Genomic DNA, 1,153,433 nt, shown 5'->3' with positions numbered 1-1,153,433 from the left:
TGGACAAGAGACGGCTGATGATGATGATGATGATGATGTAAATGTACGTTATTACATCATTATCAAATTTATATGTCGTGAAAGAAAATGTTTTTTTCGAATTTAAGATCCTGTTTTTGGTATTATTTCATTATATTATTATTAACAGTACATATACATTTTTTTTTTCAGGAATCCGAGGGCCATGTGATTCATATAATTGATCATTTTAGATATCTTTATAATGTTTCTTGTTGGAATATTATTTTAGTTATTCAATTATTGATCTGCCTACTCCTAGGAAAGTTCTCTTTAGTGGGGTCTCATTAGATTTTGATTGAGCTAGACGGTGAACACGGGGGCAAAAATCAGCTATTAGCATTGTCTTTCATATTTATTGGTATTTTATCTTAACTTTCAGCCATACCAACTTAGTATTTATTTACATATTTATTTGTAATCCCCTTTCCTTGGATTTCTTAAAGAGGTATTTTTAATAAGTTCACTAGTGGGCAACCTTTCTATTGTCTGGAACTAATTTGGTATTTTAGGTTATGGCTGGGAAGGAAATATTTTTTATTTGGTTCATTTTTGCCCAGCCAACAATTCATACAATGTAGGTGATCTTATGAGCATCAACATGCGTAAGAAAGGCTAGCATACCTATGTGTTTCAATATAAATAATAAACAAATAGAAAAAAATCATAAAAATAAATTATTATTATTGACATGGGGATTGTTACGGACGTCGTCAGAAATTAGCAGCCCTTACTAAGGCCTTTAATACCTAGCTAAAATAGATTCCTCGATATTTGAATGTTTATTATAATAAATGTCATTAGGCCCAAAATGAGTTATTGTAACTCATGGGGAATACGTGTAATATATTTTCATTATAGGTTTCACCGGGACGGCTAAATAACGGTGGCATTCCCGATATATCGGAACGGAAGGCAACCCTAGTGGTTAGTGGTGTATCATCTTTGTTCAAGCAAGAAGGAGGTGGGACGAAGCCAAAAGGTCAGCAACAGGTCGCGCCCTACAAGTTGCTAAGGGAGAATTTCCAATTTAATTTGAATGATAATTTGATAACAAACACAAAAAATCAATCAACTGATAAATACCAATTAATGTTCGTTAAACAGAAATGCAGAACACTTTTTAAAAGCAAACATAGAAGTCTAGGCACTAACAGGGCTTATGATCTGTCATTAAGTGGTTGAAGTGATCACATAATATATTTTGTAATTCTCCCTATGTTTGAAAACAAAATAATTAAACAAAATATAAAAGTAAGCTTTTAAAATGTATTTAATTATATATCTTATTAAATTGAGATAAAATTTACAGTTACTTAAAGTTCCATTGACTGTCTAATTACTGTAAATTGTAGTGGCGAGCGATATATAGTTGCATATCAATATGGTTTATAAGTTTATTAATTAAATAATTATAATGATCTTGGGTAGTTTCACCCCTTGCTCTCACTTTCAAAATTTTTTTATTTGCGGGTCAAATTCTTTTTCTAGAGAACATGCTAAACACTGACGACCGTTTTTATTAAAAAAGACAATTTTTCAAATAATGAGGGTTACTTCCTTTTTCCCAAACAAGGACGATATCAATAAATCGATTCAGGGAAGTTGATTTCATTGAAGTTTCGCGGTTTAATGAATATTAGGTAGCTGCAGCATATAAAGCTACTATCTGGTATCCCGCCGGATATCAGATAGTATCTATCACTTTTTTATCTTTAATCAGGACATTACCTTATGAACAATGGAATTAGGTTGTACACTTTAATTGATAAGAAGACGTGTTTTTGAAGTGCCAGCTATCCGGTTTAGGGACTCGCCGAATATCCGGTATCTGGCCAAACCACTATCCGTTTCATCCCTAGTCCTGATACTATAAAATTGCTACCAATACGTTGATAATGGAGGTGGGTTGCGCACGTATTGAATACTAAATTAGGACAAATAGATGAAAAAAAAAAAGTTTTTATTTGTATTGTTACTTACAGGATAACGTTGTATGTTTCCCTCGGCACAGGACACCAGTGAGAGAACATTAAATGCAAAATTTATAAAAGACCAAACAACATTTTTTTTAAAGGATTAAATCGCTAAGCAAATATTTCTTGGAAACTAGCGGGAATCGAACCCACAACAGCAGATTTACAGTTAGCCGTGTAACCCACTACGCCACGGCGCATATTAATTAATTTTTATTTTTTTTTTAATTTTAGGCACACGAACAAATACAGCCAGTGCCGAAGCTAAATTTATAGAAACGAGTTACACAGAAAAACAGTCTTAAGAAAATTGTATTTCTCTTTCCAGCGCGAATGTTTGTAGGTGCATTGTGATTTGCGATCCCTTTTTTTTCAATACTTCCAAAATCTGAGATGAAGGTTTATCAATCAATAATCAAGCACCTGATTCTAAACTACTAACTAACTACCAACTACTGTAACTAGAATATAATATAAAAATAATGTAAATTAATGCCTCGACAAGGGTTATGGCCAGTGAGTTGTTCATACAGAAGAAAAAAATATTGAATAATAAAAAATGAAAAAATAAAAAAAATGATTGATTATCAGGAATTTTAAATGTTCATGGTGTGACCATTTTCTGTCAGTTTGACATTTTGGTTTGATTTGACAGTTCTGCAACTGCAGCTAACTTCAAGTATTTATATTGTTAGCTGGTTGTGACCTTTAAGTATGCACTAGAATAATTACGCGTCCTTTAAATTCTTCCCTGGAGCATGACGTCACAGTATACCTTACAACATGTTACAGTCTTGCCTATGTATTGTCTTTGTTTGTTTAAATGTATATATAACGTCTACTCTAGTGCCGTGAAAACAAGCGAATGAGTTTTATTACCAAACAATGAATGAAGCGTGAGTAAGTCTGCCAATTCTATTACCTATTTATGAATGAATTATACCAAATTTTACAATGAATTTTACGTAATATAATAAACCAGGGCCCCGATTACGATGAGAAGTTAACAGAGTTACCTTCAACTGTCTGTAAAGCAAAAATATTTTTTTCTGTACAAAAATGAGTATATTTGTACGAAAATATGAAGGATTTCGAAAGCAACATGTAATTAAACTGGTTTATTATTTTTTTAAATACGAATATTCTATTTGTATACGTAAAATTCGGTTTTATCTTACAGACAATCAAAGATAACTCTTAACTTTCTATTGTAATCAGGGCCCGAATAGTGCGATTCTGAACGCTCCGCGCTCTCTGGGGATAGATAACGCGTTGCTAGCACGTAATTTACGCAGTATTAATTACGTGCTAGCGACATTTTCTCTATCTTCTAATAATTGTTCAGAATCGCACTGCTTGACTAACAAATAAGCGTCAGGAAGAAAACAGCAAAACAATAAAATCGATTGAAATTGTTTTCTATTTTCTTCTTTCTTCAAGTTCTCCAGATTGTGTTTAAATTATAGTCGATCTTTTGATCTCAAATTATTTTTTTTATTTTTTTTTTTATTTATTTATTTATATAAAGATACATATTACAAAAAAATAATAACGTATCTATAACTCTATGAGGCCAAGAGCCCTGTGTTGAGTTGGGATACAGCATAATGGAAAGTGGAAGCATTCATATTATTAAATAATACTTAAAATAAAAATTATTACATAAATTTTAATAAACATCTGGACAACATGCTTAATAGTATATCAATATATGCAATGTCTCGCAGTAGTCTCCTGCAATGGTCTCTTTCCTTAGAAAAAATCCAAACTTGTACACATTGGTAGAACTATTAGAGGATTGCGTAAATAATTAAAAATGTAAGTTAGTAACGTGTTTTTTTTACATGATAACCTATCTGACACATATAAAATTTTATTTCTAATTAATTTCATTTTCGATACAGTAAAATCATTAATTTTATCTTCGAAATAAATTGAGGAAAAAATGATATTTTCAAAATTCGTGACCGGTTTTGAAAAAAACACATTTGACATAAATTTGTATCATTTGAGATTCGGCAATAAACTTCAGTACACTCCAGTACAGCAGCATGAGACGACAACTTGATGTTTCACTTATATTCATTGAATACATAATGTAGCACGCAAGCAAACAACTCTTACTTAAGTATTACAATAAAACTATATTTAATTATTCTTCGTCATTCAACGCATGAGTTAGATATTTCTTACCGCCAAGAGACCTGCACTAACGGTCTTGTCCTTCTCTTCCTGCCTTCTCTGCTGCTCTTCTGCGTCACCGGGGTCCTCCTGGCGAGCCTCTGGACACGGCGAACTCAACCTCAGGCGGAGCCCGTCGCGCGCCCCACCTGACCTCATTGGGGCCCAATAACTCTTCACGAGAGACCCCGGAACTATCAAGTCAAATGTCCCATCACCGGATTAGGAATACCGCAGAAGTCCCGTCACTGGTTTAGGTATAACCGTAAAAGTCCCATCACTGCTTAAGAAATAACCGTAAAAGTTCCATTACTGATTGGGTATTAACCGCAAAAGTGCCGTCACTAGTTTAGGAAAAACCGTAAATGTGCCATCACTGGTTGGGCATTAACTGCAAAAAAGCCATTACTAGATAAGGAAAAGCCGTAAAAGTGGCATTTGTAGTTTGGGAAAGCTGTAAAAGTACCATAACTGGTTTAGGTAAAACCGTAAATGTGCCATCACTGGTTGGGCTATTACTGCAAAAGTGCCATTACTAGATAAGGAAAAGCCGTAAAAGTGACATTTCTAGTTTAGGAAAGCTGTACAAGTACCATCACTGGTTTAGGTAAAACCGTCAAAGTACCATCAATAATTAAGTTATAAGATCAAAAGTGCCTTCATTGGTTGGACAGCACTGTAAAATAAACTACGTTTACATTTTATATTTTAATTCAATAATGTGGACTTGAACTTTCTTAAACAAATGGTCATAATAAATGGTCATATGTGGAGAGGAGTATCTTGCGTTGCATTAGACATATAGCGTAAGTGAAATAGAGAATCTTCGACGTCGTTTAGAAGCCTTCGAGATGTGGTCCTACAAAATCATAATGGAATTTACTCGGAGAGACCACATTACATATGATGAAGTATTAGACAGCATTGGTGAAGATTGCCACAATTGCTAAGCACCATATCAAAAATTCGTGTTGATTGGATCGCCCACAAAAAAATACATTCCATACTATTTTGAAAGAATCGGTAAAGAGCACGAACCGTGGAAGATGACTCCGCAGAGAATACCTTCATCAAATCAAAGAAGAAATGAGCTACAAGTCATAATACGGCCTGTTAAAAGAGCCGCTGAGGACCAAAATTAATGGGGAAGGAGATGCGAGTGATTGCTGCAAACCAATCCCGGAAATTGTAACCAGAAGTTTATTGTGTTTTAATTCAGCGAATTCCGATAGTTCTATAATGAAATGATACACTCAAACAGATTTATTAAATTAGTTGAATCAAAATCAACAAACTCACATAAAATTTATTCTTTAATGGATGAAGGCTATACGCGGGCGGTGAAAATTCGGAAGCAATGCTTCAAGGTTTGTTTACAAATTCGACCACAAAATTTCTAGCTAAACAGATGCCTATAAGCTTTATTTTTTACGACAGAAAGTCGAAAAAAAAAAGATAAAATAATCGGGGAAATATTATGTTTTATGCTATAATATGGAAATAGAAGGGAAGAAGTGATTTGCAAGTGATTGTACAATTTTACCATAGTTGCATTTTTAAATGGTTCAAGTATTTTAAAATAAAATATTATTTTATATATTATTATTTATTCACAGGAATTTCGTTTTTTGTTTTCAATAATACAAAACAAATCAAACATTATTAACGATGGTGTTTACATATAAAATATATTACTGTGAAGTTTGATCAAATCATATCTTTATAAATATTTTATGACGTTCAATAGTAAGTAACGATTAACGAATTATTTGCAAAAGCTACTTATGCTAACGATCTGGTGTTAACTCATTTTATATTCATATATACCGAATTTTTTATAACGTTTGTATGCTGGCAAACATACATTTACATATATTTTGTTATTTTTATTTTTCTTTTTCTTCGTATTATTGTTTTTTTTATTTTTTGTATATCTAACTAACTCAGTATATTGTTATAATTTATATTGTAAAAGGCACTTGTGGGGTATAATACATAAATAAATAAAACTAGGTATACGCTTTAATTGCTGTACTAATGTAGTACGCTAGTACTAATGTAGAAATATGGTATCTGATAATTTTTCGATAGTCTTTTTAGTTTATTATTTACTTTCACAGAGTGTGTGGAACAAAATAAGTCAATCTGTAAATAATATATAATATTTATTTATTTACATACATAAGTTTACTGTACATTATTTGAGACAATAAGTCCCAACTCCATGGGACTAAAAGTCCTGTGTTGAGATGAAACTAGCAATTATATGACACAGACGCATGAGTATATCACCACAAATACAGGATAAAAAACACAAAAAAAATATTTTTTAAAAACATATATGGCACATCAATATGAAACAGTAAACTCAAACATTCGGAAAATCATCAAGGAGTTTCCAACTCAAATCCCTCCCACTAAGGAAAATCCAGTCCTTAACTACTTTCTTAAAATATTTTTTTTCCTTGAGAGCTTAATACGTTCTTCCAAAATATTGAACACTCTCGGTGCGATAAATGAGAGATGCCTCTGAGCAAAATTCGTACGGGTTTTGGGTATGACATAATTCATGCTCTGGGAAAACCTCGTACGGACATTTTGCTGAGACCTCTTCTAATTGTTTGACCAGAAGTGTGTAAGTGCTTCTTTTAGGTACAGTTCTCTCATATCCAGCACCTTTATGTATTGGAACAGCTGTTCTGATATATTACTAAACGAACTCTAGTTCATATAATCATCACACTATCTCAAGCTACCAACACATAGTATTATTTTAAAATTATTATATGAAATGGGCCGCCCTCCAAGGATTAGGAATGGCGAATAAAACGATTTTTTTCTCTAAGCATGTCGTTTATCAGCCGATTCCTTCTATTTCCGTCTTTCATAATATCCCGTTTAGATGACTCGATTCTCTCTTTGTCTGCGACTATAAGAACGAAATGAATCTTCCAATAATGATAAGATCATTACGATTATTAAAAATTCTAGATTTTATGGGCCGCGACACTCCATACATGATTTTTTTGGGTTATTTTTTTTTTTTAATATTTATTTAAATTTTTCATTGATAAACCCTTACAGGTTACATACATTTAACAAAATATTTTTAATTTGTAAATGCACATTCTACTGTTAGTAATAATATTTTGAACATCTTATGTAAAGGTTGTCTGAGTCTTTTGTTCAGTTTTGTCTGGTGTTTTATTGTATAATTTCAGTCCATGGTTTATTAGTCTCGATTGTCCTTTTCTCGTTTTAAAAGGATGTTTATGATATTTTTCTGATATTCTCGTATTGTGTTCATGTTTACTACAGTTTTTTTCAGGTTTTAATTCTTCGTCTACGTGGCTAATTTATGAATAAATTTTACGTATTCTAGTTTAACGAGTTCAGTTACATTTAATTGTTTAGTTTGTTAAAAAAGTTCTTTAGTTGCTGTTAGATATGGTAGGTCATATACTAACTTTAATATTTTATTTTTCTGTCTTTGTAGTCTGTTTATGTCATTTTGATTTCCTATTCCCCATAGTAGTTGAATATAACATATTTTAGTTTTTGAATAGGCTTCATTCATCAACAACTTTTCCTTTTTTGGAACAAAGTTTTTAAAATTAAATAAAAGACTCGATAACACACGTTGTGATACGGTATAGATCCTAAGTACATAATGGTAGACATTGATCTAAACGACTACGACACGGTACAAATCCCAAATACATAACGTCACACATAAACGACTACGACACGGTACAAATTCTAAGTACCTAACGTAACACATATTCATACACAAACAACATCAACCCTGATGATGGACGCTGTAACGCGATCCGAAACGTCGGTAAAAAGTACGAACGACACACGGCATAATAACCCAGAAAAACTTATTGTGCATCTAAACGGCCGTGAAAATCTAAGAAGTTTAATTTAAGACTCGATAATGTCGCCACTTTGCTATTTAAATTGTTGATATGAATTGTCCATGTCAATTGTCTGTGAATTTCAGTTAGTCGTTCATTATTTATGTAAGCATCTACTTTATGACATTTTTCTCTAGATTCAAAATGGATATGTTATTATGCCGTGTGTCGTTCAGACTCTTTTCCGATGTTTTGGAACGCATATTATTTGTTAGGACGTATCGCACCCCATAAGTACTCAGTCGCAAGTCAAAATTTTGCCGTTTTGAGATATGAACGCAGTTTAACCACATGTTTTTTCTCTTTCTTAGCAGAACGCTAACGTATATCTGCGATTTTTTTTAACGAGATATACCACAAACTTTACAGCCCTTATTCGGTAACTACTTCGTTTCGTTAATTGATTCGTGTCTTATGAGCGGGAACGAGAGTGAAATACGATTTTGATTGCGTTAGAGTGAGATAGATATGTGCTATTAGAAACGAAAGAACTTACGAAACGAAATTGTGCCTGGATAAAGGTTCAGTATTCTTTGAAATCAATAAAGAAGTTCAGTTTTTTTATTTGTCAACAGACTATCAAAGCCAAATATTTTATTTTCTTATTTTTTTGTATCGTATTATCATCGCTACGATTTTTAAAGTTTTTTTTATTTTAATACTTCGAGGGTGACGTCACTAATTCTCTTCGGAGAGTTGTCCTGATTGGTGAGTTGGCTTCCAGGAAACCGGAAATCTTTCACAACATTCTATGTATGGTAGGTTTAGAAGAACTTGTAATATTATTTAAACTTGTTAATTTTCATCATTTTTTTCATTTTCATCAACCTTTTCTTTTATTTCTTTCTTATTTCATTTACATTTTTTAGATCTTAATTTTAATATGTACTTTTAATTTTCTTGTTATTTTTATTTTTTCTGTAGATATGAATTGAAATTCTCGATTTACTTTACTTTGTTTAATTTATTTTTTATCATGTTTTGATAACATTAATGAGCACGCACTCTTTATATATGTGTTTATTTATTTTTTCTTATATTTAAAATATATTCAAGTAAATTACTATTCTTTAATTTTAATTGTATTATTTTACTCTATTTTGTTACTTTAAAAAAAAAAACATTTCTTTAAACTATTTTTTATGTTTATTATTTTATACGTATACAGTATTATGTCTGTACTCTTCTTATTTGATTATTAATTAAAACTTATGTCTGAGCACCCGATAAAAAACTATAATTGAATAGTTTATCGGGACAAAATATATCTTAATACTTTGTTTTCTTTATAATGTATTAATATTGTAATAATGTATATATTTTATTGAATAAAGACTCTAAGAAAAAAAAAAACATTTTGGAAAAGCTTCGCCGTACAATTAAATACTCTTTTTTTTTACTGCGTGTAAGAAAACGTTTTTATACATTCAATTTTTCGTAGCACTGAACTTCTGCATTGAGTAAAATATCGAGCAGAACACTGCAGTTGTGATGCTACAGTGTTTTTCTCATATTTTGACAGCCAAATAAGGAAATGCCACAAAAAAATAATGGGCATTATAATGTCAATATACATTAAGATACGAACATTAATAAATGTTAAAAAGTTTAATTTTGTCTCCTGAAAATTGCCCGGTTTAAACAACTGACTATAATAAAACGGGAATCAAGTTTTAGACCTCTGATCCGTGAGTCTACGACACTAGTTTCGGGACTACAACTCGGTTATGTACTTAAGATTTGTACCGTGTCGTAGTTGTTGATGCGGCTGTGTTGTTTTTACGTACTGTCTGTATAACAAGCGTAGGAAAGTACGTACGTGAATTATTTTATTATTTGCATACCATGCCTGAGGTCCCGGGTTTCATTTCTGGCAAGGTCGAGTCAACATATTTATTTAATATGTGTTTTTTTACTGCGATATTTCATAGACTCTGGACTGGCGCCTGAAGGATAAGACTGATCGGAGTACTAACGCAGTGCCGATTCGGATCACGAAATGATTTTGTCGATAATATATACAAAGAATAGAGAAGCAAGTCACCACACAGGAACCATATAAACTGGTTGGTATGCGAAACTATGAATTTCAAATCTGTGACTAATATAAGCGGTAATAAAACCATTTGCAGTGTGTATGTAACGTAGTAAAGTAGTAAAAATTACCGCGGGTGATGAAGCTTTAAGGTGCGTATCGTACTCCTATTAAACTTAAATTACGTGGCCTCATTGTGCCAGAAATATTATTAAATTAGGAAGGGTACTGTGTTTACAACGAATGAAACAGTATGAATTCTATGTAAAGGTTAGCAATTGTATTTTGGAATGCGAAATATTTCTGCAGTGGAAAAAAAACGTAAAAACGCAAAAATGTCGGTTAAAACATTTACCAATCTAGATAAAATCCATACAGGGTAAAATCAGAATTACTGAATTATTAATTATATGAAATTATTTATTATATATAAATATAACATTATAAATATAACATTATAAATATGACATTTTCCTGTTGCAGCCTCCGTGGTGTAGTGGTCAAGACGCTTGACTCACGCACGGAAGGTTCCGGGTTCGATTTCCGGTGAGAACACGAAAATTAAAAAAACCCTGTCCTGAAAAATTACGTTTTGAGCGAATGTCGATTTTTGAAAAAAACGGCTACATAACATATTACTTTTTAATATTATTTTTTTAAATTTTAAAATTATAAATATATTTACTACATTTCTCCTTACTTTTATTTCAAACTTATGAAAATTTAAAGTCTTTTGACTTCTTTTAGTATTAGTCTTTATTTAAAAATTTCAAAGCTTTAAATATTGTTTTTTAATTAAATTACTATAAGTTTGCTTTTTTCAAAGAAACTATTCTTAGTATTGTTTTTTTATACCACTTTTCTTACTGTAATTTTTCAAATTTATCTTTCATTCATTGTCTTTGTATTTTTAACATTATTGCGTTTTGACTGTCATATTTTTTAATTCCTTAAGAAATATACATATTTTTCTTTTTGAAAAATGTATTTGCGCATCAGTGCATGTTTTATTGCTTATTTTAATTGTTTTTAAATTACTATCTACTACTTTTTTTTTTAGTTTTTCTTTCCCTTCCCAATAAATTTCCTCTTTTGTTAATTTTGATTACTTTTAATACAACTTTTGTCTGTTAATTTTAATGTTGTTATTTTCCAGTAACTACTTAAGCATTTTTTAATTTAATTTCAAATTACTTTAAGTATAGTTTTTTTCACTTATAATATTATTCTTGTAATTATAAAGTAATAATAATTATAATTAATTAATAAACATACGCTTCTATTTCATTTTGTATACTCTAAAATTATGTAAATTCTACAGTGCGTGTTCCTGAATAAAATAAAAAATATATAAAAAATAAAATTTTTGTTTTCTGCAAGGCCAGATATTCCTGCAGTAAATATGCGCCTCAATAAAACGTCCATAATAGTAAAATTTATTTACCGACTAGTTTACTAAATACACATCATTTAACGACATATCACTTCCCGCGCAGTTAACTCACAAAATACCAAGTCAGTTAACGGGAAGAAGAACGGCGACCTTCTCAATAAGTTACAACATATTCTAATGTGTTTAAAACGCACAGATGTCTCACGTTTGCCCTTTTGACACGTTGAGAGATAAACTTTGGCTCTAGGATGCCAAAAGTTCTCACCATTAGAACAGTAATTTGTAAACAGTAAAAAGGGGTGGGATTGTAATGAAAGCGGACTGCACGAGCACTCTTGGAGAGTGACCAATTTGCCTAAGTGTCTGTTACTTGTGGAGGTACTTTGCGATCGTAGAGACCGGTAGTCGTTGGCTCAAGAAGCGCGGGAAAATGTTCCGCCATGTTGAATTTTCCCGCCTCGTGCTTGGGTTTATGGCGCGCTTAAGTAGCCACATTAAGGGTCAGAAGAAAAGTGAATACTTCCTTCTTTCTTACAGATAATATAAAATAGACTTAGTGTTTTTTTACGATAAAAATGCACGAGGAATTCCGTCAAATTGTGTGAAGATGATATAACTTAAATATACAGAATTCCATTAAAAATGGTTAACATTTTAATACCAATACCCGAATTTGCGTCTACTAACTTTTTATATTATAATCGAAGCAATGCTATTGAGTATATCGGAGCATTTAAGAACAAAGAAAAATAAGTTAGATAAAAGAAGAAGGAAGATAAAGTATATCGCATTTCAAAAATCATGAAAAATCGGATTTGTGCAAAAAAATATTATAAATTTATGACAGTATTTTTCATTAAACGGATTTTCTGTTTTACTACGTTTTTTTAGACTTTTGTTCCCACGAGACTAATATATATTTTTTTATTATTCAGTGCGCGTCGGAATTAGCTTTTAATATCGTGTGTTCTACCAGCATATTTATTTTTTATTTTTTATAAATCATATAACACAAAGTACTTTACAGGTATAATTCATTGCATTACATTTCCAGGAGTTACAACAACTCGATTCGGGACATAAATAATATTAACATTAAAAAATTACACACATATTGAGAACAACAAAGAAACAAAGCAAGTTTAGCACCTTTATAACTAAATATAGCACAATATATACGCCAAAAACCCTTTCTTACACAAGCAGAATAAATATATAAAATAAACGCTTTTAAAAATAAAGAAAGTGGTGAAACTACTAAGGAAAATAAGGTCGTTAACATCACATGCCACGCAGACGATGCAGCCATAGTGATGATGAGAAAATATCCATCTTAGTTAATAAACATCTGGATGCCTAAGAAATGTCGTATGGTACGATGAACACATGATTATTGGAAACATGATTCTAATTTACAAAACGTGTATCACCATATTGATTTTATATTTTTGTGCAACTCTGTGATTAAGGTGTATAAGGTTAAGGGTTTGCATGTTAGTGTAATTAGTGTCGTGACGACGAGATGAATACGTCTAGAAACCGGTAGACATTGAAAAATCGATGAGTGGTTATATACAAATATTTACTTATATTTACGAAAAAAATCGTTTTAATAGTATATTTTTTTACTGGGAGTTAAAAGTTAATACGAACACTAAAAAAATTAAATTAAGTACGTTTATTATTTAATCATTTATTTATTTATTCATTTTTTCCATTAAAAACAATAATTAATATAAAAATAATGTGGGGTTACGTGTACCGAGGACACTTGGCAATGTACTTTTTAAAAATATTGTTACATGTGAGAATATAACAAAGAAGACTTGATAAACAGAGATAATTAACAAAACGTTCAGAAAGTTTTAAACGCTATGTATTTATGTTTATATTTAATTTATGTATATCTATATTATTTTTATTATAAAACTAACAATTAAAGAACAAATTAACATAAACTAAACATTTGTGGAGCAGTTGATTCAATATTGGTTTAGGCGAATGAGACAATCCGTTTTACTTCTACCCAGCTCCACTATCCATTTTTTATGGCCTTTTTAAACATTTTCTCGTTACTAATTGTTTTAATGGTCAGTGGAAGTAGGTTATGGTATATTTGATTGCATAATACTTGAAATCCCTTTGTCCGAAAGTGGTATTAGTTTGTATTTGTTTTGAGGATCTATTTTATTTTATTATTTTATTTTAACACTTTATATACATATACAGTGTATATACATGTAAGGGCGGGCATATTGCCTTAAGGCAATTTCTTCCTACCTACCCAAACCGTTCAGTTTGAGAAAATTGCAAGTCCATGGACATATTGAATGTTACAATTTTAGACGAAAATTAAAAACAAAGATTAAGAAAATAAAAATACATAAAAAACTATGAAGAGTGGAGAGGGGAAGGAAAGGAAAGAAGAAGGATAAAGGAACAACTTAAATATTTAGATAGTGACATTTCAATCTTGACTCTAACATTAGTGGGTAGATTATTCCACAATCGAGCAGCTACTACTGCGAAAGAGGAGGCAAGAAAATTAGAGCGATGAAAGGGTATTAAAAGGGTTCTCTCGTCACTGGAACGAAGAGACAGTCCGTGTTGTGATAGAGGTTGGAAGAGGTCTCTCAGATAAACAGGCGAAGTGGGATTATTTAAAATATTGTGAAGTGATAGAATGTGAATGTTTATTCTATACCTGATACTGAGCCAGTGTAGTTGCGTGCGATATTCGGTTATGTGGTCAAATTTGCGAAGGTAAAAGATATATCGTATACAAACATTCTGCGATCGTTCTAACTTGGTAATAAAGAACTCACACGAGAGGTAGCATTATACATGGTCAATATAGTGCAGGCAATTGGTAAAATAAACCAAAGTAGGGAAGAAAATGCCGAACACTCCTCTAGTGGAACGGAAGGCCTGTTGACTACTGCCAACAGGCCGGCTTCTCCTGAAGAGTTTTAAGTGGTTTCCTCTCAACATGATCAAATGCTGAGAAGTTCCTGATTGGCCCACATTAGTATATCCCTCCTGATCCTAACAGTTTAGATAAATTGAAAGAAATTTAATTGCAGAAAGATCCACTTATAAACCTTGTATTTTATAATCAAGGTAAATAATAAAGCAACTCTCATATAAAAAAATATTTAAAAAGTCGTTCTAACTTAGTACACGACCTATATATATTTGTTTTTTTTTTATTAAATATCTACGGAAAAGGAGTAAAAAATGTGATCTTTTTAGAAAGGGGACGATAGAGAATAGTAAATAACACCTCTTTTCCATTCCAGAAGTGTTGTTGCGAGTTATTCCCTAGCCACGTGGTAGGAGATACAGAACTCTTATGGTTGCCAATAAATAAATGGGCAAGTAGAGATGTCTGGTCAGGGCGGATAGAATGCGGCGCCCAGGAGGCGTCTGCTCCACCGTTTTATAGGAACAAATATCCAGATACAGGCTAAAGAACACCATTATTTAACGTATATTAGATAACGAAAAGCATTGTCTCGACTTTGGCTTTGCCGTGAAATATTTCAATAGCTGCCAACTCCATTTGATAGAAAAATAACAAGCATTCATAATACAAAATTTGCCATGAAATCATAGCAAAATTTTGCATTGAATTCAAAATCTCTGAGTGTGAAATATCAAAGACTAGTATCCACGCATGGCTTATAACCTGGAATTTGTTGGTTTAAGTACACGTTTACTGTGTAAATTTAAATGGCGGAATCAATCTAATGATTTATTGCCAAATATAAAAGACTCAGAATGTGAAGCAAATTTTAAAATAAAAATAACTGCACTTAAAAATAGTGTAGCGAGAGATTTTTTTGAAAAATATATGCAGATCAATAAACATAGTACTTGATGTAATTGGTACACATATTATTTATATTTTTATGTATTTCATTACTTTATATTTGTTTTTTATTATATACTTTACTATATTACTTATGTTTAAGTAACATGTATTCTTGGCACATACATATACTTTATATTTGTATAATAACTAACTAACTAACTAACTAACTAACCATCACGCCATTTCCCCAGAGGGGTAGGCAGAGAGGATAGAACGCCACACCACTCTGTCCTGGCACACTTCCTTTGCTTCCTTCACATTCATACATCTTCTCATGCACGCACGTCGATTATTCCGACTTTTCACATGACCACTTTCAAGAATTTGTTGTACTTGATCATGCCATGTCTTTCTCGGCCTTCCTCGACTTCTACAACCAGACACATTCGCATCATAAATCTTTTTAGCCGTTCTTTCATCATTCATTCGCTCCACATGACCGAACCATCGCAAAAGACCTTTCTTAATTTTGTCGATAATGCTTAACTCAGCCTTGCATTCTGCTCTAATTTCGACATTAGGGCACCTATCATACATTGTTTTTCCGCACATTCGCCTGAGGGATCGCATTTCAACAGCATTCAGTCTACTTTCGTCCCTTTTTTTCCAACTCCATGCTTCGCTTCCATACATTAGGGTTGGTACCAGAACTCCATTATGAACTGCTAATTTAGCCTCTTGCGATAGACACTTATTTGCTACGACAGACTTTAAGGCACCATTAACTCTGTTACCGGCACTAACCCTCCTTTCAATATCCTTGTCCATATTTCCATCTCTAGTAAACATACTACCCAGATATACAAATTCTTCGACCTGTTTCAAACTATCTCCATTTACTACAATCTTCGTATAATAACGATTTTTAAATTCTTACATTTGATTAACTAGGCATTTATAATTAAATAGTTTTGGTTTTTTGACTACTTATGCTTTAAAAGATAAAAAATCTTCATCTTCAGAACCCGGCTGAGCCATGTTAGATGGAGATTATCCTAAACAGAGAACACTCCGTTTTCATTTTCTATTTACTAGTTGTATATAGATTCCCTGTTACTAAATATGTTTACTTTTTTTATGCAATAAATTTATAAAATAAATAAATTAATTAATTGAACATATTTTTATACGGAATATTTATTGCAAAATTATCCACACTTACGTACAGTGTAATGTCTCAAAGCCAGTATTCACCCCAGATTATCTAAAAACGATTGAAAGAGAGCTTTGCTTTATTATTACCATAGATACGAGTACAAGGAAATTTATTATGGCAAAAAAGAAATTTATTGATCTAGACAAATCTATATTAACAATATTCTGAGTTGGTCCAATTTTTTGTAGACAAGAACTGGATTCAGCTCCCTAAGGAGCTGTTAATATTAACATATTACAACAGAGATGAGTAACATTTTAGAGAAGGGAGCATAAAAGTCTAGGTATCTCACCTAGAAATCTCACCCGCATAAATAAAGGTTTTAGATCTTTACTTCACAAACATCGACAGACAAAAGAATTGAAGTAATACAGATGTTCAAATATAAGCAGAATGATGAATGTTACACATGTGTTTTTATTAGAGTTATTGATTTTGTGAAATAATATCATAGTATTAAAGGGTTTTCTTTGTTCACAAGGTGTGTTAGTACTATTAATTTATTCAACATCGGTTTTTTCTCTCGGGATTATTTTTAGAGCTTTTTTTGTAGTATGGTGAATTTGTTTTAAATTTGTCGCGGTTTGATAGGATAATGTGCTGATGCAGTGGTTGGTGTATGGTTCACTGATTGAGTTGTAGGTGATTTTGAACCCATGCATAAACCCTTATCAACAAATCTTCTGGATTTTCCCAAAATATTTTTCTTTTGTTCTCTGCAATATTTATCGATACCACCTTAGTGTTGTGATAAAATATATTATTTAAGTGTACTATTGAAATATTGATAATTAATAAACAGTTAAATAATAATTAGATATAAATTAATATTAGGACATTCATATATTATTATGTTTGTACTATTTTGAGACCTCAATTTTTTTAAATAATAAAATAAAAAAGTGTGTAAAGTAACCTAATTAAACCAGCTAATGACAGGTCATAAGCCCTCTAGATGCCTAAACTTGTATATTCCCTTCTCCAAAATGTTCTTCATCTTTGATGTAATATGTTGACTAGAAAACAAGATTAAAAAAATATAGGTATTAGGTAGACTTAATTCATCACATTGTAAAAATAATAATTTAATTTTACACAAAACATACTGGTTTCCAATAATACAGAAAAATATTTTTTTTAGATTTTCACGTCGATGAACATTCAAAAAACAACAATAAAGTGTAAAATATAGATATTTCAAATTAATAACCAGTTTATTGGACTAGCATCCCCTACACAAAAAATAAGTTAGATATAAAAAACATAAAATAAAATCCAGTATATAAATATGTATATAATTTAGTGAGTTCGCTGAAATGACCATAAAAGCTTTGATTTTTTGTATTAAAATATTTTCCAGATAAAGCAGAGGCAGCAACGCTAGTGTCTTTGTATATGCGAATATATAGGTCGTTTAGTTTCCAGACGACTTAATATGACACTCTGTTTTAGCTACCCTTTCTATGATCGTCAAATTAACCACAGACTCTTACCCTCGACCAGACGAAAACAAAAACACCCACCCAAATATGTCATCTACAGAGTCGATATAATAACAAAAACTATCTATAAAAGCATTTTGATTATCCATAAATAGTTTTAATTCGTATGTGTAATTTCAATAAGATTATTCACGAATAAAAATGTATTCTTGTCAGAAACCCAAAAAAACGAACGTAGATGCTTTAAAAAAAATTACTTTCATTAAGGTTATTTACAATAAGTACAAATCTCTTTTCACATTAACGACCCGACTTGGTAGAAATAAAATCCGCGTGAAGTCGGAACTTATATACATATAAGTTAAAAAGTAAAAGAAACCGACAAATATTATAATTGATTATTAAATTACTGTAAAATAATTCATAAGTAAATAACAAACATTGATAGGCATAGTAAAACTAAATTGTATGTATTAATTTATGAATTAAACCTCAAATAATATTGATAAGAAGATGTACAATAGGTACATATATAAAATAATTATTAATCAAAATTAATTGTAGATACAAAATTTAAAATGTTAAGGTATTGCACTCTTCAGTATAAAAATTTGTAGCCACTTTGAATGAAAATAAGATGTTTTTTTTTATGAGAATAAGATTTTGCGTGTATTTGCGTGATTTTCAGAAAAATCAAAACGAAATTTAATCACACTAATATTAAAAAAATATTTTTTTTACTATACGTACACTTAAAATATAATATTTACATATCATACATATTTACGAAATTTATTTAGGAGTCAACCTCACGTGTTTTTATATTAATATATTAAACATGAATAAAATGCTTTTCACCTCCAAAATAAGCATATTTTTATGCATATTGATGATAATTTTACTTTTTTTTTTTTTTTTTTAAATTTAGTTACGTGTTTAGCTACTCAACAGGTTTGTTGATCACATTTAAAAACAAATGTTTCGTAGTTATGCTTACTTTATTCGTTTGTACTATAAAAAAAATATTCAGTATAATCATAGTAATTACTCTAGAATTAATAATTTTACAATGAAGAAGTGAAAAAGGTATCACATTTTTAAAAAAAATAGATAATAGAAATTAGGGTTTGAACCTAAGACCATGGTTTTGGAACTTGTGATCTGCCACGAATCGTCTAGATTTTATTTTTATCAGTTTACTTATCAAAAGTTCAAATACAGATAATCAGTTTCGAGTTTTTTGTAAAAAAAAAAGGTTAGAAAAAGAACAAAACGGACATAAACTTATATAAAGTTAATTATAATAATAAAAATTAAAATTCGGTGTAATTAAATGGGTGTTTTTTTTAGAAAATAGGGTGAAGTAATTAAATGCTTTGATAAAAACTGATTTTTATTAAATTCTACCTAGGTACCTATTATGATTTTAAATTAAGCATACATATACCTTGATCAATTTTTAAATAAAAACTTACGGCAATAATAGAAAAACGAGATTATTTTTGGGGTAAAAGAAATCGAAAGAAGGAAAACTTGTAAAAATAAAATTTGTACTTTTAGTTTAAACCTTAGTTCTTAAATATAAATAAAATATCTTTGGTTATTTTAAAAACTAATTTTTCTACACCAATGTGCATTATTTCGCTATTTATTTACGTTTCTTAGATTAGAAAAAGACCCATATATGGGCAATAGCAACATATTTATCGTAATTTAGTACACATAAATATATTTTACTCGCCACAATAAGACAAAGGGCCCAATTTCTGTGGCAAAATAATATTTATGAACAATACGTAAATGCCTTTTTCAATTCAGTTAAATAAGTTATAATGAAATCATCGCATTGAAATTAAATTGAAAGATCTACTGCGACTTGGAGAGAAATATTAATTTGGGTACAAATAAAGACGATTTTACGTATTTACTAAACCTTCAGCTGGTTCCAAATCATCGCACTCGTAAATAATTAAAACACGCGAATATCGGCGAATTCCGCACGATTCGATGAAAAGTGAACAGATGCAATTCAAACGATTAAATCAAAAGGTTTACTCAATGAGTCAGAAATGTTTATTATTGGATAAAAAACGAGACGTAAACATCGAAAAATCGGAAGAATCCAAAGTGAGTTATTTTCAGATACACAGAAAATCAATTTGAAATGAGACATTACGCAAATATGAGGAATGAATCGAAAACAAAATTTTCAATGCCATTTTTCATTCAAATACATTTACCGCGCCCGAGAAGCTCGGCATTTGAAACCACAAATGTTAGATTTTCACTGGTGTTAAATTTGTCACCGTTTAAACGTCAAAAAACTGTCATGGCCGCGCACCGCGCGATTTTCGTTTCGTTCTTTTTTCGAAAGCGCTCCACGCCATAGACAAACGATTGAGCTGTCAAAATATTAGGCGGTGGTCACGGTCCCGCGTCCCGGCGAACGTTCGGATTGCTACTGAAAAACATGCGGAGAGGAGTACATGAGCACGCGCCATATCCAGGCGGGAAATGCGCATGCTCGAGATTATTTCCCATTTCCCATACTTCGATATCAAACACTCTATCGCAATTGTCTCATATTTGAAATCGGTGCACATAGCATAGTTCGGGGTATTGAAAATGCGACAAATCATCAATGAATTTATTATTTCAAAATGATCTTTTACTTTTTGCAGAAGTTTACCAACGTAGCTTACTTGACTTTTCAACACATTAAAAAAGTTACCGTGCGTTCGAATGTTTAATAACCTTATGCTAATGTGTTGCCCTAGCGATGTAGCGATCAGCGCGCTTGCCTACCATGCAACAGGTCTCCGGTTCGATTTCCGACGTGGATGACATGAATTATTTATTTAAACATGTGTTTTTACACATGTATATTTTATAGTCCCTGGGCTGGTACCTGAAGCGTAAGACTGATCATCTTACCTTCTTGAAACAAAAATATAAAATGATCAAGATACACTGCTACTGGTGTATATGCAATGCTCTATGCACCATAAGGTGCGGAAAGGGAATGATGATGATGAACCGAGTAAACAAACAAAATTCGTTTGTGTTAGTAGGCACAGTAGAATATTTTTATTTTAAAACGTTGTCAAAGCATAACACATAAGCAAAGTTTATTAAACATTATACGATTTTTTTCATGCAAATAATATTCCAAATTCATGAAGAATGCGACTCGCCTATACCAAGATCATCATCATTCAATGTCCGCTCACTAGTTGGAGCATATGGTATCCATAAAAGCCTCCATGCATCTCTATCGGCTGCCAACACCTTTGCGTCCTCCCAAGTCAGATTCTCGTCCCGAACTTCTGACATAAACTGCCGACGAACAGTCAGCAGTGGACGTCCAGGACGTCGAGAACCTGATGCCTTGTAAATTAGGCAAGCGTGGTTAAGGCATCCGCAGTATATGGCCTAGCCAACCGTATCGCCTCCGCTTGACGACAGTAGTTGTCACCGGAGTTTGCTGCGTCCGTTCTCTTATTACTTGATTCCTCATTAAGTCAAACCACCGCAAGACCAAGAAAACATATATAAATCCTTTACAATGAGCTTGAAAATCTTGTTTCCTAAACATTTCGCTCAATTATAATTTATTTTATTTATTTATTTAATTTTACAATACGCCCAAGGGGCATTTACAAAAAATATACAGTTAAGTACAAACATAGTGCGTAAAAATTTAAAAGATAAACAATGCTTTTTTGTATACATTTAGAAACAATAAGAAGCATACTGCCATGCAAAATAAAAAGTGAAACTTTACATAGTAAAAAAGAAAAAAATAATTTTATATGGATATAATAAAAGTAATTGAATTAAAAAGCAGATTGTAAATAACTTCTAAAGAATTCAAACAAAAAAATATATACATTTTCATACTTATAAGTATAAAAAAAAATAAAAAAAAAATGGTATCAACAAATTATTGTTAAAAACAAATAATGAAAATTAGTTAACATGTGAAATGTGAAAATAATATAATATACGGTACACAAAAATATTTGATAAATTAATATCAGAAAGAGATAAGATAATAATAATACACATCAAAAACAGAGAAAGAATTGTATGAAAAAGAAAGTTTTATTACGACATTAATAATTTGCTTCAAACAGTGCATTTAAGAACGTTTTAAAATTAATAATTGTCGTATTAAAAATGTCTATTTCACAAGTAAATTTGTTACACAAGTTGTACAAGTAAATAAAGTAGTTTTAGTTTTTCTTTTTTTTGTTATTGTTTTATTAGTATAGGACTACTTACGCTCTAAAGGTAAAAAATCTCCATCTTAGAACAGGCTGTGCCATGTTAGATGGAGACTATCATAAACAGAGAACACTCCGTTTTCATTTTACATTAATTGGTTTTATATAGATTCCCTGTTATTAAGTATGTATATTACTTTTTTTTTGCAGTAAATTTATAAATAAATAAATAATTATAATAAACGAATCATAATAATATCACTCACTGCCTATATTTCTCCTTTATCACGACATTTGGACAAATGTGCAAGGATTATTTTTCTGACAAATTATTCAATATGTTGGCACATAAAATTAAGTTAACGAATAACAAACAATATTTTAAAAGAGAAACCAAAATCTGGCTGAAATATTTCAATGACATGTGAAATATGTAAAAAAAAAATGGACTTGTACAGTCCTCCTCAGAACAGATTTTCCTGGTAAGGTCTCTTTAATTACCTTTTATACAGTTAGTAAAAAATAAAAAATAAAAATAATAAATTGATTCCCGTGGTTTATCTTTTAAGGTACAGAAAGAAAAGTCCAGAAACCGCATATCCACATAAAACAGAAGGCGACTAAACTACTCATAAATGAGTATGTTTACGTTTTGGCCCATTAGGTTCTTTGTAGACTTCGCTCAGTACGCAACTCCTGATTTAAATTCAACTATGCCGTGTTGTGTCCTTTTAAAGTGTAGAAATACTGCTAGGATCTTAAAGAAACAGGTTGAAATCACATTTCATGTGTAATTAGCAAATGAATGTGTATGTAGCAAATGGATTACTTAAAAATTGAATTATTTTTCCATCTGTCAGATTGTCGAAGAAACAAAAAGAACATTTCGTTAGTGTTGCCAAGGTACTGATTTTTTTTACCCTACTTTGCTCATCTAATGAGAGAACTAATGAAAATCGAATCTTGGATTTAACAACTCTGTGGTGGACATTTGACCGACATTATCTTCAAAACATCAAATATTATTTGACCTGATATAAAAATATTCGTTTTCTGTAAAACAAAATTTGATTTTATTTTAAGTTTAAAGTTCATTAATTCAATTACTCTTATTAAATGACCCTTTACTTATCTACTCTGTTGTGTCGATCAATATTCCCGCGTGCACAACAAAATTTTGGAGAAATTAACAGATTGCTTTTTTTTACCTTACATTTGTGTTATAATTATATTTTTTCCCATCGTGCAACATTACGCGGCGACATCACGAATGCGCGCGGCGAAAGTGGATCATAGTGGGAGAATTGTTGGACACAGTCCGATGTATTTAAATATGATTCTAATATCCTTTTGGACTATTCTTAATTCTATGGTACAGATATAATTCAACAAAAACATCAGACCGAGGACCCTTTAAATATTTTGAATGGTTAAAAGCATTAACTTTTTTATTACATTTAAATAAATGGTAGTAAACATTTGGATATAATCACTTATCGGCCTTTTTATGTGTACCAGATTCGAGATATACCAGTCTCTTCGTCAGAACACTCATCAAACTATCACGCAAATTATAAAGATTATCGTTACATTTTCATCGAAATAAATATAACACTAAGGCCGTTTTCACACCTGCCACGCAAATCCATACTACCCGATATTTTACCGCGCTTATCCTGCAAACGCATACAAAATCTGTTACCTTTTCACACGCGTTGTAAAATGAATACGACCCGGTCTGTCAGACATAAATCTGTTGGGGTGTGCTTAATCGCAAACGATTATTATCAATATTAATAGTTCGAATAACCGAATTAGATTATTCCCGTAATCGACTTTTTATTTATGGATAATGCGTTGTTTTTTCAAAATACTTATAAAGTATGAAGAATGAAAGAAAAAATATTAATTAAAAATATATAAAATAAATATGCCTACTCTTATAATGCTTTATTGTATACACTAACTAAAAAAATACATAAAAACTTATGTATTGTACTCGTAATATTATTATTATTGTAAAAAAATAATTTTCGGTCATTTCTGTTTAGAAAAAGGTGTTTTTTAATTAGGTATTTTTTCTATTTTTTGTTATTATTATTACCTTTTTTTTTAATAAAAGAAATATTCCTTCACACAGGTTTTATCAAGGGGACCATTGAGAAAGAATGGTGTATTTCTATAAAATAATTTAATAAATATAATAATAATAACGCGTAAATCAGGGAATTTTCATGTACCTAAGTTTTGCTCAACGAAGTTCGGAAAAAGGTTTCTGGAAAGTATTGACCATTCCGAATTTTAAATAAATATTAAAACACGAAAAATCGAATAGCCAATTCAAAAGTGTCGTAATTAAAAAATATTACTTAAATCTTTTTGATACTTCTTTTTAAATAAATATTTCTTATCAACCATGTCGGGAATCGAACCCGAGACCTCTTGCATGGGAGACAAATGCGCTTATCATTACACCACGAGGCCGACTAATAATTATATATAGGTTAATATATTAGCACATTCATGTATTGTGTTTGTACTATTTAAGGACAAAACAAAAATAATAAAAAAACAAAAAAACCAGAATATTTCATAGTGCCTGGACTGGTACCTGAAGCGTAAGACTGATCATCTTACCTTCATGTAACAAAAAATGATCAAGATACGCTGCGATTTGTGTACCACTGCAGTAATCTAAGCACCATTAGGTACGGAAAGGGAATGACGACGACGAATTGTTATTAAAATATATAATAATTATTAACATTTCACTAATTAAAAAAAATCTTTAAGACCAACTCGAATGCAATCACTTTTTAAGAGCTAACTTATCTGCTACACACATGTTTTATCAACTAACATTCAAATGAAATGATTTTTTTTTGTTCTCTTATTTCTAATGGTCTTTCCTTAAACTCTTATTTCTGATGGTCCACCTCGGTGAACCAACGAGTTCTGTGTCTTTGTTTTCTTACTAAATGGCAGACTTACTTCATTTTTATTTCTAGTTTCATATCCGAGTTCACACTGATTAGAAAAAATCTTGTTCCCTATGTTCAAAAGATTTTTTGTTCATTTTGTTTATAAACACAATTGTTTTGTATTTTGCTTTCAATACACAGGAATTTGGTTCTATGGAGTTGAGATTTGGTCTCAAAAATTGATAAATTAATTTAACTAAACTAAAATTATTTTTCTGTGTTAAAAACCTAACATGTTTTTTAAAATTGAATTTCATTTATTGAAATTGATCAGACAGAAACCCAAAATTTAGGCAAAAGAGCAAAGATAGATATTTTTTATTTGGCTAGGTTGGCATTGATTTTTTTTACTATTTCGTTAGCTTAATAGAAAAAAAACTGTATTATTTTTAAGTATTCAATATATTGTTAGCTATAGAGTGATTTAGACAAGTAAAAAAATACGGAACGTATTAAATATTTTTGATGAATTTTCATAATGTTCCTTTTATTGTAAGAAACATGACTAAATAAGTATTTTTATACACAACGTATTATTATTTAAATTTTGTTTATATGTTTTAATTCGTATATATCTTAAATCTGCTAGTTTTTATTCACAAATGAAATGATAAATTGGAACCGTTAAGTCAAACGCACAGAAATGTAAATAAACCACGCTGCTAATTAGCGTATTATTAAATAATATCTGTCGTCTTCATAGAGATCCCATCCCGCCTGACATTAATGTATTTATTTGCTTTACAAACAATGAAAAATAATATACAGAAACATTAAAATAAAAAAATGCACTACTTATTTTTCATCAATTACGTGCAAACACTTTTAATAATATTTTACTTAAACTTAAAATACATATATAAACAAAATGAACAATATAACCCACTTATTTATAATATAAATTAGAAAGGGTATAAATAAATAATATGCACTTATTAGTGCAGTTTTTAGTTTTCATGTAAATTATTTATTATTCGGAAAATATTGCTCTTAAATAAATACCTTTTTTTTTTTAAACTGATATAAAATATTCGATTATAATAACAGGTTTAAAAATATTCATAAGAACATCGCAAAGAGTTTTTACGAATGTGTTAGTGAAAAAGTAATGTACCGCCATTATTCGTTTAAATAAGTTTCGATAATAATATCGATTTATCGTTTATAAAAACGAATATTTCTTTATATTAAAGTAAATTTATATATACATCGGTAAAATTTATATTGAAATACATTATCACCAAACCCTTATCAGAACCTAATGGTGCATAGGCCAGTGCATTGTTAATTTGAATGTATATATGATTTAAATCATTATATAGACATAATAAAGTAATAATTGCATACAATAAACATTAACGTATGCGAGTGTATAAGTCCTTGTTTACACCTTGAACTTTAGTAAGCAGAAAATTAACTATCAACAAAATTACCAAAACAATCAAATTATACAAAAAAAAAAAGATTTTTTTTTAGAACAATTTGACTGTCTAGTTTCGGCTACAAAATGTTTCCCTCTTTAGGGTTATTTAACAAGTAAACCAACATAATACATATATTATATATTCGGTTGTGTAAGCAAATACAGTGGATTACAAAACAGTATTTTTTATTCTCAAATAAAAATTATATATTACGATGATCCACAATATTAGATTTACAAACATCTAAAATAATACAATGACATTATGTTCATCACCATCAAACTCTTATTCGCACCCAATGGTGCATAAGGTACTGGAGGTGCAAGTAATGATGTACCGCGGGAAAATTCCCGAAAGCGTAATTCCCCGGAGCAGGAGTACATTCCTCCACATACCCGAAACCGTTTTAAAGACTGTGGGTCTTCCTATCGGTTTTACTCATTCAAAAAACAATATTTTGGTCAATAAATGAGTAGATCTTTTGAAATTTCTAATTTCGTATATTATTTCAATTCAATTTAACTTTATTACGTTCACTGCCCCTTTCACTGTGAGTTTGAAAGATTATATGGAGGGTCTTAGTCGGATATTGTCATTCATCCTTATGAACATACATGTGTATATTGCAAGCATAAATGGTAGCAAAAACGATATTTACTTGTATCGCAATAAATTCGAGGTGCAAGGCGGTAAAATCTCCGCGGTATTTTACGGTAATTTTCGGTAAGAAATGAATATGACGTACTAATTTTTATTTTTCGAAGATGCAACAAATACAAATAGCTTTGTTTTAGGACACGTTACATGACAGTGAAAACCAGGTTTAGATCCATCGGGTGGTTTTCAAGATTTATTATAAGTATGGGACGTTCATGGTCATTCGGTGTGTACTTTTTTATTTTTTTTGACAAAAAAAGTTATCATATTTTGAAACTTAACAGGATCGGTGGACATAATGCCCTTAGCCCTCCCGTGCCTAAGGGGGGTATCTGGGGTCCCCCAGGTAGCATATTTGTTCAATACCTTTTTTGTTTATCATCATATTGATTTCATTTTATGCATAACTCTACTCCATTATGTTACAAATGTATCGAAGATATTAAAATATTTTTCCGCGGAATAATAATTCACATTTGTCTTTTTTTCCCCCCCGCGCAAACAGCATGCATCACAATTCATTTGCTATTTGCTCCACAGTTTAGTGATCTTTGATACTTCGGTCAATTTGCAAGTCTCATCTGTTTCCGGAATAACCACAAAAATCCAGTTTACGCGATTAAGATTTTGAATGCTAAGGGTGTTTAGAAAAAAGTATTATTATGACTAATAATTTCAAATAAACATACTTTTTATATTTAGCTATCTGGATATTGCGCATTGGATTTTGCATACAAAGGTGTTTTTTGAATAATAAGTGAATTTTTTAAAATTTATAAAACCTTTTTTTACTTCACCAATCTCAAAATGAGTAGAAAAAATTTGACGGATGATGTTATTGAGCAGCTTCTAAACGATACGGATATTGAAGTGTCTTCCAGTGATGACAGTGATTTAGAGTTAGAATCTTCAGATGATGTTTCTGAAACAGATGACTTTGTAATCGAAGATTACGATGAATCTGATTATTTCGACCAGGATAGTGTTAATTTAGAAGAAAACAGCCAAAATGACGGAGAAAACGTCTTCGCTTCTAAATCGGGTTACCAATGGAGCAATATTCTACCTTCTACTTCAACAACACGTTCCCATAACATAATTAGTCCTACGTCCAAATTAACTTTTTTTATTTTAATTTTGCATATTATATAAATTTTTACACGGCGTTGTTCGATTTTTGAGTTTTTATTTCTTGATTATTTGATTTTCAAGTTTTTTAATTTCGTACTTTAGATTTTTTAAGGTCTCGAGTTTTTTTTTATTGTACTTAATTTTTTTTTAATCGATTTAGTGATTTTTCAAAGTTTTTTTGCCATGGAGTTACTGTGGAGTAATAGAAATTACTATTTTGTATTATTTTTAGTCGTCGTATTCTGTAAAATTGTATAATATATCTACCTATGTAACCGATAAAAGGAATTCGTGCCGTGTTATACTTTATTGTATTTTATTTGGGAAACATACCAACAATTTTAAACACATTAAGATTGAGCTGTGTGATTTTTTTTCTATATTATTTTGTAAAATATTATTAGTTTTTAAAATTAATTCAAATAAATTAACAAACACGCTGTATATGGTTTACGAACTCGCTCATCCCTCTCCCGACCGCCCGCCGTACCGCCCCGCTAGCTAGTGGCGTAATTTCAATCAGTGGTATCCAAAACGTGGCAGCGGGAGGAGCGCGCTGCCATATAAAATATTATCGCAGCAGTATTTTATGAAAAAATGTATGAATTTCGCAGAAAACTGGAAATATTATGAACCAGTTTTATAAACTATACCATGACAATTATAAAGACATTTTTAAAATATTTTTTTAAGACGTATTTATAGCATTTTAGCTGGGGTAAGCTAGGGTTTCCTAGGACAGCGGTGCCCGTATTTTAACGGCCGTAGTGAACGGTGATGCAGTGGACAGCCGTCGTAGAAGTGACTAGAGTGTGGTTTTCTAGGAAAACGGTGTTATCAACACCATTTTACACCGTTTCCCTAGGAAACCACTCTCTAGTCGACGTTACGACGGCTGTCTACCGCATCACCGTTCACTACGGTCGTTAAAATACGGGCACCGCTGTCCTAGGAAACCCTAGCTGTATTCGTAGTACCCCCTCAGGCGCTCGCGGAATTTTTTCACCCTCAGGCTCCCAAAGGTTAGTAAAACCGTGTGTGACCTTGAACGACCACCGCTCATGCCGCAATTTAAAAAAAAAAAAGTTTTTTTGCTCTTAATTACGTCCCTATAGATTTAATATAAAAAATATGAAAGCCTAAGAAAATAAAATTTATTAAAAATGTTCATATATTTTTTTTCTTTGGACCAATTCTTTTCAAGATACACGTTTGAACATCAAATAGAGTTGATCGAAATAGCGAAAAAGCGGTATTTGTACTAACTTTTTACTAATTGTTTGATAGTCAACCTATCAAAAGTCATCATCATCATCATCATTCTATGTCCGCTACCTAGTTGGAGCATATGGTGTTCACAAAGATCCTCCAAAAGCAAAAGAAAGAGCAAAAGTCGTACGGGTTTTGGGTATGTCATAATTCATGCTTTGGGAAAACCTCGTACGGACATTTTGCTGAGACCTCTCCTCATTGTTCGACCAAAAGCGTGTAAGTGCTTCTTTTAGGTACAGTTGTCTCATATCCAGCACCTTCATGTATTGGAACAGCTGTTTTGACGGGTATGTTCGAGGGTGCCGGAATATTATTCTCAATAATAATTTAATGATGTAATCGTATGTGTGTATATGAGTACTTACATTTATATTTTTGTTTTTTATTACTTTGTTGAAATTTTTACATATTTTTGAATTTGGATTTTAGGCCAGAGCATTCTTAACAATTTTAAATCGATTGATAAGGTGGTTGATAGCTTTCCTCATAAAGGTTTGAAAAAAAACAATTATTTTTTGACAATCATTGTTCAATAAGTCAACTTATATTCACTACACATTGTCACATATATGCACACCCATACATGAATACACAATATATTTAGTAAATACACACCCTCACACAATATATTTAGTCCCCCTCCCTAACATGTACAATAATACTGATACATTGTAACAAGTAGGTGCTTAGCATAAATATTATTATTGTACAGTAAAAGTTATCCTCATAATGTAATTGTACACATTATATATAAATGTATATATTTGTACCGACATATTGAAACCATTGTATAAATTCCATAATGTGTTAATAATGTGGTTTTATAGTACATAAATTTAGAGTTAACTCTAATGGACCGGTGAAGTTTACATATTATATTACATGCTAAGTTTATCAATTAACTATTTGAATTTTTTAAGTACAATATTGTAAGGGAAAAAAAACATAAATGAAAGTAATTAAATAATTAAAATCGAAGTAAAAAAATTATGTTAAAAGTTTCTAGTTAGTATTTACATAAATGGAAATAATATTAACATTAATAAAAAAACTTACTTAAAGTAATTAAAAAGTAAGAGTTAAAATAAAAAAGAATAAAAAAACATGATCAAGTGCACAAACCATTTTTTTAAAGGTAAAATATATTTACGTACCTACATATTTCAAGGGATTCAAAAAACCGATGAAAAGCAACTTAAAAAAAAAGACAGTAAGTTTAAGTTAATTTAAAAAACATCTTCAGAATGAATGTTAGGAAGATAGAAAATATCAGTCTAGTGCGTCTAGAGGGGACATGGTATGCAAGTAGATTAATTAGTTCTGGGGAATCAAATTTATTATTTACAGTTTTGTAAAGCAGGATCTGATTGAAGATATCTTTTCTGTGTTTCAATGAATCAAGGTTATGAAATTTTAAAGAAGTTAGGTATATAATTTGGAAAATACAAATGAAATTTGTATGTGTATTTATATATATACACATACAAATGAAATTTGTATGTATATTTATATATATACATGATCCCGTAACTTCGAATCGATATTCGAATATTCGAATCGATACTTTAGTAATGAAATAGTTCCGCAGTCCCCATCCCCTTCTCACACACACAAATACAATTCTACTGACTATGCGATGTCGCATGGATACGCGCTGCACATGTGAAATGGGCCTAACAGGCAACAGTCGGCTGTCGCCGAATGTTACATGCTAGGAATTTCGGCCCTTTGGGCCTTGCTTTATCGGGCTCCAGTTGATCGGTCCTTCGGGCCTCAGTTGATTAATTAGATTCTTGGGCACTGTGAAATTACACCCCTTTGCGCCTCACAATTTATTTTTCGCTGTTAGGACCAATCTAAATAATAAAAATAAACTGGGTTGTGGTCCCGTGGCTAGTGTCCCGAACCCACGGATCAGAGGTCCGAGCTTCGCACCCCGCTCTACCACAACTTAGATCCAATTTTTTAATAGTCAGTTATTTTTAACTCGTTGTAAATGGCTCCCAATTTTTTTGATATTTAGGTAAATCATAAGAACACAAATATTTTTATTTTAAAAAATAAAATAATAATGTGTCACTCAGAATAGCGATACTAAATCCACACAATTATAATATATTTAATATCCCGGCGGCCTCTGTGGTGTAGTGGTTAAGACGTATGACTCACGCACGGGTGGTTCCGGGTTCGATTCCTGGTGTAAACACAAAAATTAAATGTGATTTTGCTTAAAAAACCGAACCATCGGTATACTCTACTAACAGAATACTCAGGCTTGAGAAAAATGACATTTTGGATTTTTGTATTCTCACCGGGAATCGAACCCGGAACCTTCCGTTCAGGAGTCAAGCGTCTTAACAACTACACCCCGGAGGCTGCCTATTATGTTTTATATATATTACGCCCATATATATTATAATGAATACTGCGTATCCCTCGGTCGTACAAAATAGATACGTTGATTGGTTAAAATTGGTTAATTCCCAGTTATTTTCAAAGTTGATATTTCTCTTTAAAATTTCAGTTTTTATTTCATTAAATGGAATGTCAGCAGATCACTTAATAATAATAAAAACGTTTTTAGCGTAAATATTTTCTGCTAAAATTCAGTGCCCTATTTCAACGATTAAGAATTATTATTTTATCATCGACCTTAAAATTACGATAAACGAAAGAGACTGCCAACTTTGTAGAACGTTGCCTCTGTCGCACCAGTCCGGTGTAAAAAAATTCATGAATTACTGAGAGAGACGGCGCTTTAGGACACATGTGTATTCCTTTAGTTTTGTATCACTTCAACCCAAGCTTTAAAGGTCGAATTGTAACAGACAAAAATGAATATTACTTATTCAAAGAATAAAGCTCAAATGCCAATCCGCCAATTTAGTCGAACGTTCAAAATAGCACGGCACAATGAAATAACATAAGGTGGATGTATAAAAAAAAATTTTTTTTAATTATTTCATTTGTCAACAGGTATGTCATGAGGCCGACTTATCTCCAGTCGGTTTCTTTTAGCAAAATTTTCACCCGCGAGTAGAAACGAAATAAATAAAACCAAAAAATTAAAAATAAATAAGTATCCACCCAGCCTAATTTTACCGGACCAAGTGGATTGGCACGAAACGTGTGAAACGGGCCCGTACATGACAGACACAATCAATCATTTTTAAAACAATAAAATATAAGATTGCCTTTATCTGTTAAAATATCAACATTAGGTAACTAACTAACCAACTAACTAACCATTACGCCATTTCCCCGGAGGGGTAGGCAGAGAGGATAGAACGCCACACCACTCTGTCCTGGCACACTTCCTTTGCTTCCTTCACATTCATACATCTTCTCATGCACGCACGTCGATTATTCCGACTTTTCACATGACCACTTTCAAGAATTTGTTGTACTTGATCATGTCATGTCTTTCTCGGCCTTCCTCGACTTCTACAACCAGACACATTCGCATCATAAATCTTTTTAGCCGTTCTTTCATCATTCATTCGCTCCACATGACCGAACCATCGCAAAAGACCTTTCTTAATTTTGTCGATAATGCTTAACTCAGCCTTGCATTCTGCTCTAATTTCGACATTAGGGCACCTATCATACATTGTTTTTCCGCACATTCGCCTGAGGGATCGCATTTCAACAGCATTCAGTCTACTTTCGTCCCTTTTTTCCAACTCCATGCTTCGCTTCCATACAACATTAGGTCATTAACAATATTTGAGTTTAGCATATTACAACAGAGATTTTAAAAAATTGAGAAGGGAATGTGAAAGTCTAGGCGCTTACAGACCTTATGATCTGTCATTGGCTGGTTTGGGTTTTACACATTCTGTTAAGATTTCTGAGAAAATTCTCGTTCAGATTTTATTTTTTATCTGGGTAATACGGGCAAAAGTTTTGCTAGATATTCCAACTTAATAATAATCTGCGACCTCGGTATGTAAAACAACAGTCAAAAGATTTTATAATACAACCACGTGCCAAATAACTAAATAAAAATTCTTATGTTTGCGTAATTCGGTAGGGTGTGAAGACAAATGACATATTTAAACTGGCGGAACTGTTCTTTTTACAAAAATACAAGATTCATGCAAATAATTTGTACACGTACATGCATAGGTATATCACTATTACTGTAAAAAAAAATACCAAAAAACAACTGCTATTTATTCATTCATAGGTTTATTGCTATAACATTACGAACTTTTGACTACACAAAAACAAGCAAGTTTATTAATTTTATTTATTAATTTTATATATATTTATATATTTTATTATTTATTTATTTATTCATGCATTTCACTTTGCCTAGCTGTGTGAAACAGTACTTATGATTTTCTTGCTGTTTTACTGTAGAATGTTTTATTATTTAAGCTTTCTACTGAATATGCTGTATAATTTTTGGGTTATTTTTTTAAATATAAATCTTGTATAATTGTTAGTTTAATTTTTTATAAATCTTGGGTATAAGGAAATTCATGTTTAAAAATATATATTTATGTTTATATTAAGCCAAATATGTTAATATTATAAATATTTGTAAAAGGCAGATTTGCCGTTTATGTTTATAAAAATAAAATAAAATAAATAAAAAATAAAGTATGTATAAATGCGTACCTACTTATATTGATATTAATTTAATCGATTTGTTGCTATTATAGTAAAAATGGAAAATTGATATATTATGTAATCAAAAAATGTAACAAACGTAAACAAATTATAAATGAAAAGTGAAAAAACAACACGTTCATGTATCTATATACAAATTTGTATTTATTATTTGTATATACAAATTTGACACAGAGCAAAAACACTAGTGTTAAGCTATGGTTTCCTAGGAAAGCGTTGCCCTTATCTAGCAGCTGTAAATAACGTCATGCGGTGGGTGTAACAAGACGGCAGTCTTGACGGTGTCGTGAGATGAAAACTTAGAAAAAGCGGTGTCGTTATCTGGCGGCCGAGACAGCTTATCCGTCAAAAATTTGCGCTGGAATAAGCGCCCGCGATCTGTCCTATTTTTAAGCAGTCATAATGTAGAAATAATATTTTTTTTTAATGTTTCGATGAAGAAAAACAGTATTAAAATAGATTAACTTTGCCGCAAATAAACATTATTTATTACTCATGTAGGTCATTTGTTTATTATTTACATTATAGTGCGTATCTGATATCTCAAGTGTTGTCCCGATATTTCTCTACAAATTTTGTTTCAACTGGTTTTTTTTTATTTTATTTATTTATTTATGTTTTATTAAGTTAGTTCATAACATCTTAAGAACTTATATAAACTTTTAATAATGTTACATTTTTTTTATAAAAATTTCTCAATTACATATTCTTTCAAATTAATTTTAAATATTTCAATTTTTTCTATTTTCTTTATTTCTTCAGGTAACTCATTGTACAGCTTCAATCCCTTATACAATGAGTTTTGAGATTCTGTTTTTTTCCTCATTGGTAATCTTATCTTTTTTTTACCCCTTGTTTCATATGTATGATATTGTTGGTTAAATTTTTTTTATTGTTTTTATTTTATTCATCCCCTTAATTATTTTATGTATAAAAATTGCCACATTACATTTAATTTGTTACTTCACTGTGAGCAAGCCAATTTCTTTGTGCATTATTTCTACGTTAGAATAGATATATTTTTTAGTATAATCCTCATTGCCTTATTTTGAAGAATTTGTATATTTTGAATTTCTCCTTCATTACATGAAAAAATAATTTATAGTCTTTGCTCTTCGCACAATATAAATCTTCATGATTTTTTTACAATATCAATCAACATTTCGTCAATTCTACTAGTCCACAGTACGTTTGAACTTAATTTGACAGCTTTGACAGGCAACAATGTTCACCGCTACACGAGAACCGTTCGAAGACTGCTTGCACCGCTACGACGGACGTCCTGCAAATGGCGGCAACGATGTTTGACGTTCTACTTACAATCTTTGATGAAAGGACAAAATTAATGTTGTACAATGCTTTCATACTTCCACACTTTGTATACGGATTAATAATATAGTCGCAGTGTAGAAAACAAATGCAAGAATTAGTTAAAAGAACAATAAATAATGCAATTAAAGTAATTTTAATAAATATACTTGAACTACAGATTTTAAAAAGCTTAAGATGAAAAATAATAAAATAAAGATGACTATTCAATTAAAATGTAACTACAATATACATCCAAGAAACACAAGAGCTTCAAATAATTAAACTTACGACCAACCTAGGACTAACAGAAAAATAAACAGTTTTGTGTATACAGCAATAAAGTTCTACAATTCACTTTCTAATGATTTGAAAGATATACAAAACATATACGCACTGAAAAAACACAACACAAACTGTTCTTAAAGCCCGTGTGACGAGTGATATATGATGTTATTTTATCGACTTTTCTTAGTGTCATAATATATTATATCCCCTTATACCAGCACTTTTGCTGATTGGGAATATTTTGTAGAAATAATAAAAATATATAAAAAATACAACATTGTTGGGTACATACAACGTTTCAATGACGTCATCTGCCGCCACAAGACGGCAGCTAGATGACAGCACCGCTTTCCTAGGCAAACACAGCTTTACTAAACACTCCAACTTGACGCTGCCAATACAATTCATAATTAACATGGCTTCCGGTCGAAGAGGGTGGGTATACTTCTCGATTAAAGTGTCCAACCTACATCCATTGTCCGAAAGGACAATAAACCTTAAAAGTAAATACTCACACTATAAATTTGCTACCAAGAAATTGATAATGCAGGTGGGCTGCGCACGGATTAAAGAGTGTATCTGGCCAAATAGGTAAAATAATAAAAAAATATTTGTAGTGTTACGTTACTGGATTATTATTGAAAGTAAAATTATTTTTAATACGTTTAGTATTTAGGAAATTTATTTATTTATTATATATATACGGCCTAAGCCAATTACAACAGTTACATGAAGAAACATAAATGCAAGAAACTGAACAAAAAGAACATAAAACTATTTAGCAAAGACAAACAAGGGCAAGACAATAATAGTATACAATATATTTAAAAAAAACGAAAGACCAAAAACTTTGAGCTAAACCATGCCAATCCAACTTAATCCCACACTGTTTAGTCGCGAAGAGATCTACGAAAAGCCGGAAGATCTATCCCAAAAAATTCCAAGTCGTGTGATGAATTGACTAATCTTCACATTCTGGAAATTGGGGCATAAAAACCAAAGTTGCTCTTAGAAGATTTTATAAATAGCAGATTTTGACTTCTGGTGACACGGTTGGGAACATGAAAAGAAATTGATTGCAACAGAGATGGGACATCACTTAAAGCATTAAGTATTTTGAAAATGCATATAAGGTCCATCTCAGTTCTACGTCTCAATGAAGACAGATTAAGAGATTGCTCTATTTCAAAATAAGAATAATTACCCCTTTGTAATCCGAGCAACCATGCCACTTTTCTTAAAAAACGGTGTTGGGCAGACTCGATATGGTCAATATGAGTCCTGTAGAATGGAGACCAAATAGGAGAAGCGTATTCTAGATGGGGTCGAACTAGTGAGCAATAAAGAGTTTTGATGGTATTAATATTTTTGAACTCCGCTGTCACTCTATTGATAAAACCGAGGGATTTATTTACAATATTATCAATGTGTTTACGATAGGAGAGTTTACTATCTAAAGTAATGTCAACATCCTTTATTGACGAAACCATTGAAGGGGAACTAAGTATTTTTTAGTTTGTAGTTGAATTGTATAGGTTTTTTTCGTCGCGACAAAGATGTAATTTTACATTTGTCAATATTAAGTTGAAGACAATTGATGTCGCACCATTCATTAAAACAATTAATATCATGTTGAAAAAGAAGACAATAATTGGGAGATTCAATCAATTTAAGTACCTTGTTGTCATCAGCAAAAAGCCAGAATTTTGTATTTCGAAAAACATTGATAATATCATTTATGAAAATATTAAATAATAATGGAACAAGGTGGGCTCCTTGAGGTACTCCAGAAGTAACAGTAATTGGAGAAGACAAGGAATTATTAATTTGAATCAACTGTTTTCTTTCACTTAGGTAAGACCTGAAAAGTTATAATGTTTTAAAGTGATCTAAAATGTTTTTCTCGGCACGGGACAGTTGTAAACGAATAAAGAAGTACATAAATACTTGATATTCATACGTTTGTTGCTATTACTTTTACGAAAATAAAAAAAACACAGAAAGTATTTGTATAATATATGCATAAGTAGGTTTATTGCTATCATTTACTATTCTGCAGCTATAATTTTAGTAGCTAAAATTCCACTCGTCTATACGCTTTGTAGCTGCAGGACGATTAGTAATCTAACTTCAATATGGAAATGTTATCAAGTTTCAAAAACCTAAATTTTGTAAATGGGGTCTAGAATTTGATCCGTCCATGCGCGCAGTAGCTGCAAGATGTGTTGTAATCTAACTCCTATCTGTTGTAGTTCAAATATATCATCATTAGAAACGAGAAACTAGAATCCCTACCGTCCATCTGTAGCTGCAAGGAGTGATGGGATATTTATTTATTGATCAGCGCCCTTGAGATGATTTTGACAAAAAGGACGCTATATAAATTATCCTAATATAATAATAAAAGTAATAACAATAATAGTACTTATGTGTGAATTCCACTCCCTAGGGAGTATATAAAAATAGATATTATGTAATATCAAAACAGAAATAATAATATTTGATATTGTTTAAGATGAATTAGATACCATTGCAGGAGACTGCTGCGAGACATTGGATAGATTTATATATAGTACTATTAAGTAAGCGTGTTGTCCAGATGTTTATTGAAATTTATGTTTATGTAATAATTTTAATTTGTATTCCTTAATAATATGCATACTTCCACTTTCTATTTTGTTGTATCCCAACTCAACACAGGGCTTTTTTTTGTTTATTTATTAATTCATATTTTACTCTTACAAACTATAAACAATAATAAAAATAATGTACCTCACTACCCGTGCCGAGGACAATTAACAATTTACTTTTTTGAAATGTTTTTAATTTGAGAATAAACAAAGAAGACTAACTTAATAAACAGAGATAATTAACAAAAGATTCAGACGGTTTTAAAAACTAGGTATATAATATGTACATCTATATTATTTATATTACAAAACGCACAATGAAAATAACAAAAACCTAACAAAAGCCATACACTTGTGAAGCAGTTGATTCAATATTGGTTTGGCCGAATGAGACAATCCATTTTACTTCTACCTAGCTGAACTATCCATTTTTTTATAGCCTTTTTAAAAATTTTCTCGTTACTAATTGTTTTAATAGATAGTGGAAGTAGGTTATAGATTTTAATTGAATAATACTCAAAATCACTTTGTCCGAAAGTGGTATTAGTTTGAATTTGTTTAAGTTGTCTTTGGGTTGAGGGTCTGGTGATTTTATTATTTGTATTTTTATATTTTATTATTTGCATTGTAGGGTATTGTAATCATGGCCTCATAGAGATAGGGATACCTTTTTTTTGTAATATGTATCTTTTTATGAATAAATAAATTAATAATAAAATTTTGATTCCCTAAGAACACATTTCATTTCAAACAAACTGAACTGCGTGTAAAAATTGCTTGGAACTCTTCCAAATTACTAAAAAATGTACAAAACTTTTACATAATCCAAAAAATGGCCAATATCTAATTTCTTATAAAATAAATCATTTTATAAATTAATTTGCGACGTCAATGCCATGTGGATCAACGGATTGAATAAATTAAGGGCGAAAAACTGCGTTGTGGTCGCGTGGTAGTGTTTTGGATTCACGGTTCAAAAGTCCGAGGTTCAAATACCACTCTACCGCAAGTCGAATTAACAAAATAAAAAACCAATTTATATACATAAACATATTTATATATATTTCAACATAGATGGATACCTTATTTATAAAGGGATATTGAAGCTTGGGAATATATTTTAAATAAAATACTGTGTATATATAGACCACACACGAGTACATATAAGTAATATTAAAACACAACTAGTTTCAGGGCCGCGATTATGATGGGAAGATAAAGACGTCATACCTTCACCTTGACGGTATAGTTAAAGATAAATTCCCTTTGGCAATTACAAAGATAAACTATTGACCCCCCACCTTCAAGTTTTGGGTAGGTACATCATTTTATACCGACGGGTCTAGAACCCCTCGATACGTTTATCTACGAATTTAAAGTGTCAAAAATTTTGTTCCATCGAGCAATTTTTCCTTTAATTATGATTTATTAAAATTTTTTAATCGTTTTGAGGTTGGCACTTTTCTTCTTAAAAGCCTATTAAAAATATGAGACAGAAATACGTATGTTTTGAAGTCGAATTAAATTCCGACGTAACGGTCACTTTAATAAAACGAACACCTAGATGTGAAAATAATGTCGCTAGGTTCTCTCATATTAACAAATAAGAGTATCTAGGCGTCAGACACAGATTATATGCGTCAGCAAGTTACCACTCTAAAAAAATAATTTAGTTATTATATTTTTTCCATCTGTTTTACTATCTTTCCGAGTGTATGTATCGAGACGTTAAATGAGCCGGCTTTCTAGTTGATCGGACATACAGACGATCGTTAAGCGTACCGTCTAGGTGATTTCCAAAAGTCATGCAAAATCCATGTTCAATTCATACTCTTCTTCAAAATTCTTCATCCCTGCTTCCAATATTTCCAATAAAAAGAAAAACTCACCATTCTTAAGCCCGTCCTCCCCACTTCGCCTTACCCTCTTCATCCAACCCTATCAGTACCTATTTATTATTCTGTATTCTTTACTTCGTTTAGTTAATACTCGTAGTTACACCCGATGATGCGTAAGCAGAATACCTGTGCCTCGATTATGATCGCTATCTTCATATGTATATATCGAGACGGTATACTTAACTTCTGTACTATCTGTATGTTCTACCTACTTGTTCTACCTACCTCGGTATGTTCTACCTACTTGTCATATCGACATCATATGATCGAAACAAGCCAATGGAGTGACCGCAAACAATCAGTCCGCGTTCCTTATGTCATTTAAAGCGATTAAAAAATCCAATAAATCCCAATTCAAGCAAAAAATGCTCGCTTGAACATGATTTTTTAAAGTCTTTTGACACTTGCCAAGACGATATGCTTAACGATCGTCTGTCTTTATCTACCGAGCGACTACAAAGCCGGCTCCTTTAACGTCTCGATACGTACAATCCGGAAGATAGTAAAACACACGGAAAAAATATAATAACTATTTTTTTTTTATAGTGGCCACTTTCTTACGCCTAGATACTGTTCTTCAATTTTGGAAAAAAATATTATTAATTAAAGTGTTGTCAGAACTAACTTTTTTTCATTTCTATATTTAAAAAAAATCATTACTATACCTTTATTTGTAATGCAAAAGTTCAAGTTTATGTGAATGAAAAGAATGGTTTGTATCTAAAATATGATTTGCGAATTTAGAGAAACTGTTGCTATTCTTGGTAACAAAAGTCTACGATGTAAGCAAGAAAAGCGATTTGCTTATGAATGTTGATAAATCGAAAGTGCTGGTTTTTGAAAGGGATGAAAATATAACTAAATGTGAAATTAGTGTGAACGGAGATATTCTGAATCAGGTAGAGATTTTGTGTATCTGGGAAGTATGTTTACTAGGGATGGAAATAACGAGAAATATATTGAAAGGAGGGTGAGTACCGGGAATAGGGTGAGCGGTGCACTAAAATCTACTTTGGCAAACAAATGTTTATCGCAGGAGGCTAAACTAGCAGATCACAACAAAGTTCTAGTGCCAACTCTAATGTATGGGAGCGAAGAATGGAATTGGAAAAATGATGATGAAAGTGGGTTGAATGCTGTCGAAATGCGATCCCTCAGGCGAATGTGTGGTAAAACGATGTATGATAGGTGCACAAATGTCGGGATCCGTGAAGTGTGTAAGACTGAGACATGCATTATCGACAGAATCAAGAAAGGGGTGTTGCGTTGGTTTGGACATGTAGAGCAAATAGACAGTGAAAGAACGGCTAAAAGGATCTACGATGCGAATGTTGATGGACGCAGAAAACGAGGAAGACCGAAGGACATGGCACTATCAAGTCCATCAAATGCTTGAAGATAGACATGCCAAAAGTAGGAAAAATCGGCGTGCATGCATGAGGTATAAATGTAGAGGAAGCAAGGTCTGTATGCCAAGATAGAGTGATATGGCGTTCTATCCTCTCTCCCTACCCCTACGGGGAAACGGCGTGATGGTTTGTTTGTTCATAAGCCCTGTAGATGCCTGGACTTCTATATTACCTTCTCTTAAATGTTCTTCATCTCTGTTGTAATATGTTAATACAAACAGCTCCACAGGGAGTTGAATCCAGTCTTTGTCTACAAAAATTTGGACAAACTCAAAATATTGTTGATAAACTTTGATACTTGGGTTAGTAACATAAAAGCTTTTTAAGATAAAAATAAAAGAAAGTTAATGTCGCATTTTTCGCATATCCGTCGTTGTTTTACCATCACGACGATATGTACTCTGTAATATTTCCAAATAAAGAAAAATATACATAATATTTTAATAATTCAATTCAAGTTGATTTGTATGAAAATTAATATAATCGGTGAAAATGTTTGTTCTTGTCAGGTGTATGAAGTATGAAGGCACTTAGTAACCAGAATATGGGTCAAGGCAATACATCAGCGGGGCGCCAACGGACCCTAGCGTAAGAACCTTATTACGCAACATTATGCAAGTGACAAATAAAACAAACCCTATTAACTATCGAAGTTAATCCATATAATTGTTACTCTATAATTGATTGATTGCGTCTCTCACTTATACTTCCGCACAGGAATTTGAGCCTTATTTTATTGGTATCAACGCTAAATTAGGTGCATTTTCGTCTATTAAAATTTGGCGAGTTACTAACCCAGTAATTTGATCCCCGTAAGCTAAAACTGTAAACCTCGTTAGCTAAAAAACAAAGATTTAAAAAAAATCTTTATTAAAACTAATGTTTGAGCATCCGATGACACACAATTATATTATTTTTATTTATTTAGAGTACAAACAAATGTTCAGGTTAAGTGATTATGAATAGAAACTTTAAAAAATGTATATATAAAAATAGTAGAGACTGCCATCTTATATCATGTATTCACTGAATCATACTAAAATATAGTGACGATATTTTATTTTATTTATTTATTTTATTAACATTAACGGCAAATCTGTCTTTTACAAAAAATTATAATACTATCATAATTGGCTTAATATATATTTTTTTTAAACATAAATTTTCTTTTACCCAAGATTTATAAAAAAAATAAACCTAAAAATTATACAAGATTTATATTAAAAACATCAACCTAAAAACTATACAGCGTATTCAGTAGAAAGTTTAAACAATTGAAGAAGAAATTAAAGCAGAAAAAAAAAATATTTTAAAGTAATATGACAAGAAAAGAAAAAAGTACTGTTTCATACAGCTGGGCAAGGTGAACAAAAAACTGTGTATATTATGAAATGCATAAATAAATAAATATAATTACCATTTACCATCGTTGAAAGATATGGACAAAACAAGGAGATAGTGGAAAGGAAAAGAAAGAAATTGATGAGGAGTGATGAAGGATGAATGAAGGAAAGTAGGAGTAGAAAATTGCATTTGATTTGAAGACGAGAAATAAAGAGTCTAGTCACCGTTGGGACGGCTGTCCATCGCATCACCGTTCACTACGGCCGTTAAGATACGGGCACCGCTGTCCTAGGAAACCCTAGCTTAAGCAAGTAGATTAATTATTTCAGGGGAATCAAATTTAATGATTATAATTTTGTGAAGCATGATCTGATCGAAGATATCTCTTCTGCGTGTAAATGAATTAAGCTATATAATTTGTAACATGCAAATGAAATTTGTATTCTACTGGTTTCAGGATTTTTTAATACTTAATTATATTAATATTCCATTTATAAACAGAGGACCAGACGGCAATGCAATATTCAAGACGGGGGCGTACGGATTTAAAAGTTTATCAGGACAAATATGTTTTCATACTTAATGTTTTTCATTTTATAATATATATTGTAAAAACATGGGTATTTTATTGAATAAAGACGATAAAAAAATTAAAAAACCGGATATTCAAATAAATGATCGAATCGAAAAATTTTAAGATTTCAATTAAATAGTTCGAAAGATGTGACGCCCCTTGCAATAGTCGGCGACAGCCGACTGTTGCTTGCTAGTCTTATTAATTCGTATAGAAAAAAACGTAAAATTCCTGTGTATTACTGTGTTCATTTTACCTTTTTTTTAATAAATTTATTGCAAAAAATAGTATACATCCTTAATAAAAGGGAATCTATTTAAAATGAATTAATGTAAAATAAGAACGGAGTGTTCTCTGTTTATGATAGTCTCTATCTAACATGGCTCAGCCTGTTCTAAGATGGAGATTTTTTATCTTTAGAGCATAAGTAGTCCTACACTAATAAAACAATAACATAAAAAAGAAAAACTAAAACTACTTAATTATAAATGCCTAGCTAATCAAATGTATGAAATTAAAAATCGTTATTATGCAAATATAAAGTATTTATATGTGCCAAGAATACATGTTACTTAAACATAAATAATATGTGTACCAATTATATAAAGTACTACGTGTTTTGATTTGCATATATTTTTCAAAAAAAGCTCTCCCTTTACTATTTATATGTGCAGTTATTTTTATTTTAAAATTTGTTTAACATTTTGAGTCTTTTATATTTGGCAACAAATCATTAAATATTTTTGGAGCAATCATATTATATTGCTTTTTATCAAAGGCGGTTGATACAAATGGTACAATACAGTTAATTTTGTATAATATTTAAGAAGTCAACAAAAAACTGTTTTAGTACGTTAGTTTTTTTTTTTTTTTTAAGAAATATATGCATTCTTATGATTTACCCAAATATTTAATTTTGAGGGTTATGTTCAACGAGTTGTAAATAACTCACTATTGGAAAATGGAATCGAGTTGGGGTAGAGTAGGATTCGAACCACGGACCTTTGGTCTGTGAGTCCGATATACTAGCCACAGGACCACAACCCGATTTTAGAACTGAAGTAGAGGGTGTAAAACATAGAATTAAGAATAGTCCAGAAGGACCGTAGAAACATATTTGAATACATCGGACCGTGCCCGAAAATTTTCCTACTTTGACCCACTTTCGCCGCGCGCATGCGTGAAGTCGCCGCATAATGTTGCCAGATCGCGAAAAATATAACCGATAAGAGAGATCCCAGATACCTAAGGTAAGTCTAAATTTAAAATGGCGTAATTTACCGGTTTAAAAGTAATTATATTCTAGTTACATAAAACTTTTAAGTATATTTTTTAATAGAAATACATTTAAAAAATGTTGTTTTTATCTTATTTATGTTTTTTTATTACCGCGCGATTAAAAAAAACATTCGTTTTAAAATAGCAAAATCGTATGATTTCCTAATTTCGCGCGTGTTTTACCAGACTACTGCCTTAAAATATATTAATAAATAAGCCACTGATGTAATTGTAGACAAAGAATGAGGAAGTTCAATTGTTTTTTTTATTTGTTAATATATTATAAAACTAAGTCAAATTTTTTTTTTCAATTTTTATATGTTGTACTATCATCGCTATGATTTCTTACAGTTTTGTAATTACTCTGTCCGTGGCGTTACGAGTTGTCGTCGGCGAACTAAACTGACATTTAAAAAGAGAGCCCGTACGTATGAAAATACGCTAAACATGGATATTCGGAAACCAGGAATCTATCACACCACAATTGATTGGCTGTTCTAAATTGGTGTTGACCAGAACCTATGACGTTTTCAAGTAGTTAATTTTTATCGAAAAGTTTTTTTTTACATACATTTTTGAGAAACTTTGCAGTACAATTAAATGCTCTATTTTTTACCGCGTGTAAGAAAACATTGTTATATGCAATTTCCCGTAGCACTGAACTTCCTTATTATAATTATATAACTAAGACTAATATAAAACATTACAAAATACAAAAGGAACACTATGAATTTGTACATTTAACAGTTCAGAGAGATACCTAACACACATACACACTACACCTTCATGTTAAATACGCATGTTAAGAATATCCACATTTAACAGACCTTTTGCTTTCATTTTGTTTGAATTATTATGGTTCTTTTGTTCTGTCTTATTTTCTTTGTATTATACATTAAAAAAAATATTCCCTACGACTAAGTAAGTCATTTGCAGTGGACAGTTATATTTTGTATTTCTATGCGAGTGTTGCTAGTAAGAAATGTTATTTTTCAACTTAGTTTTTAAGTGACGGAGATAAGAACATTAGGTAAGTACTTTAAATTAAGTGACAGACATATAATTAAATTGAGCCCTGCTCTACCCCAACTCGATTCCAGTTTTCTAATAGTAAGATATTTTCAACGAGTTGAAAATGCCCCAAAAATTTAAATATTTGAGAACGCAAATAGCTACTACTTTTAAAAATATGTGGATTTCATTACAATTCATTTTCGAAAAGTTTGCACATTGACTAAAGTTGCGATTGGGATTGCGCAATATTTACTTATAAAAATACGTTTAGCTCGTGAATATAATTTGAACTCTCCTCTTATATTTGATTGTAACAAATTAACATTTAAAATGTGCGTATAAAAACACTGTTTGATCTTACACTTAGTTTCTATACTAAATTCTTATTTTATCTCTAATTCTAATTATTTTGTATATTTTTGACACTTGTGCAATAATATTTACACACATGTCCACCCTCATTCTATTATAACACCCACTCACCCACCCACCCACACTTAAACTCACACAAACACACTAGCATGTATTGTACGAGTATTTCATGTACAGTGGTGCCTCACACAACGAACTTAATTCGTTCCAGGAGCAAGTTCGTTATGCGAAAAGTTCGTTATGTGAAGCGCGTTTTCCCATAACAATACATGTTAAAAAAAATAATTCGTTCTGTAGCATAAAATATGGTAAGATGACTTAAAAAAAAGATAAATTTTTTGTTATTATTTTTATTTAGATACATCTAAAAACATAATGAAAAAAACACACATTTTTTAATTTTAAGAAATAATCGAATCTTGCACATCTTCATCCATTTTCCGCTTTTTGGCCGATGGTGCAGTGAAAAACCTGTCCAAAGTCGTTTGTTTCTCTCTTTTCTTCAACATCTGCCGGAAATAACGGACAAGAGTATCGGAGTACAGGTCGTTGATCCTGTTTGCTTCAGCGGAATCCGGATAGTGGGCATTGGTAAACTCCTGAACTGCTTTCCATTTGACCAGGATGTTCTTGATGTCAGCAGTTGGAATTGGTTGATTGTTTGATTGTTGCTCCTCGTTATCAGATGACGCTTCCCTTTGAGCATTGTCCTGTTGTTGGGCCAGAAGTGTTTGGAGCTCTTCAGTTGTCAGCTCTTCTTTGTGTTCCTCAATAAGCTTCTCTACATCCTCTTCAACGATTGCTGCGACACGTGCGTAAGTTAAGCGTACTGCTCAGTGACTAACGACTGCCTGCGCGGAAGGATGCAATAAATCGGCAGTGATCGTGTGAAGTGGGCGACTTCGTTGTGTGAAGCGAAGTTCGTTGTGTGAAGCGAAGTTCGTTGTATGAATCGTGAAATGAACGAAAAGGAAGTTCGTTGTGTGCAGCGTTCGCTGTGCGAGGCGTTCGTTATGCGAGGCACCACTGTATTTCTGTGGATATCTGTCATTTGTTTTATTCTCTGTATATTTTATTTGTTATATTTTATTTACATGTATTACTGTTGATATCCCCAATAAATAAAATAACATTAAAAAAAAAGTGAGGACAAATTCAATAAATTAAATACTAAAACAGAACCAAGAAGTTTGGTTAATATTTTACTTTTAAATTATTGAATTTTAATAAATGTTATTAAATATTTGTATATAACCACTAACCGACTTTTCTATGTATACCGGATTCGAGACGTACCCGTCTCTTCGTCAGGACACCAATTAAACCGCGATGGGAATACAGCGATGAAAAGTCCAACTATCTCTTGAGTTGCAGATATGTTTTTAAATAACATTGAGAGTAAAATATTAAACTCTAATAATATTTTAATTAACAATGTCTTCTGGTGGAAACGCTATGTTAATGATATTGTTTGTATTTAGACTGGAACTGAACGTCAATTAACTTTATTTCTTAATTTTATAAACACTTTTAATGACAAAATTAAATTCATTTTAAAAGTCCAAAAAAACAATAAATAACATTTTCTAGATTTGACATTAACGAACATAAATAATCAAACAGAATTTAACATTTTCCGAAAACCAACTTACAAGGATATCGTCATTGATGACTCATTCAACCACCCTACTTCCCAAAAACATTCCGCATTCCATTCAATGTTACATCGTTAAATAAATGTTCCTTTTTCTAAACTTAACTTCTAAAATTAATGATATTTAATTTTAAAAATTGCTAATAATAATTGATTTAATAAATACGCTTTTAAATTGAAAAATAAAGAAAAAATCAATTAAACTATTTTTATATCCTGTCAACAGTTATTATAATAATACAAATAATGATAATAAATGGAGAAGAATTTTGAAGTAAATACTATATCTATATATATTTTTTTACCAAATTATATCAAACCTGCTTTTTATACAAATAACAATATTGTTAAATTATTTCTTAATAATAAAGATGATAATAGTTTATTAAATAATTCATGTGTTTACCAATTAGAATGCAATTCTTGTCCTTCAGTTTACGTTGGAAGAACATCAAGAAATTTTCATATTCGTGTTAAAGAACATATGAGGTGTCTTCACAATAATAATTTCTCTGAATTCGCAAATCCTTATCAATTTAAAAGACGACTTCAACAAAAATACAGGAGTTAAAATCTTACATACAAATAATAAAGGGTTAAAAGTAAATAATATGGAAATATTTCACATAAGAGAAGCTTTAAAAAATAATGTTCTTTTGATCAATAACCAAACAAACTTCCAATATAGTCCTTTATACGATGTTCCACTGTAATGGTCACCCTTTTAAACCTATTAAGCTTACCCCCTCCCTCCATCACCTCTATTTTTTTTTAATTAATTCTCAAACAAAAAAAATAATAAATTATAATTTAATCAGTGCATGTTTGTCCTAATCAGTGCATGTGCTTATTAAAATGCATGTCGTGTTGGTTTTATAGTTTTGTGCAACAACTATGGTGAAGGTGTATAGTGGGTTTTGCATGTTGGTTTGCATGTTGGTTTAATTGGTGTCCTGATGAAGAGACGGGTACGTCTCAAAACCGGTAGACAGAAAAATCGGTAAGTGGTTATATATAAATATTTAATAACATTTATTAAAAGTTAATGCTTTAAATATTTATAATTTTATTGAGTTTTATTAAGAAATATCTACAAAACCATAAATATTATAACAGTTTATTTTTAACATTTTTCAGTGCAACTAACTGGCCCTAATTCAACCATTTGGAGTTCGTTCTGTCAATCGCATTGCGTAATAAGGTCCCTAGGCAAAAGTATCCTATTTCTCTGCGAGTGGTTCAGAGTATGAGGCGCGGAGTGAGTCTAAAGCGAGGCTGACTCATTTCAGAAGGAAAATTTTAAGCATAGATATAATGTTTGTCACTACAGTCACAAAAAAACGACTATTTAAAAAGCAATAATTCATAAACTCCATGTCCAGATCTAAATCTCAAGTCTACAAAAACGTAGAAATAACATTTATTTATTTACATACATAAGTTTATTGTACATTATTTGAGGCAATAAGTCCCAACTCCGTGGTACTAAAAGTCCTGTGTTGAGATGGGACGAGCAATTATATGGCACAGACACATGAGTAGGTATATCACCACAAATATAGGATTAGAAACATAAAAAATAATTGTAAAAAATATTTTTAAAAACATATATATGGCTCATCAATATGGTAAACAGTAAACTCAAGCATTTGGAAAATCATCAAAAAACCGATGGTTAGAGAGTTGTGGAAGATTTTCGGTTTACTTACCGTAAACGGACTAATCGGCAGAACTGACCAAGAAGAAGCGAACTTGAGACGTCACACGCGGAGTGATTTTACGAATACAAAACTTTAAAAATCATAGCGCTGATAATACGATAGATATTTTTTTTTTAAATATATATTTTCGAATAAGTTTGATAGTCTATTAACAAATAAAAGAAACAGTTAAACTTCCTCATTCTTAGTCTACAATTACATCAGTGGCTAATTTATGAATACAATTTAAAGATTCTAGTCGAAAAAGTTCCGTTGCATTTAATTGTTCAGTAATTTTTAGTTTTAGTTCTTTGGTTGGTGTTAGATAAAAGAGATCGTACACTAACATTAATATTGTATTTTGTAGTCTGTTTATGTCATTTTGGTTTCCTACTTCCCATAGTTGTTTCATATAATACATAAGTTTAGTACGTAAGTTAACTGATAGTACGTGAGTATAACAGCGAGGATACGAACTTCAGAAGAAAAATTTAATTTGATTCCGCTGAATAAAGTCGAAAGATCGTCATCGACGGCCTTCCAGGACGGCGTGCGCCCGCAGGGTTAAAGAAGAGGCAACTCAGGTTTAGGTTCTCCCGAGGCATGCGCAGCACGTGTCCAAGCCAGGTCCACCGCCGCATCCTCAAGACGCTCGTTATAGGAGGCTGCTGCGTCCGTTCTCGGACTTCAATGTGAGTTAAAAATCGAACCACCTTATACTCAATATTCTTCTCAAGCACTTACTCTCAAAACTCAGAAGATTGGTGTTTTGAGCATTGGTAAGGTGCCAAGATTCGCACCCATATAGGAGTACCGGCATTATACAAGAGTTGAATTATCGTCATTTCGTTTTGACCAAGTATAGACTAGATCATATTAATAGCATCATGTTAAAAGTTGCTCCGGCAATTCCTGGGCGAGTTTCGAGCTCATTGCGCATGCTTCCATCCTCAGTTACGTGAACTCCCAAGTATTTAAAGTATATTTTTTTTTTTATTACAGGTATTTTTCAAATCGATGAAATCAAATTTCAGCTTCTAGACAACGCCTGAAAACATTTTATAATTTTCATACCTCTTCCTATACCAATTAGTTTAATCAATAATGTTTTAAGTGTGTCCAAATGTTTGTAGACAGGCTGGCTTTCACTATAGAGGGAGTTATCCATATTGATTGAACTATTTTTACATTTCACCACGAGGCGAACGTATCTCTACTCGATTTACCTTTTAAGGATTTTTACCTGAGAGTAGCCATCGACTCGGAAACTCTTGTCCGAGGTTCTGGTTCTTTTTCACAAACATAATATTTTATTTATCGAATAGATATCTCGTATTTTCCATCGTGTTCTAATTTATGCAATGTACTCTGTTCTAATAGATACTGTTATTCGGAAGTTCTAAAACTAACTTATACAGTGATCTCACTCGCGTGCAATCTTACATATAAACATTAGCAAGGATCTGAAGCATTCGGAAGCTTTGCACATGTATACAGGATGTTTATTCTCATTAAATGATATGAAGCAATAAGCTAATACCAAACAAATACATCGCTTCTCAAACTGGGGGTCGCGACTTCCAGGACTGTCGATATAAGATTAAAGACCTTATAATCTTTTACAGAATATTTTATTTTCTCTTTCTTTTATTACATAAAAATATTATACCTGTCTTCTTATTATAGGAGCGAAAATTCATAAACATTTCTTGTATACCCACGAACAGGCCAGCCTTTGTGGGATTTTTTGTTTACAATTTAAACTGTTCACATGTATTTCATCAATATGTATTTCATTACGTTATAATTATTCTTTTTTTTTTTTTTATACTTTGTTTTACCTCTTATGTATATTGTAAAAAAAAACCTTTTTTTAAAAAAAAAAAAAAAAAATTAAAATTAAAAAAGAGGGTCGCAATCTGACAAAAAAGAAGGCACGCTTACAAAAATCACAAGGCGGGTGTTTTGTTTTTCGTGACTTTTGATGTGATCTGTAATATCGGGTTGTGGACCCGCGCCCGTCTTATGGCAAAACATGCATTTAAAAAAAGACCAAACTGAGATAACCGCCTTTAAAATTTTAAAGGGAATTTAAATTAGACTTTTTCTATAGTTGCCAATTGACTAGGAAGCTTCACAAAAAATAATCTTAAATACCAAATATAACAGATCTTAGAGAGTAGAATATTTTAAGCCGTATTACGGCAACCTATAGATGCATCGTTTTGCCATCAGACGGGCGTATGGATAGTGTTGCGGACTTACAGATCAGAGGTCCGACGTTCGAACCCCGCTCTGCACCAACTCAATCCCCCTCTTATAAGTTTTTTAAAACTCGTTTAACATGGCCCCAAAATTAAAATATTTGAGTGAATCATAAAAACATATATATTTGTTTCGAAAAACAAAAAAAAAATCACTCAAAAAATTAATCATGGAATCTCACACTCGAACAAATACATATTACATAAATTTACTTTAAAAATCAGTATTCAGTTCACCAAATTGAAACCAGTTGCAGTCCAAAAACGGTCCTGCTAATTGGCCTATACAATTGGAGTATGCAAAGAGGATTTAATGCCGTGCGGCCATCCTATCATACATTTCAGTATTCGTTTGTATTTTTACGTATTGTCATATACGCTCTTTCGATTTTGTCTGCTTTTGACATGACTTCGAATTAAATGTAAAGCTCACGCCAAAATCCGTCTGGCGGTTAAAAAATGACTGAATACGTGTTACGGATGACTAAGCGTTTGGGCATGAGTTAAGTGTAATAACTTTAGAGGGCTCAGTGTGTCTACGTGTAATAATAGGTCAATGGTTTTATTTAAGAAAACCGAACCTGTTTTTAAGGGTACGTAAAAGAATTATTAAGCAATATTTATATCTTAAGAGGAAACGGGGTCTGATTTTCATTCACATAAACGTATCCAAGTATTTTCTCGACAATTATGACAAAAGAGCAGTGTTTTTTTAAGCACCCAAGATATTTACCATTGGCGTGTCCCTGTTGATTGTTTTTTTAATAAATGGTTTACTATGGGAACTAGAACCATAAAAAAAACCCGTTAAAGGGTGCAGTTTTATCGGCTGTCGTCGGGCGCACGATGTACAAACATGATAAATATTTTTGAAAAACGCAAGACTTATTGTTATAAAAAAAAATATTCTGAAACTCTGTTTGAGAAAATTTTAAAATCGGTTTAGTTTTGAGGAGCGGAAAACGGGACAACGAAGCGTCGATTTTGTCTATTTTCGCTAAGCATAAAAGGTCCGACATGCCGTTGGTCTTTTTTGAGGCAGCTGCAAGACAGTGACAGAAAAACAATGTTCAAATACCTATTTATTATAATTCATTGTTTTTTTTTTTTAAAGAAACAGTCGACAATTATATAGTAACATTAAAAAAATATAGTTTAAAGACAGACCAGCAAAGTTCCTAAATAAGAATCATACATATTATCAAATTGAGTTACAATAAATGTATTTGTATGAGAGTAAGTGTAGATGTGTGTTTACGTGTATTAGTGTAGGAGTAAGTGTTCAGGTGCGTGTAAGTGTGAGCATCATTAAATAGTAAGTGGAGTCGTATCGCAGCCAGAAATAAGGAGTCTTAATTCATTTTTAAATAAATTAAGAGGCATGTGAAATATATCAAAAGATGAAAAAAAAAGCATTTTAGTTAGAGCAAGAACTATAGAGGAAAGAGTTTTGTGCATAGTTAGTGCTACAGACTTTCAGATGGAACAAATACTTATTTCTTGTCACGCGAATTGAGATTAATTTTGGAGAGTATGTTAAAAGAGTCTACTTTATTATTTAATCATTTATGTAAATAGCATAATTCAGATACAGTGCGTCTATTTTCAAGGGTAAAAAATCCATTTTGTTTGGCAAATTGGCTGTAAGTGCAAAGCGTTTTATTATTTTTATAATCTAGGTATTTTTAAAATTTTCGTTGAACATTTTCAATCCTTTCTATGTTTGTAATGTATTGTGGGCTCCACACAACGGATGCAAACTCCAAATTTCTGCGTACAAAAGTGTTGTATAAAATTTTTAATGTATTTGGTTTTTTAAAAGGTTTGGAAATTGTCACAGCATATCCTCACAATTTATGCAATCCTAAACACAAAAATAATAATGTATATGTAAGAGTATATACTCAAATCTAGCAATAGCAGAGAATCGCTAGGTTCAACTCGTTCCATATACAATTAATGATATCTCCTTTAAATTTGCACTAAGTACTTGTAATATTTCTAACACAAGACATTTATTTCCTCAATGCGTCATTTGTTGTGATGTAATCATTTGGTTATATAATTTCATTCATAAGCCAGTCAGTACGTATGTAGTGTCTCCTAATTAGTGTTTTTTGATCAGTGAAAAGATCTGCCAACAACCAACAAGCCGTTATATTACCGGTGCCGTGGGCGACTGGGGAAAATGGCGAAGCTTTTAACTAAATATACCTCGTACCTACCGTAAACAATGTCTACTAAGTTAAAATCTCAATACTATGAACACAGACGCGTACATCTGTATTAGTGATTAGAGTGGTACGTTATTATTATTGGGAGATCCGATTATTTATACAATAATATTATATATTAACTGGAACGTAGGTTCTCAAACTTACTGCGCCCACTTTGAGAATGAAAAATTGTAATTTATTTATTTAAATTTGTTGTAACAGAGAGGGAAAACATTTTTGAGAGGGGAATATGACGACAATTCATAAACCCTGTAAATGCCTTAGACTCCCATATTCTCTTCTCAAAAATGTTTTCCCTCTCTGTTGCAACAAATTTAAATATTAACAACTCCCTAGGGAGAAAATCCAGCCAGTCTGCAAGCATTTGGACATACTCAAAACATTGTTATTTGTTTATTATTTATTTGGGATTTTTACAGCTATTTACATAAAAAATAAGTAGAAATATATAAACAATGCTAGAGCCAATAAATGATAATAATAAATCAAATAATACAAAAAATAATACATAATATATAAGAAAAGAGTTTATAAAATTGTATGTGTGCGACGTTTGTATTCATGTATGAGTATATGAATGTGTGCGAATGAATGTGTGAGGGTGTGTATGTGTCGGTGCGTAAATAAAAAAGTAATTTGAAACGTGTATAGGAGAGAACTAGGTAAGAGGTTTGACTAAAAAGAAAATAAAAATAAATAGTTTATAGTACCTACTTTTGAAACCTTTTTAAAAATATTTTTCTTAAATAATGTCATGTTTTGATTGTATTTTAAAAAAGTGTCAAAACCTTATTCTGAATAAAGCATTTTAATTAAAATTTAATTAGTACATATTGAATGAACAATGTGCAACGAGTCCCATATAACACGGTAGGTACCCACGAGATGCAGTGCATACGATGTATTGTCAACAATAAACTAGGTAGGTATGACAATATGCGTTCGTTGGTGCAAAATGAACATACATAACATATTATATGCATCTACATTATGTATCAACTCTCGCTGCCTCTACCTACCATGGAATCACTTCTCTACAATACCGCAGAGTGTGTGCGAACCAACTCTGCTTAACAAAATTATGACAGGAATAATTGACTGTACAGAACTGCTTAGTTTAATAACAATACTTGTACCAGCCAGGATTTGTAGACGGTACCACCTGTTTCATGCACCAATTAGTAAAACATCATGTGTTAAAAATGCTTTTTTTGTAGAATTATTTTAGTGTACAATTCAAAATTTAAAGATATAGATTACACAAACATCACTCTGTCAGATTTAAAATTTGCACTAAAATGCATTATGTAACTTGGTAGACATTATAATAATACATATGTACACCTTCCTTTCCCTTCTTATCCTCACTTTAAGCATCCTTGTCCTAATCCCGCCTAATTTACAATAACTTACTGTTCTTAAAAAAATAAAAAAACTTTAATTGTTGAAAAATATTTACGAGTACATGAAAATAACATTCTTATATGTAATATATTTTCTTTACTAACTTTGTGGAAATCAGTTATTAGTTTTGAGTTTATACACTATATCTGTTTGTTTACTATAAATATGTATGTAGAACTGTTGATTTCCCTAATAAAATAAAATAAAATAAATAGAAATAAAATATACGATCGATTGATAGAGAATGATTGAAATAATAGGTAATATATACGCAAATACCACGTTATTTATATTTTCTTACAAAACTTCTTTATGAGCCGTGTCAAGTTCCCCTTGACCTTGGCGATAACTGTGGCGAATGATTTATCGCCATAGTGATATCCAGGGAAAAGTAAAAGGAGTAAACGAAGACGACGGGCTTAAATTAAACTCAATGTGCTTCCCAGCACTACATACCATAAAAACGCATAAAAATGTGCCTACTGCCGACAAATGACTAGTACTTAAACACATACTTTTTTTATAAAAAAAAACAGTTTATTCTGAAGATGGCTCCTACAATGGTAGGCAAAACGTCGGAACTAATCCAAAACACATGGCATCCCCAAAAAATAAACTTGGAAGTAGAAATAAAAGGAGTAGTTTTCCGTTGCTTTCTTGGGGTATTTTCTGTAGAGGTACTATCCCTTAGCTGGTGGTTCTCGGTTTGTGGCGCCGAAGATTCGCCATACGCCCTAACCCTGTCTGCTATGACCCTGATGGGAAGGTCAGTGATCACATTGCTCGAGACTCAATGGATTACAGGGACCTCTCTAGGACGCCTGGTAGTCGGACTTACTGAACTTCTTGCTGTGTTACAAAACATCAAATAATTTTTTTAAAAAGCAGTGTTCTCTTTCAGGCAAAAAACATATCTGTGACTTTCAAAAAAAAAATACGCATCGTCTTGAATTTTTGTGTGTAATTTATACTGTATAAAAACAATAAATAAAAAAAATTATTAAATATCTACAAAGACCAGGGATCTCCACACAATTGAACCCTTTAGAAAATCCATATCAACATTCACTAAAATCAACAAATGGAAGAATTTAAAATATTGATGTTCAAACATAGGCAAAATGGTGAATGTTACACAGTGCCTAAAGTGGCCACTTAAACCAGCCAATAACAGGTCATAAGTCCTGTAAATGCCAACACTTCCATATTCCCTTCTTGAAGGGATTCTCCACCCCTGTTGTAATTTGTTAATAGTTATGCTATTTGTATACCGTTCGTCCGAAAACGTCGGAGGGCGCTTTTAAGGGTTTTTGGACAGTTTTAGTTCCCATAGTAAACTATTTATCGAAAAAACAAAACAATAGACGCGTCAATGGTAATAAAATCACTGCTCGAGTGTCATAATCCAGACAGGAAATACAGAATACATTTTTATGAAGAAAAGTCACTTCGCGTTTCCTGTTCATTGAAAAATATTTTATTTTAAATTCGTATTCGCGTATTCCCAATCAATCGCTAATCAGATGTCGATTAATCAAACATATCCATCAATTTACCGAAATAAATCATCGAAATTCCGGAATTCTGGGAATAAACAGATTGGAAAAGCTCACATAATACGAGTGCACGCCTTCTCTCTCCGATAATCTCCATTCAGTAAACTATTTTGATTTGACAAGATAATCCAGCGAGACTGTTTGCACATATTTCTCGGAATAGAACCTATACAATACTTCTTCTTCATCTTGTAGTAGATCCGGGGATCTGTTTATCACAAAGAGGTCTCCTGGGATACCGAGCTCCGACTCTCTCGCCACCTCTTGTAAGGTCTTCCAGGTTGGTTGGCCAAGGTTCCACCTTTTAAAATAAATATTTCATATGAAATATGCCAGGATTTAGGCAAACGTGCTGACCATTGGACCACGAGGCGGATATAGGACACGTTTTGTTTTTCGGATACGTTTTGAAACTTAAAAATATAACATGAATAACACCTTTTATTTTAATCTAAGCTTCTTGCAACAGAGAGGGAAAACACTCTTGAGAAGGAAATATAGAAGTCTAAGCATTTCCAGGCCTCTGCCTTGTCATTGGCTGGTTTAAATGGCCACTTAACACACTGTGTAACATTCACCATTCCAAAAATGTTTTTAAATGTGGTTAAATGTTTGCAGACAGGCTAGATTTCCTCTCTAGGAACATATTTAGATCTAAATTTGGTGCAACATATAGAGAAAACACCCTCGAGAAGGAAATATGGAAGTATAGGGATTTACAGGGCCTATGATCTGTCATTGGCTAGTTTAAGTGGCTTAAGTGGCCACTTTACACACTGTGTAACATTAACCATTTTGCCTACGTTTAAACATCCACATTTTCTCAACTTTTCCATCTGCTGACTTTTGTGAGGTAAAAGAGCTGAAACCGTTATCATGTGGGTGTGATTCATCCGGCTGAACCAATGATAAAGGATTCAGCTCTTTTACTTCACAAAAGTCAACAGATGGAAGAGTTGAGGAAATGTGGATGTTTTAACATAGGAAAAATGGTTAATGTTACACAGTGTATAAAGTGGCTACTAAAACCAGCCAATGACAGGTCGTAAGCCTTGTAAATGTCTAGACTTCCATATTTCCTTCTCGAGTGTTTTTCCTCTCTGTTGCAAGCAGTTTAGATCTAAATAAGTCCCTAGGAAGGAAATCCAGCCAGTCTGCAAACGTTTGGTCACACTTAAAACATTTTTGACCTTTTATTTTATTGGTTGGTTGGAAGAAACTGCTATTTTGAAATAAGCCCGTTGATGGACATATATATATATATATATATATATATACAAGAAGTTAAGTAAATAAAATAAAAATTATTTTTTGACGTCTTTCATTGTTCATGTTCTTAATAGTGTTGATTCCTCTTCGTGCTGCTGCGGATATCTTAATTAATTATCTGAACACATCCTGTGGTCTTGTCCCTTTCTCCCTTTCCATAATTACCGAATGCAGTTTCTCGCTACTATAAGTGGCCCTGTAATAGGTTCTGTCGGACATACAGATCTGGTGGCTTCCAAAAAGGCTTTTAAAAAGTTTTGTAATCATTTCGGCGAATTGATCATGTCTAATCAATTTAATCCCAGTCAGTGAAGAATTTACTTCCCTCTTTTGTCAATCCAATTAAGTGCATATTATCTACTTTTGAATTACTTTCTTTCAGCACAAAAATGCTGAGGCTACTAGATTACAGAGAGCTCCTTCGGGCAGCTTTTCTCGTTCGGCAACAAGCAAATTTAACGTGTATGTGGACACCGCCAAGGAGACTCGTGTCCTTAGATTCAGTGTGCGGGTTGTGATAGCCAAGCTGTGGTCCTATCAATGAGGGAAAATTTTGAAAATGATTTGTTCATCATCGACCAATCGAAACCGGCAATAAATTTATGGCGGTTGTGCATTTATAATAATATTTGTCAGTACGTAGGCACTAAGCTTTGTGATCCAACTATAAAGCATAAACAACTATCGTAGATTTCCGTGGGCAAAACTGACGTCAGAAGGTGACGGAAATAACGCCGTGGATTGCAACGTTCGTCCGTAACGTCGACGGAATTGGATTATTCCAAATTTGGGTCTAGTTAAAGGAAAAGAGAAAAGTCACAAGTAACTAACTACGCATTGCGATAATGCTAGACAGCGTTAACCACTTAAATGCCTAATAAATTCAACGGATATTTTAAATAAATTTATTGTAACAGAAAAGGAAAAAACTTTTATGAGAAGGAAATGTGGAAGTCTGGGCTGGCCTGTTGTTGGCTGGTTTAACCTATTGCTCCCTGATGATACAAACATGTTCTGGTGTAAAATAACTCGTATATTTATTTCTTTCTATCTTATATGAGAATTCATTTGATAGGGATCATGTTAGGATCTGTGTTAGGATTTTGCCGGTAGTGTCTTGATAATTTGATGTTCCTCTGTGATTTGGTATAGATACGTATTGTTTTTCTTCTGTTGCTTGAGTGCATGTTGTATAGGGCAAATTATTCTCATGTTTCCTATATGTATTTGGGTTTCATGTCGTTGATTGATTTGTTTGTATTACTACGTTCTTCTTCCTTTCCGAGGCGGGATCTGGAGCGTGCGGGCGCGGTCTCCATTTGGAACTAACACTGTATTCCTTCACAGTCATACTGGGAAATTAGAAAAGGGTGATTGAGCTGACCATGTGTATTTGATTGTTCTTGTTCAGTTTGTACTGACAATACTGCAGTGAGGGGTACAATTGAAGTTTTTAAAGTTTCTTTGTTTTGCTATTTTCGCGGTTTGATTGTAAAGAAATATTAAAATTTCTATTAATTAGTTTAAAAAAAAATGATATTGGTATGCGAAACTGAAGAAAGACTCAAGTCTTTATGAACAGTTTTGGGAAAGGGATGGATGCTTTCATTGTAATGCATTTGATGTAACTAAGCACTGTCAGTACATATTTAGACATTTTTTAGTAGTGTCGGCCATCTTGGAGTAATTAGTTCCAAAAAATTACTCCGGGGAACAGTTTTACGTAAAGCTGTCACCAATTTGGTTATGTAAAATTACTACTCCTTTACAAACCTCAACATTATAATTTTGACAGCAAGTGAGTTCTTTTATATTTTATATTTTTGTGGTTTGATTATAATGCGGGTTTTTCATTATTTTTTGTAAATATATAGCACTGAAAAAAACACGACAGTTACTTGTGGGTATAGATTTGTACCACTGTTTTTTTATATAAAAGTTTTTTTTAAAAAAACAGGATAAATATATAATCGTTTTCAAGCTATAAATAACACAATTTAAAAAGAGAAAGTTAAAAAAACTATTCTAAATATATGTTCATGGATTAAGTGGCCACTTAACACACTGTGTAACATTCATATTTTCTTTTCAAAAATGTTTACCCTCTTTGTTGCAATAAATAGAGATTTTATTAACTCCCTATGGAGTGAAATCCCTCATTCCTACAAACATTTGGACATACTCAAAATATTATTGATCAAATTAAGTAGCATAAAATTTGGAAAATGATTTCAGGCGGTGCTTAGCAGGAGAAATAATTCAGCAAGATGAATATCACCCACATCAATGAAGGTGTCAGCTCTTTTACTTCCCAAAGGTCAACAGATGGAAGAGTTGAGGAAATGTGGATTTTTTAACACAGGCGGAATACTGAATGTTACACAGTGTATAAAGTGGTCATTTCAACCAGTCAATGACAGATCATAAGCCCATGTAAATGCCTAGACTTCCACATCCCCTTCTACAAAATGTTTTTCTCTTAGGAGTGAAATCTAGTCTGTCTATAAACATTTAGACATACTCAAAACATTGTTAAATTCAACGGATGTTAGAATGCTTTTGGTAAAGAAAAATACTGTCAATAGTAATAACTTTTGATGGAATATTTTGCGAAATCAAAAAAGTGGAATAGATTTTGAATTTATTTTAGGTGGTATGTTATATTGGAGGTAAAACATATTTTAGAGATATATATATGCAAATGTTCATGTTACTCTGTGCCATGCGCGAGGTACCGCTATAGGCACCTTAAGGGTTAAATTAGTTCGCAGGGGAGAATAAAATGCAGTTTATCGTGATCATCTGTTGCAGAATAGTCCAGACGAATAATAATCAGTCCGACGTTTCAGGTGCCAGTATAGGGACAATGAAATATTGCAGCTCAAATCAACCTAATTAATAAATATTTCATGCCGAACTTCCCAGGAATTCAACCCATGACCTCAAGCTAGGCAGACGAACGCGCCAACCATTTCGGCAGACAAAAGTTTTGACCTAAAATGCAGAATTAAAATTGGAGCAAGTCAGTCTTGAACTTTCAACTTAAAATTAAAAATCTAAAAATGCAATTCCCCGTTTCTGAGTAACTTTAAAAACTGCGCTAGACTCTAAGCGTTTGTAGTAATACAAAAATAATAGTACTTTTAGGCTAGGAAAATTCCTCAGTCGTTCTCACCTTGTGTTTACTGCCACTCGTGTCGCCATTTTATCTCTAACAGTTTTTATTGTTAGTTTACACACTTTGGCCCTTTTCACACACGCCACGCCAATCCGCCTGGCCCAGTAATTTTACCGGCTACAAACGCATACAAAATGTGTCACCTTTTGTTGAGTGTACCTGGAAATTACCGGGGAGGGTGGATTGGCGTGGCATGTGTGAAAGGGCCTTTCTATCATAATTATCCTTGGGAATTTTCCACCTCAGTATCTTTGAAGGCTGATTTCAGCGAAACAAAATAATTATTACAAAAGCTTAGAGCCTAACGCAGTTTTTAAAGTAAATCAGAAACTAAGGAATTGCCTTTTTAGATTTTTATTTTAAGTTGAAAGTGCAAGTCTGACAATTTTATCACAGAAATAAAGGATTTTTTATATTTTTTTAACTGTCAAAAAGTTAAAGCTGCTTTGTTTAAAAATGGAATCGCCCGTCAGTGCGAGTGCATACAGCAACAGAACGAACGCATTGGCCCAGTGCAACTGATTTGATTACATATTGGCGAGATTCCGTGCACTTTCAAAGCCACGCTAACTGCTAATGAGAACAACAGCTTTTCACAACATTGAGTCATCAGCTCAGGGTATCGCGAGCATTTATTTCGGTCATGTGTGAATATAAATATGTATACTATATACAATATATACTGTAAGAATGTATCTATCCCTCGATTTATGAAGCCCCGAACTGCGTGTGTAAAGCTCAATCCGACGCACCTCGAGCAAACACTCGTAACGAAAATTTCATTCAACTATTTACCTTTTTTTATTATGTTCAGTGCATTAACTTTGTGGTTAAACATTTTAATTAATATTAGTAAATATAAGTATTTAACCACTTACCGACTTTTTATGTCTACCGGTTTCGAGGCGTACCCGTCTCTTTGTCAGGGCACTCACTACACCAACATTCAAATACTCAAATACACTATCACATTTGCATTTGCGTTATCTACTATCACCTTTTATTTAGTATTTGCATGTCTCGGAACCGATAGACATAAAAAGTCGGTATGTCGTTAAATATTAATATTTACTTACATTTAATAATAATTTACCCTTTGCATTTCTGTACAAATCATCGTCATTCCCTTTCCGCATCTAATAGTGCATAGGGCACTGCATTGGTACACCAATCGCAGCACATCTTGATCATTTTTTGCTACATGAGGGTAAGATGATCAGTCTTACGCTTCAGGCACCAGTCTAGGTATTATGAAATATTCTGGTGTGAAAACATCATTTTAATAAATATTTCAAATCAACCATGTCGGGAATCGAACCCGAGACCTTATGCATGGTAGGCAAATGCGCTGACCATTACACCATGAAGCCGAATATTTAAAAAAAATAAAAAAATTAAGGAATAACCCGCTAAGTCTCTATTTTGAGGCTTGTCAGCAGGTGGGATAGAGGAGATATGGAAGGAGGTAATGAAAAATACACCACAACACCCAGACCAATTGAAAAAAAAAATCTTGAATTTTTTTCTTGCAACTGGCGGGAATCGAACCCGCGACGCTAGTTTCACAGTTGACCATCTAACTGCGCCACGGCACCTATCATTATTAACTTATTAGTTCTATTTTTTTTGTTGTGTCCTCTTGTTACATAAAGGTAAAGTGATCAGCCTTACGCTTCAGGCGCCAGTTCAGGAACATGAAACATTGGACTGAAGAACCACGTTTTTAATCAACACATATCGAAATATTTCATACTAACCATATCGAAAATCGAACCCGAGACCTCTTGCATGGTAGACAAACTACCTGAACATTGCACCACGGGGCTGACGACAAAAATACAAATTTGTACAAAAGACTTAAAAAAAAAGTTTTTTTCTCTTTACTATGATATCCTGGTACGGGCAGATTCACCACGAAGAAGACAATATATTATTTCCGATTACTTTATATCTTTAAGTTAATAAACATGTAATTTAAATTAGTTATTATATCTAATCGTCAACTCAAATGTCATTGAAATATTTTACTCCGTAATAAGCAAACAGTTATTTAGGTTTTCTGAAATTTAGAAAGCGTGAGGAACTTCAGTCCTACGGGAAATTGGATACAATAAATGTTTTTTCGCGGGCGGCAAAAATTGGAGCATACAGAATTCAATATGATAGCGTCCCTTGATTTTAAGTAAAGAACGTGGATAAATTACTTTTAATATAAAACTAAAGAAGGCTTCTTTTCGTTCTTAAGATTAACTTGAGCATGGTAAAATGGCTGACATCTCTTTAGTGCTAATAGTATTTTTGCGAAAATTTTAAGTTACTGCTTTCTGACGTACGAGTAAAAATGTCTCTGTGTCACAACTCACAACAGTCATGGCGGCACATTCCAAATTTAAATCGCTGTCAAATGGAGGTCTACCGGTGTTGCTACGGGCAGAAAAGTTACTGATTTTGCGAATGATTATGGCAATGGTCAACATCCGACGCCTACCTAGCTGTCCTCCAACTGTCACAGTTTTCGCAGTATTGTCAAAAACTTCCGAGTCATTGCCGCTTTTCCGAGAAAAACTTATCAAAATGTTTGTATTCGATGTAAGCGATTTTTGCGTGTTAATAATTTCGTTACTCATGAGTATATTTGTGGATGATATGTGTGCAAAACTGCTATAGATATTATATACAATACATACATCAGAATTTTTCAGTACTTTTCAGATGCTAGTAACACTTTTCTGCGTTGTTTTGTTAATAACTTATTTACCAAAATTAAAACCCCAAAAACGTTACCTAGCACATTTGTTTTGGATTTTATAAAGCATTCAAAATAGTATTTATTAAGGGTGTAATTTAATAAAAAATAAGAAAGTCATTTAATTAAAAATAAGAAAGTTTAGATCGTGCGATTATTTTTTTTAAATAAACACGTATTAGATATTTCTGTTAAAAAATATACTTAAAAGATTTACGTAACTAAAATATAATCACTTTTCGACCGGCAGATTACGCCTCTTAAAATTAAGACCAAATTTTGGTACATTGATCCACATATAAAGACTTGGTATTAAAGTAAAATAAATAATAAGTAAAACTTCAATATTCCCTGCTTTACGGTATTCTCTATCCCTGTTGTAATTTGTTAATCTTAATGACTCCCGTGGGGATTAAATCCAGTCTTTTATTTACAAGCATTTGGAAAAACTCAAATATTGTGATGTAAAGATAATAAATGTAAAATTAGAATTGAGACAGCAAAGTCTTAAAAATTGTAAAAAAATGTAAGGTATTTCTATAAATAAATATTTATAGAAATACCTTACAAAATATAATTTTTTTCTAATGCATGTTTACTTAATTGTTTTGATTACACGATTTTTAAAAATGTTTTAAAATAGCTAAATTGTATGATTTCCAAACTTTTTATCAGAGTACAGCCTTAAGATAGTGTTTTTATGTGAAATTCAGATTGGTTTATTAATTTATTTAAATACGCCATTTCTGCATTTACGCAACATATTATTAAAATAGTGTTTTTTTAATACAATAACGCAATAGGAGCTATCAATAGACATATAAAAACACAAACCTACATATTTTATGCTTCGTGATTTTAAACAGAATGATTATTAATAAAATAACTTTTACATTACACAAATTATAACTATTTTAACCCGACATATTAAAGCTGATTTCCGAATTATATATTATTTCGTAATACTTTATTTATTAGTAACTTTGTTTTTGCAGTGACAAATTAAATACATCAGAATATGAGGCATATTCATTGCCAGTGTTTTAATGAACATTCGAGAGATGATTGTCGAATTTTCTATAATTTGAACAATTTTATATTTATGAGTATATATAATTTTAGAATATGTTATCGATAAATACATGTAAATATTTCTTTTTCGATTGAGAAATTAGAATTAAATCTGTTGTTAAATTAATAATATGTACCGTAGTGTTGTTGACTCATGAATCAAATGTCCGAGGTAAGAACCCCAGTCTATGAAATCAACAGAAGCTCATTATGATTATAACATTTTCGCAAAATTAAAATTATGAGTAAATAATAAAATATCTTTTTTTTTCAATGAAAAAACACAAAAGTAAACAAAACAAACAAAAGGATCAATAATATTTTCAATTCGAGATTTGTTTTCCTTAATGTAATTACAGTAAGCATCTTGTCAAAGAAACAAAAAAACTGTTGACGATAAATAATTCGTTGGAGACTAATTTTAATAGAATATGCTCTTGAACAATGTTTTGGTACAAAGCAAATAAATATGACAGGTTTTAAACTTATTTGAAAAGTCGTTAATTTTTCACAACCCTATTCTGAATTTAGGTTAAGAAATGCCTTGTGTTATACTGTGAAGATATAATTTAAACATTAATATTTCATTTTATGGAGCTGCTTAAATCGCGTGAATTCAAAACAAACATCAATAGATATTTTTTACGATCAAAAATAGAGTTATTAGTTGTTTACGTATCAGTTGTTGACTATAAAATACGTGTAATAAAATGTGAACTTACGTTATGACGCTGGACGCAGAACGGGATCCCATCAAGAGAAGTTTCCGTCAACACCCTCTCGGAACTTCCTCTCAGCAACTCAGCTAGCAGCTCAACACTCGGCTCCAACTTTTTCTTATCATCATTGCTGTTTCTGGAGAAACCCTCCAGCTTAGAAGGACTCGAGGTAGTCCTTTGATGAAACACTATTCCACGATTCACATTTTCTGATGGAGACGTCACAGGATTAGGAGCGGAATAAGGAATATTTGCACTCACTTTACGTTTTGGGGATGAGCGTATCACGGTTTTTTGAATTGGAGAACTCGACAGACCGAACGAATTTTTTAGTAGGGTATCGTCCAAAGAATGATTCCCCGCCCCTCTACTTCGCGTTACGACAATACGGGGCTCCGGTATTCCCAAAGAACTTGTATTTGAAGCCAAGGACGTTCGACTAGATCCTACATTTGGACTTGTCGGTCTTCCGGATGGAGTTGCAACTAACTCGTCCAAAAATTTCAATTCTTCGTCGTGTTTTGACAGTTTAAGCTCTGGTTTTCTCATTTCCGCTTCTAACATTTGACCGTAAGGTCCTCTGAGGGGGCGTTTTGAATATCTTCTAGGAACATGGCCACCTTTTTCTTTGGTATGTTGACATCGCGATTCGTTATCAGATACATCTGATGGATTAAATGGTGAAGGTGACGTTCTATCTCTATTTGGAGTAGACAATCCACCCGATTCACTCTCTCCCTCGGATAAGGAATCAGCCCTTGCTAGAAGAGTACAACGTTTGTTATTTAATTTCGGTATGGGGAACTCTTCTTTCTCTTCGGAACTCTGGTATGTAAGGGCCGGTCTAGAGTTCCATCTAGGTTCTGTTAAAGATTTTGGCCAATGTATAGCAGAATTTTCATCAATTTCTGGGCTCATAGGCTCATCTTGCGGGGAGCTCCATATACATGCCGTGTCTTGTCCTGTCCACCGAGCTGAATCTCCCGGCTGTCTGACTTGTGTAGTATCCGATAGAGTTCGGGATCGGTTTCTACCGTTATCTCCAATAAACAACTCAGAATCTCCGGTTTCAAGGTTTACTATTTCACCATTAGGAACATTTTTTACCAAATTCTCACCGAACTGAGCACTTATAACAGATTCTGGTAAAATTAAACCACTGAGTTCGTCCTGAATAGGCCATTTTGTTATGTATATACCTTTCCTTCGTTTGGATTTATCTAGGATACGTTTCTTTTCTTCGGATACTTGGGGAGGCAATTTGCTCGCATTCTGGACAGTGGCCAATAAATTTTCTAGTTGTTCACTCGTAATAGTCTCGTCATCGGGTGTTTCCAAAACATTCTGTTTATTTGGATGGTTCTTATCGTCACCAATTTCGTTCGAATCACTATCTATCATTTTCGTGTCGGGCGATTTTATTTCTTCGTTACCATTTTCACCCACCCATTGTTCCGTAGGAATGTTGCACCACTCTTTAACAATACACTCGTATACCGGGACAGGTATGACACTTGCGGTAGCAGTTTTAAGAACTTTACCTTCGGGCGTCTCGATAAAAATTTGCGCGCGAGTACACTCGGGAGTTACTTCAACAACTGGGGAATTACTCTTATCGTCTACATTTTCCACAACTACAGTTTCAGGAGAAAACACTTCATTACTATTAACAAAATTAGAATCATTCGTTCGTTCAAACGGCGACGGTAGCGCTAAATCGGTCGCATTATTTATTTCCTCCGGCACAGGAAATTGGAAAGGGCACATCCGTTCAGAAGGGCCTTCTGTAGGCGACATAGTGTCACTTTGCGCGCGGGCACTGTCGGCGAGAGAAGTGTCACTCTCTTCGCACACTTCGCGCAATGTTTGATTTTCAGGAATGTACTGCAAGCTCTTTCTACCACCGCAATCTATGTTCACAAAAGATAAATCACCGTCAACACTCGAACTCCGACCGGGTAAGGGGTGAGTTAGAGATCTAGTACCCGAATGTTTGTGTGACAAATCTGGAACGACCGTTGGAATTCTCGACAGCGACATTTCAGCGGCGAAACCTTCGTCGGATCCCACGGCCGAGTCCACGGACGGGGTCGAACCGACGTCGACAGTCGCATCGACCATGGGAATGAATTGTCGGGTAGAAGTCTCTCGCTTCCTGGGTAAAGTTAAGTCCGCGGCACAAACGGAAGACCCGGGACAAGGTGCATCCGGCACAGTAGGAAGTTCGCCGGGTTTGTACGCGCTTCGCGACACTGTTACTAGTTTAGGGTTACTTCTCGTGTATTTCCCGTCGATGGCGTTAAAATCCACCTGCGAGAAGGAAGCACTTCGGAAAGGAATAGTCCGTTGCGCGTAGGAGCCGACGATGGCCCTCGCCTCCACTTTCCGCGGTCTGATGTCCACGGGGTCGAAGCGATCGTCCTCCTTGGAGCTGTCGCACTCGCTGTAAGCGCGCGGCGCCGGGCGGTGCGCGGGCGGGGGCTCCGGGGCCTCGGGGGCGGAGGCGCGCGCGCCCCGGTGCAGGCGCGGCGGCGGCAGCGGCGGGGGCGCGCGCCCCTTGAGCCGCTCCGTGAGCTCCCGCAGCCGCTCCGCCCTGTCGGGGCGCGCCTTGCGCTCCCCGGAGGCGGAGCGGCCGAAGCGGAAGCGCTGCAGGCGGTCCAGGGCGGGGGGCGGCGCCCGGAAGCAGGCGGGCAGCTCGGGCTTGGCGCTGACGGAGTGCGGCCCGCAGCAGGCGGCAGACTGTCCGCAGCACTCGGCCAGCGCGCGCCGCGGCCCGCCGCTATATTTAGCGGCCGCCAGCCTCACCCCGTACCGCACGCCGCCCACTGACACGAAGCCCGCTGCCCTGCGACACCCGCACGTGCACGTGCACGTACATATATTAGCAAACACTCAATTACCTTGTATATCGATGCAGTATTATGACGACCCCTAACTGACAATTGCAATTTTAATTTTCTTATAATTAAAGCTAAAATTATAATTTTAGTAATATTACATGTAAGCATTTGCATTAATTTACTACAGTGAATTCGCAATACTTATGAGTTTAAGATGTTCAAATTTCAACCGTCTGTTAGGGACTAAACAGGGATAAATACATCATAATTACTTTCTAGATATTACAATTATAATAAATAAGTATCGAGAATGAAACAATTAGTTTGTTTTTAAATTTGATTAGAAACTTTGAAAAAATGTATAATGAGGTAACTGACGATTAATATTGTCTTATTTACTAAACAATTGTTGTCAGCATTAAAGGGTTATTATTTAACCCATTGATTGTAGACTGATTATCAGGTAGAACAACATTACGAATCACTAAATGAATGTTAATTAATAGAAAGCACATAGCTGCTTAGCTGCCGATTTGTACAGAAAAATATGTCTATATTATTAAGACAGAAGCTGTATTCAACAAGCAAATTTCTGTGTCATAAAAAAGTATACATGTAAGCAAAATAATCGTTTTTGCACAAAATACTAACAAGACAAGAAAATATTATAAAAAAAGATACTAAACGGAAGATTTTTCAGTGATTTTAAAAACGTAATAATCATCAACGCATAATATACCAAAGAACTTATGTAGACAGTAAAATATTATTGAACATATTGAAGTAAGTATGGCGTCGTCGGCAAATTTGCGGCAGTGCGGTGACAAGCACACGCCGTAAACTTTTTTAAAAATAAACTGTCCCAATATTAAATTTAGACCCGCCACGAATTCCCCGCCCGACGGCTATATGAAATATTCCCGCCGACCATGCATGAATGAAACTAATAAGTTGTATTGCCTCACCTAGAAAACGAGTAGTGATTTGTACAAGGAATGCAAACTCACGGATGATGCTTTGAAACAATAAGTGTCCAATACAGGGACAGTAAGAGATTTTCGGATGTTTGTCGGCATGGTAAAGCCGAATTTTTCATGCCAAATTCAAATATTATATTTGTAAAATCAAGTCGGTAATCGGAACACAATTTTGAACTGCGAGGGTAGGCTGAAAATTAATGCACATATACTCGTAGAAGGCGAACGAAATAACCTTTAGAAGCGCGCCAGGTACTATGTGGAAGTAACATTCCCGCTTTATACCCATGCGCAGGTTTCAAGGCGTTACGTTTATCCAGTGTATTTTGAAAAGCGGAAGTGAGATTTATCGTCGTTTAAGGGCTGTTTACAGTGACGATAATGTTTGATAGGTCTACGGTATACCAATGGGTAGAAAAATTCGTGGTTGCGATCCTGGAAAAGCGATAATTGTTGATGAAACACACAGCGGACATCTGATCACTAGCACAGACGACAAACATCGCAAACTCGTCGACGATTTGATTCCAAATAACTGGCGAATCACTCAAAAGCGTATCGCAAACCATATTACCAAAGTTCAGTTCAGTTCAGTGTCGAAATACGGCGTTTATTGGCAAAAAAAAAGTATATACTTGGATACAAAATAAAACTAAATAAGTGTTTGACATGTAAAAATTGCAAGAAAATACTCTTAGAAGCTTCACTAGATACAAAAATACCTGTTCTGAAGCGACATTTATAATATATATACACCGCAAGACAAAAAAAAATACGAGTTTACCTGCTACCGCGCCCCTTGACTTTACTGAACCCTTTTTCTAAGAAATCCTTTATCGATACCTCTTTCTTTTGTTTAATAAATTAAGGACACTATGTGTCACCTTTCTACAATATTTACATTTTAAAATGTCTCAACAGTCTTGTTTTACCCGCGTTTGAGTGAACATAACACAACAATCATGGAAAGTGCAAAGCAAATGTCGATTGCGATAAAATCCAAAATAATCACATTGTCGCAAGAAAACATATCTAATTGTGAAATATCTCGTCGAGTTGGGTATTCAGAAGGTGCAGTGAGGTTTTTATTTAAAAAAATCCAAGAAACTGGATCCATAGAACGGAAAAAAGGAAGCGGACGGGGGCGCGTGACATCTGCCCGAGATGATCGCTTAATAAAAAAAATTGTTATGCGCGATCGATTTTTAACGGCACCTGAAATACACGCAGAGGTGCAGTCTACCAGCACATCAACATTTTCAGTAAAAACAGTGTCCAGGCGGCTGTTGGAGCATGGTTTCCAAGCACGGAGTCCCGCAAAGAAACCATTACTCACGGACAAAATGAAGAAGGCTAGACTGGATTGGGCGAAAGAGCACCAGAATTGGACCTTGGAGGATTGGCAAAATGTTGTTTTCTCTGATGAATCAAAATTCAACCTTTTTGGTCCAGACGGCAGAAAGATAGTTCGACGAAAACGTGGGGAAAGATATCATCCGTCGTGCGTCACTCGAACCGTTAAACATTCACCCTACGTGATGATTTGGGGGTGCATGACAGCATACGGTTTAGGACCTCTAAATTTTGTACAGGGTACGATGAATGCCATTCAGTACAAAAAAGTGTTAAAAAAACATATTATTCCAACAATCGAGGACATTACGCAGTATACCGCGGACCCAATTTTTCAGGACGATTCTGCGCCGTGCCATAGAGCCCGCACTGTGAGTACAAATATATATATTTTTAAATGCATTTTGTGACCACATGATAAATAATTTATTGTTTTTTTATAGATCAATGAATTCAAGGAGAAAATTGGCTTAAAATCGTTGACGTGGCCCGGGAATAGCCCTGATTTGAACCCGATAGAAAATTTATGGGCGATTATGAAAAAAAAAGTCGGGAAAAAAAAATCAAAAAACATTGAGGAATTAAAAAAAAACTTAATTCAAGTTTGGGAAGAAGAAATAACATCAGAAATTTTAGATTCGCTTTACGCTTCTCTAAATAATAGAATTTTACATGTTATAAAAAATAAAGGTGAATTCACTAAGTACTAAATATTTTTAAATGTTATAAATATGTTTAAATGTAAAATACTTTAATTTAAAATAAAGCGATAAGAACCTACTTCTTAAATATGAATTAAAAAATAACATGTCTTTTATTATTCCATCACAAACACTCGACCATAAATGAACCGTTATGGGTCTCTAAGGTTCGGGTAATCTGATACCTGATATATAATGGCAATTTCTAAGTACAATTCATGAGTAAGATTTTTTATTTTAACCTTGAAATAACGAGTAGTCATCACATATGTCAAACAATATAAAAAAAACTAATTAAATATCAAGAATAATTCATTATATGTCAATTTTAGTTTTTTTTGAGAACTCGTAAATTTATTTGTCTTGCGGTGTACTATATTTACACTATAATTATGTATAATAGTAATAATACTACATTATAATAAAAATGAAGAAATTACAAAAATAGAATACTAAAACATTTATTAAAAAGTTAACCATTTAAAAACAAAAAAAAAACATAAAATAAAAAATATATAACAAACTAATTTATTAAATGAATTTAAAATTAGTAAATAATTTTAAAAATTGGCAGCTAACAGCCTAAATTCCAAAAACTAAAACTAAATAAAGAGAAATACTTACATATTATAAAAATAGAAAGAATAAAAAATATAATTACAATCGAGTATGTCGTATTAGAGGCAGCCTGGCGCCAATAATCTTGCAACATGACAACGCTCGTCCACACACCTCGCGCGCAACTGAAGAAGCTTTGAGAAATCTGAATTTAAAACCGATTCCACACCCTCCTTACTCCCCCGATCTTGCGCCTTGCGATTTATATTTTTTTCCTCTACTCAAGAAAGACCTCAAGGGTAATTATTACACCTCTGACGGTGAGGTGTAGGCAGCTATCAAGTCCTGAATTCGAGAAAAGTAGGAAGAATTTTTCGGTGACGGGATGAAAAACCTTGTTGCACGTTGGGAGAGATGTGTTAGGCTAAACGGTGACTATGCTGAAATATAAATATACGATTTTAAAGGTTAAGAACTGTACTTATTGCTCGATCATGCTATTTGTTTTCGTTCGTGTTCTACAAGCAAGTGTGCATTACTTTTCAGCCTACAGGTTCACTGATGTTTATCGACATGGGTAGTAAGCTCAACGTTTCATGCTAAAATATAAATAAAATTATTTTACGTACATATATATATATATATATATAAATAAACGCGTAACACAGTCATTAAAACATGTCCAGCAAAGTTAATTACACAATTAAATCAAAAATCAAAACATTCCGTTTATTTTTATTTTTTAAATACAAATATTTGCGTCCTTATTTTTTACCCCAATATTTCAATTTTGAGGGCCATTTTCAGCGAGTTGTAAATAACTCACAATTAAAAAAATTAGAACCAAGTTGTGGTAGAACTGGGTGCGAACCTTAGCCCTCTGATCCGTGAGTCCGCGACCTAGCCACGGGACCACAACCCAGTTCAGTTTCAATTTCATGATAATGAATCGAATATTTGGCAATCTGGATGACTGGATTTCAGACCAACGGAGTTCTACCGAATATACCACACACGGGTCCGAAGTTCGAACCCCACTCTACCCCAACTTGATTTCCATTTTCGTATAGCGAGTTATTTACATCTCGTTAAAAATGGTCACCAAAATTGAAATATTTTGTTACGGGAAAATGAATGTATAAAATGTTTTCTTACACGCGGTAAAAAATTATCATCATCATTCCATTTCCGTACCTAATGGTGCATAGGGCACTGCATTGGTACAACAATCACAGCGTATCTTGATCATTTTTTGTTACATGAAGATAAGATGATCAGTCTTACGCATCAGGCACCAGTTTAGGGACTAAGAAATATTATTGTGTGAAAACAACTTTTTCAATAAATATTTCGTTTCGACCAGGTTGGGAATCGAACCCGAGACCTCTCGCATGGTAGGCAAGCGCGCTGACTATTAATTACACCACAAGGCCGAGGCGGTAAAAATTAAAGCATAATTATTATTTTTTGCTTAGTTTGATGGTCAATTAACAAATAAATAAAAAATATATCACTGAACTTCCTTATATCTATCATCAGAACTTAGTATTGAGCTGTAATGACTTTGGTTTAATTTATATTTACATCTGATAATGGATAATTCGGAATATCTGAAACCAGCTGTGTTCTAAAATCAAACTCGTGTGTGGTATTATAAACATATAAATATATATGGGTATATTTATAGAAATTATTTTTTCAAACATAATCTGTATAAACATATTGAAATTTTTTGAAGATATTTCTTGATAAAACTCCATAGTTAATGATTTAGATAAAATTATTTTAAAAACTTATATCAATAAAATTTCGGATATTTCGGTCAAAAACTTTCCCAAAAACTAAACGAAACGATCCTTTTTTATAAATTTAAACCTTGTAACAAATATTATAAAAGTTCAACATGCTGTTCACAATTTACTTGGGCGAAAGCGCTAGTTGGTCAAATTAAATAAAAGTTCAAATAAACCAATAAGTTTTATTGATAATTTTATCTCAATCATTAATCTGAATCTGTGTATGTCTATAATTAAAGATGGCAAAGAATAAATACCAACAGAATTATTGAGAATATTAAAGTTAACTATGCTAACAAATATCGGAAAATCACTTCTAGGTTACCATTTTAATGGGGCAAAAGTTTATAAAGTATACTGGTATTATTATTACTGTATTTTTTCTCTACAATTGTACTCGGAAATTTCATTTACATACGTTAATAATGTTGTGTCTAATATCGACTACTAAAATAAATATTTAAAAATATCCAAGAGGATATTTTGTAATACAGAAAACTAACTATTTTTCTTTAGATTTTCAAGTGAAAATTTATAAAAAAAATATTGTTGAATACACAGCGATCAACAAAATTTTCGATTTGGATAATTTATTGTTTGAAAACCCAACAGTAAATCTGTTCTTCGGCAAAATACCCAAAAACAAAAATAAACTTTTTTCGGTATTTTTTCGTGGGTTTTTTATGATATAGTCTAGAAATTTAGTCAACTTTTTTTCAACAATGTTTGAGTATGTCCAATTGCTTGCAGACTGGCTGGATTTTCTCCCTAGGGAGTTATTCATATTTAAATTGATTGCAACAGAGATGCCTAGACTTCCATATTACCTTCTCAATAATGTTTAATAAATTTAAACTTTTTTTTTTAATATTTCATATGTCTATCAATTTTTTTTTGTAGAATGAAAATATTATAATATACCAACGACACGTTCATAGACTACTGATTTTCTCAAATTGAACAGTTTGGGTAGGTGGGAAGAAATTGCCTTTGTATGTAAACTGTATAAGATTAATAAAAAATAAATAAATGATATTTAATATTTACAAATACTTTCTAATGCTAGAATTTGTTTTCGGATTTCTTATCTTTTCTCTAAATTGAATTTGTATCGAAATAGTTTTACTCGATTAATTATATTGTTGTTTTGCATGACTATTTTGGTTTTCGTTCGAATCCATTAATGGTAAATTAATAAATATTATGTAACTTTTTCGATAATGTTATTTCATATCAATAAAATAAATTCAACTTCTTGGGAGCAGTAAATACATCGTTAAACAATAAATAAGAAGAGAAAAACAGTTTTTTTTATAAAAATAATACATAAATTTATTCAGTTTTAGGATTTTTAAAAATAAGTACGTATGTTTTTTGTAATAAATGATAATTTAACTACGCAAATGATATTTTTATCGGATCAAATAAGAAAAAAGACTATCATTTTACAGTGGTTTAGAATCACAGGGGCCTATCACTGAAAAATAAAATAATAAAATGTTTTAATCGAAACTAAAAGCTGTATGTTTATATCACAAGTCGCTGGTAAAAGTGATAAAAGGATAACCAAAACTGAGCTTTAAAAATGTAGCTAGGCTGCTGAAATGCGGAACCCTGATATTAGAAATTATTAAAAAACTGTCAATACATTTATTTATGGATTGTATATACAAATAATTCTCAATTTTTTTTCCATAGATATATGTTATAATTATTATGCAAGAAAAAACAAGGAAAATATAAATTATTAATTTGAAATAAATAATTTAAAAAAAAAATACATCACAATTTGCAATTCTCATTTAAATTCACATAAACAGTCGGTTCTCGATTTTTGAACAATTCGCTTTTTCGCACATTTAAAACAATATGTTTTTTAGATTTTTTTTATCGATAATACAAAAAAATTATCGCTTCCATGCAGTCTCACCGCGGTCAAATACTGATAGCTACAATAATATAAACAAAAAACAACTTTGTTTTTAACCACTCATTTATATTTTTTCTGTCGGCTGGTTTAAAATCTACACAAGCTTCTTTATTGAGGTATACTTCTTAGCTATTGAGTCTAATCCTATTTTATTTTTAACAGATTAATTACTAAATATTATCGAAACATACGGAGCTGATGAGTCTTTTTGTCATGGTGCTCTTGGAAATTGTAAAGTGAGATGGATACAATCCTTAAAACTAAACAGGAGTGGACTATAGAACAGAACAGAACAGTGTTTATTTGGTTTTTATTTTTCCTTATTATAAATCGCTGTTTTAATTTCTAAGATTTCCAAGTTGCCTAATTTTGAAAATTAATTTTTACATTGAGAATTTTTAATCCAGTGTCTTTATTGAAATTGGGATTATATTATGTTAAATCAGATGGTTTGCGAATTCAGAAAAAATATTATTATTTAGGGAGCCTAAAAAATAGGTAGTTAAAAGTTAGTCGTTTATATTTATTTTATTATTAACCACAAAGTTATTGCTTCAAATATACATTTTATAGTGATAGCTGCGTTTAATTAAACGATACTGTATTAAGAAAATAATGAATCAGGCCAACAAGAAAACTGACAGGGAAGGTGTGCCTACACTAAGATAATTTCTGAAGAACTTTAATATATATGGAACGCAATAAGCAATATTGGAGACTTGCGGCGTGAAATAAAAAAGTCAACAATGAAAGGTTCCTGGAAACATTTATGCCCACAAATGAAGAGTGATTTTATAAACTCTTTGGAAACTCTGGAAACAATCATTGGTGAAATAGGTAGCCCAATGAATGAACTAAACTTGGAAGTCAACAACGAAGATATTAATGAGCTTATTGAATCTCACGCTTATTGAATACCCCTTTTAAATTAATACGTAATTAAGCAACAACTGGTAAATAAAATACACAATGAAAGTGAAGAAGAAGAAACTTATAAAATTGTCAAGACTTTTAATAGTATAATTAATAGTATAATTATACATTTTTACAATAATTTTTTTTTTTTTTTAAAAATCACTTGTTATATTTTTACTAAAACTAAAATCCCACCAAGCCAATTTTTGTAGCTTGTTGGTGAAGATTATATTTATACTAAATTAATAATATTATTTACATTAAAAAAAACAATGAATAACAGATAAAAATTAACAGCCGGAAAGATCAGAATAAACATGTTTATACAAATAATAATATATAAATTTATTTTTTAAATATAAGAAAATATATGAAAAATTAAATTTTTTACACCTAAGCTACTATTTAAATATAAACTCTTGATTTTACAATAAAAAATATATATAAAGCCTTCATTTTTTTACTATCGTGGAAGAATGTGATCCCAATGGAGAACGTGTATCTCAAGTACGTAGGGCGCTTGAGAAAGACACAACATGTTATAAAACCTTAACGAAAAAAGAAAAAAGGTACTAACCAAAAAAAGTACTAACTCTTGACAAATTACAAAAAAAAAACTTTGTGAAACGCGCCCCATTAACTTAACTACGTATATCGATGAATATAATTTTTAAATGCATTATTGATAATATTATTGCCTGTCATCTCGGGCGATAATTTGTGGGCATATAATATTTGCCTGCCATACCTAAACGAGACATTAACCCGACTCCTGGGGGACTGAGTCACCTTTTAAGTTGAGGACCTCAAATGAGGACTTAATATTAAAGGGTATGACGCGATCCCTTGCCCAGGGCTACGGGTGAAGACCTTAACGACTGTGATGGCGGAGAAGTGCATCAGTACAGCGGAATAGGCGGAAGGGGCACAAATCTTATCTCAAGCCACCCGGACATACTTCGGGCTATGGGCTGTTAGGAGACAGCGACGTCGGGCAGGACATTGTGTTGCGGACGGCAGCGGAGGAACACCAGACGGTGGCATCCTGAGCCCTAGTGAGCAAGAGGGGTTACCGGGTAACCGGCCGAAAAAAACGAACCAAACAACAAATCTCTTAGTCCGACGTGCAGACTGAAGACGAGGAGGGCTGGCCGCAAGTAAATAGGACATGCAGCCAGGAGGAAGAATGTATTATTGATAAGGAAGAAAAAAATACATTTTTTATGTTTTTTTTTACATCCCTCGACTTTAGAGCATTCTACATTCGCACACATTTTCAAGAACTAGTTACACGCTATAGTCGAGGGTCTACTGAACTCGCTTCTTAAAAGTGACGAAAAAAAATATTTAAGAAGCAAATATAGCATGTCTAGACATTACTGCATTGAAACACGCTCATAAAACGACGACCGGAACAAAATCTATATACCACCTCCAAAAACTATAGAGGTTTGGATGTTCAAAAATTTAAAAAATTGTAAATGTTAATGTGTGTAAAGAATGGCGAATAATAAATCCCTCAAATGCCTAGATTTCATTTTCGAATAATTTATTCGTTTCTAGCATAGTTTCTGTCTATAAATATGATGTTAATTTTTATTTAAAAAAACAAAGTTTACGTTTAAAACAGATATATATTAACAAAATAAAAATCTAAAATAGAAAAACCAAGTTTAATCAAGACAAAATTTGTTGCAACAGAGAGGGAAAACATTTTGGAGAAGGAAATATAGAAGTCTAGGTATTTACAGGGCTTTTGACTATCATAGGCTGGTTTTAACCAGCCAATGACAACTGGTCTATATTCCCTTCTCAACAATGTTTTCCCTCCCTGTTGCAACAAATTTAGATCTAAATAGGATTTTAATCTCCCTAGAGAGAAAATCCAGCCAATCTACAAACATTTGGACATACTCAAAACATTGTTGATTAATCAAGACAATTAGGCCGGGTTGTTTGATCATTAGCAATAGTTGAAAATCAAAAGTGATAGTCAAATTTGTTTTAAAACTATTCCTTTTTTCACACAAAACAGATTCTGTTTTTAAAATTGTTACAATTACTTTCGATGTTTTACTATTACTAAGGATCAATCAACCCGGCCCTAGAATAAAAAATAACATTAAAGTTTATACTTGACACGCATTCAATACAAAATCAATTAGCTACAACTGCAAACGATAGTTATCATAAGTTAAGAGGTAATAAATGCAAATAAAAACATAATAATTTGATCAAATTAATAGTTAATTTTACAACATCTCTCAATTGTAATTAGCAAGATTCATACCTTGTTTAAATTGGACATTCAAACAATTAAATCGAGAAATTTTCCAGAAAACACTCGACACTGATTTGAAATCTTCGATATATCCTCCATTTCCCGCGCGTATTGGAAAACTAAATCGAAATAGAATCGAACGCTACCTGTTCCAATCGTTGACTCTCTGCGAGACGCGCTGGTAGTCACTGCCATCTCTCGGCGGCCGGAGCAAGCTCTCCCTCTGACAGCTGCCATCTGGCGGTAAGGACGGGGAACGAGACCTCGACGCCATTTTCTTCCGCTCCACCAATCGCGATCAAGTTATCCCGCCTCCCATCGTTCGAGAACGTCGAACATGTCAACGCTTTCCCGCGCTTATGCGATTTGACAGCTCTTGCATATTTTGCTGTTGGATCGCGATAACTTCGATGTTTTCTTGCGTAGAATTAACGAGAGCCGACAGATTGCTATTTTCTTGTTTACCGCTTAATCTTGGCTGGAAATTATAATTTTGTAGTCGTGGGCATGGTTTAAGCGACGCAATTCGTTCATCTTATTGTTTTTCTTGTTTATTTACCTCCGAGATTGTTGTGGCTGGGTTGTTTTGACGCCCGCGTCCTCGCCACTTGAGGCTGTCTAGAACAAAGGAAAACAAATAATTAACTTTGATATTTATATATTAAGTAGGTAAATATTACATTTATCGTTATCTTAGGAAAATACACGACTACGTGACTAGCGAATAGATTTACACTTATCATTTCAAATGTATTGTGCAATAAACAATGCTTGATTAATTGCAACACCGTAGATACCTACTAGGTAAGTAAGAATAAAGAAAAACATTTAAAGATCCATCGGTAATCATAATATTATTATTTTATTTTATATGGTAATATAAAAAAAACCATACAATCTGCAGATATGTATCGATACATTTAGGTACGGATAGAATTACATTTGGCATTCAAGTGTGTTGCACAATAATATTTCTAGTACAAAATAAGTTGTACACTTAAAGTGTTATTCTTTTTATTATTATTTTTATTTTATTATTAGTGTACACGTACACGGCACAAATGCCTTTTATAAACAACACCTATACATTAAACAAGTGTTCTTTACAAAACTATACAATAATACAAAAACAATATAACACAGATTAAAAAAGATATTAATATATTGTACCATATTATTATACTCTACGATACATTATATTGAACATATTTATTTATTTATGACACTTTATATACATATACAATATATATACAAATAAGGGCGGTCATATTGCCTTAAGGCAATTTCCTCCTACCTACCCAAACCGTTCTGTTTGAGAAAATTGTAAATACATGGACATATTGAATCTTACAATTTTATACAAAAACTAAAAGTAAGGATTAACAAAAATAAATATGTATAAAAAAAATACTTGGATAAATAAAGATAACGCAGTAAATTAGGAATGGCAAAAATCATAAATCCTTCATTTGTTGGTATTATTGCAATGTCTTGGAATTGAATGCCCTAGGAATAGAATTAAGAACAGTCCAGAAACCGCAAACGCGCATCAAACAGAAGGCGACTAAACTACTCTTAAGGGAGTAGTTTCACGTTTTGACCCATTAGTTTCTTTGTAGACGTCGCTCGGCACCCGACTCCCGATTTGAATTCAACTATGCCGTGTCGTGTCGTTTTAAAGTGTAGAAATACTGCTGAGATCTTAAAGAAACAGGATGGGATTACATTTCATGTGTAATTAGCAAATGCATGTGTAAGTTACAAATGCATTATTTAAAAATTGAATTATTTTTCCATCTGTCAGATTGTCAAAGAAAACAAAATGGACATTTTGTTAGTGTTGCCAGGGTAGTCAAATTTTTTACGCTAATTTACTTATCATATATTATCAAACATGACATAAAAATATCCGCTTTTTGTAAAATAAAATTTGTTTCATTTTTCAAGTTAAAAGTTCATTAATTAAATTACTCCTATTAAATTACCCTTAACTTATCTACTCTGTTGTGTCAATCAATGTTTCCGCGTGTAAAATAAAATTTTAAAGAACTTTTTAAAAAATATAATTATGTTACTATTTATGATTATATTTTTCGCGATCTGGTAACATTACGCGGCGACTTTACGCATGCGCGCGGTGAGAGTGAGATAAAGCGGGGAGTTTTTTCGACACAGTCCGATGTATTCAAATATGATTCTACGCTCCTTCTGGCCTGTTCTTAATTCTGTGGCCCTGGGTATAATACAAACCGCAAGAGTTCACAACATTTTTTTTTCAACACAAGTAGAAGCCTACTCTACTTTCTACCTTTCCACCCTGCTCTCCGTTAATGCCTCCTACGAAGGCATTAATCCCCGTGCGTGGCGTCGTTTTTATAGGTACGTCCATCTCATTTTTAACAAAAACTGTACAATTATTTTTATATACGGAAATTAAACGGAAAACTACGCCTAATAGATCGCAAATCTGATAAAATATAGGTATCACTCAAAATAATCTGATTTTGACATAGTGATAGAAATGCTAATTTAAGGATATTTTATGTTCATTCATACAAATAATTGATATGTACAATAGGGAAATATCACTTTTTTTAAAAACATTTTTAAAGTACCTAACGGGTCTATAAAATAATGTCGAATCAAGAAAAAATGATATATTTTGTTGCCCTTTAATAATAAAGAATATTTTTATGTTTTTTTTTTGTATTCTATGTTTCTTTTTTTAAATACTATGAAATAAAAAAAGTACCTTATAATCTTTTACGTAATATTATCTTTCTTATATGACACAAAAATATTATACATTTGTATTTATTGCAGGAGCGAAAATTCATAAACATTTCTTGTATACCCGCAAACAGACCATGCCTTTGAGAGATTTTTTGTTTACTATTTTTACTGTTAATATGTATTTCATTGCTATGTAATTATCCTTTATTTTTTATAATACTTATAAGTAAAAAAAAAACAAATGTTTAAAAAAAAAAAAAAAAAGACGGACCGATGTGGCGTTTTATCCTCTCTGCCTACCCCGACGGAGAAACGGCGTGATGGTTTGTTTGTTTGCTTGAAGGTGGTATATATTTTTTAGACAAATCTAATATTTTGATACTATGATTTGTCAAGTATATAACATACGAGAGTATCTCACATCGACAGTACTTTAAGGTAGGCATTGGCAACCATTTTCTCGTCTGGACCAGATTGCCAATTTGCTTCCGAGTTGCGGGCCGGAATATCAAAATAACCACCCAAACATGCAAAACATGCAGATATCAAAGTTATCAGATGCAATGTGTACTATGTAGCTACACATCACCGAGAAGGGAGAGTTAAAGGGTAAATAGAATGAAAAAAAAGGATATAAAAAATAAACATGATTTAAAACTTTATTTTAGCTTTTTGCTTGACTGAAAATTCTGCTTTTTGAAGTTATTACTCTATTGGAAATGCGACGCGTGAAATTATATGAAATCGCAACACAAGGTTAGAGAAAATGCACCTTGCGAACGGAATATTTTGCAGTGGAAGAACCTATTTTATGACATTATTATTGTGTTAAGTACATATTTATTATAACTGTTTATCAACCTCGAGAATGTTGAATCCAGCTCGATATACAATATATGTACGAGTATATACCTTACGCCATCTCAGAAATCATAATCTGTTATAATATTATATATTATATTTTCTCAGAAATCTTCCGAAGCGCTCTGCTGTCGGCTTCTATGCAAAACAAACAAATATACAGAGAACTATGCAAATAAGCCACTGTATTTACAATGACCCGTTTTCGCGGGAATTTAAAATTATAAATTTAAAAATAGTTTTAATGATAAAAATAAGCACAAAAATATATATTATTTTTACTCGGCAGTATTTCCTAGACCCATTTTAATTTAAAACTGTAAAAAAGTGATCATTTCCTATTTCCTATGTTGAAATAGAGCGATCTCTTAATCCGTCTTCATTAGAGAAACGTAGAACGTAGATAGACCTTATATCATATGCATAATAATATGTAGAATCGGGTTGTGGTCCCGTGGCTAGTGTTGCGGACTCACGGATCTGAGGTCCGAGGTTCAAACCCCACTCTACCCCAACTTGATTCCCATTTTCTAATAGTGAGTTATTTACAACTCGTTGAAAATGACTCCAAAAATCGAAATATTTCGGTAAATAATAAGAACGCAAATATTTCCATAAAAAAAAAATATATATTTATTATTTGCATTTTCAAAATACTTAATCATATTTTCTGTTGCAATCAATCTCTTTTTATGTACGCAACCGTGTCACCTGAAGTCGAAATTTGCTATTTAATAAATTTCTTACACGCGGTAAAAATAAGAACAATAATTATTCGGCAAAGTTTCTTGAAAATTTATGAAAACAATATTTTTAAATATTTCAATAAAAACTAACTATTTTTAACGACGTCGCTAGTTCATATAAATTAACTGAGGATAAGAGAGTTGTGTAAGATTTCCGGTGCACTTACCGTCAACGGACCAATCGGCAAAACTAAACGAGAAGAAACGGAAGAGAATTTGAGACGTCACACGCGGATTAATTTCAGAAAAACGAAACTTTAAAAAATCATAGCGCTGATGTAACGATACATAATTTATTTTGTTTAAATATCCTAAGATTAATAGAATAGTATATTAACAAATAAAAAAATAATTAATTAATTAAACGACACGATCGTACGAGTACCGTTTTCAAATATGTAGACTTAAGGAACTTCATTTTAATTTATTTTTTTAAGCCAACCAACAGGATTTAGTTAGCCCTAATAGATTGACATTTATGTTAATCTATATTAATCTAAACATTCTTAAAATCTACTTAAATTAACAAAGTGTATAATTAACAAAAGGTATGTCTATAGCATAATTTAGGTGGAAATGGCAAGTGTGACATCGCGAGTCAGAAGAGACAACACAGCTTGCTTCTTAAATGCCTGCCTTTCCTGTAGAAACACATCGACAGTGCCGTTTAGTGAGATTTCGTTCACTGTTCTGAGGATCCTTGGCAGAGGGGAAAAGAATCCGATGTTAGTTTTATAATTCACCACAGCAAAGACATGATCGGTACGCAAGTTACGGCGAGGTACATTAAGGTTTATCTGAGTAAGAATATCATGGCCCTATACAGTTAGATATTAATTTGTGCAAGAATATCAAACCAGCTTCAATTCTTCTGAATTCTAAACTAAAGATATGAAAGTACTCTAGACGATCATAATACTTGATTATGAAAGTATTTGATCTGATTCAAACTATTAACGATTTTAAATTTTTACGTTGCACCGATTTAATCCGCGTTATATGAATATTATAATTAGGAGACCATATTATAGAATTAAATTCAAGCTAACTACGAACAAATGATATATACAATGTAATTGGAATTTTCTGGCTTTTGAATGGCTTAGATATTCGCAAAATAAATCCACAGATTTTGGACGCTTTCTTTGAAATGTGGTCAATGTGATGGTTGAATTTAAGTTTGTTATCAAAAAGTATCCCAAGATCTCGAATTGTCTAAACGTTTATTAAAATTGTGTTGTCGAGTGAATAATAAACTTTTGTCCATAATAAAAAAAAAAGCTTTGGGGGTTAAAAATCGATTTTTTTTAATGCGCCGGGTGCAATTTTATTAATGTAAAACTGGCTCTAAGACGCGACTGGTTATATATATATATATAGTTGGATACTTTATATAGCGCCATTTTTGTGAAAATCACCTCAAGGGCGCTGTACAATTAATAAATATCCCAGTACGTCTTGCAGCTACAGAGCGCATGGACGGTTGGGATTCTAGTTCCTCGTTTTCAATTAAGATCAATAAAAAAATATAACAGATAGGAGCTAGATTACAGGACGTCTTGCAGCTACAGAGCGCATAGACAGTTAGAAATTTAGCCCCCATTTACACATTTTAAAAATTGACAAATAAATTTAGTGTATTAATGATACTAAAAAAAATAAAAAAAAATATGAATAATAAAAAGGAGTAAGATTACAACACGTCTTGCAGCTACTAAGCGCATAGACGATTGGAATTCTAGACCCCATTTATAAAATTTAGGTATTTTTAAGTTGGTATATGAAAGCTAGATAACCAGTCATCGTGCAGCTACAAAGCGCATGGACGAGTGGAATTCCAGCAAAGTTAGAATGATATCAATAAATTTATAAAAAATAGAGCATAGTAGTAAGTTTGTCAAGTGTTCATGCCAAGAACTAAGCAATAAAAAACTAAATAAATAAAGCACTGTATCAACTCCATGGTTAACAAAGGGAGATAGATGTCCGAAGAGAATCTTTTGTAGACAGTAGGTAGATATCGTCACCATGTGGTCCACTAGGCTGCTGGAGAATTTCTGGAAACGCACGTGCGTAGACTGGGGGATTATGCCTATTGTTCCAACGACTTGGTGTCCATTTTGGTCCGTATTATTTCATTTTATGAGACGCAACATTCCTGTTCAATTCACATTTTTAAATGAATATTTTTTTTGTATAAGTTAGTTATAGAAGTTTGATTTATCATTTTGTATGTTATTAGAAGGCAGATGTTTGAAATTTTATGTATGTGGTGCATAAGGTATTGCATCGGTACCTGACCGCAGCGTGTAATAATACAAATGTTATTCATGTTAATGCCTCCGTAAGCGAAGGGATGGCAGCCTCGTGACCAGCTGAAATTTAAATCGTATCACGATTCTACATTCCAATCTGCGTTATCTCTATATCTGTGGTAGTCATAATGCCGAATTTTTAACAATAAGTAAGCTGAATTATTTTGAGATTGTCCAAATGTTTGCAGACAAAAGACTGGATTTCACCCCTTAGGAATGTTACACAGTGTGTAAAGTGGCCACTTAAACCAGTCAACGACAGGACATAAGCCCTGTAAATGCCGAGACTTCCATTTTACCTTCTCTAAAATGTTCTCCATCTATGCTTTAATTTTTTAATCTTAAACACTCCCTAGGGGGTGAAATCCAGTCTTTTGTCTACAAACATTGAGACAATCTCAAAATATTGTAATAAAACCAACTGGTTCAAGAAAAAGGTTACATTGTTTTCAGGCGTTGCCTAGTATGTGAAATAATTTGATCAAATTAATCTCTTCACAACAATAAAGGTTTCAGCTCTTTAACTTCACTAAAATAAACAGATGGAAGAATCTAAGAAATATGGAATTAAACACGGGCAAAATGATGAATGTTACTCAGTGCGTAAAGTGGCCACTTAAACTAGCTAACGACAGATCATAAGCCCTGTAAGTGCCAATACTTCCATATTCCCTTCTCTAAAATGTTCTCCATCTCTTTTGTTATTTGTTAATAAGTAAGGTTTGGGTGATAAATATATCGATTAATTTATAATCGGTGATGAAATGAAAAAAAAAAACTGTTTCGTCGTGATCGTAGAACAACGACGGATGTGCGAAAAATGCGTCATTGACTTTCTTTTTTATGATTTTTTTAACAACGCTGTAATGGAACCAATGAATGAAAAGTGGTTATATAAAAATATTTGTTTTTAGTTATTTCGCCTAAACACTAGACACATTTAAGAATGGAAGTAATATGGATGTTCAAACATAGGCAGAATTGTAAATGTTACAAAAGTGTATAGTGGCCACTTGAATCAGCCAATGACAGGTCATAGGCCCTGACTTCCATATCGCCTTCTCAAACCAGGTTCTTCATCTCTGTCAAAACATATATTATTAATATGATTTATAATACAATTATATAAGATTTATAATACAAATATAAATACAATTTGATACAATACAAAAAAAAAACACATGTAAAAAAAAAAATGGTCCTGCCTAAAGACAGGAATTTCTTTGCAAGTCGGGAGTCGGGACCTTAAACAAAAAACCTCTTTTTATTTTAAATCAGAAAAAAAAATTGATTCTTGATGACTTCCTACAGAGGCGGACACTTAAATTAAATTTGCATATTTGTTTCATAAAGTAGGTATGGTAAAAAGTACAATAAAACTCCATTTATCCGGATTAGTGAGTGCCAGATTTTCTTACTTTTGAAATAATATAGCGAATTTGAACCACATTAAAAACATTTAACATATACAGCAAAATTAATTGCACAATTGAAATAAAAATAAACTTTTTTTTATTTCTTGATACCGATTTGGATATTTGGCAATCCGGAAGACTAGAGTTCGGATAAACGGAGTGCTACTGTAACAACAAAATAACTAGACGAATTGCGTATTTCACATAGGAGCAATAAAATAAAAATAACCTAACATACAAGTTAAAGAAATTGGAATTTTTTTAAAAATTGAAACATAAAAAAGTAGTTCGTTAACTGTTAGACTTTTTGGATTATTTGCTCAATTTGCTTCACTATATTTAATCTTGTGTGGACAATGCTGTATGGACGCTAATGTGCAAATTATGTTAGCTAAAAATATTTACAAAGCACATTCTTGAGATATTGTCACAAGCACATTGCATTGTGGAATTTCACATGACACACTGTCATCATATTAATACACTTACGCATTATATTTCAGTAAATATTGTTTAGTTTAAAAATAATATTAAAAAACGTTAACTTTGCGAATCTCCGTGTTAAATAATATAACTTTGTATTTAGTTTATTTAAAATCAAATAAATTTAACATGTCGGTTTCGGAACATGACTGTTTGTGGCAGAACAAGGCTTTTAGCGGATGATAAAAAACAGATGATTAAACGTCAAACGAATACGAACACGTAAACTTAATTAAGAAAATTTTCATTTAGACCATCATTATTATTATAACAAGAGCAAAATAACAGAGAGGCTACTCGATCAAAAGTTTATATTTGAATAGTAGCTTATGTCTAAATATTTTAATTTTACATATATTTTCTTGTATTTTAAAATAAATAATTTACTGGGACCCATCACAATATATCTACAAAGGTCGCAGTGACATCAGGAGCTTGTTTGGCACTTATCCGCATTTATACAAATAAGAATAACTATAGTTTCATGACAATTTTAATTTTTAAAAATCCGTCTCGTTGTTTAATAGGCAGCACGTTTGCCTACCACGCAAGAGGTCTCAAGTTCGACTCCAGGCGTGTTTTTTTTCCAAAACAAAAATATGATAGCCGACTCACATTGGCATAGAACACAACATCTTTTTTAAAGGCACTGTAAATTTTAATATCGTGAGTTAAATTAAAATCTAATTGTAAATATACCTACATTTAAAATTTAAAAAACAAAGATGTGCTTTGCATATTTTATAATAAAATCAAAATATTTTAAATGTGTATTCAAACTCGAATATTTAATAGTAACTGAACTGGCACCGAAGCGTAAGACTTATGATCTTACAACAATGTTTTGAGCCCGTCCAAACTCTTGCAGACAAGGACTGGATTCACCCCCAGGGAGCTGTTTATATTAACATATGTCAACAGAGATGAAGAACTTTTTAGAGAAGGGAATGTAGAAGACTAGGCATCCACAGGGCGTACGGCCTGTCATTGGCTGGTTTAAGTGGCCACTTTACACACTTTCTTCTCTTCTCCTTCTGTAAAGAGTTTTTCATATCTGATGTAAATATTAACAGCTCCCTGGGGGTTGAATCCAGTCCTTGTCTGCAAGAGTTTGGACGGGCTCAAAACACTTGATAAATCCACCTGGTTCAAGAAGCATAAAAATTAAATAATATTTTCAGGCGTTGCCTAATATGTAGATGGAATAAATCAATCATATGAATCTCACCCGCAACAATAAAGGTTTCAGCTCTTTAACTTCACTAATGTCAGCAGATGGAAGAATTCAAGGAATATAAATGTTCAAATATAGGCAGAATGGTGAATGTTACACAGTGTGTAAAGAGGCCACTTAAACCAGCCAATGACGGGTTATAAGCTCTGTGGATGCCTAGTCTTCTGTATTCCCTTCTCTTAAGAGTTCTTCACCTCTGTTGTAATATGTTAATCATCTTACCTCAAAGCAGTGCCTTAGCACCATTGCATGCGAAAAGAAAATGTTGATGAATGATAAAATACACAAATGTTCCTATTTGCGGAGCGTTAACTCAATTGGAAGATGGCAAAACATGACGTGTCATTTTTTTATAAATTTTGAAGAACTTTGATGGGCTCTGAAAAATCAGAATTTTAGTTTTAAAGTCTAATTTTAGTATCAGTAGATGCATTGAACATTTGTTAATGCGTGTTTTTTTTTCACGAAAAAACGTTGTTTTTTTTTTTGAAAACTGGAAGGACAATAAGCCGATACTCTTCCGATCGCTATTACCTTTATTAGCTGCAAAAAATGCAGATTTCATGTCTACATCACAATACTTGCCTGAAATCCACAGAAGTTTTTAAGAAAACCTACCGGCTCAGTAAATGTATGGAATACCGTGGAAAAACGTTGCAAAAGGCCGCACAAGCAACGATATTCCACATTTTATTTTTTTTATGTCGATAATTTTTTTAATTAAAGCAGTTTTTTTATTTTATTTTTTACATGTAGACTTGTTTTTTTCCAAGTAATATCAAATTGTAGTAAATCGTGTGTCTAATAAAAAAAATTAAAAAACGTTTTTTATTGTTCCTGAAAAATCTTGTTTTTCTTGTTAACAACGTTATTCCGGCAAAACATTCAATTATATATCTCGGCGGCCTCCGTGGTGTAGTGGTCAAGACGCACGGAAGGTTCCGGGTTCGATTCCCGGTGAGAACACAAAAATTAAAATGTGATTTTTCTCAAGCCTGGGTGTTATGTGATGTGATCCGCCACTGTAATTGGGCCTCCTGGCCTGTTGTGGTGCAAAAAAATAATAAATTATATTAATCTCAAGAGGCCTAAAAAGGCATATTTATTTTTAGGCACCTATCAACAGAATCAATGGGCTTGTTGCATAAAAAAACCGTAACATTTTTGTGAAAATAGGTTGCTCTATTTTTATATAACTTTTTTCGTGAAATTAATCGTACCAATTTTGACGAACACTAGATAATTTTACTTTTAAAATGAAACGATAGGTTGTTTGACTTTTCAAGAAGCATAACCTAATTACGGTGGACGTATATTTGTCAACCAGTTGTTTGAAGATAAACATCAGAAATAAATACAACTTTCGTGTTTTCTTGACAACTATCGGGGCGCGAGAGAAAGTATCAAAGCTCATTTGTTAAACAAAATAATAGCTCCTAGTTATAGTCTATTGTTGTTGCGACAAATGAACCAGTTATAAAGGCACACTAACTCATAAACCACTTGGTATAATGAGCCATGAAGGTGGGGCATTGCAAAGATCACTACTTTTGCAATTGTCGAATAGAATATTGTACTTCGCTTTGAGTCCCTTGATTTGTTATTTATTTATGACCAAAGCCAATTACCTACACTTAAAAATATGTACATGTCCTTCAGGGGTGTGCGCTGAGGTTTTCGATTAAGGAAAATATGTGCCGACTACAAATACAGTCATTCGAATTAAGCGCTTTGAAATAAACAAAAATTCATTTTCTTGCCATAACTTCAGCACAAAAGGTTTATACACGGTTTTTAAAGGCAATATCACGAAACTTCAGAGGAACATTCCTCAAGTTTTAAAAAAAAAATCCTAATATTTTTTTTACAAAAAGTGATTTAAAAAAAAAAAACATTTTTTTTTATCATCTCAAAATACAGTAAATCTTTAATTTCTCGGACTAGCATCCCTTTCGCAAACCCCTACTTCTCCTGAACAAAAAAAGAGATAAAAATGTATTTGACCAACGAAGCGATACGCACCAGGCGCGGAAAAGTGAAGCAGCTGGGTAGGATAGGGGAAGGGGTTTGTGGAGGGACTGCTAGTTCGATAAATTAAAGATTTACTACATTTTGAGATCTTTTTTTTTTTTAAATGATTTTTTGGAAAAAAATTACTTGGATTTTTTTTAAAGCTTAACATGAGGAAGGTTCCTCTGAATTTTCGCGGTCTGGCCCCGAAAAACCATGTATAAGGGTTGTATCAACCGATTTAAGTGCTAAATTTGTTTTAAAACAGTCACAATATACGAAAAATAAACATGTATTGGTTTGTTAGAATTGTTTCCGCATAGCTACTAATGATCTCGATTTGCGCATACGCAGACTTGTGAATTAAATAATGGGCAACTGCGTCACAGGAACCAACAGACTTACGCAATTTCTTAGTACAGAATAATACGGTGCGCAGTGAATTTTACTTCAGTCCGCGCACAACTTTGCAGGCGAAATATTGTGTGTGGGCAGGGCTTGTCGCAATTTTTGTGAAGTTATTTATTGTAGTTACTAAAACGATTCAATAGTAACTTACAGCTGATTTTATTGTATAAAATTTAGGTACTGACTTTTTAGAAGTCATTTTTTTAGGAAAGCATTGGTTCGATCCAATATATGAACGGACCACGTATGATGTACAACATTATATAAAGAAACATTACAAACGAAATAAACATTTCAGCAAATTACAGAACGCGAACTTAGAAAACAAAGATCGCCAAATGGTGATCTTCAAATATATATTTAATTACTGTAAATAAAGACATTCATTTACAAATCACATTTTTTTACTAAATGTTAAGTCTCTCCTACTTGTGTAGATTATTTGGCCATGTTTTGACTACCATAACTTAGCTGTCTTAGCGGGGAATAAATCAGAAACTGTTCCCCTATTTGTTTTATTACGAATTTATTCCTCCAATCGTCTAGCACCCATTTACAAAACTTTGAACCTAGATTTATATCTTAATTTATTCAGTCTAAATTAATTTACAGTTTACACATTCACGAAGTTATTATGGTCCTTTAGGCTATGTCCGTGTTAAGCCATAATAATTAACAGGGAAAAATTTAGTAAATTAAAATAAATAATTACATGTTACACAATGACAATGCAAAAAAATAACATTAAATCCTTTTTTGAAATCTAATAAAATAGCAATCAAACAAAGTTACAATATAAATTTTAAAATGTTACTACTGAGAAAGTGGATGAAATGAAGTATTTGGGTATAATATTACACTCGAAATTAACTATGAATGCAAACTTTGAGCATGTTTAAAAAAATATTATTTCTCGGTTGATTAAACAATAAATTAGATAGAAATACTGCAGAATTCATTAATAAATGTATAATTATTCCACAAACACATTTAATTATGTACCTACCGACTTTTATTTCGTATTTAATATTTAATTTTGTGTATCTTTAAAGCATAATGTCATTCGATTCTTAAAAAACTAAAAATATATCGTTGTTTGTTACATAAGTACGTACATTTTTTTTTCTACTGTAAAAGAGAAATAGTTGAGTTTTTATTATTGACTCATATATTAAAATTTTCAGACCATTTCCTAAAGTCGTTAATAACTCGTGCTGGAAAAAATTAAATCGAGTGGTAGAGAGGGATTTGAACCTGGGACATTTGGTTCGTGAGTCCACGGTTTTTGTACTAACTATTAGATATTGTTTTATAATAGCACATATTAACTTTTATAACATAGAACGCTTGAATTTAAATTTTATACATGTCCTGTAAAAGCCCCCTAGCGTATATAGATAATAAATAAAATTAATAATAAATAATCTAGAAAACAGAAAAGCAAATTAATATCATATTAAATAATTATAAAAAAAGATGTCAGTCAGTCAATATATAAAAATATTACCATAATATAAATTTTTCATCGTTAAAAAAATCATCCAATACACATAATAATAAAAGCATTACATTAAATTAATAGGAAATAACAAATGTAATTATTGTAATATGTAGTTATTAAAATATGATTCATTTAAAAATCATAAATTAAAGTTATCACGTCTTCTTCTTCACGTGTCATGTCGGGTCCCCCCGACGTTGACGATAACTTGGGAGAAAGCTTCCTTATCCTGAGCAGTGCGAAACAGCTCCTCCACAGTTCTAATCCAGGTCCATGCTCGGATGTTTGGAAGCCAGGAAAGCTGTTTTAAAGTAATCACTAAACTAACGAAATAATAGTTTATACGATATTTATTAATAAAAGAAAACATTAAAATATTTATATGAAAGGAAATAAATAAGAAAAGCAATAATTAAGGATGTAATAAATTGTCGAATACGATGAATTGATGAGAGCATCGTCACATGTTGGCTTTGGGTGTATTGGTCAGCGCGTTTGCCTACCATGCAAGAGGTCTCGGGTTCGATTCCCGACATGGTTGACATAAAATATTGATTAAAACCGGTGTTTTTACACTAGAATATTTCATAGTCCCTGGATTGGCACCTGAAGCGTAAGATTGGTAATCTTACCTTCATGTAACAAAATGATCAAAGTACACTGCAATAGGTGTACCAATGCAGTACCCTATGCACCATTAGGCGCGGAAAGGAAATGATGATGATGACTGAGAGCATCATATAGAACATTTTAAATACTTTAGAACGTCCTACCCACTAATGTCAGAGACGCCCGAATATTTGAGTTTTTCCTTTATCCTCCCTTTTTCCTTCCCCCGTAATAGTATAGTGTAGATATTTAGTCAATTTTTGTTTATTTAAAAATATGTTTGTTGATTAATATTCTGTTTTATGGTAAAAATATTATAATATACCAAAAATATGTTCATATACCACTGATTTTCTCAAATTGAACTCAAGTTTGGGTAGGTAGGAAGATATTGCCCACCCTTATGCATATGTATGTAAACTGTACATGTTTATAAAGTGTTCAAATCAATAATCGTCCCTATCGATGTGCTGCAGCCAAGTTTGCACTGTGTAGATAAAGAAAAAACCGGCCATAATATTAAATAAAGTTTTCAATGTTGGTTGGAAGCAAGTTATTATTAAACTTGCCGGTTGAATCCAGATAAATATCGATTGCATTCGGTTTTATTTTTTATTTCGTATCTTTCATTGTTATTTTGAGTGTCAGAGAGCGCCGTGTATTTCGAGGGCAGTGCTCATATTTCAAGATCGGGCCACGTGCTCGCCCAAAACAGTGTGTCGTAACTCGTAACGTTGATTTCAGGGCTGTGTCAAATTGGTATAAACGTTTACCGTGAAAAGTAAAAAATGTTAAAAGACTTGAAATTCAAAGTTGGTGCTGAAGACGAATGCACGAAAACTCATTATGAACCTTGCCACAAATCAAAACCAATATCTGGTAAAAGAGAAAGTGTATTTTAGTATTTGCATGTTGGTGTAATGAGTGTCCTGACGAAGAGACGGGTGCGTCTCGAAACCGATAAACATATGAATGTCGATAAGTGGTTAAGTACCAATATTTACTAACATTAATTTAAATTAATGCTCGATGTTACGTCTTCTCAGTACTTTTTTACGGCGTCGAAACGTGGACACTCACCCAACACTTCAAAAAAGATCGAAGCCTTTGAAATGTGGCGCTACAGGAGGATGTTAAAAATCTCCTGGGTGGATAGAGTATGAAACGACGATGTTGTCCGACGGATGGAAAAAGATAAAGAGGTACTGAAGACCATAGAGAAAAGAAAACTTGAGTACTTTGGGCTTGTGATGAGAAGCGAAAAATATAAAATTTTACAAGTCATTATACAGGGAAGGATTGAAGGAAGACGCAGTGCAGGTAGAAGGTGCATCTCTTGGCTTAAGAACTTGCGCGACTGGTTCCATTGCAGCACTCAGTCCTTGTTCAGGGCAGCTGCCTATAAAGCAGTGGCGAACGGTGATTTTATTTACAGGTAAGCTATAAACAAAATTATTTATTTGTACCTACATAGTAGGTACATAATATAATGCAAACTGCGTAACTTCGTGATATATTATGTTGTGCTATATTATCCATTCATTTAACACACAAATTATATAAAAGTTACTTATATAAAAAATAGCACAAAGAATTCAGTCAGTAATAGGTATTCTCATTACGATTGAAATGTCAACTGGCCGATTTGTTCTAGAAATAAATAATGCTCAAAACGGCCGCGTCAAGCGCACGTGTATTGAGTCATATGTTAAAAGAATCATCTCAAAGAAAAATAGTCCTTAGGAAATAATGTTTGAAATACTGTTTCCCAAATCGAGAATCATCAAAGAATTTATGTAATCTGCAAGTTTGCTCTAGGAGAAAAATCTCGAAGTTGGGCTTAAGATTTGTATGAAGAAATAAGCTGGATTAATCGGCTAGTTCCTTGACTCATTGCTGGCGCTGGGCGCGCTTTATTAATATTTTTATTTATATTTGGAGAAAAATACAAATAGTGGCAATGATTTATTAGAAATAGTAATTATTTGTTAGTTTTTCTGTAAATAAAATTACCGTATAACATTATTATGGATTGTCAAATATAATGGTAAGCTGCGCATAATCGCTTCTCTTCACGGTTCGCCCCTGCTATAAAGTAAGAATCGCAACGATGATTTCCAACCTCCATCGGGGAGAGGAACCATAAGAAGAAAAATTGAAATGTTGGACCACAAAGAAAAAAACATAAATAATAAATGGCCACTGCATGACATAACCAATACTATTTTAAATATCATCAACTTTTCTGCTCACTCAAATTTAAAATACACATTTGGTCATAATATTCATAATTACAATACGCGTTATTCAGGGAATCTTCATGTTCAAGTTTCGCTCAACAAAGTTTGGCAGTATATAATAAACTGCCTGATGAGCTAAGACACGAAAAACTGAATAAAAAATCCAGAAGTGTCGCCATCAAAAAAATTTTCTTAAATCTTTTTGATATTGATAATTATTAATGTAGTTTATATAATTTGGTGTTTTATGTTTCTTATACAATAATGTTTTCTTTTTATTTCGGATGTATTAATTTGTATGATATTATGTATTGTCAAAAAAATGTTTTTTCTTTTGTACGGTCCCAAATGAGTTTCTAATAACTCCTGGGAGTATAATATGTAAATTTTTGTATTATGTATTTATATTTTAATTAGCATTTGGTTCCGTAGCCCTGATGAGGTGATATTCCAAACGCTCTCGTAGCCGTAGAAAACACTTTTATCTCGCGTATTGTGTATGTAAACACGAGAGTTAAAAGTGTTATCTACGGCCACGAGAGCGCGAGCGGTTCAGAATAGCACCACTGATCAACAGTGGGGTATATCAATATAGATTGGCACACCCACGGATACACGAAAGTAGGACCGGGCCGATAAGTCGTTTGCTGGAATTAGATCGACTTGAGCCACCGATCAATCAGCGACACTTTAAATAAACACTTATTGCAACATCCTCTTCACCGTCGATTATACCAGCCCCTCTTCTTGCCTACTACTGCTAACTGCTACGGACTGACTACTCACAACTTACAACCGATAATGCGACCGTTGTTTCAAGATATATATTAGAGTGGGCCGATGATGTATGAGGTTTTTTTTTAGACATCAAAGTGAAAGGGGTCTAAAAAGTTGCATTTTGGATCACATTTAACATAAAAATTATTTAAAAAAATATTCCATACTACTTTTGGCCCTCAACCGAGGTTTGAAGTTTATCACTGTCTGAACATTTTGTTAATTATCTATATTGATAAAATTATTTTTTGTTAGTAAAGAAATAACTTAATCACATTACAAATTCGAACACGTTTTAAAACTACCGAAATGCAAAAAGTTAACACTCCGCGGAACTGATTCCGTTGAGCGCCTGGCTAATATTGACGAAAACAATGGCCCATTAAAACAATGCTACCCATTTATTACGAAACAAAGTGCAACTTACGCCCTTAGATTCTTATTTAATAAGGTTTAATGCACATTATAAAATTTGATTGGACTGATTTTCTTACTTAAATACGAAATGACTGCCGGTTTTGCGCAAAAAATCGACATTTTCGAAAACTTCAAGCTCTGGTTGAGGGCCAAAAGTAGTATCGAATAATTTTTTTGATAGTTTTTGCATTCTGAGTAATCCAAAAGGCAACTTTTTAGACCCCCTTTATTTCAAAATTCGTAAAAAAATAAATTCGGCCCACCCTAATTTATATATATATATATATGTGTGTTTGAATAATTTATACAGCGCCATTTTTGTAAAAATCACCTCAAGGGCGCAGTACAATAAATAAATATCCCAGCACGTCTTGCAGCTACAGAGCGCATGCACGGTTGGGATTCTAGTTCTTCGTCTCCAATGATGATATTTAACAGTTATGATATTTAGGAGCTAGATTACAGCACGTCTTGCAGCTACAGAGCGCATAGATAGTAAAAAATCTAGCCCTTTTCTACACTTTTTTTTTTAATTTGACAATGAAGTTTGGAGTTTAAGTGATACTTAAAAAAAAACGAAATAAAAAACTAATTTATAAAAATAGAAGTTAGATTACAACAAGTCTTGCAGCTACTGAGCGCATGGACGGTTGGAATTCTAGACCCCATTTACTAAATTTAGATATTTGATAGTTGATAACATTTACATAATATGATTTATATTATATGATAATATGAAAAAGGCGTGCAGCTACAAAGCGCGTCGACAGTGGAATTTCAGCAACAAAAGAATGATTTTAAAAAGTTTACAAAAAAAAACACAATAATAATAGATCGAGCAAAGAGAATAATACAATACTTTGCGGCAGCCTGTTAATTTTTTTTTTAATATTCGTGGCCCACGCCCACAATTTTATGGTCAGTATTGTAATATCTACTATAAATAATTATAACTTCTTAAATATAAACTTAGCGTCGGCCTAGCGTGTAAAACTCGTAAATACAAAACAAACTTTTTTCAGAAGAGTTAAAATCTTTTTTTTTCTTCTTCAAAAGCAAATTCAGACATTTTGATTTTTTTTTAAGGAATAACCCGCTTAGAATCTATTTTGAGGCTTGTCAGCAGGTGGGAAAGAGGAAATATGGAAGGTGGTAACGAAAAATACACCACAACACCCAGACCAATTGAGGAAAATCTTACTTGATTTTTTTCTGGCAACTGGCGGGAATCGAACCCGCGACACCAGTTTCACAGTTGGCTGTCTAACCAACCGCGCCAATACGTTTCATTCCTTTTTACCAGCTTAATTATTTATCTATTTATTTCAACGGCTTACGCCTTTGACAAAGTATAAAACAAAACATCTGTACACAAGTACAGAAAATATAGATACATAAAATAAAATCAGCAGAAAATAAAGAAATAATAAAGGAAAATCAAATAAGAAATTATAACATAGGCATGCAGCAAATTAACAATAAATAAAGAGTTTAAATATCAAAAGTATTGAAGTAACAGAGGCGATGTATCATAGTATAAACAGTAAAACAAGTATAACACTTAGTACATTATTATAATTTAGAAAAGAAGTGATTAAAAAGTAATGATTTTAATTTGTATAAGATAAATGAAATAAATCAAAGTTTGCATTTTTGTTCGCTAACATGCGGAGCCGTGGAATAGGCGAGTATTTAGCATAGTTTGAACTATGCAAATCAACAGTAAAAGAAGTATTTTGTCTCGTCCCACGCTGTTTCACATAAAAAGTTACACAATTTAAAAGTTCGGGACTGTCAAGAACATTATTCAATAATTTGGAAAGCAGCACTAAATCTGAAATTTCCCTTCTATCACTAATACATATTAATTTTAACTGCTTCATTAAACATTTATAGTTTAGCTCTTCAATTGGAATGTTTAATTTGAAATTCATGAATCTTAAAAAATTGTGCTGGACCTCTCCACACTGTTAGGGTTATATGGGTAACATAATGAGGACACCAAACTGAGGACCCATATTCTAACTGACTTCTTACTAGGGTCATGTAAAGTATTTTTAATGCATCAACAGACCTAAACGTTCTTGTTGTTCTGATAACAAAGCCTAAAGTGTTTGTGGCCCTAATAACCATGTCATTCATACGGGTAACAAAAGTTAATTCATCATCAAAGATGATACCCAGATCATTATATTCACGACTTCTTAAATTTTTTCATTAAAAACATAATAAAACCTCTATTTATGGATTTGCGAAGTTTTCGTTGATAATTTTTCTATTTTAAACAACAATGTTTTGAGTTTGTCCAAATGTTTGTAGACAAGAACTTAATTCAACCTCATAGGGAGCTTTTAATATTAACATATTACAACAGAAATGGAGAACATTTTAGAGAAGGAATATCGAAGTCTAGGCATCTGCAGGGCTTATGACCTGAAACCAGGCTAGATTTTTAATTTTAAGTTAAAAATTCAAGTCTGACTCGCTCGAACTTAAATTCTGCATTTTAGGTCAAAACTTTTGTAACTTTCATTAATGTTACGAAGCTGATATTTTTGTGCGTAAGTGCACAATAAAAAAATCTTTAAACAACCTTCCGAAATTTTTTAAATAAAATTAAACCCGATCGGGTGGAAATTTTTTAAAAACCTATTCAAAAATCCATAACTCGAAAACTACGCAAAATCGCGGAACATACATAGGGGTGATTCGGATACTCCTCAATATGAGGCACCTACATTATACCTTTGGACGTCACTTCTCCGGCCTCTGTACATCATATAGTAACAAGCAATTGAGTTGCAAAAATAAATAAAATAATGCCACTATGCCTATTACTTGATTTTTAATTAACAGCTTTTATAACATGATAATGTGTATTATTAAAGAAAAATATGTTCTTTTAAGATTATATTTATTCATAATTAAGTTTATAAAAGTAAAAACGATTGGTCACCGTAAATAATATATAATGACTTCAAGAGCTTTATAACGAAATTATATCACATAAGAAGGGCTTCCATTTTACAAACGCTCTAACTCCGTTTGTCTACGGCATGCGGTTCCGAGATCCGATATAATGGTTCAGAATAGCGGATAATTGGCTTCTATCAACATCAACGTCCGTCATCCGAGATTCTCGATCCGTCAACTTATATGACTATTCTGCTAGATCACATATCACTCATCATAAAAAATACCTCTTACCCCACGCACAAACGTTGATTATTAAGAATTAGCCGGTCGTTAGTGAAATTTCAAAAGTGACGTTAAAAGTACCAAAAAATCCTATAGCCGAAGAAATGTCACATATATTTTTTGTTTATTCAGAAAAACAACAGCAATACAAAAAAATATACACAACATTATAAAAAAAAACATAAAATAAAGCCAAATCAGTTTTCCACATAAATACAATTATAAAAATCCAGTTCAGTTAGATATTAATTCATAGAAGTGCATGTGTGCGAGTTTTATTGTATGAGGATGCGTGTGTAAAAAGGTGGAGTGTGGTTTTGGTAGGTATGTGAATATGTGAGTGAGTGTATATGGGTGTGAGGGTGGGTTTATGGACAGGGTGAATGTGTGTTTGATATGAGTGAATAGAAACAACTTAAATTTATAATGTAAAAATATTTTTTTTATAAAGAAACATAATTTTTTTCGTATAATAGTTTTTAAATTTTTGTTTTAAAAGTGAGTTTACTGCAGTTAAATATGTCTATATTATTGAAAAATATTACGCGCCAAGCGAATCAGAGGAGAGTTCTGTGCATAGTTGGTGCGAACTGTAGGTACATGGAAAAGAGATAGATTCGTGTGACGGGTGCGGTAGCCAGGTACATTAAGGGCCAACTCAGAAACCAGAACAGGACTATCAAGACGTCCATTGAGAATATCATGTAAAATCCCCATATCTAATACCCAATAAAATACTCGTAACATGACTGACTGGGCCGAGTGGATATTTGCTGTGGTGTAAAAACGGCCAAACGCGGTTACAATGTTATGAATATAGGCAACTGGATCATGGTATATTTGTATCAATCAACACTACACAATGACCCTGATTTTATTTTATGTGCACTTTACAGCCGACATTGATTTAGATTGGAAGACATTAAAAATACTAATAAAAATACTCTAAAAAATAAGGAAGCTTTCATGAAAATAATGGTAATAAAAATGCTGCATTCCATTTCACTGTTTATTGCAAAACATGAATAGTACTGTAAACAATGTCTGTATCATAAAATAATTTTATGGTCTTACCCTTGTACCAATGCGGTGCAATAGGGCACTGCATTGGCACAAGGGGATTGCCGATCGCAGCGAATTAATATTATTATTATTATTTCATTAAAGGTGGTTCATAGTCCATGACCGATGACACACACGTGCTAAATAATGTCACCTAAAATTATAAGGCAACGACTAATGAAGCAAGTCAGCGTTTTCTATTGAATTCAATTCATTGCATTCTGTAAAACACGAGATCAACGTCCTGCAGTACATTAACATCGTCCCTACCATGGGGATATGAAGAACAAAGGAACGTGGCCTGTAAAGAGACGAAAACATGAACACAATACGAGAATATAAGAAAAATATCATATACAACCTTCTAAAACGAGAAAAGGACAATCGAGACTAATACACAATGGACTGAAATTATACAATAAACTACCAGACACAACTTAACAAAAGACTCGGACAACCTTTACAAAAGATGTTAAAAGTATTATTTTTAACAGTAGAATGTGAATTTAAAACGTAAAAATATTTTCTTAAATGTATGTTACTTGTAAGAGTTTATCAATGAAAAATTTAAACAAAAAAAAAAATTTTTTTTTTTAAATGTTTGCCATCAATATTTTAAACTTTGTTAGAAGAGGGCGGGGTATTTAAATTAATTTCGATTATAAAACGAAATATAAAATTATGTGATATTCGCAGTCCTTTCATCTTTCATATTAAAAATCATAATAATTGATTCCTGAACATAATTTTTATGACAGTCTTTCCGACCTAGTTTTAAAAAAATTAATTATTCATGGCTTGTTATTTTAGACTTGGGTGTATTTTACCATCTACTTGTAAATTTTGATGAGCTTATTTGTCCTGATAAATGGCATTTAAGTTTAAAAATCGATTTCACAATCTCTAATTATCATAAAAAAATTGTCAATCTCATTTAAATTGTCGCTTGAGTTAACTAGGGGTAATTTCTCTGTTTAAGGCACATTTAAAAATGTCGCCATCGCGTTATCGTTATGACAGCTCTGCTCAATTTTTTATAGCGTTGAAAATCGTTTGTAATCGAAATAATTAGGTGAAAACCTAAGATTTTACGTTAAATTAGGTTGGTATCCTATCAACGAAATACGTTATCTCTACACAATTTCGTAACCTAGTCGAATTGAATTTCGAGTTTCGACGGTTAACAACAGAACTGTCAGTAATCAACTTATAACATTCAGTCCTGGTAACATTTGTTCATTTCTTATGCATACTGACATATTTAACTAAAATAATCTAAACTTAAAAAAATAATGATCATTATCATATTTAAATTGGTGTAATATAGGGAGGAAATCCAGCGCACCTACAAACATTTGGACTTATACATAACATACATAATTAATATTAAGAAATAGGAAAAGCTAAATAGAAAATACTGAAACCAAAAAAATAATAACTATTAAAACCGAAGCGAACTACGAAAGAAATATTATAGATACAAACAAACAAACCATAACGCCGTTATGGTTCGTTTGTTCCTTGTTTTCTGCATCCATCAACATTTGCATCGTAGATCCTTTTAGCCGTTCTTTCGTTGTCCATTCGCTCTACATGTCCAAACCAACGTAGCATCCTTTTCTTGATTCTGTCGATAATGCATATCTCAGCCTTACAAAGTTCACGCATCTCAACATTTGTGCACATACATCGTTTTGCCACACATTCGCTTGAGGGATCGCATTTCGACAGCGTTTAACCTACTTTCATCATCATTTTTTTAATTCCATACTTTGCTCCCATGAGTTGGCACAAGAACTCCATTGTAAACTGCTAGTTAAGCTTCCTGCGATAAACATTTGTTTACCAAAGTAGATTTCAGTGCACCGTTCACCCTGTTGCCAGCACTCACCCCCCTTTCAATATCTTTCTCGGTATTTCCATCCCTAGTAAACATACATACCCAGATACACAAATTCTTCTACCTGATTCAGAATATCTTAATCTAAATGCTATAAAAACTAACTGTAATTATTTATTTATTGTGTATGCAGTATTCATCTAGGTACTTGTTTGTGATTAATTTCTAAAACTTCAAATTGTTGATATTCAAAAAAGATTGAATTTAAGTAGGTACTTGTTTATGGTTGAATTCCAAAACATAAAATAAATGTATTTTCAAATATGGCATTCTTTTTGCAAACGTCAAACTCTGGTCGTCTCACCAACAAAGTGGTGTACTTATGTAGGAATAAGATTTTAAAAAAATTATTGAATTTAATATTATTTTATTGTTACCAAAAATCTAATAAAAAGAAATAAATGGGTAGAAATTATAAGGAATTTAAGGAAAGAATCTGATTGAGTTCCACAAAAAACTAATGCTGTTTGTAAACATTAAAAAAAATATTTTTTTTATACGCAAAAAACAACATCTTTCCATTTTTTTTTCCAATGCATCTTCCTCGAATGCAACCCTGGTAGATCGATGAATAAAACATTTATGCTCCTAACTTTTTTTTTACATATTCGGTTGAAGATTTTAATATCTACGAACACGCACGGCGCAAAGATCTATATTTCTCTGTAAACCGCCCGTAAATCGGCTAAGCCGTTTAAGAGGAGTACGGTGACATCACACGTACAGAGGAATTATATATAGGAACAAACATATGATATTTTTTATAGCTTCCCTCTAAATAAAATCACCCTTTGCTACTGTTACACAGTACAGGCTTGAGAAAAATCACATTTATTTTTTGTGTTCTCACCGGGAATCGAACCCAGAACCTACCATGTGTGAATCAAGTGTCTTCACCACTACAGCACGATGGCCTCCAATCTTAGATGCGCCAACTTGAAAACTGCGATGCGTCTGTTAAACTCCTTCCCCTTGAGCAAAAAACAATAAAAATATAGTGTAACTTACTTTGTATTGTGATAGCAACGTAATAATCCAGAAAGTATTTTTTCCAGACACTACAGCCCACACGCTTGTCACTTGGTTCTCGTTAGTCCCAAATTAAATCGAGAGTCGAGGGCGGCGGCGTCGGCGTCGGGCTACTGAAATCGAAAAGGAATTATACTGAAACTAAGTCATCAGATAAACTGGGAACACTGAACTACAAGACGCGGAGGCGTCACATTTCAGCGTCGGCATCACGACGCCGCGGCCGTAAGCTATTGTTTTTATCTCCTTCGGAAGGAAATTTTATTACAGTTTATTTTTAGTCTAACCTTTCAGATTGTTTACGATTTGAAACCTAAAAATAAAACGTTTATCATATCATAAAACTAGATACAATATAATCATTGTTATTGGCAATTACATACGTATTTATAGAATCCTATTGTGTTACCATAATTTAATTCATATCATCATCATCATTCCCTTTCCGCACTGCATTCGCAGTTAATCTTGATATTTTTTGTAAAATAAAATATTAAAATAAATATTTCATGTCAACCATGTCGGGAATCGAGCCCGAGATCTTGGGGCACTGCATTCGGAGTGTATCTTGATATTTTTGTTACATAAAGGTAAGATGATCAGTCTAACGCATCGGGTACCAGTCCAAGAACTATTATTTTATTTTATTTCATTGGAAAGCCAACAGACATTTATAAATTTACAAGAATCAATTATACCATAAATACATATCATAACGTCCAATTAGAGGCTTCCACATAATATTGTTATTGTAAATGTTGTCACATAAAAATTATACATACCATAAAATAACTAATCATACAAAACTTATAATATTACTAGAAATGTAAATGTAAATGTAATACATATTATTCAAAATATATCTACTTTTGAATATTAAATATTCTAGTTTAAAACTATATATTAAAATAAATATTTCATGTCAACCATGTCGGGAATCGAACCCGAGATCTTTTGCATGGTAGGCAAACGCGCTGACCACTACACCACGAGGCCGACTTCATTCATATATTTAATTCAAATTAATAATTATGCCTACGTAACAGCATGTCTAAATGTTTTCAGACCAATACTCAACTCAGACAACTTTCAGACAAATAGATCAACACTCTTATTTGATCTACGGAGACCAATATCTTATCGGAGACGAAGGGAATAATTAGTTGACAGATATTTCGACCGAGATGAAGGGGTTATTGAAGAATGTGAATATCTAGGTATTAACAGAGTTTATGACTTGTCATTGGCTAATTTGAGTCATCACTTTACATACTGTGTAACATTCACCATTTAGCCTATGTGTGAACATCCAAATTTCTTTAATTCTTCCATTTGTTGATTTTAGTGAAGTTAAAGAGCTGAAACTGAACTGAAAGGAGTGCTTTTACTGTAGTTGGACAGATAGTTTTTGTACATATTTTTGTACAATTTAATAGTAATACATTTAAGTTTCTTCACAAACATAACCATAATACACACTTCACATATAATGATGGTTTGGTAGTACCAAAAGTATGTAATAAGTATGGTAATAGAACTCTCAAATATTTAGTACCTCGCATTTTTAATTTATATAAATTTAACTCACATTGTAACAAGAGCAAAATAAGAGAGTGGCTACTCGGTCAAAAGCTTATGTGTAAATATTTTAAGTTTTCATATATTTTCTTGTATTTAAAAAATAAATTTATGTGTTATTATTTTTATATACATATATATTCTGATCTTCCCGGCTTTTAATAATTTATATCTGTTATTCATTGTAAATAATATTATGTAAGTTAGTATAAATATAATCTCCACCAACAAGCTACCGAAAGTGGCTAGGTGGGATTTTAGTTTTTGTAAAAATATAACAATTGAAAATTTTTGTAAATTGTAAAAATGTATAATTATACGATTAAATAATTTTTTTTAAATAAAAAAAAAAAACAATTTAAATACGAAAATATTAATATTTAGAATTAACATGGTTAATAATATTAATGGTATTGTACAGACAAGGTACTTTTCTACTTCCAAAACAAAGTCAATATTTTTATTTTCGTCCTCAGCCATTTTGCTGACAAAAAAAACGGAAAAAACAATAAAACGCGACACAAGTTTCTTGCAAGCCAGTTTTAATACAACAGATTTGAAATACGTTTTAAATGGGTTTCAAACTTGTTGCGTGGTGTGTGATTTCCTATAGGACTTTATGACATAAACTCAAACGAAACTTAAAAGTAACTTAGAGTTGCAGTTTCGTTATTTTTGGGTTTCACCGTGTGTTCTAGGCCAAGTGTTATGTTCAGTGCATAAGCGCTGTGTCGTTCCAAAATAAAGCTAATGCAATACTTATGTGCATATTATTGTAAGTACTTAAATAATATGTGTAAAACAATCCAAGTATGTGATAACCAGTTCCGGATATCGATCATGTTACTCGCTCTACTCGATACTGTACTATGTAATAACTTCTACCATTGAATTAATTTTAAGAAGGGGTAGCATTAAAATAAATATAAGTGCGAGAGAAACAGCATTCGGAATAGGGAAATGCCTCGTTTTTTGTACGTTTTTAAAACAATAAAGGTCTATGAAATACTGTCCAGTAAAAAACAATTTTTTGCTGATTATTAGTAGATACTATAAAAAATATTTTAAAATTTGTAATTTTAAATTCCTGCAAAAAAGGTTCATTGTAAATATGTCATTGTTCAAATAGAGTGGCTTATTTTACTTACTTGTCGCGTGTTTCTAGCAACGCATTTTTATTAACTTTCTATTTTACATTTATGTATTTTTTTTTTTAATTAATTGAAATTTATTAATTAACCCTTACAGATTAGTACATATATTTTACAAAAATAATATATCATCTTTTATTCATACTCTGTGGTTGATAAATATATTTCTTACGCCTTTTGAAAAGTTTGTTTAGTTTTGTCTGGTAATTTATTGTATAATTTCAGTCCCTGATTTATTAGTCTCGATTGTCCTTGTCTTGTTTTGGAATGTTGTAATAATATTATTCTGATATTGTATTTTTTAAATTTAATGCTGTTTATATACTCATATTTTATATAACTTTCATGATGTAAAAGCCTTATGGGCGTGAAAAATTAATAAAATAAAAATAAAAAATAAAATATTAAAAGAACACAACTATGGTTTCGGAAGAGAACTCGTCTTATCAATACAAAACCAAAACTTTTTTATCACCGGTTGATGGAGGAGTGCTCTCCCGAAATAATAGTTGTGTTCTTTTAATATAATAAAAAATTAAACTCTATAAACATTTCTATATTAATTTAAAAAAATACTGCTTACTTAAATGTCTTTTTATATTTTGATCGTTCCTATACGGCGTATTTCTTACTGAGCCGGTATTCCGAACGCAATTATAGCGCGGTACTAAATACGCGTTACAGCGCGCTGTAAATGGGTTCGGAAAAACAACCCAGCATTTAAACCCGAAAGGGGTCAAGGTTCGGTTATGTAAACCCGTCTTCATTCTTATTCTTGATGTCCGAGAATTTGATGAGCTCATACTAAACCAAAGCCCTCTGAAGAATGCACCAATTAAAGACGCTAATTTTAAACCCCGCGGGGTTCCTGCATTGTGCAAAAAATTGCACTATTCATGCAGTTTTAAAAAGTGTGGATAAATTGCGGAACGACATTGAAATCGATTCAATAAATTTTAATAAAATAAGAGGTAACATATTCGAAGGTGGAAGAAAAATACAGATCTGTGAAGGATACACCCAGGAATCCACCAATCAGCAAGGTCCACACAAAAGATTTATTTAAAAAGTATATACTGTAATGATCTACTGCCCCCAAAGTGGCACCTGAAGACTTAATTCTGATCACAATAAGAAACAGGTGATTGAGATACGCTGAATTTGGTGTACCAATACAGTGCCCTATGTAACATCAAAAACAGATAAGAATAGACAGGCGCCGTGGCGCAGTTGGTTAGACGGCCAACTGTGAAATAGACGTGGGTAAAGCTAGGGTTTCCTAGGACAGCGGTGCCCGTATTTTAACGGCCGTAGTGAACGGTGATGCAGTGGACAGCCGTCGTAAAGGTGATTAGAGAGTGGTTTCCTAGGAAAACGGTGTTAAATGGTGTTAATAACAACGTTTTCCCAGAAAACCACACTCTAGTCACCTTTACGACGGCTGTCCACTGCATCACCGTTCACTACGGCCGTTAAAATACGGGCACCGCTGTCCTAGGAAACCCTAGCTTTAGACCCTGTCACCGAGAGGATATGTATCACTTGATTTGCATTACCAAAGTGACCGAATCTTTTCAGTAGTTCAATTGAACGAATGTATCTTTTGCTCATTCGGCTCATTTAGGTCATTGTATCTCCGCATCTTTCGCATGTTCGTATCATTTGTGTTTTCATATATTTCTAAAAATATCTAATAAACTCGAGTGAACAAACTAACCTGTTGCTCACATTTGAGGGCATTAATGAAATATGAATACCTAATGTTTAATCTGAGTAGCATTTTTAACGCGACACGCGAACTAACTGACCGAGATGAGAGAAACATATCTCTAGTTCAATGTTTCCGACCTTGTCACTATGACCGGGATACGGAATACGTTTGTATAAAGAAAAGTCAGACCGCGTTTCCTCTAAAGTGTATTCTTTATAAGAAATACCTAAGTTAATGGTTATTTTTATGCAACGTACATTTATGTAATTTTTTTCATAGCTAGATTAAAAATCGTTAGATTTTCTTACTTTTCATACGACTACAGCCAAGAGAAAGAACCAAAACGCCGTAAACAAAATATATTATGTTACCGTTATTTCCCATTAAAGGAAAGTAGTGTTGCTAACCCTTGGTGTTAAAATTGTCAAACGAGGTACCCACTAACAATACTTTCACCGTGACTTGATTAAATTGATGCAGTTAATAACCTTTAAATAAGCGGTGCTACATGCATGATTGTGGGATTTAACTTTTGGCAACTTATATGAAGGGCGTCGGAGTTAAGAAATATCAAAATAATGATAATAATTATCCAATCTGATGTTATTAAATTTATACAATTTCTGTAATGGACATGGGCTATTGTGATACAAGGAAATACAGTTTTCGATACAAATTCGTGTTGGCAATATGGTCATGAAGATGAATGGCAACATCCGACAAAGGTCCTTCATATAATTTGTCAAACTCACAGAAAGCGACATTGAAAGTAGAGATAAATTCAATTAAAATCGCGATACATGAAATTAAACATTTTAAAAAGTAATGCTTCACAAAAATCGCACTTTTCCCTCTTTCCAATTGTTCCAAGAAGCTAAACTTTTAGACATAAGACAAATATATTGTTTTCAATGTTTGAAATATATATTTAAGAACCAAAATTTATTTACAAGTAATTCAACTAGATCAAGTCAAAGAAGAAATCGTGTATAAGAAATACCACATTGCAAAACGAGGTTCGCACAGAGACATGCATATTTTATAGGCCCATAAATTTTTCATTTTTTTTTACTGATAACATTTTATTGATTCCAAACATTCGAAATTTTCCTTCTTTTAAAAAACACGCACTACCCTGGATTCAAACTAAAGATATGAACTCTTTTTTTCTATCATATATTTTGTTGCCCTTTAATAATAAGCATTATTTTCATGTTTTTTTTTTTTTTTTTAATTACTATAAAAAAACCATGAAATCTTTTACAGAATATTTTATATTGTCTTTCTTATGTTACACAAAAATATTATAACCATCTATTATAGAAGCAAAAATTCATTAACATTTTCTTGTATACCCCACGAACAGGCCATGCCTTTGTGCGATTTTTTTGTTTACTATTTTTACTATTAATATGTATTTCATTGCTATGTAACTATCCTTTATTTTAAAATACTCCGTTTTACCTCTTATGTGTATTGTTAAAAACAAGCAAAAAAATAATTTTAAAACTCGTTTATTGCAAAAAAACCATTGCTTTTTGTTTGAGTGAAACCGATAGGAAGACCCGCGGTCTTCAGATTTTACCGTCTTCTTTCTGGACTGCTTATAAATAAGTACCTACTGAAAAAAATCTAGCGAACTTACTATTTCCATATCCGGTCTTACACTCCTGTTCGATGTTGTAACATTCTACGCTAGGTTAAGTTTAGCATGTCAGATTAAGGTACAAATCCGTCGGGGATAAACTTCACGCGCCGAAAGGAATAATTAAGTGGTTCATGTTAATAACATCCATATAGGAAAAGTGGAATATAATTAAAAATATATTTACTGGTCGTTGGTAATAGCGAGATAAGTCATCTTCGATGTAACAGATAATACGACAGTAGCTGGAATCCGTATAGAATGACAGGTCCGGTATTTTTAGGGTGACCATTGAGTAAACACGTTATAAAAATATTAATGAAAATGATATTTAAGATGAAAAATAATAATATAAATATGAAATTAAATTTTAACTACAACATACATAAAATAAATACAAAAGCATCAAATAATTTAACTTGCAAACAACCTAGGACCAACAGAAAAAGAAACATTTTTTTGTATACAGCAATCAATTTTTACAATTTACTTTCTAATGATCTAAAAAATATACAAAACATGTACGTACTTAAAAAACACCTAAATAAAACAGTTCTTACAGCCCGTTTGACGAGTGATATGTGATGTTATTTTATCGAATTTTTATTTACACTATTGTGTTATTATAATATATAATATCCCCTCATACTAGCACTTTTGCTGATTGGGAATATTTCGTACAAATAAAATATGTAATAAATAAATCAATTATATTTAAAAAATCACCTTAAGTTAGGCAACAATGGTACACAAAGTAAGGTACCAAAACCGAAAGTCTAATAGTTTTAAGGCATTTTGTAATTATTTCCTAAATGGCAACTTTGTACCATAGTAATCAACGTATTTCTTAACCATGATCAGCGTCCCAGATTTGATTTCCGCAAAGGCTGACATGATATTTATTGAAATGGGGTTGTTTTACATTATAATATTATTAAATACATTTTTTTAATTAGTGCATTTTATTGAAATTCATTTCAACACAGAGGGAAAGCATTTACAGGACTTATGACATGTCATTGGCTGATTTAAGTAAGCCCATTTAGTTTTTTTTTTTTTACGGACTGATATAATTACATTATTGAAACATGTTTTTTTTTTACTACACAAACTACTTTTTAAATTTTTAATGGTTGAAGCTGTTACTTTTCAAAAAAGAGGCTAGCTCTTGTGCTTGGAGAATGACTAATACTGTTTTATTTATTTAGTAAATTTAAGTTATACCGGGTGTTCTTTAAACCCTGTCACATCCGAAACCACGATGATCAGAATGAGGAAAAGACATATTGGCACATTAAAATATATTTTTAGAACGAATAAATAAAAAAAATATTTTCAAAAATTTTCTTTCTTCTAAATATTTTTTTTAAATATGCTGATATGTCTTCTTGCCCATACTGACTATCGTGGTTTCGGATGTGACGAGGTTTAAAGAACACCCTGTATAATTTCGGATGTATATTATGAGAAAAAGAATTAAAAGTATACGAAATAAAAAGAAAAACAGAAAGTATTAATACGACAATACTTTTTTTAAAGTAAAATAAATATTTGCGTTCTTATGATTTACCCAAATGTTTAATTTTGAGTGTCATTTTCACCGAGTTGTAAATAACTCACTATTAGAAATTGGAAATCAAGTTGGGGTAGAGTGAGATTCGAACCATGGACCGTTGATCCGTGAGTCCAAAACACTAGCCACAGGACCACAGCCCGATTTAAAACATAAAGTTGTTTTTACACGGGTTCAAAAAATTTCTTTAAATGTATTTAGCGTTATTTTAGTTTGAATAGTTTTTAGTTCATTGGGGAGATTTTCAGATATTGTTTGATTGGTTTATAATAAAAATTCAATCAGATGAATCTCACCCGGTTACGGTTTCACCTCTTTGACTTCACAGAAGCTAACAGATAGAAGAGTTGAAGAAATATGGATGTTAAAAGGTATGAAAAATTGTGAATTTTACACAGAGTGTACACTGGCCATTCAAACCAGGCAATGACAGGTAATGATCTTTGTGTATAAGTAGACTTCCATATTCCCGTCTCCCTCCGTTGCAATAAATTTAATTAAATTAATAACTCCCTAGGGGATGAAATCCAGCCATATCTACAAACATTTAGACAAACTCAAAAGTATTTACATGATGATAATTATACAGAGGTAAGAAGGTAATAAGACGATGGCATTATTCAATTCTTTGAATTGCGGGGTGATTTTCTAAATCAAAGAAAAGTAAAAGAAAACATAAAAAATATAAATACGTTCTTCATTTTGCTTTAATTGATTTAAATTAGTACAAAAGATAACTTACTTTTGAAGAGTAAAATACATTTTTTTCTACTTATATTTTGATTTCGGCGGCCTCCGTGGTGTAGTGGTCAAGACGCTTGACTCACGCACGGAAGGTTCCGGGTTCGATTCCCGGTGAGAACACAAAAAATCGGTTACATACGGAGAAATAATACGCCACTGGCTAATAGAGTCACCTAGACGGACAACATCATTATATGATTATCAACCACAAAGTTAGCTACAGTTTACAGCAATACAACAGGCCGTATGTACACAGGTCGCGAATTTCAAGCGCAACCCGAAACCGTCCGTTTAACGTTTGGTGTTAAACTAAAAACCAAAGCATAATTTAGGAACGTTTTTGTTCTATGCAATAAAGCTAAAGGCCTTCTCTTTAAGCGCGAGCAAATTATTACTCCGTGTTTACATGACTGAATCCAATTACGAGATAGAAAATTAGAGTTGCCTTTATAGATAAACAAAATGAAATCTCTTACCATCTCAAATTATTCGGGGCTAGTTAGTGCATTGACGTTGTTCTAAACGAAATAATGTAATTATATAGGGCGTTCTTTAAACCCTGTCACATCCGAAACCACGATGATCAGTATGGGCAAGAAGACATATTAGCATATTTTAAAAAATATTTGGAACAAAGAAATTTTTTGAAAATAAAATATTTTAAAAAACAAATGGATGCTTACTTCTGCAGGGGAAAAGTAAGAGGAGTGTGGCGCAGTATCAGACTCCCCCCTTCCCCCTCCTCGTTTTACCCCTGCAGACCTACCTTACCTACCTTTTTTGTTCTAAAAAAATATTAAATGTGCCAATATGTCTTCTTGCTCATACTGATCATCGTGTTTCGGATGTGACAGTGTTTAATGAACAATCTGTATATCAGTTATTATTCTAAACAAAATTGTGCAGTAATTTATCATTTGTACATGCATCTTGATACATGCTCAGAAATCACGCTGATACAACATTTACGCGAGCCAACATATATATATTACTTCTAATTGATTTATGAACCGTGTCCCGAAACAAAAATACATACGTAATGTTGACCCGCCATGCTTGAACCGTACTCAAAAAAGCATTAACAATAATTAATTACACCGCTACTATAAAAAGTCAACTTTCGAAATATGTTCCAACTTTCTACGCAGCGCATGGTCGCATCAACTCACCTCTTGACATATTCTAATAGCGATGAGCGATGATTATAGTCGTAATTGATCTCGTTAAGAACACCAAGCAGATCGCGAACAAATCAAAGCTATGTATAAAAAATATATCCATGGACGTATCTGGAATAATCTGAACAACTGTCTATCTACGTCTAGATATAATATATTAAAACCGTATTTAATATTAAGATGATACAGTCATTATTTCCTAGCCATCTCGGGGCGAAATGCCACCAGCAGAATGAAATAATCCTAATACTGCCTCCTATACGCGATTTTATACCCCATTCCTCTACATTTTTTTGTAATTGATTATTTGAGTATCTACAGACTTATATTTAGTAACAACTATATACCTATCGCTATCTTGACTCTCAAATTAGTAGAACGATAAGTTCATGCTTCTACCAGCTGAGACAGATTAAATGCATACGCAAAAATTTGCCAGTTGATGCCGCCCGTCAATTAATAAATGCGTTTGTAGTGTCTAGAGTCGATTATTGTAATGGTATCTACGCAGGTCTAACAATAAATAAAATGACTCGCCTACATTATTTATTTATTTATATACGGCATTTCTGCCATTTACATATATGTGGTATAAAGAGTGCTCAAAAATAAAAATATAAAAATATAAAAAAATCTAATGTATAGGAGCGAAGTATGGAATTGGAAAAATAATGATGTAAGTAGGTTGAATGCTGTCGAAATGCGATCCCTCAGGCGAATGTGTGGTAAAACGATGTATGATAGGTGCACAAATATCGAGATCCGTGAAGTGCGTAAGGCTGAGACATGCATTATTAACAGAATCAAGAAAGGGGTGCTGCGTTGGTTTGGACATGTAGAGCGAATGGACAGTGAAAGAACGGCTAAAAGGATCTACGATGCAAATGTTGATGGCTGCAGAGAACGAGGAAGACCGAGAAAGACATGGCACGATCAAGTCCATCAAATACTTGAAGATGGACATGTCAAAATTAGGAATATTCGGCGTGCGTGCATGAGAAGATGTATGAATGTAGAGGAAGCGAGGTCTGTATGCCAAGATAGAGTGTTATGGCGTTCTATCCTCTCTGCCTACCCCTACGGGGAAACGGCGTGATGGTTTGTTTGTTTGTAAAAAAATCGAGTATGAAATATTAATATACTCGTACTAGACACATAAATTACTTGAAATACAAATATATTTTAAAGAAATTATACAATAACAAAATACACAGTCATATCACTCCACTACTTCGGGAATTACACTGGCTACGTTTTCTACAGAGGGTGGAATACAAACTCTGTTGGCTTATGTATAAGTCACTGCACAACTTTGCCCCAGAATATCTAAGGGAACTCTGCATTCCAGATAAACTAGCTGATAGAGGTCTTACGCTTAGATCAGCTACATCTACGTTGAAAGGAAAAGTTATTATACCTCTGCGCAAACAGCGCACTAAATTCGTCAAACGCGCATTTGCGGTCGCAGGCCCTACGGCATGGAATGCTCTCCCAGCAGAGGTCCGAAACTGTGAGAGTGAAGTGATGTTTCGGAAGAAACTTAAAACCCACTTGTTCTCTAAATCATTTGAATAAATCCTTAGCACGTGGTGACCAAGTACATTGTTTTTCTTAAATTAAAGAAGTTAAAATTAAATACCTATATATCTTTATATAATCCCTTTGTAAAGCGCCCTTAAGGTATTATATTTCGAAAATGGCGCTTTATAAGTTATCCATAATAATAAGCACTATCCCAAAGGCCACAGGCAGAGAAGATAGAACGCCACATCACTCTATATTTGCATTCAGATCTCGCTTTCTCTAAATTCATACATTCTCTCATGCACGCGTGACGATTATTCTGACTCTTGACATGTCCATCTACTAATATTTTTTGGATTTGGTCGTGCCATGTCTTTCTCTATTTCTGCATCCATCAACATTCGCATTGTAAATATTTTTAGCCGTTCTTTCGCTGTCCATTCACTGTACATGTCCAAACCAACGCAGAACTCTTTTCTTGATTTTGTCGATAATTATTATCCCAGCCTTACATAATGTACGGATTTCAACATTTGTGCATATATCGTACATAGTTTTACCACACATTTGCCTAGGAGATCGCATTTCGACCGCATTCAGCCTACTTTCATCCCTGTTTTTCCAAGTCCATATTTCGCTACCATACATCAGGGTCAGGACCAGGACTCCGTTGTGAACTGCTTATTTTGCCGCTTACGACTTAATTGCGAATAAACGAATGTTTTCGAATAATAAAATATTGAAGTTTACAGTAAACCTATTTGAAAATATAGTGTTTATAATCTACTACAAATAATTAAAATCGGTCATACTCTTTTGCACACTTAAAAGTCTCATAATTTAAGAACACGTTCCTCAGAGATCTCACTGTTGCTTTGGGCTAGCAATATGCGTATTACATAGGTAGGGTACTTTTTTTCCAACAAATAATAGGTTAAATTATCCTAATACCGCCCCGTACGCATGCGCTCTTGTGCCCCGTTTCCCTACATTTTTGAATAATGAGTTATATAGATTTTTAGGGGATTATCAGTTATATTTATAGTTTATTTGTTGATAATCGACAAAATTAAACACAAAATTATATTTCATTTAAATTATTCGTTCCATTGAAATATTTCCTATTGTATTTTTTCAACTTATTTTTAAATGTACCTACACTTAAGATAAAATTTAGTTTTATATAAATTACCCTTACACTGTATAATATTCACCAGTCTGAAGATGCCTATTAGAGGGTGAAAGCGCTAATTGCTCAAAATAAATAAGTGGAAGTGTACCAAGTATTTTTTAAATTAATAACTTATATGTAAATATAAGTTATTACATCATTACAAAATTATATTATTAATAAATTGTAGATGGTGTAAAGTACTGTGTTTTATGTTTCTTAAATTATGTTTTCTTACTATTATGGATTGTATTGACTATGTATGATATCATGTATAGTCACACGGATGATTTTCTTTTATGTACGGTCCCAAAAGAGTTTTTTTTTAACTCCTGGGAGTATAACATCAATTTCATGTATTATATGCATAGAATTAAGAATAGTCCAGAAGGAGAGTAGAATCATATTTGAATACATCGGACTGTGTCCAATAATCCCCCCACTTAGACACACTTTCGCCGCGCATACTTGAAGTCACAGGGTAATATTGCCAAATCGCGAAGAATATAACCATAACACAAATGTAAGGTAAAAAAAAAGCAATCTGTTTATTTCTCTAAAATTGTATTGTGCACGCGGAAACATTGATTGACACAGCATAGTAGATAAGTAAAGGGTCATTTAATAAGAGTAATTGAATTAATGAACTTTGAACTTAAAATATAAAACAAATTTTATTTGACGTGAAACGGATATTTTTATATCATGTCAAATAATATTTGATGTTTTGAAGATAATGTCGATCTGCCAATAAGTATGTTTCTTAAAGATAAACACGCATCTAATGGTACCGACATAGCTAATCTTTTTGCAACGCATTTTTCTTCAGTATATGTTAATAATTCTTCCAATGTTAATTCCTTATTTAGCTATACTAATACTGTAGACCTGAATAATTGTGAAGTGTCAGCTGAGGATGTCAGAATCGCTCTAAGTAAACTTGGTAATGGTAAATGTATTGGTCCAGATGGTATTCCTGAAATACTACTATTAAATTGTAAATCTAGTCTTGCCAAGCCTCTGTCTTTACTGTTTAATATGTCTTTAACAACGAGTGTATTTCCTGATATTTGGAAAATTTCTATAATAAGACCGATATTCAAATCTGGTGATAAATCTAACGTAACTAACTATAGACCCATTTCAATGATATCTCCTGTACCTAAACTATTCGAATCAATTATTACAAAAAAAATAACACCTATATTTAAAAATGTGCTGATTGAGGAGCAGCATGGATTTAGGACAGCCAAATCAACGACGACCAATTTGCTTTCTTTTACTGATACTATTTTTACAGCGTTCGAGAATAATCTTCAAGCTGATGTACTGTATACAGACTTCTCCAAGGCCTTTGACAAAGTTGATCACAACATTTTATGTGCTAAACTTCGTGCTGTAGGCATTAGAGATCCCTTTTTATCGTTTTTAAAATCCTACCTCTCACATAGAAAACAAAGTGTAAAAATCAATAACTTCATATCAAATAGCTTCCTAGTAACTTCTGGTGTACCACAGGGTGCCCACTTGGCCCCTCTTCTATTTAATCTGTTTGTTAATGATGCTGCTAATGTTTTTTCTTTTACAAAATTCTGGCTTTTTGCTGACGATAACAAGATACTTAAGCTAATTAAAAATATTGATGACTGTGTCAGACTCCAAGAAGACATAAATGCATTTCATACTTGGTGCAAAACTAATAACATGGAACTTAACATCGATAAATGCAAAATTATTTCATACCATAAATGTAAACATCCTTTTATTTTTGATTATAAACTTAATGGCCAAGTTCTTTCGATTGTCACCTCTATAAGAGATCTTGGAGTGATCCTAGATAATAAACTAACTTTTCTGGAACACTTTGATAATATAGTAAACAGATCCTTAAAAATTTTAGGCTTTATTAATAGAACTACGTCTGATTTCCAAAGTATGCTTACACTTAAAACACTTTATTGCTCTTTAGTTCGCCCTATTCTTGAATATGCATCTGTAATCTGGTCCCCTCATTATGCTGTTCATATCAAGCGCCTTGAATCAGTTCAACATCGTTTTATAGGAAAAATTGCATGGAAGATGGGATTGGAAAGAGGAGACTATTCATATTCTGATATGGAGAGGTTTTTAAGCATATCAAGTCTTGAAAAACGCAGATGCATTGCAGATATAATCTGCATGTATAAAATTATGAACTGTCTCATTGATGCCCCTGAAATTTTGCAAAAGATTCTTTTTAACGTTCCCACCCGTAGACTAAGAAATAATGAAATGCTTTTCCTCGGTCACTACAGGACCAATTATGGTGCACAGTCGCCTTTGCCCAGAATGATCAGGCGGGTGAACGATCATCAAGATCTTGATTATTATGGTGTAAGGATGTCTTTCTTTACAAATCAGCTAAAAAATCTGTATAGTTAGCCTATGCTTTTTACTTAATCTAAAAAATCTATCATCTGTCTTTGCTGCTTATTTCTGTTCCTTATATTTTTTTATTCCTTTGTAAAAATTTCTTTTAATTGTAATGTTTATAATGGACTTTGTCCGTAAATAAATAAATAAATAAATAAACGTCAACCACAGAGTTGTTTAATTCGAGATTCAATTTTCATTCATTCTCTCATTAGATCAGCAAAGTAGGGTAAGAAAATTTACTACCCTGGCAACACTATCGAAATTTCCATTTTGTTTTTCCAACAATCTGACAGGTGGAAAAATAATTGAATTTTTAAGTAATGCATTTGTTCAGACTTCAATTGCCAAATTAATGAATAAATATCCGCACTCCTCAAAAGGTTTAAAGTTAATAAATTTTTTTTTAAAAATAATTTTCGTCAATATCTTGGGTGGGTAAATCCAAATGTTTATAGACACGGACTAGATTCCACCCCCAAGAAAGCTATCAATATTATATAAGACTACAACAGAGGTGGAAAACTCCTTTGAAAAGGGAATTTAGAAGTCTAGAAATTTACAGGGCTTAAGATTTACCATTGGTTGGGTTCAGTGATCACTTTTCTCACTGTGTAACATTCACCATTATGTAAATGTTTGAACATCCATTTTTCTTCCATTTCTGTTGACTTTTGTAAAAGAAATAGTGTACAATGCGTTCAAATGTTTAATACGCCAATGGTTAATGTGTTCGTGCATGTCGGCGAACTAAGTAAACATACAAATTTCATTTGCGTTAGTAGACACGCTGTAATATTTTATTTGAAAACTTTCTGTCAAGCACATTTTAACAAATTATAATTAAGATTTGAATGGACAAATACAATTTAATTTCCTTTCCTCGAATTTATGTATTCTAGCGACAGTACGATATCTTTTATCGATCAACTTTTCGTCAGCATTAAAATGGGTGATTAATTAAAACTTTCAAAACGTTTAAGTTTATCGATTCTAAATCATTATTTATTGCTTGTAGATCGATTACATTTGACATCATTTTAATTAAAATGGCATTAAGTGCTGAAAATGATTAATAATTTTGACATAAATGCGCCCACTATTTACTCTTTGAATTGTTTGTACTAAGCTCATTTAACATGTATTGTGCCAAACTACCCATTATGGTAAAGTTAGGGTGGGTAGATATTTATTTTTTATTTTCTTTTTGCGTTTTTTTTCTTTAGTTGGGAGATAAGTCGGCCTCGTGACGTACTGGTAGGTGCGTTCGATTGCCAGTTGATAAATAAAACAATTTTAAAAATTAATTATTTCACAATAAAAGTCAATCCACCCTATGTTATTTTATCGGGCCGGTCGAGTTTTTGCATTGTGAAAACGGCCATACACCGGGCAACATTTTATTAGAATAAAATTGCTTGATAAATAAAATATTACTGTTAATCAAAGTTAAATGTAAAATAATATCTTTCTCGCGACGAAAAAAACCTATACAATTCAACAACAAACTAAAAAATACTTCCCTTTCAATGGTTTCGTCAATAAAGGATCTTGGCATTACTTTAGATAGTAAACTCTCCTATCGTGAACACATTGATAATATTGTAAAGAATTCTCTCAAACTTCTCGGTTTTATCAATAGAGTGACGGCGGACTTCAAAAATATTAATACCATCAAAACTCTTTATTGCTCACAAGTTCGACCCCATCTAGAATACGCTTCTCCTATTTGGTCTCCATTCTACAGGACTCATATTGACCATATCGAGTCTGTCCAACACCGTTTTCTAAGAAAAGTGGCATGGTTGCTCGGATTACAAAGGGGTAATTATTCCTATTTTGAAATAGAGCAATCTCTTAATCTGTCTTCATTGGAGAGACATAGAACTGAGATGGACCTTATATGCATTTTCAAAATACTTAATGCTTTAAGTGATGTCCCATCTCTCTTGCAATCAATTTCTTTTCATGTTCCCAACCGTGTCACCAGAAGTCAAAATCTGCTATTTATAAAATCTTCTATGGGCAACTTTGGTTTTTATGCACCAATGTCCAGAATGTGTAGATTAGTCAATTCATCACACGACTTGGAATTCTTTGGGATAGATCTTCCGGCTTTTCGTAGATCTCTTCGCGACTAAACAGTGTGGGATGAAGTTGGATTAGAATGGTTTAGCTCGCAGTCTTAGATCTTTCGTTTTTAAGAATGTATTGTATACAATTATTGTTTTGCCCTTGTTTGTCTTTGCTAAATAGTTTTATGTTCTTTTTGTTCAGTTTCTTCCATTAATGTTTCTTCATGTAACTGTTGTAATTGGCTTAGGCCGTATATATAATAAATAAAATAAATTTAATTGTCCACCTCATAGGGGAATGGTCGGCGCGTTTGCCAACCATGCAAGAGATCTCAGGTTCGATATCCGACACGGTTGAGATTAAATATTTCTATTTTAAAAAGGGGATGTTTTAGAGTAGAATATTTCATAGTCCTTGGAATGGATCAATATCATCTTACCTTTATTTAACAAAAATGATTGGTTTACCAATGCAATGCCCTATGCACCATTGGGTGCGTAAAGAGAAAGATTATGTCAATTGAAAATGTTTACAACAGTATTTTATTAGAACAATATTTACGCATTTATGACCAAATTTTTGCAAACAACACCGATTATGATACGTGGAGTTATGGACGGTATCTACCTACTGTCTACAAAAGCTTCTCTTCGGACATCTATCTCCCTTTGTTAACCATGGGTTGAAACAGTGTTTGATTTATTTAGTTTTTTATTGCTTACTTCTTGGTATGAACACTTGACCAATTTACTACTATGCTCTATTTTTTTTATAAATTTATTGATATCATAACTTTGCTGGAATTCCACTCGTCCATGCGCTTTGTAGCTGCACGATGATTGGTTATCTAGCTTTCATATATCAACTTTAAAATACCTAAATTTTGTAAATGGGGTCTATAATTCCAATCGTTTATGCGCTTAGTAGCTGCAAGACGTGTTGTAATCTTACTCCTTTTTACTATTCATATTTAAAAAAAAAAAATTAAATATCATTAATACACTAAATTTATTTGTCAATTTTTAAAATGTGTAAATGGGGGCTAAATTTCTAACTGTCTTTGCGCTCTGTAGCTGCAAGACGTTCTGTAATCTAGCTCCTATCTGTTATAATTTTTGATGATCTTAATTGAAAACGAGGAACTAGAATCCCAACCGTCCATGCGCTCTGTAGCTGCAAGACGTACTGGAATATTTATTAATTGTACAGCGCCCTTGAGGTGATTTTCACAAAAATGGCGCTATATAAATTATCCAACTATATATATATATAGATTATCTTGGAGAATTTTCAAAACAGATATCCTATATCAACATAACAGTATTTCAAAATAACGATTTAGGCATTTGCAGGTTTATGATCTGTCATCAGCTGGTTTAAGTGGTAAATCTACACATTTTGTATCATTCACCATTTTACCAATCATCATCTATATTATTTGTTCAATTCCTACCAGTTGATTTTGATGACGTTAACTCTTGTGTGGCTGTGATGTCACACAAGTCGACATAGGACACAAGACTTGATATATCTCTCTTATTTTATTGAGTGATGAATTCGTATTTTTTTTAATCTTCAAATGGACATTTTCATACCCGACTTGGAAAGTAAAATTTGTATAACTATGCTAAATGTTTATTCAAAAAATATTTATCCTTGCTACGCGAAGAATGAATGTCCGCTAATTCAGCAACACATCTATACATATACCTTATACAAGAGAGAGCACGAAGATATAAGTCATAACAGAAAAGACAGACGCTGTTCTGCGGCGGGTGTCATCTAAAACAGATTTAGCCTTCAGTTGGTTAATGACAATGATAGGGGGCGCACGCGCGTAACGTGAGCGGCGTATTTATGATTTTTAATTTATTTGCTATAACAGGGCTAAATTATATGTTTATTCACATAAGTTATGGAAAACGAATTATTAAACAGTTTGTTTCTATGTTTTTCATATTTTTCAAATGTCTGAACTTCAGAATATTCCGTCTTTTACTAGTGGTAACACGATGTTACATCACCGCGCGCAAAGGGATTATTTACCACAGTCTTTTAAGAGTTAAGAGCTTGAACCATTATTAAAGTAAGTGAGATTCTTTCTATTTTACGCCGGGTGTTTAGCCAGAAATATTTTGAGTATGTTCAAATTATTTACCTACCTACTGATCATTTTACCACTTTGGTTTATTTAAAAAAAAAAAACAAATCGAATTCGGTAGACGTAAAACAGCCGGTCGGATATTGTGGAATATTTTAAAGCGAGAGATTTTTTTATTTTTTTAAATTTTAATTTCCCGCGGTTTTTTACGAGTGGCACGCGCTTGTCTATTTCCGTACATAACCTCAATCCTTACTGAACGCTTCACCTACCGGAAGTGTCACGGACTTCAAATAGTACTAAATATGTGATGCTTCTGTGGAACGTCCATTGGCTGTTTCATTAGGCGTTAAGATAATTAGTGTCCGTTCTTTTTGTACAATTTAAAAATGAGTACTGAAAGTAAAACGAAACGGTTATATACAGGGTGTTCTTGAAACCCTGTCACATCCGAAACCACGATGATCAGTATGAGCAAGAAGACATTTTGGCACATGAAAATAAATTTTTAGAACGAATAAAATTTACAAAAATAAAATGTTTTAAAAAACAAATGGTTGCTTACTTCTGCAGGGGAGAAACAAGGAGGGGGAGGGGGGAGTCTGATATACCGTCAACCGCGTGGCGGCGCCCCCCCTTGCTTTTTCCCTGCAGAAGTACGCAACCATTTGTTTTTTTTAAATATTTTCTTTTAAAAAAAAATGTTTTTTCTAAATATTTTTTTAAATATGCTAATATGTATTCTTGCCCATACTGATAATCATGGTTTCCGATGTGACAGGGTGTAAAGAACACCCTGTATATAAGTTATAAATCATTCCGAACAAAATTTTCAAAAAAGCCCAATATTGTCATGTCCATTTTATTTCCTCGGGTGAACCCAGCTTTAGACTGATCTCTGACAACTGGACATCTACCGCAACACTCAATCGTTGGTTGATTTGGAAGAAATTGTGACGTGGTTCAAAGTAGGATTTTTTTAAATATACTTTATCGAGAAAATTCGTGGTACAATAAAATGCTCTAATTTTTGCCACGTGTAAGAAAACATTTTAAATATCCAATTTCCCCTAGAAATGAACTTCCTCATTGATGTCTGTAAAGTACATTTAATGTTATATTTTATACTATTCGGGGTGTTATTTAAACCCTGTCACATCTGAAACCACGATGATCAATATGGGCAAGAAGACATATTAAAAAAAAAATTTAGAACAAAAAAATGTTTTGAAAATAAAATATTTAAAAAAAACAAATGGTTGCTTACTTCTGCAAGGGAGAAGTGAGGGGAGCGCGGCGCAGTATCAGACTCCCCCCTTCCCCCTCCTCGTTTCGCCCCTTCAGAAGTAAGCAACCATTTGCTTTTTTTGATATTTTATTTTTTCTAATTTTATTCGTTCTAAAAAAATATTTTAATGTGCCAATATGTCTTCTTGCTCATACTGATCATCGTGGTTTTGGATGTGACAGGGTTAAAAGAACATCCTGTATATCAAGTGTGATTGTTAATTGGCAATCCTTTTTTGTGTTGTAATGAGTCGTGAATAAAAAAATTAATGTCAAAATATTTTCCGTTCATTACATACTGATATAGAGAGCTTATAAACCAGTTTATAAACATTAGAAGCTGATCATTTGACAAAAAAAACCTTTCAAAACTTAAGATACTTAACACGCACACTGAGTTATTATTTAATTAAGTTCAAATTTATTTAAAACAGGCTTGCTCAATCTTTAAGGCCAAGTTCTCCAAAAATGTGTTCAGGTGAATTTGATTTTCTGAATCGGGTTGTGGTCCTGTGGCTAGTGTCGTGGACTCAAGGATCAAAAGTCCGAGGTTCGCACCCCGCTCTATCATAATTATTGTTGTGAATAATTTATACAGCGCCATTGTTGTGAAAATTATCTCAACGGCGCTGTGCAATAAATATATTTTTATTTTTTTTCACATAAGCATTCTTTTAAACAATTTTTTTAATTTCCGCCAAACTGCAAAAGCAGTTTTTTTGCAGGGATTTCTCTCTTTAAACATTTTGTTAACACAATATAATAATGTTTCCATAAAAATAAAAAAATCTCAATTATATCAATAAAATAAAAGTTTTAAAAAATTCAATACAACTAAATCAAGTCTTTTTTGATACCGAAATATATAAAACATAATAAACAAACACTTTTTTTGACACTGTTTTAAATTGTTTGGTTTCCCCATTTTTTTATTTTTTTTACACAATAAACTTAGAATTTAAGAAAAGGACTTTTAAAACCAATTTTATTTTATTTTTATTTAAATCACTATTCTTTATTTCGTTCGCGAGTCTCTTTATCTTTACTATGCGAGGGGGTATATACGCCCTGGTCCTCTCTTCATACGCATTTAGAGCTCTCCTTTCTTTGAAATTTGCTTTCACTTTTTGGCGCTGAACACGTCTTGCAGCTGCACATCGCACGTGCGATTGGGATTCTATTTCCTCGTTTCCAATTATAGTTTAATTTTATTAGAGCTAGATTACGTCATGTCTTGCAGCTACAGAGCCCATGGACAGAATGAAACTTAACCTCAGAAGTTAGTGAATATTACACAGTGTGTAAAGGGGCCACTAAAACCAACCAACGACAGGTCATAAGCCGTATAAATGCCTAGACATCTATATTCCCATCTATAAAGGTTCTTCACCACTGTTGTAATATTGTATATTAATACAAAACCATGCTTCTAATGTCGTTTTTTTTACAATCATAAACGTGAAAAACTCCAAATAATAATATTTTTAAAACCATAGATAAATCATCGTAGTTCGCCTCGCGGTTCAATGGTCCAAACGATTGCCTACCATGAAAAAGATTTCCGGTTTTATTCCAGACATGGTTGGCTCAAAGTATATATTTAAAAGGTGTTTTACACTTTAATCTTTCATAGTAAAAAAAATCAATAAAAACATATTTTAATTTTTGTTTATTTGATTTCAAGACAGTTTTAAAAAAATATTACAATTGAGATATTTTATATAAACTACTGTTAAAACTAATTCCTTGCAATAATTATTTAAACTAATACTCTATTATTATAATAGAAAGGAAGTCCAAAAAAATGTTACCGTTAATTGACCGCAAAAAGATGGATGGATAGACTATTCGTGGAATAGTAATCAAGTATCATCAATCATCATCATTCCCTTTCCGCACGTAATGGTGCATAGGGCACTGCTTTGGTACACCAATCGCAGCGTAAATAATCACATTTGTTTGTTAAAGGACGATAAGATGATCAGTCTTACGCTTCGGGTACCAGTCAAGGGACTATGAAATGAACGCAGTTATGCAGAAAGCAGCCAGCCATGGAAAAGTGAAACTGAGATAATAGCGCCTTTGTGAGAAGAGTAAATTATTATCAAATTATCAGTGAATTGACAAATGATTAACAATGAATACATTAGTTTTTTTGGTATTACAAATAAGAATCTTATTATGTATTTGAACAGTGTAAATGAATGTTTAAGTACCGTAAAACGGGGTTAAATTGCACCATCAAGGGTAACATTGCATAAAAAAAAAAAAGTTTTTAGAGACACCTGTTGTCATTGCTACTAACAATAACTCATTGTTTCTCCAAATATTCAATGGATGTCACTTTTCACTCTTACCTAAGGTTATTTTCCATTCAATATGGTACTTTAGTACTGAGCGATTAGCGGTTTGGGTTGGTTGTGCAGTTTTTATGAATAATTTCTATAGGTAATTCTTATCACATCTTCAACAGTGTGTATCATTCTAAGGTGAGTAAAGTGGTTTCGTATGTTGAATTTTGTCATGTATTTGATAATACCAGTATTTCTTACTAAATTTACCAAAAAATATTAATATTAATATTTCCATGTCCATGTGGAATCTATTAAGATACTGAAGGAAAAAAAAAGTGATGCAATGTCACCCCGCCCTAGGGCTTACTTTGCATCATTTTTCAAAAAATTATAGCTTGTATATGAAACTACAAAATATACTTATAACCACAAAAAAGTAAAGGAAATATATTATATAACCATGACATTTATTTTCAAAAACACTACTCATCTCCTCGATGAAAAAAATCATTATAGCTGAAAAGTTATTAAAAAGTGATGCAATTTAACCCCGTTTTACGGTACCGTAAGATTTTTCTAGTCCTGGGGTGTTTTCTGCAAATTGAATAATTCCGTTTTTGTGATCAGCATTATTTTCATAAGGTAAATTTTTATAGTTTTTTGGATGAAAACGGTCTGGCTGTTTTTAGCAGAAATTTATAAATAAATATTTCTCATACACCTTTTGTAAAAGGATGTATTATTACACTATAGAGTGAAAAAAAAGTTTTTATTTCGGATTCTGGTATTTATAGGCTGAAAGAACAACCATTCCTTAAAAAAATATAATTTTTCTAGGAAGTACACAAAATAGAATGATAAGTTTTTATTTTTTATGTTCAAAGCATTAACTTTTTGGTCAAACATTTAAATTAATGTACGTAAATATTAGTATTCAACCACTTACGAACTTCTTATATCTACCGGTTTCGAGACGTACCCATCTCTTCGTCAGGACACTCACTACACCAACATGCAAATACTAAAATACACTATCGCCTTTACCGTCCTCATTATAGTGTTTGCATGTTGGTGTATTGAGTGTACTGACAAAGAGACGGGTACGTCTCGAAACCAGTAGACATACAAAGTCATTAAGTGGTTAAATAATAACATTTATTGGTATATATTTCATATGTTTTAATTTTATGTATCGGCCTACAGAATGCATTTGGCAATAAGCCTGCCAATGAACAATTTACATTATGTACAAAAAGTTATAAAATTATTAAAATATTTTTTTTGATCGGGCAACAAAAATCTAGTTTATATAAACGATTCTTAGACATATTAAAATTTGTTGCAACAGAGAAAAAAAAACCTTATTGAGAAGGAAATGTAGAAGTCTAGGCATTAACAGGGTTTATGACCGGTCATTGGCTGGTTTAAGTGGGCATTTTACACACTGTGTAACATTCACCATTCTGCCTATGTTTGAACATCTAAATTTCCTCAACTTTTCCATCTGTTGACTTTTGTGAAGTAAAAGAGCTGAAACCTTTATCATGTGGGTGAGATTCATCCGGCTGAACCAAATCACCTACTAGGCAACGCCTGAAAACAATGTCTTCCCTCTCTGTTGCAACAAATTTAAAGATAAATAACTCCCTAGGGAGGATATCCAGCCAGTCTACAAGCATTTGGACATACTCAAAACATTGTTAGATTCTTAGATATGCTAATTAGGAGTGGCGTATTTACACTCAATAAAACAAATTTAATATCAATTTCAATGTATCCTATAACACAGCTGTTATCAATATTGGAAACAATAATTATTTTTAAATAATAAATTTTTAATAAAGATTGAACCTATTTGTATATGGAACGTAGAAGTATTTGAATCGGGTTGTGATCCCATGGCTAGTATTGCGAACTCAGGGATCAGAGGTCCGAGGTTCGAATACCACTCTACCCCAAACTTGCGAAATTAATTAAAATTCATATTTGTAAACATTAAATGCCGCATATTTTTAAGCGAGGTTTTCTTATCCGCTTTAATTTAATACATTATAATCATCAGACATAATCTTACAGTTATTTGTCAACAAAAATGCAGCAGTTTTCTGCATTCTGTAAACAAATTTGTGTTTACATTCATGCGAAACAGCTGTTTAAATAGATTTGGCGTAGTGAACGCATTCCTTAAATTTCCAATAAGGTCTATTCACAAGAAACCCGGTTACATCATAAAAATATTTTAGTGCATATTTGAAATATATGTGCACATTCAAATATATAGGCGTACATTCGAAACATCTAGATGCACATTCAAAATACACAGTAGAACTCCGTTTATCCGAACTCCAGCCATCCAAATCACAAAATATCCAGGTAGATAACAGGAAATTAAAAATTAATAAGAAAATTTTCATTTCAATTTAATGTGCAATTAAATTTGCTGAACATTTTCAAGGAAGTTTTGAGTGTGATAGAATTTTCTGTATTATTTTGAAAGCTATTAAATCTGGCACTCATCAATCCGGATAATTGAAGGTTTACTGAAGTTACACATTATATTTATAATAAACGACGGGATTTCGTTTTATTGCACAGAACAAAAGCGTTGCAAATTTTTCGTTTGGTTTTTGGTTTAACAGGCGTGTAACGACGGTTTGGTCACTGCGTTTGCGATTCTCAACCTGAGTACCTACGGCCTATTGTTTTGCTAATAACTATAGCTAACTTCGTGATAGTGATTGATAATCCAAGAATGATGCTTGTTCGTATGGGCGCAGGCGGCTCTACACCTTTAGCGGCATATTACTCTGAGAAGTACGTATTATTATTGTGTTTCTGATCCAATTTAATATTTGTGGTGATATATTTGTATGTCTGTGTCAACTATTTACTCGTCCGAACTCAACACAGGAATTTACGTCCCATGGAGTAGGGACTTGTGTCTCAAAAAATTGTAATAAACTACTTAAAAGTAATGATGTAATAACTTATACTTACATATAAGTTATTAATTTTAAAAATACTTGGTACACAAAAGTAAACAAATAATTAATTATATATTTGCACCGGGTTGTGCTCCCGCGCTAGTTTTGTGGACTCGCGGACCAAAGGTCCCAAATTCAAATTCCACTCTACCACAACTTGATTGCCATTTTTCCAGCACAAGTTATTTACGACTTTTAGGAAATAGTCTGAAAATTTAAATATTGTATCTTTTTTCAATTTTTTTTTTCTAAATACATATGTAGATTAATATATTTAGCACATTGTGCACGTTAAAAATACAGTAGATAGCACATTCCTAATACATGCAGGTGCGCATTTAAAATATTTATTTATTTATTTGACTTTATGTACAATACAATTTACACATTAGCGGGCTCAATGCCAAATGTCAATTTCTTCCAACAAACCAAATTACATATTTATTACATTTTTTATTACTTTTTTTTTTTTTTTTGCACCACAACAGGCCAGGGGGCCTAATTACAGTGGTGAATTACATCACAGAGCACCCAGGCTTGAGAAAAATCACATTTTAATTTTTGTGTTCTCACCGGGAATCGAACCCGGAACCTCCCGTGCGTGAGTCAAGCGTCTTGACCACTACACCACGGAGGCCGCTAATATAATACTAGCAGGATATAGTGACATGCTTAAATATTCGGCACTTCGGGACACATTTTATCAGTCCTCCGAGCCTAGTTTAATCGGAAAGAAAGTATTTATAGAATCCAAATAATTTAACTTTACACAGATGCAATACAACTGCATCTTGAACTTCCAGAAATCTTAAAATCAATACCAAATATTAAAACATTTCAATTTTAATTTTTAAAAAACACACGAGACCTACCGCCTGAACTCCATACAGTAAAAAATTGTGTATCTTTTAAAATATAAAATATATGTGTATGTGCATATTTTTATATGTATAAAAATAAATGTAAAACGAACTCCCTCTCCAAACACGAGTTTTCACTCTATTAGAGAGGTAGAAACGTTATTATTAATTATGTATGTACCAAACATATTGTTATTTTATACATATTTTGTCAATTTTTTTCAATAAAAATAATATACATATTTACATGAATAATGCGATAACATTATTGTCACACAATTGGCTGTTTTAAAATGTAAGAGAAATTTGTGTTTTTAATCGTATTTATTTATTAAGGTTGTTCATTGTTTAATGAAGAATAACATCGATTATTTTTTGTTTTTTTATTTTATTAATATACATACAATCAAAGTAAACAAAAAAAAGCGTATTTTGTGTAACGTATTACCATATGCAAATCATGGCACCTCACTTGGGCTCAAAACAGCAAAATATTGAGGGCAACAACAACAAACCATCACGCCGTTTCCCCGTAAGGGTAGGCAGAGAAGATAGAACGCTACATCACTCGATCTTTGCATAAGGATCTCGCTTCCTCTACATTCATACATCTTCTCATGCACGCGCGCCGATTATTCAGACTTTTGACAGGTCCATCTTCAAGTATTTGTTGCATTAGGTCATGCCACGTCTTTAATTTATTTTTTTATTTATTAAGGAAAAACTACAGTTGTTATATAAGAATACAAAATATAAAAAAATAGTACATACATCCAGTTAAAGTTTTTTTACAAATATAATGAGAGAACATGTTACACAGTAAAGAGAAAAATAATATATTATATAAGACATGAGAAAAAAAAGCTCTTAAGAAGGTTAAGGGATGAGGAAATAGAGTGGAGGAGAGGGATTTTTATAATATAGTTTACTAATTCAAAATTTTTATATTATAATAAACTAAACATAATTAAAGGAACATAAACTAGTTACACACTGACAAATGTTTTATTTTGCAGTGTTTCAAAAAGTTTTTTTTTGAAGTCACAAAATGTTGTATTAAAAATATCTAAATGGGGCCAAAGTAAATTAAATTTGGAGCAGCTACGATAAATAAACGAGTTTTGAATATATTTTTTTTGGGCAATAAATTATTAAAAAAATGAACTTTCTCGGTCTTCCTCTATATCTGCATCCATCAACATTCACGCTGTAAATATTTTTAGCCGTTCTTTCGCTGTCCATTCGCTCTACATGTCCAAACCAGCGCAGAGCTCCTTTCTTGGTTTTGTCGATAATGCCTTTCTCAACCGTACATAATGTACGGATCTCGACATTTGTGCATCGATCGTGCATAGTTTTAACACACATTCGCCTGAGAGATCGCATTTCGATAGCATTCAGCCTACTTTCATCCCTGTTTTTCCAAGTCCATACTTCGATCTTATAGATCAGAGTAGGGATTAGACCTCCGTTGTGAACTACTAATTTTCCCTCTTGCGACGCCTTACTTATAAACCTGATATAAAATTAAGCCAAGGCATAGTGATGAAATAAGGATGGCATAGTAAAAATTCTTATTTATAAACTTTGCATAAAGTTATACCCCATATAGAGCTGGGATAGCGACCATAGAAACATACTCCACGTTTATACCAGCGTCCAACGTGGTCACTGGAATAAGCCTGTTATCTGTGATCTGTGATCTGTTAAATTTTTAGCAGTAAAATGGATTGCATTTATCTAGAATTAAAATTAATTAGAAAACACAGTCTTTTTAGAGATTTTAAAAAGAAATAAAGTTTATGACAGTAAAAATGATCAACAATATTTATAGTTGGTCCAAAAGAACTGGATTCAACTCTCTGGGGAGCTGTTAACATTAACATTTTACAACAGAGATGAAGAACTTTTTTAATAAGGCAATATAGAAGTCTAGGCATCTACAGGACTTATGACCTGTCATTGGCTGGTTTAAGTGACCACTTTGTACTGTGTAACATTCACCGTTCTGCCCATATTTAAACAACTTAAATAATAAAATTTAAAATAATCATACTTCCATTTTATTCATTTAACCAATTGACCTAATCTTATAAATACATATAAAAGATTCCTTACCAGTTGTCTTTGGAGTTGCTCTATTTTTTATGTTAATTAATCAATAATCGGATCAAATTCCTTTATCTAAGAAGCACTCAATAATATGAATATAATATAATAGTATCATAGCTGTCACTTTAAAAAAAGACACAAATAAATATATATTATTATGAACTGCTTCTAAATTGAATATGTAATGTGTCAATAATAACAATAATAATTCAATTATTCGCAATATGAGACACTGTTTTAAATCATTTTTATGTTAATATTTTTCATATTTATTATAAATGTGTCACATTGTGAATAAGTTATGTATTGAAGACAATCAAAGTTGAAGTACATCAAGAGTGCATCTGATCCAAAAACCACATAATCTGATACGCGTAAACTGCACTTGTAAACTTGGAGCAGAAATCAAACTGTACCAAAAATCCAATTATACTAAAGTATACATGAATTTAAGCATCAATTTATTAATTTAATAACTGTAACACTGTTAAAAAGCTGATCACTAAAGACACAAATCTACCGGTGTTATCACAAATAATGACAGAAACACACACAAGACAACGTTCATAAGAATACTGACGGAAAATTTAAGCAAAGCAGTCTTCAACTTGTTGCAGAGCAGAGTCGCTCTTTAAGACTGAAGCAACAAAATCATAGCAAAACGCCAAACAAATACACAACACCTCAAAAAAACAGCCGCGTAGCGTTCTCAAATAAAAGCGAATAAAATGTGAATACCTTATTTTTTTACTAGGTGTTCATTTACTGTACGAGTAAAAGTCGCTCGGACATAACTGACGGGTTGAGCTGCGTTAATAAAATATTTTAGTAAAGTATTCGTTGTATATAAAAAGGGTAAATTTTGCGAATTGAAGTTGATTGGAATTCCACATACTTTTTATGATTGTGCTGCGTTTTTGCTCGCCGGGTGAATGAACCTTTCTTGCACGCAGCCCGAAGTTTGGTCGAATGTGGAGAAAAAAAAATGGCCACAATTCTCCGAAAGATGGTAATGGAGAATTTACTCTCAGATATAGGTGAATGCTTAGGTCTTTTTGTTCCATCTCTCTTTTCTCGGGTCGAAAACAGGGAAGCAATAAAACGTCACGGGGGAGAAATGTTTATTCTCTCGGCGTAATTTATTGGCCGCAGTAATAAAGGTGAAGATTAACTTTTAGTTAGTTCTCGTCTGAAAGCTTTGTTGGGTTATTTGTTTTGTGGTCGAAGCGCACACTGCGTGATCAACAAACGACTCAACTTGTAAACATAACTGAGATAAAGGATATTTTTTTAAAAGGGATAAGGTAGTTGCACGGTGCACTTTGAAAAGAAAAATTGTTATCATCATCATCAAACCTTTTTCCACACCCGATGGTGCATAGGCCACTGCATTGTTAAGTAAATGCCGCGTATCTTAATCGACAGTTACAGGAAGGTGATGTGATCAATCGCATGCCACAGGTACCACCAGTCCGGGGACAATGAAATATTGGGTTAAAGTCTATCGGTTTCACTCATACGAAAAAAAATTGTTTTTTTGTCGATAAACGAGCTACCCTTTAATGTGTTTTTAATTTTATTTAACTCTACTAAGTTCACTGTCCCTTTCACTGTGACTGGCAAACGATACAGGGTGTTCTTTAAACCCTGTCACATCCTAAACCACAATGATCAGTATGAGGAAGAAGACATATTGGCACATATAAATATTTTTTTAGAACGACTAAATCTAAAAAATAAAATATAGAAAAAAAACAAATGGTTGCTTACTTCTGCAGGGGATAAACGAGGAGGGGGGAGGAGGGAGTCTGACTTCTCCCCTGCAGAAGAAAGCAACCATTTGTTTTGTTTAATATTTTATTTTTAAAAAATCTCATCGTTCTAAATATTTTTGTAATATGCCAATATGTCTTCTTGCCTATACTGATGATCGTGGTTTCGGATGTGACAGGGTTTAAAGAACACCCTGTGTATTATTTGAAAGACCTTTTTTCGGATATTTTCAACACAATAGCCTACGTCCATTAAAGTAATTTTATAAATTCAGTAACATCATATTAGATTACTATTTTTTTTTTTTTAAGGTCTGAACTCCGACGTCTTTCATGTAAATTACCATAAGATAAATCCCGTAATCGTGCACGTAGTACCGCTTAATTAAATGTTATTAACTGCATAATTTTAACGACTCAAAGTGAAAGGATTGTTAGTAGGTAGCTACTAAGTTTGACAATTTCAACGCCATGGGTTAGCAACACTCCTTCCCTTTGATGGGAAAAGACCGCATAAAATGGTGTTTAGTTATACGTCATACCCAGAGTCATTGGGACAATTACCAACCACGAATTTAATTTACCAAATGAAATACTGCAGTGTAAAACTACCTTAAGAACAAATATTTCACCTCAACCCTCCTAGGACCTCAAGCATAGTAAGCGAACAGGCCAACCATACGCTACAAGGCGGACTTTCCTCTACTCGATTTCATTTTTCAGAATTTTTACCTGAGTGTAGCCGTGCAGTCGAAAATGCTCGTCCAGGGTTTTGCTTCTATTTCACACGCAGAACTGTATTCTTCATCGGGCTGGACACAGATAAAAATATATTCACTTAATCTTAATGGTAGATTGAAAATGCTGTGATTTCATACAAATTTTCGCATTCATTTTTTATAACGGCAGATTTGTCCACTGGAATTAGAGAGATAAATTTTTATGCCATAAAATAACCCCTTTAATGGATATCATTAATTTGTTTGCTTTCAAACTATTATTATGATTATTAAATAATTTAGAAAATGTTTATGTGGAAACATGATATTATACGATTATTATAAATCACAACAAGATATTATGGTAAGATGTTTAACCCAATAAACCCTAACTTTTTTTAAAAATTCAACCATGTAGACCTGAAACTACACAAGCTCCTTGTCAAGACCTATGCGTGAAGTGTCTCAATGTACGGTTGCGAGACATAGTTTCTATCCTAAAGAGTCAAAAAGAGACTAGAGGCTTTCGAGATGTGATCCCATAGAAAAATTCTAGGAATTTTCTCGAGAGACCGCATCACGAATGACGAGGTTCTTAGTAGAATCAAAGGAGGGAGGCACCTCCTGGAGACCATCCCTGGAAAATGTGCTAGATGGATTGGACACTGTGCATCACGAGGGTCTCCTACATGAGATTATTTTATTTATTAAAAAAAATATATATATATATATTATGAACAATAATAAAAATTACGCTTCCTCATCGAGGTTACCCGTGCTAAAGACACTTAACAATATACCTACTCGTACTTTATTTTATTACATGTGAAAATATACAAATAAGACTAAATACACAGAGAGAAATTTCGAAATCTTAAGACAGTTTTAAACACTATGTAATAATATTTATATTTGATTTTGGTGTGCCTATATTTATATTAAAATAAAAGAACAACAACATAACATAAACTATATGTTTGTGGAGCAGGTGATTCAATATTGGTTTGGGCAAATGAGACAATCCATTTTGCTTTTACGTATATAGCCTATTTGAACATTTTCTCGTTACTCATTGTTTTAATAGACTATGGAAGTAGGTTATTGATTTCAATTGCATAATACTCAAAATCTTTTTGTCCAAAAGTGGTATTAGTTTGTATTTGTTTAAATTGTCCTCATATTGAGTATCTAGTGATTATTCTATTTGCATATGTTGTATTGTTGCGGATATGTCTTTCGTCTGAGTGAGAATAGGTTTAGCGTATAATTGCTTTGGTGTCATGAGTTAAAATTTGTGGAATATTTCTTCAGTAGATGTCTGTATCGGAACTATTATAGAGGGGATGTTTGAGGGAACAAATAACTTGTACTTTCATATTTATTACTACTACCATCATGCAGTTTACCCGTAGGGGTAGGCAGAGAGGATGGACCGCCACACACGCCTATCCTGATAAACATTCCTAGCTTATTCCAAATTGATACATCTTGTCCATTGCCCTTCGATTGTGTCCAGTTTCGACTAGACCAGACTTGAGAATTTGATATATGGGAACGCGTCTTTCTTGTTCGTCCTACGTTTTCGTCCTACTATTCATTTCCGCCATGTACATACATATTATTTTTACCAGTATTTCGTCATCCATTCGTTCTACACGACCAAACCGTCTTAGTGACCCTTTCTTAATCTTATCAATTATCCCTATCTCAGATTCTTAATCCCGCCTGATTTCATCATTCGTGACCGATTATGGTTTCATTAAATAGGCGTATTATGACACTTTTTAAAGAAAATACCTAGTAATACTTGCGAATTCCAGAAAAAATTATAATTTATAATAGCAAATTTGTCCATCTGAGAAAAATGCAAACGCGTGATTTTGATATTAAAAAATAGCTAGACTTTCAAAAAACAAGAATATCACAGAATAGTCCGATATTGTAAAAAATCGGAAATCGATTCGATAAAAATAGTGATGTGTCCAAAATGAGAATATTGATGCCAAATGGGTTAATTCACTGTTATTGCATTGTGGTGACCAGAGAGTAAGGCACAAGAAAGTATTATTGTTTGTGCGCGCAGTGCCCAATGGACCAATACAATGGCGCGCAACAGGTCACTCGCTCTTTTCTGCCGCCACCAGCATTCAGATCTACTGCATACAGTGGTGAATTACAGCACAGAACACTCAGGCTTAAGAAAAATCTTATCGTGTTCTCACCGGGAATCGAACCCGGAACCTTCCGTCTGTGAGTCAAGCATCTGAACCATTACACCCGGAGGCCGCCATATTCGTATTTGAAAAATGTTTTCCCTCTCTGTTGCAATAATTATCTGGACTCTCGAAAAGTCAGTCATCAGTAATAACATCACTATTTAAGTTTTTAAAAGCATTTTTGTCTTGAAAATGCGCAGTCCTATTTTCAGAACGAGTAAATAAATAACCCAATTAATTGGCTGTTGATTTTGAAATCCGGAGATGAGATATAAAACTAAAGAATGTATGTTTCTAGTGGACGGACAATGAGGAAGTTCAGTGCGGCGGGAAATTGGATATAAAAATATTTTTTTATGCGCGGTAAAAATTGGAGCATTTGATCTTACGACGATGTTTACTGAAAACTTATGAAAAAAATCATTAAACCAGTAGATACTCTTATTGAATTTTTCAAACAACTTGGACCACTAAGTATAAGTAGAGTCAAAATAAAGAAACCCAACCTTGAACAAAGAAATCTTTATCAAGTTGTTGTGATCCATAAATATATTAAATAGAGAGCATCAAAGTATGAATTACGTCCCAAGTTCTTTATGGGCCTACTACACACTCGACGAGTGGCATGGGAAGTAGCGAGGAAAGGAGGCAGAGACGTAGTGTGGCAACATTACCCGTCATGGCGCACGTCATGCTCCTCGTCGTGCCCATCGCTCCCTATTTTGTCGGTTTTTTGAGCGCGAGTCAAAGGGCCGGCAATATGAGCGCGAGTGGGTGGCCACATAAACGCGCGGTCGCAGTACGCGAGCGCTCACACAAGACGCGCGCGTCATTTTTAATGACGTATTTTTCTTTGAATGATATTTTTAAAATCTTTTATTTTATTTTATTTATTTTGTTTTTTTTTTTTTGTTTTTTTTTACAATATACATAATAGGTAAAACAGAGTATTAAAAAAATAAAGGATAATTACACAGCAATAAAATACATAACAGTAAAATAGTAAACAAAAATCCCAAAGGCATGGCCTGTTCGTGGGTATACAAGAAATGTTTATGAATTTTTGCTCCCATAATAAATAGACAGGTATAATATTTCTGTGTAATATAAGAAAGAGAAAATAAAATATTCTGTAAATTATTATAATGTACTTTTTTGATTTATAGTAATTAAAAAAGGATATAAAAAATATTTAAAAAAACATAATAATATTCCATATTAATATACATTGATATAATTAGCTGTACTAAAAATGCATAGCGCGCACGCTGTCACAGTTTCATCGTCCATTGTATGGAAAGACAAATGACAAGTGCTGAACGTCGCGATTAATTGCGCGAGTAGAGCAGTGTGTGGGCGGAGAGGGCAACATCGGGCGAGAGGGCGGCAGCGCAAGGAGCATGAGCATGAGCAGCGCAATGAGCATAGTGTGGCGGGCTATTAGAATCAACCAATCAATTATAGGGTTGTGATAGATTTTCGGCTTCCGGTGTAGGATTAAGTAGTTGAGGGTTTGGTTAGAGTTCCTACTCACGTTTAGAGATTGACAGGGAAGACACGAGGTTGCTGTTTAATGCGTATTTATTACATGGCGAATAAGATACAGCACTTGGTTGTGTAGCACGAGCGTAGCGGCGATGATGGGTTGAAGTAACTGCATTTGAACTACATGCTGGAGCTGAGTGAACTGCACTGATCTTGTTGGGCTGACTAAACGAGCTGACTGACATTGGCTGCGTCCTCTGGTTTCTTTATAGACGACGTTCCGTTGACGTGTCTTTGTAGTTCATCATGGTAGGGACGATGTGAATGTACTGTAGAACGATGCCCTCTGATTTCATGTGAAATACTCAAATTTGCATTTTACGAATGTATTGGATTCGATAGAAAATGATGACATTGCATCGTCGGTTATTAGTCTACTTTAGGTGAAATAATTTAACACGTGTGTGTCATCGACTATGGACTATGGACCCTACACCGGTATTCAACTTTTTTCAACGTTTAGTGTTTTGACGCTACGGGGCTCTACTTTTAAATGAAAGGAGAACTCACGGACAACAACTTGTGACGTCACATGCGAAGTAATTTCAAAATAACAACATTAAACAAATCATAGCGATGATAATACAATTCATTTTTTTTTAAACTTTTGGCTTAGTTTGATGTCTATTAAAATCAAAAAACACTGAACTTCCTCATTGGTTCAAAATTAAAAATAAAAAACAATACCTTAGATCGTAAAATCAAATGAGACGCATTCGGATTATTTTACCAGCTAGAACATTAGTTGATCAAGTATCGACAATATTTTAATATCGTCAAAATGCTTGTAAACAAGGGCGCTGAACTGTTCCTTCTAGAAAGTTTATCGAAATTCATACGCGTGGTTCAGGGCCGCGATTATGATGGGAAGATAAGGACGTCATACCTTCACCATGACGGTAAAGTTGAAGATACATTCTCTTGAGCGATTACGAAGATACACTACCGGCATCGATATGAAACAAGGAAGGGGTAGCGTACGTCACGGTACACATATCTACGCACTAAAATGACTGCTTCAGTATGACGTTCAGTATTTTTTGCTTGAATTGGGATTTATTGGAGTTTATAATCGCTTTGACGAGGGCACTTTTATCACAGAAGCCTATTTAAAATAAAAATGAAAACTAAAAACATGTTTTGTGTCTCTCATAAAGTACTAATCAAAAGATTACAAAATATGGGCATTCAGGGAATGATTCTGGATGGGTTTGAAGTTATATATCCCATAGATCACAAAAAGTAAAAATTGGCGATGAACTAAGTGATGCTGCAGAGTAAGACTATGGTGTTCCCCAAGGAAGTACATTGGGACCTCTGCTGTTCCTCATATATATTGACGGACTTTGTAGGAGTGAATCTCTTGGACAAATAATATATTTCGCTGATGATACAAATTGGACAGAAGTTCATGACAAAGCTAACAAAGATATAATGAGGGTAAACAATTGGTTTAACGACAATTTGCTTACTTTCAATGCAGACAAAACAAAGTTTATCTGTTTCAGCCTATTTTCGGTGGGAAAACCAAACTCTGGATATGAATTAAAATTGCATTATTGAATAGTGTAAATTGTAAATGTACAATATTGGAAAACGTCACTACTGTAAAATATTTGGGTTTGAAAATAGATAAATTCATGAGATGGAAGCTACAAACTGAAGAAATACCTAATAAAATAAAATGTTTGATTAATTTTTTCATACCGTTAAGAAATATTCTAAGGATAAAAGAACTAAAACAATTGTATTGTGGATTGGTAAATTTAATACTGAAGTATAGTCTGATTTGCTGGGAAGCTGCACTAAAACGACTATGACTTTAGCAGCTATAGCTAAAAAATTAGTGATAACAGTTATATTTAAAAAAAAACATACCAATATCCGGCGAGAATCGCTTCGTTAGTCAAATAAAATTTAAATATAAAAAATAAAAATAAAACTTTATGTAAATAATGCGATTTTCTAAAAAATCAATTAGGATGTTTTTAAAAGTACACAAGAAAAACCGTGTATTACTATAATAAAATGAAGAGTAACATTTTTGGGAGGGGATATAAAAGCCTAGGCCAGCGATCGGCAATCGGCGGCCCGCGGGCAAGATCCGGCCCGCGAAATGCTCCCTTCTGGCCCTGCGGGTTCCTGTTCAGTTTCTGAACGCACCACAATGCGGCCGGCCATCAATCAAAGATTTTAGTTTATTTTTTTGTAAATTAGAATGTTCAAGGTAACGAGTGTTGTAGTCGAATGTTGTAAATTGAACACGATTGGTAATCTAGCTTCCATTTGAATATGTTTTCAACTTTAAAATACCCTAATTTTGTAAACGGGGTCTAGAATTCCTACCGTCCATACGCGTAGTAGCTGCAAGACGTGTTGTAATCTTACTCTTATTTAAAAAAGTATCATTTTTAATTTCATCAACTCATTAAACTTCATTGTTAATTTCAAAATGTGTAAATGGGGGCTTCATTTTTTACCGTCCGCTCTGTAGCTGCAAGACGTGCTGGGATATTTATTTGTTGTAAAGCGCTCTTGAGGTGATTTAAAAAAATGGCTTTTTATAAATTATCCAACAATAAAAATAATAATAGTCACCATGCTTTGTATTAACACGTCGGCATCGTTTCGAACTGTATGATTTCATCAAAGCAATTCTTTAATTGCATATTAGGCACATTAGTTTTAAATCAGTTGTGTCCGGCTCATAAGAGCACGAGTGACGTCGAGGGTCACGTGGCCGTGGCCCCCAAAAAGAATTGACATATTTATACCGCCTGCTACCAAAAACTAATGAGGATCTTAAGACATACGAGAAATTGTATTCAAAAACGAACTACTTTGAATGACATTACTAGTTCATATGAATCAACCAATGATACGAGAGTTGGGGAAAATTTCCGGTTTACGTTAATTCAACGTACCAATCGGAAGAACCGGCCGAGAAGAAGCGGAAAAGAGCTTGAGACGCAACGCGCGCAGTAATTTAATAAAATCATAGCGCTGACAATACGATACATATTTGTTTTTGGTTCAATTTAATAGCCTATTAACAAAAAAAAAATTAATAAACCACTGAACTTAGTCATCGCCGAGCGCTGAACAAGGCATTTGAAATCTCTCGTTGGCTGGTTTCACAGTGTTTAAAGTGAACTTATAAACCATTAAAGACCGGTCCCCATCTCTATCGTAATATAGAGTGAAATAGAACCGGAACCCTGGACGAGTATTTTCAACTCGATGACTACTTTCAGATAAAAATCCGCTCCTAAGTGGAGCGTGTGGACATCTCCAGACGCCTCTATAAAACCCTCTTGCCAGCCAGTAGGTACTTGTTTTTTCTTGCTCTCAATTTTTTGTTTTAATTTACCAGTATTTCAAAACATTATGTCGTATTTTGCGTAACGCAATATTACAGCACCGTATCTAGATGCATTTTTAGTCCAGTCTTTTAAGAGTTTAAAAATATTTCTGCTATCTTGTATTCGAATCAAACCCGGAACATCATGCATGGGTAGACAGAAACATGGCCACATGACTTAATTTATTTAGGTGATGTATAAATAAGTGTTGTTTTTTTTTATCAACTTTACATAATTGAGATTTCCGTACATTTTCATAATTTAGTTCTGAAATAAAGCACTCAACGATCGCGTCACCAGCTTAGTATAGCCGACGCACATTTCCCGCTAAAAATACACTTTGTGGAATCACAAAACGATGTTTGAACGAATTATTTTGGAATTAGAAGTAAAAGTACACAAGCAGTGGGAGGGATGTCTTAGAAAGACGCCCGAAACCAGTTAACAGGATTCAATTTAAGAAATCTGACGTAGGTATTTTTCTCATTTAGATACGAAAATTCCTCATTCTAAGAAAACAGGAAGCAACTATGTTTACGGTTCTTTTGGCGGATGTATTACTTTTTGTCATAAATATTTAAAATCAATTATAAATCTACCAGCGTCGGCCTCGTGGTGCAGTGGTCAGCACGTTTTCTTGCCGTGCAAGAGGTCTCGGGTTCGATTTCTAACATGGTTGACATGAAATATTTATTTAAAAATGTGTTTTTACACTAGAGTATTTCATTGCGAACCCACTTCGGTGACCAGAACACGATTCCAAATAATCGCAAGTTGGAAACAGGTCTATCCGCAGGCATCGCATTTATTCGCAACATCTATGCGATACGCAATAGTAAGCAGAGATTTGTATCCTTTTAAAGCTCATGTATCCAGCATAACACACAAACACTGAACAATATTTGTGGACATTAACACATCCACTTTCCCCTCTAAATGTTTCTTGGGCCCTGTTTGCCTACATTTTTGATGGCCAACTGTTCCGGAGTCATCTCCTCCTCATCTTCTAAAGCTTTTTTGTAGTTCCAGCATATCGCAGACCATTATTGATTGAGGCAGCTGTGTTCCTTGTAATCCGCTAGAGTAAGTCCATCCATCCAAAAAAAATTGTGCAAGCTCAAGAGCATCTTTTGTTCCAATTCATTTTTCATGTAATTGATGCTAATGGAGTAGTAGTGCCTGTTTAGGCCGTGGATGAGAGCTTGTACAGAGGGCTTCCTCCTGTCCCAGGACTGTCATGTTGGGGTTGATGAGGCGGAAGGCATTTTTTTAAATTATATATAAATGGGAGTTGGATTATTTCTTTACCTTGCTTATAATATACATGGTCTATTTTTCAAAAAGAGGATTTTTCTGCTATTATATTACTTTATTTTAGCTAGACTGTTGGGATCGGGAAGAATATTCTAATGTGGGCCAGTCGGGAACTTTTAGCATTTGCTCATGTGGAGAGGAAACCACTTAAAACTTTTCAGGAGAAGCCAGCCGTTTGACAGTTGTCAACAGGCTTTCCGTTCCACTAGAAGAGTATTCGGCACTTTGTTCCCTACTTTGGTTTATTTTACCAATTGCCTGCACTATCAATATACTACCTCTCGTGTGAGTTCGTTATTACCCATCACCGATGTGATGTCGCAAAGATCTTCACCCTGGCTTCTGCATCGTGCCTCCAGCTGTTTTTTTTGACCATGCTTGATGCTTCAGGTCCCGGGGTCCATCCTGCGAAGGTCGACATAAATTATTATATAAGGAACTTTTTCACTGTAATATTTTTACACGGCGGCCTCTGGGGTGAAGTGGTTAAGAGTTAAGACGCATTAAGGAAGATTCTGGGTTCGATTACCGCCAATAACACAAAAATTAAAATGTGTTCTTTTCAATCCTGGGCGTTCCGTGCTGTAACTTACTACTGTATTGAGCCTCCTGGCCTGTTGTGGTAAAAAAATAATAATATTTCGAAATCCTTATAATACCATGTGAAGCGTAGGACTGGTATTTTTTGTAACAGATGATCGAGATTCACTCCATTGACTTTGATAATGCAGTGCCCTATGCACAATGCTGTGCGGATAGGGGTTTGATAATTGATTGATATATAACATAATATACGTTAGACCGTTTTCACACCACTGTAAAAATTTACCCGGCACTTTAAAACAGGATAGGGTGGGTTGATTTTTATCGCATTATAATATATTTTTTAAATAATTTTGTTTATTTCATAGCAGGGAAACGCATTAACCAGTACACCGTGAGGCTGACTTATCTCCAAATAAATCAAACAAAAAAAAATATAAATAAATATCCACCCACCCGAAGTTGGCCGTTTTGATTTAAACGATACGTGTGAAACGGGCCATAATCTATGTAATTTAAACGTATTTTTGAAATAATTTAAACATGCATAAAATGTTTGTTTAAAAACACTAATAAAAATTGAATACGTTGACTGTTCCTTTAAAAAGGCTTAAAAACAAACGTTCGGCATATTTAATTTATTTTGGTGATTTTCCACATAACAAATATGTGCGTATTTTCAATTTTTAGTAAGGCAATTATTTTACTTGAAATATCGCGAAAATCCTTCAAAAATAAAAGTAAATAGTTTCAACGAAAATCTTTTACAAATAATTTTTGTTTTATATTTAGGTATTACAATAAATAGGTAATAAAATAAAATAAAAACATAGGTAGGTAAACCTCTACAATTTGTTTATGCAATGAAATATAAACTAAAGTACCTACTTAACACTTATGAAGAGCTTGTAGAATTTTATTATAAAAACGAAAGTAGGCACCAGAATATATAAGTAGGGGAATGCCGCCTAGGATAACATACCTGATACGATGGCATACTGGTGATGTAATATATTATATATTAAACCGTTAACGTAAGAACTTTGAAATAAAGTTTAAACAACGAATACACATAATGCTAATGGTACAAACATACAGTGCGGATAGTGCACACGAATGCGTTATGTAGGTTGGGTGCTTGTCATAATCACTCTAAAAATATTTGTTTTTGCTCATCGTATTTGGACGAATATCATACATCGTGTTTGTGATCCTTACTGTTTTATCATGCTATTGATGTTACTGGATCTTATTCTTGGGAGTGTAGTTGTATATAATGGAAATATAGCTAGTATCAAAATGTTTCGTGAATATCATCCATGTTTTGTTTCTATTCGTATCTGGGTAAGACGGCAAAGGCTAACATAGTCTAAAACGACATACTATGTCATCTTATCAAACTATGAATAATTTTAATGTGAGTCATTTTATTTCATTCTTTCCTTTTCCTTTGTTCCTTTGAAATTCCGCATTCAAACATAGGGAGGTTTATATACACCAGCCACACACACCCAGACTAATTTAATAAAACTGCCTAAAAGATCTTTCTTTTGAACTCTCACCAAAACCAAAAGCATTACTAAGATAATCAATAGTTCAATAATACTAGAAAATCATCAGAATCGCATGTTCTAACTAGCAGTCTAAAAATAACAAGATACTGACTAGATTTGGAAAAAGATAAATAGTCTGAAAAAAAAATCCCAAAAAAATATTGTTACGTGTCATGAAGATTCCATAAAAGCAGATTCTTCCTGTGAAGATGTGGCCCAAGATTATGATTCAACTTGCATTTATTACAATGGGATGGGTACTGGTCCTGTGGCTAGTCCGAGGTTCGACCCCCGCTCTACCATAACGACTTGTTTCCCATTTTTATCATGGATATTTACGACCAAAAGAAAATGTTTCTAAAATTGAAATATTTTGTTAAAGAACGAGGGCATTTAAATAAAATATTTTTAAAAAAAAATGTTTGTGACATTGAGTTTGTAATAATGTGTAAGATGGTTTTCATACATTGCGCGCTGATATACTATCTGAAATAAAAACATTTACATGTAAAATATGCAAATAAAAATAGCATGTCATCTTAAACGGATGTACGTCATCTTAAGAATATCGAAAATGATTCGTTTTTTATAGTGACAGTAATTCTACTGTAAAAGTTCATGTAGACATTTAAAAAAAAAAAAAAAAATAGTCATTATATGTTATTTTGCTATTCAAAATAATTGTCAAAAACTCATTTTTTCTCCTTTCAAATAAATAATATCATCTTAAGAGAATTTCCATACCTAATAAGTACGAGTCTTTGTGCAATTAGTGCTGTTACTAAAATAAATGCTATGTACTCGCCATCATTATTCGTCTCGCTAATTTTGGTCCAGTTTCAAGTCTCTCGGTCCAGCCGTCTAGTGGTAGACGGTCAATTTGCCTCTATTAAAGAACCAACACGTCTCCAGCTAATTCCTGAGATAAGCCTCATTGGACTATTGCCAATACGTTCCCTAGACTTGTATCACAATCAGACGATTAAAGATTTACCAACGTTCGTCGATAAGGTGAATTCAATATTTTAATACGGTAGTATACACAAACGGTTAACCGGTAACAACTAAACAGTGTATGAAAATTGTATAGAAAGATTCCAATTTAAAAGATAACGAATTGACTATATCAACAAACGTTAATGTATATTTTACCTTACTTTTATTATTATCGAGGAACTGGACCAATGTTTGTTATATGTGTAAATTGTAAATAGGTAATACAAAATACAATATAGTGAAGAGTGTACAAAAATACAAATTTTATGACATATTTTTTTTACATATTTATTGAAAATATTTTATTATTTAAAATTTACACTATTTATTAACATGTGAGCATTTTTGTTATGGGGAAATACACAAAAAATTCATATAAAAATAAAAACGTTCTACAAAAAAACATTTTTCCAAATGGGTGTACAAAATGACATACCTACGATGTATTCTTCGATGGGATAATTACTTGAAAGTTACTTTTACAAAAATAAAATATTTAATAACATAATTATTAATTTATTTTTTATCATAACATTAAAATAATAAAAGCACACATCACAAATATATTTTTTTATATTTAAACCAGCGTATTCTGCATGAGCCTAGTTTCCACACTTCATGCATTTCAACCATCTCTCTCCCGGCTTAGATTTTCTATACATCTCATTCAATAAATGCATTGGCAGTCACTTTTATAGTCTGAAAGAAGTGGATATTCTGAACCTTCATCAATCATTAATTTAGTACATACCAAATAGTGTACAAAAAAAATGTTTATCTTTTTTGAGATGCGTTTTTTGAAATCTCTATTTTAAACCTCTGATATAAATATTTGGAGTTGTATTCAAAACTGTAATGGTTTGTCGTTTACTAGCCATTTTTCTTTGCTCTGCAATAAAATTTCCAGCCATAATGGTCCTCAAGTCGATGGCATTAAATCTTGACGTTGATGGTTTAACCATCAACGTCGTTGGTCACTTGGGGAATTTCAAATACTTTTGAAGCTCACAGCCATCCCATTTTACCATTTTTAGTGCAATATTTGCCGGGTTCATTGATTACGCATTTTATTCTTGTCTTGTGGTTTTATGCTCAAAATTGCACGGAATAATTTATTATTCTTCTGAAAAAAAATTAACAGAACATATCCGGTACATATGTCGTTATACCCCCCCACATGAGTTTTTAAAAAACTTACATAAATATTACATTGCACTTTGTAAATTTTAATTTAATTATAAGTTTACATGAATATCACATTAACAAAAAAGATCCTTTCAGTTGGTATTGAAGAAAAATAATTCAATGAACAAAATAAAAGCTTTGGTGTCCGAGCGATAAAAAAATTGATTGATTTCACAAAATAAAGATTGTCTACACTTCCTTTCTAGGGCCGTTGTCACAAGCTTAGGTTGTGGCATATCAATGCTCGATTTTGTGTAGGTTCAAACATGACCAAGAGTTTAATTTCTGAAATATGGCTACTATGTCGTTTTACCCTTATATGTCATTATGTACACCTTCCCCCTTAAGGATGGTTAGTTTCCAACTAATTGGATTTTTAACAATAATCATGAGAGTTCAGTCTTCCGAAAAAATTCATATAAATGTACACAATTAATATAGATTGCCCCATCCCTATTTTCTTCTATTTCAAAAGCACAATACTAAATTAATGACTTATGGCATTTTAAAATTATTACGCGGGAACGTCAAATGCGCAAAAAATTAAGTAGGTATTTTGAAAATGCACGAAAGCGAGGACATTCACTGTATCAAATGTACGGAATGATCGTTTATGAATTCCAGTAAAAAGAAACTGAATCTACTGAATATCTGTACAAAATGCTATTAATAAAACAATTCTAATTAAATTCACATGGTTTTTAGAAAAAAGTACCTACTCTTGGCCTGCTTAGCTTAGACACCTACTTACTCAATTTCTAGTATGAACCAGAAAACGCGCCAAGCGGTTAGTTTCACGTTTCTCGCATTGTTTACCTGTGAAGTTAGTTGGGTGTGGCATGATAATGAACATCGCGCAATATGAAAATAATCCGTTAATCTTTTAGAAATAACCTCCACAAATAGAATACACGAAGAAGATGAATGAAACATTACTTTAAATAATAAAATAAAAATACAATTAGAAGAAATTTTGGTATACCATTGCACAATTTAGCAATCATATAACGTTATTTTCATTGATGTTTTCGTTTGTCACGTTGGTAACGGTTGTGATGACGACTCGTGGGTTGGGATTTTGAGACGTTTCTTGTTCTGCAATTGGTTATTTATTTTATATGGGATTGCCGAGTGAGCTGCGAGTTTGTAAAAGTGGGTGTGCCTTTCTGTTAGGATAATAACAAATTTGTTTTTAAATACATGTAAGTAATCAATGTACACAACGTTACACGATTTAATTCATGCCTGGCAATTGTCATTATTGCGGACTGCTATACCATACTATCAACCTAAATTCTTTCAGGTGATTTCACCTGTATTGGAATTTCTCAGGTGCGATAATTCAATTTTCTCTCTAAAGGTGTTTTTACTTTGTTGCAGTCTTATAAAACCTCAAAATGCCTGTTTTGGAATCTTGTTGGTCTCCGTGCATCTGGTCAGACAGTGTAAAAGTCGGAAGCAAAGCAGTTTCCGTGTATGTAGGGGCGATGTGTATTGTTTTGATTACACTAATTTGCTACATGCTAAGAGGAGGCGACTCTACCCAGCTTTACAGTCCTTTATTCGAAGCAGACATTCGTGGATGTAAGTTACTCCGTCATCATTTCAAACCACAAACTTGTTTAATTGATTCTAATCAGTTTGATTTCTAACTGTAATTCATACCAAATTCTCGTAACCATGAAAGACAATCAAATGACCATTGTGAGTCATTTAAATGGGTGGGAAGCATGATTCTTACTGATCATGTATCAACTGGTTTAAAACAAAGGTTATTCCCTGAAAAGGAATAATTTTAACATTTTGTAAATACTAAAGTACTGTCAATTAAATCTAATGAATGGATTTTATCACAATTTGTGATAAATGCTCATTATTTCTTCATATAACATGTTTGTACTCTAGTCCCAGTAAATAAAAACTAAATACTGGCTTAATCTGTATCTTTAAAATATCAATTTGTTTCTTTGATGTTTCGTTGTTTCGTCTTTTTACTCTCAGCGTGTCCTCTTGTTATCTATAAATATCAATCGTCCCAGGAAAATTGTAGAAAAAGCGCCTGTACCTAGAATAGCAAGAGGAGACTTTTATTATGTTTGGAAATTCCGAAGCAATCCTGGTATTCTACTACTCGAGTCCCTTAAATTATCCAATTTCAACATCAAAAGCTATCATTTTGCTATACAGTTCATTTCATTAACATTACCAATCTTAATCTTAAAGAGCGGCCATCGCATAATAAATTATAATCCCTTAATGTGTGCCTGTTTTTTGGCCGGGCACAGAAATAGAACGTGAACCCTGGATGAGTGATTGTGACTCGATGGCTGTTCTCAATCTTGAATAAGGACATCGAGTGGAGTCCGCCTCATTGCGAAGTGGTTGACGCGTTCGCTTACCATTCTTGAGGTCCTGGGTTCGATTCCTGGCAGGGTGGTTGTTAAATATTGATTTTAAAGGTTGTTTAAATTGCATTATTTTATTGTTCACTGGCCACTGAAGCGTAATACTGATTACCTTACCATCGTGTAGCTGGTATTTGGTTTACAAATGCAGCACCCTATGCACTGCTGGGTGCGGAAAGAGGAATGATGATGATTATGATGTAATGCTTATTGAGATGTTTAAGAATGGTAACCTCAAATTTATTCTAAGATCTAAACTCATACATATTAATACGAGTCTTTGGTCAATATATTTTACGGTGCAAATATCATCCTTCATGTCTCACCGTCTGGTCAGCTTAATTATATGGTTCCTTATCACTGAATGGACTTAAGCTAGTTTTATTTTATCTTGTGTTTCCATTTGCATTCTTAATTTTTTAGCAATTCATATTATTTCAAAACGCGCTCATCGAAAGGCATCTCTCCATCCTGTTTGGATATGTGTTGATTTCTAATCACCGAGTGGAATTGCTAGTATGACTTTGGATTAGATGTGTATATTATCAACTGTACATCCCATCGGGTTCTATTCCTGTCGAAACCTGGAGCAACATGGCGTCTTCTTCGACCATTCCTCAAACTCACACCAGACACTTATGTACTCCACAACCTACATACCACATTCGGTACCTGAAACTAGTATGTCAGCAATCACTGCTAATTCATTATTTCATTTTCATTAAATTTGTATATTTAAAGAGGTTTAAATTTGCATGGCAAATCGATAAGTGATATTTTTATTGTTTAAATGTAACAAAACTAATGAAATAATAAAATAATTAGTTTTAATTTCATAACTATTTGATAATTTTAATTACTCTCCGACTTAGTTGCATTCACTTTAATTTTGTATTTTAAAATTCATGATTTCTAATGGTTAACACTTTCGTGGACCCTTTTTTCTCTCATAGGACCCACTTATATCATAATTGTTTTATATTTTAGAATATTTCATCTCCAATTCGACTAACTTACTGGGACCCTTTTGCCGATTGTTTTTTATAGACACAATATCTCCTATCATATAATTACTTAAGTTTTAGGTAGGCTATAGCGGTCTTTTCACTACCAATGTCTTTTGGATTAACCGCGAATGTGTTAAATTAAGTTTTTTTTATGACTATTAGGACTTAAAAAAATAAACTTTGCCGTGACAATTTTCACCATAGATTTACCGATGAATAAATTTAGTTTATTTGATGTGTTTGAATTATTTTCCAGCTATGCAAATTGTCGGAGGTTTCTTCATTTTCTACCTCGTTTGCTTATTTGGATCATGCATCCTCTTGGTAAGTCTAATTCAAATAAATAACCTAGCTTAATTTGCTAAAATTTCATCACCGTTCGGATGCAATATGAATTTTTCCGTATTGTTGTGCCGTATATCGTTTATACTCTATTCTGACGTTTCAGATTGCGTTACAGCGTAAAACGTGAGGGTTGATATAATTTGTGTGGGTATCCATGGGTGCACAAATCAGAAATAACTTTGGAAATGTATTAGATATTTAGAGTGAATTTTTACGCTAATGATAAAAAAATATCAATATAAAAAAAATCATGGTTCTTAATTTTTTTTTTCAGGGTAAAAACGAACAAAACGACTTAAATTTCATGACTAAAACTTAATTTGACTTTTTAGGTAGAATTGAAGATAAATGTTAGCTTTCCATTGTAATACGGGCCCAAATGTATATATAAACACCCAATCCTGCGTAATTTTGTCTAATTTATTTTAATTTTATTTCAACGAGTCATCTTTCAAAAAAAATACTATGGAAAATTAAAAATGGGGAAAATTGAATAACAGGAGTTCATAGTCTTTTTTGAGAATATTTGTACATTATCAGTTAATATGTCTCCTATTAGTATGTCTTAAAACTCCTTAAGAATATAATGCATTTAATATGCTAGTTTTGTTTGTTCATTTATTTATAATTTGTAGGTAATGGGTATCAACAAAATGAACAGAGGCATGATGATCCCTTGGCTAGCCTTGATGGCTATTATAATTCTGTTCCAACTGGTATTTGGATTGTGGCTTCTTGGAGGATATTACATTTATGTGAGTTCTAATTTCCGTAATATCAAAACATTCTAGTGAAAATTTTAGGTGGAAGTTCAATTATATAAATAAAAGACGAGTAATACTTAAATCCACTAATTCAGTAAAATCTTCAAAACTGGTTATAAAATTCAACGTACAAAATAAATACGGAAACAGTAAGGCCGGAAAATTCTAAATTATTTATTTATTTATTAATGGCCGTACCCAATTTGTATAAATTGTATAATACAGTTAAAAAGTAATAAAATATAAGATTCATATTAATTTTATAAATCTTACATACATATTATGATGTACATACACATAAGCACATTATGTAAGTTGTATACGTTAGTGTAAATAAATAGAATTTTTAATATTTATAAACAGATTAATTTTTTGTTTATTGGTTATTGTTGTGGCCTCCGTGGTGTAGTGGTCAAGACGCTTGACTCACACACGAAAGGTTCCGGGTTCGATTCCCGGTGAGAACACAAAAAAATAAAAAATGTGATTTTTCTCAAGCCTGGGTGTTCTGTGATGTAATTCACCACTGTAATTGGGCCTCCTGGCCTGTTGTGGTGCAAAAATAAATTTAAAAAAAAATAAATGTCAGTAGTACTAAATGAGTATGTTTAAAAACAAATTAATTTTTTGTTTATTGGTTATTGTTGTAATGTCAGTAGTGCTAAATGAGTATGTTGAACCATAATAGATAGTAAGTATGATTGTAAATAATGTTTCAAAAGTAATTGAATTTTATTACGTTTGTCTGAAGGACCTTTTTATTAAGTGTTGCTGGGCAAATATAAGAGTTTATATCATGTTATTTTAATGAGCCTTCTAACATTCTATTTTGTTGTGACTCAAGTTCTTGACTATCTCATCCCGGTGGAACCTATTGACTGTCAATTAGGATGTCTGAAAAGCATTAAAAAATAATTAGTCGATTTATTACAATAGATACAGCTATGGGCAATAAAATAACTGTTTATTAAATAATTCTACATCAGGTTTTTTGCGAAAATGACGCAAAAATGATGAAACTGGCTACTGGTTATTCAGTATTACTCGTCTTTTATTTCTATTATCCATTATTTTATATAAACCTTAATAATATAAAGGCAGATATAGTAGATAAGTTTGTATCTTATTTCAATAGCTAAAATATTTTTTATATCAAACTACTATGCATATATAGAAGAAAAAGGAACACATTTATTTAAGGAACTTAATATCAAAGTGGAACAGTAGCCATTTTCTTAGTATAGATAATTTTCTGTTTCGAATATATAAGAAACCAATATTATAAATGTTTAATTACATTATTAAATCTGTGTCCAGATAAATATATCTTTTTGCAGTCTATTCTCATTTCTTTGGTCAATTATCATCATTTTGTTCATATCCCTGTTGATTTTAAGGCCATTATTACAGGTAGTATTTTCTAGTAAAGAGAGAAGTTCGCTTATGTCTTCTTCTTTATTGGCAAGGAGAGTAGTGTCATCAGCGTATCTTAAATTCGATATTCGTCTTCCATTGATAGATATGCCCTTGTTCCAGGTCTGCAATACTATTCTCATTATATTTTCTGTATAAATATTGAATAGTAAAGGTGACAAGATACATCCCTGGCAAACTCCAGCACAAGTTTCAAATGGAATGTCCATTTTTTATGCAAATATGGAGAGTAAATGTCCATTTTTGATAATAGGTACATATTCAATGCCCAAATTTCTACTCCAAATGACCGTTTTTGATATGTATATTTAGTCTGTTAAGAATAGCGTTTTTTCTATCATAAGAAATAAAAAAAACGATTTTGAAAAAATGGCGACTGTCCGACTTTGATACTAGGGTCCTCATTTGAGCTTTAAAAGAAAACATTTTTGAATTACATTTATTTAACCTGAAATATTTTTTTATATTTAGCTGGATTCAGTTTATGCAGCACTAGTCAATTGGATTTGGATGGCGTATAATGTAAGTATTAGCAAAATAATATTTGAACTTTTACTTTGAAATTCAGTTACAAAAAATATGAATTGCTAAATATTTTTAAAGAGTTGAGCTCATAACCAAATAATGCAAACTGCAAATTTTGTTTTAAGGTTTTTTTGTAGTTTTGTTTCTTTTATGGTACAATATTTACAAAAAAATAGTTACTAGGACAAAACAAAGAGGGACACAACAAAAAGACAAATATTTTTTTATATTGTTCATGTCATTTTTAATAGCTCAATAGTTTACACAATAAAATAAATAGAAAATAGCAATTCACTAAGCTGAAATTGTCTTAATTTAACGTAGTTATGCAGAAAGCAGCCAGCCATAGAAAAGTGAAATCGAGATAATAGTACGTTTATGAAAATAGTGAATAACGAAATCTACACAAGAGTTGGAATGTTTTTGACTTTGACAAACAATGATAAACATGAGTTTTTTTTTAATATTACAAACACTAATCTAAGTATGTATTTGACCAGTTTTAATGATTTTTAAAGTACCATAAGAATTTTCTAGTGTTGTGGGTATTTTCTGCAAATTGAGAAATGCTGTTTTAGTGATCGACACTATTTTTAAAAGGTGATTATTACAGTTTTTTGTACGAAAGGGGTCTGGTTGTTTTTAGCAGAACATAGAATTGACCTTACTGCACCTGATGACACCAATATATATTTTTTTTCGAAATTGTGGACTGGCTGCTTTCTGCATAACTGCGTTCAATTGATCTTAAGAGTTGTGAGCAAATTTATGTAAATGTCAAAGCATTAGTAGGTTACGAATCGGTAGTACAAATAGACATATTTTCAAAATTCGTGTGGTGGGAATTCCACGGTGTGGATGTGGTCTGGACCTCGAGACTCCAGACCACATATTTTTCGGTTGCCTAGTAAGAGATAAATTAATATAGTTTGTACTCCTCTCTGAAAAAATATCCCCATCCTGTTTAAGTATCATCACTCATCTCCACCCTTCATCCTGAAATTATCCGCCGCGTCGGAAATATCCTGACATAGAATAGAGTTATTTTCAGTCCTTGGTTCTCTTAATTTTTACGCAAACAATTTCTTTTATTGTATTTTTATTATATTTTTCCTTAATGGCGGCTTAAATCATCCTTTTTGTGATACAAAAAAAAATATTTTACCTATTTGTTTTTTTCTTTAACAGTTGTATTGCTGGCTTTGTGTGTATTCGCAATACCAAATTATTGAAGAGATGCAGTCACCGAACATTGAGCTGCTGTGGCCATGAATAACCCAGTAACATTACTTTTGAGGAATCCATATAACATAAGGCTGATCTGGATATATCCATTCATTGTATTGTTTACATTAAGATTTTTTGGACAATTTAAATTATTGGTCGGCAAATTTAACACCAATCAGCTGACAATGAATTAAATTGTAGTTTTGTTCCAATGCGGATGTGACGTAAATTTTTTGTATTTAATTTTATACAAAATGTCACACAAGGCATAAACAGTTGATGGAATATCAACAATCTCATTTTGTACTACGTTTACCTAGTTATTTTGATAACATTATTATAACCTCGTTTACTTCAGGAATCAATAAATTCCAAACAAGCTGAATTGTACTTTTTACATTTTTATACATCAGGAAGTTTCACTTCCCGATCAACTCATGTGTTTTTTATTATCATTCAACATGATATATTATTTTATTTATTATTTAATATGATTAATCCGTCCTAAAGTTTTTTTTGACAAATTTTACATTGTTATTGTTTAATCAGTTAATTGATAAAAATATGTTCGTACCTAATTATAAATGTGCATTTTATTATTTATAACATCAGCATACACACATTTATTATTGTTTGTTATTAACATAATCCCGCCTTTTTTTTTTTACTTGTTAAAAATACCGTATTTTTCAGACCATAAGATTTGAAAATTTAACCAAAAATTAAGGTTCGTCTTATGGCCTGATGCGTCTTATCGCCCAATTTTTTTTCTTCTAAAATTGATAGATAAATTTTGGGGTGTGTCTTATGGTCAGATGTGTCTTATCGTCCGCAAAATATGGTAATTAAGTAGCATGGAATAAAAAGGCACAGTTGCTGAGACCTTGATCCTCAATAAATATATATATATGTTACTAAAAGTTTAGGCTCTTTTCTGGAGATTTTCATTGTCCTAGATCAGGGGTCTCCAAACTTTTCAGCCCAAGAGCCACGCTGACTCTTCCACTCCAAGGGCCATGATCTAACTAGCTCATCATACCAGTTGTTAAAAATTACGTGCATTTTTTTGATCCGAGACTAACCGGTGATTTAATCTCTGGCACAGGGTGGGTGGTGGTCTCCGCTCCTTTCGCAATTTCTGTTGGTCCTTATGAAGTATTAATACAGTCAATGTATACAGTGCCATCAGCAGAGTTATAACATATTCTGGAAAAGTTCTGCTGAGTGATTTTTATTGAATTGTACAGATCAAATTTTACAATTAAATAAAAATTAACTGGCGGGCCGGGTTGATGGATGGTTGTTTAGAAACCTCAGTCTTAGATGGAAATTATTTATGGTGGTCTGATAGCTTTTTGTTGCTCTGTTACAATTATGGTACATTGTACAGAAGATTGGAATTTCTGAAATACCCTTTGGATTAATTTATATTCTTCTGTTCTTGTAACTTAATATTAGTATTTTTACGATATCTTTCTAGTTCTGTCTGTCTCAAACTATTCAAGTTAAGCTGTACCATTTACCATTAGATTTCAAAGTTAAAACACACCTAGATATTTAGAAAAAAAATGCCTATGATCACAAATTGCCTTATAAGCTAACAAGTCAATTGTCATTTTTTCGACAGACTTACCTTTAATATTTTGTTAAAACTAGTTGTAAAATATTAGTTTTGTAAGTAAAATGAATCACGTCAACACTTAGATACAAATGTTTCTAAAATATTGCAAAAATGCACAAATAAACATTCCATTTTCATGTAAATACATAATATCCTAACTCCAAATCTTAGTTACCACCTAGAATTGTATAAGAATCTCTGTTTGCAAGATCTTTTAATAATAAATGTGTATTGAAGTTTCTGTGACTTAATTTTGCGGTTATTTCAATTAAAATTATGATTTAAACGTGGTATCTTTTTTGTCAGATTTTGAATTTTTTAATACATATTGTTAAATACACATCACTCGGTCGTAGAGGCAAAATATTCTTAAAAAGCACTAATGTGATTTTCCAATTTACTACAATTTCATCACAAGTGATTTAAAGCAAAATAAATAACCAAGTTCAATTTTTGTTTTTGCGTGACAAAATGCTACCAATAAATCTAGATTAGTTTGCGAATAGTTTTTAATGTAATAAATATGTTTTTAAATTTGAAATAAAATTCTTTGAGGGATAGGATAAAAGGGATGGATGAGTCAGCAATTCAAAATATTTGAGTTTGTACTATAAACTCTAAATATAATAATATGCATAAGGATAAGAGATTATTCTATAAACTTATTTTCGAATATCTTTATTTAACAATTTAAATATTGAGATGTTTTTTCTTTGTATAATGATTCTGGACTCATCTTTGTTTGCCTTCCCCCCACAGATTTATGAAGCACAATATTGTTAATAGTTAATAAGATTCTTTTGATCTAATGTTTTTACTAAGTTTAACTGAAATGCTACTGAATCTCCATCCAGAATTGACTGATATTATTCCAATAGTTTGCCTTATCTTGAATAAATGTAAATAGTGAATATGTTCAGTATATAAGCAAATAATAGTATGTATATTTTATTATGAAAATCCCTGTTGACTATTGCATCGCATTTTCGATCTTATAGCAAAATATACTTTTCTGTCAGAAGTAAAGTGATGATTTAAAAAAAGCTAAGAAATGAACATGCTCTTAAATGGGTTTAATAAGTCCCAATGAAAAAAGTAGTTTAACTTTATTAATATCTTTAAAACATATATATTTTTTATGCAAAAGTATTTCGCAACAATTATGATAAAAAAATATTGTCAGTAAAAATAACGACCTTGTTTCGAGTTTACGCTATTTGTTATACTAATAAGTAAACCCAATTCCACGCACTATAATTATTATTCACCTTACTGCATTACTGAACATTTAGTGTCTAATGTTGTCATAAAAAAATATAGTTGTCCTAAGCAAAAGAAAGAAATCTAAGCAGTCACCAGAATTTTCGACAAGTTTCTTATATCAACATGTATGTTTCAAGTATATATATATTAATGCAGATCAAATAAATTACCAATCGTCACCCTTGTCATGAGTAACAGCAAATTAGGACCACGCGTAGGACATAAAAAATTGACAGTTGATGTTTAACGAGGTCTCAATTATATTTTATTAACATAAAAAAAACATGTTATTTGTATCAGATTTTTGCTTGTGGTTGCAATTATAAATATTTATAATGAGGGTGATGATTTGAATTTTTAAAAATACTAATTGTATTATGCACATAAAATCATTTAAAAACAGTCTAAAAAATGGATAAAATATGATTAATATAAAATATATACCTTGATGTCTGTGTTTATTTCAGACCTTAAAGAAATGATGTTTTGTGTTCAATATTAGGGTTTTAAATCACGGCAGTATGGATGATTTTTTTATAAGTGTTTTTGTATGTTTTTGTTATGAAAGATAAATATTTTCTACTGATTTTGTACAAACTGTATTTTTATAAGTATTGATATTAAAAGATATACTTGAAATAAATGGTTTTATTTGAATTCGGTTATGCATTGTTTACATTTTATTTCAAAATTAAGTTTTAATAAATAAGTTAAAATACATAAAATGCCAAGTCACGAGCATAGTCAAAGGATACAGTCATCAGTATGTTTTTTAAAGTTATTTTGAAACATTAGACTCCTCATCAACATAACTCACCAATTTAAATGAATTATTATATTTATCATTTGATATAAGTAGAAGAAAAACGTAATGAAATAAAACAGTACTTTTAAAATATCAAATTTATTATAATATGTATTGTAATTATCTGTATAAAAGTTTGGATATTATTTTTATGTAGGTCCCTACATAAACTTTCACATACGTTTAACATTCAATTACTCTTGTCTGGAATTAAATTAAGATTCTCAGTACTCTGTTTATCTTTTAATTCATCATCTAATTTTTCATAATTTTCAATATAAATCTCGTTTGATTTAGACAAGTATATTTCAGTTGTGGGATAGTTTTGATTACTGAAATGTGGATTATTATTCATAAATCTTTTTAATCCTATAACTTCGGGTCGTTTTGTAGAAAACTCGTGATTTATGGTTGGTAAAGGAATGTGTTCTACGAATTCCTCGTTGAAAAACATAACTTTGGAAGCAAATTTTGCATGTTTTTTACCGACTTCAATAGATTTCTGTTCATCTTGCAAGATGTTTTCTGTTTGTGATTTAACAATCGAGTCTTCATCCAGGGATGAATTGGAATCAGATATATTATTGATATTTTGATTTATATCATGATTTTGAATCTCATTACTACTCTCATCACCGCTGTCCATATATTTATTATCTTGATGGGATTCTAATTCAGAAATTGTCAATCCAGAATCACCGATAATATCGAAACTTAATTTAACAGTTGTATCGTGGTCTAAGATTATGTTCTCACCTTGCAAGTTGTGTGGATTTATTGAATTATAAATGTTATTTATCCTACTCAATATTTCATTTATAGATGAATATAATTCTTCATTCCTTGTTATGAGATTTTCCAAACCGTCTATCTTTTTAAAACATTGAGTAATTTTTTCATCTTCTTTGTTTTCATAAATTACTCTATATCTTAAACTATCTGAAATTTTTTCTCCATTTTTGTTTTCTAAATCTTCTATATTTTTTAAACAATCAGCCTTTTTTTCTTCATTTTTGTTTTCCAAATCCTCTATTTTTTTCAAGCTATCAGCAATTTTTACTCCTTTATTATTTTCAAAGCCATCCATCTTAAAAACGGGAGGTATTTTTTCTTCGTTTTTGTTTTCTAAACCTATCGTTTCTAAACTTCCTGAAGATTTTTCTTCTTTTTTTTTTCTCAAACAATCAGGAATTTTGATTTCTTCTTTTTTAGATGTTTTTAAACAAGTGAAAAAGTAATTTTTGGAGGAAAGCTTTGAGAAAGTTTGTTTTTTCATACTACCAATCTTTGTTAAATCTCCTTGCCGTTTTTGCACGTTAAGGTTTTTAGTCTTTATTAAAGTCGGAAATGTTTTTTTTCTCTGTGCAACACTTGATATGCTTTTTATATTGTGTTTAATATTTTGTTTGAACATCGCATGCTTGTATTGGTTTGGAATCTTTGTATTTTCTTCGTATCTTCTGCATTTATTATTTGAAATACTAAAAGTCGTATGATTGATTGCATCCTTTCTTATAATCTTGTACCTAGAAGATGCTTTAATTACGGGAATGTTTATATTCCAAGGCTTTATTTTAGAAATGCTTTGACTTAAATAATGCTTCCTGAGCCTTAAAATATAGTTGTTTTGTGATTCTTTAGAAGTCGATCCCCCTCTTTTTTTAAAAGTATTGCCAAGAATTTGGTAAGCTCTTTTGACATATGATTTTCGATTTTCTGCTGTATCGTATAAATTGCTTTCAATTATTTTATACAATTTCATTTGAAGACCCATAAAAGCACCATTATTTTTATCTAATTTTGGTTCTATTTTATGTATACTTTTGATTTTAGTTTCATTTTTACTTGGTTCATCTGTTTTTTGTGACATGTTGTTTTTTTTGTCAATTACTTTTAATGTTTCACAAAAAAAAACATTTTGATGGAAAGGAAGTATTTCAATGCACTATAAATTTTTACAAAATGACAGATTATTTTATTTTATTTTTCCCTGATTTAAACATGACATTCTAGTTTCATTTGTTTCTTTTTTTTTTCAAAATTAGATCTAATAAAAAAAATTATCTCCTTCGATGTATTAATGATACATTTGAAGGTGATTCTTGCCTGGATCAATGATTTAAATCATTAGACATATCAGAAAGTACCTATTATAATATGAGAAAAGTAAGTATGTATTAGTACTGCCAGTGACTACAGACGCATTAGAGACCATGGCCCTTAAGCTCGGGTTTCCTAGGACAGCGGTGCCCGTATTTTAACGGCCGTAGTGAACATTAATGCGGTTGACAGCCGTCGTAACGGTGACTAGAGTGGTTTCCTATAAAAATGGTGTTGATAACACCGTTAAAAAATAAAACCACTCTCTAGTCACCACTACGACGGCTGTCCACCGCATCACCGTTCACTACGGCCGTTAAGATACGGGCACCGCTGTCCTAGGAAACCCTAGCTTTACAAAAATAAATGTAGAAAAGCTCAAATGCACACAGCGATCCATGGAAAGATCCATGCTTGGTCCAAGCCTAAGAGACAGAGTAAGAAATGAGGAAAATAGGAAAACACCAGAATAGCGGATATCATGGATCGTGTAGCAAGACTGAAGTCATAACGGGCAAGACATGTTACTAAACAAGACCCCACAAGATGGACCCCTAAAATTTTACGATGGAGGACCTTGGGAGAATAGGAGAGGCGTCGGAAGACCTCAAAAAAGATGGTCCGACGACATAGCTTCTGTGGGCAGTAAAATTGGCTGTAAGCAGCAACCGACCGAAAGAAATGGAAGAAGCCTATTATATCCAGCAGCGAAGGACCGAAGGCTGAACAAAAAGAAGTCATTTAATTGTTCCCACTTATAAATTAATATACTTACACATTTTTAAAAATGATGTTAATGAGTTTCTTAAACCAAAAAAAGTGGACGAATTTACTAATAAATTTATTAATAAATAAAATAAAAATGAATGGAAATATAATGGAAACGTAGCATTTATTATAATCATACAATTAAGATATTCTATGATTGTAATATATTTTGGAAATTATTCTTTTTAAAATGAATAGTTCTAAAAGCGACCAACGCGCGGCGCTAGTATATAAAAGATTACAGAGGTCTACATAATCAAAGAAGTACGTTGTAAAATTGATCGAGCTTCAGGTACGCTTCCATAGATGGGACTACTCATTATAACAGCAATAAATTTATGACGAAGCTGAATAAGAAAACTTCATAACAAAAAACACTTGCGTGGAAACCAGTCATGGATAATGAATAATTTAATTTTTACATTTTGGTAAAAATAAAATTTTAGTATATATTTATAAATTTTGTAAAACCATACATGTCCCGTATGGTCTAGTGGCTAGGATACCTGGCTTTCACCCAGGAGGCTCGGGTTCGATTCCCGGTACGGGAAATATTTTTTATTATTATTTTTTCGATTTAGAGATTATCGATGCCAATGACATAATATTATAATTGAATAGATCTACACGCCACAAGCGCATATTATTTTAAAGCGCGTATTATATGGCATTTCAATTTGTAGTTGACTTTCGCCGTAATCAGACATGACCGCACGTGGAAAAATGCCACTCTGATTGGCATTATTATTATTTTTAATGATTGCTTTAGCTTTATCGACTGGCTTATAAACATTACTATTATTGGTTTATTTGATTGGATTATTGTGTATTCATAATATAATATTATATTTTATTACCAAGAAAGCGTGTGTTATTATTGTGATGATTCTTGATATGACTTAATTCGCTATTCTTTTTTTTAGATTATGTTTGTAATTCTGCATAATATCCGTTTTTTAAGTATTTAATATTATTTTTTGTCTGTCATTCTTAATATCGTTATTCTGTAATTATTTATTTATTATCTTACTGTTTCTTCTAATTTACCATTTTTTTTTTCAGTTACTTATTACGGCTTAATACGGATACAGTCTAAAGAGCCATTAAAAGTTCATGAATAATAATATAATGCAAAATGTAGCTTAATATTAAATTAAATTGTTGTGTCCTCCGGTTAGGTTAACCTCTATTCATTATGTATCAGTCCGTTCAAAGATGAAGGTTTTTTTAAATTATATAATTACGCTACTATAGACTACTTTTAAGCATTAAACAATATATAAAACCTAAACGAATGTTAAATTAAGAAGTTTATAAAAAACATATTTTTTACATAGAAAACATTCAGTTAAATAATTTAAAGGTACACAAAATTAAATTTAATTCTATAGGAACAGTTAAGTTTCAATATTATATAATATTACATGCTAATATAGGTACATAGTGATTTATTAATTATATTTATGTCGTACAAAAATAAATCCATAAGAATATTTCTGAGGAAAAAAAACTGTACTGAATGCAATTAAAAAATGTAATAAACAAACAAAAAGCAATATTAAAAGAAATAAAAAGTCATCAAATTAAATTAAGTTAAAAAATAATACTAAAAGTATGCAATAGAAGAAAACAGTAAAGAGAATAATACTATTTAAAAAAACAACAACGTAAAAAAGTATGATTTAATTTATTTAAAATAAAAAGGATTAGTTGCCAACTAGAAAATTTCTACAATAACACGAGAGAAGTATGAAAGACAGTAAGAACATTTGAAAAAAAAAGTGAATAGTTATAATAATTGTTAATAATGTCGTATTACATAGTTATACATATACGACATTATTTGCGTTATTCGCTTATAAACATACGACAGTGATAAGAATGGGTGGAAACAGGTCAGCATTTGATCTCACTACTCGATTTCTGTAAGAATAGATTGCACATATTACCTACAGCTCAATAAATCAATAGATAACCGAGTAATGAAATTTCCAACATTTGCAGACTGAACAATACAAGCAAGCATTTTGACGGGCACTTAAAACCTAGATAAAGTATCAGTTACTTGGACCTAACCTTTCTAATTTAACAGTCTTGGCACGCTCGGGCAATTAATCACAATTTGCACCTCGGATAGTCATTAAAATGGCGAATGGTAGAAATTAGTGCTGCGAATATCAATCAACAAACGACTCCTTTACTATCGATTAACTCTCCCTTTCCACACAATGTATCTATTAACTTTATTATCTCCATAAATATAGTAAATTATGGGTTGAGATTTTTGGTATTCCTCCGTTATGCATTTACAAACAAGTTAAATTTTTTAAAAATTAAATAATGAATGGGAACAGAAAAAGCTTTTTATCAAAAATCTAAAAAAATTCCAATACAATAGAAAGTTTACCAATGTGTTGCATGTTGCGTACGTAGTCAAATAGTAATTCTAATATATTATTGTCTAACACACTATTTACGTCTCAATATCGATAGTACAGGTAGATTTGGGAGCGAGAGAAATAATTTCACGCGTCACACGCTCGAAAAGCAAAGTTTTCCGACTTTTGCCACGGGTGGTTGTTTCGCCCGCACTGCGAGCGTGAGTTTATGATTTTTTTTGTATTTTTAGCAATTATATTGTTAAAAAATTCACTTTTGACTTCAACTACAAATAATTTAAGCAATTGCTTATGAATATCACATTTTTCCAATTTAAAATCTCTCATTTTTTGCAGGTGTAATGACTACACAGCACCGTAACGCGCGGTTTATTTTGGGACAGTAAGGGAAAGGTTTAAATTAAGAATACAGTCCGTTTAGGACTGTCATCTCTCCGGGTATGAACGGTGGATATCAGGACTACGGGTTGGCATCCCATTTCCCTGGATCAGACAGACAGGGGTGAGAACAAGAGTTGGCGAAATCCGTTACTGAGTTAACAATTGGTATACCTAATTTATTATCTTAATTTGCCTTCGCGAAATATCGCGTTGACGCATTTTTCGCAGGAGTTTTCGGATCCGAACTGTCATGGCGTCAATGATATGATTTTGAGAATTACGTATTTAAAATTTTATTCAAATTTGATCTAAAATGTTAAATAACTTACGAAGATGCTGAAGAAACTATTAAATTACTTTGTACAAAAAACGAAGGAAAAGATTAGCTTTATAACGAGATCAATAAATTGAAACAAATATTTTCTCAATTCGTGAAATCTGATTTTTGAACATTGTTGGTTTATTTACTATGGATTCAGTTATTGAACGTAACAAATTCCGGAGAACTACAAAAAATAGTTGGAATTTTTATTTTAATCACCATTAGTTAATCTTTTGAGGAACGCTTTTTTTACTTATTACATATACAGTTTACATACATATCCATAAGGGCGGGAATATTATTGCCTTAAGGTAATTTTTTCCTACCTACCCAAACCGTTCAACTCGAGAAAATCAGTGGTATATGAACATATTGTTGGTTTATTAACAGTTTCTTTTTAAAACAAAATATTGATAAAAACGTTTATTTTTTAAGAAGTAAAAATTGACTAAATATCTACACAATACTGTGAAGAGAGGAGGGAGTAGAGAGGGAAGGAAAGAGAGAGGAAAAAGGTAAAACTGAAATATTCAGGAAGTGACATTCCATACGTGATTTTAATGTAAATAAAGAATAGGCGTCTCTGACATTACTGTGTAGATTATTACACAACCGAGCAGCTACTTCTGTGAAAGAGGGGGCAAAAAAATAGAGCGGTGAACGGGTATTGAAATAGTTCTCACGTTACTAGAACGAAGAGTTAGCCCATGCTGTGAAGAGGTTCGAAGAGCTCTCTCAGATAAACAGGGGAAGTAGGATTATTTTAAATATTATGAAGAAGTGATAGAATGTGAATGTTTCTTCTATGCCTGATACTGAGCCAGTAAAGTTGCGTGCGATATTTGGTTATTTGGTCGAATTTGCGAAGGTACAACGTATTCAAACATTCTGCAATCGTTCCAACTTATCAAGCAATTCAGAGTTTGCATCTGGATAACATACATAAGCTACTACTTCCTGGGGAATTTATGGACAAACGAGCAAAAATGCTTATCAGTCGACATAGTAAAATCGTAGTTCTTAATTATTATAATATGATTTGCAAAGAGTTTTTTGAAAAAAATCAGAGTGAAAAAAGTTTCCAAAAAACTCACATGTAACGTAACCTTTTTTTCGCAGTAAATTCCACCAGAGATTTTCAAAACGAAAATTTTCAAAAACCGTGAGTAGCGATTTAAAAACGATATAAAAATTATTTTGAATAAAAAAAAAACACAGCTATCAATTTGTAGAATACAGATTCGATCTTTTAATTATTGACTTTTTATTCGATTTCTTCACCTGTTATTATTCGCATCTCTAGTTTGGCATTTTCGCATTCATGGCGAGTCGCATGCATTATGGTATGACGCTAAATAAAATTTGAATTGCAGGCAACAGGAAACGAAAAATAATTTCTCTTCTATTATTCCAGTGACAGCTCTATTGATCGGCGATGATACTCAACCTCTCGGTAAAGAAAAGCTTTTAAGGTTTAAAGGTAAAGGATTGACAACGCGTCGAGAATGCAGCGATTCTTATGTAGACTCTACAGGTGGCCATTGTTGCATTTTGCGTGACTACGAAGGCCCGGATTGTACAACAATATTTACAATGCATTCAAAACAAAACAAAACTAAACGAAACGAAACGAAACGAAACTTAACGAAACAAAACAAAACAAAAAACAAACCAAAAGAAGAAAACATTACTTTATGCATCGTAATTGAATAATTCTTCTTCTTCAGGATGCGCCGTCCGACGATTTGCACGTTTTGTCTTATTTATTACATTTTGAACGGTACCCTCATAGAATTAAGAATAGTCCAGAAACCGAATACGCACATCAAACAGGTGACTCAGTACGCAACTCCTCATTTGAATTCAACTATGCCGTATTGTGTCCTTTTAAAGTTTAGAAATACTGCTAGGATCTTAAAGAAACAGGACGCAATCACATTTCATCTGTAATTTGCAAATGAATGTGTATATAACAAATGCATAACTTAAAAATTGAATTATTTTATCATCTGTCAGATTGTCGAAGAAACCAAATGGAAATTTCGTTAGTGTTGCCAGGGTAGATTTCTTTTACCCTACTTTGCTGATCTAATAAAAGAACTAATAAAAATTAGACCTCAGATTGATTAAACAACGCCGTGGGGGACATTTGAACGACATTATCTTTAAAACATAAAATATTATTTAACATGATATAAAATATCAGTTTTATGTCAAATAAAATTTGTTTAATACTTTAAGTTCAAAGTTCATTAATTCAATGACTCTTATTAAATGACCCTTTACTTATCTACTCTGTTGTGTAAATCAATGTTTCCGCGTGCACGATAAAACTTTAGAGAAATTAACATATTACTTTTTTTTTACCTTACATTTGTGTTATGATTTTTTTCCCCAATCAAGCAACATTACCCGGCGACTTCACGAATACGCGCGGCGAAAGTGGAGCATAGTAAGGGAATTATTGGACACTGTCTGATATATTCAAATATGATTCTGAACAATCAGATATGATTCTAGGCTCCTTTTGGACTATTCTTAATTCTATGGGTACCCTTTACTTCTTCAGCGTGCATAAAAAATCCTAATTTAGCCTTTCCTAATATCAATTTTTCTATGACAATTTCCTTAGAAGCTGTCAACATTGAAGAGGATCACATTTTACGAATCATAGGAACATTTCCCTTCAACTTGTTGATTGAGGTTCTTTTCGGAATTTGAAAGACTTTGACGGGTTTATTCGCACTCAAGCGGCCCTCTCTTCAGCAGCGATCTTCATCAGTGTACGTAAATCTGCTGCAACTCCTTTTGTCATATTTTTCGTTCCATACTTTTTTACTATTCTCCATTTCTGTTCGATTCTTAAAAAAATAAATAATACTGCAAACGAATTTAAGAAAATCATTAGTGGCAATTCATTTCATTTGGTAATCTGTGATTCAGTAAACGACCGGTGAAGTACCAACGAATAACCGACAGAGATTTAACCCCGGTCAATCATTGGTAATGGTCAAAATTTTCATCTTATTTTGTTAAAATATTGATAAAGTTAAAGAGCTGTACCAAAAGACCATCACTTGAACGAAATTAACACTGTCAAGTTTTTACTGAGTAAAAATAAAATTTATGCACCAGTGCAATCAATTGTCATCCTTAATAATATTTTTTGAGCTTATATTTATATAATACTTAGATTTTGTTACATTATAACATTATAAAACACCCTAACATATTAGAATACGGATATTATATTCAAAGATTTGCATAAGAAATAGCATAAAATAAAACACTCACCACACCTTTCCTTATAAAAAAAAACACTATCAATCTCAGAACAATAACAAGAAGACGCACTATTACCCTTTGACAAGGCACAGTTCAAAACTGATAGTTTTGTTTCTTATCTTTTACCGCTTTTGTCATAGTTTTTAGTGTTAAAAGTTTTTTGATTAGACACATGTAGCAATTCTTATTATATAATGTTTTATTAACCAACGGTCATTTACTGGGGGGCGGTCATCTACTGGTGTTTTAACCCTATTTAGAATGATTTGTTTTTTTTTTCTGTAATGTTCTAAATAATTGAATAAAATAAAATTAAAATACATTTCTACACGCATATGTTTGTTTTAAGTATTTACATACGCAATTGATTTCTTTATTCTGTCGTTTAAATGTTTAAGTTTTGAATTGGCGCGATTTAGTATTAGCTTACCACTGTATGTTTCTGTATATTGTGTGTCCGGGCGGATAAAGAATACAATTCAGAATGAAAAAGATGGCTAATCTCAGGTAAACATCCTGAAAAAGGAAATCGGGTGCAGATAAGTCCACCTCGTTGAATAGTAGTTGGTGCGTTTGCCTATCATCCTTGAAGTCTTGGGTTCGATTCCTGACAGGGTGGACGTGAAATACTGAGTTTAAAAGTTTTTTAAACAACGTTATAAGCAATATTTCATTGTTTTTGGACTAGCATCTGACGCGTAAGACTGACATGACTTTTGTATATTTTGATGCACACTAATTTTCATGTCCCGACTTATTAGAAAATTCCGTCTTAAGTCAGGACTCTACTAAAATCAATTCAGTTATAAATCTTATCACATCAATATACAAAATACATAAAAATAAAAATTTATTCATGTCAAAAATATAATACAGATAAGTTACTTAATAATAAATGATGTAGCAAAGTTAAAATCATGTATCTAAAATTTTTATTTTTTGCTTTAATAATTTTATAATTCTATTTAGAAATTAATTTTGATAGTAAAAATAAAAATAAAATAATAATACTTTTCATATGGTACAGTATGTAATTTAATAATTCAGTAAACAGATTCGTAAATAATTTAATGAGCAATAGTTAAAATGCATATTTACACATTATTAAGCATCACTATTAAGTTTATTAACATATAAGGGTAATAATGAAGACAGCATCGATACAAAAAAAATATTCCCGGAGCAATCGTATGCAGTGGTCTCTTCCCCTCGACGAAATCCAGTTATGGATCGTCATCATAAACATAATGTTTTGGAGAACTTAATATGTTCATCCAAGACGTTGAACACTCTTGGAGCTATTTACGAAAAGTGTCTCCGAGCAAACATCGTTCGTGTTTACTTTCGTGTAACAGATGATCTAACTGCGCTGCATTTGTTTTAATAATGCAGCGCCCTATGCACCGCTAGGAGCGGATAGGGGATGATGACGATGATTATTGAATAAAATTATTAAAAAAAACCAAATCAACCCGTATTCAGAATGCATTTGATGTCAGTACTACAAATTGATAATGTTTATTGTTGAGTTACGGTATGGTAGAGGTCGACCAGCCTTACGTGGCAGTTGACTAATTTTATAACTAAAATTCATTACACCCCTCACCTTGCCGCTCCCCGCACCGTGCAACTTAGTTGCAAGCAGTCGTTCGGGGTAAAACATTTCTATATTTGCTTCCTATTATTCATTAAATAATATGCCGCGATCATCAAAAGTAGCGCGTGGTGATTATAGAATAATTACTTATGCAGTTTTACAATATTGTGATGCAGAAAAGTTTCAGAAAGGGCCATTAATCGCCTTTGAAAATTCGATAAGACGAGCTGCCGCCATGACAGCTTTGTTATTTGATTATTTAGCTGAGTGCTGCCAGGATAGTTATTTTAATTAACCCTTGTTAGTGATTTTTTTTCGGAAAAAATCCATTTCTGCCTTTACTATTTTTTATTTCATGTTTTAAAAAGGATTGTTCAGTTTCTATTAAATTAAGTATGAAAGTGTTTTTATATTTTTTACGCAAGTTTTGTTTTATTAAAAAAATATGCTTTTCCATTTGGTCAGTTTTTATAATTTTATGTTGTTCTGTTTTGTCAGGTTTTAACACTTTGATTAATTTTTTATTTTGATGGATAAGCTTTATCTAGTATATACAGCGGTTCATTAAACCCTGTCACATCTGAAACCACGATGATCGGTATGAGCAAGAAGACATATTGGCGCATTAAAATATATTTTTAAAACAAATAGAATTAAAATAAAAAGAAATATAAAAAAAGGAAATGGTTGCTTACTTCTGCAAGGGAAAAACGAGGAGGGGGAGGGGGGAAACTGATACTTCGCCACGCTCCCCTCACTTCTCACCTGCAGAAGTACTCAACCATTAGTTTTTTTTTTTTTTTTTTTTTAATTCTTTGTTCTGTATTTTTGTATGTATTTTTGTATTGTATGTATTTTTAAATATGCTAATATGTCTTCTTGCCCATAGTGATCATTGTGGTTTCGGGTGTGACAGGGTTTAAAGAACACCCTGTATAATGTACCTTTTTTAATAACAGTACAATGTTTAATCGCACAACGCTTGTCTTTGCAATTCAATTAATATTTATTAATGAACTATACTATTTAGTAATATATAATAGTGAACGGGAATTAAAAAAAATAAATAGTAGTTTTGGACATGTCGAACGAATGGACGGCGAAAGAACGGCTAAAAAGATTTTCAAGGTAAATATTGATGGATGCAGAAAGCGAGAAATACCGAGAAAGTCGTGGCGTAATGGAATTCTTTCTTGAATTTTTTGAATTTGATTATGAATAGACCATGCTAATTTAATATTCACATTAAAATTGTCACAGTTAAATATTTTTGCTAAGAAAATTAAATAAACAAAAACATTTCAGTAGCAATTATTTCTACACCTGACAGCATTGTCCATCCTATACTAGCGCCCTCACTAAACTGCGAAGAGGCTGGTCGACCTATAGTACTTAGTACTTACTATGTAACATCATCCGTTGCGTGATGTTTTTGTTGACCTATTAACCTTGACAGTTTGAGGAGATGCGCTCTTATACGCATTAGTACCATGGTACCTCAATGATTGGTACATGGATCTTGCTCCACAAGATTATGAAGTTTTGGCACATTGATGGATCTTCAAGTCTGACTTGACTGCACCTGTTATTTTGGTAATCGGGTAAACAGGATGGGGGTTTCTTTACAAAGTCAATTGACGCGCGTGGTTGAGAATCCAACATGTTTTAGGCCGGGCAAGTCTAAGTGAAAATAACGTATGGTTTTTTATATATTAAAACTGTTTTTAGGCTGTAAAATGAATATTAGTTGGGGTAAATTCTAGTCTTTACCTACTCGGTCAAAACGAAAAACCGATTATTTGGCTCTTGCTTAATATCGCCGGTAATCCTATATGGGTGCGAATCCTTACAAAAAGTATAAACGCCAAACTTTTGAGTTTCGAGAGTAAGTGCTGGATAGGAATATTAGGTATAAAGTGGTTAGATTTCATTACTTACATTGAAGTTCCAGGACGGATGTGCGGAACGCGAATGAAGCGTCAATCGTAATCTACCAATTTTTGTATGACGCTTTGGAGATTTTTTACACCATCGAAATGGTAATAGTTTATGCGATATAATGATGCAACAAAGTTTTAAAAAAATATATAGACTGATAGAAGAAGATTTGAGCATTACGATGTGTACGAATGTTTACGTACAACCATACCGGATTGAACTTCAATTGTTTACGGTGATTTCATGATTTATGAGAATTTTTTTTACTAACTTACAAGAAAAAAATTAAAAAACAAAAGTTATTGAAAGATAGAAAAAGCATTAAATTTTATTCACGTATTTTTGTATTTTGACTAGAGCTACTGCAAGTACTTTAAATGTCTGATTGAAATATCACATTTCTGCATTTTTCACGCCACTCCATCGTACGTGGACGCGGCGGTGGACGTGGCCTGGACACGTGGTGCGGATGCCTCAGGAGAGCCTTAACCCATGTTGCCTATTTTTCACATCTGCGGGCTTCCGCCGTCTGGAAGGCAGCTGATGATGATCGTTCGGCTTTGTTCGGCGCAACTAAGGAACAGGGGAAGAGGCAATAGTGCTGGTTAGCGAGAGGGTCTCCCGGAGACGTCTGGTGGTGTCCACGTGTTCTACTTAGAAGCGGGTGTGGAAAAAAGTAGAAATTCGTAAGCGTATTTAAAAGTGTTTTTATAAAACCATTTTATAAATTTGGTTTGACTTAGTAAGGAGAGTTGAAAAAAGACAACGAACGCAGGAACCTCCGATGACAACTGTCTATCAAGTGGAGGCTATACGATTGGCTGGGCCATCGGATGCCTCCCGAGAACCTTAATTTCGCTTGCCGATTTTACAGGACATCAGGCTCTCGCGGTTCTTGACGATAGTCGATTTTTGTGTACTAACATTCTCTTCAATGATGGACTTAAAAACTAAAAAGAGGAATAGACGACTCCAATGAGAAAATGATATGGTTACTTGTCTCTTAAAAATAGAACAAATTAAAATAAAAAAAATACAGCCTTATCACTAAAATTATATTTTTACTGTAGTGTATGACCAAAAACCATTACTTATACCTTGCTTGCGACCGCAACCCCCCAACCAAGGCTTCGCGACCCACAAGTTGACTGCTGTACAGCCCTCCTGAGAGCCGATTATCCTAGTAAGGAAGACGCTTAAATCAATTTTTTTTTTCTCATTTAGTATAATATTAATAATAATTTATAACTGCATGTTAGTAATCGATGCATATTATTTCAACAATGTATAACATAATATTATAGAAGTGGTACATTAAGTCTAGCCTTTTAAAATTTTGACGGTATCATTAAACATTTTAAAGTAGGTTTATAGAACTCGAAAACCCTGTTTTTATATTCGACCTATAAATCCAAAAGCAATGATAAATTTCAAGATTAATTTCTCGGTTATGTGCTTTGTCAACTTTACCGACCTTCATTTAATGGGGTTTTAGAGAATTAGTGAGGTATTGTGACTTTGTGCTGGAGCATTAAATTATTTGATTAAATATTCTAAAAGTGGTTTAACTGTCCCTGGATGTAACTACGAACGCATCTTATTACTTAATACAGATTAATGTTGACGTGTGAATTGGGATTTATAAGAAATAAAGGCTTAGTATAAAGTGTACAGTAAGAGCCTTAAGGCTATTAAGAATATAAAACCCGGTTCACAAGACGTTATTTAAAATTAATCTCATGCCTATTAAAGAAAAAGAAAAATAGTCGTAAATGCGACTACAGACTCTTTATTATTCATTTTAATATTATAACTTTAGACATTATGATTGACATACATAAATTTACATATGTAAATAAAATAGAAACAATTAATTAAAAGCCAGCATTTTAACAATTTAATTGGTATGAAAATGATTCATGTTAATTCAGTTTCATTTGTTTGTTTTTTGTAGTGTATTTTTTTTATACATAAGTATACTTTTACATCAACTACAATTTAAGATTAATAAGATATACCTAATTTAAAAAATAAATCAGAAACTAATATTAAAAACAAATTATTTTTATTTTTATGAATCATTTTACCATCGTTACAATTTTTTAAAGTTTCGTATTTTTATTTTTATTTTTTTATTTTATTTTATTTATTTCGAATACAAACAGATGTACAGGCTAAATGAATATTAAAAAAAAAAAAAAAAAACAAATAAAATGTAAACATAGTAGGGCCTGCCATCCAATTATATGTATTCACTAAATAATACTGTAATAAAGCGACGACGGCTTGAAGTTTAAACTATGTAAATAATAAATATACTATATGTTAAAATAAGATAAATATGGACAAAACAAGGAGATAGTGGAAAGGAAAAGAAGGAATTTGATAAGGAGTGGTAAAGGATGATTGAAGGAAAGTAAGAGTGGAAAATTACATTTGATTTAATGATTAAATGAATTATGAATGAAGAGCATGAATCAAGCCTATTAATTCTCTTTTTTTATAACCACTCCGCGCGTGACGTCACTAGTTCTCTTCGGTGAGTTGTTCTGAATGGTGGGTTGGCTTCCTAAAATACCGGAAATCTATCACGGAAATCATCGGTTAAATTAGAAGAACCTGCGACGTCATTTAAAGTATGTAGTTCGTTTTCATTAAAACTATTTTTACAAATTTTTTCACACATTTGCGAGTGACTTCACGTTACAATTAAATGCTCTAATTTTTACCACGTGTAAGAAAACAGCCTTCTGGTGTAGTGGTCAGCGCGTTTGCCTGCCATGCAAGAAGTCTCGGCTTTGATTCCCGACATGGTTGCTGTGAAATATTAATTTAAAACGGTGTATTAACACTGAATATTTCATAGTCCCTGGACTGACACCTGAAGCGTAAGACTGATTATCTTACGTTCATGTAACAAAAATGATTAAGATGCTTTGCGGTTGATGTACTAATCTAGTGCCCTATGCACCATTGGGTGTGGAAAGAGAATGAAAAAAAAATTCTGACCAATTTCTCGTTGCACTGAACTTCCTCACTGTCATTTCTGTCTTAATTTTGGTACATGCTTCTACTCGATCCGGGTAATAGGCAAAAAGACGTTTGATTTCATTACTAACATTGAAGTCCGAGAACGAACGCGGCAGCCTCCTAGATTGATCGTCTTGAGGATGCGGCGGTGGACCTCCGAGTTTCGGGATTGACGTGGGAGGAGGCGAGACTGCGGGCTAGCGAGGGTCTCCTGGGGGCGTCTGGTGATGTCCGCACGCTTCACTTAGGAATGTATGGATGTGGAAACCGAAAGGAGTAGCCCGCTAAGCTTCTATTTTAGAGGCTTGTCACTAGACTGGAAAGAGAGGATATAGAAGGAAGTTATTAAAAATGCACCACAACACCAGACCAGAAAATATATAGTACCTACATAGTTTTACGTAATAAATTCGACGTAAAACGCAAGCAAAATATTTTTAAAAAACCTATTATTTTATTATATGATAATTCTACCAGTTAAATCATTGATTTAACAAAATACTCTATGCACTATCGGGAAATGATTAGGGTTTGATGATGATGACGAATTCTCTCAAGCGGCCCCGCGATGCCAAAAATGCAAAAAATGGGAGTTATGGGTTCGTTTCCCTGTAACATAAAAAAAAATGTAATTGGGTGTTCGGTGCCGTAATTCACGACTGTTATGAGAAAGTTTAGTGATACGGGAAATTGGATATGAATAATGTTTTCTTATACGTGGTAAAAATTAGAGCATTCAAAAATGTATATAAAAAAAAAGGTTTTAATAAAAATTAACTTCTTTAAATGACATCAGGGCTCCGATTACAATGGGAAGTTAACAAAGTTATCTTCGACCGTCTATAAAGAAAACCCTATATTTATGTACGAAAATGAGTATATTTGCATAAACATTTAAAGTATCTTCATCGGTAACCGTACCTATTGAACATGTTTAGAAGAAAAAAATGTATGCATATTCTGCTTTTCATACAGAAAACTTAATTTTACTTGTAGATAAAATTTAAGATAAATGTTAGCTTCCCATTGTAATCGGGGCCCAAAAGTTCTTGTGAATCAACTAATGATATTGCCCAATTTTAAGATGTATTTTTCAAAAGTGTATTTTTGTAATTATATTTCTATGTAAATAATATGTGTATGGAAAAATAAACAAAAAAAAATAATAATAAAAAAATTAATGACAAAAAAAACAAACAAAAAGCGTTGAAATAGTTGTGATAGATTTTCGGTTTCCGGAAAGCCATTTTTTTCAACGTTTAGTATATTTTAACAGCTACGGGGATCTACTTTTAAATGTCACGACAACTCACCGACGAGAACTAATGACGTCACGGGCGGGGTAATTTCAAAATTACAAAACCTTAAAAAATCATAACGATGAGAGTACGGTACGCAAAAATACATATTTTTTTACTTAGTTTGATAGCCCATTATTTTATTTTTTTAATCACTGAACTTCCTTACTGGCCTCTTTAGACAGTTATGGTGCAAAAATCTAGTTATAAAACTTTTTGTAAATGTACAGCGTACCTACACGAATTGATCGACATAATAATAATATTATACGAGCTTATTTGTAGGTCGTAAGTTCTAAGGAATGTCCCGTAAAACTTTCCAAAAACATATTTCAAACCAAATTGAAACATTAGGAATCGCCGCGCAGCCTTAATTTATTACACTCGTTTAAAAGAGGAAGCGAGCTATTTGTTTGAAATATTAGACCATGATTAATTGACTTGAAGAGTCACTATTCAATCGCTTTGTATATGCATAAAATTATATTTAAATCTAAGGTACAATGACGGAAAAAAGGGTCGGAACGGATGGGATGATGCCAGCTATAAAAACGGAAACTTCTAATTCTTGCTTTAAAAAAAAATGAAAATGAATAAATTACACTATGCTGTAATGCTGCAGATGACTGTTGTAATGTTTTTGTTTTTAAACTGATCAAAATCTACTGGGATTAGAAATTAACGACACGTTAATTTATCATATAAATAAAACACGAGTGATACTTTAATCCACAAATTTGGAATATCAAGTGACCGGTTTCATCGCTTTCGCGACATCTTCGAGACTGGTATCTTTATTAATGAGTTAAATGTATTTATGCAAAACAGAGGTAAGGATAGATAATTCAAAGTTATATGTAAGTAAATTAAATAAAGTCATTTTTATCTTAAGGATCATTATCAAAAAAAAAATCTTTGGGTTAACTAATGAGTTGATATAATGAAATAACAAAATAATTATCAAACGAAAACTGTATTTCAAAGCTAAGCGCCAAGCGTTTTATTACGAAATTCACACGTTGTCAAACAAAACTGCATGAGATTTTTACCGTCAAATTCATTATTTGTGAAGAGAAGTTGCCTTGGTTTGTATTAACACGTGCGTCGCGAGTATAAGCTGGCTTGGATATATTATAACAGAGAAGAGATTGACATGATGTATAAAACCACTAGAACTATCTATGTAACGTGACATGTCCCGGGAGGGCTTAAACTGTGAGAGACCCCCCTCAAACTTCAGCCCCCGACTACCCCCTACTGGGGGATATATATGCCCATTGAAAAGGATCATTATGATTTTAAATTAGAAAATTTCAACCAATTAATTTATCTTGAATTGATCTTGAATGTACAAAGCTTTTTTCATTACGTACATATTTGAAGAACATAAGAATGTTAAATTTTAATCAAATTTAACAAATTACAACAGGGATGGAGAATACCTCAGAAAAGGGAATTTGGAAGTCTAGGCATCTACAGGGCTTATGACCTATCATTGGCTGGTTTAAGTGCCCACTTTACACACTGTGTAACATTCACCATTTTGCCTATGTTTGAACATCCATATTTCTTCATTTCTTCCATTTGTTGATTTTAGTGAAGTTAAAGAGCTGAAACCTTTATTGTTGTGCAATGTTTAAACTTCTTCTTGGACCAGTTGGTTTTTATTACAATATTTGAGTTTGTCCAAATGTTTGTAGACAAAATACTGAATTTCACCCCCTCGGCAGTCATTGAGATTAATAATAATAATTTTCCAATTTTTAAACTTCTTCTTGGACCAGGTAGTTTTTTTTTGATTTTTTTGATTTATTTTATTTAGTTCTATGATTAACATAGTGTAATATATATTTACAACACAATATTTACATCTTTACTTATTCTAACATTATTTATCACTATTATACACTTAATATCCTAATTTATAAAATTCACTGTTTCATATGTACATTTTCATTAATTATATTCACTATTTAAACTATATATTGCCTAATATTTTTCACATATATACTTTTTACATTTAATTTTAAATATATTTACATTTATTTAATTTTTTATGCTTTCTGGCATTTTCTCAAATAATTGTATTCCCTTGTACATAAGGCAGTTCTGGGAAAATGCTTTTGATTTCTTTTCCAGTCTTATATTTTTAGATCCTCTTGTCGCATAGTTATGAATTATTTATTAGTTTATTTTGAAAATATCTCGGAACTATTCCTTTAATAATTTTGTTTATTTCATTGGCAACATTGAATTTGATTATTTGATCAATTGTCATGATATCTAGAAGTTGAATCATTTTCTTCACTTTTGTTCGTCTCTAACATCGTAATATTATCCTCATCGCTTTGTTTTGTATTATTTGGAGTCTCTTTAGATCTCCTTCATTACTTAAAAATAAAATACTGGAGCAATAATCAATGTGGGGAACGATAATACTTTTAAATATCATAGTTCGTCCAAATGTTTGTAGACAAAATACTGGATTTCACCCCCTCGGGAGTCATTGAGATTATTATAAGCCAGTCTTTTGTCTACAAACATTTGGACAAACTCAAATATTGTAATTAATCAAATTTATTTATTTATCAATTATTTGAATGATGAACTGATCTGAATGTTAAATACCACAACCGAAAAGAATTTTTGTAACATGGTTATCACACAAGTTAGTTACAAAGTTTTTTTACCATTCCTTAATTATTTTTTTAAAAGAGAATGACCTGTTTAGACTATTTTAGAGGTTTTTCAGCAGGTGGGACAGAATGGATGCGGAAGAAAATTATGAAAAGTACTTTAAAACTCCCAGACCAATTAAGAAAACAAAAAAAAAACATGAATTCTTTCTTGCAACTGGTGAGAATCGAGCCCGTGACTATGGTTTCACAGTTAGGCGTCTATCAACGCCACGGTGCATGTCACTGAGGAAGTTCAGTGCTACGAGAAATTGGATATTATAAATGTTTCCTTACACGCGGTAAAAATTAGAGTATTTAATCGTACCCGGAAGTTTCTGGAAAACGTATGCAAAAATGAATAAACATACGTTTTAATAAAAATTAAGTACTTTAAAATGTCACAAAATCTAGTGAACATCTGTTGATAACAGCCAATGAATTATGTGTTTTGATATATTTCCGGTTTTTGGGAAGCCATGTTTAGCGTGATTTCATATGTACGGGGTTCACTTTTTAAATGTCAGCACGACAACTAGTGACGTCACGGGTGGAGTGATTGAAACATTTTTCAAATCGTCATAATACGTTACGCATTTTTTTTTTGCTTAGTTTGATAGTCTATTAACAAATAGACAAAAATAAAGAAAACCTCTGAACTTCGTCCTCGCAATTTAGTAATCAGGAAGAATTATCATATTCGACATAAGCCTCCCATAAGATTTACCAAACTCACAGTGAAAGAGGTAATGAAAGCAGTAGAAAATTAAATTATATTCTCAGTTTATGAAATTATTTAAAAACAAAGTTTTTTAGAATGAGCGAAACCGACGGAAATACCATTTTTAAAACGGCTTTCGGGAGGAAGTGCTTTAAATATAGACAATTGAAGTATCTTGTATTTTAATATTTAGTTAATACACAACTGTCTCGTTCAACCGGATCCCGTTTAACCGAATTCTCGGACCACCGAAATACTTTTTGTATAACCATATAACTGCAAAGAATCGTTCTTCTCATATGAAGCAAAAGAAAATGACACATTTCTTACTTCCTCGATTAAGTTTTGTATTCCATTCATTCCAGGAATGATTTTATGCGTTTTTAGAAATTTCGTATTTCTATTCATTCTATGTCGTACATTATCGCTATGTGACTACATATTTTCCGATTTAACCGAATTTTTGTTTAATCGAAACCTCATCGGTCCCATTAAAGTCACTTCAACAGGATTGTTGCGTAAATATATATTTTCTTTAAAAATAGCGCAATAGGTGCACAAATGTCGAGATCCGTACATTATTTTATTTAATATATTTTATTTTATTTGGGATTTTTACAGCTATTACATTAACAAAATAATTAGAAAAAGCTTAACAATACTAAAACCAATTAAAAAAATCCACTTTAAATATAATGACACATAATATATAAGAACAGAAGTTTAGTAATTGTATTTGTGTGACGTTTGTATTCATGTGTATGTGAATGTGTGTATGCGCGAATGAATGAGGGAGAGGATACATGTGCGTGTGGGAATGAATGAGGGAGAGGGTGCGTGTGTGTGGGTGCGTAAATATGAAAAAAATAATTGTTTAAAACTTGTAAATTGTATTAGAAATGGAACAATAAAGAGCTTAGTAATAAGTTAGAAACCTTTTTGTTAAAATTCAAATGACGAAATGATATAAATTGTATTTTTTTAAAAGTATGTTAAATTTCAAAACCGTATTCTGAAAAAAAAAAGCATTTTATATTAAAATTTATATCCTATACAATACGGTAGGTAACCACAAAATGCAGTAAATACGAAATAATGACAACAATAAAATAAGGTTTGACAATACGCGAACGTTGATTCAAAACGAACACACAAATGCATATTATATGCACCTACATAATATATAAATAAGAATAACATATAAGTTTAATAGAAATGATTCGGATTATAAAAATCAGGTGTCACAAACAGTTGGCCCGCTGTACGGGGATACATAATTATATTAAAAGATCTTCTCACTATAAAACTAATGGACGGCGAATGGACAGCAAATGGACGGCGAAAGAACGGCTAAAAAGTTTTTCTTAGTGGAGAAAGACATGGCTTAATCAAATCCAACAAATACTTGAAGATGGACATCGAAAGTTGGAATAATCGGCGCGCGTCCATTAAAAATATATGAATGCAGAGGGAGTTAGGTCTGTATCCAAAGACAGAGTGTTGAGGAATGGATGAAGTGTGCAGATATACCTCGTCCTGGAGGAGGAAAATTTAGCGAGTGGACTGTATTGTTGAAGGAAGGTTGCGCAACTTCACCCTGCTGTTGTGTTGAGGCGTAGGCGTGACGTGGCCATGGAACCCTCTAGTGAAGCTGGCGGTCGTATGATGCTGGCAGAGCTTGCGTCTGGAGCTGGCGGTCTGCGTCGACGCTGGCACAGCTCGGTGTTTTTGACGAGCGCTCACACGTGTGATTATTGTTGCGTGGAGCTGCACTAAGAAAACCAGAAGTGGGATGGAGATGGATGCGTAGATATTTATTTATTGTTGAGAACTAGTCCTTACACGTAATGCTATTGCGACCTGTCCTCTTTGTCTACCCTTACGGGGAGACAACGTAATGGTTTGAAGCTATAAGCCTTCGATTACCAAACGTCGCGTAGTAAATAATAAGAATAGTAATGTATTTGTATTTAATTGTAAATTTGAGATTCATACTTCTAACGTCCATGTTTTAGAGAAAGCCTCCCACGCCTATGGCCAATGGGCATCTCATACGTGTGGCCTTTAGGTACGATAAAGCTTGGATCAAATAATTCTCTCGACTTGTCTAACATTGATTATTGATACTATCTTAAGTTTTGGGCTTTATTTTAATCCTAATCCCTACAGATTTGACTGGTACCACTAGACAAAAAAAGACGAGTCAAATAAACCACGGTTAAAAGTTATTTCAACTTGATTGCCACCCTTTTTCTACCGTAGTGAGTTTTATTTGTTTGTTGACGAAGTTAGTGTTCAGCTGTACCATGTTGGAATGTAAATTGGTAGAATTAACAATGCACTTGGTCGCACATTGACTTTTTTATAAAGTGTAACGCAGGTAACATTGAATAAAAAAACACGTACCCTAGTAAAAGGCATAATAATATTTGAGTGAAAAAATTTCTTTAAAAAAAAATATTCTTGTACAGTAGCGAATATCTATCGATAAGAAATACATTTAATTTACCGATATGTTATATATTTTAAAAATAAACTGTTGAACGGGAATTGGAATGTTTTGTGGTCAGTCGGAACGTCAGCGTGATTGACATGCTTGAGATAGAATACTTAGGTATTAAAAAATGTGATTCTACATTAGAACATTTATTGCAACTGGACTGTCAAATAAAAACGTAAGACTGCTCATCTTACTTTCATGTAACAAAAATGATTAATGTACGCTGTGGTTGATGTACCAATGCAGTCCCCTATGCAATATTAGGTGCGGAAAAGGAACGCTTATATTAAATTAAATGTTAGTAAATAATAAGACGTACCCATCTTAATAATAAGGAATATTTTTATGTTTTTTAAAAATATTTTTAATTTCCTTTTTTAATTACCATAAAAAAAACACCGTAGAATCTTTTACAGAATGTTTTATTTTCTCTTTCTTATGTTACACAAAAATTATAACTGTCTATTTATTATAGGAGCAAAAATTCATTAACATTTTCTTGTATACCCACGAACAGGCCATGTCTTTGTGGGATTGTTTGTTTACTATTTTTACTATTAATATGTATTTCATTGCTATATAATTATTATTTTTTTATATACTCTGTTTTACCTCTTATGTTTATTGTAAAAAAAAAAAAACAAATTCTTTTCGAGAAGATACTAATCACATTACGTGCAAATCTCACTACCGTACATTCACCGAGACTGAACCGCTGCGCAGAGTTGCAAACCACGAGCCCACTGCGTGATATCGCATAATAGACTCATTTTACACAACTGCAAAAATCTACACGGCGTGATAAACTACAATACGGTGAATCAATATTTATTGTTTTACAATTATTTATTTATTTAATGCCTGGCAAACGCAATACCCAGTACACCATGACACCGACTAATCTCCAGTCGATTTCCTTTTGCAGGATTTTTACCTGAGAGTACTTGCTAAATTTAAATAATAATTTTGATATAATTATCATTGAAATCTCTTTTGTAACGTTTTACTATACTATTTTAATCGGGTTGTGGTCCCGTGACAAGTGTTGCGGACTCACGGATCAGAGGTCCAACTCTACCCCAACTTGATTTCCATTTTCTAATAGTGAGTTATTTGTAACTCGTTGAAAATGGTCACCAAAATTGAATTATTTGAGTAAATTATAAGAACGCTAATATTTCTTTATTTTTAAAAATATGTAACGTATTAACCGTGGCGTTTTTATTGATATTTTAACTAAAGTCATTAACTATAAAGTTTAAAAAAAAAGAAAAATGTAAATATTATCAAATTTAAATAGGTGTTAACGAATCTAATGAATGTCTATCCACTATAATTTTACCGTGCCGTTTAGATTAAGACGATATGTATGAAATAGGCGATTCTCCAGCCGGGTATTACGCGGCTGGTTTGTTTTTTTGGAAATTCTTGTAATAATGAAAAGATTTTAGCAATAACATTAACATCGACAGGCACCTTGGTGCAGTTGGTTAGACGGCCAACTGTGAAACTGGCGTCGCGGGTTCGACTCCCGCCAGTTGCAAGAAAAAAAATCCAAATAAGATTTTTTTCTTAATTGGTCTGGGTGTTGTGGGGTATTTTTCGTTACCACCTTCCATATCCCCTCTTTCTGCTGACAAGCCTCAAAATAGAGGCTTAGCGGGTTATTCCTTTAAAAAATAAAATATTTAAAAAAATCCCCATGATTTAAAAAACTTAATTTATATACAAATTGGAGCAAGTAAAATGCATAAAGAAAAGATTACTCCGGAAGGTTGTTTTTGGGTTAAGAGCAGTTATTTTTTATTCAATGGTTGGTAGAGCTTTGATGGGTAGGTGTCTGTTTTCTTTGTAGGAGTTGGGGATTTATTTCATCAAGGAGAATTATGTTTTGTCTTTAATGAAAAATATCGGAGTCAATTATCAATCACCTTCAGGCCACGAGATAATAAGACTTGCGACTCTAATAGGCGTAAGATGAAAGAAAGTAATGCCCGTTTTTCATGGAAAAATATTGAACGATAATAAATTGTGGCGTGAAGAAACCGACTGTAGATGGGAATTGTTTAGAAATGCATATTAAAAATTCATAAATTCATTAGAAGTAACGTTACATGGCGCCGATCATAAAATTCAAAAGCAGCTTACAGGAAGTATTTTTTAAATGTTTCCGATGCTGTGTAGCTAGTACACATTGCATCTAATAACTTTAATACCTCCATAAATAATAAAATAAATACTTGGTTAAGATTTTAGTTATTCCTCCGTTATACATTTACGTATCGAATGAAATAATTTATTATTAAATAATTGGCGTTCTATCATCTCTGCCTACCCTTACGGGGAAACGGCATGGTGGTTTGTTTGTTTGAAATACGTTTTGGGCACAGAAAAGAGATAAATAAATAATTCAATCAAAAGTATAATTATGGCGTATGAAGTAAAAGAGTACTGAATATACGGTTATCTCACGCACTCTCTACATCTAATTTTCGATACAACATATATACTCGGGAGTGAAAGAGACAATTTCATGTGTGACATGTGCGAAAAGCAAAGTTGCTAGTACTTCTACCAGAGATCAGTAGCTCCTAGTAGCTCTCCGAGTTCCGTTAGGGGTGGTTCCTCGCTCTCGCTGCGAGCGCGAGATAATGATTTTTCATGTTTTTGGCATGTATTTTAGTAATATGTTAAGAATTTTTGCAAGATTTAGTTTTATCACTAATTTGTGCTTTCGAGTCTATTGGGTTTAGGTTAATAAACCCATCTTCTAGACGAAAATAATAACAAATTTATCTATATGTTAAAATCATTTTCTTTGTGACCAGGCGGATTAATAATACAGTTCTGTTTGTGAAACAGAACCAGAATCATTGACGAGTGCTTTTGACTCGATGGCTACTCTTCGGTAAAATTGCTGAAAAATAAATTAAGTGGAGATAAGTCCGTGACGTGGTGTAGTGTTTGGCACGTTTACCAACCGTGCTTGATGTACCAGATTCGATTCCCTGCCAGATCAAAGTGAAATATTTATTCTTGGTTCTTGAGCTGAATCTAAGAGCGTAAGATTGATCACCTTACCCTCATGTAACAGATGATCTAAAAATGGAATGATGACGATGGTGAGTATAAAAAAATATCGAGAATGTTGTTCTGAAAATTGATTTAAATATTTCAAGGGCAACTATACAATTTTAATGAATCGGGTTGTGGTCCCGTGGCAAGTGTTGCGGACTCAAGGGTCAGAGGCCCAAGATTCAAACCCCCCTCTACCCCAACTTGATTTCCATTTTCCAATAGTGAGTTATTTACATTTCGTTGAAAATGGCCACCAAAATTGAAATATTTGTGTAAATTATAAGAACGCAAATATTTCTTTACTAAAAAAAATATACATAAAAAAACCCTTGATTTATGAATTTTGTCAATTTCATCATTGTTATTTGTAATTTTTATTCTATTTTTCATGTAATTGAACCCCTTTATCATCTTATGATGCAATTTATCACCTGATTAAGGATTTTTTATAATTTAATAAATATTTACCCTCTACACGCGCCTCGCATATAAAATGGGTCTTCAGCAGTGCACTGTTTTTATGCAACCAAGGCAGGTTTCAACCTAATTATTCAATGAATCTTGCCAAAATGTATCGGAAATTCAGACAATGATGGTTGGGCACTCGTAGGGGATTCTGAACGCATCGGCTCATCAGGAGTCTGATGCTACCGGCTCGTAAAAACCCGAAGGATAATAATTCTCGGAACTGATGACAAAAAGTTAGTAACTGAATTTTTTAGCTTGTCCAAATACGTTTATTTATTTCAAAGAAACAAACAGTCGACAATGATATAATAACATTAAAAAAAATACAGTTTAAAGATAGACCAGCAAAGTTTCTAAATAAAAATCATACATATTATTAAATTGTGTTACAACAAAAGGATGTGTTTATGTGTATTTGTATGAGAGTAAGTGTTTTTATTTTTTTATATTTTTTATTTATTTAATGCACAAAATACACAATTTTACATAGACACAATTATATGTTTTTTATGTCCCGACTTGTTAGAAAATTCCGTGTTAAGTCGGGACTCTTCGATATATAAATCAAAAATATTTATTTACATATTAAAACAATATACAGGTAATCAAAACAATATGCAAAATAATCAAAACAATATACAAAATAATCATAGAAAAATAAAGTGTAGATGTGTGCTTATGTGTATTAGTGTGGGAGAAAGTGTTCAGGAGTGTGCATCATTGAATAGTGAGTGGGATCGTATCGCAGCCAGAAATACTAAGTCTTAATTTATTTTTAAATAAATTAAGGGGTATGTAAAATATATCAATAGATGAAAAAAAACATTATAGTTAGAGCAAGAACGATACATACAATTACACCATCATATTACTATTAATACCCGATGGTGCATACGATACTACATTTAAACACTAAACGCAGCGTAGAGTGATCAGTCTTACGATTCACGTACAGTGAAATATTGCCGTTTAAAACAAATTTTGCCTGTCAATCCTTTTAAGAATCGAACTTGCGTCCTTAAGCATGGTAGGCGAACAATAGCCATTTGGACGAAATTTTATTTGACTTCGTGCAATTGGCTCTACCAGATCATTAAATATAGCACTTTTTAAAAATCATGTGTCTTTCTTTTCGGGCTTCTTCCGGGTAAATATCATGAAAAATCAAATCGAGGGGAAATAATATAGTCCGTGTCGTAGTGTAGTGGTATTCTCGTTCGTCTATTACTTTTTAAATTCCATGTACGATACCTGTAGCTCAATCACATATGTTTATCGACGTCGAATAAAAGTCCTTAGCAACCTTACTGATCATAGTGGAACCGGACCATGATAACCAACTCGCGCAAGCTCATTGTAAAGAGAAAATCGTGGTCATGTGACCAAACGCCGAACACCAAAGATTAAAATAATTTCCTATAGATAAATTTAAGTCGACATTCCACGGGAATCGCTTAAAAAATAACCATTTGTGGGGAAAAAATTTTATCGCGTCGATTATTACCGACAGTAGCACAGGAGATAGGATCGACGCAAAATATTTGTTTCATGGGTAGTTTCACACTGCAATATTTCACTCTTCTTCTTAAGCGTAATTCTAATCGCCTTAACTGCATTTGGTGAACCATCAGATGCATACTAAGACGATTAAAATATTCTAGATGTTGATTGTACATTTGGCGAAGCTAGAGAGTTTTGAAAGCATTTCAATTTTGGAATGTTGACATTCGCATCTTTGGTTGACAGTCGATAATTCATTGTCATTGCCTTTGGTCAAACAATGAATCCTTCGTAAGTTTTTGTTGCCATTCATTGTTACACCAGGTACCAAGAAGCAAGATGCAAGTCGGCATGAGTTGTTGTTTTTGCATTATCCATGTAAGGTCACATAAGTCGGTACAATGGCAATGAATTGGTGTGTTTAGGAAGTTTACGAATATTCTTGACTCCTTATTTGGATTTTTAACAATCCAAGCCATCGGCTTATTTGTATTTTAATACATCGTTTATTATAACTTAAAACCCATAAAGACAACACAAAGTTTTGTGTTTCTACGCCACAAAACGTAAGTTTACCTTGAACATAACATCTTAATTTCGAAATTAAAAACAACTACAGCAAATCATTATACTTCTGTTTTCAATTTTGGTATTCCGGTTTTTTATTTATTTTCTATCTTATAATTGCGATATCGTGTACTATTTTTTTGTTCAAGCTCCTTATATTTAAGTTAGTAGTAACTATTATTTTACAACTGTGTTGTGTTATCATATGTTTTCATGTAAAAGATCTTACCGACAAGCCATATTAATTGGCTTGGTGAGTCCCGTAAAAAAAAAATTCAAAATTGTTTTTAAAAAATTACAAAAATGTAATATTATACGTAAAAAAAAAAGGAAATAAAAAGTGCAGTCAGGAATACAATATATTTAAGAAAGAAGTAAAACGTTATATTCATAATTATTTGTTTTGTAGCACTGATTGAAAACACCGTATACATTATTTTGTAATTTATATTTTACACGGAAAATATTAACCAATAAAAAAAACAAATTATTGTGAGACGTCACTCTTTTTCTTTTACGTAATGGGAAATGTTAATGTAAATATACGCATTAATTTATAAAAAAATTGTATTTAGTTGTGATATTACAAGCTAATATATTTTTTTTGAATAATCCAAAAAAAAAAAATGATGTGGAAATACATTACGAACTCTACGGGATTTTGTCTTATGTTAAGTTGGCACAAAAAAGATGGTATAATTAAAACAGATATTTAAAAAAATATACGCTAACGTAAGTATTGAAATTACCTACATAAACAAAAACTAAATGTGAATATTTTTTTAATTTGAAGAAATTATACACAAAATATTTTTACAACATTGTACAGTTTAATAATTCTTCTTTTTCCTATAAAGCTTGATTTGTTTTGACAGGATATTAGTCTTGGTCCTGTAATGCAGATGTCCTGATTTCCCTCCACCTATTTGGTGGTTGTCCTGGTGGTCGACGTCCCTCGGGGGCTTTGTGGATAACAATCTTCCTAAATAAATCCTAGTTGGATCCATCATCTCAGAGTGGTCGCTCCAGAGTCGTTTTCTCTGTCTACTCCATCTCATAATGTTCTCTATTGCAGGATCTGTGAAGCCCTTAATTAGGTATCCTATCCTTCAGGGAGACAACTAGGATAAGTCGCAACGTTTTCATTTTTGAAGTTCTAAGAAGATGTTTCTCTGATTTCGATTCCGTAAGTCATTATGGGCCTGATTTTGCTTTCTATTAGCATATGCTCATTGTCCCAAACAGTGTCCCTCAAGCACCCGTAGATAACTGGTGCTTTATAAGTGTATTCTTTGACTTCATTATAAAGATCACAGCAACTAGATATCTTTTCTTCTAGGTACTTGAGATGACCATCATGTCTATCTATTTCACACACTAATATCTTTTTCTTATAAAAGTGTTATATGTATATTTGTCCCAACTCCCAACTCTACACAGGACTTTGGTTCCATGGAGTTGGGATTTGTGTCTCAATTAAATGTTGCATAAATATATTAGCACGATCAGCATTCAATGGCATGAAATCATTCTTCTGCAGTGATAGTCTTAATTTAAAACTGAGACAGAGGATGGTCAAGTGCTATGTGTGGTCAATACTGCTCTACGGGGTTGAAACATGGACTCTCAAGGTGAACTCCATGAACCGATTAGAGGCTTTTGAAATGTGGCTTCACCGGAGAATGCTGAAAATCCCGTGGACAGATTTAGTGACCAACGTGGAGGTGTTGAGACGAGCCAGTGCCGAAAAAGAACTATTGTCCTCAATAAAACAGAGAAAACTCGCATATCTGGGCCATATTATGCGCGGAAGCAAATATACGCTTCTACAGCTTATTATGATGGGAAAGATCGAGGGAAAGCGTGGGGTTGGAAGGCGACAGATGTCCTGGCTGAGAAACATCCGCGACTGGACGGGAGTGCGTGGGGTTGAGGCGCTGTTCCAGTTGGCGCAGGACCGGAATGCCTACTCTAGAGTGATCGCCAACGTCGGGGAGACCTGATATGGCACAGAAAGAAGAAGATAAATATATTATAAGCAAAAAAAATATTATTTTTTTTGAGAAAAGATACTTTGCTTTCCATTAGCATATGCTCATTGTCCAAACAGTGTCCTTATGATTTACCCAACTATTTTATTTTGTGAGCCATTTTCAATGAGCTCTAAATAACTCACTATTAAAAAATGGGAATCAAGTTGGGGTAGAGTTGGATTCGGACCACGGACCTTTGAGTCGTGAGTCCGAGACACTAGCCATATGACCACAATCCATTTCGAAAAATAATAATATAAGAGTAGGTACATATCAAACAGAGTAAATATTATAAAGTATTAGGATAAAAGTGAATGTAAATATTTTCTTCTAAATACTATATTTGACTATTACAAATACTAATTAATCATAGAACTAAATAAATATTGGCCCCTCAAACCAGTCAATGACAGTTTCTAAGCCCTGTAAATGCCTAGACTTCCATATTCTCTTCTCAAAAATGATTTCCCTGTCTGTTGCAATAAATTTTAATCTTAACTCTCTTAAAGCCTACAAACATTTGGACATACCGAAAACATAGTTGATTAAACTAACTGGTATGAGAAGTATAAAAAATCGGCCATATGAGTCTCCACACCAATGGATGGAAGCGTTGAGGAAATATGAATGTTTAAACAAAGGCAGAATAGATAATGTTTTACAGTGTTGAAAGAGGCCACTTAAATCAGCCAATGACAGGTCATACGTCCTGTTCATACCTAGACTTTTAATTCCCTTCTCAAAATTCTTTTCCCTCCGTCGCAATAAATTTTGTAGTTAGAAAAATGAGTATAAAAAAAATTCTACAAATGCCGAACGTAGGTACAGACTATTAATATCATTAAAATACCGCGTTCTGAGAACACTTGATTTTTTATTAATTTACATCAATTTCGTTACTAAACGGTGTGTTCAATTAAACCTCCCAGCGTGACTGTATTGTGAAAGCTAATCAAATTATAATACTCTAGTATTTTAAAAGTCAAATTCTACTGCACAAAGACATCGGAAAGTATCTATTGTAATAACATGAGTTACAGACAATCTACATCTACATAATATATTGTAGTCATGTTCAAATAGGTCGGTCATTTGCGGCAAAGGTTATCTGAAGACTTACATCCTAAGATTATTATATTGACATGTTGAACAGTTCCGATAGAACTAATTGTATGCATTGTTTAAGCTGTTTTGATTGACGGAACAATTTATTATTTTGGCAGCCATTTTATTCTTAAATAAATATACGTGGAATGGAAATGCCAAGGTAACAAAATCTAGGGAGAGGTTTGGAAAAAAATTAAAATGTTTAAAATATTGTATTTTAATAATATGTACGAGTGTTTAGGATATTAAAAAAACCTTTGTAAATATTTCCGACGTTTGTTGGATTCCAGGATTATTATCTTCAATTATAAAAAAAAACCATCACGTTGTTTCCTCGTAAGGGAAGGCAGAGAGGATAGAACGCCGCATCACTCTATCATTGCAGACAGACCTCGTTTCTTCTACATTCATACATCTTCTCATGCACGCACGCCGATTATTCCCACTCTTGACATGCCCATCTTCAAGTATTTGATCATGCCATGTCTTTCTCGGTCTTCCTCGTTTTCAGCATCCATCAACATTCGCATCGTAGATCCTTTTAGCCGTTCTTTCACTGTCCATTCGCTCTATGTCCAAACCAACGCAACACCCCTTTCTTGATTCTGTCCATAATGCTTATCTCAGCCTTACATAATGTACGGACCTCTATATTTGTGCATCTATTGTACATAGTTTTACCACACATTCGCCTGAGAGATCGCATTTCGACAGCATTCAGTCTACTTTCATCTCTGTTTTTTCAAATCCATACTTCATTTCCATACATCAGGGTCAGGACCAGGACTCCATTGTTAACTGATAATTTTACCTTTTGCAACAAACATTAATTAATTTGCCAAGGTTGATTTAAGTGCACCGTTCACTCTGTTCCCGGCAATTATATAATTAACAATACCGAAAAATGTAATTTTCTGTAAAAAAATGTTTATTGTTACTTTGAAACATTTTCAAAAAATAAAATCAGGTGAAATAAATAAATAAAGTACAGTTTACCGACAAAGATTCTTTACGTTTCTGTACAAACATACATATTTTCGCATAGAAAACTCGATTTTACTTTGTAGAGAATTGCAGATGACCTATTTAATTTCCCATTGGAATCGAGGCCCAGGGCTGCGATTACAAACACTGTCTTCATCGGCACACATCGTGACGGTATAAAATAACATAGATATTTGTGTACGAAAATGTGTACATTCGTTTGAAAATTTAAAGTATCTTCGTCGGTTACCTGTAATTGAACATGTTTAGGAAAAACATTGCAAACATATCCTATTTTTCATACATGAAACTTAATTTTACTTTGTAGATAAATTGTTGAAGATACATTTTAGCTTCCTATTAGAATACGAACCCAAGGCCCGTATTACATTGACGAATGATTTAAATATTTACCGGTTTTTCTGTAATTCTAAAATCGCAATTCAAATCTATTTTTAACTGTGAAAAAACGCGAAACTTTAGTTTCTTTAGTAAATTAAAATAAAACAACATCAACAATGTTTTGTGTATGTCTAAATGTTTGTAGACACTTTGGATTTCAACTCTAGGGAGTTACTTAGATCTAAATTTGATGCAACACACAGAAAAAAAATATTTAGAGGGGAATATGTTCCATTATCCTTTTTCAAAATGATTTCCCTCTTTGTTGCAACTATTTAGATCTAAATAACTCCTAGAGACGAAATCTAGCCTGTCTACAAACATTTGGACATACTCAAAATATTGTTGATTAAACTGGTATAAGAAGTATGAAAATTGATAATTGTTTGCAGGCGTTGCCTAGTAGGTGAACTGATTCAGCTAGATGAATCTCACCCACATGATAAAGGTTTCAGCTATTTTACTTCACAAAATAATTCACTTCAATACAAAATTTAAAAATATAGATTAAACAAACATCACTCTGTCAGATTTAAAATTTACACTAAAAATGTATTATGTAACTTAGTAGACATTATAATAATAAATATGTACATCTCCCCCCCCCTCCTTATCCTCTCTTCAAGCATTTTTGTCCTTATCCCGCCCAATTTACAGTAACTTAATATTCTTAAAATTAATATTTAAAAAATCTTTGATTAATGAGTACATGAAAATAACATTTTTATATGTATAAATTGTATGTATTTATTTGATATGTAATATATTTTCTTTACTAACTTTGTATACTATGTGGAAATCTGTTATTAGTTCTGAGTTTATACACTATATCAGTTTGTTTACTAAAAATATGTATGTAGAACTGTTGATTTCCCTAATAAAATAAAAATAAAATAAAAATAAATAAGTAAAAGTCAACAGATGAAAGAGTTATGGAAATGGGGATGTTTGAACATGGGCAGAATAGAATTCCCCTCTCAAAATGTTTTCCCTCTCTGTTGCAATAAATTTCTATTGAAATAACTTTGTTTTTCCCTCTTCTCTCCCTTAACCACAATCACTGTGAAAATTATGTAAATATATTGTGTTAGTTTTTAATCAACCCCGAAGAAGGCATGGTATTTTTGCCGAAACTAATTGGTTATTATTATTTTTTTAAATAAAGTGGTACACAAAAAAAGGACTAATATATAATATTATTATATCAAATAATAATGTTCAGTAATGTTAGTGCTTCAAACATGAAAATATTTTAGTTGCTTATTTACCAGGAAAGTCATTTTAAAAGATTAATAATATCTTTTTCTCTTGCCATTTTGAATTATTTATCATCAAAGTCGGGAGCATTGTTCGACAAATTATTTGGACCACCTGCAACCGCTTGATCTGCAAACAATCGCAAGATTCACTCGACAAACTAAAGCCAAAATATTCCGAACAGGAGACGCATACGATGCACATAGCATTGGAATGATTCTCAAAATTTTTCAAACATTGATTTTAAATTCATTTTAATTGGACCAAAATAACATGGCAAAAAAAACAAAATATTTAAGACGTTGAAATGGGTCAACGTATTGGCCAGGGACCCTTGAGCAATCGCATAATATAATACTTTCCAATAGCAGGAGAATTTGCCTCTTAAACATGGTTTCACTGAAGTGAAATATGTTGATTTCCAAAGTGATCATGTTCAGCTGCCTGACTGCTCTTCCAATTGGCATAACCAGAGGCGGCAGGTTGTTTCTGGAAGCCGGGAGACGAAACAGTCTCTGCTGACGCAGTCAGAGATATTAATCAGAAACATAAAAATTGATACTCTCCAAAATAGGAAAATAACATAGTTTTCGATATAAGCACTTATCAGCCTGAAAAAAATGGTTATGTGTGAGCAAACTGTTCGTATAGTTGGAAGACTAGGCATTTTTATGGTTATCAGTTATCATAAGAATAACTAAGTTTTAGCTTAGCGAGTTATCCATAAGAAAAAAAATAGCAATGGCAAAACGACAGTAAAATAGGGATATATGCAACAGTACAGGAAAAATATCACTTGTTTTACATTTTTAAGTTATCAAGAGTCTATTAAACACTGTCGAGAACTTTTTTCCCCTATTTATTAGTAGCAAGAAAAATATTTTTTAATATATAATTTTAAATTCCCGCGAAAACGGTCCATTGCATTAGCTACGCCTCTAATATTTATTTATTTATTTATTTTGTTCATTAACGCCCAAAAGGCATTTACAAAAAATAAAATACATGCTAACCTACTAAATAATAAACACAGAATATACAGAAAAAATATGTGAAATTAGAAAGCATATAATAAAAAGTTTTACAAAGTAAAAAAAATAATAATAACAAAAGTATGCAAGAAAAAACAGTAAGCATATAAACAAAAAATGCAAAGATATAAGCTTATGAAATAAATTCTGTAAAGCAAACACGGTAAATAAAGTGTTACGGTAAGCAAGAAAGACAAATTTAAGTTAAATTAATAACCAAGCAAGCATATATTATTGCGAAAAAAAGAAGAAATAAAAATATGTTTATTTGAAATGCGTATTTGACAATACTATAATGCAATTTGATATAATAGTAAAAAATAAAAAACAAGTATAAGGTAATAAAAATAAACAAGTAAGTATTTTTTTAATTTATGGAATTGAATTGTCAATAATAGTTTGACGAGCAGCTACAAATAAACTTGATATTGTGGACTTATGAGATAGTAAAGAATTGGACAGAATGTCTGCAGCCGATATGTCGCGATTCGGTTGAATTTTGTTTATGACCGATTGAATTTTAATATTATAGAAAATCGTCATGAATCTTGACGTCACAATTGCCAAGGCCAAACATGTCGCGTTTTGGTAAAAAAAAAAAAAAATATTTTGTATATTACGCATGAAAATATTTCTCCACAAAATCCATATTGATTTTGAAAACACAATGACTATTTTTTCAATTCGTTTCACATGTTTTTAGCGGTATTCGTAGCATCGTAAAATGTGATATTTCCCTATTATAGTAAATCCGGTTCTGATTTACCGCCAAGCTTTGTTCTTTTTCCAAAAAGACTCGTTTAATGCATTTTTCGTCTTCTTGTGATCGTTGCACTTATGTCAGTCAGATGTTCGTTACATTACGGAGTAGGCACTCGAAGTTGCATCCCTTTTTTTTCATTCACCGAGTAACGTCTCCCGCGTCGGGAGTCGAAAGCGGTTTGTGAATTGAATATTTGCTTCGGAAAAGGATGTGAACTTTTTGCATGTCGTTTTTCTTCCATTGTCCATCCTTGTTACAATGTTGACGATCGTGCGTTGTTTTAAACTTGATTTTATTTCAAAAAACGCAACAGCACCGTGTCCATTTAAAATGATTTTTATCAAAAATATTTTGAGTATGCTTAAAGCAATGGTGAGATTTTCACAAAAATTATCCATAGTACTGGATTTATAAAAATAGATTGATATTATTTTATAAAATTTTACATACATCAATGGACTTCAGCTCTTTTTTATTTGCTATAAAAAATAACACGTGTAAACAATTGAAAAAAATTAAATATTTATATTTTACTGCCCCTGGATAGACACTTGAAGCGTAAGACTGATTATTTTATTTTATTGAAATAAACGGCACTTAGTGCCTTTTACATATAAGTTGCATTTAATAAAATACATACATGTAAGTGAAATAAGTAAAACATAGTATTTAAAAGAAATTATTACTAAACAGTTATTTGCAAATAAGGGGTCAAAAAAAAAAAAAAGATACACAGTTTAAAAATAATATTACTAGCTATAAAAATACTTGAAAAATTAAATATTTGGTGATAGAAATATTTTGAACATGTAAAAAAAAGGGAGAAAAAAAAGTAAGAAAGCAACACATATTAAAAAAAATAATAATTAAAAAATTAAAACAATTTTGAATAACACTAAACGAAGATTTTTCTTTTTTAAATTGCATGTTTTATTATTTAAATCTACTACTTAGGTAACTTATATAAATATACACATAATTACATACTGTTAAAAAAAAAATTGATATGGAAAATATTTCGTACTTTTAAATAAAATCAAAAAAGAAAAGAAAAAAAAATCATTAATAAGAAATTTATCTTATCTTCTTGTAATAGAACATTGAGATACACTGCATTTTCGTATAAACCCAGTGACCTAGGCACCATCGGGTACCATTCTTATATAGATTATAGATTTTATAGCAGAAAATTAAAGTTTTTATGCTAGACAGATTTAGAGATAGAAATGAGGAAAAAAAACTTTGCGAAAATCTAGCCGAAGCATATAAAGGAAAAAAATATTTTAAAAAATTAAGTGACAAGTGAACAGGGAAAATCAAATTTTAAACATTGTTCACTAATCTTAAGAACAGGTTATTCTAATAAAGAGAACCTTTGAATCATAAAAAATAATTAGTAGAATTTAGTCTGTAATTCAACCATATTCCTTCTTCAGTAGAACTAAGCACAATAGAGCCACTGTAGTCGTGTGGATAATGTGACCCGACTCCTCCCGAAGGTCTCGGGTTCCACACATAACTGAGAGACTCAAAGGAATTTTTATTCGCTCTCAGAATTATTTATTTAGGATGCAAGGATACTTAAGGAACCCATTGCTCCTCTTCATATAAGTATATTATATAACCACCACAATACTTTAAATTCTTTCGAGGACTGGTTTTGTCAGAGTTAAACTAAAAGTTAAATGGAAGCGGAGCCCCTTATAATTTATATTTTAGAACACCAATTCAAATAGAAATTTAAAAAAAAATTGTTTGTACTTAAGCATATTTTTTAATTAAAAATATACGCATATTTTTGTAAGTATTTATTGATTTATTTATGCTTTATTAAGTTAGTTCATAGCATCTTAAGAACTGATATAAACATTTAATAATATTACAATTTTTTATCAAAACTTCTCAATAACATATTTTTTCAAACTAATTTTAAATACTTAATTTTTTTCTATTTCCTTTATTTCTTCAGGTAACTCATTGTACAGCTTCAATCCCTTGTACAATGAGTTTTGAGATTCCGTTTTTCTCCTCATTGGTAATCTTATCTTTTTTTTACCGCTTGTTTCATATGTATGACATTGTTGGTTAAATTTGATTATTGTTTTTATTTTATTCATCCCCTTAATTATTTTATGTATAAAAATTGCGACCTTATTTTTAATTTGTTGCTTAACTGTGAGCAAGCCAATTTCTTTGTGCATTATTTCTACATTAGAATAGATATTTCTTTTGAGTATAATCCTCATCGCCTTATTTTAAAGAATTTGTATATTTTTTATTTCTTCTTCATTGCATTAAAAAAAAATGGACGAACAATAATTTATGTGTGGACATATTATTGTTTTATATATAAGAATACCACTTGTATGTGATGAACAAGTCAAATATCATATTAAAATATGCATTCTTATGTAAAACATTGAACCGGGTTGTGGTCCCGTGGCTAGTATCGCGGACTCACAGATCAAAGGTCTGAGGTTCGAACCCACCCTACTCCAATTCAATTTTAATTTTCTAATAGTGAGTTATTTACAACTTTGTAATTGATAATGTCCCCAAAAATTAAAACGTTTAGTTAAATCATTTCTTAAAAATAAAAACATTTTAGCCCAACACGGATTTTACCTAAAGATGTGAAATGCGCTCGATGCAATATTTTTTTTAAACAATCGAAATAAATAAATAATGTCATGTTCAATTGTGTTCATAATCATTTCCTTATCCACACCCATTGGTATATAGGGCACCGTATTGTCACTTCAATTGTAGTGTACCTAGACCATTTTTATTACACTGAATGTAAGGTTATCATTCTTAAGGTTCAGGTGCCAGTCCACGAATAATAAAAAAAATGTAGTGTGGAATCGCCAGGGACTACAACCCGTATCACTGTCCCTGGACTGGCACCTGAAGCGTTAGACTGATCACATATCCTTTAAAAAACAGAAGGTCGAGATACTCTGCATTTGGTTTACCAATTCAGTACCCTATGCACTACTGGTTGTTGATAGGGAAATTATAATGATGATTAATCAAATATTATGTTTGGTTTAAAGACGAAAAAGCAAAAGGTCAAAAACACAAAATTAAATAAATAATTATACTATTTTTGATTTTTTGCAACTCAGAGGGAAAACATTTTTGAGAAGGGAGTGTGGATGTCTAGGAATTAACAGGGCTTATGACCTACCATTTATTTATTTACATACGTAAGTTTATTGTACATTATTTGAGACATGAGTCCCAACTCCATGGGACTAAAAGTTCTGTGTTGAGATGGGACAAGCAATTAGTTGACACAGACACATGAGTATATCACCACAAATATAGGATCAAATCAGAAACATAAAAAATAATAAAAAAAAAATAAAAAAATATATGGCACATCAATACGGTAAACAGTTAACTCAAACATTCGAAAAAATCATTCATTCGCTGATTTAAGTGTCCACTTTACACACTGTGTAACATTCACCATCCTGCCTATCTCTAAACACCTACATTTCTTCAACTCCTTCATCTTTTGACTTTTTTAAAGTGAACAAATCTATAACTATCTCTTTGAAGTAAATTTAAACCTGGTACATTATAAGCAAGGTAAAAAATTTATTTTTATTTTTTCCAAATTTTTGTGTACATGGGTTACGTATGTTAATATTAAGAAATTTGAATGTTTTTAAATTAATTTATTCGTTTAAAATTTAATAAAATACTGGGGGAAATCGAGCTCTTGTCTACATAAATTTGGACACACTCGAAATCTTGTTGTATAATATTTATTCAACAAAATTTTAGTTCTTTATGTGTACAAGCTGGCACTGTTTATTAAACCAGCTGATTTGAGAACCTATTGTGGAAAGACGCCTTTATCGTACACAGTAAATATTGCATCTTTATTAAACCTAAAATAATTAATCAATTTTATTTTATTCGTGTATTTGATTAAATCCGTATTTGTTGAATTAATTTAATATTACATCTAATTTTTTTTAGACAGAGAGGGAAAACATTTAAAAAAGGGAAAATGGAAGTCAAGGCATTTACAGGGCTTATGACCTGTCATTGGCTGGGCGTAAATCCAGTCTGCTTATAAATGTTTGGACATACTCAAAACATTGCTGATTAAACTAACTATTATAAGCAGAAGAATAAAAATTTAAAAAGTGTTTTGAGGCGTTGTCTAGTAGGTCAGATGAATCTCACTCACATGAATAATGGTTTCAGCTCCTTTACTTCACAAAAGTCAACATTGAGGGGGTCACTAAGCCCGCCATTCGCCCGCAGATGTTGTAGAAGTCTGGGGTCTCTCTGACAGCTGCGCATAGATCAAAGGAATACAAACTCTCTAAACAAAAGTCAACAGATTGAGGATTCAAGGAAATGTGTATGTTTAAAGATAGGCAAAGTGGAGAATTTTATACAGTCTGTAAAGTAGCAACTTACACCAACCAATGACAGGTCATGAGCCCGGTAAATGCCCAGACTTCCATGATCAAAAATGTTTTCTCTCTCTGTTGCAAGAAATTTAGATCTTAATCACTCCCTAGGGAATAAGTTCAGCTTGTCTACAAACACAATCAAGACGCTTGACTCACACACGGAAGGTTCCGGGTTCGATTCCCGGTGAGAACACAAAAATTAAAAATGTGATTTTTTCTCAAGCCTGGTTGTTCTGTAATGTAATTCACCACTGTAATTGGGCCTCCTGGCCTGTTGTGGTGCAAAAAAAATGAAATGAAATGAAACCTAAGCATTCAAACAATATTTATTTATTTTATTGTAATTTTTTTACAATATACATGAAAAGGCAAACAGAGTGTTCAAAAAAATAAAAATTACATAGCAATGAAATATATTAACAGTAAGAATAGTAAACAAAAATCCCACGAAGGCATGGCCTGTTCGTGGGTATACAAGAAACTTTTTTTTTTTTTTCTCCTATAATAAATAGACATGTATAATGTTTTTGTTTAATTTAAGAAAAAGAAAAGAAATGTATTCTGTAAAAGATTAGGAGGTATTTTTTATGATAGATAGTATGGGATATAAACAAATTTTTGACAGAAGATACGAAATACCAAGCAATGTAAGTATTTTTTTTTGGTAAAAATGTATTACAGTATAATGTTTGCAGTAAGAGGCAAAATTAGCAGTTCACAATGGAGTCCTGGTCCCGACCCTGATGTATGGGAGCGAAGTATAGACTTGGAAAAACAGGGATGAAAGTAGGCTGAATGATGTCGAAATACGATCTCTCAAGTGAATGTGTGGTAAAACTATGTACTATAGATGCACAAATGTTGAGATCCGTGAATTATGGAAGGCTGAGATAAGAATTTCCTCATCAAGAATCAAAGCTTTAAGGTGTAAAGTTGTGTTTATTTAGTCTAAATATATTTGTGCTGTTTAATTTTTATTGTGGTTTTTTTTGTTTGTTTTTGTGTTTATTTGAAATTTTGTGATAATTTACGATTTAAAAAAAAATGTATTGGAAACGCGCTGATAAACTTTTTTTTAATTGTTAGTTTGGCGCGATCTAGATTTTGTTTACTTTTGTACATAATTTTGAATACATAGTAAAAAATTCGAAAATTAAAAAAAATATCGACAAAATAATGAAAAGAGCTCTACGTTGGTTAAGACAAGTAGAGCGAATGGACAGCGAAAAAAACGGCTAAAAATATTTACGATGTGAATGTTGATGGATGCAGAAATAGAGGAAGACCGAGAAAGATATGGCATGACCAAATCCAACAAATATTTGAAGATGGACATGTTAAAAGTCGAAATAATCAGCGCGCGTGCATGACAAGATGTATGAATGTAGAGCAAGCGAGATCTGTATGCAAAGATAGAGTGATTGGCGTTCTATTCTCTCTGCCTACCCATACGGGGAAACGGCTTGATGGTTTGTTGTTGTTGTTGTTGATAGTTGCGGAAACAATTGAAAGAGATGGAAGATGGAAGAGTTGAGGAAATGGGGATGTTGAAACATAGGCAGAATGGTGAATGTTACGCGGTGTGTAAAGTGGCCACTAAAACCAGTCAATGACAGATCATAAGACCTGAAAATGCCTACACTTCCGTATTCTTTAATCTTATTATTTAATCCGTTGTCTCATTTGATCTTAGGTTCGAATGAATTTCGTATAGTTGGTAAACCAGCGGTTTATGGTGCTATGCTCGCATAGTAAAAGTGTTTGCGGGATGGGAGTTTGAATTGCTGGCAGCTTTTGATGCATTGGAACAATTTATGAGCATTTGATACGGCACGAAGTGGGCCACTGTACTGTAGTCGTAGTGCAGAGTTAACGACAAGTCGTTGGCGTTACCGCATCAACACTGTGTTACCGACATGGGCTGCCCGCGAAGGAATGAATATTGTTTCTCAGAGCTCCGAGCATACAAATTAAGTTCAGTCTTCCAATCGGGTAATTTTTCTACGCATATCGATTCGGCAATGTTCGGGATTTTGACGATTCGGTAGTGTGTTTGAAATTGCATGTTAATTAATTAATTCAATTATTCACACAAATACACGTATTACAAACATAATAATAACGCATCCCTAACGCTATGAGGTCAAGATCTCGGTGTTGAATTGGGAGACAACACATTGGAAAGTAGAAGCATCCCACATTATCAAACAATACCAAAAATTTAAATGATTATATAATTATTATACATTCACATATATTAAATAACGATATATCAAACTATGCATCACGTTTCACCTGATCGAGTTATAAAGGTGAACTCCCCCCTAAAGTTGTGCGACTTAGAGTATGCAGATGATGCAGTTCTTTTTGAAAAGTTTGTAAATGATTTTCAGGAAATTGTTGACACACTGCAGGAAAACTCAACTCGTCTGGGTCTCAATACAAAAAAGACTCAGATTATGTGCAACAAATCCTGTCCTGACCCTGATCAACCTCTCTATAATAATGGGCAGAGGATTGAGAAAGTTGACAGCTTTAAATACTTGGGAGTTCACATAACTGAGTATAGAAGCATGCACAAAGAGCTCGCAATCCGCCTAGGAATTGCTGGAGCAACTTTTAACATGATGCGTGTTGTCTGGAACTCAAGTCTATACTCGTTCAAAACGAAATGCCGAATTTTTAACTCTTGTAATGCCAGTTCTCCTATATGGGTGCGAATCTTGGCACATTACCAAAGCTCAAAACACCAAAATTCTAAATTTTGAGAGTAAGTGCTTGAGAAAAATATTAGGAATGAGGTGGTTCGATTTTATAACTAACATTGAAGTCCGAGAACGGACGCAGCAGCCTCCTATAACGAGCATCTTGAGGATGTGGCGGTGGACCTGGCTTAGAAACGTACTACGCATGCCTCAGGAAAACCTAAACCTAAGTTGTTCCTTTTTTAAACCTGCGAACTCACCGTTCTGGAATGCCGTCAATAACGATATTTGGACTTTATTCGGCGGAATTAAGGGCGCTGGATTGACGTGGAAAGAAGCAAAAATGCTGGCTGGCGATAGGGTCCGCTGGAGACAACTAGTGATTTCCACATGCTCCACTTAGGAGCGGATGTGGAAAAGAGAGAAGGAGATGCATCACGTTCAAATGAGTTAAAACATAATTTTGACGAATCAAAAAACTTTAAAAATTTTGCATTTTGGACACAATGGTCAAAATTATATGGCGTATTGTATCTATTTCAAATTATTTTTTTAAAGGACCAACTCTTAAGATAATATTTAGTTTTATATAAATTATACTTACACTGTATGATATTTACCAGTCTGAAGATGCCCATTAGAGGGTGAAAAGCTCTAATTGCTCGAACAAATAAGTGGAAGTGTACCAAGTATTTTTAAACTAATAACTTATATGTAAATATAAGTTATTACATCATTACAATGAAATTCCATCAAGAATTGTCAGTAAATAATTTTAATCAAATATTACGTAAACATTTGTTTCAATAAACATCTGGAGAAGTTAGTGTTTATGAGTCGTTAATATGTAGTCATGTTATAGACAAACAGTGGAAAAAAATACTATTTATTTGAAAGCATTGTTTTACACTTTATTATTACCAAAATATATGACAAAAAGTGAACAATGGAAACATTCAAACAATAGAGCGCCTGTAACCTTAAAATCATATTTTTTTATTACAATCCATTAAAACCGTGTAAGAAAGCATCAACTTTGCATAAATGTATGTTTGTTTTATTTGAATCATTGTCATAAACTATTAAATTATTTCCAGCTTAAAATTCATAAATAAGGTTAAATAAGGATATGAACGTGACAGTTAAGTATTACTTCCAAATAACAATTCGTTCTTGTACAATTATTAAATCATAAGAGCCGCAAACAAAACAAATAAAAGCGGCAGGAAATCAGTCCCTAACGTCGAGAGACATTTGCCTGATGCGTAATGGTTTCATTCCATAAATCTTCTATGGCGGAGATATGGACCATCCAGCGATAAGACGCTCAAGACTTAGGTAAGTCTTAACATTACAGTAAAATTGAGAATTGTTATTACGCCTAAATAAATATTGTACAATAGATTTTCTGAAAGTACTTAACGTCTTCATTCAAGGATCAACCTTAAAACTACACTTCTGACGGTACAGCATACTATTTTCACTAAGCGTGAAGCTAACACTATGTCTTTATGACGTTATCATGCATCAGTGTAATTAATTAATCAAATGACATTTAATGTATTTTTATAGAACATGTGCAGTGAGCAGCGGTGGGAATAATACTGTTTGTTTCCTGTTAAATTCATTCTAGTGCGTGAGATACTAAAATATTCTTTATTTTATTTTAGATGACGAATAAATAAAGCGTATATAAACTTATAATTAGATATCAAACACTGATTTGAGTCTACTGAAAACTTTATTTTTTTTAACAAATATAAACATATAAAAATAAAAACTTCGTCGCAATTGTTTCGCCTTATTAGGTAACAATTATATAAATTTACAAAACTATAAAGCTTCATTAATTATCTCCAATACATACTTGTATGTCGATAAATACTTACTTTGTTATATTTTCCCCGAAATTCAATTATAAATACCTAAATTCCCCATTACCTATTAAACACTTATACCCGTATGCAGAGACAAACCTTAAGGTGAGGAAAGTACATTCTATTGTCTTCACCTTCGGGTTATTTTCTGCATTTGAAATTAGAATGTACTTTCCTCACCTTAAGTTTTGTCTCTGTATACGGGTATTAGCTTCACCCTTAACCATTGGTTTTTCCCTCAATTATGATTAATGTACATGCTATAGTTCATAATATTATTTTTATTTTCTACTTAAGTACCTTGAATTATATAACTATATAAGGACATTCTATCCAAATAATCTTCACATTCGTTTGAAAATGCCCTAATAAGGCGAAACAATTGTCACGAAGTTTTTATTTTTGTATGTTTATATTTGTAAAAATAAAATAAAGTGTTCAGTAGACTCAAATCAGTGCTTGATTTCTAATTATAAGTTTAAATATGGAGTTCTACAAAATAAACACCAAATCAATCAATAAAGCGTATATATTTTATATATCGTCATCATTTCCTTTCCGCACCCAATGGTGCATAGGACACTGAATTGGTACACCAATCGCAGCGTATCTTAATATTTTTTTGTTACGTGAAGGTAAAATGATCAGTCTAACGCTTCAGGTGCCAGTCCAAGAACTATGAAATATTCTAGGGTAAAAACACATTTTTGACATTTTTGACAAAAACACAAACCAGGCGGGAGTGAAAATCTGAGTCAAGTATAATTGATAAGATTAAGAAAGGATCTCTGAGATGGTTTGGTCACGTATAACGAATGGACAATGAAAGAATGGTAAAACAAGTATATAATATGGTGAAAATGAACGGTAACGTGAGACGAGGACGACCAAGGAAGACGTGGCATGATCAGATAAATCAAAATCTTAAGTCTGGTCATGTCGAAAGTAGACAGAACCGAAGGGCATGTATGGCAAGATGTATGAATATGGAAGAATCTAGGAATATATGCCAGGATAGACGTGTGGCAGTCCATTCTCTCTGCCTACCCCTACGGGGAAATGGCGTGATAGTAGTAGTAGTAAAAAGATGAAACCTGCTTTTGAAAATGGAATAGTTCTTCTTTATATCTTGTATGGGACAATAATAAATTCACCGTTATCATTTTCATTATTGTTATGGGCAGTTTTGTAATTCTACGCCACAGTCATTATTACTCAAAGAAAATGCCGCCGAAGTCAAGTATTTTCATTCGTAGGTTACATTTTTTAATTACGCGATCATTTCTGCTCATTTTCCCTATTAACTATCCACAATGCGCGAGGAAAATTGTCAGGATTCCACGTTGAATTCCTAAATCGCCGCAGCAAGGAGTTATATACCATTCGTGACAAGGCGCAGTTAATTCAGAATATGCACTGCGAGGCCTAGTACTCTACTGGTGCTTTGGCACAACAATTTTCGTGCGAAAATAGTTGGAAAGAGGCGAAGACGAACGACGCTGACGATATGAAAACCAAGTGCAGGCAGTGTCTTCTTTTTAAAGAGGTTTAAATAACCATTACATTTATCTCCCATGAACGACACGAACAACTAGCACCAATTCGACAAATACTTATGTGTTTTTATGTGTTATACACAATTTGTTGATATTGATTCGTCGATATTTTCAAATAATTTTTTTTTTTACAATAAACATAAGAGGTAAAACAGAGTATTCAAAAAATAAAGTAAAAATAGTAAACAAAAAATCCAACAAAGGCATGGACTGTTCGTGGGTATACAAGAAAAAGTTAATGAATTTTTGCTCCAATAATAAATAGACAGTTATAATATTTTTGTGTAACATAATAAAGAGAAAATAAAATATACTGTTAAAGATTATTAAAAAACATTAAAAAAAAACATAAAAATATTCCTTAAAAGGCAACAAAGTATATCATAGAAAAAAAAAGTTCTTGTCTTTAGTTTGAATCCAGGATAGTGCGTGTTTTTTATGTAACTCCTCATGCACGTATTTTCAACTTCAGAATTACAAATAATAAAATCTCCAACCACCATTCCCTTTTCGCACATAATGGTGCATAGAGTACTGCATCGGTACACCAATCACAGCGTATCTTGATCATTTTTTTGTTACATGAAGGTAAGATGATCAGTCTTACAATTCAAGTGCCAGTCCAGGGAATATGAAATATTCTAGTGCAAAAACACATTTTCCAATCAACATCTCATATCAACCATGTCAGGAATCGAACCCGAGTCCTCTTGCATAGTAGGCAAACGCGCTGACCATTACAAGAGAATAAAATATAGAACTACATTTAATCTTTTAGTGTTTTAAAGAAGATTAAAAACATTATTGTTTTACGATATTTGTCACTTTATATATGAAATACCCGTGTTCAACTGACTTCATACTAATTTCGTTTTAAAAAGCGTGTTCATTGTCCAAGTCAATTCAACTATATGAAGCTCCCTAAAATAGAATATCTGCATTTGTAAATTAATGGAATTTGTTTTAAAATATCTTTTTTTTTTTAATATTAAAAAACACTTCTTATTTATATGTTAATCAGACTACTACTACTACTACTACTACCATCACTCCATTTCCCCGTAGGGGTAGGCAGAGAGAATGGACCGCCACACACGTCTATCCTGGCATACACTCCTAGCCTCTTCCACATTCATACATCTTGTCATACATGCCCTTCGGTTCTGTCTGCTTTTGACATGACCAGACTTAAGATTTTGGTTTATCTGATCATGCCACGTCTTCTTTGGTCGTCCTCGTCTAACGTTGCCGCTCATTTTTGCCATATATACTTGTTTTACCATTCTCTCGTCGTCCATTCGTTCTACGTGACCAAACCATCTCAGATACCCTTTCTTAATCTTATCAATTATACTTGTCTCAGATTTACACTTTCGCCTGATTTCATCATTCGTAACCCTGTCATACATTGATTTCCCACATTAATCCCCATGTTAATCAGAGGTGATAAATATTAGAAATCATCTCAAAGGTTGTACAAAAGTATGATAATAATGTTTGGTGTTTTTACACTGAAATATTTCATAATCTCTGGACTGGGACCCGAAGCGCAAGACTGAACATCTTACCTTCACGTAATAAACATAATAAATGTATGCTGCAGTTGGTGTCCCAAATCTGTACCCTATGCGGATTAGGTGCGGAAAGAAAATGATGATTATAATCATAATAATTTAATCTAGTATAAGAGTGAATGGTTCAGAGTCAATTAAATTTATTTTTAAAATTATCAATAGAAGTAAATAAAAAAAGTTAATAAGAATTTTTTTTAAAGAATAATCTTAAAAAACAAAAATAATAGAGGAAATCAAACTATTTAGTAAAAACAATTGAGGCAAAAACATGAACAGGAACAGGGTTGAAAGGATAATTTTTATTTCAATTTTCTTTACGATATTAGAATTCGTTTGATTTACAAAATTACTAAAATGTACATAGGCTATTGTGATACAAGTGAATACAGTTTTTTCTACCATTCGTGTTTGCAATATGGTCATGAGGATGAACGAAAATATCCGAAAAAGGCCCTCCATATACTTTGCCAAACTCACAGTGAAAGGGGCAGTGAAAGTATTACAGATAAGTTGAATTAAAATCACAATATAAGAAATATAAATTTTTCAAAGAGTAACTCGTATTTGGAAAAAAAAAACATTGCTTTTTAAAAAAATTTTAAAATTTAAATCTTAAAGTAGGGCACACATATCATACATATTGTTATGTGTGTTCTGATAATAATATTGCAAATATATTTAATTTATAAATTGTTTATCACATATGTCTTGACCATTATTTTAAATTTTGATATGTTTTTTTCTTCATAAATATTTTTTTCCATTTCGTAAAACTTTTTAATTGCTTTAAATAAAATTGAATTTTGTGACTTTGCCTTTTTACTAAATGGAAGTCTAATTTTGTTCTTTTTTGTAGGAATAAAACTTATCGGAAGATCTACGGTCTTTTAAACTATTTCGGGTACGTGAAGGTAGTACTTTCGCTGACGCATTAGAGTTCAGATGCTAAAAAATTATCGAAACTACAAAGAAAAGTGCAGTAGTTGTTGGGAGAAACGAAAGCGGAAACCAAACAATTCTTGCAACCTTCAGATTCGTTGACGATCGCAGCCACTTTCGTTTGCTCGAATTGCTCTGCTGTAAGAGTCCTGACTTCTTTACTGATCCTGGTAGGAGATATTAAAGACAACTAATATAGTAGATCCTCTTATTATTCTCTGGAAAGAGAAGTTTCGTGTAGGTGGTTGGAAGGCATCGCTATTGCCAATTGGCTCTATCTGATTCCGATGTAGAATGGATGTTGTATGTTTAAACATAAAATAAAATAGATTCCCAGCGCATTTCAAAACGTTTTCATTTTACAGGATGTTGAAATTTGAATGCGTTATTATCAAACAATTATATTTAAATAAAATTGTTTTACGTAGTAGAGATGAAGGGCAGATACGGTAAAAATAAAATATCTGCTTAGAGATGAAAATACTAAGGGCAATCGCAGGGAAAATTCTAAAGGGTCATTTATATATGGGTAATACAATAGATATGACAATATTGTCTTGTCCCAGCTTCTTGAACAGCTTCGACCACGGAGGACTAAACGCTGGAACAATACGAAAATTCAGCCCCAGTCCGCACATGAGCGCTGCGAAAATGAATACACGACAGCGTTTGTTACGAGTGAATTCACAAAAATTTTTTTTAGTATATTTCAAGATGTATTGGAATTGTTTAAGGATGAACTAAACAATAAAAATGACTTTTTTCAGCAGTTTTTTTTTTGGGAGCGACACGTTCACGTTGATCAGATCGCTGTTATCAGATGGTCCTGTCCATACGTTCTCACATGAGGACAATGTGGCCACTGGCTGTGCGCGGTGGTAGGGGTAATCATTGTTCCGCAGACAATTTTTCGTCCTAAAAATAGCTGTTATGACGTAGATAATGGTCAAGCCCCGAGACAAAACAATATAGTGTTTGCTACGCGTAAACGGCCTTTAAGAGACAGTATCCGAAATCAAGAAATTAGACTAGCGATACCCAAGACAAAGTACGGTGGAGCAGAACAAAGAGAAGTTTCTGGAGAGATAAAGTCAATATAGTAGAATGCTCTGGAATCCCTTATACCGTGGCCCTAGAAATCCCAGCTGGTCGCCATTTGCCCGAAGACCACCAAAGAGATGGAAGGACAGCTGAAACTCATCGTTTCAGGAGTCACCCTCTAGCCGATAACAGATTAATAGATAACACTAAGAAGAAGAAGAAAACAAAAAAAGTAAAATACTACTACAACTACCATCACGCCATTTCCCCGTAGGGGTGAGCGGAGAGGAGAGGATAGGAGATGTAAATTATTTATGGGTAGTATTTTAGTATTTGCATGTTAGTGAAGTGAGTGTCCTGACGAAGAGACGGGAACGTTTCGAAACCGGTGGACATAAAAAGTCGGTAAGTGGTTAAATACTTATATTTATCAAAAATAATTATGATCAAATTTAATTAATTTAATTGAATTTATGTCTTTTACTTCATTGTGTATTTTATTTAACATTTATTTTAATGAACTTGTAAGATTTAACTATAAAAAAGCCTGATATTGGGCGTTTTTACGTACCTTTTAAATTATTTAAATGAGTTTTGGTTTCGGCTGAAACTAGAACAGAAGCCGAAATTCGGTTTTAGTTTCGGCTGAAAATCTTGTTTCGGTCGGCCATTGGAATTTTGTGACTTCGCCTTTTTTTTAATAAAAGTCTGATCTTCACTTTTTATTTGGTGTCATGATTACGTTGGATTTAATTTTTCCAAATTTTGTGTGCGTGTTAAATCAAAATGGTGATCAGGGAGCTTTGAATAACGAGTCTGTATTCTTTATCCTTTACTTCATCGCATTTCATGATATGGGATCTGAGTTATCAGTTCTCGCTTCCTTAAAGATCTCGGAGCAATTAAGGCATTCTGGCACGCGATTCAAAATTATTTCCGCAATCCTTGATACTCGTACATTCGATAAACTTATTGTATTGACTGAAAAATTAAAAAGGAAGTGAAGATTTAAAAAAATGATTTGTAAAAATGGGGTTCGAATCGTCAGTAGGGTCGCAGTGAGTCACATCTTGCTGGAGGGTGTGATTCTATGCCTAATGCCCAGTTGCATTCCATCGGCAACACTATTGACTAGTTCAACTCGTTAGCGTTCACGTCGCGAACCCCGGGCAATGGGATTACACTCATAACGGTATGATCACAGCAGATAACGAGAGGATGAAAGGCGAGTTTCTGGCGCCTCCAAACCAGAACCAACCAGTCAAGGGAAGGTAACCCCGACAGAAAAATCCACCAGAGAAGGCAACGGGAAACCACTCTGGTCATCTTTTCCCAGGAATTACTATGGCGAGTACATCCATCAAGCAGTTGTCCTGGCCTCGGAGTAGCATAAGACCGAGATGCTTTCGCTGTAGTGATCGCCAACGTCAGGGAGACCTGATAAGGCACTGTAAGTAGAATTTGTAAAAACTTAATTAATCCTTTAAGCGATTGAAATATAAATTCTTAAAAATAAATACATTCCTAAATTTAAATTAAACTTACTACAGAAAATAAAAATGTTGTTATTGCGTTACCTCCTTTATTGTTTATGCTACGTAGAAAGCAAAGCATAATATTTATTTGGCTTTATTAGATATCGTAGAAAGCTAAGTATTTATTAGACAAAAGTCAAAGTCTAAGCCTAAATTACATATGTTTGTTTAAGACAATACCGTGAAACTTCCGAGGACCATTTTTGTAATGTACTTGTTCCGGACGCGCATGAATGCCCATAGGAACGGCCACGTTGGCCGTATTATTTGTATACAAGGTTTATGTTGCTATCAATAAATATAGGGCCCGGCATAGCTGTAAGTCGAGTGCTGAACCCTTAATAAAGACGCAGTTGTCACTTGCGGGTTCGGCCTCGACCTATGCCGGGAAAATATATAGAAATTTGTGCGATATACTGTCGATATTTGTTTGACATTATTATGTATTGTTGTAATATTCATATGCTTGTTGTGATTTGGTTACACGTGCCTCGCTCGTCGTGGCTAGTAGCGAAATGGCCCGCGCGCGCATAACGCGCCCGTATTTACGCCGCTCGTGGCTACTGCGGGGCCGGCAGTGGTGGGGATAGCCCACCCGCGCCGCCTCGAGCCAATCTGCGCGGCGCTACGGGGCAACTCGTCTAGCGCGGCGAGCGACGCTTTATAAGCCGTGTAACTCGAATGAATAAATTAGTTCTCTACTGTCCTCCGACACGAGTGTTTTATTGCTGTGCTGTGCTCCCGAGTCCGCCGCCGCCTCCCGCTCTCTCTTCGCTCCTTGCTGTGGCCGCCGCCTTGATCGCTCCGACTGCGCTCGCCTCTTTTTACCACTTGGACCGGGTGGAAAGTCCTTTTCAGGACTACTGAGGTTGACCTAGCTTTCGGTGCTTTCATCGCCGCGTGCCGGGTTCCCAGGCCTCCCGTTTACGCCGGGTGGGCCGATTGCGAGGAACCAGGAAGACGAAGCCGCGCCGACCCCCCACGATATTGAGGGCTGTCGGATACAGTACTTTAAAAAATGAGATTAAAATTGTATTTTATCAACGAAGTTATTACAACTACGGAAGCGTCTGGGTAGGGGAGGAGTAAAGGTTTGTGAAAGGGACGCTAGTCCGAGACATTAAGGATCGTCTCAATTTTCAAATTATAATAAATACATATTTTTTTAAACATCAGTTTTTGAAAAAGGATTTTACTTAATGTTTACCATGAGAAATGTTCTTGTGAAGTTTCGTGGTCCGGCTCTTAAACAGCTAATATTTTTATTTTTTTTAAATATCTAAATATTTCAATAAATGTTAATAAATATTTGTGTACGATCACTTACCGACTTTTGTGTGCGTACCGGTTTCGAGACGTACCCGTATTTTCTTCAGGACACTAATATCTAACATGCAAATCCAAAAAAAACGGTAAGTGTTTATATACACACATTACAACAGATATGGATAGTATTTTAGACAAGGTATGGGGTCTAAATGTTCACAGGGTCTACTTATTATTGGATATTTTGAGTGATCACTTTACTCAATGTGTGTAATACTCATAATTTTGCATGTGTTTAAGCATCCATTTTTCTTTAATTCTTTAATCTGTTAATTTTGTGAAGCTTAATGACTTAAATCCTTTATTCATGAGAATGAGATTCATCGGACTGAATTATTTCAACTACATACCTTGCAACGCCTGAAAATAATTTTTAATTTAGACAAACTAAAAATACTCTTGGTAATATTTAGCATTCAATGCAAAGATAATCAAAGTCATCGAGTCATTTCAAACCCTTTTTTGTTTCCTTCGACAAATCAAACATTGACATTCCTGCCCCCCGCCAGGACGAATAAAGAATCCTGGATTTGACTTCCATTGTCCTGTGAAGACCGTATTTTGACACCTGAACACAAAGAAGAAATTTAATTTACCGAAACACCTTTTTTTAAAGTCATTGTATTGTAAATAAGACTCCACGTGTGCCAGATGCAAACGTTTTTATTTTATTTTAAAGATATTTAGATACAAAGGAACAAAATATGATGTGAAATATATTTGGAAATCTGATAAAACAACAGTATTGAAAAAGAGAACTACGATTTAGTTGACAGACATTGGTCAACAAGCAAGGATTCAAAAAATTTGTTGAGGATAGTTTTTTAAATATTATGCAATTCCATTGAATCATTTGCAAATCTATTATACATTATTTTTTATATTAACGTAAACTGTAAATATACATTTTTCTCCTTTGAGCTATAACTGTTGTTCAATTTCTTTAATATTCTGTTTATTTATGGGAATTCGATAACTATATTTGCCGCAATAAATCGGTTTCATAGAACAGGCTTCTGTCCATATAGGAATCGATTGCAACATTAGGTATACTAATATTTCTGGCTTGCCGACCTTTCATAATACTGAGCCTACTTCAAATACAAGCAAAATTTGTCAGGGAGTTTTTGTGCCATTTTGTCTATTATGAAATGTAGGTATGAATAAATAAATAAACACATTTGATTAAATTAATTTATTTAAGTCGGCTAATAAGAAATATGGTTCTAAGTGAGAAAAATGACAAAAATACATAAATTCTTGAAACGTGTTTTAGACTCAATGGCTACTCTTAGGTAAAGATTCTGAAATAAAATAAATCTATTGGAAATTAGTCCGCCTCGTGGTATTGCTTAACGCGTTTTGTCTAATACAATTGAGGTATCGGGTTTGATTCCCGGAAAAAGTAGAGTTTGGATAGGGAAATGATGATAACGATGAATTATATTTCGTCGACTTTATTGTATGAAAATGCTAACGGCTAGATTTTAGAGTGATTTATAGAACAATCTATATAGACACATTGTTTGTTTTCCAATAAAGGAGCGTGCCATAAAAGAACATCTGCACTTCCCGCCCTTCATTCATACTTCCAAATTTAAAAACAAACATGGAGGGCTGTTGCACAATATCCGGCGGATTCTGATAAAACACAGTGGACATTTTTTAATTGCACTTTTGAAGAATGAAATAAATAAAAATAATCAAATATCATGGTACATAAAATAATCATATTAATGAACGTGATAATGATAATTGTTTTGTTATCCGTACTTAATGATGCGTAAGGCACTGTATTCGCACTCAAGATGCAGTGTACCTCGATAATGAATTCTGTTTATTTTTTTTGATTTTATTTATTAAGGATATAAACAGTAATACATGTAAAAAAATATGACAAATAAAATATACAGAGAATAAAACCAGTGACAGAAATACATTAAATACTCGTAGAATACATGCTAGTGTGTTTGTGTTAGTGTAAGTGTGTGAGAGGGTGGGTGAGTAGGTGTCATAATGGAATGAGGGTGGACATGTGTGTAAATATTATTGCACAAGTGTCAAAAATATAAAAATATCAAGAATTAGAGATAAAATAAGATTTTTATAGAAACTAAGAAAAAGAAAAAAAAATTGTTTTAAATGTTAATTTGTGACAATCAAACGGATCAATGAGGGGAAAGTTTAAATTATATTCACGAGCTAAACATATAAGTGGAGAGTTCTGGGCATAGTTCGTACGAACTGCTGGCACATGAAATAGAGAGCTCGACGTGTGACGGGTGCGGTAGCCAGGGACATTTAATGATAACTCCGACATAAGATCCAGACTATCAAGGCGTCCACTAAGTATGTCATGTAGGACCCCATGTCTAATAGTAGACGGCGATCTTCTAAACTAAGCAAGTGGTGCTTTTTGCAGGAAGACATATAATTAAGATCGGTATTCCTGCATTTCCAGTTAAGATGTCTAAGAAATGTCCATTGAATTTTCTCGAACCTTTCTTTATGTGTGACATATTGTGGACACCAAACAGAAGAGGCATACTCGAGCAAACTGCGAACATAAGCAAAGTAGACCATTTTAATACACGCGATATCTTTAAATACCTGACATGTACGAATTACAAAAAGATTTCTATGAGCACGGTTCAGTAGGTCATCGAAGTAATTCTCAAATGGGATATGACCCGTGGTTAGAGTTAATATTATTTCATTACAGTTATTTTAAATTATGCGGGTTATCATTATTACATGATACACGATCAATATTACTAACATGGGATTTTTTATTGTTTCTAAATTTACGGTCAAGAGCTTAAGACATTGAACGTCACGTATTAGTTCGGGAGATGTTGGCATGAAAAAGAGAACGATCTTTCTTGGGTTCTTTTTGTACAACGTTTTGATAGCGCCCTCTTTTGGTCTATCTTTCATACAGGCACAATTCGTTACACAAACGGAAAATTATCACGAGTTTTTTGCTTGATGCTTGTCCAAGGAACACGAAATATTGCAGGGTGAAAGGTTAAAACAAAAAAATAAAAAAACATTTGATTTCTAATTTGTTTGGCAAAGGAACTCGAGATCTCCTAATTGACAGGCAACACTAACCACAGCTCACAGAGCGGACTTATTTACTCTCGATTTTAATTTCGGAACTTTTACCTGAGAGTAGCTATCGAGCCGAAAATACTTGTCCAGGATATGACTATTGGTATAAGTACAGTCACTGTTTCGTAAGAAATATGGTGTTATAAATAAGGGAATTCCACGTGAGTTCGATAGGGTTGTCTTATGATATTTTTATGTTTCTGGATTTTGCCAGTATTGTTTTGGTAATTTGATGTACGTATGTGCTTTGGAATGAAAATAGTTTTTCTTTCAATATTTGAGTGCTTGTTGTATTGTTTATTTTTTTTATTGTTTTCTAGATGTATGGGAAATTTCTGTAGTTGTTTTTTTTTGGATTGCCATGTTCTTTTTTCTTTCAAAGCGGGATCTGAGAAATATGGTCGCAGTCCCAATTTGAAACCTACACTTTTATTTTGTTTATTTATTTACTTACAATTTATTACACACATTTTGAGACAAGTCCCAACTCCATGGGGCCAAATTCATGTGTTGCGTTAAGATGAATAATAAGTTGACATAGAGACACGAGTGTATCACCAAAAATATTACATAGGATCAGAAGCATAATAATAATTTGGAAAAATAATAGACATCGATATGATAGGTAAATAGCGAACACAAACATTTGGTTTCCATTTAATAAGAAAAATAATAAAAAACTGAATTCCTTCACTGTCATACAGGAAAACTAGAAAAAAGTGAATATACTGACTAGTCCGCCGCGTGGTGTAATAGTCAGCGCGTTTGCCTACCATGCAAGAGGTCTCGGGTTCGATTTCCGGAATGGTCGATTTGAAATATTTATTAATAAGTGTGTTTTTACACTAGAATATTTCAAAGTCCCTGTACTGGTACCTGAAGCGTAAGACTGATCATCTCACCTTCATGTAACAAAACACGCTGCAATTAGTTTACCAATGCAGTGCCCTATCTACCATTAGGTGCGGAAAGGTAACGATGATTATGATGTGTATTTGAAGGGTTCCATTATCATCTAGATCTGATTCATTTTTAGTATACATCTACTTTTTGGTTTTATTTACTTCATTTATTATAATATAAATATTTGAGTCATATTTTGCTTCATCTTTTATATTTCTTGTGGTTCTTTTAACTAGCATTCTGTGGACAGTTATAAAACATTAGTTGTTAAGTAGTATTGTGTATGGTATATTTTGATGTATTCGCCAGTTTTAAAATAAAATGTGAGTTAATAAAAAAATAATGTAATTGCAATAGATGCATGGAAAAAGTAAGATATATTATCTTACTTCGACAAAAATATAATGATTATATAATTTTAAATTTTTTATAACTTTTGCGTTTCTAGTAATCTGCTATTGTACCAAAAACGTTAATTAACAAATGTCTACTGGAATATATTTCCCGCTTTCGGTATAGTACATACACATGAGTTGCCATGTGTAAAACCTTAGAGTAAGTATATACTCTAAGTGTAAAACCGATTCCAATTAAAAAAATAATTACGTAGGTCCCTACTTATTTTTGTGGGGTTCGTAGTAAGTCTAGTACTATCTAGGCTTGCGATAGATATTTCCTAATTGCGGATGTCGACAGCTATTTTAAATTTTATTTATTCCCGTTGATAGTTACCGAAACTTGCAGGGATAGTGACGGATAGGAAAACATGCGATAATGTACAGTGGAAGATCGATAAAATTTTATGGATCAATGATGTGTTTTACGGTCGAGATTCCTATTGAGTTATAAATATTTTTTTAAGGTTTTATTAACTACGAATTATTATTGAATCCAAAGGAGTGTTCAATGAAGATAATTTACATATTTAAAAAAAGAGATAAAGTAATTTTTTATTTAAAAAAAAGATGGCTGAGAAAAAAACATTTTCAATTTTGGGAAGATCCGGAAGATTTGTTGATAAGGGTTCATGCATGGGCTCAAAATCACCTACAACACAATCACTGAACGCATTATCCTATCAAACCGCGACAAATTTGAAATTGCAAAAAAAAGCTCCAAGAATAATCTCGAGAAAAAAAAATCCTTATGAGATGCAAGTTTTTTTTTAGATGGTGTGTACTTAAGCCTTCTAAATTAAAAATGGACTAAGAAAGTAGTAGAGTTAGATTGAAGTAAAAACACAGTCGATCAAATTAAAATAAAAAAACCTTATTCTGCAAAAAATGCTTGCTTGATGTATAAGCGAAACCGATATAAAGGCTCTAGGTCTTTAAAACGGTTTTTGGGTATGTGTAAGAAGTAGTTTCAGACGGTTATTTGTAATTCTGCATCAAGGCGGAGAAAGAAGGCAGTTATGAGTTTAAAATCGGACCAGAACCCCGGACAAGTGTTTTTGACTTTTGACTCGATGGCTGCTCTCAGGTAAAAATCCTGGAAAAAGGGAATCTAGTGGAGGTAATGTAGTTGTTGGCTCTTTCGCCCACTATAGTTGAGGTACATGGTTTGATTCTTTGCAGAGTGGACGTGAATATTTAATGGTGGTTCCAGCTTGCAATATTTCAATGTTCCTGGAAAGTGCAGCGTAAGACTAAACACCTTACCTTTATGTAACAGAAAATTGAGATAAGCTGCATTTACAAATGTAGTGCCCCATGCACCACTGGGAGTGAATAGGGAAGTCTTAATAATGATTTAAAAAAAATTATATAATACAATACAATTGATTTAGAATGGATTTTTTAAAATACTTAAAGTGCATGGTCATAGTGGCGAGCATTTGCGGTGCTGCGAGGGAGCGGTACGCGGCGCTATGGACACTACACTTGTTACCATATTATGTTTGAATTCGACGCGCCCGCGCCGCGCTGCAAAACGCTCGTCACTACGGCCATGTAATAAGATTTAAACAATTGAAACCTGTCACATCCGAAACCACAATGATCAGTATGAGTAAGAAGACATATTGGCACATTATTTTTTTTTTTTATAACGAATAAAATAAAATATTAAAAAAAGCAAATGGTTACTTTCTTCTGCTGTGGAGAAACGAGGAGGGGGACGGGGGAATCCGATACTGCGCCGCGCTCCCCTCACTTCTCCCCTGCAGAAGTAAGCAATCATTTGTTTTTTTTTTAATTATAAATATTTTTTTAAATATGCTAGTATCTTCTTGCCCATACTGATAATTGATGTGACAGGGTTTAAAGAACACCCTGAATACAAATCGTTGTAAACAAGCTCTGGATTTAGCAAATATCAGGTCATGCCATTTGAATGCGTATACTTCCATATTCTCTAGTGAAAAATGTACTTTATTTTGATCAAATGCAGAGGAATTTTCCACTGCTTCCCCACAAAGATATGTAGGAACTTGATTCGTCAGACTTCAAAACAAACATAAAAGTTGTTTCCGGTATAATTCCGTTTGTAATTAAAAATAATGTATGGAGTCTCGCGCCAATGCACTTTCCCAAATATAAATGCACTCAAGCCACGTGACCGGAGGTATCACGTGTTATAGTGTAGGTACCAGTAATATTTTGACGATCAAATTATTTTTGGAACAGTAATATATATAGAAACTCTCTTGGCCGAAAATGGAGCATTCTTTCGGATAAGATTTAATTTAAACAAATTTTAAAATGTTTTTTATGCTACTAATAAGTAGCATTTTTTTTTACTAGACGGTGTTTTAAATACTCTTTTTTATTTAAAAAAAGTAAAAAAACCTGATATTTCCTATTTAAACCTGATATTGAAATATTTAGGTAATTCATAAAAATATTGTTGAATAACTACCTGGTAAAAGAAGTGTAAAAAATGTATGAATGGAAAATTGTTTTGTTGAATTGATTCAGCAGGATGAATCTCACCAACATGATAAAGGTTTTAGCTCTTTTACTTCACAAAAGTCAACAGATGGCAGAGTTGAGGAAATGTGGATGTTCAACCATAGGCAGAATGGTGAATGTTACAGAGTGTGTAAAATGGCCACTAAAACCAGCCAATGACAGGTCACCAGCCCTGTAAATGCCTAGTCTCCCATATTTCCTTCTCATAAACGTTTTCCCTCTCTGTTGCAACAAATTTAAAAATAAATATTTATTTAAAAAATACAAAAATAGCGGATATGGCGTAGTGTAATAATAGGTAAAACGCTCGCCTCACGCACTGAGGGTTACGGGTTTAATTCTTGGTGAGATCACAAAAATTAAATATAAAAAAAACTCAAATCAGGAAAGTATGATTATGACTTCAAATCTCGAGAAATTTCTGTGTTGATAACGTAAACGGAGATAAGTCAACGAATATATTATAGTATTTATTCGTTGACTTATCTCCTTTTACCTTATCAACACAGATTTCATTCTGCAAATACTCGTACTGCGACATCCACCTTTAAAACAAACAAAAAAGTCTAGTTCATCGAATAAATAAATTTTATATTTGAAGCACTAACTTTATGGTTATTAATTATAATAAAAAAAATAGAAACAACTTGGTTTTTAACCATTTATTTTTTCTACCGACTAGTTCCATTTGTGTAGCATAATACTAATATAATAAATAGGATTTATATCATTAGTTAAGTTAGTTCATTAGTTAAGTATAAAGAAGCTTGTATAGCTTTGAAACCGGTCGGTAGAAAAAAAAAATGGGTTTGAAACAAAGTTGTTTCATATACAATATTATCGTCATAAATGTTTGTTATGAAGTCGGTTGCATCAAAAAACGTTAAATTACTGTTAAATAAACATGACTTTTTGTCAAAAAATTTCATGCGACCCATTTTGCTCGTTTCAGCGTAAAAGGTTCGTAAATTATTTTTCTTTAACTTAACGCTTTTCGGTGGAACAAACCTTTACATCTCTAAATACCATAAAAAGTAATTATTATTGAAACGGATTTTTAAAAATTTGCATTTAATGTGATTCATATGAATACTTTTTATGGTTTAGTTCATTATTATGGGTTTATGTTCTTTTTATATCTTAATTTTCCATTGCTTATAATTGTAATAGTAAAATCACATGTTTTATGGCGTATATCGAGAACATCCGTTTTCAATGAATCTTCTACTATAAAATGCACATTTTATTACGTCTTCATTGTATTTAATAGACCACACTAATGATTTTAACAATGTGAAACATAAAAAAATGTCTATTAAAACTAAACTAAGTACACAAGAGATTTTATCGATTTCTTGTAGCTTTGATAAATTATATTACGTTAAATTTAACTTAAAGATTTGTGTTTTAATTTAAATATCATTTAATTTGAAACAAATTACATCTTCTAATAAAAGATGCGTCATTTAATTTAGTAAGGGGTAACATTTATTTAATTTAATTATAAACTTTACTTTATTTTAATGTATTTTATGTCATTAATTGACCGCACGTCAAATATAATGAATTATTATGAAGATTAAAAAAAAAAAAAAAAAACTGCGAACGCACCAAGTATCTACGCTATAAGTCAAAATTTGCTATATGTCAAATCGTCTTATCCCGCTTTTTGTAGATCAAATGATATATACATAATACAATAGATCGAAATGTTTATGTAAATATTCCACATGTTTGTATAAAACACATTGGGTTTTATTTTGGTTAAAAAATAAATATAATTGTTTGTCCAAAAGAAAACGCTAAAAGACACAATTTTAATTTTTAAATGTATTTCTTTTCACACCAGTAGTTAATCGTTAATATTTTATGTTATGTTGTAGCTGTCTAAAACTTTGAAGATAGATATTGGATTTTATCTGCTAGGGATTGACATGTATTTTTAACAGATATGGAAAAACCTTTTTGAGAAGGGAATATTTTTAAGTCTAGGAATTTTCTCGGCTTATGATTTAAAATATGGAAAGAAAGGTGAATGTTACACATTGTAAAAAGCGATCAAAAAGCCCTGTAATTGTCTGTATTTAAAAATAATTACTAATATTAATTAGATATTACAACACAGAAGAAAAACATTTAAGAGAAGGTAATATGGAAGTCTAGGCATCTACAGGGCTTACGACCTGTCAATTGCTGGTTTAAGTGGCCACTTTACACACTGTGTAAATTCACCATTCTGCCCATATTTGAACATCTATATTCCTTCAATTCTTTCATCTGTTGATGTTTGTGAAGTTAAAGACAGCTCCCCAGGGAGTTGAATCCAGTCCTTGTCTACAAAAATTTGGACGAACTCAAAATATTGTTAATATTAATAAGGGCTAATTGTACGAACTTAAAAAAGTTAGAAAAAGGTTCAAGTAAAATCATTTATACGTTTTTAACAAAAAGGACAAAATAGGTTGCATGAAAAAAATAACACATTCCGCCCGTTTTGACAAAAGCGCAATAATTATTCAACATTAGACTTTTCCTTTCTTGGTGCATTCAAGCCTCATTTCCACGCTCTATTTTCTGATACGTTGATGTGAGAATAATTTCACGGGTTAAGTCAAACGGATAAGGCACAAATGTAAGACATTTCGCTGAATATTACAAAATCGTGGTTAGGTCTGAAGACAGATTGACGAAGAGGAAAGGACGGAATAAAGTCATTAACGATTAGGAGTACCGAGGTGAATACAAATTCGTGATATTTAGCGGGTTATGGGAGGGACCGCTTAATGGCAGGCGTGAGAGGATGGTCGTCTCGCTAGTTTTTTGCATTTCTATCTCGTTAACCCGTTCACGAACGAAGATTTTAATTCAATTTTATTCTAAAATCAAAATAAACCAAATTTACTGTACCAATGTCGTGAACATTTACATAATAATATATATGACTCTACATTGGTTCGACCCTATCTAGAACATGCTTCTCTAATTTGATTTCCATTCTATAGAACTCATATTGACCATATCGAGTCTGTCCACCACCGTTTTTTAAGGAATGTGGCATGGTTGTTCGGATTGCAAAAGAGTAATTATTCCTATTTTGAAATAAACCAATCTCTTAATCGTTCTTATTTATTTATTTATTTAACTTTTTGTACATAATGTTATTTGTACATTGGCGGGCATTGGAGAACCATAGAACTAGGACGGACCTTATATGCATTTTTAAAATACTTTATGTTATAAGTATTGTCCCATCTCTGTTGCAATCAACAAATTTTAATATTCCCAACTATGTTACCAGAAGACAAAATCTGCTATTTATCAAATTTTCGAGGAGCACCTTTTGTTTTTATGCCCCAATGTCCAGAATGTGTAGATTAGCCAATTCGTCACAAAAATTGGTATTCTTTTGAATAGATCTCCCGGATTTTCGTAGATCTCTTCGCCACTAAAACAGTGTGGGATGAAGATAGATTGGCATGGTTTAGCTCGAAGTCTTATATGTTTATCGTGTTCATGAATGTATTGTTTACCATTATTTAATTGCCTTTGTTTGTCTTTGTTAATACGTAGTTGTATATTACTTTTGTTCAGTTTCTTGTACATATGTTTCTTCAAATAACTGTTTTTATTGAATTAGGCCGTATATATGATAGATAAATAAATAAACTAAATGAATATTGTATTGAGTTCGTCCAAATTTTTGTAGATAAGCTTTTCTTTTCTTATTTTATTTCTGTATTTTAGATTTTTATTTTAAAAGGTAGTTTTATTTTGTGTTTTGTTGATATAATTTTTAATTTTTATTTATTTTGTTTTATTTTTATTTTTTGTATCGTTTTGGGTGCATTTATGAGCACCCACTACTTTGACATTTTTTTTCTTATGTTTCAAATATCCAAAATTTTATGTTTATTATTTCATTTAATTGTATTTTTTTTTCTATTCTTCTACTTTTGAAAAAATATTTTCAATCATTTTTTTGGTTTTGTTGAATTTTTTTTTTCTTCTTTACTATTATTTTTTTTTTAAAGCCTCAAAAACAAAATACATATATGTTAATTATTGTACAATATTATGTCTGTACTATTTTATTTCAATCTTAACTAATGTCTGAAGACCCGATGACAAACTTTAATTTAATCGTTTATTAGTACAAATATGTTTTCATAATTAATGTTTTTATTTTAATGTGGCCTTACTTATAAATTTGGCATAAAGTTGCGCCTAGACATGGTGGTAGAATAAGGATGATATTCCTATTCGTATTTTACCACTATGCCTAGGTGTAACATTACACCAAGTTTATGAAAAAACTGAAAAAAAGTCTTTATTCAATTTCTATGGTAAATAATGGAAATTATAAATTGATTAAACATTAAAAAAAAAGATAATGATGAAATTTGCAGGCTACCAGGAAAATAAAATATTGATGATGTCAAAACCAAATATCAATATAATAGTAATTTTAGTAGTAAAATTAAATGAACATGAATAAAATTTTTGTAAAAATGAGATAAAAAATTGGTATTTTTAAAAATAATTATATACAATAAAATATGTACAAACGACGTACACCAGACTGCATTTGGTTGGTTGTAAACAAACGAAAATGAAACGTAGAAACAAAACTGGCAATTAAAGGGTTGACAAAGTTTTTTTTTATCTGCGAACGAAAATTAAAATCAGATATTTGAAAGATTAGATCATCGGTGTAAATTAAAAACCATTTCGAAGTAGGTTATTTCTAAATAGTGCCTAGCGATGTACTATAATAAAAAGTAATGAAATAAAGTCAATGAAAATTAATTTGAATACTGTTTTTCTTTTTTTTTAACTAAAAACTAAATAATAATTTTAACAAATATATATTAATTTCTGGGGCAATTTTAACTAGTCGGGGATAACAGTTATTGGAAATGGGAATTAAGTTGCGGTAGAGCGGGGTTTTAAACAAAAGACCTCTGATTATTCGCATTTCATCATCATCATTCCCTTTCCGCACTTGTTGGTGCACTGGGCACTGCATAAGTATACCAACCGCAGCGCATCATGATAATTTTTTATTTACATGAAAGTAAGATAAACAGTCTTATCTTCAGGTGCCAGTCAGCATCAGCAGTAAGTAACTACGTAATATTTAAGTGTGAATACACCCTTTAAATAAATATTTTGTGTCAACCATGTCGCGGATCGAACTTGAGACATCTTGCATGGAAGGCGAATGCGCTGAACATTAGAACAAGAGCCGTTTAATATTTAGTTCAATGGAATGCATTAAATACTGATATGCAAATAAAATACGCACGAGAGTAGCCATTGAGTCGAAAATGCTCCTTCGGAATTGTATCCTTCATTCTTTATTTTGTATAATAAAGTAAGGAATGTAATATAGCAATAGACAGACAATTGACATGGACAATTCATATCAACAATTTAATTAGCAAAGTGGCGACTTTATCGAGTCAATTTTTTTAAAATCAAAAACTTTGTTCCAATAAAGGAAAAAAAAATGTATGAAGCCTATGTAAAAACTAAAATATGTTATATGCAACTACTATGGGGAACAGGAAATCAAAATGACATAAACAGACTACAAAGACAACAAAATAAAAAAATAAAGTAAGTATATGACCTTCCCTATCTAACAGCAACTAAAGAACTTTTTGAACAAACTAAACAATTAAATGTAACTGAACTCTTTAAACTAGAATATTTAAAATTTATTCATAAATTAGCCACTGATGTAATTGTAGACGAAGAATTAAAACTTGAAAAAAAACTGTAGTAAACATGAACGAGAATATCATATCAATACGAGAATATCAGAAAAATATCATATACAATCTTTTAAAACGAGAAAAGGACAATCGTGACTTATAAACCATGGACTTAAATTATACAATAAACTACCAGACAAAACTAAACAAAAGACTCAGACAACCTTTACAAAAGATGTTAAAAATATTATTATTAACAGTAGAATGTGAATTTTAAAAGTGAAAATATTTTGTTAAATGTATGTAACCCGTAAGGGTTTATCAATGAAATTTAAAAAAAAAAAAATTAAAAAAAATTGAAGTGGAGTTTGGTAAAGAGTGTAAAGCATGGACGCGTGTTTTTCGCCCATATAATGGTATTATCATTTTTAATATTTGAAAAATTTATTTATGTTATTTAATGACAATTTATTCCTGGCGGAATTCAATTGTAATTATAAAATAACTTGTATTTGAATATAAATTTAAAATTTAAAATGCTTGGTACAATTTTACTTATTTATTTGACCGATTAGCGCTTTCACCCTCTAACGGGCACCTTCAGACTGGTAAATTAATATTATACAGGTTTAAGATCATTTATACAAAACTTAAAGTATAGGTACCCACACTGAATTGTTTTTTTAATGTAACTAAATATAACTATATTTAAATGTAATAATACGCAAATGTGTATATAAAGGGGTTTTATATTGAAATATACAAGTCAGAAGAATTCTCAATTTGGATAACGTTTGTTTTAAGTTCAAAGTTAAAGTTTAAACAAGTTAATAAATAATTCACGAATTTCTTTTGATTAAGATAAATAATTGATGTAAAGTTTTACGCATGAGCTGGTTGAATTAATTGATGATCTCTGTAATAATTGGTTGTAAAATACGAAGATAATATTTTTAAATCACAGACTTTGGAGATAATATTGATGTTTTTATTTTCAAATAATATTTTTTTGATTAAACTCTACTGTCAAAAATAAATTTAATCAAAAATATAAACACACATTTCAAACAAATATATTTTATAAAGATACATAAAATAGATAATAATTCTGTCTCTGGACTTGTACCTGAGGCGTAAGACTGCTCATCTTACCTTCTTGTAACAGACGATCGAAAAAAGCAGCATTTAGTCAACAAATGCAGTGCCCCATACACCATCAGGTGTGTATAAGGGTTTAATAATGATGACAGTTTTTTATTACAATCTTACGTATTTGATTTTTAAGTTTGTGCTTAATGAAAGAAGTGTTGTTTATTGTACAGCGCCCTACTCTTAGGCGATTTTCAAAAGAATTCCGCTTTAAAAAATATCCATGGTAAATAAATAAAGCATACTGTTTACTTGCACATAATTTTAAATGGTTTAAAAGTGCTGTGATTTATTATGAAGTGACACATATTTAGTTCCGTATAAGTGATTTTAAAACTGTGTAATATTTCTCAGTCTGATAATAAAATGTCCCGAGTATTTTTATTTTATGACTTCTATTCAAATATAAGTTATTATTTCACCGCGATAAGAAATAACTCTCGCTTCTTTCCCTAAACCGATTTCACTGCACAATCTAAAATAATAATTACTAATTACGTACAATCGCTCATAATCATAATCTTTCTAGTATTAATTCCGTCAAAGTAACTATTATGAGGCTAATTTTTCCCATTACTCAATACTTAGAATATGCTTACTAGTCACACACTCATTTAGATGACCATTAGCCAACAATGGAAGAGACCATTAATATTTATCATACACTTTAATTATTTCAATTTAGAGCGTTTCCTGAATACTTGATGTTAATGTGTCTGGTACATTCACTCATTATTATTATTGTAATTCTGGATGTACATATAGCGCCATTTTTGTTAAAATCACCTCAACGGGGCTTAATTATAAATATCCCCTTCTATCGCGTTTTACAGGTAGCTACAGAGCGCATGAATGGTAAGAAATTTAGCCGATATTTATATTGAACAATGTTTTAAATATGTCTAAATGCTTGCAGACTGGCTGGATTTCCTCCCTAGAAAGATTCAAAACATTGTTGAAATAACTACCTGGTAAAAGAAGAAGTATAAAAATTGAAAAATTGTTTTCAGGCGTTGCCTAGTAGGTGAATTGGTTCAGCCGGATGAATCTCACCCACATAATAAAGGTTTCAGCTCTTTTACTTCACAAAAGTCAAGAGATGGAAGAGTTAAGGATATGTGGATGTTGTTGGTAAATGTTACACAGGGTGTAAAGTGGTCACTTCAAATCCCCCTCTGTTGCAACAAATTTAGATAATTACACCATTCAAAAAAAAAAAAAAAAATTTTTTTTTTTTTTAAATAATTATTAGCGCTCTTATAATTTACCCAAATATTTAAATTTTGGTGCGCATTTTCAACGAGTTGTAAATAACTCCCTATTAGAAATGGAAACCAAGTTGGGGTAGAGTAGGGTTCGAACCTCGGATCTCTGATCCGTGAGTCCGCAACACTAGCCACGGGACCACAACCCGATTCAAATATATTTTATTTAAAGCTGATCGAAAGGTTTATTACATTAACATTTATTTATTAGTATGAAAATAGTAATTTATTTAAGATGTACAGTATAAATGGTCACCAAAATTGAAATATTTGTGTAAATTATAAGAACTCTAATATAAATTTCATATATTTAAAAATATATATATATAAAACTATTAACAGCAAAAATACCTATACAATGAGACAATTATTTTCCCAGATACATAAACCATTGCTTTGTCGGTAAGTTTTATCTATGGAAAAGTGAGCTAATTGTAATTTTTTATAACTGTCTGTGGTTAAAACTCACAAACCAAGCTGCCTTTGGATGCTTCGTCGAAAAGCCTAGGCATTCTTGGTATTGGTGAAACTAGTGTTCGGTTTTGCGGCCGAATTGTCGGAAGATTAAAGATATAACGTATACAGACATTCTGCAATCGTTCCAACTTATCAAGCAGTTCATAGTTTATCACAACAAATAAAATGTCATTTGGAATTTCTTCAATGGCATCACAGCCCATATCGAGCCTCGACCTTCATAACTTTTGCCTTCTACTCCTTCTGTCACCTGCTTCGACCCTCCAGTTGGAGACTTTCAGTACCCGGAATACATATTTTTTTATGTCGTCTTCCCATCGCAGCCTCGCAAAGATGTCCAGCTCCTCAGCAGACATTTCTGTTAGTGTCCACGACTCACACCCGTACGAAACCACAGTTCTCATGATTTTTTTTACAATTTTTAATTTATAAGGGTCTATGAAATACTGTCTAGTAAAAAAAACATTTTTTACTAAATATTAGAATCATAAAAAATATTTTTAAGTTTATGATTTTGAATTCCTACGAAAACAATCCATTGCATTGGCCACGCCCCTAGTACGTCACGATTCGTGTAAATTTTGAACTTTGTTTGTGACCGTTTTAACTCAAATAGAGCATCGTCACGAATCTTGACGTCACATTAATCAAGGCCAAACATGTTGCGTTTTTTGTAGGGACATGCTTTTTAATGAACTTTTTTTAAAGTTATGTACGAAAACATTTCTCGACAATATTAACATTGATTTTAAAAATACAATTAATTTTTCTAAATCCATCTCATGTATTTTTATCGGTATTCGTGGAAGTTTATATTTCTCTATTTCAAACATTGATGATAATTTGACTATAAGTGTTTTTATTCATGATGGTTTCTGGGGTAATGTGCCGTGTTCTTCTTCTTCTTCTTGCCAATGTTGCGGATAGCGCTACAGTGTCCAACATCTGACCTGATTGCAAGAATGCCATTTTTCAAGAAGTTGGTTAATTTAGCTTCCAATCAATCTTCACTTCTAAACTACTTTACAATGGATTTTCAACAAAACCCAGAAATCGCAAAAAACATTTCAATTCATAGAAGGTTTTGCGAGGGCACGCAATGTAAACTAATTGTTTTTTCAATAGTTTATAGTGAAGATTGAAACAAATTCATCAGAATTACTCCCTTTCTGCACATAATGGTGTATATGGCGCTGTATTAGTTTACCAATCGCAACGTTTCTTGATCATTTTTGTTATATGAAGGTAAGTGCCACTCCAAGAACTTTGAATATTCTCGAATATAAAAATAAATATTTCTTGTCAATCATATTAGGAAACGAACCCGCGACTTCTTCCATGTTAGGCAAATGCGCTGACCACTACACCAAGCGGCGGACAAAAAATTACCGTAATATATATTTTTTTAAATATGCAAGGTGTTCTTAAAACCCTGTCACATACGAAACCACGATGATCAGTATGAGCAAGTTGACATTTTCGCAAATTGAAATAATTTTTTAGAACGACTAAAATCTTAAAAAATAAAAGATAAATAAAACACAAATGGTTGCTTATTCCAGTAGGAGTGAAACGAGGAGGGGGGAAGGGGGAGCCTGCTATACTGTCAACCGCACGGCCGCGCCCCCTTGTTTCTTCCCTGCAGGAGTAAGTAACCATTTGTTTTTTTTTTAAATATTTTATTTTTAAAAATTTTCTTCTTTCTAAATATATTTTTAATATGTTTATATGTCTTCTTGCCCATACTGATCATGGTGGTTTCAGATGTGACAGGGTTTAAAAAACACCCTGTATTTGTCAAATTATATTTATTGAATTTTTTAAGTATAAAGGGGTTTGGAATTATTCGACAAACTTTTATGTTATATTTTTGTCAATTTCTACTTACCGACTTTTCTGTCTACTGGTGCTGAGACGTATCCGACTCTTCGTCAGGATACTAATTACACTAACTTTGAAATTCCACTATAGGTACTATAGTGAAGATGTATTGTGGGATTTGCATGCAAGTGTAATTAGTGCCCTGACGCAGAGACGGGTACGTCTTAAAACCGGTAGACATAGAAAATTCGGTAAGTGGTTTACAAATATTTACTTTCATTTATTAAAATGTTTGACTACAAAGTTAATGCCTAAAATATTAATAATAAAAATCATAATTTGTCATTTGACTGGGAACCAGAATCCCAATTGACTATGCGCTCTGTATCTGCAAGACGTGTTGTAATTTATTTATTGTACCTACAGATTATCACAAAAAAGGCGCCATACAAATAATAAATATTATTAATAACAACACACATACACAGACCATTTCCTGTGTCTGTAAAAGGATTGAGTATTTTAAGGTGTCCTTTCTATTGTGGAGATTATCGAAATATTAATATTCAAATCTCTCACAACAATAGGACGGCAAAAAATGACTAGGATTCAAAATAATTCATCACTTCGGATTTTGTGTCGATGCATTGACATTGGTTTATGGCGCTTAATTTTGTTAAATAAAGCTATTTAACGGTCAATTAAAAACAAATAGAGAAATGCACTCTTTTCTAAAATTTTCTAGCCAGGACGAAAAACATAAAACATTGAACAGATGTTAACGGATATATGTAATGTATTTTATGCAGGTATTTATTATTAATGTACCTGCTTGTTATTTGGTTAGAGTTAAAATATTTAGATTTCGTTTATTTTAAAGCATTGATAAAGGAAGAGCCATGGTTTGAAACTGGTCTGCATTTTAAATTTATTTGAGTGATTTTGCATAAAGTAAATACGTGTATTAATATCACAAAGTCAGTACTTTTAATATTATTTTTTTGTGAGAGAGAGACATAACGTAGATTTTTAATCAGGAAGTACAGTGGATTTTTTTATTTTTTATTATTTGTTAATGGACTATTAAACTAAGTCCAAAAACGATAATATTTATGTATCTTATTATCATCGCTAAGATTTAAAAAAAAAGGAATTTTGAAATTACTTCACCTGTGACGTCACAAGTTTAAATTATTTCAAAAGAGAACGTCGAACCTGTCAAATTACTGAAAAACATGGCTCCACGGAAAGGTTATTGTTTACCAGGACCTGTGACGTTTCAAAGTAGTTGGTTTTTATTTTTACATTTTTTTTTTATATAGTTTCGAAAAATTTCAGAACAACACTATTTTTTACTGTGTGTAAGTAAATATTTTTTTATATCCAATATCCCGTAACACTAAACTTTGTGCATGAAAAAAGAATATTCATGTTGAAAATTTTGGAAAATGTTCAATTATGGGTTATCGACGAAGATACTAAAAATATTTATATTAATGTACAACTAGGTTTGTATAAAATGCATTTTTTATCAGGAATACCTTGAAAAATAATTATTTTTAACGAATGTTTTTTGACTTTATTTTTCCAATTACGCGATTTGGAAAAAATGGCGTTTTAAAATGGCTAAGTCATACGATTTACTTGATTACATTGTAAAGCGCCCCCCAAAACGCGTTATAAAAATTAGCAAAATATTAATGTTTATTCATTTAATAATATAAACTTCTAGCAGCTGAGACAAATTAAATGCATACGCAAAAATTTGCCGGTTGATGCCGCCCGTCAATTGATAAATGCATTTGCAGTGTTTAGAGTCGATTATTGTAATGGTATCTATGCAGGTCTACCAATGAACAAAATGACTCGCCTACAGTCTGTATTGAATGCTGCAGCGAGACTTATTTTCGTAATCTGTAAGTTCAGTCATATCACTCCACTACTTCAGGAACTATACTGGCTGCGTTTTCCACAGAGGGTCGAATACAAACTCTGTTGGCTTATGTATAAGTCACTGCACAACTCTGCTCCGGAATATCTAAGGGAACTATGCTTAGATCAGCTACGTCTACGGCGAGAGGAAAAGTTATTATACCTCTACGCAAATAGCGCACTAAATTTAGTGAACGCGCATTTGCGGTCGCAGGCCCTATGGCATGGAATGCTCTCCCAACAGAGGTGCGAGGCTGTAAAAGTGAAGTGATTTTTCGGAAAAAGCTTATAACCCACTTGTTTCTAAATCATTTGAATAAATCCCTAGCATGTGACAATAAAATAAATTGTTTTAATTAAATTACAAATTTAATAGCTTCATTTAAATTTATTTAACAATAGAGTCACTATGTAAAGCACCCTTGAGGTATTATATTACGAAAATGGCGCTATATAAGTTATCCATAATAACAATAATAATTATACACTTCTTTCAGGTATGATATGGTAGGAGATGAGGGAAGCAGACGCTTATGGAATTTAACCCAGGATAGATTCTAAATAAGGTTCAAATGTGGCTACCAGATGTGCAGTGAGACTTGAAAAAACAAACGCAGGAACTTGCGCTGTACGAAGAAAAAAGTTTCATCTTGCAGGAACAATCTTACGACTTAAACGATTTATTACTCGAAAAGCTAATCATGTTTGATTAACGTTGCGCGCTGTGACTTCAGAGGATAACACATTATTTTAACGGGGCGATATTGTATAAATTAGTGAAAGAAGAGTGTGAGCCAATGTTGTTGTTTTGTTGTTTTATGAGCCGAGAAATACAAAACTCCAGATTGCTACATACAATGCGCGGTTTACACGAAGACAGGACAATACTGTCTTCTCTCAGCTTTGGACCTATTGTCCTAGTGCAAACTGAAACATGGAGTCTATCTCTATGTCCAAGAGATAGACGGACATGTTATCTCCGCCCTCAAAAGGCTTACTCCGTGCGGCCTCCGTGGTGTAGTGGTCAAGACGCTTGACTCACGCACGGAAGGTTCCGGGTTCGATTCCTGGTGAGAACACGAAAAATTAAAAATGTGATTTTTCTCAAGCCTGGCTGTTCTGTCATGTAATTCACCACTGTAATTGGGCCTCCTGGCCTGTTTTGGTGCAAAAATAAATAAAATAAAATAAAATAAAATAAATAAATACCCCTAACACTGTGCTCGTCGTTGTGTTTTTGTAGCGGTTTACTGAGCTGGGACAGAATAGTATTTTATTTTATTTTATTAACATAAACGGAAAATCTGCCATTTACAAAAATTTATAAAACTAACATATTTGGCTTGATATTTTTTTTTTAAAACATAAATTTTCTTTTACCCGAGATTTATAAAAAAAATTGAACCTACAAATAACACTAGATTTATAAAAAAAATTAACCTTAAAATTATTCAACATATTCAGTAGAAAGTTTAAAAACTTCAAGAATAAATGTAAAAAACAAAATTAAATAATAAAATATTTGAAAGTGAAAATCATAAGTTCTGTTTCATACAGCTGGAAAAAGTGAACAAAAAACTGTATATATTATGAAATGCATTAATAAATAAATATAATTACCATTCAACATCTTTGAAAAAGTTCAAAAGGTTAGTTCTATAGGAACAATACCCTACACTAAATATATCAGATACGTGGGAATAACTATTGCCGAGTTCATGAAGTCTGTTTAATTTGTATTGTTCTGTCTATTGTTTTGTCCAGTCTATTGTATTGTCCACGTGCGGAGAACTTTTTTAAATATAAAATATGGAAGTCTAGGAATTTACATGGCTTATGACCTGTTACTGCCAATTAGCAAGGCCCAACTAAAGACACTTCCGTACGAGAGTCAAATTTATAGTCAAATTTATAGTCTCGTATTATAGTAGTATTAATTTTAGTCATCATTTCACCACCGAGGCCGCTAAATAAAACACTCTGCGTAAAATTTACTATTCTGGCTGTTTAAACATTCATATTCCTTCACATCTTCCATCTGTTGACTTGTGAAGGAGCATAATGGAAACTTATATGTATTGATGTGTATGAGATTTATTTGTTTTGATTATTCCACTAAAAAGCTAATGCCCTTTCGGGCATTAGCTATTTAGTGGAATAATATATTATTAATAATATTTTCATATGTACCAATTTTAATTTTGCTTCTTGGACCCGTTTTACAATGAACAATATTTTCAGGCATTGTCTAGCAGGTAAAATAAGTATTCTTCAAACCATTATCCGCATTCAAATGCATAAGGAACTAAACCGCTGACAGCGTATTTTAATCGTTTGTTACAGGTAAGTGACAGTTTTAAGCTTCAGGTGGCTTTATGAATAATTATTGCAGTGGCTGTAAAACCACATTAAAAAATATATTTCTGACCTTGTAACGAATCAAACCAGGGACTCCAAGCATGGTAGATAAATGCGTCAACTAACTAAACTATACTACGAGTTGAAATTATCGATTCATCTACACTAATTTTTTTTTAATGTTTTTATTTGAGAGTAGCCATTGATTCAAAATTATTCGTATTGATCTATTTTACCCACAAAACGGGATTCTTTAATGGTCTGGGTACGAATAAAATATTAGCAGTAAAGGTTTTATACTTTACAAAAGTCACCAGATCGAAAATCGAAGAAAATATGGATGCTAAAGCATTGTGAGAATGGTGAATGTTGTATGAAAGAGCTTATCTACATCATCTGTTATACCTATTTATCAATATTGAAAAAATAAATAACATAAAAAATCACCATGTTTACTTTTTAACAATTGTTTTGTATTTGACATTTGTTTTGCTGAGTTTTGTGGCTCTCCCGTATCAATCACAGGAAGCGAAACATTTTGCAAGGTAATTGAACGCAGGGCCGTTTTGGAATAATATAATATTTAAGGAATGCACCAGGTTATCGGCCTAGGACCACTAATTAAAATGATGTTTGAAAATTTAATTAAGAAGACCAAATAATAAGATATAAATATGTTTTACTATACGTACAGTAAATTTAAACTATTGTGAAATGATAGATATTTCAACAAAGATTTTGATTCTAATTGGTAATTTAGGCATAATGTTAACCCTACACTGTCCAATGTAGACGACCTGCTGCATACCGATAATCGGAGTATAAATTGATTTAAAAAAAAACATTTTTTTATTACTCGGCGACCAGCAGAGAGCATTATATTTTAAACTTAAGTTGGGGTAGAGTGGGATTCGAACCACGGACCTTTGGTCCGTGAGTCCGAGATACTAGCCACAGGACTACAACCCGATTCATATTTTTTTTTTGCATACAGATCTCGCTTCCTCTACATTCATACATCTTGTGATGCACGCGCGCCGATTATTCCGACTTTCGACATGTCCATCTTCAAGTATTTGTTGGATTTGGTCATGCCATGTCTTTTTCGGTCTTCCTCTATTTCTGCATCCATCAACATTAGCTATTCTTGGTCGTTCTTTCACTGTCCATTCGCCTTACATGTCTAAACCAGCGCAGAGCTCATTTCTTGATTTTGTCGAGAATGCTTGTCTCAGCCTTACATAATGTACAGATCTCAACATTTGTGCATCTATCGTGCATAGTTTTACCACACATTCGCCTGAGAGATCGCATTTCGACAGCATTCAGCCTACTTTCATCCCTGTTTTTCAAGTCCATACTTCGCTCCCATACATCAGGGTCGGGACCAGGACTCCATTGTGAACTGCAAAAATAAAAATAAATAGCGCAATTTTTGTAAAAATCCCCTTAAGGGCGCTGTACAATAAATATCCCAACACGTCTTGCAGCTACATAGCGCATGGACGGTTGGGATTCAAGTTCCTCGTTTCTAATTATAATTTAATTAAATAACAGATTGCAGCTAGATTATAGCATGTCTTGCAGCTACAGGACAATACGAAACCTAGCCCCATTTACGCAATCAATTTTTTTTATTAGTTTTTTCAAAATCGTTTACAAATAGAAGCTAGATTGCAACACATTCTGCAGCTACAGAGAGCATAGACGGTTGGAATTCTAGAAACCCAACAATGATTGAAAGAAAAATATTCATTGAGCAGAGTAGTAAGTTAGTCAAGTGCTCATGATAAAAAGTAAACAATAAACAGTTATTTATTACACAAATAAAAGACGAGTGACACTTCAATCCATAAATTTGGAATATCCAGTGACCGGTTTCATCGCTTTCGCGACATCTTCGCGACTGGTATCATTATTAAGGAGTTTAATGTATTTATACAAAACAGAGGTAAGGATAGATAATTCAAAATCATCTGAAAGTAAATTATTTTTATTTTATTTTATTTATTTTATTTAACAGTTATTTTTATCTTTAGGATCATTATCAATTTTTTTCGGGTTAACTTATGAGTTGATATTATGCTATTTCAATGAGTTTCAGCATTTTATTTTTAATGTCCTATACTTCTTGTGTGTTTTTTTTGTCAATTATGATTTCTGAAAAACAAAGGGTAAAAAGTCATTAGTAACAATATGTAACTTTACCTATTGTAATATATTTTTACTAATGACGTTTTACCCTTTGTTTTTCAGAAATCATTATTGATAAAAATCACACCCAATTTCAGCAAACTCATTTTAATTTTTAGAAAAGTTAAAGTAATTTATATGTACCATTGGGTTTTTAACCTGTCCGTTTAACATTTAAAACAGCTGCAACTTTTTTTTTGTTTGTAGGGTAGATCCCGATGTGAACTAATTCCTCCAAAATATCGTTTATTTTAATTGCTTGTACCGGCTCTGGCCAATGCAGTATGGATTACATACATGATTCAGCCGTCTGTTGGATCGATCCCACTTCCTGTCAGGATGTGATAAGAATCGTAATAACTAAACTATGGAGGCATTTTGTATCAAACGACTTAATTTAAAATGGTCATGAGCGGAGTATGGATTCTCAAAGGGTCAAAGTAGAAACGTGCAACACGCCGACACATACAACACACACCCACACAAATACAAATATACAAAAGGTACAATGCACCAGTATAGCTTGCCCACCACATACCGCACACCGCATCTGAGGACATAAGTCTCCTTGGCGGTGCCCACATACACGGAAAATTTGCTCGTTGTCAAATAGAAAAGCTGTCCGAAGGAGCTCTCTGAAATCTGGTAGCCTTAGCATATTTGTGCTGGAAGAAAGTAATCCAGAACACATAATATGTACTTCATTGGATTGAGAAAAGAGGGAAGTGAATTCTTCACTGACTGGGATTAAATTGATCGGACATGATCAATTCGCCGAAATGATTACCAAACTTTTTAAAAGCCTTGAAATTCTTTTTGGAAGCCACCAGATCTGTATATCCGACAGGACCTATAACAGGGCCACGGATAGTAGCGAGAAGCTACATTCGGTAATCATAGAGAAGGCGAAAAGGACAAGACCACAGGATGTGTTCAGAAGATTGGTTAGGACATCCGCAGCAGCACGAAGGGGAGTCAACAATATTTAAAACAAAAGAATAGGCAATATTGGTTTAAGTTGTAGCTATCTTATACACTAAGGTAGCTATTTACTTTATAAAAACCAAACGTCGTCTAACATAACTAAGGACGAAAGATATTAATAAGTTGCTAAAAGACCTTAAAGATGCTGGGTCTATCTCATTGCTCTGTAGGATATCGATGGTTTTCGTCAAAAACAAATTAATATCTATACAGGGTGTTTATTAAACCCTGTCACATCTGAAACTACGATGATCAGTATGAGCAAGAAGACATATTGACACATTAAAATATTTTTTTAAGACGTATAATATTTTAAAAAATGCAAATAGTTGCTTACTTCTGGAGGGGAGAAACGAGGAGGGGGGAGGGGGAGTCTGATGTGCCGACAACCGAGCGACCGCGCTCCCCTCTCTTCTCCCATGCAGAAGTAAGCAATCATTTGTTTTTTCAAATATTTTATTTGTTCTAAATATTTTAAGTATGCTAACATGTCTTCTTACCCATACTGATCATCTTTGTTTCGGATGTGACAGAGTTTAAAGAACACCCTGTATAGGTAGCTAGAGTGTCATCACAAAAATATGAGAAATTAAGGAAGAGAGGAGAGATGTTTCTTCAGAAGTCATTTGATATTGGAAGGAGATAATTCGACAGTCGAGCCGCATGGACGCTATATTTTTGTTTATATTTATTTATTTACTTATAAACAATTAATTACACATTTTTTTAGACATAAGTCCCAACTCTGTGGGGGCAAAAGTCCTGTGTTGAGGACGAGCAATCATATCACCACAGATATTATATAGGATTAAAAACATAGACACATAATTATATTGAAAACAAATATTTAGCACATCAATATGGTAAACAGCAAACTCAAACATTTAGTTTACATTTAATAAAAAAAGAGAGAAAAAAAAATGGTTACGTGAGTTCAAGACGAAGGAGGAATTACTGTGAATGGAAGAAGAATATGTACGAAGAGGTAAATAAATTATGAACAGATGATCAGTTTAGAGACTAGAAGGAATGTGTATTTGACCACACATTTTTATCGATTGTTGCGCGGTATTGTCGATTATCCTGAGATTATGATGAGCATTGGTTTGTATGTTCCTGATAATTACCGAAGACAGCGTCAGCATAGATTGTTTCATATTCCGAAATACAGAACCAACCTGCCGATGAATATGCCTGTTGGAAGGGCTACCGCTATGCTGAACAATATCGCTCTGAATATTGATCTGTTCCATGTATCCGAAGGGGTTTTCCGAAGCAGGATTCTCCTACTACTTTGACATGATGAGTCTCTTTCATGTATTTTTTCTTTTTTATAAGATGTACGTATTGAATGTATGTTTATAATGTATATGTTATATAAAAAAAATTGAATTGAATCATTCCCTTTCCGCACCTATTAGGCACTGTATTGGTACACCAATCGCGTCCCATGATCATTTTTGTTACATCAAGGTAAGATGATCAGTCTTACGCCTCAGGTATCAGTCCAGGGACTATGAAATATTCTAGTGAAAAAACACTTTTAAAATAAATATTTCACGTCAACTGTCAGGAATCGAACCAGAGACTTTTTGCATGGTAGGCAAATGCGCTGACCACTACACCACGAGGCCGATGACTTATTATGGCCGTTGAAATTTTCACGGAGAAGTAGGAGCGTTAGAAATATGAAGTAGGGTGAACAGAAGTAATAGTGTAAAAGATATGCTGTGATTGGTGTACAAATGCATTGCCTCATGCACCACTGAGTGCTAAGGGAATTACAATAAACTATATGTATTACGTGAACACATTGTACCTGTACCTAATACACATATTACATAATAATTAAAACGTATAAAATGCCAACCCCACCCATACAAAGAAATGTTGGTTTATTTGTTATGCATTAGGTGTCTGTGATGAGATATGCATCTTCCGAATGATTACGTGACCGGAGTAAAAAGGAGTGTTTAATCTGAAGTCCTCACTTCTCCAGGCCGTGCATCATCCGCGCACCTTCTTGGATGACGTGACGCTTGATGGATGACACGATGATGGAATGACGAGCGTTCTCTTTCTTTTCTTGTTCATAAAATGTATTACTCTTGTATTATAATACATTGTAAAAGGTGCGGTGCGTTCGAATGTTTAATATACGTTAATAATATGTTAGTTGCCTGTCGTTGGTGTTAGAAGGCGAACTGGAATATTCTATTTGAAAACGTTGTCACGCGCACTTTAGCAAAGTTCATAAAATATTTTTATGGACCGCATTTGTGCCGTTCAATAAATAAAATAATGGGGATGAGAGACTCTAAAGTAAAATGCGTAGTTGACATTTAAGTGCCCAGCGGTGCTATTCTGAACCGCTCTCGTGGCCGTAAAAAACAATTTTATCGCGCGTACTTTGTATGTAAATAGCTTATAAATGTATTTTCTACGGCCCCGAGAGCGGTTCAGAATAGCACCGCAGCTACGGTCACAGTGATCACACGATGACTGAATTTTTTGTATTATATGCTAGAGGTGTGTTACATCCCTATGGTTTTTTTCAACTATCAATATATGATAACTTTAGTGCCCCAATAGCTGCCAAACAGTACCTACGTGAACACAAATGGAAATATTGTATATTATTAATGAGATTATAAGATTAAATTAAGAGATGAATCCGCTCACACCATTCTGCCCATATTTGAACATCTATATTCCTTCAATTTTTTCATCTGTTGATGTTTGTGAATTTAAAGAGCTGAAACCTTTATTTATGAGGGTGAGATTTATCTGATTGAATTATTTCACCTACATACGAGTACTAGGCAACGACTGAAAATATTATTTTTTCAAATTTTAAACTTCTTCATGGACCAGGTGGATTGATCAACTGTTGTAATATGTTAATGTTAACTGCTCCCCAGGGAGTTGAATCCGGTCCTTATCTAGAAACATTTGGACAAACTCAAAATATTGTAGATTAACTTTGTGGTCAAACGTTTCACTTAATGTTATCCAATATTTGATTTCACCACTTACCGACTTTTCTATCTCTACAGGTTTCGAGAAGTACCCGTGTATTCGTCAGGACACCAATTAAACCAACATGCAAAACCCAGTATACACATTCACCATAGTAGTTGCACAAAAATATAAAACCAACACGAAATGCATTTTAATAAGCACTGATTGGGACAAACACGCACTAATTAGGTTATGAAAATATTTTATGTTGTGGCAGAAATAGTCAAAAAAAGAGAGAGATAATGAAGGCTATATGGAAAGGTTGTTTGATTATTGATCAAAGTAACATTATTTTTTAAAGCTTTCCTAATGTGGAATATTTCCACACAATTTACTTTTAACCCTTCATTATTTACATGTAAGATTTTATCTCCCGTATCTTTCTTAAAGTCATGATTAAAATTGATAAGGTGATTTGCGAATTCGGAGATTTTTTTTTGAGTAAACACCTCATAAATAAGTTCTCGAATTACAAAATTTCTTTATGGTCTTCCAACGTAAACTGAAGGACAAGAATTGCACTTTAACTGGTAAACACGACGTACGTAAACGGGTACGTCTCGAAACCGATAGAAATAAAAAAGTCGGTAAGTGTTTATGTACAAACATTTGATAACATTAAGTGAAATATTGGACCTGTACGCAAACAGCGCACTAAATTTAGTGCACTGTGTATAATAACTTTTCCTCTCACCGTAGACGTAGCTGATCTAAGCGTGAGACGCCTGTCAGCTAGTTCATCTGGAATGCATAGTTCCCTTAGATATTCCGGAGCAGAGTTGTGCAGTGACTTATACATAAGCCAACAGAGTTTGTATTCGACCCTCTGTGAAAAACGTTGCCAATGTAGTTCCCGAAGTAGTGAAGTGATATGACTGAACTTAGAGATTCCGAAAATAAGTCTCGCTGCTGCATTCAATACAGATTGTAGGCGAGTCATTTTGTTCATTGGTAGACCTGCATAGATACCATTACAATAATCGACTCCAGACACTACAAACGCATTTATCAATTGACGGGCGGCATCAACCGGCAAATTTTTGCGTATGCATTTAATTTGTCTCAGCTGGTAGAAGCATGAACTTATCGTTCTACTAATTTGAGCGTCAAGAAAAAGGTCAGATTTAAGTAAAACTCCTGTAGTTTAACGGTGGGTAAAGCGGTACTCCCTACATTGGGTAGGGCCGAATCCTGGATCAAATTCTGTCGCCTGGCTGAAGCCACCCATAGTTTTTCCGTTTTTGATGGGTTTAATGTTAGTCTGTTTTCAGCCATCCAGTTTTCTATTTTATCGATGCATTTATTAATTAAATTGACAAGCACACTTCTCTCGCCTGGTTTGCAACAAAAATAAATCTGTGTATCATCTGCATAGCAGCGAAACCACAATCCACATTCTTTGATAATGTTCTCTATATCTTTAGTGTAAAGGAGATAGAGGAGTGGTCCGAGTACTGACTCTTGAGGCACTCCTGTAGACGCCCGAAAGTTGGTTGAGCTTTTACCCTTATACGTATATATATTGTATATGTATATAAAGTGTCAAAAAATAAATAATAATCTAATACTGATTACATGTCAAAGACAAATCACATCACACTTTCTGAATCATAAAATCAATTACTCACTACTTTAACTCCACTTTATGAGGAATATTCTGAAGACGACTAGCTATTAACGGGTCTTAGCTATTTTGTCAAAAACACATTTCGTTGGTTACCTGAAGCATTAACTAGTTGAGGTTAAACCAGGCAAAATGTTATTGTTGATCGAGTACCAGGATTGAGGTCAAGGAAACGAGCATAATTAATTAAACCACAGTTAGAAAAGCATTCAGAAAATGTTAATCTGACGGGGAAAACTGCAAAGATTTTGGTCAGAAACGAAGATCATCTCAAAATAAAGAAAAAGTTGTAAACACAAAAAAATGATCTACTGTGATCTGAAAATAAACGAAAGACATATTGTCATGTTTATTTTACATGTTAAATGCCAATTTGTAAAGAATTCAGTAAAAAACGTTCTAAGAGGTATCACAAAAAATTATGAAAAAGAAGAAAATATCCCATTTCAAATAAGTATATTTATTTCGTAGTTGAAAATACGAATAAGAATTAAATTTTTACTTTTTTATCTAACTTTATGGTAAAGAATAAAAGACCGCCCGTTTCCTCAATATTTTTAGCCGACTCTATTTGCAGAAATAACTTGTGAATTTTATTTGATATTGTCGAAAATCATCAAATACTTCAGTGGTTACTGTGATCGGACCTTGGACACTTACGCTACAATTTTATCACAGGCAGTTAAGCATTAAAATGATAGAATGTTATAAATAATGTATCTGTAGGAACATGTAGCAATATTAAAGTAAAATAAATTGGACAAAAAAAAATTCACATACATGTCCATCGACCAATACAATAATAAAGTACGTAGTATTAAAACAGAAATGGTAACATTCTAAAATAACCCATTGGAAACACTAGAACCCTGTTCGAGTATCTTACACTCGATGGCTACTCTCAGGTACGAATCCTGAAAAAGAAAATCGAGCTGCGATAAGCCCGGGTTACGAGATAAATATCTTAATTCCACAAAAAAAAAAAAAAAACAATTAAACAGCGTGCGGCGCCTCTCTTTTACCGTTCAGCTGGGTGTTCTTAATTTACTATCTCCAGAAAATACTACTTAAAATAAATATTGAAAATTGTCAAGAGGTAAAATGACAATATCTGATATAAGCCCTCCATATAAGATGTCAAACTTACAGTGAAAGAGGCAATGAAAGCAGTAAAGTTAAATAAAATTAAAATCATTGTTTCCGAAATTCACTCGCGTGAACACGTGTTCACCAGAATGCATGGCGATTTAAAGTAGCTAAATTTTACATTCATTTTCCAGAAACTTCGCCGTCCAATTAAACGCTTTTGTTTTTACCGCGTGTAAGAAAACATTTTTGTTGCGCTGAACTTCCTCAGTACCACAACTGTTCTACCAAGAGAAATTTACTAAGAATATGAAGCGGCAGATTTGTACATCACTATTTTTTTCGTTAGAACCATCAATATGTTAATGGCTTAGGAATTCAGTATAAAATTAATAATGCATTAGAAGTTATGCAAAAGCATTAGCTTCGTATCTGTGTCACTTAGCCTTATTAAATCCTGCATTATTTCGTCACTTTACATCATGCTAATCAGAACTTTGAATAATAATTCATCGTTAATAAGGTGCCAATAATTTAATCAATGCCTTTTTATCAGGCAGAGATATTTTTACGAGACAAAATGAACGAATTAAGATACATATCGTTGTAAAATAAATGATTACATACTAAGGACTTACTCATAAACTCGGCGTAAAGTTACGCCTAAGTATAGCGGTGTAATTCGGATGGGAATACTATTGTGAGGACCAGAGATAGGGAGACGAGGATGTGTTGTTGTCTATGACCACAGTGCCAATGAACCTATGTAAGTGCGCGCAACAAGTGCGCGCATTATTCTGCCTATAGCATCCAAATTTGTGCAAATTAATCCATAATTAAAAATGTTTTGAGTTTGTCCATTTTTTTTAGACAATGACTGTATACAAATCCGAGGTCAGATGTTTAAAACCTCAGAGAAATAATGCGCCAAGCTATAGAGGAGCCCAAACGTAGGAAAAGCATTATATGACTATTGGGTATTAAGTTAGCTACAGTTTGCAGCAAAGCAATGGGCCGTACTCAGGTCGAGAATTGCCAAATGGATATTTATTTGCATTGTTAATACGTTTAAATATGTACCTGTGTATTTATTATTGCAGGGTTAGTCCAATTTATTTTTCTATAATTCACCTATATTTATTTTATGGAACTGATAATACATGTGTTTGTTTATTTATTTATTCATTTTATTCACAATATACTTATGATACATTTATTGAGACATAAATTCCAACTGCATGGGACCAAAGTCCTGTGTTAAGTTTGTTTGTTTGTCCGTCATATCTCCGAAACGGCGAGTCGTAGCGGCATGAAAATTGAACACGTCATTTGAGATGCTATTTCAAGGTTAACATTGCTCTACTGGATAAAAACTCAAACTTTATACGGATGCCTAGTGCGGCCCCGACATACTGCCCGTAATCAACTGTCATCATCAACAGTAAACATACTTTAATTCACAAATGAATCTCCTAAATTGAAAAAAAATAGTATCTGAAGTAAATATGTTGATATAAGGAAAGTTTTTAAGCAACAAAATACACGACTTGGGACAATAAATGCTAAAAAATCAATGTAAACCATTGAAAAATATTCGGAATCAATTACCTGTGATGACTGACTCCTTTAACACTTTTGACGCTCCTACTGCTGCAACCAAACATACTGCAATTCACCATAGTCGAATTTTATTTATTATAACGTAAATATCTTAGTTATTTACAAACAAAGCCAAGCGCAGCTACAAAAGCATCTGAACCGTTATGTTTATGTTGTCAAAAAAAAACAAAGTGGCCACCAATTTGTTGCTAAGCAAAAAACCAACATCGCTTGCGTTCTATGAAACATAGTGATATGGATTCTCTATAAGTTCACGCATTATTACTCTGAGTTTAAAACCCACTTGATATCATTTTCTAATTATTTACCACTCGTTAAAACTGGCCCTAAAAAATTGAGTATTTGGTTAAATCCCTATTTTTACAAAAAAATAAGTCTGCAACTCAACAATCTAGACAGCCAGCAATCTAAATAAAAAACTGAAACTGTCATTGATTTGAAGGAGAAATTATTAAAAATATAATATTTATAATCAGTAATTTTTATTTATTTTTTTATTTAAAAAAAAAAAGGATTAACCCACTAAGCCTCTATTTAGAGGCTTGTCAGCAGGTGGGATAGAGGGGATATGAAAGGAGGTTATGAAAAATACACCACAACACCCAGTTATACAAGATGCGGATATTTTTAAAAACAAGTTATGCTATTAGGCCATATGGACTTAGCTATAACAAGAAGAAAGCGAGTAACTTAATTATTTATTGAATAAACGCTCATTCTTCTTCATATTTCTTTTTTAAAAACTAAATTTGTTTTGTTTTGAGAAATGAAAGATACGCCCTTTTTCATATGCCGGCAGTATTAAGAGACGTTATCTTTAATTTAATTATTGTTAGAGTGCTTTGAACTAATACATTACAATATTATGTTAGTTCAATATGCTGAGTGCCAATTGGCAAATGTATTTTGACATCTGTTTCTTCTGAAGTTTGGGAAACAAAGGCAAAAATAACAAAAAGATCTTGAATCTTCCACATCTGCTGATTGACGAATGATGCTAAGTCAATGCATCTGCTATTTTTTTATTGACTTGGCTTTGAAACTATTATATTGTAGAGTTACAAAACCCACTCTGGATGAATGAAAAAAAAGAGACAAAAACAAGATGCCGGTTTTATGGAGCCCGTTTTATAATCTTAAAGAACACTGCAACTTTTTTTTGGAAAGGCGCAGCGAATTTAAATATCATATAAACATTTTAGAATCGACTTTAAACTTATGTAATGCTAATAATTGTAAAAAAACACTTAGCGACTTATCTGTATATCGATTTCTGAACTATCCATCTCTTCAAGTTAATGCTTTAATTTATAGTCAAATGTAGTTATGCAGAAAGCAGTGAGGATTTTTTTTTTTAATTAGTAAGGTCAATTCTATGTTCTACTAAAAGGAGTCAGGCCTCTTTAATACAAAAAATAGTTATAATCACCTTCCGAAAATAGTGGTCATCACAAAAACGGTATTTCTCAATTTGCAGAAAACACCCTCAGCACTAAGAAAATCTCACGGAATACATGTTGATGAGAAGATTAATGCCTCCAGAAATCTAGTTTGCTAAAATAAATTAAAGTGGATAATTACATAAGTATTTTAATTTTATAAATTCATTCGTTTAAAAATATTTTTTTATACAGAATGTCACCTTATACATTCAATGTTTGAATGATGTATCATTCAAAATGCATATTTAAGGTTTTGTGATCAGCTAGACTTAAAAAATCACCAAAATTCCTTAGAAACATAATTAAATTATTTTGAAAGTCATTATAACAAATTAATTAAGCCATTCTTTACAATTAAGTACCATAATGTAAATACAAAATAATATGTTCGCAACATAAATTAGAGTTTTACTAGGGCTGGCTGTGCAAAATGCACATATTGCACATCTAAGGTTAACTTAAAAATCCTTAAATCTGGTCAAATACATAATTTTTTTTTTTTTTTAATTATAAGGAAAACGAATGTGTAAACTATTCATCATTTGTCAAAGTAAAAATTTTCTAACTGTTTTGCAGATTTGACTTTTACGTATTCACTCTTCTCACTTAAGTGCTAGTATCTCTGTTTCACTTTTCTATGGCTGGCTACTTCAATTATCCCCCTTTTCGTATTCAGTGGTGCATAGGACACTGCATTTGTAAACCGAATGCAGTTTATTTTGATCATCTGTTACATGAAGCTAAGGTATTCAGTCTTAACGCTTAAGGTCCCGTGAAGGAACAATAAAATATTACAGTTTTAACCACATTTAAAATAAATATTTTCTACTTATTTTTTTTTCAAACCAAGACTTTAAGAATGGTAGCTGAATGCGCCAATCACTGCGAGGACGAGGCGGATTTATCGCCACATGATTTCTTAAATCATGATTTTTACCTGAGAGCGGCCTGCTGAAAACATTCAAATTTTATCGGTGAATACGGCCTATAAAGCAAAACATTATGGAAAACCATTGAGGTCTCATTAAATTCTCAGTCCAACATTTAAATAAAATCATTTTTCCTTCACGGGAAAAAATAATTTTAATAAATTACAAAGAATAAAAAATATTGACACTATAAAACAATTCAAAAGCAATAACACTTATTTGGGTACATGTACACTAAAAACTTGTTGGCAAGGAGGCAGCTTATGAATTGGCAAAGCTAGAGTTGAGACAGCCCTAACAGGCCCGAGCCTTATCGTGGGTTGGCCAAATGTGCTCTACGCAATGAACGTCGTCGTCGGCCGGAAGATGAGCATAATGAAGAATGACTGGACAGGTGCCACCGTTTTGTAGCAACAATTCACGGACAGTGTATACTTGTAATGCCTTATTAAACAGACTTCATGAACTCAACAGAAGTTATTCCCACGTATCGGATATATTTAGTGTAGGGTATTGTTCATATAGAACAAACCTTTTGAACACTTTTAAAGATGTTGAATAGTTATTATATTTATGTATTTATGCATTTCATAATATATACAATTTTTTGCTCACTTTGCCCAGCTGTATGAAACAGTACTTATGATTTTCTTGTTATATTACTTCAAAATATTTTATTTTTTAATTTGTTTTTTATATTTATTCTTGAATTGTTTAAACTTTCTACTGAATATGTTGTATAATTTTTAGTTTTAATTTTTTTAATAAATCTTGGGTAACAAAATGTTACACAGTAATTAAAGTGGTCACTTAAACCAGCCAATGACAGGTCATAAGCCCTGTAAATGCCTAGACTTCCATATTTCCTTCTCAAAAATGTTTTTCCTCTCTGTTGAAATAAATTTAAAAATAAACAACTCCCTAGGGAGGAAATCCAGCCAGTCTGCAAGCATTTGGACATAATCAAACATTGTTGAATTACTACCTGGTAAAAGAAGAAGTATAAAAAATGAATAATTGTGTTCAGGCGTTGCCTAATAGGTTTTTTGGTTCAGCCGGATGAATCTCACCCACGTGAAAAAGGTTTCAGCTCTTTTACTTCACAAAAGTCAACAGACGGAAGAGTTGAGGAAATGTGGATGTTCAAACATAGGCAGAATGGTGAATGTTACACGGTGTGGAAAGTGGCCACTGAAACCAGCCAATGACAGGTCATAAGCCCTGTAAATGCCTAGACTTCCATATTCCCTTCTCAAAAATGTTTTCCCTCTCTGTTGAAATACATTGAAAATTTATGTTTTCAAATAAAATAAAAAAATTGAGCCATATATTTTAGTATTATTAATTTTTGTAAAAGGCAGATTTGCCGTTTTTGTTATTAAAATAAAATAAAATAAAATAAATAAAATAATGATCTGGCAAAAAGCACCTAGTCAGCACCATGCGAAGGTATTTGACTATTATTGTGGATAATTTATACAGCACCATTTTTGTGAAAATCACCTCAAGGGCGTTTTACAATATTCCAACACGTCTTGCAGCTACATAGCGCATTGACAGTTGGGATTCAAGTTTCTCGATAAAAAATATTATTTAATTTAATAACAGATAACAGACAGGAGCTAGATTACATCATGTATTGCTGCTACAGAGCGCATGGACGAATTCAACACTAGGTTAGTCAGTGTTATTGCATATTGATTTTCTCTTGTTCGAGTATATCTTAATAGATTGTTGGCTGCATAATCAAAAATTAATATTTAGTTCTAATATATATTTATTTGTTCTTTTAAAATTTATGAATAACTTATTATCATCATCATCATCATCATCATCATCATCATCATCATCATCATCATCATCATCATCATCATCATCATCATCATCATCATCATCATCATCATCATCATCATCATCATCATCATCATCATCATCATCATCATCATCATCACCATCATTACCTTTTCATTCATAGGGAACTGCATTGGTCCACCAATCATAGCGTACCTTGATAATTTTTTTGTTACTTGAAGGTAAGATGATAAGTCTTACGCTTTAGGTGCTAGTCCAGATATTCTAGTGTAAAAAAACCCGACATAAAATATTTATTTTATATCAACCATGTCGGGAATCAAACCAGTGACCTCTTGCGTGGTAGGCAAATGCGCTGACCAATACACCACGAGGCCGACAAATTACATTAAATTCCTTTTTTTGCATTAATGATAATATTCTCTCACTGAGGGAGGGCGACGTTTAAAAAAAAAACACGCATTATTAAACATAATCAAATCATAATATCTAATTTTATGTTTCAGGGCCTCGATTATAACAAGAAGTTAAAATTTATCTTCAATTTTAATCTACAAAGTAAATTTAAGTTTTCAGTCTAAAAAATTGAATATATTTACATTTTTTTTTTAAACATGTTCAATTACCGCTTACCGACGAAGACATTTTGAATTTTCATACAAATATGCACACTTTCGTACATAAATATCGATATAGTTTATACCGTCTCAGTATATACCGATGAAGAATCTGATCCTATATTTGTGGTGATATACTCATGTGTCTGTGTCAATTAATTGCTCGTCCCATCTTAACACTGGACTTTTAGTCATACGGAGTTGGGACTTATGTCTCAAATAATGCACAATAAACCTATGAATGTGAACAAATAAATATAAAATAAATACATATTAAACATAGTAAAAAGACACAAATCTCAGTAATAAAAGCACTATAAATAAATACATATTTCTTCCTATTTGGCCTGATCCACTCATCAATCCGTGCACATCCCACCTTCATCATCCATTTTTTAATGGCAATTTTAGAGTGACAGTATTTACTACTTGTCCTTGTGGACAATGGAAGTAGGTTGTACACTTTAATGGAGAAGTAGACGAATCCTCTTTGACAGAAATATGTTATAAATATGTAGCAAATAAAAGGTTTTTTTAAAAAAGTATTGTAAATAATTATTCTTTATTATACACAAATAAAAATCAAATAACACAAAAAAAGAGTAAGGGACGTTATAAAATAATTTCAGAAATTATTACGAAAATCAATTAGTTAGGAAAAATTTATTACTTTTTTTATTAAATAAAAAAAAAGTATGCACGTGTGTACATGATGCGTTTGTCGATTTATAAAAGAGAGAGTGTCGTTCATTTAAGTATCGGAATGTCAATACTTTTCCTCAAGTTGTGATGTGTTGACATTGTTGACAACTTGAATTTATTTACTGTTTCAATACTTTGTCCAAGTGTTTGCGTGTGTGTGAAGTGTATAGTGCGCGACACACACAGACACATAATACATACTATCGAGCTGAAGGTGCGAGAGAGATAGCTGTGTGGCGCCTGACTTAGGAATGTTGTAGAATAGTACAAACATTGTATTTTGAGCATTTGCCGACAGAGAAAGATACATTTTACTATCTTCATTCATATATTAAATCATTTTAATCTAACAGTGTTTTTTGTGCGTGCAAATGTTTTCAGACAGGCTGGATCTCCTCCTTAGGAAAGTAATATAGATATTATTTGTTGCAGCAGGGAAAACTTAAACCATCCAATGACAGGTCATAAGCCCTGTAAATACCTTGACTTCCATATTTCCATCTTAAAAATGTTTTCCCTCTCTGATGCAATTAATTTAAATATGGAAATAATCAAGATTTTTCTTAAAGTCAGTTTATTTCAAATTATCAAAAAAACTGGTAAAATAAGAAGTATAAATATTAGTAATCTGTTTTCAGGCGTTGTCTAGTAGGTAAATTGGTTCAGCCAGATGAATCTCACCCACACGATAAAGATTTCAGCTCTTTTACTTCGCAAAAGTCAACACGTTGAAGAGTTGAGGGAATGTGAATGTTGAAACATGGGCAGGGTGGGGAATGTTACAGTGTGTAAAGTGGCCACTTTAACCAGCCAAGAACAGGTCAAAAGCCCTGTAAATGCCTAGACTTCCGTATTCCCTTCTTAAAAATGTTTTGCCTCTCTGTTGCAACAAATTGATATTTAAATCCTAATTTGAAAAAAAACATGAGACCCTCCCTATCCTGAACCCCATATGGTAGAAAATGATCTTATTTTAAGTTTTCGGGTTGTTTTCACTGTAAAAAATAAATATTTGAATTTAATGTCTACTACTTACATATTATCATTATCCTCTTTTACATAATGAATTGGTACTTCATTACTTTCTGAGGAAGTTCTGAGGTTTTCCTTATGTTTTATGTTTGTTAAAAGGCTGTTATTAAGCCGAGCAAAAACTTTTTTTTATATATCGTATTATTATCGCTACGAAATTTTAAAGTTTTGTAAATTTTAAATTACTCCGCGCGTGACCTGGTTCTCTTCGAGGAGTCGTCCTGATTGGTGGGTTGACCTTCCGGAAACTGGAAATCTATCACAACACTTCTTCTTTGATCATTCTTTGATTTACTTTGAAAACAACTTGTGACGTCATAAAAACTAAATAATTTTTATAATTTTTTTCATACATTTTAGAGAAACTTTGCCGCACAATAAAATGCACTAATTTTTACCGCTGTTAAAAAAATATTTTTATATTCAATTTCACATAGCACTGAATTTCCTTATTGTGATGGGTTGAACACCTAAAGCGTTCAAGTAAAAGATCTTGCCTTACCGTAACAAATAATTGAATGATCTATTTCCTTAACCCGCTATCTCACCATGGCGGTCATAAAGAGATAGCGAGGTTTGGAAATAAACTATTCGATTATTTAAAAAAATAATTTTAAAAACCGTTTTAAGGAGTGGGTTTTTTATACTGGGACTAAAATTTTTGTATTTATTATTTAAAAAAATCAATATTTATCAACATCACAGGGCCATAAAATTATATAGAAAACGCATTGAGACCAACAAACACACACGAACAGGCTTGCATTGACGTGTCTGTATAGGCCGTCCGAAGTCTACAATAGACATGATTTCACCAATGCATTTGAGACTGAACAATTACTGCGCAGCAACGGTCAATCGCTTCATGGTATTGGTCGAACTGCAAGTCACCGATAGTAAAAAAAAGTGTTTTTATAATGTTATGTATGGTCCATTTAAATCTTTAATAAACTTGTTTATGTGTGCGAAGCAAAAACTTTTCAAATAAATCATTTAAATGCTTACACAAGCAAAAAATGTATGTTTACTTGGTTCACCGACAGACACTAACACATCAATATACGCTTCTTAAACATTCGAACCCACTGTAGTTAGGTAGGTGTTACTTTCTATAAGTTTAGTAATAGGTTTGTTTGAATAATGGATTATTTTTACTTTCGCAATTCAATTTATTATGAAATAATATGATAAAAATTATGAAGAGAGTTTAATAGTTATATATAAAATGAGAAGCTTAGTTATAATAGATCGGGTCCCCTGTCCGAATTAAACATTAATAGTACTTTGAACTGTTTGATAAAATTGTACAATTAAATACGTTTTATTGATCAAGCTATTATAAAAAAATACTACATGACCCCTTGTTAAGAGTATTTGGGATGTCAAGGCCGTTTTGATAGGCTTCAACTAGATAAGAGTTAAATTCATTAAAATATGTGAATAATATTATGTATGAATTAAATAGTAAAAGAGTATTCCTAGTTCCTATATTTTTTTTTATTCATAAACGTCTCACTAGTCTACATACGGTACAAGACTTGATATATCTTTTTAAAAATAATAAAGTTGTATTTTTGGTAATTCTAAAATTGTCATTTTCACACCGGATCAGGAAAGTAAAATTTGTTTAAATAAGCTGGATTTTTATAAAAAAATATTTATCCTTTCCATGCGAAGAATGAATGTAACGACAAAAGAACAATAAATCCGTATAAGAGAGAGTACAAAGATATAACTCATTACATGGTAGACAGAGACGCTGTTCTGTGGCCGGTGCTTGTGTAAAAGTTTCACTCGGTATTGGACGTAAGGGAGGTCACACGCACGTAAAATGACCGGCGTATTCTTGATTTTAAATTTATTTTTCTATAACAGGGCTAAATTATAGAAAAGGTGATATGTTTTTTTTTTCAAAAGTCTGAACTTCAGAATATTCCGTCTTTTGCTTGTGGTAAAACGATTCTAGATAACCGCGAGCGAAAGAATTACCACCGCCGCGCCGTTACCCCCTCCTCGCCCTTTAACAGTTAATAACAGAGAAGTAAATTAATTTATTTTTTAGAAGACAATTTCTTGAAATTTCAAAAATGTTTTTCGTAATGTTATTACTGATGTCAAGTTTTATCAAAATTCTACATTAAAAAAACAAAAGTTTATTTACGTTTAAAAAAATAAACCAATTTCCGTATTAAACGAGGTAGTGTGACTTTTTTTTGGAATCTACAGTTACTACTGCATTTTTTTAGGAATTACACTAGATACGTTTTCCACAATATTGAATATAAACACTGTTGGCTTATATATACATAAATCACAAGCGTCCCTCCTTAAATCTGTTCTGGAATATCTAAAAGAACCAAGCTTTCCAGAGAGATGCTTTCACTTATATCAGCTATAACTACGGGCATAGGAAAAGTTATTATAACTGTGTGCAACTAGCGCACTGCATTTGGTGAACGTGCATTTGCGGTTACAAGCCTCATGGCATAGAATACTCTTGCAGAAGTGAAAAACTGTAAGAGTGAAGTGATGTTTCGGAAAAAAAATAAAACCATCCCTTTTTCTAAATAATTCTGTAGCATGCTAAGATAAAATAAACTGAATAGTTGAAAAGTTTTGCTTAAATATTATGTTGAATTTAAACCACTTTGTCAAGCACCTCTTAGGTGCTTTATTTCGAAATTTTATTTGTTTATTAAGTAAACAAACAGTATGTACTCATATATTGCCAATTTCTTTGTATATTAGTGTAAGAAACTCATGCACACACCAAAAAAGTTGTTTACACTTAATACAATAATTTAAATTATGTTTAATATAATAAATGTAAAAGAAACGAAATGAAAAAATTTGAATATAATAATAAAGTTAAATATCTGCTTCTCTCAAAATTTCTATAATTTTTTACTTAAATTTACATACATTGTCATAAAAAATATCAGCCTCGGTAAATTTATTGTTATATTGGTCGCATATTCTAGGTATTGTAGATTGTTTAAAATAGTTTGTCGACGCGTTTTCAGTATAAAACAGAAAATTTTATCTTGTCGGTCTAGATGGCACACGAAATGAAAGTCTTTCAAGTAGGTTAGGGGAATCAATTTTATTATTAATAATTTGAATAAAAATAACTGGTCTAACATTATTCTTCGATTTTTAAGAGAGTTTATTCCATGATACTGCATACTTTCAGCAGGATTAGAAAAGTTAATGTTTAACCGGTAGTCGACCTGCTAAAAAATTGTTGGTACCATGTATTTTTTCCATATTATTAATAATAATAAAATGAATTGGAGGTCTTTAAAATAAATCAATTTTTGTAGAGGGTAAATTTTCTATTAATACTCACTGTTTTTTAGCGTCGTATCAGGTGACGAGGGTCAATTGAAGTATTTAGTTACGACACAGAACATCCGGGTGCCAATGAGCCTCATCAAAACCAAACCCGAAAGAACCAGCGTTTTTACATTTGCATTTGCACATTGCATAACGTTTGGGATAATAAATCTAAAAAACAATAAATTAATTAAAATATACATTCTTCTTCTTCCTCACTCCCTTTCCGCATAGGGCACTGCATTGATTCACCAATCGCAGCGTATCTTGATCATTTTTGTTACATAAAGGTAAGAAGATCATTTTTTCGCTTCAAGTGTCAGTCCAGGAACTGTGATATATTCAAGTGTAAAAACACAATTTTAAATTAATATTTTGTGTCAACCATGTCGGGAATAGAAAACGAGGCCTCTTGCATGGTAGGCTAACGTGCTGGCCACTACACCACGAGGCCGACAAAAATATACCTTGCAAATTCTAGATATTCTTGTGCACTTTAAACATGACTAAATATGCGGCTTCTTACTTTTTTGCATCTATTGGTGCATATGCCACTAAAAAAATACGCCAGCAGATGCGATAAGTCAACCAAAAACATAATTATATTTAGAATGGTGACGAGTCTCACGGAAGACTGAGTAGGTTTTAGTATAGAAAAAAAATAATATTTATGTTCGAAGTCACTTAAATAATTATATATTTAACAATGTTTGAATATGTCCAAATGCTTGCAGACTGGCTGGATTTCCTTCCTAGGGAGTAATTCATATTAAAATTTATTTCAACAGAAAGGGAGAAATTTTTTGAGAATATGTTTATATTTAAAATGATAATTTAAGCTCTCGTAAAATGTCAAGATCCGTGCATTAATGTAAGGCTGAGACAAGCATTATCGACAAAATCAAGAAAAGAGTGCTGCCTTGGTTCGAACATGTAGAGCGAATGGACGGCGAAAGAACCGCTCAAATGATTCACGACGTGATTTTTGATGTGTGCAGAAATCGAGGAAGATCGAGAAAGACATGGAATGAACAAATTCAACAAATACTTGTAATACATGTCAAAAGTCAGAATAATCGTCGGGCGGGCTTGAAAGGATGTATGTATGTATGAGTGTATAAAAAAGGGAAGTCTGGATGCAAAGACAGACTTAAGTGGCGTTCTATCCTCTCTGCTTATCCCCAGAGGAAAATGGCATGATACTATAATTGTTTTGTTTTGTTTGTTGATCCAAAATTATTATTGAATTGGTTAACAAAAATACATGTTTGATGTAGAATCTAGAATTATGTCAACTTACTAGTTGAATAATGTTAAAATAATTGTTACAATAATTTATTGCGAAATTATTTTTCAATCCTATATTGCAGGTAAGCACATTTTCAATTAGGAAGTTTAGCGCTACGGGAAATTTGATAAAAAAAATGTTTTCTTACACGCGATAAAAATTAGAATATTTAATTGTTCGGTAAAGTTTCTCGAAAATGTATGAAACATAAAGAGAAATACGTTTTTTAAAACGAACTTACTTCATAACGTCACAGGTTTTGGTGAACATGTGTTTACAATAGCCAATGAATATGCGTTGTGATAGATTTCCGGTCATTTCGTATCACCCAAAAAAGAAACATATTAATCAAATAATAGTTTCTCATCGGGTGCTCAGACATTAGTATTAATTACAATTCAAATAAAAGAGTATCGACTTAATTATTAAAAAATAAAAATTAACACTGAACTTTCTTAGAAAAACTTCATAAAACAAATAACCTGTAAATTGTACCTATCGTAAAATCGAATCATAAAAAAACAATAAAAACAATCCCGAAGTTATAAAAAAAGTGCAATTGGTTATTGTTTAGCTCTCGTTTTCATATTATATTTAATCACTACGAATGAAAATAACTTTTATTTTATTTACACCAGCCGACTGCACTTAGCCGCTGCACTAGTAATGAAGCACGTTGTATTTTTAGCGTTCCTCAACAGTTTAGTAACTTTTTGAGAGTTGTAACATATTATTCGTGTGTTAGTTATTGCATCCGAGTTCATCCTGTACATTCTACACTCGGTAACCCCCCACTTAGCTGTCACGCGGCGATAGTGATTCTAATGTTGTTAACTGCCGCTTCCATTCAGAACCCAGAAAGAACTTATTCAGTCGATCGCGGCCTTCCGCGCGGCGTTCGTGTGCGTTTCAACGTGCCCCGTTTGTTTCTGTTTACGTTTTCATGTTGACATCGCGAATACGGACAACACTTACTAGAAAAATTCAAAAATTTCGAACGCCGCGCCTCGTGCCCGCGCCACCCGATCCGCGAACTGTCAAACTGACGTTTAACGTAACTCGGGGTTCACGTGTTTTTTTATTTTATTATCAACATCTTGCGCAACTGCGGTTAATTTTTGAGATTCGTGCTCTGTGAAATGTTGCGTTAAGTTTGAAAACTTGTTTGACATTGACGGTTGGAATTTAAATAAGGTTTCAAAAACGTGAAACGAATTTAAATAATATATTTAGGCTTATTCTGTGTTAAACGTTTTATTGGACATTTGAATCGTTCGGAATAAATTTAAACGGGAGAATTGTTGTAATACAGTTGTAGTTTGTATTTGTAATAATACTCTTTAGCGGTAATTAAGGTGATGTCATGTAATTGCATATTTTAATATTAATTGTGAAATTCACGCATGGAGGAATGATAAAATTGTGGTGTGACTTGTGACATTCGTAATTGTGTTTTAATCGTTGTTTTCTGAGTGGTGATGTCACAATAAATTTGTGTTAAAAGTTAAAACTGTGACAGTTTAGTTTCTGTGCCCATTGTGTTTCTAAAGCGGAAAACTAATTTACAGCATTGGAATAAGTAAAATCGCCGTTCGTTCACAAGTAAGTACTCTTCATGGCTATTTCGTAATAATTGTAACGATAATGATCGGCGGGTAATTACCAGATATTCAGTTCCAACAGCGATACGAACTCTAAATTTACATATCTGAATACTAATTAACCGAGTTCATTGTTTTGCTTGGAAAATATTCACGATGTTTTAGGCATAAATGTGATAACCTATTTTTAATGCACCAAAATGTGTAAGTAGATTATTGTGCCCATACAATGCAATGTTTAAAATAAATATTTTTTAGTTTTACATTTTTTAAAGCAATCTATGTGCAGTACTATAGAGGTATAGATAATTAAATAAACTTATTATAATTTGGAGTATAAAAATATAATCAATATTAGAAGCACCAAGCATCGACTTTAACTACGCGTTACGTATTTTTTTGTGTAAAATCACCAAATTAAATTGATTTTCCCACTAGTTTCGGTACTGTTTATTCGTCAAGGCGAAATTTTTGCGAGTGCGTGCAAACTTACATGCACACAAATACAAATATTTATTAATTTATTTATTTAAACACCTTATATACATTTACAGTTTACATACATACGCATAAGGACTGGCATATTGCCTTAAGGCAATTTCTTCCTACCTACCCAAACCGTTCAATTTGAGAAAATCAGTGGTATATGAATATATTGTTGGTTTATTAATAACTTCTTTATGGAACAATATATTGATAAAATTATTTTTTGTAACAAGTAAACATTTACTAAATATCTACAATGTAGATTCTACACTTTACTATGAAAAGAGGAGAAAGAGGGATGTAAAGGAAAAACTAAAATATACAGGAAGTGACATTTCATACGTGATTTGAATATAGAATTAGGCAACTATTTGAACAGAGATTGGAATATTTTATGAGAGAAAATAGAAGCCTAGGCATTTAATTTACGTTTAAAACACTATTTTGCCGCGTATTTGAAAAAAAAACTTTTAACTTTTTTTTATAACGTCTCCACTTCTGTTTTAATATAATGTTAATCTTGATTAAACCCCTCAAGACTTAAATCTATATCTTTTATCTTGTCTACACAAATTTGAATTTTCTCAAAACATTAGGTAAAGATTGCCGTAGCCAACAAGTTGTGTCGTTAACATTATATTTTATTAAAGGAAAATATAATTTGTACCGTGCGTTCGAATGTGGTAAACCCAGTGATAACCCAGTAAACATAAAAATTCTTGCTTATAAACACGCAAATTTCAATGTTTTATATAAAAACTTTTTAGTAGGCATACATAAGCAAAGATTTTTTAAGATTTGAATGGACTATTGTTAACACTTGTTTTTTTGTGTTATGTACCTACATAACACAAAAAAAACAAGTGTTTTGTATTATCAGTGATGGTCATGCACAAAAAAAATAATCAAAATATGCGTTATAAAATAAATAATACAAACTAAGAAAATATACATTTTGAAACACCTGCTTATACAAACGTATAGTTTATATATTTTTTTGTGTACGTTTTATAATATAAATGTATACAGAGAGTAATTGAAATATAAACATAAATATGCAGTGTTTTAAACTTTTCGAATTTTGTAAAACTCTCTCTGTATATTGATTTTTCTTTGTATATTCTCACGTACAAGGACAAGTATAGAGGGTGTTCTTTATACCCTGTCACATCCGAAACCACGATGATCAGTATGGCCAAGAAGACATATTGGCATATTTAAAAAAATATTTAGAACGAAGAAAATTTGTATAAAATATTAAAAATAACAAATGGTTGCTTACTTCTGCAGGGAGAAGCGAGGCGGGCGCGGCCGCGCGGTTAACGGTGTGTCAGACTCCCTCCTCCCCCCCTCCTCGTTTCTCTCCTGCAGAAGTTAGCAACCATTTGTTTTTTTAAATTTTATTCGTTCTAAAGAAGTATTTTAATGTGCCAATATGTCTTCCTGCTCATACTGATAATCGTGTTTTCGGATGTGACTGGGTTCAAAGAACACCCTGTATATTATTAAGTGTACTCGGCAAGGGTTACTCGATTGTCTCGAGTAAGAAGACATTATTCTTATTGTTTAATATGGTTTTTAATGTTTAAAAAAATGAATGCATGTATTTTAAAAATGAAAAATGAAAGTGAATGAAATGATGAATGAAAAATGAATGTCAATTTTCCTACTCAAATATATATTTGTAAAAGCCTGGTAAATTATATCCTCTAAGATCTCCTTAAAGATAATTAATCTCCATATCTGTTCAAAACGAAGCAAAAAATATTGGCTTATACAATTCATACACAAAAACATGTATGTACGTATTTTACACACCGGTTTTATATTATTTAAAAATATGTATTCAGGTATGTATTTACGCGCAAGGTGCTAAGTTAAATGTTTTCAACGCATCGTTAAAGTTATTTGCAGATTGGTGGTTTTATTATTTACAAACATTTAAGCGATAAAATTTAAAGCAGTGACCATGTATAAGTCAACAAAAATGTGCTTTTGCTAAGAAAAAACAATCTGGTTCTTTATTTACCCAAAACTTAATTGTTTTTAATATTTATATATCTTGGCTGTCAAATTTCAATGCCTGGGAAGAGAAAAAAAAATGAAAATCCGTTTTTTTTGCTATTCTGTACTTTTTAGATAATGCACACATTGCTTTTTAAATAGCAAAAAAATAAAAATATTAACTAACGTTAATATAGTAAGTGTAAAATGGGTCAGCCAGTACGAGATTTGCAACATTGAAATTGGGAGGGTAGATATGTTTGAATATGTTTTTCATCATCATTCTCTTTCCGTACCTATTAGTGCATAGGGCATTGCATTTGTACACCAATCGCAGCGTATCTTGATAATTTTGGTTACATGACGGTAAGATGATCAGTCTTAAGCTTCAGGTACCAGTCTAGGGACTATGAAATATTTTTGTGTAAAAACACCCTTTTAAATTTTATTTATATCAACCATGTCGGGAATCAAACCCGAGACCTCTTGTGCGGTAAGCAAATGCGCTGACCACTACACCACGAGGGCGATCATTAAACCACGACCACGAATATTGCCTTTATAATAATGAAGGGTTGATTTTGTTTTCCTTTAAAAAATTATGCAGATAGAACCGATATTTCTATCTTAATACAATTAACGTTAAATGTTTTTAAAAAATGCTCGATAGAACCTTGTTTCCCTAATGCGACTATGTATAACCTTATGCTGGTTCGACGCTATCTAGATTATGCTTCTCCAATTTGATTTCCTAGACATTTTCCTTTAAAGCACTTCGATATTTTTATATTTGATAGTCAAACATTAAGCATCACCTAAATACAGTTTTCTAAAGCGTGAAATTCGAAGCAAATCGGTGAATTGGAAAACAAATATAGCTAATTCCGATATATTGGAAGAAAAAATACATAATTAATAGAATAAATAAAAACACGAGAGTATTCAAATTATTATTATTATTCACTAAAAGTTGTTTATTTATTTATTTATTCATACAAAATTACACTAGTTTAAATATAAATATGTTCGTATCAAGCCATAATAATTAACAATAAAAATACGTAGTGAAATTAATTTGATTAAATTATAATGACATGTGATGCAATAGAATAACAATCTAGAAAAAAAATATAACTTATAAATAATAAAATTCCGAAAAATACAATGCAAAAAAGATAATCAGAAATAACTTGTAAAAACTACATTAAATTTTAATTCGTATGAATGTATTATTGTTTTATGTTTTTATATTTCGTATGATTTTATTTTTTCTCATGTCCTCGTATTTAAAATTATATAAACTCTTGTAATAAACAATAAACAACTACAACAGTGTAAGTCACTCTCCAAGCAGAAGAGTAAGTCTCTTTTTTGGAGAGTTACAGTGATAACATTTACTAGATGTGTAAAAGTAGATATGTATAGAATTTTAAAAAAACATGTACTTTTTATGAAATTTATTAATATTTTTTTATTTTCAAAAATATAAATTAAGATTCACACATAATCAAATATACAAAATAATGGTATCATTAAAATCAACAAAATAATAGTAAAATATAGTAGTATTAAAGAAAAACAAAATAAGAGTATCATTCGAACCAACAGAAAATAATGTATGTATAAAAACATAATTGAAATGATAATTATAAGTTGTATTGGTTTTTGACAATAACAAAAAGAAGTTTATAAATTGAAATTGTATAATACGAACGTGTTGCACATATTACAATATGTATATGTATGTATATGCGTTATCAGTTAGTAGTTTGACAGAGTAAATTATGAACGTGAACTAAATACGAAATACATTACATATAACAATGTCCATGTTATATTTCTGAATATTTCAATCGCCCCTAGCGGAAATTCTTGTAAACATTTTTTCATACTAGTGCCAGGGGTCTTGTGATGCCGGCATAATAATTTTAAGCAACTTGTTCTGAATTATGTAATTAAAGGTAGCTATATCGATTAATCGATTTCCTATCGATATTGTATCAAAATATGCGGTGGATTGTAAAACTTTCCATGTCCCCAAAGCGGCTATCAAAAAATAATTATGTTATAAATTGATAAGGTCGGCAGTCGGCATGAATTCTATGAACAAATTAATTACGTAAAAGGCCAAATGAATTTTTATTTTAAGAATGCCGTTTATTGTGAGAAAATAGTATTAATTGTGAACTCGATTAAAATTTCGAAACAAAATGGTGTCTCAAATTATTGTGATTGTATGTACTTAATTAATTTAGATCCAATTGCAATTAAAATAACGGCTCTTTAATTAAATTTAATAATTTAAGCTTGTGTTATGCGGTAACCGTGAATCTTTTCCTTCGTATAACAATTCTCCCAAAAGGCGAAACAATTATTGTTACAAAATCAATAAAAAACATGTTTTTTTTTATGTTTGAATCACTTATTTTGTGGAAAATTATTATTTTATTCATTAAAATAAAATCACTTTGTTTTTATATATCACTTGTATTTTTTATAATTTGACAATCATATAGTTTCGGCAACACTATCCCTTCTTCAGGGTTAATAACAAACCTACAAATAAACAACAGGGATTAAAATATCAATCGAAGTGTCAATAAAACATCTGTAATAAATACAAATTAGCAGAAAGTGCCAATAAAAAAGAAATATAAAATCTGTAATAAATACAAATAAATACATACCTACATTACAATAAAAAGTTAAATTAAATTAAATAACAGTTAGCAAAAAGACCAAATAATATAAATGGGGTTTTAAGGAAACATTTAAAAGTTAAGTTTTACTACAAGACAAACGTTTTAAAAGAAAGAAAAAAACATAAGTTTAAAAGGAAACTTTAAATTATAAAAAAAAATAATTATGTAAAACAGCAAATAATTATCTGAATGAAATCGGTATGATAATAAATAATTAGTTATGTATATAAGAGCAGAAACGAAAAAGAAAAACTTAAAGATCATTTTGAGAAGCTATAGAAAAAAACAACAACTTTATCTTCCTAATAAATAGTTATATATTTATAAAGCCCTTTAGGGCTTTCACGTCATGCAGTATAAAAACAGTGAGTTCAAATATTAAAACTATACAAAAACAAACAAATAGAATTTAAAATTACAATGTCAAGAAAAATAACATTTAATGAACTAGCATTTTAAAAAAAAATATGGATAAAAAGGAAATATTTGCCTTCTTGTTATTATCCCAAATATTTCGATTTGAGGGGCCATTTTCTACGAGTTGTAAATAACTCACTATTAGAAAATGGGAATCAAGTTGGGGTAGAGTGGGGTTCGAACCTCGGACCTCTGATCCGTGAGTCCGCGACACTATCACAACCCGATTTGAGGCCCGATTTCGCACGTCTCGCGCTCGGTCACTCTCAGGACTAAAAACTAACAAATTAACGGGATACACCGCAATTAATGAATGATACAAACTTTGTAACAGATGAAGACATGATTTGAAAGTATTTTTTAGTAATTCAAACATAAATTTGTTGGCAGACGAAAGGTTCGTGTCATTCGTTGAAGCATACAGCATACAGCATACCCCTATGTTATTAACTGTCGGCTTTTATAACTTTTAACCTTTCCTTTCTTTCTTCACTCCTATTTATGACCCATGTTTACATTTCTAAAACCTAAATATTTAAACTCTATCTAGAATCAAAAACAATTTGTGTGGAATATCTGGTATGTATCGTGAACAAACGTGCTGAACACGTGGAGGGAAAGCCGAAAACATAAATACGAGAGAAACCCATCATTAAATGCTCTCTGTAGCTGTCAGACGTGTGGCAATCTAGCTTTTATCGGTAATTTATATTTACATGTCGTCATCATCATCATCATTCTATCTCCGCTCCCTAGTTGAACCATATGGTGTCGAAGAAGACCCTCCAGGCATCTCTGTCGGCTGCCAGCCCCTGTGCATCCTCCCAAGTCGGGTTTGCGTCTCGTAGTTCTGACACGAAATGCCGACGACGTCCTGGAGAACCTGATGCCTTGTAAAGTAGACAAGCGTAGTTAAGGCTCTCAGGAGGCATCCACTGTACATGGCCAAGCCAACCGCATCGCAATACAATCCCTGAAACGAATTTTACGATACGTAATTTTTTTTTTTTGCTGAAATTTAATAATGTTCATGCTTCCACTTTCCATTATGTTGTATCCTAACTCAACATAGGACTCTTGGCCTAATAGAGTTTGGGATACGTTTTTTTTGTAATATATATATATATATTCGTTTAAGCTCGAGTTTCCTAGGACAGCGGTGCCCGTATTTTAACGGCCGTAGTGAACATTAATGCGGTTGACAGCCGTCGTAACGGTGACTAGAGAGTGGTTTCCTATAAAAATGGTGTTGATAACACCGTTAAAAAATAAAACCACTCTCTAGTCACCACTACGACGGCTGTCCACCGCATCACCGTTCACTACGGCCGTTAAGATACGGGCACCGCTGTCCTAGGAAACCCTAGCTTTAAACTATTTATTGACAATTCTTGATGGAATTCTATGTGAGATAGAGACTATCCTAAACAGAGAACACTCGTTTTCATTTTCTATTTACTAGTTTTATATAGATTCCCTGTTACTAAATGTATACCTATTATTATTTTTTATTTTTTTTACCAACCGTATCGAGTCCGCTTAGTGACAGTTGTCACCGGAGTTTGCTGCGTCCGTTCTCTTATTACTTAATTCCGTACAAAGTCAAGCCACCGCACACCCAAGATTCCTCTGAGACACCTATTCTCAAAACTCAGTATTTTACTGTTTTGGGCCCTAGTGAGGTGTCACGATTCGCATCCACAGAAGAGAATAGGTGTTATGCAGGCGTTATAAAAGCGGCATTTGGTTTTCACTGAGTTTCCGATATCCAGACAGCCTTTATACTTTTGAATGTGGCGTCTGCTATTCCTAGCTGCACTCCCAGTTCTTTTTGAAACGAGACACAATATTTCAATATCATTGATGTATAAATCTGTATGTAAATTATCTGTTAGGGCTCTACTTTGGTACAAATTAATTTGTCAGCATGCGTCGCACTCCGAGTATAAACACAAGTTGGTACATGATTACAACACAAGGTTTACTAGTATAGAAGGGCTAGCTGTTCCTAGATATTGCAATAAATATGGCAAAAAGACACTGCAATACAGTATACCTAAAATATTGAACATGTTACCAAACAATATTAAAAATACTGAGTTAAATACAGGAGTGAGACGTTTGCTGAAATTATGGTTATTAGAAAAAAGTTTTTTGTATTAGTGATAGTTGTTAATTTTTGATAATGTAATATGTAATGTTTTTCAAGTAAAATTATTGTTAATGTAGGTTAAGTGTAAATAATCGATGTAATTTATAAGAACCTGCTGATGAGTTGTATGTATGCAACTCAGCAGGACTTTAATTTAAGACTATTTTATAAATATATTTTTTTAAATTTAAAAAAAAAATAAAAAAACCTGCCATTTTCCGTTACATATACTCTCAGGTATATGAAACTCTCGACCCTTTCGATGATTTGGTTTGACAGTCAGGGAATTTTAGGCATCAAGGCATGAAGTGTTACACAGTACATGGGTTTTTTCAACATTGAATTTTAAACCCATGTATGCGGAGTGTCTAGATACCTATATATTTACATATCCGGCCTGAATATTTTTTCAATTGTCATACTTCTTTTAAACCGGTTGGTTTAATAAAAAAAATGAGTCATAAGTTAATATTATTAACCCCCTAGCCTAGAGGGTGAAATCCAGTTCTTATATACAAACATTTGGACCAACTCATTTTTATTTTACTTTAAAAGCATAAAGAAAAATGTATCAGTTGAATTATTCAAATTAAGAGATAACGAGAGTCTCTTGTATAGATCACATAAAACACTGGCAACTCAAGGAATATTGTGTTTGAATAATTTTAAAACTAGATAATTAAAATATTTTTTATTTTTTCGAACTCGAACTTTCGAATTACAACACTCGCTTTATCTATAATGATGGTTTAGTGATCCCTAAAAAATATGATTTAGTAGAAAGTTAAATTTTGTCGTACTTTATATTTTTAATTTAATTTCAACTGACCTCGTATAATATTAGATGTAACGAAAGTAAAATAAGGGAGTGATCACTCGATCTAGAGTTTTTATATTAATGGAGTATAAAATTATGTGTTCTTAATACGTTGTTGACATGTATATACGTGTTTAAGGGCCATAACGTGTAACTTCAAATATTTTTTTCCAAAAACTTTTTTTGTTTTTATTTTTAATTTGAATATTAAGTATATCCTTAATTTTTCAGACGAGCATCCCTTCCATTAACCTTTACCCCCTTCCTACCCAACCGCTTCCCTTGTCTGCATCCGGCTCGTATAGCTTCGTTGGTCAAATACGTTTTTTATCTCATTTTTTTATAGGGAGTGTAGGGGTTTGTGAAAATGATGCTGGGCCGAGAAATGAAAGATTTACTCCCTTTTCAAATTTCATTAAAAAAAAACATAAAAATATGGGTTTAAGGGAAGAAGAATAGGATTTAAAAAAAAGTTTATCGCGAGGAATATTCCTCTGAAGTTTCGCGGTCTGGCCTTGAAACACCGCGTATAATAAATTGCGATGTATATTTTTTTCCTAAAACAATTAAATACTTAAAGGTCTTACTGTTTTTTTTTACTTTAACTGTTATTGTGTAGATGTAAAGAAATGTATTTTATTTTAAATATGATAAATTTTATATAGGCAAATCTCCTACAACAATTCCCAGAAAGCGGCTTTGTGAGATTTTTGTATTTATTTATTTATTAATATTTTTTCTCTTACAAACTATAATTGATAATAAAAATAATGTGACTTCACTGGAATTACCCGTACCGAGGGCACTTAAAAATATACTTTAAAAATAAAAAAAAATTACATTTGAGAATAAACAAAGAAGACTAACCAAATAAACACAGATATTTATTTTATTTATTCATCAAAAAATTACACTAGTTTAAATATTTATGAATTTATTAAGGCTTTTTGGGCTATGCCCGTGTCAAGCCACAATAAATAACAATTAAAATACATAGTAAAATTAATTAAATTAAATTATAATGACATAGGTTAACAATCTAGAAAAAAGGTAAATGTAATAAATAATAAAATTCCAAAGAATACAATGCAAAAAAGATAATCAGAAATAATTTTTAAAATATAAATTATACAAATTAGGAATCGCACATAATCAAATATACAAAATAATGGTATCATTAAAATCAACAAAATAATAGTAAAATATAGTAGTATTAAAAAAAACAAAATAAGAGTATTATCGAAATCAACAGAAAAAGAATATATATATAAAAACATAATTAAAATGACAATTGAGATATGTTTTCTAAAAACTCACTCAATACTGTAAAGAAATAGGATAATCAACAAAATGTTCAGACAGTATTATTTGTAATATTTCTGTTTGAGATCATTATTTTTTCCTCCTCATAACAGGTTTCCCTAGTGAGGAATAATCTTAAATTTCTTTTGTGGAGTAAATAAACAAAAAGTTTTTTTTTCATAAATAAAAATATGTTTCAAAAACTGATAATGCAAAATTACGTAAGTGATAAAATTTACATTAAATCTTAAATTCATAACTAATTAAATTAATAAAGCATAAAGAAACTGGCTAAATTAATAGTTGTTAAAAGTAACAGTGTTTCCCATCAGTGACAATTTGCTTAATGGACGAATTCAATACGTCAGGTGCTTAAGAAACCGGTTAGCTGAGTTTGAAACCGTCACGGATATTAAATCACAATAATCACACCATATCTTGACATCCGTGGTGTGATATATGTAATGTCTAAGGCATTTGACTCACTTATATAAGGTTTCGCGTTCAATTCACAGTGATAACAAAAAAAGGGAATTTTCTCAAGCCTGGGTGTTCTGAATTGCAGGTTATCACTGTAATCGACCCTTCTGGCCTGTTGTGGTGCGAAAAATTGTGTACAACCCACGCACCACGTATTTTTTAAAAACGTACATTCAATTGTCAAATGATGCATTAATTCGACGTGTATTTAAACGGAGATGTACAACATTTTTGAGAAAGGAATATGGATGTCTATTATTTTTTAGGCATTTAAAGGGAATATGACTTATCATTGGCTCGTTTAACTGGCGGCGAATAATAATTATATTTACAAAAAAATATTTCTCTTGCGCCTACTAGGTATTTGAATTTGAATTAATTTTTAAAAAGCAGGGTTGAAAATTATTGGTTTCTATATTTGAAATAAAAACAACAAATCTTCAAGAGCATTCAAACATCACTTTGAAGTTATGTAGGTATATCAATTTCCAACTTGTCATTCATATAGTATCAAATATCATAGCCAGTGACGGCCTGATAATACATTTCACAAAGGAAGCCAAAATAACGTTTTTCAATAATCAATCTTCACTCGATTGAAGTCATTGTTAGAGAGAAAGGCAGTCGGTCTGACTTTTCTTCATACAAACGTTTTACCGTATTTTTTTTCTAGATTTTGGCACGATAGCGGTGATTTATTTATTTATTAAAGTAAGCTAATCAGTTCTATTCTTCAGGTGCCAATCCAAGAACAGTAAAATATTGCAGTTTGGAACCACCTTTTAACAATGATCAAATACCTATTCATCAAAATCTTTATTCACCGCCTATCCTCTTAAGTTGCATAGTTAAATTTTATAAAGTATTTATTTTACTTTATATGTATTTTATTTTTATATTGGGATACATTAATTAATTTATAAAATGAATTGCAACTTAAAAAGAATTACGTTTCTGCTGTTTGTAATTTATGTAAAAAAAAAGTTTTACAGTTTTATTATTCTAAATCAATTCAAAAGTGATTAGGGTAAAATATAATGCTCATACTATATATTAGTTTGTAGAATCTGAAAGTTTTTGATTTTAACTCTAAAATGATAAGCATTTTTTAAAAATTATTCGTATTTTTTTATGATAAAAACACAATTCACAATTAGGGGCCTTAAACTCTAGAAAAATCTGGTCAACATTTCAATGAAAATGCAAATTTAAATGAATTAAAATGATCAATCAACAATATTTTGAGTTTGTCCAAATTTTTGTAGACAAGGACTGGATTTGACTTCCTGGGGAGTTGTTTGTATTAACATATTACAACAGAGATGAAGAACATTTAAGAGAAGGCAATAAATAGGTCTAGGCATCTACAGGGCTTATGACCTGTCAATGGCTGGTTTAAGTGACCACTTTACACACTGTGTAACATTCACCATTCTGCCTATATTTGAACATCCATATTCCTTCAATTCTTTCGTCTGTTGATGTTTGTGAAGTTAAATAGCTGAAACCTTTATTTATGGGGGGTGAGATTCATCTAATTGAATTATTTCACCTACATACTAGGCAACGCCTAAAAATGATATTTTTTCAATTTCCATACTTAAATATTGTTGATAAATCCATCTGGTCCATGAAGAAGTAAAGGGGATGTTTACTAATTACAACATTTTGTGGAATTATGTGTATGGGTATTGTCACCATATTGCACATTGTTTAAAAGCCAATACTTTAAAATTTAAGATATCAAAAACAAAAATAGAATATGAGCTTTAGATTTTTCACTCACCACTTTTAAACGCAAGCGTGCAGCTTGAGTCGATTTTTTTCTCACGAGTGCATTAAAACTGGTGAAACTTCCTTCACTGCTCTTATCTCTCCATGTTTCCGTTATTAATTTATTTATTTAAAAAAAACTTATAACTTTCATTTTAAATTATAACTAACATCTAAGGTATATCTGTTACGCCACTGTTCAAAGATCATGCAAATCAAAACAGTTTTGTAGCGGAGTCAAAATTTATTAATCTTTGGTTACGAAATATTTATTAGACCGCTATATGGCCCACATATGGGTGATTTTAGATGATGATTCAGATTGTAATTGATGATGGGATCAGATATCAGAGCCACTTGACGGATCTGTCAACATCATTGCTCCGTCAATGATTAATAATATTTGTCAAACTGTCAATGTTGACGCGACTACCAAAGGCCGGTTTTGCTTTTTCCGGTTAACTTGACAGGATGTGCATATTATACATATTTAGTCCGCGTCTGGGCCGCGATTACAAACGCTATCTTTAATATCTAGGCAGTATAAAGTAAAATCGATATTTATGTACGAAAATTTAAAGTATCTTCTTCGGTTTTCTATAATGGATCATGTTTAGGAAAAAGCTCTATAACATTCTCAGGTTTAACCAGTGGTCGCCCGAGAATGAGGCTCCGTTTATGATGTAAAAAAAACTGTTTTGCGATTTTGGTAATTTATGATGCAAGATCCATCTTCTTCTTCTTCTTATGGTTCCTCTCCCCGATGGAGGTTGGAAATCATCATTGCGATTCTTACTTTATTGGCAGCTGCCCTGAACAAGGACTGAGTGCTGCAATGGAACCAGTCGCGCACGTTTTTAAGCCAAGAGATGCGCCTTCTACCTGCACTGCGTCTCCCTCCAATCTTTCCCTGTAGAATGACTTGTAAAATTTTATATTTTTCGCCTCTCATCACATGCCCAAAGTACTCAAGTTTTCTTTTCTTTATAGTCTTCAGTACCTCTTTATCTTTTTCCATCCGTCGGAGAACATCATCGTTTCGGATTCTATCCACCCAGGAGATTTTTAATATCCTCCTGTAGCACCACATTTCAAAGGCTTCGATCTTTTTTGAAGTGTTTTGGGTGAGTGTCCACGTTTCGACGCCGTAAAAAAGTACCGAGTAACATCGAGCAACGCGCATTCGGAGATCTAAATTAAAGTCTCTACTGCAAAGAAGGTCACGCATCCTGAAAAAGCAGTCTCGCGCCACCTCTATTCTGACTTTGATCTCTTGCGAGTGATCCCATTTATCATTCAGCCAGCATCCTAAATATTTATATTGATGAACTTGCTCAATAAACTGCGCTCCAAGTTTTAAAGTAATTGGGAAAGTTTGTGGCTTTTTCCGAATAACCATACATTTAGTCTTGGAAATATTCATCTCTAGCCCTTTATTCAAACTTGCCGTGTAAACTTTGTCCAATAATAGTTGCAGGCTTTCCATACTATCTGCTAGAAGGACAGTATCATCCACGTATCGGATATTGTTTAAAATTTGTCCATTTATGCTAATGCCGTTTGTTAGTTCATTTAGTGCATTTCTAAAAATGGCTTCCGAGTACATATTAAGATCAAGCAAGATCCATAGGAGTTTTTTTTATAGAAAAAAATATGATGTGTTTAAATCTTATTTTTGTAATAAAACGTAATTTCGAGGTTTTTGATTTGTGACCCTTTTGAATTTAAGTAGCGACATGTTGGAAGTTCTTCAGTATATTTCAAAAACTCACCCTTATTAGCCCCCTTAGTTGGACCCGGTATATTGTAATAAAACAATAAATGTTTTCCACATGATAGAATCTTCTCTTAAAGTACACACATGTTTTAATAATTTGTCTTACTCATTTTCATTGAAATATTGTGTATTGTATCTTTTTCAACTTATTTTTAAATGTACCTACACTTTAGATAATATTTAGTTTTACAAAAATTATTCTTACTCTGTATAATATTCACCAGTCTGAAGATGCCCATTAGAGCGTGAAAGCTCTAATCGGTCAAATAAACAAGTGGAAGTGTACCAAGTATTTTTAAATTAATAACTTAAATGTAAATTTAAGTTATTACATTAGTATCTTATAGCTTTTTAAAAAACACCGAACTTTGTTTTTGATTCCCTGTAAACCTCGCAAAAAGCAATTTTAATTGTATTCTTAGGGACCGTCGATTTGTTCAAAAATGTGCATATTTATATGAGAAATTAAAATTCCCCGTGTGTTACTAGTTTTAAAATATTATGTACATCGTCGCCAAATAGTTCAATCAGCCACCCAACAGAGCGACTAGGCTACTCATTAAATGCCGGCATTCAACTGAATGGCTTGGCCGTTCGTAGAATGAACGTTTAACTTAATAATTAATCCTAGCTTAAAAAGTTAAGTAAAAATAAAAAAAATTAAAACTTAACCTAACCTTTCTTAACCTAACCCGGCGGTTTTTGGTTCGGCTGTTTCCAAAGAGCTAGCTTTCAACCAGGCAACACGTTGAACGTTGAGTTATCTTAATTCATTTATCGAACGGCCTAGCCATTCAACTGAATGTAGGCATTTAATGAACAGCCTTGTTTATTGTACTATTTGGCGGCAACATGTTCATTATATACACGTGTTTCAGGGCCAGACCGCGAAACTTCAGTGCAACGTTCCTCTTGGAAAACTTATATCAAAATTATATAAAAATCCTTATGTTTTTTTTCTAAAAAACTTTTTTTTTCATCAAAAAACATGTTTTTTCATAATTTCATAATTTGGTGAATCCTTAATTTCTCGGACTAGCATCCCTTCCACAAACCCCTACCCCTCCCCTACCATTGCCTTCCACTCCCACTGCCGCTTCCCTTGTCTGGTGAGTATCGTTTCGTTAGTCAAATACGTTTTTAATCACAATTTATTCGTAGGAAAGGGGGTTTGTAGAAGTGATGTTAGTCCCAAAAGTTAAATATTTGTTTCATTTTAAATAATGTAAAAAAAATAGTTTTTGGAAAAAAACAGTTTTTTAAAAAGTTCACCATCAGGAATGTTTCCTTGAATTTTCGCGGTCTGGCCCTGAAACACCGTGTATATTTAAATTTCATATGGAAAATTAGATTTAACGTTATGGACAATCGAATATAACTTTGTAAACTTCCCATTGTAATACAGGCCCTGCCTTTTCATTCGAAGTAAATTATAAATAAAATTTTTAGTTCGGTAAATTATTGACTGTCTGTATTTATGCTTAAAACATGTAAAATAATTGATTTCCCTTCGTTCATAAGTGTTATTTATTCAATTATCAACACAGATTTTTCAAGGCAAACTCGTTTATACTTACTATAAAAGTGTAAACACTCGTTTCGCAGACTTTTATGTGATTTAATAACACTTCGAAAGAGGCCAGATATTTAATATTACCTGTCTCATGTACATGTCATGGTCCAGTGGTAGTGTTGCAGGCTTCCGATAAGAGGTCCGAGTTTCGATTCACAACTTGGTACCAAATTTTCTATCCCGGTTATTCGCGAATGGTTGAAAATGATACTTTGAACTACTCATAACAGTCACTATTTTGTTATTTATTGAATCAGCAGTAACTTTGTGGAATAACATTATTAAATTTATCAAATTAAACATTTTGTTATTAGACAACGTAAATTTATTTGAGATCAACACTCGGTATACATAGTAGTTTTAGAAAGCACAGATGTTTCTAGCTACGCTTATAACTACACCTGTAGTCTGTAGATGGAAAGATTTATGGTTTTTGAAACTAGTGATGCTTCAAAATAAATTCAAGTAGTCTCATAACAAAGTGTTTTATTTAATACATTTAAAATTATTCCCACGTTTGAATTTCCGTATTTATGAGATAATTCCGTCTGTTGGCTGCCATGATGAAGCCGAAATATTTTTATTGTATTTCTAATCGACTAAATACCACAAGTTAGACACTTTAAAATTCTTTTGAAAAATACGAAGTTCCTCTGATCGAGTTTGATAAAATTATACCTAATGCTGAAATCGTAATAAAAAAGTTTAGACGACGTAAAACGCTTTCGTATAGCAAATGTATTTTTTTTGTGCCCCCCTTAATAATACTTATGTTGACTGGGGTTTCTGAATATTACGATTCATTTATTTATTTCACCTCCTTGGCACCCCCTGAAAATACTTTTCAATTTTAATACTTTTATGAGTTCGTTTAAACAGCCTTTGTCTCCAAATTTGTGTATACAAAGGATGGATTTCACTTTCCTTATTTAGAGTTAAGATTGATGTTATATGTAATTATAATTTTTTTATGTTTTTTTTATTTCATTAATTTTTCACGCCCATGAGGCTTTTACGTACATGAAAGTGAAATAATATATGAGCATATAAACAACATAAAATTTAAGAAATACAATAATATAAAGCAACAAAAGATAGAACAGTGTTTTGAAGTAAAGTTGGTATAAAATAAAGAAGAGTATATAAACAACATAAATTTAAAAAAAATACAATTTAAAGAAATAAAAGATAGGAATAGTGTTAAGAAGTATAGTTGGTATAAAAATAAAATAAAAAATGAGTGTATTAACAACATAAATTTAAAAAAAATACAATATGAAGTAATAAAATATAGAACTGTGTTTTGAAGTTTAGTTGGTTTAAAAAAAAAATATATAAATATATTTAATAATATTTTTTTATTTTTAATTTTTAAATGAGCTAAAGAAATGCAGTTAAAGGCTTAAAGCAGCTAGGTACATAATGTTATAAAATACAATACGAACAGAATATTGAAGATAAATAAATAAAAATAAAAAATGTTTTTTTGCTCATATACACTGATAAAACCCTCTAAATTGACTATACACTATAAAAATTGACTATACTGAGAAAAATAAAATTGAATGTTTGACTCAACAAAAGTATTTTCAAAATATTTAAGACATGATACATTCTCATGTAATCATTTTAGTTCCTTTGAGTTGTTTTAATAGATGGGATTTTTTTAAATTATGGCAAATGCAATAAATGGCTTTCATCAGAAAACATCAAAAATTAAAATTAAACTTTTTGTGGGTTTTTATATATGCTAGTTTTGAAATTAAACCTCCGAGGATAAAGAGTATTTTATAAACAGAGAGGGAAAACATTTTTGAGAAGGGAATATGGAAGTCTAGGCATTTACATGGCTTATGGCCTGTCATTGACTGGTTTAATACGCTGTGTAACATTCACTATTCGACCCATGTTTGAACATCACTATTTCCTCAACTCTTCCATCTGTTGACTTTTGTGAAGTAAAAGAGCTGAAACCTTTTATCACGTGGGTGAGATTCATCCGGCTGAACCAAATCACCTACTAAGCAACGCCTGAAAACAATTTTCATACTTCTTCTTTTACCAGGTAGTAACTCAATAATGTTTGAGTTTGTCCAAAAATGTTTTCCCTCTCTGTTGAAATAAATTTGAATGTGAATAACTCCCTAGGCAGGAAATCCAGCCAGTCTGCAAGCATTTGTACATACTCAAACATTGTTGTAGTATTTTACCAGTTGAAAAAGCTCGAAAAATAACATAACTGCGTTCTCACCTTGTTTTCTAAAATTTTGTTGATAATTGGGTTTTATAAAAAAAAAAACGTTTTTTAACTTATTCTTAACTTTTTAACTTACATTTCTTGACTTATTCTTTATTATTTTGACAAAACCTTTTTATTATTGATTTATTTTTACAATTCTCAATACAATGTTTATAAGATATAAAAGTACTTCTATGATTACCTATATACAATATGAAATAATTAATATTCCGTTATAAAACACAAAAAAAAACATATTATTCACTTCGCATATCATGCATTAGTCACATCGTAATGGGCCTTACTCAACCTTGGTATAGAGTTACGCCAAAGCATAGTGGTTGTATACGGATGGGAATACCATTCTTATTCTACCACTATGCCTAGGCGTAACTTAATGCTTAAGGTGATGGGAATATTCCCTTCAGGGAAGGGGATACGTTCCTTTTTTTTCCTTCAATCCGTCAGCGCTTAGAATCTTCTTGGGTTATCCCAGATCACTGGACTACGCAGTTTTTATCAGGTCATGATAAATTTAATCAAAAAATATTTGTTTTTAATATTGTTGACTCCCCTTCGTGCTGCTGCGGATATCCTAACCAATCTTCTGAACACATCATGTGGTCTTGTCCCTTTCTCCTTCTCTATGATTTCCGAATGGAGCTTCTCGCTACTATCCGTGGCCCTGTTATAGGTCCTGTCGGATATACAGATCTGGTGGCTTTTAAAAAGAATTTCAAGGCTTTTAAAAAGTTTTGTAATAATTTCGGCGAATTGATCAATCAAACAATCAATTTAATCCCAGTCAGCGAAGAATTCACTTCCCTCTCTTCTCAATCCAATGAAGTACATATTATGTACTTCTGGATTACTTTCTTTCAGCACAAAGATGCTAAGGCTACCAGATTTAAGAGAGCTCCTTCGGGCAGCTTTTCTCGTTTGACCACGAGCAAATTTTCCGTATATGTGGGCACCGCCAAGAAGACTTATGTCCTCAGATGCGGTGTGCGGTATGTGGTGGGCAAGCTTTAGGCCCTTAATATTGTATCTTTTCACCGCTGCTTTTTGATTATTTTTTTCTTTGGAATCAACATTTATTCGGTTTTTTTAATTTCATACATTGCTCATGTAGGTGCTAAAATGTTTATTAAAAATATAGTTGAAATTTATTTCATTTATCAATATTTTTTGACTCAATCACCCAATTAACTATCCTGCAAAAAATGATAATAAAACATTTTAATAGACTATTAAAATAAGTACACGTCCTCCAAAAAACATAAAGTTTTATATCGTCGAATCAAACAAAATATTACCTGTTACATAAAACTATCAAGATTTTTTTAAATGTATGAACTGAAATCCTGTGTAAATTGTTGGTTAAAAATATACACCAATAAAAATATATTTATGACATCCGTTAAAAGTTAAAAGAGATTATTAATATTTTTCGGTTTTGATATTGACTTGCATGGGTAATATATTATATATGCACACGTAAATTGTGGTATATTTTAATACCATTAAGCCAGACAAGTTGAAGTATGAAAACTCGTAATTAGCATGTTTATTAAAACTTTTTCGACGAAGTTTAACCCATTTAAGCCAAATTATATAAATTTAAATAGAGCAAATACTAATGTGAGAATTTAACTTTTATCAAAAATATTTTTTTTAAATTTTGCTTTCCTTTTTAATTTTCGTTGATTTGGATAAAAGGGGCGCTTAGCTCATTTATTGTATTAGATAAAAAATCTATTACTAAAAAATAATTAAACGAAGATTAGTATAAGCAATACTGTAAATAATAATTTAATATAAATTTATTTGACAATGTTTTGAGTATTTCCAAATGCATGCAGACTGGCTGGATTTCCTTCCAGGGGAGTTTTTTTATATCTAAGTTTGTTGTTACAGTAACTGACAACTTCTTAAAACATGAGCAAGCTTTGTTTTATTTCTTCTGTTCGGTAAGCCTCGTAAAACGCAGATACGATAGTACACATAGGGACCGTTATATTTATTGTTTTTTGCACCACAACAGGCCTGGAGGCTTAATTACGTGGTGAATTACAGCACAGAACACCCAGGCTTTAGAAATATAACATTTAATTTTTGTATTACACCATTAAAAGCGCCCAATTTTATCTATCGTTTTCGGACGTGCGCTGTGCAAATATGATAAATATTTTTAAAAACGCAAAAGGTTACGCCACAAAAAAATTCAATCGCTCTTGCTCAAAAAACAATTTGGTATAGTTTTGTGGTGCGAAAATCGGAAATACGAGATCTCGATCGTGTTGATTTTAGCTCGGCGTAATTTATTTGTTTTATTAACATAAACGGCAAATTTATAATACTAACATATTTGGCTTAGTATTTTTAAAAAAAAACATAAATTTTCCTTTACCCAAGATTTATAAAGAAATTAAACCTTAAAATTAAACAAGGTTTATGAAAAAAAAATAACCTAAAAATTATACAACATATTAATTAAAAAGTTCAAACAATTTAAGAATAAAGGAAAAAACAAATTAAATAATAAAATATTTTAAAGTAATATAACAAGAAAATCGTAAGAGCTGTTTCATACACCTGGGCAAAGTGAACAAAAAATTGTATATATTATGAAATGCATAAATAAATCAATATAATTACCGTTCACCATCTTTGAAAAAGTTCAAAAGGTTTTTTCTATAGGAACAATACCCTACACTGAATATTCCCGATACGTGGGAATTACTATTGCCGAGTTCATGAAGTCTGTTCAATACGGCATTACAAGTATACACTGTCCGTGAATTGTTGCTACAAAACGGTGGCACCTGTCTAATCGTTTTTCCAGGCACCCTGAAGTTGATGAGAGATACCAGTTCAGGGCAATCCCATATTGATTTTCACTTTTGAATAAATTTAAAAGGTCTATAATTTTTCTTCTGTTATGTTTTTAGTAAAAAATCTTAATTCAAAAATTCATGACTGAAGTTTAAAATTTATATACCTTAAGATTTTTTTGGACCCTAAATGAATCACTCCGACTACGACGCGACGTGTAGTTATCTTTTTCGCACAGTATCAGGGAGGCATCTGCGAGAAAGTGACAGAAAAACTACGTTTAGAAATCTGTTCTCCTTAAATGCATGGGCGCTTTTTATTAATTTGGGACAGGTATTCTGTCACTTCTGCGACAGTAACAATACGTTCGGAAAATAAAACATGTTTTTGAATGAGCCGCAAGCAGCGGGTTGAAAAAGCCGCTCATTAAATGTGTCTTGTTGTCACATGTTACTGATACATGTACTGACAGGAATCGATTTACAGATAGGGTTACCACACGAAGAAAAAACGATAATAGGTAGACACTATCGGCTTGCACAATTTATTTAATAGCCAGCCACGCGAAATGCGCAGGTGTAGTCGCAGTGTAATGTATATGGCTGCAAAAACAGAAATGTTTCCTTTTGCTTCTCGTGTTTATTCTAAACTGGATATCCAGTTTCTCTACAGTTTAATACAAAACAACATACTAGCGATGGAAATAACAACTGATATTTTTTTATCGTTTCATTTGCATGGGAAGCATGTTAGTCGAGTACGTAAACTTGTACTACTTAAGTTTTCGATTGTTAATTCATTTGTTACACTTCCCTTAAACAAAATAACAACTATTTATTACGCATTATAATTACTGCAAAATATTTCGCAATGTGCCGACGAACAACTACAAAGGTTTTGAGAAGCACAGACGAGGCCAAAACATTTTGGAAGTATGAAACGCCTACATATGAATTAACTCAGGCTCTCTCGGGGCATGGATACATGAGGGAATATCTGCATCGCTTTAGGCTGCGAGACGATAGTTGCTGTCCATGTGATGGCATCACTAAGAAGACTGTAGAACATCTTCTTATAAACTGTCTTATGTTTGATAGGCCGAGGTGGGAGCTTGAATGCAAGGTAAACACTCGGATTGCTGCGACTAGTAACCTAGCTGAGCTCCTGAACTGTAATGATACACGAAGAGAGACTGTTCGATTCATTTCAGGGACAATCAAGCAGGCTAAGTTATTTAATGGTGGTATCTAGCTCCTTTTGTTTTTTTTATGTCCGACTTTTACGATTTTTAAAATATTTTTTATTATTTGTTAGTGTAATATTTCTAGAGTTATTTTGTTTATTCTGATTCTGCTTTATTTTTATTATTGTTATTTACTGTGAAAAATGTTGAAGTCAACGGAATACAACCTAAAGATAAATATATTCGATAAAACCTTGCACGTAACAAAAGCAAGGTACAAATAATTTGCTACTACAAAAAAAAAAACACAAAAGTAATGCTACAAATACTGTAACGACTATTTTTCATCCTGCCCCATTTAAGCACCGCGTAATTGAGCACGGGTCCAAATGATATTTTTGCTACGTTAAAATTCAAGCATGGCAACACCACGTCAGACTGTGCATTTTTAAAAAAGCATAACGACCGCCCGTGACAAACGGAATAAACGTGTAACGTAACAAAATATAAGATGTAGTTCTTTTATATCGAGGAAGCATCGCCTTACGGCATGTAAGTACTATGTAATTGAATTTGTAATCATAATGTCGGTTTAATTTCCAAGAACACGAAATCTAATGATGTGTTTTTGTCCATAATTATGGGCTTTCTAAATAAACATTTTATTTTTTATATATTTTAAATATATGGTACATTACCATCTTTATAATGGATCATCATTACTTCTGTCTAAATCTTGACAATTTACGTCAATTTTGATGTATAAAATCTGAATTATTTAACCCAATGCCGAATCGACGACAATAAGATCGATCGAAGTTTTTATGAGAGGAATGACGCTGATAGCTACGGTTTACGCTAAGATGTTGGCCGGATTTACCTTTAAACATTGGAACCTTTCACATAATACTCCGGCTATTTGAAACAGAAAAAAAATTGGAATGTCTACTGATAAGATTTTTAAGAATTTAACGTGGATGATCGGCGTCAAGAATCAAATATTTGCAATTTGGTATTCTAGATTTTATATTTAGCTAGGTAAACGCACAAAACTTTATAATTTTTACTTGTAAGAATAAAATTGTAATTTCGTGAAAATGCCTTTGTTATTTTCCAATTACCTGGTCTACATATTTAAATTGGCAATACACAGTGATTATTGAGGCTCCGAGATTATTTAAATTTTGTGAGAAGGTCGGACATAATTATTGTTCACATTTTGGAGAGATTATCATCTTTAATGGTTAAGCGACACTGGTGAATAGCGTATATTTTGTGATGGATTTAATCTACATTTATTTGTTCGGCTCATTTTTTTGCATTGTCTTACAACAATGCACAGAGCGTAGCTGTCAACCAATAAAGGCATCAGTTAATTTTTCTATATAATTAAATTTCAATTTTATTGTAAATCTTTACAATACATATTAAAAAAAATCTAAATAAGGAGTTTAACCAAAATTTTAATTTTACTTTAAATTAAAATGAATATTCAAAGACTCGCTTTGTGTAGCTCCCTTGAAGATATTTTGAAAATAATGCTATTTGTAATTTAACCCTAATAATAATTCACTAAATGGATCTAAATAAATATTCGATAAACATTATACATCGATGTACGGTCGTTATAATGTCATAATAAAGTTACCTGCATAATGTATAAAGGGCATTTTCTTTGCATTGTATAAATGCTATAACGTTGTATCTAGGTCGAAAATTACGCGAAGGCGAGGTTAGAACTAAATTATACAAAATAGTAGTAACTATCTAATGAACTAGACTAAATGCTGTCCACGTCAGGGTAGTCAGAGACGATAGAAGACCACACTCGATCCTTATCACTATATATATATATGTATCTTCCTTATTAGTACGCCTACAATTGTGTCCAGGCAGATAACAATTAAGTTCTCCTATTTCTTCTTCCACTTGTTTTAGGCATGTGGCCTAGTGCTCTCTGCATCGAGCTTGTGGTGAACTGTCAGCAGTCCTTCCATTTTCTTGGAGGTCGTCTTTAAGGTTCGATTCCTTGAGGTAAACTGTCCCTTTTATTACTGCTATTCTTACGACCCTTGATTCTGCCATTCTGGTCACGTGCTTATTCCAGAACCTTTTACATATAAATATATTTGGATAATTTATAAAGCGCCGTTTTTGCGAAAATCACCCCAAGGGCGCTGTACACTAAATAAATATCACGGCACGTCTTGCAGTTACAGAGCGCATGGACGGTTGGGATTATAGTTCCTCGTCTCCAATTATGTTATATAGGAGCTAGATTACAGCACGTCTTGCAGCCACAGAGGGCATGAACAATAAGAAATCTAGCCCCTATTTACATTTTTTTTATTTGACAATGAAGTTTAGAGTTTTAGTGATATTTTAGAGTGCATGTATGGTTAGAATTCTAGACCCCATTTACTAAATTTGGAAATTTCATATTCCTCATATTACAATATCCTTGACTCCGCATATCCGTCGGATGACTGCGTTTCGTATTCTGTCACGAAGGGTTTTGTCAGCAATGTTTCTTATTGATTTGGTAATTCGAAAGAGGCTCTCAGTTCTGAGAGTGTCGGCTCTGGATTCTATGCTGTAGGCCATCATAGGACAGACACAGGTGTTGTATATCTTTATTTTGCTACGAATGCTTGTTCTGCCAGATGGTGTGTTACAGTACTGTGTGCGAAAAAGAACCAAAATCCTCGATGAGTGCTTTTGAGTTAAAGTTTACTCTAAGGTAAAATCTTGGAAATAGAAATCGGGTTTAGATAAGTCCGCCTTAAAGTTTCGTGGTTGACACGTTTGCCTACCATAATAAATTGAGGCCACTAAAACAAGTGGACATGACAAAAAATTGACAATTTTGGAGTTATCGTGTATATACCAAACACCACAAAAATATAATATATATTAAGCAATCAGTGCTCGCGATCCTCGATAATGTTTCTAAGAACTCGCCCATAAGTACAACGACTCGCTTTTACTCACAAAATATATTATAATTTGGTTTTTAAAATACCGAGATAACCTTTTTTCGTATTTATATTAGCTGAGAATAAATGTGTGTTTATAAGCTGTAAGTGTGTATAATGGAGTTTGATTATTTCATTATAAGTTGCAGGAATCTGAGCATAATACCATTATGATGTGTCAAATAAATCTATTGTGGGACAGACATAAGAGTTCGCTGCTAGGCGTGACTTGTCAATAAATCTTTTTTGATCCAGAGGTGAAGTCTTCATTGGCAAAAGAAATAAAAAGCACTATTTATGTTTTTTAATAGTCAAATTGCCTTGAAAAACTCCATTCCGGAATTACTAAGCTGATTCTAAAAAAAACAATCTCATTTAATATAATATCGTATATAATAGGGATTGAAAAGTTTTATCATATTGAATTTCTTCTATTTTTTATTACAATCCCGAGATCACTTCGTAACAAACACCCGAATCTCTTTTTCCATTCTTCTCAGTTCTAACACTGTAAATTTTTTGAAAGATTATTTAAGGCATAATGTAATTTATAATTAAAGAAAAATACGACAAAATTTGATTGATTTAAAATGCTTGTATTTAAAAAAAAAAGAAAATGTAACTTTTTTCATTACTTTTCTGTTCAATTCATACTTTTGAAATCATTAGAATAAATTTTTCTTGAATACTTTGTCTTTGGGTACTTATGTACCTAAGCTAAGTTCCAATTTCAAAATGCTTAATCTGCCTGTCAAAAATAAATCTTAGTTATATAAAACATTTAAGTATATTTTAATCAGGAATACCTAGGGAAATATTTATTTTTATCCAATGTTCTTTTTTTAATGACGGGATTTTGAAAAAACGGCGTTTTGAAATAGCAAAATCGTATGGTTTCCTCAATTTTTTCTGACTATAACAGCTCTAAGCAGTTACTTTATTTGAGCATAATTTTTTTTGGTGATGTTAACATTGCATACTTATGCAGTAATTAACTAAAATACGAAACTAAAACAAATAACTGAAAGAAAAAAAAGTAAAGTGTTTTCGGTATGGGCAATGAGGAAAAATATTTTGTTATTGTTTTATATTTCAGACAAACAAAATAATTATAAAAATCATGAAAAAAATAGATTTAAAATTAACCTTTAATTTTAACCTAAGATTATGTGCATTTATTTGTTATCATCCGGGATTTGTGTGATTTGGAAAATAAATTATCTTAATTCAAAGGCTATCGACGAAGTGGTGGGGAACAGCAATATATTTGTGTGGATATACATGATGTTCTTTAAACCCTGTAACATCTGAAACCACGATGATCAGTATGGGCAAGAAGACATATTAGCATATTTAAAAAAAAATTTAGAACAAAGAAAATTTTTCAAAATAAAATATTTAAAAAAAACAAATGGTTGCTTACTTCTGCAGAGGAGCGCGGCGCAGTATAAGACTCCCCCCTCCCCTCTCCTTGTTTCTCTCCAGCAGAAGTAAGCAACCATTTGCTTTTTTTTATATATTTAAAAAATATATAAATTCGTTCTATAAAAATATTTTTATTTGCCAATATGTCTTCTTGCTCATACTGATCATCGTGGTTTCGGATGTGACAGGGTTTAATGAACACCCTGTTTATCGGTTTATATTTGGGCAATGCCTCTTCTAGGAACATGTTGCGGTAAATAATAAATTTCTATTTGAGGGTACTACTTGCAAACCCGTCAAAATCCAAAATCTGAAAAAAATGAGATGTTAATTGAAACTTATTCAGAACACAATCTTTTATCATAATTATAACATTGCTAGTTAAAAATATGGCTTTATTTGTAAGAACTTGACTCTTAAATTTTCAAGTACAAACTGTACTTGAGAAGTAAAGTTGGAATGTATAAAATTAAAATTACTATTTTTCTACTGTTTCTTGAAATAATCATGCTTTTGTCATCATTGCTTACGTATAAAATATTTACTGATTATAATTCAAAATTGAAGTTATTAAATTTTATTTTATTTTTATTTAGTTAAATTTGGATTTTGCCGGGTTTGCAAATAGTACCCTAATCTGAATAAATATAGATAATAAAGTGTTATAATTGATTACTATTTTTCAAAACACATACGTAGAACTGGCAAAACTTAAATAAAGATGTTTATTTATATGGTTATTAATTGTACTCGTATGTATTTTATTTACAGCAATGTAAAATGCTAAAACCGTTTTATAAGACATACCAATTCATTCGTTGTTTTTTAAATGAAAAAATAGCTGTAGTCGGGGTTTACGTTTAAAGCGCACAGAAAGAACTCGGTAATGTGCTGTGACGCTGAGCCTAAAACCATTAATATCTTGTTTTTACTCATTCGCTCCTGATTGGAGCATGTGGAGATCGCCAACCAGCACCAGCCTACTCCTACGTCACTCCCGTATCTCTTAATTCCCTTCAATAATGCCGAAAGATCGTCATCGCCGACCTTGCAGGGCGGCGGGAATCCACAGGCTATTTTTACAGAAATAAAAAAATGAGGAAATTAATTACAATGAACTTCCGTCAAAACTTTTTTCTTCAAATTAGAATGACGTATTATAAATTCATTGCACCGTATTTCACTTTTTTTTCACATTATAAACAACGATTAATAATAAAAAAAATGTGACCTCACTGAGGGGTTACCCGTGTCGAGGACACTTAACAATATACTTTTTAAAAATATATTTTTACGTGTGAGAATATACAAAGGAGACTTAATATACACAGAGAAATAACAAAATATTTAGACAGTTTTAAACACTACGTATTTATGTTTATATTTCATTTATGTATACCTAAATTATATATATTATAAAACGCACAATAAAAAAACATAAAATAAAATATACATTTGTGGAGCAAGTAATTCAGTTTAGTCGAATGAAACAATCCATTTTTATTTATTTATTTAGTTCTATGTAACATATTCTAATATATATTTACAACACAATATTTACATCTATACTTATTCTAACATTATTTATCACTATTATACACTTAATATCCTAATTTATAATATTAACTGTTTCATATGTACATTTTCATTAATTATATTCACTATTTACACTATATACTACCTAATATTTTTCACATATATACTTTTTACATTTAATTTTAAATATATTTACATTAATTTAATTTTTTATGCTTTCTGGCATTTCTTCAAATAGTTGTATTCCCTTGTACATAAGGCAGTTCTGGGACATTGCTTTTGATTTCTTTTCCAGTCTTATATTTTTAGATCCTCTTGTTGCATAGTTATGAAAGAACTCATTATTTTTTAGTTTATTTTGAAAATATCTCGGAACTATTCCTTCAATAATTTTGTTTATTTCATTGGCAACATTGAATTTCATTCTTTGATCAATTGTCATGATATCTAGAAGTTGAATCATTTCCTTAACATTTGTTCGTCTCCCACATCTTAATATTATCCTCATCGCTTTGTTTTGTATTATTTGAAGTCTCTTTAGATCTCCTCTCATTTTACTTCTACCCAGATCCACTCTCTATTTTTTATAGTCTTTTTGAACATTTTTTCTTTACTAATCCTCAAAATACTTAAAAGCGGAAGCGATACGGTTGGCTAGGCCATATACTACCGACGCCTCTTGAGAGCCTCAGCCACGCTTGCTTACTTTACAAGGCATTAGGTTCCCAACGTCCTGTACGTCTACTGCTGACTGTTCGTCGGCAGTTATGTCAGAACTTCGCGACAAGAACCTGACTTAAGAGGACGCAAATGAGTTGGCAGTCAATAGAGATGCACGGAGGCTCTTTGTGGATACCATATGCTCCAACTAGGGAGCGGACATGGCATGATAAATCCTTAAAGCTTTAAAAAATGTTATTTGATCCAACTCTGTCCATAATATTGACTAGATATAAATACAAAATAAATAAGAAAACGTGACGAAAAATAATTATTAGTACAGCTGTCGTCTGGTCCTATAATCAATGTTTCCAATAACCAAAAAGTATAATGTATTGATTTAGCACAGAAAGCACTTATCAAACAAATACACTTTTCTAGTAAGTTTACTTAAAAATTATCCAGATTGCCTTCAACGATTTTTTTTATTCTTCAATTACATTGTTTTTTTTTTCTATTTTTCTACTTTAAAAAAAATATTTTAAACCATTTTGTCTTGTTTTGTTGGGATTTTTTTCTTTCTAAATACTATTTTTTAAAGCATCAAAAACAAAATAATATATGTTCATTTTTTTATATGCGTAGGTACAATAAAATGTATGTACTCTTTTATTTATATTTATTTTATTAAATAAATACTCTATGTTTATTAAGTTTTTGGTTCAAGTCCAGTGACCATAAAATATTTCAGTGTAAAATCAGCTTTAAAAAAATAAATATGTATCTTGTGAGTATGTCGGGAATAAAACCCGAGACCTCTTGCATGGTAAGCAAACGCGCTAATCACTAGACCATGAGTAAAAGTAAATATTTTGTTCATCGTATTGCTCTATTTTTTATATTTTAAGAACAATTTGAGACTGTCGTTTCCTCCCATCGACGGATGCTATGTATTAAATCTATCACGAAGCGCATGCCGATATAATCATCATTAGTCAAAGAAATGCAACATATTTCCATAATCTATTACATGAAGGCAAAGCGATCAGTCTTCGGCTTCAGGTGCCAGCTCTGGAATAAAAAAATGTTTTAATTTAAACAAAGTTTAAAATTTAAATTAATTGCAACAGAGAGGGAAAACATTTTTGAGAAGGGAATATGGGAGTCTAGGCATTTACATGGCTTATGACCTGTTATTGGCTGGTTTAAGTGGCCACTTTACACCTCAAAAATGTTTTCCCTTTCTGTTGCAATAAATGTAAATATGAACAACTCCCTAGGAAGAAAATCCAGCTAGTCTGCAAGCATTTGGACATACCCAAAACATTGTTGAACGTTTAAAATCATTATTTTCACTCTGCCAGTAATTGAAACGAGGATTTTAAGAATAGTAGGCGAACGCGCCAACCATTGGCACTACAAGGCAGATTTATCTCCCTTTGATTTCCTTATTTAAGATTTTTACCCGAGAGCAGCCATCGAGTCGAGATAATTTTCCATCCGCCTGGACACAGTCGATATAAAATCAAATGCAATAACTTTTATAGGATTTTAAAATAAAGCTGATTTATAGAAAGCGACAGTTACCGGGTTTTCAAAAAAAATTATTGCAAAATGAATATTGAATAAATAATGCTTGCAAATTTAAATATGTTTTCTTTTGATATTAAATCCTCAAATGTGAACGATATTTTTTTACGTAAGTTGCTATTAGAATTGAATCGTAAAATAGTTTTAATTTAAAAGATCAATAAATAAAATTTAAGGTACTCTTGCCAAGAGGCGTGGTGATATAATGATTATAATTCACGGCACAAAGAAAACTGACGTAAGTCATAAATCGAGAAATAGGTAAATAGTTTACAAAAGATTCTATTTGATGCACGTACGAGTAATTTGAAGAATTGCGTATTAATTTTTTCAATTGAATTTCCATTTTTTTGAATTTTTTTGCCTCCTCTTTCACAGTAGTAGCCGCTCGATTGTGGAATAATCTACCCACTAATGTTAGAGACGCCCCTTCTTTATTTACATTTAAGTCGAGATTGAAATGTCACTATCTAAATATTTAAATTGTTCCTTTATCCTTCTTCTTTCCTTCCCATCCCCTCTCCTCTCTTCATAGTAAAGTGTTATTTTTTTTTTTTATACATATATTTATTTTTGTTAATCTTTGCTTTTAATTTTTGTGTAAAATTGTAAGATTCAATATGTCCATGTATTTATAATTTTCTCAAACTGAACGGTTTGGGTAGGTAGGAAGAAATTGCCTTAAGGCAATATGCCCGCCCTTATATGTATATTTATTGTATATGTATATAAAGTGTCAATAAATAAATAAAATAAATTTCTGTCTTGTTGGAGCACTACAGCATATAGGATCCACAAGTAGACCGCAGAGCCCTGATTTAAATAGAAAGTTAACAAAGTTATCTTCAATTGTCTGTAAAGTAAAAAAAATGCGACATTTCTTCATGAAAACGTGTATACCTAACAAAACAATTTTAACTACAGATTACCGAAGAAAATAGTTTAATTTTTCATACCAAAATACACATTTTCGTACTATTTAACTTTATAATCGGGGGGCCCAAAGCCTATTTAACAGAGTAATATTTAACTGTCTGTAAAATAAAATGGATTTTTTGGAAAAAAAATTGATTATTTATATAAAATATATTTTTAGAAATGTTAAATTACAGGTTGCCGACGATGATGCTTCAAATTTGTACGTAAATATACACATTTTCGTACAGTAAATTCGATTTTACTATAAATACAAAGCAAATATAAAGGTATTTTTATATATCAGGAATAAAGTTGAAAATTTATCTTATATTAAGAGCGGATTTTTACGATTAAAATAATGTATTTATTTTACAGGAACAAACAGTCGACAATGATATAATAACATAAAAAATATACGGTTTAAGGCAGACCAGCGAAGTTTCTAAATAAAAATCATACATATTAAATTGTTGTACAACAAAAGGGTACGTTTATGTGTTGTATGAGAATAAGTGAATAGGTGTGTTTGTGTGTATGTGGGAGTAAGTTTTAGGTGTGTGCATTATTAAGTAGCAAGTGGGATCGTATCGCAGCCAGAAAGAATCAGTCTTACTTTATTTTTTATAAATAAAGGGGCGTGTTAAATATATCAATATATGAAAAAAGGCATTATAGTTAGAGCAAGAACGATAGAGGAAAGAGTGTTGTGCATGTGCTACAGACTGGTAGATGGAATAAATACTTATTTCTTGTCACGCGAAAGGGGATATTAAGATTAATTTTGGAGAGTAGGTTAAAAGAGTCTACTTTATTATTAAATAATTTAAATAAATAGCATAATTCGGATATAATGCGTCTATTTTCAAGGGTAAAAAATCCATTTTGTTTAGCAGATTGGTCGTAAGTGCAAAGTGCATATACGCAACATAGGGCATTAGTACTTCAATTATGTGTTTTTTTTTTAAATGAAAAGTAAGCTGATCAGTTTGTTTCAGGTGTCGATCCAAGAGCAGTCAAGTATTGCACCGTAGAACCAAATTTTAAACCAATATTTTACGTATACATCAAGCCATATTTAAAAAAGGCGAAATGTTACTGCGAATGGTGAGCGCCATTTTGGCGTGCTGAATAGTTTTTTCTTTCCCCAAATTGAATAAATTGATGAGGACGATATTCATTTAACATAAATGAGAAGCTGTGGTAGTCATCTAATAAAACGCACCATCTAATAAAACCATTCCGAAATTATTTTTTTTTTTGAAAATAAATATTTACGTTCTTATAATTTACGCAAATATTTAATTTTTAGGGCCATTTTCAACGAGTTGTAAATAACTCACTATTAGAAAATGGGAATCAAGTTGGGGTAGAGTGGGATTCGAACCACGGACCTTTGATCCGTGAGTCCGAGACACTAGCCACGGGACCACAACCCGATTCAATTTTTGATAGAATTTACAATTTTTGATAGAATTTACTGTCTTTTATTTCAATTTGAAATCCTATCGTTCTATTGGTAAACTCTATGACTCTTTGAAACAGAATGCGTAAATACCATATAAATACAATTAAATAATCAAATATTTAAAAATGTACATAACATATTAAATATTATCCTTTTTTGCACCACAACAGGCCAAGGTTTTAAGGCCCGAGAAAAATCACGTTAGATTTTTGTGTTCTCACCGGGAATCGAACGCGGCAATAAACGTTTTAAGGCAATACTTTTTTTTGTTGTTTCAGACTCATCAAGATAGTAACGATTAATTGATGTAAAAAAAATAACACTTCGAAATTCTTCAATTTTAACATATTCTCAAATTATTAAATTGATTTAATATAAGTGTAGAAAAAAAAACAATGGACAGTAAAAATATCAAATTAGGTTTTCAAGATGAACAAAAAACAAAAATATTCAAAATGAAGAAAATATCAGAAGAAATTACTCTTTAAAATTTAATGATACCATGACGTCGCTTCGTATCTTTCAACGCGAAGCTTTTTCCGAAATTCCTAGTTTTCTTTGAAATTTTAGTCAAACGATCTTGAAGCGATGATAAATAACCGTTGACCGTAGCGCGTCATCAATATAACGTGCATTGAGTTATTTATAAGAATAATATATATTTATCTGTTTTGAATATAGAAGCCAAATTTCAATCAAGCCTCAATTAATTTTACCTTACAGAAATCAATAGATAGGAGAATTTAAGAAATATGTATCATCAAATAAAGGCGAATAAATCAGACAAAGAGGGTTGATGAGACTAGTAAATAATATTTATGTTTTTATTAGATATTTCTTGATAAAATTCCATAAAGTTCCTTTCAATGATTTTTATATAAATAACATTAAAATTCTTCGGATAAAGGTTTTATTTAACCAACGAGCGCATTCGCCTTAGGTATCTTCGGGACTGGTAAATCGTTTTCGAATTTCGAACTTATGTGCTACTTTATTTTGAGAGATAAAAATATCAGGAAAGTATATGTATTTTGGGTAAGAGAATATGCGGTGGATGAGAATTTTGATGAATAGGTATTTGAATATGTCGAGATCCGTGAACTGTGTAAGGCTGGGACATGAATTATCGACAGAATTAAGAAAGGGATGCTGCGTTGGTTTGTTGCTGGCAAATGTTGATGGATGTAGAAAACGAGGAAGACCGAGAAAGACATGGCACGATCAAGTCCATCAAATTCTTGAAGATGCCGTTTGTGATCGTTTTTTATTTTTGCAGTTCACAATGGAGTCCTGGTCCCGACCATGATTTATGGGAGCGAAGTATGGACTTGGAAAAACAGGGATGAAAGTAGGCCGAATGCTGTCGAAATGCGGTCTCTCAGGCAAATGTGTGGTAAAACTATGTACGATAGATGCACAAACGTTGAGATCCGTACATTATGTAAGGCTGAGACAAGCATTATCGACAAAATCAAGAAAGGAGCTCTGCGCTGGTTTGGACATGTAGAGCGAATGGACAGCGAAAGAACGACTAAGAATATTTACAATGCGAATGTTGATGGATGCAGAAATAGAGAAAGACATGGCACGATCAAGTCCATCAAATTCTTGAAGATGGACATGTCAAGAGTAGGAATAATCGGCGTGCGCGCATGAGAAGATGTATGAATGAAGAGGAAGCGTCTGTATGCAAACTTTTTTTATTTTTTTAAATTTATTTATCAAAAGCATACAAAAATTAACATATAAATTATCAAGTCCTACTGAACTGCATAAAATGCAGTTCGTCAGCAGGTGCTTATTTTTAAGTTCTAATATATATGCATAATCTTATCTCTTAAATTCTATAAACATATAAAAACTCTTATTACTATGGAAAAAATAAAAATATGTCCATCGAAATAAAAAATTGTCCAAATAAAAAAGAAAAACACAAAAATCTGAATATAAAAAAACACGTTTTAAAAGCCAGAATCTCAGCAGACGTCTTTTTTTCTTGAGCCAGATAAGTTTTTTTGATTTTTAATATTTAATGGGAGCATATTATAAATTTCGGTATATTGTACTGTAGTGTTCTTTTCCCGTATTTATTATTGAATTTAGGGAGAGCTAACAGCATAAGTGATAATTTTATATGATTGTATATTTTTTATGTTTCTTGTATCATCACGCTTTGTTTTTTTATTGTATTTTATAATGTTGCATATATATTTCCCTACGTCCCGGAAGGAATTCATGTAACTCATGGGAACATATGTGCAATTATTTATACATTACGTGTATTTTTAATAATTTAAAAAAAGCAAATGAACGTCTTTCACTCAGATCAAAGACGAAAAGGAATTTCTCATTGCGCGCAAAAGAGGCAAACAGGGTTATACATGCAAATACTAAAATTAACCATCAACTTTACCAAATATTTACTTTTCTTAATCAATTTATGACAGTAAACTTTGGGCGTAACTACTGGCGTATTGTAAAATATTAAAATATTTCCTTAAATATGTAGGTACGGAAAAAGAAGCAAAGTTAATGTAAAAAAAATAATTTTTCTATATGTAATACGCGAACGCAAATAAATAAACCTCAACGAAAAAATGTCTTGGCTGTAGGCACAATTAAAAGTCTTACAAGCATGTTTATTTCAAAAGTTTAATACTTGAGCCATTTTTTTCCTTCTTATTTATTTACTAAACGACGCAAGTAGTCTTTGGGTAGGTCTTAGTCTGCTGCTTCTGGGTGCGCCGCCGGTGACCGGCCTTGAAAGTCACCCAGGGGCGTTCTGCTGCTCCAGAGAGTAGATACTAACGTTTCCTATCGCTGTCGACATAAAGGGGTTTGAACTGGGTGATGGATTTATTTATTTATTTTATTTATACTTCCCCTTGTCCCTACCTTGTAGACGACGAGGGGTTTTTTTAGAGCGACAGTGAAAGGGACATTGAAAGTTGTAAATGTACGTAAATATTTGTTGGCCCTTTTCCTTACTGAATTTGGTTAGTAGAGGAAGAAATATAATCAATTCTCAATGAAAAAAAAATGCTTGCTTGTACGAGTGAATCCAAAGAAAGACATTTAGTCTTTAAAATGGATTCGGGTATATGGTGGATGCTTTTAGTATACGGCACAAGAACTTTTAACAATGTAAAATATAATGGTGTTATGAATGAAGTTATAAACAATTAAAATCAATATAAAAACACGAAAATATATCAAGAAAATTATAATATCAATATACGACACAACTGCTTTTAACAATGTAAAATATAACTGTATTATAAATCACTAACTAACTAACTAACTAACCATCACGCCATTTCCCCGGAGGGGTAGGCAGAGAGGATAGAACGCCACACCACTCTGTCCTGGCACACTTCCTTTGCTTCCTTCACATTCATACATCTTCTCATGCACGCACGTCGATTATTCCGACTTTTCACATGACCACTTTCAAGAATTTGTTGTACTTGATCATGCCATGTCTTTCTCGGCCTTCCTCGACTTCTACAACCAGACACATTCGCATCATAAATCTTTTTAGCCGTTCTTTCATCATTCATTCGCTCCACATGACCGAACCATCGCAAAAGACCTTTCTTAATTTTGTCGATAATGCTTAACTCAGCCTTGCATTCTGCTCTAATTTCGACATTAGGGCACCTATCATACATTGTTTTCCGCACATTCGCCTGAGGGATCGCATTTCAACAGCATTCAGTCTACTTTCTTCCCTTTTTTTCCAACTCCATGCTTCGCTTCCATACATTAGGGTTGGTACCAGAACTCCATTATGAACTGCTAATTTAGCCTCTTGCGATAGACACTTATTTGCTACGACAGACTTTAAGGCACCATTAACTCTGTTACCGGCACTAACCCTCCTTTCAATATCCTTGTCCATATTTCCATCTCTAGTAAACATACTACCCAGATATACAAATTCTTCGACCTGTTTCAAACTATCTCCATTTACTACAATCTTACATTCAGTCATAGTTACATTTCTTTCAAAGACCATGACGTTCGACTTTTGCACATTCATTAGCAAATCACTCTCCTTGCACACTTCGTAAACCTTTGTAACCAAGGATTGCAGTTCCTCTTCGCTGTCAGCTAGGAGGACTGCGTCATCGGCGTACAGAAGGCAACTGACAGTTAGATTACTCATTTTTGCTCACACATCCATACTTTTCAATTCTTTCATACATTTATCCATGTATATGTTGAATAAATAAATCAAGTTATATAAAAATAAAAATCAATATAAAAACACGAATATATATCAAGAAAATTATAATATCAATATACGACACAACTGCTTTTAACAATGTAAAATATAACGGTATTATAAATCAAGTTATATAAAAATTAAAATCAATATAAAAACACAAATATATATCGAGAAAACTATAAATATATATATATATATATATATATATATATATATATATATATATATATATTATGAAAGTATATATCTACTGATAATAATCTTTTTTTTTATGTTCAAGGCATTAACTTTGTGGTCAAACATTTTAATGAATGTTAGTAAATATAAGTATTTAACCACTTACCGACTTTTTATATCTACCGGTTTCGAGTCGAACCCGTCTCTTTGTCAGGACACTCAATACATCAATATGCAAATACTGAAATTTACTATCACCTTTACCAAATATTTACTTTGCTTTATCAATATAAATTTACTTTATCAAATATCTTTTTGATATAGCCCACTTTTTTAATTAAAAATTAACCAATCGTGTAACGTTTAACAGCTAAGCCTCTCCCCTTCCCAACCCCTCCTCCACAAATTCTGCGACATATCGCTAATTATTATAACCCTAATTTTAGTGCATGTTTGGACATGGTGGTGTTCGTATCCCCTTTAACTCTGCATGTAATTTGGGTATTTTTTCGTAAATACTATGCATACAGCGATGACGGTAAAGGTGATAGTGTATTTTAGTATTTACATGTTGGTGTAATGAGTGCCCTGACAAAGAGACGGTTACGTCTCTAAACTGGTAGGCATAAAAAGTCGGTAAGTGGTTCAATACTTATATTAACTTACATTTATCAATAATAATGTTAATTTTTTTTTTTCGAATAAAAAAATAAAATAAAAATTATCGTTTAATATTATGTATATAAAATACATGTTAATAGTAGTTCGTAAGCACAAGTGCACTTTACAAATCATAAGTATATAAGCATAGAATTAAGAAAAGTCCAGAAACCGCATACGAGCATCAAACAGGTGACTAAACTACTCATAAATGAGTAGTTTTACGTTTTGATCCATTAGCTTCTTTGTAGACGTCGCTCAGTACGCAACTCCTGGTTTCAATTCAACCATGCCGTGTTGTGTCCTTTTAAAGTGTAGAAATACTGTTAGAATCTTAAAGAAACATAATTGCATTGTGATGCTGTTTCATGTGTAATAAGCAAATGAATGTGTAAGTAGCAAATACGATACTTAAAAATTGAATTATTTTTCCATCTGTCAGATTTTCGAAGAAATCAAAATGTACATTTCGTTGGTGTTGCCAAGGTAGTAATTTTTATTATTATTATTATTATTATGGATAACTTATATAGCGCCATTTTCGTAAAAATATACCCCAAGGGCGCTTAACATAGTGATTCTATTGTTAAATTAATTTAATTGAAGCTTTTAAATTTGTAATTTAATTAAAACAATTTATTTTGTTGTCACATGCTACGGATTTATTCAAATGATTTAGAGAACAAGTGGGTTTTAAGTTTTTTCCGAAACATCACTTCACTTTCACAGCCTCGCACCTCTGCTGGGATAGCATTCCATGCCATAGGGCCTGCGACCGCAAATGCGCGTTCACTAAATTTAGTGTGCTGTTTGCGTAGAGGTATAATAACTTTTCCTCTCGCCGTAGACGTAGCTGATCTAAGCGTGAGACGCCTGTCAGCTAGTTCATCTGGAATGCATAGTTCCCTTAGATATTCCGGAGCAGAGTTGTGCAGTGACTTATACATAAGCCCACGGAGTTTGTATTCGACCCTCCGTACGTAGCCAGTGTAGTTCCCGAAGTAGTGGAGTGATATGACTGAACTTAGAGATTCCGAAAATAAGTCTCGTTGCGGCATTCAATACAGATTGTAGGCGAGTCATTTTGTTCATTGGTAGACCTGCATAGATACCATTACAATAATCGACTCTAGACACTACAAACGCATTTCTTAATTGACGGGTGGCATCAACCGGCAAATTTTTGCGTATGCATTTAGCTGTAGTCTTAGCTGGTAGAAGCATGAACTTATCGTTCTACTAATTTGAGCGTCAAGAGAAAGGTCAGAATTGAGTAAAACTCCCAGTAGTTCAACGGTGGGTAAAGCGGTACTCCCTACATTGGGTAGAGCCGTATCCTGGATCAAATTCTGTCGTCTGGCTGAAGCCACCCACAGTTGTTCTACCCTTTGTTGTTTTACCCTACTTTGCTCATGTAATGAGAGAACTTAATAAAATTAGACCTCGGATTAAACAACTCTGTGGTGAACATGTGACCGACATTGTCTTTAAAAGATCAAATATTATTTAACACAATATAAAAATATCCGTTTTACGTCAGATAAAATTTGTTTTATATTTTAAGTTCAAATTTCATTAATTTAATTACTCTCATTAAATTACCCTTTACTTATCCACTTTGTTGTGTCAATCAATGTTTCCGCATGCACAATAAAATTTTAGAGAAATAAAGAGATTGCTTCTTTTTTTACCTAACATTTGTGTTATGATTATATTTTTTCCCATCGTACAACATTACGCGGCGACATCGCGAATGCGCGCGGCAGTAGTGGGGCATGGTGAGGGGTTTTTCGGACACAGTCCGATGTATTCAAATATGATTCTACGCTCCTTCTGGACTATTCTTAATTCTATGTATATAAGAAATAAACAAATGTGTTTTGACGTTTACTTTTTTTAAGAGCAAACCAACCTAAGAAAAATGAAAACATCCTTAACTTTCATTGATTTTGCCGAGCTCGATTTTCTAATAAATTTGAATAGAGTGAACCAAATGAAGAATTTTATTTTCTGTCGAACGCAAATTAGTCTTTTAAAATTTAGTATGTGTTGAACATCGAAGTCAGACGGACGTCGCGTCGCTTGAGGTATTGCTGATACACATCTAACTACGAAAAACGTGTTTTTGTGAATCGTATAAAATACCTAACTCGCGCATGATCGCTAGCGTAATGCCCCTCCTTAATAAATATAGTATAAATCTAGCTTCATGCAGACATCTTGAAAATATTATGATGTGCAATAAACCGGTTTCACCTAATCAGAGATTATTAATTATTATGATATAACGCGTTCTGTAGGCACATTTCAACGGCAATTAGATGTGTTTATTGACTGGATGGTTGTGTTAGATACAATCACTATAATTATTAGTATGTTATAAAATGTTGTATCGACTCTAGTGGATACTATCGGCCCAGTTATGCCAGTACATCGTATGTGCAATAACATCCTGTTATCATATCATTATCATCATCATCATGCCGCTGTTTGCACCTGATAGTGCATAGAGCACTGCATTCTTACACTAAATGCAGCGTATATTGATCCTCCGTTATAATGAAATTTTGCGTAGTGAAACACCCTTATGGACCTGCCACACATTCGACGAGTGGCATGGGAAGTAGCGAGGAAAGGAGACAGAGACGTAGTGTGGCAACATTACTCGTCATGCCGCACGTCATGCTCCTCGTCGTGCCTGCCGCTCCCTATTTTGTCGGTTTTTTGAGCGCGAGTTAAAGGACTGGCAATATGAGCGCGAGTGGTTGGCCACATAATCGCGCGGTCGCAGTACGCTTTGAGCGCTCGCACAAGACGCACGCGTCATTTTTGAATGATGTATATTTCTTTGTATGACATTTTTTTTTTACAATATACATAAGAGGTAAAACAGAGTATTAAAAAATAAAGGATAATTACATAGCAATGAAATACATATTAACAGTAAAATAGTAATCAAAAAATTCCACAAAGGCATGGCCTGTTCGTGGGAATAAAAGAAATATTTATGATTTTTTGCTTCTATAATAAATAGACAGGGATAATATTTTTGTGTTAACATAAGAAAGAGAAAAGAAAATATTCTGTTGAAGATTATAAGGTACTTTTTTATTTTATAGTAATTAAATAAGGAAATAAAAAAAAACATAAAAATATGTCGTTATTCTATATTAATATGCATTGATATAATTAGCTGTACCAAAAATGCATAGCGCGCACGCTGTCACAGTTTCATCGTCCATTGTATAGAAAGACAAATAAGAAGTGCGGAGTGTCGCGATTAATTGCGCGAGTAGAACAGTGTGTGGGCGGAGAGGGCAACATCGGGCGGCAGCGCGAAGAGCATGAGCATGAGCAGCGCAATGAGCATAGTGTGGCGGGGATATTAAATAGGAGCGTAGATTTTCAAACTCACTCTCATCTATATATATGGTATTTTTTGATAATCCCACGTAGGATGGACTCATTCCGATGTTGCAAGAGTCATCTTAAGGGGAGTTTACCCTAAAGGCAGCTCCTGCAATAGCCTTGCAGATAACCCCAAAAAGAATATACACATAACACCATTCAAACAAATATTTCATGTAAATTTTGCCGGGAACCGAACCAGAGACTTTATGGTAGGCAAGCACCCAACTTCCCTGAGGCGAACTAACTCCACTAAATTTCTTTTTTTTAATTTTTCACCTAAAAGTACACAGGGTTTTCTTTAAACCCTGTCATATCCGAAACCACGATGAACAGTATAGGCAAGAAGACATATTAGCATATTAAAAAAATATTTAGAACGAAGAAATTTAAAAAAAAAATGTATAAAAAAAACATATGGTTGCTTACTTCTGCAAAGGAGAAGCGAGGGGGGCGCGGCCCTGCGGTTGACGGTGTATCAGACTCCCCTCTCCTTGTTTCTCCCCTGCAGAAGTAAGCAAGTATTTGTTTTTTTTTCGATATTTTTAAAAAAAATATTAAAGTCGTTCTAGAAATTTATTTTAATGTGCCAATATGTCTTCTTGCTCATTCTGATCATCGTGATTTCGGATGTGACAGGGTTTAAGGACACCCTATATCAATATTATGTATCTTTTTTGGGTGATACCGTGTATGTTGGATTTGATCCGACGTTTCGGCTACCATTGCAGGAGCCATCTTCAGGGAAAACTTTCCAGCTTTCCAGATGGCTCCTGCAATGGTAGCCAAAACGTCGGATCAAATCCAACATACACGGTATCACCCAAAAAATATACATAATATTGATAACAGTGACCGTGAAAACCATCGCACCTATTTGACACCCTATATATTGGGTCTACAACACTCACCCAGGATTCTGGTTTGAAGAACAGATAATATACACAGAATTGTCAATACCTTTCATTCACCTGGACACGGGAAAGAAGCATTTATAAATTTATTTATTATTGATGTTTTTATATCTACAGCAACAAATACATTTTGAGATTTTTTTATGATCCTTTCACTCACCGTTCTGTTCATATTTGAACATCAGCATTTCTTTTACTTTTCCATCTGTTGATACGAGCGTTTGTATACTAACTTCTAATTTATTATCTTCTGTTGCCATTTTTTTTTTAGAATTTTAGTCTGTACACGTGCCTTACAACTTTTAAAAGCTTTGTCGTAGGTATGATATATTTGAATGTTTTTACATACGATATTCTGCTAAGAAGGCCTCGACATGTATATTGGTGTCCAGTGTCCATAAACGTAAGTACTACATGTATGTAGAATGGAATCTCAAACCGGTATATAACCTAGTCAATAAAATCATAATCGTGTTAGAAAATATAGAAATATCCATCTTTGATCAAAGATTACTATCGTGTAATTATAAACAACGCGTTTTAATATAATATATAGTTTTAATAATAAGGTAAATATGTAAATGGATATGTGTGGTTCGTCTTTCCGTACCAATTGGTGCATTGGGATATTAAGTGGTATTGGTACGTTACGAATCGATCATTATTCAGCACAGTATACCCTTGGCTTGAGAAAAATAGCGTTTAACGGGGTTCGAACCCAGAACCTTCCATGTGTGTGTCTTAACCACTACACCACGGAAGCCGCCAAGTCTTGCAAGTGCAAACAATTTTTTTGGTGTGTGCATGGGTGTCCATGGGTAATATACAAAGAAATTGTCTATATATGCCGTACAAACATATTGTTTGTTTACCAAATAAAATAAATACCCGAAGAAAACTATTTATAAGTTAATACAATAAAAAATATTGGGGGCGAGTTCTAGTAGATAAAATAATTTGGAAGAACCTCATTTGTATTAGATTTCAGCCAAAGACTTTATTTTTTTCACGTCACATTGTGTTATTTATTGCTCTTTTTTAAAAAAAAACTTATTATAAAGAAAAAAACATTCTACTCTATTTTGTCTCTAGTGAGTTATCACTTTAATTTTTAAATTATATTATGTATAAAGCAGTCCCTCCGAATACCCAACAACCGTTTTGAAGACCGAGGGTCTTCTGATCGGTTTTGCTCATATTAAAAAAAGTACTTTTTCTAATAGCAAACTTTATAACAGAAAGTCACAGTGACGTGAAATTTAGACACAACAAATAACACGGTAGGTATATAAAATTAATAAATTAACCGTGAATATATTTTTTGTAACAAATAACATTGATTTTAATAGTTGATGGAACATTAAATAATTCCGTGGCTTGGATCTAAAAGGGCAAATGTCGTAAATCGCAATATTACGGGAGAGTAACTTTTCAGCCGTTTTGTAGGGTAAGAATAAACTGTTTGACGAATAACGAATATAAATACACACTTAACCACATATGTATGTGTATACATAATAGTTAAATATACATAAAAAAACGACCCTCTACAAAACACTGGCAAGAAAAAATTTAATCAGAAATTGGCCTTTTGAGATTGATCTCAATATATTTCGCGGTTTTGAAACCGCAGAAATATATATTAATAGGTATTTAAATGAGGACAGAATACTTAAAGTTTTGGAAGCCATTTTTTTCTCTTTTCTTCATATTTGTACCGGCTTTCTACATTACTGGTTAAAATGGCTTTATTTAATTTTATTTTATGTTACACGTATATTTATACGATTGTCTTCTAATATCCGTGTTTATTAAGTAATTTTAGAAAAATCAGCTTAGTATACTAAACCAAAAACAAAAGCTCTTTAATGGCTAGACCCGTCTTAAAATTTCTCCTTTATGTTAAGATTTATCGAATTAAGGACCATGTCATCGATAAATCAACCGTTTTCTTGTTTTTCTTGTCCTAGGATATCTTGTCTGATATGCATTATTTTGCTACTTCTTATTTTAACTTACTATCTAGTTTGGAATCACAGTTAGGCAATTGAGTAATCGTTAGAATCTGATGACTCTTTTCATGCTATACGCACATTACATTATACTTTGCCGTACCCGATTCGAGTACCAGCATGTCGATGGTGTTTTCAATTAGCATAGATAGTACCATTTGATTAGCCATGCGGGTTTACGATCTTACCAGATAACACGGTGTCCTTATATTATTGTGGGGGTACTGTCAAATTATTCATTTAGATTTAGATTGTCGTGGAGTTTGATAATTCACATTTCAATATGTCTAATAGGCAAAGTGACTCACTATTATATAGCTTTTTTTGTCTTTGTGAGTTTTTTTGTCGTTTCTTTTTTCTTATTGTTTGTATTTTAGAAATTCTAAATAAATTAATTTTTCTAAAGATACTCGTATTACATTTTTTAATAAGAAAATATATCAACCCAGGGCTCTCGGCTTCATAGAGTTAGGGATACGTTATTATTTTTTGTGATATGTATGAATGTAAGATGAACTAGCTGACAGGCGTCTCACGCTTAGATCAGCTACGTCTACGGCGAGAGGAAAAGTTATTATACCTCTACGCAAACAGCGCACTAAATTTGGTGAGCGCGCATTTGCGGTCGCAGGCCCTATGGCATGGAATGCTCTCCCAGCAGAGGTGCGAGGCTGTGAAAGTGAAGTGATGTTTCGGAAAAAACTTAAAACCCACTTGTTCTCTAAATCATTTGAATAAATCCGTAGCACGTGACAACAAAATAAATTATTTTAATTAAATTACAAATTTAAAAGCTTCAATTAAATTAACTTAACAATAGAATCACCATGTAAAGCGCCCTTGAGGTATTTTATTACGAAAATGGCGCTATATAAGTTATCCACAATAAATAAAATAAATAAATAAATAAAAAATTATTTGTGATAGGTATTTTAATCTAATGTCTCAAACTGTTTTTGACTCCTTAATCCAATGGCGTATAATTAAATAGACGCGATAAAAGCGCGAAGAAAACAGCATTTCAATTCGTGGGTAATTGCCTTCTATGCCTTCATTCTGTAACGGACTTTCATCACGATCAGACGTGATACTACATATAAATATGCCGTCATGTGTGATTTAAAATTATTTGATAACAATGTGAGGTAAACTCGTATACGAGTTAATTTATCTGCTGAAATAAGGTAATCCAGAAAATGCACTTCATTGGATCGAGAAAAAAGGAAAGTGAATTATTTATTGACTGCTGTTAAATTGATTGGACATGACCAATTCGCCGAAATGATTACAAAACTTTTTAAAAGACTCGAAATTCTTTATGGAAGCCACCAGATCTGTATATACGACAGTACCTTTAACGGGGCCACGGATAGTAGCGAGACGCTCCATTCGGTAATCATAGAAAGGGAATAAGAGAAAAGACCACAGGATTTGTTCAAAAAATTGATTAGGATATCCACAGCAGCACGAAGGGGAATCAACAATATTGAAATAAATTATTTGAACTGTGAATATAAAATTTAATTGCCCAAAAATAAAATTAAATAAATGAAAAGAATTGTCAATAAATAATTTTAATCAAATAATTTGTTATTAATTCCATGACCTGGTAAAAACTGCGTAGTCTAGTGATGGGGATTACATGAGAAGATTTTAAGCGCTGACGAGTTGAAGGAAAAAAGAAAGCTAACCCTACATAAAGGGAAAGATTTCCATCGCAATTGCCAATCATCGAGAAGAACACTTAAATAAATTGTTTAAAATATTTGATTGAGACATTCCTTCAGTTGGGAGTTGGGAGTAGACGGACGCCACTAATGCCATAGCATTTATTTGGAAAAGAAATGCTTAAAAATAATAAATTTAAATTTCAGCAAGGATACATATAAAAATTCTACACTATTCCATGCTTGTTGGCCAACATGTGGAGTGATTGTAGTTTGCACCGTGCGACTCAGCAGAGAAGGCAATGCCTCATTAGTAAGTTAGTGATTCACGTATAAATAATAATACCAGCTCTACTGTATTACATTTTTCCTGATTCACATGCGTTTTTACTTGTTGATCTCATCATATATTTGCATCATATCCAAGTTTAGAAGTAATTCACAGTTACATGGTTAGTTGCCTATAAGCATTTAATATACCAATCGTATAAACTCCAAAGTCTACCGTGCGTAATGATATTTTAGTGGACTCCTTTTTTACTAACTATATTATATTCTATGATTACGAAGGCTTTTTCTTTGTGATTTTTCTTATACGATACCTCTGTCACTCTCCTAAAAACCTTTAAACCTATCATTAGTTGAATTATTTTATATCGTTTTATTGCTGAATTATTCATGTACATAACGTAACTGCTGTTTTGAGGTCATGTGTGTTTCTGTAATCCGTATTTATTATTTTATTTACTAGAGTTTTGCAGTAAAAAAAATACCCGTTACAGAACACGCGCTGTTTGAGTATCTACTTAAAGTTATCTTTGTATATATAATTCCACTGTACGTGTGATGTCATCGTACTCCCCCTAAACGGCTTAACCGATTTAGGTGCAATTTTCAAATAAATATAGATCTTTGCGCTGTGCGTGTTCGTAGATATTAGATTTTTCAATTATATATGTTAAAAAAAAGTTAGGAGCATAAATGTTTTATTCATCGATCTACCAGGGATTCGAGGAGAATGCATTTGGAAAAAATAAAAGATGTTGTTTTTTTGTGTATAAAAAAGTTTGTTTTTGAATATTTACAAACAGCATTTGTTTTGTGTAGATTTCAATCAGATTTTTTCCTTAAATTCCTTTTAATTTCAACCCATTTGTTTCTTTTTATTGGATTTTTGGCAACACTAAAATCGGGTTGTGGTCCTGTGGCTAGTGTCTCGGACTCACGGACCGAAGGTCTGTGGTTCGAATCCCACTCTACCCCAACTTGATTCCATTTTCTAATAGTGAGTTATTTACAACTCGTTGAAAATGGCCCTCAAAATTAAATATTTGGGTAAATCATAAGAACGCAAATATTTCTTTTTAAAAAAAAAAAAAAAAATTAAATTCAACACATTTTTAAAAATCGTTTTCCTACAAAAGTATACTCATCTGTTGGTGAGAAGACCGGAGTTTGACGTTTGCAAAAAGAATACCATATTTCAAAAAATATTTATTTTATGTTTTGGAATTCGACCATAAACAAGTACCTAGGTACCTACTTAAATCCAATATTTGAATGTAAACAATTTTTAGCTTTGGAATTTAATCACAAACAAGTACCTAGGTACCTACTTATCAATTAAAAGTATTTTTTCAAGCTTATCGCAGGCAAGCCAACGCTCGGGCAGGACAACGTCTGTCGGGTCCGCTAGTTCTTATATAAAATATATAAAGAATCAATTGATACAAAGTTCAAATAACGACTTCTTTAAAACATCACAACCGATAGTAAAGTTCATTATGGTAATAATACGAGAAGCGATAAATACTATGCAAAGATCATGGTTTCCACCTGTCTTTAGTAAACCTTAGAACAGATGTTCAGATTGATAACTAGATGATTTTGTATACCTATTTTGTGTTTTCGCAGGCAGATTTTAGACAGGCGCGGCTGGTTAAATGGCCAACTGTAAAACTGGCGTCGTGGGTTCGATTGTCAGTTGCGAGGAAAAAAAATCAACAAAGATTTTTTCTCGATTGGTCTGGGTGTTGTCGTGTATTATTCATAACTTCATTCCGTATAATTTATTTCCTACCTTCTGATAAGCCTCTAAAATAGAAGCTTAACAGGTTAACAATATTTCGAGTCTGTCCAAACCCCTGTTAGAGGAATCTCACCCGCATAAATAAAGGTTTCAGCTCTTTAACTTCACAAACATCAACAGATGAAAGAATTGAAGGAATATAGATGTTCAAATATGGGCAGAATAGTGAATGTTAAACAGTGTGTAAAGTGGCCACTTAAACCAGCCAATGACAGGTCATAAGCCCTGTAGATGCCTAGACTTCTTTATTGCCTTCTCTTAAATGTTCTTCATCTCTGTTGTAATATGTTAATATAAACAACTCCCTAGGGAGTCAAATCCAGTCCTTGTCTACAAAAATTTGGACAAACTCAAAATATTGTTGATTGATCATTTTAATTCATTTTAATTTGCATTTTAATTGAAATGTTGACCAGATTTTTCTAGAGTTTAAGGCCCCTAACTGTGAATTGTGTTTTTATCATAAAAACATACGAATAATTTTTTTTAAATGCTTATCATTTTAAAGTTAAAATCAAGAACTTTCAGATTCTACAAACTAATATATAGTATGAGCTTTATATTTTACCCTAATCACTTTTGAATTGATTTAGAATAATAAAACTGTAAAACTTTTTTTTAACATAAATTACAAACAGCAAAAACGTAATTCTTTTTAAGTTGCAATTCATTTTATAAATTAATTAATGTATCCCAATATAAAAATAAAATAAATATAAAGTAAAATAAATACTCTAGATGAATCTCACCCGCATAAATAAAGGTTTCAGCCCTTTAACTTCACAAACATCAACAGATGAAAAAATTGAAGGAATATACATGTTCAAATATGGGCAGAATGGTGAATGTTACACAGTGTGTAAAGTGGCCACTTAAACCAGCCAATGACAGGTCATAAGCCCTGTAGATGCCTAGAATTCCATATTACTTTCTCTTAAATGTTCTCCATCTCTGTTGTAATATGTTAACTTAACAGGTTATATATAAATATATTATGCCAGTATCAACAGTTCCGAGAGTGCCAATGTCCAAGATGTTCCCAAGTGAGCAAAATACATGACTCAGCTTTCTTAATCTGGAAACCAGTGATTGGACCTGAACCTTTCATCGCAGATTTCTGTCAACAATTATTCCTCGATATTCAATCTAGTCTACTGGTTTTAAAAGGTATATGTTAAATTATACCATTTAATTTAAATACTAAGTAATTTTGCGCCGCAAATGTAACCGCGGGAGTATTCATGAATCCAGGTGATCTTGTGACCTGAGCACCTAGGCAGGACTGACCTTTCAATTAAAGGGTCTAACTTATAGTGGCCACCAGCTTTAGCCACTGTAGGAGTGGTACTTTCGATGGCCTGGTATGAAACTGACCCTCACCTTAACAGCAGCCCGCGACTCATTACGGTTAGATAGTAGTTAGCATACAATAGGATGAGCAGCTCGGTCACGACACTATTATGACCAGTGGCTTGCATACACCCTTATTTAAAAAAAACAATATTTATTCAGCGCATTACGCTTTTAAAAAAATGTTTGAAAAACTATCATCCAAACAGAATACGAAACACTTGTGTATATAAACGAAATACACAAAAAATAAAAACACATAGTCATATCTAAACAGTGGCAAATATAGAAATTACAATAAAAAAAACATCATCATTTAAACTTTTAACTAGAAACCCCTAACGAAGTCTAGAGGTAGTGTAACGGTCTCACGAATCAAAGGTTTAAGGATCGAAACCCGCCCCCCCGCAACTTGATTTATTTATTTATATTTATTATTATATAAATATAAATAAATAAATCAAGTTGCGGGGGGGCGGGCTTCGATCCTTAAACCTTTGATTCGTGAGACCGTTACACTACCTCTAGACTCCGTTAGGGGTTTACCAGACAGGTACAAAATAAAATTCAAGCGTTTCATGTTATAACAATTTAAATATGGGTACTTTACTCATAAACAAAATTTAAAAAAAAATGAGTGTCGAATTACATTATGCTTTATAGATATACATAAATAAAGACAAAATACTACATGAAAGTAGGTAGGTAAAGAATCAAAGGAGTTTGTAAAATTATAACTGTTTTAGCTAAAAAAGAGAAGTTAATAGTAGGCATTACTTAAGTTTGTGTAAGCAAAATACATAATACAATATTTTCTGATTTTTCTACCACAGTTTTGTTTTGTACACATATATTTTATTATGTTCATATTATTACATGTCTTTTGCTTACATTTTTACGTAGGTACGTTTATACATAAGTGCATATTTAAAAATAATATAATAATACATAAAATAAACAAAACTCACATATGCATGGCCTGGGCGTGGGCTTACTTGATATTTTTTTCTGTAAGTTATTTACAATTTTTAGAATATGATTTTTAAATAGCAATAGGTCTTTGGACAAGAACACAGATATGTTTTTTTTAAAGTCACGATATTTCGAGTATGCCAATGTTTTGCAGTCAAATACTGATTTTAACCCTCTTGAGAGTTTATCAAGATTAATTGTTTTTTCAAAAGAGGTGAAGAATCTTTTGAAGAGGGAGGGAAATACTAAAGTCTGTCTTGCTAAATATAGCGGTTATGACCTGTTGGTATTAGCTGGTTTACTTTCGCGTTCCTTTTGTGTAACATTCAGTGATAATAGATAACGAGTCATTAAAATTAATATTATCAATAAATATCTTCCCATGCATGAGATGCCAATCCTTATACAGTAAAAAAAATACTGTGGTGAAAATTTGCTCGTAAATCATAGATGCAGTATAGACTTTCCTGAATTTTCAAGTAATATAATATCTAAATCAATTGATTTAATTTGGAAAGTCAGTATACGTAAATTTTTTATTATGAATGCTAAAATATTGTTTCGACTTTTTGATTGCAGCTGAACCTGAGTTTTTAGAAATCTTTTCATGATTTTAAGAATTAAGAGCCGTTTCCATGATATGTGTTACGTAGCTCATTGCCCCTTTTCTTCGATTTACGTACGCTACTGCGATTCGTGCAAGTTCAACGATGTTGTTAACATTTTTGCATAGAACATAGAACTAACGAACTTCATAGCGACAATACTCTTTACTCTACTGTATTCTATACTTTATATCATTGTGGAGATCTAGGCGTACATAGCGTAACATAGCACGTGTCAAAGTGATGCAATTAATTTATACAAAAATGTAAAAATAAATAAACATAACTAAGCGTCGCGACGCGTCGGGAATAATATTTTGTTTTTAAAGTCAGTTGTTTCAGTGTCAGTCAAAATCGGTAGCCTTCGCCTGGGGTAGTGACTAAGATGCCCATTTCATACGTAATCCACAAGACACGGCAAAACTAAGGATGGGTTCATTTCAATATTTTTTATTTATTAGGCTACTCTCAGAAAAACCTTGCCAACGAAAATGGAATAGAAATTAGTCGACTTCATGCTGTTCTGATTAGTGCCTTTGCCTGCTATTAGTTAAATAAAAGAGTGCATAAAAACCTACTCATTACCTACCGGTTTTGGATATGTTACGTTCTTCCTTCTTCTTCTTCTAGTGCCTTGCCGGGTCCCCCCGACGTTGGCGATCACTACAGCGAAAGCATTTGTATCTGTTCTGCGCTAATTTTACATTTCGCAGCCAGGGCGACTGCTTATTGATGTACTCGCCGTAGGGATTCCTGGGAAATGATGACCAGAGTGGTTTCCCGTTGCCTTCTCTGGTGGATTTTCCGTCGGGGTTACCTTCCCTTAGCTGGTTGGTTTTGAGGCGCCAAAAATTCACCTTTCATCTTCTCGTTATCTGATATGATCACACCGTTATGAGTGTGATCCCATTGCCCAGGGTTCGTGACGTGGACGTTAACGAGTTAACGTTCTCCCTTGTCAAAGTATAATTAAGAAATAAATATAAAAGCCTTATTTTAACGGTGTACCTGTACAGTGTACATATCCTTTTCCTGGCACTGTCCCAACTTATTGCCTGGGTGGGCAGTTGGGATCGGCTCTTCTCGTTCTTAGCCTGTATAATCTTCAGTTTTGGGTGTCACTTTCATTTAGGTAGGCCGTTTCTCTGCAGGATTTTAGAACATTGAGTAATCCAGTTCAGTTTTTGGTCTTCCTCTAGATAACTGTCGGGGAAGATTCATAAACATTACCTGTCTCTCTTCCAGGTCCTCTTGAAGGAATATCGAATAAAAAATGACCTTAAATGCTCTTCTCGATACTTGGCAATCACGATGGGAATATTCCTTTTCAGAGAGGGTTACCTTTCTTATTTTTTCTTTAGTCCGTCAGCGCTTAAAATCTTCTTGGCTTATCCCCGATCACTGGACTACGCAGTTTTTATCAGGTCATGGCAAATTTAAAAAAAAACTTTTTAAATATTTTTGATTCCCCTTCGTGCTGCTGCGAATATCCTAATCAGTCTTCTGAACACATTTTATGGTCTTGTCCCTTTCTTCCTCTCTATGAATACCAAATGAAACTTCTCGCTACTATCCGTGGCCCTGTTATAGGTTCTGTCGGATATACAGATCTAGTGGCTTCCAAAAATAATTTTAAGGCTTTAAAAAAGTTTTATAATCATTTCGGCGGCAAAATGATCATGTCCAATCAGTTTAGTCCCAGTCAGTGAAAAATTCACTTCCCTGTTTTCTCAATCCAACGAAGTGCATATTCTGGATTACCTTATTTCAGCACAAAGATGTCAGTCTTGACATGAATGCAATTTTAAAATTGATATTTAGATGCACAAATATAATAAATGTTGACATAAATATTCAATTTTTAAAATGGACGAAGAGTTAAGGAAAAATATGGAACAAGTTAGGTTTGAGAATCGCTAAATAAGGTAGTAGTTTAATGGTTATTTTCAAATGACATTTAGTGATAGTACAAAGTAAGGCAATGTTTTACCAAAGAAGTCAAGATTTGGATTTGTGTTGGTAAGGCTGATGGTTCTTGACACAGTAGAGCGAAAATCGTCATTAGTTTTATGGTTTCTAGCTTGACAAATGTGTTTATGTATTCAGTTTTCAAACGAAATTATTTTTTTAAATTTTTTTAAATTTAAATCTTAAAGTAGGGCACACATATCATACATATTGTTATGTGTGTTCTAATAAATAACATTGCAAATATATTTAATTTATAAATTGTTTATCACACATGTCTTGATCATTAATTTTAAATTTTGATATGTTTTTTTCTTCATAAATATTTTTTTCCATCTCGTAATACTTTTTAATTGCTTTAAATAAAATTTATTTTGTGACTTTGCCTTTTTCCTAAATGGAAGTCTAATTTTGTTCTTTTCTCTAGTATTGTGATCGTGTTCATGCTGGTTCCGATCAATTTTTTTCCAAATTCTGTTTTTTTATTAGAGTTTATAATTTTATGAACAAATATCATTGTATTGTAAAATATTCTTTGTTTATATGTTAATAATTTCATTTCATTTACCATCGACTTTACCCTCGTATATCTGTTTTTTTTCAAAATGATTCTAAAGGCTTTATTTTGTAATACAGTTAGTTTATCTATGTTTTCTTTGTTTGATAAAAATAAAATGCTACTACAGTAGTTAACGTGTGGTTCAATAATTGCTTTGTAAATAGTTTTGCAGGAGTCCTTATCAATAAATCTTCTGATCCTTCCCAAAATTGATATTTTTTTTGCAATCTTATTTATTACCATCTTAGCGTTTTGGTGAAATGTAAGTTTTGAATCCAACATTACACCTAAATATTTAATTTCAGTGACTTCATTAAGTTTTTCATTTTCTATTACAATTGATGGTGTAATTTCTATTCTTTTGTTTCCTATATTCATATATTTAGTTTTGTTAACATTTAATTTTAATTTATTAATTTTTAGCCACAGTTATTACTTAGCTATATGTTTTTGTTAGTCACTTGAGTGAGTTTGTGAGTCAACGTTTTCTGTCGTATGTAGTCGAAACGAGTGCGAATATAATTTTGATAGAAGTAGTCTGAGATAATTATGTGATACGATGAACTTTCGAAACGAAATAACATCCTCAGTACTCCGACAATTTATTTTTTGATTACGCTTTTGCTCTCAAATAATAAATCATCATGTTTTTTTTGTTGTTGATTTTTAATAGGTCTTGCAAAAGTTATCTTCGCATTTAAAATAAGCATGTATCTCAACGATCTTTTCATGAAGTTTACAGCATTATATTAGTTTTTTATTAATAAAACAAGTACCTTTGTTGATTCATACAATTATGTATTCATAATGTTACACATATTACACAGTAATAATAATAAAAAATGAATAAAATTACCTGACGGTAACTAATTACCGGCATAAATTAAATAGAAGTAAATTAAAATATCTTTATTATGTTTTTTGTTTGGCGACGTTTTTTTACGCTTATATCAATCATGTCATGTCACTATTGAATTTGTCTCATTATAACCTACATACATTATTTATGGGACAATATAATTAAAATTATAAAAGAGTAACTCCCCAAACAAAATGATAAATTACTGAATTTAGTGCTGCGAAAATCATCACCGGTAACTATAAACTGTCAAATCTTTTAAATACCTTCAACCCTTGAAGTAAAAACTTGAATGAGTCGTTTACTTGTAAACCAGTATTCAGGAAATTTAACATTGGTTGTTCTAATGTACATACCGACATTGAAAAGCGTCGAATTTAATTAACGGCACCCTTCAGTACGCATTTTTTTTCTGCTCATGTTGGTAGTCGGCGTGGCAGAGATGATTTTTTTTAGTTTGACAGCAGCTGCTTCTGGCTGATTTGTTTGTTTTGGCGCGATTTCCTGTCGTTTTATTAAATGATAATTCACCCATTTTAAGCATATTTCTTTAAAATCAAACTAATATTAATGAACTTTGTCGCTTTGTTATCAGTTTAAGATCCAGTGTTTATTAAAAGTGAATAATTTTTAAAATACAAATGATGAAAAAATAAAACTACGAAAACAATTTTTTTTAATTTTTTTTTTAAGCATAACAATAAGAAATTTGCGTTGGATACGAACGAACCAACGTAACAAAGGCTAAGAGATCTGACTTCACTAAGTAAATTAGAAATAAATAAATAATCACTCTGTCAGGTTTAAAATTTACACTAAAAATGCATTATGTAACTTGGTAGACATTAAAATAATAAATGTGTACATCTTCTATCCCCTCCTTATACTCTCTTCAAGCATCCTTCTCCTAATCCCGTCCAATTCACAATAACTTACTGTTCTTAAAAAAATTTCAATCTTGAAAAATATTTACGAGTACATGAAAATAACATTTAGAAACTTATATGTATTTATTTAATATGTAATATATTTTCTTAACTAACTTTGTATACTTTGTGGAAATCTGATATTAGTTCTGAGTTTATACACTATATCTGTTTGTTTACTCTAAATATGTATGTAGAACTGTTGTTTTCCCAAATAAAATAAAATGAAATAAATATTAATCAATATATTTTTATATTACTCATTTCGTAATGTTATATTCATATCACATATTGTAAATTCCTTATATGTCAACAATTATATAACAGTCCAATCAAGACACATGGGTTAGAAACAATAGCTGACACAATCAGGAAAAATAATCTGCTTAGAACATCAGAAACGAAAACTTTATGGGCAATCACAGGGAGAACGCTTGGAGACAGAATCCGCCATGAAAAAATTTGAAGGACCTGTGTCAGAACAAATAGAAGATTTCGGAGTGATTTTGTTAATAGAATGGACGAATCCCTTACATCGCAGCTAAGGAAATTCCACCTCGGCATCGTCTTCCTGGTAGACCGCCTAAAAGATGGAGAGACAGTTGGATCTCAGCGTCTTAAGAATAGCAGCTTTCTGCCATACAGATCAACAGACTAAACGAAGAGGAAGAAGAAGAATTTTATGTTTATACATTTAATATTGCACTGCTATCTGGTGCCCTGTTTATAAATATTATATTAATAGAATCGAGAGTGTTTGAAAAATATCCTGAAACAAGTAGAATACAAATTTAATTTGCATTTTCTAAATTATGCAGTTTCTTTAAAATTTCATAACCTTGATTCATTAGCACACAGAAGAGATATTTTCGATCAGATTCTGCTTTACAAAATTGTAAATAATACATTTGATTCCCCAGAACTAATTCATCTACTTGCTTAGCGTGTCCCCTCCAGACCAACTAGACTGTCTGATATTGTCTATATTCGTGATATTAAAACTAATCAACGGAAATATTCTACCGTCTCTCGTATTTGTGAAGTATATAACAAGAATTTTAAGGCTCGATATATTTATTTATTACTTTCCTTCAATCATCCTTCACCACTCCTTTTTAATTTCCTTCTATCCCTTCCTACTATATCCTTGTTTTGTCGATATTTCTTTTATTTTTATATATAGTATATTTATTATTCATATAGTTTAAACCGTCGTCGCTTTATTGTAGTATAATTTATATATCTACAACAATACATATTATTGGATGGCAGGCCCTACTATGTATACATTTTTTATAGTTTTGAAAAAAAAAAAAAAGTTTTATTCATTTTAACAAATCAGTAACATACATAATTGTATTTTTGTTCCCGCAAAGCCGAAGCTTGTCTGCGGGTTACATTACATTAAAAAAATAAAAAAAATAAATGAAGAATAAAATATATTTATATGCACACTTAAGTTACACTTGCTGTTTAATTTTTTTTTGACTATTTTTAAAAATGAAATTAGGTTTTTTTCCTCACGATTTTCAGCTGGTATTAAATTGTACAGTTTTGGTACTACACTACCCATTGTTCTATTACCATAGTAGTTCTTCCGTCGTGGTACCATCAGCTGCTGTGCCGATGCTTGTCGGGTCATAATTTGGTGGTTTATTTTGGATTTAAAACTGCAATCGAGGAAATGATCTGGTACTATCTTATACTGACACTGTTTGTTAATTGGCAAAACGTTAACAAAAACAAATAATATTTTATTGTTGTCTTTTGCCTCAATCTTTATTTTTACAGGTACGATAATTTTTAAGATTTGTACCTGTAAGTTCAAGACTGTCGGTATAAGATTTAAAACTTAGTCCCCATATTCTTAATCCATATTGAATTATTGGGTCAATTAGCCCTAAGTAAACTAGTCTCAGCACTGGGTATGGTATGTATGGTTTTGTATATTCATTTAACCTGTACATCTGTTTGTATTCGAAATAAATAAAATAAAATAAAATAAAAATATACATTATTTTGCCAAGAATAGAAAACGTATAAAAATATCCTCAGAAAATTGGCTGTTCGGTTTAAGGCACACAATTTTCTTTTCATTCAGAACCGATTGATAAACAAATTGTTCAATTTTAGTATCAATCGATTACGCGCGTCACTAGTCACTAGTCAAAACCACAAAAAGTCTTCACCTTCGTAGTTGGTTGTTTATTTCTGGATGTGGTTGTGTAGTTTTCACGTATGTAAGTAGGAATGTAATGTATGTTGACACAAGTAATTTGTGTGAAGTATTTGTAACACAAATCTGTTCACGCACCACGGCGAACATAAAGCGCGAGTAACTGTAATATTCGTGTACTGCTTTAGATACTTTAAGTGTAAATACTGCTTTATAAACTATTTGAATAGGCCAAGCAGAGTATACCTCACTACATAATATTTGAAAATAGAACGAAGAGGAAATTCGGGTCACCTTGTGGTGGGAACAATATTAGTATTCGTTATATCTTTAATCTTCGCAAATTTGAACACATAACCGAGTATCGCACGCAACTACACTGGCTCAGTATCAGGCATAGAAGAAACATTCACATTCTATCACTTCTTCACAATATTTTAAATAATCCCACTTCGCCTGTTTATCTGAGAGAGCTCATCCAACCTCTTTCACAACACGGACTATCTCTTCGTTCTAGTAACGAGAGAACCCTTTTAATACCCTGTCGTCGCTCTAATTTTCTTGTCTCCTCTTTCACAGTAGTAGCCTCTCGATTGTGGAAAAATCTACCCACAAATGTTAGAGACGCCCCTTCTTTATTTACATTTAAGTCAAGATTGAAATGTCACAATCTAAATATTTAAATTGTTCCTTTATCCTTCTTCTTTTCTTCCCATCCCCTCTCCTCTCTTCATAGTATAGTGTTAATATTTATATTTATTTTTGTTGATCTTTGCTTTTAATTTTTGTATAAAATTGTAAGATTCAATATGTCCATGTATATGTATTTATAATTTTCTCAAACTAAACAGTTTGGGTTGGTAGGAAGAAATTGCCTTAAGGCAATATGCCCGCTCTTATATGTATGTTTATTGTATATGTATATAAAGTGTCAAATAAATAAATAAAAATAGAATAATCCAATTGTTTTAATATGATGCTCTTTTCAACACGAAATTTGTAAATTAATAAAAATAAATATTTGGTTTGAATTAAATAAAACACCAATCGAAAAATCCGCTTCTAAGTAAAGCATTTTTTAAATTTTAATTTAAATTTAAATTATATTTATTCATATATATGTACATTACAAAATGGAATATCTAAGTTCATACATATAGAAATAATAAAAATAATTAGGTATATGCAAAAATAACACATAAGTATACATAATATCCAGAGAATAATATGTTAAAAAAGTAAGAGAATCTTGTAACGAAAAACTCCCTCAGAGACGTGAAAAATGTCAATGTCCAAAATAATATTGTTTAACATAGAGATGGCGCTTCCAACAGGCATAACCATTGGCGGGTTAGTCCTGTATATTGGAATGTGAAACAGTCTATGCTGACGCTGTCTAAGGTAGTTATCCGGAACATAAAAGCTAATGCTCCGCATAATTTTAGGGCCGTCAATAATACCACGTAACAATCGAAAGAAGTGCGTAATTAAATATACATTCCTTCTGGTCTTCAAACTGCTGTAACCGAGCATACCCTGGAGGAACTCAGTGGGATAAAGCTAAGGATAATATCCGCACTCCCTCATGTAGAGAAACTGAAGAATTTTTTTCTGAACCCTCTCCACCATAAGAAAGTACTTCAACTCTCACGGTCCCCAGATCATCGAGCCACTCTCGAGTCTACGTCGCACCAACGAGTTATAAAGAATTCTCAGTACTCGTGTACCACCAAAAACCCTTGCAGTGCGCACGACGAATCCTAACATCTTCAAAGAACTACCACAAACTGTTTTGATCTGATCATGTAATATCAGGGAACCCACAAAAGTGATAGATCTTTAACCTTCGAATCCGCATAAGATTCTCAGATAAGTATGTGGACATCACCAGACGCTTCCAGGAGACCCTATCGCCAGCCAGGCCTCTCGCCTCCTCTCACGTCAACAAAGCCGAATTATTGTCATCCACGGCCTTCCCATGCGTCCCAGGAAACAGGCGTCGTGTTAAAAGTTGTCGAGAATTGCTGTAATTTTTTTTTCTAAAATCTTATACGAATATATGGCATAAGAAAAAAAAATTCTTCTTTTATTTGCCAAAATTATCTCAATTGACTGGCCACATAAACTGATATCAAATTCGCTGAATTCATTATTAAGTTGAGTTTATATATATATATATATTTGGATAATTTATAAAGCGCCGTTTTTGTGAAAATCACCTCATGGGCGCTGTACAATGAATTAATATCCCATCACGTCTTGCAGCTACAGAGCGCATGGGCGGTTGGGATTCTTGTTCCTCGTCTCCAATTATGATATACAGGAGCCAGATTTCAGCAAGTCTTGCAGCTACAGAGCGCATAGACAATAAGAAATCTAGCCCCTATTTACATGTTTTACTTTTATTTGACAATAAAGTTTAGAGATTTAGTGATATTTAAAAAAAAAACAAATTTATAAAAATAGAAGTTAGATGACAACAAGTCTTGCAGCTACTGAGTGCATGGACGGTTGAAATTCTAGACTTCATTTACTAAATTTGGATATTATATTTGCAATAATACTAAAATTTCGCCAACCAGCTCCGGTCTCCCCTACGCGACAGTCGCGGGTTCGCAACCCAATGTTGGGAATAGAACCCTAGCCTCTCGCATGGTAGGCAAATGGGCTGACCATTAACCTCGAGGCTAAACTACCTGGAATAAAACCGAAAACTTGATTGCAATAGTCGCCTACCGCACGTTGCACAGGTGCGGCGGGCATAATGAAAGTGCGAGATATTTCTGACAGCTATCGCACCACAAGATCGATAGAGCCGCAAGGTAAATAAACATTTATCTAAAGCTGCAATTATGGCATTAATGAATAAAAGGAAGTAACTTTAAACAGGTTTATCAGCTAGTTACAATGGAATTCAATTGCTCGCAATTGATACAAAGTAGGCATAAAACCCAGGAACTATTAATGTCAGAATAACTCCTGCATCGTCAAGTTACGCATTTATGTATCATAAAACAATAACTACTACTATGGATAACTTATAAAGCGTCATTTCCGTAATAACTATTGATTTATGAGTTTCAGTTTTTTTTTTGTATTTTTCTTGTAACACACTTGTACTCCGATTATAATGTATCAATAAATGGACATATTTATGCATAAAATTAGAATATTTGTTTGCGCAGATCTAAGTTATTTCTTGTTAAATGTAAATGATGATTTCGTATTTTCTGTGTCAATTGCTACTACCTGGAACTAAAGTACTAAAGTCCTGAAAATCAAAATCGAGTGGAGATAAGTCCGCCTAGTGCGTAATGGTTGGCGTCTTTACCAACCATTTTTGAGGCCCTGTGCTCAATTTCTGGCATGGTGGATGTGAAATATTGATCTGAAAGGATGTTTAAACTGCATTGTTTTATTGTTCTTGGACTGGCACCTGTAGCGTAAGACTGACCACGTTACCTTCATGTAACAGATTATTGCCGTTGCACGTGTAACTGTATTCTTAGATAAATTTAACAGATAAATTTGAGTGATTTCGAAATTAGTCGTAAATAACTGCTCTAGAAAATGGGAAATAAGTTGTATCTGAGGGGGTGAGATTAGCCTTCTTTTCAGTCGAGTCTGAACACCGCCACGGAACCACATCCGACTCATGCGTAGTAGTCAAAGTGCAAACTAAAGAACTCACACGAGAGGTAGTATCATACATGGTCAATATAGTGCAGGCAATTGGTAAAATAAACCAAAGTAGGGAACAAAATGCCGAACACTCCTTTAGTGGAACGGAAGGCCGGTTGACTACTGCCAACAGGCCGGCTTCTCCTGAAGAGTTTTAAGTGGTTTCTTCTCCACATGAGCAAATGCTGAGAAGTTCCTGATTGGCCCACATTAGTTTATCCCTCCCGATCCCGAACAGTTTAGATGAATTTAAAGAAATTTTAATGCAGAAAAATCCACTTTTGAAATATAAACCTTGTATATTATAAGTAAGGAAAATAAGGAAGCAACTCCTATGTATATATATAAAAAAAACGTGCAACCTACACATCATAGAAAAAGCATTTCCCATAAATCTCCATTGGTGACGAGGTGTGGTCTTCAATCTAGTGTTAACATGATAAAAAACCCTGTCATATTATGTACATGGTAAATTTCTCTATGCTTGAACACGTTACAGCAAAAACTGTACCAACTGGAAATTTCTTATCTCCATAAATGTGTATCAAGTATTGAATAATATGCTATTTTTGCTAGCTATCGCAGTGCTGTATTTTTCCTTGGTTCAATGCACCGCTTGCCATTTGATATATCTGTAATACGACGGAAAAAATGTTTTTTTTATTTTTATTTTTCCATACAAATATTATTTACATAGAAATAAAATTGCAAAAATACACCTTAGAAAATTACATATTAAAATTAAGCTACAACATGAATTGGAAAAAATCCCCACAAAGACTACATCGTCTGAGCGTGGGCCATTCCTTTTTTATATGTATTTGATATAATGTAAAAAATTGTATTTAGTTGTAATATTGTATTTTATTTGTTATTAATAAAAAAATAAAATTATCTTCCAGTATAGTCCAGAGAAATTTATCTTTTTTGCGAGAGTGTTAAATGTCCTGTATGTAACATACTAAGTTCTCCAAAACAAAACAGCTATGTTCAAGAGAAGTGAACAAGTTTGGATTTTGTCTAAGGAAAGAGACCACTGCTTGAGACTGCTGCGAATTATTGCATAGACCTATATATTATTAATAGTGTTTTCCAGATGTTGATTAATATTGATATTTATGTAATAATTTTTATTTTGTATTTTTGAATAATATGTATGCTTTCACTTTCATTTTCGTCTATTAAGACTCATGGCCAATGGAGTTTGGGAGACATGATTTTTTTGTAATTTGTTAGTTTGTATAAATAAATAATAATATTAAAGCAATATTTCATAGTCCCTGGACTGACACCCGAAGTGTAAACTTATTTCACCATCACGTAACAAAAACGATTGAGATTCGCTGCGATTGGTGTACCAATGCAGTGCCCTATGCATCATTAGGTGGGGAAAGGGGATGATAATAATGACAATATTCTCCAAACTTTAAAGAGTAATAAATTTAATGAAAAACAGACTGATTTACGTCGGCAAGGTTTATAATGAAGAAAAAATTTACAGGTTCGATTTGTTAATTGTCAATTCTTGATGAGATCCCGTTGTAAATATATAATAACTTATATTTAACCAATTACTTAACCAGTTAGCGCTTTCACCCGTTCATGGGTCTTCAGACTGATTTTACTTCTCATCGCATCAAAGGTCGGTCCATTCCCGTGCTCCTTGCGTTTATTCAAATATTCCAACTTTGTACAAAATCGAATGATATTCGTTATTGCATTATACAGTGAGCTTTTAATTGCATATTTTACGCAAAATATTTAAATGTGATTTTAAAATGCGTATGTTTTTAGGAGGAATGCTATGGGATAATGTATAACCCATGTTTACGCCAGACTAAACAAATGTTGTGTCGCCAATGTTGGGACATTATGTTTTGTGGAATCTGCCATTTTCGTGGTTCTCATGCTTAAGTCCACGTAAATGGAATTCGACACTGTTTATCCAAGGTTGTTTTTTTGCGTCTTGCCAAAATATTAATTAAGTCGCAAAATATCCACAAAAGCATTGCGAAATTGAGCTTTGTAGAATGTAAATATTATATAGTTTTACTTAACAATATTTTGAGTTTGTCCAAATTTTTGTAGACAAGAACTGGATTCAACTCCCTGGGGATCTGTTTATATTAACATATTACAACAGAGATGAAGAACATTTAAGAGAAGGTTATATAGGACTTAGAGAAGGTAATATTTATGATCGGGTTGTGGTCCTGTGGCTAGTGTCTCGGACTCACGGACCAAAGGTCTGTGGTTCGAATCCCACTCTACCCCAACTTGATTCCATTTTCTAATAGTGAGTTATTTACAACTCGTTGAAAATGGCCCTCAAAATTAAATATTTGGGTAAATCATAAGAACGCAAATATTTCTTTTTAAAAAAAAATAAAAAAATATAGGACACTTAAACCAGCCATTGACAGGACATAAGCCCTGTAGATGCCTTGACTCCTATATTACCTTCTCTTAAATGTTCTTCATCTCTGTTGTAATATGTTAATAGTTTTACTTGTCCATTATTTGAAATCATACCTAGGTGGTAACATTGTCTACTTTGTCCAATATTGATCGATACATATTGCAAAAGGTTTAAATAATATCTTCAGAAGATAGGCATTTACAGAGCCTATGAATTATCGTTTTCTACTAATTATACAAATTCAAACACTAGGAAATTTCACCTACTAGAAAGCGTCCAAAAATCTTTTTCTCTTTTTATATTTTTGTAACCATTTTAACACGTTCACGGTTACGCCGGCTATAGCCGTCAAAATCGTGTCTCTCATTTAGGAAGTAATGACCATAGCCATTATCAAAAGGCGGATAGCAAAAAGACGGCTAAAGCCGGCGTGAAACTAAAGTATGGTAAAAGGGAATATTTATTATAATTATTTATTATCTATCTACGCCCAGAAGAAACGTTAATATCTAATAATAACTAAACGTTAATATTTAATATCTTTTAACAGAAGAAACGTTAATATCTAATAAACAAGAAAAAAAAAGTTTCAAATCACATACTTTAGAAATAAAATTAAAGATAAAATACTGCATACAAGTAGTTAGGTACGTAAATAAAAGTGTTTGAAAAATTAAAATTTACAGTAGAGATTATTTGAGTGTAGGCAAGCAAACTAGAAAGATTGATTTTTACAGCATTTAAATGTAAATTAGTTTGATTTTACCGCCGTAAGAATATTGTGTCTCTATACAAAATAGTCCGCAACAAAAGTGTCCCAGAATGTAAGTCAAATAAGATTGACTTCAAACCATCAACTACGGTCCAATCAGAAGTAAAATATTCCTAAGAGTCCAAATTAGTGGATCATATGATATTTTTTATATAATGATATATGAATACCGGATTTAACCCAGTCGGGAGTTTTTAAAGATTTAATGATGTTGTGGTGAATTCGGTATTCTGCCTGTTGATACATGGTATTTTTTTCCATATTTCTTGAATTCTTTTGTGTGTTGATTTTTGTTGAACTTAGACTTCTTTATTCCCTTTTGAAGAGGCTCCATCTTTCTCTGTTGAAATATACGTTATGACTAAAATGCATATAAATTGAAAGCCGAATCTTTTGATTGAATTTCTGCGAATATTCCGTGGTAACTTCCTTACTCTGTCTTTTTAATTTTTCCTCCCTTGCAGTTTTTCTATTCTTAAAAAAACAGATTCATTACAAAGCCTCGTATGAAAATTAACTACGAGTACATGATAGAATTTTTTAATTTTTTTATTTGATTTGAAAATCATAAAACACAACGTATTTTACAAGTGTAATACATATGAATTACATTCCCAGAATATAATTCAATAATAATATTAACATAAAAAAAAACACGTCTTAAGAACAATAAAGAACTAAAGCAAGTTTAGCACCTTTATAACTTAAATGTAACACAACAATATAAAACTCAAAAACCTTTTCTTACACAATCAGAATAAATATATAAAAATGCCTTCTAGAATGAAGAATGTGGTAAATCTAGAGCTAAGGGAGATAAGGTCGTTAACATCACATGCCGCACAGACGATGCATTTAGTGACTGTGATGATTAGAAAATATACATCTCAGTTAGTAAAACATCTGGATGCCTAAGAAATGTCGTATGGTACGATAAACTCATGTGGATTGGAGCAAGATTCAAATATACAAAACGTGTGTCAGACCAATCATGGTATGCAATAGTGGGGATAATGGATAAAGAAAAATTAAATAAAAACTAAGCAATTGCTCAGAACGTCAGAGATGAAAATACTAAGGGCAATCCGGAATCACCAGAATCCGGAGTCAAGAAGTTAGACGGACTTGCGATACCCAAGGCCTAGTAGATAGATTATGGAGAGATTACGTCAATATAATGGACAGCTCCAAGATTCCCCATACTATGGCCCATGAAATCCCAGCTGGTCCCCGTCTGCCCGGAAGACCACCAAGGAGAGGAAAGGAAAGCTGAAACTCAAAGTCTCAGAAGTCAGCTTCTAACTTAGTCAAAATGCTGACATACACAAACATAACACCAGACAACAACAACACTATCATATTGAAAAAGCAAAGACAAACACAGGACAGTCAAAAATACTACAAAATGGACTTAAATACTATAACGACTTACCATACTACTTGAAAACTTTTACTGGAGACAAATTTAAAATCAATCTGAAAAAGCACATGATGACTGAACTAACTAGACTAGACGAGACATAAAATGACCAGACAATATTAAATTTCTAATGTAACCCTAACGGGTTTTTTAAAATTGTAAATAATAAAAAAAACTTAAAACTGATCAACCGATCTTTTTTTTATTTTTATTTTTTTTATTTATTAATAAAACATATAAGACATGAATATCATGATATTATATTCCCAGGAGTTGTACGAGAAAACTCATTTGGGACGGCACATAAAAAAAATAGTACATTTCTTGTAACAATACATTGTATACATTTAAACAATAAAAATTTAAACAAATTTTAACAATCTATGAACTTAATATTAAAAAAGAAAAGAAAACATTTAAACAATCTGTGAACTTAATATTAAAGAAGAAAATAAAAACATTCAAACAATCTGTGAACTTAATATTAAAAAAGAAAAGAAAAACATTTAAACATTCTGTGAAATTAATATTAAAAAAGAAAATAAAAACATTTAAAAATTCTGTGAACTTAATATTAAAAAAAGAAAAGAAAAACATTTAAACCAATAAGATCAATAATAATGATCTTAATCAATAAGAAGAAGAAGAAGCTTTTGAGATCCACGTTTTGCAATTTACGCATTTCGTTTTCTTGAATTTTGGCAGTAGTTTATTATATAGCGTTCGAGAGATATTCTACAAGGATTTTTTACAGTACTTCGTTTTAATAACTTGAATTATTTTTGAGGTGAAGTTTGCGTAAGATATTTATGTTGCATAATAACAGGTTCAACGTTTGAGAGTCTATTGTTTTTGGTTGTCAATTTTTATCTTTATAAATAATCTATCATTATTTCAACAAAATTACCAATTAAATTTATGACGAATAAACACTCCGATTAACGATAGCCATCATCTCGTCTATTATATTGTCTATGGTTCTGGGAATTCACTATTCCCATGAGCTCATGGATAACAATATGTTCCATCTCTATGCTATTGACGCGATGCTTCATGTTCTTAATTCAATTTGAATTTGAATATAAGAACACATTTCGAATCAAAGGTCGTGACATGTTGAAGATGTTCATATTATGTACTCGTACATGTTTATATGTGATGGGTTCGGTATGGGAATTCTTATGTGTATGGAAATAATATATTAACGATCATATAGAGAAATGTCTTTCATGTTCGTCATCTATAATGAACGTTGTTTTTTTTTATTTTATTGAACTATAACCTATAGTTATGTTCGGAAAGACATATATTTATGTTCGGCATACAAAAAAAAACATTCAGCTACAAAATAATATGTCGCTAAAGAATTTTCGTTATTTCTGAAGAATAAATTTTATTTTAATAAATGTTAGTAATTATTTGTAAGACTTTTCTATGTTTACCGGTTTTGAGAGAAACTCGTCTTTCCGTCAAGACACTAATTGTAATATCTCCGGTTAGTAGTTATTTATTGAAATGTTTCATTAAAATATAGACAAGATAATTTTTTTTACGAATTTTCTCAGCTTTCGTAAAAAAAAATTTGAAAAAAAACACACACAAAATAACCTTTTATTTGTTCATAAAACAAAATATTTTGAGTTAAGGTGCAAAAAATACATTTGTTGTTTTTGCAGAATTTTTTTAAGAAAATTATTTATTTTGAAATATCGATTTTTTTAAATGTTAATTATTATGACTTAACTCGAGCACAGCCGAAAAAAAACATAGTACATTAGATAGTATGTAAACTGTTAAATTATTTGAAATGAATGAATAAATAATTTATTAATAATAGTGAATGTAAAGTTTTTTAATTAATTGAATTTTGGAGATACTCATTATGTTTTACTATGTGTTTTTACCACGTATTTTTTAATATATTATTATTATTATAATAATAAAAATACTTGATAGTTTTATTCCACTTTTATATTATTTTTTTACTTTTATATTATACTTTTATATAATATTCCACTTTTATAATTAAAATGCAGTTCCAGCAAGAAATTTCAGTAGAAAAACACAATATATTATTATTACTATGTTTTCCACCATGTATTTTACTGTTTTTTTTACGATGTTTTAAATATGGTTACTATCTTTTTCTAAAAACATTGTTTTTTTGTATTGATAACTGTTTTTATATGTTGATTGTCTTGGAATGGGGTAAATAATCCTAGCTGAGCAGACAATGCAACTTTGTATAAATGTTTAATTTTATGTATATTCTATGATAATAAATAAATAAAAAGTAGAGCCCCAACAGGATTTTATTTTCCTTTGTGGGACCCCACTATTATTGTTATGTTTAAAAAATAATTGATTGAGGAAGGGTTAACATAATTATAACAAAATTATATCATGTTGATTGGTTATCTAGCTTTCATATATCAACTTTAAAATACCTAAATTTTGTAAACGGGGTCTAGAATTCCAATCGTCTATGCGCTTAGTAGCTGCAAGGCGTGTTGTTATCTTACTCCTTTTTATTATTCATATTATTATTATTTTTTAATACAGTAAATTTATTTGTCAATTTTTAAAATGTGTAAATGTGGGCTAAATTTCTAACTGTCTATGCGCTCTGTAGCTGCAAGACGTCCTGTAATCTAGCTCCTATTTGTTATAATTTTTTATTGATCTTAATTGAAAACGAGGAACTAGAATCCCAACCATCCATGCGCTCTGTAGCTGCAAGACGTACTGGGATATTTATTAATTGTACAGCGCCCTTGAGGTGATTTTAACAAAAATGGCGCTTTATAAATTATCCAACTATATATAAATATATGTATATATATATATGTATTGTTTTTCATAAAATATTTAAAGATATCGGTAAATAAGATTTTCGTATTAATTGCATAGGTTACGACACCTTTATTTGATTAAATATGTCTAAACAGAATGAAAACTCGTATCCAAAACGCATCCATAAAACGAAAATCCAATCATCACGAATATGACTGTTCTGATATACAGAGACACGATCGCATGGGCTATGAGAAGTTCGGAACCAAATGATGAACCATGAATAATGCAACGGGGGATGCAACCCAATCATGCTGCACGAATATCATTTGTGAGTCCGGAAATTATTTATACACATACGAGTACATTTATTATTATTTTTTTTTATTTTTTTTTATTTTTTTTATTTATTTAGTTCTTTGTATTTACATAGTCTCTTTATGATGAGTGCATTTCGTATTCTGTAACATGTCCGGATTTGATTTGTCCCCTTTTTATGTATTTATTTATTTTACTGGTCTACACGGCATTAATGACTTTCAATCAACATAAACATTAAGACAGCATTCACAACGAAAAAATATGGTCTAATTTTGCAATTATGTTTTTTTGCGCCAATATTTATTTCCTAAAATTTTAATAGATCTAGTCAAAGATTGAATAGTTTACTTGAAATCTCTTATTGTTAATCCAGACTCGGGCAAACACACTTATTTTTCGTAGCTCCAAAATTGTTCAATGCATTTCATAAGGACAATATCGTCGTAGCACATCAAATATGGGCCATGTGACTTGGAGCACATTCTGAGAAAATCAGTAAAACTATTTAAAAAAAAAACTAAACCGCAAATAACACTTCTGTGTATGGACGAAGTAGGAAAAATACAGGGTTTTTCAATAAAGTAATATATTTATTTAAAATATTAATTACTTTATTCCAAAAAGTCGCATTTTGATGATTTTCTCAGAACGTGCTCCGAGTTACATGGCCCATATTTGATGTGCAACGACAATATGACAAAGAATTATTTGAATATGTTACGATTTAAATTTTTGATGAAATAATGGATACAAAAACAAATCTAAATGCTTATTTTTTAATGAGCAGAAAATACTTTTACTATGATTTTCTTATTTTTTGGGACAAAAAAATTGTGTTCAAATATCAGAACTCATTTTTTAACTTTTTGATATCTAACGTATTCTTCCAGTAGCCTTTATTTCAATTAAAAATAAAATGTATACCCACACACAGGCCATGCCTTCGTGGGTTTTTTTGTGTTAATTTAATAGTTTTTTTTTTGTATTTGTAACTTATGTAAAATGCAAAGAATAAGTGATAATAAATTTAAAATATATTTTTTTAATAACATAATATAAAATATGTTATTAATTACACCAATATGGGCACAAATCATCCTTTTGAGGATGAAATGAAAATATTACAATTATATTAAGGCTGTAGTCTGGTAAAACGAACGCAAAATTAGGGAATCATACGATTTAGCCATTTTAAAACGAATGTTTTTTTTGTATCGCGCAACAATAAAAAAATAAAAAAACATAAATTAGATAAAAACAATATTTTTTTAAAGGTATTTCTGTTAAAAATTATACTTCAAAGTTTTAAGTTACCGAAAACGATTAGGGCAGGTCTGAAGGTCAAAAAAAGGTCAATAAGATGGTGTTTTAAATTGAATATTACAACCAGAATTATCTTTTTTTTTTTCAAAAAAAGAGAATAAAATTCTATAAAAAAAGGTTTCAACTAAAATATTTCAATATTTTTTTTTTTAAGTATCACCGAAGGCATAATTTTAAGTAAAAATAAAGGGAAATATCACAAAAATGTATGTGATTTAAAATGCTTGTATTTCTTTTCAGAATCAGAAAATTAAAATTTGACTTCGGCCACTTTCATATTAAATTTTCTGTCTTTAAATTATTTTTAACAATTTTAGTTCAATACTTAGTCTTTATTGAGATCCCAGGTACCTAAGTTTAGTCTAAATTTGAATGGAATGAAAGGGCAAAATCGTATGATTTTCTGATTTTGCGTTCGTTTTACCAGACTACATACAGCCTTAAGGGATTCGATTTAAAACAACCAGTTACCCGTATTTTACTGTAGGCGTTTTCCATCTGTCTCATAAAATAACGGTTGCGTTAGATTTCTTTATGAATCTGTATTTTTCACGATTTCCTGAATGGAATTCTTCTCCAACACCACATAAGCCAAAACTACAAGTGCGTATCCGCTTATGGCTAATACCAAGGTTAACGTGCTTGTTGAATAGAATAAAAACCAGCAATATATAAATACGCTTTTTTTTTAAATACCTTTTTAATAATTTTACCCATTCATTATGTACCTATCCACAACTAATAGCGCATAGGGCAATAAATTGGTACACCAACCGTATTGTACCTCGATTATTTTTATTAAATTAAGGGTATGATCAGTCTTACGTTTCAGGTGCTCGTTCAGGGACTATGAAATATGATAGCGTAAAAACACATTTTTTTAAATTAACCATGTTAGGATGTTGAGAATTGAACGCGAGACCTCTTGTATATAGTAGATAAACGCTCTGGTCTTAAGATCGGGCGGTGGACAAAAAAACGTACATTATAACAACTTTCGTATGCGACTGCGACCCTTTTTCACTGTCTGCAAATTATGCATTCAAAAATAAAATTATCGATCTTTAAAAGGGCTGATGAAGAATCCGATCTTTGTGCGAAACACAACAAGAGCCCTGGTCGAGTATCTTCCACTCGATGATTAGTCTCAGGTAGAAATACAATTCTAGTGGTAAGGTCTGATTAGTGGTGTAGTGACTAAGACGCTTGAATTACGCACGGAAGGCTCCGTGTTCAAATTCCGGTGAAACAAAAAAATGAAAATGTGAGCCTGGGTGTTCTGCGTTGTAATTCTTTACTGTAATTGGGCTTCCTGGCCTGTTGTGGAGTAGGAAAAAAAAGAAAAATTTAATTATAAATAAATAATTCATATTGAATTTTCTGAGAGTCAAACCTGGTACCTCATATATAGTAGCCAAATGCACTAAAAACTGAACGACAAGGCGCAAAAAGGCGCAATGAAAATAATAATTTGTGTGCTTCTTTTTTAAAGTGGAGATTCGTGCATTTGATTCTAGACACTCTCAACATGCAAATTCAGTAGAAGACAGATTTACAGATTTTCACGGTCTCTGTTATCAATATGTATTGTCTTTTTTAGTGATCCCGGGAAGATTGGATTCGTATACCCAGAAAGTACATTGCACGAATAATAAAGAGGCTAGTGAAATACGTAACCCAAATAATATAAACAGAGATGACCGGCTTTTATTAAATTCAACATGGGACCCGGCTCTACATACGACTAACAGCAAAATGACACTGAATTTACCTACTGCCGACTACGACACGGTACAAACCACTAGTAAATAAACACATTTTCGTAAAACACAACACATAGGCGGCTTTTGTGGTGTAGTGGTAATAGAGAACACAAAAAAATAACGTTATTTTTCTCATCTCTGTATTATAATTTACCACTGTAATTAGGCCTCCTGACCTGTTGTGGTGCAAAAAAATAATATCCTTAGCTGCAACGATAACCCAAACATCGGATCGATTTCAACCTATATGGGATCACTGGAAATAGAGTATAGGCTAGTAATGAAACAAATAGTGGTTTGGCCAGATACCGGATGTCCTTCATGAGCCTACGCATGTCTTACAAAACAATGAAAACACCCCGGTACTCGAATTTATCTTATAGTGAAAAGCAAAAGTTTTAATGTCCATTAAATAAAACGGAGTGAAAATATTTTTGATGGCCATTTATCAATCAATAAGTTTCTTGTCAATATGGTTTATTGGATTAATCATAAAAAAATTAATATGGTTTTGGGTATTTTCACCCCTTGCGTTTTATTTTTTTCACGCAAATGTATTTATTTTGAAAAAAAAAATTATACGTTTTTTATTTGCAGGTTAAATTTTTTTCTAGGGTGTATACTGGACAGTGACGAACGTTTTTTTTTAAAGGCAATTTTTAAAACAATAAGAGTCAATTCCTTTTCCCCAAACACGGGCTATATCAATAAATCTAATTAGTGGCGTTGATTTCAGGAAGTTTTCGTAGTTAAATTAAAATTGGGTATCCACTGGATATAAAGTAAACATCTGGAATCCGGCCGGATATTGAGTAACTATCCGATATCCGGCCAGACATTAAGTTACTATCCGGTATCCGGTCGGATAGCAAAATAAGACTAGGCCGGATACCGGATAGTTACCGGATATCCGTTTCATCTCTACTATAAAAATATGAATGGAAAACAGTTTTCAAGGCTTTGTCTGGCTCAATATATTTTGTGCTAGTTTACATTTCACATTCCTCCACACTTATTGAATTTCCTTGTAATTTTAGGCCTACCGCAAAGAGCCTGCGGTTTCTGTCAATGCAATTTGCGTAACATATCTACATAAGTAGGAACTTTCATTATTTTTTTATCAGATTCATAATGTAAACTTACAGGGTTGGCACAATTATTTATGGATGTAAATTATCTGTTCGAAAACAAAAGTCAGTCAAAACTAGACTGGCAGTGCACAACGGAGTTTTAATCCGAACACTGAACTTAACCCTTTTTGTGGCAATACTCTGGGGGAACTTTATTTTTTTTTTCTTTTGGAATAGGAAATGTAAAATTTTACGTTTTACCAGAGAACGAATGAAGCAAATTTTCATTAAAAATGTATAACCACTTATTTTCATGTTTGTTTATGTTTAAACAATATCTCAAATAAGAAGGTTGAATAAAAAAAACACATAAAAATTGATCCTTCAGTTCTTTGGACATATTTCCAGGGGGAACTCTGGTTGGAGAAAACTATCCCCCTGGGAAGTGTCGAAGAGACAAGGTCACGTGGACATCGACCAACAAGATGAAGCGGCTTAGTCACTGAATTATCAGAATTATCACTCACGAATGCCTACAGAAGAGCACAAAACCGTTCCAGATTCCGTTTTATCCAGCCAAATAAAAAAAAACAGTGATTGTTTTAAATGGACCTTCTTATATTTATGTAGACACTAAAATATATCTATATTTTCATTCTCTCTTTTCTAAGAGTTCCTAAGAATTGAATCGTGCCAACCCTGTTGACTTAAATAAATTAGTGATGGCTATAACCTTAATATTCAACGAGTCAAAAAAATATTCACATGACTTACTTATAAATGACAATAGGTGAAGTATATTATTTACCAATTAACCTATGTAATTCACCCTCAAACTACCTTAGTAAGAAAGTAAGTTTTTAAACTGTTTTGCTAACCTGAATTCAAATCCATGCAGCACCCTTTCTTAATTTTGTCTATCTTTAATTTACTTATTCTTTTACAATTTTTGCATTTATTTTTTTAAATTGAAAATTATTCGAAATTACATACTGTAGTTTTTACCACACAAGAGTTTAATATATCATAACATAACTAGTTTCAGGTATTCTGAATTAACCGTCATGAGGTGGAAATATAAACTGTAGTTGTAGTTAAATATAAAATGGGTTTTTTCACAAAGTAAATTCTGAAACACTAAATAATATAAAATATGAAATGTTCCCCCACTCTACGTTCGAATCGGGTTGTGGCCCCTTGGTAATATAGTAGTAGCGAATGGTGATTTTATTTACAGGTAAGCTATAAAAAAATATCATATGTTTGTACCTACATAAAAGGTACATAATATAATGTAAGTAATATATACTATAAATAAATATTTTTCTGTGGTTCTGTGTGATACAACAACTCTCATCCATGAATCAACTCAAATGACGTAAATTCGTGATATATTATATTATATAGATATATTATCCATTATTTAAATACATAACTAATTAAAAAATACCACGATGAATTCAGTCGATATTAGGTATTCAATTAAAATGCCATCTGGCCGAGTAGTTTTAGAAATTAATAGTGCTAAATCGGCCGCGTCGAGTGCCATATGTCCTGCAATATTATGCATTAAAATAATTATGGTCTTATTTCAAAAGTGCCATCTAAAAGAAAAATAGTCATTAAGAAAAACTGTTTAAAATACTGTTTTTCAAATCAAAAATCTTCAAATAATTTGTGTAATCTGCAAGTTTAATCTAGGAGAAAAAACCCGCACTGGGGTTAAGACATTCAAATATAGTATACTTATTTGTATGAAGCAATAAGCTGGAATAATCGGCTAGTTTCTTAGCTCAGCGCAGGCGCTGGGTTCGCTTTATTAATATTAATATTGAAACGGTGGAAATGATTTAAAAAAAATTGTAAGAATGTATTTGTTTTTCTGTAAATAAAATTACAGTAAAACATTATTACGGTTAGTCAAATGCAATGGTAAGCTGCGGATAATCGCTTCTATACACGATTCGCCCCTGCTGTATAGTGGACTCACGGATCAAAAATCCGGGGCTTATACCACTCACCCACAACTCGATATCCATTTTTCCAGCACAAGTTATTTACGACTAAGAGAGGGATGCTTTGAAATTTTAAATATTTGAGTAAATAATAAGAACTCAAATATTGCTCTTTAAAAAAATTAATATGTAAATAACGCTTGTCCCAGCTTAGCATTGGTACTGTAAGAATCTCGACAAATGTTTACGTATACATTTTTTAAACTTGACACAATAAACAAAGTGAATTTGAAAGGTCGTGTAGCTTCTTTTCAGATACGCTACATAAACATATTTTTTTAGTTGCAATAAACGTTTTTTTTTTTTTAAAACTGCCTTGCCAACAAAAGAATCGCTTTTTCGTTTTTTTGAACTTACTTTTACTGCTTTCAATGCCCCATCGCCATCAGAGCAACCTATGTATATACAGTCAATTTGTCCATCACCCTCAATCTAATTTTTCCAATTCTGACGGCGATAGGGTATTTTAGTTCATTAGCTTGTTAGTAAACCGGGAAATAAAAAGCCGATCGGGAGAACTAGAACCGTTACCACCCCTCCACCCAAATAATTAAAACCTACACGGAAGTTAACAGATGGAAGAGTTGAGAAAATATAGATGATCTCCTCCTTTCCTTTTTCCTCTTTCCTCTTTTTTCCCTTTTCCCATTGAGTAATAATTTTGAGTTAAGGTAATTTATAAACAAATACGTTTATTTTTATTTTTATATATCTTTAGCTTTTTAATATTTTTTTCTATTGAATATGTTCTGTAACTTGAATTATGAAAATAAAACTTTTATTTTATTGACTGGTTGAAAGAAATTGCCATTTGGCAATAAGCCCGCTAATGCACAAATAACATTACGTACAAAAAGTAAAAAAAAAAAAAAATGATTGAAAATAGGCGGAATGGTGAATGTTACACAGTATTTAAAACGGCCACTTAAACCAGCCAATGACAGATCATAAAGCCTGTAAATACCCAGACTTCCATATTCCTACTCACAAATGTTTTCCTTCTGTTTATCTTCCCACTCACGTCGAAAATAAACCCAATCCACACACAAATTACCCAATGTATTGTTTTCGTTCCGAAATAATGTTAAAAATACGGGATTTATTTTATCTTAATCCGCATGTGTAGATTTATAGCATACAACACTGGCAAAGTATGGGATTTATTGCACAGTTAAGTACTGCCAGCGACTGGTTCAGCGTGACATGTGGTCGATATTTTATGGATTTAAAATATATAGATTGAATTATTAACTAAACATCTATTTATACCGTACCGTGGGGAACTTGTGGGATCTGTTTTGATAATTTGGTGTGTTTATGTGCCTTGAATTGACTAATCTGCACATTCTGGACATTGAGGCATAAAACCATAAGTTGCTCTCAGAAGATGTGATAAACAGCAAATTTTGACTTTTGGTGACACGGTTGGGAAAATGAAAAAAAAAATATTGCAACAGAGATGGGACATCACTTAACGCATTGAGTATTTTGAAAATGTATATAAGGTCCATCTCCGTTCTACGTTTCTCCAATGAAGACAGATTAAGAGATTGCCCTGTTTCAACACCCCTTTGCAACCCGAGCAACGATGCCACTTTTCTTAGAAAACGGCATTGGACTGACTCGATATGGTCAATATGAGTCCTATTGAATGAAGACCAAATTGAAGAAGTATATTCTAGGTGGCGTCGAACAAGTGATCAATAAAGAGTTTTGATGGTAATAATTTTTTGATGATGATGATAATATTCATCATGATGATTGAAAAAAATGGCATTTGATGTCCCAATGCAGGGCCCTATACACAACTGGGCGTAGAAGGGTATGTTATAGAAATAAATAAAAATACCTACCAAAAATGCAAAACGTAACGTACATATATAGTATAATCCTGTTTATTGACGCTGTAATGCGATCCGAAACGTCAAAAATTCCAACGACAGAGGACATAGTGGCACAAAAAAAAACATTTTTCAATAACTCTTGTGCTTGGAGAGTGACTTATACTGTTTTAGTTGTTTATTAATAAGAGTTTATATAATTTTGAATACGAGTACATGAAAGAAAAATAAAAAGATAGGATATATAAAGAAAAAACATAAAACAATAATACATTCATACTAATTAAAGTTTAATGTTGTTTTAACACGAGTTCAAAAAATTTCTTTAGATCAACTTTGTGCAAAAATACCCGTTTATTTATTCATTCATTATGTTTACGGCTTAAGCTATTCACACCAGCTAAATTAAGAAATATAAACAAGAAACTAAACAAATATAACATAAAAACAAGGACAATAAATTAATGGCATAATAAAGTTTATAAATAAAACACAATCTACACGTAAGACGTCGAGCCAAGTAATGCCAATCATTTTTCAGTCCACACTGTGTTAGTGACAAAGATATCTATATTCTCATGTTATTTTAAAAATAACATGTGATAACTTCAATCGTAAACTTTGTCATTATTAAGCAACACTTTCTCTAAACCTATATATTTCAAGACCATCTATCTATGTAATGGAGTTCCCCTTACATATTTTTAAAAAAAAAGTTATATTATATCTTATCTGATAAATAAACTGTAAAAAAAATCACAATCAATGCGAAAAAGGGAAAGATTTATCCGCAAGAACTCCAAGTTGCGCGATGAATTGACGAATGTACATATTCTAAACATGAGGGCATAAAAACATTAATTTCTTTTAGAAGATTTGAGAATTAGCAAAGTCTGTCTTCGGTGACGCGGTTGGGAACATAAAAAGAAATTGGTTTCAACAAAGATGTTTCTTTGTTTGATTTGTTGTATCCTTAGCTGGATCCATAATTCCCCTTTCTTCACGATCTCGTGAGTAAGTTTGATAATAATTTATAAGTACTGGGGACTCTAATAAAACTGAGAAATTAATTTTCACAAAGGAGCCGATGCTCTGTGACATTCACGACTATTTCATTGGACATTCGTTGCCAACCTTTATTTATGCTTAATTTATAAGCGTGTAAAAATTTAATTCCGTGCTGCAACCGGTCTTAGGTTTTATTTTTTTACTGACACTACATAGTACGCTATCATCTCCTTTACGCGCCCAGTGGTGCATAGGGCACTGCATTGGTAAACCAAATATACATGAAACATCTGTTACATGAAAGTTAGTTGACCAGTCTAACGCATATGGTGCCAGTCCAGTGACTATGAAATATTCTAGTGGAGTAACACCTTTTTCAATTCAGTATTTCATGTCAATCTTGATGGGAATCGAATCCGAGATCTCTTGAATGGTAGGCGATGCACAGACTATCAGACCAAGAGCGGACAAAATTTCTCAAACATAACTGTCTTTATAAAGCTATATATAATTATTTTTTTCAATTCACCGTTTCTAAGCTCTTCGTTTATTCTGAAAATTTTGTTTTAATTTTTTATTCGCTTTAGTAATCATAAAAATTAAAAAAAATAAATACAAATTTTTAAAAATTAATTTTATTAACAGACTATTTCTATGGGCGGTAGGAAAAACCACATAGTCAAAATGCCTTACTTTTCAGGAGACAGCTTATTGTGTATCAAACATTACAGGAATCAAATCTAGTACTGAAAGAATATTCTTTTTTTCTCCATGCTTATAGGAATTGGATTATTGCTAATAATCAGGAATACATAGTCATGTGATAGCTCTTCAATGTAACATCGTATAAGGCATAAAGTAAAAAAAGGTTCTTCTTCGAAAAAACTTTTTTTTAGCCGATAACTAATAAATTTATTTTGTATGATAAATTACATTGATAATACGTTAACGAAAAGGCGGACTGTAAATGAAAAACTAATTTCATTCAGTTTTGTGATTTGGAAATATTTGAGAAAACATGGAATGAATACCTACCTTTAATATACTCTGAATGTTCTTCAATTTCTGGCACTGGATGACAAAATGATCTATAAAATATAACAATGTTTTTCTATAACAATGTAACAATGTTTTCACTTTGTATCCGATTTTATGTCAAGTCAAAAATGTTGTTTTGTTTTGTTTTTGTTCTAAATCCAAATCTTCTAATTTTAAATATCTTCTATCTTGATGTTAGGTAGGTAACATAAGGATGGGTCAAAGGAAAGATGGGAACGAAAGGTAATCGGCCAGGAATAGTATTGATAAGTGCTGTCATTTACTTAACATTATCCTAAATAACGTTATTTGACTTCCGTGTTTTGGAACACGCGTGAACATAGGTGCATACTACAAGATGAGCAAATAAAAAAAAAGAAATAAGTTGACTTATGTGACTGTTCCCCCTCGCCCATAGATTTTACGTCCTTCATAAGAGCCATTTCGGGTGTGGGTCAATAAAAAAAAAGAAATTCCTAAAATAACATTCGTTTTAATTCACCATAATTTATTGGTAATGCCTCATATATGCAAAGAACTAGAAAAAGACCTCGAGGCTCGTAGCGTTATTTATTTTTGTTCGAGTGTATTCGGGAGTGATCTTTTCTGAAGGTAAAGTTTGCTCGAGTTATCTCGGGTGTGGGAATTTTCCCACGTAATAGCTGCCCGAGTATACTCCGGCTATAAGTGGTTAAACATTTGTCATGAAATTGGGTTTCTAAAGTTCCGCGAATAAAGCTTTACCACCCCGGTAAATTGAGCCATACACAATGTGCAATAATAAATAATGTGTAGTCGATAAGAAAGTACTTAGTCGATTATAGTCTATAAGTTTGTACTGAAAAGACGTGCAATTATGCCCACTGAATCGATACATCAGTTTAGCGTCTTTATTAAGCAATTACCTCCCGCCGGTAACTTGTATGTTCTGTAGGTAACTTATATCCCGAGCATAATAATATGCCGTGCCCTTTGTACTACAACCTGCTTATACATGCATGCATGTACATATGTTATTTGTCGGTTCTCAAACTCGGGTGTGCATACCGCAGCGCGCTGCCAAGCAACGTTACCATTGTATTTGACTAACCGTAATAATGTTTTATTGTAACTTTATTTAGAGAAGAAAAAAATAATTAACATTTATTTTAAATCATTTCCACCGTTTGTATTTTTATCCTAATATAAATATAAATTTTTATAAAGCGCGCTCAGCGCCTGCGGTGAGCCAAGAAACTAGCCGATTAGTGCAGCTTATTTTTTCATACAAATAAGTATACTATATTTTGAATGTATTAACCCCAGTGCGGGTTTTTTCTCCTAGATTAAACTTGCAGATTACACAAATTATTTAAAGATTCTTGATTTGGAAAACAGTATTTCAAACATTGTTTCTTAAGGACTATTTTTCTTTGAGATGGTACTTTTGACATAAGACCTTAATTACTTTCATGCGTCATATTGCAGAACATGTAGGGATTCACGCGGCCGTTTTTAGCACTTTAAATTACTAGAACAATGCGGCCAGTTGACATTTCAATTGAATACCTAATATCGACTGAATTCATCGTGCTTTTTTTTATTATTTTTTAATGAGTTATGTATTAAAGTAATGGATAATATATCTATATAATATAATATACAGCGAATTTACATCGTTTGAGTTGATTTCATGGATGAGAGTTGTTGTATCACGTAGAAACACAGAAAAAAATCAATTTATAGTATATATTACTTACATTATATTATGTTCCTTCTATGTAGGTACAAAGATATGATATTTTTCTATAGCTTACCTGTAAACAAAATCATTACTCGCCACTGGTATTTGAACATTTTCTGTCTCGTTCTCTCAGATGTCTCCCAGATTCTGTGCGAAAAAGCAAATTGCACGGCGGACCGATTATTCCATATAACCATTTCGCTCCAAACTCAAGTGGCTCCATTTTTATCAGAGCATAAACTTTCAATCTATCTCACTTCTTTATAATATTCTTCACAATCCTTGCGCTCTAAAATATCTTGCTCAGAATTTCATAAACTTTTCTGATCATTGTATTTCGCTTCGCTCTTCTCAGGAGAGAACACTCTCCATTCCTCGGCATAGCACATCATTTTTCAGCTATTCCTTTTCTGTTCAAGCTGCTGGACTTTGGAATGAGCTATCTCTTATAAAAATGCACCTTCTCTAGCCACCTTCAAAAATATATCCCCAGAATTCAAAACTCCCGGAATTTAAATGTTTTTTATTTTTTTAAATTTATATTTTATCCCTTTTTCTTTCTTCGGTTCCTCTTCCTCTCTTCTTCCAAAATCATTATCTGATTCCACATTCTTCCTTATGTAATATGTATAACATAATGTACTTCACTTTTGCGCAAAATATTTATCATATTTGTCTACCGTACGCCCGAAGATGACGATGAAACTGGTCGCTGTAAGGAGTTTTTGTATAGTCCTAGCTCCCATAAGAAATATTTTTTTAAAAATAATAAAGACACGCCAATAGTAATTATCTGTAGTGTGTAAAAAAATCATTGCTCTAGTGCCATAATTTAGGAAGAAAAATATAGCAATACGTTTGTATAAAGAAAAAGTCAGACCGCGTTTCCGCTTAAAGGTGTAGTCTGATAAAAAGTAAGTAAATAATACAAAAATGCCATTTCAAAAAGACGTTCTTTAAAAAACACTAGATATAAACAATATTTTTTTAAGGCGATAAAAAATATGCTTAAAGGTTTTACATAATATAACTAAAATATAATTACTTTTTAACTGGCAAATAACAACTCTTGAAATTAAAAATAAAGAGTTTAAGTACAATTTGTTATAATGCTTCGAAAAAAAAATTGAAGAGAAAAGTTAATGTCGTAAAACTTGAACCGGGTTGTGGTCCCGCGGCTAGTGTCGCGGACTCATGGAGAGGTCCGACGTTCAAATCCCACTCTTCCCAACTTGATAAAAATGCCCCTCGAAATAAAATATTTGGGTAAATCATAAAAACGCAAATATTTATTTTTAAATTAAAAAGAAAAAAATGTAATTTTGGTTTACAAAAAGAAATAAAAGCATTTTAAATAATGCAAATTTTGTGGTATCTTTCTTAAATTCTTAGTTAAATAAAGCCATCAATAAAAATTTAATTAGATTAAGTATAATTTATTTATTATTGTAACTAAGGGCCGTAGCTGATTTGTACAAAATTAAAGTTAAATATAATAGAAACAAAACATAGTTGATTGTTATGGTTAAAATCAATAAATGTAATGTTTAGTTAATAAAAAGGAATAAATGATTTATAGTAAAACAGTGAAGCATAGAAGAAAAGTAGTAAATAAGAGATGCATTTTAGGTTTGTAAATCTTACATAGGCACACACATATCGAACGGAATAGATAAAAAAAAAATACAACAGAATAGAGTAGAGTTTTCGTCTTACTATTCCAGAGATCTCAGGTTTGAATCAAATGATTGACATGATATATTCATTTTAATATGTTTTTACACTACAATATTTCATAGTCTCTGGACTGAAAACCAGAACCCACGTTTTAAACAAATATTTCATGTCATAAGGAGAAAAATAAAAAACCCATTCAAATTACAGAAATACTTCTACACATGTTAAGTGCCGATTAGTAATGCCATCGTTATATGAATGGTTCGTTCGTATTCCATACAAATATTCACTCTTATTCTTTAAAAATTGTATTCGGCAATACGCTTATTATTCGTGAACAAAAACTCTATTGACTCTTGTGCTAAACACATATTTCTGTAAGCAGCACGCGGAAAAAGATTTGGAACCCTGATATGCAATAAAGTATAAGCATCTACCCACAACTTTTTCATCTGAGACAATGCGATTATTGTCTCGTTGCATTTATTATAGGTTAGCGTTTGCAGGATGTAATCAATTCATTTTAAAAATTCAATCATTGAATCGATTTTATTACGGCTTATCCTTTAGTATGTACATGTATATATCTCATATACAGATGTAGTACTCTAAGAGCTTATCATAGACCCACGTATTTATAGAGCCATTTGTTGATTGGCTAGCACCTGAGGGCCATTTGCCGTATGGTGATAATGTACCGCACTCCTCAGGATTATTTTCCAAGGATACTATAATGTGTTAAGTCGTATCCCATCACCTCGGTTGTGTGGGTGGCTGCATTTTTCTAAAGCTTGTTTTATGAGAAGAGCTTAGAACCAGAAAAATAATGTCAAAGAATATGAAAGTGCATGCAGATTTGGTTGTGTACATAAATCAGAACTAATCAGTCACGATTATTTCTGACGTTTTTTGAGAGCGTATTATGTTCGGCCAAGTCTGTCAACGTTGAAATCTTGAACTAATATTTTATTCCTTTACTATCTAACAGGAAAATACTGACCCATGCGTCACAAATTGCGTCACCATTGTTACAAATATACTAAATGGCAGTTAAGAGTACTACGAAAACTTTTTTATTCTTCGTGATGCGATTGTAAAGAAATATAAAATTATCCGCTAAATTTGTTAATTAAAAATACTTGAGCCTGAAGAAAGACAATGTCTTTATAATTATTAATTACTAGCTGACCCGACAGACGTTGTTCTAACCAAACGTTGGCTTGCCTGCTATTAGCTTGAATTTTTTTAAATTATGTGTTTATGATTGAATTCCAAAACTAAAAATTATTAATATTCAAATATTGAATGTAAGTAGGTACCTGGGTACTTGTTTATGATTGAATTTTAAAACATAAAATAATTCATTTTCAAATAAAGAATTCTTTTTGCAAAAGTCTAACTCGGCTCTTCTCACCAACAGGGGTGCACTTTATTCATGAATGTCAGTTAATATTATTTTAACATTACCAAAAATCTAGTAAAAAGAAATAAATGGAAGAAATTATAAGGAATGTAAGGAAAGAATCTGATTGGGATCCATAAAAAGCGAATATTGTTTGTAAACATTCAAAAATAAACTTTTTTCAAACACAGAAAAACAACACCCTTCCATTTTTTTGTACATGTATGTTCGTCGAATGCAACCCTGGTAGGTCGACGAAAAATATATTTACGCTCCTAACTTTTTTTTTTACATATTCGATTGAAATGTTTAATATCTACGAACACGCGCAGTGCAAAGATCTACATTTCGCTGAAAACATCACGTAAATCGGTTAAGCCGTTAAGGGGAGGAGAAAATATATATATATATGAAGATAAAGAGGGTACAAAATATTACACTTAAAATTTACCAAGCTGGTATCGAACATTCGCTTATTATTATTATTATGAATAATTTGTATATCCGCATTTCAGTAATATAATACCCCAAAGGCGCTTCAAAAAAGTAATTCTTTGTGATATTCAATTTAATTTCGCATTAAGTATATTTAAAACTTTTAAGGAGAGATGGTCTACATCGAAAATATTTGATCTTTTCCGTTTTTAGGAAAGTTAAGCTGGATATTAGACTTATCTAGAAGCAAATATACATATGTAGATTGGAGCAAGGAATTAATATATCTGAAATGCTTTGAGTATCTCCAAATGTTTTTAGACAGGCTTGATTTCTTCCCTGGGGAGTTATTTAAATCTCAATTTGTTGCAACAGAGAGGGAAACATTTTGAGAACGTAATATGGAAGTCTAGTCTCTCTATTTACAGAACTTCCGGTCTCGAAATGTAACGACAAAAATTCTTATTTTTTGCTCTCTAAAAGGGCCCAAAACTCTGAGTGCCCAAGAAGAGCATAGGCTAAGATAGTCTCAACTGTACAGAGGAAAAAGTATTGTCCAAAAAAACATTACGTAGTGACGAGAGGAACATAGTCATTGTTCCTCTAGACAAAAAAAGTATTTTTCAAGTGCGTCAATTTCTTAAAAATTAAAAGAATCGACAACATTGAAATAGGAAAGCAAAAGATCATTAATTTATCTGAGCTCATAAAAAATAATCTTTTAAAATAAATTGTTTACAGTTTAAAAAAAATGTTTACCCTGAACTAAAATGTGTCCCGCAGACCACGTGTTGCCACTTAGCTCCCTTATATGTATACCATTTTTTAATAAACTTAATGGAGATGCTAAATTATTTGGAGTATGTTTTTTTACAACTGCTAATCGAAACATCAAATTATTTATAATTCTTTTTAAATAATTAAACTTCATATTAATGTAATTTTTACTATCAAAATTAATTACTATATTGAATTATGAAATTATTTAAGAATTTAATTTAAAAAAATTATTACATGGTCTTAATTTGCAACACCAAGTATTATAAAATAATTTATCCGTATTATATTTTTTGAAATCTATACATTTTTATTGTATATTGTTTATTGATGTGTCATTATATTTTTAAATGTATTGATTTTAGTATAGAAGAGTCCCGACTTAATACGGATTTTTTTTACAAGAAGGGGCATGAAAGTAATTAATTGCGCATTGTGTGTATTTAAAAAAAAAATGTATGTGTGAATCATTAAATTTTTATTTTATTTATTTAACTTTTTGTACATAATGTTAATTTTACATTGGCGGTTATTGCCAAATGACAATTTCTTCCAACCAACCAATAAAAGTTTTATTTTTATAATTCAAGATAAAATATATTCAATAGAAAATAAAGATAAAAAAAGCTAAAGATTTATAAAAATAGACATAAATGTATTTGTGAAAAAATTACCTTAAATCAATACTATTACTCAATGGGAAAAATGAAAAAAGAGGAAAGAGGAAAGAAGAAGAGATTAAGAAAGAGAAAAGAGGTGTTTTCTTCAGATGTGATTTAAACAGAGATACTGAAGTATCATATTTGATGGTGGATAGATGATTCCACAGTCTAACGGCTTGGACACTATATGAGTTAAATGATAATAAATATATATGATAATAAAGAGGAATTGTAGATGGGTATTAAGAGAGTGCTTTGAGAATTAGAACGAAGAGGTAAACCATGAACTGATAAGCGTTGAAATTTTTACGCAGGTAGGAGCGTTAGGACTATGTAGTACATTGAAGAGAAGTTAAAGAAGTGATAAGTGTTTGCACTACAACAGGCCAGGATGCCCAATTACAGTGGTGAATCACAGCACAGAACACCCAGGCTTGAGAAAAACCACATTTAATTTTGGTTTTCTCGCCGGGAAATGAACCCGGAACCTTCCGTGTGTGAGTCAAGCGTCTTCATCCACCGTAGAGGCCGCCAAAGCGGCTAATATTCATTGATCATAGAAAATCTCGTTTGGATCTGACAAATGCTTCATTGCAATAATTCATAGCGTGGTTCTCCATTCTTAAATGTTTCTAATTCCATTAATGAACTGTAAAACAATTATCTTCAGGTTTTATTGGGCATAAATAATATTTAAAAAGCAATTATCCCATCACGGTGTTATTTATGGCTTTGTTCCATGACTGTTGATGCAACACTTTCTCCGTGTCAGGGAATTATTTACGGATATTATAGTTAAAGTATTAAATATCACGCATGCTTTTTTGTGAAGGTTTTAATTTACCTTAATACCTTCATTTATTAATTATACAAGCGGATTTGCCACATTCTAAAACTCATGCGGCGATAATAGCCGAATCACAAATTATGTCAAATTATGTCAAATGGGGTTTAGAATTTCAACCGTCCATGCGCTCAGCAGCTGCAAGACTTGTTGCAATCTAACTTCTATTTTTATAAATTTGTTTTTTATTTCTTTTTTTAAAATATTACTTAAACTCTAAACTTCATTGTCAAATGAAAAAAATGTAAATAGGGGCTAGATTGCTTACTATCCATGCGCTCTGTAGCTGCAAGACGTGCTGTAATCTAGCTCCTATTTATCGTAATTGTTATATATCATAATTGGAGCCGAGGAACTAGAATCCCAACCGTCCATGCGCTCTGCAGCTGCAAGACGTGCTGGGATATTTATGTATAGTACTGCACCCTTGAGGCGATTTTCACAAAAATGGCGCTTTACAAATTATCCAAACAAATATATGAGAATTATTTTCAGATATAACAAGGGCTTTCGATTTGTTCTGGTGAAAAGAAAACCCTTTGATATGCGCTTTGTAAAATGAAATAATTCAACAATGTTCTGTTTAAACACAAAAGTATTGAAGTAACAGAGGCGATGCATCATAGCATAAACCGTAAAACAAGTATAACACTTAGAACATTTATATAATTTAGAAAAGAAGTGATTAAAAAGTAATGATTTTAATTGGAATTAAGATAAATTAAATAAGTCTAAGTTTCCATATTTGTTTGCTCACATGTGGAACCGTGGAATAGGTGAGTTTTTGGCATAGTTTAAACTATGCAAATCGACAGCAAAAGAAGTATTTTGTCTCGTCTTACGCTGTCTCACATAAAAATTCACACAATTTAAAAGTTCAAGACTGTCAAGAACATTCCTTAATAGCTTGAAAAGCAGCACCAAATCTGAAATTTCCCTTCCATCACTAATACATATTAATTTTAACTGCTTCATTAAACATTTATAGTTAAGCTATTCAATTGGAATGTTTAATTAGAAATTTATAAATTTTAAAAACTTGTGTTGGACCTATAAATATGTGTGTGTGTGTGAGTGTGCTTATTCTTATTCTTAGAGGTGAGGGTCAGTGCTATTCAAGCTTCCGACGTCACTGCGATATTTGAATATCTGTGAATAATGAGCACTTACATATATATATATATATATATATATATAAATATATTATTTTTTTTATTACTTTTTTTTACATATTTTTGAATTTGGGTTTTAAACCGGAGCGTTCTTAACAATCTTAACAATTTTACATTGATAGATATTGATAGATATTTGATAGGTTTCTTAAAGTTTAAAAAAAACAGATATTTTTTGACAATCATTGTTCAATCAGTGCACTTATATTCACTACACACTCTTGCATACATAAAATACTCACACACCCATACACATATACACACACCCTCACACACCCTAAATATATATATACTCACCCCCACTAACATGTATAGTAATAAAACGGATACGCTAATTTTTTTGTGACTAAAACTAGTACTTAGAGTAAATATGATTATGTTATAGTAAAAGTTATACTCATAATGTAATTGAGACACATTTAATGTAGATATTTCTAATGACATATTGTAACCATTGTATAAATTCCATAATGCGTTTTGTTTTCATGAGAAAATAAAATAAAATAAAAAAAATAAAATAAGCTTCTTCGATTGGGACTATAACTTCGGACTTGAAAGAAGTTCTGAGAAAAAAAAACATTTAAAGTTACATTTTTAAGCTCCCAGAGCGTTGTACTGGTGATGTACTCGTATAGGCGATTACTTAAAAAAAGTTATATGTTTTGTTTAAAATTTAGAGACTTTTATTTGAATCAACGTGGGAGATCATTACTAGTAAATAGTTTAGCACTAATTAGAGCCAATTCGAACGAATCCTTGTTTATTCCCCATTATTTTGGCATTAAAGTCAAAACAATTATCCCGTATTAGGCTCAAGTGGTACAGAAACCAGTGCAACCTGAACCTAGGGTTACTTGAGACGACTCTTAAGGAGTCTAATGACGCACTAACGCACAAGGTCTGATCTTTATCTTCTCGAGAGCTGCATTTAATGTGAGAATTGAAAATATATGGTCACGGAATTGTCATAAGCTTGCTTGCCTGGGTTACAACGTACAATATATGAATTATATCGCGCATCCGATAAAATAGTCATAAAAAGACAAAATTTCCAGGAGAGACAAAAAACTAAATTTACGCGTCTTAAAACCATTTATTTTTCATTGAATTCTTGTTTTTCTTTTCATCATTTAAAGCAATGCTGATATGTCGGATTTATATAGATTTGTTTGAAAAATTCTGAAACATTTTAATATTGAAAATCTCGATTGTCATAAAAAAATTAGTTAAAATACGTTTGATAACGGCAGCATTCAAAGAGGTGTTACTATAAGTATGTCATGCAGCAGTCGCGAACGGTGATTTTATTTACAGGTGAGCTATAAAAAAATATCATAAGTTTGAACCTAAATGGTATATTTTATAGGTAAAATACATGTATACTAAATTGTTATTTTTTCTGTGGTTCTGCGTGATACAACAACATCCCTCATTTATGAAATCAACTCAAATGACGAATATTAGTGACTTAGTGATATATTAAATTATATAGCTGTATTATCAATAACTTTAACACATAACTTATAAAATGGTTTATAAAAAATAGCACAATAAATTCAGAAGCTATTAGGAATTCTCATAACGAATGCATTCTCAACTGGCCGTTTTATTCTAGAAATTAATAATGCCAAAATCATTCGCGTCGAGCGCCACATATCCTGCAATATGATTACATGAAAGTAATAATCATTTCAAAGAAAAAAAACCGTTAAGTAATAGTGTTTTCCAAATCAAGAATCTTCAAATATTTTGTGTAATCTACTCTAGGAGAAAAAAACCGTGACTGTGTTTAAGAGGTTCGCAATATAGAATACTTATTTATATGCAGATATAAGCTGGAATAATCGCCTAGTTTCTTGGCTCACTGCTGGCGCTGGGCAAGTTTAATTAATATTTTTTTTATTGTTTAGAGAAAAATACAAACGATGGAAACGATGTATAAGAAATAATCATTATTTGTTAGTTTTTCTGTAAATAAAGTTACCGCAAAAAAATATTTTGGATAGTCAAATATAAAGGTAAGTGCACATAACCGCTTATGAAGACGATTCGCTCCTATCATTCAGCCATCAAATGGGCAAATCGTAAATCTAGAATTACATATGTAAGTTTTAAAGCAAATATACGAGTGTTACAACTCTAAATGCGCCATGGCTTAATTGAACATGTCCAGATCGTACATCTTCTTATATTTTAAAATAAATTATACGTAAGCCAAGTTTGAAATGTTTTTAATAAAACTAATCAAATTAAGATTGAGATTCATTATTGTATAAAAATGAACGTTAAAAAATTTCCAAAGCATGAAAGGTTAAAATTTGAAAATCTAATAAATACTTTAGTACACACAGAAAACAAAATATTTTTATATCCCCGGGAATTAATTTAGTCTGAAAGGACTAAGACGAAACTCAATATTAACATACCCTTTTTCCTCTATGAATGAACCCAAGTGGTTAAAGGTAAATTGATATCTCCCCTATAATCAATTTAATCAATCAGCCAAGCCAGGATTCCTCCAGGTATGGATAAAATCTGATCATTAATTCGATCATTACAGCTAGATTAAATCAATAATTTGTACCGTTCGTTTTTGTGATCCTTTTTTAATTGTCGGAATCTCGGATAACGGGGTTCGGGAAACCTAATATTTACGTTTATAGGTTTATTTTTAATAGGGTTCTTTATAATAAAATCGTTTATTTATTTTTTAACACGAGCAGGTGGGTTGATATTTTTTCTTGATTATTATCTTTCCTATTTTAACTATATAGCAGTGGCGAGCGGTGAGTTTTTATGTTGGTAAGTTGCGAAAATTCTGATAAAATGTCCATAGCGGTAGAATGGCACATAATGGGATGTATTTGATTAATAATCTACAAATGGTGCTAGCGGCCAAAACTTTCATTTAAAATATTTTCTAATTTAATACAAACATTTGATTAACAAAAATTGCAATAAAAAAAAACGTAATTGCAAAAAAAATAGAAATCTTGAAAACTCGAAGCCCAACCTTATTCACCAGAAAACAAACGACTCATCAACGCGGCTATTTTACGTACTTCCTTAGCCGTCGAAACTCTGTAAAATATTTTTTCTTACTTGCGACTAATGTGACTTGTCTTGAAATAATACTTAAATTTCTTAGTGAATAAGATAAAAACAAACTATTTTAAAGTATTCCTCACCGAGAACGGCAGTTCCTAAACAAAATACAAATAATTGCCCTTTTAGAATAATTCATTCATCGATTTTAATATCAATTTAATGTTCCCAAAACAATGTAAGTTATACTTTTTATAACCCTTTATATATATTACTCCTAACACAATTTATTCACTAGTTATATTTTTATCATAACTCAAACATTATTTTCAGTTAAAACAGGTATTGAAGAATAACCTATAATTGAAATGTCATTGCCTGCTTAAAAACATTTTATAATTTATGTATATAGAACGTCGTTTTACGCCGGGGTTCCGTAAGAGGCACCGGCGTAAAAAAAAATCGGCGTAAAATGAACACAAATATTATGGAAGATATTAGGTTCCGTGTCAAAATTCTAAGAACAATCTGACGTGTTTATTAAATACATATTACGCACTATCCTGGATTAAAACTAAAGATATGAACTTTTTTTTCCATGATATATTTTTTGCCCTTTAATAATGAGGAATATTTTTATGTTTTTTAAATATATTTTTTATTTCCTTTTTTAATTACTATAAAAAAAATACCGTATAATCTTTTACAGAATATTTTATTTTCTCTTTCTTATGTTACACAAAAATATTATAACTGTCCATTATTTATTTTAGGAGCAAAAATTCACTAACATTTTCTTGTACCCACGAACAGGCCATGCCTTTGTGGGATTTTTTGTTTACTATTTTTACTATTAATATGTATTTCGTTGCTAAGTAATTATCCTTTATTTTTTCAAACCTCTGTTTTACCTATTATGTATATTATAAAAAATAAAAAAAATATTCTTTATTTATATTTTAATTAAATTATGAATGTATTTCATCAATACAGTTTAAATTCGTTTACAAAATATATAATAATCTCTTGACAAAAATATTGTTTTTTTTTAATAAATACTAACTCACAAGTTCGTTGGTACTAAATTGTATTATCACACTTTTTTAAAAAAAGCATCCAATTTTATTTGCTTTGATTGTTGCTTCCCTTTTTGCAGAATCATAGGATAAGCTACAAATATTTTTTAATTCTTTTAATTTTAATAATAATCCAATAAAAAATTACATCATTCCTTTTTATGTTTCTTTAAAACGAAACGAAAACTAACTCTCAACAATTTCACACAGACAGTAGGCTGCTCGCGTACACGGTGATATAATAAAACAACGTGTAAAAGTGTGTCTGCTAATAAAATCGCGGCGCCTACTGTCGTCTGGTGTCGGCCGAACCGGGGAATCCCATGCCGGCACCATCCGCCGTAATTGTAAATCGGCGTAAATTGAACCGGCGCAAAACGACGTTTACCTGTATTTTATTATTGTTTAGTGAATCTTTGTTTTTCAAAACACACCTAAGGATTTAAACTGATACGCTAGAATTAAGGATTGTAAAGGTAAACTTGTATTATTTATTTTACAATAAATGCACTTTCAAACATAAATAAAATATAAATAAAATGAATGTAATATTACATTTTTTATAGCCAATTTTCCGTAGCACTGAACTTCGTCATTGCCTATAAAGTAAAATAAAAATTTATGTACGAGAATGTGTATATATGTACGACAATTCAAGGTATTTTTGTTAGTAACCTTTAATCAAACACGTTCATTTATTTTTCAAACTAACGTAGTTATGCAGAAAGCAGCCAGTCCACAATTTAAAAAAAAAGAGATATTGATGTTATCGGGTGCAGTAAATTCAATTCTATGTTCTGCTAAAAACAGCCAGGCCGCTTTCATACAAAAACTTATAATAATTACCTTCTAAAAAAATAGTTTCGATCACAAAAACGGCATATCTCAATTTACAGAAAGTACACCCACAGCACTAAAAAAATCTGAAGATACTTTAAAAATCAATAAAACTAGTCAAATACATAATGGGATTCTTGTTTTTAATATAAAAAAAAACTAATGCATTCATTGATTATCATTTATCACAGTCAAAAACATTTCAACTGTTGTGTAGATTTGATTTTTCACTCTTTTCACAAAGGTGCTATTATCTCGGTTTCACTTTTCAATGTCTAGCTGCTTTCTGCATTACTACGTTCAAATGTACTATAAATAAAAAAAAAATATGTAATATCTGGTTTTACGTCATACACAATAATTTGAAGACCACTTTTTAAAATTGCTATGGGCGATGGACTCCTTTGATCACAATAGGAAATTAATAGAGTAATATTTAATTTTCCATAAAGTAAAATCGAGTGTATTTTTTGAACACTTATTACATGTAACTGAAGAAGATACTAATACAAATGTATACATTTTCGCACAGAAATTTAATTTTGTTTTAAAGAAAGTTGAAGGTAACTCGATTAACTTCCCATTGTAATCGGGGCCTAGGTATAGATATAAATCTTTTAACGAAAAAGCTTATGAAATAACTTCTCATGTTCCTAATATCAAATCACGATTACAAAGTTCCGATAAGTTTATCATTTTAATGAAGATGTGATTATAACATCTTATATCGAATCGTGATAAAACAATCTAACTCTTTCTAAATTGAGACATCATCTAATTATTAGAAAATAATTACGGCACGCTGAAGATAAGTGTATCTATGGCAATTAAAATATCGAGCGATTAGGAACTCTATCGAAGATACTTTATCAGGACTTAGAAGATATAAATAATGAATGTACTCCCTTATCCTAGATACGGTTTCTCAATCCGCCTTTCAAACCTGTATTTTATAAAAATGTAGACGAGGGTTAATGGCCTTCATTGTTTATTTATTTGTTTATATTAGGGATTTTTACACACATAGCGAAGTAGAGTAGATAAAAAAAATGACTAATTTAGAATTTAATTTTAAAAAATTGGCTTTTTAAATTTAAATTTTAAATTTTAAAAAATAGAAAATGTTCTTATATGCGCGGTAAAAATGAGACCGTTTAATTGTCTGCTGAAGTTTCTCGAAAATGAATGAAAAAATAATAAAGATGATTTTAATAAAAACGAACTACTCAGTCATAAGTTTTACCGAATCAATTTCGGTTTCAAGAAAGCCAACTCACCAATCAACTGAACTCACCGACTAGAACTTGTGACGTTACAGGGGTGTAATTTAATTCCGCAAGAAGAATTTGTAAAAACTTAATTAATCCTTTATGCGACCGAAATATGAATTCTAAAAAAAATACATTCCTACAATTCAATAAAACTTACTACGGAAAATTAAAATGTTGTTATTGCGTTACCTCTTTTATTGTTTATGTGACGTAGAAAGCAAAGCAAAATATTTATTCGGCCTTTTCCCAGGAACCTTTTTCTCGACTGATACCTGAAGCGTTCGGACTGACAATCTTTCGTTTATTTAATGCATGATCAAAATACGCTGTATTTGGTTTACCAATGCGGTGCTCTATGCACTACTGGCTGCAGAAAAGAGAATTATGATGACGATTTATATGTATTTTTAGAATTTTTGTTAATCATTTTTTATTCCCCTAAATTCCAAGTTTTTTTTAATCCGCCAGTTCGTTGTGTTAAGTTGCGAAACATTCGTTATCTACAAAGTTAATTAAAAGCCAATGAAAAAGCACGACCAATTCTGGTTTTGATTGCAAATTAATTAAGCAGAATTGTTGGATAAAATTTATTTGGTACATAAATCGCGTGAGAGTCAGTGAAAGACAAAACATTTGATTAACGCCCGCGCGCACGTAACGCCCAACTAACATATTACTCAACACTCAGTTTAACTTGTAGCTGTCTGAAATTTACTTTATACGGAACTTACCGACACCGCCCACCGACGCATCTTAATACTGTGGTTTCTCAAACTAAAAAAAAAACTAACTTTAAATCAACGGAGCTGGGTACCTCTTTGCAAAGGGAATAACCAGGTTTTGGCGTAAAATGGGGTTTGCTTATTTATTTACATTCTAGCTTTTACCCGCAGTTTCACTCGCGTAGTTTAAGGAAGAAATTAGTTTTTTATTTTATTTTTTATTTGGAAATTCAACAAGAATACATAAAATACATACATTTTTTAAGTAAGTATTACTAACGTTCTTTATATGTATTTTCAATTATAGAACTCCACCATCTTTCATAAAATATATAAAGTAAGTTTGTAAAATCAATTTAAGTAATAATAAAGATTAAGTTTAGTGAAATATAAGAATAAAGATTGAGTGAAAGAAATAAAATTGAGTTAAACATGAGAAACTACATTTTTGGTTTTTTTTTTTAAGAAAAGAAAAGAGAAATTAAAAACATATAAGATGTAATAAAATAGACTATAATTAATTTACGTAGTTGATTAATTACTTTTGTCGTTTAAAAATAAGAATTTTCTCTATGGAATGGTATATTTTTTCGGAATAAAAATTAGCCTGTTCAATTGCCGGTCTGCCAACTATCGCTTTGCAAAAAACGACGATATGGCGACGTAGCGGCGTTATTCCGTTTTAATATTAATTAATTTTTAGGGGTTATATTTTTTCGGTATCAAAATTCACTTGTGACAATGAGTAGGTAATTTGTTACTTGAACCTTCCTGGTTCAAGTAGTTCAAGCCCTGCATATACTAAGAGTTCCATATCTCTTTCTCAAGGAGTTGTCTATATCCTTTGAATTTTTTGTAAACCTATACAGTAAAACCTCGATATAATGGACCTCTATTTAACGAACTACGGATAAAACGAACGAAAAGTCCAGTCAAATGTTACAAAATTAAAAACGTCCCGTTGATATTATACATGCTTAAATTAAAGTGTCACCGCATGAAAACAATTTATAGCGAACAAGATCATCAAGTCATACGTCTAGCACTAGAATTTGAGACGTAATGCCGCCCTGCTGGTAGACTGCACCTAGCCGGAGCGATAGTATATTTGGGTATTCCCCGATATAATAACGCGTAGGTTTACATCTACATTATACAATTTTTTATAATTTTAGATAATTAATTATTAAAAACAGCAAACTTCAAAAGTGCAAACAAAACTTGATTCCTTTTTCAAAGCAGGATTACCGAAAGTAAGTGCGTCAATATCAAACAGCAACGTCAGTTCACGACGATAATAAATAGAATTTTGTTTGTGTTTTGTATTGTTGATTTTTATCTAAATACACTGTAGTGTAACGGATTTTCGGCTTTAACGGATACTCCCCCCCTGTTAGTCCGTCATATCGTGGTTTTACTTTAATATAAATATATTTGTATGAATTTATAAAGAAAGGTGCCTTAAAACAAAGCGTGTTGCATTCATTCTCCAATTGGAATTTCACTGGCATACACGTGTCTTTTGTGGCAGTTTATTTCATTAACTAGATGAATTTCAAACATATGATTCTCTTTGAAAATCAATCAATCGATTTATGAGGTACTAACCTTAAGTTACCAGGGTCCGTATTGCAATGGAAAGTTAACAGTTATCCACATTTTTTTCTACTAAGTAAAATTAAGTTTTTTCTATGAAAAAAAGAATATGCAAAAAAAATATTTTTTAAATATGTTCAATTACAGGTTACCAACGAAGATACTTTTATTTTTCATATAAATATACATATTTTCATATAAACATCTTTATTCTTATTTTATTTTACTTTATAGACAGTCTAAGATAACTTCGTTAACTTGCAATTTTAATTTCCCCCCGTGTAATGTTACCCGTTAACAATTACATTGATACTTTAAAAAATGGTAATTAATTAGAATTTTAAAAAATAATAGGCAAATGTGTATATAAAGGGGTTTTATATTAAAATACACAAGTCAGAAGAATTCTTGATTTGGATAACGTTTGTTTTAAGTTCAAAGTTTAAGTTTTAACAAGTTAATAAATAATTCACGAATTTCTTTTGATTAAGATAAATAATTGATGTAAAGTTTTACGCATGAGCTGGTTGAATTAATTGATGATCTCTTTTTAATTAAACCATAATAATTGGTTGTAAAATACGAAAATAATGTTTTTAAATCACAGGCCTTGGATATAATATTTATGTTTTTATTTTTAAATAATAATTATTTGATTAAACTCTATGGTTAAAAATAAATTTAATTAAAAATATAAACACTAATTTGAGACAAATATATTTAATAAAGATACATAAAATAGATAATAATTATACTTACCGGTCCCTGGACTTGTACCTGAGACGTAAGACTGATCATCAAGACTAGTTAACAATCGCAGTGTCCCATACATCATTAGGTGTGTATAAGGGTTTCCTAATGATGATAGTTTTTAAACACAAGCTTTTGTTAAATAAAAGACGTGTTGTTTATTGTACAGCGCCCTGCTCTGAGGCGATTTTAAAAATAATTGCGCTTTAAAAATTATCCATGGTAAATAAATAAAGCATACTGTTTACTTGCACATAATTTTAAATGGTTTAAAAGTGCTGTGATACAGTGTTATTTTAATTTATTATGAATTAAACTACTTAGTGTAAACATAAACCGATATTTTAAAATTAATTCCAGCAAATATTTTTTACTTTAAATCGGTATCTTAAATAACATATTTATTAACTGCTTGAGAATCTGTGATTGGAAGCGATTGAGGATCGAATAATGCTTTCAACTTTCAACTGAATGTATGTGTGTTACGACTTATTATTTTTTTGAGTATGAGCAGCGGTAATGCCGATAGCTTGATGGATAAATTTATAATTTATTACCATTCACACCCATTTACTTTATAAGGCGTGCATTATGTACTCAACACAAATTTATCACAAAAATCAATCATCAAAATATTTGACATAAGAAAATAGGGTAAATTCACCGTTCATCGTTCTCAATAATTTCATACCTTAAACACAATTTGCGGTAATCATTGTTGGTCAAAAGATTTTGGTGTAAAAGTAAGATTAGGACCGTTAGTTAACACTTTACACGTTATATATTAAATTCTTTTTTATTTTTTTATGGCAGTTTATTTATTCATTCAAAATTACACTCGTTTAAATGTTAATAAACTTAAGGTTTTTTAGGCTGTACCTATATCAAGCCATAATAATTAACAATAAAAAAATCATGGTAAAAATAATTAGATTCAATTATAATGACATGGGATGCAATAGAATAACAATACAGAAAAACAAGATATAAATAATAAATTTCCGAAGAATACGATGCAAAAAAGATAATCAGACATAAATATTAAAATATAAATTATACAAATTTAGATTCATATATAATTAAATATACATAGTAATAGTATCATTAAAATTAACAAAATAATAGTATCATTGAAATCCAAAGAAAAAGAATATATATATAAAAAGAAAATTTAAATGATAATATTGAGAGATGTTTTCTAGAAACTCACTCTATACTTATAATAAGTAATAGTAGTAATAAATAATATGCCAAATAAAAGTACGTACTAAATTAAATAATACAAAAATACAAAATGAAAAAACATAAAAGCATCAAGATAAGTAAAAGTAAAAGTATGGAAGGAAAGCAGATTTGTCAGTTTTTGGTAATTGCTAATCTCGAACTTAAAAAAAAATAGGCAACCTCGTCCCTATCTATGTGCAGAGATGCGTTTATTATTTGCCTTGCTTATTATGTACAAGGTTTATAACTCATAAATTTTTCATAGATTTTTCTGCTTTTAATAAGCTTTTGTTTTAAAAGTGTTGGGATCAGGAGGAATATTCTATATTGGGTTAATCAGGAACATCTCTTGGATTTGATCTTGTGAAGAGAAAACCACTTAAAACTCGCTAGAAAAAGCCGGCCTGTCGACAGTCATCGACAGGCCTTCCGTTCCACTAGAAGCGTGTTCGGTATTTTGAGTCCTACTTTGGCATATTTTACCAATGTCCTGCACTCACTTGACCATGTAAGATACTTCCTCTTGTGTGAGTTCTTTATGAAGTATCACCGATCCGATGTCACATAGGTCCTCGCCCAGACTTTAGCATCGCGCCTTCAGCTGTTGTCTCTGAAAGCCGAAAAAGGGGCAATGGATCAACAGGTTGGGGACATCTTGAAGTGTTTCATCAATGTATTGTAAATATATTGTATTGCAATTTGATGAATAATTAACTGTGGGCTACGAGGTATTTTATTTTCTAAGATTCGGGGAGTCAGGGTGCTTCCGCGAGTTGGAGTCAGGGTGCAGGAACTTCCCATTATAATCGGAGGAAGTTAATATTTATCTTCAATTTTATCAAGAAAGTAAAATTAGGTTTTCTGTATGAAAATCAGAATATGCATAGAAATTTGTTTTCTAAACATTTTCAATTATAGGTTACCGGCGAAGATACTTTGAATGTTCATGCAAATATACTCATTTTCGTCCACAAATATCGGTTTTTCTTTATAGTCAGTCGAAGATAACTCTGTTAACTTTCCACTGTAATCGAGGCCCTGGGACACTTCTTCAGTGCCCTATCGTCAGCACTGAGATATAATTAAACATATCGCACATCCGATAAAATAGACTGATAACTCGATAAAACAGACTTTTTTAGTTATCTTAAAACAATATATTTTTCATTGTGTTTTTTTTTGTTTTTTTTTTCCTTCAAAGCATGTGTCACATACATTTAGATTTTTCTTTAAAAATACGTAAACATTTTTTAAAGCTTCTTCTCCTTTATTTTATTGTCATTTAAATATGTATTTTTATCCCTTTTCTTTCCTTGGTTCCTCTTTCTCTTTCCTTCCAAACTCATTAACTGATTCCACATTCCTCATTTATAACATAATGTTCTTAATATGCGCAACCCTTATATCCAGGCTTTACTTAAAATGTTTTTAAATATATCTGCTAGAGATATTTATTTCAAATTTTATGATATGTTTACAATAAAAATAACTTTTTCAAAACTTAAAAAAAAATCAAAGAAAAGTGTGAGAGAAATAATTGGCTGAAAGAATAAAAAAGCTTTAAATGCGATTATCTCGGAACTTGTTTTAATGACATAATGCATTCTGTCAGTAAAGCCACGATATCCCTTTTGGAAAACGAATGAATGTATCTTTTGATATATATTTTCGTTTTTTGGTACAAATTTTTGACCAACTATTCTTTGGGCCAGTCTGTTCTTTGGTTGGCTGGAAGATATTGCTTTTAGCAATTAGTCTACCAAATTACTTTTTATAAAAAATAAATAAAGATAACCCGTTTGTCAAAAAAAAGTAAAAATATTACCCTGTATCTGAACGCCGGCGCTCAAATAAGTGTCAGGGTGGATTTATATTTATATGCATATAAATCAAGCAGGTAAATCATCCCCTAGAATGATGTCAATTTTTTGACGCACGAAGTTTTTTCTATAATTTATTCTGTATTCGGATATGCGATATAATAATTACAAATGATCACAGGGCATTTTTTCTGCTCCTGCTCATCGCAGTCCTTACAATTTACGTAAGCGTAACATTCTTTACTGTTCCAGAAACATTCATTATTAGAAATTCACTCATTTACTAATTCATATTTTTTATTTGAGCAAAAGAGTTCTTCATTTTTCTTTACTAGCGCCTTTTGTTGGTTTTAAGCCGATTTATTATTTCTGAATATTTCGACATAAACATTAAAATTATTATTGGCAATTAATTCCGTAAACAAACGTGGGAATGTCCTTCGAATTTGCTACAACGTTTTCAGATAAAAGTTAGATTAAATATAAGGAAAAGGCAGCAATGTTTTTAAAACCACAATTTCCGCTATTCTGTTGATTAAATTTATCCGTTGACTTGATTAGGTAACAAAAATAAAATTTTTGCCCTGATTACTGTTTTTTTAATATCATGGGGATGCATATTTTTTTTTTCAAAAGACGAAAAATCTAATAGATATCGAGAGATCTCTTAACGTAAAAATACACTATGAAAATTATTTCTGTTTTAACAACTATTTTTTTTTTTTTTTAAATAATACCTAAATAATACCGCCTAATATATTAATTTTGCATTGTAATAATATTCTTCTTCTTCACGTGTCATGTCGGGTCCCCCCGACGTTGACGATCACTTGAGAGAAAGCTTCCCTATCCTGAGCAGTGCGAAACAGCTCCTCCACAGTTCTATGTCGAGCCGGGAGATTCTTTGCACCCCTGGTCCATTTAAGGACCGCCCGGGACTCGGGGCCATTGTTTGGTTTCTCTTCATAGTGATATCCTGGGAATTATTGACCGAAGTGGTTTCCCGTTGCCTTCTTCGGTGGAATTTTCTGTCGGGGTTACCTACCCTTAGCTGGAGGGGTCGCGTTTTATGGCGCCGGACACTCGCCATTCATCCTCTCCCTATCTGCTATGGCACTGATGTTAATGCCAGTGGCCACATTGCCCAGGGCTCGCGGGGCCTAAGAGACCACTCATGGACGCTAGGGAGTAGGACTATTGGTAGTGTTGCTGATGAAATGCAACTGCGGCATTACACGGCATTTTATATGTGCATATTTTCCAGCAAAATATGCACCACCAGGGCCCATCCAAAATTTGAGCCCCCATTGTAATAATATATAATTAAAAAACTGTATTTAGTTTTTTGCAGTTACCTACATTGTGAGACTGATTTGCTAACATCTGCTTTTACATGTATATAACCTAAGAAACTGTTTAGTCTCTCATCAGTCTTACGATGTCATTTACTACGAAACCCGATTACCGGTGAAAATTATAAATAAAAGAAAAAAAACTTATTGAAAAAAAAAAAAAAAATATTATTATATTATTTAAATTCTTGTAGATCTATCATGAAATGTTATAAGAGAAACTCAATCTATATTCATTATAAATTATGTAAATAGGACAAGTAGGTACGTTATTCAATTTAAATTTCATTTCATACCTTATACAAGTAAGTTGCTACTTACTAAAAAAAATAATGATTAATTTTATAGACGCAAATTTTCCTCAAGCCTGGGTGTTCTGTGATGTAATTCACCACTGTTATTGGGCCTCCTGGCCTGTTGTGGTACAAAAATAAATAAACACCGAATTATTTTGACTTACTCCATACAAAACATTACATAATATCTATGTCATATTATGACGTTTTATGTTCAAATCATTTAATAATTTACACATTTTTTAATTATATGTGTACTGATAAATAAAGAATGTTGGTTATCTTAAACTTATCTATCGTCTCGGCTAATTTCTTAGTAAAAAAATCCTGATTTATCAAACTCGCAATTCATACACTCTATTTTTATAAATTAAAAATATTATCTCTGCTCTTTTGTGCAAATGAAGCGTAAAATTATATAAAGTAAGGATTCGCACATTGTTTATCTTGGATACCATCCAAAAGTAGTAAACTTTAATCTTTTAATGTTTTATTCAGACCAATAAAATTGTAAACATCCGTTGGTTAGTGGTTAAGCAGTTAACTTTGAAAACAGCAAGCATTTGATACATGATATAAATGATTTTCTCCATAAAATGTAATTTCATGTAAATATTTCATTACCATTTACTATGCTCTTATGTTTTATACCGTGGTACGTTTTAATAACTTTATGCGTTTATTATTTAACATTGTTTGTAGTAAATTCATCCGTTATTTTTAAGTTTAAGTGCTGCACAACAGCGTTTATTTGGTATTTTTAAACACATATTACAATGAGGAAGTTCAGTGTTTTTTTTTATTTGTTAATAGATTATTAAACTAAGGCGAAAAAAAAATATTAATGGAATTATTGACGTAATCTCTCCATAATATTTTTACTATGCACTGGGTATCGCTAATCCGTCTAACTTCTTGACTCTAGATTCTGCCTCTTTTGGGTTTCCCTGCTATTGCTTTTATTACTTTTATCTCTGACGTTCTGAGCAGTTATTTGGTTTTTGTATTTAGTTTTTCTATTTAGTTTTTCTGCTTGGTTTTTCGTATTTTTTATTTTCTCGCCTCTGTTGTATACACCATGATTTGGTCTGATACACGTTTCATATATACGAATTATGTTTCCAATAATCATGTCTTCATTGTACTATACGACATTTCTTAGGCAGCCAGATGTTTACTAACTGAGATGAATATGTTCTCATCATCACTATGGCATCATCATCTGCATGGCATGTGATGTTAATGACCTTATATTCCTTAGTAGATTCACTACTTTTATTTATTCGTTAAAGCGTTTTTTTTATATATTTATTCTGCTTGTGTAAGAAAAGGCTTTAGGCGTATATATTGTTGTGCTATATTTAGTTATAAAGGTGCTTAACTTGCTTTGTTTCTTTGTTGTTCTTAATATTTTGGGTAGGTAGGAAGACATCGCCTTAAGGCAATATGCTCGCCCTTATATGTATATAAAGTGTCAAATAAATAAATATGTGTTATTTTCTAAATGTTAATATTATTTATGTCCCGAATTGAGTTATTGTAACCCCTGGTAATGTAATTTAACGTATTATATGATTTATGAATAAAAAATAAATATTTTTATTTTTCGTACTATCATCGCTATGATTTTTTAATTTTCTGCGTTTCTGAAATAACTCCGTAACTGAAATGAGGCAAACTTAGCAGTTCACAATGGGGTCCTGGTCCCGACCCTGATGTATGGAAGCGATGTATGGACTAGGAAATACAGGAATGAAAGTAGGCAGAATGCTGTCAAAATGATCTTTTAGGCAAATGTTTGATAAAACTATGTACGATAGATGCACAAATGTTGAGATCCGTACATTATGTAAGACTGAGACAAGCGTTGTCGACTAATTGTCAACAAGAAAGGAGCTCAGCGCTGATTTAGACATGTAGAGCGAATGAACAGCGAAAGAACGGGTAAAATATTTACAATGTGAATGTTGATGGATACAGAAAAAGAGAAAGGTGGAGAAAGACATGGCATGACCAAATCCAACAGATACTTGAAGACAAACATGTTAAGAGTCGGAATAATCGGCGCGCGTGCATGAGAAAATGTATGAATGTAGAGGAAACGAGATGTGTATGCAAATATAGAGTGATTCTATCCTCTCTGTATTCCCTCACGGGGAAACGGCGTGATGGTTTGTTTTGTTTGTTTGTTTGCATGTGAAATAACTCCGCGTGTGACGTCAGTGGTTCTCTTCCGCTTATTCTCGATCAGTTCTGCCATTGGTCCATTGACGGCTAGCAAATCGGAAATCTTTTATAACTCTCTTATCATTGGTTGATTCACATGAACCAGTGACGTCGTTCAAAGTAGTTCGTTTTTATTAAAATATTTATAATTATTTTTTTGGTACATTTTCAGGAAACTTCGCTGTACAATTGTATAATAAAATGTGGTATTATATTGTTTCTATTTATTACGTATTTTGATTATCAATAAATGCAATGAAATAACCAGCAAATTTCTCTTTTTCAGATTGTTAAGCAAGTCCGGGAGTATTCGAGGATTTGACGCCTGCGAGTTTAAAGGATATCACAATTGAGGTACGTTTGACATTAAATTTAATGATTTTAATATAATATTTGCTCACATACCTCAATACTGGTGACTTTAAGATTTACCTAGTTTATTGTGGTTATTATATCTAATAATTTTGATATAACCATGGCGTGTATTGGTACCTCTACGCGCTTGCCAAGTCTCAGCAAGCGTTCAAATTTTTTATTTAACATTAGAAAATAACGTGCTTTTATTCACGTTACAAGGACACTTTACAAATCCCTTTTATAATGTAGTACAGGGAAATACAGATATATTTTCTTAAAATTCTGAACTGAAAATTGACAAAATATCAAATCAAACGCACTCTTTTATAATTCTTTTCATATATCGTATATTTTTCTTTAAATACCTAATGTTAACGAAAAGGCGGACTGTAAATGAAAATCGAATTTCATTCAGTTTTGTGATTGGGAAATATTGAGAAAGGATAGGAACATGGAATGGATACCTACCTTTAATATGATCTGAATGTTCTTCAATTTCTGGTACTGGATGACAAAATGAACTATAAAATATAAAAATGTTTTCCACGACGCGCGACGATTCCAACCACTTTTTATCCAATTTTATGTCAAGTCAAAAATGTTGTTTTGTTTTTGTTCTAAATCCGTATCTTCTAATTTTGAATATCTTCTATCTTGAGGTTAGGTAGGTACCATAAGGATGGGTCAAAGGAAGGATGGGAAAGAAAGGTAATCGGCCAGGAATAGTATCGATACATGCTGTTATTTACTTAACACCTAAGTACCAGGCGCGTGCGGTGAATATTATCAGTAAGGATGCTGAAAAAAAATAAACAGCTTTTCAAATTTAGGGGTGTGATAGTACATATAGGCAGATGCCTAATTAAAATCTTATTATTATATTATAGGCCCATGAAAGTTTTCCATTATAATAAAAAAAAATAATAGTTTATCATATATAAGTTAACGGAGCACAGGAGCAGGCGCGTCTAGCGGTATAGTTGTAAACATTTGAGCAGTACCTAAAACTCGAGATGTTCTAAAATTTTGGTTAAATTTTAATTACACGCTATTCAAAACTTTTTGCCATACGTTATTAGTCGTTTTTTCTTTGCATTACTCAAGTTAGGTGCTCTTATCTCTGCGAGTCTCGTAGAATAATATTACATTATGAACAAAGGCTGTAGTCTGGTAAAACGAACGCAAAATTAGGAAATCATACAATTTTGCCATTTTAAAACGAATGTTTTTTTTAATCGCGTAATAATAAAAAAATAAAAAAAACATAAATTAGGTAGAAACAATATTTTCTAAAGGTATTTCTGTTAAAAATATACTTAAAAGTTTTATGTGACTAAAATATAATTACTTTTAGACCGGCAGATTACGCCATTTCAAATTTAGACTAAACTAAGGTATCTGGGATCTCAATAAAGACTAAGTATTGATCAAATTTTTTTATAATTATTTGAAGATAAAACATTCAACATAAAAGTGGTCACAGGCAAATTATAATTTTTTGTTTTTAAAAAAAAATACAAGCATTTTAAATCACATAAGCAATTTTTAAATTAATAACTTATGTGTAAATATAAGTTTTTACATCATTACAATGGAATTCCATCAAGAATTGTCAATAAATAATTTATATAAAATTCTTATTTTGTTTTAATTTTTTACCTAAACGTATTCAATATTATCTAATTCAATGCTTGCTGCTTATTAATTATACTTAAACCATTAATTACATTTATTACTTTCTATTTCGTCCATCGACAGAACACTATCCTCTTTATTTAATTTATTTTATTTTTATTTTATTTGGGAAATCAACAGTTCTTCATACATATTTTTAGTAAACAAACAGATATAGTGATTAAAATCAAAACAAATAACAGATTTCCACATAGTATACAAAGTTGTAAAGAAAATATATTACATATCAAATAAATACATACAATTTTTACATATAAAAATGTTATTTTCATGTACTCAATAATCAAAGATTTTTTAATATTTATTTTAAGAACATTAAGTTACTGTAAATTGGGCGAGATAAGGACAAAAATGCTTGAAGAGAGGATAAGGAGGGGAGGGGAGAACTTTGAAAGTTTTCGTAAGTGGTATAAAAATTTATCTTGCGTGTGTTATGTATACCAAATCGTAATTTGTTTCGGTCAAGTCGGCACCTTAATAGCTGTATATCTTAGTTTCAACTAAATACAGCCTCATTTGTTCTTCTTGTAAGTGATTAACTTTAAATTACACCAAATTTTATTAAAAGCCACTACAAATTCAAGTTGTGTCACTGATAAAATATACCGTTGGAATTTTCTAATAAATATTTATTAAAGATAAGTATGTAAAAAAAGGTTATCTATCACTATAATATAATAATAATAATTATGGATAACTTATATAGCGCCATTTTCGTAATATAATACCTCAAGGGCGCTTTACAAAGTGATTATATAAAGATATACAGTTAATTTTAACTTTTTAATTTAAGAAAAATAATTTACTTTGCCACCACATGCTAAGAATTTATTCAAATGATTTGATTTGATAGAGAACAAGTGGGTTTTAAGTTTCTTCCGAAACACCAATTAATTATATCAACATAATTATATAAACTCATGATTGGGAACCCTTGCGTTAACTTGTATATACATAACATAATAATTTGTCCAGTCTCCCAACATTCTGACGATGTCGGTTACGAGTTTCGACGAAACAAGGTCACTAGTAAAAATGTATAAATAATAGTGGAAAAAAATAAAATAATATGCTGTTCCATCGAGAAATAATGTCACTGTTGTTATAGACACTTGATATGTTAAGAAGAAACTCGGTCTTACTTTTCTTTATACAAACGTATTTCCGTATTTTCTCCCTAGATTATAGCACTAGAACAGTGATTTTTTACACATTATAGGTATTCATTATTAGCGTGTTTACCAATTATATTTACCATTATCGATTTGTTTTTTGTAAGTTGTTTCTTTTGGTTAGACCCATATTAAAACCCAAAAAGGCATCCAGTAGCCTTATTTATTTTATTAACATAAACGGCAAATCTGCCTTTTACAAACATATATAATACTACATATTTGGCTTCTTTTTTTTTTTTTTTAAACTTTAAAAATTTATAAATTGTACAATATTTATATTTATAAAATTAACCTTAAAATTATACAGCATATTCAGAAGAATGTTTAAATAATAAAACATTCTACAGTAATACAACAAGAACATCATAAATACTGTTTCATTCAGCTGGGCAAAGTGAACAAAAAACTGTGCATATTATGAAATGCATGAATAAATAAATATAATTACTATTCACCATATTTGAAAAAGTTCAAAAGGTTTGTTCTGTAAGAACAATACTCTACATTAAATATATCGGATACGTGGGAATAACTATTGCTAAGTTCATGAAGTTTGTTTAATACGGCATTACAAGTATACACTGTACGTGAATTGTTGCTACAAAACGGTTGCTATGCCGTAACTTATTCGTTTCGTCAATACAATTGTTTCGTATGAGATCCCTCATTCCCACGAGAGTGAAATATGGTTTTGATTGCATTAGAATGAGATGGATGTATGACGAACGAACGAACTTACGAAACGAAATCGTGACAGAATGAGCCCGTAGTTTTATCTGCCGTCTTCGGATGCACGGTTTTACAAATATGATACATAATTTTAACTTAATTAATAATTTAACTTTAAACGGAATAAGTAACGTCATAGAAAATTTTATTTTTATTCGCATTCTAAAAAAACGGAAACATTAGTTTAGTTTTATGGTGCGAAAAATGCGACAGCGTAACGTCAAATTTTTCGATTTTATTTATTAAAAATCGGTCCGTCGCGTCATGCAGTTATCTTTTTCGCTCTGTAAGAAAGAAGGCTTTTGCAAGAGAGTATCAGAAAGACAATGTTCAAATACCTATTCGTAAAAATTATTACCTACCGCATAGCCTCTTAAAACCTTTTTCACATCTACAATTATCTGATTTTCCCCATTGTTTTAACTATAAATTTAATTTAACTCTCCCTACAGGTACACAAAGAGTTATAGTTCTTTTTTTTATTTATCTCTTCCCGTGTCTGGTTAAAAATCTCAATAAGTGAGCATTATGAGTTGGGATGCATATACTTAAAATGGTATTGAAGCAATTTTTCTTTTCTAACTAGTTCTGATACGATCTAACTGCATCTTTCTGTTTTGTTTGGAGCGTTTCTCTAAACCTGATGAAAAATGGAAGCCTGTAAGGCTACAGGGTCGTTAAAAATCTTTTAGTATTTTTATTCTTATCTTTATTAAAAAATGTTTTGAGTATGTCTAAATGTACGTATACATGCTGAATTGCACTCTCCAGGGAGTAATTAAAGAAAAGGCGGTGGTTGAAAATTTTTGACCTTTATTTTTCTGTCACTCTCCCGCAAATGCCTTCCCGTTACTGTGCGAAAAAGACAATTGCACATCGGACTGATTGTGCTTAAATAAAATCGACGTTTCGCTGTCCCGTTTTACGCACCTAAAAATTTAATCGACTTGGTGTTTTTTTTAATATAAGAGTACCTGTACCGTAAGTCTGAAGACAGCAAACAAATCTGGGCGCTTTTAAGAGCTTTTGTATGGCGGAGTAATTTTAAAATTATAGGGCTGAAAATACAATACATGCATTTTTTTAAAATTAGCTTAGTTTGATAGTCTAATAACAAATAAAAAAATATATATGAAAACCCCTAAGCTCCCCCATTAAAAAACGCACAGACATACGAAAAATCACATTTATTTTTTTGTGACCTCACCGGGAAATGAATCTAGAATTTTCCGTGTGTGAGGAAGCATCTAAGCCATTTCACCACAGTAGCCGCCATCTTACCACTATTTTTTTATTTTGTATTAATTGGAGTTATTATATATTTCTGTTCATCTTGTGTTGATGCGCGCGCACGTTTCGTATTTTAAAGTGACTGATAACGAAAAATGACCATTATTTATGTGCTTGAGTAGAAAGTTTAATACACCTCTAAACTGTATTTTCTACTAAAATATTTCACTGTAGACACAACTTATATATTCATATCACATCTCCATCTCTGTTGTTAGATGTTAATATTATCAGCTCCCTAGGGGGTTGAATCCAGTTCTTGTCTACAAAAATTTGGACAAACTCAAAACATTATTTAAATCAGTTTATTCATAAGTAGGTGCATTTTGTTTTTAATGAAGTTGAGAAATTGAATTTGATGTGTGCGTAAGTATTATGTAATTGAAAAACAAAACTCTAAGAGACCAATTTCTCAACAAAGACCAAGGAAACTGTATTTTGTGGCTGTTGATGTGAGAAGCTCCTACATCTATACCAGTTGGAGCAGACAGAAGAAAACAACGTTATGCTTTGATGTGCATTTATTACATGTTAAATAAAATACGGAATTTGGTTATGAAATGCGAGAGTGAATGCGGGAACAATATGGAAGTTCTGAGTCTTAAATATTAAACTTAGCCAAATGTATTTATTTTATTTTTATATATCGTATTATCAGCGCAATGATTTTTTTAAGTTTGATATTTCTGAAATAACTTCGCGTGTGACGTTAGAGGTTGTTTTATGACAAGAAAGATAACATTTATATATATATATATATATTTATATATATGTATGCATGTGTATGTAAGGGTGTTTATGTTATATGTGTGTGTATATATGTAGGAATATTTATGTGGGTATGTGTATGTGTACATATATATATGCAAATATATGTGTGTATGTGCGTGTATGTATGTGTGTATAAAGGTTCACACGCGTGTGTGTATGTATATGGCGATATATAAATAAACATAAATGTTAGTCTGCCTTAGCACGGATCTTTTCCTACTAGGTATTCTTTTATAATATATATTGAAATAAATAAATAAATAAAAAAAATAAATAAAATAAATAAATAAAAAAAATGGTTCTTCCGATTGGTTCGTTTACGGTGACCAAACCAGATATCCTTCAAAGCTATTATATCATTGGATGGTTCATATGAACCAGTGACGTCATTCGAAGTAGTGCGTTTTAATTAAAATATTTATTATTATTTTTTTCGTACATTAATAAATTTTACCGTACAATTTAATGCTCTAATTTTTACCGCGCGCAAGAAAACATTTTTTGTATCCAATTTCCCGTAGGGCTGAAGTTCCTCATTGCGAACTGTTTAAATTCTTTAAAGTGATCTCCACTGAACTATTGACTACCACTCATGATACCTAAGGGTGCTTACTGCTTTGTAGAAGTTTTTATTATTATTATTATGGATAACTTATATAGCGCCATTTTCGTAATAAAATACCTCAAGGGCGCTTTACATAGTGATTCTATTGTTAAATGAATTTAATTGAAGCTTATAAATTTGTAATTTAATTAAAACAATTTATTTTGTTGTCACATGCTACGGATTTATTCAAATGACTTAGAGAACAAGTGGGTTTTAAGTTTTTTCCGAAACATCACTTCACTTTCACAGCCTCGCACCTCTGCTGGGAGAGCATTCCATGCCATAGGGCCTGCGACCGCAAATTAATTGTCGTCTTCCGAGGAGGAATTGAATTTGTTTTCTACTTCTCTTACTGTTAACAATTTGTCAACCGTGCTAGTTAATCAGTATTTTGGATGTTTGATTATTTTGTTGTTTACGTACAGGGAATGCACGTTACAGCTTTTGCACTCCCCTAAAGACGACAGAAGATCAGGTGACAAGTTTTATTTTACCTCATCTAAATGGTGATGTTAATATGTATAAATTAGTTTGCCAAATATAAAAGCTCTTATGCCATAACAATAAATGATAACCATAGTAAAAACATCACAGATTTTGTAAAATAACAAGAAAGAAAAAATGAATAACTTAATAACTAAAGTGGAATCAAAATAACATTATAAAATAAAATTGTTTTGGTTTTGTTATTTAATTATATGTATAGTAGTTCTATATAGTATGTTTTAATGTAAATTTTTACCTTGCGCACAAAGCTATATTAAATCTAAAATTGGTATGTTTCTCAAAGAAAAGCACTGGAGCAAAAAGCGGGCGCACTTAAAATATATTTCGAATATAATCTTTAAAAAACAAAGCTGGTAAAACTTGAAGTGATTTTATCAAAGGTGTTATATTGTAATGAAGTGTAATTACTGTTTAAAAAAACCATGAATCAGATTTTGATAATATAACTGAAGAAGAAGGTACTTAAGAAAATTACTTAGCGTTACTTTTGAACTTTTTTTCTCTTCTCATAAGTGAATTAGGATCAAATTAATGGTTCATTATTCTTCCTTCATATCGAATCAAACTGCGATAATTATGATTGCATCTAACGGTAAGTTGCTAACAAAAACGTGATCCATAGAAATAGTATAAAAAAAATATACTTAAATTAATTGATATTGTTCGTTAATGGCATCGGCTTCACTTTATCCTTTGACTGATTTTATTTATAATGGAATACTTGTGTCAGAATGCAAGATGTTAAGAAATAATTTTAAAATAAAACGTTATTTTTTTAGGCTTGGGTGCTTTTAAATTGTTATTAATCACCGTTGTAAGGCGTCGCCTTTCACGTTTCTTAAAGAAATAGATACGTTTAAACAAAAATAATTAATAATTGAAAAATATTGTATAAATGATTTACTTTTGAAGCAATTACGATTAAGTACCAATAACACTACATTCGCACATACAAAAATAAGTTTGACTTAATATTATATTTTATGTAATGTAATATTTGTCAGTAACCTGTAATTCTGAAAAAATCGTACAAATAATTTCAGGGCCGCGATTATGAACGCCAATTTCATCGGTATACACTGAGACGGTATATACTAATATCTATACTTATGTTCAAAAGTGTGTATATTTGTATGACAATTCAAAGTATCTTCGTCGGCAACCGGTAATTAAACATTTTTAGAAACAAAATAGTAAAACATATTATATTTTTCATACAGAAAACTTAATTTTTCTTTGTAGATAAAATTGATAATAAATTTTATTTTCCCATCAGAATACGTACCCTGGGCTCGCATTTTTTTAACTGTCCACAGCACGTGAGTTAAAATTACCAAAAAATTATTAACGGCATTACCGCCAATCTACTAAATAAAAATTTTCCAAGAGACGGTAAACACTGTTATTAAAATCAAACAAGAATCAAATCAAGACAGGCGTCGTGGCGCAGTTGGCCAGACGGGTAACTGTGAATCTGGCGTCGCGGGTTTGATTCCCGCCAGTTATAAGAAAAAAGTTAAAAAAATATTATTTTCTCAATTGGTCTGGGTGTTGTGGTATATTTTTCATAACCTCCTTCCATATCTCCTCTTCCCCACCTGCTGACATGCCTCTAAATAGAGGCTTAGCGGGTTAATTCTTAAAAAAAAAAAAAAAAAATTGAGCACATTTTACTCCAATCTGCGGTACTTAACTTCACTCTAACATTAAAAAGAGCTCTTTATTGTGTATTCAAATGATTTTTAATAAATTAATAAAAACATTGAGACTTATTTTTCAATCATTAGCGGAATCAATTATTATGTATGTTATTACCAGATGGGGCCTTTCTTGTAAAACCAACATAAAAAATCTTTACAAAACTCGGCTCTTAAATTAATTAACAGATCAGCTAGAACTGATCAGGAAGAAGTACCCAAACTTTTTAAAAAGCAAGGGTGCCTATCCGTAAATGCTCTTCCATGGCTCAAATTTGTAACTAGATATCCATTTGATAGTAACTACCAGAAAAGGTATATACATATTTATTTATATACATAATACAAGGCTAGCACAACTTGAAGGCTTGTCAGTACCGAGGTTTGTAAACAAGTATGGCCGAAGAACACTTCGTTATATATGTAATTCCTCGAATTTTCAATAAGATTTTTGAGTAGATTTTCAAAGACAATGTTGACAAAACTTTTAAGAAAAAATAATTAAACGGCTAATATATAACCAGGCTTTATATTGATTATTACTTTATGTTAACAGTCATCTATTAAAAATTTTGTAAATAAGTTTTGTGTTAAAAATACGTATGCTTTTAGTTCTTAATAATGTTTATATTACTTTATAAATTTATATAATTCCTCTGACGTTTTTCTTTGTAAAGGAAAAATAAGAAACCTGCTGACAATTAGCGGTTTAGTGGGCTTAATTATTTTTCCTTTTATATTTTCTTTTCATGTTTACCTTCCTTGATAAAAAAAAAATAGTTAAAAATCTGTTTGGCCAACAAATAAGGTTTAAATTATTCTTTTTGCTCTCTGGAAAAAATCATTATTTGTTATTGAGCCCGTTTTAGCCGTGTACCAATGAATTATTTTGGGTATTTTGTATATCGTACCCAAGTCTATACCTACGTCTACATAAAAATAACTTTATACTTATTCACTTGCTGCTGGAAAGTCTGCCTATGTTTTGTATCGCATACTTCGAATTGATAAAATATAGGTTAATCTTTATTAGAATTGTATTTGCACATGGCGGAGTGTGAAGAGCATGTTTATGCATCCATCAGTGGTTCTAGCTTACGCCACGTTCTAGAATTGATATATCATCAGTGCATCGTAAATATTTCATTACTTTAAAAGCCCGTCCGATCGTAAAATCTCAGGAGTTGGAATATTATACTATAAGTACAATATTATGAAGAAAACATCGGGGAAATCTAGACGATGGTTCAATCAAGTCTAGTCATCATGATAATTACCTTATTAGCAGCTTACGATGCATTGGGCACTGCATTAATCCAATCGCAGCGTACCAATAATCATATGGTAATGTTCATGAAGACAAGACGATAAGTCTCATATTACGTATCCAGGTACTAAGAAATATTTCAGAGACTATCTGTTGAATAAATATTAAACGTCGAGCTTGAAGAAATCCATCTTAGGACCTCAGATGTGTTGGGCAAATGAGCTAACCAGTACACCTCGAGATATATTATAACATGTTACATCAGCAGGTGATTATTTCACAAGTGAAATTTGTACTATTTATGTGGATAGTGGTAGGTACTAGGTTTTACGTGAAAATTGTCTCTGTCGGTTATTTCCGCTCATTTTATAATAATTTCTACAAAGAAATTAGTTTAAACTTACCAACACACATCTATAGTTAAAATAAATTGTGCAGTGTGCTGGGCTTGAAATCTGAGCCACCATCGCCGCAACTAACTTATTATTAAAATTAATCTTCATACAAATTTAGCTTTTTCCTCCAACCAATTATTTTTTTCAGGAAGCTGAACCTTTGTAGAGAAGAGAAATTTACTACCGACAGTATATATTTTATAAAGCACTTACTTCCTAACAACATAATAGATTTAACTTAATAATTAATAGTGTGCTGGAAATTAGACATTGTAATAGTTTTTAATTCGGGCGGAGACACTCATTTTTCATAGCTCCAAAACTGCTCAGCGCATTCCATTAAGATAAATAAATAATATATTATGATAAAGATTAATTATTTGACAATGTTTGAATATGTCCAAATGCTTGCAGACTGGCTGGATTTCCTCCCTAGGGAGTTGTTCATATTTAAATTTATTTCAACAGAGAGGGAAAAAGTTTTCGATAAGAAATTTGGAAGTCTAGGCATTTACAGGGCTTATGACCTGTCATTGGCTGGTTTAAGTGGCCACTTTACACACTGTGTAACATTCACCATTCAACCCTCTCTGTTGAAATAAATTTAAATATGAACAACTCCCGAGGGAGGAAATCCAGCCAGTCTGCAAGCATTTGGACATAATCAAACATTGTTGAATTACTACCTGGTAAAAGAAGAAGTATAAAAATTGGAAAATTGTTTCCAGGCGTTGCCTAGTAGGTGATTTGGTTCAGCCGGATGAATCTCACCCACGTGATAAAGGTTTCAGCTCTTTCACTTCACAAAAGTCAACAGATGGAAGAGTTGAGGAAATGTGGATGTTCAAACATGGGCAGAATGGTGAATGTTACACAGTGTGTAAAGTGGCCACTTAAACCAGCTAATGACAGGTCATAAGCCCTGTAAATGCCTAGACTTCCAAATTTCTTCTCGAAAACTTTTTCCCTCTCTGTTGAAATAAATTTAAATTAATTATTTGAGTTGTTTTAAATTTATTTTATTTTCATGTAAATGAATATAAAATACAAAATATACAGATAACAAAAGCAATGACAAATATCCACAGAAATTAGAACACAACTATGTTTCATTTAAAAATGTATTAAAAAAAATGTTTATACGAGCTAAACAAATTATGGGAGAATCATTATTAAATAATAATAAGATTTTAACAAATTATAACAGGGATGGAGAATGCCTTAAGGAAGGGAATATGGAAATCTAAGCATTTACAGGGCTAATGACCTGTCATTGTCACCTGTCCAGTCTTTTCTCTACAAACATTTGGACAAACTCAAATATTGTTATAATAAAACTGTAAAAAATCCAAATAAAATAATTAATAAATAAAACAAATATATGCACTCACTGGTCATACTTTTGTGGGTTTTTTTTATTTTACGTGATAAAAGTAATTTGTTTTTGTAACATTTATTGTACAATGCAAAAAAAAGATTAAAATTATATCAAAATATTTATGTATGTATGTGATGTGATAACGGCCAGTGTGTCAAGTAATTATAATGTACAAATTTTTGAAAACTTAAAAAAATATGTATTTAAGGCATTGTTTATATGGCTTACAGCGTCAGATAAGCTTACAAAATCACGAGGATGCATTATAGATACATACATAACATTATATATGCTCAGTAAGACCATGAATAATTTATGAGCTGCATTTTTATTGCATTGTTTATACTGATAGGAACTAAGAATAATGAGTGTGCCTTGTGGGTTACTGGCTGCTATTTGTTTCTGGTAAATTTAACATGGCACTTCGAATTCAAGACCTTAATTTGTCAGAACTAAGAACCATCTTATAAAATATACATTACATTCATGACTATTTAGATTATCCCAGAGAAATGAAAGTTAACTCTACATGAGATACAGGACGTTCATTTAAATGTAGAATATACTATGTGAATACATATATGTGTGTATAATAATAATAATAATAAATAATATTTGGCTGATTTATATAGCGCCATTTTTGTAAAAATTCACCTCAAGGGTATACTTTACAATTGTATACCTAATTATAATACATTACATTATAACTAAACCTAATTGATATATTATAGTTCCAGATTTTAAATTGAGGGTATGATAGTCTGAATAAGTGGGATTTTTGTTGGGATCTGAACTGACTGGGACTGTCGATGATTTGTAAGTTTGAAGGCAATTGGTTCCAGGCAGAGGGGCCGGCGGCGGCAAAAGCACGATCCTAAATCTGGTGTTTGGGGAGCGCCGGATTTCGACAAGTTTTCCTCTTCCTGAATCAAATGCTGACCTAAGAGTAGATTTTCTTTGACATGTATTTTCCCTAATACAAAGGTCCGATAGGTATTTTGGAGCCATTTCATGAAGGGATTTAAATACTGTCCAGCACAGCATGTATTTTATTCTCTCTGGGCTTTTTAACCAGTGCAAATCTCGAAGATGTTTTGAGATGTGAGAATATTTTTGTCCTCCCGTAATAAGCCTTGCTGCTGCATTGAAAAGAGATTGAAGTTTATTAGTTTGATATTTTGTGAGATTTGCGTATATTCCATTACAGTATGTTTATGTATGTACATGTATGAATATGTATATGTAAATGTATATGTATGTATATATTGTATATGTGTGTATGTTTGTATGTTAGTTTTTATTAGTCAGTGCTTTCTTTTAACTTGTAAACTATTATCATGTATTAAAATGTAATTGCCTAGTTTGAAACGGGGTATGTACCATTATTAGCTGGGCAAAGCGAAAATGAAATTTGGGCGGCCTAACTTGTAAAACTCGTAGTGCAGAGGCCGCCGTGGTGTTATTGCTAAGATGCTTGACTTACACACGGAAGATTCCGGGTTCGATTTCCGGTGAGAAAACAAATATTAAAATCTGATTTTTGTCAAGCTTGGGTGTTTCGTGCTGTAATTCACCACTGTAATTGGACTTCTAGCTTGTTTTGGTGTAAATATATATAAATATATAAATGAATGCATATATATATGTAAATTATAATTAACCCTTCCGGGCCTAAGGGGTGTATCTGAGGTCTCCCAGGTAGAATAATTTCTCAATAACTTTTTTGTTAAAACCATCATATTAAATGTTTTGCGTACTATTCATAATGTTTAAAAAGTACCATAATTATAAAAACATGTTTTTTTCTGATTCTTTCAATAAAAATTAACAATCATTTTCATTTACACATTCTAATTCACCGCTCTACAGTTTTATAATCTTTGACATATTGGTCAGTTTGCACTTGTGCTTTTTAAAAATTTAGTGGATTTTTAGCAGCCATAACCCCAAAAAAATCTGTGAATTGGTTCAGCTTGAAGAATCTCACCCACATGATAAGGGTTTCAGCTCTTTTTATACATTAAAATCAACAGATGGAAGAGTTGAGGAAATGTGGATGTTTAAACAAAGTCAAAATAATGAATGTTACACAGTGTGTAAAGTGGTAACTTAAACCATACAACAACAGGTCATAAGCCCTGTAAACGCCTAGACTTCCATATTCCATTTCCAAAGTGTTTTACCTCTCTGTTGCTACAAATTAAGATCTAAATTACTCCTTAGGGAGGAAATCAAGCCTGTCTGCAATCATTTGGACATGCTGAAAACATTGTTGATAAATTTTACTCTCCATTAGAATACGGGCCCTGGTTTTCACACAACGTTATTTGGACATGATTATTAAGTTATTAATATTGTTTCTGTAATATTACTTGTATTATTAATAATCATTGGACATTGCTTTAGGATGACAAATGGTTTTCCAAGAAACATAATGATTTCCTGCCTGTGCCATATAATAATATGGTGTTATTCCTGGTGATTAGCAAACGGATACACGCAACAGCTAGAGAACAGAGTAATCATTGCTGATCCAGTCTTCGTGGTTCATATCCTTCCCACAATGAGCACTTTGTAACTATTCAGATCCCATTTCAAAGATGACAACGATTAAGTTAGAGTACACGTCACAAATCACTAAAGTACGAATACAACGCAACACAAGAACAAAATTTTAAATACATATTTAAAAAAAAAAAAAATTCAATGTCGTCAAATTTATTTAATTTATTTTTATTTATTTAACTTATTGTACATAATGTTATTTGAACATTGGCGGGCTTATTGCCAAATGGCAATTTCTTCCAAACAACCCATAGAATAAAAGATTTATTTTTATAATTTAAGTTACAGAACATATTCAATAGAAAAAAAAGATTAAAAAGCTAAAGATATATAAAAATAGAAATAAACATATTTGTTTATAAATTACCTCAAATCAAAACTATTACTCAATGGGAAAAAGGAAAAAAGAGGAAAAAGGAAAGGAGGAGAGATTAAGGAAGAGAAAGGAGATGTTTCTTAAGAAACATTTATATAAGTTGATTTCTGGAAGCATATATGAACGTAGTTATACAGAAAGCAGCCAGCTATAGAAAAGTGAAACTGAGATAATAGCCATTTTGTGAAAAGAGTGAATTATAAAATTTACACAATAGTTGGAATGTTTTTGACTTTAACAAACGATAAACAATGAATACATAAACTTTTTTTATGTATTACAAACAAAAATCTTATTGTGTATTTGACCAGTTTAAAAGATTTTTAAAGTACCAAAAGGTTTTTCTAGTTCTGTGGGTGTTTTCTGCAAATTGAGAAATGCCGTTTTTGTGATCGACACCTTTTCCGGAGGTGATTAATACAGTTTTTTATATGAAAACGGTCTGGCTGTTTTAGCAGAACATAGAATCGACCTTACTGCACCCGATAACATCAATATCTCATTTTTCCGAAATTGTGGACTAGCTGCTTTCTGAATAACTACGTTAATATTATGTTATCTAAATATACTGAAAGAGATCCGTTCGTATGTTCGCAATAATAAAGAAATATCACATACTGCGAATCCCGATAAAAATATATGAAATGGATTTAGAATAATTAATTGTATTTTCAAAATTAAAATAGATATTATGGAGAAATGTTGTCATACATAAATGTTAAAAAGAAATTTAATAAAAATACGTTGTTAGAAAAACGCTGCGTGTTTGGTCTTGATTATTGTGACGTCACGATTCGTGATAATAACAACATAATTCGTTATAATGAGATAAGGAACAAATAAATATGAATAGTGACGTATTAGTGGCGTGGCCAATGGAATGACCGTTTTTGCGGAAATTTAAAATTAATAATTAAAAAATATTTTTCATACTACTTATAATTAGCAAAAAAAATATTTTTTTACTGGACTTTTTTACTTTAAAAATGTTTTTAAAAAAGTGATATTTCCCTATTGTACTAGAGCAAGATCTTATGCACTGTTTTACGCATCCAGAAGCCGTATAAATGCAAGTCAGAATTCACCGATTATTAAGGCAATTCGCTTGCTGAATACGGCTTATGATCTATTTTTATTTAATATGGATCTACATATCGGCAGTTTAAGCATCTATCAATCAAACGTGACAATATTTTGATTGTTCCCAAATGTTTGTAGACAAAAGACTACATTTCACACCCTAAGGATTTTTTAAGATTAACGAACTACAAAAGGGATGAAAATTCGTTGAGAGAAAGATATACAGAAGTCTAGGCATTTACAGAGCTCAGGACCTGTTATTGGCTGGTTGAGGCTCTTTAACATCACTAAAATCAACATATAAAAGAATTGAAGAAATATGGATATTTGAACATAGCAAACTGGTGAATGATACACTGTGTGTAAAGTGGCCACTCAAACCAGCCAATGACAGATCATAAACCCTGTAAATGCTTAGACGTCCATTTTTCCTTCTCTTAAATGTTATTCATCACTTTTGTAATTTAAGACATATATATTAAACAATTCGTAAATTCAATGTATATATATTTACAATAACAGCAAATCGAGGCCTTACTGATAGAATGCATTAAGTCATTAAAACAAGTTCCGAGATCATCGCATTCAAAGCTTTTTTATTCTTTCAACGTATTATTTCTCCCACGATTTTCTTTTATTTTTAATTTTTTTAAAGCTTTGAAAGCGTAATCTTTATTATAAGCATAACATAAATTTAGAAATTAACGTCTTGCACCTACATTAAAAAATATTTGAAATATGTAATGACTGTTGACTTTATGCACTCTGTCAGTAAAGCCTCGATTTATAAGAATACGTTTATATGAGCCCTATTTCAAAATTCTAAATAGATAAATAAATGCAAAAAAATGTTTCCTTGTCCGTTTATAAGTTGAATTTGATGGAGGTATTGTTTTAAACGGCCGTACATAGAACAGGTAGGCGTATTGTTTGTATCTGTATTTACATAAAGTACCTACATTTAATTCATTTCAAATGGTTAATATAATATATCCCTGGGAAAATTAATAACCATTCTAAAATGCGTTGAAACAATGTTCGTATAATTTTTTTTCAGGTTAAAAATTTGGCATTGCACTACTATGAAAATATTTCAAGAATTTAAGATTAATACATCTAATCTAATGGCTATTTTGCCACGTGATGTATTGGTCAGCACGTTTGTTTACGATTAAAGGGGTCTCAGGTTAGATTCCCGTTGTTGATATGAAATATTTTTTTATAAGGGTGTTTCACACTAGAATATTTCGTCTTTCGTGGACGTGGACAGTGGACGTGGACGTGATACCTTAAGCGTAAAACTGATCATCTTACGGCTGCGATTGGTGTACTAATGCAGTGCCCTATGCACCATTCGGTACGAAAAGGGAATGATTATATTGATGTATGGTTATTTTTCATACCTATTTCAAACTCCTTTTTTTTAACGTACTGAAAATGTTCCTTTTTATTGCCTTGTTATAATACTATCAGTCACAGGATAAGACGCCCCAACAAGAATTTTTCAATTACTTTCAATTTTGATAGATTAGCCTCCTACCTCCAGGTAATATGCATCCATTATCATTTAATTTCAATCTTAAGTAAAATTAATAAAATAGAGTGTTAAATGAATCCATTGATTGAAAAGGCAGATTGTAATTCACTTAAGTATTTGGATTTCTTCAGAAGATAACTTAGTTAATTTGGATTACTCAGGAATTTCACTGCTTGAGCGTAGTGGTGAATTGATTATACCACAATGTGTTCAGTATTTGATTTCTTAGGAAATTATCTTAGAGTAAAAACATCATTTAACTTGTTTGCTTCGAAGGTTAGGTTTTATGAACAATTATCGTATCGAAATGTATTGCAGCACTGACGGAAAACATTTTTAAAAAGGGACTATAAAAATCTAAATATGTCCATAGAATACTATCAAACGAAAATGGCCTTCAGGATATAATTTTCGAAATTCTACTCTCCAAATAGAAAATTTTTAAATAATATCTGTAATCTGCGAGTAAACTTTGGAAGGAAAATATACCTACTCGGTTTTTTTTATTTAAATCTTAAAGTAGGGCACACATATCATACATATTGTTATGTGTGTTCTAATAATAACATTGCAAATATATTTAATTTATAAATTGTTTATCACATATGTCTTGACCATTATTTTAAATTTTGAAATGTTTTTTTCTTCCTAAATATTTTTTTCCATTTCGTAATACGTTTTAATTGCTTTAAATAATATTGAGTTTTGTGACTTTGCCTTTTTCCTAAATGGAAGTCTAATTTTGTTCTTTTCTCTAGTATTGTGATCGTGTTTATGCTGGTTCCGATCAATTTTTTTCCAAAATTCTGTTTTTTTATTAGAGTTTATAATTTTATGAACAAATATAAAATGTATTGTAAAATATTCTTTGTTTATATTTATTTATTTTATTTATTTATTTAATTTTACAATACGCCCAAGGGGCATTTACAAAAAATATACAGTTAAGTACAAACATAGTGCGTAAAAATTTAAAAGATAAACAATACATTTAGAAACAATAAGAAGCATACTGCCATGTAAAATAAAAAGTGAAACTTTACATAGTAAAAAGAAAAAATAATTTTATATGGATATAATAAAAGTAATTGAATTAAAAAGCAAATTGTAAGTAACTTGTAAAGAATTCAAACAAAAAAATAAATACATTTTCATATATTTATAAGTGTAAAAATAAGTATACAGGTAACTACAAACAAAGAAAGTAATAATTTTATAAATACACAACACATTAAAAGAAATAAAAAAAGATTTTATATACATGTAGAAACAATAAAAAGCAAACTGCAATGCAAAATAAAAAGCGAAACTTTGCATAAAAAAAAAGATTAAAAATATGAATATAAGAACAATGTTAAAATTAAAAAACAAATTGTTAATAACTTGTTAAGAATTCTAAATATATGTTAATAATTTCATTTCATTTATCATCGACTTTACCCTCGTGTATCTGTTTTTTTTCAAAATGATTCTAAAGGCTTTATTTTGTAATACAGTTAGTTTATCTATGTTTTCTTTGTTTGATAAAAATAAAATGCTACTACAGTAGTTAACGTGTGGTTCAATATTGCTTTGTAAATAGTTTTGCAAGAGTCCTTATCAATAAATCTTCTGATCCTTCCCAAAATTGATATTTTTTTTGCAATCTTATTTATTACCATCTTAGCGTTTTGGTGAAATGTAAGTTTTGAATCCAACATTACACCTAAATATTTAATTTCAGTGACTTGAGATGTCAAAATACAGTATTTATTTAATTATTTATTTATTCATATTTTTCTCTTACAAACTATAATTGATAGTAAAAATAATGTGACCTCACTGAGGTTATCCATGCCAAGGACACCTAACAATATACTTTTTTGAAATGTTTTTACATTAGAGAATAAACAAAAAAAACTAACTTAATAAACAGAGATAATTGAAATAAATATTCACAGTTTTAAAAAGTAGGTAAATATGTACATCTATATTATTTATATTATAAAACGCACAGTGAAAATAACAAAAACCTAACCTAAGCTAGACACTTGTGGAGCGGTTGATACATATACATTTTGTAAAGAGAAATAAGCTGCAATAATCGTCCAGTTTCTTTCTCCCACTGGGAGCGGGCTATGCGCTGGGTGCATTTATAGATGTTTATATTTATTTTTCGAGGAAGATTTAAACCGTGATGTTATTTTATAATATATAAAGATTATTTTATTTATTTTTCCGTATTTAAAACTATTCTAAAACATTATAATTGATAGTAAAATATAGTGGTAAGCTACGCATAATCGATTATATGGACGATTCGCCCCTGGTACCTGCTGACACTAACAAGCCTCTAGAATAGAGGCTTAGGAGGTTATTTCTTTAAAAATAATAATTTTAAAAAACTCTGCCTATGTTTTAACTTCAACATTTTCTCAACTCTTCCATCTGTTGAATTTTGTGAAGTAAAAGAGCTAAAACCGAAACGTGGGTAAGATGTCGTCTGGCTGAGTTATTTCATCTTAAACACAGTAAAAAATCCAGTCTTGACTACAGGCATTGTGACATACTCAAAATATTGGTGATGCTTTTATTTATGTTTAAAGCGGTGATTTAATGATTTTTCATGTTATACAATTTATGAGTCTCTCAATTTTTGAAAGATCAATTAATTGATGTAATACGCTTAGAATTAAAATCATCAATTGTATATTTTTGTATTATTTAAAAGTATTTTTAAAATTATTTACGCCTTCTTATGTATATCGTTTGTTTAGCATCATTGATTAAATTTCATGAATGATAGTTTTATCAGTTGTAAATTTCATTACTTATTTATATTTACTCAATGTCGTCATGCTTATCAGTCAGTAGCACGTTTACTGATAGTTTAAATGTTTATTTTGTTTACATAACTAATCCCCAAAGAAAATGAAAATTCATGAAGATTCACACGATTTGTATAATATTTTTTATTTTTAAAAATTTATTATATATTTTTTTTACATTAAAAATAGGTAAACATTAGTTATTATTACACAAAAAACTACAACATTAACACAAAAAAATAACCCGACAAAGACGTAGCCTGTGTGTGGGTTTACGTTTTATTTTTATTCAAATAAAGGCTTCTTGAAGAATACAATATATATCTTATTATATATTATATTCATTGAAAAAGTAGGTGTTCAAATCTGTTTTTTTATATACATAACTTTAACAAAAATTTAAATCTAAATATATTTAAATAATCAATATCTATCATACAGTCCATATGAAATGTATGGAACAGTTTTGATGCCACGAAAATGAGTGTGTTTGCCGTAGTCTGGATTTACAATAAGGAATTTCAAGTAAACGATTCAATCTTTGACTAGATCTATAACAATTTTTAAAAATAAATGTTACTTAAAAAAATTGTAATTGTAATATTTTAGACATTGCTGGCAATAGATTTCTCGTAGCTTCAAAAGTTCAGCTTCCTGAAATAATTGGTTGGAGGGAAAAGTTGAATTTTTGTGAAGCATGTACACGAAAATGAATAAAAAGAACATAAAACTATCTAGCAAAGACAAGCAAGAGCAATAAAATAATGGTATAAAATATATTGTAGTTAAGGAAATGTGGATGTTTAAATATAGGTGGAATGGTAATTCTTACACAGTGTGTAAAGTAGCCACCTTAACCAGCTTATGACAGACCTAAGACTTCTAAATGCCTAGACTACCGTATTCCTTTCTCAATAATGTTTTCCCTTGCTGTTGCAACAAATTTAAATATGAATAACTCCCTAGGGAAGAAATCCAGCCAGTCTACAAGCATTTTGACATACTCAAAACATTTTTGAATCTAACCGGCATTATCAAGGTTTTTAGATGGAATAATTTAAAAAATGTGGATGTTCAAACATCGGCAGAATGGAGAACGTAGCACAGTTTGTAAATTAGCCACGTAAACCATCTTAAGACAAATCAGAAGCCCTATAAACACCGAGACTAACTAGAATTTTATATTCCCTTCTTTAAAATATTCTCCATCTCTTTTGTAATATTATAAATGTTGGATGATTAATCTTACGCTTCAGTTGCCAGTTCGGGGACCATGAAATATTGCAATATAAAAACACATTTTTGAAAAAAATATTTCGTGTCAACGATTTTGAGAATTAAATTTAAAGCCTCCATTAGTGCTTTATTTGGCTTCCGTGCATGATCTCGACTTTGATTCTTCACAAAGCGGATATGAATGTTCATTAAAAAAAGCATTTCATATAAAAAAAAAATTTCATGTAAAAAGTTTATAATACTTGATTAAGGAAATAATAATATGAATGAATTTGCAATAAAAAATAATTCTGGTACGGTTTGAGAATAAAGCGTTAGCCTAAACAATTTGAATTGATCATAATAATTATTTATCCTTCTATGGGAACCCAACCGAAAATAACTAGGCGTATAAATTCGAATTACTTGATTGGTTGGAAAATATTTTTATAGGGGTATAAAGTTTATTGAGTTGATCATAAAGATACCATTTTATTTACTTCTTTGTAGTTGGATCATTATACTCTTTTAGGTAACCGTAACTCAATTTATATTATTATTACCTGCATGTTTTCTAATTTATATTTATATTGATTTTTTTAAAATGTTTTTACTATTCTTTGAATTTATTCAGCATCATTACACACGTAAAAATAAGGTCCTTCCTTAACACAGGAATTTCCTAGCCAGTCGGGACCTGAAACAAAGAAACTCTGTACATTTTGAAACTGTGAAATACATAAATAAATAAATAAAAATAAGTAAACAGAGACATATTCCGGTTTTCTCTCTTTTTAAAAATAAATATTAGCTTAATTAAAAATAAACATTGACCTTTTTTACTTAGACAAAGTCTGCATTCTTTGATTCATAAACACCACGGTCCCCACCTTGCTTCATGATTGGGATAGTAACCTTATGTTTTCTATGAACGTAAAATACTCGTATGTTAAGGTTTGCTTATAACAATGCATAAAGTAAACATAATATTTAGACTGTCTAAGTAATGCCGAGCCTCTAGATTTCTTCCAACAATTTTACGCATTAAGTAGAAATGAGTTATCTTGTCCCGGAGATCACTTATCTTCTAGAGCATTTTTTGTGTCGATCAGTTCAATTGAGATTTTTGAAGAAATAGGTGATAGGCTTTTTTGGGATGGAAAAATATTAATTGATGCTGCTGATTCGCGTTCTGTACAATTCAGTCTTTCTAAGAAACCTTTGGCAAGATTAGAATCAACTGTAGAGAAGAGGCTCTTCTTAATGCTTGGCAATCGCGATGGGAATCTTCCTCTTCAGGGAGGGTTACCTTTCTTTTTTTCCTTCAATCCGTCAACGCTTAGAACCTTCTTGGGTTATTCTCGACCACTGGAGTACGCAGTTTTTATCAGGTCATGGTAAATTTAATCAAAAATTATTTGTTTTTAATATTGTTGACTCCCCTTCGTGCTGCTGCGGATATTCTAACCAATCTTCTGAACACATCCTGTGGTCTTGTCCCTTTCCCCTTCTCTATGATTACCGAATGGAGCTTCTCGCTACTATCCGTGGCCCTGTTATAGGTCCTGTCGGATATACAGATCTGGTGGCCTCTAAAAAGAATTTCAAGGCTTTTAAAAAGTTTTGTAATCATTTCTTCGAATCGATCATGTGCAATCAATCAAATCCCAGTGAGTGAAGACTTCACTTTTTTCTTTTTCACAATCCAATGAACGGCATATAATGTACTTCTGGATTACTTTTTTTTACAAAGGCTAGCAGATTACAGAAAGCTCCTCCGAGCAGCTTTTTTCCTTCCGCAAAGAGCATTTTTTCCTATATGTGAGCACCGCATAAGGAAACTTATCGCTGTTTAAATTCAAAAGAGCCACTAATCGAAAACCCCGAAATTTAATTTTATTGTAAAAATATGATTTAAATCGGTCCAATTTTTTAATTAGGAATATACTCCTGTAGATTTTGCATTATAAATGACCCAGATCGCACAACAACCTTCTTTGCATTATGCGTTTTGGTGGCTAACTTCAGAGAAAAACGTCGTAATAAAATGTAAAATAAAATATAATGTAGCAATCTGTGTGCACAAAATAATTAAGGGGATGAATAAAATAACAACAATAATAAAATTTTACCAACAATGACATTAAATATGAAACAAGGGGTTAAAAAAAAAATACCAATGAGGAGAAAAACAGAATCTCAAAACTTAATATACAAGGGATTGAAGCTGCACAATAAGTTACGTGAAGAAATAAAGGAAATAGATAAAATTGAAATATTTTAAATTAATTTGAAAAACATGTTATCGAGAATTTTTTGTAAACAAATTTAATCGTAATATTGTTAAAATTAAGATATTATAAACTAATCTTTTTAAAGCATAAATAAATAAATAATGTTAATCTCATTATTACTTACTTTATAATAAATCGCAGTTTGGACAAGTGGAGAGGGTTCAGAAGAAATTTCTTCGGTTTCTCTACATGAGGGAGTGCGGATATTATCCATGGCTTTATCCCACTGAGTTCCTCCAGGGTATGCTTGGTTACAGCAGTTTGAAGACTAGAAGGAATGTGTATTTAACAACGCACTTCTTTCGATTGTTGCGCGGTATTATTGACAACCCTGAAATTATGCGGAGCATTAGCTTTTATGTTCCTGATAATTACCTTAGACAGCGTCAACATAGACTGTTTCACATTCCAATATACAGGACCAACCTGCCAATGGTTATGCCTGTTGGAAGGGCTATCTCTATGTTGAACAACATCACTTTAGACATTGGCATTTTTCACGTCTCTGAGAGAGTTTTTCGTTACAAGATTCTCTTTCTTTTTTGACATATTATTCTTTGAATATTATGTATACTAATGTGTTTTTTTTATATATACCTAATTATTTCTATATATATGAATTCAGATATTTTATTTTGTAATGTACGTATATATGAAAAAATAAATGATAAATAAAAAATGATAAAATAAGCGTGCTACATATTTTTTAAGTATTTTATTTTGTTACTTAATTTTGAAATGTCAACCTACAATAACATAGAAGTCGTGTTTTTGTATTTTTTCATCGTTTTTTTTACGTAGCTGGCTGTCTTCATTTTTATATTACTTTTTTCATATTCAACAAATACATGACAGAAAACCCCTGATAAAACGTAACTTTATTTCCTTTTAAAATATTTTCATCAAAATAGACTATCTTTTTATTTGCAAAAGGGACTGATGTGATGTCTTATGTTTCTGGGTAATAATTAGCACCAAAGTTTATAATTAGATAGATACGGCTATTATGCATCTAATGATATTAAAAGTATAATTATGAAAAGTAAGATTATAAAAAAAGCTAAAATTTTGGTTGGCTCAACTGAAAAATACCCAATTTAGATTTGTGGTCCTAATAAAATTAAGCAGCGTTAGTCCTCAGATGTGATGTGCTGTATATAGTTAGGCAAACTGTAGCCATATAGGAAAGGTGTTTAAATGATTTGACATTATTTCTGCTAGGTTTTTAATTTTTAGTGTATCTCCACTCACAATTACTTTGGTATTTTTAATTACGTTTTTTCAAGTTTGTCTGTATCAGAGATGTTAGTTAATGAGATTAATAACGTAAGAATAGTAAAGATAGTCTAGAAGGAAATAATTGCAAGTGAAAATGATTTTTCTGTAACTATTCAATTTTTTAACTAACTAACCTTTTCAATTTTAATTCAATGAAATCAGTTATTTAATTTCTTTTCTCATAATATATATTATGTTTCACAAGTTCTAATGCATACCCACTGAATAGAAAAGTTATAGTAAAAAATATGCATTTTTCACTTACGATGCTCTCCTTAGGGACTTTCATTATCATTTTATATTATATTATCACGATAAATATAGGTTAGTTATGATAATCATGTCTGTTAAGTAGTAATTTAATAACGCGGTACGCTGTGGTTACAGCAATTTGCAATAATATATTTTGTGGCTAAAGTCATTATATCGATGCGATGGATCGATTGTCGTATCGACCTCGACTGCGTAAATAATCGCAACTAACCTAAATAACAGTATTTATAGGTTTTTTGAAATTCATGGTCTAAAAAAGTGTAAACAAAGTTGAATCAAATATTTTTTTAATAAATATTGTATCTGAATCTAAAGAACATAAAATTAAAATATTATATATTGCACGACAAACAGGTAAAAAAGTGACACATAAATAATAAATAGGTGCGTAGGTTTTCACGGTCACTGTTATCAATATGTATCTTTTTTGGGTGATCCGTGTAAGTTGGATTTGTCCCAACGTTTCATCTCACACACAGTTTTCCCTGAAGATGGCTCCTGTAATGTATATATATATAGTTGGATAATTTATAAAGCGCCATTTTTGTGAAAATCACCTCAATGGCGCTGTACAATTAATAAATATCCCAGTACGTCTTGCAGCTACAGAGCGCATGGACGGTTGGGATTCTAGTTCCTCGTTTTCAATTAAGATCAATAAAAAATTATAATAGATAGGAGCTAGATTACAGGACGTCTTGTAGCTACAGAGCGCATAGACAGTTAGAAATCTAGCCCCCATTTACACATTTTAAAAATTGACAAATAAATTTAGTGTATTACAAAATAATAATAATATGAATAGTAAAAAGGAGTAAGATTACAACACGCCTTGCTGCTACTAAGCGCATAGACGATTGGAATTCTAGACCCCGTTTACAAAATTAAGGTATTTTAAAGTTGATATATTAAAGCTAGATAACCAATCATCGTGCAGCTACAAAGCGCATGGATGAGAGGAATTCCAGCAAAATTAAAACAATATCAATAAATTTATAAAAAATAGAGTATTGCAGTAAATTGGTCAAGTGTTCATACCAAGAAGTAAGCAATAAAAACTAAATAAATCAAACACTGTTTCAACTCCATGGTTAACAAAGGGAGATAGATGTCCGAAGAGAAGCTTTTGTAGACAGTAGGTAGATATCGTCGCCATGTGGCCCGCTGGCTAGTAGATAGTTTCTGGAAACGCACATGTGTAGTACTATTATGCCTTTTGTTCCAATGACTTGGTGTCCATTTTGGTCCGTATTATTTCGTTTTATGAGACGCAACATTCCTGTTCAAATTCACTTCTTTACATGAATATTACACAAACGCGTGTATAAGCGGTTTGATTTATAATTTTGTATATTATTAGAAGGCAGATATTTGAAATATTATGTATTTATCAATAAATGTCAGTTCACTTTTAGTAGCACTGTTGTATTTTTTAAATTATGGGTGTAGTGTTCTAAATAGCAAAATTTAGGTACTTTCGCGTCAAAAACTGATGCATTCTTAAACGGTTTTAAAGGATTCATATAAAATTTTATGATTTTAAGGTTACAGACGCACTATTTTTGTAAGTTTCCATTGTTCACTATTTGTCACATATTTTGTTAAGAATAAAGTATAAAACAATGCTATTAAATAAATAGTCTTCTTTTTTCCACTGTTTGTTGAAACATGACTACACTACTACACACTAATTTTTATAAGTTTAAATTTTTAAGTTTAAGTTTATAATTTTAAAGATTTATTATAAGATTATAAGCTACGGTTGGGGAGGAACTATATTTCACGCCCAGCCCGTACGGTGGCTGAGCGCGAATGGTAGCCAAAGCATAAAAAAAATCATCTTACATGGGATCACCCAAAAAAGATACATATCAAGTCTCCGTTGCAATAAATTTCGATCGAAAAACAAATTCATTAAAAAATATTTAATTTTTGTACTAGATTTAAATATCTGTCAATCTTGATAAAAATAAATAATAACGAATCCTGTTTTGTTTACAAACATATGGACATTGGTCTGGTCTAAAAAAGGGGGGTTAAAAATAAGAAAAATATTTTTAGCTAATAAAAAAAAGCAGATGGATGAACAGAATAAATACGTATGTTTTAATATATTATATATATAAACCAGTCGATGACAGCTCATTTACCCAGTAAATGCTGAGACTGTTCATTTCTTTAAAAACGAAAATATTTGTTGATCGTCACAAAAAAATGTAAGTTAAAACATTGGCAGAAATGCGATTGTTACACGGTGTGTAAATTTATTACTTAACCCAGCCAAAGACTTGGAAAGCAGCTTGTAAATGCCTCTCAAAACAGGTCCATCGTTGAAAATACTTTTCGGTCTTGATAAAAAAAAATGCGTTAGTCAGAACAGCGAATGATAAACATTCCACACTTACACGGTGTAAGAATATCACTTAAGTACGCCCGCCAATGACATAAGCCTTGAACTTCAATATTATTTCTTCTTCAAAAAGGTTTATAATATTTGGAGTAAAAAATAAAATTTTATCTTTTATACTTTAGAAATTCTTTAACATATTTTTTTTTATAAACAATGGATCTCAAACTGATAGGCAACAAACAAAATCAATTGAAAATGTGTATTTATTTTACATTATATAAATGTTGATTTTTTTTAAAGAAAACTGTGTGGTAAACTAAGGTTCTTATTATTTGCTTAAATATTTAAATTTTCAGACCATTTCCTAAAAGCCATAAATAACTTGTGATGTAAAAATGGTTGGTTGTGGTAGAGTGGGATTTAAACCTGGGACCTTCAGTCCGTGTGTCCACAATACTACCACGGGACCACAAACCAGTTCGAATATATATTTATTCAACCAAATTCATTTAATTATTCTTAAATAAGCTTAAAACTTGCCTTACATTTCATTTATAAGGACGACAGGAATTCGCTCTAAAACAAACAAACTAGCCAGAAGCCGCTGTCAAAGTTAAAAACGAACATTTCTGTGTAATACTGATTACCGACGTATACAAAAAAAAATAGAGATGTAATTAGGGGTTACAGAAATTGAAAAACAAACTCACCGCTTTTGAGTTTCAGTAGGTTCGAGAGTAAAAAAAATCATAAAATTCATGAGTATTTGAATGATCACCCGGGCTGAAATCTTTCAAATAATTTTGATTATCAATTCATTATCAGCCCTAAAAAATTAACTTGTTTTTGTTTATGTATATATATATATTTTAATGCCAAAAAAAGAATTCGCCAATTTTGACCGTTGTAAATTTTGATAATAACTTAATAACGATGATGTTTTGTGTACGAAAAGAACCATAAAGAATGTGGACCATATCATTATTTTTATTGTCACATGAATAACGATAATTCTGGTTTTCAGCATATTGCTACAGCGCACTTTACGGTTACATGATTTTCAAAGTTTGTTTGACTTTGAACAAATTTTAAAATATCATCAAAATATGAACACACCGAGGTAGATACAGATATCAATAAAAGCACCCGCCTCTATTTTGAAACTGTTCATAAAGACTTGTGTCTTTCTTAAGTTTTGCAAACCTATTCACTATCAATATTTAAAAAAACTAATTAAGTGATAATTTAATATTTCTTTTTACAATCAAACCGCGAAAATAACAGAACATAGAAACAATAAAAGCTTTAATGGTTCCTCTTACTGCAGTATTCAATTAAATTTAATTAAATTTTATTTATTCATATATATGTACATTACAAAATGGAATATCTTAATTCATACATATAGAAATAATCAAAATAATAGGGTACAATTAGGTATATATAAAAATAACAAATAAGTACACATAATATCCAGAAAATAATATGTTTTTCAAAGTAAGAGAATCTTGTAACGCAAAACTCCCTCAGAGACGTGAAAAATTTCAATGTCCAAAGTAATATTGTTCAACATAGAGATAGCTCTTCCAGCAGGCATAACCATCGGCAGGTTGGTCCTGTATATTGGAATGTGAAACAGTCAATGCTGACGCTGTCTAAGGTAATTATCCGGAACATAAAAGCTAATGCTCCGCCTAATTTCAGGGTTGTCAATAATTCCGCGCAACAATCGAAAGAAGTGCGTAGTTAAATACAAATTCCTTCTAGTCTTTAAACTGCTGCATTGTATTGTTAATTTGTGATTAATCAAACACACATGGTCAGTACAATCCCCTTTTTATAATTTCCCAGAATGACAGTGAAAAAATACAGTGTTAAGCTAGGGTGTCCTAGGACAGCGGTGCCCGTATTTTAACGGCTGTAGTGAACGGTGATGCGGTGGACAGCCGTCGTAACGGTGACTAGAGACTGGTTTCCTAGGGAAACGGCGTTTTCAACACCATTTAACACCCTTTTCATAAGAAACCATTCTCTAGTCACCGTTACGACGGCTGTCCTCCGCATCACCGTTCACTACGGCCGTTAAGATACGGGCACCGCTGTCCTAGGAAACCCTAGCTTTAGTTCCAAATTGAGACCGCGGCCGCACGTTCCAGATCCCGCTTCGTACTAAGGTAGATAGAGATAGAGATAGTACAGAAGTTAAGTATTCGGTATGTGCCAATGAAGACAGCCTTTATAATCGCAGCCCTGGTATAAAGTTATGCCTAGGCATATTGTTAAAATGTGTAGTTTTAAGCCCTATATGTTTTAGAAACAAATGTTATTTCTCAGAATCTACTTTTTTGCAATTTCTACTCAATATGCACCTAATTCATGATGCAAAAGATGCTTTATTTCATCGATGGCAACTTTATCGAGATGACATGTTTGGTTACACCACATTTACTCTATGTGCACACACACACATATACATAGCACATTTACTAGGATGAGGCGTTCAAATTTATTTGCTACCTACGGGGCCCTAGTTAAGATGTTGCATTGCCTACCGTGGGTACCGATATTGTCCCGGCCCTAGAATAACAACTGAGCTGATTGTGAGTGGATGTGTTTTGATCTCACATTCTCACCGTGATCGGGAATTAGACATTTTGTGATCAATAACTATTTTATCTACTGTGTCGTGTAATCGTCAAGTGCCCCTCCTTCCTGACCACAAGATAGAATCTGATCCTGACTGCCGCGACAGAAGTTCAAACATTAAAAGTGCCAGAACCCAGAATAAAGTAGGTAATGGCATTCATTGTATTTAGGGTCCCGTAACAAAGCAAATAAAGGATAACGCATTCCGCGAACCAGCATTTTGAGCGTTTATCTGCTATCAAGCAAGTGGCTTGATCAATTTTTTTTATTTAATTGACCGACCCAGAAAATTAGGATTGACGAATGAGCTCGAACGATACAGCACGCTTATCAAAATTATCATTACATTATTTCTGATTACTTAAATGACACCTAGCTTCCATCTACATTATTAAAAAATTAAACGATAATCGTTTACTGGTAGGAACTACATAACAACCCGTTTTGCAGGAATTTTAACCAAAAAAATATTTATTTTAAATTTATTTTTACGCAGCCGGAAAAATTGAGCGGACAAAAAGGCAAAACGGATTCAAATATAGTATTTTGAGAACCTGTAAACAATAATATGGCACGCTCTCAGTAGTGTGTGTCTGAAAACAACCAGATAAAAAAATATTTGGCCGCTGCTTAAAGGTACAACACTATTCATGTGCATACACTGTTTTTAAGATGCTAAGTGTCATTTTACTGTGAGTTTTATGCTTAGCATAATCTTAAGCACCCAAGTTTTTTTGATTTGTGCAACGCTTTTCGCCAAAGGAAAATATTTAAAAGTGACGGGTTTTTTTATGTTAAGTACACAACCTACTTACGAATGCAAATGATGTTTTTTTTGTCAGAGAAGTCAGACATTATATAAGTAAATAAATCTATATTTTTAAACAAATAACTTTGCGTAAGTAGATGAGGAAACAACGGATTTCTCTTGGAAGAAAATATTTTTAGTCTAGGTTTTTCCAAGGCTTACCACTTCATCATCACTTAAGCCATTCTATTAAATGAATTTTAGTAATAATAAAGATCAATTTAAGATAAGACTTATCGTTTTTTAAAGAAAAATAAATCGAAAATGAGAAGATATAAAAAGTTATAATATTTGTTTTTATATTGCATCACATGTGATTATTATTGAATTAATTTTACTACGTGTTTTTTATTGTTATTTCTTATAGAATTACACGGGCACAGCCTAAAAAGCCTTAATAAATTCATGAATATGTAAACGAGTGTAATTTTGAATGAATAAATAAAGTTTGGGTACAGAACGGTCAGAATAATGACGTAAACATATAGATAAATTTATTCATTCACAGTATTCACAACTCCATTGGACTAAACATTAGTGTTGAGTTGGGACGAATAATAGCTCTATGGATCAACAATGTTTTGAGTAAATCAAAATGTTTGTAGATAGGCATTTGGACATTCTCAAAACACTGTTGATTAAACTAACTGCCATAAAAAGTATAACATTGAAAAACTGTTTACAGGCGTTGCCTAGTAGGTGAAATAATTAAACAAGATGGATCTCACCTACATTTTTTACTTTACAAAAGTAAACAGATGAATGTTTCAAGAATATAAACCAATCCATCCAACGACAGGCCACAAGTCCTGTAAATGCCTAGGCATCCATATTTCCTTCTTCAAATGTATTCCTTCTCTGTTGCAACAAATTTAGTACATGTGGATAGTAAAACTTGTATTATGAAATATGTGTTAAACAACCCAAGAATGAAATACATGTACATTGTTATTAGTAGAGCACACGTTAGATTATGTTTATGTATTTCAAGATTCAAAATAATTAAAATAAAAAAATAAAAATTAATAAATACATTGAAAGTTATTATTGTTTATTTTTAATTTTTATATTTTAATAAAAATGTCTGCCTTAAAACAAGTTGTAAGTTAGGCAGACCACAAACGATCAAGAAAAAATTATTACAACAAATATGTACCTACGAAGTAGACCATAGGAATTGTTATGTTATGTGAGTAAATCATTAATATTATTATTATGGATTTGACTGACATTTAATCATATATGTAGAACCTATTTGAGAAGGGAACATATACCCGTAAGTGTAATCATTTACCGGACTTTTGACCACCGCACCGTTTATCTGGTTTAAGTTATCACGTTACGCACTGTAATGTTCGCAATTTCGATTATGTTTTAACACCCACATTTCTTGAATTCTCCACAATCCGTTTGTTTTAAAGTAAAAACCTTATTGATATTGGCAAAATTCTATTGACAGCAGTTTTTACGCTTTGAGATAACATATTGACTGTCTCATGTATTTATGAAAATTTAATGCACGTGGATATAGATTTATAGGACTTTTACGGAATACAGATTTCCATAGTATTAACACTAGACATCAAGATAAACTAGCTATTCTCATAACTGCTGCAAAATATTAGTCATTCTTTTAAATTTTGGTTATTTATTAACAATTCTTGATGGGATTCGATTGTTATATGTATTAATAAAAAAATACTTGGTAAACTTTCGCTTATTTATTAGAAAAATTAGCGCTTTCACTCTCCAATTGACATCTTTAGGCTGGTAAATATTATAATGTATAAGGATAATTTATACAAAATAAAATCTTTTGTTAATCAAGTCGAAAGAGATACAATAATGTTTCAATTAATATAATGGGACATAGTTATTGGATACATTCGAGGTTTAATTTTTAAAAAATTGCATTTTTTTTATTAAAAAAAAGCACACGTCTTAATTTGTAAGTAACTCTAAGTATAATTTTATTTTTTAATGCTATGTTTTACTTATAAAGTTATAAGTTAACTCTGCTTTTATAACAACTTATAATAAATGCCGTTTAATGTTTTTTTAAATGTCACAAGCTTGTAACTTTAAAATGGAGGTAAGCTCAAATCAAAACATTATAGGATTAATTATTTTTTTACTCGTATTATGGTTCCGTGGCAAGTGTTGCGGATCACGGAGCAGAAATCCGAGGTTCAAATCCCACTCTATCCTAACTTGATTTCCATTTTCTAACAATAAATTATTTACAACTCATTGAAAATGGTCACCAAAATTGAAATATCTGGGTAAATTATAAGAACGCTAGTACATATTTCCTTAACAAAAAAATAAAAAAATCCAGTTTTTCAAGCAAACTAAAACTTTCAAATTCCCATATCTCTAAACTACAGTATTTGCATGTACTAAAATTTTGCACTAGGGTGCGATCTAATTCTTTCACCTAAAACTGCACGGGCATCTTGATTGATTCCAAAGTCTCTCTCGATATTGAGGATATGTCAACAATTACAAAAAATATATATTTTTTTTTAATCTGTTGATTTGAATTTATTAACTGTTGAATTTCATTATACTGCTATAATTTATTGATTTTTATCGGTGATTCGATGAATCCCATGTAAAAAGATAAATCCAATACAATGCTAACTTAATCACTTTCCCATATAAGTGTTTTAGTAAAAAAACTAAAGAGTTTGATTGACGAATGAATATATAAAAATATTTTATGCCAACGCGTATTTTTGACAAATAGTTTCCAAATATATTGTCTATGGGTAGATCATAGACAACATTTTGACAGTTACAAACAATGGCGGCTTTAGAATTGTTCTGTAAAAACATTTGAGAAGATTAGAAATTTAAATCACAAAGGATATGCGCATGACAGTGACGTATTGCCACAATGAATGATAGAACAGTATCTTCTCATACAATGATCCTAATTTTGCTTTTAGATTTTTTAAGCAAGATATTCCAAATGTGGTCAATAGTTATTTTTTGAATGTTGTAAAAACACTGGCGGGTGTGACATTCTAGGATTAATATATATTTCAACAGAGATTTTTTGAGAAAAGATTTTGCAAGTTTATGCATTGTGTTACATTCACCACTCTGCTATGTTTGAGATTTTTCTACTTAAAATAAAATGTTTCGGCGTCTTTTTTAAATCCCTCGAATGATCAAACTGAACTAGAGTATTGCACCAACAGCTTACCTATCACATACCGCATACCGCATCTGAGGACATGTCTCCTTGGCGGTGCCCACATATTAAAAAAAAATGACTGGGATTAAATTGATTTGACATGACCAATTTGCCGAAATTATTACAAAACTTTTTAAAACCCCTGAATTTTTTTTTTAAGCCAGCAGATCTGTATATCCGACAGTACCTATAACAGGGCTACGGATAGTAGCAATAAGCTTTATTCGGTCATCGCAAAGAGGGGGAAAGGAGCACGACCACAGGATGTGTTCAGAAGATTGATTAGGATATCAGCAGCAGAACAAAGGGGAATCAACAATATTATAAATAAATAACCTGATGAAAACTGCATAGTCCAGTGATCGGGGATGACCCAAGAAGGAGAAGAAGGTTTTAAGCGATGACAGATGGAAGGAAAAAAAAGAAAAGGTAATCCTCTCTAAGGGGATCGCGATTGCCATGCATTAAGATGAGCAATAAAATATATTTTTTATATCGGATTAAGATATTTATTTAATTGAGAGTAGACGGACACCACCAATAACGCTTTCTTTTTAAGTTATGATTTGCGAATCGTCGATGAACCTCCGGATTCAAAGAGGACAAGCCCTTTAGACACGGAAGTGCACCCATTGAGCATGTTCTATATGCTCTAGTAAGAGCCAGGAGAGATTCCCTTTGTACACTTGAAATAATTTGTCTAAAATATTCCGACTCACATAGCACACGATGCCTAAAAAAATGGTATCACTATGTATGAAATTTAAAATTTTAAAAGTATTACATGTTTCTTGACCAAAAAAACATTGCTTTTTTGTACAAGTGAAACCGAAAGAAAAACCAACGGTCTTTAAAACGGTTTTGGGCATGTGGAGGAAAAACTTTCGCTGTTGGCTTTTGTGAGGTAAAAGAGCTCAAACCTTTGTTGATCTCGATAAGTGCACGAGCATGCAGCAATGACAGATCGTAAGCCCAGTAAATGCCTAGATATTCCCCTCTCAAAAATGTTTTCCCACTTTGCTGCTATATATTCAGAAATGAAACATTGCTGGTTGTTGATTTTTGGCCAAACTGTATTTCAATTATAAAGTCGATACGAATATCTACGCCATAAGATCTTACAAATGACAATCGATTTGTAATGGCGTATGGTTTTTTGATGAATTCCGTAGCTCCAGGCCAATGACCGTTTTTAATATAACTTTTTATACCCCGCTTTCATTCTGTATGTATTTTTTCTAATGTCCAATTGGATGACTGTTGCGATGTTTTGATTTGCAACGTCATCATAGTACATAGTACTTCGTGATTAAATAGTTAGTGTACGATGATTTGCGATATTTAGCTATTGCAGATTGAAAAAAATACATCCGTTATTTTCTTCAAACCCAAAAGAAGAATGAAGTCTAAAAAAACAGCAGAATAAACGAGCAAGAAAAGTAATGAAATGATAAGTTTAATTATTTTTCTTTTATTGTTGTGCCAACTTTTATTTATTTTAATTTAATTTTATTAACATTAACGGTAAATCTGCCATTTATAATACTAACATATTTGGCCTTATACTTTTTTTAAAACATACATTTCCTTATACCCAAGATTTATAAAAAAAATTAAACCTACAAATTATAAAAGGTTTATATTAAAAAAATTAACTTAAAAATTATACAGCATATTCAGTAGAAATTTTAAATAATAAAACATTCTACAGAATTACAACAAGAAAATCATAAGCTGGGCAAAGTGAACAAAAAACTGTATATATTATGAAATGTATGAATAAATAAATATAATTACCATTCACAATCTTTGTAAAAGTTCAAAAGGTTTGTTCTATTAAAACAATACCCTTCACTAAATATATCAGATACGTGGGAATAACTATTGCCGAGTTCATGAAGTCTATTTAATACGGCATTACATGTATACACTGTCCGTGAATTGTTGCTACAAAACGGTGGCACCTGTCTAGTCATTCTTTATTTGCTATGATAATCTCAGATATAAGGTTATTGCGATCCTTCGGTTTTAAATATTGGCATTTTTAGAATTATTGGTATAATAGGCTTTAGAATGTCGCGGATTTTATAAACTCATCTGTTTTACCGAAATTTGACCCTTCAGGAACTCTTATTTGTATTCTAGAGGATCATTCGTTATTTTGTGGGCATTTTTCAACTACATTCTTGAATGGTAAGTAAAAAAACTATATTATTGGAATGTTTTTTCTTTTCTTTTCATCCTGTTCCTTTTTCTATTACTAAACTTATATTATGCTAAGTTGTTATAAGGTTTTTATTATGTTTTATCATCAGCCTATGTACATTTATTGTTTTTGTTTTTATAACTAAAAAAAAATATGTTTTCCCGAAGTCATTTTTCTTAATACTTCTGTGCTGTCTGGAGATATACAAACTATACCTGAGCTGGCATTTTGGACTTATTTATAGCTTGCTATAACGCGTATTTAGTACGAAAACACTGCACTGCGCTATAATTGCGTTCGGAATAACAGCCCTGGGATTTTGACTAATGCCGATGGTATGGAGTGGCTTAATCAATAAATGGTGGCCTCCATGGTGTAGAAGTTAAGACAATTGACTTACGCGCGAAATGTTCCGGGTTCGATCTTCGATGAGAACATTAAAATTCAATGCTATTTTTCCATAGCCATGGTAATTCTGTGCTGTAATAATTACTGTATTTAAATTTTTTTTTTTTTTTCATAAATGTATTGGAAAAAAATAGTATACATACTTAATAACAGGGAATCTATATAAAACTAATGAAAGTAAAATGAAAACGGAGTATTCTCATAAGTAGTCCTATACTAATAAAACAATATCATCAAAAAGGGACTCCTAGTCTGTTGTGTCGCTGAATAAAAAAATAAAAAATATCAGAACTGTTGATTCCAAGTAGTTCTAGAGTATAGGATCGTTCCAAGTTAAGGGAAATTGTGCACAGGTAAGCGATTTATTTAAAATAAAACACTTTGTAATTTTTACCACATAAGAGTCTAATATATATTAACACAACTAGTTTCAGGTATTCTAAATTACCTATCATTAGGTGTGAGCAGTGAGTAATTCAGAATACCTGAAACTAGTTGTGTAATTATATATTAAATTCTTATGTGGTAAAAATTAAAAAGTGTTTTATTTGAAATAAATTCAAAATGTTTTTCCACAAAGTAAATGTTGAAACAATGAATAATACAGGTGAGCGATGATCACTATTCACTATCCTCAGATATTTCAAGCTTACGCATTCTATCTGTAGGTATAAGTATAGATCTGTGTTCAGTTGAAGGAAGAATACAGTTTTGTGTGTTAAATAAAACCAAAACTAGAACCAGCACCCCGAACGAATGTTTTCGAATCGATAGTTGCTTTCAGGTAAAAATCATAAATAAGGAAATCGAGGGGAAATAAGTCTGTCTTGATGTGTAGTAGTTGATATGTTCGTCTACTGTTTTTGAGATTCTGGGTTCTTTTCCTAAAAGCGTGGATATGAAATATTGTTTTTTAAGTTTGTTCTAACTGCAATGTTTTATTGGTCCTGGGCTGGCACCTTAAGCATATGACTAAAAACCTTACCGCCGTGAAATAGGTGATCGAAATACGCTGCATTTAGATTACTAACGCAGTGCCCTATGCACCACTGAGTGGCTGATGATAATAGAAATGAGCACAAAAATTTGAGATTTTATGCAGTTCTTTTTTTTTCGTTTCTAGTGGTTACACGCTTATTATTATTCCGTTTCGCGCGTCGTGTCCGCGCGACGGGCTAGAAATCAATCAATTTCGTTATAAAAAAAATGTCTTGCTGGAGAAAAATTACGATTTCTCTAAACACACGCGTACTTAAATTAATCGATAAAATTTAAAAAAAAAGAATTTTCGAACCCACGATCACATCACCGATGTCAAAATATTTTTCGAAAAAAATTTTCTTCACTTTTTTTAGGCTCTGTTTATAGTTTTCCATTTGATAAAATCATTTGGAAATATCCTTACAAGTTTCAGATTTATTTGCTTACTTATTTATTATACGGAACAAGTGCATTTTACAATATAAAATATAACATAATGATTCTACTCCTCAACACATAACAATAGAACCTCGCTTGTGAAAGCTTTACACTTACAGGGAACTTTAAAAAAAGTATTTATTATTTAATAATATAATTTGTATGTGTGCAGAATATGATTTTTACACAACGTGAAAAGTGGTTAGACCAGCTAATAACAGGTTGCCATTAAATACATCGACTTCCGCATTCCCAGATTTTAAAAGTTGTCTCTATTTAATTTCAAAAAATAAAATTTTATTCAGTCATGCAGTGGTGAAAATCTACCAAGATGTTCATAACCACCATTTTGCACTATGCTTGTTTTCCATGCTTTACAGGAATCGATTTTGCATTATAATGACATGCATGTCTATCCTGCAATGTTGCTATTCTATCAGATACCATAAAACCAGCATGGAATGTTCGATAGGGGACATTAATGGACATAATAAATATTCCCATAGCCTTCCACACACTTAGATACTTCGTGACTTTAGTTCTAATTCTATATTTTTCAACAAAATAAGCGAACAATAAACTAGAGACGACGCTTAAAGATTTTACCTTTGTCCCTAATTTATCAGGGATGAACTCGCAAAGTATTTACTATGTAGAGAATTGTTATAATCATAGATATCTAATGAAGTGCCATTTGTGTATTTGTTTGCATTATTTATTTATTTATTTAACTTTTTGTACATAATGTTATTTGTACATTGGCGGGCTTATTGCCAAATGGCAATTTCTTCCAACCAACCAATAAAATAAAAGTTTTATTTTTATAATTCAAGTTACAGAACATATTCAATAGAAAAAAAAAAGATTAAAAAGTGAAAAATATATAAAAATAGAAATAAACGTATTTGTTTATAAATTACCTTAAATCAAAACTATTACTCAATGGGAAAAAGGAAAAAAGCGGAAAGAGGAAAAAGGAAAGGAGGAGAGATTAAGGAAGAGAGAGGAGATGTTTCTTCAGACGTGATTTAAACAGAGATAATGTAGTAACATCTTTGATGGTGGATGGGAGATGATTCCACAGTCGAGCCGCATGGACACTATATGAGTTAGAGAAGAAAGAGGAATTGTGTATGGGTATTAAGAGAGTGCCTTGAGAATGAGAACGAAGAGGTAAACCATGAACTGATAAGCGTTGAAATTTTTCACACAGGTATATAGGAGCGTTAGGACTATGAAGTACATTGAACAGAAGTGAGAGGGAGTGATAGTCTCTCCGCTGTCTAATTTTGAGCCATTTCAGTTGCCTACGATAATCAAAAATGTGGTCATATTTCCTAAGACCAAAAATGTACCTTATGCATGTATTCTGAAGTCGTTCAAGTTTATCGAGTTGCTCACAACTTAAATCAGTCATGGAAACATCAGCGTAATCTAGAATGGGTAGTAGTAATGCTTGTACAAGAGTGCATTTAGTACTAATGGGTAAGAATTTTTGCAACCTTCTAAGTGAGTGTAGACTGAAAAATATTTTGCGGCTTAATTCATTAGTATGAGCTCGCCAGCAGAGATGTTCATCCATTAGTACTCCTAGATTTTTTACGGATTTACTGTACTGAATATTGGTACCATTGACAATAAGAGGATTAAGTGAAGGTATGTCTAGCTTACTAAGCAATCTTTGACTACCTGCAAACATAATTTGTGTTTTAGACGGGTTTATTAGTAAACCATACTCTTTTGTCCATGTTGACACGCAATTTAGTGTTTTAGACATCGATTCTATTGCTTTGCTGGTGTTTTCAGGTCTGCAATGAAGATATAATTGTAAATCATCTCATGCATTCAATCATGCAATCAATCATGTATTACAGTGTATGTTAAATTTTAAATCGTATTTAAGCGAAACAATTGAAATGTTTTGGCATTAGGTAGATCCAAAGGATTTGTTCAAATGATTCCGAGAACCGGGGGGTTTGAAGTTTTTTTCCAAAACATCACTTGCTGTTTTTACTTCTGCCTATGCTATAAAGCTTGCGACCACAAATAATGCACTTTTATCGAATTTCAAGCGCTGGTTGAGTACATGTATGATGATTTGTTTTATACATTAAACGCCCAGAGGGGTTTTACAATACAAATTTGGTTATATAATACATAACAAAGTTTACAAACAATAATATGTAACAGTTATGCCTTGTATACAAAGTTTAAAAAGTAAAATAAAAAAAAACATGTTTAATAAGGTACAATAAAAGTAATACAAAAGTACGCAATATTGGCATAATACGTCTTTCAATCATCAATGCATAGTTTTTAAATATAAATATATTCAGGAGTCACCATGTGCATTCATCGAATCACAATGTTTTATTATTAAACAAGAAATACTACAAAATATGTAATTGAAAAACTAACTTTGCGTTTATTCATTTTATACCTAATATTATTCTATTGCATCACATGTTATTATGATTTAATTTAATTAATTTTACTATGTATTTTTATTTTTAATTATTATGGCTTGACACGGGCATAGCCTAAAAAGTCTTAATAAGTTCATTAATATTTAAACTAGTGTAATTTTGAATGAACAAATAAATAAACCTTGTTAAAATTAATCTAACACTAACTATTTATTTAATTGCTCACCGGTTTCTAAGTCACGACGAGCTCCTTTATCAAGGTAGAATTTAGAAATAAACAAAATAGTATTTTACAATTTTAACAGTGTTCACCTCAATCATATATATATGCAAGTAAAAAATCAAATCCTTATATCAAGTGTAATTTTGTGTTTGTGGTAAAATAACGTTTTACATAGAACGTCTATTACATTTGTAAAAAATGACCGATTATGAATATCCATCGTTTATGGAAAAATAATTAAATAAACATTATAATGAAATATTTGCATTCCTACAGACACAGAGACTTGCTTATTCACAGTCGGGTTCATTGATCTATAATTAAAAAACGCCCAAGATAAAAAAAATGTTTGATTTTATTACGATATTACCACTAATGATTTCCCTGCTGTTTATATAAAGTTAGGAACTCTCAAAACTTGATTTTTTTATTTATTTAGAATATAAACAGATGTACAGGTTAAATGTTTATGCATATATACTATTTAAAAAATAAATCATAAATAGTAACAATAATAACATGTATTCACCTAATTGTAATAAAATAAAGCGATGGTTTAAACCGATTTAAAAATAAAAGTAAAAGTTATTAAGTATTTGTATATAACCACTTACCGACTTTCTTTGTCTACCGGTTTCGAGACGTATCCGTCTCTTCGTCAAGACACCAATTAAACCAACGTCTCGAAACCGGTAGACATAGAAAAGTCAGTAAGCGGTTATATACAAATATTTAATAACATTTTGTAAAATGTTTGACAGCAAATTTAATGCTTTAAATAATAATAATATAAAAGTAAATGTTATTGAAACAATGTTATTAATACAATTTAAAATTTTAAAAAAATATAGACAAAACAAGGAGATAGAAAGAAAAAAAAGGAAAGTGATAAGGAGTGGTAGAAGATAAATGAAGGTCAGTAAGACTGTAAAATTACATTTGATTTGATAACAAGAAATAAAGAGCAAAAAGGACTAAACGTCTATTCTCTGTTATTCTGTTAGTTCTCTTCTGTACTTATTATATGAAGTGTTAAATATGGTTAGACTATTAAAATTCTTGTTAAATATTTCACATATACGAGGGATGACAGAATGTTTCCAATTATTAGTTTATAATCTGTAAAATAATTAATTGAAAATGTATATAACCGAGTTAGTAAATATTGTCATGAAATTCTTAAAATTGTATTTTTTTATTATTATTCTGCTGATTATTGTCATGCGCGTGAACTTATTCAAATCCATTATTGAAACTCTGAAATCACAAAATCATTTCCTTTCTTCGTTGGTGGCGACCCTGAAAATGACGACAGCACATTTTAAAAACACCTTCCATATATGGCAGATATATACAGTAACAAAAAAACAAGCAAATAAAATATTGACCTTAAGTTGATCTTGATCGAGTGTGACCCCAGAGAGGTCTTCGTGAGGTGAAGACATGGATTTGCATCAGAAATGAGATTGAAATGTACAGATTCCCCGCCAAAGTTGACTTACAAAACGAGACAAGTCTTATAAATATAGTATACTCAATATACGCGTAGTACTGATGGAATTTAGCATTAGCGTTAGCAGGTGATTTCGTAATAAATTTATAATAGCAATATTAGCTGCTAAACATCAATTGGATAGTAGGCGTGTTCTATATGTGTCCAAGCAGGTAATCTTCTTTGCAGTCTCAATCCTGGGGATTGGTTTGCAGCAAAATCCCGCATCTCGTCCTCCATTGGTCTCTATTTTCTGCAGCCCTCTTCAGCTCCACATAAGAGGCGCAGTTAAAATCTTCGCACACTTGTTCTAAATATTCCCGTCGGGGGCGCCCTCTATAATTTGTCCCCTCAGCCATTCCCTCTATGATGTCGTGTAAGAGACCCTCATGGCGCATAAAGTGGCCGATCCATCGGGCTCGCCTCTCTGAGGTGGTTTTGATTAGGTGCCTACCTTCTTCGATTCTATTGAGAACCTCGTCATTAGTGATGTGGTCTCTCCAGCAAATTCATAATATTTTTCTGATGCACCACATCTCGAAGGCCTCTAGTCTTTTTTGTCTCTTTCGGTAAGGCGCCATGTCTCACAACCGTATATCAATATGCTCCATACATATGTCTTGGCAAGTTGCTTGCGGAGTTTTAGTTTGATATTATTTGACTCAAAAATCTTTGATTTTTTGTTAAACGTAAGCCTCACTTGGTGTATGCGGTAGTCGACTTCTCTTTTTGTTCTCCCATACCAGGTGATTGGTTGGATAATTTATATAGCGCCATTTTTGTGAAAATTACCTCAGGGCGCTGTACAATTAATAAATATCCCAGTACGTCTTGCAGCTACAGAGCGCATGGACGGTTGGGATTCTAGTTCCTCGTTTTCAATTAAGATCAATAAAAAATTATAACAGATAGGAGCTAGATTACAGGACGTCTTGCAGCTACAGAGCGCATAGACAGTTAGAAATTTAGCCCCCATTTACACATTTTAAAAATTGACAAATAAATTTAGTGTATTAAAAAAACTAATATGAATAATAAAAAGGAGTAAGATTACAACACGTCTTGCAGCTACTAAGCGCATAGGAATTCTAGATCCCATTTACAAAATTTAGGTATTTTAAAGTTCATATATTTATTTGTTGCTCATTACGGGCCACAGCCATTACTTTGGTTTTGCTCCTGTTAATTTCATATTATAATTGTTATTTAATACATTTTCCATGGAGGTCAAAGCCTCAGTGGGTTCTTCTTCACATTTAGAAATCAGAGCGATGTCATCGGCAAACCTTATCATGTCTATCTTTTTTCCATGTATTTTAACACCCTCTATGACAAATTTTTTCCCTGATTTCATCGACTGCGCACTGTATATATCCATTATACAATACTGGAGACAGCGAGCATCCCTGTCTGACTCCTTGTCTTATTTTGGCTTTTTTTAATATCATTTCCATATGTAATTACAGCAGTTTCATTTTTATATAGTGCAGATATAATTCTAATATAAGCAGGTAATATTATTATGATATTATTATAACGAATAAATAAATAATAACGTTTCTAAATTTTGTGGATTATTCTTGCCTCAGTCTTCAGTTAGTATTATAATGCCAGTTAGTTTAATCGATAATGTTTTGAGTATGCCCAAATGTTTGTAGACAGGCTGCATTTCCTCACTAGGGGGTTAATTAGATCTAAATTTGTTGCAATCGAGAGGGAAAACTTTTTTGCCTTATGACCTGCCACTGGCCTGTTTAAGTAGCCACTCTACATACTGTACTGACAATGACTAGTCATAAGCCAAGTAAATGCCTCTACTTCCATATACCCTTCTCAAAAATGTTTTCGCTTTCTGTTACAACAAATTAAAAAAAAATAAATATCGCTTGTAAAAAAATGAAAGTCATAAAAACGTAAATAAGATGTTGTTTCAAATTAAATATTACAACCAGAATTAGCCTTTAAAAAAAAAAATAATACGATTCTATAAAAAAAGGTTTCAACTAAAATGTTTTAATATATTTTTTTTAAGAATCACCGAAGGCATAATTTTACGTAGAAATAAAGGAAAATGTCACAAAAATGTATGTAATTTAAAATGCTTGTATTTCTTTTTAAAATCAAAAAAAAAAAATTTACTTCGGTCCTTTTCATGTTCAACTTATTATCTTATTATTATTACAACATATTTTAGTTCAATACTTAGTCTTTATTGAGATCGCAGATACCTAAGTTTAGTCTAAATTTGAAATGGCGTAATCTGCCGGTCTAAAAGTAATTATATTTTAGTTACATTGTTTTACGGAAATACCTCTTAAAACATTGTTTTTATCCAATTTATGTTTTTTTTATTATTGCACGATTTAAAAAAATGTGTTCGCTTTAAAATGGCAAAATCGTATGATTTCATAATTTTGCGTTCGTTTTACCAGACTACAGCCTGAATAGTCGATAGACTTTCAAGTTGCATCAGCCGAAAAAGCCTTTGACAATTTATTATTGCCTGTATTACGCGTTCTGAATCAGATACGAGTGAGTATCTCTGGTTAGTAGGCTCCACTGATTTCATTTAAGGTATATTTTTTTCAGTCCACTGCACCGCCAGAGGGTAAAAAAATGGAAGAAATTGTGAACTTCGTCGCGACTTTCCATCCCAATGAGATCAACAAAATTTCAGACAGAAATACTTTGTCTTATTCCTTTTGAAATTATTTTTATATCACGTTTTTTACCTTTACGTGAAACAAATCCGCTAGTTTCTGAGGATTTACCAGAAATTTAACTAAAACGTTATAAATACGACTTAAAATAAATGTCGTTCTGATTGTCATGGTAGTTTTTATAAAACTGTTTTATAATATATTGTGGGTTTACTAGAAAAAAAACGTTGATTCGAAAATATGCGAATTTGACTTAATGATGCAGTTTTGTAAAGTTTATAACGCTCTACAAACTGGCAAAATACACTAAGTCATATTAAATTCCATATATTTGTAGTTTTTAAAATAAATTTAAGGTTAAGTCGTATACCGGGTATTTTATTCAAGCTTAAAGCTTTAAATACCTCAATATTTACTTAATATGAAATTAAGAAACGGAAAAATTAAAAACATGTTCTTAAATGAGCACTTAACATCTATATTTAAATAAGATATAAAAGAGTAAAATTGGAACAAAACTTAAATGTTTGATTTCTCAAAACAGGGATTTTAGAGTTAAAGCTTTTTGCCAGTATACTTACGATATCAAGTTTTCTGCGAAATTCATACTTTTTTCATAAAATACTGTTGCGAGAGGATGCTGTGTGACATCGCGCTGCTCTAGCTGTGACACGTTGAACAGCACTGTTCTATTTTTAAAATTTTTTTTAATTTAACTTTCATTTATTTATTTAATAACTGTTAATTATACATTGGCATTACTTTTTCCAACCGACCGATAAATTAAAAGTTTAGTGCATATAATGTCAGTAATTTAATGTATTCAATAGAAAATATAATAAAAAGCTAAATATATACAAAAAAAGAAATAACTGTATTTGAACCTATATAAATTACCTTTAATCAATACTATTACCAAGTCGTATAAAATATACAAAGAGAAAAGCGGAAAGTAGGATAGATTAAGGAAAAAAAAAATTATAAGAAATAAAAATTTACTAAATATCTACACCATACTATGACTAGAGGAGAGGGTAAAACTGAAAGGAAAGATAAGAGAAAAACTCAAATATGCAGGAAGTAACATTTCATACGTGATTTGAATGTAAGTTAAGAAGGGGCGTATCTGACATTAGTGGGTAGATTATTCCATAATCGAGCAGTTACTGCTGTGTAATATATTAATTAACAAAAAAGTTATAAAAAAAATATGTTCCCTGAAGGACCCTAGTTTACATACCGATAAGACTGTCTTATTGAACCCACCGCATCACGGTATATTACGGCCGCTTGATAATGGCACCGCTTTCCTAGGAAACCATAGCTTTACTGATTTTATGATAACATTGTCCGTGATTCTAATATCGGCTTGTTCACATCAACTATCGTTGAAGCAGCTATAGCACTTGTGCAATCGACATTGATAGAACATCATTTCGAATGATGATTTATACAAAACATCATTTAGAATTTCCGATTCTATCACCATCTCACCATTTCGTTTATCCACTCCCTGAAACCAGTTAGACGAGAGCGAATGAGACAAAAAATATGTTAGATAGACCAAACGGGCTATTATTTAAATATGGTGAACATCATCATATTCATTATCATTTATCATTTGTTTAAATTAACACTCGGTGATTTGCAAAAAAAAAAGATTAGGAATTCGCTAAATTAATTATTTTTGACATCGTAGTTATTCAAGTTATTATTAGTTATAGGTTGGAATTAATATTTAATTGCCTAGTTAAATGTCAAAATATAAATTACGTAATATGTGCAGAATGTTACTGTTAGGATAGCCAAAGTGCTGAATAAACATAATATTGGAACAACGTTTGTGACTGTGAGAAAAATAAAGAACTATTTATCAAACCCAAAAGATAAGAATCCCCTGTAACGGAAGCTGTTTATAAACTAAGTTGCCAAGGATGTGATCAAATGTACATAGAAAAAACAGACCGCACAGCAAAGAAAATGATTGAAGAACACAAAAGAGCGTGTGAACTTGGGCACCCTGACAAATACGCAATAGCGGAACACTTTATGTAGACACTGGACATTTTTTCTCCATCGAACCAAAATTTTTACATAAACCCAGTTATTACAGTGCACGAATAATAAAAGAGCCAATTAAAATACACAAACACCCAAATAACATAAACAATGACGACGCCGACGGGCTCAAATTTTCAACATGGTTTCCGATACTACTTAATGCAAAAACAAATAGAAATGTCCCTACTGCCGACTGCGACACGGTACAAATTACCAGTACTTGAACACTTACTTTCTTTCAACAAAACACAAAGTTTACCCCGAAGATAGCTCCTGCAATGGTAGCTGAAACGTCAAAAAAAAAATTGTCGATGTTTTTATAAATGTAATGGATATGTGATTAATTATCTGTGTCTAGATGGATGACGAAAACAGTCCTGTCTGAAATAGAATTAGAACCATGGATTAGTGTTTTCAACTCGGTTGCTGCTATCAGGCAAACGTTTGATTAAATAATCAATTTTGCTACGCATACAAATAACTCATCATTATCATTCCCTTTTTTGCACCCAGTGGTGTATACGGCACTGCATTGGAACTTAAAATTTAGCCCATGATCTTTTCTTTTCCTTTTTTTTATGGTTATATCATACTATATTTATATGCTTTAATTCTTATTAATCATTAAAAAAGGAATGGCCCACGCCCAGACGTCGAAATCTTTGTGGGCATTTTTCCCAAATTATGTTACAAGAATAAAATAGCCAAAAGTCTTTGTCTTTTTGTAACTTTTTGTACTTTTTTTGCCTTGTCGTAATCGACAGTACTCATGGCTACGATCGACCAGTCGATCGCAATCGACTAGTTTGCCATCCCTGGTAAGTAGCATCAGATAAAATTTAACGCAATAAAATAAATATCTGTGTCCAGGCGGATATAGAATACAGCTCTGTTTGCGATATAGTACCAAAATCCCGAACTACTGTTTTTGACTCGATGGTTTCTCTCAGGCAAAAATCCTGAATCAGAAAATCTACTAAAAATAACTTTGCCTCATTGTGACGTGGTTTGTGCGTTCACCTACCATTTTTGAGGTCCCGGTTTCGATTTCTGACAGGGTGGAAGTTAAATATTGATTTTAAAGGCTGTTCAACCTACAATTTTTCGTTGTTCCCGTACTGGCATTTGAAGCGCAAGACTGATCACCATATCTTTACGTAACTGATGATCAAAATACTCTGCATTTGGTTTATCAATGTAATGCGCTATACACCACTGGGTGCTAATAGAAAAATGATGATGATGATGTTTATAAATGAAATTTAAGTGTCCCGACTCAACGGGGATTTTTAAGCGAGTCGAGGCAAGTTCAAAGGCATAGTAGGTGGTTCTTGATTGTGGCGCTATAAGCTGTGTCTGTGTAAGATTTTTTTAAATGTTAAAATGTAAAATAATTAGGAATTATCTGCCAAAGATTTATTAACAAAGATTTCGATAAAATTGAAAATAATGCTTTAATGCTAAGATTTTTTAAATTTGGTTTATTACTTAAAATAATATCTTCAAACCAACCAAAATCAAACTGGTATAAGTTGGTCAAGGTTTGTATAGTATATACTAATTTAAACCTGTTTGTTTAGTGGGCAGATTGTTCCTGTAGATAGATATGAAACGGTTGGTATAAAACTGATTATTTATTTATTTTACAGAAAAAAACAGTCGGCAATGATATAATAACATAAAAAAGATACGGTTTAAAGAGAGACCAGCGAAGTTACTAAATAAAAATTATACATATTAAATTGTGGTACAACAAAATGGCGTGTTTATTTGTATTTGTATAAGAGTAAGTGTAGAGGTGTGTTAGTGTGTATTCGTGTGGAAGTAAGTATTCAGGTGTGTGTAAGTGTCTGCATCATTAAATAGCATGTGGGATCGTATCGTAGCCAGAAATTAAAAGAATCATATAATTGAATCGATTTTTTTCAAATTAGCGAAATTCCAAGATGAATGTAAAGTTCTTAAATTTTATTATTCAATTTAATAAGTAAACAGCTTGCCCAGCACGTACCCCACACCGCATCTGAGGACTCAAGTCTCCAAGGCTGTGCCCACATATAAGGAAAAATTGCCCGTTGTCGAACAAAAGAAACTGCCCGAAAGAGCTCTCTACATTCTGGTAGTCTTGGCATCTTTGTGCTGAAATAAAGTTATCCAGAAATACATAATATGTACTTTATTGTATTGAAGACAAAGAAGGTATTAATTCTTCACTGACTGGGATTAAATTTATTAAACATGATAAGAAACTTTTGAACACCCTTGAAATTCGTTTTGGGAACTACCAGGGCTGCTATTCCAAACGCTTTCGCGGCCGCAGAAAAAGCTTTTATCTCGCGTGTTTACATACAAAATACGTGAAATACAAGTGTTTTCTACGAGCGTGAGAGCGTTTGGAATAGCAGCGCAGGGCTGGTATTCGGAGCGGTAAAGCGCGTATTTAGTACGTAAAAACGCGCTTGAAATCCGTTCGGAATACCAGCCCAGATCCATATATCTGACATGACCTATAATAAGGCAACGGATATTAGTAAGAAACTAAAAACGAGACTAACTTTTATAGGCCCAAAATTTTTTAATTCTTTTTTTACTGATAATATTTCATTGATTCCAAACTTTCAAAATTTTACTTCTTTTAAAAAACATGCACTCTCCTAGATTCAAACTAAAGATATGAACTCTTTTTTTCTATGATTTATTTTGTTGCCCCTTAATAATAAGAAATATTTTTGTGTTTTTTTTCAACATTTTTTATTTCCTTTTTTAATTACTAGATATAAAAAAAATATCGCATTATCTTTTATAGAATATTTTATTTTTTCTTTCTTATGTTATAAAAAATATAATAACTGTCCATTATTTAGTATAGGAGCAAAAATTCATTAATATTTTCTTGTATACTCACGAACAGGCCATGCCTTTGTGGGATTTTTTTGTTAACTATTTTTCTATTAATATGTATTTCGTTGATATGTAATTATGCTTTATTATTATGTTTATTGTGAGAAAACAAAAAAAAAAAAAAAAACTTGTCGGGTATTAATGGAGAGGGGGAAAGAGACAAGACCACTGAATGTGTTCAGAAGATTAATTAGGATATCCGCAGCCCCACCAAGGGAAATCAACAGCATTAAAAATAAATAATTTTCGTATCAGTGTAAACAATACTTATACAACAATATTTTAAGTTTGTCCAAATGTTTTTAGACAAAAGACTGGATTTCATCCCCTAAGTTGTCATTAAGATCAACAAATTTCCCTTCTCTAAAATGTTATCTATCCCTGTTGTAATTTATTAATTCATTGCTTCAGTACACATTACATTTAATTTCGTTGGTCAAATTATCCATTCGGACAGAATTACAGCGTTATCTAAATTCTTCAGTTTCTAGCTATGCCCACTGTAGTTCTAGAACGAAGAATACCACTTATATAATTTAACGGGCTTTTCTACTTGTCTTGGAAGTATATTAGCAGGTAGCCTTCGGCTACTGCATAATTTTATAGTACAGTTCGTCTTACTTGTATCACGCTATTGAGGTAATCACACCTTCTAATTTATATCATTTTTTACTATTATGTAATATTTTCCATTTTGACATATAACATTAAAAATAATAATAATAATTATGACAATAATCATGGTTTATTAAAAAAAAAAACAATTTCCTTATCTACTACATACATACTTAGGTTATAGAGTTCTCTGGATAATGTCTAGTCTGCCTACTAGGTACAGAATGTTTTAAGGCAGACATTTTTATGCAAAATGAACAATTATATGACTACCTACTAGTTAATTAAAAAAATATATTTTTTTTATCTTTTTGCACCACAACAGGCCAGGAGGCCTAATTACAGTGGTGAATTACATCACAGAGCACCCGGGCTTGAGAAAAATCACATTTTAGTTTTTGTGTTCTCACCGGGAATCGAACCCGGAACCTTCCGTGCGTGAATCAAGCGTCTTGACCATTACACCACGGAGGCCGCAGTTGTACAATATTTAATTCTACCACTTATTGATGTAATAACTTATATTTACATATAAGTTATCAATTTTAAAATACTTGGTACACTTCCACTTAAATAAATAAGTGGAAGTGTACCAAGTATTTTCCACCATTCTACCAAGAAATGTCAATAAATAATAAAAAATATTAAAAAAATACCACGTATTATTTAAGAATTATTTTGAGTTAATTTTCCGATTTTTCTCTACCTTAATCGAGTAATATTTTTTTTACAAATGTATTTTATTGAATCCGGGTCATGGTTTTGCAATGTTCGGGAAACATATTGAATTTTTTTGCTCGAATTTTTCCTCTTATGCCATTAGTTATAATTGAATTAGGTACATCAAATATAATATAGTGTTTTAAGTTTAATTAGGGATAAGATGTTACGTATCGATTTGAAGATGTGGGAAAGTTATATATATTTTTTAAATATATTTTATGTGTTCTGTCCATTTTAAATATTTATAAATAATTAATCTCAAATACCTATTTTATATGGTGTACTGATTCAAGTATTTTAGAACATATTTTTAATTAAATGTATTTTTCACATTTAAAATTTGAAACTGCTTTGATGTTCAGGCTATTGTAATTTTTATGTAGAACTTTCGTAAAAAAAATCAACGTTTATCAGGTCTATTTTCAAAACACCTTTTTAATAACCATCAACAATTCACATTTCTTATTTAACTCGTAAACGGTTCGGTTGCTGTTTTGCCGTGGAATCATCCCTCATCCCTCATCCCATCAATATTTTTTTTATTTTAACTGTATTTAAATCTCGCCTGAAGATACATCTTTCATTCCCTTAATCTCTTTCTTTTTCCTCTCTTTTTATTGCGTTTTTTTTCTCGCATACATTTTGTAGCTAAAATTACATAACTAACTTGAAAATAATTACTTTTTGCCAATTAGCCTACCAATTAACAACTACGTGTGTAGTTAAAGTTCAAAACGTGAAATGTAAATAGAACTTAACCCAGCTGATTACAGATAATAAGCTCTTTAAATGCATAGAATTTCTCGATCTCAACGACTTCAACACTGTTGAAGAATACATAATATTGTCATGTTTTTATTTAATTGCCCTTTTTGTTATAGAATTATGGTTCCAGATATAAGTGGAAAAATATTAAGACATGTTTCAGATTTGAACACAATGTTGCTATGCAAAAATCGCTTCGAAATTTTTCAAAAAAATGACAACAAAGCATGTCCATAATGCGCTGAAACTCAACTTGTAACATTTACTGAAGATAATTCGTGTACAAAGCTGTTCTTCTTATTCCTTGAATGGTTAACAGGAGATCCAAATTACCATAACAGCGTTAGGTGTGTTGAGCGGTGATTGCTTTAGACTTTAGCATGACCTCAGGCCACTGCTGGGTTCAAGTCAATTTACCTACTGTTAGACTACGGAGCTAGCGGTGTTACGATCAGCCATCGAATTAACTTCTTGTTGGATGTGTAGACAATAATCGGATGTTGTTAGGTAAATGTGTATTTACATGTATTGTAGAATATTACATATTGCATCGTTATTCGAATAGTAGTACTCGTCCATCTTGGAGTGTGCAGATCTAAGATATTTGCTGTTTTTTTTTCTATTTAACTTGAAAAACTCAAAAAAAAATAGTAACATTTTGAATTTATCTTAATTTTACTTGAAAATGACTGAATTTAACATTCTAGATGAACATATTGTAACATTAATGATATACATTTGGGAGAAGGGAACGTGGAAGTCTAAGCATTTACTAGCCTTGTGACCTGTAATTGGCAGGTTTAATTGTCTACATTACACACTGTTTTACATTCACCATTCTGCCTCTAAACTGAATGTTTAGAAGCAGAATGGTGTTTCTGTTTCTAAACTCAAAATATTGTTGATGAAAACAACTGGTCGTAGAAGAATTATAAAAATAAAATATTTTCAAGCGTTTCAGAGTATGACAAATAATTCAGTCACTAGTCTCACCTGCATCAATATAGGTTTTAGCCCTTTAATTTCACAAAAATCAGATGAAAAATCACCTTACAATTTTGTTAAAACAATACTGCAGAAATGAAATATTTACAATCAAAACATTCGTCTTAAATACATTTAAAAAAACATAATTGTATTAAAAAGGGTGTTAACTTCAGAGTAATAATGCGTCTACTTATAAAGAAGCCCTATCACTATGTTTCATAGAAATTGGCGGCCATTTTGTTTTGTTTGACAATATACGCGTAAAGATTCAATCGGATGCTTTTGTCGCGGTGGTCGGCTTTTTTTTATGAATAACTTGAATATTTACGTTATAATAAATAAAAATCGACGATAGTTTATTGTGAATGTATTTTCAGTTTTATATAATAAATATGGGGAATTATAGAAAAATAAATTGGAAAAACCCTACAATAATAAATACACCGGTACATAATTAAAAGTATTTACAATGCAAATTAATATCCATTTGGCAATTCTCGATCTGAGTACGGCCCGTTTTTTTGCTGCAAAAATTAGCTAACTTAATACCCAATAGTCTTATAATGGTTTTCCTACGTTTAAGCTCCTCTATAGCTTGGCGCATTATTACTCTGAGGTGTCAACTAATTTATTTTCGTGAGACAATTATTGATGCCACAATTTTGGTTTGATTAAAAACGCTCTTATTAATTTTTGAAAACGTACATTTAAGAAATTTTGTATATTAGTAGCAATAACTTTGTGGATCGTTGTAAAATTTTATAATATTTTTGAGAGATAAATAAACAATGTTTGTTTTATGAACGACTTTACTTATAATTTTACTTTGTTTAATAAACTGCTTTATTTATATTTATAATTAAATGGTTCATAAAAATAAAAAAATTATTGAACCCTCAAAAATATTATAGATATTTAAGATATTGCTTCGATCACTTTTTTATTCAATTTATTGTCTTTAAATCATTTTAACAAATTTTACTCAAATACTTCCTCTTTCTATGAGCACAAATATACCTAAGTTTAGTCTAAATTTTAAGAGGCGTAATCTGCCCACCAAAAATTTATTCTTTTTTCGTTATGTAAAACTTTCTAGTATTTTTTTTCAGAAAAATCATAAAAAATAGTTGTTTTTATCTAACTCTTTTTTTCTAAAGAACGGCGTCTTAAAATAACGAAATTGTATGGTTTACTTACCTTTTATCAGACAACAGTCTTAACTTTCAGTTGCAATTTATTTTTTATTTAAATAATATGGTACTTACTTAATGATTATGACATTACTAAGAATGTATGCAGTAATACATCAAACAATGCCCATCATGTTAATGATAACATCCAGCTTTGTAATTTGCCGACATTTAGTTTTTCCTTAATGATTCAACAATTATAAATACTCAACTTAATTACCAATAAGTTCACGAGTGGTCGTTATGATGTCATGATGAAATCTAAATTAATTATGAAGTTTCTTATTTTTTTTTTAAACTTTAGTCTCTACATCTTTCTATACTACAAGAAAACTGCTCACAGTAAATTGCTCTTTTTAGCAATTTTTTTCTCTTTCTATAGATTTTTGCTTTTTTTATAGCCCACTATAATTTTAAAAAGAAGTTTAGTATTTGAATAAATATACATATTGTAAATGAAACGTCGTTACTTCCCCATAAGCGCATAAACTTGAAATGCAGCGTATGTGGATATTTTTTTTACGTTAAAGTTAACATGATTTGTCTTATGCTTCAGGTACCAGTCTAGGGACAGTGAAACGTTGCCGTGTTTAACGACCTTCAACACAAATATTTCACATTGATCGTCACAGGAATCGAACCCGGAACCTCGAGTGTTGTAGGCGAATGCTCACTCCACGAAGCCGGCTCATGCCCATTCGATTTCCTTTCTCAGGATTTTTACCTGAGAGTAGCCATCGCGTCTAAAGCACTCGCCCAGGGTTCTGGTTCTATTTCACACACAGAACTGTATTCTTCGTCCGCCTGGATACAGATATGATGGTAAAACGATTTAGTTTCTAGTCCAGCGAATATTATTGTATGGAAATTTATTTTAAAATAAATATTTCATATAAACCGTGATGAGAGGTGTGTAAAAACTTATTTTCGAACACGTGGTGTAATGGTCCGCGTATTTCTTTCAACCAATCAATGAAATAAAAGTTTTATTGTTATAATTCATGTAACAAAACATATTCAATAGAAAATATTTTTAAAAAAAAGAGAAAACAGAAAGGAGGAGAGCTATTTTATTTATTTATTTATTATGAATAACTTATATAGCGACATTTTCGTAATAAAATACCTCAAGGGCGCTTTACATGGTGATTCTATTGTTAAGTTAATTTAAATGCTATTAATGCTATTATAACAGGAAAGGAGTAGAGCTATTTTAATGCTATTATAAATAAAACTTTGAAAAAAATCATTCCTGACATTAAATACGTGCAGTAAAGTTTTTTAATTCAAAATGTGCAAAAGTCGAACGTCATGGTCTTTGAAAGAAATGTAACTATGACTGAATGTAAGATTGTAGTAAATGGAGATAGTTTGAAACAGGTCGAAGAATTTGTATATCTGGGTAGTATGTTTACTAGAGATGGAAATATGGACAAGGATATTGAAAGGAGGGTTAGTGCCGGTAACAGAGTTAATGGTGCCTTAAAGTCTGTCGTAGCAAATAAGTGTCTATCGCAAGAGGCTAAATTAGCAGTTCATAATGGAGTTCTGGTACGAACCCTAATGTATGGAAGCGAAGCATGGAGTTGGGAAAAAAGGGACGAAAGTAGACTGAATGCTGTTGAAATGCGATCCCTCAGGCGAATGTGCGGAAAAACAATGTATGATAGGTGCCCTAATGTCGAAATTAGAGCAGAATGCAAGGCTGAGTTAAGCATTATCGACAAAATTAAGAAAGGTCTTTTGCGATGGTTCGGTCATGTGGAGCGAATGAATGGTGAAAGAACGGCTAAAAAGATTTATGATGCGAATGTGTCTGGTTGTAGAAGTCGAGGAAGGCCGAGAAAGACATGGCATGATCAAGTACAACAAATTCTTGAAAGTGGTCATGTGAAAAGTCGGAATAATCGACGCGCGTGCATGAGAAGATGTATGAATGTGAAGGAAGCAAAGGAAGTGTGCCAGGACAGAGTGGTGTGGCGTTCTATCCTCTCTGCCTACCCCTCCGGGGAAATGGCGTGATGGTTAGTTAGTTAGTTAGTTATATAGTGTTTTTTTCAAGTCTAACTTTACAACGCACAAATAATCATGTGTCCCGGGTCTTAAAAACATTTTTGACAATTTACTTTTTTATTGTAAAGAAGGGTTCCGCCAAAAAAGGTAAATCAATTGCGGCAGTCAGTCGAAATGATTTCTTAGTGACAATATAATGCCCATGAATGTAATTTACGACAGAACAGAAATAGATTTGCGGTGAACAATTGATAATAGACATAAATCTGTCTATGGTAAGGACCCTAGGGTTCCTTGTCTGTGTTGACTTGCCGTGAACAACAATAATGCCTTCGTCTGGAGGTACATAGCGACTCCCCGTCACAATAGAATGTTTATATTATTAACGTACCTTGAACCTACTTATCATTAAAGTCGTATTACATGAAACAGAAAATTTAACAAAAGAACTGTCGAAAATTTTAGTACAATGAGGAATTCCACTGTTTTCTAATTTATTTATTTTCTATTAGCGTACTATTTAACTAAGCCAATATATAAATATATATATTGCGTTATTTACAAAGATATGATTTTTAAAAGTTACATTTATCAAATACCGTGCCAAATGACTGTAATCAGTGTGTCACTTTTCAGTAGTGACGTCATGAAACGGTTGGCGTTCTTACTTTCACTGACCGCGGTAAGTTGTATTTCTCCAGTCAGTAACAAAACTGACAAGAATCTATGGAATATTGCTTTGATTACTTCATTTAGTTGATCGTAATTTGCTCATTTCTATGTTATGGTTGTTCTTACGAACGTTTTGATTTAGAAAAACCTAGAAAGTTAACATAATCTCTGGTTGAAATGTCAACAAAGTATTTCTTTACTCTATATACTCTCTATTTCTATACTGTATACTCTTTCTATGGTCAAAACGTTCCTTACAAGGTGCGGGGGCTTTAAAGAGGAAACCGGAAATACTACACGTAGATATAAGGAGTGACGTCATTATTTCCGATTTTCAAATGAATACTATTTTTAACATTTTTTATTTATTTTTGCGTGCGTTTTTGAGATATTTTATCCTACTCCAAAATTGTTAAATATTCACGTTTACACGAAAACATTTTTTAAATTTAATTCCGGGTTGGGCTGGAATTTCTCATTCTAAACACTTTGTTTCATTTTATTTTATCGTGTTTAATGCTGTGATGCCTTTCCCGAATGGATATGTACATGGATAAATTTATTTATTTCAGTATAAAAAATATAGTTTTATTTGCTTGAGTGCATTTCAGCTATTAAATTATAGTTTACATGTGGAGAATACACGACTGCGTTTATTTCGAGCTTACGAAAAATAGTATTTATTTTGTATGAAGATATTGGAGTTGTCAAAGAACGAACTAGATAACAATTTTTTTTCCGTTTCTGTTTTCGACCGGGAGCGTCGCGCACGCGTCGAGCAAATCGCTATTGCCATGAGGGCTTGTCCGTGTGCGTTCACACGAGGTCAATGCGGCCGTGCGCGGTGGTGGTGGTAATCATTGTTTCGCGGAGATGTCTCAAACAATGTGTTGTCCTACAAATATCTAGTCCTTGGACAAAACAATATTTGTTGTTCTAGGAATTAACCGCTGGCCTTGTAGGTAAAACCTGTGTGGAACGGAAATGTTTTAAATAATAATAATTAAATGTGATATAAGACTAAACTCGTTTACAACATACGCATTTAAAATTAATGTAATAAATAATAATTATAAAAATATACACATTTATCTCAAATAAAAAAAAAATGCTACATCTATAGGTATCTAAGTTTATGATAAAATTGTTTATGAGGTGACTAACTTGGGACTGGGTTAAAAAATGTGCAATAAAACAATTATTAACAAATTACAAAAGGGATGTAAATACCTTAAATAAGGGAATATGGAAGTCTAGGCATTTACATGGCTTATGACCTGTCATTGTCTGGTTTAAGTGGCCACTTTACACACTGTGTAACATTTACCATTTTGCCTATGTTTGAACATACATATTTCTTCAGCTCTTCCATTTGTTGATTTAAGTGAAGTAAAAGAGCTGAAACCTTTATTGTTGTGAAGAGATTCATCAGACTGAATTAATTTGTCTACGAACATTTGGACAAACTTAAATATTGTAGTAAAACAATTATTGTAATATGCTATGCAGATGAAGCAGCTTTTGCTGAATTTTTAGTACAAATAAGTGTGAAATGAAGCTAAGGCTAAATCTAAGGATGAATAAGTGTGAAATTAAGCTAAGGCTGAATCAAAGAATGAATAAGTGTGAAATGAAGCTTAGGCTCAATCTAAGGATGAATACATGTGAAATGATGAATAAGCATGAAATCTAAGGATAAATCATAGATGAATCCATGGATGACCTACAAATAATGCTGTATAAGTTCCACTTATAACGAAGGCTAAACATGTCAATGTCAGCCAGCAAAACAAAAAGTTTTATTATATCCAGACATTCTATAAGGTATAAGATGACTTTTGACTAAAAATCAGTGGAACAGGTCACTTGTCCCAGATAGTAGGTGTAGCGAGATTAGAGACTTAGGAATTATTCTTGATAATAGATTGCTGTTTGGGTCTCACATAAATTCTTTTGTTGAAAAAGCTTACCAAATGCTGGGCTTCATTCCAAACCTTTTAAAAAACCAAATACATAAAAAACTCTATAAAACACTTTTGTATGCAGTAATTTGGAGTTTGTATCCGTTGTGTAGAGCCCACAATACATAACAAACATAGAAAGGATTGAAAATGTTCAACCAAAAATTTTAAATAACCTAGATTATAAAAAAAACAATAAGACGCTTTGTACTTACAGCCAATCTGCCAAACAAAATGGATTTTTTACTCTTGAAAATAGACGCACTGTATCGGAATTATGCGATTTACATAAATTATCAAAAAATTAGGTAGACTCTTTTAAACTACTCTCCAAAATTAATCTTAATGTCCCCTTTCGCGTGACAAGAAATAAGTATTTATTCCATCTGCCAGTCTGTAGCACATGCACAACACTCTTTCCTCTATCGTTCTTGCTCTAACTATAATGCTTTTTTTTCATCTATTGATATATTTTACATGCCCCTTAATTTATTTAAAAATAAATTAAGACTCATTATTTTTATTACTTACTATTTAATGATGCTTACACACACCTGAACACTTACTCCCACACGAAAATGAACACATGAACACACATCTACACTTACTCTCATACAAATACACATAAACACACCCTTTTGTTGTAACACAATTTAATAACATGTATGATTCTTATTTGGAAACTTCGCCGGTCTGTCTTTAAACCGTATTTAAAACAATGTTATTATATCATTTTCGACTGTTTGTTTCTTTAAAATAAATAAATACATAAATAGTACCTGGGAGTAGAAATCTCAAGTCATAGCAATTTGTATACTGAAATCCGAAAAAAGGTCAACAAAGCATCAATTGTGTCGGTTTGTCTGAGGAATATTATATGGAGAAATAAACAAATCAATTGCAAGGTCAAAATAAATAAGACATTTGTGAGACCCATCTTGACGTATGCTGTGGAAGTGCGGGCTGACACTGTTCGTACTAAAGGCTATTCAGAATTCCTTTAACGAAGGTCTAAAGGTCCATTACTGGAAAAAATATTTGTTTTTTTGACTATTGTAGTCTAGCATTACGGGTCGTTAAACTCATCACGTTATAAAGATTGTAAAAATAAGATATAAGTTAAATAGAGGATATCGTGCGATGAACCAGATCCAGACGAAGATACTGAAGGGACCATGTGACCAAGATTAGCAGTGACATACCTGTGCACTGCAGCTTATCTGGACAACGTCCGCCAGGAAGACCACTCAAGAGATGAAGGAACATTTGGACTTCATCATCTCACGAGAACAACTAGTTTACTGTAACACAGATCTTAGTATCATAAAACATAAAGAAGAAGCACAAGATTATTGAAAAGGGGAAATCAAGTGAAGAAAAGTCCGTTACGTAGTGTAGTGGTTAGAGTGTTCGCTTAACATGCTCGAGATGTTGGGTTCGTTTCATGCGAGGGACAAAATGAAATATTTATAAAATGGATTGGATTGGATGCTTCGAAATCACTTGAGCGTTTTTATTCATTTGCAGTATTCAATTTCGTAACGTCCCTAAATCGCCCCTGAGTTGCGCATGTTAACGTAACTTAACATAAACATACTCGTTTTCATTGTTGTATCTTGGCTTCGCCATGTCTGATAAATCGATTTTGTTTGTTTCAGTTATTACTGGGGTTGGTAATGCGTCAGGTATCTCCATCCGACACGGGTTTCGAAACATCCCTAACGGATAACACTTCCGACGCATCGCCGTTTGCGTCGCTCCAACCGTTGATGTTTCTGTGGTAGCCTTGATTTGGTCAGTCCATCTAGTGAGGGATCTTCCTTTACATAATGTTTTTTCAAAGTTGTAAATGAAAAAAAAAAAAATATGTTTTCATATATTTTCAAGAGACTTGCATGCAATGCGATGCAATTTAATGCTTTTTTTACCGCGCATAAGAAAATATTTCGAATTCCCGTAGCCCTGAACTTATTAAGAAGAAAAAACAGTCTTCCTAAAAATATTTTTTTGTCGGTTACGATGTTTCGGTGATTTTGGCTCAATATAACTTGAAACGAAAGCCAATCAGACCAAAAATATTCCGTTCGTATTTAAGTTGTTAAATTGTATATGGGTTTGTACGTGATGCATCTGCTTTATTGAAATGTTTAGCAAATAATAACATTATTATCACAAATAGTCCTTCTATAAATATCTCGCTGCTTTATGTGCCGTTTCCTGACCCTAGACACATTTATCTGACTTCCTGTGTTATTTAACCAAACATAATATCGCTCATGTGCCGTTTATACAGCTTTAAAAAGGTATTATTTTATTTCGTAGGGGTGGAGAAGAATACAGTTCTATGTGTGAAATTGAACCAGAACCCAGGACGAGTTTTTTCGACTCGATAGCTGCTGTCAGCTATAAATCCTGGATAAGGAAATCGAGTGCAGATAAGTCCGCCTCATTGTGCAGCGATTGACAAATTCGCCTACCATTCTTGAGGTGCTTGGCATTATTCCTGAAAATGTCGATATTAAATATGTTAATTTGTAAGTTGATTTTATACTGCAATATTTGGTTTTACCTGGACTGGCACCTGAAATATGAGACTGATTATCTTTATTTCTCGTAACAGATTATCAAGATTTGCTGCTTTGCATTTACTTTGGTAATGTGCGATAAGAGTTTGATGGTCATAATTATGATTCTTGTTTCTGTTTTTATTTTATTATTTTATATTTCTCGAATACGTTTTGAAACTAGATTATAACAATAACATTATTAATCACACCTTTTATTTCATTGTTTGGTTACAAGAAATTGCTATTTGGGAATATTTCTGCTAATGGGGAGTGAAACTCAATTGAATTGTCTAGGTTTATGAGTGCCAGACGTTATCCGGATATGCAGAAATCCGGAGTATCTTTTCTCTCCTACCTGCTGACAAGCCTCTAAAATAGAGGCTTAGCGGGTCGTTCCCTAAAAAAAAACCTGTGTGCCTATTGAAGATTTGCATCCACGATTAGGTGTATATACTCGTATACGAATGTCCAATTTCATTTCTGTGTTTACCACGTAGATATTTCCGGTCACCCGAACCTGTGCTGAAAAAAAATGGTGCTGCGGTGTAGCCATGTTTAAAAAAAAACTGAGAATAAGGAAGTATTGCTTTTTAAAAAAATATTTTTTAATTTGTAATTTTGAACATCTGCACAAACGTTTATTGCATTAGCCACGCCCCTACAACGTTACGATTCATGTTAGCTTTCAACTTTTCCTAAACGATCATTTTTTTAAGAACATCGTTGCGAATCTTGACGTCACAACTATCAATGCCAAACATGTCGCGTTTTTCTAGTGACATATTTTTTTATATATATTTTTTTAAATGTTGTATATGAAAACATTTCTCTACAATATTTATATTGATTTTGAAAATACAATCTATTTTTCTAAACCCATTCCATACAATTGTATCGGTAAAATAAAAAAAATAAAATTCGTAGTATGTAATATTTGCCTGTTGCCAAATGTTCACATTTATTCGCTCAATACTGTGTGCCCGTGAAGATTTGCGTCCAGGATTTGACAAGATCATATGAATGTCCAATTTATTTTCTGTGCATGATATCCACAACTCTGGTTTGGCGCGTGTTTACCACGTGTTTCTGGGCACCTGAACCTGATCATTATTATGCAGTTTGTTGCCTTTCCCACTGTTCCACTACACCCACGCCGCCCCCGCCACTGGCACCCACACACCCACACACATGCAAGAATTTGTAAATGCATAAATAATAATCGCTTTTCTGTCATACATACACGTTGTTTCCATACAAATGTGAAACAATTGCAATAGTAAGGTGTGCTTTATCCTTCAGATAATAATAATATATCACGTATGTATTGGGCGTCAACATAAGTTGTGTCTATTTTTCTCCAAATTTAAAAATTAGCACCAAAAATTAAACAAAATGGTAAAGGTTGAACGTTATTCGAATATTAAAAAGATGTCAATCGAAGCTAAACTGGCAGTTTACAACACTTATGTATGGAAGTGAAACATGGAACTAGCAGAGGAAGGATGAATGCCGAGTGAGCGCGGTTGAAATGCGATCTCTTAGACGAATGTGTGGGAAATCAACGTATGACAGGGTTACGAATAATAAAATCAGGCGAGAGTGTCTATCTGAGTCAAGTATGATTGATAAGATTAAGAAATGGTCTCTGAGATGGTTTGGTCACGTAGAACGAATGGATGGAAAAATGGTAAAACGAGTATATATGGCAAAAATGAACAATAACGTGAGACGAGGATGACCAAGGAAGACGTGGCATGATCAGATAAAACAAAATCTTAAGTTTGGTCATGTCAAAAGCTGAAGCTAGGAATGTATGCCAGGATAGACGAGTGTGGCGGTCCATTCTCTCTGCCTACACCTACGGAGCAATGGCGTGATGGTAGTAGTAGTCATTTGAAAGAAAATTTTTTGCTCTTTAAAAAATTTTGTTCGCTTTTACGTTACGTGTATTACTATTACTACTACTACTACTACCATCACGCCATTTCCCTGTAGGGGTGGGCAGACAGAATGAACCTCCACACACGGTATCCTGGCATGCATTTCTAGCTTCTTCCAAACTCATTCTTCTACGTTCTGCCTGCTTTTGACATGACCAGACTTAAGATTTTAGTTTATCTGATCGTGCCACGTCTTTCTTGGTTGTCACGTTACCGATCATTTTCGCCATGTATACTTGTTTTACCATTCTTTCGTCATCCATTTGTTCTTCTTGACCAAACCATATCAGAGACCCTTTATATTATCAATTAAACCTGACTCATATTTACACTCTCGTCTGATTTTATTATTCGTAATCCTGTCATACATTGATTTCCCAGATATTCGTCTAGAAGATCGCATTTCGACCGCGTTCACTCGGCTTTCATCCTTCCTCTGCCAGTTCCATGTTTCACTTCTATACATAAGTGTTGGAACTAAAACATTGTTATGCACTGTCAGTTTAGCTTTGATTGACATATTTTTATTAGCAATTACTGTGCTTAGTGCGCCTTTCATTTCGTTGCCCGCATTCACTCTCCTTTCAACATATTTTTCTACTCTTCTATCTCTTGAAAATATGCTTCTCAGATACACAAAGTCTTCTGCTTGCTCAAGACATTCGTTGTTAACATTTTTTATGCGTGTATTATTTATTTAGTTACAAGTATTTCGATCAAGGGAATAAAGCTGCTAAAGCTGCTCACGATATTTGTGCAGTGTACGGTAAAAATGCTTTGAATAATTGACTAACTTGCCTCTTCGTCACGACGCCATTTAAACTAACATGAAAATCCCTTCACCTTCACAATAGCAGTTGCACAAAAATATAAAACCAACGCGCTGATACGACACATATTTTTGGAAGCTAACACTTACGTGCACTGATTATAATTTATGATAATGTTTGATGTTGTCAGAGAAAAAGTTTAAGAAAAAAGGGAAGGGAGAAAGAGAGGAGAATGATTTTCCTAGGTAGGGGTTTTTATTTTTATTATTATTATCATATTATATTACAAACACAAAATTAATATTTACACAAAGTTGCCTTGACTATCTAACTAGGGTTATCTATCCCGTTCTAAGACAGTAAAAAAAATGAATAAAAAACAGTAATAATATACAGAAACAATTGTAAAGTTAGTGGAAAAAGTAAAAAACATAGTAAAAAATTAAGTAAAAATTTAGTAAAAACATAGTAAAAACATAGTAAAAAACTAAGTAAAAACATATTAAAAAATTTAGTGAAATCATGGTAAAAAAAAAATACTCAAAAACCCAGTAAAATGCGCAGTAAAAACAGAATACATATTAAGAAACTAATAGAGTTACCATTTCAATGGAACATCGTATAAGAGGCTATATTGCAAGGTTATTGATTAAAGGGACATTATTTTCAAATGGAATGTAATGCTTTACAATAGAAAAAATAATTCAAAATTCTGTTAGACTGGTTCATGACTTATTTGAAATGACAATACCAAATAATTACATCAAAAATATATACATACATGTATAATGTCGATCTTGAAATACAAAATATCCTTAACTACAAATACAAAGATGTGAATTATTACTATAATATAAATGAATAATATAATTTTTCTTTTCCTGATCAAAATAACATATGTAAATTACAATAATAATATTAAGTGTAATTGTAAATCAAATTAGAATAATTAAAAATATTTTAAAACTTAAATAACAATTTTCGCAATACTTAAATAAAAACATGTTCAAATATCAATATTATTGTAAATGTGAACAGTGCGTAAAGTGGCCATATAAATTAGTCCAGCAAATGCCTAGACTTCCATATTTTCTTCTCTTAAATGTTCTCCATCTTTGTTTAAATATGTTAATCTTAATAACTCTCTAGTAGGGTGAAATCCAAACATTTAGAAAAATTCAAAACATCCGATTAAAATTTTTAATTTCTGATTTCAAAATTGAAATATTTTAAACAATAAATTTGTAACTGAATATCTAATAAGACTAACAAATAAAATAACAAAGCATTAGAAAATATTTATTTCATGTTCATACTTATTCTATCACTTAAGAAAGATGATGCTACAAAAATGACTTAATTGAAGGAATATACAAGAACGTGCTGTCGAATATCAATAAGGAATTGAGATTTTTCAAATCATTCATATTAATGTGAGTACTGAGAATGTGTTCTAATTGACAGGAAAGTAAAGCTTCTTTTTATTTATTAACGATAGTATGTATTAGGTAGGCGCTGAATATTTTGGGAAATATCCATGTCCGGACTTAGCAGCTGCTCTAGCTGTGACTCGTTAAACAGCACTGATGGTGCACGGTGGAACAGCGGAGAGTTAGGGGGGGGGGGAGAATGCATGTAAAACGTAAAGCACGAAATCCATATTTTTGTGGTTTTGGCTGGAAAAAAGCCACCAATAGCAAAAAGTACCCGTGCGAACTGACCGACATATTGAGTGTTGTTGATAAATTGTAATGTTTACTGTTTGCACGGGGAAAAGCAAAAAAAAAGTGAATTATTATTGAAAGAATTCGGCAGAAAAATGTTTTAATAATTTTGATACATTCTACATAAAAGATTAAGGGAATAAATTTATACTATCTTATTTATTATTCATATTAATTACTAGCGAAAATTGACTTATCTGCTTTCCTTCCATATTTTTATTTTCTTATTATATATTTCGATATTTCGGAGTTTTTAAAAAATATCATTTAATTTAGTATTCACTTTTATTTAATTATATTATCTATTGTTTTATTTACTTTAATATTTTACTTCATAAACTATATTTTCTAATGGTTTTAATGATTCTTTTATTTTTTATATTTGATAATGCATGTAACTGAATTTTCGTTATTTACATTTTTAAAAAATATATATTTTTAATTGTTATTCCTTACTTTTTTATTCGTGTTCTTTGCTATTTATATTTTTTTCCGGATTGTTTTTGTATTGTTTCACATGTTATTGTAGTTAAATTTGTTATAGGTACTTAGTATTTTTTATTATTTTTAATTATTTTCGCTTAACACGGGCACAGCCTTAAAAGCCATAATGAATTTTGAGTGAATAAATAAATGAATAAATAAATGGATAAATAAATAAATAAAAAAATCTTTCAATCATATGGTAAGATTATGCAAAAAATTAGATCAGAATGATAAATAATAAAAAAATTATATAAAAAAAATATGCCACCGGAAAGACTTTAGATAACCCTTTAGGCCCGGAAGGGTTTAGATTGATGGAAAATTATGCAATATTTATGCGTTTTGTTTTATTTAAAATCATCAGTTTGTCAATTCTAATTATGCATGCAGACGTCAATGCACTGTTGCAATAGAAAAGTGCATCGGAGCAATGTATTGTCAGATTGATATACTATGTCTAGACTACACCCATCCGATATCTTTGCAATCATTCTGTCGTCATGCATCAATAAACATGCTTTGGGGATTGCAACTATCCATTGGCAAATAAACATTGTTGATTTTGTACATGTTCAAATATGCACATAATATAAAGCATGTACATTATTATCGAACAGCAGAGCTCCGATTACAATGAGAAGTTTACAGAGTTATCTTCAGTTGTCTTATTTGGAAATTGTGTATATTTATAGATGTATAATATTAGTAATAATAATCATTGTTTTTTAACAAAATAATAATTACTTTATCTATTTCATACACACTTAGGTAATAGATTTCTCTGGATCATGTCTAGTCTGTCTAACTAGGTACAACCTGTTTTAAGGCAGACATTTTAATGCAAAAATAAACAATAACATTACTACCTACTAGTTAATTTACTATACAGTTATACAATATCAATTTATGCAATTTATTATTTCACGAATGTATTTTGTGAAAATTTAAACCCAGTAACCAATTCTTTACAACATATGCCACAGCCAGTGTGCAAATTATGCAAGATTGTAAGAAATTTTGATAACCAATCATATTTCTTGTTTTTGTTGTCATTTTTATATGAAAACAAACATCGTTCAGTTACAACTAATACCTCATTTTTTTTTTACTTGGGAAATTCTGCTTAAAATGATGAATTTTTATTCAGAAGGAGATAAATTGCATACAGTTTGATTGAAAATATAAAATCTTAAAAACATATCATATCATCATTTCCCTATTATTTATGTATTTATTTATTCATTTTGAAGAGACAAACAGTCGACAATAATACAGCAACATTAAAAAAAAATACAGTTTAAAGACAGACCAGCAAAGTTTCCAAATAAGAATCATACGTATTATTAAATTGTGTTACAACAAAAGGGTGCATTTATGTGTATTTGTATGAGAGTAAGTGTAAATGTGTATTTATGTGTATTAGTGTGGGAGTAAGTGTTTAGGTGTGTGTAAGTGTGAGCATCATTAAATAGTAAGTGGGATCGTATCGCAGCCAGAAATAATGAGTCTAAATTTATTTTTAAATAAATTAAGGGGCATGTAAAATATATCTACAGATGAAAAAAAAGCATTATAGTTAGAGCAAGAACGATAGTGGAAATAGTGTTGTGCATTGTTAGTGCTCCAGACTGGCAGATGGAACAAATACTTATTTCTTGTCACGCGAAATGGAACATTAAATAAATTTTGGAGAGTAGGTTAAAATAGTCTACTTAATTATTTAATAATTTAAGTAAATAGCATAATTCCGATACAGTGCGTCTATTTTCAAGGGTAAAAAATCTATTTTGTTTGGCAGATTGGCTGAAAGTACAAAGCGTTTTATTTTTTTTGTATACGTATCTAATGATGCGTAGGGTACTGTATTGGTCCACCAACCGCATCGCAGCGTATCTCGATCATTTTTTGTCACATGAAAATAAGATGATCAGTCTTACGCTACACGTGCTAGTCCAATATATGTAATGCCTCGCAGCAGTCTCCTACAATGGTCTCTTCCCTTAAACAAAATCCAAACTTGTACACTCCTACTGAAAAATGGCCTTTGTTTTCAAAAACGTAATAATAATAGTTTTCATCGATTTTCTATTTATTATTATTATTTAATTTGAATTATTTTATTTTTACTTTATGAACCATATCTTTTTTATCATTTCACTTATGTTTTTGGATTATTCTCTTTTGTTTTCAATGATTTTAGAATTTTGGAAATTTGATTAATTAAATTATTTTTCATGTTTTTTTTTGCATTTTTAAAAAAAAATTGTTTTGTTTTGCTCTTTATTGTTTTATTCTTATTTGTTTATACTTTATTGTTCTGTATTATTATTCCATTGTATCACATGTTATCGTAATTTAATTTATTGCACTCTGTATTTTTTTATATTTGTTGGTTATTAGGACTTAAACAAAACAAGCAAAGCCTAATAAGCCGTAATAAGTGCACGAATGCGTAAATTAAGTTAATTTAAATGAATAAATAAATATAAAAATAAAAAAATTGAGATCATACCTATCAAGTGTTGTATTTATTACTTCGGAATCACTAGAAATGGAAAATCATTAAAATAAAATAAAATAAAAATTAATTATAAATTCTTTTGTCATTAGTCTCGTTGTCTTCTGAAGGCCATTATCGCAATCCCATAAATATTTATGTAGATTTATATCGATATCTGAATTGGCGATTTCTGTGTGCAGAAGTGCGAAGACAGATAACAGTAACTTTTAGTTTAATCATTATGTTTGTCAATAAATACTAAAGTTCTGAGACAAATTTTCTTAAACTCGAGAGATTTTAACTTTTTAATAATGCTTTATTAACACAACAATTCCTATTATCTCTTACATTTTTGTGATAACAATTTTTCAGGATTGTGTGTAGTCTGCCCAGCAGGGGTGTACGGTGAGGTTTTTGAATAGGAAAGCAGTTACTTGGTACTAGGTACATAGGAAAGCTGAATGATTTGTTATGTTTACTTAAATATTTCATTCAATATTTGATTGTTCCGAACTGTTACAACTAATTAACTTGCGAGTTCCGGGCCGGGTTACCCGATTTAATAAACTATTTTATATAAATGTATATACAACACTACAGTGCACACTCGCCAATAGGGAGAATTCATACATTTGCAAATAAATATGCAAACGACGTTGATATATTTAATATAACACTTTTGAATTTTAAAAGGCAGTGTATCAATTTACTATCTTAAAATTGTAATACCTAAATAATACTATGTTGATTTTAATTGTTTACCGTTTAATGCCTTATATCTGTATTTTAAATAAGTATTTTTCTCACTTCTTCTTATTTTAAGATTATTTTAATATAACCTATACCAAAAAAATGCACTCCAGTTCTCCACTGCAATATATGTATGTATGATTATGTATCCCCACATATTTTCTACTAATATGTAATAATGATTTTTTTCTTACTCTTTTCAATTCATTTTTATTTTTTCTCTTTTTTTGTGTAGAATGCAAATTGAAATTGAAAAAAGTTGAAATTTTAAAAATTAATGGACTAATTTTCGAAGTTACTGTGGTATACCTCTCGTGTTATATTATAGATTTTCGCAACAATTTAGTAAATTTACATTATCCTTGGTTGCCACCATTGTTCTCGGTACAGAAAACACTGTCATGGCTATTAATTCGGCAATTTATTTAGGTCTAGGATAATAGGATGCCATTAATCATTTCAAGCCAATATGTCGCTATTTTTTGCCGAAAGTTTATTAATTATTCGAAATAATCGATCATAATATGACACAAATATTAATAAAGTTTTGCCAAGTATCGAATATTTATTTATTAACTAACTACGATAACAGCTATACGATATACGAAGAGGACCGGTTTTTTCAAATATTATGCAAAAGGTAATTAAAATTGTCGCTGGAAATTTAAAAATATTCAATTTGATAATGAATTCCGTGTCCATAAGGATGACGAATACATTTTTGAGTGTGAAATAGAACCAGAACCCCGACTTAATGAATAATTCAAAATAATTAAATTTTTTTCAATTTTTTTCACAAATATCTCACTCCTTCAATGGAGATTTCTAAGTTTGCTTCTGATACCCTCAATTTTCTGTATTATTTTAGAAGCAATAAAAAAGTAATGTTTGAGTAAATTCACTTGTTTTTTTAAACAATACCTTAATATAATGGTAAATCCAACTATCCGGATTTCTGCATATGCGGATAACGTCTGGCAACCCGGATAGTTTGAGTTTTACTGTACAGGACATGTTTTTTTTTTTTTTCATCAAAACAACTTTGTAGCTGCAAGACTTTTGGTGACATTAACTTATATATTATGTAGGTAAATTAAATAAACATCTTAAACTTCAACTGTAAACAGGGTCTTAATTTTCAAACGCCCGTGTACTCTGTAGCTGCAGAACATGTAATCTAGATTCAAACAAAACAAACAAACCATTACGCTGTTTCCCCGTAGAGGTAAGCAGAGAAAAAAGAACGCCAAATCACTCTGTCTTTGCGTACATACCTCGTTTCCTTTACATTCATACATCTTATCATGCACGCACGCCGAATATTCCTACTCTTGAAATGTCCGTCTTCAAGTATTTGATGGACTTTATTGTGTCATGTCTTTCTCGGCCTTCCTCGTTTTCTGCATTTTTTAAAATTATTTATTGGGGATATCAAGAGTTTAACATGTAAAATAATATAACAAATAAAATATACATAGAATAAAACCAATGACAGATATCCACAGAAATACATGAAATACTCGTACAATACATGCTAGTGTGTTTGTGTGAGTGAAAGTGTGTGAGAGGGTGGGCGAGTGGGTGTTATAATCGAATGATGGTGGACGTGCGTGTTAATATTATTGCACAAGTATCAAAAATATAAAGAATTAGATATAAAATAAGATTTTATTATAGAAACTACTTAGTAAATATAAGACAAAATATGTGCGCTCTGCCTATGCCTATGCGCTCTGTAACTGCAAGACGTGATGGGATGCTTACTGTACAGCGCTCTTGAGGTGATTTTTACAAAAGTGGCGCTTTATAAATTATCGTAAATGTGTAAATAAAATTAATAAACTATCTTCAAACTAGTCAACATTATGCAGTGTTAAAATAACTTATACGTACAACTAATCGACAAAAAAAATACGAATTGTTATTTATTTGACCACTAAAATTCGGTTGTTTTCAGAAAATCACCTGTGATTTGTCCGCACCGTTCAGTCGTGATAATTACCTGTTCACTAATTGGTCAATAATTAGTCGCCTCGTTAGTAATTGCTTTACTTTAGCAAAATGCGGTAACCTTCGAGAACATTATGTACTAGCAGAGATCCGCAACGTATTGAATACATTCAAATGATTTTCAATCACCCCGATGAAAGCATTACATTTAATAAAATATACTAAAATCTTACATAAAAATAGAATGGTTGCTCTTTTATTTATTTGAAAAAATATTGCATATGCAATACACATGTGCGCGTCTATTTCCAGAGGACTTATATAACTATTGTTATTTGTTACTCATTGAGTATTTTAAGATTATAATGGCGTATTCTGTGGTAAGGTTAAGCTATGGTTTCTTAACGCTATGGTTCCCTAGGACAGTGGTACCGTCACGGAGCGGCCGTCACGGGGCGGTGGATGACGTTACGGCGGCCGTTCACCGCATCACCGTTCATACGGCCGTTAAGATATCGGCACCGCTTTCTTAGGAAACCAGAGCTTAAGAGAAAGGTGCTGTCATCTAGCGGCCGTCATGTGGCAGTTGATGGCGGCAAACGTTTGCTATACAAACCGATGGCGCTGGATTCCAAGAGAGTGTTGCTTGCGAGCAGCACGTCAAACAGCGGTGCCGCTATTTGCAGGACGGCCTTCTCAGTGATGCAAACAGTCTTTGAACGTTTTTTTTCGTGTAGCGGTGAATATTTTTGCCTGTCTAAATTAGTGCAAACGTAATGTAGACTAGTGAAATTAACGATAGTTTTATGCATATAAAATAAAATAAAAATTGCGTTCTTTTGATTTCCACAAATATTAAATTTCGAGGTTCATTTTCAACGATTTGTCAATAACTGACTATAAGAAACTGGTAATCAAGTTGGGGTAGAGTAGGATATTCAAACCACGGACCTTTGATCCGTGAGTCCGAGACACTAACCACGGGACCACATCCCGATTCTGTAAAGAATCATGAAGATTGGTTTAATTCACATTATATAAAGCTTAATGATTTGTTACAGAATCGGGATGTGGCTAATAGGGTGATAACGCTTTATGATAGCACTGTTTTAATGTTTTAGTGTGGATAATGTTACAAAAAGTACAGTTTTTTTCTTGACTTGCTACCGAAGAAGGAAGTGACGTCAGGGACTGTGAAAACCAAAACAAGGGCCGTCGGATTTCAATGGATAGGATAGTTTGACACTGAATCAAAATACACACAAATCCGAAACAACTCGATACATCAGATGCGTACCATAATGGAGATAACAAACAAATTACATGAATAATAAAATATGATTATTTTCTACACTTTACTAAGAAGAACTAACTTTTAGGTTATTCATTAATGGCAAAATTAAAATAAAGGAACATTTTCTTTAGCCTTCTTCTTCTTGGGGTGCCTTGTCAGGTCCCCCGACAAGTGACGTTGGCGATCACTACAGCAAAAGCATCTCGGTCCTGCGCTACTCTTGTATTCCGCAGCCAGGACAACTGCTTATTGGATTTACTCGCCATAGTGATTCCTGGGAAAAAATGACCAGAGTTGTTTCCCGTTGCCTTATCTGGTGGATTTTTCTGTCAGGGTTACCTTCCCTTAGCAGGTTGGTTCTGGTTTGGAGGCGCCAGAAACTCGCCTCTCATCCTCTCGTAATCTGCTGTGATCACACCGTTATGAGTGTGATCCCATTGCCCGGGGTTCGCGACGTGGACGCTAACGAGTTGGACTAGTCAGTAGTGTTGCCGGTGGAATGCAACTGGGCGTTTGCAGCATTTTATAGAATCACACCCTCTAGCAAGATGTGACTCACAGCGACCCTACTGACAGTTTGAACCCCAAACTTTTTTGGCCACTTATTTTATATTCTATTGTCGACCGCAAGTTAAATATCGCAGTGCAAAACCACCTTATAAAAAAATATTTCATATTGGCCTTCCCGGGAATCAAACCCAGGACCGTAGGCGAACGCGCCAACCACTATACTAATAATATTTAGGATTTTTTCATCTTATTTGTAATTTGTTTCAGAATAATAATTTGAATTAAACAAAATATCAGAAGCTGGTACTAGGTCGTTCTCTGTTATCACAACCTATCTTTATATATATATATATAATTCCTCTATACGTGTGATGTCACTGAACTTCTTCTAAACGGCTTAACCGATTAACGTGCGGTTTTCTTCGAATTGTAGATCTTTGCGCTGCGCGTGTTCAATCGAATCTGTAAAAAAAGTTGGAAGCATAAATATTTTTTCCTTCAACCTACCAGGATTGTATTTGTTTTTTTGTGTTTAAAATAAGTTTGTTTTTGAATGTTTACAAACAACATTCGCTTTTTATGAATCCCAATCAGATTCTTTCCTTAAATTTCTGATGCTTTCTCCCCATTTATTTATTTTTACTAGATTTTTGGTAATAATAAAGTAATATTAACTGACATTAAATACATTTTTGAAAATCGTATTCATGAATAAAGTGCACCCCTGTTGGTAAGAAGAGCTGAGTTTGATATTTGAAAAAAGAATTCTATATTTGTAAATGAATTATTTTATGTTTTGGAATTCAACCATAAACAAGTACCTAGGTACCTACTTAAATTCAATATTTGAATATTAATACTTTTAGTTTTTGAACTCAATCATAAACAAGTACCGAGGTACCTACTTATCAATAAAAAGTATTTTCCAAGGTAATAGCAGGCAAGCCAACGTTCGACCAGGAGAACGTCTGTCGGGTCCGCTAGTGTAGTATATAAACACAACGCAACCCATTTCTTTATTAAAAAATTGGAATAATTTATTACCATGCATTGTGGGAGGTCTTTTATATTACCGTGTATTAAGATGGATTGCCAAATTAATAATGTTTGCATTGTAATCGATAACGTGAGCAAAATCATTAAGGCGAAAGTGGTTACAATGTGACATATTAAGGTCTGACACAGCGAACAACTTTTGGTTATGTTAAGTATTGTTTTGGTGAAATAAATTACTCATTTTTAACTATCAATAATTATTAAATGGCTAGAAAGTATTAAGAGATTATTTCACATAAAATGTTTCCAACACTTTTAGTGTGAATTTATGGTTTGAATTTACCGCATTAATACAGATTTTTTTTTTCATAGTTCACGATAAAATTACCTTTTACATTTCTTGAAAATCCTTTTTCGTTTTATTGATATAGGTATTTTATTTTATTTGGGAAATCAACAGTTCTACATACATATTTTTAGTAAACAAACAGATATAGTGTATAAACTCAGAACTAATAACAGATTTCCACATAGTATACAGAGTTAGTAAAGAAAATATATTACATTTCAAATAAATACATACAATTTATACATATAAAAATGTTATTTTCATGTACTCAATAATCAAAGATTTTTTGAATTTTTATTTTAAGAACATTAAGTTACTGTAAATTAGGCGGGATAAGGACAAAAATGCTTGAAGAGAGGATAAGGAGGGGAGGGGAGATGTACATATTTATTATTATAATGTCCACTAAGTAATATAACAAATTTTTAGTGTAAATTTTAAATCTGAATGTTTTAATTTTTTTTTTTTTTTATTTCTTTTGATTTTTTACACAATTGATGTGAAATTATGTACAATTATGTATAAATAAATAGTACACTGACACTCCGGAACGTGCCTGTGGACCAGTAAAGTGGCTATATCCATAAAAAAAAACATAAATATTGAATGTACCTACCTATTGTATAAACATTTTTGTTTACTATGTATTTGAATTTTATATTGGATTAAATAAGTAAATAAAAATAAAATAAATAAATAAAACATTACACATACCTTTTAATATAATTTTCTATTTCATATATAATTATTTACAATTTAACAGTATCCATAGTAAAATAAACCATTTTAAATACTTAAAATTACATAATATAAAATAAACTCAAATTTACTGAATAAAATATTTATTTATTTCTTAACGGCAGTAGCCAATTGTACGAATTGTATAACATGGTTAAAAAGTGATAAAATATTAGATTCATTTTAATTTTATAAATCTTAGACACATATTATGATAAACATATATTATAAGCATATTATGTGTATGTTAGTACAATTAAATAAATTAAAATTTTAAAATTTAAAACCAGATTTTTTTGTTCATTGGCTATTTCCTATGCACTCTTAAATTAGTATGTTTAACCAATATAGAAAGTAAGTATGATTTTTCAGGGGTCTCAAACTTATTACACTTAGTCTATATATATTTTTTTCTACATACCTTTTTATCTAAATCCGATTGTTCATACATATAAAACAAGATATAATGCATTAGCCAGAAAGTTCAATTATTATCTTTTGATACTAAGGAAGTGACATAATACAAATATTCAAACCGAAAATTTCAAAATGTGGTTAACTTTGAAGAAAAAAAAATAAAACAATACTAAAAAATCATAATATGTTAAAGATTATTATTCCAATGAGGTTTTTACGGGGTTAAAAAAAAACGTTGCTAAAATATTTTGAGTTTGTCCAAATGTTTGTAGACAAAAGACTGGATTTCACCCCCTTAAGTCATAAACTTTCAAAATGCCTAGACTACGTATTTCCTTCATTAAAAAAAATTCCATCCGTGTTGTAATTTGTTAATCTTAAATCATTATTGAATTGACACAAGTTACCAAAAGGCAATTTCATCTTACCTAGCCAAACCGTTCAGTTTGAGAAAATTGCAATAAGTACATGGACACAATCTAGGTAATTGTGCAGAATCATATCATTTAATACCAAAATTGAAAACAAAAATTAACAAAAAAATTGCACTTTGCTAGGAAGAGAGGAGAGGAGGGGTAATATGAAGCAAAAAATGAGAAATGAACAACTCAAACATTTACATTGTGACATTTCAATCTTTATTTAAATTTCAATGAAGAAGGGGCGGGTATCTAACATTAATAGGTAGATTATTCCACAATTGAGCAGCTATTTCTGTGAAAGAGGAGGCAAGAAAATGAATACCATTCACCATTCAGCTTATGTCTTTAACATTCACATTTCCTCAACTCATCCATGTGTTGACAATTATTCTAACGTTGGCAGAACTGACGCTGACGATGTCGGTCACGATGAAATCCGGTCACTGGTAAAAATCATAAATAACATTAGGATAAAAGTATATACGTATTTTTCTAATAATAATTAAAATGCCGTTCCACAAGAAGTGTCAAAAAAATTACTCAATATATTTTAATTACACAGTATGTAAAGTTGCCATATGCAGCAGTCAATAATTGGTCAGAAGGTCGAGACTTCCATATACCCGTTTCAAAAATGTTTTCCAATTTGTTGCAAACAATTTAGATGTTAATAACTCTCGAAGGGGTAAATTCAATCCGTCGACAAACTTCACGTTTTCCATTTTTTAAATTATAAATGAGAGAAACATCTAGGATTACTGATTGCCCAGGTTTCAATATTAGAATCACCGTATTTTCAACTGCCGAAAATGCAACGCAAAAATAATTGCATTTTATCTTCCTGATGAAAATAACACAAGAAGAATTCGTTATCGGACTGATGGAAACGAGACAAGAATTTATTTGGACGTGTTTTTTATTGAATTTTAATTTTGATTTTTATTGAAATGATTTTTTTTTTATTGGTAAATATGTACAAACATTTTATTTATGGTTTTCCAAATTCTTTTCTTGTATAATATAACTTTATTTATGACACATTACGTATATTGAAAATTATAAGTTTGAGATAATTTTTAGTCTAGTTTAAAGTATCTATTATATTATAACCGTATTATTATATATTTATTTATTTTTATTTATTTATTTACACTCTTTATCAAAATACAATTCCATATTCTCTTTGCCCAGCTAACAAGGGTACATACCCCGTTCCAAGCTAGGCAATTACATTTTAATATATTATAATAGTTAACAAATTAATATAGAGCATAGACAAACAAAATATAAACTTATTCGCATACACATTTTGATTCATATACATACAGACATACACATATATACACATGTACATACACACACACGTACATACACCCATCGCATACACATACATACATTCATAAAAACATAGACAATTTATTTATGCAAAACTTCATGGTTGTCATCTATAAATATATATTTTTTAAATTATTCCTTATTTTTTATATTTTATTTTTGACATCCAGTAAGGTTCTCCAATCCGTGGCATGCATCAACTTTTCTGACTCCCTACGACCAATGTCATGAAAGAGCGAGGTCAACACCTTCCGTAACTTGACAACACTCCCGTCTTTTCACGATTCTGGCAAAAGGTTATGGACCTTTTTGCCCACGTTATAGTGTTGTCTCGATGCCAGAACAGTGTTGACCCCTTCACTTAGTATCAGATCCCTATTAGAGTATCTTGTATTATAGTTGTGGTTGACGCTTGGGTAAATGTCTCTATTTATGTGTGTAACCACTACCGTTCTCAATATATACTGTTGAATAATATTCAGTGCTCTGAATTCTTTGAAGAGCAAGTCACTTGTTTTTTTTTAAATGACTCGGATTAAAGATTTCTGTGCAATTGCTACAGGTTCAAGGGCGGTTTTTATGTTTATGACTGAAGATTTCAATAAATAAATTTAAAAAAAAAATATATATGTATGTTTTATATTTTTAATTGAATTTTAACTGTAAATAAATTACAACTAAATTTAAAAAAAAACGGAAAAAACAAGGTCTCTTCTTTGACTCTTAAAATCCTTCTCGTCAACCATGGTGGTCGATTTCGCAATGTTCAATCTGATTGGCCCATCGATAAAAGTTCAACAACTGAAAAGAACGGTACGTCTCTTGTAAGTAATTAATTTAACGATAAACCTTATTTTATCATATCGGTACCGAAACAAAATTGTGTTTTAATTAATCATTAGCCTTTCTTTGACTTCGGGTATCTCGTGACCAGAAGACAACAGGGTTTTAAAGAAGACCTATGTTAACGTAAATAAACAAGTTGCAAAAAATACGCATTTAAAGCGCTTACATACAATATGCAAATAAAATGAAAAATCTTTGTTTTAAACTGGTTTTTATTTATTTTGTTGCTTACCAGTTTGAGAGCTACTACGCGATCATTAATCAAGGATTGTTTTTGTTTTCTAAATCATTTGAATAAATCACTTGTTCTCTAAATCATTTGAATAAATCCGTAGCACGTGACAACAAAATAAATTGTTTTAATTAAATTACTAACTTAAAAGCTTCAATTAAATTAATTTAACAATAGAATCATCATGTAAAGCGCCCTTGAGGTATTTTTTTTCCTGGGAGTGTAAAATATTACAAATAATTATATTTTATTAATAAATTTAAAAATATATATTATCGTCAGTTTTTGTACCAAAGCATTACAAGAGTTTAACTCTCAATTAACAGGTAGAGGTGAAATTTAATCAAGCTAAGATTACGACTCGATTTTCTGTTGCCAATAAATATTACAAGCTGACTGAGATTAAACTTAATTAAATTAGTTTTTATTGGCGCAGTAATTAAATAACTTCTTCACGATAAAGCAATTTCAGAAGTACTTTATAAATAAAAAGTTCATTCGAAGGTATCGTCAACCAAATAACATCAAGAATAGAGACTTGGACAAGTTCTCACTGTTTTCCGACAGATGGTTGTTATCTAAACCTTTTTACATCGGGCAATACTACTACAGCCAACTTCATCATGAAGCTCAGCACAGTGAGAAATGATAGTATATGTTATTTCACCGAAAAGTAAACAAAATATTATTTCATGGCGTTAAAATTTTATTTTAAAAAAAATATTGCAATTTTACTGCATTACTTTTTTCAAAAAAGTCTGCAGCTGAAGCACAAAGAATTCTTATGGAAAACATCACAGAACATTATCATCATCATAAATGTGCGTTTTAAAACAAACTTTTTTACTTACTTAGTTTCTACAATAAAATCTTATTTTATCTCTAATTCTTAATATTTTATATATTTTTGACACTTGTGCAATGATATTTACACATATGTTCACCTCATTCTATTATAACACCCACTCACCCACCCATTCACACACTTACACTAACACAAACATACTAGCACGTATTGTACGAGTATCTAATGTATTTCTGTGGATATCTCTCATTGGTTTTATTCTCTGTATATTTTATTTGTAATTTTGTTTTTACACGTATTACTGTTGATATCCCTAATACATAAATAAATTTAAAAAATAGCACCACGATATACACAAACACACATATATATATATATATATTTATTTATGCTTTATAAAGTTAGTTCTTAAGCTAAACTAATATAAACTTTCAATAAAATTACAGTTTTTTTTCTAAATTTTTAAGAACATATTATTTCGGATTAATTAAAAATATTTGAATGTTTTCTATTTCTGCTTCCTTAGGTTACTCATTGTACAACTTCAATCCCTTGTAAAATGAGTTTTGGTACTGTTTTTCTCCTCATTGGTAACATTATATTTTTTTATCACTAGTTTCATATGTATGACGGTGTTGGTTAAATTAAATTAAACCTTTCTTTTCTCCCAAGGGGGTGAAATCCAGTCTTTTGTCTACGAACATTTGGACAAACTCAAATATTGTAATGAAACCAACTGGTCCAAGAAGAAGTTTAAAAATTGAAAAATTGTTTTAAGGCGTTGCCTAGTATGTGAAATAATTCAGTCAGATGAATCTCTTCACAACAATAAAGATTTCGGCTCTTTAACTTCACTAAAATCAACAAATGGAAGAATTTAAGAAATATGGATGTTTAAACATAGGCAAAGTGGTGAATGTTACACAGTGTGTAAAGTGGCCACTTAAACCAGCCAATGACAGGTCATTAGCCCTGTAAATGCCTAGACTTCCATATTCCCTTATTTGAGGTATTATCCATCCCTGTTGTAATTTGTGAATTATTTTATGTTTTGGAATTCAACCATAAACAAGTGCTTAGGTAAGGTACCAACTTAAATTCAATATTTGAATATTTATAATTTTATGTTTTGGATTTTTTTTTTTTTTTTTTCAAAAATATTTACAAAAGATTCTTAAATTAAAGTCCTGCTGAGTTGCATACATACAACTCGTCAGCAGGTTCTTATAAATTACATTAATTATTTACACTTAGCCTACATTAACAATAATTTTACTTGAAAAACAATTACAGATTACATTTTGAAAAATTAAAAACTATCACTAATACAAAAAACTTTTTTCTAATAACCATAATTTGAGCAAACGTCGAACTCCTGTATTTAACTCAGTATTTTTAATATTGTTTGGTAACATATTAAGTATTTTAGGTATACTGTATTGCAGTGTCCTTTTGCCATATTTATTGCAGTATCTAGGAACAGCTAGCCCTTTCATACTAGTAAACTTGGTGTTGTAATCATGTACCAACTTGAGTTTATACTCGGAGTGCGACGCATGCTGACAAATTAATTTGTACCAAAGTAGAGCCCTAACAGATAATTTATTTACAGATTTATATATTAATGATATTGAAATATTGTGTCTCTGGCGGTATACATCTTTATGTAGTATCAATTTGATCATAGAATTCAGTCATAAACAAGTACCTTGGTACCTACTTATCAACGAAAAATATTTTTCCAAGGTGATAGCAGAGAAGCCAATCTTCGGGCAGGACAACGTCTGTCGGGTCCGCTAGTATTATATACATATAGTATGACATGGGGTTACGATTATTTCACAAAGCTTTATCAAATAAGACTAAATACGTCTGCGCTCTTGCTTATAACGGAACAGCGTCATTAATAAGCTCGGTTCCTTATGGGAAGGGTCTAATCATATATATAAAGTTATCTTAAGTTGCAGTCTAGACTCCAAGAGTCGCATAATAATTAACTTTGTCTCGATACCGCCAGTCGCAGCCGCCTAACCAAAACATGCGCAGAAAATACTCTAATATAAATTCTTCATTATTTTCTCGGTACAATCCTTAATTTATTCCTGGCAGTTCTCTTGTCCATGCACGCAAGAAGCCGTACTGAAATGCATTCGATACGCAAATACGCGTATCCAAATAATTCTTCACACTTTCTTAAAAAATACTGCAACTTAAAATTGTATACGTGTATTTTTGTTACAAAACCTTTACGCGTTAATGACTGCTGAAATGCTTGTAAACTTTAAATGTTCAAACAAACAAAAGACATACGTTTGTTCCAGGTACTAGTACTTACATTTTATTTTTGATTTATTTTGTTATTTATTATTTATTCAAATCTTTGTATATGCATACCTTTTATATACATATAAGGGCTGGCGTATTGCCTTTATAGAATTTTCCGAACCTATCAGTTTGAGAAAATAAAAAGTTAACACTTTGAGCACCGGGCGAATACACATAGAATTTACCCCGTGCCTGGCCCATTTTTGTGAAATTTCATGCTCTGTGAAGGGTTTCTTAAAAGTGTCATAATTATGAAATTACTGGGTTAAATTAATTTAAACTTCTTAGATTTATTTGAAATAATGAAATAAGTAATTTTTGCATGATAGTTTTGCCAACATTGGTCTTTATGGAGAGCCACATTGCGCATTGCAATGTTCGCACATAAACATGGTCTCACTCCTTTTTTGTGCTTTGTATCCTGGATCCGTGTAAACGCGTGATTATGATAACCATGCGTTGTGTCCCGGTCTCGTGTTTTCACGTGGTTTACCAGCAGCAAAAAAGTACTAATAAAAGTCAATAAAATGCGCTTTTTTTAGACAGCTGGTAAACCACGTGAAAACACTGGACCGGGTCACAACGCATGGTTATATAATCATGTGTTTACACGGCTTCGGGATACAAAGTGTTAAGTACATAGACATATTCTAATAATCTATGATTTTATACAAAATTTGAAACAAAAATTAGCTGAAAATCTACACTATAACTATGAAGAGAGGAGAGGAGATAAGAAGAAAAGAAGAAGAAGAACAACATAAAAATAGGAAAAGCAATATTTGTATAGTATAAATTACCTGAAGTCAATATTAGTACTCAATTGGAAAAAGGCATATTTCAATTTATTGCAACATAGAGGGAAAACATTTTTGAGAAGACAATATGGAAGTCTACGCATTTACAGGGCTTATGACCTATCTTTGGCTGTTTTAAGTGGCCACTTTACACACTGTGTAACATTCACCATTCTGCCCATGTTTGAACACCCACGATTCCTCAACTCTTCCATCTGTTGAGTTTGGTGAAGGAATAATTTACTTACACCTTTCCGGGATTCGAACCCAGTACCTAAAGCATTGTTAGCGAAAGCGTTTATCACTATACTACGATGCGAACTTATATCCACTAATTTTTTTAATTATTTAAAAAAAAATAAAGTAGCCACCGAGTCGAAAACATTAGTCCGGGAGTTAGGTTCTGATTCACATACAGAACTGAATAATTCATTCGACTGAACACAGATAATTGAAATTATTAAAAAAACTACAACAAACCATCACGCCGTTTCCCCGTAAGGGTGGAACGTCACATCACTCTATCCTTGCATACAGATCTCGCTTCCTCTACATTCATACATCTTCTCATGCACGCGCGCCGATTATTCCGACTTTTGACATGTCTATCTTCAAGTATTTGTTTGATTTTGTAATGACATATCTTTCTCGGTCGTCCTCCATTTCTGCATCCATCAACATTCGCATTGTAAATATTTTTAGCCGTTCTTTCCCTGTCTTTATGCTCTACATGTCCAAACCAGCGCTGAGCTCCTTTCTTGATTTTGGCGATCGTGCCTATCTCAGCCTTACTTAACTTACGGATCTCGAAATAAATAAAATAAAAACGCAAATTCTTTTCATGAGTAACTGTCACTTAGGTGTCCATGCTATCACTATGTATAGTTATAAAAACACATTTCACTTACAATATAAATCAATTATCCCTCGATTTGCATATTTCCCTTCGGATCCTAAGTTGCCCGCCGACAAAAGTGCTATGCAAATGGCTGTGCACTTTGCCTTGTGCAGTTCTTTCTCAAGCAAAAAATAATAACAATGAAGGAACAATCGTTATGCATCGAAACACGTGCCGACATTATAATGCAAATTGCATCTTAGCCATGAGGATACCATGGACCATAAGGCGTCGGAGTTCATTAAGAATGACGAGCTTCGAAAGACAAACTCGGTAATATATTTTTGAATGAAAACCTTTTTGAGTGCACTGCGTGCATATGTACGTTTGCTTGGCAGTGAATAAGTCTGATCCGTCACGCTCCAAAGTGAAACGATCATTCGTCTAAACTCAGAGAAGCCGAGCAAAGAAAGCGGACACAATATTTAGCGTATCATCATCATTCCTTTTCCGCACGTAACGGTGCATAGAGCACTGCATTGGTACACCAATTGCAGTGTATCTTAATAATTTTTTGTTACATGAAAGTAAGATGATCAGTCTCACGCTTCAGGTACCAGTCCAAGAACTATGAAATATTCTTGTGTAAAAACACCTTTTCGAAAATCGCACTTTTCCCTCTTTACACTTAGAAGCTAAACTTTTGGGAATAAGACAAATATATTGTTTTCAATGTTTAAAAATATATTAATAAACCAAAATTTATTTACTAGAAATTCAAGTAGATCAAGTCTAAGAAGGAATCGTGTGTTAGAAATACCACATTGTAAAACGAGGCTATCACAGAGTTTCGTATATTTTTAAGAAACTTTGAATTACAATTTAATGCTCTAACTTTTACCGTGCGCAAGAAAACATTTTTGTATCCGATTTCCCGTAGGGCTGAAGTTCCTCATTGGTACATATGTACTTCATATATACCACTCCTCATCAATTTGCTTTCCACTATCTACTTGTTTGTTCATATTTCTTCTATTTTAATAGTAGGATATTTATTATTTATATAGTTTAAAACGTCCTCGCTATATTTCAGTATAATTAAGCGAATTCTTATTATTGGATGGCAGGTTCTAATATTATCATATACATTTTTTTATAGTTTCTATTTATAATTATTTAACATGTACATCTGTTTGTATTCAAAATAAATAAAATAAAAAATAAAAAAAATTCATGCTTCGGTAGTTAATAAACTTTGATTTCATTTGTTTTCAATAACAATTATGTTTTTATGGAAAAAAACAAAACCAAAATTAAGGTAAAAGTAAATAATGTGCTAGAAGTAGTAAAAATAATTTTTAAAAAAACAGTAAAGTGATTAAAAAAAACACTTTAAAAAGGTAAAATTAAAAGACATAAAATAAAAGTTTGTTAAAAAACAACATCAAAAGCGGTAAAAAAATTACAGTAATAGAAGTCATATTAAAATACATGTTAATTTATTTATTTATATTTGACTTGTTCCTGATTCCATACATACCACACATCTGAACATCCATAATACATGTTCTATATAATATCTTATGAAATGGTTATATTTTTTTATTATCATATTATTATTAATATACGTATTCACCATAAACTTCTTTTTTTAAAAACATTTTTACTAATAAGCTAGCACGGATGTCAAATTGCTGACAGTTAGCGAAAACGATGATGTTGTTGACGTTTTGAGCACACACTAATTTTGATTATTTTGTTTTCAGATTCCAGAAATACAGCAACAATGAGCCGCTTACTGCAGACAAATCCAGCAAGTCCCAATATTTTATCCTTTAGCTTCAGATATATTAACTTTAAAATAACCAAAACGTTACATGAAGTAATATGGCTATTTTAGTTTAAAAAGGATAAAGCTTGTATAAAATGGAGACCTTTGAAGTAAAAACAGTTGGCCTGGAGGAGATGAGTATCCTTGGAACAGATCCCTATAAGGAAATAGAAATGTACCTGGATAAAGTTAATGTAAGTAATTATTTCATTGAAAATAACCCGTTTTACTTGTATAAATAACTGTTACAAAGTAATGAATAACACGTTTTTGATTTTCTTTATTTAGTTGAAATTTATTTTTTTATGTTTTCGTATTAACTAAAAAGGTAAGTAAAAAAAACTGTATTTATAGGTTATTATATAAATACATCCGTTCTATTTTGGAACCTTAAAAGTATTAATTTGTAGAAATCCATACTGAAATTTGGTAAGGTATCCAAAATAAAACACTTTAATTGGATTTTATTCTACTTTTTTTAAAATTTGTGTGACGCGTTTCGTCTTGTTAGGACATTATCAAACTAACTAACATAATATTTACAAATTTTCCTTATATACTAATAATAATTGCTGTTTAATTATAATAATACTCAGAGTCCCGATACAGACATCTACTGAAGAAATATTTCACAAATTACAACTTATGACACCAAAACAATTATACGCTAAAACAATACTCACTTACTGATTAAAAAACTACTCTTACTCAAATGAAAGACATAACCCCTACAATACATCACATACAAATAATATAATCACTAGATCCTCAACACAAAGACAACTTAAACAAAGACAAACTAATATCACTATCGGACAAAGGGATTTTGAGTATTATTCAATTAAAATCTATAATCTACCTCTACAATCTATTAAAACAATTAGTAACGAGAAAATGTTTAAAAAGGCTATAAAAAATTGATAGTGGAGCTAGCTAGAAGTAAAATGAATTGTTTCATTCGCCAAAACCAATATTGAATCAACTGCTCCACAAGTGTATATCTTATGTTAGGTTTTTGTTATTTTCATTGTGCGTTTTGTAATATAAATAATATAGATGTACATACCTAACCAAACCTAACCTAACATATACCTAGCTTTTAAACCTGCAAATATTTTGTTAATTATCTCTGTTTATTAAATTATTCTACTTTGTTTATTCTCAAATGTAAAAACATTTCAAAAAAGTATATTGTTAATTGTCTTCGGCACGGGTAACCCCAGTGAGGTCACATTATTTTTATTATTAATTATAGTTTTTAAGAGAAAAATATAAATAAACAAAAGAATAAATATAGGTGCATAATAATGCTAATACATAGTTTATGAGGATATTTAAAAAGTACTAAGGATTTTTATACAGACCAAGAAAAGTAACGTAATTAAATCATTAAGAATATACCAAGTTAATTTAATTAGGTACGTTATGGGTAAATTGGTAAAAGCCTTTCATTATTTAAAATATTTGTCGGGGTGCAGCCTTAAAATTGATTAAATAATTAGATAATATACTGATTTCATTCACAAAAGTTTATTTAAAAAAAAAGTTGAAACTCTGCATTACTGTAGAATTATCATATATCAGAAGGCGCGAAGAATCATGTTTGTATAAATTGCACTGTGTCCAAAAATGGGTCGCGTAATGTTATCAGACTGCGAAAAATTTATTATCATAACACAAATATAAGATAATTTGGTGTATTGTTATGTTATGTTTTACTACAACAAATATTTTACCGTCTAAACTATAAAAAAAGCAAGTTCTTTTGTTAGGCAAACGTAAAAAAAAAAAATCAATAATCATTTAGTAGTAAGTAAATTAATACCGTTTAATATTATACTAAGGTTTTTAAGAGAAAGCCAGATAAAAAAATCGATCACTCTGGCAATACTAACAAAATGTCCACCTTGTTTTATTGAACAATCTGACAGACAGTAAAATAATCAAATGTTTAAATTATGTTATTTGTGCATTCGCTACTTACACATGAAATGTGATCTAACACTGTTCCTTTTTAATCCCATCAGTATTTTGAGACTTGCAAACGATACAACACGGCAAAGTTGAATTCAAATCGGCAATTGCGTACTAAGCGACGTCAACAGAGTAACTAATGGCCAAAACGTAAAACTACTCATTTATGAATAGTTAAGTCGGCTTCAGTGTATATAATAATGTAGTGCCTAAGTATGGATACCTTACCAAACCATAAATGTAGTTAATACTGTGAGTTCCTTTTTTAAACTTTTCATTTACAGCACGCCTACAATTTTCATAATTATAAATTAATTAAAATGATTAACATTTGATGACAAGTAATCAATGATCAATACCTGTATTTTGTAAAATTAAGCAATTCGTTACTTACATTATCACTAATTTGACTTAATCTCGACGTTTCATTTTTTTCCTATTTTCCCTTTTCACCTCTTACTTGTACTTTGTACTTGAAGATTTAAATAAATAAATTATATATTCCGTAACAAATATATAAATCCATCGCAATTAAGTTGATAACTTTAAAAACTTAAATTAATAACTTTGAAATTTAAAACAATGTCTTATTTTAGAAATCATTTACGGTACTTTGTTTATTAAATTTCAGATTTTGTAATGATTCTGGATTCTATATTTTACCACCAGCTTTTGATCTTGCAATCGAAAGTATAATAAAATCATTTGCATGTTTAAATTAAGCTTCTACGTTAGCATTGACATTCAAGTAAATATTTATAGAAACTGTGTACAGCACATAAGAAAGCTGTATTTTTGCGCTGAGTCACGTTGTGAGGTATAATTAAATAGAGATGATGCTTCATAGAACGATCGATTTAAATTATGTTCTGAAAATGAGCGTTGCCGCGTCACACTGTAATAAAATTGCCGAGCGAATTGCTTAAGCTAGGGTTTCCTAGGACAGCGGTGCCCGTATCTTAACGGCCGTAGTGAACGGTGATGCGGTGGACAGCCGTCGTAACGTCGACTAGAGAGTGGTTTCCTAGGGAAACGGTGTTAAATGGTGTTGATAACACCGTTTTCCTAGGAAACCACACTCTAGTCACCGTTACGACAGCTGTCCACCGCATCACCGTTCACCACGGCCGTTAAAATACGGGCACCGCTGTCCTAGGAAACTCTAGCTTTAGTAGAGTAAAAAAGACTAACTGCATATGTATATGCCAGTTTACTGTGAATTCAAAGCTGTATGTCGCGCCCTTTTACGCATTTACTGACCGCTGATAATTTGTTTCCTTTCCTATTACTTCTCCAATTAAAATTCCTTAATACATATTATTGTGAATCGAAATTTTTTCTTAATTGAACGTAGTTATGCAAAAAGCAGCCAGTCCACAATGTTAAAAAAATGAGATATTTTTTTAGAGTTTATTTAATTTTAGAAGTTAAATTTAGAGTTTTCGGGTGCAGTAAGGTCAATCCTATGTTTTGCTAAAAACAGCCAGACCGCTGTCACACAAAAAATTGTATGAATTACCTTCTGAAAATGGTGTCGATCACAAAAACGGCATTTCTCAATTTCCAAGAAACACCTAAGAAAATCTTACTGTACTTTAAAAATCATTAAAACTGGTCAAATACATAATTAAATTCTTATTTGTGATAAAAAAAAAATACCGTATTCATTATTTATCATTTGTTATAGTCAAAAACATTCCAACTGTTGTGTAGATTCGATTATTCTCTTTTTTCACAAAAGTGCTATTATCTCATTTTCACTTTTCTATGGCTGGCTGCTTTCTGCATAACTACGTTCAATTGTAAAATATTTATAACTGCTCCGGTGTGTGAAGAAATCGTAATATTGTACCTGTACCTATACCGTAATATTTAATATTAGTACTCCGTATTAAAATATTTTAGTATAAGTATGACTATCATCATCAAATCCTTCTACACACCTGATGGTGCATAAGGCACAGCATAAGTAAAGTGAATGCAGCTTATCTCGATAATCTATTAAAGGAAAGCGAGGTGATCAGTCTTTCGCTTCAGGTGTCAGCAATGGCAAAGAAATATTGCAGTGTAAAACCATACTCTAAATTAATATTTTATGTCGATCCTTTCAGGAATCAAACCCAAGGTTTTAAGCCTGGTAGGCGAACGCGTCAACTACTAGGCGGACTTTTCTCCGCTCGAATAACTTTTTCTTTTTAGTTGAGAATAACCAGCGGGTGGAAAATTCTCTAGGATTCTAGTTGTACGTCACATATAGAAGTGCATTCTTCATCCGCCTGGAGACGGTTATGTAAGGGTCATGGTTCATTGATCGATTACACAAACACGTGTAATCATTTCACCTGAAATAGAGCAACGACCAATAAAATATATGATTTTCTATTGAACACAATACATTATATTCTGCTAGACTTACAGTTTTGCTCACAAAACGTCCATATTAATAAGAGCAACGTCATGCAGTACATTTACGCCATTGAAACATAAAGAACAAAGGAACGTGGTCTATAAAGAGACTATCAGGCGTGGTATCGCCCAGTCAGCTCAACAAGTTAGCCCAAACTAGTCAGCCTGACAAGTGAGCTCAATCTAGTTAACCCAGCTGTGCAGCATTTTAGTTCCAGCACGTCGTCCAAGTGCACTGAGTTCAACATCTATTCGCAGTTACTCTCGCGCTCCACAACATATCTTTATTCGCCATGTTTACACACTCATCAAACATCCCCTTGTGCCTTCTATCAACCTCCAACTGGGATAGTAGCTCTTACAACGCTCAAAAACCTCATTCTTACAGATATATATGGCAAAAATGACGTAAAATGCAAAATTTATATCGTGTTAATTCTTCATAGGAAATTCGCCTTGAGATACTTTATGTTTTTATTTTTTAGTCCAAATAAAATTAATCAAATTAAACAGCCTTTTCCGTTTTTTGCAGTACAGCATGGATGATCTTTCTATAGCCATGTCGTTCAGTTCCTTGAATGTTGTAATTTCAGCCTTGTTCTCACCTTAGGCGATCTAATGTACGTTATTGATAAAGCGTCTAGGTATTTTTTTATTGATTGATCACATTCCAATCAATCGGGTTCCTATGAACTCTTCGTTTCGAGACGATAGAACTTTTTGTTCATTTTAGACAGCATCAATTTGTAGTCTTAAAAACGGCATGGCTTTTTTTTACCTTTACAAGATTAATGGTTCATCCCATTAATTTTTGTATGATCGATGACATGCCAAAATGTTGATGATGTAGTATTTCTGCAAAGTTAATTTGAATTCGATATACATAATCTTATTTAGAACATTTCATTATTTAAGCCTTGTTTTCTTCATTTTATTCATGTAATATTTTTTGATTGATTAAGCAAATGTGTTTTTTTATAAAAATTGTATCTGCTACGATGTTTTTTCTAAAGCAAAATTCACTAAAAATAAAATTTTAAATATCGTTCTGCGTTTTCGAAAAAATCTTATCTTTCGAGTGTATTTTTATATTTAAATTTTATTCCGGCAATATTATTCAGTGCCAAAAGGTCATGAAATTCGACAATGATTGATGATACATGATTGTAATTTTAAATTATGCATTAGAAATTTATTCTACGAAAAAAAATCTTAAAAGATATGCACATAATATGTATCTGGTTTTGAAATATATTTTTTTCCTTTTAAAAAATAACAATCTACTTTTTTTTCATTATGTCTATAAAAAAAGATGCGTTATTCTATTTTTAAACTAGATAAAATAATCTCTCTTCAGACCGAACTTCACTAGACCAGAGACATAATATTTTTGTTGTCGTAATGGGCGGTAAATATCATTTGGCTATAAAAATATCATCATCGTCAAACCCTAATCTGTAACTGATGATGCATAGAGCACTGCATTGCAAATATACATAATCTAAATCGTGTGTTGTAGGAAGATGATAAGTCTTACGATTCGAGTACCTACACTCTGGGGCAGCGAAATATTGCAGTTTATATCCACCTTATACAAGTTTCGATTTGACCCTCCTAGGAATCGAACCCAGGACCTCAAGCATGGTAGGTAAACACTCCAATCACTACAGTACGATACGAATTTTTCTTCACTTTTCCCTTTTAAATAATCTTCTGATTCCTCTTCTTCTTCTTCATTGTTTAAGAGATCGTAAGGTCTGTGTTACAGAAAAATAATTGTTCTTCTTAGAGTCCAACATTAATTTGTCGCGCCCGCCACAGGCCTCGCACTATGGCCATGTGTGGCGTTTTTATACGTTTTCGTATGTTTGAAATTTCGCGCCCGCTGTCGCCACCGCCCTAGGCCCGCACTCTGGACGCGCCCTAAGTATTATTGGAATACGGAATGGGTGTCGTTTGTCCAGTAATGGAACAGTGTCATTTTGCACTTCCACAGCATTCGTCATGATGAGTCTCACACATTTCTTTTTTATTCTGACCTTGCTACCCATACGCCTATGTTTATTTCTCCATATTACATTCCTCAAACACAGTTGATGCTTTATCGGTCTTCAGTGTACAAATTGCTATGACTCGAGATTTCTACTCCCAGATATATGTAACTTATGACCTTTCCCACTCGTTTATATAATAACCTGCTAACAACACCTTAAAGGTTGTCTGGATATTGTGAGACTTTTTGTTTTGCTGACTGATATTGACATGTAAAGATTTTGTGATAGGTAAAATTTATGCAGCATTCTTTTTAGATCATCTATAGGTTCAGCTATTATAGCTGCATCATCTGCATAGCATATCATATAATTAGTTTTATTGCCTATTTTGTAACCTAGTCCCAAGCTAGTCGCCTCTTCTATAATTTGAATAATCATTATAAGTATGGGTACTCGCTCCCACTTCTTTATGGGTGCAAATCTTGGAACCTGACCAAAGCTTAAAACACCAAACTTCTGAGTTTTGAGCGTAAGTTCTTGAGAAGAATACTAGGTATAAGGTGGTTCGATTTTATAACTAACATTAAAGTCTGAGAATGGACGCAGCGACCTCCTATAACGAGCGTCTTGATGATGCGGTGGTGGACCTGGCTTGGGCACGTACTGCGCATGCTTTAGGAGAACCTAAACCCAAGTTGCCTCTTCTTTAAACCTGCGGGCTCACGCTGTCCTGGAAGGCCGTCGATGACGATCTTTCGACTTTATTCGGCGGAACTAAAGGGCGGTGGTTCACGTGGGAAGAGGTAAAATATTACTAAAACTTAAACTTATATTTCTGGTCTGATCTGGTTGGCCACCCCTGCTTCACACGATACAGATGCAACAATAAAGAGCGTTGTTGTTCTTCGTATCAAAAGGTTATCATATTAATTAGTGTCAATGTACATTCGTTGTCAATAAACAAAGAATCCTTCAGGAATCAAACGGCTCAAATGATACTCATGATAATTCATACATTGTGTATAATGTTTGAATAATTTATATAGCGCCATTTTTGTGAAAATCACCTCAAGGGCGCTGTACAATAAATAAATATCCCAACACGTCTTGCTGCTACAGAGCGCATGAACGGTTGGGATTTTAGTTCCTCGTCTCCAATTATGATGTAGTACAATTATGATTTATATGAGCTAGATAACAGAACGTCTTGCAGCTACAGAGCGCATGGACAATAAGAAATCTAGCCCCTATTTACAATGTACATATGTATGTAAGGAAAGAACTATTTAAAGAAAATATAAAGAGTTTAGTAAAATATTAACATCAACATGTTTCAACAAAGATGAAGAGCATTTTAAAGAAGGCTAAATGCGATCTCTCAGACGAATGTGTGGTAAAACCCTTTACGATAGATCCACAAATGTCAAGATCCGTCCATTATGTAAGGCTGAGATAAGCACTATCGATAAAATCAAGAAACGAGCTCTGCGTTGGTTTGGACATGAAGAGCGAATGGACAGTGAATTTACGATGTTTTTTTATGGATGCAGAAAAAAAGAAAGACCGAGAAAGATATGGCATGACCAAATCCAACAAATATATGAAGATGGACATGTCAAAAGTCTGAGTAATCGGCGCGCGCGCACGAAATGAGTTATGAATGTAGAGGAATCGAGATCTGTAGTATTTAAAAAATATATATTTTGATCAAATTCTTTCCTCTTAACGATCTATTTTTCTTGTCATTGAAATTAAGGGAATGCAAAAATAATATTAACTCACATTTATTATATTTTATAAACGTATTCATAAACGATATTATCCATGGCTTTATCCCACCGAGTTTCTCCAGGGTATGCTTGGTTACAGCAGTTTGAAGACTAGAAGGAATGTGTATTTGACAGCGCACTTCTTTCGATTGTTGCGCGGTATTATTGACAACCCTGAAATTATGCGGAGCATTAGCTTTTATGTTCCTGATAATTACCTTAGACAGCGTCAACATAGACTGTTTCACTTTCCAATATACAGGACCAACCTGCCAATGGTTATGCCTGTTGGAAGGGCTATCTCTATGTTGAACAATATCACTTTGGACATTGACATTTTTCACGTCGCTGAGGGAGTTTTTCGTTACAAGATTCTCTTACTTTTTTAACATATTATTCTTTGGATATTATGTATGCTAATGTGTTTTTTTATATATACCTAATTTTACCTAATTATTTCTATATGTATGAATTAAGATATTTTATTTTCTAATGTACATATATATGAATAAATAAATGATAAATAAAAAATAAATGATAAATATTAAGTAAGGCTCGCAAATGCTGAATAGTTAGAAGTTTACAATTTTTTTTTATTTTTTATATATTTTTTTAAGCTTTGTTGGTCACTTATAAACAAATGTTAACCGATGAAATGTTTCACAATTCTTTTTACAACCGAAAGGTTTTTTTACGCTTTCGCCACACAAGCAGGCATTTTGGTTACGATTCTAAACGTCAAAACTGGCTGGCGATCGTAGAACGACTAAATACGCATTGAGCATGACTGAGCGTTTGGGCTTGAGTTATGTGTCATTTTTTTGAGGGCTCAGGGCATGTATATGTGTATTAATATATCAATAAAACCAAATAACTAATTAAAGCATTGGAAGCATGTTGTTTCCAAATACCTTATATTCTAATTTTGAAGCAGAAAACTTTCGTGGTAAATACATGAGTTAAAAAATATGTTAAAATTACATACTTCGTACTAATTATTTTTATAATATCGTTTTATGGTACACATAATTACACTTTCTAATAGACCAGTGAAGATTCCATATTATATATTTTTAATTAAAAAAAAAATAGTATCTAATATTACTATTAAATACAATTTTTATGTAAATTTAACACAAATATTTACATTAAGATTTCCCATTCCGCAAAAAAAAAAAAATATTTGTTAATAATACGGAGTGACGTCTTACAATAATTAGTTTAATTCGAGTATTACATGCTAAAGTTATTAATCAACTCTTTTTGTTTTTTTTAGTTCAATATGGGAAAAAAAACATAACTTAAAGTAGTTTGAAAATTAAAATCAAAGTTAAAAAGTTGTGTTAAAAGTATCCAGTTAGTATTTACATAATTGGAAATAATATCAATAATGAAAAAAACTTACTAAAAGTTATTAAAAAGTAAGAATTTATATAAATAGGAATAAAAACATTCTTGAGTGCAAAAAAAAAATTGGAAGGAAAAATATGTAAAAACATTTAAGAATTTAAAGAGAAGAAGGTGAATGGCAACAATAAAATAAATAAAAGACAATCAATTAAAGTTAATTTAAAAAACGACTAAAAAAATAATAAAATAATTCGGTAAGAAAAGCAATTTATTATTTTTAAAAGCAATTCTAAAAATAACAATTTAATATAAAAACTTGTTAAGAGTAATAAAAGAAAAAAAAAACACTGTTTCAAGTAATCTTTAAAATTTGAAAATTACTAATGATTTATCTTGTAAACAGTAAATTAACTAAGCTAAAAGTTTAATTCTATCTCATGTAAGTACACTAGTTTGTATATTAAGGATTAATGAACTCCTATAAAAACAACAAATAAACCACATACAGTTAGAACTTGGGAGGTCTTAATTATTATTAATAACCGTTAGTCTAAACATGACGAAAAGTAATTAATCTTCATCCTTCACACATGCAACATTAAAATAATTTGTGCACTCTAAATAACCGCTATAATTCATATTCATTTCTGGTATTCTGATTTTTTATTGGATAGATAAAACAAAGTTTCACAATTTAAAAAAAAAACACTCAGTACCGGTTGCATAAATAAAAAATAATGTGCATATTGCGTTTTTGTCAAAACGTGCGAATTTGGTTGGTTTATTACACTACTTAACACTTAAAAAAAAAAAAGTTTTATTTATTTTAACAAATAAGTAACATACATAATTGTATTTTTGTTCCCGCAAAGCCGAAGCTTGTGTGCGGGTTACATTACATTTTTTTTTTATTTATAAAAGGTAAGTTCATAGTTTAATAAAAAATAAATTATAAAATATATTTATGTGCACACTTATGTTTCACTTACTGTTTTTAAAAAGTTTTTGACAATTTTTTTTAATGAATTTAGGTTTTTTTCCTCACGATTTTTAAGTGGTATTAAATTATACAGTTTTGGTACTACACTCCCCATTGTTCTATCTTCATAGTAGTTCTTCTGTCATGGCACCGTCAGCTGCTGTGCTGATACTTGTCGGGTCACGGGTTACTTTGGATTTAAAACTGCAATCGAGGAAATGATCTGTCATTATCTTATACTGACACTGTTTGTTGATCGGAAAAACGTTAACATAATCAAAAAATATTTTATTGTTGTCTTTTGCCTCAATCTTTATTTTTACAGGTACGATAGTTTTTAAAATTTGCACTTGTTTCAATTCAGTCGAATTATTTAGGTTTTCATGTCTAATAAATTTAAACCCAGTCAGTGAGGAATTCACTTCAATCTTTTTTCAATTCAGTGATCATATCAGCACAAATATGCTAAAGCTACCAGATTACTGAGAGCTTCTTCGGGCAGCTTTTCTTGTTCGGCAACAAGCAGTTTTTCCGTGTATGTGGGCACCGCCAATTCGCAACTTGTATGGGCTAAAATAATAAAACGTAGTGTTGTGTTAGAAATTCGATTGCGTTGATAGAAAATATAAATACCTTACTATATTTTGAGTGTTTTTAGATTTTTGAAGACGTCCCTGGATTTAACTATGTAAAGTTTTTTCATCTTATTCATTTGAACGATGAATACACAGTATGCAATATGATCACTGAACAGAGTTCAGCATGTTTCAACAGAGACTAACCTAACCTAACCTAACCTAACCTAACCTAACCAGCCAACGACACGTCAAAAGCCCTTTAAAAGCCTAAACATAAAAAAGTTTTGAACTTATTCAATATTTCACAAACGTCAACAGACAAAACGTAAGATAAAAGTGATAAATATAATATATGTACATTATCATTATCAGAGTCCAAATAAGAATTAGTTTATGTGTGCCTATTTCAAGATTCAAAATAAAAAAATAATTTAGAACGGCGTTACAAAACTACGTAATACCTTAGAATTAATTATCATGTTTATATGAATTTTTTCTCATGAAATCATTGCTAGCTATCCAAAAACACGTTTCTCTCCCTAGTAAAATAGCTAGCAGCCATTCTAAAGATTTATAAAATATACCTCATTTATTTATTTAACACTTACTAATACTACTACTATCACGCCATTTCCCCGTAGGGGTAGGCAGAGAGAATGCACAGCCACACTCGTCTATCCTGGCATATATTCCTATCTTCTTTCACATTCATACATCTTGTTATACATGCCCTTCGGTTCTGTCTGCTTTTGACATGACCAGACTTAAGATTTTGATTTATCTGATCATGCCACATCTTCCTTGGTCGTCCTCGTCTTACGTTACCGTTCATTTTCGCCATATATACTTGTTTTACCATTCTTTCGTCGTCCATTCGTTCTACGTGACCAAACCATCTCAGAGACCCTTTCTTAATGTTATCAATTATACTTGACTCAGATTTACACTCTCGCCTGATTTCATTATTTGTAACCCTGTCATACATTGATTCCCACACAATCGTCTAAGAGATCGCATTTCAACCACGTTCACTCAGCTTTCATCCATCCTTTGCCTGTTCCATTTTTCACTTCCATACATAAATGTTGGGACTAAAACTCCGTCATGCACTGCCAGTTTAGCGTTGATTGACATATTTATTTAACACTTTATATACATATTTTATTAATGTTATTAAATAAATTTATTGTATGAAATTAATATATATATTTAATAACAGGGAATCATTATAAAATTAATGAATAGAAAATGAAAACGGAGTGTTCTATGTTTATGATAGTCCCCATTTAACATGGCTCAGCCTGTTCAAAGATGGATATTTTATCTTTTAGAGCATGAGTAGTTCTATACTAATTTAACGAAGACAAATAAAAAAAACTAAAACTACTTTATTATAAATTCTTAGCTTATTAAATGTAAGAAATTAAAAATCGTTTTTATACAAATATAAAGTATATATATGTGCTAAGAATACACGTTACTTAAACATAAATAATAAAGTAAAATATACTTAATAAAAAATAAATATAAAGCAATGAAATACATAAAAATATAAATAATATGTGTACCAATTATATAAAGTACTACGTTTTTTGATCTACATATATTTTTCAAAAAAATCTCTCACTACACTCTATTTATATATGCAGTTATTTTTATTTTTAAATTTGTTTTACATTTCGAGTCTTTTATATTTGGCAATAAATCATTAAATATTTTTGGAGCGATAACATTATATTGCTTTTTACCAAAGGCGGTTGATACAAATGGGACAATACAGTTAATTTGTGTTGCTCAACGAGTGTTTATATTTTGTTGGGTTCTTTTGACCTCACTTAATTTATCATAAAATTTAAGTAGTAGGCATCTCACAAACAATTGTCTTACATCCAATATCTTTAACTCAGCGAATAGATCTACCGTTAAATAAAGATCTCCATAAAAAAAACAAGGGAACTTGCTAAAGTGAAAGACCATAAATACATATGGATCAAAGATTGCCGTATTTATGAACGAAAAAATGATACATCCCCGCCTATTCTAATAAAAGCAGAATCGGACCTTAATAAAATGTTGCACTGACTTAAATGTCAAAGTTCTCTCTTTGTACTCTTATTTCTATTGTCTTTTTTTGGTACAATTATTTCACACCTAATATCACTTTACAATCATTTTTACACAATACCACACAAATACACACAAACTCACCTCTACACTTACTAACATACAAATACACATAAACACACCCTTTTATTGTACCACAATTTAACATGTTTACTTTTTATTTAGAAATTTCGCTGGTCTGTCTTTAAACCGTATATTTTTTATGTTGTTATATCATTATCGACTGTTTGTTTCTGTAAAATAAATAAATAAATACCTCGAGAGTTTTTTGAGAATGATATTCATGATCCATTTTTGTGCTATTTTCACTGGTCCAAGAACTAAACGAATTGTATATGTATTATACAATATATATCCATATGAGGGCGGGCATATTGCCTTGGCAATTTCTTCCTACCTACCCAAACTGTTCAGTTTGAGAAAATTATAAAAACATGGACACATTGAATCTTACGATTTTGTACAAAAATTAAAAACAAAGATTAACAAAATAAAAATACATAAACAAAAAAAAACACTATACTATGAAGAGAGAAGAGAGGATGGGAAGGAAAGAAAAATGATAAAGGAACAATTGAAATATTAAGATAGTGTCATTTCAATCTTGACTTAAATGTAAATAAAGAAGGCGTTAGAGACCCCTTTAGACATTAGTGGGTAGATTATTCCACAATCGAGCGGCTACTACCTTGAAAGAGGAGGCAAGAAAATAGAGCGATAGAAGGGTATTAAAAGGGTTCTTTCGTTACTAGAACGAAGATAGAATCTGTAACCAGCATTTCATCGGCGCAAAATCTAAATATCTGGAAATATACCGCAGTCAAATCATCAAATCACAATGACAGGAAAGTCACATCACACTGCCTTATTTATCTTTATGTTATTGTTTCTCAGTGACTCATCAGATCGGGGTTAGAGGGTTATGTACGTTGAGTCACGAATAGATTTGACTCGTGATGTGACGTAAATGGCGCATACAATTATCTGTTATCTCTCGAATTTCACAGGGATCAATTGGACATATGAAGTTGGAGAAAATTAGTACTAATTCCATGCAACACTGTAGTTTTAATCAGTCCGTGTCCATGCGGATAAATAATACAGTTCTGTATAGTAAAATAAATAAAATAACTTTGTTTTTAACCACTAATTTTTATTTTTCACCGACCGGTTTCAAAGCAAACAAGCTTCTTTGTCAAGGTTTACGTAACTAATTAGTTACGTAAATGTAAACCATTAAAAACAAAGTTGTTTTATTTATTTTATTATAATGAATAACCACAAAGTAAGTGCTTCAAATATAAACTTTATAATACATTTCTGTGTTTGAAATAGAATCAGAATCGATTAATACTCTCAGCTGAAAATCCTAAAAAAAGAAATCGAGTGGAGACTCGAGTCCATCTTAAAGTACCATGTTCGATTCCCGACAGGGTTAACGGGAAACATTTTAAAGTTGATTCACTGCAGTATTTCACTAATGGATTTACGTTCGAAATGTAAGACTTATCACCTTACCTTTTTTTTTTTTAATATTAAAAAAAAAAAAAAAATTCAAAAAGAAAATTAAAAGTCCTGCTGAATTGTAAGCATACAACTCCACAGCAGGTTCTTATAAATAAAAATATATTTATACATACTAAAAAAATAAATAGCATAAAATAAGACCAGTATACATATTTAATAACAGGGAATCTATATAAAACTAGTGAATGCAAACGGAGTGTTCTCTGATTAGGATATTTATTTATTTATTTTATTTTATTTGGGATTTTAACAGCTATTACATAAAAAAAATAATTAGAAAAATCTTAACAATACTAAAGCCAATTGAAAAAATCCACTGTAAATATAATGACAAATAATAAAAGAAGTTTAGTAATTGTATTTGTGTGACGTTTGTATTCATGTGTATGTGAATGTGTGTATGCGTGAATGAATGAGGGAGAGGATACATGTGCGTGTGGGAATGAATGAGGGAGAGGGTGCGTGTGTGTGGGTGCGTAAGTATGAAAAAAATATTTGCCTAAAACTTGTAAATTGTATTAAAAATGGTACAATGAAGAGCTCAGTAAAAAGTTAGAAACCTTTTTATTAAAATTCAAATGACGAAATGATATAAATTGTTTTTTTTTTTAGTATGTTAAATTATTGCTTCAATTGTTTCATACTTAATCTACATTTATAATATTTTTATTTGAAAAACATAACATTATACCATACTCGTATTTTATGTTTTATTCTATTATTTAAAATTAAAACTATCATTCATTAAAAAAACTTTTTTCCATTGGTCATAATTTAAGTATACATCTCACTCCTGTAGTTAACACACTAATCTTAATATGAAAACATATGATCGAAATAAGCTGCATTATTGTACGAATGCTGTGTTCTATGCACCACTGGGTGCGAAAAGGGTGATGCTTTTGATTAATCTAAACTATTCCAATCACAACAATAGGGGAAGATTTTTTATATGTATCTAGGTATATTATAGCATTAAATATTAGCTTAAAAAAATAAATCAATTTAATCAGGCGAGAGTGTAAATCTGAGTCAAGTATAATTGACAAGATTAAGAAAGGGTTTCTGAGATGGTTTGGTCACGTAGAACAAATGGACGACGAAAGAATGGTAAAACGAGTATGTATGGCGAAAATGAACGGTAACGTGAGACGAGGACGACCAAGGAAGACGTGGCATGATCAGATAAACCAAAATCTTAAGTCTGGTCGTGTCAAAAGCAGACAGAACCGAAGGGCATGTATGACGAGAAAATATTTTTTTTGTTCTCATCGGGAATCGAACCCGAAACCTTTCATGAGTGAGTCAAGCGTCTTGACCACTACATCACGCGGGTCAAAAATACAACAAAAAAAGATTTATTCAATTATCTCAATTTAACGGTAAAAGCGCATATTGTCTATGACTTTTATATTGTACAATAATAATTGTACATGCTTAGTACAGTGTTTCACGAGTCTGCTCACAGATGTCACTAAGGGCGCCGGGTCGGCAAATGTTCCCACGCAGGTTTGAGTCCGCGCTAAAACATATTTATGCTCTCTGGATTAGTAATTTAAAGCTCGGCATGTAAAATTATGAACAATAAAGTCAATGATTTTCGTATCAGTTTTAATTTATTTTTATTATTTGATCTAGGTTAGTTTCTTTTTAAGTGAACCGTTTTAAAGGAAACGTGATGTTTAGTATTTGTAGTCAAGCGATTACCATGGGAAACCGCCCACACATTAAGTTGCATTCCCATATTTGTTTGATAAAATTGCAACAATAAAACCTTTTGAGATAAACAGTTATCTGACTGTATCATCGTTTATTTGAACAATTAAAATGCTAAATAAGGTATTGGCATGTTTATTATTCATATTATTTTTTATCTCCATTTCTTAATATGAGCCCATTGCATAATATGATAAACTAATTGACAAAATATTCAAACTTTCTTATATTAAGTTTTAACTATGTAAGCCTTTTACCTAATTTAACAACTCCTTCGTCTTCGTCGAAATGGATAAATTTTGTTGTTTTGTCTTCCTTTTTAAACGCAAATTGATCGTTTTTATGAAGACGCATCAATTTTAAGCTTTATTCCTTAACTTGACTTTTTTTTATTTCAATTTTTATCAATTGTAAACTATTCTTAATGTTATCAACATAATAAATAATAAACAATTTGAGTTTTTATGACAAAAAATATTCTTCTGAAAACATAAATATTATTTAAATTAATATATTATTAAACTCAGGAATATTTTCTGAAGTACCTACGCATCTAGTCGTAAAATTGCACTTCTTAACAGCTTTTTTATCGTCTGCACTTATGAAAAATGGCATTCCTCTATGAATAAACTGTGAATATGCAAATACACCGAGCAAATAGTTCTACAGGCTCCTATTACACGAGACATTCTGCACGCTATACAATCATTGTGAATATTTTATATAAATAACTCATTTATCGGCCAATAATAATTGCATGTACATTCTATGGATGAAGGAATAAATGGATGAAATAAATCACTTTACAAAATTTAACGACGGTAATGCACATTGCATTTGTAATAACCTTTATGATTGACATTTATTCCAATAAATATTGAGAATCTCACTAAAAAACAACCACCGGATTTTGGGCATTTACATTGCAATTTTTTTTAAATTTTCTTTTTTTTTTTTAAATTTACATCGAGAGCATTACAAAGTAGCCAATTCATACTTATTGCGTTACAAAGTATACATAACATAAAAAAAATCGTGTAAAAATGTCGAAGGGACAAGTAGACCGAATTAATTCAGAATATCTGAATTATGTATGCGACTACCAATCAGTTGAAAAAAGTGAACACCCAAATAAATATTTCCTCTCCTCAACAACAATTGTTAGCCCAGAATTTCTAGTAAGAAATCAGTCCAGAAAAGCCACGGGTAATATCGGATAACGCAGATTTTTTTTTGCATCTTCTCTATTATCCATTTTAAATCTAAAAAAATTTCATAAAGTAGATGCTTACATAAAAAATGAACGACTTACTGAAATTGAACATGCTAAATACTTAGGACTAACAACAGACAGACAATTGACGTGGACAATTCACAATGCAAATTTTACTTTTCAATTCCTATGGGAAAATGTCTATTTATAAACCTCAAAAAAATACATTTTTCATCGTTGAAATGAATGAAATATAGTCCTGTATCCTTTGTAGAGTCGTGTTTCACCACAGTCACACGAGAGTAAAAAAGAACGAATTTCGATTCTTTTTTGTGATATTATTTAATAAAATATAAATGATGCCGAAATGCGATCCCTCAGGCGAATGTGTTGTAAAACGATGCATGATAGGTGGACAAATGTCGAGATCCGTGAACTATGTATGGCTGAGACATGCATTATCGACAGAATCAAGAAAGGGGTGCTGCGTTGATTTGGACATGCAGAGCGAATGGACAGTGAAAGAACGGCTAAAAGGATCCGAATGTTGATGGATGCAGAAAATGAGGAAGACCGAGTAAGACATGGCACGATTAAGTCCATCAAATACTTGAAGATGGACATGTCAAGAGTAGGAATAATCGGCGTGCGCGCATGAGAAGATGTATGAATGTAGAGAAAGCGAGGTATTATTATTATTATTATGGATAACTTATATAGCGCCATTTTCTTAATTTGCACGACAAGGTATGGTCTTAGGTCTCTGCTGTACCTTGCTTGTAGTGAGTACAACAGGCTATCGGAGTCCTTTAGAACGCCAAAAAATGACTATATTAATTTGAAAAACTACTTCTTGAGGAGGTACGTGGAGGGTGAAATTTAGTTTTAAGTTCTTCTTTTTCCTCGGATATTTCTTTTTTACTATATGCAAATGTTAATATTACCTTTTATCAAGTACGAATTGTTTTAATTTCTTTGTATTATATACTTGCTTGCTATCTTATTTCAGTTTTATGAACATATTATTACTTGTAACTATATTTTATTTTATTTTATGTGTGGACATATAATTGATTTCTTTTATTTTTATTTTATAAACATAAACGGCAAATCTGCCTTTTACAAATATTTATAATATTAACATGTTTTTTTTTTTCAAAAACATGAATATTGAAAACAAGATTAAAAAAAAAAACAAAAATCACACCAAAAATTATACAGGATTCATATTTAAAAAAATTACTTAAAAATTATACAGCATATTCGGTAGAAAGTTAAGATAATAAAACATTCTACAGTAAAACAACAAGAAAATCATAAGTACTGTTTCACACAGCTAGGCAAAGTGAACAAAAAAATTTATATGAAATGCATGAATAAATAAATATAATTACCATTCACCATCTTTGAAAAAGTTCAAAAGGTTTGTTCTATAGGAACAATACCCTGCACTAAATATATCAGATACGTGGGAATAACTATTGCCGAGTTCATGAAGTCTATTTAATACTGCATTACAAGTATACACTGTCCGTGAATTGTTGCTACAAAACGGTGGCACCTGTCTAGTCATTCTTCCAGGCACCCTGAAGTTGATGAGAGATAACAGTTCAAGGCAATCCCAAATTGAATTTACAATTTTGAATAAATTTAAAAGGTCTATAATTTTTCTTCTATCGTTAAGTTTTAACAAATTTAATGTTTTTAGTAAAAAATCGTAATTTGAAAATTCATGACTGATGAAGTTTAAAATTTATATATCGTTATAGTTTTTTTTGGACTCTTTCAAGAGAATTTTGGTGACAGTTGTAGTAAGGAGTCCATATTGTAGAATTATACTCTAACTGGCTTCTCACTAATGAAGTATACATCAACTTCCAAGTGCCTATGTTTTTGAATTCCTTAGTCACACGTAACATGAAGCCTAACATATTCAGAGATTTACTAGTAATATTATTTATGTGCCTAATGAAGGATAATTTTTGATCAAAAACGATACCCAGGTCGCGCACCCCAGAAGTTGAGCCTAATTGCATATTACCCATCAAATAATCAAATGAAATTGGGTTTTTTATTCTAAAAAATCTCATTACGTGGCATTTTTCAATATTTAATTTAAGTTTATTGGTGGAGCACCACTGGAACATTTTATCTAAATTATTATTATTATTATTATTACCAAAATACCTCAAGGGCGCTTGTAGGTATGTATACGGAATTTTTTAATCTCTGCCTATCTCTATGGAGAAACGGCGTGATAGTTTGTTGTTTATTGAAATTATTACTTATTTTATAAGGAAAAACAATAGAGTAAAAAAAAAAAATTTTTTTTTTTAGTCGACAATAAATCCCGATATTATACAGTCCATAGCGTTCCTCTGGAATTTGCAAGGCAAACTGGTATATTGCCGTGTATTGACTAGTAAAATATTTCTCATAATGCGTGAAGAGTAATTCCAAAGGATGCTAAACGAGTTTGTTAAGCTGTGGAATTCTTCAAATAGTATTGGACTTACAACTTTGATTGTGTCCTTTTTTTTCAAATTAAGAAAATAAGGGGACAAAAAAAAGAATATATCAATAATTCATAGCGTCTCACCGCACACTGCACAAATATCGCAAACAGCTTTGCCAGCTTTATTGCCTCGATTGAATGCGTACAGAAAGCGGTGTCGGAAATACTCACATTCGTCTACTTGACATTTCATTTTGAAGGCTTGTAATCAAATAAAATAATAAATGTTACCTCAAAGCAAACTCTATGTCTTATAGAACAGAAAATTTTCTTTTGATTGACGTATAACTTTTACCATTTTGTTTAACTTTGTGTGCTAATTTTAAAAATTGAAAAACAATGGACTATTGACGAACTTACATCTAATATATTATTTGCACTAAAATTTACAATGCAAAAACTTAATTAGTAAGTAGTACTAAACGAACAAACCGTCACGCCGTTTATCTGTAGGAGTAGGCAGAGAAGATATAACGCTATATCAATTTGCCTTTGCATACCGACCTTATTTTCCATATTCATGCATCGAATTTTGATGTGTTAACCTTCAAGTATTTATTGGGTTTAGTCATGAAATGTTTTTCCCGGTTTTCCTCGTTTCCTGCATCCATCAGCATTTGCATTGTAAGTATGTAGAGCCGTTTTTTGAAGTCCATTCGCTCTTCATGTCCAAACCAACACTGGACTCCTTTCTTGATTTTGTCGATGGTGTTTATCATAGCCTTACATAACGCACGGATCTGGACGTTTGCGCATCTACGTTTGTATTTTTTTACTATTTTTTTAAATACTTCATACGTTAGTACACATATATTCAAAACATAAAATATGCAGAAGTAAACTTAATCTCCTCAGAACGAATCCAACTTACATGAGATCACCCAAAAATATACATATTGATAACTAATTTATAATTTGTTTAATTTACTGAATGGCTTAATTGATGTACCATCGTTACTGGAACAAGTGGCATTCAATGTTCCAATCCGCCAGTTGCGAAATAATAATGTGCTGTTTCTCGATCGACACAGCACAAACTATGGCTTGCATGCACCAATGTTCCGATTGTGTCGTATTGTAAACTCAAGACAAGATCTGGACTTTTTTGGTGTAAGTCTTTATAGATCTCATAAATCACTAAGATAGACCGGAGCTTGTCTTGAGGGAGTATTTTTTTTTTTTTCAAGGCTTTAATATTATTTAGTTGTACTTTATTGTATAAGTGCCTGTATTTATTATACGAAACCATCGTTAGAATAGACTGCAGAAGTCCGTCAAATAAATTAATAAATAACTATGACCGTGGAAACCTACGCACCTATTTGCTTGAAATGTATTTCTGGGTCGTTATGTTGTGTATTGGTTGTTTTTCTTGCCGATATTTAGTACTTCCAGATTACATTCTTTCAGCACAACGCTAAGGCTACCAGATTATACAGAGCTCCTTAAGGCAGCTTTTCTAGTTCGGCTACGAGCCATTTTTACGTGTATGTGGGTACTATAAAGGAAACTAAGACTTATGTCCTAAGATGCAGTGTGCGATATGTGCTGGGCAAGTTGTCATTCTTGCCGACGTTTCGGATCATCTGGGTTCAAGTGACATCTAGACTATTATCCTAAAAAATGATCTCTGTAACGCTGTCCGAAATGTCGATGTCGGCCAAAAAATAATCAATACACGGCACAGCAACCTAGTAAAGCATCGCAATTAACCCCGGGTTAAAATGATTAATTATTGGGATTAAATAATGACACACAATGCAATCAATAAAATATGTGTTTTATTTTTAAAACCCAGCCAGAGTTACATAAAACACAATACCATTATTTTTTTTTTCTTTTTCTAAATATTTTTTTGCCTCAACTCTTTTTGGCCATGCGTAGTGAGTATATTCAAAACATCGATCAATTACATATTTTATCAAATCAGTATTTTAAAACTAGTTAAATATCGCGCATCGATTGGCCTTTTAAAACTATTTATTGACATACTGTATAATATTATGGGTCCTTATAAATTAATTTGGAACTTAATTTTTTGCCGTTTTCGTGCTGTTTTCGAAACAATTGATTCCTTTCATTGTTTAGCTATTCATTTCTGTCAGAGTCTACGACGATAATTTCTTCATTTTCTGGCCCATCCAAAGGTCTGGAAAGAACGACAGTATTCGATCCATCATTTTTAAAGTTGGTTTCAAAGAATTCTTCCAAGTTTCTTTTCTTTTTTACAGTTGTGGTTTTCATATTGAATGCCACTGGTTGTAATTTTGAATTAGAATTTTGATCATCCACAGTTAAAATTTTTGATGAATCACCTTTTTTTACTGGTTTCAGCATTCTATTGAAATATGGCATAATATCTCGTTTTAGTCTATGTGATAAAAGATCTTTAGATGTGTTGTCCTTAAATACTATAATGCTGTCATCTTGTACACCTGACTTTCCTTTAACATAAAGTCCACTAGGCATTTCTTTAGTTTTATTAAACATACCATTTTCTTCTCCTATCAATTGATCTGTGTATTTTTGCTTTATAATATCTGATAAAAGACTTAACAGATTATCATTAAGATCTTTTGAAATTATGGGAATATGCCTAAAATTCTCATCTGTTTTCATCGCTCTCCAAAGTTGGTTGTTCCCTTCACTATTTACAAAGCCTTGATTGCGATAAAAATGATTGCTTGGTATAGGTCTTATTTTATGATATCTCATCGCTTTAAATAGTTTGTGCCAATTATTGTTAAGAATTTTGTTTTGATCCCTCCATAACAGCTTGAGATTATAATTATTTGGTGAGAGACTTTTAGCAAATACGTAATTTTCTCTTAATCTTTTGCCTCTGTTACCCCAAAATGGATCAATGTCTATATCTTTCTTTCCTCTATTTCCCCAGAATGGATCATCGTTTACCGTTTTTTTTCCTCTGTTTCCCCAAAAAGGGTCATCATCTATTTCTCTTTTCCCCCTGTTTCCCCAAAATGGATCTTCATCTGGATCTTTTTTACCCCTGTTTCCCCAAAACCGATCTTCGTCATTATTTTTCTTCCCACGATTTCCCCAAAATGGATCATCGATGTCTTTTTTCCCTCTATTGCCCCAGAAAGGGTTTTTGTAAGGCTTTTTTCCCCTGTTTCCCCAAAACGGATCTTCGTCGATATTCTTTTTTCCTCTGTTTCCCCAAAACGGGTCTTCATCAATATTCTTTTTCCCCCTGTTTCCCCAAAACGGGTCTTCGTCAATATTCTTTTTGCCCATGTTCCCCCAAAAATTATTATCATCGTTGTTCTTTTTTCCTCTATTTCCCCAAAGCGGATCTATTTCTGTAGATTTCTTTCCTCTGTTTCCCCAAAAAGGATCACCGATATCTTTTTTGCCCCTGTTACCCCAAAAAGGATCGTTGTCGTCTTTTTTTCCTCTGTTACCCCAGAAAGGATCATTGTCGTCACTTTTCTTACCCCTGTTGCCCCAAAAAACGTTGGAATCATCGTTTTTCTTTCCTCTGTTGCCCCAAAAGAGATCAAAATCTTCCTCTCTTCTAGTCCTATTTCCAAAAACGTCATTTCCAGATCTTCTTCCTCTCGATGGCCACGTTGGTATGATATCTTCGTCGTGCCTAATTTTAACTAATTTATGAACAACGGGGTTTATATTCCTAAACTCAAAAGCGTGATTTGTTTCCAATTTATGGGATGTTCCTACCATCTCTGGGATAATCAAGCTCTTCATTAACATATGTAGAAACGTGGGTGAATTCTCGGAATATCTCGATACCGGGTCACCGGAAAAAAAATCCTTGTTCAACTCCATATCTCGGTCATTAATAAAATGAGCTAGTCTTTTAGATCTTGTCCTGGTTGGAGAGTGTGGTTGTTCGTTTTCTGAGAGATGCTGTTTTTGATACCCTTTGGTGTGTTGTCCGTGCCCATAGTTAAACTGATGTGCTGCGATTAGGAAATAGATTATACCCAGCACAAGAAAGGGCGGCCCCATTGTCGGACGACTGTAAACGAAAATAAAACATTGTTAAAAATGACACACTCCCTCGAAATCAAATGTTGTTCTTAGAATATGTTTATTTGTAAGGCAAGGGTTGTTTCTTCGCGGGCTTTATCACTTCGTTAGAACATTTTATGACTATCTTATTTTTAATCACGTCGTTTAATTTGATTAAACAAGCGTATCTCAATAAAATACCACCTCTTGTATTTTTTCATAACTAGGTATCGAATTAAAAAAAAATATAAATATTAAATACTAATGTTCTAATAATTAAGTTATTTATTGATAATTCTTCATGGGATACCATTTTAATTGAAGAATATAACACCAATGTATTTAAATATAAGTTTTAATTTTTAAAAATACTTGGTACACTTCCACTTATTTATTTGACCGATTAGCTCTTTCACGCGCCAACGGGCATCTTCTGGCTGGTCTGAAGTAAAAAATATAAAAACAACGGTAAAAACGAGTTCATTACCAAATAATAAATTTTATAAGAGAGGAAAAAGAAAAAAAAACGTAATTTTAAAATTTTATATAAATTTTTTTTCCTCAAAAGCATTTTCAAAGTATTTTTACTGTTGCCAGTTGTTATAGCATTTTTTTTTCTTATAACTTTTTAGATACGGCGCGGCGTTAGTTTTAAATGTTCAATCGGGTTGTGGTCCTGTGGCTAGTGTCTCGGACAAACGGACCAAAGGTCTGTGGTTCGAATCCCACTCTACCCCAACTTGATTCCATTTTCTAATTGTGATTTATTTACAACTCGTTGAAAATGGCCTTCAAAATTAAACATTTGAGTAAATCATAAGAGCGCAAATATTTATTTTTTAATAAAAAAAATAAAATATTGTATTAAACAAATTCAACAGAAAACAATAATATTTTTATCTCAAAAATTTAACAAATGTAATTAGCTCGTTTTCGCTGGGTACCCTTTAATTATGAAGATACAACGCGCATAATTATTTTTACAACTGAAAATTCGTTGATTTTTAAATATATATATATTTTTATATATTATATATAGAGAAAACTTACCAATTTCCTTTTTACGATGTTGAAAATATATAACTGTCGTTAAAAATTAATCCGTACTATTCTCATTTTGCGATTTAAATAATTTTGGTGAGTATCATGGAGCACCTTTTTCACTAGTGCTGAGAAGAACTGCGATCACAATGGTAATAATCTGTTGATTTAGTTTTCTTTTATAGTTTCCACTGGGGGTGTTATAAGAGAATGGGTTCGTATTCGTGGCTGGGGATACACTAACCCCCCTCTCCCGAGAAATTTTCTTTTTTTGTTTTCACGTCACTCGCGTTTCGCGATGTTAACTTTGGTTTGGACATTGCAGGGGTATACAACTGAAGACCTCGGTCTTAAAACATCTTTTTTTTTTCAAAAACGATTATTTTTGCGTTTTGTTATTCTCTGTCAATGCGTCCATAGAAACGTTTTTCCAAAAAAGGTACCTCACATTCACTGTTAAAAATACGGTACGGGTAAATATTTTAGTGAAAACAGCAATTCTCCACATCAATTTGTTTGAAAACCGTAATAGTTTACATAAATTTGTATAAACAAACAAAAAATATCCTTCACTTAGCACTTTTACTACTATGTAGCGCCTTTATCACTCATTGTTTGACAGTTCAAAGGTGTTTAGGATATTATTTTATATAGGTTTTTAGCAGTGTTTACTGAATAATTTTACAAAGCACTTTAGAAGTTTTTGATAAACCGCTTTTTTTTGTTTTTACTATTCGTACTCATTTTAGTTTAGTTTGCACTAAAAATTAATTTTATTTTATTAAAAGGCATAAAGATAGCAGTAAAACCTCAATGTTCAGTTTAAACACTGTGAAAAAATGTACATACTATGTCACAAACCAACAATTTTTATCATATTAAGAGGTTTTTTAAAGAAGGTCTTCAATTTTGAAGAGAATTATTTACTTTTAACATAAATTTAAAGAGCATATTTTATTTGATTTTCTCATAAAAACAAAACACATAATAGAATTTATACAATGGTTTCAATACAAACTATTATATTTTGTTTTTCAATATCACCATCCATAAAGGAGTGCTCACGAAGAAGGTACCGATGTTTTAAAAACATCGATAAATCGCTTAAAAAAATCAGAAAAAACACTGATAATTAAACTTCAGAAAAAATCAGTGTATGAAATTGGCGATGTTTTTCAAAGGCAAGGTTTTAAAAAAAATAAAAAAATTTAAAGATTTTTTTTATTTCCAGCATTTCTGCAAAAAACGTGTTTATTGATACTTTTTTATGAGTTTTTTTATTATAAATTGTAAATCTATATACATAATACATACTTGCTTTTTCGAAAGGTAGGTAAGTATTTAAAATGATCAATTTTGGTAAAGTAGTAATTATTTATTTATTTTAAAGAAACAAACAGTCGACAATGATATACTAATGTATTTTTTTAAAATACAGTTTAAAGACAGACCAGCAAAGTTTCTAAATAAAAATCATACATATTATTAAATTGTGTTACAACAAAAGGATGTTTTTATGTGTATTTGTATGAGAGTAAGTGTAGATATGTGTTTATGTGTATTAGTGTATATTACATTCATATTTATGCTAACACCTTTTATTGGTTGGTTGGAAGAAATTGCCATTTGGCAATAAGCCCGCCAATGTACAAATAACATTATGTACAAAAAGTTGAATAAATAAATAAATAAATAAGTGGAATCATTCCCCTTGCTTTAAGTTTCACTGATTCATTTGTTAAAAATCTATGACATTGTGAACAATATTCTATGCTAAATATATTAGTTTTATATCACCCGTCACTGGAAGGAGTGGTCTCCCGAAACTGTAGTAGTGTTCTTGTAAAATAATAAAAATTGTGTAACACTTATAACAAAGTTTTATTTTAATAATAATTTATAATGAAGTGTAATGAATAAATACGAAGTAAATGTCGATTCAATTAAAAATATTATTTATCAAATTTAAATCTAAAACATCGCGGTTTTTAAACTTTGTTGGAATCTTGTTTTTTTTTTAAAATTAAATCCATCGATCAATATGTTTATTTTTGGATGATACCGTGTGTGTTGGATTTGATCCGACGTTTCGGCTACCATTGCAGGAACTCAGTTTACCCTGAAGACACACGGTATCACCCAAAAAAGAAACACATTGATAACAGTGACCGTGAAAACCTTCGACCCTATGTATCTTTAAATATTTTTTGGTAATAATTTTCTTCTTACAAAAATCTAAATTTTGATAAAAACATAGATTTTTTTAAATGTATAAAAAAACAGCAACGTTTTGAGTATGTCCAAATATTTTTTGATAGGCTGGATTTATTAATATATAAATTTGGCCCTGAGTTATTAATATATAAATTTGTTGCAACAGAAAGCGATAACATTTTTGGGAAGGGAATATGGGAAAAAATCCTGTCTGCCTGCAAACATTTGGATAAACTCAAAACATTGTTGATTACTTACTGGTACAATAAAAAGTATATAAAATGAAGAACTATTTTCAGGCATTCCCTAGTAGTAGAAATGATTCAGTCAGATGAATGTTACCCACATCAACGAAAGTTTCTGCTTTTTAATTTCGCAAAAGTCAACAGATCTAGGAGTTGAGGAAATATGGATGTTTGAACACTGACTTAAAGTGGCCACTTAAACCAAAATTATTTCCTCTATTGCTACAAAAATAAAAATATATTCCTTTAAATTTTTTTTGAAAGGCATTTCATGTTTTTTGTTTTGAAAGAAATGTATATTTTAATTTTTGGTCCATTTGACTTATGTCGTATAGAACCCGTATTGGATAAAAAATAATTTACGTTAATAATAGAAAAATCGGGAAAATCATCGATATGTTGATGCTAATTCTTTAAACATCTATATTTCGGTGTTGATTCTTTAAGTATCGACGCCCTGATGTATCCATGTTTTGGCGATTTTGTATACCTACCATAAATTTTTTGAACCCGTGTAAAAACTACATTAAATGTTAATTAGTATGAATGTATTTATATTTTATGTTTTTTTCGTTCTATGTTTTTTTCTTTTTCTTATATACTCGTATATTCAAAATTATATAAACTCTCATAAATAAACAACTAGAACAGGGTAAGTCACTCTCCAAGCACAAGAATTAGTATCTTTTTTTGGAGAGTTACAGTGATAACATTTACTAGATGTATAAAAGTAGATCTGGATAGAATTTTTAAAAAACATGTATCTTTAATGAAATTTATTAGTAAAAAATAATAAGTAAAAAATAAAAAAATTGAAAAAATCCTTATACGTAGTATCACATGCTTAAACAGAAACATATGCCTAGACTTCCATATTCTTCTCTCAGAAATGTTTTCCCTCTCTGTTGAAATAAATTTAAATATGAACAACTCCCTAAGGAGGAAATCCAGCCAGTCTGCAAGCATTTGGACATAATCAAACATTGTAGAAACATGTTCAATAGAGGAATATGGAAATCCAGGCGAAAAAAGGGCTTTTGGTCTGTCATTGACCATATTAAATTATTTCTGGACTGGCACCAGAAGCGATACCTTCATGAAACTAAAAATTATCAAGATATTTTGCGATTGGAGCGCTAACGCAGCACCCTAGGCTCCACTGAGTGCGGATGTGGAAGAAAATATTGAATAATCTATCTTTAAAGGTCCAACGTTTATGCCTCCCTGAGCTTGGAGACCCTATTGGATGAAATGGGGCCTTATTTACTTTATCAATTATTTATATATTATGTAAGCCTATATGAGCACATTGACCGGTCCATCTGAGTATAACAGAAAAATTTAACAAACAAAGTCAGTTTAATTTCAATTGTTTTTCTTTGTGTTTATCGGTGTGTTTACCCATATGTGTATGTATTTTGAAGCATTATTTTTCAAAACAGCCAGAAGTCATATTTGATTAAGGGTATATTAATAAACCAATGCCTGAGGGATGTGCCGTTTTCTGATTGTCGACCGTTTTTTTCTAAATGGACGAAAACGTAATTTCGTACAAAAATGAAATAACAGAACTACTTCTTAGAATAATAAACATACGAGTATACAGGACATTTGAAAACACTTCTTACTCTTTTTTTTGTGCAGTATAAATAGGGACTAGATTTCAAAACGTCCGTGCGCTGTGTGGCTGCAAGACGTGTTGCTCCAGCTGTTTTCTGCAAAATGCACATTTTAGGTTGTGTGGTCAGCCAGACAAAAAACCAGACAAAACCGAAATTCAGTTTCGGTTTCGGCCGAAAATATTGTTTCGGTAGGTCACTAAAATGATGACGTAATTTGTGCCTAGTAATTTGTATCATTCGTGAAAAATCATTTTGCCTCAAATTTGCAAGTATATGCATAAATTTTTGAATTTACACAAAGCGAAATACTTCTTGGCCCTAAATTATCTGAGTCGAAATAGAATTTTCGTATACCTACTAAGGTTTCAAATTGAGAAATATTAGTTTCTTGTTTTTGGTATCTATTTCCTGTTTATAAATATTTTTTATTTGTGTTCTATCCGTACATACATGAACTTTGTTTAAAATAGTTGGTAGTTTTAAATTATATTTTTACTTAACATATATATCATTAATAACATCAAAGTTTATGGTCCAAATTGGCTCAAAGTTAGTGAATACTTAACTTTTTCATACGATATTGTTTAAGACTATAGTCTGGTAAAACGAAGGTAAAATTAGCAAATCATACGATTTTGCCATTTTAAAATTATTTTTTTTTTAATCGCGCAATAATAAAAAATAAAAAAACATAAACTAGATAGAATCAATATTTTTTTAACGTATTTCAGTTATTTTTTTTTTTTTTATTTGAAAATTTATTTATAAACCTTTACGGATTATTGCATTCATTTTACATAGAATAAAATATACATTTTTCATTCATACTCTGTTGTTCGAAATATTATTTTTTACGTCTTTTGAAAAGTTTGTCTGAGTCTTTTGTTTAGTTTTGTCTGGTAGTTTATTGTGTAATTTCAGTCCCTGGTTCATTAGTCTGATTGTCTTTGTCTTGTTTTAGAAAGTTGTATATGGTATTTGTCTGATATTCTTGTATTATGTCTATGTTGACTACAATTTTTTACAAGTTTTAGTTCTTCGTCTACAATTACGTTAGTGGCTAATTTATGGATAAATTTTAATGATTCTAGTTGAAAGAGTTCAGTTATATTTAATTGCTTAGTTTGTTTAAAAAGTTTTCTAGTTGCAGTTAGATAGGGAAGGTCATATACTAACTTCAATATTTTATTTTGTGGTCTTTGTAGTCTGTTTATGTCATTTTGATATCCTGCTCCCCATAGTAGTTGCGTATAGCATATTTTAGTTTTTACATAGGCTTCATACATTAGAATTTTTTTCCGTTTTTGGAACAAAATTTTTGATTTTTAAAATAAGGCTCGATAATGTCGCCTTTTTGCTAATTAAATTGTAGAGTGGAAGAGGGATAGGCATAATTTTACGTTTTTTTTGTTTTTGTCTAATTAATATTTTTTTTATTTTTTTTTTATTGCGCGATTTAAAAAAAACATTCGTTTTAAAATGGCAATATCGTACGATTTCCTAATTTTGCGTTCGTTTTACTTAACTACAGCCTTAAGAGTCAAAATCAATTAAATTAATATTTGTTCGTTGGTGTGGCGTCGCCCGACAAAAAAACAGATACACAAAGGTAATGTCGATGGTTAAAGAATTATAAGTATAAACATATTCTTCTTCTTAGTCGTTTGCTCTTGCCATTCTTGGCAGAGCAGTCATGGTCACGTTGGCGGGAGGGAAGCACGTCGTTACGATCCGCCTCTATTCACTTGTATCTTCAGCGTATCTGAAGGCCTCCTGACGCCAGTCGCTTCTGTCACCAAGTCTGTCCATCTGGTAGCACTTCTTGCGCGAGATCGAGTTCCCTCTACTCGTTCTTGTGGCACTATTTTTTCCGTATAGTCTTTTCGTCTCGTAACGTGGCCGAAGTACCCGAGAACGCGGATTTGTACAGTGAAAGAAAGACGCTGTTCAATACCCAGTTCTCGGATTATAGATACATTAGTTCTTTGAGTTGTCCAGGGTATCCGCAGCTATATATTTACTAACATATAAATATTGGATAGTTTACACAACAATGATGTTTGTTAGTAAAATTATTAATTGCATAGAATTAAAAATAGTTCAGAAACCGCATACGCGCATCAAACAGAAGGCGACTTAACTACTCCTTATGGAGTAGTTATACGTTTTGACCATTAATTTCTTTGTAGACGTCGCTCAGTAAGCAACTCCCAATTTGAATTCAACTATACCGTGTCGTGTCGTTTTAAAGTGTAAAAATACTGCTGGGATCAAAAAGAAACAGGATGGGATCACATTTCATGTAAAGGTAGCAAATGCATGTGTAAGTTACAAATGCATTACTTAAATATTCAATTGTTTTCCACAGACAAAACGAAAACTGGACATCTGCCATTTGACCAACATTATCTTTAAAACATAATGGCATCAAATATTATTTAACATAACATAAAAATATCCGCTTTACGTAAACATAATTTGTTTATTTTTTTAAGTTTAAAATCATTAATTCAATTATTCTTATTAAATTACCTTTTACTTATCTACTCTGTTGTGTAAATAAATGTTTCCGCGTGTACAATAAAATTTCGAAGAAATAATCATATTACTTTTTTTTATTTGTAATATTTACATTTGTGTTATAAATATATTTTTCGCGTTCTAGCAACATAACGCATCGACTTCACGCATGTGCGCGGTGAAAGTGGGGCAAAGTGGGGGGTTTTTTGGCCACAGTCTGATGTATTCAAATATGATTCTACGCTTCTTCTAGACTATTTTTAATTATATGATAATTTATTAATAATTCTAATAAAAACACATAATTTTGGAAAACAAATTACCAAAACCAACTTGAACATGATCACAATACCAGTGAAAATAACAAAATCAGACATCGATTTAAAGAGAGTCGATGTCACACAATTCAATTTTATTGAAGGCAGTAAAAAAATATTAGGATATGGGAAACAAAACATTCATTAACAAAAGAAAATATGAAAATTCAAACTTAAGGTTAAGATTCGTTAAACAATTCATTCATCAAAAGTTTTTTTAAATATTTTTTTTATACATAAATTTCATAAAAAGTTTTTGTAAAATTCTAAACATAACTACTTTTACACATCTAGTAAATGTTATCACTGTAACTCTCTAAAAAAAGAGACTAACTCTTGTGCTTGGAGAGTGACTTACACTGTTTTAGTTGTTTATTTACAAGAGTTTATATAATTTTAAATACGAGTACATGAAAAGAAAAATAAAAACATAGGATATATAAAGACAAAACTTAAAACAATATTACATTCATACTAATTAAAATTTAATGTTGTTTTTACACGAGTTCAAAAATTTTCTTAATGAAACAATTCTATTTTAATAACACACATTTGACTATGATTAAGTGTGCCCTACTTGAATATTTAAAATTAAATTAATATAAATATTTTAAGCATTCGAATTCATACTTTTTTAATTATCGTTCGAAATCTTTGCAACATTGTAAATTATTTGTTGTTTAAAATGTCTTATTCCAACGCTTGTACCTTTGGTATGTATTTAATACCGACTTAAACTAGCCATTTGAAGTTTGGCGGATGGTTATGCTTATTCTCTCTACATGCTTGTTTACATTAGGGACAGAGGTACACCTAGGAGATCGCTAAGTTACAAGGCGGATTGGACCGAGGCTTGTCTGCACGGATTAGCATTGGGACCTGGGACCTCCTCCCTCCCCTTTTCCTCACTCCCACCCTACACCCAAACTACTCTGTATTTTCTCCATTGTATTAACTCCCACACATTATTATTGTCTAATAATAAAGTAAGAACCGGTAACAAACAAACGTCATAGAAAAGTAAAACTGAGATAATAGCACTTTTGTAAAAAGAGTGAATATACAAATCCATACAACAGTTAGAATGTTTTTGGCTTTAACAAATGATAAACAATGAAAACATTGTTATTTTTTATATGACAAACAAAAATCTAATTATTTACATGACCAGTTTGAATGATTTTTTAAAGAACCGTAAGATTTTTCAAGTGATGTGGGTGTTTTCTGCAAATAGAAAAATGCCATTTTTGTAATCGACGCCATTTTCAGAAGGTGATTAAATACAGTTTTTTGTGTGAAAGCGGTCTGGCTGTTTTTGGCAGAACATAGAATTGACCTTACTGCACCCGATAACATCAATATCGCATTTTTTCAAAATTGTGGACTGGCTGCTTTCTGCATAACTACGTTCATATTATCGTCGCCTTAATTCAAATACAACGTAAGTCACCATACGATAAATTTACAGGAAGCAAAAAAAACTCCATGAATCAGTAATTTTGAATGAAATTTTAGTATTTTTTTTGCAAAGATTTGGTTTTTAAGAAATACATGAGTATTATTCAAACAAATATAAAATTAAATAGTGCATTACTGACTACCTACTGACTTACGCTGTTTTGCAAGGAATATATTGGGTTTTCAAATCAAGAGAACAAGGGAATACAACACACAAAAAAATTACAACAAATTAGTATATAATGTATTCTTCTTCATTATTTGGAACAAATTAGTCGATAATTCATGCCTTCTTTACCGAACACTTCGGAAGTATCGTGAACAGCTTTGCCAGCTTTACCCCCTCGATTAAACGCCAACAATAATACTTGTACAAAATTACATATTTTTACAAAGTGGATTATTTTCATATCCCGACTAAAAAAATGTATTATTTTCATTACAAAATTATTCACCAAAAACTGAAATTCGTGTATTAAATCTAAGGTGAGCGCATTTTTGACGTTCGTAAAGTATGTTTATGTTCAACAATGTTTGAGTATGTCCAAATGCTTGCAGACTGGCTGGATTTCCTCCCTAGGGAGTTATTCATATATAAATTAATTTCAACAGAGAGGGAAAACATTGTTGATAAGGGAATATAAAAGTCTAGGCATTTACACGGCTTACACAGCACCGTAACGCGCGGGTGTTTTTAGGACAGTAAGGGAAAGGTTAAAAGCCGGAATAATCGGCGCGCGTGCATGAGAAGAAGTACGAATGTAGATAAAGCAAAATTTGTAGGCAAAGATAGAGTGATGTGGCGTTCTATTATGTCTGCCTATCCTTACAAGGAAACGGCGTGATATTTTGTTTGTTTGTTTATTTATTTTTTGTTTTTGCTGTGAAACATTACAAAGGGATCATTTTGTACAAATATATGATCAAAATGATCCCTCACACATAGCGGCACTTTTACTCTTCAAAAAAACATAGCCTCAAATGAAACAAATGAAAATAATGTACAAATATTCACTTGAAAAGCATTAAAATACTGTGGTATTAAAAGCCAAAAAAAAACGAATAACATAAACATATTTAAATTTATTTCAACAGAGAATCATTGTTGATAAGGGAATATGGAATAGGGCTTATGACCTGTCATTGGTTGGTTTAAGTGGTCACATTACACACTGTGTAACATTCACCATTTTGTAATATAAATAATAAAGATGTACTGATATCTAAAGCGTAAGCCATCTTATAAGTAAGTAAGTAAGTAATCTTGTCATCATGCAAATAAAAAAAATATAACTGAACGCTGTGGTTAGACTTAAATTAAAAAGGCATTGTCTAGTCTCATCAAAATAAACAAAAGTCTGAATTACAAAGGTCGGTCTGAACCTTAATTAACTTTCGGAGACATTTTTATCTCTAAGATTCTTATCTTAAAACATTTTGATTCTAGTTTTACTTGTTAACGTCTCTATAATGGTAACCTTTATTCCTAAAATCATGTGCATATTTATCATCCGATATCTAATTTAACATTATCAATGCAATGTAATGTTATATGATGGTTATTACGATTACTTCGGACAGGTAACATTTTTAACATTGTAAAAATTAACACTCATGAACTTTAGAACAAAATAAAAAAGATATACTCGCATACTAATTAATTAATTTTACAACATACTCGTATATTCGTTCTATGTACATTAGACAGCCCATTTCTCAAAGCAATAATAATATATTTAAATCCCAACCAACCAAAAAACGAACTAAAAGGATTAAACCGACTTTTTTAAAAGTATTATTTTTTTACTTAAGTTAAGTTATTTTGATTTTTTGTTGTTAGTAGTTTTATTTTGTTCTTCAAGTTATATAATTTTTGCAAAACATTTGTTTTTTGGTTGAGTTTATTTATTATATAATTTAATTTCTTAAAATTGAGGATTATAATACAATATAAATATTAAAATATGTATCAAAAAACAGAAAATATATAAAACGAAAAATATTTTGAGTTTGTCCAAATTTTCATAGACATGGACTGGATTTAACTCCATGGGCAGCTGTTAATATTAACGTATTACAACAGAGATAAAAAACATTTTAGAGAAGGTAAAATAGAAATCTTGGCATCTGCAGGTCTTGGCATCTACGTCTTGTCTGGTTTAAGTGGCCACTTTACACACTGTGTAAAATTCACCATTCTGTTCATATTAAAACATTTACATTCCTTCAATTTTTTCATCTGTTGATGTTTGTGAAGTTACAGATCTGAAACCTTCATTTTTGGGGTGATATTCATCTTATATAATTATTTTACCTACAGACTAGGCTAACCCGTATAAATGAAAGTATCAGCTCTTTAACTTTACAATCATAAACAGATGAAAGAATTGAAGAAAATACATATGTTCAAATATGGGCAGAATGGTGAATGATACACAGTGTGTAAAGTGGCCACTTAAATCAGCCAATGACAGGTCATAAGCTCTGTAGATGCCGAGCCTTCTAGGTCACCTTCTCTAATATGTTTTTCATAGTTCTCGATTCGGTATTTTAAAGTTAATTAGATTCAGGAGTTCACAACAATCGAGTTCCGAATTAATTTTAAATAAAAAAAAAGTTTTTTTATTTTATATAAATAGCGCTATATAAGCTATCCATAATAATAATAATAAAACAGAAATGGAAACATATTGGAGAAGAGATGATAGAAGTCTTAACATTTACATGGCTTATGACCTGTCATTGGCTGGTTAAAGTAGCCACTTAAAAAAACTGTCTTACATTCACTTTAATGTCTATGTTTGAACAATTTTTTTCTTTAATTTTTCCATCGGTTTATTTTCGTAATAAAGGTTTGAGCTCTTTGACTTCCTAGGCGTCGTGGCGCAGTTGGATTGTTGTCGTTAACAAGAAAAAAAATTCAACAAATATTTCTCAATTGATCTGGGTGTTGTATTTTTCATTACGTTATGCAGGAATCTCGACATGTCTTGACGTGTCTTCGTGCAGATTAAAAAAAAAAAAACATATATTTTGAGTTAATTGTTAATGTCTAGTCGAGTAGGTAAAGAGGTAGTATCATACATAGTCAATATAGTGCAGGCAATTGGTAAAATAAAGTAGGGAAGAAAATGCCGAATACTCCTCTAGTGGAACGGAAGGCCTGTTGACTACTGCCAACAGGCCGGCTTCTCCTGAAGAGTTTTAAGTGGTTTCCTCTCCACGTGAGCAAATGCTGAGAAGTTCCCGATTGGTCCACATTAGTATATTCCTCCTGATCCTAACAGTTTAGATAAATTTAAAGATATTTTATTGCATTAAAATCCACCTTTTTATATATAAACCTTGTATATTATAAGCAAGGTAAATAATAAAGGAACTCCCATGAAAAAAAAAAAAAAGTCGAGTAGGTACCTGTATACTGCCGATTCAAGCAAAGAGGCAGTATCTAGCAAAAATTAAAAACTGTGTTTTTTTCAATGCCATCTGATAAATAATTGTAATCCTTTAAACAACATACATTGTATCTTTTTTTATGAATATACGGTAAAAAAATCCTTACACAAAAAACCTCAATTTCCTCAAAACTTTTCGAATGTTGGTTACTGCCTTCTTGCTTGGAACGGCAGAATAGGCCAAAGAATATTTTGAAAGAAATAAATAGTAATCGCGCTACTCGCCAGATAGCAGGTAGACGCTCACATTTTGCGGGTTTTGCTGGTTCGCGGATTTTATCATTGTAATTGCGTTATTTTTATTCACATTGTTACCGAACCCTGACACAAATTAATACAACTACCGAATTACCCACCTTGTAATGGGATTCTTCAAACCTTAATGATTGTATTTATCTCGCGGCAGACTCTTTCAGATGTCCTGTGGTCAACTAGACACTTGTTGGTTTCTTGACTATTGATGCATGCGATAACACGACACAGTGGATGGAATAACTTATTAATAAACATATTACAACAGAGATGAAGAACATTTAAGATAAAGTAATATAGAAGTCTAGGCATCTACAGGGCTAATGACCTGTCAATGGCTGGTTTAAGTGACCACTTTACACACTGTGTAACATTCACCATTCTGCCTATATTTGAACCTCCATATTCCTTCAATTCTTTCATCTGTTGATGTTTGTGAAGTTAAATAGCTGAAACCTTTATTTATGGGGGGTGAGATTCATCTAATTGAATTATTTCACCTACATACTAGGCAACGCCTAAAAATGATATTTTTTTTCAATTTCTATACTTTTTCATAGACCAGGTGGATTTATCAACAATATTTTGAGTTTGTCCAAATTGTTGTAGACATGGACTGGATTCAATGACTGGATCTGTTACATGAGCTGTTAACATCTGTTGTAATATGTTAATGTTAACAGCTCCGCAGGGAGTTGAATCCAGTCCTTGTCTACAAAAATTTGGACAAACTCAAAATAATGGTAACTTATTGATCTCTGAAATTATTTAATAGTGATCGCGCTGAAAGTACCGAGATCACATGCACATTCAATGATAGTCCAGATGTTATGGGCCGGAGATAAAAATATTATACCCACAGTAGCATAATCGCAACATTGACACTAAGGCCTAGCAGGTAGCAATAAATTTTACGCAGCAACCTAGTAATTGTGCAATACTCCATACACATAGTAAATGTAGCGCAAACAAATTTTAGTTTATTAAGTGTTTTATGTTTCTTATACAATAATGTTTTCTTTCTATTTCAGATGCATTAATATGTATAGTATTATGTATTGTCGAAAAAAAGATTTTTTTTATATACGGTCCCAAATGAGTTTTTTTAATAACTCCTGGGAGTATAATATGTAATTTTTGAATTATATGTTTTATTTATAATAATAAAATAAAATAAAAAAATTCTTATATACTATGAGTAAAGTACGTATAATTAAAGAAAGAAAACAAGAATGTTGATTATATTCTAATGATTAAGTACCTAGAAAACAAACCAAAAGTTATGAAATACATACGTAAACAATCACCGCCTCAAATTTAACCTTAACTTTTTTATTTTTAGATTAAAATTTAAAAATAATTGGCTCTCAAAGCAGCGCACCTAAATTGAATAATAATATCCATGCACTATGGAGATACAAGAATCGTTGATAACAATGATCACAATCGATGATTCCTCTAAGATAAATTAAACTTTAAAAGAAAACTATTTATTACAATGATTTATACGTCAATAATTCATTTTTAAGTAATTTGTCAATATGAATAGAGAATAATTCTTGGATTCTCCGAACAAGCTATTCCACTTCTGTTATGGTATTTTCTGTGCATGGATCATTTCGTGGTGTGAAAAAACGTTAAATCTTTAACGATTATCATAAATCACGGAATCGTTATCTCTTTGACAGAGAGAATAGATTTGATTAACGATTGTATTATGTCTTGCTAGTAAAAAAAGTAAGCATTGTTATTTTTAAACCAATTTTCACATTGTGTTCCAAAAGCCCTGACGAAAAAGCGACCTTCTTGGTGTAATGGCTATGTGATTTTTCTCAAGCCTGGGTATTCTGTGTTGTAATTCAATACTATAATTGGGTTTCTTGGCCTGTTGTGGGGCTATAAAAAAAACGTTACTCCCATAGTAATTTTATATCATATCTAGCAAATCTAGAGTCTAGATGGACCAAAAAAGTCCTGGAATGGCGACCCAGAACGGGTAGAAGAAGTGTCGGCAGGCCTCAGACAAGGTGGTCTGATGACATAAGACGAGTTGCAGGAAGTGGTTGGATGCGGTTGGCTCAGGATAGGGAAATATATAAAGGGGGAGGCCTATGTTTAACATTGGACAAGAGACGGCTGATGATGATGATGATGATGATCAACAATTTGAAATAAAGACATAGCAAATCACGACACGCGTGCAAAAAATTTTTTGAGAAAGAGATAAATGTATTTCTCAAAAAAAAAATTGTGCATTTTTTTACCATAGTTACGACACTAGCAGTCGATTTGTTTTTTTTTTTAGTTTAAATATTTTGAAAATTGCATTGGGTGTTAACACAAGTTGTGTCTTTTTTTCATTGAAAACTCCTTATTTTTATTCATAGAGGTGAGGGTCAGTGCTATTCAAGCTCCTGACGTCACTGCGACCTGTGAAGACCTATTGTGACGGGTCCCCGTGAATAGTTCTCGCCCTCTAAGCCCAGGTATATAAAGAGCCTGGCTACTGTCTGGAAGGCGAGAGTTTACATTTTGCTAAATCTCCCCCTCCAAGCCCAGATCCGTAAAGTATCGGGCTATTAGGTTAGGGGCGAGCTCTTTAATATCCTCAGGTTTAACCAGTGGTCCCTCGAGGATATGGCTGCTTGTATAATGTAAGGCATCACATTCACATGTATAGCTGTAGTCTTTGTGGGCATTTTGTCCAATTCATGTTATGGCTTAATTTTAAGATGAATTTTTGTAATTATATTTCTATGTAAATAATATGTGTATGGTAAAAAAAAAACAAAAATAGGTGTTTCCTCATATGCACTGCAGAAACTACATCTAGAAGTTTCGAAAAGGTTCATTCTAGCAAGGTGTTTGTTAAATGAGCACCATTTTTATTTTATTTTTTATTAATAAATTTCGACTAAAATATACGAGTACATGAGGAAAAAAATAAAAACATAGGATATATAAAAAGAAAAAAAACATAAAACAATAATACATTTGTATTTATTAAAATTTAATGTTGTTTTTACACGCGTTCGAAAAATTTCTTTAGATTTACTTTTAATTTATTTATTGATATATTATTTTTAATAGTTTTTAGTTCGTTGGGGAGAATATAATATTTTTTTCACCTTTGAGGACAAAGCGATTGTGACCATGACTTGTGTGTAATTTAGGAATTTTAATATTATGTTGGTATCTGAGTGACTTATTCATCTCAAATTCTTTCATTTTCCCTTTTTTATAAATTTGTATAATATAATTTATTTTATAAAGAGTTTCTATTGTATGAACCATAAATGCTTTATATAGACTTTCCGTATTGAATGTTGAGGGTTTCTTCAAAATTACTTTAGTAATTAATCTTTGTACTATTTTTAGAGGCTTTAATATATTGGCATATGCACCACCCTATCCTACAATACCATATTGTAACAAAGATTGTACAATCGAGAAATAAGTTATTTTTAAATTATTGATTTTTTTTTAAATATTCTTTCATCTAATAAATATGTATTTACATTTTCTAATTCGTTTAACTAGTTCACTAATATGGTCTTTCCATTTTAAGTTTAAGTCTATGTATACACCAAGATATTAAATTGTATCAAGTACTGAACATGTTAGATCGCAGTTAGTTTTGTTGTAATTGCTTTGGTTAATAATCATTTTTACTACTGAATCTAAATTAGTTTTTTAATAAAAAATGGGATGATTTTTGTCTTTTCCGTATTTAAAGATAATATATTTTTGTCAAACCATAATTTCAATTTATGTATAACGTCATTAGCTACTAAATTTACTAAGTTCCAGTTAACTCCCTCAACTAAAACAACCGTATCATCGGCATATAATGTTATTATTTAATTTAAATTTTGACAAAATACGTCATTGACATATAGAATAAATAGAAGCGGACCTATCATCATACCCTGAGGTATCCCAAATTGCAAGTCTCTATTTGACTATATGTATATTTTATTTTTACCATTTGTGGTCGTTGGAAGAGATAACTTGTTAGCTATTCAAAACATTGCACACAAAAATTAACAAATTAAATGAAACTAGGCGGTAAAGGTTATTTAGCGACGTCATTCGAAAGAATTATCTGTCCCTACAATATATAACGTTTACTTTTACATTACATATATATTATTTTATTTGATTACAAGCCTTCAAAACGAATTGTCAAGTAGATGATGAGCATTTTTGACACCTCTGTTTGCGTTTATTCGAGGAAATAAAACTGCCCAAGCTGCTAAAGTTTATATAATAAACCCAAAAATCCGGATTTTTTTGCGTTACATTTTACGTGCATTCCCCCTTTAAACTCCCCGCTGTAGTTCCCCGCGAACAGATTGCGTGACTTTAGATCAGTGTTATTCAACGTATAGCAGTAAGAGCAGTGCGATGTCACATAGCATCATCTCGCAACAGTATTTCATTAAAAAAAAATGTAAAAAAGTTTTATAAACACATAGCAATCATAACGTCTTTTTTTATTTTTAAAGTCGTATTTATACCATTTTAGCTTAGGTATTCCTGGTCCCCCCTTAGGAACTAGCGATTTTTCCACGCTTAGGCTCAGAAAAGTTAAAACAACCTGTATATTACAAATCTGCTTTGCGCACATATATTTTAATAGTAATTAGAAAACAATGTTTTAAAAGAGACGGGTAGGTTTCGAATCCGGTAGATATAGAAGTCAATAAGTAGTTATAGGTGTACAAATATTTGTTAACATTGAATTATTTATTAACTTACATTTTTAAATAATAAATAGCACAATTAAATTGTTTCCTAAATTTACTGGTAGGTACTCATGTTTTGTGTATTTTTCTCTTCGCATAAAAATGTCGACCTTAAAAGGGTCAATATTTAGGCAGACTATACATAATTTAGAGAAATATATCACCAAAAACAAGTTGATAAATAAATGGTTAAATTAGTTTATAACCCATGATTATTTTTATTATTATTTTACTTGGAGATAAAACAAAGAATTTTTTTGTTAATAAGTTCAGTACTAAAAAAAAATAATTTTAAAATACTTTATTCTGACATTTGAAATTGCAAAGATTTTCGATACACTTTATAAAGGTTTCTTTGAAAGCTTCCACGTTTCAGTTTATCCACGTTTTCCCACTTTTCCGTGTAAACACTAGGAACGGAAAATAAGCTTCCGCTTTTGAACGAAAGATGTCTCCGTGTGATGTTTTCAAATAATATTTAGGATATTTGTTGCACTAACGTTGTGGTTCATTGTTATATTTTAGAGCTATTAATAAAATTACTAAGACAAGCTTTCGTAATTTCACGTTGCCCTCTTCGGGGATATATAATATGTTATTATATAATCCCGAAGAGTGAATAAAAAGTGATTCATAAAACCAAAAAAAATATGAACAACCTCTAAAACCTCTAATCTCTAATCCCTAAAAATTCCAAATGAATTTGAAGGGATGCACAAATTTTAAAAAATTATGTTCAGTTTTCTTTGAAAGTTATCATCGCAGTAATAATTAATATTTCCATAAATATGACTGATTTTCATTGTTTGTTAACTAGAACTGCTATTTGAAACTACTCAAATTATCGACAGTCTATAACCACATGACTGTTGCGATACGTTATCTTATCTTTATTAATTATTTGATTATTTACTTAAGTTCGATATAATTTTATCTAAGATTGTTACAAAAGTACCGGATTGAGAATAATTTTAAAATTATATATATCTCAAATAATTTTTAAAAATTATTTGAGATATGTATAATTTTAAAATGTGTCACAAATTAAGACCTAGGTTTTTTTTCGGACATTGATTACATAAATATAAAGATTACTGTGACGCTTTTAGTGTGTGTGTTGAATTTCACATATCTTATTATATAATGTGCACCTAATGTAATATGTAAAAAATACCACAAATTGCTTGTTTTTTATTTTTTAACAGAGTTGTTTATGACAGAAAAAAAATCCTCTCAAAATTAAAATATTTGCCCAAATCAGAAAAACGCGCAACTTTGTATTTATTTATAAATACAACAAAATACGCTGTCTCTAGGCGTTGTAAAATTCAAACAGCAAGACCATAAAAACACCAAGAAAATAATTAACTTTCAAGTGAAATTTTTTATTTTGTTAAATAATTTAACAAAAATATTTACACTTAAATTTTACGAGTTAGATCTCGCCGAAAAAACACGCCCGGATGTTTCTTCTTCTTCATGTTTTAAGATATCCTAAGATCTGAAAACAAGTTGTTCTCCTGAGATGATGAGGTCCAACTGTTCCTCCATCTCTTGGGTGGTCAGGCGGACGTTGTCCAGATGGGATTTCATTGGCTGCAGCGTACACAAGTCCGTCAATGCTCATCCTGCCCACACGGTCCCTCCAGTATCTTCGTCTGGGTCTGCTCCATCGCACGAAATCCTTTCTTTTATACGTATATCTAATTATAGTATTACGAATTCAGTCTCGCAGCGTTTTTCCAGTAATGGACCTTAAGACCTTGATTTTAGCAGTTCTGAGATACGAACATTGTCAGCCCGCGCTTCCTCAGCATACATCATTATGGTTCTCATACATGTCTCGTATATTCCGACTTCCGACCTTGTTATGCATACGATAGGCGGCCTCCGTGGTGTAGTGGTCAAGACGCTTGACTCACACCCGGAAGGTTCCGGGTTCGATTCCCGGTGAGAACACAAAAATTAAAATGTGATTTTTCTCAAGCCTGGGTGCTCTGTGATGTAATTCACCACTGTAATTAGGCCTCCTGGCCTGTTGTGGTGCAAAAAAATAAAAAAATAAATAAAGAATTCTAAGAGGGTTAAATCCAGGTTTTTTTTGCCAATTAGACACGTGTACACATTTTTTTATTTTTAATAGATACACAGTTTTTAAGCTATTTCTCTGTAATTACGACAGTGAATATATATGTAAGTCATATTAATAATATATGCTACATTTTAGAATCGCAAAAAATAAAATCGGACCACAACTCTTCCATTATGCATCAGGTTTTCTGAAAACAAACGGTTTCTATTGATATTTAAAATTAATAATAACAAATCTAAACCCTTCTCAGCGGTCCAAAATGAATCCGTTTACCATGAAAACATTGTTTATGAATAAATCGCCATAAAATCGATTGCCCCAAAAAAGACCGCAGCTCGTCAGCTTTGGATATTTTGCAGGATAAATTTAATAGAATATTCAATATAATGTCAAGTCTGTTTAGAATGAATGAAAAATAATCTTTTGTAATAACGTAATATTGTGAACCAAATGATTAATTCTGAATAACATCGAATTGCGGTGACATCAAATGAAAGTCAACATAAATATTTTCACAATATAGAAATAGAAAATATCAGACAACTAAGTGTAAAAAAGAACAATGTCATGCAATTAAATGCTATGCATGTCAGTAAAAAAATTACCAAATGGGAAAAAAGTATATAAATAAAGTCAAAGCTAATTTGTTCAATAACATATACATTTTTTCACGTGTTAAAAGGTAACAGGTGCCGTGGTTAGACGTAGGTAGCTCCAACTGTGATTTGGCGTAACGGATTTGATTCCCGTAAAGGGCAAGAAAAAATATTTTGTTTTTTTTTCTTGAAGGTGGAAGTTTAATGCTACTTAAGATTGGAAATAAAAAATGTTTTCTTACACGCGGTAAAAATGAGAGCATTTCATTTTACGGTGAAGTTTCTCGAAAGTCAGCAAAAATTAATAAAAATGGTTTTAATGAAAACGAACTACTTTAAACAAGATTTTTAAAAATAAATTATAGCGTTATTGTGATAGATTTCCGGTTTCCGGTAGACTTTTTTTTCAATGTTTAGTGTTATTTTACGCCACAGAGCTCTACTTTTAAATGTCAGCAAAACTCACCGACGCCGACGAGAACTTGTGACGTCACGGGTGGAGTAATTTCGAAATTTAAAAAAATCATAGCGATGGTAATACGATACATATAAATACAATTTTTTTAAATTTTGGTTTAGCTGGATGATTAACCTCATCTATGTTTTCTTTCCCCGCCATTTATTTTTTCAGGTTATTTATTTTTTTAAATTAGAACACAATGAATACAATACTCTTTTTTTGTGTAGGTAATTATTTAATTTATCTTTATTTAAAAAATATTTAGCCATTAAATATAATATCTAAAAACAATATTGTTTAAATTCAGTTGATTACATATTTTAACTTTGCGTTTGCTCTTGTTAAAAATAACAAACACTTAGGTACTGCTATTTTACTTGGAATTGCTTTGAAGAAATATTTTTGAAATATAATGAAAGGTTTTGAATTTAAAATATTTTTTTAGCTAAAATTATAGACAAGACCTCAAAACAAATAAAAATATTAGTCAATTTCATGATCATCAACTCTTGCAAAATCCAAATTAGTTTTACACACGCCTACCAATTACCCTCAATAATTCATAGACAAAGAAACAATGTTTTCTCTTTTGTGTATGATTCATACAGAAATCATGACGGTGAAAACTATTCTTGGTTAAATATATATGTACCATCAGAATACGATGGCCCGCGTTAAACATAATTTTAAACATCAAAATTCAAATATGAATTTTATATTATGGTTTCGTCATGTGTAACGAAGGAATGATGAAAAAATTGAACAGAAAAACAGATAATATGGTGAGTATGCGGTAAAGGATTGCCAAAGAAGACCAGACGTGATCACGTAAAACCTTAAATCCGGTTATGTGGAAAAGTTTGCGTAATCGAAGGCCACACCGACAAAATGTATGATTTAATTTTAAGATAGACATCTGTGGCATTCCATCCTTTCTTCATAACTCTCCGTTATTGGTTGTTCAACATATTTTTTTATTTATTGGGGATATCAACAGTAATACATGTAATAAAAATACTACAAATAAAATACACAGAGAATAAAATCAATGACAGGTATCCAAAGATAAATCACGATAAATTACCAAAATATTTTAAGGATAAAGTTGTCTTAAACAAAAATTGTCATGAATATGCTACTAGACAAAAGGATAAAATAAGACTACCATTATTGAAAAGAGCTGAGTCGCAAAATTGTTTGATGTATAAGGGTTTAAAAATGTATGATGAGATGCCTGAATGTATGAAGAATGAAAAGTGTCTGAAAGAATTTAAAAATAAATGTATAAGTTACTGTAAGGAAATGTAAATATATATAGATGATGTAAATGTACATAATAGTTTATATTAGTTTTAATATAAGCTAACTTAAGTAAAAAAAAAAAAAAAAGAAGAAATACATTAAATACACGTACAATACATACTTGTGTGTTTGTGTGAGTGTAAGTAAGTGAGAGGGTGGGTGAGTGGGTGTTATATTGGAATGAGGGTGGACATGTGTGTAAATATTGCACAAGTGTCGAAAATATAAATATAAATATATATACATCGATAACTGTGGCAGAAGACTCGGTCAGAAGCATTTTAACACAAAGGTAGTAATTATTTAATTTAATGCAACATGTGACTTATAGTACCAGGCTAACGATTACTTTGATTTGGTTTAAATATTATTTTTACCTGCGTATATTTGACATACTCGTAAGAAACCCGTTCAACAAATTTGTCATTTTTAATGTTTATTATTGTGTAATTATATAATTCTGTGGTCTAGTTATTTTAAATAGTACAGTTAAAATTCAGTGCTGATGAATCTAAAGTCCGATCGACCTCAAGTCGATGCTTATTTTCGAAAATGCGTAACATGCTATTAAAACAAAATGGTTACCAAATAAATATTTGCACATTTAATATTTAATATTATAAGATGGAATATATTTCTTTAATGCGATCAACGATTTATGACTTCAATGAAATATTTTATAAAACAACATAAATAAACTTAAAACCGGTTTGACTTATTTATTTTGTTATTTTTATAATTCGTTTATGGTTTTCTGGCATTCTTTATTTATATTTGTTTCATAATTATTTAATAACTATTCAAAGTGATGCGGTTTGTAAAAAAATATAATTTATTAAAATTAATAAATGGTTTAAATGCCAAACAAATTCAACAGATTTAAGTATGCTTTAGAAAAATAAATATACTGTCGATAGGAATAAGTTTTGTTCTTCTTCTTCTTCTTTGTTATTTATGGCATTTTCACCTCTCAACTCGGGTGTTCTGGCCAGTGTCGAGTTTTTTTGATTATTTATATATTAACACATGTGTTAGTAATATATTTACAAGTTAGTAAGTTAGTATTTAATATTTCGAAAACCTAATATATAATAATAATAATAATCATGGTTAATTAACAAAAATAACAATTACTTTATCTACGATAAACACATTTAAATATAACATATTTACATCTTAATACCATTTATAACTAGACATTTATATGCACGTTTGGGTAGGGAGATAAGTTTTGTTAGAAGATGTCAATCGGAATTGAAAGTGGAATGGTCTTTCCATTTTAGCTAGTGTGTTAAATTGGCGGTAAAACATATTCTAGATATTTACATATAATTTTTTTAATGTTACACTGTACCATGCGTGAAATATCCCGTTTGTGGCACCTAAAGGGTTAATGTGTTAAGTTATTAATTAAATAACTTTTAAAATGTTATTTATAAACTTGAATCTTCCGCTGATAAAAAACTTTTATCTGACTTAATTACTAATTTTTAACACAATAGGTAAAAGGTTATTTAAATACTTTCTATGTTACGGGCAGATAAGTCAAATAGTAGTTAAATGCTTTGTTCTGGGTTTAAAAAAATGTATTCTTGTAATAATCATAAAATATTAAATTATATTGATAACCAAGTTAATCATTTCACAATTCATCATTAAGAGTTACGAAATAAATGTCGATTTAATCAATGAAATGATCAAATAAAATTTTAATACAAATTCAACGGTAAATACGACATCGACCGTTTAAACGCCGTCCTTATTTGGTACAACCAAGGAAAATTTTCTGTTAGGATTAGAACTGATGTGCGATATAAATCTCCTCCATCAATCAATAACTGGAAAAGCAAACATTAGTATAAATATATAATTCATATGTTGACTAATTTGCATAAGTACAGCGTAGCCGGCACCACATCTGTTTAAAGAGCGATTAAAAACTGTTATGCAAGAATAAATATGGCGGGCCTGGCTTTATATGCGGCAAAATGGCGCTTATTCAAAATGCGTAGGTCAAACTTGAACTGTAATGTAATCGTCTACAAAGTTGCACCTTCTAGGTCAGTCAGTCTGGTCTTGTGCCCCAAGTATTAAGGATGTGCGGATTGTAGTAGATAGTAAAACATATAGCACGTGATATTATGTTCGCTCGTGTCCTGCGACGTTTTGATTTTCCGCGTGTTGTCTGTTTTCCCGCGCGCACCTCCGCCATTTTGATTTGGTTTTCGCTAACCGGTGACAGTGATTTGTGATAGTTGAAAAAGTTTTGTGACATGTGTTGTTTACGTATAATTTATACGACAGGTGTGATAAAAATAACCTAAATTGATCCTAAGCGTAGTAATCTATTAAATTTTCGGAATTCGAAAATGAAATAATTAACTTTAATATATTTTTAGTAGACAAGGAAAAAACGTTATAGTTAAAAATGTTTGTATTTATTTATTTAAAGACGTTGTTTTAAATAAGCAACGTTATTAAGTTAACAATGAGAAGTTAACATGATTTACCTGCATTTTTTTTAATGACGTTTGGTGGACCTAATTCTATTATATATTATTTATATACAATGGACTAGTTAAATTGTAACTTCTTTGTTATCTAGTTTTCGAAGATTTAAAAAATTAAAATAAACAAGTTAAAATCGAAATTTTACGCTTTAAATGTATTAATTCACCTCATACTCCTTCGTTTTCTACTCATTTAAAATAAACGTAGGGATTACAAATTTAAAGCGTTGTTTTGGAAAACTGTTTATGTTCGCTTAATTATTGTATTTAATATATGCGGCATTTACTTTGCAGATATTACAATACAATTTGATAATGATGCATATACATACATAAATGTTTATTTTGGTATATTTAAGCATCCGTTCTTTCATCAGAACCGTATTGAAAGTCTTTATCTTTGTTCAATAAATATTGAGTACATTTTACGCAGAATATTACGACCACGGCACTGCATTTAACGAACAACAAACGCATCATTTTTAATCAACGATGATGAAAAAACATAATAATATTTTTAAGTTCAATTAATAGATGAAATTTGGTGCATAATTTTCAAGATTTATAATAAAAATCCTTCAGATTTTAATTTGAGTGACATTTTGATTTGATCATAACTGTGTCCCGTTATTTCAGTTACTTCAAATTTAATATTTCCTACACATTTACTACATTTAAAAAAAAATACTCCATAAAATCCCAGCACTGGCCAATAGTAAAAACATGATTTTGTATTGATTTGGATCATCGATAAGATAAACAGATGATCACTTAGATGCTACAACTTTTTAATTCGATTAAATACAGCACCATACACGTGTATATATGTCTGTATACAAATAAGATCTAACAGGGAAAAGATTTTATCGCCATTAATCCATTGTTTGGTATGTAGTTATACACAATAGCTACCGGTCGTAACAGATTAGTAAAGTAAAAGTTAATTAGATTAAAATTAGCATTATTAAATTGTTAACTTTCTGAAAGTTGTGTGAATTTATTTTTAATAGAATCCCAACATAATTTTATGGATTTTCAAAACCATTCTCAGAAATGCTTCAGTCATGTTCTCTTCTTCGATAAGACCCATGTTTTGAATATAGAATAATCAATTCCATATAAAATGTTATTGTGAAGTGACAGTTTAATGTGTTGGTTCGTGGGTGCGTCAGATTATTTATATGTGTAAATAATAAAAATTATATCTTGTCGTCTGCCATATTGGATTTAATATGAACACACCTGTTTACTTATAAAATAGGTAAGTTTATACAATTTTTATTTGTTATATGTTTATCCAGGTGTTATACTAATTATTTGCGAAATATTTATTGATCGACGCTGTAGATTTATACAAAATAAAATCTTTATAAAACAATTATTATTATGTAAGTCCTAACTACGAAATGTAATATTAATATAATTTATTTTCACATAAATGTTAACTGCAATTAGTTGTTGTAATAATAAATATAGGAAAAATGTTTCAAAAAACGTACTTTATTGAAAATTCGTATTAAAATTAATTTAGGATCTTATTAAATTAATGTTATACTTTATTAATCTAGTTAATATTTTTTACTATATTTTTGACTTGCAAACATGCTAATAATCATATTAAGCCAAAAATTTAAACGATACAAAAATTTTTTAAAAAATCAATTATTTTTATCTAATAAAAAAATCATTAACAGAAACCAAATCATTATAAATGAGGGCATAAATACATTGAAATACATGCATTATTCAATAAATACACATATGTTAAACTTAAGAAATGGACAGTATTTAAAAAGTACTCGTATATCGTTTTAACACGGTAAAAGAGAAATATAAATGTTTTTTTTAACATGTGTTTCACAATTATATCTTAGTATTTAAATTGAACGTCATTGTTTTTTTTTTATTAAATTGAAAAGTCAATTTTAAGGTTGCAAAATATTGTTTTACTTAGACAAATCTACGAAGTTCACGAATTAAATTTTTTGAACCCAAATAAAATAATCGAATTCGTATCATTCGATCTATTTGTCAAAAAAAAATCACCCTTATTTTTTTTACGTGATAACATGTCATTAATATGAATAACGGTAAAATACCGGTATTTTACGGTCATTTATATAAAAGACGGTCGTTATTTTACCCAGGAACATGAAGGTTTTTTACTTACTTTTTAAATTATTATATCTAACCTAAACACATAGCTTTATTCGAAAAGTATTGGCAGTCGAAGGGAAGTGCAATGTACAAACTGAAGTTTACCGACATTTTTATAAATTGCGAAAGAGCAAATTTTGTATTTTTTTTTTAATTTCCCGTTGTTTGTAGAACATTATTCTTGCAGAACCAGTTTTTTTCTGTAAAACCACAAAATAAGAAAGTGTACGTCAAAAAAATTTATTTTGTACGCCGTTTTTTTTCAAAGATGGTGACTTGAGTGACGGTTGTTCGAGGTCACAAACTTATCGTATAACTAAAGACACTGCATTCACCGATCTTGATAAGTTTTGAAACATTATAACATTTTTTATTAAAAAAGGACTGGACTTTTTTAAACCTAAAATGACCGTATTTTACCGTAAATTGTGGTATTTCACCAATAAATGGTAAATTCCTATAAAATGCCCAAGTAATTTTACTACTGTAACTCTCAACTGTAGATGCATACCTCAGGTAGGTGTTTCCTTAAACGATAATAGGCAATTAAAACGCCAGTCACGTCACTGCAGACGAAATACCGTGATTCACAATCGGAAATCAAACAAATCGAGGGCTATTCCAGACCCTAATTCAAAAAAGGTCAATCCTGTTTTTGGATATACAATAAAGATCTATTATTTTAAAGCGTTCTTTTTTATCAAGGGCCTTCAAAAAGCGTGACTGTGAATATGGCACTTTAAATTATGGGGGCGGATGTGGCACCCGCCCACCCCGCTTCCGCCCACTTAGTTCTGTTTGCTTAAACACTTCAAAGTCGACAAAATTATATTTAACTCACTCTTAAATTGATCTATCCGCGTACTCGCGTTTCATTCGATGCAATTGAAGGCCAGTTGCATCGATAAAAGTTTTAAAAAGTTAAGTTAAGAATAACAAATTACAACAGGGATAGAGAATACCTTAAATAAGGGAATATGGGAGTCAAGGCATTGACAGGGCTTATGACCTGTCATTGGAGGGGGTGAAATCCAGTCTTGTCTATGAACATTTGGACAAACTCAAATATTGTAAGTTAAGTTAAGAAGTTTAACAAAACAAGGTTAAATGGCGTCTACCATGAACCCCCAAAAAATGTACAAAAATTAGTGTGTTACATCCCCAACTTGATTCCCATTCCCTAATGGTTATTTATTTGCAACTCTCAAAATCGCCCTCAAAATGAATATTGGCGTCAGAGACACATACAGATGATTTGGGGGCCGTGTGAGTTGAAGTACTCTCTTATGGTGGAGAGGGTTCAGAAGAAATTTCTTCGGTTTCTCTACATGAGGGAGTGCGGATATTATCCATGGCTTTATCCCACTGAGTTCCTCCAGGGTATGCTTGGTTACAGCAGTTTTTTTTTTAAGACTAGAAGGAATGTGTATTTAACAACGCACTTCATTTGATTGTTGCGCGGTATTATTGACAACCCTGAAATTATGCGGAGCATTAGCTTTTATGTTCCGGATAGTTACTTTAGACAGCGTCAGCATATACTGTTTCACATTCCAATATACAGAACCAACCTGCCAATGGTTATGCCTGTTGGAAGGGCTATCTCTATGTTGAACAATATCACTTTGGACATTGACGTTTTTCCCGTCTCTGAGGGAGTTTTTCGGTACAAGATTCTCTTACTTTTTTAACATATTATTCTTCGGATATTATGTATACTAATGTGTTTTTTTTATATATAACTAATTTTATCTAATTATTTTAATTATTTCTATATGTATGAATTAAGATATTCTATTTTGTAATGTATATATGAATAAATAAATAAAATTGAAATATTTCAATATCATTGATGTATAAATTAATCTGTAAATAAATTATCTGTTAGGGCTCTTCTTTGGTACAAATTAATTTGTCAGCATGCGTCGCACTCCGAGTATAAACACAAGTTGGTACATGATTACAACACCAGGTTTACTAGTATGAAAGGGCTAGCTGTTCCTAGATATTGCAATAAATAGGGCAAAAGGACACTGCAATACAGTATACCTAAAATATTTAACGTGTTACCAAGAAAAATTAAAAATACCGAGTTAAATACAAGAGTGAGACGTTGGCTCAAATTATGGTTAATAAAACAAAGTTTTTTTGTATTAGTGATAGTTTTTAATTTTTGATAAGTAATATGTAATATTTTTCATGTAAAATTATTGTTAATGTAGGTTAAGTATGAATAATCGCAGCAATTTATAAGAACTTTCTGACGAGTTGTATGTATGCAACTCAGCAGGAAAAAAAAATCATAAGAACGCAAATATTAAATTTTATCGTTTTTTTTTTCTTAGAATGATGCTCCGATGTCCCTCAACGTTCCCATCTGAGACATTGTTTTAATCTATGATGGTACTGGACAGTAGACATTTTTTCTTAAAAGAGTCATTGACACATTTCTGGTCACGCCGTTACAAGAGGAGGTCCCATCAGAATGCTCATACGAGGTTTTCCAGTAATTCAAATTATTTACTACCAAAAATATATACGACTTTCGCTCAGAGAAATGCCTTTTTTCTGGCCCGAAGAGTGTTGGATAAACATATACAGTTCTCCAAAACGAGAGCTGTTTTCAGGAGAAGTGTGCAATTTGCAGGATACTGCTGCGAGACATTCCACAGATTTATGGACTATAACGCGTGTTGTCCAGATGTTTATCGACTAGGCCACCTTACCTTCCAAAATAATCCCGATTCGCTACAACTAAGTAACAATGCATTGCCGCACGCACGATGGAAAAATGATGATACTCTAGTTCTTACTTCCGAATAAAGAAACTATACAATGCAAAACAGTACAATGACAGGTCATAAGCAAGGGAAATACCTCGACATCCATTTTCCTTGGTAATGCATTTGTCTGCTCGGGGACACAATCCCAATTTTATAATCATCATCATTATTCCCTTTTTGCGACTTATGGTTACCTTCCAAAATAATCCGGATTCGCTACAACTAAGTAACAATGCATTGCCGCACGCACGATGGAAAAATGATGATACTCTAGTTCTTACTTCCGAATAAAGAAACTATACAATGCAAAACAGTACAATGACAGGTCATAAGCAAGGGAAATACCTCGACATCCATTTTCCTTGGTAATGCATTTGTCTGCTCGGGGACACAATCCCAATTTTATAATCATCATCATTATTCCCTTTTTGCGACTTATGGTTACCTTCCAAAATAATCCGGATTCGCTACAACTAAGTAACAATGCATTGCCGCACGCACGATGGAAAAATGATGATACTCTAGTTCTTACTTCCGAATAAAGAAACTATACAATGCAAAACAGTACAATGACAGGTCATAAGCAAGGGAAATACCTCGACTTCCATTTTCCTTGGTAATGCATTTGTCTGCTCGGGGACACAATCCCAATTTTATAATCATCATCATTATTCCCTTTTTGCGACTTATGGTTACCTTCCAAAATAATCCGGATTCGCTACAACTAAGTAACAATGCATTGCCGCACGTACGATGAAAAAATGATGAGACTTTAGTTCTTACTTCTGAATAAAGAAATTATACAATGCAAAACAGTACAATGACAGGTCATAAGCCGGGTAAATACCTCGACTTCCATTTTCCTTGGTAATGCATTTGTCTGCTCGGGGACACAATCCCAATTTTATAATCATCATCATTATTCCCTTTCTGCGACTTATGGTGCATAGGGCACTGCATTATTACACTAACCGCAGAGTATCTCGATTATTTTTGTTACATGGAGGTAAGATGATCAGTCTTACACTTCAGGTCAGTCTCGGTACTCTGAAATATTATGGTGTAAAAACTCCTTTTAAATAAATATTTCATATTTACCATGCCGGAAATCGAACCCGAGACCTCTTGCATGGTAGACAAACTAATAATCTTGTAATGCGTTTAAAAAAATGTCTTTCATTTAAAAAAAAAAGTGTGTGGTAGCATTATGCAATAACGGCGGCCTCCGTGGTGTAATGGCAGATCTTCAAAAATTAAAAAACAATATTAAAACATTGGTATAAAATATATATATATTTTTTTTAAATAACTGTACCAGTGTATATAAATACAAAAAAATCGGTATATTATGAATTTAAAATGAGTTAACACCAGATCATTAGAATAAGTAGTTTATGCAAATTAATCGTTAATCGTTACTGTAGAACATAATAATGTAATTTATAAAGAGATAATTTGAATTCACAGAGACTCGAGTTAAAAATGTCGATATTTGAGGTATATTCATTTCATAGTCTGTGTATACGCAGTATAGGTGAGTGACAAAGATAGTTAGTTTGAGAAGGGTGACAATAATATTTAGTATTTTGTCTAGTTCTACGTGTTGGTATATTAATATTTATTAAATCCAGAAGTTCGCGAAAATCGAATTTAGAATTAATGATTTTATTTAAAAATATTTTGTCAATTATTGTCCTACGATCCTCTAAAGTAGGTGAATTTAAAGAGTTTAACATAGACATGTAGTTAATTTGTTCAATAGGAATATGCTGTTTGAAATTAAAGAATCTTAAACATTTTCGTGAGACTCTTTTAACATTATTTATGTGAATTTTGTAAAAAGGGGTCCATATAGCAGAGTTGTGCTTTAATTGGTTTCTAACTAAGAATATATACAAAAATTTCCAATATTTTAACTGATTTAAATTCCTTTATGGTCCTAAGAATGAAACTAAAAGTTTTCATACTTTTAGAAGTAATGTGGTTGATGTGGCTTTTGAATTCAAGTTTTTCGTCAAATATGACATCAAGATCTTGAATCTCTGTGACTTTTTCCAGTGTTATTTATTGAATAGGGAAATGTTATTTATTGAATAGGGAAATAAAATTGAAGATTTATTTCGACAAAAAGATAAAAATTTACATTTATTGACATTTAAAAATAAATTATTAGAGATACACCAGATACCTCAATATTGCAAGTTAAGGATATAATGCAATGAAATTAAAACAAAATATAATAATAAACATTTACATATGGTAAGAAATATCTGAGGTAAAACAAAACCTTTAAACTAAATTCCATCTTCCTAGTACCTAGGTGCGAAGGTTTTCACGGTCACTGTTATCAATATTGTGTATCTTTTTTGGGTGATACCGTGTATGTTGGATTTGATCCGACGTTTCGGCTACCATTGCAGGAGCCATCTTTTTTCCCTGAAGATGGCTCCACATTTTTCCCCGAAGATGGCTCCTGCAATGGTAGCCGAAACGTCGGATCAAATCCAACGTACACGGTATCACCCAAAAAAGATACACAATATTCCTAGTACCTCCTCAAGTAGTATTTTTAAAAATTCATATGGTCATTTTTTGATATTCTATAGGTCTCCGGTAACCTGTTGTACACGCTAAAAGCAAGGTACTACAGATACCTTAGACCGTAACCTTGTCGTGAGTGATCCAGATTATTAATTGATGTATTTTTTTACTAAATATATTACAAATAACCACGATTGTTTTAGTGTTAGGCAGTTTCAAGTTTTTATGGATTTTTATTATATGCATTTATCGAATAAAAAAGAGTTAAGAATAAAGCTCGGGTTTCCTAGGACAGCGGTGCCCGTATTTTAACGGCCGTAGTGAACATTAATGCGGTTGACAGCCGTCGTAACGGTGACTAGAGAGTGGTTTCCTATTAAAATGGTGTTGATAACACCGTTAAAAAATAAAACCACTCTCTAGTCACCACTACGACGGTCGTCCACCGCATCACCGTTCACTACGGCCGTTGAGATACGGGCACCGCTGTCCTAGGAAACCCTAGCTTAAAGATGTAATTTGACTGATTTAAAATCGTTCAGGGTCTCTGGCCATATGTTTTATATTCCCATCGCGAAGTAAACCGATGCAAGTAAATGACGGCATGGCATAATGATTGTATGCCAGAATACAAATTTACTATTGTGCGAAATAATATTAGCCAGTCAATTCAAGGACAGGAAAACAATATATTTATTTAATATGCTCCGTTTTGCTAGATCGTGACTTATCTCAAGCAAGTGTGTATTTACTCTAATCATTATTATAACGGCTCGTGGCTGAGTGGTAGAATGCTAGACTGCGTATAAGTAGATCGTGATTTGAAAACCAGATTTTCCAATAATTTAGATGCGAAGTATCAATCAAACCCATTTGTTTAGATAAACGTTTGTTACTTTATTATACTTCGTAAAGTATTCCGTGTTCTGGTTGTATTATATAACGAAAATAGCCCTATGTAAGGTATCGGTAATACTAACAATAGCATCTGTTCTCTGTTCACTTCTTTTCACTGTATTTCATAGTCCTAATGCACGTAGCACATAGTCCTAATGCACGTAGCACATAGTCCAAAGTGAAGTTTTTTAACGTTTACCAGTTCTCATTCTCAAAGCACCCTCTTTCAAATCAACCACAATTAAACGTAGTTATGCAGAAAGCAGCCAGTCCACAATTTTAAAAAATGAGATAATTATGTTATCGGGTGCAGTAAGGTCAATTTTATTTTCTGCTAAAAACAGCCAGACCACTTTCATACAAAAAAAAAATGTTTTAATCACCTTCTGTAAATGGTATCAATCACAAAAATGGTATTTCTCAATTTGCAGAAAAGATCCACAGCACTAGAAAATCTTAACAAATTTAAAAATCATTAAAACTGATCAAATACATAATGGTATTCTTGTTTGCAATGTAAAAAAAAAAACTAAAATATTCCTTGTTTATCATTTGTAAAAGTCAAAAACATTCAAACTGTTGTGGAGATTTTTTTATTCACTCTTTTCACAAAGGTGCTATTATCTCAGTTTCACTTTTCTATGGCTGGCTGCTTTCTACATAACTACGTTCAATTCATTTTTCTTCTTTAACTCATATAGTGCTTATGCGGCTCGACTGTAGCCAATCAATTGTAGACAATCATCTCCTATCCATTATCAAAGACATTACTAAAGTATTTCTATTTAAATCACGCCTGTAGAAACATCTCCTTTCTCTTCCTTAATCAATCGTCTTATTTTCTTTATTAATTTTTACCATTCAGTAAAAGTATTCATTTAAGGTAATTTATATTATTACTGGTAAATGATTAATATGTATTTATAAATGTAAAATGTAATAATGTATCAAGTATCAATGATGTGTTTTAACTTAATATATATGTATATGTATGTATAAAATATAATATAAATATGTATGTGCGAATATACATGTATATATGTGTGTGAATGTATCGTTATGAATGCATTACAAGTGCCCCGACTCAACACAGATTTTCTAGCGAGTCGGAGCAAGTTCACAGACATGGGTCGTTCCTGATTGTGTCGCTATAAACTGTGTCTCTGTCCTTAACAAATGTATGTATAATGTAATTATTAAATAAATATCTAAATACAGTTTTTTTGTATTTTTTGTACATCTTTAGCTTTTTATTTTATTATCTATTGAACATGTTTTGTAACTTGAATTACGTAATAAAACTTTTATTCTATTGGTTTTGTTGAAAGAAATTGCCATTCGACAATAAGTCCGCTAATGTACAAAAAGTTAAATAAATAAATTGCTTATTTATTTTAACTACGACAGTACATTCGTTTTAAAATATGAACGCATATTTTTTATTGAAAAACTGCCTCCTAGGAAGTAAGCTGGAAGAGGTCTTCAGAATTAAATACTGTTTTCAAGAATCAATAAATTTTTGGTTTTTTTTTTATTCTTCCTCATTTAATTTTCTATTTTTTCTCGTTTATTTTTCTATATTTTTTATATCTGTTTTTCTACTAACTTTTTTATACTTTAAAATTAGGTTTTTGAATTAAGACTTTTCGTTGTTTATTTTTTTATTTATTATAAATACGGCCTAAGCCAATTACAACATATTACAACAGAGATGAAGAACATTTAAGAGAAGGTGATTTAGAAGTCTAGGCATCTACAGGGCTTATGAACTGTCAATGGCTGGTTTAAGTGGCCACTTTACACACTGTGTAACATTCACCATTCTGCCTATATTTGAACATCTATATTTCTTCCATTCTTTCATCTGTTGATGTTTGTGAAGTTAAAGAGCTGAAACCTTTATTTATGCGGGTGAGATTCATCTAATTGAATTATTTCACCTACATACTAGGCAACGCCTGAAAATATTATTTTTTCAATTTCTATACTTCTTCATGGACCAGGTAATTTTTCAACATTTTTTTGACTGGTCATAAGCCCTGTAGATGCCTAGACTTCTATATTACCTTCTATTAAATGGTCTTCATCTCTGTTGTAATATGTTGATATAAACAGCTCCCCAGGGAGTTGAATCCAGTCCTTGTCTACAAAAATTTGGACAAACTCAAAATATTGCCAATTACCAACAGTTACATGAAGAAACATAAATGCAAGAAACTGATCAAAAATAACATAAAACTATTTAGCAAAGACAAACAAGGGCAAAACAATAATTATATACAATATATTCATAAAAACGAAAGACCCAAGACTTCGAGCTAAACCATGCCAATCCAACTTCATCCCACACTGTTTAGTCGCGAAGAGATCTACGAAAAGCCGAAAGATCTATCCCAAAGAATTCCAAATCGTGTGATGAATTGACTAATCTACACATTCTGGACATTTGGGCATAAAAACCAAAGTTGCTCAGTTGTTTATATTGTTCAGTTGCTTTTTTTGGTTTTTAATTTCTTATTTTTTTTTTTTTTGATAAAATTATAAAGAAACTTATCAATAAAGGTCCTTGGTTTCGACAATTTGACCAACTAGCGCTTTCACCTAATGAGTCAATATTGAACAAAGTGAAACTTAACCACGTAATTTTATTGATATTTTTTTATATACTTTTGTAAAAATAAAATCTTCATCTACCTACAAAGAAACATCACTATTATTAAAAATAGTAGCTTTAGAATAGGTATTCTTTTCCCAATAAATTTGCTGGGAATCCTTGTAATTTTTTTAAAATTAAAGTTGTTAATTGAAATTTAACTTTATACTTGTATTATACTTTTAGTTTTTTCATTTTATTTTATTAAATATTCATTTTTATATTGCAAGAGAATTACTTTTTGCCGATAAACGCTGTATTTCGGCAGTAAAACTGGAAAGACTTTTTGATTATTAAAAACACTAATGTTTTTATCTTTTATAATAATTCTATGGAAATACCTGTTGAGCAATACCGTTCAAACATACGTAATTTTTTCGTTTATAGTAACTTACTTAATCAATTGTATACACACAGAAATGTTATGTCATATAAAGATAGTATTTATCATTTTGTAAATAATTAGATTATGAATTAATGAAACATACTTCATTTAAAATAGTGGGTATTAAAAACATGCGTTCTTATGTGGAATTCTAAGTAAACTATTTTCAGTAGAGATGAAGAACCCCTTTTTGAAGAGAATAAGTCTTGATATCAAATATTTTATTAAGTAGTGGCACAAAAACGTACCCAAAGAAACTAAGTACTGTTGATTTACCCAGGGCTGCATTCAATGAGCATACATATGCTACCAAAAATTGAATGACACTCCTTTTTGGTACATACAAAAGTTTGTATTTTACCGTTAATAATCAACATTCGGATCCAAATCTGGTTTTTCCCTTAAATTCCTCAATTATAATCCCAACTCAACACGAATTTTCTAGCGAGTAGGGGCAAGTTCACGGGCATGGGTCGTTCCTGATTGTGTCGCTTAAAACTGTGTCTCTGTCCCTCATAAATGTATGTACAGTGTTATTAATAAATTGGAAAAATCGACCCATTTATTTATTTTCACTGGGTTTTTTAGAACGAAGAGATAATGTTAACTCACGTTTATTATAACTTAAAAACGTTTTATCAGTGTATCACTGTAGCTAAGAAGGGTTTCGCAATTACGCCGCAAGGGGTATTGTGACGTTTACAAAAAATCATATTTATACTGAAATATTAATTATGTTAAGCTTGGTTAATCACTCAAGTTAACTAATGAAAAATTACACAATATTTTTACAATGTTTATCCGAAAGGTGTTTACATGTTTTCAAGATACAAGTAGGCACTTTTGTTTCGATTCTAAACACCGCGCCTAGTTGACGCTGGCGGTCGAATAACGACTAAATACGCGCTGGGCATTACTGAGCGTTTGGGCATGAGTGAAGTATCATGTTAAATAATATTTGATTTTTAAAAATAATGTCGGTCAAATGTCCACCAAGGCGTTGTTTAATCTGAGAGGTCAAATTGTCATTAGTTCTCTTATTAGATGAGCAAAGTAGCGTAAAAAAAATGACCACCCTGGCAATACTAAGAAAATGTCCATTTTGTTTTCTTTGACACTCTGACATTTGCAAAAATAATGAAATTTTTAAGTAATGCATTTGCTACTTACACATACATTTGCTAATTACACATGAAATGTGATCCCATCCTGTTTCTTTAAGATCCCTGCAGTATTTTTGTAGTTTAAAACGACACAATACGGCATAGCTGAATTCAAATCGAGGGTTGCGTACTGAGCGACGCCCACAAAGAAACTAATGGGTCAAAACGTAAAACTACTTCTTTAAGAGTAGTTTAGTTGCCTTACGTTTGATGCGCGTATGCGGTTTCTGGACTTTTTTTAATTCTCTGATTGATCTTATAAAATAACCTAATTTTATTATTATTATTTACAAGTATAAGTCTTACTATGATATTACATATGTGTTAGACACGGTACAAATTAGAGAGCGAACAGGAGCACACGCTTTGGAATGGTTGACCCCTAAGTCGACGGGGTAGACATGACCGAAGTAATTGTATTTTACCATTAAAACGCTGGATCAGCACTTTTGATAACGTCACACATTTTCGCTTGCACCCGGTCCCATTTACTGGCCTAGTATGTGTCCACCGTAAGTATTTAAATATTCGGTATTTAAACCGAATATTATGCCGAATATCCCGAATACGAATAAAAACCAAATATTCGGCACATCTCGGTTTATTAAGTCTATGGAAATATTATCACTGGTTGGGTTAGGTGATCGCTTTTTATATTTTAATTTATTTTATTAATTTAAAAATCATAATAAAAGATCAAATGCATAATCATACCTATAATATTTATATTGTGTTTTTAATTTTAAAAAACTGATTTTGAGACATACATTTATACATATGCAATGTATGCAATGTATACATGCATAATGCATTGCAAAAAACAAAACAAACACTGTGAATTTGAATTTATATTTGTAATTAATAATACAAATAAAAAAAAGAATCATAAACGTTTTATGTTTACACCAGATAATGGGTAATCTAGAAAAGATATCTGAAACTTGTGTTCTTATTGATATACAACTCGCGTGACGTGTGTTTAAATTATTTTATATTTATAAAGTAAATGCCGAAACAATAAATAAATTTAAAAATATTTTGACAATTCATTAAAACTACGATCTGACCGACTTTTCACTTTTTCTAAATTACCTGAACGACCTTTCATGTAATAGAGTTATTATTATAATTTGTTATTTGAAAATATAAATACGAATTACTCCATGTTTTATTTCAAGGTTTGGTCAGCAATCCAAATGCAGTTTGTTCAATATTATCTACAGCAATACTGTAGTATCACAAGTAATGAATAATTTATAATCTTTCTCTTCTACCCACAAGATTTAGGACCACACAGAGCAGTTTCCTTATATAAATAAGTTATTTCTCAAATTGTTGCTAGAAAAACACTCTTAACACTGTGTTTTTGATAACAGTTTACCAGCACTCTGCATATATCAGGATTGACGTTAAAAAAAATCGATACTTCATCATTCCGACGTTGCTGATATTTTTCATTTAAAGTATAGCTTATATAAATTAACGCTATTTAATCTTTTCAAAGATGATGAACGGTAATTTACATTTTTTAGATTATAGTGCTTTCTATGTTTAATTTTGTATGGGTACTATTGTGTACCATGTTTACGTGTTTACTTATTTTTTAAATTACTTTAATTGTCATTATTATTATTATTTTTTTTATTTTTTTATTTTTTTTTTGATGCAAAATGATTTTACTGTATTTAATATACTTATATTTTGTACCATGTAAGAAAAATATAAATAAATTATTTACCTTTTAAAATTTTATTTGCACACATTTTTAATTATTTTTATATCTAAATATGTTTTTTTATACAAAACTGCTGTGTTATATATTTAGTATTTTTGTAAAATAATAATTTAATTTTTAAGTTTTTCACATTATATTGAAATGTTTATATTATTTTAAGGTAAAAAACACTGCGTGCCGTGTATGTTAATAAATAAACAAATTAATCTTGAATATTTTATATTGCGCCATTTTCGTGCAAATCAGCTGTAAAAAAGCTGTATGGTAAATATCGCAACACGTCTTTCAGCAAGAGAGCGTATAGACGAAAATAAATTCACATTATTGTAATAGCGTAATAACTTTTATTTACATATAAGTTAATAATTAAAAATACTTGGTACACTTCCACTTATTTTTCAACCAATTAGCGCTTTCACCCACTAATGGTCATCTTTAGTATTAACAAAATTAGACATTTGTACTTAGCATCTCATCTGATCTATAGATAGGCGTATCAGTTATTTAAAAGTAGTAGCGGAAACAGTTGCTGTTACACAAATCAAACTGTTTTGAAATTACAGTTTAGAGCACCGTGGGCTAATACGAAGCTATCAACTGTTATTTAAGAAACAGTTACACGGGCCCTGATTTTTTTTACATTACCATGGAAGGTAGAGTAGCAACGGTTTTTTCCCAAGCACCTTTAAATTGTTTTTTTAGAAACATTTTAATATAAAATCACGACTGCTTTTTCTTATTAGTAACAGTTTTAAAACAATTTCAGCTATTTTCAAAAATGTATATTTTTTATAAAATAAATTGTTTGGGGTATCAACAGCAATACAGCGAATATACCTACATATAAAAACAAAAAAAACATAAAATGAAACCAATAACAGATATGTACAAAAATACATCATAAGTACATAAACAAATAGGTATAGAATACAAATTCTTGTGTGTGTAAGAAAGAGAAGGTGGTTAGGTTAGGATCTGTGTGTGTGTATGAATGTATGTATTTGGGTGTGATAGTAAGGGTGAGAGTGTGCATATATCTGAATTAATATCTATTTTGTCCTGAAAGAATAGAGTTTATATTATTTATCTTTTTTCCTTTTTCCCATTGAGTAATAGTTTTGATTTAAGGTGATTTATAAACAAATACGTTTATTTATATTTTTATATACTTTTAGCTTTTTAATCTTTTTTTTCTATTGAATATGTTCTGTTACTTGAATTATAAAAATAAAACTTTTATGTTATCGGTTGGTTGGAAGAAATTGCCATTTGGCAATAAGCCCGCCAATGTACAAATAAAATTATGTACAAAAGTTAAATAAATAAAAAAAAGTTTAAACGTTAGTATTTATAAACATGTAGTTGCAAAAATACGACATTGTAAGAATAATAGTTAAAAATAGTTGAGTACGTAAACGAGCATAAACAATGTGAAATATTAACAAAGACCCAAGGACAACAATATTAGGAATTAATTTTAGAGCTCAAATTTCGAAAGTCATTTAATTACCATCGAAAAGGTCAATATATTTGAATTATTCTCTCTAAATAACTGTTTTATAACAACTTTAAAAAAACATGTGAAACGTTTCAAAATAACCGTTCTTTTTTTACCACCTCTAGTCAGATCATGATTAAAGTCCGTTAAAGAATTAAAGATTTCCTTACGCTTCAAAAGTATCTTTTTAATTTTACGTCATTGGGTGAATCATAAATCATGTCGAATACATTTTTTATAATCGGGCTTCTAAAATGGTCAATTCCAATATAATTAATATTTTACGCAGCGTACCTATAAAATTATTATTGTGATTTAGATGTTTAAATCTTGTATATTTTATTTGAAACAGTGCCCAAATATCTTGTTTTGGTGTTATATGTATCATTTTGTAAAAGACGTTATATTTTACACGTTTGGTATTGATTTATTGTTTTTGCAATTACTTTTTTAATTTATGATGCATAATACTGTAGCTCATATCGTTCTGAAATATTATTTGAGTGACGACTGCTTGTAAATATTTTGAAACTGATTTCAAAATAAATATTACCATATTGGTCGAAGTTTTATGGTACCACTGCACCAATTAGGAAGTTCAGTGTTATTTTTATTTGTAAATAGAGTACTAAAGCAACAACAACAACAAACCATCACGCCGTTTCCCCGTAGGGGTAGGCAGAGAGGATAGAACACCATAACACTCTATCTTGGCACACAGACCTCGCTTCCTCTACATTCATACATCTTCTCATGCACGCACGCCGAATATTCCTACTTTTGACATGTCCATCTTCAAGTATTTGATGGACTTGATCGTGCCATGTCTTTCTCGGTCTTCCTCGTTTTCTGCATCCATCAACATTTGCATCGTAGATCCTTTTAGCCGTTCTTTCGCTGTCCAAAAAACAAGCCATAATTATTTTAAAAATAATTTTATGGTATCGTATTTTTAGCACTATGATTTTTCAAAGTTTTGTATCTCTTCAACTACTCCGCGTGTGACGTCTCAAGTGCTCTTTCGCTTCTTCTCGGCCAGTTCTATCGATAGGTCTATTGACGGTGAGTGAATCGGAAAACAGCTCTCTTATCATCGGTTGATTCATATGAACTAGTAACGTCGTTCAAAGTAGTTTGTTTTTTTTCGTGTATTTTCAAGAAAATTTATAAAACAGTTTAATGTTCTAATTTTTACAGCGCATAAGAAAACATTTTTGTATCCAATTTCCCGTAGGGCTGAAATTCCTCACTTTCATAATAATATGTTTTTAAATATTTTCCCGAAAAACAAGATTAAATGTTTCAAAATAATCAATAAGGATGTAGAAAAAATATTCAGTGAAACTTAATAATAAAAGCATAAATTGATTATGGTTTTATCGATTTTTGAAAGAAAAAGGTTGGGTGCTTCTAAATGCAACTACAAAAAGATTAATATAATTAAAATAAAACAAAACTATACATTTTAATTAAAATCTAGAATAAAATAAATGAGTATTTACAGTTCTTTGGACCTGCCATTGGTTGGTTAAAGTTGCCACTTTACATACTGTGTTACATTCACCATTCTGCTTAAGTTTATACATTCATATTGTTTTCCCTTTCTGTTGCATCACATTTTTATCTTAATAACTTCCCAGGGAGGAAATCCAGTAAGTCTACAAGCATTTGAACGTACTCAAAACATGGTTAAATAATAAATGGTTAAAAACTCATTCAAATAATAACCACAAAGGTAGTGCTTTCTATATTTTATTGAGATTTTAGTGGTATTCATTTCACCGATGATATTCTTATCCGAGTTTCTCTTTGTTGACTGTTGACAAAGGTAATGTCAATGAGTTGTTGATGGTTTAGATGAAGATGTAAATTCCTCTAGGCTCAGAATACACCAAGAGGTAAATTCCTATAAACCCCGATTGAAATTCCTCGCTACCGAGAATTTCATTACCCCTATCAAATGTGCTAATCTTCCCGTGTCTTAAATTCTCAGTACAAAAAGTTAAGTCACTACAAAAACAGTCTCGCAGGAGTTGATAAGATTATATATTTATTGTTATTGATTAATTATCATTTTCTCGTTCTTAACCGCACCCATATCCGATCCAAAATTAAGAGAAAAAGTATATTTTTAGCTATCTCTACTTCTGACTGATATTGTTTTAAATTCCTTTTTTGTCATATAAATAGTTTTCCTCTTATTTTTATGTTTTAAACACATTTTATATAGTGGCAACAATGGCAACATCCTAATGTGCTTTTTTAGACTGACTGCCCAAAATTTCATTGCGAGACATTTCTTGTTTATAAGTAGCAATAAGTAAACGCGATATAATATGAGCACTTTGTGTTACAGAAGGCGAATTTTTGTATTTTACTGTTAAATATCATAGTTTTAGATTGTTTTAATAATTTGGAGGATTATTATTATTTTTTTTTTTTTAAATAGTTTTAGTGATATTTTGCAAATGTGTCGAAAAAGTAACATTTCTACAAGGAAACTTTTAGTGATAAGTGATAAAAACTTTATTGGAAAAAATTAATACACAACAGAAAATAACCAAGAAGACACACATTTTGCAAAAAACTGTCACCAGGATAAAAAAAACCCGACATAAAGGGAGAAATTATTGGTAAAATCGCGCTGGTAATTGCGAATAGAATTGTAAAATCATCCCTGTTACCCTTACTACTATATTATGGGGTGTTTTGGTTCAATATGTCTAGGTGTGGTTTGGAAGACATGTGCGCTATCTTAAACATAATCTGTTGAATAATAAGGTTGTATTAATTTTTATTTGACCATGGCGTAGTGGTTACTAGTTTCCAGGTGATTGCCTTATAAGTCGAGAGAGCTGAGAGTTTGTTTCCAGTCGCTGTCAAAATGTGAATTGAAAAGGGTTTAAACCATAAAAAGGTTACACGTTACACTACTGTGATTTTGATAATTCAACACGAAAAAATAACAAAAAAACAATGTTTCTTTAAAAATATTTACAAACTGCAAAAAAATATCTCTGAAATAAAAAAAATAAAAAAAATTATTCACCCACAACACTTAACTTTAATACAATGCCATAATCAATTCTGTGCCAATTCCATGAAACCTCTGCAATGTGCTTTGTTTGAAAAGAATAACATTTTCCTATAAATCATTATCATAATCAATCTATCAGCATCCGATGATGAAAAGGGCACAATTTTTTTATCTGAAATGCGGCGTATATCGATTATCTGTGACATTATGGTAAAAGATTAACCTTATGCTTCATGTGCTAGTCCAGTAAAATTCTTATTTATTTTTTATTTTCATAAATTCATTTTTTATTAACATTAAGAATATAAGAGAGTATCCAATTCATTCTCAATACATTGCAAAATATACATAACAGATTGATAAAATAAAAAAAAAATAAAAAAAAATAAAAAAAGATACGGAAAACGAACATACAAATATTGCAGTGCAAAACCACCTTTAAAATCAATATTTCACGTCACTCCTGCCAGAAACCCAAACCGAAAATCGGGAACACAAACATGCAAAACAAACAAGCAAACCACTACACTACTAAGTGGAGTTATGAGGGTATTAGAAGCAAACTTAGAGATCTCCAACAAAAACGAAAAATTAGTTGTTGATACCAAAATAAACAATACGTTAAAACCTACCTACCTTAATAATAGCGTAAGTACCTTAAATACAAAACTTAAATATGAACTTTTGCTGCCTCCACCTACCATGGAATTACTTCTCTACAATACCAAAGAGCGTGTGCGGACCAACTACCGCTTCACAAAATTATGACAGGAGTAGTTGACTGTGCTGAATAACTTAGTTTAATAACAATACATGTTCCAGCTAGGATTTGTACCAACATAAATGCTTTTTTTCATAAGACTTTTTCAGTGTACAATATACAATTTAAAGGCATAGACACACACACATCAATCTGTCAGATTAAAGATTTACCCTGAAAATGCATTATGTAACTCAATAGACATTATGATAATAAATATGTACATCTCCCTTCCCTTCCTTATCCTCTCTTCATGCATCCTTGTCCTAATCCCGCCCAATTTACAATTTAACGGTTCTTTTTTTTTCAAATGTATTTTCTTTAATTATTAAAAAATATATACATGAAAATAACATTTTTGTATGTTAAAACTTTTATGTATTGTTGTTCGTTAAAATGAGATGTGCCTAAGTTGTTCCTCAAAATTAACATCAGTGAAATACAGTGATTCTTTATCTAAAATTTACTAAAAAAGTTACATGGTCGCCTCAGAACTATTTACGTTTTTTTTAAATGTCATTATTATGTTAACTTTGTTAAATAGCTAATTTAACGAATGTTTCACATTTTGTAAAATGTTTCCCTCGGCCCGGGACACCCCTGTGAGGAAACATTATTCTGTATAAAAAAAAGAATACAAACAATGTAAAAGTATAAATAAACAAAATGTATTATATTTTCATTACTTACTTTGTACACGTTGTGGAAATCTGTTATTTGTTCTGAGTTTATACACTATATCTGTTTCTTTATTTTAAATATGTATGTGGAACTGTTGGTTTCTTAAATAAAAAAATAAAATTTTGAAAAATAATTCAAAACCGTCTCTAAATCTTGCAAAAACTGATTTCAATTATACTACTTAACACCGCAAACTCAGCATTTGCCATTGAGTTGACGAAGCATAATGACAAATCTCATAATTATTTCTTCAAAGTTTTTTGCAAATATCTCAGTAACTCTTTCAATGAAGATTTTCAAATTTGCTTCTAATACCCTTTTATCTCCATGCAGAATTTTATCTGAGATCAGTCATCTAGTCAAAAACACTGGCTCAGGGTGCCAGTTCTATTTCACACGCAGAACTGTATTCTTTATCCGCCTGGACACATATATAGGGTGTTCATGAAACCTTGTCACATCCGAAACCACGATGATCAGTATGAGCAAGAAGACATATTGGCACATGTAAATATTTTTTTAGAACGAACTCAATTTTTTAAAAAATATATATAAAAAACAAATGGTTGCTTACTTCTGCAAATGAGTTGCAAGGAGAGGGAAGAGAGAATCTGGTACTGCGCCGCGCTCCCCACACTTCTCCCCTACAGAAGTAAGCAACCATTTGTTTTTTTTAAATATTTTATTTTAAAAAAAAATCTTTGTTCTAAATATTTTTTTTAATATGCTAATATGTCTTCTTGCCCATACTGATCATCGTGGTTTCGAATGTGATAGGGTTGTAAGAACACCCTGTATATACTTAAGACTATATTAGACAATGATTATTTCCACTTAATGCATAAAATAAAAATGTGTAAAATATCGTAAATATATTCTAAATATATTTTATTAAAAACATTTTTGTTACTAATCAATATTTGGAATATCGCGAAGCTTTTTTAAGGTTAAAAGGAACAGGTCGTGTTAAATGATTTATTGTACCGAACCAAGGTGACTACTCGTCTTTACTAAGTAATCCATACTCGAAGCAATGGGTGGTCTTCGCATCTCGTTACAGAAAACATCTTGATATTATTTCATGTATTTATTTCTCAAATGATTAAAATTCATACTTCGTACAAAAAGCTGTTCTCGCGATGTGCAATAATTCCTTGATTACAAAACCAATTTCGCATATAAACAAAAACGTGAAGATTGTTATCTAGATTGCCGATAAATAAAGAAAATTATTTTTATTTTGGATTACTTATATGGCGCTATTTTTGTAATAAAATACCTCAAGGGCGCTTTACAAAGTAATCTATAAACAAATTAGTTAAATAAAATAAATAAAACAACTTTGTTTTTAATCACTAAATTTTATTTTTCACCGACCGGTTTCAAAGCAAACAAGCTTCTTTGTCAAGGTTTACGTAACTAATGAATTGATTCCTTTTTATTTTATTTCTATCATGTTCACTAAATACTACACGTGGACCCAATAAATCAAGTGGTTTTTTCTTATACAAAAAAATAAATAAATTTGTGGTTAAAAACAAAGTTGTTTTATTTATTTCATTAAATGAATAACCACAAAGTTAGTGCTTCAAATATAAACTTTATCCTTTAAATAAGTTTAATTTTAACTTCTTATGTTTGTAACGTAAGTAAATCAAGTTATTTTATCAGATGCTACGGATTTATTCAAGTGATATAAAAAAAAGTGGGTTTTAAGTTTTTTTTCTCCGGAACGTCACTTCGCTCTTACAATTTCACACTTCTGCTGGGAGAGCATTCCATGCCATAGGGCCTGCGACCGTTAATAAATGTTCACCGAATTTAGTACGCTGGTTGCGTGGAGGTATAATTACTTTTCCTTTCGCCGTAAATGTATCCGATCTAAGCGTAAAACGTCTGTCAGCTAGTTCATCTGCGGTGCTATTCTGAACCACTCTCGCGGCTGCAGACAACACTTTTATCTCCCGTATTTACATTATTGTTTATTTGTTTATTTTAAAAAAACAAACAGTCGACAATGATACAGTAACATTAAAAAAATACAGTTTAAAGACAGACCAGCAAATTTTCTAAATAAGAATCATACATATTATTAAATTGTGTTACAACAAAAAGGAGTGTTTATGTGTATTTGTATGAGAGTAAGTGTAGATGTGTGTTTATGTGTATTAGAGTAGGAGTAAGTGTTCAGGTGTGTGTAAGTGTGAGCATCATTAAATAGTAAGAGGGATCGTATCGCAGCCAGAAATAAGGAGTCTTAATTTATTTTTAAATAAATTAAAGGGCATGTAAAATATATCTATAGATTTAAAAAATGCATTGTCGTTAGACAAAGAACGATAGAGGAAAGACTGTTGTGCATAGTTAGTACTACATACAAAATACGCGAGAATAAAACTTTTACTACGGCCGCATGAGCATTTGGAATATCACCCCTGGAATGCATAGTTCCTTTAGATATTCCGGGGCAGAGTTGTGCAGTGACTTACACATAAGCTATTTGAGTTTGTATTCCACCCTCTGTGGAAAACATCTTCCTTGGTTACTGTTAATTTTCGCCATATATTCATTCTTTCGTCGTTCATTCGTTCTACGTGACCAAACCATCTCAGAGACCCTTTCTAAATATTATCAATTATACTTGACTCAGATTTATACTCTCGCCTGATTTCATCATTCGTAACCCTGGCATACATTGATTTCCCACACATTCGTCTAAGAGATCGCATTTCAACCACGTTCACTCGGCTTTCATCCTTTCTCTGCCAGTTCCATGTTTCACTTCCTTACATAATTGTTGGGACTAAAACTCCGTTAACCACTGCCATTTGACATATTATTATAAATTACTGTGCTTAGTGCTCAGTTCATTTTGTTGCCCGCATTCACTCTCCTTTCAACATCTTTTTCTACTCTTCCATCTCTTGAAAACAAGCCTTACAGATACACAAATTCTTCTTCTTGTTTAAGACATTCGTTGTTTACATTTATTGTGCAGTCAGTAACCTCACTATCCCTTTCGAATACTATCACTTTTTACTTATTTTCGTTCATAGCCAATTCGCCCTCCAGGCATACATCATACATTCAAAAGACTATTTGTTGCAAATTATCCTTGCTGCTTGCAAACAGAACTGCATTATCAGCATACAACAAGCAGCTTACTTTGCCTACTCGCTTAACATATTTATTGAATTGCCTACTCGCATAACAGAAACAAACACACAATAAAGAAAATCCTAAAATATATCTGCATGAAAGAGTGCGGGTATAATCCTTGGCTCTACCCGACCGAGTTTCTCCATGGTATGCTTGACTACAACAGTTTAGAGACTTGAAGGAATGTGTATTTGACTACACATTTTTTTCGATTGTTGCGCGGTGTGATCGATAATTCTGAGATTATGATGAGCATTGGTTTATATGTTCCTGATAATTACCTAAGACAGCGTCAGCATAGATTGTTTTATATTCCGATATACAGGACCAACTTGCCTATGATTATGCCTGTTGGAAGGGCTACCGCTATACTGAACAACATCGCTCTGGATATTGATCTGTTCCATTTATCCGAATGGGTTTTCCGGAGCAGGATAATCCTACTACTTTGACATGAGTCTTTTTCATGTATTTTTTTCTTTTTTATAATATGTACGTATTGAATATATGTTCGTAATGCATATTTATTTTATTTATTTATTTTATTTTCTTTTATTCAGGAAACATACAGTACAGTTACAAAGTTTAATATTTTACACAATTAGACTTAATTCTAATGGACCAGTAAAGTTTCCATATTGTAAAGCAATTATATGTAAGGTTAATTATGAAAGTATAAAAAAAAAGGAAAAAGAAAAACATAAATGAAAGTTATTTAAAAATTAAAATTTAAGTGAAAAAAAGATATTTTAAAGTTTGTAGTTTGTAGTGAGTATTTACAAATGGAAATAATATTAAAAACGAAGAAAATTTGTAAGAGTAATTAAAAATTAAGAATTGAAATAAAGAATGAAAAACATGCTCAGATGTAAAAATAAAATAAAATAGTAATAACATTTATTTAAAAAAAGGAAAAACATAAATATACACATATTTATTTTAAGAGATTCAAAGAAACGATGAGAAGAATCTTTAAGTGAAATATAAGATAATAAATAAATTTAAAAAAAACATCTTCAAAATAAATGACACATTATTGTAAGAGCAGCAATATATTGATTTTATTTACACAAATAATGTAAGTAATTTAAAGTAGTTTAAAATTATAAAAACATGCCAAGCAGCAGAGAAAAAAATAAAAAATAAAGAAGGAATAACAAGTATAGCAAGTAATCTTTAAAATTTGAAAAAGCAAAATAAGGAGAAGATTTTAAACCAAGAGAAGTCGATACAATTTCATTAAAGCGATTTTAGTAGTAATACGAATTTCAAAAGAGAAATTTGATTTATAATAATAATATTAATGTATGTAATTTGAGTGATATTCGAGAAAAAGGGACCAACGGGAGTTTTATTCAAAAGTTTTCAATACACTATTATTAAATAATTGTAATCCTGTATGATAGATATCTATATGGTTAAAAAAGCTGTTAAAAGTGGAACACGATCTGTGTAAAAACGAATTCTGGCAATAGTTCGTATTGACACTAGGTATTCTATATGTTTTATTTAAATAAATGAATTGAAAAAAAAATGAATTGGATTGAACATATTTTGTAAAATAATGATTTAAGTAGTAACTCATGCATTTGCATAACAATTAAATCGATATTATAATATCTTAAATATATGGATGTATAATGTGCAATCGTACTGTCAAATAGCTGTTCCATTAGTTTGACTTGTCTGAGTAGGTTTGTACTAAAGGTTATTTTTTTAGATTCCGTATCAACTAATTATAAAAATGCATTAATATATTATGCAATATAGCATTAAATAGCACGCTTAGATGTCAAATGTAATTCTTTCTTTTCTGTGTAATTTTGTAATTAAAAATGCACGTGGAATTATACGAACGATTATCTACAAGTGTATGTTTCTTCCAAATAATGCAATTAATAATAATACAAATAAATAAATAAAAATACAGTACAATACAGTAAAATGAAATAAAATAAATATGTGGGAAAAAAGGAAAACAAAACAAAGAAACAAACCATCACGCTGTTCCCCTATTGGGGTAGGCAGAAAGGTTAGAATGCCGTGTCACTCTGTCTTTGCATACAGACCTCGCTTCCTCTACATTCATACATTTTCTCATGAACGCACGCCGATTATAAAGAATTTCAATATCGATAAAAAAAATGCAATAAAAATATAAAATACGTTTGCAGCATTGCAAATTAGTTGTATGAAAAAAAAAAAAGTACGTCTGAAGACAGAAAGATTATACAATATTTATAAAACAGTTATTCCTATGTTCTAACTTAAGGGACAATCATTCAACATTTAACTTAGTATGGTATTGGGGAGAAATTAATTTTGTTAGTTATTTTTTCTTTTTTGGTGATAAAAAGTAGCCTGTATCGATAGACGGTCCTCCACCTATCGATATGCAACAAAAAACGACTATCCGTTTGTCTATAGCTTTGATTTCAATTCGTTTTTCCACCAAGAATTTTCCAGAGGAAGTGATATTTTCTGCAGGAGAAAGAGTCGTTAGTGAGACTTGTCAGCTCTTCGGCTATTTCTATGCAAAAAATCACAGCAATCGTGAAAGTGACGATAAGGCGAAATAAGAATTCATTTTTTTGTTTTACCGAAGGAGTAAATATTTTTTCGGAAAGAAAAGTAGATATCCTTTTGCAAAAAATAATTTGATCGGTTATTTCGCTGCAACGTGAAGGAAACACAAACAAACAGACAAACACTTTTCGCACTTATAATAAATATTTGTTTGGAAGTATGAATATGGATATAAATCTATTATTTTAAAATAAAATGTAATCAAGGTAGCTACGTATTTATTTGAAAAAATAATATACATTTTTTAGTATCTTCCTAGTCTTCTTTAAAAATTTAAAAATAGTTTGATGGGAAGAAAGGAAATAATTAATATTTCATGAAAAAGACGTTCGGCTGAATAATTTTTTCGGTCCGTCTAATTAGGTTTAACGATCCTATTTTTTTAATTTAAAAAAAACATTGGATTATGTAACATTGAAAAATAATGTATCGTAAGAAATTAGATTCTTAAAAATGATTACGTATACGAATAATTTATATTTAAAGGAATGAAACATTGTTGTAATTTTTATCTTTGACGTCTGAATTAAATCACTGTCCAAATGGCAGTAAATTGTTTGAGTAATGTTTATTCATTTACTGAGTAAGTCATGAGTGCATCTTATTAATATTGACATATAATTGAATGCATATTTGCTGCATTCATTTCACTCCCAACCAATTGCGTAAAATTTTTCAATTAGCAAATATTTCATATCTTATTTCTAGAATTATTCAATTTGTACGATGATAATGATTATAAAGTAATGTTAGGCATATTATGTAGGTTGTGAAACGTCATTTTAATTATTAACACCATAAAAAGATTGCATATTTTTTGTTTAGGTATTACAAATATCCGCCATTTCAGCAAGGATGTGAAGAGTTTTGTGATTTGAAGATGTTTTGTCATTATTTTTAAAATTGTTTCCATGTATCGAAATCGTTAAAAAAATAATGTGTCTTAGATAATTGAGACACTCTTATTAATGTTTCAATGAAGTTGCTGATCAATTAGATGTGTGTTAAGAATAATTTACTAGACAATTTTGATATTATTAAGAAAAATACCTATATTTACTAATTAAATATTTAAAACCACGCAGCAGGAGTCGTTTCGTTTGAGATTCTGGACATTTTAGATTTTATTTTGCCGTTAAAAAAGTTTTTAATAATTGAAAAAAAACATTTTTACAGGTTTTTTGCAACAAAAAAATGGATGTTCGTATCAAAACACCGCTTTTCTGGCATTTTGTAATTGGGTGCTTAAACAAAAGATCAATAATTTATTTAGAAAGCTGTAGACACTTAAAATAATTATTAAAAATCACTCTGAATTTTTCTGTTTTGCGTAACTGAAATAATACTTACTGTAAACTTATTTTTTTTGCCCAAAACTGTTATAGTTTTTAAACACGTTTAATTATGCTCCTACCCAGTATTGCAGTGCAGTATTTTTCTTTACATATATCTTGAAAGCATAATATCATTTTTAACTTAAAAACAAAAAAATGTTGTTTATTAGATCGGGTTGTGGTCCCGTGGCTAGTGTTGCGGACTCACGGGCCAGAGGCCCGAGGTTCAAACCCCACTCTACCCCAACTTGATTTCCATTTTCTAACAGTGAGCTATTTACAACTCGTTGAAAATGGCCTAATTATAAGAACGCTTATATTTTATTTATTTATTTATTTTTATTATTGATAAAACATATAATATTAAAATGACATATTATACTCCCAGGAGTTATTAGAAACTCATTTGGGACCGTACACAAGAAAAAACATTTTTTTTGACAATACAATATCATACAAATTAATACATCCGAAATAAAAAGAAAACATTATTGTATAAGAAAAATAACATAACCATCTTATTTAAACTACACTAATAATTATCAATATCAAAAAGATTTAAGAAATATTTTTTAATTGCGACACTCCTGGATTATTTTATTTTTTTTGACAAAAAAAGTACTACGTATTTACTTGTTATACCATAAAACGTTCAAATTAATTTGATACCTGTCATGTAAAAGCTCTCTAGGCGTATATAGATTATAAATAAATAAATGTTAAAAATATTAATAAAGATAAAATCTTTACCTTAAATTAAAAAACCACGAGAGTTACATTGAACAAAATGTTAAGGAAACAAGATTTTAGGATTTTACGTGATTGTGTCTTTTAACCAAATGAGATAATTTTAATCCATAAAGAACTTTCAAAGTAAAATAATGTAATTTTTGATAGCAAAAGTACTTTTTTTTAAAGTTAAAAAATGAACATTTGCGTTCTTATAATTAACTCAAATATTTTAATTTTAGTTGCCCTTTTTGCCAAGTTTGAAACACACTATTAGAAAGTGGAAATCAAGTTGGGGTAGAGTGGGGATCAAACCTTGGACCTCTGATCGTATGGACCATATCCCGATTTGATATTCTATTCGATATTAAAATAGCGTATCTGGGACTACTTATGTTTTTTGCACTAAAACAAAGTAGACTTCAGATTTTTAATTCAATTAAAATAAGCATTCATGACGAAAGTAAACTCCAGTGTTTTATTATTTTTATTTATTTAACTTTTTGTACATAATTTTAATTGTAAATTGGCGGGCGTATTGCTTAGCGGCAATTTCTTTCAACCAATCAGAACAATAAATGTTTTATTTTTATAATTCAAGTTAAAACATATTCAATAGAAAATAAATTTAAAAAAGCTAAAGATATATAAAAATAGAAATGTGTTTATGTACAAATTACCTTAAATCAGTACTATTACTCAATGGGAAAAAGGAAAAAAGAGGAAAGAAGAAAGGAGGAGAGATTAAGGAAGAGAAAGGAGATGTTTCTTATATTCACGTATGATTGCGGTAATTTCTGCATTTTTCATTTAAAGCGTTAAAAATGGACCCCGTGGTTTTATCCTCAAAGACTCAAAGGTACAAATATTTAAGGTTAAATGAAATACTTATCAATAGACATGCTTTTTATAATAACCATTTATGTACAAAGAACAAAATAAATCATGTATATGTAAATAAATACAATCTCCTAACCAATTACGCAAAATAAACAACATTATTATTTGGCAACTTTGCAGCTCATTTGGCAACATGTTGAACATTTTTGGTATGATGTGCTCTAATGTTCTTTGACCGTATTTATTTCATTAACTCAAGTAAATCGTGTGAAATAGTTATATTCCAACTTATTTTCGTATATGAAATAAAACATAATATTATATTTTAATTTATTGCAACAGAGAAGGAAAAAAATATTGAGAATGGAATATGGAAGTCTAGGCATTTACAGGGCTTATGACCTGTCATTGGGTGGTTTAAGTGGCCACTTTACACACTGTGTAACATTCACCATTCTACTCATCTCACATTTCCTCGACTCTTCCATCTGTTGACTTTTTGTGAAGTAAAGGAGCTGAAACCTTTATCATGCGGGTGAGATTCATCCGGTTGAACCAAATCACCTACTAGGGAACGCCTGAAAACAATTTTCCAATTTTCATATTTCTTTTTATACCAGGTAGTTAATTTAACAATGTTTGAGTAAGCCCAAATGCTTGCAGACTGGCTGGATTTCCTCCCTAGGGAGTTATTCGTATCTTAATTTGTTGTTCCTCTCTGTTGCAATAAATTAAGACATGAATAATACTCTAGGGAGGAAATCCAGCCAGTCTGCAAGCATTTGGAGATAATATTATATTAATATGTTGCCAAATAATGTTTTCCCTTTGACAATTAATATTTTTAAAGTCTGAAATAGAAAGGGATTTTTTTTTTCTGAATGCACAAATTTTCCAACGCAATTGGTAATTGATACGCGTTTTTAACTCTCTTATAACGAATTGTGTGAATAAATAAAATGCTTCGCCGCATAAACCTCTGATATTATTTTGATGACAAAGGTCCACTAACATAATGCACATCTACATGACGAGGAGTTCTCGCACTATAGGTAAAGGACACAACGGAGTACTTGTTAATTGGCAATTAGTTGTCACTTGGCGGTTGTCACGATCCGCTATAGTCTTCTCTGGTTCATTCTGGAACATACATCTCCGATTTATTACACTCTGGATACAGATTCTAGATAGAGATCCTGTTCTACTTCAGACCAGTTCCACACATACTAGATCCTTTGTTTACTTCGCGGCGTGTCCTGAAGGATGCAAATAATGAAAAATAATGTTCCAAGTTTCTATGTATTGTCAGCAATGATTCTCGCACGACTTGTATGTTGTTTTCTGCAGAAATTAATCGTTTGACATTCGTTTCCTATTGCAGAGAAATATTATCAAATAAAGCACGCGTGGATATTAATTATAAGATACAAAGTCACTCGTGCGAACATCGTTACCGCGATCTTTTTCGGTCTATTCATTTTGATTGTAACTAATTCTGTTTTTTGGTTTTTGTTCACAGGAGGAGATAGGAGAAGTTTTTGACAAATGGAAGAAAAGAGAAGCACTAAAATTTCAGTCCAAACCTGGAAGATCGTCAACTACAATTATTCGCACGAACACAAATGGTTGCCGTGTTAAGTACAACTCTGATTCAGACATTAAACTATCCAATCAAAACTGTAGAAATAGTCACAGTACATCGAAGCTCAATGAACAATACGATTGCAATGAAGGTTTTGGTATCCAAAATGGTCATAATCATGAAATAGATATTAAAAAATATAAAGAAAACATAAAAAATAGTGTTAATGATACCCAGTCATTAGCATCTCAAAATAGCCAAGAATGCGAAGATTTCTCAGATAAATTTTCAACAACGTTAAATGAATTTGTTTCAAAAAAGTTGTTGGATCTTTCAATAAACGATACGGAAGAAATGCCTCGCTTCAATTATGAAGTCGATGATTCGGAATCTGATCCAGATTATGACGAAGTTTTTAACTCTGATGAAGATGAATCTAATAAACGATATAGCCACAAACTAGAATCAAGATCTAAATCGCTCACAGATGCTGGAGTTAGCTCAAACAGTATAAATGGTAAAAATGGCGATGGAAAATCTAATGGATTTTTTAATTACAAAGTAACACCATCGAAAACTATCCTTGGAAACTTTTTGAGTAAAGCTAAAAAACATAATCAGTCTCTTACATCTCCATCACCAGGTGATGCTGTTCTCGTAAGAGTTGTTTCATTACCAGAAAAAGATTTAGATGATTCTATTTCTCGAACAACTCATCCTTTGGGTTTACGAAGAAGCACAGCTCCTGAGATACCAAAACATAATATTAATAAACTAGTTGGAAATTGCGAACCTTTGCTTTCAAAGCGCAAGCTCCTTGTTTCGAAATCACTAAATAATTCTCCACAGCTATTACCAAAAAACAAAAGTAATGATTATCTCACTTGGTCAAAAAGCTCTCAGCTCAAAGTAAAAGAAAAAGTCGCTTTGGTACAGTCAAAAGCTTCTTCGTCTTTTGAACTGAACGATTCTAAAAGCAATTACGTCAACCCTTTAAACAATTCAAAATATCCAGCCTTTAATCCCGTCAAAAGTGAATCCAGTTTGAAATTTCCCAATCCTTATAAAACGGGAAAAGATTTGGGAAGATTAGTGAATGTTAATATCAATCAAATAAAAGCAGGATTATTTAACCACCTGAGAAGTAACGAAAATGTATCTTCTGAGAATGGTTATAGTCGTAACTTGTCAAAAAGTACTTTTGAGGATAGAGTGAATAATAACAGTAGTGAGAAAAAACAAGTTTACCAGCATGTCACCCATAGACAGAACGCTGTTGAAGAAAGACAGCAATGGAATCAGGTATCTATGAAAAATCTATATATTCAGTTTACAATACTGTGTTTTTTTAATAAAAAATCATGTAATTGCAATCTAACATTTATGAGTTCATTTGAAAAATCTTGCTTTCAATAGTGTAAAAATTGATGTTTTTTGTAAACTAGTTTTGGTGTTTCTTTCTGTTGTTTATGTGTTAAGCATGAAATATTTTCAAGCTTCTTTATGAGAAGGTGAAAACGAATTTTTAACTTACCAAGGTATTTTTTATCCATCGATACTTACCTATTTTCAACGCAGAAGAAGAAATAGAAATATTACTTCATTTTTGGTTACTCTGTATCAGTGGCGGTATTTCCATAGAAGCCCATAAGCCGGGCTTGCCTATTAATTTTATTTCCAAATGACCAAATCTGGACCAAACGCTTAAAAATAATTCATTTCGTTGTTTAAATTTCGCGCCAAATGAGAATTAGAGATCTGTTCGACGTTGGTACTGTACGCATCCCGAGATCCGAACCGTATGAAATCCGTGTGCGCGAACGACACTATGTCTTCTTATCTCGCTCTCGCACGTGGGGTTCTTATGAGGCTTATTTCACGGTGCAATTCGCATGTAAACAAACAGTAAACTCATAAAATGTTTGTCTGTATATGTTGAGTTTTATATGGGAATCTGAAGCCAGCTTCTTTAAGGTAAAGTTGGCAGAGAGCGTATCTTGTATTTCGTATCGAACAAACTTTACGATTGTTTATTATGCTCTTTTTTGCGGAATTTGATAATTTTAAACGGTTATTTTTATCTTCATTGATTAAAGACCCGTACTGGTTAAGATTTATGATAATTTACTTCATTTTGTGCAAACGTCATATATAAAAAGAATTCGGAGATGGCCGACGTTTCTTTTTTATTTGCCTATCTACTATCCTTTTCCTTTTCCAATATTCTATATCAATTATAATTTATCTTTATTATATTTATGTATCTATGGGTTCCGATGACTATTATTCAACTCTACGCATGCTATATTTTATTAATGTTACTTATTGGTAATGGTTGATATTTGAGGAATTACTTTATATAAAATAATATTGTGTTTTCTTTATTTCGTTTATTTAAACGAACTCGGAAAGATTATCCTATGCATATTTTCATAAAATATTGTTATTCGTCATAATATACTTTTTGGATGCTTTGTAGACTGTACAACTGTAGTGAAGAAAGCATACATCATGTTTTCACAAAAGTGAATTCATCATCATTCCTTTTCCGCACCTATCTTAATATTTTTTGCTACATGAAGGTAAGATGATCAGTCTTACGCTTCAAGTACCAGTCCAGGGACTATGACACATTCTAGTGTAAAAACACCTTTTTAAATAAATATTTCAAATCAACCATGTCGGGAATCGAACCCGAGACCTTTTGCATGGTAGGCAAATGCGCTGACCACTATACTATGAGGCCGTCAGGGAATTACACCACATGTGGATTTAAAAATATGTATATGGGCTTGCCTTACTCGTAAACCCTAGGCACGCTACTGCTCTGTATGGATTAAATCAATACTATTTCATATATACAATTCCAATGCGCAAGCTATTGAAAAGCATGAAGAGTAGCGACCCTGGTCACCCTACGAACTACTGGACAAACTAATTAAAATGGAAATGAGAATCGCCACATGTCCGCAAGAGCACAACAATATTAATCAACTCGTATATCTGGTAAAACAAATACAATTAGTGATCCTATGCAGAGTGGCTGCAACGTTCCTTTTATGAGGATACTGTACATTATATCCGAAAGGAGTTCTTGTTTATTATTGCTGCATATATGCAAATATGGCTTTCATAACTAAACTCGTATTCATAGTCTTAGGTTTACGAGCAAGTTATGTGCCACCTGAAATATATTTTTTTTTCAATTCCGCGAGCGTATCTGTGGTATTTAAGAAAAAGAGGAACATGTCACTAAAATTTAAAAAAATAGTTAAATATGTACAGTTACACTTTGTTAGGTAAACGGAAGTTTGGTTAATGATATACAGATTTTAAAAAAATTTTTTTTTATATTACAACAATTAACAAACACTGTTGATGCGTTTCTACAGCAAAAGCAAGCGTTCAAGATGCAAGCGGTATTATCACTCCTGACTTGAGATGACGCTCTAGCCATGTCTGCCTAGATCATGCCATGACTATTACCTATTGTACATTTAAATAGATTCACAGATTGTTTAGGGTTAGTTAATTCAATATATAATATATCATGAATACAATTATATTCGGCCTTTGATAAGCTTATTGATTGGTTTTAAAAAATATATGAAAAATTGGTTAGTGACATATAATTCGATGGTACTATTAGATAGAAAAGAACATGAAACTTATATAAAAATTGCTTTAACTATATATATATATATATATATATATATATATATATATATATATATATATATATATAATATATATATATATAGTTGGATAATTTATATAGCGCCATTTTTGTGAAAATCACCCCAAGGGCGCTGTACAATTAATAAATATCCCAGTACGTCTTGCAGCTACGGAGCGCATGGACGGTTGGGATTCTAGTTCCTCGTTTTCAATTAAGATCAATAAAAAATTATAACAGATAGGAGCTAGATTACAGGACGTCTTGCAGCTACAGAGCGCATGGACAGTTAGAAATTTAGCCCCCATTTACACATTTTAAAAATTGATAAATAAATTTAGTGTATTAATGATACTAAAAAAAAATAAAAATAAAATGAATAGTAAAAAGGAGTAAGATTACAACACGTCTTGCAGCTACTAAGCGCATAGACGATTGGAATTCTAGACCCCATTTATAAAATTTAGGTATTTTTAAGTTGGTATATGAAAGCTAGAAAACCAATCATCATGCCATGACTATTACCTATTGTATATTTAAATAGATTCACGGATTGTTTAGGGTTAGTTAATTCAATATATAATAAATCATGAATACAATTATATTCGTCCTTTTATAAGCTTATTGATTGGTTTAAAAAAATATATGAAAAATTGGTTAGTGACATATAATTCGATGGTACTATTAGATAGAAAAGAACATGTAACTGATATAAAAATTGCCTTTAACTATGAAACTTTATACGGAAAAGCAAACAATATGAGAATAATCAGAATATGAGGTACCGTTTCAACTATTTCATACTTGAAGGTTGTTAATTGGTAAACTTCGAGATGTAGTGGTTAAGACGCTTGACTCACACACGGAAGGTTCCGGGTTCGATTCCCGGTGAGACCATAAAAACCTTATGTGATTTTTCTCAAGCCTGGGTATTCTGTGATGTAATTCACCACTGCAATTGGGCTTCCTGGCCTGTTGTAGTGCAAAAAAATCAATCAGTATTGTTGTGTCCCGGGACTCGATCGTTGCTCACGTGTAAGCGGCAATTTTTAGGACAGGGCATTGTCATTGCCACCGCGCGCGGCCGCATTATCCTTGTGAAAATAATTATTTTTTATATTTAGTTCGTCCTTTGACAATTCTAATCCATCTTAGTATGAAAGAAATAATATTTTTCCTTAATTCGCCCGAAATAAATGTTGCGCCGTCGTGAATTCATTTTCGCAGCGCATGCGTGTGAACTGCGGCCGAATTTTCGTATTGTCACAACGCGGCCGAAGCTGTTCACGGAGCTGGGACAAGACAATATTATCATAATATCTATTGTATTGTCCACAAACGATATTTTAAGTTTACGCATTTAAAGTCATCCTAAAAAAGGACCTATAAATAGTTTGACCAATAATTAAACGGTAAGAAAGTTTAAATGGCTCCCTCAAACACTCAGCTTATACTGTTTCTTTGAATTCCATAGACTTGTGTGTATAAACTTGTTATGAAATAAAAAATAAAAAAACTTTCAGTATTATTAACAATTTCAGTGTCAAGGCAGATGGAAAGTATAGTTTTGTGTGTGAAATAGAACCAGAACCCAGAACGAGCGTTTTTGACCCGATGTCTACTCTCAGTTAAAAACTCTGAAAAATAATATCGAGTGAAGATAACTCTACCTCGTGGTGTAGTGATTGGTGCATTCTCCAACCACGCTTGAGGTTTTAGGTTCAATTCCTGCCAGTGTTTAAGTAAAATATTTAATCCATATTTAATCCAAATCTGCAATATTTTACGGTATCTAGACTGTCACCTGAAGCGTAAGATAAATCACCTTACCTTCATATAACAGATGAAATAAGCTGCGTTTTTATTTATTTATTATCTATATTGTAACGGGTATATTCTGCTGGCCGTCACAGATAATATAATCATACAACCAATCTTCTGATTTTTTCTATGCCAAATACGCGTCTACGAATGCGGCTTATCTAAGCTTTCTTTTCGTGGGGAAATGTGAGCGAAGCGACAGCTCGCGCGTGGAACCGGGGCTACCTTGGGTGTGAGTGACTTTAATTACTTTTACGTATTCAGATCCTTGGTCTATAGACCTCGCATTAATCCTTGGTTAAAATTTACAGGGCCCCTTTTGTTATTTTATTTATATATTTTTAACTATTTACGTATTCTTAAATACAAATATATTTCGACCGTATTTTAATGTGAAATTGTTACACGAATCCCAAATTTGTTTGGTATTCTGATGGATTCATTCTAAAAAACTCAAGAGTGAAAATTTCCATCAAAATCTTCAATTGCCGTATTACAGTATACGTCCAGGGGGCTTTTACATGACAGATATAAAATTAAAAAGTTTTTTGTCCATTAATATGCAGGTACTTGTCTAATAACAACAATAATAAAAAATTAAAGAAATTTGCATGACATTATATAAATAATATGACAATAGAAATAGCTATAAAAATATAAGGCTGAATAAATGAAGGTAGGTTCATAATTAAATGTATATGAAAAATTAAAACGGTTTTAAGTAAAAAAAAAAAAGTCTACAGTAGGTATATTATATAAGTGTAGGTAGGTAAGTAAAATATTATTTTACGAAAGCAGTGCCCTATGTACCGCTGGATACAGGAAGAGAAATGGTGATGATGGTTATTAATAAAAGACAGTGAAAGGTGTAGTTACAACGCAGCGGACATTGCTCTGTTCGATTTTATTTTTCAAGATTTTTACCTGAGAGCAGCCATCGATTCAAAAACGCTCATCCAGGATTCTGGTTCTATTTCCCACACGAAACTGTACTCTTCATCCACCCGAACGTAGACAAAATTACAAAATTAGAGAATGAGGGCCACATGTTTGAACAAAATGGAGTCGATCGTTTACGTGCGATTGTGAGTCATAGATAGACCTATTAAATGGTAGAAATTCATTCATGCCAAATCGCGTAGATGTAAGTAAGGTCGTCAGGTAAAGATTAGCGTAAATATTAATGGATTCCTAGCTATTGACATTTCATCAGATTACTAAATTAAATTTATTGAATATAATAAGGTATACCCACACGTACATAATTTGTTTCAATTGAGCGCAATGCGTTAACTTCGAGTAAAAATCATGGTGTACAATCTCCATAAAACTTGGATTACACTGAATTCGATTCTACAGCTGATGTATCCATGTGTGTATATCGATATATATATATTTACTTCTTCTGTGTCTAGATTGATGAAGAATACAGTTCTGTGGGTTAAATATAACTAGAATGCTGGGAATTTTTATAATTTTACTGTTTTATTTTATTATTTATTGAAATTGCACACATTGTAATACACATTGTCATTTATAACACTTAAACTTTACTAAATAAATATCCCACCACGTTACTTTCTATCGCATGTTGATTATGATAATGGTAATGATGATGATAATTACTTCAGAGACAGAAAACGTTTTTAAAAAGGAAAATTTGCAAGTCAAGACATTTATTTACAACAATAAATTCAATTAAAATAAAGGGTGCCATGTCTAAGCTCGATAAAATCTGGAAAGATAGGGGCGTGCGTAACAGTACCAAGATACATCTCGCCGAGAGTTTGGTTCACTCCGTTTTACTATTTGCTACAGGAACATGGACCATCAAAGCAACGGAAAGACGAAGAATAATCGCTTTTAAAATTTGGTGCTGGAGACGCATGATCCAAATTTTGTAGACAGCTAAACGTACCAACGAGTCCATTCATCTGAAATTGAACCTTGATGGTTTAACTCTGGTTAATGTTTGCTTGAAACGAATTCTCCATTTCTTTCCAATACGTTGTGCGTGGCATGAAAATAGCCTGGAGCGGCTGGTTGTGGTAAGTGGCGTGGAGAGAAACAGAACAGTGGCAGGCATATCAGTAGTTGAAACGCTGCGTGGTAGTCGAGGGAAAGTTGGTGAAGAATTATCAGGGCGGCCACAAAAGGGTCACGATCCTCGGGCATGAGAGCAGCGCTACGAAGAAGAAACAATAAGTACATTATTTGGTACCCATCGAAGGAAGGTGAAAACTTCAACTAAATATTAGACTAACCCAGACGACCGCACGCTGACCTCTAGGACCCGCTTTGTCTGCTCTAAGATCTAAGAGGTTACCCGGGACAAGTATTTTTAGGACGATGAGAGTTTTTGCAAAGGATCGTACTTGCTATTGACATTAGAACAATTACGGTTATATGAGAGATATGATGAAATGACGAAAAGGAATTTTTGCGTGAGTTAGATGATATCATGTTCGGATCTGTATTAGGATTTTATCAGTATTGTCTTGGTAATTTGATGGATTTTATCAGTATTGTCTTGGTAATTTGATGTATTTATGTGCTTTGAAATGAGAAATGTTTTTCTTTTGTTGTTTGAGTGCGTGCTGTATTAGACGAATTCTGTGAATGTTTTCTTTGTGCAAACGCGTTTTGAGTAGTTGTTTATTTTATTACTTTTAGAATATTCTCATATTCTCATTCATGCCATCTGTTACGGCTTTCATAAGCCTGTTGATTGGTTTTAAAAATAAAAATAATAAAAAAGCATTCTAAGCGCTTAGCCATGATCTTTATTTGGAACAAACATTGTATTTTTACAGTCATGTAGACAAACTAGGATACTGATCATTAGTATTTAATTGATAACAAATTGACAATACTGCATTGAAAGCTTTTAAAATTTCTATGTTTTGTTATGTTCGCGATTATTAAATATTCGAAACTGATGAAAGACACAAGTCTTTATGATCAGTTTCGGGAAAAGGGTGGGCGTTTTCATTGTTATTCTGAACTGGCATCTCAAGAGTAAATCTGATCACCTTAGCTTTATGTAACATATAGTCGAAATAAATTTCATTTGTTGTTTTAATGCAGTGTTTTATGCACAATATCGTGCAGATAGAGATTTATGATAATATTTTACTCTACTCTGAATAGTAAATAATATTTTGAATCTGAATTTGGATAGACAGGAATTCAAATTATACAAATAGATTTTCAGCCCGATAGCATCCAAATATGGACATAGCGTAATACGATTCTCATCTGCTTCGGCATGAGTCATAATGTTGAGTTGAGCTTATCCTACTTCGCGATCGATTTTGTATTAAATCGCAGTATCGATACCAATATCGATATGTTATAAGTCGTCACGAGTTTGTCGATACATGAACTTTATTGTTGACATCTCTAACAATATGTATCGCATCTTCACTGATCGAGAAACTCCAGTAAAATAGTGCACTAGGCAAAAAGGAAGATGTTCTCTAAAAACATTAAAATTCGTTGATGTGAAAATGATATTGCTTTTGTTAACGCTAATAAAATAATGCATTAACAAACTTAAGGGTGAAAAGTTTTATAAACAGTTAATGTTTTACACCCACATACACCTATTATTATGTAATTCATAAAATATTTCTGTTTTTCTTCTGAATTATATTTTCAAGACCTTTTAAATATATTTCAATAAAATGAAACTTATTTGATTAAATGAAAACGTTTAATGAATTTCGTGTCCAGACGAATAAAGAATAGAGTTCCATATTACAACAGAGATGAAGAACATTTAAGAGAAGGTAATATAGAAATCGAGGCATCCACAGGGCTTCTGACCTGGTTGGTTTAAGTGTCCATTTTACACACTGTGTAACATTCACCATTCTGCCTATATTCGAACATCTATATTCCTTCAATTCTTACATCTGTTGATGTTTGTGAAGTTGAAGAGCTGAAATCTTTATTTATGCGGGTGAGATTTATCTAATTGAAATTTTTCACCTACATACTAGGCAACGCCTGAAAATGTTATTTTTTAAAAATTTCTATACTTCTTCATAAATCCAGTCCTTGTCTACAAAAATTTGGACAAACTCAAAATATTGTTGATAAATCCACCTGGTCCATGCTCCCCAAGGAGTTGAATCCAATCCTTGTCTACAACAATTTGGACAAACTCAAAATATTGTTGAATATAGTTTCGTTTGTACAATAAAACCAGGACCCCGAACGAGTGTTTTCGATACAATGGCTTGTTTCATGTAAATGTTCTGAATAAAGAAATCGAGAGGAGGTATGTCTGTCTCTCCGTGTAATCTTGGGGTCTTGGGTTCGATCCCTAGTACGGTGGGCATAAAATATTAAATTTCGCATCTCAAGTGTAGGACTGATCACCTTACCTTTTTGTAACAGATGACATAAATACGCTGCATTTGGTTTACCAATGCAGTGCCCTTTGCACCACTGGATGCAGAATGAGGAATAATGATGAAGATAAGAAGAGAAGTGTCTGCCTGTGTTGAATTACTCATATATTTCATTAAAATTATTTATTGTCAATTCTTGATGGAATTCCATTGTAATGATGTAATAACTTATATTTCCATATAACTTATTAATTTAAAAAATACTTGGTACACTTCCACTTATTTATTTTGACCAATTAGCGCTTACACCCTCTAATGGGCATTTTCAGACTGGTGAATATTATACAGTGTAAGGATAATTTATATAAATCTAAATATTATCTTAGGTGTAGGTACATTTAAAAATAAGTTGAAAAAGATACAATACGCAATATTTCAATGCAACCACCAGTCTGAAGATGCTCATTAGAGGATGAAAGCGCCAATTGTTCAAAATAAATAGTATTTTTAAAATTAATAACTTATTTGTAAATATAAGTTATTACATCATTAGTCATATTTAAAAAAATAATTTCTTAAGTTTGTTAACTTAATTTATGTCAGTTTTCTTCCAAATCTGGAGTACGATAGAACACATAAATAAAAGAGTTATTGATGTATTCTCCTTTATTAGTCAATAATTCATAACGACTTCACCGTATTATGTACAAATATTTGGTAGCTTTATTCCTTCGATTGAACGCGAACAGAAGAACGGACACAACTTAGTTTAACACCAACAAATTGGAAAAAAATGTATTCTTCTTCATTATTTTATATAAAAATAGTTAATAATTTATAGCATCTTCACCGTACACTACGCAAGTATCGCAATAGTTTTGGTATCTTTAATACATCGACTGAACGCGAACTGGAGGTGTCGAAAATGCTCACTTTAGTATACTTCACATTACATTTTAAAGGCTGGTAATCGAATTTAATAATAAAAATAACGAATAAGCAAGCACAGTATCTTGTAGACCAGAAAATTTTATTTCGAATGACGTATAACCGACACATTTTATTTTTCTTTTGGTCATTTGGAAAAAAACGGACACAGTTTATTTGTTATCACCAAATACTTCACAAATATTCGCTGCTACGCTGCGTTTGTAGTACCATTACGGTGCCCTATACACTTTTATGTGCGGCTAAGGGAATGATGATGAAAACATTTTGTTATTTGCCTGCAATAGTTTCAACAGTAAAAGTACTCCCTCCATATACCCGAAAACTGTTTTAAAGACTGTGGGTCTTCCTACCGGTTTCGTTCATTCTAAAAAGTAATGTTTTTGCATGATTTTGTGTTACTCTGTGATTTTGTCAAATCTATGGAGGACTTCTTTTAATTATATTTATTTTTTATTTTCTTTTATTCAGGAAACATACAGTACGGTTACATATTTTTATATTTCACAGTTAGACTTAACTCTAATGGACCAGTAAAGTTTCCATATTAAAATTTATTTCAACAGAGAGGGAAAACGTTTTTAGGAAGGGAATATACAAGTCTAGGCATTTAAAGGGTTTATGACCTGTCATTGGCTGGTATAAGTGGTCACTTTACACACTGTGTAACATTCACCATTCTGCCCATGTTTAAACATCCACATTTTCTCAACTCTTCCATCTGTAGACTTTTGTGAAGCAAAAGAGCTGAAACCTTTATCACGTGGGTGAGATTCATCCGGCAGAACCAAATTGCCTACTAGGCAACGCCTTAAAACAATTTTCCAATTTTTATGCTTCTTCTTTTATCAGGTAGTTAATTCAACAATGTTTAAGTACGTCCAAATGCTTGCAGACTGGCTGGATTTCCTCCCTAGGGAGTTATTCATATTTAAATTCATTTCAACAGAGAGGGAAACATATTTGAGAAGGGAAAATGGAAGTGTAGACATTTACAGGACTTATGACCTGTCATTGGCTGGTTTAAGTGGCCATTTTACACACTGTGAAAGTAAAATAAGTATTTAAAAGTTTGTAGTAATTATTTACAAATGGAAATAATATTAAAAATGAAGAAAAAAATATGCTTATGGAGGATATATATGGCTTATGGAGGATATTGATGGTGGCAAAAAAAATTACCTTAACGATATTTTGTTTTGATGATTGTTTCAGGGTTATCATAAAGACGCTTTGACCGGCTCTAGGCAGCAAGCTTACGGATCCGAAACCAGCGATCTAATTGGCTGTGGGGTTCGGAGTCTCGCCAGTGGAGGGTATATAAAGGATGCAGAGACACAAACGCACGGCACTCCGCCGCTCTCGAGGTCCTCGAGCTGTACATGGGCTTCGGAATGCTCCTCATCAATTTTCAATACTGGTAAGCGATTGAAATATTTCAAGCTCAAAGTGTAGTGAGAGAGAGATTCAATTAAAAAACAGTGTGTCACTTAAAAAACTGCTGGTAGCTGGCATTTACAGAGCCCACGACCTGTCATTGGCTGGTTTAAGTGGCCATTTTACACACTGTGAAATATTCACCATTCTGCTCATGTTTAAACATTCACATTTTCTCTACTTTTCCATTTGTTGACTTTTGTGAAGTAAAAAAGCCAAAACCTCAATCACGTGAGTGAGATTCTTAAGGCTGAACCAATTCACCTACTAGGCAACGCCTGAAAATATTTTTCCAACTTTTTGCTTCTTTCACCAGTTTCAACAATAATCTTTTAAGTTTGTCAAAACTTTTGTAGACAAGGACTTGATTCAAATCCCTGGAGAGCTGCTAATATTAACATATTACAATAGCGATGAAGAACATTTTAGAGAAGGTAATATAGATCTATATATATACATATAGATATATATATAGATCTATATTACCTTCTCTAAAATGTTCGTCGTCCCTGTTGATTGTGGAATAATCTACCCACTAATGTTAGAGACGCCCCTTCTTTATTTACATTTAAGTCAAGATTTAAATGTCACTATCTAAATATTTAATTTGTTCCTTTATCCTTCTTCTTTCCTTCCCATCCCCTTTCCTCTCTTCATAGTAGAGTGTTAATTTTTGTTTTGTGAATCTTCGTTTTGAATTTTTGTATAAAATTGTAAGATTCAATATGTCCATGTATTTATAATTTTCTCAAACTGAACGGTTTAGGTAGGTAGGAAGAAATTGCCTTAAGGCAATATGCCCGCCCTTGTATGTATATATATTGTATATGTATATAAAGTGTTTAAAAAAAAAAAAAAATGTTTAATGTTTTGAGTACGTCTAAATGTTTGCAGACTAGTTGGAATCTTTCCTAGGGAGTTATTTAGATCGTCCCCCGAAACATTGTTGATTTTTTTTTTATCCTAACAGTTGGTTGTTAACGAGCCTTTCGTATCTTGGTGAAAAAGAATTCGCGTATGAGGTTCATTTTTATTCGATTTCCCCTCGGTATTTCGCTAATTTTTTTACCTTCGCATCTTAGTCGCTTCATTACACTATAACCGGATACTAATACCACGTAATCATTTCAAGTCCCGTTATTCGATGACCCGGCAAAAAGTTAAATTACAAAATTTTATTTTCATCCAATTATTTGATTCATTTAACGTGCTGGAAATATAGGAAAATTATGCCCGTAATTAATTCCCGTACGAAAACTCTTCTTCTTATCACTTGAAATATTATTGCTTTTTTACTATTATTCCTTTTCCGCACCTAATTATGCATAGGGCACTGCATTAGTACACCAACCAAAGCGCATCTTGATCATTTTTGATACATGAAGGTAAAATTATCAGTTTTAAGCTTTATCACTCCTGAGACTATAAAATATTCTAGTCTAAAACACCCTTATCAAAAAGTTTATATTTTTTATTTGTAAATCATCTAATACACATGAATTAATTTGCCAAGAATTACTACTACTACTACTCAGTACGGGATTTAAAGAATATTAACGTTTTTAAGCACATATTCAAATTTTACAAAGAAACAAAGAAAGTTTAACATCTTCATAACTAAATTACGACAATATATAAACTAAACAGCTTTTTGAACACAAACAAAATAAATATTCAAAAACGTTTTCAAGAATGGAAGAAATAGTAAATCTAAGACTAAGGGAGATAAGGTCGTTAATATCACGCGCTACTATTATTTGTTATAGACAGGCAGCTTTTGCAGGTGCGCCTATATCTCGTGTACTGCTTTTCATCTGCGTTTTTCTTCCTTTTAAAAAGCATCGTAACGGCTTTTGAACTGGCTGACCGAAATGGAATGGACGGTTAAGCTTCACAATTTACTCCAGTCTGACACCACCCTGCTGGAAAGCAAGTTTATTTTAAGATTGTGGCGGGATTGGTGACGATAGAGCTTTCAGTTATAACCCCGTAAATTTGGGTCAGAATTTCACTGATACATCTCATGCAGTCATTGTAATCATTGAGTATCTTATAAGTTTCTATAATGTCCCCTCTTTTTCGTCGTTCTTCCAATGATGCAAGTCTTAGTGCTTTTAATCTACCATAGTAGGGCATCTTTTTGAGTAATTTGGGGATTTTTGAAGCACATCTCTGGACCTTTTCCCGTAGCTCAATGTCTTTCGTTAAGTAGGGACTCTTGATATCCATATTCCAATAGGTCTTACATAGGTCTTGTATATTTAAGAAATGTCACTGGAGTAATATTTTGGAATGCCTTATCAATCAAATAAATTATTGACGTTAAATTCAATTGATGTAAAAAAACATTTTTTATATTCAATTTTCACATCACAGCAACTAAACATTTTGTTATACGCCGGTTGTTAAACCAAAAACCAAGCCACAAATTTACAACGCTTTCATTCTATGCTATAGAACGAAATAGCATCTCTATACGCGGGTTGCGCATTATTACTCTGAGCTTATATCCGATGGTGATACATGACTGTTATGCCTGTTGGAAGGGCTATCTCTATGTTGAACAATATCACTTTGGACATTGACATTTTTTACGTCTCTGAGGGAGTTTTTCGTTACAAGATTCTCTTACTTTTTTAACATATTATTATTTGGATATTATGTATACTAATGTGTTTTTTTTACATATACCTAATTTTACCTAATTATTTCTATATGTATGAATTTAGATATTTTATTTTGTAATGTACATATATATGAATAAATAAATGATAAATGATAAATGACAAAAATTTTGGTACAATGTTAATAATTTTTTTTATACAATTTCCGTGTATTTTTTACTAAGCTAATTCTAAATAAATATTAAACTGAATATTTTTTTATACCTAACAAAATGACTTTTCGTTCGTATTAAGTTTTAAAAAAAAATTAGTAGTGTGGATAACTTATATAGCGCCATTTTCCTTACATAGTACCTCAAGGGCGCTTTTTCCGAAACGTCTCTTGTTTCCCACAGTTTCGCACTTCTGCTGGTGGATGTTAAGGATTCGTTTATTAATATAAGATTTTAAACAGATTAAAATTACACGTAAATAATTTATTCCAACACGAGAAGTGGTGAGAGGTTTTGGTCCACGGTTGCTCATTTAAGTGAATAGTGGTTTCTCTAACTGTTTACTGCGCCGCATTTGCAAAACAAGAACAATGCCATTTAAACAGTTAGAATTAGCAATTAACATCGGCTGGCGACCTCTGACATTTGACACGATAGGTATTACCTATCCGGCTACTTTGTCCGTGGAAGCCAACACGGCAATAAATTATAAAGAAAGCCACCGGACGCTTCTCGCCTCACTTTAGCTTTATCTCGGCTTTAATTGCTGCCCCGTTTAGGTGGCAGAAAATGGTTAGAAAGTTGCTGTTAATTATCGTGTTTCCACGCATAATATATTAGTCAGAAAATGGCACAGTAGGACTTCTTCTACGCTACTTGAAACTATTAGAAGGATCGACATGTGTATACACTTCCAATAAAATGTTCAAATCCACGAATAATAATGAAAAACTTAAAAAAATATTATATCGCTAGCCTATCTCTAGAACCCTTTTAATACCCTTTCACCACCCTAATTTTCCTGCCTCCTCTTTCACAGTAGTTGCTGCTCGATTGTGGAATAATTTACCCTCGAATGTTAGAGACGCTACTTCTTTATTTACATTTAAGTCAAGATTGAAATGTCACTATCTAAATATTTAAGTTGTTCCTTTATCCTTCTTCTTTCCTTCCCATCTCCTCTCCTCTCTTCATAGTACAGTGTTAATTTTTTATATTTATTTCTTATTTTGTTATCTTTGTTTTTAATTTTGTATAAAATTGTAAGATTCAATATGTCCATGTACTTACTATTTTTCTCAAACTGAACGGTTAAATAATTAAATAAATATCTCTGAAAAACTTATTATGAAATTATTGGACTTACAGGTTTACCTAGAGTTGATTTTTTTTGTATGGGTGGCGTGTGTTCAAATGAATGAAATAACAAAAATCAATGGAATTGAAGGGATGTGGATGTTAAACATAGGCAAAATGGTGAAAATTACAGTAAATATTGTGGCCACTTAAATCAGCCAATGACAGATCATAAGCCCTGTAAATATCTAGACATCTATAATCCTTCCTCTTAAGTTTTTTCCATTTCTGCCGTAACATGTTAATAGATTTTTATAAAAATGAAATACTTCATAAATAAAATAAATAAATAAATTGAAAATATTTATATTATGGAAACCAAAGCTGTGTTTTCAATATTTTCATTGAATTTTTCCCAGGTTCCACTAACGCCTCCGTGTCTGATGATGAAGCTGCAGTAGACGATGACAATCGCTCATCATCCTCATCGGGAGCTGGGGAAACTAGAGGAGTGAGAAATGATGACGTGGGGGGCATCCGAAGATGTGAAGGAAAAGATAATGACGAGGGTGCAGGTGGAGAGGAATCTGGAATTGGTACTGCTTCTCCTCCGCCAAGGGGAAGAAAAGAACAAGAGAAAGGTAGATAAAAATATTTTTATTTCATGCAAATTTGTATTAAAAAACATTTATATTGTGAGATAAGATAATTTGTAAGCTCACTCTACTGAAAGTGTAGAATTTTGTTGTTAAAAATCAATCATTTTTTTATATCTCTCCAATATACTCATAATACATTTTTTGGCACATCTGACATCATATCTATAATGTTTTATGTTTAGATAAATAGAGTTTTTTTTTCTTCGTTTTATACATTATTTTACGAGTAAATTGAATTATTCTAGGGGTACCAGGTTAGTCAATATACCAAATAAAGTTAGGCACTGTCTGACTTACAAAGTAAACTGTTTTGGGTCAGACGTTTTTTACCAAGCACCTTTTGTTCATGTTATTTATTATTTATTTATGTATTTCTTTACGATGATTTACCATTTGAGTTTTAAAAATAAATAACCTTTTTTATTTGGAAGTATTAATAAAATAAAATACAACTGAAAAATACTAAAGCCCGGATAAAAAAATACGATCACGAGACAAAATCTGGTCTATGTTAGTGATTGTTTAAGTCTAAAAAGACTAGCACCAAATCTTGTCTGGAGTTTACAATACGACGCAAAAGGAAAATTGGTACATGCAAGCTACGAAGATACGCTGAAAACCAATGCACAAATGCTTTTAGAACGCGACCGAAATGATCTTCAGATACGCGCCAGGTGGCATGTGGAAGTAACATTCTCCCTCAACACCCATTCGCAGGTTTGAAAGCGTCGCGTTCATCCAATGTATTTAAAAAAGCGGAGATATGGAGTTTATGTTCTAGTGCTACGTTGACGTAAAGTAAACAGCGTGCTCTTGAAGATACATTGTCATTTAAAAGCTGTATATATTATCGATGCTATTGATAGAACTACTGTTGATAAATCGGTAGTAAAATTTCATGATTCCAACCCTTAAAAAGCCGTAATTGTTGATGAAACATGCAACGGACTCATCGACGATTTAATTCAAAATGACCAACTCAACAACTCAAAAACTTAACGCAAACTTTTCTGGAATATCCAAGGAGCGTGTCGGCATTTGGAATACCGTAAAATCTGCAACATGACAACGCTCGTCCACACACTTTGCGCGCAACTGAAGAGGCTTTGCGAAACCTGAAGTTTGATCCAACTCTTCACCCTCCTTACTCCTCCGATCATACGCTTTGCGATTTTTATTTTTTTTCTCTACTCAAGAGAGACCTCAGGGTAGTTATTACACCTCGGACTATTTGGTAAAGGTAGCTATCAAGTCGGAATATTTTTTCAGTGACGTATTGAAAAAAACTTATTTAACGTTGGGAGATGTGTTAGGCTAAACGGTGACTAAATTGAATAATAAATATATTGTTTCGAAGATTAAAAATTGTACTTTGATGTTGTTCTTGCCCTAACTTCAGCCTACCCTCGTATAATTTGTGCTGTGCTGATCAATTAACAGAACATCATTATTTTGCAACTAGCTGTTTGGAATATTAAATCCCACATATTCTCGTAATACAGCAGAACTTGAATTTCAAGAATGTGTTGGTAACTATTTTTTTAAGTAAAAAAAACGGTTTTACAATCATCGTAAACTAAATAATTATTTTACATCAATTTCACTAAGAGGACATTTATAGTAAGAAAAAACAAATAATTTTATTATATATGGTAATATGATTATTATTATCATAATTATTATTTTTTTATTTAAAAAAAGAAAAATACTAGAATTCTTATTATTTACTCAAATATTTAAATTTTCAGACCGTTTCCTAAAAGTCGTAAATAACTTGTGCTGGAAAAATGGAAATCGATTTGTGGTAGAGTGGGATTTGAACCGGGGACCTTTGGTCCGTGAGTTTGTTTATTGCACATATACACTGGATCAATGCAGTGCCATATACACCTCAAAGTGCGGATAAGGGTTTAATGATGATAATTAATATTTTATTTTTTACTGTTTTTTTACAATAAATATTACACGTTTGAAATACACTAACACTTACAAAAAAACCCACAGGCATGACTTGTGTGTGACGATACATTAAAAAAATATTATCAAAGACTACTTGAAGAATACTACAGACATTGTAATAGTACATTAATTCTTGTCAATAAAAGAGAATACATATACCTATGTACATTGAAAAATAAGCTTTTTAATCTGCTTTTTTATCCACATTTTTTTCATTATTAATAATTATTTTAAACATTTCATATTTATTTATTTAAATCCGTAAACAATTTGTAAACATTGTATAGCATAGTCAAAAAGTAATAAAATATCAGAAACATTTAAGGTTTTTTAATTTTACATACATATTATGATGTACACATAAGCTCATTATGTAGGTTGTATACGTTAGTATAAATAATTTTAAATATTTAAAAACAGAATAGTTTTTGATTTATTGGTTATAGTTGTAATGTCAGTAGCACCTACTTCCTATGTACAACTAAGTATGTAGAAGCAACATAAATTTTTTATTTGAATTGGGTTAATTTATTTTATAATCAAACAGAATCAATTTAGCACAGGAAATAAGTTAACTAACATGAACGAATTTATTTGCATAGCCTAGTTTTCTACAACCCCTAGATACGAGAAGCTCATAATCCTTTATTAAACCGTTATTAACATCCTCTCTAACTAATACACGCTTTAGTGCGGTTACGAATGTATGAAACTCACAAGACAAGTGTTAAAAGCTCTCATATCCCGAGGAAATCCTTCCCATGATTTAAAATAAAAGCGAGTATACTAAACTTGCGTTAATTCGTAAGCGCTAATTTTAAGACCTATTTGCTTACCGCTCGGAAGTATTACGAGATTGGAACTATGAAAACATTCAATTATTCAAGAATTCTAGTCTGAATTTGATCTCATTAGTACACTCTTTAACTCAAATTGAAAATAAACAAGCTGTTTTTTGGAATTAATCCAAAATTCAGAATACGTATTTTATTATCAACAATGAGAAAAGCGTTTTTGAAGTGGCATTGAACACTAAAGAAACCCTATGATTTATGGAATGACAATATGAACTATAGATCAATGGCTTCAGAGGAAACGCGGTAGCTGCGAATTTTGATGAATGGGTATTTGGATATCGTTTTTCTGTCACTTTTTCGCAAATGCCTGCCCGATTCTGTGCAAAAAAGACTGCACGTCTGACTGATTATGACTTACTAAAATCGACAGAATCGACGTTTTGCTGTCGCATTTTCTGCACCAGAACCGATTTGGTTGGTTTTTTTCAAAGAAAGAGTATCAGAATGAAATTCTCTGTGGCAGAACGTTTTGCGTTTAATTAGAATAGTTATCATTTCTGTATACCGTAAGGATTTTTAAGAGTTTTGTGTGGTCCTAGTTCCCATAATAAACAATTTACCAAAAAACTATCTTAAATATCTATAGTGTGTAAAAAAACCACTGCTCTAGTACCATTATCCAGATGGAAAATATGGGAATACGTTTGTATGAATAAATGTCAGACCGCGTTTTCCCTTAAAATAATTAAATTTAGGATGTTATCGAACATTTTTGAGTAGAAATTAATACCGTTCCTATGATGTCTACTTTTTGCGTTTCGTAAAAATTAATATATATTTCCTAAGCTCTTAATTATTATTTGAATGAATAATATCAAAAAAACATTCAGCGCTTAGCTAAATTTTATCTAATAATTGATGCTTTTTACTGAATTATTTATTTATATATCAACGGTTCAAAGAACCTTTTTAAATAAAAAGTTTTACAGAAATAATCACAGCAGTCAACAATTTATTATGTAATATATCCTATGAAATGTAACTATATAATTCAATCAAATAATTAAAACTAAACAAATTAGTATTTTTTTTTTAAACTGCCAAAAAGTAAAAAAAAAACATACAAATATAAAATGACAAATAAAAGATGACAAATTGAAGTGAAAAAACCTTTTGTTCTAAATATAAATAAAGCAAATTAAAATTGAGAATAATTTAACATAAACATAAAGTGACTAGTATTTAGCTAGGTTATAATGAAAAAGAAAAATAATGCTACAATGAGATTTTTTAAATAATACGTTTTTGGATCAATTTTGGAATTATATTGCAATATTGTTTGTGTAAATGTGTGTAGACAAAACACTTGCTTATATTGATTGCATCGGCATTCAATTTTGACACGCCATGAAAAATGATCAATTTTATTATTCATGTCCTAAATTTTATTTTATTTTAATGAGCCAAACAAAGTTAACTGGATTATATAAAAGTTGTTTCGTTTTTCATACGTTTTAACCCTTTCGTAGTGTAAATCTTACTTCAAATTCCAAAACAGACCTTGAATTGACAGATGAATAATATGGATATAACATTGTTCCAAGCTTAGAAGAATGTATTGAAGCCTTTAACTCATTAAATCATGATTATACATGTACCAATATTTAAAAATAAAATATTAATTTGTTCACAGGGCAGAGTGGACTCAATAAATGTAGAAGAAAAGAGACCTGGGAGAGATTGAGAAGAAGACAAAGCAATGCATCCAGACACCCCCAATACTTCAGAGCGTCTTCTGGTAATGACGTATGGGTCAGACGAGAGAGTGTCACAACACAAACCATCTCACCTGAAGATATAGAGCATCTTGCATCTGACCATACTTGCAACACGTCTTCAAACGAAAACCTGCTTTTGGAAGACTCCTTCAACAATGCATCTATGAGCGAAAATTCCTTAAGAAGAAATATGTTTTACAGAAAGTATTATGATGTTAACCAATCGTCTAGTGGCGTTGAAAGTTCAGCAATGGCAGAAGAAACTGATGAGGCTTCAGTTTTGGATTCAAGTGTAACATCAATTTCCAGTACTTATTCAACATTTAAGACTGCTAAACCTGTACGGCCAACGCATTTGAAACTGAAAATTAACCATACTACATCATCCACAGCTGAAAGTCCAGATTCCTCCGCTGATTATCTGGACGATTCACGAAGTTTCAAAGACTTTTTAGAGACCAGTAGAGAACAACCATCTCCTTCTTCTGCATCTTTAAAGATGTCGATGGCTCCCATGACTTTGGATTTAGGAAACAAGTGCTCGAGTGTGCCGGCACTGCTGAAAAGGAGACTGCTCGATGGTAGTATGCAGAGGCGATGTGGCACAGCTGATAGCGAGGAATGCGTAAGTTTTTTTTCTCTGTAATGATAAAAATACGTGTCAGGAGTATGAGTAGGCGTTTAAAGAAAAACAAGAAGCAAAAAATATATATAGAACTGGTTTTTATTTTAATTTGTTATTTAGTCGACATTTAAGTGTTAAGAATATTATAATATTGCAGCTATGTTTTTTTTTATGTTAATGATTGGATTATGCAAATATTTTTCTTAAGCAAATTGTCAACATTCATTTGCGTTTTATATATCGATAAACACATCTTCTATAATAAAATAAAATAAATAAAAACAACTTTGTTTTTAATCACTTATTATTCTTATTTTCTACAGACAGGTTTCAAAGCTATACAATCTTCTTTATCAAGGTATACTTACCTATTGAATTCTATCCTATTTTATTGTATCAGTATTATTCTGTGTACGAAACTAATAAATCAAGTCTTATTGTCTTGTAAGGATGGTAAGGTGTGATGGATACGCTTAAAACTAGACAGGAGGGGACTAAAATAAATATTATTTATTTATTTTTATTTTTAAAATAAGCGATTAAAAACGAAGTTAGTTGTATTTAATTTATTACAAAGAACAACCACAAAGCTTAGAGTATATACATTTTATACTCTAAGCCACAAAGTTAGTGCTTTAAATATATATTTAAAAAAATCAAAAAATTTACATCTTCTTTAAATTTATTTACTTATTAACTTCGTTATACATTCAGCGTGTGTATTTAAAGTAAACTGTATGCTAAGATAAACAAAGTATGACGTCAATTTTAATATGAACTATTTAATAAAATGTAAAGCAATGCTTTAGTGGGTACAAATTTGAAAACTTATCCGCTATGCAGATAAATGTTTTATTTAAACATTTGCCTTATTTTTTTTTACAGTAATTTTCAAAATTATTATTACAGCTACCACAGAAGCAGAGGGCGCAGTCAGAAAAACAATTAGCAGGTGAGTTTTTAATTTAAATTACATAGTAATTTATGGTCCCAAGACTTTCAAAGGCGAACGCAAATTATTAACAAATTTATATACATATAAGTGTTATATTATTGTTATGTATTATTAGAAAATGAAATCGACAGAGCAATTAATTCAGAAGGTGAACCCGCGTGGAATAAGGAGATTATCAATAGATGTCTCGGTGCTTCTTAATGTATGTAGGTACCTTCCAGTTATTATTACTGATAAATTCACGCGTATACCAAAACCGGGTAAGAAGCATCCAAATCAGAGGCAGACTAGGGGTAGCCAACTTGATCAGGCCCGAGATCTACTTTTCACTATCTAGAGTCCGTGCAATCTACCGATCGTTTAATTAGAGTTTTAAAATAAATCTTTCCATTTTTTTAAATTTATATATCGCATGCAATATGATAAAATAAATAAAACAAAATACGTATATTTTAAAATTTGTTTACAGTATGGAAAAGCTTAAGAATATTAACATATTGTTAATATATTATAATATTTTTCTTATGAAACAAAATATTGATAAACACGTGTTTTTTTTAAGAAATAAAAATTGACTGAAAATCTACACTTTACCATGAAGAGAGGAGGGGGTAAAAGGGAAGGAAAGAGAAATGAAAAACTCAAATATTCAGGAAGTAAAATTTCATACGTGATTTGAATATAAATAAAAGAAGGGCGTCTTTGACATTAGGGGGTAGATTATTCCATAATTGAGCAACTACTACTGCCAAAGAGGAGGCAAAATAAATTAGAGCGGAGAATGGGTATTGAAGGTATTGAATGTATATAATGTAAATATAATTATATATATGAGATAATATTATCCTTTGCCCGTGTCTGAGTTTATAAAGAATACAGTCATGTATGCAAATAGAACCAGGACCTCTAGCGCCACTCTCTAGGGGAGATACGGTCGCTTTGTAGTGTAGTAGTTTTCGATTTCGCCCACCACACTAATGTACTGTGTTCGATTCCCCGGAAGGTTTTTTTAAAGGAATAACTCGCTTAGCCTCTGTTTAAAGGCTTGTCAGCAGGTAGTAAAGAGGGTATATGGAAGCAGGTAATGAAATATACAACACACAGAGCAAGTGAGAAAAAATATTTTTTTTTTTTTCAACTGGCGGAATTCGAGCCCGTGACGCTTGTTTTAAAGTTAGCCGTTTGATCAACTGCGCGACGGTACCTGTCGACATAATATTGAATTAAATTATTTTTTTACTCTGCAATATTTCATTGTCCCTGAACTGGCACCTGAAGCGTAATACTGACCACATTATCTGCATGTAGCAGATGATTAATGTATGCTGCATTTGCTGTACTAATGCACCGCGCTATGCACAACAGGATGTGAAAAGGGACTTGATGATTTTAATTTAAAAAAAGGAAATCGTTTGGTCGCTTCTTTTATTTTATTTTATTTTTATACAAAGATATGAATAATTTTACGATGTTAATACACATACGAGTATATATATATATATATATACGTATTTCCAATATAAGAAAACACGTCCCACCCATAAAAATTTTGTCATCGAGTTGAAACATGTCGGTTGAAAAGCACGCGTTGAAAAAAATGCAAAAATGCTGGTGAAAATACAGTGAAATTACATTTTTCATCTTAATGCGGCCAATGAAAAAACGGATTGTTTAAAAAAATAATTATGATATTTTGGCCGAGCCAGGATTAAAAAGTATATTTAGACCAGTTTACACGAAGCTTTTGGATTCAATACCACAAAACAAAAGCCGATCTTTCCTCGTGTGTGTTATAATATTTCTCCCCAGCAGCCGGTGGGTGATAGATTCTGCCGGAATTAGAACCATTGCTGTAGAAAACATAAGCTTGTATGAGCACATCCCCTTTTAGCCTCCGCCATAATAAACAGGCTGTAGTGGTCTGTGTATTGAACACAGTTGAGTACCCTCGGGGGTGGATACTAGGTATAGCTAGAGGTAGAATGTAGAAGGTGGAAGGTGGAAGGTACAAGGCGACCCTCCAAAGCCGTTACAGGTCACTGGACAGCAGGAATAGGATCAAATAGACGTGTGTTTCAGAACGAATAGCAATTAACGTATCATCTTTTAATAAACTATTTGTATGGAAAATTAAAAATTTACCACGTGTCACGATTATTGAAAGTACTATCCCTCGCCCGGGAACGTCTATAGGTTTTGTCGCCTTTTCAGATCCGCACATTGCAAAGAAACTCTTAATGATAATTTTTAAAAATCAACAAAAAAAAAACCGTTTTTCTTTAGGAGCAAACTGAGATGATATTTATTTATTTTATTTATTTATTCATATTTTTCGCTTACAAACTATAATTAATAATAAAAATAATGTGACCTCACTGGGGTTTCCTGTGCCGAGGACACTTAATAATTTAGTTTTTTTTTATTACATTTGAGAATAAACAAAGAAGACTCACTTAAAAAACAAACATAATTAACAAATATTCAGACAGTTTTAAAAACAAGGTATTTATATACATCTATATTATTTATATTACAAAACACACAATGAAAACAACAAAAACCTAACATAAGCCATACAGTTGTGGAGCAGTTGATTCAGCATTGGTATGGGCGAATGAGACAATCCATTTTACTTCTACCTAGCTCCACTATCCATTTTTTTAAAGCCTTTTTAAACATTTTCTCATTACTAATTGCTTTAATAGATAGTGGAAGTAGGTTATAGATTTTAATTGAATAATACTCAAAATCCCTTTGTCTGAAAGTGGTATTAGTTTGTATTTGTTTAAGTTGTTTATGTGTTGAGGATCTAGTGATTATATTATTTGTATGTGATGTATTGTGGGGGTTATGTCTTTCATTTGAGTAAGATGTAATGCCACACAATTCTGTCTTTGCATACAGACATAGCTGCCTCAGCATTCGTACATCTTCTCATGCAGGCAGGCTGATTATTCTGACTTGACATGTCCATCTTCAAATATTTGTCTCGGTCTTCCTCGTTTTCTGCATCGTAAATCTTTTCAGCCGTTCTTTCAGTGTCCATTTCTCTTCATGTCCAAACAACCTAAAAGTCCTTTCATCAGTCAGTTCGATCTAAAAAAAATTTCAATGTCAGTATAAATTATACGTATATTCTGAAAGTTAATTAAAGTAAAATTGTATTATCTTATTACTTGTATAAAACTAGTAGGCACTGATTTGTGCTATATAGTTTAGACTATATTTGAAATGTTTAAGTGCCAATATTAATTTAGATCACACAATTTAATTTTTTTAAAGGAAGCACATTTGGAAAAATATAATTTTGTAAAAATATTAGCAAAATTTTCAGTGCGTACTAGCCTTTATATTTGTAGAATAATTACGGCCTCCGTGGCGATGGCTAAGATATTTGGATGGAAGGTTCTGGGTTTGATTCCCGGAGAAAGCACAAAAAATAAATCGAACCTTGGTGTTTTGTACTGTAATTCACTACTGTGATTAGGCTTTTTGGACTTTTATGGTGCAAAAAAAACTATATTTAAAGACAAATAAAAGTTGCGTGATATTTAACATATTTATTACATAAAGTACCTTTTTATCACCCTGTACAATAAATACTTTATAATGATAGCAAAATGTATTATCGTATACTCGTCACATTTTGACAAGCCTTTTCATTACGGTGAATTTAATTTTCAGTTGAAATATGTGTATAATAATGTATATAAATAACGTTACCTGCCCAGATACGAATATAAAGTACAAAAGATAATAAAATAGTCGTAAATAAAGCAAGAATGTAACAATTTAACTTAGGTAGAATGATGAATACACAGTGCGTAAAGTGGCCACTTATACCTGCCAATGACAGATCATAAGCCCTGTAAAATGCCAAGACTTTTATATCCTTTCTTTAAAATGATCTCACATTTTAGAATTGTTTAGCATTCTTTAGCATTTTTAAGTTCATTTCAATTATAAAATAAAAATCAGTGGTGTTAAGTGCTTTGAATCATTAAGTTATACGATTTTAAAATACAAATATTTTTTGAGTTGTTGTGTGGAGTGTTAGGTTACAAAAAAAATATTTTTTTATTTTTTTAATGTGGTATATTTTTTATATCTGGTTTGATGAAGTTTGGATAAATACGTTTATCCAGCCAGTGATGAGGTAAATGTTGCACAGTTTATAAAATGATCACCAAACAAGCCGATGATAGATCATAATACGCACTTTAAAAATATAAATACCATCAAACATATTTACTGCATCACTTGTTCGATCCCAAACAAAAGAAGTTCGGGCAAACAAATAAAGTGTTGGAAGGCCACAGAAAAGATGGGTAGATGACATCGCCTTTATTGCCGGTAAAACATGGATGATGAAAGCGGGTGATGGGAAGGAATGAAGACGTTTGGAAGAGGCCTTTATCCAGCAGTGGAGAGAATAAGGCTGAAGAAGAAGAAGTTCGATCCCATCTAGAATATGCTTCTCTAATTTGGTTTCCAGGTTTCCATTCTAAAAGGCTATTATTAACCATATCAAGTTTGTCCAACACCATTTTAAAAAAAAAAATTACATGGTTGCTCGGATTGCAAAAGGGTTATTTTTCCTATTTTGAAATAGAGCAATATCTTAATCTGTCTTCCTTGGAGAAACGTAAAACTGAGATGGACCTTATATGGATTTTCAAAACACTTAATGTCCTATCTCTGTGCAATTTATTTTCCACCATGTCACCAGAAGTCAAAATCTGCCATTTATTAAATCTTCTTAAATCAACTTATGTGTTTATGCCCCAATTTCGAGAATGTGTAAATTAATCAATGGTCACACAACTTGGAATTTTTTGGGATATATCTTCCGGCTTTTCGTAGATCTCTTCGCCACTAAAACAGTGTGGGATGAAGATGGATTGGTATAGTTTAGCTCGAAGTCTTACATAATGTTTATCGTGTTTATTAATATATTGTATACCACTATTTTATTGCCCTTCTTTTTGTTCAGTTTTTTGTACATATGTTTTATCATGTAACTGTTATAAATGGCTTAGGCCGTATATTGAATAAATAAATAAGCGTTCGCATATTCGAAAATTTATTGATAAAACAGTGAAAACCAAAAAAATAGAATTACCAGGAGAGCCTAAAAACTAAAATTAAATGTCTTATAACCATGTTTCTTTCATCGAATGTTTCAACCCTTAAAGAAGATCATAGGAAACTTTTGGAATTAAGGGCCGCATTAGGAATTTTAAATGAACGGCGCAGCGGGCCGCTGGTGAAATACATATAGAAGGGAATATAGAAGTCTAGGCATTTAGAGGGCTTATGACCTGCCACTGGTTTCAGTGGCCACTCTTTACATTTTTTTATAACGTACAACCTTCCTTAATATTAAAAAAAAAAATCGACCGCTTTTATAACCCTAACAGATACTTAAATTTTACAACCTATATGTAATTTTTAAAACCATGCCACATTAAAGAGTCACTTGTTGTTTATTTAAGAACATATTATTTGAAATCTTTTTTAGTTCGTTTGTTTGGTTAACTTAATGCGAAAAGTATGATGAGTTGGATTAGTCAAAAAGTGACCTTAGGCATTTAATTAAATTAAAACTTATCTCAATTAAAGTTTTAAACCGTACTTGATGAAATATAAGGTTCTCTGGCTAATTAGAAAGCAAGGACTTTCCATCATCTGTTAACTGCAAACTAGTCAATTTATTTCAGTGTTAAAAACTTTCTGTTTCTTTGTTCGTCCCACATTTCCTAATTGTTATCCAGTTTGACAAAAGTGGGTCAAAGTTGTATACTGTAGGGAAAATAGCCGGAAGTATTCACTCGGAAAAATTGGACAGAAAACAGGAAGTGTCCTGACTATCTATTCTACCTATTTAGTCCTGACAAATCCTAAGCAGAATTAAATTAAATTCAATTCATTTATTTAAAAAATAACATGTACATAACAAACTAAAATTTAAGGCGTACATATTATAACAAGAAAAATAATAAAGCCATTTTTGGCAAAGTAGTAGGAGAATCCTGCTCCGGAAAACCCCTTTGGATACATGGAACAGATCAACATCCAAAGCAATATTGTTCAGCATAAGTGTAGCCTTTCCAAAAGGCATAACTATCGGCAAGTTGAATCTGTATATTGAAATATAAAACAATCTAGGCTGACGCTGTCTTAGGTAATTATCGGGGACATACAAACCAATGCTCCTCATAATCTCAGAATTATCGACCATACCGCGCAGCAATCGATAAAAATGTGTAGTCAAATACACATTCCTTCTAGTCTCTAAACTGTTGTAGCCAAGCATACCCCGGAGCGACTCTGTTAGGTACCGCCAAGGATACCCGCACTCTTTTATGTACAGATATCTCAGAAACATATTTTGAATTCTCTCTATTATAAGATAATATATAGTTGTTAGATAACAATAAGAAAATTAAGCGCTGCTCCAACTATTTATTTTTAAAAAGCAATATGAATATTGCACTCAATGGTAAAATCACCTGAAATATAATTTTGACAAAAGAGCCTTATTTTCTTACAAACAATTACATTGTTAACGGCCTTATCATTTTTTCCGTGCGACATCGAAATTTTTTAAAATAAAATTTCTATACTTTATTTAAATCCACATAGCGCAAACAATAATTTATTATATTTACCCCCAGATTTTCAACGATTCCAGTATACAATTACTGAGCTTTCTATTTTACCTGATGATATAAATAAATATCTGACTAATCTCACATTTAGTTATATTTTCATCCCTTTCAAAAACCATAACTTTCGATTTACCAACATTCATTAGCAAATCACCTTTGGACACTTTTGTTACCAAGAATTTGAAATTGGTGTTGCATGTTTTACTTAAGCTTCAAATCTTTATTCAGAGCGGTTGCACTGAAAATAAATACTGGCATGATAATAGCCTATATCGTAGAGTTGCACAAATAGAAGAAGTGATTTAAATTAATTACACCACACATAATTAAATCACAATGTTAGTGCTGTAAACGCCAATTGTGTTCTGAACATGCGTTGTAAGAATGTCGCCTATTTGTCCTCAATAAAATTTTAATTGTAACTTTATCAAATATTTTATATCTACAAGTCATCATTAATGCATGCTTAATTTCACAGAAATGTACAGGCTATAAAGTAACAGCATCTGTTGATTAAATTACGTGGATTTTAAATCAGCTATATGACCTTAACCCAATAATACATCTTTCGTGGTTTAATGATGCAATAAAATTAATACTCGTATGCAAACTCGGTGCATATGAACATAATTTGATATTCGTATGCAAATTTGAAAATGCGAATTTTACTTGTGCGGGTTATTGAAAAATGTGCAATGGGCAGAAAATACATTTGATTTAATTGTGCTTTGTATGTTATTATAACTGTTGTTTTAGAAATAAGTAACCATTTCATATTTAAAACATTTTGAGTTTGTCTAAATGCTTGTAGACAAAAGACAACACAGGGAAAAATTGAAGAAATGCTGATTTTTTAACAAAGGCAAAATGTTGAATGTTTCACAGTGTGTAAAGTTGCCACTTAAACCAGCTATCGACAGATCATACGCCCTGTAAACGCTTAGCCTTCCATATTCCCTTCTTTAAAATATTATCTATCTCTGTTGTAATTTATTAATAGCATATTTAGTAAAAGTAATAATTAAATCAACGCACGATGTGACTGTCAAAAGGAAAAAAATAGATGCTATTTTAAAAGTATACGAAAGTTTAGTTTTTTTTGTCAATTTATGGTCAAGACGTTTATTTTCCCGTTTGTTTGAAAATGCTTTCAAAATTCAGAACCAATCACATTTGTTAAATTTTAAATTACGCTCTCAAAAAAGATTGTTAACCTAATAATTCCCTTTTGTATGTATATAAAATTTTTAAAAGGGTTAGACAATTTATTTTATATATTAGTAAAAAAATTTAAAATATAAACACTGCTTTAAAAATTTAAACGTTAGTACTTATATAACAAATATGAATAAAAATAATCAACTTGTAAGGAAAGAACGAAAAAATAAAATAAAAATTGAATGATTTTTTTGCATAAATGAGATAAAATTTAAAAATTACTTTTTAAAAATGAAATAATATGACAATACGTTTTTTTTTGTTCAATTGAAAAACATGGATCGGTTACAAAATGTAGTTTTTTTTTAAAATAAAAAAACGTGTCTAAAACTTAATATCTGTACATCCTGTCTGTTACGACAGAGGTTTACATTTTTACTGCGATATTTGACAATGTTTGAATATTGTATCTTTTCATCTCTTGCATTTCCGTTTGACGTGAACAGGATAGCAACAGGCTTATCCGTATCCTTTATCGCGCAACCTTATCCTTGCTACTCCTACCGACGCCGACGTCGCGACGCTACAGACGTACAGGCGACGCTGCCGCGTACGGACGCTCCTGCAGGCGCCGTGATTTTACTGCCTTCGAAAACTTTCAGTAAAGCTTTCGCAGAGCTTTCCAGTAAAATAAATACCCTTAAAATTTAAATTTTGACTGAGTGTTAGTAAACATTTCGTCGGATTCGAAGTGTTTAATTTTTGACCGTTTTAAAAGTGTATACTTGTGCCGTTATAAATCGTGTTTTGAGGTGAAAGTTTAAGTGATAACTTGCAATGATTTTTATTTGTTTATACAAAGTGCCATTGCGCTTTTTTATACTAAGTGACTTGGAAAACTAATTTCTTATTCTATTTATGATACTATTTTACCTAATGAATGTTAGTGTTTTAGTTAAAAGATTGCAAATTAATTCTGATTGAATGGTATGTACAAATGCTTTTAATTGAAATCATAAGGTAAGATTTAAATATTACGTTTTTTTTTTATTTAGTATATTTATTTCTTTACATTTTACAATAGGTAGGTTAACATTCGTTTCAAACACAAAAAAAAACTATTACATCAACATAAAAAGAAAATCCCACAAAGGCATGGCCTGCGTGATTTTATTTTATTTTAAATTGAAATAAAGTCTAATGGAAGAATACGATAGAAGATATCAAAAAGTTTAAAAACTAGTGATAATATTAGAACACAATTTTAATGTCATTAAAAATGAGAAAATTATAATAAAAGTTCCTTTATCGTATTCATAAAAAAAGAAGCAATTTAAATCTGCTTTTTTCATTCATAATTTGAATAAAAGTTTTAATCGAAACAAATTCAAATAATAGTTACTCTCTATCATATTTTCCTTATGAAATCCATTGAATAGTTTTGGAGCTATGAAAAATGAGTGTCTTTGTCCGAGTCTGGATTTACAACAAGGGATTTCAAGTACACTATTCAATCTTTGACTAGATCTATTAATTTTTTCCGGAAATAAATGTCGGCGCATAAAAACATATTTTGGACATTGCTGGCAATAGATTTCTCGTAGCTTCAAAAGTTCAGCTTCCTGAAATAATTGGTTGGAGGAAAAAGTTGATTTTTTATGAAGTAGTATGTCTAAATGTTTGCAAACTGGCTGAATTTCCTTTTTAAGGGTTATTCAGATATAAATTTGTTGCAACAGAGAGAAAACATCTTTGAGAAGGGAATACAGAAGTCTAGGCATTTACTGGGCTTAATGTAATTTTAGTATCTTCATTCTGTTAATATGGACATCGTTATCAGTGGTGGATTTTCGGATTCCATGATCGGAAAACAGCACTCTACCCTGCAAGCAGTTACTTCCTGTTTTACACTAAATATAAGACGTTAAGACTTAAGTTTTGTCATTTGAAAAACAATTGAAATTTTACTTATGCAAATTCAGTGAAAACTACAACATTGCTAGTATTCAAAACTAATACTAAACAAAAACTAAAGAAATTGCTTCATATAATTATTTTAATGTACAATTTTACTCATAAATACTAAATAACTTTGTCTTATCGATTTATTTTTGAACTTTGTGTTTATGTACTCCTGAGTCCGGACGGACAAAAAATACAATTATGTATGTGAGATACAATCAGAATCCTCTAAGAGCGTTTTTGACTCCATAGCTCCTGTCAGGTAAAAATCCTGAAGAACAAATAGAGAGGAGATAAGTTCGCTTATTAGTGCAGTTGTTGGCGCGTTTGTCTAACGTTCTTGAGGTTTAGGGTTAGATTCATGGCAGGGTGGATATAAAATATGAATTCTAATGGTATTTGATCTGCAAGATTTAATTGTTCCTGGACTGGCACCTAAAACATAAGACTGATCACCTTACTTTCATATAACATACGATCAATCGTTACATTTGGTGTACCAACACAGTACCCTATCCACTACTTGGTGCGCTTTATTTTATGATGATGATGCTTTATTTAAATTTTTTTTTTTTGATTATTCATAAAAAACAAAAATATAATTTCGTTTGTATGATTTACCCAAAAATTTCAATTTTGGGGCTATTTTTAACGAGTTGTCAATAACTCTTTATTAGAAAATGGGAATCAAAATGGAGTATCCATAAGTCCGCAAACCTAGCCACAGAACCACAACCAGATTCGTTATGTTAATATTTTTTTTTACTCTTCCTTCTCTTCTTACTCTTTTCTACATTATTTTAGTAATTCGTATCCTTTGTACAAAAAACTTTTCCGCTAAGTAAAACTATGAATAGACTGATTAACTTACTTTTGTGTAACAGATACGCTGTGTTTAGGTACTAATGTAGTTCCCTATGTACCATCGGCTTCTCATAGAAGATATGATGATGATGATGATAATTTTACCGTTACATGATAAACTATTTTAAGTCGTTAAATATTTATTATAATAATATGCAGTTTAAAAAATAATTTTAAAAATCACTAAAATTGTCTGAAATTTTGTATAAAGTAAGCGTTGCCAATATTCAATGTTTTGTGAATGTTCAAATATTGTTTACTAATATGTATTGCAAAATAGAGGGAGCACATTTTTATATGGAAATATGAAGTCTAGAAAAGTATTTTAATTCGTTGCCTAGTAGGTGAAACAATAAAGCCAGATGAATCTCATCCACATCAATAAAGGTTTCAGCTCTTTTACTTTAAAAAAGTAAACAGTTAGAATAATTGAGGATCAGTCTTACGCTTCCGGTACCCGTACAGAGACTGAAAAATATTTTAGTTTGAAAACACCCTTTTTATATAAATATTTCATATTAACCATGTCGGGAATCGAACTTGAGACCTCTTGCATGGTAGACAAACAAGCTGACCACTTCTCTCCAAAGCCGGCTGATCTCAATCTCTGTTGTAATATGACAATTTAAACACCTCTCTAAAGGACGAAATCCAGTATTAGTCTACAAATATTTGGACAAACTCAAAATACTGTTGAAAAAATTTATAACTTAATTTTAAATTCAAAGTTAAAAATTATTAAATAAAAACGTACATTTACTTCCTCTCGATGAACTGAAATAAAATTATTCTAGTAAATAAAATTCTAATTCCAAATAAATTTTGCTGTGCGCATACTCGTATGCAGCGTTGCCAACCTCGGTAGATTCACAAAAGTAAATCGGTATGTTTCAGTAGATTAGTTTTCGATAATCGGGCAAGGGGGGGATCAGAGTTTCCACCGAATTCGGTAGATGCTCCCAAAATCTCTAGGGTTAGCACACTGCTCGTATGATGTCTGTTCACTATCGAATCCGTTTCTTTTTAATCTTCAATTAAAATGATTATGATATATCCCGGAATACGCATTGGCATCTTTATGTTGTAAATATTTATAAAATTATAATACCTATCTTTGTATGAGAACCAAACATTCCACACAACGGACTAATATTAGAAAATGTAATCACTTACTCAAAAAGAAATGTATTAAAAGGCGAATTTATTGATGTTACTAGATTATTTAATTATTATAATGATCGTATTTGCATAAACACTTTTATTTCCACATTATCAATAAAACATTTAACAATAATACGAGTATGTAGCATCCTCTTCAGTTAATCTCCATTGTATATGGCTCGGTCACTTCTAAGATTTTTTGTAAATTAAACTATAAGCAATTTTATATCAATACTGAAAAACAGTTAGTCAGAAAACTAGAACAAAGTAATAATTAATAATCTGATAACCAAGCATATTATTGAAATCAATAAAAAAATATGAATACATTAATAAAAAAAATTCAAAATTAATTTAATAAATTTCTCTAGGGAAACCTTAAGTAATACTTAAGTGTTCAAAATTAAATTGTCATTTTTTTCATGTCACTCTAATATTTTTTTTCTTCTTTGCTTATTTGCTTCAGCCTGATTTTGATGACTTTTTAAAAAATATTTATTTCTACTTAATTTTATTAGCAATACATTATTGTCACTTGAAGTTTTTTCAATTGTTATTTGTGAAAGACTGAGGACGATATTGAAAGGAGGGTGAGTGCCGAGAACAGAGTTAACGGTACACTAAAATCAACCCCGGCAAACAAACTGTTGTCGCTGGAGGAAAAACTAGTAGTTAACAACGGAGTTCTAGTGCCAACCCTAATGCGTGGGAGCGAAGTATGGAATTGTAAAAATAATTATGAAAGTAGGTTAAACGCTTTCAAAATGTGATCTCAGGCGAATGTGTGGTAAAACGATGTATGATAGGTGCGCAAATTTCGAGATCCGTAAAATATATAAGGCTGAGACAAGCATTATCGACGGAATTAAAAAAGCGGTTTTGGGTTGGTTTGGACATGTAGAGCGAATGAACAGAAAAAAAACGGCTAAAAGTATTTACGATACAAATGTTGATGGATGCAAAAAAGGAGAAAGACCGAGAAAGGCATTACACGACCAAGTCCATCAAATACTTGAAGAAGGTCATTTTAAGAGTAGGAATAATCGGCGTCCGTGCATAAGAAGATGTATGGATGTAGAGAAAGCAAGCCCTGTATGCAAAGACAGAGTGATGTGGCGTTCTATCTTCTCTGTCTACCTCTACGAGAAAACGCCGTGATTTGTTTGTTGTTTAAAGTTAAATAACGTACTAATAAATGTGTAAATGAATTAATATCGAATTCAATACTCAACTTTTCTATCGCTTTTATATAAGTTGAAAAATCAAAAGCTCTTTAGTTATATTTTTTTTGCCAGATACCTTAACGATAGGTACCTGACGTTCTGAACAAAAAAGTTCAAATTTTTGCCACATAAAACCTGTGTGACTGGTTTTGTTAGGAATTTATCCTTGACATGTTTGCAGAGTTGAGAAATTCTTAGATTTCCGATTAAACTAATTTATTTAAATAATGTTCCTCTTATTGTTTGGTAAGCTTAACATGGTGATTTTAAATGTTTTTTTTTGTTAAACCCTTGGGATAGACTAGTTTGAAAGGTTGACTAATATTTGCTCTGTGCAACAGCATTTTCTCTATAATTTACTAATTTTCATGTTTCCTCATTTTTTAACCCAATGGTATGCAGATCTGTCAATAGTTTTCTAAAACTTCCAAATCGTCTTCTGCATTCTCTTTTTAAATGGACTTTATAAGTTTGTGTTGAAATAGTTGTAAATGTATATGTATATGTGTTGGTCCACCTAAGAACAGATTTCCCTAGTGAAAAGAACAATTAAATTAATTTTGTAAAAAAAAAAATATTGTACCTAGAATGAATAAAACATTTTAACTCTTAACTTTTTTAGATATTATTTTAATTTTTACAAACACGCACAGTGCAAATATCTACATTTCACTGAAAACCGCACGAAAATCGGTAGAGCCGTTTTGGAGGAGTTCAGTGAGATCACACGTACAGAAGAATTATATATATAAAGATAATTGTGAAAATCCGCTCGAAATATTTAATATATTTTGAACACACACCCGATACGTAAAAATATCATGTTATCTTTACAAGGATTGACGAATGAACCAGTAAGCACAGAGGCCGTATATTTCAAATTCTTTAAAATGTCTTAATTAAAAACATTTTTTTTTTACTTGTATCACTCTTGACGGGAAAGTACGATATACATGTGGGATGTTTCGTCATGTGCTGGCTTTATGTGGTTAGTTAATTTTGCTACGTCACATTTTACGTCGTAATTTCATATTTAATGAATGTTTCCCAATTAATAGTTCGTTCGTTTTGAACAACCGTTTTAAATAATTCGCACTGCTGTTGACAGGTAGAAATGCTTGGAAACTCTTATGCACTGCAGCCACAAGTTTGTGAATACGTACTAGGAGTTCAGAAAACTAGAGCGGATAGCAACTGAAAGTGCCTGGCGCTTTGTACCACTGGGTATATCCTATGGGCAGGCAACATACAGGGTTGTGTACTTCTCAGAAGTGGGACACTTGATGCATACAGCCATGACTGGGATTATAAAACAAAGCAAAGCATATAATATACAAACATATGTTTATACTTGTACATTCATAAAAATACAAGTTTTATTTATTTGATCTTAAAATAGTACACATGGTATATAAAAGTCTCAATATATAATTTATTTTTTTTTCCAAAAATGTAATATATTTATTTATTTTCAAACAAGCGCATTTATATAAAATATTTTGTGTTCATTATTATAATTTTGAAAATTAAATTTATTTATTCATTCAAAACTACACATTTTAATGAACGTATCAAGACTTTTTAGGTTGTGCCCGTGTCAAGCCATTATAATAAAAAATAAAAAATACATAGTAAAATTAATTCAATTAAATTATCATGACATGTGAGGCAGTAGAATAAAAATCCAGAAAAACAAAACACAAATAATAAATAATACAATTCCGAAGAAGACAATGTAAAAAAGAAAAATCAGATATAAATATTAAAATACAAATTATACAGATTTAGATTCATACAAAATAACTTAATACACAAAATAATAGTATCATTGAAATCAATAGAAAATATATAAATAAAAAATCATAGTTGAAACGATAATTGAGATATGGTTTCTAAAAACTCACACGATACTGTAGTATAGAATGAGAGTAATAAATAATATGCCAAATAACAGTGAGTACTCATTTAAATAATACAAAAAGCAAAAAAAAGTATGAAAGGAAAGCAGATTAGTCAATTTTCGCTAATTTCGAACTTTAAAAAAATTTACAACCTCGTCCCCATTAACATAATTTTAATTTTTAAATCAATATTTAAAAACTATATAGAAAATAAAATATAAACTTTGCTGGACAGTATTCAAATTCCTTCATGAAATGGCTCCAAGATAACTATCGGACCTTTGAATTAGGGAAAATACATGTCGAAGAAAATCTACTCTTAGGTCAGCATTTGATTCAGGAAGAGAAAAACTTGTCAAAATCCGGCGCTCCCCAAACACTAGGTTTTGAGATCATGCTTTTGCCATTGCCGGCCCCTCTGCCTGGAACCGTTTGCCTTCAAACTTACAAATCATCGACAGTTCCATTAATTTCCTAAATAATATTAATTTTTCTGAATTCGCAAATCATCTGAGTTCTTATGTTGAAAATAGAATATTAAAATTATGCAACTTGGAAATTTTCGAAATTAAAAAAACGATTTATAATAAGAAAAAAATAATATATAACCAAATATACAATATTTCTTTTGATCCACTCCTGTCTAGTTTTAAAGATCGTATCTATCTTACTTTACAGTTCTCATCTTTACAAGTACAATATGACAAAAAGACTTGGTTTATAAGCTCCATGTGTTTCAATGTACATTTATTCAATAATATTTAATAATCAATGTTAAAATAAAATAGAATAAGATGCGTTAGTTAAGTATACCTTGATTTAATTTGGTAATGTTTCCAAAATAAAACAAGTTTATTGGATTATAATTCTACTATATTTTTTATAAAATATACAAAGGGTATATTGTGTATATTAAAGTCATACACCTTACAAATGTTTTTAAATAATGGAAGGTTTTTCCCCAATATAACCAAAATATTCCTCTAATATACTCAGTATACCCTAATTGAATTTTAATTACTCTACTTATTTTGGCTTGTATAGAAATCCACAAACATAAAATAGCAATTATTTTTAGTATATAAGGAAACTTTGTAAATATTTAAGTTAGTTTGTTTGAAAATGTCCTAACAAGACGAAACGCGTCACAATATAGCCTTTGTATATTTTATAAAAAATAAAGTAGAATTATAATCCAATAAACTTGTTTTATTTTGGATACATTACCAAATAAAATATGGAATTCTACCAATTGTCTGCATACACAATAAATATACTTTGATTGACAAGCTTGTGTAGCTTTGAAACCGGTCGGTAGGAAAAATAAAAAATAACTGTTTTAAAACAAAGTTCTTTTATATTTACTTTTTAAGCAAATAATTATTTTTTAATAAAACTTGTCTAGAGTCTCGAAAATGAATTCATGTAATATAAGTAGACACTACACCCCAATGCTGTTAAAACAATTAAAAATAAACACTACTTTCAATCAAAAAGAATAAATTGGTCTACTTCTCGATTAAAGTGTACAACCTACTTCCCTTTGTCCATTAGTATAATAAGTAAGTACTCTTACTATAAAATTGCTATCAAGAAGTGGATAGAGAAGGTGGGATGCGCACAGATTGATGAGTGGATCAGACCAAATAGGTAAAAATGTATTTTATTTACAGTATCACTATTAGGTTAAACGTTAAAAGCCAAATTTCGTTTAATTTGTGCCTATTTAGGGCATATTTTGAAATAGTGTAAAATGTTTCCCTCGGTACGGGACACCGCTGTCAGGGAATACTATTTTTGATTGAAAAAACTAAACAATATTTTGAGTTTGTACAAATTTTTGTAGACAAGGACTGGATTCAACTCCCTGAGGAGCTGTTTATATTAACATATTGCAAAAGGGATGAAGAACATTTAAGAGAAGGTAATATAGAAGTCTAGGCATCTACAGGGCTTATGACCTGTCAATGGCTGGTTTAAGTGGCCAATTTCGAACTGTGTAACATTCACCATTCTACCCATATTTAAACATTTATATTCCTTCAATTCTTTCATATGTTAATGTTTGTGAAGTTAAAGAGCTGAAACCTTTATTTATGCGGGTGAGATTCATCTAATTGAATTATTTCACCTACATACTAGGGAATGCCTGAAAATATTATTTTTTCAATTTCTATATTTCTTCATGGACCAGGTGGATTTATCAACAATATTTTGAGTTTGTCCAAATTTGTGTAGACAAGGACTGGATTCAACTCCAATTCAAATTGAAAAAATAACATTTTCAGGCGTTGCCTTGTATGTAGGTGTAAAAATTAAATTGGATGAATCTCACTCACATAAATAAAGGTTTCAGCTCTTTAACTTCACAAACATCAACAGATGAACGAACTGAAAGAATATAGATGCTCAAATATGGGCAGAATGGTGAATGTTACACAGTGTGTAAAGTGGCCACTTAAACCAGCCATTGACAGGTCATAAGCCCTGTAGATGCCTAGACTTCTATATTACCTTATCTTAAATGTTCTTCATCTCTGTTGCAATATGAAAAAACTAACACTAACATGAGATTTGCAAAATAATATTAAAATAATACTAATTATTATTATAACGTTAAATAAAATATTGTGTTAATGTCGTTTGGTTATAATAAGTAAACGAAGTTATATTTTTTTAATAGTATAAGCAGAATGATTATTGATGTATTTACAATTTGTTAAGACGAACCGTTTGAAACGAAAATATGTAATTTCTTGAAGTTAACCACTCCTGTCCAATGAGTTATCGAATTTTCCAAAATAAACCGTAAATCCAAATCATTTGATCCCGTATTAAGTTTGTATTGACGATATGAAATTTAGTTAACACGAAGTCAGCAGAATCAAACTGACGTAAACAAGTTAAATAATTGAAAAATACTTTACGTCGTCGTCGTAGAACAACGACGGATGTGCGAAAATGGATCATTGACTTTCTTTTGTTTTTGATTTTGAAAATGTTTATTAATGGCTTTATATTCCTTACAACATCGATGCCATTAACGTGAGTTTTGTGAATTTTAAAAATTAATGTTTATGTTCCATATTCATTCCCACACGCACATGTATCCTCTCCCTCATTCATTCACGCATACACACATTCACATACACATGAATACAAACGTCACACAAATACAATTACTAAACTTCTTTTCTTATATATTATGTGTCATTATATTTACAGTGGATTTTTTTAATTGGCTTTAGTATTTTTAAGATTTTTCTAATTATTTTGTTTATGTAATAGCTGTAAAAATCCCAAATAAAATGAAATAAATAAATAAATAAATAAAATAAAATATCAAATGGAACCTTATATTTTGTTTATATTGTATTGTAATATTATGTACCTAGCTGTTTTAAACCGTTCAACTCTATTTATTTAATATTTTTGTATTTTATTTGATTATCTATTTTTTGTTTGTAGTATCTGGCTTCTATTTTTTTTTTTTACTTCTCAACACGGTTTTATATTTTGTTTTTTTATATGGTATTTTTTTGAAATTCGTGTTGTTTATTATTATTATTATTATTATTATTATTTATTTATTTACGGACAAAGTCCATTATAAACATTACAATTAAAAGAAATTTTTACAAAGGAATAAAAAAATATAAGGAACAGAAATAAGCAGCAAAGACAGATGATAGATTTTTTAGATTAAGTAAAAAGCATAGGCTAACTATACAGATTCTTTAGCTGATTTGTAAAGAAAGACATCCTTACACCATAATAATCAAGATCTTGATGATCGTTCACCCGCCTGATCATTCTGGGCAAAGGCGACTGTGCACCATAATTGGTCCTGTAGTGACCGAGGAAAAGCATTTCATTATTTCTTAGTCTACGGGTGGGAACGTTAAAAAGAATCTTTTGCAAAATTTCAGGGGCATCAATGAGACAGTTCATAATTTTATACATGCAGATTATATCTGCAATGCATCTGCGTTTTTCAAGACTTGATATGCTTAAAAACCTCTCCATATCAGAATATGAATAGTCTCCTCTTTCCAATCCCATCTTCCATGCAATTTTTCTTATAAAACGATGTTGAACTGATTCAAGGCGCTTGATATGAACAGCATAATGAGGGGACCAGATTACAGATGCATATTCAAGAATAGGGCGAACTAAAGAGCAATAAAGTGTTTTAAGTGTAAGCATACTTTGGAAATCAGACGTAGTTCTATTAATAAAGCCTAAAATTTTTAAGGATCTGTTTACTATATTATCAAAGTGTTACACTTATAATTGTATTTTTATACCAATTATACTTCTAAACAATGTTCCTATCTTTTTTTTCTTTATATGGTATTTTTTTAAATTTACGTTGTTTAGATACTCATTTTCTTTTTTTATACCAACTTTACTTCTAAACACTGTTCTATCTTTTATTGCTTTAGATTGTATTTTTTAAATTTTATGTTGTTTATATACTCATGTTTTATATTACTCTTATGTATGTAAAAGCCCTGTGGGCGTGAAAAATCAATAAAATAAAATAAATAAAAAAATTCCAGTTCCAAAAAACACTAAATATTTACATACAACTAACCCAAGTATCAAAGCATATACTTTTGTACTTATTGAATTACGACATGGTATTAAAAGATAAATAAATTAACCCATTCTCATATTGACAAAAGTCACATGGATCGTGCTCTGCGATAATGACGATATGTACTAATAACAATTTTTTGATATGTTTCAATAATTGTAGACAAGGATGGATTTTACTCCAAAGGGGATATGAAAGTCTCCGCATTTACAAATCTTATGACTTGTTATTGGCTGGTTTAAAGAGCCACTTCCAAAACTGTAATATCAACCACTCTGCCTTTAACCATTTGGCGGCCTCCGTGGTGTAGTGGTCAAGACGCTTGACTCACGCACGGAAGGTTCCGGGTTTGATTCCCGGTGGGAACACAAAATTTAAAAATTTGATTTTTCTCAAGCCCGGGTGCTCTGTGATGTAATTCACCACTGTAATTAGGCCTCCTGGCCTGTTGTGGTGCAAAAAAAAAACATGTAAAAAAAAAAAATGCCTATGATTTGGCATCCACATTTCCTCAACTCTTCCATCTGTTGAGTTTTGTTGTTATTTTTACGCTAACCAGTACAGTACGACGCGACTTATTTCGAGAGATTTTTTTTAGCATTTTTACCTGAGAAATCGGACTTTTTATCCTATCGAAAAACAGTAGTCCAGAGTTCGGGTTTAATTTTACTCACATGCCTGTATTCTTCATCTTACCGGAGACGGAAGAGCTCGAACAATATTCAAGTAAATAGTAAATGCGTGGTTTAGCAATATGAAGTTCAACTCTACGGGAAATCGGTCGTATAAAATGTATTCTTACGTGCGGTAATAATTAGAAAATTAAGTTGGTCGGCGAAGTTTTTTTTGAAAATGCATGAAAATTATAATGAAAATGAAGTCTACAATTGGAACAGACTCAAAATATTGTAATAAAAATGATTTCAATAAAAACGAAATTTGCTGTAACAGAGAGAAAAACATTTTCAAGAAGGGAATATGGAAGTCTGGGCATTTACAGGACTTATGACCTGTCATTGACTGGTTTAAGTGGCCGCTTTACACACTGTGTAACATTCACTATGCTGCCTATGTCCAAAAATCCACATTTCCGCAACTCTTCCATCTATTGAGTTTTGTGAAGTGAAACCTTTATCTTGAGGGTGAGATTCATCCGGCTGAACGAATTTACCTACTAGGCAACGCCTGAAAACTTTCCATTTGGACATGCTCAAAACATTGTTACTTTGAACAACGTCACTAGCTCTTCCAAATCAACCAATGATAAGAGAGTTGTGATTAATTCCCGGTTTATAGTAAGTCAATTGACCAATCAGCCGAACTCACCGATAAGAAGGGAAAGAGAACTTAAAAAGTCACACGCGGAGTAATTTAAAAAATATAAAACTTTAAAAAATCATAGCGCTGACTAAACACTGGGCTTTTTAATAAGATTCTGTGTAAGCCTTTTAACAATCCAGACACTAAGCAGTTGATACGGTTGGCCTCGTGGTGTGGTGGTCAACGCGTTTGCCTGCCATACAAGAGGTCTCGGGTTCAATCCCCGACATGTTTGACATAAAATATTTATTTTAAAAGGTAGTTTTTACACTAGAATATTAAGTCTATTTAGTATAGTCCCTGGACTGGTACTTGAAGCTCATCTTACATTTATATAACAAAAATGATCAAGATACGCTGCGATTTGTGTACCAATGCAGTACCCTACACACCATTCGTAGCGGAAAGGGAACGAATGAATGAATGACACTAATAACATTATATTTTTCACAAGTACGGTGTATCCTGAAATATTGCTCCACAGTCCGTATTCAAAATATAATTTAAGAATTGAATGGTTAAAAAAAAATCTAAATGTACATTTTAATAACTATGAAGAAACTGCGATACATTACAAACTTGATACTTTGCAATCTAGAAGAACCATCGCTGATATCGTCTTTCTTTATAAAATAGTCAATAACAACGTATATTGCCCACATCTGCTTGAGAAAATTGAAATTATTTACCTTTAACGTACAACTCGGCTGCAAAAATTGTTTCATGTTGGTATTTCAAGCACAAATAAAAATAAGAATGCATCTTTTCCCATAATCCTAAATTATAATAACGATTTTTTCCTGAAATTGATATGTATTTCTTCACTCTAAACAACTATGAAGAAAATGCTAGGACTTTCATTGCAAATAATAACTATAATTTAATCTAACTGTATCTATTTTTAAAATTTACTATGCGCGAAAAAAAATATTTGCGTAATTTACCCAAATATTTCAATTTTGGTGGCCATTTTCAACGAGTTGTAAATAACTCACCATTAGAAAATGAAAAATAAGTTAGTGTAGAGTGGGGTTCAAACCTCGGACCTCTGATCCGTGATCCTGCAACCCTAGCCACGGTACCACAACCCAATTCAGATTTTTAATACTTTCATATTATATTTACTTTCTCTTGTTTGAAAGAAGAAAAGAAGGAAGGCTAATCTGGCTGGTTACTTCTCATGGACATGCTAGAGAAAAGATTTTCGAAGACCTTTTAAAGATTTTTTCATATGTCCTATTTCATTACCATTGTAATATTTTATTTTTTACGAGTGAAATGATACGGCGTGGCTTTCACGGGTATGTTTTTTTGTTTAATTTTGGCATTGTACGTAGGAAAATATAATTGCCCCATAGTTTTAGCTTATTTGAAAATATTGTTTTTTTTCAAATAATGGCTATGGTTTTCTTTTAATTAATAAATAAAATAATACGATTCATAGAAATAATTCACCGAACTTCCTCTTCAATATAAAAAAATATTCCGATAGAGATCATGCAAAATTTTTGCCGTGTAATCAACTAAAAAGCAAATTTTTATTTCAGATTCCACAGTATTTTTTCTTTGGTACGATCGTCGTTTATGAGATAAATTCAATTACTTTACTTCTACAAAATTCAATTAAAAATCAGTCTCATTCGTATATACTCATTTATTATTTCTAGTTGTAAATTTGTGATTTTTTCGTTTCAAATGCTACTGTAACCTTTGCATTGTTCTTCAGAAAAAAAGTTTATTGAATGGCTGTTTTTTCATCAATTGAAAGCTTCTGCTCTGGCTTTTTGCCCTGGTAATAATGCAAATGTAATACTTCTGAGCTTTTAAAAATACGCATATACACTTAAATCGAATTAAACGGCATTGAAGGAGCGAAGTTTTAAATACGTTTTCTTTCTGATTCTATCCCAAAAATACTTTTGACCTTTTTATGCGTAGTCATTGTTTCTTATTCAGTATTTGAAAGTATCATCAAAAGAGAATGCTCTTAAAATATTCTTTCCACTCTGGTGTCTATCCATTTTATTAAAATACAGTAAAAAAAAAGAAATTTAATTTCATCCATTGTTGCATTAAAATTGTGATATTTTGATTTCTTATTAAACATAACAAGTAAAACGTAAATTTTCAACAAATTAGTAACATGGACGTGAATATTTTTTAAATTTAATTTTGGCCTCCATTTTCAACACGTTTTGTTGTTGATGTACACATTTTGAGTATATCAACAACAGAATTTCTAAATAGGTAGAATTTTAAATAAAATAAGAAAAATCTCGGTTTAAATACAAGTAATTTATTTTATAAGGCAATTGTTTTTCCGCATTTCATTTATTGTTTCAGTATTGAAAACTAATATAATGTTATGCAGAAAGCTCAGACTAGGGAAATGAGGCAATCATAGAATTAAGAATAGTCCAGAAGGAGCGTAGAATCATATTTGAATACATCGGACTGTGTCCAATAATTCTCCCACTTAGACCCACTTTCGCCACGCGCATACTTGAAGTCACCGAGTAATATTGCCAGATCGCCAAGAATATAACCATAACACAAATGTAAGGTAAAAAAAAACAATTTGTTAATTTTTCTAAAATTTTATTGTGCACTCGGAAACATTGATTGACACAACAGAGTAGATAAGTAAAGGGTCATTTAATAAGAGTAATTGAATTAATGAACTTTGAACTTAAAATATAAAACAAATTTTATTTTACATAAAACGGATTTTTTCATATCATGTTAAATAATATATTATGTTTTAAAGATAATGTCGGCCAAATGTTCACCACGGCGTTGTTTAATCCGAGGTCCATTTTTCATTATTTCTCTTATTATATGAGCAAAGTAGGGTAAACTTTTTTACTACCCCGGCAACACTAAAAAAATTTCCATTTTGTTTCTTCGACACTCTGACAGATGAAAAATTATTCAATTTTTAAGTAATGCATTTGTGACAAACACATTCATTTGATAATTACACATGAAATGTGATTGCATCCTGTTTCTTTAAGATCCAAGCAGTATTTCTACACTTTAAATGGAAACAACACGGCATGGTCAAATTCGAATCAGGAGTTGCGTACTGAGCGACGTCTACAAAGAAACTAATGGGTCAAAACGTAAACCTACTCATTTATGTGTAGTTGAGATGCCTTCTGTTTGATGTGCGTATGCGGTTTCTGGACTATTCTTAATTCCATGGAGGCAATATTGAGATGTGGCAAATACACAAAAATTCAACTTATGTTGACGGTACTGAACATGCTTTTGGTAAAGCAAAGAGTAATTTTAAATACCATAGTGTTATTATTTAATTTAAAAAATGCATTATTGCCGAATACGTGTTAAGTGATGTTCAGTGTAATAACGAAATTCATCGCTATCCTACGAGGAAAGGTAAAGGTTTTCGACTCCCCAAAACAAGAATTCTGGCAACTCAAAACAATCGGTATCATAAAGGACTAAAGATTTTTAATGAGTTGCCAGTAGAAATTTGAGATACTAAATCTATCACATCGTTTCGCGGGATGGCGATGATTTTTGTTAAAGGCAAACATCCATAAAGGTAAATTGAGTGTCATCGGAAAGTGTCTGGATTTTGTAACAATATTTTGTTTTAAAAATTATTTTTGTACACCTTGACGGGGCGTTCTTTAAACCCTGTCACACCCGAAACCACGATGATCAGTATGAGCAAGAAGACATATTGGTACATTTAAATGAATTATTAAAGAACGACTAAAATCTTAAAATATAAAATATAGAAAAAAACAAATGGTTTATTACTTCATTTATAACTAACTAACCATTTGTTTTTTTAGTAATATTTGATTTTACAAATTTTCTTCGTTCTAAATATTTTTTTAAATATGCTAATATGTCTTCTTGCCCATACTGAACATCGTGGTTTCGGATGTGACAGGGTTTTAAGAACACTATGTATACTGTTTTAAGTATGTGTTTTAAGGTATAACTAGGTTTTCTAAATTTATTTGTAGAACTATCTAAAATAAATACATTACATTACAATTATCTAAATGAAATACTCGTAGAACCCGAACCCTGACGAGTTTGTTTGACTCGATGGCTACTCTCAGGTAAACATTCCGAATGAGGAAATCGTCCACCTTGTTTTGTGGTGGTTGACGCATACGCCTACTATTGTCAAAGTCCTTACTTGCACGGTGGACGGCAAAAAGCTGCGTTTGGCCGGAATTTAAGAATTCGCACGAACTTGTGAATGTGAAATTTTTCAATAAAAAAAAACATTTAATAGGTAAAATAAAATATGAAAAATGATTTTTTTAAGTATACATAATATTCGCAAACGTGATTAATCATAAAATATAAAAAAGTTTTTTATCAACTGCGTGATTGAAATTCAAATGCCTTAATCTTTTCACAACTAGCAATTTTTGTACCTGAAACAATTGAAATTCTGAAACGTCTAAAAATACCAAACAGAATGTAAATTATGACGAAAAATCTAATTAAAATATTGTAATGATAGCATTAATAAAAAGCTTTTTATGCGAGCCGTTTCTAGATTCGCATCAACTTTTTGTAATTTTTCGGTTTTGTAAAGTTAATGGCAGGTATAAAAATAGGCCTGAAAGTAATTAAAGAGAACAAAGCACGAAATATTGTTTTCAGCGTCTATTTATTCAGGGGTTTGACGGTAAACGTAGGTGTTGTAGGCTGTGTTTTAAATTTCAAAATACAATAAAGTCTAAAAAACCGTTGTAATGATTTTTCCTGGAAAACTTGTCAATCGATTTGGAAGTCAATTTAAGGAATAAAACACTTCGAATTTAATCAACTTTTTTTGCAAAATATATACGTCATTGTGTTTTATAAATGGACTATTTTTGTTCAATAATTCTTTAAATTTTTACTGAGCCTAAATAATCATCATCATTTTTTCGCACCTAATGATGCATAGGGCTCTGCATTGGTGCATTAATTGCAGCGTATCTTGTTCATTTTTGTTACATGAAGGTAAAGTGATCAATCTTACGCTTCAGGTCCCAATCCAGCAACTATGAAATATCCAAGTTAGAAAAAACACCCTTTTAAATGAGTATTTCATATTAACAATGTCGGGAATCGAACATGAGACCTCTTGCATGGTAAGCAAACGCGTTGACTATTGCACTGCAAGGCCGACAAACAAATGGCCTAACTTACACATTTTACAAATAAAACACAATGTTAAGGGCGTAAATTTGGGACAACGTATCAGGCCGAGAATCCTTGAGTAATGGTTCAATATTGTAGAGGCTACTCTCCAATATCTAGTATATTTGCCACTTAAACATAGTTTTATTGATGTGAAAGATGTCTATCTTCGTGATTATGTTAAGATGTCTTACCGTTTGTTTTATTTATTGGCATAACCAGAGGTATGTTGGTTCTGGAAGCCGGGAGATAAAACAGTCTGTGATGACCATCGGAGTTATCCATCTGGAGCATGAAAATTAAATAGAAAAAGAATGGCTCGTATTTACATGATTGTAATACAACTGTTTCAACTCCATTACACCGTTGGCTCGCTCCTGTATTAAGTTTAAAATATATAATAATGAAAACGACAATAATTATTAAACAATACGTATTAAAAACATTTAGTTATAACTAAATACGGTAGGGCGCAGCAGCGACGAGCAGCTGTTGTGCCTCACCAACTTGGCTTAAGTCGACTATCCAGAATTTACACAAATAAGCTTTTCTACTCGAAGAAAGATGAATCGTGTCATGGTTTTTGAGCCAAAAGCTTACCTATCAAAGTGTAGGCTATTCGCCGAATGAAATTTTTCCTTTCTTTTTAGTAAAAATAGATATTTGCGTTCTTCTGATTTACCCAAATATTAAATTTTATGTGCCATTTTCAACGAGTAATAACTAAATAAATAACTCACTTTTAGAAAATTGGGAAAGACTGGGATTTAAACCACGGACGTTTAAGCCGTTAGTCCGAAACACTAGCTACGGGACCACAACCCGATTTTTCACATAATTTTTTAACCTTTGATGTATATACGTTACTTTTTAAATGTAATGTGTATATTATTTACTATGTAATTGATAAATATAATACAATTAACAAATTAGCAATAGAAACATTGTAAAATTTGCATTTCCATAAAATAAAATTAAAACCGAGGCTCAAAAATCACAAAATCTTTGGTATTTATGCGATAAATGTCAGAAACCATTTGCAAAAACACCAACATCTGATTACACACACTTAAGTGGTCCTTTAAATTTAAATGAGTCCTTTCAAAACATTTTCTTGCTTTGGAAGCGGTTCTAAAAATATTACAAGTGTGTTATACCAACAGGATATTATTCGCAGTCTGTATTTTCGTCCCCTGTATTTATTTATTCAATGAAACGGATCTCTGAGTTTTATTTTGGTCACAATGAATAAGGAATATTGCTCCTCTGTGATGGCTTTTATCGCATTCATCCCTTGACAGTCTCAAGCATCATGCAGTAAAATAAAACACTGATCCCTTAATCATCACAATTGGTTTTAATTTCAGTGTGAATTTTTAACTGATTATAAAACCTATCTAATTTGTTCCCTCTTTAATGGACACGTATTTTACTAACAATATTGTATACATATTTTTAAATACTCGTACCTTAATCGTTTATCTACAACAGGAATTCGAAACATTTTAGAGAAGGTCATATGATAGTCTAGGCATTTAGAGAGCTTGTGACCTGTCATTGGCTTGTTTAATACGCCATTTTACACACTGTGTAACACTCATCATTTTTCCTATTGTTAAACATCTCCTTTCTCTTCCTTAATCTCTCCTCCTTTCCTTTTTCCTCTTTCCTCTTTTTTCCTTTTTCCCATTGAGTAATAGTTTCGATTTAAAGTAATTTATAAACAAATACGTTTTTTTTGTACATTTATATATCTTTAGCTTTTTAATTTTTTTTTCTATTGAATATGTTCTGTGACTTGAATTATAAAAATAAAACTTTTATTTTATTGGTTGGTTGGAAGAAATTGCCATTTGCCAATAAGCCCGCCGATGTACAAATAACATTATGTACAAAAAGTTAAATAAATTAAAATAAACATCCATATTTCTTTAACGCTTCTATCTGTTAATTTTAGTGAATTTAAGGAGCTAAAATTATTTTTTTTAGATTTATCTAATTGAATTATTTTAAACAGGAAACACTACAACCAATTTTCAAAATTTATACTTATTTGGACCAGTTGTGACTACTTAAATCAGCCGATGACAGGTCACAAGCCCTTTAAATGCCTAGCCTCCCATATTTCCTTTTCTTAAATGTTCCCAATTCCTGTTGTAATTTTTTGATTGAGGCATTATATTAAATAATTTGTCAACATATTTTGAGTTTGTCCAAATTTTTGTAGACAAGGACGAGATTCAAAAAAATTGCATACAATATTAATCAACAAAATAGATAAATTAATTTCAACAGAGAGGGAAAACGTTTTTGAGAAGGGAATATGGAGTCTGGGCATTTACAGGGCTTATGACCTGTCATTACTACCTGGTAAAAGAAGAAGTATAAATATTTGAAAATTGTTTTAAGGCGTTGCCTAGTAGGTGATTTGGTTCAGCCGGATGAATCTTACCCACGTGATAAAGGTTTCAGCTCTTTTACTTCACAAAAGTCAACAGATGGAAGAGTTAAGGAAATGTGAACGTTTAAACAAGAGCAAAATAATGAATGCTGTAGTGTGTAAATTGGCCTCTTAAACCTGCCAATGACAGCTCATAAGCCCTGTAAATGCCTAGACTACCATATTTCATTCTCAAAAATGTTTTCACTTCCTTCTTTTACTTCAAATTTAGATGTGTAAGTAGTCATTTATTATTGGTAAATTAATTAACTTATTTACTCAAGGTATAATATAATTATGTTTGATATTAACATTCAAGTTCATTCATTAAGGACACAACAGGGGATGTCATAGGGTGTTAAATAATGTGAACTTTACTAAAGTGTCAAGGGTGTTATGGGTGACTGCGGTTAAATGTCAGTTTTATAAACCGATCGCAAAATATGTAAATGTGTCACTTAATTTATGGTAAGTGACCGATTATAAACCTCACTCTACGTATCTAAAGAAAAGAATTGTATTATATAATGCACTATGGTGGAGTGTGTTCGTGGTATTTACGCCTATAAATGTTAATTCTGTAATTCAATACTGAACCCCTATTTAAAAAAAACGTTTTTTGGAAGGTTTATTCCGATTATGCATTTATAATATTCCGGCGCTCTCCAACATACCCGTTAGAACAGTTGTTCCAATACATGAAGGTGCTGGATATGTGACAACTGTACCTAAAATAAGCACCTTCACACTTCTGCTCGAACAATAAGAAGAGGTCTCAGCAAGATGTCCGTACGAGGTTTTCCCAAAGCACGAATTATATCATACCCAAAACCCGTACTACCTTTGCTCCGAGACATCTCTCATTTATCGCACCGAGAGTGTTCGATATTATGGATGAGCGTATTAAGCTCTCAAGAACAAAAAATATTTTCAAGAAAAGAGTTTAGGACTGGATTTTCCTAAATGGGAGGGATTTGAGTAGGAAACTCCTTGATGATTTTCCGAATATTTGAGTTTACTGTTTACCATATTGATGTGCTATATATATGTTTTTAAAAAAAAGTTTTCATGTAGATCAGAAGATCCTATATTTGTGGTGATACACTCATGTGTCTGTGTCAATTAGTTGCTCGTTCCATCTTCAACACAGGGCTTTTAGTCCCATGAAGCTGGGACTTATGTCTCAAATGATGTACAACAAACCTATGTATGTAAATAAAAATATAAATAATTGATTGGGCAATGCTTTCTAAATGTCTACAAAATGTGTTATTCATTTGGCATAGTCATCATTTTTTCCTTTCGATATCTGTATACAAATTGCAGCGTATCTTTATCATTTTTGTTGCATGAAGGTAAGATAATCGATCAGTATTACGCTTCAGGTACCAGTCCAGAGACTATCAAATATTATTGTGTGAAAACACCCTTTAAAATAAATATTTCATTTTAACCATGTCGGGAATCGAACCTGAAATCTCTTGCATGGTAGGCAGACGCCCTGACCCTCACACCAGGAGGCCGACATACTAATCCGCAAAAATGCTATCTATAAACAATGTTGTAAAGTGCTATCTATAAAAATGCTATCTATAAACAACGATTGTGAAAATCTCAAATAAGAGCCAAAAAAAATCTAATCTTATATTTGCGTTAACTATGACCCATTAAAGGCTAGGTTGCACTGTTATTATTTTTATTATCAAAAAATAAAAGTTTTTTTCTATAATATACATAAGAGGTAAAACAGAATTTTAAAAAATAAAGGATAATTACATGGCAATAAAATACATATTGATGGTAAAAATAGTAAACAAAAATCCCACAAAGGCATGGCTTGTTCGTAGGTATACAAGATTTTTTTATGAATTTTTGCTCTTATAATAAAAAGGCAGTTATAATATTTTTGTGTAACATAAGAAAGAGAAAAGAAAATATTCTGTAAAAGATTAGAAGGTATTTTCTTTTTTTTATAGTAATTAAAATTAAAACCAAAATATTTTTTTTTTAAAAAACATAAAATTATTCCTTATCATTGAAGGGCAACAAATTGTATCATAAAAAAAAGATTGATTTTGACGATAACCTAACCATTTTTATCATTAAATTTCAACTCAACTCATATCGAAGTTATTGTTTTTGATATTTTTTATCGAAAAGAGAATGATTAGCATGTTACAACAAAGATGGAAAACATTAAAGTGATGTAAATGTAGATGTATAAGCATTCACAGGGTTTATTATTGTATTATTTTTGTAAAGGACCCCGTCATTGGCTGGTTTAAGTAGGCACTTTACATGCTGCGTAATATTCACATTTATATCTATGTCAAAACATTTAAGTAATTAAAGCTGTCAACTTTTTCAATCTTCTGTCCATTATTATAAAACGTTTGAGGCACAATCGAAAAATTAAAAAAATCTGAAGTAACATATCGTGCGGGTTACACATGTTCAGCTCGAACTTCGATGAATCCTGACACATCCAAGCGTCTCCAGAGCAAGACATGCTCTGAGCGATGAACATGGATTTTCTGTACATGTAGTTTAAAGCTACAAACTAACATCGATTTCGAGATATTTAATTTTTATGGTAGTGGGTGACATATGCACCCCGCGCGACCACTGAAGGGTTTAGCTAAAGTAATTAATATTTTGCTTAATAAAGCACCCAAATTTTCATATAATGTATCATTTGATATCCAGACATATGTACAAATAAGTTTGAATAAGTTTGAATTAAAATAATACAATATTATCAACCCGAAGATCTGACATTTAAAATTCCACTTAATTGTCATTCTGACAACGTCAAAATGGCTTAAACCAGTCTTAAATGTCTTCATGTTGACTGGTATTCCTAAAAACTTTTGTTTTATAGAGAAATAACGATGCTTTTTGTTGGTACAATAAAATCAGACGGAGATTAAACATAAATTGTTTCAACTTTAATTAAAAGCTCAAAGGGTTCGCGAAATTCCTTAAAGCTTGCTTTTGACTCAACTGGTTCAACCCCCGTGATAATAATAATATTCAATGTATTTTTACAGCCTAGTGATTTCTTGGCCCTAATTTTGATGGTTTTATGGTACCTATTAATTATTTGATTTTGTGCGAAGCAGGTTTAAGTATTATTGGATCATTAAATAATAAAAGTCGTAAATTTTCTCATTTTACATTTATGTATTAATTAAATTTTAATTTTTAGACCAACCAAATGATGATTTTGAATTATGTTTAAAAAAAAAAAAACAAAAACAAGTATTTATAATAAAACAACGGAAGTTGATTCAAACAAAAAGATGTTTATAAAAAAAAAAAACAAGTTTGTTTGAAGATCATTGTAATTTACTATAGAAATCAGATAGACAAGTAGAACTTAACATGTGAAATAAATAGAGAACTGTTTCACCGTATTTGCGACATTTTGAGTTTCAGTTTGTTTGAAAATGTCCTAACAAGACGAAACGCGTCACAATATACCCTTTGTATATTTTATAAAAAATAAAGTAGAATTACAATCCAATAAACTTGTTTTATTTTGGATACATTACCAAATTAAATATGGAATTCTACCAATTATCTGCATACACAATAAATAAATTATACGGTAAAGTGCTTTTTTTTTTTTTTTAAGTTGAATTTTTGTGTATTTTTAGCTAAAAATGTGAATAAACAATAAATTATAGCTAATGAAACGATAAATAAATTGCGTCTAACTTCTTGACTCTGGATTCTGCCTCTTTGGGGTTTCCCTACGATTGCCTTTAGTACTTTCATCTCTGACGTTATGAGAAGTTATTTGGTTTTTCTATTTAGTTTTTCTATTTAGTTTTTCTACTTGGTTTTTCGTATTTTTAATAAAAAAAATCTCACTGTCTATCCTCGCCTTTATTGTTTACACCATGATCGGTCTAACACACGTTTTGTATATCCGAATTATGTTTCCAATAATGATGTGTTCCTTTAGGCATCCAGATGTTTACTAACTGAGATGGAGATGTTCTCATCGTCACTATGGCTGCATCATCTGCGTGGCATGTGATGTTAATGATCTTATCTCCCTAAGTAGATTCACTACTTTTTTCATTCTCAAAAGTGTTTTTTCAATATATTTATTCTGCTTGAGTAAGAAAAGGTTCTTGGCGTTTATATGCTGTGCTACATTTATTTCCAAAGGTGCTAAACTTGCTTTGTTTCTTTTTTGTTCGCAATACGTGTTAATTTTTTTAATGTTACGATTATTTATGTCCCAAATTGAGTTGTTGTAATTAATTAACTAATTAATTTATTTATTTATTATGGATAACTTATATAGCACCATTTTTGTAAAATAATACCTCAAGGGCGCTTTACTAAGTGATTATATATGGATATAAATGTAATTTTAACTTTTTAATTTAAGAAAAATAATGTACTTTGTCACCACATGCTAATTTATTCAAATGATTTACAGAAAAAGTGGGTTTTAAGTTTCTTCCGAAACATCACTTCACTTTCACAGTTTCGGACTTTTGCTGAGAGAGCATTCCATGCCGTAGGGCCTGCGACCGCAAATGCACGTTCGCCGAATTTAGTGCGCTGTTTGCGTAGAGGTATAAAAACTTTTCCTTTCGACGTACGTTTTTCCTTTAGACGTCTGTCAGCTAGTTCACCTGGAATGCAGAGTTTCCTTAAATATTCTGAAGCAGTGTTGTGCAGTGACTTATACATAAGCCAACAAAGTTTGTATTCCACCCTCTGTGGAAAACGTAGCCAGTGCAATTCCCGAAGTAGTGGAGTGATATGACTGAACTTAAAGATTCCAAAAATAAGTGTCGCTGCGGCATTCAATACAGACCGTAGGCGAGTCATTTTATTCATTGGTAGACCTGCGTAGATACCATTACTATAATCGACTCTAGATACTACAAACGCATTTATTAATTGACGGGCGGCATCAACTGGCAAATTTTTGCGTGTGCATTGATTCTGTCTCAGCTGGTAAAAACATGAACTTACCGTTCTACTAATTTGAGTAGGTCATAATTTAGGATGACTCCCAGCAGTTTAACGGTGGGTAAAGCGGTACTCCTTACATCGGGTAGTGCCGTATCCTGAATCAAATATGGAAATGTAATTCAACGTATTAAACTTGTAAAATACTTTGTATTATATGATTTATAAATAAATAATAAATAAAAGTTTGGCGAAACACAAGTGAATACAACAATTTATTCGAGAATTGCGTACGATAAACGCCAATCGCAAGCTCTGTAGTACGCACGGTGATCGATTTATGGTTCACATCATGGTTTTACTAATTATCGATCAAACGCGACAACTTAGTAGCAATTTCTTAGTTTTTAGATCTAAAATGAGCAATAAAACATAATATGACGTATATTTCTAATCGTAGGTGATCTTAAAAGCGACTAGTTTTACCATTTTCGCATTAAACAGTTTTTAAAGTGATTCCAAACGAAAATATAAAACTAGTTACTCACAGATGGCTTTTATCATTTTTTATTGAAAAATGACATTTTTACGTCTATTTTTAAAGGAAGTTTTACAAAACTTAGTTTGCGGAAACTTTACACTATATTGATTGTAACAAATACCATAACAATATAATTTGGGTCCTTTTCACAAAATAGTGTACAAAACAAAAAATAACATTTTTTATAACACTAACTTTGTGATTATTCATTACAATAAAATAAATATAAAACAATTTTGTTTTTAACCACTTATTTTTTTTTCTTCTACCAACTAGTTTTAAAGCTACGCAAGCTTCTTTATCAAGGTATACCTAACTAATGAATTCTCTCCATATTTTTAACAGTGGTAACTAAATAATACATAATTGATATATATTATGGAGCTAATTAGTCGAATATTTTTGTCATGATTTTCTTTTAATGACGGGAAATGTGAAGTGAGATGGATACCACCAAACACTAATTAAACCTGTATTTTACACAACTAATAATATAGAAACGTCCCTAAATATTGTATAATAAATCTGGTATATACCAATTCTAATGTAATGATTGCAATTCAATCTACATTCGAAAAACTAAAAGAAATTTTAATATGACAGTAAAAGAACACTTGAGGCACCTAAATAACAATATTTTTTCTGAATTTGCAAACCATCTGATTGAAAATAATCATGATTATAATAAAGATTTTGGATTTAAAGTTCTTCATGTTGAAGTTAAAATATTAAAACTAGACATGTTAGAAATCTTAGAAATTGAAAAATTGATTCATAATAAGTATAAAAAAAACTGAATAAACGATATTTATTTAAGTCCACTCCTTTCTAGTTTTAAAGATCGTAACCATCTCATTTTACACTTTCCGTCATTAAAAGAACAACATGACAAAGACACTTGACTTTTTAGCTTCATAACATGTACCAATAATCTAATATTTAGTTATCAATGTAATAATAAAATATAATAGAATTCATCAATTAAGATACCTTGATAAAGAAGCTTGTGTAGCCTTGAAACAGGTCAGTAGAAAAAAATAAATAGTCACTGGCGGAAAACCAACGTTGTTTTATATTTATTTTATTAAATTATATCTTATTTTGTCTTGAAAAGTAGGCCAACGCGCTGACTGTAAGACCACTTGACAGACAAAATAGTAAATAGGCAGATAAAAACAATACATCCGAAAAATTATTCTTAATAAATATAGTCGTAAAGTGAAGTAGTGAGGTGGATCTGTGAAAAAAATTGTAATAGTGAAGTTCAAGTGTTAAATTTCATTTAACGTTGTGAAATGACGGAACCCAAGGGAGAATCGTCTCTCGGAGCGGAGTCCATGTCTTCATCATCAGAGATGCCAAAGACCCCGTCTCCTCCTCACCACACTCCCACTAAGATGGAGCGGAGGATGTCACATTTCAAGGAATACAAGTTCTTCAGAAGCTTCAGCGCCAAGGTGGAGAACTGGCCAATGAGAAAGGCGGAGCAACTTTGGAGAAGAATGAGGGAAAGAAAAATTGCAGGTAACTAATTATTCTCGGATTAATTGACTTCTTTATTATTTGGTTCACAAACATGAAAAATAATATATAATATACAGAAACATTTCAATAAAAAAAACGACACTTCTTGTTTTTCATCAATTACTCGTAAACTCTAATAAAATACATATTTAAATAAAATTAACAATTTAAATGATAAAAAAATATTGTAAAAATAACTTTATTAATACAAAATACATCTTAAATAAACATAAACACAATACATATTAAAATAAAATTAACAATATTAGTTATTTAAATTAAATTTTTGTTAAAAATTTATTCATTTAAATAAAGCTTATAAAAACAATTCATAAAATACTAATAAAATATACATTGAAATAAAATTAGCAATTTAAAGTTATCAAAATTAAATTATTGCAAAAATTATTGTACCTATTTATATAAAAATGCATCTTGTATACACTTCTTAAACCTAAACAATCTAGTGTCAAAAATGTCAATCTCTCAGTTTTCAATGGTGTTGTATGATCTGCACACTTTTGATATTGGATTGAAGAAGGACACATTATTCTTAAATAAAACTAGATAATTTTTTTACATGTTTATATTTATTTATTTATTCATACAAAGATACATATTACAGAAAAAACTTTTTCCTAATTCTATGAGGCCAAGAGGTATTGATTGGGATACAACATTATGAAAAATGGAAGCATACATCTGGTTTAAGAATACCAAAAATAAAAATTATTACCTACATAAACATTCATTTTACACGCTTACTAGAATATAAATCTATGCAATTATTATGGATAACTTATATTGCGCCATTTCGTAATATAATACCTAAAGGAAGCTTTACAAAGAGCTTATAAAAAGATAAATATATAATTTTGACTTTTTTAATTTAAGAAAAACAATGTACTTTGTAACCACATGCTAAGGATTTATTCAAATGATTTAGAGAACAAGTGGGTTTTAAGTATCTTCCGAAACATCACTTCACTCTCACAGTTTCGCGCTTCTGCTGGGAGAGCATTCCATGCCGTAGGGCCTGCGACGTCTCGCAGCAGTAAAAAAGTCTGGTAAAAATCCTGAAAAGGGAAATTGAATGGAGAAAGTAGTAGTATGTAATAGTAATAGTTTTAGTAGAGGTCTTAGATTCGATTCCTGAAAAGATCGACATAAATTGAATTGAATGAACTAAATAAGTGTGTAAATAAATAAAATATTTGTTTATAAGGAGGTTTTGCATTGCAATTTTTATTATTTGATTATAAACAAACAAAAGAATGATAAAAGTTCCCTAACTCGTGTTCGCCATAATTAGCAATGATCGTAAATATAATAAAAATTTCACTTCTTGTATCAACAATAAAATAAAACACATTTATTAAAATAGAAAAGAATTTATTGAGGAACAAAATAATACAAGCAAAAAAAAAACTAAAAGTTCAAAATTTAGGGCTAAGTATCCTAACTGTTAGGAATAATTTGGGCCCAATCACAAAATCTTTCGAAAATCGCATGTATACTCATGCTCAAATCATTATCTACAAAAAGTGAGCACATTGTAAGAATGTCGTTGCCAAAATACTATTAAAAGAGAAATGTCTCAGCCCTATTAATTCATTTTACTGGAATAAAATTTATCATTATTATCATTATTGTTTGGACGTAAAATTATTCGCAACAAAGTATGGTTTTGGCGCAAAGTAAACCACGCGGATGCAAAGTCATCCCAGTTTACGGTAATTAACCGTTCATTAAAGCTTAAAATTTGTATTTACCATGTATTGATCTGAATAGTATACCCTCCTGTAACATATGGTTGAAATACGCTGCCTAAACTATCTGAAATGATTGTTTTTCAATTTTTTGGATGAATTTTTTTAGACTTAAAAAACCGTGTTAAAAAATGAAATATACGTTCAAACTCTTGGACGTTAAGAGATCACCTAAACAATCTGAAACGATTTTTTTCAATTTTGGGATAAATATCTTTTAGGCATAAAAACCGTGTTTGAAAATTCAACAGAAGTTAGTTGGACCTCCTGATCCGGAAATTGCGATACTGGCACAAGACCACAACCCATACAAAATTCAATGCTTATTTCAAATCTAAAACATTTTTTTATTTCAAAAAATGTTTTTCTTATATAAACAAAACAATAATTTCTTATGAAGAAATTCTTAAAATATCTTGTTTGTTTTCTTGTATGAGAAAAATATCCTTAGCTCTTTAATATCAAATTTTCTTTCTGTTTGCGTCACGAACTCATAAGACTCGGAATATCTACATAAAACCATGTTATTTTTTTAACATAATAGAAAATGAAAAGACGAACGACAAGTCTTTGTGGCTTTTTATTTTTTACTGAGATTTCTCACGAAGAAATACTCAAATCTAAAAATCGGTTTAAAGAAATATGTTATTTTTTGGAAAAAGTGGTAACCATAAAACCCTATTCAAATGAGAAAGTTTATGGAAATTGTATCATTAAGTATGGAAAATCAATGCATGACAATGTTACAAATGACGAAATCAGTCGAAAGTGCAAATCTGAGACAGGTATAATTGACTAAATTCAGAAAAAGTCACTAACTTTGGTGGTTAGATGGTTTGATCATGTAAAACGAATGGATGACGAAAGAATAAAAAAACTTATAAATACTGTAGGACAAGGATGACACAAAAAGACGTAGTATGATTATATAAACCAAAATTTGAAGTCTGGTCATGTCAAAAGCAGGCATGTATAAAAATATGTATTAATGAGGAAGAATCTAGGATTGTGTTAGGATGGACGTGCGTAGTGGTCTATAATCTCTGACTACCCCTACGGGGAAATAGCGGGATGGTAGTTGATCGCGCCACTTGCCTGTTGGCAGATGAACGCTCGATTTGGTCTGGTTGGCGGGATGCGTTATCTTTATCTACTTTGCCACCAAACTCTTATACAATGAATGCAATTACCTTCCTTGTACTGGGGTTCTAACACCTTATTGTTTAGAATTTCTGTCGCGGCAGTCAGAATCAAATCAGATCCTGTGGTCAGGAAGGAAGGGCACTTGATGATTACACGATACAGTGGATAAAATAAGTTATTGATTGCAAAAATGACTTTTTCGCAATCGCGGTGAGAATATCAAAGGCACATGCACACACGAGGAAAGTTTAGTTGTTATTGTGGGGCCAGGATAATATTGGTACTCACGGTAGTCATTGCAACATCTTAACCAGGGCTCAGTAGGTAGCAAATAAATTTTAACGCCTCAACATAGTCAATGTGCTATACACACGTATATGTGGCATCACCAATATTAGTAGTAGCAGTAGAAGTTAGAGGTTAAAAACTAATATCTGAAACATCGAGAAATTCGGATTCCGGAAATGCTGAATCTCACTTAAATCTTCACATATTTTATTATTTCAACCATATTTTTGAGACTCGCTAGGCGATTTCAAGGTAAGGGTCTCCCAATTTTGCTGCCCTTGATCATATTTTGTATTCGAGTATGCCTGCCTTTTGTTATCATTTTGTTTATTATAAAAAGTTTTTTTTTTAATATTCATTGATATGGTTATATGAAACGATTGTCATTTTTTTTCTCAATTAGAATCTGTTTTTATAAATTAAGAAAATCTTAAAACTGTAACTTTCCAAAAAAGAGACTAGCTTTTGCGTTTGGAGAGAGAGCAAGAGCTTACTATTTTTTTAGTTATTTTGTCGATTCAAAGTTATAAAATTTCAAATAAAAACGAAGTAGTATTACAAATGCTATTTGATGTTACAAATATACATATACACATACAGTCATATATGTATTATACATACACATACAGTCATATATTACATATACACACATACATACAAACATTCATGTATACTTACATACATTATTACAAAAATAAATTAATTAATACATACATACATATACAGACACTCATATATACATACACACATATATACATACGTGAATACAATGTAGAAAAATCAGTTTTAATTTAATGTGTATACTTGAGAACAAAAATAACTAATACAAATTTTACGAATGAAAGTGAAAATCCCGAAAAAAACAATACAGATTTTCTAATTAAAAAAGAAATGCTGTTTTCACTCGGGTTCGAAAATTTTATTAGAATTTTTTTAGCGATACTTCTAAGAGTTTTAAGTTCATTTGGGTGATTATTGCACTCACTTAAAAGATTACAGAATTTCTTGTTTTTTTTTTTTTTTTTTTTTATTTTCTTTTATTCAGGAAACATACAGTACAGTTACAAAGTTTAATATTTTACACAATTGGACTTAATTCTAATGGACCAGTGAAGTTTCCATATTAAAAAGCAATTAAATCTAAGGTTAATTATGAAAGTATAAAAAAGAGAAGGAAAAAGAAAACATAAATGAAAGTTGTTTGAAAATTTAAATTTAAGTGAAAAAAATATATTTTAAGGTTTGTAGTTTGTAGTAAGTATTTACAAATGGAAATAATATTAAAAATGAAGAAAATTTGTAAGAGTAATTAAGAATTAAGAATGGAAATAAAGAATGAAAAACATACTCAGATGTAAAAATAAAATAAAATAGTAATAACATTTTTTTTTTAAAAAGGAAAAACATAAACACATATTTATTTTAAGGGATTCAAAGAAACGATGCGAAGAATCTTTAAGTGAAATATAAGACAGTAAATTTAAATTTAGGTCAATTTAAAAAACATCTTCAAAATTAATGACACATGACACATTTCTTGTCAATTAATTTCTTGTCAATTAATGTTAAGCAAACATTAGTCCAGAGCTTACTTCTTCCGCTCCTTGGCTATGCGGATGTATGTTATCCAGATGCTAACTCTGAATAACTTAATAAGTTAGAACGATTGCAGAATATTTGTATTAGTTATATCTTTGACCTTCGCAAATTTGATCACATAACCGAGTATCGCTCGCAACTATTCTAGCTCAGTATAAGGCATAGAAGATCACATTCTATCACTTCTTCACAATATTTTAAATAATCCCACTTCGCCTGTTTATCTGAGAGAGCTCATCGAACCTCTTCCACAACACGGACTATCTCTTCGTTCTAGTAACGAGAGAACCCTTTTAATACCCTGTCATCGCTCTAACTTTTTTGCTTCCTCTTTCTCAGTAGTAGCCGCTCGGTTGTGGAATAATCTACCCACAAATGTTGGAGACCCCTTCTTTAATTACATTTAAGTCAAGATTAAAATGTCACTATCTAAATATTTACATTGTTCCTTTATCCCTCTTCTTTCCTTCCCATCCCCTCTCCTCTCTTCATATAGTATAGTGTTATTTTTTTACATATATTTTTATTTTGTTGATCTTTTTTTTTTTTATTGTATAAAATTGTAAGATTCAATATGTCCATGTATTTATAATTTTCTCAAACTGAACGGTTTGGGTAGGTAGGAAAAAATTGCCTTAAGGCAATATTCTTGCCCGTATATGTGTATATTTGTAAATGTAAATAAAGTGTAAAAATAAATAAACAATAAATAAATATTATAATTTTGTATTCGTTTAACTACAAAGTCATTATTCAATGTGAGTTTTTTGTAAAATTAGATCAATAAAGAATCATTGGCCTGTTATGTTTTGTGAGCATTTCGAGCCAGTTGTTGTTGGTCTAATAAATAAATAAAATTAAATGTAATTTTCAAGCACTAAAATCGTAAAGCGAAAACGTATTCCAATATCACCGCGCTGCGAGGAAATGCGTTTTGTATAGGGTTTACGTTTTGTATAGGGTTTACGTTTTGATTTCATTTCCTTTCGGAAAGCTAATACAGCCTTTGCATTTTATATTCCGCTTTGATGTCTGACTTTCACCATGAAGAATGTAAAACTGGGTCACGTAGAGATACGTGTTCAAGAACATTAAATAAAAACCTTCAGACAATTGCTTTAAAAAATGTTAATAGACTTAAAACAATAGTACAACTGTGCAAATGGATAAAGTTATTTTAAAAAGTCACCATCATCATATTTTCCCTATCCGCACCATGTGGTGCATAGGACAATGCATTAGTACTCCAAATTCAGCGTTTATTTATATTTCTAGCTTTTAATTTTATATATAAGTGAACCAGAAGGAATGGCATTAGAAAAGGAAAGTAAGGTTACTGACTGCCTAATAAATGTAAACAACGAATGTCTCAAACAAGTAGAAGAATTTGTGTATCTGAATAGCATGTTTTCAAGAGATGAAAGAGTAAAAAAATATGTTGAAAAGAGAGTGAATGCAGTAATTGCTAATAAAAATATGTCAATCGAAGCTAAACTGGCAGTGCACAACGAAGTTCTAGTCCCAATACTTATGTATGGAAGTGAAACATGGAACTGGCAAAGGCAGGATAAACGCCGAGTGATCTCGGTTGAAATTCCACCTCTTAGACGAATGTGAGAGAAATCAATGTATGACAGGGTTACGAATGATGAAATCAGGCGAGAGTGTAAATTTGAGTCAAGTATAATTGATAAGATTAAGAAAGGGTCTTTGAGGTAGTTCGGTCATGTAAAACGAATGTACGATGAAAGAATGGTAAAACAAGTTTATTTAGCGAAAATGAAAATGAAGTCCCATCTTTTTTTTTATCAAATTCAGATTTTGGTGGTAATATGGTATAGTTTTTATAACTCCATCATATGAATATTTTTTCAATTTCTAGCATTTTTTTAAATAAACTAAAATAACATAAAATTGTACGTGTTTTTTAAAATATTGTGTGACCGTTAAGTTTTGAACAAAACAGTTTTACGTCTCTCTTGAAAATTGACGTTTTCGAGATAGGACTTTCAATCAGATTTAAATCGATATTCTTACATGAAGATAAGGTGATCAGTCTTACGCTTCAGGTACCAGTCCAGGTAATATAAATTATTCTAGTGTGAAAACACCCCTTTAAATATAAATTCATATCAACCATGTCGGGAATCGAACCCGAGACCTATTGCATGGTGCACAAACGCACTGACCATTGCACCACGAGGCCGATGCCTAATTTTACTGACATATCATTTTAATTATTTCTATTTGTATGAATTCAGATCTCTTTTTTGTAATGTACGTATATAAGCATAAATAAAATTTAATTTTAAATAAATAAGAATTCATACTTTGTCATTAGTGTTACACATTTTTTATTTTTTTACAAAAACACCACTACAGTTTCGGGAGAGCACTCCTCCCATCGACGGGTGATATAAAATAGTGTAACACTAATAACAAAGTTTTATTTTTATAATAATTTATAATGAAATGTTACAAAGTAAATGCCGACTCAATTAACTAACAATCCATACATTTATTTTATTGATTTATTATCGACCAACATCAAAAATAAATATTTCATACATAAAATTTATATTTGAAGGAATTATTTTGTGCTTTTCCGTGTTAAATAATATTACTACGAATTAACTTTGCGAAAAATCAAAATAATAAATTTAATATGCCGAACGGTATTCGAACATGACTGTCCCTTTGTCGAGGCTTAAACATAAACCAACAATCAATATTTCATATGTTAGCAAATAACAAAAATGAACTAGTTTCAGTCCATAGTACCATGTTTAAAGCTTAAACTCTTTTATTCCCATAATTATAAAAAATCATGATTTACAACCCCTGCTTGCACTCGCATAGAACTAAGAAATGTGTCTCCCACCAGTCTGCCTATGTTTGAACACCCACATTTCCTCAACTCTTCCAAAACCTCCATCCTCAAACTTCACAAAAGTCAAAAGATGGAAGAGTTGAGGAAATGTGGATGCTTAAACATAGGCAGAATGGTGTGACAAGTGGCCACTTAAACCAGCCAATGTCAGGTCATAAGCCCTGTAAATGCCTAGACTCTCATATTCCCGTCTCAAGAATGTTTTCCTTCTTTGTTGCAACAAATTGAATAATGTTAAAAAGTGCTCATACAACTAAACATAATCTGAAACTGAAGCACCTAATAACGTTTAAGTATTTATTTTATTTTACCAGTATGATACTGATAGAATATTGAATTAACAGCTTGCTCGTTTTATTATTTATAGTGGGTGTAAAGAGCGTACATTTTTTAAATTTATAATAAATATTATTTGGTGAGTTTTTTCTTTCTGCAAAGTCACGTATTTACTTTTTAAGTATGTTTGATATCTTTATATCCACTTTTCTCCTCGTTCTGATTATCCCCGACTGTCAACATCAAATTTATATTTAACTTCTTCGCTAGTTCCTATTTCCAAGTACAGCAGAATCAATACCGGTGAAAGTTGACCGAATTCTTAAAAATCCATTAAAAAACTTGATTGAGTTCCCTAAATCATCTCCCGGAACGTCTCCCACCCTCTCGATTCGAATATTTGTCCCTCAGAATCAAGTCTGCTCTTCATTCTGAGAGATTTTCTGCCGAAAGAAATTTCTAAGAACTGTAATTAAATAATCAAAGGGCTTTTTGTACTTCATTATGAATTTGTCAAACGAATTCCCTTCGTGTTAATTTCTTCAAACTTTTAAGATATTTTTTCCCCCTTAAACATCTTTTTCACTATTGAATACGAAATATTTTTTGCACCCGCCTATAAAGAGTTCGGTCCTCGGATAATCAAGTCCTACGCCTCGAGCAGACAGTTTATTTATTTATCTTTATTAAGAAAAAATCATATCAGATTAGTACATTCCTAAATGTACCGAGGAGACTAAACTGAAGACTCATATTGTAACTGACTTCTTACTAGGGTCATGTATAATATTTTTAATGCGTCAACAGCTTAATTTCTATTTTTATTAATATCCCTACAGAGATGAGGTAGAATTTTTTCAAATTCAGGATTATGGATATTCGAGCGTTTACAGGGCTTATGACCTGTCATTGGCTGGGTTAAGTGGCCACTTTACGTTTTACAACATTCCCCATTCCGCTTATTAGCGAATATCGACACAAGTAAAAAAATTTTTGATTTTTGTATATATATGTTATTAAATGAGAAACCATTCACAAGCGTGGTGGAGTGCCATCTATGTATTGATATTGTAAACGCTCGAATATCCATAATCCTGAATTTGAAAAAATTCTACCTCATTTCTGTAGGGATATTAATAAAAATATATACCTACTCCCCCCTTGGGAGAATTCCAGATTTGTGTATGTACAAAATACACGTACCTAAAATAATGTTGAGCTTAATTTCTCTTAACAAAGCCTAGGGTTTTTATAAGTGCTTTTAGTGCCGATATAATCGATAACTATGAAAACATTTAAATTAATTGTATAAATCATAGACATGTTATCAACATAATTTAGTAGCTCCCTTGAGGGTTAGATCTAATGCCCGTCTTTAAAGATTTGCGCATACTTAAATATTGTCGATTAAAAACCAATTAAAACGATTATGATAATGACTACCGTTTTCTTGGGGAAATTGAATTAGATCAAAGAGAAATTGGATCATTTTGAGGCGTCGGAAGATTTCCTGATGAGATTGTTGTCCCAGTTTTCCATTGTATAATATAATAATGTTTTGGTTGTTCTAATCAAAAGTTAGAGAACATTTTAATTTTATCCATCACTCTTATTGTTAACAAGGACGCGTGAACTTGCCGAAGTCTAGGATAAACAAATTGCTTGATATAATTAACCATTTTGCAAATTGCTAATAAATTGCATTTAAATAATGTAATTTTTTAACAATTTCAATAGTTCCAAAAGTAAAGGATCTTGGCATTACGTAATATAGTTAACTCTCCTATTGTAAAAACATTGACGATATTGTAAACAAATTTCTCAAATTCTTGGTTTTATCAATAGAATGACGACAGACTTCAAAAATATTTTGTAGCATGAAAACTCTTTACTGCTCATTAGTTCGACCCCATCTAGAATATGCTTCTCCAATTTGGTTTCCACTCTATATGACTCTTTAAGACCGTATCTATTCTGTCCAACACCGTTTTCTAAAAAAAAAAACGCATGGTTACTTGGATTGCAAAGAAGTAATAGGGAAATATCACATACTACGAATACCGATAAAAATATATCGCTAAAAAAACGCGACATGTTTGACCTTGATAATTTAAACCTTTTGTCGTGACGACAAAATTCGTGACGATGTTCTATAAAAATTGAAACGGTTACAAATAATGTTCAAAATTAATATGGATCGTGACGTATAAGGGGCCAGTGCCAGTGCAGTGACCGTTTTCGCGGGAATTCAAAATTTAATCAAAGTTTAGAAATATTTTTTATGCTACTGAAAAGTAGTAAAAATATTTCATAGAGCCTTATTACTTTAAAATTATTTAAAAGTAGTTTATTATTCATATTTTGAAATAAAGATGTCTCTTAACGTAGAATTGCGATGGACCTTACATGCTTTTTCAAAATACTTGATGATATATGTGATGTCCCATCGCTGTTGCAATCCATTTCTTTTCATGTTCCCAACCGTGTCACAAGAAGTCAAAATCTGTTATTTATCAAATTTTCTAATATCAACTTTTGTTTTTATGCCCCAATGTCCCTTCATAGTTCTTTATGTTCAGTTTCTTGTACATATCGCTGCTTAAGTTCGAAACTGCCACAAATCGAAAACCCCGAAATTTAATTTTATTGCAAAAATGAGATTTAAATCGGTCATATTTTTCTATAAAAAATATAATATTCCCATGGATTTTGCATTATCAATGAGCCAAATCGCACAACAGCTCTTTCGGCATTTTTTATTTTGGTAGCTAACTTTAGAGCCTCATTTATTTATTTCAACGGCTTACGCCTTTGACAAAGTATAAAATAATATTGAAAAACAATTATAATAATTAATGCATTGTATCTCATTCATTAGTTACATGAAAAATAGATAATCTGTCTTATGCTTCAGGTGCCAGACCAGGGACAGTAAAAATTTTCGGTGCCAAACTAACAAACAAACAAAATATTTCATGTCGCATTCCAAAAATCGAACCCGGCACCTTTAGCATGGTAGGCAAGCGCACGAATCACTTAACTACGAGGCGGAAGTCCGCTTGATTGCCGTTTTCAGGAATTTTATCTGATTGCAGCCATCGAGTCGAAAACACTTATCAAAGATTCTGTTTCTTTTTCACCCGCGGAACTGAATTGTTTATCCGGGCGGACAAAGACATTTGAACTAAGTATTCGTCGTTGAATTTATTGATTTGTTAAAAAAATGTTTTCATTGATTTATTTACTTCAACGGCTTTGGCAAAGTATTAAATAATATTAAAAAACAATTATAATGAAATAAAACACCTGTGCAGAAGAAGAGAAAATATAGAAAAATACAATATAATCAGTCGAAAATAAAGAAATAATGAAGAAAAATTAAATAAAATTGCAGAGAACAAAAAAATAATAAAGAAAATTTAATTAAAAAATTATAATAAAAGTATACAGCAAATTAACAATAAATAAAGAGTTTATAGCATTATCGACAAAATTAAGAAAGGTCTTTTGCGATGGTTCGGTCATGTGGAGCGAATGAATGATGAAAGAACGGCTAAAAAGATTTATGATGCGAATGTGTCTGGTTGTAGAAGTCGAGGAAGGCCGAGAAAGACATGGCATGATCAAGTACAACAAATTCTTGAAAGTGGTTATGTGAAAAGTCGGAATAATCGACGTGCGTGCATGAGAAGATGTATGAATGTGAAGGAAGCAAAGGAAGTGTGCCAGGACAGAGTGGTGTGGCGTTCTATCCTCTCTGCCTACCCCTCTGGGGAAATGGCGTGATGGTTAGTTAGTTAGTTATAAAGAGTTTAAATATAAAAAGTATTTAAGTAACAGAGGCGATGTATCATTTTATAAACAGTAAATCATGTATAACACAAGAAATGATTCAAAAGTAATGATTTTAAATTGTATAAAGATAAATGAAATAAAGCTAGGGTTTCCTAGGACAGCGTTGCCCGTATTTTAACGGCCGCAGTGAACGGTGATGCAGTGGACAGCCGTCGTAAAGGTGATTAGAGAGTGGTTTCCTAGGAAAACGGTGTTAAACGGTGTTAAATGGTGTTGATAACACCGTTTTCCTAGGAAACCACTCTCTAATCACCTTTACGACGGCTGTCCACTGCATCACCGTTCACTACGGCCGTTAAAATACGGGCACCGCTGTCCTAGGAAACCCTAGCTTAAGTCTAAGTTTCCATGTTTGTTTGCTAACATGTGGAACAGTGGAATAGGTGAGTATTTAGCACAGTTTGAACTATGCAAATCAACAGCAAAAGAAGTATTTTTTCTCGTCCCACGCTGTCTCACATCAAAATTCTCACAATTTAAAAGTTCGGGACTGTCAAGAATATTATTAAATAACAAAATTGAATGCACAAGTTCTTGTAGGGAGAGGAAGTGTTTTTACAGTTCCAAAAATAGAAAAAATCTCGATTAACAAAATGTCGGATTGATTTTTAGCATTCTGATTATCATTTACACTATAACTTTACAAATTTATTTCACCCACCGCTTACAAAAAAATTTCGAGCCCCCAAAAAGTTTAACATTAAGCAAATTAAAACAAAACATTTGTTGCTGTCACGTCCCCAAATTCTCTGGGCCTTCTGCCGCAACCCTGAAGGCTTTCAGCGCACACAAGGGAGCGTTATCGCCCACTTTGATTGAATCATATTTGAATACAACGGACTGTGTCCAAAAAATCAATCACCCTCCATATTGCCCCACATTTGCCACGCGCATGCGCAAAGTCGCCGCGTAATGTTGCCAGATCGCAAATAATATTATCATAACACAAATGTAAGATTTATATATGTTTTTCAAAAAACGAATTTGTTAATTTCTCTAAAATTTTATTATACACGCGGAAACATTGATTAACACAACAGAGTATATAAGTAAAGGGTCATTTAATTAGAGTAATTGAACTTAGACCTATAAAAAATAAAAATATTTTTTTTTTCAAAAAGCGGATATTTTTATGTCATGTTAAACAATATTTAATGCCATTATGTTTTAAAAATAATGTCAGTCAAATGTCCACCACAGCGTTGTTTATTCTGAGAGGTCCAATATTCGTAATATCTTAATTGATGAGTAAAGCAGCTTAAAAAATTTAGCTACCGTGGCAACTCTAACAAAATGTCCATTATGTTTTCTTCGAAAATCTGACAGTTGGCAAAATAATTAAATTCTTAAGTAATTTGATTAGTGAATTTGCTACTTACACATGAAATGTGATCCCATTCTGTTTATTTTTGATCCCAGCAGTATTTCTACACTTTGTAACGTCACAACACGGCATAGTTAAATTCATATCGGGAGTTGCAAACTGAGTGACGTTTACAAAGGATCTAATGGTCAAAACGTAAAACTACTCATTTATGATATGAGTGTTCTATTTTCTACCACAGGGTGAGAGGAGATAATATATAGTAGGTGAAGAGAAGATTCTCGAATGAGGCTTAAATTATTTCTGATATACCAGTATTGTGTGTTGCGTAGTGTGTTAGTTAACCTTCGCCATTCGGGTTCATGCGAATGACAGTAATTCAATTATGTAAATTGCTAGACTCGGGTGTTAAAATAGATTTTACCTGTAAAACCAGACCAATTTACCACCCAGAATTCTCGAAATAGATTTCCATTTACCAATCATAAAAGAAATATGGCAGAAGGAATATATTTTAACTTCATCATTTGTAAATTTGAACATTTTTGCAAATGTAGAAAATATCGAAAACATCAAAATTAGTTAAAATAGTACAATTTATTGGTGGAAGTATATTGGTATTAATTTTTTTAGACTCGAATTTATTCACGCGGAGATAAAAAATACTTTATATGAAGTTCAGGAATTACGAGAATTTAAAAAATATTTTTTACCTTGGAAATGACTGAGTTTATATGTAATTAATACTCGGTCTGTAAATGATAACACATTGATTACTTGGGTGGGGTCCCGTGGCTAGTGTTGCAGACTTACGGATCATAGTTCTGAGGTTCGAACTATACTCACCCCAACTTGATTCCCATTTTCTAATAGTTAGTTATTTACAACTCGTTGGAAGTGGCCCCGAAATCGAACTTTTTCGGTAAATCATAGGATGAAATATTGACGCAAATATTTATTTTACCTTTGAAAAAAGAAAAAAAAAACATTGACATATCTTACAATGTACGTATGTTTTTCAATAAAATAAATTGATGTGCGAAATGTATTTGAAAAATCATCATCATCATTCCCTTATACATCTTATGGTGCATGGGTCACTGCATTGGTATACCAATTACAGCGAATCTTAAACATTCTTGTTACATGAAGGTAAGATAATCAGTCTTACGCTTCAGGTATTAGTCCCGGGGCTATGAAATATTCTAGTGTAAAAACACCCATTTAAACCATGTCGCGAATAGAACCCGAGACCTCTTGCATGCTAGGCAAACGCGCTGCCATTACACCACGAGGTCGACTTAAAAAATGCCTTAAGTATAATATAGAAACGATGACAGAAATTTGCTCCGAAATAAACAAATCAACCGGAAGTCAACCAGCTGTGAAACTAAAAAATTAACTCAAAAAAAAAATATATATATTATTAATAAAACACAACACATGAACAAGATATAGTACTCCCAGGAGTTGAAAAAAACTCATTTGGGACCGTACATAAAAATATAACATTTTTGTGACAATAGATACATAATAACAGTTAATACAATCCAAAACAGTAAGAAAACATAATACAAAATAAATCAAGCCCAGTATTGTACACATCTATATAAATAACATTAATAACTATTACTATCAAAAAGATTTCATCGTCATCAATCCCTTTCCGCGTCTGATGGTACATAGGGCACTTCATTGGTACACTAAGTGCAGCGTATCTTGATCATTTTCGTTACACAAAGGTAAGATGATCAGTCTTACGCTTCAGGGATCAGTCCAGGGACTATAAAATAATCTAGTGTGAAAACACCCTTTTCAATAAATATTTCATATCAATCATGTCGGGAATAGAACCCGAGACCTCTTGAATTGTAAACAAGCGCGCTGATCATCACACCACAAGGCCGACAAGATCAGACAATCAAAAAGATTAAGTAATATTTTTTTATTGTGACACTCAGATTTGCTATCCGACTTTTCGTTTTTTTGTTCATCAGTCAGTTTAGTAAATTGGGAATGGCTTGGATTTTCCAGAGACTTTTTACCGAACTTCGTTGAGCAAAATTTAAATAACTTGACTGTGTATTTTTTTTTGTGAAAGAGCGTTTTTTTTTCATTTTCCAAAATATTAAAAATTTTCTTGGCCATTGTCAACGAGTTGTAAATAACTTGGGGTAGGGTGGGATTCGAACCTCGGACCTCTGATCCGTGAGTCCGCAAGGAAACTAGCCATGGGACCATAACCCGATATAACCGACAAAAGCATAAAAAACAGAGATGGACTAAGAGATACTAGAAATTTAAAAAATAAACTGACCGCTTTTGAATTTCGGTGGGTATATAAGAAAATAAATCAAATTTAGTTTATATTTTGATGATCGCCCGGGCTGAAATAATTGATAAATAGTTTTTTTTTTAATAAATAAATTTTACATAATTCAAGAGATGTACATTTTTAGGAATTTGTGAAAAAGAATCAAACTGTTCCAAACTTTCTACAATCGACGGCTACATTCAAGAGTCGATTAACTCCAATAAAGACAAACAACAACAAATTAATTTTGAATATTAATTTTAAGTTTATTTTAGAATTTTTAGTAAGACATATTCTTATTTTGAAAAAATAATTTGCATTATTTTTTCTCCTTATCTTTTGCCTTGTGTTATCAAATGGTTATTGCTTTAAAATATTTCAGGACCAATAGTAAGAGAAAGATTTTTCAGTATATGTAAAACTATTTTTTTTGTCTCATAAATTTGATTTTATCTCTTTTAGGCATTCATATGGATAACTTTTTATGGTACTCCTAACTTGATTTTTCCTCACCACCCTTTTTCAGCATCCGTTTTTATACTTTACATTCCTTTTACATATTTATATTTAAAGAAAAAACTAATATATCTTATTTCAAGTACGATTTATATTTGTTTTGTATTATTCAATATTATTATAAAATGATCTGAATGCGTATTAAATAAAAAAATCGATGTTTTAATTAGTTCTATAAAATTGCTACAATTGTACAAAAACTTTAAATAAATACTTTATTACGTTTATGCGTAAAACAAGAATCGATTACTTGTGTAAATATTATTATCCGCTTTGATGTAAACGCGCTCTTTAAATATTTATATATTTCGTTATTATAAATACATCATCAAATAAAGGTAAGTCTAAATTTTATTCCCTTTGCGACAAAACTTAATAAATGAACTAGTTCTTAAAAATTTTGCTCACAAGCTTCGCCGAAAGATGAAGCCTTATTTTAAGTTACTTATTAAAAACACAGTTATTTAACGTTATAATGAGTTTCCAAAATCGTGAATAATTATTTCCGAAAAGCGTTTTATCTCCCTTTGTACTTTGTATAAGTAGTTAAAAACACAAACAAAATAACCTGAATTTATGAAAATTAAAGCCACATAATTATTTTATTGAAAACAAAGTTTGTACTTTGGTATCCAAAAAGGGACCTAAAAATCTGCCTACCTCGTTTGTAGTAAAACTCACTCCAGGACAAAATGTCCGCTACATTTAAAATGAATATAAAGCCAAAAGCCTCGGCTAATCAAACTAATTACATTGAAATAGGTACCTACCCTGGCCCCGAGGGGTGCGTTTTATACATTTTGTACAAAATGGCGGACTTTAAAGCCTTTAATTATTTATTTAGCATAATTTGGCGGTTTTGCCAAGTTTTTCTTTTCTTATATACTCGTATAAGCACCCAAATTTTGGCGACACATGCCTTAATTTACCAAAATTATTGTTGCAATAGTTATTAACGAAAGGGCTGACAATATTTAACGAGCGGATCACAGGTAAACAATTTATAGAAAAGGGCTAAGCTAATATGTTTAATTTTAATACACATATTTATAATTTCGTAATTAATTTAGGTTGTAAAAATAAATATATACCGAGTGTCTTAAGCATTTTTTCTGTATTTTTCAAATATTTGACTATTATACTATTGACTATAGGACAGTTCAGGGAAAGATGATGCTGAACACCAAGTGGAAAAGATAGACACAATAAGCAAATGTCTATCAAAAATTCGTCAATAGGTAACAATCTACAGTTAAATAGAATGTGATCTGCGGTCTCATTTTTCTCATCACATTCACATAAAGCAGAAGTCACTACTTGAAATCTTTTGAGGAGTGATGCCATCACCGTGTGGCTAATTAATAAAATTACATATTTATATAAGGGACACACTTAGTTTGGACACTTTGAGGTTTTTCAACTATTTAATTTTTTAAATTACTGGTTGGATCGATTTGTAGTATAAACCAGTCGAAAAATTAATTCCATTTATCATCCACACCTTAATTACAACGTAATCGTAATCGGGTATAGGCAGAAAGAATAAACAAGGAATAGCACCACAGTTACGGGCCTTATTAGCCATTGAGTCCACCAGCTCGTTACCACTGATTATGATTATTTATGGGATGGGATCCAAGAAATTGAAACCAATTTTTTTTTTTCATTTATTTTTTTTAATATCACACAGAATACGTTTTTTTATAAGGGCAGAGTGGTTATGATTTTGTATCAATCTATTTGCAACACTAAAAGAATTTTCGTTCCACGAAGGGAGAGAATATTTATGCAAAAACTTAGGATATGATATTGGAGTGGTAACATTTGCCATTTAGATCATTAAATTTAGTATATTATTAGCAATAGTATGAGGGTTGGTATCAATGAAAGCATCCACCCCTTTCCCGAAACTGTTCATAAAGACTTGAGTCTTTTTTCAGTTTCGCATATCAATATCTTTTTTTTTTAAAACAAATCAAGCGAAAAATTAATATTTATTTACAATCAAACCGCGAAAATAACAAAACAAATAACTTTAAAAACTTTCATTGTACCCCTCACTGCAGTATTGTCAGTTTGTGATCAATCAAATACACACGGTCAGCACAATCACCTTTTTCTAATTTCCCAGTATGACAGTGGAGGAATCCCAGATCCCGCATCGGAAAGGAAGAAGAACGTAGTAATACAAACAAATCAATCAACAACTCAAAACCCAAATACATATAGGAAACATTAGAATAATTTGCCCTATACAACAAGCACTCAATCAACAGAAGAAAAACAATAAGTATCTATAACAAATCACAGAGGAACATCAAAATATTAAGACACTACCGGCAAAATCCTAACACAGATCCTAACATGATCCCTATCAAACTCAGGCGAAATTACTTTTCATTATAGTACTGAATTCCTCGCAAAAACCATTTTCCTTATACCAACAGTAGAAACAATCCTATGCAAAGACTTTTATCGTCCTAACAATCTCTCAGTCCTTAAAGTAGACGAAACGGGTCCCAGAGCATGGTCGGCGCGTGGTTCTCTTTAGTTAGTATACTATTTAGATTTGTAATTTACCATTTCCCTTCTATGGGATAAGAACAACACAGACGGACAAGAGTTCAGTTCAGACAACCAATGCTAGTACCCAAGTATGTATCCTTTTATCTTAAACTGATTTAGTACTCATGGTAGGCCTTTACTCAGTTCCTTCCACTTTTTTACCCATTCGCTCACAAAATGAAAAAAATGCTTTAACGTTAGTTGGATTAGCCAATAGACTTGGATTCCACATCGGCCTCGTCACCTCTGTCAAGCCAAGGGTTGGTATCAGCACAATCAATCAACAAAACCTTAAAATCGTCAGACAAAGATTCTTCTAAGAGTTTTCAGTCAGCTTTACCCATCAAACTCTTTGACCTCATTGGTTTATGAATACCACGATATAAAGAACCTTTCATCGAAATTATTATGGGAATATGATCACTGAAAAAAGGGGCAATTAGTAAGTTACAGGAAGATAAACATGCCAGATTACTTGAAATATCTAAGGCGTTTTGGCTATGGTGGGTTGGAGCAATGCGGGCAGGTCACCACAGTTAAGTAAACATAGATGAAATTTCTCTACGAATTCAACGATGGCTGTTCCAACAGTGTCAGATGACATACAGCCCCACGATGTAGAGAGGACGTTAAAATCTCCCAGTATATAGACATTTTTGTAAAGATGGTGAACTACTGACCTCCAGTATGACTAATTAAATACGTCTCTGGGAGCTGAGTAGATGGAAACAATTGAAATATTTAATGTATTAATGGCTACGATTTGCATTCTTGGAAAGGGCGAGAGTGGAATCTTATTTAAGTTTAAATTGCTTTTAATTCTTATAGAAGCACCACCCTTTCCGTCAGGGTTATCATATTTTAGACAAGTAAAACTAGGGAATGAGGTATTTGAGCCTGGGGAGAACCAGGTTTCAGAATGAATAGCAATATCAATGTTGTGAAAACGAATTAGAAGACTAATGTCATCTCTGTTGGATACTGCACTACAACAGTTCCATAGGAGGATCAAAAGAGAATTAATCTGTGTTATTTGAGACATTTTCAATGAAAGATTGGAGGCCAGGAATAATAAAAGCAACGTTGGTCGGTAAAGATTTTTGGAAAAGTAAGAGGTAAAGTAAAATAGACAAAACGGATTTCATGAATGATTCATTTAAAGAAACAAAACCATGAGAGAGAAAATTATCTGTTTGAAAAAATTGGATTAAAAGCACATCATCATTTTTTTTATTTATTTTTTTTTATTTTATTTTATTTTGGAAAGCCAACAGATTACAATATTTATTAATTACAGTGTAGGTTAAATTATATATTAAGATCCAATTACAGGCCTTCTCGTAAGCTAAAAGATAAATATTACTAATAAGAAGTTAAGAATAGATATTAAATTTAGATATGTATGTACATTTTACAGTGCGGATAACATAATAATAAGTATACATACATATGCAGCGAGTATAAAATTTGCGATAATTATTGAGTCTTATATGAAGAACAACTTAATTGAAGAAAATAATAATTATAAAAAATAAAATAAAAAACTCAAAAACTAAAATAAAATAAAGTTTTTATAATAATTAACCAAATATCAAACTCACATACACATGCACATGTACATATCCATACACAATGTAACTGCACAGGTAGGTATTTCGGTTAAATAAGATATTATATAAGAGAATATTAAAAAACACATTTAAAAAAAATAAAAAATAAAAAAAATTAGTGAAACATAAATTGATTTTCAATTACTTTTCTAAAATTGTTGCATGTTATATTATTAATATCAATATGGTTAAATTAATTGTTATACAGGTTGCAAGTTCTACATATATAAGAATTTTGGCAAGCATTAGTTTTATATTTTCATCATTCCCTTTCCGCACCCAATGGTGCATAGGGCTTTGCATTGGTATACCAATCGTAGCGTTGATAATTTTTTGTGACATGTAGATGAAGTGACCAGTCTTACGCTTTAGGTGCCGGTCCAGGGACTTTGAAATATTCTGGTGAGAAACACCCTTTTAAATAAATAAATATCAACCATGTCGGGAATCAAACCTGATACCTCATGCTTTATGGACAAATGCGCTGACCATTACTAATACTGAATTTGCTTCCAAGTCAACTCCTTCGTTGAGGACGGGTTTTTAGATGCCATAGTAAGTTTTATCGATTTTTAAATATTATATTCCGGACAACTGAGGCTAATGGCCTTATGAGGTCCATTGCAATTAAAGCACTTAGGAATTTCAGAATAACAGTCCTGGGAAAGAAGGCTCCACATACAGTTGAAACATTTTTGGAAGATCGGCAAGCACTTTTTGTGTGACCGAACTTTCAGCATCAAAAGCACTGTACAATTGGGTAGAAATATGTTTCAACATCAAAATAATTATAATACAAGTAAACGTTTAATAGAAGTTCCTGACCTTCAAATGTTACTACCCTTGATCTTGAAGGCTTCCTCACTACGTTTTCTCCAGCCTTGTTTTTACAGTTAAGTCTCCGTACTTTTAGTATGCGACCAATATGATAAATGGTATCATTGATGGCATAAACAAGGGATTGAAGCTGTACAATGAGTTATCTGAAGAAATAAAGGAGATAGAAAATATCGAAATATTTAATATTAATTTAAAAAAATACATTATTGACAAATTTCGGTAAAAAAAATTATAATGTTATTAAAAGTTATTATTATTTTTTTAATTAAAAATTTGTTGTTTTTTTTACAATAAATATAAGTGATAAAACAGAGTATTAAAAAAATAAAGCATAATTACATATCAATGAAATACATAATAATAGTAAAAATAGTAAACGAAAAAATCCCACAAAGGCATGGCCTGTTCGGGGTATACAAAAAAATGATAATTAATTTTGGCTCCTATAATAAATAATGGACAGTTATAATTTTTGTGTAACATAAGAAAAAAAATGTAAAATATTATATTAAAGATTATATGGCATTTTTTTATAGTAATTAAAAAAGGAAATAAAAGATATTTAAAAAAATACAAAAATATTTGTTCTTAAGATTATAAACTAACTTAATAAAGCATAAATAAACAAAATCTTCGTCAGAAATGTCCGTAGAAATTCCTCTGACTCGCCCCATTCGAAAAACATTATATGATGGGAGAAAGGTTCTATACAACCTATTATTAATATTATAAAAAATCATTCATTGCTATTTTATTTAAGCATCTATTTGTAAATATTCCAATTACCGTAATAACTAAAATATTTTTTATATTGTAATAGTTGACTTGTCTTCGATGGTCGCTAAAAAAATCCCAATTTCACGGGCTAAGGTCATGTGTTAAGTCTTAACGAATAATATACCAAAATAATCTAGTACAACAATAATAATATAGTAAAACTAGAATATTACGTAAAAATAATACACAATATATCAATGTAGAAAGAACAAACAAACATTTGATTTACATGAAACAACCAACTGAAATAATTGAAAAATCATCAATGAGTGTTCAACTCACTTCTCTCAGTCCCCTCTAAGAAAAATCCAGTCCTGAGCCTCTTTTCTGAAAATTGATTTTGCCCTTAAAAGGAAACCTGATTACGTTTTTCTTAAATATTTAACAAAAAATACGAATATCGAGTAATCTCCAAATTTTAATTGATTTTTGGAAGCACGCATTTTAGAAACACAAATAAGAATATAATAACTACGGTAAAATCGTTCGGTATGTTGACATTTTATTGAAACTCAAAAAGGTAATTGAATTACATATATTTTTTAAAAATCATTACTAGATTAAAATATTTGAACGGACATTATATCTTTTCTCCTATGAAGTAAAATGAAGCTTCATGTTTTTCCTCCTGAATTTTTTTATTGCCCTTGTTTGTCTTTGCTTCATATATTTTTGTTTAGTTTCTTGTGTATATGTTTCTTAATATAAATCTTGTTATCGATTTAGACCGTATATTTAATAAATAAATATACCTGCATTTGCACACTTTTGACAACGTTAAACTTGTCTTCTACAAACAGTTTAAAACACACATCTCATCAACATCTACGTATTCTACACAATATCGGTATCTGTGCAATAGTAAATGCTTTATAGAAAAGCAGGTCGTAAGCCCTGTAGACGCCTTGACTTCTATATTTCCTCTCTAAAATGTTCTCTTCATCTCTGTTGTAATATGTTAATAAACGGTGCAATTTAAAAGTGAGATTAATTTCTATACAGTTCACAAAATTCCTTCTGTAATTAGTGTACAAGGCCTGAAAGGTAATGAGCTGAACAAACAAAAGCTGTTACAACATTATCAATATATTTTATGGCAGATATTTCTTTCTTATTTAATCTACACCGCGTATTTTTTTTGTTTAATTTTTCTCTTTAATAAAAACTTCGTTAGATTGCGGAACAGTGTTCCGAATAATTTCGTCACAATATCTTTTGTCTCTTTGTCCTTGAATTAAAACCAGCTTCTTTCTTCGTAAGATTTTGTCTTAAATATTTATTTTTCTGTGACACGTGTAAAATTAAATAGCACAAATGCTGTTAAAGCAAAACACCTCTCAAAAAAACAACAGGTTATTTATTTATTTAGAAAATCATACAGTCTTTTTTTATAAATACAAGATACAAGAGAATAATTTTAAAAAGTAAGACCAATTCACAGATTTCACATTTATTTATTATGAATACAAAAGGAGAGGGGAAAAAGATTTAAATACTAAAAAAAAAGACAGGTAGTAGATCTACAAGTACATATAAATAAGTAAAAATTAAAAGCTAAGCAAGAGCTAAATTTAAAAAGTCTATAACAGATCTTATATAAATATAGTATTTGTAGTGTAATATGTTGTTGTCACTAAAACTGTCATTTTAGATAGTCTGTATTCTTCACAGAGTGCTATTTTTCATATAATTAGTCATTGAGCTTGGAATGCCGAAGAGTACAGAATGATGAGTCCTGTGGACAGAGATATGAAATGCTTTTTATTATTTCTGGGCTATCGATTAGGTTATTAAAATTTTTATACGCTGAGTTGAGAGATTTTTAACCTTATGAAAATTAGAGACTCAGTCTTACTTGAAAACGAAACATTATTTTTGAAATCCAATCATCTAAAAAAACGGTTTTGAATATGTTCAATACGATTTTTGTAAGTATTAAATTGAGGATTCCAAATCGGAGAACCAAACTCTAGGACACTACTAACATACGAAAAAAAAGTTTTCTTAGTGCGTCAGTTCTTGTAAAGGGTTTGTTTTTTAAAGTTTTAAATGAGAAAAATATAATTTATAATTTACGTACATATTTGTTAAAACATCAAGTATAAATTATTGTTTTAATAAATATGTACATATTGTTTAAAAAACCTTAAGATATAACTCCTTCATTTTATATTTAACTCAACGTCTTTTATATCAAAGCATTAAAATTTATTTCAAGGAATGCAAAACCAAAATCACTTAATAATTTCCTTATATCCCTGCCTAAATATTGAATTTGACTTTGTAATGGACAACCTCTTTGATACTGCTTTTACAAGGCTCTTAGTAAATCCCAAGCTTCTACATAATCTAATAACTAAACCTATGTAGATATTAGAAACACGATAATCATGTTATACACAGCATAGAGTCACTAAACGTTATGTTATTATATTATATTGCATAAAGATACTATCCGAATACCTACAGCTTAAGAGAAATTAGTAAGACAACAAAAATAGTATAATATTTATATTATTGATGTAATCGGAATTTACTTCATAACCCTCATGATTAATTATTATAAAATTAAAACTTTGTTATAAGTGATCCTCCTTTATCTCTTATATCTCCTCTAGATTAAGGTTACTTCAACTCTTCCATCTGTTGACTTACCGGATGAACTTCACCCACAAGATAAAGGTTTTAGCTCTTTTACTTCACAAAATTCAAAAGATGAAAGAGTTATGGGGATGTTAAAACATTGGCAGAAATATGAATATTACAGTGTGTAAAATGGTCGCATAAACCAGCCAATGACAGATCATAAGCCCTGTAAATGCCTAGTCTTTCATATAAGGGGGTACGGATTCTATCCATGATTCTACCCATCAGACTGCATACTGGGTATGCTTGACTGCAGTATGTTGAGAAGTGGACGAGGGCTTAAGAATATCTCGTCCTGGAGGAGGAAAATGTAGTATTTTTTAAAATTAAAATGGACTGTATTGTTGGGAAGGAAGGTTGCACAACTCCACTAAATTGCTGATGATGAGGCGTGACGTGTACTGAAACCCTGGTAACGCTGACGATCCTGAAACGCTGGCACAGCTTGTATGGATCTGGCGGACTAAAGGACACAGGCACAGCTCGCTTGAGGAAATATTAGTCAAGCACTTCACTCGGTCGATGTTAGATTGTGTCTTGATAATATAATGTTTTTTTTTGGCGCACACACGTAGAATTATTGTTACATGGAGCGTGCTAGAAAATAGGAAGGACGGGTACGTAGGTATAGATTAGGTTGAGAATTGGTCCTAACACAGTAGTTGGGAGAAAAGAGAAAATGCATATTCGCTTATGTATTTTTACCGATTGATCCGTGGTATTCAGATCATCTTAGGTGTAATAGAGAGAATTTTTCTTCATGTACCTGATATAGGCAGCTTAAACTGTTTAATCTCCCTGCTTGCAGACCAGCCTACCAATAGTAATGCCAATAAGAAGAGCAATGTCTTTATTCAACCGTATCTCTTCGGCTATCGACATCTTTCGTGTTACTGAAAGAAAGTTTAGAGAGGATAGCTTTCTTTTACTCTAATTACTGGGTATTTTTATTTTTCCATTTTATCACATTTTAATTGTATGGCTATTTTTTGTTCATGTTATGTATGTCTTGAATATATTTGTAATGTACATCAACGTATGAAATAAATAAATAGAAATTAAAATTTTTAATTACCTTTTCAAAATGTTTTCGCTCTCCTTTGAACATATGGATCTGAATAGCTCCCTAGGTAGGAAATTCAGTTTGTCTTTAAGCATTTAAACATATCTAAAACATTGTTAATCTTTTTTTCTGTTCGTCTTAGTTTTTTTTAGTTTTTCCATCAATCAATAAAAATATATCGTCAGAAACACATTTAAGGGCGGAATGAATTTGTCATAAATTATCATCGCAAAGTCATATATATAAACATATATTTTTTCAAGATCAGCTCCTATGATGTAATTCTAGAGCTCATTTTTTGTCATCCAAATAGCTGACACTGGAGGAACACCGCGAAGATGTGCCAATTATGAAATATTTTGAAATAAAATTTCTAGTCTAAACATCAGAGATTTTTAATGAAATCTAACGAGCTGGAAAAGAGCTATGCTTTTTCTTCAAATAATAAATATTACCTAAATCGATAAATCTCCCACGAATCTTTTTTTAATTCGTTCGTCATAAAATATATTCACGTCAGTCGCCTTGATGTATGTATTTAATGTACGATTGCTAACAATATCAAATGTATTGGTTTTCAAGAGCTTTTAAAGCCACGGTGCTCTGCAAATTGCTTGACATTGGAATGGCAGGCGCAGCAATATAAACACAAGAAATGAGGAAGAAGTGTTCACAAATAAATCATGATTATTTTAATGACAACCCGCTTTTATTTAACTGCCGCATACAAAATAAATTTTAAAAACGTTTTTTATCTTAAAAAAACATTTTTTCTTAATTCATGAATGAAACGTAAATGCCATGCAAACTAATGGTACCTACCCATTTAAAATACAATAACATTTTGTTTCCTGTTTAGTATTAGAAAGGCAAAATAATAGGAAATGGATATTAATACTTTTTTAAACTATCCTTCTTCTTTCAGTGCCTTGTCTGGCAGGTTGTCGAAATAAGCGATTATGCACAGCTCACCATTATATTTGACTTTCGGTAATAATATTTTATTGTCAATATGTTGGTGCGAAGTTAAAAATTTATAATTGTCATTTATTTTAAATCATCACCACCGTTTATATCTTCGTACAAAAAAATATCTATGAAGTGCGCCCAGCGCCCAGCTCGTTCTCAGTGAACGATGAAACTAGCCGATTACCTCAGCTTATTTCTCCATACAAATAAGTAAACTATATTTTACATCTTTAACCCAAATCAACTTTTTAAGTACTAAAACAAGCTTGCAGATTACAAATATTATTTGAAGGTTCTCTATTTGGAAATAAGCATTTAGAACATTATTTACGAAGGACTATTTTTCTTTGACAGGATACCGTTGACACATTTTATTTATTTATTTTTATTTCACGTTTTACATTATCATTAATAAAGTACACATTAATGTAATTATTAATAATAATAAGATAATAAAACCAATATAAATAACAAAACATAAAAAAAAAAATTACATTCAAACAAACAAACCATCACGACGTTTCCCTATAAGGGTGGGCAGAGATGATTGAACGCCATCTCACTTTGTCTTTGCGTACAGATCTCGCTTCCTCTACATTCATACATTTTCTCAAGCACGCGCGCCGATTACTCCGACTTTTGAGATGTCCATCTTCAAGTGTTTGTTAAATTAGGCCATGCCATATCTTTTACGGTCATCCTCTATTTCTGCATCTATCAAAATTCGCATCGTAAATCCTTTAAGCCATTATTTCGCGGTCCATTCGCTCTACATGTCCAAACTAACGCAGAGTTTCTTTCTTGATTTCGTCAATAATGCCTATCTCAGCCTTATATAATGTTTGATCTTGACATTTATGCATCTAATGTACATAGTTTAACCACATATTCGCCTGAGAGATCGCATTTTGAAGCATTCAGCCTACTTTCATCCCTGTTTTTTCAAGTCCATACTTCGCTCCCATACATAAGGGTTGGAACCAGAACATTCTAAACTGCCAATGTTGCCTCTTGCGACAAACATTTATTTGCCAAGGTTGATTTAAGTGCACCGTTTACTCTGTTCCCGGCACTCACCCTCCTTTCAATATTTTTCTCAGTAAACATCCCCAGTAAACATACTTCCCAGATATACACATTCTTTCACCTGTTTCAGTATATCCCGATTCACAGTAATTTCAAATTTAGTCATACTTTCATTTATTTTAAAAATCATCACTTTCAATTTATCGATATTCATCAGCAAGTCGCTTTCCTGGCGACCCATGCCTGTGAAAATAATAATATTATATGATTTGTTTTAAACATGTATGCCACACAATATGTTATAATATGTTTCATCGTTTAATGGAATTCTCAATAATACCACTATTGGCGTATTTTGAGTGGAATATTAAGTGGATTTTCATAGAGGGGTGTTTTCTTCAACCCTTGCGGTAAAATCAGGTCTGATCTTGGATTGGATATAATACCTCCATGCGATTTGAAGGGATTTATGAACATGTTTACCCTTAAATTCCAATCTGTGGGGTATAATTTTGTGAGCATCAATTAGGCATTATTTAAATATGATTCAAATGTTGTTTTGATTTTTATTTGTTTTCAGTTGAACGATATGAATTTTTTTTCCGATAGTATAAATCCAGGCATACTTGAATTACAAAAACGCTTTTTAAAAATATGTTGCCAGTTTTCAAAATATATATATATATTCGGATAACCAACAGCTACGTTTATAATATTTAAAAAACCAATTGCGGAAGTTAAAATATTTATAAACTATTAGACATTTTTAACAATACGAACTAAGGTTAAAAAAATTCATCCTTAACAGCTGGATTTGGCACAATGAAGACATGAAATTAAATTAGCGCCATATAATAAAATATATTTTCTTAAATTTACTGAAAAGTTCGGGGCGACATTTTTTTCTTCTATTTCTGAAGCCAATCATTCAAATTTATTCCAGCTTCTTGTTCGATAAAATTAGTTCATGTACCATTATTTCTATTGATTTTTAAACGTTTATTTGATTATTAAACATTGTAGTATATTTGTTAATCTGAAATTCAACATTGCATATATTTGTATATAACCACTCACCGACTTTTCTATGTCCACCGGTTTCAAGACATATCGATATCTTCGTCAGGACATATGGATGAAACTCCAAGCCCCTTACCCTTCTCCCAAATTCTACGTCTACGTGTACTAATTTAACAAGGTAAATATTCATTCCCCTTAAAGGGTTGCTAGGTTTGGTCTGGAGCTACGCAAATCTCACCCTCTTCAGATTCAAATAAAATTTTTGTTAGTAAACTAAATAATATTGTAATAAACATGCTATTCTTGTACAAACTTTTGCCACTTTCCAACTAAAAGCTTTTTCATTCAAATTCGGAACATACAGAACTTTTGCTTAGTTAAGTTATGAGAAAAACGTGACTTATTCGATTCTAGTTTTGTGAATGAAATATTTTCCATGGTAAAAATATTGTTTTAAGTACACAGATAACACTGATGGACAAAATTAAACTTTTTGAATGTTACATGATTATAGAAGGTGATTTTTAGAGAATGTTTCACGCTGATTCCAAATCTGCTAATCAGCATGTAAAGTTTTAGAATACAACGCGTTAGAATTTTTTTATTTTTTATATATATATTTGCGTTCTTATGATTTACCCAAATATTTCATTTTGAAGGCAATGGCAAATGTTAAACGAGTTGTAAATAACTCATTATTGGTAGAGTGGGATTTAAACCACGTATCTTTAATCTTTGAGTCTTTTTTTTTATTTTTAAAATTATTTTTTGAAGGAATAATGTAAGTCCATAATAATATAATATTTTGCCTGTATTTCATTGCTGGCTCTTTTAAAGTCCCAACAGTAGCCCGTAAACATTTTTTCGTTCTATTTCCTTTTGTGAGGTGATTTAATATGGCCAATTTTTTGGTCAAATCTCTCAACACGTTAATCAGCAGATATGTGGGTTCCAAATCTTATTCTGATTTCCAACTATACGCCTGAAATACAGTTCATAACTTAAAATTGTGGTGATATTTTTTTTTTGAGGCTTTCACTTCACAACATTATTCACACAGTTGAGTGACATTAAAACGTTGAACAAGATATTGTATACAGAGTGACTGGAACTTAACCCGCCAAAGCAAATCGCATATAGAGGAGGTCATTTGCTAATTATTGCACCTTACTTTCCTTGACTAAAATTTTATAGTTTGGGAGATATGTCAATTTTTATACTTTATTGAGGTTTTTCGAAAATTTGACCTTTCAGCATTGAGAAAGTTTTTTTTTCATTATTTTAGAATTTTTTTATCATTTGTTGGTAGTCATAAACATTTGTGATTAAAATACATCGGAACTTTCCTCAAATTAAGGTTAAAAAATAAGATATTACGCTTTAAAAAAAAAGGTGACAAATTAGAGAACTAACTTAGAGTAAAATAAATTATTGAAACGCCGTAGTTTTTTTAAATTTCACGTTGAATTTGATCGTAAAGTTGGTTTTTAAAGTTTTTTATTTAAAGCCTAATATCTTACTTTTTAACCCTAGTTTGAGAAAAGTTTCGACGTATTTTAATCACAAATGTTAATGACTACTAACAAAAAATAAAATATACACTAAAATAATGAAAAAAATGAAAGTTCTAAATGCTTAAAGGTCAAATTTTGGAAAAATTGCAATAAAGTATTAAAATTGACATATCTCCCAAACTATAAAACTTAAATTGGGAAAGTAAGATCCAAATTTTAGTAAATGACCTTCTCTATGTGAGAATTTGCTATGGCAGGTTCAGTTCCAGTACACCTGTATAATTTGAGTGGTTCCCAAATTCAGTTAGTAGTAGTAATATAGTAATAATATAGCATAGAAATCCACTTTACTAACAGTTAAAAGTATTTTAGTATTTTTGACACCACTTTCTATTTGCGTTCAATCGAGTAATACAGCTGCCAAATTTGCTCGCAATATTTGTGCAAAGTACGGTGAAGATGCATTATTGACCAATTGGTTGTAAAAATAATGAAGGAGAATACATTATTGACCAATTTGTAGTATTTTTTTGGTATGTCGTATATTCGTTTTTGTCCAACAGACCAAAACACAAAACTGCATAAATATAAATATAAAAAGTTTTTAAAAAGAGGAGGTTTAAAAAAAGGTATAAATAACGACCACAACTTAAGACAAAATTCGTTAAAAAAAATATTAAAATAGTTTTTTTTTTCGTTTTAATTTTATAAATAGAGGCTTTCTCAGAACTCCTGTACACTTAACTCAATTTCATTAAAAATGGTCTGTTGGACATAAATAAACTAAAATGACGCTATGTTAATACCCAATAAGTTTAGTTGATTTTTTATTTACTATTATTTTTTACTAGTATTATTAACTATTATATTTATTATTTTACTACTATTGATTACTTTTCATACGGGCATTTAAATATATGCATAAATAAATAAAATAAATAATTGATAAGGGTTTTTACGATTAATTCCTTATTTTCTATGCATAAATATATTAACCAAAGCAATAACTCATGTTCTAAAAAATTACAAATACGGTTAGTTGGTATCTGTGAAAATATTAGTATTCTTTGCGTGATTGTGTATATCTATATAGGTATATATCTCCATATTTGGCTTAGTCGGAATAATCGCATTGATGTTTTTTGTAATGTAATTTTAATTAAAGATAAACATTATTGCTACATCTGAAACGATTCAACTTCATTTATTGACATAAAACTTATATAAATATTCTGCCGATTTACCTTGAAATAAACGAGTCTTGGTTTAATATAAAAAACAGAATTGTTGTGTTCTGAAATTTACATAATAAGTGAATAAATCATCTGAAAAAAAGAAAAGACATATGCTATTCAAGTTCAAATCGTTATAAATTGAATCCTACCGGAAATTGTGGAAGTTGTCTTTTTACTTATAGAGTAAAATACAAAGAAGAGCTTTAAGCTAACACATTTGGCTAAATTATTAGAGACAGTACCTACTAATTTTCGGCAATTTTTAACAAATTACTACAGTTATGAAAAACATTAAAGGGGAGAAAATATGAAAGTTTAGGCATTTACAGGGCTTATGACTTGTCATTGGCTGGTTTACGTGTCCACTTTACACTTTACAAACTGTGTAACATTGACCATTTTCATAATTTTCAAACCGTGAAACAAATACTTTGTTACAATATTTACTGTTATTTTTATGTTTCCAAAAAAAAAACTTACTCACCTTCCTACCCATACTAACATATACACACCCTCACTCACCCTCACAAACTTTTACTCTAATCTTGACTTATGTCTTCAACGTCTTTTTGTCTTCTTGCACACACCTGAACGCTGATTAGCTTACACCAACTGGTTAATATAAATTTCTTGTATACTTGAAAATACATGTTATTTTTTCATTATTTTTTTTTTCATATTTTTTCTCTAACAAACTGTAATTAAAAATAAACATAATGTGACCTCACTGGGGTCTTGTGCCGAGGGCACTTACCAATATACTTTTTTTTTTATAAATATTTTTACGTTTGAGAATAAACAAGGAAGATAAACTTAATAAACAGAAATAATTAACAAAATGATCAGACAGTTTTTTCACCACTACGTATTTATGTTTATAATTAATCTATATTATTTTTATTACAAAACGCACAATGAAAGAACAATTACCTTACATAAGCTATATACTTGTGGAGCAATTTGATCAGAAGAGAACTTAAGGACACGATTATAACTGCAGCACGCAGACATAAAAAATTGTTATCCGCGGACGTTGGAATATCTGGAGAAGCAAGCCGGATTTTCATTAATGAGCATCTTACACCCACAAACAAGCTTTTACTGCGTAAAGCGAGGCAGTTGAAAATAGATAAAGAGTACGCATTCCTTTGGGTGAAAAATGGCAACATATTCCTTAGGAAAAATGAAGGATCACCCATATCCAAAATCTCATCAGACGCTGATCTTGAAAAAATAATATTACTTTTGAAGCAGCTGACTAGTGTTATTTCTTGTTTTCCTTATTTTTTGTTTTTACCTTTTCTTTGTACTATTTTCAACTTTTTTAATGTGTATAATTTAGCAAACTACTTGCCTTTAGTGACTGCATTGATATATAGAGACTCATTTTACAGGTGCGTCCAATATAATTTAAATCAATTTTACTGGTGTATTTTAAGTTTATTGTTTAATAGGTTGAAATATTTTAATATTCTCAGGCGCTAATCCCATAAATAGTCTATCTATTTACTACCAAAACGTACGCGGCATTCGCTCCAAAACTCATGATTTTTTAAATAACGTCTTGATTAATGATTATGATATGATTTTTTTATCTGAAACATGGCTCCTTCCAAGTATCAATGATAGCGAAATTTTTGATAGTAGATATAACGTATTTCGAAGAGACCGTGATTATGAGAAAACACAACAGACTCTCGGTGGAGGCGTGCTTATAGCTGTCAAAAAAATGTTTTGTAGTTCTGTAGTAGATTCTTGGGACCTAACGGCGGAAGTTATTTGGATTAAAGTAAACACAATCACACATCACAAAACCTTAAATATGTTCTGTTCCTACTTTCCTCATGGAAATTCACATTTGCGAGTGATATCCGAGTTTTTTGACAAAGTTTCCGATACACTCTTAACGTCCCCTAATGAAATTTTCCTGATTATTGGTGATTTCAATATATCTAATGCTGCCTGGCTTTCGAATCCCAGTTTTACTCACTGCACCCTCGATCCTAAGGATGATCCACTTAGCAAGTCTCTATGTAATTTTATGTCATTTAATAACTTCTACCAGTTCAATTCGCATGCCAATACTCGTGGCCGTATTCTAGATCTAGTTATCTCCAACTTTGACTGCGTAGTCACCGAATGTGTATCCCCATTAACACTGGAAGACGCCCATCATAAGACTCTTGTAATTTTGCTCAATTTACAATTCAAAATTCTTCCCGATAATCAAAGATTTGTTCGTTTATTTCATAAGGCAAACTACGATGATGTTTGTGCCCATTTAGATGATATTAATTGGTTCGATACTTTGTCTAATCTGAACATGGAAGACGCAACCCAGCAATTTTACGTTGTTCTAAATGGAGTTATAAACAATTTTGTTCCCAAGCGTCTCACAAATAATAATTGCCGATATCCTCCATGGTACACTCGACCGCTAATTAAGTTAATTTCAGAAAAAAAAAAATTCACAAAAAATGGAAAAAGTACTCTCAAGCGTCTGATTATCATACTTTTTCTTTGCTGAGGGAAAGACAAAAACGCACGAATAAGGAATGTTACCTACATTTTATCACAACTGCTGAATATAACATTAACCGAGAACCTAAACTTTTCTGGTCTTTTGTCAAGTCCAAGCGAGCTGGGTGTGATGTGCCTCTTCAAATGTCCTACAAAGATAATTTGGTAATTGGCGGTCAGAATATTTGTAATGCTTTTGCGGAATATTTCCATTCTGAATTTTTGGAAACTAATGCATCTAGTTGTAGTGTTCCTGCCGAAGAAAATAGTGTAATTGATCTTAATGCTATAGAAATAAATGAGTCATTGGTAACAAAATATCTCAAAAAACTTAAAGTCAGCAAGGGTGCTGGCTTTGATGGCATACACCCTTTTTTTATTTCTAAATGTATTAAACAGCTTGCGCGTCCTCTTACTTATCTTTTTCAATTATCAATAAAGGAAGGCACGTTTCCTGAAATATGGAAAAAGGCAAATATTACACCTGTGCATAAAAAAGGAAATAAGAGTCTTGTAGTAAATTATCGACCCATTTCTCTTCTTCCCATTTTTAGTAAAATCCTTGAAAATATAGTAACCGATCAGCTCTTCGATGTTATAAAACCACATTTTAATCCCAATCAACATGGATTCTATAAGAAACGGTCAGTTGAATCAAATCTTTGTGAATTTACCGATATTGTTTTGAATGCAATGGATGCAGGTTTTCAGGTAGACGTTTTATATACGGATTATTCAAAGGCTTTCGATAAAATAAGTCATTCGGTCTTACTTCGCAAGCTTTGGAACATTGGTATACGGGGGAATCTGTATCGTTGGATATGTTCCTACATTAGTAACCGCAGTCAATCGGTCTCACTCAAGGGATTTAATTCATCATTTAAACCAATCCCATCAGGTGTCCCTCAAGGTTCGCATCTTGGACCCTTATTTTTTATTATTTATATCAATGATATAAGTTTATGCATTCAAAACTCAAATTTTTTGCTATACGCTGATGACAATAAAGTATTTAAAATTGTGTCTTCAATAAATGATTGCGAAGTTCTTCAAGCTGACTTAGATAGAATCTGTTGCTATTGCAAGGACAATCAGTTATTATTGAATTCTGATAAATGTCTTGTCATGTCATTTACTCGAAAGAAAAAAAGTATACTATTTGACTACAAACTATCTGGGAAAATTGTCAATCGTTCAATGAAAGCGAGAGATTTGGGTGTACTGATGGATGATAAGCTTTTATTTAGAGATCACATAAATACAATAGTAGATAAGGCGTACAGACTTCTAGGGTTTATCTTACGAATCTCCAAGCCATTCTCATCACCAAATACATTAAAACTTCTTTACTATACTTATGTGCGAAGTCAACTCGAATTCGCTTCATTAGTATGGTCCCCTCAATATAATGTATATATTAATCAAATTGAAAACATTCAAAAGAAATTTATAAGGAGCCTGGAATATCGTTTTGGTAACATTGAAAATGATTACGGCGCATCTTTGATCAATTTTAATATAGAATCACTACAAAAAAGGCGCCTTAGATATGATTTAATTTTTCTTTTCAAAATTCTCAATAACATAGTTGATTCGCCGTATCTTTTACAAAATATTGGTTTCCGTTGTCCTCTTCGCTATACTAGATTAAATTCCCTTTTTTATGTACCAACTTGTAAAAACAATTATACCTCGAATTCATTCATTAGACGCACCTGTAGAAATTATAACGGACTCAGTATTGATGTAGACATTTTTAACTGCACGTTGCATTTGTACAGAAAATTTCTTCATGGGGTCGATTATTTGGGATAGTTGCTGAATGTACATCTTGAGTGGTTTATGCTATGCATATGTGCCGCATGTAATGTATATGTTTGTGTATGTTTTATATGTGCGTTCATGTGTGTGCGTGGATGGCTCGGAGTGTACATTCGGTATTTTTATTTATTTTAATTTATTACCTCCATGGAAAACGCAAATGTCAACAATTATCTTTTTTTCACTTAAAATTCTTATTTATTTTTTATTTTTAGTCACATTTAATGTTTATATCTTTTTAATTTATGAAAACTTAATTGGTCTTTTTATGTTAAAAAATTGTTGTTTTTAATACTGATTTTGTATGACTGTATGTTTTCTAAATAAAATAAAAAATAAAAATAAAAAAAAATTGATTCAATATTGGTTGGAGCGAATGAGACAATCTATTTTACTTCTACCTAGCTTCATTATCCATTTTTTTATAGCATTTTTGAAAATGTTCTCTTACTAATTGTTGATTCTATTATTTTAATGTTTTGCAAACGAATTTTAAAAAAAAAATAGTGTTGATATCTTAAGTAAAAAAATAAAAAACCGTATTATAAAATAAAGTTAAATAACAACGAATCAAATAAGAAAATAAAATATTTTCAATATGTAAGTAGCATGCTTTTCATTTATTATGGATAAATTATAAAGCATCATTTTCGTATTATTATACCTTAAATTCAGTCAGCCTCGTGCTGTAATGATCAGCGCATTTGCCTACAATGCGAGAGGTCTCGGGTTCGATTCCCGACATGGTTGATATGAAATATTTATTTAAAAGGGTGTTTTCACACCAGAATATTTCATAGTTCCTGGACTGGTACCTGAAGCGTAAGACTGATCGTCTTACCTTCATGTAACAAAAATGATAACGATACGCTGCGATTGGTGTACCAATGTAGTTCTCTATGCACCATTCGGCGCGGAAAGGGAATGATAATAATGATAATGATATACCTTAAATACGCTTATAACAAAGTAATTATATGAATATTCAATTTAATTTTAGCTACACTTTAAAATTGACGTTCAACTTTTAAGTAATACAATTTATTTTGCCATCACATGCTACGAATTTATTCAGATAATTTAGAGAAAAGGTGTGTTTTATTTTTTACCGAAAAATCACCACACTCTCACAGTAACAATCTTTCGTAGCAAAAGCTTTTACATCGCGTATTTACTTACCAAATACGCGTTTTATAAGTGTTTTCTACGGCCTTGCAAAATAGCAGCCCTGCTGGGAGAGCATTTCTTGCCAAAGGCCTGCAATCGCAAATGCGCGTTCGCAGAATTTAACGCGTGCTTCCCCCCCACAACAAAATATTTATTATTTTTATTAAAAGAAATTGCTTGTTCATCTAATAAATGTAAACTTGAAAATTACAGGAAATGTGTACTGTCTCGAATAATTTAGCCACCCACTGTATACTTTGTTACTGCATATTTCAAAGTTCTATGAAAGTCCTGGAAGGGTAAGGGATTATCACCAATCCATGCATTCATAATCTTAGGCAGTCTATTTACATAATAATACGTAAAGGAAATGGGATAAGGGAAGTTTTGGGATACTTGGAACCACGTTAGGTATAAACCCATATCAATATAAATAGGCCAAACTCACAAACTTGTGTTCTATAATATTCCACAAATTTGAATCTCTAATATATTTTATAAGGTGAATTTAATTTTAAAAAAAACATAGTAGATAAATTGACAAAAATTGAGGAGGAAATCTTCCTAATCTTCTTCCAACCAACTATAAAGGTGTTTTTAAGATTATTTAAGCTTTCACATTAATCCAAAAAACGTATTATTTATAAAATCTTATTGTAGCAATATTTTTCTTTTTCATTATAACCTAGCTAAATACTAGTCGCTTTATGTTTATGTTAAATTAATCTCAATTTTAATTTGCTATATTTATATTTAGAACATAAGGTTTTCTCACTTTAGTTTGTTATCTTTTATTTGTCATTTTATATTTGTATGTTTCTTTTTTACTTTTTTGCAGTTTAAAAAATAAATAAATTACTTATTTGTTTAGTTTTAATTATTTAGTTGAATTATAAAGTTATATATTACATAATGAACTGTTCACTGCTGTGATTATTTCTGTAAAACTTTTTATTGTAAAGGGTTCTTTGAACCGTTGATATATAAATAAATAAATAATGACAAATTTACAGAAATCAATGTTACTTTTTAGTATTGTTATGGATTTTTTTTAAATTTACTGCCATTTTTGTTCTATATTTATTTTAATATGCAATTAAAATCTGTAACCTACTTCCACTGTCCATTAAAACAATATTACGAACGAGAAAATGTTTAAAAGAGCTTAAAAAAATGGAGACTGGAAGAGGTAAGGTAGAAGTAAAATAAAGTCCATCAACCAAACCAAATTTCAAATATCTACTCTACTACATACAATACTTAAGAAAGTGTATGTCTAATGTTTTTATTTTTTATCCGTTTTATAATATGGCCTCGTGGTGTAATGGTCAGCGCGTTAGCCTACCTTGCAAGAGGTCTCGGGTTCGATTCCCGACATGGTTGATATGTAATATTTATTTTTAAGGACACTAGAATATTTCACAGTCCTAAACTGGTACCTGAAGCGTAAAACTAATCATCTAACCTTCATGTAGCGAAAATGATTCATATACGTTGCGATTGGTGTACCAATGCAGTGCCCTATGTCTCATTAGGTACGGAAAAAGAGTGATGATGACAGAGAGGTAAATCTTTATATACATAATTCTTCTGTACGTGCGATGTCACTAAACTCCTCGAAAACGGGTAAACCGATTTACGTGCGGTTTTTTGCATAATAATGAACTTTTTGCTGCGCATGTTAGTAAATATTAAAATCTTCAATATAATCTGTAAAAAAAAGAGTAAGGAGAATTAATGTTTTATTCGTTGACCTACCAGGGTTGCATTCGCTGAGAATGCAAATACTAAAAAAATGGGAAGATGTTATTTTTAAAGTTTGTATTTGAATGTTTACGAACAGCATTTTTTTGTGGATCTCAATCCGATTCTTTCCTTAAAGTCCTTTTATGTCTACGCAATTATTCATTTTTACTGGATTTTTGGTCCAACTAAAATAATATTAACTGTCTTCGACACATTTTTGAAAATCGCAATCCTAAATAAAGTGTACTCCTGTTGTTAGAAGAGCAGAGTTTGACATTTGCAAAAACAATTCTGTATTTAAAGAGTAATTATTTTTTGTTTTAGAATTACCATAAGCAGTACCTAGGTACCTACTTAAATTCAATATTTTAATGTTAATAATTCATCACACGTACAGAAGATTTATATATATGGCTGGTGATTTGCACTTTTTTTATTTTGCTTTGGGCAACAGCAAATCACACAATGACGAAACGAATAGATTGAAATGTTAAATGTCACTCAGTATGTAGTTTATCGAAAATTCGAATATCAAATAAACGTTTGGTGAACCACCTAATAGCAGGCAAGCCAAACGTTTAGGCAGGACATCGTTTGTCAGGTCCGCATGTTAAATATAATATATTTTGTATTTTTAATTGTGGGTAGTACTGTTTTTTTTTTTTAAATTTTAAAAATAAATCTTTGCCTTCTTATGATTAACTTTAATATTTCAATTTTGGTAGCCATTTTCATCGAGTTGTAAATAACTCACTATTATAAAATGGAAATCAAGTTGTCATAGAGGGGGGTACGAACGTCGGACCTTTGATACACTAGCCACGGGACCACAACCCGATTTTGACATTTTCTCCTCATATATTATGTTTTCTATGTACATTCTCACAGATAAAAAAGTGTATTGTTAAGTATCCTTAGCACGGCTAACCCCAGTTAGGACACATTATGTATAATGTTTAATACTGTATATGCAAAAAATATTAATTAACAAATAATACGCAAAGGATACATCGTCGACAACATTTACTTTTCTGCTAATCTTTATAAAATAATGCAATACAAGATAATTTAATTTATCAATAAAATAAATAAGTATTCAATATTACTACTAAATTCATTTTTTGTATAAATTTAAAACATATATTTACATTAATGTTTCCCATTAAATTTCTAAAAAATATATAAATATGCATACGTAATAAGCCACAATCTATATAGTATACTCTATGCTATTTACATAAATCATTAAATAATAAAGTAGACTCTTTTAACCTAGTCTCCAAAATTGGTCTTAATATCCCCTTTCGCGTGACAAGAAATATATTCCATCTGCCAGTCTGTAGCACTTACTATGCACAACACTCTTTCCTCTATTGTTCTAGCTCTAACTATAATGCTTTTTTTTCATCTATTGATATATTTTACATACCCTATAATTAATTTAAAAATAAATTAAGACTTATTATTTCTGGCTGCGATATGATCCCACTTACTATTTAATGATGCTCACACTTACACACACCTGAACACTTACTCCCACACTAATACACATGAACACACATCTACACTTACTCTTATACAAATACACATCAACACACCCCATTGTTGTAACATAATTTAATAATATGTATGATTCACTTATTTATTTATAAATTTGAACAAATCAAAATCAAAAACTTCAAATAATAAATAATCAATTAAATTTAACTTCGAGTCCTCTTTTAAAACTATTCCCGTTATGATTTATTTTATCTTCTTTCTCTCTCTTTCCTTCAATTTTCTGTCTCTTTCATACAATATTTTATTATATAAATAGCAACGTGTGTAATTATCAGTTAGTTAAATTCCTGATGATGAGGTAGTAACCTCGAAACCGGTCGAAGTGTAATTAAAAAAAATTAAAGTGGTTTATACAAATTTATAAACAAATAAGTGTAAAATGTAATACCACAAAGTGAAAAATGTTTTTGATAACAATAAAATATGTATGATTTTAATTTAGAAACTTCGCTGCCCGTCTTTAAACCGTATTTTTAAAAAATGTTATTAAATCATTGTCGACGACGAAAAATACTCCAGTAGGCAAAATACATAATGCAAATATGTGTAGAATTCTGTTTATAAAATGATCAAAACATCCGAGTTGATTGGTTTATTACATCTCTTAGTAAATAACAAACATAAAGGCAGAATTGTGAATATTACGCAGTAAGTAAAAAGGACACTTGGACCAGCCAGAAAGGCTTTGCTTAAAACATATTCCATTCTAAAAAAAACGTTTATTTTTTATGTCTTCAATAATATGTCTATAAATCCACTTAAACCAGCCAATAACAGGTTATAAGCCCTGTAAATGCATAGACTTCCATATTCCCTTATTTGAGGTATTATCCATCCCTGTTGTAATTTGTTAATGTCTATAATGAGTTGGATACGCATAAAACATTTCAACAAATGGCATAAAATATTAGTATTCCTAGTAGCACCACTAAAATACTCCATCACTATCTTGCAATTGTATTAATTGATTAAATATATTGATAGTCCTGACAAAAAGACGGATACGTCTCGAGGAATGTAGACATCAAAAGTCGGTAAGTGGTTATAAGTTAACTAATATTATTCGGAAATATTTGACCACAAATATAAAGCTTAAAATAAAATCTAAAAATATTATTTGAAAAATTAGAGAATAAGAGAAAAACTTTTTTTATAAAATCGATGAGATCTTTTTTATGAATATTTTTTAAGTCTCCTGAAATTAGGTACTCATTTTTGTTTACGGCTTGGTGTTATTATATTTTTAATTTGATATTTTCTTTCAAAACCACAACCTTTGTGCGATATTAAAAATCTGGAAATGGTGTTTTCTAAGTGATAAATTCTTATTTTTTCCAGAAAATGATATTATACAACATTTTGAAAAGAACATTATCAAATTGGTTTTCATAAACATGTGAATTTGAATAAAAATACGTATTCAATGATTATTTTCTACTCGATTGATTTTATTTGTTCGATTTTTCTGTTTTATTTGAATATAAAATAATTCTTAAATAATGTCATATGCTTTTTGTAAATTATTACAAATTTAAAAAAACCAAATAAAAATATTTTTGCATTTTCATTTGACTTATTTATTCAGAAATATTTTCTTTAATTTAAACTTGTTTATATAATAAGGCACCTTTTTATTTATATTAATATTAAATACGTACATCAGATAGGGAAAGCATTTTTGGGGAAGGAATTTTGAAGTATAGGCGTTAAACACTTAACACACTGTAACATTTATCATCCTGCCTATGTTTAAATATCCACATTTTTTCACCTCTTTGATCTGTTAACTTTTGTGTAAAAGAGCCAAAGCCTTTATTGAAAATAGGCTTTTCTTGGGCCCTGTGAATTTTTAGACTTCCTAATTCTCTTCTCAAAAATATTAAATAAATTTCAATTTTGATAACTTCCTTGGGAGTGATATCCAGCCTTGTCTACAGATATTCTAAAATACTTGATTAAAAAAAAACTGATTTTCATGATCCTTTTAGATAAAAATCTCAGTATCGATTATTTAAGCAAAAAAATGATTTTTTTTGTGCTTTCAATAAAAAAACTATTACATAACAAATATACAAAATATACATTTCTAATGTCTATACCTTTTCTCGGCGCATTGCTAATTGCATCTTCACCACTATAGCAAGCAGTGAGTGCGGCTTTCAGCGTGCGGTGCCATCCTTCTATTATTCCGTTGGGTTGGGGATGGTATGCCGTCGTTCTGCAGTGTTTTACCCCATGGGTTTCTGTGAGCGCTTTGAAGATTTTTGATTTAAATTGTTTGCCTTGATCTGTAACAGCTGTTTGCGGTACGCCGAAACGAGCAATTCATGCTTCCGAGTCATTATAACTTTATTTATAATATTTCCTCGCCTCCTATGTTAAATATCGGGGTCACCAGTTGGGGGGGTCGTGGCCTTTGGCTTACCTGTCGGGGTCTCTCTGTACACGCTGTGTCTAACTTTTATACGCACAGGCATGTGCGTGAGGTAGGATTAGGCAATCGTCCTTTTTACCTGCATCCGTCCGCTCGGGGCCTCGCGTCCCTGCTGGAGCCTGCAATCGGTCCCGTCGGTGCCTTATGGCCTCTCGCTCGACACCCTACTACGTTCTTTTCAGAAGGTGGCGGGGAAAAGGATTCACATATATATTATCACACAAGAAATAAGAACGGCTTACTTACATGGATAACACTATTTGTTTTATAAGAAAACTGGCGTGTAATACAAAGATATTTTATTACACGTTCAATGAAATCTAACTTACTTCGAATTTATATCTAACACGTGTTTTATAGAAGACTAATTTTATGTGAGGAAGTACAGCAGTCGAGTTCCGGACAAGGAGAGAAGGATGGGCCTTGAACTTCGCGCCTTTTATAGCCTTTGTTCTGGTCGCCCTCTATTTCCGGCTGGGTATCGAACCGCAGGCTGGTAACTTAACGAGCTGCGTTCGCTTGCGTGGTTTCGCTCCTCGGTAGGTCCTTGAGGATTGTTTATGACGGAGGCGCCACATTGTCATCAGGACTCTGGCGACGGTTTCTACGCTGATGTCTTTCAACGGTACTGCTTCAAGCCAGCTAGTGAATATCTCGATAATAGTGAGAACATATGTATATTCTTTACAAGATGGCAGTAACGCACCTATATACTTCCGTAAAAAAATTCAATGCTTATCAGTTCATAGTTCAAGTCATCGTTCTATTTCTCAAAGCACCCTTTTTATACCCAGCCACAATTCCTCTTTCTACTATAACTCATATGGCGGCCTCCGTGGTGTAGTGGTCAAGACGCTTGACTCACACACGGAAGGTTCCGGGTTCGATTCCCGGTGAGAACACAAAAATTAAAATGTGATTTTTCTCCTGGGTGCTCTGTGATGTAATTCACCACTGTAATTAGGCCTCCTGGCCTGTTGTGGTGCAAAAAAAAAAAAAAAAAAAAATGTAAAAAAAAAAAATGTGTCCATGCGACTAGACTGTAGAATCATCTTCCATCCACTATCGAGAATTTTCTTTTTTAGAAAAATTTGGGTTCTTACGATTTACCCAAATATTTCAATTTTGGTGGCCATTTTTAACGAGTTGTAAATAACTTACTGATAGATAATAATAATAAAGTTGTGGTAGAGCAGGGTGCAAACCTCGGACCTTTGATCCGCGAATCCACAATACTAGCTACAAGACCACAAGCCGATGTTCACACAGTATCTCTGTTTTAATTACGTCTGAAGAAACATTTCATTTCTCATCCTTAATCCATCCACCTTTTTTTATTTTCTTTTATTATTTTTTTGTTTATTTTTTATTTTTTAAAGCATAATATGAGCTTTAACAAAATAATAAATAGAATTATTAGTAAACAAACAGATCATGGCATTACAGTTAGAAAATATCTTGTTTTTCAATTTTTTTTATTTTTTCAATTATTAGTAAATTATCAAACAAAGCCAAAATTTAAAAGAAAATGGTGTCGTATTATCAATACTATGATTTTTTAAGGTTTTTTAATTTTGAGATTACTCCGCGTATGACTTCAGAAGTGCTCATCTGTGAGTTCTGCTGAATAGTCAGTAGCTTCTCGTAAACCAATAATATATCACAACACTCTATTATTGATTTATGCGGAAGAACTAGTGATTTCGTTAAAAGTTTTTTTTTGTTGTTAAAAGTCGTTTTTATATTAATAATTTTCATTCTTTTTTTCATACATTTTCAAGAAACTTCGCCATAAATTTTAAAGCTCTAATTTTTACCACGCGTTAGAAAACATAGTTTAATAACAATTAACAAAATAAAAACAATTTATAAGTATAAAAATAACAAGTAACTGAAAATACGGCAAGTGTAAATTGTTCAATAGAAAACGAATATTTTAGTTTTGATTATTTACCCAAATATTTAAATTTTCAGACCATTACCTAAAAGTTGTCACTAACTTGTGGTGGAAAAATAAAAATCAAGTGCGGAACTTTTATTCCCAAGTCCACAACAATACCACATGACCACAACCTGTTTCATTTTATTTATACGGTTCACATAGCAAGCAGTGAGTGCGGCTTTCAGCGTGCGGTGCCATCCTTCTATTATTCCGTTGGGTTGGGGATGGTATGCCGTCGTTCTGCAGTGTTTTACTCCATGGGTTTCTGTGAGCGCTTTGAAGATTTTTGATTTAAATTGTTTACCTTGATCTGTAACAGCAGTTTGCGGTACGCCGAAGGGTTGCATTTATGTTAATACTGTTTATTATTATTTAAAGAAAATAAATGTTTAATATACCTAATGTAGGTAATAATTTACCACAATATATATTATTTGTATAATACCTTCATTTTACGTGAATTGATGTAAATATTTATAAATGCCTACTAATACTTTCGTGTGATTCGAATAACAGTTCGAGAACCGAATATTTTTTAATTTGTTAGTATTAACATATTCTAACAGAGATGAACATTTAAGAGAAGGGAATATAGATGTCACGGTATTTACAGGGCTAATGACCTGTCGTTGGCTGGTTCAGGTGGCCACTAGACACTATGTAACATTCTACATTATTCCTATATTTTTGTACATCCATATTCCTTCAAATCTTCTATTCTCTAAAATGTTCATCTCTGTTTTTATCTGTTAATATTAACAGCTCTCTAGGGGTTGAATCCAGTTCTTGTCTACAAAAATTTAGACAAACCTAAAATACTGTTAAACGTATTAATTTTTATAATTTAAGTTTTAAAATGTTTAAAAATGTATGTGCCCGAGCGGATGAAAAATACAGTTGGTGAAGCATAATCAGAATCCTAGACGAGTGTTTTGACTCGATGCCTGTTCTCGGGTGAAAATCCTGAAAAGGAAATCAGTGGAGCAACTTCTGCTTCGTAGTGCAATGCATGGCGCGTTTGCTTACCATGTTTGAGTTCCCGGGATCGATTCCTGGGATGGTTAACATGACATAACATATTTGTTTTTAAATATAATTTTACACTCGTGTATTTTATTTTCCCTGGACTGGCTCTTGAAGCGTAGGACTGATCACATTACCGTCCTATAACAGATGATTGAGATACACTGAATTTCATATGATATGCCCATTTAGGGCGGATAGGGGGGTTTGATGATGATAAGAAGTTTATATATTTTTCTTTGAATAAAATTAATTGACAAAATTATCATGAATATTTCCACCCTTGTTCTTTTTTAATATTTTTTTTTTGTTGTTTCAGGTATGACTCTACAAATGTACAAATCATTCAGAATCAATCGATTTGTTTTACATAAAACTGGTAAGTAAATACTTTAAAATATTAAATTGAACAATTTTGACGTTTAATTTACATTACATAAATATCTAGTTTCGTCATATTAGCATTATATTTCAACATTATTAATCAAATTGACAATTCTGATTAAATTTTAACATTGTATGCGGGTGAACACTATACGATGTAATTTGATATCAGGTCCAAAAGCTTCATTGATGCCAGATGATTCTACTGATTACAGTTTTAACTGTTGCTTAGCGATATATTTTTTAATTGTTAGCATAAACACTTGACAAATTATTTATTATGCTAATATTTAATTTTTGTAAATTTATTGATAAAGTTGCTAGAATTCCACTCGTCCATGCGTTTTGTCATGCAATATGAATGGTAATCTTTCTCAATATGAAAACGTTATCAACCATAAAACACTTATATAATGGGGTCTAGAATTTCAAGAATGCATGCGCTTAGTAGATGCAAGACTTGTTATAATCTAACTCCTGTTTTTAAAAAAAAGTTTTTTTTTTTAAACATTTATTTTAATACCATTCAAACACTAAACTTCGTTATCATATAAAAAATACGTGTATAGTTTTATTAAACTTGTATTTATAATTTTTTACAGGTGACCGGGTTTCATCGCGACCGAAATTGTCAGACTGGTGGGAGACTAAACTGAAAAATTTTAAAAATTTATAAACAAGTGCAAGCAAATAAATCGTGATTTTATATAATTATAAAAATAAAAGAATTTGAATTAAAATAATTTTAATTTAAAGTAGTAAAAATTGTATGAATTTAAGTTTTGTTTGAAGGTATATAATAAAAACCGGTGAAATTTTTAAAATTTTACGAAGTTTTATAATGAAAATGTATTTGCATTACATGTGTTTAAATTTTATTAAAACCAAAACAGGGGCCGCTGGTTGGTAGTTACATCGACAGCTATGTTTCCGGGCCCGGGGGTAATTAACTGACTCTGAAAGCAAAATTTGATTTCCAAAATTATATCAAATCATGATTTACTACCTGCTTGCACTTGAATATGATGTAGAAATTTGTTTAGTCTCCCACCAGTCTGACGATGTCGGTCACGACGAAATTCAGTCACTGGTAAAATTTTATAAATAAAAGTGGAATAAAACTATATACGTATTTTTATTATTATAATTAAAATGCAGTTCCATCAAGAAATGTCAGTAGAAAAGCTTAATCTACTAAACTTTGTTGTCAAATTAAAACATAATGCAAATGGGGGCTAGATAATTTACCGACCATGCGCTCTGTTTCTGCAAAATGTGCTGGGATATTTATTTAATGCACAGGGCCCTTGAGTTTTACAAAAAAGAGGCTGTAAAAATTATCCAACTATAATAATAAGTGCATTTGAAATGCTAACTTTAACGGTGGATTTGATCTAATCTCTTGTTAGATCAGTGAAGGCTGGCGGGAACCTAAGATATTGGTTTGGTTTTGTAGTTTCGGTCACTTTCTCACCAAGTGCGATACGCAACTCGCACGTGTCTATCACCACGCGTCCGCAAGCTCCAAATAGGTAAACCATACCTTATTTACGCTCTCCTGTAGCGTAATCACCGATGTTTATCGACTTCAATTGAAAGTCCTTAACTGACTTGACCGATCACAGTGGAAGTGGATTAGTTTATCTTGGTCACGTGGCCAAACGCCAAACGTCAAAAGTCAAAGTCAACGCGAGTCGAGTTTCTGTTTGTTGTTTGTTTTGCACTTGTCAAAGTTTCCTTTCCTTGAGATGTGGCAATATTAAAAACTATAATATATTTTTAATTTACTTTAAAGTAGTTGATTAAACATTTTTCGAGACATAAGTCTCAATTCCATGGGACTAAAAGTCCTATGTTGAGTGCAGCAGAATAACCGGCAGAATAGTGAATGTTACACAGTGTGTAAAGTGGGCACTTAAAATAGCCAATGACAGGTCATAAACCCTGTCAATGCATAGACTTCCATACTTCTTTCACTAAAATATTCTTCAAATTATTTGTAATGTGTTAGCTTACGAGTTTAAAAGTTTTTTTTAAAGAAATATGTACGCCCTTATGATTTACCCAAATATTAAATTCTAAGGGCTATTTTCAACGAGTTGTAAATAACTAACTATTAGAAAATGAAAATCAAGTTGGGGTAGAGTGGGATTTGAACCACGGACCTTTGAGTCGTGAGTCCGAAACACTAGCCACCGGAACACAACTCGATTTAAATTGTTATTTAAAATTCACTTATTTTTTATTTTACACGGCTCATCGCCTTTTATTATCTACGGTAATAAAAATTCAATATGCACATTGGTACACTTGATGTAAATCAAACACGTTATATTAAATAAACCAAATAAAATAGAAGAACAAAATTAAAATAGAAAATAACAATAAGATACAATATGCACTTGTATATGAGGAGAGAACTAAATATAATTAACGTAAAATTTAAGTAAAATGTGAGATTCTAGACGTTCTTTGATTAGTCCATCACTCATGTACCAATAATTGACAACCTGTCAATAACGTTATTGTATGAATTAACGTTGGTTTTGTTGGCAGTTTTCTTCCAAAAAGACAATAGTTTCCTTGTATGTCTTTATGGTACATGAAACCTTATTAATTGTACAATTTCTAGGCAATTAGCATACAGCATGCATTTCTGTTAGCTAGCAGCAAGGCTGATTTGCAGCAAATAGTCTCTAGAATGTATGATGTATGCCTGGAGAGCGAATTGGCGATGAACGAAAGTAAGTCAAAAGTGATGGTATTTGAAAGGGATAGTGAGGTTACTGACTGCATAATAAATGTAAACAACGAATGTCTCGGGCCAGTAGAAGAATTTGTGTTTCTGGGGAGCATGTTTTCAAGAGATGGAAAAAAAAAAAAGACAAAGATGATGAAAGAATAGTGAATGCGGACAACAAAATGAACGGAGCACTAAGCACAGTAATTTCGAATAAAAATATGTCAATTGAAGCTAAACTGGCAGTGCACAACGGAGTTTTAGTCCCAACACTTATGTATGGAAGTGAAACATAAAACTGGCAGAGGAAGGATGAAAGCCGAGTGAACGCGGTTGAAATCCGATCTCTAAGACGAATGTGTGGGAAATCAATGTATGACAGGGTTACGAATGATGAAATCAGGCGAGAGTGTAAATCTGAGTCAAGTTTGATTGATAAGATTAATAAAGGGTCTGTGAGATGGTTTGGTCACGTAGAACGAATGGACGACGAAAGAATGGTAAAACAAGTATATATGGCGAAAATGAACGGCAACGTAAGACGAGGACGACCAAGAAAGACGTGGCATGATCAGATAAACCAAAATCTTAAGTCTAGTCATGTCAAAAGCAGACAGAACCGAAGGGCATGTATGACAAAATGTATGAATGTGGAAGGGGCTAGGATTGTATGCCAGGATAGACGTGTGTGGCGGTCCATTATCTCTGCCTACCCCTACGGGGAAATGGCGTGATGGAAGTAGTAACAGTAGTAGTCTGGACAATCAAGTAGAGAGTTGACTCTTTTATGCAGTAACATAAAATAACATAACCTGGTCTAAGATGAAGCATAAAAATTTCAAAATATTTTCAGGTTGTTGCGTAGTACCTATGTGGGTGAAATAATGAGGAACATCAGCCCTACGGGAAATTGGATACAAAAAATGTTTTCTTACGCGGGGTAAAAATTAGAGCATTAAATTGTACAGCAAAGTTTCTTGAAAATGTACAGAAAACATAATAATAAATATTTTGATAAAAACGCACTACTTTAAATGACGTCACTGGTTCATGTGAATCAACCTATAATCTAAGAGCTATGGAAGATTTCCGGTCTACTTGTCGCTTCTGGACCAATGGGAAGAACTGAATGAGAATAAGCGGAAATGAACCTCTGACGTTACACGCGGAGTTATTTCAGAAATACAAAACTTTGAAAAATCGTAGCGCCGATAATACGATATATAAAAATTAAAAAAAAAAAAATTTTGACTTAGTTTAACAGTCTATTAACAAATATATATTTTTTTTAAAACTACTGAACTTCCTCATTCAATCAGATGAATCTCAGCCACGTCAATAAAGTTCATATATTACATCAAAGATGAAAAGATTTTTTAGAGAAGGGATATAGAAGTATAGGCATTTACTGGACTTATGACCTGTTATTGGCTGGTTTATGTGGCCAATTTTACACACTTCCTCATTTCCTCAACTTTTCCATCTGTTGACTTTTGTAAAGTCTGCAAGCATTTGGACATACTTAAACATTGTTGAATTAACTATCTGGTAAAAGAAGACGTGTAAAAATTGGAAAATTGTATTTAGGCGTTGCTTAGTAGGTGATTTGGTTCACCCGGATGAATCTCACCCACGTGATAAAGATTTCAGCTCTTTTACTTCACAAAAGTCAACAGATGGAAGATTTGAGGAAATGTGAATTTTAAACATGAGCAGAATTATGAATATTATACAGTGTTTAAAATGGCCACTTAAACCAGCCAATGACAGGTCATTAGCCTTGTAGATGCCTAGACTTCTATATTCCCTTATCCAAAATGTTCTCCATCTCACTTGTAATATATTAATTATAAATAATATACATAAAATATTAAAAAATAAAGTAAACTCTTTTAACCTACTCTCCAAAATTAATCTTAATGTCACCTTTCGCGTGACAAGAAATAAGTATTTGTTCCATCTGCCAGTCTGTTGCATTAACTATGCACAACACTCTTTCCTTTATCCTTCTTGCTCTAACTATAAGGTTTTTTTTTCATCTATTGATATTTTGTACATGCCCCTTAATTTATTTAAAAATAAATTAAGACTCATTATTTCTGGCTCCGATACGATCTCACTTACTATTCAATGATGCTCACACTTACACACACCTGAACACTTACTCCTACACTAATACACATAAACACACATCTACACTTACTCTCATAAAAATTCACATAAACACACCCTTTTGTTGTAACACAATTTAATAATATGTATGATTTTTATTTAGAAACTTTGCTGGTCTGTCTTTAAACTCCTTTCGTCATTAACATTTAAAATAGTTCTCTTTTATATTTTAAATAGGCTTCCGTAGTAAAAAGTGCTCACTTCAAAGCGATTATAAACTCCAATAAATCCCAATTCAAGCAAAAAATGCTCGCTAGAACATGAATTTTGCATGACTTTTGGGAATCACCTAGACGGTACGCTTAACGATCGTCTGTATGTATCTACCGATCGACTTAAAAGCCGGCTCCTATATAGTCTCGATACATACACACAGAAATATAGTAAAACAGATGGAAAAAATAAAATAACTAAATATGTTTCTTAGAGTGGTAACTTTCTGACGCATATAATGGGTGTCTGACGCCTAGATACTCTTATTTGTTGATAAGAGAGTACCTAGTGACATTACTTTCACATCTAGGCGTTCGTTTTATTAATGTGACAGTTATGTCGGAATTTAATTCTACTTCAAATCTTACTTATTTCTCTCTTAAATTTTTAATAGGATTTTAAGAAAAAAAGTGCCAACCTCAAAACAATTAAAAATTTTAATAAATCAAAATTTAAGGAATATGCTCGGTGGAACAAAGTTTCGACACTTTTTAATGCGTAGATAAACGGATCGAGGAGTCCTAGACCCGTCGGTATAAAATGATGTACTTACGTCAAAACTTGATGGTGGGGGGTATCGGTACTTTACCTTTGTAGTCGGTCGGGAGACTTTTATCTTCAACTATGACCTCATACTGAAGCTATGTCATTTTAGGGCGTAGATATGTGAACCGTGACGTACGCTTCCCCTAAATTAATATCGATGTACCTACCCAACACTTGAAGGTTGGGGGTCTGTAGTATGTCTTTATAATTGCTAGAGGTAATTTGTCTTTAACTATACCGTCAAGGTGACGTCTTATCTTCCCATCATAATCGAGGCCCAGGACTCATACATAATAATAATAATAATGTTTGGATAATTTGTATAGCGCCATTTTTGTAAAAATCAACTCAAGGGTGCTGTACAATAAATAAATATCCCAACACGTCTTGCAGCTACAGAGCGCATGGACGGTTGGGATTCTAGTTCCCCGTCTCCAATTATGATATATTACAATTATGATATATATAAGCTAGATAACAGAACGTCTTGCAGCTACAGAGCGCATGGACATTAAAAATCTAGCCCCTATTTACATTTTTTTTATTTGACAATGAAGTTTAGAGTTTAAGTTATATTTTAAAAACGAAATAAAAAGCAAATTTATAAAATAAGAATTTAGATAACAACAAGTCTTGCAGCTACTGAGCGCATGGATGGTTGAAATTCTAGACCCCATTTACTAAATTTAGATATTTGATAGTTGATAACATTTACATAATATGATTAAAAAAGTATGATAGCTAACATCACAAAAAGTTTTGCAGCTTCAAAACGCATCGACAAATGGAATTTCAACAACATAAGAATGATTTTAAAAACTTAATAATAATAATAAAAAGTAACAATAAAAGTTTGTGTTATTTTGAATGAGAGTAAATATTTATTGACTGATATTGATTGAAATACAAACTTGTTAAACGTCACTGTTTTTTTTTCTTCAAATTTCTCATTTGAGGCCCTACTTGCAACGGTTGAACTATAAGGCCGACATTCGTCACAACATTAACCATTTCTTTAGATTGCCACACATTCCCTGATGCAGACGGCGTTCATTGCACGCACCCCCCTCCCCACTCCTCATCCTCGTCCATCTTTTCAAAAGCGACCAACCGCACACAAGTCAAGTCATCGAAACCTCTATTCAGTATCGGTTTGGCCGTGTGCGCGTGCGCGCCGATCCTCGACTCTCGCCTTTCAATTTCGACAAGCATTGCGCGGTAAACACAAAATATCGCGGCTATTTTCGAATTTTGACGCGTTCCATTGTTCGAACTGCTTTTGTTTTCGATTTGACAGATGTATTATGTACATACATTCGTGTTTGACATTGTAAGTGTTTGTTGATATTTCAAACGGTATTTTGTACCCGAGTGACAAATATAACACCCACGAATTGCAAATATGTATTGACAGACTGTTGTTAATATTATTTTAGTGCTTTTCAATAAACAAGCAACTTTTAAATGGTTTTTTGGTGCTTTTTGGATTTTTCTTCGATTCTGTAAGTCGACATATTTGTTTATTTATTGTGGTAGTCATCTAGCGTACTTGCGCGGTAATAGCTAAAAACAACTGTGCCCATTTGAAACGAATAACTGTTGACTTGCGTTTGATAAATATAAATACAAATAAATGACAATGTTTACTTTGCAATATTAAAAAACTGATAATGCAGTATTTTATACATTCAATTATCAATTATTTGTTTTCAAAAATGGGAATTGGACATTTTGATTTTTATTTTGTTATCTTAAACATAAAACGCAATTCACCATTATTTATTAATTAGGATTTTATCTGAGCAGATGAAGAATAAAGTTTGTGAAATAGAAACAAAATCCAGCGTTGCTGTTCTAAACCGCTTTCGCGGCCATAGAAAACACTTTTATCTCGTGTATTTACATACAAAATACTCGAGATAAAAGAGATTTACTCGAGATTTCTTCGGCCGCAAAAGCGTTTGGAATATCACCCCTGATCCCCGATTGCAATGGGAAGTGAGCATTTGTCAAAAATTTTATCTGCAAAATAAAATTAAGTTTTCTGTACGAAACGCAGAATATGCATATAATTTATTTTTTCTAAACATGTTCAATTATAGGTTACCGATGAATATACTTTAAATGTTCATGCAAATACACTTATTTTCGTACACAAATATCAGTTTTTCTTTATAGACAGTAGAAGATAACTCTGTTAATTTCCTATTGTAATCGAGGCCCCGGGCTCGTATTCCAATGGGAAATTAACTTTTATCGTCAATTTTATCTACAAAGTAAAATTAAGTTCTCGGTGTGAAAAACATAATATCCTTACATTTTTATCTTAACTTATTCAATTCCAAGTTACCGGCGAAGATATCTTAATTTTTTATACATATAAAAACATTTTCGTAGACAAATGTTGATTTTTCCTTATACCGCCTCGCTATTTACCAATAAAGATAGCGTTTATAATCGCGGAACTGGACGAGTGTTTTCGACTCGCGAGCTAGGAAAAAAAAACTGGTTAAAATCCTAAAAAAGCGAATCGAGCGGGGAAAAGTCCGCATCGCAGTGTACTGGTTGGCCCGTTCGCCTACAATGTTTGAGGTCCTGGGTTCGATTCCCAGGCGCCTACACATAAAATAATTCTCATATGGTGGTTTTACACTGCAATACTTCACTGTCTCTACTGGTACCTATAGCATAAGACTGAACACCTTACATTCCTGTAACAGGCAATCGAGATATGCTTCATTAATTTAATGAATGCAGTGCCGTATGCACTATCAGATGTGCAATATGAAAAAGGGTTTGTTAATGACGGGGTTTGTAAATATGCTTTTAATAGAATTGCTTGTACTACGAACTTTCTTGTTTTGGAAAAAAGACTTGCGGTTACGTGTTCTTAGCAACAAACAAACAATCCATCACGCCGTTGCCCCGTAGGGATAGGCAGAGAGGAGAGAACGCCATATCACTCTGTCTTTGCATACAGATCTCACTTCCTCTACATTGTTACATCTTCTCAGTCACGCACTCCGATTATTCCTACTCTTGACATGTCCATCGTCTAGTATTTGATGGACTTAATCGTACCATGTCTTTCTCGTTTTTTGCATCCATCAACATTCGCATCGTAGATCCTTTTAACCGTTCTTTCGCTGTCCATTCGCTCTACATGTCCAAACCAACGCAGAACCCCTTTCTTAATTCTGTCCATAATGCAAGTCATGCACTCAGCCTTACATAGTTCACGGATCTCAACATTTGTGCACCTAACACACATTGTTTTACCACACATTCGCCTGGGGATCGCTTTTTGACAGCATTTAATCTACTTTCATTTTTTTTCCAATTTATTATTTCACTACTATTTCTTGACATAATCATGCTTATGTCATCACTGCTTACGTATAAAATATCTATTGATTATAATGAAAAATTAAGTTTAAAAAAAAATTTGAAGTTCAGTGTTGTGTCAGTTTTTTATGATTTGCTCAAAATAAAACAAAGATGGATTTTGCCGGGTGTACAAGTAGTTCCCCCAAGTATCAGTTAAAAAATAGTAAACAAGTAAGAAATTGAACCGGGAACCTAACTGGCTTTATGTTAAAAGGGCAGGTAAAAAAAATTACTTAAAAATAACCGTTATTTTCGTAGACTCAATTAAGCGTGGGGTATTTTTTGTGTTTACATAATGCACTTTAGTATTTGATTAAAAAATAGGGTCGGGTTACATTCATCTATCATAATGAAGAAAATTAAATTACACCCCTCATATATCAGTTTACATGCTCTGAGAATCGTAGGCACAGTCGATTGGTATAGAAATGATTACACACGACTTGAGATGTGAAATTCACAAAATGGCTGGTAAAATACCGATATTTTTATAGCAATTTTACCCAGGAACATGAAAACTTTTTGTTTATTTTTACTCATTTTATCTAACCTAAACACGTAGTTTTAACAGTGATGAGAACATTTTAGAGACGCAAATAGAGAAAGGTATTTTTAGCTTATGACCTGTCATTGGTTGGTTTTATGATCTGTCATTTTGACGTCAAATCTTACAGTCTTTTTTACGACCCTTCATCTATATACCCTGTTGACTTTCAAAACACCATAACCTTTTTTTATGAAAAAGGTACCTGCGTAATAAGAATACTCGAGCCTTGCAAACATGTCAGTAAATTTTGACAAATTCTGGGCCGATCAAAACTTCGTTTTCACTGCTTTGAACTTATACCAATGCAAAGCTAAAGGTATGAGTTATTTCTTTGAAAAGTAAAAATTTGCTCATTTTATTTGTTTTTAACCCAAAATAATGGTATGTATTTACAAAAACATGGTAATTTACCGTAAATTACTCGGTTAACTGCTTTACTTCTCTACGTACAAATGGCCTAAACTTTCATTTTCATAATAGCAGACAGCTGTAGTATTTTAGACCGGAAGCCACAAATACCTACAGATGAACTTTTTGGGCCGATCCCATTAATTTCCATAGATTCGATTCGATATTAAATATTATCTTTAAACTTAGCCGCGAGGCACAACAGTAACTTATTTAATTATTTATTGGTATTAAAAAAAATTTCAAATGTGTCAAAAATGCTCACTTTTGTCTACTTGGCATTTCATTTTTAATTATTGTAATCAAACAAATAATATATGTTATTTAAAAGCAAACACAAAATCTTAGAGCAATTTTCTTTCGCATGATCTTTACTATTTTGTTTTACCTTTGGTGCTCATTTTTTAATTTAAAAAAAAAAACGGACACAATTAATGTTAACTTTTAATTTATTTATTCGAAAATATTTTTTTTTATAATCTTGATTTTGATATTATTTCTAAATTGAGTTAATCTTAAATTACCGTACAAAAAAACAGATTTCACCAAGTGCATCGTAGTAGATTTAATGGGAAATATACTTTTGAGTTTTTTTGTAAATAAAATGATTTAAGTCAATTTAAATGAAATTTGGATAACTTTTGATTAAAAAAAAAAACGTGGCATAAATTTTGATTTATTAAAATTTTGCACAATTGAAATGAAATCAATTAAACATAAAAAATGCAGGTAGATTGACATAAAATATCCTACGTGAATGAGTTCGATTATGGTTTGATATAAGATAAATTATTTTTTTTTTAATTATTATGTTTTTGCCTAATACTAAGTAACAAAACAGAGTGAAAAATAAATTAAACACGAATATTTTTAGGTATTAATGATAAATTTTGATAATGTTATTTTTGTATATAACATCAAAAAAATATTACATTAGTATTGCTGTTTTTTTTAAGCAACACGTCATCATTCCTTATTGAAAAAACCCATAATGATAGTAAAAAAAAAATACTCAATTTTCTAAGCCAACATTAAGTACTTTTTCCTTTTTTTCGTGATAAGTTTTATAGGTAAACGAATTAAATTAAATGAAAACATTTTTTTTGTATGAAGTGCCAGTCGCCTATGTACATATGACGAAAAAAAATATTTAAACTACAAACATAAAATGATCACGGAGGTATAATTAAATGGAGATGATGCTTCATAGAACGATATTTTGAAATCATGTTCCGAAAAATGGGCGTTGTCACGTGAACATTGCCGTGCAAAATACGTAGTAGAGTAAAAAAAACTAACTATTTATTCCAGTTTATAGGAAATTCAAAGCTGTATGTTGCGCTTTTTTACACTGCTTTGCGTTTACTGACTACAAGTTAGATTCCGGAACTTAGGTTGGATGGAACACGGACGGGTGCTTAGTGCTGCATCTACTGGTCACATATTGGTATCATCATGATTTCCTTTCCACACCTAATGGTGTATAGGGCACTGCATTGGTACACCAATCGCAGCGTGTCTTGATCATTTTTGTTACATGAAGATGAGATGTTCTACCTTTATGTAAGAGTCTTACGCTTCAGGTACCAGTCCAGGAACTATAAAATATTCTGGTGTGAAAACACCCTTTTAAATAAACATTTCATATTAACTATGTCGGGAATTGAACCCAAGACCTCTTTTTTTCGTTTAAATTTTTGTACGTAATGTTAATTGTGCATTGGCAAGTTTAATGCCAAATGGAAATTTCTTCCAACCAACCAGAAAAATAAAATAATATTTTTTATAAATCAAGTTACTAAACATATTCAATAGAAAATGAACATTAAAAAGTTTAAGAAATAACTGTATTTGTTTGTAAGTTACCTTAAACCAATACTATTACTCAATGGGAAAAAGAAATCAAGAGGAAAGAGGAAAAGAGGAGAGATTAAGAAAGAGAAAGGAGATGATTCTTCAGACGTGATTTAAACAAAGATACATCTTTGAAGGTGGATGGGAGATGATTCCACAGTCGAGCATCTTTGATGGTGGATGGGAGATGATTTCACAATCGAGCCTCTTGCATGGTAGGCAAATGCGCTGACCATTGCACCACGACAGTATGTATATCGTTGAATATAATAGAAATCGTGCATGACAAATATTATGTTAAAAAAAACAAGCAAAATAAGTAAAAAAAACATATTTACAATAGCAAAGTGCATAATCGCCGAAAAAACTAACCATTATTTTTTTATTTAAAATTGCTATTTTACCTTATTTAAATTGAGTAGAAAAAAAAATGTAAGATTGTAGAAACTTCAAAGTCATGCATCATATTATTATCTCTTTGTATTTCTACGGAGTAATGACTCAAGGGGCGTATTTTTTACCTGTTTAGCTGAAATAGTACGGGTACAATCTCCGCAGAGAAAAAACTAATAAAATATCTAATGCGTACCGACCATTGAAAAATGTATTATAAACTTACTTATGGCCATTAGTACCAACAATATACCATAAACGTTTAAACAGTATTATAATAATTTTAAGTGGGTAATAAAATACGCAAATACCAGAACCTTAAGTTGTCCAAAGTAGCTCCTTATTTTGTTTTAAGTCACGTACAAAAGAGGCCATCCAGTCTAAAATGCTATTAAGCATAAAGCAAGCAATCCACAAAAAACTTCACGGAAACATAGTTAGTTAAAGAAACTTTTTATGCTAATTTGCTTTCATCCTCTCGAAATTTCTACCGATGTTTCGCAGACTAAAATTTATTTAAGTCAAATAAAAACACACTCACAAAACTGTTCTATCATTGATTCCCATTTTCTAACCGACTTTAATAAAATGGGTTAAAAAATAAGAAAATTTGGATAAAAAATGTTATTAACATTGATTTAAAGCATTACTAGGGTGAGAAAAAACACGAAAGTTAATAATTAAGTATTTTAAAACAACCGTGATAATATGGCATTTATTTATGTAATTTTTATTTATTTTATTTTATTTTATTTAGGATTTTTACAGCTATTACATAAACAAAATAAGTAGAAAAATCTTAACTATGCTAAAACCAATTAAAAAAATCCACTGTAAATATAATGACACATAATATATAAGAAAAGAAAAAGAAGTTTAGTAATTGTATTTGTGTGACGTTTGTATTCATGTGCATGTGAATGTGTGTATGCGTGAATGAATGAGGGAGAGGGTGCGTGTGTGTGGGTGCGTTTAAAAATAATTGTTTAAAACTTGTAAATTGTATTAATAATGGTACAATAAAGAGCTTAGTAAAAAGTTAGAAACCTTTTTGTTAAAATTCAAATGACGAAATGATATACATTGTTTATTTATTTTTTTAAAGTAGGTTAAATTTCAAAACCGTATTCTGAAGAAAAAAAGCATTTTATTTTAAAATTTAACTGATACATATCGAATGAATAATGGGCGACGAGTCCTATAGAATACGGTAGGTAACCACAAAATGCAGTAAATACGAAATAATGACAACAATAAAATAAGGTTTGACAATACGCGAACGTTGATTCAAAACGAACACACAAATGCATATTATATGCACCTACATAATATATAAATAAGAATAACATATAAGTTTAATAGAAATGATTCGGATTATAAAATCAGGTGTCACAAACAGTTGGCCTGCAGTACGGGGATACATAATTATATTAAAAGATCTTCTCACCATAAAACTTATATTTGTTCAGGGATAGAGAGCAACGGAGGGGAGGATGCGGACAAAGACAATTTATTACCTATGGCAGTTTTGATAAATTTAATATTTTTGGTAAATATATCTATGTCGTTAAATTTCCTGTTATACGTATCCATAATGCGGTTAATCGTAGCGTTTTTTGACGAATTTGTTCTGCAATAGTATTTCATTGTAAGTTTTGCTATTATTTAATTATGTACGTGCTTATACTTTCCATTATTTTGTATCCCAACTCAACACAGGGCCTTTGGCCTCATGGAGTTTAGGATACGTTATTATTATATTTTTTTGTAACATGTCTGTATTTGTATAAATAAATAAATGAAAATAAATAAAAAAAATGGAAATAACTGCCGTTTGAGAAAAAAAAATTGTATCCATCAACGTATATCTCGGCTGCAACAATTGTTTCATGTTGGTATTTCAAGCACAAATAATAATAAAACGGTATCTTTTCCCAGAATCCTAAATCAATATAAAAACTTTTTTTTTAAAATCGGCATATATATTCTCACTCTAAATAAAGAAAATGCTATTTTCTTTCATATTATATTAGTATACTTTTATATTATATTATCTTATATTTATTTTCTCTTCTTTGAAAAAAACAAATAAGGAAAGCTGATTCATGTGCATCTTCTGACGAAAGAAATTCTTTAAAACAGCCAACAACAAAAAAGAAAAATACTTGCATTATTATGTTCTTTTTCATTATTATTGCTATATTTTATTTATTTTAGGTGGAATTTTACGGATGGCTTTTCACGGGTACACTTTTTTTGCATTGCATTAACTTATATACAGAAAACGTTAAATGGCCTATAATTTTTGTTTATTTATAAATATGTAATTTTTTTGTTACAAAAATATGTTGTTTTCTTTTAATAAATAAATAAATAATAAAACAAGGGCTGTGTTTCCGTTAGTACGAAAGCCAATCTACCACAACTTAGTTCCCGTTTTCTAATAGTGAGTTATTTATAACTCGTTGAAAATGTTCTCCAAAATGAAAAAAATGGGTAAATAATAAAAACATCAATGTTTTTTCTTTCTAAAAAAAAAGGTGCGGAAACGAATAAAACCAGTGTTTTTTAATACGTATTTTTATTCGGTTGGTTGATTTTTGCATCACATCATCCATTTTGTCAATAGGTTTTACGTTATCTAGTTTTTATTATTTTATGGTGCCGTCAGACGCCACAGACACGAAGGTATATATGGGATTTCAGCAGACATCGGTCGCAAAACGGCCCATTTCACACGATGGTCAAAATCCACACGACACGATAAAATGACATATAATATAATTATAACTGAACGTAGTTATGCAGAAAGCAGCCAGTCCACAATTTCGAAAAAAATGTATATTTGTGTTATCGGGTGTAGTAAGACTAACTCTATAGTCTGCTAAAAACAGCCAGGCCGCTTTCATAAAAAAACTGTAATAATCACCTTTTGAAAATAGTGTCGATCACAAGAACGGAAATTTGCAATTTGCAGAACTTTACAAATACGGTTCTTTAAAAATCATTAAATCCCGTCAAATACCTAATTAAATTCGTGTTTGTAATACATAAAAAAATCATGTGTTCAATGTTTATCATTTGTCAAAAGTCGAAAACATTCCATTTGATTATTTACACTTTTTACAAACCTGCTATTATCTCAGTTTCATTTTTTCTATGGCTGGCTGCTTTCTGCATAATTACGTTGAATTATTTCAGTCTTACATAATGAACTTGTGCAATGTGTAAATTTGTGCACTTATTGTTTGTTTATTTTTTTATATATTTACATTGATAACATGACAATATCCAATTCATTCTTAATACATTACAAAATATATGTTACTTAACATATTGATTAAATACAAATATGAAAAAAAGTCATGTAAAATAAACATACATATTACAATAAAATAAGTAAAAACAACTTTGTGTTTTACAACTTATTTTTTTATTTTTTCTACCGACCAGTTTCAAAGCTATACTAGCTTTTTTATCAAGGTATACTCAACCAATGAATTCTATCCATTTTAATTTTATCAATGTTTACTTAATATTATTCTGCGTATGGAGCAGAGTAAGTATTTGTGTCTTGTTATGGTGGGAAACGTAATGTGAGATAAATACGATCTTTAAACCTAGACATTAGTGGACTAAAGAAAATATTGTTTATAAAACAAGAATACTCGATTTATTAGCTTCATACGCAGCATAATATTAAGTATACCTTGATAATGAATCTTGCATAGCTTTAAAACCAGTCGGTAAAGAAAAAGTGGTTAAAAACATAGTTGCTTTTATTAACTTTATTTTAATGAATAATCACAAAGTTAGTGCTTCAAATATAAAATTTATACAAATTACAATTTGGAAATTGCCTTCCTAGGAGAAATCCCATAAACATCAAATATATCGACATCTGAGGCGATACGATTGAATACGATTTCTCTACTTACTGGCATAACCATTGGCAGTTTGATTCTGCATTGGTTTTACCACACATTTGCCCGAAAAATCGACTGCATTCGGCATACTTTCATTCTCGTTTTTCCAATTCTATACTCCTTGACAAAATCAAGAAAGGAGTTCCGCGTTAGTTTGGACATGTAGAGCGAATAGACAGCTAAAAAATGGCCAAATATATTAACGATGCTTATGTTAATGGAGACAGAAATCAAGATCAAGTCCTACAAACACTTGAAGACGGACATGTAAAAAGTCGGAATAACCGGCGCGTATGCATAAATATATGAATATAGAGGAAGCGACGTATGTATGTAAAGACAGAGTGATATGGCGTTCTGTCCTCTATGCCTATCCTTACAGGGAAACAGCGTGATGGTTTGTTGGTTTGTGTTTTTTTATAATAAATATTTATATTTTTTAATGACAGAAAAACACAATAACCAGTACGGCATGAGGCCCACTAATCTCCACTCTCCACTCATTTTGCAGGATTTTTAGCTGAGAGTAGCCGCTAAATATATTTTAAATAAGTACAAAAAAATATACGAACAAATATAAATGATATTATTTATTATTATTTTTGGCATTTGCCTGCCATGCAAGAGGTCTCGGGTTCGATACCCGACGAGGTTGACATGAAATATTAACTAAAAAAGCTTTTTTTACTAGAATATTTCATAGTCTCTGGACCTGTACCTGAAGCGTATAACTGGTCACCTTACCTTCATGTTGCAAAAACGATCAATTTATACTGCGATTGGTGTACCAATGCAGCACCCAATGCATCATTAGGTGCGGAAAGGGAATGATGAAAATGACTTTTTTTATACTTACCTACGCACCCACACACACGTTCCCTCCCTCATTCATTCACACATACACACATTCACATACACACATATGAATACAAACGTCACACACATTTAATTGCGTCAACTCTTTTCTTATATTTTATGTATTATTAGATTTACAGTGGATTTTTTAAAATTAGTATTAACATATTACAACAGAGGTGAAGAACATTTTAGCGAAGGTAGTATAGAAGTCTTGGCATCTACAGGACTTATGACAATTTTGTAGACCTTGTCTACAAAAATGTGGACAAACTCAAAATATTGTTGATAAATCCACCTGGTCCATAAAAAAGTATAAAAATTGAAAAATAAACATTTCAGGCGTTGCCTAGTATTTAGGTGATTTAATTCAATCAGATAAATCTCACCCGCATAAATAAAGGCGAAGCTCTTTCTTTAACTTCAAAAACATCAACAGATGAAAGAATTGAAGGAATATAGATGTTTAAATATGGACAGAATGGTGAATGTTACACAGTGTGTAAAGTGGCCACTGAAACCAGCCAATTTTTTTCACCTCTGTTGTAATATGTTAATATTTATATCTTCCTAGGGAGTTGAATCCAGTCCATGTCTACAAAAATTTGGACAAACTCAAAATATTGTTAATTAGCATTGTTAATATATTTCTACTCATTTTTTAAGTATGTATAGGTAGCTGTAAGAATCCAAAATAAAACAAATAAATGAATTAATATAAATATCAATCCACCCTAACTTTACCGTGCCCTTTGGATTTTTGACGATATGTGTGAAATGGGCAAAAGGGTCGCCAAGGAAATAAAATAGTCTCAGTACCTACTACCCCCCAATACTCGGGATAATTCTACAGAAAAGGTTTTCGCTCCGAAAATGACAATTCATTTTCTGAAAGAAAAATTCTTTGCTATCAGTTATCATAATAAAATAATAATTTGCGGGATCGGGCCAGCTTTAATATACATTTTATAAAAATATTATTCCGGGCGATTGAAAAATACGATTATCTGTGTGTTATAGAACCATGGGCGGTTGATTTTGACTCGATAGTCTATGGTTAAAATTCTGATGAAGAAAATTGAGCGGAGATAAGTCCGCATCGTAGCGTAGTGGTTGGCGCAATCGCCTGCTGTGCATGATATCCTGGCTTCAGCTCCAGGCAAGGTCGACATGAAATATTGGTTCAAATGGTGGTTTGGCACTGATACAGTATTTTACTGTTTCTACTCCAAAACTGGACCAATTATTATTTTAAGAAATAGTGTAAAAAAATTTTTTTTGACACCTTGTGCTTTTTTAAAAAATAGTTATTATATTTGTATACCGTGCGTCCGAAAACGGCAGATAAAACAAAATGCTTTTAAGGGTATTTTATGATTTCTGCTGATTGGTGAATTGGCTTCCCGATAACCGGAAATGCATCACAACACTATATCATTAATTGATTCACGAAAACTCGTGACGTCATTCAAAATAGTTCACTTTAATTTTTTTTTAATTTCGTACATTTTCGAGAAATTTCGCAATACAATAAAATGCTCTAATTTTTACTGCGTAAAAGAAAACATTGATAATATTCAATTTCCCGTAGCACTGAACTTCCTCATTTGTCCAAAAACAAACTATTTGAATGCGCCAGTGGCGGATGTCTAGTGCGTAAAAAAATCATCGCTATGGTGCCATAATCCAGAGAGAAAATAGCGAATACGTTTGCATGAAGAAAAGTGAGACCAGGCATCCTTTTAAGTACCCGCTGACTTTGTGAAATTAGGATAAAATAAAATAAAATAATTAAAAAAATATTTTTAACGAATGTTAGTAAATATTAGTATTTAACCGCTTACCGACTTTTTATGTCTACCGGCTTCAAGACGTTCCCGTCTCTTCATCGGGACACTGACTACACTAATATGCAAATACTAAAATAGATTGAGTACCTTAACCGTCACCGTAGTTTACGTAGTATTCATGAAAAAGTACATAAATTTCGTGTACATAAATTTTGTGGTTTGCATCCATTGAAAGTGTATTTTATTATTTGCACGTGGTGTACTGAGTGTCCTGACGAAGAGATGGGTACCTTTTGAAACCGATAGAAATGAAAAGTCGGTAAGTGATTAAATACTAATATTTACGAACGTTAATGAGGAAGTTCAGTGGTTTAAAAAAAAAATATCTTTGTTAATAGACTGTTAAACTAAGTCAATTTTTTTTTTTTTTAATTTTTACATATCGTATTATCGGCGCTACAATTTTTCAAAGTTTTGTATTTCTGAAATAACTCCGCGTGTAACGTCAGAGGTTCATTTCCGCTTATTCTCATTCAGTTCTTCCCATTGGTCCAGAAGCGACAAGCAGACCGGAAATCTTCCATAGCTCTCAGACCATAGGTTGATTCACATGAACCAGTGACGTCATTTAAAGTAGTGCGTTTATATCAAAATATTTATTATTATTTTTTCTGTACATTTTCAAGAAACTTTGCAGTACAATTTAATGCTCTAATTTTTACCCCGCGTAAGAAAACATTGTTTGTATCCAATTTCCCGTAGGGCTGAAGTTCCTCATTAAAATGCTTGACCACTAGGCTAATCCTCAAAAGACATTTGTCTTCCTGGAAAAACATATCCTATAAACGCTGTTATTGTACAAAGTAAGAAAATAATAATTCCCACTATTCATTACCCTGAACATAAATAATATATTTTTACATCAGACGTACAAAATACGTCGTTGCTCAGTGAAAAAGACGTCCGTCCCTATGATTGCTTTTAAATAGTAAATCAGTCGTTATTATTTTTCTTCTATCCAATTACAAGAGCTATAAATATCTTATTGTCTCAAGTAATCAATTATGATTATGAATCATTGGATTCAGAGTAACTGAATCGGCGACCTTTTAACCTGCAGTACATCAATTTCAATCTAGTCAGATGTTCCTACAGTTTTAAGTTGAAATTAATTAAATTACGAGTATATCGAAATCATGACGTTTATTTCCAATAGCGCATTTACATTTTCCACCGGAAATATTGTTTGAATATTACAAACGACAGTTCCTAGTATAGAGTTTGTCAATAGTATAGAGTTTGTCAATTGTCAAACAAACATGTACTCAAATTTATTTTATAACGTTATCTAGATATAAACAAAATCAAACAGTAATTTCCTCTCTGTAATTCGGCATATATTTTTGTATTGATATAATAATGTTAGTATATTATTTACAGTATAGTATTTGTATTGTAACATTTTATAACTGATACTCCCCGTTCTTTAGAAACTATCGATTACGGAACGACTCAACGACATGCATATTGCATAGGTTAGTACTAAATTTGGGAATATTGTTGATATTTTTAACACGAGTGAATCACAAATTAAAAGATGTCTAGAATCTCATTTTAAATTGACGTTAATTTTATTTAGTTTTTTCCTAATAAACTCGTACAAGTGTTTATTGTACCTTATATTTATTTTATAATCCGTTTTAATTTTGATCTCTCCAATTGTATTTGGTTCATCTAACGTAATTTGTTTGATTTCCATCTCGTGTACCTATGTAGAAGTTATATTTTATTTTGTATTACAGTATTGTATATTATTTATGCTTTATTAAGTTAGTTTATAACATTTTAAGAACTATTATAAACTATTAATAATATTACAATTTATTTTTTCTAATTAATTTGAAATATATTGATTTTTTCTATTTCCTTTATTTCTTCAGGTAACTCATTGAACAACTTTAATCCCTTGTACAATGAGTTTTGAGATACTGTTTTTCTTCTCATTGGTAATCTTACCTTTTTTTACCCCTTGTTTCATATGTATGACATTGTTGGTTAAAATTTATTATTGTTTTTATTTTATTCATTTCCTTAATTATTTCATTAAAAAAAATTGCTACATTATATTTAATTTGTTGCTTTACTGTGAGCAAGCTAATTTCTTTGTGCATTATTTCATCATTAGAATAGATATTTCTTTTGAGTATAATCCTTATCGATTTATTTTGAAGAATTTGTATATTTTTAATTTCTACTTCTTTACATAAAAAATAATGGAAGAACAGTAACGTTTGTGTGGACATATTATTGTTTTATATATAAGAATACTACTTTTTATATCTATTGCATTTCGTAAACTTCCCATAAATTAATTTATTTATAAAAAAAATTGTTACATATTGAGAATGTGTTTTGAAATTCAAATATCTATACAAATAGACCCCGAGATACTTTATTTCGTCCACAGAATTTATATTCAAATTATATTGTGTACCATGCAAGAGGTCTCGGGTTCGATCCCCTACATGGCTGACATGAAATTTTTTTTTTTTTTGCGGCCTCCGTGGTGTAGTGGTCAAGACGCTTGACTCACACACGAAAGGTTCCGGATTCGATTCCCGGTGATGTGATGTAATTCACCACTGTTATTGGGCCTCCTGGCCTGTTGAGGTGCAATAAATAAAAAATAAATAAATCAAATACACTAGAATATTTCATAGTTCTTGGACTGGCATCTGAAAAGTAAGACTGATATCTTACTTGTATGTAACAAAAATGATCAAGTTACGCTGCGATTGGTGTACCAATGCAGTGCCCTATGCACCATTTGGTGCAGAAAGAAAATTATGATGATGATTGCTGTGTACAACAAAAGGCGTAAGGTCGTGTAGAATAAAAAAAAATCTAAAACAACTCCATGAGTATTTTAAACGTATTGCAAGAAAAGTAAGTAGTGTTTTGAAAAGCGAATTATAACAGGATGGTTGAGGGTAAGCGAGCAAAGAAACGGTATTTTTTAAGATGCACTAACCAAATAACTCATTGAACTGACTAAATAACTCATTGAACTGACTAAATAACTCATTGAACTGAATAAATAACTCATTGAACTGACTAAATAACTCATTGAACTGATGAAATAACTCATTGAACACTGGCATTGGCCCTGGATCGGAATGAATTCTGGCGTATCACACACCTGTTAAGAGTAATATGGTTAACAAAATTAAATAATTACTTTGAAATTTGTAACCGATTTCTTACTAGATATATTGAGCTGGAATGCAATCAATGTGGCAAAGCAGGCATATCCATTTGAGTGTTTACTTTTTTCAGCTGTTTTGTGATCGCATACATAATTCAAATATTTCGAATGAATAACGTCTATTTGTCCCTGTACCTCCGACAAAGGCAACATAGGTTGTTCTACCTATTACGATGCAGAGCCAACGTGCCAATAGCTATGCCGGTAGGAAGAAAAATCTTGTTTTTTAATTTTATCGTCTCGGATACCAAATTATTTTATATCAGTGGAAATCCTCTTGGGAAAGAAATATCCAAATAATGTTAGTAAATTTTTCATGAATTTAAAAAAAGTAATTAATGTATCAATTTTGTAATGTGCTGAGGACGAAATGAATGTATGTTCTTCAATGTTCTTTATATCGTTGTAAATAATATTCAAATTAAAATAAAACATTTTCAATTCTGTTTATATTTTTTTAAGTTCAAACTGTTCCCTATTATGATTTGTAATAATTGTGTCATTGAAATAATTATGTTTAAATTAATTCTTTATTTTTTTACAATACATTTATCTTACATTTTTAGGTTTATGTAAAATATTTTGTCCTTATTACTTCCGGCGTTTAATTTTTAATTTTAATTTTAATACTTATAATTTATCATTAATATAAGATTGTGTTTGTTAATATTTTGATTATTTTGTTGTAATTTTTCTAGTTATTAAGTTCTATCTTCCTTCTAATTTTACTGTAAGTTTCTATTTTCTGTTAAACAGGCACTATCAGGTTTTGGTGGGTTTTTCTGTTAGTGCCTATTTCAATTTATGTTGAGGTTTTTGTTGGTTTGGATATGTGTTTATTATTTCAATTGATATTTTGATGTTATTTTTGTACTTATATTTTTCTTGTCTTTTGTTTGTATCGGTATTGTTATTTCTTTCTGTTTATGTTTATAAATGTAATTTGTTTTTGGCCGATGTTATCAAGTTTTGGTAGTAAGTAGGCCCTAATAAAGAAAAAAATAAAACAATATATTAAATGAACACATCTGTAAATCAAAAACTAAATCCGTTATGAACGTAAAGAAGGTTCCGGATTTCACTATTTATCAAATAACCTGCATATTATTCAAGAAATGGTGGAGAAAAATGCATGTTATCTTATTCGTGAAGTAGATAAGTACTTTATAATCAACATGTGATAATGAATTACCGTTAAAATAATTAAGGTAAAAGAACGCGGGCTTTATTGAACTATTAAGGACATGTCGGTATACAAAGTACATAATTATTAGGATGCTAAGATGCCTGTATACTCTACATGCATCATTTATCATTGTTGCTTCGACCGCAATTAATCTCATTGTGAGATCTTGATTCTAGATCCTTCTGTCAGGTAAGGTTTTTCTGTCCGCCTCCGACAGTTGTTACTGTAGTCCACTTTGTTTTGAAACTTATGACTGATGGCTTACCTGCATCAGATTAGTAAGTTGACCGTGGTAGGGTCTGTTTTAGGGCCAAAACTACCGCCATGTGGCAGAACGCAGAATGGATAAATACCTACCTACATTACCTAATTTAAAACAGTAGTCTCATTTTCTCTACCTACTTTAGCTAATTTAGTTAAGTTAGTTTATTTAGTAATAAAATAAATAAAACAACTTTGTTTTTAACCACAGGCGGATTCTTTTTATAAATGACATTTTTTCAAAACAATTATCAAATTCCCTGCCATCAAACATTAAACCGGCTTTCTACACAACTAATAATATAGGAACATTGTTAAAAAATCACAATGACAAAGTCCATATATATAATTAATCTGAAATATATCAATTAAATTGTAATTAAATAAAAAATAAAAAAATAAAAAAAATATTTTTTTTTATTCCAGTAAAATGGCTATTAAGTGCAGAGCCAATTCTACCATATAAACATGAACATAATTATAAATATAAACAAAAATATAACAATAAACATAAATATAAACATAAAATAAATTTTTATATTGCAGCACTTATGGTGGTCTTAACGTATCACGCCATCGCTCGAACAACGGTGAATGGATCCACCCCGCAGTGGCTTGGAGAATTTCGTTATTAGAGTTTTTTAGGCGTTCCCATAGGCTCCAGGCTCTTTGGCGAAGCAGTGCAGCGAAGGTGTTTATTTGTCCAGCTGTAAACATTTCAGAGGCACTGCAGTACCTAGGCAATCCGAATAATTGTCTGTATGAGTTGTTATACGTGATTCTTAATTTATTCCATGCTCCTTGCGTATAGTCGTTCCAAAGTTCCGCTGTATACATGGACGTCAAATACGAAGTAAATATGATTTTCTTCACTTCGTTACTGCATTGAAAGAAGCGTTTCGCTAGCATAGAGACCCTGACATTGGTGGCTCTTCTCTGTCTCTCTATGTCCTGATCGTCTTTACAATTATCAGTCAGTATGTGCCCTAGATATTTGACTTTCGCAGTTACCGTTAAACTGTTGTTGTCTAGGAATACAGGTGGTGATGGGTGCACGAACTCAGAAAGTGACGTCTTGTGTTTAAATATAAGTACGGCAGATTTTTTTGCATTGTATATCATATTGTGGTCAATTGCATATTTTTCGCAAATATTGAGCAACAATCTCATACTATTAATAGATGGAGTCAATAATACCATATCATCTGCATGATTGCGATTCAATCTACATTAGAAAAACTAAATGAAACTTTAATATTAGAGTAAAAGAACACTTAAAATGCTTAAATAATAATTATTTTTCTGAATTCTCAAAGCATCTGATGGAAAATAATCATAACTTCAATAAAGACACTGAATTAAAAGTACTTCATGTTGAAAATAAAATATTAAAATTAGACAACTTTAAAATCTTACAAATTAAAAAATCGATTCATAATAAGAAAACAATAATTAATAACCAAATTAACAATATTTCTTTATTGCTTTCTTGTCTTACTTCGAAAATAATGATATAAAATTACCACCCGTGTAAGGAAAAAACCACTTGATTTTTCCACGTGTAGTATTTAGTGAACATGATAGAAATAAAAAAAAGGAATCAATTCATTAGTTACGTAAACCTTGATGAAGAAGCTTGTTTGCTTTGAAACCGTTCGGTGAAAAATAAAAATTAGTGGTTAAAAACAAAGTTGTGTTATTTATTTTATTGTAATGAATAATCACAAAGTTAGTGCTTCAAATATAAACTTTTTACTATAGTAATTCAGATTTAAAGAAATATACATTAGTACAATAGTGGGTACTATTAAATAAAATTTTTGGATAAATTTAAATCATTTGTCTCTTTTTTTCTACCTACTTCAATAATTAAAAACACAAGTCTCATTTTTTCTTTGTTGTGGCCTTTTCTTACATATGATATAAACAGCTGAAATACAATTTTACAGATTATTTCTTTACAATAAAATTTAATGATATAAATAAGAGAACCGCAAAAGACAATCTGTGTGACCAAAAAAAGTGTTAATCATGCAATAAATCGGCTTGTTATTTATTAAATGAAGAGAAAAATGTACACTTATTAAATCAATACATTATTACGAATCATCATCGTCGTTCTCTTCTCGCACCTAATGGTGCTTAGGGCACTGCATCAGTGCACCAAATGCGGGTTTTATTGATTATTTGTTACATAAAGGTAAGGTAATCACTTTTACGATTCGAAATCAATTTTTCACGTCCACCCTGCAAAGAAATGAACTCAGGACCTCAATAATAGTAGGCAAACGCGCCAACCACTACTCAACGAGACAGACTACTATTAAGGCTTTTTCCTGAAATCAGCTATCGAGTCAAAAACACTCGTTCAAAGTTCTGGTTCTATTTCACGCATAGAACTGTATCTTTCACCCGCCAGAGAAAAATTAACGTTTTTCGATTACTATTTAAAAAAACAACAAATGATTGATTGTTATTCTTTTAAAATAAAAGAAAATTATTGCTAAATAAGCGTGTCAAAAATTGCACGTGTGTTTTTTATGTAGACATTAAAGCGCCATAGTAATTTTCTTAACAGAGAGTAGATGTTTTCAAATCGGTCTAATTTTTAATCGTACTTATCTCTTTATCGAATTTTTCAGTTTAGCCGAATTTCAAAGTCTTATTCCATCTTAGAAAATAGCACTATTTTAACAACACGTTGTGTTAATTATAATATTTGAATTACCTTTAAACAATAGAGACACTCAGTTTGATTGAACGCGATAAAACTGTTAATTTCTTTAATTCCCACAGTGAAATGGATAGAAAGCATTCTAAATTACTTCAACAGTTTACGGCTAACGTTTTATGGTTCAAATTATTGTATGGTGTTTTTGTATCAAATTCTTTATTCACAAATCTGTTTCCGGTCTAAAGGAAATAACACGAAAATCCTTATACCCGTATGCAGAGACAAAACTTAAGGTGAGGAAAGTACATTCTAATTTCAAATGCAGCAAATAACCCGAAGGTGAAGACAATAGAATGTACTTTCCTCACCTAAAGGTTTGTCTCTGCATACGGGTATTAATATCCGAGTTACTAACACAGTAGTATAATATAGTTAGTTAATAACTCCAATTAACATAATCTCTAAAATTAGTTTTAAATGCACCCAAATGAAAAAAAAAAACAGCATTGACTTTTACTCTAGAAGTAGGCAGAGAGGGTTGAAGGTATAACGTCACGTGTCTATTTTAGCAGCTTTTTCCTTTTTGATATCTCGTTATATTCAATTCTCGTTCATTTATTAAACTTTTTTTATATGTATCATATTATCAGCGATTGATGATTTTTTAACTTTTGCGTTTTTGAAATAACTCCACGTGTGACGTCAGAGGTTCTTCTCTGTCAGTTCTTCCAAATGGTTCGTTTACGGTAAGCAAACCGGATATCTGCACAGCTTTCATATCGTTGGTTGGTTCATATGAACCAGTGACGTCGTTCAAAGTAGTGCGTTTTTTTTAAAATACCTTTTTTCCTACGTTTACAAGAAGCTTTGCTGTACAATTTAATGCTGCTATTTAATTCCGCGCACAAGAAAACATTTTCTGCATCGAATTTCCCGTAGGGCTAAAGTTCCTCGTTGTTTGTAAGCTTTAAATATTACAACAATAAGAGATAAAATTTTGGATAAGGAAATTTGGAAGTATAGGTGTAAAGGCCGCTTTCTCACTGCGCGACATTCACCATTGTTTGAACATCCGCGTTACTTCAAATATTCTATCGTTGAATTTTTTATAGAATTTAAAATATATAACAGCACGTAGATGTATTTTTCACCGCAACGACTATATGCAGATGCCTTTCAAATTCATGTCAAAAGTCGTGGCTACGTTTAATTTATGTATCACAATAAAAAATCCACCATGGCGTGACTCACTTCGTTTTAAATCTTTGTTTCAAAAGCAAATTTACATTGTTGGCCACGGCTCTCTCGCCTTGTTGATTGTTCCCAAACGTTGATTGTTGCAACCACAGGCTGCACTGATTACACCCATGCTATGCTGTATATTTACTGAACGTAAACAGTAAACACTAAACATGTTTTAGCTGTAACTGGCCACTCTTCTTTCTTTGTTCTTAAATTTTGACATTTTGCAACGATTGGCTTGACTCATAAATCGATCGTAACCAGATTGATTCTAAATTTTCATACATATTTGTTACCAAAATATAACACAGTCAAAAGATATCGCAATGCGGAAGTTTAATGCTTCAGGAAATTTGATAAAAAAGTTGTTCCTTAAACACGATAAAAATTAAAGCATTTGATTTTACGTCAAAAATTCTTGACAATGCATGAAAAAAAAACGATTTCATTGAAAATTAACTACTTTGAATTACGTCACAAGTTCTTCCGAATCAATCAATGATAGAGTGTTATGATAGATTTCCTAGAGCTCACCAGTCAGAATAACTCACCGACGACAACTAGAGACGTCACGGGCGGTGTAATTTAATTACAAAATATTTTTTTTACTTAGTTTTATAGTCTTTCAACAAATATACATATTTATTTGAACCACCGAATTTCCTAATTAAGAGGAAATATGGAAGTCTTCTATCAATTGGCGTCGACTCATATGATGCAGCAAAAAAATCATTAAAAGGTGTATAATTGAATTTCAGTTTCAGTGGTGCATTCATTAGTCACTTAAGGTTGTAGTCTGGTAAAACGCACGCAAAATTAAGAAATCATACGATTTTGCCATTTTAAAACGAATGTATTTTTTAAATCACGCAAGATTAATTTTAAAAAAAACATAAATTAGATAAAAACAGTATTTTTCAAAGGTATTTTTGTTAAAAAATATACCTAAAAGTTTTATGTAACTAAAATAAAATTACTTTTAGACCGGCAGATTATACCATTTCAAATTTAGACTAAACTTAGGTATCTGGGATCTCAATAAAGACTAAGTATTGAACTTAAATTTCCTCTAACAATTTGAAGATAATAAATTAAACACGAAAGTGTTTTTGTTTTTGAGAAGAAATACAAGCATTTTAAATCACATTTATTTTTGTGACATTTTCCTTTATTTTAGTTGAAACCTTTTTTTTTAGAATTTGAAATGGCGTAATCTGCCGGTCTAAAAGTAGTTGTATTTTAGTTACAAAAAACTTTTCAGTTTAGTTTTTAACAGAAATACCTTTAAAAAATATTGTTTTTATCTAATTTATGTTTTTTTAGTTTTTTATTATTGCGCGATTAAAAAAAAAATCGTTTTAAAATGGCAAAATCGTATGATTTCCTCATTTTGCGAGCGTTTTACCAGACTAAAGCCTTAACCTTTCCATCTTCCATAAGTTTGCAGATATAATCTCGAAACTACACTTTTGCACGTACAAAGCTTATGGACTTTTAAAATTTTAACACCATAAGTTTCCTACATGCTAAATACCCACGACTCAAAACAACTATTTGATTATGTATGTGAAAAACTTTGATTTTTCGCATATAAGTATATATTCATTTATGTTATTTGCCAGTTGACTGCCCTGCCCTAGCGTGCTGGGGAGGTGGAAAAGACAACAAATTAAGAAGAAGACTGCCTCAACTTATTCTGAATGATGTCTATCTACGATATGGAAATCTTAAGTTTCAACCATTTAGTTTATCTACAAAATATAATACCCTGTTATTAGTATTTAACAACACACACGGATTAGAACTTAAAATTAGGCATCGTGCCTTATAGTCCTAACGTATAAAAATTTCAACGCTTATCAGTTCACGGTTTACCTCTTTGTTTTAATTTTCAAGGCACTCTCTTAATACCCATCCACAATTCCTCTTTCTTCAACTCATATAGTGTCCATGCCGCTCGACTGTGAAATCATCTCCCATCCACCATAAAAGATGTTACTACAGTATCTCTGTTTAAATCACGTCTGAAGAAACATCTCTTTTCCCTTCCTTAATCTCTCCTCCTTTCCTCTTTCTTTTTTTTCCTTTTTCTCATTAAGTAATAGTATTGATTTAAAGTAATTTATAAAAAAATACATTTAGTTCTATTTTTATATATCTTTAGCACTTATTATCTTTATTTTCTATTGAATATGTTTTAACTTGAATAATAAAAATTAAACTTTTATTTTTTTGGTTGGTTCGAAGAAATTGCTATTTGGCAATAAGTTCGCCAATGTACAATTAAAATTATGTACAAAAAGGAAAAAAAAAGAAGAGTTTAGAATAAAAATACATGATTCTACCATCTACTTTGTTTACACAATGTTCGCTTTTCGTCTTAAAATTGTGTGTATGTCAAATGTTTACAGATATTTTTTTACTATGGACGAATTTATTGTGAATTTAAGTATTTTTCGTATTTAAAGCATATTTAATTTTGTAGTCAAACTTTTTTTTGTAATGCAATAATAAAAAAATAATTAATAAATAATAATAAAACAACTAAAATGGCGAAATGATGGGTATATATATGTTAACCACTCAAAACGGTTGGATCTTAATAATATTGCGACTGTTTTCTTAGTTTTTAGAGAAATTCAAACCTTAATTAAGCTCTCCTGAACAATGAATTATTATTGTCATTTTTTCCGCCCAAGGAAAAAATGTTGGTTCAAATCAAATTTAAATATATCCACTTTCTAACTTTTCATCAGGGCACTAATAACACTAGTATGCAAATCCTTCGTATTCATTTTCACCATAGTACTTGCTAAAAAGTCATAAAACCGACTTGATGAAAGAACATGTGCTACTAGAATCCTCCACTAACGTACAATGATTATTATAAATAAAAATAACAATATTTTGGGAGCGATAATTGAAAGTTCATTATGTTTGATAAAAATTGGTATCCCAAGAGATCGTACAGTAATTTGTACAAAAACATGAATAATATCATTTATTTTCATAAACCAACATTAAGATGAGAAAGTATTACAGAAATCAATAGCATTAGTACAAAAATATTCATACCGGCATATTTATTGTTTGCTGTACGTCACTCTTAATTTTTTTTCCAATGTCTCGGTTTTAAAATCCGTTACCTTACCGACAAGATTACACCCATGTCTCTGCTTATTTTTCTTTCATCTGCAAAACAAATATTGGTTTATTCCGTACAGCATTATCTTGTCTGTCTAACTCTTAGATGATAATATACGTAAGATACTACCTCAATATATCCAACATAGCCCCGTGTATCGCATTCCAAATCTATGCAAATAAGAAAAGCAAACACCTTAATATGTTTGTTGATATGCATACTTGTACTATGACATACCTTTGGAAGAGGGTGGTATAGATACCCAAAGTCGTCTTACAAAAAAATAAAGATAAAAATTCATAAAAGTCAAAATAATGCTATGCTTTAAACATTTTTGTTTATTTTAGTTAGCCCATGACGTTTAAGAAAATAGACACGTTTAAAGATTTTTTTTGATAGCATTTAAATTCGTAGGTTTCCTTTGCGTTCATTTATTTACGAGATTTCATCATGATCAGACGTACAAACAACAAAAATGCCCTAATTTTTTTTTGGTGACACTGATGATTAAGGTATATTTTTTTTGCATTCAATTCAACAAAAATTAAGGAGAATCGGCTCGAAATCAATATTTATAGTTAAACGTAAAACGCAAGACAAAAAATATTATTATTATACATTAATTGTTTTTTTTTTTGTTTTTTTCCAATGCATAATTTACATAATATTATTTTAAAATATATATTTACCTACGTATTCATAAATAATTTATTTTTTAATAATATAAGCATTAATTTCTAAATTTATGTAGGTAATTAACTGGTTGTTACATCTATTTCTGTTGAAAATAAAAATCTTCTGCATGCCGGTCTCACGGTTAAGCGGGTTATTTTTATATTTTTGGACCTATGCTTTTAGCATGTTTTAATTTTTAATAAGTAAAAAAAAACTCTTCTTCTTTTGAGAAAAGTTTTTGTTGGTTAAATCAATTTACTTACTATTTTTATTCGTTTTTTTTTGCACCACAATAGGCCAGGAGTCCTAATAATTATAGTGATGAAATACAGGACAGAACTTTAAAAAAAAATGTCTTATACTTCTTATGTAAATTGCAGAAAATTGGATTTTCGTCCAAATTATTTGCGTGCATTAAATTTGAGAGCCCGCTTAAATTGACTAACTAATTAGTATTAATTTCGTCCTAAAAAATATTTTCTAAATTAACAAGAAAACACGAGATACCATTTTTTTTCCTGTAAAGATCACCTTGTCACTTCCTATTTATAGCGAATAGCGGAAAACTGGTTTGCAGGCCAAATTCTTTTCTTACACCGGAGCCTTCTGATGTCATTCTATCATTATATGACACAGTATGTTCTTGTACTTTTGAGTAATAACTCTTTTGATCTGTATTTATTATTATTCCTACCAAATCTTGGGTCCATATTTTTTTATTTGTCAGTCAGTATATGTGTCAGAGACGTCGTATTAATAATATAAAGGCCTGTGATATCATCCCATCTGGTTTTTGTGATTTAGTTTAAAGCGTTTAGGTAGGTTGAATCAAATTAAATCATGATGTTATTATAATAAACATAATTGGAGCAGGGTTAAGAAAACGAGAGAAATCTTGTAGCTATCCATATATTAATTATTAAAACTTTTACTAAAATAATATAGTAATTACTGGAACCTTCGCTCATTCTAATAAAACCGTCTGAATTACATTTATTAGTGCAACTTAAGTTGATTAGAATATTTTTTTCTGGAAAAATCCATAATAAGATATGGGATCACTGTCTGAAGACATTTTTGTGTAACAAACACGTATAAAATAAATTTATTGTACCAATTTATGTGTACAGTCAGATGCATCGGTAATAAATACTCAATTTGTGTATAAAGCGATAAACATTTTACCAGATAAAGATATTTAATCGAATAAGTTAAGTCAGGACACCTTGCAAAAAAAACTAGAGCATATTTATTTGACAATATTTACATATGTTAATGGTTTAGTTTCCAGTTGTTCTAAAGTTTGAAAATAAATATATAAAAATCATTATTTCTGAAATATTTAATATGTCATATGACTTAAAAACTAAATGGGTTAGTAAAAAAGTGTAATCAAACAATCAATTTGGACAAAAACCCAACAATTTTTTTACTTTAATGTATATTACGAAACTCACTTTAATTTTACTTTAGCAAATATCATTTTAAGGATACTAAAATTAAAAATGAAATAATGTATAGTTTAAGAAATATTTTTAATAGAAAATAAGTAAATCATTGTAAACGTCCTCCCCATTATTGTACCCAAGAATGTTTTCTTTCTGTAACGTAATGGAAAACACTTAAATAAATCAAATAAAAATACTGTATTATTATACAAGTTAATAAATAAATTAAAAAAATATTCAATAAAACATTTTTCGACCAACTTTTTAGCGCAATTTTATTTAAGATTATTGTTTTACTAAACATAAAAAATTACTGCATGTATGCTATTGCGTGCATGTTTGTGTGTAAATATGTCTGTATGTGTGTAAGGATATTGTGTTTGTGTTTGTTGTACATTTTTGAAAAATTGCACACACTTAAAAAATTAAATGCAAAACGTCTACTGCGCCATGAAATTACTTATGCCATTTATTTTACTTCCGGATACTTGAAAACACTTAATACGCTGACGTCTGCACAGCAGTATAAACATAATACGTATTTTAAAGATAATGGTGTTTGGATTATGTTTCTCGCATCCTTGAAGAAAAAAACCGCACGTGAATCACACCTGGCCGGCTAATGGCGGCGACTCTGTTTATTGTTGTTACCGAATGCAAACAGTGAATGGTGAACACCTCTGTTGTGGGCATCGAACCCACGCCTTCCCCGTACGTAGCCAGGTGATACAACCTCTGAGTTGAGAAACGCGGCTGTTCTTCCTACGTTATGATGATAAGTCAAAGGTGCAACTATGAATGAGATGCCAATTTTATATGTACATTACACGACTGCTCTGAGGTGGCATCGATATTTGTACATACGGCATATTTCCAATATGATTTTACGAGGTGAGGTGTAAAAAGGCCAAAAATAACTGTAAAAATTGGTGTATTCAAGCTTTTCCTAATAGGTGAAATAATAGGGAAATATGATTTTTTTAAATACTTTTTAAGTACTAAGGATCTATCAAATACTGTCAAGCAAAAAAAATATTTGCTGCTAAGTGGGATAATTTTTTTTTTAATGTCACTAGAAAAATGCGACATGTTTGGTATTGATAGTTGAGAAATTATAAATAATTATTTCAATATATAGTATTTAAAATTACAAATTTAAAAATATTTTTTATGCCACTAAGTAGCAATTTTTTTTTTTAAATTTGTAATTTTGAATTCCCGCGAAAACGGTCATTGCATTGGCCACGCCCCTAGTACGTCATAATTTATATTTTCAAGATTGTTCCTGACTGTTCTTACTTTTTAGGACACAGTCACGAATCTTTAACGCGTTTTTTTAATGATATATTTTATTATAATTTCTTTTTGAAATTTATATTTGAAAACGTTTCTCCACAATATCCATATTGATTTTGAAAATACAATTATTTATTTTAAATCCGTTTCTCATATTTTTATCGGTATTCGTATTATGTGATATTTTCTTATTGGCCAGAATCTGACCCATATCAATAAATATTTTCGCTTTTTTACTTACAAAAAACAACAAATATAATCATTGACAAAACATAATTATTAAAACATGGCTAGAATAGGCAGAAATCAAGTGACGAGACACCATCATTATTTTCATAAGCAATCATTATTAAATGGTGTCATATTATTTGTGTATAAAATTATTTAATTGAAAAAACACATGAAAGTTACTTGAGCATAATTAAAATACCAGAGAAAAATAAATATCCCACTCTCGTTTTGAAAGCCGGGGAAGTCACCAAATTCAATTTTATACAGAGTGCAAAAAAATATTAAAAATAAATCAAAATTTAAAAGGTGTTTTTACACTAGAATACTTCATTGTTCCTGGACTGGCAACTGAATCGTAAGACTAATTTAACGTAGTTGTGCAGAAAGCAGCCAGTCCACAATTTTGGAAAAATGAGATATTGATCTTATCAGGTGCAGTAAGGTCGATTCTATGTTCTGCTAAAAACAGCCAGACCGCTTTTATACAAAAAACTGTATTAATCACCTTCGGAAAAAGATGTCGATCACAAAAACGGAATTTTTCAATTTGCAGAAAACACCCAAAAAAATAGAAAAATCTAATGGTAATTTAAAAATCTTTTAAACTGGTCAAATACATAATAAGATTATTGTTTGTAATATTAAAAAAATATTACGAAATGGGAATGAACGTTTATAAAAAAAAACTTATCGTTAAGACATAATATCATCGTGATCGTGGAACGATTTGTTGACGTGAAAAAAAACAAATCTAAACCACTCTCAAATAAAATTGAACTACTACTACCATCACGCCATTTCCCCGTAGGAGTAGGCAGAGAGAATGGACCGCCTCACACATATATCCTGGTATACATTCCTAGCTTCTTCCACATTCATGCATCTTATCATACATGCCCTTCGGTTCTGTCTGCTTTTGACATGACCAGACTTAAGATTTTGGTTTATCTGATTTGGTTTATCATGCCACGTCTTTCTTGGTCGTCCTCGTCTCACGTTGCCGTTTATTTTCGCCATATATACTTGTTTTACCATTCGTTGGTCGTCCATTCGTTATACGTGACCAAACCATCTCGGAGACCCTTTCTTAATCTTAGCAATTATACTTGACTCAGATTTACACTCTCGCCTGATTTCATCATTCAAATATTAAATTGAAGAAAATCAAATATATCGTTGTTCAACAATAATGGCGATATGTATGTGTTTAACAATTTATTAATACTATAAATATGTTTATGTGTGTACTATTTCACGATTTAAAATGAAAAATATAAATTTTTGTGTTTCTTTTTCAAATTTATTCATCCATCTGTTAGCTGTCAATATATTTTGTATTGATCGAATTTACATAACAAAATTTAAGCAGAATTGATCAATTACGAGTAGAATATTACGTATTATGACAAGGGGAATAGTATGTAATTTAAACGTCAAAGATTGACAAAGGTTGTGCACAGTGCAGTAGACATATCTGACAGCTATCTTCCTCATTCTTGAGCTGTAAGCTTACAAGGAAAGAGGACACGCATACACCTATTCCGAATCGAAAGCGAGTGATCAATAATCGCAAAACATTTTGGAATTTAGAAAACTAATTATAACTTTCAACTGTGTTCTCGGAAATAATATCGTACTTTAAAAATTCAAACATCTAATTTATAAATATTTGGGAGAAATCACATCAAAAGTTTCATATATCGTAGGCGTAAATTTAAAATGCTGTACAACAACAACAACAACAAACCATCACGCCGTTTCCCCGTAGGGGTAGGCAGAGAGGATAGAACGCCATAACACTCTATCTTGGCATGCAGACCTCGCTTCCTCTACATTTATACATCTTCTTATGCACGCACGCCGATTATTCTTACTTTTGACATGTCCATCTTCAAGTATTTGATGGACTTGATCGTGCCATGTCTTTCTCGGTCTTCCTCGTTTTCTGCATCCATCAACATTTGCATCGTAGATCCTTTTAGTCGTTCTGTCGCTGTACGGGACAAAAAGTAAATGTTTAAAGGGGTAAAGAAAGTGGAAAAAACTTTCATCTTACCCCTACTGCAGCAACCTATGGTGCATATCGTGAAGTTATTACTAGAACAAGGTAACTACAAAATCAGCATTTTAAAGTTTTAAATAAAAAAAAATATATTTGAATTTAAAACATATTATACATAATTTAACATAATATTCCCTTATGAGTTTTTGTAAAAAAACTCATTTTCTACCTGGACACGAGGATGGTGGTCCATAGGCCATGCAATGGTGCTCTAAACTACGCATCTTGATTGCCAGTTACACGAAGGTGAAATTATCACTCACACGACTCTGCCGGCTTATTCTGTCAACAGATGAAAGAATCGAAGGAATATACATGTTCAAATATGGGCAAAGTGGTGAATGTTACACAGTGTGTAAAGTGGCCACTTAAACTAGCCAATGACAGGTCATAAGCCCTGAAGATGCCTAGACTTCTATATAACCTACTCTTAAATGTTCTTCATCTCTGTTGTAATATGTTAATGTTAACAGCTTCCCAGGGAGTTGAATCCAGTCCTTGTCTACAAAAATTTGGACAAACTCAAAATATTGTTGATTAGTATACGTATTAACAACAACAAAAAAATTGCTTTTATTTTTTGCTTTCTTTCCCCTCATTTAAACAATTCACACTTTATCCCTTACAGCATTTCAAATTTCTGCCGAAGACATGTAAAAGTCTCACTAGGTACTCTTTAGCTATCTGTCATATAATATGTCATATAATATGATAAATATGATTTATCAACATATATGAAGGTTGATGAATCCATGTTTTTAAGACTGTTTGTAAAAACCTAGATGAAAAAGTAAATTTTTCATTTATTTTATGCGTCATTTATCATAAAAAATAAACTCACTTTGTTTTTAAAGTTTATTTCAGTATTTTATAGTTTCTGAACGGGCGCTTGAAACATACGACTGATTGTCTTGTTTTTCACACAACAGATTTATTTAAAAAAAAAACAGCATCCAATACAACACCAAAAATACAATATTAACAAATAAACCAAAATAAAAGGCCAATTATAGTTTTCTAGATATTATAAGATACATATATAATGCTAAATTAAAAATAACGTTCTTAATGCTAAATTAAAAAAAAACGACTTATAACTATAATATTTACGAGTAAATAAAATATGGATAGAAAAAGTTCGTTTACCTACTCTTGTTTAAAAAAAATTTTTCGCCAACGGATCGACACGAAATAACCCCAGATCAGCTTCTGTTTTTTTTTCCATTTTATAATTTATTATTTTATATGTCCATACATTTCATTTTCTTTTAATAATAATACTATTTGGCTGATTAATACTCGTATAGCGCCATTTTTGTGAAAAATCACCTCAAGGGCGCTTTACAATTGTATACCTAAACTTACATTCTAACTAAACTAAAGTGATATATTACATTTCCATATTTAAAAAAGAGGGTATGATAGTCTAAAGAAGTGGGATTTTAGTTGGGATCTGAACTGACTGGGACTGTTGATGATTCGTAAGTTTAAAGGCAATTGGTTTCAGGCAGAGAGGTCGGCGGCGGCAAAAGCACGATCTCCAGATCTAGTGTTTGGAGAGCGTCGGATTTCGACAAGTTTTCCTCTTCCTGAATCAAATGCTGACCTAAGAGTAGATTTTCTTTGACATGTATTTTCCCTAATACAAAGGTCCGATGGGTATTTTGGAGCCATTTCATGAAGGGATCTGAATACTGTCCAACAAAGCTTGTATTTTATTATCTCTGGGCTTTTTAACCAGTGCAAATCTCGAAGGTGTTGTGAGATGTGAAAATATTTTTTTACTCCCGTAATAAGCCTTGCTGCTGCATTGAAAACAGATTGTTTATTAGTTTGATATTTTGGGAGATTTGCGTTTATTCCATTACGGTAATCTAGAACCGAAACGACAAAAGCATTGACAAGAGCTTTAGTTGCATCTATAGGAATATTTCTCCACACGGATTTGATCTGTCGGAGATGGACGAATGGTAGTTTAACGCAGCAATATTTCACTGTCCCAGGACGATCCTTAGCTTTAATTGTTTTTATGATCTCGATTAGCTGTGATTGGAGGGCCAATGCAGAGCCCTATGCACCACTGAGTGCAGATAGGGTAGTGGTGATAACGATTATATAATTTATACCATGTATTTTATCGGAGATAGGAAATTCGGTTTTACCTAAAATTAAGTTCACTCCGCGTGTTATATAAACAACAAAAATGCGATTTTATCAAAAACGCAAAAAATGCTTGGGATCCTAATTATAGGAAGTAACCGTTCACTTTATGGGCCCTTCTGGCAAATTGGCACGTGTGTTTGATATAATAGTGGGTGGACAGATGTTGCGCTTTGGTACACAAAGCTTCTCAAAAGGTTCACTGTCATTTTGTGTTCGAGTCCTATTATTATTTTATTATTATTATTATTTCTATATTTTTTGTTTGTTTTTTTTTTTCCCTCGTATTTTTTTATGTTTTGGAATGCATTGGTACACCAATCGCAGCGTATCTTGATCACTTTTGTAACATGAAGATACGATGATCAGCCTTACTCCTCAGGTGCCAGTCCAGGGTCTATGAAATATTATATTAGAAAAACACCTTTTCGAATAAATATTTTATGTCAACCATGTCGGGAATCGAACTCAAGACCTCCTGCATGGTAGGCAAACGCATTGACAACTACACCACAAAGAAGACATTTTTGAATATTACATCATCAAGCGTTTGAATTATTTTGTATTAAAAAAATAAATGTGCCTGTTACTCAAATATATATTTTTTGAGAACTTTTCATCTTTAGTATTTTTTTAAACAAAACTCGAGTCAATGGTTTTAGTTTTTTTTACTGGCGTTTTCTGGTGGAACTTCATTTTAATAATTATAAAAATAAAAGTTAAAACATGTTTTTCTTACTACAATATTTGTATTCTTTAAAAATAAAAAAATATTTTCATTCTTCTGATTTACCCAAATCTTTGATGGCCATTTTTAATGAGTTGTAAATAATTCAGTATTAAAAATTCTGAATCAAGGGATAGATCGGGTTTCGTACCCACAAGAATATTATTATTATTTAAAAAAAATAAAATAATAATAATAATAATAATAAGCATGGTTTATTAACAAAATTAACAATGACTTTATCTATTACATACACAGTTAGGTAATAGATTTATCTGGATCGTGTCTAGTCTGCCTAACTAGGTACAACCTGTTTTAAGGCAGACATTGTTATGCAAAATAAAAAATTATATTACAACCTACTTATTGAATTTTTCTTGACCTAAACCCAGTAACCATTTTTTTACAGATGTATTAAATTGAATCCAAGTCATGGTTTTGCAATGTTTGGGTAATATATTAAATATTTTGAGGCCCTGAAACCTGAAATTTCTTTGCCCGAATTCAGAGTGTGTGGTAGACCCCATGACCCATCCTCTAGTTTGACTTCTGGTAGTGTTCCTTTTGGGATTTGATAGAATAATTTGCTTTCACAAACATTATTATTCTAAAAATATTTCATTTCCCTATATCTAAGATCTCTAATTCCTCAAATAACTTGACGCTGGGGTACTTGAAGGGCTTTTTAAAAATTATTTTAATTATTTAATAAATACGATCTTACCAAAATTAGGTTTTAAAAATATTTCATTATTAATTTTTGTGTTTTTTCTTTCTCTAGTAAGGGTATTTTATCCAAAAAATATCAAGACCGATATTTTTTAAACCCTGGCTCTAACCTTGGACCTCTGATCCGTGAGTCTTCAACACTAGCCACGGGACCATAACCCGAAATTAAAGGTAGCTTTACGCCGAAAATCATGTGCATCGCGATTGTATGTTTTTATTTTCAAATTGACTAATTTTGCCTAGTGAGTAAAATCTGTGAAAGACGATGATAGTAATTAATACAATATTATATATACGAGTGTATATTATTACAATATTTTTTTTCCTTACATTTGCCATTTGGTAGCGATTTCTAAAATAATTACAAGAGACTTATTTAAATATGTAGTTACTATTTCTAAATGCCGCAATACTTTACGTACATAAATAATTTGATAGTTTAATGAATGATAGTAGCGAATCGTAAATTACAATAGACGACCGTGAAGATCTTTTGACATTAATTCGGCGAGCTACCTACGACGTTCGTAATTCTCCCACTTGTTAACTCAAATAATTATGATGAAGTGTTATTTCTTTACTTCATTATTCTAACTCATTGTGTGAGGATAATTTGCATTGTACAGCTAGTAGAGTAGAGGTCATTATACCAACGGATACCTTTACACACCTCACAACACAAAAGTATCGCATTTGATTCTGGTTTCCGGTTTCCGGTTCCCGATATGGCAATATTCATTTCAACAAGATGAACGCTAAAATATTTGCATTTTCTTCAATAAAAAACTTCCGAAGGTTTTAAAAAAAATTATTACAGGTATAATGCTGATATTAAGGATCAAAATTTTTGGTTTTTTGTTACTAGTTGAATCGGCCCGCATTTCGTAACACTTATTGTAACAGTATATTATACATACGATAAACAACCCTTAGGGTACTATAATTATTTTAAAAACCGGAGTAAATATTATTTAAGCTCATCATCATTTTGTTATTCACTTCTTGTATGCATAGCTCTCAGCATTGGAATTAAATAGGAAAATATCACTTTTTTTTATTACATTTGTAAAGTAAAAAGGGTCAATAACTATCGAGTAAAAAAAACATTTTTAAATTTGTAATTTTGGATTTCTGCAAAAACGGTCATTGCATTGGCCACGCCCCTGATATGTCAAGATTCTTGTTCATTTTCAACTTTGTTCCAAACCATTTAAATTCTTATGGAACATTGTCACGAATTTTGACGTCACCAATGCCAAAGATGTCGCGTGTCGTTTCTAGTGCCATATTTTCTTATTTAAAGTTATACTTGAAAACATTTCTCCACAATATCCATATTGATTTTGAAAATACAATTGATTATTTTTAATCCATTTCATATATTTTTATCGATATTCGTTGTACGTGATTTTTTATTTTTTTTTGTTTATTTTTCCATACAAATATTATTTACATAGAAATAAAATTACAAAAATACACTTTAGAAAAATACATCTTAAAATTAAGCTATAACATGAATTGGAAAAAATGCCCACAAAGACTACAGCGTCTGAGCGCGCGCCATTATTTTTTTAATTATTAAAAAGTTTATTGCACATATATATGGTATGACATGACCATGAAAAGAAAAGAAAAGATATCACCGTTTCAAAGACACCTTTCATATATTTTAATAATTGTGACTCCAGAACTAATTGATTGCGTCTGTCTTTTTACTCGCGCACAGAAAGTTAAGCGTTATTATCGTAATATCAACGCTAAATCAGGGTCATTTTCGTCGGTTCAAATCGGGCGAATTGCTATTCCAGTAATTCAATTCCCTTAAATTAAAACTGAACGAATATTCGAATCGTTGAGACTTTTGAGAGATGTTCACCCTTTTGACTTATTACACTGTGTTGCACGTGCTTAAGTGGTTAAGGCCCGAAGGGCTAAATTTCATAAATATTATATCTGATCTATTTGTGCACTTTATTATTTCATGTTTTATATTATTAAACGAAGTACCCACCTATCAAAAATGTACATTTATTTTTTTAGTTTTAGAACCACAGGCGACATGTGTTCCTTATCTAATAAATTGATTGGTCAATTTGCCTTCAAAGGTGAATATGCTATCTAGATCAAATAAAATCAGCCGTCATAATTTACTGTTTGTAGCTAGAAAACGAGAGAATTGTCTAAATTTTGTATGAAATTGGAAAAAGGTTTCAAATTATGGGTGAGCTATAAAAATCAACAATGTCTTTATCATAGTTTTGTATAAACAGATGCAGATCGCTTAACATCTGCCATTATGGCTTTCCTAAAAAAATACAATTTAATTCTTTTTTCAAAATTACATTCTTAATTATTATTTTGTTTATTGGGGATATTTATATTTGACTTAGCACTTTTTACATTAACATTCATTCACGTATTTATTTTTTTACATAATAATAACTTGAGTCAATATAATAAAAAATAATTAGTATTGCTAGAATTATGAATACTAAAAAATACTTGGACTTATTATTTTATCAAAAAGTGTCTTAATGTAAAAAATTTGGTCTATCTAAATGAAGAGCTGATTCTCAAGTTTTGACGATAAACAATAATTATACTACTTTAAGAACATGATACAAAATTAAGGTTGTTTTTTTATTTTTTAAATATTTAACTAGGGGCCCGTTACATCGAAATGTAACGGGCGCCCTTGAAGATGAACATGTCGAATGTCGGAATAATCGGCGTGCGTGCATGAGAAGATGTATTAATGTAGAGGAAGTAAGATCTGTATCCAAATACAGAGTGAAATGTAGTTCTATCCTTTCTACCTACCCCCACGGATAAACGGCGTCATGTTTTGTTTGTTTTGTTTTGAATGTAATGTGTGCAATAAATTCATAAATAAAATACATAGGATGCAGCGTCGAAACAATAATATCGTAACTTTTAAAACTCGTAAATCCACAAATGGTAAAAAATGATATTTTAGCGTTTTATTTTAGGATTTAATATATATATATATATATGTGAGTGTAAAACTTGTATATCCATATGGTGTTGGATAAAAAAACATGGATAAAAAAAAACTTTGCTACATTTCGCTACTGAAGTAAAAACTGTTTTCTCTCTCCTCTGGATAAAACGATTCACGAGTTTTACAAGTTAGGCCGACGATACGATACATTTTGATAACAAATAATTTCAAATAATATACGAAATATTATGCTTCTTAGATTCCATATACGCATAAATATATTATTCTGAATAAAGAATTTAGTAACTGATTTTTTGAAAATTTCTCTCTTTCACCTAATAATAAAAAAATACTTCTTTTATCGTTAAATTATGTTCCAAAGTCTAACAGTAAATTCATTTTACTAAAGTACAAAGGTTTTTGTAAAAATATTCCTGCCATGACAAAAAAAAAATATCAATGAAATGGATTATGTATTATGACGCATAAAATTTAATGGAATTGCGGAATATTTCAATTGAGTACTGTCATCAAATTATTCAAGAATCAGTTATGTTAGCATTATATTTAAAGCATGCGGAAATGGCAATTTTTTTATTAATATATAAAAAAGTAATATTGGTTATTAAGTGTTGAAAACGTTTAGTAACATCAAATAATAAATGTGTTTTTTATTATTTATTTACCTGAATATTTTTGTGGTTTTTACCTGAAATCAAATTAATTCAACAAGTAATGATTCACCTTCTACCATTGCGTGTTTAAATTTATGATTTATCTACAACTCGTATTTTATCTAGTAGATAGGTTCATGTATGCGTAATATAAAAAATGAATCAATGTTTTTCTAATTAATACTACAAACGTGACACTGACATAATCAACGGAAACTCAAATAAATTGAATTTATCATCATAATTTCTGTTTTGACACCCAGTGGTGCATAGGGCAGTGCATTGAGAACATTAAATGCAGCCTATCTCGATCATCTGTTGCATGACGGTAAAGGGATCGGTTTCATGCTTCAGGTGCCAGTCCACGGACTTGGATATATTGCAGTGTAAAACCATATTTGAAATCAACATTTTACGTCCACTCTGCCAGGAATCGAATCTACGATCTCAATCATGGTAGACGAACGCACCTCTTGTTTAGGATTTTCGCTTAAAAGTAGCCATCGAGTCAAAAACATTCGTTCAGGATTCTGGTTTTATTTCACGCACAGAACTCCGTTCTTCATCCGCCTGGATACAGATTTAAATTAATTAACTTTTATATAATTTAGATCATATAGAAAATTCTTAGTTTGTGGGAATATAAAACAAAGAACCTCTACATTTACAATTTACATTATAAAAACTGAAAAATAAATATATTTTCTTGTTTATTTCTTATCGATGTTTAAAAATATAAAAAAATCGAGAAAATAAACGGTAAAATTTACGTAATTTTAGAGTAGGTACACGAAATTAACTTAATTCTAATGTATCAGTAAAGTTTCCATATTATTTTACGTGCTAAGGTTTTGAATTAACGATATTATTTATAATTTCTTTATAATTACAAGAATTGAAAAACAATATTTAAAGTAACCCAAAAAGGGCAAATAAAAGTAATCTACATTTATATTTGTGAAATTATATTGGAAATAGAATCAAAAATTTATTGGCAATTTAAAAAAAAGAATAAAAAACATGCTCAAATGCGGAAAAACATTTTCAAAAAGAAAAATATGTTCATTTTAAGGAATTAAACAATATTATAACGGTCGAAAAGCAATAATTAAAGAATGAAAATGGAAGTCAGTTTTGGAACAGTACAGTAAGAAAGGTAATATTTAAAAGAAGCAATATAAAAGTAGTCCCCTTGAAAAAACGTACTTAAAGTAATTTAAAGAAAAGAAACATGAAGAAAGCACAAAACTATTTCAAAAGAGAAGCGGTTTAAATGTTTTATTTCTTAGTTTTGTAAACTCAACTGTTTGATTTGTTTTAATAGTAAATTAGCAATTGGAGTAAAATACTGTAGTTTAATATACATACACATTGACAGGGAAAAAATCAGTGGAATTTAAAGACATACAAATATTGGTAGGCGTATTTGCATTGATTTCCATGTAAGTGAAGCGTAAATTATCAAAATATTATACAAATTACAATACAGATAGTTAATAGTAAATATTCGAAAGTAAAGATAGTTGTCAATTTTTCAAAATTTGAAAATGTATATTCCGCAGTAAGTACGAAAAACAATTCCAATTTCGACTATCCGTATTTTTGTCAACGTACAAAATATTTTATCCCAAGCTTATCACTTATGTACTAACATACCTCTAATATTTGCACTATAAGTGAAAATTAACTAGGCAAACATGTTTGTTTGGGTATATATGCAAACATAAAATTATCTTTTCCAAATTTCACCTTTAACTACCTTTGACCCGTTGCAAAAATTTAGTAAGATTTTGTATTGATTCAATGCCAATTTTTGCTCAATTTGATACAGAAACAAAAACAATCAATTTCTTGGTTAATGTAGGAACTATAATTCCCCAGAACGGGATAGTTCAATCGTAGTTTCATTAGACTTAACTGTTTTCTTGAAATAACAGTTTCCTAAAGAGTTTTCCGAATCCTTTCTATCGTGCCCTGTTGTTCCTCGCCCTTTATCAATTATTTTTACGTTTCTGATTAGATTCGATAAAGGAAAAGTTCAAAGGTTACGAACTACAATTTTCTCGTATCAATTAGTAAAGGAAACTTACTGATTTCCAGGGTAATTGAAAACGCACGGGCCTATCTCCACCTAGTGAATTTATTATTTTTAATGCTGACGTTTTGATGTTTTCTTTGTTTGTTTATAAAATACATTCATGTTTTTAGATAGTTTATAAAGCACAATTAATCTTTTAAAAAATCACCTCATGGTGTGCTGCACAGAAAATATCCCAACACGTCTTGCAGGTACAGAACGCATGAATGGTTGGGATTCTAGTTCCTAATATCCAAGTCCATATATTGTTCGATTTCAATAACAAATCTTTGGGATCGTAAAATAACGACGGATTAATTCTGCTAATGTTTAAACAATTTTATATATCATCAATTCATTTACATGTTAATTTTTGTGACATTTTGAATTTGTTATATAGTCTTATAAAAAATATATATATATACGTATGTAAGTACGTTTTTTTTCAAACATTCAGAATAAATTAGAGCAAAAACTATAGAAATAAAAAAAGAACATAATACTATTCGTTTTTAGAATGTCCTGCATTCTCATAGTAATTATTTTTGGTTTAGTTTTTAGTTCAACAAAAAACGTGTAACAGACAGTTATGGTTTGTGCTTGCAATAATCGACCTTAATACATACGGTCCGTTGTATTGCTGTAAACTGTAGCTCACTTCGTGGCTGATAATCACGGAATGGTTTTTGTCCGTATAGGCTACTCTATTAGCCAGTGGCGTATTATTACTCTAAGCCTGCATCCTTATTTTACTTACTTGGCGTATAAAAAATAACTATAAAACAAATTTATGCAAAAGTTTTACGAATGTAAGTATAAAAAAAATATTGAATACCTTCCATGACACCAAACACAACTACTACTAGACATTCCACCCTGATGATGCAAAAGCAATCGAAAATTAAAACAACTTGCGGTCAAAGAAGATTGGTCTACTTCTCCATTAAAGGTACAACCTACTTCCATAAGGACGATAAGTAAATACTGTCACTATAAAATCACCATTAACAAATGGATAATGGAGGTAGGATGCGCACTAGAGTGGGCCGATAATGTAAGAAGTTTTTTTAATTTTTTTAGACATCAAAGTGAAAGGGGTCTAAAAAGTTGCATTTTGAATCAAATTGAACGTAAACATTATTAAAAACAAATTCGTACTACTTTAGGCCCTCAACCGAGGTTTGAAGTTTATAACTGTCTGAACATTTTGTTATTATCTATATTGATAAAATTACTTTTTGTTAGTAAAGATATAACTTAATCACATTAGAAATTCGAACACGTTTTAAAACTACCGAAATGCAAAAAGTTTACACTCCGCGGAACTGATTCCGTCAAGCGCCTGGCTAATATTGACGAAAACAATGACTCGTTAAAACAATGCTACCCATTTATTACAAAACAAAGTGAAAATCACGCCCTTATTTAATAAGGTTTAATGTACATTATAAACGCAGATGCATTGCAGATATAATCTGCATGTATAAAATTATGAACTGTCTCATTGATGCCCCTGAAATTTTGCAAAAGATTCTTTTTAACGTTCCCACCCGTAGACTAAGAAATAATGAAATGCTTTTCCTCGGTCACTACAGGACCAATTATGGTGCACAGTCGCCTTTGCCCAGAATGATCAGGCGGGTGAACGATCATCAAGATCTTGATTATTATGGTGTAAGGATGTCTTTCTTTACAAATCAGCTAAAGAATCTGTATAGTTAGCCTATGCTTTTTACTTAATCTAAAAAATCTATCATCTGTCTTTGCTGCTTATTTCTGTTCCTTATATTTTTTTATTCCTTTGTAAAAATTTCTTTTAATTGTAATGTTTATAATGGACTTTGTCCGTAAATAAATAAATAAATAAATAAATAAATAAAACCTAATTGGACTGATTTTCTTACTTAAATACAAAATGACAGCTGGTTTAGCGCAAAAATTTGACTTTTTCGAAAACTTCAAGCTCTGGCCAAAAGTAGTATCGAATGTTTTTTGCATTCCGAGTAATCCAAAAGGCAAATATTTAGACCCCATTTATTTCGAAATTCGGAAAAAAAATATTGACCCATCCTAAAATACATTTTTTTATTTATTTTTTTATTTATTTTTTATTTATTTTTTATTAATTTTTATTTATTTTTTATTTATTTTTTATTTATTTAATAGCATTATTATACATTTTTACAATTTAAAAAAAATTTCACTTGTTATATTTTTACTAAAACTAAAATCCCACCGAGCCACTACTATGAACATGTATACTATGAAGAAAAAATGTTTCTAAAAGAAGTTTCCAAAAAGTTTATATTTTCTAGTTATTTAATCAATTATTATGATTTATTATTTACTTTATTCTTTTTTATTATACTCGAATACTTAAATTTTCTGACCATTTTCTAAAAGTGTTAAATACCTAGTGCTGGAAAATCCGTGTACACCCCAAGTGAGGGTTTTTATCATTAATGTAAAAAAAGTAAAACGTAAACTTTAAGAGAACAAATAAAAATAAAATATATCATAGCCCATTAAGCAAAATTCACTAACCCTAAAAATGACAGTTTTGATTTAAATAACCGTATACGAAGTTAAATACCGAATAGCACTTCGAACCGTAAAACTACGTTATTTAAAAGGCAAATATCTACAAATAACTTAGTTAGGGCCGGTTGCATCAAAGTTGGTATAAATTTAGTTTAAAGTTAAATATTTAAACTGAGTAAAGGCTCAAAATCTGGTAACTGAAAAATTCCGTTGCATCAACATTATTTTAGTTAAGTTAAAGTTAAGAATGTTGCCACTGTAAAGGTTCAAGTTTCACCCTAAAAATTATTGGGATTTTTGCGCAAGCACGTACATGTTTATTTACATGTAGCAATACACATGCCCCGCGACGCGTCTTTGGGCACAAACGTTTAAATTTCGTTCCAATTTTCAGTGTGTGCGAAAGGAACAGAAACGAACAAAAGGGACATCGTCCTTTTTGAACTAGATAAAAAATTAAAAAAGTAAAATCTAAAACAAAATGAAGAACTTTTTACTCTAGAAATGGAGAAAAAAATGACATTTTTCGGGCAACTATGGCAGCCTTAAATGCCTAGAAAGAGTTAGCGGATCTCAATCTAGCTCTATTTAAAAATAAATAAACAGCATTTCAACACAGTGATGATTTAGATATATTTTACACCACGCCGCTGATGATCAAGTCCCGTGTATTGAAAAATAATTAACAATTAAAAATTCTAATAATTATTAGTTCTTCACTTTTTTGACATTCGAAATCTTGCGATAAAGTCGGACTCTTCCCACAAAAAATAGTCCGTTCGTGGTTTGAACAGTTTTTTTTAGTTTAGAATATACTCGATGATAAATTCGTTATCGGAAGACGAAAAATCAGATAAAATTGACATTTTGTGCAATTTTTCACAAATCGATCAATAGATTTCAACACTCAGGACGCTTTTTTGACAGATGGCAGATCGCATTTAACTTTAAGTTAAGTTTAAACTTTAAACGGTCCCCTGGCGGCCGGTCAAATAAAAGTAACTTTTTTGTTAACTTTTTTTGATGCAACGCATTTTGACATAAAAGTAACCTTTATTTGACTTTTGCCCTGACTTAACTTTTGTTGATGCAACCGGCCCTTAGGAAAAGGTTGAGTAATTCAGATTTAAATGTTTTTTTTTAAACATATTAAAAAATATTTCTTCAAAAAAAAACATTTAGCCACAATATTTTTATTTTTGTTTAATATTTCCTTGCTTTCACTAACATTTTAATCTTGCATTGTCCATATTCCAAATCCAAACAAGCAAAAGTCACTTAAACGAGTTTTAGCCACCTTGCTTAGTAAAAAACTTCCAGATATTTTTAATTTTATCAAAAGGAATAAAATAAATTAATCAATTGTGTTGTGTACATAAAACCTCTAAAACACATCTGATTTTACCTTGGTTTTCAAACTATGGAATTGCGATTTCTCAAAGTGATGTTTTTTGGGTTGGTGACTTTTGTCTGAACGGCGGCGACGAATAATGTTAGTTACGATTTTTAATAATGCCTTATTTAAGAAAAAAAGTTTATTTAAATTATTTTTTTTAAATCCATCTTGATTTTTATACAATAAAACCTAACCAGCATTATCATTTTTTAGCATAATATTTGAACGTTTTTTTTAACACAGCGGTATGCGCTGTGTGGAACGTATCTCTCGAGTAAAAAGAGGTTCCATTGAGTATAACAAATTGAATTATTCTGGAATGCATTTTAGAGTTATAAATTTCAATATCTACGCTTTAAAACCGATATTCGTCATAAGTGCATTATATTTTATGTATGCACGGGTAAAATTAATAGGAAACCGTATAATGAGATTACCTTGTTATTTATGTATGATATGTTGTATTGGGTTTATCGCTGGATAATTTATTTAAACCATCTAACGTAAAAGCTAAGTATGTTAACGGAGTGTTAGTGACTAGAGATAAGTAACACGTACATAATATTATATTCAGTGAAACCTTACTGATAAAATATGCTAATATAATTTAAGCAGTTTTTTTGTAATGCTGCATACGTTCCTAAGGTTAATAGGCGTATTATTTTTTTTAAATATATTTTTTTATTGGAACAAATGGGAAACATTCAGCTTGTACAAGCAAATCAAATGTATAATATGATGTACATGTACTAAAACTAAAGCTGATTAAGTATATTCACCATGCATTACTTTTAATGAACATATTCTCGACACTGGGCGATCTTCAAAAACTGCAACGAATGAATGTGAATGAGGAATTCCAGCCCAACCCGGAATTAAATTTGAAAAATGTTTTCGTGTACACGTGAATATTAAAAAAAATTTGAGTAGGATGAAATATCTCAAAAATGCACGCAAAAATAAATAAAAATGATACAAATAGTATTCATTTTAAAATCGTAAATAATGACGTCACTTCTTATATCTACGTGTAGTATTTCCGGTATTTGCTTTAAATCCCCCGCAACGTTTTGACGATAGAAAAAAAAGAGTATAATTTGTATAATTTGACATTTCAACCAGAGATTATGTCAACTTTCTAGGTTTTTCTATCGAATCGAATCGAATCGAAACGTTCGTAAAAACAACCATAACATAGAAATGAGCAAATTACGATCAACTAAATGAAGTAATCAAAGCAGTATTCCATAGATTCTTGTCAGGTCAGTGAAAGTACGAACGCCAACCGTTTCATGACGTCACTACTGAAAAGTGACACACTGATTACAGTCATTTGGCGCGGTATTTGATAAATGTAACTTTAAAAAATCATATCTTTGTAAATAACGCACAAAAAATATGTAATTATAAATTTATTTTTGCATAGTTAAATAGTACGCCAATAGAAAAAAATAAATTAGAAAACAGTGGAATTCCTTATTGTGACACGTCGCGAGTTGCTGCCATTCGTTTATCGACGATCGTTATTTGTCACCAAACAGCAGCACCGGTTTTGCTCGACATTACGTTGACGATCGCCTCTTGAGTCACGAATTTTTTTTGTATCATGCTTGTAGGCACTTGAATAAAAAAATTCAAGCTATCATTTTTTAACATTATTTATGTGCGTATTTGTAAGTATCAAATTCATTTTCAGTTCCAAAATACGGTGTTTATTGGCTAAAAATGTTACATATAATTTACTTGCAATACAAAAAATACAAAAATACAAAAATACAAAAAATACGAATCGAATAAAAATAAATGTTTATGTTTAAATCAACTGCAAGGAAATATTCCTGGCAACTGCATTAAGTATATTCACTTGAATGATTTACACGAAAACTTTTTTTTACTCGCACATAAAGTAGAGGTTATTTAAGATTTAAATAGATTGTACCTAAATCATTTGTTAGTACAAAAAAATAAATCGAAAAGTATGTGTGTAACAAAAAAATTCTAAAAAAATATATTACACCTCTAAAACCTAAGGCAGGTACTCTAATATGTCGTGTTGTGGAGTTGTATGTTGGAGAACTATCTGACGCGTACCACTTCGATGTATTTTATCTATTTAAAATTAGAAGTAGTAGCGTGTTGTGGATTGTGGCGCACCACATTGCAGTTTGATCCGACGATTTTTAAGTCTGTGCCAGAGTGATGAAGGAGGTTACTGAGCGTCACAACCTACCACATCAATGTGTTTCTAAAATAGTCTCCTTAACGCATCGAGTCACTGTTCACAGTTAGGCCAATCACGTTAAGCAAGCTAAGCAAACACGATGAATGATCAATAAAAACGACAGAAAAGCTCTCAACACACCATATTACTTCACAACACGACACATCAATGTAATCATGCCTTAACTCGCCATTATAACAGACCAGACCTTAACAAAATACACGAGAACAGTCTAATCCTACCTTTATATTGAAATTGTCATTTAAACCTTCGTATTATATATTTTCAGATAATTTTTAAAGCAATCAATAATAATTACTTCATATACCACGAAACCTACATAGTTTAATAGAATGCATAATTCATCCTACACGATATTAAGTTCTCTACAAATGCCTACGTCTAATCTATGTAATGAAAAGGGTGAGCCTGACATCGTGTTAAAATTGTTGATATAAAACTGGTTTGAAGTAACTAACTACCTAGTACAGAAATATTTGCTTAATTTTGAATTATCGCTTTACGTAATATATTTATGGTAATTTCCATTTCAACTTATTTATCCAAGCTATTTCGCCTTCAAAGCAGCTTTATTTATTCTTATCATTAAGATTTTTTGTTTTATTCATTACTAACTAAAAGTAAAATGACACAACTTAGAGCCAGTTGCGCCAAAAAAGTTCAGTAAAAAAACGGTTTAAGATTGTTTCGGTTTTATAAATTCGGGTAAAATTAGTTTTTCATCTTCCTTTCATCATTCAATATATGTATAAACGTTTCTTCTTATTCTGGTGTTCCCTAATAAAAGACGTTGTTTCTTTGTAGATATTTATTCCCGGAAGTTTAAAGTTAACTCCAGACGGCTCTGGTACAGCAGGGACCCCCTCAAAAATGGAGATCGCTGATCACAACTGTTATTTTGGGAGCTAGGCAAACAAGGCAAAAACAAGAAAGAGGAAGAGAGCCTATATCACAACCTTCTATCACTTCTGTGGGTAGCTCCACATATAAATCAAAATATGCATCTATTGCACACTAGGGGTTTTGTATCTTCGTTTTATTTTGTATTACTACGTTATTCTTCCTTTGAGCTGAAAGCTGAATCTGGAGCGTATGGTCGCGGTCTTAATTCGGAACTAACACTGTATTCCTTCACTGTCATGCTGAGAAATTAGGCTAAGGTGATTGCACTAACCATGCATATTTTATTAATCACAAATTGACAATATTGCAGTGGGGAAATAAAAGATTTTGAAGTTTTATTATTTTGTTATTTTCGTGGATTGACTGTCAAATATTTAATTTTCACTTAATTAGTTTTTAAAGAATGGTAGTGAATATGCGAAACTGATGAAAGACACAAGACTATATACACAGTTTAAAATGGCGTGGGTGCTTTCGTTGTAACGCACTGGAACTTACCCACTAAGGAAAACCAAATTTAACGGCAGCAATTAGTCTATTTTGACAAAGACGCAACAATTATTCAAAAACTTTTTTAAACTGAACATTGTTGGTGCAACTGGCTTTCAAGTGGAACTCAATTTTTGAGCCGGATACTTTCAGCTTTTTCAACTTTCAGCAACTTTCAATTTTCGCAGCAAAAAAATCATAAAAATTAAAAACATTTCAAGTACACGTACATATTTCGTCGTCAAAATTCACGGACTAAGCGAATAAAGTAACACCTTGTAACAAGAAAAAATTTAAAAGCATTAAAAAATCATATCTTTATCAGCCACGACTGCAACCTTCAATCATCGTCGAATGGTTTTACAAGAACATGCTTCCTAAAATTTCTCTCGATATGAATCCTTTTTCAGTCGTTATTTCTTACGTCGTTAATATTTACATGTAAATGAGTAAATAATTTTATTTATCACTTTGCCGCATATAATTTGCATATTTTACATCTATTGTGCATCAATTTATTCCGTGTTTGATTAGCACAATAAGACAATACCGTATTCAAAACATAGATCAGTGTAACATTTCAAGGAGTCTTTTTTACGCTTTGATTTTTTAAATAATTGCGAGTGTGCTTTTTCAAGGCCGTCTGTAAATTTAAGTTTAATATTTCAACATGACATCCTAAATCTTAAACTGTTTAATTTATGCATCGTATTGAAATAAACTTTAAGAGTGATCTCATAAATTATTATTTAAATATATGTTAATCCTTAAAAGTTGTGCGGCCGATATAATAACAATAATAATTGAAGCTGTAAAAAGTTGATTCTCGTCGGGTTACAAAATATGCTTCCTATTATTTACATCGATCACGATACAATTTTTATTGCAATTAATCATAACATTTTTTCACACGTAAAGCACCACCTAGCATTCGTTTGCTTACCCACTAATCTTTTTTCTAAAATATGTCGACAGAAATTTGTACAATATTTAATGAAGTCTCAAATTTTGCAAAATTTATTACATTATTGACTGACATGGTTGTAATTTAATGATTATGAATCTAGTACCTACTTTGATCGAGATACATTGATTGATTGCAAACTATAATTATAAATGTTACTTCGGGTTTCGGACATTATCAAAATCACAATTTACAGGCGCGTTCATGTGTTGCAAAAAATGTACAAAACAATATTAATAAAAACTAGTCAAATTATTATAAACAATGTCGGCCCCGTAGCGTAGTGGTCAGCGCGTTTGCCTACCATGCGAGAGGTCTCGGGCTTGACTCCCGATTCGGTCGACATGAAATATTTATTTAAAAATGTGTTTTTACACTAGAACATTTCATAGGCCCTGGACTGGCACCTAAAGCGTAAGACTGATCATCTTACCTACATGTAACAAAAATAATCAAGATACGTTGCGGTTAATGTACCAATGCCGTGTCCTATGCACCATTAGGTGCGAAAAGGGCATGATGGATGGTGAAGATAAAATTACTTAGATAATAACTTATATTTTCATCTCAGTTATAAATTATACATATTTGTAACTCGTATTTTTTTAATCAATATTTTTTTTGTTAGTTATTGTTTAATTATTTGTATTTGTTTTTTTGTTTTGGGTAAAAATTATCGACGTTATAAAACAGACACGGATAAAAAAGATTTAAATTATGCCACTAAAATATTTTGATCACATTGGACGAATGGATGTCACGAGAACGTATTTATATTGCTTTATATTTTTTTTTATTATTTTTTTATCGAAAACATTTTACATACGCTGCTTTATGTACATTCACTAAAATTCCCGCCACACTGCAAATGCAGTTTTTTTTGCTGGGATTTCTCTCCTTAAATATTGTAGTAACGTAAATATCTTTGTAAAAATTTTAAAAACATATGAAAAATAAAAGTATAATATTATATAAAATGTTTTTTAAGTAACGGAAACTAAAAAAGAATTAATAAGTAACACTTTTTTTATTTTTTTCTCACAAACTGAGTTTATAATTTTATAGTAAAAGAATTTTTAAAAGCACTTCACCTCTATTTTTATTAACTTTATCTATTTTACTATTACCTTAGAATGTAGTCCTCTCTCTATACGTATTTAGCGTTCTCCTTTCTCTGATTTAATTTTTTCGATTAAAACACCCGTCCAGAAATCAATGAGCATTTCGGTGAAAACCATGTATTGAATAACATTTCACGTCAACCTTTTCGGGAGTCAAACCCTGGACCTAATATGTGGTAGAAAAATGCACTTATCAGTAACTATGAAGCGGACTAATTTCCACTTGATTTTATTTTTCCATTGAGTCTTCAGAATTCAAAGTGAGGAATCGAATTTTGCCTGGTCACGGGATTAAGCTTTGTCTTCCGTTTAGATACAGGATACTAATAATATTTGTCTTAGTATTAAAAAATCTTATAATCTCTACCGAGAAGTCTTATAATTCAAATCTTCCAGGTAGGCAATTCTAACAACAGCATGCCTTTAGTTTCTTAACTCCGAGATAAAATCAAAAGGAATATTAATTTTTACTCTACGAACGTACGCGTGTACCTTCGGGTAATATTGTTGTGTAATTACCCCTTGATGACGCGTTAGAAGGATTCGCAGAAGTTGGGTTTTATGCAAGTATAGTGTGATTGCAATTTTTTTTGTCATTTCATTTTTGTTATATTAAATTCTCAAATAGCCTCTGTTTTTATCTTTCTTCATTATTTATCAGTTTTTTATACCATATCTTTAAAAAATTGTATCAATAAAGAGATCCATAAATCTTTATTATTATTATTATGACCGCCACCGTGTTTATTGATTTATTTTACAAATACATATTTTTTTGCATTATAATATACAATTACCTCACTGTGTAAAATCAGTGCTTAAGTAGACATTTATAGCAAGGATTTTCAGTGTATTTTTATATTTTTTTCAAGAACTCGTGTTTTTAAAATCCACGTTAAATTTTTCTATAAAGACGTGTGTTGCCAGAATTTGTCCTGCGGAGATAAGTTCGTTTAATTATGTCGTCATTCCATGCGTTTATGATTGACCATCTAATAGGCACGAATAGGATAAACGATGACGCAATATAACGTGCGTCGGAAATGTGTTAAATTTAAAAAATATATATTTTTTATTTCGGGGGATTTATACGCTTTTTTTTCTTAACACGCCAAAGATATATTCATTTTTAAATGCCGTTTTATTCTTATTTTTTGTTTGTAAGTTGGTGATTTCACTTAGTACTACAACTTACTTTTTGGTCTTAACTAGCAAAATCTGCGCTACGTTTTTTCTTAGCAAATTTAACAAATATCATTTAAAATTAATTACCACCATCATCATTCGTTTTCTGAAGAATGGCGTACATAAAAACTAAAAGTTACTTGAAAAAATATTTTTGGTATTTAGTATTTATTTTTCTGAATAAGTCTGTAGTTTCCTGGTTGTTTACCTCTTATGACGACCTTGGGAATTCTACAGGGAAAAAACATGTCCTCCTTAAGGGAATAGTGAAGAAACTCTTATTCAAATCGGAATGATTGGTCGCTGAAGTCACTTAGATTTATTACCGAGAAACTGTTCATTCAACCCTAGATTAACCCTAACCGCGAGACTCGTCAGTACTAATTACCGAGCCTGAACCAGGATAAAACGTTAACGGAATATTGGCTTTAATCTTAAATTTCACAATAGAATCAATGTATTACAACAGAGATTTAAAATATTTTAGATGATGAAATGTGAAATTTTCATATCTCTTTAATAATGAAAAACTTTGTTCCAAAAACGGAAAGAATTCTAATGTACGAAGCCTATGTAAAAACTAAAATCTGTTATATGCAACTACTATGGGGAACAGGAAATCAAAATGACATAAACAGACTACAAAGATAGCAAAAATAAATATTAAAGTTAGTATATGACCTACTAATAATAATGTTAAGATAATTTATATAGCGCCATTTTTGTGAAAATCACCTCAAGGGCGCTGTACAATAAATAAATATCGCAACACGTCTTGCAGCTACAGAGCGCATGGACGGTTGGGATTCTAGTTCCTCGTCTCCAATTATGATATATTACAATTATGATATATATGAGCTAGATAACAAAACGTCTTGCAGCTACAGAGCGGATGGACAATTAGAAATCTAGCCCCATTTACATTTTTATTTTTAATTATTTTTATTTGACAATGAAGTTTAGAGTTTAATTGATATTTTAAAAACGAAATAAAAAGCAAATTTGTAAAATTAGAATTTAGATAACAACAAGTCTTGCAGCTACTGAGCGCATGGACGGTTGAAATTCTAGACCCCATTTACTAAATTTAGATATTTGATAGTTGATAACATTTACATAATAATGATAAAAATAATATGATAGCTAAAAAAAAGTCTAACAAAAAGTCTTGCAGCTTCAAAACGCATCGACAAATGGAATTTCAACAACATAAGAATGATTTTAAAAACTTAGTATAAAAAATATTTTTTAAAAACGCAATAATAATACATTGAGCAAAGAACTAATAAGTATGGTAATTAAGTGAACATGTAACAGCACAAAAAGTAAAATATAAAAAACTAAACAAATATAGCATTCCTTAACTTATTATTAAAGTTAACAAGACAATAGACGATACTCAAACCTACCCTATCTAACAGCAACTAAAGAACTTTTTAAACAAACTAAGCAATTAAATGTAACTGAACTCTTTAAACCAGAATTATTTTAATTTATTCATAAATTAAGCGCTGATGTAATTGTAGACAAATAACTAAAACTTGAAAAATATTGTAGTAAACACGGACACAATACGAGAATATCTGAAAAATATCATAAACAACCATCTCAAACGAGACTAGGACAGTCGAGACTAATAAACCATGGACTGAAATTATATAATAAACTACCAGATAAAACTAAGCAAAATACTCAGACAACCTTAACAAAAGATTTTAATAATATAACCATTAACAGTAGAATGTGTAATTCAAAAGTAAAAATATTTTGTTAAATGTATGTTACCCGTAAGGGTTTATCAATGAAATTAAAAATAAAAAAAAACATGGAAGTCTAGGCATTTACGGGGCTTATGATCTGTCATTGGCTGGTTTAACAAATACTATTTTGCCTATGTTTAAATATTCATATTTCTTCAATTTTTCCATCTGTTGATTTTTTGAAATGTCAGTGCTAAAATCTTCATTGACGCGAGTGCGATTCAACCGACTTAGGGCCTTACTCATAAACTCGGCTTAAAGTTACGCCTAAGTATAGTAGTATAATTCGGATGGGAATTACATTCTTATTCTACCACCAATAAGAATGGTATTCCCATCCAAATTATAGCACTCCACTTCGATGTAACTTTATACCAAGTTTATGAGTAAGGCCCTTTATTATATAGTATATAGTTGTTTTATTTTTAATTTCTATTTTTATGAGACCAAAATAACGTTTTCAAGTAACCGGCGGTGACATAAAATTTTCATTCTTAAGCGTTTTGAGGGAACTTAAAGTTGTGTTACATATAAAAATGATTATTTCTAAAACTGATATATCTTCTTTCTCAGTAGACTAAATTTTAGTATGATATTCAAAAATGCCTGTCTCAGAGAAATGCCGGCAGCACCCCTGTCTTAACCTTTCAATGCCTGTTAAATGCGGCAAACACCTGTCATATAACCCTAAATGAGATAGAGTCACGGATTACTACCAAACTCCCACATCAAGATTTCAGCCATTAAAAAATATATAAAAATACGATTTCGTTTAAATTATTGGTTTGTTTCTATCCTAACTTGCAAGGAGTATATATCTTATCTTGGAATTTTTCACTTTTAATGCAGATGTGTTTCTTACATGTATTGTTATCAACCATGTCACCAGAAGTCAAAATCTGCTATTTATTAAATCTTCTAAAAACAGCTTTTATTTTCATGCCCCAATGTCCAGAATGTGGATATTACTCCATTCATCACACGACTTGGATTCTTTGGGATAGATCTTCCGGCTTTTCGTAGATCTCTTCGCTGCTAAAACAGTGTGGGATGAAGTTGGATTGGCATAATTTAACTCGAAGTCTTGTGTCTTTCGTTTTTATGAATATATTGGATACCATTATTGTACTCAATTTGTCAAACAACTTTAAATTATTTGGGATAGATCTTCTGGTTTTTTGTAGATCTCTTTGCCACTTAAACAGTGTAGAATGAAGATGTATTGGCACGGTTTAGCTCGAAGTCTTATTTATTTTCCTTGTTTGTCTTTGCTACATAGTTCTATGATCTTTTTGTTCAGTTTCTTGTATTTTTATTTCTTCATGTAACTGTTGTAATTGACTTAGGCCGTATAAACAGTGTTCTTTAAACCCTGTCACATCTGAAACCACGATGATCAGTATAGGCAATAAGACATATTAGCATATTCAAAAAAATATTTAAAAGAAATATTTTTTTTTAAATAAAATATTTATAAAAACAAATGGTTGCTTACTTCTGTAGGGGAGAAGTGAGAGGAGCGCGGTAGCGCAGATATCGGCGGTGGCGTATCAGAACTATCAGACTCCCTCCTCCTTGTTTCTCCCCTACAGAAGTAGGCAACCATTTGCTTTTTTTGACGTTTTATTTTTTTAAATTTTATTCGTCCTTAATGTATTTTAATGTGCCAATAATGTATTCATGTTTATACTGATCATCGTGGTTTCGGATGTGACAGGGTTTAATGAACACCCTATATAATAAATAAATAAATAAATAATTAGAAACAAAATTGCGGAATCAAACAACTACTGTCACACAAGGGATAACGGCTAGTAGTAGAATTGAATAAATTGGCCAATCATTAAAACTGTTAGTAGAATGAAGAAGAATACATTAAAATGTATTACTGTATTGTAGAAGACTAATGATGTGACGAGTCAACGCAACCATAACTCTTATCTCTGTCATTCGGATTAAATATTATGTAAGATGTCGTGGTTATATGAATTTAAATATTGACTAATGATCCCTTTTTATGAATAATGAAAATTATTTCAAATTTGAGATAATATCGCGGCTGTCATGATAGTAGCCCGTATTCGGGTCATCCGAGTAGTTATTTAGATCCAAAGTGAATTAATTAATATTGATATAGATTAATCCACTCTTAAATCGTGATTATTCGATATCATAAGTTAATATTATACACCCAATTATATTAAAGCTGTGGTTTATTGTGGATTGATTTATTAATTAAATTTCCTACTTATTATACGATAACTATAAATTAATGTTATAAAAGGTAAACATACTATCAAATCGGATTGAAATTAGTATGAAAACTCAGTAATTGATGATATTAAAACTGCATCAAACGTTGCTTATTTTTCTTAAATTTATCTTAAGCGCAAATGAAATTTTAGACCGCCCATGCACTTTTTAGCTGCAGGACTTATTGTTATCTAGCTCCTGTCTGCAAACGGTTATTATTTACATTTAAAAAATCAAAACAATACATATAAGAAGTGTACTATTGCTTTTTTTTAAATATAGAAACAGATAACTAGAATTGTAATATCCTATGCGCTATGTAGCTGCAAGACGCGTTGGGATATTTATTGTATAGCGACCTTACGGTGATTTTCAAAAAAAAATTGCGCCACACAAATTATGCAAAGTGATAATATTAATTATTTATTTATTTAACTTTTTGTACATAATGTTATTTGTACATTGGTGGGCTTATTGCCAAATGGCAATTTCTTCCACCCAACCAATAAAACAAAAGTTTTATTTTTATAATTCAAGTTACAGAACATATTCAATAGAAAAAAAATAAAAAGCTAAAGATATATAAAAATAGAAATAAACGTATTTGTTGATAAATTAACTTAAATCAAAACTATTACTCAATGAGAAAAAGGGGAAAAGTAAAGAAGGAGAGATTAAGGAAGAGAAAGGAGATGTTTCTTCAAACGTGATTTAAACAGAGATACTGTAGTAACATCTTTGATGGTAAATGGGAGATGATTTCACAGTCGAGCGGCATGGACACTATATGAGTTGAAGAAAGAGCAATTGTGGATGGGTATTAAGAGAGTGCCTTGAGAATTACAATGAAGAGGTAAACCATGAACTGATAAGCGTTGAAAATTTTCACGGAGGTATATAGGAGCGTTAGGACTATGAAGTACATTGAACAGAAATGAGAGGGAGTGATAGTCTCTCCGCTGTCTAATTTTGAGGCATTTCAGTTGCCTACGATAATCAGAAATGTGGTCATATTTCCTAAGACCAAAAATGTACCTTATGCATGTATTCTGAAGTCGTAGCAGTCGAAGCAAACGGTACTGTATGTACCTATACAAAAAACATAAAGGTAAAATCGTTAGTTTTGCCATAAAGATGTCTATAGAGCTATAGTAAAATATAAGCATCATCATATATATGTACAGTGCATTCGAACGTTTAATAACCCTATGTTGACATGTTAGTGCTTGTCCGTGAACCTAGTATACATACAAATTTCATTTGTGTTAGTAGTCACTAGAACGATTTATTTGGAAACTTATTGTTACGCACACACAAAGCAGAGGGTATTAAAAATTCGAATGAATTGTGTTAACGTGCATATTTCGCTTATAATATTCCTCTTACAATGAGTCAAGAGAGCTTTTTAAAAAGGATTTTAGGAAATACGAGTATTGAATTTAATTTCAACATCAAGTTAAGGTTCATGTGCCGGGGGCTTTATTTAACAAATTAAAAAAGACACATGATTTTAACACTGCTTTAAACTCACTAATTCGGCAAGGCATTAATTAAATTCTGCATTCTTAAACAATACATCAGTAATTTGATATAATTCTTGGACAACCTGACGCGTCCCTTTTTTAAAAGTATGATAAAAATGTAACGGTTTTAAGAGTAATAGTAAAGTGATTTTATATAAGAAATAATTTAATCAAAAAACAATAACAAGTATAATTAACTCCATTTCGTATTTTTCGTGACTCTTCTCCCTTTACCATGTAGTGAATGTTTTTCGTGTAAGATTGATTAGATTAAATTTAACTTACCTGGAGTTTTGTTGTACAGGTTGCGTGTATTTAAATGAAAAGATTCACTGACATGTTAAGTGAAATTTATTACAAATTTGAGTATCTTACTTAGCTATAACAGATGTTTGAATATACCATTACGAAATGTGGACAATGCTATAAATTTAGCCTTATCGTAAAACGAATAACGAATAAATTAGCGAAACTATTTGATGTCGGTTACGACGTTGTGCAAGACGTCAACTACCAGCGCTGATTTGAAAATTTCTGCCATCACTAATTTCCGTTTTTTAGTAGCTGGTGGCGTGTTAAGTTGATTGTTGAGGACTGCCTGGATTTCGTTGTTGCCAGTGTTCATAACCTTATCACCACATATTATATGTCAAGGACTAGATATACGATACGCCCCCAATCCTCCTGGTCCTCGGCCACGGCGAGAGCAGTGTTCAATGAGAATAAAACAACATAAATATCAACACCGCAGACAAGCACGTAGGTATATTGTAGGTTTATCCCATGTATTGTTGGTTATGTTTAATCCCTCACGCACAATACAGTATACAATACGTCTTCCTGCGGCTTTTGGGTTTGGACAGTTAACCGTTTGACTATTTATAAGCTCTTGGCGCCATCTTTAGGCCATTTACAACCATAAGAGGAATTTACTATTCGCCTTTTTGTATTCCGAAAACACAGGAAAAAACGTGTATTCATGCTGTCAAGATTTATTCCGCTCCCCAAAAGTGAAAGGCTATTGAATTTGGGATTTTGCAAATCTTCTTTAAATTATGTCACGTCACATGGTTGTGACGTCTCAACGGCGTAACAAATCGTCCCATTACGAGAAATTGAAAAATCTGTAAAAATTTTAATTGCAAGTAACTTTTTTCGGCATTCTCAATTTTGTTGTCTGTGTAGTGGATTGCATTTTGAAATTAAATGTCATTTAAAGACTTTTATTACATTGAATATTGTAATTTAAAAACTGTTATAGTCAAAAGTATATACAAATGATCTAAACCTTATTTACTAATTTTCAGCTTATTTATTTACTGAACAACATTATACGCTTAAAAATATTTCAATTTTAAACTACTAAAATCCCACCAAGCCACCTTTTTTTACTTATTGATGTTGATTATTTATTATATTATGAAAACTTTTAACGCTATTCGGGCTGATAAACTCAGTAAGCGTAGTTGAAGATAAGCGATATTTTATCACAGCTTATATGTATATATATGATAATATCAAGTTTTAGTGTAGATATTAGAATCGATAAGCCGATTATTTTATAATAAATTAAAACGTGAAAAAATAAATATATTTATTTCCATTAATATAGATTTTGTTTTTATTTTTTAAGTGAGTTTATATTACAAAAATTATTTAAAATAATATTTACGCTTAATTTAATTACATATATATGTTCATCATCTTAGAGTAAACATTAACATTTTTTTTTTAATTCATTAAAACTCTTTTTATTCTTCATACATTCAGGCATCTCTTTATACATAATGCAATTTTCGAATTATGTTTTTTTTAAATGACAACAGAGAGAACATTTTACAGTTATACGGCTTATGACCTGTCATCGACTGATTAAAGTGGCAACTTGTGTTTTCAATAATTATACTAGAGCGAGATTTCATTCACTGTTTTACGCATTCAGAAGCCGTACAAAGGCAAGTCAGATTTCACCCAGTAATAGGACAATTCACTTGCTGAATACGGCTTCTGCGGATAATATGGATCTATTTTTCTGTACATGTCGGCAATTAAGGAGCTATCTATTTTCTATTCATTAACTCCTAATTTATATTTACAGTCTGCATTGCGTGATGGATTAAACAACCCCTAAAATAATGCAGACTCCAATTGTCAAATAAATAAATAATAAGCTGTTAAATCCAGTTCTTATCTACAAAAATTTACATAGACTCAAAATATTGTTCATATTTATTTGTTTTTTACGTTCCTTGCTCTAAGACGTTGTTATTCCATTTTCAAATATTAAATTTAAAATCTTACTTTTCCTGTTAATGAAACACTAGGCATTTTTACAATTGCAAGTAAAATAGGCAAATTTAATCTGCAGTGGGCACCGCCAATGAGACTTAACCCTACGATGCGGTATATGGTGAGCAGGCTGTTGATTTTTGTGAAAGTTAAGAAGCTAGTACCTTGGAACTGTTTTTTTTTTAATAGAGCTTCAATGATATGTGTACAATTTTTTGGAATTATTTGTAGGTAAACAACGCCTGAAAATTCGTTCGATATTCTATGATAGGAGCTTGAATGCAAACTAAACACTCGGATTACTGCGACAAATAACCCAGCTGAGCTTCTGAACTGCTAAGAGAGACAGTTAGATTCATCACGGGGACGATCAAGCAGGCTAAGCTATTTCATGGTGGTATTCAGCTCTCTTTGTTTTTTGTGTCAAACATTTACGACTATTTTTTATTTATTATTATAATTGGAATTTTTTAAACTGTTATTTCATTAATTCTGGTTTTGCATTGTTATTATCTTCGGTCGAAGAAAATTAAAGTCTACTAACACAATTTCAAGATAAATATATTCGATAAAACCTTGCATAAAACAAAAGTAGGGAACAAATAACAAATAAGAAAACGCCTCAAAATACTTTTTTTATGTTATGTTGGCCTGATAGTTTTTCAATCATTTATTATTATAATGGATAACTTATATAGCGCCATTTTCGTAATATAATACCCCAAAGGCGCTTTACATAGTGATTCTATTGATAAATAAACTTGATTGAAGCTTTTAAATTTGTAATTTTTTTTTTTTAATATTTTGTTAAAACATGCTACAGATTTAGAGAACAAGTGGGTTTTAAGTTTTTTTTAAATTTCACTTCACTTTCAAAAACCTTGCGCCTCTGCTGGGAGAGCATTCCATGCCACAGGGCCTGCGACCACAAATGCGCGTTCATTGAATTTAGTGCGCTGTATGCGTAGAGGTATAATAACTTTTCCTCTCACCGTAATACGTAGCTGATCTAAGCGTACGACGCCTTTCAGCTAGTTCATCTGGAATGCATGCCCTTAGATATTCCGGAGCAGAGTTGTGCAGTGATTTTTACATACGTCAACAGAGTTTGTATTCCACCCTCTGTGGAAAACGTAGCCAGTGTAATCCGAAGTAGTGGAGTGATATGACTGAATTTAAGATCTCGTAAATAAGTCTCGCTGCAGCATTTTATACAGACTGTAGGCGAGTCATTTTGTTCATTGGTAGATCTGCATAGATACCATTACAATAATCGACTTTCGGCACTACAAACGCATTTATTAATTGACCGTTGGAATCAACCGGCAAATTTTTGCGTATGTATTTAATTTGTATCAGCTGGTAGAAGCATGAACTTATCGTTCTACTAATTTGGGCGTCAAGAGAAAGGTCAGAATTAAGTAAGACTCCCAGTAGTTTAACGGTGGGTAAAGCGGTACTCCCTACATCGGGTAGGGCCGTATCCTGGATCAAATTCTGTCGTCTGGATAAAGCCACTCATAGTTGTTCCGTTTTTGATGAGTTTCCAGTTTCTTATTTTCTCAATGCATGAAATTCTTATTCATTGAAATTAAATATATCAAAAACAAAATATATGAATATTGGGAAAAAAATAATACCCCAGGGTTACAAAATCAATATTGATAATATGAATATAAATTATGTGGACGAAATAAAGTATCTCGGGGTCTTCTTGGATAGATATTTAAATTTAAAAAAACATACTCAATATGTAACAAAAAAAAATTCATTTTATGGGAAGATTACGAAATGTAATAGATTTAAAAAGTAGTATTCTCATATATAAAACAATAATATGTCCACACATAAATTACTGTTCTTCCATTCTTTTTTTATGTAATGAAGGAGAAATTCAAAATATACAAATTCTTCAAAATAAGGCAATGAGGACAATACTAAAAAAATATATATATTCTAATGTAGAAAGAATGCACAAAGAAATTGGCTTGCTCACAGTAAAGCAACAAATTAAATATAATGTGGCAATTTTTATACATAAAATAATTAAGGGGATGAAAAAAATAAAATTTAACCAACAATGCCATACATATAAAACAAGGGGTAAAAAAAAGATAAGATTACCAATGAGGAAAAAAACAGAATCTCAAAACTCATTGTACAAGGGATTGAAGCTGTACAATGAGTTACCTGAAGAAATAAAAGAAATAGAAAAAATTGAAATATTTAAAATTAATTTGAAAAAATATTCAATTGAGAAATTTTGATGAAAAAAATTGTAACATTATTAAAAGTTTATATTAGTTCTTAAAATGTTATGAACTAACTTGATAAAGCATAAATAAATAAAATAAATGCTTCCATCAATTAAATTAACAAGGACACTTCTCTCGCCTGGTTCACAATTAAACTAAATCTGCGTATCATCTGCATAGCAGTGAGACCACAATCCACATTCTTTAAAAATGTTCTCTATATCTTTAGTGTATATGAGATAGAAGAGTGGTCCATATCAATATTTTTATAATGTCGCAATCTTTGCAGACAAGTACTGGGTGTCACCCATTAGAAGTTAATCAAAATGTTTCAATTAGGATTTGTTGAAATTTTCATATAAAAATACACTCCCGATGCTGTACGGAAGAGATATTTTCATTTCTTGTTTCCGTACACGCCGTGTATTTTCATTTGACCTTTTGAGTTGCAAATGGCCTGTGAGAAATATGTTTTGCTTTTGGCCCACCACAAAATCACCATCTTGTAAGGAATCCTTTTACAATCTGATAAGGCCCCAGAATCCGCTGTGTGGGGTCGCCTGTAAAGATTTTACAAAATGATATTGCAAGCGAAAGGGGCTTCCTTAAAAATTGAATACTAATCGAGGATGTTAACGCTGTATTATATTATCTCTTTAGAATATCAAATATTTTCATGTATTTTACCAAGTATATCTTAAAAAAAAAAAAAAAAGGCATAGTTATGATAAGCACTAACTTACCAACAGATATGTATTTTTTTTGGTGTAATAATACGTGACCGGCTAATAGAGTCACTTATATGGAGATAAACTATTATATGATTATTAATTACGAAGTTTGCTACAGTTTACAGAAATACATTGAGCTGTATGTATTCAGGTCGAGAATCGCAAGTGCAAACCGGAACCGTCCGTTACACGTTTTTTGTTGAACTAAAAATTTAAAACGCTTTTATTCTGTAGCCAATTACTTCTCTTCGGTTTTCTTTTGATATATAATATATTTATCTAAATACATGAAACATACAAAAGTTAACAGAAGTAACATATTTATTTTTTTGTATGCTCTCATATTTTATTTATTTTATCTTGTTTGAAAGAAGAAAAAAGGTAAAGCTGATCTAGGTGATCTGGGTTACTCCGTGTGGATCTGCTGGCGAAAAGATTTTTTAAGACCGAGTAAACAAAAAACTTTTTTATTTGTATCATTATTATGATGTATATTTTTTTACAAGTGAATTGATACGGATTGACTTTACCAGTTTTTTTGGCATTGTATTAAGTTATATACATAAAACTATAATTGGCCTATAATTTTGGTTAATATTGTAATTTTTTTTGTTTTAATGCTGTTGTTTTCTATTAATAAATATTTTTTTAATAAATAAAATAAAAACATAAACTAAAACTAGAATCCGTCAAACCAACGATAAATTAGTTAGTCGGCGTGTTTTTAATACATAAAAAATCGACATAATAACAAAAAAAAACTACAAATAAAAATTTCTGTTTTTCGCAAGACCTGCGATAGGTAGGTACGTGAAATATGTAGAAAAAAAAAATACTTTAAAAAAAATACATTTAATCAAAAAGTTTCAAAATTTGTCCAAATATATACATATCTATATTATTGATTAAATTCTCGTTTTGTCATTGTGCTGACAATATCTGTTAAGTGATTATTATTTTTTGAAAGTGTTTTCGACTTCTAAGATTGATTATCATACCCTCCCCTCAATTTTAAATCAGAAAATATATTATGTCACTTTTGTTAAGTTACAATGTAAGTTTAAGTATACAATTGAAAAGCGACCTTAAGGTGATTAAATGGCGCTGTATAAATCAGCCAAATATTATTATTATTATTACGGAATTTTGTTTCTATGCTCAATTTTATAATTCATGGATCTACTTCTTTTTTTAAACTTGCGTTTTAGATTCTTTTTTCAAAATAATTTAAGCGATTAAAAAAACATTAATGTGTTGTATTAAAAAATGTACTACAAAATGTTGTGGAAATTAAAATAACAACATGTCAATGTCGAATCATCAGTGCCATAAATTCCTCGGAAGGTCGCGTATCGTGAAGTCCTCTTGAATTCAATATCCTCCAAAATTCTCGGAATCTTTCTCACAGACAAAATAGGTCTTGTTCGACGTCACTCATCTATTATTTGTTTAGTATCATGTCTAGTTGTCGACCGTTCTTCGCACGTAATAAAATAACGAAATCTTCCAAAATTCTAGGCGTGTCTTATTACAGTTGTTCAACAAAAAAAATATGGTAGAATTATTGACAAGTCTGAAGCAATAATTAAAATCAACAATGCTTTAAGTATGTCAAAATGTTTGCAAACATTTTTAGGTATTAAGACCTGAATTTGTTGCAACATATAGGGAATTTTTAAGAAGTATGGAAGTCTAGGCATTTACGGGGTTTATGATCTGTCACTGGCTGGTTTAAGTGACCACTTTTCACACTATGTAACACTCAATATACTGCATTTGGTCTTAACTCAATGGTTTAAACTAACCGACTCGTATAAGAAGTTTACAAATTGAAAAATTGTTTTTAGGCATTGCCCTCTGGAAGCCTAGACTTATATATTCCATACTGTAAAATGTTCTTCATGTCTTTTGTGATATGTTAAAAGTATTTGCTGTTTACTAAAAAAAGAAACTTTTTGAATCTGCTTAAAAATGGCAAATCTCTTCTGTCATACATAATATATATAAAATGTATGTTAAGATAGATGTGTTTGGCGGTATATTATCTCTGCCTATGCGGGGAAATGGCGTGATGGTAGTAGTCGTGTTAGAAGAGGAATGTTTGATATTTTTTGCTTAGATCTCTTCGCCACAAACTTAATTTTAAAAAAAATTGTTTTTTTAATATCTATTGATCAAGTTTATAAATATTTATTGAAGTTCGTTAGTGTATAAATTATTTTATTTTAAGCGAGTTCTGCTTTCGAATGATGAAATCAGGCGATCAGAATCATTAGAATAAATCCGTAGCACGTGACAACAAAATAAATTATTTTAATTAATTTACAAATTTAAAAGCTTTTATTTAATTAACTTAACAATAGAATCACCATGTAAAGCGCCCTTGAGGTATTTTATTACGAAAATGGCGCTATATAAGTTATCCATAATAATAAATAAATAAATAAAGGCGAGAGTGTAAATCTGAGTCTGAGAGTGTAAGGCTGATTTTCAGCAAATAGTCTCTAGAATGTATGATGTATGCCTGGAGAGCGAATTGGCGATGAACGAAAGTAAGTCAAAAGTGATGGTATTTTAAAGGGATAGTGAGGTTACTGACTGCATAATAAATGTAAACAACGAATGTCTCGAGCCAGTAGAAGAATTTGTGTATCTGGGGAGCATGTTTTCAAGAGATGGAAGAAGAGAAAAAGATGTTGAAAGAATAGTGAATGCGGGCAACAAAATGAACGGAGCACTAAGCACAGTAATTTCTAATAAAAATATGTCAATCGAAGCTAAACTGGCAGTGCACAACGAAGTTTTAGTCCCAACACTTATGTATGGAAGTGAAACATGGAACTGGCAGAGGAAGGATGAAAGCCGAGTGAACGCGGTTGAAATCCGATCTCTAAGACGAATGTGTGGTAAATCAATGTATGACAGGGTTACGAATGATGAAATCAGGCGAGAGTGTAAATCTGAGTCAAGTTTGATTGATAAGATTAATAAAGGGTCTCTGAGATGGTTTGGTCACGTAGAACGAATGGATGACGAAAGAATGGTAAAACAAGTTTAAATGGCGAAAATGAACGGAAATGTGAGACGAGGACGACCAAGGAAGACGTGGCATGATCAGATATACCAAAATCTCAAGTCTGGTCATGTCAAAAGCAGACAGAACCGAAGGGCATGTATGACAAGATGTATGAATGTGGAAGAGGCTAGGATTGTATGCCAGGATAGACGTGTGTGGCGGTCCATTCTCTCTGCCTACCCCTACGGGGAAATGGCGTGATGGTAGTAGTAGTAGTAGTAGTAGAAGTTCTGCTTTCAGTAGATAAGTATATCAACTTGGTTTTATGAGCAAAAAGTGCAAAAATATTTCTGCAACCTTATTCAATCCTAAACCAATAACGTTCTTGACAGATGATAAATTTATATTTATCGTTTATTTTCCGTATAAAAACCCTTCGCGTAGATTTTTTGCCAAGCTTTTTGTATGAGTTGACATTGGACCCAAGTAAACAACGGAACCATTAATCTTCGAAACGGTTATTCGTTGATGTATCAATTTGTAACCCAGTTACGAAGTGATAAAATATTAACGTTTTTAAATCATTTTGCTAAATTTAACTAGACAAAAAACACTGTACTTAATATAGACCGTAGTTCTTCATTATAGCATGTTTTAAACTCTCGCGTGTCTATAGCGTAACACAAGTCTAACATTAACTTCAAACTAACACTCTTCTAACATAACCTTCTAATATTAAAAAATATGGTCTAGAATTTTAACTGTTTATGCACTCTGTAGCTGCAGGATGCAGGATATGTCGTTATCTAGATTTTTTTAAATAATTCTGTTTTAAAATGCCAGTCCCGTTGTTTGTCAAATGTAAATTGCGGCTAGATTTCTAACTGTCGGTCTGCTCTGTAGCTGCAAGATCTGTCGCAATCTAGCTTATTTATTTTACTAAAATTTTGTATAATTGAAAATAAGAAACTGAATCCCAACTCCCAACTGCCTATGCACTCTGTAGCTGCAAGACACGTTGGGATGTTTATTGTACAGCGTCTTTGAGGTGATTTTTTAAATGAAAAAGCGCTATAGAAGTTAAACAGAATAAATAAATAGGACACAAGCCTTGAAATACTTTCTTATTTATTTAAATGATGAAGTTGTTGGCAGTAAGGGAGAGTACACACTAGGTATAAATCCGGCGTGTTTATGATTTAAAATTTATTTTACTATTGCAGGTCTAAATTACATTATAAATTTTATTAATTATGGAAAAGGAATTATTTAACAGTATTTTTTTTCCCAAATGTCTGAACATTAGAAAATTCTGTATTTTGCTTAAGTTAACATGACGTTACATCACTGCGAATAAAATTATTTTGCAGCATTTCGTTTTAAAACTTAATTTTCAGTTGACCATATTTTTTTTCAATTACATTGAATTATATTTATGTTTGTCTTATTAAAATTATATGAGTATACATTAATGTTTATTTTAATTTATATTTATCAAACAAATATTATTTAATCTTGTATTTAATTATTTTTTCGGATTATTTTTTTTAACAATGTTTTTTTTAAACATTGACATAGAACTACCAACTTATAATTTAAAATAGAAATACAATTATTTTACTTTCAAAAAATACATTTACAAAAACAACATTTGTTTTTAAAAAAACGCAGCATGAAGTAAGATTTATACATAAAACAATAAAAGAACGGGAAGTATTAAATTATATATTTTTTTATATTAAAAACTATACAGAAAGAAACACATACGGCATACTACATCGATAACATTACAGATGCACTTGGTGACAGACAGATACGCCTAGATTAGCTTCATAAAAAGTTATTATATATGTACGCAACCAGCCGACTTAATTTGGTGAACGTGCATTTGCGGTAGCACGCTCTATGGCATGGAATGTGTTCTTCCAGCAGAGGTGCGAAGCTTTGAGAGTGAAGTGGTGTTTTGAAAAAACCTCAAAACCTACTTATCTGCATTTTCCTATTCTGGATTCATTCTTTGGAGTAGGCATCGAGTCAATAGCACCTGTCCAAGGTGATAGAGATTTTTTGTTCGTGCATCAGCACTTTCTTTCACCTCTCACATATATTTATGGCCCTCACCATATTTGCAAAGATGTCTTATCTTCTCTAATTATCATATTTCATCGTCATCCGGTTCCCACGCCAGAAAATTACGTCACCATTTATCTTATAAAAGGGCGGGAATCAAATTTCAATAAACATAAAAAGCAGACAGAACCGAAGGGCATGTATGACAAGATGTATGAATGTGGAAGAGGCTAGGAGTGTATGCCAGGATAGACGTGTGTGGCGGTCCATTCTCTCTGCCTACCCCTACGGGGAAATGGCGTGATGGTAGTAGTAGTAGTAGTAGTAGTATTTTGAAGATTGATACACGGTTTGTGAATGCGTAGACTTCCATATTATCAACAGACATCCCAATATATTATACTGCTTCATCTCTGTTGAAAAAATATTTTAGATTGATAGATCTCAACAAAAACAAATATTCATGCGTTGATATTTGAGGAGCAAACGCTCAAAAAGTGATTTGTCCAAATTTAACAAAAAAAGGTTTTTATCAAATTTCAAAGTTCATGTCTTATGAGAAAAACCCACACTTTTCATTCGAAATGCGTTTTGTCTTTTATAAAAAATGATTGAAAGTGCATGCATTTATTTTTCAAGTTTTTCTTTATTTTTTTATCCCTACATTTATGTGACACTTTTTGGATGTTTGCTCTTCATTTTTGAAATATGTCTCTTTAGTGGTTTGCGCATTTCCTTACAATGCGAAATGTTGATATTCGAATCAATATTTTAAGGCGTTTTCTTTTGTAAGATACAAAAAATGACAATAAAATTGGGACGGGGAAAATATTAGTTTTTCTGTTACTCTCCCGTAGATATTGTGCGAAAAAGACCACTGCATGGCGGACTGATTATGCTTAACTAAAATCGACCAAATCGAGGTTTCGTTGTCCCATTATTCGCACCCCAAAACCGTACCGATTCAGTTTTTTTTTTTGAGAATTCGTTTTAGAATCAACTTATCTGTGTCAATACCTTTTCCGTTTATCGAAATTATTAATCGTATTTGTCTACCGTACATCCGGGAGGTAGATAAAACTCTGAGGACTTTTATGGGTTTTTGGGTGGTCCTAGCTCCCATAAGAAACGATTCATCTAAAAATCAATAACAAAAACTTGCCAATAGTAAATATTTAAAGTTTGTAAAAAAAATCACTACTCTAGTGCCATAGCCCGGGAAGAAAATACGGGAATACGTTTCCTCTTAAAGGTTTTTTTTACGCTGTCGATTATTTCAGGTTCCTTGTAAATCTGTTCCCTGTCTTCCAAAGTTTAGGATCTTATTTTTTTTTTTTAATCTATCTCCATTTTGCACTAAATGAAAATGTATGAGATGCCGTAAAATATGAAAAGAATGTAAATAAATTAAAAAGGAATTGTTTCTGTTAAAATAAGCATGTTAAATACGCGTTTTATTTACTTTTGTAAAAAAAAGAAATATTTGCGGGCCTATGATTTACCCAAACATTACATTTTTTGTGGGCATTTTTAACGAATTGTACAAACTTACTATTATAAAATCAAGTTGTGGTAGAACGTGGTTCGAACCTCGGATCTACGATACGTGAGTCCGTGACACTAGCCACGGGACTACGACCGGTCCACGTTGATTATAACATATAAATTAACTCAATAAAAAAATAATTTATTAACACTTTTAGCAGTGAATTTTTGTAAAAAATAAACGGTTAATAAATTTATAATTACTTAAATATTTTAAAAGTTATTAATTTTACATTTTTTTTCCGTCAAACGATGGCAGCCGTACTTTTCCACTGATGTGTTACTGTATAAATTAAAATTAATTGTAATAAAATAACAATGAATAATTTTCATAACATTATGTACCGGTAAGTATCAGCAGTCTTTTTAAGGTATAGTCTGTTCTGTTGAATCGTATGTTGTTTACTAAAAAGGCGATGATTCCAACCGCCTTTGTAATGTAAGTGTCAATTTGGGTCAATACGATCAACTCTGGAATTCCAAGAGTGAACACTTATTATGTGACGTCATCATTCATCACTTGTATTGTTATTAATGCTTAAAATCCTACAATTACCAATTGAACTAAAAATTTCAATTTATCTCGGCTGTTGTATAAGTCTAAGCAGGTTAGTAGCTAGCGTGTGTACACGTTGCGCTTTCTAATAAAAAAATGAGAATTGATGTCTCGGAAGAATCTTGAGGATGCAGTGGTTTGACTTCGTAATGAATGAAGATGGAGGACAGACGCAAAAAACTTCGGTGACAACTGTCATCAAAGAAAGGCGATTCGGTTGGCTGGGCCATATACTGCGTATACCTCCTGAAAGCCTTAATTACGCTTGCCTATTTTAAAAGGCATCAGGTTCTCGACATCAGATCACATCACATCTCGAACACACATGGAAGGATGATGATGAATAAAAATAAAAACTACACACGTTTAAGTTGTTACATAAACCAGATCAAATGCACAACAAAATCTGACTATTATATATGTACCTTAAAGCATAAACCACGGGAGTCACATTGAACGAAATGTGCCAGAGTAGGTTTTGAAAGAGTGCGTAGAGAAAAGGACATATTTATATAGCTCACCTGGACTCTTGATGTTTTTTGCATTTAAACAAAGTGGACCACCTCAGCACTTCTGCCATTTCCGACATCCTATCTGTGTGAAGCAAAGTGTTCTGCAGTTACAGCAACCAAAACAAAACAACTAAATAAACTGGACATAAGCAACACACTTCAGGAGTCATTGCCTCTTATTACCCCAGATGGAACCGCCTCGTAGCAAAGAAGCAAGCTCAGGGTTCTCATTGATTTTGCGTTTTAATGAGTTACATATTAAATCACTTTACATTAATTTTTTGGTGTAACTGTATTTATTTTGAAGGCATGTTTAAATACATTCATATATTAAAATCTGAAGTACACTTTGTTTTATTGCAAAAAACATCAATAATTTCAGATACTTTTTTTTTAATGTTTACGTTTATTATCAAAATAACCCACGAATTGAAATGCCAATTTTTTGGCGCTAGTAACGTGTCACGTCATTAAGAACATGTTTTGATGTCACTGGCGAAACCTGACGAAAAACCTACCAAGTGCATTTGTTTACATTTTGTCAACTTGTACCTACATAAAGTGTAAGAAAGTAAGATAAGTCTGACATGGTAAACGAGCGATAATAATATCACAGTCTGCGCACGGGAACCTGGATCGCTAAATTCGCCATTGTTTTTGTTTGAATACTTTTTTGTGCGCACTAACATTATACGCACATTATACATAACTTATACCATCATTATTCGAACGAACTCATCTTCACTTCAACTTCAAATCTGCTGAGGCGTTGGCAAAGCCAAGAGCATATAAATATATTGTCTTTTCCCTCTAACGCACGATTCACTGGTATGACGCAGAGTCCATCTCGCTCAAATCACGATTTTAGTAAGTATGGTATTTTTCATACAAATTTAGGGTTAAAATAGTACAGAATATGCACGGCGCGCATGCGTAGGCAAAATGAGATCTTTTGTCGCTAATATTGAATAATGAATATAATATCTCTGTTGCAATCATTTTTTTTTTAAACCAACCTATCATCAAAAGTCAAAATCTGCTTTTTATCAAATCTTTCAAGAGCAACTTGCCCCCATCCCCATGTCCAGAATGTGTAGATTAGTCAATTTGTCAAACAACTTTAAATTCTTTGGGATAGATCTTCTAGCTTTTTGTAGATCTCTTCGCCACTTAAACAGTGTAGGATGAAGATGGATTGGCACGGTTTAGCTCGAAGTCTCATACGTTTATCGTGTTTATGAATATATTGTATACCATTATTTTATTTTCCTTTTTTTTGCTACATAGTTTTATGTTATATTTGTTCAGTTTCTTGTACATTTTTTTCTTCATATAACTGTTGTAATTAGCTTAGGCCCTATATATAATAAATAAATAATGTTCTACCAGTACTTCAGGGTGCCTGGAAGGATAACTAGGCGGGTGCCACCGTTTTGCAGTAACAACTCACGCACAGTGTATAATTGTAATGCCGTATTAAGCCGACTTCATGAACTCGGCAATAGTTGTTCCCACATATCGGATATATTTTATGTGGGGTATTGTTCTTGTAGAACAAACCTTATAAACTTTTTCAAAGATGAGCAGTAATCATATTTAATGTAGTTACTTCATATATGATTTTCTGTTTTTATATATATTTTTATTATAAACCTTATTATGTTTAAAATTTGATTTACTTTTTATATTAATTTTTAAAGTTCTCGTATACTTTTTATTTCAAACTTTTGTTTTATTTAAACTTTTTTTTTTTTTTTAAATATTATGTTATATAATTTTTAGGCTTGATTATTGTTCCTTAGTTTTGAGTGCAAATATGTAGTTTAAAAAATATCAAACCTTATATGTTTATATTATAAATTTGTAAAAGGCAATTATGCCGTGTATGTTAATAAAAATAAAAAAAAAATAAAAAAAATAATGTTGCAATAAATTCCTGTTTCTTTGTATCACTTATTTTAACTATCAATTACTAATTGTGAATCATATTGATGTGCCATATATTTGTTTTTTATTGTTATTATTATATTTTTGATTTTACTCATGTGTCTATGTCAACTAATTGCTCGTCCAACTCAACACAAGACTTATAGTCCCGTAGAGTTGGGACTTATCTATCAAAAAATATGTAATAAACTGCCATTAAGTAAATAATTAAATAAATAAATTGATAAATATCAAACGCCAGTCTGTCCACCCAATTTTTTTTTGACATTTGTTCTACAAAGTGTAGTAAAAAAATATGGTCATTTACTACTATTAAAATAAAAATATTATTACAATGAAAAGACGGCCAAAAAATCTCTGTTTTAATCCAGAAACTAGTAGGTCCACATAGCCATTGTGCTGGATTGTTGTGGACATATAGCGTTTGATATTTATCAACTCAATTTGTTTACACATATTTTTACTTGATAGTGCACTGCACTTATGCACATACCGCCTTTGTTTGATGTTAAAGTGGAGTAACGTATATCTGCCAATATAATATGAATTTTTTTATTAGTGATATCTTAACAATACAATATTGAGGACAATAAAAAAAGTGAGCCAAATTAAATTAAGTACTTCCTTATCTCTTTACGAGTATATCTATTTTATTAAATTAATATAAGGTCGATTGATCTCGACCAAAAGCAATATCATTCATCAATTTCTCGAATATGAGTCAGATTGGTCAGTCCAACATCCATTAATTCGGGCCAAATTACTGGCTATCTCGTCATTACAAAACTTGTAGCTTTAGAGAGCTTTGTCTGACGTAATTTTTCTTGCTAACAAGCCAAGAGGTCTTGTATCGCGTAATTTACTAAGTTAAGGCGGCTTAAAACTTATGGAGAAATATAGATACTACTAGATCTCTGGCTTGGCAAATATTTATTTCCCGGACTTAATCTTCAGTTCGCGTATTTCGTAAATTATATTCTTTAAAAATAATTTATTACTGCTTATAATTTATAGCGGTACTAGATTTTTGTGAGTTGACCTGAGATTTTTTTCTTATTTTTTACTGTTATGCAATGCTGAACTTATTAATCTCAAGGCATATAAGTATTTGAGTGCATGACACACCCGCGTTCTTCCTGGTCCTGGACAATGTTGAAGGCAGCGTTCAATGAGGATCCCTTCCATTTCTTCTTTTGGTCAGGCCACTTCATTTAAAAAGGTGACACAATTTCACCTAAGTCATTCACGTTAGACTTAGAAAATAAATTTAAAGCCCTCAATCGGGATAACAAGGGTAATGGGAGTGATGATGATGATGATGATTGATTTTATATATGTCGTCAGATGTCATTTTCTCTTGTAGAATATGTTAGTAAAAAAATACCTAAACCGTTTTTGTTTGCATCACAACAGGCCAGGAGGGCCAATTACAGTGGTGAATTACGCCACAGAACGCCCAGGCTTGAGAAAAATCACATGATTATTTTTTGTGTTCTCGCCGGGAATCGAACCCGGAGCCTTCCGTGCGTGAGTAAAGTGTCTTAACCCATTACACCACGAAGGCTGCCTTTATGTTTCAATAAACGTTTAACATTGTTTTCTTGAGCAGGTACAAAAAATCAACATATTTTTTTTCTTTTTTTATGCACATTAAAAACTGTCGTAAAATACCGGTTACACAAATTTGCAGTTTACAGTTAATTACCTTTTAAACACTGTGTTAAACCCATAGGAATGTGGTTTGATTCTTGGTAATTACTAATACAGGTAGAAGTTCTTGTGCTCCGACCGTTTCTCATTTATTTCTTACCTATCTTTCTTTTCTCATCCACCGCTGTTTCCTCAGTCTAAGGGTATTTGCGCACTACCACTCACCACAGCCGCAAACGGCCAGCAAGCTGCAGATTAAAATATTCATACATGACATGTCTGCTGGTGAAAACATATAAAAACTGAACGCCACCATCACGGGATTTGAGCAATCGGTGAATAATTTTTTTCCCATACTTAAATTAGGTGTTGACTTAAGCTGTGTGCGTTTTTTTTCAAAAAATTTTAAATGAGCACCAAAAATAAAATAAATGGTTTAGGTTGATTCGTCATTTTAAATAAAATTTTATGCTCACTTAATGATGTGGACTTATCTCCATTCGATATCCTTTTTCAAGATTTTTACCAGAAACCAACCAGCGTCGAAAACACTCTTCCAGGGTTCTGGCTCTATTTTACATGTTCTTCAATGGACACTGAAACTATGACAAAAAAAAAACCCATACGTTAGGGAAAAATATCAATTCAACCAACATTTTATTGCATGGTTAAAAAATGTAATTACTAAAACTATTGAAATCAAAAATAAGAAAATGCATAAATTTTGAGGTAAAACTGATGGAGTTATGAACGATTTAAAAAAAAAATCATATTTGCGTTTTTATGATTTACCCATATATTTCAATTTTGGGACCGTTTCGAACGAGTCGTAAATAACCCACTTTTAGAACACGGAAATTGTGGGGTGGGGTTCAAACCTCGGACCCCAGATCCGTGAGTCCGCAACACTTGCCACGGAACCACAACCCGATTCGATAAAAAAAACCCTCACACATGAGTGATTAACATTTACAGATTTTTACGTGCGAAGACATCTTTCAAACTACGTTTATCAGCCACTGGCAGTCGCGTGTCCGGCGACTTGTGGTAAGTGTCTCGTGTAAGTCCAGCCTAACCTTTTCTGTCACCTAAGTCCATAAAATATGTACCATCTTTTATCCCAGTACTTCATCGTACAATGCATAGACGATAATACTGTCATGAATTCTCGGCTTGAAGTCGTGGGAAATAATTTCATTTATTATTCGTAGGTAACTAATCAAGGTGTACTAATGTATTAACATCTATGCTGGCGAGCTCATACTAATAAATTAAGCCGCAAAATAGTTTTCAGTCTTACACTCACTTAGAAGTTTGCAAAAAATTTTACTCGTTATACTAAATGCTCATACAAGCATTAGTACTACTCATTCTAGATTACACTGATGTTTCCATGACTGATTTAAGCTTTAAGCAACTCGATAAACTTAAACGACTTCAGTATAGATGCATAATGTATATTTTTGGTCTTAATTAATATGACCATATTTTTTACTATAAATCATCATCTTCCTTAATCTCTCGTTCTTTCCTCTTTCCGCTTTATTCCTTTTCCCATTGAGTAATAGTATTGATTTAGAATAACTTATATACAAATACGGTTATTTTTATTTTTGTACATCTTAAGCTTTTTTTTTAAATTCTATAAAATATGTTTTGTAACTTGAATTATAAAAACAAAACTTTTATTTAATTGGTTGGTAGGGTGAAATTGCCATTTGACAATAAGCCTGTTAATGTACAATTAACATTATATTCAAAAAGTTAAATAATAAAAAATAAAATTATCAAATATATTATGTATGACAGAAATTTATTATTTTTAACGTGCATTTTAAAAGTGTAGTTATTCCAAAAATAAATATCATACTTACTGTACAGCGCCCATGAAGTGATTTCCACAAACATGGCGCTCTGTAAATTATCAATAATAATAATAACTAACCAAGAGTTTTGTGTTTCAGCATAAAATATGAATATTTTGTTTTATTTTAATATTTCAACATTTGTTTTTTTTTATTTATTGATTATATATACAGCTAGAACCAATTACAACAGTTATATTAATAAACATAAGCACAAAAAACTGAATCAAAATAACATAAAACAAGTGTGTAGCAAAGACATACAAAGGCAATAAAATAATGGTAAACAATATATTCATGAAAACGATCAACATAAAAGATTTTGAGCTAACCCATGCCAATCCATCTTCGTCCCATAAGTACTGTGTTAATATGGTCAAGAGATCTACGAAAAACCGGAAGATCTATCCCAAAGATTTTGAAGTTGTGTGACGAATTGGCTAATCTACACATTAGAGAATAAAAATAATAAAAACATAGGTAAAATTGTGAATGTTACACAGTGTGTAAAATGGCCACATTAACCAGCCAATGACAGGTCATAAACCCTGTAAATGCCTAGACTTCCATACTCCCTTCTCAAAAATGTTTTCGCTCTTTGTTGCAACAAATTTAGATTTACTTTTCATTAATTGTATGTTATTTCAATTGTGCCTGTATGTATTATTAGGATATGTGTTTGCCATTTTTTGTATGGACTAAGTCCGTTAGTAAATAAATAAATACCTTCATGTAACAAAAGTTATCAAGGTACGCTGCGGTTGGTATACCAATGCAGTGCCCTATGCACTATTAGGTGCTGAAGGTGAATGATGATGATAATATACCATTATTATTGACAAATTACAACAATGATGGAGAATACCTAAAATAAGGGAATATGGAAGTCTAGGCATGTACAGGGCTTATGACCTGTCATTGGCTGATTTAAGTGGCCACTTTACACACTGTGTAACATTCACCATTTTGCTCATGTTTGAACATCCATATTTCTTCAATTCTTCCATTTGTTGATTTTAGTGAAGTACTTAAACCAGCCAATGATAGGTCATAAGCCCTGTAAATACCTAGACTTCCATATTCCCTTATTTTAGGTATTCTCCATCCTTGTTGTAATTTGTTAATCTTAATGACTCCCGAAGGGGTGAAATCCAGTATTTTGTCTACAAACATTCGGACAAACTCAAATATTGTAATATACCATTATGTTTATATGTAGAATGAAAAGAAGCAGATAAATATTTGGTGTTTACATAAATCAATGCTGACCGCAATAATTAATTATACATTATTAATTACTTTTATTTCACTATTTTACATGTATAATATTGTAATGAAAGCTAATGTAACTTTTCTTTATTTCGCAGGTATGAATTTTGAGTCAATCTTCGGCCGGGCAATTTCCCAATTACTGCGGTAAGCTTAATTAATTAAATTACGTCATTTCCCAAGATCCATTAAATTATAATTGACCTGGATATGAAATAAATAACCCTGTCGAGATTTTCCCAGCTGCGAAATGAGACAACTAATGATGTTGACAAAACGAAGAATACAGCCTTTAGTGTTTGATACAGCAAAAGTCTTGGTAGAATGCCTTAGTTAATTAACATATAACAACAGAGATGAAGAACATTTTAGAGAAGGTAATATAGAAGTATAGGCATCAACAGGGCTTATGACCTGTCAATGGCTGGTTTATGTGGCCACTTTACACACTGTGTAACATTCACCATTCTGCCTATATTTGAACATCTATATTCCTTCAATTCTTTCATCTGATGATGTTTGTGAAGTTAAAAAGCTAAAACCTTTATTTATGCGGGTGAGATTCATCTAATTGAATTATTTCACCTACATACTAGGCAACGCCTGAAAATATTATTTTTTTAATTTCTATACTTCTTCATGGACCAGGTAATTTATCAACAATATTTTGAGTTTGTCCAAATTTTTGTAGACAAGGACTGGATTAAACTCCCTGGGGAGCTGTTTATATTAACATACAACAACAGAGATGAAGAACATTTAAGAGAAGGTAATATAGAAGTATAGGCATCTACAGGGCTTATGACCTATCAATGGCTGGTTTAAGTGGCCACTTTACACACTGTGTAACATTCACGATTCTGCCTATATTTGAATTTGCCTTCTCTTAAATGTTCTTCATCTCTGTTGTTATATGTTAATATAAACAGCTCCCCAGGGAGTTGAATCCAGTCCTTGTCTACAAAAATTTGGACAAACTCAAAATATTGTTGCCTTAGTTGATTTTTTTTTTTAATAAATTGATAGTCCGCCTCGTGGTCTAGTGGTAAGCGTGTTTGCCATTTGCGACTATGCCATAGAAATTTTATTATTATGGATAAAACTTCATGGGCACTTTACCAAAGTAATTATAATATGCAGTTTGAAATTAAATTAAAAAAATATTTTTAAAAAAAGTTTTTACTAAAACAATTTATTTGTTTTATCAAAGTATTGTTTTAAATAAGTACCTAAGAGGCAGGTGGGTATACGAAGGGCTGGTCGTTCGCTCGTTAAATCCACTTGAAATAATATTCATGCGTATTAAACAGTGCCAATAATGTCAGTAACGTTCTTACTGCTTTGAGTACAGATACAACATCCACTGAACGTCTAGAAAGTAGGTATATTCGGGGCCTTCGTTCGAGGCGCTTAGAAGGAATGCGGTAATGTGTGTTAACTCTGCCCGGTGTTTCAATGAAAATTGGGGCCTCGATTTTCAAAGATTACAGTATACTCGTATTCGTGAATGTCGAGAAGCTGATTTTTATCTCAAGTCAACCGGACAGTATCACAGAACAATAATGCATTCCTTCCGTGCGCCTTAAACGTAGACCCAGACTATATCTATACAAGGGATTAAAAATACACAGAATATTTTAATTTCGAAATTTAAAAACGTAATTGTCGGAATTTTTTCTCCCTTGATTGGTAGGTACGTAATTATGTTTATAATTGATCTGTCAATTTTCGGATAATTTAGACGCATATTTGATTTTTGACAGACAAAGTGATAGACGAGTTTTGGTGTGGTCGGCGAATTTTTAAGATTATTCTAGAATGAAAATGATGGACGCCTATCACGCTTCGCGACTTGTTTGTGACTTTTTTACAAAAAAAAGCAGACCGCGTTGATGCTCCAGCCACCGTATTCACTGGACTAAGCCCTCTGCAAATTTCTCCTGTTATTACAGATGAAGAGGATAAAGAAAAGATGACGATATGCGACTAGATAAAGATCGAATCACTGACAGAACTGAAGGTTATACAAAAAAGACATATGTGATAAACAATTTATAAATTAAATATATTTGCAATGTTATTATTAGAACACACATAACAATATGTATGATATGTGTGCCCTACTTTAAGATTTAAATTTAAAAAATAAATTTAAAAAAAGTACTCTCCAGAAATTTTTCGAGGATTGGAAAAAACGCTGGCACAGGTGTTTTTTTAATATTTTTATTATTAATAATAAAACTTGTAATACATGAAAAATATATTTTACTCCCAGAAGTTGTAAAAAAACTCATTTGGGATGTTTTATAAAAAGAAAATATTTTTGTGACGACACATAATATCAGTTAATACGTAAGAAAACTTTATATTAGAAACATACAATAGAGTATTATACATTATCTTTATAAATTTTAATAATAGCTTTCACTATCACAATGATTTAACTAATTTTTTTTTTTTTAAATAAATGAAATTTTTTTAATTGCAACAATTTTAGATTTTGACTTTAAGTTTTTTAGTTCATCGGGCAGTATTAAATTGGGAATGGCGAATATTTTTTAGAGACTTTTTTCCAATCTTCGCTGAGCAAAATTTAGATACATGAAGGTTTTTTGAGTTTCGTATATTATGGTTAAGAATATCATTATGAAATGCGTATTTTTAATTTATATGAGCAGAAAAGTTTACGAAATTCAAAATAGTGTTGGTAATGTCATGCAGTGGCATTGCCTTGGAAGGAAGTATTTTTGTCTTTTTTTTCTTATATCCTATGCATTACTTTAAAGGAGACAATATTAATATTGAGGAAGGCATAATTTTTTTTAGAAATCTACATTTTTATTTAAATCTTAAATTAGGGCACACATATCATACATATTGTTATGTGTGTTCTAATAATAATATTGCAAATATATTTAATTTATAAATTGTTTATCACATGTGTCTTTATTTCATTATTTTAAATTTTGATACGTTTTTTTCTTCATAAATATTTTTTCCATTTCGTAATACTTTTTAATTGCTTTAAATAAAATTGAATTTTGCGACTTTGCCTTTTTCCTAAATGTAAGTCTAATTTTGTTCTTTTCTCTAGTATTGTGATCGTGTTCATGCTGGTTCCGATCAATTTTTTTCCAAAATTCTGTTTTTTTATTAGAGTTTATAATTTTATGAACAAATATCATTGTATTGTAACATATTCTTTGTTTATATGTTAATAATTTCATCACAATTTCGTTTTTTTTTCAAAATGATTCTAAAGGCTTTATTTTGTAATACATTTTAGACGGATATAAATAAAAAAAATAATTTTGAAATACAACAAACAAAATTAACTATAATATCTTGGTCAGAATTTTGTTCGGATTTCCAATTTTTTATTCAATTTTCCAATATATACCATTCCGCCATTTTGTAATGCAAGAATGTGTAACAATTTCGTATCAGTAGTCGTAAAGATGCATTTTTATAGTTATACAGTTAAACTGTTGGTATTTGATGACCCGGATTCATAGGAGTGTTCAGAATAAGTAGTTGCTACTGATCCGTGCACTTGACACGAGAAATAAGGAAGTTATTTTAACTATATATTACATATTCGTATAAGTTACCTAATGAAATTCACGAACTTCAACTACATAATTGTTCAGTGATGGTAAATTGCAACTGCAAAAAACTGAGTAGTGTTCAAAGTATAAAATATCTTGGAATAATTATAGACCAGTATTTGAGATGGAATGAACAAATTGAAACTATAACTGCAAAAATTAAGCGCTTTATACATTTTTTCACCCCACTTAGAAATATACTTAAAGTCCCGGACTTGAAACACCCATACCATGCAATGGCAAATTCTGTGTTGACTTACGGTCTAATTGGTTGGGGAGCTTGCGCAAAAACCGCCCTTGAACCTGTAGCAATTGCACAGAAATCTTTAATCCGAGTCATTTTAAAAAAAAACATTTCGTTATCCAAGTAACTTGCTCTTCAAAGAATTCAGAGTACTGAATATTATTCAACAGTATATATTGAGAACGGTAGTGGTTACACACATAAAGAGAGACATTTACCCAAGCGTCAACCACAACCATAATACAAGTTACTCTAATAGGGATCTGATACTAAGTGAAGGGGTCAACACTGTTCTGGCATCGAGACAACACCATAACGTAGGCAAAAAGGTCCATAACCTTTTCCAGAATCGTGGAAAGACGGGAGTGTTGTCAAGTTACGGAAGGTGTTGACCTCGCTCTTTCATGACATTGGTCGTAGGGAGTCAGAAAAGTTGATGCATGCCACGAATTGGAGAACCTTACTGGGTGTCAAAAATAAAATATAAAAAATAAGGAATAATTTAAAAAATATTTATAGATGACAACCATGAAATTTCGCTTTTATGAATGTATGTATGTGTATGCGCATGGGTTTATGTACGTGTGTGTGTATGTACATGAGTATATATGTGTATGTCTGTATGTATATGAATCAAAATGTGTATCCGAATAAGTTTATATTTTGTTTGTCTGTGCTCTATATTAATTTGTTAACTATTATAATATATTAAAATGTAATTGCCTAGCTTGGAACGGGGTATGTACCCTTGTTAGCTGGGCAAAGTGAACATGGAATTGTATTTTGATAAAGAGTGTGAATAAATAAATAAAAATAAAAAATAAAAAAAAAAGTTACATAGCACATATATGTTAGTTTTTCTATCATGCATTACGTTATGAATTCGATTCCTGACCCAGATTGAAACATTTGCATGTTACTCTGTGTGTGAAAAATGATCAAAACCCTCAACGAATGCTTTCGACTCGATAGCTGCTCTCAAGTAAAAATCCTGATCATAGAAATCAGTACAGATAATCTGCCTCGTTGTGTAGTAGTTGAATTATTCACCTACCAGTCCCGGGTTTGATTCTTTGCAGGCTGGACGTGAAATATTGATTTTAAACGTTTATATTGTTATTTATGTTTCTATCTATTTAAATATCACGTATGTGTTAAGTGCAAAATTATTTTTTTATTTTTCCAAAACAAATTAGTAAATTTTCCCTTGGATTTGGGACTCGTGTACCAATAAATTAATGTATATAAAATTATTGGCTTATGAACAAATAAATAAAATAATATGTACATACAAAATATTCCAAAAATGTATAAATCATCATCATTCCCTTTCCACACCTAATGGTGCATAGGGCACTGCATTGGTACACCAATCTCAGAAATGTTGATATTTTTTATTACACGAAGGTAAGATGATCAGTCTTACGGTTCGGGTGCCAGTCCGGGGACTATGAAATATTCTAGTGTAAAACACCTTTTAAATAAATATTTCATCTCAACCATGTCGGGATTCGAACCCGAGACCTCTTGTATGGTAGGCAAACGCGCTGACCAATACACCATGCGGCCGACTTATATATATTTATCTTTATTTATTGTAACATATTTATTACAGCAGTTTACATTTAGTTATACATTATTACAATATATTTATAAATATATATTATTTTTACAATATATTTAATGAGTAGTAAAAGTACACTTACACATTTTTTTGCTGGTGAGTCATTTAACCCACCTAACCAAAGATAGCTTCCCCGTTTTAAGACTGTAAATACATTTTTTTAAAGTTGTTACTTTTATCAAAAATAACATTTGTTTTTTTTTTTGCTTTTTGTTAGCTTTCCTTTTTTATAATTAACATTCAAATGGAGATTACATTAATAAACATCTGATGTAAAATAATAAATGTAAATATTTGATATTTTTACATATTCTCTTTAAAAGGAATATCTCTTATAAGATCAACCTACAAATAATCAAATGAAATCAAGCAGCTGGCTCACCACTATATAATTTACATAAACCAACAAAATCCCCTTCCTTTGGAAGAATTTACTTTTCTCTGAAGTATCGGTGGGCTAATCCAGATTATCTGACCCCTTTCGAGAAGTTTCTAAAGACACCTTTAGGTTGTGATATTATTTCTCGATAGTGTATCTATGCTTATACAAAATATTACTCCTGATCCAATAACCGCCCCTTTTGCTTTGTCATTCGATACTCCTAAACACTTAACCTTTCTAAGCTTCTCTCCCTTAATACTTAACCCGATTCCTTTCAGTATTAGCTGTATACATAGAAAAACTATAGAAAACACTTATTGGAACCTCATCCATCGTTTATCACACATAATCAATAATTCTTAATACGTATTAAGTATTCCACAAAATGTGTTAAGTAAATAACAGCATTTATCGAAACTATTCCTGGCCGATTACCTTTCGTTCCCATCCTTCCTTTGGCCCATCCTTATGGTACCTACCTAACATCAAGATAGAAGATATTCAAAATTAGAAGATTCGGATTTAAAACGAAAACCAAACAACATTTTCGACTTCACATAAAATCGGATAAAAAGTGGTTGGAATCGTCGCGCGTCGTGGAAAACATTGTTTTATTTTATGGTTCATTTTGTGATCCAGTGCCAAAAATTGAAGAACATTCAGATTATATTAAAGGTAGGTATCCATTCCATGTTCCTATCCTTTTTCAAATATTTCCCAATCACAAAACTGAATGAATTTCGATTTTCATTTACAGTCCGCCTTTTCGTTAACAAAATGAGCAATTAACTTCTTTCGACTTCAGCGCCTTAATAAAATTGCGTTTATTAACCTTTTTCGCTAAGTATTGTTATGGCAGTTTCCAGCAGGCCGTGAAATTTCAGCTAATTTTTAAGACTCATATATGAACCGCCATCGTGCCGATAATTTTAATAATTCCTCATGTCACTTTTTGTGCCGTTGTATCATATGCACAGTGCACACTTGCCAAATTTACTACTTACTGCTCGATGAATTTTATCTTTCGTAAACTTTTTGAAAACATTTTTATATTGCTAGACTTCCATTCATTCATCCGCTTTGTAGCTGCAAGATGTTTGATAATATGAGCTTTCACATTATGTCGATTTGGTTAATTGTAAAATTATTTTAAAACAATTCATCTTTAACTGTAAATAGGGTCTAGATTTTTAACCGTCCGTACGCTCTGTAGCTGCATTACTACTCCTACTACTACCATCACTTCATTTCCCCGTAGGGGTAGGCAGAGAGAACGGAACGCCACATACGTCTATTCTGGCATACATTCCTAGTTTCTTCCACATTCGGTTCTGTCTGATTTTGACATGACCAGACTTAAGATTTTGGTTTATCTGATCATGCCACGTCTTCCTTGGTCGTCCTCGTCACACATTACCGTTCATTTTCGCCATGTATAATTGTTTTACCATTATTTCGTTGTCTATTCATTCTACGTGACCAAACGATCTCAGAGACCCTTTCTTAATCTTTTCTATTATACTTGACTCAGATTTACACTCTCGCCTCATTTTCATAATTCGTAACCCTGTCATATATTGATTTCCCACCCATTCGTTTAAGACATCGCATTTTAACCGCGTTCACTCGGCTTTCATCCTTCCTTTGCCAGTTCTATGTTTCACTTCCAAACATAAGTGTCGGGACTAAAACTCCGTTGTGGACTGCCAGTTTAGCTTCGATTGACATATTTTTATTAGCAATTACTGTGTTTAGTGCTCCGTTCATTTTGTTGCCCGCATTCACTCTCCTTTCGACATCTTTTTCTACTCTTCCATCTCTTGAAAACATGCTTCCCAGAGACACGAATTCTTCTACTTGTTCAAGACATTCGTTGTTTACATTTATTATGCGGTCAGTAACCTCACTATCCCTTTCAAATACCATCACTTTTGACTTACTTTCGTTCATCGCCAATTCGCTCTCCAGGCATACATCATACATTCTAGATACTATTTGTTGCAAATCATCCTTGCTGCTTGCTAACAGAACTGCATCATCAGCATACAACAAGCAGCTAACTGAAATGCATGATATGTTGTAATCTAGATTCTATCTGTAAACATTTTTTTTAAATTGTGTTTTTTATTAAAAACACTTCTTAGTTTTTTTTGTAAAATGTAAATAGATTGTAACCGTCCGTGCGCTCTGTAGCTACAAGACATGTTTTTACCTAACTCCAATAAAAATTTTAAAATAAAAAATAATATTTTGGAAAAGGGGAACTAAAATCCCATCCGCCTATGTGCTCTGTAACCGCAGGACGTGTTGGGATGTTTATTGTACAGCGCTTTTGAGGTGATTTTCCATAAAAATGGCCCTTTAAAAATATCCGGAATAAATAAATAAATTGTCCAAATCCACTTGTATTTTACTGAAAAAATAAAACCAAAACATTTATTATCCAATAAATTAAAGTTAAATTTTGGACTAGAGCCGTTAAGAATTTCATTTTCTCGCGGTCAACTCGTTAATATTAAGGATTAGAAAATAATAACAATTTTATAGGTATAACTTGGGATATTAAAACAAAATGGAAGCGTATTGCGTGAAGCCATTTTCTATTGTCCCTAAACCCTAATATTCTTTTGTCACGGTGCATTTACGATCTAGTAATTGCGCCATGCCGCAACTGAAGTCACATTTCACACTAAAACTATACTATTAACTTTAAAAAGACCTCGTAAAGTTTTGAGACAAATATTTCACTGGATTTCATAGCTTGAACCTGACTGATAGCAACGTACTCTTAAAAATTTATTGATAAATATAAAATGTGAAGTTTATGATGTGTTACATTGGTGGCTTTATTGTTTTCAATAAAAACAATGATTGTGTTCAATTTACTAATAAATTTTGAAAAAGAATATAACATTATATTATAAATAAAATAACGTTCATATTACAGAATTGCTTAAGAGAAAAAAATATTTTTTTGACGGCTGTACATATATATATATCGCTTTAAAAAATATTTTATTTTCATGTTTTCCTCATTTTAATTTTGAGTTCTTTTCTAAGCACATGCTTCCCAAATTATAAAATATTTATAATTATATAACAAATTATAAAGTGGTAGTATTGTGGACTCACGGACCAAAGGTCCGAGGTTCATATCTCACTCCACAACAATTAGATTTCCGTTTTTCCAGCACTCGGTATGTACGACTTTTAGAAAATAGTCAGAAAAATGTAACATTTGAGTAAATAATACGAAAGAATGAAGTAAATAATAAATCATAAGAATTGATTTAATAACTATTTATGTTTAAAGCATTTAATATTTACTAATATTAGAATAAATAACTTTTTTTATACATAGTATACACGTATATTAGGGTGGGACGAATTTGAAATGAAAGAGGTCTAAAAAGTGGCCTTTTCGATTTCTCGGAATGCAAAAAATATTTTTTTAAATATTTTCAGAGCTTGAAATTTTCGAATCAATTTCAATTTCAGTCAGAAGTCAATTTTTTGCTCTAAGCCGACTATCATTTCGTATTTAAGTAAGAAAATCTATTCAATTAAATTTTATAATGTACATTAAACTTTATTAAACAAGCATCTAAGGGCGTGATTTGCACTATGTTTTGTAATAAATGGGTAGCATTGTTTTTACGAGCCATTGTTTTCGTTAATATTAACCAGGCGCTTAACGGTATCAGTTCCGCGGAGTGCAAACTTTTTGCATTTCGGTAGTTGTAAAACTTGTTTGATTTTTTTATGAGATTAAGTTACATCTTTACTATCAAAAAAATAATTTTACCACTATAGATAATTAATATAAACTTCAAACCTCGGTTGAGGTCCAAAAGTAGTATGGAATAATTTTTACGTTAAATGTGATCCAAAATGCAACTTTTTAAACTCTTTTTACTTTGATGTCTAAAAATTTTTTTAAAAACTTCATACATCATCGGCCTACTCTAACGAATAATGTATATATCTTATCTCCTAAGCCTGTAATTTATACTCAATTTGTGATATTAAAACTATTGTCTCGAGATTAAAAAATGTTAGTCAGATTTAAATTATCCCTAAGTATTCTGTGCTGTAATTTACCGCTGTAATTAGGCATCCTTGCCTGTTGTGGTGCAAAAATTACGAAAAAAGTTTCTAGATGTTAAGTCTCCACATTTGCAGATATGACTTTACACTATATAGGAATTTACATACACAAAAATCATTACAAATTCAATGCTTAAGTAATAAAATCTACGCATAAAATACACCTAACTCTTACACCATATAAAGTTTAAGGGTAATTTCCGCTTTTATCCGTACATTAAATCTTTTTGTTTCAAAATCCCATTACTTCGATAAAATCAATTTAATGACCAATGCGTTGGTACAAACCCCTATTATGAATGGTAATAATTCTAGGGAATTAAAATGACTTCCTCCATGGCCAAAGTCGTAAGTCTAATGTCACAAAATTACAGTCATGAAAAGCTATAAGGCTTTGCCCCTACCAAAATCCCCGATTAATAACTAAGAACATATTTTATTTTTACACTTACGCATCCAATAATCCCACTCAGCTACGCATATTTACTGGACTAATTGTATATGAGGCCTATTTCCGTATCTTGATTTAAGCTTTTTTGTATTGTACATTTTTATTAAAACGAATTGATTACGCTAAGCTTGTAGCTTATAAATGTCTAGGCGGGAGCTTTGAATTAAGCTGATTTTATATTTTATATTGGATTTCGGTTTCAAGCAGCTTGAAATTCTGTGATTCATAAACGATTAAGTTCTCATTTTTCAATGTCGTCACAAATCGAGTCAGTCGAAAAGCTGTACCGAATCTGTGTAACCTTTAAATTGAAAACTTTTATAGAGCTTCGGGACTTTTCATGTTCAAATTCAAAGTCAAACGTCTTTTGATAACATAGTAAATACTATCTTTTTTGGTTTGAATTCATTTTTGCAATTTTACTATTTTCGCAATAGTACTAAGGTTCGAATAATAAAAATTGATCTAATTTATGTGCCCAAACATTAAAATTAATACTTAGTGCAGTTCGTTTTAATTGATTTAGTATTTTACAATTTTCGTATTATTTAAATTATAATATAAATTCTTGTACATATTGGCCTAACGAAAAAGTAGACGTTTTTGCATGAGACAAAAATAATTCAATAAAATTAATAAAACATCTGTTTTAACCTATATTTTTTTTTCTACCGACCGGTTTCAGAGCTAAACAAGCTTCTTAAAAATAAAAAAATCATCAATTGTCATTTCCTTTTCCGCACTCAATGGTGCATTGGATACTGTATTGGTTAACCAAATGAAGCGTATTTCGGTCATCTGTTACATAAAGGAAAGGTAGTCAGTCTTACGTTTTAGGTGCCAGTTCAGAAACATGAAATATTGCAGTTTTAATAACTTTTAAAATTTATATTTCACGTTCACCCGGCTAGGAATCAGAACCTCGATAATGGTAGGCGATCGCGCCAAGCATGACAACAAGGTGGATTTATCTCCACTCGATTTTCTTATTCAGGATTTTTACCTAAGTGCAGACATCGAGTAGAAAACATTTGTCCAATTAGTTTGATAATTGTGAATGAGGAAATTCAGTGAAACGGGAAATTAGAATTAGCAATTTAAGAGTCCTCATAGGGAAAACCTCTTCTAAAGAATGTACAATTTAAAAAAAAATATGTACACTGTTTACGTGTCAATACTATAAAAAAAATTTTGCTGATTTGCTTCAGATATGTTTTGATTGCTTTTTTCAAATATTTTTCATTTTTTTCCGAATGAAGGTTCCGGGATCATTTCCCGGTGAGAATATAAAAAATGAAATTTTTCACAAGCCTGGGTGTTCTGTGTTGTAAATCGCCACTGTTATTAGGCCTCCTGGCCTGTTGTAGTGCTAAAAAAGAAAAAAAACATTTTTATTTTTTTGTCAGAGAAATAATCCTTGCACCCTTAACAAAATGTTGTGTTAAAAGGAGAAACATTTAAAGCTATATTATTTTTTGCCCTTGTTAAACATTCACCTCCCTGGGCAGAAAGAGTAAAGGGGAGCAATTGCATGAAATAATTTATTTATTTATATGTTTGTCGATATTATAAACTGAAAACTTTTTACATGCTTTGGATTACTGAATAACAGCTATTTTAAATATCAGAATATCACGAAATCTGCTCATTCAAAATAAAGGCTTTTCTATTAATTTCATTTACTTTATGCAAATTTAATATTTTTTTTATTTACTTGCTTGTCAATATTATGACATGAAAGCTTTTTTTTCTTTTACATGTGTTTGATTACTGAATTACAGCCATTTTACATATTAGAATATCACGAAATCTGCCTTTTCTTTTTTTTAAATTTCAGATTTAAGATTTTTCTTTAAATTTCATTCACTTTATGCAATTTAAACAATTTACTATTTGTTTATTCATTAAAAATTACACTCGTTTACATATGTACTCAAATAAAAAAGCTTTTTAGGCTATGCCCGTAATAAGGCATAATTATTAACGAGAATAAAAAATACAATGATGCAATGGAATAACAATCCAGAAAGATAAATTACAAAAAATAAAGAATAAAATATTATGATGTTTATATTTGAAGCACTAACTTTGTGGTTATTCATTATAATAAAATAAATAAAAAAACTTTGTTTATAACCACTAATTTTTATTTTTCACCGACCGGTTTCAAAGCAAACAAGCTTCTTTGTCAAGGTTTACGTAACGTAACGTATTAAGTGAACATGATAGAAATAAAATAAAAAAGAATCAATTCATTAGTTACGTAAACCTTGACAAAGAAGTTTGTTTGCTTTGAAACCGGTCGGTGAAAAATAAAAATTGGTGGTTAAAAACAAAGTTGTTTTATTTATTTTTTTATAATAAAATATTAATTTATATCATTTTAAAGAAGGTAACATAAAAAAGAATCAGACATAAATATTGAAATATAAATTATTCAAATTTAGTTACACACGTATTGAAATATAAAAACTTAAAGAATCATTAAAATCAATAGAAAATATTACAAAAACGTAATTGAAATATTAATTGGGATATGATATAAAAAGTAAGAAATTAAAGTAATATCAAATATGCCAAATAACAGTGACTACTAAATGAAATAATACAAAAATAAATCATGAAAATACATAAAAATATATCAAGATACAATTAAAAAAATGTGCCAAAAATTACAATAACCTCCCTTATGAACTAAAAACTATTAAAACTAATACTAATTAATAAATTCAAAGTAAATTTGAAGAAATTTTTTGAACAATTGTAAAAACTGCTTTCAAATTGAATAAGTATGAATGTTTTATTATTTTCTGTTTTTCCTTTCATATCCTACAAGTTTTTTTTTCTCATTTACTCGTATATTCAAAATTATATACATTCTAATAAATTAATAACTATAACGGTGTAAGTCACTCTCCAAACACAAGAGTTAGTCTCTTTTTTTGGAGAGTTACAGTTATAACATTTACTAGATGTATAAAAGAAGATTTGTATGGATTTATAAAATATGTGCTATTAATGAAATATATTGATTAATAAAAAATAAAAATAAAATAAAAGAATGGAAGGAAAGCGGATTTGTAAATTTTTAATCTCGAACTTTAAAAAGATTGACAATCAGGTCCCTATCGATGTGCAGCAGCCAATTGCAAACATTTTTCTTACATACATTGGCACTTGTGAAGTTCTATTATATTTTATAACTATATCTTTATTGGCAAATGTAAAGTCTTTACCTCAAAGGGGATTACTTCGGTCGGCTGATTTGGATTATCCCATTATTACAAAACCACGAACACGTAGCCCAAATTTAATTTAACTCAAGCCTATAAAAGCATAAAACCGTATGCGTTAAGCAATCCTATAAACTGTGCCAAATTTCGGTCGTAAAGGGTTTTTTCACTGCTACCAAATATACTCGTAAATACGTAGCAGACGTCACGGCTAACGATATATGAGTGCGTATGAAAGGTTATCGACCCAATTACAATGTGTGCATTTACTATTCAGTTTTATTATGCCATACATTGAACTTTGCGAAATCAATTAAATATTTTAAATAAACGCAGAGCATTTGTTTTCACAAAAACATCTCCGTCCGGGTCCGTACTAAAATGGGAAGGTACCAGAGAAATCTTCAGTTGCCTATAAAGTAAAATCAAATTTTCGGTACAAAAATGTGTATATTTGTTTGAAAATTGTAAGTGTAGTTATACATTTCCAATTTTTTGATTTTAGTATTTAATTTGGCATTCAGAGAATTTGATTTTACACTATACACAATTGAAGATAACTCAGTAACATTGCATTTTAGACCCTAGGCCCCGATTACAACGTGAAGTTCATTGAGTTATCTTCAACTGTCATAAAGTAAAATGTAATTTTCTGTTTAAATCTGTTGCAACAGAGAGAGAAAACGTTTTTGAGAAGGAAAAATGGAATTCTAGGCATTTGCAGGGCTGTCATTGGCTGGTTTAAGTGGCCACTTTACATAATAGGTAACATTCACCATTCTGGCTATGTTTGAACATTTCCTTAACTCTTCCATCTGTTGACTTTTGTGAAGTAAAAAAGCTGAAACCTTTATCATGTTGGTGAGATTCATCCGGCTGAACCAATTCACCTACTAGGCAACGCCTTAAAACCATTTTTCAATTATTTATACTTCTTCTTTTACCAGGTAGTTAATTTAACAATGTTTTAAGTATGTCTAAATGCTTGCGGACTGGCTGGATTTTCTCCCTAGGGAATTATGACATATCATAAGCCCTGTAAATGCCTGCACTTCCATATTCCCTTCTCAAAAATGTTTTCCCTCTCTGTTGCAACAAATTTAAATATGAACAACTCCCTAGGGAGAAAATCCAGCCAGTCTGCATGCATTTGGACATACTAAAAACATTGTAATTTTCTGTGATAAAACGTGTATATTTCTATGAACATTTTAAGTATCATCGTCGGAATCCTTTAATAGGAAAACATAGCTTTGTTTTACAAGTTTAAATTAATAAGGTTCTGAAATACTGCCGATTAAAAAAAAATGTACTTGTTAGTGGCATAAAAAGTATTTTTAAATTTACAATTTTTCATTCCCGAGAAAACGTTTATTGCATTGGGAACGCCCCTAATATGCCAGGATCCGGTTCAATTTCGAACTTTGTTTGTGACCACTCAAATTTAATTAGAACATCGTCTCAAATGTTGACGTCACAATAGTCAAGGCCAAACAAGTATATTTGCGGAGACAAATTTTTAACAATTTTGTTAAATTTTTTTGATCGAAAACGTTTCTCCTTAATATCCGTATTAACTTTGAAAATACACCGAATTTTTCTTAATCCATTTCACATGTTTTTATCGGTATTCGTAGTATATTTAAACATGTTTAAAAATATATTTGAAATAAATATTCTTTTTTAATACCGAAAGTTCTATTTTCATTTACAGACAATTGAAGTAACTCCTATTGTCATACGGGCCCGGGTATATACTCTCGACCCTTTCTTCGAAAAAGAATTTAATAAAATCCTAATGAACGCAAATTGATGCAGTTTTTATATGGAAGGTAATAAAAAAGGTTCGGTTATTATTGATTGGGTTTCTGTGTAATATACGAGTATTTTACGGTGTCGAAATGTCCAACAAAATTTATTAACAATATTACAAGTCAATATATAACAGTATAAATAATAAATGAAACAAAATAGCCCATTTAAAAAGGTAAGTTGTTTAATAACATAAAAAATAAAACTAACGAAAATCCACAAGCATATCTTAACAAACACTCCTAACTTAATTCACATGCATATATCTTGTCATACATGCCCTTCGGGTGTACTTGCTTTTGGTATGGCAAGATATAAGATTTTGGTTTATCTGATCATTTTAGAATAATAATAATAATAATAAAATTTGGCTGATTTATACAGCGCCATTTTTCAGAAAAAATACTTTAAAGGCGCTTTAAAATGAGGAATTTCAGCCCTGTGGAAAATTGGATACAAGAAATGTTTTTTTGCGCGCGGTAAACATTATAGCATTAAATGGTACGGCAAAGTTTCTTGAAAATGTACGAAAAAAATAATAAAAACTATTTTAATGAAAATGCACTACTTTGATTGACGTCACTGGTTCATATGAACCAACCAATGATGTGACAGCAGTAAAGGATATCCGGTAAGCTTACCGTAAACGGACCAATAGGATAGAATAACATCTGACGTCACACGCGGAGTTATTTCAGAAATACAAAACTTTCAAAAAATCATAGCGCTGATAATACGATATGTAAAAAAAAGAAATATTTTTTCGGCTTAGTTTAATAGTCTATTAACTAGTAAAAAAACTAAAAAAAGACACTGAACTTCCTCATTGTATATTTAAGCTTAAATTCTTACTAAACTAAAGTGATTTAAAATTGAGGGTGTGATAATCTAAAGAACTGAGATTTTAGTTGGGATCTGAACTGACTGGGACTGTCGATGATTCGTAAGTTTGAAGGCAGTTGGTTCCAGGCAGAGGGGCCGGCAACGGCAAAAACAAGATCTCCAAATCTAGTGTTTGGGGAGGGCCAGATTTTGACAAGTTTTCCTCTTCCTGAATCTATAATATAATACAGGATCTGTGTTACCATTTGTTTATCATTAATTAATTCGTATTTCGTAAATAATTAAATTTTCGTAATTTGCTAATGACAACACAAAATATCGCTGAGTGCTGTTCTTAATTACTTGATTAATCTTATGGTTTTATATTTTAATGATTTTAAATGCATACCGACGCTTGAAAGGAAAAAAATAATAATCGAGATGTGGCTATTTTACCGAAGAGCCAATTAAAGTTTATTGTTTTTTTTTAATATTAATATTAGTCTTATACGTGCGTGTTATTTTGACGTGATTCCTGCAAAATAGAGAAATATCACTTTTTTAACAACTTTTAATTAATAAGGGTCTATAAAATACCGACGAATAAAAAAAATATATACATTTTTTTTTAATAAAGAGAAATACTCGAATTTTTATTATTTACTCAAATATTAAAATTTTCAGACGATTTCCTAAAAGTCGGAAATAACTTGTGCTGGAAAAATGGAAATCGAATTGTGGTCGAGTGGGATTTGAACCGGACCTTTGGCCCGTGAGTCCATAATACTACCACGGGTTACAACCTGGTTCGATTTTTCTAACTCCCACGCCTTCATATAAGTCATCAAAAGATAAATCCCATAGTCATGCATGTAACACCACCTATTTAAATGTTATTAATTACGTAAATTTAATCAAGTCACAGTGAAAGGATTGTTTGTAGGTAGGTACTACGTTTGACAATTTCAACAGTCACTACATCCTTTTTACGGAATATAACGGTACAAAATATTAGTTCAGTTCATACCCAGAGATTAGGCTTCCTGGACAATCTACAAAATTTAATTTACAAACCATTGTTCACTTTCATCAAAGACGAGAATTTTACTAGTATCGGTCACTGTAATATGGAGTGCTACTGAGAATCTTCCATTTCTTAACCCATAAGCTAACAAACTGAGTATCAGTCTATGAATAAATTAATATTGTAGTGTGCTACTTTATTCAATACAATATTGTATGTCCACTCTGCTTCTCAAGCTTGGTAGGCGATCACGCTAATCACTACTTTATAAGGCAGACTGGTTACAGGATTTTCACCCGAGTGAAGCAATGCCTTGTCCAATACAGATCCTATTTCACACACACAACTGTATCTTCATCCACACCGGGGCAAAATAACGTAAGTACATTTTTGGGTAGATATTTTTTCGTATAAAGTGTGTAGGTAATTATCAAAAAAGCTTTACGAAAGAATTGTAAGATAAATTAAATTACCTCCATAGAGCCTACTTTGCATTTAGCCCTGAGGATTCAGACTTGCGCGAATTGATATAAAATTTGTGCTTACATGAAAAAAAGTATGATGGAAGTAAAATATACCCTTAGTACTACGGTTTATACGAATGTAGAAATCGCTACATTCACAAATGCGAAAATGGTCGAAAATGTAATTACATTTGTGTTGCTTCAAAAATATATAATCTTGAAATCACTGTTTGTTTTGTAACTGTACATTGAAATGAAACTGTAACCGTAATATAAATAAATATATATAAAACAACCTTGTTTTAGGCACGTATTTTTACATGGTTACAGTTTATAACATTTGTATTTGAAGCACTATATTTGTGGTTATTCATTGTGATAAAATAAATATAAAAGAACTTTATTTTCAACTTCATATTTTTATTTTTTCTATCGACCGGTTTTAAAGCTTCACTAGCTTCTTTATCAATGTTTACTTAACTAATGAATTCTATCCTTTTTTGTTTGTACAGTGATAAAAAAATATTAAATTATTGATTCTGATATTTTTTTACAATACTAATACAATATCGCATATAGGCGCGATGGATACTAATTTATAACGATAATTTTCATAATTAAACGAAAAAATCATTGTATTTTTGTAAGTTAATGTGAAACTTCGAGATTTTAATAAATGCTAGGGCTGAAAATAATAAATTCAGCATTGTCTTTATTTAATTAACATAATAAATCTACAATGTTTTGAGTATGTCTAAATGTTTGTAGACAAGCTAGATTTCCTCCTTAGGGAGTTATTTAGATTGAAATTTGTTGCAACAGAGAGTTGATGTTTAAACATGGACAAAATGGTGAAAACAGTGTGTAAAGTAGCCACTTAAACCATCTAATGACAGGTCATAAGCCCTTTAAATCCCCAGAGTTCCATATTCTCCCTCAAAAAGTTTTTCCCTCTCTGTTACAATAAATTAAAATAGAATAAATTTTAACGTGTATTTTTAAACTTACAAACACGCAGAATGGTAAATCTTCATCATTCCATGTCCGCTCCCTAGTTGGAGCATATGGTGTCCACGAATATCCTCCCGGCATCTCTGTCAACTGCCAGCTCCTGTGCATCCTCCCAAGTCAGGTTCGCGTCCCATAGTTCTGACATGAACTGCCGACGAACAGTCAGCAGTGGACGTCCAGGACGTCGAGAACCTGATGCCTTGTAAAGGAAGAACCTGATGCCAGAAGGCATCCGAAGCACATGGCTAAGCCAACCGTATCGCTTCCGCTTGATGACAGTTGTCACCGGAGTTTGCTGCTTCCGTTCTCTTATTACTTTGTTCCGCACAAAGTCAAACCTCCGCACACCCGACATGTTTCTGAGACACCTATTCTTAAAATTCAGTATTTTGCTGTTTTGTACCCTAGTAAAGTGCCACGATTCGCATCCGTAGAGGAGAATAGGTGTTATGCAGACGTTATGTAAAGCGGCATTTGGTTCTCACTGAGTAAAAATCCGATCTCCAGACAGCCTTCATACTATTGAATGTGGTGCCTGCTATTCCTAGCCGCACTCCCAGTTCTTTTTAGAGGTTACCATTTTCTATAACATATTTTCCCAGGTATTTGAAACTCTCGACTCTTTCGATGACTTGGTTCGACAGAGTCAGGGGATTTCGGCAAATCTTACTTGTGTGTAAAGCATTACTTTATAAGTCCTTTAAATGCCTTGCCTTTTACGTTTTTCGTTTGTAATATTTATGTTTATTCTGTAATAAATCTGGACTAGAAATTTAAGGAACCCCTACGATGTATCAATCCTGATTATTCTTGAAAAAAACTTTGATTTTTCTGAAAATAAAAAGGAGAGATGATGTAAATGATAAATGTGAGCATTCGCAACATCTGTAATTCTTCCTAAACCCTGAATTTTTTCTCACGGCAAAATCAAAATAATTCAACGCTCTTCACGAAAATTCCCTTTCATGTATAAATTGATTTAGCATTCAGCAGAAGTCAAATTATTATTGTGAATTACTCAAACTTTAGTAGATATTGAGCATTGGAATATAAGAAAATCTTGATTTAACGTTTTGTATCAAATCGTCCAATCGAGTTCATCGCAGCTAAGCTTTCAAAAATAAACTCAATTTTGCCATATGTTCATACACTTCCGTGTTTTATTTATAAAAAATACGTTTTGTATGTCATTTACTGATGAAGGAAGGTATAATGACTAGCATTTTTTATTTTTGAAATTTGTCATATCATTCATTGAAATTTGTCGTATCGAATGCCTGCCTTTGCTGTAGTAACTCATTAACAGTTCGTTGAGATTTTGTTCATTTTACTAAGGATCCTTGGCAGAGGGGAAAAGAATCCGATGTTGGTTTTATAATTTCCCACAATGACAGCATTGGTACGCAAGTTACGGTGAGGTACATTAAGGCTGTTGTCTGGTAAAACGAACGAAAAAATTAGGAAATCATACAATTTTGCCATTTTAAAATAAATGTTTTTTTAAATCGCGCAATAATAATAAAATAATAAAACATAAATTAGATAAAGACAATATTTTTTAATGGTATTTCTGTTAAAATATATACTTAAAAGTTTTGTGTAACATAAATATAATTACTTTTAGACCGGCAGATTACGCCATTTCAAATTTAGACTAACTTAGGTATCTGGGATCTCAATAAAGACTTAGTTTTGAAGTAAAGTTTTTTGTAACAATTTAAAGATAATAAATTGAACATGAAAGTGGCTGAAGCCAAATGGATTTTTTTTTGATTTTGAAAAGAAATACAAGCATTTTAAATCACATACATTTTTGTGACATTTTCCTTTATTTCTACATAAAATTATGCCTAATTATGCCTTGTTTATAGTGCAACTTAAATTTTCTTTTCTGTGCTAACAAAAACATTCCGAACACTCATCTCCCTTACAGTAATGACAAAAACTAAGCGATCCATTTTTTTAACAAAAACTAAGTGCATCATTAAAATAACCTTGCTCATTAAAAAATATATGTTCTTTTCTTTGTTTGACTCTGAAACGAAGTATTATTTTTCAAACACACAGCACGTTAATTGCAATGTTTACTACCTATTATTGTGGGATAAAATTTAACAGCTTTTCTCTGACTTCGATAATGGCCTAAAATCTATGAGCTGACTGAAGTAGATAGAAAAAGCATTATTCTGCGTCCTACCGTGTATGTTTACATAATATATGAAAATTCTTTCTATTACGCATACTTCTGTATACAAATACAAAGGGTATGAATATATGTAATAATATAACATAATATAATATCAATCCTTGCAGGGAACATAGCAATGCTTTCAATGTAATGGATCGCTTTGTTTCTCACCAGGAAATAATATTAACGTTATTTTAAGCAGAAAATTGTTTTCGCGTATTTAAAGGTTTTTGAAAGGAACCCTAAAATTTACATACTTTTTTTGGATATTTGTTATGATTATTTTTTTGCCATATTTTGTTTCACATACATATATGAATTTTCTCATCATATACAAAAACTAACTCGTTTTTGGTTGGAAGGAAATATATATAATTTTTTGCAATTTTCGATTTATTTTAATAATTTTGATTAATTGGTTTATGTTTCTTTTTTTATATTATCTATAAACATGCCAAATAAGTATTTTTATATGTTTGTTTGTTTATTCATTTTTTAAATATTTTAAACAATATAATAAAAATAACGCGTCCTTACTGGGGTTACCCGTGCTAAGGACACTTAACTTTAAACTTTTTTTTTACATGTGAGAATATACAAAGAAGACTCAGTACAGAGATAAATTACAAAATGTTACGACAGTTATAAATACTGCATATTTATATTTGTAAGAAAAGAAAGAAAAAAAAAGAAGCACTTACACACTTCTGGTCGAACAACAAGGAGAGGTCCCAGCAGAATGCTTGTACGTGGTTTCTCTGTAATTTTAATTATTTAATACCAAAAACACGTACAACTTTCATCCAAGAGTGTTCGATGTTCTGGATGAACATATTAAGTTTTCTTATAAATCGAGAAAAATATATTTTTAGTAGAAGTGTACAAGTTTGGGTTTTTCGTTTTGGGAGACTCCTGCAAGACATTTCATAGATTTAAATATAGTACTAGTAAGCGTGTTGTCTAGATGTTTATTAAAATGACTGTATGTATATAAAAAAAAATTGTAGTATTCTTTAATAATATGCATCCTTCGCTTTCTAGTGTGTTATATCCCAACTCAAGACAGTTTTTTTGGCCTGATAGGGTTAAGGATACGTCATTATTTTATTTTGTAATATGTGCGTATGAATAAATAAAATAAGCAAAATAATTTCTTTTTTTAAATACAGAGTGATATGGCATTCTTTCCTCTCTGCCTATGCGGCGTGATGTTTTGTTATTGCTGTTCATTTATTTTTAATTATTTTAGTTGTAACAATTTTTTTATAATTTTGTGGCAACACTATAGACGTCACACACGACATCGCGCGCCAGGTTCGAGCGACGGACACCAGGAGAAGCGTTTTGGCTGTGTTCGGTCACACACGTTATTTAGACATAAACTTTATTTTAATTGTTACGATTTCATACTTTTTCTTAACTGCTTTATTTTACGTTTTACAAATTAGATTCCTTGAGTTATTTTTAAGTATTTTCATTCTGTATCAAATTAAGTTAAGTTAAGTTAATATATTGTATCTTTTGTATTAATAAAATATAATAAAACTGTAAGTACAATCTTTTACTCTATCTGTGCATTACACTTACCATGTAAGTCTGAAGATTTATCCAAAACGAGCGTGAAGTAAAAAACGTTCTCACGAGACGATTTTTACGGAATGATATCAACGCGGATAAATATTTAGCAATTTATGTGGAACCTACTAGGCAGTCGACATAGCCCGACGTTTAGTAGGTAACAAGCACCACCATAATATTATTAAATTTTATTTTTATGTACCTTTTTAAATTTTCCCTAAGAAAACGAATAGATATTCACTATTTTTTCTTACTAGTTTTAGGGCTGAGAAAGTGAATTTCAAATGATAATCTATATTTTTAAGTGTTAAATATTTTTTAAAATTGTACATTAAAGTAAATATTAATATATAATCCGTTATCAAAATACACGATTAACTGCAGCTTGATTGAACATTATTATTATTGGCTCGATAATTTTAACTCGATGGTATTTTACCTTTATAACGATAGTAATACTATAAAGTGTGTATTTACAAACGATAAAGTGAAATAAGGTTTATGGCAAATAGCTTCCTATGGCCTAAAGCCATTATTGGAAATTTGATTTGATTTATAGATATTTGCTAAACGTCGTTAATGGGACGTCCACAAATTGATCTCTTTATGAAAGTAATTGCAAATATAACTCAATCTCCGATAAAAGTCCCGCCATTTCGGCATTATTTAACGAACACAAAATGGCGTCCCTTCCGCCATCTTGCTTCCCCTCTATTTTTGTACAATCATCCGGAGCGGTAGGACCCTTTTCGCAACTTCCGGTTCAAAACTTCCAATTATGTATATAGACATACCTTCTGCCACGAAATTTTCATTAGATCAAAGCGTAAAAAATACTAAGTCAAATTCAACAGTTTTGGGTCACTTAAAATGAAAGGATTTAGGAACGGATCTCAAATTTACATTTCGAAGCACGTCAATTTTCTTTCAAACACCTGTATTCCTTACATTTTTAATCACTGTCTAATTTTTTTTACACTTTGAAGTATATTTCAGCCATTTTATTTTATTGAACTGAATTTTTACACAAACGCTACAATTAATCACTTAAATTAGAAGTAAAACGAGTAGAGCGAATGAAAAGCAAAATAACGGCTAAAAAGATCTATTATGCGAATATTAATGGATGCGGAAAACGAGGATTACTGAGAAAGACATGGCACGATCAAATTCAACAAATACTTGAAGATGGAGATGTCAAGAATAGGAATAATCGGCGTTCGTGCTTGATAAGATGTTTGAATGGAGAGGAAGCGAGGTCTAGATGCAAAGACTGAGGCTTTCTATCCTCTCTGCTTACCCCTACGGAGAAACAGCGTGATGGTTATTTTTGTCGTTGTTGAAAATACATGTGTGTGTTTGTCGGTCTCAATGAATTAGTTGAACATTTAAAATGCAATTTCTATATTAACCGTGCTAATTTTCAGCATTTTTTTTGTTCTTTTTAAAATAAAATAAACTAACTAACGATACGTTGTACCGACGTGAAAAGTCGAAATTGTCCACTATTCAAAAATTTGATTACAGGATTTTTTATAACCAATGTAAACTGACTTTAATTCGATCCGGGGAAAACCGGATACAAATTTTAATTTTATGTAGAATGCGTGTATATCTATGCTTATGTATGTGGGTATATGTATAGTTATAATTACGAGTAATTTGAATTTATTTTAACGTTTGTAATTAATTTAAAGTTCAATGTGAAAATTATTAGGAACGCTTAATCCAATAAAAATATTCAAATATTTTATCAAAGCCTAATACACAAAGTAGCCGGCTGCCGACATTAGTTATTTCATGTACTTACACATTCTTACATCCCGCCTTATATTTAAAAAAAAAACATCCAAACCGATGTGCGTCTGGTTTTAGTTTCTCTGAACTGACAAATAAATTAAGGTATCGTTAGGATTATTTTAAAACACCTCTAGTCAAAACTTGCAATACACATTTGTATGGTGACAGGCGGCTCCAGCCTATCAAAATATTTTCAAAGTTTGATGAAATTGCAGTGAAAATTTGATAACTTTAAAGTGGTTTTAATGCATATATAATATTTTTTAACTTATTTATCTGGGGTTATGAAAGGGGTTTTTTTTAATAAAATGTCTCCAACAAGCGCACGGAACATGCCAAAAAAGGCCGTTTTAGGTGTGTTCCTGCATTAATTTCACACGGGATTTTAATAATTTTTATTTCAGTGTTCACTTTCAATATTTACTTAACGGTCTGTATAGAATTAATAGCACAATTATCAGTAATATTGATTTTATTACAATAATGCGATGAGATTAGAGATGAGATCCCGAACATTTTTATCAATTCCGGGTGCCATCCATTTTTGGTGCATAATCCCGGGACAGCGGGATTATCCCGGGATACGACCATGTCGTTTAAATTGAACAAAAAATCAAGTATAATGTGTTGAAAAGACGCTGACAAAAAAAACAAGATTGGGTTCTTTTTTTAATTTCTGCATAATAAACTTGTTAATTACAATACAATAAAATAAACTTTTAGGATAAAACATGAAAAAGTAATCTATTTGGAACTCCGAAAATACAATCGCAGAAATTCAAAGAATCTAATGTTTTATTTGTAACTCTGCTTTTTTGTTTATAGCCAACATAAGCAGCAGCTGAAAACGCTCAGTTAGGTTCTACACTGGTTGGAAGAATAGACTACAGATAATTATATACTAATTTTAGGTAACATCCACGAACTCTTTCATTTTCAAATAGGTTTATTTCACGTCCAATGCTATTCATCAATATGTTTCTTACCGTCTATTTGCGTCAGAGTGTTTCCATACATTCTCGGGTGTCCCGCAGGACTCTAACCTGGGTCCATTGTTGTTCTCAATTTCCATTAATAATATTAAAAATGTAATTTTGAACTCGCGTTTTCTGTTGTTTGCGGATGACTTAAAACTATTCTTAAAGGTAATAACGTCCTACACTAGGGCCCAAAAAACTCTATTTTTTCGCTACAAAATGAATGACCAGAATCTGATACGAACATTGAATTTTAAGGATCTGGGCGTTAGATTTGTGAGCACCCTGACATTTCATGGACACATAGAGACAATCAGTGGTAATGCATTGAAGATGTTAGGATTTGTTCTGCGTACTGCCAGGGTTTTCGAAAATACCCACGTACTGAGAACTCTTTAAAACTCTTGGGGCACAGTAGACTCGAGAGTGGCTCGATGATTTGGGGGCCACATGAGCTGAAGTACTCTCTTATGATAGAGAAAATCCAAAATAAGTTTCTGAAATATATCTACATGAGAGAGTGCTGGTATTATCCTCGGCTCTACCCGATCGAGTTTCTCCAGGGTATGCTCGGCTACAACAGTTTAGAGACTAGAAGGAATGTGTATTTAACTGCATATTTTTATCGATTATTGCGCGATATGATCGATAATTCTGAGATTATGATGAGCATTAGTTTGTATGTTCCTGATAGTTACCAAATAGAGCGTCAGCATCGTTTTTTTTAAATATTCCGATATACAGGACCAACCTGCCCTATGGATATGCCTGTTGGAAGGGCCACCGCTATGCTGAACAACATCGCTCTGGATATTGATTTTTTCCATGTATCCGAAGGGGTTTTCCGGAGCAGGATTCTCCTCCATCTTTGACATGAGTCTCTTTCGTGTATTTTTTTCTTTCTTATAATATTAACGTTTTAAATATATGTTTATTATGTATATTTAATTTAAATAAATTAATTGAATTTCATTGAAATGAAATCGAAATCAAACCTGATTTATTTCATACCTCAGGAAGATCTTAGGATTGCATACTCTTTTAATTTTTAGTAGTAACTTTTCCTTTTGTGACAATCAACGTTAGGAGGTATGCTGCCTTGATACATCATCAAAGGTTGATTTGGTTGTTTTATTTGGCGTAGTAAATTTCCTTTAATGCAATCTAGATCAGGCCATTGTCAAGACGTAACTGATTGAAAACAAGAGCTGTTTGTGGCAATCCCGAAAATCCCGAGATTAGCTAAGTCCAATCCCGGGTTTTCAAAAACGACCGGGATCCCGGGACTGTACTTTCTAAATGGGGTGTTTCCAATTGACCTGATCCTTAGTTATAATTTCAAATTATGTTTTTAACTGAAAACTTATATTTCTCATTCGTATTTATGTAGTGATTTCAAATTGTTTTAATCAATATTTTTATAAATTAACACCACGTGTGACTGGAAAAGCTTGAAACGTGCTTAAATGTTCAAACAAGAGTTCAATGTTATTTAACATAGACACATCAAAGAGGTCAGAGCTGTTGAAAATTATATTACTCACAATTCATTGAATAATAACAGTCTTTGACAATGTACATAGTAAGCGCAATACCTAGAACCTCGGTACTAGAGAGATAATATACAAAATTTAATCAATCGCTCGTTAAAATTTAATATGCGTTCATTTTATTCAAAAAATTACACACAATAATCAATTCAGTGTCTATAAATTTGTAAATTATTCACAGTATTTTGAGTTCGTCTAAATGTGAATATTAATATGCATATATAACTGCATGACGTAATCAATACTATCTTGAATATCATTAACTTTTCTGCTCACACAAATTTAAAACACACATTTGGTCATGATATTTACAATTGCAATACGCGTAACTCGGGAAATCTTCATGTCTCCAAGTTTCGCTCAACGCTGTTCGGCAAAAGGTCTTTGGAAAAAAATATCCATTCCGAATTTAATAAACTGCCCGATGAGCTTAAACACGAAAAGTCGAATAGAAAATTCAAATATGTTGCAATAAAAAAATAACACTTAAATCCTTTTGACAGTGATAATAATTAACGTAATTTATATAGATTGTGTAAAGTACTGTGTTTTGTGTTTCTTATAAAATGTTTTCTTACTATTTCAGATATATTAACTATGTATGATATTATGTATTTAATTTTTAATTTATTTTTTATTTTATTTTCTTTTATTTATGAAACATACAGTACAGTTACAAAATTTAATATTTTACACAATTAGACTTAATTCTAATGGACCAGTGAAGTTTCCATATTATAAAGCAATTATAATATGGAAACTAGAATTTAGAATTTTAAAAGACAGAGTATCAATCTACTATCTTCAAATTGTAATACCTAAATAATACTATGTTGATTTCAATTGTTTACCGTTTATTGACTTATGTTTGTATTCTAAATTAGTATTTTTCTAACTTCTTATTTCAAGATTATTTTAATATAACCTATACGAAAAAATGTACTCCTATTCTCCACTGCGTAATATGTATGTATTATTATGTATCCCCATATATTTTCTACTAATTTATAGTGATAATATTTTTTTTTTTTTCTTACTCTTTTTAATTTATTTATATTTTTTGCCCCTTTTTTGTGTAAAATGCATTTCTGTTCTTTCCACTTTTATACTAATACGTAAAGATAATATTTTAAAGATTTTTTTTTCTTCAAATCATAAATATTTTTGCTACTTCTGTGTAAAATACATGTCTGTCTTTATTTGTCTATATATACGAGTATATATGTAAAACATTTTAAAGCCTAAAAGGCGTTTAAATAAATAATATTTTTAATCATATTTCGTATTTGCTTCGAATAATATTCTGTATTTTATTGAGTTCTATCTACCCTGATCTGACCTAATAAATAAGCCTAGTGTTCGTTTACAAATATTTAAGCTCATAAAATTTCTTTTTGGTAAATGTTTGAAATTAATTTGGTTTTTTTTCGGATTGTGTTGAGCTGAAGTGAAAAATAATGAAGTTCCTCTTGTTTTTTAATGAAAAATCATCTGCGTTCCAAGCAAAAGTTTTGTCCCGCGAGACTTCTTATCGTCTTGATAATGTCGGTAAATTTTCCGCACCAACTTTCCCCGACAATCAAAGAACACTTCTAATCCTCACACTCCCTTAAACCTGTTTTACCAAGGCCTAAATATAAACCAAGAACGGTAAACTTTTGAATGGTTTAATCTAAAGTTGACCCTCGGATTCAAATTAGTTAATCTCTAATTTAAACTTGGTTGTCCCGTACGTGTAACATAATCTTACGAAGATTTATAACGAATCATTTCAACGAAAATAATTTAATACGTTTCATTACTCTATTCATTCAATAAATTGATTTAATTAACCAATATTTTGAGTATGTCCGAATTTTCGTATGCCTAGAAAAGGTTGATGATTTGTATTTGAACATTGTTTTTTCTGACACTCTTTCACAAATGCCTCTCCGATACTATGCGAAAAAGACAATTGCACGTCAGACTCGTTCACATCACTCACTCAAAACTGAACCGATTTGGTGTTTTTTTTTAACAAAGTGTATGAAAATGAAATTTCCGGTGTAAGTACATTTTTTGTTTTTCAAATTATTGTCATATTTGTATACCTACGTTCTAAGACGAAAGATAAAACTGGGCGCTTTAATGAGTTTTTTAATGGTTCTAGCTCCCATAAGAAACGATTTAAAAAATAAATGTTAAGTATCTATAGTGTGTAAAAAAATCACCGTTCAAGTGCCATAATTCAGAGGTGCTTTTCTGAATCTTCTCGCGGGCGTAGAGAGTGGTTAATTCGCTGATTTTATTTTTTTGCGTGAGCCACTTTGTTTTGAATATGGCTAACTGGTGATTAGAAGATGCGAGAAGATTCCGAATAGCACCCCAGGTAGAAGAAACGGGAATACGTTTGTATGAAGAAAAATCAGACCGCGTTTCCTTTTTATACAATATCAAGTGCAGAATGAAGAAAAGTAAATGAAATGAGAAATTGAGCGTTATTTTGTATCGTATTATCAGCGCTATGATTTTTATAGTTTTGTGATTTTAAAATTACTCCGCCTGTGACATCTCAAGTTCCCTACGTTGAGTTGTCCTAATTGGTGGGTCGGCTTTCCGGTAACCGAAAATGTATAGTAACACTCTGTCATTGGTCGATTTTGGAGAACTAGTGGCGTCGTTCAAAGTAGTTCATTTGTATCAAAATATTTTTTTAATAATTCGTTCATATTCTTTTCAAAAAACTTCGCCGCACAATAAAATAATCTAATTTTTACCGCGCGTAAGAAAACCTTTTTTATAATCAATATCTCGTTGCGCAAAACTTCCTCGATCGAAATTATCACAGTGAAGACGAGTGTTTTCTACACGATGGGTGCACTTGAGTGAGTAAAAATCCTGAATAAGTAAATCGAGTTGAGGATAATCCATATTGTTGTCATGTTTAGCGCGTTCGCTTACCATTATCGTGGTCCTGATTCCTGGCAAGGTGGACGTGAAATATGTATCAATCAAAAACAAACCCCCAAATTACTCAAAAGGATGCCCTCACCACGGTAGATTAAAAGCACTGGGACGGGACTTGATTAAAACTTATAAGATACTTAATAATTACTATGACTGCCCCCAGCACGAGATGTATCAACTAAAGCCCGACAAAAATTAACGGGGTCATAACTGAAAGCTCTATCGTCCCCAATTCCACCTCAATCCCAAGAAAACTTCCTTTCCAGCAGGGTGGTTTCAGACTGAAATCAATTACCAAGTCTAGTTGTCCATTTCTTTCGGTCAACCAGTTCAAAAACCGTTTGTATGCTTTTTTGAAGAAAGAAGAACGCAGACAAAAAACACAGTACCTACTTACACGAGTTATGGGCCCATCATAAAAAAATAAAAATATTTGAATAATGGTTGACATTGAATCTAAAATAGCAGTGCACAACGGAGTTTTAGTCCCAACACTTATGTATGGAAGTGAAACATAGAACTGGCAGAAGGAGGATGAAAGTAGAGTGAACGCAGTTGAAATGCGATCTCTTAGACGAATGTGTGGGAAATCAATGTATGACAAGGTTACGAATGATGAAATCAGGCGAGAGTGAAAATCTAAGTCAAGTTTAATCGATAAGATTAATAAAGAGTCTCTGAGATGGTTTTGTCACGTAGAACGAATGGACGACGAAAGAATGGTAAAACAAGTATATATGGTGAAAATGAACGGTAACGTGAGACGAGGACGACCAAGAAAGACGTGGCATGATCAGATACACCAAAATCTTAAGTCTGGTCATGTTAAAAGCAGACAGAACCGAAGGGCATGTATGACAAGATGTATGAATGTGGAAGAAGCTAGGAATGTATGCCAGGATAGACGTGTGTGCCGGTCCATTCTCTCGGGAAATGGCGTGATGATAGTTGTAATAAGGTTGATTTCGGAGAACTGCGACGTCGTTCATAGTGTGTAATTCGTTTTTATTAATTATTCTATACATTTTCGAGAAACTTAAATGCTCTAATTTTTACTGCGTGTAGTAAAACATTTTTTTACATCCAATTCCCGTTGCACTGATCTTCTTCATTGAGTAGGAAGGGTTTCGGAATCAGTACTTTATATACGGTACAGTACAGTACGCAATGCAATGCATGGTTATAATTTATAACGATAAACTATCGTGAAGACCATGATAAAGTCAACGGTTCGCATAATATTATAAGACATGCCGTATACCTTATTGTTAGCACGGTGATATTTTGTATCGGCCCACTGGACACCGCGGCCAGTAAAATGACTACCCATGTACAAGTTTCTCACTGCAATAAATCCTAACACTTAACATTCCCTCGCACTATCCTCGCCCCATAACAACGGTGTAACAATCGCAGGAATAACAAAGCGCAACCGCTCGAAACTGCATTGCCCATAAATAGACAATCACTAAAATACATATTACTAACAATAGGAGCAGATAAACAATTGCCGAATGTTTCACAATGGAGTGGAAGGAATTTTCAATTTATGGCGCAGTGTGATTTGCTTGCGAGTTTGATGATGTACGAGCTGTGTTCAGAAAATAAAGGGAATTATTAAATTTCGCGGATTTGGAAAGTCCGATTGTCAAAGTATATTTTATTTTATTTGGGAAATCCAAAGCCAAAGCCAGACGACAGAATTTGATCCAGAATACGGCACTACCCGATGTAAGGAGTACCGCTTTACCCACCGTTAAACTACTGGGAGTCATCCTTAATTCTGACCTTTCTCTTGACGCTCAAATTAGTAGAACGATAAGTTCATGCTTTTACCAGCTGAGACAGATTAAATGCATACGCAAAAATTTGCCAGTTGATGCCGCCCGTCAAGTAATAAATGCGTTTGTAGTGTCTAGAGTCGATTATTGTAATGGAATCTACGCAGGTCTACCAATGAATAAAATGACTCGCCTACAGGCTGTACTAAATGCCGCAGCGAGACTTATTTTTGGAATCTCTAAATTCAGTCATATCACTCCACTACTTCGGGAATTGCACTGGCTACGTTTTCCACAGAGGGTGGAATACAAACTCTGTTGGCTTATGTATAAGTCACTGCACAACTCTGCTCCAGAATATGTAAGGAAACTCTGCATTCCAGATAAACTAGCTGACAGACGTCTTACGCTTAGATCAGCTACATCTACGTCGAAAGGAAAAGTAATTATACCTCTACGCAAACAGCGCACTAAATTCGGCGAACGTGCATTTGCGGTCGCAGGCCCTACGGCATGGAATGCTCTCCCAGCAGAAATCCGAAACTGTGAGAGTGAAGTGATATTTCGGAAGAAACTTAAAACCCACTTGTTCTCCAAATCATTTGAATAAATTCTTAGCATGTGGTGGAAAAGTAATATGAAAAAGTACATTATTTTTCTTAAATTAAAAAGTTAAAATTAAATTTATATCTTTATATAATCACTTTGTAAAGCGCCCTTGAGGTATTATATTACGAAAATGGCGCCATATAAGTTATCCATAATAATAATTATTATTATTATAAATCAACAGTTCTACATACATATTTTTAGTAAACAAACAGATGGAGTGTATAAATTCAGAACTAATAACAGATTTCCACATAGTATACAAAGTTAGTAAAGAAAATATATTACATATCAAATAAATACATGCAATTTATACAAATAAAAATGTTATTTTCATGTACTCAATATTCAAAGAACTTTTTTATATTTATTTTAAGAACATTAAGTTACTGTGAATTGGGCGGGATTAGGACAAGAATCCTCGAAGAGAGGATAAAGAGGGGAGGGGAGATGTACATATTTATTATTATAATGTCTACTAAGTTACATAATGCATTTTTAGTGTAAATTTTAAATCTGACAGAGTGATGTTTGTGTAATCTATATTTTTTAATTTTGTATTGTACATTGAAAAAGTCCTACGAAAAAAAGCATTTTTAACATACGATGTTTTACTTATCGGTACATGAAACAGGTGGTACCGTCTACAAATCCTGGCTGGCACATGTATTGTTATTAAACCAAGCAGCTCTGTACAGTCAACTATTCCTGTCATAATTGTGTAAAGCAGTAGTTGGTCCGCACCCACTCTGCGGTACTGTAGAGAAATGATTCCATGGAAGGTGGAGGCAGTGAGAGTAGATACATAAGAAATACCGGTTTTGTATTTTGTATTATGTCCCAAAAGTATGCTAAAGTTGTCAGCTGTATTCATTGTTTGCTTTGTCTGTGGCAGCTGCTTAAGTTAGATGTGTTTTTATGAGCTGGGCGATTTTCGTTTGTTAAAAAAATGGATCGAAGAATTTGTATCCGGTTTTGAGTTAAAAAATCTATAAAATGTAACAAAGTGTGTGAAATGTTAACAAATCACCAGGGTGAGTCTGCTATGAGTAAAACAAGAGTTTCCGAGTGGTATAAGCGTTTCCAAGATGGCCGTGAAGACGTTGAAGATGGCGAACGGCCCGGATGCCCCAGCACATCAACAACCAATGAAAAAGTTGAAAAAGTTAATGAAATGGTTATGAACGATCGCCGAATCTCAATCAGAGAAGTCGCTGATGGTGTTTGCATATCGGTTGGCTCATGCCATGCAATTTTTTCGAACGTTTTGGGCATAGAATTAATTAATTAGTTATTTTCTGAACACACCTGGTATACTTGCACGAGTGCCGAATCCTTTGTAAAGGTATTATTGAATAAAGCAATATTCTAGAGTTCTAGTCTTTTTACTCGTATTTTTTTATTATTACACTAAAATTCAGTTTTAATACTCACCCTTTTAAAATGGACTATACAAAATTTTGTCGGCCTTGTAGTGTAATGGTCAGCGCATTTGCCTACCATGCAAAAGGTCACGGGTTCGATTCCCGACATGGTTGATATGGAATATTATTTAAAAAGGTGTTTTTACACTAGAATATTTCATAGTCCCTGGACTGGTACCTGAAGCGTAAGACTGATCACCTTACCTTCATGTAACAACAATGATCAAGATACGCTGCGATTGGTGTATCAATGCAGTGTCCTATGCACAATTAAGTGCGGAAAGGAAATTATGATGAAACAATATTTTGTTTTGGGTATTTTAATGAAATTCACATATCAGTAGTTAATTATGTTGATTTCACCATTATATATACATACATACATTTTTTGCACCACAACAGGCCAGGAGGCCTAATTACAGTGGTGAATTACATCACAGAGTACCCAGGCTTGAGAAACATCACATTTTAATTTTTGTGTTCTCACCGGGAATCGAACCCGGAACCTTCCGTGCGTGAGTCAAGCGTCTTGACCACTACACCACGGAGGCCGCGGCCGCATTATCCCTCTTTCAGCACCTATTCGTACATAGAGCATTGCATTGGTAAACCAAATGCAGCGTATTTTGATCATCGGTTACATGCAAGTAAGGTGATCAGTCTAACACTTCAGGTGCCAGCCTGGCAACAATGAAATATTGAATTTCCAAAAATCTTTAAAATCAACATTTCACGTCCACCCTACCAGGAATCGAGCCCAGGACCTCAAAAATAAAACCCGAGTGTTGACGCACTCTACCGCCTACTTATCTCCACTCGATTAATTTATTTTGGATTTTTACCTGAGAACAGCCGTCGAGTCGAAATCGCTCGTCCAGGATTCTGGCTCTACGGCATGATATCATATTATATAGAAAGAAAATATTATATACAAACAAACAAACAAACAAACAAACCATCACGCCGTTTCCCCGTAGGAGTAGGTAGAGAGGATAGAACGCCATATCACTCTATCTTGGCATACAGACCTCGCTTTCTCTACATTCATACATCTTCTCATGCACGCACCCCGATTATTCCTACTTTTGACATGTTCATCTTCAAGTATTTGATGGACTTGATCGTGCCATGTCCCTCGGTCTTCCTCGTTTTCTGCATCCATCAACATTCGCATCGTAGATTCTTTTAGCCGTTCTTTCGCTGTCCATTGGCTCTACATGTCCAAACCAACGCAGCACTTCTTTCTTGATTCTGTCGATAATGCATGTCTCAGTCTTACACACTTCACAGATCTCGACATTTGTGCACCTATCATACATCGTTTTACCACACATTTTTTTTTTAGAAAAAAATAAATATTTGAGTTCTTATGATTTACCCAAATAAATTCAATTTTGAGGGCCATTTGCAACGAGTTGTAAATAACTCACTATTAGAAAATGGGAATCGAGTTGGGGTAGAGTGGGATTCGAACCACGGACCTTTGGTCCGAGACACTAGCCACAAGACACATTCGCCTGAGGGATCGCATTTCGACAGCATTCAACCTTCTTTACTCGTCACTTTTCTAATTCCATTCTTCACTTCCATACATTAGAAATGGCACTAGAACTCCGTGGTGAACTGCTAGTTTAGCCTCCTGCGATAAACATTATAAATATTATTAAATAGATAAATCATTAATGCCAGTAAAATGAAAAAAAAACACCTCTTTTGCGTGTCAAATGACAACTGGTTGAGCCAAACGCATGAGTTGACTATAGAAAATAGCTTAAACTGTCACAAAACGAGGATGTAAAACAGTGCCCACATATTGTAAAACATCGGAGATCAATTCGATGAATAATGACGTTACCTGTATGGGAACATTTGTACCGAATAGGTTAAATAAACGCGGTTCTGCGGCACTGAAACAAACATGTTGATTTTAAATTTGGTTTTGTGCTTTTTATTCCATTTTTACACTTTTAATATTTCAATATATTTTTATTTTTTTACAAGTAACTAAAATCCCACCAAGCCACTTTACGTGGCTAATTGGTTGAGATTTATGTTAATACTAACTTTTATTTACTGGGTTTAGGTCGAGAAAAATCGGAAAATTTACTCAAAATACATTCTTAAGTAATAAATGGTATCAATTAATATTGTTTAACTGTTTAGTAAATTAACTGGTAGGTAGTACTGTTATTGTTTATTTTTGCATAAAAATGTCTTCCTTAAAACAGGTTGTACCTAGTTAGGCAGATTTGACATGATCCAGAGAAATCTATTAGTGTATATGTAGTAGATAAAAAAATGCTTATTTAAATTTATTTCAACCGAGAGGTGAATATGGAAGTCTAGGCATTTACAGACTCATGACCTGTCATTGGCTGGTTTAAGTGGCCACTTTACACACTGTGTAACATTCACCATACTGCCCATGTTTGAACATCCATATTTCTTCAACTCTTCCGTCTGTTGCTTTTGTGAAGTATAAGAGCTGAAACCTTTATCAAGTGGGTGAGATTCATCCGGCTGAACCAAATCACCTCCTAGGCAACTCGAGAAAACAATTTTCCAATTTTTATACTTCTTCTTTTACCAGGTAGTAATTCAACAATGTTTGAGTATTTGAACATATTCAAGCATTGTTAAATTGTTATGTTGTTAATAAACTATGATTTTAATTATTATTATTACTTTAATTTATAAAAACAATAAATTTACAGGTATAAGTTACAAAGATGAAAAATTAACCTTCAAAATAATATAAAAATTCCTAAACTCCACACAAGTCAAGGTCAAAATAGTTTTGTTTTTAAAGGAATAAAAAAATATGTTAATAGTCACTAAATAAATTCAAAGTCAATTTAAAGAAATATTTTGAACCCGAGTAAACACAGCATTCTATTATATTTAGCATTTTTGTTTTATAATTATTTTGTGTACTAATATTTTCTGTTTTTTTCGTTATTTCGTGTATCTTTTTTGTTTTTATTATCATCTATATTCGAAGTTATATAACCTAAAATTACTTAATAACTGTAACATTTTAAGTCACAATCCAAGCACAGGTGCTAGTCTGTTTTTTGGAAAGTTACAGTTAAGTTAAGATCAACTAAATATATAAAAGTATATTGCAATGGAAAAAAATACTTATTTCATTTTATGTAACTGTATTAACTCATGTGTGGCTATGCGGTAACGGATGTCTACCTCGGGTAAAAAACATTTAATAACTCTCTTATTTTTTTTAATAACCAACTAATATTTTTTTGTAATCCTTATATGGACTTTTTTACACCAAAATAAGGAAACATTTTTATAAAAAATGCACGGGCTTTTTCTATAAAAAACAATTTCTTCATTTTGTAAAATAAATTAAAACAAACGAAAGAGATGCCAGTATTATAAGTAGTTTATTAAATTTTATAAGAAAGAGCACGAGAATATAGCATATCAGAAGACCGACAAGGACACTATTTGTTAGGGGCGGAGCTTGAGTGACCGAGAAAACAATACCGAAAGAGCACGATACAGAATTATACCACTTGTGGGACAGAGAACACATCAGTCGCGTGAAGTTTTTTGTAGTATACTTAGCTGACGCTGTATTTAACACACCGTGTTCCCGAAATGTTTCTACAATTTATTCACAGTTTATCTGATTTAAATTATTTTTTGACAATTCTTGATGGAATTTCATTGTAATGATGTAATATTTACATACATTTACATATAAGTTATTAATCAAAAATACTTGGTACACTTCCACTCATTTCCACACTTAAGATAATATTTTGATTTCTATAAATCATCCTTACATTGTATAATATTCGCCAGTCTGAAGATGTCCATTAGAGGATGAAAGCGCTAATTGGTCAAACAAATAAGTGGAAGTGTACCAAAGGAAGTGTGCAAAGTTATTTCATTTAAAGTGTTCAAAAAATTTGTTCGTAACTAGTTTTAAAAAACGTGTTTACGTTGTCATTTTTGTGTATGTTTAATTATGATTTGATTATATCACGTATTACGTACTATTATTTTATTTCTTACAAGTTTTTTTTGCTATTTTTTTAGGTTTTATTTCAACATTATTCTAAGAATATGTTTTAACAGCGTTTTTATTTATTCTAATAAAATCTAGTATTTATTTGCAATAAAAAATTGATATTCTTTTTTGCATTCAAATAAGAGTTGTATTAGCATAGCATACTTTCTAGTCTCCCGGTTGATCTATTTCCGCTAAATTCAGTTGTAAGTGTAATTCGGAATTCAGTCGACAACCAGACGCGGGCGGTAGCGCCTGCTGGCGGGATTTTAAAAGGAATGAACACAATTTCTAACTTTATTTTGCATAAATATGCTTTAATTTTATATTTTTTATGTAACATCTTTGAATAAAGATCATTTTTAACACATACCATTGTAAATAATTTGGTATTTTAGCTTACATTTCAAAATATCTCGACTTATGCTTGTGGTCACATTGTGTTACACCACCGGCTGCAAAGGGATTATTCAGCACAGTCTTTTAAGAGTTAATAAAAATAAAAAAAACAGCGTAATTTAATTGTTCCTGGACTAGCATATAAAGACTGATCACATTACCTTCATGAAACAGATGAACTAGATAGGATGCATTTGATGCACCATTTGGGATGTTTTTTTTACCAGTATTTTTTATGTTACGGCTTACCACTAACCCATCAAAATATTGTTTTAAACTTTACCCAAACGATAAGCCATTGTTGTCTGTAGCGGTTTGTGGTTATTAAATACCATAAAGGGAATAAAAGACCCTGATTTTTTTTACTCAATGATACTAACAAATACCTCCTTATGGGACACCGTTTAAAATTCCATTTTCATATTTCTACCTGTTGTAGGTAAAACGGGGCACGTTGGGCCATTTGGAAACGGTATTTCAATTTTGAAAGATGACATTGCTTATCATAAATTAAGTTATCAAAACACTTTTCAAACCAACGAAAAATAACGTCTGTCCTTATATTAACAAAAAAATATATAATGGCCTTTACAACTATATTGAGGTAAATTAAAATTAAACTAAACTACGTTAATTACCAATGTCAAGAGCAAAATCATATTACAGAAGACCCGACAAATAAAACAGGGACCTTAAATAAACAAAAAAATACACAGACTATAATGCTAGATCTTTAAAAAATATGTTATTTAGAAATGAAACAGAAATCACAGGAATGTGTATATAATATGACAATAAAATTATATTAGAAATTTATTTGACATAATTATTATCTTTCTTTTTTGAACAAAATTTATATTTGTAGTTATGAGCTTAAAATATTTTAATTTGACTAAAATTATTTCAGAAATATTTTCTACCTAATATTGCAAGCATTAGTTTTGTGGTTAAACATTTCAATACACATATTATAATGTCAGTAAATATTTGTAATATAACTTACTTACCGACTTAAAATACAATAATTTTACTGTGCACGTATTTTATATGCATTTTATCCTCTCCTATTTAATAGTGTATTGTATATTTATTAATCCCTGAATGATTATACCTTATAATAACAGCTTATGCGTTAAAATATAACTTTGATGTGTTATTATAGATCATATTGAGAAAAAAAATATTGAAAGTTTAATAATATTACAAAAGGGAATTGAGGGGCGTGCGCCATTTTGCCCAATGGGCCTCTGACAAAAGGGGATATGGGTCTAGTCTTCAAAAATAAACTATTAAAATAAACTATGAAAACACTCAATGTATAAAAGCATTTTTAATTAAACATAACTTAAAAGTATTATACGCATGTAAATTTTTCCTTTTTATATATGGGCTAAATTTGTTACCTGTCCGAAGATTAACTCACGAGCTACAATACCTGTTTTGTGATTACACGACCTTGCCCCGGGTTCTCGAGGACGTGTTTTGGTCTATGCAGAGCTATCTTGATTTATCCTGGAAGTAAAGGCACGTGATTAAAAATCTGTGCCTATCCCAGCTTGAAGTTAATGTATTACCGCAATTTTCTACAAAACGGTTTAATTTATGCGCACAGTGGGGTGAAAGCGCTCGACCCCATGTTGCGAAGACAGAAGGAGTTCGGTACCGCTACCGACTCGCGAAGGATGAAGGAATTACATTATTTTTCTAAACCTTCCATTAATAACCACATTTTACGCACGCCATACTGTTATCCTTTTGAAAAGGCAATCAATTTTGAAAGTTTTGGCAATATATTTAGAATGTTTTCAACCACCTCTTTTTTTTCAGCCTTTTCGGAGAAGTTTGTAAACCGCACTTTGGATGCGCCCCCTGCAAATTTAATAAAAACTCAGTCATTATTATCACTATGTTATTTGATTATCACTACGTTGTTTGTAATAGGTATCCAATTGACGAAATGCAAAATTTATAGAATCATCGTTAGCGACTCCAGCACCTTACAATAGAGATGAAAAAATATTATATTCTCGTTCATATCTCATTAATAAAAAGTATCCAAGTCTCGACATTCACTTTTAAGCCTTGCCAAGCTTTTAATTAATTTATTTGTGGGATCAATTATTAACTTAGTATGAACTTTTCTCTTATTTCTAGTTTTATTATCTTGTATACAGTCAAAACCCTGCGAAAATAGTTTTTAGCTTTACATGACGAGTAAGATTACTTCCGATAGTTTTTTAAATATGTTTATTACTTAATTGTTTAATTAATGTAGTATTATATAAAAATCTTTGTGAAAAAGTACCAATAAGTCGCTTTTTAGAGGTTTTCCGTCAGGTGCTTTTTTAAGTCAAATTAATATATTTTTTACTGGTACGTAGATTTTCACGGTAACAAAAAAGATATATATATATATTTTTATGTTAAAATGTTTTAATAAAATAATAAATATTTTACGTTATTAAAGAAGAAAAAAAAACAGAGCGAAATATGAATACTAATCATAAATATATAAGCATCAAATTTTCAGTCGAAAATTCTGATAGAATTTTTTTTTTTTTTACTATAGAAATAAAAAAAAGGTTTCTCTTATATTTTTTTGTCTTTTGGGAAAAACTTCTTCAATTTAAGTCTCAGTGCACAACGAGGTTTTGGTACCAACACGTTCCATACATATTGGTACCAAAACCTCGGAACTGGCAGAAAAAGGATGAAAGCAGATTGAATGTGATCAAAATGCGGTCGCTAAGATGAATGTGTGGGAAATCAATGTCTAATAGTATTACGAATGATGAAATCAGGCGAGATTGCAAATCTGAGATAGGTGTAATTGATCATTTTTATTTTTCCTGTATGTATTTTTGTAAGATTCCTGTAAGATTTTTGTTTGCCATTTTTAGAATGGACTTAGTCCGTTAGTAATAAAACACTAATAAATTAATAAATAAAAAAAATTGAGAAAGGGTCACTAAGTTGGTTTGGTCATGCAGAACAAACGGTAACGTGGGACGTGGACGACCAAGAAAGACGTGGCATGATCAGATAAATCAAAGTCTGGTTACGTCGAAAGCAGACACAACTGAAGGGCATATATAACAAGATGTATGAATGTGGAAGAAGATAATAATACATCTCAGGATATACATGTGTGGCGGTCCATCCTCTCTGCCTACCCCTACGGGGGAATATCGTGATGATAGTGATTTTGTTTGAATATATTTGTTTTTATAATAAATACAATACCAGTCTGAAGATGTTGCAAAAGCGAAGAAAACTGCATCTGGTTTATTTATTCAATTTTGTGGATTTAAGTATCACTCGACTTTAATTTATTTTTTAAATGAATTAGCTATTTTATAAGATGCGTAGTTTTAAATTAACCCGGATCACTGGACACAAAGGGAATTACACGAATACATACATAGGGGTACTCTTTTATAAATAAGATAATCTTTTATAAGGAATCAATCGAAACAGGGCAGATGCACTTTATTTTCGCTGCACAATACAGCGTCATCGCCAGCGGGTGCATTGTATGCAGATCTAATTTTACGACTTATTGTTTGTGACAAGACCTGCCGAGAAAAATGATTTTATTATAATTATTTTATTTATTTTTTTTTTTTTTTTTAAAAAGAAATATTTGCGTTCTTATGATTTACCCAAATATTTAATTTTGAGGGCCATTTTCAACGAGTTGTAAATAACTCACTATAATAAAATGGAATCAAGTTGGGGTAGAGTAGAATTGCTATCAGCTGCAGGGAATCTGAAAGTTTCATGCCGTCCATGAATGAACCAGGTATATTGAAAGCTTGTGCCATTGTTTTGCGGTCGAGAGGAAAGTCTTAGCATCGACGATGGAAAGGAAAAAGATACTAAGCAACACGTAGCAACTTTAGATAATGGCCAATCAAAGTGTTTTTTTAAATAATTAAAGAATCTCATATAAACGTATTATTTTGGCGTGAATTCTACATAATTAAAAATAAATAAAATAGGAGATTCTTTATTTATTTTTTAAAATATATATATATATTGGCCTTCTGTCGAGTTGCTACGTGTCTCTTACTAACTTTTCACTTTCACCGTCAATATTTTAGCAAAATTATAAAACTGCTTCGTATATTTTTTTATTAAATATATATTTCTTGTAGACAGTATAATACATTAAATAGCCCCTAGAAATTTTCCTGACTTAAATTAATAAACATTTTATTTATAAAATTTAATCAATTAATAATAACAGCTTTTATTAAGGTTATTTAATCATTTGTTAAACAATATGTAGACACATTCACATTCATTGATCATTAAAGTATTTTCCCATGGGTTCATGCTTATTCGGTAGTACATATGAAGTAAGTACTACTGACTTTTCAACAATAACCGATGAACCAGAGATTCAGTCTGTTTGTATAATATGGCGGCCTCCGTGGTGTAGTGGTCAAGACGCTTGACTCATGCACGGAAGGTTCCGGGTTCGATTCCCGGTGAGAACACGGAAAATAAAAATGTGATTTTTCTCAAGCCTGGGTGTTCTGTTCACCACTTCGTTCAATTCACCAACTCAATTCACCACTGTAATTGGGCCTCCTGGCCTGTTGTGGTGCTAAAATAAATAAATAAATAAATATACTCATGTATTCTATTTATTTTTATTTTTGCTGAATCTCTGTGCCTTATTATGTGTGCCTTTGTAAGATTTACAAACCTAAAATGCATCTTTTTTTACTACTTTTCTTCTATACTTCACTGTTTTACTACAAATATTTTATTATTTTCTTACCATACAATACTTTAACGATTAACCTTTAAGATTAACCTTATTTTTAAGATAAAGCATAACATTTAACTTTAATTTTGTACAAATTGGCTACGGCCGTTAGTTATAATATTAAAAAAATAATTTATACGTTTTGGTTAACAATTACATCACATATTAAAACTCATTATATTTCTCAATGACAATTTATTTATTCTTTTTTTTATTTTTTTATTTATTTACAATTTTAAAAAACCCGTTAGGGTTACATTAGAAATTTAATATTGTCTAGTCATTTTATGTCTCGTCTAGTCTAGTTAGTTCAGTCATCATGTGCTTTTTCAGATTGATTTTAAATTTGTCTCCATTAAAAGTTTTCAAGTAGTAAAGTAGGTCGTTGTAGTGTTTAAGTCCATTATGTAGTATTTTTGACTGTCCTGTGTTTGTCTTTGCTTTTTCAATATGATAGTGTTTTTGTTGTCTGGTGTTATATTTATGTATGTCAGCATTTTTGACTAATATTATGTCGTCGTCTTGTATGTTTCCCAGTGTTATTTTGTGCACAATTTTTAAGGTCTCAAGGTCTTTTGATTTTTTAAATAATTACACGACAATAATGAAAACAGTATGCATGTTTTTCTAAACAATCTTAGTTAATATGATGTAAATCTATAGATTTTATATAAAATTTAAGATATACATTTTCGAAAGTGCCAACGTCTAGGATATTTCTAAGTTGTTGTTCACTGATAATAATTTTATTCGAACAAAGGCTCTAGTTATAGATACTGTGAGTAAAATTTTGTTCATACCAGTAGTAGAAAGTCATTTTACCAAACGGCAAACACGTATATTAAGATAAAAATTTCACATTACGATAAGCAGTAAAGAAAAAACTTTTCGTGATAAAAAAAAATAACTACAGTTTTACAATCAGCATGCCAATTTTACTTTAAAACTGCTGAAAAATCGAATTCCACAGGAATTTTGTTCAAAATTGTTCCCCAGAGTAATCATATTGTTTCCATGATAAAAAAAATACTTAATTTGTCATAACACGTTTTACAAATATGGAGAATGTGATAAAAAAATATATTTCATTAAAGGCAAATGACTATTCATTCATATTATGAACTGAAAGTGGCAATCAAATTTCCAATTAAATCGTATTCTGCGTTGTGTTTAAATTATTAATGGAGTAATTAAATGCTTAAGCCTATGCTAATAGTATTTGAATGCGTTTGCGTATAAAGTTTTTATGTGATTACAAAAAAAAATTCTCATAGACAAGAGTTTTATATATTTTTAAGTATTATTAAATAATGACAGGTCTTGATTTGCAAATGATTTCAGATTAACAAAATGTCAAACTTAACAATTACAGCGAAATGACATATGTTTAGGCATAAAATACTGTATTACTAATTTAAGGGAATTAAATATCTTTTTTAAATAAATATAAAATTAAAGGAACACAAGAGAAACAAATAAGTTGGGATAACATTTGGCGGCCTTCGTGGTGTAGTGGTCAAGACGCTTGACTCACAGACGGAAGGTTCCGGGTTCGATTCCCGGTGAGAACACAAAAATTAAATGTGATTTTTCTCAAGCCTGGGTGTTCTGTGATGTAATTCACCGCTGTAATTGGGCCTCCTGGCCTGTTGTGGTGCAAAAAATAAAAAAAAATAAAAAAAAAAAAAAAAAAAACATGGAAAAATTACAGTATTTTATTTATTTATTGTGTAAATTCTATTGATACTCGTATAATAATTAATTCAGTGTAAGTCTCACGCCAAGCACAAGAGCCAGACTCTTGTTCTAAAAACAACACAATATTATACTTAAATACGTACAAATACTGAAATGTACCTTAATTGCATTATTTTAAAATATTAAAATATAAAATAAAATAAATAAAACAACTTTTTTTTTGACCACTAATTTTTATTTTCCACCGACCGGTTTCAAAGCAAACAAGCTTCTTCGTCAAAGTTTACGTAATTGAGTTTCACGATCGCCTTCTGGGGAACTGGTAACAAGACAGACATAACAAGAATACAAAGACAACAAAATAAAATTATTAAACTAACATACAACCTGCCCTACCTGACCTCTACGACTGAATTGTACAAAAAAACACACCAGTTTGACATAAACTACTTGATTAAAATTGAGACCTTAAAAATTGTGCACAAAATAGCACTGGGAAACATACAAGATGACGACGTAATATTAGTCAAAAATGCTGACATACACAAATATAACACCAGACAACAACAACACTATCATATTGAAAAAGCAAAGACAAACACAGGACAGTCAAAAATACTACATAATGGACTTAAACACTACAACGACTTACCTTACTACTTGAAAACTTTTACTGGAGACAAATTTAAAATCAATCTGAAAAAGCACATGATGACTGAACTAACTAGACTAGACGAGACATAAAATGACTAGACAATATAAAATTTCTAATGTAACCCTAACGGTTTTTTTAAATTGTAAATAAATAAAAATTAAAAAAACTAATGAATTGATTCCGCGATTGAATGCGATTCAATCTACATTGGAAAAACTAAAAGAAACTTTTATATTAGAATAAAAGAACACTTAAGATGCTTAAATAATACTATTTTTTCTGAATTCGCAAATCATCTGATAGAAAATAATCATAACTTCAACAAAGACACTGGATTAAAAATACTTCATGTTGAAAATAAAATATTAAAATTAGGAAACTTAGAAATTAAAAAAGCGATTCGTACTAAGAAAATGATAATTAATAACCAAATAAACAATATTTCTTTTAGTCCTCTCCTGTCTAACTTCGAAAATAATGATATCAAATTACCACCCGTGTGAGGAAAAAACGACTTGATTTATTGGGTCTATGTGTAGTATTTAGTGAACATGATAAAAATAAAAAAAGAATCAATTCATTAGTTACGTGAGCCTTGACGAAGAAGCTTGTTTGCTTTGAAACCGGTCGGTGGAAAATAAAAATTAGTGGTTAAAAACAAAGTTGTTTTATTTATTTTATTTTAATGAATAACCACAAAGCTAGTGCTTCAAGTATAAACTTTATAAAAAAATATATATTGCAAATCTGCCGAAATTGGGAAAATTTCTTTCTTTTTCTTAAAATATCATTGAAGAGAAAATGTAGTATTTAATCATTTTTCACTTATTTTCAACCTTACTTTTTTTTATGCAACTGGTCCTTATTGAAGTATTTATTAAATCTTTTTTCAGTCTCTTTCTGAATAGCTATTTCTGTTTTTCGTGTAGTCTTTTCAAAGCACAATCCTTTGATACCTCCCGCTCGAACGCGTTTTAACCCTACCGTATTTCGTTGGTAAATTTGGGAATAAAAACGCCATATTTAACTGAGGACAAAACGAAATTTGTAAATGTCAAAAATTTTCTTGGCGTTTTGTAAATCTGATACATTCAAATGTCAAATGCGAGTTCTTTATCAAACGATAGAGAAAGGTCAAGTGAATTTAGCTACTTCGAGACGTAGGGATCAAAATACAAGATTTGTATGAGTACATATTGTCTCTTCCTACGAGAAACCTTAATTTTAGAACAAATGCGTCATCTAAGAAACAAAAAAAAGCACATGGAATTAATATGCTTTTATGTACAAAAAAAGGTTCTTTGAAATATATAGATTGCGCAATCTCTCAACAGTGAAGAATAAACTCTTTGAGAAAAGGAGCTTGAAATTCAGCACTAGCTGCTTTTAAAAATCAATTATTTACATTCTGATCTAGTTTTTCATTGCATATTACAAAGAAAATTGGAACTTAATACATATTAGCTAATAATTATTGAAACCCGTTTCATTTTTACAGCTCTGTTTTTTTGGCTATCTGAAAGATGTAGCTTTTAGTATTAAACACGCCAAAGTGTATATTTGTGTACTTAAAATTTTAATAAATAAAATTTCTTGGTGCTCATTGTAATTAAATCTAATATTTTTGAAGTAATAGAGTGACACTGTTGAGGAGTGGACAAGGTGCTAATAATATCTCGTCTTAGGAGGAGAAAAATTTAGTAAGTGAACTGTATTGTTGGGGAAGGAAGGTTGCCCAAATCCACTAACCTGCTGATGATAAGGCGTGACGTGTGTTGAAACCTTGGTGAAGCTGGCGGTCGTGAGATGCTGGTACAGCTTGTATGAATCTGGCGGTCTAAAGGACGCAAGCACAGCTCGCTTGAGGAAAGATTTGTTAAGCACTTCACTTGTTTGATGTTAGATTAGAACTGATAATAAAATGTTTATTCCGGGACTCACGCGCAGAATTATTGTTACATGGAGTGCGCTAGGAAAAAAAGGTAAGGACGGGTACGTAGGTATAGATTAGGTCGAGAACTGGTCCGAACAGACATTTTAATTCTCTTTGTTGGTTAGACCAAAATAACCTGTTTCATCGCTCTTGCATCGTCAGACTGGTAAGGTTAGTAGGAAGTTTTAACTTTAGGTACGCTATAAATTTTATGTTGAACGGTGTAGATAAATCCGGCAATTATTCCAACAAACTAATTCGATTACGGTATCATTTTTTTTTTCATAATCATTTTTTAATCCCAGCTTGTTAATGTACTTTATTTTTTCCCAAGCCTACTGAGTTTTTAAATTCACTAAAACTGATTTTACACTGGTCGCACAAATTCATTTGACATGGTAAAATTAAGGTGGATCATCTTTTTATTATGTATATTTATATTTGTATTTTTTATTAATTTATTTAGTGGCTACTCTCAAGTTAAAATCCTGCAAAAGCACATCGATTGGAGATTAATCGGCTTAATGCTGTACGCCTGTCATTAAACAAATACAAATAATAACAAATTCTTTGATACAGTCAAAATCGGTTGTATCTGTTTTTGCATACAGATCTCGCTTCCTCTACGTACATAAATCTTCTCATGCATGCACGCCGATTATTCTTACTCTTGACATGTCCATCTTCATATATTTGTTGGATTTCATTATGCTATGTCTTTCTCGGTCTTCCTCGTTTTCTTCATCCATTAACATTCGCATCGTAGAGCCTTTTAGCCGTTCTTTCGCTGTCTATTCGCTTCACATGTCCGAACCAACGCTGCATCCTTTTCTTGGTTTTGTCAATAATGCTCGTCTCAGCCTTAAATAGTGTACGGATCTCTTCTATCATACATCGTTTTATTTATTTATTTATTTGACGGACTTATGCAGTCCATTCTAATGATGATAAATACAATTTCTTAAAATAAATACAGGCACTAATAAAATAAAATACAAGTAATTAAAATTAAAGCTTGGACAAAAAAAATAAAATTACTACCTCAAGATAAGATTCGGTCTATCCTAGTGAATTTTCAAAACTATAAAGACTTACACCAAAAAAGTCCAGATCTTGTCTCGAGTTTACAATACGACGCAATCGGGACATTGGTGCATGCAAGCCATAGCTTGTGCTGTGTTGATCGAGGAACAGCACATTATTATTTCACAACCGGCGGATTGGAACATTGAATTCCACCTGTTCCAGTAACGATGGTACATCAATTGAGCCATTCAGCAAATTAAACAAAAATATGGAGTCAATGTTATTTCTACGTTTTTGTAAACTTGAGATTTTTAACATTGACTCCATTTCTCTGTAAGTGTAGTCTCCCCTTTCTAGGCCAATCATCCATGCTACTTTTCTTAGCAAACGATGTTGCACCTAATCGATATGATTTATCCTGCCTACATAGAAGGGAGACCAGATCACGGATGCATATTCTAAAAGAGGACGAACAAGTGAGCAATATAATGTTTTGACCGTGAATATATTAGTAAAGTCACTAGATGTGCTGCTAACAAAACCCAAGAGTTTTAGTGACTTGTTAATCATAGTATCAATATGTTCATTGAAGGTAAGTTTTCAGTCCATGATAACTCCGAGGTCTTAATAGACTTGACCACATCTAAATTAATATTTTCTTACCACACATTTGCCAGAGAGATCGCATTTCGACAGCATTCAACCCGCTTTGGTCATTTTATTTTCCAATTCCTTACTCCGCTCCCATGAATTGATTAGGGTCGGCACGAAATGAAACGATGTGAATCTAATGTTATTTTTTTTTGTTACAGGTATGCATCTTCTAAGGATTGAATCTGTTTTCCAATGAGTAAGTTTTGACAATTTTTGAATAAGATTAATGTTATGACGTAACCTTATCAACCCAAATGATGGAAACACAAAAAGTTAAATCAACAAGACCAGGAAAATCTTTAAAAAACAACTGTAAAAACTATTACAGATATATTCATTTTATCAAAAAAACAATCCTTTTATTCAATAAAATCTCGATTTCAAAGCACAGTAATAATAATAGTGACAGCTATTATCATAGCTATGGCAATGATTTAAACAATAATGTGAACTATGTTCTCATTTTTAAATTGTTGAAGGCAACGCAACATTAGTAGTACATATGATGTAGCTGGTAAGAGAAAAACGTGTGAAATATACACATCAGTGTTTTTTGTAACATTATTTTAAGAACAACATTTTTTACACTATATCAATGTGAGTTTTCATAAATGGTACATATTTTTTTACTCTAGTACAAATCTTGTTTTATACATCTAGTAAATGTTATAAATGTAACTCTCCAAAAAATATTTTTTTAATACTGAAATTCGATAATTCGAAAGTATTAAATTTCTTTCACAGGATTGTAATTGAATTGAGACCTATGACTTACTTATGTAATATTATTAGCTACTTGGAAAATCAAAAATGCACGTTTTTTTGTCATTTTTTCAAAGGTTGAAAACCGGCCAAACTTTCATTTTTTAAGCTTGTCAGTTGTTAAAGCGAGGTTATGGAGAGAGTTATGAAAAATATACCACAACATTATGTATCAATAGATGATTTTTTATATTAAGTCTTGCACATGATGTGTAAAACTACCAACTATAGTCGACCAAATTATATAAAGTAAAAAAAACTTTAATCTTACTCCAAAGTCAAACATCATAACATTTTTGATGATAGGATTAATGAGTAGATAGGTAGTGTTTTTTTTTGTGTAACTTATAGGATAATACTTCAAATAAAAATTATGTTTGTATATTTAGGGCAAGTTTCCAAATTGTGTTAAATGTTTCTCCCGGCATTATTATAACTCAAACATTATTTTTAAAGTTCAAATAGGTACTGGAGAATAACCTACAATTGAATTGTCATCGTCTGCATAAAAACATTTTATAACTCACTTATATTTTATTTTTGTTTGGCGAATATTTGTTTTTCTAAACTCACCAAAGTATCTATACTGTTACGCTGATATTAAGGATTAACATGTCAGTTTGTGATATTATTTATTTTACAACAAATTCAATTTCAAACTACCAAACAGAACTTGCCAAATATTATTATAATCTAATTTTCTTGTTAAGGCATAACATATTCGTTATCTCTTTCTCACATATAACCGGTGCGTATAATGCTACCACCCTTGCACGGTCTTAAGTCAAACAGTTTTAATTTAAATAATAATAGCCCTCATTAAGAAGTGTTAAAAGACTAAATTGCATTTAGGAAAGCTGCAAGATTCAACCGTAATCGTAAATGTAATTTTTCTAACGTGAATTTAACGTTTAAGGACCTAATAAAATTAATGTTTTATTTTTGGATGCGCAAGCTCGTGAAATCCAATAGTAATGATTTCGGCTGATAGAGGCGCACTGGCTCGCTGTAAGGACTGAAATTTTAAACTAAATATTATGTCACTTTACTAACAGAAGACATGCAAATGACGTGACGTATTTTTCCTAATAATAATGGAACATAAACATCACTTCCAATGTGGAAAAAATTTAGTAAGCTGCAAATTATCAGTTTCGCCCCTGGGCCTCAATTATGAACGCTATTTTCATCTGTATACATCGAGATGGTATACTTAACTTCTGTACTATCTGTATCTTCCTCGGTATGTTCTATCTACTTCCCATTTCGACATCATATGATCGAAACGAACCAATGCATGACCACAAAAATTAGTCCGCGTTCCTTACTTCATTAATATTTTCAATAGTTCTCGTATATATTTTAAATAGTCTTCTGTGATAGAAAGTACCCAATTCAAAGCGATTATTAACTTCAATAAATCCCAATTCTAGCAAAAAAAAATTGCTTGAACATGATTTTTAAAAGACTTTCGACACTTGCCAAGACGATATGCTTAACGATCGTCTGTATTTATCTACCGAGTGACTACAAAGCTGGTTTCTTTAATGTCTCGATACGTTCACTCAGGAAGATAGTACAACAAACGGAAAAAATATAATAGCTCAATTTATTTTTTACATTGGTAACATACGGCTAGATGCTCTTGTATATTAATTGGGCAGCATGTAGCTAGTCTAGCCACTCGTTTCCGAAACTGACAGTTATGTCAGAATTTCATTCGACATCAAAATTTACTTATTCCTCTCTCATATTTTAAAAAGACTTTTAAGAAAAAAAGTGCCAACCTCAAAACGATGAAAAGTTTAAGTAAATCGTAATTAAAAGAAAAATTACTCGGTGAAACAAATTTTTGTACACTTTTAATGCGTAGATAAACGTATCGAGGGGTTCTAGACCCGTCGATATGGACCGATGTATTTACATCTAAATTTGATGGTGGGGAGATCGATAGCGTACCTTAAAAATCGGTCGGGAAAATTTTATCTTCAACTATGACGTTATACTGAAGCAATGTCATTTTAGAGCGTAGATATGTGTACCGTGACGTATGCTTCCCCTTGTTTTATATCGATGTAACTACCTAAAATTTGAAAGTAAGGGGTCGGTAGTATATATTTGTAATCGCTAGATACAATTTATCTTCAATTATACCTTCAAGGTGAATGTATGACGTCTTTATCTTCGCATCATAATCGAGGCCCTGGTGCGATACTATGCACGCGAATATAATATGCAATATTCTTTAAAAGTCTTGTACAGCAAATATACAGCAAGCTATTTGCAAAACTGCAGCTTGTCAACAAAACTGCACTTAACTAAATATTAGTTAGCGTTTATTTGCCTTTACTATGTTCAAGCGTCTTACCTAATGTGTTTACAATTGTATCTTAGACAGCCCTGTGAAAATAAAAAAAGATTTTTTAAAACACTTGATCAAACTTCGTCATTCAATGCAAAGTTGATCAATTGATTTAAAATGTGTTTAAAATACGTTTCACATAAATTATAAATGTATATTATCATTTCAATAGAATGGATTAATCAATTCCCTGTCCGGGCGGATAAACAATACTGTTATGCCTGTGAAATAGAACCAGAACCCTGGACAAGCATTTTTGAGGCGATGGCAGCTCTTTGGTAAAAAACCTGGAAAGGAAAAACGAATTAATGTTGACTATGTTCGAGGTCCGGGTTCAATTTCCAACAGGGCCGACTTAAAATATTTATTATAAAAATAATAAATCTTTATTAACCGTAATAATCCCACTTCGCCTGTTTATCTGAGAGAGCTCATCCAACCTCTTTCACAACACGGACTATCTCTTCGTTCTAGTAACGAGAGAACCCTTTTAATACCCTGTCATCGCTCTAATTTTTTTGCCTCCTCTTTCACAGTAGTAGCCGCTCGATTGTGAAATAATCTACCCACTAATGTTAGAGACGCCCTTTCATTATTTACATTTAAGTCAAGATTGAAATGTCACTATCTAAATATTTAAATTGTTCCTTTATCCTTCTTCTTTCCTTCCCATCCCCTCTCCTCTCTTCATAGTATAGTGTTATTTTTTTTTTTAAATATATATATTTATTTTTGTTAATTTTTGCTTTTAATTTTTGTATAAAATTGTAAGATTCAATATGTCCATGTATTTATAATTTTCTCAAACTGAACGGTTTGGGTAGGTAGGAAGAAATTGCCTTAAGGCAATATGCCCGCCCCATTATGTATATTTATTGTATATGTATATAAAGTGTCAAATAAATAAATAAAATAACTACACAATGTGATACATACAAAATAAAACGGCATCGCATTCAAAGGATTTTTTTAGCACAGTCACAGTAAGAATTAAGTTTAAGACAAAATGGACACAACCTACGTTTACACCCAATGCATACAAAATGGAGGACCGTTTTCACAAAGTGAAATTTCTACAAAAAAAACCAAATGCGCATTTTTATTGAAATGGGTTCTTCGATGTGAGCTTTAACAAAACGGTATATATGCGAAATTATAGCGGTTCATTTATCTATTTTTTTAACAAAATGAAATAGCTACACTACATAGAGTTTTCATAGAGTGAAATATTTACATATTTTTTTGGGGTCTTAAGTTTTTTTAAATCGAAAAAAAATCACAAACAAAACATGATTTCGACCAAGAAAAAAGACGTATAATTATAATAATAAAATAATATTATTTGAAATATATTTTTTTATCACTTTATTTGTGCTATTATGTATGTAAAAAAATATATAGGAGGTAAATACCGAAATGTGTTTATTTACATAGGTACTTAGATATGTCAGTAGACATATAATTTTACAAAAAATCAATTTAAAATGATTTCACGCAAAAGTAAACTTATTTAATTCCGAACACAAATCAATTTTCCATACATTCCTATCACAAAAATATGTAGATATTTATTTTTTGTGAAAATTCGTAAATTTAGAACATTTTTATAAATAATTTGACTGATTCTACATTGTTGATTTTTACTACATGTGTAAGGATTTTATATATCAATAAAATGTATTTTTTATTATATTTAAAATCGTAATAGTTTTATTTTTAACATAAAAAAACCTTTTCCTGAAAAATTTACATTTTGTAGATATTTCGCTTAATCAAACGGTCCTCAATTGGAATATACTGTATTTAAATGCACATTTCGTAAGAATCTACTCCCTGTTTATGTTAGATTTCTAACTCCTACTGCACGCCTATGTCCTGAACACAACCGACAATATACAGAATCTATTTACGCCTTCAACTTGAACACTACGTTACATAAGGCGAGATGATCTCACCTCTATGCAAATATATCATAATATATAATGCACATAATGGATGTTCGAAGTGCAAAGACAATGTATTGCAACGCAAATTTATCAGATCTCTAAGTCACAAGTCACATATTTAAATAAAGATAAAAATCAACCAAAAACAATTAAACACGTAAAAATAAATAGAAACGCAAACACACCTTGTCCTCTTTCACTTGGTACATGGAATGTACGTTCAATCAGAAATAAAATTGATGATATCCCCAACATAATTAACGATAATAATCTAGACGTTCTTGCATTAACGGAAACTTGGCATGAAGACCATAATTCTGTTACCATTAATCTACTTCGTAGTAAGGGTTTTCATGTTATTGAAGAGGCACGGAAACCATCCATTGAAACCGTTCATAAGAAAAATAATATAACATGGACGAACCACGGTGGAATTATTGTACTAACAAAAAATCAGCTTAAATTAACCAAAATTAAAATACCACTCTACACAACTTTTGAATGCATTGGCTGTAGGGTTAGCGCAGGCAGCAACCATTTTACCTTAATCACAATTTATAGACCAGGTTCTAAAGCACCACCTCGGAAATTTTATTCGGAAATAAAATCTTTACTTGAATGGGCCATCACTCGTACAGAAGTAACATACGTAACTGGAGATCTGAACATTCGTTTCGACCGCAAGACGGATTCAGAATCGGTTCGTTTTAATGCACTTTTAAGTGATTTCGATTGTTCACAATAAGTAAATACCCCTACACATGATGCGGGAGGTACACTTGATGTTATAATACGACGGAATTGTGATAAAAAAATCACAGTTTTTGTAACAGACATCGGACTTTCAGACCACAGATTAGTGCACTGTAAAATTAATATCCAAAAACCAACACCAACTTACAAAACACTCGCATCAAGGCCATGGAGAAAATTAAATTTAGAACATTTTAAATCCGAACTTCTGACATCGTTGATTGGTCCGGACATTGACCGTCGCTCAAACGACGTCGATCAATTGGTTGGGTTGTACAATGAGGTACTATCTAACCTGATAGACAAACATGCACCATTTACTACGAAAACTATTCGAAAAAGGAAATCTGATGCATGGTTTGACGAAAATTGTCGACTCAAAAAGAAAGAGCTAAGACGTCTAGAACGCAAATACAGAAACACACTGTCAACTTTGGACCGATCAATATGGTTAGATATGCAAGCCTCTTATAGGACATTTATAAAAGAAATAAAATCTAGTTTCTGGTGTACAAAAATCACTGAACAGAAAAAGTCTCCAAAACAACTCTGGCGAAGCCTTCAATCTGTTCGTGGTGACTGTATAGCAGAGACATCTAACACAAGCGCTACTGCCACTAATTTTGCCGACTTTTTTACAAATAAAGTCGAAAAAATCAGACTGGCGTGTAGTTCAGCGAAAAAACCTGTAATTTTAGATAATGCCCTTCAAAAATTCAGTAAATTTGAACCAACGTCTATAAATGAGGTTAAAAAAATTGTTGCGGCATTACCCAACAAACAATATATATTAGATCCGATGCCAACATGGCTTTTGAAAAAATGCATTAACGTATTAGCTCCATTTTTAACAGATTTATTTAATACATCCATGGAGCGCAGCATTGTTCCGAGAGCCATAAAAAAAGCAAATGTAACTCCACTTTTAAAAAATTCCCAACTAGATGTGGAAGATCATTCCAGTTTTCGCCCTATTTCAAATCTTCCCATCGTATCAAAAATACTAGAAAAAATAGTTTCTCACAGGCTCGTTAACTATATCGAGCGGAATTCTTTATTTTCGGTAAGGCAATCGGCATACCGACGTTTTCATTCCACGGAGACGGGAGTGATAAGAGTACTGTCTGACATTATAACGTCGGTGGACTCTGGTAATCTGGTGTTGATGGCTCTTCTGGACATGAGTGCTGCATTTGATACTGTAGACCATAATATTTTGCTTGAACGTCTGGAGAAAACTTATGGTATCCGTGATCAGGCACATATGTGGTTCAGTTCATATCTTAATAAAAGAGAATATGCAGTCGTGTTCCAGGGTAAAAGCTCAACCAACTTTCGGGTGTCTACAGGAGTGCCTCAAGGGTCAGTACTCGGACCACTTCTCTATCTCCTTTACACTAAAGATATAGAGAACATTATCAAAGAATGTGGATTGTGGTCGCACTGCTATGCAGATGATACGCAGATTTATTTTTATTGCAAACCAGGCGAGAGAAGTGTGCTTGTCAATTTAATTGATGGATGCATCAAGAAAATAGGAAACTGGATGGCTGAAAACAGACTAACATTAAACCCATCAAAAACTGAACAACTGTGGGTGGCTTCAGCCAGACGACAGAATTTGATCCAGGATACGGCTCTACCCAATGTAGGGAGTGCCGTTTTACCCACCGTTAAACTACTGGGAGTTTTACTCAATTCTGACCTATCTCTTGACGCTCAAATTAGTAGAACGATAAGTTCATGCTTCTACCAGCTGAGACAAATTAAATGCATACGCAAAAATTTGCCGGTTGATGCCGCCCGTCAATTAATAAATGCGTTTGTAGTGTCTAGAGTCGATTATTGTAATGGTATCTATGCAGGTCTACCAATGAACAAAATGACTCGCCTACAATCTGTATTGAATGCCGCAGCGAGACTTATTTTCGGAATCTCTAAGTTCAGTCATATCACTCCACTACTTCGGGAACTACACTGGCTACGTTTTCCACAGAGGGTCGAATACAAACTCTGTTGGCTTATGTATAAGTCACTGCACAACTCGGCTCCGGAATATCTAAGGGAACTATGCATTCCAGATGAACTAGCTGACAGGCGTCTCACGCTTAGATCAGCTACGTCTACGGCGAGAGGAAAAGTTATTATACCTCTACGCAAACAGCGCACTAAATTTGGTGAGCGCGCATTTGCGGTCGCAGGCCCTATGGCATGGAATGCTCTCCCAGCAGAGGTGCGAGGCTGTGAAAGTGAAGTGATGTTTCGGAAAAAACTTAAAACCCACTTGTTCTCTAAATCATTTGAATAAATCCGTAGCCCGTGACAACAAAATAAATTATTTTAATTAAATTACAAATTTAAAGCTTCAATTAAATTAACTTAACAATAGAATCACCATGTAAAGCGCCCTTGAGGTATTTTATTACGAAAATGGCGCTATATAAGTTATCCACAATAAACGCAAATGACCTTATACTATGATATTATGCAGTTCAAATATTATGCCGTTCAAACAAATGGTCCAATTCTGAAAACAACACAAACATGAACATGACAGTTAAAATGTGGAAGTTATTACGTATTTAAAATAAGTATAAAACTACTTTGTTTTAATCCACAGAAGTTAAGTATACCTTTGTAGCGGAATCTTTTTGTGTGAATGCATAATAATCTTTGATTTTGAAGTTTTGTTGCAAGGTTATATATATATAGTTGGATAATTTATAAAGCGCCATTTTTGTGAAAATCACCTCAAGGGCGCTGTACAATTAATAAATATCCCAGTACGTCTTGCAGCTACAGAGCGCATGGACGGTTGGGATTCTAGTTCCTCGTTTTCAATTAAGATCAATCAAAAATTATAATAGATAGGAGCTAGATTACAGGACGTCTTGCAGCTACAGAGCGCATAGACAGTTAGAAATTTAGCCCCCATTTACACATTTTAAAAATTGACAAATAAATTTAGTGTATTACAAAATAATAATAATATGAATAGTAAAAAGGAGTAAGATTACAACACGCCTTGCTGCTACTAAGCGCATAGACGATTGGAATTCTAGACCCCGTTTACAAAATTAAGGTATTTTAAAGTTGATATATTAAAGCTAGATAACCAATCATCGTGCAGCTACAAAGCGCATGGATGAGAGGAATTCCATCAAAGTTAAAACAATATCAATAAATTTATAAAAAATAGAGTATAGTAGTAAATTGGTCAAGTGTTCATACCAAGAAGTAAGCAATAAAAAACTAAATAAATCAAACACTGTTTCAACTCCATGGTTAACAAAGGGAGATAGATGTCCGAAGAGAAGCTTTTGTAGACAGTAGGTAGATATCGTCGCCATGTGGCCCGCTGGCTAGTAGATAGTTTCAGACAGGTTGCGTGTATGGAATGAAGGATTTCACTTACATGTTTGATGCTTCATTTATAAATTTAACAACCTTTATAGATAAAATACAAAAAGTGATTAAATGCCGTACAATACCATTGAGGTATATAACTAGAGTAAACATGAGCGTTCAAAATATGTTGCCTTAACCTGCGGTCAGTTGGCCAATGTTTAATAGAACTAAATTTAGTCAGTCGCGAGCATTCCCCGGCTACTTTTCTCCTCCCAATTACTAAAATGCCTATATGTATGCTAAGATCTGGAAAAGATAGAAAAGCGATATAACCTTTCACCAGTAAGCAATGTTTTATCTTAATCAATACTTGTTTAAAATAGCTATTTGAATGTAAAAAAACATTTTATTAATATGTCACCAGTCGTAAGCTATCTCCTGTCTCTGTCCTCCTCAGTTAATCTAGCGATAGTAAAACGATGAACAAAGGGGACGCATATACGGAAGGGAGTGACATACAGAATAGAACTTACAGTAGACCGATGTAAAAAGTCCATGTTTTTTAGTGTACTACTTGTTTTGCTTGTCAAAGTCAACCTGATTTGTCGTGACGACACTTGCTCCCTCCGCCTGTCATTCCCTTTCTTTTGGGGACGACTTTTTAGCTTTGATTTGTATGGAGTGTTATCTCTTTATATTATAGCTCAATGCATATTACTGTAGAACTTAACCGTGACAAGAATTAACTAAATTTGGATTTGAAAGTCTTTATTAAAGTAAAGTGAAAACAAACTAGGATCAACAGCTGGCACGGAGTATCTGAATCGTTTCCTTGATCCTGGTAACGCGTGGTTTCAGTGAATTGGTACGCCTTGCGTTCAGTGTTGCTTCAGGCGAAAGTTCCAGCGAGTGAGTCGTGCCCATACCTTGATAAAGAAGCTTGTATAGCTTTAAAACCGGTCGGTTGAAACGAAAATAAAGTGGTTAAAAGCTAATTTGATTCACATTTATTTTATTATGATGAATAATCATAGAGTTAGTGCGTCAGATATACATATTATTGAGTATTTTTTGGTTTAAAATAAAAATTACGCATTACAAAATGAATACGTTTTCTAATTAGACTTGATTTAGATTAGCTGATTGCAATGTGCCTGAACCTGTACGTAGTGTATCTTGTTCAACTAAGCATTATATAATTTTTGGTTAAATTTCTTTGTTTCTGTAAATGTTTGTTAATTTTTGATTTGCTGACTTTTTTATTTGAATGGTGAAGGTGTTTAGTGAGATTTTAATGTTAGTGTAATAAGTGCCCTGATGAAGAAAAAAATAGAAAATAGAAAACTCGGTTAGTGGGTTTCCTACATTAATATATATATAAATATACTATATAAACTAGATGCGGTACTAAACATCCGACTTGTGTTCTATTCAACAAAGGTTCCAGAGCTTATCTTGTACAAGTATTTGATGAAAAATATGTTTTTTTTCTTGTACACGCTAAGCAAATGTAAAACAGCGCGAAAGGGAACACCTTTGAATTCAGAGTAAACGACATAAACGAATAGTCTTTTTTACTATATTACGCGCTTTGCACGGCAATATTGTTCGGCAATTTTTAGAATACTCCAATTTGTAGTATATAAAGCGTCACCTCTGTAATTATACCGCAGTGTTGTCTGACAAATATCTATTGACATTTCTTGAAACATTTGACCACAAAGTTAATGTTTTAAATATTAATAATATACTTACTTTCTCCGTACGTTGAAAGTATTTTAATAGATTTTCTTGGTGACAATCAGAGTTTCTCTTTTAAAATATTGTTTGTTATCAGTTAACTTCATATTATGTGAAAGTATATAAAACAATTTAGCAGAAAAATAATCCTGCGATCTTTGTCCTAATGCTGTGTTAAAGGGAGTAATTTTAACAGTGATATTATTTCTTGCGATTGTTATTGAGTATATTCATGTGCCTGAGCAAAGAGATGACGATGTCCATCAATTGCATCTTAAACACATACGCTTTGACCACTTTTACTCTCAATTCTAAAAAAATTTGCTACCCCAAACCCTTTTCTTAAGTTCATTGGTTTTTACAAAGTTTATATTTGAAGCACTAGCTTTGTGGTTATTCATTATAATAAAATAAATAAAACAACTTTGTTTTTAACCACTAATTTTTATTTTCCACCGACCGGTTTCAAAGCAAACAAGCTTCTTTGTCAAGGCTCACGTAACTAATGAATTGATTCCTTTTTTATTTTTATCGTGTTCACTAAATACTACACGTGGACGAAATAATCAAGTCGTTTTTTCCTTACATGGGTGGTAATTTGATATCATTATTTTCGAAATTAGACAGGAAAGTGTGTGTGCGGACCAACTACTGCTTTACAAAATTGTGACAGGAATGGTTGACTGTACAGAGCTGCTTGGTTTAATAACAATACATGTGCCAGCCAGGATTTGTAGACGGTACCACCTGTTTCATGTACCAATAAGTAAAACATCGTATGTTAAAAATGCTTTTTTTCGTAGGACTTTTTCAATGTACAATACAAAATTTAAAAATATAGATTATACAAACATCACTCTGTCAGATTTAAAATTTACACTAAAAATGTATTATGTAACTTAGTAGACATTATAATAATAAATATGTACATCTCCCCCCCCCCTCCTTATCCTCTCTTCAAGCATTTTTGTCCTTATCCCGCCCAATTTACAGTAACTTAATGTTCTTAAAATTAATATTTAAAAAATCTTTGATTATTGAGTACTTGAAAATAACATTTTTATATGTATAAATTGTATGTATTTATTTGATATGTAATATATATATTCTTTACTAACTTTGTATACTATGTGGAAATCTGTTATTAGTTCTGAGTTTATACACTATATCTGTTTGTTTACTAAAAATATGTATGTAGAACTGTTGATTTCCCTAATAAAATAAAAAAAATAAAAAAAAAATAAGGACTAAAAGAAATATTGTTTATTTGGTTATTAATTATTGTTTTCTTATTACGAATCGCTTTTTTAATTTCTAAGATTTCTGTGTTGTCTAATTTTAATATTTTATTTTCAACATGAAGTACTTTTAATCCAGTGTCTTTATTGAAGTTATGATTATTTTCTATCAGATGATTAGCAAATAAAAATTAGTGGTTAAAAACAAAGTTGTTTTATTTATTTTATTTTTATCATTGGTTTTTATTTGCTACAACTAATAGTAGTTTTTTCATTATCTTCTACAAAATTATTAACACTAATTCTTGCACTACGCGCTGTTGGAAATTTTTTAAAACGTGCATTTTAAAAAGTGTTTTACTTTTGTTTTACCATTCTGCGTTTTGAGAGTCTGTTACTAAAAACCCTCCTTTTTAATATCCTTCCAAAAACAGAAATAACCCTATACTTTTATCGCCCTACCAAACGATCTTCAAAATGCGACACCCTTTTGGAGACTCCAGTGAGACATATGTAGTCTCAGAATATTTGATGCGATTTCTACACACATTCTCTCACGGATGAGTTGGCCAAAGAAACGTTCCGTTTCTTTTGACATTTGATGGTCTTAGGAATTTAATAATTCAATGTAGAATTCTTTCGAAAGAATTTGCCTACTTGGCTATAGTCGTACAAAAAATAAAGAAATCTGATTTTTTGTATTTAAACGACCGTTATTACAAAGTTGCGCCATTAAAGATTATTAAAAAAAATTGATGGGACTTCATTATAGAAAAAACAAACAAAGACAAACATTTGATTAACGTAAAGCAACTTACTCAAATTATTAATAAAATTTTATTCCAACAGAGAGGGAAAACATTTTTGAGAAGGGAATATGGACGTTTAGGCATTTACAGGGCTTACGACCTGTCATTGGCTGATTGAAGTGGCCACTTTACACACTGTGTAACATTCAGCATTCTGCCCATGTCTGAACATCCATATTTCCTCAACTCTACCATGTGTTGACTTTTGTGAAGTAAAAGATCTGCCAGCCAATGACAGGTCATAAGCCCTGTAAATGCCAGACTTCCATATTCCCTTCTCAAAAATGTTTCCCCTCCCTGTTGAAATGAATTTCAATATGAATGAAAGTAAAAGAGCTAAAACCTTTATCACGTGGGTGAGATTCATCCGGCTGAACCAATTTACCTACTAGGCAACGCCTGAAAACAATTTTCCAATTTTTATACTTCTTCTTTTACCAGGTAATAATTCAACAATGTTTGAGTATGTCCAAATGCTTGCAGACCGGCTGGATTTCCTCCCTAGGGAGTTGTTCAAATTTAAATTTATTTCAACAGAGAGGTAAAACATTTTTGAGAAATCCATTGAGACGTCCATATTCCCTTCTCAAAAATGTTTTCCCTCTCTGTTGAAATAAATTTAAATATGGAAAACTCCCTAGGGAGAAAATCCAGCCAGTCTGCAAGCATTTGGACATACTCAAACATTGTGCAAATAAAAACATCAAGAAGTTTCAAAATCAAATCCCTCCCCGGAAGAAAAATCACGTTCAGAACCCTTCTCGTGAAAATTGATTTTTAATTATTTTTCTTTTCTGAATGTGTAATATCAATTGAATGAGCCTAGCACTTTCTCACCAGCATAACCATTAAATTTCCTCATAAATTGCGAGTAATTTTTAACACTGGCGCTAATGTGAACATATAATTCTCATACTTGCATGATTCATGAGTCAGTATTGATTGTAACTAGATCTTTGATATAAAATGCAAATGACTCCGTGGGACACTGACCGCGAAAGGAGTAATTTCTTCTGGGTTATTTCCAGTCCGCTCACGACCGGTAATCAGCCTGTTGACAACTTCTCAAATGTGAAATTCAATAATAGTAAGAGACAAGCAATACATCAACTTGTGAATATAATGCTTGTTAAACTTAGAAAAGGTTATTATGGGTCTTAATAATTTATACTGTTACAATGTTCGCGTATTTTATTATTAATATTATGGATAATTTATATAAATATACTTTATTTATTCATACAAAGATACGCATTACAAAAAAAATATAACGTTTCCCTAACTCTATTAGGCCATGAGCCCTGTGTTGAGTTGGGATATAACATAATACAAAGTGGAAGCGTGCATATACATATTAAAAAAATACTAAAAATAAACAATATTACATATATGTATCAGGCGCGTGCGGTGACTTTTATTAGTAAGGATGCTGACAAAAAACCATCATGTTTCTTATTTTAATAGGTTTATTCAGAATTATTTAAAAAGCTGTATAAGTTGTCCATCAGAGTAATAATAATCAATAGTTGACAATCAATAAATTGACGGAGCACAGGTGCGTCTAGAGGTGAAGCTGCAAATTTTCTTATTTTCTCCTTTTTCCACTCATAAGTGAAGCATGTGGACATCACCAGACGCTTCCGGGAGACCTTATCGTTAGCCAGCACTCTCGCCTCCTCCTTAGTTCCACCGAACATAGCTGAAAGATCGCTATCGATGGTCTTCCAGGACGGTCCCCGTAGATATAAAAAGGAGATAACAATATAAACATCAAAACACCTAAAACAAGACCCGAGACAATCGTTCATAAATTTGGGCCAAGTGTCAATAATGCGCTACTTCAAACTTTATGATAAACGTTATTAGAGTCGTTTTTTCTTTGCATTATACAAGTTGGATGCTTCTTATCTCTCCAAGTCTCGAAAGAGAAATCTAAAACCTTATGAACCTAAAGCGCATGCGCAAAAATTTGGACAAATGCTATGGAAACTAGACGCAACTCGACAAGCAGCATCCCGCGTATAGATACAACAAATACTATCAAGAACAAGATACCTAGATATTCAGAACGTAGGTACGTTGATATAGGAAATACGCATATGTAGCTAGGTATGTATACTGAAGATATTGTTTGAATCGCGAGCACCCAAACATTCTCAGTGAGAATTTTAGGCATACATATTTGAAGGTTTTATTTCGTATTTATAATATTTTTTTGTAAAGTTCATATTAATTTTTTTATTTTCAAGAGATGCGCCGCATCCACAGTATCTATGGACGAAACGCGCCTGATATGTATGTTTATTTAAATAAACACCTAGACAACACGCTTAATAGTATGTGAATCTACGAGATGTCTCGCAACAGTCAGTAATTATAATTAATAAGTATCCTAACACGTCTTGCTGGTACATGGATGGTTTTGATTCTACTTCCTAATATCCAAATGATAGAGTTTAATAACAGATAGGAACTAGATTCGAACATTTTGCGCTTATAGAGCGCATGGACTGTAAAAAATCAATCACCCATTGAAATTTTTCAAAAGTTACTTTTTGTTTTTTTTTTTAAACCGTTACAAATATGAGCTAGATTACAACACTTCCTGTAGCTACAGAGCGCATGGACGAACGTTTGCAGGTCTAGACCCTGTTAAAACGACGCGACGGCAACTGGCGAAATTAAAATAAGACATATTTTGATAGTTGATGACATTGTATATTTTTGAACATGCATTACAACAAAAAACATCTGGAGACTTAACGAATCAGATAAGGTGTAAATATTTTTTTTTTAAACTTGTTTTTATATAATTGTAAATCAATATCCCAGTAAAATTTCTGGTTCAATTCTTGTTCCTAGATAATTTGTATGGTTCGCCCGTCTTCCGTAATGCATTATAATTACTTTCTTCGTTATTATCCTACTACAAAAGATGAGCATTATCTGATATCTCAATTAGATTGTCAATTAAATTTAATGGGAAAGTTTAAATACATATACTATGTAGTGTAACAGGTTCACTATTAGAGGACGGAGATTAAATTTCAAACCGAGATAATTTATATGCAATTATTCCCAGACGCTACTTAATTTCAATTCGACCGGCGAGATAACAAAACTATGAAAACACCGACGTGCAAATTATTTGAAGATTAACAAAACTATGAAAACATTTACGTGCAAGTTTTTCTAAAATTGACAAAATCATTAAATTATTTAGGTGCTATTTTTTCTAAAGTTAACTAAACTATGAAAACGTTTACAAGCAAATTTTTCATAAAATAAAACATTAACGTGCAGGTTTTTCTAAAATTAACAAAACCGCGAAAACATGTACGTGAAAGTTTTTCTAAAATTAACGTTACTATGAAAACATGTACTTGCGAGTTTTTCTAAAATTTTAGGTACCATCCCTATTTTTTATGTAAAATCTCTTTACCGTATCTGTTGAAATATTTATTTATCTCATTAAAAATACCTCGAAGATTATTTTCTTTTTGTTTTATGATTCGAGAACACAAAATACTGGTCTTAAATAGAAGTAAATAATAATTTGAAGCACGACTTTTTCGTAAAAATAATTAACCAAGCTTTTATTTTGTGTAAATGCGCAAAATCAAAATTTACATGCCAACCGATTTCGGAACACATCTGTTCCTTTGTTAGGGCTGAAAATAAAATATTTATTGAATAATTATTAATTATTAACTTTGTGGTCAAAGATTTTAGTAGAAATATTAATTAATATACCACTTTTTATGTCTACTGGTTTCTATCCGCCTTTTTATTAATAATACAAACTATAAAACCAACTTGCTGATACGACACATGCAACTAGAATCTAACACCAACGTTCACCGTATGTTAGTGTCCTGACGAAGAAACGTGTGCGACTCGAAACCGGTAGACGTAGAAAAACAGGTATGTAGTTATGTAAGAATATTTACTTACATTTATTTTTTTATCGTATTTTTATTTTTCTGATAATTTGTATATTTTATTTTAATCAAGTTTTCGGTAATGTATCTTCACTTTAAAAAAGTATATTTGGATAATTTATATAGCGTCATTTTTGCGAAAATCACCTCAACTCAAATATAATAAATATCTTTTTGTTTTGTACACCATTTTGTGAAAAGGGACTAAATTATATTGTTATGGTATTTGTAACAATCAATATAGTGTAAAGTTTCCGGAAACCAAGTTTTGTAAAACTTTCATTAAAATTAACGTAAAAATGACACTTTTCAATAATAAAATGATAAAAGCGCCATCTTTTTATTTATTTATTTATGCTTTATTAAGTAAGTTCATAATATCTTAAGAACTCATATAAACTTTCAATAATATTACAATTTTTTTATCAAAATTTCTCAATAACATATTTTTTCAAATTAATTTTAAATATTTCGATTTTTTCTATTTTCTTTATTTCTTCAGGTAACTCGTTATACAGCTTCAACCTCTAGTACAATGAGTTTTGAGATTCTGTTTTTCTGCTCATTGGTAATCTTATCTTTTTTTTACCCCTTGTTTCAAATGTATGACATTTTTGGTTAAATTTTATTATGGTTTTTATTTTATTCATGCCCTTAATTATTTTATGTTTGAAAAACTAGTTTCATATTTTAGTTTAGAATTATCTTAATACACTTTCTGGAAATATATATTGTAAACAATAATAATATTATGATTATAAAAAATATTTGATGACATTGTGATGATGAAATTACTATTTTACGCAGACATAACCAACATTTCAAATATAATTATTTACTCGCTTTGACTTGTAATTATGTTCTACGGCTTGTGAACCTAAAGCCATAGACGGTTAGGACAAACATACGTAATATGAAACACTTCATAATTAAATTGTCTATTTACAATTTCCACGGGTATCTTGAGTAATCTTGCCTAACATTATTTGTAGATGTCACCTTTTAGCATTTCAAAGGAACACAATGTCACAGCGAGTAATGTAATGAAAATTTGATTAGGTGATCTCAGTCTACGCATAATTTATTGTTGACTCATTGAATTAAACAGTGTTATAATGGAAATATCTATCAACAAGTCAGCAGGTCGTTCGGTTTGATGTACACGCTGTACACCTGTTGAGCGAGTGATTTCAAGTCACTTACAAAAAGCAATGAATATCTCAAGGGAACCAGGGCCCCGATTCCAATGGAAAGTTAACATTTATCTTCAATTTTATCTACAAAGTAAAATTAAGTTTTCTGTATGAAAAGCACAATGTATTTACTATTTTTTCTTCTAACCATGTTTAATCATAGGTTACCGACGGCGATACTTTAAATGTTTATGCAAATATACTCATTTTCCTACACGAATATCGGTTTTTTTATAGACAGCAACAACAACATTCCCTTTCCGCACCTAATGGTGCATAGGGCACTACATCGGTTCACCAATTGCAGCATATCTTGATCATTTTTTATTACTTGAAGGTAAGATTATCAGTCTTACGCTTCAGGTACCTGTCAAGGGACGATAAAATATTCTGGTGTAAAAATATCCTTTAAAATAATTATTTCATATCAAACATGTCAGAAATCGAACCAGAGACATCTCGCATGGTAGAAAAACGCGCTGACCACTACATCATGAGGTCGACAGTCTTTATAGACAGTCGAAGATAACTCTGTTAACTTCCCATTGTAATCGGGACCCTGGTCCCGTATTACAGTGTTCGTCAATTTTATTTCATCATTATCATTCCCTTTCCGCACCTAATAGTGCATAGGTACACCAACCGCAATGTGTCTTGATCATTTTTGTTACATGAAGGTAAAATGATCAGTCTAACGTTTCAGGTACCAGTCCAGGTACTATGAAATTATATCCTAGTGCAAAAACACACTTTTAAATTAAAAATGTATGTCTACCATGTCGGAAATCGAACTTGATACCTCTTGCAAGGTAAGCAAATGCGCTGCCACTACACCACGAGGCCGACAATTTTATCTACAAAGCTTAATTAAGTTTTCTCTTTGAAAAATAGAATATGCGTACATTTTTTTCTAAACATGTTTTACTGCATATGTGGGTAATTGTCTAGAGTTAGTGGACAATGGAAAAACTAGGAATTTATTATTTTCACATATTTTTACAACGGTGATGTTAATTTCAATTAAAAATACATCGAAAGCTTATTTAAAAACTTCCTTATCCGGGTGAAATAAAAAATCTATCCAAAAACATACACATATTACTTACTACTCAATTTAATATGCGCTGTAACTTTTATTGCTCATTTACGAACTAATTCAATAAATAAGAATGTTGGTGGTCTTAAATAAGAAGAATCAGTTTTTTGAGTAGTGACCTAATTAGTATATAAAGAGCTTATAAGCTTGCAAAGCTTCTTACAAAAACGTCCTTTAATCTTATACATATCTGCTTTCATCGAAGTACTTATAATAATCATAAAGAAATCAGTATTTGTATAGGAGTATGTACTTTTCAAAGTTTCTGATAAATACACGGGTAAAAATGATTTGCAAATAAATATTTTTGATGTTTGTACATAAAAATAATTTATAAATGCAAACGTTTTTTTAAAAAAACATATGTATTATTTTGAAGAACGGAACTGGATTAATAATTAACATCAATTATTAAATCATAATAGATCTAGACTTTGGCTGTTTTTTTTGTAGAAGTCTTAAAATATTTACTTCAAAAGGTGACTTCTAACGGCTTCAACTTTAGAGTGAGGAGCTGACGGAATAATTGACTGTGGTCTTATGGAACTTCTCCGCACTTGCTAATGGAGAGAAACCACAGAAAACTCATTCAGGAGAAGTCAGACTATCAACCTACATCAACAGATAATCCTTTTCACTTAGACAGTGTTCGGCATTTTGTGTCCCGTTTTTTTTTTTAAGAATAGGGAAATATTACATACTACAAATACCAGCATGTAAAATTGATTTTTTCAATTAATTGTATTTTCTAAATCAATATGGGTATTGTGGAGAAATGTTTTCATACATAACTTTTAAAATCAATGTGTACAAAAACGGGACATGTTTGGCCTTGAGAAATATGACGTCTAGATTCGCGACGATGTTCTATTGAATTTAAACGGTCACAAACAAAGTTCAAAATTTAACCGAATCGTGACGTATTAAGGGGCGCGGCCAATGCAATGGACCGTTTTCGCGGTAATTTAAAATTATAAATTAAAAAATATTTTTTATGCTTCTGATAAGTACAGCATTTTTTTTTATTTCGACATTATTTCATTAATTTAAAAATTGTTTTCAAAAAGTTGTGATATTTCCCTATTGCCATTACTATTATTACCTTACCAGTATGACGAGTATGGTATTACTTCACTTCGTTAGATCCTTGCGACTTTTTGCGGTACCGGTTACGATATCTCTCAGGTCCTCATTCAGACTTCTGTGTCTTTTTTCTGTAACTAATTCGTTTATGAGAGAGAACAAAGGCAAACTATGATATTGATTGTTCTAGAGTGAGATGGATAAATAACGAACGAACGAACTTACGAAACGAAATTGCGACAGAACAAACCTGCTGCTTTGCGCCTCTAGCTTTATTCGTTTTGAGCTCTAAGTAATTTGCTGGAAAAAGTGGCTACTTTCCCCAATATATTTATAACAGTCAATATTCTGCCTATGTATGCCTGCAATATTCAATTGGTTGAAGAGAATTTTCAAGCGTTGCCTGGTAGGTACTGCTGCAGATGAATCTCACCCACGTCAATAAAAGTTTAATCTCTTCAACTTCAAGTCAACAGACGGATTAATTAAAGAAATAGTGATGTTTGTATGAAACAGTGTGTAAAGTGTTCACTAAAAACGCCAATGACAGATCATAAACTAAACATAATTTTTTTACTTTTCAATTTTTTTTCTCATCTCTCTTACTGTCTTGGTTTCTCCCTACTGGTTAAAACCTAGTCATGGAAGAACTCAAAATATTGTTGAGAAAATGAATTATTCAAGAATAATGTTATGATATATGTCGAGTTGTTTTGGTTTATTATTTAATCAAAACCCAACGAATAATTTATTGTCATTTATTTTCCCAAAACATTTAAAGTGTTTTTTTTGTTCTACATTTATCATGAATTGTACCGTTTATTATGATTTTAAGATTTGTGTTTATTTTCTCTTATTTTTAATGGCCTCAAGAAAGGGTTGTTTTTTATTTCGGGTACTTTTAATAATAATTTCAAACAAGCGGCATTTTGATAATAATTTTCTGTGGACATTTCATTTGGTATTTTCGTCGACAAGATAAGACAAATATGTATATTTTAATATAATAAAAGGTTTTTGGTTACCCAAAGGGGCGGTTATTACACAGGAATTTTAACAGGGGTAACTTTTGGAAACAGCCCACGGGGAGTTGTAAGAATGGGCGCATTTTTAACGTTTTGAAGATAATTTTCAAAATATTTTCTTAACTAAAAATAAACGCCATACTTTCAGAAAAGGAAAAACCAGTTTTGTCAAAATCGCACTTTTTTAGGAATCAAACGATTTAGTGTTATAATGATATTTAAACCACCAATTTTCTAACATTCCTTGAACAAATATTTATATACATTACTTTTTATGAATACATCACCCGGCAAATAATATTGTACATTAGAAGGTTTATCGACTGGTTTTAGAAAACAAAGGGGTCTTTCTACGTTTTTTTCATTTTATTGTTTTCAAGTCAGAAAATTTATTTTTATTTATTAATATAGACACAGTTTATAGTGACACAACCAGGAACGACCCATGCCTGTGAACTTGCCCTGACTCCCTTATAAATCCATGTTTAGTCAAAGCACTTTCAATGCATATATTTATAAACAAACATACATGCATATACATACACACTGTGATGGGAAAATTCCAAGAGCGAAGCACCCACTCAAACTTTTTCATCCACCGACCAGATAAATCAAGTAAAACATGAAACCAAAATAACTTTTACCAAAATAAACCCCCTCCAGTGCATGTGAACTGCTCACTAGACGAACCTTCAAATAAAACACCTTTTTCCTAATTAAACATTTATTTACCGTTAAACCATGTTAAAGAAACAGAACTCTTCACGAGTGTTTTCGACCCAATGGCTACTCTCTGGTTAAAATCTTCAAATTTTGCCTCGTAGTGTAGTGGTTAGCGCATTCGTCTACCATGCTCGAGGTTCCGGGTTCGATTCCTGGCAGCATTGATATGAATATTTGTTTTTTTATTATTATTTATTGGGGATATCAACAGTAATACATGTAACAAAAATATAAAATATACAGAGAATAAAACCAACGACAGATATCGACAGAAATACATTAAATACACGTACAATATATACTACTGTGTTTGTGTGAGTGTAAGTGAGTGAGAGGGTGGGTAAGTGGTGTTATATTGGAATGAAGGTGCACATGTGTGTAAATATTGCACAAGTGTCAATTGTCAAAAAAAATAAAAAAATATTTAGAATTAGAGAAAAAATAAAATAAAATAAGATTAAATAAGACTTTATTATTGAAAGGTTTTTTGCTGCAATATTTCACTTCTAATTATATTCTTTATGACTTGTAAATACGGGCTTTCTTTGTAAATATTTAATGTGTTTTTTTTTACTTTTGCATTATTTACCCATGTTTTTTTTTCAGTATTTTTTATGTATTATTTATTCATTTATTATGTATCACATTATGTTTGTGTTTAGTCAATATTTGAGTATGTATACTTGTTTAATTTTCTATTTTTGGGCAATAACTTGTTTGTAATTTTAAATCATATTATATTATTGAATAAATAAAAAACCGAGGGATTATAATGAAAAGTGGAAGCAACCTCATGATTAAACAATAGCAAAAAAATAAAAATAATCACAATACGAACATATATTTCTAACAAACATTTGGACAACACGCTTGTATACAAATCTATGCAATATCTCGCAGCAGTCTTTTGCGTAGAAAAAATCCAAACTTGTACACTTGTCCTGAAAATGGCTTTCGTTTTGGAGAACTTAACATGTTCATCCAGGACATGAAATACTCTTGGGGCCACAAAAGAGGAGTTTCTCTGAGCCAAAGTCTTTGAGGAGATTCGAGGGGGGGGGACAACGTGTAAGCCCCTGTTCATGCAGCCTCCTTCCCCTTCATTAATCTCCATAGAGTTAGAATTATTTACGAATAATTTAGTAAACTTTCCTTTATGCGCAGCTGGCAAAGAGTCATCCAGTACTCTATAGCAGCTGCAGGTAGATAGTGAGCTTTTGCATCCCTTCAATGGCATATTTTACTGTACTTAGACTCACCTTACCTTCAATATAATTTTAATGATCTAGATACAGGGAAATTGGAGTGTAAATGCAGTCTCCAATGCACCAATGGGTGTAGTTAGGAAAATTATTATGATAAATTATTTATTTATACAATCTCTAAAAGAGAAACACACGCAACTTGATTTGTGAAAAGGAGTTAATTTGATTTATTGACCACTAGCGGGGGGTCTGAAATTTTGAAAGCACAAGTGTTTTTTAGGCATCATATCTAATAATTTATTCCTTATAATGATATGATAAATGCCCGGGCCTGGTCTTATGACTAAATACCTCAATATATTTAGTCAAAATATCTCTAATGCGTCTGGTATCGTTGTATCATGACACCTCGCTGTGTTTGTGAGACTGTTTATAAAATAATGTGTTAGTTACGTGCTAAATGATCATTTATTTATTTTTTATTACATGGTACTTAAATTCCTAAATGCCGATTGCTTCAAAAAAGTTAAGTCAAGTGTAAGTTGAGTAAAAGTTTGTCAAAATGGGTTACATTTAAAAGTTAAATGTAACCCATTTTCCAATTTCGATAAAAGGGTAACTTTTACATACCTGATCTTTTTAATTCAACTAGATAAGTGTAACAAACAGACATTATCAGGTTTATTGCGAAAATCGTTAAATTTAATGTGAATTATATTAAAAGGAGGATAAATGCACGGATCAGGCTAAATTTAGTAAATGGAGTCTAGAATTCCAACCGTTCACTCGCTCAGTAGCTGCAAGACTTGTTGTAATCTAACTTTTATTTTTATGAATTAGTTTTTTAAAATATCAGTAAAACTCTAAACTTCACTGTCAAATAAAAAAATAATAAACAATTAAAAAATGTAAATGGGGGCTAGATTTCCTACTGTCCATGTGCTCTGTAGCTGCAAGACGTGATGTAATCTAGCTCCAATATATCATAATCACTTTTAAGCATAAACACTCTACGAATTTACTTTTATGTTTAATGCATATTTTTGTAAATTTGACGTTTAATGTTTATTTTTGTAAATTTATTTATAATTTTAAGTTGCTAGAATTTTATTCGTCCATCCACTTTGTAGCTGCAAGACGATTTGTAATCTAGCCTCAATAGGTAAATGATATCAACTATCAAAAATTTAAATTTGGTATATGGGGTCTAGAATTCCAACCGCCCATGCGCTCAGTAGCTGCAAGACTTGTTGTGATCTAACTTCTATTTTTATAAATTGGTTTTTTATTTCGTTTTTCAAATTTTCACATAAACTCCAATCTTCATTGTCAAATGAAATAAAATTAAAAAATGTAAATAGGGGTTAGATTTCTTACTGTCCATGCGCTCTGTAGCTGCAAGACGTGTAATGTAGCTCCTATATATAGTAAATGTAATATATCATATTGGAGATGACGAACTAGAATCTCAACCGTCCATGCGCTCTGTAGCTGCAAGACGTGCTGGAATATTTATATATTGTACAGCGACCTTGAGGTGATTTTCAAAAAAAATGCGCCCTATAAATTATCCAAATATACATATATATATATTTTTATTTTTTTTTCAATTCATGTTATAGCTTAATTTTAAGATGTATTTTTCTAAAGTGTATTTTTGTAATTATATCTCTTTGTAAATAATATGTGAATGGAAAAATAAACAAATAAAAAAAAAGAAGAAAAAAAATGTATAAATGGAGCACTAAAATTAACCTTGGCTAGTAAATAATGTATGTATCAGGTGACGAAATAAACCATTCACAATAAAATCCTGATGCCGACTCTTTTATATGGAAGCAAAGTATGGAAATTCAAAAACATGGATGAAAGTAGGTAGAAGGCTGTCGAAATGCGATCTCTCAGGCGAATTTCTGGTACAACTATGTACCATAGGTGGATAAATGTTTTGATCCGTGCATTATATAAGTCTGAAATAAGCACTAAAGATAAAATCAAGAAAGGAGTTAGGCGTTAGTTTGCATGCAAAACAAAATATACAATCCCTTGTATATTTTGTGCATGAATTAGATTCAATAGATAAAAAAAGTCGTCCACTAAAGTCGATCTTTCTAGATCTGTTGGCGCTTAGTGTTGAATAAAATCTACATGTATGTATATATAATTTTTCAATAAATCCCTGTTTCTTTGTTTCACACATTTTTAATATAAATCATTAATTTATGCATATGTTTACTTGGCAGTGCACTGCACTTATGCACATACCAAGAAACTGCCTTAGTTCGTAACCCTGTCATACATCGATTTTCGACACATTCGTATAATTTTGCATTTCAACAGCGGCCGCATTTACTCTAATTTTATCATCCCTCCGCCTGTTTTGTGTTTTCATACGCTGACAATATGTCAAAAATATTTATTTACATCTAATAATAATAATATTTTCTTGCACACATTATCTTTTTTATAATGGAAACTATTCAAAAACTTACAGAAAATAATTAGAACAAATATTTAAATTAGTGCCGTCTCAACGTTCACGGTAAAACTGTAAAAATATTATGTTCTTCATAAATAAGAGCTTTACTAAATTTTGGCATGAGCACATTTAAGCTTTACTTTATGAAGGTTCCAGTATTAATCTTACATCGTTAGTCCTAATAATTGAAAACCATTTATTACATACTAAATAATCTCAAAGGATCAGTTTGAAAAGGGTTCTCTCGTAACTTTGTAAAATGCAATCCTTTAAGTCATTTTATTTCAGATATCTTTATTTTACACTTATTGGAGTCCTGCAAATTATCATTTATAAAGATTAGGATTCATACGTATTTAAAGTTTAAGTTTATTATACTACTCGTATATATCATACTTAATACATATTAAAAATAAAAAAACAAAAAAAAGGATACGATTTTTAATGAAATTGTTCAAATATACATGCCCTTGACAGAAAATTACGTTTAACAAAATTTAACTAGTGTTTCAAAAAAATATTAGCTAGGTATGTTATATGTACAAATATTACTATTGTTTTTTATTAACACGTGAATATACAAATAAATGTAAAATATACTCTCGTGTGTTTCTTAAACTCATACCGGGACATAGGGATTTTTTTACGGCAAGTGAGAGACAAAATATCTTGTAAAATTATCACTTATTACTATTTAGTATTTGTTTTATTAACAAACAATGACAGTGAACAAACGGACAAACAAACATTGATTACGGGATACTATTTACTGTTACTACACCCGTCACCCTCTTTAATTAAATGTTCACGGCATGCAATTTATTGCAAACAGTGTCTAATAAAAATGAAAAATAAAGTATAAAAGTATGTGAAAATCTCCCTGAAAATAATTGGCGTAAGGCCAAGGGCGCATAAAGATTTTAAAAAGCGCGGTAGTTTTCCCGCAACAACTCATGATTTTCGGTGCGAGTGCGCGCGCACGCGAAAAAAATCGCAGCGGTTAAGAAATCGTAACCTACTATGATTTTGACGCAGTGCGATACCCGCAATGTAATGTATGGACATGTCTAGTATCAACATATGCGCACTTTGCTGGTAAACTCCCGCAGCAGGCTAAAGTTATTACTATTGTCCAAGTCTTCGAGTTTAAACACGTCTAACACAGCATAATGTCCGCCCGAGATCGCCATCAATTGACGAAGATTTAGTATCCTGTTTTTTTTTTTATTTGTGGGCCCACGATATCAAGTTATTAATCAAAGTTTCCACCTTCGTTTCATTATAGTTGTTTTTTATGTTCCTTCAATTGATTATGTGGCATGTGAAATTGCCCATTGTGAAGCCTTTGACTATTTAAAGAATATGCCTAAAATCAGCTTTTGGGATTTTTTCTCGCTCTGAAAATTAATGCACACACAAGCTGTTTCTATGATATCTTTTTTAAAATTATGCAGTAGCGGTTTTTTACCTGCCAGTGCGCACAAATCTATTTACCCTGCGGGAGCAGGACGCGGCGCGGAACGCAGAATGGGCCAGGTGATCGCACGCGGGCGCCGCGCGCGATTTAGTCATGTGTCGGGTGTCCTTAAACATTTTATTACGATGGACGCCAATGATTTGTATTTGTTTGAAAAAAACTAAGAGTTAAACATGGTACTAATTGTATTAATTTAGAGAGTTTTTCACACATGAGAAATTACAACTGCAACCTTTTATTTTTATTGAGTACACGAGTCTCCGACCCCCTGTAAAAATCTGTCTTGATGATGCTCTTCTTTATTTCGTATGCCTGTGCAAGCTCCCTGAATCCGCTCAAAATCTGAGCAGATACCAGGGAGATTGTATTTATCCCTTGCATAGCCTGATAGCTATTTGTCTTTAGATGGAGTCCAGTTTTCTACGCGTGACTTTCTTTTTTCTTAGCACTTTATATACGATACAACAATGCTTGTTTGCAAATCTACAAAAATAGCACAAAACGTCGTGTCACGCACATTAAGATCAAACTAGTTTAATTTCCCCGTAAACCCTTTGTAAATCGCGCGCGCACACTCACGCACCGCGCTGCAAAACGTTTACCAATGTGACTACGCACTGATAAACATTGTTTTTAATCCACACAACGATTGACAAAAGAAGTTGAGTAAAATGGCATTAAAAACTCATTTTGTATTGTAACAACCGTAGTATCGTCGTATGGAACTTTCATGCGTACTTCAATTATGTTATTCTTTTGAAGTATAACGCAGAAAAATAGTAACGAAATTCTCAAGATACTCGGCTATAATTACTTAATTAAGTTAACTTGCCTTATAAATTTATTATGGTTCACTGTTACTTAATTATCGTTGATTACATTTTTTCTAACTTGGAGGGCCCGCCTGCTTATCATGAGATTATTTTAAGTCTGTGCATAACAAACGATTCATAATTTTAAGTTTAAAGTAAACAATTTGCTAATTAATTATAGAACAAAAAAGACTAGTGAAAAATCCACGAATTCGGAATAACAAAAGAAATAGCTTTCGCTATATCTTCGAGGCTGATATCTTAATTATTATTTTATTTTATTTTATTTATTTTTGCACCACAACAGGCCAGGAGGCCCAATTACAGTGGTGAATTACATCACAGAACACCCAGGCTTGAGAAAATACACACTTTAATTTTTGTGTTCTCACCGGGAATCGAACCCGGAACCTTTCGTGTGTGAGTCAAGCGTCTTGACCACTACACCACGGAGGCCGCCATTATAAAATACAAAATCGCAAGAGGCAAAATCGCAAAAGGCAAAATCAGCAGTTCACAACGGAGTCCTGGTCCCGACCCTGATGTATGGGAGCGAAGTATGGTCTTGGAAAAACAGGGATAAAAGTAGGCTGAATGCTGTCGAAATGCGATCTCTTAGGTGAATGTGTGGTAAAACTATGAACGATAGATGCACACTTGTTGAGATCCGTCCCTTATGTAAGGCTGAGATAAGCATTATGGACAGAATCAAGAAAGGAGCTCCGCGCTGGTTTGGACATGTAGAACGAATGGACAGTGAAAGAACGGCTAAGAATATTTACAAAGAGAATGTTGATGGATGCAGAAATAGAGGTAGACCGAAAAAGACATGGCATGACCAAATCCAACAAATACTTAAAGATGGACATGTCAAAAGTCGGAATAATCGGCGCGCGTGCATGAGAAGATGTATGAATGTAGAGGAAGCGAGATCTGTATGCAAAGATAGAGTGTTGTGGCGTTCTATCCTCTCTGCCTACCCTTACGGGGAAACGGCGTGATGGTTTGTTTGTTTTGTTTGTTTGTGAATGTAATTTTTCATTAATTGATCAATCACCGTTGGCTCTTCATTCTGCTGGTTTCAGCCTCCTGCAACATTCTTCGTCATTTCCTCCATCTATCCATGTCTTGCTGCACTCCTTTCAAACATAGGAGTTTGGGTCTACCGATGCGACGCTACAACTGCCTTAGGACTTTATGTAAAGTATCTTATTATGCTCTCTTTTTTCACTCATTCTTCCAACGTGACCTGCCCGTAGCAGCCTCCCTAGTTTGATAAATTGTACTATGTTGGGCGCATTATAGATATTGTAGACTTCTTCGTTAAACTGTTTTCTCTAAATTCCGTTTTCCTAGACAAATAAGAATGTTTTAATGCTTATGTTATATCCTCTCTGCCTACCCTTACGGGGAAACAGCGTGATGTTTTGTTATAATTGTTGTTGTTACAAAATCAATAAACACAAATCGGGACGATGTTTTGCTTCTTACACGTTACGAATTATCCTATGATTTATGCATCACTCGTCTTTTATTTTTATAATAAAGTACCATAAACACCCACCATGAAAGTTCTTTTACTTCCACATTACCTTCTCTTAAATAATCTTCATCTCTGTTCATGTAAAATATTACTAAATTGTAAAAACTAATATTATGTAAGTACTTGACAACTTAGGGATATATTAACTATAATGTATGATGACAGGTCAAATCCAGTTTTTCGGTCGAAATTATCATGTCTTGGTAGAAGGCTTCAATAAAAGGAATAAAACCATTATTTGTCTACTAACAATTTGACCTACTCGAAATATTGAAAATTTAACCAACTAGTTCAAGAAGATGTATAAAAATTAAAAATGTATTTTTTTCTTTTTCTTAATTCTAAAACAACAACATTATTATACTTGTAGAGTAATTAAAAAAAACAGTAAAGTAAACCAAAGGAATTATCCGGAATATAAAATATTTTCAGAAAGAAGTTGAAAATTTTATTCCAATACTTTGTCTAAAAAACTAACAAAATCGGTTCAGTTTTGAGGTGCGGAAAACGATAGAGCGAAACGTGGATTTTGTCGATTTTAACAAAAGGTCTGACGACATGCAGTTGTCTTTTTTGCACAGTATCGGGGAGGCATCTGCAAGACAGTGACAGAAAAACAACGTTCGAACATCTATTTATCAAAATTTTTTATCTAAACCGAATCACAAAAATAATATTGAATACGTACATATCTAATTTGGACTAAATACAATAATTGATATCAAATTTTCGATTGTGTTAATTTAATATATTTAGCAAGAACTCCAATCTAGCAATAGCAAAGCATTGCCGGGCTCAGCTCGTAATAAATAAAAACGATGCTAATCCATCTTTATCCCAGACTGTTTTAGTGGCAAAGAGATCTACGAAAAGCCGGAAGATCTATCCCAAAGAATTCCAAGTTGACGTGTGACGAATTGACTAATCTACGCATTCTGGACATTGGCATAAAAACAAAAGTAATTCATTAATTCAAACGAAAAATCACGCATAAAATACTTTACACGAAGAACTGTATTCTTCGTCCGCCTGGACACAGACAATAAATGCTTTATTTTTAAATTTTGTTTTTCATAAGGGCCATATAAAAAGTATTGTAATTATAATTTTCAACTTCTTTCTTAAAATATTTTATATTCCAGACAATTCCTTAGGTTTACTTTTTTTTTTTTTTTTAATTACTTTACAAGTATAATAATGTTGTTGTTTTAAAATTAAGACTTTTTTAATGAGGAAGCTCAGTGGTTTTTTTAATGTTTCTATGTATCGTATTATCAGCGCTATGATTTTTTTAAACTTCAGTAAATATGAAATTACTTCTCCGGTGACGTCACAAGTTCTAGCCGGTGAGTTCTGCTGCTTGGTGAGTTGGATTTCTAAAACAGTAAATTTATCACACACTCTTTCATCGGTTGATTGACGTAGTTCAAAGTAGTTCATTTTTATCTGTAGTTTTATTTTTTCATGCTTTTTTCAGATACTTCATTCTACAATGAAATGATCTAATTATTACCGCGCGAAAGATTTTATATACGATGTCCCGTAGCAACGAACTTCCGTATCAAATGTGTAGTTTTAATTGATTTGAAGAAATCTTTTATTCATATTCATCTGAATTCTCCATCTCTGTAGTAATTTTTTTTTCTTCTTTTCTTTTAGTTTAATCAGGAAAAATCTATGTACATAATGTTACAACTAAATACATTTTTTTTATATAAAGTTAATACATATATTTATAATAACGTTTTCCATTATGTAAACGAAAAAAAATGTTCTTGTGCACATAAGGGGGAGTGACGTTTTACAATAATATGTTAATTTTATTTTTGATTCGTAAATATTTTCAACATAAATTACAAAAAAATATACTGTTTTTTTAATGAGTGCCACGTAAAAAAGATTAATGAATATAATTTTTGACTTCTTTTTAAATTATATTTCTGACTGCACCTTTTTATTTTCTTTGTTCATTACACTAATAAAAAATATTATTTTGCTAGTATAATAAAGAAAAATATCACATACCACGAATACCGATAAAATATATGAAATGGATGTGGAATAATTAACTGTAATTTCAAAATCAGTTTGTTATTAAATCAATTTATTCATTGTGGAAGTATTTTTTTATACACAAATGTAAAAAAGAAATTCAATAAAAATACGTTCGTAGAAAAACGCGACGTGTTTGGCCTTGGTTGTTGTAACGTCAAGATTCGTGATATTGTTCTACACGAATTTCAACAGCCACGTACAAATAAACATAAATCGTGACGTATTAGGGGCGCGGCCAATAGAATCACCGTTTTTGCAGGAATTCAAAAGTATTTTTATGTTACCGACTAATAATTAGAAAAAAAAAAGTTTTTTTACTGGACAGTATTTCATAGACATTTATTACTTTTAAAATTTAAATAAAAAAAGTGATATTTTCCTATTATGTTTCCTATTGTGCTGTAGTTGTTTTTAATTTTTGAATTAAGATGTTACCAATTGTAGGTCACGTACTTACATTTTACAAAAAAATAATTTTTTTCTTGTTTTTTTACAATAAACATAAATAGTAAAACGGAGTATTAAAAAAATAAAATAAAATTACATAACAATGAAATACATATTAATAGTAAAAATAGTAAACAAAAAATCCCGTATGGCCTGTTCGTGGGTATACAAGAATATGCTAATGAATTTATGCTCCTATAATAAATTATAGACAGTTATAATATATTTGTGTAACATAAGAAAGAAAATATAAGATATTCTGTAAAAGATAATATGGTTTTTTTATAGTAATTAAAAAAGAAAATAAAAAATATTTTAAAAAACACATAAATATTCCTTATTATTAAAGGGCAACAAAATAAATCATAGAAAAAAAGAGTTCGTATCTTTAGTTTGAATCCAGGATAGTGCATGTTTTTTAAAAGAAGGAAAAGTTTGTAATCAATGAAATATTATCAGTAAAAAAATAATAAAAAAATTTTGGGCCTATAAAATATGCATGTCTCTGCGCGAGCCTCGATTTACAATGTGGTATTTCTAACACATTATTTTAAGTAAATCTTAATAAAGTTAAGCTTCTGAACTGCCTGTAGTAAAACCAGCGATCCACATACTAATAGTTCCTCCATGAACCTCTAATAAAGAGCATTCTGATGGATTATAAAGGATATATAAAAATCGAGCGTGTCAAATTTCATTAGGCAACCCTCTTTCAGAACTCCGGAGTAGACTAGTATCAAACCCCTTACAAAGGGGCCGAAACGTGCCCTCATAAAAGGCACTTTTTGAATCCTTTTGTAATGTGGGCCACAGATTGACAGTTCCAGGGTTGCCATGGCCAGTAATTGAATCAACTGCTCTTTGGAATATCATTTCAAATTTCATTTTTAGAACCTTCCTTTTCGGTATCTACCGGAATGCTTTTCAAATTTAAATATTGTCCCCTTGACGTGTATTCATCGAAATATGACGATTTTAATGTAGGACTGTTTGGGTAGGTACTTGGAATATAAAAGTGCGTCGTGATCTACTCAAGATTAAACATTGATTGGAGATTAATGTATCCGTTCACAAAATATTGTAGGTATGCATTTACTACAGAATCGTACATTTACACATTGAAGAAATTTGGTAGTATTTCACATTTTTTTAATATGTTGATGGTCTATCAAACTAAGCAAAAAAAAAAACAATTGTTTTTATGTATCGTATTATCAGCGCTATGGTTTTTTTAAAGTTTAGTAATTTTTAAATTTTTCCGCCCGTGACGTCACAAGTTCTCGTCGATAACTTTTTCTGACCGATAAATTGGCTTCCCGGAAATCGGAAATCTTTCAAAACACTCTATAATTGGTTGATTTTGAAGAACTTGTGACGTTAACTTAAAGTAGTTCATTTTTATCAAAATATTTTTTTTCCATACATTTTCGAAAAACTACGCAGTAAAAATAAATGCTTCAATTTTCACCACATGAAAGAAAACATTTTGATTTCCAATTTCTCATGGCACTTTAATATGAGGGTACTATTTGCAAACGCGGCAACATCCATCTTTCTTTGTTTTGAGCAAATCACAATAAACTGATACAATACTTAACTTCAACTTTTTTTAAACTTTAACTTTTTATTAAAAACAGTAAATATTTTATACGTAAGCAGTGATGACATAAGTATGATTATGTCAAGAAACAGTAGTGATATAATAAATTAAATTTATACATTCCAACTTTACAATACTCAAATAGAGGTTGCCATGTTTGCAACAAACCCGATAATTTAAAAGTCAAGTTCTTACAAATAAAGCCGTTTTTTTAACTGACAGTGTTATAATTATTGTAAAAAAATATATTCTAAATAGGTTAAAATTAATATCTCATTTGTTTAGTTTTTGGATTTTGCCGGGTTTGCAAGTAGTACCCTCATATTCCGATTTTCCACGACGCCTGTTTAAATGTTTAATATTAAGCATAATGTGCGTAAATACGTAGAGCGAATTTTCTACCCACCTTTCTTTATTTAAAATATTAAACGGAGAATTGCATTTTGATTTTCTGTACGTATAATAATAATATTTTGTTATTTTTTACAGCGCCATTTTTGTGAAAATCACCTCATGGGCGCTTTTCAATCCAACCTCCATTCTCACTTATTTAACACTGCCTACATATTAAACTGTCTGATTTTAAAATTAAGGGCACTTTCTAAGACTGAGGCTGTCAACGTTTGTTATTTATTGATCAATTGTGATGGGATTCCATTGTTATAATACCTGCATTATATATATTATGTAAATAAAAATATTTGATCCTTTACATTTATTTTACTAATAAACGCTATTTCCATTGAATTCGCAACTTGAGACTGAATTATTTTTAATTTTAATTTTATCTTATTAATTTTTCACGCCCATAAGGGTTTTACATACATGGAAATTATATACAACATGTGTGTATACGCAAATCTCCCAAAATATCAAACTAATAAACTTCAATCTGTTTTCAATGCAGCAGCAAGGCTTATTACGGGAGTAAAAAAATATTCTCACATCTCACAACATCTTCGAGATTTGCACTGGTTTAAAAGCCCAGAGAGAATAAAATACAAGCTGTGCTGGACAGTATTCAAATCCCTTCATGAAATGGCTCCAAAATACCTATCGGACCTTTGTATTAGGGAAAATACATGTCAAAGAAAATCTACTCTTAGGTCAGCATTTGATTCAGGAAGAGGAAAACTTGTTGAAATCCGGCGCTCCCCAAACACTAGATTTGGAGATCGTGCTTTTGCCGCCGCCGGCCCCTCTGCTTTGAACCAATTGCCTTCAAACTTACGAATCATCGACAGTCCCAGTCAGTTCAGATCCCAACTAAAATCCCACCTCTTTAAACTATTATACCCTCAATTTTAAATCTGGAAATATAATGTATCACTTAAGTTTAGTTAGAATGTAAGTTTAGATATACAATTGTAAAGCGCCCTTGAGGTGATTTTTTACAAAAATGGCGCTTTATAAATCAGCCAAATATTATTATAATATTATTATGTGTATTTAACAAACATAAAATTTTAAAAATACAATATAAAGCAATAAAAGATAGAACAGTGTTTGGCAGTAAATTTGGTATAAAAAAAATAAGATGAGTATATAAACAACATAAATTTAATAAAATACAATATAAAGAAATAAAAGATAGGAACAGTGTTAAGAAGTATAGTTTGTATGAAAATAAAAATAAAAAGATGAGTGTATAAACGACGTAAATTAAAAAAAAATACAATTTAAAGAAATAAAATATAGAACTGTGTTTGGAAATATAGTTGGTTTTTAAAAAAAATAAAGATTAAAAAGTTATTTACAAAAATATACACAAAGACTAAAGATACATACGTCACAAAAAATACCAGCTGCTCAAATTAAATTACGAGAATAAATCAAATGTTTTATAATATAATATTGTATAAATAAGTAAAATTAACAATCAACGTAAACTAGATAAGTGCAAAATATATTGTTTGAGTTACAAAATATAGGTATACGATATTCAGTATTAGTAGAAATCAATCAATCTACACCGTCTGTTGCCTTTCCCATATATATTTGATTATATAACTTTTACTATGGATTACCTATATTAGAATTAGGAATAAATTATTATATTTACGTTATTCATTATTATTATTTTTTGTGACTTTAATCATAAACATATTAACAAAATTTTCCTTAGAGTAATAATCTCATTGAGTCGACCAAACGGAAAAAAACTCTTATATGATTATTGACTACGAACTTAGCTACAGACTACAGCAATGTATCACTGTGGCTAAAAATTAATAAATTAAAATTAAATGTTAACAAAACTAAATATATGAATATAGGAAACAAAAGAATAGAAATTACAGAATTGTAATAGAAAATGAAAAACTTAATGAAGTCACTAAAATTAAATATTTAGGTGTAATGTTGGATTCAAAACTTACATTTCACCAAAACGCTAAGATGGTAATAAAAAGGATTGCAAAAAAATATCAATTTTGGGAAGGATCAGAAGATTTATTGATAAGGGCTCTTGCAAAACTATTTACAAAGCAATTATTGAACCACACGTTAACTACTGTAGTAGCATTTTATTTTTATCAAACAAAGAAAACATAGATAAACTAACTGTATTACAAAATAAAGCCTTTAGAATCATTTTGAAAAAAAAAACAGATACACGAGGGTAAAGTCGATGGTAAATGAAATGAAATTATTAACATATAAACAAATAATATTTTACAATACAATGATATTTGTTCATAAAATTATAAACTCTAATAAAAAAACAGAATTTTGGAAAAAAATTGATCGGAACCAGCATGAACACGATCACAATACTAGAGAAAAGAATAAAATTAGACTTCCATTTAGGAAAAAGGCAAATTCACCAAATTCAATTTGATTTAAAGCAATTAAAAAGTATTACGAAATGGAAAAAAATATTTATGAAGAAAAAAACATATCAAAATTTAAAATAATGGTCAAGCCATATGTGATAAACAATTTATAAATTAAATATATTTGCAATGTTATTATTAGAACACACATAACAATATGTATGATATGTGTGGCCCTACTTTAAGATTTAAATAAAAAAAATAAAAAATGAAAAAATACAACGGGCCGTGGGTACTTGCGTTGAGAATTGCCAGCGTAAACCGAAACCGTCCATTGCACGTTTTTTGTTGAACTAAAAACTTTTATTTGAGAATTATTACTGAGCATATTATATAATGTTTCGTTTCAACAAAAATTATTTCAGTGTAAATATTTACTAACTTCTGGAATCTTAAATACCTACCCTGCGCGGTCCGTCTGTCTATAGATTGGATGAAATCAATGCTTCTTTATAAAATTTTACTTCTAAACAATTAGATACTATTTATTTCATATAATAAAATCATCCGTAAGTTAACTAATCTTTTAAGTAATTACAACAAATATTTTTCGATTAGTTTGTTGTTAATCGTAGCGATTTGAGATGGGTTCGATGTTCATTAATAACTTTTAAAAATTCTGACAACCCTACATGCAACCTTTCGCTTGTGCAGTTATGCGCGAACTCCGCTTAATACTGCATATGTCTGATGATATGGGGCAAGAGTTTATTATAGAATTCCAAGTCCGCGCACACACAAATTAGAATCTTTAGAAGCTCTGCGGAAACAGTTCTAACAAACCAATCCATATCAAATTTACCACTGAGTTTGGTTATTGATACAATGGTATTATAATATTGAAATATGAAAAATAACTGTTTTGTGTTAAAATAATAGCATAAAATTGCCTTTTAGTATTTTCTTTTTCGTATACTTTTTAGTATAATTATTTCAAAGCACTTAGGTTCAAATTAAATTTTAAACTCAAATTACTGTGCTGGTAGAAGGTACATATTTTATATATGTGTCGTGTACCAAATAACTGCTTTCCTAATCGAAAACCTCACCGCACGCCCCTGCTACATAGGTATTAAGTGTATGTTATCTATAGTTTTATTTTCTTTGTGTTTTAAATATAGTGGGAATGTAAAGCAATTACAGCAATAAACTTTTCAATAATACTGTTTTTTTCAACCCCAATATAAATGAATGGAAATTTACAGCGCAAATAAAGGTATAAATAATACGCCAGCCGTTCTTTTTATTCAATATATTGCACCTTAAAAAAACTTATCATTCTATTCATTCTCATTTTATTTGCATCAAAATAATCTTAATTAAAATCATAATCAAAAGTATACGTAATAATAGAAATTTAACTATCGCGTTTTAAAAAAATCATTAGATGCGAGTAGATTTCCCAAGTTATGTTTTAATGGCGGCCTCCGTGGTATAGTGTGGGTTAGGATGCTTGACTCACAGACGGACGGTTCGGGGTTCGATTCCCGTTGAGAACAAAAAAATTCAATGCGATTTTTCTCAAGCCTCGGTTTTCTGTGCTGTAATTCATCACCTCCTGGCCTCCTGGCCTGTTGTGGGGATAAAAGGACTCATTAAACTTTTACTGTATATTCCATTTCAAAGTTTTTTTTAAATTAAAATTTCTATTTTTTTTTTTCAGAAATCGAAGCTGCAGAAGCTTGCAAGTGGCTTAGGGCAGCTGGGTTTCCACAGTATGCTCAAATGTATGAAGGTAAGTCAATTTTTCAATTATTTATACACATTTAAAGCAAGATTTAGAAAATACATTTTTTATAACAATCGAACTGACATGTGTGTTGCAATTATAAAACTCCATTTCATGTGTTAAATAGTAATGCATGGGTTCGTAGATATCTTTTCAAATAGTTTATCTGACATGTGCATAAGAAAAATTAACTATTTTCTTACTGTACCAAAAACATCCGGGCTTTACGGTGCCGTGTAGTCATTACACATTTAAAAAATTAGAGATTTTAAATCGGAAAATTGCAGTTGCTTAAATTATTTATAGTCGAAAATAAAAGCGATGGTATTTTTGATTTAATTGAAATAAAAAAAAACATTAGGCCATGCTCGCAGCGGGGTGAAAAAACCACCCCTAATGCAATTTGGAGAGCTACTAACTGGCGTCTGGCAGAAGTACTGGCGACTTTGCTATTGGCACGTGTGACGCGTGATATTCTCTCTTTCACTCTCAAATATACCTGTAGTATCGAGAGTGAGACACAAGGAGCGTGTGAGACGATGATGTATTCAGTGCTCTTTTACTTTATACTCAGCAATATACGACACATCGGTAAACTTTCTATTGTATTGGTAATTTATCCCCGATTTTTGACAAAATTATTTTTCTGTTCCCAAATAGTTTTGATTATTTTTTTTTTCAAATATTTTAACCGATACGTAAATAAAAAGAATACTGAAAATCTTAACATAGAATTTATAATATTTTTAGACATGTTTGTTTTAATTAAGTTATTAGATTCAATTTGTATTAGCTACTCATCACTGAGAAGGGAGAGTTAAATTGTTAAATGTTTCTTATAAAAAAATCAATGATAAATGTGTAAAAATGATATCAATAGTTAAATAAAAAAGTTTGATGTTTTTTTTCTCATATTATCTGCGTTTTTAATTTTTTTACAACGTCACAAGTTCTTGTCGGTGAGTTCTGCTGATTTTCGAGTTGGCTAACTGGAAACCTATCACAACTCTCTATCATTCGTTGATTCGGAAGGACTTATGCCATAGTTCAAAGTAGTTTATTTATTTAAATATTTTTTATATACTCTTGAGATACTTCGGGGAACAACTAAATGCTGCAATTTTTACCGCGTGTTGGAAAAAAAAATAATATCCGATTTCCCGTAGCACTGAACTTCCTCATTAAGTTAAAATCTAGTTCGCGTGTTTATATTTGTGCTTATTTTTTTAAGAAAATCGTTGTTGTTATATATAGACAAATAAAACAGAATAAACAAATAAATACTCTAGAGCAATTTAATCTACATATGAATTCTGAAATGGTTGGTTTTTACATATATTTTATATAATATACCTTACAATTTATTTCTATTAACGATGTATTTATAATATGTCTTTTAATCGTAGTTATTAAAATTTGTATTTCAAATGTTTGTCATACGTTGGTTGCGTAATAGCTAGTCATCTAAACAGTAAAATTATTTACTAAAGAATTTGTTTTTCTTTTTTCGTTTTGAGTGACTACATAATCCCTCAAGTACAAAAAATCTTACAACGTCTCATTTTATCATTATTTGAATATCCGATATTTGATATTTTTTATGGTTTTACTCAAAATAAATATTGAAAATCTTGAATATTAACGTTTCTTAATTTGTTTAATCATTTTAGTTAGCGTTTGTCACCCACGTGTAACAGAAGACTTCGGCGTTCATATCGCGTAGGAGTCACAATACGATACCTTCTTACTTCTTGCCTCCGCGTTACGATCTCGCCTGTAATCAACGCAATTACGCTTCTCGCATTTATTGTATTAATTGCTTTATTATTTAATAATTCCGAGAAAACCTAGGCGTATACCATTTTGACTAACTATTTTATTTACGTATGAACTTATTTTATTAACTCAAAGTTGAACTACAATCAAACGTCAGTAAGAAATGCCTCGCACGTTAAAAAATTTGCAAGCGACACCGACGCGATGCGTCAAATTATTTCAAGCGATATACGAGTATTTGACGCATTAATATGTCCGACGCGTAGAAAAAAGGTTTCAATTTAATATTAACTTAATTATGGCTGAATTCATCTTCAAATTTTTAAAAAACAATACGTAATTTATTTAAAAGTCGAACAACTTTGATACCGGTTGGTAGAAACAAAAATCATCTGATCATTCCATGTTGCTCCCAAGTTGGTGCATATGGTGCCCACAAAGAGTCTCCATGCATCTGTATCGGCTGCTATTCTATCTGGACTATCTTCTATCAGCAGAAAGATCCTAAGGCTACGAGATTACAGAGAGCTCCTTCCGGCAGCTTTTTTCGTTCAGTAACGAGCAACTTTTTTGTGTATGTAAGCACCGCCAAAGAGACGTAAGTCCTCAGATGCGGTATGTGGTGGGCAAGCTGTATCAGCTGCCAGCCCTTATGCTTTCTTCTAAGTCAGTTTCGCGTCTCGTAGTTCTCGCGGACGTCCAGGACGTCGATAACTTGATGCCTTGTAAAGTAGGCAAGCATGTTTAAGGATCTCAAAAGGCATCTGCAATGTACAACCCAACCTACTGTATCACCGCCGCTTGATAGTAGTTGTCACTTGAGTTTGCTGCGTCCATCTTCTTATTTCTCTATTCTTTACAAAGTCAAACCACCCAAGACTATAATATAATTTATTGTAATATTCTCATAATATTGGATACCTATGTACATATAAAACCATAAATATGTATATATTGGATATAACGCTTTCATTATTTTGAAGATGATTTTTTTTTCACAATTTTATTAATGAATTCCATAAATAGTACATGTTTTTTTTATTCTATACAAATCTACTTTTATACATCTAGTAATTGTTATAACTGTAACTCCCCAAAAAAAGAGACTAACTCTTGTGCTTGGAGAGTGACTCACACTATTATAGTTATTTATTTCTTAGATTTTATATAATTTAGAATATAAAAGAACATCAGAAAAAAAAACATAGGGTATATAAAGAAAAACAGAAAATAATCATGAATTCAAATCAATTAAAAATTCATGCAGTTTTTACACTTGTTTGAAAATTTCTATAAATTTACCTTGAATTTATTTATAGATATATTCGTTTTAATAGTTTTTGGTTCATTGGGGAGACTATTGTAATTTTTGACACCTTTGATAACAATGCTATTTTGACCATGACTTGTTTGGAGTTTAGGGATTTTAATATTATTTTAGTATCCGAGTGAATTATTCATCTCAAATTCTTTTATTTTTTCTTATTTATAAATTTGTATAATGGAATTTGTACATAAAAATATTAAGCGGGTTATCCAGTCGTTTATTAAAATTTATGTTTATGTAGTATTCTTTAATAATATGCATCCCTCCAATTTCTATTTTGTTTTCTCTGAACTCAACACATGGTTCTTGGCCTCATAGAGTTAGGCATACGTTATTATTTTTTTGTAAAATGTGTCTTTATATAAATAAATAGAATTTTAAAAAAATAGAAAAAAGTGGCCACTTAAATCAGTTCATAACAGAACGACAGTAAGTGCCGAGAATTCCATATTTATTTTTCCAAAATGTTCGCCATCTGTTGTAATTTGTTAAATATTTTTGTGTTTCACAATATCAGATTTTACCGATTAATCGCTAGATGATAATTTGATTCGTGCGAGAGTAGTCTGAATACATAACCAACTCTAAGAAGAAGAGAAACACCACTGTTGTCAGAACGAATTGTTATCACGTTTATTGGAAGTTTGTAACAATGTTATCAACTTCTAATATCATTTGTATTGCCATCATTAATCGTCAAATTACTTACGTCACGGACAAAACTTTGGGGAGAAATTCGTCCGAAATGTCAGGGTTAATTAAATATTAGTAAATATTTATATATGACCACTTGCCTACATTTCTATGTCTACCGGTTATGAGACTTTTCTCGTTTCATCGTCAGGACAAAAATTACACACAAAATATTAAACCAACGTGCTGATGTGATACACGCTATTAGTCGCTAACCAACACCAACACGTAAACTTGTACTGCACGCGATGGCTTCAAAGAATCACCTTTTACCGCCGATATGCGTATTGCGCACAAAACACCAGACACGCGTGCGTACATTTATATTCTAAATCAGAAATTAAATAGAATCCAATGAGAATCTGTAGTGTCCGTGTCATGTCTATGAGAAAAGTATCGTTGTCAGCAATCAATACATATTCCTTAACTATCATAAAAATGGCGCTATGTACAATATTCGCATTGATAATAAAAGACATATTAAATTATTGGCAATGCAAAAAAATATAATATAACAAAGTTAGTATCTATACACAAATCTTTAACGGGTCGAAAATGTAAATATTTCATTTAAGGTAATTAAAAAAGATTTTCGCGACTCATTCATAATGAGTAAGCAGATATTATTTAAGAAGGGTCATCACTTATTGCAAGAATATTTTAACGACTTTCAAACTTTTCGGCTTGTTGTGTTGTATTACTATCTCTTAGCTCAACTTTTGCATTTTTGTATACTGCGACAACACCAGATTGGCATCTGATTTAAAATAATAATATAATAGATTCAAAATTATAAAACAACCTTTAGGGGATTACCGACTTTTCTATGTCTACCGGTTTCGAAACGTACCCGTCTCTTCGTCAAGACACCAAAACCAACATGCAAAACCCACTATACACCTCCATGGTTGTAGCACAAAAATATAAAACAAACACGACATGTTTTTTTAATTAGTAACCCTTACCTGCACTGATTTGGTTACGAAAATATTTTAAGTTTTGGGAAAAATATTTGATAACGATATTTTTCGACAGAAGACTCACATGGCGGAACCACATCAAAGCCAAGAGAGATGAATTGAATTTTTGTTTCAGTCAAATACAGTGGTTCATGGGAAGACGCTCCATCCTAGACTAGAAAATTAATTACTCGTGTACAAAGTAACACTCATACCAGTATACACCTACATTCCGTAGATTCTAAGGAATACAATGCGCATGAAGTCACTCTAGTATTGACTACAACGCTTTCAAAATTTGGTATTGCGAGCTAAAGAGAATGCCCCCTGGTTTGCCAGGAACACCAAATTGCACGAGTATCTTCAAGTGCGTTTGTAAAATTTCGTACAGTGTACCAGCAAAGGGTCGGTAACCACATCACTAGTCTGGCCGGCAGCTTACTAGATGAACTCAGAGATGTTAGAGGCATCTCATTCACTTTAGCGTTGGATTCGCCAAATAGTTAGATATATATTTATATATATTTGGATAATTTATATAGCACCGTTTTTGTATCAGCTCAAGGGCTCTGTACAATAAATAAATATCCCGGCACATCTTGCAGCTACTGAGCGCATGGACTGTAAGAATTTTAGACCCCATTTACTATATTTGGAAATTTGATAACATTTACCTATTAAAGCTAGATTACTAATCTTCTTGCAGCTACAAAATACATGGACGAGTGAAATTCTTGCAACTTAAATTTTTACCAATAATTGTACAATAAATTTACAAAAATAAACATTGAGTATTATAGTAAATTTGTTTAGTGTCATGCTAAAAAGTAAACAATAAAATACTTCACAGATAAAGCACCGTTTCAACACTAGTTATAACATTACATATAAAAAATATCCGAAGGGTAGCTTTCGTAGATTTTGGGCAGTCACTAGTCACTGTCGCAGTGTCGCACATGTGCAAACGCATGTTGTTTGCTAAATTCCTGGAAGATGGGTGTAGTTGCCGGAGGGGTGAAAGATGCCTATTGTTCCAACGACTTTGTATCCCTTTTAATCTGTATTATTTTGTTTTATAATGGATATGCAAAATTCCTGCTTAATTTTATATAATTTTTTATATTATTATTAGATCAACGTGTTTATGAGAGTGGTTTGAGGATGGACGTATCAGTTTGTATGTATATTGGAAAGAATATTAAAAAATATATTAAGTATTTATCAATAAGTTCTCTTTTAGTAGCACTGTTGTAATTTATCGTGAGAGGTAGTATTTCAGATAGTTAAATCTTGGTACATTTGCGTCACAAATTAATACATTCTTAAATAATTTTAATGCATTCGCATACTTTTTTTATAATTTTAAAGTAGGCGCACTGTTGTTAGAAAGTTTCCGTTATTCACTACTCGTCACATATTCTAGTAAGAATAAAGAGCAAAATAATGCTTTAAAATTAATATTCTTCTTTTTCCACTTTCTGTCAACACGTCAACCACTTATAAACACTAGCACAATGTTTTTTTAGCAGTTAACAACTCATTTTGTAATTTTAAGCTACGATTAGAGAGAGAAACTATAATTCACACCCAGCCGGTACGAAGGCTGAGCGCTAGCCTTACAGTTTATGTAAAAGACATGTTTGATCTCACTTGATGACTCCTCCCTTACATAAATCAATTAAAAAAAACCTTCTTATGGCTCCGATTGCAGACTGGAAAGAAGAAAAAAATATATTTAAAAAATTAAGAAATAATCACTGAGCTAAAAACAAAGTTACGCATCCCGGCTTTGATTTCGAAAAAGTTGTTGATCTGTGCTTTAACTTTAAATGAATTCTATAAACTCGTGATATATATTTTTCTTTTCTCAGCACCATGCTGTTATCGCGTTAATCTGGAAGTTGTCAACCGTAAAGAGGATCTAAAAGTTTAGGCGATGGAAATAAACTGGATCATTACAAACTCGATTATAAAGTTGAATACGCAAACGATCCGAAACTATCTGTAATTTTGGTAGCAAATATTTTTTGCTAAATAATAATAAAAAAAATCGGAGATTTTATTGAGAAATGAGCGTGGATATTAAGGTAGGTACTATTTAAAAATTAAAAGAAAATCAATTTGTGTATAAAACTAAATGCAAGTCATATGTTTATACAACCACAAAATCGGTATCACATTTTTTTGCGTACGGTATTATCATTTGAAAATTTAAAAAAAATGTTTAAGTACCATATTCTTATGGACGGTTAGCTGTTCACATTTTACAAAATAAATGGCCAAGAAGAACATATTTTAGATTTAAAAATAATCAGCGATGTTTTGAGTGTGTCCAAATGCTTCTAGACAGGCTGGATTTCCTCCCTGTGGAGTTATTTAGATTTAAATTTGTTGCAACAGAGAGGTAAAACATTTTGCGAAAAGAATACGTAAGTCTAGGCATTTTTTGTCTAGAGTTCTGGTTCCATTTAACACACAGAGCTGTTTGTTGATTTCATAGAATTAAGAATAGTTCAGAAAGAGTGTAAAACCATTTTTGAATACATCGGACTGTGTCCGAAAATCCCCCACTTGGCCCCACTTTCGCCGCGCGCATGCGTGCAGTCGCCTCGTTATGTTGCCAGATTGTAAAGAATAGAGGCATAACACAAATGTAATATAATTTATTTATTTTTAGTTTTTTAAAATTGAATTGTGCACGTAGAAACATTGATTGAAACAAAAGTGTATATAAGTAAAGGGTCATTTAATAAGAGTAATCGAATCAATGAACTTTGAACTTGAAAAATGTAACAAATTTTATTTTACCTAAAGCGGATATTTTTATGTCATGTTAAATAATATTTGATAAGCAAAGTAGCGTTAAAAATTTGACCACTTTGGCAACACTAACAAAATGTCCATTTTGTTTTCTTTGACAATCTGACAGATGGAAAAATATTTTTTTAAGTAATAAATTTGCTATTTACACATGCATCTGTCTCTTCCACAAAAAATGTGATCCCATCCTGTTTCTTTTTGATCCTAGCAGTATTTCTACACTCTAAAACGACTCAACACAGCATAGTTGAATTCAAATTAGGAGTTGCGTACTGAGCGACGACTACAAAGTAACTAATGGGTCAAAACGTAAAACTGCTCCTTTAAGAGTAGTTTAGTCGCCTTATGTTTGATGCGCGTATGCGGTTTCTTAACTATTTTTAATTATGTGGTTAATATGAAAATTAATATTTTATAGAATTACGATTTCTGAGTACTGCGATTTTTTAATATCTTATATATAAATGCACAACCGTATAAGGAAGATAAATTACTAATTTATTCAAAAAACTCTACGCGTAAGAAAATATGGACATTTATGTGCCAGGAACATTTTTTCTCACGTTTAACTCACTTGAGAAATTCACATATTATCCAACTTGCAGACTAACATACTGTGATATTTTGTATTTTTATGGCAACACCAACATAAAGGTATAATTAACACCTCGTTCAAACTTTCTATTTTCTATAAATATTAATTTGCAGCGTGTCATAAAAACAACCTTTTTTATAATATGGTGATACTAAAACAAATGAGGAACAAAATATGAAATGATATTGTAAAACATATCATCATCGTTCTATTCTCCGTATTTAATGGCGCATAGAGCTTTTACATTTAAAAGTGTTTAGTGTTCTTACGATTTACCTAAATATTTAAGTTTTGTGACCATTTAAAAAATGAGTCAAAATCAAATTGTAGTCTGCTTTCAAACCTTAGAAATCTGATCTCTGAATTCGCAAATCTACCATAGGACCACAAGCTGTTTGGTTCAAGTGATTATTTGGCACACTGAATATCATTTACCATTCTGCTCATGTAAATACATTCATACTTCTTTAATTCTTCCATCATTATTTTTTGTAAAATATAAAAAAAATATTGTTGATAGAAGTATTCATTGTAATAGTTCCCTTTTCACACCTCATGGTGCACAGGTACTGAATAAGATTCAATAAAAATATGCATTAGGCAGAAAAGTAAGTTAATCAAGAGTTCATAATAAAAATCAAACAATAACAACTTAACAAATAATGCCTTAATTGTAATTATAATAATAAAAATACGTTTATAGTTTTATTTCACTTTTATTTATAATTTCACCAGTGACCAGGTTGGCCTGACGATATGGGTCACGACCAAACCCGGTCACTGGTATATTTTTAAAATAAAAGTTGAATGAAACTATACGTATATTTATTATTATAATTAAAGTGCAGTTTCACCAAGGAATGTCAGTAGAAAAACTCAAACTGATAAATAGATACGCATATCTCTTTACAGCAAACACTTCTTTTATTTGTATGTATCAATTCCAATAATATTAATTTTAAAAAAACACTTTAAAAAAGGTACTGTTTTTTGTATAATATATTGCTTGTATATATGAATACACGTGGACTGAAATCGTTAAATATTTTACTAAGCTTTTACGTAAAGTGTACATTATTCTTGTTTTCACCTGGGTGTTTAACCATTTGACATACCTGTTTATTAATTATTTATTCTAGGAAATTCTCTTTCAATAAATTCTGCTCCATAATAAAGTTGTATATTTACGTTTTTTATTGAATATTTTATCAATTCATCGATGAAGAATTTACTGGATTTAAATACTACACATTTTTCACTCACAAAAAACATATAAAACATGTCTTAATTATTTGTTTTTGTTCATATCGTTCGTTGGTGGTCTGTTGTTGAATACTTCATAGTCATATAAGGCAACTTAGTAACCTGTAATTTAAAAGCGTGATTAAGCATTTGAATATTTTTTATTGTTAATAATATTTACGAATAAAAAATTCAAAATCATTTTAATAGACCTTTGAAAAAATGTTAATCCACATCAATTTTTGTTTAATTTATTCTAGTGACTGACCGAAACCAGATTGTCAGCCGAAACCGAATCCGAGTTACGGCATCTTTTCTAGTTTCGGCCAAAACCGACTCTTTAACTAAATAAGTCATATTACAACAGAGATGAAGAACATTTAAGAGAAGGTAATATAGACAAAACGAAGAATACAGCCTTTAGTGTTTGATACAGCAAAAGTCTTGGTAGAATGCCTTAGTTAATTAACATATAACAACAGAGGTGAAAAACATTCAAGAGAAGGTAATATAGAAGTATAGGCATCTACTGGGCTTATGACCTGTCAATGGCGGGTTTAAGTGGCCACTTTACACATTGTGTAACATTCACCATTCTACTCATATTTGAACATCTATGTTTCTTCAATTCTTTCATCTGTTCATGTTTGTGAAGTTTGTGAGGTCACAAGCCCTGTAGATGCCTAGTCTCCTATATTACCTTCTCTAAAAATATTCTTCATATCTGTTGTAATATGTTAATATAAACAGCTCCCTAGGGAGTTGAATCCAGTCCTTGGCTAAAAAAATTTGGACAAACTTAAAATATTGTAGATAAATCACTTCGAAACGCCTAAAATTAGGCGTTTTTAATTGTTAAATCTTACGAAGCCATTAAAATAACTCCTTAATAAAATACATGATGAAATAAAAGGCGTTAATTGAATTAGTAAATGCGTTTATTTCTATCACTTTTTGATTCGTTATTTTATAATACATACTCGTATAATTTATATGTAACAGTTCTTCAATGTACGCTAAAGGAACTTTAATTTTTTAAGGGAATTACAAAAATGTAAATTTGTAAGATCTTAGAACTCACGAGAACTTACGAGTCACGAGCCATAAAATGCACCCGAGTAGAACCGAACGTAATCCGACACATCCCGACCGCAGGTTTTGGCTGAGCAAAAGTTTTGGTTAATTTTCGACCGAAGTCGAAACTGCGGCCGAAACTCGTTTTATTAGCCGCAACCGAAACTTCAGTCGGTCTTGAATGCATATCTTTAAAATTCAACATATCAGGAAGCCATTATGGTGATAAATTGTGAAAAAATATGTGCCCACTTATAAGAAAATAATATAGATAAAATATTTTGTATAAAAAAATGTAGATGGTTTCCGCACTACAACAGGTTAAGTGACCTAATAAAAGTGGAAAATACAACACAGAACACCCAGGCTTAAGAAAAATCACGTTTCATTAATATACAATCGTTCTTGTGATTTATCCTTATACGATTATGATAAAATATCAATCGATTTCCCGGTTTTTATCACCTAAAAACCTTCTAAAAAAAAAGTATAAAAGTTGAAAATGTTGTTAACGAAATACCAGTTCCGACGATGTGAACTTAGGCGAAAGCGCTCGTCAGTCAAATAAAACTTCAAATAAATATTTTATCACAGTTTAACTATGGATTTTTTTATCTATAAATATCTACAAAATAAATCAATATTATTTCACTTTACCAAATATTTCAATTTTACCTCTATTTATTTGAGTCATCAATAGCCGTGTTAGAAAATAGGAAATTAGTTGTGGTAGATCGGAGTTTGAACCTCGGACCTCTAATATATATGAGTTAGTGACACTACCACGGGATCAAAACCCATATCGACACTATCATATACATCTCATTACACTACAGGGGTCGCCTTTTGTGTTTTTTGGAAAAACAAAATAAAACATTCTAGATGTTACCTGGTAAAATGGAGCCATTCTTTCGCATGTAAGCAATGCAGAGAAAAAACCGTTATTCGTTATTTCCAGTTATTTTTCTCTCTCAATGATGCTATTATACTAAAAACATCTGTTTCAATTTACTGACGGAAACTAAACTTATAATGTTTCGATTTAAATTCATTTTCCTAACGAGTTGGATATTAAGTTAAATATTTCCCATTTCATATTCCATTAGAGAACAACTTTCATTTATCCGATCATCAATCTTTGTCTCCTGTGTTCTGTCTTATACCTTGTTCAACAACACACCAGACTTTATTTTATTCACATTTATTCCAAAAAAAATCCATTTATCCTCTTTAAATTTGTTGAACATAAATTTTAAGATTTTTTACCTTTAAATTCTTTTTGGTTTTCTCTTGAATGTTTCGGTTATTTTTTTTTGTTTGTATTTGTTTTTTTTAAATATATTTTTATAAATATTACAATCATACAAAGTAAATACACTTAACATACGTACATGAGTGGGGCCGATGACGAACGGAGTTTTTTTTTAGACATCACAGTAAAAGGGGTCTAAAAAGTTGCATTTTGGATCACATTGAACGTAAACATAATTTTTTTAAATATTCCTTTCTACTTTTGGTCCTCAACCGAGGTTTGAAGATTATAACTGTCTGAACATTTTGTTAATCATCAATATTGATAAAAAATTTTTTTGTTAGTAAAGATATATACGTATTTTTGTTTGTTTCTTTATATATATAAATTATACATTTGAGGATTTATTGCCAATTCTGATAAAATTAAGTTGTTTTTAAGATTATTTAAGTTTTTATATTGCTCCAAAAAACTTATTATTTATAAAGTATTATTTTAGCATTATTTTTTTTTTCATTATTACCTAGCTAAATACAAGCCACTTTAAGTTTATGTTAAATTATTCTCAACTTTAATTTTTTATATTTATATTTGGAACATAAGATTTTCTCACTTTAGTTGTTATCTTTTATTTGTCATCTAAGATATGTTATGTTTATTTTTTACTTTTTTGCTGTTTTTTTTAAATTATTTTTTTACTTTTACTAAGCTGTTAAGTTTTAATTATTCAACTTTATTTTATATTATATATTACATACCGAATTGTTCACTGCTGTGATAAAAGGTTCTTTACACCGTTGACATAATCACATTACAAATTCGAACACGTTTTAAAACTACCGAAATGCAAAAAGTTTACACTTCGCGTTGATTTGATGACATTTCGAACTGATTCCGTTGAGCGCCTGGCTAATATTGACGAAAACAATGCTACCCATTTTTTACAAAACAAAGTGCAACTCATGCCCTTAGATGCTTATTTAATAAGATTAAATGCACATTATAAAATTAAATTGGACTGATTTTCTTACTTAAATACGAAATGACAGCCGGTTTAGCGCAAAAAAATTTCGAAAACTTCAAGCTCTTGTTGAGGGCCAAAAGTATTATCAATTTTTTTTAAATATATTTTGCATTCCAAGTAATCCAAAACGCAACATTTTAGACCCCTTTCATTTAAAAATTCAGATTAAAAATTATCGGTCCACCCGAACGTACAGTTTTGCTAAGACGTAATCTTATTTTTTTTACATATTTCGACAGTGGAATTGTAATCAATTTTTATGTTTATAATCTCGATCGTTATATCCACATTTAAAATATTTTTTGAAATTCTATGCAATTCGTTTAATTAAGTAAAATTGAAAAAGTTATATCCGTTTAATTTATTACATGAATTATGTTATTCTTCATCTTTTTTTTTTCCATTGATTTTTCTAAACTTCGTAATGGTTTTATGGCTAGTTGTGTTGGACTAGTTGCACTTCCCACCCAATAAAGCTGAAATAATAATTTTATCATTTTATATTATTAAATCTAGTAGATGAGAGATCTATTGAATATGGTTATTCAAATCGTGCGAATGCGCTTAACTTGTTATGGCTGTAGGTGATAAAAGTAAAGAAATACTATTTGGCATTTTTCAATGCCGTTTTTTTAAAATAGCTAATCAAAAAATTTCAGATAAAACAATAGTTTTTTAGGTATTTCTGATAAAAATATAATTAAATCCTTAACATAACTCAAATTTTATTACTTTCCGATCAGCAGATTATGCTTCTTGAAATTTAAACTCCTATAAAAAGTAAAAATTAAAGTTGAAAATAAACTAATGATGTGAGGACAATAGATTAACTAACAATGTGATGAAGCAAAATCTTAAATGCTTATTAAAAATAAGCGCAAGGATTTTAAATCACACAAATTTTGTGGAATTTTCTTAAATTCTAGGCTAAAAACAATCTCTAAAAAAATATATATATGTATAAAATCATTTAGATCAAACACTTTTTATATGGAATTATGTTTTTTTTTAAGATTAATCTTTTAGTAGTAATTATTTCACTTTTACATCATGTGTTTAGCAAAATGTTAATGTTCAAATCGGCCATTCGACGGCATTTATTTTATTTAATTATTTATTAAATCACTTCTCATATTATTTGCTGTTGTTATTGTTTTTATCCTTAAAACAGAATGTAACAAAAATTATGCGATCATCAGACAGATATTAATAATTGAATAATTGCTCTTAACACGTTGATCGGTCTTTTTGAAGATTATTTTTCAAGGTACTAATATAAACTCATATGGATTACCTTATAAGGTAATACTGGCATGTTCAATCTCAGTTCTGTAGATAAAAATCAACCTAGTAGTTTTGTTTGCAATTCTGTAATTTTTATGCCATGTAAATATTGATTATAATATTGCATTTTTAATAGCCTATGGTCATCAGGACTCGTTTGCGTACGCTTTTGTTTTATTAATTCGTAGGTGATTCATTATAATGAGCGTAAGAACTTAAACTTGCTGATAAGTATCCAAATAAGGGTACAGTATTGCAGCCATCTTGTTGACACAAATGCACTTACGGCGGGAAAAAAATACAAAAAACCGGCTTTAAAATACATCGTCATATTTTATTGAGTGCGTAAAAACTAATCGATTCAATTTCGCTTGAAAACCTGCAGTCTGGTTGGATTAATATCTTAGACTTATTGCATAAGTGAGAGAATTTTGTGATTAGTTTGAACAGGGGCAACGTTCAGTATAATTATTCGCTCACTCGCATGACTCATTGATATTCCGAAGTTGTTGCAATGTTTTTTTAGTTGTCATTCGACTGGCAAACTTGATGTGTAGGTAGTTTGTGCAGTAATGTACTCGCAACTCGCAATTCGTAATAAACTTCACTGCGGTTCATTGTTTTGTGTCGTGCGCAGTTGCTCGGCAAATCGCAGGAAAAACAAGACGCAGGAAAAAACAAAGATGGCTTCCCATCCCGCTCAACTGGTCAGACGATGGCGGACTTCGCATACACATTCAGTTGTCATTCAAAAGAGGACGCTATCATCTGAGAATGGCTGCTGGTATTCACAGTAATCAAATAAATACTCAGCCATTCAACAAAATTGCGTCATTAAATCTTTGATTATATTTCCAGTGGGTAAATGATATTTGCCATTCTTACTTTTCTAGAAGTTTCATATTTTACTAATAAATATATTTATAGCTATAGGGTTTTTATATATAATTAAGTTACGTATGTCAATTTCACTATCCTGCATTACTTTGATAAAAACGTTATTTAAGTTGCTTATGCTTTAAACTTTGTTTAGTCATTTGTTTTATAAAACAATGGTTTTACTTCAATATTTTAAATAAACTTTAAAACTCATCTTTATTTAATTATTTTCCTATCCGCACCCAGTGGTGCAAAGGGTATCACATTGATACTCCAATGCAGCGAGTCTTGAACAATTAATACAGGCAGATAAGATGAGTGAAATATTAAAGTGTTAAAGCCTCCGTTAAAACAGATATTAAGATATTCTCGACCCTGCCGGGCTTCGAACCCGAGACCTCAAACAGGGTCGACTTATACACATATAATTTCATTTTTCTGGATTTCTGCCTGAAATTAGCCATCGAAAAAACACTCAACCGGTGTCTTGGTTATATTTGACAAACAGAACTGCATTCTTCGTGAACCTGGACACATACTTTAAAACTGTGTTTTTTTATTAATTTTATTTAAAAAAACGTCAAAAGTAAACATCTTATTGGTGTTAAGAATACTTTTACATACCAACTTCATTTAAAATCTAATTTTCGTTTGGTATTGATATGAAAAGATATACAATGACAAAATGTTTACGGATTAATTTTGAAAAACTACGATTTCCGTAATAGGTTAGATAAGGTACAACTTGAGAAGTGGCGTATCCATATTACGGAAATGCCTTTTTTGAATTCGTTAAAATATGCTTAAATTATACATTAACATATTATAATAGAGACGAAGAACATTTAAGAGAAGGTAATGTGGAAGTCTAGGCATCTACAGGGCTTATGAACTGTCAATGGCTGGTTTAAGTGGCCACTTTACACACTGTGTAACATTCACCTATCTGCCCATATTTGAACGTCTATATTCCTTAAATTTTTTCATCTGTTGATATTTGTGAAGTTAAATATTGTTGATAAATCCAACAATTTTGTTGATAAATCCACCTGGTTCATGAAGTAGTATAGAAATTGAATGATTAATAAGATTTTCAGGCGTTGCCTAGTATAAAAGTGGAATAATTCAATTAGATGAATCTCACCCGCATAAATAAAGGTTTTAGCCCTTTAACTTCACAAACATCAACAGATAAAGGAGTTGAAGGAATGAAGATGTTCAAATATGGGCAGAATGGTGAATGTTACACGGTGTGTAAAGTGGCCACTTAAACCAGCCATTGACAGGTTATAAGCTCTGTAGATGCCTAGACTTCTATATTACCTTCTCTTAAAGGTTCTTCATCTCTGTTGTACAATGTTAATATAAACAGCTCCTCCGGGAGGTGATTCCAGTCCTTGTCTTCAAAAATTTGGACAAACTCAAAATATTGTTGATAAATTATACATTTTTACTCTGATAGCCATCTTTATTTATTTATTTTTAAAGGAAATCATACAGTCCTTATAAAAAACAAGGTACAAAAGAACAATACAGATTTCACACTAATTTATTATGAATGCAGAAGGAGAGGGGAAAAATAATAGAATTCTAAAAAAGTAAAATTATTAATATTTAATAAAAAGTACATAAAAGGGAAAAGACATTGTATAGCAACAACTCTACTTTCCTCCCTCTCTCTCTGGGTCCATAAACATTTAAATTTCTTTGTAGAAATTCACGACAAACAATAATTTATTAGATGCAGGTAGTAGATGTACATATGAATAAGTATAAATTAAGAGCTGAAATAAAAAATTAAAATATTTGTTTAATCGTTATTAGTATAAGCATGCTCATCCTTCATATTTTCGTCTGATTTGGTATACAGCACAAAACATGCATGTGTTTTCATTAAATATCTTCTATTGGTTATTTGATCGTTTTTTATATATATATTTAAGTGCAATCAACGCAACCGTTTTTACTGGGACGGTACGAGTACGCAGTGTGTATGTAGCAATTCAATAAATTGGTCGGTAATTAAGTATCGGACAGTTGTCGCTAAACGTTCGTCTATGCAGCTAATAGTCTTGTTTAGCTAAAGATCAAAGCAGTTCATCGTTCTTTACCGTGACAGCTAGTGCAAAATAATGTCAAGTCATTAAACCACAGTGTGAAGGAATCTGAACTAAATATCAGAAGAAGGAATTCTCAGGTACACCGATGTGAGCAACCGATCATTTCATTTGTGACATTGCATATAAAATAGTAGGACAATGTTTATGTTTAATTTATAAATATTTGAAAATCTTAATGTCAAATCTATAAAACAACTTTATGTAAAAACTTTATGACTATACGCACGTAAACATTATTCTCTACCTTCCGTTACAAATACAAGAGTTACTAGATACTCCACCCTGATGCTGCAAAAAAATTAAATAATAAATACACCCTTCGGTCAAAGAGGATTGACCTACTACTCAGTTAAACTGTACAATCTACTTCCATTATCCATAAGGACAGTTAGTACGTTCTCACAATATAAAATTGCTATTAAGAAATGGATAGTGGAGGTAGGTTGCGCACAGATCGATGAGTGGATCAAGCGAAATAGGTAAAATGTATGCACTGTTTATCTATATCATAAGTTCATATTTGAATAGTTGTTAAGTCCATTTGGGTCAGTTTACCAGGGTATATTTTATTTTTTTTACATATTTTTTTCTAATTAAAAAAATAGTATATTTGTATATAAACCTATTACTCATCTTTCCAGCTGTAAATTTGTAATATTTTAATTTGTAAAACCATTGTTTTTTATATTTAGGTAGAGGAAAGTACCCATATTTCGTACAGTGCCTTAATTTCGGATAGCGTGATAACTCGTAAACTATTACTTGTATGGCGCTGTTAACCACTTTTGGTTAGAGCTAGGACTACCATATTGTATCTGTGTTGTCGCCGTGGTCATTGAAGCTGCGTGTTAAGAACGAAAAATATTCTCGTTTTTTTTTCGAAAATCTAATTTTTAACGATATCGGGTTCGATCCGAATTGAACAGCAAGTGGTTAGCATCAATATTTTGTTATATAGTTTAATGTAAAGTTTTTTTTCCTCATCTGTTGTATCCGAAATTAAACACCCACTGCATCCGAAATAAACACCCTATTTTCCTCACCTCAAAAATAACAATGTTTTGCCAAAATACATGTTTAAATTATTTTTTCAATCAATTAAATATTTAATGAAGTGATGGATAATGCCAAATCGTAAAACATTAGCTACATATTTTGAATCCTACATTATAAAAACAAAATGGTATCTGAAATATGAATAATTTCTTCTAATAGTTTGATGACTTAGTATCAATCATCTACACCAACAAGCCCTAAAATGGCTTAGTGGGATTTAAGTTCTTTAAAATTAGGATGTTATAACTGTATAATGTATCTTGATGCTTAAAAATAAAAATAAAAATCGATATTTAATACAATAAGCTATAAGTTATCAAACTTCTTATTCTTCAGATGTCATGCCAGATGTCGTGTCAGATACTGCTGACGTTAAAGACCACTTGGGAGAAAGCTCTCTATGGCAACATCCTTGGAAATCGTTGATCAAAGTGGTTATCCGTTGCCTTTTTCGGTGGAATTTTCTATCGGGGTTACCTACCCTTACATACCTACCCTACCCAGTTTTATGGCGCCAGACACTCTCCACTCGTCCTCTGCCTATCTGCAATAGCACTGATGTTAATGCCAGTGGCCACATTGCCCAAGGCTCGCAGGGCCAAGGACGCTAGGGAGTAAGACTATTGCTAGTGTTGCCTATGGAAGACAATTGCGGCATTACACGGGAGTTTATACGTAGACGTTTTCCAAAAAAATATGCACCACCGTGACCCCTACTAAAATTTGTGGATATATATTAGAGAAATATATTGTTTTAAATAATATCTTAGGGTTGACTTACGTACAACTTTAACTGAAAGAATTCGAAAGGATCTCACTTACATCCATAAATAATTCAGTCTTTTTACTTCGAATATTGCAGTGTATGTAAAGTTACAGTTTAAGTTCTTCTAATTATTCAATACATAATTATTGATAGACGGATATTGATTTGCATACAGAAAAACTCCAATTATCAGGATTAATGAGTGCCAGACGTTATTTGGATATGCGAAAATCCAGATAATTGGAATAACAATCAAATTAAGGTAATAATAATGTTTGGATAATTTATAAAGCGCCATTTTTGTGAAAATCATCTCAAGGGCGCTGTACAATAAATAAATATCCCAGCACGTCTTGCAGCTACAGAGCGCATGGATGTTTGGGATTCTAGTTCCTCGTCTCCAGTTATGAAATATAACAATTATGATATATAGGAGCTAGCTAACAGCACGTCTTGCAGCAACAGAGCGCATGAACAGTAAGAAATCTAGCCCCTTTTTATATTTTTATTTTTAAATTTTTTATTTGGCAATGAAGTTTAGAGTTTAAGTGATATTTTAAAAAACGAAATAAAAAGAAAATTTATAAGAATAGAAGTTAGATAACAACAAGTCTTGCAGCTACTGAGCGCAAGGACTCTTGAAATTCTAGACCCCATTTACTAAATTTAGATATTTGATAGTTGATAACATTTACATAACAACAATATTTTGAGTTTGTCCAAATTTTTGTAGACAAGAACTGGATTCAACTTCCTGGGGAACTGTTTATATTAACATATTACAACAGAGATGAAGAACATTTAAGAGAAGGTAATATAGAAGTCTAGGCATCTACAGGGCTTATGACCTGTCAATTGCTGGTTTAAGTGGCCATTTTACACACTGTGTAACATTCACCATTCTGCCTATATTTGAACATCCATATTCTTTCAATTATTTTATCTGTTGATGTTTGTGAAGTTAAAGAGCTAAAACCTTTATTTATGCAGGTTTGATTCATCTAATTGAATTATTTCACCTACATACTAGGCAACGCCTGAAAATGCTATTTTTTCAATTTCTATACTTCTTCATGGACTTAATATTGAAGTATAGAAATTGAAAAAATAATATTTTCAGGCGTTGCCTAGTATGTAGGTGAAATAATTCAATTAGATGAATCTCACCCGCATAAATAAAGGTTTCAGCTCCTGAACTTTACAAACATCAACAGATGAAAGAATTGAAGGAATATAAATGTTCAAATATAGGCAGAATGGTGAATGTTACACATTGTGTAAAGTGGCCACTTAAACCAGCCATTGACAGGTCATAAACCCTGTTGATGCCTAGACTTATATATTACCTTCTCTTAAATGTTCTTCATCTCTGTTGTAATATGTTCATTTACATAACATGATAGCTAACATTACAAAAAGTCTTGCAGCTACAAAACGCATCAAAGAATGGAATTTCAACAACATAAGAATGATTTTAAAACGTTAATAATAAAAAAAAATAAAAAACACAATAATAATACATTTAGCAAAGAAATTGTAAGTATGGTAATTAAGTGAATATGTTAAAGAACACAAAAAGTAAAATATAATATTTTGAAAGAAATCGCAAATTTACTCTAAAACCCCTTTTTTAAAAAATAATACAGCTAATTAAAATCACATTGAAAACTGACTTTTTTTTAATAAAGAAATATTTGCGTTCTTATGATTTACCCAAATATTAAATATTTAGGGCCATTTTCAACGAGTTGTAAATAACTCACTATTAGAAAATGGAATCGAGTTGGGGTAGAGTGGGATTCGAACCACGGACCTTTACGGACTTAAACATGTCTATCAAAGTTAATCGCTTTGACGAAGAAATAATTATAACACAGTTAATACAAATTAAAATCCGGATGACAAGCCACAAACAAAATGAATACTCAAAATATCACCGACGAAAAACTGCTGTTATTTTGTGTTTTTGTTTTGAATAATTAAAAACACTGTATTTATGTCTAAACATATATTTTTAAAATGTAGTTTGCCTGTTTATTTTGTATTGATGTTGTTTGCAGACGAAGTATGCTTTGCTTGGGTAGGGTATTCAATTACATTATTGAAACTACTGGTAAATTTCTCGAGGTTTCTTGAACTTTTCATATATTTTTTAAAATAAATACTGAGCTTTCAGGATATTGAAAGAACTAGAAATTTATTTACGTCACGCACTGAAAGAAAATGTAGAAAACGTGAAAAATCAAAGCAAATATCAGACATAAGAAAGATATTAATACAAATGCGAGACATTGCATAGATTTATATATTATTAAACGTGTTGCTCAGATGTTTATTGAAATATATGATGTTTAGATTAGATTGATTTATTTATAACATAAAAACGTTTGTTACTTTACATATTTTATTTGTACGAAATATTCCCAATCAGCAAAAGTGCTGGTATGAGGGGATATAATATTTTATAACACAATAGTTTTAATAAAAAGTCGATAAAATGACATCACATATCACTCGTCACACGGACTCTGAGAACTGTTGTATTTAGGTATTTTTTAAGTACGTATATGTTCTGTATGTTTTTTAAATCGTTAGAAAGTGAATTGTAGAAATTTATTTCTGTATACACAAAACTGTTTCTTTTTTTGTTAGTCCTAGGTTGTTCGCCACTTAAATTATTTGACGCTTTTGTATTTAATTTATGTATATTGTAGTTAAAATTAAAGTTCATATTTCTTTTTATTTTATTCTTTTTCATCTTAAATATCATGTTTACCTTTTCTGTGTAAATAAATTATTCTAAATTGAGCATTTTAGTTATTCTATATAAATCTGTGTTTCTAGTATATTAATCAAAATTAAATGTTACTTTACGGGCTTTATTCATTGTTCTTTGTATTGATTATTGCATTTGTTTACTATTGGTGGATTTTTATAATCTGGCGCGTGCTCTATACTTACACATACGTATTGTGTAGTATCCGTGAATAAGCTCATGGTATGACATCGCACGGCATACGCATTATGAAAATAATATCTGTCTCTCTCGCGCTCAGACGCGCTTATGAGCGTGACATAGACAACTATTGCAATGTATTTTCATTTAATCAGAAAAAGGCGGCAGAAAACTGGCCTTTTCATTATTTAGTTCGTCAAAAATGACGAATACAAGATAAAAAAAAATTTTTTTTTTAAATATTACATTTTCTTAAGCCATTGTATTTTTTTTCATATACACAACCGTCTTATCCAACAGAATTTTAAAAAAAAAACACATTTGGTTCAAATTGAATACAACCGTTTTTAAATCAACATCCTGTAGATTTTAAATGCGTTAGTGTGAGTTTTTGAACGTGCCAGCTTAAGTTAAACCACCAGTATATTGCGACTATATTATTTATCCATTTACAAAGTGTGGAAGTATGAAAGCATTGTATATCATTAATTTTGTACTTTTATCAGACTTTAATTCTTCTCATTATTCCAATAATTAGACTTAGTTTTTTTATAACTGCTTTGATATGTTTTGTCCACGCTAATTTGTCATCCACCATTAAACCCAAGTATTTTGAATTGCCCTTTGTTTAATTTGCTCATCTTTTGTTATAAGGCTAAGTTTATGTTATAATGTTTATTTTTTCATTATTTTATAATATACATGCTTCCACTTTCTATTATGTTGTATCCCAACTCAACACAGGACCCTTGGCCTCATAGAGTTTGGGATACGTGTTTTTTTGTAATTTGTATGTATTTGGATGAATTTAAAAAGAAATGTTTTTTAAAAAAATAAGAGGAAACTCGTAACGTAAGAAAACTATGAAACCGAATAAGTAAAAATGTGGCATTTTTGTTTAGCCGTTTGAATATATTTTTGATTTATATAAATTATTCAAAACACGGTTTTGAAAATCATTAACAACTTAATAAGAAATTCGAAATTACATTATTGATGCTAAATGGTAAAAACGTGCGCTTTTGATTCAGTGGTTTAATTTTATATGCTACTCGCTTGCAATAGTTTCACTTTCGAGACGAGGTCGTCCGAACGGTTTCCCAGACAGCTTGGCATCGCTTTTTCCAGACTGGTCGTCGCATAAAGACACATGTAATTAATTCTGCCATGCAAATATGTTCCCTTTGCGACCTGTTTCAAAGGAGAGATTTGCTTATCTTTCTCATGCTAATATATATGTTGAATAATTATTACTCCCGCGAAGACAAACGCGTATCTCATAATCGAAATTTATGACAAAACGAAAATGACGAAATTAAATTCACAAGATAACTTGTGATTTATTTTATAATTTGAATTATGTGTTATTACGTTTAACGCTCATTTAAAAAATAATATCATATTGTATTTAGTGTTAAAAATATATTAACCGTGTTACATATAAGGTTTAAAAAAAACTTATTTACTTTTTATGTTATTTAACATTATAAATTTTATTTTTGAAGCACTAACTTTGTGGATATTCATTATAATAAAATAACTTTGTTTTTACCCACTTATTATTTATTTTTTTCCACCGACCGGTTTCAAAGCAAAAGTGCTTCATTATAAGAAAAAAAAAGAAAATAACCAAATAAACAATATTTCTTTTAGTCCTATTCTGTCTAGTTTTGAAAACATGCATCTAAAATTACCACCCTTTTAGAAAAAAAAAACATTTTTATTTTATTTATATATACGCCCAATGGACATTTTTAAGGACATATTTATGTATAGAAAATTATTATATAGGAAAGTAGAAAGACACAAAGGTATATAGAAGACTTGATGGGAATGGAAGCGGGAGAGAGGTGTTTATTATAGAATTTGATTCAGTGATTGTATGAAAGAAGACAACTTGTTATCAAACAAATCAAGACTGGTATGTTTGTTGGCAGACCTAAAAATTCTGGGCATAGGGGAATGAAAACCATAGTTAGTTCTATGGGTATCGGTATGAAAGAGTAAGTTTTGTCTGAGATTTCTAGTCGGGATATTTAATTTTACAGAGCTCAGTGGTTTAGGCGATTTATTATTATTAGCTTCACGTGTAGTATTCAGTAAACATGAATAAAAAAATAGGTTATAATAAATTAGTAACGTAAACCTTGACGAAGAAGCTTGTTTGCTTTGAAACCGGTCGGTGGAAAAATATAAAAAATTAGTTGCCAAAAACAGAGTTGTTTTATTTATTTTATTATTCAACATTATTCAATTAAATTGATGAAATATTTCATGTACAAGTATACGAGTAAAATATACCCACATAGGTATAGGGGTATACAGAAAGGTATTTAATACATTTACATACACAAATACACACACAAACCTATACATACACCCTCTCTCACTCACACACACACATCCTGTTTTGACATACCTAGTAACAAATTTAGGCTCTAATTGGAATTCAACTAAAATGACATTTTATACCTAGGCATTATTCTCTCTAACTGTTGTTTTGATATATTTGTTGTGTTGTATTCTGTTGCCTTCATAAAATATATAAAATAAAAAAATAAAAATTGTCGCAATTAATTATACTTTCTGCACTTTCAAAGCGATACCCACAATAGTATATAGAAAACTACACACATAATTACATATACCTGTTTGTTAGCTGTTACACGTGGTAGGTATATAACACACAAGAATATATATATATTTGTAAGCTTTTGCAGTGGAAAGAGTTTACCTGCTTACATCAAGGCGGGAGTTTCTACTCAGAGTAATTCCAATTTCGCTTTTTTAAAAACCGTTTTGGAATAAAATGAACCTTAACTAGCGGTACTGCATCGTTACGTACACAATTTTCAGCGTACCAGCTCTTTTTTTTATGAATGCAAAATTATTTTATTTTGTCTTACTCTTCAGGCGTCAAAACAGGCACTTTGATCTTGCCAGGAATCGAACCGTGGACATCGGGCATGGTAGGCAAATGCACTAATCAGTTAACCACGAGGTAGACATAGCTTGTTATCCGGGGCATGTTTTTGTATAAAGTAATTTCAACCAGGAAACAATAATATTCATACAAATCTAAACAATACTTATTGTAATATGTAAATAAATTTAAAAATCCATTTGATTTCATTTATTAGAACTTTTACCCGACAGAATCAATCAATTAAAAAATAACCATTCCACGGTTTTTATTTATTTATTGTTGCATTTTTTAAAAAATATTTATTTGTCGCAAAAGACAAAATTGGCGGTTCACAATGGAGTCCTGGTTCCGACTCTGATGTATGGGAGCGATGTATGAACTTGGAAAAACAGCGAAGAAAGTAGACTGAATGCTGTCGAAATGCGATCTCTCGGGTGATATATGGGTACAATAGATGCACAAATATCGAGATCCGGACATTATGTAAGGCTGAGATAGGCATTATCGACAAAATAAAGAAAGAAGCTCTGCGCTGGTTTGGACATGTAGAGCGAATGGAAAGCGAAATAACGACTAAAAATATTTACAATGCTAATGCTGATGGTTGCAGAAATTGAGGAAGACCGAGAAAGACATGGCATCACCAAATCTAACAAATACTTGAAGGTGGACATGTCAAAAGTTGGAATAATCGGCGTGTGTGCTCGAGAAGATGTATGAATGTAGAGAAAGCTAGATCTGTATGCAAAGATAGAGTGATGTAGCACTAGATCTAGATCTATCATATCTGCCTACCCTTACGGGGAAACGGCGTGATATTGAACATAAGAAAATATTAAAAATGCATCGAAAATAATACGATTAGATAACTATAACAATAGTAAACAAGTTATTATTCATGCTATAATTGATTAAAAATGTTTTAAATATGTGCGTAATTATAAATATGAAAAACGCCAAAAAAAGAGAGCAACGTCTAATTGCGAGTAATAAATGGAAATCAAATTCGATTTGTAATTAGCAAGTCCATCACCAAATAGCCTTACCATTTCCGTGGAATCTGGGGATAGGTTAATGCATGGAATTGGGAAACATCACATTCTACGATTTCCGATAAAAATATATGAAATGGATTTAGAAAAAATAATTGGATTTTTAAAATCAATATGGATATTGTGGAGAAATGTTTTCATACATAAATTTAAAAAAGAACTTTAAAAAAAGTACGTCGCTAGGAAAACGCAACATGTTTAATCTTGACAGTTGTGACGTAAAGAGTCGTGATAATGTTCCAAACAAATTTTAATGGCAGGAACAAATTAACATGAATCGTGATGTATTAGCGGCGTGGCTTATGGAATGACAAAATTACAAATTTAAGAATATGATTTATGCTACTGATAATTTAATATTTTTTTTTTTTTACTGAACCATTATTACTTTATAAATGTAATAAAAAACGTGTGTGTGGTAAAACGATGTATGATAGGTGCACAAATGTCGAGATCCGTGAAGTGTGTAAGGCTGAGACATGCATTATTGACAGAATTAAGAAAGGGGTGCTGCGTTGGTTTGGACATGTAGAGCGAATGGACAGCGAAAGAACGACTAAAAGAATCTACGATGCAAATGTTGATGGATGCAGAAAACGAGGAAGACCGAGAAAGACATGGCACGATCAAGTCCATCAAATACTTGAAGATGGACATGTCAAAAGTAGGAATAATCGGCGTGCGTGCATAAGAAGATGTATGAATGTAGAGGAAGCGAGGTCTGTATGCCAAGATAGAGTGTTATGGCGTTCTATCCTCTCTGCTTACCCCTACGGGGAAACGGCGTGATGGTTTGTTGTTGTTGTTGTATAAAAAACCTAATATTCCCCTTTTGTTGGTTCTAGAACTTGCAGAATAAAAAGTAAATGTATGGCGTTCAGGTAGCTGCATTTTTTCCGCTTGGACACTGATCAGAATTTTATTTTTAAGAACCGGTGTTTGTTGACTGCCCTCTTAATGGTGCTTCTTTTTCATCTTGCCTTCTCCATACGTGTTGTTTATACGTATCTGCGTTCCTACCACATTTCGCACTACTTCTTATTCTGAATGGAAACTTTCCTTCACATATTCCAGTTGAAGAGAGAGACACACATATTACGAGTACGTACAGAGATAAACGCACTTCCTATGCTTACACCGACAAAGATCAGTATTAAAGGCACTTCAGTGAAAATATTAAATTTATTTCAACAGAGAGGGAATAAGTTTTCGAGAAGAAATTTGGAAGTCTAGGCATTTACAGGGCTTATGACCTGTCATTGGCTGGTTTAAGTGGCCACTTTACACACTGTGTAACATTCACCATTCTGCCCATGTTTGAACATCCACATTTCCTCAACTCTTCCATCTGTTGACTTTTGTGAAGTGAAAGAGCTGAAACCTTTATCACGTGGGTGAGATTCATCCGGCTGAACCAAATCACGTTTCAGCTCTTTCACTTCACAAAAGTCAACAGATGGAAGAGTTGAGGAAATGTGGATGTTCAAACATGGGCAGAATGGTGAATGTTACACAGTGTGTAAAGTGGCCACTTAAACCAGCCAATGACAGGTCATAAGCCCTGTAAATGCCTAGACTTCCAAATTTCTTCTCGAAAACTTATTCCCTCTCTGTTGAAATAAATTTAAATATGAACAACTCCCTAGGGAGGAAATCCAGCCAGTCTGCAAGCATTTGGACATAATCAAACATTGTTGAAAATATTAAACATTAAATTTTCACAAGTCAATTCACAAGTCATTTTCAAAGTCGAACGTCATGGTCTTTGAAAGAAATGTAACTATGACTGAATGTAAGATTGTAGTAAATGGAGATAGTTTGAAACAGGTCGAAGAATTTGTATATCTGGGTAGTATGTTTACTAGAGATGGAAATATGGACAAGGATATTGAAAGGAGGGTTAGTGCCGGTAACAGAGTTAATGGTGCCTTAAAGTCTGTCGTAGCAAATAAGTGTCTATCGCAAGAGGCTAAATTAGCAGTTCATAATGGAGTTCTGGTACCAACCCTAATGTATGGAAGCGAAGCATGGAGTTGGAAAAAAAGGGACGAAAGTAGACTGAATGCTGTTTAAATGCGATCCCTCAGGCGAATGTGCGGAAAAACAATGTATGATAGGTGCCCTAATGTCGAAATTAGAGCAGAATGCAAGGCTGAGTTAAGCATTATCGACCAAATTAAGAAAGGTCTTTTGCGATGGTTCGGTCATGTGGAGCGAATGAATGATGAAAGAACGGCTAAAAAGATTTATGATGCGAATGTGTCTGGTTGTAGAAGTCGAGGAAGGCCGAGAAAGACGTGGCATGATCAAGTACAACAAATTCTTGAAAGTGGTCATGTGAAAAGTCGGAATAATCGACGTGCGTGCATGAGAAGATGTATGAATGTGAAGGAAGCAAAGGAAGTGTGCCAGGACAGAGTGGTGTGGCGTTCTATCCTCTCTGCCTACCCCTCTGGGGAAATGGCGTGATGGTTAGTTAGTTAGTTAGTTAAATTTTCACCGAAAAATTTACAAAGGCTTCTGGTAAAATCATGCGAAGGACCTATATAATCCGGCGAGTGACCAGTGCAATGGCGAGATCTGGCTCGAAGGACCGATAATACTTTTTTGCGATTCAATAACGAAACCGCCAAAATTGTCTTTTCGCGTTTTTTATTATTTTTATATTTACGACGTCGGATAATTTTTCTACCAAGGTTTAAAATATGCGTATTTTAAATTACCTGAAACTAAGCGTTTCGCGCCTTGTACGACAAACAGCACGTACGACATTTTAGCTTTAATCTTGTACGCAATGTTAATTAGAAGCGCAGTCGGCGAAAAAATTCATTGTCTTTTCAAAATCAGTATGGATATTGTAGAAAAATGTTTTCATATATAACTTTAAAAAATAAATTTAAAAAAAAAACGCAACATGTTTGGCCTTGATAATCTTGACGTCAAGATTCGTGACGGTGTTCTATAAAAATTTTAACGATTACAAACGAACTTCAAAATTAACATAAATCGTGACGTATTGGAGCGTGGCCAATGCAATTGACCGTTTTCGCGAGAATTCAACATTTAAAAAAAAAAATATTTTTTATGCCACTGAGCAGTAAAAAAATTTTTTTTTACTCGACAGTATTTCATAGACCCTTATTACTTTCAAATTTAAAAAAAAACCTTGATGTTTCCTTATTTACTACATACTAGATTTCTGCCATTGACATAATTAAATATTTTTTTTGGGTGTTTAATATTTGCTATGACGCCGATTTTCGATCATCTGCTTCCCGTCCATTATTTTATATGTTGTTTTTTGTAAAGTAAATTTATTGTTTTAAAATCAATGGATAGGTTTCTCGAAAGGATCTAATTGTGTCTACATGTTCCATCGAAGACTTGATATAGCACGCAGAACAGAAAATTCAACATAAAAAACGAAAAGGATTAAAACCAAACGATATTATAAAACACACCACGTTTTTTTATTTCATATTTTATCTCGGCTTATCTGTTTAAAAAAGCCTTTTCTTTTCTTGCTCCTCGATTTTTGAAATTCCTTAAGCTTCTTATTTTTTATGTATATTTGTACGAGTACCTATTTGATATCTTGATTCGTCATTAAAATTTACAAAGCGCTTATCACCTTGAGTAATCTTTCGCAAATACCTCGGGGGCTTTCCTTATAAAAAAGGCTAAATCATTTTCTTTTAGAGGACGATAAATTTTATCAAAATGATAGCACTCGCTATTTGTTTCTCGATTAATAATAAATCATTGACGTCCCATTCGATTATGAAATATTACTTCTGGTGCAATGCGTTGCAATTCAAAACATCGCTACTGAAGCTGTTATATTTTTTTTATATGTACTAGGGTAAAAGCACCAATGAATGACCGTTTAAGGTTTAGCTTGTAGGAAAATCCCCATTTAAGGTATAAATTTCATTATTTAAGCGTACAAAATAATTAATTTTTCTAAGTACTTTTACTTTTTTATTGAAATACGAGTATTACGATTATAATTAATATTACTCTAAAAAAATAGCAGAATCACCAGTGAATGACCACTACTACCTCTGTAAAAATAATACTCAGATTTAGTTTCATCATAACATAATAAAACACATTAAAATATATTCAAATAATTGCTTAAGAAATAGAATCAAATAAAACACTTACCACACCTTTCCTTGTAAAAACACTATCAATCTCAGAACAATAACGGGAAGACGCAATATTACCCTTTGACAACTCATAGTTCAAAACTGATAGATTTTTTTCTTACCAAAAGATTTGTCCGCCTACTGCTTTTGTCATAGTTTCTTGTGTTAAAAGTTTTTTGACCAGACACATGTAGCAATTCTTAATATATTGTGTTTTATTAACCAATGGTCATTTACTGGGGGGTGGTCATTTACTGGTGCTTTGACCCTATAATAAGACTTCATATAAAACACAATCATAGTATTGTGATCTTATCAGGAATCAAGTGAAACAAGCTTTTCAAGCAAGTTTTTCACATTATTTATTTTATTTTATTTATTTATTTGGATAACCAACAGCTATAATTATCTTATCCAAATAAGCCAATTACAGGTTTTCACAAGTAGCATCACAGTAAGTTAAAAAAGATTCTCGAACATAAAATGCATTTTGAATAAAAAATCAGCATCCGATCTGCCAGATTCAAATAAAAGTATTTATTAAAAAATAAATAAAACAACTTTGTTTTTGACCACTAATTTTTTTTTTTCTTCCACCAACCGGTTTCAAAGCAAACAAGCTTCTTCGTCAAGGTTTACGTAACTACGTATTTATCATCACTGAGTGACAGTAAAAATTTAAAATAGGCTTTTTTCAAATAAATATTGTAAAGCGCGGATAAGGAACTTATTAAAAATTACATAAAACCAACTAATGATACCATCCCGTCGCAGTGCCAAACATGTCACATTCTACCCACATCTAAAACTACTTGTAAGAAATTAAACTTTCTATTAATTTATGTACGTAATTACAGGCCAGGTACTCGGCCAAAAAGTGGTCGGGCTTATGGCTAATAATTACAAGATTTTATTATTTAAGTTGTTCATTTGACAGGTATGTAATTTGCCTTCGGGGGCACAAGGTAACATCTTGATTGTAAGCTTTAATCACTCGCACGCGAATGTATTGGCTCTTAGCCCAAGTGTCTACCTTGTAAAATGTTTCAGTCATTATGAGTCGCAAACACCATAACCAATACACGTTTTAATTACCCTTTTACGGCTTAAAGAAAATTATTTTAATGAGGTTTTGTCCAAGTGTGTTTGTTTGAGTATTTTAATTTATTTCTCAGTTGTAATCACGTCATTAGTCAGCAGAAATTGAATCAATTTGTTTTGTTTCGTTTTTGTACATTTATTTCAGGTACAAAAATAATATTCGTATGGGTAATTTAAAATATATTGCCGTTTTTTGACTCCTTGGGGCTGTAAACAAGGGCTGCCTGTTTTCGAAACAGGTTCGAAGAAAATTGGCGTATGTTTGTATGGTTTACGGTACACGTTATAATAAATGTATCATTCGAAGAGTTAAATGAAACGGATAGTGACTTACGTTTTCCTTCCTTTGGCATTTGTTCCAGGATAGCACAGATTTTATTAGTACTTTACGTTATTTTATTGATCCGGGCACGTTATCTTCGATCGATTTTTCATTTGCGTTTTTATGTATTGTTCGTTACGATTTTACAAGAAGTACTGTTTTTTGTTAACTTGCCGCCGGGGAAGAACGTGACGTCAGGACTGCAGAAATCAAAACAAGGGCCACTAGATTTCAAAGAGTATGATAATTGGTGTATTTTTTGTCGTGATAAAAATTTTGATTGGTAATACTGCGTTGGCAAACTATTGATATATTTTTTTATTGTACTTTTGTGCTCTGTAACAGTGCTCAAATTAACACACAATCTAATTTCACTTGAACGTAGTTATGCAGAAAGCAGCCAACCACAGAAAAGTGAAACTGAGATAAAAGCACATTTGAGAAAAGAGTGAATAATTAAATCTACACAACAATTGGAATGTTTTTGTGAATACATTAGTTTTTTTTTTATGTTACAAACAAGAATCTAATTATGTGTTTGACCGGTTTTAATAATTTTTTAAGTACCGTAAGATTTTTCTAGTGCTGAGGGTGTTTTCTGCAAATCGAGAAATGCCGTTTTTGTGATCGACCTATTTTCAGAAGGCGGTTATTACAGTTTTTGTATGAAAACGGTCTGACTGTATTTAGCAGAACATGTAATTGACCTTACTGCACCCGATAACACCGATAACTCATTTTTTTGAAATTGTGGACAGGCTGCTTTCTGCATAACTACGTTCACTTGAACGTAGGTTGCAAATAGTGGAAATTCACTCAGTTCACTCTTCGCGGAACCATGCTTTTATTTATTATTATTTATTTTTTAAAATGGTCCAATTGATTTTCCTTACTATAATTTGGACGCCATTGGATTATTTCCTATGTTTGTGCATGAAACAAGTTTCAGTGAGTTTTTATCTATCGTCTTGCAGTAATATCGATATTTAAAAAAATTGCTTGACTAATGTCGTTATTAATCTCTCGAACAAATAATAAATATTGAATTACGCTTTTATTCGATGACCTGTAAAACGCCATTTTTCACTCACTTTTGTATATTTTATCACATTGCTTCGATTCCGCTACTCTGGTACCATGAATAATTCATTGCTCGCTTTTTAATACGGACCAAAGGCGAAAAAATCGTTTATCATGTCCTTCGGTATTTAGCATCTTGTACAAGCTGAGGCATAAATTTGTGTTTTGACAATCGAAAACGACTCCCCTGATTTTTTTGATTACATCAGTTATTTATTGATTCAAAGTACGTACATACTGCATATATACAATTACTCGTACTTTGTCAATCTATGCAATGTTTACCAAACTCGGCCCTATATTATTTAACAGTTGAACAAATAACAGTTCTTAATTTAATTTACAATTGAATAGTGTCAAGGACTTTGATTTTAATGATACATTAAAAATGTTTTTAATAGGATATTATTTGTTTACTCAGTTCAGTTATTTTTTAGTTAGATTTATGTATAAGTTTTCTATGAATTGTTTTATAATCATATATATTATCATACTAAAAAAAAACGCATTTCGGTATCATAATTTGTATTTGAGATTAATAGTTAAAAAAAAGTTTTGTCACAAAAATATTATTTATTTGTTGATACTGTTGTAATAATACTTTGTGTGTGAATATTTGAGAAAAGACTTACTTTGTGTTTTACTTAGACGTTTTTAAAATAGAAAAATTTATATAGGAGTTGCTTTATTATTGACCTTGCTTACTATATACAAGGTTTAAATATTTTTTTAAATATTTTTCTGCAGTTAAATTTCTTTAAATTTATCTAAACCTTTAATATTGATCACTTAGATGTTATCAGAATGGACATAATTTACTACAACAGAGAAAAAGAACATTTTCAAGAATGGAATATAAAAGTCTAGGCATTAACAGGGCTTATTTAAATGATGTTTTACTCACTGTAAAACATTTATCATTTTTCCTTTGTTCAAACATCCATATTCCGTTAACTCTTCTATCTTTTTTTGTGAATTAAATGACCTGAAACCCAAATTGATGACTGTGAGATTAATCTAGATGAATTTGGCACAGCTTGCAAAGTGATCATTTCAACCAGCCAATGACTATTGAAGCTAGAAAAAATCTTAATATGTCTCTTTATTACAAAAGCACATAAAAAAAATAATCTAACAATTTGTTTTAGTACTAACTTTTTATTAGCACCAAACTGTCTTTAACTAATTCTTTTTAAAACATTAATCATTTGTAATAAAATGGTTAACTTAAAACGACATTATATAATTTGAAAGTTGTGAAATTCTGAAGCGTTTGTAAAATTAAATTCAAAAGTTTTCGTGTTCTATGAATTCAGAATTCTCGGGAGAAAAATTTGAGAACGCGAATAGGTGGAACTTTTTAAAGACCGGAAATAATTTTATGACGATACTTAGTACAAATTCCTATAAAAATTTTGGACCATGGGTTTTTATTTACATTCTTATATTTAATATGTTGAATTAACTATACTATCGTAGTCAGAATTGTTCGTTGTGTCAATACTCTTCTAGTTTTATTCAGAATTTGAAGTCTTTTAAAACATTTTTCACCAAATTTAAATACGGTCAATGCACATACATAAATGTATGGGAAGTTTTCTGGTCGAAAAAACTGACCCGGTTTATTCTAAGGACCCATTGAATTGATTTGAAAAAGGACCTTAAACTCATACAACTTTTTACGAAGGCAAAAGAAAACATAATATTTATAAAAATACTTTTTATGGTATTTTAAGAAACGATCATAGTTCTTCAAGTATGATAACTGAAAATGTTTTTTTTTTTACATCCTTGGAAAATTATAATTCCAAACATGAATTTTACGAAATTTCGGTTCAAACTTTGAACATTGATATCTAAATTACGTGAATTACAACAAAAAATATCATTTATTTTTTCCAAATTTTTTTAAATGAAACGTTTTGCAAGCAAGAAACGGAATAAAATACAGAAAAATGCAAATATTTATTATCAAAGTTTACTTCATAAAGCATCTACTAGAAGTCGCCAAAAATCTTAATATAATGAACTTATTAAAATACAGACGGAGTACGTTTAATAGAAGGCAATATGAAAGTTTAGACTTAAATAGGACTAAACCTTTAACTGATTTATTTAAGTAGTCACATTATACTCTGTGTAACATTCAACACGCTTCCTACGTTTGAATATCCATATTTTTTAAATTCTTTTAGGCGTTGTAATTTTTTTAAGGTTTGAAACGCATAACGCTAAAAATATTGTTTAAAATATATACAGCTTCTAAAGCCAGTTGATTTAATCAATAATATTTTGAGTTTTTATACAAGACCTTCTATTTAGCGGAGCATTAGCTTTTATGTTCCTGATAATTACCTTAGACAGCGTCAACATAGACTGTTTCACATTCCAATATACAGGACCAACCTGCCAATGGTTATGCCTGTTGGAAGGGCTTTCTCTATGTTGAACAATATCACTTTGGACATTGACATTTTTCACGTCTCTGAGGGAGTTTTTCGTTACAAGATTCTCTTACTTTTTTAACATATTATTCTTTGAATATTTTATTTTTTTTTATTTTTTATTTTATTTATTGGGGATATCAACAGTAATACATGTAATACAAATATAACAAATAACATATACAGAGAATAAAACCAATGACAGATATCCACAGAAATACATTAAATACACGTACAATACATACTAGTGTGTTTGTGTGAGTGTAAGTGAGTGAGAGGGTGGGTGTGTGGGTGTTATATTGGAAAGAGGGTGTCAGGTATCGAAAATATAAATATATATAAAATATTAAGAAATAGAGATAAAATTTAATAAAATAAAATAAAACTTTATTATTGAAACTAAGTATAAGACAAAAAAGAATGTTTTAAGACGCGCATTTTAAATGTTATTTTTTTACAATCAAATGGATCAATAAGGGGAAAGTTCAAATTATATTCACTAGCAAAACGTATGAGTGGAGAGTTCTGGGCATAGTTCGTACGAACTGCTGGCACATGAAATAGAGAGCTCGACGTGTGACGGGTGCGGTAGCCGGGGACATTTAATGATAACTCTGACAAAAGAGCCGGACTATCAAGGCGTCCACTGAGTATGTCATGAAGCACCCCCATGTCCAACAGTAGACGGCGATCTTCTAAAGTAAGCAAGTGGTGTTTTTTGCAGGAAGACATATAATTGAGATCGGTATACCTGCATCTCCAGTTAAGATGTCTAAGAAATGTCCATTGAATTTTCTCAAACTTTTCTTTATGTGTGACATATTGTGGAGACCAAACAGAAGAGGCATACTCGAGCAAACTGCGAACATGAGCAAAGTAGACCATTTTAATACACGCGATATCTTTAAATACCTGACATGTACGAAGTACAAAACCAAGGTTTCTATGTGCACGGGTCAGTATGTCATCGAAGTGATTCTCAAATGTAAGTTTGCTATCAAGAATAACACCCAGATCGCGTACGGTATCAACTCTCTGAACAGGTTGGTTTGATAATATATAATGATATGGGATTGGATGTCGACCTCGCGAAAAAGAAATAAGCAAACACTTTGATACATTGACGTTAATACGATTTTTCAAATAGTATTCTGTCAAACGGTTTAGATCATCTTGAAGTTTAAGACAGTCAAGGGGATTCTTAACTTTGAAGTATATTTTTTTATCATCTGCGTACATCAAAAATCTTGCGTTCATAAATACAACATAAATATCATAGAGATACGCATTGTAAAACAATGGTCCCAAATGTGAACCCTGGGGTACTCCGGAGGAAATATCAGCAAACTCAGATCGAAAACCACCAAGAACAACAGCTTGGCTTCTATTGCTGAGATAAGATAAGATCCATCTGTGAACGTCTCCTTTTACACCCAAGTTTAAAAGTTTTCTCATAAGAATGATATGATCCACTCGGTCGAAAGCTTTTTCGAAGTCTGTATAAATTACATCAACCTGCTCAAGTTTGTCCATACAATGAAAAACATAATCTATAAATTCTATCAAATTGGAGATAGTAGATTTGCCTTTCAGAAACCCATGTTGTTGGGGAGGTATTCCTTTTACTATGATTGGATAAATCCGAGAATAAACTATTTTTTCGCACACTTTGCTGAAAGTATTGAGTATGGAAATACCTCTATAATTAGAAATTTTATTTTTTGAACTTTTTTTGTGTATTGGTAAGATATGAGCTTCTTTCCATTTCAGGGGAAAATATCCTTGCTTGAGAGATAAATTAATTATTTTATTGAGAGGGATACATAATGATTTTGCACATTTTACAATAAAATATGGAGGTACTCCGTCACTTCCAGCACCTCCATTTACGTCGAGTGTAGACAAGTACTTGTGTACCTCCCTTTCAGTAGTTTCAATTTTATCTATTAAACTACCGTCATCACAATATGGTGGTGCAAGATTTTCTACAGAATATGAAGTGCAAGGTTTGCTGAAGACCGAACTGAAGAAATCATTGAATCCTTGACAAATAGACTGACCACTGTTATATTTCTGATCTTTATACTCGAAGGATTTAGGGTAAGCAGAGCCACCTCGACGTTCTTTTATATATGACCAGAGTTGCTTGGGGTTGGATTTGATGTTATTTTGTAAAGATAGAACATATTTTTGAAAACAATCTTCCTGAAGTATTTTTTGTCGATGACGCAACAGAGCAAACTCATCGTAATCGAGAAGGTTACGAAACTTTTTCCATTTGGCATGAACTTTCTTTTTTTCTTTAATTAATTTTAATAAAGAATCACTAAACCAAGTAGGATATGAACGTTTGCGACTACGTGTGTCGAGAGGAATGTGTGTTACGATCAAATCATTAATTAAATCATAAAACCTGGAGACGGTATCTTCCAACGATAAGCCGAGGAATTGTTGAATCCAGTTAATTTGTAAAAACTTTTCATTAATCAGATCGTAGTTTCCTTTCCGAAACCTTCTAATTGGTAAACTGTTTTCCTTAAGAGGGACAGTAAAAATATCATTAATGAAAATTTCTAACGAGGGGTGGAAAACATCTTCCTTTACTAAAGGAGAATTAGAGCGACTTACTTCCGATGCAAAATTACTAAAAACAAGGTCGAGAATATTATTTTTAGAGTTCTTATTCAAATTGTATTGACGAAAGTTATTTCTTATGAGTAATTCGATCAAGTTGCTGGCTGATTCCTGTAACTCGGCTGACCCTTTATGGATATAAACCGGGGAGTCAAAAGAATTCCATTGAATATTGGATAGATTAAAATCACCCGCAACAAAATAATAATCATCGCCACCAAGTTCAAAAACACTTTCAAATATTGAAGTTAAACGCAATATATGTTGAGATAGGAAAACTTGGTTCTTACCCTTGTTTACATAGTTGATGCTGTCAGGAGGGGCATACGAAGAGCAAATATGTAAGTTGCGAGAAGCTGAAGAAGACGCAGCCGAACCCATGCGGGAGCGCAAGGACTCCGAAGGAATGGTAACCCACAAGCACTCCGAACCCACTCGCGACCACTCGGGACGCGCCCGTGCACTGAGGCTCCGATGTACCAGTATCATCACACCCCCACCGTCGAGCTTACCACTTTCCACGCGATCACGATCGCGGCGAAAAATATCGTACCTGCTGTCGCAAATTTCGGAATCGAGGATTCCTTCGCGTAGCCAAGTCTCCGTGATTATAATTACATCATAACAGTTACTTAAGACATTCTGATAAAAAAGAGATAATTTAGAGCGAATTCCCCTTATATTTTGATAAAGAATTTGTAATTTATCGCCTTTCATAAACATAATATAACTGAGAAAAATATATACCTTTAGATAATTCCATAAATAATGTGACTAAACTCCTTGGTAAAGGCGCATAACTATGATGATTCAGTTTAAAGACAATAAAAAAGTGCGAGATATAGAATATTTGTTTTTTTAATAATAAAATTGTGTGCAGTAGAATGTGCAAGTGTGTACAGGACAAGTGTGCAAATGATAGTACACTATAAGGATACAGTTTTCTGACAATAAAATAGTGTGAAATATTGAATATTTGATTTTTTAATAATAATAAAAATGTATGTGGTAGATTGTGCAAGTGTGTGTAGAACAATTGTGCAAATGGAAGTACCGTAAAAAGTTGTATGTAAAAAAAGATAAAATAGTGATACAATATATTATATAACACTATACGGCGAGTTTTGATAATTTTAGTTTTAGAAAATCCGATTCGTTTCTAATATGGATTCGTGGTGAACCGTCGGATTTTCTTACATAAATGTTACAGTTTCTCACCCATATATAATTGAACTTTAAAGAATTACACAACAATTTACAGTCTTTAAAAAGTTTCTTGTTAGATGGAGTCAGATGGTCGTGAACAAAAATCTTCCTAGGTTCACCGGGTAGGTCAATGTTCGCAGATGAGAAATTTTTGTGTTTCCGAATACCAGATAATATATTGTCCTTGAGCTGACGGTTTTTTAATTTTGCAATTATGGTTTTCGGACGTCCGGCCTCTGGTTTAAAAGATTGCACGCGATGTGCAAACTCGATATCATCAGGCTTCAGAGACACTCCAGCGAGCTTAGCAATCCTCATCATGATATCAGGGGGTGAAACATTGCTCAATTCCGGAACTCCGGATATCTCTACATTATTTACTCGAAGCCACTGTTGATGATCACCGAATTGGTTTTCCAGATCGGCAATACGTACCTGGGATTGCAAAAGTTTACCTTCAAGTTCTGTAATTTTGTTATTAATATCGAAAGCAAATGAATCAAGTGCAGCGCTAACTTCGTCTTTAATTACTTTCTTTATTTTCAACATCAAGGAGTCAATTGATTTCTCGAACATCGATTTCATCAATTCGCCCAATCTTTATTATGTATACTAATGTGTTTTTTTATATATATACCTAATTTTACCTAATTATTTCTATATGTATGAATTAAGATATTTTATTTTGTAATGTACATATATATGAATAAATAAATAAATAAATGATAAAAAAATGATAAAATGTTCTCCATCTTTGTTGTAATACGTTATTTTGATGTCTTCCATAGCAGTGAAATCCTGTCCGTGTCTACAAACGTTTGGGCGAACACAATATTATTTATCAAATATAATTCCTAAAGCGTATTTTTAATTACAAATCTAAATTTATTTAGATAAGTACTTGTGCAATCTAAAAATACATTATTCATAAAATTATTCAAATAAATCAAAGACAATTTTAAATACCTGCCATGGTTGTTTTATGTTCCCAGACAATCTTTTTGTTGAAGAATATTTTTCTTATTGAATCTTTTTTATTTTTTAAATTTGCATATTTTTATTGTCTGCAGTCAAATTTAAATCACGAAAATCTAAGAATTTTACAACTAATCAAAATTTTATCAATGTCAAAGAGCAACCTCTGATGAAATGAAAATGACCCATTATTCATTGTGGGGGTTCTTTCGCAATAACAATGGTAGTCTTTCAAATTATTCTCAAAAGCTTAAGTGAGTTTATTGGTTAAGCAAAGATAAACTTCTAGAATGAATTGCTTAGATACGCAAACACTGATGCTCAAAATGTCTCGATATTACGCTCGCGAACATAAGCACTTTTAATTAAAAAACAAAAATTGGAAAAAAAAATGAAAAAAAGCATAAGCTTAAATTGACTGAAATGTAAGTTTTACTGCAAGCGCCCTTGAGGTATTTTGTTACAAAAATGGCGCTTTATAAGTTATCCATAATAATAATAATAATAAGCAGGTTGAGCAATTAATGTTCTTATTTAATAATTTTTTATGATGTTATAAATATATAAATTTAAAAAATATGTATTTTTTTCAAAAATACACTTTCATCAGTATTATCATAAATTTTTTTCCGCACCCAGTGGTGCATAGGGCTCTCTATTGATAAAAAATGCAGCGTAGTTTAATCATCTGTTACATGACGAATAACAACAGGGATGGAAAATACCTTAAATAAGGGGATATGGAAGTCTAGGCATTTACAGGGCTTGTGACCTGTCATTAGCTGGTTTATGTGGCCACTTTACACACTGTGCAACATTCACCGTTTTGTCCATATTTGAACATCCATATTTCTTCGATTCTTCCATTTGTTGATTTTAGTGAAGTTAAAGAGCTGTGTCCGCTTATTTAATGTATTCTCCATCCCTGTTGTAATTTGTTAATCTCAATGACTCCCGAGGGGGTGAAATCAAGTATTTTGTCTACGAACATTTGGACTAACTCAAATATTGTAATCTGTTACATGATCAACCTTACGCTTCAGTGCCAGTCTAGGGACAGTGAAAGAATGCAGCGAATCACTTTCAAATCAATATTTCACGTTGACCCTGCTGGGAATTGAACCTAGGACCTCAATAATGGTAGGCAAATGCGTCAACATCTTCACTCAACTTCCTTATTCAGGATATTTACCTGAGAGCAGCCGTCGAGTCAACAACACTCGTCCATATTTCAAGTTCTATTTTACACATATAGTTGTATTTATCGTGTGCTTGGACATCGAGAAAATGCTTTACAAATTATGTTTTCATAATTAATATCTTTTATCATTTAGAATTTCTTTCAACTATCAGTTGCTCTCTAAGTGATAAAAATCGTAAATATTTATAAAGCATGTGTTATTATTTAATCAAATTAAATTAATTTTTAAGTTGGTCTTGTGGTGTAGTGGTCAGTACATTTGCCTACCATGCAAGAGGTCTTGGATTCGACTTCCGACATGGTTGACATTAAATATTTATTAAAAAATGTGTTTTTACGCTCCATGTGTTTTAGTCCATGGACTGGCACCTAAAGCGGAAAACTGATCATCTTACCTTCATGCCACAAAAAATAAAATGATTGAGATTCACTGCAATAGTTGTATAGTGCCCTATGCACCATTAGGTTTTGAAAGGGACTGATTATGATGATGAGTTTAATTTTAGTAAAATGTATTCATAATTTGTGTTAAATATCATTTATGCATACGCATGACAGGAATTCGCTCCAAAATAAACAAACCAGCTAGGAACAAGCTGTCAAACTAAAGAATGAACTTTTCTGTAGAATGCCGTAGAAAGTAACCAGTAATTAAAAAATAAACTCTTCACTTTTTAATATTGGTAAATGAGGAAATAAATCTTAAATTCGTGTGTATTTGAAAAGATTTTAAAAGACCATTTATATTCAGAGTGAAACGGTTTAATTATTATTTATTTGAGAAAAGTTTCATTATAATAATAAAAATACGTATGTAGTATCAGACTGGTCTGACCAGTCTGACGATGTCAGTCACGACGAAACCCGGTCGCTGATGAAAATTTATAAATAAAATTGGAATAAAACTATTTACGTATTTTTATTATTATAATTAAAATGCAGTTCCACCAAGAAATGTCAGTAGAAAAACTCAATATATTAAAAAGTTTAATTGTTTTTATTTTTATTTGCAATCGTGAACAAATTAATATTGTTTCTGTTATTTAATGGGTACGTTTTTTAATCTTTTACTTTTATTAGGTATATATTAATACAAAATAAATAAATAAAAATCTGACTTTTAGAACGTGATTTTTACATTGAATTTTTTTTGTGTTTTTTCTTCTTTATATGGACAAATTTTTATTTTTCTTCATGTAATATATTTTTGATGCACATGGGAATAGATTTTTTTTCCATATTTATAAGAGTTTTAATATGTTATAGAATTGAAGAGATAAGATATGTATACATATATTAGAACTTAACTATAAGCACCTGCTGACGAACTGCATTTTAGGCAGTTCAATAGGACTTGATGATTTGTATTTAATTTTCGTACGTTTTTGATAAATAAATAAAATTAAATAAATTATTTTTAAAAATACGTATTAGTAAATAATGTATAATTCGATCATAGATATAAGCATCTCCTATAGTTGGATTATTTTTATAGCGCCATTTTTGTGAAAATCACTTCGAGGGCGCTGAAATCACCTCAAGAGCGCTTTTAATGGTTTGTATTAATTAAATTTAGTTCGACTTCACATATTATAATTTTTTAAATTATAATTTTAATTCGTCAAAAAAAATCGTCTTTAATTTTGTTTGTATTTATTTATTTGGCTACTAAATTTACAATATTACATACATTTACTTAGTAGTGCAACAATACATTAATAATCCAAATAAGTATTTCTAACTTATTTTTTTCTATAATCCTACATAATGGAATATTTCAAAACAAAGCAGATTGATTGAAAAATGGAGGCGTTTCCAGCTTTCCCGAGTTGTTTTGAGTTCTAGTCAGTCCCATCTTAGGAGCCTGAAATCGCCTCTTCTTCTCTTCCATACTTATAAAAGTCCTTAACATATTTAAACACGTATCCAGGAAGTAGTCTATTATTTAACTTGTAAATAAAAGTCAGAGGATTAAAAATAATTATTTTACCTATCATGAAAAAAATATTGCAATGCTTGGAAAATATTACTCGATAATAAAATCAACTTTTGTTAATAACTAGAACTATAAATAATTAGGATAAGATAAAACATTGTATTTTATATCAAAACGTGTTAACAAATTATGTTGTTTTAAATTTATATTGTTTGTATTAGAAATTCTCGTTGTTATCGCTTCAAATATGTGTTAAAGAAAAAAATATATAGCAAACCGTATTTCATGGGTTAATTTAAAATATGCCTATAAAATTACCAATGTAAATCTAATTGAGTATATTTATCATATTAGTTACAACCTTAAAACTTTTACCTTTAACCAGTCTGACGATGTCGGTCACGACGAAACCTGGTCACTGGTAAAAAAAATATAAAATAATTATAAATAAAAGTGGAATAAAACTATAAAGTATTTTTATTATTATAATTAAAATGCAGTTCCACCAAGAAATGTCAGTAGAAAACCTCAATATATTAGAACTTTCAAAAGGCTTAATCATTTTTATATCAAATTCATTCTTCCAAAAGTCGTAAAAATTACGTCGTTTATGAAATTATCCAAGCACGGGAAAATGAAAGGTAAATATTTTCAAGGGTTGAAGGCAAAGGGTTGTTATCCACAAAATTATTCATGCTATTTCTTAAACGAACGTATGAAGGGACAAACACAAACATAAAAGAATAACCGCAAAAGGTCACCGGAAATAGAAAAGCCTTCTGGGACTCTTGGGGTGGTTTTATGTAGAGGGAATTTTAAACTCAATTCAAACTTTTCAACTCTAAAATCACACTTCAATATACAGGTAGCTAGTGGTAATTTAAAAACTTTAATGCGAAAAGTTTAGTTAGTTTCTGTGTATAATGTAGATCCGACCATTTTCAATCATTTTATCATTTCCTTATCCACACCCAGTGGTACATAGATCACTTCATCAGCATTGCAATTACAGCGTATCTAAAATAAATTGTTACATGGTACGTAAGGTGATCAGTCTTACGCCACAGGTACTAAGTAGCGAGAGATAGTAAAATTTTGCAGTGTATAAAAGAATCAAGATTTGTATTTTATTTTATAAGTTATACAATTGGATGCAAATAAAGAAACCGAACGTTTATTGTTGTGTTTCATTTAATTTCTATATTTTTTGTTACTTATTTGAGCAAACAGCACGTTTCATTCTTAAATGTGAATTTTGTACATATATATTTATTTATTTGATAAATTGTAGCCTGCATTACTTTACGGGCTGTTTGACCCGTAACGTAATGCAGGCTGTAAATATACGTTAGAAGTTAATGAATAGAAAGCAGATAGCTGCTGAACTGCCGATATGTACAAAAAAATATAAACGTTAAACTAAACATTAAAGTGGTTGATACAAATTTATAAACAAATAAGTGTAATTTATCCAAAGGGTGAAAAACGATTATTCTTTGTAGTAAAATCACACAAAAATTATTAATCTTTTGAAAATACATTAAAAAAGAGTTTTTTGCCTTGTTTGTTATAAACAAGGCTTATATTTACTGCAATAGCTATGTTTTTTTAACTGTTTTGTGTGAAAATCTGGCGGAATAGTATATTTCAATAGCAGAATTGAACGTAGTTATGCAGAAAGCAGCCAGCCATTGAAAAGTGAAACTGAGATTTATAAGGCTTTAAAATTTCACATATTTCGTGAGAATGCGATCTGAATGCACGATTCGAGTGTAAAATCACTTTTATATGTTATATAAAAAAATCACTTCATCTGATGAAAATGGACAAAGCACAAATAATTGTTTTTCTCTAAACGATATTTTTGACGTCGGCCACTTTGAAAAATCTAAAACTATTTAAATCAGAGGCCTTAATCAATAATACAAAAAAATATTTAATTGGTTTGGTAATTGATTTTTATTGATGAAAAAATTATTTTCGTGCACAAACTGTAAGAGACTAATTAGTTTTTTCTCAATATTTTTATAATTTGAAACAAGTGTCGTGCAAACAAGCATTTAATAAAAAAAACGTTTTTTTATCCAATTACTTCCTTGTTAGCTATTTTAATTGTAAATTTTATAACGCTTCCCATCCCCCAATATTTGTCACATTAAAAACTTGAAATGAGCTAGTAATTTCTTTTGAAGAAATGCAAACAAAGTAGCTAACTCAAACAAAGGATAGATCAGCTCTTTTGTTTTTGGCTCTTTATCCTGACTATGAATTAATAACGAAGATAATGCTTTAATGAATTCAAGAATCTTAAAACAAAAAAGAAAATTAAATTTAAGGAAGAATATTTTATTAATCTATGATAATAATATACAAAAAGTTATTCAAAAAGTACTAAGGTTTAATTTGATAATTTTTAATTAATGTTAGTAAATGTTTGACTACAATGTTTATGCTTTAAACATAAATAATTTCAATTTTCTAAATTTTAAGTGTAGTGATTCAATATATAATAGAAACACGAACATAAATACTTTGTTTTTAACAACTCAATATTTATTTTATTTTCGACCGCTTTGTTTTAGACCGAAGCTACTCGAGCTTCCTTATCAAGTTACAAATTAGGAATAAATATTATCCTATTTTATAATTTTTACAGTGTCTACCATACTTTGTCACTAATTGGCAGTTCACAACGGAGTCCTGGTCCCGTCCCTGATGTATGGGAGCGAAGCATGGACTTGGAAAAACGGGGATGAAAGTAGGCTGAATGCTGTCGAAATGCGATCTCTCAGGCGAATATGTGGTAAAACTATGTACGATAGATGCACAAATGTTGAGATCCATACATTATGTAAGGCTGAGACAAGCATTATCGACAAAATCAAGAAAGGAGCTCTGCGCTAGTTTGGACTTGTAGAACGAATGGACAGCGAAAGAACGGCTAAGAATATTTACAATGCGAATGTGGATGGATGCAGAAATAGAGGAAGACCGAGAAAGACATGGCATGACCAAATCCAACAAATACTTAAAGATGGACATATCAAAAGTCGGAATAATCGGCGCGCGTGCATGAGACGGTGTATGAATGTAGAGGAAGCGAGATCTGTATGCAAAGATAGAGTTTTGTGGCGTTCTATCCTCTCTGCCTACCCTTACGGGGAAACAGCGTGATGGTTTGTTTGTTTATTTGTACTTAATACTAAATCGAATACTTAGTATTAGAGCAACTTAAGATGCGGAAATAATAATATTTTTTCCGAATTCGCCAACGTTCTACATATTGAAAATAAAACATTAAAATAAGACAATGTATTCATCTGAGCAATTAAGAATGCGATAAATAATAACAATAAAAATACTTAAATAAAGTGTTTATCCTTAAGTCTGCTCCTGTCTAATTTTAGGAGTGGAAGTTATCAGATTTCAACCCCTCTCACCCCCCACTCCATACTTTCACAAATGCAAAATACTACTTGAAATAATGACTTGACTAAAACCTCCATGTGTATTATACAATTATAAAACAGAACGATATCAACGCTGGAAGGGGGAAAGTTCTCGAGCGACATGTAGCAACCTCTACAGAAGAGCCAAGTAAAGTTTTGTTGTTTTTTTTAAATGAAAAAAAATCTCATTTAAACGTATTTTTTGGCGTGATTCCCAATTAATTTAAATGAAAAATTAAAATACGAGATTCTTTAATAATTTAAAAAATATAATAACAATTGGCTCTTCTATAAATTTTCGACATGTAGCTTGGTAACTTTTTCATTTCTAGCGTCGATTTTCATTAAAAATTGTACCTTATTTTGATAAGAAAGCACGTAGCTTCGAAACCGGTCGGTAAAAATATCAGTATAAGTGGTTAAAAACATAATGTATTTATTTTAATTTTAATTATTTTTTAAATTACACCTATGTAAATATTAATATTTGTATTAAAAATTATGTATTCGTATTGAATCGTCTGATTGATTCTGTTACTTTGGACTCATTTCCAAAGACATATTGAATCCTTGCTATGGATAAGGAAAATAAGACGAAACAGGTATCAACTTCTAGATGTAGGCTCTGCAGTGCAAATGAGGAAACAACCATACATATTATATGTGAATGTGATGCTTTTATCATCAAAGAAGCTGCATCCTCGGGGGACCACTGCTTAAACCTTAGGAAGTTAAAGAGTTCCCAGCCTGACCTTGTAGTGTGATACTTTCTAGCTTGTGAGGAAAATTTAGCAAAATGGGAACTCTCGCCCTCCTCCAGGGCTTGGAGGGTAAGAACTAATTCACGCCATTCAAGGGGGCCCGTCATGGTATAAAGCACTGACCCCCACTTCAAAGAATATGAATAACCCTCCCTCCCCGGTGATGTGTAGCAAGTACACATTGCGTCTTATAACTATAATATCTTTATAAACATAATAAATATTGGGTTTAGATTTTCAGTATTCCTCCATTATACATTTACGTATCGACTGAAATAATTTGTTATTAAATAATAAGTACTTATTAGGCACAAAAAAAGCATTTTATCGGAAATCGGGGATAAATTACAAATATCATCAAAAGTATACTCACAGTATACCAATAACATCTGGAGTTACACGTCCACTACATGTCCAGTCACGTAGTTCAGTACTAGCTACTTAGTAGCTCTCGGGAAATTGGCGCTGGTGCTCGTTTCGCCCAAGTCGTTAGCGATACCCATTGGTTTTTTCATGTTTTTAACAGTGAGATTTGAAATAATATCATCTTTGATTTAAATTATGGTTAATTAAAGCAATTTTCTATAAATATTCCATTTTTCTCTTTTTAAAACTCATATTTTTTAAATGTGTAGTGACTACACAGCACCGCAACGCAAGGATGTTTTTAGGACAGTAAGGGAAAGGTTAAAAATCATTTTTTTTTATGATGAACATATTATGAATTATGTACAATTATGTATAAATAAATAATACACTGACACTCCGGAACGTGCCTGTGGGCCAGTGGAGTGGCTATATCCATAAATATATATAAATATATATATTGAATGTACCTACCTATTGTATAAACATTTTTGTTAACTATGTATTTAATTTTAATATTGGATTAAATAAATAAATATTTTTAACTGGTATGCCTTTAGAAATTTTAACACTGAATAAGGAGTGTTTATTAAATTATGATTTGAAGAATGGTGGTAAATCTACTTTCGAAAACACTTTTGGGATTGTAATTTATCAGTATTTTAATTAAAATATGTTTATAAAAAAAACCTTTTAATAATTTTGAAGTTTATCAACTTCGAAGCAAAACCACTCAGGGTGGATTTCGTTTCTCCATCGAATTCTGAAGAACACTTGAAGTGTCCTCAGTATTGAGTTCAATATTATACCAATTTGTACCACAGAACAGCTTAGCATCTAATCTAATTTTTCAAGTTCTTTTAAAGTTTTTTCATTTCAAATCACGTTAATTCATTTATTTACTTCTAAGTAGTTTATAACACATTTTTTTAGATATAAGTCCCAATTCCATGGGACTAAAGTCCTGTGTTGAGTTGGGACCTGTAATAAGTGGACACAGACAAACGACTATTTTACCACAAATATTACATTGAATCAGAAACATATTTTAAAAAATTAAAAAATACTTTGTTGAATATGGAAATATAGGCATTTACATGGCTTATGATTTGTCATTGACTGCACTTTACATACTGTTTAACATTCACCATTCTGCCTACATTGAAACATACATATTTCCTCAACTCTTCCATCGGTTGACTTTTATGAAGTTAATGAGCTGAAACCTTTATTGACGTGATGAATTATTTCACATATTAGGAAACGCCTGTAGACACTATTAATTTTTTAAACATATTTTTATAGCAGTCAGCTTAATCATCGATGTGTTTAATATGTCCAAATGCTTGCAGACAGGCTGGATTTCACTTACTAGGGAATTATTAAAATCTTAGTTTATTTTCACCAAAACATTTGAATACATGCAAAATTTAAATAATTAAACTTCAAAGGGGATACAATATAATAAACTTTTAAAAATGTATTTTTATAAACTGGATGTTGCAAATTTTAATATGCTTAAAAGCTTAGTAAAATAAATTCAATTTTGTCGGTACACTTAAAAGTTTCGTTGCTACAGATGCAAGTAGACAATTTATTGACTCATTCCAGACTGGTACGTGAAGCGTGAGACTGATCGCCCTACCATCATGTAACAGATGATCGAAATACGCTGCATTTGATTCACTTACGCGGCGCCTTGTTGACTTTATAGCGCATCAGTCTTTAAGCCTTTTTACCGTCGATATGTCGATGTGTATCTACAACTGTAACGTCAATGTTTATATTTGTTTTTTAACTGACTGCATTCGGTGAATAGGGTAAAAATAATAAGTCATTACTCCGGAATATGACAGTTTGTAATACAACAGAAGTTTATATTGCGGAAATCATTATCTTTGTTTATAACACGTGAATAGATCATTACTGCCAACATTCTAGTTGCCCGTATTAGTAACACACTTTACCCACCACATACTGCGACCCTACTCACCACTCAGTGGCTGCGCGTGAACGTGAACGTGAATGTGTGTATATTTGTCATCATCATCATCATCATTCCCTTTCCGCACCTAATGGTGCGTAGGGCACTGCATTGGTACTCCAATATCAGCGTATCTTAATCATTTTTGCTACATGGAGGTAAGATGATCAGTCTTATGCTTCAGGTGTCAGCCCAGGAACTATGAAATATCATTGTGTAAAACACTTTTTTGAATAAATGTTTTTTTTCAATTTTATTTTTGTCTTAAAATAGTGCAATCATAATAAATGAATGTCCTAATATTAACTTATATCTAATTATTATTAAAACATATACTAATTATTAACATTTCTAAACAATATTCGTACACTTAAAAAGAAAACTTCTATAAAGCAAGCACGAATAAGATTACTTTTTATAAACTAACTTATTTGCTAAATACGTGTTTTTTTAACTGACATTTAAATAAAATAATATTTTTTTGCTCTCTTATTTCTAATGGTATTTCTTTATTATATGACTGTACAACTCGGTGCATCAACGAGTTCTGTGTATTTGTTTTCCTACAAAATGGTAGTCTTACTTCATGTTTATTTCTTGTTTTATATACATGTTCACATTGATTTGAAAAAACCTTTTGAGTCAACTCTTTTGAGGCATAACCATTAATCATTTTATGATTATTTTATTTCACGTCAACCATGTCGGGAATCGAACCTGAGACCTCTTGCATGGTAGGCAAACGCGCTGACCAATACACTATGAGGCGGACGAATACGGATAATTTTATAAATATCTTAGATATACAGTTATTGTAATGACTTGATGGTGACCAAAGAAAGATGGTTTTTGTGGAGATAGAGTTTGAAGGTCTGAAATCTAAGTGTGGTTCGAGTGATCACTTTCAGCCTCCTGCCAATGGCAACGTTCCACGTATCTCCGCCCACTCTTACGTAATGATTGGCACTGCAGCAACATCTCTTGAGCAGTGAGTGTCATAATTTCATTACAGCTATTGATATCTCAAATTATTTTATCAAAAAATATATCTGAAATAAGTGGTGGTCCTTCCGTTGCAATAAACTTCAACCATACATGAGGATACTATTTGCAAACCCGGCAAAATCCATCTTTCTTTATTTTGAGCAAATCACAAAAAACTGATACAATACTTAACTTTACCTTTTTTTAAACTTCAAATTTTTATTATAATCAGTAAATATTTTATACGTAAGCAGTGATGACATAAGCATGATTCTGTCAAGAAACAGTAGTGAAATTATAAATTTAATTTTATACATTCCAGCTTTATACTCAAGTAGAGGTTGCCATATTTGCAACAAACCCGATTGTTTATAAGTCAAGTTCTTACAAATAAAGCCATATTTTCAACTGACAATGTTATAATTATTGTAAAAAATTGTATTCTGAATGAGTTTAAATTAATATCTCACTTTTTTTACATTTTGGATTTTGCCGGGTTCGCAAGTAGTAATTTATTCATTTCATTTTCTACACCTCTGCCTTCTGAGTATGACATTTTCGTGCACATTATGATAAATTACGCTTAACTACTCTACTATTACTTGTTACTTGAATACACTAACACAGAAGCCGTTACTTACTAAGCACCAAGCAGTTCCATCTATCATTATTATAATTTATGAAGGTACAGGCAGACAGAAAAACCATCTTTTACTTGCAACATAAGTATTTATACTGCGGAAAAAATCACTGCAAAGAACCTACATACGTTTAATTTTTTTTATGTAATTGATAGAAGTTTGAATCACTCACTATTTTGAGACGTCCATATCTTTGACAAATACTGGATTAACAAGCAGAGGGAAATTTATTCAGGTAAATGTATTTCAGATACGGACTTCGGGATTTTTTTAAAAGTAAATTACTTTTACTGAGTTGGCACTTTTTTTTAACTAAAAGTTATATTTGATACTTTTATTTGAAGTACGAACTTTATAGTTATTCATTAAAATTAGATATAAAATGAAACAGCTCTGATTTCAACCACTTTTCTTATTATGAGTTGCTAAACGGATTTGAAACTACACAAGCTTTCTATCAAGGTATAAGTTGGTAAAAATAAGATAAAAGGTCAAAAAAATAAACGCTTTATTTCAATTTTGATTTTAAAGAAGATTAATCGGATTTCAATTAACATATAATGTAAGCAATTAAAAAAAAAACATCCTATTAGCCCGCGGCTAGTGTTGCAAATTCACGGGTCAGAGATTCGAGGTTCGAATCCCACTCCAACCCATTTTATTTTCTAATGCAACTCATTGAAAATGTCTCCAAATTGAAACATTTCGGTAAATCATGAACGCAAATATTTCAATTTAAACGTTTTCTTTAGAGATAATTATGAAGTATAAATGAAAACCCCAAATGGTAATGAATTATCGGACAATAGCTGATTTACTTTAATTTAACCAAACATTATTCAGTGTTAAACCTCTTTTAAAAACAAATATGTCTTTTCAACCTTGTCGGGAATTTTGATTCCGGGTTTGCCCGGGACCTCAAACATGGTAGACGTAGGTAAACACGTCAACTACGGGGTGGACTTATCTAGACTCGATTTCCTTTTTCATGTTTTTTGCCTGAGAGCAACAATTGGGTCGAAAGCACTCGTTAAGGGTTCTAGTTCTATTACACATTCAAAACTGGATACTGTAGAGATTTTTTCATAATAATTTCATATAAATGGACATCTGACTATTATATGATTTGTTCAACTACATTTATTTCGTTTTATATGAGTTATTTTTACAATTCTATTTATATTATTTCTGTAAATCTTGTGATGCAGACATCCAACAATCTTTTCATCTCTTTGATGGTCATCCTGATGGTCGACGACCCTCCGATGTCTCGTGCATTACAATCTTGGGAATCATCGCTGAGTCTATCCTCTTAACGTGGTCTCTCCAGAATCATATTCTCTGCCTACTCCATCTCACAATGTCCTCTGTATGGCAAGTTCTGCAAATCTATCCTATCTCTGAGGGTTTTACCTTCGATAGGTCACAATGTTTTCATTTTTACAGTTGTTAAATTTGTTCATTTATTTTTACTAATGCAATAAACCTAACAAAATGCACGAAGCCAATTTATATGGCGTGTTGGTGGTTACTGAACATTTATGTTAATTCAGTGATTTTATCATAATTACGGGTATGTTCACATTGAATATGTTAAGTTGTCAAAAGCGTGTTTCAAAATGATGATCCGTCCGCGTGATTGATGATCGTCTGTGAAGCGTCATATCGTCGTGAACATGACCCCACCTAAAGACCTCACCTCTGCGTCAGGCGAATTTTCAATAAACCTTCGAAAATGTAACGGTAAACTCATCTTTGTTTTCCTTTTTTGGGCTCCCGATCGTTCATTTTGTGCCTTTTATGTTATACTCGTAGCTGGTAACGGGCTTCACAATTTCCAATATATTATTCTGAATTATGATGACCCATTCACCTAAAATTGAAAAAGGCGTCTCGGTGAATAATAAAGTTAACTTTTGAGGACCAGATTTTTTTTATTGTTATATATTTTTCTTTACATTTTACAATAGTTATACATAAGTTACAAATACAAAATACATTATTACATTAACACAAAAAAAACTTTCAAATCAAGTTTAAACTTGCTATCAAAGAAATAGTTTAGCATTTTGACTGCTGTTTAAATATTTGTGTTAATTTGTAAAAAGAGAAAAGAAATGAATAAATAAATACTCCTTAAATATATACCCATATATACGTATGACTATATTCTTGAATTTTGGAGTTTTTTTTAAAAATATTTTTTAAACTGAATTTTTTAAAAGTGTTAATTATTATATTTTTATCATATTTTTTTATTATTTTTATAACCTCTAAGCTCTAAGACAGTTTGAATTATACCTAGGGCATTCCAATATACATTGCTACAATACCAACAAATCAAGAATTTATGATTTTCGCTATTTCTAATTTACCGCGTTTTTTTTTTACCAAAGTATCCTAAGTGCATAAATCGCATAGTTGTAATATTACAGTACAATGTATAAAACAACTATGTAAAATATATTGTTCTTATATTATTTCATAATTTTGTAATATAACACTGTTAGGTTTAATGTATTAATGTTCATGTTTAATGGCTGTTGTGCCGTTTACACTTTAAATAAATATAATAAATCATTAACATATACTTATGTACAATATTACTTCAAAATACAGGGGAGTGTAATTTCATACAAACTTACTCAACGGCTGACGTTATTACAGTTAAACAGTATAAAAAAACATTAAATATATTCGTAATAAATAAAATATAGTGTTAATTTTATATTTAAAGAACAATCTTTATGGTTCTTAATTTAAAAAAAAAAAAACAATTTTCTTTTAGCCCGTGTTTTTTTCCAACGACCGGTTTCAAAGCTAAACAAGCTTCTTTCTCAAGGTTTATATAACTAATGAATTTTTTCTTATTTTTTTTTTTTAGAATGCTACCAATGAAGCTAATAAATCAAGTATTTTTTGTCTTAAAGGATAGTAATGTGAGATGGATACGTTCAAAACAAGACAGGAAAGGAGTAAAAGAAATCTTGTTTATTTATTTATTTATAATTTTTTGCCTATTATGAATCGAAAGAAAAAATAATAAATAACCAAATAAACTATATTTCTTTTAATCCACTCCTGTCTAGTTTCGAACGTATTCATCTCACACTACCATCCTTTCAAGACAAAAGACTTGATTTTTTGGCTTCGTTAGCAGCATACTGATAAAATAAAATAGGGAAGAATTAATTCGTTAAGTAAACCTTGAGAAAAAAGCTTGTTTAGCTTTGAAACCGGTCGGTAGAAAAAAAATTATGGTTTAAAACAAAGCCCTATTTTAAATTTTATTAAAATATAGTGTATTCGCGTCAATGGTTACAAACTATGGCGGTTGGCTTAGTCAAGTTGGCGTGGCATTTTTATTATTTTACGTTGTGTTAAACCTGATTACAAGATGTAATTGCATATAATTTTGACAGGTTATTTAACCTTTCCACTAGTTATCCAATCATCCAGTTGAATAAACGCGGCATTCATTATTACACCTTTGTTATATGCAATGTAAATTTAGCTACAATGTATATTCGAAATAGGTGTAAAGATGTGTAGGTACATTATTACATTGATTTTTAATATACTTGGAATTCCATTAAAACAAATTCGAATTGCTAAATAAACACACCTCATACTTTGCAATTAGCGATTATGATGTAGGTATACAAATTTTTAAAAAAAATACATGAAACTTTTATACGTTTTTGAAAATCTTTAGTTAACCCTCAATATTAATATTGTGCCCTTCAAAATACACCCTTCTTCCCCTTCAATCACCATCGGATATGATATACCTGTTTATTTATTTATGCTTTATTCAGTTTCTTCATAACATCTTGAGAAGTAATTTAAACTTTTGATAACATGGCAACTTTTAATTGATTGAGTTTTTCTACTAATTTCTTGGTGGAACTGCATTTTATTTATAATAATATTTTCAATGTGTATTTTTTAAATAATAAGAAATATTTGCGTTCTTATAGGTACTCAAATATTTCATTTTGAAGACCATTTTTAACGAGTTGTAAATAACTCACTATTGGAAAATGGGAAACAAGTTGGGGTAGAGTGGGATTTGAACCACGGACATTTGAGCCGTGAGTCCGAGACATTAGCCACGGACCACAACCCCTGCTTGCACTTGTATATAGCTATGAAATTCGTTTAGTCTTCAACTAGTCTGACGATGTCAGTCACGACAAAGCCCGGCCGCTGGTAAAAAATATAATTAAAAGTGTAATATGACTACATACATAGTTTTTTTATTATAACATTATTTTTTTTTATCGAAATTTATCAAGAACATATTGTTTCAAATTAATTTGAAATGTTCTCTTTTTCTTTTATTTCTTCGGGTAACTCATTGTTCAGCTTCAAACCCTTGTACTATGAGTTTTGCGACTGTTTTTCTCATTGATAATATTATCTTTTTTTATCCCTAGTTTTATATATTTGACATTTTTGGTAAAATTTGAAAATATTTTTTATTCTATTTATCCCTTATTATTTTATAGGTAAAAATGACTACATTTTATTTTATTTGTACACTTATGCCAGCGTTTTCCGATCTTTGGTACGGCCTTTAGTTCCGTCAGCAATTTGGTCTTTATCTCGTCTATAATCATAAAACGTCGTCCTTTCATATTTCTCTTCATCTTTGGTACTAGGAAAATGTCGGAGGATGCCAGGTTCAGTGAATGCATTGGCTGGGGCAAAATGCGGTCTTTTTTTTTGACGAAAAATCGCGAACAAGCCCCGAAGCGTGAGCGGACGTCACTCATTTTCGCTGTGGAATAATATTGAAAGTTCGCCCACCACACAAAAACGCGTCCTACCAGTTTGTTCTAAAAGCCACAAATTAATAATGAGAATTTAAAATTCGAATATTTTTTTAGACAAACAAAACAATACTGGCACAACCTTAACTCAGATTCCAACATCACCCTATTAAACCCTCGCCAAATTTTCTTTCAATCATTTTTTTTTAAATGAAGTTCAATCTCCATATAGTCTGTCTGCGCAATCTATAAGTGTAAAGAAAATTCAGTCAATTATAGTTGCATTAGAAGTGTACTTAATTTAATCCAGCACATTTAAATATAGGTTTATATTGAAATGTAGCATTTTTATAGTGTCTGAAAACCTTCCAAAGTGAAGGGAATTTATTATATCAATTGTACGCTCTATTATGTAAATGTGAGAACATTTAAGATCGCCATGTGGTGAAGTTATTGTTGTTGTGAATAGCCATTTCGTAACAGTTCCGTGACGTGTGGTGATCGCCAGAATTGCCGTTGGATTAAATTGTGTCAAAACCTACATTAGATGTAGCCCACATTTTGGTCTTGAATTCAGACATAACACAACAATAAGTATTCACATATCGGTCGTTCATATGCTAAAAAATGCGTGGATAAAGTGATATAAATATTATTTACTCATAATAAAAATGTAACATCGGCTAAGGGACATCTTTTTGCATGTCGAATTTGATCAATTCTGTCGAAATTCAGGTTATACGCTATTTCTTTCAAACATTGACTTTATTACTATTAACTGAAATTAAGATACTTCTTAGCGGTATTGTTCTATGTATTTTTTACCTTTTCATTCCGATTAAGAAATAATTTTCATTTCATTTTATTTCTTTTTTTTTGCACCACAACCGGCCAGGAGGCCCAATTATAGTGGTGAATTACTCTCTATTATTATGAATAATCTACCCTCTAATACTATAAACGCCACTGTATTGTTCACATGTATATCAAGGTTAAAATTTCGCAATTGATTTTTTTATCTTTTCTTTTCTCCTTCCCACTTTAACCACCTTTTCTAATCATTGCATAGTCTTAATGTTACACGAAAATTATATTAAATACAAAAAAACTTTTTTTTTTAAATACGTGTAAAATATATCTGTGAGAGACAGAAATAGTAGGACTCTCTATCAACACAAATAAGACTAAATTAATGACGAATCTGATCATCGGTGATGCTGTAGATATTGATAATCATCAAGTAGAAGAAGTTAATAAATATAAGTATCTCGGGAACAACATTTTACTCTCCAGACTTAACAAGACCGCTGAGTTTCAAAGGAGAGTCGATCATGGGTTGGCAGCATATAGCAATCTGAAGACGTTCTTCGACAACAACATTCCCTAAAGTCTGAAACGCAGAATGTATGAAAAGTGTTTATTTCCAACATTGACAAATGGAACAGAAACACTTACACTTACCAAATCGACTATAAGAAAGCTCCAGGTAGCACAGAGAAAACATGAAAAAGCCATGCTACATATAAAACTCTCTGACCGGATAAGAAACACCGTCATACGAAAAAGGTCGGGAGTAGCGGACTTTGGTCGAAAGATTGGCTAAGCTTAAATGGTCATTTGCGGAATATGTTGCCAGATTAAAAGACCAAAGATGGACAAAAAGAGTGGTTGAGTGGAGACCTCGTGAAGACAAAAGATGTAGAGAATTGCTGGTGACGATACAAGAAGCGCAAGACAGGGACGTTTGGAAGAGTATGGGAGAAGCTTATATTCATCAGTGGACTGGAATGGCTGTGTGACGATGATGATGATGATGTAAATGAACGGGGAAGCTATCCCTAGTTAGGCAGTTTAGATGAACCAACAGCAAAAATAAAAAATATGTATGTTTACTTTTACTACTGAATTTATTTGTTGTATAAATAATTACTTGAAAATTACTGTAATAAATATGTAAAAATAAATAAAAATTTAAATTTATCTGTATTAAAAATAAAAACTTTGTAATATTCGAAAACTGGGTTTGAGAATGGTATTTATTTCTGGTTTTTATTTCTTTCGTGTTTTTCAAATATACATTACCTAGGTGACGTTTTTCATTTAAAAAATGACTAGAAGATACTAGGCCCCCTACCATTTTGATAACAATGAACATGTTTGTATGGTTCTTATATTGCTTCAATATAAAAGAATGACCTTAAGTAGGTCACCCTTGTGTTAGGGTACGACGACAAAACACTATCTCATTTCCATTATAACAGTATAACGCAGGTACCTTAATATCCAAGCAACTCTTTCGTCGCCGTTTTTCTACGCCTAAATAGGTCGTTATTATTTTAAAGAAATGTGACAAATTTGATCACATTGGTACTACATAGGTTTGCATAACGTTACATGAGGATTGTTAACATTTTAGTTTCTTAACCGGTTTCAAGTCAAACGACATACATCTTAACAATATTTTGAGTGTGTACAAATGTTTGTAGACAAATCTTAGTTTTACCCTCTTGAAAGTTATCAAGTTCGACACACATTAATCCATGACTAAATTTAATAAGTCAAGTAAAAAAAACTCATTTATTTTATTATTAAACTGACTCGAACCTATTCTAAACTTACCCGGCGGCTTTTGATTAGGGCATTTTCTAAGGGCTAGCTTTCAACTAGCCAACACGTTGAACGTTCAATTATCTTCATTCATTCAATGAACGGCCTAGCCATTCAGTTGGCATTTAATGAACGTCCTAGGCGTTCAGTTGAGTGGCTGATATAGCTATCTGGCGGCGACATGTACATAATCTTTAGAATTTCGTTATAAGAGGGCTTTAAGGTTTAGAGACAGTCGTTTTTTTGACAATCCTTTAAATTTTGAAAGACATGAACAATCTTTGGCATTCGCATTGGCTAGTTTTAGTAACTTATTGCACTACGTTACTTTTATCATTTTGCATTTAAATAAACACTCATATTTTATCGGTTTATCTAGCTAGCTGTTCATATTTGAAGCAATTAATTCGTTAATTTGTTAATTAATATATTTATGCAATCCCAAATCTGTCGCGACAAAAATTAAACTTGAATCCTGAAAATTTCCAACGTGCCCATGTGATTGACGCTACAACTCTATCCGATGCGTATGTAAAAAGGACGCGTCATAGTAACCCAAAAAACATAATTAGTGTCTGAAAAGCCGTGAAAATTTAAAACCTTTAAATATTAAAACTTTATTTGTTTATTTTTAACGCCTAATACCCAATTTATTGTTTTATTTTCTGAATGGGGATTTGAAAATCGTAATTTAATATCAAAGAAATGAGTCAAGAAACTTTCCTATCATCTTCAATATTCTTTTCCACAAGAACTGAAACACCTTACTTAATGACGTGACTTACTTTCCATAAATATTTTCCGCTCGCTTTAAGAAATTTCCATTTAAGTTTTCTTCCCTTGTATTCAATATTCAAAATGAGTTTTAGAAACTGGTTGTTTTTTCAAAATCGGATAACCGTAACTGAAATCCAGATTAGCGGTATTTTTTCAAATTCAGTTTTATAATGGCGAGTTATGAATTATTTATCACCGATTGTAATTTGATATGAAAAATCTTAAATATTTTATTTTTTAAGACATATTTTTATTTTTAAAAGATTGCTCTAACAAGGCTCTAACCGATTTATTCTTCGAGTGTAAAATACGCGTTTATTTGTGCATGCAAAAGGGCATTTATGAGGTGCATAATATATCTGTCCCCGCCTAATAGTCAAATCAGCTACTTGATTAGAGATGCCACCATCCAATTGAATGGCTAACGAACGCTGAGCAAAATCTTGAAAGCAACTTTTTACAAACTCGCTTAGCCACTTTAATTTTCATAAACGTTTATTTTGTTATTTTTTTAAAGAAACATTTGCGTTCTTATGATTAACCCAAATATGTAACTTTGAGGTCCATTTTCAACAAGTTGTAAATAACTCACTATTAGAAAATGGGAATCAAGTTGGGGTAGAGTAGGATTCGAACCACGGACCTTTGGTCCGTGAGTCCGAGACACTAGCCACAGGACCACAACCCGATACATGGTATGTGAAGTTTGTTTAGGTTAGGATAAGTTGAATTAGGTTTAAAAATAACCTAACTAAATCCAACCTTTCCTAACCTAACCCGGTGGCTTTTGATTCAGCCGTTTTCAATTTATTCAACCAACGGCCTAGCCATTCAATTGAATGTCGGCATTGAATGAACAGCCCAGTTGACCAATTGAGTGGCTGATTTAAAGATTTGACAGCGACAAATGTACACTTCATCAACTTGCAAATACTATTTTTTATTTTGATGGCGTTCTCTCAATTTTCCCAGTAAATCAATTTCAAATATTTGACATGTAATTTATGAGTAATTATTATTAGACCGTCATTTACATCACTGTATTTAAATTAATAATAATTTACATATTGCAATAGAGATGGAGAACATTTGATGGAAGACAATGAAATATTATTAATATTTAAAGCATTAACTTTGTGGTTATACATTTTACTAAATGTTATTAAATATTTGTATCATGCACGGTCCGTCCATAGATTGGATGGAACCAATGCTTCCCTAAAAACTCAACATTTTAAAAAATGATTGCAACAATTCACAAGTCTGCGCATGCGCATGCGCAAATTAAGATCTGTACTAGCTCTGTGGAAGCAATTCTAACAAACCAATCCATGAATATTTTTAGTTTATTGTGATTATTTTATAACAAATTTACCTCTTAAATCAGTTGACACGAGAGTATTTTAATATTAAACTATGAAATATAACTCTTTTATGGTAAAATTATGAAACAAAATTTATTTTTAGGTTATTTTAAAGCACTTAAATCAATTAACAGTGTTTGGCACATATTTACCTATGTACTAAAAAGGGGCTAGATTTCTTATTGTCTATGTGCTGTAATCTAGCTCCTGTATATCATAATTGGAGACGAGGAACAAGAATCCCAACCGTCCATGCGCTCTGTAGCTGCAAGACGTAGTGGGATATTTATTTATTGTACAGCGCCCTTGTGGTGATTTTCACAAAAACGGTGCTATATAAATTATCCAAATATAAATAAATAAATACCAAATACCAAGTTACTGCTTCCCTTATCTAAAACCTCACCGAACGCTCTTGATTTGTAAATAACCACTTACCGACTTTTTTATGTCTACCGGTTTCTAAACGTTCCCGTCTCTTCGTCAGGACACCAATTAAACCAATCATAATCTAATCAGTGCATGTTTGTCCTAATCAGTGGATGTGTTTATGAAAATGCATGTCGTGTTGGTTTTATATTTTTGTGCAACAAATACGGTGAAGGTGTGGTGGGATACAAATATTTCAAAACATTTAGGGAATACAAATTTCTAGGCATTCACAGAGCTTATGATCTTTTGTCAGCTGGGTTGAGTGACCACACGACACAATGTGTAATATTCACAATGAGGAAGTTCAGTGTCTTTTTTTTATTTTTTAATATTTGTTAATAGACTATTAAACTAACCCGAATTTTTTTAAATATTTTTTATCGTCTCGTATTAACAGCGCTTTGATTTTTATAAGTTTTGTATTTCTTAAATAACTCCGCGTGTGACGTCAGAGGTTCTTCTCTGTTAGTTCTTCCCGTTCGTTTACGGTCAGCCGACTGGATACCTTTCACAGCTCTCACATCATTGGTTGGTTCATATGAACCATGACGTAAATCAAAAAAGTGCCTTTTTATTAAAATATATATATATATATTTTTTATTATTTTCAAGAAACTTTGCTTTTTACATATAAAAATGAGTACATTAACAACACGAAAAATATGCTTTTAGTGCAAGAATTACATCCTCTACTTTCACTTGTATTTAACATAGAGTATTGTTTAGTCTTCCACCAATCTGACGATGTCGGTCACGACAAAACCCAGGCACTGATAATAATTATAAATGAAAATGGAATAAAACTATTTACTTATTTTTATTTTTATGATAAAATACAACTGAAAACGTTCTAGAATTTAAAAGAAAAAACATTTTAATATAAAACTTTTTAACGTCATATAAAGTCTTTTGAAATGTATTACTCCTAGTCGAAGAAAATGGGCTTTATGCCGAGCATGCAATGCTCGCATAATGGATTTCAAAGCGCCAGCGACTCGGGGTCTGGTTATTTAAACTCTGACCAGATCTAATATAGAGAGTACTATAAAATAATTTAATATACATAAATAAATACTGTAATATGTCCGCTTCTGCGCATGGCAATCTCTGACTGCTCATACGGTTTTCATTAAAGCTCTCCCATCCGAGCTTTACTCAGAAAATACACGTACAAAACTGGGTGACTGCGAAAAGCTATCGACAAATTAATAAAAGCAATTGATAATGAATCTGTAATATCCAAAGAATCTACTTAATGGTCATACAAGAAGTCTCGGATTCAATTCTCAACATGTTTGATATAAAATATTTATTTTTAAAAGTTGTTTTTACACTAGAACATTCCATAGTCCTTGGACTAGCACCTCAAGCGCAAGAATGATTGATATTTTTTCTTTATGTAACGAAAAATGATAAAGATACACTATGGTTGGTGTACCAGTGTAATGTCCTTCGCACCATTAGTTGCCGGAAGGTATTAATGGAATAATAGTAGTAAGAACAAATAATGAATATAACATAGTAGACCAACATGCATGGTAACGTAATATTTAAACCGAAGATAACATAAATTATCGAAAAATGCCATAAGCACCGAGGTTTATTACGGGAGTAAAGAAATATTCTCACATCTCACAACATCTTCGAGATTTGCACTGTTTAAAAGTTCTAGAGTTAATAAAATACAAGCTTTTCTGGACAGTGTTTAAATCCCTTCGTGAAACGGTTTTAAAATACCTATCAGACTTTTATATAAGGGAAAGTAAATATCATAGAAAATCTTCTTTTAGATCCGCATTAGATTTAGGCAGAGGAAAACTTGTCGAAATCCGGCGCTCCCCAAACACTAAATTCGGAAATTGTGCTTTTGCCGTTGTCGGCCCCTCTGCCTGGAACCTATTGCCTTCACACTTACAAATCATCGACAGTCCCAGTCAGTTCAGATCCCAACTAAAATCTCACTTCTTTAGTTTCATACCCTCAATTTTAAATAAAAAATATAACATAAATATAATAGTTACTTTTTAGTAAAAATGTAAGTTTACGAATACAATTGTAATGCGCTTTCCCCAAAAACTGCGTCATATAAATCAGCCAAATTTATTACTATTATATCAAAGTCAACTACCTAAAGGCAAAATGAGGAACTTCAACCCTACAAAAATATACCTGGTTACAAAAAATGTTTTCTTGCGCGCGGTAAAAATTAAAGTATTAAATTGTACCACAAATTTTCTTGAATATGTACAAAAAAAAACTTTAAAAAAGGCACTACTTTGATTGACGTCCCGTTTCATATGAACCAACCAATGATGTAAGAGCTATGAAAGGTATCCGGTTGGCTTACCGCAAGGTAAGCCAACGCTGATAATACGATACGTAAAAAAATATTTTAAAAATTTCGGCTTAGTTTAATAGTCTATTAACAAATAATAAAAATAAAAAAGACACTGAACTTCCTCATTGTGAATGTTACACATTGTGTTGTGTAGTCACTCAACCCAGCTGACAATAGATTATAAGCTCTGTGAATGCCTAGACTTCCATATTCTCAGCAGTTGCATCCCTGTTTTAAAAAGAAACTGAATTGATTAAATCACTTGCAAATTAAGATACGAATTCTCATGAGTACGGTTGTCGTTTTCGGGTAAATAATTCATTTAAATTTTACAAGCACGTTTAACCACGTTAAACCAACTATATACTGTCTGAATATCTAAATCCTTATTTATCTGTATGTAAATTCCTCAGTGGTCTCAAATATTAAGTGTTAACATAAAAGTTTTGCCCGTTTTTTCCTCAAACGAAGCGAATAAGAGGACACAAAAAAAAAAACAAATTAGTCAATAATGTATTCTCCTCCATTATTTTACAACAAATTAGTCAATAATTCATAGCATCTTCACCGCACACTGCGCAAATATCTCCCTCGATTAAACACGAACAGAAATAGACATTTTGAAGGCTTGTAATAAAATAAAGAATTAAATGTAGCGTAAAAGCAAACACAGTATCTTGTAAAGTAGAATTACAACCATTACTATGTTGTTTTACTTTTGGTGCTCATTTTCATATTTGGAAAAAAACTGACACAACTTATGTTAACACCTAATAGAAGAAGATTTGAACCCTAAATTTTTTTATTCGTAATTTCCAACTGCCAATATTCTTATGGAAAAATGTAATACTTATTTTTTTTCATTTACTAATCCAAAATTACACTCATTTACATGTTTATAAACTTATTAAGGCTTTTTAGGCTGTGTCCGTGTTAATCTATAATAATTAACAATAAAAAATTCGTAGTAAATTTTGATTAAATTATAATTACATGTGATAATTATATTTTGATGTGTAATCGTGTTATTATTTGATTTATAGGTTCAAGTGGTTTTCTTCTTTCTTTTCTCAATATGTATTTAGATATAAAAAGCAATAAAATAGTTTAATCTACAATATTGGTATATGAAGAGTGCAGTTGATTACATTAAAATAAGGAAATATTACGGTTTTTTTTACAATTTTAAAGCATTAAGGGCCCACAAAATACTGTCGAGTAATAGAATATTTTTTTTTACCTAAGTAGCATAAAAAAATATATACCTATACTAAGTATATATAATTTTGAAATCCCGCGAAAACGGTCATTGCATTAGCTATGCCCCTAATACGTCAAGATTCATGCTTTTTTTTAATCTTTGAATTTTGACGTCACAATTGAACGTGGTTATGCAGAAAGCAGCTAGCCATAGAAAAGTGAAACTGACATAATAGCACCTTTGTGAGAAGAGTGAATAATCAAATTTACCCAACAGTGTGAATGTTTTTGGCTTCGACAAATGATTAACAATGAATACATTAGTTTTTTTGGTCTAAAGAACAAGAATCTTATTAGGTATTTTAGCAGTGTTAATGAATTTTAAAGTAGCGTAAGATTTTTCTAGTTCTGTGGGTGTCTTCTGCAAATTGAGAAATGCCGTTTTTGAGATCGGCACTATTTTCAGAAGGTGATTTTTACAGTTTTTTTGTATGAAAGCGGTCTGGCTGTTTTTAGCAAAACATAGAATTGACCTTACTGCACCCGATAACACCAATATTTATTTTTTTCAAAATTGTGGACTGGCTGCTTTCTGCATACTATTCTTACTATATTCAATTATCAATGCCAAACATGTCGCGTATTTCCAGACACAATCTTTTTTTATTTCTTTTTTAAAGTTGTGTATGAAAACGTTTCTCTACAATATCCATATTGATATTTGAAAATATAATTATTTTTTTTGAATCTATTTCATGTATTTTTATCGTTATTCTTAGTTTGTGATATTTCCCTATTATAATGCACGATCTTAAACTGAAAGTTGCAGTGTTAATAGAGAAGCCTTTTTTGGATTTTTTGTTTGAAAACTGATTCAGAATCACCCTATGACTGACCATAATAGTGATTCTATATTATCTTTAGTCTTTAACTTGTATCTACTCCGGGCGAGCGTATCATCTCCAAATTGTTTCTGCTGGCGTGGATGGATGCGTTGCTAACTCTTTCCATGAGTCACATCTCAAGTGGCTACAACACTTTACCCTCTACACCTACACTGGCTTCTTCTTAACTTCTAACCTATTCGTGGAACTTGAGTAATTCTGATTTGGCAGAATAATGAATGACTAAATTTTCATTTACGTCCATGAGTTTTTACGAGATGGCCCATTGACATATTCATACACATGCATGCCTTGAGCCCTCAAAAATGATGACACTTAATTCATACCCAAACACTCAGTCATGCCCGACGCGTATTTAGTCTTTCTTTGACTTTCTAGATGTGACGTTTAGAATCGAAACCAAAAATTCCTACTTGTGTCAAACCTTTCGGTTAAACATTTTAAAAAGGATTGTGTAACTTGTCATTGGTAAATATTTTTTCATGTAAAACTACGCCTAGCGGCGCAGTTGCGAAGCTCTTTTTAGTGACAGTAATGCTCTGATAGGGATACGTTTTTAAAATATAATAAACGTGAGTTAATATTATCTTTACTTTACTAAATATCCAGTGGAAAGAAATAAATAATGGTTCGAAATTATAAGAAATTTAAGGGAAAACCCGATAGTAATACGCCAAAAACAAATGTTAATTGTTTACGTTAAAATACAAACTTTTTTATGTACCAAAAATGAGTATCCTCTAATTTTTGGTTGCATGTCCATGTTCGTTTAATGCTGCCTTGGTATAAATAAACAGTACTTAGTAACTATGGGTACGTTTTTGTGTCACTGCTTTTTAAAATATTTTACTCCCTAGGGCATGTCTACGTATTTTATGTCAATGGAGATGGCCAGATTGGTTTTATTTACTTTAAATTTGTTTGAGTCGCTGCTGAATCGGCTAATTTTAGTTGGTGTTTTTATAATAAGAAATATGTATTCTAATGTAGAAATAATGCACAAAGAAATTGGCTTGCTCACTGTAAAGTAAAAAATAAAATATAATGTACCAATTTTCGTTCATTAAATAATTGAGGGGACAAATAAAAAAATGTAATCAAATTTAACCAACAATATCATACATATAGTCATTTTTATATATTCTCACATTTAAAAAAAAAAAGTATTTTTTTTAGGGTTCCTTGGCAAAGGTTACCCCAGTGAGGTCACATAATTTCAATTATCAATAATTGTTTATAATGTGTTTTTTTTTAATATTCAAATAAGGGTATTAGAAGAAAACTTAGAAATCTCCACAAAAACTAAAAATTAGTTACTGTTGCCAAAATAAACTATCCATAAAAACCTACATACCTAAATAAAAGCGTAATTCAAAACCGTCTCTAAATCTTGCAAAACAGATTCCAATAATACTTGACATCGCAAACTTAGCATTCTCCATTGGGAATGCTAAGTTTCTTCGTTCCTTCAATGGGGATTTCTAAGTTTGCTTCTCATACCCTTAAATAAATCCGTATATGTATATGAAACTAGGGATAAAATATAAACGATTACCAATGAGGAGAAAAACAGAATCTCAAAATGTATTGTACAAAGTATTGAAACCGTTTAATGAGTTACCCGAAAAATAGAAAACATTAATATATTTCAAATTAATTTTGAAAAAATATGTTCTCTATAAATGTTGATAATAAATTGTAGTGTTATCAAATGTTTATATTAGTTCTTAAGATGTTATGAACTTAATATTGCATAAATAAACATCACCCAAAGCGTAATATGATTTTACCTTCTTGTAACAAAAGGGATTTAAGTTACGGTTAATTAGTTGGTTTACCAATGCAGTACTCTATGCACCACTAGATGCAGATAAAAGAGAGTTAATGATGACGTAAGTACAACAACACATAACACAGAAAATCAGGAGGTCAACTTCTAAACGGTCATGTCCACTTTTGTTAAATTTGAGTAAACGTGAGTTTTAGGTTCCGAATTTTCTTGACTAAATTTGAAATACATAAATCTAAAAATATTATGTGTTTGTCCAAAAAGAACTGATATTAATACATTTGAAGAAAAAACGATTCTTTGAAAATTAATGTTAAATTATGTTATGTTATTATTAACAAATTACAACGGGGGTGGAGAATACCTCAAATAAGGGAAAATGGAAGTCTAGGTATCTTGAATAGATCCATTGTATGTTATGACAAAATAATTTGTTTAACAATGTTAAACTAAAATTAAAATCAGCATTCATGCAATCACTTTATTAAGTGCCCTTGCTCTATTACTAAAATGGCGCTTTTTAAGTAAACCGTGATAATACTCTTTTGAGTAAATAAAAAAACAGAATATACAAATAAAATTAGCAAACTTCTTATAAGTTATCGGTTTATGCGTGTTTTATGTTTTATATGTCAAATCTATCAATAATTATTAATTTATTAGCGCTTCCTGTGGACCAATGGTTAAACAATCGTCTTTTCGCATGCAGGTTTTGGATTTGACTCTCGGTAAAATCACAATAATGCAACAATGTGATTTTTCAAGCTGAGATGTTTATGATCAATGCTTTATTGCTCTCGTATTGGACCTTCTGACCTATTGTGGTGAAATTTTAACTTTATTATGAACACATTTTACTTTACAGAAATGCGTTTTTTTTTATTATCCTTGTGAAAAAATATTTCATTCTGTTCAATAGATTTGTTCTGAAAACGCTAGCTGAATTCGAAAACAAAACATGCTACAGTTGATTAAAGGTAAATAATGTATACGTTTTCGTCAAAACCGTTTATTGGGTTGTATAAAAAGTTTATAAACACAACCCGTTTTTCCCGTTCCGACAAAAATCTAACAATTCATTATTTGACTTAATATCAACTTTTTGTTTGAATCTAAGCGGATAAAAAATGCAGTTTTGTGTGTTAAATTGAACCAGATTCCTGAACTACTGTTTTTGACTCAATGGTATTCTCGGGTATTCATCCCGAAAAAGGAAATCAACTGTGAATAAATTGGCATCGTATGGTTGGCGCACTCGTTTACCATGCTTGAGATCCCGGGTTCCATTCCTAGTGGGTCGATGTGAAATATTTGTTTAAAAGGGAGCTAAACACTTAAATATTTCACCGTGCCTGGACTAGTTCCATTTCAGGTGCGAATATGGATGTGATGATGACGACGATAACTTTATTCGAATCAAATAATCTTGACATATGTAATAACTGCGAAAACATGAAGTCTGAAAGGTGCATAAAATACCCGAGAGTAATCATTGACTGCCAACTTAAATGGACTAATCATCTTAAAGTAATAGTTAATAAACTAAGATATTTAACCTATTTGTTCAAAAGACTAAGTATTTACGCCCAGCTAAATATGATTAATATGGTATTGCACTTGTACAGTCATCGCTTTCCTATGGAATAATTGTATGAGGGGGAACTTACAACAATCATATTAAACCATTAGAAACTGTTCAAAAATTTATATAAAAAATAATGCTTCACAAAAATCGCACTTTTCCCTCTGTTCAATTGTTTCAAGAAGCTAAAGTTTTAGATCTCAGACAAATATCGGGTTTTCTTTGTTTAAAATATATATTTAAGAACCAAAATTTATTTACAAGTAATTCAAATAGATCAAGTCAAAGAAGGAATCGTGTGTTAGAAATACCACATTGTAAAACGAGGCTCGCACAGAGACATGCATATTTTATAGTCCCAAAAATTTCTAATTCTTTTTTTACTAATAATATTTCATTGATTACAAACTTTCAAAATTTTCGTTCTTTTAAAAAACATGCACTATCCTGAATTCAAACTAAGGATAATTCTGACCTATATCTTGACGCTCAAATTAGTAGAACGATAAGTTCATGCTTCTACCAGCTGAGACAAATTAAATGCATACGCAAAAATTTGCCGGTTGATGCCGCCCGTCAATTAATAAATGCGTTTGTAGTGTCTAGAGTCGATTATTGTAATGGTATCTATGCAGGTCTACCAATGAACAAAATGACTTGCCTACAATCTGTATTGAATACCGCAGCGAGACTTATTTTCGGAATCTCTGAGTTCAGTCATATCACTCCACTTCTTTGGGAACTACACTGGCTACGTTTTCCACAATGGGTCAAATACAAACTCTGTTGGCTTATGTATAAGTCACTGCAAAACTCTGCTCCGGAATATCTAAGGGAACTATGCATTCCAGATGAACTAGCTGACAGGCGTCTCACGCTTAGATCAGCTACGTCTACGGCGAGAGGAAAAGTTATTATACCTCTACGCAAACAGCGCACTAAATTTAGTGAACGCGCATTTGCGGTCGCAGGCCCTATGGCATGGAATGCTCTCCCAGCAGAGGTGCGAGGCTGTGAAAGTGAAGTGATGTTTCGGAAAAAACTAAAAACCCACTTGTTCTCTAAATCATTTGAATAAATCCCTAGCATGTGACTACAAAATAAATTATTTTAATTAAATTACAAATTTAAAAGCTTCAATTAAATTAATTTAACAATAAAATCACTATGTAAAGCGCCCTTGAGGTATTTTATTACGAAAATGGCGCTATATAAGTTATCCATAATAATAATAACAAGGAATATTTTTGTGTTTTTTTTAATATTTTTTATTTCCTTTTTTACTATAAAAAAATACCATATTATCTTTTACAGAATATTTTATTTTATTTTCTTATGTTACACAAAAATATTATAACTGTTCATTATTTATTATAGGAGCAAAAATTCATTAACATTTTCTTGTATACCCACGAACAAGCCATGTCTTTGTGGGATTTTTTTGTTTACCATTTTTACTATTAATAATTTAATGCTTTATTTTTTAATACTCTGTTTTGTCACTTATGTTTATTGTAAAAAAACAAAAAAAAATAAAATAAATAAAAAACGGTCCTAAGTAATTTGTTAAATTTTTAAATAGAAATAGTTATTATTTCTACGAATACTTTATGATCCATAAAATTGTAACCAAATTATACTGATTATTATATATGTTTATTTCGCTACTAATCGTCGGAATGAGCCAAGTCGCACAAGCTAATCAATACGTTAATGTGGATCGACGATTCGTGGGCGGAAAATGTGGCTTTCTCTTCGGCATATTAGTGATTTTGTGATGCAATAAACCCACCTAGTCTTCGCGTACTATATAGTTGTCTCTTCCTGCATTTATGAATAACATATCACCGTGTAAAGTACTTTAGTAATAAAGACATAAAATATTCATATGCAAAGGCAGCGAGGTTATTTAAAATAGAAACAATTTTTACTCAAAAAATTTCTAATGTTTGCAGACAGACCTAGGTTTAACCGGATAGGGAATTCATCAAAATTGACGGATATTTCAAAAGAACCTTTTTGAGAAGGGAACATGTAAAATAATTTAAGTGAATCTTCCCTTATCAATAAAATGTTCAGATATTTTTCTCCACTAACTAAATATGAATGTTCAAACTGAAACCGGATGACTGTAAATTTCTATACTGACACCCTTCTCAAAGATGTCCTAGATACTCTTGAATATCTACTAGACAAGCTTATGACTAGCAAATATAAATTATAAAAAATCTCTTCTTATTTAAAAAAAAACACTTCCTCTATCTTTTTTTCAATTTATTTATTATTATTGTTATGGATAATTTATATAGCGCCATTTTCATAATTAATTACCTCGAGGGGGCTTTACATAGTGATTCTTTTAAATTTGTAATTTAATCAAAATAATTTATTTTGTTGTCATATGCTACGGATTTATTCAAATGATTTAGAGAACAAGTGGGTTTTAATTTTTTTCCGAAACATCACTTCACTTTCACAGCCTCGCACCTCTGCTGGGAGAGCGTTCCATGCCATAGGGCCTGCGACCGCAAATGCGCGTTTACTAAATTTAGTGCGCTGTTTGCGTAGAGGTATAATAACTTTTCTTCTCGCCGTAGACGTAGCTGATCTAAGCGTGAGACGCCTGTCAGCTAGTTCATCTGGAATGCATAGTTCCCTTAGATATTCCGGAGAAGAGTTTTGCAGTGACTTATACATAAGCCAACAGAGTTTGTATTCGACCCTCTGTGGAAAACGTAGCCAGTGTAGTTCCCGAAGTAGTGGAGTGATATGACTGAACTTAGAGATTCCGAAAATAAGTCTCGCTGTGGCATTTAATACAGATTGTAGGCAAGTCATTTTGTTCATTGGTAGACCTGCATAGATACCATTACAATAATATTTATATATATATATAGCCCAATTGACAATTTTAGGACATATTTGTACATGGAAAATTATTATAAAGGGAGTAGAAAGACACAATGGTATAAAGTAGACTTGGTGGGAGTAGAAACGAGTGAGAGGTGTTTATTATTTAATTTGATTCAGTGATCGTATGAAAAAAGACAACTTGTTATCAAAGAAATCAAGACTGGTATGTTTGTTGGCAGACCTAAGAATTCTAGGCATAGGGGAATGAAAACCATTGTTAGTTTTATATGTATCAGTATGAAAGAGTAAGTTTTGTCTGAGGTTTCTAGTTGGGGTATTTAATTTTATTGTTTAATATACATATTTTTATTAATGTCATCGTATCATATAACAATCATATTCTGAAAAATGGTATGTGCTAGCTTCTGACGCCACTGAGACCTGTGTAGATCTATTGTGAAGTAAAACATTGTTGCAATCAATTTCTAAATTTACTTATTTTAGATTCGCATTGCCTTTTTTAAAAAAGAGGAAAGTTTTATTACCAATATTTGAGACGCGGCCCTCGTGGAGGTTCTAAAGTTTAGGTGTTCAGAATTGTTATTTTATTACCTTCTGATAATATTCACGTTTCCTGGTAAGGTCTCCTAATTACTTAAAAAGAAAAATTAATTACTAGTCTAATTACATGATAAATAGTAAAATTTTCTAATAAATCCTTCAAAAATATAGAAAAAATATAATTTTCTGCAACTCAACCTATTGCGTAATAACATGAAGATTTTTGGTTTCATATTTTGGTTTTTTATATTGTGATCGTACTAATATATACCACACATTTTTACAGCAAAAACATACTTTTTTATTATATTTATGTATGCTGATATTTTGAAATCAGTATAAATTGCATGCGAATATCTTTAAATTAAGTGCGTTTATCTTTATTTCTGATAAAATTGTGATTAATAACATTTAAAATGATTTTTTAATGTATCCACTTAACAAAACATTTCGTTAATGTTTGTTAAATGGATTCAACGCAATACTTTTTATGATATTTTGTCGGAAAATTGTATATGAGATACTGTCATTCAATAATAAGTATGATAATTGAAATCGATTGCATGTTCGTTTCATAATAAGACGTTTATAGCTTCCAAGTTGAAAATAATTGTGTAATTAAATCTCAGAATCAATTCTGAGTACCTGCGTATCGGAAAAAGTTATCCGTACCTTGTTTTAAAGTAACTTTAATTATATTACTTTCCATTAAACTCAAAAGACAATAAAACATTTCACTATGATAAAATATTTACTCATCTGAAATTAAGGTTCTTGATTTGTCGTCGTTTACACAGCCAGTAAATAATAAAGAAGAATAATATAAAGCCAGTACCCCTATACTCGTGTGTGTGCGTTGATATCTTACTAAAACACAAAACTTCTGAGTAAGTGCTTGAGGAGAATATAAAGTATTATGTGGTTTGATTTTATAACCTTCATTGATATCTGAGAAAGGAGTAATTTTTGTTGTAATTTGTTGACTGCTGCTATTTCAATTTTATGAAGGATTCATGGAACCTTAAATAAATAAATAAAATAAAAATTTAGCTCACGTTTAATATTGTAATCGTATTTTTAACATGACGATACTCTATAGTAAGCGCTTTTTTACCATAAGCCCAATTTTTCAGCGATTATAAAACACAATGAACGACTTTATTAAAATGACATTTCATAGACAGGTAGAGAAGAAAGGAGAAACGTGCGCGGGGACATAATATTTCAATTTTTAATATCCGGTTTGACTTGACATCCTCATTGTTAGATTCCAGGCATTGTCACTCTAAGCGGAAACGACAAAAGTTGATGTGGCCATGCGTTGCCATAATTATAATTTTGTTGTTCCTTTTACCAATAAAACCTCACTGTGACAACGTTTTATGCCAATAGATCGTTATGTAAATAAATGTAATCTGTTCGATTGTTGTTTACAAATCATTGTAAGACGTTGCACAATGTATTCGTTAAGTTATTCCTGTTATGAATTTATCCAGGCATTTATATAACTAATATTGGACGAATTGATTTACGAAATATGTATGTATTTGCATATTGGAGGCAGTTTATGCAATTATATAGTGAATTGAGTGAGCGTTACTCGATGAAAACCATCCTCAAGTATATTTCAGAATAATTTGTTTGTGTTACCAATATACAACACATCATTATCATCGTCAGTCGCGCTACAGCTCGTTGTGGGCCCTGGCCTCTTCTAGAATTCGTCTCCATTCCTCCTTGCACTCCGCGGCTTTTTTTCTTTTTATTCCAATTATTTATCTCGTGTCATCTTCCACATCATCCAGTCATTTTTATTTTGGTCTGCCTCTACTTCGTCCACTTTATGGAGTGGCGTTAAGGAAGAACGATCATCATTTCATCGCCGTTCAGGCAGAAGTCACTAACCCTAAAAAATTCCATTTTGAGTTGAATATGCCACTCAAAGCGTAAAATTATGTTCTTTGAGAGGCAAAAGTCAGCAAGGTTCCTCAGAAAAAAGTTGCGTAAATAATAATTTATTTGTTGTTAGTGAAAACAGTAGTGTGACTTTCAATAAAATCTCAACAAGCACAAATTACTAAAGGCAGAAATGTATTAACAGTACAGGCAGAATTTTATCATTTTTTAAGTTTGGCAAGTTTGTTCCTGAAAACAATATTTTTTAAGTAATAAGGTATTTGTTTAATAAACCATAAACATGTTAAAAATTATTTCTTTATATAAAACATGTTTTTTTTACAAACATGTATAATAATTTGTAATATTTCTTTTCTGTCACTAACTCTTTTGGGTTACATTGTACTGTATATTAACAACCAAAAGTCACTAAACCAAATTTTAACCACCTTGCCACATTAGAAATCTTAGAACCTCCAAAATACAAAAATCTGATTTTTCCTTGGCTTCCAAACTTTCAAATTGCGATTCCTCAAAATGGTGTTTTTTGAGTGAGCGACTGACCTGAAAGGCGACGATTTATCCCAACTGTCGTAAAACCTCCTTATTTTTATGAATTGTACAATGTTGGGTTTCCCATACAGTGTCTCAAATTCATAATTAAATCGTCATTTTAACACTTCATTTTAGTTTACAGCTCCAAATATCTTTCGAAATATTTTTATTTGTATTGCTAATAATATATTTTCATATCTTTCGGTCATAACCCGAAATTCGACACCATATGCAACTGTCTGAGGTAGTAAATAATTATATTTGGTCCATATCACCAATTCGCACCTAGTGGTACATAGGGCATTGCATTGACACGCCAGTAGTAGAATAAATACATTTTTAACACTCTCACAGAAAATTTAAAATCATTTTTAAAAAAAGGGTTACTTAACAAAAACTAAAAAACAATATTAATCCAAATTCTAATCAATTTTTCTTTAAGAAATTATGAAATGCAATAGTTATTATTATGCAATTATTATTTTGTGTACAAATGTAAATAAAATGTTAAATTGGAAATATTTAATAAAATTACATGTGAAACGAACTCCTGCTCTTAACACAAGCAGTAGTGGTAGTAACACAAGTCTAGTAGGTGAGTTGGCTTCCTGAAAACCGGATATCTATCACAACACTATTTTATTAATTGAATATTACTATTATTAATATAGGTATTATTCGGAAAAACTTGTTTTTATACATTTTCGAGATACTTAGCCATACAATAAAATACTCTAATTTATACCGCGTGCAAGGAAACATGTTTGTTTCCGTTTTCACGTAGCACTCAACTTCCTCATTTTAATTTATGATTATTTTGTTTTTATTTTATATTTTTACCTTTTGTCAATTATCTCATGAAGGTAAGATAATCAGTTTTACACTTTGTATTCAGTTCAAGGACTGTAAAAACATTGCAGTGAAAATCACTTTTATAAATAAATACTTGCCACGAGACAAACTTATCTCTACTAGATTTCTTTCTACATTATTTTTACCTAAGAGTTTTTTTTTATATATGGGAGTTGCATTATTTTCTACCTTGCATATAGGTAATGTAAAAGGTTTATATTTACTTCAAAGGGATATTTATTCATTTCTTTACTTTAAAAAAACAATATTCCATTAAATTTACTTCGATGAAAAACTAAATGACTAATTACTATATAAACATCGCGTAAATCCTAATTTAGATGTCTGCATCGCGCCTCCTGTTGCATTCTCTGCAAACTAAAAAAAGGGGAAATCCATCAACAGATAGGAGACTTCTTGGAGAGTAACATCATCGGATGGGCAGGTGTCGATCTCAGATATCTTCAATCTGTCCAAGTAGCTCATGAATCCACCATGTCCCGTCAGGATTTGTGTAAGTTCGTATCCTGCACGCTGCAGTTTTCTGATACCAAAAGCATGGTACTTTTTTTTTCGCGTCGAAAGTTGCCACAACCAGAATTATTGTATCTCTTTTTTTTAAATTTTTGTATAGTATGAATACGGAAGAGCACCGGTAATATGAGAAATCCAGTAACAAGGTACTGAAATCCTACTGTCGTACTTTTCAATTTAGGTCAAATGCCAAATTGCTTTTGATGTTAACAACGAGTCTTTTCTGGAATAGAAACATTTAAAAGTATAATGAACAAAAATAATTTTTGAAATATTTCTTGAAGATTTTTCAAATATGTAGTTATTCGGCATTTCCTCCTTAATTTCCCTGCTTATTTTATCATTTACCTCATTTCAAACATGAATTCCGACTTTTTTTCCTGTCAAAAAATCCAAATAACGCTTCAAATGTCAGGTGAGTTAGGTCATTTTTCCATTTAGCGCTTTTGTCTTAACAGCGCCTTTAAGAAAAGTATGTTGTTTACGTTTTCCCTTAAATACTAAATTTACAAGTTTTTGTAGGTTTATAATATTATGTTAATTATAATTCTCTTATTTTTTTTGTATATTATTGTTTTTTAATGAGCAAAAATATCGTTGAATAATTAAAATTAACTTTTTCATATGACAAATATGTTTTATTTAGTTGCAAGTCATTTGTACCTTGCTTTTGTTTTATGCAAAAGTTTTAACGAATATTTAAGTGTTTATCTTGAAATTGTATTCAGTAGATTCCACCGAAGATAACAATAATACAAATAAAAACAAAACCAGAATCAATAAAATAACATTTTGAAATATCATATTATAAAATAGTCACAAATGTTTGACACAATCATCACTATTCATATCGAGCCGTAATCGACAGAACAACTAAAGCGACACTTTTGGCGAATTGCGTTTTTTAAAGGAAAAGTGTTCCTTATTGCCCCCCGCACATGTGTAAAAATATCATAGCTCTATAAAACTCACTTGCTACATTTAAAGATATTTATTTTATGGATTAAAAGAAAACAACAGCTATTATAACAACTATGGCGGCCTCCGTGGTGTAGTGGTCAAGACGCTTGACTCACAGACGGAAGGTTCCGGGTTCGATTCCCGGTGAGAACACAAAAATTAAATGTGATTTTTCTCAAGCCTGGGTGTTCTGTGATGTAATTCACCACTGTAATTGGGCCTCCTGGCCTGTTGTGGTGCAAAAATAAAATAAAATTAAATTTAAAAAACAACAAAAAAACAATATTTACAAATAAACCAAAATTATAGGCCAATTACAGTTTTCTTATTTATTACTTAGCATCATTTCACACTTTTAAAAAATGTGGTTTTTAGCGTTTAAACTTGGTGACATATTATTTTTAAGCTGAGCAACACAACGTAATCGACGACATTGTAGGCGGTTACGCTAACTCGAACCACTCTCAGAGTTATAGGCAAAACAGCGTTACCGACACTATCTTAAAACCGGAAGGTATTTAAACAATTTGGCTGTCATTTCAGTATTGGTAGTAACCAATCATTATAAATCCCATTTACCGAATTATTAAAAAAAATATACATGGAACAACATTTTTTTAAAAACCTTGTCCTGCACAATTCACTAATGGTCCTTTTTTGTTTATTTTTCCATACACATATTATATACAAAGAAATATAATTACAAAAATACACTTAAGAAAAATATATCTTTAAATTAAGCTATAACATAAATTGGAAAAAATGCCCACAAAGACTTCAGCGTCTGAGCGTGGGCCATTCCTTTTTTATTATTAAAAAGTTAATAGCATATATATGGTATGACATGAACACGAAAAAAAGAAAAGAAAAACTAAAATTAACATATGCTGATATTATGAAAACATGATTTATTTGTAGAATGCATTTATTTTGAATTTTAATTATTTTCTAAAGAATGTGTCTTAAAGTTTCTTCCATGCTGATCCAAGACTTCAAACCTACTTTAAAATTTACCAGTGATTTGATGTTTTGTAGTTCCTTGGTTAGAAAATTGAAGGATCTTGGACCAACATGTGAGGAGTGCCTCTGTGTGAACTTAGTTCGGCATCCTAGAACTGACAGTACACTATCGGATCTATTACTAATACGATTTAAATTATTACTAAACAAATCTCTATTCAAATAAACATATTTTATGCACTGAAATATATATAATTTTCTAAAACTAAGGAGTCCACTCTCTACGTAAAATTTATTACTAGGAAATAGTCTATGTTTTTTGTAAATTACGTTGTTCTGCCGATTATGGCTCGATATACATTTAAAAAATGTTTCTCCTATCACTATCATTCTTTTTTAACGAATCCAATATTCTTAATTAAAGATCCCTGACACAAAACTATAAGGAAAATAAATAAAAGCTCTCCAGATAAAGAAACAGAGTTACACGATCAACAGTCGTGATAATAATATTTAGTAACATTACATGCAAACCACAAGCTCCAGTCGATGAATTTGAGGATTATACTACAAATTAAGCATGAATAACATAATTATTTACTCGTACGTGACACCTAGAAGCACGAAACATCTTAGTTTTGAGATCGTAAAAAAACCCGCTACACCGTGAAACGGGTTTGTCAGCACGTTTTTATTTTTTAATACTATAAATGTAAAAACTAGTTGCATAAATTTATAAATCAATGTAAATATTTTTGAAAAACCTGAATATGTTTTTTTTTTATTTTTACGTACAAAAAACAAAGTAAAATAATAAAGGTGGTGGCAGGAATGGCTGTAAAAGAAAAATTTATATCAATACAGGGCTATTGCATAACAGCCAATCTGGTTTTTTTTTCTTAAATTTGAGATCAATGCTTTCCTTTGATATTTTCTGAATAATATAATTTAGCGTTCTAAGGCGTAGATATGAAAAATATTTCTGTTGAATAACGAAAGTTACATAATATTATTGTATTTGAAGAAAAAATATGAAGATTTTCGATTTTATTCATGTTTTATGTAGATATCGTCGTATTTTAATAGATGTAAATAGATTATATTTTGCGTGGCCAAATAGTTTTTTTTTTTAAATGACAATACGTTTTAAAATGTCGTTATTTGATTAAATTTAGAACTCGGAATAAAAATCTCTTTCGTGATGTTTTTATTTGAATTTTGGAAGCTTAAGAATTTTTAGATACTAAAATACCATATTTGAAAAAAAATAAAAACCGTAAATTTTATAAGTATCATTCGCCTTCTCACGAATATAGAACAATGTTTTTATTCATTACTGTTTTCATTATAGCGCTATATAAATGCATGAAGTTTTCTCACTGGAGACTTGGTACAGCCAAATGCATATTATACCGCGTCATGGTGCAATTTCTACAAAAACTAAATTAAGCCTGATAGAAGCTTTACTCTACAAAGCTTTAAAAAATAGCATTTATTCGGGCACTCAGTCGATAGTCGTAACCTGAAAACTGGGTTAAATGGTTGGCCTGTATTTTACTCAAAATCAGATTTAATCAATTTAGCAGGCAGTTTTTAAGCTTAAGTATTAAATTATTTTTAAATTGTCGGCATTTAAATGTCAAATTTATTTATAAAGGGGTGTGAGATTTCAATCTAGAAAAATATTCCAGGTACATCAAAACAAATTAAAATCCTTAAAATAGTCATATTTCATTGCTTTTTGTTTTATATTTTTAAGGTACCTATTAAATCAATTTTAAAACTGCACATATTTTTTATAATACATACAAATAACATAATTTGCCCATGGCACCGGGTGTCTTTTGGAGTAAAATAACATTATTCATTTCTAATACAAGTTTTTAAAATAATAACGCACGTAAATTAATACGAATAAACAATATTATTTGGGCGTCATGAGACGTTTGAGAGATAATATTTATCACAAAATTAGAGAAAGATTCCTACATTCGTTTCACACCACGCAAAAATTAAGATTGGTCATAAAAGCTATAAAATACGTACTATAAATATCCAATTAATAAATGTTCGGCCGATTGAATAGATCTTTGGAAGGATCGCATGTTTCCAAAATTATTTATATTTGAAACAAATATCTACAACTCGTATTACTGCTGAAAAATGTTAATATAGCAGATCGCGGGCTTCACCGTTATACCACCTAGGAGCCAGGTGTAAGCATGGAATAAGTTTGTGTGGTGGCTATTTCAGCTCTTTACCGGGTATAACTTTATGTGGTGTTTATATAATAAGTAAGAATTTTCACTATACCTTCTTTATTCTACCGCTATCCTTTGGCAAAATTTTATACTATGTTTATAAGTAAGGCCCTTTATGTAAGATAATAAAATGCGTGAAGATTTTGTCTTTACAATGAATCACATTTATCGGTAACGTTTAATTATGTATCGAGAACAGTAAGGACTGATACGATTTCCGCATAAAAAGGTAATAGTATTATTTTTTAAAATGTCATGAAATGGAAATTCGAATCAGATATTATTTTCTTCCATTTACTCGTATGTTTTATTCAGAATTCAGTGTACTTTCCCTTCTTATGTAGTTTAAATGACAACGAATATTTATTTCTTACGAAACTAGGACATTTAAGAATGATAATATTATTAAATGTATACCGTAGACACAAAAACGAGTGGTTTTTATATTAATATATAAAAAAATCGTTTTAATATATTATTACCTTTATACTCATATGATGCTTATCCGTATTTCTTGATAATCTCAATATAAAGATCCTGACAATTTTTTTTATCATCCTTGTAATTTCCGTATCTGCACCTAATGGTGCATAGGACACTACATTACCAACCGCAGCTAATCCCGATCATTTTTTTTACTATATGAAAGTAAGATGAATTTTGAAATAAAATTTTATTTCGACTTTGCCGGGAATCAAACCCGGTATCGCAGGCATTCTAGAGTGCACTTACCAGTAGACCACGGACAAATCTACACTAGATCTTTAATATATATTTTTCTGAATTTGAGTCGAAAAAACTCCAATTTACACATTAAAAAATCTGGATTCCTCCCGAACGCGGTAAAAATTCTAGGAATTTAATTTACTAGTGTGTTTATCTGCTTTGTGATACAAAACTACTGGTAGTCAGGTGACGTGGCGTAGTTGGTTACGCTGTTAAATTGGCGTCGTGGATTCGGTTCCCGTCAGTTGCGAGAAAAAAATTCAAAGAAATTCTGTTTTCTTTAAGGGTGTATTAATTTTTGGCTTAATGAACCTATTAAAATATCAAAATAACGCAGCAATTACACCAAAAAATAACATTATGGTATTCAAAAAAAACTTTAAGGGATACATTAGTAGAAAAAATAAATAAAAAAGAGATATAAAATCTGTAACATAAAAAAAATACAAATATCTACCTTTATTACAAAAAGGTCAAAATAACAGTAACGAAAAAAAGAAAAATAATCGTAAGATTAAAAAGAAACTTTAAACGATTTTAAGCAAAAAAGTCTAATATAATTAAAGACAAAATTTTATCTTTAAAAAAAATCAGTATCTAGTAGTGAGTAATAACTAATTAGTAATAAATAGCAGAGGGCACGAAAAAAAACAGGTATTTAATAAAAAGGTTGCGGGCACTGAAAAAATACCTGACACGTTCGCTACTCTGAGAAGCGCGCATCATTTAATTTTGAATATCTATTATTTTTTTAAAGTCTATCGATTTGGCTAGATATGGGCATGTATCATAAATCAAACAGTTTGTATTCCAATTACTAATATTAATCTAGCAAATATAACATATGTTTCTCGATAAGGAACGCGTGTAAGTATTTTTTATCGAAACTTAATAAAAAGCGCTTACAATTATTATAACGCGATTACTATACATCATAAATTCATTCGATTGCTTTGTAGATGATTAATTTGTACTTTTACAAATGCGTGAATCGCGTTCTAAACACTTCGAATCCAAAAAACGAACTCTTTTAAGTACCAATATTTTGAGTTTGTCTAAATTTTGTCGACAAAGACTGGATTTCGCCCTCTCTAGAGTGAGTTATTTAGATTTACACATCACAACAGAGATGGATAACATTTCAGAGAAGAGAATAGGAAAGTGTAAGTCATTTACAGGGCTTATGACTGATTTAATGCTGGTTTAAGTGTCGATTTTGTACAACATTCGCCATTTTTCCTATGTTTGAACAGTTAAGTACAAAATACTTTTTTTTACGTTTTTAACGTTTCTTAGTGATAAATTTATGCGTACATTGAAACCCAATATTTATTCATCGTAACTGCAATTTTTTCTTTTTCGTTTTTTGTTTATAGATAAATATTAGCTTTTTTATAATTTACCCAAATATTACAATTTCGGAGTCCATTTTCGATGAGTTGTAAATAACTCACTGTTAGAAAATGGAAATCAAGTTGGGGTAGAGTGCAGTTTGAACCTCGGACCGCTGATCCGTGAGTCCGCAACATTAGCCACGGGACCACAACCCGATTCACAACACAACATCATGATGTTTCTTTTTTGCAGTTATACCTTACGAGTTCATTAAAATAATTGTTAAATAAATACACAATGAAATAAAAGGCATAAATTTAATGGTTCGTTGTTATATTATACATTTAACTTATATGTATCAGTTCTTCAATATACGTTCAGTATACCGGTTAAACCTTAACTTCTCTAACTATGCAGTACAATGGAATAAACTCTCTTAAAAATCAAAGAATAATGATAGACCAGTTATTTTTATACAAATTAATAAATAATGAAATTGATTCTCCTAATCTACATGAAAGACTTCCATTCCGTGTGCCATCTAGACCGACAAGACAAAATCTTCTGTTTTACACAGATAACGCGTCAACAAAATATTTGAAACAATCTACAATACTTTGTATATGCGACCAATATAGCAATAGATTAATTAAATACGAGGCTGATATTTTTTATAAAAAATCATAGAAATATTTAGAGAAGCAGGCATTTAATGAACTTTATCAAAATATACATATTTTTCATTTCTTATCTTTTCCATTTATTATATTTAACATAATGTAAATTATTGTATTAAGTGTAAACAATTTTTTTGGTGGGTGCATGAGTGTCTTACACTAATATACAAAGAAATTGACAATATGTGTGTACATACTGTTTTTTACCCAATAAAATAAATAAATAAATATGCTAAAGGAACTTTAACTTATTTACTATGAAGGATTACAAAAATATAAATTTGAAACATCTTGTAACTACTAATAATTCAACAAATCATGAAATCAGTCTAGTTTTTTTTTGTTATTAGAAAATGATAGTACAATAACTAATTATTTTATCGTTAAGAACGTAGCAACCACAAGGGACATCTAACAATACTCACCGGCCAAAAGCCGAAAAAAACCAAAGGCCACAGGTCACGCAGCCGAGTCACGAGCCGTAAGATGCACCCGAGTACATACCGACCGCAGATTTCGGCTGCGTCGAAGTTTCGGCTTTTTTTTTGGCCGAAACGGAAATTTCGGTCGGTTATTAGAATTTACAAAGCTAAAATCTCTATGGGTTTTAAATATTTTTTAAGTCACTCGAGCAATATTATCATTTAATTCCGTGGAAATTTTTAGCCATTATTTATTTTGTGATCAGATAATATATAGGTGATGTATTAGAAGAATTTTACGTAAAACTGAATACATAACTGCAATTAATTTTTTTCGTACTTGTCTGACTAATTAATTAAATGTCTTCAGATAATTCAGAACACTACAGCAACATCTGCGATAAACTTTTGATGTTTTCTGAGGTTGGTTACTTGCTGTTATCCAATATTCGCGAAACGATCGAATATGTCAGATAATCCAGTAAAATTGATATCTTATTGGATTATTCGACAGTAATGACTCGTCTCAATTTTTCGAAAGTAAGATCCGCTTGTGTACGGCTGGTTAAGTACTATTCGGTCCATAACTTGTACTTATGAAATTCGATAAGCAAAAGAATTAATAAATATTAATTTTAAGCATTTTTGGTTGACTAATAAGTGTGCGTTAAGACATTAAAATATAAATAGATAACGCTCTCCGTTTTATTTATTTTAAACATAACTAAAAACCGTTTTATTTATTTTTAAGGATTTATTTCATCATACAATTATAGTATATAAATATTTTTTGCTTACAATAATTTGACGAAATTTCTTTTCGGTTTCAGCCAGTATCGGCCAGTAAAACGAGTTGCGGTCGTGATTTCGGTTTCTGACAAAAATTGATTGAAACTTCGACATGGCCGAAACTTCGACTTGGCCGAAACCTGCGGTTTTTTCCCCACCACCAATTTTTAATATTTTTTTACCAGCAGTTTTTTTTAAAGATTTTTTTTTGTTCGAAAGTTTCTTGAATATACATTACGATTCGCGCAATGAGAAACTCCAGCTCTACGGGAAATACGGGGCATTATTGAAAATGTTTTATCTATAAAATTTTAAAAAAAATTTTGAATCGTTGGATAACAGCTGCTAATCCTACGTGTTAAAAACCGTGTGTATTATAATGAATCTACCGATATTTACCTACCAATTTATTTTTCTGCTGTCGTTAGGTTGAATACCAGGAACGTGTATGTTAAAGCAATTACTGCCAATAAACTAAACTTCCATCTAACTTTATTATATACGGCGCAGCGTTCGTTTTCCTTTTGTCTGTCTCTTAAATATGTATTGTTAAACACGATAAGGTTTTACGCGACACCTGAGATTGTATTTCAACTCCGCTGCGTCCCATTTTCGATCAAAATAATGAAGTTAGTTCAAACACTCGCATGGAAATTGAAAACTTAACTAAATAAATTGAAATAAATGCAGATTTCGAGCCTACGTATTTTAATTTTAACTTTACAAGTGTTCAGTAGACAAATTAAGTTATTTACAGGATTATTACCTCTCATTTGCCGGTTTACGTTGTCACTTTACGTACTGTGTGACATTTACTATTTTTCCTACGTTTGAAAATCCGTATTTCTTCAATTCTTTTATCTGTCGAATGGTGTGAAATAATTTACCTTTATTAATGCGGGTGCGATTCATCTGACTGAATTATTTCACCTACTATGCATTGTCTGATAACATTTTTTTCTAAAATGTTATCGATCTCTGATGATTTTTTAATATAATTGTTGTATTAATATAGAACTACTTATACTTTAAAACATAAAAAATCTCCACTTTAAAACAGGCCGAGCAAGACAGCCATGTTAGATGGAGACTACCCTAACCACAGGACGCTCCGTATTCATTTTCTAATTCACTAGTTTTATAAAGATTCCCTGGTATTAAATATGTATACTTATTTATGCAATAAATTTATAAAATAAAATACATAAATAAATATACAAACTCAAAAAATTGTAAATTTTGTTGTTTAAATTAACTAAATTAATGAACATGATAAATGTTTAAGACTAATTATTTGTTTTCTGATTCCACAGACATGCAGTTCCCTATAAACGTGTCGGGGGTACAGAGTGACCACCCTTTCTTGGATCCGGACTCCCTCCAGTCCTTGTTCCGGCGACTGACAGCCCTTAACCGCTGCGCAGACATGAAGCTTGAGCACCCTCACCCCCCCAAACATACGGTAAGTTTCAACTATGTTTATCAAACTAAAATCGTATATGTAATATTTTTCATTATTAAGGGTAAGACAGATATAATAAACATCATTTCGCATCATTCCAAAGGAAGCAATGTTACTGATGATTGGACTGTTTATTCTATACGGCTAGTTTTTTTTTCTTTGGTAAATTTCTCAGTGATTGAAACCGCAAATTGAAACTTTTAAAATTCCGTGTGAAATGCAGGAATTTACGTAAAAGCTCGCAAAAATGCCTTTTCTGTCATTCTCTGTGCGCCTGCTGCGTAAAATAAGTTTAATAATACATTTGACTTGCTTTTTACGCGGTTTCTTTACACGGATTCGTAATAACACGGCCAAAAATTAAATAAAAAACGTTTTTGAACATTAGTTTAACAATACTTAACAGTAATATAGAATATACGTTTTGTTTTTAGAATGCTATACGTCGCATTTTTACTTAAATAAAATACATTTATTATGATAGTAGTGATTTTTCTAAAGCAGTTTGGTAGCAATATGGGTTCGATTCCCGATATTGTTGATGTGAAATATCATTTAAAAATGTGTTTTTGCACTAGAATATTTCATAGTCCCTGGACTGGTACCTGAAGCGTAAGACTGATCACCTTACCTTCATGTAACAAAAATGACCAAGATACGCTACGATTGGTGTACCAATTCAGTGCCCTATGCACCGTTAGGTGCGGAAAGGGAATGACAATGACGAGATTGGTAGCAGATGCTCAGAAATTAGTTTCAATCAATATAAAAATAAGAGAGTACAGATATAATATTGTATACTTATTACAAAAAAAATACGATTCAATTGTCACGTAAATTGCGTCTCTTTTGACGTAAACGCAACAATTATTATTTGTTAAACTCGCTCTAATAGATTGAGTTGTACGTTGTACTACACTGGCAATGTTGACACTCCAGGTCATAAATATTTCATGTCAACTTCGCATGCATCGAACTCGGAACCTCATGCACGGTGAGCGAACACGCCTACCACTACCCACAACGAGGCGAAATTTTCTCCAATCGATTTCATTTTTCGGGATTTTTACTATCGAGTCTAAATCACTCGTTTAAGGTACTGGTTCTATTACAGAACTGTGTTCATGGAATACGAGCAAACATAAAAAAAAAAAAATTAAATGTTTTCACAGTACTATGTTTGATTGTCAATATTTTGTACATAAATCTTAACTCCATCGGACCAAAGTCTTGTGTTGAGTTGGGACGAATGATAAACGTAAATAAAATAGCACAACAAATATAATAAAAATAAGGAAATATGTATAAACAACACATGACACATCACTATAAAAAGAACAAACGAAGACAAACATTTGATTTCCATGAAACAAACTTAAATATTTTTTAAATCATCAAGGAGTTTTTTACTCAAATCCCACCCGCCAAGGAAAATTCAAATAGGATTTGTCTTTAAAAACTTAATACGCTCTTCTATATGAAACAATTTATCAAAAACGAAAAACAATAAAGACACGCTTAAAGTAAATATCTATAGTGTGTAAAGAAAATCACTGCTCTCCAGGGAGAAAAGGCGGGAATACGTTTGTATGACAAAAAGTCAGACCGCGTTTCCTCGGTCTGACTTTTCGTCAGACCGAGGTCGTGCGGGTTTTGGTATCCCATAATTCATATTCTGGGAACGTCGTACGGACATTGTGCCGAGATCTCTCCTTATTGTTCGACCAGAAGTATTATTAAGAGGAGTTAGAATCTAAAGTAATATTATATACCTGGATAAATAAAAAAATGTACATCAATATAAACTTGCGGAGTGAGAAAAAATAGTATTGTTGAATTACGATTATACAATACATTTAAATTCGAACAACTATTTTGGGATTGACGTAAAATTTACATCAATACACCTTAGTCATATAAAATTATTATAATACTAATTTCGATTTTTTGTATCATAAGGATTCGAAGTTTAGGGTCGTAAGTCTTTAGTTGGGTAAAAACTTCGTTCGAGTAATACAATCAACTTGCTTTAACTTCTAAGAAGTTTATTTATAATTTATTGAACTTGTATAGGGGGGTAAGATCGGATACTTTTATAAAGCCTCTTTTGTATGAATGGGAAAAATGAGCAAAAAAAATTTTATTGCTTTTTAATATTGATTTGCGGTGCTTCTGCTTAAAAATTAGTCAGTAAGTATGCAAACATACACAGTAATACGAAATAAATTATTTATTATGACAAATACAAGTAATATTGATGTTTTTTTTTAGATTTATCTTTGTAAATTTCCAAAATTCATTATTTTAATAAAAACATTAAATCAATTCCGTGGTAAGGCTCCAATTAGGCCCCCAATTACACTTTCATGATGATAATAAAATGACAAAAAGGTTTTGAATTAAAAAATAATCAACAATATTTTACAACGACCGGTTTCAAAGCAAACAAGCTTCTTTGTCAAGGTTTACGTAACTAATGATTGATTCTTTTTCATAATAAAAAAATAAATAAATATAAAAAGAAAACAATAATTAATAACCAAATAATCAATACTTCTTTTAGTCCTCTCCTGTCTTACTTCGAAAATAATGATATCAGATTACCACCCGTGTAAGAAAAAACCACTTGATTTATTGGGTCCACATGTAGTATTTAGTGAACATGATAGAAATAAAATAAAAAGGAATCAATTCATTAGTTACGTAAACCTTGACAAAGAAGCTTGTTTGCTTTGAAACCAGTCGGTGAAAAATAAAAATTAGTGGTTAAAAACAAAGTTGTTTTATTTATTTTATAACAATATTTTAGTTTGTAGACAGATTATATCATTTGAAGAGTTAATAAGAATAACATATTATAACACTCTAAAGTGTTCTCCATCTCTGTTGATATGTGTTGTAAAATAATAGTTTACAGATTGAATCTAGATTACAACATATCCTGCAGCTACAGAGCGCATAAGTGATTGTAAATGTTGACCCTTTTTACGGTAAAAGTCTTGCAGCTGCAAAACGCATGGACGAATAAAATTTTGGCGAATTATAAGTTGACACGAAAAAACTGCATTGAGCAAAGGAATAAGTTTGGCAAGTGTGCTTGTACATACGAGATACAACGGCATAAATAATAAACATAAAAAAAACTTTTTTTTTTGCAACAGAGAGGGAAAACATTTTTGAGAAGGGAAAGTAAGCCTGTCTACAAATATTTGGACACACTCACATTGTTACACAAAAATTAAACAAATGAGATATTCCTTAATATAACAAGATTAAGTAAACACGATGACGAAAGCGAGTTATGAGATTCTTCGATATTTTCCAGCTTTTCCAATGGTGTTTTCGGGTTGTTCATCCTTGTCGATGTTTCTGTTAAAAAATATACTTAAAAGTTTTATGTAACTAAAATATAAATACTTTTGGACCGGCAGATTACGCCATTTCAAATTTAGACTTTGTGTGATTTTCTCATTTTGCGTGCGTTTTACCAGACTACAGCCTTAATGTCAGCCCATATAATGGACACTTTAACAGTAAAAATACAATATAAAACGAGCTAAAATAAGAATCTCAAACAAATCCAGCCTCTGGCGTTTAGTGAACCCAAATCCTGAGACCAATGCTTGTATTTTTTCTAAACTCTTATATCTTATTTTGCACTCTATTTAATGTCTTTCGTATTGAAGATAGACGATATCTAATTGGTTTTCTCCCTTATTCCCTAAACGTTTTGATGTCTGCGATGCATTCTAAAGATGATTAATTACATTTTCGTGTTCGAATTCGTTTAATTTATAATATCTCAGACATAATACAAATTCGTTACTCAGACAAATTACCAACTTAATGTTTCGACGCATTGCAGTACTTTTGAGAACAGTAGGTGAGTCGAAATGATTGTTAAGATTTATTTCTTCATTATAATGTACAGCGCCCTTGAGGTGATTTTCACAAAAATGGCGCTATATAAATTATCCAACTATATATATATATATATATATATATATAAATATATATATATATATATATATATATAAAATATTTAAATATTTTCAAATGGCTACCATGTGACAACAGAGATGGAGAAGGAGTCTAGGCATTTACAGAGATTATGACTTGTCGTTGGCTGGTTAGAGTTGCCAATTTACAAACTGCGTTATTTATTTATTTATTTTTATATCAACGGTTCAACGAACCTTTTAAAATAAAAAGTTTTACAGAAATAATTACAGCAGTGAACAATTCATTATGTAATATATAATATGAAATATTACCAATAATTCAAGTGAATAATTAAAACTAAACAAATTTGTTAAAGTAAAATATTTTTTTGAAAAAAACTGCAAAAAGGTAAAAAAGAAACATAACATATCTAGATGACAAATAAAAGATAACAATTAAAATGAGAAAATCTTATGTTCTAAATATAAATACGAGTATAACAAAGTAAAACTGAGAATAATTTAACATAAACATAAAGTGGCTAGTATTTAGCTAGGTAATTATGAAAAAGAAAAATAATGTCAAATCAAATCATTCTACTTATGTATGAACATCCGTATTGCTTCCATTTTTCCATATGTTGATATTTTTTTTAACTAAACATCTCTTCTTATTTACTCGGAAGATGGATTAAAAGTTCTCGATGTTAAAAATTAAATAATCAAAATTAGACAACTTGAAAATCTTAGAAATTAGAAAAACCATTCACAATTAGAAAAAAATAGTAGATAACCAATAAACAATATTTTCTTTAGTCCGCTCCTGTCTAATTTTAAAGATCGTATCCATCTCACATTACGCTTCCCACCCTAACAAGACAAAAATACTCGATTTATTAGCTCCATACGCAGCATAATAGTAAGTTAACATTCATAAAATAAAATAAGATTCATTAGTTAAGTGTACCTTGATAAAGAAGCTTGTATAGCTTTGAAACTGGGCGGTAGAAAAAATAAGTGGTTTAAAACAAAGTTGTTTTAATTAGTTTTATTATATTCATACTGCGCATTTTTTTATATTGTACACCTCAGATAAGGAAATGCGACTACATTATTTTAAAAAACAATAGACATAATAATTAGTTCTATTTAAACTCATGTGAAATAATGGCCCCCGTACAAGGAATCAAATCCACTTAAAAGTATACACAATGTAACATACTATAAGCTGGTCATAACGCTTTGTTCATTCATTATTCATCAGTTTACTCATTTTATGCAGTTTTAAGATAATTTTATAATAGAAAGTCATTCAAAACATCCTTTGTGAGGTTTTCTTTGTGCAGTGTGAATATCTTATAACAAGGTTTAACTGTTACTCCTTATCGGAGTACGAGGAATTAAAACTTCTGCAATTATTTAATCAATCGCGACCTCATTTCTGTCACTACCCATCGCTATATTTTATGAATTTAACCAGATGGTCGAATGACTAATATCGTCGTTTCCCAAGATGAATAACTCTTTTTTACAAAACCAAAGCATTTTTAGCATCTAGTTTATAAATTGTACTTACCTAAAAACAAATTACATAAACATTACAAACTAAAATTCAAGACGTACATATTATAAAAAAAAATATATATTCTCTTGTCTCTTGTCAAAGAAGTAGGAGAATCCTGCTCCCGAAAACCTCTTCGGATACATGGGACAGATTAACATCCAGAGCAATGTTGTTCATCATAGTGGTAGCACGCCCTTCCAACAGACATAACCATCGGCAGATTGGTCCTGTATACTAAAATATAAAACAATATATGCTGACGCTGTCTAAGGTATCAGGAGCCCAGGAAAGAGAATAAGCATTACTTAGCTTTTCATAGTGTCGGCCATCATTTGTTTTATTTAAAATGCCCAAGCAAGGCGTAATTATATATATTCAATAATAATAATTATAATCATCACGGTTTATTAACAATTTTTTTATATTTTTTATCTACTACATGTTTTAGGTAATAGATTTTTCCGGATTATGTCTAATCTGCCTAAATAGCTACAACCTGTTTTAAGGCAGAATTTTTTGTGCAAAATAAATAATATCATGACTACCTAGTAGTTAATTTATAATAGAATATTTAATTATTCTATTTATTTTTAAAGAATGTGTTTTAGTATATTTTCCAAATTTTCTTAACCTAAACCCATCAACATTTTTTTTACAAATTTATTTAATTGAATCCTGGTCATTTTGCAATGTTCGAGAACAGATTGAATATTTCGGGGCCCAGAAACCTGAAATTTCTTTAACCGAATTCAGAGTTTGTGGTAGACCCCTTGACCCATCCTCTAATTTTACTTCTGGAAGCGTTCCTTTTGGGATTCAGCAGAATAATTTGCTTTTACAAATATTATTATTCTAAAAAAAAACCTTTCTTTGCACATTTTTAAACAATGTTAAATGTTTTTTTCATCTTGTTTCTTTAATTAATGAATATCGTAATTTTTTAATGTTTCAGATTACTTTTTTTTGTAATACTGTTTAAATTTCAAGTGCCTATGATTTAATTTGGTTTTGTAGAAATCACAATTTTTCAAGCTGTTAATTTAGTTTCGAACAGGTATTTTTTGTATCTAGTGAGGCTGGTAGGAATATTTCCTTGCAATTTAAGTCGAGCATTTTTTTTATTTTACTATATCAGAAGCTGAATAGAATGCTTTAAATCTATCTGTTTCTTGTTTTTGTACAAGTGAATGTAAACCATTGGACTTAAAACGAAATTTCCTTTAAAATTAAAACAGTGAAAATTAATTGTCAAGTAGATAAAAGATTTGTAATTAAATTCCTTCGATTGTAGTGTTCTATTTCGGAGGATCGCCACCATCATACGCCACCACTAAGACTCGGTATTTTGTAGGTACCCAGTTAAGTTGTCAATATTACTCAGTGAGTATAATTGAATGCCGCATTGTCCACGATCACAACCGTGCATGATAAAAGAAAAACGTAAATGGATTTTCCACTCATACTCCTGTATTTATTTTTGCGTTGAAGCTTTCATCTTTCCAGCTTTGTTTGGTTCGTTACTATTAAATTATCCTGAAAAACGTTATTTTGGTTTCATTGTCCTTTCCGCCATTATTTCCCGTACAAATACCTCAGCCGAGCCAGTAATTTATTGATGTAGGTACTATTATTTCGGAAACCCAAATCTTTATTACTTACGGATTTTATGCCAGGTATGGCAGGTATTGTTGTGTTCAGTGCTTCAATACCCTCCATTCGCTTTAAATCATGATTAAATATTACGTCTTTATGTGTAGTTACAAGTTTGCAATATAATCAATCAATAATATTACTCTCGTAAGATCTCTATCGACAGCAAATCAATTTATTCTGAAGAAAGCTGATTTTAAATGTAAGCGTATTTTCTTCAATGATCAATTATTACAGCTTATCAAAAATCAATGAAAGTTTCGATCAAATTGAGAGCGCTATGTCACAGGCATAGTAATAAATTGTATTAATTCATTCTGGATTATCGCGTTTCATCGGTTGCAATAATAGATAAATACAATCAATATCTTTGGTTCGCTTAAACAGTTATTAAGTGGATATTAATTTAAGTGTGTTTTGTCAGTATTCAATGCTAGGATGTATGCTCGAATAACCCTCTACTTGATAATACATTATCTTACGACGCGATGTCTCATAACTGAGATTGTATTTGCTATGCTACGTACCGTAAATATTAAGCACGCACTCTACAAAGCCGTTTTCGTTGTTCTCAACTTAACGATTTTACCATTTGAAGCTTAAAACGAAGATTGTATAAAACGGGAGCGAAATACGCGGCGAATATTTAAGATCTATAAAAACTTGGAAACACATAAAAGATGTATCATAGGAAACGCGAATTCTGAGTTCCTTCAGTCTTGATTATACTCTAGATTCGAGATTGTCACTAGATAAGCATATTTACCACCGGTACGAGGCGAGGGTGAAATTTGAACACTTCGCGACGCGACATGGTGCGTTAATGCGAATTTGATGTGAAATTTTATACATTCAATTCTTACTGACATACAAGGATAAAAAAGGAAGCATGGAACATGGTAATATTACATATGATATGTTGTATTCAATATCCATACGTATCCTTGTCAATTTTAACAGCGAGCGTTCGTCAATAAGACACGGCGTGCCTTCGTACTCCGTACAAGCCTCGTAACATTGCGTCAATATTTTCTTACATTCAAATATTTACGTCATCTGTCAATTAGCCCTTGACAGAACAATTCTCCAACACTTGTTACGGTCTATGAAGTCTGAACGCGGAAACTTAGACCAAGTTGGCGCAAATCAATCATTCTGTGTTGGATCGGTTGATCGCGCGAATATCTAATCAAATCGAACTTTTCGCGAGCCATTGTTTCTTGTAATAAGTTACCCGTCAAGTTTTTGTTACTTAAGTTTTTAAATAAAACAATGTTGCCCCAAATTTCAATTTATAATTGAGAAAGTTTTATAATAACTAAAGACGAAGCTTTTGTCTTTTTTTATTATTCAAATCTCGGCTAATTTTTACTGTCTAAATTAAAACTTGTTACTTTACTGGTGAATTTGATGCTTAATTAAAAATCCGTTATATTTTTTTAAACCAACATTTTTATTTTATGAAATTAAAATTTTAATTAATAACGATATTCAAAAATTAAAAATTCTTGTTGACATCATATTATGAGAAATAGGTACGTAGTATGTACGTATATTATATTTATATAATATATGAAGAAAGCATTGATTTTTTGTTGTTAAATTTATACTTTTGAAAATCCATCTTAGGCTGGAACTGGTGGATTCATTGAGTTTGTAGATATTGACATCATTGAACTGAAGTTTAGTTGAAAGATAAAATTTAATTTTCTATGTTTTTTTTTTTTTTTAATGTATTATTTTTGGATTTTTTTTACAATATACATAATAGGTAAAACAGAGTATTAACAAAATTAAAGATAATTACATAGTAATGAAATACATATTAATAGTAAAAATAGTAATCAAAAATCCTACAATTAAACATTGTTTAATAACTTTGTTTTTAATGTGAATATATATAATCTGTTTTTTTTTTAAATATGTTTTAATACATTTTTTTTTTGTTATTTACTTTTGTTTTTTCATTCAACGTATTATTTTTATAAGCTGCTTTAAAATATTCATATATTTTATTAAGTTCGTTCAAAACTAAAAATGTGTTTGTAATTAATCTTCTTTTGTAACGTTGAGTTTTACTTTTTGATTGCATTAATTTTGTTTCTTACGCATCTTTAAAGGAAATGTTTTGTGTTGTTTTTTTTACTATTATTACTGACTACGTTTGTACTTATTTTATTTTTGTTAATGCCGCATGGACGTATATGCGTAATTAAATTAATAAAATACCAAATGTCGCACTTCTGATCAATAAACGAGTAAATAAATATTACTAGTTAACTTCGATGGGATCGAATCTGGAACTTCAGACGGAGTAGACTACAAAATACCTTCTCACTTTCCACTCCTGACAGATTTCTGTTGAAATTTAAGCCGATCTGGTGTCTCGAACTCGTTTGGAACCAAAAAAAAGCATATATAAATTGCTTGCGTTTAACGGCGATGACATCTGTAGACATTAATATCCGAGAACGCCCATTGACAGTGCAATGCCTCTGTTCCCATTGTTCTGATGCATTTGGAATTCCACACGAAGCTGGCCGCGATTGCACCCGAAAAAACACATCAAAACGTTTCCGTATACTTTCGACTTTTTACCATCTTCGTCAGAGTTCCGAGCGGCCCGAAACTCCCGACTTTCAACCGGACTTGACCGCTTTTGATCATGTTTATGCCCGAAACGAAATAATATCGCCATTGTTTTTCTAGATCATACCATAAAAAAAAACATCTGGTTTTTTGTATGTAATATTTTGATTATTTACAATGTATTCGTGCTTTATTTATTTACTAGGTCTTAGGGGGAAATCATTCAATGAATTAGTTTCGTCGTTTGACTCTTAGTTGGATGGTGTGTCTAATTTGGTACATACCACAAAAATAATCATGAAATTTCCTAAAACTTTTTTGTAATGTCGCGAATTTGATACAAAGCGAGATAGTACAAAATAAGCATAATGTTCCGATGGCTTAGAAACCTAACATTTGAGAAACTTCCATCGAAGTTTACTAAGATGAAACCAGTCATTGAAGGGTATAAGAATTAAAAAGGCAACGCTGTAAATTGCCTTAATTCAAATGTCAATGTGCTCTACAAAGGGTAAATATGACTTTGTTTATATAATTTTAAAGCAATACTGTCGAGTAAAAAAAAATTTTTTTTGCTACTTATTAGTAGCATAAAAATATTTTTAAATTTATAATTTTTAATTTCCGTGAAAATGGTCATTTTATTGGTCACGCTCCTAATACGTCACGATTCATGTTAATTTTGAAATTTGTCCGTAACCGTTTAAATTATTATAGAACATCATCACGAATCTTGACGTCACAATTATCAATGCCAAATATGTCGCGTTTTTCTACGGGCATATTTTTTTATAGTTATATATGAAACTCCACAATATCCATATTGATTTTGAAAATACAATTAATTTATCTAAATTCATTTCATATATTTTTATCGGTATTCGTAGTATGTGATATTTTCCTAATATGTATAGCGAAATATAAAAATAATTTTCTCGCTTTCTATTAATAAATGCATTTAAGATAAACACATTTTTTCATACCTAATATTTTCATGAGTGTAATAACAATAATAATAATATTTGGCTGATTTATAGAGCGCCATTTTTGTAAAAAATCACCTCAAGGGCGCTATACAATTGTATATCTAAACTTAGATTCTAACTAAACTTAAGTGATACATTATATTTCCAGATTTAAAATTGAAGGTATGATAGTTTAAAGAAGTTGGATTTTAGTTGGTATCTGAACTGACTGGGACTGTCGATGATTCGTAAGTTTGAAGGCAATTGGTTCCAGTATACCAGGTAAGTGTAGAAAATTCGATACATACCTATTTTTCCTAACATTTTATATATTTTCTATCTAGGATTTTGAAAGTTATTTTTCCGTACATTTTTAGCGCATTAAATGTATTTTTATTTTTAAAAATACAAAAAAAAAAAAATGTTTTTTTGGATAAAACGTAACCTGTATCGATTGCCAGTTCTCCAACTATCGCTTTGCAAAAAACGCCGACCCGTTAGTCTATAGTGATGTAACATCGTAATTCTGTTTTAATATTAATTCACTTTTCCACCAAAAGTTTTCTCAAGGGAGTGGTATTTTTTTCGATTTTAAAGTTTCTCTCCGGCTATCCTTTTGCGTTGATCGGTGGCTTCGTTGTGACGCGAGGGAACTAAAAACACGGTTTCGCATTTATAATATAAGTCTGGACTTATTGACGGCTTAAACCATGCACAACACTTAAATAAAGAAAAAATTATACCCAAGAAACTGAACAAACAAAATATTTACATGTTGAAAAAATTGATAATTTTGTAAATATTTTTTGGTAAAACTCCAATGTTAATAATTTTAAGTTAACTTTGTTTTAGTGATTTTTTTATATCACGTGTATGTACAAATAAATCATTTTGAAAATAAAATTTAAAAACCACATTTACGACCAGCAGAATAATCTTTTTTTTTAAATGGGATTACTACGAATAATCATAAAACCATCATGAACATTTGTTTGTTTTCAAGACCAATTACCTGTTTGCAAATCTTTCATTTTATGCCTGAATAAACAAAACAGAATAAATATAATTTTACCAATTTTAATGTGGGATACCTTCCCCTCAACTTTTTACCCTAAAAGTCAGATTATATTTAAATTGCCTTCATTTAGAATAATAAATGAGATTTCGAAATTGAATACCAACTAAATATTACGGTTATTGTTAGAAAAATGGACTCCTAAATTCACATTACATCACAAAAATCCCTCTAAAGGATGCGTGAAAATATTGGCCTTTCGTCGTAAATATTACGCGCTGACGAATATCAGATCTGTGTATTACTCGAAAATAATTTTTAGGACATTGTAAATGGAAAATTGAAATGGCTTTTTCTGCTGGTACGGTATTTTACATTAATGGACAAATTTCTGCAAAATAATTAAATTTATACGTACACGTTTTTAAATTATAAAAGCTTCATTATAAGATTCATACTCGATTTCGATTTTTTTCGTTTTTCAAATGATTTAGGGTTTTGGTAAAAAGATTAAGATTAGATTTTGGTAAAAACTTTTCGTTGACACATTGCGCGTGTATCATCTTATTCTAAGCATTGGCTTAAATAATATAAAAAGCAAAATAATTTGTAAAAATTTCACCCATTTCAATTTCGATTTTAGTTTTTTCACTACTTAAAAACAGATGTAAGATTTTTTAATGTGGTTTAGTCCTGTTGCAACGATTTCTTCGTGGAGGATCGATAAATAAATAAATAATTTAAATTTGAAAGAGTCTTCCCAAACTCGCGATCTCCCATTCACAAAATCAATCGCCAACAGCTAGGCTACAACGATAAACCATGACAAGTCTGAACGGGCTCGAAGCTTATTACATTAATCACAGAAACAAATTAGATAATAAAATATTTGAAATGAAAACATCGGTCCTCATAGCATATGAATTAAATTACAGTAACATTTATTTTTTTAAGTTAAAGTTTCTACCTGATTCTGTAATCCATTTAATATACTACTGAAACTATTTTTATTGAAAATATTCTAAATTACTGATGTGACCGAAATCTTGCATAAATAAAAAAATGGCGACGTGTTAAATTCGGAGTCTTGGAAAATGTCATCTTGGCCGGTTGCTTCAATGGTCTGGAGTGTTCCATTTAAAGTTATGGGTCATCTGGTTGGATTTGTCATCAGGCCCAGTTGACTAATGCTCCTATTAAATAACCATAACCTCATCGCCCGGAAGGATTCTCAAATTAAGACATTTTGACGAACATTACAGTTTCTTAATGAGTTCCATTACCAGATAGACAATATTTATTTTTGTTTTATTTTAGTATAGTGCAATAATTTTTTTATGGATAACATTATAGTCTTGACCCTTGAATCATTAATATTGCATCAATTAGACTTCATAACGTGGCGCTGTTTGAGTGACATTATCGTCACATCAAGATATATTTGATAAATTATATATACAAGATATTAGGTTAAAAAAAGGGACTCTGTGGATTTCAATAAAAGATAAAAAGAATGTCTAGCAGCATTGAATCGGTGTGAACTAAAGTAATCTAAAACATTTATACACAATGTTGTCCATTTTACTAAAGAGCGCTATCCACGACCGTCTACTCCGTTCACGTTCTGTCACGGAAGAAAAAAAAACATAGGTAGATGCGTTCGCCACAGACAAAATCAGAAAGATTGGTTGCTATTATTTTCTGTGACGAGTGGCAAATGTTACCCGTTACATTATAGAGTGAATGAACAGCGAAACATCGGCTAAAAAGATTTACTATACAAATGTTGATGGATGTAGAAAACAAGAAAAATCGGGAAAGGCATAGCACGACCAAATCTAATAAATACTTAAAGATTGATATATCAAAAGTCATAATTAACGGTATGCGTGCATGACAAGATGTATGAATGTAAAGGAAGCGAGCTCTGTATGCAAAGACAGAGTGATATGGTACTATGTCCTCTCTGCCTACCCCTACGAAATAACGGCTTGATGGTTTGTTAGGTTTTTGAATGTATGTGTAAATGCCTAAATTTTATTATTTCCGATTTTTTTTTAAATTTCTGTAGGTATCTAATATTATTTACTATGGAGTTAATAAAAGCTCATTTTGTAACGGCACTTAAATAAAAAAAATTGAAAATTGTTTCACCAATACAAACCTAATATATTATTTACATAACTAACCAGTATTATGTATTTCATATATTATCTGTAGATTTAAATAGTATTCTAGTACTGTTACAAACGTACCTTCTAAATTTATTTAGTATATCGAAACCGTAATTTTAGTATAAAGGTATTATTCAAATCGTAAACTTTACTAATTTTATATTAAGATATTTGTGATCATGTAACCTACCAAGTTAATAATTATTCAGAGATTTGACTGAATTGGACACATTTTAAAACCTTCTTTACAATGTTTTTTTACAACACAAACCTGATCAGATTTCTTTATAAACAATAAATAAAACATTACACTGTATATTATCATTCTTGTATATATATATATATATTTTTGGATAATTTATATAGCACCATTTTTATGTAACCTACCAAGTTAATAATTATTCAGAGATTTGACTGAATTGGACACATTTTAAAACCTTCTTTACAATGTTTTTTTACAACACAAACCTGATCAGATTTCTTTATAAACAATAAATAAAACATTACACTGTACATTATCATTCTTGTATATATATATATATTTTTGGATAATTTATATAGCACCATTTTTGTGAAAATCACCTCAAGGGCGCTGTACAGTAAATAAATATCCCAGCACGTCTTGCAGCTACAGAGCGCATGGATAGTAAGAAATCTAACCCCTATTTACATTTGTTTAAAAAAATTTACTTGACAATGAAGATTAGAGTTCAAGTGATAATTTAAAAAACGAAATAAAAAACAAAGTTATAAAAATAAAAGTTAGATTACAACAAGTCTTGCAGCTACTGAGCGCATGGACGGTTAAAATTCTAGACCCCATTTACTAAATTTACATAATATGATAGCTAACATCACAAAAAGTCTTGCAGCTACAAAGCACATCGACGAGTGGAATTTCAGCAACATAAGAATGATTTTAAAAAGTTTACAATAAAAAAAACACAACAATAATACATCGAGCAAAGAACTAGTAAGTATGGCAATTAAGTGAACATGTAACAGCACAAAAAGTATTCGATAAAAAACTAGTTGAACCAAACTAGGGGTTTAGTGCCAAACAAGCTCCTGAAGTCGATGCGACCTGTCTAGATCTTTTGTGACGATTACACTATAGATGTATACGTACGCTAAATTTTGGCAGTTGCTGAGCTTTTCATTAAGGGTGGCGATACTTCAAATTTAGATTCAATATTTAATGACAAGTAACTGAATGTTAAACTGGGGCATTCCGTTCCGATTCACGTCCCACCAGTTTCAATCAGTTGTTGCCAATATCCACTTTTCATTTCCTCCGCCAACCGCCGGCCACCGAGCTACCTCCCTACAACCCCTACAACCTAGTCCTGTATCCGGACGGGAATGGGAGCTTCTAAACTCACTACCAACACTTCCGCCTATCGCAATGACGACATAGCTTCGTCTTCATTTTGCGAAAAAATTCAATATTACAATAGAATATTACAATTGGGAATAGCGTCAAAATTTTATTAAATATTTTATTTCTCTTTTATTTAAAGCACAAAATACACAATTTTACATAGACACAATCATATGTTTTTTTATGATCAGACTTGTTAGAAAATTCCGTGTTAAGTCGGGACTCTTCGATATATAAATTAAAAATATTTATTTACAAATTAAAACAATATACAGGTAATCAAAACAATATGCAAAATAATCAAAATAATATACAAAATAATAATAGAAAAATATAAATCATAAAAATTTATACATGTAGAAAAGTTATATAATAATACGTATGACAGTGATTATATTTATTTATTTATTTATTTAACTTTTTGTACATAATGATTATTTGTACATTGGCAGGCTTATTGCCAAATGGCAATTTCTTCCAACCAACCAATAAAATAAAAGTTTTATTTTTATAATTCAAGTTACAGAACATATTCAATAGAAAAAAAAGATTAAAAATTTAAAGATATATAAAAATAGAAATAAACGTATTTGTTTATAAATTACCTTAAATCGAAACTATTACTCAATGGGAAAAAGGAAAAAAGAGGAAAGAGGAAAGAGGAAAAAGGAAAGGAGGAGAGATTAAGGAAGAGAAAGGAGATGTTTCTTCAGACGTGATTTAAACAGAGATAATGTAGTAACATCTTTGATGGTGGATGGGAGATGATTCCACAGTCGAGCCGCATGGACACTATATGAGTTAGAGAAGAAAGAGGAATTGTGTATGGGTATTAAGAGAGTGCCTTGAGAATGAGAACGAAGAGGTAAACCATGAACTGATAAGCGTTGAAATTTTTCACACAGGTATATAGGAGCGTTAGGACTATGAAGTACATTGAACAGAAGTGAGAGGGAGTGATAGTCTCTCCGCTGTCTAATTTTGAGCCATTTCAGTTGCCTACGATAATCAGAAATGTGGTCATATTTCCTAAGACCAAAAATGTACCTTATGCATGTATTCTGAAGTCGTTCAAGTTTATCGAGTTGCTCACAGCTTAAATCAGTCATGGAAACATCAGCGTAATCTAGAATGGGTAGTAGTAATGCTTGTACAAGAGTGCATTTAGTACTAATGGGTAAGAATTTTTGCAACCTTCTAAGTGAGTGTAGACTGTAAAATATACACGTATATGGATAATAATGAAAACAGCAACGATGTTATGTATTTATTCCCGAACCAATCTCATACAGTGGACTCTACCCCTCGATACGACCCAATTATGGATCTTCATCTTAAATATAGACGTTGTTTTGGAGAACTTTATATGTTCATCCAAGACGTTGAACACTCTTGGAGCTATATATGAAAAGTGTCTCCGAGCAAACATCGTACGCGTTCTCGGTATTAAGAAGTTTAGGTTCCGCGAAAACCTCGTGCTGGCATTCTGTTGGCAGTTGGGACCTCCTTCCGTAGTCGCCTGACCAGAAAATTGTCAATACATTCTTGATATAGATTTGACGAATATCAAGGACTTTTAACAATTGAAATAATGGTTCAGATGGGTATTTAAAGCGGATTTTTAGGATTCTAATAATATTAACTTGAATTACATTTCATATTGGATGTTAACATAAGTTGCATCCGATTTTTTCAAATTAGTCAAAAATGTATTCTCCTTCATTACATCTTCACCGTACACTGCGAAAATATCGCGAGCAAGTTTGTCAGCTTTATTCCCTCGATTGAACCCGACCAGAAGAAGTTGTCGAAAATGCTCACTTTTGTCTCGTTGTTTGCTCACTTAACATTCCGTTTTGAAGGTTTGTAATTTTAAAAAAAAAATACACGTAACTTAAAAACAAACACAATATATCTTGTAGAGCACAAAAAATTATTTCGAATGACATACTCGTATAACCTTTACCATTTTGTTGTCTTTTTAGTGCACATTTTTAACTTTGGATAAATACGCACTCAACTTATGTGTTAACTCTAATAGTTTAATAACGGATAGCTTTCATAGGATAACTTCCCTTACTAAACGTAGAAGCATTTCTGATCTGTCTTTCCTCTTCAAAATTTTAAACAATTTTATCGATAGTCCATATCTTTAGGAGCGTATTTCAACTAATTGTCCTGTAAAGTCAACACGACAAGTTCATTTTTTTTATAATTCATTGCCCAAAAAAAAATATGTTTAAAACTCGTTTATTTATCGTAGGTGCTCCAAATTTAATTTGCTTTGTCCCCATTTAGATATTTTTAATACAAAATTTTGTGACTTCAAAAAAAAACATTTTGAAACACTGTAAAATGAAATATTTGTCAGTGTGTAATAAGTTTATGTTCCTTTAATTATGTTTATTTTCTTATAATATCAAAATTTTGAATTGGTCACCTATATTATGAAAATCCCTCTTCTCCACTCCTCCACTCCATTTCCTTATCCCTTAACCTTCTTACGAGCTCTTTTTTTTCTCATGTCTTATATAATATATTATTTTTCTCTTTACTGTGTAACATGTTCTCTCATTATATTTGTGAAAAACTTTAACTGGATGTATGTACTATTTTTTATATTTTGTATTCTTATATAACAACTGTTGTTTTTCCTTAATAAATAAAAAAAATAATAATTATAAACGGATAAGTGTAGCGATATTCCTTTTAAAATACGTCCAACTATTAACCACAATAATCTATGCATTTAATTAAATTCACTAGAGATTGTTATACAAGGTAATTCTTTGAAAAACGGGAATTTCGCGTAACGCAAAACAGATATTTATCTCTATTATTTCGCGAAACATTTAATTCGAGGAAAACGCCCTTTAAACCCGTAATGAATTTTAATTGTGTACACCTTAAAACGTTTTACGGATGTTGAAAATGTTTATGTGACCTAGTTTGTGCTATGAGTGTAAATGACGAGTAAGACGACAGACGACTGTTAATTCTCACGGTTTACAAGTGGTCTGAGATTGTTTGTACGGAAAAAATCTGAGGTTGATTGCTGCATTTATTATGCAGAAAAAAGTTTTTTTTATTTATTTTATTTATTTATTTCTTTTAAAGAAACAAACAGTCGACAACGATTTAATAATATTATTATCAAAAATACAGTTTAAAGACAGACCAGCAAAGTTTCTAAATAAAAATAATACATATTATTAAATTGTGTTACAACAAAGGATGTGTTTATTTGTATTTGTATGAGGGTAAGTGTAAATGTGTGTTAATTTATTTATTTATTTTTATTTATTAAGGAAAAACAACAGTTTTTATATAAAAGTTGTAGAATACAAATATAAAAAATAGTACATACATCCAGTTAAAGTTTTTCACAAATATAATGAGAGAACGTGTTACACGGTTAAGAGAAAAATAATATATTATATAAGACATGAGAAAAAAAAAGGGAAAAAAATGTATGTGTATTAGTGTGGGAGTAAGTGTTCAGGAGTGCGCATCATTAAATTGTAAGTGGGATCGTATCGCAGCCAGAAATAATAAGTCTTAATTTATTTTTAAATAAATTAAGACTTATTATTTTTTAAATAAATTAAGGGGTATGTAAAATATATCAAAAGATGAAAAAAAAACATTATAGTTAGAGCAAGAATGATAGAAGAAAGAGTGTTGTGCATAGTTAGTGCTACAGACTGGCAGATGGAATAAATACCTTTTTCTTGTCACGCGAAAGGGTACATTAAGATTAATTTTGGAGAGTAGGTTAAAAGGGTCTCCTTTATTATTTAATAATTAATGTAAGTATCATAATTCAGGTACAGTGCGTCTATTTTTGTTTTTTAAAGAAGTATAATCATTAAAATGTGTTTTTAGCGAAAAAGGTAGGTGTAATAAGTTAACAAAATAAATCTCACTCACACTGTTAAATGTTTCAACTCCTTTTCATCACAGTCAAAATATGGATGAGTTGAGGAAATGTGAGTTTTTAAACTACCTTCGAAATGTTTTTCCTCTGCATCTTTTTTTTTGTTATTTACAACATATTTTACTGTCATTCGAGTACATCATTCTTTAGATATAAGAAAATTTTCCTTATTCAGTGATATTCCTTATTTAACAAACATAAAAAAATTGTATTTTTACTGAGAAATGTTTTCTAAGAAAATTTTAGAATCTTTTAACGTTTCAAAAATGATTTACTTTTCATATACAAAGCGTAAAACTAACTTTATGAAATGTTAAATAAACAATTTAATCCTAGAGAGTGGTTAGTTGAATCGGTCAACTGAACATTTTGTTGAAATATATTGCTCAGCTTTTTAAATAGAGTTATTGTACTATTAATTACAAAGTTGAATAAAACCTTTCAACCGCGGTCCATACGGTGATCCAATAAAGAAGTTTAATTTAGCCAACAATATTACTTTTACGTGCTATTAATAGCCTTTATCAAACCGTTTTACTTTTTATTTGTAAATATTTAATAATTACATGCAGAATTCAATACATTTGAAAGCAAGTTTTCTTTTTGATAGTAAATATAAGTTTGTAGAAATACATAAAAGTTCGTATAAGTTATTAGAAATCAGAAGTTTGAAGTAGAAGGAATCTCATTGGCTTATTTAAGTGGTCACTTTACACAACATAACATTGTGGAACATTCATCATTCTTCCTATGTTTAAAGATCCATTACTCCTCAATTCTTCCATCCGTTGACTTTTATAAAGTAAAAGAGCTGAAACATTTATTGATGTGAGTGAGATTCAGTTGGATGAATTATTTCAAGTACTCGGCAACGCCTGTAAATTATTTTTAATTTTTACATACGGGTTAGTTAAATCGGCAATATTTGTTTATGTCTAAATTTTTGTTTGTAGATAATGCAGCATTTTACTCCCTCGGGAGTTGTTAGGATATAAATTTATTGCGAAAGAGAAAGAAAACATCTTTGAAGAGGGAATGTGTATGTCTAGGCATTTGCAGGGCTTGTGACCTGTCATTGGCTGGTTTAAATGGCCACTTTACTCACTGTGTATTATTCGGCATTCTGCCTATGTTTTAACATCTATATTCCTCAACTCTCTGTTGCGAGAAATTTCAATCTTGATAATTTCTTAGAGAGTGAAATCCAACATTGCCTAGAAACATGTGGGCAAACTCAAAATGTGTTTTTTAAACATTTTTAACCTTACAGTGCGTTAAACCGCATTCTTGTCTTTTAAGGCAACACCAATAAATAAATATCAACGCCATGCTCTATTGATAAATTACACAAAACCTAAGTTAGTTGCGAATACAATAGAGAATCACAATTGCATTTCCTCGCAAAGGTACCGTGTAAATTATAATGGCAACTAAATTCAGAACCTTGAAAGAGGCGTTTCCTTATCCTAGGTTTTTATTCATGTCTAACTGTATTTATCTTAAATTTAATTTCATTTAAATTAATGTACACCTAGAAACTAATACGAAAAAGACAGATCAGTTCGGCGATTTATTGTCATTTCCCTATCCGTACACAGTGGTGCATAGGACACTGCATTGGTACTCCAATTGCGTATCCGGATACTTTTCCGCAAGTTTTTTTTCATAATGGTTATTTTATATTGAAACGTAACTTTCTAACTTTTGTTATTAGCCTTATTAATTTTTCTTCGTAACGGCTATTTTTTTTTCATTTTACCGTTTTATTATTCTTTTTTTAAAAAAAATATTCCATACAAGAACAAAAACACTTTTTTTAATCGGAATACAAAAATAAACATAATAAAAGAGGCAATTGAAATACACATGCACCCAAATAACATAAACAAAGACGACGGGCTGAAATTAAAATCAACATGGCTCCCAGCACTACATACTACAAAAATGAATAGAAATTTGCCTACTGTCGACCGCGACACGGTAAATTACTAATACTTGAACACATACTTTTTTTTCTACAAAACCTTCAGTTTACCCTGAAGATGACTCCTGCAATGATAGCCGAAACGTCAACAACCGAACAAATCCAACACACACGGCATCACCTAAAATAGAAACAAATGTAAGTTCTTCATTGCCTTCTTTACAAAGGAGTATGCGTTGAGCCCCCGGAAATGGATTGGATTAAATTATGGTGCGAAGCGTGGTATCACGATGAGTGCACTGACTATACTGGTTTTGGAGCAGTCAATAGTGATTCGTGTACGAAAATTTAGTTTAGTTTATTTATTTATTATATATATACGGCCTAAGCCAATTACAACAGTTACATAAAGAAACATAAAAGCAAGAAACTGAACAAAAAGAACATTAAACTATTTAGCAAAGACAAACAAGGGCAAAACAATATTAGTATACAATATATTTAAAAAAAACGAAAGACCAAAAATTTTGAACTAAACCATGCCAATCCAACTTCATCCCACACTGTTAAGTCGCAAAGAGATCTACGAAAAGCCGGAAGATCTATCCCAAAAAAATCCAAGTCGTGCGATGAATTGACTAATCTACACATTCTGGACATTGGGGCATAAAAACCAAAGTTGCTCTTAGAAGATTTTATAAATAGCAGATTTTGACTTCTGGTGACACGGTTATGAACATGAAAAGAAATTGATTGCAACAGAGATGGGACATCACTTAAAGCATTAAGTATTTTGAAAATGCATATAAAGTCCATCTCAGTTCTACGTCTCTCCAATGAAGACAGATTAAGAGATTGCTCTATTTCAAAATAAGAATAATTACCCCTTTGTAATCCGAGCAACCATGCCACTTTTCTCAAAAAACGGTGATAAAGTTTAGTTTCTTCAGATAAAAAATAAAAGTATACAATATTACTACCAATACCATTTTTATACAAATTCAAATACATTTATTTACATTAACGTGTCCCATTACGTAACAGAAAAAATATTTCTTACCTGCATAATGGGGAGTGCGTCTTACAATAATTTGTAATTTTATTTTTAGGATAACACGTAAATTACAAAAAAAATCGACTTTTTTAATCAGTGCCACAAAAAAGAATTATAAATATAACTTTTTACATTTTTTTATATGTGTACTCTTACCTTATCCGAAGAAATTGTTGTGCGTACTCTTACCTAGTATGTCGGAAAGAGTACGCAAAAAACGCTTTTTTTGTTTTATTTTTTGTACTTTTAAAATTGTTAATTATTTAATTTAATATATAATTTTGTTTCCAAAAATATTGTGTTCACATACTTATAAGTAGGTTTTTAATTACAGAATTTATTGAAATAAAAAAATTGTCAAGTGCGCACTAAAGAACTGCGTTTTAAAATGACAAAATCGATTTTCTTACTTTTCGTCGGACTACGGCCCTAATAATTATTTTATTTATATTATCTGTCATTTGCGTGCAAAAAAATCCCTTCAAGAATACATTCTCTGAAAATATAATAAAATATCTACATAATTAAAAATTTATGAAAAATCATTCTGCGGCGTTTAATTACATCTTACTTTAATCACAAAATGATTAATTAATTTAGTTAGTTACAGAGATCACTTGCCTCTATGAAATATTATGTAAAATCCCTGTATTCTTGATTACTTACAATTTCTAAGATAATTAATACATATCCTACAAGTTGTGATATGGCGTATTGGCTTTATACAATCTATCTAATTTATACTTTATACAATCTAATGAATGAAAGAATTGAATATTACGCGTAACATAATTAATGAACCTAAGGCTATAAATGTGGCTAGTGGCTTGAGGCTGTACTAAGTTGAAGCGGAATACTATATTTGGAAGTCAATGTAATAATTTTACTTCCATGATGGTCATTTGTCAAAAATACTTCCCTTTCATGTGATGAGTTTACTCACGACAAGCAGTCAATGCAAATTATTAAAACGTGATACACAATTTACAAAGTTTCTTTGACACGGAACCTAGCTGCCTAACAGAAAGTTGATGTTATACTAGAAAGGGAAAAAAATAATTAAGGAATGTGTAAATTTAGGTATTTACAAGGCTTATGACCTGTAATCAAGTTTAATTTATTACTTTACCACTGCGCAGTATTCACCAGTCTGCCAACCGTTTGTGATTCCACATTTACACAATTTTTAGAAATTGTATATATTTAGTCCTTTCTTATTATTTGACGCTTTTCCATAAGTGACATCTGTCGACTTTTTGGCTAATTTTTTTAGAGCAATATTTTTTATTTGTGCGATCGACTGTTTATTCTAATTATATTGTCTACCGTATACGCTTGAAACATTTTATTTTTATTTTTTATTAATTAAACATATAATAAATATAGTACATATTACATATACTCCCAGGAGTTATTAAAAAAATCTAATTTGGGACCGTACATATAAACATAACATTTCTCGGTTGAGATATGAAATAATTATTTCCTTCGTTTCTCTTGAGATATTAGTCTCTGTAGATGAAATCCTAAGAGGATTGAATTACAGAATTGGTCTACAAACATTTGGACGTACTTAAAATATTGTATCAGCTTCTACAAGGACAAGCTGTTTGTTCCTGCTTTTACAACTCATTAATTTTTTTTCAATCAATAATTTAACAAATAAGGGTAGGCAAAGAAGACAGAACGCAATATCACTCCATATTAATTTATTTACCGGTTTCGTTTCCTCTACATTCACGCAATCTTATTAGGGACGCATGCAAATGATTCCAACTTTTAACATCTCAGTTTTTATTGAATTCATTCATACCGCGTCCTTTTCAGTCATTCTCGTTTTCTACACCCATCAACAGTTGCATCTTTAATCTTTTTAGCCGTTCTCTCGTTGTTCAATCACTCTACATCAGGGGTCCCCGACCCCCGGGCCGCGCAAGGGCCTGCTTAAAAATCACAATTACTATTGAAAAATCGACCATACCTATAAAATTGATCATAGTGCTGTAATGACTGAAAATTAATATTCTTGGGTCATTCCCTACACTAGGAAAACAAAACGAAGTGTATTACCAAAAATGTATTTATTTATTATTTTTACCCAGGTTTCCCTATTCCTAAATCCCCATTGCCATTTCCGACATCCTATCTATGTGAAGCTGGGTTTTTTGCAGAGCTGACTGAGAGCAACCAAAACAAAACAATGAAATAAACTGGACGTAAGCAAGACACTTTGGGTGTCATAATCTCCTATTACCCCCAAATGCAACCATTTCGTTTTAATGAAGCAAGCTCAGGGTTCTCATTGATTTAGCAGGAAGTTCAAAAATTCAATCTGGTTTTATAATTTTTTAACGGGTAACTGTATTTTATTTTAAAGGCATGTTTAAACACGATTCAATTAATATATTCAATCAAAACACATAAAACTTCAACATCTAAACTTTTAAAGAAAATAGATAAATAACCAAGTTAATATGTCTGCAAGATATCAAAATAACATTAAAATCCCGAAATTAAACCCTAAGCATTCTAGAATTTATTTTTTCTATCTTGGAAAAAATACTTTCGACCTACGGTTGAACCTTAAAAATATTGAAAATACCCATGTATTAAAAAGAAAATTAAAAACATATCTGAAATTTAATAATCCTTCACTGTTATTATATATATTTTCTTCATTTTTCCCGCAAACCTTGATTTTGTCCATAATGCTTGCATTGTCTACGGAACTCGACAAGTATGCAACTTTCATATAAAGTTTTAACGTGTATTCGCTTAAAAGGTCGATTATGATCGGTGTATTTTTTTTAAATTTTAAAAATATCAATTAATCATTTTATTTTTATTGAGTGATTAGAGTTAAAAGGTTAAGTGACACCTCGACTGCAACTGGCTGCATATTATTTATATTATGTTGAAGAATTTTGCCTTCACATATCCTCACGTCTTCGCAGTGAGAAGTTGATTAGATTCCATATATTTATAATGGCAAAATGCCACGGAATACTTAGACGGGAAGCGGAAGTCACAACATGGCGTTCTATCATGTCAATATACGCACTCAAAAAACAAATTAACTAATGAAAAAGGTATCCAGTTACGACAGTATATCAACATCAACCAATCCGTTATGGCCATGAAATCATTCGTGCGAATCAAAACATTGAGGAAATACAAAACATACCCTGTCTTTTAATCGATGTTAAAATGTCAATAAGATAATTGCTTTTTAAACATAAATCGATATTTCAATCAAACAGATCAATTTAAATAATCAATTATATTGAATATAAGTTATAAATTGAAAAAAATTGTACTCTTCCACTTATTCATTTAACTAATTAGCGCTTTCATCCTCTAACGAGCATCTTCAAACTTGTGCGAAAGTGTTTTAAATTTATAGCTTTTATTCAAATTTAAGTAAATATATCATATAATAGAATTCCGTCAAGAATAATTGTCGATAAATGACATAAATCAAATCAAACTGATTTAATAATTTATCTTTTTTTGAATTGTGACATTATTTGGGACTTCGTATGACATTTTTAAGTGTTGTACGCTAGAGGTAAACTACGGTATCTGCAAAAACCGAACTTTCCAAGAGAGACAAATTAGTGATTTTACATACTTTAAACACCCTGTATTTTTCAATGAGAGGCTTCAAATCTTCCAGCCGGATGTTTTTACATTGCAGCATTTCATAGTCCTGAACTGGCACCTGAAGCGTAAGATTGATCATCTTACCTTCATGTAATGAATAATCAAGATACTCTGCGATTGTTGTGATAATGCAGTGCCCTATGCACCATCAGATGCGGATTGGGGAATGGATGATATTTTATAGTGTTATGCAATTGTATAAAGTAAATAGCTATTTAATAAATGATAGCATAATTAGGTAGATGCTTTTTTTTAAGAATACAGGATATTAATTATTTTGAGAGTGTAAGTGATATTTATAAATTAATAAAATTTACATTTTTTATAGTATATAGGTATGCGATTCATTTGAATTATCCGTAATTGATATCCTGAAAGGAAATTCGATTTGATTGGTGCAATATTTGATTTTGATTGGCAAAATAAGAATGGTTAAATCGTTTTTGGATGTAATTAAAGGTTGAAATATAAGAATACTCTAACATTCCCTTATCAACAACAGGGGTGCTATTCTGAACCACTCTCGCCGCACGAGAAAACAGTTTTTTTCGTGTATTTTGTATGTAATTACACGAGATAATACGGCCGCGAAAACGTTTGGAATACCATCCCAGGTTTTTTATTTCCGTGATAAATAATTAATAATAAATTAAGTTGGATTGCAAAACGTGTTGCCTTCTTGCCTACTCGTTGAATTTACTAACTGCAGTTTTTATTTGTATCTGATGTTTAATTACGTCAATAAGGTTGAAATTATTTTTGCGAAAGACACAGCAATTCTTGATAAAATTAAAATATACTGCTATTATGATTGTTCTCTGAATTTTTATATGAATGAAAAAATAATTTTAATTTTAAAAATACATATTAACAGAAGTGTGAGAATTTTATCAAAAACATTTTCTTTTATTACAACAACTTACATTAAACGATAATTATTATTTATTATATTATGTAAAAGAAGTTTAATATTTCACAACCCGCAAACCGATATTTCACAAACCGAGCCGGAACAAACATAATATGTTATCATCATTATTTCATTTTATTTTATTTTTATTTTTATTTTATTAACATAAACGGCAAATCCGCCGTATAAAAAAATTTATAATATTTCTCTTAATATTTTTCAAAAACATAAATTTCTTTATACACAAGATTTATAAAAAAAAAAATAAACTTAAAAATGATACAAGATTTATATTTAAAAAAATAACCTAAAACACAAAATTAAATAATAAAACATTCTACAGTGATACAACAAGAAAATCATAAGTACTGTTTCATACAGCTGGGCAAAGTGAACAAAAAACTGTATATATTATGAAATTATAAATCAAATAAAACACAAAAATATATACATATCGTACCTACACATATCATAACTCGAGAAAATACATATGATTTATGGAATAAGATAAAGTCATTTATAAGGCTTCTGTCGATGCTTTTAATAATGTACGCTAATGCATAATAAATACTTTAAAATGTCAACAAAGAGACGTGATTTTGACCATGTTAATGTTTCTCATCAATTTATATACACTTAAGAAAACAAATCATATAATCAGTTTGTTTATTTTCAAAAGAGAAATCACAGATAAAACCTACATCAATAAGATATTTACGACAAGTTATGAGACTGTCATAAATTTTCATATCAATTTTTGGTATTATAATTTCATAAATATACTCGGATGTATGATGCAACGTAAAAATATTGTGATAACTGTATTTTACGTAATTATTTCAGTAAACCTTTGCTTATTTGAGTGTATTCTCAAAATTAACAACGAATTCAAATCAACAAACAACAACAGTGATGGAGAATACCTTAAATAAGGGAATATGGAAGTTGAGACATTTACAGGGCTTATGACCTGTCATTGGCTGGTTTAAGTGGCCACTTTACACACTGTGTAACATTCACCATTTCGCCTATGTTGGAATATCCATATTTCTTCAAGTCTTCCATTTGTTGATTTTAGTGAAGTTAAAGAGCTGGAACCTCCATTGTTATGAAGAGATTCATCTGACTGAATTATTTCACATACTAGGCAACGCCTGAAAACAATTTTTCAATTTTTAAACTTCTTCTCGTTTGAACGCAGACAAAACGAGGTGTTTAAAATGCTCACTTTCGTCTACTAGACATTCCATTTTGAAGGCTTGTAATCAAATATAATAATATATGTAACGTAAAAGCAAAAACAATATCATGTGCAGCAGAAATGTTTTTTTCAAATGACGTAAAGCCTTTAGCTTTAAAAAAATCAAATTGTTCCTCAATTTTGAATTTGGAAAAAAAAAACTCATATCAGCACATAATATTTATGTGTATATTGCGTGTATTAAAATAGTAATATTAAAATATTATTGTTAATTGAATCGGCATTCACTTCGTAACACTTCGTTATAAATTATTATAAAAATAAAACTTTTTTATTAGTGTTACATAATTTTTATTCTTTTACAAGAACACTATTACAGTTTCGGGAGAGCACTCCTCCATCGACGGGTGATATAAACAAAGTTTTATTTTCATAATAATTTTTCTAAAATATACTTAAGTTACATGTACAATAGTATTTAATAAAATAATATGTTTTTGCGTTGACACAGTGCACAAACAAACCATTACGACGTTTCCACGTAAGGATAGGCAGAGAGGATAGAACGCCATATCACACTGTCTTTGCACACATATCTCATTTCCTTTACATTCATACATCTTTTTATAAATGCGCGCTGATTAATCCGACTTTTGATATGTCGATCTTGCGGTGTTTCCATGTCTTTCTCGGTCTTCCTCAATTTCTGCATCCATCAGCATTCGCATCGTAAATCTTTTTAGCCGTTCTTCGCTGTCCATTCTCTCTACGTGTTGAAACCAAGGTAGAACTCCTTTTTTAATTTTGTCGATAATTGGTTGGAAGAAATTGCCATTTGGCAATAAGCCCGCCAATGTACAAATACCATTATGTACAAAAAGTTAAATAAAAATAAATAAATAAATAATGCTTATCTCAGCCTTGCATAATGTACGGATCTCGACATTTGATTCAACATATAATGAACATATCATATAGACCAATTTTACGGCTGCTATTACAGCAGAAAACTATCATAATAATTATTATTTCTTAAAATTTTCTCTTACATATATACACGAATAATACAAAACGAAAATCTTTTCATGTATTTAACCGTAATAAATCATTTTCATTATTCTATTTTTCTGTTGTACTGTATTCATTCTATTCACTGTATTAGGAAAAGATTTATAACAGTAATATTGTTCTCTGTACAAAGAAAAATGATAAGCAAGATACCTACCAAATGAATTGCCGACATAAATCAGCTCCAACATATTAAAATAACGATGAATCTTTAAATTTACTCTTTAAAGAACTTACATAATATAAAAAATTTGGTAATCTTATTTTATTTTTATCAAAAATATTTCGAATTGGTCCGAATTCTCGTAAAGCACTGGTTTCAGCTCTTTTACTTCACAACGATCAAAAAAACATTTAAATATGGGCTAGAGTCGATTATTGTAATGGTATCTATGCTAGTCTACCAATGAACAAAATGACTCGCCTACAGTCTGTATTAAATGCTGCAGCGAGACTTATTTTTGGAATCTCTAAGTTCAGTCATATCACTCCACTACTTCGGGAATTACACTGGCAACGTTTTCCACAGAGGGTGTAATACAAAATTTGTTGGATTATGTATAAATCACTGCACAACTCTGCTCCGGAATATCTAAGTAAACTGTGCATTCTAGATGAACTAGCTGACAGGCGTCTTACGCTTCGATCAGCTACGTCTACGTCGAGAGAAAAAGTTATTATACCTCTACGCAAACAGCGCATTAAATTCAGTGAACGCGCATTTGCGGTCGCAGGCCCTATGGCATAGAATGCTCTCCTAGCAGAGGTGCGAGGCTATGAAAGTGAAGTGATGTTTCGAAAAAAATTTAAAACCCACTTGTTCTCTAAATCATTTGAATAAATTTGTAGCATGTGATAAAAAAATAATTTGTTTTAATTAAATTACAAATCTAAAGGCTTCAATTAAATTTATTTATCTATAGAATCACTATGTAAAGCATATTACGATAATGGCGATTTATAAGTTATCCAACAGAACAAGACTCCATACTACATTTAATTTGCCAGTATATAGTAATATATGGATTTTTATTTTATTAGCAACTTCTATGTGCCTAACGTTTCTTAATTGTGAAGTTGCTTTTTTATACCGATAATGTACTTAATCAATAGCTTACACCACTGTGGAAAATTTATATTGACTGTTTTCACAGTTTTCGTTTATATATATTCTTATTTTCTGTATACAATGTATGTAAAAACTGTTGTTTTTTTCCCAAATAAAAACAAATAAAAAATAATAATGGGCGTTTAAACGTTGGCAAAATAGTGAACAGTTAACCGGCCCGTTCCTGTGATGTAACCGGCGCAATTAATATCTCGGCCACTACTCGCGAACTTGTTTGCGATCTTCATGTCAACCTTAAAAAATATTTTGTCACATATTATAGAATTGGGTAATTTCAAATGAAATGTTTGTCCATCGGGATCTCCGAAAACGACAAAATATCGAGTGCTCTGAGACAAATATTATCTGTAAAACATTTATTTGGGAAAAAGATATGTAATCTAATTAGATCACTAAGCAAGACACACATACGAGTATAATTTTTATAAGATAAAAAAAGACAGTGATTATCAGGCAATCATTTCCTAACCTCAGTTTACCTAAGATTAACAACCTAAGGGAACCTCAGGATACCACGCAGTGACTCGAAGGAGTTTTTTGGCACAGTATGTTAAAGGTTAAATTATCGAAATAATTCCCAAATTTACATGTTAATTTCTCAAGGTGATTATTTAGCACATCTCGTGCGTTTAAAATTGTAAATAAAAAATATTAAAAAGTAATAATTTATTAATGTATTCATTATTGTTTCTCTATCCACACCCAATGGTGCGTAAGGCACTGTATTGGTACTCCAATTACAGCATATCTTGATTCTTTGATATATAAATGCAAAGAAACTCAGTCTTAGCTTCAAATCCAGTCAAGAGACTTTAGATTTTAGTAATATTTTTTTTTTTAATTCACATTTTAAGTCGACCTTGCTGAAAATCAAACCCATGACCTCGGGCGCTGTTAGTCAAAGTTCTAACAAACCACTAGGCGGACTAATCTCCGCTCGATTTCCTTTTCCAGGATTTTTACCTGAGAGTAGCCATCGAGTCAAAAACATTCGTTGAGGGTTTTCTGATTCTATTTTAAACACATAACTGTTTTCTTCATTCCGCCCGGGCATGGTAAATCGGCTTTTTCGTGTAATTTTTATAAATTGACTTAACGACGCTTTCTGCTGATCAACTTGGTCGTAATAACTGAAATTTGTGGTCTCACAGTTTCGCACTTCTACTGGGAGAGCATTCCATACCTTCGGGCCTGCGACCACAAATGCACGTTAAATGTATTTAGTGTGCTGGTTGCATACATGTTTGATCACTTTTCCTACTAATGGAGATGTAATTTATCCCTTAATTTATGTAGAATAAATTAATTTTTAATTATTGCATTCGCTTCTATCGCGAAATAACTACATTGAAAATGTGTACAAAGTAAAATTGACAATCTTTGCCGTAAAGCCGTACAAAGAGGCAGGTTGAAACTCGCATCCACCAAGCAAAGCTCGCCTTTAACTTATTAATTATTTAAATTATTTAAATTATTTCTTAAAATGAAAGATTTCAGGATCCAACAACATGGATCTTATGGACGAAATTCTCAGCAGGATCGAAGAAGCCAAATTCCAACCAGTCCCCTGAATTGAAACTGAAGAAGAAGAAGATAAATTAATAAACTTAAACGTTCACCGGCTGATTCACTTGCTAATTTTCGAAACAATGTAAAACCATGTATCCACGTCCCCATGAGAATGTGTTTTGTTTTTCTGATGACTAAACATTAATCTACAACTCGTGTGAACACCTTGCATGGTATGAAGAAGTAGAAATACTTAATCCACCATAATGCAATGGTGCTATTAAAACACCATTATCCGAAGCCCGAGAAACTTTAATTCGTACCATATTATTATCTTGTTACATTTTGATGTAACTCCATAAGGTTATAAAATGCCCAGTGAACTCACTTGGGACAAAATAGATGGCGTAGCGTAGTAATAAATGTTTACGCCAGTATTCGCCTAGTTCGGATTTAACAGCCAAATATAAAGATGCAATGTGTCGTTTTAAAACATTGCTTCTTGCGACATTGTCTACAAGAAAAATGGTTCATTTAAGAGTAACATAAAAACGGTTCATACACTTAAAATGTGTTTTTTTATGTGTAAGTTAAGATAAATCACTTGGAAATACACCAATACCTTAAGAATAAGCATATCGTAGCCATTAAAAAAATGTTTTTAAATTTAACATTGTTATATTTAAGATGCTGGCTGAATGATAAATGGGATCACTCGCAAGAGATCAAAGTCAGAATGGAGATGGCGCGAGACTGCTTTTTCAGGATGCGTGACCTTCTTTGCAGTAGAGACTTTAATTTAGACCTCCGAATGCGCATTGCTCGATGTTACGTCTTCTCAGTACTTTTTTACGGCGTCGAAACGTGGACACTCACCCAAAACACTTCAAAGAAGATCGAAGCCTTTGAAATGTGGTGCTACAGGAGGATATTAAAAATCTCCTGGGTGGATAGAGTCTGAAACGATGATGTTCTCCGACGGATGGAAAAAGATAAAGAAGTACTAAAGACCATAAAGAAAAATAAACTTGAGTACTTTGGGCATGTGATGAGAGGCGAAAAATAAAAATTTTACTAGTCATTCTACAGGGAAGGATTAAAGAAAGACGCAGTGCAGGTAGAAGGCGCATCTTTTGCCTTAAGAACTTGCGCGACTGGTTCCATTGCAGCACTCAGTCCTTGTTCAGGGCAGCTGCCAATAAAGTAAGAATCGCAACAATGATTTCCAACTTCCATCGGGGAGAGAAACCATAAGAAGAAGATACATAACCATTAAATTTATTCATTTTTATATTGACAACAATGAGGTATAATATTAGTTATTAACGAGAGGAATGACAAATGTGTATGAAATAATAAATAGTTAAAGAGAGAGAAATTAAATATAATGTATGGCGTTTTAAGCTGTGGGTAATACTGTTTTTAAATTTTGTAATTTTTATTAATTTGTGCATTCTCACATGCAAGAAAAATATATTGCTAAGCGTCGCGACGCTTCGTTAGCACGCGACGCGTCGTTAGCACAAGCTACACAAGATTCTTCTATTGAGAATTGAGACGCCTATTCTCAAAACTCAGTATTTTGCGGTTTTGGGCCCTAGTGAGGTGCCACGATTCGCATCTATAGAGGAGAATAAGTACTACGCAGGCGTTATATAAAATAGGCTTTCGATCATTGTATCAGCCATTTTTACAATAAAACTTTTTTTTTTTAAACTCTTTTCTTCATTTGATTAAAACGAGTTGATTGCCGCAATCATCGCATTTTGATTGTTTTTTTGCCAGCCGTGACCCTGCATTTATTTCCTACAAGTTATAAGATAGGGAGCCACATTTTGTTAGTTTTTAATATTCCATTTTATTGAACTCATCCCGGAGAACAAAAAATATATCATTAATATCATCATCATAATTCCCTTTCCGCACCTAATGGTGCGTAGGGCACTACATTGGTACACCAATAGCAGCGTATCTTGATCAATGTTGAATAATATCAATCTATCTCTATGTTGAACAATATCACTTTGGACATTGACATTTTTCACGTCTCTGAGGGAGTTTTTTGTTACAAGATTCTCTTACTTTTTTAACATATTATTCTTTAGATATTATGTATACTAATGTGTTTTTTTTACATATACCTAATTTTACCTAATTATTTCTATATGTATGAATTAAGATATTTTATTTTGTAATGTACATATATATAAATAAATAAATGATAAATGATAAATGATCAATTTGTTACATGAATGTAAGATGATCAGTCTTTACGCTTCAGATACCAGTCCAGGGACTATGAAATATTCTAGTGTGAAAACACCCTTTTAAATAAATATTTTTTGATTTTTTTTAGAAAAATAAATATTTGCGTTCTTATGATTTACCCAAATATTTAATTTTGAGGGCCATTTTCAACGAGTTGTAAATAACTCACTATTGGAAAATGGAATCGAGTTGGGGTAGAGTAGGATTCGAACCACGGACCTTTGGTCCGTGAGTCCAAGACACTAGCCACGGGACCACAACCCGATTTCATATCAACCATGTCGGGAATCGAACCAGAGACCTCTTGCATGGCAGGCTAACGCGCTGACCATTACACCACCAGACTGTAAATTTTATAGAAATACATAAATACAACATACATAAATATAACACCAGACAACAAAAACACTATCATATTGAAAAAGCAAAGACAAACACAGGACAGTCAAAAATACTACATAATGGACTTAAACACTACAACGACTTACCTTACTACTTGAAAACTTTTAATGGAGACAAATTTAAAATCAATCTGAAAAAGCACATGATGACTGAACTAACTAGACTAGACGAGACATAAAATGACTAGACAATATTAAATTTCTAATGTAACCCTAACGGGTTTTTTAAAATTGTAAATAAATAAAAAAATAAAAAAATAATAATAATAATAATAATCTACAGATTTTTTTATAAAAAATGCTATTAGCCTGTTTGAGCCGTGTACCTTTTAATTGATTCAGCACGTGAAAATATGTTTAAGAAGATTACTTTAATATTTAGTTAGCTCGTTCATCATCTTGTTCCGAGCCTGTCTGATCTAAATATTGCAATTATTTTTCGAGGGTAACATTATTTTCTCAAAAGTTATTTTGGGAATGAATTTCGTCAAAGAGAAAGATCAATTTATGGTAAAACATTTTGGTCGCTTGATAGCTTTATTTCCGTTCGAGTACTTTAAAATGCCTGCCCTTAGATACTATTAACGTCGATATTTTCAGTTTTCGTTTATGGACTGAGTAAATGAATTCTTAAAGGATTGATGGATTCTGATAGGCTGTATGCGTGATAGGGGTGTATGTTAATTATATTTATTTGGAGGGAACCTTTTGACCTTTTCCAAAAGCTTTAAAGGTAAGATATTTGTACGCGAGTATTTATGAAACCAAAATTTATCAAGTCTAAGGAAATTTCATTCATTTGGTCGATTTTATAAACGAATTGAATACCATTCATTTTACATTTGTATCATTATCTATTACCTAATTGAATTTGTAGATTTTTCATTTATTCCTTTTTTTATGTTCATAATTCTTCACAAAATCGGGAAATAAAATGTGATTTGTCAAACCGTTCGAAATTTATTTCTCGAACTTTCCCAAGTAAATAAAAAAATCTAAAACTTACCTTATTGTGAAGAACGAATTTTGGTGATTCATAATAATGTTATATTATGTGGCCTTACTTATAAATCGGGTATAAAGTTTAGCTTGAGAATAGTGGTAGAATAATGATGGTATAGCAAAAAGTATTACTTATAAACCTCGCGTAGAGTTTAACTCGGTTAAAATCTGGAAGAGCGACCATATAAACTTATACCAGCACATTATGTGGTATAACGCTGGAATAAGCACGCGATCTGTCAAAAGTCATATTTTTCGGTAATCAAAATGGATAGTTTATCAGATTTTTTTTTCAATGTTAAACAATTTCGAAGTCCTGCGATCTTTTCAATACAATTCAAGTGATTTTTAATAATTTGTTTCAATAATATCTGAAATGTTTTTTGGTGGTTAAACGGTAGGTGCTGGTTTCTTCCATCTCCGACAGATCAAATCCGTGCGGAGAAATATTCCTATAGATGCAACTAAAGCTCTTGTAAATGCTTTTGTCGTTTCGCGTCTAGATTACTGTAATGGAATATACGCAAATCTCCCAAAATATCAAACTAATAAACTTCAATCTGTTTTCAATGCAGCAGCAAGGCTTATTACGGGAGTAAAAAAAATATTCTCACATCTCACAACATCTTCGAGATTTGCACTGGTTAAAAAGCCTAGAGAGGATAAAATACAAGCTGTGCTGGACAGTATTCAAATCCCTTCATGAAATGGCTCCAAAATACCTATCGGACCTTTGTATTAGGGAAAATAGATGTCAAAGAAAATCTACTCTTAGGTCAGCATTTGATTCAGGAAGTGGAAAATTTGTTGAAATCCGGCGCTCCCCAAACACTAGATTTGGAGATCGTGCTTTTGCCGCTGCCGGCCCCTCTGCCTGGAACCAATTGCCTTCAAACTAACGAATCATCGACAGTCCCAATCAGCTCAGATTCCAACTAAAATCCCACTTCTTTAAACTATCATACCCTCAATTTTAAATCTGGAAATATAATGTATCACTTAAGTTTAGTTAGAATGTAAGTTTAGATATACAATTGTAAACCGCTCTTGAGGTGATTTTTTACAAAAATGGCGCTATATAAATCAGCCAAATATTAATTTTTCGTATTTTAATTAATTGTGATAAAAAAAGAAACACGAATAAACTAAAGAACTCGTTTTTACCTTCTCCTCTTCTTCCCAATTTTGATTTATTTTTCTAACTCTTTTCTCCGTGTTCTCCATTATACTGACAGTGTAGTCTCGATTTTACTGTGACGTTTGTTTGTTGTTGTTATAAAAGATACTGCGCACGCGCACATATCAGTGTTGACTGTTTAAAAAAATGAAGCATAAAATAACCAGTGAATTGTTATTTCAGGTAATAAATATTTTTAAATGTAAGCTTTTTTTATATCGGTTATAAATAGTTAAACCTAGTTTAGTTATTTCTTAATGTAAACCTGGTATAAGAAAATCCTGGGATTGTTGGGAGAATAGATAAAAACGGGGCGTATTGTATTTTACATGTGGAACTCTTTCCATGGATGGATTATTTGACTTTAATATATTATCAATTCTCACGCGTCGATACCCACTACTTACTTGAATGAGGAACAAATTAATGAATAGCTATAAATTATACGGGTTATTTCGATTTCGGATAGCCCATTTCGTGGAATTGTTTGAAATGCCTAGCGCAGTTAATGTGTGAATGCCTACAGCAATGTGGTACTGGGTACCTACGTATGTTAGCTATTCACTTTTGAAGTATTTCCTCATACCTTTATTGGCTTGTAAACTAAATCTACTGTTTGTTCCATTTTCCCGCACGTCAGGTTTAAGTTGGCTTGACGCGAGGACAATACAATAGACGGGAGAATATTATCTTTGTTCCAGCTCCGTAAACAGTCTCGACAGCGCAAGACAGGACAACGAGACATTGCAACAATTCGGCCTTAGTTAACATGTGGAACGCTGCGAAAATTAATGCGTGACGATGCGCGTTAACGAGATATTATGAGGGTTGATGTCTCGGTCCATTGTCCTGTCCTCCAAATTTTCGCTTACGCGAGGACAACAGATCTAATACTATACTCGGATTCATGATATCTGACGGCTGACAACCCTTTGCTAATTCCAGCCCTTCCTAAAACTAGGTTGAAATTGAATCGGTTATTTGAGAAACCCCATGCGGATTTGACATTGACTTTTGTCTGCTTCGTGCTGTAATGGTCAGCGCGTTTGCCTACCAAGCAAGAGGTCTCGGGCTCGATTCCTGAAAAGGTGTTTTCACATCAGAATATTTCATCGTCTCTGGACTTATACATGAAGCGTACGACTGATCACCTTATCTTCATGTAACAAAAATGATCAATATACGCTGCAATTGGTGTACCAATGCAGTGCCCTATGCACCATTAGGTGCGGAAAGGTGTTGATGAATGACGATGACTTTGACTTGAAACGCACTTCATTCCTTTAGGAAACCGATTTTTTTATCAAAAAATAAATGATAATAATAATAAAAAAATACGCTTTAAGCTACTTTTTTGTTTAAGTTAGAAATAAACGTTCAATTCAATATTTATAAAAAAACAGTTTTTCTGTGATTCTTGAAATATTCAGACTGACTGACTAATGGGGTTTCTAATATGACCCATTCAATTCTCAGAACCAGGCGATTCTGGTCGTGGTTTCTACCATAGGACAGGGGAATATTGTATTGCCCTCGTGTGGACGGTACTCGAGAGCTTGGCGCGGTGTTCATACTTCGAATTGCACGCTTTTTGTATGTCGCATTGTGCTGGTGGACATGCATGTCTGAAGGGGTATCTATAGTCGAGTTCATGTGACGAATGTCACGCGTGTTACCGTTGGACGTTCCTTTCTAAAATTGAATATTCAAAATTCAAGCTCGTGATGAATTAAAGCATTCCATAGATACATAGTTCTTGTTCGAGGCTTGTGAGAATTTCGCGTATCACGTTTGCATCGGCATTCTTAAAATCTCGACTAATTTATGCAATGGCTTGATTGGAATATTGAGATTTGTAAGGGGTCGTAACTTATAAACCAATACACATTCGTTAATTCGTTTAGTAAATAACAAACCTGCTTATTCTTGGAATTCGGCGTATTAATTATTTTCAAAGGGCACCTACAACTCCTTTAGAAAAACAATTAACTAATGTTTTATTCTCAGAAAAGCAATCTTTCGTTAGGTACGTACTATCGGGGAATGCGCTCCTGGCGATTGAGGAAAGAAAATTATGTAGATAAAAAAACAAATATAAGTGTAAATCTAAATGACAACTCATTATTATCATAAATAAGCATTTAGAGAGGCACGATCACCGAAGTTAGTCGTAAACTTTATAGCAGTTTACGCTCACCCAAAAGAATGCAGAATTTCTTGCCAATCAATGTTAACCAAACATTAGTCCAGAGCTTACTTCTCCCATTCCTTGATTACGCAGATGTCTGTTACCCAGATCCTAATTCTGAATTGCTTGATAAGTTGGAACGATTGCAGAATATTTGTACACGTTATATCTTTAGTCTTCGCAAATTTGACCACATAACCGTAAACCGCGCGCAACTACACTGGCTCAGTACCAGGCATAGAAAAAAACATTCACATTATATTACTTCTTAACATTATTTTTAATAATCCCACTTCGCGCTAAAATCACTGCTGATAATAATTTGTTTTTCTTTTAATCCATTAAGAATATAACATTTTGATTGAATTTGTAAAACATGAAATATGATAGAAGGCATCCATTGTCACCCCCTTTTATAAGGGAGCAAAAAGTGGGAGAATAATGTGATGAAAATGAGAAGAACTGTGTCGTAAACGACCGCATGAGATTGCTGAATCCGCGAGAGCCGTGCTTTACAATGAAAATGTACAGTTACGAAACTGCCAGTAAGGATTGGCTGGCTAATGTGGCAAAATTTGCAAATTGTATTAGGCCACGCTCGCAACGGAGATGCTTGTATTCTGTCGCCAAAAGCAATAAAGACGCAATTTGAGTTCTTTTCTCTTCCATATTGATGAATTTTTCTTATTCTTTAAATCCAGTTCCTCGTTTTATGAAAACGTAATTCCACGAATATACGAAACTCGCAATAAACTCGCAATTTAATAACGCATATATAAGAATCTATATTTTTTAATATACTAACCGATCTTAAAAAAATAATTGACCGAAATGCTATAAAATATCACCGTTTATTTTTTGATGTGGTATTTTCTCGCCATTATGTAAATAATTATATCGTTTTGTTTTAATTTTAGAAAAGCTGTGAAATAAAGACAACACAAATATAATGTGACCATATGTAATATATTATCTAAATTTGTTGCAATAGAGAGGGAAAACATTTATAAGACGGAAATATGGAAGTCTAGGCATTTATAAGGCTTATAACCTGTCATTGGCTGGTATAAGTGGCCACTTTGCACACGGTGTAACATCCCCCATTCTGCCCTAGAATGCACATTTCCTTCTCAAAAATGTTTTCCCTCTCTGTTGCAACAAATTTAGATCGGAATAACTCCCTAGGGAGGAAGTCCAGCATGTCTACAAACATTTAAAAATATTCAAACATTGTGATATATCATGTTTATTTATGTTGAAGACTGCTGCGAGATATTGCATAGATCTATATACTATAAAGCGTGTTGTCCAGATGTTAATTGAAAAAAAAAAAAAAAATATTTTTTATTAATCAATATGTTTCATAAATTATACATGTTTTTTAATCTCTACAAATCTACTTTTATACTTCCAGTAAATGTTACAACTGTAACTCTCCAAAAAAAGAGACAACCATTGTGCTTGGAGATTGACTTACACTGTTATAGTTATTTATTTATTTAGATTATTTATTGACAATTCTTGATGGAATTCCATTGTAATCATGTAATAACTCTGAGTAAAGCGGGAGAGCAATTAAATATAGATTGAAAGAACATTTAGCTTCACATAGATTAAATAACGATATATCAAACTATGCATCACATTTAAATGAGTTAAAACATAATTTTGACGAATCAAAAGACATAAAAATTTTACATATAAGATATAAAGGTCCAAAGTTAGAAAGATTATAAATTTTATTAATAAATAGGATAAAAATTAATAGCGATAGAATTTTAATAAATCAGCAGAGAGAATTAAAAAACTGACCCTTAACCCTTACTACCCCTTATTAGTCCCCTTAGTTGGACCCTGTACATTGTAATAAAACAATAAATGTTTTTAATAGAATAGAATCCTATCTTACATTATACCGCCAACACATGTTTTAATAATTTGTCCATTCCGTTCCATTGAAATATTGCGTATTGTATCTCTTTAAACTTATTTTTTAAATGTACCCACACTTAAGATAATATTTAGTTTTGTATAAATTATCCTTATACTGTATAATATTCACCAGTTTAAAGATGCCGATTAGAGGGTGAAAATGCTTATTGGTCAAAAAAATAAGTGGAAGTTTACCAAGTAATTTTAATTAACAACTTTTATGTAAGTATAAGTTATTACATCTTCATAATAATTTTTAGTTTTTTGTAATAAATAAATCAAATTTAACTTTTTGTACTTAATGAAAGTTGTACGTTGGCGGGCTTATTACCAAATGGCAATATCTTCTTACCAACCAATAAAATCAAAGTTTTATTTATATAATTCAAGTTGCAAAACACATTTAATCGAAAATAAGAATAAAAAATTCTAAAGATGTACAAAAATATAAATAACTTTATTTGCATATAAATTACCTAAAATTATTTTTATTATTTAATGGGAAAACTGAATAGAGAGGAAAGAGGAAAGAAGGAGAGATTAAGGAAGGGAAAGGAGATGTTTCTTCAGGTGTGATTTAAACAGTGATACTGTAGTAGCCACTTTTGATAGTGAATAGGAGATGATTCGACAGTCGACCTACATGGACACTATATGAGTTAGAAAAGAAAGAGAATTCGTGGATGGGGTGAGTGGGGTTCTTCGAGAATTAGAACGAAGAGGTTAACCATGAACTGATAAGAGTTGTAAATTTTCACGGACTTATATAGGCGCGTTAGGACTATGAAGTACAATGAACGGAAGTGAGAGGGAGTGATAGTCTCTTTGCTGTCTAATTTCGAGCTATTTTAGTTGCCTACGATAATCAGAAATGTGGTCATATTTCCTAAGACCAAAAATATACCTTATGCATGTTTTTTGAAGTCGTTCAAGTTTATCAAGTTTTTCATAACTTAAATCAGTCATAGAAACATCAGCGTTATCTAGAATGTAATAAAATATTTTAAAAATTACATTATCCTGTAAAATAGAATATGGCGTTTTTTGCTAAAATCACTGACATACTCTTAAACGACAGTCCTAAAATTAAAACTGAAAATATATAATATACATAAAACTTATCTTCGAACAATTTTGTTCAAAAGTAAAAAGTAAGTATACATGAATCAGTCTCTAACTACTACATAAAATTTCTTGTTTAATAAATGAATTTTTCGGCAAAAATTTTTATCGGCAGTAAAAAGTTTGATTTATTTAATCACACTCTGCTTTTCAAATACTTTTAACCCTTCCGGGCCTAAGGAGGGTATCTAATCTCCTCTAGGTACGAATAATTTTATTTATCTTTTTTGTTAATCGTCATATTGATTTCATTTTTTGCCTAACCTTAAAAATTATTAAAATATTTTTCTGCTAAATTTTCTCAATAATAATTAACATTTTTCTTTGCTTTCCCTTCGTGCAAATAGCAAACATTACAATTCTTCACTCTACAGTTTAATAAATCATTGGTGTATTGGTCAGTTTGCACATGTGCTTTTTGCTATCTAGTGGCTTATTCCAGCAATAACTACGATAGTCTAGATTTCGTGCTTTACATTTTACATGCATTCCCCCTCCCAACTCCCGCTGTGCTTTCACGCTAACTTGTGGCCCGACATTAGATCAGTGCTGAGCACCGCGATCTCATCATTATTTAATTAGCATCAGTATTTATGAAAGCATCAGTAGTTTATGAAAATATGTACGAAGTTTGCAGAAAACTTAAAATATTATGAAACAGTTTTATAAACACTACCATGACAAGCATAATGACTTTTAAAAAATTGGCATTTTAGCTGTGGTTTTACTGGTACTCACGCGAATTTTTTTACGCTCAGGCTCGGAATGGTTAAAGTTACCGAAAAAAAAGAAAACCTCCCAAAATATATAAGATAAATGTTCTTTTAAATTATTTACAGTATCCATAAAACATAGCGGAACCGAGGGACGTTTGACTTTTCTGTGTGTTTAGGGGTTTTGATAATAAATTATTTTCACTGTCTTAAAATTGTCGTATCTCTGCCTCGGAAAAGAAACCCATTCTAGTAAATTTATCTCCCCCTAGAATATATCACAAGCTATCTGAGAAGATATTTAATAAAATGGAATTCTCATATTGTTGATTCATATGCGTAAAGAAATGGAATAAGCATGTAGAAGTTGACGTTGAAGCAATACGTCTCAAATATTAATGAAGCAGAAAGTAGAAAAAGCATCGCGTACTGTAGACATATTGATTTTGTGTATAAATTTTAACGTAAATATGCCATAATTTCATTTTTATTACATTTTACCTTCTATTATTATTTATTCTTAAATATAAATGTTGAATTGGCATGATAGGTATTTCGATGCATAAATATTATATATGTTTTACCTATTTATAGGTATTACCTTAACAATACACCCTTACGTCTATTTTTGATTTGAGCAGAAAAGCTTCCTAAACTTTGTCCACCCGAAACAAAGTTTGCAGATCGTTGTTTTTCCACAGTGGGCGGCTTTTCGTCTGGAACTAATTTCCTCCACACTTGCGAACTACCCGAAATTCCAATATGTTGCAATGTCATCCCGAGGCCTACATTTTTTGTTAAGAAACAATTTATTAAAATTCTAGGGTTTTTCTAAGCTGAATGGACACGGAAAAGAGCCCTAAGAAAGTAAACATTGATAGTCAAATGTGCTTATATATTTTAAGACTGTTATTGAATATCAAAACATACCGTTAAACAGTCATAAATATAAAATAATTGAAAGATTCTAGTTTAATTTTCAACTTTTTAGGTTGTAAGAAAATATAATTTCGTTGAACATTGACTTTTCGCAATATTTCTGTTTTTTTTAAGTTCCGCAATTTTCAAGTTCATTTTTACTTGCGTGTTTGGTAAGACATTGTGATAAAAACCAGAAAATACTACATTTTACCTTTTTATTAAAGAAATATAATTATTTTTCCGGAAAATATAACAGTGTAAAAGAATTTTAATTATAACTTGCCTTATTTGGATAAAAATTTCATACATGAAAAGATTAATTGATTCAAATTGTAATGAAGAGAAAGTGTAATATGTTTAAATGATTAATATAATTTTTAATTGAGACCATTGATAAACAAATTTAGAAGTGTTGTTTTTAAGTAACGTAAAATATTTTTATTTTATTTTAAGGATAAAAATGGTGAATATCAAAAGGAACATCGTCAAATTTACCGATGAAATTGCGAATTTAATTAGCTTTAGAGTTTCTCACCTGTCGATAATCAATTACGAATTAGGTCCTCCACAAAGCAACCGGATTTGAACTAATCATAATGTGTGATATTACCTGTTATCCAGTCTCGTGTGTTATTAATGCTGTCGGTCTAATTAAACCCTGAAGGACTACCTTTCGTACATATTAACTAATTATGTAATACAGAGAAAGCAATCGAGCAAATACAATTAGAAGGTTATTATCTGGATGGATGTGCCATTGAGTAAATTGAATTAAGGATATAACAGGTAAATACTATACAATATTTGTATATGACTACTTACTGACTTTTCTATGTCTACCGGTTTCGAGACGTATCCGTCTCTTAATAACACTTAATGAAAATCCCACTAAACTGAAGATGCATTGTGAGATTTGCGTGTTATTGTAATTAGTGTCGTGACGAAGAGACGGGTTCGTTTCGAAACCGGTAGTCAAAAAAAGTCGGAAAATGTTTATGTACAAATGTTTACTTACATTTATTTGTATGTTTGACGATGTAATAGGTGAATGTTCTCCGAATTCCCGCATGTGTTATTATTGCGCTAACAATTTTCTTAGCAATGTATTATTTGGGATATATGTATATAGCATTTATTTATTTATTTATTAACGGACATTGTCCATTTATACAATTTATAAGGTTTAAATATTACAAGAAAAGAATAGTTAAAAACATTTTTTAAAAAAATAAGAAGCATTGAAAAACATAAGGGACATCGAGACAAGATCTGGACTATTTATTTAGTGCTCGTTAAAATCGTTGTAAACTTAAACCAAAAAGTCCATATCTTGTCTCGAGTTAACAATACGACAAAGGCGGGTCATTGGAGAATTTAGGCCATAGTTTGTTCTATGCTGATCGATGAACAGTACTTCATTGTTTCTCAATCTACGAGTCGGAATATTGAATTTTACTTGTCCCAGTAATGATGGGGAACATCGATTATACCATTTAGTATGCCGAACATCAATATTAGTTCTACGTTTTTGTAGACTAGAAATATTTAACATTGACTCTATTTCAGCATAAGAATAATTATCTCTCTCTAGTCCGAGCATCCACGCTATTTTTCGAAGCAAGCGATGTTGGACTGATTCAATGTGATTTATGCGATTGACATAGAATGGAGACCAGACCACGGAGGCATATTCTAGAAGAGGGCGTTTAGGGGCATTTAGTTAAAACAGCTTCGTCATATCTTTATTATTCACTGAATTATCACAATTCGTAATAAACTTTGATTGAAACAATAAACATGTTATTGTTTGGGATTCTAAAGCCGAATGTGTAAAAAAAAAATTTTCGTTTTGCCGCTGTAAGGGTTAATTTAAGTTAAATTTATTTTCTTATCGAAAAAGCTTTATTTTAAATTTGGACTAATACTAATAAATACAGATAATGCCACCTTAACAACATGTATGTAGGATTTTTATGTTAATAAACTAAAAAATATTTTCAACTAAATAATCTTTGCAAAACATACCGCGTTTGGAAAACTTTGCTAATTTTGACCTTTATAATATCATCACCATCATTTCCTTTCCGCACCTAATGGTGATGTCAACCATGTCGGGAATCGAACCCGAGACCTCTTGCATGGTAGGCAAACGCGCTGACCACTACACTACGAGGCCTACAACATAAATCTTATACAATATAAATACATGGTAAACAGTGAAACAAGACTTATCTTACAAACTTTATTATATTATTATTAATCAGTGATTGAAAAACTAACCAATTATCTTTTTTTCGCGATTACACATTGATATTTTTAATTTAATATAAAAATATGCATTTTGTATCTACTATTTTTTTTAACCTAAAATGTAAGGATAATTCTTCTTCTTCTTCTTCTTCTTCTTCTTCTTCAGCCTTATTCTCTCCACTGCTGGATAAAGGCCTCTTCCAAACGTCTCCATTCCTTCCTATCACCCGCTTTCATCATTCACCTTTTACCGGCAATGGAGACAATGTCGTCGACTCATCTTCCAACACTTCTTTTGTTTCCCCATGATCTCCACTTTATTATTCTGGGTGTCCACCTGTCTCGCCAAGTGTCCTGCCCACGTGCCCACTGCCATTTCAATTGAAACTTATTATTGAAAATTATAGTTGGTATTAAAATTTAAAAAGAAATAGAAAGCATTGAAATATTTCAAATTAATTTTGAAATGTTATGAACAAACATAATAAAGCATATTTCATTATTCTATCTGAATACTTGTTTTTTATATATTTACCGGTGATTTTTTTGTGTAACGATTAATTTAAAATAAAGAATCTAACCCTTATTCGTATTTTTTTAAAGCTTTTTGTCAAAAGTAACTTATTTCTTAAAACTGAAATAGCCAATAGTTTATTTTGTCACATCAAAGGGGTGTTTGGTGGTGGTGTCTGTCTTAAGCGTTAAATTCCGGGAGAGTTAAAATAACCAACTCCTAACTTCGTCAACCCTGTCCTTGTATTAATAGTTCCTACTTATCGCCGATGTTTCAAGGCAGTATCGGCATTGAAGCTTCGAAATTACGTTCACAAACTAATATTCCACCTTAGAAAGTTTGAACTTAGATCAGTGTGACAATGTTACAAAATTAATGTCGAATAATTATCAAAAGATAGAGACATTGAATAGTCTGGCAATCATAATTGCCTCAGTTCACTTGCGCAATGTCTCATGATCTCCCTTTTTATGTCTCAAAATATGCAAATCAAAAGATACACCTTCCGGCGTACACCATTAAACCACAGGAGAAAGTTAAACACTCACATAGACTTGTCACCGCTAAGAGTTTTGTAATTCTATGATGACATGGTGTCGAATTATTATTATTCTCTGGTGTTATAAAATAGGCACTAAGAGATTATTAATGGTTGAGGAAGAGTTACGAAGACAAAGCAGATTACCTTTTATATCCATCATTAAAAAGGCAATGCGTATCCGAAATAACACAAAGCCTATACGATTATCTTAAAACGTACTTCAATAATACGCCCGCCTCAAGGTGTAAAGATGTTTTTTTACCGCAACGCAACGTTTCAAAAATTGTGAGTCTGATTTAAAAATTAATATTGCCAAACACTTATTATTTATTTATTTACCGAATATGGAAATATCACATACTGCGAATACCGATAAAAATATGGATTTTGTGGAAAAATGTTTTTATGGATAACTTTTAGAATAAAATTGTTAAAAAATGTCTCCACAAAAACGTTTGGCCTTGGCAATTGTGATGCTAAAATTTGTGACGAAGTTCTGTTTAAATTTCAAATCACAAACAAAGGTCAAAATTTAACCGAACCGTCTTCACTGGAATTCAAAATAATAAATGAAAAAATATTATTTTTGCTTCTAAAAAGTACAAAAAATATATTTTTTACTGAACAGTATTTCAACGACCGTAAACAAGGGATTTTTATATATTTTTTTTTTAAATTAATAGTTTAAAAAAAGGAAACAAGATTTTGTGATTTTGCGTTTTCCAAAACATAATATCTTCATCGTCATCATTCCTTTTCCACACTGAAGCACTTCATTGATACACCAATCGCAGTGTATCTTATCATTTTGTTACATGAAAGTAAGATGATCGGTCTTATGATTCAGGTGCCAGTCCAGGGACTTAGAAATATTTTAGTGTAAAAACACCTTTTTAAATAAATATTTCATGTCCACTATGTCGGGAATCGAACCTGAGACCTCTGCATGGTAGGCAAATACGCTGACCACTACACCACGAGGCCGACAATAAGTTTAATGCATACTAATGGTTATTTTGATAGTAAAAATACATTTTAAAATAGCGTATCTGGGGTTATTGATTTTTTTGGCATTTATATAAAGTAGGCTACAGATTTTTATTTCTGCTTCAAAAAAAATAGCAGCATTTTTATGACTAAAGTGGACTTCGGTGTTTTATTCACGAATGGAATGGCGATAATTTCTGCATTTTTAACTTCAAAACGGCAAAACGTGGACTCCCGTGTTTTATCCTCTAAGGTACAGAATTTAAATCTGAATATTATCATATTTTATTGTTTTAACCGTGTCTACTAAATATTAAATCAAATACAAAATGGAGGTAATAATTCATAAGTAAACTTATCATAATTTTAATATACTACACTGTGTTTAAGATTCTCCATGTTGAAAATAAAACATTAAAACTAAATAATTAAAAATAAAAAAGGCGATAAATTGTAAATAAGCAAATAAATAATAATTACTATAGTTCACTCCTATCTAATTTTAGAAAATGTGCAAATGATCAAATTTCGACCCTCTTAACCACTCACTCCATACCTCCCACAAACAAACGTTAGACTTGACATAAAGAGGTGACTTATAACCTCCATGAACATTAGAAGTATTTAGTATCTCTTCGATCCGTGCCTCATGTCTGAGGATGGTGATTACGCCTGACTCCAGGCATGGCTCGTTTGTGGACAGTCTCCTTCCATCTGGAACGGTCTTGTGGTCTTCTATAGGCATTCGTCAGTGATGATTCTGATAATTCAGTGACTGTGCCGCTCCATCTTGTCGGTTGACGTCCACGCGACCTTGTCCCTTCGACACTTCCCAGGAGAATAGTTTTCTCCGCACCATCAGAGTTTCCCCTGGAAATATGCACAAAGATTTACTATATTTACTTAATTTATTTACTATAGACTCTGTTAAAATTATAAAACAGGATAACATTGAATTATTATTATGAAAATATAACTTTGTTATTAGCGTTACACATTTTTTTTATTTAACAAGAACACTAGTACAGTTTCAGGAGAGCACTCATTTCGAGAAAAACCTTTATTTATGCAGGTGAGATTCATCTAATTGAATTATTTCACCTGCATACTAGGCAATAAAGGTTTTAGATCTTTAACTTCACAAACATCAACAGATGAAAGAATTGAAGGAATATAGATGTTCAAATATAGGCAGAATGGTGAATGTTACACAGTGTGTAAAGTGGCCACTTAAACCAGCCATTGACAGGTCATAAGCCCTGTAGATGCCTAGACTTCTATATTACCTTTTCTTAAATGTTCTTCATCTCTGTTGAAATATGTTAATTATTGTTTATAATCAAAATGTTTTTATTTTTACTACAAATTAATTTTTATTTAAATCTGCGATTGAATTACGTAATCAGAAAACAAACCCGTAAAATATAACAAAAATTGGAAGGAAGAATTTTGAGCGACGATGTTTTGAGTGTGTTGAAATGGTTGTGGACTCGCTGAATTTCCCTAGAGAGTTATTTAGATCTTCATTTTTTGCAACAGAAAATTGTTGTTATTCTAACTGGCACAAAAAAAAGTACAAAAATTGTTTTCAAGCGTTGCCGGTAGGTGAATTGGTTCAGCCGGATGAATCTCACGCCCAAAATAAAGGTTTAGTTCTTTCACTTCACAAAAGTCAACAGCTAGATAGAAGAGTTGAGAAAATGTTGATGTTTAAATTAAGTAAACATTTATTGTATGTCAATAAATGTTTACTTTGTTATATTTTCCCCGAAATTCAAATACAAGTACCTAAATTCCCCATTACCTATTAAACACTTAGCCTCACCCTTAACCATCGGTATTTCCCTCAATTATGATTAATGTACATGCTATAGTTCATAAGATTATTTTTATTTTCTACTTAAGTACCTTGAATTATATAACTATATAAGGACATTCAATCCAAATAATCTTCACATTCGTTTGAAAATGCCCTAATAAGGCGAAACAATTGTCACGAAGTTTTTATTTTTATATGTTTATATTTGTAAAAATAAAATAAAGTGTTCAGTAGACTCAAATCAGTGTTTGATTTCTAATTATAAGTTTTGATGTTTAAACATAGACAGAATAGTGAATTTTACACAGTGTGTAAAGTGGCCAGCTAAACCAGCCAATGACAGGTCATAAGCATTGTTAATGCCTAGACTTCCATATTCTCTTCTTAAAAATGTATTTCCTGTCTGTTGTAACGAATTCAGGAATAATTTTGTTTTGTAATTACTCGAGTGACGTTGTAACTATTTCTAATTTTCAATACAATAGGCACCAAACAGACCAGCACATATTCTTTACTATAACATCATACATAAAATGGTTGCTAACAATGTATTATTCCACCATCATATCAACTAAACTGGTGCCGTCCATTAAACTGCAGTTATGTAGAGATGCTATACTTGAAATACCTTCCATTCAAATCAAAATGCATTGAATATCAGATTGTTATCTGCTTTACATAATATGTCTGATGTACACATAATGACATAGTCTAGGAGCGCCTCGTCATTACATATAATAACTCTATTTTCTCAACAATCGCCCTGAAAAATAAATGTATAAGTATCTCCATTGTTTACATCGTTCGCCTGGCTAGTATCCTTTACAATTTTAAAAGTTCCAAACTGTAATTAAAAAGTTTTGCGGGCGAAAAGTTTCTTTCGTATCTTAGACATTTTAGGAAAGTGCGTAATGAATTTTCTTATCCATTATTTTTTATTGAAATTAGTGAACTTTGAATTCTTCCACTACCCCCAATGGTGTTTATTAATTAAACATTCGTGTTTTTGCTGTTCGTTATTATCATTTCTTAGGATTTTAGGTAACTACCTAGCCCGTACCTATTAGATTTTTAAGATTGACATATTACAACAGAGATAAAGGACATTTTAGAGAAGGTAATATAGAAGTCTAGGCATCTACAGGGCTTATGACCCGTCATTGACTGGTTTAAGTGACCACTTTACACACTGTATTACTATATTTCTTTTAGTCCACTCCTGTCTAGTTTAGAAAATATGCATCTCAAATTACCACCCTTTTAGGAAAAAAAAGACTTGATTTATTAGTTCCACGTATAGTATTTAGTAAACATGTATCAAATAAAATAGAAAATAATTCATTAGTTACGTAAACCTTGACGAAGAAGCTTGTTTGCTTTGAAACCGGTCGGCGGAAAAAAAAATAGTGGTTAAAAACAAAGTTGTATTTTTTGTTTTATTAAAAACGATAATGACTTAAATATTTTTTTAATGCGGGTGGTTCTAGATTAGTAATGGTAGCTGGATGGCATGCTGTGATAGTGAATGACATTTCTGTCATACCTTCATGTGACATTGACACGAGACAATTGGCATGGCGGTCCGCACCGCTGACTCTTGTTACCTTGGGTCCTGTGTCTTGTCTTGTTTCCGCACCGTGTGGATATTGTACAAGTTTAGTACTTATTGTGCACTGTGGCAATAGCTGCAAGTTGTGCAACACTGCACTTCTACTGCAACTCAGCTGTTCAAAGAAATGCATCAAAACCAAAACTCCTCTTTGTAAATACTTTCAATCTTGTAAAACGACGAACAATTGACTCAAAATTATTTTTTAATAAAAAGAATATATTTAATTTATTTCGAATACAAACAGACGTACAGGTTACATTAATATTTTTTTTAAAAAACTATATAAAATGTATACATAGTATTCCTGCCATCCAATTATATGTATTCACTAAATAATACTGTAATAAAGCGACGACGGCTTAAAGTTCAAACTATATAAACAATAAATATACTATGGATTAAAATAAGAGAAATATGGATAAAACAAGGAGATGGTAGGAAGGAAAAAAAGGAAATTGACAAGGAGTGGTGAAGGATAGTTGAAAGTAGGAGTGGAAAATTGCATTTGATTTAATGATTAAGAGCAAGAAAAGAGACAAAACATCTATTCTATGTTATTCTGAATCAAGCTTTTTCTTTTCTGTACGATTGTATGGAGTGTTAAATATATAAAGACTATTAAAATTCTTGTTAAATGCATTACAAATACGAGGGATCGTAGAATGTTTCCGATGATTACTTTTAATATAACGAATATAGAAAATATCAGAGAGTCTAGTTGATATATTTTTTAATTTTTATACTTCTTGGACCAGGTGGATTTATCAACAATATTTTCAGGCGTTGCCTAGTATGTAGGTGAAATAATTTTATCATATGAATCTCACCCGCAATAATAAAGGTTTCTGCCCTCTAACTTCACAAATGTCAACAGATGAAAGAATCGAAGGAATATATACGTTCAAATATAGGCAGAATGGTGAATGTTACACAGTGTGTAAAGCGGTCACTTGAAACAGCCAATAACAGGTCATAAGCCCTGTGGATGCCTAGTCTTCTATATTCCCTTCACTAGAGAGTTCGTCATCTCTGTTGTAATATGTTAATATTAACAGCTCTCTAGAGGTTTGAATCTAGTCCTTGTCTACAAAAATTTGTCGACACACTCAAAACATTGTTTATAAATAAATATTTTCCTATTTCATAATTTTAGCACTCTCTCGTCACATTCCCTCTCCGCACCTAATGGCGCATAGGGCACTACATTGGTGCACCAATCGCAGCATATCTTGATCATTTTTGTTACATGAAGGTAAGATGATCAGTCGTACGGCTCACAATATTCTAGTGCGAAAACCGCTTTTTAAACCAAATATTTCATGTCTACCACGTCGGGAATTAAACCCGATACCTTTTGCATGGTAGGCAAACGCGCTGACCACTACACCACACTAAACAGTGTTTACTAAGTACTTTATCTAAATATGAGACACTGTTAAAATTATAAAATAGAATAATATTCACTCATATCATTCTATCGGAAAAATTCTTATGGTTAATCGACAAAACTAATTCATTACTTAATTTCTCTTAAATACCACGCCGAGGGTAAAAGCTGGTATAAAATATTTAAAAAACTAAAATGCCAAAAAAAAAATTTAGTACATACAGGATTATCATCATAATTTGCCTTTTTGCACCCAATAGTGCATAGGATACTGCATTTGTAAACCAACTGCAACGTATTTTGATCATCTAATACATGAAGATAAGGTGCAGGCCGGAAACATGAAATATTGTAGTGTAGAACAACCACTTTAGACAATATTTCATGTCCTTCTTATTTCATGTCAAGCATGGTAGCCGAACACTCCAACCACTACACAACGAGGCGGACTTTTCTTCACTCGATTTCCTATTTCAGGATTTTTACAGAGTAGCCATCGAGACAAAAACACTCGTCCGGGATTCTGGTTTTATTTTACACTCAGAACCGTATTCTTCATCCGCCTGGACATAAAAAAGATATTTTTTGTACGTACATATAAAATATTTTAAATCCCAAGAATGCTAATATAATAATTAAATATCACATACTACGAATAGCGATAAAAATATATGAAATGGATTTAGAATAATTAATTGTGTTTTCAAAATCAATATGGATATTGTAGAGAATTTTTTTCCTAGATAAATGAAAAAAATAAATTTAGTAAAAATACGTTGCTAGAAAAATGCGACATGTTTGGCCTTGGTTGTTGTGACGTCAAGATTTGTGATATTGTTCTTCATAAATTTCAATGGCTAGGAACAAATAAACATGAATCGTGACGTTTTAGGGGTGTGGCCAATGGAATGACCGTTTTTGCGGGAATTCAAAATTACAAATTTAAAAGTATCTTTTATGCTACTAATATTTAGCAAAAAAAAATTTTTTTATGGATAGTATTTCATGGACATTTATTACTTTAAAAATTTAAAAACGTGATATTTTGCTGTTCGTTTAGGATATAATATGGGATATTAAATATTGTTTTATATTAACTTATCTATTCGGGTTTGGAAGGGTTAAAAATAGTATTTTTTTGCTTTCTTCATACGTGCCAGTAATCTCAAACTACCTACACATTTATTTATGTAAATCCATAGTCCTACACAACCAACTTACGAAATGTGATCAGAATAAACATTAACAAATTCGATTCAAGTGAAATTGAAATCGGAAAATGAAAGTATAATCTTGTTTTTGAATTTAAATCAAAATGCGTTAGGGGTGTACATATATGAATATGAATACGGAGCAAAATAAAATCAGATTTTTAACGCTAATGTTTCGTTTTTCTTCCTGTGAGGCATTAAAAGTTTTATAATGAAACCACGAATGTCCCACAGTTCTGTGAAATGACTTTTATGGTTAGAGATTATTTTGCGAGGATCCTCCCATTCACAGTAATAACACAACATTTTATTTTCATGAGCGCACATTATTTTTACTTTTAGAGTGATAATGTTTTAACATAAAGAAAGTAATGCGAGGGTTGAACTTTCGAATTTTATATAATCATCATATCAGCAAATCAGCACACACCTATCCGCACTTGATGGCGCCTGTAGCACTACATTGAAACACCAAATAAAGCGTACGTCGATCAGCCAGACTCTTCTTGTACCAGTCCAGAAACAGTGAAATAAACACAGAAGTCCACTTTTTGCCGTTTTGAAGTAAAAATGCAGTAATTATCGCAATAAGCATTTTATATGTAAATGAAATACCGAAGCCCATTTTCGTCATGAAAATGCTTTTTTGGCTAAAATAAAAAAGAAGTCCATCTTGTTTTAATGCAAAAAAGATCAGTAATCCCAGATACCCTATTTCAACATGTACTTTTATTATCAAAATAATATTTTTTTACAATAAATGTTCTTTATGGATTGAAATTTGGTTTAAAAATTTTGGAAATCGCACAATCCCAAAATCTTGTTTCATTAACATTTCGTTTATGTGACTCGCGTGGATTATCCTCTATGGTACTATTATTATCAAAAGCCTATAAATAAATATTAAAAAAACAGTAATTAATTGTGTTTTTACTTCGAGAGATACATTTGAAACAGTTTTAAAACTTCAAACCGCTCTCCTGAACAATTTACCAAATGTGACTTCCAGCATTTCAGCTTTAAGGTACAGATTTTAATCAATTGATACACTTTAAATTAAAATAGAAAATAACAGTACTTGATATGCAGGCATATAGCATGTCATTATACAGTTTGATCATTAAACTGTCGTGATTAAATAATCCATTAGGTCTTTTATTAATTTATTCTAATTAAATTATTACGTGTTCATTCAATTAATAAACTCACTAGAATTCAAACTTTTACTGAGTTTTTTAAAAGTATTTCATGGAAAATGATTTTAAAACGTTGAAATAAAAAAAAACTAAACACAAATTTTACTAATTCAGAACTTCAAATACGAAAATACACGCACTTTGGCGGGCTTATTGCTAATGGCAATATCTTCCAGCCTACCAAAAAATAGACTTTAAAAAATGCTGAAAATGTGTACTTGTTAAAATATAATTAAAATGCAAACCTATATGTTTTCAAATTAAAACTGTTTTTTAGTGGGCAAATAGAGCCTTTTCATATAAATTTATTCTTTAAAATACTTTTGTTATACACACTATATGAGGTATGGCGGGTAGTTAGAGTTCTTCACAATAATGTTGCTGGCGTTTCTTAAAATTTGCCAAGAAAGGTGCATTTTTTATATGAAGAGGTAGTTTGGCACTCTGAACAGAAAAGTAGTTGCTGAAGAATGAAGTGATATGTCAAGGAATGAAAAGTGTACTCTCCTGAGAGAGCGAAATGATAGACCATAATCGGAAAGGTAAATTATTTTATCAGCCAGATATTTTGGTGTGCAAAGATTGTGAAGAATGTCATAAAGAAGTGGAAGAGATTGAAAACGAATGCGATTGTTATATTATACGAAATATTGACACGTATTTTTATTGATGTATTGTGATCTTCATCATATTGATTTTATCATAATCTCGGTCTTTAGAATTAAATTTCTTTAGATGCGCCAAATTACCTAAGTATTTTTTTTTATAAAAACCAAACCTATACATTGAGATATTAGAAGAAAACTGTTGTAAAAGATTATTTATCAATACTATTTAAATCGAACTTCAATTACGCTTTTAATACGATTTATTTTGTGTAGAAATTTGTTTTATAGATTCATTTTTCGTTATGAAATAAGTAGTATAAATTTTTTTACTATATTTGAGTTACTTATTCATAACAAAATTGTTTGGCTTAAACGATTCGTGTAACATTGATGAATATACTAAACAAATAAAATATCTATGATAAGAACATTATTTATCCTATTGCTACGAACATGTCATATTTATCAATTTTTTTATTTGTTTAATATTGCTGTAGGTTACCTGTATTTGTAAGCTTTTTTATACAATAACTGTGATTAAAATTCCGTCGATAAAAATTATGTCTGAAAAATATTGTTTAAAAAAAACAGAAATGCCGGGATTTTTTAGATAAAAATTTAAAAAATACACCTATTATCGACGTTGATTATTTGTTTATAATGTGGTCTTACAATGCAATTTTTCACTGTCCTTGTACCAATGCAGTGCTATATGTACCATCGGGTGTGGATAAGAGTTTGATGATGATCATTTTCTTAAGTATGTAACTTTTATTCATTGAAATGTAATTATCTATGATATGTTGGGATATGGGCTAATATGTACTGTAAAATAACCATAGTGCACTCTCATGGGTAGGAACGTAGGTACTTTTCCCGCCCACCGAGAGATGCCAGTTTTACAACTTGATTTGAAGTTGTTCATAGCTCCGTAAAGAATAAGATTATTACATCATATCAAGTTATGTGACCCGAAGGTACTTATGGAGGTATTGTGCGCGAGTTAACCATAGATTATAATAATATACGCATTTTACATTAAACTTAGCGGTGCGTGTAGCGTGACGTCTTAAGTTCCCGCCACAGTCGCGTCCATTCGGAATCCAAACGTCAAACAATCTCGATCGCATTTTTCTTTGACCGGCCTATGATTGGTGCATTTGTAGTGTTACAATTTTGGATGACATTTTCAATTTCAAATCTAATCTGTGGAATTTTACTTCGTGTGTACAATGTATCGGTGCGTTCAATTGTTTTTTTTTTTTTTTTTTAATGTTACCGCTCTTTAATTGTTTACCAATTATTTTATATTATACGTGCGAAATGTTTAGTGAATTATTTAGTTAACATATTGTAAGTTTTTATTAATTTAAGAGGCGCTTATGTGAAATACATATTTTTCAAATCTATTTTATTTAATGAGCGGAGCTCTAAGCACAGTAATTGCTAATAAAAATATGTCAATCGAAGCTAGACTGGCAGTGCGCAACGAAGTTTTAGTTCCAACACTTATGAATGGAAATGGAATATAATACTGGCAGAAGAAGGATGAAAGCACAATGAACGCGGTCGAAATGCAATATCTTAGAAGAATGTGTGGGAAATCAATATATGACAGAGTTACGAATAATGAAATCAGCCGAGAGTCCAAATCTGAGACAGATATAATTGATAAGAAAGAAAGAGTCTCTGAGATGGTTTGGTCATGGAGAACAAATGGATGACGAAATAATGGTAAAACAGATGTATATGATGAGAGTGAACGGTAATCAAGGACAAGGAAGAACAAAGAAGACGTGGCATGATCAGATAAACCAAAATCGTAAGTCTGGTCATGTCAAAAGCAAACAGAACCGAAGGGCATGAATGACAAGATGTATTAATGTGGAAGACGGCCTCCTTAGTAAAGTGGTTAAGACGCTTGACGGTTTCGATTCCCGATGAGAACACAAAAAATGTGATTTTTCTCAAGCCCGGGTGTTCTGTACTGTAATTGGGCCTCCTGGCCGTAATGCAAAAAAAGCTAGGATGTATGTCATCCTCTCTGCCTACCTCTACGGGGAACAATTTTTCGCTTAAGTTAACTTTGATATTTAGAAGCATGAATATTATGCTAATTGATTAACTTAAAAATAAACCCAAATGTATTATAGCCTTAAAAGTTTTCCCGTGTCCGGGCGGATGGATAATACAGAGCAGGGTGTGAAATAGAACCAGAACCCTTGACGAACGTTTTCGACTCAAAAGCTCCCCTCGGTTAAAAATACTACTGTAGATAAGTCCGCCTCGTAGTGTAATAGTTGGCGCGTTCGCTTAACATGCCTGAGGTCCCGGCTTCGATTCCTGACGGGGTCAACGTGAAATATTTATTTTAAAGGTAGTTTACTGCGATATTTAACTGTTCCCGGGCTGGCACCTGATGTGTAAGGTTAGCCCCCTTACATATCGAAATACGTTGCATTTGGCGTAACAATGCAGTGCTAGTGGTCATTGTCGTTTCTCTATCCGCACCAGTGGTACATAGAGCAATAAATTGCTACTCCAATTGCAGTTGACGTCGATCATTCAATAATTTATCAAATACCTACGTGAAGGGAAGATGATCAACTTCACAGAACTGTTCGCTCAGGGTGGTATTCTGAATCTTATCTACCCCCTGGAGAGTGGTTAATTTGGGGATTCTTATTTTTTTACTACGACGACAATTTGCTTCACATAATGGCCACACTGGTGATTAAACGTGAAATGATGAATAAAGCTGTTTAAAAAACGGAAAAAAAACTAATGCGGTTTGGTCAATTCAACCTAATTAAGTGTTTTGGATAATGTTTAAGGTCGCAATAATGTTTTTTTTATGAAAATTATCATGCTTGATTTCACGTGTTCATATTTATTTGACGTTTAGTCATCAGTGTGGCCAGATATGAAGCAAAGTGTAAACGCGCGCAAAAAAACCGTAAATTAATCACTCTCTAGGGGGTAGAGATGATTCAGAATACTATCCCAGACATTTTTTTAATATGTGAGTTGCATTATTCTTTTACCTTGTTTGTAATGTACAAGGTTTATATTTACTTCAAAGAGATAGTTATTTATTTGTTTACTTCAAAAAAAAATATATATTAAATTTACTTCAATGAAAAACTTTGTTTAGTTATTTAGTTGATATAGTATGTAAGGATCGGGTGGGATGTCTCGGCTGTGACCTGTTTCAGGAGCTTCTCAGCATTTGCTCTAGTGACGAACCACAGAAAACTCCTCAGGAGAAGGCGGACCGTTGTAATTCGTCAACAGATCTTCCGATCCACTTGAAGAGTGTTCGGCATTTGGTGCCCTGCTATCATTGATACCTTTTATTGCCTTTAATATATATGTCATGTATAATGTTACCTCTCTTGACAAGTCCTTATGACTAATTACTACATGAACATCGTGTAAATCCTCATTTAAACTTCTGCATCGCGCCTCCAGTTGCATTCTCTGCAGACTAAAACGGGGGCAATGCATCAATAGATGGGAGACATCTTGGAGAGTAACATTATCGCATGGGCAAGTGTTGATCTCAGATATCTTATATCTGTGTAAATAGCTCATAAATCCGCCATGTCCTGTCAGGATATGTGTAAGTTCGTATCCTGCACGCTGCAGTTTCCTGAATTCAAAAGCATGATAAATAGATGAAAAAAACATTTTTGTTACCTTTCCTGTGGGTTCTGCTAAATAGCGATTATATCCCAGACGTTGGACGAACTACCTAACGGATTTTTTTTTCGTGATTAAACATTTTATCGGTCTCCTTGAATGAAAACTGTTTTTTTACATTCGTGCTACAGAACACGAATTGTTACAGAACAATACTGAAATTAACATATTACAACAGAGATGAAAAACCTTTAAGAGAAGGTAATATAGAAGTCTAGGCATCTACAGGGCTTATGACCTATCAATGGCTGGTTTAAGTGGCTACACACTGTGTAACATTCACCATTCTGCCCATATTTGAACATCTATACTACATACATACTACAAAAAAGGCGCCTTAGATATGATTTAATTTTTCTTTTCAAAATTCTCAATAACATAGTTGATTCGCCGTATCTTTTACAAAATATTGGTTTCCGTTGTCCTCTTCGCTATACTAGATTAAATTCCCTTTTTTATGTACCAACTTGTAAAAACAATTATACCTCGAATTCATTCATTAGACATACCTGTAGAAATTATAACGGACTCAGTATTGATGTAGACATTTTTAACTGCACGTTGCATTTGTACAGAAAATTTCTTCATGGGGTCGATTATTTGGGATAGTTGCTGAATGTACATCTTGAGTGGTTTATGCTATGTATATGTACCACATGTAATGTATATGTTTGTGTATGTTTTATATGTGCGTTCATGTGTGTGCGTGGATGGTTCGGAGTGAACATTCGGTATTTTTATTTATTTTAATTTATTACCTCCATGGAAAACGCAAATGTCAACAATTATCCTTTTCTCACTTAAAATTCTTATTTATTTTTTATTTTTTGTCACATTTAATGTTTATATCTTTTTAATTTATGAAAACTTAATTGGTCTTTTTATGTTAAAAAATTGTTGTTCTTAGTACTTATTTTGTATGACTGTATGTTTTCTAAATAAAATAAAATAAAAATCTATATTCCTTCAATTCTTTCATCTGTTGATGTTTGTGAAGTTAAAGAGCTGAAACCTTTATTTATGCGGGTGAGATTCATCTAATTTAATTATTTCACCAACAAACTAGGCAACGCCTGAAAATGTTATTTTTTCAATTTCTATACGTCTTCATGGACCAGGTGGATTTATTAACAATATTTTGAGTTTGTTCAGATTTCTCACCCGCCTAAATAAAGGTTTCAGCTCTTTAACTTCACAAACATCAACAGATGAAAGAATTGAAGGAATATAGATGTTCAAATATGGGCAGAATGGTGAATGTTACACAGTGTGTAAAGTGGCCACTTAAACTAGCCATTGACAGGTCATAAGCCCTGTAGATACCTAGACATCTATATTACCTTCTCTTAAATGTTCTTCATCTATGTTGTAATATGTTAATATAAACAGCTCCCCAGGGAGTTGAATCTAGTCCTTGTCTACAAAAATTTGGACAAACTCAAAATAGTGTTTATACTGAAATTGATAATCGAACGCCTTACACTAGAACAAATCTTGTAATTTTTTTTAAATATGTTTTTAGTTTGTCAAATTTAATGTATGGAGCTTTTTGTAAAACCGTGAATTTACTGCATGGCAAGTTTGAGGACAACATTATTTCCAAAAATGGTCCTGTCAGTTGGCCTCCGCGATTCTGTGATTTGACGCCATTGGATTATTTCTTTTAGGGTTACGTTAAGCCCATGGTCTGTGGAAACAAAACAAGAACTCTCGAAATATTAGCAGCCAATATAACACACATCATTTTGGAATTAACGACCGAAAGAATGCGCTGCGGAGGTATTAACTGCTAGTCGCTTAGGACATTACTGCCGTCATAATTACCGAGTCACATAATTCCTATAACGCATTGCGTCACGCTAAGGATGATTTACCGCAAAACAGCCAACGAAGCGATCAGATACCGTCATTAACAATTTGAACGGATAACATAAGCAAAAAGGGCAGCTATTTGCAAAAGTCGTATTTTGAGTTATGACGCTTTCTAGTATTTGTCAAATTTATGCAAACTATTAAAAACTGTAAGTAATCATAAGTAAAAACACAATTTGTCAATGAGTAAGTTCAGTGTCTTTTTAAAAAATATATATTTGTTAATAGACTATTGAAGTAAGCCAAAATTAGTTTTTCATTATTTTTATGTCGTATGCATATGATTTTTGAAAATGTTGTATTTCTGAAGTAACTCCGTGTGTGACATCAAAGGTTCTTCTCTATCAGTTTTTTCCGATTGGCTCGTTTGCGGTAAGCTAACCGGATATACTTCACAGCTCTTAATTCATTTGTTGGTTCATATGAATCAGTGACGTCGTTTAAAATAGTGCGCTATTAAGAAAATATTTTTATTATTTTTTTCGTACATTTTTAAGAAACTTTGCCGTACAATTTAATGCTTTATTTTTTACTGTCCGCAAGAAAACAACTTTTGTATCCAATTTCCCGTAGGGCTAAAGTTCCTCATTATTTCTGAGTATAAAACCAGTGAGTGGCATATCTACATTGTGTTTTTGCTTATAAATCTCTCGATTCGAATTTTTTTTGCTGTTTACTTGATATAAAAAGGTTTTTTTTCTCATGACGCTAGATTATTTGTCGGGTAACATTTTTACAAAATAAATGCGTATTTGTATTTATTCAAACACAGTTAAACTAAACTCATTCCAAATTCTAACAAATAATATTTTCTTCTTTTACTTCAACTTGTATCGTGCCGACTGTATTTATTTATATTTACATATATTTTTTAAAAAAAATGCAAGATTATAAACCAAGGATAAAGGCAGGGTTACGTTACATTGTAATCTCGTGTTGAGGAGCGGTGTGTTGGACGGCTATCAAGTGCGTATCACTTAAATGTATTTTATATGGCTAGAATCACGCTATTCTCGCATGGTGTATTTTTTAAAGTGTATTATTATTTAATCTCGTGTTAAGGAGCGGTGTGTTGGACAGCTATCTAGTGCGTATCACTTCTATGTATTTTATATGGGTAGAATCACGCTGTTCTCGCGTGGTGTCTTTTTAAAAATGTATTATTAATTTTTCTTTGCGTTTTACAATCTGTGTTCGTAAGTTACAAATACAAAAAAAAACTATTACATAAACACAAAAAAAATCCCACAAAGGCTTGGCCTGTGTGTGGGTATACATTTTATTTTTGATTTAAACATAGGCTACTGGAAGAATACGATATATGTCAAAAAATAATAAATAAGTGCTAGAATACATTTTTTTTGTCAATGAAAATGAGCAAATCATATTAAAAGTACGTTATGCTATTGATTAAAAAATAAGCCATTTAAATCTGCGTTTTTTATCCATAATTTCAACAAAAAAAATTATCGAAAAAATTAATATAATTCATTTAATTGAACAGTTTTGTAGCTATGAAAAATGATTGTCTTTGCCCGAGTCTAGATTTACAAAAAGGGATTTCAAATATACTATTCAATCTTTGACTAGACCTTTCCAAATTTTTAGGAAGTAAGTGTTGGCGTTTAAAAACATATTTTAGGCTTTCCTTTTTAGATTTCTCGTAGTTTCAAAAGTTCAGCTTCTTGAAATAATTGGTTGGAGGAAAAAGTTGAATTTTTGTGAAGTATTATTTTAATAATTAGTTTTTGTTCGGTTTCCAAAAACTTCATTCAATTATTATGGACTCCTCCCCAGCCAATTATCCCATAAGAAAGAGGAGACTGAACAAGAGCATAATTAACCATTTTGCTAGTGTTTGGACGCACATAAAAATAGTTAAACATTTGAAATCATTGGTCAAATATCTCAATGGGTTAACGATTTTTTCAGTATGTTATAAGTTGACAGTCTAACGTTACCCGGAATATTTTATCGACTTTTCAGCTTTCACTTTTCACAGTTATGACTAATATCAAGGTTACAGTATTTATTATGAAACATAATGTTAAGGTCAGAAGAAGGGACTGATATAAAATACATAGAAGTAGTACGCGACAAATAGCTCCACAACACACCGCTCCACAACACGGCATAACAATGTAACATGTAACCCTGTTTTAAGTCAAACAAGTGAAGTAGTGTGGTATAGCCTCAGAGTAATTATGCGCCAAGCTATAGAGGAGCACAAACGTAGGAAAACCATTCAATGACTATTGGGTATTAAGTTAGCTACAGTTCGCAGCAAAACAATGGGCCGTACTCAGGTCACGAATTGCCAAATGGATATTAATTTGCATTTTAAATGTGTACCTGTGTATTTATTATTGCAGGGTTATTCCAATTTATTTTTCTATAATTCGCCTATATTTATTTTATAAAACTGAAAATACATGTGTGTGTTTATTGTTTTATTTATTTATTCATTTTATTCACAATATACCTATGTTACCAAAGTCCTGTGTTGAGTTTGGTTGTTTGTCCGTCACACCTCCGAAATGGCGAGTCGTAGCGGCCTGAAATTTGGACACGTCATTTTAGATGCGATTTCAGGGTTAACATTGCTATTTTCAAGTAAAATTTGAATCGACCTCTACTCGATAAAAACTCAAACTTTATATGGATGCCTAGTGCGGCATCGACATATTGCCCGTAATCAACTGTCATTATCAACAGTATACTTTAATTCACAAATTGATCTCCCAAATTGAGAAAAAATAGTATCTGAAGTAAATATGTCGATATAAGAAAAGTTTTTAAGTGATATAATACACGTGTCGGGACAATAAATGCCAAAAATCATATGAAAATCATGGAAAAATATTCGAAATCAATTACCTGTGAAAACTGTCACCTTTAACATCTTTGAAGCTCCTACTGCGGCAACCAAATATACTGCAATTCACCATAGTCGATTTTTATTTATTATAACGTAAATATCCTAGTTATTTACAAACAAAGCCAAGCACAGCTACAAAAGCATCCGATCGAACCGTTAAGTTTATGTTGTCAAACAATACAAAATGGCCGCCAGTTGGTCGCTAACCAACAAACCAACATCGCTTGCGTTCTATGAAACATAGTGATAGGGCTTCTCTCTAAGTTACGCATTATTACTCTGAGGGCTTAGCAGAATGCTTGTACGGGTCTACTAGTTAATGTTTATCTGTATCGTCTCATTGGGGGTTCCCAAAACAATATTTCCACTAAGTACAACACCGTGCAATTCATTGTAAAATGTTAAAATCATTAAAAAATATACCAATTATTAAATTTTAGAAATTGAAAATAACAATTGTCTCTCTCTTTGTTTCAGCACGAGGAGTCAGACGAGGAGAACCAGTGTGCTCTGTCAGAGAACTGGCAGTACGAGCGTAAGTCTCGGCGCTGGTCGCGCGTGGTAGACATCACTCCCCAAGCCCAGCAGCGACTCCAAGCCATCGCAGACCGAGCCATAGCCGAGCAGAACCTGCGGGACCGAGCAGCTGGCGTGCCAGAAAACCCACCCGATCTGTGAGTTATGCAAACAGAAATATCTCCCAACTGGGTGAAAAGAGAAAAATAATATATCCCGAATATAGGTGTTCAAATACGAGTATAGGCAGAATGGCGAATGTTCTACAGTGTGTAAAGTGGCCACTTTTTTATGTATTTTTATTTTATTCATTTATATATTTTATCACAAATACAATTTTATGTTCACTTTGCCCAGCTAACAATGGTACATACCCCGTTCCAAGCTAGCCAATTACATTTGAATACATGATAATAGTTGACAAGTTAAAAGAAAGCACAGACTAATAAAATATAACCTTACTCGTACACACATTTTGATACATATACATACACACATACACACATTCACACATTCACACATTCACACATACATATATACACACATACACATAAATACACATACATATACACACATATATACATACACACACATGTACATAAACCCATGCGCATACACATACATACATTCATAAAACATAGACAGTAAAAATCAGTCAGAATGTTACACAATGTGTAAAGTGGCCACTTGAACCAGCTAATGACAGGCCATAAGCCCTGTGGATGCCTAGATTTCTATATTCCCTTCTCTAAAATGTTTTTCATCTCTGTTGTAAGGTGTTATACCTAACCTAACATAAATCAGCCCAATTTATTTTACTATGCGAATGTTTATAAGCATGTATGCACAGTGATATTTGTTATGTTAACATCACATAACACAATATTAAATGTATTATAAAGTCAAGAATGCTTCATTCTAATGAATATCTCATGTTTCCCTTACCGTGTTAGTGAGCTTTCTAGAAGGCTAATGTTGATGTATTTTTTAATTTTCTTCAGGTTGACAGTACCCGGGCAAGAAATGGCTGCAGGGGATTGTTCGGACGAACAGGGTTCTCGTTTTCGCCGCACTGGATCAGAACGCCTTCGCGATGGAGCCAAAGCTTTTCTCAGAAGAGTGGAGTCCATCAAATCTCGGAGAAGGAAGCGTCAAAATAGAGAAGGAGTAGTCATATCATCACCCCAAGTGTACGACGTCATATCAATGCAACAGAAAATGAAAGATCTAAATTGTATCGATATATCGCCAACAGCAAATATACACTTTATCGATTTTCCATCTCCTACCAACTATCCCGCGTCCCCTATAAGATCGCACCCCCCCTCGCCTCTCTCTACCATGCCTCCTTCTCCTATGACTTCTACCGGTCCGTCCTTCGTCGGTCAAGTAAAACTAAGTCCTACGCCCTTTGGTGATGATAGCTCTAGTTACTGTTCCGACGGGAGCCAAAGCTCGGCCCATCATAGAACTTCATCCAGATCTAAGCTCGGAAGCCGGGCCAAAAAGCTGCTGCATCGGAGTATTAGACAGGATGATGCTGGAGCTCTCAGCGATTCCGAGTGTCAGCCTTCGAGTTGGAGACAACATTACTTCAAAGATGCCAACAGTAATAACACTAAGGTAAGAAATCATTGATTGCACATTATGCTTCAGTGTTAATGAATTTTTTTGGAGATGCTATTCACTTTTTTTCTTTCGTCACAATTTTTCCTAAAACGATTTTTTTACTTATTGCTCCTTTTTTTACAATATTTTCCTTAACATAATATTTTATCTGTTTTAATTATATCCTGGTTACTTTATTATTTTTTTATTGGCATATTTTATAATTTATGTTTCAATTTTTACTATTACAATTTTTCTGACACATTTCTAACAGATTGCCCAGGAAAAAAAATCTAACCAGTTTCAATTTATCATTATTATGAATCCATACTATTCATTCACACTAATATTATAAATGCGAAAGTGTATTTGTTTGTTTATGTTTCCTTCACGTCTCAACGGAGCGACTGATTAACATATTTTTTGGGATAACCGGAGATGTGAGAAGTAAAATTAATATGATACTTATTTTTCATCCCGAATCAAAAAATAGTACAATAAAAATAATGTGTATTTTAATATCGATAATAATAAAGCAAGTCAATTGAGGGCATTGGAATCAAAGATAGCAAACGCCCATTTTGGTGTTTTCGAGAAAAATAACAAAAACTGCTACACGAATGCCAAAGAGAGTCATAAAGACTCTAACATAAAGTTAGAAATGTTATTTTTACTGAACTTAAACTTTAAGACACTAATAAATTACCTATAATAGAAACACGAATTCAAAAAACTTTCTTTATGGCACGTCCATTTTGAAAATTTAAATCTCAAGCCTGTCATTGGTCTAACAAAATGGCTAATGAATATTGCTATCTTTGCTTCCAATGCCCTAAATTATATTATTTTCATGTTAAAATTTGTTTAATTATAACATTATTTGAAAGTGAGTAGGCGGTAAGTTGGGATGTCAAAACGAATAAGTTTGAAATTATTTCTTTAAATTTCTATAATTGACTTGTTTTATCTATGGTTAGTTTGGTTTGCTTTTCGTTTTGGTTTTGTAATAAGAGGACTGGCAATCGATACAAGTTCTTTCTATCTCAAAAAATTAAAGCATTCCGTCGGGAAAATTGATAAACGACAAAACTAATAAATTACCTAACTAATTTCGATTTGTAAACAGAATAACGATGCTACGTCGCCATAGACTAACGGATAATCGTATTTCTTCAATAGTGATAGTCAGAAGCCCAAGCTTCTTTAAATTCCGGTAAAATATATCCATAGAATTAAGAATAGTCCAGAAACCGCATACGAGCATTAAACAGAAGGCGACTAAACTACTCATAAATGAGTAGTTTTACGTTTTGACCCATTAGTTTCTTTGTGGACGTCGCTCAGAACGCAACTCCTGATTTGAATTCAACTATGCCGTGTTGTGTCCTTTTAAAGTGTAAAAATACTGCTAGTATCTTAAACAAACAGGATGGGATCACATTTCATGTGTAATTAGCAAATTAATGTGTAAGTAGCAAATACATTACTTAAAAATTTTATTATTTTTCCATCTGTCAGATTGTCGAAGAAAACTAAATGAACATTTCGTTAGTATTGCCTGGGTAGTCAATTTTTTTACCCTACTTTACTCATCTAATGAGAGAACTAATGAAAATTGGACCTCGGATTAAACAACTCTGTGGCGGACATTTGACCGACATTATCTTTAAAACATTGAATATTAGTTACTACATGATATAATATATCAGTTTTAAATAAAATAAAATTTGTTTGATATTTTAAGTTCAAAGTTCATTAATTCAATTACACTTATTAAATGACCCTTTACTTATCTACTCTGTTGTATTAATCAATATTCCCGCGTGCACAATAACATTTTACAGAAATTAACAGATTACTTTTTTTTACCTTACATTTGTGTTATGATTATATTTTTTCCCATTGCGCAACATTACGCGGCAACATCACGAATGTGCGCGGCGAAAGTAGGGCATAGTGGGGGATTTTAGGACACAGTCCGATGTATTCAAATATGATTCTACGCTTCTTCTGGACTATTCTTAATTCTATGAATATATCATTCCATCAGGAAAATTCTTATTGATAAACAGAAGCTCTTATACGGGTAAAAGCTAATAAATAATATGGACGTTTTTATGGCTTCTGGTAAAATAATGTGACTTCTTTGACTCTTTATTTTAAACTTATCGTAATATTGTATTTGACTTCTTTGCTAATTCTGTTTATATTTCTGCTGCAGGTGGTATTGGTGGAACCCCCTTCTCCTCCTGACGAAGAAAGAGGAGCAGCTCAACTTCCGTCTTCTCCCCCCTCCCCGCCGCCGCGAGGTCGCTCCCGTAGCCCGACCAAGCATAGGCCGGCTATGAGAGCTGGTTCCCTCAATCTCAAGGAAAGCCGAAGGTATGATACATGTAGTCATTTACAAAAATGAAATATTCTAAGACTGCAAAAAATATTTTACACAAATAAATATATATTTTGTTTTTTTTTTTTTTTTTATATTTCAAATCAATCCATAAAAATCCAAAACTGACTATTTCCAAATTCGAACATTTTTAGAAGTTGAAGTTTTTGATTATAGACTGTTTGAAGTAATAAAAAATATAAGAATTGAATACAATTAAAAACTCGGGGTAATAACGTGCTACAGCTATATGTAGGTTTTTGGTTTAACAACAAATGTGTAACTGTCATTTTCGTCGCTGTGCTTGCAATTCTTGACCTGAGTACCTATGGCTCATTGTTTTGGTGTAAACTATAGCTAACTTCGTGATTCATAATCCTAAAATAATTTTTAACGGGTGGGTCTATAGCATTTACTCTGAGGTTAAAAATGTTTGACGAGTGTTTTTATTTCATGAAAAAATTAGGATGGTTCACCAAATAAACCAATAAATATTTGAGAAAATCCTTTTTTTTTCATTTAGAATTTTCCCAAAACTGACTGATTCATGGGAATTTTTTTTTTGGAAATGTTATTTTTATGTCCATATCGGAAACAGTTCGTTTTAAAAAATAAATGATTTCTTTAATAACAAGATCTCCCAAAATTAATGCGTTTTTGCAAAAATGAATTATGTCAACATGTTTTACGTCCCCAATACTATATGATGTGATCTAAAACTAGAGTTTTCGTATTTTGGAAATAGTCAACTTTGGAAAAAGACCCTACAAAATTACAATTGCACATAAAATCAAATAAAAAAATTAACATTTTAATTTGTTCATTATTTGTTTTTAGTTAACTTAAGTTTGCAAATCACATTTTTTTTCTGGGAAAACATTTTCAAATTTACATCCAGAATTGAACTAATAAAAAATGCCCTTTGGTAGTTTATAATAATAATACCATAAAATTTAACGATTGGTGTCCAAATGTTGTGATTCTAATGATTTTTAAAAATAGATATAGAGACCGGAGCTTCAAACGAGAAAAATCAGCATCTCGAAGTGAACTCAGTGGAAGTCAAGAATCTCAGCAGTCTCATGATGAACTTGAAGATAAAGTTAATACTGAAGTCATTCCAAAAACAAAGTAAGGTTTCCTTCTATATTTATTGTAAATATTCTATTTGTTCGTGCAAATAAGTAAACTTTTTATTGAACATGTATTTTTTCAGGGGTAACGTTCAGAGATGGCATTCATTCCAAAGGAGTTCGTCATTGGGAAGTCGTCCTTCCTCTAATGTAACGATTCCTCAGCCTGTTCCACAGCACGAAGGGGAAGATTTAGGTAATTAATATCACTACACACGGTAGCTTCGATAATTATTATGCCTTATGACAGTCGCTACTTGACATTAGACTAACCATTTTTTTAAGTGGTTTAATAATGATGTTTCATTGGTTAACAGGTGTTCGCCCAATGGCTGCTATGTCATGTGGTCAGCTACAAGTGTTAAGGAAACTAGCTTTGCTGAAGCTGACAGCTTGCATGGAAAGATACTGCCCAACACACAGAACTGGCTGGAATTGGGAGTTGCCAAAATTCATTAGAAAAATCAAAGCTCCTGATTACAAAGGTTTAACATCAACTTTTACTTTGTATTAATTATACATGTCAATATGTCCGGCTTAGCTAATATTGGTTATCTTATTTGCAGATAAGACTGTTTTTGGAGTGCCATTATTGGTTTCACTTCAACGCACTGGACATGCTCTACCAAAACCCATACAGACTGCACTAAGATGGCTTAGAAATAACGCACTTGATCAGGTTTGTTCTATATGTATCTTCAAACTACGCTAAATTTTGTTTAAGATTATCATTTCACATTCGTCTTTAAATCTTGGAAAATAAACAAGTGTATTTACATCAAATTATTTGTGCTGCTAAGCCAATATACACATAACCGTGTGTAATAATGAATCAGCTGTTTTACGGGATAAACAAAACCATTCGATAATAGATAATAGTATTTATATATGTATGCATACAATTTTAGGTCATTACCAGTAGCACAGATACAAAGATCGTTTTCCATGTAAAACCAAATTATTGCAATTTATTTATTGATTTAAAATGTTTTATGGAAGGTTGGTAAATTTAGTACAAGGGCTCCTAATTTAGAATAGAATTGTAAATCTTTTCTTAAATGCTCAAAGGTGTTTCCAATATGTTTTTTACTTTGTTTATTTAGTTGTGTGTGTTTTTATTAAGAATATCATTGAGTTGTTCTAATATTGGATTTTTACCAAAAATTTGAGACAAATGGAATTTTGTCCTTCTCGGATAACCCAAGCATATTCTTAACCCTATCAATGTCAGAATGTCGTAACAGATTTTTAATGAATAAAAAATATTGTAAAGTTCCCTTATATAAATATGATATGTATTCAAAATATCTGAAATACGACGAATTGTTTAACCAAATAAAGCTTGGTTTTTTGTGATTCATAAGATTTGAGAAAAATAAACCATTTTACATTGTACATTTTAAATTGTATTTTCAGATTGGCATTTTTCGTAAAGCGGGTGTCCGATCGCGAACTCTTCGTCTGCGGCAGTTAGCAGAGAGTGCTGGTAGCACCGGTGTAGGAGGCGGGTCTGGCTCCAGTCCTCCTCCTCCTCCAGCAACCCTCGCTCCATATGACGAGCAACAGGCTCACGATGTAGCAGACATGGTTAAGCAATACTTTAGAGAATTACCAGATGCGCTGCTTACAAACAAACTGAGCGAGACATTCATTGCTATTTTCCAACGTAAGTTACATCAAACTATAAAATTTAGCGCAGTGAATACAATCAATTCAAGTTGTCAAATTAAAAAACATTATTTTATATTCCTACTTTAATCAATCAGTTATTTACGACCTTTTAAATATGGTGCCTTTAAATCTACAATTGGGTGAAAATAATTTCTCAGTTGAAATTTATGCTTCAAAATCTACCTATAACATAACTATAACAAAGAATACAGATCTCTTACTTTTCTCCAAAGGTTTTAGTTAAAAATATGATTATCTATACGCAGATGTTCCACCACCAATGAGAGAAGATGCTGTTCAGTGCGCACTTCTTCTCCTTCCTGAAGAACATCGAGAAGCTCTTCAAGTTGTGCTGGCCTTCCTTCAACAGGTATTGTATACATATTTAAAAAATCAACTTACAAGTTGATTACAATCAAATGTATATTTTATTGATTGAATACACATTCTATAAGAGATTTACTAATTTTCAGGTTGCTGATCACTCTGCCACCAACCAGATGACAGCCTCAAATCTAGCAGTATGCCTCGCTCCCACTTTACTAAGACTGCACCATCATCCGCAAGGCCAAAATAGCAATAAGGAAGGAAATAGCAACAGGTAATTCATAAGACATTTTTAAAATCATCGCATTGTTTTTATTAAACAAGAAATTACTCACTAATTGATGCGGTGCAAGATTCTACATACCATGTACAAGAAAGTGTTTAACTTATTGAGTTTTTGAAATACGTTAATCAATTTTAATTATTACAAATTTTGACACAGAAATTGTAGAATTTTGGGCAAAGGGGATTTAATTAACAAAAATGTATCCAAACACTGATTTGTTTTCATAATATAAATAGTTTTTTACAATGGCTTTATGATAAGATGGATTTTTAGAATATTTATGCAATATTTTAAACTGGAATTATGGAATGAGCTTATTACTTATCATGTTGGCAGATCTGCATCTGCATCTCCTCGCAGACGAAGAGGTGGTGGAACAGGAATAGCCGGTGTGGCAACACCAGACCCGAGAGAACTGAACGAAAGTCGGGCAGCCCACGATTGCCTTTTGTTATTGATCAAGAGACATCGAGAGCTGTTCACGGTAACAGCAGATACACTGCAGAGATGCAAATTCAACAGTCTTGAAGAAAGCATACCGGTTAGCTATTTTTTCTAGCTTTTTCTTTTCATGGTGTCACTTCACTTCTTTGGCAAAAATTATGGCACCTTTCATTCAGTCCATAACTACTTTAAATAATGTTCCCTGTGCTATAATGGAACCACTTTCTTTAGTTTTTAAACGTGGAGATACATATTTTTCCAACAATCCGATACAGACTACTTCGTATTTTATTCCTTGCAAAAAACTGTGACTCTTTAATAGAGTAGAGTAAATGTTGATCAAGAACGTATTTTAATATATTTATCTTTTAAGGTTACTTTGGAAGAATTGGGGTCAGAGTTCCAGCAAGATTGGCAAGGATTCCAGCAAGCGAGTACTCAAGCACTTCTCAAAGAAGCCAGAGAAAAGTAAGTTATTTAAAAAAATGACTTTTTACATTTAAAGGGCTTAAAACTTCTAAATGTTTTTTTTTGGATTGAATTATTTTAATATTCAATATAATCTAGTTTTTTTTTTCTATTCTTTTTAGTTTTATAATTATATTTATTTTGATAGGTATCTGGATTTAATTCATAGTTTATTTTGCTTTTGTATGACAGTATTTTCTAAACCTTTTTAGTATTGTAATAACTTAAAATATTAAATATTTATTTAAAAAGGTGTTTTTACACTAGAATATTTCATAGTCCTTGGACTGGTACCTGAAGCGTAAGACTGATCACCTTACTTTCATGTAACAAAAATTGATCGAGATATGCTGCAATTGGTGTACCAATCCAGTGCCAATGATGATTAACATTTGTTATGACAGTTGTTATCAGTTTTTAATAGTATTTTGATAAGTTAATGGATTATGAAATAAATTAGTGTTACTTTTACTACTGGTAAAATAAATGCTTCAAATTCCACCAGTTATACTTAATGTTTTAACAAGAGTAGAATGCATAACATTCAAATTTTTACTTACTCTTCAGTAGATTGTTATTTTACTATCTTATTTACTCTCTAAACTAAATACATTTTCATTCTTTACCTCTAATTTAATAATAATTATCTGCGCCTCTGATGATATTATTTATACAAGTGGTTCAGAAAAGGTTAAAGAGGCTTTTATAATATTTTGAATCAAATAGTATATTTGAATATAAATATTTTTAAAGACATGTATTGTAGTTTCATAAAGTTTGTAGATTTCTTCTAATCTTTTATTATGAATTATTTCAAAGAACGAGTGGGCGAGCAACGAAGAGGTGAGATTTTCATAAACGACCACACTGTCAACACTGTGTTACTTACTGTTAGCTCCGATAGATCCTGCATTACACAATCTAACAAGTTGTCTGTTTAGTTGATTAGTTTACTGAGTTAGTAGGACCCCCCCACTAAAAGCAAAGTTCCAAACATTGATTTCAATTGCATGTAAAACACCCACTTCTGCAATACAAATTAAGTGCCTCACAATTATTCCTTTTTGTTGAGTAGTCGTGCCCCAATTCTAATAGTAGATGAAATAAATATATAATGAAACAAAATAAAAATTATTACTTGCTATAAATTTCAACATTAATATAAAAAGTTATCAATAGATTGAATCAGCATTTACTTCTATACACTTCATGATGAATAATTATAAAAAAAAACGTACTAATAACAATTTTTTTCTTTTTATAATAATCCAGGTTATATTATGTCCATTAAATCATGTTTTTTTGTCCTAATTTTGTTTTCAAAACAAAACACATTTATTTATACACAATGCTAATGAACCAACTAAATATCTGTTAGAAACACTTAATAATATGTACAATATAATCATTACATTTTAATGCTACAAAATTAACTCATAATTATCCTTTCAGATCAAGAGGCTGGGTTTCAGTTACCACACATGAGCCTCATGTCGAATTATGTTACCGGAAGGTGGGAGATGGTCATCCCCTCCGTTTGTGGCGAGTTACTACAGAAGTGGAAGCTCCACCTTCAGAAGTCCTACACAGGTATTTATAACGGTAGTTTTTGTTTAGCATAGCTGTCAAGTCAACCATTTTATTGCATATTGGGTCCTAAGAAACTGCACCCATATTACACCCGACTGCCGTTTTATCAAAAAATTAGTATCTTTACATGTCCGCATTGTATTGGTCTACATCAGTAATGGGTAAACTATGACACGTATGTCAGAGGTGACACGCCAAGACGTTCTGGATGACACCTTCATTTATAGACAATCTTTGCCTAAGAACGAGTGATGCACTTTCTTTGCTCATATATTAGCGCATCATATATAGGCAGCGACTAATAACGTTGCCAACTTCAATGAGGAACTTCAGCCCTACGGGAAATTGGATAAAAAAGTTTTCTTGCGCGGGGTAAAAATAAGAACATAAAATTGTATTGCAAAGTTTCTTGAAAATGTACGAAAAAAATATTTTGATAAAAACTCACTACTTTGAATGACGTCACTGGTTCATGTGAATCAACCTATGATCTGAGAGCTATGGAAGAGTTCCGGTCTGCTTGTCGCTGCTGGACCAATGGGAAGAACCGAATGAGAATAAGTGGAAATGAACCTATGATGTTACACGCGGAGTTATTTCAGAAATACAAAACTTTAAAAAATCGTAGCGCTGATAATACGATATATAAAAATAAAAATTTTGACTTAGTTTAATAGTCTTTTAACAAATAAAAAAAAGTTAAAAAAACACTGAACTTCCTCACTGAAGATTTTGCAAATACAATTCAGCAACAAAAAGGTCACTAATGTAAATAATCATTTGTTTTTGATTTTTAATAATAATAAATAAACAGTTCAAAAACAAAACTCTTTTATTTACTAGAGCTGCAAAAATTTTAAATATTCCTAGATGTGACCATGACAAGCCAGGTGAGCGGTTACCCATCACTGGTCTACATAGTTCTTAATTATTGGTTTTACACGTTATATTTGTATAAGTTAAATCTATTTCTTAGTTTAGAATGTATTTTCTTGACATTTGGATATCTTTAATTCCAGAATACTCCGAGAAAGGCACATTTGGGATGATTCTTTACTGAAATGGAGAGTTGTAGAGAGGCTGAATGGACAAGCTGAAGTGTTCCAGTACTTGACTGCAAGTATGGCACCGCTTCAAGCGAAAGATTACTGTGTACTCAGGTAAATAATAGTCTAATCTAATCATTTACATAAATATCAATTCGATGCACATTTATTCATCATAGATTTAACTATCTAAGAATTCACATCTTACTTATCGTTTTTATGTACTCATACTGTAGATGTGAATGCTCTCTTCACACCTTGAAGAGTAAACCTTTGTTTTGATTGACAGGCATTGTACATTTTGGTGATAGCTTTTTGTATAAAACCACATTAAAAAATATCTAATTTCAATTCATTATACTTGAAGGGTACAGGGCAAAAACAGACTCATTAAGACAACAGATTACAAATAATGAATTTTACAGGAGAGCAAAAATAATATCAAAAACTTTATTTGTGGGATACTGGGTTCTTATAAAGTAGGTTTTCATTTAATGTAAAATATACTTTAACATGCAATCACTGAAAAAAGTTAACAATAACGTCTATTTTAACAACAAAAAAAACTCCATTCTTAAACAGACAAAACTAAGTCCATTACAGGAATCATTGCATTTTACCATTTTTTTTACCAAGCGTGAACCCATGTTTTTTTTCTCCTTTTATAAGACAAGAAGCCACATTTTATGAGTATTTTAAAAATATATTCTATTGAACTCACATAGGGTAAAAAAGTGGCATTAATGTCTCAAAAATCTAAAAATATCAATGTGCCCATTTTTGGCGTGTATCCTTCACTAGTAAACGCATTTTTGCTTGTACATCTCAAGTGGAACTGTTTTGTTATGAATAATACATAAATTAATGTACATATTCATATTTTGTGTAGATATTTGATATGCAGAAAAAATTTTCGAAACAAATAGCCCCTCTCTTGTAGGCATTTCATTAATTGATATTAATATTTTTTTTCCTCAGATCATGGCAGTCAGACCTGCCCCGTGGAGGGTGTTGTGTAGTTGAGACTTCAGTGTCTCACGCTGGAGCCCCCATACTGCTGGGTGGAGTACGAGCTGTAGTACTGGCTAGCAGATACCTCATAGAACCAGCGGGGAAGGGAAGATCGAGACTCATGCACCTCGCTAGAGTTGACACAAAGTAAGAGACATTTGCTATTTTCATATCATCTATGTCTATCAAGAATTATAAAATATATTTTAGAATTATTAAAACAAAATAACAGCCATTTTTCAGGGTATAAATTCAAATTTATTCGCTAATAAAATAACATAATATTTCATGAGCATACAAGGAAAACTGGCTTAATCAGAATTCTTTTTTGTTGGCAAATCAAGATTAAAGTTTTTATATAGTCACAAACTAATGGTTGTGCTATTTAGTGTACTTTTGATTTTAAGTTTCTTTTGCTTTACATAGACAGGATTAGCAATGTATTGCGTTAGTATGGAAGTGTTTTAATTGTGTCAATATTTCCAGTAGCAGACATTCATAGACTAACTTGATCAATATACAATTATCAATTTTGTAAAAAAAACTTTGAGATACTTTGGAGACTTGTTTTTTATTCGAGTAAAAGATAACATCCAGCACTAAAACTTGGTGAAAAAATCTCGAAATTGCAATAAATTGACCTGGGCCTCGATTATGATGGAAAGATAAAATTTATCTACAAAGTAAAATTAAGTTTTCTGAGTGAAAAATAGAATATGTTTTATTTTTTTTTCCTAAACATGTTCAATTACCGGTTACCAACGAAGATACTTTGAAATTTCATACAAATATACACACTTTCGTACATAAATATCGATATTAGTTTATACTGTCTAAGTATAATATACCGATGAAGATAGCCGTTCATAATCGCGGCCCTATACAGTTTTCCTTGTATGCTCACGATTTATCCTTTTTTATCAATTTTTAACCACATTTTTTAAATCCTAAATTCTCACATGGATATTTGGGTGGTGCCATGATTAACAAAAAATAAAAACACTAATTTTTGTTCAAATGTTAGTCACATACATTTATTTATATGAAGTTTATCAAGAAAATATATCAACACTTTACAATAATAGAAATGACATCATGTATGTTTATAATTCTGAACTAGAACCTTGGACAAGTTTGTTTTTGACTCGATGACTGTCAAATAGCCGATATAAACATTAAATTTTTGCTAAAATCATACTGTAGAAATGAAATATCCACAACCAAAATATTATATTCTTGATTTAAAAAAAAAAACCTAATTCCATAAAAAAGGGTTTGAATATTTTTAATATTGTTTAGTAATCATTGAAGGAATAATTTTGCATTGAATTTAAGAAAAATGCTGCAAAATTTGTGAGATTTAAAATGCTTGTTTTTCTTTTTAAAAATATAAATATGAGATTTTACTTAGATCTCTTTGAACCAATGAACCAAAGTTTAATCTAAATTTCAAGAAGCGTAATCTGCCAGTCGAAAAGTTAATATATTTTGTGCAATTTTGAAAGAATGGTATTTTAAAATGACAAAATTGTATGATTTCCTTACTTTTTCATCAGACAGCGTTAATCATGTTTTGTAAGAATTTTGCTCTTTTTATTTACATAATGGATTGCTTTCAATACGGCACAAGTAGTAAGTGTTTTCTTTATTTCCAGGGGTCGAACACCAGAGTGGTACAATAAAAGCTATGGTCACATGTGCGCACTTTATTCAGCCAGAATTCGAGCTTCCTTCAAACACAACACAGATGGCCCCGAATCAAATGTATGATCTTTGCATATGCCCTAAGCATATGCTCAGGGCAACCATATTTATATATACACGAACTTTCAAGTGGTTTACCTTTAAGCTGTGTTGCTATTTAGGAAAAAGGTTTGAGAATTGTAATTTCAAACATACTTAATCGGACATAGGAATGAAATAATTCCAGTTAATAAGTGATTTCGAAAATGCGCATTTAAAAAGATTGAATTGGATTGCGTCGAAGATAGAATCCGAATGATAAAGGCTTATTCCAATAGTACATATCGTAAATAATTTTGTCCCATGGTATGTACATATATATTTTAATTAATTGTTATAAATGACTGTACCTAAGACATGTTAATTGTGTGCTTATAAGCGATGTGGCCTTCATCAATAACATCACATTCATTCATAATTAGTTAAAATTCTAGTCGTAAATATTTTTAGAAGCCAGAGAACAAATTGATAAAAATGGCCCATTCGTTTGCATTTTTTCATTCGCTCAGATTGTTTTTTTTTTTAAATTTGTGAATAAGTGTGACTGTATTTTTATGTAAATATAAAGAAGTAATAATTTTATAGGAAATTGCAAAAAAAATGAATACATAAATATATAAAATAATATCATAAAGATCAAAAGCCCAATGAATTAATAAATTGACACAAGGGTATATAATATTTAGGACATAAAGTCTTTAATGTGGATTTGAAGAATGTTGTAACCTTTAATAAGAAAACATGACTCAAAAGAATCGTCTCTAATGTATTACGCTTATAGAAATTTATAAATAAATTGATAATGCATAATATTTACAAAAATAATTTAAAATGTAATTTTAGAAAGTTTAATAAATAATAATATTATTGTTACATATCTGAGTTATCTTTTGGATTTTAAAGAGCCAAAATGTCTTTAAATGAATATAATACATATGTAAAAATAATAATGTATTTGCTGCATAAATAACATATTTCACAGGAACATCAATAACTTTTCCACGTGAAATAATTTATTTATTTTTATTAATACTGCATATTATAATGCAATTCAAAGGCATTTATATTATTTAGTGTTGTCACTTGATTAAAAAACTGAATATTCTTCAAACCTATGAAAGTACACATTTCAGTCAATAAATAATACTTGTGATATACAAGTTTTTCAATATGTGAATTGTTTTAAATAACTACATATTTAAATAGATAATATTGATATTTATGTATAATGATTTATATGATCTATAATTTTGTATGCTTGTGGCATTTATTCAGAGAACCAGCTTGAAATATCAAAAAGAAGGGTATTTTTATAGTTCATAAAAACTATAAATATATTTTAAAAACCATATCCTATTTAAACATTTACAAATTGACTTTGATTTATAAATTGTTAATACTATCGAACCACAGAATATTTTGTAGAAATTGCATTATTTTGTATTAGTATGTAAACAATTCTGACATGTTTGTATTATGACAAAGGATAAATATTAATATCTAATATAAATTTTAGAATAATTGTTTAAAATATAAATTTGAAGTACTGATATTATTATATAATATAATGTTTTTCGAAATATCAATGTGTCTAAAGATGTAATATGTTTGAGAAATATATAGTTTGGTCGTTGTAAATGATTTTATAAATATACTACATACATCACTATGTATCGTAAGTATTCCAAAGATTAGTTCATAAAATTTGTAAATAAATATATGTATGTTGATGAATTCATAAATTTGAAATAAGTTCATGTAAGGCTTGAAAATGCCAGTGACTTAATATTAAATGTTTTATTTAAATTATTGACCAATTTTCATGTTACCATCTTACCAAGGTATTTGCTTTGTTAATACATTTATTTATGTAATCAGCAAAATATGTTATAGTACACATTGTATTTAGTAATTATATATACCGTTTTAAAACTATCCATCATTGTGTTTTGCTAAACTATTGATATTTATAATAATTCTTAACACATAGTGATCATGAAGCAGTTTTTAAGTTTGTATCCTAACCTAACCATTTTGATAGAAATTTATTGAGTCTTGTAAAATACCAATCTCTTTCAACTCTTCATTTGCTTATACCTTATACGTGATTGATATTAACTCCAAAAAGAATTTATGTATGGGACACAATTTTAATATTAGGAATGAAGTGGTTACTACCATAAATAAAATATAAATACCTGAATACGGTATTATTTTTGATTCAATCAAATCATTGATATCAAGTAGTTGTGAATATTTAGTAATACTCCCGTTTAATAAAAAAAGTTTATTATAAATATGTACATAATTATTTTTAGCATTTCGTTAAAGGAAAATATTTTATGTTCGTTATTGTCGATTTTAAAATAAAATCAATCACAAAAGAATATCTAATTTTATGGCAATGATTTTACTTCTATGTAGTAAATAAACAAAAGATGACATATCCACTTATTTTTAGTTAATATAGTTTTAAAAGTATGTTTTAACATTATTTTTAAACAGGATTTTTCAATAATAGAAAAAATCAATGGGCATTTTGTTCAGTTTTTTTATGTGATTAAAAAATCAATCCCTACCTATTTTCAATTTCAAACTCAAGAGGTATTAGAATTTATTATACTTTAAGAAAAAAAAATTAAACCTCTATTTTTGTAATGATAAATTGAGTACAGCTACCGACATATTTATGTTTTTCAAGGGCAGTTTTTTCATGTCATTTGATTATGATACTCAAGAACATTTACATATTACTATTGTGTTATATTCTTTGTTAAATATATTTTCCAGATTTCTTAAGTTTAGAGTATCCACCAATGTAAGAAAATAATTATATCCTATGTTTATTTGATGGAAAAGTTGGGTAAACTTTATTGTAAATACATGAATTATGTTTTAACAAAAAGAGTAATAACATAGTTAAAATATTAATAATTAAATTATGTGTCCAAAAAGTAAGCTTATTAAAGCTGCGATCCATTAACTCAAGATATTATATTATTATGAATGTATAAGAAGTTTGTTAGAAGATAAGAAAATAAAACATATAAATTAATTATATTGAATATCATTGACATATTGATATAAATGTGTGTTAAAAATAAAGAAAAAGGAAAAGTTAAAGTGGAAAAATATACATTAAAATCATATTTATAATTGTGTTTTCATTTTATTTATTTTGGATATCCTATCCCCTCTCCTCTTACCAACAGCATTTAAAAAATATCAGCTATTTTTAGACTATGATTACGATAAAATTATAAATAAACTTATCAATGAAACTTCTCGGTTTAGCTTTACTTTTTATTATTTTGACCATTGAGCGCTTTCGCCTAAGTAGGCATCTTCAAGACTGGTGAATTGTTTACAACACATACAGTTTTTATACTATTCTTAACATATTTTGGAGATAAGATCAAATAAGTATTTTAACAGGGGACAGAAACATAAATATTTACAACTAGTTTGCTAAACAGTTCATATTTGGGAGTTTTTGGACCGAAATTGGGATTAAGCTTTTATTATTTAAAAAGTGGGAAAAGAACACATGGCGAAATACAACAGAGTGGGAAATACACATTTTAACAGATAAAATTAGCATAATACTTCATTTTTGACAGGGAGATGCCTACTTAGGCGAAAGAGCTCGTTGGTCAAAATAATAAAAAGTAAAACTAAACCAAGAAGTTTCATTGATAAGTTTATTTGTAATTTTATCATAATCATTAACTATGGAGTTTTATCAAGAAATATCAACAAAAAACATCAATATTATTTTTAGACTAGATTTCACCCCCTAGGGAGTTATTAAAATTAACATATTGTGTGTAATTAACATACTACAATGAGTAACATCAAAATCAGCATTTGTGAGTTACCCACTAAAAACACACAATGATTGTATCTTCCTCCACGAATGCTGCAAATAGCCCTGATTCATTCAGATCATATGATGATTTGAGTACATGACTTGTCGATTTGTAGCATTCGTGGAGGATAAAAAAATGTGCTTTTAGTGGGTGAGACTCACAAAGGCTCATTTTGAAGTTACCTATAGTCCTTAAAATATGGCTTGATTAGAATGACAGTTGTCAGCAAAAGTTAGGAAATCAATTTGTAGTGACGTCTAAGGAGTGATTTATATTGACACATGAAAAATCATTCGTATCTGGCATGTTAATTTATTTTTTTAATACAACGCTTGACATATAAATCAACATAAATATATAAAATCAGCTTTAAAACTAAAAAAAAAACTGAAATAAACCTAATTATAAACGACGTTCTTACAAGGTTACATCATTTTGCAAAAACGTTAGAGATAGGACAAATTGATCACTGTAAATTATTGATCGAATAAAAAATAATTCATTTGATGTTGTTCATGAAAAAAGTATAAATGTCTTATTTTTTGGTAAATAATTGTCTTGACCACACTACAATAGGCTTGTTTTTGCGTTTTTATATCAATTTTCTGAAACAGAGTTTCATGTTTGCATGAAAAAACTGACAAAATAGATTTGATCGGTACATGATTAGTGGTCAGTAATTTCCCATCACTATCGACAGCAGTTTGGCAGCTATCATTTTAATCATGTTAAATTTTAAGGACTATAGTTGTAGTAATCGACCCGCGATGTTACAACAGAGATGGAGAAAATTTTAGAGAAGGAAATATGGAAGTCTAGGCATTTACAAGGCTCATAAATGATGAATCTCGCCTACTTCAATAAAGGTTTCAGTTCTTTTACTTCACAAAGTCGACAGATGAAAGGGTTGAGGAATTGTGGATGTTCAAAAATAGACAGAATGGTGAATGTTACACAATGCGTAAAGTGGCCACTTAAGCCAGCCAATAACAGGCTTTGAAAATACCTAGACGTCCGTATTTCGTTCTCTAAAATTTTCTACATCTCTGTTGTAATATATCATTATTATTATTAATTAGGAGCAAGCGCCTATTAGCCGATATTCCCCTATCTTGTCTTTCAGATAAGCTTATTTCACTTCCTATATAATATGTCCTATTTGTTTTAGAATGTATCAACAGATGGTGCCGTAAGTATTTCTTGAGACAGACCATTCCACGCATGTACAGATTTGCCATTTTTGAAATGTTTAGCCGGATTAAAGTTCAACTTTAGCTGAGAATTAGAGATACCAATGGCCTCTCCATTGCGTATTCCGCCATAATTAAAATTATCAAATGAAAAAATATATCATTGGAAAAAACTTTATTTTCTTCTTTAATAATGGAAAAATTCATGTATGTAATAAAAGGGGTAGTACATGATACTTAAACTCCTAAGAGTGCATAACAAACCCCCCTTATGGAGTAAGTATGTACTTTGTATGTTACTACAATTATATTTTAGACTACTACATTTTAATTATGTGAAATAAATGCAACGTTACTTTAATTATAATTTTATCAAAGGTTAAAAATACAATTTTTTTGTAAAATGATGTTGAAATCACAAACGTTTTTTAAAAGGGATTAAAAAATTTAACATTTTTTTCTAAAATAAACATGAAAAATTATAAACAAATTTCAAATATTAGAAATTCATACATTTTACATAATTTTATGTAAATATTCCAGTTAATCACATGCGGGTGTTTATTTCAGTGCCTTATAAATTTTATAATTTCGGAAACAATGCGGATTACCTTTTACACCAGCAGGCATAAAAAATACATAAAAATCATAGCAATACTAAATAAAAAAAAATTCTAAAGGAATAACCCGCTAGCCTCTATTTTAGTACCAATCGGACTCATCTCGGTATTTGGTAAACTACTCGAAAAGCTGATGATCAATCGGATCAACTGGCATTTTCATCGCAAAGGTAAGTTGAGTCAGAAGCAATACAGATTTACACCCCAAAAATCAACAGAAGGCGCTCTTAACGCATCAGTCAAGGTCATCAGGACTGCTGCACTGCATGACAAGAAAATGATCGTAGCGATCTCGCTCGGCATAAGAGGAGCATTTGATAACGCTTGGTGGCCATTTTTAATGTGCCAACTGAGCAGTAAGAAGTGCCCTCGAAACTTGTTCTTGCCGGTGAAGAGCTATCATCAACAAAGGAAAGTTGTATTGTCACACTTCGATGTCACTCTCGAAAAGGTAATGACCAAAGGATGCGTTCAGGGATCCTCCTGCGGACCGAGCTTCTGGAATTACATCTTAGATGACGTACTCCAGAAAGACGTGGGTGCGGGAGTCGAACTGAAGGCATTTGCGGACGACCTTCTCTTGACAGCCGCGGCAGACAATACAACAGAACTTGAGAGGATGACAGACAATGCGCTGAAGATTATCACAACATGGGGCTCAAAAGCTAAACTCCAATTCGCCGAACACAAAACCAATGTGATGTTTATAACCAGAAGAAAGGACCGCCAACCAGCCATTCATAAGAACAGAGTCCAGTTGAACTATATAGACCACTTTAAGGTTTTGAGTCTAACCATAAATCGCAACCTAAATTAGTCCAAACACGTTGATAGTGTTTGTAAAAAAGCCGCAGGTATTACAAACAAACACGTGACCCGTGGGGTGCGTTGCCGGAGGTTATGCAGCAAAAATACGTAGGTGCTATAGAGCCTCTGATTACGTACGCCTCAAGCGTGCGGGTGGACGCGGCCAACAGGAAAGTCAATCGGAAGAAATTGAACTCCATCCAACGACAAATAGCCATCAGGTCATGCAAACGATACAGAACAATCTCCTTGGTATCAGCACAGGTTTTGAGTGGATTCATGCCACTCGATGTGAGGATCAGGGAGCTTGCAGAAGCATATGAGGTGAAGAAGACCTTCACCTTGCAAGACTTGCCGCAGGACAGATTTTACCAGGGAGTGGGAGACTATTTCTCACTTCCTCATCAGGCGGAGCGCTATCTGATAGATCACGGCTATGATGATCAGGTTCTGTCTGAGACGGCGCAGGAAGAGTTGAGGATCTACACAGATGGCAGTTTCTTGGACGGCAAAGTGGATGCAGCGTTTGTACCTTACGATGGCGTCATAGAGCTTCCGTCGAGGAAGTTGAAACTCGGCAATTTCTGCTCCGTGTTTCAGGCGAAACTCTTTGCGATCAGAGAAGCCCTGGTCTATGTTTTGAAGAAACCACCAACCAGATGGAAGAAAATAACGATCCTGACAGATTGCAAATCTGGCGTCCATACAATAACTGACCGAAATTCGGTCAACCCTATTGTAATGGACATTAGAACAGATATCCAGAAGCTACGAAGCAGACACCAGGACGTTCGGGAAGCTATGCTCAGAAAGACAGCCCCCAATTTTGCCGATTTCCTGCTCAGCTTTGCCAAAAGAAAAATAAGAAGCAGAACCCTTCAACTCTGGAACGATCGTTATTTAAGTAAACCTACCGGAAGTATAACTAAAATGTTTTTCGCTACCATTTTCCATACCTGTGATTTCAGAAGAATGCAGAATGCTGGCTAAGAGCTCACCCAGATGGTGGGTTCATGAGCTACCTGCATCGCTTCAAGCTCTCCGAGATCGACAGCTGCCCATGCGACGATGAAACTCCTCAAGATGTCCCTCACCTGTTGATGCATTGCCCCCTTTTCAGCTTTCAAAGACAACAGCTGGAGGCGCGATGCAGAAGCTTGGGTGAAGATCTATGCGACATCCCATCAGTGATAGGTAATAAAGAACTCACACGAGAGGTAGTATCATACATGGTCAATATAGTGCAGGCAATTGGTAAAATAAACCAAAATAGGGAAGAAAATGCAGAACACTCCTCTAGTGGAATGGAAGGCCTGTTGACTAATGCCAACGGGCTGGCTTCTCCTGAAGAGTTTTAAGTGGTTTCCTCTCCACATGAGCAAATGCTGAGAAGTTCCTGATTGGCCCACATTAGTATATCCCTCCTGATCCCAACAGTTTAGATAAATTAAAAGAAATTTAATTGCAGAAAAATCCACTTTTGAAATATAAACCTTGTATATTATAAGCAATGAAGCAACTCCCATATAAAAAAAATAATTTTAAAGCCTCTATTTTAGAGGCTTATCAGCAGGTAGGAAAAAAAGGATATAAAAGGAATTTATGAATAATACACCACAACACCCAGACCAATTGAGAAATAATCTTTCTTGGATTTTTTCTTGCAACTGGCGGGAATCGAACCCGTGACTCTGGTTTCACAGTTGACCATCTAACCAATTGCCCCACGGCGCCTGTCAAAATATCAATGACAATTGACTATGAATAAATGACAATCTTTTTAAAATAGAGCTGCTAAACACACTCCAGAGTATTCTCAATTAATTTCATTAAAAATTGCAATACTAATTCATATTATTATTTCTAAGTGTTGATTTTTTAAGGCACTGCGGATTTATCTACATAATCTTTTTACATGAAGGGTAATAAATAATTATGAATGGAAGTGATGAATGAAATGAAAATATAATTTAGAAAAATAAAATAATACTGTTGATGTATAAAATCAGTCACTTGGAATTATAAAAATATTTTAAGAGTAATGCTGGGTACAGAAGACATACGGCACCAGTAATGTAAGTAGAAAAGGCTCCTAAACTCCAAAACGCTGAAATAAATAAGTAAAATATTGTATTAATAAAACCAAATCTTCTTCAAACTCCCATTCAAACATTCGAGTTTGTTAGTGAAAATTCTCGGTGGAAGTTCATTGTAACTTATTATAGAAATAAAAGGCGATAGATACTTAAATCTACAAATTTGGAATAACCAATGACCAGTTTCATTGCTTTCGCAACATCTTCGAGACTGGTATAAATATGAATATGCAAAATTATTTTGAATTTGGTGAGGATTGCATTAAATTACATAATGTACTTACATATTGAAGCGACAATGGGCCCCAAAGCTCTAGCTAGGGCTCCAAGAGATCTAAAGACCCCGAGAATTGTCCCACGTTGATCCGGGCCCCCCAATTGAGACACCAAAGTCGTCAAACATGAGACCACAAATGCTGTAGCTGAAAAAAAGCCACGATTTAAAAAAAGTTGAGACGGAATCCAAACGGTGATTTTATTTAAATTTATACTTACAAACAGCAAACAAAAGGAGTCCAATATAGAGGAAATGTAGTGCACTAACATATCCCAGGAACAATATGTCTTTATTTGATGATATTGCAACGCACATAAAGGAGAATGGAATAATCCACAATCCGAACTGCGCAGCACCAGATGTTGCTTTAGCTGGTAGACGACGAACTACGCCACCTTGGAGCAAGGCCATAATTGTACCTGAAAATTTCCAATACTAAAAAAAAGGGATTAACACATTTACCTCAAGTTTATTCTCCATTCATGCGGCGGCGCGCGGCTCGTCTTTTGACAGATCAAATGAGTTATGAAAAAATTTCGACGTAAAACTGGGGGTTATGAAAAACGTAAAAAACGTTGATTGGGGGGAATATTTAAATCAGAGTAAAAAAAATGGAACCTAAATATTTCGGTGTAAAAAGCAGGAAAACGTAAAAATGAGTTACAATGTTCACATATCGATGACAAACACACAAGCCAAATGATTTTGCCATAAATATAAAGCGTCTTCCGAAGAAACAACTGAACATTTTTTGTTCAACACAATACATTATATTGTGCGTCTGGTTTCAGACCAACGTTATTGCACATCGGACGAATCAAATGACATATCCAGTGCAAGGTTCAGGAGTACATTAACTTCGTCCCTACCTAAAAGACATCAAGAACAAAAGAACCAAAGGCCACGGTAACATCAGTCAGTCAAGTTATCGACATTACGCACTTCATAACCAAGTTCTGTATTTTATTCATTGTGTAATAAATAGGCATCAGAACATCAACACAGTTTCTTCTATTCATCTTAAACGGAGGTAGAAGCTCCTCCCCCAAAAACCAACAAAAATCCTACAGTTTAAATTGAAAAGTAATAAACATTGTTTACAAACCTATAGCAAAAAACATATGCCCTTGCTGCATGGAAGTATAGCCAAATGTATGATGAGTAAGGAATGTAAGTGTAAACTCTAATCCTGAGTAAATGAACATGTACACAAAGTAAACATGACCCAATTTCTTCAGTTCTGTTAGCTCAGTCCTCCGAATATTATCCGCTGCTTTAAATTTAAAAAGGTCTGTCACAGATATGAAGGAAACAGCTCTAGAGAGAGACATTGCGATGCCATTAGATCGTTTTTCCTGTAACAATAATAAGATAAGAAATAGTATCAAAAACTGTAGTAACTTAAATAAATACTATAAAGCTTTTCATTTTGACCAGGTATTATTGAAAAATGGCCAATATTTTTAGTATGTATGTATTTTTTTTTTTACTGGAATTCAACCCTCTTAGGATTTCATCTAAAGAGACTAACATCTCAACAAAGACAAAGGAAATAACTTATGACAGATATCATGAATCATCAATTTTTCAGTATATCTAGATAGATTGACATTGACAGAGTTGCCAGTAAAGGCTTTATTTTCTTGCACACAATATGTACCAATAACAATTGCTCAATTTTTACAAATTCATTTGAAAAAAAAAACAATGAAAAATGATATTAATTTATAGAGAGAATAAATATCTTTGGATGAATCTCACCCACTTGATAAAGGTTTCAGCTCTTTTACTTCACAAAAGTCAACAGATGGAAGAGTTGAGGAAATGTGGATGTTCAAACATGGGCAGAATGGTGAATGTTACACAGTGTGTAAAGTGGCCACTTAAACCAGCCAATGACAGGTCATAAGCCCCGTAAATGCCTAGACTTCCATATTCCCTTCTCAAAAAAATTTTCCCTCTCTGTTGAAATAAATTTAAATAAATATCTTATTTAAAATAAAATAATTTAGATTTAATTCTCAATGTAGCTAGTTATTCTTTACATAATATTAACGATAACAACAAACCATCACGTTGTTTCCCAGTAAGGGTAAGCGGAGAGGATAAAATGCCATATCACTCTGTCTTTGCATACAGATCTCGCTTCCTCTACATTCATACATCTACTCATGCACGCCCGCTGTATATTCTGACTTTTAATATGTCCATCCTCAAGTATTTGTTGGATTTGGTCATGCCATGTCTTCCTCGATTTCTGCATTCGTCACTATTCGCATCATAAATATTTTTAGCCGTTCTTTCGCAGTCCATTCGCTCTATGTGTCCAAACCAACTCAGAGCTCCTTTCTTGATTTTGTTGATAATGCTTATCTCAGCCTAACATAATGTACGGATCTCGACATTTGTGCACCTATCGTACATAGTTTTAGCACACGTTCGCCTGAGAGATCGCATTTTGACAGCATTCAGCCTACTTTCATCCTTGTTTTTCTAATTCTATACTTCGCTCCCATACATATAGGTCGGCACCAGGACTCCATTGTGCTGTGTTCTTTGTTTTGCCTCCTGGGACAAAGATTTATTTGTCAAGGTTGATTTAAGTGCACCGTTCACTCTGTTCCCGGCACTCATTCTCCTTTCAATATATTTCTCGGTTATTCCATCCCTGGTAAACCAGATATACAAATTCTAATATAGTATGATAAATACACAAAAAAATCGCAAAATACATTCATTTTTCAGTCTTATACACAGACATTATTTATTTAATATGTATATCACAAAGTTTAAAACTAAAAATATTTACCTTTGGCAGTGTTTCCTTCAAGAATAAGGCAACAAATATTAGATCAGCAACGGACAATAAAAGAGCAAATACGGCAGGATAGATGTACCAGTGTTGAGAAGTTTTATCGGCCCAAACTGCAAACATTGCTCCAATCAAAGGGCCCACAATGAACCCCAATGAGAATGCTATTCCAACTAAGGCCTGAAAAATTTACTCTATTTTATTAACAACATCTACCTACTGTAAATTGTGCAATCATATTAGATTAATTTTTTGAATGAATAACCAATTCCTCCATTTCAGTTTTATGGCAATGTTTGACTAGTTGTAAATAATTGAGTGACAAAAGGAATTGAACCTCAGACTTCTGGAATCTCGGGATCACAAAATAACTTGAAATACTGAATTGGACATTGAGAAGGCAGTTTTTTGCAAGGATTTTTTTACAGAATGGCTTCTTCGAGTTGCTTCTTAAATAAATTAAGCAGCCAAGTTTAACTCTCAACTGCTGAATTGCCAGACTAGCGGGACGCAAAATGTATCTGCCAAGCATTTTGCCTGTGCGTACTGATTTTTTAGCCTTTTTTGCGATCGTAATTTTTATGTGAAAACGGATCATAATTGCTGATCGATAACAATTTTTGGTTGGCCTCTGTATAAACTGTATATTTACAAGCTTCCAGCTCTGCACTAATGTTTATATAATATTATAACACGAGATTCTTAGAGTCATAACTAAAATTTTGCACTTTGACTTAGAAATAACATATAAAACAAAGAATGCATTACAAAACTGAGCATTTTTTCATAACATACATGTAATAACAAGGAAATAGGGAGAATTCGGCTTGAATATTTTGAAGCGCAGATCTACGCTCCGGCACTCAACAGGTACCGAAATTGATAGCCGAGATCTGCACTACGGCAATCGAGCGGTTAAAGACTACTAAAAAAAAACCCCTGCAAACGGTGCCGTAACATTGCGTTACATTAACAAGCAAAGGACGAGATATTTTGAAATGCAGGTATTTAAAAACAAAACTTTCACATCAATATATACAGGGTGTTTTTAAACCCTGTCACATCCGAAACCACGATGATCAGAATGAGCAAGAAGACATATTGGCACATCAAAATATTTTTTTAGAACAAACAAAATTTTAAAAAATAAAATATCAAAAAAAGCAAATGGTTGCTTACTTCTGTACGGGTGAAACGAGAAGGGGGGAGTCTGATACTGCGCCGCGCTCCCCTCACTTCTCCCCTGCAGATGTAAGCAACCATTTGTTTTTTTTAATATTTTATTTTTTAAATTTTTCTTTGTTCAAAATATTTTTTAAAATATGCTAATATGTCTTCTTGCCCATACTGATCATCGTGCTTTCAGATGAAACAGGGTTTAAAGAACACCTGTATGTACTTTTTAAAAGTCTATTTTCCACAATTTATAAAAATAATCATATTATTAAGGCCTGTTAAAGCAAATAATGACTTCTTTTTTTTTTTTTAAAGATAGATATAATAGCAAGTCTTGTATACTATGTAGACTCACGTGACATCACAGCCAAACAAGAGTTAAAAGTAGGTTGACTCCAATATTACACACTAAATTTCAAAGCATACTAAATTACTCCGTTTTAGAAAGTGTACAATACAACATGTGCTAATAAAAGCATAAAAAAATACATAGTTTGTAGCCGAATCGAGTATTTGAATATTTATTTCTCCTGTGGACCAGATTAAATGACAGGATAATAATGTTTTTTATTCTCCTTCCGTTCCCCGTTTACACCCTGCATGAAAAAACCAAACATGGTGGCATATCACAGCACTAAATGCTAAGATTTAACTATTCACAACAAATAATACACGTAGGAAGTTATAATATTATAATAACATACATTTATTTTGTATTGTGTTTGAAAAACATATCATTGACACGGAGATAAGAAACCTAATGGCATAAATACCTCGGGTTAATTTATTGCTAGCAAAAGTAAATAAACTTAAATAAGTATTATCAGTTTGTGTGCAAATTATTTTGATATAGTGTTGGAACACAAAACATCATTACTGAAAAAACATTATGTTAAAACAACAAATTAAAACTGTTTATTCAACTGGGACATAAATATACTGACAAAGCTAATGCTTAAATTTAAATTCACAAACATTATCTCATATTTAAACATTTGCTTTTTGACAGATACTTTGGAAGGAATATTTCTTTCCATACGAAACTGGAAAATGATTTTTCAAATCTACGCATAACTTTAGTAAATAATAGACAAAACGGAAAAAAGGTTTATTGAACCAATCGAGAACTGGTAAAAAAAAAACCATGATGGATTGGTATAAATGATAAAGACATTTCATTTTATTTTGTCCCAATTTAACACAGGACAGTAGTTCATGAACCGAAAACCAATAAAAAATGACAAATAAATCAATGTGTTATGTCAAGGAATGAGAATGGAGACAAAGAACAGCTTGCATCTTGAATACTTGTTAATTCTGAAGGAACATGTCCACACAGCAAGCTTATAATTGTAATAAATAGTCCAAAAAATCTATTAAAAAAACAGAATCGAGGAAACTAGAACAATTACGATTGATAAATTATTGTTGCTTATTGATACATCTTACCATTCCTTTTCCTCTATTATTATGATTAGAAACATCAGATATAATGGCCATACTGAGGCTTACATTCCCTTTACTAAGTCCTCCTACAAACCTGGCTAAGACAAACAGCGCAAAACTGTGAGAAAACGCCCACAGTAGATATGAAAAAGATATTCCAACCTGAAAAAAGAAAGTTAATTACTTCCATATACAATTTCAGCGACATTCTTATTAAATTTATTCTTTGTCTGTCCAAGACATAATTTATTTTTTTTAAATAATGACATTTATTAAGTTATTGGAGTACTTAGTAGGTGACTAACTTATTAAACTCCATTTAAAGTAATAAATTAAAAACTCATTTTTGGTTTCACTGTTGGTCACATTGTTTGGTATTTTGGATTACAAGTTTGATAACACCTTCAGAATGTGAAACAGCTGTTACTCAAATAGCATAATAGAAATTTAGCAAAAAAACAACTATTTATAAAATTATTAATCATGTCAAGGCACCCACTCCGACACAAAGCCAACAAATGTGATGTGATTTTGGCCTTAAACCATGAAGCCGGTGATTTGCCACTTTCTGTTTAAGTGATATTTTTTAATCAACAATGTTTTGAGTATGTCCAAATGTTTGAATGATGAATGTTACACAGTGTGTAAAGTGGCCACTTAAACCAGCTAATGACAAATCATAAGCCCTGTAAGAGCCTAAACTTCCATACTCCCTTCTCAAAAATGGTTTCCCTCCCTGTTGCAACAAATTTACATCATAATATCTCCCTACGGAGGACATCCAGCCTGTCTACAAACATTTGGATATCCTCAAAACATTGTTGATCAAACTAAAACTAACAGGTACAAGAAGTACAAAAACTGAAAAAGTGTTTTCAGGCATTATCTAGTAGGTGAATAATTCAGCCAGATGAATCTCACCCAGATCAATCAAGATTTCAGATCTTTTATTATTTATTTTTTATTATTATTTAAATGCCAAGTCAACGTAAATGCCAAGATGCATAAAATAGTGTTAAAAAGTTTTAGAAAATCGAAATGAAATTGATGAAAATAAAAAAGTTTTTTTAAAATTATTTCCATTGTTTCAATAATTTACTTACAGTCCGAAGGGTAGGAAATTTTAGATTAATAAGTCAATCAGATACCAAAATAATATCAAAATTCCACACAAGTCATGGTCACAATAGGATTTCAAAGGAATAAAAAATTATAATAATCTTCCCAATGAACTAAAAACTATTATATCAGTAAATAAATTCAAAGTAAATTTAAAGAACTTTTTTGAACCCGAGTAAAAACAGCATTCCTATTTTAATAAGTTCTACTGAATTATTGTTTTCTGTTTTTCTCTTTATTTTGTATAATATTTTTTTTACTCTCATGTATATTTGAAATTATATAACTTCAAATTATTAAATAACTATAACAGTGTAAGCCACTCTCCAAGCACAAGACCTAGCCTCTTTTTTGGAAAGTTACAGTTTTAAGATTATCAAAATATATAAAAGTAGATTGTAATAGAAAAAAAATATTTATCATTTTAGGTAACTAAATTAATTAATAAAATATAAAAAGTTATTAAATACAGATATTCATTAAATTTATCTGTGATGCAATAATGTAGGCCACAACAGTAAGGCGAAGCATAATCATAAATGTTGATTCTTTGACCCTCTATGCAACTATATAAGTGATCATAGAACTAAAAATAAATCTAATGTAAAATAATGGTATTTCAAACAAATACAAATCGTGCAAATATTATTATAATTTTACAGTCAGCCTGGTGGTGTAATGGTCAGCACGTTTGCCTACCATGCAAGAGGTCTCGGGTTCGATTCCCGGCATGGTTGATGTGAGATATTTATTTAAAAGTGTTTTTACACTAGAATATTTCATAGTCCCTGGACTGGTACCTGAAGAGTAAGACGGATTATCTTACCTTCGTGTAACAAAAATGATCAAACTGCGATTGATGTACCAAAGCAGTGCCCTATGCACCATTAGGTGTGGAAAAGGAATGATTATGATATGATAAAATATGACACCAAGATCTCGAATCTCTGTGACTTTTTCCAGTCGAATGTTGTTTATTGAATACGGAAATAAAATAGGAGTTTTATTTCTACGAAGAGATAATAATTTACAGTTCATCAGTTCAAGTGTGTAGCAGTCATTTTCGTCTGTTATTTCCTAGTAGATCTTGATGTCGTCAGCAAAAAGTAAAAATTCGACATCAATAAAACATTCAACAATATCATTTATAAAAACTAGGAATATATGGCGCAAAATAGAAAAGTAGTTGATGATGAAAGCGAAATGGGAAAAATCCAGGTAAAAACTACAGACAGCAGTCAAATATTTTTTAAAAATTCAATACCTACCAGGGAGATTAACATTACGGGTTTTCTACCATAAACATCAGACAGCCCCCCGACAATGGGGCTTGCCACAAACTGCAGGAAGCTATACATGGAGCCCAAAGCTCCGCCAAATAAAACAGAATTAAACTTCTCAGGAGCACCAACTTTTTCTTGAAAAAACTTCACGCTCTCGGACAGCCATTTGTAGAATCCGGCACTGTCATTAACACGATAATATTCCAAAAGAGAAGGCAACAAAGGAAGAATCATGGTAAATGCAAGCAGATCCAAAAGTAATGAGATAAATACAAGATACACTGTTTTATTTGATTTTCCCAATGTTTCATCTTCGTAAATAATTTTTTTCCCATTCAATTTCGACTTTGTTTCGCTGCAGATTTCTTTGCCAATATTTCTTTTCAAAATAGATGTTGACTGATTCATTGTCGTAATTAGAGTTGTTTGGCGTTTTGTCTTCTTAATAACTTCTATATTTGTTACACTTGGAGAATAATTTGCTGATCTTGTTTGTACCATTGTGCAAGCTGTAAATCATTGAACATTAAATGTTATGAAACAAATCATCACATTAATATTTGAAATAGTAAAAAATAATAAATACATTGAAAATGAATTTCTGGTTAGGGATTCGCCTATCACTAGCAAAAATACGATCATTAACAAAAATACAAGCCCATTTATATGTTACATAAAAAGATATTGAGTAAATAAATAAACGAGTCTAATTCAAATATATTATAAGAAAAACTTTTTTTTATGGTGAAGCCAGAAATTATTTTTGATGTTTATTATGCGCTCACCGATCAGAATAAACTTAAATTGTAGACGACTCAGTAAAACATCGTATCCTACTTCCAACTTTCACTTTCTCCTTCGAGCTGAACGAACTCAGAACTTGATTCTAGATTCATAATAAAGCGAACGTGAAAATAATTAAATCGGCAAAAGTCAAAACCAAAAAGCCAAAGACGTTACAGAACAGAAGATTCCGTTTTCTATGAGATTTGACACATTTGACAGACGCAAAGTAACGCAATGATTCTATCACTTCGTTTTCAAGAAACATGACAATATAGTCCTTAAAAAAAAACTGGTTTTGTGATTGGTGGAAATATGGTCTTTGATTCAACGGCTAGAGTAGCACCATGAATTTACCAAATTATACTTCATATGTACCTACCTACCTTTTCTGGGGTTTAATGTTAGTGATGTACATTATCGACGGATATTATTTTGCACCTAAATTTCATTTGAATTATATTTAATACCTTTAGCATTATTGTTTACAACCAGCCATGAATACAAGAAAACCAATAAACGAATAGATAACCAATTTTTTATTATTTATATTTTTATGATTTTTCAATACTCTTTTTTTAAGATTCAGTGCATTAATATTTATTAATTTTTGATAAGGGGGTTTGGTTTCATTTACAACATTGTTGTCCGAAAACGGACGCAGCAGCATTCTATAACGAGCAATAACAAGCCCTATAATTGCCTAGATTTCCACATTCCATTAAGTAAAATTTAGTTATTTTGGTCAAATATTAGTATTTGTTTTAAATTCGAATCTTTGTATAAACTTCCGAATATTTTTTTATATATATATATATATGTTTCAGTATATTGCTGTAGGTCATTGGATATAAGAATGCTTATTGCTGCCCTAATTCTTGAATGTTTAATAGACCATTTTGCAAATTGTACAAAAGATATTTTATTTGTTTTTAAAGTCAAATAAGTGAAATCAGTGAGTGGAGATTGACACTAAAAAATGCATAACGGAACAAATAATAACCCTTTAGCTACACGAACGCGTAATAAGATAATAAACATATTGGCATTCATAACTTAACTTAAAAAAATGGTCTATTGAAAATACAAAAACTAGGGCAGCGTTTTGTTTCTCCTGATTCATAGGCAAAATCATTGACACAAGGACAAAATTTGTTTTTCTTTGGGTAGCTAACTTGAACATTATTTTATTTGAGTTAAAATGTGATTTGTCGTTTTACTTTTATATAATTGGTGAGACCTCCGTCAATCCATCATAAACGTAATTTCACCCTGGGGTGGAAAAAATATGACCTGATGGGTTGCTCCTTTTACCTTCTAGTAATAAAAAAGGAAAATAAGAGACTCTGCTATTACAATCAATGCAGCGCTCTTTGCACTATTAGGTGCAAAAAGGGCATTTTTCAGAATCCATTTCATAAATATCGTATCGTCAATGCGGCAAATTTATGAAATTTAAATTTAGAGTGCATTTAGTATTTATGAAAAAGAATGTATCTTTTTTGTATTAACATAAATGAATAAAAATCTTAAACGATCGTATAAATTGTAATGATCATGAATTTTGTTTTTTATTACACATGGTTATTAAACTTATTGATAACGTCAACCAAATTGTAATGTTTGTTTACCTAAATTAGAAAGATTGGAATTTTTTTTCTCGTCTGATTTCTATATAAAAATATACAAACAAGTGCATAACTTTATAAAACAAAATAATATTATATGACAAAGTAAAAAATGCTCATCGCGCCTGGTATAACAAATGAAATTTTAACGCGTTATATCGTGTATTTACGTACTAAATTTGCGCCATAACGCGATCAAATTGCGTTCATAATACCAGCCCTGAATATTATGTTTGCATTATCTATCTACTTGAAAGTATTTGTAAGCAAGTTCCCTTTAAAACGCATACTTTTTAAGGGAGATATTTCAACTGAGACGAAGACATTTTAAGCAAGATCGGCACAAACATTTTTTTTCACAATGACTTGGATTTACGATCTAAAATTAAATGTCGCAACACTATTAATTATTTGCCCTTCTACTTTTCAAGACTTTCTATGGTCTACATTGTACAAGTATTTTACTCTGGTGTTGCTTCTATCGTAATTTCGTTATCTATGATCTAGCTGTCATAATTTTTGTCGGTACCAAAACAACGGTGTAAACAAATGAACTTTCTATTAACTGGGCGAAAAAAATTAGAATCTTGCATTGTTGATCCTCTCAAATTACAAGCTAGAAAGTCTTAAAATAAAAGACTTAAGAATAAGAAGCGCAGACAATAGAGTAGATACATGCATACCCTTTTCTTCTTACCTGCCATATTAGCACTTCATTTCATTACTTAATAAGCTTATAAGTGCTTTCTTCTTGTTTTATTCCTTAAGCTAGGGTTTCCTAGGACAGCGGTGCCCGTATTTTAACGGCCGTAGTGAACGGTGATGCAGTGGACAGCCGTCGTAAAGGTGACTAGAGTGTGGTTTTCTAGGAAAACGGTGTTATCAACACCATTTAACACCGTTTTCCTAGGAAACTACTCTCTAATAACCTTTACCATGGCTGTCCACTGCATCACCGTTCACTACGGCCGTTAAAATACGGGCACCGCTGTCCTAGGAAACCCTAGCTTAAGCAGCAGCCTAGAAATGTCAATGTGAAATAAAATAAATTATCCACCATTAATAATATTCTTTTGTTTCAGAATGGTGATTGTTGATGCCATGGCTCTTAATCTGCACGAAGAAAATATTTTTCATCCAGGAATAGCAGGGATCCAATGCTGATCACAATGCTGCACAATTTTTAAATAATACTCAATTGTTATTTTTGATAATCCAATATACTAACCACACATGTATATAATATTATTTTACAAGTGTCAGTTTTCTTTCTCGATTCTTTCTGACGCATATAATAGAATCGATTGATTTATTTTAACAGTAAAATAAAACTATTAAAAATGTTTTTTTTAAATTTTATTTATGTATTCCTATTCCATAATAAATTTATTGTGCAATATCAATATAAAATTGTTTTTTTAAATATAAGACAGAAAAATTAAATTGCGTGCTAATACTTGTATTTAATTAAGCAATTTTGCATTGATATTGTACAATAAATATCAATATATAATGCAACGCAGTGATTTGAATTTTCGCGCCATCGTCAAGCTTCTTGTATGTCACACTAGACAGCGCTGCGATCGACGCCAAAAGTACTTAGATATAGTACCATAGTTTCCTGTCTAAAGATATCTGACATCTGTAGTAAGTGGTCGGTACCGTGAGTTGTGGTTTGTTGCACACGCTTGGCACTCTGATACAAAAGTTGCTTCTAAATTATTATTATTATTATTAGTTAGTTTACTGCGTCTGCACGTAAGAGGCGCTGTGATCGTCGGACATCTGTCATGGCGTCGTTGTTGTCAACTGTCATAATTTCAAATCATAACTTTTTCGGTGATTGCAGCGATAACAGCCATTGTTTACATTGACTTTTTTTTGCTTTTCACCTGCTTACACTGTTGATTTTTATTTGAATTTGTCTTTATTTTTTAAGTTTCCTAACAAATATTTTAGTTTTATATGTTTTATAACAAATCTTTTAGTTTTATAAGTTTTATTTTAAGCAAATCTTTTAGTTTCGTAAGTTTTGATTCTGTTGTTTTTTGTTTGGTTTTAGATACGAGCGTTTAAGGCGTCATCATGAATAAATATTGTTGTGTGGAATCCTGCAAAGTTTCAAAAGACGAAGTAAAGCTGTATTGCTTTCCCAGCAATAAAAACCCTGCCGTCTTTAACAGTTGGGTGAAGAATGTTAAAAATAAGAAAATTTTATCTCTTGCACCCAGTACGATTTGTAGATATTATCGTGTTTGCCAAAGGCATTTTGAAGCTAGATTTATTGAAGGGGATCGTGGGTTACTTTCTGGAGCAATCCCCACTTTATTTAGCCAAGTTGAAATTGATGGAGAACGTTGCATAAAAGAACAATTTCATATACCAGAACATTATACTTCCAATCGAGGTAAGTGAATCTACACCTCTAAAATAAATAAATAGCCATTTGGTGAAAACATTTTCTCATACTATTTTTAAATGATTTATTATAGGTTTGAAACAGTATCACAATGTCCCTACTGGCTGCACTTATCCCACTATCATCACATCAAAGAATGTTGTTGGTAAGTATATTATTTATCAATTAAGTATATAATTTAGTTTCAATCATGTTTGTACCATTAAAATCTATGAAACGCTTTATGAATTTTCTTTTCAGTTACCTCTATTTCTGCTGGACCATCTCCTGTCAAAATAACATGCATGTCGAGTATTGCTTGTGAGTACTCAATTTGCCCTGTTTATTTCATTTTGAACTATGTGTGTACGTTCTGAATCTTGAATAACTCACGAATATTTATTTTCAGTTCCTATTGCGACTAGCCTACACACTCCTGCCATTAGCGTGCCTACTCTTACTGGTATGTGTATTTAATGTTTTCGCCTGACTGTATTTACTCTTATCCTTTAAAGCCCGTGTAACACTCTATTTATTTTCTTTTTAGTTACCTCTATTTCCGCTGGACCGTCCCCTGTCAAGATAACATGCATGTCGAGTATTGCTTGTGAGTACTCAATTTGCCCTGTTTATTTCATTTTGAACTATGTGTGTACGTTCTGAATCTCGAATAACTCACAAATATTTATTTTCAGTTCCTATTGCGACTAGCCTACACACTCCTGCCATTAGCGTGCCTACGCTTACTGGTATGTGTATTTAATGTTTTCGCCAGACTGTATTTACTTGTACCCGTTAAAACTTGTGTAACGCTTTATTTATTTTCATTTTAGTTACCTCTATTTCCGCTGGACCATCCCCTGTCAATATAAGATGCATGTCGAGAATTGCTGGTGAGTAATCAATTTACCTTGTTTGTTTTGTTTTGAACTATGTGTGTACGTTCTGAATCTTAAATAACACGTGACTATTTCTCTTCAGATCCTATTTCGACTAGCCTACACACTACTGCCATTAGCGTGCCTACTCTTACTGGTATGTGTATTTAATGTTTTCGCCAGACTGTATTTACTTGTACCCGTTAAAACTTGTGTAACGCTTTATTTATTTTCTTTTTAGTTACCTCTATTTCCGCTGGACCATCCCCTGTCAATATAAGATACATGTCGAGAATTGCTGGTGAGTAATCAATTTACCTTGTTTGTTTTGTTTTGAACTATGTGTGTACGTTCTGAATCTTGAATAACACGTGACTATTTCTCTTCAGATCCTATTTCGACTAGCCTATACACTCCTGCCATTAGCGTGCCTACTATTACTGGTATGTGTATTTAATGTTTTCGACAGACTGTATTTACTCTTACCCTTTAAAGCCCGTGTAACGCTCTATTTATTTTCTTTTTAGTTACCTCTATTTCCGCTGGACCGTCCCCTGTCAAGATAACATGCATGTCGAGTATTGCTTGTGAGTACTCAATTTGCCCTGTTTATTTCATTTTGAACTATGTGTGTACGTTCTGAATCTTGAATAACTCATGAATATTTATTTTCAGTTCCTATTGCGACTAGCCTACACACTCCTGCCATTAGCGTGCCTACGCTTACTGGTATGTGTATTTAATGTTTCCGCCAGACCGTATTTACTTGTACCCTTTAAAACCTGTGTAACACTTTATTTATTTTCTTTTTAGTTACCTCTATTTCCGCTGGACCATCCCCTGTCAAGATAAGATGCATGTCGAGAATTGCTGGTGAGTAATCAATTTACCTTGTTTGTTTTGTTTTGAACTATGTGCATACATTTTGAATCCTGAATAACACGTGACTATTTCTCTTTAGATCCTATTTCGACTAGCCTACACACTACTGCCATTAGCGTGCCTAATCTAATTGGTGAGTGTATGGACTTTTTTCACTTATATGTACTTTCTTGTACCCTTAAAACCTTTGTAATGCTTTACAAATTGTCTTTTCAGCTCCTTCTATCTCTGCGGGACCATCCTTTGAAATAAGTTATGCTCCAAATATTATTACTGGTAAATATTTGTTTTGATATTAAGTTTTATTTCAAATTAAATACATATATTGTTTTTTGCTACATTCTCCCGACATCATTAGACCCAATGTTTTTGGTAAGAACTTTTTTTTAAACTTTTTCATGTCATTGTATTAAAATATTAATTATTCAATTGGATTTTTTACAGAAAGCACAATGAATAATTTGGATTTAAAACCTCAGTATGATTATATAAGCAGCGCGTATAAAAAAGTTCGATCAACTGCTAAGCGATACCAGCGGAAGGCCTGTTCTTTTCGTGAAAGGCTAAAAAAGGCAACTAAATTCAGCAAATCTTCTTCTTTTGAACAGTTGACAAAATTTATGTCAAATGATGTCAAAACATTTATTTGGTGCCAAATAAAATGTTCGAAGAGAAAAAAAAATGGCAGGAGATTTTCCTTTGATGAAAAAATAATGTCGCTCGCCTTATTGAAAAACTCGCCAAAAGGGTACAAACTTTTGCGAAGAATATTTGCATTGCCTTCAAGGAGAACTTTACACAGACTTCTCGATGGGTTAAATTTTCAGACAGGAATAAATTGCAATGTAATTAATTTTTTGAAAAGTGCAGTTAATTCTTGGAGCCCAGAAGACAGAATTTGTTCATTGGTATTTGATGAGATGGCACTGATAACTAATCTGTCTTTTGGTTCCGAGAAAGATGGGCTCCAAGGGCTTGTTGATTTTGGCACCGTAAAAAAAGCCAGGTTTGTTTGTTTGAACATTTTTTTTACAAATATTGCTTTGTTTTTATATATTTGATTTTACAATACTAAATTACATGTTTTATTTCAGATTTGCTGACCACGCACTGGTTTTTATGATTAGAGGCATAACCGGCTCTTGGCGTCAGCCCATAGCATATTATTTTTGTGAAGGCACTACTCCTGCCATTCAATTAGTTAAGTGCATTCGTGAGGTGTACGCTGCTGTCATGAGTACTGGTCTCATCGTCAAGGCCAGTGTTTGTGACCAAGGTGCTACGAATGTAGGGGCAATGCGTTATTTAAAAGATGACACTAGGAGGGCCTACTTTCTCAGTGGAAAAAATTATGGTAAGAACTATTTATGTAACTTAATAGTTAATACTATCAATACATTTTATATTAAATTGATTTATAAATAAAATAAAAAAACAATCTCGCCATTTTCTGTAGGGGTAGGCGGAGAGGATATTTGAATAAATCTGTAGCATGTGACAACAAAATAAATTGTTTTAATTAAATTACAAATTTAAAAGCTTCAATTAAATTTATTTATCTATAGAATCACTATGTAAAGCGCCCTTGAGGTATTATCTTACAAAAATGGCGCTATGTAAGTTATCCATAATAATAATAATAACGCCATATCACTCCCTATTTTAAATTGACTTTCACTTTCTCTCTTCTTTTTAATTTATCATCGTCATTTATATGATTACTCACAAATCAATCTTTTTTTTTCAGATGAAACGTTTTTTGATATAAATGATAATAAAATTTATATCATTTATGACCCTCCACACTTAATTAAAGGATTAAGAAATAATTTCCTTACAAAAAACATAATTTATCAAGAACAAGTTTGTAGCTGGGATGATATTGTATATGTTTATGAAAAAGATTCTAAAATAGGGGATATTAGGCTACTGAAAAGCATAAATGACGAACATATCATACCTGACAAAATTAAGAAAATGAAAGTTAGAAACTGTACCAAAGTGCTAAGTGAAAGGATGGTTGCCGCTCTTCGTTTTGCAGCAGAATTTGGTATGTGTTGAAATGTTTAGTGCTACCTTTTAATAAATTGTATCTCAAAAATATGTTTAGTAAATATGTATCTTTTAATTTGCAGTATCATCACCGAAGAAGGAGAGTTTGTTGGCTACCAGTGATGTCATCTTATTCTTCGACAAACTCTTTGACAGTACAAATGGTGCTTCCAAATTTTCAAAGGGGAAAATGAGATATATCACTACACCACAGTCTGCACATCATGCATTTTGGATAGAAGCTATCAATAAATTAAAAAGCATGAAATTTTTGCATTCTGGAAAAGAGAAGATTGTACCATCTCTAAAAAACTATATATCAACTCTGAAAGGTTTCCAGGGGCTCTGGGCGGACATGCATCAGTCAGGTCTTAAAAAACTTGTCACGCGTCGTCTCAACCAAGATCCTTTAGAAAACTTTTTTGGTATGATTAGGATGTACAATGGAAGGAATGTGAATCCTACATGCAGAGACTTTGTGAACTCTTTTAAGTCAGCAGTAATTACTAATTTTTTATCTGCTCACTCTCCAACCTTCAACTGCGAAGATGATAGAGGACAAATGCTGTTAAACTTGAAAGAGTTTATAAATCTCTCTCATAATAGCTTCACTTCACTTTCAATATCTGATCTTAATAAAGATTCAATGGTTTCATCATCAATTTTGACAATAGCAAATTATTGCAATGCCAATACTGTGAGTGGTATATCTGTTTTACACTCTCAACAAGAGAGGAGTAAAGTTGGAGCCCATGGGTATGTTGCTGGCTGGGTTTGTCGGAGGATTCTGAAAGACAATTACTGTGAGGCCTGCAAACAGTCGCTTACGGAAACAGAACCAACAATTCATCATAAATATTTAACTTTAAGGGAAAGGAATGATAAATGTAAATCTTTAAAAATAGCGTCTAAAAACCTTCTGTATGTATTTACAAGATGTATAGAAATAATTAATGAATATCTAAATAATCCCAACAATTTAATTAGTGTAAGATTTCACAAGAACTTGGAGTGCATTATAGAAAAAAACTTAAAATTTGACTGGTTGTGTCCAGACCATTCTAATGTGACTAAAGTAAAAATTATTAAATTAATCATAAAATTACAATTGCATAACTGGACACAAGAAATAAATAAATTATTAACAGGAAAGTATGAATCGAAGCTATTAAAATCCAATTTAAATTATTTTCAAAAATTAGCAGTAGCAAAAAGTAATAAATATAAAAAAAAAGGTAAATCATAAATTTCTAATTTAAAAGTGCATTTTTATTCTTCTTTAAATGCATTCAGAAGGTTTTTGTATGTTCTTTAGTTAACTACGTGTATGCTGAGTTCTCCCATGTATTTTTTTATACTTGATCATTTGAATTTGTATAGTTATTTTCAACATAATATAATATGCAGACGGAGAACCTCTTTTTGTTATTCGGATACATTAGATATTGTTGATGAAGTTGTTTATTATGGTTTAACTATTATTTTAAAGTAAAACACACATATTTTTAAAACTTGTAAATAATATACATTCATTGTTGGCCAAATTTATCACATTAATAAAATATTAGTTCATGATTGTAGGATCCTAAAATATTATTTTTTTAGTACATAATGTATAACTATTTAATTTGATATAAATTAATGTCTGAGCACTTGATGACAAACTGAAATGGCAGTTCATTTTTTTTCAGATTGTTTTGTAATTATTGTATTTATTAAGGTCCTAAATAATGCTTCAGGTATATCTATATCCAACCGTTGCCTATGATAACTATACAGCAATTTGTTGGGACAAAAAGCATATTATGTTTCATATTTGTTTTTGAAAAAATGTTTGTACATTTGTTTCTTCTTGTATTATAATTATTATACCATAAGAGCCCGCTTAATGCAATGGATATATTCCAATAAGTTTAAACGCTAAACTAAACAGTTTTGTTACATTTATTGTTAAATACTTTTAAAATCATATTAATTATAGGATTTTTTACTGACGTTATCAATTTTTGTTTATAAAACATTTATTAAAACATAAAAAAGTTGGAGAAAAAAAGTGATTATACTTTTCTTGGTTTTTACTTATTTGAAATTTTTTTTTTTATTTCTAAAAAAGTCTTTTAACATTATTTGAATTTTTTTCTGTTTCATTTATCAAGCGATTGGTGATAGCAAGACATCATATCAATGACACTCTGTCTTGCCTTTAAACTTCTACCGAAACTTAAATTATTTTGTACAATTGATTCCCTATTTCTATTATAATTTTAGATTAGAAAATCTGTTAAATGTTCTCACTGCACTATAAGATCATATTGTAATGTACTAGGTCCTCTATATATTATACCTATAGTTCGTAATAATGTTTTATTTATAATGCTTCTGATCTTTATATTTATTTTGAACAATTACTTATGTTTACTTTTTCTGATATTAGTTTTAAACCTTCAAACTCCTTAAAATATTTAATTTTGTATAGCAGTTTATGTATTAGGACAAGAAGCTTGTATTTTTTCACTCGCTGTTCACAAAATGTTTTTGAATGTTATTCTTATTATTCTATTAGATAATAACGTACTAGGTTCTTATACTATAATATATGTATAGAGTTTGTAGTTTAATTTTTAATATTTGTTTATAATTTTATATTTATCTGTAATTATGTTTCATAATTCTTTTTGAATATTCAGATCAGTGAGATACATCATATATTATATTATATACTCAGTCCTTTATATGTAATATGTATACTATAATTATGTATTATTAATAAATATTATACCATTGAATATAATTATTATTTTACTTATTTATGAACAATAAATTATTCCCAGTAATCCTATCATAATTACATTGATGTCATGTCTTTTTAAATAAACATATTACAACAGACATAAAGAACATTTTAGATAAGGTAATATAGAAGTCTAGGTACCTACAGGGCTTATGACCTCATTCCCTGGTTTATGTGGTCACTGTACATTATGTGTAACATTCACCGAATGGTGAGTTGCCAAACTGCCTATATTTCATAAGCCCTGTAGATGCCTAGACTTTTATATTCCCTTCTCTAAAATGTTTTGCATCTCTGTTGTAATATGTTTATTTTAACAGCTCTTTTGGGGGTTGAATCCATTTCTTGTCTACAAAATATTGTTATGTTAAATGGTAATAAATGTAAAGTAATTGTCATTTTTAGACCATGCTAACATTTATATTATTAAATATATGTCATATCTATAATTTGCGTTTTTATTTCGTTTCCTGTTTTTAAATCCTGTATTTTTTATTTCTAAATAATATTGGACATTTGAATTTCCCGCTAAAAGGTTTTTTTGGCGATATTAGCGCCACTGCGGACCGACGCTAAGGCGTATCTGTCAAAATGATGTAACAGTACTTTTGTTCTAAGTGTCACATCTGTACTTGTACTATATAATCTGTGGTTTGTTGGTTAACTATTTTATTTTGCACCTAACAAATGATATTGAAATAGCATTTCACTATTAAAAATTTTAAAATGTTAACTTCCAAAACATTTTTATCCATAACCAAAAGGGGAAACGTTTTAAAGGTATTGTTTTATATATATTATTTATCAACTAATAGGTTAAATAAAAATGAGGCTCGTTTATCTTATAAAACATGTTTATAAAACAAAATGTTCCATGTTTTCGTCAAAATTTGCTGCTTTCCTAATTTGCTTCGTGTTGAAAGAGATCGTTACCGTTAGCAAATATGAAAACTTTAATTATGAAAAATGTCATGCCGATCTTTTAGATATATAATATAACCTACTAATTGTCTTACGCTTAATGCAGCGTATCTCAAACAATAGTTAAAATATATTTGTAAATATTATTTTACATTGTATTAAAAACAAATAAAATTTTACCGCTTTCATTTTTCTTGTAGAATTAAAACAGTAACTATAAGCCACTTTATTTTAATTTTATTCTCAACCTAACCCATTACATTCCACTTTGTATATGGTTTTGTTTTATTTTACTTTAATTTAATTTAGATTTAATTATTCTTTAATATTATATATTTCATATGATGTGTTACATTGTAATTGGTTCACTGCTTTGATTATTATTGTATCACATTTTTTTAAAAGGGTTTTTTGAAACATCAAAGAAGAAATAAATAGTATAGGACAGGTGTACAAAAATTAAATATAAACATAAATATGTAGTGTTTAAAACTGTCTGAACATTTTGTTTATTATCTTTGTATTTAGTCTTCTTTGTATATTCTCACATGTAAAAATATTTTTAAAAGTACATTGTTAAGTGTCCTCGGCACAGGTAACCCCAGTGAAGTCACATTATTTTTTTATTAATAATTGTTTATAATGGAAAAAAATAAATAAAGGCGTCGATCTAATGGAAGATCAAAGTTGGTACAAAGCTCTCTGTCTCTGTAGTATATTCTTTTTCATTTTTGTTTACTTGATTCTTTCAGATTGTCCGAGAACATTACTTGCGCGATGATCTGTGGTGTGGCTCCGAGAAATGTGCAATTTGTCATCACAATGACGATGAGATAGTCTTGGAGAGCTCTCCTATATCTAACAATTCGAAATTTCCCTTTCCTCATTATATAATACTAGACACAAACATTATTTTAAATCAGATTGACATCCTTGAGGAAGATGCCCTAAGCAATATTATTATACTGAGTACAGTATTGAGTGAGGTCAAAAGACGTAGTACTACTGTATTTAAAAGACTTCAGGATATTATGCAAAATCCGAGAAGAAAGTTTTATACTTTCATTAATGAACATCACAAGTAAGTTTGCAACTTTGTATAAATGTTATGTATATGATATGATAATAAATTAAATAATTTAAAAAATAATAATACAGTCGTACTTGGTTATAACGATCACGGAAATAGCGAGATCTCGGATATAATGAAGAAACATTAGTTGACATTGTTTGCGGTTTTCTCCATACATTTATTCACTTTTATAATGAGCTTCTTCTCTGATATATCCAACAAAAATATTGTCAACAGTTGAGCAAAAACTCTTCAATTGTTTAAAAAGGTCATTTTCGAAATACGAGCCTGAGTAATAAAATCCTAATGCATCACAATTTACAACTTCTTTTGTTGTTTATGAATGACATCCTTGTTTCGGAAGTTTTTACAATGTTTTAAAAAATATTCTATGGTCAATTCATAATGAATGTTACAAGTGCGTGATGTCAGATAAGTTAAAACCTTACCCTTGAACTGTAAATATGACTACTAACAGAAGTGTTTCAATTTGCGAAAAAGTGGCAATTATTTGTAAAATAGAATGTGGCGCAAAATATGTTGAAGTGTGTAAAAAGTTTTCTCTATCCCTATCACATTGTGAACAAATACAAATGTTTATTTATCTGAACTTGAAATTTAGAAACCGGTGTGTTTGTTAGCATTTATTATAATTTTGAATGGTGACAATCAGTGACGGCCACTGGCTAAAAAATATGACGGTTCACAGTGTGTAATCCAGTGTGTAATGCTATCCCTTTACAATATTCAAATACTATTGATTTAAACAGTTGCACAATTTCTAATAATGATGTTTTCCGTTCTATGAACAAATTAACTAGTAAAAAGACCACTGGGCCTGATGGTATTCCAGATTTATTATTAAAAAATTGTAGCTACACTCTCTCTTAACCAATTTCATTCATGTTTAATCTCTCTCTGTCATCTGGTGAGTTTCCATCCTTATGGAAGATAAGTTATATAAGGCCTATTTTTAAATCAGGCGATAAATCTAATGTTAGCAATTATAGACCTATTTCAACATTATCTTGTATCCCTAAAATGTTTGAAGCTATAATTGCTAGCAAAATCACGCCCATGTTTAAGAATATACTGATCGATGAACAGCATGGATTTAGATCTGCCAGATCAACCACCTCTAACCTGGTAGATTATACCCAGGTTATTGTCAAAGCACTCGAAAATGGTCAGCAGATTGATGTTCTTTATACAGATTTTTCTAAGGCATTTGACAAAGTAGATCATAAAATTCTCATGTATAAATTACATGCCTTGGGAATGAGAGATCCATTACTATCATTTATTAAATCGTATCTAACTAGTAGGACACAAAATGTTCGGATAAATAACTATTTATTAACCAGTATTGATGTTACATCGGGTGTACCTCAGGGTGCTCATTTGGCACCCCTGCTTTTCAATTTGTTTATTAATGATGTTGCTAAATCATTCTCTTACTCTCGTTTTTGGCTCTTCGCGGACGACAACAAAATTCTCAAAATAATTCAAACTTTACAAGACTGCTTTCTTCTTCAATCAGACATTAATTCTTTTAACCGATGGTGTAAAGTCAATAAATTAGAACTAAATATTAAAAAATGCAAAATAATGTCATTTCATAGAACAAAACAACCAATTTCCTTCGAGTACCTATTAGAAAACTCCAAAATTGATGTAGTCAAGTCCATCAGAGATTTAGGAGTTGTTTTGGACTATAAACTGACATACAACGAGCATATAGATAATACAGTAAATAAATCACTGAAATTACTTGGCTTCATTAACAGAATATCCTCTGATTTTACTAATGTCCGTACAATCAAAACTCTTTATTGCTCAACTGTTCGCCCTCTTCTTGAATATGCCTCAGTGGTCTGGTCTCCATTCTATGTCAATCGCATAAATCACATTGAATCAGTCCAACATCGCTTGCTTCGAATAATAGCGTGGATGCTTGGACTAGAGAGAGATAATTATTCTTATGCTGAAATAGAGTCAATGTTAAATATTTCTAGTCTACAAAAACGTAGAACTAATATTGACTCCATATATATGTTCGGCATACTAAATGGTATAATCGATGTTCCATCATTACTGGGACAAGTAAAATTCAATATTCCGACTCGTAGATTGAGAAACAATGAAGTACTGTTCATCGATCAGCATAGAACAAACTATGGCCTAAATTCTCCAATGACCCGCCTTTGTCGTATTGTTAACTCAAGACAGGATCTGGACTTTTTTGGTTTAAGTTTACAACGATTTAAACGAGCACTAAATAAATAGTCCAGATCTTGTCTCGATGTCCCTTATGTTTGTCAATGCTTCTTTCTTTTTTCTTTAAATGTTTTAAACTACTCTTTTATTGTAATATTTAAACCTTATAAATTGTATACATGGACAATGTCCGTTAATAAATAAATAAATAAGTAACTTATGCTTTTTCCCTAAGTGCCTTATAAGGATGATTTTTAACCTAGGCTATTTCAAATATCATTTTTCAACATTCCACATCAATTTTCTTATTATCTAATGCATAAATTGTTTCAATAGGAAAAATATCCATACAAATTAAACTTACTTATTTTTTGCAGAAAAGCTCAATTTGTCGTTATTTTTATTTCCGAATACTTCAATTACACGAGAATTAAAATCCAGTATGGTCTGAATTCATTTTCTTTCGATATTTTAGCACTGACAATGCGTTAAGACGGTCCTGTGACATTTTGTTTCTTCAAAATGTTTGAACTCTTTTTAATGTGGAAAAACAATGTTCGATTGTAACAAAAGTCATGGGGATTGTACAAAATAATTTTAATAATTTTACACATTCGGAAAAAGACTCGGCTAGACCATTATTTAGAAACAACTGCAAAATTGAAATAGCACCGTCAGCCTCTCCAAAATCGTCTCGATTGTAAATTGTAATGAGTTCATTTTTTTATTTAAATTTATCCAAAACATCGTACGTCTAAACGGAAGTTTTAAAAATATTTTTAGGAAAATCGTAATGATATTTTTCAAAGTTTTCGCAGGAGAACAATTGTGCAGTAATTACATGGTTAAACAAGTCAAATCTGTGTTTTATTTGAACTAAAATAATAACACATACTTCTTTGCAAAATGTGGACTTAGTGGTTTTAATTCTTTTACTCGGAGGCTCATCAAATTCATCTGAAAATTCGCGTAAAGTTTGTATATACATTTCAAAATCAGATATGTATTTCTTAATTGACAAAGGGTCTATGTTTCGTTTTTGAAGTTGTTGAAATAAAATGTAACATTGTGGTAAAATTTTCTGGAAAAAAATCAACCAGTATAAAAATGTCTCGTCTTTTAAGTAGCGTAATAACATATTGGCTTGATTTATTGTAGAGATATCATTCTTATTTGATTTTAAAATATGATCCATACACTCAATTAATGAATCGGTGAACGTATGGATGGTTTTGACTGTTCTTGAAATAAAATTCCATCAAGTTTGTGGCGCTGAGGGCATTTTTTTGTTGACTATTTGACTGAGAATTTCGGTACGTTTAGCAGGGGCGAATGCTCCTTATAATCGATTACATGCAGCTTACCATATTTTTTTGACATCATAAGTAATGTTTTATAATACTGTAGTATTATTAGGAAAAAATATATTACTTTTCTTGGGTAAGTAAATTTATATATTCCTTTATTCCACACAGCGACCAGTTGCGCCTCTATTGGCCAAAATTATTACTACTGGATTACACGAGATTACTCTGCTCACTTTAAAATCACTAATTCAAATACGTCTTTAACCTAAAACTTTAGAATCTCGTACGAAAAATTACACTTGCGATTACAGTAAAATCTTGCAGCTTTCATTAATGCAATTTAGCCTTTTAATACTTTTTCATAAGGGCTAGTATTCTTTAAAATACATCAATTTGACTTTCGACAATCTAAGGGAGGTGACAATATACGCACTCGTTATGTGTGAGAAAGAGATAACGAATATATTTTGTTTGTCTTAGCACGAAAGTTACAATAATAAGTAAGTAATTGACAGTAATTGATCATACTTATGTTTCGGTGGTTTGAAAGTAAATTTGCTTTAAAATAAATTAGTATATTGATATTTTAATCGAAACGAATAGATATTTTAATCCATAATATAGTATAAATCCTTTAGTGGGTTTTAAAAAAAACAAAGATTCGCTAATTGTTTTTTGATTGTAATTCGTTTTTGTGCATACAATGGCAGTTGAATATTGTAGGTTATTCTTCAGTATCCATTTAAACTTTTAAAATTTAGTTAGAGTCATTATAAAAACGTTACTAGTGTATAGTGTTAAGAATAAATATATATGAAGAATTATAATATGTATAACTTATGTCGTTTTGTGAATAATAATGTGATATAAAAGTCGATGAAACAATGATTCTTAAAACGTAATTTATGTTTTGTTTGGTGAACTATCGTACTCGGTAAGGAATACTTTAAAATTATTTAATTATTATCATTTATTAAGAAATAGTGTTTTATTTCAAGACAAGTTATAATAGTCTGATTCAACCGAAGATGCACTGGTGCACTAATGAATTATCCAGTTTATTAATGACTTTTTCGACAGTTTGCCCAAAACGCGAAATAGCTGCGCGGTTGGGTCGTTACTTTCTAACGATGAAGGCGGGGAGTTCGAGTCCACAGTGGTTCCAATTTTTTTTTTGCAATTATGTTTTTTAAAATTGTATTTTTTAAATGAAATGTTTGTGCTACATTAAAAATATTTTTACTGAAACTATTAGCCGCTGGAGCCATTTGTTAGGAATTATTTATTAAATATAAAATAGACTGGTTTTTTATATGCCATACTACCGCTATGGACATTTTATCAGAATTTTCATGGCTTACCAATTTAAAAACTCACCGCTCGCCACTGACGTTTAGGCGATATGAAAAAGAAATTAGGAAATGCTTGTAGATTAGCGAAAAATCGTTGAAGCTCATTATTTTCAGACACAGCATTCCGAAAGATTAAATTGATTTGATGCGCGTAGCAATGAACAAAATAAGCCTAAGGAAATAATTGGCGATTTTTTGCTTGTACGTAAATAAACGTAAAGAAGATCGATGTGTTTTTACCTTTTGAGACAACTGAGTTAAGTCTTTAAAACCGTTTACTGTTCAAACCGAATCACTGTCGTAAATTAAACACGGAAAACAAAAAAAACTATTTAGTTTATCACATCTCCAGAAAGCATTATTTTATAAATCAAAATTAAAAGAACTAAATCAACTTTTATTTTTTAACTTGCACTGTTGTTTAATTTCTAAATTTGTTTTAGGCGGACCATGAGTTTTGATTGCGAGTTTTTTGATCAAATGATAAATGTTTTTTTTAAATGTATTCTACATTATAATTATTGATTGCAGTAATAACTATATCTTAGTTAGTAACTGATATGAGAGAATGTCTTTGATAAAATGATTTTATTTCTATAGGTTAGTTAAACACTATTATAGACTGTAAAGTTTTCGAAAAACTGTTGTTTAATCAATGTTCATTGTTATCATAATATTCAGACAATACTCGTATTACACATTTTCACAAAAAAAAAATAACCAAATTAACAATAAAACCTTAGTACTTTATTTTAAAACAAACTCGCAAGCTACAAAATTCAGAAACGTAAACAGATAAGATAAACGATCATCGGACTTATCGGGCATTTCCGCCAATATTCGGGAATGTTCGTAAGGGTTAGAGCGCCGCTCAAATGCTCGAGATCAGGGCAAAGGAGATCGTATGGAAGTGTCTCTGTCTCACGATCCAGCAACTTCACTCTTTCTTTTTATGTGTTTCATAGGACCCGTTTGGTGCGCCCACTAAAGCGCACCGTGGTGAATTGGATCCTAAAGTATGACCATTGACTCATATCAGTTCGCGCGTTTTTTGATAAAAATACTCGTACTTTTGTCAATATACATATTAATCCGAATTTTTTAAATATTTGTATACATTAAATTTTCATCCATGCATATAAGTATTTAATATTTTTTGAAGTCATGTTTGCGGATATGTGCTTTAAGTATTGCATATTATTTCACCGGTTCAGCGCTCCAGTGCACACATAGACCGACCGCCCTTGGTGACAATATGCAATGGCGATTGGATTTAAAAAATCTTTCTCTGGTATAACGAGTAATGCTTATAACGAGCAAATTCAGTCGGTCCCGTCTTCCTTGTAATAACCAAGTGCGACTGTACATTGGTAGTAAAATATTTTTATTTATTTAGTTGGTGTTTATTTTGTAGATTATTATCCATACTATTATCTTAATATTTTAATTAAACACTGCTTTGAGTCTACATAATATTGAGTTTTTGTTTTAAGAAATTAAAGAATATTTAATTTCTTAAAACAAAAACTCAGACAATTGGGGCCTTGTTCGTTCTTCTCATTCGTTTGAAAATGCCCTAACAAAGCGAAACAATTGTCCGATTTTTTATTTTAATAAGTAAAATTATTAGGCTCAAATCAGTGCTGAATTGAAATATTAATATTGAAATATTTTCATTTTACAGAGATACGTATGTAGAGCAATTGCCAGGAGAGTCGGCTAATGACAGAAATGATCGTGCCATTAGAGTAGCCACGGCTTGGTATGACAAACACATTTCTCTTAGCCTTAGTTCCAAAGTCAAGGATGATTCTAAACTGCGCGTCATTCTTCTGACAGATGACAATGAAAACTTTAAAAAGGCAGGAGAGGAAGGCATTATAGTAAGCAAAGGTATCATTGTCAAAACCGAACATTATAAAAATATTTACAAAACTTGATGAAAAAAGTTTCATCGGGTGAGGCATGTCTTATAAGCCTACAAATAAGACTAAAATTTGTGTTTTTAACCAATTTCGTGGGTCTTATTCACACTGGAAAAAGACTTGCGCCAATAATAGGTATTTGTAGGCTAAATACTTTAGCTAGAATATGTATAAGACCTATGTAATTAGATAAAAACACTTTAAATCATGAAACCGCTTTTAACATACCTGTTTGAAGAGTTTGTCTTCAACAGTTGAAATAAATAACAGTTCATGTAGTTTGAACTTATAATAAATGTAGAGATTTGTAACGCAAATATTGTCTAATAAAACAACTGAAAATGGATGATAATAAAGAAACAACATGATGGCTCATATGTTCCTTACCCTAAATGATTTAAATTAGTATGTATTTGTTTTGAAGAACAGTTTATTAACATTTTGAAACATGTGTTTTTTTATGTGTGGTTGTCTTCTAACATATTAAAACATTTAATTATACGGCAAAGTTTCTTGAAAATGTATGAAAAAATATTTTGATAAAAATGAACTACTTTGAATGACGTCACTAGTCCATATGAATCAACCAATTATAAGAGAGTTGTTAAATATTTCCGGTTTACTTACCGTCAACGGACCAATCATCAGAACTGACGGAGAAGAAGCGAACGAGAACTTGAGAAGTCGCACGCTGAGTAATTTCAGAAATACAAAACTTTAAAAAATCATAGCGCAGATAATACGATTCATAAAAATAAAAATTTGGCTTAGTTTATTATTCTATTAACAAATAAAAAAATCACCGAACTTCCTCGTTCAGTTCCATTGTATTAAATACAAAACAATAACGATAATTTAAACTCACTCATATGTTTGAATGTTTTCAGTAAGAAACTATGTAGTTGCGCTAATAGGGTGTATCGGTTTGGAAGATAAGTTATCTCACCGAGACTACGTGCTCGAGGATAGTAATAAGGAAGCTCTGTTCCCTCCTCACCTGACTCCCGCCCAAGTCCACGAAGGAATTAAGGGAGGGAAACTATTGCAGGGGTCCTTCCTCGCCTCAAGAGATAACTTTCTGGAAGGCTCTGTCAATGTTGAAGGATTTGAGAAGTTTGTATGTGTCTATTTATTTATTTAAATACAAATAAAATACAATTTATATCTGAAGCACTAACTTTGCGATTTTTCATTAAAATTAAAATAAAACAAATTTGTTTCTATCCACTTATTTTTGTATTTTTACCGGCCGGTTTCAAAGCTACATAAGCTTCTTTATCAAGGTATAATTTACTAATGAATAAAGCCGTATCCTCCTCCACACCTCCAACCTTTACAAGAACAACATAACAAAAAGACTGGGCTTTTATTAGCTCCATATGTTTATATTTAATATTTAGAAGACACTGTTAAAATAAAATAGGATGAGATTCATCAGTAAATTATACCTTGAGAAAGAAGCTTGTGTAGCTTCCAAACCGGTTGGTAAAAAATAAAAATAATAAGTGGTTTAAAACAAAGTTGTTTTATTTTAATTTTAATAAATAAAATAGTTTTTACTTCTGCTATTACATGAGGTATGAGGTTCGAACCCGGGTTTAGATCAACTTGTTTATTTTGTTTTGTTTCTTCAATATTATGCTGTCAAAATTATTGTAGTTTGTACAGTGTGTTCAAATGTTTAATAGCCTATATTATAGTGTTAGTGCTTGTCAGTGCCAAATAACGTACAACTTTATTTATGTAAAAAAAAAATACGGTCATTTAAAAATTGTATTTGAATTTTTTTTCTTATACATAAACGATGGCTCTTTCCACAAATATTAAGATTTATCACTCACACACCTACTGAAATTAGAAAGCACAAAGTTTATTTTTTAATAACTGGTATCCCCGAATAGATTTATATTTTTTCTGCTTACGGTAGTGGTCTTGTTGAGCTGGCTTCTCCATAGTTTGTCTATTTTGAAATGTGTTTCTTTTTATCCTTCAAAATGATATTGAAAGCACGTTTAAAATAATTTCGATAAAATTAAACTAAATTTCAAATTCGATTCAATAAGCATAATTGTAAGCATTACATTAAATTCGGTCTGTGGTTCTGTGGCTTGTATTTTGGACTCACGAATCAGAGGTCCGGGGTTCAAACCCCACTCTACCCCAACTTGATTTTCATTTTCTAAAAGTGAGTTATTTACATCTTGTTGAAAATGGCCACCAAAATTGAAATATTTGGGCAAATTATAAGAATATTAATATTTGTTTTTCCTTCTAAATAATAATAAAAAAAACATATTTCATATATTTTGTTGATTTAAAAAATAAAGTACAGTGGTGCCTCGCATAACGAACGCCTCGCACAGCGAACGCTGCACACAACGAACTTCCTTTTCGTTCATTTCACGATTCATACAACGAACTTCGCTTCACACAACGAACTTCGCTTCACACAGCGAAGTCGCCCACTTCACACGATCACTGCCGATTTATTGCATCCTTCCGCGCAGGCAGTCGTTAGTCACTGAGCAGTACGCTTAACTTACGCACGTGTCGCAGCAATCGTTGAAGAGGATGTAGAGGAGCTTATTGAGGAACACAAAGAAGAGCTGACAACTGAAGAGCTCCAAACACTTCTGGCCCAACAACAGGACAATGCTCAAAGGGAAGCGTCATCTGATAACGAGGAGCAACAATCAAACAATCAACCAATTCCAACTGCTGACATCAAGAACATCCTGGTCAAATGGAAAGCAGTTCAGGAGTTTACCAATGCCCACTATCCGGATTCCGCTGAAGCAAACAGGATCAACGACCTGTACTCCGATACTCTTGTCCGTTATTTCCGGCAGATGTTGAAGAAAAGAGAGAAACAAACGACTTTGGACAGGTTTTTCACTGCACCATCGGCCAAAAAGCGGAAAATGGATGAAGATGTGCAAGATTCGATTATTTCTTAAAATTAAAAAATGTGTGTTTTTTTCATTATGTTTTTAGATGTATCTAAATAAAAATAATAACAAAAAAATTATCTTTTTTTTATGTCATCTTACCATATTTTATGCTACAGAACGAATGATTTTTTTTAACATGTATTGTTATGGGAAAACGCGTTTCACATAACGAACTTTTCGCATAACGAACTTGCTCCTGGAACGAATTGAGTTCGTTGTGTGAGGCACCACTGTACTTATAAAGGTTAAACAAATATTTAAAAAACCAATTTTTAAAAAATAATTAGTACATACAAATTCCTTTTTAAATTTGTATTAATGTATTATTTTATTTAAAAAAAAAATATTTCTGTAGTTCGTACATTTTCCTTTTATAATGTTTGTAAACTAATATTTCTAGATCATTTCTATGTGATTATAAAATGTTATTATTTAAAAACATCTTATTTACATAATTGGTCTTAATAGTTAACTTTGTTTTTAGATTCTTGTTCAAGGCAGAGTGGGATTGAATCGTGCTGTCGACGGAGATATCGTAGCTCTCGAGTTACTGCCAGAAGACCAATGGACAAGTCCGAGCGAGATAGTTTTAGAAGATGTGGAAGAAGACCCTGGAGATTTGCTCGAAGACGAGAAGCTTATTCTATCGGATGAAAAAAAGAGCAAAAAGAAAGTCGTGGAAAAGCAACCAACTGGAAAAGTTGTGGGAATCATAAGAAGGAAGTGGAGACAATATTGTGGTATTCTGCAACCCAGCATTATAAAAGGTAATTTTAGAAATATTTTAATATAAAGCAATGACATATTATTAAATAGACACATTACAAGCGCGTAGTAGATGGCTTTCAAAATTGCCTTCATTCTCTAATGGACGGAAAAATGCTTTAATTTCACTGCTTCTGTGAGAAACAGAATGGACATATTGTTTTTTACCATTATTTTGTATATTTGATTATGTGTAAATCTAAATTTGTATAATTTATATTTTAAAAATTATTTCTAATTATCTCTTTTGCATTGTATTCTTTGGAATTTAATTATTTATTACCTATACCTTTTTTTTCTTGATTGTTATTCTATCTAATCCCCATTGCATATTGTCACTAACTAAACAAATAAATATACATATAGTTCATACAGATAATTAAAAAAAATAAAACTATAAAGGAAAATTGTAATATTGTTGACATCATACAATTTTTTAAATTTAAAATGCAGATAAATAAACATTCTTATTTTTCCTCAATATTTACACTGTGGATAAGAAGATTTTCTACACACCTCAAGATTTTTCGCGCCACATTCTATATCACAAATAATTGCCACTTTTTCAGGAATTGAGACACTTCCTCTTGTTAGTAGTTAGTATAATTCAAGGGTTAGTTTTAAACTGATCTGACATCACCCACTCGTATTGTTTTTTTATGCACTGACGTTGTAAAAACCCTCAATAAGGATGTCATTCATAAGTTACAAAAAAGTTGTTAATTATAATAGGGTACCGAGCCGGTACTTTTTTGCACACAATTTCAACCATGCACGCCATTTAAAACATTTTTTTTATGTTGCCAGCAAAAACACCAATAAGGTACTTGACACTTACATAGTGTCATAAACGTCATTCGATCCCGATGCCCAGCGGCATCGGTTCTAAGTTAGCCGCCCGCATTTTTGATCGGTATGTCCGAGAAGTAGCTCGTTATAAAAGTAAATAAATGTATGGCGAAAACCATAAACTAAAATGTTGATGAATGTTTCCTCGCTACATCTGAGATCTCGCTATTTTCGGGATCATTATAACCAAGTTCGACTGTACTTTATACTTTTGTATTTATATAATTTTATTGTATTTACGTATGAAATTTTTAAATGTTTTTTTATCATGTAATATGTATTATATATATTTTGCTGTAGGTAATACTCGCCATCTCTTTGTTCCCGCTGAGAGAAAAATACCCAAGGTCCGGATAGAGACCAGGCAGTCGGAGATTTTGAGCTCGCAAAGGATCATTGTGGCGATAGACTCGTGGCCACGAAGCTCCCGATACCCACTCGGCCACTTTGTTCGCGCTCTTGGGAAGATCGGTGACAAGGAAACTGAAAACGAAGTCCTTCTTTTGGAGCATGATGTTCCTCATAGTAAATTCAGTGAAGCTGTCTTGAGTTTCCTACCCAAACTTCCATGGATCATCACAGACGAAGTAAGTTTTATTTATAATCAATAAAAAAAACAGTTTTAGTCAATGCATTTTGTTTATTAAGTTATTTTAAATTATTTGTTTTATTTTAGTTCTTCATTATTTGTATCATCGATCGAATTTTGAGGCAAAGCTGAAATAATCTTTTCTTTCAAAACCTTTACATTAGTTGGTATGATTCCTTTATAAATTTAGTAAGTCGAAAATCTTACCGTTTACTATTGCATTTACGAGGTTTGATTCGCGTCGTGGTTGATTAACAAAACTCAATTTTGTTTTTCTTCTTTGGACGAGTATCTCCAGATTTTTTAGTGCTTCCTGATTACGCTGTAATATGTGTATATGTTCATGTTAGTACTGGAGTTATTAGATGAAAATAAAAAGGTGAATGAAACTACTCAAGTTATGTTTTTTTAGGCGACAGTTAAATAATTACATTTTCAATATCCCATTAAATATCTATAATTATGAGATAAAAGGGTATTATTATATTGATTTAAATAAGTGTCATTACGTATTAGAAGATGATACCATAAGGGAAACCCAGTGCTCACCTTTTCTGTAAATGTAATAATTATCTAAGTAATAGAATATGTGAAATTCTCTCAGATATACGTAAGAAAAATATAGGATCTCACTTATTCATCAATATTTAAAACTCGTTATTTACCTAATTGTTTTTTAGCTTTTATCAATTTATCAAAATATGTAGTTATTTATGAACAAAATCAGTTGTCTTACTCGAACGTCATTTAAGAGCCTCTCATATGATTCTGGTGTCCTGCATCGTTTAGTTTTCTCCCATGACTTAAACAGTGGAATGTCTCTAATATTTATAGACCTCTCTATCTCTCTTATTTCTGCAATAATCAAACATTATTCCACCAAATATTATGGCTCTACAACATACATATATATGTTTGATGCTGTTTTTGTTCCAATTACAGTGCCCCATATTCCAAACGCAATACACCATCAGAAAAGGATGAGTTGATTAAAACATGTTTTATACCTTCAGCTTCCAATTTCTTAAGTTGTTCTATAGCTTCATTCTTTCCATTCTTTATAATTTCCCTCTGATTTCTCACCATATCGATTGTGGTTTGGATGCATCTAATTTCCAAATATAGCAAATCCAACTCTTTTGCTTCTTTTTGTAAGTCCATTTGAAGCTGTCTGTTTGCCACAAAATATAATATTTAGTCAAATGATCATTTAGAGTCCATTATTATCATTTGTTTTAGATATTATTATACAGTATAAGAATATGCATATTTCAAATTAAAGTTGATGTACCTTGGATATTCTGTAAATGATGTAGAGTCAGCCTGGATCTTTCTTACTATTTCTATAAGATCGTGGAGTTTTTCACAAAACTTCGGAAGTTGTTCAACTGTAAATTGCTGTCTAATATCTCTTTAAAACAAAAATATGCATTATTTTTCTTTGTCGACATCAATTATTTCTGGACATTTTTATCTATTTAAAATTTTTGCATAAATTTTGAAAATTACTATTGAGTATCTTAATAAGTTAATTACTACACTGTTAATTACTGATCATCATCGAATTTCACTCACATGTACTACTTTTTATTTCCTTCTCTTGATTGATTGATCACAAATCGACAATACTGCAGTGAGGGATACAATGAAAACTTTTAAAGTTTCTATGTTTTACTATTTTTGCAGTTTGATTATAAAGAAATATAACATTTTCGGATAATTAGTTTTTAAAAATTAATAGTGAATACGCAAAACTGAAGAAAGACACAAGTCTTTATAAACAGTTTCGGGAAAGGGGTGGGTGCTTTCATTGTACACTTTAGGTCTGCGTGTGTGAAAGGTTGTGTTTTTCTTAGTAAAAACTTAAAAAATATGGTGATTTTGTGTACAAATTATATTTACACATACCTCTTTTCTGTCAACATTATATCGAACGTAAATTCTTCAGTTTCTTCTAAAACATTTTTTATTTGATACTTTTCAGCGACCACCCAATTTTCATTGTCCTTTGTATTAGTTTCACTTGATTTATCCTCATTTTTACTATTGCTACACCCTTGTGAAATTGGCGGACTGTTTCTAAAAGACATTATTTTATAAATAATACTACAAGCTATCAAAATAATGAAGTATTCACTATAAACACAGTTAATAGTTTCTTACACTAATAATTGGTCTTCAGCCAATGGTTCTGATATTGGAACATGAATCAAATTATTTACTTCATGACTGAGAACACTAGTGGTGGAAGATTGTTTCTTTGTGTGTTTGAATAATTTGTTAACGAGATGTCCTAATGTCTTCATTGGCTTGCTACTAGATGAACTCAGATAATTCTTTGAATTATTTTCCATTTTTTTTAGTTTTAATTTATTATTTTAAAAATTGCAAATTTATCAAATCATGCTAAGTTAATTTTTTGAAATCTTATTTGACTAAATATTTTTTTATGTCACATTAATGTTTTATTAGTGACTTTGAAAAAAGAATCTTTTCAAATTATTTTAAATAGTACCTACTTACCAGTAATTTTATTTGTTTTCAATACATATTTTTTTAGAAAATGTTTCAATAGTTTTCTAAAAATAGTCATCTTTTTGTTTACTAGAATATTAATTTCAGTATATGATACTTGCTGTATTCCTTTGCAAAACTCTAGAAGGTACATTATTGTGCACCAAAATGATGGATATTTTCTTGCTTCTTATCTAGAGCTATCTGCGTTACTCAGGGTTGATTTGTACGTATAATCAAATTTTGGTTTTAAAATCCCAACAACGTGAATAATCTTCATAATTTTTTTCAGGATGTTGCAAAGCGTGTAGACCTGCGTCACATTGATGTGTGTTCAGTTGATCCCCCGGGATGCACGGACATTGATGATGCGTTACATTGCCGTGCACTGCCCAACAAAAATTACGAAGTGGGTGTCCACATTGCAGATGTGTCGCACTTTATTCGGCCCGGAAATGCAATGGATAAAGAGGCGGCCCTTAGAGCAACTACAGTGTACCTTGTAGATAAAAGGATCGACATGGTTCCAGGTATTTTGAAAGATTATTTGATAACATTGTTGTATTTATAGTTTATGGGACTTTATTGCTTATGTTTAGTGTTTGACTTTATCGCAGCTTTCTTATTCAGATGTTATCAGTAGCTGCAAGTTATATTAAGTTATATTCTGTAGCCAAATGTTTATATTTATACTCGTCACATCTCTAAGGACCCTACTAATTAATGACTTGTTCTTGGAGATCAAAAATAACTTTCTGATGGTCTACCATGACGCAATAAGGAACTTGAGCGCTTCCTGTGATAAAATGCAAAAATGTTTTTCTGAAACAATACTAGCATTCGATTATGTGGTGAAATGTACAAAAAAAACATTGAAAATATTCTAGTGTCATTTTTTTCCTATTCCTGCCTATAAATAATGATGTCACACTTGAGACGTTATCATTCTTCGTATCGAATCCACGTCCAGATAATAAAAATGTAAAACTTATAAATTTGTTGCTACAAATATTTTTTTGTTTACATGTTTGTAATTAGTACAAATTTCAATAAATGAAACTGTTTATGATTATTAACTTGGAAAATCTTTTTTAAATTCAGATTTGCTGAGCTCTAATTTGTGTTCTCTTCGTGGTGGAGAAGAACGCTTTGCATTTTCGTGCATCTGGGAAATGGACAGTGAGGCAAATGTAATTCGTACAAAATTCCACAAAAGCATCATTAGGTCTCGCCAGGCGATGACGTATGAAGAAGCACAGCTGAAAATCGACGACAAATCTCAGAATGATGCACTTTCCAAGTCACTCAGAATGCTTAATAAGTTTGCCAAGATCTTGAAGAAGAAAAGAATCGAAAATGGAGCCCTCGTCTTGGCTTCAATGGAAATCAGATTCCAGGTAATCTAATTTAGTTTTTATGATTTGCAAAATATCTCCATTTTGGAGCTTTTTTTAAATAGTCATAAATTACTGTTTGAAAAATAAGAATCAATTAAAATCGACTTCGGACCTCTTCATGAGCTCACCTCACCCACACAGGGACGAATCATCCATATAAGTGATTATGTGCAGCTTACTATTATATTTGACTATCGATAATAATTGTTATTTATTATAAATTACTGCCACAGTTTATATATTCCTCCAAAAGTAAATTATAATCAGCGCGCCCAGCACCCGGCCTGTTCTCACTGAATAACGAAACTAGCAGATTACTTCAGCTTATTTCTTCATAGAAATATGTACTCTGTATTTAAATTCGTAAAACAGTGTCTGTTATTTCCTCCTTAAGCAGATTACAGATATCTTTGAATGATCTTTGAAGATCGTCTATTTGAAAAATAGTATTCCGGACATGATTTCCTAAGGCCTATTTTCCTTTAATATTATACAGTTGAGATGTGGCACTCAACTGCGACATGGCTCTTTTTGACATTGTTCATTTCTAGGATTCGGCACAGAGCTTCGTGTTAACATTTTAATCAAATTGAAAATAATATCTACTGAATGTCATTGTGGTATTTTTAATAAACTTTTGTCCAAGTGTTGTATTAAAAATAGTGTAGAATGTAGCTACTTAGATTGCGAAGTTAATAATAATTGCTGTTTGAGTTGATTTGATAGAAATAATAATTGATAATAATAATAATTGTCGGCCTCTGTGGTGAAGTGGTTAACTTGCTTGAGTCATACACTGCAGGTTCCAGGTTCGATTCCTGTTGAGAACATCAAAATCAAAATATGATTTTTCTCAAGCCTTAGTGTTCTGTACTATAAATTCACCTCTATAATTGGACCTCTTGGCATGTTGCGGTGCAAAATAATAAAATTAATAAATAAAAATATTAAAAAATAAAATTAATAAAAATAATCTTCTGTTGTCAACATAATGTTCACAGATCGACAGAAAAAACGCCATTTATGTATTATTACTTATGTGTACCTATATGTAGGTACACAAATTTATGAACATTTTTTGTAGATTACCTATTAAAAAAAAAAACACTACTCGCCACCGCTATCATGAGACCATTAACCCAGTTTACCATTTTTATTTTAATGCTCCGATAGAATTTATATTTAGAATTACCTTTTTTTAACTTTCCGTTTCTAGGTGGACTCTGAGACTCATGATCCTATTGACGTGGAGGCTAAGAAAATGCGGGAAACCAACTCCATGGTTGAAGAGTTCATGTTGTTAGCAAATATTTCAGTCGCTCAGAAGATTGAAGTAGAGTTCCCCGAGTGCGCTATGCTACGTCGCCACCCTGAACCACCGCAGGCTAACTTTGACCCACTCATTAAGGCTGGACTAAATAGGGTAGGTTCATGAAAAGACAAACCATTTAATCCCGCATTTCGCATAGAATGTGTCAAAAATCGCAAGCAATTTTCTAACAAAAAAAGTAGTTTATAGTTTAGTTTTAATCTCAGTTTACATTGAATTTTTGTGAATTGATTCACATTAGCAAGTTTATAAAATACTTTTCAACTTTGTGTAAAGTAATAAGTCCTGTGAATTAAAAGGAGTGAACGGAAAAAAAATGCTTTTTGCAACAGAGATGAAGAACATTATATCATTAGAAGGGAATATGAATGTTGGAACATTTCATTGATTGGTTTAAGTTATCACTTTACACTCTGTATAACATTCACCATTCTGCCAACATAGGGACATTCTATATTCCCTTCTCTAAAATGTTCTTCATCTCTGTTGTAATATGTTAATATTAATGACTCGCGGGGGGTTGAATCCAGCTCTTGTCTACAGGAATTTGGATAGACTCAAAATATTGTTAGTTTAAGTATATCTTTAACTCATATTTCGGATGTTTGTAGCACTAACTTTGTAATTCATTGTTATGTTTTAAAGGTATGAATAAAATTACTTTGTTTTATGAACTACTTTTTTTATTGTCACAACCGACTAGTTTCAGCAACTCGTGTTGCCCTCTTCAGGGTTATATAATAACTAAATATACATACCTAAAAGAAATAGTGAACAGTGGGTGTCGTCAAGGATAGATGAGGGGGTAATTGTGTTTATGGTTAGGTTAGACTTTAAAGGGAAAATATTATACCCCACCATAAACACAATTACCCCCTCCTCTATTCTTATCGACACCCTTTGTTCACTGTTTCTTTTACGTGTGTATATTTAGTTATATAACCCTGAAGAGGGCAACGTGAGTTGCCGAAACTAGCCGGTTGTGACAGTAAAAAAAGTAATTCATTTAACAAATAGATTTTATTTATACCTTTAAAATACTAATAGCTCATTTCCCTTTCTTTTTAGGGATTTGAAATTCAAACATCGACCGGAGGTCAGCTAGCAAATTCATTGAATGAAGCGGTGATTCATGATAATCCATTCTTCAACACAATGTTGAGGATTCTAGCAACTCGGTGCATGATGCAGGCTGTTTATTTTGCCAGTGGTTCAGTTGGCAAAGCTGAATTTTTCCACTACGGTCTCGCTTGTCCCATATATACACATTTCACTTCTCCGATCAGAAGGTAAGCAAGAGACTAACCCATCCATTATTTCTTCTTGTGATTTTGCTGCGCTAAAAGTATTTTAAAATTACAAATTACTGTGTGTAAATAATTAATTTTTAATGGGTTTATTTTCGGTTATTTACAGATATGCCGATATAATAGTCCATAGATTATTAGCAGCTTGCATTGGAGCTGACACCACATACCCTGAATTGTTGGATAAAAAAATTACATCTAAGTTGTGTGAGAATCTGAATTACCGCAACAGAATGGCCCAGTACGCTGGTAGAGCTTCCGTTGCTCTAAACACACATGTAAGTACTTTATTATTTATCATCAAAATTCAAGGGATAAGCCACATTGATTGGTATATTTAAATTTCCAAATTTGCCTATCTTGCATTCCATCAAATTCAGTACCGAAAATGAATCCTCCCTACTAAAGAAGCAAAGCAATAAAGATAATAATAATTTTTTTAAATCTTATTTCGCCGTTTTCATGAACATCCGAACAGTGAAACATAACTGACAAGAAGCAAAGAAAACATGGGATTAACTGATGTTTACTGTACGAACCGCTGACTTGCAGGCATTTTACCACATTATTTGACATGACCTGGTTGGATTGTCGGAAAGACACTTTTTTTATATTTCTAACATTTAAATTTTAAACCACACACAATTATAATTTGTACCTGCTAAACGTCAAGACACACTAAACTTCGAAAACATGGCTACCCCGGAAATTGTAAATCAATTACCGGTTGCAATCATGATTGCTCATGGTTGCCACAACAATGCTATAATTTTAGTGTCTATTGCAAACTCGTGGTCACATACATAAACCCGTGATGTTGCAAAGCAGTTCATTTTTATTAAAACCATTATTATTATTTCGAGAAACTTGGCTGCACAATTAAATGCTCTTATTTTTACCGTGTGCAATAGATGGCATTTTTAATATAATTTTATGTAGTTAGTAATTTATATTTAAAAAACCTAAACAAATAACTGCAACAGCCATTTGACATCCACTTATTGTCAAAATGTCACAAAGCGCTTTTAAGTTCTGAGAATTCATCAAAGGACTTTATTTAGCTAATGTTTTTTTAAATTTTTTATGTCATTTCCAGCTCTTCTTCCGAGGGAAAGTTCAACGTGAAGAGGGATATATTTTATTTGTCAGGAAAAATGCCCTACAAATTCTTATTCCCAAATTCGGCCTAGAGGGGATTTTGTACCTGACTAGCAAGAAATTAAAAGAAAATCCGAAAGCTCCCACATTTACGTACAACGAAGAGGTAACTTTTTAATGTAATTTTTAGACTCCATACGGAGTTAAATAAAACACATCTTTGGCACATCTTCAGAAATAAAATGTTTATTTTGAAGATACAAATTTGATTAAATTTACTGTATAAACAAAATATGTGTTAACATTTAATGACAAGTTTTACAATTATTTTGATTTAGCACACTACAATATTCTTTGATTTTACACTCTTCAGGAACATACCCAGAAGTGTGGCAACATTGTTTTCCACTCCTTTGACCCGGTAACAGTTCAACTCAGTTTAGACTCCAGAAATGTTCAGCATGAAAAACTAGTTTTTGAACTTGTCACACCGTATATAGAAGGATTCAGCGTGCCGCAATCTGAAGATGTAGAATGTTTAGAAAGCACCAAGTCACCCAAGAGAAAAGACGACAAACCGAAAGTATCCGAGAGTGAATCATCCACCAAAAGTAAAAAGAAACGGAAAAAGTTATAAAAACGTTTATTATAATATATTTTAAGTACTTATTTATGTACATAAATGACTTAAAATGTATTTTCTATTCAGTAAATATTTTTTACAATTAAAACTCTTTTTATTTTATTACTGTTTTTTGTCACTATGATATTTTCTATAACCTCGTATTTAATAACAAAACAAATGAAAGTTTTTTCTTTTTCAAAAATCGACTTAAAGAAACAAATATTTTTTAACTTAATTATTTTCTACAATTCTTTGAATAATTATGTAGTTTCTATAGTATCCCAGATTGATAACATAAATGAAAATATTTACAAATGAGATTTTAATAATGGTCAGTTGGAACCGGTCCTCTGTCCTTATTTAATATTGTTTATCTATCATACATTATAGATTTTAAAGCGTATATTAGAAAAATCCCGCTTTTATACTTATAATATTTCAATGTACTTAGGTGAAACAATAACTTGGAAAGAATAAAAAAAAAATTATATTATGATAAATCAAAAACGGTTAATGATTTGATTGTATTATCTTTTCAAAGCAATATTTTATTACTCTTAGTTATTTCATATGACTTGGAAATTTCATAAAACTTTTGATTTGTAAGTATAAATTAGTTATGACTAGAAAACGAAACAAGACATTTAAAAAAAAAGGTATGACATGCACATCACAGGTTTCATATTACATCACTAGTCCTAAAGAGCAGTGTCGCAAGTAAAAAGCAGATATTAATGTCAATTAATTTTATGTTTAAATATGAAATAGTAAAATACAAATAGATTTGTAAATTTACTAGAAAACGAAATAAATGTAAGCAATGCTAAATTTCGATGGGAGCTGTGTAAACTATTGTAGGCAGGGTTCGAAGGGCATATCGTAGACGGCAATCCATCATCACGTATGTTATGTAATATCACCGCCTAAGTCATCCAGTTAGATCATTTGGTGGTAAATATGTTTATTAGAAAAACAAAACATTTTTAAGTAAGATTTACCTAAATGTTTAAAAAAAAACATAATTTTACTAAAACGTTTTAATCTCTCTCCCACAGTGGGTCAAATTTGAGTAACACGGTGATAGATTGTGGTTGATGATATATATATCACTGATACATATCACAATATACATCATGATATTTATTGCTAATATATCAATGATATTTATAATTTAGTAGGTGTCCTTGTTTTGACAATCCATTCCCTCGTTTCTCCGTGTTAAACATTATTGAGATACCCTGGCACCATAAAGTTGCATTTGTTGCCTTTTGTGGACTGGAATGGGAATTCATCCAGAGTAAGGAGAATAATATGCAGCAACGGCAGCTCTAGAGAGATACTTTTCATTCTTTGGTTTGGTTCAGTCCAAACTTAGAAATTGACAGTGTAATGAAAAGGCTGCGGAACTGGTATTCCTTTTTAATATTTTAACCAACACTCTGAAGCCAGACATACTGATTTAAATCAGGTTGGGGAGGCATTGGTGACAAATGATAATGAAGATTCCTCGTCGTCCGACGATATTCGAATAGTTAACTTGATAAAAGATTGTGCCTTGAGGTGATTTTTACAAAAATGGCTGTTGTTGGATAATTTATATAGAAATAGTTGGATAATTTATATAGATATATATATATATATAATTTAAATAGTATATATATACTGTATTGTTAAAATCTATTTCCCATTAGTATTCATACAAGTCGTAAGGACTTGTCAAGAGAGGTAACATTATACATGACAGATATAGTAAAGGCAATAAAAGGTATCAATGATAGCGGGACACCAAATGCCGAACACTTTAAGTGGATCGGAAGATCTGTTGACGAATTACAACGGTCCGCCTTTTCCTGACGTGTTTTCTGTGGTTTCCTCGTCACTAGAGCAAATGCGGAGAAGCTCCTGAAACAGGTCACAGCCGAAACATCCCACCCGATCCTTACATAATATATCAACTAAATAACTAAACAAAGTTTTTCATTGAAGTAAATTTAATAGAATAATTTTTTTTTTTTTTGAAGTAAACAATTAAATAACTATCCCTTTGAAGTAAATAATAAACCTTGTACATTAAAACCAAGGTAAAAGAATAATGCAACTCACATATTAAAAAAAAAAAACTATTCATACAAAATAAAAATGACAGTTTGAAATAAGACAGGCGCCGTGGCACAGTTGGTTAGACAGCCAACTGTGAAACTGGCGCCGCGGGTTCGATTCCCTTCAGTTGCAAGATATAAATTCAAGAAAGATTTTTTCCCAATTGGTCTGGGTGTTGTGGTGTATTTTTCATAACCTCCTTCCATATCCCCTCTTGCCCACTTGCTGACAAGCCTCTAAATAACGGCTTTGCGGGTTATTGAATTTTTTTTTTTCAAAAATCGCGATATGTATCAGATATTTTGATATACATGTATAAATATCATGATATTTTCGAACCCTGATAGTAGGTGCGATTAAAAATATTTGTGTTGATTACACAGACATAACTTTCTAATGTCGATCCACACAAAGTTAACTAAATGTAATCCTAAACTTAAAAAACTGTTTTTAAAATTATGATACAGAAAAATTTACACGTCTTTAATCAGCAATTTTTAACATATCGTCAGTGATTAAAAGAAACAAATTAATATATATATAATGTAAAAATACTGCGTAACCTGTTTTTTTTTTTATGCAAATGTTTTACTACAGTAAATTCATTATAGGGACTGGAGAGCCGTCAGTTTTAAACATTTTTACTCTAAATAATGATAGTTTTTTTGAAACTCCAGCAGTGTTTTTGGTTGATTAAAATCGTAAGTAATGTATTTGTTAAGTTCTTTCGAAAGCTCTCTGAGTTGCCAAAAAATTCAATTGATAGTTACGCGGTATTGTAGTATCACCAAAGATGTCTTGATAACATAGCTTTAAGTTACAAATCTTAAACGATTGTAAATGGAAACAAATAAATAAAAAAAATGAAAATAAATATTGATATCTGCTGAAAACATATTTGTCTCGTAATTCTTCTGGATTAACATTAATTGCATATATTATTTAATAAGAAATTTTGTTAAAATGAAATAAAATAGAAATATTACAAAATTTTATGTAGGGTCTAAACCCTACCTAAAATTTTGTCATTAGTGATATAATTTCTTTTTTATCATTAGTGATATAATTTCTTAGAAAAAACATTACCAAGTCGAAATAATATCCTTAGCATTGCCAGAAATCATTTACAATTTATTAAATTAAAACACATGATGAATCTTTACAACATACATTATTATATCTAAATGAGAATACGATAGTACTGTTTTTTGTCTCACCGTAAATTGGATTTTGACTGGCAAAAATTACTGTTAATATTAATTAGTTATTTAACTACGCTACAAATTTAACTCATAAAATAAATAAATATATTTAGTAGTAAATAAATATATTATAAAAATATTACATAGTTCACAAATCAATTTTTCCATTAGAAAGTAGGTAGTGCTTTATATGCATATCTATGTATTATGTGAGACAAAATAGATAATTTTCAAAGTTGTGTATTTTTAGAAGGTATTTGGCAAATTATTGATATGCGCAATAGACAAAAAGCGTTGTTAATTGATCATACCAAGGTAAACTATCATTTTAAACAAAAAATAGAAGAAAACATAACCCTAGACATGGAATCTCTAAAATCGACATTCCCTATGTAAAGTACTCTAAACTGCATTGTTAACAATCTGAGATTTTTCATTATTATGTAATTATATTATGATCTTTATAAAGATAAAGATCGTGATATAATAACGGAAAATCTCTATAGAAACATAAAAAACAATCAATATATGTTAAGATGCATAATTGAACGTAGTCATACAGAAAGCAGCCAGCCATATAAAAGTGTAACTGAGATAATGGCACTTTTAAGAAATGTGTGAATTATCAAATCTACACAACAGTTGGAATGTTTTGACTTTAACAAATGATAAACAATGAATACATAAGTTTTTTTTTTCATATTACAAACAAGAATCTAATTATGTATATGACCAGTTTTAATGATTTTTAAATAAAAATAAGATTTTTCCAGTGATGTGTGTGTTTTCTGCAAATTGAGAAATACCTTTTTTGTGATCGACACTACTTTCAGAAGGTGATTATTATAGTTTTTTGTGTGAAAGCGGTCTGGCTGTTTTTAGAAGAACATAGAATTGACCTTACTGCACCCGATTACATCAATATATAATTTTTTCAAAATTGTGGACTGGCTGCTTTCTGCATAACTACGTTCAATTATAATTAAAGATGTATGTATACAATTAAGATACAAATTTTTCACTAAAAAACTTGACTGTTTTGAATATTAAAAACAATAGTTTACCAAGAAGAGGTCGAAATATTTTATTTATAATAAAGTTAAAATCATCATCTTTGATAATGGACATGGAATTATGTTCATTAGTGTTATGGGAATGTTGTTGCGGTTACATGTCTTCAGCGCGTTTAGATATCTCACTTCCTCTTTACTTTATAGTATTAGGAAAAGGGAGAGAGAGTTATTGTACCGTTGAACGTAAAGAAACAAAAGTTTGATAACTGATTTAGAAAGACTTGTCTAGTTATTAAAATCTGTGGATTATTTACCCTAAAAATACATTAATAATATTACGATCTAAAATAGTAGGCAACAATAAAACCTAAACACTAATCTATACAGACTACTTACCAAAAATTAAATACAGCCTAAATATGAATATATTATTCAAACTTACATGTACATATGGGTATTTCAGTATCTCATGACTAAAGACCGGGTTATATGCAACATAAAAAGGTTGAAATATGCATGCAAATACAGTAAAACTCCAACTATCTGGATTAACGAGTGCTAGAAATTATCCGAATATGCGGATATGCAGATATCCTAATAATTGGATTAAACATTAAATCTGTGGCTTGGATCTGGAAGGGCCAATGTCAGATTTCATATTTTTCTTGTCACCATTTTGTATAGAGGGTCGATGTCAATTAAAAAACTTGTATATTTAACATTTTTACTGCACGCATGTATGTGTTGTAATGTTTTTTATTAATATTTGTTATCAAAGACGTCAAACAGTTCATTATAGCGCCACAACATGGCTAAATAATTACTATCCTGTAATATTACGATTTAGGACATTGGCCCTTATAAATCCTAGCCATAAAAATTAAAAATAAAATAAGATCACTCTTTTATTGCTTTTTAAATAATACAGCGAATTAGAATCACATTTAAAACTTACTTAAACATGTCCAGCAAAGTTAATTTCTTTGATTAAGGAACTTTTTTATTTGTTATTGTAACATATCCTTTATTTTTTATTACCAGATTACGGTCCAGATATTTGGAAATCTGGATGGCTGGAGTACGAATATACAGAATTCTACTGTGTGCATGAAAAATATGCAATAATGTTTTTTAAATTACAGCTATTTTTTTATTGGATAAAGTTTAAACAATCTTTATTTTCATTAATGCTAACAATAATGTATTCATTTAAATTTTCCATTGTAAGGTTGTACCTCCCATTGAATTGATAAGTCAAAATATCTTTATAAATTTAAAAATGAACGTTCCACGTCCACCGAGGTTACCGGGCGTCGCTTGAACTTCGGTGCAATATTAGCTCAGCAAAATTTCACCAATAGGTACCATTAATAAAAATATTAATTTGACATAAAGGTTCGAAGCCAGTTGTTTTGTAAAATGTTTTAAAACTTTTCTCTAAGTTTACAACAATTAATCGTGTTATTTAACAATTATGTTTAGACTAAAGTTGTGGTTGCTAAAACCCATAAAAAAATCCAAAATATGCAAACACATTGCGTATAATCCGGTTTTTACTCATGACACTTGATCCTTATTAAATAATCCATGTGAAAATATTCAAAAATTATTGTGGATCGGGTGCATTTTTGGCATAACCTAATTCACGTAAAACTCTTTTAATGTCTCTGTAGACAGTGGGGTCCTCAATGGTCCCGGGAAGTTTGACGGTCTTACTCGTCGCCAAGTCTGCCATTGACTTCCGTAACGTCTTTCCAGACCTGGTCCTCGGAAGATTTGGAACAGCCGCAGCTTTGTGAAATGATGCTATGGGACCGATTAGTTCTCTCACCATGCAAATCAACTCGCGCGCAATCTCCGACTCGTTTCTCAATGCATCTGGAATTAAATTATTTGTTAAATAACATTTTGATATTAGACAACTACTAAATGACCTATGACAGATGACTTACCATTTTGAAACAAACACAATTGTGTACAATTCAATGATATATTACCTCTATGGTACAATTGAACTTTATTTCTATCAACCACAAAGTAGTCACATAAGACACATGTAAAGTAATAGCAAACCATGTCATACATATACTAAATTAAATGTTTAATTATGTTCATTTTTACTTTAGATTATTTGTATGAGTTTTGTAAAACTTTAACTAATTTAAACATTATATTTTAAGCGTTGTCAGGCCAAATGTCAAAAATATAAACTGGTAAACCTTATACAAAATTGAAATACATAGAACATTAGATCTTAAAATAAAAATAACCCACTTATGAAACAGAAGCACTGTGAATAATATTTTGAATTTGTCCAAATGTTTTTTACTGTGCATGAATAATACATACAATATAGTACATCGGAAATTATTTTTACACTGTGGATACATTCCATGCAACCTGTAAAGGTATACCCAAAAAAGAACAATAATAATCAATTCGGGATTTAAAAAAAAGAACAAATTGTATCCTATTTATAGTACCTTAACATACTTTATACGGGAAAGGTAGTTCTACCCACGCACCCGACTGGTGCTTATCGGCGGGAAGGGTAGAAATACCCACTAAGCCAGCTCCACTTTAAAGGCGGGAAAGGTAGATATACACTGATCTGCATGAAAATCGGCCCTGACACCATTCCTGCTGATTCTCATGTAAAATGATCTCCTGAATCCTAATATGACCCCGGTTTTCCCCATCACCCACCATTTTCAGTGGATTCCCCCCCACCTATTTTGACCCCCCCTCCTATTTCGATCCACAGCCTGGACCATCAAGTGATACGTCCACTGATGATAAAGAATGTTCAGCTGATTCAGCTCATCGACAACCCCACCTCAATTATTCTTCTAAAATAATTCTTTTCATCCCTCCAAATCAAATTCATTGCCATAAAATTATTATCAAAAAGTGACACAAATAGGAGGAGCCCCATAAATGAGGAAAACAGGGGTTATATTCGGATCCAAGAGGTCATTTTACGAATCAGCAGGAGTGGTGTCAGGGCTGGAAATTTTTTTTTTTCATCCGAGTATTTTATGTCAATGCATCAAAGATGCTCCAAATTACACATCTATATAAAATAAAATAAGCTGTTGTTTCATTTATGTACACACATACTCTTGCACAACTCGTATGAGAGACATGAGAGCTTGTACGTAAGATGATTTATTTAGTAAATGAGTTGATAAATTATATTCGTCTTCTTTTCACAAGTTTTTATTATATAATTGATATAAAAATATGTTTTTAGGAGTTTACTAAAAAATCCTTATTTTTAAAATTAAATAGTTGTACTCTTAATAGTTGATACTAATTGTATGGCTAGGGGGTGAAATCCAGTTCTTTTCTGCAAACATTTGGACAAACTCAAAATATTGTTGAGATTTGAAAAAGTGTACACATTTATTTTAATTGATGTTTACTCACTAGGTCGCATGACGAAAAGGCAAAGTGGTATTTCTCCCTTGGTACATTCGGGTACACCGATCACAGTAGCGTCTGCCACGTCGGGATGTCCCAATACTACATCTTCCAGAGCACTGGTGGATAAGCGATGACCGGCTACGTTGATAACATCGTCGTCTCTTGCTGTCACATAAATATGGCCATACTCGTCTGCATAGCCGGCATCCATTGTATCATAGTAGCCCTGACACAAGAAAGTAATAAAAGTAATGTAAATTATATTGTAATTAATTACATTTGATTGAAATTCATAGCAACAGAGAGGGACATTTTAGAGAAGGAATATTTAATTCTAAAGTAGTTAATATTGTTTAATTTCAAGGAGACAGGTACGATGTATTAGAAAAAAGTGAAGAAAAATATGCAGTTCTAAAAATATATAATAATGACAGTAGTCATTACTCACGGGGTATTTAGAAAAGTAAACTTGTCGGAAGCGATCATCAGCAAGGTATAAAGTAGAGGCTGTACCAGGAGGAAGGGGGAGTCGCACTGCTATTCTGCCAAGTTCATTTGGGTCTGCTCGACTTCCATCCAATCGAAGAATCTGAACTAAAATATTAAATTATGTATTATAATTATTATATTATGATAAATATATATTCCCCTAAACGGCTTTAAAAAAAGGCAGCCAGTAACCCAAACAAACTCATTGTACAATGTCAAAATTGTTATAATTTACAACATGGCGTTTATTTTTTAGTAAGTATAAGTATAGTATTTTACTTAGAAACTGAATAATAAATCAAAAACTGATTCAAATATAGTATTGATTTATTTTGCTTCTATACTTCTTTAAGTCTATACTTGACAGAGTAAACATTTCCATCTTCAAGTCTTTGATGGATTTGATCATGCCGTGTCTTTCTCGGTCTTTTTTCTTGTATGTGGGCACCGCCAAGGAGGCTCGAGTCCTCAGACGCGATGCGATGAGCAAGCTACTGTCCACTCGATCAACATGTCCAAACCAACCCAGCACCCCTTCCCATATTTTGTCAATAATGCTTGTCTCAGCTTTGCATACTGCGTGGATCTCAACATTTTTGCACCTATCATATGAGCCCATTGCAGGTGAAATGAACCAAACGACAAAATTGACAAACTTTTGTATTCAAAGTTTTGTATATTTGCCTATTTTTTTACTAATTGGTTTTGATATTTTTTAATAACATGTGTGTTTTGTAATAAAGAACCAAGAAAAATGGTTTTTGTATTATACGAATTACAGAAATGTAATATAAGCAATGAATTTACTGTCAGTTCACATCATTATATTGTTTGAACAATCATGCCTGAGAGATTGCATTTTGACAGCGTTCAGCTTACTTTCATCTATGTTTATTCACTTCCGATGAGATCTTGAAGCGATGTGTTGAAATAATAAAATAAAGTATTTACCATCATATCCTGGAACCGGCATTCCTGCTGAAAACTTTGGAGGTTTTATGTTTCCGTGACCGAGGCCTAAACATGTGGCTGTTATAGCGTGTCCAGTTTCTGTTTGCCACCAGTGGTTTAATATTGGAACGTTGAAAACTTTTTCAGCCCAACTCTAGAATAAAAAAAATATGATTACAGATTTACTAAGTAACCAAATATTATTATTGATTGAATAGTTCTGTTTTATTCCGTGGATTTATCAGATGGAACGTTGTAAAACAAATATACCTACCGACTAAAAAACCAACTATTATTTTTGTTACATATTTTAAGCAAGTGGCCCTATACTTTTAAAAATAATAAATAGATAATGCATCATAAGTTGAGGCAAACACACATACTAAAATGTTCGTAAGACCACGAACATAACTGTATAATATTATAATATCCTTAACACTTTAGCAGATTGATCATTGAATTTATAATTATCGAAATAATTGTTGTGCGTGCATTAGAAGATCAATGAATGTAAAGGTCTGTATGGAATAACAGATAAATGTGGCGTTCTATCTTATCTGCCTACTCCTACAGAGAAACGGCGTGATAGTTTGATTTTTTAATAGCGTTGTACTATTATTTCTTATTTATTTTATTTCTTTCGTCTTTTTCCACATCTACTCCTAAATGGAGCATGTGGACATCACCAGAAGCCTTCAGGAGACCCTATCACTATCACTAGTCAACACTCTCGCCTTCTTCCATGTCAATCCCGCGTACCTCAGTTCCGCCGAAAGGTTGTCATCGACGGGCTTCCGAGACAGAGGGCCTTCAGAGGTCCGTCCTCAGACTTAAATGTTAGCTATGAAATCGTACCTCTTATGACTAATATTCTCTCGCACTTACTCTCAAAATACAGAAGTTTTGAGTTTTGGTAACATGCTATTACACAATATAAAGTTGAATTCATTGAATAATAGCAGTATATAATAAATGGAACCTCCTAGGTTGTACAATTTGATTGAGAAGCAAACCATGCCTCTTTGATCAAAACTCGTGTTTCTCTTAGGTAAATTATGGTACATTTAAATAACACTTTGTGAATAGGAACAACTGTACTCCACTTTATGAGAAAACATACCTTAGTCTCATCATCACAGTGTTCACCAGCTACAAAGACATTCCTCAGAGTCTTTGTTGAATATTTTCTGCTAAATCTCATTTCAGGATCCTCCCGTTTGATAACCCGGAAGGCAGTCGGAATTGTAAATATGGCATTGACTTGGTGCTGATGAATGATTCTGAAATCAAAAAAATTGTTACAGTTTTCGTATTTAAAAAAAGTGTTAAAATCGTTAGTTGGATGCCAAACCATAAAGAAAACAGGTTTTGAAATATTTTAGTCCACCAAAGTAGGTGCTTTTTACGCTGCGCAGAAGTTTTATAATTGTATTCACAATATTTTAACGACCATTGAAAAGTGAAAAATGAATGAATTTTTTTAGTAAATGAAAAACTTTAAATTGCTCCCCTGAAAGTTTTAACAAAAGGCAGTTAAAATAGTTAATTTATGTTATGTTTTTGTTCTTTTATTGTGCGTTTTATAATATAAATAATATAGGTATGCATGAATTGAACATTAACATAAATACATAGTGTTTAAAACTGTCTGAACATTTTGTTATTTTTTCTGTATTTTCTCACATATGAAAATATTAAAAAAGTGTATTGTTAAGTGTTCTCAGCACAGGTAACCCCAGTGAGGTCACATCATTTTTATTATTAATCATTGTTAATAATGTGAAAAAAAAGGATAAATAAATAAATAGTTCTGCATCCACCTGACGAAATATACTATTCCTTCTGTTCTCTAATGAATTTATTTATATTAGAAATTTATATTATTTATTTATATAATTTATCAGTATTTAAAAAGTTAAAAATAAGTAGTGACTAAAACTAAAAATGGGTTCTCTCGCTACTAGATCGAAGAGATAGTCCGTGTTGTGATAAAGGTTGGAAGAGTTTTCTCAGATAAACAGGCGAAGTGGGATTATCTAAAATATTGTGAAGAAGTTATAGAATGTGAATGTTTCTTCTATGCCTGATACGATAGATGAGCCTTTCTGAAGAATGTCATCAAAATTTTATGATTCTTCTGCGTTCTTCGATGCCATAACTCTAGCCCCTCTTTCTTAATGCATACATAGAGTAGTGTAAGTGAGACATCTAGATGTGTTTACTTTTTTTTTTTTGCACCACATGCCAAAAGGCCCAATTATGGTGATGAATTACAGTACAGAACGTACAGGCTTGAGAAAAATCATATTTTGATTTTTGTGTTCTCACATTTTGTGTTGAATCGAACCCGGAACCTTCCGTGCATAACCGCAACTACATTCTCAAAACACAGATGAACGTTGCGCTTCAAGTTCGTAGTTTATAATAGTTTTAGGTTTTTGTAATATTAAGGATCGAAATCATTAGATATTTAAAATCTAAATTGATATTGAATATACATGAACATAAGTGTTATAGTTAGTAAAAACTTGCTAAATTAAATGATCACATTACATTATAAAAGTTTCTTCATCTTTAAACAATCTAGTAATACCTGAAGTACTGTCCAGGGTCTGGCGTCCTGTCTGGCTTTCCCTCATACATTACAGATGTGATGCCATAGAGCAGCGGCCCGTAGCAGATATAGGAATGGCCAACTACCCAGCCTAGGTCTGATGCTGACCACCAAACGTCTCCGTCCCTCATTCCATAAATGGCACTCATTGTCCAAGCAAGAGTTGCTATGTGCCCTCCGACAGGACGCTGGATTCCTTTTGGCTTGTCTAAAAATTAATGTTGTCAATTAAAATAAACAGCAACCACTGAGACACTCCGCAAGTTTGAGGTTTCTGAGTTTTTATTATCTATAGGATGACGATTATTATCGTCATCCTATAGATAATAAAGGTCCGGTTTCCTATTGGAAACCGGACCTTTTGCTTACGTGGGGTTCATTGTCCATTGATCGATGGCACACACCCGTGCTAAATAATTTCACCTGAAATATAAAGTCATGACTTCAAGAAGAAACTCAGCGTTTTCAATTGAATTCAATACATGATATTCTGCAAAACACGAGATCAACATCCAGCAGTACATTAACGTTCCTACCATGGAGAAATAAACAACAAAAGAACGCGGTCTATAAAGAGACCAGTTAGCACCAGTCAGCCCAGCCAGACCGAAGACTCAGCTCAACGCAGTCACTCAATTCCAGCATGTAGTTCAAGTGCAGCCAGTTCAACTCCTCATCGCCGTAACACTCGCGCGATATAATAAATTATTTATTTTATTTATTTTATTTTATTTATTTTATTTATTTCGAATACAAACAGATGTACAGGTTAAATGAATATTTAAAAAAAAAAAAATTTATATAAAATGTATACATAGTAGGGCCTGCCATCCAATTATATGTATTCACTAAATACTACTGTAATAAAGCGACGACGGCTTGAAGTTTAAACTATATAAATAATAATATACTATATATTAAAATAAGATAAATATGGACAAAACAAGGAGATAGTGGAAAGGAAAAGAAGGAAATTGATAAGGAGTGGTAAAGGATGATTGAAGGAAAGTGAGAGTGGAAAATTGCATTTATTTATTCATTGCATTTATTCGCCTTGTAATAAATACGCATTTTACATCAACCACCTCGTGTCTTCTGTCAATCTCTAACTGGGGTAGGAGCCCCACCAACCCTCCGCAACCTTAATCGGACACTTATTTATAGTGCAATTAACGAAATTACTATCATATAAAAAATATTACAAAATTAAGAAAGGGATGGGGGAGTAAATGGACAGCGAAAGAACGGATAAAAAGATTTACAATGCAAATGTTGATGGATGCAGATAAGAGAAATACCAAGTAAGATATGGTGAAGTGCAAAAAATCGGCTTTCATGTTTTAGAAAATGCATGAATTCAAAGGAAGTGAGATGTGTATGTAAAAATAGGGTGCTGTTTGTGGGCAGAGTGTAGAGGTGGGGAAAGAGGGTTATCATCGTTATCATCATCATCTCCTTTCCGCACCCTGTGGTGCAAAGGACACTTCATTGGTAATCCAAATGCAGCGTCGTTCGGATATCTGTTACATGAAGGTAAGGTGATCAGTCTTACAGTTAGCAGGAGCATGTCCAGGAATAATAAAATATTGCAGTTCAAAAAACTTTGTAAATCAATATTTCAAGCCCACATCAGGAATTGAATCGAAGACCTCAAGAATGGAAGGCGAACACATCAAACACTACATAACAAGGCGGACTTATCTCCACTCGATTTCCTTAGTCGGGATTTTTACCTGAGAGCAGCCATCGAGTCGACAGCGATTGTCTAGGGTTCTGGTTCTTTTTCACACACAGAACTTATAAAAAAGAGAAATACTCAAATTTTTAGACCATTTCCCAAAAGTCGTAAATAACTTGTGCTCGAAAAATGGAAAAAGAGTTGTGGTAGAGTGGGATTTGAGCCTCGGACCTTTGGCCCGTGAGTCCACAAAACTACCACGGAACCACAACTCGGTTCGTTATCCGTCTGGAAGCAGAAAAAAAGGCAAACAGGATAAAACAATCGTTTGTTGTTGTTATCCTTATGGCGGCCTCGGCGTGTATGAACAGGGGTCAGAAGATCCATCCTGCAGTGGCTTGAAAAAGCGTGTTATCAAAACTCCTTAGGCGTTGTCTTTGTTCACCCATCAAGCCGTGATCCTTTCGGAGAAACTGCAATACCTAAGTAGTATTAAAGTAATTAATTTTATCTACCTGTCGTCCCGGAGGTGTAGAGAATGTAGAGGGGCTCATTGGCCTCCACGGGAACACAAGGGTGGGGCTCCATAAGAAGAGCGTCCTGCCAATCCCAGTCCATGCCCTGGATGAGCTCACAGGACATGACTTTCCTCCGCTGGAATATAATGCAGCGAGCAGGTTGGTGCTCTGAAGCTGATAAAGCCTCATCCAGGATATCTTTGTATCTGAAATATTTCGGTAAATAAGATTATCTATAAATATATTCTCCAAGTCATTTAAATTTTGTCAGAACATAACATATATCCTATATTACGAATTATAATGTAAAATATAATAAAAAATTCTCAAAACTATTCTCGCGACTATATTAATACATATTACTTATCTCTTCGCCGCGTTGTACGTGCAACATAGGTAATAAGTAAAAAGGTCAACACATCTTTAAAACTATTCAATTCAAATTTTATAATTTTCGATGAACGTTTATTTGACCACCCGTTCTTACAGTTTTAGCTTACGGAAATTGAATTACTGGCATACAATTCGCCCCGTATAAGCAGATAAAGTTTGTACGGGAAGAAATTATTAAAATTGACCCTTTGTTTTATTTGTGTAATGCAACAACACCAGACGGGTCTCTGTTTGAAAGAATATTATAATAGGCAGATCATTTCACCTGGTAGGATAGTGGAGTGGACGGTATAAGATAATGATAAAAGGAATTAGTTACCTGACGATTTTGTTCGGTTCAACTCCACAACTGGCTGCTATGATTACCTTAGGCTCAGCGTGCTCAATACGAGCACACAATTCCCGAGCAGCAAATCCTAAAATAACAATAATCGTTGTAAATTGACGTTTTCTGCGTCTGAGTGGATGAAAAACGTAGCTTTATGTAAATAGAACCAGAAATTAGAACTCTGGATGACCGTTTTTGATTCGATGGCTTTTCTCACGTAAAAGTCCCGAAAAATAAATTCGAATTCAGCCCGCCTTGGAGGGATTGAAATTTATTGCATCAGAGAGGGAAAGCGCGTTTGCCAAACATATTCGAGGTCCTAGTTTTGATTTCTGACAGAGTGGACTTTAAATATTGGTTTTAAAGGTGGTTCTGCATTGCAAAATTCAATAAAATGTATCTGTATTGAACTGGATACACAAGACATCACCTTACCGTCCATGCTTTTTAAAAATGATTTTAGTGTGAGTTGCTTATTTTTTGCCTGGATTATTATGTATGTGTGGTTCAGATTCCATGATCGACGACTCACACGTGCTAAATCATTACACCTGAAATAGGGCGATGACCGATGAAGTAAGTATTTTTGTTTTTGTATCGAATGTAATACAAGATATTATACAAGTCAAACAGTATTGCTCATAAAGACGACAGCACCGTACTGCAGTACATTAAACATCGTTCCTACCATGGAGATATGAAGAACAAAATAACGTAGTTTGTAAAGAGACCACGGTGCGTGGTGACGCCCAGTCAGCCCAACAAATCAGTTCAACGCAGTAACTCAGTGCCAGCATGTAGTCCAAGTGCAGTTACTTCAACACCTCATCGCCGTAACACTCGCGCGACATAATTCAATTAATTATTTATTCGCCATGTAATAAATACGCACTAAACAGCAACCTCGTGTCTTCTGCCAATCCCTAACTGGGGTAGCAGCTCCAACCCACAACAACCTAATCCTTCATGTACGAGGCTTATATTTACTGGAAAAGGTATGTTCCTTCTAATTACTCTAACTGTAGCGTGAGGATCTGGTGGGATAATCGGCTGTGACCTTGTTAAATAACTTCTCCGCAGTTGCTTTGAAAAAAAAAACCACAAATAACTCATGCAAGAGAAGCCGGAATATTGACAGACATCAACATACATTTCGTTCCCTTTGAGAGTTTTCGGCATTTTGTGTCCTATTTTGATTTATTTTAACAATTATCTTTACTATTTTTGCCTTATATGATTATATTATATTACCTCACGCGATAAGTCCTTATGACTCATTACTGTTACGATATTTTCTAGGTCCTCATTCAGACTTCCGCATCGCGCCTCTAGCTGCATTCGCCCTAAGCTAAAAATGGGACAATGCATAAAAAAATGAGGGACATTTTGGGGTGTCTTCATGGTCCATCTAACAAAAATGATCGAGATATGCTGCAATTAGAGAGCCAATCAGTGCTATATGCACCACTTGGCGTCGATAAAATGACGATCAATAATGAAGACAAAATATTAACCTATTTGCCTTAACTCAATAAAGAAAGTTGACGTTATGTAATACTTTAGGATTTCAAAACATATTTCATTAATTTTATTTCAAAATTTGAAGATTGAACGTCTTAAAATAATTAACTAAAGAGAATCACGGCCAAAACATTATTTTATCCACTTCCCATTTTTTTGTTTAAATAACAGCCGATTTTTAATTGAAAAAATGAAAAATTGGTAGAGGGTTCTACCCTTTGGCCGATTTTATACGATCGTAAAAATTCACACGACGCACACGATTTTTTTTTATTATTTGTTTTTTATTTTTATTTCCTTAATGGCGAGCAAACGCATTAACCAGTACATCACGAGGCCGACAAATCTCTGATCAATTTCCTTTAACAGAGTTTTTACCTGAGGGTAGCCACTAAATAATTAAAATAACATAAGTGCTTGAGCATAGTGGCGAAGTGTTTGCGGATAGGTGCGGGTACGGTGAACTCAAACATATGGTAAACAAGTGCGGTGTCCATAGTGAGCGCGCGGGCGTGGTAAACCACCGCGTACCGCACCCTCAAACAATGAATTTTTTTTTTGTAAACTTTTTTTGTAAACCGATAAGTAAATAAAAAATGTTTAAAAAACTATGACGCTATAATGAAGGTATGTCAATTTAGTGCGTAGATATGTGTACCGTGGCGTACGTGTCTCCCTGGTAAATGTCGATGTGCCTAACCAAAACTTGAAGGTAGAGGGTCGGTAGTGTATCTTCGTAATCGCTCGAGAAAATTTGTCTTCAAATACACAGTAATGTTGAAGGTATGACGTCCTCAACTTCCTATTGTTATCGCGGCCCTGGTAACAGTAACCGTATTTATCATCGGTAAAATTATTCAAAGTAATTACCTCCAAAGACGACAGAGTGAACCGCACCCAGGCGAACTGTGGCCAGCATTGCCACAATGGCTTCAGGAATAAGGGGCATATACACCAGGACGCGGTCTCCTCTCTGTACCCCGAGGGCTGCCAGCGCCCCCGCCAGACGGGACACCTAGTAACAGAACAAAGTCAGACCAAACTAAAGATATCGAGTTATGATCGATCCGCCAGGAGAGATGTTTTACAGGAGATTATTTTTTCTTTTTTATTGAAAAGCCGATCATTTAACTCTTGTATACTGTCAGTACTTGTGGTGCGAATCTTGGCACCTTACTAAAACTCAAAACATTAATTTTTAGAGTCCGAAAACGGTCGCAGCTGCCTCCTATAGCAGGCGTTTTGAGGATGTGGTGGTGGACCTGCTTTGGACACACGCTGCGCATGCCTCGGGAGAATCTAAACCCAAGTTGCCTCTTCTTTAAACCAAAGATACCAGTCTCGAAGATGTCACGAAAGCGATGAAACCAAGTCACTGGATATTCCAAATTTGTAGATTAAAGTATCACTCGTCTTTTATTTCTATAATAAATTACAATGAACTTCCATCAAGAATTTTCACTAACAAACTTAAACATTGTGTCAATTACTTATCATTTTATTGTCGATAAAGTTTTTAAACGCTTACGTTTACCATCGCTTTATTTTATTACAATAATTAAGTGAACACATGTTATTGGATGGCAGGCCTTACTATTTAAATATATTTTTGAATAGTCTCTAAGTATAAACATTTAACCTGTACATGTGTTTGTATTCTAAATAAATAAAACAAACATAATCACTTTACAAGTCACAGCGAAAGCATTTTACAAACAAATTAGTTTCATGATTGACATGTTGAATCTTGATAACTTCCTGGAGGGTAGAATCCAATTGTTGAGAAAAAAATCGTTTATTGTATATTTTTAATGTATACTCGTACATAAGCGTCACCTTGAAGTTATGTTATTTTTTCAAACAAAATAAAAAATATGCTATACAAGTAAATAGGCAATTCGACAAAGTAGGTAATTGTTAACGGAAAACTCTAAATCAGAAACGAAGGGCGTAAATATTAATGTATTAAGGTAAGGCAGGCCCCTAAATTTATTAAACATCTATAAAATTAATTCTTTCGGTTCGAGGACGCGCAGGCCCATCTGTCGCACAAGAATAATACAAAAGATCCATTGTTGTATGATTTCTTCCCGTAAAAACTTTATCTCCTTATACGAGGCTAATTGCCATCCCAGCAATGTAGTCCCTGTAAGCTAAAACTGTAAAAACGGATATTCAAATAAATGTTCAAATAGAAAAAGTCAAGACTGAAATAAAATAGTTTGATAGGTGTGTTGGCCCTTTTTACTTAGTACCCTACATTACACATCCAATGTGGCGAAATATAAATAATAATTATTTTTAAGGTTATAATAGTAGACGAGCTGGATTATAATTCTCTGTATATTTGTATTATAATTACAATATTAACCTCTGAATTTAATTTTTAAATGAGTTAGGAGAATATTTTTCGCTTACTTTATTATTATTAGATTCTCAATAAATGAAATCATTTTTTACATTGCGAAAATAATTCAATTGTATCCTAAATGACATAACATTTATGTTTTATTTCTATCATCATTATGGATAACTAATATGGCGCATCCGAAATCCTAATTAACCGAGGTCTCTTTTTTTACCCCATGTTTCATATGTATGACATTGTTGAATAAATTTTATTGTTGTTTTTATTTTATTCATCCCCTTAGTTATTTTATGTATTAAAATTGCGACATTATATTTAGTTTGTTGCTCTACTGTGAGCAAGCCGATTTCTTTGTGCATTCTTTCTACATTAGAATATATATTTCTTTTGAGTATAATTCTCATCGCCTGATTTTGAAGAATTTGTATATTTTTAATTTCTCCTTCATTACTTAAAAAAATAATGGAAGAGCAGTAATCTATGTGAGGACATATTATTGTTTTATATATAAGAATACTAATTTTTATATCTATTACATTTCGCAACCTTCCCATGAATTAATTTTTAAAAATAACAATTTTGTTACATACTATACCGGCCGGGATGTGATACTTTACATTATAAAAGAAGTCGCATCCTCGGAGGAGCACTGGTTAAACCTGAGTATTTTAAAGAGCTCGCCCCCTGCCTATTAGCCCGATACTTTACACATTTGGGCTTGCAGGGGGAGATTTAGCAAAATAAGAACTCTCGCCTTTTATACAGTAACCTGGCTCTTTAAAGACCTGGGATTGGAGGGTGAGAAGTATTCATGTGAACCCGTCACAATTAATCTTCACAGGTCGCAGTGACGTCGAGAGCTTGTATAGCACTGACCCCACCTTTCAGAATAAGAATACCGGCCGGGACCGATTTGTACCTTTTATATACCTTTTCAAAGCATTTTTTAACAGCCATTGTCCCCCTAGACCGCCTCAACGCTTCTTAATTTTCTCTGGGCCTTCTACCGTCCCCCGACAGCCTTGGCGCCCTTAGAGTGGTGTTATCGTTCACTTTGAGAAAGACTGATGTAAATATTTTGAGATTCCAAAACCCATTTTCACAAAAAATAAAAGGTGAAAAGACCTAGGCGTGGACGTAGAGTTTGAGACATTCAACTTTCAGTGAAAATAAAATGCCCAGTAAAAATAAATATAGTGCAAATGAAAATCTGAAAAATTAAAAAGAACATAAAAAAAAACCATTACAAAAAATGAAAATACATTTAGTCAGCCTTATGCACGAGTGCTGTTTCATTCATACATTACTTTATAGGTTACTTGCATCCATGCCCGATTCTGAACTTTATACGAGTAAAATACTTCCGAATAATCACTTATGAAAGGAGGCCGTTTTCGAGAAGCCATTGTTTGTATTTGACGTTAGGGTCATTGTATTATATCCAAGCTGGTTTTGTAACGCTAAACAATGGATATTTTTCGTTTAAGTCATAATAAAAATGAATTCTAAAATCTATGTTATAATCTGGTTGCTAACGCCACCCATTTAAATATTTTTAATAAACACTAAATTATTGGATAAAACGTCAGTAAGTCCGCAACACTAGCCACGGAACCACAACCCAATCCAAATAATATAGTAAAACATAACAAAAGAGATTTCAACGATAATTTTATCAAAATCATTATTTAAATTTAACGAGTAGGAGTATTTCACTCTCAGGTAAAAATCCTGCAAAAGGAAACCGATTGGAGATAATCCGGTATCATAGTGTACTGGTTATTGCGTTTGCCAGGCATTAAATAAATAAATAATTGAAAAACCATAAATATCGATCCACCGTTTTGTGTTTGATAAAAAAATGATAATGCCGCGTAGATTTTTGCCGTGGTGTGAAATGGGCCAATTCTGCGATATTACGCATGGACTCATGGTTTGCATGTGCACAGCGGCCCAATCTCTGTAAATGTACCTACGGTAGTACTCAGTAAAAAATAAATTAAATAAAAGCGTAGACTATGAAACGACACATTTCAGATTAAAAAGTTGCATACCGCGACTCAGTACAAATCCTAAGTACACAAGGTTACATTAATTCTTATACTAATTACATCAAAGTGATGTATTTTGAGATGCGATCTGAAACGTCGGAAAAGAGTGCAAACGATGCAAGGCACAATAACGCAGTAATATTGATATTGCTTATAATGTATGTGGTTCTTATATTTCCAAATTATGACTTATCTGCACGTTTTCACAAACTCATTAACCTTGAAAAAAGAAGAACATTAATAAACCTCACTTTCCTCTACAAAATTATTAACAGTCTTGCTGATTCGTCCCAGCTCCTAAATAAAATTCAAATTAACTGTCCATCACGTGCCCTACGAAATCACCCAACCTTTCGAATACCTAGCGTCAATACGAACTATTGTCAGAATTCGTTTTTACATAGATCGTGTTCAACTTTTAACAGCTTTTTTAACCATATAGATATCTATCATACAGGATTACAATTATTTAAAAATAGTGTATTGAAAGCTTTTGAATTAAACTCCCGTTGATCCCTTTTTCTCTTTACATCATTTCACATTACATACATTAATATAGTTAATTTTAATCAAATTTTTCTACTGAAATTTGTATTACTGCTAAAATCGCTTTATTGAAATTTTATCAACTACCTTTGGTTTAAAATCTTCTCCTTATATTGCTTTTTCTAAATTTAAATATTACTTGCTATACCTGTTATTCTTTCTTTTTTCTTTGCTGCATTGACATGTTTTTATACTTTTAAACTACTTCTAATTACTTATATTGTATGTGTATATAAAATCAATATATTGCTGCTCTTACTATGTGGCATTAATTTTGAAGGTGTTTTTAAATTGACTTAAATTTATTTTCTTATTTGAAGATTCTTTAAAGATTCGTCTCATCGTTTCTTTGAATCCCTTACAATATGTATGTGTATATTTATGTTTTTCCTTTTGAAAAAAAAAAAAAATATTTTTACATCTGAGCATGTTTTTCATTCTTTATTTTAATTTTTAACTTTTATTTACTTTTACAAATTTTCTTCCTTTTTTTAAATAACTTCTATTTATGTTTTTATTCCTTCTCTTTTTTGTACTTTAATTAATAATCTTACATATAATTACTTTGTAATATTGAAACTTCACTGGTCCATTAGAGTTAAGTCTAACTGTGTAAAATATAAAACTTAGTAACTGTACTGTATGTTTCCTAAATAAAAGAAAATAAATAAAAAAAATAAAAAAAGTAGATCATACATACAAGGTTTTCATTTCACAAGTTGAGTTTGGTATTTGGCTACTTATATCTGAGTAGTATTGGATATGGGAAGGAATTTCGGCTGAAGATCTTTAAGATAACTTCTCCACATAATCCACAGAAAACTCATTCAAGAGAAGCCGGACTATTGATAGGCATTAATAGGCCTTCTGTTTCACTTGGAAAAATCACTGCATTTTGTGTCCTGTTAGCATTTATTTTATTTTATTCTTTATTCGGATAACCAACGGCCACAATTATCCTTTATAAAAAGCAAATAACAAATAAGCCAATTAAAGGTTTTTACAAATAGCACCACAGTAAGTTTAAATATATTCTCAAACATAAAATAAACAATGATCTAAATCTAATTTTGAATTTTCGCAAATAGATCTATGTTTAATGATTTTGTTATTACATGTAAATTATTTAAAAATTCGCAATCAATACGAATTTTGCCTATAATGAGGAACTTCAGCCCTACGGGAAATTAGATACAGAAAATGTTTTCTTACGCGCGGTAAAAATTAGAGCATTAAATTGTACGGCAAAGTTTCTTGAAAATATACGAAAAAAAAAATAAAAACGCACTACTTTGATTGACGTCACTGGTTCATATGAACCAACCAATGATGTGACAGCTGTGAATGATATACGGTTAGCTTACCGTAAACGGACCAATGGGAAGAAATAACAGTGAACAACCTCTGACGTCACACGCGGAGTTATTTCAGAAATACACAACTTTAAAAAATCATAGCGCTGATATTACTTTATGTAAAAAAATTAATGTTTTTTTGGCTTAGTTTAATAGTCTATTGACAAATAAAAAAAAGAAAAAAAAGACACTGAGCTTCCTCATTAAATGAGACAAGAGGAGTATGAAGAAGAAGGTTATTCCTAAGACCTTTTTGAGGAACATTAATAGAGAGTTTAGATTGCAATTCAAGACAACCAATTAAACCAGAGGCAATTTTCAGTAAATAAATTATATCAGCTATTTTGCGACGTTTTTGAAGAGATAATTTATTGGTCGGATTTAAAATTAAGTTTCGACCGGAAACACATCTTGACTATTTTCTTTTGTATATTTTCAATACGTGATATCTGAACATTGTACAAAGGATTCTTATTACTTGTACCATTCTACCCATGTAAGATACTACCTCTAAAATGTGACTAATTGCAGAATAGATATGCCTTAGATTCTCATCAACCCTTTCTATGTCTTTCGACGCTAAAAAGGGTGCAATGCATTAACAAGTGAAGAACATCTTGAAGAGTTTCGCCATCACATGGACAGCTATCTATCTCGGTAAGTTCGAAACGGTGTAGGTAGATCAATAACCCGCCGTGACCGTGGGGATTTGTGTGTTGCCGAGGCCTTTTTACTGCATACTCACGTTTTCCAGCAGCTCAGAGTAGGTCACTCTTCGGATGATTTGAGTCAATGGACTGTCATGTATGAGCGCCACTTTGTTGCCTCGTCCAGCCAATACGTGGCGATCCACGGCATTGTAGCAGGCGTTTATCTCACCACCAGAGTACCTGAAATATTGACACATATTTCATAAGGATAACGAGCATCCATAAGTTATTTTACATTTGTGGTGAAAACAGACACCCAATTGAATTAATTGAATCGACGCCGACAGCTGTCAAACATCAAAACCTATTTTAAGGAAAACGTTCACAAAAGCGTGGCTTAAACGTGGCCTACATTCATCCAAAAACAATAATTAATAATTTCAACAACGGCGACCTCCGTGGCGAAGTGGTTAAGATGCTTGACTCACGCGTGGAAGGTTCCAGTTCGATTCCCGTGAGAACACCAAAACCAATTTTCCAATTTCCTCAACTCTTCCATCTGTTGACTTTAGTGAAGTAAAAGAAAAATTATGTAAGGCAGAATGGTGAATGTTACACAGAGTGTAATGTGGCCACTTAAACCAGCCAATGACATGTTATTTATTTATTTTTGCATCACAACAGGCCAGGAGGCCCAATTACAGTGGTGAATTACATCACAGAACACCCAGGCTTGAGAAAAATCACATTTTTAATTTTTGTGTTCTCACCGGGAATCGAACCCGGAACCATCCGTTCCTGAGTCAAGCATCTTGATCACTACACCACGGAGGCCGCCAAAAACCCTATAAATGCCTAGACTTCCATAAAAGGCCATAAAAAAATATAGTCGAGTTGGGTAGAAGTAAAATGGATCGTCTCATTAACCTAAACCAATATTGAGTCATCTGCTCCACAAACGTATAGTTTATGTTATGTTTTTGTTCGTTTACTGTGCGTTTTATAATATAAGTAAACATAAATTAAATATAAACATAAATACGTAGTGTTTAAAACTGTCTGAACATTTTGTTATTTCTCTCTGTATATTAAGTCTTCTTCGTATATTATCACATGTAAAAAAAAGAAAAATAATATTTTTTTTATTGTCCTTGGCACGGGTAACGTGAGGTCCTATTATTTTTATTATTAATTATTATTTATAATGTAAAAAAAAAAACCTTCTCAAAGGTGTTTTCCCTCTTTGTTGCAACAAATTTAGACACTGTTAAAATTATAAAGTAGGATTATATTCATTTGTAAATTATCCCTTGATAAACGAGCACGTTGCTCACAAACCATTCGGTATTTAAATATATATATTAATCACATATATATCTCACTGTGGTGTTCCGTGCCGAGGGAAACATTTTACAATAAGTTAAACATGCCTTAAGTTAGTTATTTAACATAGTTATCATAATAAGAAAATAAAAACGTAGTTAATCTAATTAACCTAATTATCATTGTAAACAAAATAAGTAATATAAATTAAACACAAAAAAACGTAACAAATTCATATAGACTTGTAGACAAAATTTCATAATCAGGACACTTACCTATTTGGCTTGACCCACTCATCGATCCGTGCGCAATCCACCTCCACTATCCATTTCATAATAGCAATTTTATATTGTAATTACTAACTAATTGTCCTTATGGACAATGGAAGTAAATTGGACACTTTAACCGAGTAGCAGGCCAATCCTCTTTGACCGAGGGTTGTTTTAATTTTTAATTGTATTTGCAGCATCAGGGTGGAGTATCTAGTAACTTCGGTAGAGAATTATGTTTGTGTGCGTACAGAAACAAAGCTTTTACATAAATTTGTATTACTGATGTTACATTAAAATTTACGAATATACCGAGGGAGCTAGTTCTGATTGGGACTCTTAAAATACTTTTTATTAAAGCTATGATTATTTGTTTGATCAATGTGTCATTTGCATATAAGTGGTTAACATAGTTAACAAATTACAACAGAGGTGGAGAGCATTTTAGGGAAGGGATTATTTTATTTTTTATTTATTTTTATTTAATTTTACAATACGCCCAAGGGGCATTTACAAAAAATATACAGGTAAGTACAAACATAGTTCGTAAAAATTTAAAAGATAAACAACGCTTTTATGTATACATTTAGAAACAATAAGAAGCATACTGCCATGCAAAATAAAAAGTGAAACTTTACATAGTAAAAAAGAAAAAAATAATAAATGGATATAAGGAAAGTAATTGAATTAAAAAGCAAATTGTAAATAACTTGTAAAGAATTCAAACAAAAAAATAAATACATTTTCATATTCTTATAAGTATAAAAAAAATGGGATCAACAAATTATTGTTAAAAACAAATAATGAAAATTTGTATATATGTGAAAATAATATAATATACGGTACACAAAAATATTTGATAAATTAATATCAGAAAGAGATAAGATAATAATAATACACATCAAAAACAGAGAAAGAATTGTATGAAAAAGAAAGTTTTATTACGAAATTAATAATTAGTTTCAAATAGTGCATTTAAGAACGTTTTAAAATTGATAATTGTCGTATTAAAAATGTCTATTTCACAAGTGAATTTGTTGGCCAAGGAATGTAAACGCGGAATATGGAAGTATATCTCCATCCCAGTTGTAATTTGTTAATCTTAAAGCATCTCTTGACGGTGAAATCCAGTATTTTATCTATAGATGTTTGGACAAACTCAAAATATTGGTTAAAAAGTATTTTCAATTTTATTAAAAATATTTCTTATGTTTCATCTTTTATCGCCTTGCATTATTTGCAACCAAAGCAAAAGTTTCACAAATAAAAGGTGTAATAATTTCATCAAGCCTTATTACGTTTTACGTTTTACGCTTTCTTACATTTTCTTACGGTTCTTCCACGTTCTACGTACAGCAACACTTAACAATAAAACTAACTTTAATAACATGCAAGTTTCTGAACTGTTTCTGGGAAATTATTCATCTAAAACATTATTAAGTATAACGTGTACTCGTACGTTCGTAAAATGAATATATTCATCTTGAAGTTACTTAGAAATTTATGAAATAAAGTCAAAACTTCATGCGTAAATGTTTTATTTTTATTCATAAGAATAATACTCGGGATAGGTTTAAAATAGCGTATTTTGGTTTACGTAACATATTAATATACATACGTTAATTAAGATTTACGTGCGACATATATAAAACATAAACATCGTTGCTATACTAAAATGTATTATCCTTATTTTAATTATCTTTATAAACAAAACACGTGACTTTATCATACTTCTTTATTCGCGGACTATAACAGTGAAATAAGATATTTTTAAAAGAAAATACAACTTAAAATATATATTTAAAGCCAGGACAAAAAATAACGACCTCCACACAAGATCTGAAGAATATTGTCTATTTATATTTTTATTTATTTATATATACGCCCAATAGGCATTTTTAAGGACACATTTATACATAGAAAATTATTATAAAAAAAGTAGAAAAACTCAATGGTATATAGAAGACTTTGTGGGAGTGGAAGTGGGAGAGAGGTGTTTATAATTCAATTTGATTCAGTGATGGTTTGAAAGAAGACAACTTGTTATCAAAGAAATCAAGACTGGTATGTTTGTTGGCAGACCTAAGAATTCTGGGCATAGGGGAAGGAAAACCATAGTTAGTTCTATGGTTATCGGTATGAAAGAGTAAGTTTTGTCGGAGGTTTCTAGTTGGGATATTTAATTTTATTGAGCTCAGTAATTCAGGCGCATCAAAGAGTGAGTTGAGAATTTTAAATACGACTAGAAGGTTGGATTTATTTCGACGATCTCGAAAAGAAGATATATTTAAAGTAGTTTCTAACTCATTATATGTGTGTATATTGGTCTCTGGATAAGTCCAACCTCCAGCCTATCTTTCTCAAAAATCTATAGAAAAATATTTACTAATTGCGTAATATTTATAAAATTATAAAAATAAATACCGAATATTACGGGGTACGATGTTATAAAATACTAAAACATACCTACATAAAATCAAACCTTATAGAAATATCATATAATAATGAGGAACTTCAGCCCTACGGGAAATTGGATACAAAAAATGTTTTCTTACGCGGGGTAAAAATTAGAGCATTAAATTCTACTGCAAAGTTTCTTGAAAATGTACAGAAAAAATAATAATAAATATTTTGATAAAAACGCACTACTTTAAATGACGTCACTGGTTCATATGAATCAACCTATCACCTGAGAGCTATGGAAGATTTCCGGTCTGCTTGTCGCTTCTGGACCAATGGGAAGAACTGAATGAGAATAAGCGGAAATGAACCTCTGACGTTACACGCGGAGTTATTTCAGAAATACGAAAATTTGAAAAATCGTAGCGCCGATAATACGATATATAAAAATTTAAAAAAAATAATTTTGACTTAGTTTAACAGTCTTTTAACAAATATTTTTTTTTTTAAAAACCACTGAACTTCCTCATTGAAAATAAACAAAATGCTTTAAAATCGTGAATGACTCGTGTTAAATGTATCGATATCTGTAGCACATCAATTAAAAAGTACTAACCCACACAAGAAATGTAGACATGCTATGGTTAATCAAGGAATCTCTGATAAAACAAGTCATTGAAATTTAATTCCATCAAGAAAAGTCAGTGAAAAAACATTGTACAATCATTTCCTTGAAAAATTTTTAACATAACATTTTCGTTTATTGAATAAATAAATTTATGGTTATTTTTAATTGGCAATTTTATTTATTGCTATATTATTGACTAATGAAAATTTTGTATAGATGATTATAATTATGCATTAGTATGCAATATAGAGTCAAAAGCATTTGTATCAACCTGTATTGTGTCTGCACTGTACATGAATGAAAAAGTTAACTAAGTTTGTAAAGTTGTGAACTATTTTCCACACAAAACAGACATTTTGGTCACACGTTGGCTACAGTAACTTCGGTTAGCATATTAATGTAACCGAATGCATAATTCATATGCGCAAACAACTTCCGATTTGACAGAAAAGAATTGAAAGCCGACCGAAGCGTAAAATAATGCGTAGTTGTTTTCACTGAATAATTCGCGAATGCCTGACTTCAAATAATAATTGGATAAAGCAATTTTTAATAACTTTCAAAGTTAATTACTGACACTCGAATATCACGTGTTTTTCCATTAACGTCAAGACGGTGGCGCCGCGTGTAATCATTCTGCACAAACTTCAGCACATTTACTTTCTTTTAATTTCTTCGTCTTTCGTAATGGACGTTTGCTGCCATTTTTTCCATTTCTTGCATGATTTGTCCAGAACCCACACTAAACATGATGACTTCAATTAACGTTGATGTCCTTGCAATTCATTAGCAAATTCGTCTTCATTAGGAAGGATTGGCTTTGCATTAAGGGATAATTAACTCCATTCTCCTAGGCTTAATTATAATGTAAAGGATACCTTTACTCAGTTCACACGACTAATAATTACGTACTGCTTTACAGCGCTTTACCAAAATTAATAAATTTTAATCAGTACCTGGAGCTTTTTGAAAATAAATTAATTTGTCATAAAGCGCAATTAAAAATACGTTTTGTTGGCTCGGTTTGATTCTTAATACTAAGAGTATTGAAGAAATATATACATTTACAAGAAACTGAACAAACTAGCGTATAACTATATAGCTAAAACAAACAAGAGTAATAAAATAATTGTATACAAGATAAACACGATAAACATATAAAATACTTATTTTATTTCATTCAGAAAACACACAGTCATACATAATAACTATTAAAAATAACGATTTTATAACATAAAAAGACCAATTAAGTTTTCATAAATTATGCAAAAGATGTAAACATTAAATATGACAAAAAAATTATAAATAAGATACCCAAGTGAGAAAAGAATAATTGTTGACATTTGCGTTTTCCATGGAGGTTATCATTGATAATAAATAAAAATACCCAATGCACACTCCGAGACATCCATGCACACATTCATGAACGCACATATCAAACATACACAAACATATACATTACATGCGGCACATGCGGCACATACATAGCATAAACCACTCAAGATGTGCATTCAGCAACTATCCCAAATAATCAACTCCATGGAGAAAATTTCTGTATAAATGCAACGTGCCGTTAAAAATGTCTACATCAATACTTATATTGTTTCTGTGTGATTTTCGTACTTATTAGTCTAGTTATTTGTTATTTCTTTATATGTGGTGGGTAATTTTTTAATAACTGTGTAAATAATAAAATAAGAACAAATTGACAAAAAAAAAAAAAAATTGTGGTCGCTATTTTCGAAGACTTCGAAACGATGTTTTCTATCTGTTATATTGTTACTTTTAATTAAACGAAAATAGCTCAGAGTGGCTGAATAATAATTTATGCTGGGGGCGGGCTCTGGTGGGGTGTAAATTAGTATAATTTAAGCAAGTCAGAATTTTTCATTTACTCTTCCGGAATGTTCTCTCCATTTGTTCCGTCGCGAAATTAAAATATATTCTACTCTTTGTCTTAATTCTAAGTTATGCAATAAAGTACAACTCGACATGTCATAAGTAATAAGGAAAACATAAGTAGAACGCAAAATTTTCTTTCCTCTCTGGAGGATATGCGGCGGAAGAGCGGTTTAATGAATAGGTATTCGAACTTTGTTTTTCTGTCACTCCCCTCTGTGCCTCCCCGATACTGTGCGAAAAAGACAACTGCGCGTCGAACTTATTATGCCTAACTAAAATCGTCTTTTCGCTGTTCCGTTTTCCACATCCCAAAACAGAACCGATTTGGAAGTTTTTTTAGAAAGAATGTTAGAAAAAAACTTTTAATGTTGGCGTATTTTCCGTTTTTCAAAATTATTTATTATTTAGATACCAACAATATTTTAAGTTAGTCCAAATTTTTTAAAACAAGGACTGGAATCAACTCCCCGGGGAGCTATTAATATTACAACAGAGATGAATAACATTTTAGAGAAGGTAATATAGAAGTCTAGGCATCTACATGACTTATGACCTATCATTGGCTGGTTTAAGTGGCCACTTTACACACTGTGCAACAGTCATCATTCCACTCATATTTGAACATGTATATTTCTCTAATTATTTTATCTGTTGATGTTTGTTAAGTTAAACAACTGAAACTTTTATGCATGCGGGTGAGATTCATATAACTGAATTATTTCACCTACATACTAGGCAACGCCTGAAAATGCCAACGACAGGTCATAAGCCCTGTAGATGCCTAGACTTCTAAATATAAGGTAATAACCTTATCTTAAATAATCTTTATCTCTGTTGTAATATGTTAATATTTGTATACCGTACGTTCGAAAACGGCAGATAAAAACTAAGCACTTTTTAAGGTTTTCAGATGGTTCTGGCCTCTAAAAAAAAACAATTAATAAAATAATATTGATGTTTTTTGTTGATATTCCTTGTATTGTGCTAACTGTATCTATTAAAATGTGTATTTCCCACTCTGTTGTATTTCGCCATGTGTTATTTTTCCACCTTTTAAATAATAAAAACTTAATCCCAATTTCGGTCCAAAAACTCCCAAATATGAACTGTTTAGCAAACTAGTTGTAAATATTTATGTTTCTATCCCCTGTTAAAATACTTATTTGATCTTATCTCCAAAATATGTTAAGAATAGTAAAAAAACTGTAAATGTTGTAAACAATTCACCAGTCTTGAAGATGCCTACTTAGGCGAAAGCGTTGGTCAAAATAATAAAAAGTAAAACCAAACCAAGAAGTTTCATTGATCAGTTTATTTATAATTTTATCAAAATCATCAATAACAAAATAGCGAAAAAATGGGAACACGCCAATAGTAAATATCTATAGTGCGTTAAAAAAAATAATTATTTATAAAGTAAAACCGCCTTTCCTCTTAACATATTTTCTAATTATAGAAATATAGGCACACGTGCATTACGTCTTATTTGAATTTACAAAGATTTTTCCATTTATAATTTAGATCCACCCACGAAGATTCTAAAATTGTTAAATCCTTATTTCAATGGTGATTATTCTAAGGTAGAAATTCAAATTTCATTAAGTTGTTTTTCCTTGAAAATCCTTCAGGATTTTCATGATTTTTTATAATTTATCTTATATTCATTTTAATTTTGCTGAAAACTCTTTAATAAGAAAGAAAATAACATTTTTATCTATATCTGTTTGTTTACTAAAAATATGTATGTAGAACTGTTGGTTTCCCAAATAAAATAAAATAAATAAAATAAAATAAATAAATAGCGGCTATGAAACAAGCACTATCTCGGTTCTAATGAAAATATACTTTTATGGTGTTTTGTATTTATTATTTTACTATTTCGAACCAGATTGTAGTTCCATGTCTAGTGTCGTAGACTCACAGATCGAGGGTCCAAGTTTCGCTCCCCGCCCTACCCTAACATGATTCCCATTTTACAATAGTAAGTTATTTACGACTTGTTGAAAACGCCCCCTAAACTAAAATATTTCGGATAAAAACGTGACAATACCAGTGGCTCAATCACAAATAACTATCGACGTGCTAATAAACGACGTAATAACAATTGCTCACCGTGGTTGTTTATCGTATTTGCGACCACAATGCAACATCCGTGAACACCTAATATTAAATGTCAAAATATTTACGTTTTGCGACGTATAATCCTGCTGCGCAATCACATATTTGAGTTTCACCGGTGTAAAAATAGAAAAATTCCAAGACTACTGTTTTTGTTTATATATTTATTATTTATCATTCTATTTATTGCATTTAGCCAGTGGCGGCGGTTGGCAAGCCAAATTTTAAGAAAAGCAGTCGCCATAGTAATTGTAATTAAATTTTCACTTTTTTGTATTAGATACTCCTTACTAGTTTGCAAATGCAATATATTGTATTATTTTTAGTAGTAAACGCCAGTTTTTTACCAGTGAGCTGTATTTATTTACGAGGAAAACAAAAAACAAACCGACACGAGCGTCGACATAGAGATTACACACACGTTGACTTATGACTGCGATAACTTAAGCATGTTCATTATTGTTCATTGTGATCGCTCAAATGTTTTTAAGCACGTCGATAGTTATTTGTGATTGAGCTTCAGCAAACGAAAGGTAAAAAATCATTTTAATTTCATCTTTATTCTATTCAGTGGACTTTTATTATCTTAAAATATCATACCTTAAAAAGGTTTTTTAACTCCGTTTTCAAGCTGAATAACATTTTCAAACAAAATAGAAATCCTTAATATATTTTAAATCATGAAAATATTGTCTTGATAAAATTTTGTGTTAAATGTAATGTTACTATTATTTTATTTGACTATTTAACACTTTATATATTATAAATATACATTTTATATACATGTAAGGGCCGGCATATTACCTTAAGAGAATTTCTTCCTACCTACCCAAACCGTTTAGTTTGAAAAAATAAGTAGTAAATGGTATATTAACATAGAATCTTTTACTTTTTTTATAAAACAGAACATATGTTTATACCTTTTTTTTATAGATACAAAAACTAACTAAACATTTACACTTTATTATGAAAAGAGGAGGGAGATAGGAAGGAAAGAAGGAGGAGAAAGGAAAAACTATATTCATATCGTGACCTTTCAATATTGATTTAAATATAAATGAAGAAGGGGCTCTGACATTAGTGAGTAGATTATCCCGCTATCTCATTGTATGTTACTCTAATATTTTTATGTACATCTTATATTATATATATATACATAAAATTATTAGAGTAATATCAAATTGCCTCGAATCTCTTACTTGGGTAAGTAACTCTGTTCTAAGACAGTCAAAAATATATTGTTTTAGTAGCCAAAATCACAATATATAATATATTATATTAACAATCAGGAGCTTCAGCCCTACGGGAAATTGGATACAAAAAATGTTTTCTTCCGTGCGGTAAATATTAGAACATTGAATTATGTGGTAAAGTTTCTAGAAAGTGTACAAAACAATATTTTAATAAAAGCGAACTACTTTGAACGACGTCACTATTTCATATTAACCAACTAATGATATGAGAGTCGTGGAAGGTTTTCGGTTTACGTGCCTTCAATGGACCAATCGGCAGAACTTATCGAAAAGAAGCAAAAGAGAACTTGGGACGTCACACGAGGATTGATTACAAAAGTACAAATCTTAAAAAATCATAGCGCTGATAATACGGTAAATATTTTTTTTTTTTTAATGTTGGCTTAGTTTGATAGTCTATATACAAATAATAATAAATAAAAAAAACACTGAACATCCTCATTCAAACTAGAGTACGTGGAGGCCCATCAGCTACATCAACCTCTCAGACTCCCCGCGACCAATTTCACAAAGGAAAGCAGTCAGTAACTTCTTTAGCTTGGGGTTCTTACAACGTTTACAAAATTCTGACGTGACATTATAATTTTTAGTCGTGTGTAAGTATTGTCTCTGTGCCAAAGATTTTCTAATCATTTGGCGAGAAATCAGATTCCTATTGGAACTCCGAATCTCATGATGATCTGAAACTAATCAGGGAACATCTCTGTTAGTATGAGTAATCACTACTGCCCTCAGTAAATATTACTGTCTGATATTAAGGACTCCTCTAAGAAGAAGAAAATTCCTTGAATAGAGAATCTTTTCGAAATGTCTTTCGACTTTTTCTTTTCAGAATTTTGTCATTTTAATATATTTTTACATTGCCTACAAGGTGGGTAAATATTTTTTTACTAGAATGTTGCAAGAACAATGTTTGTTCAGAGCGAGGTGGGTAGCTGTTATCAGAAGGGCATTCGCGTTGCAACATTTGAGTACTAGAGACGTGGAAAGTTTTATAATGAAGATGTGTATATAAATAGTTATTTTCAATAAAATATTGATTTAAATTTTTTATTACTTTAATTAAATAATTTCGTATTGTGAATCTTTTCACGATTAGTTTTATTAATCAAAGAGTTTTGTGTGAATTAATATTAAATTAAATCGGGTTGTGGTCCTGTGGCTAGTGTCTCGGACTCACGGACCGAAGGTCCGTGGTTCGAATCCCACTCTACCCCAACTCGATTCCATTTTCTAATAGTGAGTTATTTACAACTCGTTGAAAATGGCCCTCAAAATTAAATATTTGGGTAAATCATAAGAACGCAAATATTTCTTTTTATTAAAAAAAAAAATAATATATGATTTATAAAAACTGGTTTACAATTCATTATTTTAAATAAATAATTTCATGTTGTGAATATTTTTTAACTGTTAACTCTATTAAAGAGAGTGTCGTCTGAATTAATATTTTTCATAAAATATTTCAACTTTATAAATGTTTTTATAATTATACTTGGATGTGTTTTTTTTTTTTTTTTTTTTTGCCTCCACTCGTTTGCGAGTGATTTTGGAACTTGGATGTGTTATAAACTATTGTGATCAAAATTTACTAGAGTTAAATATTAGTAAATGTCAATCATTTTGTATTTCGCGCAAACAAACGACGATCAGCTTTCCTTACTCTTTCAATAATACCCCGATCTCTATAACAGATAGTCGAATTCGCGACTTAGGTGTTATTATTAAATATAAACTAATGTTTAATATTAATATTGAATTAGTCCTGAAAAATAACATATAAAATGATCTGACTTATTATGCGAGTATCGAAACCATTTAAACATGCAGAGACATATGAAAAAATTTACAAAACATTTGTTCGTCCCCAGCTAGAACATTGAACTCCTATTTGGTCACCTTAATAGACTAGAAAGGGTCCAACAATTTTTTTTAAGCAGGTTGACTACCGGTTAAATATTAACTTCTCTAACCATGCTCAAAGTATGCAGTACCATCGAATAAACTCGCTTAAAAATCAAATAATAATGTTAGACCAGTTATTTTTATTCAAATTAATAAATAATAAAATTGATTCTCCTAACCTACTTAAAAGATTTCCATTCCGTGTGCCATCAAGACCGACAAGACAAAATCTTCTGTTTTACACAGAAAACGCGTCAACAAACTATTTTAAACAATCTACAATACCTAGAATATGCGACCAATATAACAATACATTTACCGAGGCTGATATTTTTTGTGACAATGTATGTAAAAAAATATAGAAATTTTGAGAGAAGCAGACGTTTAACTTTATTATTATTTACATATTTTATTATTTCGTTTCTTTTACATTTATTACATTGAACATAATTTAAATTATTGTATTAAGTGTAAACAATTATTTTTGGTGTGCATGAGTGTCTTACACTAATATACAAAGAAATTGGCAATATTTGTGCACATACTGTTTTTTTACCCAATAAAATAAATAAATAAACTTATTGAAGAAGTCCAATCAATTTTTCTGGGACAAAAATATTAAATATTTTACATGCCTCGTTTTGAAATATTTATTGCTCTGCAGGTTAAATAAGGTTGATTATCATTCAGTGAGATCTTGGACGAAAAACAGGAAGCCGCTTAGATGAATAATGCAGATTGATGAGATTCTTTTTAAGAATAGTTCTTATTAATGGCTTTTGCAACTAAGTCAAACTCTGATTTGGTACAACTACCCCGAGCAATTACACCGTACGTCATGACAGACTTCGCCAGAGCAAAGTGAAAACATTTAAAGAAGAGTTTTCTTTATCAAAGCTATATTATAACTTTAAAATATAGGTAAAATCTACGAAAATCATTTTTCAGTTGAAAAAAATCTAAGCATGATAAAGACATACGCCCTCTCATTGTCGAGTTTCAGGTCCACCTACCATATGATCAAAAATAAACGGGAATTTCTAATTGGAAATGCCCCCTCTGCACCAATCGGCATTTTTTTTGTAGCCACGTTGGCAGCACTGTTTTTGACAATCTGTCAAAGTTTTACGGCGATCGGATCCTCAGAATTCTGTCAGCGTCTGTTTGAGTGAGTCGAAAAATTAAGATAAAATAAAAATAAGATAAAAAGTTGGCACAACGAGCGTGCCTCAAATTTTGTGTCGCTAATAAAATTTCGCGTGTTGAATCATTGAAAATGTTGAATAAAGCCTTTGGAGTATCGTGTATGTCAAAAACACGGGCATACGAATGGTATAAGAGGTTTAAAGACGTTCGTAAATGCTTAGATGATGATAAACATACTGGACGTTCAGCAACGTCAAGTATCGAAGAAAACATCGAATCGGCAAAGCAAATCGTGTTGAAAAATAGATGTGCACCAATCCGAGAGCTTGCTGTGTTTTTAAGCATCTTATCATTGAGATGTTTTGCTGATGAAACGCGTGACTGCCACACCCACGTCCCAAAAACACTAAAGAAATGTGGAAGGACAATTCGTGGATTTTACACCACGAAAAAACGCCGTCTCATACTGCGGTGATTGTTTCGGAGTTTTCGGACAAAAATTCAATGAATCTTATGACCCAAGCACCGTATTCTATAGACCAGGCCTCGTCTGACTTTTTTCTATTCCTCATACTAAAATTACCATTAAAAGGAACGCGCATTGAGACGATTGATGCCATGAAAGAGAATTCGCTGCGACAGCTAAAGGCCATACTTTTGCAGGCCTATGAAAAGTGCGTAGACAATTGGATTGCGCTGGCATAAATGTACTGTCGCAAATGGAGAGAATTTTAAAGGAGATATTAATAAAAAAATAAAATTTTGCGTTTTTTTGTTAAATTCCCGTTTATTTTTTATCATAAAGTATGTTGTATTTATGTAATTTGTAACATTCACTAAATCTGCAATTTATTTTTAAGTGGCGTGTTAACAATGAAAAACAATTTTTAATGTTTGAAGTACTAACTTTATGGAACTTTATTATTCAATATTTTGAAATAAATTTTTTATTGTTTTTATTTACCAAATATATTTTTAAATAATTTATTAACCAATTAGTTTCGGCAAAAACACCATGCTTTTTTCGGGGTAAATTACATACTAACATAATATTTATAAAATTTACACAGTGAGGGTAGAGTGGGTGTAGCTGAAGGAGAAGAAACTAGTTGGTTATTAAATTATGTGGTACATAAAACGAAGCAAAGTTATTTCATTTTAATACATTCAATTAAATACAAATTTACACTACAGTTCTCAGAACAGGTTATCCTTATAAGGACTTTTATTTAATAATGTATACAATGTTTCATACAAATAATAAAGAAATAAGTAATATTAGTTTTAATCTGAGACCTAAAAACTCACCATTTAGTGAAAGGCTCATTTGTATTGTCTAATACTTTGTCCCAGGGTTTAGACCACGTGACAGACTGTCCTACTTCCGCCCAAAAGCCTTCAGGGTCCTCAATCGACCTTTTGTAAGCAGCCTCATATTTAGGAGATGCATATGGGTTCTGTTTCAAAATGAAATCTGAAAACAAAAATGTATCCATCATTTTACGAAACACTGTTATTACAATAAGCATATTTAATAATTGTTGAGAACTACTCGTATAGTAGTCTGCGTCTGTGAGGTTCAATATTACAGATCCGTGTGTGAAATGCTCAAGATGGAGCCATATGTATGTACCTCAGAGTAATAACGCGCTACCACTATGGAGCCTCCCATACGGACAAAATTCATTCTAGGATTATTAATCATGAAGTTAGCTATAGTTTACAGCAAAACAATGGGCCGTAGGTACTCAGGTCGAGAATCGTAAGTACAGCGACGAAACCGTCCATTACACGTCTGTTGCTTAACCAGAAATTTTCAACGCTTTTGTTATATGCAATAGAGCGAAATGGCATCTCTGTAGCGCGTTATTACTCTGAGGTATGTACACTTAAAATTATTATATTAAGGAAAAAATACGCATTTCGGATACATTGAAATAGTTAAATGTATTTTTTTACTTTTTTTAAATAATTTAATTTGACTACTTCTCAGTAGATAAGTGTGTCCTGATGACAGGATAGTATCTTTGAAATCAGAAGGTGAAAAAAAATACTTGAAAACCTAGTTAATATTTTGATTTTGTTCAAATGTAAAATGATTATAAAATAAAAACTTTGTCATAAGTGTGACAAACATTTATTCTATTAAAAGAAAACAACTTTAGTTTCGGGAGAGCATTTGTATGGAAACAATCACCGGTTAGCATTAGTTTAGTATCTCACATCGAAACCATAGTTGTGTTCTTTAATTAAAAAAAGCGTTTGTAACACTAATAAAAAAAACTTTTATTTAATAATGATATTCCAAAAGGTGTTACGAAGTAAACGCTGATTCAATTGCCTAGGCCGGGTTGCGGTGCAGTGGCTAGTGTCTCGAACTCACGAATCAAGGGTCCGCGATTCGAATCCCACTCAACCCCAACATGATTACCATTTTCTAATAATAGTGAGTTGTTTACAACTAATTGAAAATGGCCCTCAACATGAAATATTTGGGTAAATCATAAGAACGCAAATATTTCTATTTAAAAAAATTAGAATCATTTTTTATTTGTCTTGGTTGAGACATGTCTTCATAGGTACCCACATACACGTTTTAATATTAACTTTGAAAGTTAATAAAATATCTTTGCTTCTTTCTCGGATGAGAGTATAACATAAATAGGCATATTTTTTAAGTAATTTCTGAGAATTTCAAACCAATTATGTACAAAAGTGTTTGATCCTTAAGTATCTGGAAAATCGTAAATTTTAAATTAAATTTTTTATTAGTAACATGTTCAAGATGACAATAATATTTATTTACGATTTCTAGGAAAACATATAAAATGGGAAATAAAAATATGAACCTTGAAAAATATCTTAGTCACAGAGGCATAGTTTTTTTTTTATTACGAGAGGCAGAATTTTTATGAATAAACTAACTTTTTATACCAAAAGTCTGGCAGTTATAAATTTTATAAATAAACTGGTTTTATGAGCGCTTAAGGCTCAACCCGGCCATGTAAGGAAAGTTGATAATCCATAAAACAGCAAAGATTCTTATTAATTTATGAATAACATAAATTAATAAGAATCTTCGTAAATATTTTAACTGGATATATTTTAACTGCAACTAGAGAACTTTTTAAACAAACTAAGCAATTAAATAAAACTGAACTCTTTCAAAAAAGAATCATTAAAATTTATCCATAAATTAGCCACTAATGTAATTGTAGACGAAGAACTAAAACTTGTAAAAAATTGTAGTCAACATGGACATAATACGAGAATATCAGACAAATACCATATACAACTTTCTAAAACAAGACAAAGACAATCAAGACTAATGAACCAGGGACTGAAATTATACAATAAACTACCAGACAAAACTAAACAAAAGACTCAGACAAACTTTTCAAAAGATGTAAAAAATATTATTTTGAACAACAGAGTATAAATGAAAAATGTATATATTATTTTATGTAAAATGAATGTAATAATCCGTAAGGGTTTATAAATAAATTTTCAAATAAATAAAAAATCAATAATAATATTATACTAGCAAGTAACAGTCGGAATAAACACCTTGCTAGAATGAACCATTTTAAAACTTTTGGATGATGAAATACCTATATACATTCCATTTGAATATGTTGCTTTATATCACAAAAAAAGACGCATCCTCGGGGGGCCACCGGTTAAACTGTGGATGCTAGAGCGCTTGCCCCCTACTTAATATATTTATTTTTTACATACATAAGTTTATTATACATTATTTAAGACAACAAGTCCCAACTTCATGGAACTAAATGTCCTGTGTTGAGATGGGAGGAGCAATTATATGACACAGACACATGAGTATATCACCACAAATATAGGATTAAAAACATAAAAAATAATTATAAAAAATATTTAAAAAAACAATATATGGCACGTCAATATGGTAAACAGTAAACTCAGCATTTGGAAAATCATCAAGGAGACTCCTACTCAAATCCCTCCCACTAAGGAAAATCCAGTCCTTAACTTCTTTCTTAAAAATATTTTTTGTCCTTGAGAGTTTATTACGTTTTTCCAAAATATTGAACACTCTCGGTGCGATAAATGAGAGATGTCTCTGAACAAAAGTCGTACGTGTTTTGGGTATGACATAATTCATGCTCTGCGAAAACCTCGTACGGATATTGTGCTGAGACCTCTCCTTATTGTTTGACCAGAAGTATGTAAGTGCTTCTTTTAGGTACAGTTGTCTCATATCCAGCACCTTCATGTATTAGAACAGCTGTTCTGATGGGGTATGTTGTAATATCCCGATACTTTAAAAATCCGAGCTTTGTAGAACAATCGCTCGCCACTCAGTAGCCAAACTCTTTAAAGACCAGGGCCTCGATTATGATGGGAGGATAAGAATGTCATACCTTTATCATAACGGTATAGTTGAAGATAAATTCTCTCAAGCGATTTTTTTTTTTAGTTGCAAATTATTTGTACCTTGCTTTTGTTATATGCAAAGTTTTATCGATTCGAAGGTTTTATCGTTTCATCTTGAAGTTGACTTTAACTTTTTTTCGCCATAGATAACAATACTAAAAATAAAAACCAAATCAGAAAAAATAAAAGAACACATTCTTAATATTTAGAAATATTACATTCTTCTTCTCTTAGAGCCCTGTCAGGTATCCTCAACGTTGGCGATCACTCTGGCAAAAGTATCTCTGTCCTGTGCTGCCGGAAAATCTGCTCCACAGTCCTGAAGCCAGTCCAGTCTCGTATATTTTGCAGCCAGCACATTTGTCTTCTTCCAGCCCCTCTGTGACCCTCAATCTTGCCTTTCAAAATTAAATGAAGCAAGTGGTACTTTTCTCCACGCAATATTTGCCACAGATATGAAATTTTTCAAACTTTTATGGTAGTTAAGAGTTCTCTGTTCGTTCTAGCTGGACTTAAGACTTCTGAGTTCGTTATCAGGTCTGTCCAAGATATTTTAAGCATTCTGCAATGCAACGACATCTCTAAAGCCTCCAGCCTATTTATAGTGTTCACTTTCAAAGTCCAAGTCTCAGCCATACAACAATACAGACTACACATAACATTTTACCAATCTTTGCCTTATTTTCAAGTTGAGATTAGCATTGCAGAAGAGGGATTTCATTTTATGAAAAGCAGCTCTTGCTGTCTCAATTCTGCATTTAATTTTTATATCTGGGTCAAGGGTTAAATATTACAAATAATAAAAAAAAATAGTCATAAAGGTTAGACACAAAAAAACAAAAGGAGCTAAATACCACCATTAAATAACTTAGCCTGCTTGATCGTCCTATTCGTGTATCATTACAGTTCAGAAGCTCAGCTAGGTTATTTTTTGCAACAATCCGAGTGTTTAGTTTGCATTCTAGCTAACATAATCAAATAATACTTTATCATTTTCTTTAACCTCAATCTTTATTTTTACAGGAACGATAGCTTTTAAAATTTGTACTTGTTGATTCAAGACCCTTCCGGTATAACACTTAAATTTTAGGCCCCATATTCTTAATCCATATTGAATAGTTGATATTCGTAACTGTGAGCAGATATTAATTTTGAATTGAATCAATTTTGAACATGTGTCTCCATTGTGGACGACAATAGGACCTGAATTAAAATTTGGTCGTGAAAAAAATAATAATATCCAACATAAATTCACGGTTTTTGAAATTGCAATTGAAAATAAGTTACTCGATTTTTGACAAAGAAAACGTTTTTTTTTTTGGATGAAGGAAACCGATAGGACGACCCACGGGCTTTAAAATGGTTTTCGGATATGTGTGGGGAGTACTTCCATTGATGACCTCCATTGAAAAAGTTTCTCCGTGTCCGGGCGGATGAAGAATATAGATCACAAAACAATTTCAACTTATTCTAAAAAAATAAAAAAGCCCGTATTGTATGGGTTAGAAAATTTTGGCAAAAGATTTGACTCAAAGAATACTGTGTCGCGTAATACACAAATGAGGTGAAACCTATAGTCAAATACAGAAAAAATAGAACACGTCCAATTTTTAACAAATAGTTGAACAAAGACCTGCGCGCGCATAAAAAAGGTGCACACACATACTCTTGTCAACTATTGTCAAAGCGTATTTGTTGTTGCTTGTGTCTTGTGTTACTTTATTTATCCTCGGTCTTATTTGTTTCTTCCCGCTTTCACGCTTCGCTTTCATTTCTGGAAATACTCATTTTTGACAAGGTTCACGATCCATGTTATTTTAGAAACCTGTTGATTGTTGATCGCAAAAAAACATATTGTTAGTTGTCAACTTGTTTCGCCAACTGTGAAACTGCCTGTTATCTGTCATGGCGGCAAAGACATCTACGTTCTGCGCATGCTTAAGCGTAATTTTTAAACCCAGAAACTGCACCGCATGTTTGCGGAAAATATTGTTTGCTGTTGCAAACAAAAATGGCACAAAATTTGACACATGAGTTATTGTACAAGAAACTGCACAAGATCTTGCGCAAGATCTTACACCATTTTCTGACCCATGTAATATGAGCTTAAAACAGTTTTTCATTATCTTGCAAAGTTGACTTCTTATGGATTCACAAGTTGAATGATAATTGGTTTTAGAATTTTCAAAATTAATAAGTAAATAACAGCGGGCAAGGCCAAGTACAAGGCCAGGCACGTACATTTTTTTATATTTTCGCAATCTTTCTTAGTAATTAACTGTGAAAAGTTTTTCAAGTTTTCCAAGCAAAGTGTGCTGTCCATGACTTACATAATTATAAAATAGTTAATAAAATAAAGTAGTTGAATAACTGGGCTCCTTTAAACTCATGGCTGGAAATCACATTTTACTGTACTGTCCTGGCGCCCACTCATGTATATGTGAGGTAAGGTATGGAATTGGAATAATAAGAATGAAAGTAGGCTGAATGCTGTCGAAATGCGATATTGTCGGGATTCGTGCGTTATGCAAGGCTGAGAAGCATTATCGACAAAATTAATTAAAGAGTGCTGCGTTGGTTTGGAATGGACGGTAAAAGAACGGCTTAAAGGATTTACGATGCAAATGTTGATAATTGCAGAAAACGAAGAGGACCGAGAAAGACATAGCATGACCAAATTTAACAAATATTTTTTTTTGTTTATTAAATTATTTTTGTAACAAAGTATAAAGTTATATCTGTTTCGTACATACATAGTTAATTATAACGTTTTTACCTCTCTAATAAAGTGAAAACTCGTGTTTAGAGAGAGAGGTCGTTTCATATGAATTTTTATGTATGAAAATGTATATGTGTGTGCATTATGTTTATTTTTATTTATTTTATTTATTAAAAGTAAACAACAGCCATTACAACAAAAAAAATATATGCAAATAAACTAAAATTATAGACCAATACATTACTAAATACAATGTCAAAAAAGAAGAAAAAAAGCGTACATTAAAATAGCCACTCCCCATCATTCCACACGTAAAAAATAAATAAAATATTACAATAATAATGAAATAAAAGAAAAAGTTTTTTGTTTACTCGGACATAAAATCGGTTTACGGTTTTTATTGTATTTTATTTACATTTTATTTTTATTATACATAACAGATTCCTTAAAATTATTTATTATATTCCAAAACACACACATTTTTCCACTGTATGGTTTTCAGAATAGGATGGGTCTCGTGTGTTTTTTAATTAAGATTTAAAGACTATCATGTCAAATGTGGGAAAAATCGACCTTTGTGCATGAGAATATGTATGAATTTAGAGGAAGCGAGATCTGTACGCAAAGATAGTGTGATTTGGCGTTCGGCGTGACGGCGTGATGGTTTGTTTGTATACATTTTGATTATTTCGGTCAGAGCCCTGCCAGCCCGTTTCACGTATCTGTCTCGCTTGCGAATTCTACGAAAGGTGTATTTTATTATGATTTCTTTCAGTATCTACCTGCATAAGCTTTCATCTGCATATTCGGGGCGCATTCTTATCTTCATAATTTAACATCGCTACGCTAGAATCCAGCTAGGGTCCGCTAATATGCAGGTGGCTCACTCATTTGAATACATTCTAATTTACTCTTTTCTTGCAGCTGCAAGCGAGTTCATGCTTACCGCCAATCGAGCTGCAAATTCTAATAAAGTGACAAGCGTGGTCCACTGTAGCCCATGCTCCCCTACTTTTTCTACATTTTCCCCCTAATATAGTCATCATTATAATTATAATAATAAAAATACGTATATGGTTTTATTCCACTTTTATTTATAATTTTTTTACCAGTGCCCGGGTTTCGTCGTGACCGACATCGTCAGACTAGTGGGAGACTAAACAAATTTCTATGTTATATACAAGTGCATGCAACGGTTGCAAATCACATTTTCATTACAAAACTTCATAAAATTATAGAATTTACACCCGTTTTTATTATATACATTAAAAAAAAAACGTTTATTCTTATATTACTTTATACTTAAATGATTTTAATTAAAATTCTTTTATTTTCATAATTATATAAAATCGTAATTTACAACCCATGCTTGCACTTGTATATAACATAGAAATTTGTTTAGTCTCCCACCAGTCTGACGATGTCGGTCACGACAAAACCCGGTCACTGGTAAAAAATGTATAAATAAAAGTGGAATAAAACTCTATACGTATTTTTATCATTATAATTAAAATGCAGTTCCAACAAGAAATGTCAGTAGAAAAACTTAAGTCATCATTATATTTTTTTACAAATCATAGAGTCATGTGTCAGTTAAGATATTTACAATGACAGGTTTAAAACAATATTAACAAAAATATTTTTTCCTTAACGATTTTCCTTATAAAACCAAGGTTTCAAAAGTTTATTACACTAAAATGATAATATATTAAAATCACATGTACAATAGCGATAATTATTAAAACTAGGTATTGTTTTCTATGCAAGCTATAACAAAGTGAATGCTAATTATTTTACATTATAAAGTTCAAAATATGCTGTTATCTCTTCCTTGTTTTATAATAATACGAGCTGAGCCCGGCAATGCTTTGCTATTTATAGATTTGAATACATACTCGTATATAGATGAAATGGACACAATCGAAAGCCTGATATCAATTAACAAATTACAACAGGGATGGAGAATACATTAAATAAGAAAATATGGAAGTCTAGGCATTTACAGGGCTTATGACCTGTCATTGGCTGGTTTAAGTGGCCACTTTACACACTGTGTAACATTCACCATTTTGCCTATGTTTGAACATCCAAATTTCTTCAATTCTTCCATTTGTTGATTTTAGTGAAGTTAAAGAGCTGAAACCTTTATTGTTGTGAAGAGATTCATCTGACTGAATTATTTCACATACTAGCCAACGCCTGAAAACAATTTTTCAATTTTTACCCTTATTGGACCAGTTTTTTTTTTCTTTTATTACAATATTTGAGTTTGTCCAAATGTTCGTAGACAAAAGACTGTTGTAATTTGTTAATCTTAATGACCCCCGAGGGGGTGAAATCCAGTCTTTTGTCTACGAACATTTGGAGAAACTCAAATATTGTAATCAAATGTAAGAATACCTTAAATAAGAAAGTGGCCACTTAAACCAGCCAATGACAGGTCACAAGCCCTGTAAAAACCCTAGATTTCCATATTTTCTTATTCTAGGTATTCTCCATCCCTGTTGTAATTTGTTAATCTTTATGACTCCCGAGGGGGTGAAATCCAGTATTTTGTCAACGAACATTTGGACAAACTCAAATATTGTATAGATATCAATTGTTTTATTTAGTCCAAATTAGATATATATTAGATACGTATACATTATTATTTTTGTGTTTCGGTTTACATAAATTTTGCGGACGAGGAATTTTGATGAAGAGGTATTTAAAAAAAATCTCCCTGTCACTGTTTTGCAGATGCCTCCCCGATAATGTGCGTAAAAGGCAATAGCATGTCAAACCTTTGGTAAAATAGACAAAATCGACGTTTCGCTGTCCCGTTTTCCGCACCTCAAAAGTGAACAGATTTTGTTATTTTTTTAGAATCAGAATATCATTTTCTGAATCATTGTGTTCTATGTTTGTCAAAAATAGATATATTTGTATACCATGCACCCAAAGACAACAGATAAAATTGTGCGTTGTAACGGGGTTTTGGATGGTTTTAGATCCCATAATAAACAGTTTTCCAGAAAAACAAAACAATAGGAAGACGCCAATGGTAAATATCTATGACGTTAAAACAATTACTCCTATAGCGCCATAATAAAGAAAGAAAATACAGGAATATGTTTGTGTGAAGAAAAGTCAGACCGCGTTTCCCCTTCAAGATAAAACATTACGAAGTATGCTTACAAAGTTTGCTCCATAATGTTTTTATGTAATCAAAGAAACAGGTTCGGTTTTCTTAAACAAAACTATTGACCTATTAGTACACATAGACGCACCCTAAAAAAAAAAAAAATATTTTTTAATGATTTTCCTTATAAAATCAAGGTTTTGAAAAGTTGTTCGACTAAAATGATAATATATTAAAATTGCATGTACAATAGCAATAATTATTAAAGCTGGGTATTGTTTTCTATGCAAGCTATAGCAAAATGAATGCAAATTATTTAAGATTATAAAGTTCAAAATATGTTATTATTCCTTCCTTGTTTTATAATAAATTGAGGAAAAATAAGTTTAATGGATTCTCATGGCCGTTCAGAACCACAATCAGTTCTTGGATTATTATGCCGTGAGTAGTTTGAAATATTTTCCGAAATTTCCGAGTACGGAGACCGAAGAGTCTCCAGACTTTATTAGTAATACTCGTAGAAGCGATCGAGATTTACAAAAATCCCGACAATATAAACGATATGATGGTATAGAATTAAAATAATACTGGTACCCAGTATTTTTTTTATTTATTTTAAACCAATCGACAGGTTATAAACCCTTATGGATTGGTTTAGAAACAAGTATTTAAAAAGTGAATTAATTTAATATATAAAAAGTATTATCAAAATATAGGTTACATATTGTTTACAACATAATGTAAGGAAAAAATGTATACAAAGATAAAACTATTATATCAGAGTGACAAGAAACAAAACATTAATGCACTGTCGATAAGTTTCATCTTTCGAAAAGTGAGATGGTAATTTATCTTTTCAATAACTCTCTTTGCTGTAGGAATACATCAACCGAGCTGTCTTTGGTCACTTCATCGTAAAGTCTAAGCATTCTTGGCATTGGAGAAAAGAAGCCAGTCTTGGTTCTGTAATTTCCCACAGCAAATAAAGTTTTAGTACGAGCGGCGCGATTTAGAACATTAATGTTGATTTGAGTTTTGAGTGATCTTGAGCGTCCATCTTACGGGATAAAATTTTATATAAAACGAATAATGAAGCTAAAGTTCTCCTGAATTCCAAGCTAAAAATATGAAAATATTCCAGTCCATCAAAATAATTATCTAAAGTATTGATAAAATTGTTTCGATAGGCAATTGTTCTAAGAAATTTGCGTTGCACGGATTCAATTCGCTTTTTATGGACATCGTAGATGGGAGACTATATTATAGAATTACACTCTAATATACTCGGGACCCAGGATTTATAAAGAGTAATAAACAAAATACAGGAAAACTTAGACTTTGAAACGACACAGATTTCTCGCGATAAACTTATTAATACATGAATTTAAATTGGTCTATGCGGAAATGTTATATCTTGGTTTCAAAGTAACATAAAATAAGGTAAACCGATATTGAAAATTAATGATACTTTTAGTAATAAAAAAATCTGTTCAGATTTTGGGATACCTCAGGAAATAGTTATTGGACCTACTCTACTTATTATATAAATATGATAATGATATTTTTAACACATAGAAGATGAATTGTCATATAATTTCATATGCTGATGACACCGTATTCATTATAGGGGATCTTAGTGGGATGAAGTAAAAATAAAATGAAATATAGATATTAATAAATTAAAATAATATTTTAGATTTTTTTTCTCTGATTATAAAATTTATTGTAAAATATAATTATCAAATAATTATTGTTGTATCTGAATATTTCAAGCTCTTATTATGTAAATAGAAATAAGTTCTTATAAATGATGTTTATATCTAGAATAGTAAACCTATGTCAAATATGTTTTAAATATATATTTTTGTTATAAAATACGTATTATTAAGGTTTTGGGTGTTTTTCTTAATGATGCATATTATTATTGCGATTTTTGTTTTATTTCCAATTGTTATAATTTTAATTTTAAGATCAATTGTGTTCCATGTATTTTAAAAATGTATAAGATTTATCTGTTTTTTCTGTCTTTTCTGTAATTTTGTTTTTCTCCCATATAACTAATGTAAACACTTTTTGTTTCTGGCTAGTATTACCAAAAATGGTAAAGGCCATAATAAAAGGAAAAAAAAAACCTCAAAATACATAATTACATCCCTTTCATATTGAAATAACCTTTTATACCTCCTATCTACACTGCAAAATGCAATGAAGGATAATTGCCTCCGCCGATAAGTTTCATAAAGATAATTGCCTCCAAATTACTGAAAAAAATAGCATAAAATACCTAGGCATAATAATTGATAAAAATATACAATAGGAAGAGCAAATAAATTGTTTGGTCAACTCAATACCTTTCAGGCATTGTACACTGATAACAGTGGGAATTAGAATTTTATGGACTGTATGGAAATCGTTTACTCACTTTTAAGTTCTTCTGATTGTTTCTTTTATGAAGCACTTTGCTTTCGCTATTTGCATGGATAGCGGTATTGTGTAGATGATGATAAGATGTGTATTTAAAGTTGTTTATAAAACTAAAGATATGAACTCTATTTTTTCTATGATTTATTTTGTTGCCCTTTATAAGGAATATTTTTGTGTTTTTTTTTTAAATATTTTTTATTTCCTTTTTTAATTACTATAAAAACAATACCATATCTTTTACAAAATATTTTATTTTTTCTTTCTTATGTTACACAAAAATATTATAACTGTCCATTATTTACTATAGGAGCAAAAATTTCTTGTATACCCACGAACAGGCCATGCCTTTGTGGGATTTTTTTGTTTACTATTTTTCTATTATTATGTATTTCATTTCTATGTAATTATGCTTTTTTTTTATACTCTGTTTTATTTTTATGTTTATTGTAAAACAACAAAAAAAATAGTAAAAAAATTAACACTAATTCCACTTTATTCGAAGTATGCAGATGCAGAATATGATAAGAATTTACCAGAGAAACACTTGTGTAGAACTGATTGACCACACCGTATTAGGTTTTTGTTATTTTTACTGTGCGTTTTGTACTGTAAATAATATAGATGTACATACCTAGTTTTTAAAACAGTCTAAATATTTTGTTTATTATCTCTGTTTATTAAGTTAGTCTTCTTTGTTTATTCTCAAATGTAATATCATTTCAAAAAAATATATTGTTAAATTAAAATTTTATAAAAAAAATTTTATATGGTAAATAAAAATATTTTTTTAAATAGTTATAAGCTCGTAAATGAGTTTCTTTGTCAAAGCAATAAACTTTGCTGGACATGTTTAAGTAAGTTTTAGATGAGATAAAAAACTTATCTTGGAGTAAATTTTTTGTTTTCTTTTAACACATTGTTTTAATTTAAAAATTTAACATAATGTAAATAGGTATATTTTTAAAACTTATTTCAGAGTTTTTTAAACCAACTATGAACAAAAATTTTGATCCTTAAGTATCCGGAAAACCGTGAATTTTTATTACCATCTTATTTAAATCGTCAAAAACGTTCATTTACAAATTCTAGGAAAACGTGTAAAATGGGAAATAAAAATACGAACATTGAAAAATTTCGATGTCACAAAGAAGTTGTACCTATTTTATTTCGAACCTAATCCAACTTTCCTTGTGCAATACGTGTTTTTATCACGGGAGACAGATTTTTTTTATAAATAAACGAAGATTTCATAAAGTTTGGCAGTTATAAAGTTAATAAATAATTTGTAGCTCAATCACAAATAACTATCGCCGTGCTTAAAAACATGTTGAGCATTTGAGCAATAATGAACATGCCTATAATGTTACACAGTGTGTAAAGTGGCCACTTAAACCGGTCAATGACAGGTCATAAGCCCTGTAAATGCCTAGACTTCCATATTCCCTTATTGAAGGTATTCTCCATCCCTGTTGTAATTTGTTAAATTTTGGTACGTTTATTAGGGGGTTCATAATAGATACAGTGCAACCTCCCTAGCCCACTTTACCATAGGTTCCCACTGACTGGAAAAGCGCCAAATACACAGTTCTGAGAGTGCCAATGTCCAAGATGTCCCTAAGTGAGCAGAATACATGACACAGCTTTTTTAATCTGTAAACCAGCGATTGAACCTGAACCTTCCGTTATAGATTTTTGTCAATTCTCAGAAATTTAATGTATTCAACTGGATTTAAAATCTGGCATGAACAATCGGCAAATATAAAACAACTTCGTTTTTATCACTTTTTTTTCTACTGACCGAACCTACATTGAAAAAACTGAAAGAAACTTTAATATTTGAGTAAAAGAACACTGAAGGTGCCTAAATAATAATATTTTTTCTGAATTCGCAAACTATCTGATAGAAAATAAGCATGATTGTAATAAAGACACAGGATTAAAAGTTCTTCTTGTTAAAAATAAAATATTAAAATAATGAGACAACTTAGAAATCTGAGAAATTAAAAAAACGATTCATAATAAGAAAAAAAAATATCTAGAAAAACAATATTTCCTTTCGTCGTATCCATCTCACTTCACACTTCGCATGTAAATTTATTTCCTAAACCATGGGATATTTAAACTAGATTTAAAAAAAAAAATTGAATCCTTCGTCCATCTGACAGTAAAAATCAAAAGATAATATAATGCATACTTCATAACAAAAAAAATGCAAGAATATCGCATATTTAACGTTTTTAGCAGTATTTCTGCTCATCATTAAAAATATTGCACCTAAAAAATATAAAATGAAGTTATTAATCAACCCTACACGATGACGGATTTATTATTTTTGAATATCATGTTTTTTGTAAAGGGTTTTTATCTGTTTTTACGAGATGCGCTTTCTAGATCTTCACTTTATCAGATTCGGATTGACAACGCCTTAAGTTACGTAGATCTATTTCTTTCAGACGGAGGTCAGTACGCTCCTGACGGCACTGCGACCTGTATAAATCTATTGTACGTAGATTTTACCAGATATCAAAACTAGGCATCTTCAAAAAAATATCCTTTAAAGTAATTAATTACTCTTTCAAAGCTTTAAATAAAATAAAGTAAAAGAAAATTGTGGGAGAAATAATGCACTGAAAGAATAAAAAAGCTTTGCATGAAATTATCTCGGAACTTATTTTAATGACTTAATGCATTCTGTCAGTAAAACCTCGATATTTAAAATACAAATATTGCATTTAAGTAGGTACATAGGTACTTTTTATGGTTGAAATCCAAACATAAAATAATAATTTATTTTTAAATTAAGAATTTTTAAACTTTTTGCTAATGTCAAACTCTGCTCTTCTACTATAAGGGGTATACTTCATGTAGGATTGCGATTATAAAAAAATGTATTAAATGTCAGTTAATATTATTTTATCATTACTGAAAATCCATAAAAAATAAATAAATTGGTAGATTTTATAAGGAATTTAAGGAAAGAATCTGATTGTAATCTACACCAAGCGAACGTTGTTTGTAAATATTTTTAAAAAAAACTTTTTCAAACACAAAAAAACATCATCCTTAATTTTTTTTTGTACATGCATTCTTGTCGAATGCAACCCTGGTAGGTCAATGAATAAATTATTTATACTCTTAACTTTCTTTTTACTTATTAGATTGAAAATTTTAAGATCTACGAACATCCGCGGCGAATTTTATATATTAATTAATTTCAAATTAATTTGCGGTTTACATATTCGCGAACTTAATATGACTTTTTAAGCTGTGCCAATGTTAAGCCATAATAATTAATAAAGGGATAAATAAAGTAAATAAAAATTATAATTTCATATTATGCTAAAACATCATTAATCCAAAAAGATAAAAGAGTATAAATTATATATAATTACGAATATAATCCGTTAACATTAAATTAAAAAATTACATATAAAAAAATAGCGTCAAGCATTTAAAATTAAACATACGTGGTTACAAACATAACCCAATATTCAAAATAAAAGAAGCAATTTTATTTTTCAAATGAAATATTTCAAAGCGTGTCAATTGTTGTCAAGTTTTCTATCACTGTCAATATTTTATTTTTTAATTAAAGCATTTTTTATTGATTTCCAAAAACAAATAGCTATTATGTGGTATAAATCTGGTGTTAATGTATTAAAAAATATTCATAAAGGTGGCCCCACTAAGCCAGGCTTTGCTTCAATTAATCCCGTGACCTTTTATACAACTGAGCACATTCCATCAAGCAACAATACCACGAATGTTAATTAAAAATTACACGTAAAATTAATATCAACTTGACCATAGTTATAATAAAGTATGGACAGTTTTAATTAAGATAAAAATTAATAGAAGCCATTCTGATGCGAAGGTCAACTAAATACGTCAAAATCAAAACACTAAATTAGAAAAAAAACACTCGCAGAATCCTTACCGAATATAACTTCAATTAACATTATGAACTTGAAGTCCGAGAGATTTTTAACATTCGCGTAACGATATTATTATTTCTTTGAAATAGTACCTTTTATACCCCAAAGAATACTCAGGTGAAATCCGTTTTTCAAAAGAGAGTCTAGTCGTAAGTAGAATTGGGTTGTGGTCCTGTGACTAGTGTCTCGGACTCACGGATCGAAGGTCCGTGGTTCGAATTACACTCTACCCCAACGTAATTTCCATTTTCTAATAGTAAGTCATTTACAACTGAGAAAATGGCAGTCAAAATGATATGTTTGGGTATATCATAAGAACGCAAATATTTCATTTTATAAATAAATATAAAAAAATGATTGCCTTAATATAAAAAAAATTTTTTTTTAAAAAAACATTAAACATATAAAGGTACATTGATTAAACTTAACCTAAAAAATCTTAGAAATTATTAAATATTATAGTAAGTATAGTAAAGTAATAGCATGATATAGGCAAACATGGCCAGTCTTTGAGCCAGAGTCCGTATTCTAATAAAAAGTTAAAATTTATCTTTAATCTAAGCTACAATGTAAATTAAGTTTTCGGTATAAAAAATAAAATATGTTAAGAATTTTTTTTCCCAACATGTTCAATTACAGGTTACCGATGAAGATACTTTGAATTTTCATACAAATATGGATACTTATTTTCGTACATAAATATCGACGTTAGTTTATACCGTCTTGATATGTACCGATGAAGAAAGCGTTTGGAATCGCAGCCCAGGGCCTCGATTATAATGGGAATATAAAGACGTCATACCTTCGCCTTGTTGGTATATTTGAAGAATTATTCACTCTAGCGATTACAAAGATATACTACCGACCCACCATCTTCAAGTTTTGGGTAGTTACATCGATAAGAAACAAGGGGAAGCGTACGTCGTAAATACATAGGTTTATACCGACGGGTCTAGAATCCCTCTATACGTTTATCTACGCATCAAAAGTGTCAAAAATGTTGTTCACGGAGCAATTTTTCCTTTATTTACGATTTATTTAAATTTTTAATCGCTTTGAGGTTGAAACTTTTTTTCTTAAAAGCCTATTAAAAAATTAGAAATATAAGTCAATTTTGAAGTCGAATTAAATTCCTACATAACGCCTAGATGCAAAAAATAATATCGCTTGGTTTTGTCCTATTAACATATAAGAGTATCTAGGTGTTAGAAAGTTACCACTGTAAATAATAAATTTAGCTATTCAATTTATTCCATCTGTTTTACTATCTTTGTGAGAGAACGTATCAAGAGTCGGCCTTGTAATCGCTCAGTACTTCCTCAGTAGATAAATGCAGACGATAGTTAAGCATATCGTTTTGGCAATGGTTAAAAGTCATTTAAAAATCATATGCGAGTTTTTTTTGCTTGAATTGGGATATATTGATCATCTTAGAGCATTAAGTATATCTACTTCTTAGACCATCTGATATTAACAATATACTTCGTAGACAAATTGACATACTTCTTAGACCAGTTAGTTAACTTCTCGAATCGGTTTGTATACTTATTATACTAGCTGGTATTAACAATACACTTCTTAAACAAATTGACATACTTTCTAAACCAGTTGGTTAACTTTTGAAATCAGTTAGTTTATTTCTTAGACCAGCTGGTATTAACAATATACTTCTTAGATAAGTTGCTACACCTACTTCTTAGACCAGTTGGTTAACTTTTTAAATCAGTTAGTATACTTTCTAGAGCAGTAGGTATTAACAATATATTTCTTAAATGATTTAGTTCTAACAAAGTTTTCAGTATATTCAAATCATAAAACAAAATCTTATGGCAATTGATAATTCAGTTTAGTGTTAAGTTTTTTTATTATTTTTTATGTTAAGGCAACCCATCCTTACAAGGATGATTTGTGCCGTATTGATAATAATATTTTTTTAGATTAAAAATTGACATCATTGAAAACAATGAATTTGGGTAAGTGCGAAACCACTTCTGCGGACTAAATGAAAATCGAATTTCATTCAGTTTTGTGAATTAGAAAATATTTGAGAAAGGAATAAGAACATGGAATGTATGTACCTTTAATATGGTTTGAATGTTCTTCAATTTCTGGCACTGGATGACAAAATGAACTTTAATATAACAATGTTTTCCTCGACGCGCGACGATTCCAACCACTTTTTATCCGATTTTATGTCAAGTAAAAAATATTGTTTGGTTTTTGTTCTAAATCCGAATCTTCTAATTTTGAATATCTTCTATGTTGATGTTAGGTAGGTACCATAATAATGGGTCAAAGGAAGGATGGGAACGAAAGGTAATCGGCCAGGAATGGTATCGATAAATGCTGTTATTTACTTAACAACAAGATATGGGATAAATTTAGGGGAAGGGAAAGGTTTAGTTTCCAATCTAAAGAATATGCATCTCGAATGGTATCCGAATAACGCGTGGTCTATGCATTCCTCGTCAAGCCGAAACTCACACCGAGGACTGTCCACTATCTTGATTTTAAACGAATGTTTATTCACAATACAGTGGCCAATCCTCAGTCTGATAATATTGGAGACTATTCTTTTTGACAATTTAAAGGAATAATACCAGGGAGAGGGTCGGATGGAATTTGGAATATTTTTATATCGAGTTCCCTTATTTGAATTTATTTTTTTCCAAAACTGATTCCAGCCACAAAACTGTCTTTTTTTATTTGACTCAGTTGATCATAATTTTAAATGTTGTGAAATTCAAGAAGAGAGCAAGTCCCCCTTCACAATTTCATCGGCCATTTCGTTTCCCGAGATTCCACGGTGTTAGTATTTAGTTATTTTAGTGAAGAATAGGGTTTCAGAATAATATTATTGATAAACATAATTAAAAATAATTTAAATCTGTACCCCTCAGGTGTAGAAGTGTTAATATATGTACCTAGCTAAACATAAACTCTTTAATAGATTACCCCCCACCACTCGATAAATTATCCGTCATTTATTCATTTAACTTGTAAAGATTTTTAAAAGTTTAACTAAATTTGTAAACGTATGGCATCATTATAAATCGAAACGAACTTGAACTTGAAAATTGTGTAACACAATAATAATTGCCATTTAATGGACTATTATTTAAGAATACAATCAAATTATAGAACAAGCGGGCAACAGTCGGCAGTCGCCGACTGTTTCATACTAGGGAATTTCGGGCCTTCGGATTTCGGGAAGAATGAGTATTTTCGTTGTATTTTAAGTTAAAATTTACAACACTGATCAAAATTATGATGATGGCGTATCAACAAATGTACAAAAAATATAACTGTACTAATTTTTAAAAAATAGTACAATATATTGCATTCGCAATATAGTAAGGATTATCTAATACAAAAAAGTGAAAATTAAATTACAATTACTATGGCGACTGCTTTTCTTGACATTTGGTTTGCTAACCGCCGGCTAAATGCAATGAATAACGTGATAAATAATAAATAAATAAATAAAAATAGCAGTATTTGAATATTTTCCATATTTACACCGGTGACATTCAAATATGTGATTGTGCAGCTGGATTATACGTCGCGAAACGTAAATATTTTATAATTAATAATAAAAATAATGTGACCTCACTGGGGTTTCTCGTGTAGAGGACACTTAACACTTAATATACTTTTTTGAAATGTTTTTACATTTGAGAATAAACAAAGAAGACTAACTTAAAAAACAAAGATAATTAACTAATATTCAGACAGTTTTAAAAACAAGGTATTTATGTACATCTTTATTATGTATATTACAAAACACACAATGAAAATATCAAAAACCTAACAAAAGCTTTACACTTGTGGAGCATTTAATTCAATATTGGTATGGGCGAATGAGACAATCAATTTTACTTCTACCTAGCTCCACTATCCATTTTTTATAGCCTTTTTAAACATTTTCTCGTTACTAATTGTTTTAATATACTCAAAATTCCCTTTTCCGAAAGTGGTATTAGTTTGTATTTGTTTAAGTTGTCTGTGTGTTGAGGATCTTGTTGTTATATAATTTGTATGTGATATATTGTGGGGGTTATGTCTTTCATTTAAGTTAGAGTAGTTCTTGAATCTATAAGTGAGTATTGTTTTAGCGTATAATTATCGTAATTTTCTTATCCGCACTCGATGGCACTGCGTTGATAATCTTATTACAGCACATTTCGGTCGTTTATTATATAAAAATTAACTCAAACATTTATTCAAAATATTCAAATTTATTTTGGACCATTTAACTTAGAAACTTTTTGTCATGATAGTGACAAGATTTATTATGCGGCTTAAGATTAGCCTGTGAACTTTAAAAGCCTTTATAAACTTGTACGAGTATTATTACAAAAAAATTTTTAGTCACAATGAATACCATTTTTATAAGTAAGTATAAATACTAGGTGTAACGCTCATATTTGTAGTCTGAAAGCCATTTTTCATCTGTCATACAACCATTATAGGTATTTTTTTATGAATGTATTTATAATATATTATTGTTATCAAAAACATTTTTCACTTTGTGGTATGACATTTTACACTTATTTGTTTATAAATTTGTATAAACCACTTATTTTTTTTTAATTACACTTCGACCGGTTTCGAGGTTACTACCTCATCGTCAGGGTCATCGTCCAAAATATTTCCAATAAAAATTAGAACTGGCGTAGAATTTTGTACATTAATTCATTTTCTAATAATATAGCACAAATTTTAACTAACAATATTAGGCCAGCTTTTTATACAAATAATAACAAAGGTAAAATATTAACAAATTGTAAAGATAAGGATGATAAATTAAATCATTCGGGAATTTATAAATTAAATTGTTTAAATTGCCCAAATTTCTATATTGGAAAAATTTCACGTAAATTTAAAGTTAGAATCAAAGAACATATAAGATGTCTGAGTAATAATAATTTTTCAGGATTCGCAAATCATCTTATATCCGAAAACCATGAATTAAATCAAGAAACGTGTGTAGAAATTTTGCACGTCAATAAAAATGGTTTTCGTTTAGATAATTTAGAACGATTAGAAATTAGTTAAGTCATTAATCAAAAACTTCAAATAATAAATAATCAATTAAATTTAACTTCGAGTCCTCTTTTAAAACTATTCCCGTTATGATTTATTTAATCTTCTTTTTCTCTCTTTCTTTCAATTTTCTGTCTCTTTCATCCAATATTTTATTATATAAATAGCAACGCGTGTAATTATAAGTTAATTAAATTCCTGACAATGAGGTAGTAACCTCGAAACCGGTCGAAGTGTAATTAAAAAAATTAAGCGGTTTTTACAAATTTATAAACAAATAAGTGTATTTATAATAATTTGACTGTTAATGTTATTATTGTTACTGCTACTTTAATCATTTATAGGTAAACGTATAGTAAACGGTATTAATTTTTGACAAGCAGACAAAATTTATAACAATCTTTCCAAAAAATTAATTAACTAATTGTATTCTATTTTTTTTGAAAGAGTGTTAAAAGTGTTTCTAATAAATAAATGTTTCCAAAGTATAAATATATTGAGTAAGAATAAGTCAGGTGTTTACCAATTAAAATGCCATTCTTGTCCTTCAGTTTACGTTGGAAGAACATCAAGAAATTTCAATATTCGTATTAAAGAACATATGAGGTGTCTTCACAATAATAATTTCTCTGAACTCGCAAATCATCTAATCAATTTAAATCATTACTTTAATAAAAATACAGGAGTTAAAATCTTACATACAAATAATGAAGGGTTAAAATTAAATAAGATGGAAATATTTTACACTGGGAAAGCTTTAAATAAATAATGTTCCTTTGATCGATAATCGAACAACCTTTCAATATAGTCCTTTATACAATGTTCCACTGTTATGGTCACCCTATTAAACCTATTAAGCTCATCTCCTCTACCTTTTTTCAACTATTTCTCAAACAACATTTAATATTTTTTATAATTTAATCAGTGCATGTTTGTCCTAATAAGTGCATCTGCTTATTAAAATGCATATCGTGTTGGTTTTAATTTTTGTGCAAAAACTATGGTGAAGGTGTATAGTGAGTCTTGCATGTTGGTTTGCATATTGATTTAATTGGTGTCGTGACGAAGAGACGAGTACGTCTCGAAACCGGTAGACATAGACAAGTCAGTAAGTGGTTATATACAAATATTTAATAATATTTAGTATAAATGAGTATTTGGAAGATGCAATTGAATAAATTAAAATGCATTTAATATAAATAACGTAAGAAATAGACACCATAAGAATTACAAGGTTTTAACTGTGGGTATTTTCCAAAATTTTTTTTTATGTGTGGACCCCTGTATTTAGTAGCCTCACGTGTCATGTAGAAGGCTAATACTCGTATGCAGAGACAAAACTTAAGGTGAGGAAAGTACATTCTAATTTTAAATGCAGAGAATAACCCGAAGGTAAAGACAATAGAATGTACTTTCCTTACCTTAAGGTTTGTCTCAGCATACGGGTATAAGTCAATGAACGTAACGTAAGTATTTCGGCCATATTAGCCCATTAGTCATTTTCCTAAATAAATAAATACATATATCATTTTGTTTATCTCCGCCCTTGTTGTGCAGTAGTGAGCGCATTACGCCACAACTCTGGAGCTCAAGGGTTCGATTCATAATAAGGTAAATAAATTAACGTTAATTATACATTTTGATAAATAGCGTGCTTTAAACTAAAAAATAATTCTCGCTGAATTATTTAAATGCAATCTTGTTCATTATTGTGGCTTTCATTAACACGGACACAGCCCAAAAGTCATATTAAATTAGGGAATGCGTAAACAAAATGTATTTTGAATGAATAAATTAATAAATCAGTAGGCTTGTATGATTTAAGTATCGTTTACACGTGGGAATTACAATAGATAGGATAATATTGTCTTGTTCCAGCCTCGACTGCGCAGCAGGCTTATCTGTCACAATTTTGTGTCGTAAGTTCGTTCGTTCGTCATATATCCATCCTACTCTAAAGCAATCAAAATCATGTTTTGCTCTCGTTCCCTCGCATATGATACGAAAACATTTACGAAACGATTTGTTACAGAATAAGGTCACAGGACAGAACGCTGGGACACTTTGAAAATTCGGTCACAGTTTATACGAGAGCGCTGCAAAAATGAATACACGACGGCGTTTATTACGAGCGAGTTCACGGCAAATATTATTTATATTATATCAAGGAATTGTTAAAGAACGGACTAAATAATAAAAAGTCGTATTAAATTCTAACATAACTGTCATTTTTGAATCTGAATGGCTAGATGCAGCAGCTTAACTGGCTATATGCTGTCCTACTAACTTGTAAGAGCACTTAGATGTAAAAACGTTGCCACTATAAAAAACCAATTTAGTTATTATACTTTTTTCCCATTTGTTTTACTATCTTCCTGAGTGTACGTATCGAGATGTCAAAAGAGCCGGCTTTGTAAATACCTCGGTAGATAAATACAGACGGAAGTTAAGTATACCGTCTTCGTAATTCTCAAAAGCCAGAAAAATCATGTTCAAGGGAGGATTTTTTGCTTGAATTGGGATTTATTGGAGTTTCTAATTGCTTTAAAGTGGTCGCTTTTTATCACAGAATCTCATTTAAAATAAGACAACCATTTCAAATTTCAATTAAGTAAAGAACGCGGACAAAATTTTCTGCGTCATTCGTTGGTGGGATTCGATCATATGACACCGAGACGACAAGTTGGTAGAACACACAGATAGAGATAGTACAGAAGTTAAGTATACCATCTCGGTATGTGCCGATGAAGATAGCCTTTATAATCGCGGCCCTGATTATGTTCCAATTGCTTTAATGGTTCCCCACACAACAATCAATCACTATGTAGCTCCAGAATATGCATCTAAATGCATAACTTTATATAGAACCCCTAACCCAACTTCTCTCCCCCTTTCTTGCACCCGTTTTTCGTACTTCCCTTATATTATCATCAAATTTATTTAACGAAACGGTATTAAAATGTAAGTATGATTTCAATTTAAGGTGATTTTGATTCATTAAAAAAAAACTTTAACCCAAGGTGCACTTTGCAAAAAAGGTTTGCATAAAAAATGAAATTGCGCCGTAAGTTTTGGATTATTGATGTCTGAGTTTCAAATTTATAAATTGTCATTTATTTATACATTTTAATTATATGCTATATATAATATACAATTTATACATATCGAAGGCTTTGAACTTGAACGACGAATCAAGAAATTGGGCAAAAATTCAAAACAGCCTAGTATTGGAACAAAAATAAATACATTGATAACTCATAAGAAATCAAATACTGATTTGAGTCTACTGAACACTTTATTTAATTTTTACAAATATAAAAACAAAAATTTCGTGACAATTGTTTCGCCTTGTTAGGGCATTTCCAAACGAATGTCTGTCAAGGAATAGTCACGAAATTTTTGTTTATATATTTATAAAAATAAAATAAATACATTGATATTATTGTGAAAGGTTTCAGCTATAAAAAAACAAGTTATAAAAATTGAAAATACGAGTCTTAGTTATGTCCCAGGAAAAACACAGTGGGCAAGATATAAATCTTAGCCGTCGACGTATGGGCGGGTTAATTGCCTTAAGGAAATTTCTTTCTACCTACACAAACGGTTCAATTTAAGAAAATGCATAGTAAATATGAATTTCTTGTAATGGAGATTAATTTTTTTGGCTTAAAAATAATATTGATAAAATAAATATGAAACCAATTAATTAAAGTATACGTAAAATTTACACTGTACGGAGCGGAGTGATTAAAGGTGGAAAGGAAAGAAGCAATGAAAATTTTATGAATAGTGGCATTTGTTAGAAGCCACTTGAAATACGCATGTCAGATATGGAATTCCCAGTATACCATATATATTACTAGAATAGAAAACATTCAAAACAAATTTATAAAGTATCTAAAATAGAGAACCGGTCTTTCTTATGTATCAACTCTCGCTGCCTCACCCACCACGGAATCACTTCTCTACAATACCGCAGAGTGTGTGCGGACCAACTGCCGCTTCACAAAATATGACATGATTAGTTGACTGTGCAGAATTGCAATGTATGTTCCAGCCAGGATTTTTAGACAGAACCACCTATTTCATGTACTAATAAGTAAAACATCGAATGTTAAAAATGCTTTTATTCGTTAAACCTTTTCAGTGTACGATACCAAATTTAAAGACAAAGACTACACAACTATCACCATGTCAGATTGAAAATTGCCACTTAAAATTCAATATGTACATCTCCCTTCCTCTCCTTATCCTCTCTTCATGCATCCCCGTCCTAATCAGGCCCAATTTACAGTTCAATAAAAAAAAAATATAAATGTATATCTTCTGTCGTTATTTTTTTTTAAATGTACATAATTTTTTTTTTATATAATATAAACTATATGTTTATGTACTATATTTTCTTTACTAAGTTAGAACAATTTGTGGAAATCTGTTATTGGTCCTGAGTTTATAAAGTATATCTATTGTTCACTATAAATATATGTACGTAGAACTGTTGGTTTCCCAAATAAAATAAAATAAAATAAACGTGTCAATGAAGGAACGCCTCTCACATTAGGAGTTTATGATAAATATTTATTCTTAGTTTTATAAATCAAAGGATTTAAAAACTCACCGGCTGGTTCCTCAAACTTGGTCTTGTGCACGTCATACTTGGATTTGTTGATCTGTTTTTCAAACTTCCCCCTTCCTTCCTTTTTCTTCCTGTCTCCGAAGTCACCGTTCACAGCAGTCGGGAGTACACTATCTTCCAGAGGACTAACGTCAACTTTCACTGTTGTCAACATCATCGAGAATTCAAAATCACCGTGTAACTGACGGTGTCGCTTTTGGCTACACGCTCGGACAATCCCTGAAAAAAGCGGGCGAAAAGGTGTTACTGATTTCCGCGATCTTCTTATTGCTCAGAGGTTTTTTCCTTGTTTGTAATGTGTGCACTGCGCAGCATCCCACTGCAGTGTTTGATCTTCGCTTAGAATTGTCTGGTCAAATGTTCATTACTCTAACGGGGAATGAGAACTGAATACTTTTTAAAAAGACTGGATCGAAGAAATATTTTGCATTTTCTATTTGCATTTTTGATTATTCATAAGCTCGCGGTCATGTGATAGGCTATTGTATAGAGTTCAGTTATAAACACAATATAAGGACAAGAAATCAGAAATGCTGTCTTAATAACGCCAACGTAATTACGTGGATTTTCTTTCTATTAAAATTTACTTGTTTTTCTCTTCAAAAAGTAAATAACAACCAACAGTACGTAGGCTTTGCATTTTTTTTTCACCTTTGTTTAAGTCGCCTCGTGGTCTAACGGTTAGTTTGTTTGCCTATCATGCAAGAAGTCTTGGGTCGACTTAAAATATTTATTTAAAGATGTGGTTTTACCTCAGAGTAATAATGCGTAACCTAGAAAGGAGCCCAAACGTAGGAAAACCATTCTATGACTACTGGGTATTAAGTTAGCTACAGTTTGCAGCGAAACGATGAGCTGTATTCAGGTCGAGAATTGCCAAATGAATATTAATTTGTATTGTAAATACTTTTAAATATAAACCTGTGTATTTATCATTGCAGGGTTATTCCAATTATTTTTTTTATAAATCGCCTACATTTATTTAATAAAACTGAAAATACATGTGTGTTTCTATTTTTATTTTTTAATTCATTTTATTCACAATATACTTATGTTACATTTATTGAGACATAAATCTCAACTCCATGGAACCAAAGTCCTGTGTAGAGTTTGTTTGTTTGTCCATCACATCTCCGAAACGGCGAGTCGTAGCGGCCTGAAATTTAGACAAGTCATTTTAGACACGATTTCAATGTTTACGTTGTTTCAAGTAAAATTTGAATCGACCTCTACTCGATAAATACTCCAGCTTTATATGGATGTCTAGTGCGGTTCCGGCATATTGCCCATAATAAACTGTCATTATCAACAGTAAACATACTTTCATTCACAAATTTATCCCTTAAATTGAGAAAAAATAGTATCTGAAGTAAATATGTTGATACAAGGAAAGTTTTTAAGCAACGTAATACACGTGTCGGGCTAATAAATTACAAAAATCAATGTAAATCATAGGAAAATATTCGGAATCAATTACCTGTAAAACTGACTCCTTTAACACCTTTGACGCTCCTAATGTTGTAACCAAACACATACTGCAATTCACCATTGTCGATTGATATTCATTATGACGTAAATATCCAAGTTATTTACACACAGAGCCAAGCACAGCGACAAAAGCATCCGATAGAACCATTACGTGTATGTTGTCAAATAAAACAAAATGGCCGCCAATGTGTTGCTACCAGCATCGCTTGCGTTCTATGAAACACAGCGATAGGGTTTTTCTATAGGTTTGATGCATTATTACTCTGAGGGCTTTACGCTAAAATATTTCATAGGTCCTGGACTGGCACCTGAAGCGTAAAGCTGGTCGTACTTTCACGTAACGAAAATTCTCAAAGCACTCTCAAGTTAATGTACCCATGCAGTGCCTTATACACTATCAGGTGTGAAAATGGAATGATAAATAATTTGATATTGTAGCGAGCAAAAATATATTTGTATATGACGAAAAAATCACGTTAAGTCAAATGAAGTACAATTACCGACAAGCATCAACAGATTTAAAATTCTATTTAAATAGCTAATAGTTTTCAACTTATAATATTAGAAATCAAACACTGATTTAAGTTTACTGAACGCTTTATTTTATTTTTACAAATATAAAAACAAAAATTTGGGCGGCAATAAATTACAGGTGGTTGATATAGCCACCCAGGTGATTTTTTATAGAATATAAAAATTGAAATATCGTAAAACAGTGCAAAATTTGTGGTTTAATCAAAAGTGCCTTAAGGAGTTTGTTATTCCAAAGTACGTACAAATATCCACAAAAAGTGAATCCCCTGCCGCCCGCACCACCATCAGGAAGGCTCAACGGACCTGGCTGAAAGGAGAGACACGGGAACGTTGCAGAAAACGAGATGCCCTGGGCCACTATATTAAAGTACATTCTATAGTTTATAAGATTATTTTTATTTTCTACTTAGGTACCTTGAATTATATAACTATATACGGACACTCAATCCATCTAATCTTCACATTCGTTTGAAAATGCCCTAACAAGGCGAAACAATTATCATGAAATTTTTGTTTTTATATTTTTTTATTTGTAAAAATAAAACAAAGTGTTCAGTAGACTAAAATCAATATTTGGTTTCTAATATTATAAAGTTTAAATATGGAGTTCTACAAAATAAACACCAAATCAATCAACAGCTAATATTAACATATTACAACCGAAATAAAATTAGAGAAGGTAATATAGAAGTCTAGGCATCTACAGGGCTTATGACCTGTCATTGGCTGGTTTAAGTGGCCACTTTACACACTGTGTATCATTCACCATTCTGCCCATATTTGAACATCTACATTCCTTCAATTCTTTCATATGTTGAGGTTTGTGAAGTTAAAGAGCTGAAACCTTTATTTATGCGGGTGAGACTTCTGTATTACCTTCTCTAAAATGTTCTTCATCTCTGTTGTAATATGTTAATGTTAACAGCTCCCCAGGGAGTTGAATCTAGTCCTTGTCTACAAAAATTTGGACAAACTCAAAATATTGTCAATACCTAATAATTTTTTTAAGCCAATCAACGGGCTTATTCTTAAACCCTTATAGATTGGCATTAATAATTTGAATTACAATGGATTAACTTAGCCGAAACAATTTTTGAATCAATTTAAACGTACAATGGGTATTTTCATGGCATGATCTAGGCAGACTTGGGAGCTGTGTCTTCTCAAGTCAGGAGTGATAACACCGCTTGCTTCTTGGATGCATGCCTTGAACGCAATTTTCACAAAATTCAATTTTATTTAAAGCAATTAAAAAGTATTACGAAGTGGAAAAAAATATTTATGAAGAAAAAAACATATCAGAATTTAAAATAATTGTCAAGACATATGTGATAAACAATTTATAAATTAAATATATTTGCAATGTTATTATTAGAACACACATAACAATATGTGTGCCCTATTTTAAGATTTAAATAATAATAATAAAAGACATAGCTTAATTTATAACTACAGTTAAATTTGGAAATTAAAAAAAAAAACATATCACTGCCAAGAGTTATGTTTATCTATGCAAAAGATTAAAATTAATGTTTTGGTTAAAAACGTTTTTTCACTTACTAAAAATATTGCTTCATATCGGGGGATTGCAGACAACGTAAATTTAAATATCTTTATTGATGTTTTTATTTTTTAACGGCTATTTTATCCAAGTTTATACAATAAAACAATTTTCTCTAATATATTTTTTTTTGTTTTATTTCCTTAGTTCTCAGCAACGAACTACAAGGTATGCGTATTTAGATATTTTCATACATTTATTTAATTATTTAATTAACGTACGAAAGTCGGTATGTATTTTTGTCACAACTGACGCATTATCTGTATTAAAAATTCCGCCAAGCATGAGGATAATTAGGGATTAGGAAAATTTGTAAATCGTATGAAAGGAATAAATTATAATCGCAATTTTTTACATCATTGAATTGTCAAACCATTAACTTTACAAAAGAAGATGGCAAATCTATTATTTGGCAATATTCCGATCACGTTTTTCCGCACGCGATAGAAATTAGTAAGTATTGCGGATCTAATATTCTTCAACTCCTTTAATACAATCGCCTTTTTTATCCCCCTCGAATCTTTGATAATCCAAAAGGCTGAGATGTTTAAACATTTATAAACATTATTTAAAGAACTTTAAAGATTTAGCCGACTTAAAAGCTCTGGCTGTAACACTACGCTTTTGGAAATTATAATTCATGTTTTAAATTCCTAACTTACAAACAAAGATATCTAAGAAGAAGAAATGAAAATAAAAATCGGAAAATTCCAATCAACCGGAGATTTAGATTATAATGTAGGCGTTTATATATTGTTTTACAGTATTGTTATGTTTTACAATATTATATATTATTATGTGACCTAACGCAAATTAGCCAAAATCAAGCGAGGGTTTATCACTAGAGCCTTATTGAATAAACCTAAATAAAAAATCAGCAATGCATTTCATTTGAGAAGCAAAAGAGCTTATCACACATTCCAATGTGTTTTCAAATCATCAAATAAATTCTATAAATATCGTACCGCTAAATTAACTCCGAAATTCTCTCAAATCAATCACTCAAATTGCAGTAAAAATGGGCAGCTTAGAGGGAGAAGTCAAAGCTTACAAGCAGATCATACAAAATGAACCTTTACAATCCCAAGGTAATACTGCCTATTTCTTATAGACGATCCCTGAAATTGAAGAGCGGAAGGAGAAATCAAAGAATTATTTTTAATATTCCTGAGAGAGTTGTTGACCTCTCAGACGCGAAGGATAGAGGAAGATACAAAATCAACTTCCCAAGCAATAAGTCAAATTGAACCTTGCCAGAATGAACCTTTCTGAAACTTTTAGATGTAAGTTCTGCAGTGCAGATGATAAAACGCATGTACACATTATATATATATATATATATATCACAAAAGAACCCGCATCCTCGAGGGACCATTGGTTAAACCTGAGGATGTTAAAGAGCTTGACTCCTACCTAATAGCCAGATACTTTACGGATCTGGGCTTTAAGGGGGAGATTTAACAAAATTTAAACTCTCGCCTTCTACACAGTAGCGCCAGGCTCTTCAGATCACAGAATGTGTATATCGGATATCGGGTGGATAAGATGCCACTGCGGAATTCAAGGCAATGAAAAAGCAGATGAAAAGGCTAGAGAAGCTACTCTCAAGAAAACAGCTCCTGATTTTGATAGATTTCTTTAAGTTTTGCCAAAAATAAAATAAGAGGCAGAACTTTTAAGCTCTGAAACGACCGGTATTTACGTGAAACTACTGGACAGGTAACTAAAATATTTTTTCCAACAATCTTTCAAAACGCAGCAAGTTGGCTACAAACTGACTCAAATCCTTATAGGCCACGGATGTTTTGTGAACTATCTCTACCGTTTCAAGCTCTCAGAAATCAATAGCGGTCCATGTGATGATGAGACACCCCAAGATATCCCTCATTTGTTGATGCATTGTCCCATTTTCAGCTTAGAGCGAACGCAGCTGGAAGCGCGATGTAGAAGTCTATATAAGGAACTTGAAGATATCGTAACAGTGATAAGTCATGAGGACTTATCACATGAGGTAATATCATACATGGTAAAAATAGTAAAGGTGATGGTTGAAATATTTTTTTTATTTTATTTTATTTATTTCGAATACAAATAGATGTACGGGTTAAATAAATATTTTTAAAAAAAACTTTATAAAATGTATACATAGTAGGGCCTGCCATCCAATTATACGAGTATGTATTCACTAAATAATACTGTAATAAAGCAACAACCGCTTGAAGTTTAAACTATATAAATAATAAATATACTATATATTAAAATAAGATAAATATGGAAAAAAACAAGGAGATAGTGGAAAGGAAAATAAGGAATTTAATAAGGAGTGGTAAAGGATGATTGAAGGAAAGTAAGAGTGGAAAATTGCATTTGATTTAATGATTTAATGAATTATGAATGAAGAGCATGAATCAGGCCTATTAATTTTCTGTCCATATTGTATGGAGTGTTAAATGTATCAAGACTATTATTTTTTTTGTTAAATGTTTCACATATATGAGGGATCGTAGAATGTTTCCGATGGTTAGTTTTAATTTTACGAATATAGAAAATATCAGAGAGTCTAGTTGGCCTGGGGACACGGTAAGCATGAAGATTAATGAGTTCCGGGGAATCGAATTTATTATTTACAATTTTGTAAAGCAGGGTCTGATCAAACATATCTCTTCTGTGTTCTAATGAATGAAGGTTATAAAATTTTAATGAAGCTAAATAATTTGGAAAATGCAAATAAAATTTGTACTCTAGTTTTTCAGGAATTTTTTTAAAAATAAAAATAGGACACAAAATGCCGAACGCTCCCAAAGTGGAACGGAAGGTCTGTTGATGCTTCTCAATAGTCCAGTTTCTCCTGTATGAGTTTCCACCATCAGATCCTCACACTATAGTCAGAGAAATTAGAAGGAACATACCTTCTGCAGTTAATATAAGCCTTGTACATAATAAGCAAGGCAAAAAATATGCAACTCCTTTATTAAAAAAAAATATAGGCTCTTTATAGACCGGGACTTGGAGGGCGAGAACTATTCACGGGGATCCATCACTATAGATCTTCACAGAATTCAGTGAGGTCAAGAGCTTATATACACTGACTTAACACAAAAACCATCGATAGGCTGTCCTTTCATTCATAGCATTTTCGCGAGTATATCGCAAGAAAATGCTCTTTTTCGTCTACTTAACATTCCGTTTTGAAGGCTTTTTATAAAATAAAATAATAAATGTAACGTAAACATAATGGTAAAAATAAGCACAATATCTTGTAAAGCGGATTAATTTTAGTGATTTTTTTTAAATTTTGAGAAAAAAAACGTTCACAACTTATGTTAACACCTAATTCATAAATATTTTTCTTATCTTTTGAATGATAACTCGTCGGCTTTTTTAACAAGTACCCCAATCGTCTATTTTCCCACAAAAATTCAGACCATTTTGGTTGGCAAAAATATAAACTTATCATAGGTATTTTTTTTACGGATGCTGCTTATTGATTTATTTATTTATAAATTTATTGCAAAAAAATAATATGCATACTTAATAACAGGGAATCTATATAAAACCAATTAATGTAAAATGAAAACGGAGTGTTCTCTGTTTATGATAATCTCCATCTAACATGGCACAGCCTGTTCTAAGATGGAGATTTTCTATCTTTAGAGCATAAGTAGTCCTTTACTGATAAAACAATAACATAAAAAACTAAAACTACTTAATTATAAATGCCTAGCTAATCAAATGTAAGAAATTAAAAATCATTATTATACAAATTTAAAGTGTATATATGTGCCAAGAATACATCTTAATTAAACATAAATAAAATAGTATAATATATAATAAAACAAATATAAAGCAATGAAATTACATAAAAATATAAATAATCTATGTACCAATTATATAAAGTACTACGTTTTTTGATTTACATATATTTTTCAAAAAAATCTCTCGCTACACCATTTTTATGTGCTGTTATTTTTGTTTTAAAATTTGTTCTACATTTTGAGTCTTTTATATTTCGCAATAAATCATTAAATATTTTTGGAGCAAGTATACATCCTTTCACCGCACGTTATTATGGATTAAAACTATCTCTTCTTCGGACACTACTTTATGCATACATTAGGGTGAATATTTGCTGCAAGAATTGCATATTTTGCCTTCCGGAATGGGCCCTTACTTTTTAAATTTATCTGATACCCATAAAAATATTTATTAATATTTCTACCTTAGTAACAAAAATGAAGAATCTCTGATCTCTGAATTAGCGATTCAAATCCATCTATTTTTTTCCTTTGATCTTTGTTAACAAAACGAAGCGGAAGACAAAATTATTACCGCTTTTTTGTACGCAATAAAAATTATTCAATTAGATTTATACTGTGGAATATAATGTACCTAGTACCTACTGTTTAAATTAAAACCTTTACTGAATTCTTTCTATGATGTTTCAGACAATCAATGACGATTAAGTGCAAGAATCACGTTGGTTTTTTATTGAACAATTCATATTTTTACCTCTGCTTAAGAGATTAAAGCGTTGTATTTTGATCGCACAACTTAATTAAAATTCAGGCTATTAGGTTGAAAATGCTCTTTCATTAATGAATTCTCGATGTTTTTGTTATTTTTGGCAAACGAAATTTAATCTATTTTCGGAAAAACGCACCTAGAGCTATTTTATATATCATGAATATAATGTTTATGTTTATGTTATCTATAATATTCATGTTTATAATATAGAAAACGTTCAACATAAATTTCTATGATACATAAACTACAAATTAAACATTCCAATACAAAATGTGAATTATAACTATTTATTAACACTGCTCAACCTAACAACACTTTCTGAAAGAAGAACTATTAATAATCTCATTGTACTTTATAAAATTGTAAACTCTCTTTTTGACGTACCAAAAATACTTGAATCGATTAATTTTAGAGTACCTGCTGTCAACACTAGGAGTACTTTATTGTTTCATTGCTCCAGTACTTCTTCCAACCAACAAAACAATTCATTGATACCGAGACTTCATAGGTTAGGTAACACTTATGAAACGGCTGCAGACATTCTGTCCAATTCTTTATTATCTTATAAGTCCACAATATTAAGTTTATTTGTAGCTGCTTGTCAAACTATTATTGAAAATTCAATTCCATGAATTAAAAAAATACTTACTTGTTTATTTTCATTACTTTATACTTGTTTTTTTATTTTTTACTATAAAATCAAATTGCATTGTAGTATTGGCAAATGCGCATTTCATATATACATATTTTTATTTCTTCTTTTTTCGAAATAATATATGCTTGCTTGGTTATTAATTTAACTTAAATTTGTCTTTTTTGCTTACCGTGACACTTTATTTACTTTTTTTGCTTTAGAGAATTTATTTGCATTTTTTGTTTATATGCTTACTGTTTTTTCTTGCATACCTTTGTTATTATTGTTGTTTTTTTTACTTTGCAAAACTTTTTATTATATCCTTTCTTACTAATTTCACATATTTTTTCTGTATATTCTGTTTTTATTCTTTAGTATGTTAGCATGTATTTTATTTTTATTTTTTGTAAATGCCTTTTGGGCGTTAATGAACAAAATAAATAAATAAAGCAGGCGGTTTAAAAAGGCGAAAATTTATGTTTCTACCGTAAAATAAACATCAAAAAATACATTGGCTTCCGCATTCACTTGTCTGAAATGCTCTCCATTTGTGTTGTAATATTTACATTTCAATAACCCCCCAGGAGGTAAAATCCAGTTTTCAAAAATTTGGGTAAACTTGAAATATTGTTGGTTAAACTATCATATAGTGAATGTATTCGCGCTTAAAGCGAGAAATTCATGAAAACATGTATGAATATTGAAGAAACCAGGAATGGAATCAAGATAGAGCCGTGTTTTATTATCTCTGGTAGTAAAATAATCGTTTTTAAATGCATGTGTAATACATTTTGTAAAATGAATTCCTACGAGTATGTGTCTACATATTTAATTTTATAACTAATTTTAAAAAGTAGGTACTCGTATGCATTCATTATTAAATAATTTAAATAACCGAAAACGTATAGAAAATATATTTATGTAATAATTTTCCTCTTTTAATATATTTTGCGGTTCAATATCAAAATTTAAAATAAATGTTATAATTAACGGTAAAATAATTTATTGCGTCATTTTTTGCGTCACGACAGGCGTTTAGTATTTATTTTCGAGTCCTATTTTAGTTTTTTGTCTATATTTATGAATATGTATTTTTCATTCGTATTTTTGCATTTGTTTATTTTGTATACGAGTATCGTATCACCTCTCAGTTTAGATAGATACTAATAATTTCAAAGAATTTGAAAGTTATTGAAAATACTCTAATTTTCTGATAATGTCATTTTTAGGTTCAATTTTTATTTCTAAATCTTGAGTATAAAGAATTGTAAGTTTAAAAAAAATATGTTTCTATGATATGTTTAGGAAAGGCTAATTAATTATAAAATAAAAAATATTTATATACGTTGAGCGATTATGTAAAAGTAGTTTAGTCCTGTTAATGATATACTAACCTCAAAACCGATCTACGCAAAACAAAAAAAAGGGTTATACAAATTCATACACAAATAAGTGTAAAATAGATCTTGACTACGATGATCAGGTTTTGCCTGAGATGGCGGGGGAAGAGTTGAGAATTTTTACAGATGGCAGTCTCTTAGACGGCAAAGTAGGTGGTGCAGCTTTTGTTCCCTACGATGGCGTCAGAGAGCTACCGTCGAGAAAGTGGAAACTTGGCAATTTCTCCTCCGTTTTTCAGGCGGAACTGTTTGCTATTAGAGAAGTCCTGGTCTATGTTTTGAAGAAGCCACGAAATAGATGGAAGAAAATAACCATCCTGACAGATTGCAAATCTGACGTCCATGCAAAAACTGACCGTAATTCAGTCAACCTTATTGTAAAGGACATCACATTAGATATCCAGAAGCTACGATGCAGACACCAGAACGTGTACACCAGCTGGATAAAGGGACACTGCGGAATCCTTGGAAACGAAAAGGCAGACGAAAAAACTCGGGAAGCTAGGCTCAAGAAGACAGCCCCCGATTTTACCGATTTCCCGCTCAGCTTTGCCAAAAGGAAAATAAGAAGCAAGACCCTTCAACTCTGGAACGATCGTTATTTGAGTGAACCTACCGGAAGTATTACTAAAATGTTTTTCCCTGCGATTTTCCATGCCTATGATATCAGGAAAATGCATAAAACTGGCTACGAGCTCACCCAGATTCTCACGGGTCACGGTGGGTTTATGAGCTACCTGCATCGCTTCAAACTCTCCGAGATCGACAACTGCCCATGTGACGATGAAACTCTTCAAGATATCCCTCACCTGTTGATGCATTGCCCCTTTTTCAGCTTTCATACTATGTAATATATATTTTTTACTAACTTTGTATACTTTGTGGAAATCTGTTATTAGTTCTGAGTTTATACACTATATATGTTTGCTTACTATAAGCATGTATGTAGAACGAGTTTCAGTATCATACTATTCATTAAAAAAATTAATAACTCTTATGTATATATTATCATCTTATACCAGCACATTGTATTATAAACGTACAGATATTATACCTAAAACATATATAAAAATATATAATCACAATACCCTAGGTATATAATTTTATGTCTGATATCATTATTATATAACTTTATGATATTTTGTTGTTCATTCCATACACAACCTCCCTTCCTCAATTATATTTACTAAACATACCTTTCTTTTCTTTAATATTTCTGTTCTTACTTGCGTTGATAGTGTGCCTATTTAGTTATATGAGTATGTTCACTTTTATGTTTTCTCATATAAACATACACATTTTTAATATGTTTTATTTTTAGGTGATAGCGTGTGTATTTGTGTGTGTGATTTGTTCCGATGTTTCGGCTACTAGTGTTTTTTTAGAAAAAAATATGTATTCAAGTACAAGTAATTTGTAGCGTGTCGCAGTCGGCAGTAGGCACTTTTTTATTCATTTTTGTAGTATGTAGTGCTGGGAATCATGTTGAGTTTAATTTAACGTCGGAACAAATCCAACACACATGGTATTACCCAAAAAAGAGACATATTGATAACAGTGACCGTGAAAACCTACGCACCTATATTTTTATTTTATTTTATTTTTTTATCATGTGCTTATTAACTTTTACTTTATAGTTATTGATATATATTTAAATATATGTATTTTGATTCAATACAATTTCAGAATTCTTAAAATTGTTTACTTTTTAACATTTTATTTTGTTTAATTATTAAACAGTGTACCTACAATCTACTAAATAATTATCTTAAATCTTTGTAAAAAATATTTATCGACTGTTGTTACAATTTGCGTTCCTTGTACTTTTGTTTCCTATATGTTTTGTATATAAAAACTGTTGTTTTTTTCCCAAATAAATAAAAAAAAATAAAGTAAAAATTAGTAAAACCATCTTTTAGTTTCAATATTCAGCACAAGGAATAACGTTCGAGTGAGCGCCTTGTGATTATCATTATCAAAGCACAAAAGTAACATGGCGGTACGTTATCGAGTTTATGCCTTTGTGAACGCGTAAAAATAACCCTATTTCGTCAAGTAAATGATGAAATATTGGAGTAGGTGATGTAAGTTTGCCCTTTCATGAAAACTTTTAGTCGCTTTAGCCAATTACTTGATTATGCCTTTGTCACTTTTAGGCCCAGCGCGCATTGCGATTTTAAAATTCCCAGTTTACTCGCAACAATTTAATTTATAGTTTTAGGTACGGGTGCACGCACACGCGTTTAAAAAATCGCAACCTGCTAGCCGCAAACAAAATTATAATGCATGGATTGTATAAGCATGCGCGCACTTGCGGGTAAACTTCCGCAGCTGGCTTATGTTATACCTACTGTCAAAGGTTAAGAGGATAGGCGGTGGCAGAGAATTTTGATGAATAGGTATTTGAACATTGTTTTTCTGCTCTCTCTCTCTGTGCTCTCCTGTGTGCCTCTCCGATACTTTGCGAAAAAAACAACTACACGTCGGATTTATTATGTTTTCTTTTTTCTTCCAGTGCCTTGCCGGGTCCCCCCGACGTTGGCGATCACTACAGCGAAAGCATATGTATCTGTCCTGCGCTAATTTTACATTTCGCAGCCAGGACGACTGTTTGTTGATGTACTCGCCGTAGTGATTTCTGGGAAAAGATGACTAGAGAGGTTTCCCGTTGCCTTCTCTGGTGGATTTAGCTGGTTGCTTTTGGTTTTGAGGCGCTAAAAACTCCCCTTTCATCCTCTCGTTATCTGCTGCGATCACACCGTTATGAGTGTTTTAGGTAGGCATTATGTTATTATGCCTACCCAAAATCAAAAATAAAATCAACGTTTCGCTGTCCTGTTTTCCGCACCCCAAATCTGTACCGATTTTATTTTTTATTTATTTTATTTTAGAAAAACCATCAGAATGAAATGAAACTTTGTAAAAATTAAAAGAGCAACTTTAAAAAAAAAATCTATTGTCAGTTTTATGTAATTTTTTTAACTTTCTTAACTTTGTGTTTAAAACAATAATATGGTAATTATCTAAGTAGTTACATTTTATTAAATATATATTTTTTTATTCTGTAAAATGAGTATATTTGCATGAACATTTCAAATATCTTCGTCGGTAACCTATAATTGAAAATGTTTAAAAGAAAAAATTGTAATCATATTCTGTTTTTCATACAGAAAACTTAATTTTACTTTGTAGATAAAATTAAAGATAAATGTTAACTTCCCATTGTAATCGGGGCCCAGGTGTATAATAATGGAATGGAATGTTAATTATGTGTACAAAATGTATTTACTTAATTTAAAAAAAAAACATTCGTTCATTGAAGCATTTTAATTTTGAAATCTATGAACATCAACACCTGAAATTGAAATGTTATTTCAATTTGTAGGACAATGGCCGATGTGACCAGCTAAAGTCATTAAACCTTTAAATTTAGATTTCAGTGGCTACAAAATTGACGTTTGTTTTATGCAGCAAAGTTTATATTACTTACAATAAATCATTACATTTCTTGGGCTTACAATGAACATTTGGTAAACATTGATGTATTTACTTAAAATTAATGTAAGTATGGTTATTACTAACTCGAAAACTTTTGTACTATTAGACGGGTTTATTACTATTTAGAGACTTCTTCAAATTAATTATCACTTCATAAAATACCTTGTTCTCAGACATCTGGCAAAAAGATGGCTTTAAAATCTTTTTTTTCTTTTTTTTAAATTTTTACATTATGATATAGATATAGAACGTCCATAGAGCTTTTACAATACACATTTGTATAAATAGTACATAATAAAGTTTATAAACAAAAATAGGTAGCAGTTATACGAGTACAAAGGTAAAAAAAATCAGTTGATAAAAACGTGTTATAGTTATAGTAGAAGTAATTCAAAAGTTCGTAATTTAATTGTTGCAATATGTAATTGAATATTTCTGAAAGGTAAAAAAAAGTTAAAAAATAAAAGCATCTGCACATTTTTATAAATAAAAATATTGAAAAGTTATTTCATCACTAAAACAATTTATTAGCAAAGGAGTGACTATTTTTTACATTAATTTAACTGGTAAATTATTATATTGTACTTAGCATATTTTTTTATTTAATTATAGCAGGCAAAGTATTAAATATATTAAAAAAGATGGTTTAATTTATTGGCATTTATGTTAAATAGAACTAACGGAGAGAACTGAGCATAATTTGTTTTGAATGATTTAGTATGGAAAGTACCTAAAACTTATTTCATTTACCAAGCATGGACAATCTATAACATTATTCACATTATTATATAATGTGACAACATCAGCTACTATGCGCCTAGTTGAACGGGAGGACATATGCAAATTTTCTAAAAACAAATTATATGATATCTTAGAAAGAGGTAAATCCATCTAATGGTTTACAAATCGAAGGAACTTTCTCTGTACTCTCTCTAAATTATCAATATTTACATTATAAATAGGTGACCAGATTTGAGATGCATATTCTAACTGAGACCTCACCAGTGAGCAGTACAACAATTTAATTTAATTAATGCTTTTAAAATGCTTCGTATTTCTAATGACAAACCCAAGAATTCGCATTGTTGTGTTCAAAATCGTTTCACAGTGTTGTGAAAAAGAAAGTTTTCTATCAAATATGACGCCAAGATCTTTAATTGATTCAACCGGTGTTAATGCAATATTATTTACATCATATTTAATAAATGCGATATTAACAATGACGCAAAATTAAATCAGGTTGTAGTCCCGTGTTTCGTTTTGTGGACTCACGGATCAGAGGTCCGAGGTTCGAGCCCCAATCTACCTCAACATAATTCCCAATTTTTAATAGTAAGTCACATACAACTCGTTAATACAACTCGAAAATATTTTTTTTCCTTTTTTTAAAGGCATTTCAATTCGTGGGTAATTTACTCCCGCGCCTTCGGCCTTTAACGGACTTTTAACATGACCAGACGTGACGCTACGCAGAAATATGCCGTCGTGAATGATGGAAAAACGTTTTGATTGCACTGCAACTTAAAAAAAAATATATCATGTAATGAGGAAGTTAAGTGGTTTTTCAGTTTTTTATTTTATTTGTTAATAGACTATCAAACTAAGCAAAATTTAAAATAAAATGTATATTATTGTCAGCGCTATGATTGTCTGAAAGTTTTGAAATTACTCCCCTGGTGTCACAAGTTCTCGTCAGCAAGTTCTGCTGACTGGTGAGTTAGATTCGCGGAAACCAGAAATCCATCACAACTCTCTAGCATTGGTTGATTCAAAAAAACTTTGACGTAGTTTTAATTAGTTTTTTTTTTCAGACATTTTACAGAAAATTTGCCATACACATAAACGCTCTAATTTTTATCGCGTATAAGAAAACATAAGAGGTGAGGGAGGAAACAGGTGAGAGTACAGCTTTCAAAGCCAGAGAGCAGTACTGAAAATATGTGTTATGGCATCGTACGGTTACAGTTAGTAGTTTAAGATAATTATGCAGTTACTGCTTGAAAAAGTATTCAAGCACAATATCTTGAAAGTATTAAAATGTCTTAAAAATATACGGTTTTTATGATTGGTGTGAATGAACTAATGTATATAAAAAAATATTTGAGTTTAGTGGCCCACAAACCCAAATTGGAAAAGTGATAATATTATAAAATACGATTCCGACTTCCAACGTTTACGTAATTTATGTTGATTATTGGTTTTCAAAAATGATTCGACGAATTGACAACGTACATACATTATTCAAATTTTATTTCTTCAGCAGTAAAAAATGTTTACTGAAAACAACGTTTTCTAGAACTTTTATTTTATTTTCAGGGTCACGGTTTTTAAACATCAATCCATCATCTTTTACCTGGAATCTCACTCAAACTAACGCAAATAAGTTTGAAGCATTTGAAATGTGGTGCCATAGAAAAATTGGCAAAATATCATGGGTAGACAAAAACGCATGCGAAAAGAAAGAGAAATATATTACGAGAAAAAAAAAACAAGAATAGTTAGGAGAGAAATACGAAATCCTATTAGGAAAAGTTGGAAAAAATGCAATGTAAGAAAAAGGCGTCTCTCCCGGCTTAAAATCTTAAGATGGTAGTTCTTTTTTCTTCTTCTTCTTGGACGTCGATACAGCCCAAATCAAGCCTTGGTCTCTTCGTTTGCCTCTAACTCCACCTGTCTTCAGCATCCGTCTCCCTATTTGCAAATCGTAGAAGCTGTACTGCATCTTTCTTTACATCATCCTCAGCCTAGATTTTCCGATCATTCTTCAACCGCCTGGATGTCAAGTCATGGTTCTCTTAGATACCGCGCATTTGGTATTTTTTGTACATGTCCAGCCCATCTATCCCGATATCATGAAAGATGAAAGAGACGTTATGATCGCAAGTCTGAGTGAATTGATGAGACCTGTTTATAACATAAGTCAATTATTCATATTTATTTTGAAAACATGTTTAATACACAACATACATCTGAGTGCTACTAAAGCTGGCTGTGTTCTGCAAAATGCACATCTTAGGACGTATGGTCTTATTCTTATTTTTAGTGGGGGTGGTCGGTGCTTTGCAAGCTCCTGACGTCACTGCGACCTGTGAAGATCTATTATGACGAGTCCCCGTGAATATTTCTCGCCCTCCAAGCCCAGGTATATAAAGGTCCTGGCTACTGTGTGGAAGTCGAGAGTTTACATTTTGCTAAATCTCCTCCAAGCCAAGATGCGTAAAGTATCGGGTTATTAGGTAGGGTTCAAGGTCTTTAACATCCTCAGGCTTAACCAGTGGTCCCCCGAGGATGAGGCTTCTTTAATGATGTAAAGCATCACATTCACATATAATATGTATAGGTGTTTCCTCATCTACACTGCAGAACCTACATCTAAAAGTTTCAGAAAGGTTCATTCTAACAAGGTGTTTGTTCAATCTGGAGGGCCTTGTAAGAGCTCTAGTGATAACCCTCACTTGATTTTGGCTGAGCTTTGTTAGGTCAAAAGCAAAACTTTGCGAGTGCCCTTCAGGATGTGTGCTCAGCCAGAATTTAAAAATCATCAAAACTGGTCAAATAGATAATTGAATTCGTTTTTGCATTACGAATAAATAAATGTATTCATTATTAATAATTTATTAAAGTAAATAAGACATACCAACTGTTGTGCAGATTTGATTATTCACACTTTTTATAAAAGTACTATTATCTCAGTTTCACTTTTCTATGGCTGGCTGCTTTCTGCGTAAGTACGTTCAATTAAGGTATTGTGTCTCTCTTATTTCGAATATTCTAGCGCTTCAGCGGATTTTACTGTCGATGTCGGCTTCAGTGCTTCGTATTTAATAGTTTTACCAATGGTGGTTCTACGGCTCCAAATAAACATCTCCGTGGTGTAGAATATAGAATTAATAAAATTATTTATTATAATTTTCTTAATTCACGAATTTTCACAAAAAATAAATATTTTTGTGATAGGAATGTATGGAAAATTGATTTATTTTGGGGATTAAATAAGTTTAATTTTGCGTGAAATCATTTTAAACTGATTTTTTGTAAAATTATATGTCTACTGACATATCTAAGTACCAATGTAAATATACACATGTAGGTATTTACCTCCTATATATTCTTTACATACAAAATAGCACAAATAAAGTGGTAACAAAATATATTTCAAATCATACTATTTTATTATTATTATACTTTTTCTTTTTAGCCGAAATCATGTTTTGTTTGTGATTTTTTTCGATTTTAAAAAACTTAGCACCCCAAAAAAATATGTAGATATTTTGTTTTGTAAAAATTCTCGATATTTGAACCGCTACAACTTCGCATGTATATCATTTTGTTAAAGTTTTATTTCACCAATCGATAAAGCTTACATGGAAGAACCCATTTCAATAATAAAAAAAACGCATTTGTTTGTTTTTGTAGAAATTTCACTTTGTGAAAACGGTCCTCAATTCTCGATCTGAGTACATACGCCCGTTGTAGTACTGTAAACTATAGCTAACTTCGTAATTGATAATCATATACTCGACCTCCGTGGTGTAATGGTTAACACGCGTGACTTGAGCACGAAAGGTTCCGGGTTTGATTCCCGGTGAGAAAAAAAATAAATGTGATTTTTCTCAAGCTTGGGTTCTGGTCTGTTGTGGTGCAAAAAAAGATTTTTAAGCTTATATAATTCATGTATGCTTTATTACGTTTATTTTTTTATTTTATTTTATTCAGAAAACATACAGTCAAACAAAATAAGTATTGAAAACAAAAATGTTTTTACATAAAAAGACCACTTGAGTTTTCATAATTTAAAAAGATATAAACATTAAATGTGACAAAAAATAAAAAATAAATAAGAATTTTAAGTGAGAAAAGAATAATTGTTGACATTTGCGTTTTCTATGGAGGTAATAAATTAAAATAAATAAAAATACCGAATGTACACTCCGAGCCATCCACGCACACACATGAACGCACATATAAAACATACACAAACATATACATTACATGCGGCACATGTACATAGCATAAACCACTCAAGATGCACATTCAGCAACTATCCCAAATAATCAAATAATCGACCACATGAAGAAATTTTCTGTTTATACTTTATACTTTTTATTTTTGCTATTATTTAATAATGAACATGCTTTCACTTTTTAATTTATTGTATCCTAACTTAACGCAGGGTTTATGGCCTCATAAAGTTTGGGATACGTTATTATTATTTTCTTGTAATATATAAGTATGTATTTGTATAAATCAATATTATTTTAAAATAAAAAAAACTGAAATATATACCCCAGGAACGAGTTTTCCCAGTGATGAATACATACGTTGTTAATTCAATTATATAATGTATTCTTGTAAAATATTATATAAACTTTACAATATATTTTAAATCATTTTGCTGAGGGATATGTTTTTTTTAATAATTAAAACCCGAACAGTTGTATTTGTCATCAAATCATGTTTTACTGTACTTTGATTGTCTTTCAAACAGGAAAGGGCAAGTAACGAGACATATTTTGAAGACTTTTGAATACAGCGGGCATTAGAGGTGATCCAAGAGAAATGTGATTATTAGTAACACTTTTAAACCAACATATTTGCCTGCCAACTTTGTTCAAAGTTAAACAGAATCTTTTGTTGCCACATATTTTAGACTATCTGACAAAGTAACGTATCTAATAATTTTTCTTAAGAAAATTAAAAGAATGTCAAATGTTGTGATTTCCTAAACTTGGTATGTACATTTTTCTTCTTCACGTGTCATGTCGGGTCCTCTCGACGTTGACGATCACTCGGGGGAAAGCTTCCCTATCCTGAGCAGTGTGAAACAGCTCCTCCACAGTTCTAATACTGGTCTATGCTCGGATGTTTCGAAGCCAGACAAGCTGTTTTTTTCCCACCCCTCTACGTCCCTCGATCTTTCCCTTCATGACAAGCTAACGTATGGAATATTCATCACCTCTCAACACATGGCCAAAATATGAAATCTTACGGAGCTTAACAGTGGTGAGTAGTTCTCTATTAGTATTGGCTCGACGTAATACTTCATTGTTGGTTATCACATCGATCCAATATATTCTTAACATTCTACGGTGGATCCACATTTAAAATGCTTCAAGGTGGTTTATAATATTAACTTTAGGAGTCCACGCCTCTACACCGCAGTGCGAGCGGTGAGTCTTTAGATTGATAAGCTAAAAAATTCTGATAAAATGTCCATAGGGGTAGTATGGCACATAAAAAAGTCTATTTTATATTTGATAAATAATCCATAACAAATGGCACTAGCGGCTAATAGTTTTAGTAAAAATATTTTCTAATGAAGCACAAACATTTGATTTTAAAAAATGCATTTAAAAAAAAACATGATTGCCAAAAAAACTGGAACCCTTGAGGACTCGAACTCCTGCCCCGGTCATTATAAAGCAACGACCCATTCACGCGACTATTTCATGTTTTAAACAAGGTGCCAAAAAATTTATTTATATAACTGTATAATTCATTAGCGTACCGGTGCATTTTTGTTTAAGTCTGACTATTATAACTTGTCTTGAAATTAAACAATATTTTTAGTGAATGAGATAAAAACGAAATAATTTTAAAATATTTCTTAGCAAGTACGATAGTTCCCTAAACAAAACATAAATTACGTTTTAAGAATCATTGTTTAACGATTTTTATATCACATTAATATTCACAAAACGACATAAGTTATACATTTTATAATTCTTTATATATATTTATTCTTAACACTATACACTAGTAACGTTTTTATCATAACTCAAACTTATTTTTTAAAGTTTAAATAGATACTGAAGAATAACCTACAATTCATCTGTCATCGTCTGCACAAAAACATTTTATAAATCATGTTTATTTTATTTTTATTTAGCGAATCATTGTTTTTTAAACACACTAAAGGATTTATACTGATACGCTAATATTATGGATTAAAATATAAATTCGTTATATTATATATTTTAAAACAAGTTTATTTTCAATCCACTGAAACTTATTAAGTATTATCAAGTATGATTGTAACTTCCGTATTAAGACATATAAAATATATTTGTTATCTCTTTTTCACACATAACGAGTGCGTATATTGTCACCTCCCTTAGATCGTCTTTAGTCAAATAGTCCTTATCAAAATGTGTTGAAGGACTAAATCGCATTAATGAAAGCTGCAAGATTTTACTGTAATCGCAAGTGTAATTTTTCGAACAAGATTCTAAAAATTTGGGTTTAAGACGTATTTAAATTCGTGTTTTTTCGTCAGCAGAGTAATTTCGTGTAATCCAGTAGTAATAACTTTGACCGATAGAAGCGCTCGCTGTATGGAATAAGGGAATATGATGTAAATTTACTAACCAAAGAAATGCAATGTATTTTTTTTTGTGATGTGTTTTTTTCAAATAATTATGTGACATTAAACATTACTTTCGATGTCAAAAAAATATGGTAAGCTGCAAATAATCGATTATAAGGAGAATTTGCCCCTGCTACACCGTACAGTAAGACAGACCATGTATAACATTTGACCATTCGTGGACCCTTCAATATCATTACATTGCAACTAATTTAATGTTTTTGCCATTAATTGCTTACATACATATTGTGTATGCAGATAATTGAAAGAATTTAATACTAAAATTAGGTAAGGTATCCAAATGCACATTTGCATATTTCTGTACCAATCGTTGCTATAGATACGAAACAAGATGTTAGTGTTTTGCTTCTGTGCTTTAAATGCTGAAAAATGTGGTTAAACATATAAATAATTATTTAATTATCAAACAATTGGATTTATATAATAATAGCAATTATTTTTCCGCAACGAATGGTGCATAAGGCACTGCATTGATACACCAACCGCATAGTATCTTAATCATGCCGCCATGATATACTGGCTAAGACGATTGACTCACGCACCGAAGGTTCCAGGTTCGATTCTCGGTGAGAACATTCAACGTGATTTATCTCAAGCTTGGGTGTTGTGCTGTAATTCACCACAGTAATTGGGCTTCCTGGCCTGTTGAGGAGCAAATATAAAAAAACATGAAACACTTTGTGACGCCAAAAAACAAACGTGTACAGTACTCATTATAAAGGGTAGTTTACATGTGGACAATATAATAAATATAATAGTATTGTCATGTCCTACCAAGCTCCGAAAACAGCCTTGACATCGCGGGACAAAACACTGGGACAATACGAAAATTCGACCGCGCAGTTCACACGTGAGCGCTGCTAAAATGAATGCACGACGACGTTTGTTACTAGCGAATTCACGAAAAATATTATTAATTTTATACCAAGATATATTAGAATTGTTGAACGACGATCTAAATAATAAAAAACCCTTTCTTCTGCAGCCTTCCGGCAGAAGAAAGGGTTTTTTTTTAGGAACGTCATGTTTACGTCAAAACGAAATCGCTACTGTCACAAGGTCCTATTCGTTCATACGAGGACGATGTGGCCGATGGCGGCTGGGGGTATTCATTGTTCCGCGGAGATAGCCAGCCCAACTAGCGATGATAAGGTAGCGATGTCTCGGGACAATTTTTTTGTCCAACAAATTGCTATTTACGCGCGCTCAATGGTAGAGTCCTGAGACAAAACAATATTATATTTAAATTTGTTGCAACACAGAGGGAAAACATTTTTGAGAAGGGAAAATGGGAGTCTTGTTTACAGAGCTTATGACTGTCGTTGGCTGGTTTAAGTTCCCATCATTGAAAATTAAAGGTAAGTCTTTTTCCAAGCTAATAGCAGGCAAGCCAACGTTTGGGCAGAACAACGTCTGTCGGGTCTGCTAGTACGTTGTATTTTCTGTACTTCACAGTAAGTGGTTGCATAGAAATAAAGCATTTTCTAATCATAAACTAATACGATGGCATTTTCCTGCTTAACGTCACTACAAAAGTCCGTTAGAGAATATAGAATGACCGCAAGGAAGACGGTAATCTACGAATTATAATGTCATCAATCTTAGTATTAACCGACTAATAATCACCCATACGGACAAAAATCATTATATGATTATCAACTACGAAGATAGCTAAGTTTACAGGAATACTGCGGGCCGTACGTACTAACGTTGAGAATTGCAAGCGCAAACCAAAACCAAACGTTACACGTTTGTTGTTAAGCTAAAAACTCAACCAAAAATTAAGGGCGCTTGCAATCATATGCAATAAAGCTTAAGGGCTACTCTTTAAGCGGGAGCAAATTATTACTCTAAGCCATCAACTAGGCACTTGCAAAGTGTCTATTTAAAGTTTGAGTCATTTACACATTTTTTAAATTGAGTGCTTCCTTACAGCAATTTAAGCGTTGTAAAAAGTGCTTAAATTTAAGATACGTCCGTTTGTTAATAAACCGACGATATTCAAATATCGCACTTTAGACCGCGGCATTTATAGAAAAAGGTCATACAAAACAAATACATGCCCATACGCATTATTATTCAAATCGTGCCGCTAATGCAAACGAATTTTCATAATTTTCCTGTTTTATTTCATTTAATTTGTGGAATTTAGGCGAAAACTGATAAATTCTCTATTTAATGTAAAATGCCGCTTAGCGTTTTAGAACTTGATGATAAAACATTATGGACTTGCCCGATTTTTGTGATTGGCGTTTTTATGGGGTTTTATCCGAACTTAAGCGATCAACCAACTCATGCGAAGTCGCATTGTGGTAAATTTGTATTGTTAGGGACTCTGAATCAGAGGTCACAGGTTCCATTCCAACTCCACCATAACTTAATAAAAAAATTTAGGCATGTGATATTGAAATGTGATAATAAATGTGTATGTACATGTGTATATATGTGTATATTTATATATACATGTGTGTATATATGTGTATGTCTGTATGTATATGAATCAAAATGTGTATCCGAATAAGTTTATATTTTGTTTGTCTGTGCTCTATATTAATTTGTTAAGTATTATAATATATTAAAATGTAATTGCTTAGCTTGAAACGGGGTATGTACCCTTGTTAGCTGGGCAAAGTGAATATGGAATTGTATTTTGATAAAGAGTGTGAATAAATAAATAAATAAATAAAAAATAAAAAATAAAAATTAATACACACTTATGATACTGAAAATGGTCACAAAGATAAAATATTTGTATGTAACCGCTTAACGATTTTTCTATGTCTACCGATTTTGAGACGTACTCGTCTCTTCGTCAGGACACCAATTGAACTAACATGAAAAACCCACAATACGCCTTCACCATAGTTGTTGCAAAAAATATAAAACCAACATGCCGATTTGAAACCACGGACTTTTAGTAGGCAACCCTTACATGCACTGATCATAGTCAATGAAAATGTTTGAGGTTGTGGGAAAAATAATTGAAAAAAGAGAGCGAAGGGAGGGGCGTGAATTTATTTGGGTATAGGGTGATCATAACAGTGGATTATTGTATATTGAGCTATATTAAAAGGTTGTTTGATTATCAGTTACCTTGTTTTTTTTGCACCACAACATGCCTGGAATCCCAATTACAGTGGTGAATTACATCACAGAACACTCAAGCTTAGAAAAATTACGTTTGGTTTTGTGTTCTCATCGGAAATCTAACCCGGAACCTTCCGTGTGTAAGTCAAGCGTCTTAACCACTACACCATCGAGGCCGGTGGTTTTGTATTTTTGTGCAACAACTATGGTGAAAGTCTATAAGGGGTTTTGCATGTTAGTTTAATTGGTGTCCTGACGAAGAGACGGGTACGTCTCGAAACCGATGGACATATTAAAGTAGGTAAGTGGTTATTTCCAAATGTTTAATAACAATTCATAAAATGTTTGACCACAAAGTTAATGCTTTAAATATTTATTATATTTACTAGCATATTTTTTTGTATGTAAAATACCATTTTTATATTAGTGTTATACGCGACATCTCGGCATTGATAATTGTGACGTCAAGATTCGTGACGATGTTCTACAAAAATTTGAACGGTTGTCGCGGGAATTCAAAAAAATATTTTTATGTTACTAAAATGAAGTAAAAAATTTTTTTTTACAAGACAGTATTTTATAGACCCTTTAAATTAAATTAATTAAAATAAATAAATAAAAAACTTTCATTTTCCTATTATCAAAATTATAGAATGAGTCATTTTCGCAAATAAGATATTAGTAACTATTTAAACTGCGCGCGTTAAGATTTGTACGAAAAGAAATAATCCAATCATCTATGTAGAGCGAAAGAGCAAGGATTATTTGTTTTGTTTACTCATACCAGTTCAATTAGGTGTGCAAAAATTTGTTTCTAAAGGAACAAAAATCACCTAATGAGGGTATGTATGTGTATGTTCATCCTTCGCTGTATGCGTCTGTAGGTACGCAAAGCAATGCGAGCGTTCGGTGATTGGCTGACCAAAATACTAACATGAAACTAAATCGCGTTTACGAACAAAAAACACGATAGGTGTTTAAATGGTTTCACGAGTTAGTTTGATGGTTTAATATAATTGTTTTTGAAATGTTTGTAGGCAAGTTTTATAGACGGATCGTGCTTTATAAGCCATGTCCACGTCCAGTACAATAACTGATAATTGTATTGTTTTGCATATTCTATTAAAATTGACAATTAGTTCTTCATCCTCAATTTCTCCCCTCATTTCAACATTGCACATTTTTTATTCGAGATCTTGTGTCTGTGCAGCTGTCTCCAATTTTGAGATCCTGGCTTAATGCAATGGTTGGCAAACTCATAAGGCAAAAGAGTCAAAGATCAGCGGTACAAGAATTAAGATTTCTTTGGCGAGCTAAATTTATTTTCATATTTATTTATTTATTTTATTTATTTATTCACACTTAGAAGATTTGCGTATTATCTCTCTATTTCAACTAAAAATTCTTTGAATTGGCAATAATTGACCAATTGTGTTGACAACCTTGATTACCGATTCCAAAATATTTAATTTCTTCAGATGTCTTCGCACAAAGCGCTTCTTGGTGAATGATGCAACGATAAACAAGTATCTCGTGATAATAGAAACAAAGCCTTTTTTTCCGGTCAGACTTTTTGTCCCATCTGTTGTAATTGAAACAATTTTTTCGAGTGTAAGATGATGTTTCTCTGTCCATTTAATGACAGCGTTTCAATATCCTCGCCACGTGTTTGACCTTTCAGTGGCAATAATCCTAAATTTCTTCCTTAGGACCCGTTGACAAAATAAGCGAAGAGTGAAACTTGGATTGTGTGAGCCGCACTCGAGTGGCTAAAGAGCCACATGCGGATCTCGAGCAGCGGTTTGCCGACCACTGCCTTAATGTTACAGGTGATCGAAATAAGCTGCATTTGATTTACCAATGCAGTGCCTTGTGCACCATTTGGTACGAAAAGGAATTATGATGAACTTATTACAGTATTTCAATCATTATTCATTCGCTTTGAACATAAAAAGAACCTTTTATAAAATTAGAAAATTAAAGTACATTTTTATTTTAATTACTTGTTTTTAGTCTTAAAGTTTATAGTAAAAGCGAAGTTACAAAGTCACGTAATTTATAAATGATTCCATTACTCCACCTACGCAATTAATTTTTCGTTGGTATAATACGAAAACTCGGTAAGTCTTCTTTGTGATTAATGAAATTGAACGTTCGGTATAATGAAATATTTTTTATTCACAAAAATGTCGTAACTTAATAATTTTTAATTAAATCCTTGGGTACAGAACTAAGATTTTTCCATTTCTTATTTTGTTTTTTTTTAAAAGTACAAGTTTGAACTTAAGAGAACAATTCCCATTTTATAGCATTTTTGTCAATATCATGTGTATACGAAATATGTAGTATATATATATATATATATATATATATATATATAATATAGATATGTATATACTATAATAAATCGACATTTTTTGTGAAAATCACCTCAAGGGCTGTCTACAATAAATACAGAGCGTATGAACAGTTAGGATTCTACCTATAATTCCTTATTTTAAATTATGATCGATTTCAATAGCAGATAGGAGCTTGATCACAACTTGAGCACAACTTGCAGCTACAAAGTGCATGGATAGGAAGAAATCTAGCACCTTTATGAAATTGACTATAAAGTGTTTTAGTAAAATAAAATAAAAACGTTTACAAAAAAATAGGGGAGCTATATTGCAACACGTTTTGGGCTGGTCTTCCGAACGCTATCGCGGCCGTATTATCTCGTGTATTTACATACAAAATACACGAGAGAAACGGTTTTTTCGTGCCGCGAGAGTGGTTTAGAATAGCACCCCTGCAAGTATAGAGCGCATGGGCGGTTGGAATCCTAAACCCCATTTACAAAATGAAGGTTTTTGATAGTTGATAACATTTATATGTGGAAGCTAGATTACCTAACGTCTTGCAGCTATAAAGCGGATAGACGCGTATAATTCTGGCAATTTTAAAAATATATATTATTTTTTTAAAGCATCAAGCTGAGAAGCTTATTCTGAGTTTAAAAGGCTCCCTTGGAGTAAGGGGTTAAGACGTTTAATCCCCGTCGAGATCACAAAAAATGAAATGTGATTGGGCCTTCACCGGGGCTGCTATTCCAAACGCTCTCGCGGCCGTAGAAGAAGCTTTTATCTTTCGTGTTTACATACAAAACACGCGAGATAAAAGTGTTTTCTAGGCCGCGAGAGCGTTTAAAATAGCGTCGCAGGCCTGTAGTGGTGCAAAAAAAAACATAAACAATAACTCGATGCGTGTTGTCTAGTCTATCATTATCATCATCATCAAACCCTAATCTGCATCTTTTGGTGTATAGGGCACTATATTAGAAAAATAATATTCAGTGTATATAGATCATGTGCTTCGGGAAGGTAAGGTGATCAGTCTTACGCGTTTGGTGCCAGTCAAGAAACAGGGAAACATTGCAGTGTAAAACCACCATTTAAACATTTTTTTATTCTTTTTTTTGTACATAATGTTATTTGTACATTAGCGGGCTTATTGCCAAATGCCGATTTCTTCCAACCAACCAATAAAATAATAGTTTTAAAATTTAAGTAATAAAATATATTCGATAGAAAATAAAGATTAAAAAGCTAAGGATATATAAAAATAGAAATAAACGTATTATTTGTTTATAAATTACCTTAAGTCAATACTATCACTCAATGGGGAAAAGGAAAAAAGAGGAAAGGAGAAGAGATTAAGGAAGAGAAAGGAGATGTTTCTTCAGACGTGATTGAAACAGAGATACAGTAGTAACATCTTTGATGGTGGATGGGAGATGATTCCACAGAGGACGACCAAGGAAGACGTGGCATCATCAGATAAACCAAAATCTTAAGTCTGGTCATGTCGAAAGCAGACAGAACCGAAGGGCGTAGTATGACAAGATGTATGAATGTGGAAGAAGCTAGGAATGTATGCCAGGATAGATGTGTGTGGCGGTCCATTCTCTCTGCCTACCCCTACGGGGAAATGGTATGATGGTAGTAGTAGTAGTAGTAGAGTAGTAGAGTACATTCGCTCGGGCACAGACAACAGTCAAAACGATATGTCTATTGTTCAACTCTTGCATATTGGCAGTACTCTTATATAGGTGCGAATACTGGCACCTAACTAAAACTAAAAATACCAAATTTCTGAGTTATGAGATGAACACAACAACTTTCAAATCTCTTTTTAAACAAAAGTATTTTTAAAAGTCACCAGATCTGTTTATCCGACAGAATCTATAAAAACGCCACGGATAGCAACGAAAACTCCATTCGTGTCAAAACTACGGGACGTTAAACTAACGGCGCGCGGGACGCACGTGAGCTGGCAGCCGGCAGAGAGGCCTGGAGGCTCTCTGTGGACACCATAGGCTCCAACTAGGGAACGGACATGGAACGATGATGATGATTAAATAAGGAATTTGACTTAAAGCTTTTTGGCAACATACTGACAATTTTGAATGCAGAGATTATATTCGCGACACTAGTTCGTCCCTTTAACGACTAATATAATATTTACCTTACCACTTAGTAATTAAATGGGTGTTTTATTTGCACTAGTAAACCCACATTCAGAAACACTTAAATAGTAGAATGTTTGCCAAACAAACTCCAGATAAAGTTCCTTTACTCGCTAATCAATTTATCGACAGGATAAAGCGGGCACTGGCAATGCGAACATAATACATACAAATGCTACGGCAAAATACCAATGTTTGCTGACGTCATGTCGATAATTGATAGCTCATTTTTTTCTTAATCCAGGATAGAAAAAACGCCCATCTTCTTTATATATACATATAATTCCTCTGTACGTGTAATGTCACTGAACTCCTATTAAACGGTTTAACCGATTTACGTGCGGTTTTCAGAGAAATATAGATCTTTGCGCTGTGCGTGTTCGTAGATATTAAAATCTTCAATTTAATATATTAAAAAGAAGTAAGGAGCATAAATGTTTTATTTATCGATCTACCAGGGTTGCATTCGAGGAAAATGCATTTACAAAAAATGGAAAGATGTTGTTTTTTTTTTATATAAAAAAAAGTTTGTTTTTTAATGTTTTTACAAACAGCATTTGTTTTTTGCGGATCTCAATTGGATTCTTTCCTTAAATTCCTTATAATTTCTCCCCATTTATTTTTTTTAACTGGATTTTTGGTAATACTATATAATAATATTAAATTCAATACATTTTTAAAAATCGTATTCCTGCATAAGTACACCCCCCTGTTGTTGAGAAGACTGGAGTTTGACGTTTGCAAAAATAATGGCATATTTGAAAAAATATTTATTTTGTATTTTGGAATTCAACCATAAACAAGTACCTAGGTACCTAATTAAATTTAATATTTGAATATGATCAATTTTTAGTTTTGAAATTTAATCAATAACAAGTACTTAGGTACCTACTTATCAATGAAAAGTCTTTTTCCAACGTTCGGGCAGGACAACGTCTGTCGGGTCTGCTAGTTTATATAAATATTCCAATTAGAAAAATTATATAAACTATTGACATCAACAATGTAAATCCAACCGTATTTGAACATACCCTAAACATTATTTATTAAGTTAACTGGTATAAGAAGTATTAAAAATTGGAATGTAGGTGAAATAGTTCAGCCGGATGAATCTCACTCACATGATAGAGATTTCGGCTCTTTTACTTTACAAAAGTCAACATATGGAAGAGTTGATGAAATGTGGATGTTGTACAATCTTTGTTATACTATGGTATTGTTGGATGGCGTGGTGCAAATGCCAATATATTAAACCCTCGAAAATAGTACAAAGATGAATTATTAAAGTAATTTTAAAGAAACCCTATACATTCAATACGGTAATTATATATAAATTAATTAAAATTCACATAGTAGACACTAGTTATAAAATAAATTATATTTTTCAAATTTGTAAGGAAGAAAAAATAAAAGAATTTGATTTCAATAAGTCAATCAGATAACATTTTTTTTAAAAATTAAAATCCCTAAACTCCACACAAGTCATGGTCAAAATAGCTTTGTCTTTAAATGAGTCAAAAATTACAACAATCTCCCCATCAATAAAAAAATTCAAAGTAAATTTAATGAAATTTTAATTCAAGTGTAAAAACGGCACAAAATTTTAATTAATAATAATAATCATAGTTTATTAACAAAAATAACAATTAATTTATCTACTCTACATACACACTTAGGTTATAGATTTATCTGGATCATGTCTAGTCTGCCTAACTAGGTACAAACTGTTTTAAGGCAGACATTTTTGAGCAAAAATAAACATTAACATTACTTCCTACTAGTTAATTTACTATACAATTTTACAATATTAATTTATTATTGAAGAATATATTTTGAGTAAACTTTCCGATTTTTCTCGTTATGATATAAAAATAAGTATGAATGTATTATTATTTTCTGTTTTTCTTTTTATATCCTGTAAATTTTTTTTTTCTCATTTACTCGTAAATTCAAAATTATATAAATTCTAATTAATAAAAAAATATAACAGTGCAAGTCACTCTCCAAGCACAAAAGTTAGTCTCTTTTTATTTATTTACTAATTTACACGCCCTACGGGCTTTTACATATATTAGAAATTACATTCAAGTGCAGCAGTGAAACATAAGTATGTAAATTTAGTTAAAATTAAAGATAACATAAGAAAAGCTAAAAGATGCAATAATAAGTAAAAATCAGGAAATGTACCAACATAGGTATAGGGTACATAGAAAACTATTTAATAAATTTACATATGAAAACATACACACATACATATACATACATATAAGTTTATACATTATTATAGAGATACATGAGGAAAAAAAAAGTAAATAATGTTTATGAAGAGTTACAGTTATAACATTTACTAGATGTATAAAAGTAGATTTGCATAGAATGAAAAAAAAAACATAAACCGTTTATAAAATATATTGATTGATAAAAAATAAAAAAATAACATAGGCAGAATGGTGTAAAACAGCTACATAATCTAGTCAATAGCAGGTCATAAGTCTTGCAAATGCCTAGACTTTCTTATCCCTTCTCACAAATGTTTTTCCTCTATGTTGCAACAAATTAAGAACTATTAACATGTTATTTGATATCAAATAACATTTGTATATTGCATTAACGTGTTATTACGCTTAGTCGAAATGCGGTATCTTAGACGAATGTGTGGGAAATCAATGTATGGCAGGATTGCTAAGGATGAATTCAGACGAGAGTGCAAATCTGAGACAGATATTATTAATAAAATTCAAAAGGGGTCACATAGACAGGAGAGTAGAGAGTGATGTAAACAAGAGAGTAAATGCAGGTAACAAAATGAACGGCGCACTAAGCACAGTAATTGCTAATAAAAGTATTATGTCAATCGAAGCTAAACTGGCGAAACTAAAGTGAAACATGGAACCGGTAGAGAAAGGATGAAAGCCGAGTAAACGCGGTTGAAATGCGATCTCTTAGACGAATATGTAGGAAATCAATGTATGACAGGGTTACGAAAGATGAAACCAGACAAGAGTGCAAATCTGAGACAGGTAAAATTGATAAGATTAAAACAGGTTCTCTGAGGTAATTTTGATGACAAAAGAATGGTGAAACAGATATTTATGGAAAGAATGAATGGTAACGTAGGACGAGGACGACAAAAAAAGACTTGGCATCAGATAAGCCAAAATCCCAAGACTGGTTGGGTAAAAAAAAGACTTGAAAAAATGTTCATAAAGCCTTTCTTCTGCTTAGCATATTAACTACCAATTTATTTAAACTAAATTATTGAAAATTCAATATTTCTTAACAATTAATATTTACTATATTTTTTATGGGTAAAAAACAATACTGTTTAAAGAAAGGGAGTTTGAACTCCTTTAAAACTTTGGAAACAAAAGACTAACATTCGTAAAATGTATTCTTTCAGGGATAAATGTAGTTCCAATATGTCTCATACAAAACTACAAGCCAGCTTTTCGCCTCCATGGAAAAAGCCTTTTAGTTATTTTTTGACGTTTATTTGAATAATATGCAATACTTTCTAAATCGTGATTTACTACGAAGCGGGGGTTGTAGGGTAAATTAAAACAGTAAAAGCTTTCCCGAACATTTCAACGGAATGAACGAAGCTCTGGATCAGTCTTTCCCAACCTCGAGCTCCCAGATCCTAATTAATGTTATTGATAGTGATAAAAACTATGCTGTGAATTTAGGTGTCGTCTATTTCCCACTTAACACACATCACCTCCCTTCTCGTCTACTCTGCCAGAAATCGAACCCTGGATAAAGAATACAGTATGTGAAATAAAACCAGAACCTGGACGAGTGCTTTCGACTCAAAGGCTACGTTCAGGTAAAAATCCTGACAATGAAAATTGAGTGGAGATAGGTCTGCCTCATTGTGCAATGTTTGATATTTTTGCCTATCGCCGAACGTATTCATTTATTTCAAAACGTTTTGTTTGAATATCAAAAGTTTGTGATAAATCAAATGACTTTCACCAGAATACTCTACTTGGTGATTTTAATATTTCTCAAATCAACTGGCTCTCTAACAAAAATAATCGCGAAATGTCGCCAATTGCTTTTCCTTGACTAAATGCAAAGATATTGAAAAATGAAGTATTTGCATTGATATTTTAAGAGTTTTCTGATAAATTAAACCTTGAAGTAAACGCTTTATCTTTTTTTTAAATATTTCTTAAATTTGCTTATATTACATAGTAAATAAACTAATATTTATACTTACATATCTATATACATCATCTTTTAGTAAACGTCACATGTATTTTTTAATTCATTCTAACTCATTCTTCATACATTGAGGCATTTTTTCATACATTTTCAAACCTTTGCGCATAATACAATTTTGGGATTCTTTTTTTTTATTGGCAGCCTTATTCTATCCTCATTTCTGGTTATATACTTATGAAAAAAAATATTTAACATTATCCTATGAATAAAGTTTTTTTTAAAACTTGCCATGAGGAATGTTCCTCTAAAGTTTCGCGGTCTGGCCCTGAAAAACCGTGTATGTATGTATTATAATGTATTCCCATATATGTTTTACTAATATGTAAGGATGATCTCTTTAATTATTTTTTATTATTCCAACTCTTCTTAATTCATTGTTATTTTTTGCTACTTTTGTGTATAATACATGTCCGTCTTTTAATTTAAAAATGCACTTCTGTTCTCTCCACTGCAATATATGTATGAACTATATGTATAGTATACCCGTATATTTTGTACTAATATATAAGTATTGTTTTTTTTCTTATATATTTATTTCTCATTCTTCTTAAAATCTGTTTTATGGCTACTTTTGTATAAAATACATGTCTGTCTTTATATGTATGTAAAATATGTAAAAGCCTACAAGGCGTTAAAATAAATACATAAATTAAATAAAAAAAATAATAAAAATATCCCTGGAGCCATCAAAAAGTTGGGAACTGCTGCTCTAGAGTATATTTTACTTTCTTTTTTAACCAAGCTATTCATCGCATACCTAACAAAGTAAACTCTACGGTAAATTTAAACGTTAGCTGCAAAATACACCTGTGTGTGTACATTTGTAGATACGCCACTTTGTTACTGCGCTTCACTAAATAAAAAATACGTTGATATCCAAAAAGAACACGTCATGATGAAAATGCATTTTGTTTAAGAGATAGATGTTTCTTCAGACGTGATTTAATCAAGGGTGTCTCTAAGGCTACTTTGTGGATATCCACAATAGTTGATGGGAGGTGATTTCACAGAAAAGAAGGCGGAATTTTGGATGGGAATCGAGAGAATACTTTGTGAATGTGAACTAAGGTGTAAATCATGAACCAAGAAGCGTTGAAAATTTTCACCAAGGTATAGTGGAGCGTTGGAATTATGAAGTACAGTGCACAGAAGTGAGTTAGTGTGATAAATGTCTCCGCTGTCAAATTTTGAGACGTTTTATATACTAAATTAAATATTCCCTTAGATAACATAAATTACGCGTATCTATTAGACAATTTTAATTTAATTTCATTAGAAATAAAATAAATGACCTTCTTTTTTTATTTAATTTTTTAAATTCGAATCCCGATTATTGTGAACTCCTAAATCTCATTAACTTCAAAATACCCAATCGAGTCACTAGAAGTACGGAGTTGTTTAAAACTACATACGTAGGTACTAACTATGCACGACACTCCGATTCCGCGTTTACATTCCTTAGCCAACAAATTTACTTGTGATTTAGACATTTTTAATACAACAATTAATTATTCATTTTCAAACGTTCTTTTATATACTTACTCTAAACTTATTTTTATGATTTGTTTTTTAACATTAATTTGTTAATAACACTTTTTTATGCGTATATGTACATTTTGTTTGAATTTTTTACAGGTTATTTACAATTTTTGTCTAAAATTTTTCTTATATTCATATTTTTTACCTTTTTTATTATGCAATGTTTCACTTTTTATTTTACATTGCAGTATGCTTTTTATTGTTTCTACATGTATTTAAAATATTTTCGATTTTTTTTATGTGTTTATTTTTAAAATCATTACTTACTATGTTTGTACTTACCAGTATATTTTTTGTAAATGCCCCTTAGGTAAATGCCCCTTTGTAAATGCCCCTTATTGTAAAATTAAATAAAACAAAAAAAAATAAAAAATAATTACACGTATTCTGAAATCGTTCGAGTTTATTGAACCATTTTTTTAAATTTTTTTTAGAGTCTTTATTCAATAAAATATACATGTTATTACAAAATATATACATTATAAAGAAAACGAAGTATTAAGATATATTTTGTCCCGATAAACTATTCAATAATAGTTTGTCATCGGGTGCTCAGACATAAGTTTTAATTAATAATCAAATAAGAAGACTACAGACATAATACTGTATACGTATAAAATAATAAACATAAAAATAGTTTAAAGATATATATATATATATTTTTTAAGTAAGAAAATAGAGTAAAATAATACAATTAAAATTAAAGAATAGTAATTAACTTAAATATATTTTAAATATAAGAAGAAAAAAAAAAATAATAGACACATATATAAATAGTGTGTGCTCATAAATGTAATCAAAACAAGATAAAAAAATAAATTGAACAAAGTAAAGTAAATCGAGAATTTCAATTCATATCTACAGAAAAAAAAATTGTAAGAAAATTAAAAGTACATATTAAAATTAAGATCTAAAAAATGTAAATGAAATAAGAAAGTAAGAAAGCAATAAAAGAAAAGAAAAGGTTAACCCAAGAAAATAACAAAAATGTATTCAATGAGGGATAATTTTTTTTTTTTTTTTTAATATATATATGTAAAAAAATAATAATAAATAAAAAATATTCAAAAATTTCAAAAATGTATTACATAAATATTACATAAATAATAAATCAATATAGGAACGTTTTATCTACTAACCACTTACGTAATAGAAACTTAATTTTATTTTTACTATGACATGTTTTCATGTCAAGTGGCAACAAATTAAGTATTAAACAATATACGAGGCATATCCAGAAAGTAAGAGTAATAAATTTTTGTATTTAAAAAAATATGTTTATTACAAATAAAAGTACAGTACATTGTTTGAGTTAATAAAAATCAAACGTCAGTATGTCCACCCATATTTAAAAAATATTTGTTCTAAAAAATACAGAGAAAACAAAAAGATCTTTTTTTAATATAATATAATGTTAATAAATAATAAAAAAGTTCTTCGTCCCTGTTGTAAAATGTGTCAATTCAAATAATAACAAAAATGTTTATTTTGTACGTCACGTTTCGAAATCAGCGTTCAGGTGTTCGATGAAGATCATTTTCAAAATATTCCATTAAAGAAAATGCGTAAAAGTATGGGGAGGGTGAATTATTTTCTATGCCGTTATTGAAATTGTTAAAAAGCGAAGTGTCATTATGGTAACAAGTGATCCGTTAAACATAACTCGATTTATTTAACGGATATTTGGGGCGTGAAAATCACCAGCTATTTGGAAATAAAAATACACTTGATATTATAAAATATTCCTCTCTGAAACGACAGAGAAATTTAAACCCAGTACTGATGCGCAAAAAACGGGAAAACTGAATAATCATCATCATTGTCAAACCCTTATCCGCGCTCGGCTCTGCATAGGACACTGCATTGTTAAATCAAATGCAGCGTATCTCGACAATCTGTTACGTGAAGGTAAAGTGACCAGTATTACGTTTTGGGTCCCAGTTCAGGGAAACTTTTGGTTTTTGGTTAAGCAAAAAGTTGAAACGATTGCAGAATGTCTGAATGTTATATCTAGTTCATCTCCGTAAATTTGACCACATAACCCAATACCGCGCGCAACTACACTGACTCTTTATCAGGCATAGAAGAAACATTCACATTCTATCACTTCTTAACTTCGCTTGTTTATCTGAAAGAGCTCTCTTATTTCTAGTAACGAGAGAACAGTTATAATACCAATTCACCTCTCAAATATTATATTTATTTGTCTTCTTTTTCACAGTAGTAGCTGCAAGATTGTGGAATAATTTACCCAATATTGTCTGAGACAAATATTAACTTATTTATTAACATTCAAATTAAGGTTAAAATTTCACTACCTACATAAATATGTAGAGTTTTTCCTTACTTTCTTACCTTCTTATCCCCCTCCTCTTTTCATAGTAAAGTGTAGATTTTTAGTTTATCTTTGTTTCACATTTTTTATAAAACTATAAGATTCTGTATTATGTATATGTAGAACTGTCGGACTCGTGGTGTAATGGCCAGCGCGTTTGTCCACCATGCAAGAGGTCTCGGGTTCGATTCCCGATATGGTTGATATGAAATATTTACATAAAATATTGTTTTCACTCTAGAATATTTCATAGTCCCCAGACTGGTACCTGAACCGTAAGACTGATCATTTTACCTTCATGTAACAAAAAATATCAAGAAACGCTCCAATTGGTGTACCAATGTAGTGTCCTATACACCATTAGGTGCGTAAAAGGAAAGATTTTGAGATGATATGTAGATAAAATGCATATGTATAATATAAAGTGTAAAATAAGTCAATAAACAAAATAAAATACTTCATTGAAAGTACTTCTTCCACATAACGGAAAACCATTTTAAAGACCGTAGGTCTTCCTGTCGGTTTCTCTAATATTAAAAAAAAAAAAAAAAAATTGAATTTTACTATTTATTTTCAATTTAAATTTTATGAACCGCCATTTTAATTGGATTAAACTCTACTGCTTTGTGAGTTTGACAAAATATATACAGGGCTTATGTCGAATATTATTTTTCTTCCCCACGATCAATCAATTACATAAACATTACCAAAAACTGTTTATTCACTTGTATAATGTAGTTACTCAAGCCCATTGGCATAATCAGATTATTATCAAAATTATTTTGAAGGATAACCTAACTCTTCAAACGCCTTTCATACAAGTTAGCAAAAAATTAATTCCATATTCATGCGATGAACACTGCCTATTGCAATGTAATTAACTACTTTAATTTAATCTATTTCCGATACTTCAGTGAAAAACATACCCGAAAAAAAATTGTCAACCTTTCTAGAGAAGTGAACCCGAGACCGTAAGCATAGTAAGCGGACGCGCCAACCACTACACTACGAAGCGGACGTTTCTCCACTCAATGTAATTTTTCAAGATTTTACCTAGAGAGCAGCCATCGAGTCAAAAACACTAGTCCGTGATTTTGGTTCTATTATTTACTTTTTACTTTGTCTCACAACAATGCACAGAGCGTAGCTGTCCACCAATAAAGGCATAATTTAATTTTTCTATTTAATTAAATTTTTAATTTTTTGTAAATCTTTGAAATATGATGATACATTGAGTGTTGACATTCTTTTATTTTAAAGGAAAATTTGGACATTTTTCACACTCCTCACAAAAGAACGTTCTTTTTTCAATTTCTATACTTCTTCATGGACCAGGTGGATTTATCAATAATATTAACAACAGATAAAAGGATTGAAGGAATATAGATGTTCGAATATAGGCAGAATGGTAAATGTTACATAGTGTGTAAAGTGGCCACTTAAACCAGCCATTGACAGGTCATAAGCCCTGTAGATGCCTAGACTTCTATATTACCTTCTCTTAAATATCTGTTGTAATACGTTAAATGTGTAATATGTTTATGTTCCTTTAAATATGTTTATTTTATTATGATATCAAAATGTTAAATTGGTCAACTATATTATGAAAATCCCTCTCCTTTACTCCTCCACTCTATTTCCTCATCCCTTAACCTTCTTACGAGCTCTTTTTTTTTCTCATGTCTTATATAATGTATTATTTTTCTCTTTACTGTGTAACATGTTCTCTCATTATATTTGTGAAAAATTTTAACTGGATGTATTTACTATTTTTTATACTTTATATTCTTATATAACAACTGTTGTTTTTCCTTAATAAATTAAAATTAAAATAAAATCCTTCAAGGTTATATAAACAAATCTTAAGGTCAAGTCACTTCAATCTGGTTTGTATCAGAAGTAGAACAAAAATGTAACTGCTGTTTTAAAACATTTAACCTCCCGAAACAATTAAAACAGTTTCACAAAAATAAATTAAATCATTTTAAAAAATCAAAAACTAAATCACCAGGCGCGGAAGAAAATAAAAAGAAAAAACGTTTCGCCTCGCGTGAAAAATTCAACGCTCGCCGCCCCCCTACCGCGCTCCGCCACAACTCAAATTTTTAACCATAATACTTACCTTCTAGTATTATAATCTCCTAAGAAAGAAGTACATACACATATACGTATTAAATCTCCCCGGCCCGTCTTAACTCCACCCTACACCCGCGCAGTCACGTGCCCTTGTCCATCCGTATCTTGAAAACGAAATTTTAAACAGCACAAGTCGTTACCGTTGTAAAAGAACACCAAAAACTGAAGGTTTTTCCACAACGAAGTAAATGAAACTAAAACAGCGTCATAACCAGTTGTAGCCTTAAAATCATTTTTTTTAAAAACAGGAAAACTAGACGGTTCTAAAAAAATGTGAGTTTACAGCGTTTTAAAGAAACTCTGTTTAAATTTTACTAGGTGTTCTTTTTTACGTTTTTGTCCCATCCATCCATACTCCATACAATATCATCAGAGTTTACGCATAGTAATAAAGCACTTGCTCAGCTCATAATTATTTATTTGGTGAGGTGATTCTAAAAGAAAATATGAAAATAATTATTTATAGATGGCGCTTTTATCAATATTTATTGAAAAATGCCATGTTTACTTTTATCTTCAATGAAAATTTTACAAAACTTGGTTTGCGGAAACTTTACCAAAAAATATGATTAGTATTTTTTTGTTTTGTACACCATTTAGTGAAAACGACCTTAATTATATTGCTATAGTATTTGTTACAATCAATATAGTGTAAAGTTTCCGCAAACCAGGTTTTGTAAAATTTTCATTGAAAAAAAAAAGAATAATAGCCATTTTTCAATAAAAAAATATAAAATCGCTATTTATGAATAATAAGCTTCATATTTTTGTTTAGAATCACCTTAAATTCCATGGCTGCCGATCTATCTTTTTTTATAGTAATTCAAAATATGCATCTCATAAACACATATGCCTTGGATAATGAATACTGTATTTTAAAAAGGGTTTTATATTTTACATTATAACACATTGACGAAGTAATATAAAAGCAATGCCAAATTTACTAAGTGGCTCAATTTTAGTTAAAGCTCCCATAAATAATGTAAGTAAAGAAGCCCGCCCAAATTAACTAGGAGTCGTGCATCTATACTCCATACAATAATATTCACGTGTTTGCACTCACAATTTTGTAAATGCCACCCTCATTTTTTTTTATAATCATTCATGATTATTTGCAGCTCATAAACCCAGTAGATGAAAATAGGTCAAGTGTTTTATTTATTAAAAACAATATTGATAACTTGACGTGGGTAATTTATTATAAATGTCGAATCAACATTAATGTACATATAATACGCATATAATCCGAATATAATTATATGTATAAATGAAATGACATGTTGTGAACTAAAATTTCTCTATTTGCATTTCATGAAAGTTTTAAGCTAATAAAGATTAATTTTATTCCATAAATAAAGGTCCTATAAAATGCATTAAATAATAATTAAAAAAACGTTTTAGGAAATTTGTTATTTTTTGTTTCTAATTTAACAAAAATTGAGCAACGGAAAATACTTTCTTTGATTTTTAAGTACATTTTTTATGCATAGCTTAATATTTAAAGCGACATAAATAGGAAAATTATTTTTTCAATAAACTTACATATTATATATTTAATACCAGGGAATTTACGAGTAAATGAGAAAAAAAAACAAAAACATACGATGTATATAAAGAAAAATAGAAAATAATAATACATTCATTCTAATTAAAACTGAATGCAGTTTTAACACTTGTTCAAAAAAAATATTTTGATTTACTTTGAATTTTTTTATAGATATATTAGTTTCAATACGCTTTAATTCATTGGGGAGTTTATTGTAATTTTTGTCACCTTTGAAGACAAAGCTATTTTGACCATGACTTGTGTGGAATTTAGGGATTTTAATATTATTTTGGTATCTGAGTGACTTATTCATCTCAAATTCTTTTATTTTTTCTTCTTTATAAATTTGTATTATGGAATTTATTTTATAAATAGTGTCTACTGTGTGATCTTTAAAAAAATTATATAGACGTAAACATAAATAATTTAGTTAAACTTATAATTAAAAAACAAATATAAGATACTGTAATACAAAATAATATAAATAATATGTTTATCAATTTTATAAAGCTATTGATCTTTATTTTTCAAAAAAATCTCTCGCTACACTATTAATATGCGCAGTTATTTTTATTTAAAATTTTGATCTACATTTCGAATCCTTCATATTTGGCATTTAATCATTAAATGTTTTTTTTTTACATTTTTAACTTATTTTAATCAGTTTCTGTTTTGTATTCGGCCGAAACAGAAGCCAAAATTGAGTTTCGGTTTCGGCTGCAAAACCTTGTTTCTGTCGGCCACTACTATTTATTAACAAATTACAACAAGGATGGAGAATACCTTAAAGAAGGGGTATGGGAGTCTAGGCATTAACAGGGCTTATGACCCGAGGGGGTGAAATCCAGTATTTTGTCTACAAACATTTAGACAAACTTAAATAATGTTACTACTATTTATCTCTATTATTGTATTTAAAAAATAGTTTCTGATTTTTAAATCCCAGTCATGGTTTATTCAAAGGGAGATTAAGCCCCCTTCAATTCGATTACGAAGTGCCTCTATTTTGTGTCTTGTGCCTTATAAAAGAATCCTCCAAACAAAAAGGATTATATGTACGCTCTTAACCTTTTGTAACTGAATTGTAATAATACAGCTTTTTGTGAAATGTATTTTGCTACCATATGACCCGTACATTCGTACATAAAATTCTTAGAAGAAAAATAAGAATCGTATTTTTTTTATGTATTGTAATTTATTTAATTTGAGTGAAAGTTTGCTTTTACTTTAAAAAAAAAATTTAATAAATTTGTCCATGTACCTACATATTTTATTAAAATAATTTAAAAAAATATTAATTTCGTAAGATCTTTATCATTTGGGTATATTATTTTTCAGTTGTTGAATTGACTTGTTAGATGAGGAAGTTCAGTGGTTTAAAAAAAAAATATATTTGTTAACGGACTGTTAAGGCTGTAGTCTGGTAAAACGTAAAAAATTAGGAAATCATACGATTTTGCCATTTTAAAACGAATGTTTTTTTTTATCGCGCAATAATAAAAAAAACATTAATTAGATAAAAACAATGTTTTTTAAAGGTATTTCTGTTGAAAATTTTCTTCAAAGTTTTATGTTACTAAAATATAATTACTTTAAGACCGGCAGATTACGCCATTTCAAATTTAGACTAAACTTAGATATATAAGATTTCAATAAAGACTAAGTGTTGAATCTAAATTTGTTGTAATAATTTGAAGATAATTGAACATAAAAGTGGCCGAAGCAGAAATTATTTTTTCTGTTTTTGAAAAGAAATACAAGCATTCTAAATCACATACATATTTGTGACATTTTCCTTTATTTCTACGTAAAATTATGCCTTTAAATATGCATTCAAAGAAGTCCGTTTTTATTGAAATATATATTTTTTTTTATTTCGTACATTTTTATAAATCTTTAACGTATTATTTATTGCTCTCATTTTTACCGCGCGTAAGAAAACATTTTTTGTATCTAATTTCCCGTAGGGCTGAAGTTCCTCATTGTTTTCATATTTTTATATACAAATTTAAACAATGTCCCTAAAGCATTACATAAACATACATTTACAAGAAACCCACACTATATCTTTAAAGTTATTTAAGTTGGTCATAATTCATATTAATGAATTATGACCAACTTTCACTAAAGGATGTTGCTTTCATCAATAAACCGGCAAGTAGCTTTTTTTTCACAATGCTTGAATAAATAAACATTAACACATAAAAATGAAAAACAAAAAGTTTAATAGTTAGATTTAAAATCAATTTGAATACCTTTCTAGATAAACATAATTGGTTCTATGTATTAATATATTTATTCATTTATTTAGCATAATTTGTATCTAAAAACTATTTGTTTGTATAAAATGCATGTAAACAATTGTTTACGGAACGATTTTTTAAAAATATGTCAGAAAAAAAGGTAAGTAAAATGAAAAACAATTTTATCAAAACTCTAGTTCATAAATGGATTAAAAAAGGACTAGACAGGAAGCTGAGGAATATTTTTGTTTCGTATATCAGAATATAATTTTAGTTACATGAAAGTCTTTTCTCATTTTATTCATGTAGGTATGTTTTAAAATCTTTTTTCATCTATTTTTAAATTTTTATACCTACAATATTTTGATGTGACTTGACAATTGATGTGAAAGTATAAATAAAATAAATAATACACTGGCACTCCGGAACGTGCCTGTGGGCCAGAGGAGTGTCTACATTCATAAATAAAAATTGTTTAAACATTTTTTTTTAAACTATGTATTTGTATTACATATTGGATAAAATAAATAAATAAAAAAATTGTATCACAGAAAAAATTAGCACTGACACTGAAAAGTTGGCAAATGAGAAAAAAAACATGCACTTTTTGATGTATTTAATTACTTTTTAAACTATGTGTTAAAATCTCAGAAAAAATACCGGCAAAGGAAGCAGGTACGATAACTATTAATAGCAAACGAAATACTATATTTACTTACGTATTTTCACTATAAAATATACCAGTTTGCATAAAAATAACTTGCACTTATATTTGAGGACGGTGTTAATCGGTTAAAATGAAGATGAAAACTGTCTCTAATGTGTCACCCTCTGTCGCAATGGATAAATAGATACTTTTTGGCTCAACTAAAAAAAATTTAACCTCTTAACACGAAAGATAATCTTCATTGTTATTTTCAACCCAAAACAAGGTCAAAAATAAGAGATTTATTGTTATTCAAATTAACATCCTCTCATGCAAGAACAAAACTTTTTTATGCGTATCCAAAATAAAACGAATAGACATATTTAATATTTTACCCTTTGCATTGTTCAGCCTACCTTATAAAAAATGGTTTCTGGATTTTATTTATTTGTGTTCTATAATTTGCCGAAATATTTCAATTTTGTGGGAAATTTTTAACGAGTTGTAAAAAATTTAAAATTTGACCAAACAAGTTTTTCTTATTTGTTTATTTTTTATTTGAAATTGATTTCTTAACCCTTACGGATTATTACATTCATTTTACAAAATATATATATAATTTTTTATTCATACTCTGTTGATAATTATATTTTTTTCGCCTTTTGAACAGTTTGTCTAAGTCTTTTGTTTGGTTTTATCTGGTAATTTATTGTATAATTTCAGTCCCTGGTTGATTAGTCTCGTTTGTCCTTATCTTGTTTTGGACTGTTGCATGTGGTATTGTTCTGATATTCTTGTATTATGTCTATGTTTATTACATTTTTTTTCTAGTTTTAATTCTTTGTCAACAATAATATCAGTGGCTCACTTATAAATAAATTTAAAAGATTCTAGTTCACTCACATTTAATTGTTTATTTTTTTCTAAAAGTTCTTTAGTTGGTGTTAGATAAGAGGGGTCATATACTAGCTTCAATATTTTATTTTGCTGTCGTTAAGTCTGTTTATGTCATTTTGGTTTACTGTTCCCCATAGTTATTGCATATAACATATTTTAGATTTGACATAGGCTTCATACATAAGATTTTTTTCCGTTTTCGGAACAAAATTTTAGATTTTTGAAAAAAGACTCGATAATGTTGCTATTTTGCTTATTAAATTATTGATGTGATCTGTCCATGTTAATTGTCTGTCTATTGTTAGCCCTAAATATTTAACATATTCAATTTCAATAAGTCGTTCTTCGTTTATGTAAGCATCTTTTTTATGACATTTTATTCTAGATTCAAAATTTGAAACATTACATTTTTTTTCTTAAGTAAATGTAAATACATATAAATATTCACAAACCATATACATAAATATATGTGTATTTCTATAATTTCTTCTACAATCATGGTAATCTATACATTGTTATTATGATAAAAATAGTAGTGAATAAAATATAGTAGAGTAACATAATACATTGCTAAATTAAATGCCTAAAAACAGTTGTCGGCCTCGTATTGTAATGTTCAGCACGTTTGCCTACCATGCGAGAGGTCTCGAATTCGATTCCCGATAAACCATGACAAGAAATATTTATTTAAAAGTGTGTTTTTACACAAAAATACTTCATAGTCCCCGGACTGGTACCTGAAGTGCAATACTGAACATCTCACTTTCATGTAACAAAAATGATCAAGATACGCTGCAAATGGTATACCAATGAAGTGCCCTTTGGAAAGGGAATATTGATAACGAAGAAAAACGATATAACTATTTTATTTTATTTTATTTAACTCATTTATAACTTATGGCATAATAAAATAAGGAGGCACTAATAAATCAATATTAAAACCTCTCGAATATACTCAAAAATCAAAAGTTAAAACAATTTTCAAAAAGCCCTTCAGGTACTCCAGCATCAAGTTATTTGAGGAATTTGTGATCTTAAATATAAAGCAATGATATATTTTTAGAATAATAATGTTTGTGTAAGAAAATTATTCAACCAAATCCCAAAAGGAACACTCCCACACTACCAGAAGTCGAACTAGAGGATGGGTCATGGGATATATCACAAACTCTGAATTCGGGAAAAGAAATTTCAGGTTTCTGGGCCCTAAAATATTTAATATGTTACCTGAATATTGTAACACCATGACCCGGATTCAATTGAAAAAAAATGTAAAAAATTGGTTACTGGGTTTAGGTCGAGAAAAATCTGAAAATTTACTCAAAATACATTCTTAAATAATAAATGGTATAAATTGATATTGTATAACTGTATAGTAAATTAATTAGTAGGTAGTAATATTATTGTTTATTTTTGCATAAAAATGTCTGCCTTAAAACAGGTTGTACCTTGTTAGGCAGACTAGACATGATCCAGAAAAATCTATTACCTAAGTGTGTGTAGTATATAAAGTAATTGTTCTTTTGTTAATGAACTATGCTCAATATTATTATTATTTTTAAAAAAATATATAAGCAAATACACAATATCTATAGATTCATAAGCAAAAAATCAGTTTTGTGTGACAGGCGGGTTTTAATGCTTTAGTAACAATTGACATACTGTGCTATATTTTTTTTTTGATTTGCATAAAGTTGATAAATGCTGAAAAGGTTAATATCTCAAAATACGACTTTTGCAAATAACTGTCGTTTTGCTTATGACGGCAGTATATCTGTGTTTAAAGTAATATATATCACAAAAGATTAATTGAAGCAATGTTTTGAGTATGTGTAAATTTTTGTAAACACACGGACTGAATTCAACCCCCTAGGGACAGTACAGACAGTTTGTAGACAAGGACTACAAACTCAAAGTATTGTTGATGAATCCACCTGGTCCAAGAAGAAATATAACGATTGAAAAATATTTTCAGGCGTTGCCTAGTAAGGGAAGCTCAGGCAACGCGGATGTGTTAAGGGAGATATTAGATAAAAAATACAAAGTTTGCATAAAATAAAAACTTTATAAAGTATAAGGTTAGCAAAATTATTGATCTACAAAAGTAAAGTATTGAAAAATTATTCTTAATTAAAATTTTTAAAATAATATAAATTTGAAAAAACCCTTCGTATTATTCACTTTACCCGGGTACCCGGGCAAAGTGAACATGGGCTCAAGGCAAAGAGAATTAGGAATCACAATCGTAGCAGAAGTAAGAACCAAATCCACTATGTGAGGTAAATGATTCCTGTTAGTGGTTCAACATAATTTTACATACAAATTATCCATTTAAAATGTTTATTTTCATCTGATTTTGCTTTTACTTTTAGTCCACTGGTAGATGGGCCAACTTTTATTTTCTTCATAATTTTTATTTTTTTATTTTTTAGAATGTTGGCTTAATTTTTATCTTTTTGTATATTTTTTATGGGAGTAGAAGTAAGAACTTACGACTTTTGGCATTTTCTTTTTCTCTGCACCGAATTAAAATTAGCTTTGGGGATTGGTCTAATATCAAATGGTGACTTAATCTTTGTTAATAATGAGTGCGTACATTTGAAGGGTGTTTTTTAAATTTCACTGGTGATTTCAGCAGGAGGCAAGAAAACTTTATCTATAATAGGCACAGAATGCGATGGTTGATTCGTTGGAGATGTGCGGCTTTCAGAATTTTCTGATTCAACATTTTGTACAGGACAATCTGTCACTGTAGCAGGAGCATAATTAATGTCACTAAATGTATTTCGATTGTAAGGCCATATTCCTGGTTTTCGAAAGCCACTGACTGCATTTTATACAGATGCTCCTTTTAAAAAACTAGTTGCTAAAAGTTTTGCCATGTCATATTGATTGATTGATTGATTTTGAAACATTTTAGTAAGGACTTAATAAGTAAAGTACATTCACTCGGGCAAAGCGAATGGTCCATTCGCTTTGCCCTATTCGCTTTGCCCAAGGCAGTATCGAGTAACGTTTTGTAAAAAAAAATAATGTTGTTGCTGTATTTCATAACTAAACTTAGTTTTTCAGATAGGTAATAAATAAACAATAGATGAAATAAACTAATATTCACCTGAAATATAACCAAATAATAATAATCACAAATACCTTACCTTCGTTTATCGTAAGAAAATGCTAAAAAAAAGAATTATTATCACAAGACGTGTGCATTCCCGTCAAACGACAATTATTCACTGTCATGGCATCGGTAGTGATGCGGTACACCGATTGTAAGACTATTAGCGCAATCTAAAGGTAATTTTCGGAAATATTCAATTCATTCGCTTTGCCCGGTACATTCGCTTTGCCTGGGTCTCCCCTACGTAGGTGAAATAATTTAATCAAATGAATATCACCCTCAACAATAAAGATTTTAGCTTTTTAACTTCACAAATGTCAACAGATAGAAGAGCCAAAGTAATGTAGATGTTTAAATATTGGCAGAATGGTGAATGTTACAAGTGGCCACTTAAACCAGCCAATGACAGGTAAGCCCGGTGGATGCTTAGACTTCTATATTTTCTTCTGTAAAATGTTTTTCATTGGAGCGTTACTTTACTGTTTAATACTAGTAAAAGAAATCGCCCCAAAATTAAAATATTTGGCGAAATCATCGAAATTCAAATAGGTATAATTTGATTGATTGATTTGGTGTTTATTTTGTAGGATTCCATATTTAAACTTATAGCACGAGAAATCAAACACTGATTTGAGTCTACTGAACACTTTACTTTATTTTATTTACAAATAAACCAATTCTATTACATGTTGAAAGCAAGGGCGTAAACTTAATATACTCGAACAATTGAAAATTAATAAATATCTAAATAATCCTAATTTAAAAATTATAAATGAACAAGCCAATCTAATATCTTCACCACTATTAAACATATTTAAATAGACTGTTTTTCTTCACTTTGTTTCTTTTTGTACATGCTTATACGACGCGTATATAATCGATGAATCGTGTTACAATTGCATTTATATATTTTGATAAGAAATTCTTAAAAATAGAAATATTGTATAATAATACATTTATGTTTATATTAATTTATTCATAATATTTCAATCATGTTTTAAAATCAAAATGAACAGCAACCTGCTTTAATATTATTGATATTTTTTCGACAGCAATTATCTAAAGTTATAAAACTATAAAGATTCATTGATTATCTCACAATACATACATGTATGTCAATAAATACTTACTTTGTTATATTTTTCCCTAAATTCAAATATAAATACCTAAATTCCCCATTACCTATTAAACACTTAGCCTCGCCCTTAACCATTGGTTTTTCCCTCAATTATGATTAATGTTATAAGATATTCATAAGATTATTTTTATTTTCTACTTAAGTACTTTGATTTACATAACTATATAAGGACATTAAATCCATCTAATCTTCACATTCGTTTGAAAACGCCCTAACAAGGCGAAACAATTGTCACGAAATTTTTGTTTTTATATTTGTAAAAATAAAATAAAGTGTTCAGTAGACTCAAATCAGTGTTTGATTTCCAATATAAGGTATATTTTTATTTATAAACCCGTTTTATATTTTTCTAAAGTCTGTTCATTATAACAAAAATTTCTAAATAAACAAACCAGCCACGAGATATTCGGCAGAAAAAGCCTAATTTACACACATCAGCTTAATCTGAACGGCACTGTGAAATTAGGGTAGATTGACCTTTATTACATTCGTTTGTACCTATTTAAATTTAATAATGTTTATGTTTTTAGTTTTTTTGTTATAAAACTCCATAGTCAATGATTTTGATAAAAATATCAAACGATTTGGTTAATATATTTAAATTATACAGTAAAACTTAACCAAGGAGACTTCAATGTCAATTTTATCAAAATTATTATTAAAATTCATCAAGTACTCTCAGATAAAAATCCCGCAGAAGAAAATCGATTTAAGATTAGTCGGTCTCATGGTGTACTGGTTATTGCGTTTGCCTGACATCGAATAAATAAATTATTGTAAAACAATTAATGTCGATCTACCCTTTTGCATTTTATCATGCCGTGTGGAATGTTGGCGTGGTGTGATCCATCATTTCATTTTTTTCCAGACTGACAACTAAAGTCAATGCCTAATCAGGTTGGATTTTCCAGAAAATAAATAATTAAAAAAATATATATCAAGATTGACGCTTTAGTAGGTATACCCATATAAGATTTGTAAGAAATTCTTATTCGTCAGAAATTTTATTTTGTATAGTAAAGCACTAGAAGATCCTTACGGATTTTTTTTAAAGGTTGACTTTTTCGGAAATCATTAGTCGACTCTGAAGCCAATTATTTTCATTATTCTTTGTTACAGTACTCAAGGAGAACATCGATAACTATATTGGCTAACATTATAATACTAACATATATGCACACATACAGTGAAGAATCGATATATTTATGATTTTTATAGATTATCAAACTACATACCAATTTACGCTACACATTTTAAATATGTTTTTTAATTAACATTGTACGTATATTAATTGATTACGGGGCCTCGATTATGATGGGAAGATAAAGACGTCATACCTTCACGTTGACGGTATAGTTAAAGATAAATTCCCTCTAGCAATAATAAAGACATACTACCGACCCCCCATCTACATCGATATGAAACAAGGAGGTACATCGATATGAAACAAGGAGAAGCGTACGTCACGGTACACATATCTACGCTCGAAAATGACATAGCTTCAGTATGATTTCATAGTTGAAGATAAAAGTCTCCCGACCGACTACAAAGGTAAAGTACCGATACCCCCCCCCCCCCCTAGAGTTTTGATGTAAGTACATCATTTTATACCTACGGGTCTAGAACCCCTCGATACATTTATCTACGCATTAAAAATGACAAAAATTATGTTCCACTGAGCAATTTTTCCTTAAATTATGATTTATTAAAAATTTTAATCGTTTTTAGGCTGGCACTTTTTTTCTTAAAAGTCTATTAAAAATATGGGAGATAAATAAGTAAGAATTAAATTCCGACTTAACTGTCACTTTTATCAAACGAACGTCTAGATGTGAAAGTAATGTCGCTAGGTTCTCTCTTATTAACAAATAAAGGTATCTAGGCGTCAGACGCAGATTATATGCGTTAGAAAATTACCACTCAAATAATTTATTTATTATATTTTTTCCATCTGTTTTACTATTTTTCCGAGTAAATGTATCGAGACGTTAAAGGAGCCGGCTTTGTAGTCGATCGGTAGATACATACAGACAATCGTTAAGCGTACCGTCTAGGTGATTTCCAAAAGTCATACAAAATTTATGTTCAAGCGAGAATTTTTTGTTTGAATTGGGATTTATTGGAGTTTCTTATCGCTTCAAAGTGAGCACTTTTTATTACAAGAGCCTATTTAAAATATAAATGATAACTATTTTAAATGTTAATGACGTAAGGAAAGCGGACTAATTGTTTGCAATCATTCCATTGCCTTGTTTTGATCATATGATGTCGATATGACAAGTAGGTAGAACATATTGAGGTGAGATACAGATAGTACAGAAGTTAAGTATACCGTCTCGATATATACAGATGAAGATAGCGTTCATAATCGATGTACAGGAACATAATTGATCGTGACAGAGTGATAAATATGATGTGTATGTGGATGCCGTATGATAATTATGGTGTTTTTGGTGGATGGGCATCGCAAACGAATACAATGTATTTTGAGGAATAAGTTGGTATAGACGTTTGAGATTGGGTTGAAATATGGGAAACTCTTAGAGATATCTCATAAAGACTAGTTCGATGTTTGCAGAGTCTTTTTTACATTATTGTGCTATCCTTTCTCATCAAAAGTACAAGTTCTAATTATCAAATGTAGAAATTGCTAAAGGGGTTATTTTACTGTCAGCGGATTGAAGTTTGCATTATTTATAAACGAGACGATTCGCGCCCCATGCGACAAACAGCACGTATAACGTTACCGCGCCATACTTGTACGCAATGTTTGTTAGAAGCGCACTCGGCGAATGACGAAAATTATCAAAGTAACGCCAACTGAGTATTTTATTTAAATTTTTAAGCTCCATAGGGATGTTATATGTATAAGGAAAATAATAATCTTGACTTAAATTTTCCATATTTATTGTTGTGTTTTAAGAGGACTAACCATCCATACTGTGGTAAATAAACCAAAGTAGGGAAGAAAATGCTGAACACTCCTCTAGTGGAACGGAAGGCCTGTTGACTACTGCCAACAGGCCGGCTTCTCCTGAAGAGTTTCAAGTGGTTTCCTCTCCACATGATCAAATGCTGAGAAATTACTGATTGACCCACATTAGTAAATTCCTCCTGATCCCAACAGTTTAGATAAATTTAAAGAAATTTTTTGCAGAAAAATCCACTTTTGAAATATAAACCTTGTATATTATAAGCAAGGTATCTTGTATATAAAGCAACTCTCATATATATATATTTTTATTTTTAAAAACCATTCATATTGGTAACCATAACTTTTATGGAACAATTCATCATTTTAGCTTTTTATTTTCTAGCTAGAAGTTTAAAAATTCATTCGGAGGTGAACCCCATTTTATGAATTCCATATTTTAAGATTTATATAAAACATCTACGTTTTTGGTTTTAAATGTAAATTTCAACAAGTTTATTGTGTACCTTGTCATATGAAATCTCTGAAATAACTCTATGTAAACAGCGATACGGGAGATCAAAAAGCCATATATAAGAATTTGAATTGAGGTTAGGGGTTCAATATCAAAGATGCGAAGAATCCTTTATTCTTTTGGCTCAGCAATAATGGTACAGAACCTACCGGAACTTTCTACATTCACATATTTGTATAAAAACATATTTATAATGTTCTATGCTTTTTTAAAGAGACTCGTAAAATATTTTATATAAATAATAACAGCACCTTGTTGACATAAGTATATAATTACATATTACACATTAGATAACATTTTATTTTATTTATTTCATTTTTTTTTTTTTTTTTTCATTTTTTTTAAATTTTTTTTTTTGAATTTTTTTGGTTTTATTATTTTAAAATAATAATAATATTTTAACGCCCTAGTGGGCTTTATACTATAAAAATACACAGATATGGTCATTATAAACTACATAGTGATTGCGAGTATAAAATAAATTAATACAAATTCAAAGGAAAAAAAAAAAAAATAATAAATCCATAAAAACAATAGGGACTCGAACACAAAATTGCTAAATGACCTAATTATTTTTTTTATCATCAATAAAACAGATGGAAGAATTGAAGAAATGTGGATGTTCAAACATAGGCAAAATGGTGAATGTTACACTGTGTGTAAAGTGGCCACTAGCCAATTACAGGTCATAAGCCCTGTAAATGCCTTGACTTCCATATTCCTTTATTTAAGGTATTCTCCATCCCTGTTGTAATTTGTTAATTAATAAAAGTCTTTTTTTACAGCAAAATATATCAGTAGAGCTAAATTCATTACTTAGTTAATGTAGTCTCTGAATAAGTGAGTAAATATAGTAATTACTACTAGATTTGTTGATATAAAATAGCGTTTTGTTAGTCTGACGGGTCCGAGTTAGGCCTTTTTTACACATGCCACACCAATCCATCCGGCCCGGTAATTTTCCGGATATACCCTACAAAAGGTGATACATTTTGTATGCGTTTGTAGGATGTACCCAGTAAAATTACTGGGCCGGGCGGATTGGCGTGGCATGTGTAAAAAGGGTCTTAAAGGTACATTAAATGTTTTAAGGTTCGTTAAATCAAGGACGTCCAAACAGCCATTTAACATTTTATACAAAATCAGCGAATCATTAATTGTCCGTCTACTAAAGAATATTTTTAAATTTAGTTTAGATATTAAGGAATTATAATAAATTTGCTCAAGAGGAATCGATAGTTTAAAACTTATAAATCTTAAGAATTTACCTTGAACTTTTTCTAATTTATATTGGTGAGACACATAAAAAGGTAACCGAATTGTGGAATTCAATTCTAAATTCAACAAACAGTATTTTGAAATACTTTAGTAAACTGAAATCTTTTGCTATTGGTAATATAAAACCTAATCATTTCATGGCTTTATTAGTAATTTCATTATTATGAGGAATAACAGTAAGACTTTTATCAAAGTGATACCTTTTAACTTTTAAATGATGGACTTATTGCCACTGGCATTCCCTCCTAGTCGACAATTATTTCTAATTATAAATTATACATAAAACTATAATAATAAAACTTTTTACACAGTATAGTGTACATATGCGTATTTTTTTCGTTTCATTTCATACTTTCTAAATGTTGGAAATAACTTGGTTTAACTGTTAGAACAAGATTATTTTTCAATGATGTATTTTATTTTTAACGTAATTTTACGTACCTGTAGTTCAATACGACACAATCGGAATATTGGTGCTATTGACAAGCCATAGTTTGTGCTGTGCAGATCATAATTATTTCACAAACAGCGGATCGGAACATTGTTCCAGTAACGATGGTACGACAATCAAGTCATTTAGTAAGCCACACTTTTTTTTTCTTTTTTTACGTAAGAAGTAAAACAGAGAATTCAAAAAATAAGTAATAACATAGCAATGAAATACATGGATATGAAGTCAATGTTATATTTAGATTTTAAGTTTTTTTTATTTTTTTTATTTGAATTTTTTTTATAAACTCTTTTGGATTATTACATTCATTTTACATAGAATAATATTTACATTTTTCATTAATACTCTGTTGTTCAAAATAATATTTTTTAGGTCTTTTGACAAGTTTGTCTGAGTCGTTTGTTTAGTTTTGTCTGGTAGTTTATTGTATAATTTCAGTCCCTGGTTCATTAGTCTTGATTGTCCTTGTCTTGTTTTAGAAAGTTGTATATGGTATTTGTCTGATTTTCTCGTATTATGTCCATGTTGACTACAAGGAATTATTGTTTCACGTAAATGTCTTCCAAGCTTAAAGACAAACCTCTCCATTCTTACTCTGCCCCTTGAAACTCTTTCCTTTTGCCAAAATGCTAGTTTGGGTATCCAATACAGTTGAATTTTTTTTCGCGTCCTTACTAAAATCGGAATACGTTTATAAAAATGTCTGTATAAAACTGTTAAGTTCAAGTTTTCATACAAAAAGGAAACGATTTTTTGTAATTATTCTTTATTCCATGAGATTGCGTAGGTTTCTACAAAATATAACAGGACCTGTAATTCTTTATAACTCTTCACAGCGTGCGAGTTACAAAAAACATAAGGACCTTTTTTAATGTAGCAAAAAATTCAATGAAATACAAATATTAAGGAATTAAATCCGAATTTTAATAATAATAAACATAAAATAAAGTACAAACCAACAAATTCTGTGGCAACAATACTTTGAATTTGTTGCAACAGAGAGTGAAAACATTTTTGAGAAGGGAATATGGAAGACTAAGCATCTACAGGGCTTATGACCTGTCATTAGCTGGCTGGGAAGAAATCCAGCCGGTCTGCAAGCATTTGGACATACTTAAAACGTTGGACAATACTTACTTAGTAAGAACGCAGTTATCAATAATAGACTATATGCACGGGGCAATACATACCAAAACATGTTTGGTGATTCGTTTCATATGAAGTTTAGTACCTACAAAGCGGCCATTCTTTTATATTCCATGGATAGGAGACAATAGACTTACTAGACTTCCTACACTAGTTTCTACATAAAAATGTATTTTTTTTACTTTTATATAGTATTATTTGTTTAAATTGCTTTATAAATATGTTTTTTTTTTTTGCCATTGTCATGTCTGCTCACCGTAAAGCCCGACTGTGCTCAAATATCTCTTTTTTGGGTGATACCGTTTGTGTTAGATTTGTTCTGACGATTCGGGTACCATTGCAGGAGCCATTTTCAAGGTAAACTGTGTATTTTGTAGAAAAAAACATGTGATTAACTACTAGTAATTTGTACCGTGTCGCAGTCGGCACTTTTCTATTAGTTTTTGTAGTTTGTAGTGCTGGAAACCACGTTGAGTTTAATTTAAGCCCGTCGTCTTCGTTTATTTTATTTGGGTGTCTGTGTATTTCCATTACCTTTTTTTATTATTCGCGCGCTGTAATTACTGGGTTTATGTAACATTTTTGGATCGAAGACGAAAAAATGTCCGGTGTCTATAAAGCGTTCCGCAACTACGGATTTATCAGGGTGCCCAAGTTTACACGCTCTTTTGTGTTCGTCAATCCTTTTTTTTGCTGTGCGCCCTGTTTGTTCAGTGTATATTTTATCACATCCTTGGTAACTCAGTTTATAATCAGCTTCCGTTTCCAGGGGATTCTTATCTTTTGGGTTTAATGAATGGTTCTTTATTTTTCCCACAGTTCCAAACGTTGTTCCAATATCATGTTTCTTCAGCACTTTGGCTATCCTGTCAGTAGGTAGGTATGCAGTTCCTCTGGTAATATCTTTTTTCTTGTTTTTGTTTGTAGTTTGCTAATTTTCATATCCATTACACACCAATGAGAGGCAATACACAGACACTTAAATAAAATAAACAAAGACGACGGGATTAAATTAAGCTCAACATGGTTCCGAGCACTACATACTACAAAAACGAATAAAAATGTACCTACTGCCAACTGCGACACGGTACAAACAACGAGTAATTAACACATGTTTTTTTCTACAAAACACACGTTTTAGCCTGAAATGGCTCTTGCAATGGTAGCCGAAATGTCGGAACAAATCTAACACACACTGTATCACCCAAAAAAGAAACATATTGATAACAGTGACCGTGAAAACCTCCGCACCCCACTGTGCTGTTTGCCAATTAAAAAATCCTGGTAATTTACTCCTAGGTAATAATATAGTTACTTGTGATAAAACGATGTTGTCTTTCCAATTTTTGATAAGACAATTTTATTCGCTTTGTTCTGAGCAGTAATTAAAGAGAGTTTCCGAAGAAATAATACAAAAATTAGCTTTGACTCCAACTCGAGGGGCCATAATCAAAGGCTTGTTATTTTATGGAAACAAGTTCATTAATTTTAAAATTGGACAATAATCTCACTTTCTATCTTTATAAATTATCAGTATTGTCTAAAAAATATGGACGTGTACCTCAACGGAGAACAAAAAATCACTAGAAAATGTAATACCCAAGTTAAGACACTAACAGGGTTTATTGACTGTCATTGGCCAGTTCTCTCACACACACACACCCACTTTCTCACATGTAAACACACACACGCACTCACCCGTTCACATGTAAACACACACACGCACTCACACTATACTTTTTAATGTTTTTTATTTATTTATTTAACTTTTTGTACATAATGTTATTTGTACATTCGCGGGCTTATTGCCAAATTGCAATTTCTTCCAACCAACCAATAAAATTAAAGTTATATTTTTATAATTCAAGTAACATAACATATTCAATAGAAAATAAAGATTAAAAAGTTAAATATAAATAAAAAAGAAATAAACGTATTTGTTGATAAATTACCTTAAATCGAAACTATTACTCAATGAGAAAAAGGAAAAAGAGGAAAAAAGAAAGAAGGAGAGATTCAGGGTGAGAAAGAAGATGTTTCTTCAGACGTGATTTAAACAGAGATAATGTAGCAACATCTTTGATGGTGGATGGGAAATGATTCTACAGTCGAGCCGCATGGACACTATATGAGTTAAATAAGAAAGAGGAATTGTCGATGGATATTAAGAGAGTGCCTTGAGAATTAGAACGAAGAGAATTATGTTTACTGTATATTTGTGGATTTCTGTTACTACTTCAATTTTACGCTATTTTCTTAATGCTATTTTATTTTCTTAGTGTTGTTGTTTTTATCCCTAATAAATTATTTTTAAAATATGTAAAGTCACCCGGATATGAAAAATGTTCGTGTCGACAAAGATTTGGGTCTACTCATAATATCGTTAAAAATAGTAGTTAGGTATAATTTTATACATACGAGGCAATCATATGTAACATTTAACATAACAATTCAAATGAACTCAGACTTTGTCGCGTACATAGGTCATGACAGCAATCTAGGAAGTATTAGGAAATATTATCGTTGTACCCATACATAAAATATTATTATCTATAATGTGGATACTGAACTCACCGTCATGACCATTATTCTATCCACACCTAGTGGTGTATACGGCACTGCATTTGCGTTCCAATTGCAGCGTATCTCGGTCATTTTTGTTAAATTGAAAGGGTGATAAGTCTAATGGTTCAGATGCCGGTCCAGGAACATTGAAATATTTCAGTGTAGAACCAAATTTATAGCCAATATTTCACATCCACCCTGCCAGAAATCAAACCTAGGACCTCAAGAATGGTAGTTCAATCTGTAGTGCATACCTCGTAGTCTGTAACCGGTAGTCTGTAACCCGTAGACTGTAGTCGTTATTCCGCAGACTTAATTTCGTAGTCCGTAATCGTTTTCCGTAGTCTCTAGTTGATATTCGATAGTTTTCAGTGTCATTTCCACAGCATGTATCATAAATCATAGTCTGTAACCGGTAGTCCGACACCCGTAGACTGTAGTCGTTATTTCGCAGTCTTAATTTCGTAGTCCGTAATCGTTGTTCCGTAGTATCTAGTTGATATTCGAAAGTTTTCATACTCATTTCGATAGTATGTATCTTTAATCTGTAGTCCATGAATCACAGTCTGTAACCGGTAGTCCGTAACCCGTAGACTGTAGTCATTTTTCCGCAGCCTTAATTCCATAGTCCGTAATCGTTGTTGCGTAGCTAGATGATATTTGATAGTTTTCAGTGTCATTTCCATAGTAAGAATCTTCAATCTGTATTCCATAAATCAAAGTCCGTAACCCAAAGACCGTATATTGTATTAACAGATTACAACAGCGATGAAGAACTTTTTGAGAAGGCAATATAGAAGTCCAGGCATCTGAGTTGAATCCAGTCCTTGTCTACAAAAATTTGTCAAAACTCAAAATATTGTTATTTTGTATTTCATAATCATTCAAATATATTTTTTTAAAGGAATAATCCGCTAAGCGTCTATTGTAGAGGCTTGTCAGCGGGTAGGAAAGAAAAAATATGGAAGAAATGTATGAATAAAGCACCACCACACCCAGACCAATTGAAAAAATCTTTGAAAGCCATCTATTATTCCAGTTTTTAATAATATGTTTTTGTGATAAATTCCTAGCTTATATAATTCATAATTTGCAAACAAATATTTCCATAGGTAGAAAACGATGAATCGCTCATGAAGTTGTTATGTAAAATATTTACATCTTTATATATATGATTCCTCTGTACGTGTGATGTCACCTTACTCCTCCTAAACGGCTTAAGCGGTTTACGTGCGGTTTTAGAGAAATATAGATCTTTGCGCTGTGCGTGTTTGTAGATATTAAAATCTTCAATCGAATATGGAAAAAAGAAGTTAGGAGCATAAATGTTTAACACATCGATCTACTAGGGTTGCATTCAAGGAGAATGCATTTGCAAAAAAATGGAAAAATTTTGTTTTTCTGTGTAAAAAAAAAAGTTTGCTTTTGAACGTTTACAAACAGCATTTGTTTTTGGTGGATCTCAATCAGATTCTTTTCTTAAATTCCTTATAATTTCTATCCATTTATTTTTTTTACTGGATTTTTGGTAATACTGAAATAATATTAAATTCATTACATTTAAAAAAAATCGTATTCCCACATAAGTACACCCCTCTGTTGGTGAGAGGACCGGAGTTTAAAGTTTGCCATATTTGAAAAAGAATGCCATATTTGAAAAAATATTTATTTTATGTTTTGGAATTCAACCATAAACAAGTACCTACCTAAGTACCTACTTGAATTAAATATTTTAATATTACCAATTTTTAATTTTGGAATTTAATCACAAACACGTATTAAGGTACCTATTTATCAATGAAAAGTCTTTTTCCAAGCTAATAGCAGGCAAGCCAACGTTCGGGCAGGACAACGTCTGACGGGTCTGTTAGTTTTATATAAATATGTAAATATTTTTCTGTTTAGCCGTTGTTTTCTCAAAATAAAATTAAAACAAAATTATTGTTTATCCGTAGTCCATAGTTTCCGGCTTGTGGTCTGTAATCTTCAGTATGCTTTCTGTAGTGTGTATTTTAAAGAATTATGATGTTTGATATTCCCTGCGTCGACGAAATCAACACCAAGAACTGTTTAATATTTATGGAGGATTATTTAAATACAGGGGGCAAACGTCAGCCGGCACCGTCGCCGTCGGCGTCGGCGTCGGTTTAGTGCTAGAATTAGTGACGAGAATACTTGCTTCAATGGATATTACATATTACTTATACGTGAATGGGTGAACTATGAAATAAACGTAGTTATGCAGAAAGCAGCCAGCCATAGAAAAGTTAAACTTAGATAGCACTTTTGTGGTAAGGGTGAATAATCAAATTTACACTACAGTTGGAATTATTTTTACTTTGTCAAATGAACAAAAAAGAATTTAACTATGGTACTTGACCAGTTTTTATGTTTTTTTTAAAATTCCATATGTATATTTAATATTTATATTGGGGTACTTTACTGTAAATAATTACTTAGTTTATTGATTATTATGACTTTAAAAAGATTTTAATTGTGTGTTTACGAATTTTGGTGATTTTAATTAATTAATTTATTTATGTATTTAACAGTTTTAAAATGTACAGAGTTTCTTTGTTTTAGGTCCCGACTAGCTAGGAAATTCCTGTTTTTAGGAAGGACCTTATTTTATACATGTGTTTTTTTTATTTCATTAAATGATGCTTAATAAATTCAAAGAATAATAACATTAGAAAAAATCTATATAAATATAAGTTAGAAAACATGCAAGTAATAATAATAAAAATTGAATCATAAAAATAAATTAGAAAATATGACATTAATAGTAAAGAAATGAGACATAATTATTAAAAATTAGAAAACATACTGAAAATAATAAAAATAAAAGCATAAATAGAAATTTGAACAAATATCGTTAGTATTTAAAAATTGAAGAAAATTAATGCATTTATAAAAATAAAATACTTACGTGATGTATGCCTGGAGGGCAAATTGGTGATGAACAAAAGTAAGTCAAAAGTGATGGTATTTGAAAGAGATTGTGAGGTTACTGACTGCCTTATAAATGTAAACAACGAATGTCTCGAACAAGTAAAAAACTTGTGTATCTGGGAAGCATGTTTTCAGGAGATGGAAGAGTAGAAAAACGTGTTGAAAGGAAAGTGAATGCGGGCAACAAAATGAACGGCGTACAAAGCACAGTAATTGCTAAAAAAAATATGTCAATCCAAGCTAAACTAGCAGTGCACAACAGAGTTTTAGCCCCAACACTTGTGTATGGAAGTTAAACATGGAACTTGCAGAAGAAAGATAAAAGCCGAGTGAACGTGGTCAAAATTCAATCTCTTAGACGAATGTGTGGGAAATCAATGCATGACAGGGTTACGAATAATGAAATTAGGTGAGAGTGTTAATCTGAGTCAGGTATAATTGACAAGATAAGAAAGGGTCTCTGAGATCGTTTGGTCATGTAGAATGAATGGATGACGTAAAAATGGTAAAACCAGTCAATATCGTGAAAATGAACGGTAACGTGAGACGAGGATGACCAAGAAAGACGTAGCATGATCAGATAAATAAAAATTTCAAGTCTGGTCAGTTCAAAAGCAGGCACAGCCGCATGGCATGTATTACAAGATGTATGAATAGGGAAGAAGCTAGAAATGTATGCCAGGATAGACGAGTGAGGCGGACAATTTTCTCTGCCTACCTCATGGGAAAATGGTGTGATAGTAGTAGTAGTAAAATACCTACGTATTTATCAATGTTAATTTATTTAAGAGAACTAGATTTCATGTAGCATTAATCTTCCCATCAGCATCCATACCGTAAGATTTTTCTATTGCTGTGGATGTAAATAAGAAACTTCAGCCCTACGGGTATACAATAAATGTTTTCTTGCGCACAGTAAAAATTGGACCATTCAATGTGATGTAAAATTAAACCATTAAATTAAATGTACGAAAAAAATAATAAAAACGAACTACTTTGAACGATGTCACTGCTTCATATGAATCCACCAATGATAGTTCTGGAAGATTTCCGGTTTGCTTGCTGTCAATGGACCTATGGGTATTGAGGGGAGATCCTTAAGCCCACCATCTACCCGCAACTGTTATAGAGTCCTGGGGGACTCTCTGTTAGCTGCGCATAGAGGAAAATTAATATAAATATTCCTAAGGAATACAAACTCTATGCAGATTAAGGAGGGGGAAAGAGGATGTATGGACAGAGGCCAACACGTCGTTTCCACCCCTCAGGATCCCCTCAATGCCTCTGTTTTTTTTATTTATTAAAAAATATGTATTTACACAAACAATTTACATAAATAAACGTATCCAAAAATACAAAAGAAAAAAATTAACTACAGTAACACATTAAACATAACTTACACAACAAACATAAGTAAAAACACGGATATTTACAATGAGAGAATAGACCAACGAGTAGAGCTAATCGAGAATAAGCGGAAGAGAACCTCTGACGTAATACGCAGAGTTTTTTTCAGAAATACAAAACTTTAAAAATAATACCGCTGATAATACGATATATAAAAATTGAAGAAAAAAAAATTTTGGCTTAGTTTAATAGTCTGTTAAGTACTGATTATACATTTTCTATACTGGCAACTCATATAAAACTGTAAATATTCCGTTCCTTCCCAAATCCTTCCTATTTCAAAACTCTTGTACTTCTACCATCCTGTGAGCAAGTCACATGTGAAAAGTTGCCTCTCTGATAAATCTTTATCATATACTGCGTCAGCATATTCGTACAAAGTGAAGTTTAGTGTTATATAAACAGCTAAATTATACAATTCATCATCATCTACACTATACCGGTATCCGTGCTGCAGCAATAGTGAAGTGCTTCAAATAAGAAATAATCGGAAGAATTTTAAAAGTGAGTAACATTTCCATACAGTCCATTAAAACTCAAAATCTCGCTGTTATCGGTGCCGACCAAACAAAGTCTATTTTAAAATAATAAAAAACTTCTTCATTAAGAGATACCGTTATTGTCATCTACACTATTTTCAGAAGGTGATTATTACAGTTTTTTTGTATGAAAGCGGCCAGGCGGTTTTTAGCACCAATATCTCATCTTTTTCAAAATTATGGACTGGCTGCTTTCTGCATAACTACTTTAAAATATAACGCTCTTACACAGTTATCCACTAGTGTGTTATACTGTTTTCACATACACAGGTAAACACGTACACTATACGAAATACGACTTTCCGTGAGGAGTTAACATTGTTATGCAAATTATTGTCAAATGACAGGGAAGGTGCATTGTTGTCAGGAAACAAGAATACCTACTTATAATTTTCAACATTCACTAAACTATAATTTTGTTACTCTATTCTTTCAGACTAATTTACGTAGAGCGCAGATCATCTGGGCTGGTGTTCTGAATGGAATTGCGACCGGAGAGATCGCTCTGTTAGCGTGTATTTAGTACGTAAATACTCATGAAAAATATCCCCTCTAGACATTTTATGAATTCACTTTCAAGTGCATGTTGAACTTGATCATACCATGTAATATTCGGCATTAGTCGGATTATATATCCAATAACAACTTTTACGTGAATACTTTTCATGTATTTTTTTTTTATATTTCGCGTCATAGAAAATATTCTAAGGGGCAATAAATTATTTTTTCAGATCAGTGATTTAAATGTTTTTTTAAATTAGTTATTTAAGAGTTCGAACCGGCCGTAGGGTCGCAGTGAGTCGCATCTTGCTAGAGGGTGTGATTCTATTAAATGCTGCGAACGCCCAGTTGCATTCCCCCGGCAACACTACTGACTAGTCCTACTCGTTAGCGTCACACTTATAACGGTGTGATCGCAGCAGATATGATATGATTTTTCATAGTTTTGTATTTTTGAAATTACTTCGCGTGTGACCTCTCAATGAGTTGTGCTGATTTAATTATTTTTTTTAAATGAAATATTGCAGAGTCGAACCACCTTAAAAACCAATATTTCACGTTCTTCCTTTCAGGAATCGAATCCAGGGCCTCAATCACGGTAGGCGAATGCGCCAAACAGTAAACTACGAGACAGACTTATCTCCATTCGATTCATTTTTTCAGGATTTTTATCGGAGAGTAGCCATCGAGTAGAAAACACTTGTTCAGGGTTTCGGTTCTATTTCACACCCAGAATTGTATTTTTCATTCGTCATAACTTGAATACTATACATGAATCGTTTCGACTTACAAAATTGGGTACCTTTGATTGAACTCCATGAAGTTCACTTTTGTAATCTTCGGATTAGAGTGAAAACCACAATAATTGGACCCCAAGCAGTATTAAGAATTATTTACTACCATTCAAACCATAACAAGATACAAGATCTTTGTAAGTAATTTATTTGTCTAGTTTTCGCTTGGGTATATTGAACAAAAGATATTATTCTTATAATATTATTACTGTAATTTTCTAGAACGTAACTGATAAAAAAATTCAGCTTTTACAGTGTTTACAATAAAATACAGTTATATGAATTAAACACTTTTTAGCTTATTTTTTTTTTCAATTGGGGTTATTTTGCAGAAAAACACATTTAGTGTTTTGTTTTCAAATAAAATAATACAATAAAAAAAATTACTTCTTTTTGAGGCATTCGATTTATTCAAAAACATGTATTGTTAATATAACGTTTATACTCGTATCATTTATTTAAAACATTTTTTATACAGCTATTCGTTGACTTACGACCGCAATCGGGTCCGGAAAATAGGTCGTAAGTCGGAACATGCAATAATTTTCTCATATATAAAATTACTTACGCTGAGTGATGATATAATTATACGACGAAAATGAAATAGCGTGTCACTGTCATTTATCGGGTTCCTATATGTTTCTTTTATATTTATTATATTATTTTGGGTTGGTATGTGGTTGAATAATCATAAACTTACATAGAAATCTCAATTTATTGTATTCAGCGCAGGCGAACAACTGATCGCGGATTGTAGTCGTAAAGTCGAACAGTCGTAAGTCGCATAGGTCGTAAGTCGACAAATGGCTGTAGGGGGTTTTTAATAACAAAAATCTTCAAAGGTTCGGTCTGTTCCGGGGTCGAAATTTAAACCGATATAAGCAACTAGGGGAAAAAACTTTAGAAATATCGACAGAATGAAGAATTGAAAAAACATTAATGTTGAAACAAAGGCAGAATGGTAAAAGTTACACATAAGTATACAATAGTCACAATTTGCCCTGCAAATGCCTAGAAATCCGTATTCTTTTATTTTTTATTTATAGTTTTTTTTTACAAAGTATTATATTACATTATTATTATCAATTAGCAAAAGTGCTGGTGTGAGGGTATATAATATATTATTTTAATAAAAAATCCTTAAAATAACATCACATATCACTCGTCGCATGGGCTATAAGCACTGTTTTATTCAGATGTTTTTTAAGTACCTATATGCTTTGTATATTTTTTAAGTAATTAGAAAGTGAATTGTAGAACTTCATTATTTATTTATTATTTTATTCAGAAAACATACAGTCATACAAAATAAGTACTAAAAACAACAAATTTTTAACATAAAAAGACCAATTAAGTTTTCATAAATTAAAAAGATATAAACATTAAATGTGACAAAAAATAAAAAATAAATAAGAATTTTAAGTGAGAAAAGAATAATTGTTGACATTTGCGTTTTCTATGGAGGTAATAAATTAAAATAAATAAAAATACCGAATGTACACTCCGAGCCATCCACGCACACACATGAACGCACATATAAAACATACACAAACATATACATTACATTGCTGTATACACAAAACTGTTTCTTTTATGTTAGTCCTAGGTTGTTCGCAAGTTCAATTATTTGACGTTCTGGTATTTCTTGGATAAATATTGTTGTTAAAATTAATTATAATAATAAAAATACGTATATAGTTTTATTTCACTTTTATTTATAAATTTTTACCAGTGACCGGGTTTCGTCGTGACCGACATCGTCAGACTGGTGTCGGTCACGACGAAACCCGGTGACTGGTAAAAATTTATAAATAAAAGTGGAATAAAACTATAGAGTACGTATTTTTATTATTATAATTAAAAAAGCAGTTCCACCAAAAAATGTCAGTAAAAAAACTCAATTTGTTAAAATTGAATTTAATATGTGTCCCTATTTTATTGATTGTTATCTTAAATAAAATCTTTACCTTTTCTGCGTAAATTAGTTCATCTAAATTGAGCTATAAATCTGTAGTTCTAGTATATTGATTAAAATTATATGTTACTTAAGGTGGTTTATTCATTATTAATCTAAATATAAAATGTAGAAGTATGAAAGCATTGTACATCATTAATTTTGTTATTTTATCAAAGACTTCTGTGCTTCTCATTATCCCAATAATTAGACCAAGTTTTTTTATAACTGATTTGATATGTTTTGTGCATACTAATTTGTCATCCACTTTTAGACCCAAACACTTTACATTTTCTGTTTGTTTAATTTGCTCATCTTTAATTATCGGATTAAGTTTTGTGGGTCGTTTGTTTTATTATCATTTATTTAGTCTTATTTGTAATTATTGTTAATGAGTTATTATTTAGTCAGTACAAACATTTATTCCGATCCTCATTGATGTTGTTTTGCAATTGGGTTTCATTATCACCACTATATATCAATAGAGTATCATCTGCATATACGAAATACCTCCCCAATACATTTGAATGTCTAAGATTATCAATATACAATAAATACAATAGGGGGCCTAATATTGACCCCTGAGGTACCCCTACAGTTGTAGATATCTTATCACGCATATAATTAATATTCTTTGTAATTGCCTTTCTTCCCTTTATATGGGTTTCTATTAGCTTAAGGGATTTCCCCTGAAACCTAATCTCAACAGAGAGCATAATAGAGTGTCATTACCAACGGTGTCAATAAAAATTGGAATCACGTATTAACCTTTATCTGATTTATCATTTATGTAATTCATAGCGTCTACTAATGTTGCTGTCGTTTTACTGTTTTTCTGAAAAGCATATTAGTATTGATCAAAACCTCCATTCTTGCTTATAAATTCGACAAATCTAGTATTTAGCTCTAAATTTTGTTGAGTGAACTGAGTAAACAAATTGGTTTACATTTATTTTTATTCCCTGACTTGAAAACAGGTTTAATTGTTGCAGTTTTAAAGCAATTTAGATATACGGCTTTTTCAATACAAATGTTGATTAAGTTAGACAATGGAGGAGCAATAATATCCTGAATATATTTTTATATCCGTTGCTGTGATTCCGTCACAGCCGCTGGATTATTATTTAAAGTGTTTTCTATCTTTATTGTAATATGTAATCTTACAACTCCCTAGGGGTCCAGTGTCCAGTCCGGTCCTTGTCTATAAATTTTCAGGCGTTGCATTGTATGAACTATGTATTTGAAATAATTCAATCGGGTGAATCTTATCCGCATCATTCGTTGGTTGGAAGATATTGGTTTTCGCAATCAGCCCTCCAAATGGCATATTATTTTTGTAGTTTGAAATAAATAAATAATTAAATAGCCCCAATATTGAAAAATCTTCCTGAATCATAGGAACGCAAACATTTCTTTAAAAAAAAACATTTGAAACGAGAAAAAATCTTAGCACCCGATATATAAAACTAAATAAATATGAAAACACTTTTTTACGTAAAAGTAATACAATCCCTCGAAGTTTTTTTCTTTTCGCGTTTCTGGATACGTTTGAGAGTATTCTGAAGAAATATTCCATTAGATGACATGAAGCAGTTTTTATCTTCTCAAGCATATTCTAATAGTACCCAATATACATTTCAATAGCTTTTAAATTCCTAGAATTGTATATCAGATTTATTATTTACTATTCTTGTTATCTGCCACACTTGAATTTATTATTTTCAAATATAAAATCATATTTAAATGTTTTATAAATCTTGTAATGTACAAATAAATATTTTTCCAATAAAAAACGTGATGAAATAAAAACCGTATGTTGTGGACGATATGACGCATTGAACTGTAAGATGCACCCTAAAATTTATCTATCAATTTTAAGTTTTAAAGAATGTTTTGAACGGTAAATCGGACCATAAGACGCACCTATTTTTTTATTGAATTTTCACAGTAAAAAAGTGAGTTCTATGGTCCGAAAACTATGGTAATCTATTTTATTATTTATCTTTTACTCTTAACAATGACAATTGCACATAACATAGCTACCATACAGCTAGTAAATTAATGCATATTATAATGAATTAATCCAGAAACATAAATGTTTTATGCCATTGATAATTTAGGAAATTATGTACTTTAAAACGTTCATTTAAAAAAAAGAATACAATAAAAAATAGATGAAAATTCATAGGGTCTGTCAAATGGCTGATTTGCATATTAAAACTTTGCTCAAAACATACTGCAGGTACTAAATTCTATTGTATTTACATGTAGACTAACTACAGCTAACGTCAATGTGCTTCAGCTGCAGTTTTTTTTTTAAAGTAATGCTGTAAAATTTTATGCCATTTCTATTTTTTTAAAGAAATTCTACCTGTGTAGCGAGCGCTGTGAAAAAATATGTTTTTTACACATCGGCGGAATAAACATATGCTGTCATTTCAAACTTAATGGAAGAGCTTCACGATGAAGTTGGCTAAAATATTACCCGACGTAAACAGGTTAAGATAACTTAAATGTCGGGACCTAGCGAGAATATTTTAAATAAATTTTAATTAGCGGTATTGTTGACTACCTTGAAATTATGCGGAGCATTGGCTTTTATGTTCTGGATAATAGAGAAACATTTTTTTTTTTTAAAACATTTTTAAAGTAAAACGGGTCTATGAAATACAGTTCAGTATTTTTGGCTACATATTAGTAGCACAAAAAAAATACAAATTTAAATTTTGAATTTCCGCAAAAACGGTCATTGCATTGGCCACGCCCCTAATACGTCACGATTCATGTTCATTTTTAACTTTGTCCCAAACCATTCAATTTTTTTATAGAACATCGTCACGAATCTTGACGTCACAAGTATCAATGCCAAAAATATGTCACGTATTTCTAGTGACATATTTTGTTATATTTTCTTTTTTTAAGTTATATATGAAAACATTTCTCCACGATATCTATATTGATTTTGAAAATACAATGAATTATTCTAAGCCCATTTCATATATTTTTATCGGTATTCGTAGAACGTGATATTTCCATATAACCTCAGACAGCCTCATAATAGACTTTTCCACAATTTAATATGCAGGACAACCTGCCAATGGCTATGCTTGTTGGAAGGGCTATCTCTATGTTGAACAATATTACTTTGGACATTGATCATTTTCACATATCTGAGGGAGTTTGCCGTTACAAAATTCTCTTCCTTTTTTTACATGTTATTCTCTAAATCTATATTCACATTGTACACGTACGTGTTATTTTTATACAAACATAAGCTAATTTACTTTTTATTTTTATTATTTCTCTTTGTTTGAATTAAGACACTTTGTTCTGTATTATACATATATACGCATAAATAAAACTAAAAATTGGATATTGAAATTTTACGATTAACTATTATAATAACTACTTTTAATTACTTTTAGAATGTTTTAGTTTTTCTTAGTGATAAAAAAAATATATGTCATTATTTTTAAAGATGTTTTTTTTTAATTAACTAAAATTAATTGTCTTTTATTTCTTTAAAAGTTTCTTCTGATCGTTTCTTTTTTAATCCCTTAAAATATATGTGTTTTTATTTTTTTTTAATGTTTATTTTTTTGCATTTGATCATGTTTTTACATTCTTACCTTTTAATTACTTTTGATGAGTTTTTACTTCATTTTTAATATTACTTCCATTTATGTAAATACCAACTAAAAACTTTTAAAATAACTTTTTTACTTCGATTTAATTTTTTAACTACTCTCATTTATGTTTTTTCTCCTTCTTTTTTATACTTAAAAATATATAAATAATTCATTGATAACCTAAGATATAATAATTATATAATATAGAAACTTCACTGGTCCATTAGAGTTAAGTCTAACTTTGTACACTATAAAACAATGTAATTGTACTGTTTGTTTTCTGAATAAAAGAAAATAAACAAATAAAATATAATACGAATCATTAAAAATAATGTCCTCCTTGGAGAAACCCATGTCGAGGACACTATTTTTTAGAAAATTTATTAAAATAAAATAATAAATCGAATAAAGTGGAAAGCTCCTTGGTTCTGACCCGCGCCTGCGCAGAGGAAAGTGTAGAGCTGATGAGACTACATTAAATTAATGTTAATCGTGATTCTCTCCACTTAAGCTAATGCGGTATGACGCTATCGTGCATGTCTCGCTAATGAATCTCTAAGACAATTAAATCATTCATAAACTATTTATTATACGCAAATTAATAAGTACGTGTTTCATTTTGTGGAACACTTAAAGATAATTAGCGTTCTATAAAATAAAATCATAATACAATCTATACATATAAAAGGTATTTTTTGTGTGTATGTCCTCGATAGACTAAATGACTACTTGACCGATTTACGTGCAGTTTTTTCAAAATGATGAGATTTGTGCTGGGCATTTTTATAGCTCTTAAAATTTTCAATCAAATCAGTAGAAAAAAGTTATGATAGTAAATGTTTGATTTATCGACCTACAGAGCTGCATTTGGTGTGAATGCATATTTAAAAAAAATGGAGGATGTCATGATTGTGAATTTTAAAAAATGTTGTATTTGAATGTTTTCAAACAACATTGATTATTTGTGTTTCCCAATCGAATTCTATTCTCAAATTCATTTTCACACGTTTATTTATTTTTACTGGATTTTTGGTATAACTAAAATAATTTTAACTCACATATAATACATTTTTGAAAATTGTAAAATAGAAGAGATAAAAGATCAGAATTTGAAATTTACAAAAATAATTCTTGATTTGAATATTTTTTATATTATGTTATGGAATTCAATCATAAACTAGTACCTAGGTAACGACATACAAATGAAAAGTTACACCATCGTTTTTACGTTAATTTAAACGGTGTTTACACGCTCTCAAGACACAACCAGGCATTTTGGTTTCCAATTATATGTCAAGCTCACATCAAAATCTGGCTGGCGGTAAAAAAGCTACTAAATACACGTTGTGCACGACTAATCGTTTGGGCATGAGTTAAGTGTCATGATTTTAGAGGGCTCAAGTTGTGTTCTGTTTATTAATAGGTGAATAGTTTTATTTATGAAAACCGAACCTTTTTCTATGGTAAAGTAAAAGTATTATGAAGCAAAGTTTTGTATTTATCGTTAGAGGAAACTCAGTATGACTTTTCTTTACACAAACGTATTCCCGTATTTTCTGTCTGGATTATGGCACTAGAGCAGTGATCTTTTTAGACACTATAGATATTTACTATTGGCGTGACCTTATTGTTTTGTTTTATTTTATTAATAATTACCAATAATTGGAATTAAAACCATTCAAAAACCCATAAAAACGCCTAGTTGTATCTGCTGTTTTCGGGCGCACGGTATACAAATATGATTTTTGCTATTACTATTTTTGAAAACGCTAAAAAGGATGAAAAAGAAAATTTCAGATCGTCGATTTTGTTTATTTAAGTAAGGCATTATTGAGACATGCAGTTGCTATTTTCGCACAGTATCGGAGAGGCATCTGCAAGACAGTGATAGAAAAACAATACCTATTTATCAGCATATCCTTACAATTGATGTAATCCGAAATACAAAAATAACAATGTATACGTATGTATCTAATTTGAACTATTTTTTTATTTTTTTTAATTTTAACCACATAAGAGTTTAATTTGTGTTTTTTTTCAAAATTATTTTTTATTTTTCAAAAATATTTACAAAATAGTCGCGATGTTAAGGGGAGCAAAAAGAAGAATTAAAACCTTATTTGTGGGACATTTCTTGGCTTCAAAAAAAAAAAAATTTTTTTTTTTTTTTCTAAAATATTTACAAAATAGTCTTAAATTAGAGTCCTGCTGAGTTGCATACATACAACTCGTCAGCAGCAACTAAACAACTATAAACAATATCATCATTATAAGTTCATTTAATATATATTCAAGTATGTACTCAAATCTAGTAATGGCAAAGCATTGCCGGGTTCAGCTCGTACAATATAAAATCTTCACCGTTATTAAACCATTATCCGAAGCTAATGTAAATAAAGCAAGATTTTCAGCCGAAACTGAATTTCGGCTTCTGTTCTAGTTTAGGCGGAAACCTAAACCAAAACTTATTTGAATAAGTCAAAAGTCACTCCCAAGCGCCTAAAATTAGGCATTTTTATTGTTAAACCTTACAAGTTCTACACAATGAAATAAAAAGCATAAATTAAATGTTTCGTTGTTATGGTGTACATATAACTTATATGAACTTTAACTTATTAACTATAAGGAAATTACAAAAATATAAATAAGAAATATCTTATAACTACTAACTATAGTAAACAAATCACAAAATCAAATTAGTTTTTTTTTTGTGTAACAATGGCAATACAATAACTAATAATTTGAATGAACAAAAATCCTGTGCTATTTTTTTAACATATGAATAGTAATGTGCATTTTGGAAAAATAAAACATTTCAAAAGTCTGCTTGTAAAAAAATATCAAAAGTCGGTGGTGGAGAGAATCGAAAACGCCTGACTGACGCGCGACGCGTGCGGATGCTTTAAAAAGGACCGTATTGAACGCATTTTTTAATATTTTGTTTTGTATTCACGGCTCAAGGTCCTTTGACAAAATTAAATATAAATCAATTACAGTTCATACATTAACTCTTAAACGACTGTGGGAAATAATTTATTTGCGCGCGGTGATGTAACTCGTGCTTCCACAAGCAAAAGACGGAATACTTTAAAGTTCATACATTTTAAAAAATAAACATGGCGACCTAATTCCTTTTCCATAATTTATAAAAATGAACATTTAAGTTAGCCCGGTTTTTGCAAAATAAATCGAAAATCATAAATTTGGCGGCCTCCGTGGTGTAGTGGTCAAGACGCTTGACTCACAAACGGAAAGTTCTGGGTTCGATTCCTGGTGAGAACACAAAAATTCCATAGTCATACAAAAATCAGCATAGGTTTACAAATATAATTTTCCAAATCCGGTGTGAATATGTCCATTTGAAGATTTAAAAAAATATAACTTCATAATTAAAAAAAGTAAGATAGATTTATTTATTAATTCAAAATTACACTAGTTTAAATATTAATGAGCTTATTAAAGCTTTTTAGGCTATACCCGTGTCAAGCCATAGTGATTAACAATAAAAACACATCGTAAAATTAATTAGATTAAATTATAATGACACATGATGCGATATAACAACAATCTAGAATAAAAGGTATAAGTAATAAATAATAAAATTCCAATAAATGCAATGCAAAAAAAAGATAATCAGGTTTAAATTTTAAAATATAAATTATACTAATTTAGAATCATGCATACAAAATAATGGTATTTTAAAAATCAACAAAATAATAGTTAAATATAGTAGTATAAAAAAAAAACAAATAATAGTATCATTGAAATCAATAGAATTTTTTTTTTTAATGATAGTTGAGATATGTTTTCTAGAAACTCACTCTATACTATAGTAAGATATAGGTGTAATAAATAATATGCCAAATAAAGGTAAGTACTAAATATAATCATTCAAAAATATATAATGAAAAAACATAAAAATATCAAGATATATAAAAAGCAAATAAAAGTAAAAGTATGGAAGAAAAGCAGATTTTTTAATATTTGGTAATTGATAGTCTCGAACTTTAAAAAATTGACAACCTCGTCCCTATATATACCTAGATATATCAAGTCTTGTGTCCTATGTAGTCTAGTGTGACATCACAGCCACACAAGAGTTAAAAAAGAAGTAAACGTGTCCGAGTCATGTGCCATAAAATAATGTTTACTCGTATTATTGTCCGAAACCGAAATCAGCAGCGAAACTTTTAAATATTGCAGTGTAATACCACCTAATAAGCAAATATTTCATGTCAACCTTTCCAGAACCGAACCAGGGACATTTATCATGGTAGGCAGAAACGCCAACACTACGAGGCGGACTTTTCTGCAACAAATGATAAACATTCGCTGCATTTAGTTTAACAACGCAGTGTACTATGAACCAAAGGGTTTGAAAATGATGATGATATTCCTTCGAGATCATTTATTTAATCTTAAACTAGTACATACATAATAGTGAAATATCACATACTACGAATACCGATAAACATATAAGAAATGGATTTAGAATAATTCATTCTATTTTCAAAATCAATATGGATATTATGGAGAAATGTTTTGATATAACTTTAAAAAAGAAATTACAAAAAAACATGTCACTAGAAAAACGCGACATGTTTGGCACTGCAATGTCCGTGCGAGGTTTTCCCACAGCATGAATTATATCATTCCCAAAACCCTTACGACTTTTGCCCAGAGACATCTCTCGTTTATCGCACCGAGACGAATTAAAAACGAAAACTAATTTCAAGGGAGGAGTTAATGACTAGATTTTCCTTACTGGGGGGGGATTCAAGTAGGAAACTTCTTGATGATTTTTTAAATGTTTAAGTTTACTGTTTACCATATTGATGTGCTATATATACTCGGTATGTTTTTTAAAAATTATTTTTTGTGTTTCTAGTTCTATGGGTGGTCGGTTTGTGGTCCCGTGGCTAGTGTCGTGGACTCATGGATCAAAGATCCGAGGTTCGCACCTCACTCTACCGCAACTTGATTTCCATTTTCTAATAGTGTGTTATTTACAACTTGTTTAAAATGACCACCAAAATTGAAATATTTGGGTAAATCGTAAGAACGCAAAGATTAATTTTTTGTTAAAAAAAAAAAGTGATATACTCATTTGTCGGTGTCAACTAATTGCACGTCCCGTCTTAACACGGGACTTTTAGTCTCAAATAATGTGTAATGTACTACATGTATGTAAATAAATAAATAAATTGATAGTTGTGGCGTCAAGATTCGTGACGATGTTCTAAAAAAAAAAAGAACGGTCAGGAACAATGTTGAAAATAAACATGAATTGTGACGTATTAGAGGCGTAGCCAATTCAATAACCGTGTTTGAGGGAATTCGAAAATTACAAATTTAAACATATTTTTTATCACTTATAAGTAGCCATAATTTTTTTTCGCTAGACAGTATTTCATAGACCCTTATTACTTGTGATATTTCTATAATTTCAAAAATAATTCATTGCGTTATCATGAAACATAGTTAATGTTTTTAAAATTAACATATTACAGCAGAGATGAATAAAATCAGGGCTTATAACTAATTATTTTTTCTTTTCTTATTTTTTTGGTAATTCTTTATATAGTTTACATCGCGGTGCGCTAAAAGCTGCATATTATTTCCCATGTAACTTAATATCATTGCGTGATAATTAATGATAACGGTGACGCAATATTTATTTACCGGTGCATGATAAAGGTGACAACATAATTAATTGATGACGTAGCATGTCAAACTTCAGATAACTGTCAATAAACATGTGATAAACGATATTAGTAATTAATATTTTAAAACTTGTCCGTACAAAAAATATAATTTTATGAACAAATATATTTACGTTACTGAACATTGAGGAAGTTTAGGGGTCTTTAAAATATTTGTTTGTTTGTTAAGGTGATTTAAATGTTTACAAACTGCTTTTGTTTTTTGTGGATCTCAATCAGATTCTTTGCTTAAATTCCTTATAATTTCTACCAATTTATTTCTTTTTATTAGATTTTTGGTAACACTAAAATAATATTAAATCCAATACAATAAAACATTCGTATCCCTACATAAGTACACCCCTTTGTTGGTGAGACGACCGGAGTTTGACGTTTGCAAAAAAAAAAGCCATATTTGAAAAAATATTTATTTTATGTTTTGGAATTCAACCATAAACAAGTAAACAAACAATTACGATGATGACGGCATTATTATTTTTCTGTGTGACGTCGGATAAATCTACAATCCTTTAAATTACGCATAATATCGTCCTTGCGCCGGCAATATCTGTTTAGTAACATTTTTTTAATTGTTTACGAGATAAATAAAACAACGTAACAATGGTGGATTTTTTATTATTGAAAGAAAATTGTGTAATCTTAATGATAAATTAAAAATGCTTTAAAAAAAAAAGATATTGCCGGCGCAACGATATTTTAAATTACATGTTACATACCTGGGCTGCTATTCCAAACGCTCTCGCGGCCGAAGAAAAAGCTTTTATATCGCGTGTTTACATACAAAATACGCGAGATAAAAGTGTTTTCTACGGGTGCAAGAGTGTTTAGAATAGCAGCGCTGAAAAGGAAGGGTTCGCGCCCTATGAGACAAAAGCTCAAATCAACACGTCAAATGAAACCGCAAGTTGCATTGTAGAAAATGTAATTTTTTGTACTTTTAAAATACAAAACATTTTTTTTTGTTTTTAAACAAAGATTATTTGACGTCATTCATGAAGACATCACATTTTTTGACAATTCGTAGTTACGTTCTTGTGCGAAAAACCCGACAGTATTTTTTTTAAATGCGCTTTTTTCTATTTTTAAATTCTTGAATCAAAATTCATTATCATCATTCCCTTTCCGCACCTTATGGTGCTTAGGGAACTGCATTGGTGAACCAATCGCAGCGTATCTTGATCATTTTTGTGACCTGAAGGTTAGATGATCAGTCTAACGCTCCTGGAACTATCAAATATTCTGGTGTGAAAACGCCCTTTGAAAATAAATATTTCATATCAACCATGTCGGAAAACATAAAATATATTATCATGTTTTAATTCTAAAATCATTGAAATATTAAATGAAGGAGTAATAGCCGGATCGAGTAAGATCATTAAATTTAGCATCCTTGCACTATAATCATTTTTTTTTCATGATAAAATAAATAAAACAACTTTGTTTTTAACCACTAATTACGTTTATTTAAATGATAGGTAAGAACTATTTTTTAGAGTGTACATAAATTCTCGCACTGGTTATTCAAAATTGTGTTCTTATAATATTGGGTACAAACTGTAAATAATTACAAATAAAAAATAAAATTAAAAAATTCTAATTAAAAAACATCATATAAATTATATGAGTTTTTTTTACTTTTTATTCATGAATTAGAAAGCAGATGTTATTTATTAAGTATATCGTTGTTTACATACCCAGTAGATAGGGCATCTGGCAGGGTTGTTTAATACACTTTTCTTGAGTAGATAGGAAGCTATGATTATTGCCCGTCACGTCGCTAGAATAGTCTGCCTAATTCGATTCAGCTAGCAATGCTATTTGTTGCTCGAGGCTTTTAAAAGCTCTTGCGTATGTAGAAAAAAATCATCATCCCCATTTACCTACCCACACAAGGCGATGCGTTCGTTCACTATTTTAATATTTTTTATCACACGAAAAGTGAAGTGGTCAGTTCTACGCTTCAGATGCAAGTACGGAATCAAAGAAATATTGCTGTGAAAACACTCCCTTCACATACCAGAACGCCATTTTAAGCCAGTTTTTCTCATAGTAAAAAAAAAATCATCAATAAACGAGTTTCTTTTTAAATTTTTGATTTAATAAACCATGATTGTAATTGAATTTATCTCAACTGCTTTATTTGTTCTTTTCTTTTATTTATGTAGAGCGCTTATGTTGGACATTATCGTTTATCGTCATTCTTATTCTTCTTCTTTGTCGGTTTTCCCCGACGTTGGCGATTGCTGCAGCGAATGTATTTCTGTCCTGCGCTACTTTTATATTCCGCAGCCTGGACGACTACTTATTGGTGTACTCGCCGTAGTGATTTCTGGGAAAAAATGACAAGAGTGGTTTCCCGTTGCTTCCCCTGTTGGATTTTTCTGTTGGGGTTACCTTCCCTAAGCTGGTTAATTCTTGTTTTTAGATATCCGAAACTCGCCATTCATTCTCTAGTTATCTGCTGTTGTCACACTTTTGTGAGTGTGATCCCATTGCTCAGGGTTCGCGACGTAGACGCTGACAAGTTAGACTAGTCAGTAGTATTGCCGTTGGAATGCAATGAGGAATTCCAACCCATCCCGGAATTAAATTTTAAAAATGTTTTCGTGTACACGTGAATATTTAAAATTTTTGGAGTAGGATGAAATATCTCAAAAACGCACGCAAAAAAAATAAAAAATGTTAAAAATAGTATTCATTTTAAAATCGTAAATAATGACGTCACTTCTTTATCTACGTGTAGTATTTCCGGTTTCCGCTTTAAATCCTCCGCACCTTGTAAGGAACGTTTTAACCAAAGAAAAAAAATAATAATTTTCATTATACTCTTTTTTCAACCAGAGATTATGTCAACTTTCTAGGTTTTTATAAATCAAAACATTAGTAAAAACAACCATAACATAGAAATGAGCAAAATACGATCAACTAAATGAAGTAATCAAAGCAACATTCCATAGATTCTTGTCAGTTTTGTCATTGGCTGGAGAAATATAACTTACCGTGGTCAGTGAAAGTAAGAACGCCAACCGTTTCATGACGTCACTACTGAAAAGTGACAGACTGATTACAGTCATTTGGCGCGGTATTTGATAAATGTAACTTTAAAAAGCATATCTTTGTAAATAACGCACAAAAAAAATATATTTT

At 31.5% G+C, this 1,153,433-nt stretch overlaps 11 protein-coding genes and 1 non-coding gene across 24 annotated transcripts; 7 read left to right on the top strand and 5 right to left on the bottom strand.

The window, feature by feature from the left end:
• Positions 1–47,272: 47,272 nt before the first annotated feature.
• On the bottom strand, positions 47,273–133,486 carry LOC148283338 (uncharacterized). The gene is made up of 5 exons (XM_088223670.1): positions 133,448–133,486; positions 132,934–133,050; positions 79,735–80,206; positions 66,241–69,082; positions 47,273–47,473 (listed from the first exon to the last, which is right to left on the bottom strand). The coding sequence occupies exons 3-5, from the start codon at positions 79,860–79,862 to the stop codon at positions 47,273–47,275; spliced, it is 3,171 nt and encodes a 1,056-aa protein (XP_088079796.1). The 5' UTR covers positions 79,863–80,206; positions 132,934–133,050; positions 133,448–133,486.
• Positions 133,487–149,174: 15,688 nt separating this feature from the next.
• pasi1 (septate junction component pasiflora 1) lies at positions 149,175–159,366 on the top strand. The gene is made up of 6 exons (XM_088223716.1): positions 149,175–149,334; positions 149,513–149,716; positions 151,801–151,868; positions 152,525–152,644; positions 154,559–154,609; positions 155,801–159,366. Exons 2-6 carry the CDS (start codon positions 149,530–149,532, stop codon positions 155,882–155,884), a joined length of 510 nt encoding a protein of 169 aa, XP_088079842.1. The 5' UTR covers positions 149,175–149,334; positions 149,513–149,529; the 3' UTR covers positions 155,885–159,366.
• Positions 159,367–162,875: 3,509 nt separating this feature from the next.
• On the top strand, positions 162,876–162,947 carry TRNAE-UUC (transfer RNA glutamic acid (anticodon UUC)). Its single transcript has one exon. It is a non-coding gene; the product is annotated as a tRNA-Glu (tRNA).
• A 93,953-nt stretch (positions 162,948–256,900) lies between these two features.
• On the top strand, positions 256,901–963,357 carry cv-c (RhoGTPase activating protein). 4 transcript variants are annotated; one of them, XM_088223710.1, is made up of 26 exons: positions 256,901–257,660; positions 361,199–361,266; positions 446,291–446,549; positions 525,786–527,150; positions 537,867–538,071; positions 542,421–542,642; positions 547,110–547,819; positions 548,729–548,771; positions 798,769–798,840; positions 884,334–884,482; positions 948,935–949,131; positions 949,975–950,596; positions 952,803–952,963; positions 953,970–954,098; positions 954,184–954,296; positions 954,418–954,585; positions 954,667–954,779; positions 955,517–955,766; positions 956,038–956,141; positions 956,245–956,372; positions 956,721–956,925; positions 957,202–957,296; positions 958,749–958,886; positions 959,906–960,046; positions 960,911–961,090; positions 962,599–963,357. In XM_088223710.1, the coding sequence occupies exons 3-26, from the start codon at positions 446,451–446,453 to the stop codon at positions 962,711–962,713; spliced, it is 5,724 nt and encodes a 1,907-aa protein (XP_088079836.1). In that variant the 5' UTR covers positions 256,901–257,660; positions 361,199–361,266; positions 446,291–446,450; the 3' UTR covers positions 962,714–963,357. The 4 variants fall into 4 exon arrangements, with proteins under 4 accessions (XP_088079836.1, XP_088079837.1, XP_088079838.1 ...); XM_088223711.1 differs by lacking the exons at positions 256,901–257,660; positions 361,199–361,266; positions 446,291–446,549 and adding exons at positions 494,885–495,122; positions 496,339–496,589; XM_088223712.1 differs by lacking the exons at positions 256,901–257,660; positions 361,199–361,266; positions 446,291–446,549 and adding exons at positions 494,886–495,122; positions 496,380–496,589.
• Positions 468,300–471,681, bottom strand: natalisin (neuropeptide natalisin). The gene is made up of 2 exons (XM_088223666.1): positions 471,547–471,681; positions 468,300–470,503 (listed from the first exon to the last, which is right to left on the bottom strand). Exon 2 carries the CDS (start codon positions 470,491–470,493, stop codon positions 468,589–468,591), a length of 1,905 nt encoding a protein of 634 aa, XP_088079792.1. The 5' UTR covers positions 470,494–470,503; positions 471,547–471,681; the 3' UTR covers positions 468,300–468,588.
• A 5,908-nt stretch (positions 963,358–969,265) lies between the features above and the next one.
• Positions 969,266–970,037, top strand: LOC148283333 (uncharacterized). The gene is made up of 2 exons (XM_088223669.1): positions 969,266–969,749; positions 969,925–970,037. Exons 1-2 carry the CDS (start codon positions 969,266–969,268, stop codon positions 970,035–970,037), a joined length of 597 nt encoding a protein of 198 aa, XP_088079795.1.
• Positions 970,038–971,118: 1,081 nt separating this feature from the next.
• On the bottom strand, positions 971,119–980,529 carry rtet (major facilitator superfamily domain-containing protein rtet). Of its 2 annotated transcripts, XM_088223714.1 has the most exons (8): positions 980,167–980,529; positions 979,367–979,890; positions 976,983–977,141; positions 974,355–974,537; positions 972,651–972,900; positions 971,764–971,964; positions 971,553–971,690; positions 971,119–971,279 (listed from the first exon to the last, which is right to left on the bottom strand). In XM_088223714.1, the coding sequence occupies exons 2-8, from the start codon at positions 979,880–979,882 to the stop codon at positions 971,182–971,184; spliced, it is 1,545 nt and encodes a 514-aa protein (XP_088079840.1). In that variant the 5' UTR covers positions 979,883–979,890; positions 980,167–980,529; the 3' UTR covers positions 971,119–971,181. The 2 variants fall into 2 exon arrangements, with proteins under 2 accessions (XP_088079840.1, XP_088079841.1); XM_088223715.1 differs by lacking the exons at positions 976,983–977,141; positions 979,367–979,890; positions 980,167–980,529 and adding an exon at positions 975,537–975,635.
• Positions 980,530–983,467: 2,938 nt separating this feature from the next.
• On the top strand, positions 983,468–991,246 carry LOC148283331 (uncharacterized). 8 transcript variants are annotated; one of them, XM_088223701.1, is made up of 19 exons: positions 983,468–984,199; positions 984,285–984,356; positions 984,452–984,511; positions 984,600–984,653; positions 984,738–984,797; positions 984,886–984,939; positions 985,024–985,083; positions 985,172–985,225; positions 985,310–985,369; positions 985,458–985,511; positions 985,596–985,655; positions 985,744–985,797; positions 985,882–985,941; positions 986,030–986,083; positions 986,167–986,226; positions 986,395–986,956; positions 987,045–987,304; positions 987,698–988,000; positions 988,086–991,246. In XM_088223701.1, the coding sequence occupies exons 1-19, from the start codon at positions 983,878–983,880 to the stop codon at positions 989,246–989,248; spliced, it is 3,426 nt and encodes a 1,141-aa protein (XP_088079827.1). In that variant the 5' UTR covers positions 983,468–983,877; the 3' UTR covers positions 989,249–991,246. The 8 variants fall into 8 exon arrangements, with proteins under 8 accessions (XP_088079827.1, XP_088079828.1, XP_088079829.1 ...); XM_088223702.1 differs by lacking the exons at positions 984,738–984,797; positions 984,886–984,939; XM_088223703.1 differs by lacking the exons at positions 985,310–985,369; positions 985,458–985,511.
• Positions 991,247–991,440: 194 nt separating this feature from the next.
• Dis3 (exosome complex exonuclease RRP44-like protein Dis3) lies at positions 991,441–1,013,118 on the top strand. The gene is made up of 13 exons (XM_088223697.1): positions 991,441–991,573; positions 992,467–992,795; positions 999,347–999,555; positions 1,000,475–1,000,704; positions 1,003,023–1,003,305; positions 1,004,453–1,004,739; positions 1,007,548–1,007,785; positions 1,008,357–1,008,652; positions 1,009,869–1,010,075; positions 1,011,051–1,011,271; positions 1,011,399–1,011,567; positions 1,012,386–1,012,553; positions 1,012,761–1,013,118. Exons 1-13 carry the CDS (start codon positions 991,520–991,522, stop codon positions 1,013,022–1,013,024), a joined length of 2,955 nt encoding a protein of 984 aa, XP_088079823.1. The 5' UTR covers positions 991,441–991,519; the 3' UTR covers positions 1,013,025–1,013,118.
• On the bottom strand, positions 1,004,773–1,007,201 carry LOC148283330 (uncharacterized). Of its 2 annotated transcripts, none has more exons than XM_088223699.1 (7): positions 1,006,905–1,007,201; positions 1,006,650–1,006,820; positions 1,006,033–1,006,152; positions 1,005,749–1,005,912; positions 1,005,478–1,005,596; positions 1,004,949–1,005,063; positions 1,004,773–1,004,869 (listed from the first exon to the last, which is right to left on the bottom strand). In XM_088223699.1, the coding sequence occupies exons 1-7, from the start codon at positions 1,007,093–1,007,095 to the stop codon at positions 1,004,820–1,004,822; spliced, it is 930 nt and encodes a 309-aa protein (XP_088079825.1). In that variant the 5' UTR covers positions 1,007,096–1,007,201; the 3' UTR covers positions 1,004,773–1,004,819. The 2 variants fall into 2 exon arrangements, with proteins under 2 accessions (XP_088079825.1, XP_088079826.1); XM_088223700.1 differs by having other exon boundaries at positions 1,006,650–1,006,814.
• A 4,868-nt stretch (positions 1,013,119–1,017,986) lies between the features above and the next one.
• Positions 1,017,987–1,075,841, bottom strand: LOC148283328 (acyl-CoA synthetase short-chain family member 3, mitochondrial). Its single transcript, XM_088223698.1, has 12 exons — positions 1,075,436–1,075,841; positions 1,050,468–1,050,633; positions 1,036,311–1,036,455; positions 1,030,116–1,030,260; positions 1,027,716–1,027,812; positions 1,027,001–1,027,209; positions 1,024,787–1,025,015; positions 1,023,314–1,023,473; positions 1,022,194–1,022,347; positions 1,021,202–1,021,347; positions 1,020,757–1,020,979; positions 1,017,987–1,019,205 (listed from the first exon to the last, which is right to left on the bottom strand). The coding sequence occupies exons 1-12, from the start codon at positions 1,075,608–1,075,610 to the stop codon at positions 1,018,934–1,018,936; spliced, it is 2,121 nt and encodes a 706-aa protein (XP_088079824.1). The 5' UTR covers positions 1,075,611–1,075,841; the 3' UTR covers positions 1,017,987–1,018,933.
• Positions 1,075,842–1,085,689: 9,848 nt separating this feature from the next.
• LOC148283327 (uncharacterized) lies at positions 1,085,690–1,092,197 on the top strand. Its single transcript, XM_088223668.1, has 2 exons — positions 1,085,690–1,086,164; positions 1,092,136–1,092,197. The coding sequence occupies exons 1-2, from the start codon at positions 1,085,690–1,085,692 to the stop codon at positions 1,092,195–1,092,197; spliced, it is 537 nt and encodes a 178-aa protein (XP_088079794.1).
• The last annotated feature ends 61,236 nt before the right edge of the window (positions 1,092,198–1,153,433 follow it).

The sequence above is a fragment of the Micrasema longulum genome, unplaced genomic scaffold, assembly GCF_059751315.1.
Source record: "Micrasema longulum isolate JH-2025_06_02 unplaced genomic scaffold, ASM5975131v1 h1tg000248l, whole genome shotgun sequence".
NCBI classification, from domain to species: Eukaryota; Metazoa; Arthropoda; class Insecta; order Trichoptera; family Brachycentridae; genus Micrasema; species Micrasema longulum.
This window is presented reverse-complemented; position numbering and strand designations above follow the sequence as displayed.

Coding starts and splice junctions, on each gene's coding strand:
- cv-c (XM_088223710.1), top strand. CDS start 446,451: ATGGAGACCTTTGAAGTAAAAACAGTTGGCCTGGAGGAGATGAGTATC. Junction 798,841..884,333: donor GTATGCTCAAATGTATGAAG/GTAAGTCAATTT, acceptor CTGATTCCACAG/ACATGCAGTTCCCTATAAAC. Junction 954,099..954,183: donor GAAGTCATTCCAAAAACAAA/GTAAGGTTTCCT, acceptor GTATTTTTTCAG/GGGTAACGTTCAGAGATGGC.
- LOC148283330 (XM_088223699.1), bottom strand. CDS start 1,007,095: ATGGAAAATAATTCAAAGAATTATCTGAGTTCATCTAGTAGCAAGCCA. Junction 1,005,913..1,006,032: donor TCATTTACAGAATATCCAAG/GTACATCAACTT, acceptor TGTGGCAAACAG/ACAGCTTCAAATGGACTTAC. Junction 1,005,064..1,005,477: donor GGCTCTTAAATGACGTTCGA/GTAAGACAACTG, acceptor CACATATTACAG/CGTAATCAGGAAGCACTAAA.
- LOC148283327 (XM_088223668.1), top strand. CDS start 1,085,690: ATGGCGGGGGAAGAGTTGAGAATTTTTACAGATGGCAGTCTCTTAGAC. Junction 1,086,165..1,092,135: donor TGCCAAAAGGAAAATAAGAA/GCAAGACCCTTC, acceptor TCTTATTTTTAG/TGGGGGTGGTCGGTGCTTTG.
- pasi1 (XM_088223716.1), top strand. CDS start 149,530: ATGCCTGTTTTGGAATCTTGTTGGTCTCCGTGCATCTGGTCAGACAGT. Junction 151,869..152,524: donor TTGGATCATGCATCCTCTTG/GTAAGTCTAATT, acceptor TATAATTTGTAG/GTAATGGGTATCAACAAAAT. Junction 152,645..154,558: donor TTGGAGGATATTACATTTAT/GTGAGTTCTAAT, acceptor TTTTATATTTAG/CTGGATTCAGTTTATGCAGC.
- LOC148283331 (XM_088223701.1), top strand. CDS start 983,878: ATGAATAAATATTGTTGTGTGGAATCCTGCAAAGTTTCAAAAGACGAA. Junction 986,084..986,166: donor TAGCGTGCCTAATCTAATTG/GTGAGTGTATGG, acceptor TTGTCTTTTCAG/CTCCTTCTATCTCTGCGGGA. Junction 986,227..986,394: donor TGCTCCAAATATTATTACTG/GTAAATATTTGT, acceptor GATTTTTTACAG/AAAGCACAATGAATAATTTG.
- LOC148283338 (XM_088223670.1), bottom strand. CDS start 79,862: ATGGCGTCGAGGTCTCGTTCCCCGTCCTTACCGCCAGATGGCAGCTGT. Junction 69,083..79,734: donor AGAGTCAACGATTGGAACAG/GTAGCGTTCGAT, acceptor CGGGTGTCGCAG/GGCAGCGGGCTTCGTGTCAG. Junction 47,474..66,240: donor TCTGCGTCCAGCGTCATAAC/GTAAGTTCACAT, acceptor AGATATCCACAG/AAATACAGTGGTGCCTCGCA.
- rtet (XM_088223714.1), bottom strand. CDS start 979,882: ATGGTACAAACAAGATCAGCAAATTATTCTCCAAGTGTAACAAATATA. Junction 977,142..979,366: donor CCGTAATGTTAATCTCCCTG/GTAGGTATTGAA, acceptor TTCTTTTTTCAG/GTTGGAATATCTTTTTCATA. Junction 971,280..971,552: donor GCCCATTGTCGCTTCAATAT/GTAAGTACATTA, acceptor TATTTATTTCAG/CGTTTTGGAGTTTAGGAGCC.
- LOC148283328 (XM_088223698.1), bottom strand. CDS start 1,075,610: ATGATGTTGACAACAGTGAAAGTTGACGTTAGTCCTCTGGAAGATAGT. Junction 1,036,456..1,050,467: donor AATGAGCCTTTCACTAAATG/GTGAGTTTTTAG, acceptor TCAATATTTCAG/GTACTCTGGTGGTGAGATAA. Junction 1,022,348..1,023,313: donor ACTGTGATGATGAGACTAAG/GTATGTTTTCTC, acceptor TTTTTATTCTAG/AGTTGGGCTGAAAAAGTTTT.
- LOC148283333 (XM_088223669.1), top strand. CDS start 969,266: ATGCAGCAAAAATACGTAGGTGCTATAGAGCCTCTGATTACGTACGCC. Junction 969,750..969,924: donor GTCGAGGAAGTTGAAACTCG/GCAATTTCTGCT, acceptor AATGGACATTAG/AACAGATATCCAGAAGCTAC.
- Dis3 (XM_088223697.1), top strand. CDS start 991,520: ATGTTAACTTCCAAAACATTTTTATCCATAACCAAAAGGGGAAACGTT. Junction 991,574..992,466: donor AAAGGGGAAACGTTTTAAAG/GTATTGTTTTAT, acceptor TGATTCTTTCAG/ATTGTCCGAGAACATTACTT. Junction 1,010,076..1,011,050: donor TTAAGGCTGGACTAAATAGG/GTAGGTTCATGA, acceptor CTTTCTTTTTAG/GGATTTGAAATTCAAACATC.
- natalisin (XM_088223666.1), bottom strand. CDS start 470,493: ATGGGGCCGCCCTTTCTTGTGCTGGGTATAATCTATTTCCTAATCGCA.